Source organism: Aethina tumida, chromosome 6 (assembly GCF_024364675.1).
Source record: "Aethina tumida isolate Nest 87 chromosome 6, icAetTumi1.1, whole genome shotgun sequence".
In the NCBI taxonomy this organism is placed as follows: domain Eukaryota; kingdom Metazoa; phylum Arthropoda; class Insecta; order Coleoptera; family Nitidulidae; genus Aethina; species Aethina tumida.
The window spans coordinates 14,133,945-15,277,252 of record NC_065440.1 but is presented as its reverse complement, the minus strand read 5'-3'; the positions used below and the strand labels follow the sequence as shown (position 1 = coordinate 15,277,252).

Sequence of the window (1,143,308 nt, the reverse complement as noted above, 5' to 3'; positions counted from 1 at the left end):
ATATATTCATCAAGGGACTTTATTAGTATAAATTTTCTAAAAAGCAATCTGCACGTGCGTCTCGTTCCCATCCTATCGCCCTCTCCTTCTCGCGTTTCCGTTTCGCCGGCTCGAACAAACAACACCGCAAAATTATTGTATATCACGGTGAAAAATCGACGGCGAATAAGGGCGAATTAAGTAGCAAATTCAAGTTTCTCGAGTCGACATTAACTGAAATCTGTGCGGAAGTGTTACGAATTGATCGATAATCACCAGTGGCAATTGTCGAAACTTTCGCAAGTTCCATACGTTCCACTAATTTTAACAAACTTACGTATACCCCGTAACTTATTAATTGATGCCTAATTGTGGGGTAAAGTGGCTTTTAACCACTTACACTTTGATGGATGGACTACGGTATTTCATAAATTGAATCGATCATTTTTGATGAATTCGTTTGACGTCGCCCAATTGTGTCGCCCGACTGGTCAAAGCGTGCAATAATTTAATTTAAAATTATAACATATATAATGCTGGTATCGATCAGCAAACTGTTTCCGGTGAGCAATTAAATTAAATTAAATTTTTAGACTTTAGAATAATTAATAACACTAATTTATAGTTTTAAAATGGATTTTGAATTGAAAAACTATAAAAGTAAAGAGGAGGAAAATACCACAACTTGTACATATTCCATAATGGGTCTAGACGACTTTCTATTAGCCAAAACTTTCTTGTTAAAGCTTTATTGATCTACTTATAATTTTATAAGTAAAACTTAAGATTTAAACATTAATTTCAACGTAAATTTAAATATATTATCCTCATTAGTTTTCGTGGTAGCTCTCTGGTGTTTAATTCATTTAAATAAATGTTCATATTATTTTTTACATTATTTTTTTCTTCTCTCGATTCGTCAGTATCAATAATAATAACAACATCTGGTAAAAAATTCTCGTGGAACATATTAAGAATTCGACAATAGCCTTTAAAAACAAAAAATCACTGAAATTCCAAGAAATCATTAAAAACCTAAAAATTACAATAATCTCAAAAAAGTCACTAAAAACGTATAAAAGAAATAAGAAAAATCGTTAAAGGGTCAAGCATGAACAACTCAAAAGTATGAATAGTATCAATAGTAAAAAGTAGTAACAATAGTAAAAATAGTAAAAACAGTAAAAACAGTAAAAACAGTAAAAACAGTAAAAACAGTAAAAATAGTAAAAACAGTAAAAACAGTAAAAATAGTACAAATCGTAAAAATAGTACAAATAGTGAAAAGAGTAAAAATAGTACAATATTAAAAATAGTAAAAACAATAAAAAGAGTAAAAACAATAAAAGCAGTAAAACAGTAAATACAGTAAAAAATATAATAGTAGAAACAATAAAAAGAGTAAAAACAATAAAAACGGTAAAAATAGTAAACAGTAAAAATAATAAAAACAATAAAAACAGTAAAAACAATGAAAACAGTAAAAACAGTAAAAATGTAAAAATAGTAAAAGTAGTACAAATAGTACAAGTAGTAAAAATAGTAAAAATAGTGAAAACAGTAAAAATAGAAAAAATAGTAAAAATAGTAAAATATTAAAAATAGCAAAAACAATAAAAGGAGTAAAAACAATAAAAACAGTAAAAATAATAAAAAATATAATAGTTAAAGTAGTAAAAATAGTACAAATCGTAAAAATAGTACAATATTAAAAATAGTAAAAACAATAAAAAGAGTAAAAACAATAAAAACAGTAAAAACAGTAAAAATAGTAAAAATAGTACAAGTAGTACAAATAGTAAATATAGTGAAAAGAGTAAAAATAGAAAAAATAGTAAAAATAGTAAAATATTAAAAATAGTAGAAACAATAAAAACAGTAAAAATAATAAAAACAGTAAAAATAGTAGAAACAATAAAAAGAGTAAAAACAATAAAAACAGTAAAAATAATAAAAACAGTAAAAATAGTAGAAACAATAAAAAAAGTAAAAACAATAAAAACAATAAAAACAATAAAAACAGTAAAAATAGTAAAAACAGTAACAATAAAAACAGTAAAAACCGTAAAAACAGTAAAAACAGTAAAAACAGTAAAACCAGTAAAAACAGTAAAAACAGTAAAACCAGTAAAAACAATAAAAACAGTAAAAACAGTAAAAACAGTAAAAACAGTAAAAACAGTAAAAACAGAAAAAAACAGAAAAAACAGTAAAAATAATAAAAAATAGAATAGTAAAGATAGTAAATATAATAAAAAATAGAATAGTAAAGATAGTAAATATAATAAAAAATAGAATAGTAAAAATAGTAAAAATAATAAAAAATAGAATAGTAACAATAGCGAAAATCATAAAAGTATTAAAAATAGTGAAAACAATAAAAACAGTAAAAATAGTAAAAAATATTAAAATTAGTAACAATAGTAAAAATAGTAGAAACAATAAAAATACTAAAAATAGTAACAATGGTAAAAATAGTGTCTATAGTAAAAATACTAAAAATAGTAAAAATATTAAAAATGTTAAAAACAATAAGAACAATGAAAAGGTAAAAACAGTAAATAAAACAATAAAAACATTAAAAAGAGTAAAAACGGTATATATAGTAGAGTAAGAACTAACAGTGAAAACAGTATAAACAGTGTAAACTGTATAAACTGTAGTTATGGGAACACCCAGCAATAATCCGACTGTTTAATAGTGATCCACGAAATGGGTAACCCCCAAACAAAAATTAACTGCACCCCATCAACTGAGACGCCATCCAACCCAGCCATAAGAAAACCCATCAGCTCAGTTCGCCGGGACGGCCGTTCATTTTTCCCCGGCGTCGCGTTCCGGTGCAACTTAAATTTTACACTAAAAATACAAAACGTGCCCCCCCCCCCCACGTTCCGTCTCCGTCCCGCGCGCGTCGCCCGCTCTCCAAAAAGGGGCACGTCGGGGACGGGAAATGGGGCGACGGCGACGATAAAAACACGGCAAGTAATTCCGCCGTCCCTCGTACGTCATTATCGCTAACGACTAAAACAAAACAGCCGAGTTTTCTTTGTGATGCCACGGCCATCTTGTTTTTGCATGGCTTACTGATTTAATGAGACGTTTTCTTCGTTGTTCGCTTTTTTGCTCTGCGCCTCGCGCGTCTTCCATGATTAAACTGGAAGTCGCCCGTTACGTAGTTGTTAATTAATTTTAATTTTCGCCCCAGCTATCCGGCGAAAAAAGAAACGCGCACTTTGTGAATTTCCAAGTACGGTTTCTTTCTGGTTTTGGGAGAAGGGGTGGGCCGGATGTTCGAGTGGTTGTCCGGCTGCACCGATTTTTTTTTTTTTTTTCCAAACTGGTCGGACCGGTTTGACCACTGGACGCATGCGAGAGGTCAGCAAGGGTGTCTGGACATGTGGACGGTCGAGGAAGAGGGTCGCGAAAAAACGGACGAGTGACCCCCTTTTTTAAATCTGTCACTCGGCACGGAAGTATGACGAAGGTCACGTACGGATTTTTGTCTGGATTTAAATTATGGCCGTTTAACAATCGGCGATGTATTTACATTTATTCTAAAATAGGGTAAAGTACAAAGCATCACACTGCATTTAAAATATTCAAATAATTTGAATTCGACAATTTAAAAAAATCTGTAATTGTAATTTTATTTAATTAATTAATATCTCTTTGCTGGAGAAAAGCTGAAACATCCTGTGAAATGGTCTTTAATTAATACAGTCTATTAAATATAACATTAATGTAATTGTTTCAAGTAAAAGGTAATATTTAGGTTTTTTTTTCAAACACATTAAAAACCGTCTTATACCTCCAAAAATCTTTGAAAATTAGTCTATTATAAAACCCAGAGTTCATTTTATAATAATTTAATTGACATTTGTGATTATATTCTATTTATATTTTTTCTTCAAATAAATGTAATTTAAATTACTGAGAATTTTTTTAATTACCTACAATCCCTTCGCTGAAAAAGGTAAATCTTTCAGTGAAATGGACTTTCATTAATATACTAAATTAAATCAGAAATTCCAGAAACTCCAACATTAATTTAATTGTTTCAAGTAAAAGATAATGTATACAGTTTTTTTCAAACACATTAAAACTCAATTAAAATGACTTCCAAAAATCTTTGAAAATTAGTCCATTATAAGCCAAAGTCCATTTTGTAAGTATTTAATCGACATTTGTAATTTTATTCTATTTATATTTTTTCTCCAAACAGATGTAATTTAAAGTTCTGTGATTTTCATTTAATTATCTATTACCTCTTCGCTGAACAAGGTAAATATTTCAGTGAAATGGACTTTCATTAATATAGTACATTAAATCAGAAAGTTCATAAAATCCAACATTCATTTAATTGTTTCATGTAAAAGGTAAAGTATCCAGTTTTCTTCATACACATTATCACATTATCAAATCAGAAAGTTCATTAGAGGTGATTCCATAAAATCCAACATTCACTTAATTGTTTCAGGTAAAATGTGAAGTCCAGAAACTCCAACATTAATTTAATTGTTTCAAGTAAAAGGTAAAGTATCCAGTTTTCTTCAAACACATTAAAACCCAATAATAACCACCTCCAAAAATCTTTGAAAATTAGTCCATTATAAGCCAAAGTCCATTTTGTAAGTATTTAATCGACATTTGTAATTTTATTCTATTTATATTTTTTCTTCAAACAGATGTAATTTAAAGTTCTGTGATTTTCATTTAATTGTCTATTACCTCTTCGCTGAACAAGGTAAATCTTTCAGTGAAATGGACTTTCATTAATATAGTACATTAAATCAGAAAGTTCATAAAATCTAACATTCATTTAATTGTTTCATGTAAAAGGTAAAGTATCCAGTTTTCTTCATACACATTATCACCCATTTATAATGACCTCCAAAAATCATTGAAAATTAGTCTATTATAAGCCAAAATCCATTTTGTAAGTATTTAATCGACATTTGTAATTTTATTCTATTTTTATTTTTTCTTCAAACAGATGTAATTTAAAGTACTGTGAATTTTATTTAATTACTTATTACCTTTTCACTGAAGAGGTAAATCTTTCAGTGAAATGGACGTTCATTAATATAGTACATTAAAACAGAAAGTTCATTACAGGTAAGTCCATAAAATCCAACATTAATTTAATTGCTTCAAGTTAAAGATAAAGTATCCAGTTTTCTTCAAACACATTAAAACCCAATAATAACCACCTCCAAAAATCTTTGAAAATTAGTCCATTATAAGCCAGAGTCCATTGTGTAAGTATTTAATTGACATTTTTAATTTTATTCTTTTTATATTCTTTCTTCAAATAAATGCAATTTAAAGTACTGTGAATTTTATTTAATTACCTATTATCTCGTGGCTGAAAAAGGTAAATATTCCACTGAAATGGACTTTCATTAATATAGTACGTTAAATAAGAAAGTTCATTATAGGTAAGTCCATAAACTCCAATATTCATTTAATTGTTAAAATATAATTATAATGACCTCCAAATATCTTTGAAAATTAGTCCATTATAAGCCAGAGTCTATTGTGTAAGTATTTAATTGACATTTTTAATTTTATTCTATTTATATTTTTTCTTCAAATAAATGCAATTTAAAATACTGTGAATTTTATTTAATTACCTATTATCTTTTCATTGAAAAAGGTAAATTTTTCAGTGAAATGGACTTTCATTAATATAGTACATTAAATCAGAAAGTTCATTACAGGTGAGTCCATAAAATCCAACATTCATTTAATTGTTTCAAGTAAAAGGTGAAGCATCCAGTTTTCTTCAAACACATTAAAACCCAATTATAATAACCTCCAAAAATCATTGAAAATTAGTCTATTATAAGCCAAAATCCATTGTGTAAATATTTAATTGACATTTGTAATTTTACTCTATTTATATTTTTTCTTCAAATAAATGTAATTTAAAGTACTGTGAATTTTATTTAATTACCTATTATCTTTTCACTGAAAAAGGTAAATCTTTCAGTGAAATGGACTTTCATAATATAGTACATTAAATTAGAAAATTCATTACAGGTGAGTCCATAAAATCCAACATTCATTTAATTGTTTCAAGTAATAGGTGAAGTATCCAGTTTTCTTCAAACACATTAAATCCAATTATAATGACCTCCAAAAATCTTTGAAAATTAGTCCATTATAAGCCAGAGTCCATTTTGTAAGTATTTAATTGACATTTGTAATTTTATTCTATTTATATTTTTTCTTCAAATAAATGTAATTTAAGGTACTGTGAATTTTATTTAATTGCCTATTATCTCTTTGCTGAAAAAGTGAATCTTTCATTGGAATGTACTTTCATTAATATGATACATTAAATTCTAAAGTCTATTATAGGTAAATCCGACACTGATTTATTGTTTTAAGTAAAAGGTAAGATATACAGTGTCCTTTAAATACAGTAGAAGTCATTTATAATTGAATTTAAAGGGGCTTAAATGTAAGTCAGGGCCTTGAAGAAAAGTTGTCCATTATAAGAGAGTATTCAATACAAAAACAGGTCCATTATACGTGATTTCTACTACACAGAATGTAGGTTAATAATACGTTACAGTAGCCACAAAAACTGTTATTAAGATTTTCGTTTTCAAAACATGTTGAAAACCTATAAATTTCAATAAAGAAACTAGAATACAAAAAAGAGGGTACTTCTAACCCGTTGATCTAATTCAATAAAAAATCAATCACTTTAAAAAAACTCAGGTAAAACTATTGAAAAGACCAAAAGAGAGTGAAATACACCACATCCGTTCGTTGCGTGTTCACATCCCTTGTATTTTTCTATTTATATATTTCTCACAATTTTATAATTAAGTATCTTTATCTTTATAGTTTGTATATAAAATATATTAATACATATTTTCTAATATTAGCTATAGTTCCTGAACCAAGAATCGACTGACACATTTCGCAAACAATCCGCCACACCTGAAAGAAACCCCATCCCCCGAAATACATCCATTCCGCACGTGGAAAAAAAAAACCCACTCATTATGTGCAACACACGCTGAACGGCGTCCCGAGAGCGCCGTTCCCCATTGTGCCGTCCCCGAAACGGGACAGACAATGTCGGCCGCTTCTTCTCCCCGGCTTTTAAATGGCATCGCGTTCGCGGAGTCCGGGGACAAAAGGGCCCCGGGTACACGGTCCGCCGTTAAACAAAACCGCGTCGCGTCGCACACAAAAGGCGGAAGAAGCGACGAAGAGAGCGCCAAACGGCGAAACAAAAGGCGACGGACGATGTGCCAAGGCACCGATAAACAAGACCCATCTAATTTGCATGCGAATCATGCGGTACATGTGTTTGTTCGGTTTATTCATTTTTTTATTTTAGAGACGTTTGCGTGTGCGAGAACACAATGCGCGACTCGCAGCCACTTCTATCGGCCCGTTTTCCGGCTCAGTTTCCGGGAGGGTTGGAAAAATGCGTCGGGGTTTTTTGTCGTTTCGATCAACAGTTGGATTGTGGGGGCGGAAAAAATCTATACCGATTGACATTTACGACAAAATGCCTTTAAACAATGTTCCAAAATTATAAAATTATTCAGCATCCAAATATTTTCAACAGGTATTGACGGAGGTTAACGTCATTCACCGCAGTGCAAACGCATAAATTCACGAACAATAATGATGCACCGGATTGGCGAAAGGGATGCTGCGCAAAAAAAAAGCGGTACCCCAATCTTGGTCGTGCGACGAACAATGGTGCACTTGCTGTTCGCGTGCACGAGATGAAATTGGGGAGTTTTTTTTTTCTCTCGACGCATCTCGTCTACCTGCTGCAGGTGAAAGTGCACGTTCGGTGTGCGAACACGCGAACAAAAAAAATCAATTTTGGACGGACGGATGTGGTTTCGATTTCACTTTCTTCTGGTCTTTTCAATAGCTTCCTATTTCTACCTGGGTCATAAATGATTCAATTAGAAACACAACATAATAATACTTGATTATAGACTTGTGGGAAACAAATAAATAGAGGTAATCTAAATGTCTAAACAAGTATTTTTATAAAAAGTATTTTAATTAGAAAAATACAATTATTTTTAATAAAACTTGTAAATGTATCAATTTATTTTATTCAACAAAATAAAAATACTAATTATAAACTTGTGAGAAATAAATAAATAAAAGGTAATTGTGACAAGTTTTTTAAATACAAAAATTAGAATTTTCTGATAAAAATTTTTTAATTAAAAATATATAAGAATATTTTATAAAACTCGTAAAAAATAAAGAAATAAAGTTTTTTAAATACAACTTTACACTATTTTCGTAAAACATGTATTAATTAGAAAAATACTAGAATTTTTTATAAAACTTGTAAATAATTCAGTTAGAAACATTATATTCCTTTAAAAAAGTGTTTTAATTAGAAAAATATAAGAATTTTTTATAAAACTTGTAAATAGAGGCAATTGTGACATTTTTTTTAAACACAATAATTATAATATTCCTCTGAAAAGTGTATTAATTAGAAAAATACAACAAAATTTTTTAAAACTTGTGAATGATTCAGTAAGAACCATTATAAAAATACTTAATTATAAACTTGTGAGAAATAAATAAATAGAGGTAATTATAACAAGTTTTTTAATCACAATAATTAAAATATTCCTCTAAAAAAGTGTTTTAATTAGAAATATATAAGAAATTTTTATAAAACTTGTAAAGGATTAGTTAGAAACATTATAAAAATACTTAATTATAACTTGTGAGAAATAAAAAAATAGAGGCAATTGTGACAAGTTTCTTAAACACAATAATTACAATATCCCTGTGAAAAGTGTATTAATTTGAAAAATACATCAAATTTTTTTAAAACTTGTGAATGATTCAGTTAGAACCATTACAAAAATACTTAATTATAAACTTGTAAGAAATAAATAAATAGAGGCAATTGTAACATGTTTTTTAACCATAATAATTGAAATACTCCTCTAAAAAAGTGTTTTAGTTAGAAATATATAAGAAATTTTTATAAAACTTGTAAAGGATTTAGTTAGAAACATTATAAAAATGCTTAATTATAACTTGTGAGAAATAAAAAAATAGAGGCAATTGTGACAAGTTTCTTAAACACAATAATTACAATATCCGTGTGAAAAGTGTATTAATTAGAAAAATACATCAAATTTTTTTAAAACTTGTGAATGATTCAGTTAGAACCATTATAAAAATACTTAATTATAAACTTATAAGAAATAAATAAATAGAGGCAATTGTAACATGTTTTTTAACCATAATAATTAAAATACTCTTCTAAAAAAGTGTTTTAGTTAGAAATATATAAGAAATTTTTATAAAACTTGTAAAGGATTTGGTTAGAAACATTATAAAAATGCTTAATTATAACTTGTGAGAAATAAAAAAATAGAGGCAATTGTGACAAGTTTCTTAAACACAATAATTACAATATCCGTGTGAAAAGTGTATTAATTAGAAAAATATATCAAATTTTTTTAAAACTTGTGAGTGATTCAGTTAGAACCATTATAAAAATACTTAATTATAAACTTGTAAGAAATAAATAAATAGAGGCAATTGTAACATGTTTTTTAACCATAATAATTAAAATACTCTTCTAAAAAAGTGTTTTAGTTAGAAATATATAAGAAATTTTTATAAAACTTGTAAAGGATTTAGTTAGAAACATTATAAAAATGCTTAATTATAACTTGTGAGAAATAAATAAATAGAGGCAATTATAACAAGTTTATTAATCACAATAATTAAAATAATCCTTTAAAAAAGTGTTTTAATTAGAAATATATAAGAAATTTTTATAAAACTTGTAAAGGATTCAGTTAGAAACATTATAAAAATACTTAATTATAACTTGTGAGAAATAAAAAAATAGAGGCAATTGTGACAAGTTTTTTAAACACAACAATTACAATATCCCTCTGAAAAGTGTATTAATTAAAAAAATACAACAAAATTGTTTAAAACTTGTGAATGATTCAGTTAGAACCATTATAAAAATACTTAATTATAAACTTGTGAGAAATAAATAAATAGAGGCAATTGTAACAAGTTTATTAATCACAATAATTAAAATAATCCTTTAAAAAAGTGTTTTAATTAGAAATATATAAGAAATTTTTATAAAACTTGTAAAGGATTTAGTTAGAAACATTATAAAAATACTTAATTATAACTTGTGAGAAATAAAAAAAGAGGCAATTGTGACAAGTTTTTTAAACACAACAATTACAATATCCCTCTGAAAAGTGTATTAATTAGAAAAATACAACAAAATTTTTTAAAACTTATGAATGATTCAGTTAGAACCATTATAAAAATACATAATTATAAACTCGTAAGAAATAAATAAATAGAGGCAATTGTAACAAGTTTTTTAACCATAATAATTAAAATACTCCTCTAAAAAAGTGTTTTAATTAGAAATATATAAGAAATTTTTATAAAACTTGTAAAGGATTCAGTTAGAAACATTATAAAAATACTTAATTATAATTTGTGAGAAATAAAAAAATAGAGGCAATTGTGACAAGTTTTTTAAACACAATAATTACAATATCCCTCTGGAAAGTGTATTAATTAGAAAAATACAACAAAATTTTTTAAAACTTGTGAATGATTCAGTTTGAACCAATATAAAAATACTTAATTATAAACTTGTGAGAAATAAATAAATAGAGGCAATTATAACAAGTTTATTAATCACAATAATTAAAATAATCCTTTAAAAAAGTGTTTTAATTAGAAATATATAAGAAATTTTTATAAAACTTGTAAAGGATTTAGTTAGAAACATTATAAAAATACTTAATTATAACTTGTGAGAAATAAAAAAAGAGGCAATTGTGACAAGTTTTTTAAACACAACAATTACAATATCCCTCTGAAAAGTGTATTAATTAGAAAAATACAACAAAATTTTTTAAAACTTATGAATGATTCAGTTAGAACCATTATAAAAATACTTAATTATAAACTTGTGAGAAATAAATAAATAGAGGCAATTGTAACAAGTTTATTAATCACAATAATTAAAATAATCCTTTAAAAAAGTGTTTTAATTAGAAATATATAAGAAATTTTTATAAAACTTGTAAAGGATTTAGTTAGAAACATTATAAAAATACTTAATTATAACTTGTGAGAAATAAAAAAAGAGGCAATTGTGACAAGTTTTTTAAACACAACAATTACAATATCCCTCTGAAAAGTGTATTAATTAGAAAAATACAACAAAATTTTTTAAAACTTATGAATGATTCAGTTAGAACCATTATAAAAATACATAATTATAAACTCGTAAGAAATAAATAAATAGAGGCAATTGTAACAAGTTTTTTAACCATAATAATTAAAATACTCCTCTAAAAAAGTGTTTTAATTAGAAATATATAAGAAATTTTTATAAAACTTGTAAAGGATTCAGTTAGAAACATTATAAAAATACTTAATTATAATTTGTGAGAAATAAAAAAATAGAGGCAATTGTGACAAGTTTTTTAAACACAATAATTACAATATCCCTCTGGAAAGTGTATTAATTAGAAAAATACAACAAAATTTTTTAAAACTTGTGAATGATTCAGTTAGAACCAATATAAAAATACTTAATTATAAACTTGTGAGAAATAAATAAATAGAGGCAATTATAACAAGTTTATTAATCACAATAATTAAAATAATCCTTTAAAAAAGTGTTTTAATTAGAAATATATAAGAAATTTTTATAAAACTTGTAAAGGATTTAGTTAGAAACATTATAAAAATACTTAATTATAACTTGTGAGAAATAAAAAAAGAGGCAATTGTGACAAGTTTTTTAAACACAACAATTACAATATCCCTCTGAAAAGTGTATTAATTAGAAAAATACAACAAAATTTTTTAAAACTTATGAATGATTCAGTTAGAACCATTATAAAAATACATAATTATAAACTCGTAAGAAATAAATAAATAGAGGCAATTGTAACAAGTTTTTTAACCATAATAATTAAAATACTCCCCTAAAAAAGTGTTTTAATTAGAAATATATAAGAAATTTTTATAAAACTTGTAAAGGATTCAGTTAGAAACATTATAAAAATACTTAATTATAATTTGTGAGAAATAAAAAAATAGAGGCAATTGTGACAAGTTTTTTAAACACAATAATTACAATATCCCTCTGGAAAGTGTATTAATTAGAAAAATACAACAAAATTTTTTAAAACTTGTGAATGATTCAGTTAGAACCAATATAAAAATACTTAATTATAAACTTGTGAGAAATAAATAAATAGAGGCAATTATAACAAGTTTATTAATCACAATAATTAAAATAATCCTTTAAAAAAGTGTTTTAATTAGAAATATATAAGAAATTTTTATAAAACTTGTAAAGGATTCAGTTAGAAACATTATAAAAATACTTAATTATAACTTGTGAGAAATAAAAAAATAGAGGCAATTGTGACAAGTTTTTTAAACACAACAATTACAATATCCCCCTGAAAAGTGTTTTAATTAGAAAAATATAAGAAATTTTTATAAAACTTGTAAATGATTCATTTAGAACTATTATAAAAATACTTAATTATAAACTTGTAAGAGATAAATATAAAGAGGCAATTTATGACAAGTTTATTATAATATTTCTATAAAAAGCGTATTAATCAAAAGAATAAAAGATATTTTTATAATTAGAAACATAAAAATACTTAATTAAAAAATTGTAAATGACTAAATTATTACTTTATTTATAAAATACATCAGCTACAATTTTACCTAAAATTAGAAAATAAATAACGTTTTATCAATTAAATAAAATATTGTTCATCTGTTAAACTCATTAAAATCAGCTGAAAAATAAATGTAAACGACTGCAAAAAAAAAAAAAATTAAAACGATTACAGTGTAACATTACGCGTTACAAATTAATTAAAACCATCACATTTTTCCCCAATTATATTTAAAATCGGGCATTACGCGCAAACACGAAAAACGAATCGCGCCCTCCATTTTTCCCCGCGGCTCAAACAAAACATTCGAAACGGATTTAACGGAATATCGAAATTAGTCCGTCACAAAAAAAATATATATATATATATAATCGAGTGCATCACCCCCGAGGCGGTACGCAAAAAACGCATTTAATAAAAACGAAACGCCTGAAAACTGAAACCGTACCAAAAGAATGTCGATTCGACAACATTTTTTGTGCCCGACAAATTGATAAACAATGTTCGATGCACTCCGGAAAATTGTTTTTTCGAGACTCGACTCCGGTATCCGTGTGCCGTCGTGTTTTCCGCTTAAAAATGAAGAAAAAAAAAATCAATAACAACACAGTTTCCGAACGTAATTATAATTAATGGTGGCAGTGACCATATGCGAGTGCCAATTATAAAATAAGAAAAAAGCGCCTCGGGCAACAGATGCTGTTGACCCTTAATAAGAAGGGTCCGCCGCGCTCGGATGTAAATTAAAATCAACAAAAACCGCCCCAAGATCCAATATTTTGTTACGGGTATCCAGTTACGGTCACCCGAGTTATTTGACTATGAATTAAAAGAGACGAGAGGACACACTTTTTATGTGTCTGAAGATTAAGAATTGTGTAACTTGATCATGTTAATGTTCCGCTAACATATTTGTTCAGTTACAATCAGTGTTTTTAGTATTTATTCATTAATCTTTAGAACTTACAGATAAATTAAAAATGAAATTATGCTGTTTAATCAGTGAAAATGTACTGAATTTAGTCTAAAATTCAGTAAGAACTGAAGTAATTTTTAACTGAAGCACTCAGTGTTTTCCCACAGACTTAAATTGAAGGGAGAAATGAAATAATAACCGAATATTTCAAAATAAAATACCTGAATAACTTTAAATAACATAAAACATATGAAGTTTCTCAAAAAATAACCGAATAAAAATTCCTACTTAATCGAAAATCCCCAAGGACAAAAAGAAATCCAAGAAACCATTAGCATAAACACACACAAAAGAAGGGGGAAGTATCAGGTGATCACCTTCAACCCCTTCACCCGAAAAAAAAAAAACCCATAAGGAACCGAATTCCCACAGAAAAATGCAAATTACGCGACAGGTAAGACTAATGCCCGCATTTAATAATCCGACAACTCCGCGATAATTCCCAACCCCTATGTCCGTATCACGGATATCTAGCCCTTGGCTAGTGGCGGAAGAATGGGCCCATGCTCAATAGTTCCTTAGGTCGTTAGGAAAAGGGGTCACAACTGGACAAACCAGTATATATGGTATGGTAATTTATTTTTGGATTTTTTTAAATGGTCAATGTAAATTGTCCCAACGGTCAAACCCGACGTGCGGGGACCCCCCCGAAATATCATTCGGACTCGGACCAGGTGTGTCAGGAATCTTTCCTTCGCTTGTTTCGCACGTATTAATGTACAATCATTTACTTTGTATGAACAACTGATTCTTATTTAATGAACAGCACAGGAATATTTTTAAGGGGGGCACAACCCAGTTAAGAACATGATAATGTCCTCTTGTTCACTCCGATCGACAAAATTATGATTAAAGAGTTCTTTGCTTCTTTAACTTGTCTTAAAATATTGTATAATAATTTACTTACAAAAATATTTTGTCAAACATAATGGCAAAATTTATTGACGAAGATTTATTTTTAGAGAACCAGAACAGTTAAGGAGGATAATAATAAGATAATTAACCATAAATTAATGGAATTTGAAAATAAAACTTTAATTTAATACCAAAAAATAAATTGGGGCGAAAAAGACATCATAAATCTTAATAATTTAAAATTTTCTGTTGTTCATTCTGATAGTCAAAAGTATGACATGCTTGTGTAACTGGTCTTAAAATATATTAATTTACTTTGGACCAGGAACTGTCTTATTTATAAGATTGTACAAAATGTCTTTGTCAAAAAATTAGTGGTAAAATTAGTTCAGAAAGAAAGTCAAGAAAGGTAATTATAAGAAACAAATTTTTCTAAATAGAATTTGAAAGTAAATCTTAAAATAATAATTTAAATAAAAAAAAAATTGAGGGAAAGAAGACAATTTGAAAATTCCTCTTGTTCATTCTGATGGTCAAAATGATGATACACAAAATAATTGTCCATCAACCAAACAAATCTCATCCAACACCCCTAAAACAATCTGTTGCCAAAGAAGACAACAGGAAACAGACGGACCGACCTTTCACCCCATTAAAATAGGAAGACGAGAGGACGCGTCGCGGAACTGGGCCCTTCAGGTCCCACAATTCCCACGTCCCTTCCTGGCAGACCCCCGAGGGGGGTCAAATGTTGTCGGTGACCACCACGAAAAAATCACAGAACAGGTTTGACCAGTTCAAATTTGACCGCTTACCTTTGAACCCTCGCGACGACAACCCTTCACCGTATGCCGGTGGAAAAATCCCTTTCTTCCACCAAGGTACGGGGTTATGGTCAGTAATAGAATTTGTTTCGCGGCAACAAGACATACGAGTGCACCAGTTTAGTTTAGTTTAGTTTGGTAGTGTTAAAAAATGTGCCGAAGAAGTGAGGGTGTCGGTGCTGTGCCCCGGACGAACGTAATAAAACTCCCAGTCAAATCAAATCGATTAAATTTCACGTACATAAATTTAATTGTAAACAAACAAAGCGAAATTAATACAATACAACATAAATTTGCGCACATTAATGTAAACACCATTAATATAATTAGATCGACAATATTATAATTAGTCCGTGACGAATCGATACGTACGTCAAAACATGCATAAAAATTTAAACAAACTACGAATTTATCTGCGGGCTTTATGACGTCGCAGCAGCCGTGTGAGCGGAGGAGGAGGAGGAGGAGGCGGTTTTCGTCGAGACGCGTTGCGGGCGATGATTATTTAATCCCGGCCGCAAACTTCGCCTTCCTTACGCCGAAACCGCCGCGTTGCCTTTCGCCCAATTCCACGTATCCGCAATTGGGTTAAAATCATCTCCATTTTGGAAAACACACTTAACGCCGACGCCGAAAACATGATCTGCGACGCGTCACGTGTGTGTGTGTGTGCGGGGGAATCACCGGTTGCATCTTCCTACGTCTGGCTTATTTGTGGCTCTAACAATGAGGGTGTCAAAGAGACGTCACGTGAACAGAAAAGTGAAGCGATGAATTTGAATATAAATATTTAATTTAATACCGAAAAAATAAGAAGACATTTAAAATGTTTAAAACTTCCTCTTGGTGGTCAAAGGGATGATTAAAAATTCCTGTGCTTTTTTAACTTATCTTAAAATGTAATAATTTACTGCGAACCTTATTTTTACAAAAAGATTTTGTCAAAAAAATATAGCAAAATTTATTGAAGAATTTATGAAACAAAATAGGAAAGACAAAATAATAATAGATTTGAAAATAAATTTTTAATTTAATACCAAAAAATAAATTGAGGCAAAGAAGGCATTATAAATCTAGATACTTTAAAATTTACTCTTGTTAATTCTGATGGTCAAAAGTATGATTAAAAATTCCTTTGCTTGTTTAACTTGTCTTAAAATATTTACAGTAAACCAGGAAGAAACAAAATAGGAAAGACTTTTGGCGATAAATATCTATAAATAGATTTGAAAATAAATCTTTAATTTAATACCAAAAAATAAATTGAGGCAAAGAAGGCATTATAAATCTAGATACTTTAAAATTTACTCTTGTTCATTCTGATGGTCAAATGTATGATTAAAAATTCCTCTGCTTGTTAATTTGTCTTAAAATATTTACAGTGAACCAGGAAGAAACAAAATAGGAAAGACTTTTGGCGATAAATATCTATAAATAGATTTACAAATAAATCTTTAATTTAATACCAAAAAATAAATTGAGGCAAACAAGGCATTATAAATCTAGATACTTTAAAGTTTACTCTTGTTAATTCTAATGGTTAAAAGTATGATTAAAAATTCCTTTGATTGTTTAACTTGTCTTAAAATATTTACAGTGAACCAGGAAGAAACAAAATAGGAAAAACTTTTGAAGATAAATATCTATAAATAGATTTACAAATAAATCTTTAATTTAATACCAAAAAATAAATTGAGGCAAAGAAGGCATTATAAATCTAGATATTATAAAATTTCCTCTTGTTCATTCTGATGATCAAAAGTATGATTAAAAATTCCTTTGATTGTTTAACTTGTCTTAAAATATTTACAGTGAACCAGGAAGAAACAAAATAGGAAAGACTTTTGGCGATAAATATCTAAAAATAGATTTGAAAATAAATCTTTAATTTAATACCAAAAAATAAATTGAGGCAAAGAAGGCATTATAAATCTAGATACTTTAAAATTTACTCTTGTTCATTCTGATGGTCAAATGTATGATTAAAAATTCCTCTGCTTGTTAATTTGTCTTAAAATATTTACAGTGAACCAGGAAGAAACAAAATAGGAAAGACTTTTGGCGATAAATATCTAAAAATAGATTTGAAAATAAATCTTTAATTTAATACCAAAAAATAAATTGAGGCAAAGAAGGCATTATAAATCTAGATACTTTAAAATTTACTCTTGTTCATTCTGATGGTCAAATGTATGATTAAAAATTCCTCTGCTTGTTAATTTGTCTTAAAATATTTACAGTGAACCAGGAAGAAACAAAATAGGAAAGACTTTTGGCGATAAATATCTAAAAATAGATTTGAAAATAAATCTTTAATTTAATACCAAAAAATAAATTGAGGCAAAGAAGGCATTATAAATCTAGATACTTTAAAATTTACTCTTGTTAATTCTGATGGTCAAAAGTATGATTAAAAATTCCTTTGCTTGTTTAACTTGTCTTAAAATATTTACAGTAAACCAGGAAGAAACAAAATAGGAAAGACTTTTGGCGATAAATATCTATAAATAGATTTGAAAATAAATCTTTAATTTAATACCAAAAAATAAATTGAGGCAAAGAAGGCATTATAAATCTAGATACTTTAAAATTTACTCTTGTTCATTCTGATGGTCAAATGTATGATTAAAAATTCCTCTGCTTGTTAATTTGTCTTAAAATATTTACAGTGAACCAGGAAGAAACAAAATAGGAAAGACTTTTGGCGATAAATATCTATAAATAGATTTACAAATAAATCTTTAATTTAATACCAAAAAATAAATTGAGGCAAACAAGGCATTATAAATCTAGATACTTTAAAGTTTACTCTTGTTAATTCTAATGGTTAAAAGTATGATTAAAAATTCCTTTGATTGTTTAACTTGTCTTAAAATATTTACAGTGAACCAGGAAGAAACAAAATAGGAAAAACTTTTGAAGATAAATATCTATAAATAGATTTACAAATAAATCTTTAATTTAATACCAAAAAATAAATTGAGGCAAAGAAGGCATTATAAATCTAGATATTATAAAATTTCCTCTTGTTCATTCTGATGATCAAAAGTATGATTAAAAATTCCTTTGATTGTTTAACTTGTCTTAAAATATTTACAGTGAACCAGGAAGAAACAAAATAGGAAAGACTTTTGGCGATAAATATCTAAAAATAGATTTGAAAATAAATCTTTAATTTAATACCAAAAAATAAATTGAGGCAAAGAAGGCATTATAAATCTAGATACTTTAAAATTTACTCTTGTTCATTCTGATGGTCAAATGTATGATTAAAAATTCCTCTGCTTGTTAATTTGTCTTAAAATATTTACAGTGAACCAGGAAGAAACAAAATAGGAAAGACTTTTGGCGATAAATATCTAAAAATAGATTTGAAAATAAATCTTTAATTTAATACCAAAAAATAAATTGAGGCAAAGAAGGCATTATAAATCTAGATACTTTAAAATTTACTCTTGTTCATTCTGATGGTCAAATGTATGATTAAAAATTCCTCTGCTTGTTAATTTGTCTTAAAATATTTACAGTGAACCAGGAAGAAACAAAATAGGAAAGACTTTTGGCGATAAATATCTAAAAATAGATTTGAAAATAAATCTTTAATTTAATACCAAAAAATAAATTGAGGCAAAGAAGGCATTATAAATCTAGATACTTTAAAATTTACTCTTGTTAATTCTGATGGTCAAAAGTATGATTAAAAATTCCTTTGCTTGTTTAACTTGTCTTAAAATATTTACAGTAAACCAGGAAGAAACAAAATAGGAAAGACTTTTGGCGATAAATATCTATAAATAGATTTGAAAATAAATCTTTAATTTAATACCAAAAAATAAATTGAGGCAAAGAAGGCATTATAAATCTAGATACTTTAAAATTTACTCTTGTTCATTCTGATGGTCAAATGTATGATTAAAAATTCCTCTGCTTGTTAATTTGTCTTAAAATATTTACAGTGAACCAGGAAGAAACAAAATAGGAAAGACTTTTGGCGATAAATATCTATAAATAGATTTACAAATAAATCTTTAATTTAATACCAAAAAATAAATTGAGGCAAACAAGGCATTATAAATCTAGATACTTTAAAGTTTACTCTTGTTAATTCTAATGGTTAAAAGTATGATTAAAAATTCCTTTGATTGTTTAACTTGTCTTAAAATATTTACAGTGAACCAGGAAGAAACAAAATAGGAAAGACTTTTGGCGATAAATATCTAAAAATAGATTTGAAAATAAATCTTTAATTTAATACCAAAAAATAAATTGAGGCAAAGAAGGCATTATAAATCTAGATACTTTAAAATTTACTCTTGTTCATTCTGATGGTCAAATGTATGATTAAAAATTCCTCTGCTTGTTAATTTGTCTTAAAATATTTACAGTGAACCAGGAAGAAACAAAATAGGAAAGACTTTTGGCGATAAATATCTAAAAATAGATTTGAAAATAAATCTTTAATTTAATACCAAAAAATAAATTGAGGCAAAGAAGGCATTATAAATCTAGATACTTTAAAATTTACTCTTGTTCATTCTGATGGTCAAATGTATGATTAAAAATTACTCTGCTTGTTAATTTGTCTTAAAATATTTACAGTGAACCAGGAAGAAACAAAATAGGAAAGACTTTTGGCGATAAATATCTATAAATAGATTTACAAATAAATCTTTAATTTAATACCAAAAAATAAATTGAGGCAAACAAGGCATTATAAATCTAGATACTTTAAAGTTTACTCTTGTTAATTCTAATGGTTAAAAGTATGATTAAAAATTCCTTTGATTGTTTAACTTGTCTTAAAATATTTACAGTGAACCAGGAAGAAACAAAATAGGAAAGACTTTTGGCGATAAATATCTATAAATAAATTTGAAAATAAATTTTTAATTTAATACCAAAAAATAAATTGAGGCAAAGAAGGCATTATAAATCTAGATACTTTAAAATTTACTCTTGTTAATTCTGTTGGACAAAAGTATGATTAAAAATTCCTTTGCTTGTTTAACTTGTCTTAAAATATTTACAGTGAACCAGAACTGTATTATTTTTAAGACTATACAAAAACATTTTGTCAAAAAAATAGATTTTTTCAAAATAATTAATTATTCATAGGATTGATTCTGTTGATACTGTTGATAATATTAATACTCCATTTTTAATCCAAATATGTTTAAAAAAAAAATAAATATAAATAGACATAGAATTATTAATTAGATAAAGGGTCAATTTTTGTTGCCCCCCTTTGCAGTTTTGTGACAACTCCAAGTCGGATTCCTAATTTATTTTCATTAAATTGAAGCGAGAGCGACTGCGAGTGTCTTTTGTAAATTAATGAACTGAACAAGATGAAAACGGCGAGGAACGAAAGGAAAGAAGTCGGGTGAAGCGGGGCGGCCCCGAGTGCCCGGACGGCGGGGGCGGCTCGCCACCCCCCTGTAACGCGGGGCAAAGGGGGGGGGAGGGCGGCGGCACGACCGAAACTTTAAATTGGCGTTTCTTCGTTCGTCTCTCAAAGAAGCCCCGGTTTTATACGATGGTAATTTATAATGAATAAAATTTGAATTCGAGTTAATTGCAAGTCTTGATGGATTTTTGGGGGGTGGGACGGGCGGCCCCGAAACGAGGCTGACGTTGTTGAGGGGGGAGGGAGGGGGTAGCGAGGGGCCGTGGGCCGGGAAACTTTGCAGATTCGGAAAGCGGGTTTTTCACTTGGCCGGATTACGACTTCGGGTGAGCGTAAATAAATCACGGCTGCCAGTCAAAAATTTCTCGCGCGCCGACCTTTAATCCAGTTTTATCGGGGGATGGAGTTTTATAATTTAAATTTGGCCTTAATACACGGAACGGGATCTCGAAATCCACGAAATCTGGATATGTCAAGTCTAGATTTCAAGAGTCCTGTGAATTTTAAAAGTTCAACAAAATAAAATAGATATTTAATTTATTACTATTTTTTATTATATCATATTTTTATATCTCAAAATTATTCAAAAATTGAAATTAATTATAAAAATATATATTCATTACATTGTTAATTATTTTGTTTTAGCAATAAAAATTAACAAAAAAAAATGTAAATTGTTAAAAGTTGCAATTTTCTCTTAACGAATCGTCTTCAAACATAAAATTCAAAAATTTCTGATAATCGTAAGAGAAAAATATCCAAAAATTGAAATGAATTATAAAAAACATTATATTTAAAACATATATATTTATTATATTTTTAATTATTTTATTTTAGCAATAAAAATTGACAGAAAAGCATTTAAATTGTTAAAAGTTTCAATTTTTTCTTAACGAATCGTCTTCGAATATAAAATTCAAACATTTGTGATAATCGTAAGAGAAAAATATCCAAAAATTGAAATGAATTATAAAAAATATTATATTTAAAACATATATATTTATTATATTGTTAATTATTTCATTTTAGCAATAAAAATTGACAGAAAAACATTTAAATTGTTAAAAGTTTTAATTTTCTCTTAACGAATTATCTTCGAACGTAAAATTCAAAAATTTCTGATAATCGTAAGAGAAAAATATCCAAAAATTGAAATGAATTATAAAAAATATTGTATTTAAAATATATATATTTATTATATTGTTAATTATTTTATTTTAGCAATAAAAATTGACAGAAAAACATTTAAATTGTTAAAAGTTTTAATTTTCTCTTAACGAATCGTCTTCGAACATAAAATTCAAACATTTCTGATAATCGTAAAAGAAAAATATCCAAAAATTGAAATGAATTATAAAAAATATTATATTTAAAACATATATATTTATTATACTGTTAATTATTTTATTTTAGCAATAAAAATTGACAGAAAAACATTTAAATTGTTAAAAGTTTTAAATTTCTCTTAACGAATTATCTTCGAACGTAAAATTCAAAAATTTCTGATAATCGTAAGAGAAAAATATCCAAAAATTGAAATGAATTATAAAAAATGTTATATTTAAAACATATATATTTATTATATTGTTAATTATTTTATTTTAGCAATAAAAATTGACAGAAAAACATTTAAATTGTTAAAAGTTTTAATTTTCTCTTAACGAATCGTCTTCGAATGTAAAATTCAAAAATTTCTGATAGTCATAAGACTAACATATTTAAAAATTGAAAAATATACATGTACATTTATTATATTGTTAATTATTTTATTTTAATAATAAAAAATATTAGAAAAGAATTTAAATTATTAAAAGTTTCAATTTTTTCTTAACGAATCGTCTTCGAATATAAAATTCAAACATTTGTGATAATCGTAAAAGAAAAATATCCAAAAATTGAAATTAATTATAAAAAATATTATATTTAAAACATATATATTTATTATATTGTTAATTATTTTATTTTAGCAATAAAAATTGACAGAAAAATATTTAAATTGTTAAAAGTTTTAATTTTCTCTTAACGAATCGTCTTAGAACGTAAAATTCAAAATAATAATGATGATAAATGATAATCGTAAGACAAACATATTTAAAAATTGAAAAATATACATGTACATTTATTATATTGTTAATTATTTTTATTTAATAATAAAGAATATTAGAAAATAATTTAAATTATTAAAAGTTTCAATTTTTTCTTAACGAATCGTCTTCGAATATAAAATTCAAACATTTGTGATAATCGTAAGAGAAAAATATCCAAAAATTGAAATGAATTATAAAAAATATTATATTTAAAACATATATATTTATTATTTTGTTAATTATTTTATTTTAGCATTAAAAATTGACAGAAAAACATTTAAATTATTAAAAGTTTTAATTTTCTCTTAACGAATCGTCTTCGAACGTAAAATTCAAACATTTCTAATAATCGTAAAACAAAAATATTCAAAAATTGATATGAATTTTAAAAAATATTTTATTTAAAAAGGTGTATATTAATTATATATTATTAACAATAGAAATCTAAATAATAATAAATATAAAACTTAAATATTTCTTTATTTCAACAACAGGATGAAAACTAAAAAAAAAATAATTTAAAAATATATTTTACTGTGTGTAATTATAAAATTATAAATCTATTGTTATAAAAATTATATTATATATTATATAATATTCTCTCTAATTGTATGGAATTATTTTACAGTAGAATATCATTAATATCATTTGCACATACAATTTTTAAATTCATAAATCAAATCTATTTATTATTAATATATATATTAAACAGTAATTGCATTTAATTAATTTAATTAAAAATATTATATCCAATTAAAAGTGTCATCGTATTTCATTTCAAGTCAATAATACAATAAAAAAATATGAATTAATTAATTAAAACAAACTAATCAGCCAAAGACACTCAATTTTTCAGCCCTCTCCATTAAAAAACAAAACGCCGTGCTCGAAAAAAAAGTATGTCCGACATTCGGCCATTAGAAAAACACGATGTCCACACAATTGGCGGCTTCCCTCTGTCGTAGCATGAATGAAGGGGGGCTTTACTACGTGTGCACGGGCGGATAAACGGGGGTGTGAGGCAACCCTCGCGCTTCCGTTCGTCTCGCATCGCGGTGCCTTTTGTACTCTACACACACACACACATATACATACAAGTTATCGAGAAGAGAGAAAATGGTGTGTGTGTGTGTGTATGTATTTCACTTAGGTTTTTATCTCCGTTTTATTATTAGAACGTATCGAGTTTCTTTTTTACTCTTTTACCATTTTACCACTAGCACGTTTCCTGGGCCTATTCATACGGACACGCAGACTGTCCCTTCGTTGTCCTGCCTGAATTCAAAACCGGGAAAAACTGACCTAACCTCGAGACTGACGGCAAAAAATGGAGGGCGACTCCTGAAGGGAAAAAGGTCAGTTGTCGGAACTGGCCAAACCTGTTTGTTTGGTTTTTTTTTTCGCGATGGTCATTGGGAAAATTGGACGACCCTTTCGGGAACTGTGGGAACGTGGAAGGTGACAGTTGAACTGACCTGGCTCAGTTTTGTTTCCTTGTTGATTAAAAAGAATAAAGGGATGTGCACCGTCAAAAAAAAACTGGTCATTATATTATAAATAAATACAACACAATCGCGCTTAAGAATGATAAAAACAGAGGCTATAAATGAGGAAACAATAAATTTTATAAAATAAAACCCAATTCAAAATAAATAAATACATAAAATAGTATATTTTTAAATAATATTTAATAAAATAATAGTTTTATCTCCGACTTTCATGTCAAAATTAAACATAAACGTTGAATATTAAAATAAATGTTCATTTCTATATTTTTATTTATTCCTATTGTAAAATACATATATTTCAATTCGCATTGTTTTCAAATAACGAATTGATTGGATTATATCGATGTTAAAGTTTTAATGTAATATATTTAATTTAATATGATTTAATTATAATTTTAATTTAAAAACAATTACGAAGTCAGCTCTCTTCAGTTTAATTTAAAACAGCGAGTGAACATTCTCGTCACAGTTTAATTTCAAAAGATTATTTTAATAAAACAACAATAATTATTTTATATTTTAACAAACAACATTAAATAAAAATGTTAATTAAAATTTACCAAATTAAATTTACTGATTATAAATTTTTAAATGTTTACGAAATAAATAACCAATTAATTTTTACAGGGACAATTTCTTTTTTTATTTAATTATGAAATAAAATTATTTTTAATTATAATATTTTTTAGTCTTAAATTTATATCTGAGTTAAACCTTAAAAATTTAGAATTTCTTGAGTTTTAAATAAATTCAAGATTTAGATTTATTTAGTACATTTCCCTTTGTTTATTTAATTATAAAATAAACTTTATATATTGTATCATATTTCTTCTAAAAATTGCTATTTTTTACTCTTAAGTTTATATTTGAATTATACTTCAAAATTACTTAAAATTTAGAATTTTGAGTTTTAAATAAATTCATGTTTTAAATTTATTTAATAACTTTTCTTTTGTTTATTTAATTATGAAATAAATTTTATATATTGCATAATATTTCTTCTAAAAACTGCAGTTTTATTACTCTTAAGTTTATATTTGAGTTAAACTTTAAAATGGCTTAAAAATTTAGAATTCGTGAATTTTAAATATATTCAAGTTTTAGATTTATTTAATACCTTTTCTTTTGTGTATTTAATTATAAAATAAACTTTATGTATAGTATAAATATTTCTTCTAAAAACTGCAGTGTTTTACTCTTAAGTTATATTTGTTGTTAAACTTTAAAGTTTAGAAATTTTTGAGTTTTAAATAAATTCAAGTTTTAAATTTATTTAATACCTTTTCTTTTGTTTATTTAATTATGAAATAAACTTTATATATAGTATAATATTTCTTCTAAAAATTGCAGGTTTTTACTCTTAAGTTTATATTTGAATTAAACTTTAAAATGGCTTAAAATTTAGAAATTTTGTTTTTATAAAAATCCAAGTTTTAAATTTATTTAATATCTTTTCTTTTGTTTATTTAATTATGAAATAAACTTTATATATATATATATATATATATATATATATATATATATATATATATATATATATATATATATAGTATAATATTTCTTCTAAAAACTGCAGTTTTATTACTCTTAAGTTTATATTTGAGTTAAACTTTAAAATGGCTTAGAAATTTAGAATTTATTGAGTTTTAAATAAATTATTATAAATAAGATTTATTTAGTACCTCTTCTTTTGTTTATTTAATTATAAAATAAACTTAACTTAAAATAATATATTGTATCATATTTCTTTTAAAATCTGCAGTTTTTACCCTTAAATTTATATTTGAGTTAAACTTTAAAATGACTTTAAATGAGTTTTAAATTTATTTATTACTTTTTTTGTTTATTTAATTACGAAATAAACTTTATATATTATATAATATTTCTTCTAAAAATGCAGTTTATATTTCAGTTAATATTTAAAATAGCTTAAAAATTTAGATTTTCTTCAAGTTTAAGATTTATTTAGTACCTTTTCTTTTGTTTATTTAATTATAAAATAAGTTTATATTTGAGTTTTAATTAACTATACAAGTTTCTATAACTACAAATTTCTCTTTATTTTATTTATTCAATTATAGAATACAATTTATATATTATATAATATTTTTCTATGAACTACAGACTTTAATAATTGATTTAGACTCTCAAATATCTTAAAAATATATAATACATTCATTTAAAATAAATCAAGTTCCAACGTCACTCCAAAATTAGACTAAAAAGTTTCCATCCCCTAATAACAAATAAGAAACTTGATTTAATAACGTTTCCGTGAATCCGGCGGTAATGGCAAAAGTAACGCGAACAAGAGGGATGGCGACAGCCGCGTCACGGATAAAAACGAATCGAACGGCGAATTAGAAAGTTATAAAACGCGGAATTTCCCTTCTTCCGTACGACCCTCCAACCCAAGAACGGTATCGCACCGATCCTCCGTCGCCCTCCCCCATCTTTCGCACGATAATGAAGAAAGATCCTAATTAAAACAACGACGAATCTGTCATTGTCTGGCCCCCCGCCCGTTCTTTTGTTCCGCGCCGGCTCTCGCCTCCCCGAAACTTTTCTACGCGGGGGCGAGACCGGGCGGAAGGCCTTTTGCGCAAGGATGGATTCCGAGGTACGAAGAATTGCGTTTCCTTCAACGGTTATTTCTTTGGAATTGGCTCGAAACGAACGAAAATAATGGAACTGAAATCCATTAACTTAAGTAATTTTTGTTATTATAACACTTCTTTCTTTCCTTTATTATAATTCTTAATTCTAAAATAAATTAAAGCATCTTTATGTATTTATTCAAAAAATAAACAAGATTAAATTAAAATTTTTATAATGTTAATTAACAATAATAAAAAGAAAAACTATAATAAATTGTAGAATAATTTACTTTTATAAAGGGAACTAATCAAATCATTTCATCAAAGCGAAACACGTTTTAAAATTAATAATATTGATAAACAATATAAACAACATTAATAGAAAAAATAATATAATATAATATTGTTTTGTTATTAAATTTAAATCACTGAGTTAATCGAACAAATAGAACAGCAATTATTGTAATAAACACATAAACATCAAATGCAACAGATGCAATAAATAAAAATAGTACATTACAGTCTGCTAATTCTATTATAATTGTTAGTTAAAATAAAAAACAAACGCAATATGATCATAATTATATCATTTAATTAAATAATACATATAAAATTATGAGACAAAATTAAATTAAGTAAATATTTCCTTTCGAGTTTTAAACAGGGAACATACCTGATTTAAAATTTATATGCAAATATTTTAAAATGAAATGCCTACATATCTAATTTCACCTGATACTTTGTAAAAAACCGCACAAGCTATTTTCATGTAAATTAAATCGGGTAGTATCAACCCCTTCCTTCTAAATTGTTTCATTGAACTCTTCTTTTGACATTTACATACAAACGTACTCCTAATTTAAAGATATGGCGTGAAACTTTGAAAAGTAAAGGTATAATAAAATATAAGTTATAAAATACAAACACAATAAAATGCTGAATTTATTATAGAAAAACAAAAGCTGTAAAACTTTTTTAATAGACTCAATGAAAACATTATTGAAAAACTTGATTTACTCTTTATATTTTGTTCAGGAAACCATTTTGAATGCACCACATTAAACTTAAAAGATATATAAAACTAAAAATTATATATAAAAATAAAGAAGCAATATAATAAGAATGAAAAACATGGTTATAAAACTTAATTCATTCTCTACAAATCAAATTTTTTTGTTTAAAAAACTATTTTTATGGCTTCTGATTATCTTAATTTAATACATCATAAAAGTGAAAATTAAATATAAGAATAATGAACATTATTAAAATAAAAAACAAGGTTAGAAAATTTATTTTGTTCAGTAAACCATTTTTAATGCTGCTCATTATCTTTAATTTAGAAGATATATCATAAAGTTTTGAAAATTAAATATAAAAATAAAGTTACAACATAATGAAAATTATTCAAATAAAAAACATGATTTTAAAACTTGATTTATTCTTTAAAAAGCAAAATATTTAGTTGAATAATCTTAATTTAAAAGATATATCATAAAACCCTAAAAATTAAATATAAAAATAAGGATACAATATACCAAATATTATTCAAATTAAAAACATGATTATAAAACTTAATTTATTCTCTAAAAAACAAAATATTTTATTTAGTAAACAACTTTTAATGCTTCAGATTACCTTAATTTAAAAAATAATCATAAAACGTTGAATATTAAATATAAAAATAAAGATACAATGTATAATACAAAAAAAATATTAAAATAAAATCCATTATTGTACAACTTGATTTACTCTCTAAAATGCAAAATATCTTGTTTAGTAAACAGCTTTTAATGCTCCTAATTATCTTAATTTAAAAGATAAATCATAAAACCATGAAAATTAAATATAAAAATAAAGATACAATATACTAAAAATTACTCAAATAAAAAACATGATCGTAAAATTTGATTTACTCTCTAAAAAGCAAAATATTTTGTTCAGTAAACCATTTTTAATGCTGCTGATTATCTTAAATTAAAAGATATGTCACAAAATCTTGAAAATTAAATATAAAAATAAAGATACAATGTATAATACAAAAAAAAAATATTAAAATAAAATCCATTATTGTACAAATTGATTTACTCTCTAAAAAGCAAAATATTTTGTTCAGTAAACAACTTTTAATTGATTATCATAATTTAAGAGATATATAGTAAAACTTTGAAAGTTAAATATAAAAATAAAGATATAACATACCAAAAATTATTAAAATAAAAAGCATGATCGTAAAAGATGATTTACTCTTTAAAAAGGAAAATATTTTGTGCAATAAATAAATTTTAATGCTCCTGATTAACTTAATTTACGAGATACATCATAAAACTTTGGAAATTAAACAAAAAAATAAAGATAAAATATACAAAAAATTATTAAAATTAAAAACATGATTGTAAAACTTGATTTACTCTCTAAAAAGCAAAGTATTCTGTTCAGTCATCAATTTTATATAATTATATAACTTGATTATTAAATAGAAAAAAAAATGTTTCCGGTATAAAAGGCTTAAAAGGCGACTACCTGATTTAAAATTTATGCCCAACTAAATTGAAATTAAATGCATACATATCTAATTTCACCTGACACTCTATAAAAAAGCTCATAATAAATAGCAATTTTTTATTTCATGTAATTTATATCGGGTAGTCCCAACCCCATCTAAATTGCAACATTGAACATGTCTTGTGCCATTCTCAAAGTTCCGTGACGTGCGGCAACATAAACGGGACGGAGCCCCCCCTAGCCGCCAATATATTAGCATAATCTTAAAAACGTCAAAACTACCCTTCGCATCGAACCGTCCGCGGCCCCGCCGCCCCGCCGGCCACCCCGCACGAATCGATATTCCTTCCCCTTTTTATGTAAGAACTCTTTCCGACCCCGTTTCCCCGGGACGCGCGCGATACACAAAGCGAAATAACGACTGGAGAAAATAATTAAATACACAAAAGACTCCGGATAAATGCGGGGCCGCCAAGTAAAGGGGGGGGGGGGTGTATGCTCCCAGAAATTTCCATTTCATTAAAAACCGACGGAATGGCACATAAGAAAATTTGAATTTATTAAGCGTGGCAACGAGCGAGCCTTTGTTGATAACCCTCTTCGGCGCTCGATTTCGAACAATGTTCGGAACATTAATTCTCATGTTACAACTTGCAACTCTATGTCGTTTTTATTTGTGCGTGTCGACAATTGCCTGTTTATTATTAATTGTTTATGCAGGAACAAATAAAATATCGTTTACATCAAAAATAATGTAAATTACCATTCTCATCAAAGGTGACATTGTTAATTTCAACTGTCAATCATTGTGGTCATAACATAACATAACAAACTCCTGATTATTTCCAGACATTTGTGATTTCTTTATGAATTAAATGAAGATATAATATAATATAAAAATTAATAAATTAAAAGATAATCTGTGAATAAACTGGATTTATTATCTAAAAATCAAAATATTTTGGTAAGTAAACCAGTTTAAGTACTTTTGAGTATATCAATTTAAAAGAAATATCATAAAAACATGATAATGAAATATAAAAATAAAGATACAATATAAAAAAATTATTAAAGAAATAAAGAAATCTATGAAAAAACTAAATTTATTTCCTAAAAATCCAAATATTCTGCTCAGTAAATTAATTTAAGTACTCTTGATTATTTTAATTTAATAGAAATTATGAAAATAAAGGTACAATACTAAAGAATTATAAAATAAAAAGAAATATGTGAAAAAACTGCATTTATTCTCTAAAATATTTTGATCAGTAAACAAGTTTAGGTACTCTCGAGTATTTTAATTTAAATGAAATGTCATTAAAACATGATAATTAAATATAAAAATAAAGATATAAAATTATAAAAATTATTAAATTAAAGAATATCAGTGAAAAAAACTAAATTTATTACTTTTAGAAGATTTAGTATATAAATTTAAGTACTTTGATTATTTTAAGTTAAAATAATATCACAGTAACATGTTAATTAAGTATTCCTGAATATTTTAATTTATTATAAATATCATAAAAACATGATAATTAAATATAAAAATAAAAATATAATATTAAAAAATTATTAAATTAAAAGAAGTCTTGATTATTTAATATAAAAAAATATAAAAATATGATAATAAAATATAAAAATAGAGATGTAAATAAAAAAATATTAAAACAACAAAGGAATCAATGAAAAACTGGATTTATTCTCTAAAAATCAAAATATTCTGGTCAGTAAACCAGTTTAGGCACTCTTAAGTATTTTAATTTAAAATAAATATCATAAAAACATGATAATTAAATATAAAAATAAAGATATATATTAAAAAAACTGAATTTATTTTCTAAAAATCCAAATATTCTGCTCAGTAAATCGATTTAAGTACTCTTGATTATTTTAATTTAAAAGACGTATTACAAAAACACGATTCATTATAAAAATAAAAATACAATATTGAAGAATTATTAAATTATAAATATTCTGGTCAGTAAATAAGTTTAGGTACTCTCAAGTAGTTAATTTAAAAGAAATATCATAAAAACATGATAATTCATTATAAAAAACTAAATTTATTACTTTTGATTATTTTAAGTTACAAAATTATCACAGAAACGTGATAATTAAGTATAAAAATAAAGATGTGATATTAAAAAGTTAATAAATTGAAAGAAATTAATGAAAAGACTGAATTTATTTTCTAAAAATCAAAATGTTCTACTCAGTAAACCAATTTAAGTATTCCTGAGTATTTTAATTTAATAAAAACATAAAAAAAAACATGATTATTAAATATAAAAATAAAAATATGATATTAAAAAATTATTAAATTAAAAAAAAATCTGTGAAGAAACTGGACCAAAATATTCTGCTCAGTAAACATGTTCCATTATTCTTGATTATTTAATATAAAAATATGATAATAAAATATAAAAATACAGATGTAAAATAAAAAAATATTAAAATATCAAAGAAATCAATGAAAAACTGGATTTATTCTCTAAAAATCAAAATATTCTGGTCAGTAAACCAGTTTAGACACTCTTAAGTATTTTAATTTAAAAGAAATATCATAAAGACATGATAATTAAATATAAAAATAAAGATATGATATTAAAAAATTATTAAATTAAAAGAAATCTGTGAAGAAACTGGACATATTCTCTAATAATCAAAATATTCTGCTCTGTAAACAGGTTCTATTATTCTTGATTATTTAATATAAAAGAAATATAAAAATATGACAATAAAATATAAAAATACAGATATAAAATCTGTGAAATCAATGAAAAAACTGGATTTTTTCTCTAAAAATTAATATATTCTGCTCAGTAAACAGGTTCTATTATTCTTGATAAATATGATGATATGATGATATTAATAAAATAAAAATAAAGATGTCAAATAAAAATATATATGGAAATATTAAAGAAATCTGTACTTATTCTCTAAAAATCAAAATGATCAGCTCAGTAAACCGTTTTTAATATCCTATTATATTGATTTAAAAGAAACACATTACAACATATATTTTTTTTATTCCCCAACGAATAAATCAGCGTCAACAATTCGCGTCCGAGCCAGATACAAATGTCTTCCCCGTAAACCGGCAAAACTACAGCCGCCCGGAAGTCGTTCCGGGCGCATCCAAGGCGCAAAATACAAGTGTGCGAGGAGTCCGGATGTGTGCCGCCCGCATTGTTCGTCGTCGACTTAACGACCACCATCAACTTATCAACCGGGCAAAAGGCTACAAACTACCTTTTCAAACAGTCTTAAATACGACCCCCGTAAGTGAGAATCCGGCAAACCGGATAAGTAGAAAGTCGCATTTAATGGGCTTCGGACAATGGAAGGCGATGTTCGTGCAAGATAAACGGGGCCCGGGGACTGGATTCGAAAGTGTTTTATCGTGTGTTCTTGTCGCCGAGGCGAAGCAAATTTTCCTACCCCAAAAAAACGGGGAAATACTTCTAATTTAAAAACACAAATTGAGTGGGAATTTTACGTTAATTTACCCGCAACGATGATTGTACGTGGGATTGATTACAAATTAAAACGTAACAAAAACGAATCCATCCTGAAACGTGAGAACTTTCAACGACGCAATTCTGTAAGTGACAACCCTTTTCCCCCAGTTTTTTTCCCCTCGCCAATCGATCGTCCAAAGACAGAGGATAATTTTAATTTATCCCGGAGCGGTGATTCACGTGGAGGAGTTTAAAAAGAGAGAACTCCGGCTCCGGCAATTAAAGAGGGTAGGTCTGAGGCGTCGCACACCCGCCACCCCCCTCGAACACGGGGGGGATGATAAAAACGCGAAGTCGACTGCCATTAAAAATCGATATAAACCAAATGGCGTTCTTAAATACGCAACCCCTCTGCCAACCCCTTCGAGAATTCCGCCGAGCGAGGGGGTGGCGTAATTTGAAAAATACCCCCGTCCGGAATCCATTATGCGTTTTTAATCCAGTTCCTTGATTTATGCACTTATTTGCCATGCGAAAAGAAAATAATAAAACACCCCGAGAGAGAGAGCGCCGCTCCTTGCGTTGCGAAGGGGATGACGGCGGAGAGACGGAAAACGAAAACGAAACAAACGAAGCCGAGGAGGGTAAAAAGTTGAAGGCGGTCGTGGAATTAAAACAGAAATTAAAGACAAAGGGAACGCAATTAATGGGGTGAGGGGGGGGGGTGTTGCAAGTAAGATGGCTACCGAAGACCCTTTCCGACGTCGGAAAATTCGCAGTTTTACCTTGCAGGAGGCCGTTTTAATTAAATTTAATCGCAGACGACGTGGACAAATCGATCAACGTTTTGCTGGGGGCCTTCCGGAGGGGGCTGGGGGTGGGCACATCCGGTTTCGCATCGACAAAATCGATACAAAACGTAAGGTGAGACCGCAACATCAATTCGACATCTTCCAGCGAACTTCTGAGTAGATTAATAACAAAAAAAAAATAAATTCGATTCAACCCGATTAAACAAAAGCGTTTGAACCACGGCAGCGAGGAGCGTACAGGGGGTGGCGCGAGGTGGAAGGAATATTCATCAAAAGGCGGGCGAAACAAAATTGCTAATTAAAAGTTATAGGAGAGTAAGAATCCAAGAATGAGAGGGAAAATTAGAAAATTCGCCGTTCGAAATATAAGAGAGAAATTTCCATAAAATCCTCGAAGTAAGCTAAATAAATGGCCTAGCGCCCTGTTGCCAACTGTTACGCATTCGTCTCTCGTTTCGTCGTTTCATCCGGGCCGTTTCCTTCGTCTTTTCAACTTTGTTTTCCGCGGATGAAAAAGCTCGTGGACAACGCACGACGAAGGGGGTGATTAAAAATACTCCGGATAAGTTGGCGGGGGGTTAATTAATCGGGCAACGTGGCGTTTCATCTTCGTTTCTTACAGTTGGAAATGTGGAAAGAAGGAGCGACGTGATTTATAAAGAAAACCTCCCTTATCTTGTTTTGCGCGTTTAATTGCAAAGCAGAAATTTTATATTAATTTGCCCACGTTAATTACAGGGTGGGCGAAATTTTACGCCGTCAAGACGTAGGGGGTGGAAGGGATGTCGCTGAGTTCTGTAATCAGCATTCGTTTCGTCTAATTATCGGGTATAATATATAACAAAGAAAAAAGCTTAGAAGATTTATTTAATTATATATTAAATTAAAGTATAAAATGTAAGTAATCGAATCTATTACTCCCAAAATAGATGACATAATTGAAATTAGTGGAATTTTTAGAAATAAAATAATAAAAAATCAATAAATATTACCAAACATAAAAATATTATTATTAATATTAAAAAAATGGGTAAGCAAGTTAACCAAGTTAACAATTTGCATTAATTAATCCTCATAAATCAAAATAATGAAAAAATAAAAACAATTTAAAAAATAAATTATTATAATTTTAATGAATTATTTTAAAAATATTAAAAAACAAAAATAGAAAAAATTGAAATATTGATCTAATCAAATATTTATAAATATTGGATGTCTAAATTCTCAAAATAAATATTAGGAAAAATTAATAAAAAAATATTGGAAAATATAAATTTTATTAGTGTTAAAAAGTATATAATATATAAAAAATTAATTCAAAATTAACAATTTGATATTAATAAATCTCTCATGAAGCAATTGATTTATAAATAAAAACAAATTTAAAAACAAAAATCAGTTAAAATAATGGCTTTACTTACAACATATATATTTTAAATATTTTTTTAAATTATAATAACAACATAAATAGAAAGAATTTAAATAAATTTATTCCAATGTCAAAAATTCCAAATTTTATAAAAAAAAAATAAGATTTTTGTAGAGGAAGCAACAATTTTCTAATAAAATAAGAATTTAAAGAACGAAATTTAATAAATCCCTAAAATATTATAATAAAATAACCAAAAACAATTATTTAATTAAAAAGAAAAATCAAAATATTAAAATTAGTCTTAACATAAATGAATAAAAGTTTTATTTTCGTAAATTCTTAAGAAATTTATTAAATATAAATAAATAGAAAATATTCAGAAATACGTTAGAAAATATTGAAACAAAAATTTTATATATTTTAAAAGATTAAAAAATTTAAGAGCATGAATTTTAATGAATTTAATATTAAAATATCAATTTAAAATGTCAAAAATACAAATTTAAATAATTAATACTTTCAAATATGGTAAATATAAAAGATATAAAAAATTCGAATGTTTAAAATTCCAAAATTTATAAATAAAAAATAAGATTTTTGTAGAAAAAGAAATTAAAAAATCAAAAACTAATTGAAAGCAAAAATTTTCTAATAAAATAAGAAGTTGAAAAGTCAAATTTGACGAATCTATAAAATATTATAATAATATAATCAAAAACAAATAATTAACTAAAAAGAAAAATTAAAATATTAAAAGTAGTTTTAAGATAAATGAATAATAGTTTTTACTTTCGTAAATTGTCAAGAAATTTATTAAATATTTGTAAAATTTCAAAACAAAGTAAAAAATCATTAGAAAAAAATAGAAAATTTTCACAAAATCGATAGAAAATATTGAAACAAAAATTGTATATATTTTAAAAGATTAAAAAATTTAAGAACAGGAATTTTAATAAATTTAATATTAAAATATCAATTTAAAATATCGAAAATACAAATTTAAAATATTGTATTCTTAAAATGCTCAAATATGGTAAAAATATCAAAGATATAAAAAATAAGAATATCTAAAATTTCGAAATTTATAAATAAAAAATAAGATTTTTGAAGAGAAAAAAATAAGATTTTTGAAGAGAAAAAGTAAAAATAAATAAAAACTAATCGAAAGAAATAATTTTCTAATAAAAAAAGAACCAAATTTAATAAATCCCTAAAATATTATAATAATATAACCAAAAGAAACTTTTAAAATAAACGAATAATAGTTTTTTTTTTTGTAAATTCTCAAGAAATTTATCAAATATTTGTCAAATTTCATAACAAACTAAAAAATTCAAAACAAGAATTTTAACGAATATCATATTAAAATATCAATTTAAAAAGTCAAAAATACCAATTTAAAAATTGAGGATAAGATAAATTTAATAAGATAATTAAAATAATCTATATGACAGAAGAATTAATATAAAACAAGGAAATTAAAAAATACTTTTATTATTAAAGTGAGAATTTTACACTAATTCACCCTTGCTAACGAATATATTCGTTTCTCCCAATAATCCAGTGTAATGATGTTAAAAAATCGTAATTTAGGAGAACTTCTTGTGGCGTCGAACTAATTTAAAATTAAGATTAATTGCCGAACCTGTTTTTCGTCTTTGTGTACTTAAATCATTTCAGCCGGAGCCGAACTTATTTGGTTATTTAACTTTCTTAACTCCCGGGCAACTTTTACGGACATTTCTTATTCAGTGGGGAAAACGAATAAAAGCCGTTCGCCCCGTTCAAACACCACAGTCGCTTCGGAACGGATAAACAACCCACTTTTCGTCTCTCCAACATCAATTATTCAACGTGTTTTATTGATCGCATCACTTTTACAACTAAATCGGCACATTTTTTTCGTAATTAAACAACCGACTTGAGCGTATAAATAAAATCGATGCGGATCCCCGCTTGTCTTGGCGGGACGCACACGGAACGTGAATATTTTAACCGGAATCATGTGAATTAAAACAGTTGTGGCGACGTTTTTCGTTTCCGCCGCCCGTTTATTAATCCGTTTTCTTAACGGGGGCAAATTAATGGGCGCGATGCAACGAAGAATGGCCGGTCGTTAATTTATTTATCGCAGGGCAATCGGATACTTTGGTTCTTTGCGGCACGACGACGGCGACGCTGGAAAGGGATGTTATTCTAAATTGGCTTTTATCGGGGATGAATATTTATGAGGATTCGGTCGTATAAATTCGTGCGGCTATTTATTCGGATCGATTACAATGATTGTATTAAAAAAAAGGGGAATTTTCGTTTGAATATTTGTTTCGATCAATTTTGTATGTAACATTTAAAAAAATGACTGAATAAATTAAAAATATGTGATTATTATTATAAGATTAAATACAAAGTGTCATAATAATTAAATACAAACTAAATGTTAAAAAGTGAAACAAACAAATGTCTAAAAAACAAAAATTCAAGATATTCATCCTCTTTTAAGAAATTTCTAAAATTGTTTAAAGAATTTGTTAAATTTAAAACCAAATTATCCAGAAAATAAAAAAAACATTTTTAAGGAATATCTTAAATTTTAAAACAAATCATTCAAAAAGATAAGTAAAAAATATTAGAAATATGTTTTAATATTTCATTAAATAATAAAATAAATCATTTAGTTTTTAATATTCCGAGTCATTATAATTAGATATAATCTTATTTTTTAGGTGTTCCTACACCTTAATTTATTTATGTCACATTTTATTACTATTTAATTAAATAATTAAATATGTCATTTAGTTTCTAATATTTTTAATCATTATAAATTTGATATAATTTTAGATCTTATATTCCTTAATTTGTTCATATGTCATATTTTATTAATAAAAAAGAAAACTAAGAAAACTTTTGATATAATTTTATTTTCTAGCTCGACTCCTAATTTATTTATTTGTCGTATTTTATGATAAAAAAATTAAAAAAAGAAACAATAAAAAGTGATAAAAAGTCTGGGTTAATTAAATAATAAAATAATTTAAATTTATAATTAAATTAAAAAATATTGGAGTAAATTTAAGACACTCTAAATGGAATTCCTAAAAAAAAAAATAATTAGAAACTTACTTTTCTAAGTTGTTATTGGCTTTCTTTGAACCTGCAAAGAATTGATTTGTAAAAATAATGGAATTTGCTTAAATCATCTGATTTTTATTCTTTATCCATGAAATTTTAGAAATTATTCAAACATTTTTAAGGAATATCTTATATTTTAAAACAAATCATTCAAAAAAATAAGTAAAAAATATTAGAAATATGTTTTTTTAATATTTCATTAAATAATAAAACAAATCACTTAGTTTTTAATATTTCGAGTCATTATAATTTGATATAATTTTATTTTTTAGGGGTTCCTTACACTTTAATTTATTTATATGTCATATTTTATTACTATTTAATTAAATAATTAAATATGTCATTTAGTTTTTAATATTCTTAATCATTATAAATTTGATATAATCTTATTTTTTAGATCTTAAATTACTTAATTTGTTCATATGTCATATTTTATTACTAAAAAAAACTAAGAAAACTTTTGATATAATTTTATTTTCTAGCTCGACTCCTAATTTATTTATTTGTCGTATTTTATGATAAAAAAAATTAAAAAAAGAAACAATAAAAAGTGATAAAAAGTCTGGGTTAATTAAATAATAAAATAATTTAAATTTATAATTAAATTAAAAAATATTGGAGTAAATTTAAGACACTCTAAATGGAATTCCTAAAAAAATAAAAAAATAATTAGAAACTTACTTTTCTAAGTTGTTATTGGCTTTCTTTGAACCTGCAAAGAATTGATTTGTAAAAATAATGGAATTTGCTTAAATCATCTGATTTTTATTCTTTATCCATGAAATTTTAGAAATTATTCAAACATTTTTAAGGAATATCTTATATTTTAAAACAAATCATTCAAAAAAATAAGTAAAAAATATTAGAAATATGTTTTTTTAATATTTCATTAAATAATAAAACAAATCACTTAGTTTTTAATATTTCGTGTCATTATAATTTGATATAATTTTATTTTTTAGGGGTTCCTTACACTTTAATTTATTTATATGTCATATTTTATTACTATTTAATTAAATAATTAAATATGTCATTTAGTTTTTAATATTCTTAATCATTATAAATTTGATATAATCTTATTTTTTAGATCTTAAATTACTTAATTTGTTCATATGTCATATTTTATTACTAAAAAAAACTAAGAAAACTTTTGATATAATTTTATTTTCTAGCTCGACTCCTAATTTATTTATTTGTCGTATTTTATGATAAAAAAAATTAAAAAAAGAAACAATAAAAAGTGATAAAAAGTCTGGGTTAATTAAATAATAAAATAATTTAAATTTATAATTAAATTAAAAAATATTGGAGTAAATTTAAGACACTCTAAATGGAATTCCTAAAAAAAAAAAAAAAATAATTAGAAACTTACTTTTCTAAGTTGTTATTGGCTTTCTTTGAACCTGCAAAGAATTGATTTGTAAAAAAAATGGAATTTGCTTAAATCAACTAATTTTTATTCTTTATCTATGAAATTTTAGAAATTATTCAAACATTTTTAAGGAATATCTTAAATTTTAAAACAAATAATTCAAAAAAATAAGTAAAAAATATGAGAAATATGTTTTTTTTTTTAATATTTCATTAAATAATAAAACAAATCATGTAGTTTTTAATATTTCAAGTCATTATAATTTGATATAATTTTATTTTTTAGGGGTTCCTACACTTTAATTTATTTATATGTCATATTTTATTACTATTTAATTAAATAATTAAATATGTCTTTTAGTTTTTAATATTCTTAATCATTATAAATTTGATATAATCTTATTTTTTAGATTTTACATTCCTTAATTTGTTCAAATGTCACATTTTATTAATAAAAAAGAAAACTAAGAAAACTTTTGATATAATTTTATTTTCTAGCTCGACTCCTAATTTATTTATTTGTCGTATTTTATAATAAAAATAAAATAAAAAAAGAAACCATAAAAAGTGATAAAAAGTCTGGGTTAATTAAATAATAAAATAATTTAAATTTATAATTAAATTAAAAAATATTGGAGTAAATTTAAGACACTCTAAATGGGATTCCTAAAAACAATGATTAGAAACTTACCTTTCTAAGTTGTTATTGGCTTTCTTTGAACCTGCAAAGAATTGATTTGTAAAAAAAATTAAATTTGCTTAATATAATAATATAATATAATAAATTATTGGCAAAAGCACTGATAGATTTAAGGTAGTTTTATTTTAAATATCAATAGGTATTGTTGAACAGCCTCAGAACTTGGCAGTTTTTGTAAGTTTCAGTTATTAATAATTCATTCATAAATTAATTTTCATTATCGAAGATCCCGAACAATAGACATAATACATATAAAGGAAAACGATGGCGTCTGCGTGAGCGTCCCTTCCAACCGGTTTCCACTTTTCTTCGTCCGTATTCTTTGTTAATGGCACGGCGTCTACATTATTCATTTCGCGCCGCGTCCTTTTCCATTAATATTCGTTTTCTATAGTCGAGCACCGTCGCAGTTAAAAACTTCCAGGGGGAGTTTTCTTACCCGAGCCACTCCGCGTACAAAACTCCATTAATGGCCTTCTCCAAGTTGGAGAGCGCGACTGGCAATTTTTTTCTTTTCTAAAACGGGAGGGAAAATGGAAAATGTCGTCGATGTAATTAGGACGGAATTAGAACGGGGGGACGGCGGCGAGGCATGGGGGGGATGAATTTTATTTGTCTTCGGTTACGTTGTCCACGTGGCACTTACATAAAGCCTGTTTTTTGTCAATCTTCTGTTTGTTTCGTTTCAACTTTGGAGCGTTTTCTACGTTTGTTCTTTGTGGCTAACACAACAATCATGACCAAACACTTATACAAAAACATTTATAAACAGAAATTACAATATAGTAATTAAAAAAATGTTATTTTAATGTGTGGTAAATATAAATCTGTTTGTCAAAATTGTAAAATAATAATTGGAACGCAATAAAAATACCTTTTTGGTAATTTATAAATGTTAAATAAAATTAGAAGAATAAGTACTATTGTGCGACGTGGCAACGTTGCTTCAAATCATTTTTACACAGTTGCCAAGTCGTAAAATAAAATAAATTGCCTCTAATTAATACCAACATTATAATATCCTGAAAAATGTAATATATAATCAAACAAAAAACTGTTTTAAGTTACAAAATACACCCTCAACCAGCTTAGCCTTAAAGGGGGAGGATTAAAAAAACACTTCAAATACCATGATTTTTGCCCAATTCCAGATTTTAATCAAGCACACATAAGTACGACAATTTATTACAAAAACTCGAGCCCCAAAAACGAGTACATTATCGGTCCTAAACAACCACCCCCCCTCACGTCACTGCAATTTTATACAATTCGTAATTCTTCGGCGGAGCCGGCAACACAAAACGAATTATAATTAATGGCCGGAGTCAAGATGAAGAGGGTCTAATATTTAATTACGGCTCCGGGGGGTCCTGAAAAATCCGCCGAAACATTTTTAGGAGTTTAATTCATTAAATCCAGACGCAATTTCTGGACCGGGGCGATATTAAAATGAAAACATGACCGGGTCGACGTTTTTCGCATGTAAAAAATTCCTCTTGCCCACTTTCCACGTGACGTCACGAACGGGGACGGGATTGTTCGGGTGGGGAGGGGGTGGGCCGCAAAGAAGTACAAACTAAGTTATTATAAGCGGCATAAAACATCCCCGTTAATATTGGTTCAATTTAGATAAGTGAGCGTTTAATATAAAGTTGAAGCCGGCAATTTAAAATACGCCGCGAGCCCGGAACTTGCACCATTGGCCGTATCTTTTGATAAAACGCAAGCAGAAGTAGGAATTATTTTGGATTTAAGTGCCTCAAACTGGCGGAGGCCCCCCGGGCTCCGATGCCGCGGTCCAATCGTCGACAATCTTAATTCCGCCAAGGTGGATTTTAAGCCGGGACGTTTTACTGTTTTATAACTTACAAAAATTTTCTTTCAATCTCCCTGAAAGTATTTCGAACTGAAACTGGAATGGGTGTTAAACTTTTTTAATTAGATAATGAAACTCATTTATTATTAAATTATATTATAATATTCATATAATAATGTTATTGAAATATGCTAAAGTTCCATTATGGAACAATAACTGATTAATTAATATAGATTGACAGACAATTCGTTACTGTTTAGATATTCACATTTTTAAATTAACTTCAAACAGCTTTTTGTTTGATTTAATTATTCAAACCATAATTCAAATCGATTTTCATATATTATATATTATTGACATAATTTTATGTAACCTCCGAACATTTCAAACTAAATTTTGCTTCAATTCTAAATTTGCTTTATTCGTCATATTAAATATAAATATTTATTTTACATTTATTAAGTAAAAATACCTATGAAATTAAAATAATTAATTAAACTTTTAAACAAATATTACCCAAAAAAGATTGCATTGGAGATGTGAGGGTTTAGTTTGTTTTAATTACAGTTTTATGATTTTATTAAACATACCTTTAATATAATTAGCATAATTTTGGAACTAATTGGAGGCAATTTACATCATTTCTCAATATGGCAACTCAGTAAAAATAATTTTACTTAACCTTCAAATTAAGTGTGAATCAAATTCTAAATTTGTTTTGTTCTGTATTTCGAATATAAACAATTTATAAAAATTAATTAAAAATATGTCAAAAAATTATTTTTATATTAGTATTTGATTTAGTTTTTAATGAATTTTGCTGAATTTCATTTTTATTTTGTTTCAATAATCGATAAATTTTAATAAACATAATCTTAATTGAGTTATTATATTTTTAAAAATAATTAGAGGCAAATTATATTATTTCACAACGTGGCAACTCTGTAAAACGACGTTGCCACGTTGCCATATTTTAAGACAATTTTATGGAATATCGAATGATTTTTTTACTTCTTCTACTTTTAGTATAAAATACTGTTTAAAAAGTGGTTAAAATTTGTCTCTGTCACTACAAAAATATTTAAATATATATAAACAAAACTCAATTTAAAAATGTCGTCTTTGTCACTTTTATTAAGTTTATATTTTAAGACAATTTTATGGAATATAGAATGATTTTTTTACTTTTTCTTTTTTTAGTATAAAATACTGTTTAAAAAAATGGTTAAAATTTGTTGCTGTCACCACAAAAATGTTAAAATATATGTAAACAAAACTCAATTTAAAAATGTCGTCTTTGCCATTTTTATTAAGTTTATATTTTTGGAGAATTTATGGAATATCGAATGATTTTTTTGCTTTTTCTACTCTTAGTATAAAATACTGTTTAAAAAGTGATTAAAATTTGTTGATGTCACCACAAAAATATTAAAATATATGTAAACAAAACTTAATTTAAAAATGTCGTCTTTGCCACTTTTATTAAGTTCATATTTTAAGACAATTTTATGGAATATCGAATGATTTTTTTACTTTTTCTACATTTAGTATAAAATACTGTTTAAAAAGTGGTTAAAATTTGTTGCTGTCACCACAAAAATGTTAAAATATATGTAAACAAAACTCAATTTAAAAATGTCGTCTTTGCCATTTTTATTAAGTTTATATTTTTGGAGAATTTATGGAATATCGAAAGATTTTTTTGCTTTTTCTACTCTTAGTATAAAATACTGTTTAAAAAGTGGTTAAAATTTGTTGCTGTCACCTCAAAAATATAAAAATATATGTAAACAAAACTTAATTTAAAAATGTCGTCTTTGCCACTTTTATTAAGTTCATATTTTAAGACAATTTTATGGAATATCGAATGATTTTTTTACTTTTTCTACATTTAGTATAAAATACTGTTTAAAAAGTGGTTAAAATTTGTTGCTGTCACCACAAAAATGTTAAAATATATGTAAACAAAACTCAATTTAAAAATGTCGTCTTTGCCATTTTTATTAAGTTTATATTTTTGGAGAATTTATGGAATATCGAAAGATTTTTTTGCTTTTTCTACTCTTAGTATAAAATACTGTTTAAAAAGTGGTTAAAATTTGTTGCTGTCACCTCAAAAATATAAAAATATATGTAAACAAAACTTAATTTAAAAATGTTGTCTTTGCCCCTTTTGTTAAGTTTATATTTTAAGAGTATTTATGGAATATCGAATGATTTTTTTACTTCTTCTACTTTTAGTATAAAATACTGTTTAAAAAGTGGTTAAAATTTGTCTCTGTCACTACAAAAATATTTAAATATATATAAACAAAACTCAATTTAAAAATGTCGTCTTTGTCACTTTTATTAAGTTTATATTTTAAGACAATTTTATGGAATATAGAATGATTTTTTTACTTTTTCTTTTTTTAGTATAAAATACTGTTTAAAAAAATGGTTAAAATTTGTTGCTGTCACCACAAAAATGTTAAAATATATGTAAACAAAACTCAATTTAAAAATGTCGTCTTTGCCATTTTTATTAAGTTTATATTTTTGGAGAATTTTATGGAATATCGAATGATTTTTTTGCTTTTTCTACTTTTAATATAAAATACTGTTTAAAAAATGGTTAAAATTTGATGATGTGACCACAAAATTATTAAAATATATGTAAACAAAACTTAATTTAAAAATGTCATCTCTGTCACTTTTAAGTTCATATTTTTCTTCTTTTAAGATATAATAATGTTTAAAAATTAACTATAAACATTTTTACTTAAAATACTCAAACTTATATAAACATATATCAATAGTATTTATACTCCAAATTAAATATGTATCTAATTTTAAATTTGTTTTATTCGGCATTTTGAATATAAACAGTTATTTTACATTTATTATGTAAAAATGCATGTGAAAAAGTTTTAAATAAAAATATCTCTAAAAATGATTTATGAGTAATATTTGATTGGGTTTTTAATAAATTTACTAAATTTCCATTTTTTTTGTTTCAATAATCAATATATTCAAATAAATATAGTTTTAATTGGATTATTATAATTTCAAAAGTAATTAAAGGCAATTTATATTAATTTACAACGTGACAACTGTGTAAAAATACCTTTAAAGCGACGTTGTCACGTTTCACAATAGTACTTTTGAAAAAAAAATTTAAAATACTGTTGGACCTGGTTGAAACCTACAGAGACAATAATCAGTCACAAAACTGCTCTTGCCCAAATGAAGAGTTTTAATGAACGACTATTCGCCTCACCATCGCCCGTTATCAAGCCGGAAAATCCCAGCCACCGTATTGTCTAATTCGGGCCTGCCGAATGGCCCAATAAAGGGCGAAATAAAATATAAAATCCGCGTCGAAACGAAAGAGGAACGAAACGATCCCCCGAAGACGCAAGCATCGGCCATATTCCTTCCCGTCATAACTGTTTGATAAGATAACACTGTTCTTAAGACTTAGAGCGAGTCGTTAAGTTTTAGAGCGCCATTTTAAGATATGCTTTAGCCTGAAACGGTGGCGTTTCGCTGTAAAAATGTTAATAAGGCTCGGGCGCAACGCAGCGCCCCCCCGTACGCCGTTCGCCCACCTCCCCCAAAAGCCGACGGTTATAACTTCTTTAATACGGGTTTTAAAATTTAACGGCCGCGGTTATGTCTTATTTAATTAAACGAGAAAAACCTAAAACACCGACGAGCCCGCCCCTAATGCCTCCTTCAATTATACGGGTTGAAAGAAGATGATCCTGGTTTATTATTTTGCTCATTATTAGAAAGTGTACATTTTACATCATTTTGAGATGTGACAACACTGCATTTTAACGCCAAACAATTGTTTCACTTAGTTGTATTGATCAACCATTTTTAAACGTCGCAAGCATCCCCAAAAACAACTAAAAACTTGAAAACCCACCACTCCAAAGCCGTGCATATTCTTTAAACTTTATTAACAAATAATCCAGTTTAAAATTTCCCTCTTTCCATACTTCCATATCGCTTGTGCAAAAGCAAACTTGGAAATTTCTAATTTTACAAATATTCATTCATTTTAATTAAAATTTAATCAACCCCATTGCGAGCGAGCAATTAAACACACTTAAAATAATAATTGACTTTTAGTTTTTGTTGTAGGCGAACTGCCGGAGCCTTTGGCTTCGCTTCTTTACACTTCCCGGATTTACGGAATTCGGCCTCGGTGAAGACGAAAAATTAAATTTCAAACCTTGATTTTATAATGTTACACTAATTAGCCCGGTCTGTTCGGTCTCAAATCAAATATACCATTTGTGAATATTTTAAAATTAAAAAGAAGTCCGATACTTTTTCACCCAAAGGATTTAAGAATTGGAGAAAAGGGATTGAAGTTTGGAGGTTTGAGATTGAAGGTTGAAGGATGCAGGATGAAGGAAGGAGGATAAAAGTTGAATGACGAAGGTTATAAGTTGGAGAAGGAGATTGGAGATTGGATATTGGAAGATGGATATTGGAAGATGGATGAAGAAAGTAGGATTGAAGGTTAAAAATTGGAGGAAAGACGGTGCAAATTTGTGTATGGAAATTGGATATTGAAAGTTGGAGGAAAAAGATTGGGATTTGGAAATTGGAGGTTGAACGACAAAGGTTGAAGTAAGTGTGAGATTAAAGAATGGATGGTGAAGGTTCAAAGTTGGAGGGAGGAGATTAAAGGTTGGATGATGAAGGTTGGAAGTTGTAGAAAGGAATTAGAGGTTGGAAGATGGAAATTATAGATTAAAGGATAAGTAGTGGAAGAAGGAGATTGGAGTTTCAATTTTAGAGGTTGGATGATGGGGGTTGAAAGTTTGTGGATGGAAATTGGATATTGGAAGGTGGAAAAAGGATATTAGAGATTGAAGATGAAGACTGGAGGATGCTCCAGTATTTATTTATTGTAATTATTTGTAATTTTGATTCGTCCTTTCCCATAATTTTTGAATCTACACCATGAAATTTAAAAGGAAATATGATAAAACCTTATTAAAACAAAGGTACTTTAATTTCTCCAACAATCAGAACAAATATGAGTGAAAATATGCACAACAATCCGGGCCGCGAGGGGATGACAAGCGGGGCACAAGAAAATATGGCAAAGAGTCTGTCTCCGCTACGCCCGCCCCGAGTACCCGAGCTCCAATTTACTTAACGACAAAAACTTAATATTCTTATTATGTAAATAAGTCGACGAGCAGAGGCTTTTTAGTTTCGTCGTTCATTTGCATAAAATGAAGTATTGTAAGACGCCCTCTCCCGGTGGAGTAGCTCCGCGGAATTAAAGTCACCATTCGGAGTTTTTGGACGGTGGCAAAAAACCGGTTTTCATTACGGAACACACAGACATAGACGCGGGGGAGAACGAATTAGACGTGGCGTTTTTGTTTGGACCGAGTAATTTGGGGTGTTTATGACGGGATGTGACGGAAATGATCAAGTTCAGAGATAGACGAGACCTGAAACCTGTACCAATGAACACTTTAAGCAACGTCTGGTTTAAAAAAGTTGATGAATCAACCATTAGAGGAAGACTTGGGATACCAAGAAGGGGGTGAAAACCAATTGTTGCCCCAACATCAAATCCATCGATGATCATCTGGCGATTATGGCCTAATATTACTCACGAAATCCCAGTCGAAACTTCGCCGATTTTAACGACGCCCGCATCGGGCCCGACGAAATTAAAATGTAATTTTGTTTTTGCCCCGGAACGCTCCGGGTACGGCACGCGGCTCCTGACTAGGCGCTATACTTTCGTTCTAAATTGGCGCTAAAATATCGCCCGGCTAAAAGTTCGGCCCCGGCTGGTTTTAACTCGGGCGAACTGTGCGCATTATTTTCCAGATACGCCGAAAGAAAATGCTTAAAACTTTATCCTTAATAAGATTTAGCCGTATTTCGGCGTCCCTTAAGATGAATTTACTGTCGCCGGCGCAAAGTTTTCGCCTCACGTTTCGCTAATTCCTTTTGTGTAGTTGTTGGGGGAAAAAATTCATTCTGCTTAACTCCCATCCGTTCTTAAACTTTATTATCTTTTCACTCTGGTGCCGTGTGCCATTTTTTAGGTTATTCAGAGTAGCATTTATAATTGAGGGAAATATTAAAATTCCTCTTCAATTACCCAGAAACAGATCAGAAGAAAAAAGAATCTAACTAGATCTTTTAATTTCTTTTAATTTTATGTATTTTATTTTTAAATTATTAATACCTGTAGTTTTTTTATTCCAAGAAAATTGGAGGTTGGTGAGTAGAAGATGGAGATTGGAGGTTAATATATGGGGAAAGCAAGATTGAGTAATGAGATTGAGGATGGAGGATGGAGATTGAAGGATAAATAATGGAAGTTAGAGTTTGAAGTATAAAGAAAGGAGGAATGAGGATGGGGGATGGGAATTAAAGGAAAAAAGAAAAATATTAGAAGTTGAAAGTTATAGGAAGGTGATTTAGTGTTTTAAAAAATTTACAAAAAAAAAAATATACGGGTTTCGTGTTAAAAATTAAAACTGTAGTTAATTATTCTTAATAATAATATATAATAATTATTTTCTTATATTTTCCCCATTTATTTACTTTTCTAATTTTTTATTGACAAAATATTATCTATGAACAGTATGGAGAAAGCAAGATTGAGTAATGAGATTGAGGATGGAGGATGGAGATTGAAGGATAAATAATGGAAGTTAGAGTTTGAAGTATAAAGAAAGGAGGAATGAGGATGGGGGATGGAAATTAAAGGAAAAAAGAAAAATATTAGAAGTTGAAAGTTATAGGAAGGTGATTTAGTGTTTTAACAAATTTACAAAAAAAAAAAATATATACAGGTTTCATGTTAAAAATTAAAACTGTAGTTAATTATTCTTAATAATAATATATAATAAATATTTTCTTATATTTTCCCTATTTTTTACTTTTCTAATTTTTATTTATTTATTTAATATTATCTATGAACAATACAAAAATTATTGTAAAGATTAAAGAAAAGTTGAAAATATATTATTTTTTAATAAATTAAAAAAAAAAATTACAGGTTTTGAGTTAAAAATTAAAAGTTTTGTAATAAAAATCATAAAATTGTTTTTATTAGTAATATCATCTAAATTTTTCACATTTTCCATGTAATCAAATATTTTTAACTGGACAAAAAACTAGATTAATTAAAACAATAATAACTGAAACTAACTCTTTGGATTTTTCTACAAATAAAACAAATTTATTAATTGTATATTAAAAGTGAATTTATAAATTATAATTCTTAAAATAAATGTTAGTTAGATTTACATACAAAACTAGGAAGTTAATTTAGGAATAATTAAGAAAAAAGAAGAGGAAATAGAGCCAAAGAGCCAACTAATTCATCTCTGGAATTTAGTATTTTTAAATAATCATAATGGAAGGACGATTGCATTAAGAAATAAATAAACAAACAACAACGTAAAAGTGAATTTATTCTCCCATCCACATCCCTACCCAACAACCCATAAAACACCCCGTTAAAATCCCCGCCAGCATCCCCTTTCGGGGCCGGAATTGACGTAGGTACAAAGAAAACTTAACGAACGCAACGAAACCAAAAATAAAAGAAAAAAACCGCCCCGCACACAATTCGGCCGTGTAACCGCGTGGAAATTCCTATTGGCAAGCGTCGCGGAAAATCGAAGCCGGTCGCATTTTTCCATTCGCCCGATTTTTAATTCCGCACCGACCAATTGGAAGAAAGTGGCCGGACGCGGCCGCACCGAAACTTTGGCGTCGCGCACGGCCCAAAAGAATCCGCCGGGGGGGGTGTCCGTCGCCCCGCGCCCCTGCCCGCGCAGCCCCGTCGAGTGCAAAGTAGGAAAAAGAAGCGCCCGAGCCGGTCGGAGGGTAGGTAGGGGCCGCGGCGGATTCTTATTCGTCGCCGCGGCCCGAATAAAAGTCCGGTTCTTTTATCGTCGGCGCATCCCCCACCAGCCGCGCCGGATTTTTAAACACTCCCTCTTTTATCCGTTTTCCGAGTGGGTTAATTGCGTCGCTGCCGGCACGCGGGGTGGGCGGGGGAGGTGGTGTGCCGTCGAGCCGAGGGGTCGGACGTTTCTTAAAAGCGGATGGAAATGTCTTTACGTTCGGAGCCGTGTCGGTTTATTGATTTATTATTTTCGTTTCGTTTTGCCGTGCTCCGCCGCGGCCGACCGGCCCCGGGGGACGGGGTGGCTCTGGCGTGGGGACGCACACAAAGTAACCGTCTGGTGCGGACGCATAAGGCCGCCCGGTGCCGGCCCTGCGTCAGCGGTTTTTATGTAGCGGCGGCGGCGGCGGCGGCGGCGGGGTAAGATGAAAAGAATGCGCGGACCTGGACGGCTGCGGGGGGCTGCGATCCCGGTTTCTTGGGGCTGGAGGACGCGCTTATCGTATTGATTCGAACGAACACTTGTTTACGATGGGCACACGGGCTCTAAATAAGAACCCGGGTAATTTCTTTTTTTTTATTCGACCTCGTCCCCTTTTTATATTCTCGAGGGGGTTGAGGGGTTTCAATGAAATATGCTCTGTATAATGTTCTTGAGATTCTTATGATTGTGTTGTACAGTAATGTGTAACGCCACAACCAAATTATGTCAGGAAAACAATACCACATGCAGATAGTTGTAAATGGGGTTGTATTAAGCGTGTTAACTACCCTTTATGTAATTAATTCAAGATATTTAAGGCTAATTTGACGTATTTTAATGGCAATTTAATATGTATCATATTTAATTTTTTTAAGAATACTTTTTATTTGTATTATTGATATTTTTAAGTGGTTGTATAAATATTTCTGTTGTTTTTTTTAACATTTTATATTTAATTTAAAACAAATCTAATTTAAAAAAAATAAGTACTTTTGCATATAATTGCAAATATTCGAACTAATATATTATTATGATTATGTAATATATTTAATTATATATATATATATATATATATATATATATATATATATATATATATATATAAATTATAAATTATTTTACTAAATTTTATTTAAAATTGAAGACATCAGAACTAATTCAATATAATTAAGGATGTTAATATTTAAAATTATAAATATTTTCAAAATCAATTCAAAATTTTAATATATATCAAATTATTTACTATAACGAAATTTCTATATTTTCTTTTTCAATTTAATATTTAAATTATTTAAATTTTTTAAAATTAATCTTATTTTTAAAATTTAAGATTAGTTAAAATTGAAAACATTTGAATTAATTTAATATAATTAATGGTATTAATGAAGCTAATTTCTTTGACAATTTTTATATAAAATATTCAAAATTGTTATTTATATAATAAATTCAAAATTTTAAAATAGATCAAATTTTTTATTATAAATAAATTTATATATTTTCTTTTTCAATTTTATGTATAAATTGTTTAGATTTTTCAAAATTAATCTTATTTTTAAAATTTAATTTACTTAAAATAATAAATAATAAAATATAAATAATAAAATATTTGAACTAATTTAATATAATTAATGATCTTAATAAAGATAATTTTTTTGTCAATATTTATATAAAATATTCAAAATTATTAATATTTATAAAATAAATTCAAAAATTTAAAATATATAAAATTTTTTACTATAACGAAATTCTATATTTTCTTTTTCAATTTAATGTTTAAATTTTTTAAAATTAATCTTATTTTTAAAATTTAAGATTACTTAAAATCGAAAACATTTGAACTAATTTATATTTATAATTAATGATATTAATTAAGCTAATTTCTTTGACAATTTTTATATAAAATATTCAAAATTATTATTTATATAATAAATTAAAAATTTTGAAAAAGATCAAATTTTTTATTATAAATAAATTTATATATTTTCTTTTTCATTTTTATGTTTACTTAAAATAATAAATAATAAAATATAAATAATAAAATATTTGAACTAATTTAATATAATTAATGATCTTAATAAAGATAATTTCTTTGTAAATATTTATATAAAATATTCAAAATTATTAATATTTATAAAATAAATTTAAAAATTTAAAATAAAAATAAAATAAAATTTACTATAAAGAAATTTGTATATTTTATTTTTCAATTTAATTTTTAAATTAGTTAGATTTTTCAAATTAATCTTATATTTAAAATTTAAGTTTACTTAAAATTGAAAATATTTGAATTAATTTAATATAATTAAAAATTGCTAATTGAGCTAATTTTTTTTACAGTTTAATATTTATATATTAAGAATTTTTAAGACTAATCTTAATTTTTAAATTTATTAAATTTTGTTTCATTAACAAATCACATTATTAAAATTTATATTTACTTTAAATTGAAAATAATCAAATAAATTTAATGAAACTAATGAATAATTAATTCTAAACAGAAACCAAGAGTATTTTTGAACAAATTGTACGGTCAAGACAATAAAAAATACAAAAAACCAAACAGAGAGACTTTCATTTAGATCCTCGTTTCGTATTTATGACCCAATTCCACCCCGAACAATCCCATCGGACTTTGTTTCCCCGTCTCTGTTCGTCGGTGGCACGCCGGTGCACACGGCCACTTTCAACCCGAACTTTTTTCTTTTTAACGGTCACTTTGCCCGGTTATTGGCCGCCCGCTCATCGGAAAAAAAACCAGACGAATCAAAAGACCCATTCGCCGTTTTGCCAATGGATTTTTACATCCTCCCACCGGAACAGACCGCAAACTGTCGAATCGCGATCCGTCCGGACTTTGTGTTTTTTACATTTCATTGTGGCAGACGTAAATCCCAAATTTCCGGTGGGTCGCGTCCCGTCTCCGCCGACCGAGTCGGATCGAAAGAAGGGACAAAGAAACGTGCACCGGTCCTGGTTGTAACCGTTGCGAAGGACACGACGCCGAGCGTCGACACCGTCGGAAAAATCGATAAAGACGACGGACCATTTGCAATTTAAATGCGGAGCCGGAAAAGAAAATTCATCCCATTATATCCCCGATGTACTTCCATATTTATGTCTTAAACATCAAAGCGAACGTAATAAATTGAACTAATTTTAAGTAACAAACAAATTCTAAAGTATTTGAAAACTATTACCAACTACGCCGCAGCCACGCAACTTAAGACGATCAAAGATCAACCCCACATGAGTGTCGTATCCACATTCTCACGTCGCCTCAGCTAATCTATTTATCAAGCGGTTTTTCTTCCCCGGCATCTTAATAAATCGCACCCGTTTAACAAACCGAAAAAGTAAACAGGTCCCCCCACCGGATACCTCCCCCAAACTGGGGGGGTGTGGGGGTTGTTTGGCGTTTCGGAACCCCGGAGTGAGCGAGGGAAGGAGGCGGTTTTTCGCGGTTCGTAATTTAAATGGCAGAGCCTTAGATGGAACGGATAGCTTGATCTTGATTAATGAAAGTATATTCTTGACTAATTTATCTTAGAATTAAGATTAAGACGTCTCAAAATGTCTAAGTCTTAATTTGTCAGAATTTCTTATGCCCGTCCGGGCAGACCTTGTTGTTTCCCTTGTTTTTATGGGTGGCGGTGGCGGTGGTGTACACCTACAGCTACAATTACAGGGGGGCACACCATAATATTTCCCATGATTGTTCGTATAAATATTTTCTGTCAAGTTACTATTGTTTTTTAATTAAAATCAAAAGTTTCTAATGTAGAAAAATAAATAAATGAAAACAAATTCACAAATTCTAAGTAAATTGGGCATAAATAAATAATAAAATAAATTAATTTATTCATTAAAAAGAAAAATATCGACAAGACGAAGACAAAGAGAATAAGAATAAACATTCAAAAGCAGCTTTAAACAATTATTTCTTTACTTAAGTTAATTTCATATTAAAAATTATCATAAAATAATCACATTTTCAAATTGATATTAATTAAAAGGACACTTAAAATAAATAGAAAACACAAATTTATTTTCTAAAAGGAAAAATGTCCACAAGTGGAGAACAAAGAAAACAAAAATAAACATTCAGAAGCAGCTTCTAACAATTATTTCTTTACATAAGTCTATGGCATATTAAAAATGATCAGAAATTAATTGACTTTTCCGGTTGATATTTAATTAAAAGGTCACAAAAAATAAATAGAAAAAACAAATTTATTCTCCAAAAGGAAAAATGTCCACAAGTTGAGGATGAAGAGAACAAGAATAAACATTCAGAAGCAGCTTCTAACAATTATTTCTTTACATGTGTCTATTCCATATTAAAAATTATCAGAAATTAACTGACTTTTCCGGTTGACATTTAATTAAAAAGACACAAAAAATAAATAGAAAAAACAAATTTATTCTCTAAAAGGAAAAATGTCCACAAGTTAAGGACAAAGAGAACAAGAATAAAATTCAGAAGCAGCTTCGAACAATTATTTCTTTACATGTGTCTATTCCATATTAAAAATTATCAGAAATTAACTAACTTTTCTGGTTGATATTTAATTAAAAGGACACAAAAAATAAATAGAAAAAACAAATTTCTTCTCTAAAAGGAAAAATGTCCACAAGTTGAGGATGAAGAGAACAAGAATAAACATTCAGAAGCAGCTTCTAACAATTATTTCTTTACATGTGTCTATTCCATATTAAAAATTATCAGAAATTAACTAACTTTTCTGGTTGATATTTAATTAAAAGGACACAAAAAATAAATAGAAAAAACAAATTTCTTCTCTAAAAGGAAAAATGTCCACAAGTTGAGGATGAAGAGAACAAGAATAAACATTCAGAAGCAGCTTCGAACAATTATTTCTTTACATGTGTCTATTCCATATTAAAAATTATCAGAAATTAATCAATATGTCTGAATGATTTTTAATTAGAACGACACAAAAAGGAAAAAAGTAAAGGGAATAAAAATCCTAAATATTCTAAAGTTTATTCCAAATTAAAAAATTTTAAGAGAAAATTAATATATCAAATTAATTTTTATTTAGATTGACAACATTATTACTGAAAAGAAAAGTATATTACAACTGTAAAATAAAATTCACTGTTTTTTAAGGATATTTTTTTCTTTAATTGTCATTCCTGGGATTTTACTTTTAATAAGGTTCCCAGAAAACTGACCCAATCTCTTTAAACAATAAACCTTTATCATTACCAACGTAACAATTTATTAATACCAGACATTAAAAGCACCAAAAACTTTTATCCACTTTACAATCAATTTCCGTCTGAACAATACGGATACTTATTAGCCGGACCGTGTAATTACAATCAACCAAACTTCTGTTCGGTACGTTGAAAGCATTATTCGAAGAAACAACCAACATATGGGCATATCACTTTCGATACGAAAATTTTTCGGTCCGTCCAGGTAAAAAAAAAAACGTGATTTTCCGTGGCCGATTAAAACAGTCGCACACTTTAGCCGGTTGCCGCGTCCGCAAAGTATGCGGGAAAGACATTTTAAGTAACACGGGGAGTCCGTATTAAGCGCGGGGATTTTAATTCGTCGACTTTACGGAATTAGGAAGTTGCCAACTAATCCAGCTACACGCCATATAAGAATGGATTAGCATAAACAACGGGAAGATGTACGGCACGGAGGCAGACTACTCGCACACACACACACACCTACCTACACACGTGTATACGTTGCTCAAAATACCTGTACGAAAAGAAAAAATTGTTGGCAGTGGTTTTCGAAAGTTTACTCTTACTTCCTTTGTCTACGATTTTCATTTTAGACAATAAATCAGTTTTTTCCATTGATTTGATTTTTCATTATTTTTTTATATTCATTTAAATAAAACTCAATTCAAATATTGATTTATTATAGAAAAGTCTTAAAATTGAACAATTTGTGTAAAAAATGTCTATTGCTAGTTGCTATTAAATATTTATTCTTACTTTTTTTTCCACCATTTTCATTTTTACAGAATAAATCGTTGTTCTCCATCAGTTTTTTATGTTCATCTAAAAAAAACTAAATTCAAAAATTGATTTATTATAGGAAAGTTTTAAAATGGAACAGGCCAATGTAAAAAAAAACAGTTTTCAGTTGCTATCAAATGTTTATTCTTACTTTCTTTGTCCACCATATGTGGACATTTTATTTTTTAGAAAATAAATCGATCTTCTCCTTCAATTATTTATGTTCATCTAAAAAAAGTCAATTCAATACTTGATTTATTATAGAAAACTTTTAAAATGAAACAGATCTATTTAAAAAAAAAAAAACTGTTGCCATTGCTATAAAATCTTTATTCTTCCTTTATTTGTCCACCATTTGTGAACATTTTTCCTTTTTAGAGAATAAGTCGACGTTCTCCATTAATTTTTTATGTCCATTTAAATAAAAGTCAATTCAAAAATTGATTTATTATAAAAGAAAGTATTAAAAAGGAACAGGCCAGTGTAAAAAAAATATTTTCAGTTGCTATCAAATGTTTATATTCTTGTTTTCTTTGTCCACCATTAGTGGACATTTTCTTTTTTTAGAGAATAAATCGATATTTTCCTTCAATTTTTTATGTTCATCTAAAAAAAGTCAATTAAAAACTTGATTTATTATAGAAAACTTTTAAAATGAAACAGGTCTATTAAAAAAAATACTGTTGCCATTGCTATAAAATATATATTCATTCTTCTTTTGTCCACAATATATGAACATTTTTCCTTTTTAGAGAATAAGTCGACGTTCTCCATTGATTTTTTATGTCCATTTAAATAAATGACAATTCAAAAATTGATTTATTATAAAAAAAAGTTTTAAAAAAAATAGACCAGTGTAAAAAAACTATTTTCTGTTGCTATCAAATGTTTATTCATACTTTCTTTGTCCACCATTTGTGGACATTTTCCTTTTTAGAGATTAAATCTATATTTTTCTTCAATTTTTTATGTTCATCTAAAAAAAGTCAATTCAAAAATTGATTTATTATAGAAAACTTTTAAAATGAAACAGGTCTATAAAAAAAAAACTGTTACCATTGCTATAAAATATATATTCATCCTTCTTTTGTCCACAATATGTGAACATTTTTCCTTTTTAGAGAATAAGTTGACGTTCTCCATTGATTTTTTATGTCCATTAATAAAAGTCAATTCAAAAATTGATTTATTATAAAAAAAAGTTTTAAAAAGAAACAAACCAGTGCAAAAAACTATTTTCTATTGCTATCAAATGTTTATTCTTACTTTCTTTGTCCACCATTTGTGGACATTTTATTTTTTAGAAAATAAATCAATGTTCTCCTTCAATTATTTATGTTCGTCTAAAAACAGTCAATTCAAAACTTGATTTATTATAGAAAAGTTTTAAAATGAAACAGATTTATTAAAAAAAAACTGTTACCATTGCTATAAAATATTTATTCTTCCTTTATTTGACCACAATTTGTGAACATTTTTCCTTTTTAGAGAATAAGTCGACGTTCTCCATTGGTTTTTTATATTCATTTAAATAAATGACAATTCAAAAATTGATTTCTTATAAAAAAGTTTTAAAATGGAACAGACCTGTGTAAAAAATTGTTTTCAGTTGCTATCAAATATTTATTTACTACTTTTTTTGACCACCATTTGTGCACATTTCCCTTTTTAGAGAATAAATCGATGTTCTCCATCAATTATTTATGTTCATCTAAATAAAAGTCAATACAAAAATTGATTTATTATAGAAGTTTTAAAAATATACAAACCCCTTTTGTATATGTAAAAATCAATTGAGAATATCGATTTATTGTCGTAAAATTTTAAAGTGAACCAAGAAAAAATTGTTTGCACTTGCTACCAACTGTTTATTACCCATTCCCATTGTCCAAAGATAATTTCTATGTAACCGAACACGCATTATAAACCACTCCATCAATTTTTTGTCGTGCACTTAAAACAGGGGTCGTCATTGTTGCTCAACTCTCCTTACCATATTCACACAATGGCATCGATAAATTATGCATGCCACAGGTAAGCAGGCAAAAAAAAAAAAAACGTGGGCGCCCTAAAAAATTAATAAGAACGCAAGGGTTGCGGGCCGCAACCATGAAATCTATAAAAAGCCCATTAATAACCGATAACAACACATGTTGTCGAAACGTCACTGTCGTCCGTTGTCGTATGTGATGTCGCGTCACCTAACCTCCAAGCTGCTGAAATTCAGGTCCGGCAACCAGGCCGGCGACTCGTGTCGCCCGGACGGGTTCAAGGTGGTGATGGTGCGGCACGGCCAGTCCGAATGGAACAAGAAGAATCTGTTTTGCGGCTGGGTGGACAGCGAGCTGAGCGAACGTGGTCACCGGGAGGCCGGCGACGCGGGCAAGGCCCTGAAGAAGGAGGGCTACAAGTTCGAGGTGGCGTACACGTCCGCCCTGAAGCGGGCCCATCAGACCCTCCGGGGCATCATGTGCGAGCTGGGTGACGAGGAAACAGTCGTGCACAAGACTTGGAGGCTCAACGAACGGCACTACGGTGGTCTAACTGGTAACTTCTATGTTTATATCATCAAACAGACGTACAGTACAGTTAATGTTGCAGGCTTGGACAAGATTAAAACGGTGGAGAAATACGGGGCGGAGCAGGTGCAAATATGGAGGCGAAGCTTCGACGTTCCACCACCTCCGATGGAGCCCAACCACCCGCATTACCAAGAGATCAAAGACAACCCAATGCACAAGGACATCCCCGAGAAGGACTTCCCGATGTTCGAGTCCCTGAAGATGACAATAGACAGAACCCTGGTCTACTGGTACGACAACATCGTCTGCCAAATACGCAAAGACAAACCAGTACTAATAGTGGCCCACGGCAACAGCCTGAGAGGCCTGGTCAAAACGCTGGACAAAATATCGGACACAGACATAATGGGGCTGAACCTCCCCACCGGAATACCATTCGAATACCTCCTGGACAAGGAAACGCTGGAACCGGTGGCCAAGATGCGTTTCATGGGCGACCCGGAAACGGTCAAGAGGGCCATCGAGGAGGTGGCGCAGCAGACGAAGAAGAAATAAACCCCCGCGTCAGCGAGACGTAATTACTCGGTTCGGGTGCGAGAGAGTTCTGCTTGAGACTTTATAAATTCATCACAAAGAAAATTCATCAGTATATTTCTCCGGCGTGGCAATTTATCAAATAAATAGGGCCTATTGTGTTTGCGCGGCGTTTGTGCCAGCGCTACTTGCCGAGCATTCGAAAATATGGGAGAATATTTATCATGTTTCGTTCATATTTCTCTGCTACTTAAAATTTGTTGCGAGAAGCGCACCGTTTTTACGTTAGCTGCGATTCGTCTACGATGCCCGACAACAACTGTGGCCCGTTTGTCAGGAATTATAAATGTTGTAATAAATAAAATAATAAATTACATGTGCATGTTTTAATTTTCAACGAATTTAATAATAATAATAATAATAGTAAGTTTTAAGCACGAATAAACTAAATTATAAACGAATTATTTAAATTAAATAAATATATTTTTAATATAAATAAATTATCTTGATGTGCAGAAAAACTATTCAAATTAACTCAAATTTTATTATTAATTTTATCATATTTAGACGTATTTGTTTTAACTCTTATTTGTTATAAATGTAATTGTTTTAAGAAATTTTCAATAATTATTCAAAAATTATTAATTAAAATTAATATTATAATTAATTATAATATTTAATTATAATTATTATTAATTAATTATATATTAATAATTTTAGATAAATTCCAACATAATTGCATTATTTAACAATTCTGTCTTCTTAAATCAATTAAACTGAAAGAAAATAAAATTAAATAATAATTATAATATTGTGAAAACATTATGACAAAAATATATAATTATATTATAAGTAAATTATTATATAAAGTAATATAATAAAATAAATTAATAAATTATTTATTAATTAAAAATATATATCTAAATAAAAATAGATAAACAATTTAAAATATTATTTAATTTCTAAAAATATTTTTATAATAATTAGTTTCAAAAAAATGATTAGAAATTAATAATAATAATATTTTAAACTTAATTTTAATAATTTAGAAACTCACTTTAAGTTTTGTACATAATTTGCTAATTAATTTAATTTCATTAAATATAAGAATTCAAAATCATAATTAATATGAATTATCAATTAAATAAAATATATCTAAAATAACTTAAATATCTTTTTTTATAATTTATAAATTTTCTTATTAGATTAAAATTATTTTATACTATAATTATTATATAAAATAATAAATTAAATTAAAAAAATAAATATAAACAAAATAGATAAACAATTTAAAATATTTCCTTTCAATATTTATTTCTTGATTTGAACATTTTATTTGTTTTAAATCATTTAATATAATAAGAAAAATTATAAATTATAAAATATTCTATAAGAATGTATGTTATAATAATTAGTTTAAAAAAAAATATTGGAAATTAATAATATTTATATTTTAAGCTTAATTTTAAAAATTTAGACACTCACTTTATATTTTGTACATAATTTTCTAATTAATTTAATTTCATTAAAGATAAGAATCCAAAATCATTAATTAACATTTGTACTTTATTTTTTTATAATTTATAATTTTTCTTATTAGATTAAATGATTTAAAATAAATAAAATGTTCTAATTAGCTCATTGAAAATAAATATAATTAAAAATTGAAAATGAAAAAATTATAATTATTTTAAACTAAAATTATTATATTAAATAATAAAAGAATCAAATATATAAATTAATAAATTATTTATTGATTAAAAATAGATAGATAATAAACAAAAATAGACAGATAATTTAATATATTTTTTTATTTCTGAAAACATATTTATAATAATTAGATTCAAAAATAATATTGGAAAATTAAAAATATTAAAAGTTTAAATTAAATTTTATTAATTTAGAAACTCACTTTAGTTTTTGTACATGATTTGTTAATTAATTTAATTTCATTTACAATAAGAATTAAAAATCACTAATTAATATGAATTATTACATAAATTAAACATATTTAATATAATTTAATTATCTGTTCTTTATTTATAACTTTGCACATAATTATTGAAAATAAATGTAATAAAAAATTATATGTAAATTATTATAAACTAACAAATTATATTAAATAATATAAGAATAAAAAATATATATTAATAATTATTTATTTTTTTGATTAAAATATATATTTAAACAAAAATAGATAAACAATTTAAAATATTTTTTATTTCTGAAAACATATTTATAATAATTAGTTTCAAAAAAATTATTGAAAAATTAAAAATATGAGGTATTACTAAACAAAATACATCAAAAATAATATTCTTATCAGATTAAATGATTTAAAATAAATAAAATATTCAAATCAAGAAATAAATATTGAAAGGAAATATATTTAAAAATTGAAAATGAATAATTTATATATTATGACTATATTTAATACGGTAAAAAAGAAGAAAAACTTAATTAAAAATTTAATTAAATTAAAAGTAGATTAATTTAAAGGATTATGTAATATACACTTTAATTTCAATTCAACCTTTAACTTAATAGATACTCACCAAAAGCAAATCTCCATTGATTCCCATTCTGTAACAAAATTTATATATTAATAATAGATTGAAACAATAGTTTAATTAATTGATTTAAATTTTTTATAAGTCTAAATAATTAATCCGAACAAGAACCGATAATTCCACAAATTTAATGATCCGGCTGCAGTGTCAGTCATTCATGTTTGATGATTTGTGACGTTACACATCGCGTTTTCCTTGTAGTGTATGCTCGAAACGAATTCCCAAATGTTTTATTCCCGCGCCAACCTCGTGGGGGTTGAAAATGTCGGTGGCGCTGGTGCGCGAGGGGGTGGGGGGGCGAAATGAACAGACGAAGACGAGACCCGTACTTAGAATTATGGCATCATTAATAATTTCTGTATTAAATGTGGCCCTATTTGTTTTCATTTATTTCTATTTTCCGACGAAATTTAAAATATGGCCCACTTCGTCTTTTGTTCGCCCGCCCGTCAGATAAATCTCCGTTTCTGTTGCGCTGCCTCGGGCCTGGTCCTCCTTTGTTGGCGCTGCATCGAAGATAATTTGACAGCTTATTGTGGCTTTATTAGTTGCGTGGAAATTTCTAGAAAACTTCACAACAACTACAACTACTAATGTTTCCATTTTTGTTATGATTGAATTTTTAAAATTATGTTTGAAAGAAAATTACTCTTCTCTAATTTAATACTATTAAAATTTCAAAAAGAAAAATTAATAAAATAGGCACTTCTTTGAATGATTTAGGAATTTTTTGTGTTAGACTTAAGAAAAGTGGACAAATTTTGGCAACTATAAAAGATGTCAATCAAATTGACCTTTCTCATCTTTTAAATGATATTTTTAAAGCTTTTCATTGACAATATATATATATATATATATATATATATATATATATATATATATTTTAAATTACTTCTCTCTCTTTTAATAAACATTAAAATTCCAAAATGAAAAAATAATAAAATAGGAACTTCATTGAATAATTTAGGAATTTTTTGTGTTAGTCTTAAGAAAAGTGGACAAATTTTAGCAACTATAAAAGATCAACAATCAAATTGATTTTTCTCTTCTTTTAAAACATATTTTTAAAGCTTTTCATTCATATTTTTTAAAAAAATTATTCCTATCGAAGTTTAATAATCATAGAAATTCAAAAAAGAAAAAATAATAAAATAGGCACTTCTTTGAATGATTTAGGAATTTTTTGTGTTAGACTTAAGAAAAGTGGACAAATTTTGGCAACTCTTAAAGATGTCAATCAAATTGACCTTTCTCATCTTTTAAAAGCTATTTTTAAAGCTTTTCATAGACAAAAAATATTTTTTTTAAAATTACGTCTCTCTCTTTTAATAACCATTAAAATTCGAAAAAGAAAAAATAATAAAATAGGAACTTCAATGAATAATTTAGGAATTTTTTGTGTCAGACTTAAGAAAAGTGGACAAATTTTAGCAACTATAAAAGATCAACAAACAAATTGATTTTTCTCTTCTTTTAAAACATATTTTTAAAGCTTTTCATTCATATCTTTTTTAAAAATTATTCCTATCGAAATTTAATAATCATAGAAATTCAAAAAAGAAAAAATAATAAAATGGGTACTTTGTAGAATAATATTTTTACGTTAACGTTAAGTAAAATGAACAAATTTGAGCCACACAAAATATAAAACTAAGCTTTAATAATTAAACGTTAAAATTCCACATTTCATAAAGTACACAGCATAAAAATAAACAAACTGGTAAGTTTTTTCGGGCGTTCAGATAATATGTGCACAGGATACACGTACACAATATGCCCAGACCTAAACAAAGTGAAAAATATACGAAAACAAACTGTGGAAAAAGTGCGATATGAATTCTGAGAGTCATTCCACTTTAGTCAACAGTTAATTACTCGGAAAATTATTTACCCTCAACAATTTTTAACACTTCATCCTGTCAACAACTAAAGTAATAAGCCCTAAAGCGTCATTTCACAATTTATAAAGTAAAATCAATGGAAACCACCAAGGAAACACCAAAAACACGACAACGCGGTTTGCGATGGAACGTCGCGCCGGTCTTCGTTCTCGTGAAGCGGAAAAAGGTGCAAAAAGTGCTCCGCCTGAAATTACAACGGCGAGTTTTAATTTACAAAGTTTGCCCATTTTATGGAATCTACTAAGGGAAATGTAATAAGCAAAACTCCCGAACTAAAACAATTTTAACTGCTGGTTTTTATTGTATCGCACCCACGAGTATTTTATTAAATAACCACGGTTATTGGAACTGCAGTTTTGTACTTGGCAATTTTTTCTAAAGCTGCGAGAACTTCATATTCTAAAGTTTTAATTCATACCATTTAGTGCGTAAATTAAAACAATAAAATTCAATAAAAAGTAAATTAAATATATACAATCATTTGGTTTTAATAAGGAAAATATTAAAAAACTTGACAACATTGCACCGGTGAGTGCAATTTAAAGAATTAAGGGTGGCTCAACCTTTTGTTTTGTTGGTGCAATTCATATCATTAAAATATATGATAATTATATATTGATTAAATATTAGTAAATAAACCCAATATGAAATTCTTTGAATATATTTAACCAGAATTAATAAAAAAAATATTTTATTCTATCACAAAGACAATAAACGTATAATTATTAATAAAATATTACAATTTAAAGATAAAAAAGCATATTTAAATATTATTAATTACATATTATATATATTTTTTAATAAATTCATCAATTTCAAACAATTTGTCCATAAAAACATCCCCAAATCTTAAATTTTTCTTAAAACTAACGTCGCCATCTACCTAACACAGGCCAAACCCCAACAAATTTCATAAGAGCGCCATCTGCCACCCAATAGCCAGACCCTCACCCGTTCATCCACTCAGAGGGTTCCCTTCCTCGCTGCATCCACCTGCCCGGGTCGCGTGCCTCACTCCCCTCCCGATTAATTTTTTTCACCACCCTCGAAGGGTGCCCCCCGGTTTTTTATGCAAACGGCACACTTCACGTACAGGGCTGGCCAAAACGATGCGACGAATGGAGTTCTACCATTTCGAGACTGATGAACGAATTAAATGGTTCGCGTTCGCAATTTAGGCGGGTACACATTCCGTACGAAACTAAGTTGTCGTACGCATTTTAACTTGAGTTGACAATGTAATTACAAGCGAAGGTGGATTAATTGATTTTAAACGAAATAAGAAGGTGTTTTGGCGCTTTGATGGTAAATTGCAATTACGGATCGGGGTTTTTACTGTGTCTGGGTATTAATGAAGACGTGTTGGTGATCAAAGTAATTATTTTCTGCAGCAATAATCTTATAAGTTCGTTATTAAGATCACTGGAAAATAACAAAAATGATAACGAATAAAGTATCTCAAAATTAATTTAATTGTTTATTTTTAGATGATTTAAATAAAACGAACAATGAAAAAATAATTTATACTACTTTATTTCTGTAAGGAATATTTTTTACATGTTTCTTAAAGTTTTAAGGACTTCTGTAAATTAAAGTTATGTCAAGTATATTTTTATACATACATTTTACTATTTTTAAAGATTTAAGTAAACTAAAGTTTCCTGAAGTATTCTTCATATATTTATTTAATATAATTTTAAGAATTTCTATAAATTAAAGATATATAAAGTAAATTTAACTTAAATTTTACAATTTTTAAAGATATAAAGTAAATCAAAGTTTCGTAAAGAATACTTTAAACATAAATTTAATATTTTTGAAAGATTTAGGCGAATTAACGGTTATGTAAAATAAATTTTTAAATATCAATTTTACAATTTAGGTCTACTAAAGTTCCCCGAGGAATATTTTTTAAATAAATTTCATATTTTTTAAGGATATCTGTAAACTAAATATATATATAAAGCAAATTTTAAACATAAATTATACAATTTTTTAAAATTTAAAGTAAATTAAACCCATCTAAAGAATATTTTGAACATAAATTTAATATTTTTAAAAGGTTTCATAAGGATTTCTGTAAAGAAATTTTAAACACAAATTATACAATATTTAAAGATATAAAATAAACTAGTTTTCTAAAGAATACTTTAAAATAAATTTAATAATCTTTTAAAGATTTTCATAAGTTCTCTAAAGAATATTTTAAACATAAAATTAATATTTTTAAAATATTTAGGTGGATTAAAATTCCCTTACGAATATTTTTAAAATAAATTTAATATTTTCAGGGACTTCTATAATTTAAAATTATATAAAGTAAATTTTTAAACATTAATTTAGAATTTTTAAAGATTTAGGTAAACTAGAGTTCTTTAAAGAATATTTTATATACAAATTTTATATATTTTTAAAAAATATAGGTAAACTAAAGTTCCCTGAGGAATATTTTTTAAATAAATTTCATATTTTTTAAAGATATCTAAAAATAAATAATATATATATTTTTTAAAATTTAAAGTAAACTAAAGTTATCTAAAGAATATTTTTAAAATAAATTTAATATTTTTAAAGACTTCTATAATTTAACGTTATGTAAAGTAAATTTTTAAACATAAATTTTACAATTTTTAAAGATTTAGTTCTCTAAAGAATATTTTAAACACAAATTTCATATTTTTAAGCATTTCTGTAAAGATATGTAATTAAATTTTAAACAAATTACACAAGTTTTAAAGATTTAAAATAAACTAAAGCTCTCTAATGAATAATTAAACATAAATTTAAGATTTCTATAAACTAAAGTTCTCTAAAGAATATTTTAAACATAAAATTAATATTTAGGCGAATTAAAGTCCCTATAAGAATATTTTTAAAATAAATTTAATATTTTTAGGGACTCCTATAATTTAATGTTGTATAAAGTAAATTTTTAAACATTAATTTTTCAATTTTTAAAAATTTTGGTAAACTAGAGTTCCCTGAGAAATATTTTTTATACAAATTTCATATTTCTGTAAATTAAAGATATATAAAGTAAATGTTAAATATAAATTTTATAATTTTTAAATATAAACTAAAGAATACTGTAGACATAAATTTAATATTTTTTTAAAGATTTAGATAAACTAAAGCTCTCTAAAAAATATTTTAAACATAAATTTAATATTTTTTAAAAATATAGGTAAGCTAAAGTTCCCTAAAGAATATTTTTTATACAAATTTCATATTTTTTTAAGGATTTCTGTAAATTAAAGATATATAAAGTAAATTTTAAACATAAATTTTACAATTTTTAAAGATTTAAAGTAAACAGAAATTTTATAAAGAGTATTTTAAACATAAATTTAATATATTTTTTTAAATTTCGATAAACCAAAGTTCTTTAAAGAATATTTTAAATATAAAATTAATATTTTTAAAAATTTAGGTGAACTAAAGTTTCCTGAAAAATATTTTTAAAATAAATTTAATATTTTCTATAATTTAAAGTTATGTAAAGTGATATTAAATTTACATTTTTTAAAGATTTAGATAAACTAGTGTTATGTAAAGAATATTTTAAACACAAAATTTCTTTAAATAACCAATATATTTTTTTATTTTTATATATTTTTTTAAATTTCTGTAAATTATGGAGGTATGAAGAATACGTATGTTGTCAATTTAACTTTTCTTGAGATTTAGGTAAATTAGGGCTGTGTCAATAATATTTTTAACCTTTTTATTTCAGCTTTAGGGTAAAATTTACAATGGTAATAAGCTTATTTAAGGACAACTGTCTGGCAACATTGTTATCATATCCTGTTCAAAACCAGCTCGTCCATCGAACATTAACATAATTTCGTGTCCTTGTTCCCCGATTTTTGTTCCCATTGCGTAACACTGACCACCAAAAACTGGTCCGTGTTCCCATGACCTCGGTACGAAGATGACCCCGACAGGACGCGGCCGTCTTGAAAAGCGGGACGCGTGTTTTCCACCCCTTTCGATCGAAACGTCGAAACTGGTTTTTTTTTCCTCGCCGGACAACCGTCCATCGGCGGACAGTTGCACGTAGATCGTGTTTTGATTATTCCGATACGAATTTACTTCAATTCATCCCCATTGTGTTTTTCCGTGCCTTTGTGTCCGGTTCAGACGGATACACACATGTAAAATTTTTCAAAGCCGAAACATTTCCTCGACTCCCAAACCGAACGAATTCGAATCGAACCAAACCGAAACGCGAATCGACAAAGTTCAGTCGTGGGGTGGTTTTGTTCGACGCCCGCAGAGAAAACTCCCAAGATGGCGTCGTCGCAATCGGAAAGTTCTTGATTAGTCGTTTCGAATTTTAATTCGGGGACGGCGTCTCCCGCTCAGGCTCCCGCCTCATTTGATCACGAAGATGACAATGAGTTAAGTTACGGAGTGAGTTGTGACAACCAGTCCCCGGAAACTTGCTGGGGGATGCGAACATTCATCATAATTGATGAGAGGAAAAATCAATCAATCCTTCGGGACATGAAACTATGTTGATTTCACTCAAATTATTAAAAAACTTCTTATTTTTATTCAGTATTTATTCTTTTCTTTAATTTATCTATAATTTAAAATACTGATTCATTCATTCAAAAGCGTTTTCTTACATTATTAAAAATACTCTTTACTGTACTATTTTTGAAAATTTTATAATTACCCATTATTTTTTTTATTTTATTTATTATGGTAATAATTCAAACTACTGATTTATAATGAGATAATACTTTCAAAAGTATTTTTTACAATATGAAAGAGACTTCAAAATTCGCCTCTCTAAGAAAACATTAAAAAATGATCATATTAACCTTTTAATCACTGAAAATCGTTCGTTAAAGTTTACTATTTTTTAAATTCTGAGTTACTAAATGATATAAAATAATGTAGATTGTATTTAATTATTTAAATATATTATAAATGTGTTTTTATGATATGTGGAGAGTGCTATTTTTTAGTTTTACGTACTATTTTTAGAAATTTGATTATATATTATTTTCTTCATTTATTTAATATAAAAATAAGTCAAATTACTGATTTATAAAGAAACAAAGTTTTTTTACTATATGTAAGACACTTCAAAAATTCGCCTTTCTAAGAAACATTAAAAATTGATCATTTTAATATTTTAATCATTGAAGATCATTGGTTAAAGTTTACTATTTTTTAAATTCTGAGACACTAAAAATCATATAAAATAATGTAGATTGTATTTAATTTTTAAAAGTTTGTTAATTATAATGAGACAAAAGTATTTTTTTACTATATGAAAGACACTTCAAAAATTCGTATTTCTAAGAAAACATTAAAAATTGTTAATTTTAACTTTTTAATCATTGAGAATCATTGATTAAAGTTTAATATTTTTATAAATCATACAAAATAATGTACATTGCATCTAATTACACAAATATATTTTGAATGTTTTTTATGATATTTGGAGGATGTTCTTCATTTATTTAATATAGTAATAATTCAAATTATTGATTTATAATGAGATTAAAAATTGATAATTTTATTCTTTTAGTCATTAAAGATCATTGGTCAATGTTTATTATTTTTCAATTTTGAGTTAATAAATCTTATAAAATAATGTAGATTATATCTAATTATTCAAATACATTTTGAATGTGTTTTTATGACATTTGGATACTGCTATTTTTTATTTTTACGTAAAATTTTTAGAAATTTGATAATTATATATTCTTCTTCATTTATTTAATATAGTAATAATTCAAACTATTGATTTATAATGAGATAAAACTTTTAAACGTATTTTTTACCTTATGAAAGACACTTCTAAAATTCGTTTTTCTAAGAAAACATTAAAAATTGATAATTCTAATCTTTTAGACATTAAAGATCATTGGTCAAAGTTTATTATATTTCAATTTTGAGTCAATAAATCTTATAAAATAAAATAGATTGTATCTAATTATTCAAATACATATTGAATGTGTTTTTATGACATTTGGATACTGCTATTTTTTATTTTTACGTAAAAGTTTTGGAAATTTGATAATTATATATTCTTCTTCATTTATTTAATATAGTAATAATTAAAACTACTGATTTATAATGAGATAAAACATTTAAAAGTATTATTTACCTTATAAAAGACACTTCTAAAATTCGTTTTTCTAAGAAAACATTAAAAATTGATAATTTTTATCTTTTAGTCATTAAAGATTAATGGACAAAGTTTATTATTTTTCAATTTTGAGTTAATATATCTTATAAAATAATGTAGATTGTATCTAATTATTATAAATGACATTTGGATACTGCTATTTTTTATTTTTACGTACAATTTTTAGAAATTTGATAATTATATATATTCTTCTTCATTTATTCAATATAGTAATAATTCAAACTACTGATTTATAATGAGATAAAATTTTCAAAAGCGTTTTTTACAACATGAAAGACATTTCAAAAATTTGTCTTTCTAAAGAAAAAAAACATTAAAATTTGATAATTCTAAATTATTAATCATTGAAGTTCGTTGGTTAAAGTTTATTATTTTCAAATTTTGAGTTAATAAATAATATAAAATAGTGAAGATTTATGTCTAATTATTCAAACTACAGATTTAAAATGAGATAAAATATGAAACAATTTAAAAAATGACTTCACTGTAAATCGTTGGTTAAAGTTACTATTTTTTTAAATTATAAGGTAATAAATAAATCATATAAAATAATGTAGATTATGACTAATTATTTAAAAATGTTTTGTTTTCCTTTAGTACATGAATAATTCAAAACTATTTATTAACACTTCAAGAACAATTTTTAAAAAGTCTTTCCCATAAGAAAAAATTAAGAAAAACAAAAAAAAACTTTCAGTACATTGTTGGCAAAAGTTAAACGAGAAAATTAACAAAAACCCAGTTAATATTAATAAAAGTAGTCCATCTTCTGCTCCACGTAATGGAACGAACTAAATAAGTAAAAAGAGAGAGAGAGCCACCACAGATCGTGGAATCGGTTATTCGACCTCCGGTCCGCAGAGCGAGGAATCCCTCGGAGAAAACGGGTCCCGACTTATCAAAATCCCTCCGCAACGTCCCTCCTAATCCCCCCGCGGGCCTAAAATAATAACTCCCCCATTTTCTCCGGGCACGGGATAAAAGGAACTGGCGGGCCGAAGGGGGGGCGGCGGCGGCGGCGTCAGCGGTGGTGCTGCCATCGCCAAGGCGCAGTATGCGAGGACCGATTTCTTTGAGTAATTGTCTCCTGCGCAGGTCAAAAATGAATGATTTTCTCATATAAAACGCCGCTATATTTCTCTTATATTTCCTAGGCGTTTCTTAATTTCGCGCCGCGTCGCGGCGGGCAACCGTTAGACGGTTGGTGGGGATAAGGAGAAGAGGAGCGGCGCGTTGCCTTCCAGCAGGATGCCTTGCTTTCTGCACACCGGACCGGGGCATCTTTTGTCGCTCCGTCGATAATCACCGGGGCACTTTTTCGGTTTCTTCCGTCAGCTCGCAGTGACTGACGTCCCCCAACACAACAATGCCCGAGAAGTAACGGGGACGTAGCCCCGCAACGCCGCCAGCAAATTAAGAAACCCACCCACGAAGCCTTAGGAAGCGAAGGCCCGGGCTGCCGGCGCTAATTGTATCCGAGCTAATGACGAAAGTTCCCCGCAAAATATACACACGTTCAAAGTTTGATTCATTCGGCGGCAACTTTGTAATTCGAATTGTAACACAGACACCTACCTCCGCCGCCGCCGCCGCCGCCTGCCGGGTTTTATTTTCTATAAATGTGGAAATTTCTCCGGCTGAGCGTCTCTATGCAATTACACCCTCCGTGCACGGTGTACTTAAAAGCGTTTTCGGAATATGTTAAATTCGCCCAGTTGTTTTACTTTCCCATTAATTACTGGACACGTTGAGGCGGCCAACACCGCAACACTTTTGTCGCCTCGATTGTTTGCCCGGAATTGGATTGGGAGCTGTTACGTTTAGTTAGATGCTGTCCAAAAAATGCCCATTAACAATGGTCGATAATTGAATGCGCAGCGAGGAGGCTTATTAATGGGGGCCTTGTTATTTTCAAGCTGGGCCCAAACAGAACTCGTTCCTTCAAAGCACGTCCATCTGGACACTGGTCAAAGGTCGCGGAGGGTCGCCACAATGACAAAAATCGCAGGGGACGGCGACTCTTACCGTGTGCCACCCTTGCAAGACCGACGAACTGATTTTACCTGCCTCCAAAAACGAAATTCTTCTCTCCCAGCCGAGGAAATTCCATTTACGAATGGGTCGTAACATTTTGTATCGTCGTCGCATCTCCTCGGAACGGAGGGCCCGAGCCTTGCAGTTTCATTTATATTATATAACAGTGCGATATTAGATATGCAAATGAAGCTTTCCAAGGAGAGCGCTCCTGGCGGCAACACACCAAACTAATTGCCAACTTCTTAATGTCGTTTATACTTACTTTGCAAAACAGGGCACGTCGCTCTTTGAGAAATTTACTTCAGTAAATTCTAATACAATTCTGGCTTGCCGTGGATGCTGCACGTCTCCCCCCACGTCGTGCCCGACCTCCTCCCACCCCCCTCGGAAACATCCAAGTCACACTGTGAGACGCAGCCTTTCGTTATCTTGTTGTTGAGGAGCGGGCGCCATTTTATTATTATAATGCAATAATTATACAGGGACTGAATACGAAACAACCGCCAAAAATTTACATATCGTTATCTGGGAAACGGAGAGACGCTGATTGCAAATTGATAGCTCGCTCTCGTCGACGTTGGCGAAACTTAAGACGAACCGTTCCGAGAAAACCAAAAAGGAAAAGCTTAATTCGATACTCCGCGGCGCGAGGTGTGACCCCATCCACAAAACATAAACGTCGGCCAAATTAATAGATCATAACCTGTTATGTTGGGGTTTACAGGTATAAACGCGGTCACCCCCGGACTTGGGAACGTCTTCAGCCCCCCGACGGTTTGATGCCACCTGACGTCCGCCAGGTCGTTTAACTTATACCGTCACGTATTTCGTAATTGCTCGTGGCACATCAAAATTTTATGGACGCGAAATGGATCACGGCCCGGCAACAACCCCGTTTTACATCCACCACAGTTCTGGTCGTAATTCAAGTGGCTTCCCATTCACCCATTCAATACGTCGTTTGTGCATCTTCCGAAACGAAAAATATTCGATTTCAATTCGCAATAATCGGAAGAACCCTTCTTTGCCTTCGACAACCGGTCCGTCAAGCTTCGCGGTCAATTGTCGGAGGGGTCAGATTGACATTGCGATGGTCAGCCAGTAAACCTGTTTGTCTGGAAAAATTCACACGATCCGCACGGGGAAAGGTCAGTGAAGAACCTGAAGGGATGTTTCCTTTTTGATTTCAAGGTAGAATTATTAAACTGTTTACAAAAGAGTCGTTGACAAAAAGGATAGTAACGTAAATCTAGAATTACCATCAATGATGGGGCAGAAATAGATCTTTATAAAATGAAATAAATAGAACCGTATCAACTGTATCAATATTAATAAAAGTATCCATAGTGTCAATAATATCAGTTCTCTCAATAATATCAACAGTATCAACAGTACCAATAGTATCAAAAGTATCAATAGTATCAATAGTATCAATAGTATCAATAGTATCAATAGTATCAATAGTATCAATAGTATCAATAGTATCAATAGTATCAATAGTATCAATAGTATCAATAGTATCAATAGTATCAATAGTATCAATAGTATCAATAGTATCAAAAGTATCAATAGTATCAATAGTATCAATAGTATCAATAGCATCAATAGTATCAATAGTATCTATAGCATTAATAGTATCAATAGTATCAAAAGTATCAACAGTATCAATAGTATCTACAATGTCAATAGTATCAATTGGATCAATAGTCTTGATAGTTTCAATATTTTCAGTAATTAGTAAGGACTTTCTTCTTCTTTTCATTTTTTCATCAATTATACATTAAACTAGTTCAGAAGTACTTTGCTTACAAAAGAGACGTTGACAAAATGAAGAGTTGAAGGCAAATATCTAGAAACACGTACTTTGTCATCTAAACCCCTTCACTTCTTATTCTTCTCAATAACAGTACAGTATCAACAGTACCAATAGTATCAAAAGTATCAAAAGTATCAAAAGTATCAAAAGTATCAAAAGTATCAATAGTATCAATAGTATCAATAGTATCAATAGTATCAATAGTATCAATAGTATCAATAGTATCAATAGTATCAATAGTATCAATAGTATCAATAGTATCAATAGTATCAATAGTATCAATAGTATCAATAGTATCAATAATATCAATAGTATCAATAGTATCAATAGTATCAATAGTATCAATAGTATCAATAGTATCAATAGTATCAATAGTATCAATAGTATCAATAGTATCAATAGTATCAATAGTATCAATAGTATCCATAATATCAATAGTATCAATAGTATCAATAGCAATAATAATATCAATAGTATCAACAGTATCCATAGTATCTACAGTATCAATAGTATCAATGGGATCAATAGCCTTGATAGTTTCAATATTTTCAATAATTAGTAAGGACTTTCTTTTTCTTTTCAGTTTTTCATTAATTTTATATTAAACTAGTTCAGAAGTACTTTGCTTACAAAAGAATCGTTGACAAAATGAAGAGTTGAAATTTCTAGAAACAGGTACTTTGTCATCTAGACTCCTTCACTTCTTATTCTTCTCAATAATATAAGTAGTATCAATAGTATCAATAGTATCAATAGTATCAACAGTATCAATAGTATCAAAAGTATCAATAATATCAATAGTATCAACAGCATCAAAAGTATCAGTAGTATCAATAGTATCAATAGTATCAATAGTATCAATAGTATCAATAGTATCAATAGTATCAATAGTATCAATAGTATCAATAGTATCAATAGAATCAATAGTATCAATAGTATCAATGGTATCAATAGTATCAATAGTATCAATAGTATCAATGGTATCAATAGTATCAATAGTATCAATTGAATCAATAGTCTTGATAGTTTCAATATTTTCAGTAATTAGTAAGGACTTTCTTTTTCTTTACATTTTTTCATTAATTTTATATTAAACTAGTTCAGAAGTACTTTGCTTCGAGTCGTTGACAAAATGAAGAGTTGAAGGCAAATATCCAGAAACAGGTACTTTGTCATCTAGACTTCTTCCCTTTCCAAAAATTAAAACAGTTTAAAAATATTCAAATTTTAAATCCTTGAATTAATTTATTTTGAAATATCTTTTACAAACAAACAAAATAGTATCATTTCCTTTTACACAGACACAATCCACGACAGTCCCACTGTGTTCCCATTGTAAAAAAACCCAAAACACCCAAAAACCCTCCAACCCTAATTCAAACCGGGCATCATGGTGAGTGGAGCAAAGGAATCCGATCGTCCAGTTCACACGGCTTAAAAAAACACTGGTCACCGGCCAAAACCTGTTTCGTCGTTTCGTCGGACGTCGAGGGGGTCAGTTTCGTTAAGGGAAAAACGCAGCCCCAATCCCGGTACGTACACAATGCGATCGTCAAGACGGACCCGGGGCATTTTTTAACAATTGCCACTGGTCAGTGACAACCTGATTTTCGAGTTTCGGCACAAGGTATTTTGTACGGCGGCCGAATTATTTTATGGTCAGTCCGTTTTTACGTATCGCAGTGTTAACATCACATCCGAATCACAAGTATATCGAGACAGTTTCGGTTATTTTAATTTTCATGTTAAGATAATTTCGGTAAGTACTTTAAAGATAAGTTCAGCTTGGAACGGTGGCATTTGAAATTACTTATTAGTCGAACACATTCGATTAGTGCGTCGTGCAGTTTATGTCGTTCGCAGCGTGTTGCGACGTTTATGACGCGTTTCGTAATTAACCAACAAAGTAATGAACGCAATCAAGCGGGAAAACGTGTAAAAACAACGAACGGCAGGCCAGAGATGGCACCACTTTTAATCCGTTATCAGTATGCAACCCAGACGACAAGTTACAAGTAAAATAGGCAATTTCTTGAAACTTCTTCACCTTGCTCCGGACATAAATCACACAGAAAATTTTCCGGCCATATTTCAGCGGCAGATGCCGGTGACAGTGGCGCAAACTGAAAACGGGGGACCGGTCCCCGAGAAATTCGGCTCCAATTCGTCGTAATTTTTCCACGTTGTCAGGTCGCAGGTTACGCCTCCCCGCATTTACGTGGGCGTCCTAAAATTAAAAGTTTAAAAAAGCCTTTCACCCTTTAATAAACGTGCCCGTTAGCGCACCGCTGTTTGGAAGAAAGACGGTGGAAATTAGAGAAAATGATATTCGTCTGACAAACAGGCAGGCGTTCGCTTTAAACTTAAATGGTTTTCCACCTCAATAAATCTCGAAGGAGCACGCTTTTAAGATCCTTATATATTTCCACTGTTCAAAATGAAACTTTCCTTTGACATTATGAACTCCTTTCTCTTCACAGAAAGGTGTTCGCTAATATAAATTATCCACTAAATGTACGTAAAACGAATTGGGAGCAGTGCCGTTCGTAAAGACGGGCTGGAAATCACCAACCTAAGGTTCAAAGATAATTTTACTGCTTACTATTAAAGTAATAGAAATAAATTGAATTAAATTCAATTCAAAAATATAAATAAATATAAATTTAATTTTGTGAGTGTATATGAAATAAAATAAATTAGAACACACACACACAACTACATAAATAGCATTTATTTGTTTATTTAAAAAATTTATATAAAATTTCGTATATTAAAAAAATATTAAAATTTCTAAAAAATATATGTAAACTAATAAAAAATAAACCTTTTACAAACAAATTTTTCTTAATTTTTTAAAATTGCTTTAAAACAAATTAGAATAAAAAGAGTTAAAATAGTTTTTAATATTTAATTTTGAAAAAACTGTATAAAAACTAATAAATTTAGGTTGAAATAGTCCTTTATAAAAATTTTTTAAATTTATAATTATATTATTAATTATTATTATTTTAAATTATTATTATATTTATTTTTTAAAATATCATTCACATTTTTCAAATTTTTAAAATACAAATTTAAAAAAATTGTGATTTAAATTTAATTTTGAAAAACTTTATAAGAATTAAGTAAATTTAAACAAACAACATAGTTGTTCTTCATAAAAAGTTATTAATATTTACTACTTTAAGAAATAATTTATTAAATAATAAAATTTAAATTTTTAATTTTTGTACATTTATAATTAATTTTATTTATTTTTTAAGATTAATATAAAATAAATCAAAATAAAAGAAATTTACTAACACCGTTTTATTATATTTAATAGATTATTTGCACAAATAAATATTATTTAAATTTTATAAATTTTTAAAATGTAAACTAAGAAATTTGTGATTTAAATTTAATTTAAAAAAAGCTCTATAAAACTTAAATAACTTCAGGACGAAATAATTCCTTATAAAAATGTTATTAATATCTACAATTTTAATAAATAATTTATTAAATAATAAATTTTATTTATATTTTTAACTTGTATAAATTTATAAATATATTTTTCTTTATTTCTAAAAAAATTAATATAAAATAAGTTAAAATAAAAAGTTTACTAAAACAGTTTTTGTTGTTCACAAAAAAATATTATTAAATTTTACAAATTTTTAAAATACAAACTTAAAAAATTGTGATTTAAATTTAATTTTGAAAAACATTATAAGAATTAAGTAAATTTAAACAACCAACATAGTTCTTCATAAAAAGTTATTAAATATTTACAACTGTAAGAAATAATTTATTAAATAATAAAATTTAAATTTTTAGTTTTTGTACATTTATAATTAATTTTTTATTTATTTTTTAAAAGATTAATATAAAATAAATTAAAATAAAAGAAATTTACTAACACCGTTTTATTATTATATTTAATAGATTATTTGCACAAATAAATATTATTTAAATTTTATAAATTTTTAAAATATAAACTAAGAAATTTGTGATTTAAATTTAATATAAAAAAAGGTCTATAAAACTTAAATAACTTCAGGACGAAATAATTCCTTATAAAAATGTTATTAATATCTACAATTTTAATAAATAATTTATTAAATAATAAATTTTATTTATATTTTTAACTTGTATAAATTTATAAATATATTTTTCTTTAATTCTAAAAAAGATAATATAAAATAAGTTAAAATAAAAAGTTTATTAAAACAGTTTTTGTTGTTCACAAATAAATATTATTAAATTTTACAAATTTTTAAAATACAAACTTAAAAAATTGTGATTTAAATTTAATTTTGAAAAACATTATAAGAATTAAGTAAATTTAAACAACCAACATAGTTCTTCATAAAAAGTTATTAAATATTTACAATTGTAAGAAATAATTTATTAAATAATAAAATTTAAATTTTTAATTTTTGTACATTTATAATTAATTTTTTATTTATTTTTTAAAAGATAAAAATGTTATTAATATCTGCAATTTTAATAAATAATTTATTAAATTATAAAATTTATTTATATTTTTAACGTCTATAAATATATTTTTCTCTATTTCTAAAAACATTAATATAAATTAGTTAAAATAAAAGAAGTTTATTAAAACAATGTTTAAAGTGTATTTATACAAATAAATATTGTTTAAACTATTTATATTTATATATTTAAATTATTAAAATATAAATTAAAAAATATTATTTAAATTTAATTTTGAAAAACTAAATAAAAATTAAATAAATTAAGGACCAAATAGTTCTTTATTGTTAATAAAATTTAAATTTTTGCCTTTTATAAATTTATAATTATATTTTTTAAAAGATTAACTTAAAATAAATCAAAATAAAAAGTGTTCATTAAAGCAGTTTTTATTGTGTACAATTTAATACAATATTTATACAAATAAATATTATTAAAATTTTTTACAAAATAGTTCTTGAAACAATGTTCTTAATATCTACAATTTTAAGAAATAATTTATTATGTAATAAAATTTATTTAAAAATAAAAATAATATTAAAACAATTTCTAATGTGTACAATTTAATAAAATATTTGTACAAATGACTATCATTTAAATTTTATGAATTTTTAAAATATAAACTAAGAAAATTATGATTTAAATTTAATTCTTAAAAACTACACAAAAATAATAAATTGGAACGAAATAGTTCCTTATAAACAGTTAATTTAATAATAAAATTTAAATGTTTAAAGTTTATAAATTTATAAATATATTTTTCTCTAGTAAATAAATTTTATAAATTAATTTACTTCCTTTAATAACTTTAATCATTACAAATTTAGAAAATTTACATATCTCATTTTGATTAATTAATTAAAACCGTATTGTTCTATTTAGTTTAGTTAATATTCTTTAAAACAAAAAAAAAACTAAGCTAATGATCAATACGAAGAAAACAATTCCCTCGCATCCGTCGAGCGAAGCTCATTACCAGACAAAATGTACGAATTGTCCCGGCCCGAATCGCCCCATTTAAAGACGTGCATTAAGTTCGTAATGATCGAGGGCGGCCCTCCACCCGAAACTCCTGCACTCGAAAACCGCCCGGGATCCGCGGGCGCCCGTCCCGCCATTCCCGGCACACTCGACTGATATTAAATTAAAATTAATGAGTAATAAGATTACGCATAAGAGCGGTTGAAAATGTAATCAATTTATATTAGAATCCTTATAGGAAATCGCTGATACGCTCCCCGGCTGGTGTGTCTTCAGCCCGAAATTCGGTTAAAACGGTATCACACAATCGACTTAAACGACGACGCTAGGGGTGCCGGGCCAAAAATGCGGATTTTTCCGTATCGATCACGCCCGCGCAAACAATTAGACGGTCCTAAAATAGAAATTAAAACACGTACTTTTGCCGAGCATTAAGGGGTCCATTTTGTGTTTTATATTCCGATAAGGTCCCAAACGTGGCGTATCCGGCTAGGGTGGGAGGGGACAGATTAGGAAGGTTTCCGTGAGGGTGTTCTTTTCATTGCGACGGGGCACAAAAACCCCCGCACCATTATTAGGCGAAGATTTTCAGGTCGATGGCACCGTGGAGATGGATAAATTCTCACTCCCGGACTTTGCTTGAATCCGATTTTAAGTTGAGGGGTTTGGGGGCTTTTTTTAATGGGGTGTTTCAATTTAGCCTCCTTGATCGGGGATAATCTTGGCACGATTTATCTGGATTCGATCAAATGCGCCAGTTACTGAAATATTTTAATACAAAAAACCCCCTCACAAACCACCCCCTCGATTCTTAAACAAACAAACGGAATAACATAAGAATATTCCGGGCATTGTTCCGACTACCCTCGAATTCCTTAATCAGCACAACGCAAGGCCCACGATTCCGATCCCGGACGACTTTCCGAACGGCCCCCCCCCCGGGCAGCAAATTATCCCCGGGGAGAGGGCCACTTTTAACTCAAGACGGCATAAATTCTGAATGCGGGGTTGGGGCGCGTCAACTTACGTTTTGTGAGTTTTAATAAGATTCGGTCGGGAGGTGGGTGGTTGAATATATTTCAGAATTTCTGTCATAAGTCGCGAACGAACGGTGGGGTGGGTTCTGTGTGTGAGGGGGTTCGCAGACTTTGGATAAGTTCTTTGTCGGGCCCCGGCTTGATTTATGAACAATTATGTTTGGATATGGCGAACGTGGTTTCAGGTCCGCATTCATTTTCAACAGCCAACCCCCGCACACCTCGACATCCTTCTTTGTCTCCTGTTCGTATCAAACTGTAATTACTTGTTTTTACAAGATCGTATTCGCGCCATTTGTATTTATTAAACTTCCAGTTTCTAGAATACACAATTGTGTAATTTCAACAAATAAATTTCTAAGTAGAGACCCAAGTTTAAATAAATTATTACAGTTTGTTATATTGTTATTAAGCTTAAGCTTTGAAAAGTCTAACAAATATTACAAAGAAGTTTTATCTCAAATCTTATCAATTTTGTCTTTTAAATTTAAACAGATATTTCATATAAAAGCTTTGAAAGTTCTGAGAGATATGTCCAAAGAAGCTTCCTACCTTAGACATTGACGTATTTATTTTCTAAAGCTCATTGATCAATTTTAAAAGGTTTTATGAAGAAATGATCATATTTTTTCTTTTAAATTTGATCAGTTGTGTCATATAAAAGCTTTGGATGTTCATTTGGAAGTTTAACAAAGGTGTCAAAAGAAATTTTTTATTTTAAACATTGACGTTTTCATTTTCTAAAGTTCTTTGGTAATTTTAAAAGGTTTGGAGAAGTAATGATTTCTTTTAAATTTAACTAATTATTTCATATAAAAGCTTTGGATGTTCTGACAGAGATGTCCAAAGAAGTTTTCTATCTTAAACATTAACGTTTTTATTTTCTAAAGTTCATGGAACAATTTTAAAAAAAATTGAGGAAGAAATTATTATATTTTTTCTTTTAAATTTACTGAAATGTTTCAACTAAAAGTTTTGGAAGCTTATTAAAGTAAATATTTGACCAGATATCCTCAAATAGAACATAATAAGAAAAATATATTTATATTTAATGATCACAAAAAGGCAATTTTTTCATGAGATTTCCACAAATATATAACATTAATTACAAACAACAAATATAAAGATATAAACTTCCAATTAGAATTAATTAGTAGCAACGATCATATCAATATTCGGATGAAAAACCATTAAAACCAAAGACAATAAAGTTTTATTCGCTTCTATAAAACCGCACACGACGTCGAAATAATGAAATAAGTCGTAACGACGCTCTCCGAATGCGGCTCGTACGGTTTTATCGTTCGTCGTCGACGGAAGTAAATTTTCTTGAGTATACGAGCCCCATCCCCGGCATATAAATATCAATTAAATCTGCACAAATTAAATGTACAAACATATAACCGACTTGGCGAACGCGAAGTAATAAAACATTTTCCCTTATTTTCCTGTAGTTTAATTTTCCTTCGTGCTCATGCCAATTACGGCCCCATAAAACTCTCCTTAAAACAGCGGCTGTTCGTTGCTTGGGGATCGGAAGCCGTTCCGAACAAAGAGACTTTTGTTCTGATTAAATAAAATGTGTTTTATCGTTTTGTTGCAGACATTTTACAACTGTTTTAACGCAAAATATAAAATCGCTTTAAATGTAATTAAATATTCAGAAATGTTTAGAATTATAATTATTATCTTTAATTTTTTAACACTTAACATATAAATAAACTTTTATTACATTGAAATAGACTAAAATCTTTGCTTGTAAGATTTTTATACTAGTTTAAATAAACTTATTAATTTTTTAAATGAAACTACTGTGTTAAAACCAAAAGACAACTTATTAACAGGCACAAACTTCAATAATTAATAGTTTAAATGTAATTAAAATATACTGAAATCTTGCTTGTAAGAATTTTATACTAGTTTAAATAAACTTATTAACTTTTTTCAATGAAACTACAGTTTTAAAACCGATAAAATCTTATTAATAGGGCCAAACTTCGATTAATAATTATATAAATGTTAGTTTAAATGTAGTTTAAATATCTTGAAATGTTTAAAATATTTGCTTGTAATAATTTTATTCCAGTTTAAATAAACTTATCAACTCGTTTAATTGAAATTACTACTTTAAAGTTAAACGGCAGCTTATTAACAGAGACAAACATTAATAAATAATAGTTTAAATGTAGTTAAAATATACCGAAATGTTTAATGTCCTTGCTTGTAAGAATTTTATACTAGTTCAAATAAACTTATTAATAGTTTTCAATAAAACTACAGCTTTAAAACCAATAAAATGTCATTAAAAAGGAGAAATTTTGATAAATAATTATATAAATATGAGTTTAAATGTAGTTTAAATATTCTGAATTGTTTAAAATCTGTACTTGTAAGAATTTTATACCAGTTTAAATAAACTTATTAATAGTTTTCAATGAAACTACAGCTTTAAAACCAATAAAATGTCATTAAAAAGAAGAAATTATGATAAATAATTATATAAATATGAGTTTAAATGTAGTTTAAATATCCTGAATTGATGCTGAAAATCTGTACTTGTAAGAATTTTATACCAGTTTAAATAAATTTATTAACTCTTTTAAATGAAAAACAAAAGGCAATTTATTAACAAATTTAAATAAAAATAGTTTAAATGTAAGTCCTTGTGTGTAAGAATTTTTTACTAGTTAAAATACATTAACTTTTTAAAAAGAAACTACTCCATTAAAATGGACATAACTTTAAATCTCCTGAAATGTGTAAAATCTCTTCGTGTAAGAATGTTATACTAGTTTAAATAAATTAATTAACATTTAATTACACGAAACTACACTTTTAAAATAAAACTACAGCTTATTTACAATAAAAATAGTTTAATTAATATTAGTTTAAATGTAGTTTAAACATATAGAAATAGTTTAGAATATTTGTGTGCAAATTAAATGAGTTTAGTAACTTTAATAATTTAAATTACACTTTTAAAACTTAAAAGCTGTTTTCGTATTAGTTTCAACGAATAGTTTTTGAATTAAAAAGTGGACACGTCTAATTAACATTGATTGAAATAGTTGAATATATGTTTAAAATCATTTCGTGTAAACGTTTCGAATAGCTGTATCTGTAGACAATTAAATTAATGCAAAACCAAGTATACTTAATAACTCTTTTACGCCAAACTTAGTTAATTAATAATACAAACTAATTATTTCGTATGGTTTATTGTAATTCAAACAACGCAAAATTAATTTGAAAGCTCGACTCAAAAGTTGAAAACGATAACAGCGCGCCACTGGCAATATGCTCCTTAAACTTAAACAGAACTAAAATCTGAAATCTACACTGAGAAATTTAAATTAGTATTACTTTCCGTACATTAAATATACGCCATTTTCCCTTGCCGGAGCCAAGCGAATTTCGACCCCAACATCGGACCGAATACGTGCTGTATCCTTGGAACAAAATCTAAGAGGTAACAAAATAGAGGGTAGAAAGTTTTATTCTCCGGCCTAATATTTACGCCGGGTTCGGAATTGGCGGCTGCGGGGGAACCTCACCCGAATCGTCGGGGCGCATAGGGCGGTTTATCGCGGATGGCCGTGCGAAGAATGAGTAGGGAGCGTTTTAAATTAGGGTGTGGAAGTTAGGAGCAAGGGTTAAACTTCAGGAGGATGAATAAGGAGTGTTTTTGCCGGACGAGGAGGAAAAATTATGCGGGACGTGGCTCGAATTTATTCATGGATCGATGACGAGGCAAAACTGAGTTTTATTCGTTGTTTCTTCGGTTTAAGATGAACTTTATATGAAGTAGATTTATTTGAAGTTGTTGTAAATTTATAATACTTATATAAAGTGAAATAATATGATCATTTCTTTTTCTAATCTTCTAAAATTGGTCAATGAGCTTTAGAAAATATAAACGTCAATGTTTAAAGGTTTCTTTGAACATATCTATGGATCTTCCAAAGCTTTTATATGAAAAATCTGATTAAATTTAAAAGAAAATTTCTAATTCAAACCTTTTAAAATTGGTCAATGAGTTTCAGAAAATGAAAAAGTCAGAAGTTGAAAAAAAAACATGATTATTTCTTCTCCAAGTCTTTTAAAATTGGTGAATGAGCTTTAGAAAATATAAATGTTACTGTCTAAGCTAAAAAACTTCTTTAGACATCTCTGTCAAACCTTCCAAAGCTCTTAGGTGAAACTTCTGACCAAATTTAAAAGAAAAAACATGGTAATTTCTTTTAAACTATTTAAAATTGGTCAGTTTTAGAAAATATAAACGTTTCTAAGTTAAAAAACTTCTTTGAACATCTGTGACAGATAATCCAAAGCTTTTACTTCAAACATCTGATGAAATTTAGAAGAAAAGAATATAATTACTTCCTCTTCAAATCTTTTAAAATTGATGAATGAGCTAAATATGTAATATCCAAGATAAAAAGTTTCTTTGGAAATCTTCCAAAGCTTCTAGGTGAAACACCTGACCAAATTTATAAGAAAAAATATAATTACTTCTTCTTGAAACTCCCTAACATTGCTCAGTAAGCTTCAGAAAACAATTACTTCGATTTCCAAGTTAAAAATTAGGGATATAATGGAACTAAAGACGAATTTAAAGACATCCAAACAAGTCCTCGAAGTAAATTAAGTTGGAAACGAAAGGCCCGGGGAGCCAATGGAATTCATTATTCCCCGTACACGACTTGCACATCCGCAGAATTCGTCTCTCTCAACGTGTGTGTATGTGTGTGTGCCATCAGACTGTGAGAGCCTTAAATTTAATTTCGAACACAAGATACTGGAGTGGCAACGCAAAGTCGACGGGGCTGAGAAGACAGTCGCACACAGTCCCGGACCGGCTGATTTAATTAAACAATTTGTAAAAGCGTGCCTCGAATTTATTGACAATTGAAGACGCCCCGTAAATACTGGAGACAAAAGCGAGAGATGTTTGTGTTGTAGGGTGTCTTGGGGGGCGGCACATTTTCGGGGGGCGCACAATTTACACGTTTGTGAGGCGAAAAATTAGTTTTCCGGGTAATCAAGACAACAAACGTGAATGATTATTTGCCACTGGGCGAAGGAAAATTCGGTAATTTGTAGTTTTCGGAGTTTAAGGCACTTTTCATGTAGATGTCTCGCTGGCTGTAACTTTTCGAACTAATCCGGACAAGAGTTTAAACTCTGAAAGGGAGAATATGCATAACTATGAATATTTCATATATCTCCCCACATTATCGGGATTCGGGGAAAAAGAACACTCGAACTAATGGAACTGATGGAATTTACTGCCATAGAAGAATACTATTTCAAATATGTTGATCACATAATATTAAACTGATAGTTTTTATTCAATATATAAATTTATGTTATTAGAGACAATTATAATTAATAATATTATCAATTTATGTCATATTATTAATTAATTACATTTAAATTCTGTGCGATTGAAATCGATTGAAACTGCAATAAATTATGTGTTCAATTGAATTACATTCAATAGAAAATAATATATAAAAATAAATATAATATTTCATCTAATGATTTAATTAATACAAAAGTAATAAACAGCTCATTTATGTAATTTAATTATATTTATTTTTGTAAAACTAATTAACTAAAATATAAATTGACACTAAAATATTAATTTTTAATTAATCAATCTCTCTGTTAACCTTTAATTAAACAGAAGCTATGTAATATTCATTGTAAAATAAATAATAGATAAAATTTTTCAATTATTTTCCCTCTTTTTTAGGCAATAATATTTTTTAAATTTATTATAATGTTGTCAACATATTTTAACAGAGAAGCATAAATATTTATTTTTCAGATTCATTATTTCAAAATTTAGTAACTTTTAATTATTTTCCCATTTTTTGAAGCAATAATATTGAATGAAACACTTTGTTTAACCATTCTTTCTTTAATTTATAATAATCTTGTCGAAACATTTTAATAATAGATCATAAATATTTATATTTCAGATACATTATTTCAAAATTTTTTATTTAAAATTTATTAGTAATTTGAGTAATAACTTTTCAATTATTTTCCCACTTTTACAAGCAATAATATTGTAAGAAATACTTTGTTTAACCATTCTTTCTTTAATTTATTATACTCTTGTCAAAATATTTTAACACTGGATAATAAATATTTACTTTTCAGCTTCATTATTTCAAAATGTCTGATTTAAGATTTATTAAAAATTTGAATAATAACTTTTCCCACTTTTTCAAACAATAATATTGAAAAAAACACTTTGTTTAACCATTCTTTCTCTAATTTATCATAATCTTGTCAAAATATTTTAATAATAGACCATAAATATTTATATTCCAGCTTCATTATTTGAAAATTTCTTCTTTAAAATTTGTTAGTAATTTGAGTAATAATTTTTTATTTATTTTCCCACTTTTTCAAACAAAAATATTGTAAGAAATACTTTGTTTAACCATTCTTTCTTTCATTTATTATACTCCTCTCAAAATATTTTAACAGGGGGCCATAAATATTTATTTTTCAACTTCATTATTTCAAAATGTCTGATTTAAGATTTACTAATAATTTGAGTAATAACTTGTCCAACTTTTTCAAGCAATAATATTGGAAGAAATACTTTGTTTAACCATTGTTTCTCTAATTTATCATAATTTTATCAAAATATTTTAATAGTAAACCATAAATTTTTATATTTCAGCTTCATTATTTGAAAATTTCTTATTTAAAATTTACTAGTAATTTGAGTAATAATTTTTTATTTATTTTCCTACTTTTTCAAACAAAAATATTGTAAGAAATACTTTGTTTAACCATTCTTTCTTTAATTTATTATACTCCTGTCAAAATATTTTAACAGTGGGCCATAAATATTTATTTTTCAGCTTCATTATTTCAAAACGTCTGATTTAAGATTTACTAATAATTTGAGTAATAACTTGTCCCACTTTTTCAAGCATTAATATTGGAAGAAATACTTTGTTTAACTATTCTTTCTCTAATTTATTACAATTTTGTCAAAATATTTTAATAGTAGACCATAAATATTTATATTTCAGCACCATTATTTCAAAATTTCTTATTTAAAATTTATTGGAATTTGAGTAATAACTTTTTATTTATTTTATCACTTTTTCAAACAATAATATTGTAAGAAATACTTTGTTTAACCATTCTTTCTTTAATTTATTATATTCCTGTCAAAATATTTTAACAGTGGGCCAAAAATATTTGTTTTTCAGCCTCATTAATCAAAACTCATGAGTTAAGATTTATTAATAATTTGAGTTATAATTTTTAAATATTTTCTCACTTTTTTAAGCAATACTATTGAAATTGTTTTATCATTATTTCTTTAATACAGTTAGTTCTAACTTGTCTTTTTCCCCAAATGCCAAATATTCAGCAATAACTAAAGAAAAAACGAAAAAACCAAACCAGGTAACCCGAGATATTAATCGGCCCTTCGGAAAACCGTGCGTATAGCGAGGGGTTAGGTGGGTGGTTTTCGGGTGCGGGCACGGGCGAAAGCCTCCTTTGTGGCTGGCACACACAGACGCTGGCTGGAGCGGGAACGACCCCCCCACACCGAACAGAAGTTATTTCTGGGCAGGGGCGCGCGACGATAACTCAAAGGGAAAGGAACAAAAGCAACGTAAGATGCAATTAAAATCCGGAGATTTCCATTGGCCGGGCCGTCGACGTGCCAAAGCCGCCCCTAAGTGTGCCGGCGACAGGGGCCGGACTCGCTTGGCGGCGGCCCGCCGCGTCGGTCTAACATTTTGCCTAATGTTTCGCATTTATAAAACCGTCTTAAAACTCGCGAACGGAGCACGTACGAAATGCGAACGGGACGGACGCATCGGGGGCGGGCGAGGGTGCGAGCGAGGCGGCGATGTGGATGTGGGGTAGGAGCTACAAGCGAAAATCCGCATAATACAAACACAAGTATAAGTTTGAGCAAAATACATAGTAATTTTATGTATCCCCGACGAAAATGTAGCTTTCGCAAATAAGGCCTGGTAATTTGGTAAGGAAATTAGTGTTTATTCTGGGAAAGTTTGTTTCATTAATGTGGATAACCTGCATTCTAAGGATATCTCGTAAGAAATGTACACACGACGGTCTCAAGGGTGTAGGGCGGGCCCAGGCTTCTTCCTTCTATGCAAATAGTTGTGCGGCACTTGAATAAATTTAAACCGTAAAAATACCATATTTTTATATGTATAATTACCATGTGAATTATACTTGATCTTAATTTACTAAATCTACTGTTAAAGGAAGATGATTAAAGGATGCTTTTTATATCTAATAACTAATTAATGACTAATTCAATCAGTACTCATTAAGTACACATATACTGATACATCTAGAATATTTAAACTTTTATAAATAGCAATAAAAATACAAATACATGTGACAAAAAGGTCTTCTTGCTTTAAAATATTCTGTTTTAATGGTTAATTGAGAATTGTTCACTCAGGTAATAAAATATTCATTAAAACTCCTGAATGAACATTTTAATATTTTTTAAGACATTAAATATACTTTGAAAGATTCTGTAATATGTTTTAGCATATTAATTTTTTGTATAACCATTCATTTATCAAATTCCAAATTTTTATTATAAAAAACTATGTTCAAATTACAATAAAATCTCAAATTATTAATTAATAAAAATTTCGTTTTATTTTAAAACTTCGTTTACACATTTTAAAAGTACTTTTAATGAGTTTAAAATAAAAAGGTATTAACTTGAAATCGTTTCCAGACTTTACTTAAATACTAATTTATTTTTTACACGATCAATTTAATGATTAATAAAATATTTATTAAAACTCCAGTATGGACATTTTAATATTTTACACTAAATATACTTTGAAAGACTCTGAATATGGTTTAGCATATTAATTTTTTATATATTCATTTATTTATCAAATTACAAATTTTTATTAAAAAAAAATGTTCAAATTACATTAAAATCTCAAATTATTAATTAATAAAAAATTAACTTCAGCTTTATTTTAAAATTTCGTTTACACATTTTAAGAGTATTTTTACTAAGTTTGAAATAAAAATATATTAATTTAAATTGTATTCAGACTTCACTTAAATACTATTTTATATTTACACGTACAATTTAATGATTAGTTAAACATTCTTCATTTAAGCAATAAAATATTCATTAAAATCCCTGAATGAACATTTCAATTTTTTTTTAAGACATTACTTTGAAAGATTCTGTATATTTTTTATATAACCATTTATTTATCAAATTCCAAACTATTATTATAAAAAAAACTATGTTCAAAGTACATTAAAATCTCAAATTATTAATTAATAAAAATTTCGTAACTTCAGCTTTATTTTAAAACTTCATTTACACAGTTTAAAAGTACTTTTAATGAGTTGTGAATGATGAAATAAAAAAATATTAATTTCAAATTGTTTCCAGACTTATTTTTTACAGGCACAATTTAATGATTAATTCAACATTCAAGTAATAAAATATTCATTAAAACTCCTGAATGAACATTTTTAATATTATATTTTTTAAGACATAAAGTGTTTCAGCATATTATTTTTTATATAACCATTTATTTATTAAATTCTAAATATTATAATAAATTATGTTGAAATTTCATTTAAATATCAAATTATTAGTAATTTCAGCTTTATTTTAAAACTTCCTTTAAATTTTTGTGAGTATTTTTAATTAGTTTAAAGTTTAATTAAAAATTATTCATTCAAGCAATAAAATATTCATTAAAAATCTTGAATGAACATTTTAATATTTTTTACGACATTAAATGTACTTTGAAAGATTCTGTAAAAGGTTTTAGTACATTGTTTCTCTATATAACTAAGTAATAAATTATTCATTTAAACTTCTGAATGAACATTTTTTAAGAATTTGTAACATGTTTTAGCTTATTATTTTCTTTTACAATCATTTATTTATCAAATTCTAAATGTATTATTGAAAATTATGTTAAAATTTCCTTAATATATTATTCAGTTTTAAACTTAGTTTTCACTTTAATTGTTTCAAAACTCTATTTAAATAATTTATGTTTAATACAAAATATATTTTTAAAGTCTTTAATCATCGTTATTCAGTTTAATTTTGACTGTGTAATATTCTCTATTATGGTAAGAACATTTTCTTGATGAATCAAACACAAAATATTGCCTTTGTATTTCCAATAAGCCAATAAATAATTTTCGAAGCGTTCAACCGACAAAATCTACAAAGCCATCGTGCACTTTACTCGAAACGAAAAAGAACCTCTTTGACGGCGGGATGGTCCCCGGAATTGAATTTTATAACAGCCCATCGACTCACCCCCGTCTTCGAAGCCGGAAGGCACGGTTCGTGCCTATAAATAGCGTCACAGGAAGGTGCGACATATTGTCTAAGAAACCGACTCTCGCATCCCCATCGTTTGGCTGCAAAGAAAGCTCGCCCTTTTATGTCGGTGCCCGCTGCCGCCAAGACGAACGCGGGGGTTAAATAAACGAACCGCGGCGCTTTGACGAAGACGCCCGGCTTTGTTTCAAAGATTAATCTCGTAATGTAGCCATTCGTCTTTTGTTTTAGACGCCGTAATGAAGGGCGAGGGGGTGGGCATAAGCCGGCGAAACGTCGTCGTTGGGGGGGACTTTTATCCGAACCTTTCAAAGCAACCGTTACTTAGTTCCGCGGGCGACACACGAATGCTCTCACCGAACCATTGTGCCCTCCAAGCTCCAATTAGCCACTTAAATTCGACGAAGATTGCCGTCCAAGAAAAATTAAGTCTCAAATCCACAACCAAATCCAACTAAGCACAACAAAACGCATTCGTTTTAATTGATATCTCCCCCTAATTACACCGAAAACGACACGTTCGAAAGTGAACGCCAAAAATCCGGACCCGGAAACGCAGAAAAGAGGGAAAACATCAGGCCCGGGGGGTGGGGGAGGTTGAGTCGGTCGAGTCGTCGGACGCCGCAAATAAATTATTTGCCGCGGTCCGTTCTGGAGCAACGGAATCCCGGCCTCTCTATGTGTGTGTGTGTGCGCCAAAACGAAACGCCTGTTGCGGCAAAAACGCCCGCATAAAATTGGATAAAAGTGAAGCTAAGTGGTAATTTTCTGGCGGTTGCACGCACCGCCTAATGAAAAATTAGCCCCGTTGTTTATGGAGAGAACCCGGAATTGAAAGGGGGCGGTGGGACCGCAGCAAACTAGCTTTTAATTTATTATTCATAAGTGAACGAAAAGAAATGGCCGGCTAGTTTTAACTGGCCCGGGATGGGGGGGGGGGTTCCGGATTGGCCCGGAACAGATGAGACGCAAAAAGACAATTAACGAGTCGATGACAAGTTCTTTTTACTTGAATAATTTTTGAGTCTACAATCAATTTTCTGTAGATTTCTTAAAACATTTAGAAGAAGGGAAAAGAAAAACTAAAAAAACAATATATTGAGCACAGAAATATTTGTTAAAAATACTGTTTTAATTTATTTCAGTAAATTCAAACATTTTTGAAAACTAATTTAAATTTACAGTTTTCAAAATGGATAAACATATACAATTCAATTTTTTTGTGAAATGAAAGAAGATAAATTTACAGAAACCTGTAAATTGATATGATAGAAAGAGGAGAAAATTACAGAAACCTGTATCATTATCTTCATTATTATGACTTCCTAAAAAATATAATATCAAAATTAATTAATTTTAATACTTAAATTACATTTTTAAATTAAAATTTATTACGCGTAGTTCATTATTGAGCTGTGCATCTTTAAAATTTTAATTGGCCCGGATTGCCAAGTCCAGATTGGCACAGAACAACAGAGATGCAAAAGGACCATTAGCGAGTCGATATCAGGTTCATTTTCCTGGCGGCAGTTAGCCCGAAATCGTAGATGCTGGCGCAAAGAGAGTCTTTAAAACTTGAAATTGGCGTTGCGGAGGAGCAGCCCGCGTTCCTGGGAGGGACGGCGGCGGGCGGGCGGTGATTTCGTTCCATGGCTGGCGCTCGTTATTTTCTTATCTTTTAATTTCCGTTCTAATATTACCAAAGTTCTGGCAGAACATCAACTTAAACCGTCGCCGCCCTCCCTCCCCACCTCGCCTATGTGCCGGGCGGGCGCGCTCTCTGCCGGCAAAACTAATTAAAATTTGAGTGGTATCATGAGTTCGTAAAGTTTTACGCGAGTTTTACTTATTCATATCGAGGAATGATGGATGTTGTTGTGGGGGGCGGGCGCGGCCGGCCTTCTTTCCCTCCAACTTCTGCACGCGTCTTTGTTCCACGAAAAACCCTTCGTTACGTTCAACCCTCCGAACTTGAAACTTTCTTAATTATTAACCGGGCCGTGATTTTTGCTGTAACGCCGCAAATCACGAAGATCCAATTTGAAATCAACCACTCAACTGTGGCCATAATTGGAAATGTTTCGGAGTAATTTCAATGGAAAAGAACGACTCCTTTATTCACATTTCAGTTCCATCAAATCAACACCAGATTTGAAACGGACGAGAGTGCCTCCACATGGAATGGGGATGATAATTCGTGTTTCATTACGCAGATCAATCAATCGGACAACCAACCATTAACAAAACGCAAACGACAAACGTCCCAAAACGACCGAAATCCCTCAGCAAAAATCCCCCTAAGGCCGCCCCTAGTCCCGGCTAAAAGAGTGGATGAACTCGCCCCGGTCCCGGCCCGTTTCGCAGTTAACTTCCAACGGACCTTTTTTGCGCGCTGAAAAATGGCCCGGCACTTTTAACTTAAGTGATTTTTAAGTGTTAGCAGATTGTCCGCGTTATTTATGTTGAAAGGCCGCAGTTTGTCCGCCGGAATAAATTCGGGTGCACCTTTGTTTTAACGGGTGGCGCGGCGTTCCGTACCCGTGGGGGAGGACGGCGAGAAATGCACTCTCCGTTTTTATTCGTGGACGTTACAGTCTATTTCGTTTTAACTGTTGTTGCTTCTAGTTAATTAAAATTTCATTGTCAACCGCAGCAATTTTTTTTGTCCGATTTAGAAAATAGCAGAAAGGGTTTGTAAATTAACTAGATTACAATTTAAAAATTCACTTTAAAGAAATAATATAATAGTAATTGTTATTAGAATTGAAATAAACTGAAATATACATCCAAAATTTTTATTTTTGGTTACCATAATCTAAATAATTTTTCAGATAATAAATAATGAGATATGGATTCTAAACTTTATTGAAATTGTTTAATAAAGAATATAAATTTACAGATTTCTGTAAATTTCTTTTGGTTTTCGTTTGTCAACTGCAGCAATTTTCTTGTCCGATTTAGAAAATAACAGAAAGGGTTTTTAAATTAACTGAATTACAATTTAAAAATTCACTTTAAAGAAATTATTATTAGAATTGAAATAGACTAAAATATACATACGAAATTTTTATTTTTGGTTTCCATAATCTAAATAATTTTTCAGATAATAAATAATGAGATATGGATTCTAAACTTTATTGAAATGGTTTAATAAAGAATATAAATTTACAGATTTCTGTAAATTTCTTTTGGTTTTCGTTTGTCAACTGCAGCAATTTTTTTGTCCGATTTAGAAAATAACAGAAAGGGTTTTTAAATTAACTGAATTACAATTTAAAAATTCACTTTAAAGAAATTATTATTAGAATTGAAATAGACTAAAATATACATACGAAATTTTTATTTTTGGTTTCCACAATCTAAATAATTTTTCAGATAATAAATAATGAGATATGGATTCTAAACTTTATTGATATGGTTTAATAAAGAAGATATATTTACAGATTTCTGTAAATTTCTTTTGGTTTTTGTTTGTCAACTGCAACAATTTTTTTTTTTGTCCGATTTAGAAAATAACAGAAAAGGTTTTTAAATAACTGAATTACAATTTAAAAATTCACTTTAAAGAAATTATTATTAGAATTGAAATAGACTAAAATATACATACGAAATTTTTATTTTTGGTTTCCATAATCTAAATAATTTTTCAGATAATAAATAATGAGATATGGATTCTAAACTTTATTGAAATGGTGTTATAAAGAAGATAAATTTACAGATTTCTGTAAATTTCTTTTGGTTTTTGATTTTTAACATCAATTTTATTGTTGAGAATGAGATTCAGATTATAACAGAACTTTTTTTTAACATATCACTTCGAGGTTCAATATGCTGAGATTTAATAAAGAGAATTTGATCCATTTCGATTTTTTTTTTATTTTCTTAATTAATTTCTTATTTAAACGACAATAGAATAGGGCTACTGTTGAATAAAATAAGTTAGTAAATCAGTATTGTCTAATAAATTATTTTTGGCTTCAATATGATGTGATTTAATAAAGAATTTATAGGTTTATGTAATTTTATCCTCTTTCTATCAAATCACAAATAATTTGAATTTTATATGTTAGTTTATTTTCATGAAGCAAAATAGTTAATCAGTATTTTTTAGTTAGATTATAAATATTTAAATATTTTTTTTGATTTTGAGTATTCAAAAAACATTAGAATATAAAATCTAAAGCAATTGATATTAGTAAATTCCGGCTAGGCTTAATAAATATAGATCAACGAAGAAGACAAATTTACAGATTTCTGTAATTTTATCTTCCCTGTGTTCTATTGTTACAAATACTTAGTGGGCATCATTTAATTTGATGATCATTTCTCAATTACTTTTGTTTTTAGCTATAGTTTGTAACATAATGAAGCAATTTTTAATTAACAAAATTAACTTAAGGTTCAAAAATGTCCTTTGTTATAAACTGGCGAGGCGTGGGGCGGTTTTGAAGCGCCGCATCAGCGATAAATATCTGGGAAACATTGTCAAGAAGTGGCGGGTGGCTGCGCCACGCCTCGGCATAAAACAAGACAAATGGGGGATGAAAATATTCGCTTCGTATTTTGCTTACGACATGCATTTCATTGCCGGCGCAGCGGCCCTATCTGGTAGTCGGGGGTACGACCATGCCCGTGGAGGCGTCAGACGTCTGGCCGACTGGATCAAGTGTTGCCAAAGTAAAATTATACTCCTTTAACTTCGTGAAAACTAAGAAAATTATGCCGTGAATTTCGGGGCGGAGAAAGGCGCTGTCTGCCGCGCCGCGGAGCGTGTATTCATCATATATTAAATTGCAAAAGTTTTTCATCCATTGTCATCACATTTCTGGGGAATATATTGCCGAAAAGTTTCGTGCAGCGCAAAGTCAAACTTTGCGCCAAGAAATTTCGCCTCGCCGAAACTCGATGCGGCAGCCGAATCGGAATGAATTCGTTCAAAGGCAAAGAAAAAATTGCGCCCCGTCTCCCTTCTCCATTAATTCGTGAATAATCTGGTTCAATTTTCTTCGAAATGTAAATGGGACAACTCGCCTCCCCCCAGGAGCGCTCCAGCCCCGTGACAACGTCGTCGAAATCCGTGCTGCAGCTTTGGCCGTTATCTCTGGCAAGCTCCCCAAACTAAGGAATTCCTATTCGTGGCCCGCGCCAGGTAAATGGTATATTTTATTCCGGGACCGAGTACCCTTATCGGTGCGCCGCTCCCGCGGGCATTTAAATATCGGCGAGACGTGCGCGGCCCCCCCTAGATAACGTCACGGCCGGAAACGTTTCCACGGAATTGGTCTCCGCGGGGCCGCCGGGTCTTAAGACGTCGCCGTTGCCGAAGATATAGGCAAAGTGCGGCGTAACGTTTTTGGTCGCATTAATCATGACGATATTGGCCGATAATGTTGTGGCGTAGCGGTGCTACGTTTTTGCCGAGTGATAATAGGCGTAAAGATCACGTGGGACGTAATCGGAGACGGCATTAAGGGGTGGGTTTTTCGGAATAAGATCATCAATTACTGTACTGTACTGTATCTCATTATTTTCTGTTTTGTCATCAAGGGTTTACTAGTAATGATTACTGTTGAGTTTTGTGATCAGATTGGTATTATAAGGGATGAAAAAGCTTTATTCATATATAAAATAGAATAAAGTAATAATAAAAACTGAGTTATTCTTATAAATTACAAAATATTTCTAAATATAATCTTAAAAGAATTCTTGAAGATTTTTATATATTATTCTAACAATATTTTTATAAATAAAATATATCTTTATAAATTATTAAACATTTTGAAATCTAGTACACTAAAATATATATATATATATATATATATATATATATATATATATATATATTAAAAAATTATTTTTCATTGATATTTTAATTCTGATTAAACAATAAATATTTGTTTTAAAAATACTTTCGTATAATTTTAACATTTTTATGAGTAATACTCCCCTCAGTAAAATTATTATTTTTTATTTATAAATTATGACAGTTATATAAAGAATTCTTCAAGATTTTTTATTATTTTAAATATGTTTATAAATAAAATAAATCTTCATAAATTATTAAATATTTTAAAATTTAAAATAATAAAAAATTTAATTAAATAATGTACAAAATTATTTTATATTATTCTTCATTGTCATTTTTAATCTGCTTCTTTTTTATAATTTTCAAATTTCTGTGAGTAATTATAATTAGTCAATTTATTTATTTATTTATTTTATTTAAAAATTATTTATTTATACCAATAATTCTTTAAGATCTTTATTTATTATTTCAATTTTATTTTTATCACAGAATAAATATTTAAAAACTATTAAACATTTTGAAATCTAAAACACTAAAAAATGTAATTAAAAATACATATAAAATTATTTTAAAAAATTACTTAATACTTTTGTATAATTTTAACATTTTTGTGAGTAATAAATACCCCCCTCAGTAAAATTATTATTATTTATTTATAAATTATCACAGTTATATAAAGAATTCTTCAAGATTTTTTATTATTTTAAATATATTTATAAATAAAATAAATCTTTATAAATTATTAAATATTTTAATATCTAAAATAATAAAAAATGTATAAAATTATTTTATATTATTCTTCATTGTCATTTTTAATCTGCTTCTTTTTTATAATTTTTAAATTTCTGTGAGTAGTTATAATTAGTCAATTTATTTATTTATTTATTTTATTTATAAATTATTTATTTATACCAATAATTCTTTAAGATCTTCATTTATTATTTCAATTTCATTTTTATCCCAGAATAAATATTTAAAAACTATTAAACATTTTGAAATCTAAAACACTAAAAAATATAATTAAAAATACATATAAAATTATTTTAAAAAATTACTTTTCATTGATATTTTAATTCTGATTAAATAATAAATATTTGTTTTAAAAATACTTTTTTATAATTTTAACATTTTTGTGAGTAATAAATACTCCCCTCAGTAAAATTATTATTATTTATTTATAAATTATCACAGTTATATAAAGAATTCCTCAAGATTTCTTATTATTTTAAATATATTTATAAATAAAATAAATCTTTATAAATTATTAAATATTTTAATATCTAAAATAATAAAAAATATAATTAAATAATGTACAAAATTATTGTATACTATTCTTCATTGTCATTTTTAATCTGCTTCTTTTTTATAATTTTCAAATTTCTGTAAGTAATTATAATTAGTCAATTTATTTATTTATTTATTTATTTTATAAATTATTTATTTATACCAATAATTCTTTAAGATCTTTATTTATTATTTCAATTTTATTTTTATCCCAGAATAAATATTTAAAAACTATTAAACATTTTGAAATCTAAAACACTAAAAAATGTAATTAAAAATACATATAAAATTATTTTAAAAAATTACTTAATACTTTTGTATAATTTTAACATTTTTGTGAGTAATAAATACCCCCCTCAGTAAAATTATTATTATTTATTTATAAATTATCACAGTTATATAAAGAATTCTTCAAGATTTTTTATTATTTTAGATATATTTATAAATAAAATAAATCTTTATAAATTATTTAATATTTTAAAATATAAAATAATAAAAAATGTACAAAATTATTTTATATTATTCTTCATTATCATTTTTAATCTGCTTCTTTTTTATAATTTTTAAATTTCTGTGAGTAGTTATAATTAGTCAATTTATTTATTTATTTATTTATTTATTTTATAAATTATTTATTTACACCAATAATTCTTTAGGATCTTTATTTATTATTTCAATTTTATTTTTATCCCAGAATAAATATTTAAAAACTATTAAATATTTTGAAATATAAAACAGTAACATATATACATATAACAAAAATTTGGAAGTTTCAAAGAAACACAACAAAACTGACAAACATTTAAAATCACTTTTGGTGTTCAAAATTCATAATTAAAAATTTATTTGGAACATTTTTTCAATAAGAAATTAAAATTAATCGATATTAAAACAATTATAAAATTGTACTTTTTGTTTCAGACCTCCAAAATTGAACAAACCCCAACACAAACCCGGACCAACACTGAAAACGGCCTCACTCCATCTACCGTCGGCAAACTACTGAAACACCTGAAACATTCCTCGCCACAATTCACCGTTCATATTTATGAAAAAATAGCTACAAATCATGAATTCGGAACATATATAAGACGGAAAATAGACTTTTCGCACATAGATATGTAACTTAAATAAATTAAATGCGAGGGGGAGGATTATTTTCCAAGGGTTTTGTAATTCAATAAATTGCTCCCGCAGAATGGAAATAGGTAAGGCTCTTTTACATCTTTATTTTTCTTTTTTTCCGTCGCCACATGATGCTGAAGTATCATTTTAATTTTAATTAACTGCAGCTTTTCTTCATTCGGTTTTTGGTTTATTATTTTTATAATTTACAACTTAAGTTACAGTCAATTTTAGTTCACAACTACATCGTAAGCAGGAGGCTTATAACACATTAAATTATCCTCAATCCTCATTAAGTGATACTTCATCATCGTAACTAACTCAAATTAACAAAAACCTATAAGCATACAAAAACTTTAGATCCACCACCAACAAACGAAATTTACAGTTCAACACTTCAAACAAATCCGCACAAAAATTCAAAATGACAATTTTTTCGAATTTGCCGCCGCACAGTATCCTCTTAGGTTTTTTGTACCCCCGTAAAAATTCAAAGATGTTCACTGGCCTTACTAAAAATCATCAAAGTTCAATTTTCCATCGGCAATTCGACTTTCAAGGTTTTCATAAAAAAATCTGTTTCAGGTACACACGCAAAAATGAGGAAAAATCAATAAAATCAAAAGTGTAAGTATTAATTAGAGTTAAACCAAGTTGTGAGTGAGATAAAGAAGCCACGCCTCTAAGTGCGCAGTGGCGTATGCGCAGCCTCATTCACAACTTTTAAATTTTAATCAAATTGAAATAAATAGTCATTCTAATTAACAGACATTAAAATTTTAAAAAATTTAACTTAACAAAGAGTTATTTGTTAATTATTAAAATCAGTATAAATATGTATTTTGATTTTCGTTTCACTTTCCAATAATATTTCAAATATATAAGTATATACAATAAGTTGTGAATGGGACAAACAAGCCACGCCCCTTGTAGGCGCAGTAGCGAGTGCGCAGTCCCATTCACAACTTACCCTAATTAGAAACAAAGCAATAATGAATTCGTGTAACAGATAATCAACGACCCAAAATCAGGACGTCAACGCAGACAGTTTTCGGACACATTTTTCATCGTAACACGCACACAATGGACCGCCTCGTCAGACCCGACACGGACACTTGTTCAGATCCGGCCGATAACCAAGTTGATGGAAACCGTCTCGAGCGGCGCGAAAACCAGGACCAGTTCAACGGCATTCAAATTAGGTGGGTACGCAATAAAAAAAAACAAAAAGAAAAACCGATTTGAATACAATGCCGATTGTTGGGGGCTCTATTAATTCATGTCGTGTCGCTTCTCGTGCGACAAGCATGTTTCCGATTGATTTATTCGGCTGCCCAGAATGGAGCAGTTTATTTTTTGGTTCTGTTACGACGTAATATAGTTTTGTTGCAAATTTTGTATCATAATTCAATCACCTGGTTTATGATGAACGAGGAATAAATACGAAGGTAAAATATTGATAAATTGCAACAGTGTAAAAAATAAATTTTCAAAAACAAATAATACCCAAAAATGAAACCATATTTAATTGTAAATAAAAAGAAAATAATTAAAGAAGTAATTATAAATATGAAATTCAATTTATAATAGAAATATAAATTTAAATGTATAATTTGTATGTATAAAAATGGGGAGATTAAAAAACTAATTTATAAAATTACCGTTAATTCCTGTATCAATCATAAAAAACGATGAAACAAATAAATAAACTATTAAATAATTTAATAATACTTTCCTGTTTGACATTTGGTTAGGAAATGTCTAAAAGGGAAAAAAAATTGTTTAAAACAACCACGTTTTTAAATTTCAGGAATATTTTTCAAAATAAAAATGAGAGTCAAATATATATTTTTTACTTATACACATACAAATTTACTTAAATTGTTTATTAAATGAAAATATAATATATGAATAAAAAAATATTTTGAAAATTAATTATAAACAATCAAAATATATTATATAATATAATAGTAATAGTTTGTTTAAATTAAGTTTTAATTAAATTAAATTATTATTTATATATTAACAGTTTTTGACTATTTGTATAAATAAACTCACATATAAAAATATAATACAATATAAATATTTATAATAATAAACATAATTTTCAATTTTTTATTATTTATTTTAATTATTAACTATGTATGTATTTTAATTTTTGTTTCACTTTAATATTTTAAGGATTATAATTCTAAAATTTTGTTTTTTATATTTAAAAAATATATTTTTTTGATATTTGACATTGCCAATAATATAATTGGTTATTAAAAAAAGAAAATTATTTAAAATCAAAGTTATATACATTATTTATTTTCAAAATGAGATTTAATTTTTATAATTATTAATATTTTTGTCTTAATTTTTGACCATTATAATTCTAAGAAAATTTGATAAAAGTTTTATACTTCTAAATTTTTCTAATTTCTAATGCTATTTTTTATAAAAATATGAATAATAAAGATGAATTGTTACATTTAAATCGAGTTTCAGATTTTTACAGTTTTAACGAATCTAATTTTAAGAAAACTGTCGTCAGATGTTTTATATTTTTATATAAAAGTGTTTTTTCATAATTTTCAATCTTTTTATTTCAATTTATTTAAATTGTTACTATTATTATTATTTTATTTAATTATTTTAAAGTAGACTTAATGTTGTGTATTAAAAAAAAACTGTATGCTTGAGTTTTTGTTTTAAAAAATATACAAAATTTATTATAATTATTAATATAAGAAAATAAATAACATTTGATGTCCAATAAAGCAAATTTCTAATACTAATTTTTATTGAAATATGAATAAAGACGTTAATTGTTACATTTAAATTAATTTTTAGAATTTAACCAGTTCTGACAATTCTAATTCTAAGAAAACTGTTTTCAAAAATTCAAGAAATATATAACATGTTTTTTGACAATTTATTAACTTTTTATAGATAAATTCAAAGTAGGCTTCAGGTTATTAAAATATATATAGAGTTTGATATTCAACAATACAATTTTTTATACTATTTTTTTAAATATGAATAATAAAGATGTGAATTGTTATATTTAAATTGATTTTTATAGTTTAGGCAGTTCTAACGATTTTAATTATAAAAAAACTGTTGTTAGAAGTTATATATTCAAGAAATAATGACATAAAACATGTTTTTTGACAATTTATTAACTTTTCATTAATGATTTAAAAGTACACGGTTGTTTTAAAAGATTTACAAAATTTGTTGTAATTACTAACCAATAGTATTTAATATTCAACAATGCAAATTTCTATTACTATCTTTTATTGAAATATGAATAATAATAATAATTTTTAGATATTAAACAGTTCTAACAATTCTAATTCTAAGGAAAATGTTGTCAAAAGCTTTATATTCAAGAAATAATAATATTTCATAAACAATTTATTAATTTTTTATTAATAATTTAAAAGTAGACTTCAGGTTTCGTTTAAAAGAATATACAATGTTTCCTATTTTTTATTGAAATATGAATAATAAAGATTTGTTACATTCAAATTGATTTTTAGTTTTTATACAGTTTTAATGATTTCAATTCTAAGAAAACTGTCGTCAAAAGTTTAAGAAATATTGATATAAATGTGTTTTTTTAACAATTTACTAACATATTATTAATATTTAAAAAATGTATAAACTTGCAATTCTTAAAATGAAGAAATAAATAGGGGTAGGTAGAGAAAATAACTCTGTTTTATTTTTTTTTATATAAAATATTTTAATAATGTCATTATTATCTGATGTAGCTATTTTAATAGTTGCTCACATTTCTAAATTCATTTGTTCATAATTTAATTAAATTGTCAACGAAGTGATAAAAACACAAGTGAAACTTTTAATTAAAATTTTTTTAACAGTTACATTCCCACCTCTGACTTGATAGCTTCTCATATTCGTAGTTTAATTAAATCTTAATCAAAAAAGATAAAAAACACTTTTAATCAGTTAATTTCAACCAAATTAATCGATATTTCTGGGAACAAACCCACCGAAACTGTTTTGTAACCAAAATTGTAACAAAAAATCTTATCATCACACCGCAATTGGAACATTCAAAGGTGAAACGCACGTCCAATCGTAAGGACGAAACGCACATTCGGACACGATCCCTTAAAAAAAAAAAAAACCGAAAACAAAACGTAGAAACCAATCCACCCCACCGCTCGACGGGCAGAAGCCGGCACGTAAGAATCCCCGACGGGGGGACCCCCGCCTCAGCGCTTTTTCCACAGCCGCCCCTACTTCCTCCGCGACCTAAGAATACCCCGCCACACGCCGCCCCGTGCCGTGCGGACGCGGGGGCGACGGTGTAAGATGCCGGGCGCGCCGCCAGGGGAAGCTGGGGGCGGGGCCGGAGCGGCGACGCCGTAAGAAATCGATGATTGCGAACGGCTTCGGCCCCTTAAGAATGTCGAGATGGGGGCGCTGCCGCTCCCCGCGCCGCCACCGCTTTTTACCGGGGACGGCGTGAGAGTGTGTGTGTGTGTGAGTACGCGTTCCGGACCTGAGAAAAAATTGACTCTTTTTAAATATCGGTTTTTTCGTTTTTTATTCAATTTTTATTTGAACTGGATTTTAAATATGTTCATTCTTGGGTATTATTTATTATTATTATTTTTTACCAATTTTTAATAATAGTAAATTTGAGATAAAACTATGAAATATAAAAGAATTGCGTACCTACAACAATCACAAAATATATACTCCAAAAAACAAACGTTGAAAGTTATTGGAAAGTAATGAAATAAACCAAATTAATTATTTGAATCACTATGAAATTCTATCTGATTCAGAAACTGGAAAAATACTACAAAATCTGTTTTGTGGTTGAAAAATAATAGATTAATCCAAATTAAATATTATTCTTAAGATAAATAAAAAAACATATTAAATCATAAGGAAAAAATAAAATAAATAAAAAATTACTCAAGGAAGAATAAATTGGAAAAATATTAATACATTATGTTTTGTTGTTAAAAAATGATTAAACCAAATTTAACATTTGAATTAATGCGAAATCTTATCTGATTTATAAAATAAATAGAAAAACATCAAAATATTAAGAAAAAGAATGAAAAATTTCCAAACGACATAACAACAGAAAGGAGAAAATTACTTAAGGAAGAAGAAATTAGAAAAATATTAATATATAATCTGTTTTGTTGTTAATAAATAATAGAATAAACCAAATTAAATATATGATAAATAAAAAAACCCACAAAATTATAAAAAACCAGGAGAGAAAAAAAAATACTCAAGGAAGAATAATATTATTATATAATGTGTTTCATTGTTGAAAAATAATAGAATAAGCCAAATTAAATAATTAAATCATTATGAAATCTTATCTGATTCAGTGAACATTCATAATATAAAAAAAACATACAAAATCATAAGAAAAAGAGTGAAATATTCGAAAAAACTAAGAAAAATTAAAAACAGGGATAAAAAAATTATTTAAGGAAGAAAAATTTAGAAAAATATTGAAGTACAATCTGTTTTGTTGTTGAAAAATAAAGGAATAAGCCAAATTAAATATTTCAATCATTACGAAATCTTATCTGATTCAGTGAACATCCATAAAACAAATAAAAAACACATAAAATCCTAAGAAAAAAATTGAAATATTCCAAAAAACATAAAAAAATTAACAACAGGAACGAAAATATTACTCAAGGAATGAGAAATTAGAAAAATATTAAAACATTATCTGTTTTGAAATTAAATATTTGAATCATTACGAAATCTGATCTGATTCAATAAGATCAATCATTAGAAAAATAATGAAATATTCCAAGAAACATAGAAAAATTAACAACAGAAAGGAAAAAATACTGAAGAAAGAATATATTGGAACAATATTAATGTTTTAACAGAATAAGCCAAATTAAATATTTGAATCATTACGAAATCTTATCTAATTTAGTGAATACTCACAAAATAAATAAAAAACATACAAAACATAAGAAAAAGAATGAAATATTCGAATATTAATATATAATTTGTTTTATTGTTGAAAAATAATAGAATAAACCGAATTAAATATTTGAATCATTACGAAATCTTATTTGACAGGGGAAATTCATCAGATAAATAATAAACATACAAAATCATAAGAAATTGAATAAAATATTCAAAAAAAAAATATATAGAAAAATTAATAACAGGAAGTAAAAAATTACTTAAGGAAGAAAAAATTATGAAAATATTAACATATAATCTGTTTTGTTGTTGAAAAATAATAGAGTAAGTCAAATTAAATATTTGAATCATTACGAAACCTTATCTAATTCAATGAACATTTACAAGATAAATAAAAAACATAGAAAATCATAAGAAAAAGAATGAAATATTCCATAAAACATAGAAAAATTAACAACTGGAAAACAATACTCAAGGAAGAAGAAATTAGAAAAATATTAACGCATGATCTGTTTTTGTTGTGGAAAAATAAAAGAATAAGCCAAATTAAATATTTAAATCATTACGAAATCTTATCTGATTCAGTGGATATTCATAATAAAAAACACAAAAGGGAAATATTAAAAAAATAGAGGAGAATTAACAAAAAGAACGAAAAAGTCAGTCATGGAAGAAGAAACTGAAAAAACTTAATATAGTACATTAAACTATGTAAAAATGAATATTGAATCATTAAGAAACTTTACTTGAATTCTAAATGTAGCAAACTATAAGCCATTAAAATTTCGACAAGACCATTTTTCCGATTGTTCCGGGCAACGTCTTCCCACCCCCAAAACCCGGACCGCCCGAATCAATGCGACTGGAAAACTCCGGTCTCCGGGTATAGGTACGTAATTGCCAGCCGCAAACCTTAGAAGTACACGGTTACGTGTTGGAAATCAGGGCAGAAATTAATGGGCAATTCCAGTTATTTAACTGATGAATTATGACTCCGGGGAGTGCGAGAACTTCCTGCGCCGATCCCCTGAATTATTAAATTCGTTGATAAAATTCGCGCCCGAACACCGCCACGACTTTCCAAGGAGGAATGCCAGACGTTCCGCCGCGACGCGGAAGAAATTCAGCCCGATTATTTATGGGATCTTAAAATTGCCGCGGAACAAAGCGGTTGTTCCGTGCATCGGAGCCATTCGTCTTCGCGCCCCGCGGGGGTGAATTGTCGAAGGACATGCGACCCGTTTGCGGAAAATGGCACGTTCTTATTTATCGTCCACGTAATGGCATCCGGAAAATAAACGTTAATTGTCCCACTTGTGGCGAGAAATGCACCAGTTAAAATAATAAACTGAAATCTAACTGCTTATCAATACATTTAATTAAATAAAAATTCTTATGTCCCTTAATAAATTGTTTTTTACATAAATAAGCACATAAATTTTGTTAAATTTTGTTTATAAAAAGCTGTTTTTTTTTTGTATAACTGAAGCAGTTTATTATAACAACTTTTTTCACCGTTAACAGTTTTTTCTTCAAAATTTAAAATTTCTCATTAATACTAAATAGTATATTTCATTAAAATCTTCCTTATTAAACAGTTTTTTAGACAAATCAAAAATTTTATTGTGAACTAAAAAATTAATTAAAAGAATACATTTTCTTGGACAATCTCTTATAAAATAAACTGTTTGTTTTATGATAAGAAGAAAATATTTTGTTTGGTAATAAATAGATAGTTGAATAAAATAGACATTTTAATTTTTAAATGGTTGTTATTTGTAAGCAAACTATTTTTCATGTATTTTCTTTACAAAAACTATTTATTAAAACAATAAATTATTTATTTCAACTTGAACACAAATTTGTCTTTTAAAATAAAAGATAAATTAATAAAAAAATTATAATTTTCTTATTAAAGTTTTTTACACAAACCATTTTTTTTGTTTATAATTAACAGTATGCCAAAAAATAATTAAAGGAATATATTTTCTTGAACAATTTATATACCTTTTACGATAAACTGTTTAATATATGTAGATTTTTTCGTTTTGTAATAAACAGTTAGTTTTGAATGAAATAGGCATTTATATTGTTTAAAATAAATATTATTTGTAATAGACCAGTTTTTTCATATTTCTTTATAAAAACTGTTACTATTACAACAACTTTTTTGTTCATAAACGGTTTCTCCTGAAAAGGACTCTAAACAGACTATTTCATTAAATTTCTTTTAGAATATATAATATATAATAATAAAAAAATATATCTTTCTTTTTAAAAAGTTTTTTACACAAATGATACATTTTTATCGTTTGTTATAAACAGTATACCAAACATTTAATTAAAAACAGTATTTTTTTAGACAATTTATTGTGCTCCTTATTCTTGTAGAAAATTTTTCATTTAGTTTTGAATGAAATAGATATTTTTATTTTTGAAATAAATAGTTGATATAGTAATATATATTTTTTACAAACACTGTTTATTATAACAACTTTTTTATCTATAAACAGTTTCTCCTGAAAAGGTGAAATTTCTCATTAATTCTAAACAGCATATTTGATTAAATATCTTTCAAAATAAATTATTAGTTTCAACTTAAATAGAAATTTGTCTTTTAAAAAATGTATAATTATATAAAAAAGATGTATATTTCTTATTAAACAGTTTTTTTCACAAAGAGTACATTTTCTTGAAAAATTTCTTAAGTACAAAATTTGTCGTTTTATAATTAACAGTTAGTTTTTAAATATTTAAAATAAATAGTTGGAATTTGTAATAGACTGATTTCTCAAATATTTTTTATAAAAACTGTTTATTACCACAACTTTTCTGTTCATAAACAGTTTCTCCTGAAAAGGTCTTATTAACTCTAAACAGATTATTTGATTAAATATCTTTTAGAATATATAATATATAATATAAAAAAATATATCTTTCTTTACAGTTTTTTACACAAATCAAACATTTTTATCGTTTATTATAAGAAGTATACTAAAAATTTAATTAAAACATTACATTTTTTAGACAATTTCTTGTGCTTCTTATTCTTGTAGAAAATTTTTCGTCTATTTTTGAAATAAATAGTTGGTATAGTAAGACTATTTTTCATATATTTTTTACAAACACTGTTTATTACAACAACTTCTTTTATCTATAAACAGTTTCTCCTGAAAAGGTGAAATTTCTCATTAATTCTAAACAGCATATTTGATTAAATATATTTCAAAATAAATTATTTCTTTCAACTTAAATAGAAATTTGTCTTTTAAAAACAATATAATAATAAAAAAGATGTATCTTTCTTATTAAACAATTACATTTCCTTGAACATTTTTTATAATTAACAGTGAGTTTTTAAACATTTTTATTTGTTTGAATTTGTAATAGACTGTTTTTTTAAATATTTTTTTATAAAAACTGTTTATTACAACAATTTTTTTCTCTATAAACAGTTTCTCCTGAAAAAATAAAATTTCTAATTAATTTTAAACAGGATATTTGATTAAATATCTTTTAAAATAAACAGTATTTAAATAAAAAAATATATCTTCCTTATTAAACAGTTTTTTACATAAATCAAATGTTTTTTTCTTTGAGATAAATAGTTTAATACTTTAATTTATTTATACTTTTTATTTTAAACAACCATTTCCTGAAATAATTAAAACGATTGGTTCGAGACAAAAGACGAAACTCGACGTCGTGTTCGAGGCCACCCCAAAAACCGCAGCCGCCCCCCTCGGGGACGCCCCCGCTCCTTTCTTACGTGCGTGCAGAAAACGGGCGCGATGTCCCGCGGCTGCGAACCGTATTAAGTATTCGCTCATCTTTAATTCCATGAATTCTAAATTCGACGGAGCGCACTCGCGGGTGCCCCCCGGGGGGCCCGGTACACACACACACACACACACACACACACACATAGACAGACGGTATACGTTCGTCGCACGGGGGGCCACCGGCGCAACCTAAGAAACTCGCCAATGAAATTTGCCGCTTTATTATTTCGAACGACGGGGAATTTAACGTAGACGGGGGGCCCACGACGACGACGACGACGACGACGACGACTGAAATTCGGTTATTGTTGTGTGCCTAATCGAGTTTATTGCAGTTTCCACGTGGTGTTCCTTGAACGACAAAGACGACGGGGCAGGGGGGGTACGATTATCCTTCCTGACGGTGCCGTTTTATTTTGCCTGTTCCGGATAATGGAATAGTTTAGTTCTTAACTGGCAAATTTCAGTTTTTAGCACTGATAATGTGAGAATGCCTGGAGATGTAATTCTGTATTCAATTTCCTATTCTCTCAATTGAGAACAAGAAAAATTGATGAAATTCGTTTTCTCACTATTTTTTTTTTATAATAAATAGGTTATTGACAAATATTCTTACATATTTTATGCAAAACGTTATATTTTATAAAGTTTTCATATATAAAAATGTTTGGCGGGTATAATGAACAAATTATGTTTTAAAAACTAAACAGTTATAATACTAAACAGTTTATTTTAAAAATTATATTTCCTTTATAATAAACCGTTTATAGAAGTGAATTAATTAATTTATTTTACCTACTAAAAAATATTATCTTTTATACTAAACACTTTATTTCAAAAAACTCTATTTCTCTTATAAGTCTCAGTTTAATTTTTAGTAATAAAAAGTTTTATTTTTTATAATAAATAGACTATTTTATAAAAAATCGTATTTCCTTTGTTTATAATACACATATTATAATAGTAAAATAATAAATTTATTTTAATAAAAAAAATCTTTATTATATTAAACAGTTTATTTTAAGAAATTCTATTTCTTTTATGATAGATATTTTATAGAAATGGAATAATAAATTTATTTTACCAAGTAAAAATAATCATTTTTATACTAAACAGTTTATTTCATGAAACTCTATTTCTTTTATGATAAACAGTTTAATTTTTAGAACTTAATAAACAGACCATTTTATTAAAATTGTGTTTCTTTTGTTTATAATACGCAGATTATAAAAGTGAAATAATAAATTTATTTTACCAAACAAAAAATAATACTTTTTATACTAAAATAAACAGTTTATTTCAAGAAACTCTATTTCTTTCATAATAAACAGTTTAATTTTTGGAAATAAAAAGTTTTATTGTTTATAATAAACCGGCCATTTTTTTAATCGTGTTTCTTTTGTTTATAATAGAGATATTTTAAAAGTGAAATAATAAATTTATTTAATCAAATAATTTATATTGAATAGTTTATTTTAAAATATTATATTCCCTTTGTAATATACATTTTATAGAAGTGAAATAATAAATTTATTTTACTACTAAAAAATAATCCTTTATATAGTAATTTCAATTTATATACTTATTTGAAGAAACTCTATTTCATACATAAGAAACAGTTTAAGTTTAATAAAGAAAAAGTTTTATTGTTTATAATAAACAGGCTATTATTATTATTTCTTTTGCTTATTATACTTAGATTGTAAAAGTGAATTTATTTAATCAAATAAAAAACACTCTTTTATATATTAAACTGTTTATTTTAAGAAAATATTTCCTTTATAATAGACATTTATAGAAATTAAATAATAAATTTATTCTCACAAGTAAAAAATATTCCTTTTTATACTCAACACTTTATTTTAAAAAGCACTATTTCTTTTTCAGTTTATTTTTTAGAAATAATTATTTATTGTTTATAATAAAGAGACAATTTTATAAAAAATATTTTGTTTATAATAACCAGTTTGTAGGTGTAAAATTATAAATTTATTTTATCAAACTTTTAAACTGAACAGTTTATTCTATTTCTATTTCAGTAAACAGTTTACTATTCAAAATTAAATGATTTATACTTTTATCTTTTATGATAAACAGTAAATTTGATTTAAAATTTAAATTTTCGATTTACACTAAATAGTTTGTAAATAGTAACCTATTTTTTTTATATGAATAGAAGGTTTCTATTTTCTTTTAATAGTTGGTAGTCTCAGAAACTGTTGTTTTAGTTATCTATAAAATATAAATAATATAAAGCATAAAAACATTTTTCGGAAATCGACAACATCCAATAAATTCGGCATTAAATGAATCACCCCCAAAACAAAACACGTAACCATCCAATTACACCTAAAACAATACAACACACACATAAAAAACGGAAAAAAAACACCACAAAATCAACCCCTAATAACAAAACAAAGAGAGTGGGCACTCAATTAAGCGGCGATCGACAATTATCGGCTCCGGAGGACCCTCTTTTGTCCGGGACGTTGGAAACGGACACCGCAAAGCGGGACGCTGGAGAGAAAAAAAAAAACAGGATCGCGAACGGGACGGTGAAAAAGAGCTCGAGTCTAATTGCGCGAAACCGAGGAATTTCAATTAAAAAACCTCGGCGACTAATTGAGTGGTCGGAAGTTAGTTTTGAGTCGACACTGAAATCACTCAATTTATAAGAATAAAAAAAAAATAAATTAAATAATTTATTTTGTTCATATTCATAAAATAATTTTAATTATCTTTGCATATAATTAATTTCTTGAAAAGAAAACTATAAAAACTAATGTTTAAAACAACAAAAAAATTAATTCTAATTATTTTATTTAAAAAAATATGAAATCCTAAAATTAATTGATTAATATACGTGTATAATTTTAATTTTTTAACCAGAACTGATCGAAATTTAAAAAAATCAAAACCCTGGTATCAAACTTTTATTCCGCCCTCGCCGAACATTTTTCACTCGTCCAAACGACCGTGAAAAAATCACCTCGCTTTTTTTCCACCCCCTCAAACAAACCGATCAACAAGTTGTTTCCGCACGTCGTTTCGCAGCCCCCGGGGCCAATTTCCGTCGAAGATAAATTGCCTGGCACTTTTTCCACTGGAAAAATCTGTTTCCCGACTAAATTGGAGATCGGGGGCGGCTTTTTAACGTGTTATTTTATTAGCGCGGATTAACCCCTCGCTTTTTTACAAGCCGGATTTTATCCTCGTTAAAAGCCGTCCGTTCGGTTGATCGCTGATTCGGTTTTAAGCTGTTTTTAATTTACACTTCATTTTGTGTTATTTTTTTTTTTTGGTTTAGTAATTGACGGGTTTTTCTTGTTTTTTTTTGCAGGTTTCACGTTTCGTCATCCAAAATCATCATCGTCGAGCCTCTACTTCAACTCAGGGATTAGTTAGTTAATTAGTTAGTTTATTCATTCACAGATTTTTTGCATTTTACACACTTGTACTGTTTCAGATAAATTATAAAATTCAATTTTAGCCTAAAATACAAATTCAGTATTTGCATGTTTTACATATAAATACATTTTTAATATTCATTTCAACTAAATCCAATCTAGAGCTATAAAATATGTATTTGTTATCAGCTTAACAAATAGGCACAATCAACACTGATATAAATTAAAAATAGCAAAATCGTCAAAATCCAACGCAACTTAGTAGAACTCTTTTCCATTTACAGCCAAAAAATATTATTTAAAATTTATGAAACCACAAAACTATATTTTATTTATTAAATCTGGATCATGCTTCTTTAACAATAATTAGCATTGAAATCTTGCTTTAAAAACAGTTAATTTCAAAAAACAAAAATATTTTTTTTAAAAAAATCAAATATAAATATTTTTTTTTTTAATTCATCATTAATTAAAACTTGTGCATCAATAATAATAAATTATTACTTAACGACAACTTTTATTCATTCAAATCAAATAAAATTTAATGTCAAGTAGTCTGTTGTTTTAAAATTGAGCTTAATTAAAAATTAATTTTAAAAATTCAATAATTTTTATGCAGTTCATCAATTGGAAACTAAAAGTATGAAACAATTTTTATTCAAATTCACATAATAATGTAATAAAGAAAGCAGTTGTTTTAAGAGCTTTAATAAAAAATAATTTTAAAAATATTAAATTATATGCAGTCCATCATTTAAAATTTGTGCTTCTCTAATAAAAAATACTTATCAAATTATAATTTATATTCAAATTCACATATTGTGTCAAACAGTCTGTTGTTTTAAAATTAAACTTTACCAAAAATTAATTTTAAAAATTCAAAAATATTATTTTTAAACTGTCCATTAATTAAAACTTGTACTTAGTTAAAAATAAACAATTATAACAATATTTATTCAAGTTTCAAATAGTGTGCCAAGTATTCTGTTGTTTTAAAATCAAGCTTTAATAAAAATTAATACTAAATTAATTAAAACTTGTGCTTCTCTAATAACAATTTGCTTTGAAACAATTTTTATGGAAATTCAAATATTATAACAAATAGTCCATTGTTTTAAAATTAAGCTTTAGTAAAAATTAATTTTAAAAATTCAAAAATATTACTTTTTATGCAATCCATTAATTAACACTTCTCTAATAATAAATAATAAAGAAAATTTCAAATAGTATGTTGTTTAAAATTAAGCTTTATCAAAAATTAATTTTAAAAATTCAAAAATATTACTTTTTATACAGTCTGTTAATCAAAAACTTTTGTTTCACTCCTAATAAATAATTAGAAAGAGTTTTAAGTCAAATCTTGTGTCAAATGGTCTGTTTTTTGAAATTTAAGCTTTATCAAGAATTGACTTTAAAAATTCAATAATATCACTTATCAATCCATTAATAAAACTTGTGCTTCATTAATAAATAATAATTATAAAACATTTCTTATTCATATTCAAATATTGTATCAAGAAGACTGTTGTTTTAAAATTAGGTTTAACCAAAAATTAATATTAAAATTTAAAAATATTCATTTTTGTACAGTCTATTAATTAAAAATTGTGCTTCAATAATAATAATAAACAAAAATTATACAACTTCTATTCAAATTCAAATAATATATCAAGAAATCTGTTGTTTTTAAAATTAAATTTAAAATTCAAAAATATTACTTTTATGTAGCTCAATAAATAGTTATTATACAATTTTTATTTAAATTCAAATATGTCAAGAAATCCGTTATTTTAAAATTAAACCTTACTAAAAATTAATTTTAAAAATTCAAAAATGTTATTTTTATGCAGTCAATTAGTTAAAACTTCACTGCTTCAGTGCTTCACTTAAGCACTTGGTTTAAAATTAAGCCTTAACAAAAATTCATTTTAATAGTTCAAAAATATTACTTTTTATGCAGTCCATTATAATTAAAACTTGTGCTACACCAATAATAAATAATTAAGAAACCATTTTCATTCAAATTCAAATATCGTGTAAAATAGATTGTTACTTTAAAATTGTGCTTTACCAAAAATTAGCTTTAAAAATTCAAAAATGTCACATTTTATGCAGTCCATTAATTTAAACTTGTAGTTCACTAACAATTAAATACTTATTAATTTTCTAATATTCTGCCAGTGGCCTGCCCTTTTAAAATTAAGCTTTAAAAAAATAATACTAATTATGTAGTTCATTAATTAAAAATTGTAATTCAGTAACAACAAATAATTATCTCGTAACTTATTAAATTATAAAATATTATGTCAAGTAGTCTGTTGTTTTAAAATTGAGCTTTACCAAAAATTAATTTTAAAAATTAATTAAGTAATTTATTTTGCAGTTCGTTAATTGAAACTTGTGCTTCACTAATAATAAATAACAATGAAACAATTTTTTATGAATTTTTAAATGTGGTGTCAAATAGTCTGTTGCCTTATTAATTAAGCTTTAATAAAAATTAATTAAACTTGTGCTTTATTAACAATAAATTGATTTTCATATATTAAAGTATATTAAGTTTTAACGAAAATTAATTTTATAAATTAAAAAATATTGCTTTTTATAAAAACCAACAATTTATAACTTGTGCTTCACTAAAAATAGTAATTGAATAATTTAATATGCTTTATACGCTTATTTCAAACCAAAAACACCCTTTTGAACAAACAAATAACAAATTATGGTTTATTTTACCCCCATTGAAATGTCCCACAACAAAACTACACCAAAAAACTCAAAAATCTAAGTTCTGATAACGTCAAATAATCCACAAATTCGCCCTCACAAAACCCTTGGAAACATAATCCTCCCCCTCACCCCCCCAAAAAAAAAAAATCGTTCGTCGATGTAGATGAAGTTATCCAAATTTTCGGCGTTCCTTCGAAATTCGACAGTGCGTCAAAACAAAAAACCCCAAGTAAAATGTAACCCTTAAAATTCGCTTCTAGCGTCGTGCATCGGTGACGGAACGTCGCTGCCGAAACAGGCAGAGAATATCCTCCCCCACAAAAACAAAAATGAATAAACGAACATCGGATTCACACTTTCGCATTCTCCATCCGACGTAAGACCACCCACGCAACGAAAAATTGTGAAGAAATCGAAACCTTCGACCGTTTCGGCGGTGCGTTCCGTGTGCCGATTAATTAATTTAATTATGTATTTTTTTTTTTTCTTTTTCTATTTTTATTTAATGTTTTTTCGTTTAGGTTTAAGAAATTTAATTTTTAGTTGTCGTGACTTACATTGATACCCAAAATAATTCTGATCGCTTTAATTAATTTTTTTATTTAACGTGTTTGTTTGTTTTTACTTTTTATATTAAGTTATGTTTAATTTTAAGTGGTTTTATTGATTAGTCAGTAAGGAATTTAAAATTGTAATACACATACTGCTGCTTCCTAGTTTTTAGTTTATTAATTTTTTAGGCTTATATATTATTTAACTGAAGTTTTAATATTAAATTTTAATGTTTTGTTAAGTTAGTTTTTATTTTTTAAGTTTATATTTTTGTATCTGGAGTTTCCTAATAAATGTTTAATTCACACTTGTCTTTTATTTAGGTACCAGTATTTTTTTTAGTTACAAAGAAAATATTATGTATCTGAAATGTTCCTTTACACTTAATATTATATATTTTATTCTAAACAACAATTTCAATAAAAGGTTTTAATTACTTTATTATCTCTCTGCAGTTGTTAAATTTAATATATTATAATTTTCATACGAACATTTCAAATTAACATTAAATCATAATTGTTTTTGAATAATGCATAATTATTTAGTACGAATAGTACAAAATCAAATCATCAGCTTCAATAAAAAATTACCATGAATTACAATAATATTAAAATATTATTAGGATGTTAATTATATTTGGATAATTAATTATTCTATTAACACGTTTGGCTTAATGTATTAAAAATGGTGAATGCGAATTTTCCTTATAAGTTTTTTAATTAACAAAATTGTTTATAATATGATGATATTTTCACTGATGTTTAGTGTTTATTTTTGTTTATTAATTTAAACTATTTGTATATGGATAAACAATGCTAATTTTATTAATGATTTAAAAGCAAAGAAAATACGTAAAATATAGTAAATAGTTGTTCAGTCATTTTATGAATAATGAATATTCAAACATTTAATTTTTAGATATTCAAATTCAAATTTAATTTACATAAATAATTAAATTCGACACAATTAACTATTAAAACTAAATTAAAATTAATTTTCTTTCTTGCTCTTTAAAATTATCATGGTATTTATATTTATAATAATACAGTGGTGTTGGCATTATTTTATAATATTGTTATATTCTAAAATTGTATATATAAAAATTACGTTTCATAGGGACTATCTAAATGTTTAATTAATAATGAATATTCAAATGTTTAATTTTTAAGTATTCAAATTTATATTTAATTTACATAAATAATTGAACCCAACATAACTAACTATTAAAATAGATTGTTTAAACTATTCTTTCTTGCCATTTAAAATTATCATAAATTCTATATAAATTATTGCATCGCTTTTATATTTATTTACTGGATAAAAACAAAGAAATTAATTTTATTTTAGATACTTTGATGAACAATTTTAAATTAAAGTAATTTAATTTTCTTCTATTTTAAACTAATTTACTTCTTATATCAATTACACAATTGTTATCAATATACAAAATATTTTAAAAAAAGTTAAAATATGGTGAATGCGAAAGTTTGTGTATGCGTATTTAGAAACTTAATTTCCTAATTTTATAACAAAATTATTTTACACATAATTAGGTTACAATTACGAATATACAATATGCATAATAAGTATAAATTGAACGTTTTGTCTATATTTAGAAGTGGAGGTGATACATTGATTTATAAACAAATAACTTAAAAATATATATATAATATATAACAACGATTGATTTACAATTTTCTTTTGATGATAAAAATAAAATAAGTCTCTAAATAAATTATTTGGTTAAGTAAATAATTACCAGATAGTCAATTACAAAATATCTATCAATATTTACTCACTTAACTATTATTAATTTACATCTATTAAAATGGTGGATGCGTCAGTTTATTTATAAATTAAATAAAAGCTATTAAAATAAAGCTTAAGGTTATATTTTTTGACAAATTTATTTCACACAAAGTTTATGAGTTTATATAATTATCAGTTAGTCAAATACAAAATATCTATCAATATTTATTCATTTAATTTTTATAATACACAACAAATTCAAAAAATGGTGGATGTGCAAGTTTATTTATAAATTGATTTAATTATTCTACTTTGAAGTTAATTTTATGATTTTTGACAAATTTATTTCAAATATAATTTGTTTATGAGTAAATAAATTGCAAATATACAATATACATAATTGTAATTATAAATTGATGTTTTTGTCTATAGTTGAAGAAGGAGAGTATAAATTGACATACAAACAAATAAATACAATACCAAAAAATTACTTGGTTAAGTGAATAATTACCAGATAGTCAAATACAAAATATCTATCAATATTCACTTACTTTTAATTAATCACACCAATTAAAATGGTGGATGCACTAGTTTATTTATAATATCATATAATTTAATTAAAATAACTATTGTACTTTGAAACTTAAGTTTCTATTTTTTAACAAATTTAATTCACACAAAGTTTATGATTTATATAATTATCAGATAGTCAAATATAAAATATCTATCAATATTTACTCATTTAATTTTTATAATACACACCAATTTAAAAATGGTGCATGCGCCAGTTTGTTTAAAAAATTAAATTAACTATTCTATTTTGAACTTAATTTTCTATTTTTCGACAAATTTATTTTAAACGTAATTTGTTTATAAGTAAATAATATACAAAATTATAATTATAAAATGATGTTTTTGTCTGTAGTTGAAGATGGAGATGGAAGTGTAAATTGACTTATAAATAAATAAATACCATACTAGAAAATTATTTGGTTAAGTAAATAATTACCAGATAGTCAAATACAAAATATCTATCAATATTTACTCATTTAATTTTTACAATACACACCAATTTAAAAATGGTGAATGCGCCAGTTTATTTATAAATTATATTAACTATTCTACTTTGAACTTAATTTTCTATTTTTTAACAAATTTATTTCAAACATTATTTGTTTATAAATAAATAAATTGCAAATATATAATATACATAATTATAATTATAAATTGAAGTTTTCACAATATTTACCACATTTTTCATTGTTTTTCCAATATAATATATAATATATCACATAAAATCAGATTTCAAATTACGTTTAAAATTAAAAATTAATGAAATGAAACAAGAATATCAAATAAAGTTTTTGTTTATAGTTGAAGATGGAGATGAAAGCATAAATTGATTTATAAATAAATAAATAACAAACTAGAAAATTACTTGGTTAAGTAAATAAGTATCAGATAGTCAAATACAAAATATCTATCAATATTTACTTGTTTAATTTTTATAATACACACTAATTAAAAAAAAGGTGGCTGCGCCAATTTATTTATAAATTGAATTAACTAATCTACTTGGAATTAATTTTCTATTTTTTGATAAATTTATTACAAACATAATTTGCTTATAAGTAAATAAATTGCAAATATACAACATACATATTTATAATTATAAATTGATAAAAGTTTTTGTCTACAATTGAAGAAGATAGAAGCATAGATTGAATTTATAAATAAATAAATATCAGCCACGTTCGGGTTAAAATACGCCTTTCACTGATAAATGTAATATAAATCTCAGAGAATTATTTGGTTAAGTAAATAATTACCAAATAGTAAAAAATAAAATATCTATGAATATTTACTCATTTAATTTTTATAACCCCATAAGTATAAAAATGGTGGATGCGTGACTATCGTACTTTGAAACTCAAGTCTCTAATTTTTTATTTTTTAACAAATTTATTTCACACATAATTAGTTTAAAAGTAAATATATTGAAAATATACACATAATTATAATTATAAATAGTTTTTAATTACAATAAATTTTAATTAAAAATAGTGGATGCGTCAGTTTAATTGTAAATTAAAGTAAAACCTCAGAATATTACTTAGTTAAGTAATATAAAATATAGTCAAATAAATACTAGTTTTAAAAATGGTGGATGCGTCGTCAGTTTATAAATTAAAGTAACTATTATATTTTAAAGCTTAATTTTTGATAAATTTTATTAAAAATCAAACAACAAAATATTGCTGCCACAAATCAACCCAATCGAGCGGCAATCCCTCACCCACCCTCCCATCCTTTTGATCTGCGACCAAATCGACCGGAGTCCTTACGCAAAACTTTCCGCCCCATCGGCCCGTCCGTGCGATAATCAAATAATCAAACCGGTGACGTTTAAACGATGACTGACATTAGCGTAACGCTTATATTTAACCCGAAACGGACGGCGGCGGGGTGTGGGTAAGTCGTTTCGCCACCCCGCGTCTTAATGACTACGTTTCGTTCCTGCGGGCCGCGTCTAGTAGTTTTCTTATACCTCATTTGGTGCCAAGATTACGGCAAATGACGTTAAATACCTTGCGAGATTCACCCGTTGAAAATCTCGCGCCATTAACGACGATTTGTTACATTCACAACGTCGGCTTTCTGTTGCGCCGTTATATTGGATTCGCCCCGCTTTAATTACTGTCTAATGTGCGCGACTACGGCGAGGGTGGCTCGGGTAGGAAATTGTACAAAAATCACCGAAGCTATTGACGAACTAATAGCTAGTTTAATTATGATCCGGAGTTGTCAAGAACATTCGCTCTCGATCGGCGACGAATAATATTTCACGAGGAATTCGAGCGGAAAATTAATTTCCAAAAATTATGTAAGAATAATTATCATGGAAATATATATATTTGAAATAATTATCCTGAATATTATGCTAAACGAATTATAATAAATTAAAACTTTAATGTATTTTACTTAATTTTTCACTTATTTTATAATTATCAACACAAATTTATGCTATATAGCACTAATTAGAGTAATTTTATAATTTTACTTTAGTTTAAAATTAATTAATACAAATAATCTTTTTATTTTTTTATAAATGCCAACAAAAATTATTTTTTATATAATAAAAAATTCTCTTAAAATTATTATATAAATTTAATTTATTATTTTTTTAATATTAAATATACAGTTCAAAATAACTCAAATATTAAATATAAACATTTATTTATTACATTTACTATAATTTTTATCAGTTTTTAATCAAAACAAAAATATGTAAATTTAGGTAAGTACTTTTTAAATATTAAATAAATGTTTAATATAATATTGTTCATATACTTGTTTCAATCCAAATTTATAATATCCTTGCTCAAAAAAAAAAAACTCATTTTCTTGTTGAATTTTTATCAAAAATTTCATTTTAATTAAAAAATTATATAAATTTATTATTAAATGTGAAATAAACATTTCATTAAATTTTTATATTAATCCATATTTAAAGAATTTTTTCAAATACACAGCACAAAAAAACTTTAAATTTCTTAATATATTTTCTATATTTCTCAATCAAATATTTATAACTTTAAACTTTTAAATATTGAATAAAATCATTTAATATTTTTATTAATCCAAATTTAAAGAATACTTTCAAATAAACAGTTCAAAACCACTCAAATATTAAATTTATACATTTTTATTACATTTTTTAGAATTCTTATTCAAATTCTTCGTAGTTATAAAAGAAATATGTAAATATATGTAGATATATATTAGTTATTTATTGAATTCAAATTTAAAGAATACTTTAAAAAAAAAGGTCAAAAAAACGCAAATATTAAATTTAAACATTTTTTATTATATTTTACAGAATTATTATTATATATATATATATATATATATATATATATATATATATATATATATATAGATTTAAATATTTATATCAATCCAAATTTATTGAAAGCTTTCAAATAAATAGCTCAGAAAAACTCTAATATTAAATTTAGATATTAATTTATTTCATTTTTGTATGAGTTTTTCTGAATTTTAATTAAAACTATTATGTAAACTAAGGCAGGTTAAATAAACATTCAATGTTAATTCAAATTAAAAAAATTACTTCAAAATAAAAAATTATCATGTTCCACAATATTTACCACATTTTTCATTCATCATTTTTTTAAACGTTAAATAAACATTCAATGTTAATTCAAATTAAAAAAATTAGTTCAAAATAAAAGAATATCATGTTCCACAATATTTACCACATTTTTCATTGGTTCTCCAATATAATATATAATATATCACATAAAATCAGATTTCAAAAGTTAACTACGTTTAAAATTAAAAATTAATGAAATGTTTTGAATTAAATTGTTAATTTATTTTCCAATAACAGAAAATAGTACAGTGGAGACTTGAGTTCGTAAATTACAAATAAACCAGATTTTATTGTTATGCATTGTTATTGTTTTATTCATATTACAATAAATTATCAATAATTTGAATAATTTAATTATCTAAATAAATATTGCCCTAATGTTATTGGCATATTTAAATGATAACCAACATTTATTACCCCTGCTGGAGTTTTTTTTTTAAATTACAACGGTTGCAGTGGTTGACAATTGCATAATTACATTAATTAATTAGATAGTTATGGAAAATACGCAACAAGAATATAAAATAAAATTTATTTATACAAAATCACTCACCAAGTTTTGTCCCAAGAACCTAAAACAAAGAAAAAAAATAATTTATTCCAGTTCTAATAAAGTAAATTATTAAACAAACATTTTTATAACACATTAAAAAAAATCCCCCAAACGCATATGCCAGCGCCATCTCTCTGGAAGCCCTCGAACCTTCAAAGGGTTGGATCAATAGCAACCCCTAAAATAGACGGCATCTGCATAAATTCTAAACGTGGTTCGGGGCTGAACTAAGTTTGCTGGAAAAATGTACCGGTTCAATTTTTTGAGGGTGCTTTTTTAAATGACGATCCCTGTTTTATCCACACCGAATGTTTATTTTAGTACGGTTTTAAGACGGATTATCATTTGAATGAGTTAATTCAAAACTAAGTATATTTAAATTATTTATATTTGTAAAGGGTTTTTGTTTATATACGTTACTATGTAAAATTTATGGCGTATTAACCTTAATAACAGTATCAACTGCAGCTACAGCATCAACTATTTAAAAAATTACAACAATATCGACAATATCAACCACATTAACAATATCAACTGTATCAACCGTGTCAACTATATCAACTTTATTAACGGTATCAACGGGATCAACAATACCAAAGTATCAACAGTATTAATCGTACTAAATTGTCATAGAAAGTTAAACTGAAATTCAAGCTTAAAGTGAAAATTAGTGGTTGGAGATTGAATATTAGAGACGGGAGATTGGAGTTTGAAGATTGAAAGTTGGAATTTGGTGGTAGGAAATTGGAATTTAGATAGAAAGTTGAAATTTGAAGGTATAAGGTTAGAAATTGAAGGTAGAACATGCTGGTTGTGAGAAAGGCGACTGGAGGTTAGAAATTGTAGACAATATATTTAAAACAACAGTAATATTAATAATTAGAATGACTTCCAAATAATTATAATGATTTTCTGACTTAATTGAATATTTATTTTTTAGTGAATATAGCTTCAAATGCGATAAAAATATTTTATCTAAATCAAACAATTTTTGAAAGGAACTTTCAATAATTAAATAACGCAAGTTAAAACAAACGTCAGCAAAATTCTATCCCTTCCAACCGTTCGATACCTAATCCGTGTAGAAGCCAGCGATAACGAATGTCGCAGCATCCCCGGCACACGAACCGTAAGCGGATGCGAGCAAAAGTAAAACAAACCGGAGAACAGCCGCCCGTCATTTTACCCACACCAAGATATTGGAGGAAGCGTAACAAAGACGCCAGGCGGTGCCCCAATTGGCTGACGATTAATAAACTCCTCGAAGGAACTGGGTGTGCAGCCGTCCGGAATTGACGAACGATCCGGTCCCAAATTTGAACAAAGGGATCGATCGAATTTTTCAGGTGTTTAATGTAGTCGTAGTAGATGTTGTCTTCCTTGTTCTAACGTCTTGTTCTCCGCATAATGTTACAGGGTGGATTGTTTTAGTTAATGGCTTCTTAAACATTACATAATTAAATTTAAAAATTGTATTTTTCAATCCAGTACAAATTAAATTAATTAAATAACACAATAATACATAATATAATAAGAAAAATATTGTTAAACAGTTTAATTTATGTTTAAATTTTTCATAAATATTAGGATTTAATATAATTTAACAAATAACATATTTATCATATTTATTACAATTAAAATATTATTAATAATAAATCTTTTGAAGTGAAGAATTTGAATTTCTTAGATTGAATAGATGTAAATATTCAATATGTTTTATTTTGACCTGTACTATTATTTGAATATGCGAATCTATAGATGAGATTACATATTTAATACACATACATACACATACACCATTTGTCGATTTGAACACTCTTTACTTTGTTCATTCTTAATTTATCTGTTGTTTGGTGCCCTAAAATGTTTCAAAGAAGACTGAAGATTTTGACTCTATACAGGCAATTTGGGAACATGACCACCTGAGTCAGTAACAAGTAATCCAAATGTATAATGTCTCACAAAGGGTAACTGATAAAGTCAATATACGATATGGTGGTGATCGACAACAAGCTACGTCCAAGAGACAGGACCGTTTTGTGATTATTGCTGTTAGATGAAATCTATCATTACCTACAATCATTGAAATAACTGTAAGTTTGTCTTCTTTCAGAAGAAAGTTGCATGAAACTGGTCTTAGAGCCTGAAGACGTTTTCGACACCCTCTGTTAAACAGGTAGTATCACCATTCATAGAACCTAGTGGAGTTAACAGAACACTTAACCCTTAAAACACTTAATTTTACACTCGAAATGACCAGCCTCAAAATTCAATTAGCCTTCCAATGCTCTTAGAAAAGAATGCCATGAAAATTGGAAGCAAAAGGGGAACAACCCAGTACTGTTTGGAGAAATGTTCCTATTAATATTCTGTTTCTTTATTCCACAAGTAAATTTATGCCATAAGAAAACGTTTTGGGATTTTGGAACTGAAGAAGTGATCACCTCAGTTCTAACCTCCTCTTTAGAAATGAACCACTAATTACATTGGATATTACATCCTGTACTGCTGACAGGAACGGTGTCCGTAATAAATATCGTGGCATGTGCCCATGTGTCATCCAATTACAGCAATTTTTAACCCAAAGTTAGAAAGGAAGTGCAAATATCTTTGTCAAATTCAAAACGTCTAACGTCTTCAATTGGTTACGTCGTGCCCCAAGGCCCTGTAAACCGCTTGCATTCTGTGCAACCCCCATCAAAACCGGTGGCAGCCCGGTCCTCCGCATCTAAAACGGTTCCGGTGTTCGGCAATTAAAGTTTCGCCTGGACCATCGCATACTTTCCCGCAGCGCCATCTTCGAAGACGTCATAATATGCAAATGTCTCGAAGATGTATTGTCTGTTGAAGTCCCCGGGAACAATGTGCGGCGTAAATTCATTAGCCGCGCCATTGTCTACGATGTCGGGGTGCGCAAAGGCGGTTAGACGGAGCGTTCGTCGTACGTGCTCCCGCCGCCACGTTGGGCGGTGGGTGGACTGTCACGTCGCGCGTCAAATTTAAGATACGCAGAGCGGGAGCGCGGCACCGTCGTCTGATGGATTATTTCCATCGGCCCTGGCAACGTCTTAAGAACCGAGCCATTATGTATTGTGAGCGGGAGGGTTTAATTGGCGGCGAGTTATTAGAGGCGGAAGTTTGCACGGGCTGGGGCTGAATTAATGTGGCCCCCCTTTAGTCGATCAACCTGATTAATTACGGTTAAGGTAAAAAGGGGATCCGATCCTCGGGTATCTGAAGAATTCGGTTTCGAATGTCTTCGTTATTGAACGTTTCGTGAATCATCAAACATTAAACATCAAAATTCACAAAAATATTCAGTTATTTAATGTCAAATTAAGTCAAATAAACTCATAAGATTATCATTAAAAATATTCAGTTATTTAATGTCAAACTAAGTCAAACTCATAAGATTATGATTAAAAAAATTTAATCAACCATTTTTCTTTCTTAACATTAATTAAAAGGAAAAAAAAATGTCTTTTTAAATAATTTAAATAATATTAAATTATAAAATGACAAAGTATAAAATTTAACAAATTGTCAGTATTAAATTAATTACCTAATAATTTTTATTAATTAAATAATGTCTTATTATTATTTAAATAATGGTTAAATAAATTAAAAAATATTAATTTTAATTTATATTAGCCATAAAAAATACAATATATAAAAGAATTAAATAAATTAGAATTAACAATTAATCAAACAACACACAACAATAATTATAAATGTAATTAATTAATTAAAAATAATTAAAATATTTTATAATCTATATCAAAAATTTCTTTTATTTTAAATTATTATCAGTATTAAATTATACAGAAATTAAATATAATTTTAAATAATAAATTAATAAAATAAAGTAATAAATCGAATATTTAGTTTTCTAAAATTCATAAGCAAAAATTTACTATTATTTTAACTATTCATATTAGTATAAGAAAATCATTTTCATTAAATAGTAATTAAACAATTTATAAATAATTAAAAATATAATTAATCAATTAATAATATTAAACAATAAATTTAATATAATATATAAATAAAAATAAAAAATAAATTAAGAAATAAAAAATAGGAGTTATATTTTAATTATGAGTTTTAAATTAATTACAAATTAACAATAAATTAATAATTAATTAGTAAAATGATACCGAATAATGATACAATAAATAATTAATAATAAAAATGTAAAATAATTTGAATATTGAATATTAAAAATTTTAAATAATAAATTTAATATAAAGAATAAATAAAAAAATATTAGAAATAAATTTATAAACAAAAATTATGAGTTATATTTTAATTTCTAAGATTTATTTTAAAATAATTTAAAATTTATATTGTTTCAACTGATTAGAGTAATTTGAAATAATCAAATTATATTAATAATTAATAATGCAATTAATTAATAATATATATTTTGGAAAGTATTAAACAGTTTTAACTAATTATGAATTCTAAATTAAATTAAAAAATAACAATTATTTAATAATTAATTAAAATAATAATAACGAATAATATATTAAGAAGTAATTAGCACCTAAAAATTTAATTAATCAATTATCTAACATACAATAATAAAAAAATAAAAATTGTAAGGAATAAAAAATATGTTTTATATTTTAATTCCTATCTATTTATTCTTATTAATTTATTTTTATTTTATTTTAATTAATTTATTGCATTAAATTAACAAGAAATTAAAAAAATATATATGATTATTAAACAAATAATAAAAATAAAAATAATTGTGTTATTTTAATTTATTGAGATTATTTATTCATATTAATTCAAAATTTATTGTTTTAGTTAGTTAATTATCAATATCAAATTAAAAGTATTCTTAATAAATTAATAATAAAAAATAACGGAAATTATAATAATAATTATTATTAAATTTTGATATTTTATTTATTATTTCATTATACAAATTTGATAATTTAAAAATATGTGTTACATTTTAATAATTAAATAAATTATAATAATAATAATAATAATAATAATAATAATTAATTAATTAATTAATTATAAGGCAAAAATTACATTATACTTTTATTATTTATTTATACGAAATTGGTAATTTAAATTATATTATTTATCGTTAAAATAAATATTTTATGATTTAAACAATTCTTTGAAGAACAGATGAAAATAATTCAGGTTATATATCATAAATATAATATTTTAAATAAATTTATTATATTTAAATGTTATATATAATTTCTATTTTTTGTATGTTTAAAGTATATTTCAATTTATTATTATAAAACTGTGAAAAAACAACCTCAAAAAACTTTAAAATATATTTGAAAAAATGGTAATATTTAGTTAGAATTTTAATATTATTGTTGTAAGATAAATAAAATACATAAAAAAGTAGTTTAAAAGTTAACAAAATACTTAATTAATTAATTATTAATGTTTATCTACACAGTATGTAATCGAAAAAGACAATGGGACTCAATTAAACCGACTCTTTGGACGTCCAACGGAACGTGGCGATGCACCCGATTAAACAACCGGCCGGAGGGTACGGAAGACACCTTGTGCGCCCCCACAAAGAGATCCAAGATGGCTGCAACCGTCTTGCCCATTCGTCTGTCTCGGCCGATCCGCCAGGATCCATCCTTACGTCAGGAACGAAACTAATTTTACTTAATGTACATCCTTCAACTGTTCCCCATTGGCGTACATTCATAGATCAATCCACCAGAAAAGACAAGAATTCGTTTTGTTTATTTATATTAAAAATTACACATAGTTTTCAAGTAGATAAAAATATGAAGAAACTAAATATCCTTCTTTCTATAATTAGGAACCTAAAGTACTGATTCTTCTCAACGTCATTTCCTTCTTCTTTTATTTACTTCCTCAATCTTGTAAACCTCTTACAAAATGACTTCTTGAAGCTTAAAGCTCTTCAAAGCTTTCATTGTTTATAGTTCCATTCACCATCGTGTCATTGTTTATCTTTCCAATTGGTCTAAGAACAGATAAATTAAATTTAGTTCCGCCAATGGTTCCGTTGGCTTCCGTCCTTTGACAAAGACACATAATTTCAATCAAATTCTTGTTCCGCGTCTTACGTTTTCCCCTCCTTACCGTGAAGACGGAACGGCCGAGATTCAAAATCCCCGGGACACAATTTGTAATTGTCAAAACGGGGGACGTGTATTTACTATTCGAATTCGTCTTGCGAAGCCATTGTTCCCGGGACTGGGGATTAAATGATGCAAAGGATCTCGAGACTCGAGAAAGGAAACTGTCTCGTTGTTATTTGGGATGAGATTATACGTGACGTTCAATTTATCTTGGCGGGTCTTCTTGAATGTAATGGCCGCCTTTTATTCAATCATCGGGGAGATGCGGATAAAGGCAACTGACAATGATCGGATTACCGAGTTGGCGTTTTGCACGAGTTTTAGAAACCTCATCTGTTTCATTTCTGACAGGTTTTAATGATATTAAAAGAGGTTTCTTCACTTTTAAGGTTTTCAAAGATAGCAAACTTAAGTTGTGACATACTTAAGCATATTAAGTCAAAAGTAAAATTAACTTCTTTCTTTCAAAAACTTGAATCTATATCAATGTAAATGGGTAAAAGCACCTTTTTTCTTTATCTATTTCAACACATCTAGTTAAAAATTTTGTCAATTTTGAGATTTTTTTCAAAAGCAACGAACTCAACTTCTGTGAGGTTCTTAAGGATATTAAAACAAAGGTAAAAGCAACTTGTTTCTTTCAGAAACTTTAATCCACATCAAGGTAAATGTTTCCCAAATTTTAAGGACGTTTTCAAAGACACAAAACTTAACTTCTGAGAGGCTATTTAAACTATTAAAAAGAGGGTAAAAGCAACTTTTTTCTTAATCTATTTCAACTTCACATCTAATTAAAAATTTTGTCAATTTTAAGAATGTTTTCAAAATCAACAAACTCAACTTCTGTGAGGTTCTTAAGGATATTAAAACAAAGGTAAAAGCAACTTGTTTCTTTCAGAAACTTTAATCCACATCAAGGTAAATGTTTCCCAAATTTTAAGGACGTTTTCAAAGACAATAAACTTATCTTCTGGGAGGCTATTAAAAGTAGTAAAAAGAGAGTAAACGCAACTTGTTTCTTTGTCGATTTAAGCTTCACATCTAGTTAAAAATTTCGTCAATTTTAAGAAAGTTTTCAAAAGCACGAACTCAACTTTTGTGAGGTACTGAAGGATATTAAAACAAAGGTAAAAGCAACTTGTTTCTTTCAGAAACTTTAATCCACATCAAGGTAAATGTTTCCCAAATTTTAAGGACGTTTACAAGGCTCAAGACTTAACTTCTGGGAGGCTTTTAAAAGTACTAAAAAGAGGGTATAAGCAACTTTTTCCTTTGTCTATTTCAACTTCACATCTAGTTAAAAATTTCGTCAATTTTAAGAATGTTTTCAAAAGCACCAACTCAACTTCTGTGAGGTTCTTAAGGATATTAATCCTAAGATAAAAGCAACTTGTTTCTTTCAGAAATTTTAATCCACATCAACGTAAATGTTTCCCAAATTTTAAGGACGTTTTCAAAGACAACAAACTTATCTTCTGGGAGGCTATTAAAAGTAGTAAACAGAGGGTAAAAGCAACTTGTTTCTTTATCTATTTCAGCTTCACATCTAGTTAAAAGTTTCGTCAATTTTAAGAATGTTTTCAAAAGCACCAACTCAATTTCTTTGAGATTCTGAAGGATATTAAAAAAAAAGGTAAAAGCAACTTGTTTCTTTCAGAAACTTTAATCCACATCAAGGTAAATGTTTCCCAAATTTTAAGGACGTTTTCAAAGGCACAAAACTTAACTTCTGAGAGGCTATTTAAACTATTAAAAAGAGGGTAAAAGCAACTTTTTTCTTTATCTATTTCAACTTCACATCTTGTTAAAAATTTCGTCAATTTTAAGAATGTTTTCAAAAGCAACAAACTCAACTTCTGTGAGGTTCTTAAGGATATTAAAACAAAGGTAAAAGCAACTTGTTTCTTTCAGAAACTTTAATCCACATCAAGGTAAATGTTTCCCAAATTTTAAGGACGTTTTCAAAGACAACAAACTTATCTTCTGAGAGGCTTTTAAAAGTACTAAAAAGAGGGTATAAGCAACTTGTTCCTTTGTCTATTTCAACTTCACATCTAGTTAAAAATTTCGTCAATTTTAAGAATGTTTTCAAAAGCACCAACTCAACTTCTTTGAGATTCTGAAGGATATTAAAAAAAAGGTAAAAGCAACTTGTTTCTTTCAGAAACTTCCTAATCAAGATAGATGTTTCCTAAATTTAAGAAGGTTTTCAAAGGTAACAAACTTAACTTCTGAGAGACTTTTAAACGTTCTAAAAGGGGGTAAAAGCAACTTGTTTCTTTGTCTGTCCTGGCTTCACGTCTACTTAAAAAATTCGTCGATTTTAAGAATGTTTTCAAAAGCAACAAACTCAACGTCTGTGAAATTCTTAAGGATTCCTTTACCTAACTTAAAATCACATCAAGATAAATGATTCATAAATTTTAAGGAGGTTTTCAGAGACAACAAAATGGGAAGGATAGAAAGGGAGCATTGTATTGTTTTCCTGTCCCACATTTGTGAGGGGGTGTCGATTTAATTATTGTAAACAGAATCGTCCAAAGGTATCCAAACGTTCTTATCGTCCGCGGTCCAAAGTTGGCGGCAAGGAGCCGGGAATAATATACAAACAATATTGCTCCGAAGTTGCCGTATACATAGCCAAAGTAAACTCGACGTCTGACTCCGCAGATACACTAATATTAGTCCTTATAAACGACGCCCGTAGAGCAACACACACACACACACTCGCAGAGCGGCTATAATTCAATATAAATGCAAATATCTTATAGTTTGGTCGTGCATTTTCGTTAAGACAACATCCGAGACTTTGTGGGATATTTTGCGACTAGGGCCCGTATGCGGACGACGTTTAGGGGCCGGTTTCGTGCGCCGTCCACCCCTTAAATTTACACAATCTTCTGGCGGCCCGTTTTGTTTTATTATTATTGCGAAATTTCCATCTCAAGACGCCGCACACCAACTTAATCGATACACCCCGCCGTTAAATATTTGACTGTGTTTACGAGCCAATGAAATTGTAAGATGGGCCAGGGCGAAATTATGTTAGATAAGAACGGCGGAACGGTGGTCCGTTGTTTAAGTTTACGTCCGGAATTAATAACGGAACTCCGGTTGTTTTACGAGGAAGCAATTTTGCGCTGGATAGGTGCCCGATTTCCGCTTAATCGGGCTGATCTGCCGCGCTATTTTGATCGTGCACGGACGCGGCAACGTCCATGGTTTTAAGATTATGGGATTAAGAAACCAAAATTTATACACACTGTTAACTCAGTCAGAATAAATTTCAGTTAAGAGTTCCCTTAATATTGGTTTGAGGTTTATTAATTAAAAATGTCCAATGAATTACCTACATTCAAGACAAAAATTTACAAATAAAGTAAATATGTAAGAAATATCTATAGTTTTTTATATTATTTAATACCTTGAATTTATTTTTTAAATGTTCAATAAAAAATTAAAGATTTTAGGAATGGTGTAAATATGTAATTTTATACTATTAAATGATAGATTCAATTAATTTAACCTGAAAATCTTCCTTATAAATATATGAATGAAAATCAAAAATTAAAAAAATATTTTATATGTTAAAAACTATACGAATGATTTAAATATTTTAAAAATATCAGTCAATTTTTATAAAACTAAACTTTTTTACGGTTTGAAACCTCTTTACTAAAAATCTTCAACAAAAAATATAAGAAACAAATAAATTTAAAAGAAGAAATATTTTATAAATTAAAAATTGTATGAATTTTTTGTATTATTATGATGCCTTAGTTTTTATTAAGTTTTGAAATCTATTTACTGAAAATATTCAACAGGGAATATAGAAAAACAAATTAAAAAAAAGAAATATTTTATAAATTAAGAATGTTATAAATTGTTTATGTTTAATGAATATAATTGTAAAACTAAACTTTCTTACGTTTTGAAACCTCTTTACTAAAAATCTTCAATAATAAATATAAGAAACAAATAAATTTAAAAAGAATAAATATATTATAAATTAAAAATTATATGAATTTTTTGTATTATTATGATTCCTTAGTTTTTATTAAGTTTTGAAATCTATTTACTGAAAATATTCAACAGGGAATATAGAAAAACCAATTTAAAAAAAGAAATATTTTATAAATTAAGAATGTTATAAATTATTTATGTTTAATGAATATAACTATAAAACTAAACTTTCTTACGTTTTGAAACCTCTTTACTAAAAATCTTCAACAAAAAATATAAGAAACAAATAAATTTAAAAAGAAGAAATATTTTATAAATTAAAAATTGTATGAATTTTTTTGTATTATTATGATGCCTTAGTTTTTATTAAGTATTGAAATCTATTTACTGAAAATATTCAACAGAGAATATAGAAAAACAAATTTAAAAAAAGAAATATTTTATAAATTAAGAATGTTATAAATTATTTATGTTTAATAAATATAATTGTAAAACTAAACTTTTGAAACCTCTTTACTAAAAATCTTCACTAAGAAATATTAGAAACAAATAAATTTAATAAGAATAAATATTTAATAAATTAAAAATTGTATGAATTTTTTGTATTATTATATATAATGCCTTAGTTTTTATTAAGTTTTGAAATCTATTTACTGAAAATATTCAACAGGTAATATAGAAAAACAAATTTAAAAAAAGAAATATTTTATAAATTAAGAATGTTATAAATTGTTTATGTTTAATGAATATAATTCATTTTTTGTATTATATGATGGATACAATTAAATTGAACTTGAAATTTTTAAGTTTTGAAACCTATTTACTGAAAATCTTTAACAAGAAATATAATAAACAATTAAATTTAAGAATAAATAATCCATCAAATCATTCATTTTTTGAATTATATGATGGATACAATTAACTTAAACGTTCGACATTAAATATACCTTCAAGTTTTGAGACAGAAAATCTTCAATAAGGATTATAAGAAGTAATTAAATATAAAATGTAGAAATATTTTATGAATTAACAATTTAATAAATGATTTAAATATTTAATGAATATCAATCATTTTTAAATTATTTGCCAAATTCAAATTAACTTTTAATTGTTACCGAAAAGGAAAAACTTGATTTTGAAACATATGTAAAGGGATAAATAAAGAAACTAGTTTTCAGTCTATAGACTAGAAAAGAGTAAATTGTAAGGGTGATTTTAAAATGTATGAGAAAGTATTCCGATATTTCCAGTCAAACGTCTTTTAAAGGGTTGAAATATTTAACCTGATTTTAAAAGGTATATTTTTAACCTGTTTTGTATTACTTTAATTTTCCCATAAGTAAAAATACAATACAGCAAAAAATTACTATAAAATGACACAGTATTATAATAAATTTAAAATATTTTCAAAAATCATTTTCAAAAAGCTTTGATAAACAAAAATATTTTATTTATAATTAAAAATCTCTTAATTATCTAAATATCACATGAAGTTTATTTATAAAATGTATATTTTTTACTTATCTATAAATGATTAATAATAATTTATTCATAAATTTCCCTTTAATTCATATTTTTAAGGAAAATATTAATTATTATAATTGAAACAACCACAAATTGTGATTAACGCGAAGTTAATTAAACAATATATAATTAGAAATGTCGTTCAGAAAGCAATCTTAATACATCATCTCCTTCCGCCCTCCGGCGAGCCGTACACCCGGAAAAGGAGCGCGCAAGGACGGAACGCCCGCCCCGCCGTTTTCGCGTCTTAAACCGGCGGGGCGGCCGCCCGGGCCACGGTAAAACATCTGCCGGTGGCGGCGGCGGCGGCGGCGACGGGGGGGACGCCGCGCGCCGCACCTGTTAAATATTCATGGGGGGGCCTCGCCGGAAATATTAGATGGATGTAAGGCGGAAGGAGGACCGCCATTTTCGTAAGTAACGCCCACAGAGTGGGATTTTTGTGCCGCGGTGCCGGCGGCGCGTCTTCCGCGCTGCCTCTGCCTGCTCCTTCCGACGTCGCGACGCCCGCCCGCACCGCCGACCGCGTCCGCGGCGGGAAATCGATGCCGCCGCTGTTTTCGGCGCTGAACGGCGTGCGGGACGAAGGCGGCAGGTTTTTCGGGAGGGAGGCCCCCCCGAGGAAGTTTCCTCGTAAAAACTGTGTGCCGTACCTAATGGATCGATTGGCAGAATGATAAATGACTTTGGATATGTAACTGCTAATTATCCAAAAATATTTACTGATTAAATTGTTTTGTTATCAAATTTATTATTTTATACCATATAATAAATATATTATACATTAATAGAATAATAATAATTGTAAACAAAAGTTCAAGATATAAAAAATATATATAAATATATATAAATTCTATAAAAATTCTAATAACGAAGTGATAAAAAATAATCTTTCAAAATATTAAGAGTAATAGAAATAAAAAACACATTTAGTAAATATTGGAAAATGATCAAAATTTTATAAACAAAATGAGACTATAATAATCAATCAACATAATATAATCCAAAAAAGATTTAAGAAGTAAAATAAATAAGTTTTAAACTATAAAAATTCTAATTTTTATTAATTATATGTTAAATTTATTTTAATTGTAAAATAATAAATAAATAAATATTAATAAAGGTAAAATATCAAAAACTTATCAATATTAAGTTTTTAAACAAACAAATTAATATTAAATTAATTATTTTAATTAAATTTCTTTACAAATTAATTTTATAAAAATTTTATATAATAAACATTTTATATATGTAACAATACTATAAATTTTTCAGTAATTAATTAAAATGTTGAAAAATTTATTTTTTTATTATTTTTAATTTAATAAAATATACACTTTTAACATATAACTGTTTTATTAGTCTTTCTTTTTTCTAATATTCAAAGCTTTGAAATATAATTAGTTGTTTCTTTCAAATAAGTTCAGTATTTTAATTTAATTTTATAATTCTTGATTTTAAACATTTAATTGGAAATTTTAATTTTAAGGTAAGTTACCAAAAATTACAAAAAACAAATTAATATTAAATTAATTATTGTAAGTAAAATTTCTTATACATCAAATTCATTAAAATTTTGTATAATAGAATTTTTTCTGAAATTTAACACGTTGAAAATTTTGTATTATTTTTTACTTAACAAAATATCAAAAAATTTCAACATTCGTTTTTTTTTAATTATTTTTTTCAAATAAATTTAATATTTTAACTTAATTTTATAATTATTTATTTTACTCATTTAATTAGAAAAATCAAATGTTAAATTTATTTTAATTTTACAGTAAATTATCGAAAATTATAAGAATTGTTAATATTAAACAATTAAAGAAACAAATTAATTATTTTAATTAAACATTACATTAAATTTATTACATTTTTTATAAATAAACAATGCATAAATGTTATAATATTGTAAATTTTTCCGTAATTTAATATGTTGAAAAATAATATATACAAAAATTTTAATATATAACCGTTTTTTCTTAATTTTTTTAGTATTTTGAGGTAAAATTTTAATTCAATTTTATAATTCTTTATTTTATTCATTTTAATTAAGACAATTATTAAATTTATTTTGATTTTACAGTAAATTATTGAAAATTATAAAAATTGTCAATATTAAGACAATTAAACAAACTAAATAATATTAAATTAATTATTTTAATTAAAATTTCATGTACATTAAATTTCATTAAAATTTTTTATAAATAGACATTCCATAAATGTTAATATTATAAATTCGTATTAATTTTAATTTAACAAAATATACAAAAATTTGAAATTTATTTTGATTTTACAGTAAATTATTGAAAATTATAAAAATTGTCAATATTAAAACAATTAAACAAACTAAATAATATTAAATTATTATTTTAATTAAAATTTCTTGTATGTTAAATTTCATTACAATTTTTTATAAATAGACATTTCATAAATGTTAATATTGTAAATTCGTATTATTTTTAATTAAACAAAATATACAAAAATTTGAAATTAATTGAAATTTTTTATTAAACATTTAAGAATATGTAAATATAATTTATTTTAATTTATATGTAAATTATAATTAAGCTAGAAATAGAAAAAATTTATAAATATAAAAAAATTGACAAATAAAAATAATAATTTTAATTTTTTCTAAAAGTTTTTCTTAATTACAAAATTTGCGTTAAAATTAATTGTATTTTTTTCAAATAAAATTAATTTTATAATTCTTTGATATTGCAATTTTAATTATTAATTATAATACTGTTTAATATAGAAAATTTTCTGTAATAGTGTATATTATTATTAATAATTAATAATTTATTAAAAAGCTCAACGTTTAATTAAACAAAAAAGTAATATTATTATTTCTTATTCATAATTTTATAATCATTCAAATTTAATTTTTGTTTATTGTAATTTCATTTAATTAATACAATATTAAAAATATTTTCTAATTGGAATTTTGATTATAAAATTTATGAATATGTGTAAAAAGAATTTGATTATTAATATTATTTAATTATTTTATGGTTCATAAAAATGTCTTTTCATTAATAAAATTTTAATTTCATTCATTATTAATTAAAATCTTCATTAAATTATTGGTAAATTTATAATAAATTCTTAAGACATTATATATTTTACAGAATTATGTTCTTAGACCCAAATATCTTTCACCCAATAGATTTTTTCCATAAACAAAATATACCCCAAAACGTTTATTTCCCGGGCCTTAAATCCAAACAATCTCGCTCTTACGACGCTACCACCGAGCCGCCTCCGGAGCCACCCTCCATCCCTTTCGCTCCCGTCTTCCATCCGCAACACGCGCCCGCTCCCACCGAGGTGCCTGCCGCGTTTCTTTGTCTTCCCCAGTCGAGATTCAGCCCCATTTTATATTATATTGATTTAAGATGGCTGAGGAACGCCGCACCGCCGTTATCCGCCAAACCGTCAGACGTTGCGTCTTGCGTCGGCGACGCGGCCCGCTAACGGGGTGGAAAAGGAGCCGACTAGCGGAGGTGGCGGCGGAATCGCGCGGTGCGCCCCCGGATTATTCAAGCGGGCCAAAGTTTTCGAATATATTAAACCAGTAATCTGAAGTCACAGGGAGTTGAATTTCGTGCGCCAAGTTAGATTAATACCTTGAATTTAGAATTTAGTTGGCTGCGTCTCGTTATTTATGCCTGAGAGCGTCTTGAGATGTATAATTTCGACGTAATATGGAATAAGATTACCATCTATATCCGGCGGTGCTCGTTGGGGTGGCTTACGGGGGGGTGGCTGGGCGGTGGGGATTTTGGGGTCGCTTTGAATTTCGCAAAGATTTCACGCCACCGAGCTTTGCCGCCTGTCAAGGTGCTTCTCGAACGCTCTGATGGGATTAATACAAATAAATTCCCGTGTACTACTTGAATTACTTGTCCCCTTTAATATTCATGAATCGCAATGCGAAGACATCTTATGTGCGGGGTTCTTTGGGACATTCGAGAAATGTTTGATGGAGTTGGGTCCCGTGATTTAATTTTATCCGGGCACCGTGTGTGTGTGTGTTTGTTTTTGACAAACCGGATGCAGGAACTAAATTACTTGAAACTTTGGCTTCCGCTAAGTGTTCAAGACTTAACGTCAATAGTAAGATACAATTTGATCGTTAGTAATTTCACTCTGGCTAACGAGTTTTAAATTAATCAACGGTAATTAGAAATGTTTCGCGACGTTTCAATTAATAACTAAATAAATGAAACCATTCACGAAAAATTTTTACCACATTTCAGTTTAAATTGAACAAAGTTTTAAGTAATCTTTCATTTCATATATAATTAAATATATTATAAATATATAAATTAATTAATTCTCTTCAATTAATAAATGAAATAACTGAAACCATTCATGAAAAACTGTCAACTTTTCAGATTACAATAAACGATATTATAATATTTTTTGCTTAAAAATTAATAAATTCATTAATCAATTAAATATATAATTTATTAATCATTTCATTAATTAATTATATTATTGATTTATTATTTTATTTATTTAAGAATTATTCTCAATTAATTAATTAAAAACAGTTATGAAAAATTAATTAAACTTTCTTAAAAAAATATTTTAAACAGTCTTTTACATAAAAATTAATAAGTTTATACATAATTAAAATGTGTATTTTAATAAACGTTAAATAAATTATTTAAATTATTAATTAACTTTTTTATTTATCTATGATAAAAAATTTTCTCTTCAACTATAAATATAATAACTGAAACTATTCATGAAAGACTCTTTCAACTTTTCATAATAAAATAAATAAATAATTTTTACTTAAAATTAATAAACTCCTTAATCAATTAGATACATAATTTATTAATCGTTTCATAAATAATATATTATTGATATATTATTTTATTTATTTAGGACAGTGAAATAATTATACTCCAATTAATTAGTAATAAATTAGACAGTAACTGAAACCGGTCATGAAAAATTGTTTCGACTTTTCAAATTACAAAAAAAAATATTTTAAAAAGTCTTTTACTTACACAACTAAAACCATTCATCAATTCAACGTTTCCTATTACAATAAATGATATTTTAATAATTTTTATATAAAAATTAATAAATCCATTAATCAATTAGTTAAATATATATTTAATTAATAGTTTCATCAATCAATGGATGTTATTGATTTATTATTTTGTTTACATAGGATAGTAAAAAATTACTCCCCAAATAATTAATAATAAATCGAAAATTACTAAAAACAATCATCAAAAATTATTTCAACTTTTCAGGTTCCAATCAACAATATTTTAAATAGACTTTTAGTTCATAAATAAATTAAATGTATATTTTAATAACCGTTTAATAAATTATTTACATTATTTATTAATTTATTTTATTTATCTATGATCAAAAAATTCAATCAAAAATTTTCCCTCCAATTATAAATACAATAACTGATACTTAAAAATTAATAAATACATAAATAAATTAATTAATATATTTTGTGATAAATATAATAAGTAATAAAAGATAAAACTAAATATTTAATTTAGATAATATTACTATATTAGTACTGATATTTTTACTGCATATTTTATTAACATTAAGCATTTTACAACTTAATTTACTAATTAACTAATTGTTTTACAACATTACTTTTAAATTGTTTACGTTCTTTAGTCTAATATAGACTTTATGGTCGTCACCCTTTTAACGTTTTATTTCTTGTTAATAGCACTTTATAACTGTTGATGGTTCTAATTTTAGATGCGCCATAAATATTCATGCATGTTACACATCACATTCATTTCCTTCTACATACATATGTAGATAAATTTATTAACTTCAAGTTAGTTACAGAACTGATTTTATGATCAATAGTAACGTTCGTTAATTTATAGGTAAATTAGTTTTTATATAATTAAAGCATTGGTTACTAAATCAATATTTGATTTTATTACATTTCTGATTAAACAGACATCACGTTAATTACATCAAATCTAGAATTCTCTCATTAACTAATACTAATTACACAACTTCCGTTACTATCAGAAAGTTTTTTATGCTCTTTCTAATTTTGTCGTTTATTTTTGTAAGTTCAAGAAAAACTTACACAAAGACGAACTTCTTTAGAAAATAGAAAATGTTGAATAGTTAAATTCAAACTAAGAAATATTACTTTTTTCTGAACACAATACAAAAAACATAGAACAAACAACAATTTTTATCAGTCATACATAATATTTTATTTGACTCTACAAAATAATAAAAAAATAAAGAAAATCAAAATAAATAAATGTAACATTTGCGTTGCCCTGTATATTTTTACACCCTGCGTGAGTGTGCAATTCTGTAGCGCCATCAATATTTTCAACCTGGTCCGCGCTTCCCTTCCATTCTTTTCCTTTTCACTCTTTCACCGGACCAAAATATATGGGGACGATAAAGAGGGTGTTAATATTTTAAAAGAGGAAAAATGAAAGAACTGGACCAGCGCATGTCAGATAAAAACCCCCGCGACTCGCTGCCTTTTTCCACAACGGGTTTTTAAAACGCCACCATCTTTGATATATGTCGGTTTGATTGGGGGACGACCGGACACGATATTACTTCTTTGTATTTAGTGATCAGTGACATTGGATTACATCGATTTGATGGATTAAAACTATCTGCACATCTTACTGCTTAGGTAAGATTTGACTGTGATACTTTTTTTGGGCAGGGGCTGGTCGTAATGGTCATTCTCCTTGTTATCTCTCAGGATCTATTACAAACTAAATAATCAGGTTCCACAACTAACTATTCCCATGTAAAACCTTAGAAACCTTAAGTCGACCATTGACCACTGGTCATTGAAAACACCCTTGAGGTGTTGGCAGGTGGTTGATTTTATTTGGGGCACACCTGAAGGGCAACTTACTGATTTGTAAAAATGTTTACGTAATCATTTTCGTGTCGCTACCTAGCTGCGGTTTGTCCGGAGGAAAAATCGGACTTGAGAAATGTTTCTTGTCAAACTGGTCATCGATTGTAGATGTCTTGACCCACGGTCAAAATTTTCCTTATCTGGTTTCTATAAGTTGTATTTATTGTTATCCGACTGGTTGTACAACAACGGAAATGACCTGAATCAGTCATCAAATTTTTATTGTGTAATGTCATATATGTAAATGTTTTACTTGTCGATACAAAAAGAACTAAATTAAAAAAATATTATGTTCTACAACTGATAAGAAATTCATATTAATTGTTGATAAAGAACTTTTTAATAACTGAAAAGTGGTAAAAAATATTATATTATTTTATTAAAATAAACAGGATTTATTGTAATTATAAATAATTACTGTATTCATTTAAATATTAATATTTTTTTAATTTTGTATCCATTTTGTTGATAAAGATAACTATTTAATAATTGAATAGAAGTAGTAAATAAATATTACATTATTCCTTTAAAATAAACAGGAATTAATGACGAAAGTAGAAGATAAACGACAAAACTCAAGAAAACTACAGAATAAATTCATGAAAAATAAATAAATTTAGAAAGTATTTATATATTAATATTTTAATAAATTCGTATTGATTTTGTTGATAAAGAACACTTTTTAATAATTAAATAGAAGTAGTAAACAAATATTACGTTATTCCGTTAAAATAAACAAGAATTAATGACATTAGGCAGAAGATAAACGACAAAACATAAAATGAATTCAGAATAAATTCATGAAAAATAAATAAATTTATAAAATATTTAAATTATATCATATAAAACTAATTATAAATTAATCGTAAGTATCGATTTTGTTGATAAAGATAACTATTTAATAATTGAATAGAAATAGTAAATAAATATTACATTATTCCATTAAAATAAACAGGAATTAATGACGAAAGTAGAAGATAAACTACAAAACTTAAGAAAAATTCAGAATAAATTCTTGGAAAGTAAATAATTTTAGAAAATATTTAAATTACATCACTTAAAAACAAATTATAAACAATTACTTTATTTATTTAAATATAAATATATATGAATATAAATTCATATTGGTTTTGTTGATAAAAATAACTTTTTAATAACTGAATTGGAGTAATAAGGAAATATTATATAATTCTATTAAAATAAACAGGAATTAATTAGTATATGTAGTACATGTCAAAATTTAAGAAGATTTCAGAATAAATTCATGAAAAATAAATAAATTAAGCAAATATTTAAATTATATGTCATAAAACATATTATAAACAATTTCTATATTCATTTAAATAATAATAATTTAATAAATTCATATTGATTTTGTAGATAAAGTGAACTTTTTAATAACTCAATAGAAAGTAATAAGGAAATATTATATTATTCTATTAAAATAAACAGGAATTAATGACGAAAGTAGAAGATAAACTATAAAATTTTAGAAGAATTCAGAATAAATTCAAGGAAAATAAATAAATTTAGAAAATATTTAAATTTATCACATAAAAATAAATTATAAACAATTACAATATTTATTTAAATATTAATATTTTAATAAATTCATATTGATTTTGTTGATAAAGATAACTTTTTAATAACTGAATAGGAGTAATAAAGAAATATTATATAATTCTATTAAAATAAACAGGAATTAATTAGTATAAGTAGAAGATAAATGTCAAAATTTAAGAAGATTTCAAAATAAATTCATAAAAAATAAATAAATTAAGCAAATATTTAAATTATATGTCATAAAACATATTATAAACAATTTCTATATTCATTTAAATAATAATAATTTAATAAATTCATATTGATTTTGTAGATAAAGTGAACTTTTTAATAACTCAATAGAAAGTAATAAGGAAATATTATATTATTCTATTGAAATAAACAGGAATTAATGACGAAAGTAGAAGATAAACTACAAAATTTTAGAAGAATTCGGTATAAAAAAACACTTTTTAATAATTAAATAGAAGTAGTAAACAAATATTACGTTATTCCATTAAAATAAACAGGAATTAATGACGTTAGGCAGAAGATAAACGACAAAACATAAAATGAATTTAGAATAAATTCATGAAAAATAAATAAATTTATAAAATATTTAAATTATATCACATAAAAATAAATTATAAACAATTACTATATTTATTTAAATATCAATATTTTAATAAATTCATATTGATTTTATTGATAAAGATAACTTTTTAATAACTGAATAGAAGTAATAAGGAAATAATATATAATTCTATTAAAATAAATTGGAATTAATTACTATAAGTAGAAGATAAATGACAAAATTTAAGATTTCAGAAAAAATTCCTAAAAATAAATAAATTAAGAAAATATTTAAATTATATGTCATAAAACTAATTATAAACAATTACTATATTCATTTAAATAATAATATTTTAATAAATTCATATTGATTTTGTAGATAAACTTTTTAATAACTCAGTAGAAAGTAATATGGAAATATTATATTATTCTATTAAAATAAACAGTAACGAATGGCGATAAGTGGAAGATTCAAAAAAATTCAAGAAGATTTCAGGATAGATTCATGAAAAAAATTCAGAAAATGTTTACATTATATCACATAAAACTAATTATAAACATTTTCTATATTTAATTACATAAACATAAGTATATAATTATATAAATATATAATAAATATACTTTATTTTCAGATAAAAATGATTTGAAATAAATATTAAAAATTAATTAACTATATTTTTCGGATTCCGGAGTGTAATTCTATCTAATTTCATAAATTTCATGTGTTAACATTTAATTAGAAGGTATTAATCGAAACAACCCAACTAAAGACAATCGTAAGGGTATACCACTAATAAAATATTTAGGTAATAATCACCGTTATCTTGGCGATTCGAATGAACGGACGACCCGAAAGCGGACAAGGAAACGGGCGCGTGGCCCCCATCGCGGGACCGTGGGGGGCTTACAAAATGGAACTTTGCCAATTTAAATGATAAAACGATACTATTAACTTGACTGGAAAGCATTACGATAAATTAAACCAAGATTTTAACCTAAGGTAGCCTCCGGACCGGTGCAATTTCTAATAACAATGGTTCATTAACTTGGACTGTTCACCGGTGCGGGGTGGCACGGCTTGGGGGTTGTGTGGATGTAGAAATTTGTCTAAATGCTTTCCATTAATAAGATGTTTTAGTTGTGTCTGGATTTAACAAGATCTTAAGATGAATAGATGCTATAAATTGTCTTTTCCCCAGTCCTTAAAATTTATAAGATGTCTGAAGATTTTATAAATAGGAATACACAATTTATTAATTTAATAATAACATTTTACTTCTTTTTATTTACTCCAATGTTGAATGACTTAATAAAGATTGATTATCAGCATATTGGATCATTTACTTCAACGTGGAGTAACTTGATCTTCCATGAAAGTAACGACGTTAGTTCCTAATTTGAATATTAATACCCAAAGACGTGTGCCCCATTTTTGAAGGGGTACAAACCATCTGTCAATAAGACGAGGGTCCATCGAACTCAACTGACCAGTGGTCAATGATACAAACTAGTTAAATTTCTTTCTGTATAATTCCATGGGAATTTCGTAGTTACCAAACCAGATCGCAAGACAGTGGAACTGGTATTTTTAGTAACGTAAAACTAATTCAGTTTCACCGGGGCTTGTGTGGGGTGGTTAGCTGCCTCGCGCATAATTAGGGAAATCAACGAAACGCTCGCAGTTTCCGTAATCCTCGCGTTGCCGGGGCCTTTTTCTTCCGAACTGTCGGCACTTGACAGATTTAATTAGGAAACTTTCCAATGAAATTAATTCCCAACTTCCTCCCGGCCTCCGCAATTTCATATCCTTCAAGTTATCTATATTATAATTCCCCCCGAGCCACCCCCCCTCGCACAACACCACTCCCCCACGCCTCGCACAACTTCGTCCATTGTTATACACATTTTGAGCCCGGCAGTGGGAAGCCGGCTGAATTATTTCCCCGGCTAAGAATCCCGCTGGATTTCCCCAAGGAAATCGACTTGGCCGAAGACTTTATCGAATAGTTGCCTCTTCGACTGCCCGAGCAATTCGGACTTCGATTAATACGGACGAGTATCTTGTGCAACGGACCAACTTTGTTCGACAAGATATTTAATCATCCGGCTCGCAGCTGCACCTCTCCCCGATGTTCGGTGGATTTTTCGTCCGGCCGCAGAACGTTACAAACATTCCTCTTTGAATTGATTCGAAATTGATATAACGACATTTATTTGCCTTTAAAACATTATGGTTTCCGAGTATTTAATATATTTTTGTTTCTTGATAGTATAATATTATGTGGGGGTGGGAAGGGAGACAGGGAAATTGCTACCACGAAACGTGTGCACACGTTTTGGCACCAGCAACGTATAATTAATCATCATATCGCAGGGGCCCGTGACACGGAGCATCAAGGCGCTTACTTAAGGTTCGCTTAATTTCCTTTGCCTACGAAGGAGGTATTAGGCTGCTCCACAGGGTCGGAATAGAGGAAATTTGGTAAAAATCGTTAATAATATTTTAAATTATCTAACAAAAAGAGAACCTATTTCAATGATGATTAAAATTTCCTTTTAATGTGTTAAAATCAATATCAAAGTAGAAACGAGGATGGATTAAAAGCAAAGAAAACACAAACATCAAAAAGGATATGGATAAATGTGGAATACGATAACGTAGGTTGGCAAGATTAATATTTATGATGAGTGTAGTTGACCAATATGGAAATCAAATGAATAGGAATTTAAAGTTGTGATTGCTGAATGTCTCAATTTCCCTTTAATCCAACATTTATTTTTAGAAACTATTGAAATCATGATATTCCATAATTTCCTTACCAAAACATATGAAGAAATTTAATTAAATTAATTAAATAGTTAAATAAAACATCATTGATAACAAAAATTATATTCTTATTTTTATTTATTTAATTTCTGATAATTTGAGAACGATTTTAAATTTAATTTAAATCAGTTGACAAAAATGTTAATTAAACTAAATATTCTATAGATTAAGGATATACTCCTCAAGGATTTTAAAAAGAGAGAAATGACCCAAATTTGATATTCTGTTATTGTTTTTCCTTAAAAATAAAATCTAAATGAAAGAAAATTTGCTCAGATTAATCACTTCCTAAATTAAAATTTAATTTCTGCCAATTTTAGAAGAAAAATAAATGATTTATTCAGAAATTAGATAATTAGAATGAATGTTTTATAAATTAGAAATCTCTTTTTATGGTTTTAAAAGACTTTTACGAATAAAAATAATCATTTTCGTTTATAAAGTATTTATAAACAGATGATAAAAAAGTTAATTAAACTCAATATTCCATAGATTAAAAATTAAAAAAAAAAACGATTTTAAAAACTGACAAATAACTTTCAAATCTGATTTTCCATTATTGATTTTACTTAAAAACAAAATCCAAATTAATGAAATTTTATCTATATTAAGTACTTTTTAAAATAAAATTTAATTTCTGACAATTTTAAAAGACAAATAAATGATTTTTTCAGAAATTAATCAGAATAAATTGTTATAAATAAGTTGAAAATCTTTTTTTATAATTTTAAGAACTTAAAAAATGCTTTTTACGAATAAAAATGATCATTCTCGTTTATACTGAAATTTCAGATTACAAAAAGGTTAAACTAAATATTTTATAAATTAAATATATGCTCCACAAATGATTTTTAAATCTGATTTTCTATTATTGATTTTACTTAAAAACTGACTCCAAATGAAAGAATATTCACTTAAATTAATCATTTTTTAAATTAAAAGTTAATTTCCAACAATTTTAGAAGAAAAATAAATGTTTTTTTTCAGAAAGTAATTAGAATAAATATCCTATAAATTGAAAATCTACTATGACATATTTATTTAATTTCTGATAATTTGAAAACGACGATAAATGTTTTTTGTTTAAATTAATTAAATCAAATGTTCTATAAATTGAAAAACTCTTTTTGTATGAATTTAAAATCTTAAAAAAAGACTTTTACAAATAAAAATTATCAAGTCGTTTATACTGAAGTGTTTAAATCAGATAACAAAAATGTTAATTAAACTAAATATTCTATAAATTAAGAATATACATCTCAAGAATTTTAAAAAGAGAAAAATGACTTTCAAATTTGATATTCTATTATTGATTTTACTTAAAAATAAAATCCAAATTAAAGAAAATTTACTTAGATTAACCACTTTTTAAAGTAAGATTTAATTTCTAATAATTTTAAAAAGGAAAATAAATGTTTTTTGCAAAAAATAATTAAATTAAATGTTCTATAAGTTGAAAATCTTCTTTTTTATGATTTTAAGCGTTTAATAAAGTCTTTTACTGAAGTATTTAAATCAGATGACAAAAATGGTAATTAAACTAAATATTTTATAAATTTAAAATATGCTCCTCATCGATTTTAAAAACAGAAAAATAATTTTCAAATTTGATGTTCCATTATTGATTTTATTTAAAAGCAAAATCTAAATGAAAGTTAATTAACTTAGATTAATCAATTTTTAAAATAAAATTTAATTTCTGACAAATTTAGAAGAAAAACTAGAAATTATTATTACAAATTAATTAAAATAAATGTTCTATAAGTTGAAAATCTTTTCTAATAATTTTAAGAACTTAAAAAAAGTTTTTTACGAATAAAAATGATCATTGTCGTTTAAACTAAAATTTTTAATTCAGATTACAAAAATGTTAATTATACTAAATATTTTATAAATTAAATATATGCTCCACAATGATTTTTAAATCTGATTTTCTATTATTGATTTTACTTAAAAACTACAAATTTACTTAAAATAATCATTTTTTAAATTAAAATTTAATTTCTGACAATTTTAGAAGAAAAATAAATGATTTTTTCAAAAAGTAATAATAATAATAAATTGAAAATCTCCTATGACACATATTAGCCGTTGTCTCTCGTATTTCAAGCCGTCATACTTTATTTTCTGCCATAAAACATCCATATTGTGCCCCAGGCCCATTCAGCAACATATTTGATTGTTAGCCAAACTTAATATGCACCATTTGTACGACACTTTAGCAAGTTTCGAAGGGAGATGAGTCTTCCGAGTTCGCCCCTGTGCAGCGGGCGAGATGAGGTGTAGCGCCCCCAGAGCGGTGTACGCTTTCAAAATGGCTTCCATGTAAATTACACAAAACTTAAGACAACGAAATACGCGAATATTGAGTTAGCGACGTTACCCGGCGCCGGATGCGATTCCGGGCTTTACGACCGCCATCGTTTAGTGCCACAATGCCGTGACTGGCACACTTCCAAATTGATTTTGTGCGCTATTCCTTCTCTGCACTGCTAATGTTCACACTAAACTTGTTACTCAAGGAGGAACGTTTCAGTTCGAAAAATACAAGTTTAAAACAACCCGCCGGTGCATTTAGGGTCCTAATTAATTTCACATCACCCCATTCTCCAGACCTGGTGGAATAAACAAACGTGGAGATTTGTTATCGACTGCTCCTAAATCCCTGGAATTCATCCTCGACCGAAATAAACGGGCATAACTGTCTTGTTCGAGCCACTAAAAATCCAGTAAAGTTAATTAAGCATCCAAAATGGCCGAATTTATCGCCATTAGTCCCCCTGCTACCTAAAACTATAAAACAAGAGGCATTAGACCGTCTGACATGTTCAGTTTGTTGGGCGCGAGGGAAATTGCATTAATCAAGCCGCACGGGGTGCCTTCAAGGAATTTCTGGATTAATAAAACGCAATAACTGCGTCTTGGATTTTAGGTGGATTAACGTTATTAACGTGAACAGCACCAAATTGTTTCCACCCTTGGCCGTAAAATCTCGTTTGGCAACATTATTTTCCCATGCACAGTTTCTCCAAATCCAGATATGCACAATTATAATATTGTAACACTGACCTAAGGTCACTTCACGACTGGGGGGTAAACAGCCCTCTAGAAATAAAGAAGTTGCAGGTGAAATGCACCCTTTTGTAACCTGTTTAACCTGACTAGACTTTCTCTAAGTGTTCTCGAAGATACCGGGGATCTTTTTAACTTTTTTTTTCTGCATTATTATCATTGTAAGCGTGTCGTCGAGGGTTGAACGGTGCCGCAAGGGTTGAGGTGATGACCATTGGTCAATGGGGCTAGATTTGAAAATTAGAATTTGTCTGGGAATTTAAACTTGAAAAACTTGATACTGTAACTGATTTTAATTGAATATTTCGTTGGGTATGAATTTAATTTCAACGGTACGATAACAAAAAAATAAATAAAACAGATAATATTTAAATATTTTATTTTGGAAAATAATATTATATTTTAATTTTTTTATTTGTAAATAATAAATTACTTTATATTTAAAATTTTTGAATAGCCTAAAATGGTATAAATTTTTTGTGGGTACAAAATAAAAAAATAAATTATACATTTTTCTTCAATGTTTTATTTCTAATAGAATAAATTGAAACATATTTAAAGTAGAACTTAAAATAAAAATATATATATATATATATATATATATAGATTTTATAAACCATTTTTTTAATTTTTTAATTTTATTGGTAGTAAATAAAATTACGTATTTTTTATGTGACCCCTTTTAAATTACATGCAAATCAAATACATTACATAAAAGAAAAACAGGTTAGATATATTTCTAAGGGGCCCGAAATTCACCTGTAAGAAATTCTTCAACGAAAGGGTGTTTCGACCCGTTTACCCGTCAAGAAGTGACCCGAGATCAACAATTCACAATTTTACATATCTGGATTTCGGTTTAAAATCGAACATGGGAAAGTAATGTTGCCAAACTGGATTTCAATGTATGGATGTGCTTAGAGTTACAAGTTTTATGAGTTGAATATGTGATTCAGTCAAAGCGGTGGTTTAATATTTGTCGGACGAGCAATATTTAAACAAGTGTGTTACGTGTGAAGTTCGAAACTTGAAAAATAGATTAATTAGTGAACTCTGAAGTGATGAGTTTAAATTGCGTTCAAATGTTTAACGGGCGTGCGAGTTTGTGTGTAAAGTTTTGTTCTTGTGGAAGAAGTTGTGTTAGTGAATTACAATGGAATAATACATATTTTTTGCATTTATAAAATTGATTTTTAACATCTCTTAAATACAGAAATACATTTTTTATAAATAATTTAACCTTATTGTATTACGGATAATTCTAAAACTATTTATTCTAAAAATTTTCTTTCCAATAGAAATCATTTTAAATTTGTTATATTACATTTTCTTACAATTTTTATAAAAAATAATTAAAAATACATTGATACCAAGCTACTATTAAATTTTTCAAAAATACAAATATTTGTTTAAATATGTTAATAATTTTAATTGTTATCAAATCAAGTCAAAAATATAAAAACATAAAAGAAAGCAAAGCTTTTGTAAATTTATTAGAAATTAATAATTAATTAATTATAAGATAATTAAATACTAAACATTTTTAAATATTAAGTAGGTTTCTTGTAAAAAGAAAGACCTATTTAAATAAAATATTATAAATATATTGATAAATTAGTTTTTAAAAATTGTATATAATAATTTTAATTATCCAAAAATAAATAAACACAATTATTTTTGGCTAAAAAATATTGTTCAAATAATATAAAATAATTAAATCCTTAATAACCGTTTTAATTTTGCCTTTGTTGAAAAATAAATTACAACCATCGAAAACTAATAAATTAGTTTTTATAAATTATATACAATATTTTTATTAATATAAAGTGATTAAAAACAATTATTTTTTCCAGAAATAATTATTTCAAAAATAATTTTTCATAAAATAATTAAATTATTAAAGTTATTTGAATTACAATTTAAATTGTAAAGATTCTTATTTATACTCGTTACTTAAACATTAAAGATTATTTTAATACAGAAATAAATATATACGAAATATAAAATTAATTATTTATAGAATAATTAAATTATTAAAAAAACTACTTAAAATTTGAATATAATATAGATATAGGAATTAATAATCAAAAATTATTTAGATAGAATAGAATTATTATAAGATAATTATTTTTTTTTTAATTTTAATTTACTTCTAAAAATACGAAAACATCTACTTAAAATTTGAATAAAATATTATAAATGTATTTTAATAAATTACTTTTCGGTTAATTGTTTTATATTAAATTAAATTAATTATTATTATGTTATTAAAATACATATTTTGTTATTAAATTATATTACTAATATTTCAATTAATTTTTTTATTATTATTTTATCAAATACTTTAAATCAATACCAAAGGATAAATTTATTTTAAATTAATTAGAAATTAATAAAAAGTAAAATTATTATAAATTAATAAATATAAATAATAAATAAGTTAATCAAAAATCTTTTTAATATTAATTTTCATATAAAAATAAAGACAAATACGAAAACATTTACTTAAAATTTGAATAAAATATTATAAATATATTTTGATAAATTATTTTTCTGTTGTTTTATATAAAATTAAATTAAATATTATTATACTGTATTAAATTTTTATATTATTAAAATAAATAATTTATTAATAAATTATATTACTAATACTTCAGTTAATTTTGTTTTTCTTATTATTTTATCAAATATTTTGAATCACCGGCAAAAGTTATTTATAAAGAACAAATTTTTATTATAAATGAATAAATATAAACAATTATAAATTAATTAAATTATTAAAGACCTTTTTAATTTTAGTTTTATTGTAAAAATAAAGACAAATACAAATATCTACCCAAAACTTAAATACAATATTATAAATATAGTTTAATAAATTAATTTGTTGTTAAGTTTTTTATATTAAAAATGACATAATATAATATTTTTTTTAATAATATACAAATATTAAAATCAAAAATCTTTGAACATATATTTTATCAAATATCTTAAATTATTCGCAAAAATATTTATATATAATAGATTTTTATTATAAATTAATATGAATTAATTAATTATGAAATTAAATTATTAAAGATCAAAGTTTTATTGTAAGAAAAGGCAAATACAGATAACTAAGTAAAATTTACATTGAATATTTCAATAATATTAATATACAAAATTAAAATTAAATATATTTAAAAGTTTGAAAGATGTTATCACAAATTTTAAATAAATTAAATATAAAATAATTATATTAATTATATATTTTTAATACTATTATATTTTCTTGAAAAAAATGAGAACATATAGAAATTAAGTTTACATAAAATATTATTAATATAGTTTAATAAAATAGTTTGGTTATTCTTTATATTCAATAATTTCAATTTAAAGTATTTTATTACTTTTTAAGTTTTATATTAAATTAATAATTAATTATTAGCTTTCTATTATTTTTTATGTTTATATGATATATTTTCATTAATACACAATAATTAAAAATAAACATCTTTGAAATTACAAGGGTTTTTGTCAAATATTTTGAATCAATTTAATTATCATAAATTATTTTAATTGCACTATTTAACATATTTATATCGTATTTTATACGATAAAATAAAATATCAATTAACTTTTTCAATTAAATTTTTCAACCCTAATCTAATCTAATTGAATTATACATATTAATAAAATTATTTTATTAACAAAAAAAAAATAACAATATAATATAAATACATAGAAAGTAAAGTTTAAAATAGATAATTACTGAGTTTTATCAGTAAATTATACTTTAATTATTCTAATTTATTTAATTCTTGTAATTATTTACTAAATAAATAACTAGGGAGTTACTAACATTTTAAACCGATTAAATCGAGAACACTTAAGCATCTTACCCAACGCCGACGTATGAATATTAAACGGATCTTACATTACATTAGTTGCAAACCCGTACAGGGTCTATATTTAAACATATTTCTACATAAACCCCATATCCAGCCGTAGCCCATAACATGAATAATTGAGTATAATACAATACTTAGTATAAACATTAATTAAAGCGTTGTCAAGAAGTTTCGCACGGCTCGAGGAGCGTACACGTAGGGACTTGAAGGGGCGGGGGCGGCCGTAGCCGAAACGCATTAAGAAAGTCTCTAATTAAACCCCGGGAACATATCATTAATTAATCCGGAATCAAAACAGCCATTAATAATTCCCGCCGGTGCGGCACACGGGCGCGTAAGGAGCTCCGGGGGCCCCGACCCAGTCGGCAACGTCGCACGAACGCGACCCCTTTTAAAACTTTTCCCCGGGCCCGGCGGTGGGACGGAGAGGGTTGCCCACCTTGCCACCCCGTCTTATCCCCACCACCGCAGAAAGTAGTGCGGACGGCTGTGGCAGGGCCATTTTTAAAAGCCCACCCGGTCCCGTATCCCGAACGAAACGCGACCCTAACGCCGGACGACTTAGGGGCTGCGACGGCAGGGAAAACTCTCGCACTCTCGCCCTGGATGTAAGACGTGCCATCCTTAATTTTCATTGGTAGACGGCCGTTACCTTGGTAACCGCGAACTAAGGCGTGGTTCGAGCGTGCATCAATAAACTTAAGAGCGGCATTTATCTTGGGGCCGCGGGCCCGGGGCAAAAAGCGGGAGAATTCGAACCGGCAGCGCATCCCCCGTGCCCGTCCTCGCCATCCCCCCAACCTCCAACGAGTCGACGGGCCGTGTGCGGCGGAGTGTATTGTCGATTGAATGGGGGGACGCAAACGGAGAAGAAAGAGCCCGTGTGTCACATGTCATCAAAGGGAGAGATAAGTTGGAAGTATCGCGTACTTGAGGTGTTTCATTCGGCCGAACGGCCTTTTATCTCGCCATTTATTTATAGTTCGATGCCGTTCTTAAGATCCGACCCGTCTACGCTTTTGATCGGTCAACAGAAGAGTTTCCCCGCATCTACCCCCGCACAACGGTTTCGCTGATAACGCCGCCAGACTTGAGCGGACGTATGAATGGGGTCGGTGTATCAAGAATAAGAAAGTCGTTTGTTTGCTTTGCACTTGACAGAAATGGACAGAAAAGCTACCAGTACAATTAAACCGGATAATTAACAATCAAGAAGTGCTTACCCAATTCAAACGTCTTCAGCCTCATCTATAACAACATTAATGTGTCAGCAAATAAAATTATTATATTACGTTATTATTAAAAAATTTACATCGTTTCTTACTGATTTTAAAATGTTTAAAACTCGTAATAATTATAATAAGAGAGCTAAAATTAATTAAATAATTAATTTAATAATTGTATTAATTGTATAAAAGATTGAACATTTTTAAATTGTTGTAATTGTTTTAATTATCAATATTAAAATAAATTTACTTTTATTTTATGTTTTTGCCATAATAAATAATATTAATAAACTTTCAAAAATAAACAGTAATTTTAAGTAACTAATTTTAAAACAATAAAAACATAAATATTCCCATAATTAACTATAAAAATGAAGTAAATTAATAATTAATTTAGTAAATATTATTTAAAATATATTTATATTCAAAAAATAACAAATTTATAAAAAGTATTCTGTTATAATGGACGACCAAAATGATAATTTATATTTTGATAATAATTAAATTATAGCAAAAGTTTGATTTTAGCTTTAATTACTCTATATTCGCCCCATTGATACAATAGTACAGAGAATAATTAAATCATTGATTAAAATTTTAATAAAAACATTTTAAATAATAAAATATATTGAATAAAATTTTTCTATATAAATTTATTATTAACGAAAAACATTTATATGCACTTTTATTGCATTCGAAAATATATTTTATTAAAAAGTTTAAAGAATGAACTTAAATTGTAAAATTAAAAGTGAATTATATAAAAATTATCTATAATTACTTATAAAATGAATTAAATTATATAAAGAAAAAACAGTTCAACAGTTATTCTTTGAATATTGTATATATATATATATATATATATATATATATATATATATATATATATATATATATATATATATATATATTATCATTTAAAAAATATTACTATCAATAAATAAAAGTTAAATATGAGATCAAATAATTTATTTCAATTTTATTAATTGTATGAAATTGCGCACATATAAGCATAAAATAGCAAATATAAACAAGTAATTATTTTTAAATTAAATATTATATAATAATATTGAAACAAAATGAATAATTTAATAGTATTTAGCAATTTAGTTCAACTATAAATACTATTGCTCACTAATCACACAAAACTTAAACAGAAATTATATTTGTCAAACAATTATACAACTATTTAAACGATATTAAATTTTAAAGAAAAATATTTATTCATTAATCAATAATTAACAGTATTTAATTAATTTAGATAATACCACATTTATATGTGAATTTTGTTAAATACAATAAATAATATAATATATTTAAATACATTTTCTATTGACAAACACAAGTTATTTTTATTTGAAATAAATAAACGGTGATAATTTAAGCTGATTTAATCTATGTAAGAATTAATCATACTTTTATTTAAAAATTCTCTTTTATAATAATGATTTAGAATAATTTCAGGCACGAGATATTTTTAGCTGAAATCAAACAAATAAGATAATTAAAGCTAATTTAATATACTTAATGAGTAATCATAGTTTTAATTAAGATTTTTTTAATTTAACTCTTTTTTACATGAATTATTTAGAGTATTTTCATTATCAAGCTATTTTTAGCTGAAGTTAATAAGCTAAGATAATTAAAGCTAATTTAATGTACACAATAAGTGATCACATTTTTAATTAAGATTTATTTTAATTCAAAACTTTATTTTATAATAATTATTTAGACTATCTACAGAAACAAGATATTTTTAGCTGAAAACAAAAAAATAAGATAATTAAAGCTAATTTAATCTACGTAATAAATAATTATAGTTTTAATTAAGATTTATTTTAATTTAAAATTCTCTTTTATAAAAATTATTTAGATCATTTTCATTAACAAGATATTTTTAGCTGAAATCAATAAGCTAAGATAATTAAAGCTAATTTTAATTTACATAATAAGTAATCATATTTTTAATTAAGATTTATTTTAATTTAATCTTCTCTTTTATACAAATTATTTAGAGTATTTTAATTAACGAGATATTTTTAGGTGAAATCAATAAACTAAGATATTTAAAGCTAATTTAATCTACGTAATAAGCCTTATAATATCAAATTAGAATAATTAATATTTATTTTAATTTAAATTTTATAAGAATTTTTAAAATATGTCCCGAAAGAAAATAGTTAAGAAAAATAATATAATATATATAATACGCATTTTATAATAAATTTTTAGAATATTATATAGACAGAAATTAATTTTAACTTTAACTAAGAGAATTAAAGCTAATTTAATCTAATAATAATTGAGATTTATTTTAATATAAAATTCTATTTTATAAACATTTTTTAGAATATTTCCAGAGAGAAAATATTTTTAAATGAAATCAATATACTAAGAAAATCAAAGCTAATTTAATTTCCATAATAATATAAAACTCTACTTTATAAGAATTTTTAGAATATTTCCAGAGACAAAATATTTTTAATTGGAATCAATCAACTCAGATGATTAAAGCTAATTTAATGTACATAATAAGTGATCACATTTTTAATTAAGATTTAATTTTAATATAAAATTCTATTTTATTAGAATTTTGTATAATATTTCCAGAGAGAAAATATTTACAGCTGGAATCAATAAACTAAGATGATTAAAACTAATAATAAATAATTACATATTTTAATTAAGATACATTTTAATATAAAACGATTTTATAAAAATTTTTTAGAATATTTCAGAGACAAAACATTTTTAGCTGAAATCAATAAATTAAGAAAATTAAAACTAGTTTAATCTATATAATAAGTGATCATATTATTAATTAACATTTATTTTAATTTAAAACCTTTTTATATAAAAATTGTTCAGTATATTTTAAGAAACTAGGTATGTTAGTCAAAATAAAGAAACTATGATAGTTAAAATTTAATAATTTTAATTTAAATCACATAATAAGCAATCATATTTTTTAATTAAACATTTATTTTAATTTAACCCACTAATTTATAAATTTATTCAGTATATTTCCTGAAACAAAGTAATTTAAATAATTTTTCGAATTTTAAGTTAATTAAAAATAAATATGTATTGACATAAATAGATTTGTATCGATGTCAAACAAAATTGCCATTTGTACTTCAAACAAAACGCATAACCTCAACGAAAATCCATCGTCAAGCAATTTCGGGCAGTTCGAACGAACACCGAAAGCCTTAGACCACAATCTAGAAAACTATCGCTCAAAATACCCAGCTCCCCCATTCCGAATCCTTGCCGGGATCTAATTCAGTCGATACACAGTCACTTCGTGGAAATCACGACGCCGAAGCTTTGGCAACGGCGCCAGGAATTTTAAGGGTTTATCCTTTCTCTGCGAGGCCGTTTTCGGGGTCCGAGATTGAATTTCTAATATGTTCTGTTTTTGATTAAATTTATGCCGGACGGGGCCCCGGCCAGTTTTCTCCACCTCCCCCGTACCCCAAAACTCACCCTGATCCGAACTATTCGTTTGGCACGGACAACTGTTTCGTTTCGTTCACAATCGCGGACGGAAATTAGAAAAGCGACCCTTGACATTTCTTCTCCTTTCCTCAAACCAACGCCGTTACGGACGACGGTCAATTAGCTCAATTTTTTGAGTTGCAGACTTGATCTCAGTGTCCGGGTGTTCGAAGAATTTGGATAACGGTGCGATCGTCTCCCAGAAAACGGCGTCCGGTCGGTGGAATTTTAGTTTCGTCGGTAAACAGTTTCGAAATTGAGAAAGTTTCGTTAGCAAAATTACAAATTACTTTGCATGAAATATAGCCCACGAATGGTTACGGTTTTTAGTTTATTTTTCGGCCGTCTGTTTCAGATAGTTTAGGCAATTTTACGCAGGATGCTGCTGAATATTTCATAAAATTTAACACTAGTTATATGTATAACTTTCCGATTTTATTCTTTACGAATTGCTAAATATTAAAGTAGGAGTTCCAGTTTGTTAAAACATACAATAATATTTTTAAATATAACTATAAACTCAAATATATTTTATAAAAAAATTATAATATGATTTATAAAATGTTTATTAAAATTATCTGAAAGCTAAAAAACTGAATATAGAAAAATAATCAATAAAATACGAATGAAAAGCTAAGGAGAAAAAACTAGAAAAACTGATCTGAAATATTAAATAAAGAGAATGAATAGAAAATATGTACTCGGAATATTTATAATATGACAATGTAAAACAGATGTGACTGATAAATATTTTTAAAAATACTTCACAAATATGTAATTGATACAAATTTATTTAAAGATTATCTCAAAATTTCAATTATTAAATTTCTTCAATTCAAATACTGAAAAATAATTCATAAAATGTAAAACAATGAATAAATATAAATAATAATAATAAAAAGTATAAAAAATGTGATTGATAAACTTATTTAAAAATAGTCTCAAAATTTCAATTATTAGATTTGTTTAATTCAATATTGAGAAATAATCCATAAAATATAAAACTAAAGATAAATATAAACAATAAATGGAAAATAAATATTAGCAAAAATTATAAATTTAAGGATAATAAAAAATATTAAAAATAATATCAATTATTAGATTTCTTTAATTCAAATTCTGAAAAATAAACCATAAAATATAAACAATAAATGAAAAGAAAATATTAGAAAAAAATATAAATTTAAGGATAATAAAAAATGTGATTGACAAATGTATCTAGAAATAGTCCCAACATTTTAATTATTAGATTTCTTTAATTCAAATACTGAAAAATATTTCATAAATCGTAAAACTATTGACAAATATAAACAATAAATGACAAGAAAAAATTTTAAATTTAAAAGTAATAAAACATTGACAAATTTATCTAAAAATAATTTATAAAATATATAAAATACAAAACTATGGATAAATATAAGAAAAAATAATAAATATATGGATAATGAAAAAAAAATTAAAAATTTATTTAAAAATAATGTCAAATTTCAATTATTAGACTTCTTCAATTAAAACATTGAAAAATAATCAATAAAATATATAAAATTTAAAATTATAAATAACTATAAATTATAAATAAAATAAAGTATAAAAAATGTGATTGATAAATTTATTTAAAAAATAGTCTCAAAATTTCATTTATTTCTTCAATTCAAATACTGAAAAATAAGCAATAAAATATATAAAATATAAAACTATGGACAAATATAAATAATAAATGATAAGAAAATACTAAAAAAAGAAAAATTTAAGGATACTAAAAAATAAAAAAAAGTGATTGATAAATTTATTTAAAAATAAACTCCAAATTTCAGTTGTTAGATTTCTTTAATTCAAATACTGAGAAATAATGACTAAAATATAAAAAATATAAAAGTATGGATAAATATAAATAATAAATCTTAAGAAAATATTAGAAAAAATAGACAAAAAATGCTGATGAAATTATGAAAAGGAAACCTAAAAATATAGAGATGGTAAATAATAATAAACTAGAAAAATTTGATAAAATTCACGGTTAATAAAATTATATAATTATTTTGTACAAATTAATATATTACACAATATATAACTTAAACTTAAGAACAAAAAGCTAAAACAATATTGATTTTGTCTAACTTTATGCAAATAATAAATAATATTAAATGAAAAAATACATATTTATAAAAATAGTTAAATCCAATAGCCAACTTTATACGTTAACGTAACCAAATTATTTTCCCATGATCAAAAACCAAAACCAGCTAGAAAACCTTTTCCAATTCCACCCAACGTGTTATTCCACTTTTCATACAACAAACATAGAATCAAATTAAAATACACCACCATTCAAACTAGACCAGTTTTGTAAATTCTTCAATTATTGAAACCAATTTTGGGGGAACGCCACTCAAAACTGGTCATACTGGAAGAAATAACAACGCATAAACCTGCAACCCTCATTTTAAAGGGGTGCATCCTTTTGTACGGAGCTTTGTCACTGTATTTCTCAAGGTCCGAATCTGGATTGACCGCTGGTCACTGTCGCTTGACCTTTCGCTAGCTGTGAGAAAAACTGCTCTTGTTACTTGGTTTTCTCACCCAATGTGAAGGGTCTAACTGGTTAACTGAAGGGATTTATGTTACTCTAACTACTTCTAGAAGTTTCGAAGAAGATTCTTCTTTATATTTTGAATAATTAACAATTAACAACGGGATAAAACTTTTCTCATTCGCTACGTAGAAGCAAGGAAGTGAATATTAAATAATTTTTTGCTTCAGTTCCTGTTTGTTCCAATGACTCCGTAATTAACTTACCGGACCCTTGTTTACGTAAAACGCGTGGTGTCCATGTTTGTCAGCCGTAATGAAATTACTTAAAAGGGATAACTTGACCTTATTTAAGAAAATTACCTTCACCCCCTCGAACACGCAAGGGTCCGGCCGGAGATATGCGGTCTGGACCTAAGGAACTTAACGACCGCTTCCCGTAACCCGGGAAATTGGGAAAAATTATAAAATTTAAACTAATTACTTGCACCCCATTATTTGCCACACGAGACAGAGAAAAAAAAACCCAAACCTGTTGAAGGCAGTTCATTAAATCGCACCTCATAAAAACTCCCCCCTCGTTAATGCGACCCCTCAAGCAGGTCGATGCGCGCGTGTACCTGAATTTTTTTCCTCCACTATAAAAAACCACCCCAGTTGTCCTGCACCCTCACAGTTTTGTAGGGGAAGGTCGGCAAAGCAGATCATTATAAATTACCGGCAATACAGTTTGGAGCGGCAGTTAACCTACCTACCCTTCAATAGATGGCGCTGCAACGATTAGAAACAATTTAACCTCGATCCAGAAACTTGGGTAAAGTTTCGAAGGAAGTTCGCAATTTGTAAATATCAGCGGAGCTGCGGGATGATTAATTTTAAGAGTTTTAAATTACAGTTTGTTGCCGGAGTTCGTCGTTTTTGTTTTATTTTCGGTTGCATGTCGACAGGTTAAAGTTTGCCAATTTTAAATCCCACCGATTTTTTTTTTGCCTCGCCACTCGCCGTGATAAATGTACGCCAGAATTCCGGCCATTTTAATATTTTTATCGATTCGAACGGTTCACCCTTCTTTTTTACGGGATTGTGTGCTTAAGAGGATGCAGATTGGATGGGGGAAGGAATTTGGGTCCCGCGGGACCGCGTTAAAAGAACTGATTCGAATGCTTTGCAATGAGTCTATTTGGAGTTGCAGTTTTGACGGTAATCATACCAATTTGGACGGAGGGTGAATAAATTCCGAGTCCCGTTTTTAATTTGGTTGCTAATGGAAACAACACCTACTGCCTTGAATGTTCGAATCGATTATTTTTTTTCCCCGTCAACCTTCAAATCTGTGTAATAAGGGACAAACGCAGTTAATAAATGGGAGGATGAGCACGGAGGGTGGACTTCTTTCGGGCTGCTCCTGAACGACAGCCGAATGGGAAATAAAAAGGGGGAAGAGGTATTTTTGTCCGGAGTTTTATCTTAACGGTAGCCGTTTTACGAGATCGTTGCTTAGTGTTTTGCTTTTTATTGAGCCTGGATAACAATGTGCGGGGTGCCCCTGTTTTAAGATAAAATTTCGACTGTTTTGTCTTAAAAGAATAAGTTCAGCTATTAACTTGAATATATACCTATTAATTATGAATATTTCACACGTTAATTATTTTTTTATATAATTATAATAATTAGAAGGCTACTAAGTCTAGATACAAAGTTGAAGAACAATTAATAATTATAAGTATTCTCTTATCTTTTAATCTTTGTTGAATTATATAGATAATTACATAGGTAAAAGAAGATATATATGACTTTTAATATATATATATATATATATATATATATATATATATATGTATATATATGTATATATATATATATATATATATATATATATATATATATATATTAATTTGCAGAGATAATTTCAGAGAAAACTATAAATTTAAGTGTTACCCAATTTATTTCTATATTAACTAACTATATAATTTTTTTTTTTTTTCAAAATTCAACAAATATGATTAAAAATAATTATTTTAATATATTCTTACTTATTTTCATTATTTAAATTCGTATAGATAATTAAATAGGTTAAAGCAAAATATATAAATAATACCCAGTTGACTTTTAATATCTGTATTATCTGTTTTGTTTTCCCAATTTTTCAAATACATAAAAAATAAATATTGGAAATAACAGTTCAAATATTTCATTTATTGCTTTTAAGCTTCTTTAATTTGTACAAATAATTTCAGAGATAAAACAATAAATTTAAGTATTTCCCAATTTATTTCTAATATCTATATTAACTCTATTATTTTTTCTTTTTTCAAAATTCAACAAATATGATTAAAAATAATTATTTTAATATATTCTTACTTATTTTCGTTATTTAAATTCGTATAGATAATTAAATAGGTTAAAACAAAATATATAAATAATACCCAGTTGACTTTTAATATCTGTATTATCTGTTTTGTTTTCCCAATTTTTCAAATACAAAAAACTAAATATTGGAAATAACAGTTCAAATATTTCATTTATTGCTTTTAAGCTTCTTTAATTTGTACAAATAATTTCAGAGATAAAACAATAAATTTAAGTATTTCCCAATTTATTTCTAATATCTATATTAACTCTATTATTTTTTCCTTTTTCAAAATTCAAAAAATGTGATTAAAAATAATTATTTTAAAATATTTTTACTTGTTTTCGTTATTTAAATTCGTATAGATAATTAAATAGGTTAAAACAAAATATATAAATAATACCCAGTTGACTTTTAATATCTGTATTATCTGTTTTGTTTTCCCAATTTTTCAAATACAAAAAAATAAATATTGGAAATAACAGTTCAAATATTTCATTTATTGCATTTAAGCTTCTTTAATTTGTACAAATAATTTCAGGGATAAAACAATAAATTTAAGTATTTCCCAATTTATTTCTAATATCTATATTAACTCTATAATTTTTCCTTTCTCAAAATTCAAAAAATGTGATTAAAAATAATTATTTTAAAATATTTTTACTTGTTTTCGTTATTTAAATTCATATAGATAATTAAATAGGTTAAAATAAAATACATAAATAATACCTAGTTGACTTTTAATATCTGTATTATCTCTTTTGTTTTCCCAATTTTTCAAATACAAAAAAATAAATATTGGAAATAATCTTTCAAATATTTCATTTATTGCTTTTAAGTTTCTTTAATTTGTACAAATAATAAAACAATAAATTTAAATATTACCCAATTTATTTACGATATAAAAAAATTAAGAATAGAAAAATTGCCATTCGTTTACATATTTATTTAGTCACCATTTGATTTGATAGTTGACAAAATACCATAACGAAATCATGTCCCAATATTTAAAATAATTAAACAGCCCCCGCCGCTAATGTAGACAAATTCCATCCCGATCGACTACATCTTCCGGGGCTGACTTCGACTCAGTCGATTAACTGCACCGTAGAAATAATATTAGCGGGGCCCGCCGTCCCCGCGCCCATCCCCCCGACGGCCGCCCCAAAAACTCCGCCACGGCAGCTTTAATTAATGAAAAAGTCGAAGTTTTCAATTTGAAAGAAGTCTATTTAAAATCACCTCCATAGGTCTTCTTAAGTGACGCATTTTTCATTTCGTCTTTTGCGAAAACTTTTAATTAGTAGCGCTCCCGGAACGCGGCCTTGTTTGCGGAGCGACCGAAAAACCTCCCCGATAATTAAAATATCGGAAAAATAACTTTTACGTTGGGCGCCACTTCTTTTTTTGTGGCGGAACAAATAAACGACGCGGCAAGTTAAGACGTCAAACACAATCGGTTTAATTGCGACGTATTTTTCAAAAGGAGATTTACAGACCGAAATCCCCGATCTAGATAAACGCACCCCCGCGTCTCCTGCGCGGCCGGGGGGACGGCGGGGTGGAGGGGGGCGACGTCCGTCCTCCGCCCCGGTTTCTTTCGCTCAGAGGAAAACGAATCGCGGAACAGGGGTGGAAAATAAAAAGGGGAAGAATAATTTTTGTCTTATTTTATCTCTTTTCGCCAAGCGTTCGCCCGGCCGTCTATTAATGCCCGTCCCGCGGCCCCGCGGCCCCGCGGCCCCACCGCGGGAGCGACGCCGACGGTTTTTAATTTTCCTCTGGCCATCGAAGGCTGGTTGAGTAAACTTGAGGGGAGGGTGCCCGTTTGTGTCGCGTTGGCGAAGCGTTTTTACGACGTGCTCGGTGGATGCAGAGAAAAGTTCGCTAATTGCGCAACGGTCGACATTAAGAATAGGTATTAAGGCAATTATAGATGGGCCTATGGTTTGGATATGCAAATTGGGAAAATCTGAAAACACCCTGAAGTCGTCGTTGTTGCTTACTTTAGTCGAACGTATTTTCTTAATTACGAGAATCAATCTCTTCCCTTTGGTTATTTAATTTTTTTATTGATATTCTATATTATTTCTGACAAAAGGTCAATTCCTTTTCGTCATGTTTGGATCTTTATTTCCCCTTTAACAAGAAACTTTCCATTTTTTAAACTACTAGTAATATCTTTAGCTAAAGATTCTCTATCCAAACTTTTAATATTTATCCAATAAACTTCTTATCTTTTTTAGTTATCTTCTAACTTCTATTATTTGTTAATTGTATTCGAATGGAGCTACTTCAAACGCTTTTCCATCATCATTGAATCTCTTCCCTTTGGTTCTTTCCCCTTTAACAAGAAACTTTCCATTTTTAAACTACTAGTAATATCTTTAGCTAAAGATTCTCTATCCAAACTTTTAATATTTATCCAATAAACTTCTTATCTTTTTTAGTTATCTTCTAACTTCTATTATTTGTTAATTGTATTCGAATGGAGTTACTTCAAACGCCTTTCTATCATCATTGAATCTCTTCCCTTTGGTTCTTTATTTATCTTTAATTAAAGATAAGTTTATCCCTAGTTAAGTATTCTAGATTATATCTGAAATAAGATCTTTGTAGATATTTCTTCTAACTGGAGCACCCTAAAGTTATAGTAATTGCTTACTTCAGTCGATTTCCAAATATATTCTCAATTAGGAGGAAAAAAAGTTTAAAATTATAATGATAATTGTCACATAATAAAGAACCTTTTATGGAACAATTGGCTGAACTTTTTGCAAAACGATCCTAAACGTAGATCTATAAATGCGAGCGGGTAAATTTTAATTAGGTGAAATTTACATAAAGAAATTGTGTTTTTGAACAGATAAAAACGTGCCGACATTAAACTTTTACGAGGCACGGGCGAAGAATGAGTGCGCCTGGCGAAAAACAAAAGAAAACTGACACTTGGACAAAAGGTAGTTAAGGCGCTGTTTTGTTTGGCTAGGGGACAAAAGACGACCGACCGTCCCGAGCAAAGAAATAAATGAATTCTGCGAGAGGGTTTTCGGGGGTGCTGCGGGGAGCGGTGGACGGGTGGCAGCCGGGGGGTGGAACGTTAAAAAGATATCACAAAAACAGTATTTACATTCTACGGCTCTTTTGTCTTGCTGAAATACGAGTCCGGGGCGGAATATATTATTGATACCGGATGAGACTAAAACGGAGCGATCTGCGACCATCCATCTCCAAACCTTTTCCTCCTCCATGCTTTCGGCCTGCGAGGCGGGCGCATTTATTTACCTCTTAACACGCCAATTAACACCGGATTTTGTACCTCTCGCTCATGCTACACACGAGCTTAATTCCGCACAATTATTTCCGGAAGGAAAGCAAATCCGCAACTCTTTTGTTTGTTTATTGGGTTTTTTAAACGAGATCTGAAATGGATAATCATAATTTCCACCTTTTGTAGTCTAATACTTATTATTTTCTTAAATATTTCCTATAATCTCTTCTGATTGTGAAGTTCTGATAATTATATCTGTGGTGAAGCTGCTTCACAAGAATTTACATCATCCTTTGACTTTTTTATAGCTCCATCTGGACTTCAAGTTTTACATATATATCTGTCACTTCTATTTCAATTTACTTTTCATTATCAATCAATCTCTTCAATTCCTTTCATTATTGTTTTTGATTGGAGTAACCTTTTATCTTTTATTACTAAAATTCTCAATTAAGACATTCCAGTTATTTTTGGAGGAAAGAAGACTTAAGACTGTTCTCTATGATTTGCATCATTATTTTTAATAGTAATCCTCAGCTAAATTTTGTTAATTATGTTTGGAAACTACTTTATATTAAGTATCTTCTCACTCCATCTTATTAATTTTTTTCTATAAACCAAAACTGGAACTATTATCTTTTTAATACAAATTTAGATTCATTAATTTTTACAGAGCCTTTTCATTCCAGATCGCCGTCCCAGATACGATTCTCCCGCTTTAAAGCAAGACGTCTGGCGTCGAGAAAAGAAGGGAAAGAATCGAGGTTGGTTTTTAAATTGTACATCGAAGCGGGGGCTGTATCGAGGGTGCCGTCGAGGCAAAGAGAGATAAAAACCCCCCCGTCGTGCTTTTCTGCCTTTCTTTTAACTGTTCGGTCGTTTCTTTTTGTTTCTCGCCCGCTCCCATCTCTCGCTCCCAATAAGCATAGCGACGGTTTCGGGGCCAAAACTGAATTAAAATGAAAAATTAAAATGGAATGGCCGTCTTTATTGCAAGAAATTTAAAACGGAATATTTTAAACTGAAATTTACATCGCTGGAAAACTGGAACTGTCCTTGTCTTCTGCGTCGATCCTTCTCATTTTTATTCAGCGATCCGTTTCAGCTGCGAATTCATCTTGCACGGAATTAATGTCTCGAGATTTTTTCTTTTGTTTTTTAGGGAAAATGATACACAATTTTATTTCTTTGAGCTCTTTATTAAAAAGAAAAAGTAATTTTAATTTTCTTCGTTCATAAAATAATCAAATTTCTACATACCACGAGGTAAAAAAACTTTTGGTTCTTAGAAGTGAAAGAATGATTAACCTCAATTTGAGAATTAAACCATTTATTACTTAAAAAATTGAGAATAACAATATAAAGAAATATCTGGAATACATGTTAGATGAGGAAGAAATGCCCATTTAATATTTTGACATGGACAAATGTTGACAAGAAGTTTTTTCTGTTAATAAAAAAAGTTCAACAATGAGTTTTTTATTTCTTTCTTGAATTAAGACTTCTTTTAAATACTGTTCTGTCCAGTTTGCCAGTCTTAACTCATTAATGAAATTCATTGTATGAAGCCTTTTTTTTAATGACTGATCTATGTCCAAACATTTTGTACAAGGATTTTGCTTAATTTCTACATTGGTTCAGCTTTTAGGACGACCTTGACGTTTTTTAGCTTCAAAGCATTAATTGCCACCTTTAAGCCGATGAAATCAAAAACCATTGCCATTTTAAGCTGATTTTTAAACTCAATAGGCAATTTTGAACGAATTATGGCACAATTTTTAAACCCAAAATATGCTTTAAATAAAATGTAGGGAAAAAATAAATAATATACACAGTTGAATAAAAAAAATATTTATTTAAATAACTCATCAATCATTCTCTAGTACCTAAAACCATAAGTACAAAACTCTCACTTTCCTAAGCACGTTCCAATCAACCCCGGCATCCCCTCGCAACGGGCGATCGGAGGGCGATCTTCCGGACCACCCTCAACACAACGCGGGCCCTTCGAGAGGGAAAAAAAATCGCAGACATCTTGAACCCCCCCATCTCCGACAATCGATACGCCGAATTAACGCCGAGTCGGAGAGTGGGAATAAAAAAATTACTACGCCCCCGAAAAACTCGCCGACTCGCCGATATTTATTCCATCACCGCTCGCACCATCCCCACCACCGGCGGCCACCCCTCGATCTGTTCTTTTCGACCCTTTCGCTGTCAGATCCAGGGCGGCCTGAAAAATGAATGAAATTTAAGAAAGGAAATTAAAGAGCGATTTTTCATGGCACGCAGTGATTTGTTTCGTTCCGTCCTACCCATAACCGGGATTCTTTCGACGTCGGGGCTGATAATTATTGCGGCCCCCCCCCCCACTCCGCCTCCTAAGTTTAATTAGTTATTGTTTTTTGGTATTAGGACGAGCGGAGACAGATGGTGGAAGAGAGATTGGCTTTTGGGTTGACTTTTTCCCTGAGCGTCGTTGACAAATTCCCACTTGGCGTTCGAAGGGATGTTTTTCCTTTTCAACCGACTAGATTTTCACGGTTAAAAATGGTCCAAAACTTAAACTTAACAAGCATTAAAAAAAAAATAGATGCAGCCACAATTAACGTGAATAATTGGAAGCTGAAGCCGTGCAGCTCTACTGCTAATTGCATCCATAAAGAATCAGGTAATTGAATTCGCAATGTATTTAACTGTAGCAAAAATAGCCGGAAAAAAAAACGAAAAAAGGAGAGGAAAAAAAAATAACGAGTCGGAGTAAATCGTCCACTTTTAGTAATTTAAGTTTTAATGGAACTCCTTGTAGATTTCTTTGGGGGTGAAAATTCTCTTAAAAACTTTTAATAGAAAGGCAGTTCGTTTCGTTCGCTTTTTCAATGAGTTGAATTTTAATTTTGTATATAATTGGGAACTTTCTTATTTCTTTGGGCAGACGGAGAGACGTTCTACGGACGGGACGGAGATGAAAGGAGACGGGGGTGGCGAGAATCGATGCCTCACGGTTTTTCAACAATTTTCTTTTATTGCTCACTTTCCTCGGACCCGTGCCCGTGTACGCCGGTTTAATTTCTTTCCGACATTCGTTTCACTAACAGGATAATAACGCCGTTTTTAACTAACTAAATCACCATAACGTTTCTAATTAGTAAAAAAAAATTCTTTCCAAAAATGTTATTAACATACATTTTGATTGCATTATGATAAAAATAAAATAATAACCATATTAATAATATTAATAAAATGATATACAAAAAGTTAATTTAATATAGGTTTTTAATTTTCATTAATAATTTTTTGTAATTATTTGCTAAAATATATTTAATAATGTTTAATAAAAATTTTTTTAGTTCTTTTCTTACTTATTTAAAAATATTTTCTAATAAATAACTTCTGTATATTGTGTCTAATTATAAATAATCAAAACAAAAAATAACAATTACCAAAAAATAAAACAGAATATGAAACAAAAAAATTGATATATTTAATAAAGTTTTAAATGATTAATTGTCTATACTGTAAATTATAAATAAATAATAATAAAATTAACAAAAAATAAACCACAATATATATTATTTAAATTTTAATGATAACAATAATAAAAAAAATATTATTATTATCATCAATACATTTATTAAATATATAATAATAATAATATAATAATAATATAATAATATATGAAAATTATATTAAAAATAAATAATACAATATATGTTTTTATTTAATTTAACAAATCTTGTTGTGTACAAAGTTAATATTTTTATTATTATTTTAAATATTTTAAAATAATTAATTAAAAAAATATGTACATAAACAAACATAAAAATCAATAATGAACTTTTATTATAATTAAATAAATTTTATAGAATTTTTGAATATGTAACTATTAACAAAAAAAATATATATATATATATATATATATATATATATATATATATATATATATATATATATATATATTAAAAGTTTATTGTACATATTTCAATTTTTAATACTATAAATAATCTCAAAATTAAATGATGATTAAAAAACAGTAACTTTCATTTTTCAACTTGTCTATACTGTATAATATATAATTAATTAAAAAATAGTAATTTTTATTTTTTAACTTTTAATTAGTTTTAAATTTTATATTTTTTATTTTATACTTTGAAAATTATATATATTAAAAATAAATAATAAAATATATGTTTTTCTTTAATTTAACAAATTTTGTTATGTAAAAAGTAGTAATATTAAAAGTAGTTAACTATTATTATAAATATTTTAAAATGATTATAATTAAAAGAAATAAAAATCAATAATAAACTTTTATTATAATTAAATAAATTTTATAGAATTATATATATTATATACATTAAAATTAATTTTATAATATTTACGCATTTTTTAATGTTTTTTATTTAATTTAACAATTTTTGATAAGTTAAATTAATATTTTAGCAATTATTAAATGTGTTTCGAAATGACTAATTAATAAAAGAATTTTTACATAAAGAGCAATAAAAAATTAAATAAATTTTATAGAATTTTATACATATTTTACTTTATTTAAATAATTCTAGCGATTAACAAAAAATATTTAATTAATAATAATTTTCATAACCTTCAATAATAATTTTTTATTATATGTTATTTATACATAAATTTTTACTATGTTAATATTTGAATTATAATATTAAATATTAATTAAAAACAAGTAAATATGAATAAATCAAATAGTATATAATCATATTTATTTAAATAAATAATATTACGAATTAGAAAAAGTTAATACATTTATAAAAAACTACAAAAAATAAAATGATATTAATATTATATTAGCCAATTAAATTTATTAATTAATTAATTTTAATTAAATTTACTTTCTCCATACATTAATATTTTATTTCATAAATTATTAAATATAGTAATATATATTAATATTTAAAAATAATTAATAATTTTATTAAATACTAATTTTAAGAATTAAATTAAACATTAAATGCTTTTTTTTATTTTTAATATTAAAATTTTGCTAATAATTGTGAGTTTAATAAAAAATATATTTCTTTTAATAATTTAATAAATGATGCAAAGAACAGAAAATAAGGAAAAACTTTATTTTTTAATAAATTGATATTTTATTTTATGACTGTAACATATTCTATATATTCTATTTCAAATGTCCACTTTTATTCAGTTGCAAAAGTCTTAACATTCGTACACAATACGTTCGTCAAACAATAAGGAACGATCTTCCACTTTCTGTCTTCAACAAAGGGTCACTTCAACCCTTCGACCCTGTTTGCAAAAAAAAAAACGCATTGTCCTTAGTCTTAACCTCCGTGGCTCGTTGTTATGCTAATCAGAACTAGACCATAGGTGTCCAGAAAATACCCACGAACATTCCCATTGTCCACTTTCTCCGCGGGACATCTCACACATTCCCCAATTAAATCGCCATGGAAACCGCAATTTAATTACGCACTAATTATCGCATTCGTACCGTACCGGCACCGAAAAAAAAAAATTGGTAAACGCGCCGCGGCAAAAAATTAATGAGATCCTTGTTTTTATCGATCTGCCCGTTCGGCGTTCATGAAAAGGGGCCAGGCGAATATTAAAAAGGCTTTCTTATTTTGCGCGCACCCCGCACGTAAGAAAAAGTTCGAACGAGCGTAATTCCTTTGGCCCCCGGTTTTCGTGCCCGACGAACGGTGTACCACCCACCCCCCCAGTCCGCTCCGGTCCCGGAGTTCGCACTCGATTTATCTGTATACAATTGAAATAAATTGCGGAGGTCCGTCCGTCTCTTTTTCGCTCTCGTTCTCGCGCAGCAACTAATCAATTAATTGATAATTGAATTCCATTATTGGACATTAAATTGTTTTAGTTTGAGTTTCGGGAAAAACGGGCCTGTTCGACAGACGATTGTAATGTTTTAAGTAAGATTGTGAGCGAAGAGTTCGCATCGACGAAAAAGTTTTCTGTCGATTGAACCGAATGATTGTTGTAAATTTTCCCATATTTATCAAGTTTATTTCATTTGCATAATTATTTTTTTATAATGATTTATATGTACATATTAAACTTTTTACAACACTAATTACTAAATAAAATTAAAATATGATTGACGTATTTAATTAGCCATACCTAATTATTACAAATTATTCACTATTAATATAAAAATAATAATTAAATTTATAATTAAGTTAATAAAATTAATAGTACTAATAAAATCGAATTGTTTAAAAATGATATATCAACAGCCAACAAATGGTAAAACGAGTTAATGTCTAAAATGATAATTATTTCATGTTAAACGAAATAAAAAACTAGTCATAATTAATCAGCATCATTTAATTACAATTAGTTAATAACATTCCACAATTAAAATCCGGCCTGCCCGTTCCGCCACCCCGATAAAATTAGTTTAGCATCTTAAAACCGGTCCAGCTCCATCCCCATTAGACAATGGGGTTAAAAAACCATTGTTAATGCCGTTTCCAGCGTAATGAAAAACTCCGGCAACCGGACCATCTGTCCATCGCTGACCTTCGCACAATGGCAAAAGCCGAATTTGCATACTGAACCGACCAGTTTTCTTAACTTACCCTCCGGTTTTTTAAGGGTCGGACCCGCGAGGGGTCGAAAATGACCTCGCCAACCCGTTTTTCAACTGACCATGACAACTCAGGTATGTGTGTGAGTATGCGATTCAGTTTCGATTCGGTGTTGTGCCGGAATGTTTGTTTGTTGTTGTTTTTTGTGGATATGTGATTTGTTTATTCAGTGCAAATGTGTGAATGTGGAAAATGTGTTTTGATGCCGTTGTTTTTAGGGGTAATATTTAATTAGAATTTGATTTAGAATTGTTCTTTAAAAAGATTTTTTATATAAAAAAGAATTAATTTTATAATTACAATGATATTGATAGTAAAAGTCACTCTAAACATTTTAAAGGTAACTCATATAAAGTATTAAGGTCAGTTTAAAATTGGGAGACCGAATAATCAATTTTCTTTAATTATTTATGACAATATAGTTAAAACACTGTGAATATCATAAAAATGTAGTAATTAATTAATTAATTTGTTTTTTAAAACATTTTAAATATAACTCATATAAAATACTCATTATTTAAAGAGACTCATACTAAACTTATAAATCTTTTAAAGAAAAATAAAGATCAGTTTAAAGATGGCGGATTCACAGATTAAATAATTAATATTTTGAAATAATTAAAGCAAAATAATTTAAAAACTTTAAATAGTATACGTGGTTAGATAAAGAAGTAAATGTAAAAAAATCTTTACAAAAATTTTAAATATGGCTCATATAAAATCAAGGTCACTTTCAGATTGGGTGATTAAAAAAATAAAATAATACTTAAAAAATAAAAATTTAAAGTTTGTTGAGCAAAATAATAATTTAGTTAAGGTATTTAAAACTAAATAATTTAATACTAGATAAACTAAAAGTCTCTCCAAACATTTTAAAAATGGCTCATATAAAATCAAGGTCACTTTAAAGTTTGTTGATCAAAAGAATAATTTAGTTAAGGTATTTAAAACTAAATAATTTAATACTATAAACTAATAAAAAACTATTAATAAATTAATGAGACATTTTAAACTAATAAAAGTCTTTATAAACATTTTCAAAAGAGCTCGTAAGAAATTAAGGTCAGTTTAAAGATGGTGAAACTCAAAAATTAAATAATTTGAAATATTTAAAACAAAATAATTTAAATATTTTAAACATTATAAAAAACTAAAACATCTACATGTAAAAATAATGGTTAAAGAGTCTCTGTAAACGTAAAACGACTTTCAAAACATTTTAAATATGGCTCACATAAATCAAATTCACTTTAAAGCTTGTTGAGTAAAAGAACAATTTAGTTAAACTATTTAAAACTAAATTATTTAATTCTGTACGCAAATAAGAAATTATTAATAAATTAATGAGACTCTTTAAACTTTAAAAAGTTTTTACAAACATTTTCAAAATAATAAGGTAATAAGGTCAATATAAAGGTGGTGAACTCAAATATTTGAAATACTTAAAACAAAATAACTTAAATATTTAAATAATTATAAAAGAACTAAAACATATACATGTAAGAAAATAATAGTTAGTTAAAGAGTCTCTGTAAACGTCAAAAGTCTTTCCAACAAAAACATTTTAAATCTAAAATCAAAGTCACTTTAAAGCTGATTGATCAAAAACAATTTAATTAAAGTATTTAAAACAAAATAATTTAATATTAGAAAGAAACTTAAAACAGCTACATATAAAAAATTATTCGTTAATTAATGATACTTAGAGATAACTCATATAAAAAAGTTTTTCCGAATATTTTAAACGTGGCACATATAAAATAAAAAGAATAACTTATTTTGAATATTTAAAAGAAAATATTGAACTCTAAATATTATAAAGAAACGTACAACGTTTGTGAATGAATCGTTAATTAATGAGACTCTTTAATCCTAAGAATGGCTTTATAAACACATTTTAAACATTGTTCTTATAAAATCAAGGCCATCAAAAGTTTAGTAGAAGCACTTAAAACAAAATACATAATTTAAATACTGAAAATATTATAAATTTATTAGTTTTAATTAATGAGACTTTACATGTAAAAAGTCTTTCCATTTTAGAGATACTCCATAAAATCAAGATTAGTTGAGAGACAATTAATCCAAGGATTAAATTATTTTCAATTATTTACAACAATAGAATCTAAATACTGCGAATATTATAAAGAAAATTAATCAAATTAATTACAAAGAACATTCAAGAAATAAAAGTTAATTAATGCTTGATTAAGTGATCAAAATTAAGTCATTTCCACAACTATAAAATTGAACTAAAACTGGATCTACAGTTGAGGCAGAACGAAAACGTGATACATTTATTTCCATCAGCAGTTACGAATCTGCATTTTTTCCATTTCCCTTCATCTCCTTGCGTCGCATCGAACACAGCAAGAGGGAAAACAAACGATAACTGTAAAAGTGAACGAGCGCAACGAACGGCCTGGAAACGCAGAAAAATAAGCCCATTAAATTGTTTTTTTACATTTTTTAATGTGCACACTGGCAGCGCTCCATAAAGCCCAATGGCCAATAATAAAGAAGTAAGATGGCCGCTTCTGAGCTGGCAATCAACTGTTTCCGATGTAAAATTCAGTCCCTCATTTTTAAAACCTCCCACTACCCACCCCCCTTATTCTTTCACCCTACTTTTGCGGAGCGCACGAAAAGAAGGGTCTAAAATAAAATCGGAACGAGACGGCAATAACGGGACGGAGGGAGACGGAACGAATCGCAAAATGTCCAATTGTGAGGCATTGGGAAATTTTAAAGTTTGTACAGAAGATATTTACTTCGATCGATTTCTTTTCAAGATGGGAATATCATTATGGCCGTGCCCCGGGTCGACAACGGGGCTGACGGGGGGGTGATTGGACCCGTATTATTGAATGGATGCAAATTGCCATTAGGAGCTGGATTGTGCGGATCGTTGAATTATCCGTGAATTTATTTTAGTTGAATTGGTCCCCGATGCGTTATTGCAATTGACCACTGCACACAATAATATTAATTTATGATTATGAAATTGTCCGCTGTGTGTATTTAGGCATGGTCTATTTTTCTTTGGTATTCGGTCACAAACAAATTACACATTCAGTACAAATTGTCCATCATTGTAGTTATTGTTTGACGCATTAAATTGTTTATATAAACAACAAGTTGTTAAGTTATTTTATAATATTTCTTCCATTCAAAATAGACAGTTATTATTCTTACTCAACTGTTAATTTCTTACTTTCTAAACTCATGATTATTTAGGCCTACATTGTATTTTTGTAAAACCAGTTTTTTTATATTTTTTATGTTCCAAACGTATTTCTTTTATTTATAATCTATTAATTAAAATCTTCTTGGCCTTATTCATTCTAAATGACTATCTGTACTTTTGCACTTTTCGACTTTTTAATTATTTTCATATTGTACATTCTCTAGATTGATTAGACTTCCAAAAACTTTTTTGATTATGTTCCTGGAGTTTTTAGATAATTTAAAATCTTTAAGCATTTTGTTTATATCAATATTCTTTAAACTTCTTGGCTTTATTAATTCTAAATGATTATCTGTACTTTTACGACTTTTTTTAATTTTTTCGACACCCTACGTTCCCTAGTTTCATTAAACTTCTAAAACTTTTTACGGTGTTTATGTTGTTAGAGTTTTCAAATTCAGATGAATTATTCTTTAAGCATTTAGTTCACATTTAATATTCTTTGAACTTCTTGGCTTTAATCATTTCAAATAATTATCCCTAATCTTGACTTACTAAACTATTATAATTCTAAAACTTTTTTTAAACTTTTTTGGCTCTTCTATATCCTCTAGTTTAAGTAAGCTTCTAACGCCTTTTATGGTGTTCATTATCTTAGAGCTTTTAGATGGTTTAGCATGAACATTTTGTTCATATCCAATATTCTTTAAACTAATTAAACTATTATAATTCTAAAGCTATTTTTAATTTTTTTGACTCTTCTACATCCTTTAGTTTAAGTAAGCTTCTAAGGCCTTTTATAGTGTTTATTATCTTAGAGCTTTCAGATGGTTTCGCGTATTTAAACATTTTATTCATATCCAATATTCTTTAAACTAATTAAACTATTATAATTCTAAAACTATTTTTATTTTTTTTTTTACTCTTCTACATCCTCTAGTTTAAGAAAGCTTCTAAGGCCTTTATAATGTTTATTATCTTAGAACTTTCAGATGGTTTGACGTATTTAAACATTTTGTTCATATACAATATTCTTTATACTAATTAAACTATTATAATTCTAAAACTATTTTTAATTTTTTTGGCTCTTCTACATCCTCTAGTTTAAATAAGCTTCTAAGGCCTTTTATAGTGTTTATTATCTTAAAGCTTTCAGATGGTTTGGCGTATTTAAACATTTTATTCATATCCAATATTCTTTAAAATAATTAAACTATTATAATTCTATAACTATTTTTAATTTTTTTGACTCTTCGACATCCTCTAGTTTAAGTAAGCTTCTAAGGCCTTTTATAGTGTTTATTATCTTAAAGCTTTCAGATGGTTTGGCGTATTTAAACATTTTATTCATATCCAATATTCTTTAAACTAATTAAACTATTATAATTCTATAACTATTTTTAATTTTTTTGACTCTTCTACATCCTCTAGTTTAAGTAAGCTTCTAAGGCCTTTTATGGTGTTTATTATCTTAGAACTTTCAGATGGTTTGGCGTATTTAAACATTTTGTTCATATCCAATATTCTTTAAACTAATTAAACTATTATAATTCTAAAACATTTTTTAATTTTTTTTGACTCTTCGACATTCTCTAGTTTAAGAAAGCTTCTAAGGCCTTTATAGTGTTTATTATCTCAGAACTTTCAGATGGTTTGGCGTATTTAAACATTTTGTTCATATACAATATTCTTGAAACTCATTAAACTATTATAATTCTAAAACTATTTTTAAATTGTTTTGACTCTTCTACATCATCTCGTTTAAGTAAAATTCTAAGGCCTTTTATAGTGTTTATTATCTTAGAACTTTCAGATGGTTTGGCGTATTTAAAAACATTTTGTTCATATACAATATTTAATATTATTTAAACTTATTTATTTTATTCAGTTTAGTCTTTCAAATTCTTGGTTTTATTAATTATAAATGATTATCCAAAATATTTGTACATTTTATTTGATGCTCTTACATCCTCTAGTTTAACAGAACTTCTAAAACTTTTTGTAGAGTTTATGTTTTTAGAGATTATAAATAGTATAAATAGAGCTTTTAAGCGTTTAATTTATACTTTTAATTAATCATAATTTAATTGATGCATACTTTTGTTTCGTTAAATTTTATTTACATCCTCCTTTCCTCAACAATTAAAAATGCAATGGACCCTAAAAAATATATATTTCAGTACAATTCTACGTAAAATTTTACTTTGTGTAACGTGAACCGTTTTTTCTCGTACCCAAAGCCGTGCGTCGTTTTAATTTATCTCCCGACCCGCGTTATCTGGCGTCGCGACGTCGGTGGGGCGCGAGCGAGACAACAGCATCGGCCGTGTCGCAAGTTTCATTTTTAAACGATAAGAGTGTATTCAAGAAGAATAAATTTTGAAAAACGACTTTCTTTGTACATAGACCATTAGCTGCTAATTGCCGTCGTTTTAATTTCGCGAGGGGGACCGTCGCCGAGGGCTTTTGATATTCTTTTGAATGCTGCCGGTAATTTATTGCGAGTTTTTATTGAAGATTGTCCTTGCCTTGCAAATTTTAATGTCTTATTTTCGCTGAGACGTTCGATTTAATTTCGCGGGCGATAAGTTCTTTGTGCGGAGCCAAAACGCCATCATTAAACGTCCCTTTTGAGCGACTCCACTATCTTCGCCTGACATTAAATTACATCTTTTTTGTGCACGAAAGAATCATTACGAATCAACTCTTATCGACAGTTAGGATCAATTAAAAATATATTAAAAAAGTCTAAAAACTAAACTGAAATTAAAGTCAAGAAGTTTAATGAAAATTAGACATAAGTTTACATATTCCCACTTTCCTCAAAGCTGAGGGTGATCTTTTCTTGAGTTCTAAGAACTTCTGGAGGCATCAATCAATGACTCATTAAGGCACCTAAAATATATTTTTGAACATTCAAAACAAAACAATCGCCAGGGACGAAGCTCAAACAGCCACCCACCGCCGTCCCTTTCTAATTTCAGCCCCCCCCAAGCCGTACGGCGACAAAAAAAAATTTGTTTACAGTCTCCGAACTCTGCGACTTTAGTAATTTTAAAATGTAAATAGAAAATAAAACGGCGCAGAAGAATCGGGGATCGCGAGCGGCAACGGCAGTAGTAGAATGCTTTTTCCAGGTTTCCGACTCCGTTATTTCCCTTATAAAGAATAGTCTGAAAGCGAGGCGGGGGCATTTCGAAAAGATTTCACTTTGATGCTCGCCGGCTCTCTGGATATTTATATTTCGTTGCCCGGGCTCAAGATGCCACGGCGTACAGTTCCGCACAAGAATTTCGCGTGCGCCATCGGTCTTTGAATTGTTTTTTAAGCGCCGACACAGTGAATCGGCGAATTGCGGACCCGATCTCGTCCAATTACGCTTGAATTATGTGGAAAATGCACGTCCCGGACGTGTTTTATGCGAACGCAAGTGTGGCCGGATGCGGAAGGAAGAATGGGAACGACGTGGACGGCACGCACGCACACGTTCTCGTTTCTATCGTCGGGGTGCACCGCAAATCGGCTGCTGTAAAAAAACCTCCCCTCTGCAACATCTCTGCGGGATGGACCGCGGAGGGTTGCGTTTTTTGCCGCAGGTCGCACTTTATTTACGTGTTTTTTTTTTTTTTTTTGATGTATAAAAACGGTTTGTTTTTGTTTCAGGTGTACTAAAGATGTGGAACGGTGGATATTATTATTTCAATGTAACCGATATAAAGATTGATAAATAAAAATTAAACTAAGGATAATTTAAGTGTTTCAATTATTTTTAATTTTCTTTTTAAAGTTTTAATATTTTTTATAAATTTTAATTTAAAAATCAATTTAATTCAGAATTAAAAATCTAATTTTATCCATTATTTTTTTAATTTAAATTTATTTCATTATAGGATATACTCAAAGTAATTCTTAAAATATATAATTTTAAAACTAAATTTCTAATTTTATAATTATATAAAATATTGATTGATTAATATTAAGCATTTACTTAAATAATTAATAATGTGAAAATACCAAACAAATTTATTGAAAATTTTAATTTAAAATAGTAAAATAAATATTAACATCAACCTCAAAAGTATTTTAAATTTTAAAATATATTTTTGCGTTATAAAAAATGTATATATTTCCAAAAATATTGTTTAATTATATATTAATATATATTATTTTAATATTTTTTACATTTATTAAAGTGTTTTTAAAATTAAGATGTTTTTTTCATATTTTTTCTTTTATTTTCATAATTTTTATTAAAATTTTGGGGTTATGAATTAAAATTGTTTTCTTATTATAATAATAATTATTATTTTTTAATTCAAATATATTTTAAATTTTAAAAAAATATTTTTGTGTTATAAAAAATGTATATATTTCCAAAAATATTTTTTAATTAGATATTAATATACATTATTTTAATATTTTTTTAAATTAATTAAAGTGTTATTAAAATTAAGATATTTTTTCATATTTTTTCTTTTATTTTTAGAATTTTTATTAAAATTTTGGACTTATGAATTAAAATTGTTTTCTTATTATAATAATAATTATTATTTATTAACATTAAATTACATTAAATAATTAAAAATGTGAATATATCAAAAAAAGTTATGAAAAATTTAAAAAAAAAAATAAAAAATATTAACTTTTAAAAATTAATTTTTACATTATAAAATATATATAAAAGCACGAAGTAAATAAAATTGTTTTCTTATCATAATAGTAATTATTATTTATTAATTCAAATTATATAAATTATTATATTTAACTAAAGAAATAATAATGTGAAAATACCAATTTCTAAAAAATTTTAATTATAAAAAATATTTTTTATACTAATAAAAGTGTTATTAAAATAAAGATTTTTTTTTAATATTTTGTTCTTTATTTATATATTTTTGATTAAAATTTTGGTTTCGTGAATTAAAATTTGCTTTCATAATAATTCTTCTTCTTCTTCTTTAAATTTAATTAAACAAAAAATAATGTGAAAATACCAAACAAATTTATAGAAAATTTTTATTTAAAATTCTTCAAAATTATTTTAAATTTTAAAAATATTTTTTACATTATAAAAAATATATTTAATATTACATAAAACATATTTTTTAAATTAACGTATAACTTTACTATATATTATAAAAAATATTTTTACACGAATTAAAGTGTTATTAAAATTACGATTTTTTTATTTTTTTAATATTTTGTTCTTTTATTTACATAATTTTGATGAAAAATTTGGTTTTGTGGATTAAAATTGTTTTCTTATCATAATAATTATTATTATTTATTAATTCAAATTACATAAAATATTGTTTGATTATTTTTAAATTTAATTAAAAATACCAAACAAATTTATAGAAAACTTTAATTTAAAATAATAAAAAAATATTAAATTCTTCAAAATTATTTTAAATTATAAAAAATATATATGATATTATATAATATTTTTTTAATTAACTATTAATATATATTATAATAAATATTTTTTATATTAATTATTTTTGATTAAAATTTTGGTTTTGTGAATTAAAATTATTATAATAATTAATATTTATTAATTTAAATTATATAAAATATTGACTAATTAATATTAAATTTATTTTAAAATACCAAACAAATTTAAAGAAAAATTTAATTTAATATAATAAAAACTTCTTCAAAATTATTTAATATAATAAAAACTTCTTCAAAATTATTTTCAATTTTAAAAACTATTTTTGCCTTATAAAATTGTACATAATAATATAAAAAACAAGATTTTTTAATTAAATGTTAATATATATAATTTTAATGAATATTTGCATTAATTAAAGTATAATTAATGTAATTCATATTTTTTTTTTTAAATTTTGGTTTTGTGAATTAAAATTGTTTACTTATTATAATAAATAATATTTTAATTAATTTACATTAATTAAATTAAAGTATTATTAAAATTAAGATTCTTAAAATTTTGGTTTTGTGAATTAAAATTATTTACTTTAATGTGAAAATACCAAACATATTTATTTAAATTTTAATTTAAAGTATTAAAAAAAATATTTTTAACTTCTTTATTTTAAATTTTGAAAATTATTTTTACATTATAAAAAATATGTATAATATTATAAAAATATATATAATATAATTATTTTTATTAACTATTAATATACAAATTAAGATATTTTAATAGCAACTTGAATTATTAAAGATTAAGAATATTTAAAGAGTAGTTTTAATAATTTTAGTTAATAAATTTAACTTTATTAACATTTAATTTATTTAAGAGCATATTTCGGATCCCAATATCGTAGTTATTAAATAATTAATAGTCGAATTACGAATCCATGAGGGGGCGACAGATGTAAAAACTGAACCGATAACCCCGCGTGCCACTCGGGTGGCCCAAGTCGGCGTCGCTCGGCGTCGTCGTCCGTCTCCGCCGCCGATAAAAAGAGACGAACCGGGGCAATTGTACGGAGAGATATAAAATCGAGATAAACTGTATTTCTTAGATTATACTTTTAATCATTTTTCGAGGGCGCCGTCTCCGTCCGCCGTCCCCCTCGCCGCTCCCGTTGCCCACGCCGATAAGACGCCGCGGCGTGGGGTGAAATTTAAAAGATTGGATTATGTATTTTAAAACACGGATTGGACGATGGGGGAGCGAGGGAGGCCTCCGCGCGCTCGGCGATTTTTTCCTTTTCGGGCGGCGGGGCGATGCGACGGGCCCCCGGCCGTCGTCCTGGGCGAAAAATTAGATTTCTTTGAAGTGTCGGCGAAATTGAGAAATAATTTGAATTTTAAATTTCGGCCGGAAAATGCCCGAAACGGAATTACGAAAATATGTTTAATTAACACTGGGGCGTGGGTCCTTGCCAGCAGTAAAAATAAATAAAAATTGAAACACTCATTTTAAAAACAATCGATCTATTAAAATTCTTTATTTATTATATAAATTATGTTATATATAAATATAAAATATATAACTACTTACAAATTTATTATAATTATTAAATAAAATACAAATATTTAATACTATTATCGTCCAATTTTACCCTAAAAATCACTAAAAATAGAAATTTACATAAAATTACATTTAATTAATAAAATAAAACCCTTATCAAATATGGCCGAAACTCACCATTGCGACCAGATTTCTTCGAAATAGTTTATCATTAATTTCACAGTTTTAAAAACACACCCGAAGTTTCATACATACATAAGTCGATTCAGAACACACAATTGTCTTATTTAGTCATTAGAATGCCAAAAAACCGGACCGAAAAACCGCAATAATCAATAAAAATCGATTAATTAAATCGATAACGACGCCAAAACGTTTAAAAATTTGGAAAACAATCGAACAACTAGAGTTATGCGCTTGCGCACCAGCCGCGAAATAAATGCACCTGATTCGCACTTGTTGCCCAATTCCGAAACTGTGTTCATACCTAACTTGAATTTTTGTAAAATTATGGCTTAAATTATTCCCAAATTGTGGATGTCATTATTAATTACAACATTATTTATTAAGCGATAATTTTGTTAAATAATTAATTTATTTGTGAGGAAATTATACATAAATAGTTTTTGTTTTGATTGCGGGGTTGTCAATAAAAAATGGCTTAATAAAAAATGACAAACAACGTTAAAACGGTTAAAATTTGAAAAACAATTGAACAACAATCTTTTTCAAATAAATTATAGTAAAGAATTGAGTTAATCGATATTATCACAATAATATTAATAATAATTATTATAATTAATAATATGTTAAATTAATTTATTATATATTTTTAAATATTAAGAAAATACAAATATTTAATTGTAGTATCGTCCAATTTAAAACACTATTCCAAAAATCACTTAAAATCAAAATTTACATAAAATTAAATTTAATTAGTAAAATGAAACCCTTATCAAAAATGGCCGAAACTCACCGTTGCGTCAAGTTTTCTTCGAAATAGTTTATCGATAATTTCACAGTTTAAAAAACACACCCGAAGTTTCATACATACACAAGTCGATTCAGAACACACAATTGTCTTATTTAGTCATTAAAATGCCAAAAGACCGGACCGAAAAACTGCAATAATCAATAAAAATTGGTTAATTAAATCGGAAACGACGCCAAACCGTTTAAAAATTTGAAAAACAATTGAACAACAAGGATTATGCGCTTGCGCACAAGCCGCGAAATAAATGCACCTGATTCGCACTTGTTGCCCAATTCCAAAACTGAGTTCATAACTAAGTTGAATATTTATTTAAATTATTCCCTAAATTGTGGATGTCATAGTTAATTAATTAGGTCATTATTTATTAAATGTTAATATTGTTAATTAATTAATTTATTTATGAACAAATTATACATAAATAGTTTTTGTTTTGATTGTGGGGTGACAATAAAAAATGGCCTAGTAACAAATAAATACTATTAATTTTTTATATCCATACTCAAAACACTCTTTTTGGATCAATTAACTGATTAGTTAATGTTAGAAACATTAATATTATTCATCTGACTTACTAAAATTGGCAGAAAATTAAGATTAAAAACTTACAGTCAGGTGTTGGCGGTAATTCTATGGTAATAATAGTTTTAAACTGTTGCACAATGTTTCAGAACGCACAATTGTCTTATTTAGTCATTAAAACACTAAAAAACCAGACCGAAAACAACAATAACCAATAAAAATTGATCAATTATATATAACGTTAAAAAGTCGTAGGTATTTCGTTGCAAAGACACACGCACAAAGTTTAAAAACGCACAATTTACTTATAAACTCCTTAAAACACTTAAAATCTAATTGGAAAACAATATAAATCAAAAATTAATAAGACAAAACAACAAACGCTAAAATTTGAAAGGAATGGATACGCGCTTGCGCACAAGCCTCACATTTAAAACTATTATTTGACGCCTCACAACGGTCATCTTAAAACTTTATTTAAACTAATTTTAATATCATCTCAGTTAATATTATTTAATGTAGTGTCTATTTAAGTTCATGAGCGTTAGAAAAGTATGAAATAAGTGAGGCGGAGCGGAGTAAGCAGTTCAGTTTCATTATGCGATGACATCTTAAATTTTTAAGGTTATGTTTTTATTATCATTTACTTTCCTTGATTGTCAATGTTTATAAGTGGTTTTAGAAGAGAAGTACTATCAGTTTGATTAATATTTATGCACAATGATTAATTAAAAACATAGTAATTCTCTTTACACTTCTTCACTGAGCAACATTCACTTTTGTTTATTCACAATTGTAATAGACAGAAGAGAATGTAAACATAAGATGTTTGTTTATTAGTTTCGTGCTATATTATACTATTTCTTCATAATTGGGGGGATACTCTTGCTCATAGCAAGCACAAAAACTTATATATGCATGTTTTGAAGCATTTTTTTTCATTTGGATCATTCACTTAGATGCTAACAAATAAGTATTTTATGTTTTATCATTTTATTTTATGCTTCGTGCGAAATAAACGACAGAGATTAATAATAGTTAGTTCAGTTAATACTTGAAAGTAAATGCAAGTAAAATATCCAATAAGAAAAATGGATAAACTATGAAAAATTTAAGCAATCTTAGGTAACATTAATTCAGCAACATTTATATTGTAATTATGGTATTAATAAAGTGTTACTAATGAAAAAATGTAATGGTAATGTAAAATTAATCAATTTTAATAATTATTTAAGCAGAAATAAGTATTTTATTGCTTATATATTATAATATAATCATGGAAAATTGAATATTTGGGAATATTTAAACAAGGTAAGTTATTAATTGTTTATAGAAAAAATTATAATGGTGTGAAAGTAAGTAATGTATACTTCCATTAAGAAAAATGTGTGAAATATGAGGAATTTAAACAATCTCAGTCAACATTAATGTTTTGATTACAGTAGTAATAAAGTATTACAAATGAAGAATGTGGAAAGTATTCCACCAATTACATACATTTTTTAATTGGTAATCTAAAAAAATTATTTAAGCTAAAATAAGTAATTTATTGCTTATATAACATAATATAATGGTGGAAATGAAAAATTTCAGAAGTCATCTTAAGTGAACATTAATTTGGCGACACCGATGTTATGATTGATGGTACTAAAGTGTCACTAATGGCGTAAGAAACCTTAAACTCGTACCAAAATAATGCAACCCCCATCGAATAACGCAATAACAATAACATCCCTCCTTTTTGGAAACAAAGAATCCATCCTAACACCCTCAGCCTGTCGCTTTGAAGTCGCCCCCGAAACTTTTTCATTTTTAATTAAATCTAATTAGACAATTTTGATGGGCCCGCTTCGGAAAAGAAAACTTCCATCCGACTGCACTCGACTGAGCACCGTTCAATATCAAAATTAACGGCGTTCAATTAGCAAAAGGACGAACCAGAAAGTAAGGGGGTCGGCTCGTCAAGAAACAACAATGTCATATAGCGATCATTTCTTATAAAATCCGACCCTTTTTCGCTGCTCCTCGAGACGTCGTCTCTCTCTTGACGCTGCAAACTTTATTTTTAACGTCACGAACGGGGAAAATGATTGATAAAAGGGTCAGAAACTGGGGATGGGGGAGGATTAATCAAAATTCTGCATAACTGGCGTTTCTAGAAAACATCCCTTGCTTATTTCCAGGACTATAATTAAGGCAAAGGAATTAAAAATTCTGACTACTGTTTAGTTTTTTGTTTTTGCTATATAATCACGTCAGATTTAGGAATTATAGTACCAATTTTGTGTGTTAATATACAAAAATAAATACTTAAATACCTTTCCTCACAAATATACACATTTTTAAAATTTTCTAGAGAAAAAATAAATAAATGTAACAGAAAGAAGCGAATTGTTCAAGCCTTGAGGGTGAACGTCGTGGGGGATCGACGAGGCCTTTAGACCGTCTACAAAGCAAAGGGGTGGATGTAAATTAGCCATTTTCATTTATTTTACCCTCGTTCCGATGTTTTTTATCCGACTGTTTTTCTTGTATCACTTGAAAAAGACTAATGCCTCCACCATTTTCTTGGTTTAAATGCAAAACTTGCAGCAATTTGTTCTCGTAAAGTTGGCCATTTACTCGCATTCGGAATGGGGGGTGGATGATGCTTTTAGCGTTTTATATTGTTTGTCCTATCAATTTATATAGCTGCAAGATTGATGGACGTGTTATCTTGGATGACAGACTCTTATTTTCGGTTATTGTGGAGATGCTTAAGATAATGTTTGTGTTGTTAACGAATGGTTTAATTGTATTGGTGGTGTTTTAGAATGTTTTATGTTTATAAATTTTAATAGCATTTAACTGACATTGTCCTTATTTTCATTAATACTAATAATAAATAATTTGGCAATACCGGTGTTTTTATTTTAATTTATTTTAGTACTATTTTAACCTTTTTCAAATACTTTTTTTACTATTTTTTAAGATTTCTCAGTGTTCTCTCAAATCTTTAATACTATTCATATTATTTTTTAAAGTTATATTAATATTATTAAATTTATAAATTCACTAGTTTAGTTTATTTTTTATATAATTTTAATTTTACTATAGTTTTTTTAATAATATTCCCATATTTTATTTCATATTTATTCAGTTAATTGTATAAAAAAATACTTTTTTCACTTATTTTAGAATTTGTAGTTTTTATATATACTTTATTTTAATTCTTCTGTGACAATATATTTAGTATGTATTACTATTACTATATTTATTTATATTATTATTTTTTATTTATATATTTCATATTTTTTTTAATATTTAAAATTCTTATAATTTATGTCATATTTTACTTATTTTAGATTTTGTATTGTTTTGTACTCATTTTTTAAAATTCTCTAATTTTTTATGACCCAAGTTTTATTTATTATATTTTTTAAATTTTTTTAAATATTTTTAAATTTTTTACACTAGATTAATTATTTTTAATAAAATTATATTTTTAATTAGTTTTTTATAGTTTTTTAATATTAAATGTTCTCATATTATATACCATACTTTTTGCGTTAATTATATAAAAAATTACTTTTTGTAGTAATTTTAAATTTTGTATTTTCTTAGATTTAATTTTTTTCAATTCGATAAATTTTTTATGACCCACATTTTATTTATTATTATTATTTTTAAGTTATTTTAAACATTTTTAAATTTACAAATTCACCAGATTTAATTATCTTTAATAAAATTTTATTTTTAATTTATATTTTTTATTGTTTTTTCTTTTTTAATATTAAATATTCTCTCTCATATTTTATATCACACTTTTTGAGTTAATTATATAAAAAGTTACTTTTTGTTCTCATTTTAGATTTTATATTGATTTATTTTTTCTAAATGTACTTATTTTGGACTCTATTGTTTTATTTATTTATTTAAATTTTATTATTTTTGTCTTCATTATACATTTTTAAATCCTTCTATTATTACCAATATTTTTAGTTTAATCTAAGTTTTATCAGTATATTCAATTTTCTTAAAGATTACTTTTTTATCTTTTATCTTCTAAATGATAAACTTTCTCGAGAACAAATCTAATAATTATGCAATAATTTTCTTGAAAACTATTATAGTTCCTAAAGTTTTAAAACGTGAACTTTTTAATGCATCAATCAAATGCCCCGAATAACAGTAATGAAAAGTTTTAATAATAAATAATAATAAATAAGATAATTATAACTAAAAAGTAAGTTCAGGGATTTTTAATTGAACAAATTTTAATCGAAATAAAAGCAGTTATCTGACGCCTGAATATTTTATCGTCTATCACTTGGACTTTATTCCGGGGGAAGTTTTTAAACGCGGACCGAAACTTCCATTTCCGATAATGTCCCTCCCATTTCGTTGTCGGTGTTTTATACAGGCCCTTAACGATTGCTTTTTATTCTCGCGGATAATTATAAGTTGAAAGTTTTCTTTCTTAAATGCTTTTTCTCCGGGAGCTGCGGAACTTTTCCGAAACTTATATAAAAGCTTTATTTCTTTTCCGGACCATAAACCGTTCGCCAATAAAAAGAGGATAGGAAAAGAAATCGCTTAAGTAATTCCACCGGCAAAAGTTTATTTACTTCCTCGAGCATTAAAATTTATTTTTGCGCCGGCCCGGATTAATGAAACAAGAAAACAAATAATGCCTTCGAATTTATAAATAAATTCTTACGGCAACGAGGCACTTTTACGGTGCATTAAGGAAACGTTAATTAATTAAAAATAACACTAATCAAACATTCACGAACGTGCCCCCGTATAAATAAAATAATAAAACAAACTATACCGCAGTAGGTCCATTCCCTACCTGACCCCATCCGTCACCCCTTTCATCTTGACGCGGATGACCCGAGGCGATAAAAAATCATCCTTAACCGGTTCTGGACGACGCGTCAAAGGGGTTGGAAAACTTACACACATAAAAATTGACCCCTAATTTGCATACCGGTCTGACCACTGTGAGAAAATTGTTCCGGATAAGGGCGACGATGGGTATTTCGGTACAAAGGGCTTTTTTTTCTGGGGTTTGGTCAGTAAAAATTGTCTAACGGATTTCCGGCCTTTGTTTCACTACAGATAACATTAGGACAGCTGTAGGAACGGTGCCGGGGATTCTGGAGATGGTTAATGACCATTTGTTGCGGGCAAAAAACTTATTTAATACGTTGTAATTAAGAGTTTTAATTGGGAAGCTTCAGTTATGGTCACACGTTGCCACGATCAAACACATGATTAGTTTCCACTGAAAACAAATATCTTTCAAATATTTTAATAATTTTTTATTAATTTTCCATTTATTTTTTATTAAAAAAATAAGTTCAAATCTTATATTGATAATAAGATTTTAATAATTAATATTTAGGTTTAAATATCTTTATATTTATTTCTTAAACAGTGCTTAGTTTGTAAAAGATAATTAAATAATCATTTTTGAATATTTTAATGTTTAAACTTTAAATTTATAGATTCTAGATATAATTTAAACATTTGTTAATTTTTGTTTTCTTTATTTTTATAAATATCTTTATATTTAAGAACTTAGTTTTTGAAAAATCATTAAATCATAATTGTATATGTATATTTTTGAAGACTTTAATGTTTAAACTTTAAATTTATTGATTCTAAATATAATTGAAACATTTGGTTACTTTTTATTTTCTTTTTTGTTTATAAATATCTTTATAATTATTTCATAAAAATTACTTACTTTTAAAAAAATGATTCAATAATAATTTTATATCGTCACTTTTGAAGAATTTTATATTTAAACTTTAAATTTATAGATTCTAGATATAATATAAACATTTGTTTACTTTTTATTTTCTTTATTTTTATAAATATCTTTACATTTAAGTGTTTTGTTTTTAAAAACTAATTGAATCATAATTTTATATTATAATTTTTGAAGAATTTAATATTTTAACTTTAAATTTATAGATTCTAGATATAATTTAAATATTTGTTTACTTTTTATTTTCTTTATTTTTTTAAATATATTTATATTTATTTCTTAAAAAGTGCTTAGTTTTTAAAAAATGATTCAATAATAATTTTATATTGTTATTTTTGAAGATTTTAATATTTAAATTTTAAATTTATAGATTCTAGATATAATTTAAACATATGTTTACTTTCTATTTTATTTATTTTTATAAATATCTTATATTTAAGTGCTTAGTTTTTGAAAAATGGTTAAATCTTAATTGTATATGGTCATTTTTGAAGATTTTAATGTTTAAATTTTTAATTTATAGATTCTAGATATAACTTTTTTTTATTTTTTTATTTTTATAAATATCTTTATACATTTCTTAAAAGTACTTATTTTATAAAAATCATAATTTTTTTGTCATTTTTTTGATATTTTAACGTTTAAACTTTAAATTTATATATTCTAGATATAACTAAACTTTTGTTTACTTTTTATTTTGTTTATTTTTATTATTATTTGATATTCTATGTTTTTAGCTGTGACGTATTAAAATATTAATTTTTAATTTCTTTTAGATTTTTCAATAATTATAAAAATAATATTTATTAACAAATATAAAAAATATATGTAATAAAATAATATGTAAATAAATAAAAAAGCCAAAGAATATAAAAAATTTGTTGTAATTTTTTGAAATTAATACTCCAATTTTATAATTTACAATTTCCATATTATTTTTTTTGTATTTTAAATTACATATTAATATACGATTTTAATTTAAATCATTTTACATACCTTGTAAAACAATTTTCCTTTTATAAATTTGGAAATTCTTATTATAAAATAATTTTATTATTAATTTTATAATCTTGAAAAATATTAAAATGTTTCTTAGATAAAATCATATAATATTATATTTATTATTGTTTAGTGCAAAACATAATTTGTAATTAAATTGCACCTCTGAACTCCAATAGTTTTTTCCAAAGAGAAATCTGTAAATTGCTTCAAACTGGTTCGTGACTCCGCTTGGAGGGGAAGTACTGTAGTGCAGCTACCCTCCACTGCAAGTACGTGGCGCCACCAACCGGCACATCAAACCTAATACCCAAAAACTCCGAAGGTGTCGCCACTTGCCGGAACAAAAACATCCCCAACAGAACACTTCAAATTAACCGTTTAAGTATTGTCAATTTTTCACACCTGTCACTCCGACGTGCCAATTTTTTTTCCATTTTGTGTTTTCCAAACGAAAAACAATGAGCACCCCATTCAAGAAACGCGTTCCCAAGCCGCAGCCCCCCTCCAGCCCTTACGAGGAAACCAGAAATAAACTCCGCGTCCTCAACGAAGGCAAAGAAGACGAAGAGGCGAAGCGAATCTCGGAAAACAAGTGCGACTTCACCTTGGACGTGGAGTTCTGCAAACTGTACCGCGTCCTCACCAAGGTCAGCGAGAAGAAAGATATTTGCGATTTCGATGCGAACGAAAGCAAGATGGACCTTTCCAAGTTGACCACGTACGAGTATTTGAGCGTCACACTCGTGCCCATTTTGCTGGACGCTTTGGAGCAGATCACCGCCTGGAGGCCGCTGGATCCGATAGACTCGCTGGTCGCCTTCTTGTTGCAGCACAAGGAGAAGTACGAGGGTGGCAAGGGGCAATACTGGAACAGGTTGATCTCCAGGGTGCCGGCTGATTAATGTAAACGAATGATTTTGATGTAATAATAAAATTTTCAGTGGTCTTGAATCATTTTATTACGTAGAGGAAAAGGAATATCTAATAAGGAAGGTCTTCCTCCATTAAACTGATTGTTAGCTCTTCCCTTGCAGGTGAGAAGTAAAAAATAATAGACCGTATTCCTTCAATAATTTTATTAGTATCATAAATTTAAATGACTAGCAACGTTTACTGGAAAATAATCAACTGCTAAAACAATACAACAATAAACATTTAAGATGTATTAAAATAGCTAAAGTAACATAAAAACCAGATCAATTAAAAATTTGAACAATCAACCAACAAATCACTGTTATTAAAAAAATAACGATTGCTACGTGCAGTCCTTTGTGAACGACGCACAACCTAAAATTAGAACGGAACAATCAGCAATACACCAAATAATAATTAATTCACGTTGGTTTACCTGTCTCGTTTCTTTTTGGCCTCGTCCAGGTTGTCCCAGGGCTCCTTCAAAATGTACTCACGGACTCCAGCAGGGTAGGTCAGGAGGTAGTCCTTCCACTTGAACTCAGACATGGAGAAAGGAAAGGCCTTCTTATCCACCTCGTTGAGTTTATCCCACAAGTTTTGGGTGTTATCGTTGTGAAACTTCCACTGCTGGGTTGAAAAGTATCGGTTCTGATTGGAGAAGGAGTCCACCTTTTGGTACTGCTGCCTCAGGCTGGAACTCTAGGGTTGTAATTAAGTTGTTAACTATATCTTGTGAGGTTACCTTAGTTTCTTTTGGGTGATACAAAGTAAATCCAACATGATGGCCGGAAGGTAGTGCAGCAACAGGGTCAAAATCCTGTACACCAACGCGTTGTCCGTCAAGTAGACCATATTGTACCAGACCATGAATTTCGGTGGCACCTGTTGGCCGTTCTCCATGGAGGAGGTCACGAAGTTGCCCCAGGTGCAGGGGTTTTCTGGCGACGACACGTAGTTGTAGATCTGGATGTTGTCCGAACTGAAAACCACGTTATAAATTTGGCTAAGACCCTCATCACTCGTTTAATTACTTTGAAAGAGCAGTTTGGTGGGCGGAAGCAATTAAGGCGTTGATCACGTAGTCGGCCGGCACCACGTCAGCAATTTTATACATGTTGCCGTAGGAGACGCGGATTTGCCCGGACATGACGCCCGCCACTATGAAGGTAGGCCCGAAGTAGTTGTCCATCCAGCTCTTGTAGGGCTCCTTGAAGGTGGCTGTAACTGCACCAAACAACCATGCGATTAAGTTAAAACTTAGTTAATGTTGATTACCAATGGCCGGCCTGTAGATGCAGGTGGGTATCCCATCGGAGTTAGTCTTGATTATCTCCTCAGCCACGGCTTTGGTGAAGGAGTAGGAGTTGGGCCAGTCACCTAGAAGGCTAACCCCAAGTTTACCACACTTGAACCACAATCAATTGGTTGGTGTACCTTAGCTGCATGGTCTCCAGGTCTTCATCGCTCAGCTCCTCCGTCACCTCCAGCAGATAGTTGGGGTCAATGGGGGGTGGATAAAACTCCTCTCCAATCTCGTTTTTGGGACAATGCGAATAGGCAGTGCTGACGTGCACCAGACATTTGAGATGTTTGCACCTCCTGGCGATTTTCAGTATTTCCAACGTGCCCCTAACGTTAATGGCAGTGGCCAACTTGATCTTCTCGTTGAACCTCGTGGTGGCGGCCACATGAAATATCACGTCCACCTTAAAACACGTAATTATTAGGTTTTTTCGCAGGAGGTCAAACTTATTTAATTAATTATTAATATGATGTGTGTGATTATACTATTTTACAACTTGTCGCAGAATTAGAGTCAATTCATGCGGCAAATTGTTTATATAAACACGTGCGGAATTGGTTGAGTAAATACGTGTCTAAATATTGTAATATACTTTGAACTGTTTGAGTAGCTTAAGCACTCACTTACGTTGTCTATAAGTTTCAAGGTGTCCTGGATATCGATTCCCAAGTTTATTTGGGATACGTCGCCTTCCACGCCGACGATGTGGCTCTTGTAGTCTGGTCTGATTTCTTTCATTCTATCGAAAACCTGATCATACATGCATAAAGTAATAAATATTCACTAATATATCCTTAATGATGACTCAATTGAATAATTATTGTGACTCAATAAATTTAATATAATAACAGTCAATATCAATATTTATTTTAAAATCATTTTCTGTCATTATTTTTTTAATATTTTCAATTAACAATTATAAAACATTTAACTAAATTTAACTATTTAACATTCTTTTAAAATTATGAAAAATTCATTTGATTTTATATTAAATAATAATCTAAGAACATAATATAATATTATACAATAGGAAACAATTTAAACGAAGGCCATTATAAAATAACTACTAAACAAATTTGTTTAAGCTGTGATTACTTTGTGACTTTATCTAAAATCTTTTTAGTCCAGTTGAATAAATTTCGTACGTCGTATTTTTATTAATATTTTCATTAAAATTATTCACAATATAATAATTTATTTTTTCATTAATTTATTTGACATAATGAATTACATTAACAATAATTAATAATTCTTAATATAAGTAAATGACAATATATTATTGTTACAGTCAATATTTTATATTTATTTGAATAATTTTCAATTTCAAGACTCAATATTTGTGTAATTTTATGCCCACAATTTACAAATACAAAGTATATTATTACAAATAATACAAAATTAACTGTCAAAACTCTTCAACATTAAATGTTGACAGAATATTAACTATTTATTTATAAGGATCAACTGTTGATAAGGTATCAGTTGTTAATAGAGTATCAACTATTGTTTTTTTACATAAGTTACAATATGTCCCTATATATTTATAATAATTTTATTCATCGAAGAAGTATTAAATATGTGAATATTGATTTTATTTATAAAAAGTAATAAAAAATTAACTTTTTTTATAACAATAATAGTTTTAATTACCTCTAAGAATACAAAAAATAACTTATGTTGTTTGTTTTCATTAAAAATCATTCATTTTGTAAAGTTTTAATTACTTTGTTGATAATTATGCTTTTATATATTAACAATAATATTTGTAATGTGATAAAATAATTCTATGGAAAGAATCATCTGTAATAGATAGACTGTTACTCATTTTTAAGAAATGACATTGTTAATTGTTTTAGACTTTACTAGATATATTTTTTGTATATACATAAGATTATTCCACATTATGATAATTTTGACAATGTTTGAGACATCGTACAAAAATGAATTATTTACTAATATTTTAGTGTAAAAATTAATTTTATAAAAAAAATATTAATAAAACAATACAAAAGCAATAAAACTTTGGCAAATTCAAATTTTGATAATTTAATATCAATAAAAACACAAAATATAGATTATTTCCATTTTTACTTGGATGTGCCTTAACAAAATCATTTAAGTAAGTATAAAAAATTTAAATTTTGATTGAATTTGTAAATATGCTAATAAAAATGTATCAAACACAAAGTAGTTGTGAAACAATCAGCATTTTTAAGTCGTTTATTAAATTAACAATGGATTGTTAACACTTATCAATTTTCCAATTTTAGAACCTTTTTGCTAAGGTAATATGATAGTACTTGTTTGTTTACGTCTACTTACTAATTTTTGGAAAACAAAAAGTATTTTTGCTCTTTACATAAATAATTTAAATAATTTTTTTATAACAATTATTTTATACATTCATTTTTATTTCTTTTTAACTTTTTTATTGTTAATGAAATAATTAATGCGAGTCAAATTAGTTTCATCATGTTGAAAATCTCTATGGTAAAAAAGTTTTTTCAGTGATTGATCAATGAATATTTTCATAAAAATTAATATGAAACTTAAATTTCATTTAATTTTAACATTTTATTGGATAAACAGCAATTTGTAACATATTTTATATATTTTTAAATTATAAAAGTATTTTTTAAAAATATTCTTTATAATTAATTTTTTGTTTAATAACTTTGTGATTATTTCTGCATTTAAAATATTTATTATACATTGTAAAAAAATTATAAAAAATAAAATATTGTTTTACAATTAATTTAAGAAAAAATGTTGAGAACAAAAATTATTTTCATTAAAATTGTAAATATCTTAAAATTTGTGGAATTTTTGTTTTTAATAATATTTAATTATCAAAATTATCAATATATTAATATTTCTGATGATTCGTTAAAAATTTTAAGGAATTTTTGTTTTTTATAATATTTATTAAGAAATATAATTATGAGGAGATAAAATAATTAAATTACAATAATTGTAAAAAATAAAATACCTGTTTAAAAAACGTTTTTTGTACAATTAATTTGAGAAAAAATTGTTATTATTATATTTTCATTAAAATTACCAATATCTTAAAATTTGTGGGAAATCAGCACAAATTTTGTGGAATTTTTGTTTTTAATAATATTTAATAAGAAATATAGTTCTGAGGGAGCACAATAATTGTAAAAAATAAAATATTTGTTAAAAAAAACCGTTTCTTGTACAATTAATTTGTGAAAAAATGCTGAAAATCTGCAGAGAACAAAAAGTTTTTTCATTAAAATTATCAATATGTTAAAATTTGTGGGAATTCAGCACAAATTTTGTGGATTTTTTGTTTTTAATAATATTTAATAAGAAATATAATTTTGAGGGGACAAAATAATTAAATTACAATTATTTTAAAAAATAAAATATGGTTAAAAATGTAGAAAATCTGCAGAAAAATTATTGAGAAAATAATTATACATTTTTATTAAAATTAAATGAATATTTAAAAATTTGTGTTTTTCAGTTATTGAAGCGTGTCAACAAAATAATTGTCATATATTATTAAAATATGCATATCAATATTTATATTAAAACTTATACAAAATATTGTTTCAACACTTTTATTTGTTATAATTTTTTAAAACAAATATTTCTCATTTAATAATAAATTGTAATTTTTTTTAAACACTTTTGTTAATTAATATTCTGTTTAACAGTCAGAAATTACTCTGCAATTAAAATATTTATTATATAGTTATTAATATTTTTAACAATATAAATAATTATCATATTTTTATTTCAATACCAACAAATGTTTTTAAAAAATTTTTAACTTGTAATTAGTTTTTAGGAATTACCTATAAATGGGATAATATTTTTTTATTATTTTTTTAAATTGTATATTAATAATGTTTTAAGTTTTTAATCATAAATTATAAAAACTCAATAATAATATATTTTAATATATTACAGTACATGAAAAAGTAAGTACTTAAAATAATTTATTCATATCGTAAAAATAATTAAATTATCATTTAAATAATATAAACTAAACTTGTAAATGACATAAATGCTTTAGAGTAATTTATTTATAATAAATAGTAACATTCTTCTTGCTTAGTATGGTACTTGTGATTTAAAGTAAGTTAAAGAAAGTCGAGAAACATGTCATCATTAGATGTAATTGCTTTATTTTAACATAAATAAATAATTTTAATTAATTATTAAATAATTGTACTAACGTGTGAAAAAACTTGTAACCTAAATGTTGTTTCAACAACAACAATAAAAATGCAAATTTTATCAGTTTTCCTTACCATGTCGTTGAATATTTCCTCCACTCTGACACTAGAATCAACCCCACGTTTGGGCCTCACCAATATATAAATCTTATCGACGCCCCCGCACGCCCTGAGCAACTTCTCGATCAGCAATTTACCGAGGAAACCGGTGGCGCCGGTTATGAACACGTTCTTCCCCCTGAAAAATTCGACTATGGCCGAATTTTCCGCCGCGATTTTCACATCGTTCGGGGCGAAATAGTTGGCCAGCACGTCTTCGACCGGTTCGTTCATGGCGCGTACTCGAGCGGTACCTTGTGTGGTTCCGTGCCGCAGCTCCACGGACCGTTTTATTTCCATTGACGACCCACGTGGTGGGGCTCGACGTTTTTCTTCGAAATTTCAATTATATAACTATCGATTTTTAACAATATTTATCGATTTTTCTATGGTCTGGCCACGTTCAATCAATATTGGAGTTATTTCGTTTGTTTTGAGTAGTAACACTTGATTGTTTATGAAGGTGTTGAACGTTCACACCTCAGGACTGTCTTAAGTTTTTAATATATTTTATAAATTATTAGTAATCCAATATTTATATACAAAATTGATCATTTTTAATACACAACTATGTTTAATGTTTGAGTGGATTGTGTCACAATATGTATTTCAAAATTTTTAGCATAAAACAAGATTAAAGACATTTTTACAATGTCACACAAATTGTCCATGACACTGTTCTGTTTAAGTAAAAAGAATAAATGTTGAATTACATTATGTACTATTATTTACACATTCTCAACGATTTTTTCATGTAAATATTTTTAGTGCTTTAGATAAAAATTGTCTAGAATATTATATTTTTATCTTAGTTTAATCACTAAATAAGTTTCAAAATAATTCATTAGAATTTTAATTAATAATACAAATAAATCCTGAAATGAGAAAAATCCCCACATTGAACCCCCTTTAAGAGCCTCTAAAATTTTATATGGAAGGACTATGAAACAAATATTTATTTAAAATTTATTGGGAACTTAAAATTAAAAATAAAATTAAATAAGCATTGTTCTAAATTTCATATTCAATATTAAAAGTAAAATATAATCCTAAATAATGTTTTCAAATTTATTTATATATATATATATATATATATATATATATATATATATATATATATATACAATCCCCACAATTTTATATGGAAAGGATTATTTAACAAATATTTATTTAAAATTAAAAATAAAACCCCTTTCAAGAACCAATTACAACCCCCACAATTTTATATGGAAAGGATTATTTAAGGAATATTTATAATTTAACAACAAAATATCAATAACATTCTTTTTTATTTAGGATTATTATTCATTATTAATTATTTTGATTAACAGAAACAAATTAATTTGTTTAATTCATTTACTAAATTAACTAAAAATTATTTTTTCTGACCTTATTTTTTGTATTTAATATGTTAATTAAACTGATTGGTCCTTTGGTACTGATTTAAAGTATTTGTTATCGCAGTGTTATTCACAGCATTTAACATAAAATTTTTATTTAAATTATTTATTGAAGTAACAAATATTAAGTGTCAACTACATCAAATTTATTACCATAATTTATCGATAACTAGAAATAACTTAAAATGTAATAAAACATACATTTTAAATAAATTTATTGTCTATTGACATTAATTACTTAATCTTAATAAATATCTTTATTTATTTTATGACATTAAGTTTCAAGTAAAAAAATATTTCTTTGTTAATAAAGTAATTATTTTTATTATTTAATTAATCTATAAATTTAATAAATTCAAATTTATATTTTATGTCTATATAAAAATTAATTATTACTTATAAATTTTGAATATTTTATATATTTATTAATAAAATAATAAATTGTAATTGTTAATTTATTTTCTATATTTTTTTAAACATTAGAACATTATATATTAAAAAATTCAAATATTTTAGTTTAATTCTCTACAAACAAAAATTAATTTATATAGTTTATTGTACTCTAAAGAATTATCAATTCCTATTTATAAATATTATTAGAAAGCTTAATAAACACAAATTATAATTAAATTTTTCCACTTAAATTGTTTTTGTTTTTCTTTTTAATTTTAACTCTTTCCACTAATTTACTTTTAACAATATTTTTATTATTTATTATTACTGTATAAAATAATAATAAATATATGATATATATGATAATTCTTCCTTATTTTAAGATTAAAGTAGAGTTTTTAATATTTTTAAAAAAATCCTTGGATTTAAATAATTTAAATCAAATTTGCTATTTGGTTACTTATATTTAACTGGTTCTTCTAAATATATTCTTACACTTAATAAAGCAAATAATTGTTTAATATTTAATTTAAGTTTACTTTAGTTTATTTCCAGAATGTGTTTTTGTAATTTATTTATTTAGTGACCACTTGAAAAATATCAAAACATATTTTCAAATGAGAAATTATTTTTTTTTTTAAAAAAAAGGTCATTAAATATTTATATATTTTTTATAAATTTGCATTAAAAAATCAATGAATTTAGAAGGATTATTAAATAAAAATAATATAAATAACTTTATAACATATTTATTAACAATGTGATACAACGGTTATAAAATAAATAATAATATTACAGTAACTAAAAATATATACAATTCATAGTAAAACATAATATTGTTAATATAAAATTGACGTAAAAACACCATATAATATTCTAAGGAATATTCCATAGAGGGTAAACTTCACAACATTATGAAGAATGAAGTACCTACAATATTAAACAAAAATTAATTAATTAATTTGCATAAAAAACATAAATAAATCATTATTTATACCTCCAACATCTTTTCCGGGCTTCTGGAAGATTGTCCCAGCCTTCCTTAAGCAAGAAAATCCGAAGGCCGCATACTGACGCCAAACAGTGCTTCCTCCAGTCCACCATTTTCATGCTGAAAGGAAACGCCTTTTGGTCCTTCTCATTCAGAGACAGCCACAGATCTTGAGTGTTTTTGTTACTGTAATTCCAGTTCTGTCTGGCGAAGTACGCAATCACTTGCATGAACTTCTGGATTTTGTTGTAAATTTTCGTCAGCCTTAGTTTCTTTCCCGAGAGCCTCAGCCCAATGTCTACGAAGAAGGCAGGAACGTAGTGGAGGAAGAAGGACAACAAGTTGAACATGAACAAGGACTTAACCAGAGTTAAGCTGTAGTACCAGACTGATCTCATGGGGAAGATGTGGTACCCTTGTTCCGACGTCCAGTCCATATATTGGCCCCAGGTCAGTTTATTTTCCGGTCCGGACACGTAATTGTAAACCTTTATGTCGTCAGAACTGAAAGGAGTTAATGAGTTAAAGAATAAGTGAATATAAACTGCGGTGCCAACCGTTCAACTGCTGTTTTGTAAGTTGCCGCAATCAAGGCGTTGGTCACGTAGTCCGCTGGTACTAATTCGGCTGTTTTGTCTTTGTGGCAGCAACCCACACGTATCAATCCGCAACCCACACCCACAACCACTCCTGTGGGTCCGAACATGTTGTCCACCCACCCCACGTGTGGTTCCTCGTAGGTTCCAACCACTAAAATCAACAAACGAGGATTAATAATAGGAAAATAGTTGTGGGGACGATATACCCACCAATTGAAGGTCTGTAAAGGCAAGTCGGAATGCCCTGCGACTTCCTCTTGATCAAGTCTTCAGCCACGGCCTTGGTCATGGAATAGGTGTTGGGCCACTTGCCCAACAATCTATAAGTACAATTTAATCATCAATCAATGAAACATAAATATTTAATAATATTACTCTGGAAGCATCTTGTCCAAGACATTGTTTGGAGTCCTTTCAACGAGCTCCATCAACTTCTCCGGGTTCACCGGAGGCTCGTAGAAGACCTCATCGATGTCCTTGCGGTTGCAGTTGGAATAAGCGGTGCTGACGTGCGTTAGGGCCTCCAAGTGTTCGCACTCACGTGCCAGTTCCAGAATTTCGGCCGTTCCTCTGACGTTTATGGCGGTTGCCAGGGAGATGTGCTCGTCGAATTTGGTCGTGGCGGCCACATGGAAGATGACGTTGATCTACAAGACAACCATTACGTTTGAAGGAAGGGAATTTTATGGTTGAGGTACCTTTTTGGCCAAGGAACAACGTTCCTCCTTCTCTATTCCAAGGCCTGGAAGGGATATGTCCCCTCTGACTGGGTAGATGTTTTGCTGGAACTTGGGCCTGATCTCCGACAGTGGTTGGTAGAGCTAAAATTAAAAAAATTGATTAGTGTTGACATAGTTAGCTTCTGGATGAGAATTGACGTACTAAACAATGTTTTATTGTTTACCCACCTACGTCAATATACCCAATACATATAATGTTTCCCTTTTTTTTCGAAGAACTATAAATTATAAGATTTCAAGGTGAACAACCCAAAAAAATTACAACGTAAGCAGATTTGATGACTAATTAAAATAATATTTTTATACATATAGATAGTTAGTTATGTAACTTAAATCAGTAAGTAATTTTGGATATTTGGTTTGTAAATGTGTTATATAAATCTTCTAAAAAAATTTACTAGTTTTAAATAAATATTTATTTAATGTCCTAGTCGTAAAGGTAAATAAATAATATAATTTGTTATTTATTATTGCGCTTCAAAACGGTCAACGTCAGACCTTCATATTTTAACCTCAGCCAATTCCAAAACACTGATTAATGTAAACTCCAAAATTCACCTTAAAAAATTTGAAAAAAATTGTCAAAACTGATGCAACAACAATGAAGATAAATGGTGTGGGTTTTTTTTGTTTCACAAACATTTGCACAATTCGATTCGAGGTCGTTTTAATTCGATAACCCGTTTGTGTGTGGGATTGCCTGTTTCAATAAAAATCCTAGATCAGGGAAATTTTTGCCTTATAACGAGGAAGAACCTTGATATTGATCACCCAAAATCGGTTCGTTTGTATAAATTCTATGTTTAATTAGTCCAGTCGCAAAAACAACGGAGGATATAACCATAACAAAATTATGTTTTAATAAATTACAAGTGTTTACAGTACCAAAAATTAATCAACACTGGATCAGGTTCGATTACACCTATCAAATAAAATATGTGCAATAGGTTAATTGCAATCAATATGGTGAAATTGCAAATGTTAAATATACGAAATTATGCAAATATTTCATTTCTTCTGCTTTGCCATGGCTGAAATAAAATTTAAATAATGAAATATTTTAAATAAGTGGGTTACAAAAACGTATGGAGGGAAATAATAAATCACATATATCGTGATTAAAAAAACCAGTTTCACTTTTTATTACTTATGCACATAAATTTATCATTCACTATAACAACGAAGTTTCGTTACTATCACAGATTAAAATGGTACTTATTTACTCTCCGGTACCACTTAAGTGCTAAGTTTTTAACCGTTATTTTTAATTTTTTATACCAACACAGAGTTTATTACACCACAGATTATTAGAATACTTAATCATTATATGGTACTACCTAAGTACATTCTCTAGTACTACTCTTATAACTTAAGGATATTTAAGGATTTTTTAGTTGTATCATATTATATTAGTACTTATTTATTCTCTGGTACCACCTAAGTACTAGATTTTTAAGAAATTATATTTTTAACCTTAATTTAATTTTAATTTACTACAATAATGTCTTCTTTGAGTAGTACCCAGATTATAGTAGTTCTTATTTATTTTCTGGTACTACATATATTTTTTAATATACTGTTACAAAGAGGTGTTTTCTGGTACTACTTAAGTACATTTAAATAGTTAGAAACTGAGATTACTTATTCTATAATACTATATTTTTTAAATATATTTTTAACATTTACAATTTTTTAAATATTATAACAACGCTTTTTTAGTAATACCAGTGATTCTTATAGCTTTTCTAGTACTTCTCACTTGCGAGTTCTATAAAGAATTATATTTTTAACAATTTTTTTAACCTATTTTAAGAGTTTTTTTGTACTACCACAGATTATTATAGTACTTATTTATTTTCTAATCATCTTTTTTAAAAAATTATATTTTTAACCTTTATAATTTTTAAATCACTATGAAGTAGTCTTTAAATAGTACATAGGTTATAGTAACTCTTATATTTAGCACTATCTAAGTACCTGATTTAAAAAAAAAATATGTTTAACCATTATTTTTTTTTAATTATTGTAATAATCAGAATTTTTAAAGTGGTACTACATATTTTAATATTATTTATTTGTTATCTGGTACTACTTTTATACCAACGGTTAAGAAATACCACATATCATAAGATTATTTATTCTATGAAACTATACTTTTTTAAATGTATTTTAACACACAAAATCTGATAGCAAATAATTCTCTAGTACTACCCACTTATTAAATTTACAAATAATTATATTTTTAATCTTTTTTAGCAATTAGCAATTTTATAATCTACTTTAAGGATTTTTTTAGTAGTACCATATATAATACTACTTATTTATTATCTGGTACTATTTAAGTACTAGATTTTTATAATTAATTTTACCTTAACTATAGTACTACCCACATACTAAATTTATAAATAATTATATTTTTAACCATTTTTATCAATTTTATAATCTACTTAAAAGATTTTTTGTAGTACCATAGATACTTAATTATTATCTGGTACTACTTAAGTTCTTAATTTTTTAAATTAATTTTAACTTTTTGACTTTATTCTCTGGTACTACCTAAGTACTAAATCATTAAATAAATATTTTTAATAGTATCTTAGTTAATAGTACTTATTTATTATCTGGTACTACTTAATTACTAGATTTTTTCAATTAATTTTAATTTAACTCTAGTACTACCCACTTACTAAATTTATAAATAATTATATTTTTAAACATTTTTGGCAATTTTATAATCTAGGATTTTTTAGTAGCACCATAGATAATAGTACTTATTTATTATCCGGTACTACCTAAGTGCTATTTTTTTTTAAATAAACAGCAACCGTTACAATTACGTAACATTCATAAAAAAAAATTGCAGACAAGTCAACAATTTAAAATTTATGAAGAAATGTTTGTCCTGCAATTATCAAGTACCGGAGTGAAATTGTTGTTTGCTTTGCTTGCTTAAACGCGTGAAACATTTGCATTGAACAATTCCACGTGAAAATTCGATTTAACTTGTAAATCGTATGTGCGATTATGTGGAAATCGTGTAAAAACGGAAGAAACGGTGCAACTAATTAATTAATTTATTCCGTGCGTCAACGGACGACGCAACAAAAATTAAAGTGGCAACCTCAATCACAATAAATCTAATCCGTGACCTTAGCAATGAAATCTTCATATTTATTTATATTCCGCGTCTTTTTTACTTAGGTTTTATTGTGTTTTTTTGTAATTAACATAAACCGCTAATTGGCTTTGGTAAAAATTTATGTTATTAGCGTAGTATTTTGTTGTGGAAAATTGCAAAACGTTTTTAATAACACAAAGTTTCGTTATTATGTCTTCGGGCGTTTTGAGCAATACACGTGGGCCAAATTTTGCCAGTCAAGAACCTTCGAATGCAGCTGTTTCCAGATCGATTGGATCGATCGGTATTTGTCCGCGTGTCAAGGCTTGTTATCGCCTGATTTTTCACTAACGTTTAACCAAACCAAATTAGATGCCAAACGGTCACAATATAAACATTAATTCATCTTTTTTTTTCACACACACTCAAAGTTCATTTATGTTTTACATTAATATATAATGGCTTAATTATGCTCAAATTATGACTGACTACATTTTAGTTACTAGAAGAAATTAATAATGTTTAATGATCAATAAAAAATTGTTTATATAAACATGAAGAAAAATTATGTTTTTTTTTTTAAATTAATAAACATGTAATTTTATTTATAAAGATTTAATTCCTTATATATTATATCTTTGTCTTCGACTTTATTTCCCCAACATTTATTGTTAAAAATTAATTCTGACAATTAAAACGTTGTGTTTTAATTTTCTTGTATATATTAAAGAAATATTTTTTTATGGACAATAAAACAGTTTGTCAAAAAATTATGAATATGTTGACCTAGAAATATTTTAAATAAACAGAAACAAAATGTATTATTTTAACATTTCATTGTTTCTAAATGGAAATTTCAATGTTGTCACAACGAAGATTAAAATGTGACAAAATTTTTCCAATTGAAAATTACATAAATTATGTAAGAAATCAAAGAAATTGGACTAAACCAAAACTGGTTTAAAACAAGTTCCAAATTTAGTTTTGTAGAATATAATTTGCTAAATCACATATGTTATTAATTTGTGTTAGACCAATTTTAAATTAGATATTAAGTCAATCGTAAAAAATTAATAAAATATGTATTTCACATATTTATTTAATAATATTTCAATTTTATTAATTATTATTTATTTATAATAATAATTAATATATATATATATATATATATATATATATATATATATATATATATATATATATATATATATATTTGTTAATAAATTAATTGATTTGTTAATTTGAATAATTAAACAGTGTAACATAAGTTGTTTTAGAGCTAGTTGTCTTAAGTTACTAATATTGTTTATTAATATTATATATAGTCTGTTTCTCATTATTTATTAATAATTTTTGAAATTTTAAATAATATTTCTTTACTAATTTTTTAAATTTATTTAGATTTGACCACTTTTAACTTGAAAATTATAAAATAAAATTTTAGTTTATAATGTACTTAAAAGACTTTTATTTATTTTTTTTATTAATAATTATTGAGATATATTAATAATTTTATTAATTTGGTGTTAGTTTAGTGTTATTTAGTGTTGACTAATTTTAACTTAAATTTGAGACTGAATTATAAAATAAAATTTTAGTTTTTAATACAATAAAAAAATCTGTCTCATTTTTTATTAATAATTTTTGAGATTTATTAATATTTTTATTAATTTTGTAGTGTTATTTAGTTTTGATTACTTTTAATTTGAATTTGACACTGAATTATAAAATACAATTTTAGTTTTTAATATAATAAAAAGTCTGTTTCTCATTTTTTATTAATAATTTTTGAGATTTATTAATGTTTTTTACTAATTTTTTAAAGTTATTTAGTTTTGATCACTTTTAACTTGAATTTGCGACTTAATTATAAAATAAAATTTTAGTTTTTGATATAATTAAAAGTCTATTTCCCTTTTTTATTATTAATTATTGAGATTTAATAATAATTTTATTAATTTTGTAGTGTTATTTAGTTTTGATTACTTTTAATTTGAATTTGACACTGAATTATAAAATACAATTTTAGTTTTTAATATAATAAAAAGTCTGTTTCTCATTTTTTATTAATAATTTTTGAGATTTATTAATGTTTTTTACTAATTTTTTAAAGTTATTCAGTTTTGATCACTTTTAACTTGAATTTGCGACTTAATTATAAAATAAAATTTTAGTTTTTGTTATAATTAAAAGTCTATTTTCCTTTTTTTTATTATTAATTATTGAGATTTAATTTTGTAGTGTTATTTAATTTTGAATACTTTTAATTTGAATTTGAGACTGAATTATAAAATAACATTTTATTTTTTAATATTTTTTATTAATAATTTTTGAGATTTATTAATATTTTTATTAATTTTGTAGTGTTATTTAGTTTTGATTACTTTTAATTTGAATTTGATACTGAATTATAAAATAAAATGTCAGTTTTTAATATAATAAAAAGTCTGTTTCTCATTTTTTATTAATAATTTTTGAAACTTATTAATATTTTTTACTAATTTTTTAAAGTTATTTAGTTTTGACTACTTTTAATTTAAATTTGAGACTGAATTATAAAATAAAATTTTCGTTTTTAACACAATAAAAAAATCTGTCTCATTTTTTATTAATAATTTTTGAGATTTATTAATTTTTTTCTAATTTTTTAAAGTTATTTAGTTTTGACTACTTTTAACTTGAATTTGCGACTTAATTATAAAATAAAATTTTAGTTTTTAATATAATTAAAAGTCTATTTTCCTTTTTTTATTATTAATTATTGAGATTTAATAATAATTTTATTAATTTTGTAGTGTTATTTGATTTTGATTACTTTTAATTTGAATTTGAGACTGAATTATAAAATAAAATTTTATTTTTTAATATAATAAACAATCTGTTTCTCATTTTTTATTAATAATTTTTGAGATTTATTAATATTTTTATTAATTTTGTAGTGTTATTTAGTTTCGATTACTTTTAATTTGAATTTGAGACTGAATTATAAAATAAAATTCTATTTTTTAATATAATAAAAAGTCTGTTTCTCATTTTATATTAATAATTTTTGAGATTTATTAATATTTTTTACTAATTTTTTATAGTTATTTAGTTTCGACTACTTTTAATTTAAATTTGAGACTGAATTATAAAATAAAATTTTATTTTTTAATATAATAAAAAGTCTGTTTCTCATTTTTTATTAATTTTTGAGATTTATTAATATTTTTATTAATTTTGTAGTGTTATTTAGTTTTGATTACTTTTAATTTGAATTTGAGACTGAATTATAAAATAAAATTTTATTTTTTAATATAATAAAAAGTCTGTTTCTCATTTTTTATTAATAATTTTTGAGATTTATTTTATAAAGATATTTAGTTTTGACTATTTTTAAATTTGAAATTTAATTATAAACTACAATATTAATTTAAAAAATAATTTTTTTAGATAACTTTTTACAATGTTAATTTAATATAAAATATAATTTTTATTAATAATTAAGAAAAGATTGAATTGCGTATTTCTTATTTTATTTTTTCATAATTTATGTTAATATTTTGGTTATAAAAATTATTCAAATGTATAGCCATTAAAATAACACATTTTTCAGTTTAATAATCAAACATTTCCATATCCCCTTTGTAATTAATTATTTACTGTGTTTTCCCAACACTTAATTGATAAAAAAAACAATTTAACATAAACTAGACAAGTTAGGTTTAATATATGTACTAATTTTAATTTTAAATAAGTAAATTTTATAAATAAAATAAGTTCCTGATTTTAATTATTATCAAAACTGGAAATTTTTAAACTAAAACCAGATGCAACTGGTCAAAAAACAAGATTTTATACAAAAAAAAAAAACTGTTTTCTTTGTCTGACCAGTAAAATTATTTGGTTTTAAAAATTTCCACTTTCAATTTCTAAACAAAAAACGAATCTTACCGGATCTTTGAAGATGTCGTCCAGCCTGGTGGTGAACTCCTGGCCGCGCTTAGGCCTCACGAGCACGTAAACGTAGATCTCCTCGCAGGCCCTGCACAGCTTCTCGATCAGCAGCTTGCCCAGGAAGCCGGTGCCGCCGGTGACCAGCACGTGCTTGCCGTTGAAGAACCTCACTATCTCCGAACCGTCGGCGTCGATTTTCAGCTGCCTCTGGCGGTACATCAGCCGCAGCGGCAGACATTCCTCCTCCAAGTTGGGCACGTGGCTTTTCTGCTTGAACACCTCGAACGAGTCGTACGCGTTCATGGTTTGCGTGCGTTGTGATGTTGGACGCGTTCCTCGGGACTCCTTACTGCTGCACCGTTTCGGGACGGCAGAATTTTTAAGGAGACGAATCTTATTTCGTGTCGTTCGATCGATCTGACGGGCTGGTGGGGGGTTGCGGATGTGGGGACGTTTGAAGTTTAAACTTTAAAGTTAATTTTGTCCATTGCGACACGAATACGAGTTTCTTTTTTTTTTTTGTTTGGTAATTTTTAATTTGAAAAAAATTGATACTGGGAACTATGGAATATAAATGGATTTTTTAAATTATTATAAATAAAATACTTTATTATTTATTTTGTTAAAAAAAAAAATAAAAAAATACTTCAAATGGGCCAAATAATAATTAAAATTGTATTTTAAATTGTTAATTTAAATATCAATTAATTGTATTTATATATTATTTGGTTAATTTATTATTATTAAAATTATTTTTAATATATAAAAATTTATTAATATATTATATAAATTTATTTATATTTCTTATAAAATTCAAAATATTATAAAAAATATTTTGTTAATTTTGATACAAATTTCATACAAATTAATTTATGAATGTACTAAAATAAAAAAATCTTAATGTGGAAAAATATTATTAATTAATTACCTTATTTCCCTTTTCTTATTAATAATGTTTATCAAATTTACAATATTAAATTATTTAACACAATCTAAATAAACTATATTTGGTTAATTTTTATTACAACAAATAATAATAATAATAAAACTAAAAATCATAAAAAATTAAATTATGAATGTTAATTTTAATCGTTATTAATGATTAGACAAATGAGGCAATTTTTAAATTTTATATTCATTAAAATCTAAAATTTTCTTAATGTGAGAAAATAATAATCACTTTGTTTCCCAATTTTATATTTAATATTGTTTATTAAATTATTTATCACAGAATACAAATAAAATGTATTTGTTTAATTTTTGCTACAACAAATTTTTAAAACTTATTCATTTAAATAAAAAAAAACACAAAATTAAACTTGTAATTAATCAAAAATTAAATTATAATGTTTATTTAATTAGTTATTAACGATTAGGCAATTTTTAAATTTTATGTTCTTTAAAATTAAAAATTTTCTTAAGGTGAGAAAATAATAGATAATGACATTATTTATTAATCACTTTGTATCCCAATTTTCTATTTAATGTTGTTTATAAAATTCACATTATTAAATTATTTATCACAGTATACAAATAAACTGTATTTATTTAATTTTTGCTACAACAAATTAATAAAACTTAAATTCATTTAAATAAAAAAACACAAAATTAAACTTGTAATTAACCAAAAATTAAATTATGAATGTTTATTTAATTAGTTATTAACGATTAGGCAATTTTTAAATTTTATATTCTTTAAAATTAAAAATTTTCTTAGTGTGAAAAAATGATAGATAATTAAATTATTTATAAATCACTTTGTTTCCCAATTTTCTAATTAATATTGATTATAAAATGTACATTATTAAACTATTTAATACAATATAAATAAAATTTTTATTACAACAAACTAATAAAGGTAAAATTCATAAAAAATAAAACTTGTAATTAACCAAAAATTAAATTATGAATGTTAATTTTAATCGTTATTAATGATTAGACAAATTAGGCAATTTTTAAATTTTATATTCTTTAAAAACAAAAATTTTCTTAGAGCGAGAAAATTCAACTTGTAATTAACCAAAAAATAAATTATGAATGTTAATTTTAATCGTTATTAATGATTAGATAAATAAGACAATTTTTAAATTTTAAATATTCTTAGAGTGGGAAAATAATAAACAATTAAATTATTTATTAAATACATTGTTTCCCAATTGTCTAATTAATATAGTTTATAAAATTTACATTATTAAATTATTTAACACAATATAAAATAAAATGCATTTGGTTAATTTTTGTTACAGCAAACTGATAAAACTAAAATTCATTTAAAATAAAAAACCACAAAATTCAACTTGTAATTAGCCAAAAATTAAATTATGAATGTTAATTTTAATCGATATTAATGATTAGACAAATAACACAATTTTAAATTTACTTAGTGTGAGAAAATGTTTATTTAAATAATTTAAATAATTATTAACGATTAGACAAATAAGGCAATTTTTAAATTTTATATTATTTAAAATTGAAAATTGTCTTAAACTGAGAAAATAATAGATAATTAAATTATATATTAACCACGTTGTTTTCCAATTTTCTATTTAATATTGTTGATAAAATTTATTTATAATATTGTTTATATGATAAATTTCATACTTATATATCAAATCTATAAATTATTAGTTGAAATAAACTATTTGTCAAACATAAATTATTAAATTGTTTGTCAAAGAATAATAATGGAAATATTTTATCATTTGATCGATAAATTTATAATTAATTTAAAATAAAAAATCCGCGTAATTAAACTTGTAAATGACCTTAAAATAAATGAAGTAAAAAAATTATATTTTTTTTTATTAATTTTACATATTTTAAAATAATGTTTTTCTGCTAAAAAATAATATAAAATTAAAATGTAATTAATGTAAATTTAATTATAATAATATTCGTAAATTTAAATTATTAAATGATTGATCATGGTAGCTAAATAAAAAATTGTGGAACGTTGAATTTTAAATTTGTTTTTAAAATTTGTAAAAACAATTACGTTTTACAACTTGTGTACGTCATAGTTACCACAATATTTTTGCAATTAACTTAGTTCAATTAATTTTTATTCATTTTTTTTTACGAATAATAAATAAATCTACATTTATACTTACGTAGTTAATAAATTTTAGTTTACTAATATAATAGTTTTTTAATTTAAACTGTTTAAACAAAAAAAAGGTTTGGTGATTAATTTATTTTTTCAACATTTTTAAAGACGAAGCAAAGAACACAGTGCCAACGTAAAGGTCAAGTTTTTACCAGTAATAAGGAAGGAAGTGAGAGCAATGTCAACATAAAAATAATTCATTTGATTTTGCAAATCATAATTTCTTTGTGACATTCACTCACATTAAATTAATAAAAACAAAATTGGACATCATTAAAATCAATGTTGCAAATTTTTTATTAACATAATGTTTTGTCTAATTGTAATTGTAATTAATATTCAAATATTCAGAAAAGCTGTGTTAAACATTAGTAGAATATTCTTATTGAATGTAAATTTTAATTCAACAAAGTAATTTTGATTAAAATGTTTTATTTTAATATTCCTTCATTATAATTTGACCCCTGAAGTTAGAAAACCAATGAAACACTTATTTGTATTGCAACAAAGTTGCTGAGAGGTTTTTCTAGAAATACATAAATTAAAGCAACATTAAAACTGTGTAATTACTTTATTATCATCAATAAAAATCAGAGTGTATTTATGTGTTTCATAGTATTGAATTTATATTAAATTTATAATAAATATTGTTAAAAATTATGAAAAAATTTTATAATTTATTATCACACAAGAAATTAATTAGATCATCTTCATGACATTTTTCTAATGCTTCCATTAAAGGTGTTCTTCCACTATGGTTAGCTTCTTCGATCATCTTCCTTACTTCGTTGCCACATTGAGACATTAACTTCGATGCAATTTCCATTTTAACTTCAGATTCGCAATTATTTTGGAGCAAATAATGCATAATATTGTTACCATTATTACCTTTGTTGAGAATATTTGCACCACTTTCAATAAACAGTCCAATTGCTTCATCCACTATGTCGCAATTATTTAACAACTCCATTAGAGGTGTTCTTCCTAATTGGTTCCTATCGTTAATTAATTTTTGAATTTCATCACCAAAACGTGACATTAATGTCTTCGAAATTGTCACTTTATTTTCATACATGATTCTATTTTTACTGATGTAATGCCATATGTTGTTTCCACTATTATCTTTACTGAAAATGTTCGCCCCTTTTTCAATTAGGAAGTCAATAAATACGATACTTTGATCACAAGACATTGCTGCTTCCATTAGAGGAGTTCGTCCTTCTTGATTGGCTTCCTTAATCAAGTTCCTTTCGTCAACAAAATATGATATTAACCTCTCTGTAATTTGCACTTTCCTTTCATCAGTTATGCGTATATTTTTACATAAATAATGACACGTGTTGCTTCCAATTTTGTCTTTAGCAAATATGTCTGCGCCTTTTTTAATTAAAAAATCAGTAAATGTCATATTTTCATCGTAAGACATTAATGCGTTCATCAATGGTGTTATTCCTTCATGATTGGCTTCATTGATCACTTTTTGAAGTTTATCACCAAAACGTGATATCAGTCTTTCCCCAATTTGTACTTTGCTTTCATCAAATATATGTCTATTAATACCTAAATAATGCCATACGTTGTTTCCTTTTGTATCTTTATTGAACACGTTTTGTCCATTTTCTATTAAGAAATTAATAAATATATTTTCATTACAATACGTTAAAGCTTCCATTAACGGTGTCCTTCCTTCCTGATTAACTTCATCAATCAGGTTTTGTCCATCACCAGCAAAACGTTGTATTACAGTCTCACCAATTTGTAATTTATTTTCATCATGCATGACACTATTTTGACTTAAGTAGTGCCATAAACTGTTTCCATTTTTGTCTTTAATATGTATGTTTACACCATTTTTAATTAGGAAATCGATAAATCTGATATTGTTCTTGGACGTCTTCAGTGCTTCCATTAAAGGTGTTTCTCCTTCTTGATTGGCATCGTTAATGATATTTTGGGCATCATTTCCAAAACGTGATAACAACAAAGATGCAATTTGTAGTCTATTATCATTAAAAGCATATGTATGTTTACTCAAATAATGCCAAACGTTGTTGCCATTATTATCTTTATTTAAAATATTTACCCTCTTTTCAATTAAGAATTCAATAAATTTTTTATTTAATTCGCAAGAGATTAATGCTGTCAATAGAGGTGTTCTGCCTTCTTGATTACTTACGTCAATTATATTAATCACTTTATCGCCACAACGTAACATTAATGTCGCAACTTTGCTTTTATTTTCGTCACTTATGTAACTTCCACTTAAATAATGCCACATGTTTGTTCCATTATTATCTGTAATAAGAATATCAGCTCCATTTTCAATTAAGAAAATAGTAAATTGGAAGTTTTTATTGACTGACTCCAAAGATCTCATTAGGGGTGTTTTTCCTTCTTCATTGCGGTCATTAATCTTACTTCGTACTTCATCACCAAATCTTGATATTAATCTTTCAGCAATTTGCACTTTATTTTCATCATTAGTGTATCCATATGCACTCAAATAATGCCATAAGTTGTTACCCCTTTTATCTTTACTTAAAATGTTTGCCCCACTTTTAATTAGGAAGTCAATAAAAGCCATATTTACATCACCACCTTTTAAGGCTTTCATTAGTGGTGTTCGGCCTTTTTGATTGGCTCCATTAACCACGTGATGTATTTCATCTCCAAAATGCACCATTAATGACTTTGCAATCTCTATTTTTTTTTCATCCGGTATGTTCTTGTTTTTACTTAAATAGTGCCACGTGTTGTTACCATTTCCATCTACATCAATACTGGTTTCCCCATTTTCAATTAAAAAATTAATAAAATTGATGTTGTGAATGTAATTGTCTAAAGCCTCCATTAAGACCGTTTTTCCTTCTTGATCAACATAACCAATCATTCTTCGCACTTCATCATCAATTATTTCCCTCGATAGCATCACTTTTCTTCGATCATCTATGAATCTATTTTTGCTTAAATAATGGAAAATGTTGCCCCCATTTGCGTCCAGATTGGAAATACTCGCCCCTTTATAAATTAAGAAATTAACAAGTGAGGCGTTTCCACGTTTAGAAGTCAGAGCCATTTTTAAAGGAGTTACTCCCCTTCCATTCCCTTTGTTGATCCAACAACGAACACCATCACCAAAACTTGATATCAACAACTTCGCATTTTGTACCGTACGCACGTTATACAAACTCAAATAATGCCACACGTTATTGCCATTTTTATCCTTCACGAAGGGTGTCGCCCCATTTTTGATTAAGAAGTCAATGAACGTGGTGCTTCCTTGGAAAGAGGCCAGCGCTTCCATCAGCGGCGTGTTCCCCGCATGATTCTCTTCATCAATTATGCTTGGGGTTTCACCAAAACGTAAATTCTTCGATACTTCTATTTTTTTATTGTCGTTCATGAACATATTTTGACTCAAGTAATGCCAAATGTTGTTCCCCCTCTTATCTCTGACCGATATATTTGCTCCGTTTTCAATTAAGAAATTAACAACCCGGATATTGCCCTGACAATTTAATATTGCTTCCATGATCGGTGTCCTTCCTTCGTGGTCAGCTTCGTTGATCATGTTCCTCAAATCATCCCGCGAGGAAAACCTCGAAGCAATCTCTATTACGTTCCTACTCTCAATATCATTTTTAGACAAGTAATGCCACAGGTTTTGACCATTGCGAGACTTCTCAATCACATTGGCATCATTTTGTAGTAAGACGTCGATGAACTCGGAATCTTCGCACCTCATCAGGGCCATCATTAGAGGAGTCTCGCCCAGACGATTTTTAGAGTTAACATAGTTTGGAGTGTCTGTATTAAGTATGAGCTGTGGCACGTGTTTCAGCAAACGATTATAGCAAAACATAAACACCATCTCGTGCAACAAGGTGTTCTCTCCTGGTTCAAAAACGTCTTTTGCTCCCCTGTTAATTAACTCTTCAATTAGTTGGGCATGGCTTGGGGACTTAATGTTTTTTATCACCGTGGATAATATTGTGGAATTGTTCATACCTGCGGGGTACTTTTTGTTTATTAGAAAGAGTTTTTTGTCCAGTAACAATTTAATCATTTCCTTACTACCATTCATTGCACATATAGTTACTAAGGACTGATTTAAGAACAACTTGGTTTCTGTTAAGTTGCCTTCGAAATTGGGATCAGTAATAATGTTGTCGAAGCTACCAGTCTCTTGAAGACACCTAAATATGTTGGGGTAATCAAATGTGGCACTAGCAAAAATCAATTCCTTTGCTTTATTGAGTGCATCAGGTGATAGGTTGGGTAAAATGGCGTATAACAAGTCCAAAATGTCGAATGAACGTGTCACCAGGGCATAGTCACAAGGATCGTAATCCCATTTATCACCCTTCACTTCTATTTCAACGGTTTGCATTTTGGATATTATCAGTTTTATTATATCTACCTTGAAAAATTCTTTAACAACATTCATTTGTAATTTATTTGGTTCTTTGAAGCTGATTTGATCATGTCTTCGTCCATAACCGGCGGCAATATGTAGGGTGGTCCTCTTAAACTTGTCTGCTTTCTGCAGCACACCCTTCAGTGACACTTCATCCTGAGAGTTATCCAAGATGTTTCTAACTTGTTTCAAATTATTGTTCAAAAGGGCTGACGGTAAATCCAAGTCTTTACAAACATTTAAATCAAAGAAGTGTCTGCATTTGGTCAAGTCGGGATTTTCGTATAACAAGTCGTAAATTTCTTTCCCTAATTTTTTTTTATTGGCCAAATATTGTGCGGCCAAAAATTCGGCATAAGTTCGATGCACAAATAGGGGCATGTTATCGTAGAAGCCGCTTATGATGAAATCTTTCTTGTTGTCACTTACAAACTCGTTGAAGAACTCGTCTAAGTCATCCTCATCGATTTGGACGATATCCTCCAGTAGTTCCGGACTGAATAAAAGTTTACAAGTTGCTCAATGAGACGTATCCTTAACTTGCCGTGGTGGCGTAGATGTTTGTCTAAAAATTTCACGTACAAGAACAGGAGGTTCATATTTTCTTCTTCTTCCGTGTACTGCTCAATGTTATCAAATATATCGACGAAATGCTTTATCTGTAACGGAATACCCATTAGGGAGCCGTCAATTTTACCATTGAGTGAGCTTAGAGCTTCTTTAATTTGCACGTCGTCCGCTTCAGGATACGCCCTCCGCATAAAGTCGAACTGATCCACCGCCCTAAAGGTGTTCAACGAAAACCAAGAACAAGCGAACCTCTCAATCAAAGGCTGCAACTTGTGAGTACGAGTGACCACCACTCGTATTTCAAGCTCCAATAACAGCTCAATAACTTCCAAATCCAATTTCGATTCGTCATACCCATCCAACAACACCACGATCCCATTGCCTCTTCTGTATTTGTCGAAAATGCACCAACGAACAAATTCTAGCGTCTCAGGATCGTCACTCCTCCCCGAAAACTCTCTGCACAAGTACTTCATCATTTCGTCACCGCTCTTTATGTTGCTCAGCTCCTTATCATGCACCCCCAAATTCAAATAAACTGGAATGTTCTTATTTCTTATTATATTTCTTTCTAAGTTTGCCATAAAAGCTGTTTTACCAATCCCCGCATCACCTGATATGACGTTTATCAAGCCGAGGTTGGTCAGAATGTCTTCTTCAAAAACCACGGTTTTTTTCTCGTAACGACTTAATTCGGATATCGATTGATTGTGTGCGTACACCGCATACCCATTTTTTATTTTGTAAAGGCAACAGTACTTTTCTTTGACGTCTGCCATTTTATTTTTGGTCTCCCACATTGAATAAGGTGAATAAAGTAGCTTCACTCCTTTGTAACGTGTCTGATCAGAGAGATATGTCTCAATATCCATGTTGGTGTCATTATCATGGACGACAAAGATGAATGACGTTTCCAAAATATTAAGACTGTATATATTTATAGTTAAAGTTCTCCCCACATAATAATCCAATTGTTCAGTAGTCAGATTAATATTGCACGAATTGTTCATCAATTTAAAGAATATATTTGGACTGATTGTTTTTAGTGATTCACAACTGCCTCCTAACATTTCTTTTAAGTTGAATTCTACATTCTTAATTACAATTTTCCTGTCTGCCAAATACTCATCTTTAAGTGCTTCATCTTCTACACTAGCCAAATTATGAAATATTTTCATAGCCTTTGTTTCTGTAGGTAATGGTTCAGTCCCAACTAATATTAAGGGTCCATTTGAGTCAGTTAGAAAATTCTTCATCACATAATCAACTTGATTTTTATAATTTTGATTATAACGTATAATTAATGGGGACTCCTCTATTTGCCAAGGTAAAAACATTAAATCTTCATAAGTTAAAAAATGTTCCTTCTTCTTTTTTACAACTAGCTGATTAATTTTGTCCATATTGAGAACTTTCTTCAATATGTTCTCGTGTAATTCATCGAAGGGATTTTGGAAATGGTCTCCATTTAAACTAAAATATTTTTGAAGAAAAGTATTCATGACGTGCAACGCCAAATTTTTGAACTGCACGTCGATTTGAACAATTTTAAATTGCTTAAGGATCTTAAACTCCACATGTGAGAACATTGTGGATGGAATGTTGTATTTGATTTCAGTTGTTGGCTTTAATATGCATTCTGTGAGGATGCTCAGGAATTCGTCCCTCTTAAATGAGTCAGTTCGACTAATTACAGCTTTTATAAAATATTTGGATATGTTATCAATTGCATGACTAACAATGGTTTTATCTAAGTCAGCATACAATAAATTGTCATTTTGTTCCATGCTCATTTGGTTTAGGAACACGTAGAAGTTTTTGTAAAAGGGTTCAGTTTTGTTTTTAAACTGATACACCTTCCCATTCCCTGTATTAAACTTTATAAGATTTTGGTCTGTTACTTCAACAAGTTGTTTTTCAATTGAAATAATCGATATATCTGTGTAACCGACCGTTTTGGCGTTTGTAAACAATATTACCTTTATTTCGATGTCTTGATATTTGTTTTTCTTAAGCTCGTCGTAAGCTTTCAAATGTTTTTTAAAATTGAAAGCAAGATTTTGACCATCTAATTTATGTTTAATTTGCCAGCAAGTTAAAGAACGTGTGTTGTTTAAGAAAACTTCGTCAATCACCAAATCATCCAAATTTTCATGATTTTTAGCATTAAACACAATTTGAAAGTTCTTGATGTTTACATCTTTGCTGCACACTATTCCACAGTGAGCCAATCCCAACTTTTCATAATCGAGGCCTAAGTTAATGTGCTAAAAATGATGAACAACATTTAATCTATAAAAAAATTTGACCAAGAAAATCTGAATCTTTATTTATATTAAATTATTAAACAAAAATACTCACATGGTCGCTTTGTGGACCATCTAATAGTTCCAGTGGAGCCACATTTTCCGACTGGCTTGACTGAAACTAAAAGTTCAATTTATTACCTTGTGTAATTTAAAATTTTGTTTATTACTTTTACCTCCATAACTCCAGAAGTACTTTTTCACCTAAACTTCACCAGTTTGTACTGCACAAATAAGTAAGCATCTTATCTTGCTTTTGCATCATTATCGCTATGTAAATATTAATTAATAATATGAATAATTTCTACGCTACTGTGACATAGAAAATGGGACTAGAAAAAGAGGAGAAGCCCCCAGAATCTACACCACTGTAATAATATGGAAAATGTTGAAGAAAGAAATGAAGGAAATCTGAGTAACTTTGTTTTCTACAGTTTCTCCTCAAATTTATAATTCAAAAATTGTTTTTTACTAATGTTTCAGTGACCTTTGGTACAATAGTGTTTAAATTTGGTATATATTATCCTAAAATATGTATTTACCATATAATGTAATAAATTTTTCCCCTCTTTTCTTCTCCCTATTTTCTTAGTCACTGAATATTTTTTAAAACTATTAAACTCTTCTTATTTTTATACAATTTAGAAGAAAAAAAGTACTCTTGGTTAATTTTAATATTAGTTTTAATGTATGAAAAAAATTAAATGTGAATTTATACCGAAGGTATAGTAAAAGGGTCTCGGTCAGCTATCAATCAATATTATCCGTCTGTTTGTGACTTTTGTTACACTATTAATTAACGTTAATTCTAATCAATAAATATTTCGTTAAGTGTTCAGTGACACTAAATTATTTACATCTAATGTAAACTAAACTGTTTAAATTCAATAATTATTCAAATTGAATTATAAAATTAAATTTTAATTTTTAATATAATAAAAAGCCTGTTTCTCATTATTTATTAATAATTTTTGAGATTTATTAATATATTCTACAAATTTTTTAAAGTTATTTAGTTTTGACTACTTTTATTTGAGACTGAATTATAAAATAAATTTTTCTTTTTTAATACAATAAAAAAAAATCTGTCTCATTTTTTATTAATAATTTTTGACATTTATTAATTTTTTTCCTATTTTTTAATGTTATTTAGTTTCGATCACTTTTAACTTGAATTTGCGACTTAATTATAAAATAAAATTTTAGTTTTTAATACAATAAAAAAATCTGTCTCATTTTTTATTAATAATTTTTGACATTTATTAATTTTTTTCCAATTTTTTAATGTTATTTAGTTTTGTTCACTTTTAACTTGAATTTGCGACTTAATTATAAAATAAAATTTTAGTTTTTAATATAATTAAAAGTCTATTTCCCTTTTTTATATTATTAATTATTGGGATTTATTAATATTTTTATTAATTTTGTAGTGTTATTTAGTTTTTAATATAATAAAAAGTCTGTTTCTCATTTTTTATTAATAATTTTTGAGATTTATTAAGTTTTTTCTAATTTTTTAAAGTTATTTAGTTTTGACCACTTTTAACTTGAATTTGCAACTTAATTATAAACTAAAATTTTAGTTTTTAATATAATTAAAAGACTATTTAGTTTTAATTACTTTTAATTTGAATTTGAGACTGAATTATAAAATGTAAAAGCCTGATTCTCATTTTTTATTAATAATTTTTGAGATTTTTTAAAGATTTTTATTTTTGACTACTTTTAATTTAAATTTGAGTCTGAATTATAAAATAAAATTTGTTTTTTTTTATTTATTTTTATTTTTATTTATTGATTTTTTAAAGCTATTCAGCTTTGACTTCTTTCAAGATAAATTTGGGACTGAAAAAAATAAAAAAAAATTCTAAAAAAATATGTTGATTATATTTTCATTTATGATACATTCTGTAAAATCTCCCCCTAAGATATTTGATTCAAAACCTTCACTCTATGATGAAATTTCTTAATTTAATACATCTTTCCCAGATTCCACAATATATATCGTACATATATATCTATTAATAAATTTTGTGTTGATCGTTTAATAAAAAAGAAAATAGCAGACTTACTTTATCGTCGCCATTTAATAAATTCACCCCTGTCATGCTGACCATGAATTTAGCACTAAAAGTCAAATACATTATATTTTGAAGGTTTAACATTAATAAATCTTACCCTTATATTTCAAAAGCTGAATATTTTTATAAAAAGTATACACCACATTCCACATTCAAATTACTGATGTTTATCAGAACTACACTATGTGGAATATATAAATGACTGTTTTAAAACTGTAAAGTACTATATATCAATGAATAATATATTTTTCAGATAACAGGAATCAAAAAATCAGCAAATATATGTAATGATAATATGCCCAATCTGTCAATCAAGTCAATTCAAGGAAAGCTAATTTGATAATAATAATTTATTTAAAATTTTATTTTAGATACGTTGTTAAGGAGCAAATATTATTATATTACTATAATTACTCGTCATCTTACCCCAAACGTATAAGAAGGTGGTTCCGGATAAGTTGTTGGATCATCTTCTACACTACATACCCCAATTCTTAAGCTCGTCGTAAGCTTTCAAATGCTTTTTAAAGTTGAATGCAAAATTCTGAGCATCCAATTTAAGTTTAATTTGCCAACTGGTTAAAAAACGTGTATTATTAAACAACGCATTTAAATGATTAATAATTACTTATCAGCGTTATCTTAGTCATATGACTACATATATATTTATAAACAATATTTTGTTATGTATGTATGTATTTATGTACCATTACATAAAAAAACTTATTATATTCTTTATTTTTTTGTTACATTAGATAGATTATATTTTTGTCGAAGCTTTTGGATATTTTGGAAACAAATATGCATAATAAAATACATCTACAATCAGTCGATAAGGTAAATAAATAAAATTTGTTGAGGATTTTTACATTTAATTAAAAAAATTAGAATACATTTCTAAATGCTCAACCTCATATATAATATGAATTAAATACTTGTCTCTGAACGAACTTTAACAAATTCATTAACCTTCACAATACTTTCCTTAACGAAAGTCTGAGTTATGTTAACCAAATCGTTAATTAATTTGGCCACATCAGCATGCGACAAAATGGAAACGTGATCAGCTTCGAACACGTGCACGTCAACAGTCTGGCCAACCATCTCCGAAAGACCATAATCTTCCGACAGTCCTACGACGCTTTGCACCGTCGGCCTCAGCAAAATAACTTTCGATTTCAACGGCAGCTTTTTGAGGGAGTACGTGTTCACCGCATGGATCCTCTTAAACGAGCTTTCCGTCAGACTTTTTATGTGTTCGCAGGAGTAACGAGACTGAAGACCCACGACCTGTTCCATCACGGATATTCTCTCCTCCATAGACGCACAAGACGCCAATATCGCCTAAAATTATCACTCTTAGTCATTGTTATAATTTAGTTTAATTTACAGACCTTATTCTTCTCCGCTACTTCGGTACTGGTAGCCTGCGACAGGAAATGCACCATAAGTGAAGTCTCCCAGTTGGTGGCCGAGTTGGTGTTGATCATGCCGGACAAAATCCTCAAGTTATTCGGGGAACCGTCGATGCAGATCACCGTCCCTCCATAGCCAGCCTCTTCCAGCAGACTCACAGCCTCCAAAGCCACCGGTACCCCGAACGAATGGGCGACGATCGTGAAATGTTGTTGCTTGGTCAAACAATCCAACACGTACTAGAAACATACCTCGTCACACCTCGTTTATGGCCTAAATCCTTATACTTACCGGTACAGTTTTTTCTGCCATCTCCCTAACTGTATCGCCATGACCATCAGGGCAGTACTGCACGGCCAACACGTGAGCATCCAAGTTCATCGCCAGCGACGCCATCATGTCGGCAACTCCCTCGATGCCAGGATAAAACACCACCTTGGGTGCTGCCTCGTTGTCCCTCACTTTGGAGGTCATCTTCAGCAAAGGTACATTGACGGTTTGTTCGTCGCCGATAATTTTAAACAGCTCAGTGAAGAAGTTGACCTCTATCTTTTCGGCCGTGGGTTCCGGGGCCTCGCTTTGGGACCTCTCGTCCTGGATTTCTTGCAGCCTGCTCAGCGTCATGCTCCTAATGTCCTGGGCCGTGAGGAAGACGTCGAACTCCCTCTCCAGTGTCTGCTTGATCTCCACCGCAGTCATCGAGTCCATTCCCAGCTCGGCTAAGGAGGCGTGGTAGCTCACGGCCTTCATGTCCTTGATTCCTGCAAATCAACAACAGGTTAGCTAAGAATAAATGCAGGGAATTGATTGAGTTACCCAAAATGTAGGCAACTGCGTCGATAATGTTGTCGGCTCCTCCAGCACCAGCCCGCTTCTCCGCCACAACCATGCTGGAAACTATCGGCTCGGGACAACGCAGCAGTTTGTCCATGACTTGGAGGCAACTTGAAATTCTTTGCTGTAGGGTACCACCAATTTCTATTTCGGTGTTCTCCTCCTGCATATCCGCCACCAGTCCTACTTCACCTATGGCACCCCATTGAATGGCCAAAGCTGGCAATCCTTCACTTTTTCTTTTTTCGCAAATTCGTTCCATAACGGAGTTGGAATGGCCATAGTTTGTTTGACCTGCATTTCCTCTGCCACAAGATACGGAAGAAAACACGACGAAATCTTTCAACTTAGGGCAAAGCCTTCTGGAAATTTCATCCAAGTACTTCGTCGCCAAAGCTTTCGGCCTGTATGAATCCCTGAAGGTATCACTGGTTTGGTTCTCAAGAATTGAGTCCTTAAGCACCACCGCTAGGTTAAAAATAGCTTCCACCGGACCAAGTTCGTTAGCTGTCTTCAGCAACTCCTCACAACCTTCTTTTGTGGTGATGTCTGCAGTTGATATCATAACATCAGTACCATATGACTTCCAAATACTAAAAACATCTCCGTTAATTGGTCTATTATAAGTGTTTTATGGCGGAACTTACTTTATTCTGAGATTTTGATATCCAGTCCTCAGCCCACTTCTGGAGTTCAACACAATTTTTCTGGCACCTCTGATGACCAACCAATCAGCCAACTCCAGTCCAAATCCACCCAAACCACCAGCTATGATGTAAGAATTATCCGGGTTACAGAAGTACCTGGGTACAGCCTTGTACAAAGCAACACGAGGCACGACAACCATCTCCTTCTCTTCCTTCCGTAATTGAATCAAAACCTTACCAATATGCTTGCCGGTGGTCATGTACCTAAAGGCCTTTTCAGCTTCGTCGTCTTTAAAAACGGTCTTGGGCAAAGGCCTAACGGCCCCGCATTTAATAAATCCATTTAAACAGTGGCTCAATTGTTTTTTGAGCATTGGACTTCCACCCAACAACCCATCCAACATGACACCGTGGAAGCTTTGCTCCTTTTCCAAATTCAGCAAGTTTATCCTACTGTCGTTGGCCAAGTCGAATTTGCCTATTTCCATGAACCTACCACCGTATGCCAGACATCTAATGGAGGCTTGGAGTTTATCGTCGGAAAGAGAATTGAGCACCACGTCGACTCCGTAGCCTTCAGTTTGTTCCATTATGAGCTGTTCGAAGGACGTGTCTCTGGAGTTACCAATATTTTTGTCTGAAATCCAAATCCAGTCAATTGCTGCCACCTAGTTGGAGGTTGTACCGTACCTGTTAGTTGGGGGAACCTTTTTTTAATAAAATTCCTCTTCTCTTCAGTGCTCACAGTTGTGAACACTTGACAACCTACGTGCAAGGCTAATTGGATGGCGGCCAAACCGACACCTCCAGTACCTGAGTGGATCAGCACTTTGTCTCCCTTTTTGATTGTGGTTCTCTGATACAAAAAGTAAGACGTACTTTAATGGTTTTCAGGAGGTTAGTACTTACAGAAAATAAGGCGTACACTACTGTCAAATAGACAACAGGAATAGTGGCGGCGTCTGCCATACTCCATTCTTCAGGCACTTCAAACAACAAGTATGAGTCTGCTATGCTAACGGAGGAGAAACCACCAAACAACAGAAGACCTCCAACTCGTTTCCCACTAAAACATGAACAATTTTATTGGTTTTATCAGTGGTGGAGGTAAAAACAAACCTTGTCAATCTTCCAGCAAACTCAAAGCCAATAACATTGTCCTGAGCAGGCCGGTACTGGGTGATAACATCCGCTGAAATCTTATTGGTAGCAGTCATGACGTCCCTGAAGTTCAAGGCGGTGTAATAAGTCTAAAAGTTACATCACATCAGTAAACTCCAACAAAAACCGACGTTTACCGTACATGGATCAAAGTACTTTCAGGTGCAATCTCAGACTTGGAATGCAACGGACCCTCAAACCACGTGAGACTGGACAAATCGCCTTTAACCGCCACGTTGAGGTACTTGTGCTCGGTCAGTACTTGGGCGTTGTCTTCCAAAGCTAAATGTCGGTACGTGCCCCAGGTACCGTTTTTGTAGACGTTCACAGCCATGTTCTTCTTTAGCTGGTGGTAGTAGAAGGGGTTGAACTGGTCGAACTCGGGCACTTCCTCGGTGGTGAAGACGCAACGTACGGTACCACTTCCTGGTTCTCTGCGTATGCAATTTACCAAACCTACAAAAGAACAATGTTAGTTTTATGAATTAAGGGTGGTGGTGGTGTTATACCAAGGATTCCACTTTGGGGTTCGTTAAGGGCGTGGACAATAACGTTTCCTCCTTGACCAATGGATTTCTGCAATTTTGACACCCAATTGCACTGTTGATTTTGGTTTTGGACGTCTACAGCTACTGCTCTTTGATAATCGACGGTCTTTCTTAAAAGAAGAACTAGTTCCTTGTTGGTTTTGTGGGCAGTCAATATTTCTAGCTCAAAGTTGTCCAATCTCTTTATGGGTGTGTCTAGATTTTCTCTAGAAATGATGAATCCATTTGGTTTGATACTGTTGAAGACTCGTTGCACCAACTAAAACAATAAATAAAGTACATAGATTAACACTAGGAGAAGGCTGTATGACCTACATCTTTTCTAGAAAGGCCTTTATTGATTACAACAACGGAACACTCGGAGTATTGTTCCAGTTTACCAGATTCCACAGTTACATTTTCCAATTCAAGTGGAGTCTTGGACAAAACTGTGACTTCAGCTTGAATTACAGGTTGGTCTCCCAGCACCTGATGAATTATGGGTCCCAAAGGTTGGTCATCAATGTTTTCTTCGTCTCTAACTTCCACAACTTTCACTTTATACTCCATGTTGTTTTCTAACAAGATCTGCATGTTGACCCTTGCCGAACATTCAAGAGACAGTTCAGCTTCGTTGGGGACAAATATGTACTTTTCCAAAACTGGTTCGCCGAGTGGTTTTCTTCTAATTATGGAAGATGCACCTAAACCTTCTACTTGAACACCGCCACATCTGAAAATTAATGACTTTTTATTGTTGATCATCAAATTAACATAATATTACTTTATAACTCCAGATTCAGGACAAATGAAAGCCTTCAGTTCAGATTCTTCTTCAGTACCATTTTCATTAATGATTTCAAAGTGCTTTTTAGGGTTGATGATGATTCTTCTGATACCGGTAGGCACATACAGTAGCCTAGAATCTAGTTCTAGAATTTTAACTTGCAAAAGATTGTCCAGGAATGCCACCCAGTTATTAGACCACTTCACTTTGGCCTTGTTCAACTTTCCATTGACCTCCAACAAACCTCTGAAGAGACCACTGCAAAAAAATAGTCTAAGGCAAGTTCTTAATTGATTGAACCACAAAATAGTACCTATAGTTGTACCCTCTAAGTCTTAACTCTTTGTAAATGTCCTTGGTCTTCAAGGGCAAGGAGGCGTTGTCTTCAATATCAGACTGATGCACCTTCATCTGTTTCTCCCTGCCAGATTTATATCTAATCCTTCCAGTCACAACAGCCTGGTCACCTTCGATGATCTCGAAGTTTCCGGTGTTCCTCTGCACCATCACGATCATCTCCAAGTTACCTTCCTTGACGCAATTCACTGCTCGATGGAACTTGCAATTTTCGAACACTATTTCGTATTGCCTCAGGTCGAACCCCTCAGTGGAACAGTAGGTGTCCCAGACCAACTTCAGATAACCAGTTGCCGGGAACAAGTTTCTTCCGTCGATCACGTGTCCGTGGGCAAAATTCCAGTTTCCGTTCTTGTCGAAGTTGAGCTCGTACTTTTTGGCGCCCACTTTCAGGAACTGCAGCTCTCTGAACGACACCGTTTCCCACGTGTAGGTGTGGTTCCACTTAATCTTTGGGGAAATGAAGGGGGTACCACGACTGACGGGGAACGATATTTCTGGGTAAAGTTTAGAAATTGTTAATTGGTGTCCATGCTCGAACAGGCTGTAATTAAATTTACTTAGACAGTTATTTACTTGGTTTTACTTTTTTACCTCCCCAAGTTGGACAAGAAACCGATTAGGTAACTGTCGTCGATGCTGTTGATGAAGATGTTGATTCTGTGTTGATTCTCAGGATCAATCAAGGAGTTATTCAAGCAGCCATGCCCAATTTCATAAACGACACTCTCGATGTCTATTTGGGCCAAGAAATCCTTCAAATTAGTCACGTTGGTCAAAGAGTTTATGAAGAAATCTGCAGATGCCAAAGAGTTCCTTCCGAAAATGTGCAGGTCGGACAAAGGTTTTGGATTTTTAAGGATTTTACTCAGGTCCTGGACTAAATTGGGCTCTAAAATGGAACGATTAAACAAAATTCATAAAGCAGAAGAAGTCTTACTTAATAAAGACACATTATCAGCTTGAGAAGCTTGGTCCACTTTCTCCACGTACTTAGCAACGGAACATGCTGCCAAAACAACCTCTTCCAAGGTAAGGCTGTTGTCAAAGTAAGCACATATCAGTTCCCCCAAAGAATATCCAATAATTCCTTCCGGATTTAATTTGATGTTCTTAAGAATTGCGACTATTCCAAGTTTTACGACGATGCTTCCAAAGATGTTTTCAAACACTGAATTCCTTTCAGCTGAGATTATGTCATCGATGTTGATGTTAAGAGGTTGCACAATGTTTTGAACCTTTTGAATCGTCTCTTTGAAATTCGCAACCTTCAAAAATTGCTGAGCAACCGTCTTCCAGTTATCCTCGTAGCCTCCAAAAACTAGATACAAGGGCTTCGGGTTTCCAATGTGCTTTACTGACCTAACGAACTCCTTCTCGTTAGAAATAATGGTAAATCCACGATACGATAAATTCGGAATTTCATTTTTAAAAAGTTCGTGCAGAAGTCCAATGTACTCCACATCCAAAGTAGTTTTGACTTCGTCCAAGAAACTTTCAACACCTTCCTTAGTCCTTGAACCAATGCAAACTAAACGAGGTAAGTCTTCACTTGTCAGTGATTTGTTGGCGTTGGTTTTGGGGTTCCATTTTATCAAAATGTGGCTGTTGGAACCACCGAATCCAAAATTGCTGATTCCTGAAACAACTCAACGTCAGTTTTGTAATAATCTAAGGTTAAATTCATCACCTATTAGCCCTCTATCGTCTTGAAATGGAGTCAGCTCAGTAACCACCTTCATCCTCCCTTCCACGATCCCAGGAATGTCTTCCCTGGGGGCAGTGAAGTTGATGTTCGGAGGAATCAAGCCAGATTCCGTTGCGATGATGCACTAAAAATTGAAGTCAATAGAGCTCGTAATGGTTGTAACGATTAAGTACCTTAATGACGGAGCAGACTCCTGACGACGGTTCCGTGTGGCCGATGTTGGACTTCACCGAACCGATGAGCAAAGGGGTGGTCCTGTTTTCGGTGCACACTTCATCAATACCATTGGCCTCTTCGGGGTCACCCACTTTCGTACCGGTACCGTGAGCTTCAAAGTAACTCAAAGTTGACGGATCAACTTGGCACTCCTTGTAGAACTCCTCTAGGAGGGTTTTCTGACCAATTTTTGAGGGGTAGGTGATGCCCTGCTCTTTGTAACCATCACTGTTGATTTTCGAGTGAATTAAGGTGGCGTACATTCTTTTGGCGTTCTTAGTTTTTTGTAAGAAGAGGGACGTGACCGCCTCAGATCTGGCATACCCGTCGCCGCACTGGTCGAAGACTTTACACTTACCGTCTTTGCTCAACACTCCAAGTCTGGAACAAAATTTAGTGAATAAATGATTGTTGGAGTTTTGGAAGTGGGGTACTACCTGGCGAACTGGAGATTAGTGTAAGGGTGCAAGGACACCATGCTGCCGCAAATTATGGCGTTGTCAATCCGTCCCTCCCGCATGTGTTGATAGGCGGTGTCGATGGCCATTGCTGAGCTGCTGCAGGCCGTATCCATTATCATTGACGGCCCAATCAGCTTCAAGTAGTAGCTGATTCTGTTGGAGATCATGGACCTCATGCAGCTGAAACAGGGTGTTGTAGGCTACGTAAATTGAAGCTGAATTAGGCACTAACCCAGTCACTGCGGAACCACTTTCGACTCGTATTTGGTACCACAGGTTCTCCGATTCGGAATTGCACGTGCCCACGTAAACGCCGGTTCTAGTACCCTCCAACTCTTTGGGGTTGACACCGGCGTCGCAGATGGCTTCGATGGCTCTCTCCAGAGACAACCTCACCAGGACGCACATGTACTTGGCTTGGTTGCCGCTGATGCCTGCAATTTACTCAGTCAGTAAAGCTTCAGGTTTAAGTTAAGGTGGTGTACCAAAGAAGCCCGAGTCGAACTTGTCGATGGCGGTGGTGGCGCCCACACGTTTGGGTATCTCCGGGTTGTGCATGCCCCACCTGATGTCGTCTTGGATCATGTCGATTTTGTTGAAGAGTTTCTCCTTGAACTCCTCCACGTTGGCGGCGTTTGGGAAGCAGCCCGAGATACCTTTATTAAATAAACAGTTACACCATTATTGGGTTTAAGCTTCGGGGCTTAAAACTGACCTGTTATGCACACTTCTTCACCTGGGGGTGGATGGGACAAGAACTTCCCGTATTTGAGGAAGTTCTCCTCCTCATAATTCACGTAACTTTCTTCGCGAGAAGACATTTTAACTCACTTAAGACCTACAAACACGATTAATGAAAAAATGGTGGTTACATTGGTATTTAAACACTGTGCATTAATTAATTTTTGTTACATTGTTGTAAAATTGTTTTAGAACAAAAGCCACGTTAAAAAATTAATCTCCATGTTATGAATATTTGATCTGTGAGTTACACGTGTAAATCCGAAAATCTTTTTGATTATTAATTACGATGATTTTAATTTAAAATGTGCAACAATTAATCTGTTTAACTTTAATTTCATTGACTGTTAATTTTGCTCACATTTTTACCCACCATAAATTACAATAAAAGGCATTGTGCTTAAAAATTAATATTTATGTTTACATGGTATTCCATTAACAAATATCTTGAGTCGTTGAACTTATATTATCTCAAACTAAGTTTTAAATTTTATTAGAAGTAGCTCAAAAATTTTTTTGGTGAATTTCTCTGATCTGTTATTATTTATTTATTTTTTTTTGTGATTTTTAGACATTTTAATGATTTTTTGTGTTTGTTTAACAAAAAAATATTGGTACTTACCTCCAAAATAAAACCAATCACCCTATTAACACCAAAAAATGAACCAAATCACCAAAATATCGAGTCACATAGAAAACCTTCCGGCACCTAAAGTACTAAAATGGTCTTTAAATGGGCGGCTTCTAAACATGCTTGCTTATATAGCCTAAAATGCATTAATTGTATTTAAATTTTTTTCTTACTAGCGAGACTAAGGTCAAAGATTGAAAACACACTATTTCGTATTTGAATATTCAATTGATTTTTTAAAGGAAGTGAGAGTTTTAAAAGTGATACCAGAAACTTAATCCACTGACCCTGGTATAGTAACACATAAAAAAAATGTTCCTTTTTAAATATTCATTTAAAATGCATTTCCTCACTTAAATTTTTGTGATTTGACCACCATAGTTTGCATGAGCCTCATGTTTTTTCGTTGTTTTTGTAATTTGAAAGTGAAATCTCCATCTTTATTGTTTGGAACATTAAAATTTAATTATTTACTTTGAATTATTTACAACTCCTTAATGAAATTTGTTCTGAATGAATTTTAAATAAATATTTTGACTAATAAAACCAAACATTATTATTAATATTAATTTATTTCTCAGCATAAATATTACACAACAAATATCTCATTCTATTTTTATCATAGTTTGTACATAAATCATTTTATAAACTAAATTCTTCTATCTTGTATTTGTACTTTTAGTGCACTTGGTTCAATTATGGCTGGCTTATTGAAGTCCTGTTCTTCATTAACCTCGACCTCCCTTCCATGAATAAGCCTGTTGATTTCTTCAGCCATTTCCTTGTTCTCCAAAATGGTCACGTGGTTGCCATCGAATACTTTCACCTCAACAACTTGCCCAAGAGTCTCGTTCAACTTGTAGTCATCCCTGATGACGTGCATGCTGTTCAGCTTCGGCTTAAAAAGAGTCGTTGGTGTCTTAATACTGTTGTAAGTCGGCTTGTAGGTTAAGAGCCCTTTAATCCTCTTATAAGTGCCAACAGCCACAGCCCGTTGGTGATCAGCAATGTCAGGTTTGGAACCGACGATTTCCTGGCCCTTTTTGATTTTGTCTTCGAAGCTGGTGCACCTAAATATCGCCTCCTAAACATAAAATTCCTCATAAATGTATTCGTGTATTTGTGTGATCGTACCCACCTTATTTTTGGCTATAACTTCGAAGGGTACGTAGGAGGACATCAAGTGTAAGACGTAGCTGGTCTCAAACAATTCGGAGGAGCTGACGTTCAACATTGTTGACACTTCCATCTGTTGTGCGGGTGACCCATCGATACTAATTAATCTACCTCCATACCCTTCTCGTTCCAACGAACTGACCACCTCCAAAGCCATGACGGTTCCAAACGAATGGCCGATAAAGAAGAACGGCTCATTTTTATCCAGTTGCTCCTTGACAACCCTCAATAAGTTCCCAGCCATTAATTCTAAAGAGTCCTCCTGATCTGCGTTACAGTACTGCAGGGCAACGACTTCAGCCTCCAAATTTTGGGACAGGGATTTTAAAATAGACGGAAGCCCATCTATCCCAGGAAATAGTATAACCTTTTTGGCACCATCAGTGTTTTCCAACTTGGATTTCAATTTTACGAATCTTAGGTGGCTTTGCTTTTCTTCTGATATGCACCTGATGAACATGTCCATTCCAATGATGGCTTTATCCTTTTTCAAAAATGTTTCTTCTTGTTCCTCTCGTTCAGACTGCATCTCTTGTAACCTACAATTGAATTTAAACATACAGTTTTGGTTTGGGTTTATTTTATTTACTTGGCAAAAGTCATCCCCCTTATGTCTTGTGCAGTTAAGAAGATGTCGAACTCCCTTTCCAATGTTTGCTTGATTTCAACCGCAGTCATGCTGTCCATCCCCATTTCAGCCAGTGAAGAGTGGAGACTCACAGATTTAAGGTCTCTGAAACCTTTGAGACGAACTTGAGGTGCCTAGTGAGGATATATTATTGGGTACTACCTAAAATGTTGGCCACAGCATCCACGGCATTGTTTGCAAAGCCAGCACCACTTCTTTTTTCGGCAACAACCATGCTGCCCACAACTGGAGAGTTTTGCCTTAGAAATAGATCCAACACCTTTAAACAACTCGAAATTTTCTGTTGCAAGGTTCCTCCAATCTCCATTTCGAATTGTTCCTCTTGTAGCTCAGCAACTAAGCCGACCTTAAACAAACCCACCTTGATTATTTCTAAAATAATGGTTTTGTAACTTACTTCTCCAATGGCTCCCCACTGTATGGCCAAAGCTGGATAACCTTCACTATGACGTTTTTCGCAAATCCTTTCCATAACGGAGTTGGCCATGCCATAGTTGGTCTGTCCAGAGTTTCCTCTTCCGCACGACACCGAAGAGAAGACCACAAAGTCTTTCAAACCTCGGCACAACTCCCTAGAGACTTCATCCAAGTGGATCGTAGCAAGAGCTTTCGGAGCAAATGACTCTCTAAACATGTCTTGGTTTTGGTTCTCCAATAGGGCATCCTTTAAAACGACCGCCAAGTTGAATATGCCCTCCACTGTGCCCAAAGCTGCAGCTTCCTTTAGCAACTGTAGGCAACCTTCCCTTTTAGTTACGTCTGCCGTTGATACGTGTATTAAGGCTCCATACGATTTCCAGATTCTGAAACGTTAGTTTGTAACCTAAAAGTTGATGTAATGTGTCTTTACCTTATTCTGGAAGATTGATATCCAGTTTTGATGCCAGTTCTTGAAGTCAAAATTAGCTTTCTTGCTCCTCTGAGCACCAACCAGTCGGCTAGTTCCAAACCGAAACCTCCCAGCCCACCCAAAATTATGTAACTTTTGTCTTGGTCACAAGTGTACCTTGGTAAACCCTTAAATTTAACAATCCCAGGCAAGGAACATTTATCCTTCTCTTCATTCCTGACTTTGATAAGAACCTTGCCGATGTGTTTTCCTGTAGCCATAAATCTGAAAGCTTTTTCTACTTCATCTTGCCTAAACACCCTTCTGGTTAAAGGTACAACAGCTCCCATTTTAATTCCTTCTTCAATGTATCTTGTTATATTTATTTTAATAATTGGACTTTCCGCAAATAGTTGGTCCAACATGACTCCATGAAAGGACGCCTCTTTTTGGAACAGCTGCAGCTTTAGTAGACTGTCGTTGGCCAAATCGTATTTGCCTATCTCCAAGAATCTGCAACTCGCAAATGTTATGTAAAAGTTACCTTTAAAGTATAACTTACCTTCCTCCCTTGGCCAAACATCTTACAGAGGCTTGAAGCTTCTCTTCAGCGAGTGAGTTTAAAATTATATCAACACCACGACCTTTAGTTTCGTTCATGATCAATTGTTCAAAGGAAACGTCTCTGGAATTACCAATGTGATGATCCTTCAATTGAGGAAACCGTTTCTTGAGGAACTGCCTCTTTTCCACCGTTCCAACAGTGGTGTACACTTGACAGCCAAAATGAAGGGCATATTGAATGGCGGCTTGACCAATGCCTCCACTACCAGAATGGATTAGGATTACGTCCCCTTTTTTCATGTGAGCCCTCTGTAGACAAAAATTAATCATGGAACTAAACAGTACGAAGTACAACTTACAGTGACCAAACCGTAGATTACGGTACCGTACACAACTGGAATTGTAGCAGCGTCCTCCAACGTCCAGTGGTCCGGAACGTCCCACAGCAAGTGCTTGTCAGCTGATATAAGAGTTGCCAAGGCTCCGTGCACCACCATCCCCATTTTACGGTTACCCCTAAACAATTAATTTTATGTTCATTTCATATAATTCAGTTAAATTACTCACCAGTTGTCACGTCCGGAGAACTCAAACCCTTGCACGCACTCCTGCTCCGTTCTGTTCTGCGTTATGACGTCCACGTTGATCCTTCCCGAGGCCGTCATTATGTCCCGGAAGTTGAGGGCCACATAATACACATGCAACAAAAGATTTTCGGGCTTCATTGTAGTCGTAGCTTGCAACGGTCCCTCGATCCACCTCAAGCTTGACAGGTCACCTCTGGTGGTGACGTTCACGTAGCAGTGTTCAGCTTCAACTTCGGAAGCTGAGTCCAGAAGCAGATGGCGGTACGTGCCCCACTTGCCGTTCTTGTACACGTTCACCGCCATGTTCTTTTCCAACTGTTGGAGGTACAAGGGGTGTTTTACGTTGAATTGGGGCAAATCCTGGTCTATCAGGAAGAAGGTCTTGACGTTAAGACCTCCGGGTTCACGGCGCAAACAATTAACCAAACCTTAAAAAGGGGCATTTAATATAACATTGTGTAGTTGTTGCTTCTTACCCAAAATTCCACTTAGGGGGTGACCTTGAGTGTAAGCTATGACATGTTCATCATTATTGATTGCACGTTTCATTGACTCCAGCCAAGAAAATTGAAACCTTTCGTCTGATACATCCACCAATAAGTGTTCTTTAACTAAGCACTTCTTTCTTAGCAACAACAAAATTTCAGTTTCAGTTTTGTGTACAGTAAATATTGTGAAGGTTGGATCAGCAGCTGATGTATCCACATCCGGAAGTTCCCTGGTAAGTATAAAACCATTTTCTTTTAACGCCAGAAGGATTTGGTGATGAATCTACAATGGATTAAAACTATTTTAACAAAAATGAAGATAGTGATAACTCACATGACTTCTTTTTAGTATGTTACTTCCAACAATCAAGTGGCAGTCACTTTCAGAAGACAAGTTTCTATCTTCCACTTGTATATTTTCTAATTCAAAGTCGTTCCTTGTACTAAGAACTGTAACATTAGGCTGAATTAAGGGTTGATCACCTAAGGCTTTAAGAATGTATGGAGACAACAAGTTTGTTTTTCCAATATTAGTATCATCCACCAACTCCACGACCTTCACTTTAATGGCTGAAAACATTTTTATTATAATACAATCATCATCACCAGACGATAGAGTTACTCCAAAAGTTTTCCAAAACAACTTGCATGTTAATCCTAATGGAGTCTTCGGTTTTTAACTCAGCAACATTTGGAACAAAAACGTACTTCTCCAACACAGGTTCTCCTAGAGGTTTTCTCAAAGCTATGGAGGAGGCTAACAAGCCTTTAATTTCAACGGCACCAGCTCTAAAAGCTCCAAGCTGCACCAAAACATCTGACTAACCCAAAAAACTTACCTAACAATGTTCATGTCCTTGTAAACATAAACTGGGACATCAGGAGCTTCGCCTAAAGTTTTACAAACGTCAATATGTTTCCTGGCATCGATCCTTAGCTGTTTTATGCCAGTAGGGACGTAAAGAAGTCTCGTGTCAGTCTGGAGTATGTGCATTTGCAACATATTATCCATAAATGTGATCCAATTGCCAGTCCACTTGATCAAACCTCTTGTTGCTTGGGCGTTGCACCATTCTATTGACCTGAACTGGCCCCTGTAAATAAATAATTTAGAAGAAGGCGACAGTGTCAACAAGTGTCTACTTGTAATTGTAGCCTCGCAGTCTTAGTTCTTTGTAAACATCCTTTTTGGACATTGGAAGATTGTTTTCATTTGTAACTCCAACAGGCAGAGGTAGATCCAAATCTTCAAACTCGTTTATGGAGATCGTTACTCTTCCTTTTACCACAGACTGGTCACCTTCGATCACTTCAAAATTACCGGAGACTCGCTGTATCATTACTGTGAGTTCAGTGGACTGTTCTTTGGAAAGGGCTGTAGCCCTCAGGAACTTGCAGTTGTCGAAGGTCACCTTGGTGTCCGATATTATGACGCCGTTAACGTAGGATAAAGTCTCCCAGACCAGTTGTAAATATCCTGCTGCCGGGAAAAGGTTGCGACCTAAAATGGAGTCGTCAAGTAACCACGTGGAGGCAAAACCGATTTATTACCATCGATAACGTGTCCTCTGATAAAAGACCAACCGTCATCTTTATAAGATATCTTTACATTCTTCTCACCATTTTTGAGCCCCACTTCACTGGTGTACTTACTGACGAACCAGTCCCTCCTCCAGTCCCACTTGATGCTGGGTGAAATCATTGGTGTTCCTCTTGATACTGGATATTTGACTTCTGGATAAAGGTTGTGAATTGTTAAATTGCACCCAAGGATGTATAGTTGTCCCAGAGCATGTAATAGGGTTGTAAATGTAAAAGTTTGCCCTTGAAGAAGACTTACTGATACCCCTTTCAGGTCTAGCCCAGTTTCTAGATCTAGAAGTACGTCTTGCTTGTCCACCTTATCCAAAACCAAAGGACTTAGAATGTTTTCGTAAAGGTTGTTGGCGAAATTTTTTGGTTTACCCTTTGGTTTTATTATGTTGTTCAATTCTTTTAATAAATTGGCCTCTAGAAGGAAAATTAAAGGTCCCAGTAGGTTAGTACTGCTAAATTTTTTTTAGTACTCACTATTTTTTAAAAACAAGGCCCTATTAACAGCCAAAATCTCAAACTCAATACATTTATAAGAACCTTTGGATGTACTCAAAGTATTTATGAAATTATTGACCAGGTTATCTCTTCCTCCAATTACCATTGAATTATTTGACACATGTGCTGTAACATAAACTCCTTCAGGAAGCTTTGAGGTGAAATTAAAGATTAGAGGATAATTTCAACAAATACTTATAATTACTACCTGTTTTATTGGCAAATTAATCATATAGTATGCCATTTTTTCTTTACTTGCTCCATTTTTCCCAATGACATACCCACACAAGACAGTTTCCTCCAAAGTCAAGATGTTGGAGTAGTAGGCAGCCAATAGATGTCCATAAGAAATAGCCATACAATTTGATGATTTTACGTCAACAGATTTGAGAATATCTATAATTGCTATGCCTACACAAATACTACCTAATATCTTATCTTGAGGAGAAGACTTAGCTTCAGTGATTATGTCCATGATGTTAACGTTAAATGACGTCAAAATGTTTTGGACTCTAAAAAATTGAGTGTAACTTAATAGAAACTAATGTTTTAGTACCTTTGTAAGGAAGACTCAAAAGGTGGATATCCAACCAAAACATCAGCTACAATCTTCCATGTTGTGAAAAAGGTACCAAAGCATAAATTTAGGTTGGGTGCTTGTCCCAAGTAACGATCAAAGTTTTCTTCAGATTTCCCATTTTTATACAAAATTGAATAGCCTCTATATAAATGACAACTAATATTCTTACTAAAATTAAAACCAAGTCAACCTTTGATCTAAATAAGTCTTTAATTCTGACCTGAATAACTGATGAAGCAGTCTGATGTATTCGGTGTCACAGTTGTTGGTTCTTACGTCTTCTATAAATGTTTTCATAGCTTTTTCTGTACGACCACTTAACAATACAAGCCTTGGATAATCATCCTTTGGTTGCCCTCCATTTATCTTTTCCTTCTCGTTCCTTTTTAATAGTATATGAGCGTTGCCTCCTCCAAAACCAAAGCTGTTTACACCTAATACATTAAATTGATTTTAAAATTAACTTTAATAGTAATTAAATTATACCTAGAAGACCCTCTTCATCAATTGGAGTTTTATCCACCACAACCTTCAATCTTCCCTCCTCCAAAGCTTTAATTCCCTGTCTAGGTGTCTTGAAATGTAAGTTTGGAGGCATGAAGCCAGCCTCCATTCCAATAATGCACTAAAACAAATTTAATTTGCAAGGTATTAACATTTCTACAATTTTACCTTGGTTATTGAACAAAGCCCCGACGATGGTTCACTGTGTCCAATGTTGGACTTCACTGATCCAATCCATAAAGGAGTCTGACGATTTTTTGTTAAAATTTCATCAATGGCATAAACTTCTTCAGGATCACCCACTTTGGTGCCCGTTCCGTGAGCTTCAACGTAACTTAGTCGGGCTGGATCAATTTTGCATTCGTCATAGAATTCTTGAAACAGTGCCATTTGTGCCTTTCCTGATGGGTATGTTATACCTTGTTCTTTGTAGCCATCACAATTAGTTTTGGCGTGTACCAGGGTGCTGTAGATCCTTCTAGCATCTTTGGCTTTTTCCAAGATGATGGCGCAAATAGCTTCAGACCTGGCATACCCATTACCAGCTGCGTCGAAGCATTTGCAAGCCCCATCGTTGCTCAATACTCCTAGTCTAAAGAAGTAAATGAGTACCAAGGAGTGTTTAAACAAAGTCTTACCTGGCAAATTGTAACGAGACAAATGGATGAAGGCAAATGTTGGCCCCTCCAATTATTGCTTTGTCGCATTTACCCAGACGTATTGCACTGACTGCGTTTTCTAAAGCGTACAAAGAGCTGCTGCAAGCTGTGTCCGTAACATAGGATGGACCATCCAGTTTTAAGAAATAGCTCACCCTGTTAGCTATCATTGACCTAGCCACACTACCAACAAATTACTTCAATCATAGACCCAATACAACAACTTCTCTAGTAAATTACCCGGTGAACGCATTCGAGTTCTCTCCAACCTTTTCGGTGAACCAAGTCTTCTCGGACTCAGAAAAGCAAACCCCAACAAAGACGCCAGTTCTCGTTCCCACCAGCTCGTCGGGGTGGATACCAGCATCGAACACAGCTTCGACAGCCACCTCCAAGAACAGCCGGACCATCGGGTCCATGCTGTGGCCCTGGGCGTGCGAGATGCCAAAGAAGGCCGAGTCGAACTTCTCCAGGTTGTACACCATGCCGGTTCGTTGCGGTATCTCCGGATGGTTCGGCTCCCATCTTCTGCTGTCTTTGGACACCATGTCCACTTTATTGAACAGGTTATTTTTGAAGTGGTGGACGTTGTAAGAATCTGGATAACGACCGGATAGGCCTGATATAACTATGTCTTCTCCAAATACAGAGGACGATTTGTTTGTTCCCGACATGGTTGAAGCTGGAACTGAATGTAATAATTTTTTGCTCCACATCTAAGGTATATTTACCTTAATATACTAAGAACTGACACCAATAAAACTTAACACTTAACTACCCAAAATAAAACAATTAGAACCCAAAGCTTATAACAAGCCCACACCAAGATGTGAATAGAGACCTTGATTGTTGATAGACAGATTACAAAGTCAAAGTTAATTTAAAGAAATGTATTGTTGGCTTTTATTACTTTCGCTTTGTCATTTACATTAAATTGAATATGCATTTAGTCGATTAAAACCTTGTAAAAGAAATTAAATCGGTCTGAAGTCCTAATTTTGAAGCTGGTGCACTGATGGAATCAAAACTAAGTTAATTTAAATATTATTTTTATTTCTAACATTATATTACAACAATAAATACAATATGAGATCTTTAAAACCAACTAAGTTCTAAAAGGAGTATTTTCTGGAAAAAAATTATTTGTCGCCAGATTCGTTTGGTTCCTTTGTTTGTGCTGCTTCCTCCTCCACTTTTCCATGCACAATCTCGTTTATAGCCTTCGCCATGTCTTCGTTGTTCAAGATGGTCAAATGGTTGCCTTCAAAAATCCTCACATCAACTTCTTGGTTCAACATCTGGCTGAGCTTGTAATCATCCTTGATAATGTGCATGCTGTTCAATTTCGGCTTGAAGAGGCTTGTCTTAGATGAAATCTTCTCGTAGGACGGTTTATAATTTAGCAGTCCTTTAATCCTCTTATACAAAGCCACTGAAGAAACTAGTTGGTAATGAGGATCATGTGGGTTTTTGTCACCTCCATACTCTTGAGCCTTCTTGATCTTCGCCTCGAAGCCGTTGCATCTAAAGATTTCCTCCTGCAATGAATGTCAAAAGTAAGACTATTTTAGATTAGTTATTGAAAATGGTTCACCTTTTGCTTCGCGATGACTTCAAAAGGCACATAAAGTGCGAACAAATGCAGTGCCAAACTGGTCTCGAAGTTATTGGCTGATGCAACATCCAACATGGTGGAAATTTCGACTTGCTGAGCTGGAGCACCATCTAAACTTATGAACTTACCTTCGTAACCTTCCTTCTCCAACATTCCGATGACTTCTAAAGCTACGATTGCACCAAACGAGAACCCTATGATTATAAACGGTTCTTCCTTGCTGATGTGCTTCTTGGTGTTCTAAATGAATCAATAGTGAGTACTTAAATTGGTCATGGTGTAACATTTAGTACCTCCAGAAGACTTGAGGCCATATCCACTACAGTATCGGCTTGATCCTCCACGCTGTATTGTAAAGAGACAATTTCGGCCTTCAAGTTTTTGGTTAAAGGAGTCAGAACGCTTCCAATGCCTTCCAGGCCAGGGAAAAACAGTATCTTCTTGCCATTGGCTTCTTCAATGTTGGACTCTAATGTTACGAAGGGTATTTTGCAGGTACCTTCGTCTCCCATTAACCTAACCAACATGTCCATGCCCATCAGTGCCTTTTCTTTGTTGGCGTTACTCTCTTGATTTTCCTGAATCTCTTTCAATCTAAAATAGAAAATTATATATTGAACACAATTAGTAGTTAGTAGTACTTGGCAAAGGTCATTCCTCTGATGTCCTGGGCAGTCAAGAACACGTCATATTCTCGTTCAAGGGTTTGTTTGATTTCCACGGCTGTCATACTATCCATGCCCAGCTCAGCCAGCGGTGAATGTAAACTTATGGACTTCAGGTCTCTTATACCTAAAATATTGGCCACTGCGTCGACGATGTTGTCAGCACTTCCAGCTCCACCACGTTTCTCTGCCACCACCATGCTTCCCACAACTGGAGACGATTGCCTCAAAAACACGTCCAAGACTTTTAGGCAATTGGATATTCGTTGCTGGAGGGTGCCTCCAATCTCCATCTCGAAGCTTTCTTCCTGCATTTCCGCCACCAATCCCACCTAAATGGGAAGATGTTTTATTGGTAATTAAATTAACTGATTAACTTACCTCTCCAATGGCACCCCATTGGATGGCCAAAGCTGGGTACCCTTCATTTTTACGTTTCTCACAAATCCTTTCCATGACAGAATTGGCCATACCGTAATTGGTTTGGCCGGAGTTGCCTCTGCCACAGGAGACCGAGGAAAAAATCACGAAGTCCCTTAAATTGGGACACATCCTCCTAGAAATCTCATCCAGGTTAATGGTAGCCACAGCTTTAGGTCCAAAGGATTCAGTGAACGTTTCTGGGTTCTGGTTCTCGAAGAGGGCATCCTTCAAAACCACGGCGAGGTTGAAGAGTCCTTCAACTGGCCCTAAACTATCAGCTTCTTTGAACAATTGGACGCAGCCCTCTTTGGTTTTTACGTCTGCTGTTGATATTTTGATGGTGGCACCGTAAGATTTCCATGTTCTTAAAAAAGGAAATTGCTGAACTGATTGATTGACTGATTACTTAATTAATTTACCTAATTCGTAGCGATTGGTAGCCAGTTTTTATGCCGGATCTGGACGTCAACACTAGTTTTCTGGCACCTCTGAGCACCAGCCAATCAGCCAGTTCCAAGCCAAATCCTCCAAGTCCTCCGATTATAATGAAGGAGTTGTTTGGGTTGCATGAGTATCTAATTTCCAGAAATAAACCATGACTATTTATAACTGTAATCAATGTGTTTGATTTACCTTGGAATTCCTTTAAACTTCTTTATTCCCGGATAAGTTTGGATCTCCTTTTCCGGTTCTCTAACTTTTATCAACACCTTCCCCATGTGCTTGCCACTGGTCATAAATCGGAAAGCCTTCTCAATTTCGTCGCTCTGGAACACGGTCCTGGACAAAGGTACCACGCTGCCTTCGTTGATGGCGTGCGTCAAGGTTGCTCTAATTGATCTCTTCATGGCTGGACTTTCATTGAACATGTGATCCAACATAACGCCATGGAACGACGCTTCCTTCTCCAGGAACTGCAGCTGAAGCGTGTTATTGGTGGCAAGATCGAACTTTCCGATCTCCAAGAACCTTCCACCCCTGGCCAAGCAACGTACTGACGCCTGAAGCTTCTCTTCAGCGAGAGAATTGAGCACTATGTCCACACCTCTGCCGTTCGTTTGGTTTTTGATCATGGTTTCGAAGGAGGTGTCTCTGGAGTTGCCAATGTGGTGATCTGTGATGATGGAACAGTATTAATCCCGTCTTGGAACCTGTGAGGCACGTACCTTTTAACTGTGGGAACCTTTTCTTCAAGAACTCCCTTTTCTCTTCGGTACCCACAGTGGTGTAAACTTGACAACCGAAATGAAGGGCGAAATGGATGGCAGCTTGGCCAACGCCACCACTTCCTGAGTGAATCAGTATTTTGTCACTGCGTTTCATGTGGCCTCTCTGTTAATATTTCAGTAAATTAATGGCTTAATAACCTTAAATTGCGGTACTTACTGTTACTAAAGCGTAGATTACAGTAGCGTAAACCACAGGTACAGTCGCAGCTTCTTCTAAGGTCCAATGGTCTGGCACCTCCCAAGTCAGGCTTGTGTCTGACATCACCATGGTGGCCAGTGCTCCTTTATTTATCATACCCATCACCCTTTTGCCACTGTTAATTAATAACATGTTAAAAAAAAAAACTTTAAATTTGTTGGTTGGTGGTACCTGTTGTCACGACCGGAGAATTCAAATCCTTGTACACACTCCTGTTCGGTCCTGTCCATGGTTATAACGTCAGCGCTTATTCTTCCAACCGCCGTCATCACGTCCCTGAAGTTCAAGGCGGAGTAGTAAATATGAACCACCGACTGCTCAGCGTTTGCAGAGTGGTCGTTCTTAAGTGGACCTTCAATCCATTTTAAGCTAGACAGATCACCTTTAGTGGTAACATTGACAAAGCAATGTTCAGACTCAACTTCAGCAGCTTCATCCAGAAGTAGATGACGATAGGTGCCCCAACTTCCGTCCTTGAAGACGTTGATTGCCATACTTTTAGACAATTGCTCACTGTACATTGGTTCGTGCATATTAAATTTTGGTAGGCCCTGATCCATGATGAAAAAGGTCTTTATATTGCCTCCTCCAGGTTCCCGTCTCAAACAATTTATCAAACCTAATCAAATTTTAATCAAGTTGAAAGTTGGCAAAATGTGTGCTCACCCAGTATTCCACTTGTAGGGTGATCCTGGGCAAAGGCTATGATGTGTTCGTCGTTCTTCACAGCCGGCTTTAGCTTTTCCAGCCAATTAAACTGCAGATTTGCATCTGATATTTCTATTGAGGTGTACTCTTTCACTTCGATTTTCTTCCTGAAGAGTATCAGTTTTTCGTTCTCCATTTGGTGAACGGTGAAGATGGTGAAGGATGGATCTACAGTGGATAAATCCATGTCTACAGCTTCACGACTTAAGACGAAAGTATTTTCCTTCAGAGCTGTAAAGACTTGGTCGTGGATCTACAATTAAAGAGTTACCTTCAGAATCAACAGGATGGGAAATCTTACGAAGTTTCTTTTAAATATGCAGCTGCCAACAATCAAGTGACAATCGCTTTCAGTCGTCAGCTTCCTATTTTCGACTGTAATATTATTTAGCTTCAATTCTGTGTCATTGGTCAACACGGTTAAGTTGGGTTGAATCAGTGGTAGGTCACCTAAGACTGCTTGGATGATTGGTGACAAAATTTCTACACCTTCAGTCGAAGCTTCGTCCAAAAATTCGACCACCTTAACTTTGATGCCTGAAATAAATGTTTGTAACAAGTGTGTTTCCAACCAAAACTTTTGAACATACTAAAAAGGTTTTCTAAAATGATCTGCATGTTGACTCTTACGGAGTGATGGATGTTCAACGAGCAAATATTTGGTACAAACTCATATTTCTCCAGCACTGGTGTTCCCAAAGGTCTTCTTAAGGCAATTGAAGCTGCGTTCAAGCCTTGTATCTCAATGGCATCCGTCCTGTTTAAGATTATTGTACTAAATGCAATAATGTTGATGAAAATTGTTACCTTATAATATCTATGTCCTTATACAAATATACAGGGACATCCACATGTTGGCCATCGTTCTTCCAAAGTTCCAGATGTTTTTTGGCATTTATTGTCAGCTTTTTTATGCCTGTTGGTACATACAGTAATCGAGTGTCAATTTGTAATATCTTCATTTGAAGCATATTATCCATGAACGTTATCCAATTGCCAGTCCACTTGATTGAACCTCTCGTAGCTTCAGCATTGCAATTCTCAACAGCCCTGAACTCACCCCTAAAGAAATTTATCTCGTTGCATCGAATTGATCCAATATTTATTGGCTTACCTGTAGTTATAACCACGTAGTCTAAGTTCTTTATAAATGTCCTTCTTCGTCATAGGTAGATAATCATCATTGTCAACACCAACTTGTAAGGGCAGATCTATTCTGTCAGCGTCGTTAATGGGCAGAGACTTAACTATGCCTTTAACAACAGTTTGGTCGCCCTCAATGACCTCAAAACTTCCAGAGGCACGTTGCACCATCACCGTCAGCTCAACAACATTGTCCCTCAGCAACGTGGAAGCACGAAGGAACCTGCAATTCTCAAACACTATCTTCATGTCAGAAATGATTACTCCGTTGATGTAAGCCAAAGTTTCCCAAACGAGTTGCAGATAACAAGTTGCAGGCACCAAGTTCCTTCCGTCAATGACATGACCCAAGATGAAGGACCAACCTTCAGCCCTACCGGAGATGAGGATGACCTTTTGGCCGTTTTTCACGCTCACTCGAGTGTCGTACTTGCAGACGAACCAATCCTGGCTCCAGTTCCACCTGATGCTGGGTGAAATCATGGGAGTACCTTTGGAAACTGGATACGGCACCTCTGGGTACAGTTTGTGGACTGTTGGGTTCAAGCCGATGATGTACAATCTTAAAAACACAACACAACAGGTGATTTAATGTTGTTGTAACTTGAAGTACTTGAAGTACCGTCCAATAAGCTCTAACAAATTACTGAAATTGAACTTCTCGTTGTTTCCAATGGGCACAATGCACTTCTCTAGTGCCTGGGATTCGGATCCCCAACATTTTGATATAAATCCGGTGCCCAAATCCAGAAAGGACTCTTCTATGATGATCTGTTCCAGACGGTTTGGAATGAAAATGGGGTTTATCATGTTGTTTATTAAAGTTTCAGCTGAGAATGTTTCTAGTCCGGTCATTAAAGGTGTCGACCACCTTTTTGGGGCTCCAATTATCTGGGTCAGCTCTTCGTGAAGGCTCTCTTAAAAATTACAAGACCTTGGTAATTTATCAATTGATGAGTTGGGTACCTACTGTTTTTCAAAAATGAGTTTTTACTGATAACCAGGATGTTGGAGCTGACTTCTTTGCATTTTACCGAAATAGCCTTCAGGTTGTTGACATAGTTATTCATGGTCTTTTCATTTCCTCCGATGATAGCTGATCTTTCGGAGATGACTGCGATTATGTCAACTTTTTCTGGCAGGTTTTGCTTTATCTACAAGAATATTTTGAGAAAAACTTCACTAAGTCCAAGACTAATCAACCTTTTCCAATGGCAGCTCAATTTGATAGTACACAACCTTCTCAGGAGGATTTGGAGTGTTTTTTCCGATGACATAAGCACTTAAAATAGTTTTTTCTAGAGTGAGAAGTCCATCATAGTAAGCAGCCAAAAGTTGTCCATAAGATACAGTTATATACCCTTTGGGTTTAAGTCCTAAGTCTTTCAAGATGTCGATTATGGCAATACCCACAGAAACACCCCCCAAAATGTTTTCTAGAGGCGTTAACTGAGTACCAGTCATAATTTTCAGTATGTTGACTTTAGAGGACTCCAAGACATGTTGTATTCTAAAATTTGACTCCCTGGTTGAATGAAATTTATTTATGTGTTGTTACCTTTGGAGTGTAGCTTTAAAGTTTGAGTACTCGAGTAAACCACCGGCTAAATTTTGCCAACTATTGTACAAACAACCAAAGGCAACGTGCAGGTTGGGCAACTTTCCAGAGAAGAAGTCAAAATCCTGCTTGATCACTCCATTTTTGCTTACAATCATGTATCCACGATACACGTGGCAAAGTATGTCTTTGCTGGAATCAAAGCTAACGTGAACAACAACAGGATTATAAGAGAAATATGTACCTGAAAAGCTGATGAAGTAGCCTGAAATACTCAGCATCAAAGTTACCAGTAGAAATATGCTTGAAGAAAGTCTTCACAGCTTTCTTCGTCCTACCACTAACGACAACAAGCCTGGGCAAATCATCCTTGGGCAAACCCTTATTCACCTTATGTTTCTTGTTCCACCTTAACAATATGTGACAGTTCCCACCCCCAAACCCAAAACTATTTATCCCCAAGAGCCCTTCACCTTTGAGAGGCGTGCATTCCGTAACCACCTTCAACTTCCCCTGCTCCAAAGCCTTGAGTCCCTCCCTGGGGGACTTGAAGTGAAGATTCGGGGGTACCATTTCGTTTTCCATTGCAATTATGCACTGGAATTGTCGTGGGTTACAACAGTTTACAACTATGTTAAAGTGTCATACTTTCGTCAATGAGCACATGCCCGAGGACGGTTCGCTATGCCCAATGCTGGACTTAACCGAACCAATCAGAAGAGGAACGGTACGGTTCTTGCACATGGCCTTGTCGATGGCGTCTATCTCCTGCGGATCACCCACTTTCGTCCCGGTGCCGTGAGCCTCCAAAAACGTCAGCGACAAAGGATCGACGTTGCACTCCTCGTAAAACTCCTCCAGCAAGGTTTGCTGCATCTCCCCGGAAGGGAAGGTGATACCTGAACCGTTTTAAAATCGTTTCTAAGCTTACTGAAGGTACCGCAAGGTTACCTTCGGGTTTGTAACCGTCGCAGTTGGTCTTGGCATGGACCACGGTGCCGTAAATCCTTCGTGCGTCTTTGGCTCTTTCCAAGACTATGGCGCATATTGCCTCGGATCTGGCGTAGCCGTCGCCGGCGGTGTCGAAGCATTTGCAGGCTCCGTCCTGGCTTAAGACTCCCAATCTAATTTGGAAAGCATAAATGAAGGCATGGAAAGTTTGGAACGATTCCATCGAAAATACAAATGCGCATAGGAATTTCCATAATATTTCATTGACACATGTTTTTTTCGATTTGTATGTTCGGTAAACAGGATATTGATTGTTAAAGTAAAACTTGTTTGGAAATGCTAAATAGTACAGCTACATTATGGTACTTTTTAATGTGCGTTTGCATTTCATACATGCATAAAATGAATACTTAAAATGAATATTAACTATCATAATTTGCTTTTTTGTAAATTGAAAGGCGACCAATTTGAGGTACTGACTTAAGTACTATTTCTAAGCCTTCCTAAGGAAGTTATCAATTAATGGCGACATCTAAAGGATGAAGTGGAGAGACCTCTTTACCTAGCAAATTGCAAGGAAACAAACGGATGAAGACACAGATTGGCACCAGCCACGATGGCCTTGTCGCAGACTCCAGTCCTGAGATCCCTGTAGGCATGTTCCATGGCATACAAAGAGCTACTGCAGGCAGTATCAGTGATGTAAGACGGGCCACTCAGCTTCAAATAGTAGCTAACCCTGTGGGCCACCATGGATCTTTCCAACCTGAAGACAATCAACCTAGTATATTGTCTTAAAGACCTACACCAACACGTACCCAGTAATGGCCGTTCCATTCTGGCCGATTCGGTCGAAGAACCAAACCTTCTCCGACTCAGAGAAGCAAACCCCAACGTAGACACCAGTTTTGGTGCCTTTGAGCTCGTCAGGGTGGATGCCGGCATCGAAGATCGCCTCCACAGCTCTTTCGAGGGTCATACGAAGGAGAGGATCGGAGGTGTCGCTCTGGCTGTTGGAAAGACCTTGGAAACATCAAAAATGTTACTGAAGAAGTAAATAAGGGTGGTTGAAGGAGGTGGTACCGAAGAAGGAGGCGTCGAACTTGTGCAGGTTGTAAACCATGCCGGTACGTTTGGGTATTTCAGGATGGACGTGCTCCCAACGTCTGCTTTCCGAAGACACCATGTCCACTTTGTTGAAGAGGTTGTCTCGGAAATGGTTGACGTTGTGGGAGTCTGGATAATGGCCAGCCAACCCTGAAGATTTTTTATCTTAACTCTTTAAGTTCTGTTCTAGTTTATGGTCATTAAAAATGTTCAATTCAAGACCTTCCTTTTAATTTTTTTATTTATTTTACCTGATATTACGATTTCTTCGCCGGGCAATGGATGTGCCAGTGGAGAAGTTTTACTTTCAGCTTTTGTTTCTGGCATATTTGCGATGATCTAAAAATAATATTGGCACATTTACGCAAACAACAAGGTCAATGTCAGGTTTGTTTTTCAATGGAATTGAACTGAATGTGCATATTATTATCGTTGGACAATTCACAAATGTGATATGTGACATAATGTAGAAGAATTATTGTTCATATTTTTAAATTTCGATTAAATATAATTATTTTTTAATTTATTTTTGTGTTCTTACTCAAAAATCCACTGTAATTAAATTAAATTGATAAGGGGGTATTTGTTTAAAATGGTTATTTATAGAAAATTTTAAAAATAACTTATTAAATTACTATAAATAACAATATTTATTACGTTCTTTGTAAAACTTTATTTTGTCGTCATTTGTCCAATATTTAATTATAAATAAGTTAATTTGTTCACACGTTAATTTTCAAGTAAATAAAATTATCTATTTTTGTATTATTTTAGTTTTCAAAATTTATTCAAGCTGAAATTTTTAATTTATAATAACTGACTAAAATTAATGAATAAAAGATTTAATTAAAATTATTTATATTTAAATATTTTTTATTACATTTTCTAAATAATTTTTAATAATTTGCCCAATCTTTAATTATAAATAATTTAATTTGATATTTATTATTATAAAATCCACTTTATTTAAACTGAAAATATTAAATAAGTAAAATTAATTAATAATTAATTAAATTAAAATTAAAGCCAATGATAAAATTCATATTTAAATAATATTTTATTTAATTTGTCCAATAACCATTTAAAATAATTTATTTTGTTCAAATTTTTAAATAAGTAAATAAAATTATTAAAATTTTATATGTAGTTTATTTTAATTCCCAAAAATTACAATTAAATAAAATTATTATAAATTTATTTTTGTATTATTTTAATTTCCTAAATTCAATTTATTTCAACTAAAATAATTAAGTGAATAAGATTATTTATATAACACTATTTTTTTATTAAATTTGTCCAATATTAAATTACAATTGATTTAATTTGTTCAAAGCTTTAAATTACAATTAAATAAAATTATTATAAATTTATTTTTGTATTATTTTAATTTCCTAAATTCAGTTTATTTCAATTAAAATAATAAAGTGAATAAAATTACTTATATAACACTAATTTTATATTAAATTTGTCCAATATTAAATTATAATTGATTTAATTTGTTCAAAGCTTTAAATTACAAGCAAATAAAATTATTATAAATTTGTTTGTGTATTATTTTATTTTCCAAAATTTAACTTATTTCAATTATAATAATTAAGTGAATACTATTATTTAATACTAATCCTTGGTTAAATTTGTCTAATATTCAATAAATGATTTAAATTGCTCAAAGCTTTAAATTACAAATAAAAATATTATAAAATTATTTTTGTATTATTTCAATTTCCAAAATTTAATTAATTTCATTTTAAATAATTAATTGAAGCCAGTGTATATAATTTTTTATTTAATTTGCCTAATATTCAATTATTAATGATTTAATTTGTTCAGAGCTTTAAATTATAAGTAATTTAAAAGTTTATAAATTTATTTATTGATTATTCAATTTCCACAATCAATTTTTTCAATTAAAATAATCATATACATTAGATTATTTAATAATACTAATTTTTTATTAAATTTGCCCCATATTCAATTATAAACGATATAATTTGTTCAAAGTTTTTAATTACAAGTAAACAAAATTATCCTAAATTAATTTTTGTATTACTTCAATTTACAAATTTCAATTTATTTAAAAAAAAAATCATTTATCCAATGATTAATTAATGATTAATTTTAAAATTGTTATAAAAGATTATTTATATAAAAATTTATTTTTCAAATTTTCTGAATGGTTTCTAATGAAATAATAGAAAATAATACTTACACAAAATCTAACTTACAAACGATAATCTAACACCACCTAAATTATTATACACAATAATCCCTCTATTTCCCTTAAACCTTAAAGTAAATGAATAAAAAACAGTCCAAAACCAAAGAATAACCTAAAAGAAGTATTAATGATTGTTATTTGTCAAATATTAGAAACTACATTAAAGCAAATGCAAATTGTTTACTGGTTTTATTTGCACATAGAAAATTTTATGCAGAATTATTCAACAAATTTTCTAATCATGTTAACAATTTCAATGAAAATTAGTTCCTGATATGCATACAACAATTGTTCTAAAATTGCGGACTCACTTATTTTAGCATTAACTGTTATCAACAAATTTATTTATAGAAATAGTAATTTATTTTTTTAATATATTAATTTAGTAATTCCACTTATCTAAATTTTTAATTAGGAGATTTATGATTTTTTTAAACTTTTTATTTCATATTAAAATTTTATTGTATTTTTTTAAATTATTAAATTTTTTGATTTTTAATATTAAATATTTTGTTTATCTTTTTTTATTGAACCTTGTTTATTTATTAGTTTTTTTGGGAATGGGGAAAATAAAAAACTTATATATTTATAACAAATCTTGTATTTCGACATATTGACATACATAAAAAAATAAAACTATACAATATATTAACAATTTCTTTGAAAAAAATTAACATACAATTTTATATATATATATAATTATATAATATGTATGATTCACTATTATTTTTCCATCATGTTAATTCTTTTCTTACAATACTTTATAATTAAACAATAAATATAATTCTGTAATAAGTAAAAATAAATAGATATTTATCTTACAATATACTAAAAATATTGTATAATATGATTATATATGTGTATATATATAAACAGAATTGTTTAAAACAAACAAAAACAGTCTTTCGCAAATTCAATCAATAAAAACATAAAATCATTCAAGTCCGACGCACGGAACGATCCGAATGGGCGACCATCGCAAAAACGACAACAAAACATCATAATAACGCGGACCCGTCAACCAATTCAACGCAACAACGGGAACTGATGTACAAACAAAATGATAAAAAATTATTTAAAAACAACGCTCCTACGCCAATATGAATCGAAATACGTTAAAAACACATCCGTCCGTTGGCAACATCATCGCCGTCCGGGCCTGCCCGCGCGACATCGAAAAACAAACAAAAACATCAGCCGTCAAGATCATAAAACACCTGGTCGCCCGTCCGCAACGCCGCCGCCGCGCCGCACCCAATCGGGACGTCTCGCCTCAGTAGTAGAACGGATTGGGGAAGAAGCTGTCGCCCGCCCCGATGTTGTTCCTCATGCCGCCCGGGCTCCCTATGCCGCCGCCTCCACCGCCTCCGCCCGCTCCGCCGCCGAACCTGCCGCCGACGCCGCCGTAACGTCCGCCGCCCGCGCTGCGCATGCCCAGCTCGCGGAAGGGCGGGGCCCCGCCGGCGCCTGCGCCCGCTCCACCGGCGCCGCGCATCGGTGCGAAACCTGACGACGAGCCATGATTCGACGGTGGTACAACGTGTTGTGGGTGTTGTTGTTGTTGTTGGTGGTGGTGGTGGTGGTGGTGTGCGTCGCCACCACGAAATTTTCGACTGAGGGCGGCGAACTCGAGCGCCCGCTCGTGTTCGTATGTCAAACACTCGTGTACATAGTCTAGATATGCTAGAACAACACAGAAAGCGGGGGCTGGTTTTATGTTCCCAATTTTGTTGTGGCACCATCCAATTATTTACCCACACGAACCAACAAAATAAATATCGATGTCCGTCGACAAAACACTTATTTTCTAAAGAATGAAGACTAGATTTTTACCAATTATAAAGTTTCAGTACATGTTAATTTAATTAACATCAACAACGTTTTAAAATAAAAACATAAATTACACAATTACATTAATTTATAAACATTTTTTCTCATTTATTATAACACTAAAGTTGTCTTAATAATTTTTCTACTTACAATCAAATTATTTTGAAAAATTGTCAGTATCTGTAAAGAAAAAAACATTCATTGTCAAATAAGTTGGGCGAGAAAAAATGTTTCTGTCCCATACACGTATAACAACATATGAATTAACATTTATTAACAACAATTTTGTATCACCCTGATCTAATAATAATAATAATAATAATAGTAATTACAATAAATTATACCGTGGTGCATTCATGGTGGGCGTATACAGTTGGGCTTTAAGAGTGGGGAGGCCCCGACTACATCCGGAGACACCCGAACCGTATACTTCGGCCATGAAGCTGCGGTATGTGCCTTCATTCTCTTTAAATAACGTTCAAAATCCAAAAAAAAAAAAAAAAAATTAAAAAACCCACAAACTAAAACTTGAATAATCCATGAAAAACAAAAAAAAAACATAAAACAACCAGTACATAAGTTGACATACGAAACATTAATCAATAAATAAATAAACAAAAATTTCGTGGTGTAAAACAAAAAAAATTAATATATAATTGTGGCGGTAACCAAACTGGAGACAAATTAACGTCGTGTTAAAATTTACGATCCCGACAAAGTCTAAGGCATTGAATGCAAATCGACATGTTTAAACGTATGCAAAATGAATACCAAAAATCCAGTTCAAAGAGTCAAAACGATAATTATGCGCATACAGATCACAGGGAAGTGTTTACTTCCTCCAGTTTGATTCCCGACAATATAAAACACAAGTCGAATATGTCAAAAAACAAACAACAACACGCAATCCAACAGTATACATAACCATCGAAAACGCCTTGCATAATCGTAATAATAATAATAGTAGCAGTAATAATGATAATAATAAATAAGATTCTCGGTGTGGTGTGTATGTTGGGGGTTTTTAAAATCAATTCGTCGGCCGTTTCCCGTCACGAGAAGGTCTTTAGCTTACCCCTGTACATGATCGGGTTCCACATGTCCATGTACTGCGCCTTTTGGCGGCCGTGGTCCTCGGCCACCCGCACGCTGAGCGGCAGCATGGCGTTGTCGAGCTGTTTGCCGTCGAGGTGCGAGATCGCCGCCTGCGCCTCCTCGCCTTTAGAGAATCTACGAGAGAGAGAAAATAATTTATGAAATAGACTGTATATTAGTTTTTTATTAAATATTTTGTATGAAAGTTTTTTTTGATAATTAATGTTTGCTGAAATAATATAAATAAAAACGTATTGTATAAAACAATCCCAAAATTCCAATTACACATTAAAATATTTAAAAATTTCAATTCTTTCAATATTATTAAACGAAATACATTAAAAATGTTGAGTTTATTTATCATATTTTAATAGAAACTTCTAAAAAAAGTCTTTGTTTATATAGTGTTTTGAATAAGTTAATTTTTTTTATTTATTTATCTAATTAAAATAAGTTTAAAACTATTTTTAATTTGAATTTTTCTGCTTATGAAAATTATTTTAAATTATTTTCTGAATGTTAAATAAGTTTAAATATTCATTTTTTAATAAATAGGGTTATAAAGTTTTATTTTTCTTAAATAAGCTTAATTTTTAATTTGAATTTTTCTATTTATAAGAATTATTTTAAATTATTTTCTGAATGTTAAATAAGTTAAAATATTCATTTATTTATTCATTTTTTTAATAAAAAAAGTTATAAAGTTTTATTTTTCCTAAACAAGTTTAAAAATATTTTGAATTTGAACTTTTCTACTTATAAAAATTATTTTAAATTTTAATCTGAATGTTAAATAAGTTAAAATATTCATTTATTTATTAATTTTTTTAATAAAAAAGGGTTATGAAGTTTTAGTTTTCCTAAACAAGTTTTAAAATATTTTTAATTTGAATTTTTCTACTAGTTAAAATTATTTTAAATTATATTCTGAATGTTAAATAAGTTAAAATATTAATTCATTTATCCATTTTTTAATAAAAAGGGTTATAAAGTTTTATTTTTCCCAAACAAGTTTAAAAATACTTTTAATTTGAATTTTTTTACTTATAAAAATTATTTTAAATTATATTCTGAATGTTAAATAAGTTAAAATGTTCATTTATTTATTCATTTTTTAATAAAAAGTATTATAAATTGGAAATTACAGTAATTTAAAAACTATTATTTAAATCTAAGAAAGTTTAAAATTTTCATTAAATTATCATTTAATAATTCACAATAAAAACTGCAAATAATAATAATATAATCTATTGATTTTGATATTATTTTATATTTAAAATAATATCAAAATTGAAAAGAAATAAATATTAGAATGTTTTTAAAACTATTCAGTACTATTAAATTCGACTTCATTCATTTATTCTTTTTTAGTAGAAAAGGTTATAAATTCTCAGAACTCATAAATATATCTAAAAATATTCTAATATGCAAAATATTCAAGAATTTATTTTAATCAATGTAAAAAGATAAGAATAATGTTAAAACGATTGTAGTATTGTACATAATTTTTATCAACAGTGATTCATGTTTAACAAGTGCAGATGAGACTTAATAATTCTTGATAAAGTATATATGATTAAATTATAGCATTGTTTTATTAAAAAATAAGAATAAAACGTGACTCAAATGATATAATATTATGATACCTATGAATAAATCTTCATAAAATATAAATGTGAATAGAAAAGTATATAATTTATAAATAAATTCTTTGAATAATACTATTTTTCAGTTTTTAACAACAATGAACAATGTTTCATAACTGTAAATAATAATCAAATTATGAGCAATTGTACCATAGTATTGTTTTTATTCTACAAAAAAGACAAAAACAAACATTTATCAGCCTTCCTGCTTATTTAAAAAATTCAAAACACTATCAAAAAATAATAATCAACTCAGTAAGATAAGAACTAAATTTGCTTAAAATTTTAGAAAGCAGTAATAATAGGTAAGGTTTCCCACCTGACAAATGCAACACCCCTGGGAAGCCCGGTGACTTTATCTTTAAGAACAGTCCTTTGGACAATCTCCCCAAACTCCCTGAACAACTTGTCCACATCCTGTTCGGTGACATCCTTGGGCAGGTTCGTGATGTACAGATTGGAGTCTTTCATGTCAGTGCCTGGGGGCCTTGAGTAGGACACTTTCAGCCTCTTGTTCCTACAAATTGTACCGGTTGCATAGTTTGTTATGTCACAAGCAGGGTCCGGGTTTTACCTGAAAGTCATCCCATTTATCAGCTGTATCGCTTTGGCAGCATCCTCCGCATTGTAGTATTTAACAAATCCGAAACCGTAGCTGTAGCCGGTTTTGAAGTCACGCATTATCTTAATGTTCTCCACCCGTCCGATGGGGGTGAATATCTGGGCCAGGTCCTCCTCCATCGCATACTGCGGTATGTAGTTGACAATCAGCTTGGTCTTGTCGAATGTTGAACCGCTATCGCCCGAGCCGTTGTTCGTGTCCGTTTTACTATTGTTGTCCGTCATTTTATCGTCCTTGTTCTTCCTCTGTGGATTAGCAAACTGCAAGCAAGGGCAAGTTGTTCGTCAGTTCTGTTGTTGTGGCCAAATTTTGGGGGTTTACTTACGTTGAACTGCCCCAACTGTGTGTTGAACATTATCTGTAAACGTCAACGCTAAAACATATATAACCGACGATCAGCCAAATCACTTCTAAAATATTATAAACAATATCTGGCATTCAATGTGGGCAAAGCGTCCGATTGAATTTCCGTCCGTTCCACGACCGACGAGACTGTTTCTGGTTATGTGCGTTACACTTTTTGACGTCGCTCGTCAGTCAAAAAGTTTTGATGTAACTAAATGTTTGTCGTAAACAAAACGCGCACCGGAAACAAATTCGCCCGAACCGAAAACAAAAACAACTCTAGATCGCGAATTTCGGGTGCCGCCACGGCGTGCGCATGCGTCGCCGTTTTTGCCGTACGCCGCGATTTTTTTCGCCCTTTTTCCTGAATCCCACGTTCAGGTCGGTCGGCGTCGCTTCGCTGAAAAAACGGGGCGTTTTTGTCGGACGGCGTGCGTGCCTCCGACACCGTGCACCGGTCGACTGGTCGACGTTTTAACCTCAATCTTGTTGGACCGTTTTTCGATTCGGGTTGTTTCTTCCGGCTGGATTTCTGACGGTTGTAAGAGGGCGGCGGACGTTTCGGCACTGTCGCTGCCGCGGTGGACGGGCGAATATTTTGGCGACGATCGGATTGTAACGCGTAAAACTATTTTAATTGGAAACTTGTGATGTAAAACTTTAATGGTATTTACATTTTTACTTGCACGATGCGCCGGTAGATGGCGACACTAGCGCGCATTATTTGAAATTTTGCGTGTTAATGTTAATTAATTTTAATTTTGTGAATTTTATATTAATATCAAGAAGAAGGACTAAACAAATCAATGTAAAATTGATGAAATTATATTAATCTTAAATTGTGCATCTTTACCGCATTTATTTAGTCTGTGTTTTTATTAACATTTTACTTACATTTATATTTATTATAATTTATACACATTTTAATAAAAAGAGATAAAAATATCTAATTACAGTTAGGAAAGATGAATAATTATTGAAAGCCTCTTAACAAAATTCTATAACACTAATTAATTTCTAATGAAACATTTATTTATTTATTTATTTATTTTCAATTATTAACAAAAAGAGATAAAAATTATCTAATATTCAGATTAAATAATCTAGTGTATGTACATGCTGATAGAAATTATTTTAAATTATATTCTGAATATTTTATAAGTTAATTTTCATTTATTTATTCATTTTTTTAATTAAAAAGTTTATTAAGTTTTAGTTTTCCTAAACAATTAAAAAAAAATTTAATTTTAAATTTCACCTTATAAAAATTATTTTAATTTAAGTTCGAATGTTAAATAAGTTAAAATATTCATTTATTTATTACTTTTTTTAATAAAAAGGGTTATAAAGTTGTATTTTTCTTAAACAAGTTTATTTCAATAATTATTCACGTTTCATAACTGTGATTAACACTGGACACTGTTTACTGTCATTATAATAAAATATTATAAGAAATAAAATTTATTTATACTCAAATAAGCTTTATTTATTAGAATAATTTAAAAGTTATTAATAAAATCTATGAATTTTTAATCTCTTTCATTAAAAATTAATAAAAATGCACAAAATTATCATTAATTTATTCACCTTTTAATAAAATAAGAAAGTACCTAATCTTCTTAAACAATTTTCTTAAAAAATTATTTTAAATTATATTATGTTGTTTAATCAATTAGAGGATTTTATTAACTTTTTTAAATAATTATTTATGTTTCATAATTGAAATTAATACTGGACGCAGTTTGCCGCATTTATATTTGAATTGGATTACAATTTTTTGGTGAGCCACCTATCAACCAAGTGCCCAACCTTCTACAGATTTACCTTATAACAACAATAGTTCAAGAAATAATCCAGTTAGCCGGTGCGCCATCTATCAATCACGTGCTTAATATTTACAGATTACAAAATTGACAACAGTCCGTCCTTCTTTAATATCTCCCTCTTCGTCTGCCTCTGCCATTTCGCCATATTTGTTGGTTGTGTTATATTTTTGGCGTCCCCGTCTGCGAAAATAACAAAAAAACCTTAATTGAAACGCAGATAAAATGGACTCCCTCGCGAATTACGGCAGCGATGACGACTACTCGTCGGACGAAAAGAGCAACAACGTAAGTTCACACAAAATTACGCAGTTTTCGACATCCGTTTACCTCTCTCTGTGTGTATTGATCTATCATAATCTTCGCACACGTTTTGCCATCGATTTTAATTGCACATTCATGAAATAAACGATAGCACAACGTCTGCCAAATTGACCATGCATACTAAAGGTCGAAATTCTCAGCAAAAATTTTTAATATTATTGTTTGCCAATGTTAGTACGAATCACCATCCGCAAAAATTCTTGACAGGATACGAGAGCGACGGAGAAGAACGGCAAAAGGTCCGCGCAGAAGGACGTCGACACCAACTACGACGACGTCGGAATGGATCTGAGTGAGGTAATAAGTTTGTACAAACAACCGATCCTCTCTTGTCAAATTTCTGTTCCTTAAAACTTTAATTTCTGGCTTTCGAACTGTTTTTATTTTTGTTGTTTACGTTTTTATGTGGTCTCCGTGAAGTGCTCTGCGCCTTGTGCAGTCGGAGCATTTCATTCGCATGTTTACGGTTTTAAAATCTTAGCACCCGAATAACTATGCTTGATTAACAAATAGTTATGTCCACGATAAGATTTTAAAATGAACATCATGAAACATGAACTACTTCCGCAAATTTAGTTGTTGAATCACTGTTGTCGATGTTCAATGTTTTTTTGTTTGATTAAACTTTTAACAAACCACCTCTTGTGAGTATCTATGATTAATATACACTTTGTTGATATATTAAAAGACAAAAATTCGTCGAGCTGAAACCTTCGTCCCCCACATTTGAGAATATTGATCGTCAAAAAGCGTTTAGGACAGTTGGTGAGTATTAATTAGGTTTATTTTTGGGCCCGTTTTTTGGTTTATTGTAATAACTGAACGATTTTTATTGCAAAAATATATATTATTAAAGTTACAATTAATAGAAATTTATATGAAGCCATCCAGGTAATTGTATGACTTTATTTATGCGTAAGTCGAATTGGAATACCTTTTTTGGTGGCTTCAAGGGTTTTGTAATTATATTTTTTAAGTAAATATATGCGTCATAGTATGAGAATGTTGTAAATTGTATTTTACTTAATATAATAAGTTGTAACACTAAGTAAAAAATTATAAACGAGTGTTACAACTCTGGAAATTGATTAAAATACAGTTTATTTGTTAAAAATTCAATTTTATATGTTTTTAATTGAAATTTTTAACAAAATAAACATGAAATATTAATTAAAAACTACTTACTACTTTACTTCTAATGTCAATAATACTTCTGAGAGACAAGAATTTTGTAAAATTTACTATTTATTAAGCTATTTTTGAAAAATAAGATATCCAGTCTAGTTGAATTTTTTATTTAAGTAACTAGTCAAGAAAATATGGTGACAAATAATGATTTTAATGATTATTATTGGCATTGTCTAAAGAGTTTTGGTATGAAAATGTGGCACTTCTATTTTAATTTTGTTTTAGACAGTCCAATCGGTTGTATTTTAGAGTATAGAGTAATTTTACGAGTGCTGAAACACTGAAAATTGATTCAAATTCAGTTTATTTGTTAAGAATTCAAATTCACATGTTTCTAATTGAAATTTTTAACAAAATACGCTCAAAATATTTATTAAAAACTTAATAATTTATTGCTAATGGCCATAATGCTTCTGAGAGACAAGAATTTTTTAAAATTTTGTGTCTGATAAGCTAATTAATAAACAATTTTGAATAAATAAGACATCCTGCATAGTTGGATTTCTTACTTAAGTAACAAGTTAATAAAATATAGTGATAAACAATGATTTTAATGATTATTATTGGGATTATTTCAAGAGTTTTGGTATGAAAATGTGGCACTTCTAATTTAATTTTAATTTTAGACAATCCAATCAGTCATATTTTAGAGTATAGAGTAATTTTACGAGTGCAAAAATATTGAAAATTGATTCAACTTCAATTTATTTGTTAAAAATTAAAGTTCACATGTTTTTAATTGAAATTTTTAACACAATAAACTTAAAATATTCATTAAAAACTTAATAATTTACTGCTATTAGCAAGATTTTTATAAACTATTCTTTAATGATTACTTATATCCTGCATAATAATGATTTAAAATCCGTATTGAGGTTTGAAATAAGTTATAAATATAACTAATAATCTTTATTGATAAATTCTGCATTATTTAATATCTTATCTCTCATTGTATTTAGACTACTTCCACAATTTATCAACATTTATTAATCATATTATGAATTCCATCACACAGCAATTGTTCAATTTAATACAGAAACTCTTGAACCACCACCGAAAAAATTAAATCAACGTAATCCCCCTCCCCATATCCCAACCACACAACCGCAAAACCAGCAAAAAAGACTAAATCGGTCAGTCGCAAAGGGGTAAGTCTAAACCTTTCTTCCCCAGGACTCCGACTCCGACAAGGCAAACCGACGCAGTCCGCACACGAGACAGCGTCCAGATCGCAGCTCACGTTCCAGCCCGAAACGCGATGAAGGCAGGAGCGGACGTCGCGGCGGCGACGACGACAGACGGCGGCACCGCGACCGCGAATACGGCAGAGATCGCGACCGAGACCGCGACGATGACAGACGCTACAACAATAGGGACAGGCGCAGGAGCAGGAGCAGGGACCGGAAGAGCAGGTCGTCGCCCAGGAGGTCCAGGTCCAGGTCCAGGGAGAGGAGCCGCGGCTCCTATTCGAAGCGTTACGACCGTGGGCCGAGGACTGACCGCGTTGAGAGAAACGGTTAGACTCAAATTACTTTGGTTGAAAGCTTGTCGTTTACCTAGGATTAATTGTAGAACGTGGAAACGGCAACGAAGCCAAAGATGACGGACCCAAGGACAGGTTCTTCATGCCGGGCATCACGGGTAGGTTCAGGGACCAAATAGAGCGCAGGAAACTGCTGTGGCAGAAGAAGAGCGAGCCGGACCAGGCGCCGGAACCTAAGCCAGGTCCCCAACCGCTCGGCGGGCCCGGTGGTTCGAGGGCCACCAAACTGTGGGAGACCACCACCTTCGCCCAAGACACAGACGGTCAGTACTCAACCCACCTCTATCAAAATTTGTTGTTAAATTATTGTTGGTTACAGGCAAAGTTGCCAGCAAATTCAAACGACTGATGGGCATCCGCAACAGCGGCGAAGGCTCGGGTGCGTCGACCGACGTGCTCAAGAAGCAGGAGGAGATGTTTTCGAGTATGGAGGCTCAGTACGAAGTGGCCAGGACGGCGACGCACACGATGCGGGGCGTCGGTTTGGGTTTCGGCAGTTTCCAGAAGTAACAGACCGAATTCTGATTTAATTTATTTGTTTTCTCCGCGACATTGTTGTGATTATCTTTTTGTACAGATAATTGGCGGATAATTTAATTTAAGACTACATTGTTTGTTTGTGTACATATATGGTTTAAAAAATAAACTTTTTTTTAGTAAATATTAATTCAATTTTATTGTATAAGTTATAATTTTGCATAAAAACGACATTTTTAATGTCATATACTTGTTTAATTTGGGATGGCTCTGAATATGTTTCAACTAAATGAATACATTATCTTAAAATTTAAAATAAACTATAACTTTTAGAGTACAGAGTAATTTTACGAGTGCTGAAGCACTGAAGATTGATTCAAATTCAGTTTACTTTTTAAAAATTCAATTTGTTTGGTGATAAATAATGATTATTACTATTTTAATTGAGACCAATCAGTCGTATTTTAGAGTATAGAGTAATTTTACGAGTGCTCAAACACCAAGAATTGATTCAAATTCTGTTTATTTGTTAAAAATTCAAATTCACATGTTTTTAATTGAAATTTTTAACAAAATATGCTCAAAATATTCATTAAAAACTTAATAATTTATTGCTAATGACAATAATGCTTCTGAGAGACAAGAATTTTTTAAAATTTTGTGTCTGATAAGCTGATTAATAAACAATTTTGAATAAATAAGACATCCTGCATAGTTGAATTTCTTATTTAAGTAATAAGTTAATAAAATATGGTGACAAATAATGATTATAAAGTTAATTACTGGAATTATCTCAACAGTTTTGGTATGAAAATGTGGCACTTCTATTTTAATTTTAATTTTAGACAATCCAATCAATTGTATTTTACAATATAGAGTAATTTTACAAATCCTGAAATACTGAAAACTGATTCAAATTCAGTTTATTTGTTAAAAATTCAATTTCACTTGTTTTAAAATGAAATATTTAACAAAATAAACTGAAAATATTTATTATAAAATTAAAAGAGTGATGATTTTGGTTAGTAAATCATAATATGTTGTTATATTTAATTTAAATAACATAAATCATTAAAAATCCTTCAAAAATTAAAGTTGCTATACTTACGTCCAGCTCAATTCAGAAACGTTATTTAACATTTTATAGAATACTAATGTAGTAGTTTTTATAGTACTATATAAAAAACGATAAATTAATATTATTTTAACAGTTCACATTAAATAATAATTATGGCAAATCAGTGATTCACACAATTTTATATTTATGTGGGAATTCTAGAAACGTTCACGCGTTAAGTTGGCAACGGTCGAACGGAAGTTGGCCACATTGGAATTCTGTCAACTTCCTTTAGATGGTTGATCTTCGTATTAACCACGTGCATCAGAGAGATTTTTAGTGATTTAGTGCTGGTAAACTAAAAAAACAAGGTAAATATCGTACTCGATGTGACACCGAAACAGCGTCGAGTATTTTTGGCGAAATTTTTTCAAAAATTTCCGTTATTTTTGTCGATTGCGGCGTGTGAATGCGGGGAAATACGTTATACGTTTTCGGGGCCAGTTTCTGTTGGAGTCGTGCTAGTTTGGGGTTGTTTTTGTTGTGAATCGTGCACTAATTTAGTGGTTGCAACAACAAACACCACTCCAGACGTCCACTTGCGCAACGTTCCCCAATGTTGTCTGAATTTGTGGTTAGAAATTTCAAGTCCGGTTTCAACAACACGGCCCCAATACCAAGTTCTGGTTGGTTTATCGATAAAAATTCATTTAATTATTTATTTTAGATGCCTTTAGCCGTTGATTTATTGAACCCATCTGCCGAAAAACAAAAGAGATCCCACAAATTGAAGAGGTTGGTCCAACACCCGAACAGCTACTTCATGGACGTCAAGTGTCCAGGCTGCTATGCCATCTCGACGATCTTTTCGCACGCCCAATCGGCGGTACCTTGCAAGGGATGCTCCACTATTTTGTGCACATCAACCGGTGGCAAAGCGAGATTGACAGAAGGCTGCAGCTTCAGGAAGAAGCAACACTAAGTGTTTACTTGTAATGTAAATTTATCATAAAAATCGGTTTTCTAATAAATTTTAATTGGAAGACTCCATTGTGTTTTATTTGTCTTAGTTGTCCCTATTCCAGATTGATTAAATTATTCATTAAAAAAAAATTTTAATGTATAATTTAACACATTAATTGTGGGGAATATTGATTTGATTATATTTATTATTAGCAAGACAAATCTGGAACAAATACTCGATTTTTCATACTTTAAAACCAATTTAAATTTTAACCTGTTGAGACTTGTTGAGATAATTATACTCTATGATAAATCAAAGAAAAAGAATTTGATTAACATGCGTAATAAATTATTCAACTCTACATTGCGCAATATTTTGTGTCGACTGTTTACTGCAAAATAAATATTACACTTTCAATTTTGGTACAATTAAAAGAAAGTAGATTAATTATTGAACGTTACATATTTTAAATAATTTTACATACTATGGTGCAACATTAATAAAGTAACGCACATAACTTTAACTGTGAGTCATTTTGCAGCCCACTTAAAATGGTTATTGATTGTTGTTATCCTCAAAAATTATTACTCAAAAAATCATTGTGTAATTTAGTGAAATAATTACATTATATTTAATAAATATTCTTACATTAATATATATATATATATATATATATATTAATTAATATTTTGTAGAATTTTCTTTCAAAACCTCCTGAACATTTTTCTTTCAATAATTATAAATTTATTATTATTTAATTATGTCATCTGTTGCCAACAATTTATTTTCTAATGTAATTTTTATTAAAACGAAATAAATTAAACCAAGTTTTAACTTTTTTGGGAGAACTTGATACATTTTAAACAGGAAATAAAAAATATACATACATTGTAAATCACTTATATAAGATTTTTCATTTTTATTATGAGGTTTCTATAACATATTCATAAAACAAGGTCTCTGGATTTGTTATTTTAATAAGGGATTACATAAGAATCACTACAAAGCTTCATTACTAAAAAATCTAAGTTAAAAACTGTAGAAAATATTATATATTATATATATATATATATATATATATATATATATATATATTATATCTCATATGTCTCGGAAAATTGTGTATCCAATAATATTGTAGTGTCTATAAATTCATCATTCTTATCTTCAGATTCTCCACTTTCATCTTTACCAATTTTTTTTAATTCTTCATCCAAATTTTGATTCCTATCTAATAAAACACCTTTTCTCCACATACTGGAATCAATCTCGTCTCCCTGTATCCACTATTAACAACGAATTAAGTGCAATATTTAGTTAATAACAAATTTTATATGTACATACTTGTGTGAGGACCAATAAAAACAGGACGGACAAAAATATAAAAGATTTCATTTTTGAGAAAACTAATGTATCCATCATCATTATTACATTTATATAAGGAAAGTAAGGTCATTTTTTCTTTAAAATTACTCCAATTTTAATTTTGTTGTTGTTATACAAAAAAAGTTTTTGTTGTTATTTTGATACGGGATAAAATTGCTCACATTAAAATATAAAAAAGATCATTTTTATTATTAAATAATTAAATTTTATAAATTTATATATGTATCTATTTTGAATTAATTAAGGTAAGTAATGCTTTAATTGATACAAATATAAATTTAATTGTAAATATTTAATATTAATTAATATAATATAATTAATTCTAATAATTTATAATTTAATAAAAACGGATAGTACATATCTAAAATGAAGAAATTCAAAATTTCTTCTAAATAAAGTTCTTCCTGAAGTAAATTCAGACCATCAAATTTAAATTTTAAACATTTTTTCTCATATTTTCGTTACCTAAAATATCCTAAAATAATACTTACAATTCAATGTAATAAACTTTTTAAAATAATGATGGAGTATCGTAGATTCTGAGGGATTCCCCTCCTTTCTTCGCTGTATTTTCTACGCCACTGAATATTTTTTAAAACTATTAAGCACTTCATATTCTTTGCACAATTTAAAATAATAATAAAATAAAGGTTCTCTTGGCTAATTTTGTTTATTTCAACCGTTTTTGAGATATTTCAGTTTTAATATTTGAAATTTATTAATTTACCAATTAAATTTAATTAACAATTTAATGTATACATTATGTCATTAATAAAAGTTTGAATTAATTTCTATAATTTGGAAAAGCCCAGGACCGATAAAAACACAAATTTAGACATTTTTTGATAATATTTATATTTTTTATTTTTGGATCAACAACGGCGAATTTAGCCACAAATCCAACCGAAATACGGCCTTGAAAACTATTTGAAACCGAGATTCGATTGGGCAAAGTTCAAAACAATCTAAACAACAACCAACACACACAATGGCCCTTTTCAATCGCCTTCTCCCAAAATTATGTGAGTAAATCGACGAAATGCAGGTTATAAATAATACACTCACAGCCAACTTGGCAAATTATTCAGTTCATTAATTTTTCCATTAATTAATAATTTTTTATTAACCATTAAGCCAAATGCGTCCACGGGAGAGGAATAGCCTCCCTCAGCGCCCTGCCAGAGACCCACCAGATGCTTCAGAGCACATGCAGGGACTTCGCTGAAGGTGAACTCAAACCGATTGCCAGCAAAATTGACCGGGAGCACTTGTACCCTGGAGACCAGATAAAAAAAATGGGCGAGTTGGGTCTTATGGCCATCAGCGTGCCCGAGGAGCTGGGTGGCACCGGCCTGGATTACCTCGCCTACGCCATAGCCCTCGAGGAGATATCCAGAGGGTTAGTTTTGTTTCTAGTTGGTCACCGGTTTGGTTTAATTCAAAGGTTTCAGGTGTGCGAGCGCCGGCGTCATTATGTCGGTTAATAATTCGTTGTACCTGGGGCCGATATTGGAGTGGGGCTCCAAGGAGCAGAAGGAGCAGTTCATTCGTCCTTTCACTGACGGTTTGAAGGTACATATCACCTAACATTAATTATAATCTACCAAAATAGAGGTTTTAGGTCGGATGTTTTGCTTTGTCGGAGCCTGGTAACGGTTCTGACGCTGGGGCGGCTTCAACCACTGCCACTCTGGAGGGCTCAAGCTATGTGTTGAATGGTACCAAATCCTGGATCACCAATGGGTATGAAAGTGAAGCTTCTGTGGTACTTGCAACAACTGACAAGAAACTCAAGCACAAAGGTATAATTTAATTAAATAACTAGTTAAATAGTCTAATTGGGGTCATTTTAGGCATCTCAGCAATTCTGGTACCAAAACCAGTAGCTGGTCTTGAGCTAGGCAAAAAGGAAGACAAATTGGGCATTAGGGGATCATCCACTTGTTCACTAATTTTCGAAAACTGCAAAGTACCTAAGGAAAACGTATTAGGTGAACTTGGATTTGGATTCAAGGTTTGCATTTTAATAATAGTTTATCATAAATTACATAACTTTCATAATTAATGCTTCAGAACTTTGTACAATCATTGTTTACATAAACAAATAGATTAAGTATTGTTTACATATAAATAGAGCGTGTATCTGACAGATCGCCATGAAGACCCTGGATGCTGGAAGGATCGGAATAGCCAGCCAGGCACTGGGCATAGCCCAGGCGTCGCTTGAGGTGGCGGCTGAATACGCCTCCAAACGTACCGCCTTCGGCAAACCCCTCACCAAGCTGCAGACCATCCAAAACAAGTTGGCTGACATGGCCCTGCAGCTGGAGTCGGCCCGTTTGTTGACCTGGAGGGCCGCCTGGCTTAAGGACAACAAAAAACCGTACACCAAAGAGGCGGCGATGGCCAAACTGGCCGCCAGCGAGGCCGCCACCTTCCTGAGCCACCAGTGCATACAAATTTTGGGTGGAATGGGGTAAATTACAGGAATAAAACCAAAGTAATGGGTACTAATGGTTGGGTTACAGGTACGTGACTGACATGCCGGCAGAAAGGCACTACAGGGACGCCAGGATCACCGAAATCTATGAGGGTACGTCGGAAATTCAAAGACTGGTTATTGCGGGCAATTTGATTAAGGAGATGGGCTTGTAAATTGTGTTATGGGTCTCCAGCATTTATATTATTGTGTGCCTTATTTATGTCTGATGATATTTTTATAGACTACGTTTAAATATTAAATTTTACTCACCAAATGTTGATGAAATATATTTATATAAGATTTTATTTTGTGGTACCTTATTGACTGAAATATTGAATTTTTTTTTATTAAAGATGATCTAATTACACTTATGTATGGACATGTATTAAATAAAAACGGTACCTTTGTTCTTTTTAATAATAAATGAAGTAAAAAATACAAATAAACATTTTTGGAAGGCTGGGTATAACATAACCTCAAACAACAACAAGATTTTAAGTGTTCAGGATTCAAAAAATACTCGTTCTACTGTAAGAAAATTTATTGTTTTAGATTAATTAATGTATAAAACAATTATTATCCCCCAAATTTCAGTCACACAAGTTGATTTTGTTGTGTGAAATAAATTAAATAAATGGTCATATGTATGTTGACGTCAAAGTACATTTAGAAACAATTAATTTGTCTTAATTTAATTAATAATAAGACAATAATCCTTATAGCTATCTATATACAAATAGGGGAGTTCACTCATCAGGAATATAACATCATCTCCAATATTCCAGTGGTTTCCTTAAATGTCATTCGCTGTCGTGCTCAAGCTTCGCCAACAACAAAGCCCTTTGCTTCTCCAACTCGCTTTCACTCATGTCTCCACGTCCCGTGGACTCCTCCCTCATCGGGGTGCTCTGAAAATTAATAATTTGTAGGGACACATCAAGAATATGACAACAGTCAACTCACAGAGGGGCTCTTCTTCTTGTACTTCTTCTTGGACTTCCGTTTCCGGTACTCCTCCTCCTCTTCCTCCGTCTGAATCGAATTGCTCCTCGACTTCCGCCTCGCCTTCTTCAGCCTATCCATCTCCGAGTCGCTACTCTCAGACTTGTACTTCTTGCTCTTCTTTTTCTTCGACTTTTTCGACCGCGAATGGTGATGGCTGCACGACTCCTCCATCTCGTGCTGGAAGTCCTTGTACGCCCGCATCCTGTCCGTGTCAGAACTAAACGCCAAGAACTCCTCCTCGTTCTCGATCTTGGGCCTGATCTCCTCGTACGACATTTCGTAGTCCACATTCATCTCCCTGAGCAACGTCTTGAAGCTGGCCTCCAGCTTCTTCATACGCTTAGACTCCTCCTTGAGCCGCTCCTTCTCCTTCGCCTCCGCCTTCTCCAGGAACGAGTTGAACGTCAACTTAACGTTGCCCGCATCCAGTTCCGCACTGCGTTTGTCCTCGCAAATCACCGTGGCGAACTGATCGAAAGTTGTGCTCACTTTTACCTCGAAACCCTTCTCGCGCAGTATGTCCTTGATTATTTTCTTCTCGTCGTGGAACCTGGACTTCAGATCTTCCACGTAGAACTTGAATAAATCCAGGGGTGTGGAGCCGGACTGGCCCAGCATTGCGGAGAACCTGACGTCCGCCGAGATGATCGGGTACAGCTCCACCCACAGGGACATGGAGGTTAGTTTGCCCTCTTCATGCAAATGGTCCAGGAGTGCCAGGAACTGGTCTCTGTTCTTCCTGCTTTGGCGCTTCAACCTATTAATTAATAATAAAATTAGTTTATTAAATTTAATACGGTATAAGATATAGTACCGTCGTTTCTCCCGCTCCTTCTCCTCTATCTGCTCCTTTTCCAGGTCCCTTATGTGTTCCTCAAACACAATAAGGGCATCCTCCTTGTCCATAGCTAACAGATTGACGTCGTTTTTGAAAGCAGTGTTTTCCAGAAGTAGCACCTGGGCCTCACTCCAAGTCGTGTCGTAGTTGATTTTGGGCATGCTGTCCAAAACTTCGGCCAACTTTTTCATGTTGCGCTTCTTCAACATCTTCCCCTCTTCTTTCTCCCGTTTGGCCAGGGCGAAAATGACGTCTTCGTAGATGTCCCGCCTGTCCGAGTCAGCCACGTTAGCCCAAATCTTCAACATAAAACATTTACTTAGATTACATTAGTTAAGGCATTAAAAGTAATTACCTCCAAGTGGGCGAATATTTCGTCGCACTTGTAATACTTGGTGTTCGAGGTGATCTTGTCAGACTTCATCAAGAACTCCTCCAAGTCCTCCTTGGCCTTTTTGGCCCTGAGCCTGTGCTCCTCCTTCTCGTCTTTCTGCTTTTGCGTTTTATATGAGTTAAAGATCTGCTTTTTTTCGTTCAACTTCTTGAACGACTCGTAACGTGGGTCGTTGGATATCATTTTGACGCACTGCTCCCACGTCGCGTTCGAGGGGACGTTCTTCTCCTTCAGCAGCTCCTTGAACGCCTCCATCGCCTCCTTTTTGTTGGCGAATTGTTTGGGTTCGGGGGCCGCATTTTTCGTCTCCTTGGCATCGCCGTGCGTCGAGGCGTTGGAGTCGTCGTCCGGCTTCGGTGGCGGCGTCGGGAGGGCTATGGCTGCCAAGGTGGCCGCCATAGCCGCCTCCAGGGCGCTTTTCCCTCCAGGACTAGCAGCTAAAGCATAATACATTTAGGTTACGTTAATATAAATTGTTGTTGACTTACTGGCTGGCGAGTTGGTGTTCGAGTCACTGGGTATGGCCGGCGCAGGACTGGTGACGTCCTTGGGTGTGATGGGGAGGGATGCAGGCCTCGCCTCTTCGGCCGCGATCTTCTTTTTGATGTCTTCCAACTCGGGGGGGATTATCCACCGGGATTCCTTGGTGTTAATGTTGTGGTAGTAAATCTTACCGTTGTCCGCCGTGTACTCCTTCCACGGCGACTGCGACAGCATCAACTGCAACACAACACAAACATGTAAACACTCCATAACAACCACACCGAACCAATATTACTTCAGCAGGGGTTTTCAGCTGATCGGGCTTGGTCCAGGAGCTCTGCTTGGTGGCCGCGTTGTAGTAGTAGGTGCGGCCGTCCGGCGCCTTGTGCTCAGTCCAGGCATCCGCGTTCCCGGACGTCGGGGGGAAGGCGCCAAAGCCCGGCGGCGGCACGCTGAACGGCGTCATGACGGGCGGGAATCCGCCCATCGGGTGGCAGGGCGGCATCAGCGGCGGCGTCCCCATGCCCGGCGGGGGCACGAAGGCGGACTGCATGCTCGGATCCTGAAACGGGAACGGTAAACCGGGTCGTGACACCTAACCTCTCAATCGACTCACCATGGTTGCGTTGTTTGCGGCCGTAACTGGTCGTTCGTTCAGTGGTGACTTGATTTCGGTTGCGATCTCAGTTCATTTTTGGGCCTTTATTTGGGGATTTTATACGGAATTTCGTTTGTTAGATGGTTTTGTTGTGTGTCAATGTTGAGCTTTTTCGTTAGTGCGAATTTCCGTTTATGTTTCAACATTTTAATAACAATCGCCTGTAAACCAGGTAAAACAGGTATTCAAATCTTTAATAATAAACTGACTAAGTATTAAATTAAATACGTGAATTAAAAATTCATTTATGCTCGTCCCTAAATTAACATGCATTTTACCTAATGAAATTATAATTTTATGCAACTGACATTACGGTGCGTATTGTAGGTTATTCAATAGTTTTGCACTATTTCATTGATTTTCGCGTAAAAATTCCACAAAAAACACAACCCGCTAATCAAAGACGTTATAAAATCTTTTCAGAACATCATTAAATCCAAAAGTTTGTTTAGGCCAGTAAATCAACGTGAGTATACCACAATTTCGTCACAAAACAATGTTGTTTACCCTTGTTTATATAATTTGTTTTGAATTAATCCCCAGTTAATACCCAATAAAAGTTGTCTTAGGCCGTTTTTAATCATAAAATTTCTTGTTTTGTGCCCCCTATTTGGTAGAATTAACGGGATTTGCTTGTGGGTAAGTGTTGACTGATAACAATGACCTTTATGCATGGACAAAAACACCATTTTATATAATATAAATTTATTGTACAAAATATATCAAAAACACTGCAGTCTGATATAAACATTGAACACATTCAAACCAATATTGGCCACACATACACTCCAATATCGAAACACAATTAGTATACTCTAATAATTTCAAACAGTTCCAACAATCCATTGATAACTAAATACTTCCACACTGGTCCAGACATCCGAATACTTCTTGTGAGGCGTATGTTATGTAAAGGAAGCCATCGATACCTGCATGCTCGGTGTAGACCTCAGACATGGTGAGTGAGAGGCTCGTCATAGTCCTGTTGTTCACCAACAGGTACATCGCTTGGTTTTGGCCCATGTGCATTTTATTTCTACCAAATTACTACTAGTTAATATCAACCTTGAACATGTACACATGGCTTGTTACCTGATGATTGTTTGGAACTGGGACATGGTGATTTCTTGGGGCACCAGAAACTTGGACTTATCTAAGTATGGCAGATGGGTTTCCTTGTAAAATCTTTGAACTATAACCTGAGACAAGAAAAATTAGTTTTGAGGATAAACACGATGTGTAACATAATAAATTTCAACTGGGCCTATCTCAACAGTTTCTTAATTAATTCGTCTCAGTTGCCAAACAAGTGTGATTAAAAATAAATTCATGAGTTATTATAGGTGGTTTTTTTTGGTTTTAGATAAGGAACTCATTAGTCTTGTCCCAAATTATTATCTGTGACAACAATCGTTTGTAAATGCGTGTTTTTATTGTTAGTAATTGTATTTCAAATAGATATTTTCCATTAATAAACATTAATGTGTTGTGTCAACGAATTGATAATGAGACACCATAAAAATGCAGTTTCCAGATAATTCGACAAATCGTTCATGTAAATGGATGCGACCAAACAAAACGAATAATACAGGCTGTATATTTTTGTGTACTCACAGGTATTTTGGTTGGGAATCTGTTCCTAATGGCTAGCACCTCTTCCTTCCTGACTTCTGTAACAATAAAACATCAATTTACCGGGCTATTTTATTAAAAAAAAAAAAATAAATGGGCCTACGCCTTCGGTCGCTGAGGTTCCTCTCCATCACGAACATTTCGGTCGAAAGATAGAAGAGAAAAAAAAACCCCACAGTTGTGCCTCCGACGCACCCACAACCGATACTGACCTAGCGTTTTGTTCTTTCGCATCGTGTGATGGTTGCAATTGATGTCCTTCTTGTGCCTCTTTATCTCCATCGCGTCCGTCCTCTTCATCTGCAACGTGCACTGGTTGTTGTTCTCGCAGCGGCAGGACACGTTCGACGAACCGGACCCCGAATACATTTACACACCACTCGCTCTGTTATTATTTTTTCCTTCTGTTGTCGTCGTTCGGAGGGTCGTGCCACCAACGCCACCCGGCACCACGAATTTTGCGTTGCGGCCGTGCTGCTCTCCACCACTCTAGCCCGATGCTGAGATTTGTTTTGTTTGGACTTACGGACGTCGGGGTTTCTTTATAGATATCGCGGCGCAGGGTCGAACTCTGTCAACTGTAAGCTTATATGTTATATAGTCACGCACAAAATGGGAAAAACACCCGGTTCACAAACGGATGTTATCGTTTATCTTCGGCTAATTAGGGCTCCTGTTTGTTGTGGTGCGGAGGCAATTTGTGATATCGCTTTTGTTGGACGGGTTTTCTTGTATTTATGGATTGCAAAACGTACGGTATCTTTTGCTGATTTTGCGGAGTACGTTTTTGCTCAATTAGGTGTAACAAAACAATTTATTTATAGATCTTAAAGAATTAATGTTGTTATTGGCACCGGATTTAAATAACTTGTTTATGATTTTCTTTCCATATATATGGAATTATGAATTAAAATTATTATTTCTGGAAGCTTAACTTTTGTCAATATTTTCAATATGTATAGAAATTTTGGTTTATTAATTCCTTCACTTAAGGTTTTAAGATTTTATGGCCAAATAAAATGAAGTAAATCATAAATATTAATGTCCAACCTTATAATAAATAGAAAATAAGGAGTAAAACATATTTAAAAAAAAAAACATTTTTTCTAACAACATCGTTAAATTGTTTATTTTATTTAATTCTTAACTATTAAATAATTTATTTTTGATATTTGACCCTTTAAATATTTTTCAGATGCCTGATTTTTATAATTACTTGAAATGTGTATAGAAATTTTGGCTTTTCAATCCATTCACTTCAGATTTCGACTGTTTATGGTCTAATAAAATGAAGAAAATCATTGATATTAATGACCAATCTTATAATAAATAGAAAAAAGGAGTAAAACATATTTTAAATTAGACAATGTGTCTAAAAACATCGTTATATTGTTTATTTTTTTAGCACAACTATTAATTAATTTATTTTTGATTTTTAATCCTTTAAATATTTTCAAGAAGCTTGATTTTTATAATTATTTGAAATATGTATAGAAATTTTGGCTTTTCAATTCATACACTTCAGATTTTGACAGTTTATGGCCAAATAAAATAAAGATATTAATAGCCAATCTTATGATAAATTGAAAATAAGTAGTAAAACATATTTTAAATTAGACAATGTTTCTAAAAACATCGTTAAACTGTTTATTTTTTAACACAACTATTAACTAATTTATTTTTGATATTTGATCCTTTAAATATTTTCCAAAAGCATGATTTTTATAATTATTTGAAATATGCACAGTAATTTTGGCTTTTCAATCCATTTACTTCAGATTTGAATAAATATAAAACAAGAAATAAAACACGTTTTAAATTCGACAATTTTTCTAAAAGCATCGATAAATTGTTTATTTTTTTAATATCACAATTATTAAATAATTTAATTTTGATATTTGAGACTTTTAATCATTTTCATCATTTAAATTATACAGTTCTTTGAATTCTTAATCTTAATCCTTTCACTCCAGATTTTTACAGTTTAGGGTCAAATAAAATGAAGAAAGTCATTAATATAATATTTTAACATTAAACTAATTAAAAAAAAATTATAAATCAATATTTTGCTAACGTCACAAGGTTGAAATAGCTTATCTGTGATATTTGAACTATTACATATTAACACATGTATAATTTTTTTGTATTTCAAATCTGTGTAAAAATTTTGCAGTATTAATTAAATTTTATGGTTTTAAAAGTTTAAATCAAACTTCTGGTTCAATAAAAAGAGGAAAACTATCATTTATTGTTTGTTCACTTTCAACTTTAATTAATTATGGCTAAATAAAATTAAGAAAATCATTAATATTAATGACAAAATTTTATAATATATAGAAAATAAGAAATATTTTAAAATTTGAAGATTACTTAAAAAGAATCATTACATTGTTTATTTTTTTAATATCAAGATAATTAAATATTTTATTACTGCTTATTGTCAAATAAAATGATGAAAATCATTAATTAATGTTAATGACAAAATTAAATAAATGAATAACAAAAAATATGGCACATTTTACAATTTTACAAATATTAAAAAAAAAGAAATTATTTTCTTCATATATGAAATCTACATAAAAATTTTGGATTATTAAAATATTTATCTTTGAATTTAACAGTTTAGTTCATCAAATGAATTTCATAAATAAATAAATAGAAATCAAATAATAAGGCACAATTTCACAAATATTAAAAAAAAGAACTTATTTTTATCATATAAATATTTTGGATTATTAATCTTTGAGTTTATTTAACAGTTTAGTTGATTAAATAAACTGAATAGAATCAATCATATTAATTTGTGAAATTTAAAATTTGATAAACATTTAAAAAGAAATTTATTTTCTTCATATTCGAAATCTGCATATTCTTTTTATTATTAATGAACTAAAGAAATTCAATAATTTTAATTGTTGAATTTTATAAATAAAAAAAACAAAATTAATGAAATAAAAGTAAATGTTCATTTTAACACTTGATAAATTTTGTTGATATATATAATGTTATTGTTTTGGTACTATAAAAATATTTATATAATTTATACCATAATGTGGTCAAATAAAATGTTTCAATTCATTAATACCGATTAATATAAAATCTTCCAATTAGTTAATCATTTGAAAAATTGTTACAAGCGTTTAGTTTAACCATAACATAAAATCGAAAAGCAATAAAGATTTATGGAATATCATTCTTGTTTGGTTGAGTATCAACACTGTTGTTACCAACCAAGTTTTTACAATCTGAGTCTTGATTCCATTATTTACTTCAACAAGACAAATCCATTATCTTTGATAAACACGTACAGTAACGAACGCCAATCATCCGTGTCGATCCACATACAATATTTTGTTGACCCAATTAACAAGCTAAATGAAAAAAAAAAATGCCATATATAAATATTTGCCAATGTTAATGTCGTCAACAAATCAACGAAAAATTTATCAATCTTCCAGATGCGTCACATTTAACGGCACCACCATGTTCTTCCTTTCGATCCTCTACATGTACTCGACATTAATGCAATGGTGGCGCCTGGGGGCGTTAAAGAACAAACTCCGTGGCACCCTCAACGCCCAAAACGCCCTGCTCGTCTGCAAGGACACCGTCATCCACGACCCGAAGCGTCCGCGTTGCTTCGAAAGTCTGCTGTTCAAGAACGGCGACCGCATCGCCTGCACCATCGTGCCGAAGGTATTGTTCTCTTTCAGTTTATTATTGTACCGTTATCGCGGGGTTAACGCGAGGTCAGTCGCATCAATAACCCCCCGCCGATTGTTGTTCAGCGCTGAACGTGTCCCATTCTCGCCACCGCGATAACGTAAATTAATTGTTTTCGCAGCGCAAAGTCAATCTGTCGCATTGGGCGACGTTCCCGAACGACGCGGACGGATTTCCGATACGTTTCGAACGTTACGCGCACACCAACGAGCCGCCGTGCCTGTACGTGCTGGTCCACGCGCTGCTGGACCGCTACCACAGGCACCGGGGCGCCGTGCTGCGGCTGGAGACGTTCGGCGACCTGGTGGCCTGGAGGACCGTCGACAATTTCGAGGCCATCCTCAAGACCGACGTGCACAAGCTGACCACGTTCGTCAATTGCTTCGCCGAGAACGACAACGTCGACATCAATCATGAGCTGCATCTCCTCAAAATTGAAAGTAAAAATACTTCTTTTGGTTTCCTTTAACTTTCCTTTACTTTCTGTCCTTTGTTCCTTGCTTTTCTTCTCTTCCTTCCTTGCTTCTCTTCCTTCCTTGCTTCTCTTCCTTCCTTCCCTTCTTTCTCTTCCTTCCTTCTCTTCCTTTCTTCCTTCCTTCCTTTCCTTTCTTCCTCTTCCTTCCTTTCTTCTCTTCCTTCACTTCCTTTCTTCTCTTTCTTCCTTTCTTCTCTTCCTTCCTTCTCTTCCTTCCTTCCATCATTCTCTTCCTTCATATCCTTTTTTCTTTTTCTTTTTTCCTTTTCTTCCTTCCTTCTCACCCTTCCTACCTTCTCTTCCTTCATCTCCTTCCTTCCTTCTCTCCCTTCATTCCTTCTCTTCCTTCCTCTTCTTCCTTCATTCTCTTCCTTCCTTCTCTTCCTTCCTCTTCTTCCTTCATTCTCTTCTTTCCTTCTCTTCTTTCCTTCTCTCCCTTCCTTCCTTCTCTTCCTTCCTCTTCTTCCTTCATTCTCTCTTCCTTCCTTCTCTTCCTTCCTCTTCTTCCTTCACTTCCTTTCTTCTCTTCCTTCCTTCTTTTCCTTCCCTGTCTTTTTATTTCTTATTCTTGACTAATATTACTTTCCTTTATTTTCTATAAATAAAAAATTTTGCAGCCGTGGACGTGGAAGGCCACGCCGTCAAGATGAAACCGACGAAAAAGTTCACCTTGGACATGCAGAACAAGTACTCCCACTCGCCGGTGCACTGGAGGAAGTTCTCCAGCGACGTGCGGGATTTATACGCGAAATCGAGGCAAGAAACAAAGTCGGTTGGTACCGTGCCCCGTCCCATTTTTATTGGTGTTCGTTTAATGTTGCAGCCCGAAGATCACGATACAAAGCGGCTCCGTTAAGTCGGACGAGGGCGGCAAGAAGACCAAGGAGGCGAAAAAGGAGGACAGGAACACGCTGGACGTGAGCGCCAGACGGCACAAGTCCAAGGACAAACACAAGGAGAAAAAGGAGCTGAACCACAAGGAGGCGAAGGTTAGACACAAGGAGGAGGTAAAAGAGAACGGCATTAAAAAGGAGGACGTGCCGAAAGTGATTGTGGTGACTCCATCACAAGAAAAGACTGAAGAAAGCAAATCCCACGATAAAACCAAAAAAGAAGCCAAAGCTAAAACGGTATTTGAGGACAAGACTGAAGAAAAACCCGACAGGAATAAGAGGGCAACGTCGGAGGACAAGACCAAAGAGAGGCGCAGCAGGAAGAAGCTCAAGGAGGCGTTCCAGAGTGAGTCGCTGTCCAAGAAGGTCGACGAGCCCGGTCCTTCGAACGAAAGCCAGCCGGAGGCGGAAGCGGAAACGGAAATGAACGGGCACGCAGTCATTAAGCCGCCGAACATACTCGTCTATGCGGACAGTCCCATAGCGAAGCAAAACGTCAAAGACGTCCTCCAGGACATGCTTAACAAGGAGAAGTACACGTTGTACGACTTGCCCACAAATCCATCGTCGCAAGGCTGGAACTCATCGACGGTTCTGGTGGTTGTTTGCGGTACCGTACCGGCGAACCTGGTCAACAACTTGTTGCAGTACTTGGTAACTGGTGGTCAGTTGTTGTGCCTCTGCAGCGACCTGTTGTACAGCGTGCTGCACACCTTCACGACCGCTGAAGTACGCGAGCACGAACTGGTACGGTTCTCGTACGACCAGTGGAAGCAGGTCAAAATGATGCACCACATTTTCTGCTACCAGGCGTCTCCGGCCAAAAAGCAGTTCTCCAAAGACTCAGACCACTCGAATCCCGGGTAAGCCATTATCACAGCCACAAATGTTCCAATAATTATTGGAAATGTTCACAGAAGCGGCAACGGTTCAAGCCCGATAGCTCCAAGAACTCCCACGTCCGTGGAGATCCAGCACAACGGCAAAGACTATCTGATACAGGTGCAGGTCTTGGGGGCGGAAGAAACGTGGCAAACTCCTAGCTTGTTGAAGGCGACGGTCAAAGGTACGAAGGGCAGGGCCATATTTTCGCAGGTGCACCTGGAAATAAACCCCAACCAGTACGAGGAGGACGAGAACAAGTTCGCCGCCTTGAAAGAGAGCGACCAGGCACGGCTGGAGATATTCAAAGACATTTTAACCAAACACCTGGACATTGACTGTGGTTCCTACACGGCTCTTCCTTACACACCTGCTTACTTCCTAGGCAGACACGATGTAAGTACTTTGGTACTACATTTGCAGTGACTTACCCTTGCTGAATTTGTAGCTCAAGCTCAACATGTTGTCCCAGTGCCCGGGGATTGAAAACAACCTGTTGACCACGGAAAAACTGACGGTGCACTTCTGTGGCAAAGACGTGGCCCCAGACAATCCGACCAGTAAAAACTTGCCGGTCTTGGTGCACTCGTGTCCGCAGAACTTCTCCACCGTCAATTACTTTGAATCCCTTAACACGGAAACGATAGGAAGACTGGTTATTTACTCTGACGTCATGACGAGTTCACAAGACTTGCTTGAGAAACCTTTGGCCCACGGTTTGGCTATCATTCCCAGGCAACAGACCCACGGCGTTGGTACGTAACATTTTTGCCCCCTAAGGAAAGGACCCCTCAATTATGTTGTTGTAGGTCGTTCAAACAACACTTGGATTAGCCCAATCGGCTCAGCAATGTTCTCACTGCAGCTCCACATGTCCCTGGACAGCCCCTTGGGCAAATCTTTGCCTCTGGTACAACACATGGTGATGGTGGCAGTTGTGGAAGCAATCAAATCATTCAATGGCTGTGAAGTACTTCGCCCTCATTAACAATTAACCACCATCTACGATTTGTTTCCTTTCAGTACCTGAATGTCGGAATCAAGTGGCCCAACGACTTGTACGCAAGCGGCAACATTAAAATCGGCGGTCTGGTCGTCAAGTCCATACTGCAGGGTAAAAGTGCCGTTGTGAACGTGGGTGTGGGCGTTAACTTGAACAATTCGAATCCGACCACGTGCCTAAACGACCTGATCAGATTGGAGAACATGAATTTCAACAGCAACATTCCATACATATCATACGAACGTTATTTTGCGACGGTCTTCAATCATGTTGAGAAGATTTTCAACATTGTACAGGGCGGCGATATGGATTACTTTTATGATTTATACTACCAGTGCTGGTTACATAAGTATACTTCCAGTTCTACGTACAAACTTTCCGTTAATACAATAATTTGGCTTGTTTTAGGGATGCCAAAGTGACGATTCAAACCAGCGAGGGTGAACGTAAGAAGGTTAACATTAAAGGGATTGATGAGTATGGTTTTTTGAGTGTGGAAACCGACGATGGAGTTGTGAGCAGCGTTCAGCCGGACGGCAACACCTTCGACATGATGAAAGGGTTAATAGCTCCGAAGATATTTTGAAACTATTTTTTAGCGACTAAGCATTTTTATTATTTCTTTCGATTGGTGTTAGGCCTTTCTTCGATTCTTGCGGAGATACTGGCTAGTTTTACTGTGATTTACATATACTTGTAGAATTGTTTTGCTGTTGTGAATTTTCTAGCTTTGTTTTTTTACGAGTCATTTTTATAACTTCCATGTTGTCATTGCCTACATTCCAAAAAAAAAGTGTGTGTTCAGTGTTGTTCAAAATGAAAATTTTTCAATAGTCTATCCATTGTTAAATAAATCTATTTCTATTTAGTTTTGTCATTTATTGAAATGAAACAATAAAAAATATGGTGAAATTCCTATAATCCCTTCTTCCCTTCTCTTTCCTTTCCATTCTCCTCTTCCTTTCCTTCTATTCCCTCCTTCCCTTCTCTATTTTCCTTTCTTTCCTTCCATTCCTTCCTTTCCCTTCTTTCCTTCCTCCCTTCCTGTCCTTCCTTACCTTCCTTTCCCATTCTTCCTTTCCTTCCATTCCTTCTTCCCCTTCATATCCATCCTTCTTTTCCTTTCCTTCCCATCCTTCTTCCTTTCCTTTCATTCCTTCACAAAAGCATAAGAGAAGGCCAAAGGTAAACGCTGCAGGAAGAAACACAAACATTTTTTACGTATTTTTAGGATAATTTGGGGATGGTGAACCGAAAATTATATCCATATTATTAACAATAAAAGATTTGATAATGTTTAAACACAATTTATTATTTATGTAAAACAATACATAATTTAATTGTTGAAAGTTCTACAGTGTTCTGATTATAAGACGAATGTCCTGTCCTGTTCCTGATTGTGTTCACTGCGTGAGCCATCCTCAACATCCGGGTACCACAGCATTAATTGTGGACGAGAAGCAGAGAAGCGTTTTTCCCATTTTGGTCCTAAATAATAACAAAATTGTAATTTAATAAAGTGTCTTTTAATTAACAAATTAGTACCTCACCTCGTGCCTAGGAACAACTGCAACAATGCTTTGATTTAGAACGTTGAAGTGGTACTTTAGTTGTTCAGTGTGTCGATGGTCTTTTTGCCTGACACGTATGGCCGCAGGAAAAGACAAATTCAGAGTTTTAAGATTATTTGAGGAGGCTTAATACTATATAAAATGCCATTTCCATCGTTCACCGACACCATCACCTGCGAATGTCGTTTCTTCCACACAACTGATTGTTTTGTGGCCAATTTTATTCTAAATTAGTGCGTGCCCACTTGAACACCCCGCAACTACTGTAAAAGCATGCAGAGCCAAAAGAGGATGATGAATACCATCATCGTCTCGTGGCACTGCATGCTTTTATAGTGGTTGAGGGTGTTGCCATCACCTTCGCAAGTCCCACGTCTCCACTCATCTTCAGTAACTTTACCTTTAGGGGTGGTTTTGTAAAAGACGCATTTGATGTGCGTTTTACTGTTTTATTGGGTTGGACACGCAGAAATTTAATAAAAAAATGACGGCAAAAAACTGATGTGAGGAAAAAGTCGATGTTTACTCACACTGTTGATGGGAATGGTGGATATTGATAGATGGAAATACCATTTGATATTCTATTAAGCCTTCCCAAATAATCACAAGACTGAAAATTTATCCGGTACGGTACGGTTGACACGTTTTCAGCCAGAAAACCAGGAGCACACTGAAGCCTGAAAAGTAAAGTCGTCGACAAAGTGGAGGATTCGCAGGTGGAAGGGATGCGCAGAAATAATTTGACAGAGACTTATTTAGGCATTTATAATTAGTTTTTGTATTTCATTTATTTTTAAGAACAAAACCATTAAATGTGATACGTATTTGTTAAATAATTCAACAAAAATTTAATATTTCAATAAAAAATTATCAGATCTTTAAATTTTTAAAGAGGTAAATTAAAAACTTAATATTTTTACTAACAAAAATCAATATTTTCAAAATTTGTCAAATTCATTAAAAATTTAGTATTTTAATGAAAAAATTATCAGATCTTTAAATTTTTAAAAAGACAAATCAAAAATTTAATTTTTTAGCTGACAAAAATCATCAATATTTTCAAACTTATCATTTATAAGAATTGAACAAAAATTTTTAATTTTCTTGAGAAAAATTTATCAGAAATTTAATAATTTTGAGGAAAAAATGATCAAAAATTGAACCAATAATAATCATTTAATGGGGTAATTATAAATAAAACAAGGTATTATTAAATAAATATAATTTTATTTAATTCCGTTTATTAGTCATTATTAAAGGAAACAATTAAAAATTTAATTACATTATTTTATTCACATTATATTCATCCTACACCTTCTATCACAATATTAGTATGTCACATAATTTATCACAAACAAAACGGACTTAATAAACACATGTATATCAATTTTGAATTTATACATACATACATTACGCATTTGTAAAATATCAAAGAGTATATTGTGTATATAATTAGTAATAACTGCAAGCGGAAGCCAAATCCTAAAATATACGGTAATAATAAAAATTGCAAAACAACTGTATCAAGCTGCTTGAACAGCATCGCGTCCCCTTAGCTCCGGAATCACCTTCACGCTCCCGACACGTCTACGCGTTCCCGCATCTCCGAGCCGCCGTAACTAACAGCACCCAGGCTGGCACTGCTGCGCGACCTGTGAACAGAATCGAGACTGTATCTGCTGGCTTTGCGCAGCCGTTTAACCCTCCATACGCTGCCGTCGTTCAGCAAACGGCTAAGACTGGAATGCGGACTGGTGCTTTGCGTCGACGCCTCCAGATCCGTCGTCGAACCGGTGGGCGTCGAGCAGTAGGCGGGCCGGAGCGGCGGCCTGCTGGCCGGGCGCAGTCTCACCTGTCGCAGCATGTCCATCGAGACGACCGGTTGGGCGCTGCGGCGCTGCGGCGTGGACGTCGGACGATCCTGCAAAGCACTTTGTACAGTTGGGGTTTATTAATTGTTGCGGTTACGTACGGCTGGTTTCTTTAGTTTGACTTTCAGTATTTCGTCCAAGGAGATCATCGGTCTGGAGTCGCTCTTCGATTTGGACATTGCCTCGCGGTGTTTGGTGCCTTTGCTTGAGAGTTTCGTGGACGGCATGGACGCTGCCGTAGGCATTGGAGGCGGGGGCGGCGGTGGAAGTAAAGCCGGCATCGGTGGCGGCGGAGGTGGAGGAGGAAGGACTGCTGGAGCTTCCGTTATTTTTATAGTCGGTACGACTAAGGTTGCTGGTGCTGGTGCTGGTGCTGGTGCTGGATTTGATGTTGTTGTTTCTGATGATGGTCCCTTAAATAAACAAATTAAGGTATATTTGATATTTTTAAAGGGAGATATCAACAAAATCAACATTTTTTATATGGACATTAAAATATTTGATATTCTAATGTATAAAAAATATCAAACTTTGTATTTTTATAATAATACGTAATAAATTATTTAATTTATTTAAATATTAATCAACTAATTTAATTTAAAAGTAAAAATCAAAATTTTAATTTAAGAAAATTATTAATTTCAATTTATAATTATTAACAATAATTTTATATTAAAAATATTTGATCATTTTTATGGTAAATATCAAAATTTGAATTATTAAAAAAATGATAATTTTAACAGGAATAATTATCAAAATCTGATATTTTAATTTGTATTTATGTATAAAAAAAATTTTTTCAAGAAAATAATGATTAAAATTTGAAATTTTATAAGAATATTAAAAAAAAATTTATAGCAAATATCAAAATTTAAATTATTTAAAAATATGATAATTTTAACAGGAATGATTATCCAAAAATGATATTTTAATTAGAATAATGAATAATTTGATATTTTTATAGCAAAATATATTAAAATTTGAATTAAAAAAAATTGTTTTCAGGAAAATAATTATTAAAATTTGATAATTTTATAAAAATATTAAAAAAAATTGACCTTTTTTATGGCAAATATCAAAATTTAATTGTTTAAATTGAAAATTTGAATTATAAAAAAATGTTTTTCAGGCAAATATTTATTAAAATTTAGATGGCAAATAAATCAACATTTAAATTATTTAAAAAAGTGACAATTTTAACAGGAATAATTTTCAAAATCTGATATTTTGATTTGAATATTGAATAATTTGATATTTTTACAGCAAAAAATATCAAAATTTGAAGTAAACATTTTTTTCTGGAAAATAGTTATTAAAATTTGATATTTTTATAGCAAAAAATATCAAAATTTGAATTAAAAAATCAGTTTTTCAGGAAAATAATTATTATATTTTGATTATTTTATAAGAATATTAAAAAATGACTATATTTAAGGCAAATATTATCATAATTTTGTATTATTTAAAAAAATATATAATATTAATAGGAATAATTATTCAAATCTTATATTTTAATATGAATATTGAATATTTTAATATTTTCATGGTAAAAAAATATCAAAAATTTATAATTTTACAAAATTTGAGAATTTTTATAGGAATAATTATTTGAATTTGAAATTTTAATTCGAATATTGAATAATTTGATACTTTTGTATATAAAATATCAAAATTTGTATTAAAAAAATGTTTTTCAAGAAAATAATTATTAAAATTTGATAATTTTATAAAATATGAAAAAAAAAGACAAAAATCATCAAATTTTGAATATTTAAGTATATATTATATAATTGAAATTATCAAAATTTGAATTATTTTTAAGAAATTTTGTTTTGAAGGAAAATAATTAAAAAAAATTTGATATTTTAATTTGAATAATAAAAAATTTGTAATAACATAAAACTTTTAGAACATTAAGAACAAGCCCTGAATGATTCCAAAGATTTTTAACAAACCATTCTCACTTTGAAATTGGCGAATTGCGCCTTGAGACTCTCGACCTCCGACTTCAGCTCGACGATTTGCTTCAAATCGTCCTGCACCTTGCGCAGCGACTCGTGGAAACCGTTCAGCTTATCACCCTCCTTCTGGATCTCCAGCCTGGTCCGCATCACCACGAGCTCGGTGGTGAGCTCCTGTATCCTGCCGTTCAACTGTCCGATCTCCTTCTGGTACTGCTCGCACTTGCACTCCTCCCTCTTGCTGCGCCTCTCCTGGTACGCGTGGCAGATCGACGACAGACTCTGTAGGATCATAAGTAGGATAAGGAATAGCTGCACGGAAAAAAGAAAACCCAAACAAGAGACCGATTAAATAAAAAAAATAGCGGCGTGCCGGACACTCACGTTCTTCAGCGAGATGCCGAGCTGGGCGCACACGTCCACCACCTTCATCGACCACTTGGCCGACAGTTTGCTGTACTTCTTCAGTTTCATCAGCAGATTTTCGCGCACGTTGCCGTCGTCGATCTCGACGGAACGGCGTCTTATGCACACGCTGGAGTACGAGATGTTGCTGACGCGACGTCCGTACCGCGGGGTCGGCTTGTACGTCTTCCTCTGGCTGAGGTGCAGCGATTGGATTTTCATCGAGCGCGACGACTTCGGGCTGGTTTGCATCAGCGACATTTCGTCCAAGCTGTAAAATCATCCGAAATTATCAATATACTCGAAACCTTAAAAGATTAGAAAACACAGGGTATTATCGAAACATTTACAGGGATTAAAAAATGTGCAATTTAAAATTTTAAGGAGAAAAACTATAAAAAATAATAATTAAAATTCCTACAGAGAAAAATTATCAAAATTTGCCATTCTATGTGTAGAATCATCAAATTCAAAAGAAAATATGTTATTTTGATCATTAATAATTTTAAAATTTGTTTTTACATAATTTAGAAAATGTGCATTTGATATTTTTACAGAGAGAAAGTATCAAAATATTATATTTTTATAAGAAAATTGAAAATTTGAGTTTTTTTGATATTCTACAGAGAAAAAATATATTATTTTTATATGAAAATTGAAAATTTCAGATTTTTTATATTCCTACATTCAAAAATTTGTGTTTTATATTTCTATACAGAAAAAGTAATTTTAATATTGAATAATTTGACATTTTTATGTAAAATATATCAAAGTTTGATAATTTTATAAGAATAAATAATTTTAACAGGAATAATTATCAAAATCTAATATTTTAATTTGAATATTTGATATTTATATTAAATTTATAATATATTAAAATATTATTTTAATATATTAAATTTATAATATATTAAAATTTGAATTAAGGAAACTTTTGATATTCCTACACTCAAAAATATGTGTTTGATATTTTACAGAGAAAAAATATTAAAATTTTATATTTTTATAAAAAAATTGAAATTTTTGAATTTTTGATATTTCTACAGATAAAAATTGTCAAAATTTGTCATTTATATGTGCAGATTTATCAAAATTTATTATTTTGATGAGTAATAATGACAAAAATTTATTTTTACAGAGATTTTAAAATATGAGTATATGATATTTTTACAGAGAAAACGTATTAAAATATATTTTTATAAGAAAATTGATATTACAGACAAAAATATGTGTATTTGATATTTTTACAATGAAAAAGTATCAAAATTTTGAAATTATTGATATTCATACAGACAAAAATTATCAAAATTTTCCATTTATATGTGAAGAATTATCAAAATTTATTATTTTGATGAGTAATAATGACAAAAATTTGTTTTATCAGGGATTTTAAAAAATGGGTATTTGATATTTTTATGGAGAAAAAATATAAAAAAATTATATTTTTATATGAATAAAAAAATTGACATTTTTACGCCGAAGATCACCAAAAATTATGTTTTTTATATATTATTTATATTAATCTAAATAAGAAAATTATTAAATTGGTTATTCTGAAAACATATATTACAAATTTGAAAAATTTGTTAAATATTTAAAGTAAAATCCTCAAAAAACAAAAATTAAAAATTACAAAAATATTTAGAACAATAACCATCAAATCATAAATTGTTGACGTCACTACAAAAATGATCAAGAAATTATTTTTTTTAATTAAGAAATAAGAAAATCTGACATCTTCATGGGAAAATCGTAGCCATGAAAATTTAAGGTGATTAAAATCCAACTAGGAAGACACAAAATCTTATAAGAAAACTCATAAAACTCAACAAAAAATTGACATTTTCAATTCCTCCAAATTGTAAGCATTAAAGATAAGTTCCATAAAAAGAATTTGAAGGATATAATCTACCGGGCGTCTACAGAATAGCTGCATTCTGGCATTTTCTCGTCCTGTGCGCAAATCTTGCTGATCGGCGTCGATGCCTTCAAATTAAACATCTGCGGATTAAAGAACGTCACATCATGATTGTCTTTCACTCGAATTTTTTCTTTTAAATAAGGATTTATGTTCACCTACAACAAAACCAACAAAAGTTATTACTTGCCACAACAGGCTTAAAGCTTGGTTACTTCGTTTGACATGTGGAGTTGCCTGTTCTGGATTATAGAGGGGAATTCCTTGTCGTTGACAAGGTAAACTTTGCTGACTCTCGGCGTCTGTATTAGTTCGGCGTCTGCAGTCGTGACCTCCGTGCTTTCACCAGTCGAACCGCAGTGCTCACTAATAAATAACGTTAATAACTCGTTATAATTGTATTAATTAACGGAGTTACCTCGTGTCCCCATGGACGAAATTCGAGTCAAACAATATGTTCAAGTTGGTCACGTTGAAGCTGTTCATCTTGATGGGGGTCAGGTCAAGGGGGGCCCCAACGTCACTCATCTACAAACAGTTGTAATAATTTCTTAAACAAACCAACAGCAAAGTTTTACCTTAGGGGGTGGCGTCGAGGGTGACACGGTGTTGTACGACGACAGTTCGCTCCTGCTGCGCCTCTGGCTGTCATCAAAACAGGCCCTGACAACATTGTCCATCGACTGGTCCTGGCTGGCATTTTGGCTGGGTGCGGCTTTGGCCGGGGTCTTTTTCGGCGTGGCCGTTTTGTTGCGTCTCCTCTTGTTACGTCTGTGTCGCGGCATTTCGAACTGAGATTGTTTACGTGTTAGTTTTTTGATGTTTGCTTGTTTTGGTGTGATTAATTGGTGGGTTGGACGGTACAACATCAATTGTACTCACCAACTTTGGCAGTTTTAACCTCTTTGCCAACTGGTACCAGCACGAAGCTGTCGGACTTACTTCTTGCATTTTTGTTTTGGTTGTAAATGGGTGTTAACGATTAAACATTTAATAAATACTGATAGGAAGGCTTAAGCGCTGGAAACATAGTTAAACGAGCAAATTCGTTCGGGGTTTTCGATTAAATTACACATAATAACAACAATTACAAAATAAACTTACAGTCCAATTGGACTGAGCACACACTAATTGAAAAAAATTGGTGAAAAAACGGGTGTCGTGTGAAAAAAGCAACGTAAAAAACAGCTTCACTCACAGTTAATGGAAGTGGTGGGTATTGAGCGGTGGAAATGGCATTTCATGTCGTATTAAACCTCCTCAAATAATCACAAAACGCAAAATTTGTCCATTTGTGCGGTTGATGCGTTTCAAACTTTCAAAACTGGTGAATTTTGACGGCTCTGGTGTCACTGTTGTTGGCACACCTGTTGCACTCCCCTTAAAGGTTCTGACTAAATTGGGGCGTTTTAACTATTTGAAAGTGAGTAAATTGGTTGAACGTTTCTAGGAAATACTTGTGTTGCCTCAAACTTAGTTAATTAATTCAACGTAATCGATAAAAGACAGCGTTTCCCGTCTGTTGACAAATTTTCAGTTGGCACACTTGTTGTTTGTTGTTGAGTTTTGTTGACAACCCCCAAAGTACCACAAATTCGCCCCAAAACCACCGTTTAGCGAATAAAACTGACTGGAACGTCGTCGATTTTAGGTGACCAGACCGGTATTATGCACGCAACACACGCTTCGACTCGTATACCCGCACCCAGATCGACATAACCTAAAAGGAGCGCCAAAATGGGCATAGACTTCGACATTCTGGAGCACTGCAAGAAAGTGCGGGCGGACCACGGCCCCCCGTACACGTGTCCGGTGGACAAATGCGGTAGGACGTATAAATCGGTGTGCGGTTTGCAATATCACCTAAAAAGCTTCGACCACGACAACCCAACGACACAACCACCGACCACACCAATCACACCAAAAAACAAAAAAGGTACGTGACCAACCACATTTCGGCGCTCGTACGGTGGTGCGTTTGACCTAAAGCGTTTAAAATTGTTTAGGGAGGTCGAGAATAGCGGCCGTTAAGGCGCCGCAGGCCGCCACTTTGCCGGAGCCGCTGACGTTTGAGGAGGCGCAGAAGATGGTGCAGTTTGAGGTCAACAACATACCAGTGAGGTGGAACATTAATGATCCCCTCGAACTGGTGCCCAAGGAGGACTTCTCCGATGAGGAAGTTGTGCCTGAAGTTAAAACTGAGCCTCCACCAGGTAATTTATTTTGTTTAGACTCTGAGTGACACAGAAAATAATACCGCATATATTTTAATTAGGTCCCGTAGCAACTTTACCAACAGCCAGTTATAAGGTTATGGAAAACTATAATATATGTGACGCTCCACCCCGACCAAATGCTTACATTAGGTTCATAGAGAAGAGCACGGAAGAATTGGATGGAGAAGTAAAAACATTATTACATTAAAAACTATTATTTTTTATGGTAAAGCATTTTTTAGACTTTTAAAGTTCAGAGCAGTCAAATAAGAAATGTAACTGCTACAGAGATTTTATAAGCTTCAAAGAAGTGATTTTTAAACATACATGCCAACATCTTTATTATTTTTTCTAGTGCCTTAAAAATTATTATATATTTTTATTTGTCATTACATTGAAAGTTAAGTGCCAGTCAATAAGTAAACCATTATTTTACGTATATTTAAAGCTTTCCTTAGGGAAGGTTTTTGATTTATATAACTTATGTTTTCTATTTATTATATATTTATATTTACCTTAAATTTTATTTATTCTTTGAAATTAAGACCAGTTTTTGTAGAAATCTCTGTTCTGGAATAGAAGAGAATATACTTTTTTCTGTCAAACTCTGGAGAATGTAGTTTATGTTGATGTATTTTTTGAATTTTCAATATTTGACATTTGTCAGAATACCTGCTAATTAATTAAATTAAAAATTAAGGACTATTTTGTAATTTTATATGATTTGTTAATACATTTTTTCCTAATTTTAATACAATGTATTTCCAAAATGGGTCAAAATTTGGGTACAAGTAGTACACGTTCAGGAAGGAAGAAAATCTAAGTAATTTTTGTTTCTAAAGTTTCTCCTTAAGAAAATACAGACCCCCAAATTTAAATTTCAAAAATTGTTTTTCTCATATTTTTGTAACCTTTGATGCAATCGTGCCTTTTCCATAATGATACAGTGGTGTAGATTCTGGGGGGTTCCCCATTTATTTCGCCTCATTTTCTACGCCACTGAATATTTTTTTAAAACTATTAAGGTTTTCATATTCTTTGCACAATTTATAAAAAAAAAAAGATGCCCTTGAATAATTTTGATTAACACAGCCGTTTTCGAGATATTTGAGTTATAATGTTTGAAGATGTTAAATAATGTAAATCTTGATTGTTGTCTTTACCATAAAAAATAACAAACTTACGAGTTTTCTCAGTAAGAAACAATAAAGCAAATCAAAAACTTCAGGTAGAATACGACGTGGACGAGGAGGACACCGCCTGGTTGTCGATAATGAACGCCAACCGAGAGGCGGCCGGCCTCTCCCCCGTGTCCGTCGACAGCCTCGAATTGCTCATGGATCGCCTGGAAAAAGAGTCCTACTTCCAGGTAAACTCAGCCTAACCGTTGATATTTTGTCAAAACTTACATTTGTATTTGTGTAGGCAAGCGTGAACGGACACGCCGGCGCCGTAGTGGACGACGACGCCGTCTGCTGCATCTGCATGGACGGCGAGTGCCAGAACACCAACGTCATCCTGTTCTGCGACATGTGCAACCTGGCCGTGCACCAGGACTGCTACGGCGTCCCGTACATACCGGAGGGCCAGTGGCTGTGCCGACGTTGTCTGCAGTCGCCCAGCCGGGCGGTGGACTGCGTCCTGTGTCCGAATCAGGGCGGCGCCTTCAAGCAGACCGACAGGAGTCAGTGGGCGCACGTGGTGTGCGCCCTGTGGATTCCCGAGGTCCGATTCGCCAATACCGTGTTCCTCGAACCAATCGGTACGCAAAAACTCCTGAATTAAGCCATTAGTTAACGTGTTTTCCCTTGTAGACTCGATAGAGACAATTCCGGCCGCCAGGTGGAGGCTGTCCTGCTATATATGCAAGCAAAAGGGCATGGGGGCTTGCATACAGTGCCACAAGACCAACTGCTACTCGGCCTTCCACGTAACCTGCGCCCAACAGGCGGGTCTGTACATGAAAATGGACACGGTCAAAGACGGCGGAGACTCGCAACCCGTGTTGGTCCAAAAGATTGCCTACTGCGACACGCATGCCCCCGTCGAAAGCGGGGACAGCAAAAAGGAGGACGCCAGGAAGAAAATGATAAACGCCCGCAAAATGTTGGCCAAAAAAAGGACCTCGGCACCAGTAATACTAATTCCCACAATTCCCCCAGAACGCATACAAGAAATCGGATCTCTGGTGACGATAACCAAGAAGTCCCAGTTCATACAACGCCTTATCGCCTATTGGACGTTAAAGCGTCAGTTCCGCAACGGTGTGCCGTTGCTGAGGCGCCTTCAAAGCGCCCACGGCGGCCCCAAGGACTCCAACACCAGCAACGTGGACACCTTAGAACTCATCAGACAATTAAAGTACTGGCAGTGCCTCAGGCAGGACTTGGAGAGGGCGAGGCTGTTGTGCGAACTGGTGCGCAAGCGTGAGAAAATGAAGCTCGAGTACACCAAACTCGTAGAGAAATGTCTGAAGATCCAGCTCAAACCACTCGAGGCCAGTCTGAAGAACGTTCTGGACTTGATTGCGGCCAAAGACACCAACGAGATTTTCAGTGAGCCCGTCGATCTTGAAGAGGTCCCCGACTACACTACGGTGGTGACTGAACCTATGGATCTGAGCACTATGTACAATAAACTGGATCAAGGGTTGTACCCTGACTTGTCGAGTTTGGAGAAGGACTTCAATTTGATGATCGCCAACTGTCTGGCCTACAACAACAAGGACACGGTATTCTACCGGGCCGGCATCAAAATGCGAGACCAGTGTGCTGTCATCTTCAAACAAGCACGTAAAGACCTGGAGGCTGCGGGGTTAATGGGTGAGACCTCAGAATCTAGTCAGGAGCCTCCCAAAGACGACTGTATAGCCTCGGACATCGACAAGAAGTTCGAGTCATTACAAGGCAAAACAGGGCCGGATATCCTTGCTCAACTGGAGGACTTAATGTCCAAGAGCCAGGCTCTAAAGCACGGCCAGGCCAGGATGAAGCGTGTGAAGATGATCAGGAGCGAGATCATGAAGGTGCGGAAGGCCTTGCCACATACCGACAGCTCACAATCCGATCCGGAGGCTGAACACCCCGAAAACAAAGTCAGCTCACCAAGTTCCGGTGTTAACCCATCCGGCGTGAACAGGAGGAACGCCGTTTTGTTCACCAGGAAAGCCCAGGCTGCCTTAAAGAAGCCTGAGCCTGAGGAAAAGGATGAGAAGAACTCGTTGGAGCAGCCGCCCAAACAGTACGTCCAACTTCAGATTCTTAACGAGTTGATGATTTATAAATTAACATTTTCAGGAAGAAAAAGGGTCGAAAGAGCAAAAACGCCGAGTCACAATCGAAAGCTGAGTCCACCAAGTTGGCGGAAGCCGTTCCGGACAGTTTCAAGGTTTACAGAGGGGCAAATCCCACTTCCGGCGACGAGGAGAGCGACAGCGGAAGCAGCTTGTCCACCTGTTACTCCAGGGAGCTGTCCGAAATGGACACCGACGAGGAGGACAGCGACTGTTCCGACCGGACGACGAATTCGATTGAAGCGACCGAAAAGCACGAGCACATCGAGCTGAAACCTCTGCAACTAGTTTGGGCCAAGTGTCGAGGCTATCCTTGGTACCCAGCGTTGATTATCGACCCCGAAATGAAGAAAGGTACCTTTTATAACGACTTAACTGTAACATATTTAAAATTTAAATTTTACAGGATACGTCCATTATGGAGTACCAATTCCTTCACCACCGGCTGAAGTCCTGGCCCTGAGCTCCAAATTTTCGGAGCACGTTTATCTGGTTCTTTTCTTCGACGCAAAGAGAACTTGGCAATGGTTGCCCGCTGAAAAATTGGAGCTCATGGGACTCGACACCGAAAAGGATGAAGCCAAAGTGAACGAGCCCAGGAAACCGACAGACAGGAAGGCGGTTAAAAAGGCATACGAGAATGCCTTGCACTATCAGTCGCAAATCAATGATCCTCCCAACTCTGAGTCTACAAAATAATTTTGTAATTTTGTTGTATTTTAAATAAATGACGTTATATTTTCATATACATTTGTTTTATTTCACCCCAAACCCTAAATTAAATAAAAATTAACAATAATTTCCAATTATATATTCCCTAAGAATATTCTTTGGACAATAATTAGATAATGCAAAGCATAAATAAATTACATAATAGCGTTGTGAACATGTTCATCCAAAATTGGAAGGTTACCTCCAAAGTTGGATGAAAAAATTGGAACAGAAGTTGTAGTAAAATATTGATTACTTGCCAAAGAAGTAACTCCGAAGTAACGCTTCCTAACGCCGGAGGTTTGCAATTTATGGCCCTATCAATCATTCTAGATTTGATACTTTAATGACAAATGTATCTGACATAATGTCTGCAATAACACTTCAATATTTCCAACGATAATCCGAAACAGAGTCAGAAAAGAGATGAAAAAGATACGCAGAAACAAATCAATACTTGTTACATTCATGTTTAATTTAACAAATAAAATAAAAACCAAGGATAATTTGTGATCATTTATTCGCTTATAATTTTAAAACAATTGGAAGTGCCTCTCTCAATCACACAACAAACATTTAAAAATAAATTAACTATATACATTAACCGTGTTTATAAAACACCCGACTAACAGCTATAAAACGACTGTACACCGATCTGTGCAGTTTCGAGCACGAATCGCCTCTTGTACTATCATAACACATATCACATTAGTAAACCAAACAACAATACAAGAACAATCTACAGCCTGCTGCTTTCGGTCGATGGCCGTTTTGTGTTTTGCACCAAAGATGTGATGGTGGGAAGGGCGTGATCGTCCCCACGGAAAACGCTGTTGTCGAAGCCGCTTAGTTCCTTTTGTGGTGGTGGTTGAGCTGGTTTTGGACCGTCCATCAAGAATACTGTTCCTAAGAACATCAGTGAACCTACAAACATACGTAATTAATTGGGTTTCTTTGGGGGAACCGTGGAAGTCTTACTTAATCCATAGGCGCCCACGTAGAAGATGTACAGGCTTTCCCTGTAGCCGATGGCCTTGGATACAGGTTCGACTAAGATGGGAAGGTTGCCTCCAATGTTGTTCATGACGAATAGAAACACTCCGACTGTTGTGGACCTTACTTTTAACGGTACGATTTCTACAAGGATTGCGAACAATATTCCAAACCACATTTCGGCTGTAACATCACAAATTATTAAAATAAAAGTTGTTGTAAGACTCCGTTGGTTACTTACCGAAGAAGTAACTGATGCCCAAGGTGACCATGGCTCCTACTGGGTAACAGTAAACGCTTCCAAAAGCCAAAGGTGTGGCAATTATTTGTGACACTGCCAATATGACGACTCTAGATCTGATACCCATTTTGGCGACGAACTTATCTGACACGATGCCTCCAATGACGACTCCAATACTTCCAATGACGATGGTGACGGCGAACAACCACCAACCCAAATCGTAGTCGGGGAAATAGAGTTGGTAGTACAGGTCGCAGTTGTAGGCGAAGCACATACCCCCGCAATGCCTGATGGAGGCGGCCAGACACAGCATTATAACCCTTGGTTCGAGGATGATGGTCCAGATGGTGACCTTCTTGCTACCGTCTTCTTGGGCGTTCTCCCCAATGCTGGTCCTTTCCGGTTCCCTCAACGTGAACCAGGTCAAAAAGGCCAGGATCACCGCCAAGATACCGGCACCGTAGTACGTAACCCTCCAGCCTAACCCCCACAGATCAAGAGGCGGAATGTATCTGCCCACGGGGAAGGCAATGCCGTAACCCCCGTAGATGCCCCAGTTAAAAATGGACATGACCAAAGCACGTTTCTCCTCGGGGAATATGTCGGAGAGGAGACCCGTGGCGAGGGGGTTGCAGCCACTTTCGCCGGCCGCCATGATCATTCTCAGTATGACCAGTTGCCAGTACTCGGAGACGCCGCCGCTTGCTATGATGGCGAGGGCGAACACCAGGGTGCAAACTCCCAGCATTTTCACCCTGTTGAACTTGTCGGCGGCGAAGCCCAGAATTACCCCTACTATCGTGAACACAGCAATGAAGCTGGGCCCGGCCAGGATTTGATAATCCAGGCCCAGGCCGTTGTAGTTCCACTCGCAGTAAGGGGTGCCGTTTATGTTGTACGAGAGGCAGGTGGCCGAGTCGTTGGCGTCTCGGCACAGGAAGGGTAGCTCGCTCAGGTGGTACTCGGTGCTGTTCAGCTGGCAGGCTATGTCGCCGAAGTGGAGGTCTATGGCTATGGCCTTGCTGGTGACTCCTTTTGAGGGTACAAGTTAATTAGACGTTGCTAAGTGGGTGGACGACGAAGACTTACCTATCAGATAGTGACCCAGCTCTCCCAGGACGTAACCTACTGAGATTACAGCCAGGGCGTGCCATGGATAGAGGAAGGAAAGCTTTTCCCAAATGCCCGTCATCTTCACTTCTTGTTGAACGTCTTTACTACACCTACACAAATACAACAACTCAATGTGGGTGACAACTAAGTGTGTTAGTTAGATGAAATCGTGAAAGCTCCATATTTAAATGCATGAATAAATCATCAGGAAAACGACAGTTTTTCACTCTTGGCCTTGGCAACTGAATCAGTGTGTATTTATACTCTTTACTAATTAAGTTGATCGTTAGAATATTAAATTGTAAAAATCAACATTAATTGCGTTTGCAATGCGTTATTGTTCAAATATGAAACAAACGAGAGGTTGTCCAACACTTAACTGGCTGAACCATTGGTGAAAAACAAAACGCCTTCACTCTCAGATCCAACATAAACAATACCATTGACATTGTATCGTTGAAGATCAAGATTTTATTGAACGCCTTGACTTTGAAAGTCTTGCTAATCGTTTAAGTGAAAGCCTTGCAGAAATCTTATTAATTAATTGATCGAGTTTCAAAGGAGTTTCACCAATGTGACGGTTAAGGTCGACTGTCACATATAAAAATTGATATGGGAAGAACGATTATACAATTATATTATTTACTGTAAATGAAATTAACTATAAATGCGTTCGACGAGGTCGTTCCGATCTTTAGGAAAACGACATGTTTGCAAACCTTAAGGCCTTAATAATTGTTTAATCACATCTTGGGACGTTGTAATTCAGCGTACGCACAGAAACAATTATTCGATTCATGCAGTTAATTAATTGCGGATGTTTTGACAGGGTCTTCACGCCCGAATAAAATGGCGATGAATAATCGTTTCGGAGGCGAAAAAATGAATATGCAGAATGCGATAAATGTAACAATGACCATGAATAATTGTAGCAGGATGAAATTACATCTTCAAGGAAAAAATCAACGTTAAAAAACACAATTATTTAAATTTCTAAAGCAAAAAAAATTATGCTAATTCGACTATGGATTAATTGATTTAATAAATATTTATGTTTCGTTAAATTTTTTGAAATTATTCTGCCACGTGGAGCTACTTAAGAATTTAAATGATTTATATAAAACATATATTTTTATTCAATCCTAATTACACATATTTAACGTCAGACTTCACAAGAATAATAATGGTACTCACTTAATAATAGTCATTTTCAATTTAGTTATACTGAAGCAAGATTTATTGAGGTGCTGATCATAATTAAGACTTGATTTAATTTTTATTAGGTTGTAAAACAGATGAATAAAGAGAAATCTACACAAAAAATTAATAAATCGATCAGAATTTTAAATAAAACTATAAATTTATGTTAAAAAATTAATTTCCTCAATTTATTAAATAAAATTAATTAACTCACTGTCTTCTCTTAATTAACTAGTAAGACTTCCAGTGAATTCAAGACTTAATTAAACATTCAAATAAAATTATACAAGCCAGGATGAGAAGAAGTACAGTTACCAGAAGCGAAGCCATCAACAACAAACCAACTGGGTACTCACAATTAAAGATCCAAAGGTACCAAAACGGGGGAACGACGTCCGAAGGAACCAAATACTAATAAAATATGAACACCAACAAAAAAATTCGAAGTTTCGAAGTCACTAATTTATCGCCATTCAATTAGTCTACTTCCACAGTTACCACCGGACGGAAAGACGGACAACGCGAAGCGACCGAGTCGAGACACCGCAGCGTTAAGGCTCCGGGTTGATGGTACCATCACTTTTAACTATTCCCCTTCTTAATTTCAAGGTGCTTTCTTGGACGGCACGAATCCACCGGCAACGCTATCGAGGAACCGGTGCTCTTCCGTTGATGGAAACGTTTTTGCGGTTTTTTTTTCGATGTCGTTTTGGTTTTGGGTTATCGGGTTTTGGCTGAATTACTGAAATCCCGCAGCGATTCGGTGATGTTATGTAATTAATTTTGGATGTGTTTTAATTGAGGAAAGTTCCTCGAAACAATAGGTTTAATGGTGATTGTTAGTTTGTTGATTTAGGTATTTAACATTTGCAGGAATAATTAAATAGACTGAAAAGTCATGAAATTCTCTACAACAAAATTTACGTGTAGTTTCAGGAATGTAACACATTTGGAGAAATGTTAAAACTATAAATGAATGTTACAGAAAATTGAGGGATTGTAAAGTTAAAACTAAAAACAGAGAAATAAAGTCTTGAGTTGTTTTAACTAATAAAAATACTTAACATTCCTCAGGATGAAACATCTACAATTACTTATGTGCAGTTTTAAAAACTTAGATGTTTCAGGAATGCATAAAATGTACAGGAGTGTTAAAACTATACATTAATGTTACAGAAAATTGAGGGCTTGAAAAGTTAAAACAAAAACAGAGAAATAAAGTCTTGAGTTGTTTTAACTAATAAAAATACTCAATATTCCTCAAAACAAAACATCTACAATTATTTATGTGCAGTTTTAATAACTTAGTTGTTTCAGGAATGTAACACATTTGCAGGAATGTTAAAACTATAAATTAATGTTACAGAAAATTGTGAGAGTGACAGGTTAAGACTGAAAACAGAAAAATAAAGTCTTGAGTTGTTTTAACTAGTAAAAATACTAAATATTCATCAGAACGAAACATCTACAATTATTTATGTGCAGTTTTTAAAACTTAGATGTTTCAGGAATATAACACGTTTGCAGGAATGTTAAAACTATAAATTAATGTTATAGAAAATTGAGGGATTGAAAGGTTAAAAGTTAAAAGAGAGATATAAAGCCTTGAGTTGTTTTAACTACTAAAAATACTCAATATTCATCTGGACGAAACATCTACAATTACTTATGTGCAGTTTTATAAACTTAGTTGTTTCAGGAATGTAACACGTTTGCAGGAATGTTAAAACTATAAATTAATGTTACAAAAAATTGTGAGAGTGAAAGGTTAAGACTGAAAACAGAAAAATAAAGTCTTGAGTTGTTTTAACTAGTAAAAATACTCAATATTCATCAGATCGAAACATCTACAATTATTTATGTGCAGTTTTTAAAACTTAGATATTTCAGGAATGTAACACGTTTGCAGGAATGTTAAAAGTATAAATTAATGTTATAGGAAATTGAGGGATTGAAAGGTTAAAAGTTAAAACAGAGAAATAAAGCCTTGAGTTGTTTTAACTACTAAAAATACTCAATATTCATCAGGATGAAACATCTACAATTACTTATGTACAGTTTTATAAACTTAGTTGTTTCAGGAATGGAACACGTTGGCAGGAATGTTAAAACTATAAATTAATGTTATAGAAAATGGAGGGATTGAAAGGTTAAAACTAAAAACAGGGAAATAAAGTCTTGAGTTGTTTTAACTACAAAAAATACTCAATATTCATCAGAACGAAACTTCTACAATTATTTATGTGCAGTTTCTAAAACTTAGTTGTTTCAGGAATGCATAAAATTTAAAGGAGTGTCAAAACTATAAATGTTACAGAAAATTGAAGAATTGTAAAGTTAAAACTGAAAACTGAGAGATTGGAAAGTTAAAACTAAAAACATACAGATAAAGTCTTGAGTTGTTTTATCCAGTAAAAGTACTCATCATTCATCAAAATGAAATATTTACAGTTTTTTATGTGCACTTTTAAAAACTGTATCCATCAAATTTGCAGGAAAATGAAAGTATAAAACTAAAAATAGAAAAATAAAATCTTGAGGCCTTTTAACTAAGTAAATAATCAACCTTCAACAAAAATAAACAATCAAAACATAATTAAAGTACCAACATTGACACGACCCTTTCTAAAAAATCTCTTTGACAAATCTAAATCTTAACGTAACTCAATTTTGAAACATTTTAGAAACTTTATCTTTTTTGTTGATGGATACATCAAACAAGATTCGTTCATTAGATTGTCGTACCCGAACCCAGACCTTGCGAATTAATAAGGCTGAATGAAAGATTGGGAATTTGCGGTTAGTCGATCTAGATTCTCGTACTTTCCGAACCACTGTGCCACCGTCAACAATCACGTTTCCTGATTTGTCAACTCATTTTAAAATACATCCGTTTTTTTTTTCGGTGGATTCCAGTAATTATAAGTAAACATGTATAATTTGATGTGTAGGTAAAATATGCAAGTAATTGGTGGTCAAGAAACCAGGAACATTGACTTACACATTCTGACTCACACAATTACAGTCTTTTAGATATATATTGCAAATAGTTTTACTGATAACTGTTATTTTATTAAATCGTAATTGTTGTATAAAGAAATGTGGGCAATTTTACATACATTGCTGGTACAGTTTTAATGCGTTTACTTAATTATTTTATTACCTACATAAATAAGTCCAAAGAATATTTATTAAACATTATCTAAATCATTTAGAAAAAAATCTATAAACTATACTTATTAACATTCAAATAGGAAGGAAAACGTTTCTAATCGATACATTTTATACAGATTTATCAATTAACATATAATTTCAAACTGGCGTAAATTGTTTTTTAAGTAGTTGCCAGCATAAATTATTTAATTAACGATTTATGTAAAATTCATACATATTCCAACGCAGTTTTTCCTTTCTAAATCGAACAACCGACCAATTATAACTTATTGTTTACAATATTGCATTGTGATGTGATCAATTATTGTCTGTATTAGTTAAAAAATCGATTATAATTATTAAAATGGCGGCCGTACAAGGATAAAACATTCCTGCGGCCGAGTGGTTTCAGAAACCGCCTGCAGAACTTAATCGACTGCCCAAAAATCCGATCTAGCTTTGCGCCCCGGGCGTCTAGACGTAGGTATTAACATTCAACATGATCGAAACTGGTTTTCGGTTTTGTGAAGTCCCAACATGTGAATTCCCTACGTCATTTCTGTTCGGCGAGATCGAAATTACCTGAAATTAATTCGAACTTTTATGTGTGTGTTTGTTTGTTTGTTGCAGTTCTCTCGGCGTGTTTTTGGGTATTTACGTTCACGTGATGAATCACGGACCGATTCGGATTTTGTAATCATGGCAAAATGTCGTTTAATGTGGGTTTGTTTTGCGTCAGGAGAAATTTTACTGATTTGTAATCTTTACATTGACTGAAATTGTATCAAATGATGATTGTATTTTAAGCGTTCTTACTTACTTAACTTAACACACTTTACCACTATTTTTTTCAAGCAATAATTTTACAAGTAACATTAATTTATCGTCGTAACATTCCTGCATATTAGTTGTGAAACAACTAAGTTTTTTATAAATGTACCGAAATAGTTTTAGTAGTTTTATTTTTATAAAAGTTGAGTATTTTTACTACTTAAAACCACTCAAGGCCTTATTTCACTGTTCAATTATTAACGTTAATTTATAGTTTTGACACTCCTGCAAATTTGTTGCATTACAACTAAGCTTTTAAAACTGTACATAAATAATATTATATGTTTAGTTTTCATGAAGGTTGAATATTTTTTCTAGTTAAAGCAACTTTTCATACTCAATAATTTATTGCTTTAACATTCCTGCAAATTTCTAACAATACTGAAAGAACTAAACTTTTAAAACAACGTCAAGTTTATTTTTAACTTTCCAATCATACAATTTTCTGTAACTTTAATTTATAGTTGTAATTTTCCTGCAAGTGTGTTGTATTCCTGACACAACTAGGTTTTAAAAACTGCACATAAGTTAATTGTAAATGTTTCGTTCTTATGAATGCTGAGTATTTTTACTAGTTAAAACAACTCAAGACTTTATTTCTCTGTTTTTAGTTTAAATTTTATAATCCCTCAATTTTCTGAAACATTAATTTATAGTTTTGACACTCTTTTAAATTTTATGCATTCTTGAAACAACTAAATTTTAAAAACTACACATAAATAAATGATTGTAGGTGTTTAGTTCTGATGAATATTGAGTATTTTTATTAGTTAAAACAACTCATGACTTTATTTCTTTGTTTTTAGTTTTAACCTTTCAATTCATCAATTTTCTGTAACATTAATTTATAATTTTAACATTCCTGCAAATGTGTTACATTCCTGAAACAACTAAGTTCTTAAAATTGTACATAAGTAATTGTAGACGTTTTGTTCTGAGGAATGTTGAATATTTTTATTAGTTAAAACAACTCAAGACTTTATTTTTCTCTGTTTTTAGTTTTAACTTTACAATCCTGCAATTTTCTGTAACATTAATTTATAGTTTTGACACTCCCGTACATTTTATGCATTCCTGAAACATCTAAGTTTTAAAAACTGCACATAAATAATTGTAGATGTTTCGTTCTAATGAATATTGAGTATTTTTAGTAGTTAAAACAACTCAAGACTTTATTTCTCTGTTATTAGTTTTAATCTTTCAATCCCTCAATTTTCTATAACATTAATTTATAATTTTAACATTTCTGCAAATGTGTTACATTCCTGAAACAACTAAGTTTTCAAAACTGCACCTAAATAATTGTAGATGTCTTGTCCTGAGGAATGTTGAGTATTTTTATTAGTTAAAACAACTCAGTACATTATTTCTCTGTTTTTAGTTTTAACTTTACAATCCCTGAATTTTCTGTAACATTAATTTATAGTTTTAACATTCCTGCAAACGTGTTATATACCTAAAACAACTCAAAACTATATTTTTAGTTTTCAGTTTTAACATTTCAATTCGTCATTTACACTTTTGAAACTCCTGCAAGTTTGTTAAATTCCTGCAAGACTTATAAACTGCATTAACAGTGAATTTTTATTAGTTTAAATAACTTTATTTAACCAGCGACAATATTTTGTTGTTTTTAGCTCCTGCAAGTTTGTTGAATTCCTGCCAGACTTATAAACTACATTTACAGCTACAGATGTTAAATTGTGACGGATTTTTATTAATTTAAACAACTCTATTACTCTACATTTGGTTAACAAACCCTCATACAACATTAATTTCCAGTTTTAATATTCCTGCAAATTGGTGACATTCCTGATACTCGTTCTTAAAAATGTACAGAAACAGTTCTAGACGTTTCCACTGCGACAATATTTCCATGTTTTTAGCTCCAATTTTTAACATCTTCCTTTTTCCATAAAATTAATTAATGTTTTTAACATTAGTTGTATTCCTGCAACACATGCACATAAATAGCTATAAATGTTTTGTCTTAATGGATGTTAATGACTTTTACTGGTTTACTGGTACTTCTCATTTATTTTCTTATTTTTTATCTTCTCTTGCAGGAACATATTTTTGCCCCGGGGGCGATTCAAATCTGGTGTCAATCTTGTGACGTGTTATTTAAATTCTATGAAGTTATAAATAAGTAATGTTTTCCGTAATTAACATAAATTTCGAATAACGGGCGTCGCAGATGATCATTTTTAAATAACAACACGTTTTATAACAATATTTATGACCCACTTCTCGACGAATTATGTTTTAATCATTTTATTAAATCCACGTTAGTTTGTTTTACTCGATTAATTGACCCGTCCTACAAAGTTTTTTTCCCCATTTCTGTTTTTCGCGTCGACTTCAAAAGTCCCAAGCGAAAACGACATCAAAGACACCGACGCAAATCGGCACGTCGTCCCCAACGAACCGCCGCCGCGCCGTCCGCCGCCGCCCCCGCCGTCCCCAGCATCCACCCCGTGGACCGGGATCGCCGGATCGCAGGCGTCGAATCGATTCGAGCCCCTCGCTACGTCGCGTGGCCCTGAACCAAATACGTTCAACCCTGAAAAACCGTCCGCGGGTGTTACAGGTGCCGGGGACGTCTGATCGTATATTTTTTCCATCCTCCCCGTTCCGTCGGAGGGTTGTTGTGCGTGAGGTGTGGTTGTGTGTGCACACGCCGTTCCGTCCGGATGGTGAACGAGCGGATCCAGGTAACTAGATGTGTGTGCGTTGTTTTGGGGCTGACGGTTCTTGGTCGTGGGGTCACACGTGTGCCCAAAAATCGATTTTCGGCGAGGTTTTTTTCGATTGTTCGTTGGTAATTGTATATGGTTAAGCGTGTGGCTTTTTGGCTAATTGTTTCGATGACAATTCGGTTGTACGTCGACGTTGCGGAACGACATTGAAGTCGCCGAGGTTTTTGGTGAAATTAAGTGAAGCATCAAATATTTGTTCTGGTTCCGGTTTCTCGATCGATTATTTTTTAAGGACAATATCCTAAAATCCCAACAATAATATTGCGTAATATTTATGTAAGTATTTATTTTTAAAAACACATAAAAACACGATAATTTAAATATTTTTAATGCAAGTGATGGAAATTTAATTATTGTATAATTTTCTTAATTTCTATTAAAGTAAAAATTTTAAAGAAATTCTATATAAAATGAAAAGATTGAGGATAAATTTGATTTTTTCTTAATAATACCATTTTCTAAATTATTCAGCAATTTTTAATTGTAAATAGTTTTTTAATTGATTAATTGATTATAATTATAATAAATTTGTATTTAAAGAATAAACAAACTGTATATTAAATAAATAAAAAATTTAAAAAAATTGAAAATATAAGGACAAATTATAATAAACAATGTTTCAAATGTATACTTAAAATTCTTATAAATTTTTAATTTATATTTAAAGAACAAAGAAGAGTTGATTTAACCAAATGAACTTTAATTTTTATTAAAATTTACATAAAATACTTAATTATTCTATAAAGAAAAAAGGATAAAAAACAATGTTTTTAATATTTAACTTAAAATTCTTGAAAATTTTTAATTTGTATTTAAAAACACAAAGAATTGATTTAGTCAATTTAATTTTTCTTAAAATTTATATAAAATATTTAATTTGTGTGTGTAGAACAAAGGATAATAAATAATGTTTTTACTATTAAACTTAAAATTCTTGAAAACTTTTAATTTGTGTTTGAAGACACAAAGAAGAGTAGATTTAGCCAAATGAACAATAACTTAACAATACTTTAATTTTTCATAAAATTTAAATAAAATGTTTAATTTGTGGATGAAGAACAAAGGATAATAAATAGTGTTTTTAGTATTAGACTTAAAATTCTTGAAAACTTTTAATTTGTGTTTGAAGACACAAAGAAAAGTTGATTTAACCAAATAAACAACAGTTTAGAAGCGCAAAAAACAAGAGAATATTTTAGATACTTTAATTTTTCGTAAAATTTAAATAAGATGTTTAATTTGTGGATGAAGAACAAAGGATAATAAATAATGTTTTTAGTATTAAACTTAAAATTCTTGAAAACTTTTAATTTGTGTTTGAAGACACAAAGAAAAGTTGATTTAACCAAATAAACAACAGCTTAGAAGCTCAAAAAACAAGAGAATATTTTAGATACTTTAATTTCTCGTATAATTTAAATAAGATGATTAATTTGTGGATTAAGAACAAAGGATAATAAATAGTGTTTTTAGTATTAAACTTAAAATTATTGAAAACTTTTAATTTGTGTTTGAAGACACAAAGCAGAGATGATTTAGCCAAATGAACAACAGCTTAGAAGCTCAAAAAACAAGAGAATATTTTAGATACTTTAATTTTTCATAAAATTTAAATAAAATGTTTAATTTGTGGATGAAGAACAAAGGATAATAAATAGTGTTTTTAGTATTAGACTTAAAATTCTTGAAAACTTTTAATTTGTGTTTGAAGACACAAAGAAGAGTTGATTTAGCCAAATGAACAACAGCTTAGAAGCTCAAAAAACAAGAGAATATTTTAGATACTTTAATTTTTCATAAAATTTAAATAAGATGTTTAATTTGTGGATGAAGAACAAAGGATAATAAATAATGTTTTTAGTATTAAACTTAAAATTCTTGAAAACTTTTAATTTGTGTTTGAAGACACAAAGAAAAGTTGATTTAACCAAATAAACAACAGCTTAGAAGCGCAAAAAACAAGAGAATATTTTAGATACTTTAATTTTTCGTAAAATTTAAATAAGATGTTTAATTTGTGGATGAAGAACAAAGGATAATAAATAATGTTTTTAGTATTAAACTTAAAATTCTTGAAAACTTTTAATTTGTGTTTGAAGACACAAATAAGAGTTGATTTAGCCAAATGAACAACAGCTTAGAAGCGCAAAAAACAAGAGAATATTTTAGATACTTTAATTTTTCATAAAATTTAAATAAGATGTTTAATTTGTGGATGAAGAACAAAGGATAATAAACAGTGTTTTTAGTATTAAATTTAAAATTCTTGAAAACTTTTAATTTGTGATTGAAGACACAAAGAAGAGTTGATTTAGCCAAATGAACAACAGCTTAGAAGCTCAAAAAACAAGAGAATATTTTAGATACTTTAATTTTTCGTAAAATTTAAATAAGATGTGGATGAAGAACAAAGGATAATAAATAATGTTTTTTGTATTAAACTTAAAATTCTTGAAAACTTTTAATTTGTGTTTGAAGACACAAATAAGAGTTGATTTAGCCAAATGAACAACAGCTTAGAAGCTCAAAAAACAAGAGAATATTTTAGATACTTTAATTTTTCATAAAATTTAAATAAAATGTTTAATTTGTGGATGAAGAACAAAGGATAATAAATAGTGTTTTTAGTATTAGACTTAAAATTCTTGAAAACTTTTAATTTGTGTTTGAAGACACAAAGAAGAGTTGATTTAGCCAAATGAACAACAGCTTAGAAGCTCAAAAAACAAGAGAATATTTTAGATACTTTAATTTTTCATAAAATTTAAATAAGATGTTTAATTTGTGGATGAAGAACAAAGAATAATATAAAATGTTTTTAGTATTAAACTTAAAATTCTTGAAAACTTTTAATTTGTTTGAAGACACAAAGAAGAGTGATTTAGCCGAATGAACAATAGTTTAGAAGCTCAAAAACAATATATTATTTTAGATGTTTTAATTTTTCGTAAAATTTAAATAAGATGTTTAATTTGTGGATGAAGAACAAAGGATAATAAATAGTGTTTTTAGTATTAAACTTAAAATTCTTGAAAACTTTTAATTTGTGTTTGAAGACACAAAGAAGAGTTGATTTAGCCAAATGAACAACAGCTTAGAAGCTCAAAAAACAAGAGAATATTTTAGATACTTTAATTTTTCGTAAAATTTAAATAAGATGTGGATGAAGAACAAAGGATAATAAATAATGTTTTTTGTATTAAACTTAAAATTCTTGAAAACTTTTAATTTGTGTTTGAAGACACAAATAAGAGTTGATTTAGCCAAATGAACAACAGCTTAGAAGCTCAAAAAACAAGAGAATATTTTAGATACTTTAATTTCTCGTATAATTTAAATAAGATGTTTAATTTGTGGATTAAGAACAAAGGATAAAAAATAGTGTTTTTAGTATTAAACTTAAAATTATTGAAAACTTTTAATTTGTGTTTGAAGACACAAAGCAGAGATGATTTAGCCAAATGAACAACAGCTTAGAAGCTCAAAAAACAAGAGAATATTTTAGATACTTTAATTTTTCATAAAATTTAAATAAAATGTTTAATTTGTGGATGAAGAACAAAGGATAATAAATAGTGTTTTTAGTATTAGACTTAAAATTCTTGAAAACTTTTAATTTGTGTTTGAAGACACAAAGAAGAGTTGATTTAGCCAAATGAACAACAGCTTAGAAGCTCAAAAAACAAGAGAATATTTTAGATACTTTAATTTTTCATAAAATTTAAATAAGATGTTTAATTTGTGGATGAAGAACAAAGAATAATATAAAATGTTTTTAGTATTAAACTTAAAATTCTTGAAAACTTTTAATTTGTTTGAAGACACAAAGAAGAGTGATTTAGCCGAATGAACAATAGTTTAGAAGCTCAAAAACAATATATTATTTTAGATGTTTTAATTTTTCGTAAAATTTAAATAAGATGTTTAATTTGTGGATGAAGAACAAAGGATAATAAATAGTGTTTTTAGTATTAAACTTAAAATTCTTGAAAACTTTTAATTTGTGTTTGAAGACACAAAGAAGAGTTGATTTAGCCAAATGAACAACAGCTTAGAAGCTCAAAAAACAAGAGAATATTTTAGATACTTTAATTTTTCATAAAATTTAAATAAGATGTTTAATTTGTGGATGAAGAACAAAGGATAATAAATAATGTTTTTAGTATTAAACTTAAAATTCTTGAAAACTTTTAATTTGTGTTTGAAGACACAAAGAAGAGTTGATTTAGCCAAATGAACAACAGCTTAGAAGCTCAAAAAACAAGAGAATATTTTAGATACTTTAATTTCTCGTATAATTTAAATAAGATGTTTAATTTGTGGATTAAGAACAAAGGATAATAAATAGTGTTTTTAGTATTAAACTTAAAATTATTGAAAAATTTTAATTTGTGTTTGAAGACACAAAGCAGAGATGATTTAGCCAAATGAACAACAGCTTAGAAGCTCAAAAAACAAGAGAATATTTTAGATACTTTAATTTTTCATAAAATTTAAATAAAATGTTTAATTTGTGGATGAAGAACAAAGGATAATAAATAGTGTTTTTAGTATTAGACTTAAAATTCTTGAAAACTTTTAATTTGTGTTTGAAGACACAAAGAAGAGTTGATTTAGCCAAATGAACAACAGCTTAGAAGCTCAAAAAACAAGAGAATATTTTAGATACTTTAATTTTTCATAAAATTTAAATAAGATGTTTAATTTGTGGATGAAGAACAAAGGATAATAAATAATGTTTTTAGTATTAAACTTAAAATTCTTGAAAACTTTTAATTTGTGTTTGAAGACACAAAGAAAAGTTGATTTAGCCAAATGAACAACAGCTTAGAAGCTCAAAAAACAAGAGAATATTTTAGATACTTTAATTTTTCATAAAATTTAAATAAGATGTTTAATTTGTGGATGAAGAACAAAGAATAATAAATAATGTTTTTAGTATTAAAATTAAAATTCTTGAAAACTTTTAATTTGTGTTTGAAGACACAAAGAAGAGTTGATTTAGCCAAATGAACAACAGCTTAAAAGCTCAAAAAAGAAGAGAATATTTTAGATACTTTAATATTCCGTAAAATTTAAATAAGGTGTTTAATTTGTGGATGAAGAACAAAGGATAATAAATAGTGTTTTTAGTATTAAACTTAAAATTCTTGTAAACTTTTAATTTATGTATGAAGATACAAAGAAAAGTTGATTTAACCAAATGAACAACAGCTTAGAAGCTCAAAAAACAAGATTTAACATAAAATTATTCAAAATTTTTAAATTATATTTGAAGATTTGAAGTATTAATTTAACTAAATGAACAACAGCTTAGAAAAAACTTCAGAGTATGGTATTATAAATGTTCACTCATTTGTCAAGTTTGTTAACAATTTAACATTATTTAAAATTTTTGTAGGCAAATGAGTAATATTATTTTAATACAAATGATTCCAAGAAGCAATAAAATATTTTTGATATTTCAGTTCAATGAAAAATCGTTCCACCAGAAATAAATAAGACATTAATTAATAAAATAAATGGTTTTATAAATATTTGAATGTGTGAATAATAATGAATGAAAACAATTATAAATAATTGTAAAATAAATTAAAATAAACAAAGAAGAACCTGAATAATGTTTATAATAATAAAGTGCAAGGAAGGTAAACAAATGCATTTTAACAATAACAATAAAACAAAAAAAGTGTTAAGTTAAAAGAAACAAATGATTAACACGGAACAACATTAACAATAACGTATTGTGTAAAATAACTCCGTTAACAAAATGTTAAAGATGAAATGAACCATTAGTTAGTCAATAATGCAAAACTTAATTGGAAATCTAACAACTTTGCATAAACAAATATTTCATCAGCCTCCATAATTCACAATGACGAACGATGCACATCCAGCATGACATAAACAAAGGGCAAACACTCAATTAAAATGTAATAAACCCAGTATCGTCGGTTAACACCGTTAATTAACACTCTTTAATTATATTCACATTAGGGAAACTCCGACTGACGTCGGCTAATTGAAAAATCCCTCCCCCGATTTATTTAAATCGTCATTTTCAATTTCCTGCGAACGTCGATCGTCCGATAAACGAACGAAAAATTGAAAATGCACAAACAAATTTAAACATCTCGCTTTCACACACTCACAAATTATCATACAAGTCGTTAACTTGCTCTTGGGGATTTCCCAAACGGGTTTTTCGTTTCTGTTTCTTATTTTTTTTATCGTCGTTGCACGGTCTGAAACGTTTCCTCAGGAATGCCCACCTTTCTATTTCAGCGTGTGCGTTCAATTAACGTTTTCCGTTTTAATTAATTTTCACGCCAACCTTTTCATATTCGAGCGCACACGTCACTGGCTGTTAAAGATATATTCGTTGTTGTTACGAACAACAACAGCCTTGGCACGTGAGAACTGCATTTTTCCTGCCCTTTTCAGTGGATTTGTGAAAGTCGTCCGGTTTAAACTGTCTCAATTGTTCGATATAATGATGAAGATTTCGTCTGAAACAAGACCAACCTGATTGTTAAGGAGACGTTCAATTAAAATCGGCACCACCCTCAAATTAAACATTCCAATTAGTAAGACCTTTAGGGCCCGTTAGGGCCAACGCACAATTAAAAAAGGTAAACCCCAACCTCGAGGAAGGAGCTCAACGTTAATTGGACCGCTGGAAAAGGAGACGAAGCACAAAGACAAATCAATCAATTAATCCGGCTTCCTGCGGACATAACTCCCAGCATCCGAAAGACAAATCCGTTACCAAGGCTGCGACCTACGAGGGGTCGTTGAAAATCGTCTCTGTCGATCAAAGTGTGGATCCACGGTCGGATCATCCGGTGGTCTGATGCTCGTCGCCTTTTTTTGCACACGTGAGTTCAAGGCGAGCCGCATTGATGATGTTGGAGAGAAAAAAAACAACAATGGACCAGCGACTGTGGCCCGAAGCGGACGGTTTTCTTTCGAGGCACGAGAATCTTTTCTTATTTATTGTGTCCACTTCAGTGACATATTAAACAAGATGGCGGAGCATGTAAAGTACAGTGGTCGGTGTCACCATCTGTGAAACGGTAGCGACAATACCACACTATCATTTTTGGTTTAAATTAATGATAAAAATAAACCATCAAACAATCGAACAAAAAACTAATAATAAAATGCAAATTGCAACGTGTAAACAAGTTGTAAAAATATCAACGCCACAAACAAAAAATTTTAAACAATTAATAATAAAAGAGCGAAGAATTTATGACGCATCAATTCCACAACATATCATTAAATCAACTTTAATTAATTTGTAGTTTCATTCATCGGAAAAAATAACACAATTAAAACTGACTTGCAAATATTTCCTCAAGTCGTCATTATTATTTAGTTATTTGTCCCCGCCTAATTTATGTGATTGTTGTTTCACCTTCCTAATTGTTTATCGAAGTCGTGTTTTAGTTAATATTGAAATTGAAAACACAGTTGTGAACCGTGTCGGATTAAAAAACTATCTGAAACTCTTCCGGTTGTAATCAATATTCAAATGGACAAGAAAACGGTTTTTCCTTTCTTAAATTTCAAGGAATCAGGATTTCGAAATTTAATTAATTATTCATTTGCAACCTTAGAAGCTGTCGTAACGATTTTGTGGTCACACTTTAATTTAAATGCGGTGATCGCCAGAAACATTTATTAATAAAGTTATTTACATGTGAATTACTTGGAAAACGGTAATTGATTTGAATTCCTTATTATTGGAAACCTTTTCTGTGTTGTCACAGTTTATGATCACTCAAGTTTTGTGCCGTGGGGTGAATGGGGAGCTGAAGGGGACTCTAAAACTGGGACATATAAAATGGTCTTGTGGGGTGTCGTTTTAGAGGTTGTCGAAGTCGAAGAATCCAATTTTACTGTTACTTTAATTGTAAAAAAAGATATTAACAATTAAATTGTGTTCACACAATGATTTATTATTATTATTTATTATAAATACATAAAAAATTAAAAATATTTAATATTAGACACGAGTTCATTAAGCCAAAAACTTAAAAAACACTGGTCTCAATTTAAAATTACTGATATTTAATACTAGAGAGTAAATAGGGGGGCTAAAGGGGGCTCAATTAGAGTCACAGATAAAATAGTCTTGTGGGGAGTCGTTTTACAGGTTGTCGAAGTCGGGGAATGCAATTTCACTGTTATTTTTATTGTAAAAATGATAATAACAAATAAATTGTCTTCACATAATGATTTATTATTATTATTTATGATAATTACATAAAAAATTACAAATATTCAATATTAGACATGAATTCATTAAGCCAAAAACTTAAAAAACACTAGTCTTAATTTAAAATTACATATATTTAATTCTAGGGGGTAAATGGGGTGCTAAAGGGGGCTCAATTACAGTCACAGATAAAATAGTCTTGTGGGGTGTCGTTTTGGAGGTTCTCGTAGTCGAGGAATGCAATTTCACTGTTATTTTAATTGTAAAAAAGGTATTAACAAATAAATTGTGTAGAGACAATGATTTATTATTATTATTTATGATAATTACTTAAAAAATTACAAATATTTAATTTTAGATATGAGTTCATTAAGCCAAAAATTTATAAAACACTAGTCGCAATTTAAAATTACTGATATTTAATATTAGAGGGTAAATAGGGGGGCTAAAGGGGGCACAATTACAGTAACAGATAAAATAGTCTTGTGGGGTGTCGTTTTGGAGGTTGTCGAAGTCAGGAAATGCAATTTCACTGTTATTTTAATTGTAAAAATGGTATTACAAATAAATTGTGTTCACATAATGATTTATTATTATTAGTTATGATAATTACATAAAAAATTAAAAATATTTAATATTAGACATGAGTTCATTAAGCCAAAAACTTAAGAAACACTAGTTGCAATTTAAAATTACTGATATTTAATTCTAGGGGGTAAATGGGAGGCTGAAGGGGGCTCAATTACTGTCAGAAATAAAATAGTCTTGTGGGGTGTCGTTTTAGGGGTTGTCGAAGTCGAGTAATACAATTTTATTGTTATTTTGATTGTGAAAAAGGTATTAACAAATAAATTATGTTCAAACAATGATTTATTATTATTATTTTTGATAAATACATAAAAAATTACAAATTTTAAATAACAAATATGAATTAATGATAAACAAAAACCCTTAAAACAGTCGTCGCCATTTAAAATTACTGATATTTAATTCTAGGGGGTAAATGGGGGGCTAAAAGGGGCTCAATTACAGTCACAGATAAAATAGTCTTGTGGGGTGTCGTTTTATAGATTGTGGAAGTCAAAAAATACATTTATTGTTATTTTAATTATAAAAAAGGTGTTAACGAATAAATTATATTCAGACAATGATTTATTATTAGTATTTGTGGTAAATACATAAAAAATTAAAAACATTCAATTATAGATATGAATTTATGAAAACCAATAAATTTTAAAACATAGCTAAAATTAAAATTAATTTGTTTAGCAGCGAGGGGTAAATGGGAGAATAAAGGGGTCGTCAATGTCTATTAATAAAAGGGGGTGGTGAAGGGGGCACTTCTGCCACCACAGCTAAAACATTCTTGTGACGTATCGTTTTAAGGGTATTCGAAGGTGAAGAACGCATTTCCGCCGTTCTTTCTCTCCTAAACCATCAATTGAAGGTGGTAAACAACTAAAACGCGTACAGGCATTGATTAATTACGGTTTAGAAGGGTACTTTTATTGCAGCACACGCGTTTTATTTATCGTCGGCCATGCTCTAGTTATTCTACGGTATTGTTCAGCCACTAACTGCGTTCCTGCAGATATCGACAGTGACATGTGTACCGGAACCGTCTGACATTGTCCAATGTTAAGGATTGTTATCTAAGTAAAAATATTGTTACGGGGGTCACGTCAAAAGTTGAAATTCGAGCAGGATTTACTGAATTACTTCTGCCGCTGGTTCTGGGAACCTTGAAACCGTCTAAGGTGTGCGTACCACCCAATCGTTTTCAGATCCTATTGATCGGACCGTAGAAAAAATGGTACACACCTCCGTATAATTTTTTTTTTTTAGTAGCAAGTGACGTAGTGAAGTATTTATGTTAATTGGACACCTTTCGTTGATTGTATGGTTTTTCTTGTCAGGTGTAATGAGTAATTTAAATGCCTTTATTATTCTTGACAGGTTCTGGCTCCTGGAAAATTTATGTTTAATTGTGTAATTGCTTGGAAATTTATTCAGTTAATCGTGGCGGAAAACTTTCGTCTTCGACGAAGAGGTTCAACCAAATTAAAACCAACAACAACAAAAACATCTGGTTTAACACTTCGAGTCAAGTTCAATGGCAAGTCCCCATGATGATGATGATGATGGTGGTACTTCTGCAAGCCAAATAGTTTGCCAATTAGGAGCAGCATTTTAGGCCACGCTTTTTTGTTGCCACAACTGCCCGTCAGGTACCATTGTCCGTTCGTCCGCGATCCAAAGAAACTGTGCGACCATCTGATCAAGATCATTGACATTGACTTTCAAATGGTACGCCCGCAGCAAGGTCAAAACGAGCGGGTGGAATCAGTCGATTTTTTCCTCTTCCAATTATTAAAAAGACCGAAGGTCAACTAACACGGAAAATAATTGTTCGCCGCAACCTTGCGACATATTTTCGGTACCACCGTCCTCCCACAATCGAATTGTAAAGGTGTTGCACTTCCAGCCCCGCCTGACAATGTCTCAACGATCACGAAAACACGACCGATAACCCGCAGCGAAAATGGGCAGCTTACCGAACCTCCACGAGCTCGACAGGAATGCCAGCTTCAAGCCCGGCCCCGCGTTGGGCCACCTGTGCGGCGGCTGCAACGGCGTCCTCACCACGGAGGAGAAGACCAAGATCCTGCACCGGTACTCGGGCCACGCCAGGATCACGAAGGCGATGAGCAACCCGCAGGAGTCCAATCGCATCATACACTGCGACGATGTGATGCTTGAAGTTAGTTTACTCATTCTCCATTGGTATTTCCACTGAAACTTCTCTGTGGGTTCCAGCACATGGCCACGTACTCGCCAATCAGCACCAAGTCCAGGTTCAACTTGCACGGGAACAACGCCAGCAGAAGGAGGGACTCCATGAACTCCTCCATAGGTGACCGTCAACTTATCTCCATACTTCAGCTTCTAGTTTAGTTGTTGTAGGTGCAACCTCGGTGAGGAGACTGTTGGCGGTTGTACGAGGTGGTAACAATCAAGCCAGAGCTAATTGCACGCCCATTTACACCAGGAGAGTCCTGATTTCCAACCTGGTGGTACTTTGTATGTCCCACATGTTGGCCACGGCTGCTTACTTGCCGTTTTTGGCCTTGCAAAGCAGCGTGTCCATTTGGACGGTACCTCTTGTAAACGAAGATGGAATTGATGTTAATCTTGGGTCCTTTATGATGTGCGGCGTCTACTTGATCGCCGCCCTTTTTGCTCTCATTGCTCCTTACGTGGTCAAGAGGATTGGGAGCAATCTAACCATTGTTATTTGTTACGGTACTACTGATGAATGAATTTGCTTCTAGTTGTGACTGTTTCTTTGTGTTTCAGGTGTGTTGGTCGTCTTTTATGTGGCTCACGTCTACCCACACTTGTATTTTGTGTTGCCGGCCAATATTTTGCTGGGCATTTGTTTGGGATTACTTTCAGGTGGTCACATTTCCTTCTTGCTGACCTTAAGTCATAGAATTACAGGTCTCTTCCACGATGAAGACGAGGAAAGCCGACAAGTAAGTCCATTAACCATCACAAATCACTTCTGTAACTTCCCCCCATTACAGGCTAGAAGAACTTGCGTGGTTAGAAGAGTAGCAAGAGCCTTCCAAGGTGCCCAGGACTTTGGACTCATCCTGGGCTCGATCCTGTCTGCCATTTTGATAACCTACACCGTTAATCTGAAGCACGACTCCATGTTCATGGTCCAAGAAGAAAACAGAACCATCTACGACCAATTTCGGAACTGCAACGCAACCTACAACCTGCCACACTGCAATATGACGCAGGAAATCATAATATCCATCCCGGAGTACTACGACATATTCTTAAACAAAATTTTCGACCAGACGTCAGACGGAAGGCTGTGCGGCTCTCAGGCTTGTCCCTTCATCTTCCAGGACCACCAGAACAACACCGCCGAGTACGTCACCGACAACTTCCGGGTGTTGTCCGTTAAGTCGGCCGAAATTTTAGTCGGGGTGTACGCCGGTTGTCTTCTGGCGGCTCTGTTGTTGGGTAACGCAACGTCCCGGGTGCGAGTCGGGCTTGTAAACAGGACGGTTTTTGTTGTTGCAGCTTTGCTAGGTCTGGACAAGATCAGGATGCTGATGTACCAGGACCCGATGGAACGGGGCGAGATCCTGGCCGCCTTCAGGTCGGCGAAGGAGGCGTTCGGCGACAAGAACCTGCAAATGGCCGCCCCCTTGGCCGTGTTCATCGGCATCGAGCAAGCCTTGATGTACGCCGACTTCAGCAAAGTAAGTCGGGAGCATAAATCGAAGCCCGAGTGATGAGTTTTGACGTTTCAGTCGTACGTGGTGTGCCAGCTGGACGTGCCGAGCGTGAACCTGGTGTTCTTGGCCATGGGGGTGCTGCAGTCCATCGCAGCCTGCACCTTGAGCATGCTCCTGAGGTCCATACGGAGGTACTACGTCGTAGGTGAGCGATCAAGATCGGCGTGTCGTGTTAGGACAGGTGGATTATTTAAATGCGACGAGTTTTTAACTGATTCGTGTAAAAAATACGTTTGCTTTTGTTGACACACTTTTTACGCGGCCTTGAATATTAAATGTTTTGTGACATGATAATTGTTCCCGAAGGTTTATGGGTTTTTTTCTTGTTTTAGCGGTGGGTTTCACTTTTCATTCGTGTCTGATATTGGTGCTGCTACTGTGGAAGCCGACCGAGGACGATCCGGCTCTTTTCTACGTCATCTCGGCCTCCTGGGGCGTGTGCAATGCCATCTGGGAGATGCTCAACTTCAGTAAGCTGTTTCTCAGCCATTTTTACCCGGCAATAACGTTATTTATTTATCTTCCAGCCCTTTTAACGGGTCTCTACTCGGACAACTGGGAGTCAGCCTTCGCCAACAGTTACTTCTATAGATTTTTGGGATTTTCAATAGCATTTTCAATGCACTCCCTGATGTGCAACTACTGGAAGTTCTACTTCTTAAGTTTCTTCATGCTGGGGTCGGTTCTGCCCTTCGCCTGGCTGGAGGTGAAGCTGGAGAACATGAGGAAGGAGAGGCACATCATCAGATTATGACCCAAGCTGAACATTTGGTGATCTTTGCGTTCTAACAGGGGTACATATCACATTGTCGCGAAGAAGTATTGACACACGTTGGAAGGTTAAATTTATTATAGTACTAAAAATTTGATGTTGTGTTCAGAGAAGTTGAGATCAAAGCTTTAAACAATGTATCGCCCCGGTCACGAGGGCTTATCCTCTGTTTAGATTAGATTAGATGTGATATATTTTTGATTTTGGACAACACACAAAAACCAAAACAAAACCAGACTGGTGTCGGTCGAAAATCATTTTGATTTTTGATGATATGAAATATATACAATCACTTTTAAGAAACATCTCTAGTCGGACGTAGAAAGTAACTTTTATAAAGTAAGTAAATTACTACTCTATTGTAAATTGTGTTCTCCGTGGATTTAGTAAGTGAATTGTTAAATCTTAGCAGGACGTAGGCTTAAATAGTAAGCTTGCTGCAAATTTCCCCACCAGGAAGACTTGATCAACTGTTTTTTCTGATTAATTAATCTAGAACAAGTAGGGCGTTGCAGCAAGCTTTCAGGATGTAATTTATTGGTAAAATTCTCTGTGATTTTTGTAAATAATTAAACAAAATGGGTTGTTATAACACCCTAGTGTCCTTATATATAACATATAATTGTTTATAATAAACTAATTGATTGTAAAACGTTGTTTCATTAAAAATAAATAAATAAAACACAGTGGTCAACTATCAAAGTAACTATATTCATCTGAATTACATCGTTCTTGTTCATCATATGTTAAAAAAACAAATATTCAATTGTTGGACCCTATATTATATATCTACTGAACTCATTGATTTATAGATTACAGACCCAAATACTGTTGGGGGTTCCTTTCATCTATTTTAATTAGAAAAGTTCCTCGTTAAAGTTATATGAATCGTTGAGGAACCGAAGGTCTACTTCAAACTTTAAAAATAGACTTTTTAGTAAACTTTTTGTTATTATTATAATTCCATGGTAAACTTTATTTCTAATAAGTCGTAATTTTATTAATCATATAAGGTCACGGTTACTTGTGACTGTTGCTTGAGGTTAGGAACGTAATTCTGCAGGTTTATGACGAAAAAAATTGGACCATAAAAAACAGGACAACGTTAAAAAACATGAGGAACAACGTAAACATAAGGTCGAAACAATTTGGAACGAACAACCATTTCAATTGCGAACGGGGCGGTTAAAGACCTCTGACGCCACCAAACCTTAGTTGAGTTGAATTAATGAATTTGGAGGTTCGTAGGTCGGCACCGTAACAACGTAGCAAAACCCAAACGAGGTGAAAAGCACCTACATAACAATAATCGGGGCACCGAACGACGGAGACGTGTCACAGCACGGGAACGCCTCCGTCGCCCCGACGCCCCAAACAAACTCTCATAACACAATAACAATGGATACTATACACTTGTTTGTTGTTAAAAAAATATACACTCTACAAAAGTCCGGTCACCACTACACGGAACTCTCGTTGGGGTGCGCCATGACGACGATGTCCGAGGGATAGACGTACTTCTTCCTGCGCAACAGCCTGGGCGATGGAGTCCGGTCGATGTTGGTGGCGTTGAGGCTGCTCAGCAGGGGCAGCTGTTCGGTGCGCGAGAAACAATCAAGAGTCCGATCGCCGCTCGACTTCGACGTGTCGTCGCTGGTGCGCAGACTTTGCTCGCTGGCCGTGTCGTCCTCCTTCTTCGCCGCCTCCTCGTTCAGGTGACGGTTCTTGGAGCTCAGTATCGACACTATGGGGCCCGTCGGAGTTGGCGGTGGCAGAGGTGGGAGCTTAGGGGGGTCCGACTTGCTTTTTTGGTTGTTGCGTCCCTTGAACAGCTTCCTCCACCTTATCGGCGACGGTGGGATGTCGTCGCAGCTGATCGTCGACACGGTCACCACCTAGAACAACGTTCCCACGTAAACTAGCCCTTGAGCACGTTGGGAAGCTGCTGCACAACTAGGGGGGGTGAAGCTGGGACTGAGGGAGATCGTTACCTGCGGATTGAAGGTGACATTTTTGGTGATATCAGAGGGGGTCCTGCAAACACTCCCGGAATCGATGCTGCTGCCAGTTTTGCTATGTTGATAATAATTCGATCTGTGTTCTTCGTCTAAACTAATGTCTATAGCTAAGTTAGATATTAAATCCGGATCGGCATTCGGACTACTTGGCGACAAGACCTGAAACTCAACCATGAATCATTGTCCTGAACATTTATGGCGACTCACCGGAGGATAGAACGGCGAGGAGGCTTTGAAGACGGATACGGGCGAATTATCACAGGCTTGCTCTTGGAGTAGGTCGAAGTGCGTCTCCAAGAAGTTGGATTCCGAGTTGAAGAACTCCTTGCAACCGGCGCTGGCCAGGACGTTGTCCAGAATGTCTTCGGCTGATTGGAACTCATCACTGTTCGGGCACTCCTCCTCACTGCACCAACAAACATTAACTAAACCCCCCAACGAGTATTTTAGTAAACTGGGCTTACCAACAGTTGGAGTCAGTGGTTTTGCACAGGCTGTCCGTGTTGGAACAGCACCTGTTACTGCTGGAAGCTGATTCGTAGCTCAGGTTGCTGCTGGACGAACTTTCCGTGTTGTTGTTGATGAACAGTCGGGTGAAGGTTTTGGCCTTTTGGAAGTTCCTCACGTTCCTGATGTCGTCGGCGCAGGTGCTCAGGCTGCCGATGATTTTGGGAGTCCTCCTCATCACCTGCAACCAACCATCATCACCCAGTGCGGCAAACGTTATCCCGGTTACCTTAGGAGTGTTGATCTCGACGATGACGCTGGTGGTGACCAAGCTGGCCCTGGAACTGATGCTGGACAGTTCCGACAGGCTTTCCGGACTGGCCAGGGGCGCCAGCCCGAACCAGTCGTCGTGTATCAAGTCCACTTTGCAAGCCGGACTTGTAGTCCGTTTCAAACTCAAACTGAAACTCTTGGTTAAAGGTCTGTGGTGCACTGGCACGATCGAGATCTGGTTGTTGTTCACCGGCGAGTCGCGTTTGCCGTCGAACGTTATTTTAGCACTGATCGGGCTCAACAGTTTGCTTTTGTTGTATTCACTGGTCAGGCACAGACTGCTGGGATGCGATTTGGTCGAATAGTACCCGTTGGTGACCGAGCTCGTGTTGCTGTCCGGACTTTGGAGCGAGGTAAACGACGTTTCGAGGAACAGATTGGGGTTGGAGGTGGTGGCTGTCCAATATTGGCTCGATGGTTCCGACGTCGAAGCCGAACGTTGCGGCTTCTTCGGTCCCGTTGTCGTTACAACCTGGAAAAAGATTATGCTCTTGGAAGTACACGTTTTTGTCTTTGTACGTGCTCTAGGTTTTGAATTTCAATAACTTTACTGTTAACAACAGTTGTGAAACCTGTGCCAAAAGCCGATAACTTAAAAGTAAATTAGCTGCTCGTTTTCCTGCGTTTTATCCAAACTACCGTACATATGCACCATGCTCGTAAATCGCCATGCTCAGCAAGCACCTCCTCCAAACCTCAACTTCTGAAGTTTCCCAAAGCTTGTATCAATGTTTTAGTTTGTACCTTGTGTGTGTTACATGCTTTTTTGCATCTAGTTTATTTATTAGCTTCAGCTTCGTGTACTGTATTCATTGTGTCAAGCTGCCAGGACTAAAGTTCAAGTAAATTAAGTACCTGGTGTACTGAACGTATGCAACTATGATTACAAGAGACCACTAGAATGTGGTCGAACAAGTAAAATCAACAAGTAATTATTAAAATAAAATAGTTTTGTTCATGGATACTGTACCTGGTGTCTGGTGGTGCAGGTTGATGTTCGAGTAGGGGACTGTCGCCCCTAACGGGACTGTCCCCCGTCTCCGTATTCCTCAATCTGTGACGTTCGTCCCTGCGATCGACCTACCGGACACACGGCATTTGTTTTTTGGCTCCACACACTCACAAAACTAGAAGACAGCCCGTAGACGGGGCGGTTTTGGGTGCGCATGCTCAGTGGGGCATGCAATGTTCGGGGTGGGTGGGGCTTAATGTTTCGATTGTACTGTTGGATGTTCCATGCTTGGTGATGGCACAACATTGATAAAACCATGAAACTTGTCGTTGTAACATTCCGAGGGCGGTCACAAAGCGGTGATTATAAATAATAGGGGGACGGGTGAAACGAGGTGTAAAATAAAATAGTCGAAAAATTAAAAAAACAATTTTATTAAAAACATAATCTACAAAATAAAAAACCGAAAGTCATTACACATAAAATTCGAGTACGAACAAAAATCAAATCACAGGAGTACTTGAGTATAAGAAAAACTCTAGAAAAAAACCCAGGTGAGTACCCGTTATCCGCTACACATTCGCAAATAATAATAATAACAACAACTAAACATGTAACTCTACAACTATATTTACCTAGGTTATGGAAGATCATTGATCTGCCACGGAAAGAATGCACACAGACATTGTTTACGTGTAGACCCCATGCAAATGCGTTTTTTTTTTGGAACTGGTAAAACATTGTCTAAGGCTAATTCGCATCCGGTTTGTTGGCTGGAACTAAACGTACCTTGTTCAAGGCGTCGAGCAACGTGTCCGGCATGTGATCCTGGATCATCACTGGCGAGATGAGGACCTCGTCGAAGTCGGTGTTGGCCGCCCAGAGGGCCTGGTAGACCGGATCACTCTTCGACAACGCTTGCCTGAGGAAATACAATCGAAATTAATTACGGTACTGCTGCGCCAAGGTCACAACTACATGCTCATGGGTACTTGGATGAGATGGAGTGTTGTTTGTGGACACAAAAGTATAAAAAAATACAGGGTTTAATTAATTTATAGTACGGTAGTGCTTCAGTCATGCCGGCTTATACTTTTATTATAACATGCTGAGGGATGGGGGTACTAAATTTTTACTGTTAACATATTATTACCTCCACTTTTTTTCATACTTTTGCCTGCAATATTGTAAAAGTGGTGTTAGTGTTTGATGACAAGCTGTATTAATGTTAGTAGCTGATGAACAGTGTAGTACTAGAACTATTTAAGCACTCAGGCCTTGAACATCTATTTGAAATAACTAAAATACTTACTGTCCTGTTGTGGGGTGCTGCCTGACAACATGCACTATCCTTCCAGGAGGATATAAAGGTTGATGAGTCGTTAAGGCTATGGAACTATCTGAAGGATGAATACCTAAAAATAAATCAACGTAAGTAATATGGTAGTTAGAAATGTGATGTCAGTACTTACCAACACACCTGGCGTGCTCTTTACTTCTCATGTATTCGCTAACATCCCTTTCGCCAGTGGACATTTCAACCGCCGACGTCGGCTGTGAACAACCACAGCAAATAATACTACAAGTAATAGTCTTCCACTTGGGATCAACCGATCGTTTGATAGCGTTGATCAAATCAGTCCGCAGCGTCTCCATTTGGTGCAGCCCGATCCTCGGTACCACATCCTTCCCCACCACCACCGAAATCGTAAACTCCTTGGTGTACTCGACCGCAGGCGCCGACAGCAGACCACCGGGCGGCGAGTAACAGTAACACAGAAGTGTGGGGTGTCGTTCCCTCAGAAGTATTCCCAGGATGCTGGCAGTACCGGCACCAAGTGAGTGGCCCACGATCACAATTTCGAAATCGTTGGTACCACGTTCCGGCCTGTAGTTTTGGGCCCGTTCCACCAGTTGTTCTTCGTCCAGCTTCTCCAGGATGTACTGGGCGGCCTGCACCATCCCCTTGTGACCCAGCCAGTCGTCCTTCTGTTGCGTCAAGGGTATGGGTTCGCCTTCGGCGTTTAAGTCCGTCAGGACGTCCTGGAAATGTTGTGTTTAATGAGGTTTGTCATTGTTAACGGGGTGTAAAACTGTTTACCTTCATGGAGAGGGTACCACGGATGCTGATGATGATTTTTCGTTTGTCATAGTCCAAGGCCACGAAGAACGGGGTTTGGCCCACGTCTACGTGATAAGTGGCGTAGATTATTTCAATATCTCCTACAAAATAAAGGTATAAAATTGGCACCAACTTTTGTAGGTGAAGTTTCTAAGTACCCATTTCCGTCAGTAACTTCAAGGCGGCGTAGTTGCACTTGCAACAGTTGTCATCCAAAATTTCGGCGTTGCCCGAACCCGATTGCTTCCTGCAAGGTATGCAACAGCAGTTCAAGCCAGCGCAAAGTCTGCACAGCCCCATCTTGTTGGTCATCAAGTAGATGGGCCAGTTGTACGCCCTCACCGCGAAGTAAGCGTAATGGATCACGTTCTCGAACTCGTTCAGGTCGGAACCGTCGTCGTGCAACGACAGGAACTGGGTCCGGGGCGTGATGGGGGCGCCTGACAGAAATTCGTACGTGTCGTTCTTCCTCTGCTCCACAATCGCCTTCTGTTCGATCTTCTGGAACTTACGCAACAGCACCAGACCCACCACCACGTCGGACGGCACCACGTCCAGGTCGCGGAAGTAGTCGGAGAATATGCGCGCGATGTCCGAGAAGGAGTTCCTGTTGCGGTCGGAGCCGGAGGAACAGCAGAACAGGAACCTGCATCTGTTGTGCCAGCTGTCTTCGTACGCCCTCAGTACTTTGCGTTGGCGCCAGTTTCTCGTGCTGCCCGACCGTTTGTACTGGAACTTCGATTCGGATTCGCGCATGCTGCGCTGGTACTGTTTCATCTTCACCCAGGAACGGCCGGCCGTGTCGTAGGTGCACCACACGGTTACCAACACCGACAGCAGGATGCACCAGTTGAAAACTACCATACCTGTGGATTTGATTTGTTAAAATAGGACTATGTGTTAAGGAATTTTAATTTACCTAATACAGTCTCTTTGGCTTTGTCGATTTCACAGTCTAAATAGTATTTTATTAACCAGGCTACGCCGGCGGAGAGCCAACCTGCTTCTACGAACATCACAGCTGGAAAAATCAACAGTTGGGATTAGTCTAGAATGGTTCAAATACAGAGTTGGGCAATGCTTCTAGGAAAATGCTTGAAAAGTACTCTTGATACTTTAGATTACTTTTAAGCATTATGATATAATGCTTGTCATATAAAACTCTTGACAAATTTTCAACGCTTTCCATATCCATGTACTCAAATATGCCTCCACCAATTTCTATGGACTTGAAGTCAGTACTACACTAGTTTAATTTTGTTTTCACAACTAGCAAAGACTCTGAAGGAAAATATTGTGCTTTCCACAGTTTTTGAAGGGTTTAGAAGTTTTTAGCAAATTACTAAGTACTTCTTGAAAAATATTTTTAAGAATGTAATTTAATGGTCGTCACATAAAGCTCTTGACAAATTTTCAATGGTTTTCAGACACAATGAAGGTACTCAAATGTATCACCACTAATTTCTATGGACTTGAAGTCAGTACTACACTAGTTTAGTTTTGTTTTCACAACTAGCAAAGACTCTGAAGGAAAATATTGTGCTTTTAACACTTTTGGAAGGGCTTAGAAGTTTTTAGCAAATTACTAAGTACTTCTAGAGAAATAGAAGCTTTCTATAAGAAGGACACCATTTGGCACATTTACTTCAATGTGCTCAGTATTTCATGGTTAAAAAAGAGTAGCTGGTTGTTGGGTACCAGATAATGGAGCTTGAACATATGACAATAGAGTAGGTACTTCAAATTATTTTTAAGAATTGTGATGTAATGCTCGTCACATAAAGCTCTTGACAAATTTTCAATGGTTTTCAGGCACAATGAAGGTACTCAAATGTGTCTGCACTAATTTCTATGGACTTGAAGTCAGTACTACACTAGTTTAGTTTTGTTTTCACAACTAGCAAAGATTGAAGGAAAATATTGTGCTTCCCACACTTTTGGAAGGGTTTTGAAGTTTTTAGCAAATTACTAAGTACTTCTAGAGGAATAGAAGGTTTCTATAAGAAGGAGACCATTTGGCACATTTATTTCAATGTGCTGAGTATTTCATGGTTAAAAAAAGAATAGCTGGTTGTTGAGTACCAAATAATGGAGCTTGAACATATGACAATAGAGTAGGTACTTCAAATTATTTTTAAGAATTGTGATGTAATGCTCGTCACATAAAGCTCTTGACAAATTTTCAATGGTTTTCAGGCACAATGAAGGTACTCGTATGTGTCTCCACTAATTTCTATGGACTTGAAGTCAGTACTACACTAGTTTAGTTTTGTTTTCACAACTAGCAAAGACTCTGAAGGAAAATATTGTGCTTTCAACACTTTTGGAAGGGTTTAGAAGTTTTTAGCAAATTACTAAGTACTTCTAGATAAATAGAAGCTTTCTATAAGAAGGAGACCATTTGGCACATTTACTTCAATGTGCTCAGTATTTGATGGTTAAAAAAAAGAGTAGTTGGTTGTTGGGTACCAGATAATGGAGCTTGCACATATGTCAATAAAGTAGGTATTTCAAGTTACTTTTAAGAATTGTGATGTAATGCTCGTCACATAAAGCTCTTGACAAATTTTCAATGGTTTTCAGGCACAATGAAGGTACTCAAATGTATCTCCACCAATTTCTATGGACTTGAAGTCAGTACTACACTAGTTTTGTTTTCACAACTAGCAAAGACTCTGAAGGATAATATTGTGCTTTCCACACTTTTGGAAGGGTTTAGAAGTTTTTAGCACATTACTAAGTACTTCTAGAGAAATAGAAGCTTTATATAAGAAGCAGACCATTTGGCACATTTACTTCAATGTGCTCAGTATTTGATGGTTAAAAAAAAGAGTAACTGGTTGTTGGGTACCAGATAATGGAGCTTGCACATATGTCAATAGAGTAGGTACTTCAAGTTATTTTTAAGAATTGTGATGTAATGCTCGTCACATAAAGCTCATTACAAATTTTCAATGCTTTTCAGGCACAATGAAAGTACTCAAATGTACTTTCACCAATTTCTATGGAGTTGAAGTCAGTACTACACTAGTTTAGTTTTGTTTTTACAACTAGCAAAGACTCTGAAGGAAAATATTGTGCTTTCCACCCTTTTGGAAGGGTTTAGAAAATATTATGCTTTCCACACTTTTGGAAGGGTTTAGTAAATTACTAAGTACTTCTAAATTTCAATGCGCACTACACTAGTTTAGTATTTCTAGAGAACCATAAGCTTTTTACAAGAAATTTACTACTTTTACAAGAACTTTTTACTACTTTACATTTACAACAATAGAATAGATCAAACATCTTTTTAGAGTATATTGCCCAGATCTGGTTTATTGATATAGTACTTAGTCTGAGGTAGAGGATGTACTGCATGCTGGACCTTTGGGCTGTTTCTAAGATGCTGCCCCGCATCGCCACCACACAGATGGCGAACTCGACCGCCAGGGACAAGATCAGGATGACCAAGTAGACGAGGATGAGACACCACAGTAACAGAACACATTGCACACTCCGGTCGAAGTGGATCAGGAACAGGACGCAACCCAATATTATAGTCCTAAAATAAATAAAGTTAGTTTCGCAATGAATACCAAAGCGTCTCGTTTACAAGTTGTTACATTGAGTTAGGAACAAGTTCGAAGACACTTTGCCAAGAAGGTGGGGGCGCGTTAAATCGAGTAATTTCCCGTTCCCGCGGGACATTACCCGAAAACTGCTCTGGAAAATAGGAAAAAAACCTTGACCCCGAGCCCTTTTCAACCCCCATCGTTCACGTCCCGATACACAAACACCCGGGCTCATCCATTTCCATTCCACGTAAGGAACGTGCGACATCGGGCAAACACGAAGCCGGGGAGCAATAAATGCCGACGCGTCCCCGGGCAAAAATCGACATTTTAATAAATACCCCATCAAGATCGGTAAACGCGGTTAATAACGCACCCCCGAAACGCGCCCCGAGGGGGACGTGCGGAGCGTGGACAGTCGCCCCATCCATAAATCAAACGCGCGTGCATCGAAAATAAGAGACGATTTCGAAAAAACCGACTCCGCCGTCGGCAAACGGGGGATGGAAATTGGGGCGGAGCGTGAACTCTGACCTTTTCCCGCCTCGGGCCGTTCGATACGATGCGACTGCAGTTTCCACGCTTCGGATCCGGTTTGGCCCGTTACGCCCGCTCCGACGCCGCAACGGATTAATTCCGCCGTCTTTCTGATCGGCGGGAAAAAAAACAAATCAATCCGGCGGTGTGTCGCGCGCGTGAATCACGCGGCGGCCGATTCTTTCATTCATGTCACGCAGCGCCCGAGAATCCCGAATCGAGTTCCCGGAGCCGCCAGCAAAAGGGATTGTCCCCGATAAAAGGGACCAAGGACCCGTGTATCGATCATGCGAGGCTCCCGAAGGGGGTGTGGGGCGCGGGACCGGGGGTGCTGGTCCTCCGGTTGGGTTTTATGCCACAATGGACTTGATTATGCCGCCAAAAATTGTCGATTATTGCCGCCCGGGAGTTAATTGGCGTTCTTGAATTAACAGTTTTAATGGGAATTCTTGGATGTTGGCTTCGGCCGTTGTTTTAATGTGTTTTCGGTGAAACAGGGAATAGGGCAAGTGGATCTAGTGTCTCATTTGGTATCCTTTGAAGGTTATTTGAGTGTTAAAATCATAAAATCCAGACACAGCTCAGCATTCGTTTCACTTTTTTTGTGATTAAAGGATTCTTTCTTCCACTTCAATGAGTTTCAGAGGACAAATTGCTGGTTTAAAATTGCCAATCGAAAGAACCGGAGTCGAAGCAATGTCTGGAACTGTTGCAGAGCTAGATCTGAAGAGGGTCATGAATGACATGGTCCAGGAAGACGTCCAGTGATAAACGAACGTCAAGACTGCCATCTTTAAACTTTAGAACTTTAGCTCTACGAAATCCCTTTGTGACCACTCATACAATTGTCAACCAATGATTTATGAAAAAAGGAAGACTTATTACAATTTGAAGTGTTTACTATAGAATCTGGACTTTTAGACTTAGTTTTTTCTGTCTCTAGTTTGTGGTACCTCTCATCATCGCCATCAAATATTGGAGTGGTGAAAAATGACAGCTTTAGGATGTGGAATGGAGTGAGGTCGTCTTCAGAGATGAGTCCCGATTTTGTAAAGGAATAAAACACACAGATCTAGCCTCTAATTTTAACAAAATTTGGTACCCTTTGAAGGTTATTTGAGTGTTAAAATAATTAAATCCAGATACAGCTCAGCATTCATTTCACTTTTTTGTGTTTAAAGGATTCTTTCTTCCACTTCAATGAGTTTCAGAGCACAAATTACTGGTATAAAATTGCCAATCGGAAGAACTGGAGTCGAAGCACTGTCTGGAACTGTTTGCAAAGCTAGATATGAAGAGGGTCATGAATGACATGGTCTAGGAAGACGTCCAGAGACAAACGAACGTCAAGACTGTTACATTTAAACTTTAAAATTTTAGTTCTACAAAACCCCTTTGTGACCACTCATACAATTGTCAACCAGCGATTTACAGAAGAAGGAAGACCTATTACTGTTTGAAGTGTTTATTATAGAATCAGGACTTTTAGACTTAGTCCTTACTGTCTCCAAGTTGTGCTTCCTCTCATTATCGGCATCAAAGATTGGAGTGGTGAAGAATGACAGCTTTAGGATGTGGAATGGAGTGAGGTCGTCTTCAATGACGAGTCCCGATTTGGTAAAGGAATAGAACACACAGATCTAGTCTCCAATTTTTACACAATTTGGTACCCTTTGAAGGTTATTTGAGTGTTAAAATAATAAAATCCAGATACAGCTCAGCATTCATTTCACTTTTTTGTGTTTAAAAGATTCTTTCTTCCACTTCAATGAGTTTCAGAGGACAAATTGCTGGTTTAAAACTGTCAATCGAAAAAACCGGAGTCGAAGCAATGTTTGGAACTGATGCAAAGGTAGATCTGAAGAGGGTCATGAATGACATGGTCCAGGAAGACGTCCAGAGATAAACGAAAACAAGACTGCCACCTTTAAACTTTACAACTTTAGATCTACGAAATCCCATTGTGATCATTCATACAAATGTCAACCAGTGATTTACAGAAGAAGGAATACTTATTACTGTTTGAAGTGTTTATTATAGAATCAGGACTTTTAGACTTAGTCCTTACTGTCTCCAGTTTGTGTTTCCTCTCATCATCGCCATCAAAGATTGGAGTGGTGAAGAATAACAGATTTAGGATGTGGAATGGAGTGAGGTCGTCTTCAGTGATGAGTCCCGATTTGGTACACTTTAAAGGTTATTTGAGTGTTAGAATCATAAAATAGAGACACAGCTCAGCATTCACTTCACTTTTATTGTGTTTAAATGATTCTTTCTTCCACTTCAATGAGTTTCAGAGGACAAATTACTGGTTTAAAATTGCCAATCGAAAGAGCCGGAGTCGAAGCAATGTCTGGAACTGTTGCAGAGCTAGATCTGAAGAGGGTCATGAATGACATGGTCCAGGAAGACATCCAGAGACAAACGAACGTCAAGACTGCCACCTTTAAACATTAGAACTTTAGCTCTACGAAATCCCTTTGTGACCACTCATGCAATTGTCAACCAATGATTTATGAAAAAAGGAAGACTTATTACAATTTGAAGTGTTTACTATAGAATCTGGACTTTTAGACTTAGTTTTTTCTGTCTCTAGTTTGTGGTACCTCTCATCATCGCCATCAAATATTGGAGTGGTGAAAAATGACAGCTTTAGGATGTGGAATGGAGTGAGGTCGTCTTCAGAGATGAGTCCCGATTTTGTAAAGGAATAAAACACACAGATCTAGCCTCTAATTTTAACAAAATTTGGTACCCTTTGAAGGTTATTTGAGTGTTAAAATAATTAAATCCAGATACAGCTCAGCATTCATTTCACTTTTTTGTGTTTAAAGGATTCTTTCTTCCACTTCAATGAGTTTCAGAGCACAAATTACTGGTATAAAATTGCCAATCGGAAGAACTGGAGTCGAAGCACTGTCTGGAACTGTTTGCAAAGCTAGATATGAAGAGGGTCATGAATGACATGGTCTAGGAAGACGTCCAGAGACAAACGAACGTCAAGACTGTTACATTTAAACTTTAAAATTTTAGTTCTACAAAACCCCTTTGTGACCACTCATACAATTGTCAACCAGCGATTTACAGAAGAAGGAAGACCTATTACTGTTTGAAGTGTTTATTATAGAATCAGGACTTTTAGACTTAGTCCTTACTGTCTCCAAGTTGTGCTTCCTCTCATTATCGGCATCAAAGATTGGAGTGGTGAAGAATGACAGCTTTAGGATGTGGAATGGAGTGAGGTCGTCTTCAATGACGAGTCCCGATTTGGTAAAGGAATAGAACACACAGATCTAGTCTCCAATTTTTACACAATTTGGTACCCTTTGAAGGTTATTTGAGTGTTAAAATAATAAAATCCAGATACAGCTCAGCATTCATTTCACTTTTTTGTGTTTAAAAGATTCTTTCTTCCACTTCAATGAGTTTCAGAGGACAAATTGCTGGTTTAAAACTGTCAATCGAAAAAACCGGAGTCGAAGCAATGTTTGGAACTGATGCAAAGGTAGATCTGAAGAGGGTCATGAATGACATGGTCCAGGAAGACGTCCAGAGATAAACGAAAACAAGACTGCCACCTTTAAACTTTACAACTTTAGATCTACGAAATCCCATTGTGATCATTCATACAAATGTCAACCAGTGATTTACAGAAGAAGGAATACTTATTACTGTTTGAAGTGTTTATTATAGAATCAGGACTTTTAGACTTAGTCCTTACTGTCTCCAGTTTGTGTTTCCTCTCATCATCGCCATCAAAGATTGGAGTGGTGAAGAATAACAGATTTAGGATGTGGAATGGAGTGAGGTCGTCTTCAGTGATGAGTCCCGATTTGGTACACTTTAAAGGTTATTTGAGTGTTAGAATCATAAAATAGAGACACAGCTCAGCATTCACTTCACTTTTATTGTGTTTAAATGATTCTTTCTTCCACTTCAATGAGTTTCAGAGGACAAATTACTGGTTTAAAATTGCCAATCGAAAGAGCCGGAGTCGAAGCAATGTCTGGAACTGTTGCAGAGCTAGATCTGAAGAGGGTCATGAATGACATGGTCCAGGAAGACATCCAGAGACAAACGAACGTCAAGACTGCCACCTTTAAACATTAGAACTTTAGCTCTACGAAATCCCTTTGTGACCACTCATGCAATTGTCAACCAATGATTTATGAAAAAAGGAAGACTTATTACAATTTGAAGTGTTTACTATAGAATCTGGACTTTTAGACTTAGTTTTTTCTGTCTCTAGTTTGTGGTACCTCTCATCATCGACATCAAAGATTGGAGTGGTGAAGAATGACAGCTTTAGGATGTGGAATGGAGTGAGGTCGTTTTCAGTGATGAGTCCCGATTTGGTAAGGGAATAGAACACACAGATCTAGACTCCAATTATAACAAAATTTGGTACACTTTAAAGGTTATTTGAATGTTAAAATTATAAAATAGAGACACAGCTCAGCATTCACTTCACTTTTATCGTGTTTAAATGATTCTTTCTTCCACTTCAATGAGTTTCAGAGGACAAATTACTGGTTTAAAATTGCCAATCGAAAGAGCCGGAGTCGAAGCAATGTCTGGAACTGTTGCCGAGCTAGATATGAAGAGGGTCATGAATGACATGGTCCAGGAAGACATCCAGAGACAAACGAACGTCAAGACTGCCACCTTTAAACATTAGAACTTTAGCTCTACGAAATTCCTTTGTGACCACTCATGCAATTGTCAACCAATGATTTATGAAAAAAGGAAGACTTATTACAATTTGAAGTGTTTGCTATAGAATCTGGACTTTTAGACTCAGTTCTTACTGTCTCCAGTTAGTGCTTCCTCTCATCATCGTCGTCAAAGATTGGAGTGGTGAAGAATAACAGCTTTAAGATGTGGAATGGAGTGAGGTCGTCTTCAGTGATGAGTCCCGATTTGGTAAGGGAATAGAACACACAGATCTAGTCTCTAATTTTAACACAATTTGGTACCCTTTGAAGGTTATTTGAGTGTTAAAATCATAAAATACAGACACAGCTCTGCATTCATTTCACTTTTATCGTGTTTAAATAATTCTTTTTTCCACTTCAATGAGTTTCAGAGGACAAATTGCTGGTTTAAAATTGTCAATCGAAAGAACCGGAGTCGAAGCACTGTCTGGAACTTCCGGAGAGCTGTATCTGAGGAAGGTCATGAATGACACGTTTCAGGAAGACAAACGAATATCAGAACTTGAACGTGAATAATCTCTTACAACCCTTTATTAAAACGAATCAATGGAGTCCGACCATTGAATCCCCGTTCTATTTTCTGTGTCACCGAACCTAGTTAGTGGCATCAACACCCACATTGTGAAACCAGCATGAAAACACCTCAATCCAGGTACACGTTCGTTAAATCCCACCACCATGGACGCACACCACTCACAAAGACCATTGTCGGGCATCAATGGTCCCGCGATCGATGCGCAGCATCCCATTCATCTTGTCCGCTTTAATTTTGAATGAGCCGCATAAACTGCACCCGAATCAAATTCGGGAATTGCATGAGTCACACTTGGGGAGTTTGATCCCGGTTATTTATGTGGATGCGGGGGACGATGGAATCGTGAATTATTAAGCGGTGCAAAGTGGTCCGTGTGTCTTGAAATGTTGCCCGTTTAGTGCGAATGAATGGGGGGAGGGTTGCAGTTCGAGTGTCGGGGGTTTAAACTCCCCGATCGGGGCCCGGTTATGATTGTAAGTCTGGTAAGCCGCTTTTGACTGATGCGCCTTTCGGCGGCGGAGCCGATTCGGCGATTTATAAGGTCAACGGTGACAAATTGACGTGTTGATATTGCGATTTGGGTTTTTAATTTACGACGACGTGACGGACGGACGTTTCCTTAAACGGTCGACGGGTGTCTAAGGTTCAGGGATCGGACGTGTTGGTATCAATGTTAATGCAAGACCTTTTGTGTAAACGTCCTTTGTTTGAAATTATGCAAAAGAGATTGTAATTATCACGTTTTGCATAAATCACACGGTGCTAACGTTTCGACGGTCGTAAAAAAGAAATGCTACGTCTTATCGTCGTAATATTTGACGAGGTGGGCGAGAATTTAAATGGAGAATTTACGACGGTTTTAGGAGACGTGTTTACTACGGTCGCGACGTGAAAAAGTCCGGATGAAAATTTAAAGGGATACGCGTCGCACGTAACTCTTGAAAACTTACTTAATATCAGGAATCGAGGTTTCCTCCATTATTATCATTTATTTCTCACTTAATTCATATCACATCATAAGTTAATATTTTGTAATGAAAAATTAATTCAGATTATAATCTGTAATAAGATAAGTTAAGAATTTTCTGTTTTATTTAAGCAAAATATTTATTAATCATTAAATTTACATTTTATCACAATTATCTAAATTCATAATATTAATTTTGTTGATTTTTTAGAATAATAATTCTTTATATTTCAATGAATAAAACTGATTACAATTTGCAATTTAAGAACTATTTAGTTAATTTATTTATCGCATATTTTCTTTAAAATGAGTAAAATGTCTTTTATTATTTAATTTTACAATATTTTTTCTTTAATTTTTTAAATTTATATATAATTTTTGTTTTTTTTTTAGAATAATAGTATGTTTTTTATTAAGAACACTGATTATTATTTAAACTATATATAATTTAAGAATTATTTGAATAATTTTACAATATTTTTACCTCAATTGTTTAAATTTATAATAAAATTTTTGTTAATTTTTTAGAATAACAATTTGATTTTTATTATTAAGACTGATTATAATTTAAAATAAAGTTAATTTAAGAATTATTTGGGTAATTTTGTAGCTTACACCTTCTTTAACTATGGAAGATCTCTTTAAAATAAGTAAAATATGTTTTATTATTCAATTTTACAATATTTTTTCCTTAATTATTTAAATTTATAATAAATTTTTTGTTGATTTTATAGAATAACAATTTGTTTTTTGTTATTAAGACTGATTATATTTTAAAATAAAGTTAATTTAAGAATTATTTGGGTAATTTTTTAGCTTACACCTTCTTTAACTATGAAAGATCTCTTTAAAATAAACAAAATATTTTTTGTTATTGAATTTAACAATATTTTTTCTTTAATTATTTAAATTTATAATATAATTTTTGTTGATTTTTTAGAATAACAGTTTGATTTTTGTTATTTAGACTGATTATAATTTAAAATAAAGTTCATTTAAGAATTATTTGGGTAATTTTTTAGCTTACACCTCCTTTAACTATGAAAAATCTCTTTAAAATAAGCAAAATATTTTTTATTATTCAATTTTACAATATTTTTTCCTTAATTATTTAAATTTATAGTAAAATTTTTGTTTATTTTTTAGTATAACAATTTGATTTTTGTTATTAAGACTGCTTATAATTTAAAATAAAGTAAATTTAAGAAATATATGGGTAATTTTTTAGCTTACTCCTTCTTTAACTATGAAAGATCTCTTTAAAATAAGTAAAATATTTTTTAATATTCAATTTTACAATATTTTTTCCTTAATTATTTAAATTTATAATAAATTTTTTGTTGATTTTCTAGAATAACAATTGAATTTTCATTATTAAGACTGATTATAATTTAAAACAAAGTTAATTTAAGAATTATTTGGGTTTTTTTAGCTTACACCTTCTTTAACTATGAAAGATCTTTTTAAAATAAGCAAAATATTTTTTATTAATCAATTTTACAATATTTTTCCCTTAGTTATTTAAATTTATAATAAAATTTTTGTTTATTTTTTAGTATAACAATTTGACTTTTGTTATTAAGACTGCTTATAATTTAAAATAAAGTAAATTTAAGAAATATTTGGGTAATTTTTTAGCTACTCCTTCTTTAACTATGAAAGATCTCTTTAAAATAAGTAAAATATTTTTTAAAATGCAATTTTACAATATTTTTTCCTTAATTATTTAAATTTATAATAAATTTTTTGTTGATTTTCTAGAATAACAATTGAATTTTCATTATTAAGACTGATTATAATTTAAAACAAAGTTAATTTAAGAATTATTTGGCTAATTTTTTAGCTTACACATTATTTATCTACGAAAGGTCTCTTTAAAATAAGCAAAATATTGTTTATTATTTAATTTAACAATATGTTTTCCTTAATTATTTAAATTTATAATAAAATTTTTGTTGATTTTTTAAAATAACAATTTGATTTTTGTTATTAAGACTGATTATAATTAAAAATAAAGTTAATTTAAGAATTATTTGGGTAATTTTTTAGCTTACTCCTTCTTTAACTATGAAAGATCTTTTTAAAATAAGTAAAATATGTTTTATTATTCAATTTTACAATATTTTTTCCTTAATTATAATAATTAATTTGATTATAATTTAAAATAAATTTAATTTAAGAATTATTTGGATAATTTTTTAGTTTACATCTTCTTTAACTACGAAAAACCTCTTTAAAATATACAAAATATTTTTTATTATACAATTTTACAATATTTTTCCCTTAATTATTTAAATTTATAATTAAATTGTTTTTGATTATTTAGACTAACAATTTGATTTTTGTTATTAAGATTGATTATAATTTAAAATAAAGTTAATTTAAGAATTATTTGGGTAATTTTTTAGTTTACACCTTCTTTAACTATGAAATATGTCTTTAAAATAAGCAAAATATTTTTTATTATTCAATTTTACAATATTTTTTCCTTAATTATTTAAATTTATAATTAAATTACTGTTGATTTTTTAGAATAACAGTTTGATTTTTGTTATTAAGACTGATTATAATTTAAAATAAAGTTAATTTAAGAATTATTTGGGTAATTTTTTAGCTATAAAAGATCTCATTAAAACCATTATTTGGAAATATTTTAGCTGTAAAAGATCTCATTAAAGTAAGCAAAATATATTTTATTATCTAACTTTTCAATATTTTTTCTTTGATTATTTACATTTATGTATAATTTTTGTTGATATTGTAGAACAGATTGTTTTTTTATTAATAAGACTGATCATAATGTGAAATGAACTACATAACTGTGAAATATAAATAAAATAAACAACATATAAGTGTAGATAAATATTAATATAATAAGTTTGTGATCATTATTATTAATATCAGACATTTAACAACACTGCTGAACACAAAATAAGTTTCAGCACGTCCAACCTCGCAATTAAAACAAACTAGAGCACAGGTCAACGAATTTCCACGGCCCACGAACTTCCTTAATACATCCACCGTTCTTAAAGGTCTTCGCGTGAAACCCTTCCAACCTAACAACCACACACACATACATATAATCGATCCAAGACTCACCATATAAGATGCACGGTGAACAGGAACGCACCGGGAACGACCAGATCATCGGAACCGACACTCCACCGCCTCCTGAACACCACGATCCCCGGCATTTTCACCCCTTCACCAGTCACATTAGCTGTCCATCACCGGATGTACGCACTGGTCAGTACTTGAACTTGTCGCCCGGCTTCATCGTGTCATGCTGCCGTTGCGGACCTGCAAAACGTACTCGATGAACGATTTTTTGGTACCGGACGCCCCGTCTAAACTTATCGTGGTGGAGATAAGTTCGGTGTGTTAAGCAGGCGCACGACCTTCGGACGCGATAAGCATTAAATGCACTCAAAGGGGTTCTGTGTAAGCAGATAAAGTGAAGTGTGTTACCTAAAAGTAACGGGCCACTCGATAATGGCACAAGATATAGTCGGGGGTGGCTGCGTTTAATTGATTTAAATCCCCCTGATGTACTTAATTTGTTTCAACACGAAGAAGTCAATCGGGAACGGGAGAAAACAAACAAAACTTTATGATTTTTAATTCGGCTATTGACTTGCCCGTCGAAAATAGACGGCGATAAATCGGGGTCTAAATTTAGTTGGCCCCTAAAAGTGAATCCGGTAAACTTGGCAGTGAAATGTGTACCATAAACAATTCGTTAAGTGTCCGTTTCATAATTCAACTTGTTAATTAAAGGCGGCACTTGATCAGTGACGAAAAAAATAATCCAAGATAAAACCTGCACTTAAGACCACAATCCAATTAATTTTGTGCCAGTCGATTATCTTTATGTATTTTATGTCGTTGTGGCACGCGAGTATCGTTTCGTAAATTGTTTATTTGCGACTATTGTTGACGTAATGTTGTATTGGAAAAAATATAAAATTCGTTGTTGGGGTTTTTGGGGTCAAGATTATCCAGATGGATTTGGACGTCAGTTCAGATTACTGTCGGTTATTTTAGTATTTTTGCTCATTGACTTCCGTTCAACTAAATATTTATACGAGTTTGATGGTTCATAAAGCTGTAGTTGTTGTTTAGACAAGTTTATTTTTGTACGCACTTTAAAAAAATGATAATATACATTTAAACATTAAGTCGTAATATGTTGGTTTTAAGATAAAAGTGAGAGTGATAATGAAAATGAGTTGTCAAAATTATCAATAGTAAACTGAACTTGTTAAAACAAATTTTGTTTGTAATATTCGTGGATTTCCCTACTAATATTTGTATAGTACTATATAGTGTGGATTAAAAAAATAAATTACTTTTTATGTTTTAGATTATTTGTTATAAAGAAATTGTTTAATAAAATAAATTCTGAACCATTTAGTGACATTTAGATCTTATTACTTAAAGTTTTTACATTAATTTAGCTCATTTTTATAGAAAACATGTTATTGTAAATTAATGAATTTAGTTTAATTTAATTTAGGTCATTATAAAATTAAGGGAGTCACCTTTTAAAACGGTTGACACAACGTGAACATTCGAATTTATTACAAAAAGTGTGTAATTTGGACCCCTAATAACTTCCAATAATTACTAAAAGTTTTAACAGTTATTTAACTCAATTTAACAAACATAAAAATGAAATTTTGACATTCGTAATAACCTCCAACAGTTACTTAAAAGTTTTTACCTTGATTTATTACATTTTTATAGCTAAAAATATTACTGTAAGTAAATAAATTTAGTTTAATTTAATTTAGGGCAAGTCAGGTCATTATAAAATTAAGAAAGTCACATTTTAAAACGTCTGACACAATGTTTAAAACGTGACCATTCGAATTTATTACATAAAATGTGTAATTTTGACATTCATAGTAACTTCCAACGGTTATTTGAAGTTTTAACAGTGGTTTAACACAATTTAACAAACAAAATTTTATTGTAAGTCAATAAATTTAGCTTAATTTAATTTAGGGAAAGTCAGGTCATTATAAAATTAAGGAAGTCACATTTTAAAACGTCTGACACAATGTTTAAAACGTGACCATTCGAATTTATTACATAAAATGTGTAATTTTGACATTCATAGTAATTTCCAACGGTTATTTGAAGTTTTAACAGTGATTTAACACAATTTAACAAACATAAAAATGTAATTTTGACATTCATAATAACTTCCAACAGTTACTTTAAAGTTTTTAAGTAATTTATCTCATTTTCGTAGCTAAAAATATTACTGTAAGTCAATAAATTTAGCTTAATTTAATTTAGGCCAAGTCAGGTCATTATAAAATTAAGGAAGTCACATTTTAAAATGGCTGACACAATGTTTAAAACGTGACCATTCAAATTCATTCAACAATTGTTTAAAAGTTTTTACATTGATTTATCACATTTTTATAGTTAAAAATATTAATGCAAATCAATGAATTTAGTTTAAGATTAAGTGTGGTCATTATAAAATTTGAAGTCACCTTTTAAAACAATGACTATAATAGTTTTTTAATTATAATTTATAATAATTTAAATAATTTTTATCTCAAACATGGTTCATATTAAAAAACTAAACACAAAAATGTCGTACCAAAAAATGATAATTTTGCATTGATTACACCACACACAAAAATGTCGTTGTGGTATCATATGGTTTATATTAAAAAATGATAATTTACATTGATTACACTAAAGACAAAAATTTACTAAAAAATGATAATTTTGCATTGATTACACCACACACAAAAATGTCGTTGTGGTTTTACAGTGAATTTAGTTTAATTTAATTCAGATTAGGTATGGTCATCATAAAATTTAAAAGGTGGCGTTTTGTAACAGCTGAAACAACGTTTAAAACGTGACCATTAAACTTCATCAGAAAAATACTGTAATTTTGTGATTTATCACATTTTTATAGTTAAAAATTTTATTGTAAATCAATGGATTTAGTTTAATTTAATTCAGATTCAGTGTGGTCATTATAAAATTTAATAAGTCACCTTTTAAAACAGCTGACACAATAATTGATATTCAAAATAACATCTAACAGTTATTTGTCTTTGTAGTGATTTATCACAATTTTATACAGAAAAGTATTACAGTGATCAATCAATTTAGCTTAATTTAATTTAGGTGAAATCAGGTCATTATAAAATTAAAGACGTCACATTTTAAAACACATAAATCAACGGATGCCATTTGATTTAATTAAGATTGAGTGTGGTCATCATAAAATTTAAAGTCATATTTTAAAATAATTGAAACAATATTTAAAAAGTGACCGTTGTTTTTGTTAATATTTTAAATAACATTTTGTTTTTTTAATCAAGCAGGATCTGTATAAAATAAATAAGATATATACTATTTAAGTAATTTTTTATCTTAAACATTTTTTTAATCAAGCAGGATCCGTATAAAATAAACAAAACAGTTTGTACATGATTCACACTAAAAATGATAATTTGTATTGATTACACTTCACACAGAATGTCGTTGTGGTATCTTAAATAATTAGTTAGGATTAAGATAAACGTGACATAAATGACCATGAAGATGGTTCACTGCAAAAATTATCAGCAATAAATATATACTTATTATATAACAATAAAATTATTGCTTTAAAACTGTGAACTTGCAAAATAATTAATGACAATTTAGTTGCAGATTATGTTTAAAGAAAGCACTTCCTTGTTATTATTGTTATTTTAATTTCATTAACCATATAAAACAACAAATAAATGATTTAAAATAAACCCTAGTGTGATCCATTCGGATGTTATTTATTATTAACAAAAATCAATACCAAATTAGGTTATTGTGAATTCAGAAACACATGTAACAAATGGGAAGTGAACGCTTAAACTTTGACATTAATTGTGAAGGCTTTGACATTCAAAACAACTTCCAACAATCACCTTAAGAAATTTGGATGTTTTAACACAATTTTATTGTTAACAAATCAAGATAATTAATTTAATTTAATTAAGTTCCGGTCAAGTGAGGTCATTATAAAATTAAAAAAAGGGTCACGTTTTAAAAACAGCTGAAACAACATTTAAAACGTGACCACTCAGGATTTGGGTGAGGAAAGATGTGTTTTTTTATTTTATTTTATTGTTACATGTGTGCTGTAGAAGCAGAACAAATCGATCTTTGTATTTATAGAACTTCATCGACAAAGTCATTTAATAAAGTGTGTGAACAACAGAAAAACATTTCAAACGTTTGAAGAAAAAATACTGAAAGATCTAATTTAATATTAAGTGTGTTCAATCAATAAGGAATTGGGTTAATTTAAAAATTTATACCCCAATTACAACCGCAAGAAAGAAGTGATGCAAGTGAATGGGGTGATAAGTAACAAACGGGGGTTGAAATGAGACGACAACACAAATTTAAAGATGTTACAGCCCGAAATCCACCTTAAAACTTGTGCAGTGACCGTCTTTCAGTCACGACCCAACTAATCAACGAAAACAACAGCCACAACAGTCGCAGGCTGCTGCGACAACCCCCTTTAAAATAAATTAAATTAAATTAAATTAAATTCAGCACTCACACACAAACACACGCAACGGATACGTACGGAATGTCCCGTGCGACACATGACGCACCAGCAGGGTAACACCGTGACAGAGTTAACTCGTGAAACAACCCCCGCACACTCAGTCTCCACCGGACGTTGATGCGAAAACGGTAATTCGACGTGTGCACTGCGTACGGCTCGGGCACGGACTGGCGTCGGGCTGCCCGCTGGTGACGGGCGTACGTGCCGGACGAGGACGGACGGATGGGCCGGGGCGGCGGTGGGAGCGAGCTGGCGGCGACGCCGCGACGCTCCGGCGGAGGGGTGCGAGCTGCGCACGCGCCCGACGGGGGTGGCTGCAGGCGGAATCGTGGTTGCCGATTTTGGCATTGTTGTTTCGATGGATGTTCGCTAATTTCTTGTTTTTGATGTTGCTATGAATTTGCTAACGGTAATTTTTGGCGTCTAGGTTAAGTTTTATGTGATAAATTCGCGAACGTTTGTACGGTTGAATGTCGGCGTTTGAATTTATTGTGTGGTTGCTTATCATCAAAGTAAATACATAAATAAATATGTGACAACTATGAATGTAAATATACCAATTTATTTGTGCATAACTATAATGCTGAATATAAAAATCGGTGTTTCACTTGGATAATTTAAATTGTGTAATCTGGGTTGCCTATTATTATTACCATGTATAACAAATACAAGAATAAATTTTTGAATGTTATAATTTGTATTAATTGAACACTATTATTAAATAAAAGTTAACAGATTTTTTATATAAAAATATAACAAATGAGTTATTTTCGCAATATGAGAAAATTATTTCACTTCATTGGCTAATTGTCATTATTTTTTACAGTATAGTTAAAATAAATAATTAATTCTAATTAATTAAAACTAAGAGGAACATTAAATAGGTCAATTAAAAAAAGGAAAAGTATATTAAAATATTCCAAAAGCATTCAATGCTGTTGGAAATCAATTTTTTATCATTTTAATTGAAATAATAAATTGTACAATAAAATAATAAATAGTATTATTCAATAAATATTTAATAATTAATATAAATGTTTAATTTTTTAAGGAGGTAAATTTTTATGTTGATAATCTGAACAATAAATCCATTTTAAAATATTAAATAATTTTAAAAACTGTGGATTGGAAATTATTTTAGAAAAATATTCTAAAATATTAAAGTAAAATATTACAGTATGGTTAAAATAAATAACTAATTCTAATTAAAACTAAGAGAAACATTAAACTGGCCAATTAAAAAAAGAAAGAATGTACTCAAATATTCCAAAAGCACTCAATAAATGTTGGAAATCAATTTTTCAACATTTTATTTGAAGTAATAACTTATACAATAAAATAATAAATAATAATACTCAATAAATATTTAATAATCAATATAAATGCTTATTTTTTTAAGGTTGATAATTTTTGTCTTGACAATAAATACATCTTGAAATATTAAATAAATTTAAAAACTGTGGATTGGAAATTATTTTAGAAGTATATTCTAAAATATTAAAGTAAAATATTACAGTGTAGTTAAAATAAATAATTAATTCTAATTAAAACTAAGAGAAACATTAAACTGGTCAATTAAAAAAAGAAAAAATGTACCAAAGTATTCCAAAAGCACTTAATAAATGTTGGAAGTCAATTTTTCAATATTTTATTTGAAATAGTAACTTATACAATAAAATAATAAGTAATATTAGTCAATAAATATTTAATAATTAATATAAATATTTAATTTTTGAGGTGAATAATTTTTATGTTGATAATCTGAACAATAAATCCATCTATATAATATAAAATAATTTTAGAAACTGTTGATTGGGAATTAAACACCTTAATTATTAAATATTATTTTGAAAAAATATTCTAAAACAATAATCTTTTATTTGAAATAATGATTAAAATTAATATTACTTTTTACAGTATAATTAAAATAATTAATTCTAATTGTTACCAAAATAAAAATTTCTTAAAATATTCTAGAAGCATTCAATTTATGTTGAACTTAATATTTCGACATTTTATTTTAAATAACACATTATATTCGAAGTAAAGAGTTATATAATACAATAAAAAATAATATTACAATACACCACATCAATAATTCATACAAAAGTTTGTTTACTGTGGATTATCTTTATCTTGACAATTTGACAAGAATCCTCTTTAATATAACAATTTAAAATTATATAATAGATTAAGAATTATTTACTTAATATATCAAAATTGATTTAACAATAAGAATATTATGTTGTTTTATCTCAGATCTTAGGAATATATTCAATGTTATTTTTTTATAAGTATACTTAGATTTACCGTTAATTCTGAGAACCATGATAAATATTAAATTAATCAACTATTAAATTCCCAAAAGATTCAGTGTCTATTGGAAATTAAAATAATTACTTCACACTCCCCAACAAATCAAAAGGTGTTACAGAATTTAAAATCACAGTAACCCGTGAGGTATTAATAATTGTTATATGTAACGTTTAAAACTGTCCAGAGTCTAAGCCACATCATAAATATTTAATATAATCATTTATAGATGTAGATGACCGTCGATTTAATTCTGATTAGAATATATAAATTATCAATTATAAAAGTAAGAATGCGTTAAAATATTCAGTGATTGTTGGGTGTTAATATAAATATTTAAACATTCTCAGCTTATTTTGTCATAGTTTAATCTAGTTAAATGTTTTCTCAATTTCAAATCATAATAACTTAATCAGTAAGTACATTTTTCAAATACTCCAAGTAATAAATCTAAAATAAAAAACAGTGTTATTTTAATAAATTACATTTATTTCCGGAAATGATGTACAGCATTTGAAAATAAAAGGAATGACAAAACCTAATCAAAAACGGAAAATAATAATTTACAAAAAAATAATAAATCGTATCACAATCGAACGTCTAAAATTAATGTGCCTAAAATTAGTATGACTAAAAACAATAAAATTAAAAAAAAAAAACGAAAATAGAACACAAGTACAGAACAGAGGGGGAAGATTGATTCGTTTACAGGATAAAAAAATATATTCTTACTAATTTACTGTTGTATGTATAAAATTAACAAATCTAATTTCGTGTGGTTCTGAACATTAATAAATAATACAATATTCGTTTTTTTTCTTAGTGTGCGTTAATTATCAATTAATTTAGGCTTTTGGCGTGGTGGCCGGCTCCTCGGGTACCGGTGCCACGGTCGGGATTTCCGGGTACTCCAGCTTGGCACCCTCCTCGCACTTGAAGACGGGGCAGCAGCCGGGGAATGGGGCAGTCTTGTTGGTCTTTTCTGTAATCAAACGTTTAATTAAATTATCAAACATTAGTGTCGGTTATAAGGACGAACCTTCGTCAAGTTTGCACTTGTCGTTGGCCAATGGAAGTGGTCCGCAGTCTTCGACCAGCTCAAGAAGACGTGGTGGCTTGTCCTCGGAGACGACGCAGGTGGAGCGGCCGCAGAACGGGGTCAGTTCCCAGGTCTTGCCCGGTTCGACGGTGGCACAGCGTGTTGAGGCGAAACACATGCCGGGGAAGTCTGTAAAATCATAAATATTAATAATTAATTGACCACGTGTAATATGGGTTGCCTACTGTTGGCCTCAGTTTTAATTAAAATTCAATCAACATGCTTCAAACACTAATTAAGAGAACATTCCATCAAGTAAAAATATACATTTATTGTTTTATTATGCTTCATTTTTACATTGCAATCATTTGCCGGGAGGGAACGGCGTTATTTATGGTTTTAAATTAGAAAACTTGTTACCTCAATAAAGACTGTAATGTAATTTTAATTGTATTCCATTAGAAACAACGTTATTGTTTCAACACCGCAGCAAATTAAAAGGGAAACGTTTATTATAAACAAATAGTGACTCAGTAATAAGAAAAAAATGAATAAATTAAATTAAATAACAGATAAATCTGCGTAACAATGACCATTGAACGCACCCCTGTAACATTTTAACATGCAACCTGCATCTTTTGTCCAACCTAAACAATGAACAACAAATCAGTGAACTGCGATTCCTATTTCAACACCGTTTTACCCTATTTTTTCCCATATAAAAATATGTAATTAATGTCTTGGCTGATCGTAATCAGTTTGTGTGTTTGTAATTTAATGTAATTAGTCGCGTGTTTCTCAATGAAAATTGACGCGACGATTTGTTTTAATTAGACCACCTTGAACAACACGCTCAGGTGGTTTTAAACACTGAGAGAACGGATGTGACTAACTGACTGAAAGGGTCATAAAACTCTTTTTTTTTCCGTGCGAAAAACCGTGAAATCACGCTCAATGTCTTTCGGGGTTGTCACACAATTCACCGTTTCGCAATCAAAGGAACAGGACGGAAAGTCTTAATAAAAAACAGACGTACACGTGAAAAGCGATTGCGGTAAAACGTTTTGTTCTGTACAAGGAACTGAATGTTGTAACTAAAAGTGTTGCGAGGCGAAATTTCATTGCGAAATTTTGTTAAAATTATTATTAACTAATTGGGCCTTTTAAGTGTAATTATTGGGGAATTTTTTCGTTCTATTTTATAATAAATTAAGAAATGAAATTCTAATCTGGGTAATGGTGTGTGTGTAATTGTTTAAACAATATATAATCACATCCTTTTCAACTCGCTGTTTTCCTAAATCGTCAGCAAACTCCTGAATAGAATAATTGCCTTAAAAATTATACGAGTACTATTTAAATGGAATTAGCACATGTATCATCACTCTAAAAATCTTCACACGAATCATTGTTTGCAAATATTTACAATAAAGTGAATGACACTATAAATACGTGTAAGACATTTACATAAGTGATATAAGAATAGATTTACTATAATCAGTATAAACTGTGTATTGTGCCACAGTTGAATCTCCAATAAATGGCAAAAATCAAAGATTTACAGACTGTATCAACACTATATACAAGTGAAATACTCACAAAAGAATGTGTGACACTATAACATACAAGAAAGATCTTTTCACAAGTTGTATTAAAGTAGATTCACTATAATTAATATAAACTGTGTATTGTGTCACTGTTGAATTTGCAATAAATAACAAAATCAATGACTGTATCATCGCTATAAGAGTCTTCACACAAGTGAAATAGTCACAAAAGGGTATGTGACTCTATAAAACACATGAAAGACCTCTTTACAAGTTATATTAAAGTAGATTCACAATAATTAATATAAACTGTGTATTGTGTCCCCAATAATTGACAAAAAACAAAGAGTTACAGACTGTATCATCACTGAAAAAGTCTTCACACAAGTGAAATAGTCACAAAAGAGTGTATGACACTGTAAAACACACAAGTTGTATTAAAATAGATTCACTATAATTAATATAAACTATGTATTGTGTCTCAGTTGAATCTCCAATAATTGCTAAAGATCAATAAGTTACAGACTGTATCATCACTGTAAAAGTCTTCACACAAGTGAAATAGTCACAAAAGAGTGTGTGACACAATAAAATACCTGAAAGACCTTTTCACAAGTTGTATTAAAATAGATTCACTATAATTAATATAAACTATGTAGTGTGTCACACTTGAATCTCCAATAAATGACAAAAATCAAAGAGTTACAGACTGTATCATCACTATAAGTCTTTACACAAGTGAAATAGTCACAAAAGAGTGTGTGACACTATAAAACACATGAAAGACCTTTTCACAAGTTAGATTAAAATAGATTCACTATAATTAATATAAACTATGTATTGTGTCACAGTTTAATTTCCAATAAATGACAAAAATCAAAGAGTTACAGACTGTATCATCACAATAAAAGCCTTTATACAAGTGAAATATTCACAAAAGGGTGTATGAGACAGTAAAACACATGAAAGACCCTTTCACAAGTTGTACAAAAATAGATTCACTCTAATTAATATAAACTATGTATTGTGTCACAGTTGAATTTCAATAAATGACAAAAATCAAAGAGATACAAACTGTATCATCACTATAAAAGTCTTCACACAAATGAAATAGTCACAAAAGAGTGTGTGACACTATAAAACATAAGAAAGACCTTTTTACAAGTTGTATTAAAACAGATTCACTATGATTAATATAAACTGTGTATTGTGTCATAGTTGAATATCCAATAAATGACAATAATCAAAGAGTTACAAAATAAAGTTACAACAGTGAAACACTTACAAAAGAGTGTGTGTAAGACTGTAAATCACATGAAAGACCATTCAATAAGTGATATTAAAATAGATCCGCCATAATTAATAGAAACTGTGTATTGTGTCACAGCTGAATTTCCAATAAATGACCATAATCAATGAGTTACAAAACGCGATATTTTGCGATCGGTGGAAAACACCGTGCATGTTAATTCCGATTATATAATGCGGAGAACCAGTTGTAAATATTGCGGGGGGCGAACGAAACAATTCCCGATTTCGCTTTCGCCACTTTTACCGTACGACCCAGTTAGCCCGCAAAAGGTGGACGGTAGAAAGTGGTCGGAGGAAGATCGGCGTGCATCTTTTTTTCCATGTCGAACATTCTAATAACAATCGTTATTGTTCTTTATACGTTGCAATAATTTGCGAATTGATATCAAGTCAGTTTCGGTGTGTTTGAACTCGACTAAGTTGGACCGGTTCGGACCAACGCCCATTGTTGACATTGTCTTGTGGAAAAAGTGAAATTTTTTTTTTGGATTTCTTCTGTTTGAAGGACGCCCGTTAAGCGAGATGTGTGTTTGTGTTGGGCGATTTGAATTATGGTAATGCGGTTGACAACTGTCGCTTGTTAATGGGACAAAGAAGTGGACAAGATCAATGATAATTAATGCTGTTCATTCATTAATGACTAAGTGAAAAAATTTATTTCCATATTTTTTCTTTTTAAGTGCTGCATTAAAATAAAATAATGAAAGTATGTTTCAATGTTTCAAATTAACAAAACATGTTTAAAATTAAAAATTGTAATTAATTATAATAATAAAAATTATAATTTATTTATATTAAATTTTAAAAATATCAATGTTAGTATTAACAATATTATATTTTATTATATAAAATATTTATGTATAAAAAAATTATTACAATAAATAAAAAATAAAAATTATTATTTTATTTATTTATTATTATATTATTATATTTATTTATTTATTTAGTAATTTTTTTATTAGTAATTTTGAAAAATAAAATAATATGATGTATATTATAAAATATAAAACTTTTCTTAATAAATTTTTAAAAGAATTTTAAATTTTTGAAAAACAAAAGAAATAAGTAATAATTAATTTTAATTTAAATTTAAAATAATTCGTTCTTTCATAAAAAATATATTTTATATTTATTATTAAATTAAAAAAAAATCAAAGTTGGAATTAAGAAAATAATAATTTTTAATAATTTTTTATTTATCAGTCAAAAAAGTTAATTTCTCATAATAAAAATAATAAAATAATTTAAAAATTGTTACAAGAAATATTGAAAATAAAAAGTTAGGTTATAATATAAAATATTATAAAATATAAGTCTATCTTTTTATAAATTTATAAAAAGAATTTTAAAATTCTGAAAAATAAAAGAAATAAGTAAAAATCAATTTTAATTTAAATTTAAAATAATTCCTTCATAAAAAATATATTTATATTTATATTATATTTATAAAAAATTAACGTTGGAATTAAAAAATAATATTTTTTAATATATTTTTTATTTATCTGCAAGAAAAAGTTATTTTCTATTTACAAAATTAATAAAATATAATATAAATTATTATAAGAAATATTGGAAAATAAAAAATTAGGTTATAATATAAAATATTATAAAATATAAATCTCATAATTTTAACAAATTTACAAAAAGAATTTTAAAATTCTGAAAAATAAAAGAAATAAGTAAAATTAATTTTAATTTAAATTTAAAATAATTCCTTCATAAAAATATATTTATATTTATATTAAACTTTTAAAAAATCAACGTTGGAATTAAAACTATAACAATTTTTAATATATTTTTTATTTATCTGTTAAAAAAGTTATTTTCTATTGACAAAATTAATAAAATAGAATAAAATTTATTATAATAAATATTGAAAAATATAAAGTTAGGTTATAATATAAAATATAAATCTCATAATTTTTACAAATTTATAAAAAGAATTTTAAAATTCTGAAAAAAAGGAAATAAGTAAAAATTAATTTTAATTTAAATTTAAAATAATTGTTTCATACAAAATATATTTATATTTATAATAATTTTTTAAAAAATCAACGTTGGAATTAAAAAATAATAATTTTTAATATATTTTTTATTTATCTGTTAAAAAAGTTATATAGAAAATTAATAAAATAGAATAAAAATTATTATAATAAATATTGAAAAATAAAAAATTAGGTTATTATATAAAATATCATAAAATATAAATCTCATAATTTTTACAAATTTACAAAAAGAATTTTAAAATCCGGAAAAAAAAAGAAATAAGTAAAAATTAATTTTAATTTAAATTTAAAGTAATTCCTTCATAAAAAATATATTTATATTTATATTAAGTTTTTAAAAAATCAATCTTATCTTTATCTATTTTTTTTATCTATTAAAAAAAGTTATTTTTTATTTACAAAACTAATAAAAATGGAATAAAAATTATTATAAGAAATATTGAAAAATAAAAGGTTATAATATAAAATATCATAAAATATAAATCTCATAATTAATTTTAATTCCTTTATAAAAAAATATTTTCTATATACAAAATTAAAAAAATAGAACAAAAATTATTATAAATAATATAAAATATTATAAAATATAAATCTCATAATTTTTACAAATTACAAAAAGAATTTAAATTTAAAATAATTCCTTCATAAAAAATATATTTTATATATACAATAATTTTAAAAATTAAAAAAAAAATATTAATTTTTAATAAATTTTTTATTTATTTGTTAAAAAAAACAAAATTAATAAATATAATATAAAAAATATTATAAGAAATAAAGAGTTAGGTTATAAAATATAAAATATGAATCATATTTTTTTATAATTTACAAAAAATTTTAAAATTCTAAGACATAAAGATATATTTTTATATTTATATTAAATTTGTGCTACAAAATATTTTATGAATTATTTATAATAGTAAAAAAATAAATATAAAAAAATAAATAAATAAATTATAAAATAAGAAAAAATTTTGTATATATTGTTAATTTTTAAATTTTTAAAAATTAATTAAAATAAAAAATGTGGTAATAAAAGTTTTTTTAAATTTATTTGTTAGCATAAAAAACATGTTTAAAAAAATAAAAATAATAAAGAAAAATGGAAAAATTACAAAAAAATATTAGAAAATTGATTTATTTCTTGATTTTTTTTGGAGGTTTATAATGTTTTAATGGAATATTTTATCGACTTTTCAAAGCTATTTAATAATAATCTACAAAATCTTCGTTTAAACGAAAACATCTCCCAGAAACCTAATTATCTCCACGCCCATCAACCGTACCAACAAAGAAACCCATCGCTGCCTAGAACCCGGCAGGAAAGTTTCGCCATACCTCTGAGCACGTCGGCGGGTATCAGCCTCTTGAAAGTCTTCGGCCTGTCGCCCTCCTTGTCGTCCTTCTTGTCGTCGGCGGCCCAGGCGACGGCGGCGATCAGCGCAACAACGAACAGTACCTTCATCCTTTCTGCTAATTGCACCCGGGAACCACGGAACGCGCAAACACCTGACTTTTTCGGAGACTGGTGCAGGAATTGCCGGCGCCGCGTTTTATAGCCTCCGGGGTCCCCACCAGCGGGTGGTTCTGCAATCCGATGACGTGGGGGGTCCCCCGGGGGCGGTGCACAAATGCACTCTTACACTTACACACGCAGTACCATTCGTGGGAGCGTTATGACGGTCGGTTTTCAATTTTATTTATGGGTTCCTGTTTTTTTTTACTGTTAGTTTGATATTTTAGATTAATAAATAATATTTAATACAACGAAAATTATGAAGATTCCAAAATGGTAATGTAGTATATGTGTCTGTATATTATATAATAATTAATTATGTTATTAACATTTAAAAATATTAAAATATGCTTATTTTAATTAAAACCAAAAACTGTAGTAAAATTTTGCATAAGAGACTACTCAAAAGAACAATAAATTAAATTTCATGATTAATTAATTATTAAAAGTAGGTTTTCATGTTAATATTCATCTATGCAAATAAATGGAATTTTAGGAATATTTAATTATTAATAAATTGTAAAAAAATATGCTGCAATTGAGATTGTTTTTTAAATTGAAAATTGATTAAAAATATTATAATTAAATATAATAATATTAAATTAAAAAATAAAAAAAATTACAAACAAAAATATTTTAAATGAAATAAAAATACAAAAAAAAGATACATTACCTTTTTATAAATACTACAAATAAATTGAAAAATTTAATATAAAACTATAAAATTATGTAATTGAAAAAATTAAAATTCAGAAATATAAAATTTGTGATAACTATTATAAAATATTAATTTATATTTTAACATTTAAAATTTAAAAATGAAAAAATTCAATAAAAATATAAATATTTTAATTGAAATATAAATACAAAAATTAAAAAATTAAATTTAAATTAAGATTAACATATAAATAAAAAATAGTTTGATATATTATAAAATTATGAATTTATTTTTTAACATTTAAAATTTAACAATGAAAAAATCAAATAAAATCTAAATATTTTAATTGAAATAACAATACAAAAAAGTATTAATACATTTTTTTTAAAAATACTAAAAATAAGTTAAAAAATTTAAGATAAAATTATGAATTTATTTTTTAACATTTAAAATTTAAAAATGAAGAAATATAATATAAAATGTCTAAATATTGTGTAATATTTAAATTAAGATTAAGGATTGAAATAAAAAATATAAATATAGTTTAATTTAGTATAAAATTATAAATTAATTTATTAAAATTTAAAAATGAAAAAAATAAAAATACAAATAAAAATTATAAAAAAACAAAATTTTAATATATTTCTTTTTAAAAGTACCAAAAATAAATAGAAACATTTAATATAAAATTAGAAAAATACAATTTCTCTATTTACTTTCATAAATTATACAAATAATTCTTATTTTTAATAATAGTAAGAAAGGCAATTTTTTTAAAAATATATTTTTTCAATTTAATTCATGTAATTGAAAAATTAAATTTGGAAATATATAATTTAATTTTTTTATTTAAATTTTTGATATTTAAGATAATAATAAAATTTAAAAAAAAAACTAAATATTATATAATATTTGAATTAAATAAAAATAAATTATAATAAAAATATAAATATAAATAATTAAAAATTAAATTCGAAAATATATAATTTATTATTTATTGTTAAAATTTGTGTAATTAAGTTAATAATAAATTTTAAAAAGTCTAAATATTATATAATATTTAAATTAATATTAAAAATATAAATATAAATAAATAATAATAAAATAATAAATAAAAATATAAATATAAGTAATTAAAAATAGTTTAATTTATTAATATAATAATTTATTATAAAATTATTAATTTAATTTTTAACATTTAAAATTTTAAAATGAAAATAATTGATAAAAATTTAAATATTTTAATTGAAATAAAAATACAAATAAAAATTAAAAAAAGAAAAACAATATTAATATATTTCTTTTTAAAAAGTACTAAAAATGAATTGAATTAAAAAAAATATATTAAATTAGAAAAATACAATTAATCTATTTATCTTCACAAATTATACAAATTATTATTATTTATAATAATAGTCAAATAAGCAAAACATTTAAAAAATTGAATTTGGAAATACATAATCCATTTTTTTTTTTGTTAAAATTTGTGATATTTAAGATAAAAATAAATTTTAATAAGACTAAATATTATTTAATATTTAAATTAAGATTAAGAAATTTTAATACATTCCTTTTTAAAAATACTAAAAATTAATTAAAAAATGTAATATAATATTATATATTATTCACAAAATTATTAATAACAGTCAGAAAAACTAAAGGTTTAAAATTATGTTTTTTTAATTTATAATCCTATAATTGGAAAATTAAATTTGGAAATATATAATTTGTTTAATTTTTTGTTAAAATTTATGATATTTATGAAAATAATTTATTTTAAAAAGACTAAATATTATATAATATTTAAATTAAGATAAAAAATTTTATTTATTAAAAATTATATTATTTAAATTAAAAAAAAAAATAATTTAAAAATAAAAAATCAATAACAATCTATATATTTTAACTGAAATAAAAATACAAATAAACATTAAATAAAATAATATTACCACATTCCTTTTTTAATACTAATTTTTTTTTAAATTCTTAAAAATTTACATCTCTAAATAAATATTTACAAATTACCTGGAAATCATTAATTTAATTAATTAAAATGATAATATAAAGTTGATCTATTATTAACAGAAATAATTGCTTCGTTTAAATTTGTATATTTATGTATAAAAATATTCAAGGTTTTGGTTTTGTCATTAAAGTAAAGATTGTAAAATAACAACAGAAAATAATTAATTATTAGTTATTAAACAATATTTGTAAGTATTTTATAGAAATGTATAAAATGTTGTAGTTCATAAAAAAAACAAGTGTACAAATCAATCCAGCTAAATTCTAGAACGTTTAAGTGAATGTAAAAAACAAAAATAAACTTAATTAACATAAATCTAAATAGTCACCTTACTATAAATAATATTTAACATAATTAACATTAATTAAATAACTGATGATTTTGATAAAAACCACTGAAATATACCGGATCTTGCGAATTACTTAATCATATTAGATAAAAATAAAAAAAATAACAATGTGAGATTTCCAGATTAATTTGTAATTACTAAGTCATTCCACGTCAATTTTATAATTATTTAAATGTATTTAAAATATAAAATTTACATACTTTTGTTTTGTCTGAATTATTGAATATTTCAGCTCCTTTTGTTTTTTTTTAGTTCATATTTATTTTACATTAATTTATCAGTAGTTCCCATAATTAAAACAATTTTTTATGAACAATGTGCCATTAAAAATGGCAAAAACTGAATTTATAATTTTGAGGTCGTTTTTTTTTTTCAAATCTAATTTAATAATTAAAAAAGAATCTCGGTTTCCTTAATTAATTCGAGCCAAAGTGGCAATTAGAAACACACACACTGACACAGAACATCTTTCTCCAAAGCGGTCGATTTAAGCGGACAAACAAACGCTCACCGACCGAAAATCGTGTTAATCGTCCGACGATGATGATTTTAAAACCGCTGTCCGCTCTAATAATCGCCCGTCGAATCCGACGAGCGAATAAAACTTACTTACGTTAACCAGATCCCGGCGACTAAAACATGGAAATTAACGAAATTAGAGGAGCGTTTAGTGTAGATCACTGAACGCACAATAACAGGAACACACAAAACGACCTAACGGCACGGCGCAATTTCCTCGGCCAGATGATCGCCTTAAGCGTTTCCGCGATTTCGAAAAACCACCCACTCGTTTAAAAAATATTTTCCTTTTTCTTGTCTGGGTACAATATTGGTTGTTGAGAGGAAAGGATTTGTGTTTAAATCTATAATTTTCATTTGTTTTAGTATAATTAATAATTAAAATCAATGAAATAATGAAGAATTTATTTTATTTCAGTTTTGGTATTAGAATTTTAAACATTTAGATTCATTAAAAATGTTAAAAATGAATATTTTTTATAGAATTAAGAAAATTAACATAAATTTTGAAATTTAATTAATAATTTCTATTTGTTTTAGTACATCTAATAATTAAAATAAATAAAATAATAAAGGCTGACTATTTATTAAAAAGATTACTTTATTTCAGTTTTGGTGTTACAATTGTAAACATTTGAATTCATTAAAAATACTACAAATGAATATTATTTATAAAGTTAAGAAAATTAACCTAAATTTTGAAATTTTATTAATAATTTCCATTTCTTTTAGTACATCTAATAATTAAAATAATTAAAATAATAAAGGCTATCTATTTATTAGAAGGATTTACTTTATTTCAGTTTTGGTATTAGAATTTTAAACATTTGGATTCATTAAAAATATTAAAAATGAATATTTTTTACAAAATTAGCATAAATATTGAAATTAAATAATAATTTCCATTTGTTTTAGTACATCTAATAATTAAAATATATACAATAATACAGGCTGACTATTTATTAGAAGGATTTAGTTTTTGTATTAGAATTTTAAACATTTGGATTCATTAAAAATGTTAATAATGAATATTTTTTATAAAGTTAAGAAAATCAACATAAAATTTGAGATTTAATTAATATTTTCCATTTGTTTTAGTACATCTAATAATTAAAATATATAAAATAATAAAGGCTGACTATTTATTAAAAAGATTTACTTTATTTCAGTTTTGGTATTAGAATTTTAAACATTTGAATTCATTAAAAATGTTAAAAATAAATATTTTTTATAAAGTTAAGAAAATCAACATAAATTTTAAAATTTAATTAATAATTTCTATTTGTTTTAGTACATCTAATAATTAAAATAAATAAAGTAATAAAGGCTAACTATTTATTAGAAGGATTTACTTTATTTCAGTTTTGGGATTAGAATTTTAAACATTTGAATTCATTAGAAATTTAAAAATGAATATTTTTTATAAAGTTAAGAAAATTATCATAAATTTTGAAATTTAATTAATAATTTCCATTTATTTTAGTACATCTAATAATTAAAATAAATAAAATAATAAAGACTGACTATTTATTAAAAAAAAATTACTTTATTTCAGTTTTGGTATCACAATTTTAAACATTTGAATTCATTAAAAATACTACAAATGAATATTTTTTATAAAGTTAAGAAAATTAACATAAATTTTGAAATTTAATTAATAATTTCCATTTGTTTTAGTACGTCTAATAATTAAAATAAATAAAATAATAAAGGCTGAATATTTATTAGAAGGATTTGCTTTATTCCAGATTTGGCATTAGAATTTTAAACATTTGGATTCATTAAAAATACTACAAATGAATATTTTTTACAAAGTTAAGAAAATTAGCATAAATTTTGAAATTTAATTAATAATTTCCATTTGTTTTAGTACATCTAATGATTAAAATAAATAAAATAATAAAGGCTGACATTTATTAGAAGGATTTGCTTTATTTCAGTTTTAGTATTAGAATTTTAAACATTTGAATCCATTAAAAATGTTAAAAATGTATATTTTTTATAAAGTTAAGAAAATTAACATAAATTTTGAGATTTAATTAATATTTTCCATTTTTTTAGTACATTTAATAATTAAAATAAATAAAATAATAAAGGTGGACTATTTATTAGAAGGATTTACTTCATTTCAGTTTTGGTGTTAGAATTTTAAACACTTGAATTCTTTAAAAATGTTAAAAATGAATATTTTTTATAAAGTTAAGAAAATTAACATAAATTTTGAAATTTAATTAATAATTTTCATTTGTTTTATTACATCTAGTAATTAAAATAAATAAAATAATAAAGCCTGTCTATTTATTAGAAGGATTTACTTTATTTCATTTTTGATATTAGAATTTTAAACATTTGAATTCATTAAAAATGTTAAAAAATGAATATTTTTTATTAAGTTGAGAAAATTAACATCAATTTTGAAATTTAATTAATAATTTCCATTTGTTTTAGTACGTGTAATAATTAAAATAAATAAAATAATAAAGCCTGTCTATTTATTAGAAGGATTTACTTTATTTCATTTTTGATATTAGAATTTTAAACATTTGAATTCATTAAAAATGTTAAAAATGAATATTTTTAATAAAGTTGAGAAAATTAACATAGATTTTGAAATTTAATTAATGAGTTCCATTTTTTTTGTATATCTAATTATTAAAATAAATAAAATAATAAGATCTGACGATTTGGTGGAAGGATTTATTTCTTCAATTTTATATAAAATAATATCCTTAAGCATTTCCGCGTTTTTGAAAGTCCACCCACACATTCAAAAACACATTTCCTGCATCATTTTTTTGCCAAGGATTATGTGCCGGACGCGTAAAAATTCAGCGAGTTTCGGGCCGGCAAACTAGTTCCTTTGTTGGCCCCAAAGGTCCTTGTCGCCGGCACGATTGCCGGGGCCCAATGTTGCCGCGGCTAGAAAGCGTGTATCCACGAAGTTGACAAGATGTGACGGAAAACCGACAATTGTCGTCGGCTTGTGTAATTGGACGGCAATTTCGATTTTCGCTGTAGAAATCGATCTTGACCCGCATTTCCATCGTTTTCTGCTCGAGAACACCCCGAAAATGATAAACGACCACGAAAATGTTTCATCATTTTTACCTGGCCAACGATAATGACCCACAAAATCCGATTGCATCTAACGTTTATAATTATCGTTGAACAATGGTGGTTTTAGAGGATTGTTTATTTTTTTTTTGTTCTTTCGTTTCGGAAAGGTGAAAGACGCCGAAAGTGAGATTCGGGTGATGTGACTCACGTTGTTGGAGATATTCGCAATAATTCACCGGCGTGACCCACATAAATTGTCGGGTGTTCTTAACATGAAAGAGTTTCTCTGGATAAACAAAGCGTTTCTTGTTATTAAAATATGAAGCAATTAACACAAGTAACAACAAGAATTACACTAAGAAACTTTTCCAGTTGTTTCAAGTATAGTAAATTGTTAATACAAGAAGTGAAACAAAGTAACAAGTATTTATTATTTTATTTATTTTAATTATTAGACGTACTAAAACGAGTGGAAATTATTAATTAAATTCCAAAATTTATGGTAACTTTCTTAACTAACATATTTAATGAATTCAAATGTTTAAAATTCTAATAAAAAAAACTGAAATAAAGTAAATCTTTCTAATAAATAGTCCGCCTTTATTATTTTATTTATTTTAATTATTAGAAGTACTAAAACAAATGGAAATTATTAATTAACTTTCAAAATTTATGTTAATTTTCTTAACTTTATAAAAAATATTCATTTTTATTTAACATTTTTAATGAATTCATATGTTTAAAATTCTAATATCAAAACTGAAATAAAGTAATTCCTTTTAATAAATAGTCAGCCTTTATTATTTTGTTTATTTTAATTATTATATGTACTAAAACAAATGGAAATTATTAATTAAATTTCAAAATTTATGTTAATTTTCTTAACTTTATAAATAAAATTCATTTTTAAAATTTTTAATGAATTTAAATGTTTGAAATTCTAATACCAAAACTGAAATAAAGTTAATCCTTCTAATAAATAGTCAACTCTTATTATTTTATTTATTTTAATTATTAGATGTATCATAACAAATGGAAATTATTAATTAAATTTCAAAATTTATGTTAATTTTCTTAACATTATAAAATTATTTATTTTTAACAATTTTAATGAATTCAAATGTTTAAAATTCTAATACCAAAACCAACCAACAATAAAGTAAATCCTTTTAATAAATAGTCAGCCTTTATTATTTCATTTATTTTAATTATTAGATGTACTAAAACAAATGGAAATTAATAAAATATTCATTTTTAACATATTTAATGAATTCAAATGTTTAAAATTCTATTACCAAAACTGGAATAAAATAAATTCTTCTAATAAATAGTCAGCCTTTATTATTTTATTTATTTTAATTATTATGTATGTACGAAAATAAATGGAAATTATTAATTAAATTTCAAAATTTATGTTAATTTTCTTAATTTTATAAAAAATATTCATTTTCAACATTTTTAATGAATACAAATATTTAAAATTCTAATACCAAAACTGAATTAAAGTAAATCGTTCTAATAAATAGTCACTCTTTATTATTTTATTTATTTTAATTTTTAAATGTACTAAAACAAATGGAAATTATTAATTAAATTTCAAAATTTTAGTTAATTTTCTTAACTTTATATAAAATATTCATTTTAACATTTTTAATGAATCCAAATGTTCAAAATTCTAATATCAAAACTGAAATAAAGTAAATCCTTCTAATAAATAGTCAGCCATAATTATTTTAATTATTAGATATAATACTAAATTATTAATTAAATTTAATATAAATTAAATGATGTTCTCAGCTATTATTTTATATAACTTTTAACATAAAAAATTCAGTATTCCTTCAGTTTTTATATTAAAATTTCAAAAAAAAAAAATCATTAATAATTGTTATACACATCATTAATAATAATATTTAAATCCAAATTATCAGTTTTATTGTCTTTTAATTTAATACAAATTAAATGACATTTTCAACTAATAATTAACAGTTTTATTGTATTTTAATTTCATATAAATTAAATGATATTCGTAACTATTATTTTATATACTGTTAACTTTTAACTTAAAAAATTCAGTACTCCTTCAGTTTTTGTATTAAAATTTAAAAAAAAATCATTAATAATTGTTATAAACATCATTAATTATATTATTTAAATCCAAATTACTAGTTTTATTGTCTTAAATAATAAAAATTATATTAGAAAGTTGTATTGTTAAGTAAATGAACCTAAATAAAGAATAAATGATCATGTGCTAGAAATTATAATTATTTCATGGAAACGTATAACAAAACAATTCTTCTTAAATTTTTCAAGGAATTCCAACGAAACTTTTGCAAAACAGTGTAGATTATCTTTACCGACAACGTTCCCAAAAACACACGTAAAATTTTAAAATCTGCAAACATATACGAGGGTGAAAAGCTAAACAAGATAAAACCAGAAGAAAAAAAAAAGTCGTCCTTGTGTCAGATTAACATTAGCCGAAAGTGTGCTCGATCAATCGATCTTTGTTGTGGGTTGTGCAAGCCGACAAATATATTTTAATGTCCCGGTTTTCGCCATCTTATATAACCAGAGGTGTTGCGACCAATTTTTTTTTAGATGCCCAAAAAAAAAAAAAAATAAATCATATCCAACACAGTTTCATTGTGCAAATGTGGATTTGAAAGTGACGGACGGAGGAAATCGTTTCGGTTTTGGTTCAGTATGGAAATCGAGAGACAGATGACTCGTTAGTTTAATTGGCCATTTTAAATTTTTGGGATCGTCCCAAGTTCAGGCGTGAAAGCTTAGATCTAAATGTAAATGGCGTTTTCGTTCGTTCGTTGATGCAATTAAACTTGTTGGGTTATTGTTGTTATTATTATCGACTTGTGAAAGTGTGTTAATCTGAAATAATAAAAAAAAATTACACTAAAAACTAGCTGATATGTGGGATAAATAAAATAATAGGTGATGTAATTTGGCCGGATTGTTCCCATTAAAAGTTAATTTCAGAAAACGGGTCGGACGAGTGGCGATTTCCTGCGGACAATTTTCGAATTTAATTACCTAGAGTGTTGGAAAAAACGGACCTTTTACCATTTGCAGTCGTCCGTTGTTCGTTGGGAAACGATAAAAGAGCGGGTAACAGATTCCTGAATGCACTTTCATCTGTTACCATATTAACATATAATAACAGGCTCTTCAATTATTATTTATTTATACCGAACCATTCTATTTCTAGTTGAATATTCATGAGGACCGTATAATAAATAAATAATGCATGCCATTGCATCTGATTATTGTTATCCCATAAAAATGAAACGGTTCTCCCAATTGCACGGATTTATTTGACATTTCGGTGGACAGGTTTCGTATGTAAATCTTTCTACTTCTGGTAAAGGTGTTCTACTTTTTATGGCCATTTTCTACGTGTCCCATGACTCATGGCGATTTCCTACGAGGGTGGCACGAAAATTTCCAGTCCACACCCAATTTCAAGCCCATTAATAATACATTACAGGTCTTAGTTGTTGTTATTGTTTTCGTTACAGTTTCATGGTCGCATTATGCAAGATTTAGTGGTTTTCTGGATTAACCGGAGGATTAGGTTTTTTACCCAGTTTGATTGATTACTTCCTCGGGTGATTCAGCCCGAATAAAATCGGTTTGCAGTGTCCTCATGCAATGGAACAGTAATTAGCACTTTCATTAACCGGTCTCGTACTATTTCGATTCAAGGCTGATCATTTTTGTGCGCGTTCGGCATTCGTAATTCCCACAAAGCTGTCCGGCAGTGCGTGCGCCATCTGTGTGTGGGGGGTGGAACGTTTTGTCCGCTTGCAAACCTACATCTCAGGCGGCTTACAACCTGAATGACTTATTGAGCCCGACAATAGAGGGCCGGTTGACGTTTAAGTGACATTAACTGTAAACATTAAACAGAAAAAATTAAGTTTAATGACACAGAACCTCCTCACAAAATGACCGACTACTACAAATCGTTAGTGACCGACGAGTAAGTCCCCCCAACTTCTACAATCGCTTTTGTAACTCAATTTTTTCCTGTAGGGAGGTTATTTCAGCCCTCATAACGGAGTCCAAGGTCAGAATGGGGCTCCTGGCCCCCGAGTCAACGAGGTTGAAGCCCAACCTGAACTTCTTCCAGCGCACCGTCAACCACCTCGTGTCGTCCAACAAAAGGTAACACCGACCAAATCATAAACACCATGAACAGCCGTTCATTCCAGAATAAACAAAAAGCAGGAGGAGGTGAGACAGGAGAACTCGCACTACCGTCCCAAACGTAAGAACCCGAAGTACGAACCGCCGCCGCGGTCGCAGAAAGAGGGCCCCAAGAGCAAGATGTGGTTCAACAAGATCAACTTCATCAAGTCGTACATCAATTCGAACGACAGGAACGACAAGGAGCCGCCGGGGAGGTCGAGGAAGAGGAGGAACTCGAGCTCGTCCAGCTCCAGCTCCAGCAGCAGCGGCACCTCCAGCGACTGCGACAGTTCCAAGTCGTCCAAACCCAGTATTAAAACCACCAAAGTCTGTGATAGAGATGAAGTAATAAACATATCCAGCGACTCAAATTCCAGCGTGGAATTTGTTGCTGAGGTCAAGAAGTAGATATTATGGAAGCAATGGAGTCTATTTTTGTACAAAATTTCGAAAATGTGATTGGAAAAGACTGCAATACTAACAAAGTACGATTCCATTCATAACTAGTCAGATGATAATTGTATTCATTCATGTATTTTGTTATGTTGTTCATTAAATTGTGTTTGTTCATTACTTGACTGATTCGCTCAAACACTTGTGTTCCATTTATGAACTGTAAAATTGTGCAATTTAGTTTTTATAAATTGATATAATTTAATAAAAGGCTTACAGTTACCGAAAGTTGTTTATTATACAATTACAAAAACGTTGAAAAAATAACACTTTTTATGTTTCACTTGTTTTTTATGCTAGTTTTTCTTGCATTCCCAGTGATCAACTCTAGTTCTCCAGAATTCTATAAGAAAATCCCAGTTAAAGCAAGTCTAAGCAAGTTTTAAATACATTTTTTACCAAATCCAGTGTGTGATTTTTTGACCTGTTCCAGTGTCCAACTGGTATTGTTCATTTGGATGTGCTGGGTGCGTTCTTCTCACGTTTCTTCTGTTCCCTTTTCTTCTGCGACTCCTCAAGTTGTTCCAGAATCGCCCCCATATCCGCGTTAATCATCTTCCTGCTGTCGATCCTCTTCCTCTCGTTCATCTGCTGCTTCAGCTTCTCTTCAAGTTTTCTGAGCACATCAATGGTTCCTAAAAACATGATAAACACGACTCCACATATTATATGTGAACAAAAAGTACCTGGTTTCAAGCTGTAGAAGGAGTTATCCACGCTCCTGTTCCGTATCCACCTGCCTTGCTTCGAGAGGACTGGCCGGCCCTTCGAGGTCGTCTCCACCTTGACCATCTCGTAAGGCTCGATGTTCTCTTGGAGCATGTCGCCGGGTTTGACGTCCTCGGCGATCTTCTCGGCGCAATCCGAGGCGAAGGGTTTGTTGAGAGCCTTCTTGGACAAGCTCTGGCCGGGCGTCAGGTACACCTTGTCGCAGTGGTCTTTCGCCTTCTTCTTGTCCTTGAACTCGTACTCCTCGGTCTTCTCCTCCAAACCTTTGAACGACTTGTTCACGTACATGATTTTACCGTTGTGCGTGACTTTGAGGAAGTTGTCGGGGTTTTGGAGGTCGGCGTCTCTTGTCACGTTTATTATGGTGGCGTTGGCGTAATCGGAGTTGTATTTTTGTTTCATGATGATGTAACGCAGTCTTGGAATCAGATATTTGACTGTGCCAGACGGTTTGGGACCCGGAGGTGGTGTTGGTTTCTTGTTCCCACTCATTTCAGCCCTCAGATGCTTCCTGAAGATGAGGTCGTCGCACAGGGCGTCCTTGTTGACCAACTCGTCTTCGTCGTCGCTGTAATTGAACTGAAAGCAAAATTGGTCACGCTTATGAATCATATAAACCCACCTGTTTGGCGTGTTCTTCCTCGTCGGACACGCAGTACTTCTCCAACAGTTCCTCAGCACTATCAGCTATGGTCCTATTACAGACTGGAACATTCTGGTCCATGGTGAAAGTACCGGATGAGTTGGCGCTGGCCATGACGGTTGTGTCTTCCTCATAGTCTAACTCGTTTGCGCCCAACGAAGCTTTCGGGGTGCCCTTTTTGTCCTTCAAAATCTTCTTGGACTCCTCAATTGCTTCCTTAAGGTTCTCCTTCTCCTTAATGTTTTGATCACTCATAACCTTCAACAAACTACCAACAGGGTGACCGCTCTTTTCCGTGCTGGGGGCGATCTTCACCAAGGGATCGTCCAAGAACTTTTTCATGACCTGCTTGTCTTCGTTGTTTCTAACCGTCCAGTATTCTTCGGCGGCCTTCAACAAGTTGTCTTCGATCTTCTGTATGACTTGAGCCAAAGTAATCACGTCCTCCTCCGACAGTCTCGGCTCTTTTTTCTTATCGTTCTTGGGTTTGTCCTTGTCGCCTTTATCGATGGTCGAACTGTACCTCCTCGAAATTGGTACTTGTGTCGAGTAGCTTCGGTTTTTGTTGCCGAGTAAGTTTATGTTGTCGATGCTCAGGCTGGGCTTCAGTAAGTTGCAGGTGCTGTCTTTGCTTTTGGCAGTCGTCTTATCATTGATCATAATTTTGGCTTTCACCTTTCTTATGCCGTTGATGTAGTTCTGCAGGGCGTCATTGATCACCTGCAGCTGGAGCAACGACTTGGAAGTCTTCCTTTGCTTTATGTCCACCTTAGTGTACTTGTCCAAAGTAGAAAACGGAGTCGTGTTCTCGTAAATCTTCAACTGCACGTTGGGCAAGCTCATGCACTTCTTCATCACGTGGTCGCAGTTGTCATCCTCCGTCTTGATCGTCAGCTGGTTGTCCTCGAAGATCGTGGTGAAGGCGGACACCTCTTTCTCGCTGTTGAACTCCATTTTAGCTTCGATCTTTTTGATTTTGTGGAGGTAGCTTTTGGACCGTTCGTCGGGCACGTTGACCTTCAGCAACGGTATTTCGGTTTTAATGCCGTTCTCCTGCGACTCCAGTATGATGTCGTAGCACGAGTTCTTGATCTCCGGCTTGAGAAACAATTTGTCGATGGAGGCAGTTTTCGAGTCCTTCGGTTTTTCCTTCTCCTTCACTTTCTTTTCGTTTTCTCGTTCTTTGTGGATCAGCTTGATTTCGAGGATTTGTTTACGGTCCATGAGGGATTTGTAGGTGTCCATGAATTGTTGTTTTGTCTTCAGTGCCTTCGAAGCGAGTAGTTCCTCTTCCTTGCGGCTGAACAGTTTCTCTAAAGCACCTTTATTGGACAGTTCTATTTCACTTTCAGAACACCGAATGTTGCAATTTTTGGAACAAGGACAGGAACAAGTGTCTGCGTCGTCGAGTTTCTTGGTATAAAGCTCTTCAATTTCACAATGTTTGTGACCAGCATGTCTGTGTCTACAATCATCATTTTCGTGATCATGGTGACAATGGTATTTTTCTCCAACATGACAATCATGTCCAGAACAACAAGCTTTCTCACGATCACAAGATAATTGTTGGTTAAGCCTAGCCAGTTGAGTTCGTTGCAACTCCAGTTCACTTGGAAAGTGATTGAAGATCTTGAAAAGCCATCAGTTAGAATAAAATTGTAACGAAACCTTTTTTTACCTTCTTTTGCCTCTCACCAAGACTCTTCAGGCGTTGGCGCAAGCCAACTTCTTCCACAAACGCCTGCAACCTGTCCTTCTTCTGCTCCCTCACCAGACGGTTATAGTAATCAGCTTTGGACTCGCGTTTCTTCTGCGGAAGTCACAACAATAATAAATTCCTCCAGAAATCCGGAACTTACCTTTAAAGTATATCGAGGTACCTTCTCTTCCGTAGCTTTGGTGAAACTGTAAGGAAACACCGAAGCAGGTACCAGCGTTTCAACCGTCACCTTTTTCTTGTCAAGGATCGTATCGCATGGATTGACTGTGGAGTCAGTTAGGTTCTTCTTGGAGAACGTTTTGATGGGTCTGGGACTGGAGTGACGAAAACCTATGGTTACCTTGGAGTTTTGCTCCTCCCTCATCAACATCTTCTTCGTCAACAGCTTCAACGTCTCGTTTATAGTCGTGATTTCGTTCTGTATGTTCTTAATGGCGTCAGTTAGTTCGGTGGGAGGTGGGTCTGAAACAATTAACGTTACAAAACAAACGTTGATTGATTGCTTTAAGGCGTCACCAAGTCTTAAGGCTGGATTTTCCTTTTTGGGCGGCAGCCTCATGTTCTTCTTGTCGCTCTTCTTGTCCTCCCGCTTCTCCTTCTCCTTCTTCTTGGGGTCCTCGCGGATCAAAGGGATTTGATTGGCGGGCATGACTTCAATAAGGTCGTTGGCTTTGGTGGACTTGTTTCGTTTGTTGGTGGTCAGACCCATGATTTTTCTGTTGGCGTTTTGGATGCCCAACCTCATTGACTCGATCTGGATGATTGTCACTATAATTTGGACTAATTAAAGGGGTGTGTGCTCACCTCTGCGCTCTTCACTTCTATGTTGGTGGATTCCAGTTTGAATCCCTTTCTTCTGGCGTGTTCATTACGTCGTCTCATTTTGACGAAAGTTTCGAAGTCCGGGTCTGGTTCTAAGTAGCAGAAGGATTTGTTGCGGTTGACTTTGTAGTACTTGTCTTTGGAGTTCTTGAAGTCTTCGATGAGTTTAGGGGTGACCGACTTCTCGAACGTGAACCTGATGCTGGCGGACCTGGATCTCGTCTTCAAACCGGCGGTGTTTTGATGGTTGATTTTTGTTAGGGGGCTTTTTTCGACGTCCACGAGGTAGTCGGAGTAGCCCCCGCTGGAGGGGATGTCGTTGCAGCTCATGTTCTCATTCAGGCTCTCCCTCTTGCTTGCGAGCTTCACCTAAACAATAACCTATAAGGTGGGTTAGATAAAAACTAGGTCTTACTTTGATGAACAAGTCGTTGGTGGACCAGATGGGCTTGGCACATGGATATAAGTCGTACTCGCCGTTGTCCAAGTCGTGCCCGATGTTGATGGCCGGACTGCTGCTCTTCTTGATCTTCCTCCATAGGCCTGCAAGGAAATAGCTGCAGTGAAACGTCAAAATATTGAAATACATACAATTGTAGTTGTTCTTGAGCAGCTTCTTGTGCGAATTCTCCCGAAGCTTCTTGAACAAGTCCTCGGTGCTCAAGTTCCTGGTGGTGCCAGTATTTAGGCTACTCGGCCTGTTGTGGATGACAGTTTCGCTTGGCTTGGTGGTGGAGGCATCGTTTTCTTTCCTGACTGATGTGCTGGACTTGAATTTCTTCTTTAATCTGGAATAGGTGAATGTGAAGCAAATTTTTCGATTGAAATCAATGTACCTGTCAAGTTCGGGGAGGCCGTCGCTACAAATATTTCGTTGACTGTGTTCAAAGGCCAAATTGACCTTGCTTTTGATCACTGGAAGGTTCCCGCCTTTGCTAAGACAGGTACAAACGTTCTTGTACATTTTATAACTGAAATTTTGACTAATATTTCTAATGATTTATGACATGATGATCAATTTGTCAATTTTTCGATCCTGGCTTATTTTTTTAATCTGTCATCGTTAAAATCACAGTATCTGGGTGTTGACACATGTGTGACGGCGATGTTTTGCTTCTGAGAAAAAAAATTACGGTCGAAAATGAACTTGCAACTGCTCAGTTTTGGTAAATTACTCAAAATTAAATCCAATATTGCGGAGAACATGAGGTTCTACAGTGGATCTCACGCGATCGCTTTAAGTAATCAGCTTCGGAACAAGTCTAGGATTCCGAAAAAAAGTATAAGCATACACGAATTGACCAATATGATGAAGTACGTCCGCCTGAACCAGACCAGAAGCAAACCTACTGTAAGTCTAATCCATTCCACTTCAAAAAGTCACACTAAGCCAAGCAAGTTCACGAAAATGATAATCAAACAGCTGCCGTTATTCAAATTACAACAGTTTCAACGTCATAAGGTCAACGTGGCTTTACCAAATTCACTACCGAAAACGCCGAGCCCCATTTTCGAATTGCCTCCCATAAAGAATCAAATTCTGAACAAGAAGTCCCTGTTTAACCTCAAAAAGAACAAGCTGAACGTGTTCAAGCTCGCTGAGAGCGAAAGGAAGAAGGGACAGATGAAGAAGAGCATAGATTCGAAGTTCGGCGGGGTCGCCAGTCCTTTGCATTTACAAGATTTGCTCTCATCTCCAGGCAATAAGAAACGTTACGAGTTCCCGTTCCTTGGCAACCAAACCAAGGAGATGTCGAAGGGACAAAAGAACGCCGAAATGATCAAACGGAAACGGATGCAGATCAAGCAGGCGCAGCAAAAGGTCAGGGCCGATGCTCCGAAGAAAGAAGAGGAGGCGGCCATTAAAAAGACCCCCGAGGAGGTGAAAAGCGCACCCAGCAAAAAAGTTCCGTCGGAATTGAAAACGTCATCGAATGACGCTAAAGTGACGCCGTCACGCGACGTCAAATCGGCCGCCGGTGTGAAGGTGACCGATGCCGCGGTCCCCAAATTGACCAAGCTATTGGAGAAACCCGGCAGCAAGAGAGCGGCGTCGGACAAGAATGCGTACGATCCGGCCTTCGTCAGCAGAGTGGACAAGATCCGCAACAAGGAGGACATGCTGACCATCAGGCAGAAACTGAAGAACCTGGACAGCTTCGACGATTGCAACGCTTCGACCAAAAACTTCGTATTAGCTTTTGTAAAACCGGTCTCTAAAGATGTATTTAAACCAACACCAAAGTATCAAAATAAATAATAAATAAACATTTTATGGGGACTAACTAATGTATTTTTTTATTACGGTACATATTCATAATTTTAGTAATGAAATTTTGAGGGGTGGCGGGAGCCATCGCCGCTTGAGCCTTTTCGGAGTCTTTGTTTTTCGAGTGGAGCCGCTTGTGCGCCACATTGCTGACGTTCTTCTGCATTACGTGCTCCGGGGCTTTGTAGAGCTTGTTCTTGGCCCACGGTAGTACTTCCTTCTGTCGTTCCTTCGCTCTGGACGACTCGTTTTGTTTTTTGATCGAGTAAATCGACGAGGCTGGCTGGTAGTGTAGCATTGGTGACTGTTGTTGTTTGTGCATCTTTTGTTTCGTTGCTCTGCCTTCCTTTTTCTCAGGCTGCTCAGACTTCATCGGTGCGTATCGCATGCTTCTACCGTCCAAGGACATGGCCAGAGAATCCAGGTCGGGGTCTCGCTTCTTGAGCGAGGTCCTCGCCTTCAGTGACTGATAGAGGTCCTCCTTCTTCTTCTTCTTGCGCTTCAGGGCCTTGAATATTTCCTTGTTGATGGCGCCGGACATCTTCTTCGGCTTGCTGTCGTACTTGAAGGTGCCCTCGCACCTAGCCGGCTTCTCCGTCTGGACGGGCTTGTCGGCCTTATCGACCTTGGCGTTCTTGTCGGCCCTCTGGCACTTGTACGAGGACAGTGATATGTTCAGGGATTTGGACTCGTCCTTCCTGGTCATTTGTATCCTTTCGGGCACGTGATAGATGTCGATCTCGTTCCGTTTTCTGAGCATCGCGTCTCTGATTGTCAGCGTTAGTGATTTGGCGTCCTCCTCGTAGTCGTTCTTGGGGAACCTCAACGATCTAATCGACTTGCAATCGTCGTCGTACCGCCTGTTGTAGGCGGGCCTGTTTAAAGGGGGCGACTTACACTCGACCAGACAGTCGCGCAGCGACGCGGCGTCGTCGTCCTTCAGCGAAGCGGTGTCGTACTTCAAGCTTCGTCTGTCGGCGGTTTCGCTGTTCGGGTCTTGCAGCTTGGAGTTGACGTAGCGCTGCTTCTCCTGGTAGTACTTTAAAACTTCATTGTGATATCGGGCCACGAAAATGGTTTTCAGCAATGCTGGTGGTGATGTGTTGTTCGTCTGGAGGAGGCCAAAGACTCTCCGGATGAAAGCGCTCGTGTTCATCGTTGATTTTGTACTGCAATTTGAAACGAATAAATTGTGATTGTCAAATGTTGATATTTGATTTTGACATAGTTACAGATATGTGTCAACACAAATGCTATTACTATTTCTAAATTAATCGTCACTGCGGGGCAGGCATGTTTAGAATTTTGAGTAGAAACATTAACAACACCACATGGTTAGATAAGCTCGATGTATTGAGGAAAAAATGTGAGCTGCCGGTTAACAAAGTAGCAGTCTCTAGCCAATTTTACAGCCAAAACCCAGACATTTTGGGGCCGCAATTTGCGGCTGGCGACATCAATGCCAGGCAGTTCAGGAAACAGGCCGGCAAAAAACAGACCAAGATCAACTTCAAGGCCGCTAAAGTCGTGAGTTCTCACGCCAAAGTGGCCAAGAAGTCTGAGCATCTATTCTGGAAGGCCTTGCTGAAAAAAACCAGCCTGAAGGGCAGGGACACGAAGAAGAAGCCTCACAAGGACATCCCCAAAAATGAGCAGCTGGGCTTCAGAAAGACCAAAAACATCCTGATGATCCGCCCTAGCACAGGTAAAAACACCCAGAAAAAACATTGAGGTTAGGTTTACCAATTTTTGTTAGGTTAACTCAATATTAACTTAAAACTCATTCAAAAACCTATTTCTAACTCTTACCTGAAGGGGTTTATAATAGTTTTAACTGATTCATCTGCTATATCATGGTATTAGAGTAAAAAACCAGAATTTCGACGTTGACAGAGAGCCGAGCTAGTGATGCGTGAAAGTCAATTTGATTTATCAAGTCCTCCACGAAATTTCATGGATTTAATTAAAAATTTCCGTTTTATGTTTTAAAGGTGGTTCCAGGAAGTCGGATGCTCCTCGGTACAAGTTACCAGTACCACCTCCAAATGTGCCTCCCACTATTCCCTCGCCTTCACCAAAAATATCCATTATGAAGGTGAAACAAGCGACACCTGCATCAAATCAAGGCGAGTCGCATAACAACTCACCAAATGGGGACGTGGCCAAACTTCCTAAACAACCTTCAAGAATACCAAGGAGCATCAAGACACCCAGACTAAAGACCAAGTTGGAGTTATCCAAAATACAGCAGCAAGACGAAAAAGCATTCACCAAGGACGACTTCGTTAAAGAAGGAGGCGACGGTCAGAAGGTGGAACCCATCAAAGAAAAACTACTGGAGAAGTCCTTGTTTCGCAGCCTGAAAAATGCTCAGGCCCAGGCCATCAAAGAGACCAAGGAACCCAAACCAACCATCAAAGAGGTCAAGGAAACGAAACAAGCTAAACCGACCAATGAAGTCAAAGAGGTCAAACAACCCAAACAACCCAAACCTGTCAAGGAGGTCAAAGAGACGAAGCAGGCCAAACCTACCAACGAAGTTAAAGAAATCAAACAAGCCAAACCTGCCAAAGAACCCAAAGAAACCAAACCTGTTGAGCAGGAACAACCCGAGGAACATGCGGAGGAGGAAACCCCCAACCTCGTATCACCCAATAAGGCGCAAGTGTCGCCCACCCAGATGAAATTCAAGTTCGTGCCGGACGTGCGCAAGGACATACCCATCTTGGACAACAAGCCGCCAGCCCAGGAACCACCCAAGCCTGAGCCAGTTGCTGAGGTAAGCTTCGATAAGGTGAAGGTGACCCCCAAGGAACCCGTAAGGGAGCCCGTCAAGGACTCGTTGACGATCAAGGACTTCGTGAACCGTCCCAAGATTAACATCAAAGACTTGGAGTCGATGAAGAAGGTGCTCAGACAGTCGGCCAAGGTCAACCCGTTGCTGAACAAGGCGAAGGAGAAGAGGATCGAAGGCACCGCCGTCTTCGTCGGCCCCAAGGCCGTGCCTCAACCTCCTTCCTTGAATTTATTCAACCAGGTTGGATGAATGTTCATAGTGTTTGTTGTTGCTTACATTGTTGCCGTTTCAGATTAAGGCCAAGCAGACCCCCGTTAGGCCCAAACAAGACGAGCAGTCCAAAGAAGCCCCCATTAAGCCCATCGAGAGGAGCAGCGTGCACAAACTTCTGGAGGACATAAAGAGAAGTCGTACAATTAAAATCCGTCCAATGGCCGGCGTCATCGTTGATCCCGGCGTCATGGACAAAATACAAACGCCGAAGCTCGACCAGACCGACAACAGTCAGATCGTGCAAACCAGTCCGGACAACCAGAAGCTGATAGTGCCGCAGCTGGGCAAGGATGTGCCGCCGATGGAGCTGATCAAGACGGCCGTGATGAACCGCAGCAACCAAGACAAGAGCACCGCTGTTTCCTTCAGGGACGCCTCCAAGTATCCGATCAATCCGATCAGCAAGATAATGGCCAGGTCCGAGTTCATGCCGAAGCCGGAGACTCTGACGCCTCAGATGGCGGCACCGCAGCCGGAAACGAAGGTGGAGGCGCAGCCGGAAATAAAGGTGGAAGCGCAGCCGGAAATAAAGATGGAGGCGCAGCCGGAAATGAAGGTGGAAACGCAGACCGAACCAGAGCCGGAAATCAAGGTGGCACCGCAGCCGGTGATCAAGGTGGCAACTAAGCCGAAAGCCAAGGTGGAAACGCCGCCGGAGAAGACGGTGGAGGAGTTGTTCTTGGCACCCACCTTCAAAACTTCCGACATCCCTGTGATTGATCCTTTCGTTAGAACGGTGATAGCACCAACTGTTTGCAACGTTGTGGCTGAGAACGTTAATAAGCCTGTTAAGCCGGAGGTGAAGGCCAAGGAGGCACCCAAGCGGGATTTAAAGTGGGATCCGACCATTGAGGTTGTGGAGAAGGCCACGACAGAAATCCTGGAGGTGTTCAAGCCGGAACCTCCCGCGCCCAGCCAGAACAAGTTGGACAAGCTGGACGACACCATTAAGGAGTTGATGGGCAAGCAGAAATTTTTGCACGACTACTTGCAGACTTTTAAGCCCCAGCGCGGGGGTATCGGTGCCACCATGGAGAAACCTAGTGAGGGTGATGGCAGGAAGGATGAACAACCCGCTGATGAGGAACAAACTGCCGAGATTCAGGAGGAAAAGGTGGACGACACGTTGTGCGTGGAGACACAACCACCTAAAGTGGAAATGGCACCAACTCCGGAAGTTGTGGAAGTTAAGCAGGAGGTGCCGAAGGCACGAGACGCCACGATGACACCGCTACACTACGACAGCCACCCACAGGAGATGTTGGAGGCCAACACGTCCGCCATGATCTCGGAGAGCCGTACCGAACCGGCGGCCAGCCTGGAGGACATCACCAAGGAAACCGGCTACTACAAGAAGGAACTGTGCACCGTTTTCGAGAAGCCCACCTACGGTGAAATCTACGACATGTCGGACGATGATCTGTTCGTTGACACGAAACAAACCATGGACGGTCTGATGGTGACGGACATCAACGAGCACCCGATCGTGTTCAGTTCGAGGCACGACGACGACATGTGAGGTGTTCATTTTGGTATTGAATCGTTTGAAATTTTCAGTTAAGCACTTTTCCAATGGTCTAATTCGTTAAATTAATTGGTGATGTTTGCCCCGTACTTGAGTCATGTAAATCCTGGAAGTATTTGTAATATACAATTATGTGTTGTTGGGCTTTTTTTCCAGTGCCACATTTTTTTACAACAAAAAAATTACTGATGTAGCAGTAAAATTACCATAAACATTAAATAAAAAGTACCTGTTTTAAAAATGACGAGGTGATTTAAATTTTATTCACATTTCAAAATGATTAATCGACAACAACTTAGTGAAAAAAATGGCCGGTGTAACATTTCACAATTTTTATGTTAGTTAGAAGACTCGTGAAAGCACACAATTACTATTTTTAATTAAAAATTCGACCACAAATAACCTGTTGCTGTTTTATATTTTTGCAACACGTGTCGAAAGTGTTTTTTATTTGTTAACACATATAAATATAAAATTAAATAATTTTTATTCAGTGCTTTTATTATGTTATGTTTCTTAACATTGTTCTTTGGCAACAAATATTTTTTATGTCGCAGTTTCCTCACCCAATTCGCCATGATGATGATGATGGAACGTTAAAATAATGTTATTATGAAACATTGGCCAATGCAATCTTTAAATTTGTATCGATTTTTATTAGTTGTGGATATTTTTAATGTGTGTGCTGTGGTAAAAATTGAAGGAACACTTAAATAATGGCATCCAAGGTTGTCAACAACATAAAGACAATTATTTTTGCTTTTACAGCCCATAATTTCCCAATAGTGTCTTAGTTGACAATTATTAATGCATTAACCCGATACAATCGAACAAATTATGACCAAAATAAAAAAAAAAACTGTTTCACGGAAAGTTTAATTAGCCAAAATCGTTTTTAATGTCGTATTAATTGTGAAAAAATCTACGATTCTGATTAAACTTTTCATACACCAACAATAATGAAAATAAAAAGCAGTTTCCTAAAGGAAAATGGCTAAATTATCCGAGTTAACACCAAAGAATCATCAATGACTGGTGCACCAAAGCTAATCTAAAACACTCATCAAATGAAAGGAAGAGTGTGCAGGTCAAAAAACCCTTAAAACAACCAAAAATGAGCCGAAGTAGTGATCCAATTAAGATAATATAAATGCGGTTTCGGCCCCCCTCCGGCCAAAGCGAGGCGAATTTCCTCCGGAGTATATAACAGACGGACGGGTGCATGGTAGGGGTACACACCAAATCGAGCTCGTTTCGAAACAACACACTACAACACTAACTAGAAGCTCGACACGATGAACTGGATCAAATTTCTGGTGTTCGTCGCCGCAATCGTGGCGGTACCGGCGGCCAAACTACGTAAGGCTTTGCTGAAGGTTCCGGAGGTGGAACTGTTGTGTGATTTTGTTTTTGGGTTACAGCCAGCAGCTTCGGACGATGTCACAAAAGCGACGCCCAGTTTGAGGACTGCCTGAGGAAGAACATCGAAGGGGCGATACACGCTTTGGCGAAGGGTGAGGTACTGATCCGATTGAGATTTAATAGTACTGAGTTGTTGTTGTTGTTCTAGGTGCTCCGCAGTTGGGTCTGAACCGTCTGGAACCGTTGGAAATACCGTCGCTCACGATCGGACAAGGTACCGGTCCGGTGCAGGTGGAGCAGAACTTCCACGACGTGCTCATCCACGGATTGACCGGCTCCAAAGTCGAAGCTGCCACGTAATTAGCTGATTTTGTTGCTCGCGTTTTGATTTGCTGATTGTTAACATTTCAGGGCTGACTTGGAGAAGAACTTGATCACTGCGACTAGTTTGACGCCGGAGTTGAGGCTGGAGGCCAAGTATGACATGTCTGGACGTGTTCTTCTGCTTCCGATGGTCGGAAAGGGTCCCTGCAACGTCACACTTTGTAAGTCTATACTTTTGTACAATTATTTGTATTTTTTGTCTTTTCATCAAGTTATTTTGCTCCTAACATCAAAAAAGGTGTTGAACTTCTTCTTGTGATCACACATAAATCTTTGATTTTATCACTTTATCTTCTAACACGTGAAATATGGTATAAAATTCAAGAATTATTATTAAAATTTAATATTAGTAATGAAGTATTGCTTCCTATGATCATATATTATAAATCTTTGATTTTATCACTTATTTAACCTTCCATCTTTGACTTTTCGACTAGTATTAAAGTTATTCACCCTCTAACACATGAAATATGGCACAAAACTCAAGAATTATTATTAACAATTAATGTTAGTGATAAATTGTTGCTTCCTGTGATCACACATTATGAATCTTTGATTTTATCACTTATTTAACCTTTCATCTTCGAATTTTCGAGTTGTTTTAGAGTTATTCACCTTCTAACAAATGAAATATGGAATAAAACTCAAGAATTATTATTAAAAATGAATGTTAGTAATGAACTATTGCTTCCTGTGATCACACATTATAAATTTTTTTTATTTTATCACTTATTTAACCTTCCATCTTTGAATTTTCGAGTTGTGTTAGAGTTATTCACCTTATAACAAATGAAATATGGTATGAAACTCAAGAATTATTATTAAAAATGAATGTTAGTGATGAACTATTGCTTCCTGTGATCACACATTATAAATATTTGATTTTATCACTTATTTAATCTTCCATCTTTGAATTTTCGAGTTGTTTTAGAGTTATTCACCTTCTAACAAATGAAATATGGAATAAAACTCAAAAATTACTATTAAAAATGAATGTTAATGATAAACTATTGCTTTCTGTGAGCATACATTATAAATCTTTGATTTTATCACTTATTTAACCTTCCATCTTTGACTTTTCGACTTGTTTTAAAGTTATTCACCTTCTAACACATAAAAATTGCTACAAAACTCAAAAATTGTTATTAAAAATTATTGTTAGTGATGAATTATTGCCATCTGTGACCACAGATTATAAATCTTTGATTTTATCACTTATTTAACCTTCCATCTTTGACTTTTGTCTTGTTCTAAAGTTATTCACCTTCTAACACATAAAATTTGGTACCCAACTCAAGAATTGATATTAAAAATTATTTTTATTGATGAACTATTGCTTTCTGTGATCACACATTATAAATCTTTGATTTCATCACTTATTTAACCTTCCATCTTTGACTTTTCGTCTTGTTCTAAAGTTATTCACCTTCTAACACAAAAAATTTGGTACAAAACTCAAAAATTGTTATTAAAAATTATTGTTAGTGATGAACTATTGCTTTCTGTGATCACACATTATAAATCTTTGATTTTATCACTTATTTAACCAAATATGAATTTTTTTCCTGTATAATTTTATAAATATTATTGACTTTTTCTTATTTTTTGTCAATATTGATTAGGTCTTTAAATTGCTCTTTATTTCTTGCTAATACAAAATAAATATTAGCAAAGACAAAAAGCAAATATTATTAGTGAAGGTTAATTTTAACTACGATAATTTCTCCATATTTATCTTGCACATTTTTCTACAACTCGTTGTATTTACGAGTGACGATTACGCAAACAAAAAAACACACACACACGATTTTCACACTGGAAATAAAATGGTCCGTCCTTGCTGAGGAATTCTCTGGTTCCAATCTCGTCCATCGTTGCCCAACGCAGTTTGTGAAACGTTTAAAAACTGGCTCTTAATTACAACGTTTCGCCATTAAATTTGTTTTTTTAAATTTTTTCATCCAGTAAACACGAGAATAAACCACCGGATCGCATTGGAGCAGTACGAGAAAAACGGCTCTGCCTATTGGAAAGTCAAGGCGTTCAACGTGATAATGAAGCCCGGAAAAGTCACGTACAAGTTCGATAATTTGTTCGACGGCCAAAAGCAACTCGGCGACGAAATCAACAAGGTAAATTTTTAGGAATATTTGCACACATTCATTCGAATGACTAATTATTAAATGGCGGTACTTTTGCAGGTGCTGAACGACAATTGGAGTGAAGTGTTTACCGATGTGAAGGACGGCTACGAGAAGTCGTTCGGTTTGATCTTCCAGGACCTGGCGGAACGAGTGTTCTCGAGGGTGGCCCTGAAAGATGTCTTTTATTTGGATTAGGATTAGTTTTTTTAAATAATCTATATTAGATTTTTACCATTAGTATTATTTTTGTAATAAATATTTATATTATGATTCAATTGATTATTTCCTGAAGAAGAATTACTAGTTAGTTCTTCAAGAGGAAGAGGAACACTATTTTTGTAATAAATATTTATATAATACTTCAATTGTTTATATATTAAGTCCTTCAGTGTAAATATAACTTAAAAAATATCGTTTCTAAAGCCAATCGAATAAAGAACAAGGAAATCTTCTAGAATTGTACAATTCAAAATGAAGAACATTGTTTTTGTAATAAATATTTATATTACACTTCAACTGAATATTTTTTGTATTAAAACAAATAGTAAGACCTTCAGCAATTACAAAGAAAGAAATTTTAGTGGAATTAAAGAAATATCATCTACAAAATCTTCTAGAATTCTATAAACCAAAAGGAAAAAGAACTTTATTTTTGTAATATGAACTTATATCATCTCTCAAATGATTGTTTCTTTGAGGAGAACAACTAGTAAGTTCTCCAGGAAGAACAAAGGAAGTCTAGTAGGATGAAGAACAAGAGAATCTTCTAAATTTCTACAATTCGAAATGAATAAGAACATTATTTTTGTAATAAATATTTATATTACACTTCAATTGAATATTTTTTGTATTAAAACAAATAGTAAGACCTTCAGCAATTACAAAGAATGACATTTTAGTGGAATTAAAGAAATATCATTTGTAAAACCAATAGAATGAAGAACAAGGAAATCTTCTAAAATTCTATAGACCAAAAGGAAGGAGAACTTTATTTCTGTAATATAAATTTATATCACGTCTCAAATGGTTGTTTCTTGAAGGAGAACGACTAGTAAGTTCTCCAGGAGGAACAAAGGAAGTCCAATAGGATGAAGAACAAGAGAATCTTCTAAATTTCTACAATTCGAAATGAATAAGAATTTTATTTTTGTAATAAATATTTATATAATACTTCAATTGAATATTTTTTAGATTAAAACAATTAGTAAGACCTTCAACAATTACAAAGAAGGAAATTTTAATAGAATTAAAGAAATATCATTTGTAAAACCAATAGAATGAAGAACAAGGAAATCTTCTAAAATTCTATAAACCAAAAGGAAGGAGAACTTTATTTCTGTAATATAAATTTATATCACATCTCAAATGGTTGTTTCTTGAAGGAGAACGACTAGTAAGTTCTCCAGGAGGAACAATGGAAGTCCAATAGGATGAAGTACAAGAAGAAAATTATTTTAGAAACAAATATTTTTAGAGAATAGAATTCTCTTTTCCTAAAGGAAGAACAAATCAACAACAAGTTCATATAACCTTTTATTAATCTACCATAGAAAACTATAACATCTATGATCTACAATATCACATATCTTCACTAATTCGTTGTACCGTTGTTTTGTGCCCAAGCAAGAAAATATGGCAATCTAATTTTGGCAACTGGAAGTATTGTTTAAACTAAGAGCAGGTACAGTTTTATTGCATTGCGATATGTTCTATTAATTTTAAAAGGTTTTAAGGCAGAGGCATTAAAGGTATGTACTTTTCTGAAGGTCTAAAGTTCCATTGGCCACATATTTGGTCGCTCTCTTCTTTTGTGTAGCCATTCCTAAAAATTACAACTTGTGTTATTGTTAAATTAATGGTGGAGTTATAAAGAATATAAAATAAACAAAATTAAAACGTTACAAGTGCTTTATTCGTTAACAAATGTAAAACTAATAATAAATAATGTTATCACAGTACTCCAAACTTTCTAAAAATATAATTGAGAACTTTCGCAGGCTTCTGGTGCCAACTGAAACTCCTCACTTCGCTGGCCACGTATCTGTCGCTTTTCGAGAACTCCCACATGCAATCGTTTCCACTCAAACTTTGACTAGACTCGTTTCTACAAAATTAACGGAAAAAACATGCAAAAACAAATAAAAAACCAACTAATTTAACATAAATTAAGGGTGCGTCTTACTTTTGCCACTGGGAACAGGGGCTCCGTTCCTTGAAGCATATGACTTGTATGACGTTGAAGAATATGGCACCGATCGTGTTGGCGGTTTCCGTGTTGACGTTCTGGAGGCACCTCCGGAACGAGGCGTCGCAGTCGCAGTGGGACCTGAAGGAAACGGAAGTTAGATGATGAAGGTAAGTACTAGAGATGTCGTGGTACCGAGTGAAGGGGGAGTTGTTGCAAATTCCCTGTCTGCATTCGCCGTTCAGGAGGTTCTCGGGACAATTATCGTGCTCCCTGCAGCAGATGTCCTCCTTCACGTGGTACCCGAGGTCCGAATAGTTCCTGGCCTTGGTTCCAGGTCCACACCATTTGGTTCCCGGGTAGATGAAGCCTCCCTGATGGGCGGAGTTGACCTGGTTGCTTTTGCACACGTCCTCCAGCTTCTTGATGGAGTCGTCGGACATCTGGCGCACCCTTCGGGGGTCGGAGCTGAGCAGCATGTTCCTGATCTTGCCTCTGAAATGGCAATATTCATCATTAAAGTTGTCTAGAACATTTCTAGAATTGATAAAATTGATTACCTATCAGTGTGGACGTGACAATACGGTTTCCTCGTGGTCAGTTCGATCATCTTGGACATACCATGATCAGCAATCAGTACGGTACTGCAGGAAACCCCGGCCAGCAGGGCTGCGAACGGTAGCCAACTCAATAACTGTAACAACAAAATTAACAAACATGTAACCAAACAATTGTTAGTTAACTAATTACTTTTAACTGCATAATGCACCAGACAAAACTTCTTGATTGGCATTAATCGATGCGCAGGAATATAATAAATGAAATTGCAGGCTTTAACCTTTAATTTGCTATTAATTTTATAGTCAAGTTTCGCAAATTGATAATTAACAGTTGTTCTGGATATGTTTTTTTTCCTTTTTGATAGACATGTGCATGTTTAAACCTTGACTCGGTCAGTTGCATACATTTAGGACGACGATAAAAATGCACAATGACTATAATTTGTTGTGAACATGGAGATGAAATGGAAAGCTGTAGATTAACTCTTTAAACCAAACACAAATAGCAGTTTATTCAATTTTAATTTCAAAATTTAACGTTTTAACCCTTCGTTCAATAAAAAATGAATTTTGTTGCATTTAGTATTTAATTTTAGTAATTCTTTTAAAAGTTTGAACAATTTTCATTAATTTTGTAAATTTTTTAATTTAGTTGTTTAATCTTATATAATAAATTTTTATATTTAATAATTATTTACAAAATTCAGTTAACTTTTTTTATTTAAAAATTTCATTTTTTATTTAATTTTAAGTTCATTAAATTCTTAACAATGTCAATACGTCATAAAAAATACAATAAAAACTCAAAATTAAATAAAAATTCATCTTGAATACAAATAAATTTAAATAACATCGAATAAATTAAAATAAATTAAAATAAATTCAAATAATAAATTCTTATAAATTCTTATAAATTCTCATAAATTCTTATAAATTCTTATAAATCCTTATAAATTCTTATAAATTCTTATAAATTATTATAAATTATTATAAATTCTTATAAATTCTCATAAATTCTTATAAATTCTTACAAATTCTTATAAATTCTTATAAATTCTAATAAATTCTTATAAATTCTTATAAATCCTTATAAATTCTTATAAATTTTTATAAATTCTTATAAATTCTTATAAATTCAAATAAATTCAAATAAATTGAAATGAATTGAAGTAGATTGAAATAAATTCAAATAAATTCAAATAAATTCAAATAAATTCAAATAAATTCAAATAAATTCAAATAAATTCAAATAAATTCAAATAAATTCACATAAATTCAAATAAATTCAAATAAATTCAAATAAATTCAAATAAATTCAAATAAATTCAAATAAATTCAAATAAATTCAAATAAATTCAAATAAATTTAAATAAATTCAAATAAATTCAAATAAATTCAAATAAATTCAAATAAATTCAAATAAATTCAAATAAATTCAAATAAATTCAAATAAATTCAAATAAATTCAAATAAATTCAAATAAATTCAAATAAATTCAAATAAATTCAAATAAATTCAAATAAATTCAAATAAATTCAAATAAATTCAATTAAATTCAAATAAATTTAAGTACATTGAAATAAATTTAAATAAATTCAATTAAATTCAAATAAATTCGAATAAATTCAAGTAAATTCAAATAAATTCAAATAAATTCAAATAAATTCAAATAAATTCAAATAAATTCAAGTAAATTCAAATAAATTCAAGTAAATTCAAATAAATTCAAATAAATTCAAATAAATTCAAATAAATTTAAGTAAATTCGAATAAATATAAGTAAATTTGAGTAAATTCAAATAAATTCAAGTAAATTCAAATAAATTCGAATAAATTCAAATAAATTTAAGTAAATTGAAATAAATTCAAATAAATTTAAGTAAATTCAAGTATATTCAAGTAAATTCAAGTAAATTTAAGTAAATTCAAGCAAATTCAAGTAAATTCAAATAAATTCAAGTCAATTCAAGTAAATTCAAATAAATTCGTATAAATTCAAATAATTCAAGCAAATTTAAGTAAATTAGAGTAAATTCAAATAAATTCAAATAAATTGAACTTAATTCAATGAAATTTCAGTAAATTCATATAAATTCATGTAAATTCAATAAACTAAAGTAATAAATTAATGTTAAATTTTACTTAAAATTCATAAATTTTAATTAACTATATATTAATATATTCAATTATTCATAACAAATTGTTTTAAATCAAATTAAATTTCCACTACATTCAACAAAATACACGAAATTTTGCCAGAATATAATAATTTTGGCATTGCTAATGTAATTAATCAAATTTCATTGCCAACTAAACAAGTTAATTATCCGTGACATTGATGAGCCGAATTAATTAAGTCTCGTTATCAGAAACGCCAAACATTTAAAATCTAATTCCTTTCCCTGAGGTCGATAGTTATAGTTTTTTTTTTATTAAGATGAGTATTATTACACAATTGTGTCAAGACCATCGACTATTTATTAAATGCCTCAGTATGCAGATGAGGCATTGCACAATGGTTTGTTTATAACGTTTATCCAATTACAAAAAAATCACACCGGTGTTTATTTTCGGAAAAGTTTATTGACATGTGCATCGTCAAACGAGATGCGAATATTAAATGGTCGCTGCAACTGTAAATTTATTTAATTGCCACATTCGAAAAATATAAAAAACTATTCAACACAGCGAATCGAATCGAACGAGATTTCTTTTCGTTATTGTGTATCGATACGTAATTAATAATTAATAAAAGGAATGTTTCCGTGTGTCTCGCAATCAAATCAAAAATCTGTCAAAGCGATTCATTCCACTTTCCATTTTTTTCGTGTTTTATTATTGCATTGTTTAAATAATGAAAATTTGAACTTGACGATTGACCCTAATTATGCTCATTAATGACTGTTATACAACGTTTCCTTTAATTCGTTAACTCACCTGCATTTTTCTCCAAAAAAAAAACAAAATAGTTCAACAACAACTGCAAACACTGCACTGAAACCCCTGAAACCGTCCGTTTAATTTTATAGCACGTCTTCCGGATTTTCCATCGGACAATGGTAAAAACTTGCGGTCGAGATAAAACTAGACAATGATTTTTTTTGCGGTGCAAATTTGCATCCAAGGTTGTGTGCTGTTCCTGAAATCGTTCTATGCACGTTTCAGGAATCCTATTTTCCCTCTGACGTTACCGAAATCCGTGTGAATCATTTGGAGTTTCGGTTCGGACTATATGTAAATTGGGATTTTGTAATTGACTCAAGGATGTATTTTTTAAAGGGGATTAATTTTCGAGGTGGATTGGAGGTGTGAAAGTCGCAGAGTTGATGCACTTGATCTTGAAATTGCTGAGATGAAAGCTATTTTTGGGTACGTTTTAATTAGCTTTGTTTTTTGTTCTTTGAAAATTTTAGAGGTACTTTTTTGTACGGTATTATTCATTTTTTACCTTAATATTTAAATTGTTTAAACTAATATTTAGTAAGTAAAAAATTAAATATACTCATAAATTTAAAATTTTCTTGTTTAACTAAATTTAAAATGAAAATTTTAGAGGTACTTTTTTATACAGTTTTAATATTTTTTTGCATCACTATTTAAATTGTTGAAACTGATAATAAATCATAATGTAAGTAAAATAATAAAGGTGTTCATACATTTGAAATTACCTTTGTTTAAATAAATTTAAAATGAAAATTTTAGAGGTACTTATTTATACAGTTTTCATTTCATTTTCATTTTTACCTCACTATTTAAATTGTTTAAATTAATAATAAGCCATAATTTAAGTAAAACATTCAAGATATTCATAAATTTGAAATTATTTTTATTTAAATAAATTTAAAATGAAAATTTTAGAGGTACTTCTTTATACAGTTTAAAAAACAATTTAATAATTTTGTACCCAACTGTTTAATTAGTGTAAAATAATAAGATGTTTAAAAATTTAAAATCATGTTTGTTTAAATAAATGTAAAGTGAATATTAATGTTCACAGTAAATTATAAATAAGTGTAATAAATTTTTAGTTTGTTTATTTTAGTGATTGATTTGTTTTTTTTTAATACCCTTTGTAATAATTAATGTCATTAAAACGTGTATTAATTTTCAAGTGCTTTTTATTTAATGAAAAAACTCACCACAATTTTTACTACAAAGCAACAAATAATACTATTAAAAACAAATTTTCATACATGATACATAAGTTGCGCACGTTAACTAATAAATTTCCAGTAAAAAAAATTCGTACAAAAATTCAAATTCACCGATAACAACAAAACAGATAACACAACAAATCAACCGAATAATCCGAAAAACGTGCTAATTTCCCGGATCGACGTCAAAAATCAGAAACACGTTGCGGAACAAAAAATTTGTGGCCCCGAACAAAAAAACTCACCGGATTGTCACATCGGGAGGAACACGTGAATCGAATTAGCGCCGAAATTTATCGTTTATTCTTTTATTAATTTGAAAATCGGATTTACCTTTTACCACCACCACCACCGAGTATCAATGCCGTTTATCGATTTCAATTTCCGGGCGCCTGAATTGCCGCAACCAGTATTGTGGCGCATTAATGTTCGATTCCGGGTGGTGGTTTGTGGGGTTGTTAACAGGTGGCGTCCAATAAACTAAATAAAATTCTTTTTAATTTAAATATTTATGAGCAAAGGTGGTTCGATGAATTTCAGGAATTAAATGAATTTCATGTATTTCATCAATATGAATTAAATTCGATAAATAATACGATATATTCCATAAAATCGATAAATACGATATATTAGATAAATAATTCTATAAATAATTCCATCAATTCGATAAATCGAATGAATTAATTTCAATAAATAAATTCAATAAATAATTCAATAAATAATTCAATAAATAATTCAATAAATAATTCAATAAATAACTCAATAAATAAATTCAATAAATTCCATAAAAAAACAATATATTCAAAAAAATTCAATAAATTCAATAAAAATTTTATAAATGCAATAAAAATTCAATAAATTCAATAAAAATTCAATAAATTCAATAAATTCAAGAAAAATTCAATAAATACAATAAATTCAACAAAAATTCAATAAAGTCAATAAAAATTCAATAAATTAAATAAATATTCAACAAACTCAAAAAATTCAATAAATTTAACAAATTAATTAAATTAATTCAATAAAAACAAAAATCAAATTCAATAAAATAATTAATCTAATGAATCCAAGAATGAATTAAATAATTTATGTAAATAAATATTTTAATTATTTTCGCAGTATAAATTCCATAGATTCAAGTAAAAAACAAATTCAATAATTCCAAACATCAGTAAATCTAATTGTTTCTATAAACCCAATGAATTCAAGGAATTTAATAAATCTAGTGAATTCAGTGAATCAGATGTATTCAGATAATCTTAATTATTCAATCAAATAGGATAGATAAAGCTCTAAATGTCAAATTAATCAAATTAGCTTAATTAAATAAATTAATCCAATTAACTAAATGAATCCAATTAATCATGTGAATCAAGTAAACTCATAAGTTCAACAATTTAAAGTAATCTCAATGATTTTATTTTCCAGGCTCCTGAACAGCGACAACCTACATTACACGTAAATTATAAGTACAATTTAGGTTGAAGATTTCCGAGATTATATGGCGCTGAAAGCAGCCTTGCCAATATTACCAAAAATTATTTAAATATGGGACAATTATAAATAAATGTAAAATTTAAAAATTTTAAAAATATGAATATAAACTAATAATTTATACATGAATAATTAAAGAAATTTTTATTAAATTATTAAAGTTTTTAAATATTTTAATTCACTATAAACATTTCAATAATTTATATTATTTATTTTTTTTCTCATTATTTATTTTTTAACTTAATACTTACTAATTGTAAATATATTTTTTAAAATTAATAAATTTTATTATATTTTATTTATTTCTTTCTTTATTCTTCCATTTGCATAATTAGAACAATTATAATAAATATATTAATATTCAGAATGTGTCAACTACTAATTAATAAGTAAACAATTAATTTCCATACATTATTTAAATATTAAGCTTTGAATTAAATTATAAAAAGCCATTCATTGGATTGTGCAGATGTACTGATGGCCAACAACGGCAACGCCGCAATGTGCGGTACCCAAAACAGATGACGTGCATTTGTTTTTGTTCACTTTCAACCATGTCGAAGCCCACTTAGTTCAGAATCTCAACAAAAAAAAACAAGTTCGAAAAACCACAGTTTCGAACACGAAACAATTAGTGCAAAAAGGTAAAAAAAATACCCATCGTTTCGCGTGCACGAAAAATCATCCAAGAAGCAATAATTAACGGCCGTCCATCGATATGCGGTCGACGATCAACATAGCTGTGATAACTGTAATACTGTCCGGCGTCGTGGCCCTGACCATACCGGAAAATGGGGAGATCAACGAGAAATTCCTCGACGAACCCCGCTACATGGACTACCAGGAGGTGACCAACCTCTTCAGGGAGCTGCAGTCCGAACACCCGAACCTGGTGCGGCTCACTTCAGCCGGGAAGAGCGTGAAAAGACGCGACCTGTGGGCCCTGGAGATACACGGCAACGTGAAGAATCGCACCGTGTTGGCCCCCATGTTCAAGTATGTGGCCAACATGCACGGCGACGAAGCCATAGGTAAATTATTCTTGTTAATTAATTAACGGGTTTTTTATGCCCGATAAGACCCGTGTTTATTTGATCAATTGCTGCTTCATAAATATTTGCGCAGACGGAAAACAATTACGTGATTTCCGGGGAATCACACGTACCAATCGTCAAAACTACTTATGTTTTATTTATTTATTTATTTATTTTTCAGGAAGGCAACTTATGATTTATTTGGCCCTGTATCTCATCAAAAATTACGGAAAAGATGAAAGGGTTACTAAATTAGTAAACACCACTGACATTTTTTTAATGCCAAGTATGAACCCAGATGGCTATGAGAATTCGCAGGCAAGTTTTAATTGAATTTTTCCATTTTATTACTTTATTGTTTATGAGTTTTTAACATTCTGGCATATTTAAGATAAAGCATAATTTTTATTTCAAGGTTATCATATTTTGTTAGTATTTTTTTAACAGTAAAAGATAATAAACAAACTTTTTCCATAATCTTAGTAGGGAGTACCCCTCCTACGCCACTAAATAATTTTCTTTTATTCAGTTTTTCATATTCTTTGCACAATTTAGAAAAAATGTACTCTTGATTAATTTTGATATAATATAAAAACCACAATTATTGTGTGGGTGGTACCAAATATATGTATATGGACACAAAATGTTCATTAAAGAGTCCTTTATACTAAAAAGCATATAATATATTCTGAGAAACTTAATACAGCAAAATGACTATATTTATTCTATGGGTGGTACTAGATGGACGTATATGGACACAAAATCTTCATAAAAAAATTTTCTATATAATTTAGTAAAGAAACTATAATCTTGTTCCATTTTCTGACAGTCTTAATGCTTGAAATCCTTTCAGTAAAATTACTGTATATATTATTTGGGTGGTACTGGATTTACGTTTTAAAATGTGCGTGAAGAAGAGTCCTCTATGAAATAAAACATAGAACATATTCTGAGAAACTTAATATTTGAAGTTATTTTTATCAAAATGAGTATATTTATTTTATGGGTGGTACTGGATGAACGTATATGGACACGAAATATTCATAAAAGAGTTCCCTGCACAGAAAAGTACAGTACATACTCTAATAAACCTAATTCTTGGAAACATTTCAACAAGATAACTATAATCATTGTATAGGTAGTACTGAATGATCGACTATGAGCACAAAATGTTCATAAAAGAGTCCTCTATATAATCAGCAAATAAACTATTAAGTTCTTCAATTTTCTGACAGCCTTAATACTTGAAATTCATTTAGCAAGATTACTGTATTTATTATTTGGGTGGTACTGGATTTACATCATAAAATGTGCGTAAAACAGTCCTCTATAAAATAAAACCTAGAACATGTTCAGGAAAACTTAATACTTGAAGTTATTTTCATCTAAATGACTATGTTTATTGTATGGGTGGTACTAGATGAACGTATATGGGCAAGAAATGTTCATAAAAGAGTTCCCTGCACGAAAAAAGCACAGTACATACTCTAATAAACCTAATACTTGAAAACATTTCAACAAGATAACTATAATCATTGTATAGGTAGTACTAAATGATCGACTGTGAGCACAAAATGTTCATAAAAGAGTCCTCTATATAATCAAGCAAAGAAACTATTATGCTCTTCCATTTTCTGATAGTCTTAATGCTTGAAAACCTTTCAGCAAAATTACTGTATACATTATTTGGGTGGTACTAGATTTCTAGAACAATTTCTTATTAGTTTTTTATATTATATACTATATTCTTCACTTATTTTAAAAGATAGAAGTCATAAATATATATTTTTTATTTTATTACAATATTTATTTACTTTTAATATGTATTGCGTAAGTCAAAATAATCTTAATTTATTTTTTATAAGTGACGCAATTCTAATAACATATTTTATACACATTGAACTACGTCGTAATTTATTACACCATAAAAATCAGCAATATAAAATTTCAATTGTTATTTATTTTCAACAAATTTTATTTAAATTCGTTTGACTTATATGAAAATATATTAATGCAAATCAAAACTTCAAATCAAACCAACCATGATAATGTGATAATAATGATTGAAGGTTCTGCTAAAAATAGTTAATGAGATTTCCTCTCAGTAAATATTGACACAATTACACGTAAACATGATTATGGTGCACAGTAAAATTTCCTTTAACAAAACCAATTTGTTTCATTTCAATTCCCTTGAAAATTTACAAGAAATCAATGATTTTTTCAGGAGGGAAATTGCGAGTCCAAACCCCGTTACGTAGGACGTGAGAACGAGAACCACGTCGACCTAAACAGAGACTTCCCCGACCAGTTCGAACCCACCAGAGTCGGTACGTTCACCACTTAAACCTGGCCCATCAGTTTATAAACCTAAAACACCATTTTCAGGCACCATATTGTCGGGACGCCAGCCCGAAACCATCGCCATGATCACCTGGATCATCTCCAAGCCGTTCGTCCTCTCCGGAAACCTCCACGGAGGCGCCGTCGTGGCCAGCTACCCGTTCGACGACTCCAGCGCCCGCAAGGAGTGCTGCACGGAGAGCAAGTCGCCGGACAACGAGCTGTTCAAGAGTCTGGCCCTGACGTATGCAACTCCCCATCCGCTGATGAGAAAAGGCGACGCCTGCAGGCAGGAGACGTTCCCCAACGGAATCACCAACGGAGCCTTTTGGTACGAAGTCAGAGGTAAATAAAAGGGTGGTACCGCAAAATTACGTCACTAACTATTGTTGGTTTTAGGTGGGATGCAAGATTTTAACTACGTGCACTCGAATTGCTTCGAGGTGACCTTCGAGTTGTCTTGCTGCAAGTTTCCCAAGGCTGATACTTTGCCGCAGGAATGGAGGAACAACAAGGAATCTTTGCTTAGGTAGTACCATAAGGAGTTCTTCGATTTTGGCAAACTAGGCTAAAAACATATTGTTTCACCAAATTATTGTTTTTATTGTATGGGTGGTACCAGATTTACGTCACAAAATGTTCATAGAAAAGTCCTCTATGTAATGAAGCATAATACGTGTTCCAAGAACATTTAAAACTTGAAATCGTTTCAGCAAAATGACTATACTTTTATATGGGTGGTACCAGATCAACGTATATGAGCACGAAATAATTGTAAAAAAGTCATCTATATAAAAAAACCAAAGAGCATATTTCTGAAAAACTTATTACTTGAAATCGTTTCAACAAATGGACTATATTTATTTTATAGGTGGTACTAGATGTACGTTTATAAGTACAAAATATTCATAAAAAAGTCTTCTATATAATTAAGTAAAGAAACTATTATTTTGTTACATTTTCTGAGAGCTTATAATCATTGAAATCATTTCAATAAAATGATTATACTATATGGGTGGTACTAGATTTACCAAGTAAAGTTAATCTTTCATGTAAACAAGTTTAATTAGTTGGTAAAATATAATTAATAAATTTCAGCTTCATCGAAGCTTCACACTGGGGCGTAAAAGGTTTAGTCACAGATTTGAACGGTGAAGCTGTGTTGGACGCCGATGTGGTGGTGGAAGGCATCAACCACAACGTCACCACATCCAACAGGGGTGAATATTGGAGACTTCTACTCCCTGGAGAGTATACACTCTTCGCCACAGCTTTTGGGTAACCTTTTTCCTCTTGTAAAATATTTTCAAGGCTTAATTTATGTGTTGTTGCAGCTTCCAACCGTCCGAAAGGGTGACAGTGACGGTAACCAAAGATCAAACTACAATCCAGAACTTCAGGTTGAAACGTACACCTCAGGAACAACAAAAAGGTAACGAAAGAGTTGCTTTCAGTCCGGATGAAAGCAAATGGTACTGGCAGAAATAGTACAAATTTAAGAACAATTTTTGGGTTGTCATGGTGAGGGGGTAGAATTTTAGATTAATGGAAAAAAAGACTTCTTTAATACTCCGTTCTGATACGCTTTATTCATTGCTCTCCTTGTTTATGAAATACATATGTTTATTTGTTTTATCGTTCCCGTCCTACTTTTATACTCTTTTTTTATATATTCTATATTATATTGTGTTACGATTGTAAATAAAAACTATATAAATGAATGTATGTATTTTATTCTAACAAACACCTAATCCTACTAAACTCATTCAGCTTCAGCTTCGCACACTTAACTCAAAACTCACCTCTCACCTCCTAATACAAAGAAATACAGAGCACAAAGTTGTAGGTGACTTCCAAACATTGGAACGAGCACCCGAAGAAACCGACCCATCGGGCTTCTTCATCCCCGACCACACAATATTCAAACACCACCACTACGACGAGATGGTCGATTATCTGAAGGACATGCACGGCATCTACCCCAACATAACTGACTTATATTCCATAGGAAAATCGGTGCTGGGACGTGAGCTGTACGTGTTCGTTCTCGGTACCACTCCTAAAACCCACGTGCCGGGCAAGCCGGAGTTCAAGTACGTGGCCAACATGCACGGCAACGAAATAGTGGGCAGAGAGTTGCTTTTGTACCTGATCAAATACATGTGCGAGCATTACGGCACCGACAAACGGGTCACCGACCTGATGAGTACCACCAGGATTCACTTGTTGCCCAGCATGAATCCTGACGGTTACGAAGCCAGTCGTGAAGGCGACGAGGGCGGTCTGATTGGCAGGAACAACGCCAACAACTACGACTTGAACCGCAACTTTCCGGACCAGTACTTCACCAACTCTGTAACTACTATTTTAGTCGACGTTGTTTGGGATAACTTAAGTACTTGTTTCAGTTCAATGCTATAACGCAACCGGAAGTGCAGGCAGTTATGAACTGGACTTTGAGGGAGAGATTTGTGTTGTCAGCCAACTTGCACAACGGTGCCTTGGTGGCCAACTACCCCTACGATGATAATCCTCAAAATGTCAACGGTGTCGAAAATCTGACGCCGGATGATGCCATTTTTAAGTACCTGGCACATTTATACGCCAACGTAATTTACTTAAAGTCATTTTGTTCATTAGTTAATTATATAATTTTAGGCACACAAATCAATGTACATGGATAAGCCTTGCCCGTTGTTCCCCCACGAGCATTTCGACGGTGGCACCACTAATGGTGCCAAGTGGTACTCGGTAACTGGAGGCATGCAGGACTGGAACTACAACGTAGCAGGTACACCCCCAAAAACAATAAATATTAACTTAAACCAATAATTGTGTGTGTCAAGGTTGTATGGAACTAACGCTGGAACTGGGCTGCGTCAAGTACCCAAGGGCTGACGAACTGAGCGAGTACTGGGCTGACAACCTCGAACCCTTGTTGAAGTACATGGAACAAGTAAGTACAATAACCGTACAACTAAGACAGGCAAATAAATGTGTTGTCTTCAGGTGCACAAAGGTGTAAGCGGCTTCGTACGTAGTACCATCGGCCACCCGATCGCAGACACCAAAGTCATAGTGGAAGGCATCCAACACGTGGTGAAGAGTGGCAAAGGTGGCGACTACTACCGCATTCTGTTGCCCGGCCTTTACAACATCACCTTCACGGCCTTCGGATATGAAAGCTACACCACCACCATTGTAACACTTCAAACAGCTTCACCCGACAGATTAACAGTCCAATTTTACAGATCATACCCGAAAGTGGGTCGTACCAGCTCAACGTGACGCTCATGAAGGACGACCCCACACATTGGGCCAACGCCTACGACTTTGACCTGACGGAGAACCAGTTCGGGCCCAAGTGGCACGACAACAGCGAAATCAACTCACTGCTTGCGGAGCTCGAGACCAAGTACGAGGACACGGCCGTTTTTCGGTCGGGCCAAACTGTCCTCTCCTCCTTTATTCAGTACCTGGAGGTCAGCCACGACATCGAAGGCACCGACGAAGGAAAACTGCACGTCGGGATTATGGGGAACCTGTTCTCTAACCAGCCCATTGGAAGGGAGATCGCCGTGTACTTGGCTAGACATTTGTTGGCCGGACACCAAGAGGGCGACCCCACTGTCGTGGACATACTGAAGAACGCTGTTGTCACCATTATTCCGGTGGTTGACAAAGGGTTCCCCAGCGTGTGGGGCGACTTTGACCGGGAAGTCTCGGGGAACAAGCGTCCTGAGGGCAACAAGTGCAACCCTATAACTTCCAGTAAGTTAAACAACAATTAATATTTTTAAACTGGCAATGGTGTTTCAGGTCAGAGGGACACAGGCAGCCTTCTAATGAGGAAGATTCCGTTTAACAACGAAGGCAAACTGGTGCAAGCCTTTAAAGGTCTTCTTGTAGCTAAAAAATTCGACTGGCTTTTGAATATTGAAGGTGGTGACTCCGGAATAATGTAGGTCTAATTCAGTTAATTAATGATCAATGTCTTAAGGTTTTTTGCTTTAGTTACCCAACAACAAAGCAAGAATACAAACTGTACAAAATCATAGCGGACAAATTTATGGAGAAAATGAATGCCCAACAGTTCTGTAACGAAAGAACCAGAGGAACTAACATTAATATGACCGAATATCTGTACAATGCGTACAGTACTCCTGTGATCACCGCCAAAGTTTCCTGCTGCGATTATCCTGCCATAGAAAACATTCCTTTCGTTTGGAGGGACGTTTTGCCCCCCATTATGGCTGTTCTCAACATGACCAGGACTGGTACTTCCCACTACTAAAGTACTGAGCACTTCTTACAAAGCTTTTGTTGCTTTTAGGTATTCAAGGGAGGGTCACCAACACTAGGAACGAATCCTTGGTGAATGCAACCATTTCGCTTCAAAAGATGGACAATCAAATTTATGAGGTGTCTAAGAATTTGGCCTATTACAAAATAATGGTACCCAATGGTGTGCACGTATTAACAGTCGAATCACCCGGTTACACAACCGTCACCAAAGAGTTGCTGGTTGAAGACAAGTACACAACATTCAATTTCGTCCTGTCCGATCAGCAACAGATTCACTATTCCGGCTTGAAAGTGGACACCAAAGACAAAAGTTTGGTGCAGCCCTTCCAGGGCAAAATCCCGACCGGCGTTAAAGGGCTGGTGCGCGACAACAAAGACCACCCAATTCCGGGGGCACACGTCACAGTGATGCCACAACAAATTGTCGTACAGTCCGACGAGAACGGCAAGTACGGAGTACCGCTGCCGCCCGGCAAGTACTCGTTGCAGGTGCACAAGGACGGGTACTTCGGGGACGTGAAGCTGGTGCCCATTTACCCTCACCCTGAGATGCCGACGGTCGTGCTGTTCACGCTGAAGAGAGACAGCAGCGTGTGGGGGATCCCCCGCATGGCCTTCATTCTTTTAACCGGTTTGGTGTCCGTTATGGCGTTGGGGTTGGGCATGTTCTGTTACATGGCTTGTAAGAAGAAGGAGGAGTACGGTTTGTTGTCGCAGGGTACCAGCTTCTTCGAGGAGTACCGGGACAATGAAAAGGAAACGGACATTTTCACCAGACCTTTTATCAGTAACTAACTTAATTAACTACCCTAATAAATAACATGAACAATTGTTTTCTTTTAGGTAAGGCTGTAACGAGGCCTTATTACGATGACGACGATGAGGAGGAGTTGGCCTATGCGGACGTAGAAGGCCCGGATATATCTTCAGACGATGACGAAATTATCTTGCTTCAGCAAAGATAAAGTTGCCGAAATTTTGCCTTGTAAATACCAAATATTAAGGGCCATACCTATATAGTATAACATTCCCCCACAACTTACATTTTATAAAGTTTTTATACCAACATTCCCAACCCCCTTATCTTGATCTGTATTGTGTATATTATAATTGATTATTTATATGTAGCTATGTAGTTGAGTGAGAGTTTGAGTCATTTTAATTTTATAATTTTATTGTTAAGTATATTTTCCTATTATGTCTGACAAATTTTTATATTAATAAACTTATTATTATTAACCAGTCTTTGATTTAAATCCTTGGCGACAAAAACACTTTGATTTTAAACAGTATTAGTTTATTTAAAACAATAGAATCACAAAATTCGAAGCATTATACAACAGTGAAGTTGGTGTTTGTTGGGTCACAATAAAATTATCAATTCATGGTTTGATAATCCGCAAACTTTGATAAATTCACAGACTTTCACTAACCCTAAATGGAAGCACTTCGGTATACCAACCGTGTTTTAGGTGTTTTGCGGTATATTAATTTATTTAAATTTAATCTGACGAACATTTAACATCCATAATATATATAATTTATAATAATTACATTAACCTTAAGATTTAAAATGATATTATGAGCTTGTTTCTTTTCAACAGACAAATTCAGGAACTGGATTCTTGTGATTCGTCTTTAATCAACGATTCACATTTCCCATTTTCGTGCAGGTTCGTTTCAGTTGTGCCAGCAGTTTCACCGGCACCCATTTTTATCCTCAACAGGTTCGTCAGGGAACCACACGAAGCCTAAAATTAACATCCCTGAGGAATATGTAGGTAATTTAATTTGCAAAAGACCTTAAATCTGTCCAACTTCTTCTGCGTGACCGCCAGGATGTTGTTCAGTCCACCCACCACGTTTCCAACCCCTTCACTTTCCTGCTCGGTCCCCTAAAACTCGAAAAAGTTATAACCGTGCAATAGTAATTGCCTACCTTAGTAATCAGCAACGTGGCGTCATCTCTTGCACGTTTACCGTCAGGTCTTGTTCCTCCAATTCCTGAGTTTCGTCCTCCACCTTTTTATTGCTCATGAATTGCTCGTAGGTTGGTTTGTCGACGCCCAGCAGTTCGGCCCTCATGCACTCGTACTCGTACGTGCCCTCGGCCATTGTTTATGCGTCGGTTTACGTACGATTTTCGGTGATGTTGAACGGAGTTGAGGTTTTACGTGGACCGGGACATGTTGAGGGCATGTGACTCGTGCCGGCGGGACACTGTTGCCGCAGAGTATTGATTACGGCGGCGGCGTCGCGGCTGCGCGCCCTGAAGGGGTCGATTTAATTGTTTAATTTATTGTTCACGAATATTATATGTTGGTGTAAAACATAAATGGACGTAAAGTATTTATGCTCTATTCAAGTCTGTCTATTTAATTGGCCTGATGGGTATCGATGAAGTGACAATCTAATTCAACTCAAATTTTAACTGTGTATAAATAATTGATTTATAATAAAACAGTATATTTAATAAATAGGAGACTCATTAATCTCCTACTTATCGAATCAAATGAACTATTTAAGGGGAGGGATCAAGCTTCACTACACGACCAATCAATATGCCGATCGATAACTGATTGATTGGATCTTTGACGCCAATCAGCGACGACTCACCCCTTGCTTATGATTGGTCGAAGATGAGATTTAGGTAATTTCATGTACCAGTGAATATTTCCAACTGATATTCAATTTTTCAACTCAAATAATCGATTTTATGTTAATAAATTTTACCTGATTATTTAAACATTACATTTATTATTTCTATATTTTTATACTTGAACAATGTGTATGTCAAATCATGACAAATAATCCATATATAACATAAAATATAAATTGATTTAATATATTTAATTTTAAATAAAAAAAACAACAAAGTTAATGGTTATAAATAACTTAAAATTAAGAAAAACGATAAAACATGATTTAAATTAAAAGAGAATGAGTAAATTTAACATAATAAAATATTTGATTTAAATTAAAAAAGAGTTAAAATATTTAATTCAAAAATTAAAAAAAAAGATTTAATTTAAATTGATTTACATTAAAAAAATAATTACTAAATTTAATTTAAAATTGAAGAAAAAAACAATAAAATATTTAATTTAAATTAAAAAAAGTAAAAATTTCATTTCATTTAAAAACATTAAAATTTTTATTTCAATTTAAATTGTTTTAAATTAAAATATAATAATAATATTAATTTTGTTTAATTTAAAATTAAAAAAAACAATATAATATTTAATTTTACTTTACTTAAATTAAACTTGAATTAATATTTTTAAATTAAAAAAAAAATAAAATATTTAATTTAAATTGAAATAAAGAGAAAAAAACAATAAAATATTTAATTAAAATTATAAAAACAATATAATATTTAATTTTAATTTAATTTAAATTAAAAAGGAATTAACATATTTAATTTCAGATAAACTTTAATTTAAACTTAAAAAAAGACAATAAAATATTTAATTTAAATTGATTTAAATTAAAAAACAATAAATGTATTTAATTCAAATTTGAAAAACAATAAAATATTGAATTTAAGTTGATATAAATTAAAAAAATTTAACATTAAAAAAGTAATAAAATATTCAATTTAATTTTTTTTATATAAAAAAATAATAATAATTTTGTTTAATTTAAAAAAAGTAAAAAAAGATTAAATATTTAATTTGAATTGTTTTAAGGTAAAAAATATATATAATTTTAATAAATATATTAATATTAAATAAATAAAATACACAATTCTTGAAGATATATTAAAATATAATAATAACTGATTTACTGTATTGTATTTTTTTATATATTAATTAATTTGAAAGGTTTTTTTGTAAAATCGGAGTCGCCATCTGACGAACAATAGCTTAAACCAAAATTGTGCACATTATTTAAAGGATGTTTCTTGATTATACGTAATCTTCATTAAACATAATAAATAATCCATACTCAATTTGATAGATCTATTAAACTGTTAAATGTAAATTTAATAAACATTAAAATTAAAGTTTAATTAATTTAATGATTTTTTATTAAGTTCATCGGCCATCTATCGGAAAACGTCAACACTACGTTAAAAAATTAAACACAACAATTTGACAACCATTAAACGTCAAAAATTAACCAATGTTAAAAATGTGGATAAGTCAAAATAACCCGAAGAACATATCGTAAAAACACATCGAACGTATGAAGGAGTGCACGGGGAAGCGCCGCCGCACGAAATAAGGGTTGCCCAGTGTTGCCAACGGCCGTGCCGCCAAGAAAAAAACCGCCAGTCCTGCGTCAATCAAAACGGGCGTCACAATCGGCGACGTCACGACCCGTAGCCAAGAGTCCGTGAGCGCGCGCGTGCCCCGCTCACCGTTAAGCCGCCGGCCCGGTCCGTTGCTGTGCGCCTGTGCGACACACACACCGCCACCGCTCCGCCGCGGCCGCCCGCTCACTTGTGAACGAGCCAACCCCCGTCAGTACGTGCCAGTCTCACGCCGTTCCCGTACGCCAGTGTGTGTGTGTCCGACTGAAAAGCCGCATCGTCCGATCGTCGGTGTGCCCCCAATTAGCTCGGTACCAACTGGTCGACGGTGTCCCACACGTTCGTCCGCTCCACAGCTCCGAAACAAACCCGAATGGCGTATCTGCGGCCGTTGATCAGATGCGGCCTGCGTACGAAGTGCAGGGGGGCCGCCGGTCCGCCGGTCTGGCAGCCGTCGGCGGCCATGAAGTCGACGGTGTCGCAGACGGCGGTCGCCGCCCCTGCACAGGACGCCAAGTCGCCGAAGGACGCGCTCGACATCACGTTCGAGGACGCCAGGGCGGCGTTCAAGAGCAAAACGAACTGGGAACTGATACGTGCCTACATCGTCTACACGATGTGCTCGTTCGAGACGATCGTCGACAATAACATGAAGGTAAGGAGGGCTTTTTCGTAACACGCCGAGTTGTGTAACACACACACGGACTCGGGGTATCGATTCGCCGGCCCTACGGTTTTGCGGCAACGTTTTCGCAACGACTTGGACCCGGTTCAACGTCGTGCACACCCGAAAACCGTTTACATAAGGATACCTAATAATACGGACGTTTAACACGCTGTATAGTTATTATAGAACCGGTTGCAACAGCTGATTTGCGTCAAAAGACTTTACCCCGCACGGTTCATTCATGGTTAAAAACGTGCAAATTGGTTATACGACACACCGTGTATAATTTTACCGGTAATTAGTGTGCAGCCAAAATGTTGAAACGTGTCACACTTTCCTAATCGCCAAATATCACGATAAATTTTTAATTTGCATAAAAACTCATAATGGTGTTTTAATATGTATTCAGTTTTGAATGTCACGAACGAATTATAGACAGTTTTAATGTTGTTGCAGTTTTGGTTTTACCTTCAATTAGTTTAGAGATTAGAAATCACACTGTGGAAGTGTCTAATAAAATTAATAGGACTGAATCACTTTCAATAAATTGTTCCAAGTTGACGTAGGTTTTAATATTAAATTGTGGCTTGAATTGAAGAAGAAAAAAAGTAATTTTGTCAATTTTACTTTATACATTATGGAAATGTCTTAATAAAATTAGTAAGACTGAGTCACTTTCAATGAATCTTTTAACTTTATATGCATATGTTTTAATAGTTAATTGTTGTTAATTAGAAAAAAGGAAATATTTTGTTACTTAAAAATTGTCTTGGCTTTTATTCGCCATATTATGGGCTGGTCTAATAAGATTAATAAAACTGAGTCACTTTTGTTCTACTTGATATAAATAGTTTTTAACGTTAAATTGTGATTAATTAAACGTATAAAATAATTATATATTGTCAGTTCAGATATAACTAAAAAATATCTGTAATATTTCAAGAAAGAAATTATATTCGAAATAACTTTATGGATTTGAATATAATTCAATAGTATAATAGTAACAGAATATTTCAATTGTTTTAATTCAGCTCAATTGTTCAATTTCAACTACTTGAAATTCATAAATTAACAGTTTTAAATTATGTTACAATATTTGCAATTTTTTTATTTTTGAATGGTCAACATTAATTGAACACAAAATGTAAAAATCTAAAAAAAAAATATTATTGATAATTCATTTATTTTTTAGAATGTTTATGATTTTTAAGAATTTTTACTTAATTGACGTTATACAAAATATATTTATTTTATACTTTATAAAATTGTTGATATACTTAACTATAAATATAAAAATATTAGTTCTTTTTTATAAATTAACTTATAAAAACTATTATTTTTATAATTACTCCAATTTTAATATCAAAATTTTGTTTCAAAAAAAACAGACAATTGTATCAGTTTATTATCATTAATATTTTTATTCATAAATTTAATTATTAAATATAAATATTTAAAAGAAAAAATAAAATCAAATCATATTTATTTTATTTAAACGTAAGAAAATAATATACTAAAAGTATTCTTGATATTTATTTTATATTTTTTAATTTTCTATATGATTTTTCAAATGTTTCATCTATTAAATTTTTTATTGATTCTTTTAATAGTTAAATTTTAATAACAACTTTCGAATTATTAAACATTTTTTAATTTTTATTTTACATTTTTTAATTTTTCAAAAATTAATTGTTAATATATAATTTATATTATTTAAAATATCTACGATTTTTCAAATATTCATAAATATTTTTTGTTATTTTAATTATTAAATTTTTTAGAAATGACCTTTTAATTGTTAAATATTATTTTTTTTTAATGTTCACTATTTTGAAACAAATTTATATAATTTGATTTTTGATTATAAAAAATTACTTGAAAACTTTGTCAAATTTATTTTAAACAACTTTAAAAACGATGAAATTATATTTAATTTATTTTTAATATTGATTTTTATATAATATGGTAAAATATTTAAATTTTTAATTTTTCGAATTAAAATTCAGTTAAAATTTTCAATTATTGTTATTTCTAAATTTCAAAATTAAAAACAAGAATTTATTAATATGTCCAAACTAAATAAATTACTAAATTTAATAGTTATACGAATTATTATATTATATTTAAATTCATACATTTTATTTGAACAAATATGTTGATTTTAGGTTAAAAATAATGAATATATAATTTAATATTAATTTAGATTTTTATTTATAAAAAAATTATATGAAAATTGCCAAATTTTATTGCAAACAAATTTAAAAGTGATAAAATAAAATTTTATATACATTTAAAGTTAATTTTTCTTATTATATAGCAAATTAAATTCTAAATTTTCCCATTAAAATTCAATTTCAATTATTGTTACTTCCAACTTTCAGGAATAAAAACAAGAATTTATTAATATATTCAAAGTAATTAAGTAATACTAATTATGTTTAATAGTTATGCGAAGTATAAAAAATATTTTATATATTTAAATTGTCCAAAGTAATTAAATAATACTAAAACGTTTAATAATTATACGATACATATGTAGATTTTAAGTTAAAATTTGGTATTAATTTAGATTTTGATTTATAAAAAAATTATTTTAAAATTTTTTGGAAATAAAATTAAAAATGATAAACTAATATTGTACATACTTATAAACTGATTTTTCTTATAAAGTGGCAAATTAATTAAATTTTTAATTATTATTTAATATTGTAGAGAAAAAGCAATATATTATTACATTAATAATAATATAAAATTATTCATAATAATCAACATCATTGTCTAATAAGAATCCAATAACATTTTCATCTTATAAAAATTGCTATAATTGATTTATGGAATGTTCAGATTCCATATTTAATAATATATAATTAGAATTGTAATGAAATTCAAAATTATTAAAACGTGAATAATCATATAAAATAGCAAAAATAATAAAAAATTGAAAACAATTGTCGATAAATTTAAATAATCAGTACATTAAATCGTAAAATTCATTGTTAAAAATTTGTTGACTAAAATCTAAACAATGAGATTAAATTGCGTAACAAATTTTCATAACACCTTATGTATATATTTATTAAACAATCTACATGTGTGTGTTTCAAGGAGTAAACTAAATCGAATTCAATTTACTTAATCGACATCGATTTGTTTTGGGAACAGTCAATCGTGCAATTTTTGGAAAACGTCCAAAGTTTACTGACAATGTTTCATTTTCTTTAACCTTTAAACTTTTTTTAAAAATATTGCCAACTTTTTGTCACAGTTATAAATGACACTTTGTGTTAAAAAATAGACACAATTTTATGGATAATTATTTCAATTTATTTATAAACAGGGAAGAGTTCAAGTAACTCACATTTTTTATGGATTGATTGAAGTGGGACAATTTTGAACAGCCACTCAGTTACTACATAAATTTTAAAACAAACAATTAGTGCATTAGTAGTGTGACAACATGATTAACACCATTAAAAAACCTTGTAATCAAAAACAACAACAAAAAATCAATCTTAATAAACCGAAAACCTTGACGTGAACGTCGGTGAACTTAAATGGACACAAAAGTCGAAAATAAATCAAAAACACGTCACCGCAAGCGAAAAAATAAATTAGTCGGTTGCACAACCCGGCATATCGACGAACGGCATATGTTTTAAAATGCGTTCGGCGATTTTTTGGCACCGGAACAGATATCAATACGTTTTCCCCACGGCTCAGTGGCACAGGTAAACTTCGAATCAGTGAAAAAACAAACAAGCGTAATTTTTCTGCGACGAGTTTCGCAACGTTCCAAGGTGCAAGTAAATATAGACCGATTATTTTTATATTTGAAAAGAAAACATTGTCACATTGTTCTAAAATACACAAACGGTGGATACAAAGTTCCCGCTAATTAGGGGAACGTCGTCACAGTCATGGGACGGAGGCTCGTCCGGTGACTGCTGTTACAGGATTAGATGTTCTTAAGTGTTTAATCATTTTAGACATTTAGACATTATTAGGCATTAAAAGAAAACATTCTATAATCATGAATTAACCATTTTTAGTCATTTAGAAATAAAAATAAATTAAATAATGTTTTTAAGGATTTTTGGATATTTGTACATTCTGATATTTTTATAATTTAGACACGTTTATAAATTGGTTGGACATTTTAAGGTACTTAATTTTAAAAAAAAACATTACATTTTTTTGGACAACATATAAAATTCACACATTTTCTCATATTTAGACATTTAAATATTATTAAACATTAAAAGAAAGAAATCTATAATTTAGACATTATTGGAAATTTATACTTTTTAGACATTTGTATATTTAGACATTATTGAGTATTAAAAGTAAACAATCTATAAAAATAATTTGGACATCTTTGGGAATTTTAAATATTTAAATAATTTAAACAGTTTGGCAATTGAAAAAACAAATTATAATTATTTAAACATTTCTGCTATTTTCAATTTGAATAATTTTAGACATTTAGAAATTTAAAAAAATGTCTATTTTGGATATTTAAATACATAATATAGTCAAATATTTTATGAATTTCAGACATTTTCTGATCATTGAATATTTTTAGACATTTTCTTATATTTAGACATTTGGACATTAGAGCATTTTTGAATAATAAGAATATATAATAATTAAAAGACATTTAACATTTTTGGACGTTTATACATTTTAGACATTTTCTGCAATTTAAATGTATTTAATACTTAGATAATTTTACATATTTGGACATTTTTAGACATTACAAAAAATGATAATTTACACATTTTTGGACGTTTTAGATATTTAGACATATTTGAAATTTTTAAACATTTAGATTAAAATTGTATAATTTAAACATTTTAGATATGTATTTAGACATTTTAAAAAATTATAATTTAGACATTTTTGGACATTTTAGACATCTTCTGATATTTCAATATATTTAGATATTTGAACATTTTTAGAAATTTAGGTAATAAAAGTGATCGTAAATTGGACATTTATACGTTTACATTTTTGGACATTTAACATATTTATACATTTTGATAATGAAAGATTGCATAAGTAATTTGGACATTTTAGATATGTATTTATACATTTTAAAAAATTATAATTTAGACATTTTTTTACATTTTAGATATCTTCTAATATTTCAATATATTTAGACATTTGAACATTTTTAGAAATTTAGTTAATAAAGTTATGATCGTAAATTGGACATTTTGGACATTTATATATTTTAAATATTTAGAGATTTAAAAAAATCATAATTTTTGGACATTTTGGACATTTATACATTTTAAATATTTAGACATATCTGAAATTTTTAAACATTTAGATTAAAATTGTATAAACAATAATTTAAACATTTTAGATATGTATTTAGATATTTAAAAACAATATAATTAATACATTTTCTGATATTTAAATATACTTAGACATTTGAACATTTTTAGAAATTTAGGTAATACAGTTATGATCGTAAATTGGACATTTTGGAAATTTATACATTTTAAATATTTATAAATTAAAAAAATCATAATTTAGGCATTTTTGAACATTTTGGACATTTTACATTTTAGATATTTAGACATTTAAAAAAAATATAATTTAGACATTTTTGGACATTTCAGACATTATCTGATTTCAATATATATTTGAACATTTTTAGACATTTAGATAATAAAAGATTTCATAAGTTATGATTGTAATTTGGGCATTTTGGACATTCAGACATTTTCTAAATTGAGACATTTTAACACTCTACTGAATATTTAGAAAAATATTAGACATTTCTAATACTTAAATCCTTCAGATATTTTTAGTCATGGTCATTTTAGAATATTTAAATAATTAGACATAAAATATGAAAATAATCCATATTATAAAAAATAAATAAATAATTATATTTATAAAAAATAGTGATTTTAAATTTAACTTATTATGTTTTTTTAAGAAACAATTATTTTTGATGACACATATAGAACCGCAGTCTGAAATATTTACACAATAAATGATTATAATTTGTACGAAAACATTTGTCATCACAAATTTCCACAATTTATTACATAAAATTACCACAGAATAGTTGGCAGTGGCAAAAGCAAATTTCCCATAATCTTTAAGTAAATTTTACAAAACATTTCACCAGATCTACAAGTCAAATAAACTTTTCATTCCGATAAAAATGCTTCAAAACCCCGTTTAAATACAAAATTCGCAGACAGTGACATAGATTTTTATCTCGTGCGCACACCAACGATGAATAAGTTTAATGCGCCGGACGATAAAATACGACGCGTCGAGCGGAGGCGGATCGGGTGACGCAGGCGGCCTAAATTAACACGTCACCGGTCGAGCCTCCGTCCAAGCGCATCCCGTAATTAGTAGTAACTTGAAAGTGAATGTCTAGAAATGTCCAAATGTCTAAAATTAGTTCAAATGTCTAAAAATGTCCAATTGTCTCACATTGTCCAAATGTCTGGAAATGTCTAAATGTCTGGAAATGTCAAAATTTCTAAAAATGTCTATATGTTCAAAAATGTCCAAATGTTTAAAAATCTATAAATATCCAAAAATGTCCAAATTTCTAAAAATGTCTATATGTCCAAAAATGTCTAAATTTCTAAAAATGTCCAAATGTCTAAAAATTGTCCAAATGTCTAAAAATGTATAAATATACAGAAATGTCAGAATTTCTTAATATCTAAAGCGCCATCTATTTTGTAGTAGATTAGCCTGCTTTTTTGAAATTTGATTTTGACACATTTTATTGTTTTTCTGTGCACCTGCGCCCGAAATCGGAACGTTCAAAATAACCCAAGCACTCCATTAAAAATTCCTCATGTTACGTACACGCAACGCAGAAAATTACAACGACCACGAACCTTAAAATAATTTTATAATGTAAATGATTGTGTTTGTATAATTTATAACCGCATGCAAATAGCAAAGAATAACCGACCAGAACCGGATTTCGGTGTCTGTCGCCGCCAGATTTGCCCGCAAATAGACATATTTTTTTTTGTGAACCATCGATTTGCTTTATTAATTATGATTTCGGTGGTAAACAGCTGGGAAAATGTTTGTGTGGCGGTGACGTGGATTTTTTTTTTGTTTTTGAAACTGGTGGGATGTTTCGCACTTTAGACGTACTATTTTTGTGTTTGCGAGAAAAATTTAGGTCGAACACTCTTTGCACTAATCGGCACTGGCTTAGAACCAGTTTTAGTGACATTTGCGAAATTGCGTCGTGCAATTTTAGTTTAGTGAAACGTTCAAATTAAGCACAAATTTGAAAGCAGATTAATTTTTTTGCAACAATCGATTTGAAAACTACATTTTTAATATAATAATTATAAAGAAATAGATAAAAACTGAATTTTTTGATATTTAGAAAGTTTTAGACATTCTAGAAATTTTGTTATTTTGGGTATATTTAGACAACATTTTGATGTTTATACATATTTTAATTTTTAGACATTATTTTATGTTTTATAGACATTTAGACATATTTATAATTTGATATTTTTTATATTTTTAGACATTTTAACATTTTTAAAATATTTTGACATTTTTGGACATTTTGATATTTATGTATTTTTAGACATATGAACATATGGATAGCCAAAAATTTTTAAATATTTTGACATTTTTTGAAATTTATTCGGTAATTGGACATTTTAAATGTTTAGATACGTTTATATATTTGAAAATTTTAGACATTTGGTCATTTTTAGATATTTGAACATTTTTAGACTTTCCGTCATGTTTGTATATTTAAAATTTTTTAGACATTTGATAATTTTTAGATATTTAAACAACTTTTGTTATTTAGACATTTGAATGTATGATAATGTCCAAATGTCTAAAATTGTTCAAATGTCTAAAAATGTCCAATTGTCTAAAATTATCCAAATGTCTGAAATGTCCAAATTTCTAAAAATGTCTAAATGTTCAAAAATGTCTGGAAATGTCAAATGACTGAAATGTCCAAACAACTTTTGTTATTTAGACATTTGAACAATTCCTTAAGATATTTTAACATTTTTTGATGCTTTTTAGATATTTAGAAATTTTGAGACATTTAAATATTTATTATTTGCAGGTTTTTGGATTTTTAAACAGTTTTAGACATTTGAACATTTTTAGATGTTTTTGACAATTTTTAGTCATTTAGACATTTTGAGATTTTATTTAGGCAACTTTTTTAAATATTTCTATATATTTTTTGATATTTATTATCTTTTTAGACGTTTGGACATTTGATATTTTTTTATATTTAGACATTTTTAAACAACATCTTTTTAGTTATTCATAAATGTTTGATATATTTTATTATTCACAGACGTTTTTTGATATTTATTACGTATTATACTTTTTTAGATATTCATACATTTTTGACATATTTTTATTATTCTTGGACATTTTGACATTTTTTTGATGTTTATTTCTTTTCTAGATATTGGACATTTGATATTTTTTGATATTTATTTCGTTTCTAGACATTTGGACATTTTTATATATCCATAAATTTTGACATATTTTATTATTCACAGACATTTTGATATTTTTAGATATTTAGACATTATAGACATTTTTACATATTTAAAGATATTTAGACATATTGACATTTTTTGATGTTTATTTCGTTTCTAGACATTTGGACATTTTTATATATCCATAAATTTTGACATATTTTATTATTCACAGACATTTTGATATTTTTAGATATTTAGACATTATAGACATTTTTACATATTTAAAGATATTTAGACATATTGACATTTTTTGATAATTATTTCGTTTTTAGACATATTTACAGACATTTTGATATTTTCAGACATTTGGACATTTTAGACATTTTTAGATATTTAAAAATATTTAAATATATTGACATTTTTTGATATTTATTTCGTTTCTAAACATTTGGACATTTTTAGATATCCATAAATTTTGACATTTTTTAATATTCACAGACATTTTGATATTTTCAGACATTTGGGGATTTCAGACATTTTTAGATATTTAAAAATATTTAGACATATTGACATTTTTTGATATTTATTTCATTTCTAGACATTTGGACATTTTTAGATATCCATAAATTTTGACATTTTTTAATATTCACAGACATTTTGTTATTTTTAGACATTTGGACATTTTAGATATTTAAAAATATTTAGACATATTGACATTTTTTGATATTTATTTCATTTCTAGGCATTTGGACATTTTTACATATCCATAAATTTTGACATTTTTTAATATTCAGACATTTTGATATTTTCAAACATTTGTGGATTTCAAACATTTTTAGATATTTAAAAATATTTAGACATATTGATATTTTTTGATATTTATTTCATTTCTAGACATTTGGACATTTTTACATATCCATAAATTTTGACATTTTTTAATATTCACAGACATTTTGATATTTTTAGACATTTGGACATTTCAGACATTTTTAGATATTTAAAAATATTTAAACCTATGACATTTTTTGATATTTATTTAGTTTTTAGAAATTTTGACATTTGTAGATGTTCATAAATTTGGATATATTATAATGTTCATAGTCTACTTTTTTCAATATTTAGACTATATTATATGTTTAAACAGTTATGCATATTTGATAATTTTAGACACATGAACTATAGAGATGTTCGACCATTTTTCGTAACAGTCTCCTTCCGCAAACCTGTTGCTCACACAAACCTAAAGAGAAAAAAATCAAGGATCGTCCTTGAACATATCCGCAACGTTACTCCTTCCGTCCCTGAGGTTAACGACATCGAGAAATTTCGTGATAAGCCGCGAAAATTTTCAGCAGCGGCCGCACCGCCACTCCACAACCGACCCGAAACGTAAAATAGTTACGTAAAGCCGTCGCCTAAAAATAGTCGGGCCTGAATCACGGGCACCGGTGTGGGATGCAAAACCGAAAAATCCGCTGGTAACGCGATACAACTACACAATCGCGTTAACTGGTCGTAATGCGAAACGGTCGCGGCCTTGGACAACGGTATCGTGTTCAGGCGATTTCGTTCACTAGGTGCCGGTGCCGGTTCCGGCCTCCCGAACTTCGACTTGGTGTCAAGGATTCCAGCGGCTGGCCAGACGACCGGCCGACCGGGGGGGTGGCTATCGATTCTGTTTACTCAACCCCGCACCCCCGGGTCTGGCATAAACTCGTCCCCGGCGTCGGGGAACCCCCCAACGTGGGTTATCTCCTCCTGGTCCTCCCCGACTGAGTTTACCCCGTTTTATTAATGTCGGACTGCGACTGGAGAATGTCGACGGCATTTTTGCGACGGAGGTTCGATCGCGTGACCTCCGTGGCGGTCGCGCATACGCTTCCGTCACGCGGACGAGCCCCCCGATCAATAGACGCGGAACGGAATGAATGGCGGTGGGGCTGCTTCCATAGCTACCGACCCCCCTTTCTGTGCCGGCCGGTGACGTCAAGCCATCTCGTCTCGGTGGTTTTTTCGGGTGGGTTTGGGGAGGCCTGTTCCATTTTTCGTTATTGCTGAGATCGATAAATTTGTTGGGACTTGGGCTGTGAACGACTGACTTTATTGGATTTGGGTTTTAACGAAATTCAAGAATTTTCCATTATGGATACGTTTTTAGACTTGTGGAATATTTATGCTGTTTTATATATTCAAATGGTTCATCAAAAGAATTTTAATAAACTTGCTTATGTGAACCGTATAATTAGTTATGACATTTTAAAAATTCAGTTCGATTGATTTTTGTACATTTAGACATTTGGACACTTTTTTTATACGTTAGCCTTTTAGGCACTTATTAACTGTTAAATAGTTGGACATTTTTAGATATTTGAAACTATTTTAATATTTATACATTAAGAAATTTTTAAACATTATATATTTTTGGACATTTTTAAATATTTACAAATTTTGCTAATTTTTTATTTTTACACATTTTTGACATTTTTAAACATTTGTACATTTTTAAACATTTGTACATTTTTATATATTTTGACAATTTTAGTTTTTTTAACATTTATACATGTGGATATTTAGACATTTTTAATAACTTATATTTGGACACTTTTAAATATTTAATTTCTTTTTTTATTTATAAATTTTTTATATATTAAACAATTTTAGATATTTTAGAAAATTGGAGATTTGTTAACATTTATACATTTTAAATCATTTAGCTATTTTTAATCATTTTAGCTATATTCACATATTTAGATATTTAAATATTTTTTGATATTTAGACATTTTTAGACATTTGGACATTTTTATATTCTTAGAATTTTAGATGTTGTAGTGAATTGTTAACATTTATAAATTTTTAAATATTTGGACATTTGTGGATATTTAGAAATTTTTAGTCATTTAGTTATTTTTAGATATTAGTTTTTGAAATTTAGACATTTTTAGACATTTGAAAATTTTTAAATAATTAAAAGTTTTGATATTTTTTAGTATTTACACATTTTTGACATTTGTACATTTTTAATATTTAGATAATTTTAGATAATTTATGTGAATTCGAGATTTGTTAACATTTATAGATTTTTAGACATTTGGACATTGTGGATATTTAGAAATTTTGTCTTTTTTCAATATATATTTTATGATTTTTAAACATTTAGACATTTCCAATTACTGAAAAATTTTGATATTTTTTTATATTAAACATTTTTGACAATTTTAGACATTTGGTCGTTTTGAAATATTTAAAAATTTTGATATTTTTAATATTTACTCATTTTCGGATATTTTTAATTATTTAAAAATTTTGATATTTTTTAATATTTACACACTTTTAACATTTTTAAATATTTGGACATTTTTAAATATTTAGAAATTTTGATATTTTTTAATATATACACATTTTTGACATTTTTAGACATTTGGACATTTTTAAATAATTAAAAATTTTGGTATTTTTTAATATTTACATATTTTTTACATTTGAACATTTTTAATAATTAAAAATTTTCCTATTTTTTAATATTTAAACATTTTTGATAATTTCAGACATTTGGACATTTTTAAATTTTTAAAAATTTTGATATTTTTAATATTTACACATTTTTAGATATTTGGATATTTTAAAATATTTCAAAGTTTTGATATTTTTTAATATTTATACATTTTTGAGATTTTTAGACATTTGAACATTTTTAATAATTAAAAATTTTGGTATTTTTTAATATTTAAACATTTTTGACAATTTTATACATTTGGACAACTTCAAATTTTTTAAAATTTTGATATTTTTAATATTTACACATTTAGATATTTTTAACTATTTAAAAAATTTGATATTTTTTAATATTTACACATTTTTTGACATTTTTAAATATTTAAAAAATTTTATATTTTTTAATATTTACACATTTTTGACATTATTAGACATTTTGGACAATTTCAGACATTTTGGACAATTTCAGACATTTTGGACAATTTCGGACAATTTCAGACATTTGGACATTTTTAAATACTTAAAAATTTTGATATTTTTAATATTTACACATTCGGATATTTTTAATTATTTAAAAATTTTGATGTTTTTTTAATATTTACACATTTTTGACAATTGGACACTATATAAGTCTTTGATATTAAGACATTTGGACATTTCAAATATTTATAGAACTTTAAATGAATTTTTATTTATGGTGGACATTTGGATTTTTTAAGATATTTAAACAATTTTGGACAGAAAAGTTCTACTTTTTTAGATATTAGTAAAACTATACTCATCAAAATCAAAATATGACTTGATTTACTTCAAAATATTTTAAAAAATGATAAAAAAATTGAGATAAATTCGTAGCCGTAGTGGACAGATAAGTTTAAAATACTGCAGCCGGCCAATAATGATTTAATGACGGTTGGTGGTTGATTGATGCAGACAAGGTCGCAGCGCCGTCATTAAACAATCATCGGGAACATGTTTTCTTTCGTGTTTGTTTATTTTTGGCGTGCACCTTAATTATTTAAAAACTGTTTGTTTGCTCAGCGACCCGGTAACAACGTAACAATCCCAATATTTGACTCATCATCCAGCACCGTGTGCGATTAGATCGGAATTTTTCCTCCATAAACCCCGTAATATCCGGCGATTAATTGATTCCCTAATTTCGTTTGCAGCTGATGAAGCTGGCCAAGGGGGTGCTGGGCGAGCGGCTGTTCATTACCATGATGAAGGCAACGTTCTACGGCCACTTCGTGGCCGGCGAGGACCAGTACAAAATCCGACCGACGCTGGAGAGGTTACGCAGCTTCGGCGTCAAGCCCATCCTCGATTACTCGGTGGAGGAGGACCTGTCGCAGGAGGAGGCCGAGAAACGTGAAGTCGAGTAAGTTGCCCGACTAACTTCACTTCGAACACATTGAGAGGGTGTTGATTTAGGGCTTCGGTGCCGGAGGCCGGCGACAAGGTGGAGGACGGGTCGATCAAACAGTACCATGTGGACAAGACGTTCGCGGACAGACGGTACAAGGTGCAGTCGGCCAGGACGTACTTCTATTTGAACGAGGCCACGTGCGAGAGGAACATGGAGACCTTCATCAAGTGTCTGGAGGCGATCGCAGGTGAGTCGCACGGTACTTCTGTGCCCTTTGGAGGTGTGCAAGAGATGTTGGTCGTAACAACGTTCCTTTAGGGTCTTTGTTCGATCCACACGTGCATGTTTGTGTACGTTTTTTTTATGTTTCGAACCCCCACGCTTGTGTCTCATTGAATTGACCATCAACTACTAAAATTGTTTAATGAATTTACCACACTCAACCCTCATTCTGTGTTCGATAACTAACAAAAATCATCTGCATGTGACTAATTGTGAGGTGGCTTTGTTGGGCAAAAACGGTACTGGCATTTTGGCATTGGCCAGATACAGATGTTCGCCATTTGAGCAGCGCGTGCTTTGTCCAATTTAGACAGCCTTGTGACCGATTTATCGAATAATCCCTTTGATGTTTCAATAATTGCATTATAACCGATTCAATTTGTAATCGACCAGTGCATTTTACTAAGGATTTTAATGGAGCTGAAGCATGTTGTTTAATGTGACATGTATTCTTTTAACTTGGAGGTATTGTTGGTTTTAGATTAGAAATCTACCTATTTTATTGATTAAGTAAAATGCCCTTTTTCCCATTAAAAAGATACGATCTATCTATAAGACTCAATATCAAATGTGACTGTGGAGTGACAGAATTGAGTTAAATATATCTGAAATTATTAACTTTTTGTATAGTGAATGGTTACATTATTGGAAAGGTGTTTTAATTTATTATTTGATTATGTAAAAACATACAGGGTGTTACATTTAAAATAAGAAAGTTATTAACGTTTTCATATCGTCTAATTTGTCCTGATTTTTCTCAAGTAATTTATTGAGAAATTAAAAAAAAAATTGGCAAGAAATCTTTTAAACAATGTTTCAAAATTCTAAAAATTCCAACCTCAAGTCAGCAAACTTAATAACAAAAAAATTATGACTATTTTTGATTCACATTTATATTTGGTATTTTTTAGGGAAAGAAATTAATAATTTGAAATTTTGTTGTCTCTAAATATGAACAAGGAATTGCTATTTTACTCGGAATTATATGTATAATTAAAAAATGTAAAAATATACAGGGTGGACAACTAACAGTAACAATAGTTTCGTAGTAATGATTCTTTGAAGTAAAATGTCTTATTTCCAATAAAATGGACATATCCTGTGTATAAGATCCAATATTAAATGTGAAATATATCCAAAACATTTACAGAAAGTGCTACTTTAACTTGAAAGGCGATTTGCACGACATATTGTCACAACACAGGGCGTTTTACGTTCGTGGTCCATTAGATTTTCTGTGCAATGACAACAGAGTTAAATATCTCTGAAATTATTAACTTTTTGTATATTGAATGGTTACATTAATAAAAAGGTTTTTTGATTTATTATTTGATTATGTAAAAACATACAGGGTGTTATATTTAAAATAAGAAAGTTATTAACGTTTTCATATCGTCTAATTTGTCCTGATTTTTCTCAAGTAATTTATTGAGAAATTAAAAAAAAAATTGGCAAGAAATATTTTAAACAATGTTTCAAAATTCTAAAAATTCCAACCTCAAGTCAGCAAACTTAATAACAAAAAAATTATGGACTATTTTTGATTCACATTTATATTTGGTATTTTTTAGGGAAAGAAATTAATAATTTGAAATTTTATTGTCTCTAAATATGAACAAGGAATTGCTATTTTACTCGGAATTATATGTATAATTAAAAAATGTAAAAATATACAGGGTGGACAACTAACAGTAACAATAGTTTCGTAGTAATGATTCTTTGAAGTAAAATGTCTTATTTACAATAAAATGGACATGTTCTGTATATAAGATCCAATATTAAATGTGAAATATATCCAAAACATTTACAGAAAGTGCTACTTTAACTTGAAAGGCGATTTGCACGACATATCGTCACAACACAGGGCGTTTTACGTTCGTGGTCCATTAGATTTTCTGTGCAATGACAACAGAGTTAAATATCTCTGAAATTATTAACTTTTTGTATATTGAATGGTTACATTAATAGAAAGGTTTTTTGATTTATTATTTGATTATGTAAAAACATACAGGGTGTGTTATATTTAAAATAAGAAAGTTATTAACGTTTTCAGATCGTCTATTCTATCCTGATTTTTCTCAAGTAATTTGTTGAGAAATTTAAAAAAATTGACAAGAATTCATTGAGTCAGCAAACTCAATAACAAAAAAGTTAGCTATAGTTATATTTGAAATGATGCAAGTGACCAGTTTTCTGGTGTAAAAATATGGTTTCAATAAAGATGTTCAATGTACAACATGTTTCAGTTCTATTACTTGTAATTAACATTAAAAGGAAAAAGTTGTTTTGGTGGAAGCTTTCCCCGTCCGATCGTTCGAAATTGTTGTTGGGTGTCCACAAATATGTATCGGTGCATTATTCTTGTAGGCAAGGTTGCTGATTTGGCAGTGATACGCCGACACTCCGCCAAAATCACGTAACCGCATTGTTTCGTGCCGATGAAAATGGTTGCGTCAAAAATAGGAAACACAGAACGGGGGGATGGACTTAATAATGATTATTATTATTATTATTTTATATGCATCTATGACCTAATTTTGATTGATTTGCCTTTTATTAAACTATCCAATATATTTTTATAGATTTCCAGAAAGGGGGTCCAGGTAACGTAGAACCCAAGATTTAATTTTTCCTCATTTCTCGAGCCCCCTTTACAAAACAATCCCCAATCCAATTAATCCCCCCTCCGAGAACGGAAAGAAGATCAGATAAGTATGGGCCCGGCCTGAAACGAAACGTTGGGTAATGTAGCACAAACAAAACAAACAAAAAAAAGTCGAAAAAGTAATTTGTAGTACTCCCAGAACCAATTTTCTAGGACCATCCCACTTTAGTTCTTAATTTATTACGACCCCTTAAAGCTTCCGAGTTGATCATCCGCTTACAAATACCCCACATAGTTACAAAACACACACCGCTTTCATCAGGGCGTCTCCACACTCATTTAGTTTGTTTGTTTCTGACGTTTGGAGACGCATGGCTTTTTGGTAACGTTGTAGACTTGTTGTTGGTACTTGGATGGGGGTAACTTAAACCTGGCCACGGATTGAGGTACACGTATTGTTTTTTTCTGTTCCAGGTGCCACATACGGCACCGGCATCACAGCCATTAAACTAACGGCGTTGGGACGGCCCCAGCTATTGGTAAGCGAACCTATCGATGATTCTGGATGACGGGCATTGGTTTATCTGGCACATTGACGCCTTATCGAAATCGGCACCGATTGGGTGCACTGGTTATCTTTTGGCCCCCGTTTTCGATAAGGTTTTTGGTGTATCAGTGACACTGGTTTGCTGATTATATGATGTGTTTATGCAAATTGCAATACATGGAGTCACTTATTGGTCCGTTAATTATGATTATTATTGGTTTTTAGTTTCTTGATTTATTTATTTGAATAAATTTTTATATTATATTTTGATATTTTGACTGTTTTTTATGCTGTTTATATTTTTCTTTTAACACTTAGTTGTTCTATTTGATCGTTTCTTACACAAAAACTAAAAAAGTTAGAAAAATTAGTTTTCACCATTCGATTTATTATTAATTTTTCTATTACCACTGAAAATTTTATTAATTTTGATAGAAAAATGTATTTATTATAGTAAATAAACTAAAAACTGAATCTTTTTTCTCTTAAAACATGATTATTGCCTTTGTCAGTCCATTACTAGAAAACTAAAGTAGATAGAAAAATGGAGTTTTCACTGTTCAATTTAGTATTATCCCTTCTAATGTTACTGACAATTTCAATAATTTATATATGAAATTGAATATTTTGCAATAGACAAACTAGAAAGATATTTTTCATGCTTTAACACTTAATTGTTGTCTTTGATCGTTCCGTACAGGAAAACTAAAAAAGTTAGAAAAAATACAGTTTTTACATCCGTATTAATTTAGTAGAAAAACTAAAAACTAAATTTTTTTCCTCTTAAAACATGATTGTTGCCTTTGACAGTGCCACACGAGAAAACTAAAGTAGATGGAAAAATGGAGTTTTTACTATTCAATTTAGAATTATCACTTCTAATGTTACTGAAAATTTCAATAATTTATATGTGAAATTGAATTTTTTACAATAGACAAACTAGAAAGAGATTTTCTTTGCTTTAAAACTTAATTCTTGTCTTTGATCGTTCCGTACAAGAATACTAAAAAAGTTAGAAAAATGCAGTTTTTACTGCTCGTTTTATGATTAATGTTTCTATTACCACTGATAATTTTATTAATTTTGGTAAAAGAATGTGTTTATTACAATAGAAAAACTAAAAACTGAGTCTTTTTCCTCTTAAAACATGATTGTTGCCTTTGCCAGTGCCTCACGAGAAAACTAAAGTAGATTGAAAAATGGAGTTTTCACTATTCAATTTAGAATTATTACTTCTAATGTTACTAAAAATTTCAATAATTTATATATGAAATTGCATTTTTTACAATAGACAAACTAGAAAGAAATTTTCTTTGCTTTAAAACCTAATTGTTGTTTTTGATCGTTCCGTACAAGAATACTAAAAAAGTTAGAAAAATGCAGTTTCCACTATTCGATTTATTATTAATGTTTCTATTATCACTGATAATTTTATTAATTTTGGTAATAAAATGTATTTGTTACAGTAGCAAAACTAAAAACTGAATCTTTTTCCTCTTAAAACATGATTGTTGCCTTTGCCAGTGCCTCACGAGAAAACTAAAGTGGATGGATAAATAGAGTTTTCAATATTTAATTTAGAATTATCACTTCTAATGTTACTGAAAATTTCAATATTTTATATATGAAATTGAATTTTTTACAATAGACAAACTAGAAAGAGATTTCTTTGCTTTAAAACTTAATTGTTGTCTTTGATCGAGAAAAGAAAACAAAAAAAGTTAGAAAAATGCAGTTTTTACTATTCTGTTTATTATTAATTTTTCTATTAGCATTGATAATTTTATTAATTTTAGTAAAAAATGTATTTATTACAGTAGAAAAACTAAAAACTAAATCTTTTTCCTCTTAAAACATGATTGTTGCCTTTGGCAGTGCCTAAAGTACTACCATGTACTCCAATTTCCAAAAATTGGACTGTTTAGCCACATTTCGAAAACGAAGGCTCACTTGTAAGCTAGTGCAACCGATTCCAATGGCCCGCCTTCAGGTTACCAGCCGGTTGATGATTTGTGATCCGTTAGGTTGTCAAGTGTGGATGTTTCAGCTTCAATTGTCCGAAGTGATAATGAGGACGCGTCAGTACATGACCGAAATAATGGGCGGCGAGGGCAACGTGCTGAGCCACCACGTCACACCCGAGGACCTCGAGAAGAAGTTCCATTCCATATCCGACAAGGAGTCGCTGAAAAAGTTCCTAAAGCAGATCACCTACGACAAGCAAGGGTGAGTGGGCCGACGTCAGGCGACAAAAACCCCCCACACCATCCGTAAACACGGTTGTTGTGTAACGTTGTGTCTGTTTTCTAGGGACTCCAAGGGGGAGGGCTAGTAAGTATGAGGCCTCATCTCTCGTTCATACATTCAAGTATAAACAGAATCAGGCTTTGTCCCGCCCTCATAGAGTGGTTAATATAATATTATAGCTAGTTTACTCGCCCTCCCCCTTATCTCTCTTAAAACGTCACACGCATCATCAACGTCCGGTGTGTTGTTTTCACACTTTTTTACTTTAATTTGTATTTAATGGTACTTTAGACTGTAGCCCCGGCGTGTTGCACGGAGTTGTGGTGTGTGGATTACTTACTAATCATACACTACATTCAGGGAACACGACAACAGATATGACGAAAACATTTAATAAAAATTCACCTGGTAATTATATGAAGCCATTTTTATATTCATTTAAAAACTCAGACTGTATTACAGAGGAGTTATTAACTACGAAAGGAATTATAAAATGAATCTGAAAGTAGTAAATAATATTTTGTTTACTATGAAGGATAATTTTCTTACATTTTCTATATAAAAGTTTTAATGGAAACGTCAGACGTAAACATCATTTTATTGCTACTAAAATTAGTTTTAAGTCTGCATATATTTTACAAGTTCTGACTATAAAATTTCATTCATTTTAATAAATATGTGTTATTACCAAACTCTGAAATCTTGATTATTGACTGCCAGTGTCTTATGAGAAAACTAAAGTTGTTAGAAAAATGGATTTTTATCTTTTCAGTTTAGTATTATCACTTCTATTATTACTGAAAATTTCAATTATTTATATTTGAAATTAAATTTTTTACAATAGACAAACTAGAAATAGATTTTCTTTGCTTTAAAAGTTAATTGTTGTCTTTGATCGTTCCGTACAAGAAAACTAAAAAAGTTAGAAAAATGCAGTTTCCACTATTCGATTTATTATTAATGTTTCTATTATCATTGATAATTTTATTAATTTTGGTAAAAAAATGTATTTGTTACAATAGAAAAACTAAAAACTGAATCTTTTTCCTCTTAAAACATGATTGTTGCCTTTGCCAGTGCCTCACGAGAAAACTAAAGTAGATGGAAAAATAGAGTTTTCACTATTCAATTTTGTATTATCACTCCTAATGTTACTGAAAATTTCAATAATTTATATTTGAAATTGAATTTTTTACAATAGACAAACTAAAGAGATTTTCTTTGCTTTAAAAGTTAATTGTTGTCTTTGATCGTTCCGAACAAGAAAAATAAAAAAGTTAGAAAAATGCAGTTTCCACTATTCGATTTATTATTAATGTTTCTATTATCACTGATAATTTTATTAATTTTGGTAAAAAAATCTATTTGTTACAGTAGAAAAACTAAAAACTGAATCTTTTTCCTCTTAAAATATGATTGTTGCCTTTGCCAGTGCCTCACGAGAGAACTAAAGTAGATGGAAAAATGGAGCTTTTACTATTCAATTTTGTATTATCACTCCTAATGTTACTGAAAATTTCAATAATTTATATATGAAATTGAATTTTTTACAATAGACAAACTAAAAAGAGATTTTCTTTGCTTTAAAAGTTAATTGTTGTCTTTCATCGTTCCGTACAAGAAAACTAAAAAAGTTAGAAAAATGTGGTTTCCACTATTCGATTTATTATTAATTTTTCTATTACCATTGGTAATTTTATTAATTTTGGTAACAGAATGTATTTGTTACAGTAGAAAAACTAAAAACTGGATCTTTTTCTTCTTAAAACATGATTGTTGCCTTTGCCAGTGCCTCACGAGAAAACTAAAGTAGATGGAAAAATGGAGTTTTCACTATTCAATTTTGTATTATCACTCCTAATGTTACTGAAAATTTCAATAATTTATATATGAAATTGAATTTTTTACAATACACAAACTAGAAGGAAATTTAATTGCTTTAAAATTTAATTGTTCTCTTTGATCGTTGTGTAAAAGAAAACTAAAAAAGTTAGAAAAATGTAGTTTTTACTATTTGATTTATTGTTAATTTTTTTATTACCACTGAGAATTTCATTAATTTTGGTTAATAAATGTATTCTGTACAACAAAAAGTCTATTAACTAAATAATTATAATGGTTTATTTTTTTTGTGCTCTGTTACACACATTTTATTAGTTTTTTTATGAAAATTCCTAGATTTTAAAATAGAATAGACATAAATTATTTAGCCACTAAAAAAATTCAAGGTTACCATTTAACTAAAATACTAAAAAGAATTATAAATATTTAATGGGATTAGATACTGAACCATTGACATTTTCTAAATAATTACAACGTTTGTTATCCACATTACAATTATACCACTAGACTGATATCGCAATTTTAACTATAGCAACAAATTTTCTACACTATTATACAATGCACTTCGAATATTATGAACAACACTATTTAATTAACTGCGTCAAAACCGCAACCGCAAACGAGCTACCCACAAATTATGTTGTGTAATTGGTTACATATTCGTTCCAGCATCCTTCACCTGTTCCCCTGGTCGGGCATCATCGACGAAAATCAGGAGCTGAGCAACACGTTCCGCGTGCCGGACCTCAAGACCGGCCGCATGGCCCGTCTCATCACCCAACTCTCCACGAAAGAGGAGGAGATGTTCAGGAATATGATCCGCAGAGTCAACACCATCGTTAAGGCAAGACAATTAATAAAATTTAGGGAGTGTGTAGTTTTATTTTGATAAAACTTTCAGGCAGCACAAGACATGGACGTCCGCATAATGGTCGACGCCGAACAGACGTACTTCCAGCCGGCGATCACGCGTATCACCCTCGAATTCATGCGCAAGTACAACAAGGAGAAGGCCATCGTGTTCAACACCTACCAGTGTTACCTCAGGAACGCGCTGACGGAGGTCACCACCGATCTCGAACAGGCCAAACGTCAGAACTTCTATTTCGGCGCCAAACTGGTGCGCGGCGCCTACCTCGAGCAAGTGCGTGTGCTACTGCGCGTGCGCATTACAAATTATTGATGTTGTTCGTGTTTTACAGGAGAGGGCGCGCGCCGCCGCCATGGGCTACCCCGATCCGACGAACCCGAACTTCGAGGCCACCTCCGACATGTACCACAAAACGCTGACCGAATGTCTGCGGCGCATCAAGGCGTTCAAGGACAAGGGTGAGGACAAGAAGATCGCCATCATGGTGGCGTCCCACAACGAGAACACCGTACGATTCGCCATCGAGAAGATGCGGGAGTACTCCATCGAACCGAGTGACAAGGTGATCTGTTTCGGCCAACTGTTGGCCATGTGCGACTACATCACATTCCCGCTAGGTCTGTCCCACCATAAACACCACCGTTAAATTATTAACTGTTTTTTTTTAGGTCAATCCGGGTATTCGGCGTACAAATACATACCTTACGGTCCCGTGAACGAAGTAAACTGACTTCAAGGCGGTTGGTGGAAGGGTTTTGATGCATTTTGTATGTTGTAGGTGTTGCCATACTTGTCCAGGAGGGCGCACGAAAATAAGGGCGTGCTGAAGAAGATCAAGAAGGAGAAGAGACTACTGGCGAAGGAAATTGTCAGGCGCCTCGCCACCGGCAAGCTCATCTACACGCCCAAAGGAAACTATACTCCCGTTTAAATTGTGAGTGTCACCACCCGGAATATGTGTTGTTAATTTTACCCATTCGGTTGTGTGGTCGGATGTATAAAACATGTTGTGGGAGTTCGGTGTTGGTACTTAAATACAGTTGACAGTTTTTTTTAATAATGGTGGTTTGAAGAGTAAGTTTTGGCCCTTAACTTTAACATTGAAAGTACAAAATTGCGTTGTTTCAGTTTTTTGAATAAATGCGTCAGAACTCGTTAAAAACTGGATTTGTTTGTTCCCGTCCCTTTTTTAAATCAATTTCAGACTAATTCCTGCTTTTTGTTTCAGGTTATTTAATGAAAATTACCGAAAATGTACTTTTAAATGTTGTCTAAAAAGTTAGGACAAACGACGACAAGAGTAGAATAAGTAGTTTATAATTAAAAAAAAGACAGTCCAACTAAAAATTATGAAAACCTTATATTTATCCATCTGCGTGAAATACTGATTCGTTGTATTTGTTTTAAAAAAAAATAAGTAATGGACTCCCTGTGAATGTGGCCTATTAGATCTTTGAAGTTTCCTTGTAAAAAAAAAATGGTTTTTAACTTTAATGTAAGTTTAATAAACATATTTATTATTACACACTTTTTCATTTTTAGTTTTGTGGACATAAAAAAAAGGCTGATAATGTGGTGACAATACGCGTGTGGCGCCGGCGAAATAAAACCGTCCCCCGTCGACGCTTTTATTCCGCCGCACAGTTATGGGACGCAGAATCACGACGCAAGCACACTCACACACACGCGCAGAGATTCGGATGGAGCGACGCCCGAAACTGCTTTAGTATTAAAGTAATTAAACGTTAGTTAGATGGAAATTGTGTACAGAATATGCGTGGATGTGGTGATGAGAGGGCCGCTTTCGTCCCGGCGTTCGCTTCCCGCCCAAAAGCCGCCCCACCCCGCCGTTTGTACAATGTATTATATGTTTTTTGATCTGTTCAGGGCGGGCGTTGAAGTTTTTAGGACAACGGTGGAATTTTTATGGTCGACGCATAAAAATTTCGACCCTTTGCCGGTTGACTTCTTCGTTTCGTGCCTGCGGCGTCAGTTATTACTATTGACAGGGCGAAAACCGAGTCAATTAATTTGTTGATAGTAACGGCTGATTGTGTTTAATTTATTGTTTTTGTTTCCCTCCTGTATTATTTTTTTTTTTTTTGCTTAAATAGTGTCTGTGATTTTTTTCTAGATTTTTACATGAATCTGCGTTAATTTTTTGGTGTGATTGCAAAATAAAACACTATACGATTCATTTGTTTGAGTTTGAACCTTTGTTTAGATCCAGCAACGTTATTATTATAGTCATGAAAGTGAACATAGCGAATAGATTTTAGTTTACTAAAATATGATTATTTTTTGGCGTTTGGAAAGCTGTTGTGCACCTTTATAATTTTAATGAAACTCTTATGGATTCAAATTGTTCAGACAATAAATTGCAAGTGAATAAATGTTGATAAATGTTTAACTGCGTTTTAATTGCCCTTAATTAATTTTTTAAAGTATAAGGACATAATCTAAAATTGTGCAACTTTGTGCAAACGTTATAATTATAATAATGATTTTAGATCCAGAAAATGTTTCTTACACCCTCTTTTAAATAGGGCTCCCCGCAGAGAACTTTTAAATTTTTTTACAGAATTATGAATATGCATATGTTTATGAAATATGCTATATATTCATTTCAGGGGTGTAGTTAGACTTTCTATAAAAATATTTCTTTCACTTTCGTATCTAAAAAATTATCCAGTGCTAAAAAACGTGGCATTTTGTCTATAAGTACAAATTTTTATGCCTCACAATTGAAAAAAAAAAAACTTAAAATCTGAAAAAAAATATAAAACCTTATAAGGCCACACTGTTTATTCTTCCAATATCTGTACTCTGGGTTGCCATATACCCATTGAACATTTATTAATAGAAGTGACTTTATGCGATGTTGCCACATCGCCCCGTAGTACTTAATTAACCAATAAAATTGTATTTACCATTAATCATTAACAACTCGTAAACAGTAAACTAAATTATTCATCTTAAAACAAACCGAGCTGCGGACAGATAAACTGTAACATTAAACAATGAACGATAAAATTTAAAGACACGTCAACATTGCTTTTGACGTTGTGTCAATTAACTTTTTCTTGTGATCAGTGAAACATCAAAGTTTACGTTTTCCTTTCGTTTTGGTTTTCGTTCAGTTTTGTTTGATTTCGTTTTAATTATTGTTTGTTCGTAAGTATCTTTATTGGTTTATTTTGTTTTCGTTTCGCCTAACTAACACGTAACTATGATAACAACAATGTTTGATAAGTGCAGAAATAGTAAATTATTGAATTCAAATCGGTTGATAAGAGCGGACAGATATGTATCAGGTAATTAATTTCATTGTTAGCACATTTGGCAAAACCTGTAGATTTAGTTTTAACACTTTGTGGTACGAGTAATACAAGAACATATGACAAGGTAACATCCTGTCGACATCACTGATTAACCAAACAATAAACTTGTTTTAAGAGAATGGACAATCCGGGTGCCTCCAACAACAAGCTGCAACAAGCCCAGCAACAGGTAAACCTCATTGAAATAACTCGAGGGAGAGCATTTAAAAAATTCTGTTGCTTAGGTGAACGAAGTTGTGGGCATAATGCGTGTCAACGTTGAAAAAGTGCTGGAACGGGACCAGAAACTCTCCGAGTTGGACAGTCGGGCGGACGCCCTGCAAGAAGGTGGCAAACGATTCGAGCAGCAGGCCCAGAAATTGAAAAGGAAGTATTGGTGGAAGAATATTAAAATGATGATCATTCTTGGTGTTATTGGTGCAGTCATATTAATAATCATCATAGGTTTGTATTGTTTTTATCTTATCTCGCAATTGAGGGACTTTTGGGGGATAATGTATTTTGTCTAATCTTATTTTTAGTGTCGCTGACGAGTGGAGGAAGTGATGATGATCACTCTACAAAGTCGATAACTGATGCACCTAAATAAATTATAACGTTTTAATTAATTATATATTTTATATGCGAGTCTTTTATTAGTTCTGGCAGAAAGCTTATATGTTAACTATTAACAAAAAAGGCACAAATCAGGTGTAAGACTAAAAAACTGTTCTTCCAATTGTGGGTAATTTTCTACCATTATGGCCTTATTGACCAAGTATTTTTTTCTATATTGTATTGTATAATATCCCTTATTGTATTTGAATAAAATATATTTATTTGTTATATTGTGTTATTTATTAATAAAAGGCATTTAATATTAAAATACTTACCAAAGTATTTTAATTAACTGTGAACATATACAGTAGGAAAATCATTTGAACCGTCTGAATCTAGAGAGAGACATCATGATCGACAGAGACAGCAGAAGTCAGCCTCGTAGTGGGAGACTTGCTGTCTATCGTACGTGATCTCTCTCTTTAGCGTTAGATGGATGAAACTTGGTACTATATAATAAATGACTTAAGTGCTAACAATAGTTTTATTGACTAAGTGTTAACTTTAGTTCTATGTATATTACCTCTATTGTATTTGAATATATATACCTACTTGTTACATTGTGTTACTTGTTAAAAAGAAGGAAATTATATGAATAAATAATATCTCAGATAACAATAACATAATTTGCATTTTAAATATGTAAGATATAAAATAAATACACACATGTCTTATAATATTATATGTATCAAAAATTACTTTAATATCAGGCACCAACTTTCCAGTGCTGTCTTCCACTCAATTAAAATAGTCGAGTTGACAAAATATGGAAAGAAAAAATAACTCATATTAATCATTATTTTTATCTTATCTCTCAACTGAGACTGTTTTATCTCCTTTTAGTGTCAGAGCTGTGACGATAATAATAGCGACTGATTCATTATGAATTATATTATTAACAAAAAGGTGTACTTTTGGTAGAAATGTGATATTCTACTTTTAATGTCTTTTTTATTGATTTTTCCATCTATTATTCTATTTAAAGTAGTATTATCATCTCAAAAATATTAAATAAATCAATACCAAAATTATTTAGTTATATTTAATACATATTTCTGTTTCTTTAGATGAAATATTTCTGAATACAGGGAGACAAAATCCATTTTTGGGATGTAGTTAATTTAATGTAACAATTTTAAATAATTTTTATTTAAGAAAAGTGGTAAAACTAAAATTTTAATTAAGTATTAAATAATAAAATGGATTTTATTTAAGATAAATCATTAAACAATACTTAAAGGGCTGTTTTTTGAATAAGTGGATGAATTTTCTTTTTTAAAAATGGGAATAATAAATTATTATTAAATTTAGTAACTGCGGAAATTAATTAAAATTGTGACCCATCATCGCTAAAAATCTTCAGTTCGTCAATAGTTTTCTGTATTATTCATGGTGGATTTGTTCTTGTCCAAATTAAATGCAGGTACTGAAACACCTTCCTAATCCCCAAACCCCACCGTGTACTTCTGCGGCGATAGACGAGGAATTTGCATTTGATTAGCACCGGTTACCGAGAAGTAACACAATAAGTTTAATATCTTGTAAACATCACAATGGTGCCTCAAATATTCCCAATTTTCTAATCACCATTGCCTTAGGTAAATTTTATGGCAGTGGGGGTCTCACATGTTCTTTAACCTTTATTTTAAGCCGTTTTCAGAAGTTTACCTGTACTTGGTCCTTAAAAGACTGGTCACAGAGGGCCAATGTCTCAGTTGTCTCCCTGAGTTGTGTGTGGCTCAGTCTCAACTACTGTGATAAAGGTAATTCAAGTGAACATCTTGATTGAATTTGCGGACTGTTAGATCATCATGGACGAAGGTTTCGTTTTTATATATAAACCTGAAGGATGCGAAGATTACATACTTGAAGAACGTGGACCTGAAGACACGGCCAAAGAAGAGAAGGCCAAAGAAGGCAGTGCCAAACAAAGCTCAGCCAAAGAAAACAGTGATAAACCAGAAGTCAAGACGAAACAAGACACAGCTAAACAAGACACAGCTAAACAAGACGCAGCTAAACAAGACACAGTTAAACAAGACACGGCTAAACAAGACACGGCTAAACAAGACACAGCTAAACGAGACACAGTTAAACAAGACACAGTTAAACAAGACACAGTTAAACAAGACACAGCTAAACAAGACACAGCTAAACAAGACACAGCTAAACAAGACACAGCTAAACAAGACACAGCTAAACAAGACACAGCTAAACAAGACACAGCTAAACAAGACACAGCTAAACAAGATACAGCTAAACAAGACACAGCTAAACAAGACACAGCTAAACAAGACACAGCTAAACAAGACACAGCTAAACAAGACACAGCTAAACAAGACACAGCTAAACAGGACACAGCTAAACAGGACACAGCTAAACAGGACACAGCTAAACAGGACACAGCTAAACAAGACACGGACAAAGAAAATAAGGCCAAATGTGACAAATCCAAAGATGAGCAGCCCAAAAGTAACCAGGCCAAAGAAGGCAAGGTCACAGACAACAAGGCCAAACAAGACAAGCCCAATGAAGACAAGCCTAAGGAAAATAAACCTAAGAAGATGCCTACACAGAAACCTCGCGTCACTGTAAGTACCAAATGTTCGAGGACCTGTTCAGGTAAACACATCGACAAAAACAAAAAATACAAACGACCCAAGATAAAACAGGAGATTATCAGAGAGTTTAAACTGCCCGCAATCGATGGAAACCCCCGTCAATATTACATCGACTTCGACGAGCAATCCGAGTATTGCATGATGCCCTCTTCGGTATTTACGAGACTCGGCCCACCTAGTTCGTTTGCGATAAGGACTTCGAAGGGCGAGTATGTTAATACGTACGGTTCCGTTTATCGTACTATGGTGTTAAAGGGTAGGAAATTTACATGGAAGTTCCATGTAGCTGATACTCAGGATTATGTTGTCGGAAGGGACTTCCTAAACCGCTACAAGTTGCGGGTCGACTACAAAAATAAGAAATTAAAGTACTTTAAACCGGAGTGCTGTCGCAGGAGGACTGAGTCGGAGAGCCCGGCGGAGATAGTGTGTTCTACCACTTATATTCTTTGCTTATTTTATGGTATGCTATTTGCTGTACTTGTTTGTGTTTTCCCAACAATGTTCTCAAAAGATTAGATATAGTAAGACATCAACAACTTGGAAAGTTTTTTATAATTATAGTTTAGGATAAATATTTAATAATTAATTAGTATTATTGTATTGTAACCCCTTAAAATAAATAATGTCATCAAAAAACTGAAGTTTCCTTTAATTAAATCATTAAAAAACTATATAACTTTATATTAAATTTATATTTTTATTGCGAAATACAGATATTTATGTAATTATTTAAGTTTTCCAAATAATTTGAGATACATTTATTTGGTACAGTCTGTTATTTATTGAAGGGGTGTAAAATAAATGAGAAGCACGAGTAAATAATTAAGTATAATGTAAAAATAACTTAAACAACAATCTTCGATAACAATATCGTATAATTTTCATTTAAAATATGTAAGACCCAAAGAAATTACATAATCACTATCCTATAATATAATATGTACAAAAATTAATTTGATATCTTGTCCTGCAGTTCCAATACATTAACTTTCACTCGTACTTTCCGATTTTTCAACGCTGTTTTCCACTGAATGTTTCTCAGTGCTGTCCAACTGTTGCTTCCACATATTCGAATAAACGCCTTCCTGTCCAATTAAATGTTCGTGTCTGTAACAAACGAGTTAGTAACTAGTATAACTATTAACTGTGATTGTAGTACCTTCCACGTTCCACAATCTCACCGTCCCTCAGTACCAAAATCTCATCAGCATGGATAATCGTCGATAATCTATGTGCCACTATTACTGTCGTCCTGTTAGCACACATCTTATTCAAAGATTCCTAAAACAAAATCAATAAATTAATTATGGTTTAAGGAAAAACATTAAGTCAACACTAACTTGTATGTTACGTTCAGTCTGAGTGTCCAGGGCGCTGGTGGCCTCGTCCAGCAGCACGATCTGCGGCGCCTTCAGCAACGTCCTGGCAATAGCAACCCTCTGCTTCTCGCCACCGCTCAGCCTCAGCCCCCTTTCGCCGACCTTCGTGTCGTAACCCTCGGGGAACCTCACGATCCTATCGTGAATATCGGCGGCCCTAGCTGCCTCTATCACCTCCGAATCCTGAGCCGTCAGCCTTCCGTACTTGATGTTGTACATGATGGTGTTGTTGAACAACACCGTGTCCTGCGGCACCACTCCGATGGCGTTCCTCAAGGATTCCTGGGTGATAGTTTTGATGTTCTGCCCGTCTATTATAATGGCCCCGGTTTCCACGTCGTAAAACCGGAACAACAGCCTTACAATGGTGCTCTTGCCGCTTCCTGAAGGGCCCACCAAAGCTACCGTTTTACCGGCGGGCACGGAGAACGTCACGTTCTTGAGCACCAGCTTCTCCGGCACGTAGCCGAAGGACACGTTGTTGAACTCTATAGCCCCGCGCTTCATCACAATATCCCCGGCACCTGGGGCGTCGATGATCTCCTGCGGCTCCTTAAGGAGGTCGAACATGTTCTCCATGTCCACGAAGTTCTTCTGTATCTGCCTGTAGTAGGTGCCGAACCAGTTAAGCGGCACGTACAGCTGCACGATGTAGGTGGCGAACAGTACGTAGTCGCCGGCTTTCAGTTCATTCTTTTCGACCACCAAATAGACGCACAGCAAGCTGCCCACCAACAAGCCGCCGCAGATTATGAAATTCTGTATGGAGTTCAGGATGTTCTGCGTCAGGATAGACTTGTACTCTTCGCCTTGGAAGTGCAGGATGGCGTCCTTGAACGAGTTCACCTCGTACTTCTCCGCTCCGTAGTACTTCACGGTCTCGAAGTTTAGGAGGGAGTCGACGCTTCTGGCTCGGGTCTCGTTGTCGGCCAAGTTCATGCGACGTTGGAACTTCGTCCTCCACTCGGTCACCGTTATGGTGGCAACTGCAAAATGTTTAATTAAAAACTAATTGTAACTGATTGTAATTGGTTTAGGACGTACTGATGTAGAGTAACATGGTGATGAAGACGATAAGTCCGAACCACATGTTGAAGGCGGTGATGAAGAAGATGACGGCTACGATTATATCAATTATTGTGGGTGCGATTGAAAACAGGATGTAGTTTAGGAGTTTGTTGATACTGTCGGTACCACGATCCATTACTCGCAGGACCTCGCCGGTTTTTCGTTGAAGATGCCAACGGAGAGATAAACTGTGTAAATGTCTGAAGAGTTCCACCTGTAAAAAATATTGGAATAAAACAAGTAACAATAACAATTTACAACGTATCAATTATTTTATATATTTTTAAATAAATTTGAGTATTACTAGATAATAAAATAATAGAGTAAATTATTGAAATCATCTATAATATATAATTAAATAATAATTAATATATATTAATAGAAAGGAAAGAAAATTACAGAAAAAATGGTTAGAACAATATTAAAAAAGTCTTATTTATTTATTTTATGTAACAATTTTAAATGAAACTATCTCAAAATTAATTGGAAAACAAATATATCAATATTTCTTCAAAAAATGGTTAGAAAAGTACTATTAAAAAATTATTAGTAAGTATATTGAGTAATACAATAAATAATTAAATTAATCTGTTTAAACAACAATATTAAATGAAATTATTTTTAAGAACTTGAGATAATTAATGAATTTTAAGAAAATTGTAAGAAACCTTCAAAAAGAAGCAAATTGTTGTCATTAAGCTAATTAATAACTTTAAAATAGAAATAAGAATAAAAAATTAATGAGTTCTATTAGATAATTATAAAATCCATCAAATAATTAAATTTATTTATTTTACGAAGCAATTTTGAATTAAAATATCTCAAAATTATTTGGAAAACTCAAATAATTACACAAAAATCTCAATATTTCTCCATAAAATGGTTAGAAAAGAAGTAATAAGAAATATATTAAGTAATACAATAAATAATTAAATTTATTTGTTTTATGTAACAATTTTAAATGAAATTATTTTTAAGGACTTGAGAGAATTAATGAATTTTAAGAAAATTGTAGGAAACCTTCAAAATAAAGTAAATTATTATAATTATAAAATACATCAAATAATTAAATTTATTTATTTTATGAAGCAATTTTAAATGAAATTTTCTTAAAATTATTTGGAAAATTTAAATAACTACATAAATATCTCAATATTTATTTATGTAACAATAAATAAAATTATCTCAAGAATTTAAATAATTATTCAAATATTTGAAGTTGAATTCCAGAAAACCTTCAAAAATAAATAAATAAATAAATTGATATCATTAATCTTACTAATAATTTAAATTTGGTAACAATTTTATAAAAGATATGAAAAAATTAAAATAAATAAACAAACAAACACTTTTTGTAAGATAAAAAACATCTGATTTAAGATAATATTTGTGTCAGAATAAAGACCTCTAAATTGGGATTCAATACAAATATTGACATTTGATAGATCAGTAAATATTTTTAATGAAACAATGAAACATTTATTTACCATTTTAGGGCTTAACATTGTTTCACACAGAGATCTAGACAAATCAAAAAAATTCCTATGGTTAATGATAAAATTTTCTGTTAAAACAACATGTTATTTTTACTGAAAAATTAGGTAATGAATTAATCATATTACAAGGATGTTAGTCACGTTGAACACTAAGAACAAATAACAAGATTAAACCCATTTTACCTCGACTTCTCTCGTGGTGTACTGTTGTATCCTAATCCAAAGAAAGTTCCTCAGATTATTGAGAAATCCCATTCCTCCGGTTCCTCCTCCTTGCAGGAACTTAAAGCCTACATAAATGGCAATCCAGTCCCATCTCCATTCTAACTTTTCACCTTCCACCTTTTCATCAGGTGTCATACTGTCCACTACAAAATAAAACCAGTAATTTAGTAATTTAGTTCTTCATCAGAGGATTTCTGAATTAAATCACCTATGAGTTTGTTGTAAATGGGGACGTACAAGTTGACCACACGCCCCGCACCCAACAGGATAAAACAGAACAGCACCCTGAACTGCAGGCAACAGTCCCTCTTCGGCCACAGGAACGGCGCCAACGTCTTGATCTTCTTGTAAGCGTTCTTCCATGTCGACTGCGTGTCCACGTTGTCCTGGAACACGACAAAAACATCGTCAACCACCAAATGCGCCTGAATGTCACCCCAAATGTCGGTCTCCTTGTCACGTCATTAACCCATTACACGTCATACCTCCTTGAACTTGATCTTGACGTTGATGTTCCTGAACGTGACAATCGATCGCCGATGTCTCATCACCCGAAAGTTCGACCGTTTCCGTTCAGCAAGACATATTGTCGTTGTGACAGTGATTTATGATCAGACAATTTACCTTCTTGAACTTGATTTTCACGTTGATGTTCTTGAAGTGGACGTTGGAGCGTCGCAGCACGTTCTCAACCAGTTCGACCATCTTACCACTCTGCAGTGACGTAAAATTTGTACGTGCCCCATTGTTTTATATTTATACCCGATAAAAATGAAAACAACTTATTTGTCAAGGGATTAAGTACTACCAGAACAGTATTATTCCGCTTAAGTAGAACAAACACGAATTTCGAGTGTAAGATTCCCCAATTTCGGTACATTTCCAAACCCACCTGTGTGTTGACCCTCCGGCCGGGATCGTTGAGGCTGAAGTAGTCGACGTTCTGCATTATGCCCGGCGCTTTCAAACCCAGCAGGAACATCAGCAGGCAACAGCAGTACCGTAGTACGAACAGCGTCATCTCCAGCTGATCTGTAAGGCTAAAACGACTGTGAATTTTGATCCTGATATTGGCACTGTGTCTTACTCCTTGAGCTGGAACCACCATTGCTTTTGACCGAGATTCAGGAACGCTAAGTTCTCCAGCACGAACGTCAGCGTCCAGAATAGGAGCAGGACGATGCCGTGGCCTCGTGTCGGTACCGAGGGCAGGAGGAACTTACGTTCCACCTGCAGGACCCACAGTGAAAATGGGTAGGCGATGATGCGCAGGATCAGGGACAGAACCTGGAAAAATTTTGGTACTAGAAGTGGTTGTTTTTAAAAATAAATACAATGCGATTGTAAAATTTGTTCAAATATTACTGTTAATAATAATGACGTATATAGTTAATTCACAGAATTAAGTAAATACCTTTTTGGAGATGAATTGCGACACTTCAAGGTTTTTATGAAAATTCGTTAATTTATGTGTTACTAATTTCTATATTTTTGTGGTTTTAAATATTAAATTTATTTAATATTTTAAATAATAATTTATTAAAAATAAATTTATTGATTTATGAAAATTGTTCAAGTTTCGACTTATTTTATTATTAATTTAGATATTTTTAAAGATTAAAGCAATTTTCTTAATTTATAAAAAAAATTTTAACGTATTTTTAGACAATTATTTTATTTTTTATTTGATAAATATTTATTATTAACAATTTTTTAGTAATAAATTTATTTATTTATTATTCAAGCTTTGATTTATTTTAATATTAATTTATAATAGATAATATATTTTTTTATTTTATTTATAATAAATGATTTACAAAAATTATCCAAGCTTCAATTTATTTTATTAATGACAGTTTTTTAATAATAAATTTATTGATTTATAAAAATTATCCAAGCATTGATTTATTTAAGTAAATATAATTTTATAAATATGAGCAATTTTTCTTGATTTATTAAAAATTTTGTTATTATTTTATTTGATTACTTTATTTATTTAACATTTTTTAATAATAATTTTTAGTATTAAATTTATTAATTTATAAAAATTATCTAAACTTTTATTTATTTTATTAATAATTTATACATTTTTATATATTACAGCATTTTTTTTTTTCAATTTATAAAAAATGTTCGGATTATTTTTTACTTTTTATTTGGTTATTTTAATTAATAATTTTTAGTATAAATTTAAAAAAATATCCAAGCTTTGATTTTATTTATTATTTTTATTTCATTTTATAGGTTACAGCAATTTTATTGATTTATCAAATATTTTTTTAGTTTTGCTTTATTTTATTACTAATTTATATTTTTTTATAGATTAAAGCATATTTTTTTAATTTATAAATAGGTCAATTATCTTATTTTTTATTCGATTTATGAATATTAATAAACTTTTATGATTTAAAGGTTCTTTTTATTTTAAATAAATTTAATTTTTAATTACTTTTTTACTGTAAAGGTTAAAGCTATCGTGACCATTGTGTGATACTGATATTTTACTGTTCTATTGTTTTCTGTCAAAATCACTTTTTATATTATTTGATAAATTTAAATAATATTGTTTTAAAATTATTCTAGAAATTTTTGTTATTTTAAAAAACGTTTAATGTAGTTAAAAATAATTGGTAGACAAAAAAAAATAATTGTACATTTTTAGACAAAAATTAGGACAATGAATAATACTACATTTCAAGGTTTTAAGAATACTTATCTAACATATGATTTATCCAGTCAATATTTATTTAAAACTAAGACTAATTAAACATTCAGAAAATGTATTTAAAAAATATATATATAAATTTAAGAAAATATTCTATGTTTATTAATTTTTAAATATTATACCAGTTTTATTTCTTTCAGTATTTAAATTAAAAATTTGATATTAAAGTTAAAAATAGTTCAGTAAACAAATGTTTAAAAATAAAACGTATTTGTATTTCTTTAGACATAAATTAGGACAATGAATAACATTCCATTTCAAGAATACAGCTTATCTAACATAAATTTATACAAACAACATGTATTTTAAAGAGAAACATTCAAAACAAAACAGACAATTTAAGTAAGTGTAAATCCAATCATATATTATTTCATTTTATGACTAAACAAGTGATAAATTTGAGCCCACTCAATAAGTAAGTAATGAAGAAATAATTATTATTTATTGTCTGTAAATAATACTTTTGGTATTACATAAACAATTTTATCTTCTAATTTGAAATGAATGTAAACATTTGAGGTAACTTAATGCCACCAAACCAGTGATAATAACTTAATAAATTTTAAACAGTCACTCATCTCACATGTTATTAATTAATATTAATAACAAATCATACTTACCATATATCCATAAATAGTCCTGTCATTGAAAACAGTGGCCTGCAAAATGAACCGGGTAATCTCCAAAATGGGTAGGAACAAAGTGATAAAAATCTGCAACATGTACAACTTGTTACTGGTCAAATGATTGGGGGACACTTCCGTGCCGTATCTCCTGTATATTCCCAGCTGTATCGAGCCAGCTATCAATATGAAACCGGCCACAAGTGAACTGGATATTGTGTCCATGAAACACTGTGAGGTCCCATGGTCCACCCAGAAGTCCCAAATGTGCACGCCGGGCGGGCAGTACGTCGTGTTCTTGATCATCTTCGCCTGCAATTCACCCAAGGGGGTAAACAAATAATGCGCAACAACGACAACAATAAACTCACCGTCTATTGTTAACAAGGTTTTGATTGTTGTTGTTGTTGTTACTAATGGTCACTTCATCACATCGATGATCCGTTTGTTGCAACAATAAGGTTGCGACTATGATTTGAATCACTATTTTATATTATAAATTGTAAAGTCACTTTTGACATTTGCATCGCAAACGAGGTTATGTACGGTGGTGTCTGTTATGTAACGCTTTCTTTGTCTGTTACGGGGGATTGGAAAAGGACGGAGCAAGTTTGCGGTGTTGCCATTTAAGTGTACTGAGTACAGTGTCATAGTTCAATTTTGTAATTTTAAAATCATTTAAATTTACTTTTATTTAATTTCAACTTTCAGTTTTTCTGTAGTTTATGTTTTAAGGGGCGAAATTATTGTGAAGTAAATGTTTGAGCAGAGTGTGTGGTGACATCTATGTTATTTGTACTAAATTAATTGTAACGGGGCTCTATTATAAACTTTTAAATAATTGAAAACACATTTTATTATTTATTTATTTATAAATAAATTAATGACATATATTTTTGTTGTTATTACTATTAATCTTATTCATTTGTATTAATTTTTTATTTATTATTATAGTTTATTGTTTATCATGTTAAATATTTATTTATTTTATTAATATCTTTTCATTTAATATAAAAAAATATAAAAATTAAAAACTGTTTTTGTAATAATTTAGTTGATTTATTAAATATTGAGTTGAAAAACGTATATATAAAGCTTTTAATTATTTGTAGTACTGTATATTTAAAAAATATCATATAATTATTTTTTGTATTTTTATTTACTTAGTAAGAATAAAAATTATTTAAAATTATGTTTCTAAATAATTTAAAATTATAAGATTATAATGAAAAATATGGCAAAAATTAAGACTTATTTTAAATATTTATTTATTTTATTAATTTCATTTAATTTAATAGAAAAAATATAAAAAATTAATCACTTTTTTTGTAATAATTTAGTTTTAGTATAAATTTTATTTTTTTATATTTTTTGCATTTTTGTAGGATTTTAACATATGATTCTTATATGTAAAAAAATAATATAATTATTTTTTGTAAATAAATATATTTAGTAAGAATAACAATTATTTAAAATTATGTTTCTAAATAATTTAAAATCAGATTATAATTAAAAATAAGGGAAAAAATAAAAATCATGTATTTATTTATTATATTAATTTCATTTTTTTTATAGAAAAAGTGTAAAAATTAAAAACTTTTTTTATAATAGCTTTTTAATAATTGCTTTATTAAATTTATAACATGACTTACTTAATTTTATTGACCATTATTAGTATTAATATTATTTATATATTTTCTATTTTTTACGAGTTGTAAATGAATTGTTATTGTTCTTTTAAATCAAGATTTTAAGTTTTTACATAATTTTAATTTTAATACAGTAAAAAACTGAATTTACAAAAAAAATAGTGCTTCGAGGTTTTTTTATAATTTTGTTTCATTCATCCATTTTTTAAAATTCCTTATAAATATTTCAACACCCACAATTAAATCAAGCTACAAATTAAATGTTCATGGAATTTAAATGTCCTTTTCCTTCTCCTTTTTCAATTACTAATCGTATGTGTTAAAAAAGGACAGAAGATTAAATAGTGATTGTGGTGTATTGTCGCAGCGGCGTTGCCTATGTTCCCAGAAAATCCCCACACATTCCCAATAAGATTAATAAATTTAAAAATAATATTAATTTCAAACGTAACTCATCAACAAATTTACATTTTAAATCATGTTTACAATCAGCGTTTGATTGTTACGTTAATAATTAGAGATGGTTAACCAAGAAGTGGTGTGTGTGATACAGTGCGGTACGTAAACGTGGCAATCCGACGCAGCGAAACAATCAAGTTTTCAAAACACCCGACGATCATTATTTAGTCCGTCTGGTGCGTGCGAAGTGTCAAACAGCATCGAACCCGTAGTTTCCAATTTAAATCACCGTGAACACACCACAACCGAACGATACGCATAAGCCGACGTCGCGACGCGATGCCACCGCCGTCGCGGGCCTCCTAATTCCGACCAACCCCGGCCCAAAACCCCGCTGCGGCTGTCTCGGGGTGTGCTCCCGTGTTTGTGTCTGTGCGTGTGCAACCCCCAGTTCAGTTCTCAGCCTTTTAGGTGTGTTAGTCGTCTCGTTTTTTGAAGGATCAAAGTGCTGTCTGTGTGTCTGGGTTCGATCGATTTTCTGTCGTACATAACCTTCCCCATTTGCCATTTCGATGCTCAGGTAAAACGTGCGGGGCACCCTCCGTCGCTGCGACTTTCGACCGGGAACTGATACAGTTAAAATTGCCTCGCTTTCGCACGCTCGAATAATTGAATTGGCGTTTTTACGGGCCGCAATTTGGAACGAAACAATACCCGAACAATTAAAAGCCCACAAAGAAATAGAAACCGAAACTAAACTGGCATAAATGAGTAAACATTAAGGCAATAAAATACCATTATAAAACATATTTTTTACTAGTGGATAAATTGATAATAATTCAGTGAAAATGATGCTTTCCAAACGTTGTTTTTGTATGTTTTAATATTAATCGTTTGTGGCACGTAAATTGGCTTTTGCACCGTCACGAAAATTTTTAATAAATAATAAAAAATGCATGTTCCAGACTATAATATCGTTATAATGATCACTTTCCCTTTTTTTAATGTGTGCATATTTATAACTAACCCGTGTTTGGACGAAGAATGTCCGATAAAGAATGACTAAGCTGCTAATTAAACATTTAATTGAAAAACAATCGAGTTTAATGACTTTTATCACGTTTTTAATGATATTTATTTCGAGATTCATCATTTTTTGACGTTTCCAATTGTTTATTGATTTGTTTGGTTAGGATTTATTGTTTTTAAATATTTTGTGTCTGATATAATTCTTAATATTTTCGTTTTTATACATTCGTAAGAAATTTTATTGTATTTTATTTAAATGGATTTGTACAAATTTTTACTTTATTTTTTAGTATAATGTTTATACCAATTGGAGAATTTTAATTTATAATTAATTCAGTATTAATGTTATTATTTAGTAAAATATTTTGTATATTCCTATATATATATATATTTGAGAACTTTCAAATGGTAATTTGATAATTTATTCATTTAATTGTATTTTCAAGATGTTTTAATTTTAATATATTTTTTTAAATTAAAGAATGTTAAGTTCTTATTCAAATATTTTCACAGTTAAGTTTTATTTTTAATTAAATTAAATTAAATATTAATACTAATTTCCTCAGTAATTCTAAAAATTCCATTAATTTATATACAACATTTTTTGATTATGAAACTTTTTTTCTTTGAAATTGTGAATAATTTTTTTTTTGTTAATACTTTTATATTTTTGTTAATTATAAATTTGTATTATTTTGAGACTTTTTTTAACATTTTCTTCACATATTTTTACAGGAAATTCAATATTTTTTTAATTATTAAATTTACACTATTAGAAAGTATCAGAAAATAATTTCCTCAATAATTTAAAAAAATCTATTTATTTATAACATTTTTTGCTTTTAATTATTTTTTGAAATATTGAATATTTTTTTATTATTACATTTTTATTTTTTATTAATTATAAACTTTTATTATTTTGAGACATTTTTGTAACATTTTCTTCACATATTTCACCATTAGAAAATATCAGTAAATAATTTCTTCAATAATTTTAAAAATTCTATTTAATGTAACACTTTTTGCTTTTATTTTTTTTTTAATTTTGATTAGTTTTATTTGTTATTATATTTTTATTTTTTATTAATTATAAATTTTTATCATTTTGAGACATTTTTTTAACATTTTCGTCACATATTTTTGCAGGAAAATTATATTTTTAATTAAAGGTTTCATCGTTATGCATTTGTGAACATTTTCAATCAATTTTATTTATATAATGTTTCAAATTATTTTAGATTCAAAAATTTATATATTTTCAGGCTCTTTAATATTTTTTTTAACTATAAAATTTTCACCATTAGAAAATAATTTGCTCAATAATTTTAAAAATTCTATTTATTTATAACATTTTTTGCTTTCAATTTTTTATTTTTGAAATTTTGAATAGTTTTTTTTTTGTTACTACATATTTATTTTTTATTAATTATAAATTTTTATTATTTTGAGACATTTTTTTAACATTTTCTTCATATATTTTTACAGGAAATTTATATTTTTAATTAAAGGTTTCATCTTTAAGCATTTGTGAAGATTTTCAGCCAATTTTATTTATATAATGATTCATATTTATTATTCTATTTTAGATTTATAAAATTTTCACTATTAGAAAATATCAGTTCAAAATTTAAAATTCAAAATTCAAATATTTAAAATTTTGAATAGTTTTTTTTGTTATTACATTTATTATTTTTAAATATTATAGATTTTTATTATATTATATTTTTGAGACATTTTTAACATTTTTTTTCACATATTTTTACACTAAATTTTATTTTTATAATGTTTCTAACTTAATATTCTATTTTAAATTCAAAAATTTTAATATTTTTAATATTTTTTTAATTAAAATAATTTTATAATTTTACAAAACATCAAACAATAATAGTTCTAAAAATTAATATTCTTCAAATATATTTAAAAATTTCTGCTAATATATTTTTAATCATACAGTAGTTTTACTTAAAAGAATTAATAGGATTTGTATTGATTTTTAAAACCCCAGAATGCCATTAATCTTTTGAACTAGCCAATAAAATTTATGCCAGTCTAATCTTGTTTCCATTGTGTAATATTCTAAAACACTGGACCAGTTCCCTCATTTTTTTTCTCCTATAATTTTATTTTGAACATAAAAAACGGTTCCACCTGTGGAATGTTTATAAATAAATGTTGGCAAATCATCGGAGTTGGAAATGAGGTCTAGAATATCTTACAAAACTTTAAAATAACTGGCTTTTGTTACGACCAAATTGCGAATGATTTATTATTAATAATAATTATAAAGGTGACTGTGACTGAGTTTTTTTAATTAACACAACAAGTTAAAAAATCTTTCATAACGTTTTTAATTATTTAAGTCGTTACAAAAAGTAATTATTTAATTGAAAATATATATACATATTAATAAATTGTAATTATCAACTACATTCAAATCAAATTGAATTAGTTGGAATTGACGGTTTTAAATTACATAGTTAATTAACAACCGTTAATGTCTAATAATAACTTCATGAATTATTTCTCAATAGTAAACATTTACACACAACTATTATTATTACCATTATTATTATTATTATTATTATTATTATTAGAGGAATTTTCCTGGTTTACCTGAGCACGAATGATGAAAATAATATTTGATCTGAACAACATCTATTATCTTATCAAACGACAAAGATAAATTCGGTTCATCGGTTGCAGCCAAAGGAAGATGTTCAGTTTCATCAAAAAGGCGGGCACGGGCGTCGTCTCCGACAAGGAGGATAAGGAGAAACGGAAAAGGGACAAGAAGGATCGCAAGGAGAAGCAGAAGAGGGACAGAGCTTCGATGTCAACCGAAGATTTGTTAAGACTCGACGAGGTAAATAAAACAATTTTTATTCTTATTATATTATATTTTTAAACAATTATTTTTATTTTTTTTTACACTAATTTGACCAATTTTAAGATTTCTCTAAGATTTATTTAGGTATCCTCATTGCCAGAACGAATTTTAACTTTTGTTTTGTTTTGTTAAGAAGTAATGGCAGTATCGTTTAATTTGTGGCTCCCATTTTACAGTTATACAACAATTGTCAATTGTTGTTTCCAACGTGAAATTGTTGTTCGGTTTCGTGAATGCGAATCGAGCATCTGTTCGATCTTGAAGCGAGATATGCGAGAAGGAATGCGTAAATATCGATCTATGAATGTCCAATATGATGTTGTGATCCTATTTTATCGACATCTGTTCATTTTTTATTATATATAATTTTATTCTATCTTAATCTTCGCTCAATATAAGTTTAATTTGTGTTGAATATTTTTTACTGCTTAATTTTTTGAATAATGTTTTACTATTTAACTTTTGTCTTTAGTTTTTAACACTATAAATTAATAATTTTTAAAAATTTTGTTCATTTGTTGTTTTTTAAATTTATTATTTAATTTTTGTCTTTACATTTTTGACACTATAAAATAATAATATTTAAGAATTTTCTGTTCAATTGTTTATTAAATTTTTTGAATACTTTTTTACCATTTAATTTTTGTCCTTAGACTTTTAGCACTGTAAAATTATAATTTTTAAAAATTTTCTATTCATTTGTTTTTCAAATTTATTGAATACTTTTTTATTATTTAATTTTTGTCTTCACATTTTCGAGACTAAAAAATAATAATTTTTAGCAATTATCAGTTCAATTTTTTTTTTAATTTTTTGAATACTTTTTTACTATTTAATTTTTGTCTTTAGATTTTAAGCACTATAAAATAATAATTTTTAAAAATTTTGTGTTCATTTGTTTTTTAAATTTATTGAATAATTTTTTAACATTTAATTTTTGTCTTTAGATTTTTAGCACTGTAATATAATTATTTGTAAAAATTTTCTGTTCATTTGTTTTTTAAATTTATTGAATACTTTCTTATTATTTAATTTTTGTCTACATTTTCGAGACTATAAAATAATAATTTTGAGCAATTTTCTGTTCAATTTTTTTTTTTAAATTTTTTGAATACTTTTTTATCATTTAATTTTTGTCTTTAGATTTTTAGCACTATAAAATAATTTTTAAAAATTTTCTGTTCATTAGTTTTTTAAATCTATTGAATACTTTTTTATTATTTAATTTTTAATTTTAAATTTTTGACACTATAAAATAATAATATTTAGGAATTTTCTGTTCAATTGTTTTTTAAATTTATTAAATACTTTTTTATTATTTAATTTTTGTCTTTACATTTTTGACACTATAAAATAATAATATTTAGGAATTATCTGTTCAATTGTTGTTTAAATATTTTGAATACTTTTTTACCATTTTATTTTTGTCTTTAGATTTTTAGCACTGTAAAATAATAATTTTTAAAAATTTTCTGTTCATTTATTTTTTAATAACAATAATAATGAATAATAAATTCATTTGTTTTCTAATAACATTTTTGTTATTTAATTTTTGTCTTTACATTTTTGACACTATAAAATAATATTTAGGAATTATCTGTTCAATTGTTTTTTAAATTTTTTTGATTACTTTTTTACCATTTAATTTTTGTCTTTAGAATTTTAGCACGATAAATTAATAATTTTTAAGAATTTCCTGTTAATTTGTTTTTTTTAATTATTTGAATAATTTTTTACTATTTAATTTTTATCTTTATATTAAAATTGCTTTAATTTTAATATTGTATTTAAGTCAAATATTTTCAAGTTTTAAATATTAAAATTTTTTTCTCCTGAAATTTTTTTTAATTTATTAATAATTAATTTTAGAATGTTTCCAAAATCTCAGCAAACTGAATTATGGGAAATTATCAATTAAATAACCGGCCCAATCGAATCGACGGAAACATTAATTTCAAACCAATAATAAAGGTAATTTCGATACCGTTTCACTAATTGAACATGTTATTCAAACAACGTTAATTAATATATACTATGTATACTATATACATATATATTATACCGGGAAATGAACGGTCCCGACCGCTGAATCTAATTATGGTAATTACCGACCGACACCTGATTGTAAAACGCGATTATTCAGTTTAGTCCTTTTATAATATCGATATGGCATATTATTACACTGACCTAGAGAAATTAGCGGAGCACCGCGGCACTCCGGTGCTTTCCAATTCGTAACAATGCGTCTAATTTGCATTTGTGATACGGCCGGAAAATGTCGTCGCTTTGTCTGTCTGAGAGTTTTCACTAAATTTATCTGCTACGTATTTTATTTTGACATTTATATTGGTCATTATTAATATTTTAAATTGTTTAATCATCTTATTATGCATACAAATTCCCCACTTCAGTGACTTCTGGTATTTCCAATAGTGTTTATTTAAATAAATCACCTTTATGTGAGTCACTGTTCAAATAAATTTTGTTGTGTTGTTACTTTAATATCCTGAAAAAATTAAGAAAACAATTAATTATAAATATTTATATTATAAATATTTATTAAATTAATTAAAACTTGGTTAAAAAAATTGAGAACAAAATTATGAAAATTATGGTAACAGAAAAATTTTAAAAAATGTTAAAATATAATCTTTAAAAAAGTTAAAAATTTTGAAAACAGAAGAAAAACCAATAAATAAATATAAATATTATAAAAAATTAATATATGATATTTGAAAAATTGATTAGAATTTATTAAATTAATTAAATGTTGGTTAAAAAAATTGAGAACAATATTATAAAAATTATAGTTACAAAAAAATTTCAAAAAATGTTAAAATTTTTAAAAAATATTAAATTAAAATTAGTAAATATCTAAAATTTAATCTTTAAAGAAGTTAAAAATTTTGAAAACAGAAGAAAAACCAATAAAAAAATATAAATATTATAAAAAATTAATATGTGATATTTTAAAAATTGATTAGAATTTATTAAATTAATTAAATATTGGTTAAAAAAATTGAGAATAAAATTATAAAATTTATTGTAACAGAAAAATTTCAAAAAATGTTAAAATTTTTAAAAAATATTAAATTAAAATTGGTAAATGTCCAAAATTTAATCTTTAAAGAAGTTAAAAATTTTGAAAACAGAAGAAAAACCAATAAAAAAAATGTAAATATTATAAAAAATTAATATATAATTATTGAAAAATTGATTATAATTTATTAAATTAATTAAAAGTTGGTTAAAAAAATTGAGAATAAAATTATAAAATTTATAGTAACAGAAAAATTTCAAAAAATGTTAAAATTTTTAAAAAATATTAAATTAAAATTGGTAAATGTCCAAAATTTAATCTTTAAAGAAGTTAAAAATTTTGAAAACAGAAGAAAAACCAATAAAAAATATAAATATTATAAAAAATTAATAAATGATATTTTAAAAATTGATTAGAATTTATTAAATTAATTAAAAGTTGGTTAAAAAAATTGAGATCAATATTAAAAAAATTATAGTTACAAAAAAATTTCAAAACATGTTAAAATTTTTCAAAAATATTAAATTAAAATTAGTAAATGTCTAAAATTTAATCTTTAAAGAAGTTAAAAATTTTGAAAACAGAAGAAAAACCAATAAAAAAAAAAAATGTAAATATTATAAAAAATTAATATATAATAATTGAAAAATTGATTAGAATTTATTAAATTAATTAAAAGTTGGTTAAAAAATTGAGAATAAAATTATAAAATTTATAGTAACAGAAAAATTTCAAAAAATGTTAAAATTTTTAAAAAATACTAAATTAAAATTGGTAAATGTCCAAAATTTAATCTTTAAAGAAGTTAAAAATTTTGAAAACAGAAGAAAAACCAATAAAAAATATAAATATTATAAAAAATTAATAAATGATATTTTAAAAATTGATTAGAATTTATTAAATTAATTAAAAGTTGGTTAAAAAAATTGAGAACAATATTATAAAAATTATAGTTACAAAAAAATTTCAAAAAATGTTAAAATTTTTAAAAAATATTAAATTAAAATTAGTAAATGTCTAAAATTTAATCTTTAAAGAAGTTAAAAATTTTGAAAACAGAAGAAAAACCAATAAAAAAAATGTAAATATTATAAAAAATTAATATATAATAATTGAAAAATTGATTAGAATTTATTAAATTAATTAAAAGTTGGTTAAAAAATTGAGAATAAAATTATAAAATTTATAGTAACAGAAAAATTTCAAAAAATGTTAAAATTTTTAAAAAATACTAAATTAAAATTGGTAAATGTCCAAAATTTAATCTTTAAAGAAGTTAAAAATTTTGAAAATAGAAGAAAAACCAATAAAAAAAATATAAATATAAAAAATTAATATATAAATTTGAAAAATTGATTAGAATTTTTTAAATTAATTAAAAGTTGGTTAAAAAAATTCAGAACAAAATTATAAAAATTATAGTAACAGAAAAATTTCAAAAAATGTTAAAATTTTTAAAAAATATTCAATTAAAATTGGTAAATGTCCAAAAGTTAATCTTTAAAGAAGTTAAAAATTTTGGAAACAGAAGAAAAAACAATAGAAAAATATAAATATTATAAGAAATGAATATATGATATTTAAAAAATTGATTAGAATTTATTATATTAATTAAAAGTTGGTTAAAGAAATTGAGAATCAAATTATGAAAAACAGAAGAATTTATTAAATTAATTAAAAGTTGGTTGAAGAAATTGAGAACAAAATTATGAAAATTACAGAAATAGAAAAATATTAAAAAATGTTAAAATTTTTAGAAAATATTAAATTAAAATTAGTTCAATGTCTAAAATTTAAACTTTAAGACAGAAGAAAAAACGATAAAAAAATTAATATGATATTTGAAAAATTGATTAGAATTTATAAAATTAATTAAAAGTTGGTTAAATAAATTTAAAACAACATTATGAAAATTATAATATATGAAAAGTTTAAAAAATTTCAAATTTCTAAAAAAAAATATTAAATTAAAATCAGCAAATTTTAATCATGAAGGAAAATCTTGGAAACAGAAGAAAAAACAGTGGAAGAGATAAATATTAAAAATAATAATAATAATAATATACGAAGTTAAGTTAATGAAATCATCAATTATGAAAATAATAACAGTCGAAAAATTTTAAAAATGGGGAAATTATTTAAAATTATTATTTTTCTTCAATTTTTTTTATATCGTATTACTCTGAACTAATTAAAATTAAACCACCTGAATCTTTTTTAAAAATGTCAATTTTTTGTTTCCAGGTACGAAAGTCGCTGAAGATCCGGGGCCGCCGCAAAGAAAAGGAGAAACTTCCGTCCGGAATAACGGCCGACTACACCGCCGACTTCCTCGCCAACTACGAACGCAACGACTCCCCATCCTCCAACCAAACAAACTCCCCGTCGAACGTAGCCCACGTCTTCGACGGTCACACCCAATCGGACAGTTCCGAGACCAGCCTCAACTCCCTAAATCACCGACCGCCTTTGCCTCCCAAGCCCCCCAAGAGGGGCATCCTGAAAACACCCAGGGTGGTCCTGACGGACGAAAACGCCAAAACCGTGGCGGCCAACGGCCACGACAACAACTTAGCCCAAAACACCTTAAGGAACGAGGTGATAGCCTACCAGAACGTCCCCGTGAACGGGATCGTGAACGGCAACGACAAAGACCTGGCCAGCCAGCTGCTGGTGATCACCTCCACGTCACCCAGCGCCGACAGCCTTACTGACACCACCAACTCCTCGTTCGCCACGCCGCCCTTCTCCCTAAGTCCGGTCGGGGAGTCGCAGGGCTTCCACAGGTAATCCGCTAAAAAACCGCCAATAAATGCATCACCAAATCGATTTCTGTCAATTCCAGGTGGTCCAGGACGGCCAACTTCGACGACGTCTCTCTGCCCCTGCCCGAAATAGTGCCCCTGGTGCTCCCCAAACCGCGAGTGCTGACGATCCAGAGACAGAAGCCGCCGCGTTCCGATTTCGGGTTCTCGCTGCGCCGCGCCATGGTGCTGGAACGACGCGCAGTTAGCGGCAACGACAACGTCGGTACGTCCGCGCAGTTCCCGAGCGTCGCGATGCGTGCGGTTATTTTCGCGGAGCCCGGTGCCACGGTGCAGCATCACAACGAAACGGGGTTGTTGCCCGGCGATAAGTTGCTGGAGGTGAACGGGGTGAAGGTGGAGGACAGGACCAGGGAGGATATCATCGATATGATCAAGGCCAGCGGTGAATCCGTCACTTTAAAGGTAACTAACTCAATAAAATTGGTTGTAAACATAAGTAATATTATGTTTCTTTGTTTATGTAGAAAATACGAATATTTTAGTATTAGAAAGAGGTACAAAAAATTGGAAAAAAAGGCCCAATTTACAATTTAATAAGATATTTTTTATGAGAAGGAAAATAATAAAACTCATAGATTGTAAAAATCTAATCTAATCTATGTTAAAATAAAAAAATAAAATAAAATGATGTAAAATCTGAAAAATTCCGAAAATTAAAAAAATGTTATAAATATTTAACAAAAACATAAAATTATTAATAAAAAATTAACGTTACAACAAATTGGAAACTAATAACAAAAATAAGAGAATAACAATTTTTAAAAAAATACGTACAATTGGAAATTTTAGTAAAAGAATAATTCTAAAATATTAAAAAAAATAATCAAATAATTCTAATTGATATTTATAATAAAAAATATTAGTGTAAAAATTAAATTTATAATAAAATATAAATAAAAAGATAAAGAAATTATCATATCAAAATATATCTAGAATTGAATATTTCAGTAACAAAAAAAATTACTGGAAATATAAACAGATATAAAAAAATGGACAATTATTAGTGTAAAAATTAAATTTATGATATACTGCAAATAAAAAGATAAATAAATTAAAAACATGTCAAAATTTATTTAGAGTCAAATATAGTAAGTAAATAATTATTGAAAATATCTAAAAATAAAAAAAATTCTGTAAAAAAGTCATAAAATTGTATTCATAAAATGTATTTAAGATACAGATATTAAAACATGTCAAAATATATTCTAAATTGATAATTTTAGTAAAAGTCATAAAATTGCTGAAAATATCAGATTAAAATTTTTTTGTTATTATCAATTAATATGTTAAATTTTTATTAAAAAAGTCACAAAATTGCTAAAATATTAAAAGAGTAAAAAAAATTCTGGTATTAACAGCTAATATCTTTAAGATAAAGATATTAAAATATGTCAAAATATATTCTAAATTGAAAATTTCAGTAAAAAAGTCATAAAATTGCTGAAAATATCAAAAGTTAAAAAAATTTCTGGGATTAACAGCTAATATCTTTAAGATAAAGATATTAAAATATCTCAAAATATATTCTAAATTGAAAATTTTACTAATAAAATTATAAAATTGCTAAAAATATCGAAAAATTAAAAAAAATTTGGTATTAACAGGTGATATCTTTAAGATAAAGATATTAAAATATGTTAAAATATATTCTAAATTGAAAATTTCAGTAAAAAAGTTATAAAATTGCTGAAAATATCAACAGATTAAAAGAATTTCAGGTATTAACATACAACAAGATAAAGATATTAAAGTCATGTCAAAATATATTCTAAATTGATAATTTTAGTAAAAGTCATAAAATTGTTGAAAATATCAGATTAAAATTTTTTTGTTATTATCAATTAATATGTTTAAGATAAAGATATTAAATATGTCAAAATATATTCTAAATTGAAATTTTTATTAAAAAAGTCACAAAATTGCTGAAAATATTAAAAGAGTAAAAAAATTCTGGTATTAACAGCTAATATCTTTAAGATAAAGATATTAAAATATGTCAAAATATATTCTAAATTGAAAATTTCAGTAAAAAAGTCATAAAATTGCTGAAAATAACAAAAGTTAAAAAAATTTCTGGGATTAACAGCTAATATCTTTAAGATAAAGACATTAAAATATCTCAAAATATATTCTAAATTGAAAATTTTACTAAGAAAATCATAAAATTGCTAAAAATATCGAAAAATTAAAAAAAATTTGGTATTAACAAGTGATATCTTTAAGATAAAGATATTAAAATATGTTAAAATATATTCTAAATTGAAAATTTCAGTAAAAAAGTTATAAAATGGCTGAAAATATCAACAGATTAAAAGAATTTCAGGTATTAACATACAACAAGATAAAGATATTAAAGTCAAAATATATTTTAAATTAAACATTTCTGTAGGAAGTCATAAAATTGCTAAAAATATTAACAGAAAACATCAAAATATATTGTAAATTGAAAATTTCTGTAAAAAAGTCATAAAGTTACTGAAAATATGAATTGATTAAAAACATTTCTGGTATTTACAGCTAATATCTTTGGGATAAAGATATTAAAACATGTAAAAATATATTATAAATTGAAAATTTTAGTAAAAATGTCATAAAATTGCTGAAAATATTAATTGATTAGTATTAACCATCATATGTTTTTAAGATTAAGAAGAATTATTTTAAAACATATCAAAATATATTCTATATTGAAAATTTCTGTAATAAAGTTATAAAATTTTTAAAAATATTAATAGATTAAAAACATTTCTGGTATTAACAGTTAATATTTTTAAGATAAAGATATTAAAACATATCAAAATATATTCTAAATTGAAAATGTCTGTAAGAAAGTCATAAAATTGCTGAAAATATATAAGGATAAAATACATTTCTGGTATTAACAGCTAATATCTTTAAGATAAAGATATTAAAATATGTCAAAATATATTCTAAATTGAAAATTTTACTAAGAAAATCATAAAATTACTGAAAATATCAAAATATTTAAAAAATCTGGTGTAATGTTTTTAAGGTAAAGATGTTAAAATCATGTCAAAATATATTACAAATTGATTTATTATTTAATGAAGTAAATTGCTTTCAAGCAGTTAGTAACTTTAACAGATAGCTACGTTAATATTTACCATAGTGTTCAAATTCAACAGCGCTCCAGTTTTAACAGCTATCACTTCCAACTATGGTGGTATATATAATGAATGAAATATGAATTTTTGAATCAGATTAACAGTTAATAGTTTTATCATTTAAGTTAATATTAAGCAAACTTCTAATTATTACAACAGCTAATATCACAAAAAAAAAGAGTTCTTTTGAAATTGGGTATGCGATAGGGAAGGAATTCCACCGACCCAAAGATAAGACAACATCCTCACGCATGGTTGTTGACCTCGACCCACAGAGAACGGACCAGTGCGATAAATCTCTCGGCCGCTTCGACTCCTTCATCTCAATTTTTAAGACGAAATTCGGCGATTGATGAAACCGGTCGCCGAAACACCTCACCCACATCCGCAATTTACGTAACAACCCAGCCAGTCAGCCAGTGAGTCATTTTCATGCAAAAAACCAGATGTTTGTGTTCGACGGCCCCGAAACGCGAAAATTTCTGAGCCCGTTTCAGGAACGGTTTCCTGCTTGTTGCGTTCACGCCCCAAATATTGTTTCGTTTGTTAATTGAACGATCGTTAATTGCATATTTAAGAGTCGTTAGCGTTTTGTCTAGACGGACGGATGAATTTATGGTCGAAATGTGTTTCAATTGGATTCACACATGGTGAATGTAAAGAGAGCAAAAATTTAAATGAACGGGTTGGATGGTGATTTTAATGATACGATTGTTGTGTGGAGTACGACGAAAAACCACCTATTTTGTGACGTAGTTAAACGTTGTTGCCGGTGTAATTTAATATTATCATTTACAGCAGTAATAGTGTCATAAAAATCGAACTATAGACTAAACAAGAGCTGCCCCTGTTTTAAATAACAATATTAATATTATGTTTCGTGATAATATAAATGGAATTCCAATAAATATAATTAATTAAACAAACGAGCAATAATAACGTAAAAAACCGATAGTCTATCAATAAATTTATTTACTTATGTGGTTCAAACAATTAATTTCATTTTGCTAAATTAAAATATTGATTTCAGTTGTTAAAATTGAAATTTACCTTTCAGAAATTCATATATTAAATATTTTAGCTGTTAAAACTTGAAATTTTAAAATCTGTTTTCTTAAATGCTTAAATTATTAAAAATTTGTATTAGACATATTAGCTGTTAATATAATTACTTTTAAAAATCTATGAGTCTTAATATACTTACATATACATCTTAGCTGTTAAAACCAGGACACTGTTTTAAAATATGATTCTTCTGTTTCATGATATAAAAAATTAAATATTAACATCATTAGCTGCTAAAGTTGTTGACTGTTTGAAGTTGTCTTCTTGGATTTATATTGAAGATATTAGCTGTTAAAATTAGAAATTTCCTTATGATCTTGATATCTTAAACTACTATTAGCTCTTAATGTAAAACTAGGACACTGTTTTAAAATATGACTCTTCTGTTTCATGATATAAAAAATTAAATATTAACATCATTAGCTGCCAAAGTTGCTGACTGTTTGAAGGTGTCTTTTTGGATTGATATTGAAGATGTTAGCTGTTAAAATTAAAAATTTCCTTATGATCTTGATATCTTAAACTATTATTAGCTCTTAATATAATTACATGTAAAAATCTATGAGTCTTTCCTTATAATAATATATCTAAATGTTTTAGCTGTTAAAACTAGGCACTGTTTTAAAATACGACTCTTTTGTTTCATGATAATAAAAATTAAATATTAACATCGTTAGCTGCTAAAGTTGCTGACTGTTTGAAGGTGTCTTCATTGATTAATATTGAAGATGTTAGCTGTTAAAATTAGAAATTTCCTTATGATCTTGCCATCTTAAACTACTATTAGCTCTTAATGTAATTACTTGTAAAAATCTATGAGTCTTTCCTTATAATAATATATTTAAATGTTTTAGCTGTTAAAACTAGGCACTGTTTTAAAATACGACTCTTTTGTTTCATGATAATAAAAATTAAATATTAACATCGTTAGCTGCTAAAGTTGCTGACTGTTTGAAGGTGCCTTCTTGCATTGATATTGAAGGTGTTAGCTGTTAGAATTAGAAATTTCCTTATGATCTTGCCATCTTAAACTACTATTAACTCTTAATGTAATTACTTGTAAAAATCTATGAGTCTTTCCTTATAATAATATATTTAAATGTTTTAGCTGTTAAAACTAGGCACTGTTTTAAAATATGATTCTTCTGTTTCATGATATAAAAATTAAATATTAACAACGTTAGCTGCTAAAGTTGCTGACTGTTTGAAAGTGTCTTCTTGGATTGATATTGAAGATGTTAGCTGTTAAAATTAGAAATTTCCTTGCGATCTTGTTATCTTAAACTACTATTAGCTTTTAATGTAATTACATGTAAAAATCTATGAGTCTTTCCTTATAATAATATATTTAAATATTTTAGCTGTTAAAACTGGGACACAGTTATAAAACATGATTCTTCTGATTAACGATGTAAGTTAAATATTTTAACTATATTATGAGATTTAATAAAGATATTAGCTGTTAAACTTATAAATTTCTCTACAGTATTGATACGTTGGATATTAAAACTATTAAGTTTGGCCATTTATTATTAAAACTCATCAATAAGATACCTATTAAAACTGGGACACTGTTTTAAAATATGTTGTATGCTTTAATACATGTTAAGTGACTTTTACATAGACTCCTCTTTTCCGAGATACTTCAGACACGCTTTTAAAATCCGTTCACAGTTTTTGTTTGGAGTGCGCCTCCTTTGTTCCATTTTTATTTCCGGCCTTTTAGGTGCAGGACCGAATTGAAACGGGGGGAAAGTAACTTGGGGTTAACTCAGGTCACGACTTGTCCGTATTTATTTTCTCTACCTATAATTTCAGTGCCTCAACAATTATGTTGATTAGCTAGTAAATTCGTTTTTAGGGAGCGGAACATAATGAACGGAAAACGATTCGGGGTCCCGCATCCCATTTATTTATCGTCCGTACAAAAGCGAGGGGTGGCGAGCCGCAGCACCGATAAATTTATTGTCGCGTCGCACCGAAACAGATGTCCCCACGCAAACACTCGACGTACGAACGGAATTCGCAACAACTGAAATCGAAACACAGTTATTCAGATATCATCTCGCAGGTGCGACACGGTCTGAATACGGCGGCGGTCTATCAATTCCGAAACGGCGAAAATAATGGAAAGAAGTAAAAATAAAAAAAAAATTAAAACAATGCTAGCTCGCGGCACCGTGTCCGATTTACACGTCGTTAGACTTTTCAATGTTTCGATTTCCAGGTGCAACCGGTGGCGGAACTGAGCGAGCTGAGCAGGAGATCGGCACACGATGGTGCGGAGATCGTGCTGGACGAGTGCTACATCAAGGGTGGCACGTTGAAACGTTCGGGTAGCAGGAGGTTCAACAAATCGTCTGCGGTAAGTTTCAGTCAGTCAGTTTATAAGCTAATTAATAGGATTTAAATTAAGCTTCTTGTAATGGTCACACTAGTGTGAATAATTGCTTAATTGGTTCGTTAACTGTTAATTATGTTAAACGGCTAATTTAGAAATTTTACCAAAATGTTGAGTAATTATTATTATTGACATCGTTAACTAATAGAAATTACTAGATGCCTGAAGATGGGTTAGCTGTCAAAACTGGCAACTTTAAAATATTGGTACCTTATATGTTAAAAGCATAACTGTTAATGATAGTTACATTTAAATGTTCACATTTCGTTTACAATTACACCATAGTTAAATATATTAGCTGTCAAACCTTGGACACTGTTTTAAAAATGACTCTTCTGTTATATGATTAGAATAATACATATTATTACAAGTAACTATTAAAGCTACTAACTGATTGAAGATGTCACCCTATATTAAATATCACAGACATTAGCTGTCAAAACTGACAACTTCTTTAAAATATTGGCACCTTAAGTGTTCAAAAGTATAACTGTTAATGATAGTTAAATTTAAATGTTCACATTTCTTTTACAATTACACCATAGTTAAATATATTAGCTGTCAAAACTTGGATACTGTTTTAAAAATGACTCTTCTGTTTTATGATTAGAATAATACATATTATTACAAGTGACAGATAAAGGTACTAACTGATTGAAGATGTTACTTTATATTAAATATCACAGAAATTAGCTGTCAAAACTGACAACTTCTTTAAAATATTGGCACCTCAAATGTTAAAAGCTTGACTGTTAATGATACTTAAATTTAAATGTTCACATTTCTTTTACAATTACACCATAGTTAAATATATTAGCTGTCAAACCTTGGACACTGTTTTAAAAATGCCTCTTCTGTTTTATGATTTGAATAATACATATTATTACAAGAAATTGTTAAAGCTACTTACTGATTGAAGATGTCACTTTATATTAAATATCACAGACATTAGCTGTCAAAACTGATAACTTCTTTAAAATATTGGCACCTTAAATGTTAAAAGCATGACGGTTAATGATAGTTACATTTAAATGTTCACATTTCGTTTACAATTACACCATAGTTAAATATATTAGCTGTCAAAACTTGGACACTGTTTTAAAAATGACTCTTCTGTTTTATGATTAGAATAATACATATTATTATAAGTAACTGTTAAAGCTACTAACTGATTGAAGATGTCACCTTATATTAAATGTCAGAGATATTAGCTGTCAAAACTGACAACTTCTTTAAAATATTGTCATTGTTTTGTATGTGCTGGACTAATAAAACTGCCAAGTTTGTGATTTTTCTGTTTATTTTGCTCGAAGCATCTGAACGTTGTGTGTTGCTCTCGAGCTAACTTAAAAGTAAGTAAAAAGGAGGGGGTTGCGCATTAGACGTTGCCAATGTTGACAAATGCTCTAACATGCCGCCCGCCTTGAAAATACAATTTTCAATAGACAAATAATATAATTAATACATTGGAGATCAGAATAGGAGTCATAATAGAAAAGTCAATCACAAGGTAGCGCACACACTTTCGAAATTGCTCGTTTTAGCACACCTGTTCTGCCTTTTACACTCACTACACGCACTTCTCCATCTTCACCAGGATGTAACTCAAGAATGCGTCCCATACGCCACTGTAGAGGGGGCAGTTGATCGTCCTTAATGATGACTAGATGTCCTGGTTTGAGGATGTGTTGACCCGCTTGTTTCCATTTCAACCTGGCTTGGAGTTCGGACACGTACTCTTTTTGCCAACGTTGCCAAAAGTGGTGTTTCAGTTGATCCAGTCGCTGGTAATTATTGAGTCGGTTGACAGGCATGTGGGAAAGGACAGGTTCGGGAATTGAAGTTAAACATTTGCCAATTAGAAAATGACCCGGCGTTAGCGGAGATAAATCATCTGGATTTGTTGATAATGGACTTATTGGACGCGAGTTTAAAAACTGCTTCAATCTGTGACATTACCGTATAAAACTCTTCAAACATAAACTTATTATTGCCTAATATTCGCCTCAAGTGATGTTTAAAGCTTTTAACACCAGCTTCCCATATACCTCCAAATTTAGGCGATCGCGCAGATTGGTTGATTGATTTTCGCAGAACTGTTTGATACGAATCTCCTACTTCATCTTTCCCTGAAACGCTTCACGATTCCATCAGTTTTGTTTATGACTAAACAATTAACTGAATGCCTTTGGTTCTCATTACTACAACCTCCTATAACGATCCACCCAAAGGACGTGTTTTGCAGCATAGGATTATGTTTTCCCAGTGAAATACGCTCAGGCCGTAGAACTTTCCAAAATATGTCGGTACCCAATAGGATGTCGATATCATTGCATATATTGAATGTAGGATCTGCCAACGTAATATGATTTGGAATTGTGAAGTTATACCTTTCCATTGTAGTAGAAGGTATGGGTTCTGTGATTTGATTCATAATGAAACATGAAACGCGTTTTTTGAATGAACCGTGAGTAGAAGAAATGTTGACTATCGTTTGATATTGAATCTCCGGTACAGTTTGACCAATACCAGAAATTTTAATATTGGTTTTATGTTTATCTAAGTCTAACATTTTAACAGCCCTTTCAGTCACAAATGAACTTTGGGACCCGTTGTCAAGTAGTGCACGTAGAACTTGGTTGTTGCCTTGTGCATCAGTTACATGAATTAAAACCGTGGATAAGTAGACTTGTTTGTGTTCATTTGCCACCGAATGATTAGAAATGGTAACTGGCACTTCAGTATTAGTGACAGTTTCACTGGTAACATGTGTCTCAATATGTAACAAGGTATTGTGCCTTTTGCCACATTTTCGACAACTACGTGAATGGCATGTTTTTGTGTTGTGTCCCTGTCTTAAGCAGTTTAGACACAGCTTGAGCCTTTTAGTTTCTGCAATACGGTCATTTATTGAAAGCCCCTTAAAATTGGTACAGTTGTAAATTGCATGATCCTTTTTACAATAATAACAACTGACCTTGGCAGACACAGTGGTTATATAAGCGTGTGATTTGAATGGTTTGTTCTTTGGCTTTGTAGACCTTTCGTGATCAAGTTTTTCTAGAAGCTCACAACGCCCTTTTAAAAATTTATACATATCCGCCATGTTTGGAACTTGTGCCTTGTTAACGATCTCCCATTCGCGTCGGGTAATATCGTCCATTTTGGTTGCGATTATATAGATTATAAGCGTATCCCACGTATCTGTAGATTCGCCTAAAGATTTTAAAGCACGCAAGTTTTTTGTCACAGAATCGTAAAGATCTCGCAATTGAATATGAGATTCTTTTGTAACATTTGGATGATCGAAAATGGCTTTAATATGATTGTGAATTATTAGGGATTTGTTTTCAAACCTATCTTCCAACAATTGCCAAGTAATATCATAATTATTTGCGGTAATCTCAATGGAGTCGATTATACGAGCAGCATCCCCTTGAAGACACGAACGCAAATAATAATGTTTTTGAATGTCGGACAATGATTGATTTGCATGTATTAGTGATTTAAATGCATCGCGAAATTCTAGCCAGCCGTCATATTGACCCTTAAAACAAGGTAGACTTATTGAAGGCAATTTTATACCTGTAATTGGATTGCTCGCGACTGTATCTGATGATGACGTATTCGATTGTGTTTGATTATTTATGGGATAATCGTTGATTAATCTAGTAATTTTTGTTGTAACGTCATAGAATGAATCTTCAAACTCCGCCAATTCAGAACTATCCTCATTATCTTCGAGGTAGTCTATTTCTGTGCAAATGGAAGAAAATTCATCTAATATACACGAATGTTTTTCCAAACGAATTCTTAATTGTGCTATTAATTCGTCATTAATGTTTGCGGTGTCTATAGAGTTTACGTAATTTTGCAACCTGGTCAGCTTGCCTTTGATTGTACGACGTTTACATTGTAATTTCTTAATGCTTTCAGTAGACATTGTGATCGTTTTGTTTTTCAAATGTAAAGGATTTTTTAAATTGGCAAATGTTCATGCAGGTAGTAGATGGGAAACAAACTTACCGACTCAAGTGGTTGTAGACACGTGTTACGCAGGCCTTTCGACTTGAAACCAATGGTTGTGGATACGTGCAATGCAGGCTCTTTTGACTTGAAACCCTGGTATGTTTTTGAAATGACCTTGATGTTGCTATGATTGTTGATTAGACTTCCCTTTGCTGGAATTCTCCTGGAATCGATGCCAAATCCAAACTTGACTTGCCTGCACTGGTTATTTCAACTGGAACCGTTGCCAATTGAACACTAATTGCTGTTTTCGGTACGACGGAACTTATCGCCACGTATTCTTCTGTGTGTTGAACAGGTGTTTTCCGTTCGCCCTTGCTTCTTGCTAATCTTGTACACGTAAATCCGGCTCGAAGGACCAATGTTTTGTATGTGCTGGACTAATAAAACTGCCAAGTTTGTGATTTTTCTGTTTATTTTGCTCGAAGCATCTGAACGTTGTGTGTTGCTCTCGAGCTAACTTAAAAGTAAGTAAAAAGGAGGGGGTTGCGCATTAGACGTTGCCAATGTTGACAAATGCTCTAACAGTCATCTTAAATGTTAAAAGCATGACGATTAATGATAGTTACATTTAAATGTTCACATTTCGTTTACAATTACACCATAGTTAAATATATTAGCTGTCAAAACTTGGACACTGTTTTAAAAATGCCTCTTCTGTTTTATGATTAGAATAATACATATTATTACAAGTAACTGTTAAAGCTACTAACTGATTGAAGATGTCACCTTATATTAAATATTAGTGATATTAGCTGTCAAAACTGATAACTTCTTTAAAATATTGTCATCTTAAATGTTAAAAGCATGACTGTTAATGATACTTAAATTTAAATGTTCACATTTCTTTTACAATTACACCATAGTTAAATATATTAGATGTCAAAACTTGGACACTGTTTTAAAAAATGACTCTTATGTTTTATGATTAGAATAATACATATTATTACAAGTAACTGTTAAAGCTACTAACTGATTGAAGATGTCACCTTATATTAAATGTCAGAGATATTAGCTGTCAAAACTGACAACTTCTTTAAAATATTGTCATCTTAAATGTTAAAAGCATGACGATTAATGATAGTTACATTTAAATGTTCACATTTCGTTTACAATTACACCATAGTTAAATATATTAGCTGTCAAAACTTGGACACTGTTTTAAAAATGCCTCTTCTGTTTTATGATTAGAATAATACATATTATTACAAGTGACAGATAAAGGTACTAACTGATTGAAGATGTTACTTTATATTAAATATCACAGAAATTAGCTGTCAAAACTGCCAACTTCTTTAAAATATTGACACCTTAAATGTTAAAAGCATGACTGTTAATGATAATTAAATTTAAATTTTCACATTGCTTTTACAATTACACCATAGTTAAATATATTAGCTGTCAAAACTTGGACACTGTTTTAAAAATGACTCTTCTGTTTTATGATTAGAATAATACATATTGTTACAAGTAACTGTTAAAGCTACTAACTGTTTGAAGATGTCACGTTATATTAAATATCACAGTATTAGCTGTCAAAACTGACAACTTCTTTAAAATATTGGCACCTTAAATGTTAAAAGCATGACTGTTAATGATACTTAAATTTAAATGTTCACATTTCTTTTACAATTACACCATAGTTAAATATATTAGCTGTCAAAACTTGGACACTGTTTTAAAAAATGACTCTTCTGTTTTATGATTAGAATAATACATATTATTACAAGTAACTGTTAAAGCTACTTACTGATTGAAGATGTCACTTCATATTAAATATCACAGACATTAGCTGTCAAAACTGATAACTTCTTTAAAATATTGGCATCTTAAATGTTCAAAAGTATAACTGTTAATGATAGTTACATTTAAATGTTCACATTTCTTTTACAATTACACCATAGTTAAATATATTAGCTGTCAAAACTTGGACACTGTTTTAAAAAGTGCCTCTTCTGTTTTATTATTAGAATAATACATATTATTACAGGTGAAAGATAAAGTACTAACTGTTTGAAGATGTCACCTTATATTAAATATCACAGTATTAGTTGTCAAAACTGCCAACATTTTTAAAATATTGGCATCTTAAATGTTAAAAGCATGACGGTTAATGATAGTTACATTTAAATGTTCACATTTCTTTTACAATTACACCATAGTTAAATATATTAGCTGTCAAAACTTGGACACTGTTTTAAAAAGTGCCTCTTCTGTTTTATTATTAGAATAATACATATTATTACAGGTGAAAGATAAAGTACTAACTGTTTGAAGATGTCACATTATATTAAATATCACAGTATTAGCTGTCAAAACTGCCAACTTTAAAATATTGGCACCTTAAATGTTAAAAGCATGACGGTTAATGATAGTTACATTTAAATGTTCACATTTCGTTTACAATTACACCATAGTTAAATATATTAGCTGTCAAAACTTGGACACTGTTTTAAAAAATGCCTCTTCTGTTTTGTGTATTGAATAATACATATTATTACAAGTGACAGATAAAGGTACTAACTGATTGAAGATGTTACTTTATATTAAATATCACAGAAATTAGCTGTCAAAACTGACAACTTCTTTAAAATATTGTCATCTTAAATGTTAAAAGCATGACGATTAATGATAGTTACATTTAAATGTTCACATTTCATTTACAATTACACCATAGTTAAATATATTAGCTGTCAAAACTTGGACACTGTTTTAAAAAATGCCTCTTCTGTTTTATGATTAGAATAATACATATTATTACAAGTAACTGTTAAAGCTACTAACTGATTGAAGATGTCACCTTATATTAAATATCACAGACATTAGCTGTCGAAACTGACAACTTCTTTAAAATATTGGCACCTTAAATGTTAAAAGCATGACTGATACTTAAATTTAAATGTTCACATTTCTTTTACAATTACACCATAGTTAAATATATTAGCTGTCAAAACTTGAACTCTATTTTAAAAGATGACTCTTCTATTTTATGATATGATAATTTTATATTAGCTGCTAAAACTAGAAGTTACTTTAAATTAATTAAAATTTACTATTAAAAATACGACACTGTTTTCAAATATGACTCTTCCATTTGAATTATAATAATTAATGTATAATAAAATTAATGAGTGTTAAATCAATAAATATCTTGAAAGTCTTACAGCATTCAACGTTTTACACACATTCTTACAGTATTATTGATTGTATTACTAGGACATTGTATCGAAATATGACTCCTCCAGTTTACCGTTAGAATATTTAAAAATTAACATTGCTAACTGTTAACATTACCAATTTGTAGTACACAAACTTATCGCTGTTAAATGTAACAATTATTTACGCTCACATACCTGGTGTGCTTTAGTTAACAATTAATATAATATAACACGCATAAAATAATTTTTTTATGCTCATTAAAAATATTCCTGGCACACTCCGGTGCCGGTGCCGATGCCGGCACCGGTGAGCTGGTGTACATAATGTACGACATGTTTTCGGCACACGAAACACATGCTCGCACCGTGTTCGTGAACAACAAACGGAATCCGCGGGCGCCTTATTGAGACGTCACATATTCTTTCCCTCTTGTCGTTTTCTTTCGCGGTGACGCATCGGAATGTGCACGTCCACATTCCTGGGCGTACGGAAAATTGATTTCGGCGTGTCGATTATTGTTTATGGGGCCGGCTACGTGACTTATTTGTTTTCAATTTAATAACTGATCTAGTTCATTTTTTTCCGGTAACTGGGTTGAAGTTAACTGTTGTTGAATTATTTTGTTCTTGTGCACAATTTTGCTGTTGAGTGTTAAACGCGGGGATTAGTTGAAAACACAAATGTACGTTGAATGTTAACGAGATCTGGCGAGGTGCGTTGGTAAATGAATAAAAAAATAATCAGCGGCGAAGCCTTCCAAGGCTGCAATGTAACTGTAAATCCGGACTGGGGCGCCCCGTTTCGTTTTATCCGATTTGCCGCCACGAATTCCGTGACATGTAATCGAATATTTACTTCGATTTGCATTTCGTTAATTAGTTTTGGCGATTAGTTTGTCTTAATCCCGGTTGGAATTTTAAGTATGGTGTTTTGAATTGGATTAAAATGTTTTTGTTGGACAGTTGGTGGATGCAAATTTGAGAGGACTTAATTAAAATGTGCATGTTGATGAAAATTTGTACAAAATACTGAATCTTATTAAATGTTCTTTAATTTCATGATTTCTTTCCTCTACAATTTAAAGAAATGTGCCATCAGTCTTGATCCCTGAAAGTTAGATAATGTGGTAAAGAAGACGAAAATTTAACTTTTCATATTGGAATACTCATAACTGCTGTACTACCATGGTTATAGAGTCGTTGATTGGTTCAAAATGTTCCCTTATCTTTCCTCTACAAGTTGAAGAAAAATAGTCTAAATTGCCACCAGTCTTGATTCCTGAAACTTAGATAATGTGGTAAAGAAGACGAAAAATTAACTCTTCATATTGGACCACTCATAACTGCCGGACTACCATGATTATAGAGTCGTTGATTGGTTCAAAATGTTCCCTTATCTTTCCTCTACAAGTTCAAGAAAAATAGATTAAAATGCCACCAGTCTTGATGCCTGAAAGTTAGATTATGTGGTAAAGAAGGCGAAAAATTAACTTTTCATATTGGACTACTCATAACTGCCGTACTACCATGGTTATAGAGTCGTTGAGTGGTTCAAAATGTTCCCTTATCATTCCTCTACAAGTTGAAGAAAAATGGACTAAAATGCCACCAGTTTTGATGCCTGAAAGTTAGATAATGTGGTAAAGAAGACGAAAAATTAAATTTTCATATTGGACTACTCATAACTGCCGTACTGCCATGGTTATAGAGTCGTTGATTGGTTCAAAATGTTCCCTTATCTTTCCTCTACAAGTTGAAGAAAAATAGTCTAAATTGCCATCAGTCTTGATGCCTGAAAGTTAGATAATGTGGTAAAAAAGGCGAAAAATTAACTTTTCATATTGGACTACTCATAACTGCCGTACTGCCATGATTATAGAGTCGTTGATTGTTTCAGAATGTTCCTTTATCTTTCCTCTACAAGTTGAAGAAAAATAGACTAAATTGCCATCAGTCTTGATGCCTGAAAGTTAGATAATGTGGTAAAGAAGGCGAAAAATTAACTTTTCATATTGGACTACTCATAACTGCCGTACTGCCATGATTATAGAGTCGTTGATTGTTTCAGAATGTTCCCTTATCTTTTCTCTACAAGTTGAAGAAAAATAGACTAAATTGCCATCAGTCTTGATGTCTGAAAGTTAGATAATGTGGTAAAGAAGACGAAAAATTAACTTTTCATATTGGACTACTCATAACTGCCGTACTGCCATGGTTATAGAGTGGTTGATTGGTTCAAAATGTTCCCTTATCTTTCCTCTACAAGTTGAAGAAAAATAGGCTAAAATGCAACCAGTGTTGATCCCTCAAAGTTAGATAATGTGGTAAAGAAGACGAAAATTTAACTTTTCATATTGGACTACTCATAACTGCTGTACTGCCATGGTTATAGAGTCGTTGATTGGTTCAAAATGTTCCCTTATCTTTCCTCTACAAGTTGAAGAAAAATAGTCTAAATTGCCATCTGTCTTGATGCCTGAAAGTTAGATAATGTGGTAAAGAAGACGAAAAATTAACTTTTCATATTGGACTACTCATAACTGCCGTACTACCATGGTTATAGAGTCGTTGATTGGTTCAAAATGTTCCCTTATCTTTCCTCTACAAGTTGAAGAAAAATAGACTAAAATTACACCAGTCTCGATGCCTGAAAGTTAGATAACGTGGTAAAGAAGACGAAAAATTAAATTTTCATATTGGACTACTCATAACTGCCGTACTACCATGATTATAGAGTCGTTGATTGGTTCAAAATGTTCCCTTATCTTTCCTCTACAAGTTCAAGAAAAATAGATTAAAATGCCACCAGTCTTGATGCCTGAAAGTTAGATTATGTGGTAAAGAAGGCGAAAAATTAACTTTTCATATTGGACTACTCATAACTGTCGTACTACCATGGTTATAGAGTCGTTGATTGGTTCAAAATGTTCCTTTATCTTTCCTCTATAAGTTGAAGTAAAATAGACTAAAATTCCACCAGTCCCGATGCCTGAAAGTTAGATAATGTGGTAAAGAAGGCGAAAAATTAACTTTTCATATTGGACTACTCATAACTGTCGTACTACCATGGTTATAGAGTCGTTGATTGGTTCAAAATGTTCCCTTATCTTTCCTCTACAAGTTGAAGAAAAATTGACTAAAATGCCATCAGTCTTGATGCCTGAAAGTTAGATAATGTGGTAAAGAAGACGAAAATTTAACTTTTCATGTTGGACTACTCATAACTGCCGTACTACCATGGTTATAGAGTCGTTGATTGGTTCAAAATGTTCCCTTATCTTTCATTTACAAGTTGAAGAAAAATAGACTAAAATGCCACCAGTTTTGATGCCTGAAAGTTAAATAATGTGGCAAAGAAGACGAAAAATTTACTTTTCATATTGGACTACTCGTAACTACCTTACTGCCATGGTTATAGAGTCGTTGATTGGTTCAAAATGTTCCCTTATCTTTCCTCTACAAGTTGAAGAAAAATAGACTAAAATGCCACCAGTCTTGATGCTTGAAAGTTAGATAATGTGGTAAAGAAGACGAAAAATTAAATTTTCATATTGGACTACTCCTAACTGCCGTACTGCCATGGTTATAGAGTCGTTGATTGGTTCAGAATGTTCCCTTATCTTTCCTCTACAAGTTGAAGAAAAATAGGCTAAAATGCTACCAGTCTTGATGCCTGAAAGTTAGATAATGTGGTAAAGAAGGTGAAAAATTAACTTTTCATATTGGACTACTCATAACTGCCGTACTGCCATGATTATAGAGTCGTTGATTGTTTCAGAATGTTCCCTTATCTTTCCTCTACAAGTTGAAGAAAAATGGACTAAAATGCCACCAGTTTTGATGCCTGAAAGTTAGATAATGTGGTAAAGAAGACGAAAAATTAACTTTTCATATTGTACTACTCATAACTGCCGTACTACCATGGTTATGGAGTCGTTGATTTGTTCAAAATGTTCCCTTATCTTTCCTCTACAAGTTGAAGAAAAATAGTCTAAATTGCCATCAGTCTTGATGCCTGAAAGTTAGATAATGTGGTAAAGAAGACGAAAAATTAACTTTTCATATTGAACTACTTATAACTGCCGTACTACCATGGTTATAGAGTCGTTGGTTGGTTCAAAATGTTCCCTTATCTTTCCTCTACAAGTTGAAGAAAAATAGTCTAAATTGCCATCAGTCTTGATGCCTGAAAGTTAGATAATGTGGTAAAGAAGGCGAAAAATTAACTTTTCATATTGGACTACTCATAACTGCCGTACTGCCATGAATATAGAGTCGTTGATTGGTTCAAAATGTTCCCTTATCTTTCCTCTACAAGTTGAAGAAAAATAGACTAAAATGCCACCAGTTTTGATGCCTGAAAGTTAGATAATGTGGTAAAGAAGACGAAAAATTAACTTTTCATATTGGACTATTCATAACTGCCGTACTGTCATGGTTATAGAGTCGTTGATTGGTTCAAAATGTTCCTTTATCTTTCCTCTACAAGTTGAAGAAAAATAGATTATGCCTGAAAGTTAAAAAAATGAGGACTAACTTAAAAAAGAAACATTATTATTCGAATTCTACATAGAATTTTACCAGAGAAACTACATTTCAACAAACTCTTTTCCCTTGTAAACAATCGCAATTAATTTGTAAAATTTTGCCAGTCACAACAAAACATTCAAGGCGATAAAAACCCGATAAAAATGCGAAAGTTATCGTGTCCACAAAACCGAACGAAACAAAAAACAAACATCAACAACAATCACGTACTAAATTTAAATTAGAAAAATGGCGTAGAAAGCAACGGAATTAATTTATGCGGGCGTAAAAATTCTCGAAACAATACCGTAATTCTCATCTTTCGTTAATGGGTACGACGATCCACTTTTTCTAACGCACGCACCGAAGAAACGGAAAACTTGTTAATCTCAGTTTAATTATCCGTCAACAAATTCCGAACACAAAAACCGAATGTTAAGTAAGGTCAAACAAAAAAGTGACCTTTCACAAGCTGGTCAGACACAGATAACTTTCTATCTCACGACAGAAAACCCAAAAGTGACAGCTTCTTTAATAATCAGCGATGTTTTGAAGTTAAAAAACATGAATTTTCTTCCTGATCAGTTTTAATAGTTATTGAATTAAAAAAAAACAATAATGGGTGATATAGTTCGATTGGTCCGAGTTCGAAGTCCATTAGGTTTTATCGGTGAAACTACGTGTGTAAAAAAAAAGTACTTCCAATTTACGCGTTTCCGTCCACAACCACATCCTTGGATCTTTCCACCATATAGTTCCGTTTTTATTATCGTCCATTAATTGGATTTTCACGTTGTCTAAATGAAAAAAATATGTACGTGTTTGTTTGTGTCTGGAATTACTAATTTTAGCAATTATTGGAATCTAATTTTAACTTGAACTTTTCATTGATGGGAATTTATTAATTTCAATTAACACAGGCAGTTATTTATTTAATTTTGATCACTAATTACAACAATTTTGGATGTAAAAATCAATTGTTATAAAATAATTAGAATAAGGTTAAGTATTGTTTCTTTGAAATATTAAAGAAAAAGTACTAATAATTAAAATAAAATGATAAGGAAAATGGTGCCAATAAATGTTAATTATCATTTATGGTGTCATTATAAAACAAAAATAATAAATAAAATATTTTACTAATGTTATAATGGTAATTGTAATTTTTTAATTGATTTTTTGACTTCATTTTTGATTTTCTCGACTTGATCAAAACTTTTTTATAAGAGTGAATTATTAATTTTAATTAAAAATTTCAGTTTTTGTATTATTTTATTGAGTTTCATCGCTAATTTTAACAATTTTGGCTGCAAAATTCAATTGTTACAAAATAATTAGAAAAATGAAATACAGTTACTTTAATATTTTAACGATAAAGTAGTAATTATTAAAATAAAATGATAAGGAAAATAGTGCCAATAAATGTTAATTATCATTTATATTGTCATTATAAAAGAAAAATAATAAATAAAATATTTTACTAATTTTATAATGGTAATTGTAATCTTTTAATTGATTTTTTGACTTCATTTTTGGTTTTCCCGTCTTGATCAAAACGTTTTCGTAAGTGTGAATTATTAATTTTAATTAAAAGTGTCAGTTTTTGTATTATTTTATTGAGTTCCATAACTAATTTTAACAATTTTGGCTGCAAAATGAAAAAAGAATAATTATTAAAATAAAATGATAAGGAAAATGGTGCCAATAAATGTTAATTATCATTTATATTGTCATTATAAAAGAAAAATAATAAATAAAATATTTTACTAATGTTATAATGGTAATTGTAATTTTTTAATTGATTTTTTGACTTCCTTTTTGATTTTCCCGACTTGATCAAAATTTTTCACATGTGGGAATCATTAATTTTAATTAAAATTGTTAGTTTTTGTATTATTTTATTGAGATGCATCACTAATTTTAACATTTTGGCTGCAAAATTCAATTGTTACAAAATAATTATAAAAAGGAAATACTGTTCCTTTAAAATTTTAAAGAAAAAAGAGTAATTATTAAAATAAAATGATAAGGAAAATGTTGCCAATAAATAATAATTAGTATACTCATTATAAAAACGAAATAATGAACATGATAATGAAGTTTTTAGTTGACTTTCTTTGACTTTATTTTTGAAGTTTCAGACTTATGAAACTTTTTCATAATTGTAAATAATTAATTTTAATTTATTAGGGGTGTTATTGACTTAAATTTTAGAGTTATGCCCCACATTTATCACGAGTTACTCTCCAATAAACCATTATTTGTTATTGATTTTTTTTTTTCTAATAACGTATAGATAAGACCCGATGACATAATGTTCTGCGGCGCATAGTTTCGGTTTCACCTTCTACGTTCTGCGGATTATTTCATCCCAAGCCAATATTAAAACGGATTACGTGATCGAAAGCAAAGGTTACTGGGTAACAACTGCACTTTTAAAATGCACACTAGACAATCTAAAACGGACACGTTCCATCCTTTTCTCCTATCTACATATTTTTTCTTTTAATTATCGAATAATTTATGGAATTTTTCATCGACCATTCGATGCAGACGGAAAAAAATTGATTGAATAATCCGTGCATAAATTCCACGGTTTCGGTCTTGCATAATCGGTGCGAATAAATTTCGCTGGCGAATTTTACTTTTACTTTGACCGTGTGAGATACATAAATTTGTTCATTAATATTTATGCAGTTTTATCCGCGTTTCCGTATGTATTTCGAGAGCTTTCCCTCATGTGTTTATTTTTTTTTATTTGCTTTAATCTGATTATTTAAACAAATAAGATAAAAGATCAATCGATAAATCAATAAAATGATACTGAATGTATGCAACCCTGTTTACACGTCCAAGAACAAAATGCAAATTTGTTATAGTATGTGTGATCGTAGTTGCCTATACTTAAGTAATAACAACACAAATTAGATAACTTGAATTTTATAATTAACTTTTTAGAAAAAATCTATATTTATAAAATTTCTATTCAAAATTAGTTAAAATTAACTTTGTATATTTTTATATTTTAAATTTTATAGAAGTAAATAAAAATTTATATGTATATTAAAAACTACTTGAAACAACAAAAACTGAAAAAATGTTTATAAATAATCAGATTTTTAATATTTTCTGTTACTTTCTTATCAGAAAATGAATAATTTTAATCATCTGAGAATATTTCTAATAGAAAAAAAATTGTATTTATGAAATTTCGATTAAGAATTAATTAAAATGAACTATGAAATACAAAAATTTGTTGACCTTTTATTTTTTGACTATGCAGAACAATATAAAATGATAAAAATTAGAATAAAATTAGATTAACATTGTATATTTTTATATTTTAAATTTTATAGCAGTAAATAAAAATTTATATGTGTATTAAAAACTACTTGAAGTAACAAAAACAGAAAAAATGTTTATAAATAATCAGATATTTAATATTTTCTATTACTTTCTAATCAAAAAATGAATAATTTTAATCATCTGTCAATATTTCTAATAGAAAAAAAAATTGTATTTATGAAATTTCGATTAAGAATTAATTAAAATGAACTATGAAATACAAAAATTTGTTGACTTTTTATTTTTTGACTATGCAGAACAATATAAAATGATAAAAATTAGAATAAAATTAGATTAACATTGTATATTTTTATATTTTAAATTTTATAGCAGTAAATAAAAATTTATATGTGTATTAAAAACTACTTGAAGTAACAAAAACAGAAAAAATGTTTATAAATAATCAGATCTTTAATATTTTCTGTTACTTTCTTATCAGAAAATGAATAATTTTAGTCATCTGTCAATATTTCTATCAGAAAAAATTTGTATTTATGAAATTTCGGTTAAGAATTAATTAAAATTAACTATGAAATACAAAAATTTGCTGACTTTTTATTCTTTGACTATGCAAAACAATATAAAATAATAAAAAATAGATAACTTTGTATATTTTTATATTTTAAAATTTATAACAGTAAATAAAAATTATATGTATATTAAAAACTACTTGGGACAACAAAAACTGAAAAAATGTTTATAAATAATCAGATTTTTAATATTTTCTGTTTTTTTCTAATCAGAAAATGAATAATTTTAATTGTCCATTACTATTTTTAATAAAAAAAATTGTATTTATAATTTTTTAATAAAAAAAAAATTAAAAAATGACTTTAAAATATAAAAATTTGTTGCCATTAGGATATAAAAAGTGAATTTAAGTATTTTTTGTCAGTTCTAATAAGGTACAATAAAAATCTGTTCTCCGTAACTAACGAGCTAAAAATGAATGTAATTTCTACAAAGGCAAAACAATGAGAAAACGGAACCGAATTGATTTGGTACCGAGTCGATGACACGGGAATCCGTACAAGAAAAACGTCCGCGATAACACATTCAGCAAACGTCCCACACAATTTGCATTTCAGTCCGTTTCCTTTGACTGCTGAAACCATCTAATAAAATAATAACGTCAACAAAACATTTTCAATCAACCATTTACTTATTTATTTACGATTTGTCGGGGAGAAATTTTTTAGTCGTGACATAAGTGGTATTAAATTTGTTCTTGGTACTAACCGGGGTTTGTATACTGAACACGTTCATTTGAATATGGGCGACTGGATTAACGAGAAGTCCTTCAAAATGTACACACACAATAATTTGATAATTGATTACGTATTCAATGGCTTAACTGAAAAATTATTTGGGCCCTAACGTCTCCATTTGAATGTCGGAATTTAATTGTTGGTGTTTTTGGTGATTTCAATGGTGTCACAGGAATAAAACCCCAACAAATTATTTAATATATAATTTATTGACAAATTAGCCCCTTAAAATAAAATTACAACAATTGTTTGTGTAAATAATGATAATTATTAATTAATTTATTGTATTTCATCTATTTTTTTACAATTAAACTATATATAAAATATTTTATTGGGGTTTCATGTCTGTTAAATCATTGAAGTCACCAAAATTGCTAAATTAATATTAATTTAAAACAACTTTATAATATATAGGTATTTTATAACTTGACTTAGCCTTTTTGTTGTACGTACAACAAATACAACAAATAACAACGAATAAAACTGTGCACGCGTGTGACTAAAGTTAATTTGTAATTTGCATTCCATTCCGCAATTTGCCCGTTCATTAAAACGCAACCGATCCATTCATTAAATGCAATATTGAATATTAAAAGCCCGTTTGGCAACCGGCGCCCACCGGGCTCCCACGTCGAATTTTTCGGTTCCGTTTCCGTCCTTGGGGGCCCACTTGCCCCGAGTTATTTTTTTTTTCTTGTTCGATTTACAAGTGGTGGTGTGAGCATTTGTCCACTACCAACGCCTCTTGGATTAAAAGAGTGTCTTTGGGTGTTATTTCTTAGAATTTGTTTTCTAATTGTTAGAAGTCAGTTTTTGGCTTATAAAAGTCCAATTAAATTCAACTTAATTCAATAGAAAAATTAGAAATAATAGTTCTTCTTGTCCTTGATGGTTAAACATTTGATATTACAACAATTTTTCATAGCGTTAAGCAATAAAAAACTTACTTCCAATGATCGGGAAAAATAATTTTTACAAATTGGCTCATAAATTACCATTTAAATTCGACTCATTTCAATAGGAAAATTAGACAGAAGAGTTTTTGTTGTTCTGGATAGTTAAAAATTTATTATTACAACAGTTTTTCATAACATTAACCAAAAATAATCAATAATTTACCTCTAATGATCTAGAAAAATAATTTTTACAAAGTGGCTCATAAATTACTATTTAAATTCGACTTATTTCAACAGGAAAATTAGACAGAATAGTTTTTGTTGTTGTGGATAGTTTAAAATTTAATATTACAACAGTTTTTCATAACATTAGCCAGAAATAATCAATAATTTACCCCTAATAATCTAGAAAAATAATTTTTACAAAGTGACTCATAAATTACTATTTAAATTCGACTTATTTCAACAGGAAAATTAGACAGAAGAGTTTTTGTTGTTGTGAATAGTTAAAAATTTATTATTACAACAGTTTTTCATAACATTAGCCAGAAATAATCAATAATTTACCCCTAATAATCTAGAAAAATAATTTTTACAAAGTGGCTCATAAATTACTATTTAAATTCGACTTATTTCAACAGGAAAATTAGACAGAAGTGTTTATGTTGTCGTGGATAATTAAAAATTTAACATTACAACAGTTTTTCATAACATTAACCAAAAATAATCAATAATTTACCTCTAATGATCTAGAAAAATAGTTTTTATAAAGTGGCTCATAAATTACCATTTAAATTCGATATATTTCAATAGGAAAATTAGACAGAAGAGTTTTTGTTGTTGTGGATAGTTAAAAATTTATTATTACAACAGTTTTTCATAACATTAGCCAGAAATAATCAATAATTTACCCCTAATAATCTAGAAAAATAATTTTTACAACGTGGCTCATAAATTACTATTTAAATTCGACTTATTTCAACAGGAAAATTAGACAAAAGTGTTTATGTTGTCGTGGATAATTAAAAATTTAACATTACAACAGTTTTTCATAACATTAACCAAAAATAATCAATAATTTACCTCTAATGATCTAGAAAAATAGTTTTTATAAAGTGGCTCATAAATTACCATTTAAATTCGACATATTTCAATAGGAAAATTAGACAGAAGAGTTTTTGTTGTTGTGGATAGTTAAAAATTTATTATTACAACAGTTTTTCATAACATTAGCCAGAAATAATCAATAATTTACCCCTAATAATCTAGAAAAATAATTTTTACAACGTGGCTCATAAATTACTATTTAAATTCGACTTATTTCAACAGGAAAATTAGACAAAAGTGTTTATGTTGTCGTGGATAATTAAAAATTTAACATTACAACAGTTTTTCATAACATTAACCAAAAATAATCAATAATTTACCTCTAATGATCTAGAAAAATAGTTTTTATAAAGTGGCTCATAAATTACCATTTAAATTCGACATATTTCAATAGGAAAATTAGACAGAAGAGTTTTTGTTGTTGTGGATAGTTAAAAATTTATTATTACAACAGTTTTTCATAACATTAGCCAGAAATAATCAATAATTTACCCCTAATAATCTAGAAAAATAATTTTTACAAAGTGGCTCATAAATTACTATTTAAATTCGACTTATTTCAACAGGAAAATTAGACAGAAGTGTTTATGTTGTCGTGAATAATTAAAAATTTAACATTACAACAGTTTTTCATAACATTAACCAAAAATAATCAATAATTTACCTCTAATGATCTAGAAAAATAGTTTTTATAAAGTGGCTCATAAATTACCATTTAAATTCGACATATTTCAATAGGAAAATTAGACAGAAGAATTTTTGTTGTTGTGGATAGCTAAAAATTTATTATTACAACAGTTTTTCATAACATTAGCCAGAAATAATCAATAATTTACCCCTAATAATCTAGAAAAATAATTTTTACAAAGTGGCTCATAAATTACTATTTAAATTCGACTTATTTCAACAGGAAAATTAGACAGAAGTGTTTATGTTGTTGTGGATAATTAAAAATTTAACATTACAACAGTTTTTCATAACATTAACCAAAAATAATCAATAATTTACCTCTAATGATCTAGAAAAATAGTTTTTATAAAGTGGCTCATAAATTACCATTTAAATTCGACATATTTCAATAGGAAAATTAGACAGAAGAGTTTTTGTTGTTGTGGATAGTTAAAAATTTATTATTACAACAGTTTTTCATAACATTAGCCAGAAATAATCAATAATTTACCCCTAATAATCTAGAAAAATAATTTTTACAAAGTGACTCATAAATTACTATTTAAATTCGACTTATTTCAACAGGAAAATTAGACAGAAGTGTTTATGTTGTCGTGGATAATTAAAAATTTAACATTACAACAGTTTTTCATAACATTAACCAAAAATAATCAATAATTTACCTCTAATGATCTAGAAAAATAGTTTTTATAAAGTGGCTCATAAATTACCATTTAAATTCGACTTATTTCAATAGGAAAATAAAACAGAAGAGTTTTTGTTGTTGTGGACAGTTAAAAATTTATTATTGCAACAGTTTTTCATAACGTTAGCCAGAAATAATCAATAATTTACCTCTAATAATCTAGAAAAATAATTTTTACAAAGTGGCTCATAAATTACTATTTAAATTCGACTTATTTCAACAGGAAAATTAGACAGAGTAGTTTTTGTTGTTGTGGATAGTTTAAAATTTAATATTACAACAGTTTTTCATAATATTAACCAAAAATAATCAATAATTTACCTCTAATGATCTAGAAAAATAGTTTTTACAAAATGGCTCATAAATTACTAATTAAATTGGACTTACTTCAACAGAAAAATTAGCAAAAAGTGTTTTTGTTGTGTTGGAAGGTTAAAATTTGAATTATCTAAGCATAAAATCCATCATACGAACTAGAAAAATAATTTGTACAAACATGTCCATAAATTACCAATTAAATCCGGCTCATTTCGACAGTAAAATTAGAAAGACACCTTTTACATAACGCTACGTGAATCGAGAACGAGCTGCAAAGGTCAAATAATGCAACTAGTCAATTATTAAATTATCGTTTCGTGATTTCGTTTATCTCATTCCTTAAACTCAAAATCAATATCGATTTTCGGACCAGTTTTTTCGTCTCACCAAAGTGACAATTAAGGATGTATGAAACGCGAACAAGATCAACTGAATCATGTGCCGTTTCCTTATCGAACCGCATTGACATGGGCGTGTGACTGTGTGTAATGACGAATGGTGCAGGATTTGCAGGCGCGAAACGGAATAAAAAACTCAACCTGCCCGCGACACCTTGTCCTAAAACAATCAACGGCGATTTATGCGAAATTGGTTGGGACCTTGACGAGGTCAGAGTGAAAAACTCGACGGAAATAGTTCGCTTTTATAGATGATGACTAAGATTTCCTTGAATTCTAATCGATGATGGATCGATTTTATCGAAAACAATTAATGTTTAAGTTTCACATTGTCAAACTTTTTTTAATTGTATATCTTGACGTTGATGACGATGGTAACTCCAGATTTTCTAGAATTCAACTCTATATTTATCTAATATTATTTAAGAAATAAATTAGTACTTGTTTTAGATTGACAAATATGAAAATATGAAGAAAAATTTTCTAAAAATGTTTGTATAAAATGTTAATGTCGATGGTGACCTCAGATTTTCTAGAATCTAACTCAATATTAATATTATTATCTAAGAAGAAATCTTGTACAAGTTTTAGACTGACAAATAAGAAAATATGAAGAAAAATGTTCTAAAAATGTTTGTATAAAATGATAATATCGATGGTGATCCCAAATTTTCTAGAATCTCACTCAATATTAATAATTTCAACTAAAAAGAAATCTTGTACAAATTTTAGATTGACAAATATGAAAATATGAAGAAAAATGTCATAAAAATGTTTGTATAAAATGTTAATGTCGATGGTGACTTCAGATTTTCTAGAATCCGACTCAATATTATCTAAGAAGAAATCTTGTACAAGTTTTAGATTGACAAATATGAAAATATGAAGCAAAATTCTCTAAAAATGTTTGTATAAAATGTTAATGTCGATGGTGACCTCAGATTTTCTAGAATCTGACTCAATATTAATATTATTATCTAAGAAGAAATCTTGTACAAGTTATAGATTGATAAATAAGAAAATATCAAGAAAAATGTTCTAAAAATGTTTGTATAAAATGTTAATGTCGATGGTGACCTCAAATTTTCTAGAATCTCACTCAATATTAATAATTTCAACTAAAAAGAAATCTTGTACAAGTTTTAGATTGACAAATATGAAGATATGAAAAAAAATGTTATAAAAATGTTTGTATAAAATGTTAATGTCGATGGTGACCTCAGATTTTCTAGAGTCTGACTCAATATTAAGATTATTATCTAAGAAGGAATCTTGTACAAGTTTTAGACTGACAAATAAGAAAATATGAAGAAAAATGTTCTAAAAATGTTTGTATAAAATGTTAATGTCGATGGTGACCTCAAATTTTCTAGAATCTCACTCAATATTAATAATTTCAACTAAAAAGAAATCTTGAACAAGTTTTAGATTGACAAATATGAAAATATGAAGAAAAATGTCATAAAAATGTTTGTATAAAATGTTAATGTCGATGGTGACTTCAGATTTTCTAGAATCCGACTCAATATTATCTAAGAAGAAATCTTGTACAAGTTTTAGATTGACAAATATGAAAATATGAAGCAAAATTCTCTAAAAATGTTTGTATAAAATGTTAATGTCGATGGTGACCTCAGATTTTCTAGAATCTGATTCAATATTAATATTATTATCTAAGAAGAAATCTTGTACAAGTTTTAGATTGACAAATATGAAAATATCAAGAAAAATGTTATAAAAATGTTTGTATAAAATGTTAATGTCGATGGTGACCTCAAATTTTCTAGAATCTCACTCAATATTAATAATTTCAACTAAAAAGAAATCTTGTACAAGTTTTAGATTGACAAATATGAAAATATGAAGAAAAATCTTCTAAAAATATTTGTATAAAATGTTAATGTCGATGGTGACCTCAGATTTTCTAGAATCTGACTCAATATTAAGATTATTATCTAAGAAGAAATCTTGTACAAGTTTTAGACTGACAAATAAGAAAATATGAAGAAAAATGTTCTAAAAATGTTTGTATAAAATGATAATATCGATGGTGACCTCAAATTTTCTAGAATCTCACTCAATATTAATAATTTCAACTAAAAAGAAATCTTGTACAAGTTTTAGATTGACAAATATGAAGATATGAAAAAAAATGTTATAAAAATGTTTGTATAAAATGTTAATGTCGATGGTGACCTCAGAATTTCTAGAATCTGACTTGATATTAATATTATTAACTAAAAAGAAAAATTGTACAAGTTTTAGAATGACAAATAAGAAAATATGAAGAAAAATGTTCTAAAAATGTTTGTATAAAATGTTAATGTCGATTGTGATCTCAGATTTTCTAGAATATGACTCAATATTAATATTATTATATAAGAAGAAATCTAGTACAAGTTTTAGATTGACAAATAAGAAAATATGAAGAAAAATCTTCTAAAAATATTTGTATAAAATGTTAATGTCAATGGTGACTTCAGACTTTCTGGAATTCGACTCAATATTATCTAAGAAGAAATCTTGCACATGTTTTAGATTGACAAATATGAAGAAAAATCTTCTAAAAATGTTTGTGATAATGTCGATGGTGACCTCAATTTTTCTAGAATCTCACTCAATATTTAGTTTTAGATTAATAAATTTGAAAATATAAGGGAAAATATTTATATAAAATGTTGTTGTCGATGTTGTCTTCAGATTGTCTAGAATCTGACTGAACGTTAGCATTATTATCTAAGAGGAAGTTTGAGATTAACAAATTTGGAAATATGTGGAAAAATATTTATACAAAATGTTGTTGTCGATGGTGATTTCAATTTGTTTAAAATCTGACTCATTATTAATATTTTTATCTAACAAGATCTTCAGTTCAGTTTGGAAAAACGAAGTAAAACCTTCTTTCTAATAATGATTTTATAGAAATTATTACTAATCTATCCTTGTATTTCTAATTAACAACAAATTACTCAAACAATAAAGCAAAAAAACAAAGCAAAACCATCCATCAAAGAGCAACAAATGCAACTCAGTAAACACACACTCAACGACAATGTAAAAGCGTTAATTGTTCAAGTGACCAAACCTAGAAACGATTTTGCACCTGGCCGATCGTCGTGGGTTTACACCGACCACGTGAGATCGTTTTGTTTATTCCTCGTCCCCCCAGATCCGAGTCCCATTGATGGTTTAACTCAGTACTAGCCGTTCAGTACACGAAAGACGTCGGTCCAAGTCGCGTACACAATTTTCGAGTTCTTGTCAGTTGTTGTCGTGGTTGTTGTTGTTGTTGGTACAGCGAAGATGAAAGTGAACATTTAACTCGTGTTTAATTAATCATTCATTTAAATTCTGAAGGTGTTGTGTTTTGGTTTTTGGTAATTGGTTGTTGTTGTTGGTCCGGATTATGGCTTACTCAAGTTTATGTAACTCTAGGTGGAGTTTTCGTGTTGTTTGAAATGCAAATTGAAAACAGATTCGGGTGGCGGCTGATTATGAATAAAAGCGTGCGCACCTCGACACACATAGTTTCTGTTTTAATGTCGTCGAGTTTTACAACAATTATTATTCATTATTATCATGTAAAACACACCTCGAAAACCGCATCGACAACTCGCAGCAAAGTTCAATTATACTCTTTAATATTTTATTACTTAAGTAAGCGGCTTAAGTAACTTTATACCTTTGGTAACTATAAAAATAAAAGAAACTTAATACGTCGTGTTATGTAAGACAAGTCGGCGTAAAAATTGAGGACGTCGGGCGACATTGAAAGGAATTCCGCACGTTATTTTTTACTTAAATAAACAATATAGAAGGTGAGGATTTTTTCCTAAAGCGTCAGCAACAATTTAATAAGTACGGCGACAAAGTGAGGGACGTGTGCTTGTGAATTCAACACCGCCAATTTCCTGCCCGTGCAGTACTGTTAGGTACGGTACGTTCCGTGTCCCTGGTGTAGGTACGACGGTTGTGAGACAATACTTTCCCGGGGCACGTGTGCCGAGCCAAGGAGAAATTCCATCGGCTACGCGAAGAAAAATCGGGGTCCAGATGATCGGAAGCTTTCTACAAACAAATCGGTTTTCACATGGTTTTAATTGTTTGCCCCGGAATGGTTTTCAGATACTCGGACGAACGACTGGTGGTGGACCTTTTTGTAATTTTGTTGTTTCGTAATTTTTATTGGCCGGAGGTTGTTAATTAAAGAGTTAAGGAGGTGCAATCAATAATAAATTAGATAATGAACGCCGCAAGGTTTTTGTCCATTAAAAATGTGATAATTAATCAATTATGCGGTTTACGGAGGGAAAATACAATGTTTGTCGCAGTTTCACCGGTTTTCACAAAATGAAAACATTGATTGGCAAACTGTAAAAATTTACGTCCAATTATTGCTGTTATTGTTGTTGCTTATTGAATGTTTATTCCAGCAAATATTTAAGTCGTTGATAACTAAAAATCTACTTCAATATTAGTACAATACAAAATGTTGATGTTGAGGGTGATGTTGGATTTTCTAGAAATTGACTCAATTTTAGTATTTTTGTCTAATAAAAATTCTTGTACAACTTTTAGACTGACAAATTTAGAAATATGAAGAAAAATCTTTTAAAAATCTTTGTATAGATTGCTGACTTCAGATTTTCTAGAATTCGACTCATTATAAGTATTATTGTTTAAGAAGAAGTCTTATGCAAGTTTTAGATTGACAAATATGAAACTATGGAGAAAACTCTTTGAAAAATGTTCGTATAAAATGTTGATGTCGATGGAGACATTAGATTTTCTAGAAATTGACTCAATTTTAGTATTTTTGTCTAATAAAAATTTTTGTACAACTTTTAGACTGACAAATTTCGAAATATGAAGAAAAATCTTCTAAAAATCTTTGTATAGATTGTTGATTTCAGATTTTCTAGAATTCGACTCATTATAAGTATTATTGTTTAAGAAGAAGTTTTGTGCATGTTTTAGATTGACAAATATGAATATATCGAGAAAACTCTTTGAAAAATGTTTGTATAAAATGTTGATGTGGATGGAGACATTATATATTCTAGAAATTTACTCAATTTTAGTATTTTTGTCTAATAAAAATTCTTGTACAACTTTTAGACTGACAAATTTAGAAATAGGAAGAAAAATCTAAAAATCTTTGTACAGACTTCAGATTTTCTAGAATTCGACTCATTATAAGTATTATTGTTTAAGAAGAAGTCTTGTGCAAGTTTTAGATTGACAAATATGAAACTATGGAGAAAACTCTTTGAAAAATGTTTGTATACAATGCTGATGTCGATGGATACGTTATATTTTCTAGAAATTTACTAAATTTTAGTATTTTTGTCCAAAAAAAAATTCTTATACAACTTTTAGACTGACAAATTTAGAAATATGAACAAAAATCTAAAAGTCTTTGTATAGATTGTTGACTTCAGATTTTCTAGAATTCGACTCATTATAAGTATTGTTGTCTAAGAAGAAGTCTTGTGCAAGTTTTAGATTGACAAATATGAAACTATGTAAAAACTCTTTGAAAAATGTTTGTATAAAATGTTGATGTAGATGGAGACATTAGATTTTCTAGAAATTGACTCAATTTTAGTATTTTTGTCTAATAAAAATTCTTATACAACTTTTAGACTGATAAATTTAGAAATATGAAGAAAAATCTAAAAATCTTTGTATAGATTGTTGACCTCAGATTTACTAGTATTTGACTCATTATAAGTATTGTTGTCTAAGAAGAAGTCTTGTGCAAGTTTTACATTGACAAATATGAAACTATGGAGAAAACTCTTTGAAAAATGTTTGTAGAAAATGCTGATGTCGATGGATACGTTATATTTTCTAGAAATTTACTAAATTTTAGTATTTTTGTCCAAAAAAAATTCTTATACAACTTTTAGACTGACAAATTTAGAAATATGAACAAAAATCTTCTAAAAGTCTTTGTATAGATTGTTGACTTCAGATTTTCTAGAATTCGACTCATTATAAGTATTATTGTTTAAGAAGAAGTCTTGTGCAAATTTTAGATTGACAAATATGAAACTATGGAGAAAATTCTTTGAAAAATGTTCGTATAAAATGTTGATGTCGATGGAGACATTAGATTTTCTAGAAATTGACTCAATTTTAGTATTTTTGTCTAATAAAAATTCTTGTACAACTTTTAGACTGATAAATTTAGAAATATGAAGAAAAATCTTCTAAAAATCTTTGTATAGATTGCTGACTTCAGATTTTCTAGAATTCGACTCATTATAAGTATTATTGTCTAAGAAGAAGTCTTGTTCAAGTTTTAGATTGACAAATATGAAAATATGGAGAACAGTCTCTGAAAAATGTTCGTGTAAAATGTTGATGTCGATGGAGACATTAGATTTTCTAGAAATTGACTCAATTTTAGTATTTTTGTCTAATAAAAATTCTTATACAACTTTTAGACTGACAAATTTAGAAATAGGAAGACAAATCTTCTAAAAATCTTTGTACAGATTGCTGACATAAGATTTTCTAGAATTCGACTCATTATAAGTATTATTGTCTAAGAAGAAATCTTGTTCAAGTTTTAGATTGACAAATATGAATGTATGGAGCAAAGCCTTTGAAAAATATTCGTATGAAATGTTGATGTCGATGGTGAAGTTAGATTTTCTAGAAATTTACTCAATTTTAGAATTTTTATATAATAAAAATTATTGTACAATCTTTAGACTGACAAATTTAGAAATACAAAGAAGAATCTTCTATAAATCTTCTAAAATTAAAAATTGATGTTGATAGTGAATTTTCTAGAATTCGACTCAATATTGAGGTATTTTTATTTAAGAAGAAATCAGTATTGGTATAATTATTTAATTAGATAGATGAATTGTACAATTTGTAGCTATACTAAATATTGATGTTTTGTCAGTTTTTACAAAAAAAAAAAAAACATCAATTTGCTAAACACAAAAGTACACATTCAATTATTACATTTTATTGATTGAAACTATAAAAATTTGCGGTAAAATTCCCACAGCATACACGGCATTTAAACGTTTGTTTCGCCCAACGCAATTTAATCCGCCCGAAGCCCCGAAACGTACAAATTGCCCAGTTTAAAACGTTCAATTCACTCACTCTCCTTTCCCGACCATATGGCACGAAACACTCGCCGTGTTAAGTCATAATCCGACCTTGCGCATGTCGCAATCTCTTTACCGCAATAACGCTGTCGCAGGGCGAAACATGTTGCACGTACCCGGCCCGTTCGAAAACTCCCTGCGGGGCGGCGACCTCCTATCGCCCACGCCCCGCACGAAAAAGCTGCACCACATGTGCAAGGGGGCCACGCACGGCGGCGGCAACTTCCCGCCGCCCAAAGAGGAGGAGTGCCACAAGGAGGAGGGGACCTTTCAGCGTAACAATTCGCGTCGCTGGTCCGGACGGAGGAAGACAAAGGAGGAGGCGCAGGATGAACTGCCCCCCGTGCCGTTCCCGAGGAGGAACTCCAAGAGGTTCCCTCCGGTTCCCAAAAAAGAGGAGGTTAAGAGCCCCAAACAACCCGCCAGCTTGAGCAGTGACAATTACTCGCACTCCGACTTCAGTGGGTCTGAATCCCTGGAGTCGGTGGAGCACAAGTCTGGCTCCAAAGCGTCTGACCACTCGGACGACTCGAAGGCCAAAACGAATGATATTTGTAGCCGGTTGTTCAGCAGCACGACCAAAAGCTCCATGGCTAAGACGGCCAAGATGAGGCACCTGGACATATTCGACGTGGACGAAAGTGGCAACTGGATTGGGAATCTTCGCAAACCCAGCGAGGAACAAGACAAAAACAAGCACCAATCCAGAAGGGCTAACTCAGGGGAAAGGACTCCTGAAACAAGGGACAGAAGCAGCTCAGCCAGACGAGATAACCCCAAAGTTGTCGCTGAGGTGCTGAAGAGTCCCCAGGAGGAGTCACCCTTCGTTAGAATGAACAAAAACAGCTCATCCTTTAAGAGGAAAATAGCCTCCATTGTGAAGCCGGTACAATCTAAAGCCGAGTCGGGTTTTTCGAGAGTCGGGCGTGGTAGCTTCAAATTCGGGCGCAAGAGCTTCAAGAAAATGAACCTAAAGACTGTCACCTACGACGAAATCAGTCTTATGAGTCGCAACAAAAAGGCTTTAGGATTCTTCTTCCACGTGGACCCCAAAGAGTGCTTCAAGGAACAACCATCAGTGCCAACTTCAGATTTGGTACTACCACGAGCTTAACCCTCAATTAATGTTTGAACCAGTTACTAATTTTACCTTGTTGTTTCAGGCTAAATCTGAGGAGAGTTTGGTGCAAGAGAAGCAATGGCTGGACGCAGAGAAAATCTGGCTGATGCATCGGGGCGGCTTCGCTGCAGCCCGCAAAGAGTCCGGCCCCAATTGCGATCCGGGGAAGATCAGAATCCGGCTGGAGCAAACCGGGGATCTGCTCAGCGTCGACGAGGACGACATAGAAAAGGTAATTTCCTCTTGGTGCAAGGTTTTCAAGGTTTAATCATCGTATTTTTTAGGCGAATCCACCTCAGTTCGACAGGGCGGAAGATTTGGCTGCGCTGAGACATCTCAACGAGTCCAGCATCTTGCACACTTTGAGGCAACGTTACGCGACCAATTTAATACACACCTACGCTGGCAACAACACGCTTTTAGTCGTTAATCCGATGGAACCACTCGCTATTTACTCCGAAAAAGTTAGTTTATCCTAATTTATGTCTTTGACCTAAGTCTTACTGTTGATGATGTTGTTTCAGGTGGTTGCACTGTTTAAAGGATGTAAGTCAGAAGACATGCCCCCCCACATATATTCCATGGCCCAATCAGCTTACCACAACATGTTGTCCAGCAGGAGGGACCAATCTTTAGCCTTCTTAGGTCAGAATCAGTACTCAAATAAAGCTTGAAGCTTGAAACTAAACCTCTTGTTTGATTGCAGGCCGTTCCGGCTCAGGCAAGACCACCAACTTCCGCCACAGCATCCAGTATCTGATAACCGCCTGCGGCGTCCAAAACAAAATCCTGACCGTTGAAAAAATGCTGGCCGTGTGGACGGTACTCGAAAGCTTCGGCAACTGTCGCACCGTCATGAACTCAAACGCCACCCGCTTCACCCAAATCTTCTCCCTCGACTATGACCAAAGCGGCCAGATCGCGAGTGCCAGCCTCCAAATACTGATGCTGGAGAAGACGAGGATTGCCAAGAAGATAGAAGGGGAAACCACCTTCCACATGTTGCACAGACTTTTGTGCGGCGTGGAGGGGACCTTAAGGAAAGAACTGTTCTTGGATGGAGTCTCCGGGAACGAGAGTAACCCCTTCTTCAGCTACCCGGCGAAGCACGAAGACAAGCAAAGGGCCCAGGCCGAGTTCCAAAAGGTGTGCGCCTCGTTTGGAGTCTTGGGCATCACGGAGAATGAGCAGAAAGCCGTCTTCAGCGTTTTGGCCGCCATTTTCCATCTTGGTTGTGCTGGCGCCACCAAAGGTATAACTCTTATTAATAATTTCCTTCCAAGGGATGACTTATTGTTGTTCATTTTAGCCGGCAACAACTCCACCAGCAAATACCAGTTCACCAACCCCCAGTGCGCCCAAAGAGCCGCCCATCTCCTGGGCACCACAGTGGAGGAGCTATCCAGAGTCATATTCGGCCTAGCTTCAGGCGGTACCAGCACCCCTAACGCCCCTCGAGCCCCATTCAGGACCCCCTCACCGACAGACCGTGGCTTAGACCGCGAGGCTATAGGTTTGGAGGCGGTGGAAGGCTTCGTCGTCGGTCTGTACGCGGAAGTCTTTAACTGCGTGGCCTCGCTGATCAACAGGTCCATTTCGGCCCCCACACACACAGTTACCTCGATCCTTTTGGTCGACACACCCGGTTTTCAGAACCCTGCCACTTGCGGCAGACAGGCGGGCGCCTCGTTCGAAGACCTGTGCCACAATTATCTTCAGGAACGTTTGCAACTGCTGTTCCACCACACCAATTTGGTGGCGCCGAAGGACCGGTACCTCCAGGAGAACATTGATTTCACCTACGATGAGAATGAGAACGAGAACTTGATTAATCCGACGCCCCTGGTTAATTTGCTGGACAAGGCGGCGCAGAGTACGGTGGTGAGGACGTCCCAGACTGACCTTCATGAAGGTGACAGGCGGGGATTACTCTGGCTTTTGGATGAGGAGGGTTTATACCCCGGTTCTTCTGATGAGAGCTTCCTGGAACGTCTATTCACCCATTACCATGAAAGGGACCATCAGTTGCTCCTCAGGAAGGCACCAGGCAACAACCAATTTATATTGCAACACCTGCAGGGCACCAATCCGGTTTTGTACAGTGCCAAGGGTTGGCTGAAGAACTCAAGAGAGAATCCTGTGTCCAGGAGTGCCGTCACTGTCCTACAGGAGAGTTGCAAGTACGTCCTTCAAATTAAATCACATAAAGAGATGTTAAATTGTACCTTTTTGCAGGGAGGACTTAAGTAAACTATTTGTAGCAGTAAGAGGATTAGGGTCCTCCAACTTTGGAGGCTCCTTGATTGGAATCGAAGGGTCTCAATCCTTACGACGAGCCTCATCCATAAGAAGGACTGTTAATGTGGGTACAGCTGCGATAAAGCGAAAGAGCGTTTGTCTTCAGGTACTACTAACTTCTACCCTACAATTGGACTGAGCTTACTGTTTATTTGTTGTTGATTTAAAGGTAAAGTTCTCCGTGGACGGCTTAGTGGAAACTTTACGAAGGACAAAGCTACGTTTCGTTCATTGCATTTTGCCTCAACACAACGCCGGCTCTGGTTTACCTAGTGGCGGCTTAATGGGCGTCAAATCCCCAACTGGGACGCCTGAAGAAGACATCATTAATGTTCCTCTCCTAAGATCACAGGTATTTTATAAATATTTCATTCTGAGACAAAATATTTATTAATTGTTGTTGCAGATACGTGGAGGTCAAATTTTGGACTCTGTACGTTTGTACAAACAAGGTTTTCCGACGTTTTTGCCCCTGGGTGAGTTCAGGAGGAAGTTCTGGCTTTTGGCTGGCGATCACAAGGTTCAGACTAGTCCTGTTTTGGACGAGAGGAAGAGTGTTGAGGACATGTTGTTAGCTCTCGATTTGGAACTGTCCAGCTACAGAATCGGTCTTAGCCAAGTAAGTGATGTTCTTTTTATTATTGGTTGTTGGATGTTAGGTTGGGCATGTGTAGGTTTAATGAAATTATTTATATGTATCACTATTTTATCATAATTCATAAAATAAATTGCATACACATAATAATAAAGATAGAAAATTCATTTTATTATTATTATTTAGAAAATTAAAAGTATATTTGGAATTGTCGAACTACAGAATCGATTTCAGTCGAGCAAATTATGTTTTACTTAAGATTAAATATCGTAAATCAGGTTGAGAATGTGGAGGTTTATTAAAACAAGTTGTTTCTACAAATATTTGATCAAAAACTTCAGAAAAATTAGAATATAATAAACAATAAAGTTCATTTTAAATAATTATTTAGAAAATTAAAACTTCATTTGGAATTGTCGAACTACAGAATCGATTTTAGTCGAGAAAGTGATGTTTTACTTAAGATTTAATATCGTAAATCAGGTTGGGAATGTAGAGGTTTATTAAAACAAGTTGTTTCTACAAATATTTGATAAAAAACTTCAGAAAAAATAGAATATTGTGAACAATAAAGTTCATTTTAAATAATTATTTAGTAGAAAATTAAAACTTCATTTGAAATTGTCGAACTATAGAATCGATTTTAGTCGAGAAAGTGATGTTTTATTTAAGATTTAATATCGTAAATCAGGTTGGGAATGTAGAGGTTTATTAAAACAAGTTGTTTCTACAAATATTTGATCAAAAACTTCAGAAAAAATAGAATATTGTGAACAATAAAGTTCATTTTAAATAATTATTTAGAAAATTAAAACTACATTTGGAATTGTCGAACTATAGAATCGATTTTAGTCGAGAAAGTGATGTTTTACTTAAGATTTAATATCGTAAATCAGCTTGGGAATGTAGAGGTTTATTAAAACAAGTTGTTTCTACAAATATTTGATAAAAAACTTCAGAAAAAATAGAAAATTGTGAACAATAAAGTTCATTTTAAATAATTCTTTAGAAAATTAAAACTTCATTTGGAATTGTCGAACTATAGAATCGATTTTAGTCGAGAAAGTGATGTTTTACTTAAGATTTAATATCGTAAATCAGGTTGGGAATGTAGAGGTTTATTAAAACAAGTTGTAACTACAAATATTTGATCAAAAACTTCAGAAAAAATAGAATATTATGAACAATAAAGTTCATTTTAAATAATTATTTAGAAAATTAAAACTACATTTGGAATTGTCGAACTACAGAATCAATTTTAGTCGAGAAAGTGATGTTTTACTTAAGATTAAATACCGTAAATCAGGTTTGGAATATAGAAGTTTATTAAATCAAGTTATTTCTACGAATATTTGATCAAAAACTTCAGAAAAAATAGAATATTATGAACAATAAAGTTTATTTTAAATAATTATTTAGAAAATTAAAACTTCATTTGGAATTGTCGAACTATAGAATCGATTTTAGTCGAGAAAGTGATGTTTTACTTAAGATTTAATATCGTAAATCAGGTTGAGAATGTGGAGGTTTATTAAAACAAGTTGTAACTACAAATATTTGATCAAAAACTTCAGAAAAAATAGAATATTATGAACAATAAAGTTTATTTTAAATAATTATTTAGAAAATTAAAACTTCATTTGGAATTGTCGAATTATAGAATCGATTTTAGTCGAGAAAGTGATGTTTTACTTAAGATTTAATATCGTAAATCAGGTTGAGAATGTGGAGGTTTATTAAAACAAGTTGTAACTACAAATATTTGATCAAAAACTTCAGAAAAAATAGAATATTATGAACAATAAAGTTCATTTTAAATAATTATTTAGAAAATTAAAACTACATTTGGAATTGACGAACTACAGAATCAATTTTAGTCGAGAAAGTGATGTTTTACTTAAGATTAAATACCGTAAATCAGGTTTGGAATGTAGAAGTTTATTAAATCATGTTATTTCTACGAATATTTGATCAAAAACATCAGAAAAAATAGAATATTATGAACAATAAAGTTTATTTTAAATAATTATTTAGAAAATTAAAACTTCATTTGGAATTGTCGAACTATAGAATCGATTTTAGTCGAGAAAGTGATGTTTTACTTAAGATTTAATATCGTAAATCAGGTTGAGAATGTGGAGGTTTATTAAAACAAGTTGTAACTACAAATATTTGAACAAAAACTTCAGAAAAAATAGAATATTATGAACAATAAAGTTCATTTTAAATAATTATTTAGAAAATTAAAACTACATTTGGAATTGTCGAACTACAGAATCGATTTTAGTCGAGAAAGTGATGTTTTACTTAAGATTAAATACCGTAAATCAGGTTTGGAATGTAGAAGTTTATTAAATCAAGTTATTTCTACAAATATTTGATAAAAAACTTCAGAAAAAATAGAATATTGTGAACAATAAAGTTCATTTTAAATAATTATTTAGAAAATTAAAACTTCATTTGGAATTGTCGAACTATAGAATCGATTTTAGTCGAGAAAGTGATGTTTTACTTAAGATTTAATATCGTAAATCAGGTTGAGAATGTGGAGGTTTATTAAAATAAGTTGTAACTACAAATATTTGATCAAAAACTTCAGAAAAAATAGAATATTATGAACAATAAAGTTCATTTTAAATAATTATTTAGAAAATTAAAACTAAATTTGGAATTGTCGAACTACAGAATCGATTTTAGTCGAGAAAGTGATGTTTTACTTAAGATTAAATACCGTAAATCAGGTTTGGAATGTAGAAGTTTATTAAATCAAGTTATTTCTACAAATATTTGATAAAAAACTTCAGAAAAAATAGAATATTGTGAACAATAAAGTTCATTTTAAATAATTATTTAGAAAATTAAAACTTCATTTGGAATTGTCGAACTACAGAATCGATTTTAGTCGAGAAAGTGATGTTTTACTTAAGATTTAATATCGTAAATCAGGTTGAGAATGTGGAGGTTTATTAAAACAAGTTGTAACTACAAATATTTGATCAAAAACTTCAGAAAAAATAGAATATTATGAACAATAAAGTTCATTTTAAATAATTATTTAGAAAATTAAAACTACATTTGGAATTGTCGAACTACAGAATCGATTTTAGTCGAGAAAGTGATGTTTTACTTAAGATTAAATACCGTAAATCAGGTTTGGAATGTAGAAGTTTATTAAATCAAGTTATTTCTACGAATATTTGATCAAAAACTTCAGAAAAAATAGAATTTTATGAACAATAAAGTTCATTTTAAATAATTATTTAGAAAATTAAAACTACATTTGGAATTGTCGAACTACAGAATCGATTTTAGTCGAGAAAGTGATGTTTTACTTAAGATTAAATACCGTAAATCAGGTTTGGAATGTAGAAGTTTATTAAATCAAGTTATTTCTACGAATATTTGATCAAAAACTTCAGAAAAAATAGAATATTATGAACAATAAAGTTTATTTTAAATAATTATTTAAAAAATTTAAACTACATTTGGAATTGTCGAACTACAGAATCGTTTATAGTCGAGATAATGATGTTTTACTTAAGATTAAATATCGTAAATCAGGTTGGGAATGTAAAGGTTTATTAAAACAAGTTGTTTCTATAAATATTTGATCAAAAACTTCAGAAAAAATAGAATATAATGAACAATAAAGTTCATTTTAAATAATTATTTAGAAAATGAAAACTACATTTGGAATTGTCGAACTACAGAATCGATTTTAGTCGAGAAAGTGATGTTTTACTTAAGATTAATTGTTGTAAATCAGGTTGAGAATGTGGAGGTTTATTAAAACAATTTACGTGTACAAATATTTTAATAAAACAAACAAAACAAATAAATAATAAGTGTAATCTAAACCATTCAATCAAATAAAACAATTAAACTTACTAAACAAACACCTTCTACAAAACAAAGTGAAGCAAATAAAGAACAGAAAGTGTTTGGTGTCCGAAAATGGTACAGGTAAATAAAAGAGCTGTGACAGTAATTATAATGAGGAACCGTTGTGTACTTTATTAAATCTTTTCTACCTGTTGTCGTGTTTCCGTTTTCACTAAAGCAACACGACACACCAAACTGACAATCGGGACGGTTCATCTCGTTCACATGATACAAAAAAAAGTAACATTTATTAAACCTTTACAGTAACTTTTTTTAAATTGTAAAACTGACGCAGCGAATGGATTTCTTGGTCGCTTACACCGAAAGTAAATTAAAAATTCCCCGTGTAAAACGTCTCACGGTCCAATCTGGGATTATTCAAATCGATTTTTTCCGACGCCGCGACCGATAATCGGGGCCCACGGCCGAATCGGACGCCGCATGACCGTGTCACGGGTCGCGATTAATTAAGACGCGGATTAATGCGGGCGTCGTATTAGAAACGCGTCCATTTTATGTAACGCATAGTTCGGCGTGTGGCCGGTGATATAATTCCGATTAGCATATAATGCGTGAAAAGTGTCACGGAAACGGCACTTTCCCAATCATTACGGTCCTGCGTTTTCGGTGCCAATTAAAATTGGACGGCTCGAAAGTTATTTATGCCGGCGTTATTGTTATTGACGTTGTAATTATGACGGTTGGTCGTTAAGGTTTGATGGACGGTCGAATGTGGGGAACATCGGTGTGATGGTTTTTCATCTTGGCTAACGCCTTTCACGATGTATCGATTTTTTTTTTGTTTCTTCGTCGTCTTATCGTTGTTTCCTCGGTGTGGCTTTACGATTCAATTAAAACGATTTCCACTGCTTAGAAAGTGATTGGAAAGATGAAAAATTCACGGGAAATAAAGTTCGTTGGCAAATCTAAGTTATTTAAACAAATATTTTGCCAAAAAACATTTTAAAAAAATTAAAACTACATTTGCAATGATTGGAAAAACCACAGAAAAAACAGAAGATATGTAACAATAAAGTTTATTTTAAATAATTACTTAAAAAATTAAAACCAATTTTGTAATTGTTGAACTACAGAATCAATTTCAGTCGAGAAAGTGGCGTTTTATTTATAATTGAATGCTGTAAATCAGGTTGAGAATGTAGGAGTTTATTTAAACAGGTTGTTTCTACAAATATTTGATCAAAAACCACAGAAAAAGCAGAATATATGTAACAATAAAGTTTATTTTAAATAATTACTTAAAATATTAAAATCAGATCTGTAATTATCGAACTACAGAATCGATTTCACTCGAGAAAGTGACGTTTTATTTATAATTGGAAGCTGTAAATCAGGTTGAAATTGTAGGGGTTAATTTAAACAGGTTGTTTCTACAAAATTTTGATCAAAAACCACAGAAAAAGCAGAATATATATAACAATAAAGTTTATTTTAAATAATTACTTAAAATATTAAAATCAGATCTGTAATTATCGAAGTATAGAATCGATTTCAGTCGAGAAAGTGACGTTTTATTTATAATTGGAAGCTGTAAATCAGGTTGAAATTGTAGGAGTTAATTTAAACAGGTTGTTTCTACAAAATTTTGATCAAAAACCACAGAAAAAGCAGAATATATATAACAATAAAGTTTATTTTAAATAATTACTTAAAATATTAAAATCAGATCTGTAATTATCGAAGTATAGAATCGATTTCACTCGAGAAAGTGACGTTTTATTTATAATTGGAAGCTGTAAATCAGGTTGAAATTGTAGGGGTTAATTTAAACAGGTTGTTTCTACAAAATTTTAATCAAAAACCACAGAAAAAGCAGAATATATATAACAATAAAGTTTATTTTAAATAATTACTTAAAATATTAAAATCAGATCTGTAATTATCGAAGTATAGAATCGATTTCAGTCGAGAAAGTGACGATTTATTTATAATTGATTGCTGTAAATCAGGTTGAGATTGTAGGGGTTTATTTAAACATGTTGTTTCTACAAATATTTGATTAAACCACAGAAAAAGTAGAATATATGTACAATAAAGTTTATTTTAAATAATTACTTAAAATATTAAAATCAGATCTGTAATTATCGAAGTACAGAATCGATTTCAGTCGAGAAACTGACGTTTTATTTATAATTGAATGCTGTAAATTAGGCTAAGATTGTTGGGGTTAATTTAAACAGGTTGTTTCTACAAATATTTGATCAAAAACCACAAAAAAGCAGAATATATTTAACAATAAAGTTTATTTTAAATAATTACTTAAAAAGTTAAAATCATATTTGTAATTGTTGAACTACAGAATCGATTTCGGTCGAGAAAGTGACGATTTATTTATAATTGAATGCTGTAAATCAGGTTGAGAATGTAGGGGTTTATTTAAATAGGTTGTTTCTACAAATATTTAATCAAAAACCACAGAAAAAGCAGAATATATTTAACAATAAAGTTTATTTTAAATAATTACTTAAAAAGTTAAAATCATATTTGTAATTGTTGAACTACAGAATCGATTTCAGTCGAGAAAGTGACGATTTATTTATAATTGATTTGCTGTAAATCAGGTTGAGATTGTAGGGGTTTATTTAAACAGGTTGTTTTTACAAATATTTGATCAAAAACCACAGAAAAAGCAGAATATACGTAACAATAAAGTTTATTTTAAATAATTACTTAAAATATTAAAATCAGATCTGTAATTATCGAAGTACAGAATCGATTTCAGTCGAGAAAGTGACGTTTTATTTATAATTGGAAGCTGTAAATCAGGTTGAAATTGTAGGGGTTAATTTAAACAGGTTGTTTCTACAAAATTTTGATCAAAAACCACAGAAAAAGCAGAATATATGTACAATAAAGTTTATTTTAAATAATTAAAATATTAAAATCAGATCTGTAATTGTCGAACTACAGAATCGATTTCAGTCGAGAAAGTGGCGTTTTATTTATAATTGAATGCTGTAAATCAGGCTAAGATTGTTGGGGTTAATTTAAACAAGTTGTTTCTACAAATATTTGATCAAAAACCACAGAAAAAGCAGAATATACGTAACAATAAAGTTTATTTTAAATAATTACTTAAAAAAATTAAAATCCGATTTGTAATTGTCGAACTACAGAATCGATTTCAGTCGAGAAAGTGACGATTTATTTATAATTGATTGCTGTAAATCAGGTTGAGATTGTAGGGGTTTATTTAAACAGGTTGTTTCTACAAATATTTGATTAAAAACCACAGAAAAAGTAGAATATATGTACAATAAAGTTTATTTTAAATAATTACTTAAAATATTAAAATCAGATCTGTAATTATCGAAGTACAGAATCGATTTCAGTCGAGAAACTGACGTTTTATTTATAATTGAATGCTGTAAATTAGGCTAAGATTGTTGGGGTTAATTTAAACAGGTTGTTTCTACAAATATTTGATCAAAAACCACAGAAAAGCAGAATATATTTAACAATAAAGTTTATTTTAAATAATTACTTAAAAAGTTAAAATCATATTTGTAATTGTTGAACTACAGAATCGATTTCGGTCGAGAAAGTGACGATTTATTTATAATTGATTGCTGTAAATCAGGTTGAGATTGTAGGGGTTTATTTAAACAGGTTGTTTCTACAAATATTTGATCAAAAACCACAGAAAAAGCAGAATATATGTAACAATAAAGTTTATTTTAAATAATTACTTAAAATATTAAAATCAGATCTGTAATTATCGAACTACAGAATCGATTTCACTCGAGAAAGTGACGTTTTATTTATAATTGGAAGCTTTAAATCAGGTTGAAATTGTAGGGGTTAATTTAAACAGGTTGTTTCTACAAAATTTTGATCAAAAACCACAGAAAAAGCAGAATATATGTAACAATAAAGTTTATTTTAAATAATTACTTAAAATATTAAAATCAGATCTGTAATTATCGAACTACAGAATCGATTTCACTCGAGAAAGTGACGTTTTATTTATAATTGTATGCTGTAAATCAGGTTGAGAATGTAGGGGTTTATTTAAATAGGCTGTTTCTACAAATATTTGATCAAAAACCACAAAAAAAGCAGAATATATTTAACAATAAAGTTTATTTTAAATAATTACTTAAAAAGTTAAAATCATATTTGTAATTGTTGAACTACAGAATCGATTTTAGTCGAGAAAGTGACGATTTATTTATAATTGATTGCTGTAAATCAGGTTGAGATTGTAGGGGTTTATTTAAAAAGGTTGTTTCTACAAATATTTGATTAAAAACCACAGAAAAAGCAGAATATATGTACAATAAAGTTTATTTTGAATAATTAAAATATTAAAATCAGATCTGTAATTGTCGAACTACAGAATCGATTTCAGTCGAGAAAGTGACGATTTATTTATAATTGATTGCTGTAAATCAGATTGAGATTGTTGGGGTTAATTTAAACAGGTTGTTTTTACAAATATTTGATCATAAACCACAGAAAAAGCAGAATATACGTAACAATAAAGTTTATTTTAAATAATTACTTAAAAAAATTAAAATCAGATTTGTAATTGTAGAACTACAGAATCGATTTCAGTCGAGAAACTGACGTTTTATTTATAATTGTATGCTGTAAATCAGGTTGAGAATGTAGGGGTTTATTTAAACAGGTTGTTTCTACAAATATTTGATCAAAAACTACAGAAAAAGGAGAATATGTGTAATAATTATAAGGATAACTAAAAATTTAAATATTAAAATATTAGTAACAATAATTTTGACTTAGAAAATAGCAATTTAAATAGTATATTTGTCTATTTCAAAAATGGAGACAATTTTTAAGTTGAATAAGACAATTTTAACGAGTAAAACAAGAATTTTTAAAAGCAAAATGCCAATTTTAAAGAATAAAAACACAAAAACAAGAAACTTAATGTTAGAATAATGATTTAAATATCTGAAACTAAAATTTGATTGTTAAAAAATAAGTTAGTAAAAGTTACATTGTTAATAATAATAATTTAAATGTTGAAAACAACAATTTAAATGGCAAAAACAAAAATTTTCTATATTTAAAATGAAAATTTCCCACGACATTTCACGTCCAAATTTCGTGGTGATTATTTGTCAACTTTTTACGGCAATTCAACAACCGAGATACATCACGTAACTGTACTGAAAGACTTTCTACCCAAGTCAAGTTGGACGTCGATTTTCCCCTAACACATTCGATAAACCGCACAACAATTAACGAATCAATTAAAAACACTGACCCCCATCAATTTGCGGTGAAATCCCATCCATTGTTCTCCAAATTAATAAAATACTCCGTAAAAAAAAAGAAAGTGAATCGATGATTCAGCCGCGGATCGATCGTGTGAACGTTATCGTCGAACGAATCGGACGCGAAACGCAAATGATACCGTTCCCCTCGTATCGTTTTCGCCGTGCATTTATATTTTTCCCAAAGACATTTATCCCGGACCGTGACCGTTCGTGACGACGACCGATTTTTCACCTTTTGCTTTCTACGTTCGTGTTGATGTTAATTCGATTATGACGTGCGTCCATGATTTGGTACCAAGTGGTGGCTTACGCAACGGGTACGTGCTGTACCCATCGATCGATGAATGGTACTTGTTTCTTTTTGCGACGACGTCCGGGAAAGAAAGTGCTCGGACGGATGTTGAACCTACGTTGTCGTTGGGTTTGTGCGAAAAATTCGGACTTTTTGCTCGTGACCCACTTACTCTGGGCACTGCGAACTTTTGACCCGCTTCTTTTCTCGGCAGTTTTAGAGTTTTTTAACGTTCTCCGCGCGGTGGATCATTTTTTTAAATAATTATGTAGTATTTATCATTTAAACTGTCATTTTCAAAGTTAAAATTATTGTGACTAATGTTTTAATTTTTATAATTTTAGTTATCATGCTTAGAATTACCTCTTCCATCTTAAAAGTTGTAGTTTTGAACATTTTCCAATGTTAAATTTGTCTTTTGTGCCTTTAAAAGTATAATTTCAAATTTAAAATATTCGTTTTTTCTTTAAAATTGACATTTTATTCTTAAAAATTCTCGTTTTACTCGTTAAAATTGTCTTTTTCAACATAAAAGTTGTCTCCATCTTTGTAATAGTCAAATTTATCATTTAAATTGTCATTTTCAAGATTAAATTTTGTTGATAATTTACGTTTTTAACTTTAAAATGTAGTTTTAAATTATTATTCCCAATATTAAATTTATTGTTTGTGCCTTTAAAAGTATCATTTTCAAATTTAAAATATTCGTTTTCCTTTAAAATTGGCCTTTTACTCTTAAAACTTCTTGTTTTACTCATTAAAATTAACTTTTTCAACATAAAAATTGTCTCTATCTTTGAAATAGTCAAGTTTATCATTTAAATTGTCATTTTCAAGGTTAAAATTATTGTTGCTAATGTTTTAATTTTTATAATTTAAGTTATCATCCTTAGAATTGTCTCTATCATCTTAAAAGTTGTCATTTTAAACATTAATTTTGTTTTTAAACATTATAATTTACGTTTTTAACTTTGAAATGTAGTTTTGAACATTTAAATTATTATTTCTAATAATAAATTTGTTGTTTGTGCCTTTAGAAGTATCATTTTCAAATTTAAAATATTCGTTTTCCTTTAAAATTGGCCTTTTACTCTTAAAACTTCTTGTTTTACTCATTAAAATTGACTTTTTCAACATAAAAATTGTCTCTATCTTTGAAATAGTCAAGTTTATCATTTAAATTGTCATTTTCAAGGTTAAAATTATTGTTACTAATGTTTTAATTTTTATAATTTAAGTTATCATCCTTAGAATTGTCTCTTTCATCTTAAAAGTTGTCATTTTAAACATTAATTTTGTTTTTAAACATTATAATTTACGTTTTTAACTTTGAAATGTAGTTTTGAACATTTAAATTATTATTTCTAATAATAAATTTGTTGTATGTGCCTTTAGAAGTATCATTTTCAAATTTAAAATATTCGTTTTCCTTTAAGATTGGCCTTTTACTCTTAAAACTTATTGTTTTACTCGTTAAAATTGACTTTTTCAACATAAAAATTGTCTCTATCTTTGAAATAGTCAAGTTTATCATTTAAATTGTCATTTTCAAGGTTAAAATTATTGTTACTAATGTTTTAATTTTTATAATTCAAGTTATCATCCTTAGAATTGTCTCTTTCATCTTAAAAGTTGTCATTTTAATCATTAATTTTGTTTTTAAACATTATAATTTACGTTTTTAACTTTGAAATGTAGTTTTGAACATTTAAATTATTATTTCTAATAATAAATTTGTTGTTTGTGCCTTTAAAAGTATCATTTTCAAATTTAAAATATTCGTTTTCCTTTAAAATTGGCCTTTTACTCTTAAAACTTCTTGTTTTACTCATTAAAATTAACTTTTTCAACATAAAAACTGTCTCTATCTTTGAAATAGTCAAATTTATCATTTAAATTGTCATTTTCAAGATTAAAATTATTGTTACTAATGTTTTAATTTTTATAATTTAAGTTATCATCCTTAGAATTGTCTCTTTCATCTTAAAAGTTGTCATTTTAATCATTAATTTTGTTTTTAAACATTATAATTTACGTTTTTAACTTTGAAATGTAGTTTTGAACATTTAAATTATTATTTCTAATAATAAATTTGTTGTATGTGCCTTTAGAAGTATCATTTTCAAATTTAAAATATTCGTTTTCCTTTAAAATTGGCCTTTTACTCTTAAAACTTCTTGTTTTACTCGTTAAAATTGACTTTTTCAACATAAAAATTGTCTCTATCTTTGAAATAGTCAAATTTATCATTTAAATTGTCATTTTCAAGGTTAAAATTATTGTTACTAATGTTTTAATTTTTATAATTTAAGTTATCATCCTTAGAATTGTCTCTTTCATCTTAAAAGTTGTCATTTTAATCATTAATTTTGTTTTTAAACATTATAATTTACGTTTTTAACTTTGAAATGTAGTTTTGAACATTTAAATTATTATTTCTAATAATAAATTTGTTGTATGTGCCTTTAGAAGTATCATTTTCAAATTTAAAATATTCGTTTTCCTTTAAAATTGGCCTTTTACTCTTAAAACTTCTTGTTTTACTCATTAAAATTAACTTTTTCAACATAAAAATTGTCTCTATCTTTGAAATAGTCAAATTTATCATTTAAATTGTCATTTTCAAGATTAAAATTATTGTTACTAATGTTTTAATTTTTATAATTTAAGTTATCATCCTTAGAATTGTCTCTTTCATCTTAAAAGTTGTCATTTTAATCATTAATTTTGTTTTTAAACATTATAATTTACGTTTTTAACTTTGAAATGTAGTTTTGAACATTTAAATTATTATTTCTAATAATAAATTTGTTGTTTGTGCCTTTAAAAGTATCATTTTCAAATTTAAAATATTTGTTTTTTCTTTAAAATTGGCATTTTACTCTTAAAACTTATTCTTTTACTCGTTAAAATTGACTTTTTCAACATAAAAATTGTCTCTATCTTTGAAATAGTCAAATTTATCATTTAAATTGTCATTTTCAAGGTTAAAATTATTGTTACTAATGTTTTAATTTTTATAATTTAAGTTATCATCCTTAGAATTGTCTCTTTCATCTTAAAAGTTGTCATTTTAATCATTAATTTTGTTTTTAAACATTATAATTTACGTTTTTAACTTTGAAATGTAGTTTTGAACATTTAAATTATTATTTCTAATAATAAATTTGTTGTTTGTGCCTTTAAAAGTATCATTTTCAAATTTAAAATATTTGTTTTTTCTTTAAAATTGGCATTTTACTCTTAAAACTTATTCTTTTACTCGTTAAAATTGACTTTTTCAACATAAAAATTGTCTCTATCTTTGAAATAGTCAAATTTATCATTTAAATTGTCATTTTCAAGGTTAAAATTATTGTTACTAATGTTTTAATTTTTATAATTTAAGTTATCATCCTTAGAATTGCCTCTTTCATCTTAAAAGTTGTCATTTTAATCATTAATTTTGTTTTTAAACATTATAATTTACGTTTTTAACTTTGAAATGTAGTTTTGAACATTTAAATTATTATTTCTAATAATAAATTTGTTGTTTGTGTCTTTAAAAGAATTGTTTTCAAATTTAAAATATTCGTTTTCAACTTGAAAATAGTCAAAATTAAAAAAAAAAAATATTATCGTAACAAAAATAATGAAATTTATCATTTAAATTGTTGTTGTTTTATCTTTAAACTCGATTTCAACCTTAAAATTATCATCATTAACATCAATAAGTTGTCTATTTCAATATTAGTATTGTTTTGTCATTTTCAACACTAAAATTATCATCAACATCAATAAGTTGTTTCGTTCAACAATAATATTGTCATTTTCATATTGTTCTTTATTTTAACTTGTTGTTTTCATCTATAAACTCGTTTTCAATACTAAAATTATTGTCATTAAATGTATTAAGTTGTTTCTTTCAATAATAATATTATTTTGTTATCATTTTTAATACCAAAATTATCATCATCAACATCATTAAATTGTTTCTTTTAAGATTAGTATTGTTTTATTGTCGAATTCATATTGTTGTTTACTTTAAATTGTCGTTCTCACGTTTAAAATCGTTTTCAGCCTTAAAATTATCATTTTCAACATTAAATATTGTTTTACTTTTAAAATTATAGTATTTATTATTAATCTATTGTTATTAATTTTAAGACTAGCGTTTCATCTTAAAATTATGGCGAAGATGTTGTTATTATTATTATTACTACTAATATAATAATCATTGAATACATTGGAGGAAAAAAACGATGACGACTAGAAAGTCTCTCGCACAGTTACGTGATCCATCCCGACCGTCGCAGAAGAATCTCCGCGAATATAATCACCACGTAATTCGGACGTGTCGTGTCGTGGGAAACGATCCACGACGCACCAATTACTTTCCACCCAAAATCTCCCCAAAAAAAAAACATCACTTTCCTCCCCCTATCTATAATCAGCTGTCGATTCTGAGCCCTGAAAAACGCTGAAACGCCACAATCGGAGCGGCGACCAACGGTGCAACGGTGTGTCCTAAGTGGACCGGCTACCTGTCCGTGCAGCGCTCCTTTTACGCCCGATCATCGGTCCCAAACCCGGTTTATCAAGTGTACAAGTGTGTGTGTGCGCCCACTCTCTTCTTCACTTGTTCCTCCCGTTCACTTGTTCCGCGGACGTACCGCCAGTCGCACTCTTGCCCTTGAAACGTTTGCCTCGCGTCGCGTCCAACGGATTATGAACTGTGTCTCGGACTGGGACTGTTTCCACGCCGTGCTGGCCGTCGTTTACGTTGCGCTGGTGATCTACGGCAGGCTGTGAACATGTCGACGGGCACCAAGTACCGCATCGGCACCGCGCCCAAGCTGATGGGCAAGAACTTGCTCAGGAAGATCAACGACACGCACAAGAAGTGGTCCACGGACAAAACTAGTAAGAAGCATGTGTACGAAAACGTGGACTACAACAAGCAAAAGAGCGACAAGCTCAAAACTGTCATTGATAACTTCGACAAGATCTTGGATGAGCACAAGAAGTACGAGAAGAAGGAACCAACTAAGATACCCAAGTTGCAGAAGGCCAAAACATGCATCATTATTGAGTCCAAGTGTATACTGAAGAAGAGCCTGTCCAACCCTCTGGACCACAACAAAAGCAGTCGCCTCCAAACCAAGACCAAGAGCCTGGGCAACATAGTGGATGACTCCACGCCGGTCACCAAGAACTCAATCAGCAAGGTGGAAAACAAGCTTCAAGCCAGGACCAAAAGCTTCGTTGCACCCCCCACTAAGACCCCAAAGATTGAGCCCAGCTCTGGAAAGGTCAAGGAGGTGGTCAGGAGGCTGAACAGTCTAACTGACGGGACGCCGGAAGCTAAGGCCGTTAAAGACATCTCCAAAAGTACCATGGACTTGTCCAAAAAGTGCAGCAAAATACCCGTAAAAACCAACCTGCGTAAGTCCTTCGAAAGTACTCCGTGCGGTCTGAACACTTTAGACCGGAACACGAGCAGTACCACCAAAAAGGGTACCACCAGTTTGAACGGCAGGTTCACCAAGAGCGTCCACAATTTGGCTGCCAAGCCTTTGGTCAAGGACAAGGGGTTGGGCAAAAGCGTCCAAAACTTGAACAAGTTGGACACTAAATGTAGTACCACCAGGTTATCATTACCAGCTAAGAACGTTCAAAAACCCGTGACCAAGGAGAGGAAGAGAGACTTCGTAGCTCCGGCCAAACCTCCAGAAACTAAAAAGAAGTTGGAGCCCAAAAAGGTGGACAAACCTAAGGCCCCAACGAAGGTGGCCAAGAAGCCTGAGGTGGTGGAAAAGAAGGTGTCCAAAGGACTCAAAGACAAGGTGGAGCAATTCTCTTGTCCGCCCGAAGACCCGGAGCCCGAAACGTTCGTGGTACTAAAAAAACCTTCGGAGGAGTTGGTGAAGAACGTGGTGGACAAGTTGGAGCAGGACACCTTCGCCAAGCACAAGCACAGCTTCGAGCCCAAGTTCGTGGGCCAGGACAAAATCCACGTGGACATCGACTACATCCTGGACATGAAGCCCAAGAAGTTCGTGGCCAACATCGTCAACAAGTACTCCACCACGCCCAAGCGCGAGGGCTTCCAGGACATACGCAACAAGTTCGAGAACTTCGACTACGGGCGCAAGTTCGACTACACTTCCGACGAGAATTCGGACGACTCGGGCAACATCTCCAACGAGATCGAGCTGGAGATGGACTGCGACTCGAGTTCCTCGGTCAAAACTGACAGCATCGACGAGGTCGATCGTGCCGCCGGCAAAAGCGAGGTAAAACAAAACGTAACGACGCCACAGTTGGGGAAAGTAAGCGCAGAATTTAATTTTCATAATTTAAAATACGATTAACATTATTTTTATGGACAAAATCGTCGAGATGACCCACTGAAACGGGCACAGATAAAACGCCGAGCGAACACAATGGAATGTTACCGATTTGCATTCGTCCGTTTTAATTGGATTCTCTTAACCATTTTAATCATTGTTCCGTGTTCGTTCCTAATTTGTGGCTTGCTTTCCAAATGGTCGTACCTTTTGATGCACGAACTGGTCTCGGAACCTTCACGCCCAAAACTCGATTATTGAGCGGCCAATTGTTGTTCGACATTCCGTTTATTGTTGCCAGTTCACACTGTGGTGTATGTTTAATACATTTTTTGTCGTTTCATTCCATCTCGGGAAGTTAAGAACCTACTTGAATTGAAACGCAGGAAACGGTACTGAAAAAACACTCATAATTAAATGGTACGAATGGTGAAGCAATCGTAAGGGAATATCACTTGGAAAACTTAATCTAATCTCATTAACTTAACCGATGATTATAATTTACATTTTATAATTGGGCGCGAGTTTCCCATAAAATAACGAAGAGATTTGCATCTGGTAATTGTTAATGGGGGGGTATTGGGAAAATGAACTATAAAGTAACGACCTCATGGTAATTTTTTTTTTCTTCTGTCATTCGACGACGGTAAAAACAAACCGGGTCGTGAAATTATCTGTTTTAGAAACCAATATCAAAGTGCTAATTACAAATTTAAATTATATGCTGGATAAAAGAACGGAGAGCAAAAAAAGTCGGGATCAAAGCGAAAGGACTGCAATTAATTTAAAGCAATAAATACAAGTGCGTTAAAAAATGATATTTATTTGTCAAAATTTGTAGAAGCAACAGTAAAATTATCACTTTCATATTTAAAATTGTTATTTTCATATTTAAATTGTCATTTGACATGATATTTTCATTTTAAGAATTGTCATTTTTATTTTAAAATTATTTATAAAATTGATATTTTCACCATTAATTTTTTTATTTAAAATGTCTTAAAATTTGTCATTTCTAGTTAAATTAATAATGTTTATACTTTTAAAATTAATTAATTAAAAATTGTCTTTTCTCTTTAAAATTGTTGTTTACCTCTTAAAATTCTCGTTTTCAAATTTGTCTTTTCCACTTTAAAATTATTGTTTATACCTTTAAAATTATTGTTTTCATAGTTAAAATATCCCTTTTATTTTAAAAATGTCTTTTCCTCTTTAAAATTGTTGTTTACTCCTTTAAAATTGTCGTTTTCATCTTAAAAATTGTCTTTTTTATTTCTTAAATTGTTATTTCTTATTTAAAATTCCCGGTATAACTTTACAATTATTGTTTTCATTTGTAAAATTGTTATTTTCATAATTAAATTTGCCAATGTCTCTTTCATCTTAAAATTTGTCTTTTTCACTTTAAAATTATTGTTTATACCTTTCAAATTGTTGATTTCATATTTAAAATGTCTCCTTCATTTTAAAAAGTGTCTTTTTTTCTTTAAATTTGTTGTTTACACCCTTAAAATTATCGTTTTCATATTTGAAATAACACTTTCATCTTAAAATTTGTCTTTTTTATCCATTAAATTGTTATTTCATCTTTGAAATTATTGTTTTCATTTGTAAAATTGTTATTTTCTCCATTAAATTTGTTATTTTTGTATTTAAAATGTCTCTTTCTTTTTTAAAATTGTCTTTTTCTTTTTAAACTTGTCGTTTACACCCTTAAAATTGTCGTTTTCATATTCCAAACATTGACACATTTATTTTAAAAATTTTCTTTTTTTATTCCTTAAATGGTTATTTAATATTTAAAATTCTCGGCATAACTTTAAAATTAATGTTTTCATTTGTAAAATTGATATTCTGAACATTAAATTTGTCATTTTCATATTTAAAAAGTCTCTCTCATTTTAAAATATTTCTTTTTCAATTTAAAATTATTGTTTATACCTTTAAAATTGTTGTTTTCCTATTTAAAATGCCTCTTTCGTTTTAAAAATTATCTTTTTCTCTTTAAATTTGTTGTTTACACCCTTAAAATTGTCGTTTTCATATTCAAAATGACACATTTATCTTAAAAATTGTCTTTTTTATTCCTTAAATGAATATGGTTATTTAATATTTAAAATTCTCGGTATAACTTTAAAATTATTGTTTTCATTTGTAAAATTGTTATATTTAACATTAAATTTGTCATTTTCATATTTAAAATGCCTCTTTCATCTTCAAATTTCTCTTTTCTAGTTTAAAATTATTGTGTATACATTTAAAATTGTCGTTTTTATATTTAAAAAATCTGTTTCGTTTTAAAAATTCTCTTTTTCTCTTTAACTTGTTGTTTACACTCTTAAAATTGTCGTTTTCATATTCCATATGACACATTTATTTTAAAAATTGTCTTTTTTATTCCTTAAATGGATATTTCATCTTTAAAATTCTCGGTATAACTTTAAAATTATTGTCTTCATTTGTAAAATTGTTATTTTTAATATTAAATTTGTCATTTTCATATTTAAAATGCTTCTTTCATCTTCAAATTTTTCTTTTCTAGTTTTAAATTATTGTTTATACCTTTAAAATTGTCGTTTTTATATTTAAAAAATCTGTTTCGTTTTAAAAATTGTCTTTTTCTCTTTAACTTGTTGTTTACACTCTTAAAATTGTCGTTTTCATATTCCAAATGACACATTTATTTTAAAAATTGTCTTTTTTATTCCTTAAATGGATATTGCATCTTTAAAATTCTCGGTATAACTTTAAAATTATTGTCTTCATTTGTAAAATTGTTATTTTTAATATTAAATTTGTCATTTTCATATTTAAAATGCTTCTTTCATCTTCAAATTTTTCTTTTCTAGTTTAAAATTATTGTTTATACCTTTAAAATTGTCGTTTTTATATTTAAAAAATCTGTTTCTTTTTTAAAAATTGTCTTTTTCTCTTTAACTTGTTGTTTACACTCTTAAAATTGTCGTTTTCACATTCCAAATGACACATTTATCTAAAAAATTGTCTTTTTTATTCCTTAAATGGTAATTTTATCTTTAAAATTCTCAGTATAACCTTAAGATTATTGTTTTCATTTATAAATTTGTTATTTTCAATATTAAATTTGTCATTTTCATATATCAAATGTCTCTTTCATCTTAAAATTTGTCTGTTCCAGTTTAAAATTATTGTTTATACCTTTGAAATTGTCGTTTTTATATTTAAAAAGTCTGTTTCGTTTTAAAAAATTGTCTTTTTCTCTTTAAACTTGTTGTTTACACCCTTAAAATTGTCTTTTTTTATTCATTAAATGGTTATTTCATCTTTAAAATTATTGTTTTCATTTGTTAAATTGTTATTTTTCACCACTAAATTTGTCTGTTTCATATTTTAAATGTCTCTTTCATTTTAAAATTTGTGTTTTCCAGTTTAAAATTTATGTTTAAATATTTAAAATTGTGGTTTTCACGTTTAAAATTGTCTTTTTCACTTTAAAATGGTTGTTTACACCTTTAAAAATGTAGTTTTTATATTTAAAATGACCCTTTAATATCAGGAAATGGTTAAAATGTAAAAGTGTAAAATTTTAAAAATTGTCCTTTACACGTTTAAATTGTCATTTCATCTTTAGAATTGTCGTTTACACCTTTAAAATTATCTGTTTCATCTTCAAAATTGTTTTCCTATAAAGCATTCCGAACTTAATTAAATTGTTTCTTCTTGTTCCAGATCTTCTTCCGCAACGGAGTGATCTCCCAGCTGGAGTCCCAGCGAGACGAAAAACTGGCCGGCATGGTGGTGAACCTGCAGGCCCGCTGCCGCGGCCACTTGGCCCGGAAACGTCTCGAAAAACGCAAACTGCAAGACCTGGCCGTGCGCTGCATCCAGAGGAACGTGCGCAAGTTCATGCTGGTCAGGGACTGGCCCTGGTGGCGTCTCCTGGTGCGCGTCACCCCGCTGCTCAACGTGCACAGGACCGAGGAGGAGCTGCGCATCAAAACGGTGAGTCGTTTGTTATTATTATGTATTTATTTTTTGTTACGTATCGGTTCGATTCGCGGAATGTAGCCCGCAACACCGATGCCCGACGTTTAAGAAGACCCCCTTGGGCATTGACCTAGTGACGAGAGGCGAGCCGCGTTTCGTTCCACTAATAAATAATGAACCCGTACGCCGGGCAAGAAGAACACAAGGTGTCGACGATTAATTCATTTTTTTTTCTTTCTTCTTGTTTTCGCATCGGATTGGACGGTGGCCAAGATGTATTTCGGTCGTTCGAGTGGTTTTTGTATCAAGGGGCACTCGATTCATTGATTGAAAGAGTGTGGTGTCAATGGTCTTTATGTTACCAAAGATTTTTATTTATAAAATTGTTTTATTTATCAAAATTATCATTTTCATATTTTAAATTGTTATTTTTATTTATTTTATTTTTCAACTTAAAAATTGTCTTTTGTTTTTAAAATTATCGTTTCATATTAAAACTTATTATAATTATCATATTATTAAATTGTCATTTTCACCCTTTCTTTTTAAAATTTTCATTTTCGTTCATCAAAATTGTCATTTTCACTTTAAAAATTATCATTTTTTTATTTATTATATTATAATTTTCTTATTTTAAATGGTCATTTTCAGCCTAAAAATGTCTTCTACTTTTAAAATTATCGTTTCATCTTAAAAATTTATCAATTTACCATTAAATTATCATTTTTATTTATCAAAATTAATTTTTATTTAACAAAATTGTCATTTTCATATTTAAAATTATTGTCCTTATTTATTTAATTATATTTTTCATCTTTTAAATGGTCATTTTCAGTTTAAAAATTGTCCTCCGTTTTTGAAATTATTGTTTCATCATTAAAATTTGACAATATACCTTTAAATTACCATTTTCATTTATCAAAATTGTCATTTTCGTATTTAAAAATATTGTCTTCTGTTTTTAAAATTATCGTTTCATCTTTAAAATCTGTCAATCTATTTTTAAATTATCATTTTTATTTATCAAAATTGTCATTTTCAGTTTAAAAATTGTCTTTTGTTTTTAAAATTATCGTTTCATCTTTAAAACCTGTCAATCTATTTTTAAATTATCATTTTTATTTATCAAACTTGTCATTTTCATATTTTAAATGGTCATTTTGAGTTTAAAAATTGTCTTCTGCTTTTAAAATTATCGTTTCATCTTAAAAATTTGTCAATTTACCATTAAATTATCGTTTTTATTTATCAAAATTAATTTTTATTTAACAAAATTGTCATTTTCATATTTAAAATTATTGTCCTTATTTATTTAATTATATTTTTCATCTTTTAAATGGTCATTTTCATTTTAAAAATTGTCCTCTGTTTTTGAAATTATTGTTTCATCATTAAAATTTGACAATATACCTTTAAATTACCATTTTCATTTATCAAAATTGTCATTTTCGTATTTAAAAATATTGTCTTTTTTATTAAATTATAATTTTTGTATTTTAAATAGTCATTTTCAGCTTAAAAATTGTCTTCTGTTTTTAAAATTATCGTTTCATCTTTAAAATCTGTCAATCTATTTTTAAATTATCATTTTTATTTATCAAAATTGTCATTTTCAGTTTAAAAATTGTCTTTTGTTTTTAAAATTATCGTTTCATCTTTAAAACCTGTCAATCTATTTTTAAATTATCATTTTTATTTATCAAACTTGTCATTTTCATATTTTAAATGGTCATTTTGAGTTTAAAAATTGTCTTCTGCTTTTAAAATTATCGTTTCATCTTAAAAATTTGTCAATTTACCATTAAATTATCGTTTTTATTTATCAAAATTAATTTTTATTTAACAAAATTGTCATTTTCATATTTAAAATTATTGTCCTTATTTATTTAATTATATTTTTTATCTTTTAAATGGTCATTTTCAGTTTAAAAATTGTCCTCTGTTTTTGAAATTATTGTTTCCTCAATAAAATTTGACAATTTACCTTTAAATTACCATTTTCATTTATCAAAATTGTCATTTTCGTATTTAAAAATATTGTCTTTTATTAAATTATAATTTTCGTATTTTAAATGGTCATTTTCAGCTTAAAAATTGTCTTCTGTTTTTAAAATTATCGTTTCATCTTTAAAATCTGTCAATCTGTTTTTAAATTATCATTTGTATTTAACAAAATTGACATTTTCATATTTTAAATGGTCATTTTCAGTTTAAAAGTTGTCTTCTGCTTTTAAAATTATCGTTTTATCTTAAAAATTTGTCAATTTACCATTAAATTATCTTTTTTATTTATCAAAATTAAATTTTATTTAATAAAATTGTCATTTTCATATTTAAAATTATTGTCCTTATTTATTTAATTATATTTTTCATCTTTTATATGGTCATTCTCAGTTTAACAATTGTCCTCTGTTTTTGAAATTATTGTTTCATCATTAAAATTTGACAATATACCTTTAAATTACCATTTTCATTTATCAAAATTGTCATTTTCGTATTTAAAAATATTGTCTTTTTTATTAAATTATAATTTTTGTATTTTAAATAGTCATTTTCAGCTTAAAAATTGTCTTCTGTTTTTAAAATTATCGTTTCATCTTTAAAATCTGTCAATCTATTTTTAAATTATCATTTTTATTTATCAAAATTGTCATTTTCATATTTTAAATGGTCATTTTCAGTTTAAAAGTTGTCTTCTGCTTTTAAAATTATCGTTTCATCTTAAAAATTTACCATTAAATTATCTTTTTTATTTATTAAAATTCATTTTTATTTAACAAAATTGTCATTTTCATATTTAAAATTATTGTCCTTATTTATTTAATTATATTTTTCATATTTTAAATGGTCATTTTCAGTTTAAAAATTGTCCTCTGTTTTTAAAATTATTGTTTCATCATTAAAATTTGACAATATACCTTTAAATTACTATTTTCATTTATCAAAATTGTCATTTTCGTATTTAAAAATATTGTCTCATGTTTAAAAATGTCTCTTCGTTATAAAATTATAATTCTAAATTTAGAGTTTTTTCAGCTTTAAAATTGTCGTTTTATCTTCAAAATTATTGTTCTATCTTTAAAATTATGGGTTTCAATTATAAATATCTTATTTTTAAAGTTTAATCTTCAAAATTATCAGTTTTATTTATGTTATTTTTATTTTCATATTTAAAAGATTGTCTTCATGGTCGTATAAATATAGAAAGATAATCAACCATACTTACATAAAATTATTTATGTTATTGTTGATTTATCTTTAAAATTATTGTTTTAATCTACAGAATTGTCGGTTTCATATTAAAAATGGTCATTTGTTCATGGTTAACACATAAAATTCTGACTATATAGTTCAATTTGTGCACGATCCATCTATTGCATCTATGAAGGAATCGATGGTCTTAATGTTACCAAAGATTTATCACCGTTTCTTAAGATTTTTGCAAACTGAAGGGGGATCATTGGCCCCACGGCACACACGACCAGTTTTGAGTACGGCCATAAAATCGCCGCGACATCATTGAAAAAAAACACGATCCCCTGTTTGCCATATGGCATTGCGCGACATTCGATAAACCGCAATCGCGTACGGGTCGTACGAAACCACCGCGCACGGTACCGACAACTTTTTGTACCCATACGATTTTATTTTTTTTTTATGGTTTATTATTGTCGTTTTTGACCGCGTTCCAAATGCGTGTTTATAATATTTATTCTATTTTCGTGTGTGTTTGTTACGGATGACCATTCAAATTTCTAAAATAGCTGAGAAGAAATCATTTCTGTTTTTTTTTTTATGGCGTTTTTTACGCCAAACAAACAGTATCAGTGTCAAGGATGATTTTGTTGTCGCGTGGTGATCATGAATAAAACATTAAGAAGAGGTGATTAATCGCGCATTCCTCGAATTCGTCCGCGGCTTTGGTTTCGTGCATAATTTACACGGGGAAAACTGTTATATAACGAATTGACTGAAGGAGGAAACACTCCCGGGTAGAAAGGTCCAATAAATAAAGGCGAGACAAGTGATTTTTACTCGGTACAATTGACCCTGCCTGTATACGTACACTTTCACCGAATCATTTGCTGTGCCGTTGAACCTTTTGTGGGCTCGGCCGATTGGTTGCCCGAAAAAGTACCACCCGCAGCTCAATTTTTACGTAACTGATTGATGGGATCATTCTCGAAAATCGGCTTATTAACGATATGTGGAATTTTGTTCTAATGATATTTGACGCATGCGCAGTTAGATAAAGAAAGAGTTTTTTCAATGTTGGCACCTCTGATGGGTCTAAAATACAGTTGTCTTTAAAAATTACAGTATATGTTTGTTAGTACTTAAGAAATCAAAATCTAAATCAAAAACATGGTCTAATTTTAAGTAGTGAAACAAAAATTCACTTACTCAAAAGGTTAAGCCACAAAAATATATTTCTTACTAGTTCAAATATGTAGAATTTTGTTCTAATGAACTTTGACGCATGCGCAGTTAGATATAGAAAGTGTTTTATCAATGTTGGCACCTCTGATGGGTCTAAAATACAATTGTCTTTAAAAATTACAGTATATGTTTGTTGGTACTTAAGGAGTCAAAACCTGAATCAAAAACTTGGTCTAATTTTAAGTAGTGAAACAAAAATTCACTTATTCAAAAGGATAAGCCACAATAATATATTTCTTACTAGTTCAAATATGTAGAATTTTGTCATAATGAACTTTGACGCATGCGCAATTAGATAAAGAAAGTATTTTTTCAATGTTGGCACCTCTGATGAGTCTAAAACACAGTTGTCTTTAAAAATTACCGTATATGTGTATTGGTACTTAAAGGGTCAAAACCTGAATCAAAAACTTGGTCTAATTTTAAGTAGTGAAACAAAAATTCACTTATTCAAAAGGATAAGCCACAATAATATATTTCTTACTAGTTCAAATATGTAGAATTTTGTTCTAATGAACTTTGACGCATGCGCAGTTAGATAAAGAAAGTATTTTTTCAATGTTGGCACCTCTGATGAGTCTAAAACACAGTTGTCTTTAAAAATTACAGTATATGTACTTAAGGAGTCAAAACCTGAATCAAAAACTTAGTCTAATTTTAAGTAGTGAAACAATAATTCACTTATTCAAAAGGTTAAGCCACAAAAATATATTTCTTACTAGTTCAAATATGTAGAATTTTGTTCTAATGAACTTTGACGCATGCGAAGTTAGATAAAGAAAGTATTTTTTCAATGTTGGCACCTCTGATAGGTCTAAAACACAGTTGTTTTTAAAAATTACAGTATATGTTTGTTGGTAATTTAAGAATCAAAACCTAAATCAAAAACTTGGTCTAATTTTATGTAGTGAAATAAAAATTCACTTATTCAAAAGGTTAAGCCACAAAAATATATTTCTTACCAGTTCAAATATGTAGAATTTTGTTCTAATGAACTTTGACGCATGCGCAGTTAGATAAAGAAAGTGTTTTTTCAATGTTGGCACCTCTGATAGGTCTAAAACACAGTTGTCTTTAAAAATTACAGTACATGTTTGTTGGTAATTTAAGAATCAAAACCTAAATCAAAAACACAGTCTAATTTTAAGTAGTGAAACAAAAATTCACTTATTCAAAAGGATAAGCCACAAAAATATATTTCTTACTAGTTCAAATATGTAGAATTTTGTTCTAATGAACTTTGACGCATGCGCAGTTAGATAAAGAAAGTATTTTTTCAATGTTGGCACCTCTGATGAGTCTAAAACACAGTTGTCTTTAAAAATTACAGTATATGTACTTAAGGAGTCAAAACCTGAATCAAAAACTTAGTCTAATTTTAAGTAGTGAAACAATAATTCACTTATTCAAAAGGTTAAGCCACAAAAATATATTTCTTACTAGTTCAAATATGTAGAATTTTGTTCTAATGAACTTTGACGCATGCACAGTTAGATAAAGAAAGTGTTTTTTCAATGTTGGCACCTCTGGTGGGTCTAAAACACAGTTGTCTTTAAAAAATACACTATATGTTTGTTGGTACTTAAACCTGAATTAAAAACTTAAGTTAAGTTAAGCCACCGGTACACAATTTTTAATAATTACAATGGTTTTTATTTTTCATTTTTTAATATTCATAGAGTAAAACTGTGATCAAAACCATCAATATTTGATAGAATAGTCAAAAATAAACAAATTATTTTTGTCCCTAACAGAATTTTAATATGACGTTATCTCTATTATTTGTTTTGAGTATAACCTCGTAAAGTTTATGGCGCATGCGCAGTACAACTGATATTACCCTTATCTTCTGCGCATGCGCATCCGCACCCATCATTCCTTCATCACATCAATTTAAATTACTTTAAATAAATTGTCGTTACCGTTACCTAACGCCGACCATAATTCACGGCATTTAGTTTCGTAACGCACACATAAGACGGTCGAGTGGCAAGTGCCAATTATAGGACGGTTCATTTCGCATCTCGGAATTTCTCCTTTGCTTTCTCTCCATCGCAAGGCACACCGCGCACCTTTTTCGGCGGCGCCGGATCCCGACGAAAGCGCACCCGGGTTGCTTGCGCAACCGGTTAATTACCCGTCCGGATAATTTTTTATTTCTCTCCTTAAGCCACTTTAATTGCACGAGGAAGAGGCACCTTCCGAACGGCCGCATTAACATTCCCGTGGCGTCGCCGGCGAATTTTTTATTCGCCGTTTTATAATTTCATCCGTTCGCTCGCGCCCATAAATTTCGATCCGGTCTCCGCTGCTTTTCAATATTTACATTTTATCCGCGAGAAATAAATCGACTAGAAAGTAAATTTCTCCGTGGCGACGGTGCACACACACACTCTGTTACACACACATACGTTTGGCCGATGTGGATTTACTGTTACGGTTCAAAAGGACACAGCCGGGCGGCCCGTGCGGCCGTCAATTGCGATTCAATTAATAATGCTAATTGTGTTTAGTTGAGCGTGCATAACTGAAAGTTATTTCAATGGTCGTTTTTGGTTTTTCTGTTTGCAGGAGGAGCTGGAAACGCTCAAGGCGAAACTGGACAAGGTGGAGACGGAGAGGACGACACTGAAACACGAGAACGACAAGCTCGAAGCCAAGGTACTAATTGTTTTCCTTTAATGCGTTAGTTTTGTTATGTTGGTGCGTTTTGTTAATGCACAATTGTTTTATAACCTGTTGCAAAACAGTTAATGCACCTGCACTATGAAATAAGAAGAGTAATCATCATAAATTTGCCGATTTTGTAATTACAACTCTCTTTACATTCTTTAAATTGTTGCTATAACCTTTTGAGTCGTCATTTTCAACACTAAAATTATCTTTTTCATATTTATAATGGAAGTTTTCATACTTAAAATACTTTATTTAGCTTTAAAATTGTCGTTTTCATTTTTAAAACTGTCAATTCAATATTAAATCAGTCAATTTTAAGATTAAATTTCACAATTTTTTATTCAAAGTTGGTGTTTTATTCTGAAAATTGTTACTTCAACCTTCTATAATTGTCATTTTCAACTTTAAAACTGTCATATTAGTATTGAAAATATCATTTTCATTATTGAAATATTTATTTTCATGCCAAAATCGACGTTTTTATATTTCAATTCACGATTTAATTTTAAATTTGTCGTTTTCATTTGTAAAATTGTCATTTTCACATTAAATCTGTTAATTTTAAATTGTCGTTTTCATTTGTAAAGTTGTCAATTCAACATTAAATCGGCCAATTTTAAGATTAAATTTGACAATTTTGGATCCAAATCTGATAATTTATTCTTAAAATTGTCGCTGTAATCTTTTAAATTGTCATGTTCAACTTTGAATCTGTCATATTAGCATCGAAATTGTCATTTCTATTATTAAAATAGTGATTTTCATATTAAAATGAACGTTTCCATGTTTAAAATTCTCCATTTAGCTTTAAAATTGTCGTTTTCATTTGTAAAATTGTTAATTCAACATTAAATCGGCCAATTTTAAGATTAAATTTAACAATTTTGGATCCAAATCTGATGATTCATACTTAAAATTGTCGCAGCAATCTTTTAAATTGTCATTTTCAACTTCAAAACTGTCATATTAGCATCGAAATTGTCATTTTTATTATTAAAATAGTTATTTTCATATTAAAATAAACGTTTTCATGTTTAAAATTCTCGATTTATCTTTAAATTTGTCGTTTTCATTTGTAAAATTGTCAATTCAACATTAAATTAGTCAATTTTAAGATTAAATTTGACAATTTTGGATCCAAAGCTGATGATTCATTTTAAAATTGTCGCTGCAATCTTTTAAATTGTCATTTTCAACTTCAAAACTGTCATAGCATCGAAATTGTCATTTTCATTATTAAAATAGTAATTTTCATATTAAAATAAACGTTTTCATGTTTAAAATTCTCGATTTAGCTTTAAAATTGTCGTTTTCATCTGTAAATTTGTCAATTCAACATTAAATCGGCCAATTTTAAGATTAAATTTGACAATTTTGGATCCAAAGCTGATGATTCATTCTTAAAATTGTCCCTGCAATTTTTTAAATTGTCATTTTCAACTTCAAATCTGTCATAGCATCGAAATTATCATTTTCATTATTAAAATAGTCATTTTCATATTAAAATAAACGTTTTCATGTTTAAAATTCTCAATTTAGCTTTAAAATTGTCGTTTTCATTTGCAAATTTGTCAATTCAACATTAAATCGGCCAATTTTAAGATTAAATTTGACAATTTTGGATCCAAATCTGATGATTCATTCTTAAAATTGTCGCTGTAATCTTTTAAATTGTAATGTTCAACTTTGAATCTCTCATATTAGCATCGAAATTGTCATTTCCATTATTAAAATAGTTATTTTCATATTAAAATGAACGTTTCCATGTTTAAAATTCTCGATTTAGTTTTAAAATTGTCGCTTTCATTTGCAAAATTGTCAATTCAACATTAAATCGGCCAAGATTAAATTTAACAATTTTGGATCCAAATCTGACGATTCATACTTAAAATTGTTGCTGCAATCTTTTAAAATATCAGTTTCAACTTCAAAACTGTCATATTAGCATCGAAATTGTCATTTTCATTATTAAAATAATCATTTCCATATTAAAATTAACGTTTTCATGTTTAAAATTCTCGATTTAGCTTTAAAATTGTCGCTTTCATTTGCAAAATTGTCAATTCAACATTAAATCAGTCAATTTTAAGATTAAATTTGACAATTTTGGATCCAACGCTGATGATTCATTCTTGAAATTGTCGCTGCAATTTTTTAAATTGTCACATTTAACTTTAAAACTGTCATATTAGCTTTGAAATTGTCATTTTCATTATTAAAATATTTCTTTTCTTATTAAAATGGACGTTTTCATATTTAAAATTGTCATTTCAACGTTAAATCAGATTAAATTTAATAATTTTGGACTCAACGTTGGTGTTTCATTCTTAAAATTGTCGCTGCCATATTTTTAATTGTCATTTTCATTATTAAAATATTTATTTTCATATTAAAATAGACGCTTTCAAATTTAAAATTTTTGACTTAGCTTGAAAATTGTCGTTTTCATTGTCATTTCAACATTGAATCTGTGGATTTTAAGATTAAATCTGACGATAACTATCGACCCATTTATGAAATAAATCATTTCCAAATACTGAAGCCACAGTTAGTCAATTACTAAGAGACTGAGAGATAAAAAAATTAATCAAATGTACCGTTGGTCAGCGTCCCAAAACGTTGCGTAATTGAAAAGCAGGCGCCGAAAACGCACTCGATTGCCCCCAAACCATTTAACTCGGGACAGGAAGCGCAAATGGAACGCGTCATCCCTTAAATGGCATCTTGACCCCGACAAAAACGGCAACACCTCGTTTTTTTTTCGTTTCGTTTCATCATATTCTCGTTTACGTAAACGTTAGACGTGCATCCACGAATCGGCCGAACTGTTAATGGATTCCTGAACGGAAAAAAGTCGTATGAAAAATTTCAGTAAACGTTCGAACAAACTGTATCGTCAACTGTTCGACCGATGTTCACAGTTAAAAATTGCAAGTGTGCGATACGAATTCACCTTGGAAGGTTTAATAAAGACGCTAATATCTTAATTAATGCGGTTTTGCGCCAATCAAATGTGAAATAATTTCCTGTGTTAATCGAAGACGTGCACAAAAACGTTCCAGCGTAATCAACGTAATTATATTTAACGACAATTGCGGAAATTTAATTTTAAAATTGTCGTTTCTTTGATATTTTCATATTGAATTATTTCTGTGGACATTAAAATGTCATTTTTAGTATAAAAATTGTCTTATTATTATTGAAATTTTATAATTGTATAGTAAAATTATTGTTTTCAACATTAAATTTGTCGTTCTCCTTTTGAAAACGTCATTTCATTTAAAATTGTCGTCATATTTTTTTAGCAATAAAGTAGTTTTAGCAATAAATAGTCGATTTCAATTTTATAATTATTGATTTAACTTTGTCACGTAATTGTTGAAAACCGTCGATTTTGACTTAAAATTGTCATTTTCATTATTAATTATTCTTATTTTCATGTTTGAAATTGTCTATTCCTTATTATTTTCGTATGGAACTGTTTCTATAAAATGTAAAATGTCATTTTCAGTATAAAAATTGTCATGTTATTATTGAAATTTTAGTATTTTAAAGTAAAATTATTGTTTTTAACATTAAATTTGTCGTTCTCCTTTTTAAAACGTCATTTCATACTTAAAATTATCGTCATAATCTATTAAAGGGACAGTTTTAACAATAAATAGTCGTCTTCAGCTTTATAATTATTGATTTAATTTAAGATTGTCATTTTCATGTTGGAAACGGTCGATTTCTTCTTAAAATCGTCATTTTCTTTATTAAAATTGTCCTTTTTATGATTGAAATTGTTTATTCCTCATTATTTTCGTATCGAACTGTTTCTGTAGAATGTAAAATGTCATTTGCAGTATAAAAATTGTCATATTATTATTGAAATTTTAGTATTTTAAAGTAAAATTATTGTTTTTAACATTAAATTTGTCGTTCTCCTTTTTAAAACGTCATTTCATACTTAAAATTATCGTCATAATCTATTAAAGGGACAGTTTTAGCAATAAATAGTCGTCTTCAGCTTTATAATTATTGATTTAATTTAAGATTGTCATTTTCATGTTGGAAACGGTCGATTTTTTCTTAAAATCGTCATTTTCTTTATTAAAATTGTTCTTTTCATGTTTGAAATTATCTATTCTTCATTATTTTCGTATCGAACTGTTTCTATAGAATGTAAAATGCCATTTTCAGTATAAAAATTGTCATGTTATTATTGAAATTTTAGTCTTTATTAATTATTATTTTCAACATTAAATTTGTCGTTCTTCTTTTAAAAACGTCATTTCATACTTAATTTTATCGTCATAATCTATTAAAAAGACAGTTTTAGTCGTCTTCAGCTTTATAATTATTGATTTAATTTAAGATTGTCATTTTCATAATGCAAACGGTCGATTTCTTCTTAAAATCGTCATTTTCTTTATTAAAATTGTCCTTTTCATGTTTCAAATTGTCTATTCCTCATTATTTTCGTATCGAACTGTTTCTATACAATGTAAAATGTCATTTTCAGTATAAAAATTGTCATATTATTATTGAAATTTTAGTATTTTAAAGTAAAATTATTGTTTTTAACATCAAATTTGTCGTTCTCCTTTTTAAAACGTCATTTCATACTTAAAATTGTCGTCATAATCTATTAAAGGGACAGTTTTAGCAATAAATAGTCGTCTTCAGCTTTATAATTATTGATTTAATTTAAGATTGTCATTTTCATGTTGGAAACGGTCGATTTCTTCTTAAAATCGTCATTTTCTTTATTAAAATTGTCCTTTTTATGATTGAAATTGTTTATTCCTCATTATTTTCGTATCGAACTGTTTCTGTAGAATGTAAAATGTCATTTGCAGTATAAAAATTGTCATATTATTATTGAAATTTTAGTATTTTAAAGTAAAATTATTGTTTTTAACATTAAATTTGTCGTTCTCCTTTTTAAAACGTCATTTCATACTTAAAATTATCGTCATAATCTATTAAAGGGACAGTTTTAGCAATAAATAGTCGTCTTCAGCTTTATAATTATTGATTTAATTTAAGATTGTCATTTTCATGTTGGAAACGGTCGATTTCTTCTTAAAATCGTCATTTTCTTTATTAAAATTGTTCTTTTCATGTTTGAAATTGTCTATTCCTCATTATTTTCGTATCGAACTGTTTCTATAGAATGTAAAATGCCATTTTCAATATAAAAATTGTTATATTATTATTGAAATTTTAGAATTTTAAAGTAAAATTATTATTTTTAACATTAAATTTGTCGTTCTCCTTTTGAAAACATCATTTCATACTTAAAATTGTCGTCATAATCTATTAAAGGGACAGTTTTAGCAATGACTAGTCGCCTTCAGTTTTATAATTATTGATTTAATTTAAGATTGTCATTTTCATGATGGAAACGGTCGATTTCTTCTTAAAATCGTCATTTTCTTTATTAAAATTGTCCTTTTCATGTTTGAAAGTGTCTATTCCTCATTATTTTCGTATCGAACTGTTTCTATAGAATGTAAAATGCCATTTTCAATATAAAAATTGTTATATTATTATTGAAATTTTAGAATTTTAAAGTAAAATTATTATTTTTAACATTAAATTTGTCGTTCTCCTTTTGAAAACATCATTTCATACTTAAAATTGTCGTCATAATCTATTAAAGGGACAGTTTTAGCAATAAATAGTCGTCTTCAGTTTTATAATTATTGATTTAATTTAAGATTGTCATTTTCATGATGGAAACGGTCGATTTCTTCTTAAAATCGTCATTTTCTTTATTAAAATTGTCCTTTTCATGTTTGAAAGTGTCTATTCCTCATTATTTTCGTATCGAACTGTTTCTATAGAATGTAAAATGCCATTTTCAATATAAAAATTGTCATATTATTATTGAAATTTTAGAATTTTAAAGTAAAATTATTGTTTTTAACATTAAATTTGTCGTTCTCCTTTTGAAAACGTTATTTTATACTTAAAATTGTCGTCATAATCCATTAAAGGGACAGTTTTAGCAATAAATAGTCGTCTTCAGTTTTATAATTATTGATTTAATTTAAGATGGTCATTTTCATGACGGAAATGGTCGATTTCTTCTTAAAATCGTCATTTTCTTTATTAAAATTGTCCTTTTCATGTTTGAAATTGTCTATTCCTCATTATTTTCGTATCGAACTGTTTCTATAGAATGTTAAAATGCCATTTTCAGTATAAAAATTGTCATATTATTATTGAAATTTTAGTATTTTTTATGTAAAATTATGGTTTTCAACGTTACATTGTCATTTTCATTTTTAAAATTGACGTTTTTATTTTTTAATTTAATGAAAAAAAAATTATTGGAAACATATACAAAAAAAACAGCAATCTTGAAACAACTTTCCCAGTTCACAAAACTGCAAGTGAATAACATAAATTCCCTCGTGAAATAATAAAGACGCTAATGTCTTAATTAATTCCGATTTGCGCCAATCAATTAGTATAATTTAAATGAAATTTCCTGCCTTAATCGACGCGACGCTCGCACAAAAACGATCAGCAGTTAAGTCTGGTTGATTTATTGTTTTTTTCTTTTTCTTTTTTTTTATTTGATAAACGACAACGTTCCAACGTAATCGATCTAATTAAATTTAACGACGATAACGGATCGGCTGCGATTTGGCCGCGGGGCGAAATCAGAAACATGCAAATCCACTCTTCGCCGTTTTAAGTTCATGTGCCGATTATAAATTTTCATTCTGGCAGTGTCTTCGTTGTTGTTGTTGGTCGTGCGGAAATTTGGAAAATTTTGGATCCGTTCCAACTGTTTTGTCTCTAATTATGCATAAAGCCGATGTTCTTTTCGGTCGCGGCCTGGAGATTAAAATCTCGGCCAAATTTTTAACGAGTGTGACATATTCTCGGTGACATAGATAGTAGAATACGTAGAGAGTTGTCGGTGATTAAAAATTCAGGCAAGAGTGTTGAATATATTTTAAATATCTTTAACATCACTCCAATATTTGATGAAGAAAGAAGTTACATTGTGAGATAAGAGGAAGAACTAACCGGGGATAGTATGAATGAAGTCACAAAGATTGGATTCAGTGGTAAAGATCTCGTATAAAAAGAAGCCTTTCTTCTTCTGTAAACCATTGGTTGGTAATTTCACGATCGGACAGAAAGCGACCTTGTATGTAAAACCTTCAAATTTAGCTCCAACAACTCCAGATAGTGCTTCGACTCCGGTTCATCCGTTTGGGTACTTCTACAAAGGAAAGTCTTGTCTCTTTTAAGTCAATAATTTGTCCTCCATCAAACTGACTTAGATGTGTGTGGCACAAAAACTCTTCGACAGACAAAATTTAAACTCATCACTGAAGAAGACCACTTCCAATTTCACATCCCAAAAGCTGTGGTTCTTGCCATCACTGTAATTTTTAAAGAAGGTGTTACAGTGTGAGAGGAAATACAAACTGAGGATGGTAAGAAAAGGGTTTCAAAGACTGGATACCACGACAAACATCTGGCATAGTAAGAAGCCTTACTTCTTCTGTAGATGGCTGGTTGGCAATTTCACGAATAGCTACAAAGTGACCTTGTAGAACAAAAATTCTAAGGCCTAACCTTCTTCAGATCTAGCTCCAACAACTCCAGACAGTGCTTCGACTCCGGTTCATCCGTTTGGGAACTTCTACAAAGGAAAATCCTGTCTCTTTTAAGTCAATAATTTGTCCTCCATCAAACTGACTTAGATGTGTGTGGCACAAAAACTCTTCGACAGACAAAATTTAGACTCATCACTGAAGAAGACCACTTCCAATTCCACATCCCAAAAGCTGTGGATCTTGCCATCACTGCAATTTTTAAAGAAGGTGTTACAGTGTAAGAGGAAATACGAACTGAGGATGGTAAGAAAAGGGTTCCAAAGACTGGATACCACGACAAACATTTGGCATAGTAAGAAGCCTTACTTCTTCTGTAGATGGCTGGTTGGCAATTTCACGAATAGCTACAAAGTGACCTTGTAGAACCAAAATTCTAAGGCCTAACCTTCTTCAGATCTAGCTCCAACAACTCCAGACAGTGCTTCGACTCCGGTTCATCCGTTTGGGAACTTCTACAAAGGAAAATCCTGTCTCTTTTAAGTCAATAATTTGCCCTCCATCAAACTGACTTAGATGTGTGTGGCACAAAAACTCTCACAGACAAAATTTAGACTCATCACTGAAGAAGACCACTTCCAATTCCACATCCCAAAAGCTGTGGATCTTGCCATCACTGCAATTTTTAAAAAAGGTGTTACAGTGTGAGAGGAAATACAAACTGAGGATGGTAAGAAAAGGGTTCCAAAGACTGGATACCACGACAAACATTTGGCATAGTAAGAAGCCTTACTTCTTCTGTAGATGGCTGGTTGGCAATTTCATGAATAGCTACAAAGTGACCTTGTAGAACCAAAATTCTAAGGTCTAACCTTCTTCAGATCTAGCTCCAACAACTCCAAACTGTGCTTCGACTCCGGTTCATCCGATTGGGAACTTCTACAAAGGAAAATCCTGTCTCTTTTAAGTCAATAATTTGCCCTCCATCAAACTGATTTAGATGTGTGTGGCACAAAAACTCTTCGACAGACAAAATTTAGACTCATCACTGAAGAAGACCACTTCCAATTCCACATCCCAAAAGCTGTGGATCTTGCCATCACTGCAATTTTTAAAGAAGGTGTTACAGTGTGAGAGGAAATACAAACTGAGGATGGTAAGAAAAGGGTTCCAAAGACTGGATACCACGACAAACATTTGGCATAGTAAGAAGCCTTACTTCTTCTGTAGATGGCTGGTTGGCAATTTCACGAATAGCTACAAAGAGACCTTGTAGAACCAAAATTCTAAGGTCTAACCTTCTTCAGATCTAGCTCCAACAACTCCAGACAGTGCTTCGACTCCGGTTCATCCGTTTGGGAACTTCTACAAAGGAAAGTCCTGTCTCTTTTAAGCCAATAATTTGCCCTCCATCAAACTGATTTAGATGTGTGTGGCACAAAAACTCTTCGACAGACAAAGTTTAGACTCATCACTGAAGAAGACCACTTCCAATTCCACATCCCAAAAGCTGTGGATCTTGCCATCACTGCAATTTTTAAAGAAGGTGTTACAGTGTGAGAGGAAATACAAACTGAGGATGGTAAGAAAAGGGTTCCAAAGACTGGATACCACGACAAACATTTGGCATAGTAAGAAGCCTTACTTCTTCTGTAGATGGCTGGTTGGCAATTTCACGAATAGCTACAAAGTGACCTTGTAGAACCAAAATTCTAAGGCCTAACCTTCTTCAGATCTAGCTCCAACAACTCCAGACAGTGCTTCGACTCCGGTTCATCCGTTTGGGAACTTCTACAAAGGAAAGTCCTGTTTCTTTTAAGTCAATAATTTGCCCTCCATCAAACTGATTTAGATGTGTGTGGCACAAAAACTCTTCGACAGACAAAATTTAGACTCATCACTGAAGAAGACCACTTCCAATTCCACATCTCAAAAGCTGTGGTTCTTGCCATCACTGCAATTTTTAAAGAAGGTGTTACAGTGTAAGAGGAAATACGAACTGAGGATGGTAAAAAAAGGGTTCCAAATACTGGATACCACGACAAACATTTGGCATAGTAAGAAGCCTTACTTCTTCTGTAGATGGCTGATTGGCAATTTCACGAATAGCTACAAAGTGACCTTGTAGAACCAAAATTCTAAGGTCTAACCTTCTTCAGATCTAGCTCCAACAACTCCAGACAGTGCTTCGACTCCGGTTCATCCGTTTGGGAACTTCTACAAAGGAAAGTCCTGTTTCTTTTAAGTCAATAATTTGCCCTCCATCAAACTGATTTAGATGTGTGTGGCACAAAAACTCTTCGACAGACAAAATTTAGACTCATCACTGAAGAAGACCACTTCCAATTCCACATCTCAAAAGCTGTGGTTCTTGCCATCACTGCAATTTTTAAAGAAGGTGTTACAGTGTAAGAGGAAATACGAACTGAGGATGGTAAGAAAAGGGTTCCAAAGACTGGATACCACGACAAACATTTGGCATAGTAAGAAGCCTTACTTCTTCTGTAGATGGCTGGTTGGCAATTTCACGAATAGCTACAAAGTGACCTTGTAGAACCAAAATTCTAAGGTCTAACCTTCTTCAGATCTAGCTCCAACAACTCCAGACAGTGCTTCGACTCCGGTTCATCCGATTGGGAACTTCTACAAAGGAAAGTCCTGTCTCTTTTAAGCCAATAATTTGACCTCCATCAAACTGACTTAGATGTGTGTAGCACAAAAGCTCTTCGACAGACAACCTCCAAAGAGTGTACACTTAAAATTGTGTTAAAATTGGACCACAAGATCTATGTGTTTTATTTTCTATGCCACTGACTATATTCCATTGGATGCTTGTTGTGTAAACATCGCCTGGATGTCGCAGCTCATTTCTCATCACTTGTTCTCTCACTTCACACTTCAGTAGATTGTCTCATGAATGCACAGATAAACAGTATCGACTCCATTGTTCCCCCTTCGTTTATCGCCAATTACATTGTTGTGAATCATTGTTTTATTCTCGTTAATCTCTATTTTTTTAAAATTGGATCAGTTTCAAGAAACATTATTATCATATAGTATATTATTATTATTAATCCCGCCTTTGGCACGGAACATCTGCAACACTCTAAATATAAAACAAACCGAGATGCAAATTACGTCAGCATCGCATCCATCATTATGGACCGGAAACGAAACCGATAAATATACGAGTTTTATTTTGATTTCCTTTATCGCATCGGCGATCCGGTGCGAGAGTCGGTGGCCAATTCGTATCTGAAACAGACGCCGATGTTTTATAATTAGCACGCGTGAACGTTATTAACACTGCGAAGTTTTCTGTCTATTTCACCGTGTTCTAATTAGTTTAATTCCCATGAATTAATAAATTATTTGCTCAGGCTATTTGTTCATTTATTTCAACACCAAAAAATGTATTTTTTATCTTGTTTTACTCATTAAAATTGTCTTTTTACTCTCAAAAATTCTTGTTTTACTCGTTAAAATTGTCTTTTTCAACATAAAAATTGTCTCTGTCTTTGAAATAGTCAAATTTATCATTTAAATTGTTATTTTCAAGATTGAAATTATTATTATTATTAATGTTTTAATTTTTATAATTTTAGTTATCATCATTTTAATCATTAAAATTTTGCTTTTCAACATTATAATTTATGTTTTTAACTTTAAAATGTAGTTTTGAACATTTAAATTATTATTTCCAATATTAAATTTGTTGTTTGTGCCTTTAAAAGTATAATTTTCAAATTTAAAATGTTCGTTTTTCCTTTAAAATTGGCATTTTACTCTTAAAAATTCTTGTTTTACTCGTTAAAATTGTCTTTTTCAACATAAAAATTGTCTCTATCTTTGAAATAGTCAAATTTATCGTTAAAATTGTCATTTTCAAGGTAAAAATTATTGTTACTAATGTTTTAATTTTTATAATTTTGGTTATCATCCTTAGAATTGTCTCTTTCACCTTAAAAGTTGTCATTTTAATCATTAAAATTTTGTTTTTCTACACTATAATTTACGTTTGTAACTTAAAAATGTAGTTTTGAACATTTAAATTATTATTTCCAATATTAAATTTGTTTTTTGTGCCTTTAAAAGTATAATTTTCAAACTTAAAATGTTCGTTTTTCCTTTAAAATTGGCATTTTACTCTTAAAAATTCTTGTTTTACTTTTTAAAATTGCCTTTTTCAATATAAAAATTGACTCTATCTTTGGAATAGTCAAATTTATCATTTAAATTTTCATTTTCAAGGTTAAAATTATTGTTACTAATGTTTTAAATTTTATAATTTTAGTTATCATCCTTAGAATTGTCACTTTCATCTTAAAAGTTGTCATTTTAATCATTAAAATTTTGTTTTTCAACATTATAGTTTACGTTTTTAACTTCCTTTAAAATTGTCATTTTACACTTCTTGATTTACTCGTTAAAATTGTCTTTTTCAACATAAAAATTGTCTTTTGTTTATTTTCCAATATTATAATTTACGTTTTTATCTTTAAAATTATTATTCCATCTTAAATTAATTGTTAGTACCTTTAAAATATGGTTGTCATTTTAAAATATTCGTTTTTTCTTTAAAAATGCCAATTTATTCTTAAAATTTATTGATTTACTCATTTAAATTGTCTTTTTTGAACATAAAAATGGTCATATTTATTAATTAAAGTGTCGTTTACAACATTAAACTTGTTACTTTTAACCTTGAACCTGTTTAATGTTTTAAAACTAATATTAACATAGAAGTCGCAGTTTCAATTAAAACTTATGTTAAACAAGTGTCAAAACATCTCGAACGCAATACCTTTTTTTATATAAATAAACAGAGATTAAATTCGTACAGTGACCCATAGGTGGAAGGTGGCGTCGCGACGCCTTGCGCGTAGCGCAACCGGCGCACCCGAAATACATATAAATCTCAGTCGCCTCTCAATTTTTCCGGCGTCCGTCACGATGCACCTCGACCGCTAGCAAAATGCCGATATTCTATTCGGGCGCCGCGTCGCGGTACTCCCCGTACCTGGAACGCTATCCGTACGACCGCGACCGTCCCCTGTCCGCGTTGCCGCCGCCGGCGCCGTCGCGCCGCCTCACCAACGTGAAGCGCTCGTCGACCATGGCCGGCCTGGACGTGACCTGCGACAAAAAGCCCACCGTCTTCCAAGCCCGACCGTTGAAGAGTCTAACGGTGCTGAACGGCAGCAGGGAGGACCTGAGGCGCTCGCCCAGTGTGTGCAGCGACTATGGGTATGGGATTAGGAGCAGGAGTGTGTCCTCGGTGCCCATGCGGAGGATTTACCCCCAAACTTCTGCGTATTCGGACGTGGATGATTTGGAGGACAAGGAGGACTCGTCGGTGGTGTTCGACGCCAACTTGACCTTCGTTTTGGGCACCAAGTCGCAGATGAGGCAGAACCTGAACGTGGTGCCTGCACACCTGGACAAGGAGACGGCCAGTAACGCCCTGTCGCATAAAATATCCGCCTTCTTGAACAGGACGGATCATGTGATGGACGAGTGGAAGGCCATGGGGAGGAAAGATGACGACAGCCTCAGCCTCAGGTCGCAGAGGTACTTGGGCAGGTCGAGGAGCGCCACCAACATAATGATCAAGGGCTTTCAGTACTTCAGCAGGGCCAACTCCACAAGCAGGTCTTCAATGGCCAGGGAGTCTTTGTCGAGAGACTTCAACGACGACGCCACCGACTGCGACGAGGTACTCACCCAACAAGGCGTTGTTTATGTAATTGTTGACCTTGCGCAACTAACTGGGTTGGAAACAATTCGGCGTATTTATAGAGCGACAATTATTTCTGAACGTTCTTTCAATACTGCACCGTTTCGTCACAAAAAATAGGTTGAATGCAAAGTTATTTTGGACCGGCGGTATTTTTACTCCCGCACACGATGTGGCTGCGTTAATTTGTGTTGTTGACACTCAAAAACAATCGCTTTCGTTTACAGCTATCGGAAATGACGGCCGATTTGGCGGAGGAACACTCGACGGCCACGCTGGCGGCTGAAAGGCTGGATGCTGAGCAGTCGGAACGCATCAAACTGGAGAAGGAACTGTCGGAAGTCCAGCACAAAAACAAAGAGCTTCAACAGTCATCAGGTAATAATCGAGATTAATGTCATCAATTAGATCAATCAATCAAATTGAAATGTCTTCAGAACGTCTGGAGATGGAACTGCTGTACGCCAGGTCGGACCTGAACGGCATCGTCGAAGAGGAGGAGGAAGGCGAGGGCGAGGAAGTCTACAAGCAACGTTACGAACGGGCCCTAAGAGAACTGGAATTCACCAAGAGGCGTCTCCAGCAGCAGCACGAAGACGACCTGGAACAACTGGTCGGGTTGAAGAAACAACTCGAGAAGAAGGTGACTTGAAAAACCTGTTTAATTAAAAAACTGTGCATTGTTCTCACGGCTGTTATTTTTTTAGTTGGCCGACGCGTATGAGGAAGTCGAGGAACAGCGACAGGTGGTCGGTCAGTGGAAGAGGAAGGTCCAAAAATTGAACGGCGAAATGAATGATCTAAGGTTGTTGCTGGAGGAGCAGAGTGGCAGGAACAATTTGTTGGAGAAAAAACAAAGGAAGTTCGATTCAGAGACTCAGTTACTGCAGGATGAGTTGAAGAAGGAGAGGCAGAGCAAGGACCGACTAGCCAGGGAGAAGGAGGTGCTGATCGCTGAGAAGTACACGTTGGAGAGCAATTTGGCGGTACGTATCAGATAACACAATCTTATCTAACCATTACACAAATACAACATCAGAACAATTTATTGTGTCAACCACCTTAATCTAAAGTACACATTATAAAACACTAAAACTCATTAAAATTAGGTAAGAATATTCATTACCAGTCCATAATTTAAACAGCACGCATAAAATGTCATCTTTAACAACCTCACTAGTAAGTTTACTTAAATTATATAACAACCACTCCATTTGTTACTTAGGACACACGTCTGGAGCTGGAGCTGAACAATGAGAAGCTAGAGGCCCTCCAGCGGGAGTTCGACGAAGTAACCGGAGGCGGCAAAACTGAGGAAGAAGTGACGGTGCTGCGCAAACAGAAAATCGACTGCGAACGCCGCCTCCAAGACCAAGAGGAGGAGCTGGACGAGTTAGCCGGTCAGGTGCAACTTCTGGAAGCCGCCAAACTGAGGCTCGAAATGAACTTGGAGAGCATGCGTAAGGAGGCCAAAAAGGAGGCCCAGCAACGCGACGAGGAGTTGGAGGACATCAGATGCAACAACCAGAAGAAGCTCAAAGGTAACAACCACAACCACCATGTTGATTAAGTACTAATTTTGTTGTTTGTAGCATTGGAGATGCAACTAGAAAATGAACACGAAGAGAGGACGTTCCTGCTAAGGGAGAAGCACGAGCTGGAGCGTCGTCTGGCCTCAGCTTTGGAGAACGAAAGGTCCGACCGACAGGGTGAGGAACAGTTGGTGCAAAAGCTGAAGCGAGACCTGAAGCGCACCAAGGTGCTGCTGAAGGACACCCAGGCTCAACTGGAGCGTCAGAAGGCGGAAACGCCAGGCAAGAACATGATCAGACAGTTAAGAAACCAGGTGGAAGACTTGGAATATTCGAAAACGATAGCGGTGAAAGCCAAACAAAGTTTGGAGGCCGAGCTGCTGGAGACCCAGGGACAGTTGGAGGAGGCCCACAGATTGAAAAACGAGGCCGAAGACCGGGCCAACGGTTTGCTTAGAGAAAAGAGCGACCTGCAGACTCAGGTGGAGGAGAACGAGGAAGAGCTGGCTGAGGTTTTGAAGAAGTACAAGAGTACCGTGCAACAGATGTCGTTGGATCAAATGGCGCTTCAGGAGCAGGTTTCTTTGGTGTCTGAGCTGGAGGTGGAGAGGAACCAGCTTAAGGAACAACTTGCGGAGCTGACTACTAGGTTGGAGTCGGTGGAGAGTATGGGAGACGCGTCCAGTAATCTGCTGTTGAGGAGGGCTGAAATGAAGGTGAAGGAGCTGGAGTCGAAACTCGAGTTGGAGCAGACGACGAGGTCGAGGCTGGAAGTGCAGATTGCGAGGTTGAAGGAGGCGGTGGAGAAGTTGCAAGGGGAGGTCGCCACTTGCAGAGGAAAGGAGCAGCAGTCTCAGGATCAAGTGAGGAAGATGCAACGCACCGTCAGAGAAGTACGTACCTTGTCTTGGTTTGTGTTGTTTGAAGCTTATTTATGTTATTTACTTTTGTTTAGATTAAGGAGGAGTTGAATAAGAGTTTAGTGAAGGAATCAGAGGCTGTTCACAAGAAGAAGGAGTTGGAGAAGAGGTTGGAGGTGGCAGAAAGCGAATGCCAGACGTCGAGGACGGACTTGAAGCTGGCTTTGAAACGAATTGAGGACCTGCAGAATGCGATACAAGGCGAGATGGACGACAGTATTAGCGATAATTCCGACAGGTACTTCATTAACTTTTTACCACTCAATTGCAATCTTAATTAATGTTTTGTTGTCATTCCTTACAGCGAGCAAGACACTTACAGCTCAGATGAGTCTGTGAACACCTTCCTGGCGAACCACAAATCAGGCATCACCAAATCAGAAAAGTCTTCCAACGATCTTAGAAGGTAACTTATGAGTTAAAACACATTTCTTTTGTGTGTACATGTATGTTTTTTTTTACAGATTGTCAAACGCAAGTAGATCGAGTACTTCAAGCGCTTTAGGGAAGGACAACTCGTATACATGAGTGGCGGTGAACATCTGCAGGTCGTTGTCGTTGACGTTCTGCAGATCGCCGCCTTCAGATGAGGGCAATCCCGTTTGAACAGACCGAAAGACTGAGGACACGGAATCAAAACTGATCGAGAATAGTACTTATGATCAAACACGATGCGGACTATACTTTCTTGTTGGTGTTTTTGTTTACTGTTAGGTTTATTATTATTATTATTATTATTATTAAAATTATTGTTTAAATGAATTGATGCGTCCAGTGGGACGGACGACTGTAAATAAAATGATGAATTTGATTGTAATATATAGACGCTGTACGGTTTTTCTAGTAAGTTAATTTTTATAATGTATGCAAATAAACGAAGTCATATGTACCTTATTGTAGAAATTATTATGCTGACCTGTATGTAATATATATGTTGTGGTAATTAATATATTGTTTATTTAATAATTATTGCGTTTTATTTAAAACATCTTAAAAAACTTCTCAAAATTCATTCAAGAATTTAAATTGAAAATAAATAATAAAAATTTGAAACAAAATTTCTTTAAAATGTATCAGGATCACAGAAACAAGAGAAGGTGTTTTCCCGCCAAAATGTATCAGGCGCTACACACCTCCTCGCATTTCTGCTATCCCGATCCAAATTTTAAAATCTCTCAAAGTTCAATCAGAAACTTAAGTTGAAACAAAAATTTTATTAAAATGTATCAGGATCACAGAAACGAGAGGAGGTGTTTTCCCGCCAAAATGTATTAGGAGCAAGAGAAACATCCATAATGCTGTTACTAGCGACATCTATGTGCCAACTATAGCAACTAAGCAAAATACGTTACAGTGATTTGTGTTCGCCTCACGTTAACTCGACCTCCAGCCAACAGATGTCACTAGTATCATTGATTAAAGAAATTTTACGGATATTTTAGCTGTTTTACTAACTAATCCTCAGATGTCGCACGACAAAAATACGATGAATTTAATGTGGCTTTCACGACATAAATTCACGCGTTGCTACGACGAAAGAATGCAGACAATGCAAATGTAAATGAATAACGTTAGAGGTCGAAACTGTAATTAGACGATTTCTATTATTTACTGACACGTCACATTCTTAATTAACTTCAGTCTTGTTTTTACTTTTATATCTCATATGCGTCTTTATTTAATGATATCAATTTGTTTATTTATTTTAGGATATAGTAAATAAATAAAACAATAGAATGATTTATTAATATTTATTATTACAATTATATATAAAATATTGTTGTGTGGCCTAATTAATTAACTAATTAATTAATTAAAAAGCATTACAAGTCGACAATTAACCCAGTAAACCAGCAACAATGCAAACGTTCTCGGAAAACCGACAATTAACGCCACCGTTCCCACACTTGTGCCCGCATTTCTCGGAACCCGACCATCACGGCCTTTGGGACCCATTAATACCATAAAATACCATCTGTCCGTTCTACCTGACCCTCTGTGGCAGTCGCGCGATCATATTGGCTGGACGGTCGGAGCAATCGCAACAATCTCCGCCTAGTAGCTCCGCCCACGATGTTCCGCATTGGTCTACGTTTTGAGGATTCCTTGCGAGGGGGCGTATGTAAATTTTGGGGTAACTGGGGGTGATGGGGTAAATTTGTTTATTGCTAATGGAAGACTATAGAAAGGACGTTGTTGTTGCCGAGTTTGGTTGATGTAGGTTGAATAGTTTGGGAATTGGGGACGATACAATGAGGGTTCTTTGTTCTCGATTTTAGTGCCTACAAAATTTACACTTTTGTGGCTTTCGTAGCTTTAAAGGATATTAATAACTTCCACATAGTGATGAAACATAAATAATATATTAGATAGAAACAAAGTACAATAAACTAATTATAATTTAATAAATTAACAATCAGGATTTAAAATTAAAAGCTTCAATAATTAAATATTAAATTTTCCTTTCAAAACACGTACGGACAATCCACACACAAATTAAGATAACAAAACGCTTAGTTAGTATCGCGGTTAGTTTCTAGAATAACATTTAAAGAGCCTCTCACAAAGTATATAATTGATTGTCCGTCCTTTTCCGACATGCGTCGTGCCTAATCGTTTTTTCTCTGTCGTTTTGTCGTTGTTATCGTATCGTCTGTGCGTCTTTTATTGTATTTGGCCAGATGGTCGAACGGATGTGGAGGCAAAAGTGTCGGTCGGCTTTCATGCATTCAGTAATTGGTATGTTACGAATTACAAATACAGATACTGATCTAGTTTTTTTATTATCCTCTTCGTTTGGGCGTTGATTAATGTAATTATGTGTTTTGTTGAGAGTAATTAAGTTAACAAGGTAATAATTAGTAGGCAAAGTTAAATTGTTAATATTTTTGTATTCAATTTATGAAGTTTAATTGTTTTATTTATCTTTTCTGTTGTCTTCAAACAAAAATAAAACTACAACATTTATTTAAATTTATTATTTTATTAATAGATTAAGAAAATTTCTAGTTATATTATTAATATTTTTGAACAGAAAATGTTCTGAATTATTTTATAAATTAGAATTGATGAAATTGAAGTTCTTCATTTAAACAGAAAGTAAAAACTAAAGATTTATTTAATTAAAATATATATTTCTAACATATTATAACAAATACTGTACTTACCTCTTACCTCTTGTTTTCTTTGCCTTTATTTAAATAATATAAATATAGAAATAAAACACAAAACTGATTTCAAATTTTTTAATCAAAATTTTGAAAATAATATTTTACAATCCTTACAATTTTAACTAGTTACATTTGCGTATATTACATTGTCGAATTGTTCACTATAACAATCAAATATTCAATATATCAACATCAACAAAATAAAAACAGGACTTCTGAACGCGCCAAGCAACAGTTCAAATTAATAAAGATTAATAATAATAATAATAATAAATTAAATTGAACAAACACAATATGCATATGTACAAAAAAAAATTCTTTGAAGAAAAAAACCTATGCGACACCCTGTTTACGCCTCAATCTCGCGTCCACTCAATTCTCCTTAATGTTCCCCAACAACTGGTTGTTGGGTTTGGGACTCAAGCTTTGCAAGTACGTCTCGTACTGGCTCCTGGTCAGCCAGTTTTGCTGCTGCTGCTGTTGCTTGTGCAGCTCGAAGTTGTTCAAGATGATGGCCTGCTGAATGGCCGCCATCTGAGTGGAGGGCGGCAAGCTGTAGCCGTTCTTCGACATGTTGGCCGACAGCTGCGCCAGGTTCTGAATGTGGTACTTTTCCAAAATTTGATTGGAAGTCAGCGACGTGCCGGGCGACGAGCCGGGGCTCTTGGTGGGCTTGGGCGAGGGGGTTTTGGTATTGCTCGGTGACGGCACGCGGAAGCGGTCCAGCGTGCCGGGTATGGGGGCGTACATGTGCTTTATCACGGGCGAGGATTTGGGGGAGTGATGGCGCGGCGAGTTGCGGGGGCTGCCCATGAAAATGGGCGACAAATTCTTGGGTATGGCCGAGGGCTTTGGCACGTCCGCGTTCTCCGACAGCTTGGGCGTCGCCCCGATCTCCTTTCTTTCGTTCTCCACCTTCACGGGCTTGGCTTCTTCCTCGTTCTCGGGCGGCAGCACTATGGATAGCTCGCCGGGGCTCTTCACGGGTGAGGTACCGTACCCGTTGAACTTGCCGGGGGACTTGGGCGAAGCCGCTGATACGTTGGGTTGCTCCACTTTGTGCGGGGGTGTAACTAGCCCCGACTGTGCCAACTTGGGCCTTTTATTGGCCTGCTCCACCGACACCGAGTAGGAAAATCCCAAGGCGGTTGAGTGCAGATTCTCAATCTGCTTGGGTACCACCGGGCTCTTTTCCTTAAGAGGCCTCGCAGGCTTTTGCTTCCTGTTAGTGGGAAGTCTGGGAATCGCCACCTTGGGGACGACTTCCTTCTTGACCTCCTTCGCCGCATCCTTCAGTTCGACCTCCATTTGGTTCCTCTTGCACAACTGGGACACTATTTCGGAGATGTTGCGCTTCTGCGTCGGCCCCGACAACAGTTCGTTGCCGCTGGTGTCCAGACCTTCACCCTTGCCGAACGACTTCTTCTTCAGGCTCTCCTCGAAAATTTTCTGGAAGCTCTGAGGTGACCTGGGGGTTATTTTAACGGTCTCCGTCTTGGAGGACCCCGTCAAGGCTTTGCTGATCTCGGGGATCGGAGCGGGTTGCGTCGGGTACTTGGGAACAGCCTTCACGGGGATCAAGAAGTTGTTCTTGGGGCCGGTGGTCTGCGACACGGTGGTTGAAGTGGGCAGCGTGCGCAGATTCTCCGTCAGACTCTTAGCGATGTTGGATAGATCCTCGTCGATTTTCTGGTCCGAATCTTCGTCGGCTTTCGGCTTATCCTCGTCGGTTTTAGTCTTCTCGTCAGGTATCTTGAGTATTTCGATGAAGTTCTTGACGGGGGGCGCCGGCACGGAGTTGCCCTCGTCCGAGTCCTTCAAGGTGATGGACAGGGAGCTGGGAATGGTGATTTTGCAGTTGCCGAAGAAATTTTGTAAGCTAGGCTTGGATAGCTTCGCCTTCTTGGCCTTGTCGTTTTTCACGGGACTAGAATTTTTGCGTTTGTTGGGCTGTTGGGGCTTCGAGGGTTTTTTGGCCGGCGTCGGCTTGCTAACCTCCTGGGGGATCTTGGGGATTAGGGACAGGTACTTCAAGTACTTTTGCTTCTCTTCGTCCACAGTCTTGGGGTCACCCATTTTTGACATGTAAGTTGTCAGTGATTCCACTGAAGGGATCGTTATTTGTTTGACATTGGTGGGCATTGTTTTGACGGTTTGTTTGATGAACTTGGTGGGTTCACCTTCTTTAGTCACCTTCTGGATCTTAGTGATGACTTCCTTGTTGTTGGTCCTGTTTAATGTGATGTTGGTCACAACACTCGTATTGCTGCGGACCTCAGCTGGTTTATTATCAGTCTTTTTCGTCTCAGTCTCACTATGGTTATTCAAACACACATCGTCTTGAGTAACGTTACACTTAACTTTGTCTTCTGAGACTTCATCTTTAACTTGGTCTTTGGTGTCTTTGGACACATTAACACTATCATCAGGAACTTTGACTTTTTCCACGAGCTTCACATCACAACCTTTAGACCCCTCCTTTACTTCCACCTCTTCAATTCGTTCCTTATTATCACTAACACTATCACATTTTTTCGCGTCTTGACTAGTTGGCACGCTCTCGGTCTTTGTGGCTTCTTCGTTATTATTGTTGATGATCGAGGCACGTTTCCTGGCCCTGTCCGAGTTGCTGCGTGACCTCACTGGAGTCTTAACAATCAGCAACGGCTCAGGTTGTTTGGTGGCATCGAAGTAGTCGAAACGTTCGGTCACCTTGTTGATGTCGGTGATGCGGAAGTAGAACGTCATCGGCTCGTTCTGCAATTCAATAAGGAATTTTAATAAAACAACCCTTCGATGCGATAGCAAATACATGCACCCCAACCAATAACTTACCCTTTTCCATGAATAAATATAGGCGATATCTATGAGGGTGTAATGGTCCGGTAGAGGCACTCGTTTGTACAATATATCAATCTGTAACCAAACAATCAGTTGTAGCTCAATGTTGGAGGTTATGGGGGGGGGGGGGGGCTTACATAAAACTTTGAGGTATCGACGCTGTACTTGTTCCTGACGAACTTCTTGAGCACTTCAATCCTGCACATGCCGGAGCACTGGAGGTACCGCTTCATCTGCGACTCCTCCACGTCCTGTTTGCTCTTCTCCGTCGCAACGGGAAGGCGTATGGCCCCGGGCGTCGAGTCATCTCTGCAACAAACCAAAATAATAACACCAACTGTGCAACGTGCGAGGGACAGAGAGCGCAACGAACAGAGACGGGTCGGGAAAGTCGGTTTAGCGGCGAGATCGAAAGGTCGGTCGTTGAGCGCACCGCGCGAGAGAGAGGCACGGGGGACGGCCACGACGACGGGCTCCCGTATTACGGACTACTTGTTCTTGTCGGCGTTACAACAAAAGCGGCACGGCACCGCGTGCGCTAATACCAGTTTTCTCGCGCAAAAATCATTGCGCGACAAAAGGGCCAAAGTGCACGCACAAAAGGGGGCCTAATACAATAAACGGCGCACATGTCGGGGGCACACGCCCCCCGCTTCCGGGACACCGAAGGCCCCTTCGTGGAACAAGACGCGGGTTTGTTCTCTGAAGAAAACCACACGAACAAACAGTCTTCCTTCCACTTAAAGGGTGAGGATTGACCCGTTGGACTTCAATATATTGATTTATTTTAGACTCTTTTGTTTCAATCATTTTTCCAGCTCATTGTTCTGGCTTTTTTGCCACACACATCGATTGATATCGTTTTGTTCCGTTATTACTCCTTTCTAATCCTTTTGTAGTCCGGCGTTTCCAATCCTCATTGTTCGTACCCGACATTTTATTGCTTTTTCATTCATTCACTCTTAATCTCTACCTAGCATAATTGTGGGAATACAATATGCACCTATTTATGGGTAGTCTGCCACAGAACGTCTCAGGCAACATCACTCCCAAATTGGAGTAAAAATCAGAGATCGCCCCCTCGAAAAATATTACGAACAAAAACGCACGCACGAAACCCATCGATCGACAATGACGACGGCGGCTGGTGACGTAGGGCGTCGCGTGGGAGAGCAGCGCCGCGACGCCAGGTGGTGTGACGTAGCCGCCGTTCGAGCGGGGGTTGCGAGGGGATTATATTACGCTCCCCCTACGCTGGCACAACAGGTTGCCGGCGGTCGAGTGATGCGACACGGTTGTCGTGTCGGCCGTTTTTCGGGGGGAAATCGCGTCTCGGGGGTTCGTTCAATTAAGATTGTTGTGTAATATGTTTCGAAAGTACTTGTACAAAGTACTAGAATATATAAAATACAATAGAGAATAATAAAGTCATATTAGTCAAAATGAAGTACCTCGGAGTGATCAAATTAAGATTGAAATCATTTTGAACAGTCAGTACTTGTACAAAAGTACTAGATTAAACAATCTGAATTGATACGATTTTAAAACAATAGATGATATTATTAGTTTTAAATGACAATTTGAAGTAATAATTTCCCTCGATGATTTTTATATTAATACAATAATTTTGGTCAATCAGAACTTGCTCAATGTACTAGAATAAAACAATCGTCATCGATTCAATTTAACGTGACATCTGTTCATAGGGGCAGTTAGTTAAATTAAGAATACAATAATTTTGATATGACAGTACGTGTTCAAAGTACTATAATCGAACAATCAATATTGATACAATTTAAAACAATAAGTGATATTAATTTTAGATGGCAATTTAAAATAATAACTTTTTTCGTCATTTTGGTGAGCCAGTACTTGCTCAAACTACTAGAATGAAACAATTGGCATTTATACAATTTAGTACAATATGTCACATCAATTTTGAGTAACAATTTAACGTAACATATGTTCACAATGAAGTTAAATTAGGGATATAATAAATTTGAAATGCTAGTACTTGTTCAAAGTACTAGAATAAAATACACAACATTGATACAATTTACAATGAAAAGTAATATTAGCTTTAAATAGTAATTTAAAGTAATTACTTTCTTCAGAAGTGTTTAAATTAAGAATATAATTATTTTGATCAGCCAGTACCCGCTCGTAGTACTAGAATGAAACAATCGGCATTGATACAATTCAGTACAATAAGTCAATCTAGTTTTAAGTGACAATTTAACGTAACATTTGTCCACAGAGGTAGTTAAATTAAGAATACCATTATTTTGGATAGACAGTACCCGTTTTAAGTACTAGAATAAAACAATCATCATTGATACAATTTAGAAAAATAAGTGATATTAGTTTTAAATGGCAATTTAAAGGAATAACATTTTTCGGGGGTGTTTAAATTAAAAATATAATTATTTTGGTAAGCCAGTACTTGTTCAAAGTACTAGAATGAAACAATCGGCATTTATACAATTTAATACAATATGTTACATCAATTTTGAGTAACAATTTAACGTAACATCTGTTCACAATGAAGTTAAGTTAGGGATATAATAAATTTGGAATGCTAGTACTTGTTCAAAGTACTAGAATAAAATACACAACATTGATACAGTTTAGAATAAAAAGTAATATTAGCTTTAAATAGTAATTTAAAGTAATTACTTTCTTCAGAAGTGTTTGAATTAAGAATATAATTATTTTGATCAGCCAGTACTTGCTCGTAGTACTAGAATGAAACAATCGGCATTGATACAATTCAGTACAATATGTCAATCTAGTTTTAAGTGACAATTTAACGTAACATCTGTCCACAGAGGTAGTTAAATTAAGAATACCATTATTTTGGATAGACAGTACCCGTTTTAAGTACTAGAATGAAACAATCGACATTGAATCAATTTAAAACAAAAAGTGATAATATTTTTAAATAGCAATTTAAGGTAATAACTGTTTAAATTAAGAATATAATAAATTTGGTCACCCAGTACTTGCCGTAGTACCAGAATGAAACAATCGACATTGATGCAATTTAGAACAATAAGTCATACTAGTTCTAAATGACCATTTAATGTAACAACTAATCGCTGTAAAATGTTAATGGGCTGCACTCCTTCAAGGGAGCTTTATCAAAAATTTTTCAAACATTTCCAAGTGCATAAAAGATGACGCACCGAATCACAATCATCGTGACTCCTCACTTTCCTTATCTGAAACCAGCCGACATCAATTAAGACGTATCGTCCGAACGACACCGCATCATTGTTCCAAAAAACAAATAATCCTTAATTGGCCAATTCATCATCTTCCGTACCTCCGGACTCCGGACACTTATCCGCCACATCGTCCAATTATGCACGGCCAAAAAGAACAAAGCCCAAAAAGCACGGAACGTACGTCGCAGGTGCGTAATCCGACCGGGCAAGTAATCCGGCGATTTTTCCCCGACGACTCGCTCTTGATCCTGTTACGTGTGTGAATGTGGAACGATTTCTTTCACCGCACGTCGAAACCATACGCGAAGGGGCTGAGGGAGGGGAGGGGGAGATCGGTGTGCCACATTCGGTGCGTCGATGCGTTAGAAAATTAATTGAACCATCAATTATCCTTGGTTGTTTTTTTTTTTCTTTCATTTTGTTGCAGTTTATGAAATCCACGATTGTCCGAGAGGAATATTTTACGGTTAATTAGCTATGCCGCCCCTTATCGCGTACGTCGATCCTCTCCTTTCAGTCGACTATTTATTAGTCGTGGCTCGGGGTCGTGGCGCGTCAGCTGTCATTTTTTTACACTCCTCCGCCTCGGAAACGTATCTCTTCCTCGGCTCGTAAACTCTTGGGAAACAGCTGCTACGCTCGCTTCCTTTTTCGTCGCATTTCGAATCGTGATTATCTGGCAACGTGTTTTTCATTGCCGAGTACCATTTCTATCATCTCAACTATTTTAATAATGCAATTACTTGAATTTTTAACAAGGTACTACATGTTGAGATATTTACTTGACTGGCCAAAATTAGGCAACGTGGCTAAATCATTTTTTTTTCATTTCCAGTACTACTTCCATCAACTCAATAATTTTAACAATTTATTCTAGTACTATGAGCAAGTACTGGATTAATCAAATACCCCGAAAGAAAGTTATTTGTTTAAACTAATATAACATATTGTTCTAAATTATATCAATTCATTCTAGTACTTCTATGAACAGGTACTGTCATTACAAAATGATTGTATTCTTAACTTAATACCCCTATGGATAGATGTCACGTTAAATTATCGCTTAAAACTACTGTGACATATTGTACAAATTGTATCAATCCCGCATGTTCCATTTTAGTACTTTGAGCAAGTACTGGTTGACAAAAATAATTTTACTCTTAATTTAAACATCCTAGAAGAAAGTTATTATTTAAATTGGCATTTAAAATTAATACCACTTATTGTACAAAATTTTAGCAATGTCGATTGTCTCGTTCTAGTATTTTGAACAGGTACTGCCATTCTAAAATGATTGTATTATTAATTTAAACATCTTTGTACGCAGATGTTACGTTAAATTGTCACTTAAAACTAGTATGAAATATTGTACTAAATTATATCAATTACGCCTGTTTCATTCTAGTACTTCGAGCGAGTACTGATTGACTAAAATGATTTTATTCTTAATTTAAACATCCTAGAAGAAAGTTATTAATTTAAATTGCCATTTAAAACTAATATCACTTATTGTACAAAATTTTAGCAATGTCGACTGTTTCATTCTAGTACTTTGAATAGGTACTGTCATTCTAAAATGATTGTATTATTAATTTAACCATCTCTGTAGGCAGAGGTTACGTTAAATTGTCACATAAAACTAGTGTGAAATATTGTACTAAATTGTATCAATGCCGCTTGTTTCATTCTAGTACTTCGAGCAAGTACTGATTGATCAAAATGATTTAATTCTTAATTTAAACATCCTATAAGAATTTTTTTAATTTAAATTACCATTTAAAACTAATATTACTTATTGTACAAAATTTTATCAATGTCTATTGTCTCATTCTGGTACTTTGAACAGGTACTGTCATTCTAAAATAATTGTATTCCTAATTTAATCATCTCTGTAGGCAGATATTACGTTAAATTGTCACTTAAAACTAGTGTGAAATATTGTACTAAATTGCATCAATGCCGCTTGTTTCATTATAGTACTTCTAGCCAGTACTGATTGACTAAAATGATTTTATTGTTAATTTAAACATTCTAGAAGAAAGTTATTAATTTAAATTGCCATTTAAAACTAATATCACTTATTGTACAAAATTTTAGTAATGTCGATTGTCTCATTCTGGTACTATGAACAGGTATTGCCATTTTAAAATAATTGTATTCTTAATTTAACCATCTTTGTAGACAGATGTTAGGTTAAATTGTCACTTAAAACTAGTGTGAAATATCGTACTATATTGCATCAATGCCGCTTGTTTTACTCTAGTACTTTTAGCAAGTACTGGTTGATCAAAATGATTTTATTCTTAATTTAAACATCGTAGAAGAAAGCTATTAATTTAAATTGCCATTTAAAACTAATATCACTTATTGTACAAAATTTTAGCAATGTCGATTGTCTCATTCTGGTACTATGAACAGGTACTGTCATTCTAAAATGTTTGGATTCTTAATTTAACCATCTTTATCGGTAGATGTTACGTTGAATTGTCACTTAAAATTAGTGTGAAATATTGTACTATATTATATCAATGTCGTTTGTTTCACTCTAGTACTTCTAGCAAGTACTGGTTGATCAAAATGATTTTATTCTTATTTTAAACATCGTAGAAGGCTATTAATTTAAATTGCCATTTAAAACTAATATCACTTATTGTACAAAATTTTAGCCAGGTCGATTGTCTCATTTTGGTACTATTAACAGGTACTGCCATTCTAAAATAATTGTATTCTTAATTTAACCATCTTTGTAGGCAGATGTTACGTTAAATTGTCACTTAAAATTAGTGTGAAATATTGTACTATATTATATCAATGTCGATTGTTTCACTTTAGTACTTCTAGCAAGTACTGGTTGACCAACATAATTTTATTCTTAATTTGAACACTCTCGAAGACAGTTATTACTTTAAATTATTATTTAAAACAAATAAAACTTATTGTCCTAAATTATATCAGTGTCGATTATTTCATTCTAGTACTCTGAATAGGTACTGTCATTCCAAAATGTTTGTATTCTTAATTTAACCATTCCTATGAACAGAAGTTACGTCCAATTTTCACTAAAAACTTGAAAACGTGGATGAATGATATTTTTATTTCGTGTTATCAACAATTTTGATAACGCAACATGGTACTACATGTAGTAATATTTAATTGACTGATAAAAACTTGAATGGGCCTTTAGATCCAACAAATTGTCCAAGTATCGTTCCAATTAACCGACCCCTTTCGGCAAACCGCTTTACGCAACCACCGTTAATTAATGGGGTGGCGAAAGGGCAACTTGTTAGATCCCGTAGGCCCATAACACCTTTGTCGGCCAAGTCGGGTAACTCACAAACGAAGAAAAAACTGAATCGTAGTCGCTAGATGGTGTCGGCGAGCCATCTATCACTGGGTAAACGGGACGAGGGCGAATTGGGGTGGAATCGAGCCGTTTTACGGCCGGGGTCGATTGCCACATATTGAGACGTGCGTTGATGGTTCATAAAACAGCCAGAGAATTGCCACTAACTTGTATCCGCGTCGCAGATCATCGCCTCCTTATTGCCCAACTTCTGAGGCACGCACCCGCCGTTTTGAATTTTTACGAGGGATTTAAGTTTCGGCGCTACCCTTACCTTAATCCTTTTAACTACTTCTCCAATCCGGGTGCAAGACAAACGGAAAACGATCCGGAACCCTTTAAACAACGCTAATCCGGCGTACTTTTAATTAGACGAACCACCACCCCTCAAATCCGGTGAACTCGGCAATTAACCGGCGCTCTCTCTCGCGCCCGCGGAACGCATAATTGAAAAGCGGAGGCCGCGCAATCGATAAAAACAATAAAACAAACGTACAATCGACAGCAAAAACTCACCGTATGTACTCGAGCGACAGGCTGATGCAGTCCTGCGGGTTGAAGATGTTGCGTTCGGTGTCCTCGCCGCGTTCCTCCGGCGACACCTTGGCCGCCACCTCCGGATGCGCCTTGTAGAACCGCTTCCGTCGCGTCATCTCGTTGAGGAACAGGCCGGGCACCAGCTTGTACACGATGTCCTGCAGGATCTTGTCCAGCCTGCACACAAAGATCGACCGGTTATCGATTGAAGGGAGGAAAAAATCTATATTGACGGCGGTGGGGCGCATGATCCCGGCGAGAAAGAGCGAGACGGCCGTCACGTGGCTTTCGCGGAGCCGACTATGGGGGTGTTACGTAAGCGAGAGCCGGACGTGCTCCGAGATCTCTCTTTCGTGGAGATGGGCTGACTCGCTCTTTCACTTGGGACGACTGCTCAACATTTTACTTGGGGGGTCTAAGTTCTCTACACTACCTTTAGTGGCTTACGCCACTGTTAAAGAGTTTTGTCTGGGACTCATAACATTTAACATGAGGGGATAACTTCTGTACACATCCTATAGTGGCTTACGCCACCCACCAAGGTTAAAGAGTTGAAGGAGGAAGCATTAGCAAGGCACGTAATTAACCTTAATTTATCACAACCCGACAGCATAGACTCACTTGAGATTGGGCTTGGCCTTGTTGATGATGACCTCGCAAACCGGACAGTGGCTGTTCTCCTCCAGGAACCTGATGATGCAGCCGCGACAGAACGAGTGCAGACACTCGGATATGGTGGTGGCGTCGATTAGATAACCCTTGCACAGATAGCAGGTCAGATAGGCGTTGATCTCGGTGAGACGGACTTTGGCCGGACGTTGCGGCTGGTCTTTGGTGGTGGCGTTGGCGGCATCGCCGCCTTCCGTTGAGGCCTCCATCTGGCCTCGGGCTGGAAACGAGAAAGCATCGTATTATTTTTCGTCTATAAATCCACTAGGGTGGTGATCTCATGTGTCAGCTATCGATCGACGAAATCTCGGAAGGCACCCTTCGGTGATTGACAGTCCGACGAGTGTGAGACGCCACCCTCGCCCCGCCGGTTGGAAATGGCTCTTTTTATGCAGGTGAGATCATCAAGAGAAAAATGATTAGGTGTCGTGTCCCACGGACCGATAGGGCACGTGATCCACGCGTCGTATTTTCGGGTGGCGTGAAATGCGATTAGTCACGGTGCCCGAGAGATAAATCTAAAAACGGAGACCAACACACACACATCGGGTAACCGGTGTATCTCGGCCCGCAAACCACTTGTGGGAACGACCGTTCACGTCGACGAGCGGCGGCCCCGATTTGCATAATAACAGATCGGAGGGGGCCACGTCGTCGTCGGCGGAGCGGCAGTCGCGTTTTTATTATTATTATGATCGTCGAAGGAGCCGCGGATGCATGAATGGAGGTTGTTGCTGTTGTTTTATTTTATTTTTTTCGTGCGATGAAAATACGGGGAAAAACGAGTGCGGCACGACGGCTGTAATCTTCCGACATGCGATGCCCGTTCTTTGTGAGTGTGTGCAGCTTTGTTTTTGTTTAGTATCTTGGATAGAAACTGTGTGGCGTGATTGGCAACTCAAAGAAATAGGGGATGCTTATCTCCACCAATTAGTTATTAATGCTACTAGAATGATCACGCTCATCTGTTGGTCTTATCTTCCACACCAGAGGGTAATTTTAAACCTCACAAAGACACCAGACATCTTATCAGCTCATCATCAACTCTTTATTTTTTTAATATTTGTCTCCTAACCATGTCTAATAACACTAAGATTACTGGATTAATAATTTTAAACCTCATAAAGACCTCTTCATTTTTTTAGTATGAGTCTCTTCCACCCCCCCCCCCCCCCATAGCCCGAGGAGAGTTACAGATATAATTATTGTTAATAAACCCCCGGATAATTTCACGCTATGCCGACCCATTTCCAAACTCAATAGCGTACAACCCCTCACTTAAACACACACACACACACACTGACATAAACAAACGCACGCTCACACACACACACACATCATCATCATCATCGACTAGATGTGCGGTGCGTGGGCGTCTAATCTTCCCTCTCTCTCGCTTAGTCTGCTATTCGCGTCCAGCGGCACGCACTATCGGTGTGTGTGTGCGTGTGGGAGCGACGGCAGCGTATGTCCTTTGGACTCTGGTGTATCTCGCACCGAAAACGGATCCCCCGTTAATTGGCGGCGACCGTCGTCAAACCGGCCGATGATTAATGGTGCTGGCGGTGTGGGCTTTTCGTTTGGGAAGGGTTCTATGCGTCCATCGGATGGTGACTTGAACTGTGGGAGGTTGTCGTGAAGTTTACGGTTGCAGGTTTGTTCGGGTGCGAGGGACGAGGTGTTATGGAACCTCCATGCATGGTGTTTTCTGGACTGAATGTATGAACTTTGGCGATAGCCTAAAGGTTGACGTTAAAGTCACTCGTAAAATAATGATTGAAAATAAAGAGAAACTGAGGTCAAAGATCATTTTCAGACGTCGAGTTGATTACTGGATTAAAAAGCAAACCGAAAGGTTCGTGTGTGAACCAAAGAATGAACCTCAAAGTTTAAGTTTTAATGTGTAGATAATGAATAGAATATTTTAAATAATAATCTGTATATTATAGAGATTGAACAATATTCAAGTCTAAGAATTACTTTGGAGAAAAGATATATAAAACTAATACTTTTCTGTGTTATTGTTACCAAAGGAAGAAGATAACCCAAAGGTGAAATTCAATGTTCTAGATATTCATGTATCTATTATATAAAATGACAAATCTTTATGTATCATAGAAATTACTTGAGAGACAACTAAAACCTTTCAGTGTTATTGTTACCAGAAGAAGAATTATCAAAAACAGAGAACTCTTTGAAGAGAACCAAAAGGTGAAACTCAATATTCTGGATATTCATGTGTTTATTCTATACAATGACAAATTTTTATGTATCATAGAAATTACTTGGAAGACAACTAAATCCTTCCAGTGTTATTGTTACCAGCAGAAGAATTATCAAAAACAGAGAATTCTTTGAAGAAAACCAAAAGGTGAAACTCAATGTTCTGGATATTCATGTGTTTATTCTATACAATGACAAATTTTTATGTATCATAGAAATTACTTGGAAGACAACTAACTCCTTCCAGTGTTATTGTTACCAGCAGAAGAATTATCAAAAACAGAGAACTCTTTGAAGAGAACCATCTAAAGGTGAAACTCAATGTTCTGGATATTCATGTGTCTATTATATAGAATGACAAACTTTTATGTATCATAGAAATTACTTGGAAGGCAACTAAAACCTTCCAGTGTTATTATTATCAGCAGAAGAATTATCAAAAACAGAGAACTCTTTGAAGAGAACCAAAAGGTGAAACTCAATGTTCTGGATATTCATGTGTCTATTATATAGAAAGACAAATTTTTATGTATCATAGAAAGACAAACTTTTATGTATCATAGAAATTACTTGGAAGACAACTAAATCCTTCCAGTGTTATTGTTACCAGCAGAAGAATTATCAAAAACAGAGAACTCTTTGAAGAGAACCAAAAGGTGAAACTCAATGTTCTGGATATTCTTGTGTCTTATATATAGAATAATAAACCTTTATGTATCATATAAATGCTCTGTATATTCATGTGTCTGTTATATAAGATCATGTCCTACAGGAAATACTTATCAAGGATCAATCATTCCTAAAAAGTATCCTTCCAAGTACTTCCTGAAGGTCACTTATTTCTTCCAACATGAAAAGAGACAAGAAATCAGAAAAAAATGCTTACATCAATGTTTGCGTAGATGTTTAATACTTGAATGAAATTTAATCTTATCAATTCATAAAAATCTATTTCGTTCCGGGTGTTATCAGAGCGTGCCACACACACAATCTTATCGGTGACAGAACGGATCCCACACAACTAATGTCACACGACGACAATAGTTTTTCTCAAACAAGCACTCTTATCAAGCCATATTTACAACGATTATTTATGTACCTATTGTTGTCCGATAAACTGGCGACAATACGTCAACTGTTTTAAAAGTTTTAAAGTCAAAAAACCGAAGCAGTTCATACAACACCGAAACCCATTTCCGAAAAGGCAAGAACGCCTCGTAGTGTGCAAACCTATCGGTGTGCTTCGACGTCGCGCCTCCGGTTTTCTTTGCCTTCTCACTTGCGCTTCTGGTTTTTGGGGTGGCGGCGTCTCGCTCGCACCGACTCTCAGAAGCTACGCGAGGACCCTCGAGCCGAGACAGGGCCGTATATAAACCATTATGTTGTCGTGAGGTTTACAGTTATTGGAGGTGAATCTTTTTACAAGTTTAGTTGGCACTCCCTTGTGTGATACAAGGGTAGTAACAACGTCTAACGATAAACGATTGAATGAGCCTCCACTCAACGCTTACACTACTCTTCCCCCACCCTCCAGCTTTTTATATGGCATTTATTAACAATAAAACAACATTTTTCTTAGACCACAACTAAAGTATGTTAAGAAAAATGGTTTCATTCAGATCCATTCATCTCGTTCATACATCCACATCCAATAATGGTGTTCTCGTAAACAGAGTCCGTCCCTGCGGCCAGTGCACAGCTGAGGGGCCTCGTCGTTTTCGGAATACGGTGCGCGTAGAACGCACGCATTTTAAACAACCCCCCAATAGACACGGAATATCCGTCCGCCGGCGACCGAGACTCAAGTCGCGGATCGCTTTCTCTCACTCCCTCCAGCGCTGTCACTTGACAGTCAGTCGGTCGTCGTACTCCGGTCGTCTTTTTTGGGGGGGCCTCCAAAGTGAGAGTCTACGATACTTGTACGAGTTATCGCTATTAGATAAGACCGTAAATAATTGCCTAATTGCCAATTAACAACAAACACTGATAACCGTTGGAGAAGTCGACCGATGTGCTCATAACGTAGGAGAACTGGGATAAACACAATATCCACCATATGCACAATAACGAATATGGCCTCCATCTTCCCCTCCCTTTAGTTTCGTGTGCTAGGAAATTGCGAGGCGAGAGACCTGACAAACGCACGGCTTTCCGAAAAGGGAAAAACAAGGGGGATGGAAAAACGGTCGACGGTCAGAGAAACCTTCTGTTGTGTCTTTTTTTTTTAATCGTTTACACTCTTGTTTTCTAGACGAACGGTACGGTGTTTAGGTTGACAGTAAAATTGAAACGTTTGTTGTTGACGCTTTTGCTGTTACATGTAAAAGTGGATTGAAGTTGAAACTAATGGTTAACTCCTTTGTGGCACTATTACATGTATGGGGTGTGTATACAGGAAACTATTTTAACTGAATAATCGTCAAATGTTTTGTGCCTTAGAAGTTCTATCATCAGAAATTAGTATATTCTTATTGGTGTTATATCCAATCCTATACAGTGTGTATGTGTCAAAAGACGACTGACTACCTAAGACAAATTTTGTGTATCTTTCTGTAAAAGGAACTTTACCACCAGAAGTTGACGTCACTAGAAATTTGAAACATTCTCACTGTAATTTGCTAGAGGGGAAAGTTGCAGTTAAGATTTATAATTGCTGGTAACATGTTTCGATGTCTATTGTCGACGCCTTTACTGTTTTCTGACTATTTTAGTTGAAACTTAGTAATTGTGATTAATTATTAACAGTTAATATTCCTCTTGATAATAAGCCAAGACACTTTACAGTGTGTATGTATCAAAAGAAGACTGACTACCACAGACAAATTTGGTGTAACTGCCTGTAAATTCTGGAGCTTTACCACCAGAAATTGAAGTCACTAGAAATTTGAAACATTCTCACTGTAATTTACTGGAGGGGCAAAATGCAGTTAAGATTTATAATTGCTGGTAACATGGTTCGATGTTTGTTGTCAACGCCTTTACTGTTTCCTGACTATTTCAGTTAAAACTTAGTAACTGTGGTTAATTATTAACAGTCAATATTCCTCTTGGTGATAAGTCAAGACACATTACAGTGTGTATGTATCAAAAGACGACTGACTACCAGAGACAAATTTGGTGTATCTTCCTGTAAATTCTGGAGCTTCACCACCAGAAATTGAAGTCACTAGAAATTTGAAACATTCTCACTGTAATTTATTTAAGGGGCAAGATGCAGTTAAGATTTATAATTGCTGGTAACATGTTTCGATGTATGTTGTCGACAACTTTACTGTTTCCTGACTATTTTAGTTGAAACTTAGTAATTGTGGTTAATTATTAACAGTTAATATTCCTATTGGTGATAAGCCAAGACACCTTACAGTGTGTATGTATCAAAAGACGACAGACTACCAGACACAAATTTGGTGTATCTTCCTGTAAATTCTGGAGCTTCACCACCAGAAATTGAAGTCACTAGAAATTTGAAACATTCTCACTGTAATTTGCTTGAGGAGCAAGATGCAGTTAAGATTTATAATTGCTGGTAACATGTTTCGATGTCTATTGTCGACGCCTTTACTGTTTTCTGACTATTTTAGTTGAAACTTAGTAATTGTGGTTAATTATTAACAGTTAATATTCCTCTTGGTGATAAGCCAAGACACCTTACAGTGTGTATGTATCAAAAGACGACTGACTATCAGAGACAAATTTGGTGTGTCTTCCTGTAAATTCTGCAGCTTTACCACCAGAAATTGAAGTCACTAGAAATTTGAAACATTCTCAGTGTAATTTACTGGAGGGGCAAAATGCAGTTAAGATTTATAATTGCTGGTAACATGGTTCGATGTCTATTGTCGACGCCTTTACTGTTTCCTGACTATTTTAGTTGAAACTTAGTAATTGTGGTTAATTATTAACAGTTAATATTCCTCTTGATGATAAGCCAAGACACCTTACAGTGTGTATGTATCAAAAGACGACTGACTACCAGACACAAATTTGGTGTATCTTCCTGTAAATTCTGGAGCTTCACCACCAGAAATTGAAGTCACTAGAAATTTGAAACATTCTCACTGTAATTTACTGGAGGGGCAAAATGCAGTTAAGATTTATAATTGCTGGTAACATGGTTCGATGTTTGTTGTCAACGCCTTTACTGTTTCCTGACTATTTCAGTTAAAACTTAGTAACTGTGGTTAATTATTAACAGTTAACATTCCTCTTGGTGATAAGCCAAGACACATTACAGTGTGTATGTATCAAAAGACTACTGACTACCAGAGACAAATTTGGTGTATCTTCCTGTAAATTCTGGAGCTTCACCACCAGAAATTGAAGTCACTAGAAATTTGAAACATTCTCACTGTAATTTGCTTGAGGAGCAAGATGCAGTTAAGATTTATAATTGCTGGTAACATGTTTCGATGTCTATTGTCGACGCCTTTACTGTTTTCTGACTATTTTAGTTGAAACTTAGTAATTGTGGTTAATTATTAACAGTTAATATTCCTCTTGGTGATAAGCCAAGACACCTTACAGTGTGTATGTATCAAAAGACGACTGACTACCAGAGACAAATTTGGTGTGTCTTCCTGTAAATTCTGCAGCTTTACCACCAGAAGTTGACGTCACTAGAAATTTGAAACATTATCTCTGTAATTTGCTAGAGGGGAAAGTTGCAGTTAAGATTTATAATTGCTGGTAACATGTTTCGATGTCTATTGTCGACGCCTTTACTGTTTCCTGACTATTTTAGTTGAAACTTAGTAATTGTGGTTAATTATTAACAGTTAATATTCCTCTTGATGATAAGCCAAGACACCTTACAGTGTGTATGTATCAAAAGACGACTGACTACCAGACACAAATTTGGTGTATCTTCCTGTAAATTCTGGAGCTTCACCACCAGAAATTGAAGTCACTAGAAATTTGAAACATTCTCACTGTAATTTACTGGAGGGGCAAAATGCAGTTAAGATTTATAATTGCTGGTAACATGGTTCGATGTTTGTTGTCAACGCCTTTACTGTTTCCTGACTATTTCAGTTAAAACTTAGTAACTGTGGTTAATTATTAACAGTTAATATTCCTCTTGGTGATAAGCCAAGACACATTACAGTGTGTATGTATCAAAAGACGACTGACTACCAGACACAAATTTGGTGTGTCTTCCTGTAAATTCTGCAGCTTTACCATCAGAAATTGAAGTCACTAGAAATTTGAAACATTCTCACTGTAATTTATTTAAGGGGCAAGATGCAGTTAAGATTTATAATTGCTGGTAACATGTTTCGATGTTTGTTGTCGACGCCTTTACTGTTTCCTGACTTTTTGAGTTGAAACTTAGTAATTGTGGTTAATTATTAACAGTTAATATTCCTCTTGGTGATCAGTAAAGACACCTTACAGTGTGTATGTACCAAAAGACGACTGATTATCAGAGACAAATTTGTAAATTCTGAAGATTTAACAACAGAAATTGCAGCCATTCGAAAATTGAAACATTCTCACTGTAATGTACGAGACAGACAACAAGCAGTTAGACTTATGGTATAGTTGCCGACAACATGTTAACAGTTAACACCGTTCTTAACGTTAACTGTTAGCACCTTGACAACAGCACGTAAGCTTAAAAGACGTCCGACTAGCCCAGTCAAAATTCCCCGACACCTTCCAGGAAATTCTTGACCTTTAACACCACAAAGTGCGGGTCCACTCGAAAAGTTTTTACGGTCCGAATTTCCCGTACGGCCAGATTGAACTGTTTACGATCCGTCCTGACGGAGAGCCGAGAGCAGTCTTTTCGGAAAAGGTCGTCACCGGGTTTATTTCTGGCGGCCATGTGTAAACACTACGACGGCTCGAGGCCTTTTCCCTTCTCGTCGCAGGTATAAAAGTCGCATTGCCCCCCCGACACACACAATCCTATACTGCCGGCACGGCAATATTATAACTCTGGCCCGTTTTGTGGCGCGGTTTTATCGACAAGATTCTCGGTGAGTGATTATTGGGCACGCTGGGTTAAAAAATTAATGTAAAGGGTCGAGTCAAAGATAACTTATATAATTTATACAGGAAATAAAATTGCCATGGCGAATTAGTTATTAATTGAGTTGTGAATCCCCGTTGCACTAAAATCGAAGGGAAGGTTCTGTGACGTTTTAATGGCCACCCCTCTTAGAGCCCTTGATATTCGAAACGGTTCATATTATTTCATCAATTAGGTATTGGTCCAAACTATAGATATGCATGTGTATAATTAAAATACAAATGACTAGAATGGTCTAATTTAATAATGCATAACTAATTTAAAACTGTTGTAGTTATTATTTTATTATAAATTGTTAGTACAAGTTAATTATTTTTGTAATTTGAAAGTAAAACCTGTGAAATAGTTGTAGAAAGTAACTGTTAATAGTAACACTGCTCGTTATAATACTTAAACAGTATAGTTAAATGGTTAATGAAATTTCAATTGCACCTGTAGGTAAAACTGAACCAGAGTACGATTTACAACATATATAATTGGATTTAAATTTATTGATAGCCTCGTCAATGATAAAACGATTACCTATAAGCTTTAATGAGTGTAAAACAAATGAAATTTAATATCGGTACTTAGAAATGAAGTGCAATAGACACAAAAAATCTATGGGAAATACAATTTATATTATATTTATTTAATTTTATAATATTCCACACAAATGAAATATTGAGATGTGTGATATTAAAATTTATGTTTTTACGCTGCAATATTGTCCTTATTGTTTTTACATCAATAGTTTTAATGTCAAAGAGAGGAAATTGAAATTAACAGTTATAAAAACTTTAATGTGTCAAAATAAATTAAAAAGCAATTGAAATTGATATGAGTACAGAATGAACATTTTCATTTATTATAAGTTGTCGAAAATTTACAATATTATTCCAATTGTTCAAATATAATTTGTTTTAGTGTCAAATAAATTCGAATTTAACTGTGACAATTATAAAAAAACTTAAAATGTATCAAAATAAATTAAAAATCTATAATAATTTAGATGAATACAGATTTAAATTGTATGTTTTTAAAATGATTACTGATTTAAATTGTATTTTTTTAAGCTATGGTCAAAAATTTAGAATATTACCTCTATTGTTTATTCGTAAATAATGTTAGTGTTAAATATTGATGACAAACTTTTCAGATAAAGTCGAATTTAATAGTGACAAATAGAAAAAACTTTAAAATGTGTCAAAATCAATTAAAATCAATAAAAATTATGATGAATACTGATTTAAATTGTATGTTTTTAAGTTATCGTCAAAAATTTAAAATATTACCTCTAATGTTTATACATAAACAATGTTAATGTCAAATATTGTTGACAAACTTTTCAGATAAAGTTGAATTTAAGAGTGACAAATAGAAAAAAACTTTAAAATGTGTCAAAATAGATTAAAAATCAATAGAAATTGCGATGAATACTGATTTAAATTGTAAGTTTTTAAGTTATGGTCAAAAATATGGAAAATTACCTCTATTGTTTATACATAAATAGTATTAGGGTGAAATATTGTTGTCAAACTTTTCATATAAAGTCGAATTTAAGAGTGACAGATAGAAAAAACTTTAAAATGTGTCGAAATAAATTAAAAATCAATGGAAATTGTGTTGAATACTGATTTAAACAGTATGTTTTTAAGTTAAAGTTAAAAATTTAGAATATTACCTCTATTGTTTATACATAAATAATGTTAGTGTCAAATATTATTGACAAACTTTTCAGAGACAATCGAATTTATCAGTGACAATTAGAAAAAAACTTAAAAATATATCAAAATAAATTAAAAATCAACAGAAATTGTGATGAATATTGATTTAAATTGTATGTTTTTAAGTCGTAGTAAAGAATATAGAATATTATTGACAAACTTTTCAGAGACAATCGAATTTATCAGTGACAATTAGAAAAAAACTTAAAAATATTCAAAATAAATTAAAAATCAACAGAAATTGAGATGAATATTGATTTAAATTGTATGTTTTTAAGTCGTAGCACAGAATATAGAATATTATTGACAAACTTTTCAGAGACAATCGAATTTATCAATGACAATTAGAAAAAAACTTAAAAATATATCAAAATAAATTAAAAATCAACAGAAATTGTGATGAATATTGATTTAAATTGTATGTTTTTAAGTCGTGGTAGAGAATTTAGAATATTACCACTATTGTTTGTACATAAATAATGTTAAAGTCAACTATTGTTGACAAACTTTTCAGATAAAGTCGAATTTAAGTGTGACAATTAGAAAAAATCTTTAAAATGAGTCAAAATAAATAAAAAATCAATAGAAATTGTGACGAACATTTTGAATTGTATGTTTTCATGTTGTTGTCCAAAATTTAGAATATTGTTCTATTGTTTATACAAACAACAAATGTTATTAACAAACTTTTCAGATAAAGACGAATTTAATAGTGACAAATTGAAAAAAAAACTTTAAAATATGTCAAAATAAATTAGAAATCAATAGAAATTAACCTGAGTACAAATTTAAAATGTATGTTCTTAAGTTGTTGTCCAAAATATACAGTATTATCCTTATTGTTCATTCACGAAAAGTGTTGTGTCTAATAATATTAGAAACTTAGAAGTAAAATGAATTTAACAGCTACGACTTTAACATGTGTCAAAATAAATTGAAAAATACATAATTAAAATATGTTTTTAAGTTGTAAAAAGAATATTTACAAAGTTTATATATAAATGGTGTTAATGTTTAATATACTTTATTGAAAGAATCACTGTTTTGTATCTTTCAGACTTAGTATACAAGGAAGTACGTATGGTTCAAAGTAATTTATGTAAATTTATAGGTTTTCATTGTATGTACATAAATTTATTTGAAACTCAGAGAAAGTAGCACAATTTTAATACTGCACAAAAAGTTTCTCACACTCATAATATAATATTACAAGTAGTTAGTTTATTTACCAACAATTTTACATAAAACTTCAACAATCTTTCAGTTTCAGTGGATGTTTTCAGTTGTCATTCGTGTAATTTATAATTATAATTAGCAACAATTAGGTTGGGAAAAAATCTAGTGGCACAGTGACTGTTGTTAGTCCAAACGTCATCCGAAACTTCAGTTGTTCACCATAGCACAAAGGGTAACCCCCTCAAAAGAAAGAAGCAAAAAACCCCAACAAAACAAGGGGAACTACGTACGAACCTGCCTCGAGATGGCGACACGTCCAGCGTGCCCGTTTCAGAAGCACCAGAACCTAAGCAAAAACACAAGCAAAATCCTCTTGCCCAGGCAGAACACACACCGGCACCCGTCGTCGTCCATCGCGTCGACAACAGCAGCAACAACAACAAAAAAACCAAACCAAAACAACATGTGATTTTGACGTGCGTCACAACATCGCACGTCCTCAACATCTGAACAACTGAAGCACGCAAACGACGTGTTTACCTGTGGTGCCCGTGCGGGTAGGGTTGCCAACCTAAACGGCCGTTTTTGTTTTGGCTTTTCGACGACGTTTTTCGAATACGACGGCGAGACGGGCGAATGTGGTCAACGGGTGGTGGTTACTCACCTAGGCTTGGACCGTTGTCGTTGTTGTGCGGCTCAGGCCGGGCACATAATCGCCCCGCGTCGTGCGGTTGTTCAGTTGTTCCGCCGTTCCGGGGTGAGACGGAATGCGCCGAGCACGCGATTCGCGACCCTACGTACTATGTCGAACATAACCTAGACGTCGCGCACATTTCGCCGGTCGGCACGCACGTACGGCACAACACACTGCCAACGGCACACACTAAATCCATTGCGTATCCTCGGTGTTCGCTGCGTACCCGCGGCGGGGCTTCGGACTCGACGGCGGAGGTCGCCGGACACACGGTGCGACGGCGGCGGCGACGACGGCGACGACACGATGTTGACGGCACGACGGTTCGACGAGGACTGAGCGGGCCGCCGGTGTGTCGGAGCGAGAGGGAGCGCGTTACATAGCGGTGGCTTATGTACTGGGCTTCGGAGTTTTCCCCCTTATGTGCCGCACACGGCGTCCCCGTTTATGTACAACCGGGCCGGCTGTGCGGCTTTTGCCACGGCGTTGCCGGCTCCTCGCCGAACCGCCGTTTTGCGTTTTAGTTTTCGGCTGTTATATGTGTTTCGAGCTGCGAAAATGGTTGGGTGTTTTTTTTTTTTGTTTTTCTGGCCTAGGTGTAGATAAACAATGGAACGGTGCCTGGGTGTGCGTTAAGTACTTGCCCGATGATAGTTGAACGTGACGATTCCTGAATGACCCGGACTGTTTGTGGCGTTGTCATAAAGTGGACAGGTGCGGACTGGGTGATTTTCGGCGTTCGGGTTAAAGCGTTGACGGGCAATTGTTTTCGAGGCACACTTGATACGTCTCGTGGAATGCTAAATAAATAACAACTGGAATTTTGTTTTATTTACTCCTCTACCACTAGTTTTTTTTTTAAAATATTAATTCAGTACTTAATAGAGATGTTAGATTGTTTTATATGACATCTACATTGTATTCAAAATTGTTATTTAATACAAAAGGCAGTATTTCAAGAATATTAATTGCACAAAAAAACAATATAAAATACCGAAAAAATGTTACCAATTTGTTATGTATGAGTATAATACTCATTCTTTATCAAAACTTGAGTTTTACACATACAAAAATAATAAAATAAGAAATAATTCATAACTAACTACCTACATAATTATAACTAAAACTTTTGCTACTTTTAATAAATTAGACCTATATAAAATACGTCAGCACTTCATATATATAGTTTATATTAAGTATATAATACTCATTTTTTATGAAAATTATTTTCCAATGTCACAGTTATTGTGATTTTTATTTCAGAAAAAAAATTAATAAAATAACTAAAACTTTTAAATTTTTGTTATAATTTTAGCATCCTATTGTTTTTGTTAAATTTAAATAGTAAAACTACGTTAACTTTTTGTTATTCATTGTTATATTGTGTATATGTATTGTTTTTAAAAAACAATTCATATTTTTATAACTACCTTTATAATAATAACTAAAGCTTTAAATTTTTTGTTTTATTTGTCTTTTTGATTGTTATACATATATTATATCACTTATTTTTCAAAAATTTTGAAATATATATTAAAAAATACTTCCCGCCAAACAATTCCTGTTAATTTATATTTTTATAACTATTAACTTAATAATAATCGATTGAAATATTTGTTTTATTTATTCATTTTCATAAATTTGACTAATGAAAAATACGTCATTACTTTGTTACATGTTATTTCATGTATGTTATATAACACTCATTTTTTATGAAAACTATTTTTAGTTTTAAGAAAAGTATAGAAATTATTTTCCAAATCACAATTTTTTATATGTATTTCATAGATAAACTACACAAAATAAAGAAAATAACGAAAACTTTTAAATTTTTGTTTAATTATTACCTTTCGAGTGTTTTTGATAAATTTAAGTTACAGTTATAAAACTACGTCAATTCTTTGTTATTCACTATTATATTATTTATATAACACTCATTTTTTAAAAATCAATTCATATTTTTATAACTACCTTTATAATAATAATAATTAATGCTTTGAAATTATCGTTTTATTTGTTTTTTAGATTGTTATACATATGTTATATTATTAATAATATACTTATTTTTCAAGAATTTTGAAATATGTATTAAAAAGTACTTCCCACGAAATAATTTTTGATAAATATTTCTTGAATAAACTATACAAAAGTATGAAAGTAAAAAATAATTTATATTTTTATAACTATTAACTTAATAATAATCGACTAAAATGTTGAAATGTTTGATTTATTTATTCATTTTCATAAATTTAACAAATGAAAATTACGTGTATAACTCTCATTTTTATCAAAACCAATATAAGAAAATTATTATGATTGTTATAACATTTTTTAAATTTCTTTGAATTATAGTTTATTGATTTATATTCACTTATTCATTATTGTCTAATTATTCTTTGTTTATAAGAATTTTAACCCACCTTATAAAAAAACAATTTATATTTTTATAATTATTAACATAATAATAATTGATTAAAATGTTGAAATGTTATATTGCCCCTTTGGATACATATAACTAATGAAAAATACATCACCACTTTGTTAGATATTGTGTGTATAACATTCATTTTTATATAAAAATATTTCATATAACAAAATGATGATTTTTATGACAGTTTTCTTCAATTGTAGACAATTTAATATTAATTTGTAATCACTTATATTAATTTATTATTGTCTAATTATTCTTTGTTTATAAGAATTTTAAATTATTTTATAAAAAAATATTTTCCTCCAATCAACTTTTAATAAATATTTCTTGAAAAAGCTGTACAAAAGTCAATAAATAAAAACTAATTTATTTTTTATTATTACCAACACAATAATAATCTATTAAATTATTGAAATATGTGCTATATTATCCCTTTGAATAAATTTAACTAATGAAAAATACGTCAGTACTTTGTTATACACGTTATATTATGTGTATAACTTTCATTTTCGTCAAAATTGTTTGATATAACAAAATAATCATTATTATTATGACAGTGTATTAAATTTCCTTCAATTGTAAGTAATTTAATATTGATTTGTAACCACTTATATTAATCATTATTGTCTAATTATTCTTTGTTTATAAGAATTTTAGGCTATTTCATTAAAAAATATTTCTCTCCGGACAATTTTTGATAAATATTTTTTGAAGAAACTCTGCAAAAGTCAGTAAATAAGAAATAACTTATATTTTTATAATTACCAACATAATAATAATGGATTAAAATGTTGAAATATTTGTTATATTGCCCCTTTGGATAAACTAAGGAAAAATACATCAGTACTTTGTTATGCATGTTATATTATGTGTATAACATTCATTTGTATCAAAACAGTTTCATATAACAAAATAATCATGATTGTTGTGACAATTTATTAAATTTTCTTCAATTGTATGTAATTTAATTTTCATTATTGTCCAATTCTTATTTAACTATTTTATAAAAAATATTTTCCTTCAAATGTTTGATAAATATTTCTTGAAAAAGCTGTACAAAAGTCAATAAATAAAAAATAATTAATATTTTTATAATTACTAACATAATAATAATCGATTAAAATGTTGAAATATGTGTTATATTGTCCCTTTGGATAAATTTAACTAATGAAAAATACGTCGTCGTTATTATCAAAACGTCATATTTATCAAAACTGTTTCATATAACAAAATAATAACAAATTTATGACATTCAATAACAAACATATTTATGACAATACATTAATATACTTAACGAAATATTCAATTAATAAAGACATATTTAAAAGAAATAACTGAAAATATCAAATAATCATTAATCATATAACAAAATAATCAATAATAATTATAATTATTAATATCATTAATAACAAACATATTTATGACAATACATTAATATAGTTAACGAAATATTCAATTAATAACGGCATATTTAAAAGAAATAACTGAAAATAACAAATAAAGAACAAAAGAATGAAAACATTAAAAGATGGCAAAATACATTTTTCACTCTAAAATGTTTAAAAATAAGTCCAATTAACCAAAACATTTATCCGGTAATGAACACCAAAAAAAAAACGCGTAACTTTTAGTTCATTGTAAATAATGAATTTAATTGGTTGAATGTGTAATGACCCGGACAGGACCGGCTTCAGAATATTTAGATAAGATACCAGGACTGACAGCATCGACAAATCAATACAAAAATAAATGAAATAAAATTGCCAACAAAGAAGATTTAATAAGCCATTAGTAACAATAGTAATTTGTTGTCAATTCATAAAAAATAACTAATAAGTTTTAAGGTACATCATTTAAGAAATATAACAAAAAAAAAATATGTATGTTTATAAATTCTATATTTTTGTTTAAATTTAGCTCAAAAAATTTTATTAATTTTATTTATTCGTTTCAATTTCTACAAAAATTAAAAAAAAAAAAAAATTAATATTATTCAAAATTAATGTTTAATATTTTGTAAACTTTGAAGGAATAATAAATTATTATGATATGCAAATTAAGTAATTTATTATAAAACCCAGTAGGAATATTTGATTTTGCTTGTATAAAAACTATAAAATGTCAAAAAGGAATTGTAACTGTTTAAATCATTTATATGAATGATTTATTGATTATAATCACTAATAATTATTCATGTTTTCTCATAATAATTTAATAATCAAAATAAGCTTAATATTGTCCATAACTATATTATTATTTTAAATTATATTGTTTTATTTTCTATACAAATTAAAATTAATATTAACATTAAGACTAATTTTTATTATTTACTAAACAATGAAGGACTAATAAAACATTATTATATGCAAATCAAGTAATTTATTATAAAAACCAGTAGTAACATTTGTTGCTTGTGTAAAACACTTCAGAAAAAGGAATTGTAACTATTTAAATCATTAATTATTATTTCCATGAATGATTTATTGATTTTAATCACTAGTAATTATCCCTGTTTATATGAATATCGATAAACAATTAACAATTACATTAAGCAACTGCGTTTAAATATTCAGACATTGGTTAAATAAATACATTTTAATTAATTAAATAGCCAATAATATAATTAATTTATTCGTTTCTTTGAAAGCTCGTATTTGTAATTGTTTATACAAGTTTAATATAAAAAATTAAAATCTGAAGTAATAAAACGTTAATAAACAAATATGCATAAATTAATTAATTAATTAAAATCTAATTATGAGGAAAAAAATAAATAAAATAAAGTGTAAATACTAAACATATATTTTTAAATAATTTATTCCCATTTTTAAATTATAAAAATTAAATTCAATATAAACAAAAGAAATAAATAATATTATTTTTAATTAATTAAAAACTGAATTAATATACAAAAGAGTCCGTAAAATGAGTAATAATTTTTTTGAGGCAAACTATAATAAAAATTTAAGTGAAGTGTCCCATTAATCAAAAGCAACCCCTTCCGTAACGTCTTCAACGAATGAATTAATTAATTAATAACCCACCCCTCCAAAAACCATACTGAATTTCTCAACTCACACAACAAGATCCGAACCGAAAACGCAAAACCGCATTAAACCGGCATTTGGCGCCCTTATTAAGCGAACACGTGTCCCGCCGTACGAACGGACACCACCCCCTCGTAAAATCGCACCGAATTCTTACAGTGTACCGGCGCACATAAACTCATTGGCCCGACAACGGGCGCATCGTCGGCGAGCTGGTTTCCGACGTGGCCTTGAGAGGCAACGTCGCCCCGACGAGGACGGACGGCACCGTCAACCCCTTCCGCGCGACAAGGACGGCCGCGTTGCGTTGCGAGGGCCGCCGCCGATCGGGTTCTGGGTGTCGTTGGTGGGTCGCCGAGGACGCGGACGTTATTATTTTTTGGGGATATCCGTTACGGTGCGGCGTTCGGGGATGGTTTTTTTATTTGGCATTCGGTTGTTTCTGGCAAAAATTACTTTTCTCTCGTTCGACGCCGCTAGGGTGGGAAGTTTATTGTTATGTACCTGCGTAAAGGGAGGTAATAAACTGTATTGTGATGTTTCCAATTTGGGAGGTACATTTTGAATGTCACAATAAATTGTTGGCAAATTTGGTGTTTGACTAATTTTTAGTTTGTCTTTCCAAAGATAAATCATCAATTTGACGTTGTATTTCTTATAAAATGAATTGTGAATAGCGATAGTTCTTTAGAATCCTCATTAGTGTCATTAACAACCAATTTTAGAAGCTACTAATAATTCTACTATAACTCAACTTAATCTAAAAGAAAGAATGATTACCTCTTGAGAATCGTCATTAGTGTCCTTGATAACAAAATTGAGAAGTCACTAATACTAGAAACTTAAGATAATCTCAAAGAAAGAATGATTACAATTTTTAATCATTACGAATTGTAACCACTCTTTATTTATTATTATATTTTTATAGATAAATCATTAATTTGGCAAAATATTTTGTATAAATTATACTGCACATAATAATAGTTCTTGAGAATCGTCTTTAGTGTCCTTAATAACAAAATTTAGAAGCTTCTAATACTAGTAACTTAACAGAATCTCAAAGAAAGGATGATTACAATATTTAATCATTACGATTTGTAATCACTCTTTATTTGTTATTATTTTTTATAGATAAATCATTAATTTGGCATAATATTTTATATAAATTATACTGTATATAACAATAGTTCATGAGAATCGTCATTAGTGTCCTTAATAACAAAATTTAGAAGCTTCTAATATTATAAACTTAACATAATCTCAAAGAAAAGATGATTACAATTTTTAGTTATTACGATTTGTAACCACTCTTTATTTATTATTATTTTTTTATAGATAAATCATTAATTTGGCATAATATTTTATATAAATTATACTGCACATAATAATAGTTCTTGAAAATCGTCATTAGTGTCCTTAATAACAAAATTTAGAAACTTCTAATACTAGTAACTTAACATAATCTCAAAGAAAGGATGATTACAATTTTTAATCATTACGATTTGTAATTACTCTTTATTTATTATTATTTTTTTTATATATAAATCATTAATTTGGCAAAATATTTTGTACAAGTTATACTGCACATATTAATAGTTCTTGAGAATCGTCATTAGTGTCCTTAATAAGAAAATTTAGAAACTTCTAATACTAGTAACTTAACATAATCTTAAAGAAAGGATGATTACAATTTTTAATCATTACGATTTGTAACCACTCTTTATTTATTATTATTTTTTAATATATAAATCATTAATTTGGCAAAATATTTTGTATAAATTATACTGCACATAACAATAGCTCTTAAGAATCGTCATTGGTGTCCTAATAGAATCTACTAATATTAGTAACTTAACATAATCTAAAAGAAAGGATGATTACAATTTTTAATCATTATGATTTATAATCACTTTTTATTTATTATTTTATAGATAAATCTTTAATTTGACAAAGTCTTGAGATTATCCAAATTTAGAAGCTACTAATCTTAGTAATTTAATATATTCCACTATTTTTAATCATTACGATTTGTATTTACACTTTATTTACTATTATTTTTAAAATATAACTCTTTAATTTGACAATGTATATTTATAAATTATTATATCATAAATAATAACAACTCTTTAAAATTGTCGTTAATTTCTAACGATTATAACAAAATTTGAACAGATCTTAAGTTTACTGACTAATTTTAACCTTGGGTATGAATATTAAATATAGAATAATTACAAGGAGTAATTATTATTTTCCATTTAAGTTTAGGGTTAACGTCATGTTTAATTTAGCTACATTAACAGTCATCCGTATTACTAACAATGTTAATTAACTTCAGGGATAATAAAAAACTTTATACTAAAAAAGATTACACAATTCAAGTTACAAATTTATTAGTTTTCACATATTATGTATATTCTAATCAAATTTAGTAGCTCCTAGCATTAGTAACTTAATTTTTATTTTAAAACTTAAGAAAAAAGAGAACGTGGTTACAATTAATAATAGTTACTTCCTTCATCAGAATGTTTAAAACCAAAATTAAGATTAGTTTAATAATAATATAATTTAGTAAATTTGGCCAGAGTGTTAATAATTATACAGTCAATTAGTCGAAAATAATTGACGACCATAATTAGGCACAATTAATAAAATTACTTCGTAATTAAAATACAGACATGAGAGTTTTTAATTTTGTTGTTGTTCTGAATTTATTATTTCCTTAATTTTTTGTCATATTATCGTTTTTACGTTACTATTAACGACAACATTGGTAACTTAATGAAATCTTGATAGTATTTTTTAAAATGAAAGAATCATTACAATTTTTAAGGGTGACGACTTTTAATCATTTTTTTTATTTAAAATTAAGGCCAGTAAAATTTGAATATAAATAATTTTAATTATATTTATAATTCGTTGAAAAATAACTGAGAATTATTTATATTAAAAGCATCAGTATTAAGGCTTAATTAAGTTAATATTAACAGATACTTAAACGAATTGTCAATAAATTTTAAAATCAAATCTAGTATAATATTTTTAATACTTTATTATTAAAATTTTTGTAATGATAAATAATAATTAGGAGGGATGAAATTGTATATTATTTAGTAATTTTAAGTTGGCACTATTATTTGTCACGTTGCTGAAAATGAATGGGTATTTTACAGGTAATATTTCTTTCCATTACTAAATACCTAAGTCTAAACAAATCCTTCCGTTCCACTTAACCTACAACCCCTACATTTCTCTTTCAAATGAAAACAATCAGTTTATTAAGCAATAAAATCTCTTTGTTGTTATAAATTATTATCTGAGAAACATTTATTTTACAAATGAAGTAGCTGCAACTTTAAAATTCCAAAATAAACATCGTTTGTCAACAAAAACTTTTTACTGAGTATTTTTACCTTTAACATAAAGAATAAATAAATTTTATTCAATTAAGTAACAATTTAGAATAAAAAATGATTATTGAATATAAGTTAAAGGCAAAAAATATATTAACGACATTAATAACATTGAAATGAAGTTAAGAGTGTTTTATTAACAAGTTTAACATTAAATTTTTAAAATCACAGCTTCTACACTATCTACAATATAAAAATTATCAAGTTATCATGGAAGTTGAAACTGAAGCTGAAAATTGAAATTGATTTAACATATAAAATTTTATTTTTTTATAATTTTGGAATGGATTAAGTAGTTTACTGTATTTTCTTATTTGTATTAATTATAAAGTTTAATTAATACTTAAATTAATCAATAACATTAATGTCTAAACAGTATTAATAGTTTCAATAGTATCAAAATTTAATTAAACATCTAAAATATTCAGGTTAAAAATTCGTGTATTTTAGTAAAAAAATAACTATGGGGATAACTAAAGGAATTAGCTAAGTCAATTAATGAATATTGTTAATTTCTGATAAATGTTTTCCATTGAAAAACTGTCTATAATATATTTTCACTGTTAAAAATCATGTATATTAGGATGTTATGTAAAAATAACTATTGTAATAACTAAAAGTAACTAGTTAAATCAGTTAATTAATATTCTGACTTTCAATTAAATGTTTTACAACATTTAGAACATTTTTTTACATATTAAAATCATTAAAATATTCAAGTTATACATTAAATTTTGTACAAAAATAACTATTGTAATAACTAAAAGTAACTAGCTAAATAATTTAATTAATATTCTAACTTTCTGATAAGTGTTTTACTCTTTAAAACTATCTAAAACATTTTTTCACTTATTACAATAATTAAAACGTTATACATTAAATTTTGTATAAAAGTCAATATTCTAATAATTAAAGTAACTAATTAAATCAGTTAAATAATATTCTAACTTTCTGTTAAATTTTTTTTTTCACTTATTAAAATCATTAAAACATTCAAATTAGACATTAAATTTTGCATAAAAATAACTATTTTGATAACTGAAAGTAACAGTTAAATCAGTTAATTGACATTCTAACTTTCTATAAAATGTTTAACAGTTTAAAACTATCGATAACATTTTTTCACTTATTAAAATCATTAAAATATTCAAGTTATACATCAAATTTTACATAAAATAACTATTATATAACTATTAAGTAACTAGCTAAATCAGTTAATTAATATTTTTACTTTCCTTTAATTGTTTTATAGTTTAAAACCATCTATAACATTTTTTCTCTTATTAAAATAAATAAAATATTCAAGTTATACATTAAATTTTTTGTGTAAAAATAGCTATTGTAATAACTAAAAGCAACTAGCTAAATCAGCTAATTAATATTCTAATTTTCTGTTAAAAAATTACAGTTTAAAACATTCTTCCCTTATTAAAATCATCAAATATTCACGTTAATAATTTATGTATATTAATTTTATCATAAAAATATATATTTTATTTGATAACTACAGTAATTAATTAATGCAGTGTTAATAATAACTGAAAATCAAAATTATCTAGGTAAATGTGAAATGCCTAAGCTGTTAAATGTTTAATATGATTGATTTTCCAAAGTGACATGAAATATTAAAGAAGTTAATGGCGATGCAGTCGTATTTAAATAGTTAATTAATAAAGTGTATGTCGATCGTACACAAAATAAATCCTCAGCGTCATTTCGTACTTCCGTGCGATTTTAATCCTCTATTTTCGTTTATATAATTGTCGACTCGTTCTGTAACATCCATTAATTAGTCGGCTTTTTGCCCCGTCGACGAAAGGAAGACAAAGGACGGCGAATTCATTTTTAATTAGCGAAAAGGCAATGCGATTACACGAACTCTCCTGCAGGAAATATTCCTGTTTTTTCTTCCTGATTATTGTTACATTTTTATGTCAGTTTATGGCAATTTTTTAATTAATATTATTAAGCATTTTGAGAATGTTTCAACAGGTCAATAAAAAGTTCGTCCCCAAACACTGCGTCGTGTCATTTTAACGACACCGAATGACGATTACAAATCCAACAAACAGTTCGCGCCGTATGGTGCGCCCGTTGTGACTCTAATTATCGACAGTTAATGTTGATGCAAATGAGATGTCAATGCCGGATACATCTTTATAGATGCTGGCGGCCCGTAAATAAAACGAGCCGCCACAAATAACATGTTATGGGCTTTTTGAAGCGAGAGAGAACGTATCGGGTATTGAAATGGTATCGATGCCTGGGCAAATGCATATATTTTTCCTCTCAAGGTTTCTATTGTGTTTGCGTTACGTGGAAATTGTTAATTGATTTTGAAAGAAGTCTCTTTGACTATTAAGTAAACAAAATGATAACTCTAAAGTAAAAATAATGTGATTAACATTGTTGGATATATTAATTTTAAAGGCAATAATGACAGGAACAACATTAATGCATAGTTGAAGACATTTTTGTTAACAAAGAAGTTCTACAGAATTTTGAAGTTACTTCTTAAACACTAAACATGTCTCTTTTGGACTGTAAAACATTACACAGAAAGTTTGAATAATTTATTTATTGACTTAGTTACTTTTGTTCACAATAGTTATTTTTTACACAAATATTTTTAATAGTTTCAACAAGTCAAAAACATTTTTGGAGAGATTTAAATTGGAAAACATTTAACACAAAATAAGATTTTAATTAATTAACTTAATTAGTTACTTTTTAGTTATTACAATAGTTATCAATTTTTAAAATTTCGTTACTTTTAATATGTGAAAAAATATTATAAATATTCTAAAGTGTAAAACATTTAACAAGAAGTAAGAATATTTTTTGATTGACTTAGCTAGTAACTTTTAGTTATACAATAGTTATTTTATACAAAATTTAATATACAACTTGGATATTCTAGATTTTAATAAGTGAAAACATGTTAAAGGGACTTTAAAACTGTAAAATATTTAGCAGAAAAGTAGAATATTAATTAACTGTCTTAACTAGTTACGTTGAGTTATTACAATGGTTATTTTTTATACAATATATAACTTGAATATTTTAATAATTTTAATAAGTAAAAAAATTGTTATAGATAGTTTTAAACAATAAAACACTTAACAGAGAGATAGAATATTAATTAACTAATTTAGATAGTTACAGTAGTTATATTTATATAAAATTTAATGAATAACTTGAATATTTTAATAATTTTAATAAGTGAAAAAATGTTATAGATCGTTTTAAACTGTAAAACATTTAACTGAAAGTTAGGATATTATTTAACTGATTTAAGTATTTACTTTTAATTATTATAATAGTTACTTTTGTATAAAATTTAATGTATAACTTGAATATTTTAATGAATTTAATAAGTGAAAAAATGTTCTAGATAATTTTAAACTATAAAACATTTAACTAAAAGTTGGAATATTACTTAACTGATTTAGCTAATTACTTTTAGTTCTTACAACAGTTATTTTTATATAAAATTTAATACATGACTTGAATATTTTAATGAGTTTAACAAGTGAAAAAATGTTCTAACTAGTTTTAAACTGTAAAATATTTAATTGAAAGTTAGAATAGTAATTAACGGATTTAACAAGTTACTTTTAGTTGTTACAATAGTTATTTTTATACAAAATTTAATGTTTTACCTGAATATAAAAATGATCTTAGTAAGTGAAAAAATGTTATGATAAATTTAAACTGTAAAACACTTAACTGAAAGTTTACTAATTAACAGATTTAACTAGTTACTTTTAGTTAATACAAATACAAAATTGCAATGCATAACTTGAATACTTTAACGATTTTAATAACTTAACATAAAGTTTGATTATTAATTAATTAACTGATTTTGTTAGTTACTCTTAGTTATTACAATAGTTATTTCTACAAAATTTATATGTATATTTTAATTATTTAAATAAAAAAATGTCTTAGGTAGTTTTAAATTGAAAATATTTAATAGAAAGTGATAGTATAAATTAACTCATTTAATTAGTTACTTTTAGCTATTACAATAGTTATTTTTATACAAATTTATATGTATAACTTGAATATTTAATGATTTTATAAGTGAAAAAATATTATAGACAATATTAAACTGTAAAACACTTAACAGAAGTTAAAATATTAATTAACTGATTTAACTAGTTACTTTTTGTTATTACAATAGTTATTTTTATATAAAATTTAATATATAAATTGAATGATTTAATGATTTTATTAAGTGAAAAAATATTCTAGATTGTATTAAACTGTAATACATTTAATAGAAAGTTGAATATTAATTAACTGATTTAACTAGCTACACTTATTACAATAGTTATTTTTATAAAAAATTTTTATTGTATAACCGAATGTTTTAATGATTTTAATAAGTGAAAAATTGTTATAGATAGTAACACTGAAACTAATACTGAAAATTAGAATATTGATTAACTGATTTAGTTACTTTTAGTTATTACAATAGTTATTTTTATACAAAATTAAATGCAAATTTTGAATAATTTATTGATTTTAATAAGTAAAGATGGTTTTAAACTGTAAAATATTTAACAGAAATTTAAAATATTAATTCATTTATTTAACAAGTTACTTTTAGGTATTACAATAGTATTTATACAAAATTTAATATGTTATGAATAGTTTTAAGCTATAAAATATTTTACTGAAAGTAACTGTAACTAGCTAATTACTGTTAGTTATTGCAATAGTTTATAATTGTAAATTAACTGCAGTAAAAATATTTTAATACATTTTAAGTGTAAACAAGTGCTAAATTAAATTAGTTCCTTCTTTGTACTAACTGTTAATGTTAAAACACCCATTAAACAAATATTATTGTTTAAACCAACGTACCGAAAGTGTTAAAACATTAGGCGCAAGATAACACATAATTGGTAAAGATAACAAGTTATATAATAACGATCGCAGTGCCGCGGTTGATATTCGATCTGTCCCGGATCGGTGTGACGTAACGAAATAATTGTGGATCATTAAACCTGCAAAAAACCTTCAACAAATGGACACGGCAATCCGCCGACTGTAACATGAGCCGCGCTCAATAAATTCAATAAACAAGTTTTACCCTAATAATCGTTCGAACGAGGCTACGCTGTTAACGAGAAAGTCGGCGAATTCCACTCGATGATCGACTGCAAATTGTTTTTCGTTATTTCTATTGTTTGTTTAACGTGCACAACAATTACGTACGGTGAAACTTAGTTGTTTAACAATTGCTAACATAAAGCTGTGACAGAGGGCAATAAATGTTAAAACTGTCACTCACTGATATATTAATTATTATTTGTGTTCGTAATGTAATTGTTTTAAATAATAATTAACTATTATATTATTAATTAATTAAAATTGCTGTTTAATGGTAGGTGTTAACAAGAGAAAATTATCTGTGTTTATTTAAACCTTATTATAATATAAACTGATGTAATAACTTTATTATATTAGTTAATTAAGTTTGTACTATAACAATTGATAAAGCATTCAAGAGTAAACAAAATGTTAACCGTAATATTTAATTAATACTTAATTAAAAATTAAAAAAATATTCATGTTAAAAAATTATTTGTATTGAATTTAGTATAAAAAATTAAATAAACTATTGCAATAACTAAAAATAACTAGCTAAATCAGTTAATTAATATTCTAATTTTCAATTAACATTAAAAATTTTGTATAGAAATAACTATTGTAATATTTAAATGTAGCTAGTTAAATCAGTTAATTAATATTCAACTTTTTGTTAAGTGTTTTACAATTTAATACTATCTAGAACATTTTTTCACTTATTAAAATCATTAAATCATTCAACATATATATTAAATTTTGTCTAAAAATAACTATTGCAATAACAAAAAGTAACTAGTTAAATCATTTAATTAATATTTTAACTTTCTAAACTTTAAAACTATCATTTTTTCACTTATTAAAACATTCAAATTATACATTAATTTTTGTGTCAAAATAACTATTGTAATAACTAAATGTAACTAGCTAAATTAGTCAATTAATATTCTAACTTTCAGTTAAATGTTTTACAGTTTTCTATATTTTTTCACTTATTAAAATCGAATATTTAATGAAGGTTATACATTAAAATTTGTTTCAAAATAACTATTGTAATAACTGTACGTGACTAACTAAGATAGTTAATTAATATATTAACTTTCTGTTAAATACTTTACAGTTAAATACTGTCTAGAACATTTTCCCCTTATTAAAATCATTAAAATAAGTTATACATTAAATTTTGTATAAAAACAACTATTGTAATAACTGAAAGTAACTAAATAAATCAGTTAATTAATATTTTAACTTTCAGTTAAATGTTTTACAGTTTTCTATAATATTTTTTCATTTATTAAAATCATTAAATATTCATGTTATACATTAAAATTTGTATAAAAATAACTATTGTAATAACTGTACGTAACTAACTATACTAGTTAATTAACATTCTAACTTCCAGTTAAATGTTTTACAGTTTTACATATTAAAATCATTAAATATTTATGTCATACATTAAAATTTGTATAAAAATAACTATTGTAATAACTGAAAGTAACTAACTAAATCAGTTAATTAATATTTTAACTTTCAGTTAAATGTTTTACAGTTTTCTATAATATTTTTTCATTTATTAATATTAAAATCATTAAATATTCATGTTATACATTAAAATTTGTATAAAAATAACTATTGTAATAACTGTGCGTAACTTACTAAGCTAGTTAATTAATATTCTAATTTTCAGTTAAATGTTTCACAGATTTAAACTATCTATAATATTTTTACACTTATTAAAATCATTAAATATTCAAGTTAAAAAAAAACTATTGTAATGTCTAATATAACTAGCTAAATCATTTAACTTTTTTTTTAATAGTTTTTCTAGTTTAAAAATATCAATAAATTTTTAATTTTTAATTTAAAATTAATAAAATATTCAAGTTATACATTAAATTTTGTATAAAAATAACTATTGTAATAACTTAAAGTAACTAGCTAAATCAGTTAATTAATATTCTAACTTTCGGTAAAATGTTTTACAATTTAAAACTATATATTACATTTATTCACTTGTTAAAACTATTAAAACATTCAAGTTGTGTACACCAAATAACTACTAAATAACTAATAATGAATAATACTTTCCCCAGTTTATATATCACAGTAAATAACACATTAGCAGTTATTTCCAGCTATTTTGACAGTTCAGTATCAAATTTAACAGTTGGACACTTCGGGAGCTTTTAAGAGCTTTTACGCAGGCGATAAATCATTAAACCAGTTAAGTTATCACAATAAATTCCTTTTTAAATTAGTGTCAAATCGGGCCTACAAATTTAATTTCGCAACATTATTTACGGCACGAGACCGTGAATCTTGTGCACTGGTTGCGTTGAACGCCCCTCCGTACGAACGAACGAACGAGAAAAAAATAAAATGCGGAATATAATCCAATATTTTTATTACGAATTCGTATAATAAAACTGTCTGCGTTGAAAGCCGTCCGTTTACGTTTGCGCCGTCCTTCTCTGGCGCACTGCGTCTCCCTCGCTTTAACTCGCACCATCATATCCGTGTAATGTGCAGTAAAAATGCCATTTAATGCCTGCGCAGGCGGATGTGCATGCAGTCAAAGCGGAATTCGATGATTTATCTGTGGGGGGATATTAGGTTTTATGTGAAGTCGTTATGCGGTTCAGAAGCACCGTTTTGACAAGTTATTAATAAAAAGTAGCAAAAAAAGTTAAGGCTTGTGTTTGATTAAAACAGGGATTTAAAGAGTTTATCTCTAAATATGTTCATTTCATCAGTTTTTGGAGGTTCTGTAACTGTTGCCTTCGAAATTTTGAATAAATAATAACAAAAAAAGTAAAGGGTCATTTTTTAAAAATTAAGAACTAGTTGATTCTATGGAGCCACAAGAATTGACAAAGGTTTTATTTAAAGAGTTTATCACTAAATATGTTCATTTTATCACTAGTTTTTGGAGGTTCTGTAACTGTTACCTTCGAAATTTTGAATAAATAATAACAAAAAAAGTAGAGACATTTTTTTAAGAATAGGAGTTAGTTGATCCTAAGTCACAAGAATTGACGAAGGTATTTAAAGAGTTTATCTCTCTGTTCATTTTATCACGATAGTATTTCGAGGTTCTGTAACTGTTACCTTTGAAATTTTGAATAAATAATAACAAAAAAAAGTAAGGGGTCATTTTTTAAGGATTATAAACTAATTGATCCTAAGGAGCCACAAGAATTGACAAAGGTATTTAAAGAGTTTATCTCTAAATCTGTTCATTTTATAACGATAGTTTTTGGAGGTTCTGTAACTGTTACCTTCGAAATTTTGAATCAATAATAACAAAAAAAGTAAAGGGCCATTTTTTAAAGATTAAAAACTAGTTGACCCTACGGAGCCACAAGAATTGACAAAGGTATTTAAAGAGTTTATTCCTAAATATGTTCATTTTATCACGATACTTTTTGGAGGTTCTGTAACTGTTACCTTCAAAATTTTAATTAAATAATAACAAGAAAAGTAAATAGACTTTTTTTAAATATTAGGAACTAGTTGATCCTAAGGAGCCACAAGAATTGACAAAGGTATTTAAAGAGTTTATTCCTAAATATGTTCATTTTATCACGATAGTTTTTGGAGGTTCTGTAACTGTTACCTTTGAAATTTTGAATAAATAATAACAAAACAAGTAAAAAGTCATTTTTTAAAGATTAAGAACTAGTTGATCCTAAGGAGCCACAAGAACTGACAAAGGTATTTAAAGAGTTTATCTCTAAATCTGTTCATTTTATCACGATAGTTTTTGGAGATTTTGTAACTGTTATAATGAATAAATAATAATAAAAAAATAAAGGGTCATTTTTTGAGAATTAGGAGCTAGTGGTAATTTTGTGAAAATATAAATATTCCAACAGTTATTTAAATAAATCTTTTTCAAATCATGTAAACACATTCCATATATAGCAACACATTAATATTATGCTTTTAGTTCAGCCTCTCATGTGGAAGCGATTAATTCGCACGTTCACGTTGCGAAATTCAACCCCGGGTTAACACACACCGATAACTTGCCAACCCTGAACATATTTAGATAACGTGAATTTGGACGTTAATCTCTCGGGGTTGTTTGTGCTGAAAATTTCCCTAATAATATGGAACATATTATATTTTAGCCGAGGGTTTCCACAATATTGTTATTGCTGAGTTTGCGGTTGGCGCCACTGCAATTGTTTTCGAGTTTGGGATTCACATATGGTCGCCAGTTTGTAATAAATTTTTGTTTTCAGCATTTATTTAATTATTTTTTTTTTTGAAAAATTAAGTAATTATTAATGTGTAAAACATTTTTATTTCGGTATAAGTTGCCTAGTCTAACCTCTAACCACCCCCAACTTTTAATTTCTAACCTTTAATCACCACTTTCCAACCACCAACCTCCAATCTTCACCCTCCAATCTCCAACCTTCAATTTCCATTTCAACTTCTCTCCAGCTTTACTGTCACCTCAACCTTCAGCTTCAGCTTCACCTTCATTTTAACCTACATCTCAACCCTCAGCTTCATCTTATGTTTGAATGTAAGTTGAAATAGTGATTTTGAATGCATAGACATCCGCGCGGTCTTAATCACTGGGCAACACTCGAGCGTCGCGGCCACCCTCGTCAGGAATTCATCTAATTACGCCACCCCGGAGCGAGACGGGCGGGGGGCTACGGTGGGCCCGTAGGTTCGGCCTTTGTGCACCGGAAACGAAGGCCGGAGAGAGTGGAGCGCGAAGCCGCGGAATAAAATCGTACATCCTCCCGTTTCACGTACAAAATAGGGGTTGTGATCGACGTGTATTGTTTTTAATGGGCACGGCGGTTTGTTTGACAATATCGACGACGAATCAATTGATTCGTAATTTCGATGGGACGTTGTTGTTTATGTTTTATTTTCGATGGGGGTTTTACTAAAGTTAAGTGTTTTAATATAACACTTAAGAATTTTGATTAATTAGTGAATACTCTAATAATAAATATGTCCTACACAGTCAAATTAACAATAAAAAATGTTGTTTTGATGACAATTGTTACTAAACGTCGATCTAATAAAAATGTCAATCTATAATCAGTATAAGGATACAAAAATATCCAAATATTTTAAAAATATATGACCAACAAATAATTTAAATAGTAAATAAAGGTTCTTATAGAAGTTGATAAAAATGTTCTATTATAATCAGTCAAATGTGACCATAAAAGTTGTATAAATGTTCCAATAAAAACAGTCCAATATAAGGATAAAAATTGCTCAAGTTTTCTCATAAAAATTATTAAAAAATATGAACTGTAAATAATTTAAATAGTAAATAAAGGTTCCTATAAAAGGTGATCCGATAAAAATTTTCTACTGTAAACAGTCAAATGTGACCATAAAAGTTGTATAAATGTTCCAATAAAAACAGTCCAGTATAAGGATAAAAATTGCCCAAGTTTTCTAATAAAAATTGTTAAAAAAATTGAGCAGCAAATAATTTAAATAGTAAATAAAGGTTCTTATAGAAGTTGATCCGATAAAAAGTTCTACTATAAACAGTCAAATGTGACCATAAAAGTTTTATAAATGTTCCAATAAAAATAGCCCAGTATAAGGATAAAAATTGCCCAAGTTTTCTCATAAAAATTATTAAAAAATGTGAACAGCAAATAATTTAAATAGTAAATAAAGGTTCCTATAAAAGATGATCCGATAAAAATGTCCTACTATAAACAGTCAAATGTGACCATAAAAGATGTATAAATGTTCCAATAAAAACAGTCCAATATAAGGATAAAATTGCCCAAGTTTTCTCATAAAAATTGTTAAAAATATGACCAGCAAATAATTTAAATAGTAAATAAAGGTTCTCATAAAAGTTGATCCGATAAAAATGTTCTACTATAAACAGTCAAATGTGACCATAAAAGTAGTTTAAATGTTCCAATAAAAACAGTCCAGTATAAGGATAAAAATTGCCCAAGTTTTCTAATAAAAATTGTTAAAAAAATTGAGCAGCAAATAATTTAAATAGTAAATAAAGGTTCTTATAAAAGGTGATCCGATAAAAATGTTCTACTGTAAACAATCAAATGTGACCATAAAAGGTTGTATAAATGTTCAAATAAAAACAGTCCAGCATAAGGATAAAAATTGCCCAAGTTTTCTCATAAAAATTGTTAAAAAAAATATGAGCAGCAAATAATTTATATAAGTAAATAAAGGTTCTTATAAAAGTTGATCCGATAAAAATATTCTACTATAAACAGTCAAATGTGACCATAATAAGTTGTATAAATGTTCCAATAAAAACAGTCCAGTATAAGGATAAAAATTACCCAAGTTTTCTCATAAAAATTGTTAAAAAAAATATGAGCAGCAAATAATTTATGTAAGTAAATAAAGGTTCTTATAAAAGTTGATCCGATAAAAATGTTCTACTATAAACAGTCAAATGTGACCATAATAAGTTATATAAATGTTCCAATAAAAACAGTCCAGTATAAGGATAAAAATTACCCAAGTTTTCTGATAAAAATTGTTAAAAAAAATATGAGCAGCAAATAATTTATATAAGTAAATAAAGGTTCTTATAAAAGTTGATCTGATAAAAATGTTCTACTATAAACAGTCAAATGTGACCATAATAAGTTGTATAAATGTTCCAATAAAAACAGTCCAGTATAAGGATAAAAATTACCCAAGTTTTCTCATAAAAATTATTCAAAATTATGGTTAACAAGTAATTTATTTATTAAATAAATGTTCTCATAAAAATCGATTTGATAAAAATGTTCTACTGTGAAATGTGACCTAAAAGTGCTATAAATGTTCCAATTAAAACCGTCCAGTATAAAAATTGTTAAAAATTATGGTTACTATGTAATTTATATATTAAATAAATGTTCTCATAAAAGTCAATCCGATAAAAATGTTCCTATATAAACAGTCCAATTTGACCATAAAAAATGTTCCAAGTATAAAAATTGTTAAAAAAAACTAACAATTAAATATAATTAAATATTCTGTTTGACACTATCTAAATAGTCCAACAAATTTACTAATAAAAACAGTTTAAAGCTTTTTAAATAACTCAATTTTCTGAGTAGTCTCTCAGTGTAAATCTCTTTGAATAACTTAAGAACGGTGAACAATATGAAACGGGCTTTAAGCCTTTACTGTTAATTTATTCTATAGAGTTGCCACCACATGTTGTTTCTGATTCAGTAAGTACGCAGTTTTGATCGCAACTCAGCCAACTTATATCAAAGCAATCGTGTTTCCAAACGGCGTATCTCTATAACGAGAACAAAATCGACGTCATCCTCATCCAATAAACCAATAAAAACCGTACGACCCGTGAATCCCCGACGAGGCAACAAGCCAGCTCAGCTGCAACAACACGTCAAAACATGCTCCACACTAATTGGCAAATTTTCAAGCCAAACAACCCCGAGAGATTAACGCCGAAGTTCGCGTTATCCAAATATGCTGCGAGTCGGAAAGTTCCGGGTGTGTATCGGGCCCCCGGGGCCGTTGTTCGCAACGCGAACGAGTGAATTTAATCGCTTCCACTCCACGACGTCCAAAACTGAGCGGGCCGCCTTAATTATTGTTCGTGACGTCACAAGGATTAGACGGAACCGCAATTTTGTGCACCATCCCTCCGGATTGAAACGTGCACCGAAATGACTACAATTTAACGCTGGCCGGTAGTAAACATGCCATCCCGTATGTTAACAAACCATAAATACATCTAATCTCCACAATAAAGATTGGAGATAGCATCTTCGCAAGAACCGGTTCATTTCCATATTACTTCTTCCCTTCAACTCGCACGGATTGTTATTAAATAAAATCCCGCGGTACGGTTTTTTTTTATTCTTTGCGTGGTCCCAAATTGATGAGTGCGTCGGGCCAGATTGCACCGACACGATCTACCTCAAAGGGGTCGTCGAGATGTGCACAGATGAGGCGATTGGAAGTCGAGCGAATCGGCGAGATGATGGAGCGAGAGAGAGAGGGAGGACGAGACGAGGCACACAAAGAGAGGAGATATACCCACCACGGTTTTATGTACTGCGTTCGACTGTTTCATCTGATATAAATGTATTAAACGGCATCAGGACTATCTCACCACTTGGCTGTTTTCGTTTATTTGGCTTTAGGGGTCTGGTGCGAAGGGGAGGAAACCACATCATCTGTGAAATGAAGGGTTGGGGACTGGATTTTTCTTTAGATATTGGTTTTGTTTGTTTCAATTTACTGACCAAGACTAGTTGGGAAGATGCGTCGATTCACCCATCTGTATACTGAAGGGTTGAAGCTCAAATTTTTCCTTGGGTATTGTTTTTGTTTATTTCAACTAACCGTACAAGACCTCTTAGGAAGCAGCATCTTTCTGTAGCCCTTCTTTGGAAAATGTGACCTTGACTAGAACTTCCTGTCACCATCATCAACATCCACTGAGTGGTTTTAAGAGGAACGAAGACTATATCATAACAAATATAAACCTTCTAAAGGTTATTCTAGCCACTGTTTCCCATGATATAAATGTATTAAACGTCATCAGGACTATCTCACCACTTGGCCGTTTTCATTTTTTTGGCTTTGAGGGAGGAAAGCACATCATCTGTGAACGGAAGGGTTGGGGACTGGATTTTTTTTTGGATATTGGTTTTGTTTGTTTCTATTTATTGACCAAGACTAGTTGGGAAGATGCGTCGATTCACTCATCTGTACACTGAAGGATTGATGCTCAGATTTTTCTTTGGATATTGTTTTTGTTTATTTCAACTAACCGTACAAGACCTCTTAGGAAGCTGCATCTTTCTGTAGCCCTTCTTTGGAAAACGTGACCATGATTTGAACTTCCTATAACCATCATCATCATCATCCACTAAGTGGTTTTAAGAGGAACGAAGACAATATCATAACAAATATAAACCTTCTAAAGGTTATTCTAGCCACTGTTTCCCATGATATAAATGTATTAAAAGACATCAGGATTATCTCACCACTTGGCCGTTTTCATTTTTTTGGCTTTGAGGGAGGAAAGCACATCTCATCTGTGAACTGAAGGGTTGGGGACTGGATTTTTCTTTGGATATTGGTTTTGTTTGTTTCAATTTACTGACCAAAACTAGTTGGGAAGATGCGTCGATTCACCCATCTGTACACTGAAGGGTTGAAGCTCAGATTTTTCCCTGGATATTGTTTTTGTTTATTTCAACTAACCGTACAAGACCTCTTAGGAAGCTTCATCTTTCTGTAGCCCTTCTTTGGAAAACGTGACCATGACTTGAATTTTCTATCACCATCATCATCATCTACTAAGTGGTTTTAAGAGGAACGAAGTCAATATCATAACAAATATAAACCTTCTAAAGGTTATTCTAGCCACTGTTTCACCTGATATAAATGTATTAAACGACATTAGGATTATCTCACCACTTGGCCGTTTTCATTTTTTCGGCTTTGAGGGAGGAAAGCACATCATCTGTGGTCTGAAGGGTTGGGGACTGGATATTTCTTTGGATATTGGTTTTGTTTGTTTCAATTTACTGACCAAGACTAGTTGGGAAGATGCATCGATTCACCCATCTGTACACTGAGGGGTTGAAGCTCAGATTTTTCCTTGGATATTGTTTTTGTTTATTTCAACTAACCGTACAACACCTCTTAGGAAGCTGCATCTTTGTGTAGCTCTTCTTTGGAAAATGTGACCTTAACTCATCATCATCATCATCCAATGAGTTGTCTTAAGAGGAACAAAGACAATATCATAACAAATATAAACCTTCCAAAGGTTATTCTAGCCACTTCTTGCAAAACCATCTCATTAAGACCTTAGAAGAGGAATCAAGACCAACATTTTGGTCCAACTTGGCCAGCTCCAACACCCCTCAGTTGTTCCAGCCGACGCGACCGTAGGTGAAATTGACACGAAGTCAGGAGCCTCTCTCGCTTGATTGCGTCGATTCCTCGTGCCCTAAGGGCACACACGAGGTATCCCGGCGTGCCTCGGCGTAAATAACGCCTCCTTTGTCCTTATCGCTTCACTCGTCCGCTTCGATCTTCACTCGTAGGTGGTTTATTTAATTAGCGCTCTTAATTAGCTGCGCCAATTAATCCGACGTATTAATAAACGGCACTCGCAACAACAACAACGATGCGTGTGCGGAAAAGTGACGGACGACTTAATTCCCGACGATGCTGTCCGATAAAAAATGGCGACCCCCAAAAATCGTCCGGTGCTTTCCCGCCTTTTAATTACCGGCATTTTTCATGTGCTTCCCCCCCGGGGACATAAATATTAATAACGGACGAATCTCCGGCCCCGATATGCAAAAACGCGGGGGTCGTACGTTTGTATTAAGCGGCTCGTGGCCGATGTTATCGCGTCGGCCGATCGAAAATTATTGGTGCAACGCATAAACAACGCGACTTTCTAAAACGTCCGCTACGTGAAGGGGAACCGTGCCAAAATTCGACCTGCGAATTATTGCGACGTGCAGTTTTTTCGTTGCGTTGTGACCTTCTGTGTCCACCGATTTGGCACCTAGGGACCGGTCTTTATTGTGGCACGATTCATTTCGGTGTGACTAAATGGTTGCACGTTTGCTAAACGGTTGCGGATAAAATTAAGTCAATTCAGAAACTTCTGTGGCAATTCTATATATAATTTATACAGCTTAAAATATCAATATGAACCGTCCTAAATAAAATTGTCAAACTCGTAAAGAATATTTTTAGTTCTGTATAGAATTAAGTACACTTAAACTTCTGAATTAAGTTTTTAAATCAATCGTAACATTAAGAATGTTCTTAAGAAACTTTGTAAACAGTTTAAAACTTCACATACAATTTACAGTTGTAAAACTTCCTAAGCAAATTAATACACATAATTTATTCTGCTTAGAACTTTATATACAGAATTATAAAAGATACGAAATTTCTTACACCAGGCTGACAGTTTAAAACTCGACATACAGTTTAATAGACAATTAAGAACAACTTGGTACACTTAAACTATAACTTTAAATCTTTATATAAAATTCTATACAGAATTAGGAAATATATAAAACTTCTTAAGCAGCTTCGTCCATATTTTAAAACTTGACATACAGTTATATAGATAATAAAACGAATTGTAAAACTTCCTAAGCACCATAGTACACATTTTATAAAGTTTAATACTTGATATAAAATTCTGCATGAAATGTAATTTTCTATATAATTTATACAATTTAAAACTTTAAATAAAATTCTCTACAGAATTAAGAAAGACATGAAACTTCTTAAGTAGCTTCGTGTACATTTTAAATCTTGACATACAGTTTTGTAGACAATCAAGAGAATTGGGAAACTTCCTAAGCAACTTGGCACACACATTTTATACAATTTTATTCTTGATATAAAATTCAACATGAAATGTAATTTTATATATAATTTATACAGTTTAAAAGTTTAAATAAAATTCTTTACAGAGTTAGGAAAGACGTGAAACTTCTCAAACAATTTCGTGTACATTTTAAAACTTGACATACAGTTTTGTAGACAATTAAGATATTTGGAAAACTTCCTAAGCAACTTGGCACACACATTTTATACAGTTTAATTCTTGATGTAGAATTTTGCATGAAATCTAATTTTATTTATAATTCACACAATTTAAAACTTTAAATAAAATTCTCTACAGAATTAAGAAAGACATGAAACTTCTTACGTAGCTTCGTGTACATTTTAAATCTTGACATACAGTTTTGTAGACAATCAAGAGAATTGGGAAACTTCCTAAGCAACTTGGCACACACATTTTATACAGTTTAATACTTGATATAAAATTCTGCATGAAATGTAATTTTCTATATAATTTATACAATTTAAAACTTTAAATAAAATTCTCTACAGAATAAAGAAAGACATGAAACTTCTTAAGTAGCTTCGTGTACATTTTAAAACTTGACATACAGTTTTGTAGACAATTAAGAGATTTGGAAAACTTCCTAAGCAACTTGGCACACACATTTTATACAGTTTAATTCTTGATATAAAATTCTGCATGAAATCTAATTTTATTTATAATTCACACAATTTAAAACTTTAAATAAAATTCTCTACAGAATTAAGAAAGACATGAAAATTCTTAAGTGCTTCGTGTACATTTTAAATCTTGACATACAGTTTTGTAGACAATCAAGAGAATTGAGATACTTCCTAAGCAACTTGGCACACACATTTTATACAGTTTAATTCTTGATATAGAATTCTGCAAAAAATCTAATTTTATTTATAATTTATACAATTTAAAACTTTAAATATAATTCACTACAAAATTACGAAAGACATGAAACTTCTTAAGCAGCTTCGTGTACAGTTTAAAACTTGACATACAGTTTTATAGACAATCAAGAGAATTGTGAAACTTGTAACATCATCATTAATCATTTTAAACAGTTCTGTATAATAAATGTAATAAATAAATAATAAAATGTAATTTTATATATAATTTATACAATTTAAGATTTTATATATAATTCTATACAGAATTAGGGAAGATATGAAACTTATTATTCTTCGCATACAGTTCAAAAATTGAAATATAGTTTTATAGACGTGATATAGAATTCTGCATAAAATACAATTTTATAAATAATTTATACTATTAAAATTTTATATATAATTTTATATTGAATTAGGAATGGTATGAAGTAGTTTCGTATACAGTTTAAAACTTGACATACTGTTTCATAGACAATTAAGAGAATTGTGAAACTTATTAAGTAAATTGTTACACCCATTTTATACAGTTTAAAACTTAAAATAGATATGTATAAAATACAGAAATTTAGAACTACATGTATGTATGTAGTTCTTTATTTTTTGTATAGAATTAGAAAAGTTGTGAAGCTTTTAAGTATATTTGTATATAATTTTAAACTAAATATATACAATTTAAAAAACAATTAAGAGAAATACGTTATTTAAAGAGTACAAATTTAAAAATTTTGCATCAAATTCAAGTTTGTACATAATTTATACAATGTTTTATACAGCTTAAAGTTTGATATCCAGTTCTATTTAACATTAAGTGATAAGTTGTATGAAATCTATACTATATATATAAGTATAAAACTTTCTAACAATTTATACAGTTTAAAACTTAATAACAGTTTTGTACATCTTCACCATTTCATAGATCATTTTTCTTTGCGATTTAGAGAGTCACAATTTCCGTGCTTTCTCGCAGAAAAATAATCGAGTTCGAACGTTCGATCAATCGATTCCCCAATAGATGGATGTCACGAAACGTCGTCGCGTCTCAGATTAGCGATCGATCGAGCGAAAACTGGCCCGACAAAATAAAAAGAAAAAAAAAAAAACAACAACAGAACGGTTTCGATCCGTGACTGACTTCTGAATATGCAACCGGTGAAGCGAGTTGCGTCGTGTCGTCCGTTTTTCTTCCACTGTCGTCGCCGCATCGTTTTCCGGTTTCGTAAGCGGGGCTTTAAAAATTGAAAAACGAGACAATGGATGTCTCCAGAAACTGCCGTTTACGTTCTTCGTCGTCTTTCTTCGTCTATTTGAACGAATTTGATGTTGACGGTTTCTCCGGTTCTTCGTTTCCTTCCTGCACAATTTTAAGCCACAGATTGCCGGAGACTGCAGTCCGGTCGAAAAAAGGCAAAAATCCTCAGATTGTCAGCGTTGTCTTTGATCCGTTCTCGGTAAGAAATTTGTGAGAAATGCGACTCGTACGACATAAATGTGAAGAGGGACCACACGTGGTCGACCGCACACGCGACCTAACTTTTCGTTGGCTCCTTGACTCACGACCAGATGGTCGGGATCAAATCGAATTAGTGCGCCGCGTCAACCGATCAATGCGTTCGCGCCGCCACTATTACCAAAGTGGGTGTTGGGCTTAATCGAAATCCTTTATTGGATGGAATATTACCCGTTTTTTTAGTTTTTATGAATTAATTATGATTATTGATTGGGCTTGTTTGGTCGTAAATTATATGGGTTACATTTTAGTTTCAGTCCTACACATAAATTTTAGTAATTAACTTTTATAAATTGGTGTTATGCTTCGGATTACAATTGAAAGTGTTTATTACACACTGTATACTTTTGTATACAGTTTAAAAGATAATGTACTTGACTAGCAAAATTAAGAAGTTTTGTGAAGCTTTAAGTAACTTTTTCTTTAAATAATATAGTTTAAAACAATTGTTATTAATAATTAATACAGTCTAAGGCTTTATATGTAACTATATGTATAAAATTAAGACAAATGTGAAACTTCTTAAGCAATTTTATATACAGTTTAAAACTGTATATCGAAGTTTTGTTGACAATTAAGAGAATTATTAAACTTCCTAAGCAATTTGGTAAATGCAATTTAAACGGTTCAAAAGTTGACATACAATTTTACATAAAATTTTTTGTGAAACTTTATTAAACAATTTCTGAAAAAATTTTACAGTTTAAAACTATATAATAATGAGTTGTGTACAATTTATACAGTTTAATATTGTGAAACTTAAGTAACTTTATATACAGTTTAAAACTCTATGACGAAGTTTGACAATTAAGACAATTCTGAAAGTTACTTGGTAAATATAATTTAAACAGATTCAAAGTTGACGTACAATTTTACATAAAATTAGACATTTCTGATGCTTTATTAAGCAACTTCCTCAACAAATTATACAGTTTAAAACTATATAATAATGAGTTGTTGTGTATAATTTATACAGTTTAAGATTTAATCTAAAATTAGTTGAATTAAATTAAGAAAATTGTGAACCTTAAGAAACTTTGTATACCGTTTAAAACTGTATGTCGATGTTTTATTGACAATTAAGAGAATTATGAAACTTCTTAGACTATTTGATAAATGCAATCTAAACAGTTTAAAAGTTGACATACAATTTTACATAAAATTATACACATGTGAAATGAAGCAACTTCCTCATCAAATAATACAATTTAAAACGATGTATATTGATTTGTTGTATATAATTTATACAGTTTAAAACTTGATCTACAATTATACGTATAATATTAAGAAAATTTTAAAACTTAAGTAACTTTGTATTGTAACAGTTTAAAACTGTATGTTGAAATTTTGTTGACAATTAAGAGAATTATTAAACTTCCTAAGCAATTTGGTAAATGCAATTTAAACGGTTCAAAAGTTGACATACAATTTTACATAAAATTTTTTGTGAAACTTTATTAAACAATTTCTGAACAAATTATACAGTTTAAAACTATATAATAATGAGTTGTGTACAATTTATACAGTTTAATATTGTGAAACTTAAGTAACTTTATATACAGTTTAAAACTCTATGACGAAGTTTGACAATTAAGACAATTCTGAAAGTTACTTGGTAAATATAATTTAAAGAGATTCAAAGTTGACGTACAATTTTACATAAAATTAGACATTTCTGATGCTTTATTAAGCAACTTCCTCAACAAATTATACAGTTGTTGTGTATAATTTATACAGTTTAAGATTTAATCTAGAATTAGTTGAATTAAATTAAGAAAATTGTGAACCTTAAGAAACTTTGTATACAGTTTAAAACTGTATGTCGATGTTTTATTGACAATTAAGAGAATTATGAAACTTCTTAGACTATTTGATAAATGCAATCTAAACAGTTTAAAAGTTGACATACAATTTTACATAAAATTATACACATGTGAAATTAAGCAACTTCCTCATCAAATAATACAATTTAAAACGATGTATATTGATTTGTTGTATATAATTTATACAGTTTAAAACTTGATCTACAATTATACGTATAATATTAAGAAAATTTTAAAACTTAAGTAACTTTGTATTGTAACAGTTTAAAACTGTATGTTGAAATTTTGTTGACAATTAAGAGAATTATTAAACTTCCTAAGCAATTTGGTAAATGCAATTTAAACGGTTCAAAAGTTGACATACAATTTTACATAAAATTTTTTGTGAAACTTTATTAAACAATTTCTGAACAAATTATAGGGTTTAAAACTATATAATAATGAGTTGTGTACAATTTATACAGTTTAATATTGTGAAACTTAAGTAACTTTATATACAGTTTAAAACTCTATGACGAAGTTTGACAATTAAGACAATTCTGAAAGTTACTTGGTAAATATAATTTAAACAGATTCAAAGTTGACGTACAATTTTACATAAAAATAGACATTTCTGATGCTTTATTAAGCAACTTCCTCAACAAATTATACAGTTGTTGTGTATAATTTATACAGTTTAAGATTTAATCTAGAATTAGTTGAATTAAATTAAGAAAATTGTGAACCTTAAGAAACTTTGTATACAGTTTAAAACTGTATGTCGATGTTTTATTGACAATTAAGAGAATTATGAAACTTCTTAGACTATTTGATAAATGCAATCTAAACAGTTTAAAAGTTGACATACAATTTTACATAAAATTATACACATGTGAAATTAAGCAACTTCCTCATCAAATAATACAATTTAAAACGATGTATATTGATTTGTTGTATATAATTTATACAGTTTAAAACTTGATCTACAATTATACGTATAATATTAAGAAAATTTTAAAACTTAAGTAACTTTGTATTGTAACAGTTTAAAACTGTATGTTGAAATTTTGTTGACAATTAAGAGAATTATTAAACTTCCTAAGCAATTTGGTAAATGCAATTTAAACGGTTCAAAAGTTGACATACAATTTTACATAAAATTTTTTGTGAAACTTTATTAAACAATTTCTGAACAAATTATAGGGTTTAAAACTATATAATAATGAGTTGTGTACAATTTATACAGTTTAATATTGTGAAACTTAAGTAACTTTATATACAGTTTAAAACTCTATGACGAAGTTTGACAATTAAGACAATTCTGAAAATTACTTAGTAAATATAATTTAAAGAGATTCAAAGTTGACGTACAATTTTACATAAAATTAGACATTTCTGATGCTTTATTAAGCAACTTCCTCAACAAATTATACAGTTGTTGTGTATAATTTATACAGTTTAAGATTTAATCTAGAATTAGTTGAATTAAATTAAGAAAATTGTGAACCTTAAGAAACTTTGTATACAGTTTAAAACTGTATGTCGATGTTTTATTGATAATTAAGAGAATTATGAAACTTCTTAGACAACTTGATAAATGCAATCTAAACAGTTTAAAAGTTGACATACAATTTTACATAAAATTATACACATGTGAATTGAAGCAACTTCCTCATCAAATAATACAATTTAAAGCGATGTATATTGATTTGTTGTATATAATTTATACAGTTTAAAACTTGATCTACAATTATACGTATAATATTAAGAAAATTTTAAAACTTAAGTAACTTTGTATTGTAACAGTTTCAAACTGTATGTTGAAATTTTGTTGACAATTAAATGAATTAGGAAACTTCCTAGGTAACTTGGTAAATGTAATTTACACAGTTTAAAAGTTGACATACAATTTTACATAAAATTATACATTTTTGAAACTGTATTAAGCAACTTTATTATCAAATTATACAGTTTAAAACGATATATAATGATTTGTTACGTATATTTTATACAGTTTAAGATTTTATCTACAATTATATGTATAAAATTAAGAAAATTGTAAAACTTAAGTAACTTTGTATACAGCTTAAAAGCGTATATCATAGTTTTGTTGACAATAAAAAGAATTATGAGACTTCCTAGTTAACTTGGTAAATGCAATTTAAACAGTTTAAAAGTAGACATACAATTTTACATAAAATTATACTCTTGTGAAACTGTATTAAGCAACTTCCACATCAAATTATACATTAAAATGATATATAATGAGTTGTTGCGTATAATTTATACAATTTAAGGCTTGATAAACAATTATATGTATAAAATTAAAAAAAATTTGGTGACTTTGTAAGTTTATATACAGTTTAAAATTGTATGTCAAAGTTTTGTTGACAATTAAGTGAATTGTGAAACTTCCTAGGCAACTTGGTAAATGCAATTTAAACATTTTAAAAGTCGATATACAATTTTACATAAAACTATTCAGTTATAAAACTTTATTAAGTAACTTTCTCATCAAATTATACAATTTAAAACTATATAATGATTTGTTACGTATAATTTATACAGTTTAAAGTTTGGTCTGTATAAAATTAAGACAATCTTAAGAAACTTTGTATACAGTTTAAAACTGTATGTCGAAGTTTTGTTGACAATTAAGAGAGTTATACTGTGTAAAAATTGACATATAGTTCTATATAAAATTAAATTGTGAAACTTAACAAAGTCTTCCATAAATCACTGTTCAAAATGACTATATAAAGAATTAAAACATTTGTAAAACTCTTTAAATTAAATATTTTAATAAGTACTTTATAATTTAATGACAGTTTTAAATTGTTTAAATAATAAGAGATGAAATTATTTCAATTATAAATCTTCTTAAATAGTTCTGTATTCAGAACATTAAACTCATTAAGCAATTTTCTGTACAATTAAGCAAGCTTAAGAAGTTTTCAGGATAATTTAGACTAGTTTAAGCTTCTACAACAATTCTGAATAAGATTAATACAATTCTGTTGTTAATTAATTACTTTTAAATATTGTATTAAACGAATTGTTTAAATGGTACCAGATAGAGTTGTGTACTCAAAACATCAAACTTCTTAAGCAGTTCTTCTTTAAATTATTCTGTACCCAATTATCTCAATTCAGTTATTTAGAACTTTTTAAACAATTGTATATTATTTCAATTTCAAACTGCTTAAGTGGTACTGCCCAAAATTTCCTAAGTACTTCGTACTCACAAACTTAAAACTTCTTAAGAAATTGTCTGTGTAATTCAGCAAGAAAAGAAGTATTAAAAATAATTTAGAGAATTTTAAAATTTTAATTATTCGAGATAAAATTGGTAAATTGACTTAATTAGTTTAAACCTTCTGAAACACTCGAACAAAACGGAAAAAGTGTCACAATTTAATGTAAATTACTAATTATTTAATTATTTAACGATAATATAAAAGGTTCGTAATAAAGATCAGATATGAACAATTAATCCGGTGTCGCCAATTAACCGAATCTCCCCCTCCGAATGCGGATTATCATTTTAATCGTGGCATTGATTAAAGCGACGTTTTCAGGTACGCCAATCGATAATATAAATCACCTTTCAGCGGCCGCATCCGGAATTCATGTTTTTCAGGAGGGGACGCGGACGGCGGCGACAACGGCGAGGACGATTCCCCGGGGTGATAAGAAAGTGCTCTCGTCGTTCGTTTCTCGCTGCCCCCTCGCCCCACGGCTGTTCTGGCTGACGTCACGGTTTCCGGTGGGTTCTCTCTCTCTATACACTCTCATTGCCAGTTCTACAAATATGTTTGCGTGTCGGGTGCGTTTCGAATGATTTAATGATAGAGGGCGTGCTGTTACTGTTTTGTGTCGATTTTAGTTGGGAGTTTTGGCTTTACACATTTTGGTACAGAGGGTTTTAGTTGAAGGGGCAAATATTGTTTATAATTTGTATAAATTACTATTCATTAATTTATTAAATTATGGGATATATTTATGCTTAAAAATAAAACACAGTTGTATTTAATCAAGGACTTCAGTTAGTTTAAAACAATTATTAAATGTTTTATATTGCCATGTAATATATTATAAAATATTACTAGTGTTTCAGTAAAATCATATACAGGGGTTGCATAATCCCTAAAAAAGTCTACTTAAAATAATTTTTGATAAACAATGTACTCAAATTTTTACAGATATTTCAGTTTTAATTAAATCCCAGCTTCAGGAGGTGGCTATTTATGAAATACAAATTTCAGTTTTACTAGTTTTGAAGTACAGTATAAAGATTTAACAATAAAAAATTATACAATCGTGCCCAAATAAACATTTCATAGAGTTTTCAAAGTTCTGAAACAAAATGGAAACATTTGTACCTGTTTAAGTATTTTTATTTTCAGCCCGAACAGATTTAAAAATTAATTTTTTGTTTTACCCTGTAATATATGATAAACTGTTACCATTATTTCAGTAAAATCAGTTATAGGAGATGTGTAATCTCTAAAAAAATATACTTAAAATAATTCTTGATGAACTATATGCTCAAATTTTTACAGTCATTTCAGCTTTAATTAAATTTGGGCTTCAGGAGGTGGCTATTTATGAAACACAAATTTCAGTTTTACTAGTTTTGAAGTACAGTATAAAGATTTAACAATAAAAAATTATACAATCGTGCACAAATAAACATTTCATAGAGTTTTCAAAGTTCTGAAACAAAATGGAAACATTTGTAACTGTTTAAGTATTTTTATTTTCAGCCGGAACAGATTTAAAAATTAATTTTTTGTTTTACCCTGTAATATATGATAAACTGTTACCATTATTTCAGTAAAATCAGTTATAGGAGATGTGTATTCTCTAAAAAAATATACTTAAAATAATTCTTGATGAACTATATGCTCAAATTTTTACAGTTATTTCAGCTTTAATTAAATTTGGGCTTCAGGAGGTGGCTATTTATGAAACACAAATTTCAGTTTTACTAGTTTTGAAGTACAGTATAAAGATTTAACAATAAAAAATTATACAATCGTGCCCAAATAAACATTTCATAGAGTTTTCAAAGTTCTGAAACCAAATGGAAACATTTGTACCTGTTTAAGTATCCTTATTTTCAGCCGGAACAGATTTAAAAATTAATTTTTTGTTTTACCCTGTAATATATGATAAACTGTTACCATTATTTCAGTAAAATCAGTTATAGGAGATGTGTAATCTCTAAAAAAATATACTTAAAATAATCCTTGATGAACTATATGCTCAAATTTTTACAGTTATTTCAGCTTTAATTAAACTTGGGCTTCAGGAGGTGGCTATTTATGAAACACAAATTTCAGTTTTACTAGTTTTGAAGTACATTATAAAGATTTAACAATAAAAAATTATACAATCGTGGCCAATTAAACATTTCATAAAGTTTTCAAGAATTCTGAAACAAAATGGAAACATTTGTACCTGTTTAAGTATTTTTGTTTTCAGCCGGAACAGATTTAAAAATTAAATTTTTGTTTTACGCTGTAATATATGATAAACTATTACCATTATTTTAATAAAATCAGTTATGGAAGACGCATAATTTCTAAAAAAAGTATACATAAAATAAATCTTGATGAACAATATGCTCAAATTTTTACAGTTGTTTCAGCTTTAATTAAATCTCGGCTTCAGGAGGTGGCTATTTATGAAACTCAAATTTCAGTTTTACTAGTTTTGAATTACTGTATAAAGATTTAATATTAAAAAATTATACAATCGCAGACAAATAAACGTTTCATAGAGTTTTCAAGAGTTCTGAACCAAAATGGAAACATTTGCACTTGTTTAAATATTTTTGTTTTGTTTTCAGTCGGAAGAGGTTTAAAAATGAAATTTTTGTTTTACTCTGTAGTATGTGATAAACTATTACCATTATTTCAGTAAAATCAGTTATGGGAGATACATAATCTCTAAAAAAAGTATACTTAAAATAATTCTTGAAGAATAATATGCTCAAATTTTTACAGTTGTTTCAGTTTTAATTAAATCTCGGCTTCAGGAGGTGGCTATTTATGAAACTCAAATTTCAGTTTTACTAGTTTTAAATTACAGTATAAAGATTTAACAATAAAAAAATATACAATCGTGCACACATAAACATTTCATAGAGTTTTCAAGAGTTCTGAAACAAAATTGAAACATTTGTACCTGTTTAAGTATTTTTATTTTCAGCCGGAACAGATTTAAAAATTAATTTTTTGTTTTACCCTGTAATATATGATAAACTGTTACAATTATTTCAGTAAAATCAGTTATAGGAGATGTGTAATCTCTAAAAAAATATACTTAAAATAATTCTTGATGAACTATATGCTCAAATTTTTACAGTTATTTCAGCTTTAATTAAATTTGGGCTTCAGGAGGTGGCTATTTATGAAACACAAATTTCAGTTTTACAAGTTTTGAAGTACAGTATAAAGATTTAACAATAAAAAATTATACAATCGTACCCAAATAAACATTTCATAGAGTTTTCAAGAATTCTGAAACAAAACGGAAACATTTGTACCTGTTTAAGTATTTTTATTTTCAGCCGGAACAGATTTAAAAATTAATTTTTTGTTTTACCCTGTAATATATGATAAACTGTTACCATTATTTCAGTAAAATCAGTTATAGGAGATGTGTAATCTCTAAAAAAATATACTTAAAATAATTCTTGATGAACTATATGCTCAAATTTTTACAGTTATTTCAGCTTTAATTAAACTTGGGCTTCAGGAGGTGGCTATTTATGAAACACAAATTTCAGTTTTACTAGTTTTGAAGTACAGTATAAAGATTTAACAATAAAAAATTATACAATCGTGGCCAATTAAACATTTCATAAAGTTTTCAAGAGTTCTGAAACAAAATGGAAACATTTGTACCTGTTTAAGTATTTTTGTTTTCAGCCGGAACAGATTTAAAAATTAAATTTTTGTTTTACGCTGTAATATATGATAAACTATTACCATTATTTTAATAAAATCAGTTATGGAAGACGCATAATTTCTAAAAAAAGTATACTTAAAATAAATCTTGATGAACAATATGCTCAAATTTTTACAGTTGTTTCAGCTTTAATTAAATCTCGGCTTCAGGAGGTGGCTATTTATGAAACTCAAATTTCAGTTTTACTAGTTTTGAATTACTGTATAAAGATTTAATATTAAAAAATTATACAATCGTGCACACATAAACATTTCATAGAGTTTTCAAAAGTTCTGAAACAAAATTGAAACATTTGTACCTGTTTAAGTATTTTTATTTTCAGCCGGAACAGATTTAAAAATTAATTTTTTGTTTTACCCTGTAATATATGACAAACAGTTACCATTATTTCAGTAAAATCAGTTATAGGAGATGTGTAATCTCTAAAAAAATATACTTAAAATAATTCTTGATGAACTATATGCTCAAATTTTTACAGTTATTTCAGTTTTAATTAAATTTGGGCTTCAGGAGGTGGCTATTTATGAAACACAAATTTCAGTTTTACTAGTTTTGAAGTACAGTATAAAGATTTAACAATAAAAAATTATACAATCGTGCCCAAATAAACATTTCATAGAGTTTTCAAAGTTCTGAAACAAAATGGAAACATTTGTACCTGTTTAAGTATTTTTATTTTCAGCCGGAACAGATTTAAAAATTAATTTTTTGTTTTACCCTGTAATATATGATAAACTGTTACCATTATTTCAGTAAAATCAGTTATAGGAGATGTGTAATCTCTAAAAAAATATACTTAAAATAATTCTTGATGAACTATATGCTCAAATTTTTACAGTTATTTCAGCTTTAATTAAACTTGGGCTTCAGGAGGTGGCTATTTATGAAACACAAATTTCAGTTTTACTAGTTTTGAAGTACAGTATAAAGATTTAACAATAAAAAATTATACAATCGTGGCCAATTAAACATTTCATAAAGTTTTCAAGAGTTCTGAAACAAAATGGAAACATTTGTACCTGTTTAAGTATTTTTGTTTTCAGCCGGAACAGATTTAAAAATTAAATTTTTGTTTTACGCTGTAATATATGATAAACTATTACCATTATTTTAATAAAATCAGTTATGGAAGACGCATAATTTCTAAAAAAAGTATACTTAAAATAAATCTTGATGAACAATATGCTCAAATTTTTACAGTTGTTTCAGCTTTAATTAAATCTCGGCTTCAGGAGGTGGCTATTTATGAAACTCAAATTTCAGTTTTACTAGTTTTGAATTACTGTATAAAGATTTAATATTAAAAAATTATACAATCGTGCACACATAAACATTTCATAGAGTTTTCAAAAGTTCTGAAACAAAATTGAAACATTTGTACCTGTTTAAGTATTTTTATTTTCAGCCGGAACAGATTTAAAAATTAATTTTTTGTTTTACCCTGTAATATATGACAAACAGTTACCATTATTTCAGTAAAATCAGTTATAGGAGATGTGTAATCTCTAAAAAAATATACTTAAAATAATTCTTGATGAACTATATGCTCAAATTTTTACAGTTATTTCAGTTTTAATTAAATTTGGGCTTCAGGAGGTGGCTATTTATGAAACACAAATTTCAGTTTTACTAGTTTTGAAGTACAGTATAAAGATTTAACAATAAAAAATTATACAATCGTGCCCAAATAAACATTTCATAGAGTTTTCAAAGTTCTGAAACAAAATGGAAACATTTGTACCTGTTTAAGTATTTTTATTTTCAGCCGGAACAGATTTAAAAATTAATTTTTTGTTTTACCCTGTAATATATGATAAACTGTTACCATTATTTCAGTAAAATCAGTTACAGGAGATGCATAATCTCTAAAAAAAGTATGCTTAAAATAGGAGGTGGCAATTTATGAAATACAAATTTCAGTTTTACAAGTTTTGAACTACAGTATAAAGATTTAACAAGAAAAAATTATACAATCGTATACAAATAAACATTTCATAGAGTTTTCAAGAATTCTGAAACAAAATGGAAACATTTGTACCTGTTTAAGTATTTTTATTTTCAGCCGGAACAGATTTAAAAATTAATTTTTTGTTTTACCCTGTAATATATGATAAACTGTTACCATTATTTCAGTAAAATCAGTTATAGGAGATGCATAATCTCTAAAAAAACTATGCTTAAAATAATTCTTAAAGAACAATATGCTCATGTTTTTACAGTTGTTTCAGCTTTAATTAAATCTCGTCTTCAGGAGGTGGCAATTTATGAAATACAAATTTCAGTTTTACAAGTTTTGAAGTACGGTATAAAGATTTAACAATAAAAAATTATACAATCGTACACAAATAAACATTTCATAGAGTTTTTAAGAGTTCTAAAACAAAATGGAAACGTTTGTACCTGTTGAAGTATTTTTGTTTTCAGCCGGAGCAGCTGTAAAAATTAAATTTTTGTTTTACCCTGTAATATATGATAAACTATTACCATTACTGCAGTGAAATCAGTTACAGGAGATGCATAATCTCTAAAAAAGTATACTTGAAATAATTCTTGATGAACAATATACTCAAATTTTTACAGTTGTTTCAGCTTTAATTAAATTTCGGCTTCAGAGGTGGCAATTTATGAAACACAAATTTCAGTTTTACCAGTTTTGAAGTACGGCATAAAGATTTAACAATAAAAAATTATACAATCGTGCACAAATAAACATTTTAGAGAGTTTTCAAGAGGTTCTGAAACAAAATGGAAACATTCCTACCTGTTTAAATATTATTGCTTTTAATTTGAGCACGTTTAAAGATTAAATTTCTGTTTTTTAGATAACTGTGACGATTATATTGATGAAAATAAAATATAAATAAAGTCTAGTTGAATGATCTCTTATCGAGTAACATGCTAAAATTGTTACACTTATTTCAATTATTGATTAATTGGGTTGATTAAAACATTGATCAATTTTGAGAAAGTCTACTTAAAATAATTGATAGGCAATAAAATTTATCTTATAATTATATTATAAATATTATCTTATAAATATTATTTTCGCCTAAACTATTAATAAAATTGTTAAAACACAAAAAACAAGAAAAAATAAAGTTGGATAAGTTGCTGGCAAGTTAAATTCGATAATAAACAATAAAAAAACAATAATAAAAGTGAAAAAGGTAAAGGGACACCGAAAATAAATAATAACAATAATAAAAAAACAAGTTAAATAATTACAAAGTCGGGTGTAGTGCGGCGTTCGGTTTTTAATTAAGCAGTCCCGAAATGGATTTCGGAGCCGTGCCCCTGGGGAGGTTTGGTTGAGTCACCGCCGTTCGAAAGTCCTCTCTTTTATGTTATCTGCCAGGCAATTTCGTACTACGGGCAAATGTGTTGTTAGGGGTGCCGCGTCCTAATGGGTGTCGACTCTCGATTCTCTCGATTCTCTCTTTCGGGCTTAACCCTCCTTCTTCTTCGTTATTGCATTTTATCCGTATGAACATTTTGACGAGCGGTTCCGAATTCCGGGCACAGAGGGTGTTCGATTGTTGTTTTCGGTTCACGTTCAACCCCGGTGCTTGGGACAGGAGTAAAGTGCAGGAGGTGTGAATGTTGTGATGGATTATGAGTGTAATCGCCATTAATTTATTAGATGGGGATAATCCAATTTTCTTTTAATGGAATGTAGATAAATATTTTACATTTTAAATAAATATTCTTTAGTTATAAATTTAAATAAGCTGATTTGTATTTGTTTAATTATTGTTAATCTTAACAATAAACTAAATATTAGAAACCTTATATTATTGCTTCGTATTATTTAGTATTTTTTAATTAAATTATGTTGTAAAAATTCATAAAAATAGGAATAAACAATAAGATTATCTATTTCGAACAACTATTCTAATATTTTACAAATTTAATGTAAAAATAAGTATAAAAAAAAGAATAAAAACGTAAAATTTATCAATACAATTTAGGTCAATTATTTATTTATTTAATTATTGTTAATTTTTACAACAAAATAAGTATTAGAAGAATTAAAAAATAATAAAATATATTATATTTTGTATTGTATTTATTTAATTATTGTTAATTTTTACAATAAAATAAATATTAGAAGAATTAAAAAATATTAAAATATTATATCCTGATATTATTTTGTATTTGTTAATTAAATTGTGTTGTAAAAATATATAAAAATAAGAGTAAACGTTAAATTTTTCTATTTTGAACAATTATTCTAATATCTTACAAATTTAATGAAAAAATATGCATAAAAAAGAATAAAAAAGTAAAATTTATCAATATAATTTAGGTCAATCATTTTTTACTTTTACAATTCTCTGTGACATCAAATAAATAAAGTGTTCGTCTTTTAAATAAATATAAATAAGACCCAAATTTTAAATAAAATTTGTATCTTTGAATTGTATTTATTTAATTATTGTTAATTTTTACAATAAAATAAGTATTAGAAGAATTAAGAAATAATGAAATATATTATATTCTGATATTATTTTGTATTTGTTAATTAAATTGTGTTGTAAAAATATATAAAAATAAGAGTAAACGTTCAATTTTTCTATTTTGAACAATTATTCTAATATCTTACAAATTTAATGAAAAAATATGTATAAAAAAGAATAAAAAATTAAAATTTATCAATATAATTTAGGTCAATCATTTTTTACTTTTACAATTCTCTGTGACATCAAATAAATAAAGTGTTCGTCTTTTAAATAAATATAAATAAGACCCAAATTTTAAATAAAATTTGTATCTTTGAATTGTATTTATATAATTATTGTTAATTTTTACAATAAAATAAGTATTAGAATAATTAAATTGTGTTGTAAAAATGTATAAAAATAAGAGTAAACGTTAAATTTTTCTATTTTGAACAACTACTCTAATATCTTACAAATTTAATCTAAAAATATGTATAAAAAAGAATAAAAAATTAAAATTTATCAATATAATTTAGGTCAATCATTTTTTACTTTTCCAATTCTCTGTGGCATCAAATAAATAAAGTGTTTGTCTTTTAAATAAATATGTATAATACTCAAATTTTAAATAAAGTTTCTATCTTTGTATTGTATTTATTTAATTATTGTTAATTTTTACAATAAACTAAATATTAGAAAAATTAAAAAATAATAAAATAAATATCTTATATTATTTTTAAATTACCAAAAAAGGTGGGTTTTAATTATTTTTTTTTACTCGTCTTCAGACATTTTGAATTAAAATTACAATTATCATTGGCATTATATTTCTTGTTACAGATGTAACGTATTGTTTATTAAACATTAATTAGACACACACACAATAAATAAGACAATTCCTAGTAGTAACATTATTTGAAAAGGTTGCACAAATAAGTAAAAAAAGTTCAAATGAATTTATTAACAAACAAACAATACGACAAAGTTAAATGGTAAAAGATAATAAAGCAAACAAATCTTCAATACAAAGAATCGTTAAATATTTTTTTTCATGGTACGTAATTAAATTTTTAAATTATTTAATATTTTGTTCAAACGAAATACATGAGAAAAATAATCGTTAACATATTTAAAAAATGATATTTTATTGCACATTACAACGTAAGTAACATATTACACTAGGAAGTTAAATTTCTAATAGGTTGTGTTTAAATTTTAACATTAATATTTACTACAGAAATAAACATTAATTTTTTTAAATTAAAATTAAATGAAACCGATAAAATTTCCAGAATACATTAATAAGTATTTGAGGTTTATGTTTAATTTAATGATTTGTAAAACAGTATATTAAGTAATAACTTCTAAGAATGGTAAAATTTTTGCTTTTATGATATTTTTTTTCGAATTAAAATGTCTGAAATCCAATAAAACTTTCAGAACAAATAATTAAATATTTAAGTTTTACGTTAAATTTAAAGATTGTTGACAAATTTTATGCATTAACTTCTAAACACCATCTTATAATAATGAAATGTTTATGTGAGAAACTGACGTGTTTAATTATGTGCTTCAGTGTTTATTTCGTATTAAATTTATATAAAACCATTAAATTTCTACGACTAATAAATAAGCAATTCAGACTTTTTCTAAATTTAATGACTTACAAAACTAATATTAAGTATTAAATTCTCAAAATTGATTTATATATTTTAATTTATAAGGAAAAATGATGCGTTTACTGCTATGTTTTGATGTATATTTTTGTTTGCAATTAAAATTTCACAAAATCTGTAAAATTTCCACGAGAAATAATTAAGTTTTTTAGGTTCATGTTAAATTACGTATTTTCTTTAAATAAATGAAATGTTTATAAGAAAAAGTGATGCGTTTACTTCCATGTTTTGATGTATATAGTTTGTCTAATTAAAATATCACCAAACTTATGAAATTTTTAGGAGGAATAATTAAGATTTTTAGGATTATGTTAAACATAATTGTTTACAAAAATAATCTCAGGTATTAACTTCTAAAAATCGTCTTATAAATTACGTATATCCTTTAAATAAATGGAATATTTATAAGAAAAAATGATGCGTTTACTTTTATGTTTTGATGTATATTTTTTCCAATTAAAATTTCACGAAATCTGTAAAATTTTCAGGAGAAATAATTAATTTTTTAGGCTTATGTTAAATATAATTGTTTACAAATATAACCTCAGGTATTAACTTCTAAAAGTCGCCTTATAAATTACGTGTTTCCTTTAAATAAATAGAATGTTTATATGTTTGTATGTTTTGATGTATATTTTTTCCAATTAAAATTACTCGAAATCTGTTTAATATTCAGGAGAAATAATGAAGTTTTTTAGGTTTATGTTAAATATAATTGGTTACAAAAATAATCTAAGGTATTAACTTTTAAAAATTATCCTATAAATTACGTGTTTCCTTTAAATAAATGGAATGTTTATAAGAAAAAATGATGCGTTTACTTTTATGTTTTGATGTATTTTGTCTCATTAAAATTTCACCAAACTTATGAAATTTTCAGAAGAAATTTTAAAGTTTTTTAGGTTTATGTTAAACATAATGGTTTACAAAAATAATCTCAGGTATTAACTTCTAAAAGTCGGCTTTCCGTGTTTCCTTTAAATAAATGGAATATTTATAAGAAAAAATGATGCGTTTACTCCTATGTTTTGACATATATTTTTTCCAATTAAAATTTCACGAAACCTGTTAAATTTTCAGGAGAAATAATTAAGTTTTTTAGGTGTTTGTTAAATATAATTGTTTACAAAAATAATATCAGTATTAACTTCTAAAAATCGTCTTATAAATTACGTGTTTCCTTAAAAAAATGGAATATTTATAAGAAAGAATGATGCGTTTACTTTTATGTTTTGATGTATATTTTGTCTAATTAAAATTTCACCAAACTTATGAAATTTTCAGGAGAAATAATTAAGTTTTTTAGGTTTATGTTAAATATAATTGGTTACAAAAATAAGCTAAGGTATTAACTTCTAAAAATCGTCTTATAAACTACGTGTTTCCCTTAAATAAATGGAATGTTTAAAAGAAAAAATGATGCGTTTACTTCTATGTTTTGATGTATATTTTTTTTAATTAAAATTTCACGAAACCTGAAAATTTTCAGGACAAATATTTATGTGTTTGATGTTTATGATAAATATATAATACTATTTACAAAATTAAGCAGCTTCTTACAAATTCCGTGTTTTCCTTAAAAATGATAAGTTTATGACAAATATTATGTGTTTAATTTAATTTAGTGTATTATTTTTTATATATAACTCAAATTACACAAAACAAATAAAATATTGGGGTCATATTATTAAGTATTGAATGATTTATGTTAAACATAAACTTCTAAGAATTGTTTAAGATTAAGTTTTAAAAACAATTGATGAAAAAAATGTGTCTTTTCAATGCTTTAATGTTTATTTATTCAAACTAAAATTACAAGTGACTCATAAAATCCAAGAAAAAATAATTAAGAATCGAAAGATTAGGTTAAATTTAACGATTTGCAAAACAAATATTAAGTATCACCTTCCGGGAATCAGCCTTATCTAGTTTATGTGCACTTCTAAAAAATGTTTACTTCCACACGTTTATGTTTACGCATCGCATTGGTGATTTATTTAAGTACTTACTTACTTACTTACTTAAGTGGGTGCAACTCAGTCACATTTATTTAAGTCGTTTTTTAATACTTTCAAGGACAGGCGGTTATCTGGGTTAATAAAGGAAAAAACTGAACAATTATATTGATTATTTATTAAACAACTACGTGATGGAAATAAGTGGAGCAGTTTATGAAATATGCAACACAAAACGTTCGGTGCAACGTCAATGGGGGTCATTGCCGGACGGTTTGGCGGCACAAATCCAAAATTAACCACACACAAACTAATGAATAAGTTAATCAATTAATTAATTAAAGGCGGATAAATCGCATTTAGAAGCGGTATTTTTAAAGCGGGCCAGTGCGAACACCGGCGCGTGTGTGCCAGTGTGTGTGCACGGTTGCGTCACGCCGTGGCGAAAATAGATAAAAATAAATTTACGTCGAGAAATAGTACACAAGGCATTTAACACAAAATGAGACTACATGCAAGGCACATTCGGAGTGATAACGTAGAAATTACAGGCGACCAGATCGACGAGTCGCCGTGCCGGTCCGGCGCCGGATTCCGCCCCGACCGCGTCCCGGAGCCGCCCCGCGGCGCCCCGGCCGGTGTGACCCGGGGGGACGGACGGGTCGCGGGTGCGGACGGAGGAATTGCGGGTCCGGGTGGTGGCGAAACGGCGCGAAACGGCGAGGACATATGCTGCCATAATTACGCGGTCACGTCGAGTACCCGTATGGTCGATTGGAACAACTGACGATCGATAAATATGTGCGCGTGCGCAGTCGGACGACAGGGTCATAGAAGGCCACGCGATACACACAGGCAAGGCTAACACGATTCCGTCGCAATGCCTGGCTATGGAATTGAATATTCGGTTTCGCTATTGCGGCGTAATGGAAATCCGAGTGGCGTCCCGCGACGTTTTTTTTTGTTGTATTTTTATTTATTTTCAATCCTCCTTATAATTGGGTTGATTGGATTTTGGTTATGGCGATGAATGATGGTTGGAGCAATGGACTTTAGGTGTTGGAGGTTGAAAAAACGGCTATAACTTGAAGACGGTTTGAGATAATGGGACGAAACTTGCAGGTCTAATATGTGGTGCCACAAAGTACACGTGACAGTAATTTTGTACAAGTCGGATCACAATTGTGGCAATTAAAGCCATAAAACCTATGAGAAGTTATACTATTCATTCACAACTATACTCCATTATTTAACGCGTAACGAAGATTTTCATGAGAAAATATAATAATTATAACGTTTATAATTACAAAGTAATACAGTACTTTTACCAAAATGGCTCCCATGGACCCATTTTCATTCTAAAACCCCAATTTGCAAGTTTTTGAATGTCAAAACAATATCAATTTAATTTTTACTCGTTGAAGCAAAACGAATGAAAGTCCTATTAGTTAAGTTTTTTATCTTAATGCGATGATTCATTGACCAAAATTTAGATAAATTAATATATTATTTCAAGGTTTTATTAGATTTTTATCATGAGTTTCAAATAAATGTCACGTGAATGTTAAACCTTGGTATGGAGCCCTGATGTTTGGTTAAACTAGAGAATTGAAATATTGATTTTACCTTGAGGAGGATTTGTTGTATTGACTTGAAATTTTAAAGTTTAAACAGATGAAACATTAAAGAGTATCTGTAGAAATTTCTTTTAAGTTGAGCATTAATTGGAGGCATTGAAACCGATGAGATGATATTTTTTAAATAGAAAACTATAAATGCTAAATGTTTATAAAAAAATAATATAAAAAATATAATCGGAAGTAATTTAAACCACCAAATCTAAAGTAAATTCTTCAAAGCGTTTGAAACTAGTGAACAATTTACCGGAATCATTCTAAAATTGCCGCCTATCAAACACCAAAAAGTATCATATCTGCCTTTTATTCAGCTGAGAAGAATTATATATCAAAATGTACGTTAAATAATAAGTTATTTGGCGATTTTATTATATTTTTATCATTATCAGTTTAGAATAAATATAACGAGAATGTTTAATCATGTCATGGATCCCCGATATTTAATTCTTCTAGAGGACAAAACAATTGAGATATCTTGGAAAGTATTTATTATATTGACTCCAAACTTTGAACACGAATTAATAAAACACTAAAGTATCTAGTAAAAGTGTTGTATAAATTGAGCATAAATTACAGTCATTAAAGCTTTAAAACCAATGAGAAATTCATGTCCGACTCATTGACAAACAGAATATTAACCAAAATACTGCAAATTCTAAATATTTATTAGAATATTTAGTTAAAGGTGTTCAAAATATAATCGCAAAGAATATAAACTACCAAATTTGAAGTAAATTCTTCAAATACTTTCGAAACTAATGAAGAGTTTACCGGAATCTTTTAAATTTGCAGCCTATGAAACACCAAAAAATATCAAATGTGGTTTTTATTCCGACGAAAAGAATTATTTATCAAAATGTAGATTAAATAATAAATTATTTGAAGATTTTATTAGATTTTTACCATTATCAGTTTAGAATAAATATGACGAGAATGTTTAATCGTGTCATGGATCCCCGATGTTTAATTCTTATAGAGGACAAAACAATTGGTATATCTTGGAAAGTATTTATTATATTGACTCCAAACTTTGAACACAAATTAATAAAACACTAAAGAGTATCTAGTAAAATTGTTGTATAAATTGAGCATAAATTACAGTCATTAAAGCTTTAAAACCAATGAGAAATTCATGTCCGAATCATTGACAAACAGAATATTAACCAAAATACTGCAAATTCTAAATATTTATTAGAATATTTAGTTAAAGGTGTTCAAAATATAATCGCAAAGAATATAAACTACCAAATTTGAAGTAAATTCTTCAAATACTTTCGAAACTAATGAAGAGTTTAACGGAATCTTTTAAATTTGCAGCCTATGAAACACCAAAAAATATCAAATGTGGTTTTTATTCCGACGAAAAGAATTATTTATCAAAATGTAGATTAAATAATAAATTATTTGACGATTGTATTAGATTTTTATTATTATCAGTTTAGAATAAATATAAAGAGAATGTTTAGTCGTGTCATGGATCTCCGATGTTTAATTCTTCTAGAGGACAAAACAATTGGTATATCTTGGAAAGTATTTATTATATTGACTCCAAACTTTGAACACAAATTAAAAAAACACTAAAGAGTATCTACTAAAACTGTTGTATAAATTGAGCATAAATTACAGTCATTAAAGCTTTAAAACCAATGAGAAATTCATGTCCGAATCATTGACAAACAGAATATTAACCAAAATACTGCAAATTCTAAATGTTTATTAGAATATTTAGTTAACTGTGTACAAAATATAATCGGAGAGAATATAAACTACCAAATTTGAAATAAATTTTACAAAAGCTTTCGAAACTAGTGAAGAGTTTACCGGAATCGTTTTAAATTTGCAGTCTATGAAACACCAGAAAGTATCAAATCTGGTTTTTATTCCGATGAAAAGAATAATTTATCAAAATGTAGATTAAATAATAAATTATTTGACGATTTTATTAGATTTTTACCATTATCAGTTTATAATAAATATAACGAGAATGTTTAATCGTGTCATGGATCCCCGATGTTTAATTCTTATAGAGGACAAAACTATTGGTATACCTTGGAAAGTATTTATTATATTGACTCCAAACTTTGAACACAAATTAATAAAACACTAAAGAGTATCTAGTAAAAGTGTTGTATAAATTGAGCATAAATTATAGTCATTAAAGCTTTAAAACCAATGAGAAATTCATGTCCGACTCATTGACATACAGAATATTAACCAAAATACTGCAAATTCTAAATATTTATTAGAATATTTAGTTAAAGGTGTTCAAAATATAATCGCAAAGAATATAAACTACCAAATTTTAAGTAAATTCTTCAAATGCTTTCGAAACTAGTGAGGAGTTTACCGGAATCTTTCAAATTTACTGCCTATGAAACACTAAAAAATATCAAATGTGGTTTTTATTCCGACGAAAAGAATTATTTATCAAAATGTAGATTAAATAATAAATTATTTGACGATTGTATTAGATTTTTATTATTATCAGTTTAGAATAAATATAAAGAGAATGTTTAGTCGTGTCATGGATCTCCGATGTTTAATTCTTCTAGAGGACAAAACAATTGGTATATCTTGGAAAGTATTTATTATATTGACTCCAAACTTTGAACACAAATTAAAAAAACACTAAAGAGTATCTACTAAAACTGTTGTATAAATTGAGCATAAATTACAGTCATTAAAGCTTTAAAACCAATGAGAAATTCATGTCCGAATCATTGACAAACAGAATATTAACCAAAATACTGCAAATACTAAATGTTTATTAGAATATTTAGTTAACGGTGTTCAGAATATAATCGCAAAGAATATAAACTACCAAATTTGAAGTAAATTCTTCAAATGCTTTCGAAACTAGTGAGGAGTTTACCGGAATCTTTTAAATTTACAGAATATGAAACACCAGAAAGTATCAAATCTGGTTTTTATTCCGATGAAAAGAATAATTTATCAAAATGTAGATTAAATAATAAATTATTTGACGATTTTATTAGATTTTTACCATTATCAGTTTATAATAAATATAAAGAGAATGTTTAGTCGTGTCATGGATCTCCGATGTTTAATTCTTCTAGATGACAAAACAATTGGTATATCTTGGAAAGTATTTATTATATTGACTCCAAACTTTGAACACAAATTAATAAAACACTAAAGAGTATCTAGTAAAAGTGTTGTATAAATTGAGCATAAATTACAGTCATTAAAGCTTTAAAACCAACGAGAAATTCATGTCCGAATCATTGACAAACAGAATATTAACCAAAATACTGCAACTTCTAAATGTTTATTAGAATATTTAGTTAACAGGATACAAAATATAAACGCAAAGAATATAAAATACCAAATTTTAAGTAAATTTTTCAAAAGCTGTCGAAACTAGTATACGGAAATTGTTTAAAACTAGAGAGAGAGTATGACATCCGGTTTTTTATCTTGTTACGTTGATTTACACATCAAAATATAGATAAATAAATGAATTATTTAAAGGTTTTATTAGGTATTTATTTCAAGATTTGACTAAAAATTGTGGAGACGTTCAAATTTTAGTTTAAAATTTGATGCAACTCCATGACGGAAAAATTAATGTATATTGAAGATGGATTCGTGTATCAATAAGAAACTTCAATAATAAACAACGGAAACTTAGAATATTACCTTGTTAAAAAATATATTTCGTCCAAAATTGATTAAATGACGGTATTAATATAAAAAACAGTTAATTAATATCTAAAGTATTTACTTGAAATGATTCTAGAAGCAAAAAATATTCAAAATATTATTATAATATAAAATGTATGCAATTCGAAGTGTCGGAAGTATAATAATGACATATCTTAAAGACTTTTTGATATATCGATACAAAATTTATAAAAATAAAATACAAATAAACGAAATATTAAAGAGTATATCATAAGAATTTAGTACGAGTCGGACAAGAGTTACAGTAATTACATCTACGAAACCAATGAGGGGTTACGTTGCATGACTACAAGTCATTAGGTTGCGCTACGCCATGAATAATCAAAAATTAAGGCTAAAAATACAAATTTACATCTTAAATGTTTATTGCAAAAGTAAAATTACTCAACATTAGTCTCTTCCTAGGTCCTAGAAGACTCTTCCAAACGTTAATTCAATTTATCTTCGTCGGTAATAACTTTTACGCCTCTTTCATCATTTTTACACTAGAACAGTAGTTACAACAATTGGAACTTTGGAAATGATGAATGTGGATGCTCCACCATAATTGTTCCAGTCTTATTTATTGATAAAATGGTTTAAATTTATGTGACAAAGGACTTTATTGATGTGACGGTGGCCAATGTCGTAAAGTTTTACTACAAAACCAACTTGAAGATAAAGTATTGATCCACAACTCCCCAGACACCATTCGACAACCTATTGATTTTCAATTAAGGCGAAACATGACAATTTTACACTAACACACGAACAACGCATTAATTAGAATACAAATGGTTAACAAGCATAAGCACCAACTAGATATTTCCTCTGTAGATGCCTTATTGATTAATTGAACCTCCTGCTCCCCTGTCAACCGACAAGAACCGACGTCAACTCCAAACAAAACAATTAAACGAGAGAACCTCAGCATAAAATTACCATTTTCACTCGTTCTCGGCGTCTCCTTCATTCCACGCCGTCCGTCGATGGGGTCACGACAGCATCAACAATCCGACGTACCCCCGGCGAGCCGCAATATCCATTTCGGCCGTACAAAAAGTGCACGTACGGACCAGACGGGCCGTCCATTTCGTTTCGGGGCCCCTTTCGTCGTCCCTCCCCGCCCCGCCTGAGCCGTCACGTTTTGCCACGTCATCCGGTAACGCGTAGAAGGCGCTTTTGCTGCCGCTGTCTTCTCGTCCGTCGGCGCAGCGTGCGTCTTATTTTAAAAACGCTCACGCATCGGACCATTTTATTGAAATGTCATTGCGGCCCGGCGGAAGACCATTAATTGGATTATTGTTTCGTGCCATTGATGGCGTTTTCAATGAACGACGATGGTGCCTTTCGGCGTTGAAGTTTTCGGGACAAAAGGTGTGGCCTTCGGATGATTTGCCGTTGCTGCTGCCATGGCTTTTGTGCATCAATCATATTTTTAATACGTGTTCTTTGACAAGACAATATCATTGTTTTTGTGCTGCTAAGTGCTCCTTGATTTTGGAGCTACAACTGGTTTAATTTTTGCCCAATTAGGATTAATTCGTACCAGATATTCTTGAATGTTATCTGCCTTTGTCTTCTAAATTTTGCCCCAATAACTACTTAATTTCTTTGACCTTTACTCTGAAATAACTTAAGATAGTAACTAATAATTATGTGAAATTTGAAGCAAATACATCGAAGCTTTCGAAAGTTATGAAGAATTAACCTGGAACGTTGTAAATACTTAACTGCAGCCAACTTCTATCGTTGTAGCATAACCAACGTCAATGTCTCACACTTCCGTTTTCTATCTCAATAATATGATTCACACATCAAAATACAGATAAATTAATGAACCATTTCAAGGTTCCACTAGATTTTTATTTAGAGTTTTGAATAAGTATAACGAGAGCATTAAATATTGGAGATGATACGGCTGGTTCAGCTGGAAGATTGAAATGCGTATATATCTTAAAGGCGGTTTGATGTATTAGAAAGAAGTTTGAAGGACAAACGGATGTAATATTAAAGACTGATTCTGCATAATTTTTTCTCGAGTTAAACAGAAACTACAGTAATTAGAACTGTAGAACTGATGAGAAGTTGAGTCACTTATCTGGAAGACATCATGTTTCATTAAGAGTTGGACAAACACGTTTTTAACCAATTAAACAACAAATTTTTATCCTAATTGTTTATTATGGAAGCAATAATATATAAATTATTATATAAATGTTGATATTATTGGAAATTGTATGATTTAAAGGCGTCTTGCGTCCAAGTAAAAGACTCTTTCAAACGTTGATCTAAGTTATCTCCTATTGTAGCGACTTTATTTCTTTGACCTTTACTCTGAAATAACTTAAGATAGTAACTAATAATTATGTGAAATTTGAAGCAAATACATCGAAGCTTTCGGAAGTTATGAAGAATTAACCTGGAACGTTGTAAATTCTTAACCGCAGCCAATTTCTATCGATGTAGCATGACCAACATCAAAGTCTAATACTTCCATTTTCTATATCAATGATATGATTCACACATCAAATTTCAGATAAATTAATGAACCATTTCAAGGTTCCACTAGATTTTTATTTGGAGTTTTGAATAAGTGTAACTAGAGCGTTAAATATTGGAGATGAGACGGCTGGTTCAGCTCGAAGATTGAAATGCGTATATATCTTAAAGCCGGTTTGATGTATTAGAAAGAAACTTGAAGGACAAACGGATGTAATATTAAAGACTGATTCTGTATAATTTTTTCTCGAGTTAAACAAAAACTACAGTAATTAGAACTGTAGAACTGATGAGAAGTTGAGTCACTTATCTGGAAGACATCATGTTTTATTAAGAGTTGGACAAACACGTTTTTAACCAGTTAAACAACAAATTTTTATCCTAATTGTTTATTATGGAAACAATAATATATAAATTATTATATAAATGTTGAAATTATTGAAAATTGTATGATTTAAAGGCAAACGGTCTTGCGTCCAAGTAAAAGACTCTTTCAAACGTTGATCTAAGTTATCTCCTATTGTAGCGACTTTATTTCTTTGACATTTACTCTGAAATAACTTCAGATAGTAACTAATAATTATGTGAAATTTGAAGCAAATACATCGAAGATTTCGAAAGTTATGAAGAATTAACCTGGAACGTTATAAATCCTTAACTGCAGCCAACTTCTATCGTTGTAGCATAACCAACGTCAAAGTCTCACACTTCCGTTTTCTATCTCAATAATATGATTCATGTATCAAAATACAGATAAATTAATAAACCATTTCAAGGTTCCACTAGATTTTTATTTAGAGTTTTGAATAAATATAACGAGAGCGTTAAATATTGGAGATGAGACGGCTGGTTCAGCTGGAAGATTGAAATGCGGATATATCTTGAAGGCGGTTTGATATATTAGAAAGAAGCTTGAAGGACAAACGGATGTAATATTAAAGACTGATTCTGCACAATTTTTTCTTGAGTTAAACAAAAACTACAGTAATTAGAACTGTAGAACTGATGAGAAGTTGAGTCACTAATCTGGAAGACATCATACTTCATTAAGAGTTGGACAAACACGTGTTTAATCAGTTAAACAACAAATTTTTATCCTAATTGTTTATTATGGAAGCAATAATATATAAATTATTATATAAATGTTGATATTATTGGAAATTGTATGATTTAAAGTCAAACGGTCTTGCGTCCACGTAAAAGATTCTTTCAAATGTTGATCTAAGTTATCTCCTATTGTAGCGACTTTATTTCTTTGACCTTTACTCTGAAATAACTTCAAATAGTAACTAATAATTATGTGAAATTTGAAGCAAATATATCGAAGCTTTCGGAAGTTATGAAGAATTAACCTGGAACGTTGTAAATCCTTAACTGCAGCCTACTTCTATCGTTGTAGCATAACCAACGTCAAAGTCTCACACTTTCGTTTTCTATCTCAATAATATGATTCATACATCAAAATACAGATAAATTAATAAACCATTTCAAGGTTCCACTAGATTTTTATTTAGAGTTTTGAATAAATATAACGAGAGCGTTAAATATTGGTGATGAGACGGCTGGTTTCATTAACAGTGGGACAAACACGTTTTTAACCAGTTAAACAACAAATTTTTATCCTAATTGTTTATTATAGAAGCAATAATATATAAATTATTATATAAATGTTGATATTATTGGAAATTGTATGATTTAAAGGCAAACGGTCTTGCGTCCAAGTAAAAGACTCTTTCAAATGTTGATCTAAGTTATCTCCTATTGTAGCAACTTTATTTCTTTGACCTTTACTCTGAAATAACTTAAGATAGTAACTAATAATTATGTGAAATTTGAAGTAAATACATCGAAGCTTTCGAAAGTTATGAAGAATTAACCTCGAACGTTGTAAATTCTTAACCGCAGCCAACTTCTGTCGATGCAGCATGACCAACCACCAAAGTCTAACACTTCCATTTTCTATATCAATGATTTGATTCACACATCAAATTTCAGATAAATTAATGAACCATTTCAAGGTTCCACTAGATTTTTATTTAGAGTTTTGAATAAGGGTAACGAGAGCGTTAAATATTGGAGATGAGACGGCTGGTTCAGATGGAAGATTGAAATGCGTATATATCTTGAAGGAGGTTTGATGTACTAGACAGAAACTTGAAGGACAACATTTGAAAAAATCTTTTACGTGGACGCCTTTAAGTCATACAATTTTCAAAAATTTCAACATTTTTATAATAACTTATATATTATTACTTCTATAATACCCAATAAGTATATAAATTTGTCACTATACTGTTAAAACTGTAATCATCAAAATGACTAAGATGTTCTTAGTAGTTTGTTTGTCCCCGAAGTAATTTATCAATAAATAAAACTGTGCTAAACACATAATCGATTTTCCATCAATTATGAAAATCGCAGACCTCCAATCCATTAATTCGAAACGACAAAGCAAAATTGGGGTAAACCACTTGAAAGCGACACACCGATTATGACCAAAATTAATGTAGTCATACAATTAATGATCCCCACGATCCCCACGATCGACGCGATCGTCGCACAAAAGGGAAATGCACGTGTAAAACGAACTGAAAAACGAACGAAAGAACTCCATTTTAATTGCCACGCAAATCGAGGGCTTATCGTTTCGAAATTGTCGCGTAATTCATTCGAGCACGTCCCTCTCTCTCCCAATTAGCGGCAGATTATCCCCCCATTCTCTTTTTTCGTACTCTTCCTCGTTTATGCGATACGCTCTCCACCCCTCGTTTTTTATGTGTTCTTTATTATCTTCTTTTTATTTTATATTTATTTGTCTTCTTTTAGTATTGTTTATTGTGTAAAATTTTAAAATATTTTTTTAATTAAATTATGAAGCTTTTTTTTGTTTTATTTCCTCTTAACCAACAAAATGTTTTTGTTTTTATATAATTTTATATAAAAATTAAATTATATTTTAAATTAAATACTTAATACTTAAAAATTTAAGTTAATATTTCTTCATCTTCAAAGGAAAATTGTCCTTTGATATGTTTTAAAGGGCAAAAAATAAATTTATACATAGAAATTACTATAAATTAATTTTCTGTGAGAATTTTATATAAAAAATTGATGCCATTTTTAATTAAATGCTTAATAATTTCAGTAGATTTTCATTCTTTATTTAGTTTACAATTATTGTAATTTAATACGTTGAAATTTGGTTCAATATTCCTTTATCCTGAAAGAAAAATTGTACTTTAATATGTTTTAAAAGGTAAAATAAATTTAATACATAGAAATTACTATAAATTAATTCTCTGTAAGAATTTTATATAGAAAATTGATGCCGTTTTAAATTAAATACTTAACAATTTCAATAGATTTTCTGTCTTTATTTAGTTTATGACAATTATTGTAATTTAATACATTGAAATGTGGTACAATATTTCTTTATCCTGAAATAAAAATTGTACTTTAATATGTTTTAAAAGGTAAAATAAATTTAATACATAGAAATTACTATAAATTAATTCTCTGTAAGAATTTTATATAAAAAATTGATGCCATTTTAAATTAAATACTTAACAATTTCAATAGATTTTCTGTCTTTATTTAGTTTATGACAATTATTGTAATTTAATACATTGAAATATGGTACAATATTTCTTTATCCTCAAATAAAAATTGTACTTTAATATGTTTTAAAAGGTAAAATAAATTTAATACATAGAAATTACTATAAATTAATTCTCTGTAAGAATTTTATATAAAAAATTGATACCATTTTAAATTAAATACTTAACAATTTCAATAGATTTTCAGTCTTTATTTAGTTTACAACAATTATTGTAATTTAATACATTGAAATTTGGGTCAATATTTCTTTATCCTGAAATAAAAATTGTACTTTAATATGTTTTAAAATGTAAAATAAATTTAATACATAGAAATTACTAGAAATTAATTCTCTGTAAGAATTTTATATGAAAAATTGATGCCATTTTAAATTAAATACTTAACAATTTCAATAGATTTTCAGTCTTTATTTAGTTTATGACAATTATTGTAATTTAATACATTGAAATGTGGTACAATATTTCTTTATCTTGAAATAAAATTTGTACTTTAATATGTTTTAAAAGGTAAAATAAATTTAATACATAGAAATTACTAGAAATTAATTCTGTGTAAGAATTTTATATAGAAAATTGATGCCATTTTAAATTAAATACTTAACAATTTCAATAGATTTTCTGTCTTTATTTAGTTTATGACAATTATTGTAATTTAATACATTGAAATTTGGGTCAATATTTCTTTATCCTGAAATAAAAATTGTACTTTAATATGTTTTAAAAGGTAAAATAAATTTAATACATCGAAATTACTATAAATTAATTCTCTGTAAAAATTTTATATAGAAAATTGATGCCATTTGAAATAAAATACTTAACAATTTCAATAGATTTTCAGTCTTTATTTAGTTTACGACAATTATTGTAATTTAATACATTGAAATTTGGGTCAATATTTCTTTATCCTGAAATAAAAATTGTACTTTAATATGTTTTAAAAGGTAAAATAAATTTAATACATAGAAATTACTAGAAATTAATTCTCTGTAAGAATTTTATATGAAAAATTGATGCCATTTTAAATTAAATACTTAACAATTTCAATAGATTTTCAGTCTTTATTTAGTTTATGACAATTATTGTAATTTAATACATTGAAATGTGGTACAATATTTCTTTATCCTGAAAGAAAAATTGTACTTTAATATGTTTTAAAAGGTAAAATAAATTTAATACATAGAAATTACTATAAATTAATTCTCTGTAAGAATTTTATATAAAAAATTGATGCCATTTTAAATTAAATGCTTAATAATTTCAGTAGATTTTCAGTCTTTACTTAGTTTACGACAATTATTGCAATTTAATACATTGAAATTTGGTTCAATATTCCTTTATCCTGATAGAAAAATTGTACTTTAATATGTTTTAAAATGTGAAATAAATTTAAAACATAGAAATTACCAAAAGTTAATTCTATATAAGAATTTTTGAAATGTATTACACTTTCAGTTCTTATTTATGAATTTGAAACGAATTTGTTTCGATTTTATCCATTTCGCATTAAGACAAGTTTAATTTAGGTCTGGGTCAAAACTTTATAAATTGCTTTTTTGCGTCTCCGCAAACTTTCCATATACCAAAACCTCGAAACTTTAAAGACCTTAGTTTATTACTTTTTCCAACTTTGTAACTGTTTCTGCAGCAATTTCGGAACTTGATACAGCATATAATTCTAATAAATTTGAGGATTAATCTTTACAAATTCAATGATCTGTAGATAAAACATTTAACTATGATAATTTGTAACTGGTTTTTGCTTATACATAATTCATAAATTATTTAAATATGCTAAATCAGTTTTAACTATACTTACTGTTTATATAAACATAACGTATTTAAATTTAGCTATTAAAGACAAATTATGAAAATTTACATGAATCTTATTAAATAAGGCACGAACACATGTAATGTAGCCTATAAATAAACAATTTACAACGTGACGCTTTAATGCCACTTTATTGCGGACAAATGAATAGCTCCCCCAAGTTTCACCGCCGCCAATAAATTATCACCCTCTCCGCCTTCGCACGCTTGTCCGTGCACGAATCAATGTACCAAAGCGACGCTGCAAAAATGCGAAAATGTAAAAGTAACGCGGCAATGTTTCTGTTTTTTTTTTCAAAAGTAGATAAAACGTTTGCTGAGAAGTGGAAGAATGTCCGGAACAAGTCCAAGTGCTTCGAGATTACCAGTCCGACGACTATTGGTGTCTCGTTCAATAAAAATTCCACTGCTTTTCTTTGCGCTTCGCGTTCACGACTCAGCATGTTCGTCTATGGGTTTATTTTTTGTTGCTGTTTAATCTCCATAACTATTTCAGAACGATGCGAATGATTTGGACTCTCTGATTTTATAGGATTAGGTGCGAGCTGAAAAAATGTGTTACTGTTAATTAAGAACGGCAACAAAAGATTTTATAATTACGTGAAAACTAATAATGTATTAATATTATTAAACATCTCAATTATCTATTAAGAAATAATTAATTTCTAATAATTACTATGTATTACATTTATTTTACATTTTAAAACATATTTAAGGACAATTTTTCTTTCAGGATAAAGAAATATTGAACCAAATTCCAATGTATTAAATTACGATTATTGTCGTAAACTAAATAAAGAGTGAAAATCTACTGAAATTATTAAGTATTTAATTTTAAATGAGAATTAATTTATAGTAATTTCTATGTATTAAATTTATTTTACCTTTTAAAACATATTAAAGTACAATTTTCCTTTCAGGATAAAGTAATAATATTGAACCAAATTTCAATGTATTAAATTGCAATAAATGTCGTAAACTAAATAAAGACTGAAAATCTACTGAAATTATTAAGTATTTAATTTAAAATGGCATCAATTTTTAATATAAAATTCTTACAGAGAATTAAATTATAATAATTTCTATGTATTAAATTTATTTTACCTTTTAAAACATATTAAAGTACAATTTTTATTTTAGGATAAAGAAATATTGAACCAAATTTCAATGTATTAAATTACAATTATGGTCGTAAACTAAATAAAGACTGAAAATCTACTGAAATTATTAAGTACTTAATTTAAAATGGCATCAATTTTTTATATAAAATTCTTACAGAGAATTAATTTCTAGTAATTTCTATGTATTAAATTTATTTTACCTTTTAAAACATATTAAAGTACAATTTTTCTCTCAGGATAAAAAATATTGAACCAAATTCCAATGTATTTAATTGTAATAATTGTCGTAAACTAAATAAAGACTGAAAATCTACTGAAATTATTAAGTATTTAATTTAAAATGGCATCAATTTTTAATATAAAATTCTTACAGAGAATTAATTTATAATAATTTCTATGTATTAAATTGATTTTACCTTTTAAAACATATTAAAGTACAATTTTTATTTTAGGATAAAGAAATATTGAACCAACTTTCAATGTATTAATTTACAATTATGGTCGTAAACTAAATAAAGACTGAAAATCTACTGAAATTATTAAGTATTTAATTTAAAATGGCATCAATTTTTTATATAAAATTCTTACAGAGAATTAATTTATAGTAATTTCTATGTATTAAATTTATTTTACCTTTTAAAACATATTAAAGTACAATTTTTCTATCAGGATAAAGGAATATTGAACCAAATTTCAATGTATTAAATTGCAATAATTGTCGTAAACTAAGTAAAGACTGAAAATCTACTGAAATTATTAAGCATTTAATTTAAAATGGCATCAATTTTTTATATAAAATTCTTACAGAGAATTAATTTATAGTAATTTCTATGTATTAAATTTATTTTACCTTTTAAAACATATTAAAGTACAATTTTTCTATCAGGATAAAGGAATATTGAACCAAATTTCAATGTATTAAATTGCAATAATTGTCGTAAACTAAGTAAAGACTGAAAATCTACTGAAATTATTAAGCATTTAATTTAAAATGGCATCAATTTTTTATATAAAATTCTTACAGAGAATTAATTTATAGTAATTTCTATGTATTAAATTTATTTTACCTTTTAAAACATATTAAATTACAATTTTTCTGTCAGGATAAAGAAATATTGAACCAAATTTCAATGTATTAAATTACAATAATTGTCGTAAACTAAATAAAGACTGAAAATCTACTGAAATTATTAAGTTTTTAATTTAAAATGGCATCAATTTTTTAGATAAAATTCTTACAGAGAATTAATTTATAGTAATTTCTATGTATTAATTTTATTTTACCTTTTAAAACATATTAAAATACCGTTTTTCTTTCAGGATAAAGAAATATTGAACCAAATTTCAATGTATTAAATTACAATAATTGTCGTAAACTTAATAAAGACTGAAAATCTACTGAAATTAAGTATTTAATTTAAAATTTTTTATATAAAATTCTTACAGAAATAAATGAATCATATTAATTTTACTTTTCAGAACATATTAAGGAATTAATTAATGTTCTGGCTTAATAAATTTAAAAACAAAATTCAGTCTTCTTATTAATTAGAGTAATTGTTAAATAATTATCTTTAGTGAAACTTGTAAAAAATGTTCAACTTTAGGATTCAACGCCATAAAACTTATCTAATCAGTAACGTTTTATTGCTTTTTCAATTAAATTAAGCCAAATACTAACTAATAAACTATGTTGCGCATTAAAGAATAATATTTTACTTATCACTAAATAATTATTAATAAAACAGTAAAATCCGTACGTTCAAATATTCAACACATTCAATTTTAACACATGACATAACCGTAAAACACATAACACAGAGTCATAAATAATTAAAGAAATTGTACATAATATCGACATTTGTCGGTGCTTCGTCACGTCCAACGTTTTAAATTAGATCATTTACTGCCTAGAATGACGCATTTCAAAGACATTTACAATATCACTAATCTACATACGAAATTACCATAACTAAATTAATTACAACACATGAAACATAGATTCACTTTCTCTAACGTGAAATAATCGTTTATATTTAGAACTCAATATGAACTTGCATTTAAAAATAAAATTGTTGAATCACACCACAACAAAAAACTTATATATTCAACAATTTTTTGCCACCAGAAAGGTTTCAGCTTCAGTTTTGCCTTCCTCTTCTCCGTTTATTATGTAAAAAATTGGGTAATGATAAAAATAAATTGTAGTCACAAAGAGAAATATCAGGATTATATGGTGGATTAGGTAGAACATGGGGGTCCACCATAAAGCCATCAAAATGTAGGAAAAAAATAAATAGCTTAAATGTTTAAATATAATATAATTATTTATTAAAATAAATCAAAAACTAAAAACCTTTTTCCAGTCCTACCATAAAATATACAAAACATCAACGAGTATAAACGCAGTAATTTCATAAAAATAATATCCAACAAACAACAAAATTGACATAATAATAAATAATAAATGCAGTAATTTCATAAAAGAAGCACAAGACATGAAAATAAAAACAGCTACAATGCCGATAATAATAATAATGATGGAGATAATTGAGGGTTCGGCATTAAATGGGGCATGCTGTTTGTGGAGAACAAGAAGCGGACGAACGGCCGGAAGTCAATGTGGAGAGACCGGAAACCGATCGACTATACCGCAAACGCAAATGCGACGTCGCTAACTTTTTATTGTTCGTGTTTTGCCGTTCTCAGATTTGTTAACTGTTCATTTTTATTGTACGGATGTTTATTGTTAATATTGATTGAAATAAAAATGTAATGTGTGTAGGTTTTTATGGTATAATATTTTGTAATGAACATTGTTTATTCTTTTTATAATATAAATTGCAACAATTTGTTATTTATTAATGTTGTATATGTTTAATAATGGATATTTTTATCTTATTATCTTATCGAAATTGTTTACTTTCCTGATTTTTATATTGTGGAGTATTTACGTAAATATTTGAAATGTAAGCTTAGTTTCAATAAGATAATATAAAAACAAATTTAAATATTGATTAAATAATTATTGTCAAAATTACTTTGCTTACGAAAATAATCAATATTTATCAATTTTTTAAATAATATTTAAGAACACATTAATTTTTTAAATTTTATAAACAAATATACATAAATTTATAATTAAATAACGTTTTCTTTGATCATTTTTCACAAAATTAATTAAATATACTTAAAAACATGGTATTAACCAGAAGGAAGAAGAATATTATTTAACCATAATATAAAGCAATAAAAAATCCTGCAATACTTGAAATAATTTTTTAATTTTTTGTAAAATATAATTATCAGTTAGTTTACAACAATTAATTTGTAATACTCAAATATATTTTACTATTTTTATTAAGCTGAAAGGTACATTTTAGTTTGGTGTAAGAAGGTAAAAATTTTAGAACACATCAACTATTTTTTGAATCGTTTAAATTTTATAAACGAGTATACATAAATTTATAATTTAATAACGTTTTCTTTGCTTATTTCTCACAAAACAATTAATTTAAATTAATTAAATATGCTTAAAAAACGTGATATTAACCTGAAGGAAGAAGAATATTATTTAATTATAATATAAAGCAATAAAAAATCCTGCAACACATGAAATAATTTTCAAATTTTTTATAAAATATATTTATAAGTTTGTTTACAACAATTAATTTGTATTACTCAAATATATTTTACTATTTTTATTAAGATGAAAGGCACATTTTACTTTGGTGTAAGGAGGTAAAAATTTTAAAACACATCAACTATTTTTTGTATTGTTTAAATTTTATAAACGAGTATACATAAATTTATAATTTAATAACGTTTTCTTTGCTTATTTCTCACAAAACAATTAATTTAAATCAATTAAATATGTTTAAAAACGTGGTATTAACCTGAAGGAAGAAGAATATTATTTAATTATAATATAAACCAATAAAAAATCCTGCAACACATGAAATATTTTTCGAATTTTATATAAAATATATTTGTTAGTTTGTTTACAACAATTAATTTGTATTACTCAAATATATTTTACTATTTTTATTAAGCTGAAAGGCACATTTTACTTTGGTGTAAGAAGGTAAAAATTTTAGAACACATCAACTATTTTTTGAATCGTTTAAATTTTATAAACGAGTATACATAAATTTATAATTTAATAACGTTTTCTTTGCTTATTTCTCACAAAACAATTAATTTAAATCAATTAAATATGTTTAAAAACGTGGTATTAACCTGAAGGAAGAAGAATATTATTTAATTATAATATAAAGCAATATAAAATCCTGCAACACATGAAATAATTTTCGAATTTTATATAAAATATATTTGTTAGTTTGTTTACAACAATTAATTTGTATTACTCAAATATATTTTACTATTTTTATTAAGCTGAAAAGCACATTTTACTTTGGTGTAAGGAGGTAAAAATTTTAGAACACATCAACTATTTTTTGAATTGTTTTAAATTTTATAAACAAGTATACATAAATTTATAATTTAATAACGTTTTCTTTGTTTATTTCTCACAAAACAATTAATTTAAATCAATTAAATATGTTTAAAAACGTGGTATTAACCTGAAGGAAGAAGAATATTATTTAATTATAATATAAAGCAATATAAAATCCTGCAACACATGAAATAATTTTCGAATTTTATATAAAATATATTTATCAGATTGTTTGCAACAATTAATTTGTAATACTCAAATATATTTTACTATTTTTATTAAGCTGAAAGGCACATTTTACTTTGGTGTAAGGAGGTAAAAATTTTAAAACACATCAACTATTTTTTGTATTGTTTAAATTTTATAAACGAGTTTACATAAATTTATAATTTAATAACGTTTTCTTTGCTTATTTCTCACAAAACAATTAATTTAAATCAATTAAATATGTTTAAAAACGTGGTATTAACCTGAAGGAAGAAGAATATTATTTAATTATAATATAAACCAATAAAAAATCCTGCAACACATGAAATATTTTTCGAATTTTATATAAAATATATTTATCAGTTTGTTTGCAACAATTAATTTGTAATACTCAAATATATTTTACTATTTTTATTAAGCTGAAAGGTACATTTTAGTTTGGTGTAAGAAGGTAAAAATTTTAGAACACATCAACTATTTTTTGAATTGTTTAAATTTTATAAACGAGTATACATAAATTTATAATTTAATAACGTTTTCTTTGCTTATTTCTCACAAAACAATTAATTTAAATTAATTAAATATGCTTAAAAAACGTGATATTAACCTGAAGGAAGAAGAATATTATTTAATTATAATATAAAGCAATAAAAAATCCTGCAACACATGAAATAATTTTCAAATTTTTTATAAAATATATTTATCAGTTTGTTTACAACAATTAATTTGTATTACTCAAATATATTTTACTATTTTTAATAAGATGAAAGGCACATTTTACTTTGGTGAAAGGAGGTAAAAATTTTAGAACACATCAAATATTTTTCGAATTGTTTAAATTTTATAAACGAGTATACATAAATTTATAATTTAATAACGTTTTCTTTGCTTATTTCTCACAAAACAATTAATTTAAATTAATTAAATATGCTTAAAAAACGTGATATTAACCTGAAGGAAGAAGAATATTATTTAATTATAATATAAAGCAATAAAAAATCCTGCAACACATGAAATAATTTTCAAATTTTTTATAAAATATATTTATAAGTTTGTTTACAACAATTAATTTGTATTACTCAAATATATTTAACTATTTTTATTAAGATGAAAGGCACATTTTACTTTGGTGTAAGGAGGTAAAAATTTTAAAACACATCAACTATTTTTTGTATTGTTTAAATTTTATAAACGAGTTTACATAAATTTATAATTTAATAACGTTTTCTTTGCTTATTTCTCACAAAACAATTAATTTAAATCAATTAAATATGTTTGAAAACGTGGTATTAACCTGAAGGAAGAAGAATATTATTTAATTATAATATAAACCAATAAAAAATCCTGCAACACATGAAATATTTTTCGAATTTTATATAAAATATATTTATCAGTTTGGTTGCAACAATTAATTTGTAATACTCAAATATATTTTACTATGTTTATTAAGCTGAAAGGTACATTTTACTTTGGTGTAAGAAGGTAAAAATTTTAGAACACATCAACTATTTTTTGAATTGTTTTAAATTTTATAAACAAGTATACATAAATTTATAATTTAATAACGTTTTCTTTGTTTATTTCTCACAAAACAATTAATTTAAATTAATTAAATATGCTTAAAAACGTGGTATTAACCTGAAAGAAGAAGAATATTATTTAATCATAATATAAAGCAATATAAAATCCTGCAACACATGAAATAATTTTCGAATTTTATATAAAATATATTTATCAGTATGTTTGCAACAATTAATTTGTAATACTCAAATATATTTTACTATTTTTATTAAGCTGAAAAGCACATTTTACTTTGGTGTAAGGAGGTAAAAATTTTAGAACACATCAACTATTTTTTGTATTGTTTAAATTTTATAAACGAGTATACATAAATTTATAATTTAATAACGTTTTCTTTGCTTATTTCTCACAAAACAATTAATTTAAATTAATTAAATATGCTTAAAAACGTGGTATTAACCTGAAAGAAGAAGAATATTATTTAATCATAATATAAAGCAATATAAAATCCTGCAACACATGAAATAATTTTCGAATTTTATATAAAATATATTTATCAGTTTGTTTGCAACAATTAATTTGTAATACTCAAATATATTTTACTATGTTTATTAAGCTGAAAGGTACATTTTACTTTGGTGTAAGGAGGTAAAAATTTTGGAACACATCAACTATTTTTTGAATTGTTTTAAATTTTATAAACAAGTATACATAAATTTATAATTTAATAACGTTTTCTTTGCTTATTTCTCACAAAACAATTAATTTAAATTAATTAAATATGTTTAAAAACGTGGTATTAACCTGAAGGAAGAAGAATATTATTTAATTATAATATAAACCAATAAAAAATCCTGCAACACATGAAATAATTTTCGAATTTTATATAAAATATATTTATCAGTTTGTTTGCAACAATTAATTTGTAATACTCAAATATATTTTACTATGTTTATTAAGCTGAAAGGTACATTTTACTTTGGTGTAAGGAGGTAAAAATTTTAGAACACATCAACTATTTTTTGAATTGTTTTAAATTTTATAAACAAGTATACATAAATTTATAATTTAATAACGTTTTCTTTGCTTATTTCTCACAAAACAATTAATTTAAATTAATTAAATATGTTTAAAAACGTGGTATTAACCTGAAGGAAGAAGAATATTATTTAATTATAATATAAAGCAATAAAAAATCCTGCAAAACATGAAATAATTTTTAAATTTTTTATAAAATATATTTATCAGTTTGTTTACAATAATTAATTTGTATTACTCAAATATATTTTACTATTTTTATTAAGCTGAAAGGTACATTTTACTTTGGTGTAAGGATGTAAAAATTTTAGAACACACCAACTATTTTTTGTACTGTTTAAATTTTTATAAACCACTTAATTTAAATTAATTAAATATTCCTAAAAACTGGTAATTTTCTTACAGTAGTTAAATTTATTACTCTAGTTAATAAAAGCATTAAGTCAAATAAAAAGAAACGTTTTTAAAAACAATTCACATCATCCATCGCCGCAGAGCTTAACAGAAAAGAAAAACATTTATAGAAAAGCATCGTCCACACATGAAACCGCACGGCACATAAAACGAGCCGGCTTTAATTAGTTTTTACTATGAGGCGAAAGTAGGCAATTACCTCTCCGCAATTAAATTTAATATACACGTACAAATGGCGTCACCGTTACCTGCGAAATCGACAACACGTCGTCGGTCCGGGCAGAGAAAGAGACGAACGAAGCGGTGCGGGAAGTGGACGCGGAACGAGATCGATGGGAGAGATGGAGAACGTGAAGGGAACGGCACAATGTTGATTTTATCCGTATTCCGTTCTGTCCTGTTTCGCACGGGCCCATAACGAGCCATAAATTGTGTGTATGACGTTGGCAAAAGGGCCGGTAATGTGGCCGATGTCGAGATAAGAGAATATGATGGATTAAAATGGATTGACTCCTTTTGTTGCTGTATATTGTTAAAATATTGTTATTTGTAAAACAAACTTTATTTATTATTAATATAATTATTATTAGTAATAATAATATATTAATAATAATAACAATTATTAATAATAATAATAATAATAATTAAAAATAATTGATGTAATAAATACAAAAATAATTAAGTAAGTACTATCTGTATAAATCATAATCGAAATTTCATTATTAAATATTTTATAATTTTAGCTTTTAATTATAAATGTTATAATCAATAAAAAATCAATTAAATATTCTAAATGTCTAAATTACTAATTAGATAAATTTGAGCTCCTATTAGTATATCACTCGTAACATTAATGAAGATTTGTTCCATTATTGAAGATTTGTTCCATTTTTGAAGATTTGTTATTTTAGCTTTTTTGACTTTCATTTTCTATTAATAATTGTCGTAATCTTTAAAGTTGCATTAATAAAAATTTGTTATTTTAGATTTTAATTTTCAATTTTTAATAATAATTGTTATAATCAATAAAAAATCAATTAAGGACCATAAATGTCTAAGTTAATAACTTGATATTTTCAAATTTGGTTTTCTATCAGTATAAATATCACTCATAATCTTTGAAGTTCAATGATTAAAGATATGTTATTTTAGTCTTTCACTACCATTTTTTTAATAATAATTGTTATAATCAATAAAAACTCAATTAAGGATTCTAAATGTCTAAATTACTAATTAGATATTTTGAAATTTGGACTTTACTCAGTATAAATGTCACTCGTAATCTTTGAAGTTCCCTTATTAAAGATTTATTATTTTAATTTTTAATTACCATTTTTTAATAATAATTGTTATAATCAATAAAAAATTAATAAAGTACTCTAAATGTCTAAATTACTAATTAAATATTTTCAAATTTGGACTTCTGTCAGTATAAATATAACTCGTAATCTTTGAAGTTCCATTAATAGAGATTTGTTATTTAATATTTTAATTTTCATTTTTTAATAATTATTATTATAATCAATAAAAAATCATTTAAGTACACTAAATGTCTAAATTACTAATTAGATATTTTGAAATTTGGACTTCTATCAGTAAAAATATCACTCGTAATCTTTGAAGTTTCCTTATTAAAGATTGGTTATTTTAGCTTTTAATTACCATTTTTTAATATTAATTGTTGTAATCAATAAAAAATCAATAAAGTACTCTAAATGTCTAAATTACTAATTAAATATTTTCAAATTTGGACTTCTCACAGTATAAATATAACTCGTAATTTTTGAAGTTCTCTTATTAAAGATTTATTATTTTAGCTTTTAATTACCATTTTTTAATAATAATTGTTATAGTCAATAAACAATTAATAAAGTACTCTAAATGTCTAAATTACTAATTAAATATTTTCAAATTTAGACTTCTGTCAGTATAAATATAATTCGTAATATTTGAAGTTCCATTAATAGAGATTTGTTATTTAATATTTTAATTTTCATTTTTTTTATAATTATTATTATAATCAATAAAAAATCATTTAAGTACACTAAATGTCTAAATTACTAATTAGATATTTTCAAATTTGGACTTCTATCAGTAAAAATATCACTCGTAATCTTTGAAGTTTCCTTATTAAAGATTGGTTATTTTAGCTTTTAATTACCATTTTTTAATATTAATTGTTGTAATCAATAAAAAATCAATAAAGTACTCTAAATGTCTAAATTACTAATTAAATATTTTCAAATTTGGACTTCTCAAAGTATAAATATAACTCGTAATTTTTGAAGTTCCCTTATTAAAGATTTATTATTTTAGCTTTTAATTTTCATTTTTGATAATAATTATTATAATCAATAAAAAATCAATTAAGTACTCTAAATGTCTAAATTACTAATTAAATATTTTCAAATTTGGACTTCTCACAGTATAAATATAACTCGTAATTTTTGAAGTTTCGTTATTAAAGATTTAATATTTTAGCTGTTAATTTTCATTTTTGATAATAATTATTATAATCAATAAAAAATCAATTAAGTACTCTAAATGTCTAAATTACTAATTAAATATTTTCAAATTTGGACTTCTCACAGTATAAATATAACTCGTAATTTTTGAAGTTTCGTTATTAAAGATTTAATATTTTAGCTTTTAATTTTCATTTTTGATAATAATTATTATAATCAATAAAAAATCAATTAAGTACTCTAAATGTCTAAATTACTAATTAAATATTTTCAAATTTGGACTTCTCACAGTATAAATATAACTCGTAATTTTTGAAGTTTCGTTATTAAAGATTTGTTATTTTATATTATATATATATACTAATTAGATATTTTGAAATTTGGACTTCTGTCAGTATAAATCACTCGTAATCTTTGCCATTATTAGAAACTAATAATTTTAACTTTTAATTATCACTTTTTAATAATTACTGTTATAATCAATTTGAAGTTTCATTCATTATTATTTTTAAACTTTATTTGACAGCCTCAATTTTTTATTCGATAGATTTTTTGTTTAATTTGTTTATTTACTTTACTCAAAAATTTAATAATTTTAATAGTTTGAAAGACCGAAGAGATTAAAAAAATAATTCAACAGCGAGTGAATTTCCAAATTACCCGCGGCGCAAATTTTGGCGGCAAACCTTCCACAGAAGAGACGAAATGTGCCAACGGCAACAGCGCGCCGCCAAACAAATAAAGCCGGGCCGGATTTAGAATGAGCGTTCGGAGCGGCGGGCAGCGCGGAGCAGCGCCCGTTGATCCGGTGGGTCCCGAGAAATGAGAGCTCATACTTGAAATTCTACGATGACTGCGCGTTTACGTGACGCGACCGGCATAATAAATGCATTATTGGTCGGTCCGTTCGGGCTACCAACATTTACACTGTTCCGCGGACGGACCGTGCCCGTGCCCGGCTACCGATGTCTTTCGCTTTCGGTTTTTCTTATCTTATTTTTCGAATCTTCTATTTTATGTGGGATTAAACGGTCGCCTCTTTTGTATCTGTTTCTATCTTACGTTCCTAAGGATTAGGTAGTTTTTTTATTCTCTTATTCTTTTATTCTTAAATTGTTTTCAGTTCTGTTTTTTTTTTTAACTTTAATGCTTGCATTACTTGTAATAATTAAGTCAGTTTAAAAAGGCTTAATTAGTTTGTATCAAGTTGTCAGGCTAAGTTGGGAAACGTTGGGTTGGATTAGGTTGGGTTAAATTGGAATAGGTGTTGTTGTGTGTTTATAAAATATATTTATTTTTCACTGTCAACCTGTTTTTTATTTTCTCCCACCTTTAAATTCTACATGAAACACCATTAAATTAGCTTAATTAGTTTAAATTAGTTTGTTAAATTGGACTAGGTTATGATAAGACATATTATGTTAGGTTAAACTAGGTTAAATTGGGTAAGACTTGGTTAGATTAGTTTATAAAAAGAAAAAAATGTGTTTGAAGAAAAACTATTGAGGGATTTTTTATAAAAATATATATTTAAGAAGAAATACTTTCAGGCTTTTTAGTAAAATGATTCGTTTTATTTATTTTTCAGTTCAACTCATTTTTTATTTTCCCTTACCTTTAAAATCTACATCTTGTGTGGCTCATTAAATACCATTAAATGAGCTTAATTAGTTGTTAAATTGGACTAGGTTATGATAAAATATATTATCTTAAGTTAAACTAGGTTAAATTGGGTAAGACTTGGTTAGATTAGTTTATAAAAAGAAAAAATGTGTTTAGAAGAAAAACTGTTGAGGGATTTTTATAAAAATATATATTTAAAAAGAAATATATAAACTAGGTTAAATTGGGTAAGACTTGATTAGATTAGTTTACAAAAAGAAAAAATGTGTTTAGAAGAAAAACTGTTGAGGAATTTTTATAAAAATATGTATTTAAGAAGAAATACTTTCAGGCTTTTTTAGTAAAATAATTCGTTTTATTTATTTTTCAGTTCAACTCACTTTTTATTTTCCTTTACCTTTAAAATCTACATCTTGTGTGGCTCATTAAATACCATTAAATGAGCTTAATTAGTTGTTAAATTGGACTAGGTTATGATAAAATATATTATGTTAGGTTAAACTAGGTTAAATTGGGTAAGACTTGATTAGATTAGTTTATAAAAAGAAAAAATGTGTTTAGGAGAAAAACTGTTGAGGGATTTTTATAAAAATATATATTTAAAAAGAAATACTTTCAGGCTTTTTTAGTAAAATGATTCGTTTTATTTATTTTTCAGTTCAACTCATTTTTTATTTTCCTTTACCTTTAAAATCTACATCTTGTGTGGCTCATTAAATACAATTAAATTAGCTTGATTAGTTTAAATTAAGTTATTAAATTGAACTAGTTTATGATAAGACATATTATGTTAGGATAAACTAGGTTAAATTGGGTAAGACTGGGTTAGATTAGTTTATAAAAAGAAAAAATGTGTTTAGAAGAAAAACTGTTGAGGAATTTTTATAAAAATATGTATTTAAGAAGAAATACTTTCAGGCTTTTTTAGTAAAATGATCCATTTTATTTATTTTTCTGTTCAACCCATTTTTTATTTTCCCTTATCTTTAAAATCTACATCTTGTGTGGCTCATTAAATACCTTTAAATTAGCTTGACTAGTTTAAATTAAGTTATTAAATTGGACTAGGTTATGGTAAGATATATTATGTTAGGTTAAACTAGGTTAAATTGGGTAAGACTTGGTTAGATTAGTTTTTAAAAAGAAAAAATGTGCTTAGAAGAAAAACTGTTGAGGGATTTTTATAAAAATATATATTTAAAAAGAAATACTTTCAGGCTTTTTTAGTAAAATGATTCGTTTTATTTATTTTTCAGTTCAACTCACTTTTTATTTTCCTTTACCTTTAAAATCTACATCTTGTGTGGCTCATTAAATACCATTAAATGAGCTTAATTAGTTGTTAAATTGGACTAGGTTATGATAAAATATATTATGTTAGGTTAAATTAGGTTAAATTGGGTAAAACTTAGTTAGATTAGTTTATAAAAAGAAAAAAAAAATGTGTTTAGAAGAAAAACTGTTGAAGAATTTTTATAAAAATATATATTTAACAAGAAATACTTTCAGGCTTATTTAGTAAAATGATCCATTTTATTTATTTTTCTGTTCAACCCATTTTTTATTTTCCCTTATCTTTAAAATCTACATCTTGTGTGGCTCATTAAATACCTTTAAATTAGCTTGACTAGTTTAAATTAAGTTATTAAATTGGACTAGGTTATGGTAAGATATATTATGTTAGGTTAAACTAGGTTAAATTGGGTAAGACTTGGTTAGATTAGTTTTTAAAAAGAAAAAATGTGCTTAGAAGAAAAACTGTTGAGGGATTTTTATAAAAATATATATTTAAGAAGAAATACTTTCAGGCTTTTTTAGTAAAATAATTCATTTTATTTATTTTTCAGTTCAACTCATTTTTTATTTTCCCTTACCTTTAAAATCTACATCTTGTGTGGCTCATTAAATACCATTAAATCAGCTTAATTAGTTGTTAAATTGGACTAGGTTATGATAAAATATATTATGTTAGGTTAAACTAGGTTAAATTGGGTAAGACTTGATTAGATTAGTTTATAAAAAGAAAAAATGTGTTTAGAAGAAAAACTGTTGAGGAATTTTTATAAAAATATGTATTTAAGAAGAAATACTTTCAGGCTTTTTTAGTAAAATGATTCATTTTATTTATTTTTCAGTTCAACTCATTTTTTATTTTCCCTTACCTTTAAAATCTACATCTTGTGTGGCTCATTAAATACCATTAAATGAGCTTAATTAGTTGTTAAATTGGACTAGGTTATGATAAGATATATTATGTTAGGTTAAATTAGGTTGAATTGGGTAAAACTTACTTAGATTAGTTTATAAAAAGAAAAAAAAATGTGTTTAGAAGAAAAACTGTTGAAGAATTTTTATAAAAATATATATTTAACAAGAAATACTTTCAGGCTTTTTTAGTAAAAGGATTCGTTATATTTATTTTTCAGTTCAATTCATTTTGTATTTTTCCTTACCTTTAAAATCTACATCGTGAATGCTCATTAAACACCATTAAATTAGCTTAATTAGTTTAAGTTACGATGTTACGGTTAGGTTAGACTATATTAAATTAGATAAGACTTGGTTAGATTAGTTTATAAGAAGAAAAAAATGTGTATAGAAGAAAAACTGTTGAGAGATTTTTATAAAAATAAATATTTATGAAGAAATAGTTCCTGACTTTTTTATTTGATTTTTAGTCTGATGTCGTTTTCTATTTCATTTATATGGTGTATGTTAATTAAGCTACATTAAATTAGTTTAATTACTGTAAATTACATTGAAATTTAAACTAGACTAGGCTAGGCCAGATTAGACGAAACGGGCTTAGGTTGAAAAAAAAAAAATTAAGTAAGAGAGAAAATATTCATGAACAAAATTTAAAAATTTATTTTAAAATTTTTACATTTCCAACTTAAAACACATCTTCAATATTGTCTTTAATATTAAAACCGTTATTAACTAAAAATATATTATCGTTGTCAGGAGTCAACTTCCTCTTGAACATCCGGATACATCGAAAGATTCGACTTGGGACCGGGACCGTTACGAGGGTGGCGAAAATCAGAAAACGACCCCCGATAGATTGCGAGATCGAAATTCGTGTAAGGCTAACGAGACGCTAAGTGGCCGAGTGGAGCGGCGAACGGCCTCTTATTTACTTTTGCGCCGCTGCACTTGGATTCGTTCTATTTATAAAAGGAATTAACGAATGCAAATAACGAGGTGCTCGAGGTGGTTTCACAACGGCCGAAACCTTGACAAACTCTTTTCTGTGTCAACAAATGTTATTTTTTTCTTTCGTATTTTGGTTCCTTTTGTGGGCAGGTACTAATTGAAATGTGTAATTTTATTTGATCAGTCACAAAAAATGCTCAATTTGTTTGGCATGTTGAATGACTATAAAATTTATGTTGTAAATAAGCAAATTAAATAAAAATGTATGTTTTGTTTTTTTAATTTACATTAATATATTAATACAACCTAGTCTCACCTAATCTAATAAAGCTTAACCTAACCTAATAAAACTCAACATACCATAACCTGGTCTAACTTAATCCAACCTAGTCCAACTTAACCAGACAACTTAATATAAACTAATTTGACTTTTTAAAACAACATAAATTGTTTATAAGCTTAAAAGAATAACTAAATAAGACATAACTTTATTATTTATTGAAAGAAAATATTATATTAGTATTAACAATTTTATTATCATTCTCTTGTCACAATACATAATTATTTATTGACTTTCGCTCAATAACTTTCGATAGGGTCTATTGTTTTAGTTCAACAATTTATATCCCATAAGGGAGTCTCGTAAAAAGGAGCAGTAAAATCGTGGCAAAATAAAAAGAAAATCGAAGTAAGAAAAGGACGAAGAAAAACGGCGGAGTATCAAGTTACACGATATCATAAAACATGATTGGAATTCCGTAACTCAATCGTATGACAAAATCCAATCGTAATTTTTATTGAAACATTATATTCAACAATGTTAATGTTGAAACATATTTTGTTCACGTTCTATTTTAAGTTGTGGGATGTTTTCGAAATGGTAAACCGGTAAAGGAATATGACGTCTAAAGATAAACCGGAGTTAATTATCGGTGCGTTTATTTTCGTCCATTTGCCAGACATGATCCATTTGGTTGTTTAAATTTTCTCTCATCCGAAGCTCGTTAGGTTATGGGAGGTTGAAATTTGTGAGGGATGTTCCCGGAAAGTATCTATTAAAAAGTGATATTTTGACTGCCAATGTTGACTAAAACTTGTGGAGTTCCGGAGTTAACTTTCCCTTGAATATTTTGTTTCGTCGGGGTTTCGACCTGGGACCTTTTCGAGGGTGGAAAGTACATAAAGTATCCCCCAAAATTGTTTTACACATTAATTTTAATATATATTTTTCAATATTCTCTCTAATTATTAATACTTAATTTGGTATATTGCTTATTTTATTTAAAAAATATATAAGAAATTTATTATTATTATCTTATTATTATTCCAGAATTAACTTTATGAATAAAATTTGAAAAATTCTTTTATAAATTGTACGTTTTCAATATTTTTATCACATATTTATCTATATTTTCTTTCAGTTTTAATACTTTAATAGTTATTTCTAAAAAATATTATTAAACAAAAAAATATTATTATTATCTTGGTATTATTCCATAGAATTATTTCATGAATAAAATTTAAAAAATTATTATATAAATTGTACATTTTCAATTTTTTTATCATATATTTTTCTCTATTTTTTTTATTTTTAGTACCTTAAATTATATTGATTATTTTAGTACATACTGAAAAATATTATAAAATAAGAAATTTATTATTATTATTGTGTTATTATTAAATATAATTAATTCATGAATAAAATTTAAAAAAATTGTTTTAAAATTGTACATTTCAATTTTTTTATTACATATTTTTCTTTATTTTCTATATTTTTTGTTACTTTAAATTATGTTGATAATTTAAGTCTTAAATAATATTATTAAATAATAAATTTATTATTTTTATCTTGTTATTATTCTATAGAATTATTTCATAAATAAAATTTAAAAAATTGTTTTATAAATTGTATATTTTCAATTTTTTTATTGCATATTTTTCTTTATTTTTTAATACTTTAAAAGTTATGTTGATTATGTTACGTTGTTATTATTCCATAAAATCACTTCATGAAAAAATTTAAAAAATTGTTTTATATATTGTACATTTTCAATACTTTTATCACATATTTTTCTCTATTTTCTTTATTTTATAATTGTTTAACTTATGTTGATTATTTTAGTCTTAAAAAAATTATCAAAAAAGAAATTTATTATTATTATTTTGTTATTATTTCATAAAATTACTTTCATGAATAAAATTTAAAAAATTGTTTTATAAAATGTGTATTTTCAATTTTTTTTATTACATATTTTTCTTTATTATTTAATACTTTAAATTTATTTTAGTTTTAAAAACTATTATTAAATAAGAACTTTGTTATTATTATGTTGTTATTATTCCATAAAATCACTTCATGAAAAAATTTAAAAAATTGTTTTATATATTGTACATTTTCAATATTTTTATCACATATTTTTCTCTATTTTCTTTATTTTTTAATTCTTTAAGTTATGTTGATTATTTTAGTCTTAAAAATTATTATCAAAAAAAGAAATTTATTATTATTATTTTGTTATTATTCCATAAAATTACTTTTATTGATAAAATTTAAAAAATTGTTTTATAAAATGTGTATTTCCAATTTTTTTATTACATATTTTTCTTTATTTTCTTTATTTTTTAATACTTCATAAGTTATGTTGATTATTTTAGTTTTAAAAACTATTATTAAATAAGAAATTTGTTATTATTATGTTGTTATTATTCCATAAAATCAATTCATGAATAAAATTTAAAAAATTGTTTTATATATTGTACATTTTCAATATTTTTATCACATATTTTTCTCTATTTTCTTTATTTTTTAATTCTTTAAGTTATGTTGATTATTTCAGTCTTAAAAAATATTATTAAAAAAGATATTTATTATTATTATTTTGTTATTATTTCATAAAATTACTTTTATGAATAAAATTTAAAAAATTGTTTGATAAAATGTGTATTTGTAATTTTTTTATTACATATTTTGCTTTATTTTCTTTATTTTTTAATACTTTAAAAGTTATGTTAATTATTTTAGTCTTAAAAATATTATTAAATAAGTAATTTATTATTATTTTGTTATTATTCCATGAAATTACTTTTATGAATAAAATTTAAAAAGTTGTTTTACAAATTGTATATTTTCAATTTTTTTATTACTTACTATATTTTTCTTTATTTTTTAAAACTTTAAAAGTTATATTGATTATTTTAGTTTTAAAAACTATTATTAAATAAGAAATTTGTTATTATTATTCTGTTATTATTCCATAAAATCACTTATGAATAAAATTTAAAAAATGTTTTATAAATTGTACCATTTCAATTTTATTATTTTCTTTAATTTTTACTTAATTTATTTAAAAAATATATATTATTAAATAAGAAATTTAGTATATTATCTTATAATTTTTACATATAATTATTTTTTAAATGAAACAATTGTTTTAATGTTTCACATTCACAAATTTTTTATTATATATTTTGTTATTTACCTTATTTGCAATAAGTTTTTGCAACGTTACCATCAATTGTTGGTTGTGTGGTGAGTTATGACGGCCGTTATCCGAAGACATTGTCTTTAAAATTGCGGTGAAAGTTTCCACGCGAAGCATATAATTTAATAAAACCGCTTTTTAATTGCCCAATGCGGTACGGTTCGATTACATTTAACATTTTCTCGGTGTTGCGTAATCGTCGGATTTTATGCAACGGAAACCAGTTTCAGCGTACGACCCGAACGCACCGGCGTTCTCTTGCCTCTTTCCTTTTTCCTCTCTTTTCGTTTTCGTCTACTTTTTCTTCCCTTTTCCCCGTGCGGTTTATTAATTGGAAAATTATATGTTCCGGCCGTCGTCCGTATCAAATCCCGTCCCATTGGATTGATTGTCTCCCAATCGATTACCTGACTACTTCTTATTGTTGCTGTTGCTGTTGTTGTTGTTGTTGTTGTTGTAGTTTATTGTCGTTGGTGTTGTTGCGAAATTGGGTTAAATGCTGCGTCAAAAGTAATTTATGCGGTTTTATTATTTCTTTTCTTTTTTTGGAAAATACAATTGGTAATGAATATTGAACGGCTATAAATTCCATTGTTTCCATTGTTTAACAAATTTATATTAGCGTAAATTATAGAGTAAATTTAATAACGTTCTGTCTGAAGGTGGTCTAAATTAACCAAAGTTAATCGAATATTAAAAAACAATATTCTGAAGAAACTATATTATTATATTATTTAAAAAAATACAATTTATGTGTCATCATCTAAAATTTTTACTCTGAAGGTGATTCACATGTAAGATCATCACTATAGTGGGTGTTTCAAGTTCATGGTCCCTTAGAAGTTTTTGTGAAATGACAAAGTTAAGTATTTCTAAAATTATAAACTTTGAATATAAGAAATGGTTACTCCAATCGAAAGATTTTTTAATTTCTTATTTGATTATACAAAAACATACAATGAAACAATGTTTCAAGAATGCAAAAATTCAACCCCTTAACAGAAACCCTCATAATAGGGCTGTTTGTAATTGACATTTATATTTGGCAAATTTAAGAGAAAGAAATTAATATCTTGGAAACTATTGACTTTAATAAAGAACTTTTAATTACATATAAAATTCTAAACAAAATAATTATAATAAGTTAATTACATATAAAATTCTAAACAAAATAATTATAATAAGACGTAAAAATATACAGACTGGATGACTACAAATACCAATAGTTACAGAGTTATGATATTATAAAGTAAAATGAGCTTTTTGCCATAAAATGGCCATGTCTTGTCCATAATACTCAATATCAAATGTGAAATACATTTAAAAATATTTACAGAAAATATTACTTTAAACTAAAGTTTGTTGGCATTAAACATAATATCTATACAGGGTGTTTCAGGTTCGTGGTCCCTTAGAAGTTTCTGTACAATGGGAAAGTTAAATATTTCTGAAATTATCAACTTTTGGTATAAGAAAAGGTTACACCAATCCAAAGATTTTTTAATTTCTTATTTGATTATGCAAAAACATACAGTGTGTTACGTTTAAAATAAAAAAGTTATTAACGTTTCTAGTTTGCCTAATTGATCCTGGTTTTTCTAAAGTAATTTGTTGAAAAATTTTTAAAAATTGTCATGGAATCTTTTAAACAAAGTTTTAAGATTCCGAAAATTAAACCCCATAAAAGAATCCCTCATAACAAAAAAATTATGAGCTATTTTTAATTGACATTTATATTTGTCATATTTTAGAGAAAGAAATTAATATCTTGGAAACTATTGACTTTAAGGAAGAACTTTGTATAATTATTCTGCTCAGTATTTTATATGTAATTAAAATACGTCAAAATATACAGAGTGGATAACTAGAAACACCAATAGTTACTGAGTTATTATTCTATAAAGTAAAATGAGCTATTTGCCATAAAATGGCCATATTTTCTCCATAATATTCAATATCAAAAGTGAAATACATTTAAAAAGAATTACGGAAGATATTACTTTAAACAAACGATTATTTGCATTAAACATAATCTATATACAGGGTGTTTCAGGTTCGTGGTCCCTTAGAAGTTTCTGTGGAATGGCAAAGTTAAATATTTCTGAAACTATCAACTTTAGGTATAAGAAATGGTTACACCAATCGAAGGAGTTTTTAATTTCTTATTTGATTATGCAAAAACATACAGGGTGTTACATTTAAAATAAACAAGTTGTTAACGTTTCAACTTTGCCTAATTTATTCAGGTTTTTCTAAAGTAATTTGTTGAAAAATTTTTAAAAATTGTCATGGAATCTTTTAAACAAAGTTTTAAGATTCCAAAAATTAAATCCCATAACAGAATCCCTCATAACAAAAAAATTATGAGCTATTTTTAATTGACATTTATATTTGTCATATTTTAGAGAAAGAAATTAATATCTTGGAAACTATTGACTTTAAGGAAGAACTTAGTATAATTATTCTGCTCAGTATTTTATATGTAATTAAAATACGTAAAAATATACAGAGTGGATAACTAGAAACACCAATAGTTACAGAGTTATGATTCTATAAAGTAAAATGGGCTATTTGCCATAAAATTGCCATATTTTCTCTATAATATTCAATATCAAAAGTGAAATACATTTAAAAGATATTACTTTAAACAAACGATTATTTGCATTAAACATAATCTATATACAGTTTCTGTGGAATGGCAAAGTTAAATATTTCTGAAATTATCAACTTTAGGTATAAGAAATGGTTACACCAATCGAAGGAGTTTTTAATTTCTTATTTGATTATGCCAAAATATTCAGGGTATTACATTTAAAATAAAAAAGTTATTAACGTTTCAAGTTCGACTAATTTATTCTGTTTTTTCTGAAGTAAATTGTTTAAAAATTTAAAAAAAATGCCTTGAAATTTTCTGAACATTAAAATAATGACACATTTAAAAAAAAAATCGTTGAAAAATCGTTTATTTTTAATGAAATTATTCACATTTCATAAGAAAAATCAATAGATTATTTATTTATAGATTATTTATTAACTAAAAACAATAACATAAGCAAAGTGTAATAAAATCAGATTATATTAATCGATAAGATTAAACTTAATTAGATATTAAAATGTGTGACGTGTATACATATTTATTAATTTTTCTACTATAAAACAATTAAAAAAATTAAAAAAACATATAAAAAACAATTTAATAAAAAACACCGGTTAGCCTCGTAAAATAATTAAACGCATTAAAAATGAACAAACAAAAAACACGGTGACCCGATAAAATACAACAATCCGCGTCGGCCCGTTTACAGTTTATCGATCCGGCCGCACGAAACGACGTCGACGGATTTCAAGCCGCCCACGCGTGGCGTCGCGACGCGTTCCCGACGTCTATCAACAAAAACAAAGGGCCCGAAGGGAAACGTCGTAGACGCAGCGTACTCGGGGGGTGGCCGTTATTGGCAAAACGTTCCGAAGGGTGGATACGAAAGCCGGGACGTCGGGTATTAAGGGATGCGATAACAACAAATTCGTTACGCGCCACGTCCGGGAATTTGCGAAACGGAACGTGTGTGACTTGGTGTTTTGGGTCAGTACCTTTGTGCGGTACGAAAAAATTTGTCTTGGTTCGAAAAAATTGAAAGAAAATCGATAAGTGGATTGTTTGAATGTCAAAGAACAATCCATTTTTATCGTCAATTGAAATTAAGCCAACGTGGACGAAATGGAAAATCTACGAAAGTAGTATTATACACTCTCAGTAAAATGACTATATTTATTGTATGTGAAAGGCTCTAAAGGCTCAAAATATTCTTAAAAGAGCCCTCTATATAACCAAAGAAAGAAAACATTGAATTTGATTAATATTTGTACGATTCTCAACGCTCAAAAGTCAGAAAACATGAAAAAGAATTGGAAAAAATGAATTTTTTCCATATTTAGTTAGTCATAATTGTCCCACTATCACAGATATAAAGTGGTTCAATAGTTTAAAATGTTTGTCATTCTTTTCGATACAATTAAAAAATATAGAATAAATTACAATGAAAAAGTCTCTTTTTACAGACATTTATGGGCCTCCATGTCGTTTGAGGTTTATAACAAAATACATGATCAAAATTATCATTTAACCAAATCTTTACAGTTACAGTACAAAACATGAAAAATTTATGTAAGTAGGATTACACACTGTTTCAGTAAAACGGCCATATTTATTGTATGTGAAGTACCAGATCTATGTCGAAGGGCTCAAAATATTCTTAAAAGAGCCCTCTATATAACCAAAGAAAGAAAACATTGAATTTGATTAATATTTGTGCGATTCTCAACGCTCAAAAGTCAGAAAACATGAAAAAGAATAGGAAAAAATGAATTTTTTCCACATTTAGTTAGTCATAATTGTCCTACTACCACAGATATAAAATGGTTCAATAGTTTAAAATGTTTGTCATTCTTTTCGATACAATTAAAAAAAAATAGAATAAATTACAATGAAAAAGTTTCTTTTTACAGACTTTTATGGGCCTCCATGTCGTTTGAGGTTTATAACAAAATATATGATCAAAATTATCATTTAACCAAATCTTTACAGTTACAGTACAAAACATGAAAAATTTATGTAAGTAGGATTATATACTGTTTCAGTAAAATGGCCATATTTATTGTATGTAAAGTACAAGATTTATGTCTAAGGGCTCAAAATATTCTTAAAAGAGCCCTCTATATAACCAAACAAAGAAAACATTGAATTTGATTAATATTTGTGCGATTCTCAAAGCTCAAAAGTCAGAAAACATGAAAAAGAATAAGAAATAATGAATTTTTTCCACATTTAGTTAGTCATAATTGTCCCACTATCACAGATACAAAGTGGTTCTATAGTTTAAAATGTTTGTCATTCTTTTCAATACAATTAAAAAAAATAGAATAAAATACAATGGAAAATTCCCTTTTTACAGACTTTTATGGGCCTCCATGTCGTTTGAGGTTTATAACAAAATATATGATCAAAATTATCATTTAACCAAATCTTTACAGTTACAGTACAAAACATGAAAAATTTATGTAAGTAGGATTATATACTGTTTCAGTAAAATGGCCATATTTATTGTATGTAAAGTACAAGATTTATGTCTAAGGGCTCAAAATATTCTTAAAAGAGCCCTCTATACAACCAAACAAAGAAAACGTTGAATTTGATTAATATTTGTGCGATTCTCAAAGCTCAAAAGTCAGAAAACATGAAAAAGAATAAGAAATAATGAATTTTTTCCACATTTAGTTAGTCATAATTGTCCCACTATCACAGATACAAAGTGGTTCTATAGTTTAAAATGTTTGTCATTCTTTTCAATACAATTAAAAAAAATAGAATAAAATATAATGGAAAATTCCCTTTTTACAGACTTTTATGGGCCTCCATGTCGTTTGAGGTTTATAACAAAATATATGATCAAAATTATCATTTAACCAAATCTTTACAGTTACAGTACAAAACATGAAAAATTTATGTAAGTAGGATTATATACTGTTTCAGTAAAATGGCCATATTTATTGTATGTAAAGTACAAGATTTATGTCTAAGGGCTCAAAATATTCTTAAAAGAGCCCTCTATACAACCAAACAAAGAAAACGTTGAATTTGATTAATATTTGTGCGATTCTCAAAGCTCAAAAGTCAGAAAACATGAAAAAGAATAAGAAATAATGAATTTTTTCCACATTTAGTTAGTCATAATTGTCCCACTATCACAGATACAAAGTGGTTCTATAGTTTAAAATGTTTGTCATTCTTTTCAATACAATTAAAAAAAATAGAATAAAATATAATGGAAAATTCCCTTTTTACAGACTTTTATGGGCCTCCATGTCGTTTGAGGTTTATAACAAAATATATGATCAAAATTATCATTTAACCAAATCTTTACAGTTACAGTACAAAACATGAAAAATTTATGTAAGTAGGATTATATACTGTTTCAGTAAAATGGCCATATTTATTGTATGTAAAGTACAAGATCTATGTCTAAGGGTTCAAAATATTCTTAAAAGAGCCCTCTATATAACCAAACAAAGAAAACATTGAATTTGATTAATATTTGTGCGATTCTCAACGCTCAAAAGTCAGAAAACATGAAAAAGAATAGGAAATAATGATTTTTTTCCACATTTAGTTAGTCATAATTGTCCCACTATCACAGATATAAAGTGGTTCTATAGTTTAAAATGTTTGTCATTCTTTTCAATACAATTAAAAAAAAAAATAGAATAAAATACAATGGAAAATTCCCTTTTTACAGACTTTTATGGGCTTCCATGTCGTTTGAGGTTTATAACAAAATATATAATCAAAATTATCATTTAACCAAATCTTTACAGTTAGAGTACAAAACATGAAAAATTTATGTAAGTAGGATTATATACTGTTTCAGTAAAATGGCCATATTTATTGTATGTAAAGTACAAGATTTATGTCTAAGGGCTCAAAATATTCTTAAAAGAGCCCTCTATATAACCAAACAAAGAAAACATTGAATTTGATTAATATTTGTGCGATTCTCAAAGCTCAAAAGTCAGAAAACATGAAAAAGAATAAGAAATAATGAATTTTTTCCACATTTAGTTAGTCATAATTGTCCCACTATCACAGATACAAAGTGGTTCTATAGTTTAAAATGTTTGTCATTCTTTTCAATACAATTAAAAAAAATAGTATAAAATACAATGGAAAATTCCCTTTTTACAGACTTTTATGGGCCTCCATGTCGTTTGAGGTTTATAACAAAATATATGATCAAAATTATCATTTAACCAAATCTTTACAGTTACAGTACAAAACATGAAAAATTTATGTAAGTAGGATTATATACTGTTTCAGTAAAATGATCATATTTATTGTATGTAAAGTACAAGATTTATGTCTAAGGGCTCAAAATATTCTTAAAAGAGCCCTCTATATAACCAAACAAAGAAAACATTGAATTTGATTAATATTTGTGCGATTCTCAAAGCTCAAAAGTAAGAAAACATGAAAAAGAATAGGAAATAATGAATTTTTTCCACATTTAGTTAGTCATAATTGTCCCACTATCACAGATATAAAGTGGTTCTATAGTTTAAAATGTTTGTCATTCTTTTCAATACAATTAAAAAAAAATAGAATAAAATACAATGGAAAATTCCCTTTTTACAGACTTTTATGGGCCTCCATGTCGTTTGAGGTTTATAACAAAATATATGATCAAAATTATCATTTAACCAAATCTTTACAGTTACAGTACAAAACATGAAAAATTTATGTAAGTAGGATTATATAATGTTTCAGTAAAATGGCCATATTTATTGTATGTAAAGTACAAGATTTATGTCTAAGGGCTCAAAATATTCTTAAAAGAGCCCTCTATATAACCAAACAAAGAAAACATTGAATTTGATTAATATTTGTGCGATTCTCAAAGCTCAAAAGTCAGAAAACATGAAAAAGAATAGGAAATAATGATTTTTTTCCACATTTAGTTAGTCATAATTGTCCCACTACCATTGATATAAAGTAGTTTAATAGTTTAGAATATTTGTATACCCTTTCTATACAATTAAAAAAAAAACAGAATAAAATACAATGAAAAATACCTTTTTTACAGACCGATGTGAGCCTCTAAACTTCAATAAAGTGTAACTTCGATAATATTTCAAAAATAATAGACTGAAAACATTTTCCAATTCTACGTAAAATTTTAGTATAAATAAACTCACATCCAACATTTTTCCATATAAACTAGAACAATTAACAGAAAGCAATTACTGTAACTAGTTTTGTAATTTAAAATGTACAAACCACAAATTAAATTGAAACCCACAATCACGTAGTCGGTTTCATATTTAATTTGTCATTCTTAAAAACCATGACAAACATTCATTTAAATTTATGCTGCGCATTTAAAAACAAACCGTACGTCTATAATTAAGATAAAACGGCGAATCGTTATCGCAAAAACACCGTACGTCATTTACGTGTGCAACACACACATTAATCGGAAACGTTTCTGGTAACAAACCGACGTGTTGGTATAACTTTATACTTTAACAAAACTTCCTGACGTTCCCGTCGACTTTGTGCTGCTGATTGCGCTTCCGAGAACCACGCGTTTTATCAGTGCGCATGAAAAGCTTTAATTGTTAGAGTAACGGATAGTGTGTGTAAATATTTTTAATCGGCCGACCAAAAATAGAACGTCTATCGCCAATGTTATCGGGCTTAATCATTTTGCAGTATTAATCTGTGTGGAAGTGGAATTTGATGCAAATTGTTCATATTTTTGTTTATGTGCATCTTGTTAATTATGTATATACTCAGACTTACCAATAAATTATCGGTTCAAAGAAATTTTATTTTAAAATTCCCAATGGATCACTTCAACCGCAATTATCTCAAAAATGATTATTCAGAGAGAAATTTATAAGGAGCACTTTTTTGTAATTAAAAGGATAGGTAAACAATATTTTTATAAAAAATTTAAATATACCAAGAAATAAGAAAGTGACGACAATTTAAAAGTATGAAGTCTTCAACAAAATATAGAATCAAAAACTGATGTCTTTAATGAAAAAAGTTTAATGAAATTTTGTTGTTTAATAAATAAATAATGAGTAAAATTTTGAATGTGAATAACCTGTATTAAAAATGGAAGTCTTTTTGACCTTAGAGTAGTTAACGTTGGTTAACTTAAGATCAAACAGCCGCATGAATAATACATAATTAATAATTAGCAGGAAGATCACGTAGGAATGAAAACGTGGGTTTTTTACGGTCAAAATTGTTTATTTATCAATACACCAGTACTAATAGGTAATTGAGAAGTTGAACAAAACTTGGTATGTTGACGTCTCGGGTATAAATCCCTCCCCCATTGTTAATTTTATTACCGACTTGGCCATCCGAAATCGACCTCACTATAGTAAATATTATACTGCCTAAATCTCCTAAACGTTTAATCCCATTAACCAGATAATACTGTTTCTAATCGATATATAGGTAAAATTTTAATCTAATTATACTCGTTGACTTTGTGACAAAATTGACGGGTCTACAGGCCTACTGTGGACTTCGGAATGATCAGAAAATGTTTTCTTCAATTTGTCGAACTTGTCTATCACTATTTTAAATTATATATATGTAAAAAAATATTTTTGTAAACTTATGAACTTTATAAAATGAATGAATGTACCATAGAAGCTTAAGAAATAACGTTCAAAATGAAAATTATGAACAAACATAATATTAAAAGTTCTAAAATAAATGGCAATTAAACTGTGTTATAGTTTGTATTTCCAAACAACAGGATACTTTTTATAGTACCTATTTCAACGTAGTTTATAAATAACCTTTATTTAAACAAAAATTTATTTATTTGTTCAAAATTTAATACATCTATTGTTTTTACACCAAAAATTTTAATACTTGATTAATTTTAATGTTTTTTGTTTAATTTTATAAATGTAAATTTCTCAATTTATTTTTTTAATTTAATGGGATAATTTTTCTGAGCTTAATTATTCAAATTTTATTATTCTAAATCAATAATTAACAATTTTTGTTTTTAAATTTAATTTGAAAATTACAATTATTTAACCTTATTATTTTTAATTTTTATATTTAAGTTTATAATCTATAATTTATTTATTTATATTTATACATATTTTTTAAATTTAATTGGCAAATTTTAAGCTTAACTTTTTAAATTTAATAGATTAAATTACTTAATATATTATTATTTTATATTTGATTGGATAATTTGAATTTTTTTTATTAATAAATAATTTTTTATATATAATGAATGAACAATTAATAATTAATTAATTTTTTAATCTTAATTTTTAAATTTCTAATTTAAATTTGTAATTTTAATTGCTTAAAATTAATTTATTTAAATGAAATTTTAAATATATATTTTTTTTAATTTTATAATTTTATACATATTTTTAATTTAATTGACAAATTTTAATTTTCAAACCTTAAATTTTTATTTTTTTTTTAAATTTAAGTCATAATTACATTTTTTATAAATTCAATTAGTTTTGTTTTTAATTTTAAAGATTAAATTACTTGACATTATTTTTTTATTTGATTGAATAATTTCTTTATTAATAAATATTTTTTTATATATAATATTTAATACATTTTAATTTTCTAATTTAGATTTTAAAATTTTATAAATTTAGAATTTTTTTAAATTCCATAAATATTAGTTAATTAATTTTAAATTTAAAGATTTAAATTACTTCTTTTTTTAATTGGATAACTTTTAATTTATAAATTTAAATTACTAATTCTATTTTAGTAATTTTTTAATTTTATAGATTTAATTTACTTAATTAATTTATTTTTTCAATTTAATTGGCTAATTTTAAACCCTTTAACCTTTATTTCCAACTTTACATATTTTTTAAATTTACGCTTTTTTTAAAATTTTATATATTTTTAAAATTTACGCTAATTTTATAAATTTTATATATTTAAATTACTAATTTTAAATTTTTATTTTTTTTTAAATTTATTTGTTTTTAAAATTTATAGTTAATTTCGTCAATTTTATAAATTCAAATCACTAATTTAATTTTTTTTTACTTTTAGAGATTAAAACTTAATTTATTTTTTTTATAATTGTATAATCTTACTTTCTTTATTAATATCATTTATTAATTTTTTTTAGTAAATTGTTAAATTTTAATTTTCTAAGCTTAATTTTATAAATTTAAATTAATAAATCTATTTTTTTAAATTCAATTAGTAATATTTTTAACTTTATAGTTTTGAATTACTTAATTTATTTAATTTTTTAATTTAATTGTATAAACCATCATTTTCTTTTTTAACTTTGCATATTTTTGAAATTTATCCTGATTTTCTTAAATTTTATTAATTTAAATTAATAATTTTATTTTTTTAAAATTTATTTTTTTTTTTCAAATTTTATATATTTTTACAATTTATGCTTATTTTCATAAATTTTATAAATTCAAATTATTAGTTTAATTTATTTTTCTTAATTTTAGTGATTTAAATTACTAAATTATTTTTGTATTTAAATCATAAATATTTTTGTTTAATTGGAAAATTTAAATCTCTTTGGCAAATTGGTAAATTTTAATTTTCTAAATTTTATAAATTTAAATTAATAATTACATTTTTTTGATTCGATTAGTATTTTTTTAACTTTAGAATTAAATTATTTAATTTATTTATTTATTATTATTTTTTGAATTTCATTTTTTCAATTATTTATAAAATTAAATTAATAATTTTATATTGTTTAAATGTTAATGGAATAATTTTAATTAAATTATTAGTATAATATAAAATACAATTATTGATTATCATTTGTTGTTATAATAAATAATGTTGTTTATAACTATCCAAATAATTATTAATTTTAAAAATAAGAAAAATATATTTATTAGACCAGATAAAGAATGTTTAACATAAAAAATTATTATTTTTAAACCAAAGTTCACTTTGTTTAATTAAACAGTTTAATTCAAAGTACTCAATTACCAACAGATTTATTTGTTTAGGATGTTTACAAATTGATACATATTTCACTCATTCTACATTGGAATTTCTACAATTGTTTATAAACTATAAAACTTTCCAGAAACATGATCTATTCATTATAAAATTAAAAATTATTTCATCGTTTACGGCTTTTAAATAACCAGGAATTTATTTAACTATGTTCAAAAATATACTATACTTTGATGTTTAGAACAAAAATTATAAAACTTTACTTCAGTATGTTCGGTTAATAGTTTAACTGAAGTTTGAGCAATATGACGGTGAGTTTCACAGCAGAGAAACTCTCCACGAGTATGATCTATTATAATTAAATAAAAGATATTTATTTATATATGTTTAGAAATATAGATATATTTGTTATAATTTCATGTTTAGAATAAAAATTATAAAACTCTACTTCAATATGTTTCGTTATCTCAACTTGAAGTTTGATCGTATTAATTAACAAGTTATTTGGTTGTTTAAAATGTATAAAACTCAGTCCTCTCAATAAATTACAATAAATATCATTTGTATAAATAATGATTAATAATTATTGCCAATAATTATGGTAATACATATGCAGAAAAGTTAAGTTTGAGCATTATGACAGTGATGTTTGGGTTGTGGCCGCGGAGCGTGGTTTTATAGCGCCGTAAAGTTATTATTAGTCCGATTGGGTCAAGTGGCCATTCTGCGTTAGCGACTTGTGACCCGACAATGGTGAGTGGGTGGTCCGTGCGGCACCCCGTGTCTCGGCACTCTCACACTTACAGGTAACAAACGTCAATCAAACCAGTTGTAATTTATTCGATTTTAATTGGCCTGCCACATTTCAACGTTTCCTTACCACATTAATAAATTTTTAATTAATTGCCTAATTAACTATGTTAAGTGTTTCATTAAAAATATGTAAACAAATAAATTGAATATAAGGATAAATTAGGTATTTTTACTAAATAATATTTTAGGGATTATTGTTTATATAATTTAACACTAACTATTATAGTTTCATATTAAATAAATATGTACGAAATACAAAAATATGTAATAATTGTCAATATTTTTATCAAAAGATTGAGCTTTCATAATTTCCTATGAAACAATTTAGGATTTATAGTAAGATATAAACAAAATGTTAATGATAAATATTCTATAAAAAGTTGTTGAATGTAATTTTTAAATGTTTTATTTGATACTGAGAGAAAGAAATTAGAAATTCTCATTAATAGTACGATAAAATTCTAATAATTCGCTTCTATTTCTGTTAAAAGACTGAGCTTTTAAAGCTTTCTATTAAACTATACAGTTACTTATTAAAAGACAATAAAACTAAAATAAATAATGATAATAATGATGATGAAGATGTTGATAAATATTTTACAAAAAGTTGTTGATTGTAATTCCTAATTGTTTTATTTGATATTCAGAGAAAAAAATTAGAAATGCTCATCAATAGTACGATAAAATTCTAATAATTCGCCTCTATTTCCGTTAAGAGACTGAGCTTTTAAAGCTTTCCATTAAACTATACAGTAACTTATTAAAAGACAATGAAACAAAAATGAATAATGATAATAATGATGATGAAGATGTTGATAAATATTTTAGAAAAGGTTGTTGATTGTAATTTCTAATTGTTTTATTTGATACCGAGAGGAAAAAATTAGAAATTCTCATTAATAGTACGAAAAAATTCTAATAATTCATCTCTATCTAGACTGAGCTTTTAAAGTTCCTCATTAAACTATACAGTAACTTATTAAAAGACAATAAAACAAGAAGAAATAATGATAATAATGATGATAAAGATGTTGATAAATATTTTAGAAAAAATTGTTGATTGTAATTTCTAATTGTTTTATTTGATAGTGAGAGAAAAAAATTAGAAATTCACATCAATAATATGATAAATTTCTAATAATTCGCCTCTATTTCTGTTAAAAGATTGAGCTTTTAAAGCTTTCCATTAAACTATACAGTAACTTATTAAAAGACAATGAAACAAAAATAAATAATGATAATAATGATAATGAAGATGTTGATAAATATTTTAGAAAAAGTTGTTGATTGTAATTTCTAATTGTTTTATTTGATATTAAGAGAAAAAATTAGAAAGTTACATCAATAGTACGAAAAAATTATAATAATTCGCCTCTATTACTGTTAATAGACTGAGCTATTAAAGTTTCTCATTAAACTATACAGTAACTTATTAAAAGACAATGAAACAAAAATGAATAATGATAATAATGATGATGAAGATGTTGATGAATATTTTAGAAAAAGTTGTTGATTGTAATTTCTAATTGTTTTATTTGATATTGAGAGAAAAAAATTATAAAATCTCATCAATAGTACGATAAAATTCTAATAATTCGCCTCCATTTCTGTTAAAAGACTGAGCTTTTAAAGCTTCCCATTAAACTATACAGTAACTTATTAAAAGACAATAAAACAAAAATAAATAATGACGAAGAAAATATTGATAAATATTTTAGAAAAATTGTTGATTGTAATTTTTAATAATTAAAATTTTTAATTAACCAGTAAAATATTATAAAATTATGCTATCTAATAAAAAAAAAAAAAAAATTGGCCACATTGAACCGAGACTAATTAACAAAATCAAAGTAATTTTCATAAACTGGAATTGGACCAAATAACAAACGAAAGAATTTCGCCACGCAGTGGTCTATTCCGGCCGCCAAATATTCGCGTGCGACTGCGGGGGCGTAATCGGTGAGATCAGACGCCGCGATTAAACCCATCGGCCGTTTCCTCTCCCGATCTCCCGATCGCCGAAATCACCTTCCATGTCGCAACTAGTCACGTGCACGTACGTGTGTCGAAAAGGCCAAGGGCGCCAACCTACGAATATCGCGTCGTACGGCCACACCCACCGATTTTTTTCCTATTGCTAATTGATTTTGCATTGTTGGTTTAACGTTTCGTGTAGCCGGTTTTGTTGCGCCAAGTTTGGAATGACTATAGTTCGAAATTATCGGTTCAAAAACTTACTTTGCGCTGCCAGGAGTGTTGTCGACCTACCTGTGTTATTGTAAATGTTTAACTAAGCCTTTTTGTAATAAATTATATTTCCTACCTTTAACGTTGTCCTCATTTAGTCATTGATTTGGCAATTGACCCTGTAACAAAAGTTTTATAAATTTAGAATAGAAATCAACTATATAAAATGTAAAATATAGTGAGTACTCAATGGTAAATGCCTCTACTAATTTGTTATTGAAATTTACCACATATTTTATAAACTCATTTTCCCGTCGTCTTTAATTTTAACAGGAGTAATGACGATTAAATTAAGATTTGAATGTATTAAAATAGTATTAATAACATTAGATTTAAGACAACGCATTGATGAAAGATAATTTTCAGTTGAAAAAGATAAATTCATACAAATATTCTCGGTGGAACTTGTTGAAGACGACTGCCGAAATATAAAATAAGAATAAATCCTGCTTTTAAACGACGGTTGGATGAGTTCGACTGAAAGCTCAGTTTAAACATATGAGTAATTTTGTTACATTAAAGTGAAACCCGTTTAAAACAACATATTATTGGAACAAAGGAAAATATTAACCATAAAATACAGGGGAAGACAAAACGCTAATACTTTTTATAGGTTTCAACTTTCTTCTTAAGGAATGTTTAAGGGTGAAAAAATAGCTAATTCAATAAAAATCAACTATATAAATGTAAAATGCAGTGAGTACTCAATGGTAAATGCCTCTACTAATTTGCTATTGAAATTTACCACATATTTTATAAACTCAGTTTCCCGTCGTCTTCAATTTTAACACGATTAATGACGATTAAATTAAAATTTTAATGTATTAAAATAGTATTAATAACATTAGATTTAAGACAATACTTTGATGAAAGATAATTTTCAGTTGAAAAAGATAAATTCATACAAATCTTCTCGGTGGAACTTGTTAAAGACGACTGCCGTAATATAAAACAAGAATAAATCCAGCTTTTAAACGACGGTTGGATGATCTCGGTTGAAAGCTCAGTTTAAACATGAGAGTAATTTTGTTACATTAAAGCGAAACACGTTTAAAACAACATATTACTAGAACTATGGAAAATATTAACTATAAAATACAGTGGAAGACAAAAAGCTAATACTTTTTATAGGTATCAAAATGGTCACTAAGGAATGTTTATGGGTGAAAAAATAACTAATTCAATAGAAATCAACTATATAAATGTAAAATACAGTGAGTACTCAACGGTAAATGCCTCTACTAATTTGCTATTGAAATTTACCACATATTTTATAAACTCAGTTTCCCGTCGTCTTCAATTTTAACACGATTAATGACGATTAAATTAAAATTTTAATGTATTAAAATAGTATTAATAACATTAGATTTAAGACAATACTTTGATGAAAGATAATTTTCAGTTGAAAAAGATAAATTCATACAAATCTTCTCGGTGGAACTTGTTAAAGACGACTGCCGTAATATAAAACAAGAATAAATCCAGCTTTTAAACGACGGTTGGATGATCTCGGCTGAAAGCTCAGTTTAAACATGAGAGTAATTTTGTTACATTAAAGCGAAACACGTTTAAAACAACATATTACTAGAACTATGGAAAATATTAACTATAAAATACAGTGGAAGACAAAAAGCTAATACTTTTTATAGGTATCAAAATGGTTACTAAGGAATGTTTATGGGTGAAAAAATAACTAATTCAATAGAAATCAACTATATAAATGTAAAATACAGTGAGTACTCAACGGTAAATGCCTCTACTAATTTGCTATTGAAATTTACCACATATTTTATAAACTCAGTTTCCCGTCGTCTTCAATTTTAACACGATTAATGACGATTAAATTAAGATTTTAATGTATTAAAATAGTATTAATAACATTAGATTTAAGACAATACTTTGATGAAAGATAATTTTCAGTTGAAAAAGATAAATTCATACAAATCTGCTCGGTGGAACTTGTTAAAGACGACTGCCGTGATATAAAACAAGAATAAATCCAGCTTTTAAACGACGGTTGGATGATCTCGGCTGAAAGCTCAGTTTAAACATGAGAGTAATTTTGTTACATTAAAGCGAAACACGTTTAAAACAACATATTACTAGAACTATGGAAAATATTAACTATAAAATACAGTGGAAGACAAAAAGCTAATACTTTTTATAGGTATCAAAATGGTTACTAAGGAATGTTTATGGGTGAAAAAATAACTAATTCAATAGAAATCAACTATATAAATGTAAAATACAGTGAGTATTCAACGGTAAATGCCTCTACTAATTTGCTATTGAAATTTACCACATATTTTATAAACTTAGTTTCCCGTCGTCTTCAATTTTAACACGATTAATGACGATTAAATTAAAATTTTAATGTATTAAAATAGTATTAATAACATTAGATTTAAGACAATACTTTGATGAAAGATAATTTTCAGTTGAAAAAGATAAATTCATACAAATCTTCTCGGTGGAACTTGTTAAAGACGACTGCCGTAATATAAAACAAGAATAAATCCAGCTTTTAAACGACGGTTGGATGATCTCGGTTGAAAGCTCAGTTTAAACATGAGAGTAATTTTGTTACATTAAAGCGAAACACGTTTAAAACAACATATTACTAGAACTATGGAAAATATTAACTATAAAATACAGTGGAAGACAAAAAGCTAATACTTTTTATAGGTATCAAAATGGTTACTAAGGAATGTTTATGGGTGAAAAAATAACTAATTCAATAGAAATCAACTATATAAATGTAAAATACAGTGAGTACTCAACGGTAAATGCCTCTACTAATTTGCTATTGAAATTTACCACATATTTTATAAACTCAGTTTCCCGTCGTCTTCAATTTTAACACGATTAATGACGATTAAATTAAAATTTTAATGTATTAAAATAGTATTAATAACATTAGATTTAAGACAATACTTTGATGAAAGATAATTTTCAGTTGAAAAAGATAAATTCATACAAATCTTCTCGGTGGAACTTGTTAAAGACGACTGCCGTAATATAAAACAAGAATAAATCCAGCTTTTAAACGACGGTTGGATGATCTCGGTTGAAAGCTCAGTTTAAACATGAGAGTAATTTTGTTACATTAAAGCGAAACACGTTTAAAACAACATATTACTAGAACTATGGAAAATATTAACTATAAAATACAGTGGAAGACAAAAAGCTAATACTTTTTATAGGTATCAAAATGGTTACTAAGGAATGTTTATGGGTGAAAAAATAACTAATTCAATAGAAATCAACTATATAAATGTAAAATACAGTGAGTACTCAACGGTAAATGCCTCTACTAATTTGCTATTGAAATTTACCACATATTTTATAAACTCAGTTCCCCGTCGTCTTCAATTTTAACACGATTAATGACGATTAAATTAAAATTTTAATGTATTAAAATAGTATTAATAACATTAGATTTAAGACAATACTTTGATGAAAGATAATTTTCAGTTGAAAAAGATAAATTCATACAAATCTTCTCGGTGGAACTTGTTAAAGACGACTGCCGTAATATAAAACAAGAATAAATCCAGCTTTTAAACGACGGTTGGATGATCTCGGTTGAAAGCTCAGTTTAAACATGAGAGTAATTTTGTTACATTAAAGCGAAACACGTTTAAAACAACATATTACTAGAACTATGGAAAATATTAACTATAAAATACAGTGGAAGACAAAAAGCTAATACTTTTTATAGGTATCAAAATGGTTACTAAGGAATGTTTATGGGTGAAAAAATAACTAATTCAATAGAAATCAACTATATAAATGTAAAATACAGTGAGTACTCAACGGTAAATGCCTCTACTAATTTGCTATTGAAATTTATCACATATTTTATAAACTCAATTTCCCGTCGTCTTCAATTTTAACACGATTAATGACGATTAAATTAAGATTCTAATGAATTAAAATAGTATTAATAGCATTAGATTTTAGACAACGCTTTGATGAAAGATAATTTTCAGTTGAAAAAGATAAATTAATACAAATATTCTCAGTGGAACTTGTTAAAGACGACTGCCGTAATATAAATCAAAAATAAATCCGGCTTTTAAATGACGGTTGGATGAGCTCTGCTGAAAGCTCAGTTTAAACATGAGAGTAATTTTGTTACATTAAAGTGAAACACGTTTAAAACAACATATTACTGGATTTATAAAAAATATTAACTATAAAATACAGTAGAAGACAAAAGACTAATACATTTTATATGTATCAAGATTCTACCTAAGGAATGTTTATGGGTGAAAAATAGGTAATTCAATAGAAATAAACTATATAAATGTAAAATACAGTGAGTACTCAACGGTAAATGCCTCCACTAATTTGCTATTGAAATTTACCACATATTTCATAAACTCAGTTTCCCGTCGTCTTCAATTTTAACACAATTAATGTGGATTAAATTTAGATTTTAAGCGAAAAAATAGCATAAATAACATTAGTTTTAAGATGACCTGTGAAAATGATAAATTTAAACAATTATCCTCGTTGGAACTTGTTGAAGACGACTGCCGTAATATAAAACAAGTACAAATCCAGCTTTTAAACGACGGTTGGATGAGCTTGACTGGAAGTACCGTTCAAGAAAAGGAGACTAATTTTGTTACATTAAAGCGAAACACGTTTAAAACAACATCTCATTGGAACAATGGAAAAATTAACAATGGAACACAGCGGCGGAAAAAAACCTAGCGTCTTGTTGTAGGTATTAAAACTCTTCATAAGGAATATTTAAGTGTATATAAACATAAATATAAATATAGTGAGTATGTATTGATTGATAAATGCCTCTACTCATTGCCTATTTAAATATGACACTATCGGTGTTTACATAACAAAACAAACAGCAAATAAATAAACAACTTTGGTCTTTCCCTGCAGTTTCGAAGACGTTGCTCAAACTATTGCAACGTTGCTTCATGTTTTGTAAATTAATGGTGTGACGTCATTGTTATTATATAGTGGAGGAAATGATAAACAGGTTTAATCTTGTTATAAGTTTATTTAATTCTTTAATGGTATATACAAACAAACAGTTTAACGACCACCCGTCATACGGCACGGCCATAAACAACAACCGAGTGCAACAATTGGCACGAGATGGTCAAAAATGGGCCCATAAACTTTACGGGCTACCATAAATCGAAAATCAATCCGCGTCCGGAGGCCGTGTGCGCCCCCCTTCCGCCCGCCGCACCGCCGGGCGCATCGGCCTCTCCCTCCGCCGTCGTCCAAAAATAAAAAGCCCACACTCTCGAAAATCGCACACACGCAACAACGGAACGCCACACACACAACAAAATGGAATGGGCGCCCAGCCGAACGCCGAACTCCGTCCGCGTTCGTGTCCCGTCGCCGTGACGTCACCGCTCATGGCGCACGCCGATTGGCGGGGGCGTGGCCAACGGCTGGCGACTTCGACCGACCGACCGTACGTACGCGCTTAGTGTATTTTTGGCCGCACAGACGTCGACACCGTGCCGATTTTCGCGGGTTTTTCACCGGTGAACCACTGAAAATTGCCCGTTTGAGAGCGGTACCGTGTACGGTACGGCACGTTGTTAGCGTCCTGTGAATTTGGTGCGGATCCGTTGTCGGCGAGTCGTGGAAATCGTTCGTTTTGTCGGCGGGTATTTTAACATGAAATCCACTGTGTTATATGTAGGCAAGGCGGCGTTGCCGCACGGCCGGTAGGGTCGACGTTGCCGCTGCGAGTGCGCCCGGTTTTATCAACTGCGACTAGCTAGAGCGTGAGAGAGACGGACGGAGAGCCGGGGCTCTCGCACACCAACAGACACACACGGACACACAAAGAGAGGTAAAAACTGTTCCTTTTGTTGGGGTATCTGGGTTAAAGCGCTCGCCGAATTTCTTTTCCGTATTTTTACGGGAGCCGGCGCTGATGGCCCGCATTGTTTTGCATGGTTGTTGTTGTTATCGCTTTTGCATGGTAGTCTTTTTGTTGGGTCACGTGATTTTTGTGACATGTGCCCGGCACATGTTTTTGACAGGCCCGGTTGATTGTTGCCAGTCACGTGGTTAGGGGTAAGTATTTTTCCAGTTCACTACAAGGACACCGATACGTAACTACAAATTTTAATAATAACGAACTTTATGGTTGGTACCAAGAAACTGACCGCGGAACTTCTGGTTGGAAAGACGATAAGATAAGATTAGTAGTATCATTTACATATTAGAAAATGGGAATTTGAATAAATAGTATTGCAATATAAAATTGTCATTAATGTCTTTGTTAATATGCCCCATTTGTTTTAGATTACAAATGGGTGTAACAAGGCTAATTATGGCTATAAATATATTACAGTACTTTATTCAAATTAGATTTAATGGTTCATTAAATCATAGTCTAGATTAAGTCTAATTTGATCATATGGTATCAAGTCTGAGCAGGTAAAATATATCAACAATTATATGAAGAACAAGTTCATTCCTGAACTCATACTTGAAAAAACCAAACTGGTTCTGATCAATCAAAGGTATTGTCTAGGAAAAATTTGGTTCCCCATATTGGACTTACTATTAAGGGTAACAGGCCTAATAATTTGTCTTAAACAAACTTTTAAGGGGGAAAACCATCGAGAATGGTTGAGAAAAAAAGTAAATTGTTTCTAGTTAATCAAAGGACAGTCTAGAAGAATGTTCATCAACTTAGACTCAGTGTCTCTTTATGTAACATACATTATTACATAATATCTGTGTAATGGTATATCGTGGATGTTTATTATTTGAGAGTTGTTTCAAATCAGTCAAGAGGGAGTTTGCTCCTCAAATTGGACTCAATAACTCATCAGAATATATGATATCATCTCTGTGATCATAATTATTTTTTTCAAAGGTTCAAAAATGGTAAATCGTAAGGATGGCAAAAGATAGAAGAGTTTATCAGTATTATTTGAGAAAATAAATTGTTTCTACTCAGTTCAAGAGAGTTTAGAAAGATTTTTTTCCTCAAATTAGACTCAATAACTCATTAGAATACCAAAGATAACGTCTTTGGTCATATTAAATTTGGTTTGGCCAGTTAAAAAATTTAAAATATTAAGAATTATGTGAACAACAAACTTCAAAGGTTCAACAATGGTAAATCGTAAGTATGGCAACAAAGAGAAGAGTTTATCAGTATTATTTGAGAAAACAAATTGTTTCTACTTAGTCCAGGAGAGTTTAGAAAGAATTTTCTTCCTTAAATTAGACTCAATAACTCATTAGAATACGAAAGATAACGTCTTTGGTAATATCAAATTTGGTTGGCCAGTTAAAAAATTTAAAATATGAAAAATTATATGAACAACAAACTTCAAAGGTTCAACAATGGTAAATCGTAAGGATGGCAAAAAATAGAAGAGTTTAGCAATATTATTTGAGAACACAAATTGTTTCTACTCAGTCTAAGAGAGTTTAGAAAGATTTTCTTCCTCAAATTAGACCCAATAACTCATTACAATACGAAAGATAACGTCTTTGGCCATATTAAATTTGGTTGGGCCAGTTGAAAAATGTAAAATATGAAGAATTATATGAATAACAAACTTCAAAGGTTCAACAATGCTAAATCGTAAGGATGGCAAAAAATAGAAAAGTTTAGCAGTATTATTTGAGAAAACAAATTGTTTCTACACAGTCCAGGAGATTTTAGAAAGAATTTTCTTCCTCAAATTAGACAGCATAACTTATTAATTAGAATATGACTTTGGTCAAATAAGTTCTGATTTACTATGGTTGAATTATATGGAGTGTTTCATATAATTAATATTTGAAATAACAAAATTGTTTCTATTTAAAAACATAGTGCAGAAAGAATTTTGTTTAATTCAAAGCTAAGATGAAGTCAAGAAGATATTTCAAAAAAAAAAAAAAAAATAGGTAACAACAAGAAACAAAGAACCACATTATGCCTATTAAAAAACTATTATTAGTTTATTACCTTTTAAACAAAACGGTATTTTAAAATTTGCTGCATTAGTTAAGTACTTTTACAAATGGTTTTATGCAAAACAACTTTGTAAAGACCATCAAGAGTGAAAAGGGGGAAAACTAAGAAATAAAATAGTGCGGAGTATATTAATATAGGGTAAACAATTCCAGACAAATCGATGTTCAAAGGTCAACATGTGTTGGAATGTAATACTGGTTGGTTAGATATAGTTAAAATAAATACAATTATTGATTCTAAGGACTAATTTCATATTGATTGAAAAAATAATAATAGTATTTTTCTTATGGACTCAATAAAGCATGGAGAAAAATTACAATATATTTTAAATGTCAAGGTTTATAAGAGAAATTATCATACAAGGTTTTCAAGAAATTTTGACAGTGTGATTAAATGATGTCAACTAAACAAATATATCTACAGGTACTTTAGGTGTCTGAAAAAGATATTTTTTAACACCCTTGTATTAGGGGTAGGAAGGAGTCTGGAATATTAATTAGTAACAGTAGGAGACTCGAGTACAAAGTGAGGAGAATATTAAATCAGCACTTAAAAATTAATTTTCCAGCATTGAATATCATAATTAATTATCAAGTGACTAAACAAACACCCCCATTGATACTTTCAATGTCTTTACAAAATACCTGTAAGGGTAAGAGGAAGCCAAGAATACTAATTAGTTAGAGATTCAAGTACAAAATGAGAAGAATATTTAATCAGCACAATTAAAAATTAGTAATCAATCTTCCAGCATTGATTAAATCCAGTAAGATAATCATCACTAAGAATCAAACTGGCTGCATTTGAAGAATTTTTGGCAGTATGATTAAAGTGACTAAACAAACACCTCCATTGGTACTTTGGACGTCTGAGAATAAAACTTTACAAAACACCTGTAAGTTTAAGAGGAAGCCAAGAATACTAATTAGTTAGAGATTCAAGTACAAAGTGAGAAGAATATTTAATCAGCAATTAAAAATTAGTAATCAATCTTCCAGCATTGATTAAATCCAGTAAGATAATCATCACTAATAATTTTTGGCAGTATGATTAAAGTGTCTAAACAAACACCTCCATTGGTACTTTGAACGTCTGAGAATAAAACTTTACAAAACACCTGTAAGGGTAAGAGGAAGCCAAGAATACTAATTAGTTAGAGATTCAAGTACAAAGTGAGAAGAATATTTAATCACCAATTAAAAATTAGTAATCAATCTTCCAGCATTGATTAAATCCAGTAAGATTATCATCATTAATAATCAAACTGTCAGCTTTTGAAAAATTTTGGCAGTACTATTAAAGGGACTAAACAAAAACCTCCATTGGTACTTTTGATGTCTGAGAATAAAATTTTACAAAACACCTGTAAGGTTAAGAGGAAGCCAAGAATACTAATTAGTTAGAGATTCAAGTACAAAATGAGAAGAATATTTAATCAGCAATTAAAAATTAGTAATCAATCTTCCAGCATTGATTAAAGCCAGTAAAATTGTCATCACTTAGAATTAAACTGGCTGCATTTGAAGAATTTTTGGCAGTATGATTAAAGTGACTAAACAAACACCTCCATTGGTACTTTGGATGTCTGAGAATAAAACTTTACAATACACCTGTAAGACTAAAAGGAAGGCAAGAATACTAATTAGTTAGAGATTCATGTACAAAATGAGAAGAATATTTAATCAGCAATTAAAAAGTAGTAATCAATCTTCCAGCATTGATTAAATCCAGTAAGATAATCATCACTAATAATTTTTGGCAGTATGATTAAAGTGTCTAAACAAACACCTCCATTGGTACTTTGGATGTCTGAGAATAAAACTTTACAAAACACATGTAAGGTTAAGAGGAAGCCAAGAATACTAATTAGTTAGAGATTCAAGTACAAAATGAGAAGAATATTTAATCAGCAATTAAAAATTAGTAATCAATCTTCCTGCATTGATTAAAGCCAGTAAAATTGTCATCACTTAGAATTAAACTGGCTGCATTTGAAGAATTTTTGGCAGTATGATTAAAGTGACTAAACAAACACCTCCATTGGTACTTTGGATGTCTGAGAATAAAACTTTACAATACACCTGTAAGACTAAAAGGAAGCCAAGAATACTAATTAGTTAGAGATTCAAGTACAACATGAGAAGAATATTTAATCAGCAATTAAAAAGTAGTAATCAATCTTCCAGCATTGATTAAATCCAGTAAGATAATCATCACTAATAATTTTTGGCAGTATGATTAAAGTGTCTAAACAAACACCTCCATTGGTACTTTGAACGTCTGAGAATAAAACTTTACAAAACACCTGTAAGGGTAAGAGGAAGCCAAGAATACTAATTAGTTAGAGATTCAAGTACAAAGTGAGAAAAATATTTAATCACCAATTAAAAATTAGTAATCAATCTTCCAGCATTGATTAAATCCAGTAAGATTATCATCATTAATAATCAAACTGTCAGCTTTTGAAAAATTTTGGCAGTACTATTAAAGGGACTAAACAAAAACCTCCATTGGTACTTTTGATGTCTGAGAATAAAATTTTACAAAACACCTGTAAGGTTAAGAGGAAGCCAAGAATACTAATTAGTTAGAGATTCAAGTACAAAATGAGAAGAATATTTAATCAGCAATTAAAAATTAGTAATCAATCTTCCAGCATTAATTAAAGCCAGTAAAATTGTCATCACTTAGAATTAAACTGGCTGCATTTGAAGAATTTTTGGCAGTATGATTAAAGTGACTAAACAAACACCTCCATTGGTACTTTGGATGTCTGAGAATAAAACTTTACAATACACCTGTAAGACTAAAAGGAAGCCAAGAATACTAATTAGTTAGAGATTCATGTACAAAATGAGAAGAATATTTAATCAGCAATTAAAAAGTAGTAATCAATCTTCCAACACTGATTAAATCCAGTAAGATAATCATCACTAAGAATCAAACTGGCTGCATTTGAAGAATTTTTGGCAGTATGATTAAAATGACTAAACGAACACCTCTATTGGTACTTTGGATGTCTGAGAATAAAACTTTACAAAACACCTGTAAGATTAAAAGGAAGCCAAGAATACTAATTAGTTAGAGATTCATGTACAAAATGAGTAGAATATTTAATAAGCAATTAAAAATTAGTAATCAATCTTTCAGAATTGATTAAATCCAGTAAGATTAACGTCACTAAGAATCAAACTGGCAGCATTTGAAGAATTTTGGCAGTATGATTAAAATGACTAAACGAACACCTCCATTGGTACTTTGGATGTCTGAGAATAAAACTATAAAGCACATATAAGGGTAACAAACACTTTGATTGGTCCATTGGATGGTTGGGAAGAAAACTTTCAACCTTCTAAGTTGATTAAGTCCTGTAAAATGACCACCATTAATGACCAGATATATTCTTGTAGATTAGCAAGTAGTACTTCCCAATAACGAACATCCAAGAAATAAACCAATCATCAATCAGTCAGTCATATATGTTAGCGTTCGAACAGGAAGGACCATTTTAACCCACTAACAAAATTACTACGTCCAAATCGAATAACAATTTGATTTACGACTTCGGCACCTGTCTTTAATAAACAATTAGCGTCACGCATGTAAATGAGAGGCCGCGACGTGGCCATAAATATTAATCATTACGCTCCGTTAAAAAAAAAAGAGGATGATCGAAACGACACACGACATCCCCTCGATCGGTGCTCCCCCTTCGGGTTTGCGGAATCTCGCCGAGATGCGACAGCTGCACGGATATTTTCATAAACACCGAAACAGTGTTTACGGGTTGCCGTCCTCCGCATTCTGATGGACGCCGAACGTAAACAGTACCGATAAGTGCTCCCGACGTAAATAACCGAAATAACCACTTGTATTGATAAAAGGTTTACCAGCATTATTTTCGCTATTCGGGTGAAAATCACCGATCTCGCCGGAACGATAAGCGAGATAGCGTGTGTCGTGGACAATGCGGCTCATTGTTCAATGGAGCCAGGCGAATTTATTAATTGCGCGCAGTTAATTATGCAGATTGTTGTGTGCATGTGCGACGATGGATGCATATTAGAAACTTGTTTGCGTAGGGCAATGCCACACAACGCTTCAAACGACGTTCTATCGGGCAGGAAGTACTGATAGTGTTTTTACTGGGAATGTGGACAAAATTTACTGAGTCGTTCAACGAAATCGGTTATTAATTTTGAGAATTGCGGAGATAAAAACTAACTTGGCTTCCTTAAGTTTGGCAAATAACCGCAGAAGGTTGAGTTAAGTTGGAAAACTGCACTTAAAGAACTATTATGGGTGTCACGAGAGTGAAATTTATGGTGATGGTTTGTGAAAGGAGACCGTGGAGGATTGCTCAAAGAAATGTGTGAATAAATTATCTTACGTTTACAAAGAAAAACAATAATTAATATTAATAGTAAAGTTCAACAGATGATTGGAAAAAGTAACATGACAGAGATAATGTCAAGAATGTAAACAATTTTAAATTCCTTGAGCCTCTCAAGAAACAATCAACACTTGGTAATATGGCTTAGAGGTGGCAAATATGAGGAAAATTAAAAGAAAATTGATAATAGTGACTAGATATATTCATGACTTCTTAATTTATTAAAATTTAAACTTATAAACGTTACTACAGATGAAAAATAAATAATAATAGTCTAGTTCAAGAACGATTAGACAAAAGTAAGAACCAATGTAATGTCAAGAATATAAATAAATTTAATTTCCTCGAGTCCTTCAAGGACCAACAAAAAGCTGACAATATGACTTAGAGAAGACCTATACGAGGAAAATTGGAACTATATTGATAATAGAGATGAAAGACCCTTCTATATTTATTTATTACTTCCTAAATTGTTAAAAGATAAACTTACAAACGTAACTACAGATGAAAAATAAATAATAATAGTCTAGTTTAAGAGAGATTAGAAAAAAGTAAGAAACAATACAGATGTAATGTCAAGAATATAAATAAATTTAGTTTCCTCGAGCCCTTCAAGGACCAACCAAAAGCTGACAATATGACTTAGAGAAGACCAATACGAGGAAAATTGGAACTATATTGATAATAGAGGTGAAAGACACTTCTAGGTTTATTTATTACTTCCTGAATTGTTAAAATATAAACTTATAAACGTTACTACAGATGAAAAATAAATAATAATAGTCTAGTTTAAGAGAGATTAGAAAAAAGTAGGAACCAATACAGATGTAATGTCAAGAATATAAATAAATTAAGCTTTCTCGAGCCTTTCAAGGACCGATAAAAAGCTGTCAATATGACTTAGAGAAGACCAATACGAAGAAAATTGGAACTATATTGATAATAGAGGTGAAAGACACTTCTAGATTTATTTATTACTTCCTGAATTGTTAAAATATAAATTTATAAACGTTACTACAGATGAAAAATAAATAATAATAGTCTAGTTTAAGAGAGATTAGAAAAAAGTAAGAAACAATACAGATGTAATGTCAAGATTATAAATAAATTTAGTTTCCTCAAGTCCTTCAAGGACCAACAAAAAACTGACAATATGACTTAGAGAAGACCAATACGAGGAAAATTGGAACTATATTGATAATAGAGATGAAAGACACTTCTAGATTTATTTATTACTTCCTAAATTGTTAAAAGAAAAACTTACAAACGTAACTACAGATGAAAAATAAATAATAATAGTCTAGTTCAAGAGAGATTACAAAAAAGTAAGAAACAATACAGATGTAATGTCAAGAATATAAATAAATTTAGTTTCCTCGACACTTTCAAGTACCAACAAAAACCTGACAATATGACTTAGAGAAGACCAATACGAGGAAACTTGGAACTATATTGATAATAGAGAACAAAGACACTTCTATATTTATTTATTACTTCCTAAATTGTTAAAAGATAAATTTACAAAAGTAACTACAGATGAAAAATAAATAATAATAGATTAGTTCAAGAGAGATTAGACAAAAGTAAGAACCAATACAGATGTAATGACAAGAATATAAATAATTTAACTTCCTTGAGCCCTTCAAGGACCAACAAAAAGCTGACAATATGACTTAGAGAAGACCAATACGAGGAAAATTGGAACTATATTGATAGTAGAGATGAAAGACACTTCTAGATTTATTTATTACTTCCTAAATTGTTAAAAGATAAACTTATAAACGTTACTACAGATGAAAAATAAATAATAATAGATTAGTTCAAGAGAGATTAGGAAAAGTAAGAAGTAATACAGTTGTAATGATGAGAATATAAACAATTTTAACATTCTTGGGACTTTCGAGAAGCAATAAAAACTTGTCAATATGACTTAGAAAAGAGTAATAAGGGATATTGGAATTATGTGGATTATAGTGATAAAGATACTTTCTAAATTAGCTAATACTCCTCAATTTACTAACAAATGATCCAGATAAGTCAATAAAGGAAGGCAATAGACTTAATATAAGTAATAAACAGTAGAATGAAAGATTTAGAATATAATCTAAGGAACTAGTCTTTAAAAAAATGAATTTTACGAAAGTAGATTATATGCATTCCTAATTAAGAAAAATTAAAAAAGATACCTCTAAAAGTAAGTCTGTGGAAAAGACAACGTTTATAAAGAAGGGCAGGTAACTAAACTAAATTATGGCCAATTCTTGAAGAAATAAAATGTGACACAGACTCAACATGAAGAGGAATAATGTATAACACTGAATGTAGATATATCTAAAAGGAGCAGCAAATGAAAGAAACGATAAACTGAGGAAGGCTTTAAAAGGACATGGTGTAATAAAGAAATTTATGTACAAGAACCGTTGTCAGCCATATTTAACAGTCACATCAAAGTATTGGAAAAGAGGTGATAAAGAACTGTTCTTCTGATGTTCTGATTGCCTCATTCATCTCCCTTTTGTTGTAAACAAATTACTAATAAATACAAGGAAATTGTTTTGTTAAGACAACACCGTACGAGCGTCATCGTGGACCCATTAAAGTAAATATGTGACAAACAACAGTTCATTTTAAAAATGACATCACCAAAATAACAACAAAAACCCCGATAATGGCATTACAAATTCAAACAGTTGTTCCACCCAGACACAGTGTTATTGTCATCGTCTCAACCCCGATCATTCATCACCCGAGTGGAGGCTGGCACACCATTTTCTCGGTCCTCGGCAACGGAAAACGCATCATCCAGAGAAACCGCACATGTAACAGATAACTCCGGCGAAGCCGCACACGGCGCCAGAAAAAAATAAATCGAGCCATCAAAACCCGACCAATAAATATGCCTTTGCCGGCCGTGGCGCAAGTGACTGCGGTTTTTTACGATAAATCATGTCACGACGTCGTCTCTCTCTCTCTCTCCCAACGACGTTACGCTCGACACTCCGTCATTGCTTTTGTTTTACGGCCGCGGCCGAGGGCGTTCGGCCGCCCTCGGCCCTCGCCGTTCACGTCGACTCTCCGGTGCGTTTTCGGAAGTTGCGGCGTCAAAGACGTTTCGCGAGGTTTCGGCGGGGGCGATGTAAATTTGTAACTCGGCATAAGTATGTCACTGGTTTTTTTCGCCATCCCGATGCGGCACTCGGCCGCTAATTATAGCCGTCCGGCCTAATAATACGACGGAAGGGTCGCGGAGCAACGAAATTCTGAGTGGAATTATTCGGTCGCACCCCGGCGCAGGGACCCCGTAACATATTTTCGGACCGGCACCCCGGTCGTTGGCGACGAGGACGGTCGGCTATCGGTCGCCGGGGGTGCGACGGAGACGGATCATAACGCCGCATTATGGGTAGCTTATTTCTGGCGATGGGTTCGAAAACCTGTTGTTTCGGGGGGTTTTTGTTTAAATGTCCCTTTGTCCCCCGGTTGCTGGGTATGGAAAAATAGTTAACTAAACTAAAGCGATTGAAACAAATACAAACAGTTGTGTTCCTGCAAGGAGTTTACTGAATAATTCACGTCCTGCAATGCACATATCGATCCTGGCGGCGGTCCTATCCCGCTGATTAAAAAGCCGGTCCTGGTGGCGTTAATTTTTAATACCGTGTATTACGACAGCTGGGAAGAGTTGAGGGGTATTGTTGTAATCGAGTTCGGGAGGGATGGGTTATTTTACTAATGGATGGAAATGATTGATTTTGGGTTGTTAATCTTGTAAATGGTGGCACTGGTGAAGTTTATGTATTTATTAGTCGTTGAATGTTTGAAATTGTAAAATGTTTTGTTTTCAACTGTCTGTTGTCTGTTATTTATTGTCGTTTGATGGAACTTATTTGTTACCAGTTTTTACATGAAACAATATTAATAAATTATTAAATTTCTACAATAAATAAATAAATAAACAAATATGAAATTATGCAAAGAATTATTTGTTAAGTTCACATCAACTTCATAGTTTAAGAACTCAAATTAACAAAAATAATTGAAATATTGGAATTGTATAATTTTTAATTCTACATTATATATAAAATTTCATAACCTGTGTTCTAATAAATTCAAAAAAATGTATGTTTACGAACTAAAAATTAAGAAAATATTAAGAATTTTGATAAATAAATGTGAACTCTGTAGTTTAAGAAATTTTAACTCTACATACATTTTAATAACTTATTACAATAAATTTAGAAAATTATAAATCTATGTACCAAAAATAATGAATTCTATTGTCAGAGTTCAATTAAGTTGATATGAACTTTAAGTTTAAGAACTTATAGTTTTCAAAGAGTCAATTTGTACGTGTAAATTAATAAAAATAATTCAGTTAGTTGAAATACATATTCTATGTTCTAATAGATTCATAAAAGTGTAAATTTACGAACTAAAAATTAAGAAAATATTAAGAATTTTAATAAATAAATGTGATCTTTACAATTTAATAACTTTTATCTCCACATCTTAATAACTTATTGCAATAAATTTAGAAAATTATAAATTTATATACCAAAAATAAAGAAAATCAGAGTTCAATTAAGTTGATATGAACTTTATAGTTTAAGAACTTATAGTTTTCAAAGAGTCAATTTGTACGTGTAAATTAATAAAAATAATTCTGTTAGTTGAAATACATATTCTATGTTCTAATAGATTCATAAAAGTGTAAATTTACGAACTAAAAATTAAGAAAATATTAAGAATTTTAATAAATAAATGTGATCTTTACAATTTAATAACTTTTATCTCCACATCTTAATAACTTATTACAATAAATTTAGAAAATTATAAATTTATATACTAAAAATAAAGAAAATCATGAATTCTATTGTCAGAGTTCAATTAAGTTGATATGAACTTTATAGTTTTCAAAGTGTCAATTTGTATGTGTAAATTAATAAAAATAATTCTGTTAGTTGAAATACATATTCTGCGTTCTAATAGATTCAAAAAAGTGTAAATTTACGAACTAAAAATTAAGAAAATATTAAGAATTTTGATAAATATATGTGAACTCAACAATTTAATAACTTTTAACACCACATTTTAATAATTTATAACAGTAAATTTAGAAATTATAAATTTATGTACTAAAAATAATCATGAATTCTATTATCAGAGTTCAATTAAGTTGATATGAACTTTATAGTTTAAGAACTTATAGTTTTCAAAGTGTCAATTTGTATGTGTAAATTAATAAAAATAATTCTGTTAGTTGAAATATATATTCTATGTTCTAATAGATTCAAAAAAGTGTAAATTTATGAACTAAAAATTAAGAAAGTATTAAGAATTTTGATAAATAAATGTGAACTCAACAATTTAATAACTTTTAATACAACATTTTAATAATTTATAATAGTAAATTTAGAAATTATAAATTTATGTACTAAAAATAATCATGAATTGTATTATCAGAGTTCAATTAAGTTGATATGAACTTTATAGTTTAAGAACTTATAGTTTTCAAAGTGTCAATTTGTATGTGTAAATTAATAAAAATAATTCTGTTAGTTGAAATACATATTCTATGTTCTAATAGATTCAAAAAAGTGTAAATTTATGAACTAAAAATTAAGAAAGTATTAAGAATTTTGATAAATATATGTGAACTCAACAATTTAATAACTTTTAACACAACATTTTAATAATTTATAATAGTAAATTTAGAAATTATAAATTTATGTACTAAAAATAATCATGAATTCTATTATCAGAGTTCAATTAAGTTGATATGAACTTCATAGTTTAACAACTTATAGTTTTCAAATTGTCAATTTGTACGTGTAAATTAATAAAAATAATTCAGTTAGTCAGTTAGAACTTAAAATATGTATTTACATATTTTAAGTTCTAATAGATTCAAAAAAGTGTAAATTTACGAACGAAAAATTAAGAAAGTATTAAGAATTTTGATAAATAAATGTGAACTCTACAATTTAAGAACTTTTAACTTTACATATATTTTAATAACTTATTCCAGTAAATTTAGAAAATTATATATTTATCAATTAAAAATAAAGATAATTATGAATTCTATTATTAGAGTTCAATTAAGTAGAAATGAACTTCATAGTTTAAGAACTTATAGTTTTCAAAGTATCAATTTGTACGTGTAAATTAATAAAAATAATTCAGTTAGTTGAAATTCATAATCTGTGTTCTAATAGATTAAAAAAATGTAAGTTTACGAACTAAAAATTAAGAAAGTATTAAGAATTTCGATAAATATATGTGAATTCTATATTTTAAGAACGTTTAACTTTACATTTTAATAACTTATTCCAGTAAATTTAGAAAATTACTAGTTTATAAACCAAAAATAAAGTTAATAATGAATTCTATTGTCAGAGTTTAATTAAATTGATATGAACTTTATAGTTTAAGAACTGAAATTTATGAATTAAAGTTTTATCAAGTTTATGCGAACTATAAAGTATCTATAGATTAAGAAACTTACAGTTTTCGAGGTGCCAGATTATACCTGTAAATTAATAAAAAAAATAGTTAGTTCACATTCTGTGTAAAATTAAAAAAAAGTTGTTAAATAAAATAACTTTTAACATTATATTTTCATAACTTAATTTAGTGAATTTAGAAAATTATGACTATATATTATGAGAACTTTAATTTTCATTTTACCATTTTATATAATAATTAAACTAACTCTAAATTTTTTCCAATATTGAATTTTAAAATTTAACAATTTAACAATAACACAATTTCACTAAGAAAATATGAACTTCTTAATTTTTAAATCTAAGAATAAAAATGAATAATAAATAGAAAGATTTATTTATCATCTTTAAAATTAATGAAGAAGCAATTCTGAAAACTCATTAAGTAATGGAATATAAACATTAAAAAATTACACCCCATAAAAGTTACAACATAAACATAAGCACCATAAACAAACCACCACCGAAGCAACCCTCAATCCATCATAAAAAAAAGCCCGAGTCTAAACATAAACACCACACAACGTGGCACGACACGAAAGTGCACCCCGACCAGTCGCCCTGCAATTGGCCGACGGCACCCCGCGTCCGCCTCCCGGACGGCGCACGGGGCACCGCCCACCTCCTCCCCGTCATGGACTCCTGGTAGAGCGCCGAGCGGCGACACGTGGTCCCCGTACCGCCGACGAAGACGGTGCGAGACGCGGACGCCGATTGGAGGGCGTGGCGGGGTGAGGGGTGCGTCTCTCTCGCTCGCCCGGCCGCGACAAAGGAAGCGCACTCTTCGTACGGCCGGGTACGAGAGGGAGACGAGTTAATTATCTCGGCTCTCTGTTATTGCACTTGGCAGGTGAACGAATGGATCGAGATGAGAGATAGAGGAAGGTCTCGCGGTGCTCTCGGAGCCCGCAGCTCGGAGCACGGAGCGAAGGGAATTGAGAGTTGAGGACGGGTTTTAGAACTTGCGGTTAGTTGCGGCGGGTTTATTAATAGACTTTGGAACAATGCAAGGATGATTGGTGGTTGTGTGTTGGTTTAGATGACTGATGTCTGTTATCTCATCGAGGATGTTTTGAACCACTTTTATTTTATATCGTTATTATATATTTATGAAGCACTTAAAAATCACTCAGTATAATTATTGTAAATCTTTAGCTAAAGCTAGAATATATTCTGTTTATATTTTTTCTTTAAATATAACAATTGACAAAGGATTCTGTGCTATTCATCTCTTTATTGAATGTCAAGAGTAATTTTTCTATGGATGTAACTTACTCCCATTCAAATATAGTCCATATAATTCCGATGTCCATTATAAGTAAGTCTATTTTATCCGACATTCATTAGACGTTCATTTTACACCCTTAAAGAACTGACTATAAGGAGTAAATGTTCAATGTATGAACTCTCTTAAATTGAAGTCCAGGAGTGTGTAAAATTCAGACATAATGTTTTTTCACTCATTGTATAGTTCGTTACAATGTCCATTATATATCGTCCGTTTTATAAGGACTTATCATTTAGATTAAAAATAATATCAATAAGTAAGAGTAAACCTATTGATTAAATTGTAAAATATACATAAAGACGTGATGTTGTTAAATACTGTATTTTATTTATATTTTTTCTTTAAATATAACAATTGACAAAGGACTCTATGCCAATCTTCTCTTTAATGAATGTCAAGAGTAATTCTTCTATGGATGTATCTTACTCCCATTCACATATAGTCCATATAATTACGATGTCCATTGTAAGTAAGTCAATTATATTCGACATCCATTAGACGTCCATTTTACACCCTTGAATAACTGACTATAAGGAGTAAATGTTCAATATATGAACTCCCTTAAATTGAAGTCCAGGCGTGTGTAAAAATTTAGACATAATGGATTTTCACTCATTGTATAGTTCGTTACAATGTCTATTATATATCGCCCGTTTTATAAGGAATTATCATTTAGATTAAAAATAATGTCAATAAGTAAGAGTAAACCAATTGATTAAAATGTAGGGAAATATACATAAAGACGTGATATTGTTAAATATTGTTTTTTATTTATATTTTTCTTTAAATATAACAATTGCCAAAAGATTCTATGCCAATTATCTCTTTATTGAATGTCAAGAGTAAGTCCTCTATGGATGTGACTTACTCTCATTCACATATAGACCATATAATTCCGATGTTCATTATAAGTAAGTCCATTAAATTCGACATCCATTAGACGTCCATTTTACACCCTTGAAGAACTGTCTATAAGGAGTAAATGTTCAATGTATGAACTCCTTTATATTGAAGTCCAGGAGAGTGTAAAATTCAGACATAATGGATTTTCACTCATTGTATGGTTCGTTACAATGTCTATTATATATCGCCCGTTTTATAAGGACTTATCATTTAGATTAAAAATAATGTCAATAAGTAAGAGTAAACCAATTGATTAAAATGTAGGGAAATATGCGTAAAGACGTGATATTGTTAAATAGTTTTTTATTTATATTTTTCTTTAAATATAACAATTGACAAAAGATTCTATGCCAATTATCTCTTTATTGAATGTCAAGAGTAAGTCCTCTATGGATATGACTTACTCTCATTCACATATAGACCATATAATTCCGATGTTCATTATAAGTAAGTCCATTAAATTCGACATCCATTAGACGTCCATTTTACACTCTCGAAGAAATGTCTATAAGGAGTAAATGTTCAATGTATGAACTCCCTTATATTGAAGTCCAGGAGAGTGTAAACTTTCAGACATAATGGATCTTCATTCATTTTATAATGTCCATTATTAATCGTCCGTTTTATGAGGACTAACTAAAGTAATTAGCAAAGGATGCGTTGTGATATCAATCGTCTCTTTCAGATTGACTCAATTCATTACACATCCTTCATAATAAATTTCAAGAGTGTGAAAATTCGGACCTTATGACTGTTTATAAACTATAATCCATCTAACCTGAATATATAGTTTATGACATATTACTAACGACTAACTTATACAGTTGCTAGAAGTCACTCGTATGAAACTTAAGTCGGTGTTTTTAAGTAACCTGACTTACGTCTGGTGATGCAATTGCAATTTCAAGTGATTGTTCAGTTGGTTGCTTAAGTCAGTTGTTGGCTAAGTAGTGAGTTCTTTATTCTCTACTTCAGTATAAAAATATACGGACAAGCTAACACTTGTTAACACAATACATTAGCACGTCCATACTTATTTTTTAGTTACGTATTAGATCAATATTTTAGTTGATGCATCAACATTAGATGTAACTTTCAAACGAACCTTTTAAAAAGTGCATAAAACTGACAAAATGAGAAAATAGGAAAGTCTATCTAACTGTTACAGATCAGGTTTGAATCGATTACAGCAGTTGCTTTCACTCCACTTGTACACACATACTTCGTTTGCATGTACCTCGATTTTATCAGTTTGTATGCAATTACTTACCTTCACCTTTCTCCACATTTCCAACGAACAAACAAAACCAGCCTCCCAACCAAATTTGTTTAACCATAAAAAGATCCCACGGGCCAATAAAAGTTAATTATCAAAACCAATCAAACCCTCATCGGGCCAATCAAACCGGAACGGCTTCGCTTTTAAAAACCGCATCTCGGCCAGGTGAAACATCCGAAACGGCGCGCCGTCTTCTCGCGTGCACACGTGCCCGCGTGTGTGTGTGTGCGAGCCGGTCAAGAGGCCCTGCCCCTCCCCAATCCGTACGCCCACTTCCTCCCGAACCCTAACACACACACACACACTTATTCGCACGTAACCGCAATTGCCAACTAAGGGTTTCGTTTCGTTGCAGCACGATGACGCAAACGGTCAAGATGGAAAAGAGGCTGATGGTCAAGGAGATCAACCCGTTCATCACCTGCACCCTGTGCGACGGGTACTTCTTCGACGCCACCACTTTGGTGGAGTGCCTGCACACATGTAAGTCCGCTTTTAGCTTTTCGTAACTTAAAACTGACGCCCCGAGTAGTTTGCAGGGGGTGCCTGCTGAAGAACTTCGAGAACAGGCTGTGCCCTACCTGCAACATGGACTACAAGAAGAGGACGGTGTGTTTTAAGCCGGACAAACAGATACAGGCGCTGGTTTATAAAATCGTGCCGCATCTGTACGCTAAAGAGAACCAAAGAATGGAAGACTTCTACAGATCGACGACCGTCAGGGCCAGCAGCTCTTGTTCGGACGACAGCGTGATCGAGAGGGAGAGGAATCAGGTGGTCACGAACGAGGAAGGAGACACGGTAAGTTTGTCACACTCATTTTTATTCAGTTTAGCTGGTGTAGTTGATACAAGTTGGTGTTGGGGTCCTTTTCTCGTCTGGTGTTGCTGCAGCGTCTTCTAAAGAGACTTCTGAAGATAATAAATGGTGGTTACTCATCCTTTTACCCTTCATGGCTTCAATCTAATGCTATCGTGTCTACTGGAAACGATTTGCCTGTAGAGTCAGCTGCGATTCACAGAAGCATCCAGTTGCTGATGAAGAATTGGATGGCGGTATTGACGGGGCCCTGCTACTAGCGTTGCTGGTGGTGTTGCAGTCGCCTTTGGGGAAGGTGCTGGCGCGTAGCTTGTTCACCTCGCAGTCCTCCTGCACGTTTCTCGACGGATAAGCAGATCTGGTCGGCGTCATATCTCTTGAAGTTTGTGGTCTGGACGTCGATCCTACGGGCCTGTTCACTCTGGGCTCGCCGATTTGGCTGTTCTTGTCGCAGGTGCAGACGGGGTTGCTCTTCTGTTCCTTCTCGCACTCGTCGTCGTCCTGGTTGCACTTGACTATGACCGCCAGGGGGTTGCCGCAGTTAGCCTTAAGGGTTTTGAAGGCTTGTACCACGTCTTCCAGCTCGTAGTTGTGGGTTATGAGCTTCTTTAAAGGTGCCCTGCCGCTTAGCATCATGTCTATTGCCTCACGGAAGCAATTGTTGGTGTATTTGTAGGCGCCCATGATCTTCAGCTCCTTTAAGGCGATAATGTTGATTTGCACGTCCGTTTGCTCATTCCCCAGGCCAACAATCACGAAGGTGCCGCCAGATTTTGGTATCCTGAGGCCGACTTTGATGCCTTGCGCCGACCCGGTTAGTTCCAGACACACGTCCGGCTCCTCCTTCAACGCACAAAGTATCTTTTGGATTAAAATTTCATCGCAAATCGGTTTGGAAATGTCCAGGATTGCGTCCGCCCCAATGCACTTGGCCCTCTCGAGTCTCGATGTATTTTCATCGACCATTAAGATTTTTTTGACGCCGTAGTTCCGGCACACCATCAGACAGGCCAAAGCCAGCTGACATGCGCCGAAGATGCAGACCACGCTTCCGGACGTGATCGATCCTCTCTTGCAGGCGTAAATAGCCGAGGCCAGCACTTCAGTGAGGGCTCCTTCCTCGGAACTGATGCAATCAGGGATTTGGTAGCAAAAATCCGAGGCGTGGCAGTGATGCTGCCTCATTAGGCCGTCAGCGTTGGGTGTTCCGCAGAATTTAATGAACGGACACAAGTTGTACTTGCCGGTTTTGCAGAAGTCACACTTCCGGCAAGGCACTCCGGGTTCCACGACGACCCTGTCACCGACGTTCAAGTTGGTTACCTCCTTACCCATTTGCATGACCTTACCAACACCTTGGTAGCCCAGAACCATGGGTTTGTCTATTTCGTACACCCCAGTCTTGCCCTTGCCGTCTTTGAAGTAACCAACGTCGGAGTTTCCGATGGCGACGCACTCCATTTTCAGCAGTACCTCGTCGCACTTCATGTCCGGCAAACATTTCGACTCGAGCCTCAAGTCGTTGGGCCTGTACAACACCGCGGAGAGGATCTTCGATGATTTAGACATACTTGTGTAGTTTTTGATGAATGTGACAAGTGACATTTTATTTGATGTTTGACTATGTTACAGCACGTGAAGCAAATCGGGGAGGGCAAGTTCTTGACCAGCGAGGACCCGATCTCCCTGTCGCTCGAGTACTACCAGCATCATCTGGACGTCAGCGACGAAAGTGCCAATAATAATAATAATAATAACAATAAAAGTGTCGAGAATGGTGTGGGTGCGTATAAAAATAACGGACAAAACCTCAACGGTGATGCGGTGAACGGTGACCAAAAGAAGGACGGCGAGAAGAGGTTCCTGAGTTGTCCCGCCGCCGTCTCCATGAAGCACCTACAAAAGTTCGTCAGGATGAAGTACGCCCTCACGGCGGATCACAGGGTGAGTTAAATTAATACAAAACACAATTCTAGAAAATAATTTTTCCTTATTTATTTGCTTACAGGTGGACATAATTTATAAGGGGGAAGTACTACCTGATACGTACAGCCTCATGGATGTGGCCTACATTTTCCTGTGGAAAAGGGTAAGTCCTTCAATATTTCAGTACCACATTAAACGCATCAATTCATGGGTAGTACCTTTCGGTACTACTCTAAAGATTGTGTTGTTAAGCTAATTAGGATAATTTAAAAAGCGTCCGTGTCATTGTTCGCCGGCAACAATGGAGTACTAGACGCAAGTACCACAATTGATACGTCATCGATGTGCGTAGACGGAGGTGCAGACTAGGTTCTCACACACACACAAACACGCGGAGGAAGAGAGAAACGGCCGCCAGTCGAGCGTTATCTCGTTTGACGATCGCCTGGAAAGAGCGTACCGGGTACGACATTCTTGTCCGACGTTAACACGTACGGCACACAGAGTGCTTCATTAATTCCCCGCCAGCAATTAATCACCCCGCGTATTATTCCATTATACCATTATCCGGACGCTTCTGCCTTTATTGGTCTGCTTCTTGTGCAGTACTGCCCCTTGAAACGCGGTACGATGACTCCGTGCTCGACTTAATTACCGAACAACGCGTTTTTCTGGACAGTTTAACGGCCGTTATGATTATTACGCCGCAGACGAAATTAGCATACAATAAAAATATCAATAGACCTCGGATCTGGCGGGTAACGAGACCGTACAAATGATATTTAGCCGTACGATGTAAACACACAGCGCGTCGTACAAGGTTGCCCGCTCGTCGTTCTAAATATAAGCCGGTCGGCCGAATGGGTAAACAAAACGCGTTTTATCAAAATCCCGCGTTTTATCGTGCGCTTCGATTGTTCGACCCACACGGCCACGTAGAACCGTGCACTTTTCTTTTCTGGCTAAAAAAAAAATAATATCTAATTAACGCAATTATCGAGGCCGCAACGGCACATGAATAATGGACGGGGGTCTTTTGTTAAGCGAAGCGTTTCGGGAATGGGAAACGGCGCAGTGTCTCCGTTTACGGTTCAAGAAGTACCAGGTAGAGAGAACACCTTCTGGTCTTTTGTGCATCGGAAAGTATAAAACACACCCCGGGGACGAGACGACGGGAATTTATTGAGCGATAACGGAGGCCCATAGATAACGGTCAATTATTGAAAATTCACCGCAACAGTCCATAATCTATTTGTTGTTGTGGGTCTAGGAAAATCTCCTCGTTCAATGGTTTCTCATTTGGGTTTCAAGGTTTTGAAGTTGAGCCACGATTAAGAGAAATTTGTTTGCAGGTTAATACTAGAGTACCATTTACCCTATATTCAGAAATAAAATGAAAAATAGAATAGAATATATATAAGTGGAAAGTTGATGGTAGTACTGAACAACAAATCAGCCTTGCTCTGAAGATTTTACTTTAATTATCACTTATTGGAAGTGTAAATATTGTTCTCAGTTTCATTTTGAGCTGATAAAAAGTAAGAAGAAACTGAAGCTTAGCTAAAAGGAAGTACTAAGTTAATGAAGACAAATTTATTTTCTTTTACAAAAGCATTATTTATTTTATATTTAAGAAAAAGACTAAAACACTTCCATTCTTAAGAATAATTAGAGGAAAAATTAATGGTAGTACAACGAATCAGAATTGTTCTGAAGATTCAATACTTTGATTATCACTTATTGGAAGTGTAAAGAGTGTTCGCAGTGACATTTGGTACTAGTAAAAGCCTTTCAACTAAGCCAAAATTCTACTTTAACATTAAGAAAGTGAAACTGAGCTAAAATGAAGTACTAAATTAATGAAGACAAATTTCTTTCCTGGCTATTAGTAAAGTATCATTTACTTTATATTTAAGAACAAGATGAAAACAACACACTAAAACACTTCCATTCTTAAGAATAAATAAAGTGAAAGTTAATGGTAGTACCGAACAACGAATCAGAATTGTTCTGAAGATTCAATACTTTGATTATCACTTAGTGGAAGTGTAAGGAATGTTCTCAGTGACATTTGGTGCTGGTAAAAGCCTTTCAATTAAGCCATAATCCTAATTTAAATAACCATAAGAAACTGAAGCTGAGCTAAAATAAGATACTAGGTTACGAAAGACAAATTTTTTTCCAGGATATTAGTAAAGTATCATTTACTTTATATTTAAGAACAGGATGAAAACAACAAACTAAAACATGTCCATTCTTAAGAATAAATAAAGGAAAAGTTAATGGTAGTAGTGAACAACGAATCAGAATTGTTTCGAAAATTCAATACTTTGATTATGACTTATTGGCACAACAGACTAAAACACTTCCATTCTTAAGAATAAATAAAGGGAAAGTTAATGGTAGTACTGAACAACGATTCAGAATTGTTCTGAAGATTCAATACTTTGATTATCACTTATTGGAAGTGTAAAGAATGTTCTCAGTCACATTTGGTGCTGGTAAAAGTCTTTCAACTAAGCCATAATCCTACTTTAAATAACATTAAGAAACTGAAGCTGAGCTAAAATAAAGTACTAAGTTAGAGAAGACAATTTTTTTCCAGGATATTAGTAAAGTATCATTTACTTTATATTTAAGAACAGGATGTAAACAACACACTAAAACATGTCCATTCTTAAGAATAAATAAAGGAAAAGTTAATGATAGTACTGAACAACGAATCAGAATTGTTCTGAAGATTCAATACTTTGATTATTACTTAATGGAAGTGTAAAGAATGTTCCCAATGACATTTGGTGCTGGTAAATGCCTTTCAACTAAGCCATAATCCAACTTTAAATAACATTAAGAAACTGTAGCTGAGCTAAAATGAAGTACTAAATTAATGAAAACAAATTTCTTTCCTGACTATTAGTAAAGTATCATTTACTTTATATTTAAGAACAAGATGAAAACAACAGACTAAAACATGTCCATTTTTAAGAATAAATAAAGGAAAAGTTAATGGTAGTACTGAACAACGAATCAGAATTGTTCTGAAGATTCAATACTTTGATTATCACTTATTGGAAGTGTAAAGAATGTTCCCAATGACATTTGGTGCTGGTAAAAGCCTTTCAACTAAGCCATAATCCTACTTTAAATAACATTAAGAAGCTGAAGCTGAGCTAAAATGAAGTACTAAGTTAGAGAGACAATTTTTTTTTTCAGGGTATTAGTAAAGTATCATTTACTTTATATTTAAGAACAAGATGAAAACAACAGACAAAAAAACTTCAGTTCTTAAAAATAAACAAAGGGAAAGTTAATGGTAGTACTGAACAACGAATCAGAATTGTTCTGAAGAATCAATACGTTGATTATCACTTATTGGAAGTGTAAAGAATGTTCCCAATGACATTTGGGGCTGGTAAAAGCCTTTCAACTAAGCCATAATCCTAGTTTAAATAACAATACGAAACATTTTCTTCTCTCTCCTCATTTACACACATGGAGACAATAACGTGTAAAGGCACCGAATTACCATAACTAAATAAACTAACACGGATTACATACAGAATTACATTAAACAATGTCGTCATTCAACAACTGAAACGTTTACGGTCGTTCCTGCGACCATATAAATGTAAATGAGGTCGTTATGACAATTATCGAGTCTACAAATGGCACGGCGCGACCTTAGTACCCATCGTTCGCGTACCGCTCAGTCCCTAATGCCCGTCGCCACTGCGTCGCACCGTCTCGTACCGATAATTTCCACAACCTAATTCGGTTTAGTACCGAAAATCGCTTTTTTTCCACCATTCGCCTGCATCCGCATCGGAACGCAACAATAGCGAATAGAACAGGTTGTTGAACTGTGCCATTGCGGTACCGGTAATGACGGTACTATTGTCCGTAGCCTCGAAATGTAAAACGCCCCGCGATGTCGTAACACTAGCGCTAACATATATATTTTTTTGTATCGTCGTCGACCCGAGATAACGAGGAATTTGCACATGCACGCGAAACTGTTATCGCCATCCCGACCTTGGCGTTTGGTTTATCTATTGTTTATGGCGGCCTGTTTTAAACTATTCATTTTGTTGCAGGTCAAGCCCATGAGGTTCTTCTACAGAATCTTCACGCCCATGAAGGTGAGGCCCATTAAAATAGTGAACACGACCCTGTCGACTGGCGGTAAGCAACTACAAATAGTACCTGTTAAACCCAACTCCGACGTTAAGTCGCCCGTTGAAAAACCCGCGGAAAAACCACCGACGATACAAGATCTGGTTGAGGAGGACAGACGTCCTAAAAAGGAGGAGCTGATGGCCCATCTTCAGCTGCAAAGCAAGGCCAGAACGGTACCTCCAGTTGAAACGAAGAAGGTCGAAGCTGTTAAAAGTAGTACGGAGTTGAAGGCGGAGAAGGTGATGCAGGACTGCGTCTTCGACTACAACGAGTCGGAGGAGGAGATTAAGAAGTTTGCAGAGAGGCGTGACAGAGAGTGGGCCATGCAAAAGAAAATGGATGAGAGCAGACAAGCCGAGGACAACTACCACCACACCTCCAAGAAGAGGAAAAAGAACAAGCATTCAAAGAACGAAATGGTGCACAAGAAACGGAAACTCCATGCTGAAAAAATCAACACGGACGACGACCTACTGAAAATCAAAGTCAAGCTGACCAATGGGCACAAACACAAGCACCACAAGAGTACGGACAAGAACTCCAACTCGGAACTGAGCCAGAAGGAAAAGTTGCTGCAGATGAGGCAGATCAGGAAGCCCGTGGTGGAGGAGAAGACTGTACCAAGTACCACCATCAAAATTTCTAAGAACGTTGTGGAGAAACCCACACCTGTACCTAATGAGAAAGAGACTGAGGAGAAGAAGGTGGAGAAAGTCAAAGTTCCTACGCCTCCTCCAGCGCCGGAGGCGCCCAAATTACGTACTGAACTGAAGGTGGAGTTGAGCAGGGTGACGGAAGCGAAACCTGTTGTTACGAAGGTGGTGAAGCCGCCAGTTGTGACGAAGCCTGCGGTTAATAACGTGTGGAACCAACAGCAACAGAAGAAGCCTCTGACTCAGACGGAAAGTGAGAAGCAGAAGCAGACATTTCTTAAGAATTTTCAATCTTTCACCGAAAGGTACAATAAGAGTAACCAGGAAAAAGTCGTGCAGGGCCAGAAAGAGGCCGCGAAAGTACCTAAACCTAACCTGATCACCAACAACAAGTCCTTGGACCAGAAGCTTGCTAACCTCCAGCAAAGATGTACTATTGAGCCTAAAATGTCTCAGCCAATTCAGTCGCCCAAACAACAAGAGAAGGTCAATTTTGAAAAGCCTGTGTTGACAACTGGTTATCCTGCAGGTTTTACTGTGAGCAAGATCGAAAGCGGTGTTAAGAGGAAATCTGAGGATGAGAAAGAGATGCAAGACAAACGGCCCAGTTTGGAAATCACTCTGATCCCACCAACACCTCCGACCACTCCGGTAGTGAGCACCTCACCCACAACCCCCAAATCCGCAGACAAACCTCAGGCTAAAAGGCCACCACCTGCAACAATCCCCCTGGACAGGATCAAGAAGTCCGTGGGCCTAAAGTCTGGACTGAGTATCATACCAAAGATGCCGGAAAAGTGCGACAACATCGGCGCCTTAGATCTGACCAAGCACAAAATAGAACAAAGCAAACCGGAAACGCCGAACGGCACCAAACAACCCAGCCCCGGTCCAGCCAGACCGGACGCCAAGAACTCGATGCAACTCTCCAACCTGCAAATGCTGAGCAAAGTGGCGACCGAGCAGAACACCTTCAGCAAACCGGTCGTCACGCCCGGTCAGCCCAAGATCAGACAACAAATGCCCAACCTCCAGACACTGAAGATCCCCAGCATGACCACCAACAGCATGATCAAACCCGCCACCATACAAAGAATGCCCCCGAAACTGAACGAAATCAAGTTCAGGCCGCAGCAGACTCAGATGAGGAACTTCAGGCCGAACCAGAACCAAAACATACGCAACATCCCGAACCCCAGTCTGCTGATCAAGCAGAACCAGAACAGGATGAACTCGTTCAACTCGCAGCAGCAGGCGCAGGACAAGGCGGCGGAGAAGAGCGTCAATCAGAAGGAGACGAACAGTGCAATAAACAGACCCAGTCCGGTCGTCGAGACGACGAAGGTGACGGAGAAAACGGAGATATCCGTGTAAGGGTTGTTATAACGGTTGGTTTGTAAATAAGAGGTTTTTTTTTAGTTGGGTCTTTGAATTTCAGTTCCTCGATGATTTGTTGATTTGTTGTTTGTTTTATTGGATTTCTTTTAAACGAAGTACTTGTACATAAGATGATTCTTTTATTGTTGTGTTATATGTTGTTTCATTTTACCACTCATTTCGATATTCAGAAGGTTGCTGTTTTAGGCAGCCCCTGTGTAAAGTACTAAACTATTATTATAGAATTTATAGACTGTCTTGTAAACTAGGATTTTGATAGTACTTATAGTTATAAAATTTTTAGCACCCTAAGATCGTATAAATATTGTTTATAGTACCAAATCTCTTAAGGTGAATTATTGTAGTGTACCAATTTGTGAATATTAATAAATGTACAATTATTATTTAATACGACTTTTATTTAATTTTCTTTATAATTACATAAACATTTTGTGGTAAGTATAAATAATCCGAGTTAAGATTTTAGGGTAAGTAACAGAGGGGTAAAAATAAATTTAATTAAGAGAAATAATAATTATTAAATATTAAAATTACAAAGTTAAAACTTAACTCTTAACATTTTGACCGTAAATATATTTATTATTTAATAACGCTTTTATTTAATATTCTTTATAATTACATAATTATTTTATTAAGTATAAATAATTTAAATGGTTTTAAGGTAAGTAACATTTTTATAACCAAAATAATTAATAAGGTTTTTATTAAGTCTTTTTTGCATAATTATATAATTATTTTAACAAGTATAAATAATTTACGATAAATGATAATAATAAAATTTAAAGGTTGAGGATAGCCACTCGTGCTAACGAAACATTAGGAAATAATTCCAACAAACGTCAACCGATAAATCCGAACAACTATAGATATGGAATAATAAACTTATTAATCAAAAATATGTCAATATTATTTATATTTCAGTAAGAAATAAAAAATATTTGTTTGAAAAAACACTAAACTAATGTCTCCCAACTTTTGGACGCCAGGATAGATAATTATTATTTACTAAACCTTTTACGTAATATTCTTGATAATTACATAATTATTTTAGCAAAGGTAAATAATATAAATTAATATTTCAAGGTAGGTAACATTTTTGGGAATAAAATAAATAAGATTACGACAAATAATAACAATAATTATTAATAATAAACAAAACTATTTGTTTATTAAGTTAAATGAAACTTATTTTATTACATAAAACTGCATATTTCTATTCTAGAATTACAATATTTATTACAGTAAACCTTAAAAACTAAACTAAATCTCTTAATTTTTGGCCGCAAGTATAGATATTATAAATTAATAAGGCTTTTATTTAATAGTCTTAAGTATAAATAATTTAAATAGATATTTTAGGGGACAAGAAACATTTTCGGGACAGAAATAAATTTAATTACGACAAATAATAATAATAAAAACTATTAATGTTAATTAAAAAAATTATGAATATTACTCATATTTTTGTGAGAAAATTCTTAATAAACTTATTTGTTTATTAAGTTACATAAAATTAAGTTTAATGAATATCCCAAACTTAATTACTACATAAAACTACATATTTCCCTTCTGGAATTAGAAGATTAATTAGTGTAAATCTTGAAAACTAAACTGAAATCTCTTAATTTTTGGCCGCAAGTATAGATAATTTTAATTTAATAAAACTTTTATTTAATATTCTTTATAATTTCATAATTATTTTAGGAAATACAAATTATTTAAATAGATATTTTAAGGCAAAAAACATTTTCGGGACGGAAATCAATTCAATTACGACAGATAATAATAAAAACTATTAATATTAATTAAAAAAATTGTGAATATTACTCATATTTCTGTGAGAAAATTCTTAATAAACTTATTTGTTTATTAAGTTACATAAAATTAAGTTTAATGAATATCCCAAACTTAATTACTACATAAAACTACATATTTCCATTCTGGAATTAGAAGATTAATTAGTGTAAATCTTGAAAACTAAACTAAAATCTCTTAATTTTTTGCCGGAAGCATAGATTTTAATTTAATAAGGCTTTTATTTAATATTCTTTATAATTTCATAATTATTTTAGCAAATACAAATAATTTAAATAGATATTTTAAGACAAGAAACATGTTCTGGACGAAAATAAATTCAATAAACTAACAATAAAAATTATTAATATCAATTAAAAAATATGTGAATATTATATTTCTGTGAAAAAACTCTTAAAAAACTTATTTGTGTATTAAGTTACATGAAATTAAGTTTAATGAATGTTCCCAATTTAATTTCTATATAAAACGATATATTTTTATTACGAAATTAGAAGATTTGTTTGAAGAAACCCTTAAAATTAATCTAATATTCCCTAATTTTTGGCCGCAAGTATAGATAACTATTATTTAGACAAATTTTTATTTAATATTCTCTATAATTACATAATTATTTCAGCAAGTATAATTAGTTTAAATGAATATTTTGAGGTAAGTAGTAACAATTCCCCGACAAAAATAAATTCGAGTATGACAAATAATGTTATTATTATTAATAATAATTAAAAAATATGTGAATATTACTTTTAAGTTGTATAAATTTAAGTTTAAAGAATATACCTAACTTAATTTCTATATAAAACTTCACATTTTTATTACGAAATTAGAATATTTGTTTGATTCATCTAATATCCCGTAATTTTTGACCGAGAGTATAGATAATTATTATTTAAAAAGTTTTTTATTTAATATTTTTTATAATTATATATTTATTTTAGTAAGTATAAATAATTTAAATGAATATTTTGTGGTAACGTTTCCCGGAAAAAAATAAATTCAATTACGACAAATAATGTTCAATATTATTAATTATAATTAAAAAATATATAAATATTGCTTATATTTCTCTGAGAAAATTGTTGAAAAACTTATTTGTTTACTAAATTATATAAAATTAAGTATAAAGAATATACCCAATTTAATTTATATATATATAAAACGATTATTTTATTACGAAATTAGAAGATTTGTTTGAAGAAACCTTTAAATTTAATCTAATAACCCTTAATTTTTGGCCGCAAGTATAGATAATTATTATTTAAAAAGGCTTTTATTTAATATTCTTTATAATTACATAATTATTTCAGTAAGTATAAATAATTTAAATGAATATTTTAAGGTATTTTGGATAAAAATAAATTCATTTACGACAAATAATGTAAAATAATATTAATAATAATTAAAATATATGTAAATATTACTTATTTGAGAAACTTATTTGTTAATTAAGTTATATGAAATTAAGTTTATAGAGTAATACCTAACTTAATTTCTTTATAAAACTACATATTTTTATTACGACATTCCCTAATTTTTGATCGCAAGTATAGATAATTATTATTTAATTAGGCCTTTATTTAATATTTTTATATAAAATTAAGTTTAAAGAATATACTTAATGTTTATATAAAACAACACATTTATATTACGAAATTAGAAAGGTTTGGTTGAAGAAACCCCTAAAATTGATGTAATATTCCCTAATTTTTAGCCGCAAGTATAGATAATTATTTATTAATAAGATTTTTATTTAATATTCTTTACAGATACATATTTAATTTAGCAAATATAAATATTATAAATAGATATTTTAGGGAAAGTAACATAAATAAAGTAAAATAAATTCAGTTACGGCAAATAATTACAAAAATTATTAATATCAATTAAAAAACAAGTGAATATTATTTATATTTCTCTTATAAAAAATTAGTTTTGATTATACTTTTACATTATACATAAACTTTTACATTATAATCTATTTGAAAAACTTGCTTTTATTGTTATTTAATCATTTCCATTTCTATTTTGTTTTCCATTCACAACAAACACGAATTGTAAAATCAATAGCAAACTCTAAAACAAATGTTTTTTCCCAGCCACACTTCATTTTTCCTGCTCTCCTGATTATTCCCGTAGAAAAAACCACCCGCAAAAACAACCCCAAAAATAAAAAAACGAAAGAATACCATCACTAGTGGCAGTAGTAGTAGTAGTAGTAAATCGGCGGCTACAGTCACGGACAACAATCGACAAACAATCCAACATCGTACGAATCCGATGATTCGAGCCCAATCGAATCGCATCAAGAGAAAACGGGTTCCTCGCAACGCGGACGGAAAAGCCCGACTCACACTCGCGCACAAACCGAACCGAAGGGGATACGGAAAGTCGGCTACAAACGACAACAACCGCACTAATCTATACTTTGGAGCGTGTGCAAAGCGATCTTTAAAGTTCTGCCCCGTTGTTTTTGGGTTTTTCTCGCTGAAATGTCCAATGTTTTTTGTTTTACTGTTAATTTTAGGGCTTTTTGCACTTATATTTAGGGTTCACTCTTATTTATTGATTAGTTGGGCTAATTATGGGGTAAATTGTTTATAATTAATTAAGTTAAATGTTTAAACAAATTATTATTTAAGTAAATAAACAATATATTCATCACGTCAGTTGTTAAAATTCTTCAGAAATAAATTATTTGGTGTTAAAAATTAAAGATTAAGGCAACAAAATGATCCTAGGAAGCTCCACAGAAAAATCTCGTTTAAAACAATTTCTAGACCAGCTACGACAACAAATTTTGCACTAATTTACAGTCCTTTTTGTCCTCAACTCGACGCAAAAAACCGCACCTCTCTACATAAACAAATAAAAAAGTTACAACAATCCCAGTCGGTTTGAAAAATTCCCAGCAGCCCAACACCACGGTTACACATCGGGGGCACGCCCCCTTTTGTTGGCGTCCAATCAGGCGGCACCTAACGTAAAGTGGGGAACTCCGCACCAATGCGGAGCCGGCTTACGTCCGACCCCAAGTTTCAGTGTCCACGAACTCACCTCCTCGGTTCTGGACGCCGGTTCGCGTTCGGTTTTGTGACCTTGGTCGTGGGTAAGTGATGTTGCTATGCGGTTTAGGAGTTCAATGTAACGCGTCGGGTTTAATTGAGGTCGGTCGGTGCGATTAGAAATTTCGGTGGTCTTGGCGACAAAAAATCACTTACATAATATGTTAACCATTAATTAGTTGGGATTAAATTTATTGCATTCGAATGAAACGTTTTCTAATTTCGATTCATTTACATATTGATAAAAGTGATAATTAAGAAATAAATAATTAATTAAATAGCAACAAATACTGTAAATTTAATAAATATGAATGAAATACTGAAGAATATTAGTGCTTTAATTCATTAATTATTAATATTATTATTAATAAAAATTAGGATTGTTTCATAATTTCAATTCAGTTTTTATAAAATTATTAATAATGTTAATATATAAAATAATGTTTAAATTATTTTGAAAAAAGACAAAAATAAATAATATTTCTTTCATAATTTAATTTATATTCGAAATTATATTTAACAACGTTATTTTGTTCAAAACATAATAAATAAATTAATCTATAACTTACCAAAATCATCAACAAAATAAACATACCTAAAAGAGAATAAAATATACATTAAAAATTATTACACTTTCTATTAAAATTCAATTTTAATAATTAACCTAATTACCTATAATTTAATATACATAAAACTGAATAAATTTGTAATAATTCTTCTGTTTCCCCAATTAAAAATTTCTAATTAATCATTGATCAATCAAACAACACAAAATCCAATTTTGTGGCATTGTTAACATGAAACAATGGCCAGGAACAAAACCGCGAACAAAATCGTGAACAATGGCCTTTCAAAATTCGATCCCGTCATCATTTTTCCAATCGTACTCTCCGGTTCGTTGGAATTACATAACGACGCACAATAGAAAGTATTGATCACTATCTCCGTTTCGCCGACTGCGATCCGGTAAAAGTGGGACATCTATCAACGAAAATGTCAAGGAACGTGGCGATCCCACGTGAGCGCAACAAACTATCGGTGTTGGTGCCACCTGTGTGTCAATAGCTTAAGTTGGGGTCGCCGTACAGCAATCTACTTCGTAACCGTCTGGTTCCTGTACGTGTTAAAGGTGTGGTCTCAGTATGGACGACTAGATGGCGCAACAAGTGTGTGGCTAAACAAATTCGACCTCACTTCTTATTAATAACAACGCAATCACGCAACAATTACGTTATTAATACACGGCAACAATGGGAATGTATGTTAATTACAAACGTGTTGAGTTGTGGGTTGTTACAAAGTAATGTCCGCTTTTGTGAATCGCCCACATTCCCATGAAAAAAGTGATTTGTGCCGGTTTAATTTGGGACGAAGCGACGGAAAAAACAATCAGCGGTGATGACGGCACAAAAATCGGATAATGGAGGATTATCATTAATTCGATCGGTTCGTCGTCTTGAAACTTTAGCCGTTGACTCTTTCATTGTCCGACGTGAAATTCCGATTTTCGGGAAGCTTTAATCAGTCCCGTTGATTATTGTCTAACGATAAAAAACTGTTTAATATTTTTTCTTGAGTCATTAATGTTTTCGTCTTGATATATTTATCATACTACTTTTAAAAAAATTTAGTCTATAAAATTTCATTCAAATAAGTCTCATCATTCAGTTTTATTTAAGTCAAATTTATAGCAAAAATAAATTGAATTGATGATTTCCAATATTTAATGTTATTTATTATTTCCTGCTGTTACTGTAAACTTTTCCTTATTGTATCAAACATTTTAAGATAACAGAACAAAATGCAAAATATAAATTCATTCAAGTGATTTCCAATAATTAATATTTTTTAGCCCTTTCTTCACTTATTGTATTAAACATATCAAGATAATTAAATTTATAACACCACATGTTAAAAAAGTAATAGAAAATACAATTTGATTCAAATGATTCCCAATATTTAGTATTTTTCAATTCCCTTCTTTTCTTATTGTGTTAAATGTCTGAGGGTTGTTAAATTTATAACATTACATGTTAAATAAAAAATGCAAAATATAAATTCATACAAGTGACTTCCAATAATTAATATTTTTTAGCCCTTTCTTCACTTATTGTATTAAACGTTTCAAGATAATCAAATTTATAACACCACATGTTAAAAAAGTAATAGAAAATACAATCTGATTCAAATAATTCTTAATATTTAGTATTTTTCAATTCCCTTCTTTTCTTATTGTGATAAATGTCTCAGGGTTGATAAATTTATAACACTACATGTTAAAAAATAATGTAAAATATAAATTCATTCAAGTGATTTCCAATAATTAATATTTTTTAGCCCTTTCTTCACTTATTGTATTAAAAATATCAAGATAATTAAATTTATAACACCACATGTTAAAAAAGTAATAGAAAATACAATTAGATTCAAATAATTCTCAATATTTAGTATTTTTCAATTCCCTTCTTTTTATTGTGTTAAATGTCTCAGGGCTGATAAATTTATAACACTATATGTTAAAAAATAATGTAAAATATAAATTCATTCAAGTGATTTCCAATAATTAATATTTTGTAGTGTATTAAAAATATTAAGATAATTAAATTTATAACACCACATGTTAAAAAAGTAATAGAAAATACAATTTGATTTAAATGACTCTCAATATTTAGTATTTTTCAATTCCCTTCTTTTCTTATTGTGTTAAATGTCTCAGACTTGATAAATTTATAACACAACATGTTAAAAAAATAATGCAAAATATAAATTCATTCAAGTGATTTCCAATAATTAATATTTTTTAGCCCCTTCTTCACTTATTGTATTAAAAATATCAAGATAATTAAATTTATAACACCACATGTTAAAAAAGTAATAGAAAATACAATATGATTCAAATAATTCTCAATATTTAGTATTTTTCAATTCCCTTCTTTTTTTATTGTGTAAAATGTCTCAGGGTTGATAAATTTATAACACTACATGTTAAAAAAAATAATGCAAAATTTAAATTCATCCAAGTGATTTGCAATAATTAAAATTTTTTAGCCCTTTCTTCACTTATTGTTTTAAAAATATCAAGATAATTAAATTTATAACACCACATGTTAAAAAAGTAATAGAAAATACAATATGACTCAAATAATTCTCAATATTTAGTATTTTTCAATTCCTTTCTTTTTTTATTGTGTAAAATGTCTGTTGATAAATTTATAACACTACATGTTAAAAAAAATAATGCAAATTTTAAATTCATCCAAGTGATTTGCAATAATTAAAATTTTTTAACTCTTTCTTTACTTATTGTATTAAACATATCAAGATAATCAAATTTATAAAACCACATGTTAAAATAGTAATAGAAAATACAATTTGATTCAAATAATTCTCAATCTTCAGTAATTTTTTAATCTCTTCTTTTCTTATTGAACTAAACGACTCAGGTTGTCAAATTTATCCAAGTGATTTTAAATAATTAATATTTTTAATCCTTTCTTCACTTATTGTTTTAAATTTTTCAAGATCAAGTCAAATTTATAACACCAGATATTAAAATAGTAATAAGAAAATACAGTTTGATTGAATGTTCAGTATATTTCAATTGCATTATTACCTTTCATTTAATGAAAATGTTGATGTTTTATTAAAAATTAAACCTGGCATTACCGCTAATTAATATAATTATTAGAAACGACCCCCAAACAAAAACAATTTATCCATAAACCCGTTCGCAAACAATAGAACTGTCTGACGGCATCATCTCGTCTCATCTCCCGATGGGCCGTGAAATACGCGCTCAGTTTTTGCTCCCCCTCTACGAATGAACAGAAGTCCATCCGTGTGTGTGTGTGTTTTGCGGATCGACTTTTATAGCACGCTCAGACTTACGATCGTACTTATTTGGGACTGTGTAATTGGGCCGATTTATCGGCGCAAGAACCGACCGGCAAACGTTATGGGAAAGAGGGGAATTAATTAAAAATCGTCGTGTACGAAAAAGGTGTGCGGGATGTTCGACACGTAATTGCCGTCCAGTTAAGCCGCACCGCGTCGACGTGGAACGCGAAAACCTAAAACCACCCGCCGGACACGCACCCTCCGGCATTTTTATCAGCCACCATAACTCACCCGCGTTTTTTTTACGCTCTCTCCACCCGGTCCGAGTTCGGAACAGTGTCCGGTAATGTTGTTAAATGGCCGGTAAAGGGCCGGCTCGTTTATCAAACATTCATATTCTAAGTGGTCAGTCGGGAGCCTTGGGGCTTGGCCACTTAGACAAAGGGGTTAGTCGGCGATAGCGCGCCGCTTCTTATCGCCACAAGAAACCCAACCCTTTTGCGGTGCTTAAACTAGTTAGCCGACGCTGACCGACGCCCCAGAAGCTGACGTATTTCAAAATTCCCTACTAATTTGTTAACTTAATCGAGTCGGAACGGGGCGATAACTCACTGCAAATAAATGAGTTGCGGGGGACAGATTAAAATCTATCTTTAACTTAATTTTGTCTGCATGTCTGTGATTTCTGATTCCACAGATGGAACCAGTGTTAATAAACAACATATTTCCCTATTCTTTATGTTTCTCTAGCTTGAATGTTGTGTCTTATGATAATAAACATAATAGAAACGACTGAGTAATCTTGAAGAATGAAGACTAATATTGAGAAGAAATAAATTTTTCTAATTCCTTTAATATTTTCAAGACATGACTGAATTAAAAGCCTTCTTTAATCGTCTTATTGCAACATAAACAACAGATGGAACCACTGTTATTAGACTACTTATAGGCAAACCCAATTACACATATTTCCATCTTTTTTATATTCCTCTAGCATGTCCATATATTTTGCAGAATGTTGAGTCTTATGAAAATAAACATAATAGAAACAACTGAGTAATCTTGAAGAATGAAGACTAATATAGAGAAGAAATAAATTTTTCTAATTCCTTTAATATTTTCAAGACATGACTGAATTAAAAGCCATCTTTAATCGTCTTATTGCAACATAAACAACAGATGGAACCACTGTCACTAGACTACTTATAGGCAAACACCATTACACATATTTCCATCTTTTTTATATTCCTCTAGCATGTCCATATATTTTGCAGAATGTTGAGCCTTATGAAAATAAGCATAATAGAAACAACTGAGTAATCTTGAAGAATGAAGACTAATATAGAGAAGAAATAAATTTTTCTAATTCCTTTAATATTTTCAAGACATGACTGAATTAAAAGCCTTCTTTAATCGTCTTATTGCAATATAAACAACAGATGGAACCACTGTTAATAGACAACTTATAGGCAAACATCATAACACATATTTCCATATTTTTTATATTCCTTTAGCTTGTCCATATATTTTACAAAATGTTGAGTCTTATGACAATAAACATAATAAAAACAACTGAGTAATCTTGAAGAATGTAGACTAATATAGAGAAGAAATAAATTTTTCTAATTCCTTTAATATTTTCAAGACATGACTGAATTAAAAGCCTTCTTTAATCGTCTTATTGCAACATAAACAACAGATGGAACTACTATTAATAGACAACTTATAGGCAAACAACATTACACATATTTCTATCTTTTTTATGTTCCTCTAGCATGTCCAAACAATGTACAGAATATTGAGTTTTATGACAATAAACATAATAGAAATGACTGAGCAATCTTGAAGAATGAAGACATTTTCTTATTTCTTTAATATTTTCAAGTCTTTTTTAATCGCCTTATTATAACATAAACAACAGATGGAGGCACTGTTAATAAACAACTGATTGGCAAACAATATAACACATATTTCCAACTTTAAAAATATACTTCTAGCTTCTCATAATATGTGATAAATATTGAATGTCATAATAATAAACAGAATAAAAAACACTTTTTAACATTGAAGAATGAAGACAGATGGAGGCGAGAAATTTTTCAGCAAACAAAATTTCGCACGTCTTGGCGACCGCATTATTAATTGTCTTCCCGTCCTTTTATTTTTACGCCGCTCCAATCCATCATCCCCCAATAGAAAAAAAAAGAAACTAGCACAACGCAGAACCGAAAGTCGAAAGCCAGGGGGGTTGATGGTCGTATCCTTGGACGGAACGGTGGCGGTTTATTAATTATCCCCCGGGCTTGGGTGGGCCGACAATGTACACATCTTGCGGGACAGGACGACAATGAGCGCCGCAACAATGCTTTATTATAACTATATAACCGTAATTAATGACGGCGGCGAATGGAGCTGACTTAGGGCATTGTTCGCGCAGCCACCTAATGAGTTCAAGTGGTCTTATCGGAATTATTATATTAGGGAACTGTCATCGGAGGTGTTTTGAAATCAGCTGGGAGATAATCACCCGGCAGCTCTGGTTTGTTCCTGGTTTGGACGTCCGAGAATTTTGATTAAACGATGTACTTTGGCTTCGTGATACGTCAATGTTTGTTTCATTGTTGAAGCACCGAAATATGCAACATTGTTATTAATCGGGGTGTTGTGGCTTGCCTATCGGTAGTCGATTAAGGTGGTGCCATCTCTCGTTAGACCGGCAATAAAGCAATGAAGTTTTCTAAATGTGAATCTTATTACAAATTAAGGAACATTGTATAAAATGTTGTGTCCTACGACATTAAATATAACAGAAACCACTCAGTAATCTTGAAGAATGAAGACTAATATAGGGAAGAGAGAAATTTTACTAATTCATTTAATTTTTTCAAGACAGGCCTGAATTAAAAGCCCTCTTTAATCGTCTCGTTGTAACATAAGCAATAGATGGAACCACTGTTAATAGACAACTTATAGGCAAACAACATTACACATATTTCCATCTTTTTTATGTTCTTCTAGCTTGTCCATACATTTTATAGAATGTTGAGTTTTATGACAATAAACATAATAAAAACGACTGAGTAATTTTGAAGAATGAAGACTAATACAGGGAAGAAATAAATTTTTCTAATTTCTTTAATATTTTCAAGATATGACTGAATTCAAAGCCTTCTTTAATCGTCTTATTGTAACATAAACAACAGATGGAACCACTGTTAATAGGCAACTTATAGGCAAACAACATTACACATGTTTACATCTTTTTTATGTTCCTCTAGATTGTCTATATATTATACAGAATGTTGAGTCTTATGACAATAAACATAATAGAATCAACTCAGTATTCTTGAAGAATGAAGAGTAATATAGGGAAGAAATAAATTTTTCTAATTCCATTAATATTGTTAATAGACTACTTATAGGCAAACAACATTATACATATTTCCATCTTTTTTATATTCCTCTAGCTTGTCCATATATTTTGCAGAATGTTGAGTCTTATGAAAATAAACATAATAGAAACAACTGAGTAATCTTGAAGAAAGAAGACTAATATAGGGAAGAAATAAATTTTTCTAATTCCTTTAATATTTTCAAGACATGACTGAATTCAAAGCCTTCTTTAATCGTCTTATTGTAACATAAACAACAGATGGAACCACTGTTAATAGACAACTTATACGGAAACGACATTATACATATTTCTGTCTTTTTTATGTTCCTCTAGCTTGTCCAAACAATGTACAGAATACAGAGGTTTATGACAATAAACATAATAGAAACGACTGAGTAAACATGAAGAATGAAGACTAATACAGGGAAGAAATAAATTATTCTAATTACATTAATATTTTCAAGACAAGACTGAATTAAAAGCCTTCTTTTATCGTCTTATTGCAACATAAACAACAGATGGAACCACTGTTAATAAACAACTTATAGACAAACATCTTTACACATATTTCCATATTTTTATGTTCCCCTAGCTTGTCTATATAGTGTATAGAATGTTGAATTTTATAGCAATAAGCCTCACAGAAACAACTGAACATAATAGAATCAAGAGTAACTTAATAATGAAATAAATTTTTCTAATTCTTTTAATATTTTCAAGACATGGTTGAATTTTAATCTTCTTATTACCACAACCACTACTAATAAACAACTTAGGGATAAAGAATATCCAAGATTATTATTAATCGGTGTGTTGTGGCTTGCCTATCATTAGTCGATTAAGGTGGTGCCACCTCTCGATCGAGCGGCGGATAAACCACCGACAACTTTCCGAAATGTGATTGCCATCGTTGGCCGGAAGAAAAATAAAACTATCATTATCGGCGAGGTCATTATCTTGTCTCCGGAAGACAATGCGTTTAAGGGTGATCGATCAAGTGCCGGTTTTCGTGGGTGGTGGGCGGGGGACCGGCCCAACGTCTGTCAACATCTCTCTTTCAGTTTGGGGCCGAGGGAACGGCATCATTTATAACGGTAGATTAGTGCACTCGCGGCCACCGCCAAAATAAGCGGGTCCCCCCGCCAGATAAAAACCGGAGGATTTTCGCGACAGACAGTTCGCTAACTATGTTTTAATGCCCGCTGTCTATCTGCCGGCTGAATCTACCTACACCATCGATTACGGGGGATTAAACCAGTCAGTGAAGGAGATTGGGCACAACTGATAGGTGGCCCAGTGTCGCCCAATTTCAAATCCGTAACACACACCCCGTTTAAATATAAAACAGTATGTTAATGCGTAAGGAAAGAAGTTAAGAGGCGATTGGCGGGCCCGTTACGGCCGTATCACCTGTTGTCGCAACACCAACCGGACGTTTTTCTATCGGAACGACCCAATCGCGGTTAATTTTCAGCGAGCCAATCTACATGAATTTTTCATGGTGCCGCTGCGGCGGAAAAACGTTCCCCCGGCAACGTGTTTTCGCGTCGAAAAACCGCCAACTCCGTAATTAGTTTTGAAAAGCAAATTAATACGTGCTCAGTTTTTAGGTCCACGCAGCGCTGGATTCAATACGGTTTTTTCATTTCGGACGCTAGTCCACGCGATAAGAAGTCATTAAAATGCTAATGCAAAGATAAAGTCATTAGGTAACAATTAAATTCGAAATTAATACTGCGTCGTTCATCGCATGAAAAACCGTCGAGGCGGTCTCCGGACTTTTTCATCTTCACATAAAATTACGCATCCCGTGCATCGACTGGAAATTTATTCGTGCCGTGCACGTTGGGGCGGTGGGGGGTTGACACACGTGCAATTTTTCCGGCACCCATCGTTCATTAGGCCCGGGCAATTCATCAAGCACTCCGGGCCTTTTCGGGGGGGCGCTACGGTTAAATTAGCGAAGGATCATTAGCCCGGAGTCTGGATGTCATCAGGACGAAAATTGTCTTACTTCCATCGTCTGGGGATGCTGCACAACGAAATTGAACGTGTGATGCAATTAACTTTGTCGTTCTTACTCTCGGGACAAAAACAATTGGTGTGAAATGAACATAATTGCAAAACGTGTTAGCTGTATTGCCTAGGAGTTGTTGATTCGCTGTGGCGCCACCTCGTGGCCAATAGCTTGAGTGCCTAATTGTTTAAATTCAGGCGAATTAGTTACATAAAACTTTGATATCATCTAAAGTTTCAAATCTGTCTTAGATTTATACAGAATTAGTTAAGAAGCTTTAGAACTGTCTTAATTTTATACAGAATAGGTTAAGAAATTTCAGAACTATGTTAATTTAATACAGAATTGATTAAAAAGTCTCAGAACTGTCTTAATTTTATATAGAATTGATTAAGAAGTTTCAGAACTGTCTTAATTTTTTTACAGAATTAGTTAAGAAGTTTCAGAACTGTTTTAGCTTTATATAGAATTGTTGAGAAGTTTCAGGACTGTCTTAATTGTATACAGAATTGGTTCAGAAGTTTCAAATCTGATTCAATTCTATACAGAATTAGTTAAACAATTTTATAACTGTCTTAATTTTTCTACAGAATTGTTTAATAAGTTTCAGAACTGTCTTAATTTTATACAGAATTGGTTAAGAAGTTTCAGGACTGTCTTAATTTTATACAGAATTGGTTAAGAAGTTTCAGAACTGTCTTAATTTTTCTAGAGAATTGTCTAAGAAGTTTCAGGACTGTCTTAATTTTATGCAGAATTGATTAGGAAATTTCAGAACTGTCTTAATTTTACACAAATTGGTTAAGAAGTTTTAAAACTGTTTTAATTTTATAAAGAACTGGTTAAGAAGTTTAAGAACTCTCTCAATGTTAAACAAAATTGGTTAAAATGTAATAAAAATCTGTCTTAGTTTTATATAGAATTGGTTAAGAAGTTTCAGAACTGTCTTAATTTTATGCAGAATTGGTTAAGACGTTTCAGAACTGACTTAGTTTTATACAGAATTGGTTGAGAAGTTTCAGGATTGTCTTAATTTTATGCAGAATTGGTTAAGAAGTTTCAGAACTGTCTTAATTTCTATACAGAATTGTTTAAGAAGTTTCAGAAACTGTCCTAATTTTATACAGAATTCGTTACGAAGTTTCATAACTGTCTTAGCTTTATACTGAATTGATTAAGAAGTTTCAGGACTGTCTTAATTTTATGCAGAACTGGTTAAGAAGTTTCAGAACTGTCTTAGTTTTATACAGAATTGGTTAAAACGTTTCAGGACTGACTTAGTTTTATACAGAATTGGTTGAGAAGTTTCAGGATTGTCTTAATTTTATGTAGAATTGGTTAAGAAATTTTAGAACTGTATAATTTTATACAGAATTGGTTAAGAAGTTTCACAATTGTGTTAATTTTCTATAGAATTGGTTCAGATGTTTCAAATTTGTTTTAATTTTATACAGAATTGATTAAACAATTTTAGAAATGTCTTAATTTTATAAAGAATTGGTTAAAAATTTAAAGAATTGGAAATGTGATAATTTTATACAGAATTGGTTAAGAAGTTTCGGAACTGTCTTAATTTTATACAGAATTGGTTAAGAAGTTTTAGATCTCTCGTAATTTTATACAGAATTGATTAAGACGTTTCAAAACAAAAACGGAGTCTGGATGTCATCAGGACGAAAATTGTCTTACTTCCATCGTCTGGGGATGCTGCACAACGAAATTGAACGTGTGATGCAATTAACTTTGTCGTTCTTACTCTCGGGACAAAAACAATTGGTGTGAAATGAACATAATTGCAAAACGTGTTAGCTGTATTGCCTAGGAGTTGTTGATTCGCTGTGGCGCCACCTCGTGGCCAATAGCTTGAGTGCCTAATTGTTTAAATTCAGGCGAATTAGTTACATAAAACTTTGATATCATCTAAAGTTTCAAATCTGTCTTAGATTTATACAGAATTAGTTAAGAAGCTTTAGAACTGTCTTAATTTTATACAGAATAGGTTAAGAAATTTCAGAACTATGTTAATTTAATACAGAATTGATTAAAAAGTCTCAGAACTGTCTTAATTTTATATAGAATTGATTAAGAAGTTTCAGAACTGTCTTAATTTTTTTACAGAATTAGTTAAGAAGTTTCAGAACTGTTTTAGCTTTATATAGAATTGTTGAGAAGTTTCAGGACTGTCTTAATTGTATACAGAATTGGTTCAGAAGTTTCAAATCTGATTCAATTCTATACAGAATTAGTTAAACAATTTTATAACTGTCTTAATTTTTCTACAGAATTGTTTAATAAGTTTCAGAACTGTCTTAATTTTATACAGAATTGGTTAAGAAGTTTCAGGACTGTCTTAATTTTATACAGAATTGGTTAAGAAGTTTCAGAACTGTCTTAATTTTTCTAGAGAATTGTCTAAGAAGTTTCAGGACTGTCTTAATTTTATGCAGAATTGATTAGGAAATTTCAGAACTGTCTTAATTTTACACAAATTGGTTAAGAAGTTTTAAAACTGTTTTAATTTTATAAAGAACTGGTTAAGAAGTTTGAGAACTCTCTCAATGTTAAACAAAATTGGTTAAAATGTAATAAAAATCTGTCTTAGTTTTATATAGAATTGGTTAAGAAGTTTCAGAACTGTCTTAATTTTATGCAGAATTGGTTAAGACGTTTCAGAACTGACTTAGTTTTATACAGAATTGGTTGAGAAGTTTCAGGATTGTCTTAATTTTATGCAGAATTGGTTAAGAAGTTTCAGAACTGTCTTAATTTCTATACAGAATTGTTTAAGAAGTTTCAGAAACTGTCCTAATTTTATACAGAATTCGTTACGAAGTTTCATAACTGTCTTAGCTTTATACTGAATTGATTAAGAAGTTTCAGGACTGTCTTAATTTTATGCAGAACTGGTTAAGAAGTTTCAGAACTGTCTTAGTTTTATACAGAATTGGTTAAAACGTTTCAGGACTGACTTAGTTTTATACAGAATTGGTTGAGAAGTTTCAGGATTGTCTTAATTTTATGTAGAATTGGTTAAGAAATTTTAGAACTGTATAATTTTATACAGAATTGGTTAAGAAGTTTCACAATTGTGTTAATTTTCTATAGAATTGGTTCAGATGTTTCAAATTTGTTTTAATTTTATACAGAATTGATTAAACAATTTTAGAAATGTCTTAATTTTATAAAGAATTGGTTAAAAATTTAAAGAATTGGAAATGTGATAATTTTATACAGAATTGGTTAAGAAGTTTCGGAACTGTCTTAATTTTATACAGAATTGGTTAAGAAGTTTTAGATCTCTCGTAATTTTATACAGAATTGATTAAGACGTTTCAAAACTGTTTTAATTTTAAAAAGGGTTAAGATGTTTCATAACTATATTAAATTTACACAGAATTGGTTAAAAAGATTTATAACTGTCTTAATTTTATGCAGAATTGGTTAAGAAGTTTTAAAACTGTCTTAAATTTAATCAGAATTGGTTAAGTTTAAAAAAATTTAAATTTTAAGAAGAATTAGTGTAAAATGAACATAACTGTACAATGTGATAATTGTATTGCCTAAAAGCTGTAAATTTGTTATGGCGCCACCTCGTGGCTAATAGCTTGAGTGTGTAATTGTTTAAAGTCAGACGCATTAATTACACAAAACCTCGATATCATCTGGCGTTAATTAATCCACTCAGGAAACGATCTAATGTTTCAAGTCATATTTCAGGGAGATCTTACAACAAAGCGCACTCACCCCGGTTTTTTGGGCGGGGGTGCAAACTTACCATAATTAATGTGCCGACGTTAATATCCGCTGACCCCTGTCCGCCGCCGCAAAGGAGGCCCGTAATTAATCGGAATGCAGATTGTTACTGCAACCCCGCCACTCGAGAAACTAACCCCCTCCCCCATCCACACACCCGCTTGCAGAGCCGAAATTGTCAAATAAACAGCGCAAAAACCCAGTCAAAACAACGAAAAAGCCGAATACGCCCCTGCGACAAAAAGCAGAGCCGTCCCAGTCCGGAGCCGCTCTCATTTTTCAACCTCCGGAAAAAACCCACCCCCGCCAAGCAAAAAATCCGGTTTTTTTTTTCGGCCGGCGATGCGTGGATGTTCCGGCGTTTTTGTCGTGGCCCACTTTCGCCGCTGCTGCGGCACCGAGATGAACGAAAAGGAGATGATGATGAAAAGAAAAAAAAAACGGGGCCGAACGTTCGGGGTCATTAACGGGGTCCGAAATGGATTCTCCGGGTAGCACATATGCGATTATCGGATCCGGGGGAAAGGGTGCAGATTATCTTTGTAGTTCTCTCCGTTTGCCCGAGTCGGTGCTTCGGTTTTTTCCTATTTTGTTTCTTGGGTCTGCAGTTCGTTAACCAAGTTTTACTTCCTATTATGTAAAACACGGCGAATCGCTGATTATAATAATCGGAGGCGAAACCCGAACGGAACGTGCTCGATTGTGACTTTCCTTTTATTTATTTCACGCTTGGTCGCAGCATCCGAAGTGTCATGATTCTGTTTCTGATTAACTTTTGCCGTTTTTGCGCAGCGGCGTTTTTTTCGCCTACAAATATGTGGTCGTCACTCAAATCCAACCGTGTCAAACCGAATTGTTTTCCGTACCGTTAACGGTACCATTTGGTGAAAATAGAAAAAAATAAAACGGAACAAACTAGTCGGGACTTAAATCGGGCTCGTGCAATGGCCACCCGCTCGTCTAACGTTAACCAAATTAAATTGTCGACGGGACAAAAGGTTTTTATCGCCACGGAAGAACGACGAAAGTAATTAATTTAAACACTCGAAAGTAATTACGGGAGGATGAGTCGTGATTTTTGCCATGCCCCTTTATGCTGGGAACGATGCTCAACCCTTGTAATTGAATTTTGTTGGGACGAGTAATAAGTTTTTGTCGGGATTCTTGTAATTTTTGAAATTATGCAACTTAGGCACTTTGGACTCGTAGTTAAATTTATTATTTAATGTATAAATTATTTAGAAACCTTTCTAATTTTATTCAGAACTTATTAGGAGGTTGCAGAACAGGAGTTCTTATCTTTATCTTAACCTTAACTTTAGACAAAATTGATTAAGAAGTCAAAACTGACTTAATTTTTTATAGATTCGTTAAGAAGTCTCAAAATTGATTAATTATATACAGAACTGATTAAGAACTGTCTTAATTTTACACAAAATTGGATAGGAAGTTTTAGAACTGATTTAATTTTATACAGAATTGGTTAAAAAATTTTAGAACTGTCTACATTTTATACAAAATTGGTTAAGAAGTTTCAGAACTGTCTTAATTTTATATAGAATTGGTTAAAAAGTTTCAGAACTGTCTTAATTTTATATAGAATTGGTTAGAAAGTTTAAGAACCGTATTAATTTAATATAGAATTGGTTAAAAGTTTTAGAACAGTCTTTATTTTATTCAGAATTGATTAAGAAGTTTCAGAACTGTCTTAATATTATACAAAATTGGTTTTAAAAGTTACAGAACAATCTTCATTTTATACAGAATTGGTTAAGAAGTTTCAGAACTGTCTTAATATTATACAGAATTGGTTATATAGTTTAATAACTGTCTTAATTTTATACAGAATTGGATAGGAAGTTTTAGAACTGTCTTAATTTTACACAAAATTGGTTTTAAAAGTTTTAGAACTGCCTTAATTTGTTACAGAATTGGTTAGGAAGTTTTAGAACTGTCTTAATTTTATACATAATTGGTTTAAAAAGTTTCAGAACTGCCTTAATTTGTTACAGAATTGGTCAGGAAGATTTAGAACTGTCTTTATTTTATACAGAATTGCTTTTAAAAGTTTCAGAACTGCCTTAATTTGTTACAGAATTGGTCAGGAAGTTTTAGAACTGTCTTTATTTTATACAGAATTGGTTAGGAAGTTTCAGAACAGTCTTAATTTTATACAGAAATGGTTAGGAATTTTAAAATCGTCTTAATTTTATACAGAATTGTTTAAGAAGCTTCAGAACTGTGTTAATTTTGTACAGAATTATTTAAAATGTTTTAAAACTGTCTTAATTTTATATAGAATTGGTTCAGAAGTTTCAGAACTGTCTTAATTTTACACAGAATTGGTTTAAAAAGTTTCAGAACTTTCTTAATTTTATACAAAATTGGATAGGAAGTTTTAGAACTGTCTTAATTTTACACAGAATTGGTTTTAAAAGTTTCAGAACTGCCTTAATTTGTTACAGAATTTGTTAGGAAGTTTTAGAACTGCCTTAATTTTATACAGAATTGGTTTAAAAAGTTTCAGAACTGTCTTCATTTTATACAGAATTAGTTAGGAAGTTTCAGAACAGTCTTAATTTTTTACAGAAATGGTTGGGAAGTTTTAAAACCGTCTTAATTTTAAAAAGAATTGTTTAAGAAGCTTCAGAACTGTCTTAATTTTGTACAGAATTATTTAAAATGTTTTAAAACTGTCTTAATTTTATATAGAATTGGTTAAGAAGTTTCAGAACTGTCTTAATTTTACATAGAATTGGTTTAAAAAGTTTCAGAACTGCCTTAATTTTATATAGAATTGGTTAAAATGTTTTAGAACTGTTTTCATTTTATATAGAATTGGTTAGGAAGTTTTAGAACTGTCTTAATTTTATACAGAATTGGTTAAGAAGTTTCAGAACTGTCTTAATATTATACAGAATTGGTTAAGAAATTTTAAAACTGTCTTAATTTTATACAAAATTGGTTAAGAAGTTTTAAAATTATATTTTATACAAAATTGGCTGAAAAATTTCATAAGTAATTAGTACGTTATTGTTAGTAACATGATTATTATTAAAAGTAATAACACAACAAACATCAAATAGACTTACGTATAACTTAATAAATATTAATAAAAACTTGTGTGTGTTATTTTTTACCTATTCATAATAATCCGGAAGTTTCGATAAACCGGTGTTTATCCGTTCTTGCTTGTGTCGGATTATCGAGATTGTACCGTACCTTAATCCACTGCGGGGGACTAAAAAGGTAGAAACATTCGTTTCGCACGTAATCCCCAATCCGCACGGTTAATTACTCCGGACAAACACGCCGTTTCCCGTCCGAAATCCGCAACGGTATCATCATCATTACCCTGAACTTGACGTAAGTGAGGTAGCTGCAGTCCGTTCGGCTAATGACACGGCGTGTGTGCCTCGCTAATCTGCCCCACGGCTCCCGCCTTGGACCGCACCAAAAAAAAGCACACCTATTAGACCGCGGCTTAATTAACGCAAAAAAAAAAAATGAATTGCGGAACGTGAAACTGGCGCGAGAATTGAATTTTCAGAGGATACTTATGAGTTGTGGGAGGTCGAGGGATTACAGAAATACTTAGAGAACTTTCAGTCGCATTAATTGTGTCCTAGTCTTTTACAAAACTTCTTAATTTTCTAAAGAACTGCTGAGGAAGTTTCAGAACTGCTTTAATTTTATACAGAATAGCTTTGGAAGTTTCAGAACTGTCTTATTTTTATACAGAACAGTTTAGGAAGTTTCATAACTGTCTTATTTTTATGTAGAACTGTTTAGGAAGTTTCAAAACTGTCTTAATTTTCTAAAAAACTGCTTAGAAAGTTTCAGAACTGTCTTATTTTTATACAGAATAGGTTAGGAATTTTCGGAACTGTCTTATTTTTTATGTAGAACTGTTTAGGAAGTTTCAAAACTGTCTTATTTTCTATGTAGAGCTGTTTAGGAAGTTTCAAAACTGTCTTAATTTTCTAAAGAACTGCTTAGGAAGTTTCAGAAGTGTCTTATTTTTATAAAGAATTGGTTGGAAAGTTTCAGAACTGTCTTATTTTTATACAGAATAGCTTAGGAAGTTTCAGAACTGTCATATTTTTATACAGAATAGGTTAGGAAGTTTCAAAACTGTCTTATTTTCTATGTAGAACTGTTTAGGAAGTTTCAAAACCGTCTTAATTTTCTAAAGAATTACTTAGAAAGTTTCAAAACTGTCTTATTTTTTATGTAGAACTGTTTAAGAAGTTTCAAAACTGTCTTAGTTTTCTAAAGAACTGCTTAGGAAGTTTCAGAACTGTCTTATTTTTATAAAGAATTGGTTAGAAAGTTTCAGAACTGTCTTATTTTTATACAGAATAGATTAGGAAGTTTCAGAACTGTCTTATTTTTATACAGAATACGTTAGAAAGTTTCAAAACTGTCTTAATTTTTAAAAAATTACTTAGGAAGTTTCAGAACTGTCTTATTTTTTATGTATAACTATTTCAAAACTGTCCTAATTCTTCAAAACTCCTTAAGAAGTTTAAAAAATGTCTTAGTTTACTAAAAAAACCGCTTAAAATCTTTCAGAATTGTTTTAATTATGCACAGAATTGTTCAGAAAGTTTCAGAACTATCTTATTTTTATGTAGAACTGCTTAGGAATTTACAGAACGGTCTTATTTTTGTACAAAAATCGTTAAGAAGTTTTAGAATTATCTCAATATTATACAGCACCAAAGAAAAAAACTACAGAACGTAAAACGGGCTAGAGAATTGAATGTCCATCGGACACTCTCGAGTTGTAGGGGGTGGCGTGGATTACCACATAACACTTTTATCTGACGCCGGACAAGCGGTCAGAGGGAAGAGGGTTCCCCGATGCAGATTAGAACGTCCGAGGCGTTCTAATCTCTCGGTTTTCGGACAAGACACTTTAATGCCACCGTTCGCTGCGGTAATTTGCCCGTCTGATTGGACATTTTTCATATTGCCTTTTATTAGCGTTACGAATCGTGACAAAAAAACAGTGCGTATTTGCATGTGTGAGGTCTCGCATCGTTATTAGGGGCAGTGGCGTGCCACCTCGACGGTGTGAGACGGATTAAACCTTAACGCCGTTCGAATTTTATCACATTAACGGCGAAATATTTTAGTCGTTATCTTCCCATCTTATTGTGGCATCCGCTGAACAATCCGCCTCCATTCGACCGAGTCGGTTGGTCGTTTTTTTTTTGTTTCTATCCATTATTATTGTTTCATTGCACCGAAACGCACGTAGATCATTATAGCCGGGAAGTGTGTGGATCTCGTAAGCATCCTATGCGGTCTCGGGTGCGGATTGGAAAATAATAATAAAAAAAACTGATATCGGAACCGATGCGGTGGCAGCAGTCGGTTAATTGGAAATGCGTGCGGTTGAGGTGAAAAATAAATAATGTTGGTTTTGATGAGGGGTCATCGTTTCACTTTGTTTGCATCTCTACAAAACTGTCCAAGACTAATATTTACCCTTAACTTTGTCATTTCAAATGAGACACCCTCTATATTAATATATCTTTTGGACCACGAACGTGAAACATCCTGTATAGGGATATATAATATAATAATTCTCCTCAGAACTGTCTTAATTTTATACAGAAGTTTCAAATTTGTCTTAATTTTATACAAAATTGTTTAAGAAGTTTCAGAACTGTCTTTATTTTATTTAGAATTGGTTAAAAAGTTTCAGAACTGTCTTAATTTTATACAGAATTGGTTAGGAAGTTTTAGAACTGTCTTAATTATACAGTGTCAAAAATGATGAACGTATCTACTCGTGTATGGAGACGGAACATCAATGTTGCCTTTGTAAACAAAAGAGAAAGATATACATGCAATTATGTGGGCGGGCCAGACTGACTAGAGGGAATCATTTGGTTTTTCTGTGTTTAGCATGCGGTTCGTCTGATGATATGGTTGTGATATGGTGGTGGTAGTGGTATTGATAGTGATAGTAGTAGTGGTAGTTGTTGTAGTAGTGGTAGTGGTATTGGTAGTGGTATTGGTAGTGGTAGTGATAGTGGTAGTGGTAGTGGTCGTGATAGTGATAGTGGTAGTGGTAGTGGTCGTGGTAGTGGTGGTGGTAGTGGTACTGGTAGTCGTAGTGGTACTGGTAGTGGTAGTGGTAGTGATAGTGTAGTGGCAGTGTGATGGTAGTGCAGTGGTAGTGTAGTGGTAGTACAGTGGTAGTGCAGTGGTAGTGCAGTGGTAGTGCAGTGGTAGTGCAGTGGTAGTGCAGTGGTAGTGTAGTGGTAATGCAGTGGTAATGCAGTGGTAGTGCGGGGGTAGTGCAGTGATAGTGCGGGGGTAGTGCGGTGGTAGTGCGGTGGTAGTGCGGTGGTAGTGCAGTGGTAGTGCGGGGGTAGTGCAGTGGTAGTGCGGGGGTAGTGTAGTGATAGTGCGGGGGTAGTGTAGTGGTAGTGCAGTGGTAGTGCGGGGGTAGTGTAGTGGTAGTGTAGTGGTAATGCAGTGGTAATGCAGTGGTAGTGCGGGGGTAGTGCGGTGGTAGTGCAGTGGTAGTGCAGTGGTAGTGCGGTGGTAGTGCGGTGGTAGTGCGGTGGTAGTGCGGGGGTAGTGCAGTGGTAGTGCGGGGGTAGTGCAGTGGTAGTGCGGGGGTAGTGTAGTGATAGTGCGGGGGTAGTGTAGTGGTAGTGCAGTGGTAGTGCGGGGGTAGTGTAGTGGTAGTGGAGTGGTAGTGCGGGGGTAGTGTAGTGGTAGTGCGGTGGTAGTGCGGTGGTAGTGCAGTGGTAGTGCAGTGGTAGTGCGGTGGTAGTGCGGTGGTAGTGCGGGGGTAGTGCGGTGGTAGTGCAGTGGTAGTGCGGGGGTAGTGTAGTGGTAGTGCGGGGGTAGTGTAGTGGTAGTGCGGGGGTAGTGCGGGGGTAGTGCAGTGGTAGTGCGGGGGTAGTGTAGTGGTAGTGCGGGGGTAGTGTAGTGGTAGTGCGGGGGTGGTGCGGGGGTAGTGCAGTGGTAGTGCGGTGGTAGTGCAGGGGTAGTGCGGGGGTAGTGCAGGGGTAGTGCGGGGGTAGTGCGGGGGTAGTGCAGGGGTAGTGCGGGGATAGTGCGGGGGTAGTGCGGGGGTAGTGCGGGGGTAGTGCGGTGGTAGTGCGGGGGTAGTGCGGGGGTAGTGCGGTGGTAGTGCGGTGGTAGTGCGGGGGTAGTGCAGTGGTAGTGCGGGGGTAGTGCAGTGGTAGTGTAGGGGTAGTGCGGGGGTAGTGCGGGGGTAGTGCGGGGGTAGTGCGGTGGTAGTGCGGGGGTAGTGCGGGGGTAGTGCGGTGGTAGTGCGGTGGTAGTGCGGGGGTAGTGCAGTGGTAGTGCGGGGGTAGTGCAGTGGTAGTGCAGGGGTAGTGCGGGGGTAGTGCAGTGGTAGTGCAGGGGTAGTGCGGTGGTAGTGCGGGGGTAGTGCGGGGGTAGTGCGGGGGTAGTGCGGTGGTAGTGCGGTGGTAGTGCGGGGGTAGTGCGGTGGTAGTGCGGGGGTAGTGCGGTGGTAGTGCGGTGGTAGTGCGGGGGTAGTGTAGTGGTAGTGCAGTGGTAGTGCGGGGGTAGTGCAGTGGTAGTGCAGTGGTAGTGCAGGGGTAGTGCGGGGGTAGTGCAGGGGTAGTGCGGGGGTAGTGCGGGGGTAGTGCGGGGGTAGTGCGGGGGTAGTGCGGGGGTAGTGTAGTGGCAGTGGTATTGGTATTGGTGGTGATTGTGGTAGTGGTAGTGATCGTAATAGTTGTTGTGTTGTGATGGTCTAAATTTTATACAGAATTGGTCAAGAAGAATAGTGTCTTAATTTTGTGCAGAATTGGTACGGAGGTTTCAGAACTGTTTTAATTTTAAACTGAATTGGTTTAGAAGTTTCAGGACTGTCTTAATTTTATACAGAATTGGTTAAAAAGTTTCAGAACTGTCTTTGTTTTAATTTTTTATAGAATTGGTTAAGAACTGTATTATGTTTGGTTTAGGTATGTTTTATAATTGTCTTACTTTTATACAGATTTGGTCAGGAAGTGAAACGTTTTAGTCATACACAGAATTAGTTAGAAAGTTACAAAACTTTTATTAATAATAATTTTATATAAAATTACCCATTGAATAATAAATAATATTATAATTATATATTTAATAAATTTTTTAATTGTACATTGTCTATTTTTTTAATTTCTCTTCAAATTATTTAAGTAAGAGTATAAAAAATTAGGCAAACTTTGTTTTTATGGATGGTCCTCTCTTCTTATTCCATCTCTTGTCACATCAGTTTTTTTAGAAGTAGTTGTTGTTTAATAACTGGTTAATCAGATTCTCAAAAATTCTTTCGAAAATTATACATAAACATCGAGGGAGCCAGAAGAAACGGAGAGATTGGAGGCACAGACGGACGGGTGAATATTCATCGGCCGGTGCATCTCGCATTCCCACCCGACCGCGCAAAAAATCCGTAATTTTTAATTCGGCAACCGAGCCCTAATTACCCGAAACCCCGTCGCAAAAACATCACCGACGCACATAATGCGATCGGTGGAACAAAAGGCCGTTCCGATTTTCGTTCGCGACTAATTCGTTTTCGACTGGTATATATTTGCGATATATCAGCCGAGTGTCAGACGGGCACGTCGACGCTCGCGATCCTAAATTATGCCCAGATGGAGGGATGAGTTATCGACTTCCTCTTGCTGCGACTCAACCCCAGCGACATTCAGGGGGGATTATGCTAATTCCTCATCCGGGACGAACGATCTTTATTGGGTCACACTCGATGCACTTTAAATATCAATAAAATCCCGGCCAACAATGAAAAAATAAAAAACAAACAAAAAGGTTTACCATGAACTCAGAAGCAATATATCGTAAACTAAGTTTACTTATTAGTACAGTAGAATAAAGTATGTTTGTCTTCATCCAAATTTATTTTTTATCTTTTTAGAATGGATTGCACGTTATATAGAAGCTGAACTATTAAAGATTTGGTTAAGTTTCAATATTGTCTTAATTTTATACAGAATTGGTTAAGAAGATTCAGAACTGTCTTAATTTTATACAGAATTGGTTAAGAAGTTTCAAAAGTGACTTAATTTTATACAGAATAGGTTAAGAAGTTTGAGAACTGTTTTAATTTTATACAGAATAGGTTAAGAAGTTTCAGAACTGTCTTAATTTTATACAGAATTGGTTAAGAAGTTTCAAAACTGTCTTAATTTTATACAGAATTAGTTAGGAAGTTTCAGAACTGTCTTAATTTTATACAGAATTGGTTAAGAAGTTTCAAAACAGTCTTAATTTTATACAGAATTGATTAAGAAGTTTCAGAAGAGTCTTAGTTTTATACAGAATTGGTTAAGAAGCTTTAGAACTGTCTTAATTTTATACAGAATAGGTTAAGAAGTTTCAGAACTGTCTTAATTTTATACAGAATTGGTTAAGAAGTTTCAGAAGAGTCTTAGTTTTATACAGAATTGGTTAAGAAGCTTTAGAACTGTCTTAATTTTATACAGAATAGGTTAAGAAGTTTCAGAACTGTCTTAATTTTATACAGAATTGGTTAAGAAGTTTCAAAACTGTCTTAATTTTATACAGAATAGGTTAAGAAGTTTGGAACTGTCTTAATTTTAGACAGACTTGGTTAAGAAGTTTCAGAACTGTCTTAATTTTATACAGAATTGGTTAAGAAGTTTCAAAACTGTCTTAATTTTATACAGAATTGGTTAAGAAGCTTTAGAATTGTCTTAATTTATTACAGAATTGGTTAAGAAGTTTCAGAACTGTCTTAATTTTATATAGAATTGGTTAAGAAGTTTCTGAACTGTCTTAATTTTATACAGAATAGGTTAAGAAGTTTGAGAACTGTCTTATTTTTATATAGAATTGGTTAAGAAGTTTCAGAACTGTCTTAATTTTATACAGAATTGGTTAAGAAGTTTCAGAACTGTCTTAATTTTATACCGAATAGGTTAAGAAGTTTCAGAACTGTCTTAATTTTATACAGAATTGGTTAAGAAGCTTTAGAATTGTCTTAATTTATTACAGAATTGGTTAAGAAGTTTCAGAACTGTCTTAATTTTATACAGAATTGGTTAAGAAGTTTCAGAACTGTCTTAATTTTATACCGAATAGGTTAAGAAGTTTCAGAACTGTCTTAATTTTATACAGAATTGGTTAAGAAGCTTTAGAATTGTCTTAATTTATTACAGAATTGGTTAAGAAGTTTCAGAACTGTCTTAATTTTATTTAGAATTGGTTAAGAAGTTTCAGAACTGTCTTAATTTTATACAGTATAGGTTAAGAAGTTTCAGAACTGTCTTAATTTTATACAGAATAGGTTAAGAAGTTTGAGAACTGTCTTAATTTTATATAGAATTGGTTAAGAAGTTTCAGAACTGTCTTAATTTTATACAGAATAGGTTAAGAAGTTTGAGAACTGTCTTAATTTTATATAGAATTGGTTAAGAAGTTTCAGAACTGTCTTAATTTTATACAGAATTGGTTAAGAAGTTTCAGAACTGTCTTAATTTTATACAGAATAGGTTAAAAAGTTTCAGAATTTTCTTAATTTTATACAGAATTGGTTAAGAAGTTTCAAAATTGTCTTAATTTTAGGTTAAGAAGTTTCAAAACTGACACAATTTTATATAGAATTGTTTCATGAACTTATAGAAGCAATATATCGTTAAACTAAGTTTACTTACTTGTTTGCAGTGGAATAACGTAAGTTTGTCTTCATTCAAATCCATTTTTTGTTTTTCTTTTTGATGGAGTTTGTACATTATTGAGCTATTAAAGACTATGAAAATTAGAGTAACGCATAAAACATCAAATAAATTTTAGGGACAATTAACAAACCTTGAAGAATATCTAAGAAGGGTCAAACTGAAATAACTGAATTTGTATAAAATTTGGAGAGAAGAGTATGGACAAATGAAAAATTAAGTGTTAAGAAAATACACTCTTAGTCTTGACTAGTCGCTTAATGATTGCAACAACTTTGAATACATCATATACTCATGCTTATTTATAGATAAATAATTACTCAACATAGTAGCCATATTATCGTCATATTTGATCTCGCGGACATCAATGTATCAAAGCCTATTCGCCGCCAGAAAATAAAACCACCTACGGTAGCACGGCAATTATACCAGCCGTAAATTTCCGATTTATTGTGCCGTAAATAATATTTAATACAAGTCCCAGTCAATACCTCCCCAGTTTAAATCATCTTCATCAGACTATTAATATTCAGGACACCGAATGGGACAAAAAAAATCGTTTACCTCCATTACCTAATAACCAAAAGAAAAACGTCGTTAATTAAATTATAAATCGAGGATCGAACGTTTCTTTTTTTTTTGTTCTTTGTTGTATCGCGTCACGCCTAAACGCGTCTTTTTGATTAGATTTATAATCAACGGTTCCCCCTTCGCACACGGGGGGGAATGACACGGCGGAAAGCGGCCTGGGGAAATTGATATTATTTTTATGGAGTCGCGCTGAAAATTACACATCGACAGCTGACGGTTTTATTAAAATTTAAACTGTTGCGTTGTTTATTAATTTGTCGCCAACTCTTAAGAAGATTTGAGGACAGGGAATCGTAACTGGTGTCTGCGATATTTTATTATCATCATTTTATTGAACAGAACGTTTGTTGGATAAAGCTGAATTATTATTATTATGAGTCAAAATTAAGATAAAACTTAAAAGTACAATTTAATAAAGAAGAATCCACTGAAAAAATATTAAAGTCTAATTTAACTGAATTTCTATAAAGATTGGGGGGAAATATATGGACAATTAAACATTTATGTAGAATGCCAAGAAATTAAAGAAGGAACACATAAATTAGAACAAAAGGAATTTGAAATTAATAAAAATGAAACAACTGATAGAATGGTGAACTGTAATTTACATAAATTTAGTTTAATTATTAAATAGTCAGATAATTAAGATAAAACTTACATGACATTAAAACAATTATCAAGACAATTAATTTAACAAACCTTGAGGAGTATCTAAGAAGAATTCATTGAAAAAATATTAAACTCAGACTAATTTAACTAAATTTTTATAAAGATTGGGGAGAAAGATATGGACAATTGAAACAAATTGTTGAGACAATTAATTTAACAAACCTTAAGAAGTATCTAAGATGAATTCAATGAAAAAAATTTAAAGTCAGGTTAATTTAACCGAATTTGTATAAAGATTGGGAAGAAGAATATGGACAATTGAACATTTATGAAGAATGTCATGAAATTAAAGAAGAAATGCGTCAAATCAAGAAAATTTGAAACAACTGATAGAATGGTGAACTGTAATTTATATAAATTTAGTTTAACTATTAAATGGACAGGAAATTAAGATAAAACTTACAAGACATTAAAAAAATTGTCAAGACAATTAATTTAACAAACCTTGAAGAGTATCTAAAAAGAATTCATTGAAAAAATATTAAAGTCAGACTGATTTTACTGAATTTCTATAAAGATTGGGGAGAAAGATATGGACAATTGAACATTTAAGAAGAATGCCATGAAATTAAAGAAGAAATGCATCAAATCAAGAAAATTTGAAACAACTGATAGAATGGTGAACTGTAATTTATATAAATTTAGTTTAACTATTAAATAGACAGGAAATTAAGATAAAACTTACAAGACATTTAAAAAATTGTCAAGACAATTAATTTATCAAACTTTGAAGAGTATCTAAGAAGAATTCATTGAAAAAATATTAAAGTCAGACTGATTTTACTGAATTTCTATAAAGATTGGGGAGAAAGATATGGACAATTGAAACAAATTGTTGAGACAATTAATTTAACAAACCTTAAGAAGTATCTAAGATGAATTCAATGAAAAAAATATAAAGTTAGGTTGATTTAACAGAATTTTATAAAGATTGGGAAGAAGAATATGGACAATTGAACATTTATGAGGAATGTCATGAAATTAAAGAAGAAATGCATCAAATCAAGAAAATTTGAAACAACTGATAGAATGGTGAACTGTAATTTATATAAATTTAGTTTAACTATTAAATGGACAGGAAATTAAGATAAAACTTACAAGACATTAAAAAAATTGTCAAGACAATTAATTTAACAAACCTTGAAGAGTATCTAAAAAGAATTCATTGAAAAAATATTAAAGTCAGACTGATTTTACTGAATTTATATAAAGATTGGGGAGAAAGATATGGACAATTGAACATTTAAGAAGAATGCCATGAAATTAAAGAAGAAATGCATCAAATCAAGAAAATTTGAAACAACTGATAGAATGGTGAACTGTAATTTATATAAATTTAGTTTAACTATTAAATGGACAGGAAATTAAGATAAAACTTACAAGACATTAAAAAAATTATCAAGACAATTAATTTAACAAACCTTGAAGAGTATTTAAAAAGAATTCATTGAAAAAATATTAAAGTCAGACTGATTTTATTGAATTTCTATAAAGATTGGGGAGAAAGATATGGACAATTGAAACAAATTGTTGAGACAATTAATTTAACAAACCTTAAGAAGTATCTAAGATGAATTCAATGAAAAAATTATAAAGTTAGGTTGATTTAACAGAATTTTATAAAGATTGGGAAGAAGAATATGGACAATTGAACATTTAAGAAGACTGCCATGAAATTAAAGAAGAAATACATCAAATCAAGAAAATTTGAAACGTAAAAAAATTAAGACAATTAATTTATTATTGAGAAGCAATTTATAGAGATTATTAAGATAATTAAAAAAACTCTTTGTGTGAATAAAACTTAGAGATTTTTAAAACAATTAATTTATCTAGGAGAAAATTAAAGAAGAGATTAGAAACATTGATGAGGACCAAAGAGAAGAGACTAATGTAAACCAGAAAGAAGCAACAGAGAAGACAACTGAATTACGCATCGACCATGGGGGTTTTATTAAAACTGAAACTGTTGCTTTGTTTATTAATTCGCCTCACAACTTTCCGGACACACGGACAAGTAACTGTCACCCAAAAATAATTTACCGGTGGCGGTTTTAATTAATCGTAACTGTTGCCTGCGATATTTTATTGTCGCAATACATCATGATACGAGAATTCCCGTCGCGACGCTTCTTAATAACGTCGTGGATGTGTTTTATGGGGGCTGGTTTTCGCGGTCGCCCTCTTATATGCGGGGAAACGACGGAAATTAGCCGCCGTCGTCGGGCGCATCCACCAAATATCCGTTCCCCATCCAACGGACAATCCGAAATTGAAACTGGGCCCGAATAAATTAAAAACGCGGCCCCGCACGTCGACGGAATTATGCGACGATAAAAAGCTGTTCGGCTGCGGCTAATGACGGTATAATAATGGTAGTCACAATTAATATCGCATAACGTTCAGCGTTAAGAGGGTGTCGTCGGTACAGCGTCATATTGTTTTGCCTGGCTAATGGGCCGGCGATTTGCATCCGATTAACATAGACATTTTCATAAAATTACCCGCAGCTCTTTTCGCCCGGCTCGGGCTAAATAATTCGATGCGACGTTTCGGTCTGTTCGGTTGAATTTGAATTTGAAAGAGGAAAACAATGATGTGGCAGTTAGTTAAGGGGGTTTAAAAATCTATTTGCTGAAGGCGGTTTCACAGTTTAACAGTTGTTTTAGTTGTGTTATACGTCTAGGAAAAATTTCAAATGTAAACTCCATTATAAAAATTACTATATTCTTATTATATAAAATGTGACACATATATTTCTGAACTGAGCTGTACATAAATGTAGCAACTTTAATTTTTGAAGAGCTTTTTAATGATTAAATATGTGTTATTTGATTTAACATTAAGACTTTGTATAATATCCTTTTTGTTTTATAAGTTTGGCCCATTTCCGTGTCAAAGAATCGATCATTTTACACTTATACAACAAGTCTATATTCGTTCATGCTTCTTGAATAGCTGTGCATTTAAATTTGTAAAATTTTTATGTCGAATTTAGTTATGAACGTGATCCCCCATGTTTTCTATAAGGTTAGGGAGAAAGATATGGACAATTGAAAATATAAGAAGAATGCCATGAAAAAAATTGTTAAGACAATTAATTTAACAAACCTTGAAGAGTATCTAAGAAGAATTCATTGAAAAAATATTAAACTCAGACTGATTTAACTGAATTTTTATAAAGATTGGGGAGAAAAATAAGGACAATTGAAGATATACAAAGAATGCCATGAAAAAAATTGTTAAGACAACTAATTTTAGCAAACCTTAAGAAGTATCTAAGATGAATTCAATGAAATAAATTTAAGGTCAGGTTGATTTAACTGAATTTCTATAAAAATTGGGAAGAAAGATATGGACAATTGAACAATTAAGAAGAATGCCATGAAATTAAAGAAGAAATACATCAAATCAAGAAAATTTGAAACAACTGAGACAATGGTGAACTGTAATTTATATAAATTTAGTTTAACTATTAAATAGTCAGATCATTAAGATAAAACTTACAAAACATTAAAAAAATTGTTAAGACAATTAATTTAACAAACCTTGAAGAATTCATTGAAAAAATATTAAACTCAGACTGTTTTAACTGAATTTCTATAAAGATTGGGGAGAAAAATATGAACAATTGAAGATATACGAAGAATGTCATGAAAAAAATTGTTAAGACAATTAATTTGATAAACCTTAAGAAGTGTCTAAGATGAATTCAGTGAAAAAAATTTAAAATCAAGTTGATTTAACTGAATTTCTATAAAAATTGGAAAGAAGGATATGGACAATTAAACATTTATGAAGAATGCCATGAAATTAAAGAAGAAATACATCAAATCAAGAAAATTTGAAACAACTGAGAGACTGGTGAACTGCAATTTATATAAATTTAGTTTCACTATTAAATAGTCAGAAGATAAAACTTACGAAACATTAAAAGAATTGTTAAGACAATTAATTTAACAAACCTTGAAGAGTATAGCTATTTTTAATATATTTTAATAAGTTGCTATTTAATATTTTACTTAATTGATTAAATTAGATACTTGAATGCCACTGAGTGCATGATATAATATAATGTTGATAATGAAAAAGAGATTTTATACTTTAAAACTGTTAAATTTAAGACTTTATGTACACACATTATTATAAATAGTAAAACGTTCATGTCATACAAAGTGATACTTCAATCTAATTCTATTAGACTCATGCACATTGATTTGATTGAAGATTGTTGTCCTGCTCATCTTTTATAAAGTTAAATTGTTTCACAAAGTGCCTAAAACTGGTCCACTAAACAACATAAAGTAAGGTTAAGAACTTACCGTTGTGTTATGTTGTATTGTCGTCCTGCAGATCCCATCGTATTGTTAACTGTTTATACGCGCGCATCTAATTAAACACTCACATTCACTAATTATATGTATTTTATACCGAAAAATTGCGTTATTTTGTAATTTAATGAAACGACGCCTAAGACACGAAGCCGGCTATTTTTGTAAACAATTGAACATCAACGAATCATGCGCATTAGCATAATTTTAAAATATAACTCACAGCACCCTACGATTAGTTCCAAAAGTGCGTTCAAATTAAATAAAATATGACTTAATTTACAATTACGTGTGTTATGATCAACATAATTATTACATTTCTATGTTATACAATATTTTGCACAAATGTACGTTTATTTATTTGGTGCGTTACCTTGCGTCGACAGCACTTGTTTTGATATCGCAGTGGGCTGTCAAAATTAAGGACGCGTGTAAAGTCGGTGAGTATTTTAAGGAATACAAGTCTTGTTACGCCTTTAATAATTAAACACACGCGACCCGCCGATGTAAGGTCTTTTAATGCCCTCACTGGACAATAAAAAACGCGGTGATTAATTAAATTTATGATAAAAAACGGCGATTAAAAATTTCGCCGATTGTGCGCATGCGCCTAGGTATCAAACAATTGGCATTTAGAGAGACGCGGTTTAATAATTTACGTTTACTGTATTTATTGTCCATATTATTTATTATTTATTTTGTTTCTTATAGGATACGGTAAATAGAATAAAAACTGGTTTCGTTGTGATTGTGCGGTGCGTTGAACTGCAGCAAATATTCAATGCAATTTTGTTTTTAAATGTAAGTATTTCACACATATTTTTTTCCTGCCTCAGGCCACCATTTTTGAAATTATAATATGATGTTGATGGTAATAAACAGAAGTAATTCCAACACAAATCCATATATCCTAAGCAGTTTAAATAGCCCAATTGGTTATAAATATAATATATTAACTTGTGTGATATTAGTCAAGTACCTTGGTGGGAAAGAATAAAGTAATTTCCTAACAACGAGGTACCATGAATTATAACCAAATAATTTAACTTTAACAGCTTGCAGCTTATAAGTACACTTAGAGACCCTAAACACAATGTAGTAATTACTTTAACAAGGTGAGGTAAGGTAAATTTACTTGAACAAATAACTAAATTGGTTAATACTTAAACATTGTGATGGTTTTCTTAATTGTGTTTTTAATTATTGTTGTATATCTGTTATATTTATCCTTATCAAACTTAGTTTCTTAAATATTAGTTATTTTGTAGTATAGTTTTGGATTTTCTCAACTTTTTTAATCAATAATCTAAGAAAGACTCATTTAATCTATTTTAGTAAAGTTTATAGACTTCTTAAATTTAAATTCATAAGTTTAGATTATTATTTTTATAATTAGTCTGAGTTTTCCATATTGTAAAAGAATTTTTAATAGATTTTAATATGTAAAAAAGGGAAAACTAAATAATGAAGCCAATATTTTGATACTTATTTAAATATTATAAGTATATAAAGGCTTTTTAAGTTTTTATTTTGGTATACTTATGATTTTTCAAATAATAAATTGACTTTTATTAAACTATTTACATCTACAGTGTAAAGAAGATCAATTTCTAACCTAATTAAGATCAGATATATGAAAATCATTAAAAAATAACTAAAAATTATGTTCAAAATGGTAAATATTTTAGTAACCTTTAATAGCAAAAATTAATTACTGATATAAATTGACAAAATTTTAATAAGTTAAATTTAAATTAATAATGTTTAAATTACTATTTTTAATTAATTAGAGTTTTCCATACTGAAAAAGCATTTTTAATAGATTTTAATATTGATGAAGATCATATATAGTTACTTACTTAAATATTATGAGTATATAAAGCTTTTTTAAGTTTTTACTCCAGAATAATTATGATTTTTTAAATAATAAATTGACTTTTATTGAACTCTTTTAACCTACAATGTAGAGGATTTTGAGTCAGATTTGGAATTAAATTCATTTACATGTTTGTGATTCTTAATAGCAAAAAATAATTATCGATACAAATTAACAAAATTTTAATAATTTAATTTTAAATTAATAAAGTTTAGATTACTATTTTTATAATTAGTTTGAGTTTTTCATATTATAAAAGCATTTTTAAAAGATTTTAAGATTTAAAAAGAGTTAACTCACTAATAAAGCCAATGTATTGTTATATACTTAAATATTATAAGTATATATAGCTTTTTTATGTTTTTATTCTGGTATAAGTATGATAAATTGACTTTTATTGAATTCTCATCAATTTCAAGTCAATTTCTAATCTAATTAAGATAAGATATGTGAAAATCATTAAAAAATTACTAAATATTATGATCAAAATGGTAAATATTCTAAATAATTAATTATTTTGAGTCAGGTTTGTAATTAAATTCATTTATATTTTTGTGATTCTTAATAGCAAACAATAATTATTGATACAAATTAACAACATTTTAATAATTTAATTTTAAATTAATAAAGTTTAGATTACTATTTTTATAATTAGTCTGAGTTTTCCATATTGTAAAAGCATTTTTAACAGATTTTAAGATTTAAAAAGAGATAACTAACTAATAATGCGAATGTATTGTTACATACTTAAATATTATAAATATATATAGCTTTTTTAAGTTTTTACTCCAGAATAATTATGATTTTTTAAATAATAAATTGACTTTTATTGAACTCTTTTAACCTACAATGTAGAGGATTTTGAGTCAGATTTGGAATTAAATTCATTTACATGTTTGTGATTCTTAATAGCAAAAAATAATTATCGATACAAATTAACAAAATTTTAATAATTTAATTTTAAATTAATAAAGTTTAGATTACTATTTTTATAATTAGTTTGAGTTTTTCATATTATAAAAGCATTTTTAAAAGATTTTAAGATTTAAAAAGAGTTAACTCACTAATAAAGCCAATGTATTGTTATATACTTAAATATTATAAGTATATATAGCTTTTTTATGTTTTTATTCTGGTATAAGTATGATAAATTGACTTTTATTGAATTCTCATCAATTTCAAGTCAATTTCTAATCTAATTAAGATAAGATATGTGAAAATCATTAAAAAATTACTAAATATTATGATCAAAATGGTAAATATTCTAAATAATTAATTATTTTGAGTCAGGTTTGTAATTAAATTCATTTATATTTTTGTGATTCTTAATAGCAAACAATAATTATTGATACAAATTAACAACATTTTAATAATTTAATTTTAAATTAATAAAGTTTAGATTACTATTTTTATAATTAGTCTGAGTTTTCCATATTGTAAAAGCATTTTTAACAGATTTTAAGATTTAAAAAGAGATAACTAACTAATAATGCGAATGTATTGTTACATACTTAAATATTATAAATATATATAGCTTTTTTAAGTTTTTACTCCAGAATAATTATGATTTTTTAAATAATAAATTGACTTTTATTGAACTCTTTTAACCTACAATGTAGAGGATTTTGAGTCAGATTTGGAATTAAATTCATTTACATGTTTGTGATTCTTAATAGCAAAAAATAATTATCGATACAAATTAACAAAATTTTAATAATTTAATTTTAAATTAATAAAGTTTAGATTACTATTTTTATAATTAGTTTGAGTTTTTCATATTATAAAAGCATTTTTAAAAGATTTTAAGATTTAAAAAGAGTTAACTCACTAATAAAGCCAATGTATTGTTATATACTTAAATATTATAAGTATATATAGCTTTTTTATGTTTTTATTCTGGTATAAGTATGATAAATTGACTTTTATTGAATTCTCATCAATTTCAAGTCAATTTCTAATCTAATTAAGATAAGATATGTGAAAATCATTAAAAAATTACTAAATATTATGATCAAAATGGTAAATATTCTAAATAATTAATTATTTTGAGTCAGGTTTGTAATTAAATTCATTTATATTTTTGTGATTCTTAATAGCAAACAATAATTATTGATACAAATTAACAACATTTTAATAATTTAATTTTAAATTAATAAAGTTTAGATTACTATTTTTATAATTAGTCTGAGTTTTCCATATTGTAAAAGCATTTTTAACAGATTTTAAGATTTAAAAAGAGATAACTAACTAATAATGCGAATGTATTGTTACATACTTAAATATTATAAATATATATAGCTTTTTTAAGTTTTTATTCTGGTATAAGTATGATTTTTTAAATAATAAATTGACTTTTATTGAACTCTTTAAACCTACAATGTCAAGAGGATCAATTTTTAATCTAATTAAGATAAGATATGTGAAAATCATTAAAAAATTACTAAAAATTGTGTAAATAATTAATTACTTCGAGATTTTAATTTAAATTCATTCACATTTTAGTAATCCTTAATACTAAAAATTAATTATTTATATAAATTAACAAAATTTTAATAATTTAAATTAAAATTAATACTATTTTTATAATTAGTCTGAGTTTTCCATATGGTAAAAGCATTTTCAATGGATTTTAAGTTCCAAAAAGGAAATATTAAGTTTTTATTCTGGTATAATTATTATTTTTTAAATAATAAATTAACTTTTATTGAACTATTTACATCCACAATGTAAAAAAGATCAATTTCTAAACAAATTCATATATAATGTGAAAGTTATTACCAAAATAATCAAAAATTATGACCAAAAGAGTAAATGTATTAATTAATTAAGCTATTTTTAGTCATACTTTAATTTAAATTCCTTCTCATTTTAGTAAACCTTAACAGAAATAAATCGTTAAGATAGAAATTAATAAAATCTAAATAAGTCAAATTTAAATTAATAAATTTTAGATTACCACTTTCATAATTAGTCTGAATTAAGCTATTTTGGGTAAGATTCAATTTAAATTCTTCCCCATTTTAGTAAACTTAATTACTTTCACCGTAAACAACAATATATAATAAATTGATTCTATAATTTAAGATGAAATATTTTCTAAAAATTTGATTAAAACTACTTTAAATTTAAGTTACTTTAACCCCATTGTGCTATTATACATAAAAACGAATGGTTCATTAGATTTTATGGGACCAAACCGTGTTTTTTTCCTTTCGCAACATTTTAAGCCAAAAGTAAAAATGAAATTTACGCGAACGTCAACCAGAATCCTTAAAATCGTAACGACGAAACTCTCGCAACGGGCAATAAATCGCCACGCACATTAGCGGGGCGTTAAATATTTCATTGACCGACCCAAAAAATGGCATATCATCACGCCTTAATCGAACCGCCCCGTACATAGAAAACGAACGACAAAAGACCCGAGCGTAACGTTCCATCGCGATCTCGACTTCACCGACGTGAAAAACGTCGGTGCGCATTTGTTTTTGCAAATTCCTCACGGTCGACGTGAGTATGTTTCAGATTGCACTTATTAACCGAACCGTTTTTACTCGCCAACGTTCCGTCAAAATTGATTTCGCGCTTTTCAGCTATTTTAATTCCGTTTTTGCGCTTAATTTTTGCCTTGCATAAATTTCGACGCGGGCTTGATTGAGTCGCACTCCCGAAGACGTTGAAGACCAAAGGCTAGTGCTGCCGTCGATGGTCGTCGATGCCATTGTGTCAGAGGCGATTTGTGAATCGAGCTGTTTTTGAAATTCCACCGGCCAATCGGGCGCTGGGTGCACGCATTGAAAAATCAACCGCCCGTCTCCAGATACGACGGCCATTCGTGTGCGGCGAAAAAATCGGCATAACTTGGCCACAAAAACGCTCACCAGAACCGGATCAAAAGTATTTACGCGGCCGGGAGCCGCAGCCCCGGCCTGAATCCACTCTGGAGGCCGCGGGGCGGCCTCCACTACGTCCCGATTTGAATACCGGTCATCAAAAACGGTCCGTCAGTGCGTACGACCGTCAATTAGCCCACACTTCAGAGGGAAGAGATTTCAACCAGTGCCAGACCTGGTGTTTTCAGGTGTACGTTTCAGGTCTCCGGTTTCAAAATGGCAGCTTTTACAGACACACACACGCGTGACGTGTCCATTCGTTTTCCCCCCATTCTATTGTTTCGCTTTGATCCGGTCTCGCGATTTTTATTTTCGCATCGGCAATGAGCAAGCAACATGGAGGCGAAGGGGGTTGGATTCATGGCGATTGGGCACGTTTTGTTTTTATTGGCCGGTCTTTCAGGTGGTTGATTGATGGCGAAGGGTTTTTTTTTCTTAGTGGCGTGGTACGCTTTCGTCGTCAAGGTTTTAGATATTTCGGTTCGGGAGACGTGATGAACATATTGTGGTGTTCCATCCTTATTTTGTTTATGTAATTAAGATTGGTTCCATATATTGTGAAGAGTTTACAGACAGGATGTGAAAAACTCTATTTTCATAATACATTGTTTAGTTTAAGATCATAAAACTTAATTGTTGGATGTAGGAAATTAACATGTTTTTATAAGCATGGATGTTAAACATTGTCTCTAGCTCTTCCCAAATTACTAATAATAAATATTGAAAATTAATAATTAAAAAAATGTCTGTCTAAAGGTGTGAACTGAGGTAAACTTTCTAATAAGAAGTGTTGAAAATTGGTAAACTGTTGGGTAATATAACTCTTCCTAGTTGCAGTGAAGTAGTAACCAAAATTTAAGTCAAAAGTTGATAAACGGTTGATCAACATGTACACACTAAGCCAAGTCATCTGATGTTCAACAGTTGCTCAGCAACGTTTGCTCAGTCTGTTTCCTTCTTCACAGACTTTATTTTTACATTGTTCAGTTCAAGTAGATAAATTTTAGTTGCATAACATAAGAAAGTATGGATTAAGGTTACTTTTATAAGAATGGATGTAAAATCTTCTTCACAACCCTTCAGTGAATTTGTGAATATGTCTAAGGTGGAAACTGAGGCAAATTTACTGATAAGAAGTGATGAAAATTGGCAAACTGTTGGGTAATATCGGTCTTCCTAGTTGCAGTGAAGAAGTAATCAAAATCTAAGTCAAAAGTTGATAAACTGTTGATCAACATGTTCACACTAAGCCAAGTTATCTGATGTTCAACAGTTGCTCAGCAACGTTTGCTCAGTCTGCTTCCTTCTTCACAGACTTTATTTATACATTGTTCAGTTCAAGCAGATAAATTTTAGTTGTATAACATAAGAAAGTATGGATTAAGGTTACTTTTATAAGAATGGATGTAAAATCTTCTTCACAACCCTTCAGTGAATTTGTGAATATGTTTAATGTGGAAACTGAGGCAAATTTACTGATAAGAAGTGATGAAAATTATCAAACTGTTGGGTAATATCGGTCTTCCTAGTTGCAGTGAAAAAGTAATCAAAATGTAAGTCAAAAGTTGATAAACTGTTGATCAACATGTACACACTAAGCCAAGTCATCTAATGTTCAACAGTTGCTCAGCAACGTTTGCTCAGTTTACTTCTTCACACACTTTATTTTTACATTGTTTAGTTTGAGAAGATAAATTTTAGTTGAAGAACATAAGAAAGTATGGATTAAGGTTACTTTTATAAGAATGGATGTAAAATCTTCTTCACAACCCTTCAGTGAATTTGTGAATATGTTTAATGTGGAAACTGAGGCAAATTTACTGATAAGAAGTGATGAAAATTAGCAAACAGTTGGGTAATATCTGTCTTCCTAGTTGCAGTGAAGAAGTAATCAAAATCTAAGTCAAAAGTTGATAAACTGTTGATCAACATGTTCACACTAAGCCAAGTTATCTGATGTTCAACAGTTGCTCAGCAACGTTTGCTCAGTCTGCTTCCTTCTTCACAGACTTTATTTATACATTGTTCAGTTCAAGCAGATAAATTTTAGATGTGTAACATAAGAAAGTATGGATTAAGGTTACTTTTATAAGAATGGATGTAAAATCTTCTTCACAACCCTTCAGTGAATTTGTGAATATGTCTAAGGTGGAAACTGAGGCAAATTTACTGATAAGAAGTGATGAAAATTGGCAAACTGTTGGGTAATATCGGTCTTCCTAGTTGCAGTGAAGAAGTAATCAAAATCTAAGTCAAAAATTGATAAACTGTTGATCAACATGTTCACACTAAGCCAAGTCATCTGATGTTCAACAGTTGCTCAGCAACGTTTGCTCAGTCTGCTTCCTTCTTCACAGACTTGATTTTTACATTGTTCAGTTCAAGCAGATAAATTTTATTTGTATAACATAAGAAAGTATGGATTAAGGTTACTTTTATAAGAATGGATGTAAAATCTTCTTCACAACCCTTCAGTGAATTTGTGAATATGTTTAATGTGGAAACTGAGGCAAATTTACTGATAAGAAGTGATGAAAATTAGCAAAGAGTTGGGTAATATCGGTTTTCCTAGTTGCAGTGAAGAAGTAATCAAAATCTAAGTCAAAAGTTGATAAACTGTTGATCAACATGTTCACACTAAGCCAAGTTATCTGATGTTCAACAGTTGCTCAGCAACGTTTGTTCAGTCTGCTTCCTTCGTCACAGACTTTATTTATACATTGTTCAGTTCAAGCAGATAAATTTTAGATGTGTAACATAAGAAAGTATGAATTAAGGTTACTTTTATAAGAATGGATGTAAAATCTTCTTCACAACCCTTCAGTGAATTTGTGAATATGTTTAATGTGGAAACTGAGGCAAATTTACTGATAAGAAGTGATGAAAATTAGCAAACTGTTGGGTAATATCGGTCTTCCTAGTTGCAGTGAAAAAGTAATCAAAATGTAAGTCAAAAGTTGATAAACTGTTGATCAATATGTTCACACTAAGCCAAGTCATCTGATGTTCAACAGTTTCTCAGCGTTTGCTCAGTCTGCCTCCTTCTTCACAGACTTTATTTTTACATTGTTCAGTTCAAGCAGATAAATTTTAGTTGTATAACATAAGAAAGTATGGATTAAGGTTACTTTTATAAGAATGGATGTAAAATCTTCTTCACAACCCTTCAGTGAATTTGTGAATATATTTAAGGTGGAAACTGAAGCAAATTTACTGATAAGAAGTGATGAAAATAGGCAAACTGTTGGATAATAACGATCATTATTATGTTCACCATAATGCTCAAGCATTTTGGCGACAAACATAGCTACTAACAAAGGAAGCAACAACCCACTTATAAAAATATAAACGTCCTCCTGCAAAAGAGCCTGGAGTGGCCCATAAAAGTAAAATTACTCGGAATTGTACCCGTCAGTAATCCGCATCACGTAATGGTTAATATCAAGCAATTTTTGACCATAAATAAGTCAGCCGACGTAATTGTCCGGCCGGTCTATGTGACGGGCCGCTAAAAATTTATGTCTCTATCAGCGTTACGAGGCGAATGAGGCCGCGGGACGCCGGGGGCCTCCAATAAAGTGTTGTTGACTTTACATAAGGTGCCCCCCGGGCGAATGGAGAGCGGGATAATCTCCAGCTTCCGGACCGAGACGGCCACACGAGCTCGACCATCGACGCAGGTCATTCTCACCAGCTCCGTCTCTTTCTAGAGCTCATCAACTGTTTTTTATTATTATTATTGTTATTTTTAATACTTAGTTGTGGTTTATTTTTGTTGGCTAAATTCTTTTGACATTAGACATTAGAAATAATTTATTAAAGCCCGAGCAAGGTATTACGGGGCCATAAAGCTGAGCCCTCTCATCTTATCTGGGAAAGATTAATAACCGCGCTCGAACGTCATTAACATTTGACAATTATTACCGGATTTATTAACTCGATTAATAAACCGCGCTACGTTTCAGATACAAGATAATGCGGCTCGGCAATTTACCACAACAAGGATAATTTCTCGGGCACGATTATTCAACCAGTTCGAAGAAGGCAAAAAAATAACTAATAATAAAACAAACATCGGCATAGATGAGTGAGCCGGCGATTTATTTAATATTTTCCCTGATGGTCATTAGATCCGAATCGATCTGGGTGCAATTAATGCGATGAGTTTCTGGTAGAAAATCTCTTGTCATATCCTGAATCAGTGGCTCTTCCTGCAGGCGTACCTCTTCGTCATTAGCTTAATTAGACGATACAGTTATCGTTTTATCTCCCATCGATGTTTACACAAGTATTTCAATCAACGGGCTGAAGCATCATCCTAATAGAGGCTGTGGTGATCAGAATTTTTCCTCTGAAGGTCTTAAACAATGCGTATTCTAACATACTTCAAATAGAAATCTAAACGTCAGTGTTTGTCATTCAAAAGTCATCATCACCAACATGTCAGATCCAGATAAGCCGTGCGGTGCCTTCAAGAAGGAGAAGAAGGGTTTGGAAGCGTTGCCGTTGCAGGAAACGCCGGTAGAATGTGAGTACGACATCATCCTGGGCTCCATCGTTGTGACCGAAGAAGGACGCTTCTACCACGTGCAAGGACTAAGACCGAAGGACGTGGAGATCATCGACAGGAGCAAGGAAGGAGGCACCGACAAGTGTCCGGATTCTTGTCCACCTAAACCAAATACATGCTAAATTGGAAATTTTAATAAAATGATGAGCACGGTTGAATTTTGATTTTTTTATTGATTTTTGTCTAAAGCCCAGAATTATTTTGTTCCTATAATCCTTTCAAATATATATATTACATAGGTTATATGAATTTTAAAGATTATGTGTATATTACTATCCAAAATTTTGAATTAAATTAAATTTGTAAAAAATAGACTTTCTAAATGGTATAAATTTTCTAACTTTCTAGATTTTATAGATTTTAAGGTCTTCATATTTTATGTTTTTTAAGATTCATAAATTATGTGGATATAGATTTCATAGATTATTTGTATTAAATAAAATTTTGAATTAAAAAGAATTTGTAGAAAACACAGATTTTTTAATTTCTGAAAATTCTATAAACTTTCTGATTTTGTGGACTTCAAAAATCCTGTATATTTTATAAATTATTCAGTTTATATGGGATATGAATTTCACATGGGGTTCATAGAATGTTACAAATTTCATGTATTTTATACATTATTTATGTTTTATTGACCAAAATTTTGAATTAAATAGAATCTATAGAAAACAGATTTTCTAAATGCTGAAAATTCTATAAACTTCACTTCACAAATTCACATATTTTATAAATTATTTATATTTTAATAACAAAAATTTTAAATTCAATAGAATGTGTAGAAAAGACAGATTTTTTAAATATTGTTCTATAAACTTTCTGATTTTATGGACACAGATTTATATATACTTCATAGAACTTTACAAATTTATATATTTCACATTCTGATAAATTCTATAAACTTCTCTATTTTATGGACTTAAATAATACATTGAATTCCTATATATTAAATGAATTTCATAGATTCTGTGAACTCAGATTTATATGGGCTTTATAGGACTTTACAAATGTTTGGATTTTCTAAATGTTGAAAATTCTATACGATCATTTTCCATACGATCAAAATCCATATAATCAAAATCCATACGATCATTTTCCATACGATTAAAATCTATACGATCAAAATCCATACGATCATTTTCCATACGATCAAAATCCATATGATCATTTTCCATACGATTAAAATCCATACGATCAATTTCCATTCAATTAAAATATATAGGATGAAATCCATAAGATTCAATTCATACTGATTAAATTACATAGTTTCACTTTAATAACTTTATGGATTTTTATTTTTTTTTACTAATACTAATTTCCTGAAAAATCATTTCTATACATTAAATGAATATTATAGATTTTATGGACTTCAAATAATTATATGGGTTTACAAATTTTATATATTTTATAGATTATTTACGTTTTGTTAACAAAAATTTTGAATTAAATAGAATTTGTAGAAAACACAGATTTTCTAAATGTTGAAAAATCTATAAATTTTCAAATTTTATGGGCTTTATATAACTATAAATCTTAAAAATTATTTAGTTTTCATAGATTATATGGATTTCATAGATTTTATAGATATGACAGATTTATATAAATTATTAAATTTCTATACATTAAACGAATTTTATAGGTTTTATGGAATTCACAGATTTATATGGGTTTACAAATTTTATATGTTTATAGATTATTTACGTTTTATTAACCAAAATTTTGAATTAAATAAAATATGTAGAAAACACAGATTTTCTATATGTCAGATAATCTATATATTTTATAAATTTTTAAATTTCTGTAGATTAAATGGATTTTATAGATTTTGATGGGTTTACATATATTATATATTTTATAGATTATTTATATTTTAATAACAAAAATTTTGAAATAAATAGAATTTGTAGAAAACACTTTTTTTTCTAAATACTGAAAATTGTATAAACATATATTCAATTTATTTAAGAATTTTAAATCTTTATATGGGTTTCATAGATTTTATGGACTTCACAGATATATATGAATTTCAGAGAACTTTACAAATATATATATTTTATAGATTGTTTATAGTTTATTATCCAAAATTTTGAATTAAATAGAATTTTGTGGGAAACACAGATTTTTTCAATGCTGAAAATCATATAATTTTCCTGATTTTATGGATTTAATTAATAAATATTAATACTATATATTAAATGGATTTTATAGATTTTATGGACTCCTCGTAGTCTTATCTATCAAAAAAAAATGATATATTTGAATGTATGAATAAAACGATGAACACGGTTGGGTGTAGTTTTATTTACAATTAGTACATTTAGACTAATCGACTTAAACTGTTTGGACACGTGCCCCCCCGGTGGCTTCGTTAGCCCTTTTTAATGCCTCAGGAATTTCTTTTCCCGTAATTACGATAAATTCGTTGGCATCGGGCCCCCGCAAATATATCATATACATTTTCAATTAATTCGGGAACAAATAGCCGGGGTCCTTTAACGCGATTACATCCTCCAGATCGAGATATCAAGGAGCGATTAATTTATCCGGCCGGCCGTCGGATTAATCCGGGCCAAAAGGGAAACGGGAACGAGATCGGAAAATCAAATCTAGCAATTAGAATACGGGACGGCGAGTGGTCAGTCGGCATAAATCACACTGTTGTTTTCTTACGTCGTCCAGATAACGTTTACTAATTAAATGTTCTTGTCCTGTTTATTTACGGCCACCCCTTTTGGTGCGCGACCACGTCATAATTCACACACACACAACCGCCGCCGAGGCACCCCCAATCTCTCGTGCATTCGTACATTTACCAGGGACAAATTTACTGTGCGCTTATCTAACGCTCTACTATTATTAAATTTCAAACGTATCTAAGACGCTTCCGAAACACCATTGTTCCAGCCGAGTATTTATCACGCCAAAAAAGCAACAGCCCGAGCTTAGCTAATATTAACACATTAAATATGCTTAAGAACCGTTTATGTGTTTTATATGAATAATTTATGTGTATTTACTGGATATAAATCGGCATGTTTTGAACGGACGATCGACGATTTTTTTCATATTTAACCACTGATTATCTGCATCTCTTATAGATTCATTGCGATCGAAAGCTATCATCTTCACTCTCCATTGACTGCGATAATGGTCGGCTGAAATTCCAGCAGATGGTACGGCCGATAATTGGGTGAGTACCGACCTGAATTGTGCATGAGGATGAGTACTAGATGCACTAAAATTTTATGGTCGTACTTTTGCTTTAGGTGTTTTTTAAATTTTTGACGCATGGGTTTCATGTTTTCTTTCACTTTTACTTTTTTTTAACATAGCAATTCCTTATATCATTCACATTTAATTACATACAATTTAGTATTTTTTTAACATACCTCATTAAATGGTTAAATTAATATTTTTATTTTTTGGTATTGTTTCAGGAGACGGTACCATCGATAATTGGGTGAGTACTTCTAATTTTGCCTGAAGATAAGTACTGACTATACTTTTGCTATATGTTTCTTTTAAATTTATAAAAATACTTATTTTGAAAACAAATCTCCTTATCATATACATTTTATGGATTATTTAATTATTCAATAACTAAAATTTTGATTATTTGGAATTTATACATTACATATATATATATATATATATATATATATATATATATATATATATATATATATATATATATTTTATTTAAATTTTAATAACTAATCTTTTGAATCAGATATATAAAATTTATGAATTCTACAGATTTTATAGACTTCATAGATTTTATGGACTTTGTAGATTTATAATGGCCCCGTATATATTTTATGTATTATTTAAATTTTAATAACTAAACCTTTCAAATAAATAGAATGTTTACATTTTTTTATTAGGCAAAATGTCGAACAACAAAAATTATAGAATATACAGATTGTGTAAAAAAATTTAGATTTTATAGACTTATATGGAGTTTTATATAGACTTAATAGATTTGATTTTGAATTTTTTTAAAGATTTTCTAGAAATTTTATAAAGACATTAAAAATTTCAAAAATTCTAATTTTTTTTTAAGTTCTATAAATTATATGGACTTCACGGACTTAGACTTTGTAGATTTTATACATTAATTATATATTTTCTTACATAAAATATTTTAATAGAATTTAAGGAAATCTCAAACTTTTTAAATAGTAAAAATTACATAAATTTTATATAATTTATAGGCTTCATATTCATTATATAAACACTTTAGCATTTTATATATTTTATAAACACTAAAAATACTATAGTTTATATGGATACATTTTTTGAACATCATAGATTTTATGGAATTTGTAGATTATGTGGACAAATTGTGTATATTTTATGGACTTCTTCTATAGATTAAACTGATTATAATGGCTTCATACATTATATGGACTTAAGGTTATGAACTTCATAAAATTTTATAAAGCTATTACATTTTAACGATGTTTTAAATAATATGGACTTCATAGATTTTATGGAATATATTGGTTTCTTCGAATTTTATAATATATTTTCGGCACTTATATAAATATTAATATTTTTTTTTTACATTTAATAAATTAAATTATATAGATTTCACATATCTTATGGATAGAATTTTAAAAATTTATAGATTTTAAATTGTATTGTATTGTATATTTTTTAAGTTCTTTAACTTCTATAGATTATATAGATTAAATGGATTTTACAGAATTTATATATTATATATTATTATATTTTTCATCGAATTCCTTACGTTTTATACACATTTTTTGATATACATATTCTATAGATTTTATAAATTGAATGGACTTCATAGATTTTATGGAATTTATTGTTTATATAGGTTTCATCTAATTTTATATATTTTCAGCACTTAATAGATAGATATTAATATGTTGTTCACATTCTATAAATTATTTAGACTTCATAAATTTTATGGACAGAATTTTATATAGTATTATATTTTATTCTATTTTTTATCGAATTTAATTTAATGTATTTTACAATTTCTTTATATTCTATAAATTATATTAGTTTTACGAATTTTACTGATTTCATAGTATCTTATAAATTTTGTAGATTTTATGGACAATAGAATTTTACAATTACTACTTTATTAATAAAAATTTTAAATTGAAATAGAATTTATAGAAGACACTGACTTTTTAAATAGTAAATTTTCTGATTTTATGGAATTTATTGTTTATATAGGTTTCATCTAATTTTATATATTTTCAGCACTCGATGGATATTAATATTTTGTTCACATTCTATAAATTATTTGGACTTCATAAATTTTATGGGCAGAATTTTATATAGTATTTTATTTTATTCTATTTTTTATCGAATTTGTTAAATATTTTACAAATTCTTTATATTCTATAAATTGGTTTTACGAATTTTATTGACTTCATAGTATCTTACAAATTTTATAGATTTTATGGACAATAGAATTTTACAATTACTACTTTATTAACAAAAATTTTAAATTGAAATAGAATTTATAGAAGACAATAACTTTTTAAATAGTAAATTTTCTGATTTTATGGATTTATAGATTTCAGAGATACTCTATATTTTTTAGATTATATAATTATTTATATTTTTTAAGGGTTTTGTTGCATTCAATTCTATTAATTGTAAATTTATTCTGTAATTTAACATCTTAAAAGTTGTTAATTTCAGATTTCTCAAATTTAGTCTGAGCCACGCTAATGAACAATTAACAACGTCGTTCGTCGGAGGATAACGACCAGTCGCACAAGAGCACTAATTCCTTATTTATGAACGGCAGGCGGTCCGTGTCGTCGTCCCGGCACGCCGTTAAATAATCCGTAAAACATAACCGACCCCGAAAGGATAATTTTCATGGAGGAGGGGGCACGGGGGGTGATTCGGTGCGTACGACCAGGATGCGATAATTCTTTTTTCGTCCGGCGTGTCGGCACTGTTTTCGGCCGAGCGTCGCGACGCCGCTACGAAAGCGGGGGAGGAAGCCGGGCGGCCGTTTCGCCGATCTAGATCCCATTTACGGAGTGTATAAATTTTTCGACTGCCTAACTCGCAAGGTCCCATTCGACAGGATCAAGATCGCATCCTGTTTTTTTCCAGCACTATCTGTCGCATACATATAAATGACAACGTTTTGTTTTTGCTTTCTTTTACGTTAAGGGAATGAAATTTAGTGTGCGGAGGTGGACGGACGGAATTCTCACCTGTCTGTCGTGTTTTCGAGATGTTATCGATAGGAAACGATCTAAATTAATGTTGGACGTAATAAAAGTCGAATGAATAATGAAGCTGTATCTATTCCTTGATTTGTTTAATCGGTTCCAATTAACCAAACGCGGAGGAAATGATTCGCGTTAATGAGCTGAGCGAAAACAGGTGCAAATCAAAACAACCAAATCAATTAACGAGGCAACATTTATACTTTCAATTAATAATATTTTTATAAATTCCGTAAATCCTATAAATTCCATAATTTCTATAAATTTCATATTTTCCATAAATTCCACAAATTCTATAAATTTCATATTTTCCATAAATTCCATAAATTCCATAAATTCCATAAATTCCATAAATTCCATAAATAAATTCCTTAAATTCCATAAATTCCATAAATACCATAAATTCCATAAATTCCACAAATTCCATAAATTCCATAAATTTCATAAATTCCATAAATTTCATAAATCCCATAAATAAATTCCTTAAATTCCATAAATTCCATAAATTCCATAAATTCCATAAATTCCATAAATTCCATAAATTCCACAAATTCCATAAATTCCATAAATTTCATAAATAAATTCCTTAAATTCCATAAATTCCATAAATACCATAAATTCCATAAATTCCATAAATTCCATAAATTCCACAAATTCCATAAATTCCATAAATTTCATAAATCCCATAAATAAATTCCTTAAATTCCATAAATTCCATAAATTCCATAAATTCCATAAATTCCATAAATTCCATAAATTCCATAAATTCCATAAATTCCATAAATTCCATAAATTCCATAAATTCCATAAATACCATAAATTCCATAAATTCCATAAATTCCATAAATTCCATAAATTCCATAAATTTCATAAATTCCATAAATTCCATAAATTTTATAAATTCCGTAAATTCCATAAATTCTATAAATTCCACAATTTCTAAAATTATGTATTATCCATACATTCCATAATTTGTATAAATTTCATAAATTCTATAATTTCCAAAATTTCTATAAATTTCATATTTTCCTTAAATTCCACAAAATCCGTAAATTCCGTAATTTTTATAAATTTTACAAATTCTACAATTCATTTAAATATCATAAGTACCATAAATTCCATATATTCTATAAATTCTATATTTTCCATACATTCCATAATTCGTATAAAGTTCATAAATTCTATAATTTCCAGAGTTTCTATAAATTCCACAAATTCCATAAATTCCATAAATATTTTAAATTCCATAAATTCTCTATAATCTATAAATTCTCTATTTTTCATTTATTCCATAATTCGTATAAATTATAAAAATTGTATAATTTCCACAATTTCTATAAATTTCAAAATGGAATTATGGTTATATAAATTCTATAAATTCCATATATTCTATAATTTCTCTAAATTCCATAAATTCTATAAAATTATAAAATCTATAAAATTTATAAAATCTATAAAATCTATAAAATCTATAAAATCTATAAAATCTATAAAATCTATAAAATCTATAAAATCTATAAAATCTATAAAATCTATAAAATCTATAAAATCTATAAAATCTATAAAATCTATAAAATCTATAAAATCTATAAAATCTATAAAATCTATAAAATCTATAAAATCTGTAAAATCTATAAAATCTATAAAATCTATAAAATCTATAAAATCTATAAAATCTATAAAATCTATAAAATCTATAAAATCTATAAAATCTATAAAATCTATAAAATCTATAAAATCTATAAAATCTATAAAATCTATAAAATCTATAAAATCTATAAAATCTATAAAATCTATAAAATCTATAAAATCTATAAAATCTATAAAATCTATAAAATCTATAAAATCTATAAAATCTATAAAATCTATAAAATCTATAAAATCTATAAAATCTATAAAATCTATAAAATCTATAAAATCTATAAAATCTATAAAATCTATAAAATCTATAAAATCTATAAAATCTATAAAATCTATAAAATCTATAAAATCTATAAAATCTATAAAATCTATAAAATCTATAAAATCTATAAAATCTATAAAATCTATAAAATCTATAAAATCTATAAAATCTATAAAATCTATAAAATCTATAAAATCTATAAAATCTATAAAATCTATAAAATCTATAAAATCTATAAAATCTATAAAATCTATAAAATCTATAAAATCTATAAAATCTATAAAATCTATAAAATCTATAAAATCTATAAAATCTTTAAAATCTATAAAATCTATAAAATCTATAAAATCTATAAAATCTATAAAATCTATAAAATCTATAAAATCTATAAAATCTATAAAATCGATTAAATTTATGAAATATATAAAATCTATAAAATTTATGAAATATATAAAATCTTTAAATTCCATAAAATCCTATAAAGTCTATAAATCTATAAAATCCATAAATTCTGTAAATTCCATAAATCCTATAAATTCCATACATCCGATAAATTCTATATGTTAAAGAAGTTCCATAATTCCTATAAATTTCATAAATTCTATAATTTTCATAATTTCTATAAATTCAATAAGTACCATAAATTACCACACACTACCACTGCACTACCACTACACTGCCACTACCACTGCCACTACCACTACCACTACCACAAATTACCTTTACCATTACCATTATTATTATTATTATTATTAATACTATTTTGCTAGAAATTAATTATTGTTTTATAATAATGATAATTTTTTAAATTATCATGTAAGGTTTCCAAATATATAAAATCTTTAAATTCCATAAAATCCTATAAAGTCTATAAATCTATAAAATCCATAAATTCTGTAAATTCCATAAATCCTATAAATTCCATACATCCGATAAATTCTATATTTTAAAGAAGTTTCATAATTTCTATAAATTTCATAAATTCTATAATTTTCATAATTTCTATAAATTCTATAAGTACCATAAGTTCTATTATAATTTCCATGTTTTTCATAAATTCCATAAAATCGTTAAAAATCTCTAAAATCTATAAGATCTGTTTAATTTGTCGTTGGTAAGTAAAGTAGCGTTTATCGTCAAGAAAACGACGATGTTAAGTGGTCACTAGCGTGGTGGAGACTAATCTTTAGAAATCTGATAATAACAACGTATAAAATATTTAAATACAGAATAAATTTCTAACTATTTAATAGTGTGTGATGTAAAAATGTTTAAAAAACCGTAATAATGCAGAGAATGCGAGTCGGTCACAACATAACGATGTTAAACTAATTATTTTACATTGTGGTTTGATTGCTGAACACATTTTATGTTAATCAGACATTGTAACGCGGATCGTTAAATGCATAAACGTTTACAGAAGCCGGTAACAACAATTCGAAATATAATAACAGGTAGTAAACTGGTAAAGATACCAATCAAGACGGGGAGAGCCAACGACCAAATAAACACGAAAGAAAAAAAAAAGACGGGCGTAACAACGCGTTGTTTACATATGTACGTTTCGAAATCGACGCGGTCCCGTCATGCGACGGCCGTCCCGGGTCCTTTCGTGAATGAAATCTCCATGCGACCTTGGTCGGAATCACGGTAGCCGTAATTACGTCCCCGGAGTGCATGTTCCGAGAATGAACCTCACCTCGTGCATACGAAACGAGAGCAAAACAAAAAACAAGACGAAAACAAAAAAAAAAAAAATAAAATGAACGGCGAGGAGGCGAAGACCGGCAGCAGAAGCGGCAGCAGCGTCAGCATCATCAGCAGTCCTTAAAATCGATTCAAACGAGAGACACGCTAAAACATCATTACCGCAATTACCCCCTCGCACGTCGCCCCGGACCGGTCCGAGACGATCTCTCATCTTCCCCCGGTTTATCTTGACTTATCTCACGGCGACCTGCATCGGCGGACACAAATTACCGGTGCCTCTTCGTTCGCTCGTTGCTCTCCTTTAAATCGCATCGCAGGCCACTACTGTATTAATATCGCCTCCGGCACGCCGTTGCGGTCGGTATTAAAATGTGATTTGGGGTTTTCCGGTGGTATGTTGATAATAAGACATTCTAATAAGTGATGTTGTTTTGAAATGTACATAATACACATTCATATAATTTATTATAGTAGTAGATCTGTAAAAACTGTAGAATCTATCACAGAAATTCAAGGAATCCACAAAGTATTGAAAATTTATAAAATAATAAACATTATTAAGAATATACACATATAAAAACTATAATAATTAAATCTATAAAACCTAAAAAATCTCTAAATCCATAAAATCCATAACATCAGATTTATAATCAGAAAACCCATAAAAAATTTATTGTATAACCTCTATAAGGTCTCTAAAAAATATTTATAAAATATATAAAATTTCTCTAAATCTCTAAAATCTTTTTCACTCCCTTTAAAAACTATAAAATCTCATATCTAAAATAAATATATATATATAAATATGTATAGAATCTCTATGAATCTCTGTAGAACCTATAAAATCTTTATAAATATTTTATAAAATCTCTAAAAATCTATAAATTCTTTATAAAATCTCTATACAATTTTAATAAAATCTCATCTCTATAAAATTTTAATAAAATCTCAATGACATCTATAAAGACTCGAAATAATATTTATAAAATCCTATAAGAAAATCTATAAACTTTCTATAAAGTCTCCATAAAATCTCTATAGTCACTATAAAGTTTCTATAAAATCTTTATAAAATTTGTATAAAGTTTGTATAAAATCTCAATAAAATATCATTTCTATAAAATTTCTACAAAATCTCTATAAAAACTTAATAAAAACTTTGTAAACCTCTATAAAATTTGTATGAATCTCTATAAAATCTCTATAGAACCTATAAAATATATATAAAATCTATAAAATCTTTATAAACTATTTATAAAATCTATATAAAATTTCTCTATATCTCTATAAAATCTCTATATAGTCACAAAATCTATAAAGATTTTATAAACTCTGTATAATGTCACAAAATCTATAAATATTTCTATAAAATTTTTGTAAAACCTCATCGGTATAAAATATTTATAAAAACTGCCACTGCACTACCACTGCACTACCAATGCACTACCACTGAACTACCACTACACTACCACTCCACTACCACTACATTGCCACTACACTACCACTACACTGCCACTACACTACCACTACCACTACCACTACCACTACCACTACACTACCACCACCACTACCACTACCACTACCACTACTACTACACTGCCACTACACTACTACTACCACTACCTCTACCACTACACTGCCACTACACTACTACTACACTACCACTGCACTACCACTACACTGCCATTACATTACCACTACCATAACCACTACCACTACCACTACACTACCACTACACTACCACACACTACCACTGCACTACCACACACTACCACTGCACTACCACTACACTGCCACTACCACTACCACTACCACAAATTACCTTTACCATTACCATTATTATTATTATTATTATTATTATTATTATTATTATTATTATTAATACTATTTTGCTAGAAATTAATAATTGTTTTATAATAATGATAATTTTTTAAATTATCATGTAAGGTTTCCAATTTTCCAAAAACTTTGGTATAGGTGAGACTGATATGCGGCATATTTGTCTATTTGTGTATAATTCTATTCATAATTTTAACAGTATTTAAAATCCCCACGATCACTACGAATGCCACTACCACTACCAATACCACTACCACTACATTACCACTGCACTACCTCTGCACTACCACTACACTACCACTGCACTACCACTACACTGCCACTACACTATAAATTTAGAGATTTATAAAAATTAAAAAAGGAAAAATTTTAGAGAAACAGAACAAAAAATTTATACATATTTATAAAATCTGTACAAATCTCTATAAATTTTTTGTTCTGTTTCTCTAAAATCTCTTTTGTTTTAAATCTCTATAAATTATCTCTAAATCTATATAAAATATGTGTATTTTCTATTTAATAATTATTTTTTTTTAATTATTAAATCGCAATAAAATTTATACTCTATAGAATCTCTATATAAAAATATATATAAAAAATAATATCTCTATAAAATATATAAATCTCTATAAAATCTCTATAAATCTCCATAAAATCTACATAAAATCTCTCTAGCATTTCTTTACAAAGTTTTTATAGATATTTATAAAATCTTTATAAATTTCTATAAATTTTTTGTACTATTTTTTAAAATTCCTTTTTTTAAATCTTTATAAAATCTCTATTTAAAATCTGTATAAAATCTTTTTAAAATATCTATACAATTTCTATAAATCTCTACTAAATCACTATCAAATTCCTATATATCTTTATAAAATCTCTTTATCTCAGTGATTCACCAAGTGTTTATAACATTTTATGTATGTTATTTATAAACTAAACCGCAGTTTGAAAAAACCCTGACATATAAAATATATTAAGTTTATAAAATCTTGTAAAAAAGTCTGAGTTCTTAAGCTTACTCAGATTTTGTTCACGCGCGTCCAAAAAATGATAACGACAATTGAAACAAATCATTGAATATCAAGTAAAAATAGTCAAAGATCGTGTACACACACGACTTAAATAAATTTGTCGACACAACAAAAACGGCTTTGGCACGAAAGTGGATTTGTTAGATTTGTCAATTGAATAGATTCCGTCGTTTGTGCGGACGTGGAGATGTGGGGACCCGGGCCTGGTCCGCAGTTGATTTACGGCAACAAATCTGGACAAACATGTCTTGAGGGGATGTCCGCACGGCCCTCGTTTATCATCCCCTGACCGTTTTAACGCTCCCATAATATCCAATAAGTGTGTGAAATATGAAAATTTTATATAAGACGACCGAAAAAGGAGCGTGCTGTAAATCTAGTGGGAAAGATTTATGGTCATAAGTCTCAACACGTTTTTATTTTATTTATTGTGGCCGAGTGCGATCGTTAAACAATTTAAATGTCTTTACAAACTGAACAGAAGAATACTTCCAAGTACTTTAGAAAAGATGGTGGGACGTTTAGATTATTACTGAAGTTCTAAGACTTTTTTTGACATAGTTGGGGAGTTAAATATGGATTTTGGATCAGAGACATCTTGGTGAAATTTAATAATTACTTTAATTACAGTTACAAGACTAATTAGGAAGTTGTTCCATAGATATTTCCATTAATGAGCAGTTTTATTAGTTCAATCCTTCAACCAAATTTTAACTTTCAAAATTAGTAACTTCTAGATTACCACTGAAATTTTAAGAGATATTTGGAGACACTTAAGAAATTAAATATGAATTTTGGATCAGAGATAACTTGGTGAAATTTAATAATTACTCTAATTACAGTTACAAGACTAATTAGGAAGTTGTTCCATTGATATTTCTATTAATGAGCAGTTTTATCAGTTCAATCCTTCAACTAAATTTTAACTTTCAAAATTAGTAACTTCTAGATTACCACTGAAATTTTAAGAGATATTTGGAGACACTTAAGAAGTTAAATATGAATTTTGGATCAGAGATAACTTGGTGAAATTTAATAATTTCTCTAATTACAGTTACAAGACTAATTAGGAAGTTGTTCCATTGATATTTCTATTAATGAGCAGTTTTATCAGTTCAATCCTTCAACTAAATTTTAACTTTCAAAATTAGTAACTTCTAAATTACCATTGTAATTTTAAGAGATATTTGGAGACATTTGAGAAGTTACATGTGGATTTACATTATAAAAAACTTGGTGGAATTTAATAATTACTCTAATTACAGTTACAAGACTAATTAAGAAGTTGTTCCATTGATATTTTTATTAATGAGCAGTTTTAATAGTTCAATCCTTCAACTAAATTTTAACTTTCAAAATTAGTAACTTCTAGATTACCACTGAAATTTTAAGAGATATTTGGAGATATTTGAGAAGTTAAATATAGATTTTAGATCAGAGATAACTTGGTGGAATTTAATAATTACTTTAATTACAGTTAAAAGACTAATTAGGAAGTTGTTCCATTGATATTTCTATTAATGAGCAGTTTTATCAGTTCAATCCTTCAACTAAATTTTAACTTCAAAATTAGTAACTTCTAAATTACGACTGAAATTTTAAGAGATATTTGGAGAGATTTGAGAAGTTAAATATGTATTTTAGATCAGAGATAACTTGGTGAAATTTAATAATTACTCTAATTACAGTTACAAGACTAATTAGGAAGTTGTTTCATTGATGTTTCTATTAATGAGCTGTTTAATTAGTTCAATCCTTCAACTAAATTTTAACTTTCAAAATTAGTCACTTCTAGATTACCACTGAAATTGTGCGAGATATTTGGAGACATTTAAGAAGTTAAATATGGATTTTAGATCAGAGATAACTTGGTGGAATTTAATAATTACTCTAATTACAGTTACAAGACTAATTAGAAAGTTGTTTCATTGATATTAATTGATAAACTTGTAATAGTTAATAATGTCAATGGATGAAATTTCTAATTAAGTTTGTAATTATAAGTTAATTATTATACCTTGTCACAGTGTTTCTAGCTAAACAACAGTTGAACAATGTAACTGTCTTGTTTAATCTCCTCTAATAATGTTAACTGTAAATTATAAAACAAATTTTTGAAACAGCTATGTTCAATGAAACTGTCTACGTAACACTGAACACATTTTTATCCTAATCGCATTATCCGAAAAGTAATTAGCGTCCTCCTTCGGGGGAACGAAGCCAATCGTCGAAAATGATTCGGTGTTTCTGCTAATGATTTCCCTCATTTTCCGACAACCATCGCCAACAATCTATCAACACGAGAAGCGAAAATTTTTGGGGAAAAACCGTTCAAGAAACTAATTAAATGATCGGCCGGTGCAAGATCGAATTTAATTAACCAGGTAATCAGGATTCGGAGGCGTTTAATAAAATAAATGCGTCCGTGGGACGGGCCGAGAACTAATTATTTCATTTATAACCCGGAGGATAATGATTGAGCTATTGTGGAGTAAAGAATTGCCGTCGATGGGGCCTTAGGTTAAATTAACAGGCCCCATCGTCTACAACTTGAGTATCTTCCCAATTCACTAATTTACCTCAGTTTTCTTTATGTTTTTTAGGTCCCTTATGTGTGTAAAAAGTAAAATAAACATTCAGGAAGTACTGAAAGATTAAGACGACCAAAGCGACGTCCTTAAAATTGGCCGGGACTGTCCGCAGAGGGTCCGCAGGCCCGGAATTAATGAAGTGGCCGGCGGACCGCAAGGGACCATGGCAAATTTAAACAAATTGACCCGACTCATACATTCAATTATTTAAAATTAGATTTTTTTCGGACACCGGCCACTATGTTTATTTTGCGTCCGGCCCGCTTCATCTGTTCCACAAGAGCCCGTCCCGTTGTTTTGCTTTTGTTCCGTCCGTTTCAATATTATTTTTTACGGTTTCGTTTCGTGCGGTGGCCACTAAAACGCGGCAGCAATCACAGTTAATTAGAAAATAATGATGGTGTTCTTGTTTTAAAAGGATGCACTGGAACGACTGTGAAGTCTCTGTCATTCCACGGTCGAATGGGAACGATTCTCGATACTTGAATATTCATGCAACCACTTTAAAATTACTTATTACGTTCATCGGATTGCGCACGTTAATGTTTTACCAATAACTCTTCGCTCCGTCCTGTTTAGTCATAAAATATGTGTTTATTTTGTTTCGTTTCCTTCCATGTGTTTATCCGAATATCTAGTATTGTTTCCGAAACAGCAAAGTTGCATATAGACACGGAGATTTATGTGCCCGACGCTGTTTAAAATGCAGGAGCTGCGTCGTGCCACCCCCCGATCCGTATTCTTGAGGGGTGTGATGGAGAGTGGTGGAGGAGAGGAGCCGGGGAGGGCGTGCAAGAGGCCAAGAATGCTACTGGCATGACATTAATCTATATGAATTAAGATGAAACGCTCCCGCTCTCCACATCATTATAATAACATTTAAGGATTTCTCTCCCCGGCTTTTCTCCAGCATTGGGGATTATTCTTTGTTCAGTTTACAAACACTTTTAAATTGTTTAACGATTTTATTTGGTTACAATGAGTAAAGTAAAAACGTGTCGGGATTTATGACCATAAATCTTTTTGGTACAAATACAACACGATCTTTTTCGGTGGTCTATCTTAATATTCTTATTTTATTAAAAAAGTAATTGAGTTCCTCAACTAAATTTTTATTTTCAAAATTAGTAATATCTAAATTAACAACTGAAATTTTGAGACATTTTTGGGGACAGTTGAGAACTTAAATTTAAATCTTTTTACACTAATTACAGTTTAAGGTTGTTTTATTGATATTTCTATTAATGATCAATTTTATTATTTCAATCCTTCAACCAAATTTTAACTTTCAAAATTAATAACTTCAAGAATTATCACTGAAATTTTAAAAGATATTTGGAGACATTTGAGAAGTTAAGTATGGATTTTAGATCAGAGATAACTTGATGGAATTTAATAATTACTCTAATTACAGTTGCAAGACTATTTAAGAAGTTGTTCCATTGATATTTCTATTAATGAGCAGTTTTATTAGTTCAATCCTTCATCTAAATTTTAACTTTCAAAATTAGTAACTTCTAGATTACCACTGAAATTTTAAGAGATATTTGGAGACATTTGAGAAGTTTAATATGGATTTTAGATCAGAGAAAACTGGTGGAATTTAATAATTACTCTAATTAAAGTTATAAGACTAATTAAAAAGTTGTTCCATTGATATTTCTATTAATGAGCAGTTTTATTAGTTCAATCCTTCAACTACTTTTTAACTTTCAAAATTAGTAACTTCTGGATTACCACTGAAATTTTAAGAGATATTTGGAGACATTTGAGAAGTTTAATATGTATTTTAGATCAGAGATAACTCGATGGAATTTAATAATTACTCTTATTACAGTTACAAAACTAATTAAGAAGTTGTTCCATTGATATTTCTATTAATGAGCAGTTTTATTAGTTAAATCCTTCAACCACTTTTTAACTTTCAAAATTAGTAACTTCTGGATTACTACTGAAATTTTAAGAGATATTTGGAGACATTTGAGAAGTTAAATATGGATTTTAGATCAGAGGTAACTTGGTGGAATTTAATAATTACTCTAATTTCAGTTACAAGAGTAATTAAGAATTTGTTCCATTGATATTTCTATTAATGAGCAGTTTTATTAGTTCAATCCTTCAACCAAATTTTAACTTTCAAAATTAGTAACTTCTAGATTACCACTGAAATTTTAAGAGATATTTGGAAGTTAAATATGGATTTTAGATCAAAGATAAGATAGAATTTAGTAATTAATCTAATTACAGTTACAAGACTAATTAGGATGTTGCTTCATTTATATTTCCAAAAATGAGCAGTTTTATTAGTTCAATTCTTCAACTAAATTTTATTTTTTAAAATTAGTAACTTATAGATCATCACTGAAATTTTAAATCAAATTTGGAGACATCATATAAAACTTGGTGGAATTTAATAATTACTCTAATTATAATTACAAGACTAATTAGGAAGTTGTTTCACTGATATTTCTATTAATGAGCACGTTTATTAGTTCAATAGTTCAACTAAATTTTAATTTTCAAAATAAGTATTGAAGTTTTAAGAGAATTAAATTATGATACATAGTTGAGAGTTGTTGAGTTATCAGTTTAATCCTTTAATTTGTCAGGACTCTTAACTTTTTAATTACTACTTAAATTTTGAAAATTTTATTATCTATTGATTATGGATGGCTAACAACAACTTAAAGGCAGTTTATTAGCTTGTCCATCAGTGACATAACAATTCCTTGTGAAAATCCCTGAAAAATGTATCAGCAAAGAAAACGTCTTCGCCCCCTAATACGTTTTTTCCTCTGGCATCTAATGCATCGCGGTGTACACAATGCCGGGCGATAAGATAAAATGCGCCGATGATCATTAGTCTTGCAGTATCTGCCCGATTTTTCTGGGCAAAAAGTCGCTGATGGTTTTTCGGGGACGTCACAGTGTCACAATGGATGTCCCGCAGCGGTCAACGGTGTGTTTCGTTCGTATTTTTCAGCGTCAAGTCGAGGCGCCGCGACGTCTGATAAAGGGGGACGCGACGAAAATGTTCGGCCGCTAATTAGCCTTTGTGTCTTTCTTGCACAATATTCAAGGGGTGATTATATCGATTAGCGACAACGTGACCCAGTTACAAACCTTCAGATGAAGGGTAAACCTCTTAAGTAAATAGTTAATGAAGTACCGAAAAGGGATTTACGTTTGTCTTACACTCGTCCCCTTTCAAGAAAAACAAAAACATCTCAGCCCCCGTCTCCGGAACCCTTTTCCACATCACACGACACGCGAAACACATCGGCGCATTTAATTCATCAAATTCATTATCGCCCATTATCCGAACGACTTTTGTGTGCGGCAAGTCGTCCATAAAGAACAACGGACGATGCCGTTTCCTTGTTTGTCATCCGGTTTTGTGCGGGCGAGACGGAGAAATGAATTGGGCAAACTGAAAATGGTAACAAATTGGTCTAATGTTCGGATGAGCCGGGGGGAGAGAAAACGACACGACTGTCGGCTCGAAGGGGGAATGAAGAAATGAATCCCGCTGTCTCTTCTGATGTTATCAATAACGTGTGACGTGTGCACGCTCTCGGTCATAACTCTAATGACAGTTATTTGCATCGAACAACCGAATTACTTTCCAAATTGCCAAATGCCATCAGTTTTTATGGGGTGACTATCTTGATCATCTTTTAAATCTCTTGATTATTAGTAGCGTTTAAAATCCTTTTAAAATACTTAACTGTTGCTGGATAAATTAATTGTTAAAATTATTGAAATTCCCTGTTCTTTTCTAATTTAAAAAATTTTTGAATATTGTCATAAATTTGTCAAAAATTATTCTGTAATACATTTTAATTATTTAGTGAATAATTATTGATAATAATAAAAATCTGTTGCAATATATAATATTACTATTTGAAATGACTGCTTTTAAGTAATTATTAATATTAATACAATATCAGTAATTCTAAATATATTATAAAAATTAGAAATGTTTACTCAAGTTATGATTTAAATAAGTTACAAAATAACTGTACCCTCACCCTTATTTCTCTCAGCCATCTCTAATAATCTCAGAAGTAATCTAAATATTGCTAAATTTGAAAATTAAAATTTAGTTGAAGGATTAAACTAATAAAATTGCTCATTAATAGAAATATCAGTGAAATAACTTCCTAATTAGTCTTGTAACTGTAATTAGAGTAATTATTAAATTCCACCATCTAATCTAAAATACATATTTAACTTCTCAAATGTCTCCAAATATCTCTTAAAATTTCAGTGGTAATCTAGAAGTTACTAATTTTGAAAGTTAAAATTTAATTGAAGGATTGGACTGATAAATCTGCTCATTAATAGAAATATCAATGTGAACAACTTCCTAATTAGTCTTGTAACTGTAATTAGAGTAATTATTAAATTCCACCAAGTTATCTCTGATCTAAAATCCATAGTTAACTACTCAAATGTCTCCAAATATCTCTTAAAATTTCAGTGGTAATCTAGAAGTTACTAATTTTGAAAGTTAAAATTTAGTTGAAGGATTGAACTAATAAAACTGCTCATTAATAGAAATATCAGTGGAACAGCCTCCTAATTAGTATTGTAACTGTAATTAGAATAATTATTAAATTCCACCAAATTATTTCTGATCTGAAATTCATATTTAACTTCTCAAATGTCTCCAAATATCCTTTAAAACTTCAATGGTAATCTAGAAGTTACTAATTTTGAAAGTTAAAATTTAGTTGAAGGATTGAACTAATAAAACTGCTCATTAATAGAAATATCAATGGAACAACCTCCTAATTAGTATTGTAACTGTAATTAGAATAATTATTAAATTCCACCAAGTTATCTCTGATCTAAAATCAATATTTAACTTCTCAAGTGTCTCCAAATAACTCTTAAAATTTCAGTGGTAATCAAGAAGTTACTAATTTTGAAAGTTAAAATGTTGTTGAAGGATTGAACTAATAAAACTGCTCATTAATAGAAATATCAATGGAACAACTTCCTAAATAGTCTTATAACTGTAATTTGAGTAATTATTAAATTCCACCAAGTTATCTCTGATCTAAAATCCATATTAAACTTCTTAAATGTCACCAAATATCTCTTAAAATTTCAGTGGTAATCCAGAAGTTACTAATTTTGAAAGTTAAAATTTAGATGAACGATTGAACTAATAAAACTGCCCATTAATTATTATTATTAATATTATTGGATTAATTGCTAAGCTATACTGCGACAGTTCTAGTTGGTTCTTGCTGCAACTCCGCATTAATTCCTCCAAAACACCAAGACCAGTAACTATCCCACATAAATCAAAGATTCCGGAGACGCGGGCGTTTTTTGTCGGCTGCATCTCCTGCAGGAGATCGCGTGGATATCAGCGGGCGCTATTGCCCTGTGCGTTTTTTTTTTTCTCTCCTCTCGTTCCTTTTATTTTGCGGTCCCCGAAGCGGCCCGGCCATAAATCACGGTCGGGGTGTAAATTTGGAAATGGACTGGGATAGTTTTTGATCGCGGCGTCCAGATGTTGCCCACGGTCACTTGAGGTTCCGCTGCACACGTCGAACGTGGCGATCTCAAAATGTGCCGAGACGGGGCGAGTCGGACGGCGGGGTTGCGCAGGGGGTGTGCGACGTCGGGATTGTTTGAGGGACGCTGCGGACTGGCCGGTGCTCGAAAAACATTCATAATCTACTCGCCAGGAATTCATAACGGCCGGTTTAATATTGGATGTGCCCGGATTACACTCCCGGAATATCAAGCCGGGGCGCACAAACGAGTTTCCGATTCTTTATTTTTTTCTTTTCTTTCGTTTGGCATTTATTGGGAAACTGCAGCGGAGCGACAGCTTGCGTCCGAGAAAATAATATGAAACCGAAACTAACTACATTGATATCCAATGAATTTTTATTTTTTATTACTCTTTTTAGTAATTATTGAAGTCAAAAAATGTTACTTTGTTTTATTGAATATTATGATAACTTCCATTTTCATCATTATAATGAATATTTTCATAATTTTGATTTTCATCATTATGATGAATATTATCATAATTTCTAGTTTTATTATAATTATCATCATTATATTTAATATTATTATAATATAATTTCCATTTTAATCATTATTATTATTATCATCAGTATAAAAAATATGATCATCATTCTATTTTTATTATAATTATCATCATTATATTTAATATTATTATAATTTCCATTTTTATTATTATTATTCTCATCAGTATAGAGAATATTATCATAATTTCTATTTTTATTACAATTATCATTATTATATTGTATATTATGATTATTATCATAATTATAATGACTATTATGATAATTTTCTTTTTTACCATTATTATTGTCATTATTACAACGCATATTATCATAATTTCCATTTTCATCATTATTATTATCATCATTATAATGAATATTATGATAATTTCCATTCTTATCATCATTATTATCATCATTATAATGAATATTATCATAATTTCCATTTTATCATTATTATTATCATCATTGTTATGATCAATATAATGAATATTATCATAATTTTCAATTTTATCATTTTTATTATCATAATTATAATGACTATTATGATAATTTTCTTTTATACCATTATTATTGCCATTATTATAATGCAAATTATCATAATTTCCATTTTCATCATTATTATTATCACCATTATAATGAATATTATGATAAATTCAATTCTTATCATCATTATTATCATCTTTATAATGAATAATATCATAATTTCCATTTTTATCATTATTATTATCATCATTATAAAGAATAATATAATAATTTCCATTTTTATCATCATTGTTATGATCAATATAATGAATATTATCATAATTTTCAATTTTATCGTTTTTATTATCATAATTATAATGACTATTATGATAATTTTCTTTTATACCATTATTATTGCCATTATTATAATGCAAATTATCATAATTTCCATTTTCATCATTATTATTATCACCATTATAATGAATATTATGATAAATTCAATTCTTATCATCATTATTATCATCTTTATAATGAATAATATCATAATTTCCATTTTTATCATCATTGCTATGATCAATATAATGAATATTAGCATAATTTTCAATTTTATCGTTTTTATTATCATAATTGTCATTACAATTATATGATAATATTCTGATAATGTCCTTTTTTACCATTATTGTCATCATTATAATACATATTATCATAATTTCCATTTGCATCATTATTATTATCATTATAATGAATATTATGATAATTTCCATTTTTATCATCATTATTATCGTCATTATAATAAATATTATCATAATTTCCATTTTCATCATTATTATTGTCATCATTATAATTAATATTATAATTTCCATTTTTATCATAATTATAATCATCATTACAATGAATATTATGATTATTTTCTTTTTTGTCTTCATTATTATCATCATTATAATAAATATTATTCATTTTCATCATTATTATTATCCTCTTTATAATGAATATTATCATAATTTTCAATTTTATCATTTTTATTATCATAATTATAATGACAATTATGATAGTTTCTATTTTTTATCATCATTATTAGCATCATTATAATGAGTATTATCATAATTTTCATTTTCATCATTATTATTGTCATCATTATAATAAATATTAGATAATTTCCATTTTTATCATTATTACTATAAACATGATAATGAACATTATCATAATTTTCAATTTTATCATTTTTATCATCATAAATATAATGAATATTATAATAAGTTTCTTTTTTACAATTATTATTGTCATCATTATAATAAATATTATCATACTTTCCATTTTCATTATTATTATTATTATCATCATTATAATGAATATTATTATAATTTTCATTTTCATCATTATTAATTACAACGTTATAAAGAATATTATGATAATTTCCATTTTAATCATCATTATTATCATCATTATAATAATTATTGTCATTATTTCCAATTTTATCATATTTAATATAATAATTATAATGATTATTATGATAATTTTCTTTTTGACTATTATTATTGTCATCATAATAATGAATATTGTGATAATTTCCATTTTTATCATTATTACATGATATTCAATAAATTTTTAATTTTTATTTACGTTATAAAAATATTTTTTAAAATAACTCTTTTTAGTAATTATTAATGTTAATAAAATGTCTCTAACACCTTTCAAATTATAATAATATTAAATATTTGTTAATAAAAACTGTTAAAAATTTTTTTAGTAATACTTAAAATTATAACTATGAAATTTGTTTCAAAATTAAACAATTAAATTATACAATTGTAGGAATATAAACGTGCAATCATTTGGTAATAAAATATTCTAGGAACTATAATAATTTCAGGAATAAAAAACAATATCTTGAACTAGAAGCCATAATAACTTTTGCAGGAACGCAAACATAATTTTAATGCATAGTTAAAAGGAACACAATGTAGTCATCTGCAAAGAAGATCTACAATTGAAATATAAAAAGAATTACGACTGAATAACAATGAAGAATTAGAATAAAGTATCGCAGGAAGTATATTAATCACTGCAGGAACATGGACACGAGCCTAATCAGACTAAAAACCATAAATGATTAAGTAAACAATCAAGATAATTGTAAAGAAGATACAAGAATAAAATATTGTGAGAACTATAATAAAGTTAGCAGGAGCACAAACACTAATTATAAAGTACAAGATCTAGTTATGTGTAAAGAAGAAATATTGCAGGAACTATAATAGTCTTTACGGCAACACAAACAAGATCTTAACTCGACCAACAAAACAGCGGTTATTAAGATCGTCCGGAGCAATGGAACAATGGTTTTATGCATGTCGCAGGAACAATAAGGTCCTGATAGCGGCATCAAACCGATATGATTGAGTGCGGGGAGGGCGACATGGAAAAACAAAACAGTGTGATGTGGGCCAATAAAGCAATAATATCAACACGAAATAAAAGACAGACACGAGTGGTCCGGGAAGTTGCCGATTGAATGGGCCCCGGGCGGGCTCTTACAATCATATAAAGGCCCTTTAACCGCAACTTCTGCTCGTTTTATATTGTGCACAAGTTTCGTCCGTAACTAAGTTTCGAAACTTCGCCCATTATGCGTTTCTAATACACAAGTTCTGTTGTTTTTTCGATTTTTTTTTTTTGTTGTATTCATTCATTCGCAGTGCGGTCGGTATGAATTGATGGTCGACTGATTAATGAATTTTATCGGGAAAGGATCCGGTTTTTATTCCGGCGCAACAGATTGAAATGGCCTTGTTTGCATGGGGGAATTGTCATTGTAATTATGTCGAAGGATATTTAAAAACGGCCCCATAAGGGTAATTATTTTGGGCGGACGAATTTTATACGAGATAAAAAAATTGGTGGCAGTTGCCAAAAGGTTTTTTTCCATATGTCCATAAGGGTTAATAAAGTGGCAAAATGTTGTCGGGGACGAAAACATGCAATTAATTGACTGCAAAAATGTCGGTTAATCGTTTTCAATTGTTTTTTACATGGCGATCGTTTAACACTCAATCTCGAAAAAAATTAATGGACTCGGAAAAAATTAACAGTAACTAAATTAGTGGTGTGTAATAAGTACCAGCATTCCGCTGTTCGCCGCCCTTATAATATTGCACTACAAATTGACGAAAAAAAAAAGAATAACAAGTGAACGATTTTAATTGTGTTGTAAACGTTCACTGTGTTTTAAAACTATATCGTCATTACTATCTACTTCCACTTGTCACAATAAGTTGTGCATATAAAAATAAGTAGGCACATTCATAAAATTGTCTTCTGTTTCTGCTCAACTGAAAATAAACTAATTTTTTCAGGTGATTTGTACACATCTTTTTTTGAAGTTTTATCCCATTATTATCATTATATTGAATATTATTAAAATATCTATTTTTATCATTATTATTATCATCAGTATAATAAATATTATCATAATTTCCATTTTATTTATTATAATTATCATCATTATAATAAATATTATGATAATTTCCATTTTTATCATCATTATTGTCATCATCACAATGAATATTATCATTTCATCATTATTATCATCATCATTATAATGACTATTATGATAATTTCCTTTTTTACCATTATTATTGTCATCATTATAAAGAAATATTATCAGAATTTCCATTCTCATCATTATTATTATCATTATTGTAATGAATTTTTTGATACTTTCCATTTCATTAACAACATTATTAAAATTATCACTTTCATTAATTATAATTCGTTATTATTATCATTATTCATTATATATTAATAATTAATAACTAAATAGTTTTGATAATTAATGAGTTAATTAAATAAAATTGTGCTTGTAATCTTGTAAAGATTATTACAGATTTAATTATTCTTAGCTATTGATTAACTTTTGTTTGTTGCTTATATTCCAACTTCATGTTTGTGTTCTTGCAAAGTTAATATAGCCTTCGGCTTACTTTATTCTTAATTCTTTTGTATAAATCTCTGGATTATTTGAATTCCTGCAATTATTATTTTTCCTAACATTTTTTATCATTATATGCTTCTCTTAATTACTTATTATATTTACTTATATTTGTGTGTTCTACAAAAGTTATTTTATTTCCTGCACTACTTCATTTCCAGTTCTTAATAATAATGATTCAATTATTGACTTAACAACCACTATTTGTAAGTTTATTAAAATAGTGTTTGTAATTTAGTTAAAACTATTATAGTTCCTGCAATATTACATACGTAATTCTTCTTAGAAGTTGATTAGTTTGAATATTTTTTAACTTCTGTTTGTTGCTTATATTTTAACATCATGTTTATCTTCCTGCAATGATTATTATAGCTTGAAGCTTCCTTTATTCTTAATTCTTTTGGACACATCACTCGGATATTTGAATTCCTGCAATTGTTATTTTTCCTAATATATTTTATTATTATATGCTTCTCTTAATTACTTATTATATTTACTTATATTTGTGTGTTCTACAAAAGTTATTTTATTTCCTGCACTACTTCATTTCCAGTTCTTATTAATAATGATTCAATTATTGACTTAACAACCACTATTTGTAAGTTTATTAAAATAGTGTTTGTAATTTAGTTAAAACTATTATAGTTCCTGCAATATTACATACGTAATTCTTCTTAGAAGTTGATTAGTTAGAATATTTTTAACTTCTGTTTGTTGTTTATATTTTAACATCATGTTTATCTTCCTGCAATGATTATTATAGCTTGAAGCTTCCTTTATTGTTAATTCTTTTGGACACATCACTCGGATCTTTGAATTCCTGCAATTGTTATTTTTTCTAATATATTTTATTGTTATATGCTTCTCTTAATTACTTATTATATTTACTTATATTTGTGTGTTCTACAAAAGTTATTTTATTTCCTGCACTACTTCATTTCCAGTTCTTATTAATAATGATTCAATTATTGACTTAACAACCACTATTTGTAAGTTTATTAAAATAGTGTTTGTAATTTAGTTAAAACTATTATGGTTCCTGCAATATTACATACGTAATTCTTCTTAGAAGTTGATTAATTTGAATATTTTTTAACTTCTGTTTGTTGCTTATATTTTAACATCATGTTTATCTTCCTGCAATGATTATTATAGCTTGAAGCTTCCTTTATTCTTAATTCTTTTGGACACATCACTCGGATATTTGAATTCCTGCAATTGTTATTTTTTCTAATATATTTTATTATTATATGCTTCTCTTAATTACTTATTATATTTACTTATATTTGTGTGTTCTACAAAAGTTATTTTATTTCCTGCACTACTTCATTTCCAGTTCTTATTAATAATGATTTAATTATTGACTTAACAACCACTATTTGTAAGTTTATTAAAATAGTGTTTGTAATTTAGTTAAAACTATTATAGTTCCTGCAATATTACATACGTAATTCTTCTTAGAAGTTGATTAGTTTGAATATTTTTTAACTTCTGTTTGTTGCTTATATTTTAACATCATGTTTATCTTCCTGTAATGGTTATTATAGCTTGAAGCTTCCTTTATTCTTAATTCTTTTGGACACATCACTCGGATATTTGAATTCCTGCAATTGTTATTTTTTATAATATATTTTATTATTATATGCTTCTCTTAATTACTTATTATATTTACTTATATTTGTTTGTCCTACAGAAGTTATTTTATTTCCTGCAATACTTCATTTCCAGTTCTTATTAATAATGATCTAATTATTGACTTAACAACTGTTATTTGTAAGTTTAGTAAAATAATGTTTGTAATTTAGTTAAAACTATTATAGTTCCTGCAATATTACATACGTAATTCTTCTTAGAAGTTGATTAGTTAGAATATTTTTAACTTCTGTTTGTTGATTATATTTTAACATCATTTTATGTTCCTGCAATGATCATTGTAGCTTGTAGCTTCCTTTATTCTTAATTCTTTTGGGCAAATCAGTCGGATATTTGAATTTCTGAAATTATTATTTTTCCTAATATATTTTATTATTATATGCTTTCCTTAATTACTCATTATATTTACTTATATTTGTGTGTTCTACAGAAGTTATTTTATTTCCTGCAATACTTTATTTCCAGTGCTTATTAATAATGATTTAATTATTGACTTAACAACTATTATTTGTAAGTTTAGTAAAATAGTATTTGTAATTTAGTTAAAACTATTATAGTTCCTGCAATATTACATACGTAATTCTTCTTAGAAGTTGATTAGTTTGAATATTTTTTAACATCTGTTTGTTGATTATATTTTAACATCATTTTATGTTCCTGCAATGATCATTATAGCTTGTAGCTTCCTTTACTCTTAATTCTTTTGGACAAATCAGTCGGATATTTGAATTTCTGAAATTATTATTTTTCCTAATATATTTTATTATTATATGCTTTCCTTAATTACTCATTATATTTACTTATATTTGTGTGTTCTACAGAAGTTATTTTATTTCCTGCACTACTTCATTTCCAGTTCTTATTAATAATGATTTAATTATTGACTTAACAACTATTATTTGTAAGTTTAGTAAACTAGTGTTTGTAATTTATTTAAAACTATTATTGTTCCTGCAATATTACATACGTAATTCTTCTTGGAAGTTGATTAGATTTAATATTTTTTACTTCCGTTTGTTGCTTAACTTTTAACATCATGTTTGTGTTCCTGCAATCGTTATTATAGCTCGTAGCTTCCTTTATTCTTAATTCTTTTGGACAAATCACTCGAATATTTGAAATCCTGAAATTATTTATTTTTCCTAATTATATTATTATATTTTATTTTATATTTATTATTATATTCTTCCCTTAATTACTTATTACATTTACTTATATTTGTGTGATCTACTGAAGTTATTGCAGTTCCTGCAATACTTTATTTCCATTTCTTATTAATAATAATTTAATTATTGACTTAGTAACTGTTATTTGTTTGTTCAATAAAATTGTGTTTGTAATTTAGTAAAGATTATGTATTTCTTACTTATATTAAATTTATGTTTGTGTTCTTCAAGTCCTGCAGATATTATATATTTTATAGTCGAATAGATTGTTTACTTACTAACATATGTTTGTTAAATTAAAATTCTATTTGTGTTAGTGTAAATATTATTATGCTACTATGAGTATGATTTTAAAAACATTTTTAATTAACATCTTCCGTAAATATTTGAAAGTTAAAACAAAGTCTATTCTTAATCGATTGGTTTCAGCTAATAGGCAACTTTTTAAATTAATTACAATCATTTGTGTTAATAATATTGAACATTTCACAGATTTATATTAAATATTTCATAATCAAACTAAATTGGTTCCTGCAGATTCGATTAAATTCCTGCATCAAACATTACAAAATACCTTTTACATCACCTGAAATCCATTATTAAATCGTTTACCTGGTTTCCGACAACACAATGATTACATATATTTAATTATTGTTCCTGCAATATACAATAATGGAACCTGACATTGTAATCGCAGATTGTTTTGTTATAAATCTAATTAATTTAAAAGGTTTGCCGTAATTAATGTGAAATTTCATTCAAATTACGTTCACTCTATTGAAAAGATCCCGCATATTCGAACTAGATTAATTTACGTTCCTGCTACAACTCATTAATCATTTTATGTAAATAAATAAATTTGTTTTGTTTGATTGTTTTAATGTTGAGCATCACGTGACAAAAATATTCCTGCGACAGTGACACTGACAAAACAAAATCGGGAGAAGTGGACCCGTTTGTATTTTTCGCCGTCGGTCCGTATTAATCAGGATTAAGGTCCTGGAACGGTTGACGAGCGTCAGGTTTTAAGCTAACTGTGCACTAATGGCCGACATTTGTCAACTTTTTATCGCGGCCCTCTTGTTCAAATATGTCCTTGGGATTTGTGTTCCTTTGATTAATCGGGCCCGGGGCCTGAGCGATTGACCAACTTCCTGAAAAATCCAAGTCGTCGGGATTAAGGACGAAATGAAAAATGGTTAATTACGAATGGCCGCCGGGGTGCGCGAATTTTATGTATTTATTCATGTAATTGCACCTGGTTTTGGAGGAAACTTTAATGCGTCCGAAGATAACATCCAGTTGACGTATCGCCGTGGTGGGCGACGTGGACGTTCAACGCCTCGCTGAACGCACGGCCGGCCATTAAAGGATCGACGCTTAATGCCGAAATTACCAACTCGGGCCGCTAATTTTAATCGATCCTATTAATTAACGGGGCGACCGATATAAAGGACGAGATACCGGATAATTAAGAAATAAACCGCCTGAATCGAGAACGGCCGCGTTGAATATGCATGAAAGTGTGTTTTGTAAAATTCATGATCCTAGAAAAGGACGGACAGATGACGGGCATTAACGAGCGGTTGACGTAATGAGTCTTATTAAAAGTGCCAAGGATGCTTAATCGACGGTCGCAGGAACTGATTTGCGGGGACGTCTGTTAATTATGAAAACAAGCCTTGTACGTAACGCCGATGGAATAATTCCCGTACGAACTGACTTGCACCGAGGACGGCGGACTCCCCTACGAAAAATGCACCCCGATCAGCTGTTCGACGAACGGATCGATTCGGAGACGAAAAAATTGACCCACATCCGAATCCACCCCACGCCGAACGATAAATCCTTGTCGCTTTAAGGTTTTTTGGGTGGCCGGGCGGACGGCGGGGGTGTAGTTCTTGTGCGTTCGGAATGCCGCTGAGTCATGCCCTTTGAAATGAATTTTCCGTGTTCGGCCGCTGATTGGGGGCAAGTTTTCTCATTTCGGCAACAATTTTAATTGACTGCCAATAACCGACGGGCGCCGACGCTCAAGGGGTTGATCGTAGGTGTTGAGGCGGTTTTTAATTACGTGTTTTGGCGGGTGGATTCCACGGACCGGTGTTCTGAGCGTATTTTGGTTTTAGGGTACTTTTGCAGGAATATTTTTCAGTAACATGACATTGAAAAATGCATAAAATATTGAAAACAGAGTTTGTAAGATTAAGTATATCAGAAATTATTAAATATATTGCAGTAAATTATTGTGTTACTCTATTGTTAATTGAAAAATTCACAGAGATTTTGATATTAAGTACACCAGGAATTATTAAATAAGTTGCAGGAACTTCCAGTTTTTTATTTTTTTAATTAAGAGGATTTTTAAACAAATATTTAAGGAGAATAATTGCAGTGTTTTATACGTATTTTTGAAAATTAGTTGTTTCATATGGCTTTAGGAGAAATATTTATAAATTTCTCAGTTCACACAAGTCACAGAATATTATTAAATTACTGAATTTCTCTACTGTTAACTGAAAAATTTAAAAAATTTATAAAAATTCAAAACAGAGCTTTTAATATCAAGTATATCAGAAATTATTGAATACTTTGCAGGAACTTTTAGTTTTTAATTAATTCAATTAAGGGGGCTTTTAAACAAATATTTAAGGGGAAGAATTACAGGAATCAGTCTTATACGTATTCTTCAAAAATTAGTCGTTTCAAATAGCTTTAGCAGGAATATCTGTAAATTTTTCAGTTCACACAATTTACAGAATATTATTAAATTACTGAATTACTCTATTGTTAACTGAAAAATCTAAAAAATTTATAAAAATTCAAAACAGAGCTTTTAATATCAAGTATACCAGGAATTATTGAATACTTTGCAGGAACTTTTAGTTTTTAATTAATTCAATTAAGGGGGCTTTTAAACAAATATTTAAGGGGAAGAATTACAGGAACCAGTCTTTTATACGTATTTTTGAAAATTAGTCGTTTCATATAGTTTTAGCAGGACTATTTGTGAATTTTTCAGTTCACACAATTTACAGAATATTATTAAATTACTGAATTACTCTATTGTTAACTGAAAAATCTAAAAAATTTATAAAAATTCAAAACACAGAGCTTTTAATATAAAGTATACCAGGAATTATTGAATACTTTGCAGGAACTTTTAGTTTTTAACTAATTCAATTAAGGGGGTTTTTAAACAAATATTTAAGGGGAAGAATTACAGGAACCAGCCTTTTATACGTATTTTTGAAAATTAGTCGTTTCAAATAGCTTTAGCAGGAACATTTGTGAATTTTTCAGTTCACACAATTTACAGAATATTATTAAATTACTGAATTACTCTATTGTTAACTGAAAAATCTAAAAAATTTATAAAAATTCAAAACACAGAACTTTTAATATCAAGTATACCAGGAATTATTGAATACTTTGCAGGAACTTTTAGTTTTTAATTAATTCAATTAAGGGGGCTTTTAAACAAATATTTAAGGGGAAGAATTATAGGAACCAGTCTTTTATCCGTATTTTTGAAAATTAGTCATTTCGTATAGCTTTAGCAGGAAAATTTGTGAATTTTTCAGTTTACACAATTTACAGAATATTATTAAATTACTGAATTACTCTAATGTTAACTGAAAAATCTAAAAAAATTATAAAAATTCAAAACACAGAGCTTTTAATATCAAGTATACCAGGAATTATTGAATACTTTGCAGGAACTTTTAGTTTTTAACTAATTCAATTAAGGGGGTTTTTAAACAAATATTTAAGGGGAAGAATTACAGGAACCAGCCTTTTATACGTATTTTTCAAAATTAGTCGTTTCATATAGCTTTAACAGGAATATTTGTGAATTTTTCAGTTCACACAATTTACAGAATACTATTAAATTACTGAATTACTCTATTGTTAACTGAAAAATCTAAAAAATTTATAAAAATTCAAAACACAGAGCTTTTAATATCAAGTATGCCAGGAATTATTGAATACTTTGCAGGAACTTTTAGTTTTTAATTAATTCAATTAAGGGGGCTTTTAAACAAATATTTAAGGGGAAGAATTACAGGAACCAGTCTTTTATACGTATTTTTGAAAATTAGTCATTTCATATAGTTTTAGCAGGAATGTATGTGAATTTTTCAGTTCACACAAATTACAGAATACTATTAAATTACTGAATTACTCTATTGTTAACTGAAAAATCTAAAAAATTTATAAAAATTCAAAACACAGAGCTTTTAATATAAAGTATGCCAGGAATTATTGAATACTTTGCAGGAACTTTTAGTTTTTAACTAATTCAATTAAGGGGGCTTTTAAACAAATATTCAAGGGGAAGAATTATAGGGACCAGTCTTTTATACGTATTTTTGAAAATTAGTCGTTTCATATAGTTTTAGCAGGAATGTATGTGAATTTTTCAGTTCACACAAATTACAGAATACTATTAAATTACTGAATTACTCTATTGTTAACTGAAAAATCTAAAAAATTTATAAAAATTCAAAACACAGAGCTTTTAATATCAAGTATACCAGGAAATATTGAATACTTTGCAGGAACTGTTAGTTTTTAATTAATTCAATTAAGAGGTTTTTTAAACAAATATTTAAGGGGAAGAATTATAGGAACCAGTCTTTTATACGTATTTTTGAAAATTAGTCGTTTCATATAGTTTTAGCAGGAATGTATGTGAATTTTTCAGTTCACACAAATTACAGAATTCTATTAAATTACTGAATTACTCTATTGTTAACTGAAAAATCTAAAAAATTTATAAAAATTCAAAACACAGAGCTTTTAATATCAAGTATACCAGGTATTATTGAATACTTTGCAGGAACTTTTATTTTTTAATTATTCAATTAAGGGGGTTTTTAAACAAATATTTAAGTGGAAGAATTATAGGAACCAGTCTTTTATACGTATTTTTAAAAATCAGTCGTTTCATATAGCTTTAGCAGGAATATTTGTGAATTTTTCAGTTCACACAATTTACAGAATACTATTAAATTACTGAATTACTCTATTGTTATCTGAAAAATCTAAAATATTTATAAAAATTCAAAACACAGAGCTTTTAATATAAAGTATGCCAGGAATTATTGAATACTTTGCAGGAACTTTTAGTTTTTAATTAATTCAATTAAGGGGGTTTTTAAACAAATTTTTAAGGGGAGAATTACAAGAACCAGTCTTTTATACGTATTTTTGAAAATTAGTCGTTTCATATAGCTTTAGCAGGAATATTTTGTGAATTTCTCAAATCACACAAGTTACAGAATAATAAAAATTGAATAATATGTCCCCAAAGTTGAAATATCAAGGTAAAAATTCTGGATTCGTCCCTGCGGATGATTGGACCCATCAGTCCCATTAACGGGCCTAAACTGACCGGGGTATTTGAATTAGGCGGTGCAAAGGCGGCCAAAAACAAAAGGCCGAGCGGCGCAACAAAAGCCGATTGTTTTTTGTGTCGGGCCGCCTCCGTTCAAAAATGCACATAATATGTGATGTGGGACGTCGTCGCGGTCGCTGCGAGATTGATTCCCGACGAGGATGACCGGAAATATGTAGACAGCCACCCGATTTCTTTTATTTCATTTTTCTTTGTTGTTATTGTTGTTTTTTTTCCATTATTTTATTTCACGTCGACCCGGAGAATGTGGAACGTTTCAGAAAAGTCGGTGTTTAATTGGAATTATCGGAGTTGCGCGTCTTAAACTAAGGGCAAAAGAAATAACGAAAATACGGTGCAGGGAATTGTTTTTTCGGTCGTTGCGCGTCGACAACCGGAATCCGCAGCGCTGGTCCTTATTTAACCATGCACAAGTGGTAATGCCCTGTAAGTAGTTAAGTAAGATGTCGCCCCACATCTCAATAATTAATAGGGGATTTGCGTTAAATACTAGAACATTAATCGGCTTAGAACGTTCGGACGTAGCCGACTTAATAAAACCGGAGCCCAGGCCGGTATTAATATTCGACGGCCGTAATTAAAAACTTAAATGACTTAAGTGAAAATACGTGTCGCTATGTCCGATACGCGGCTGCGTTCGCACGCAAAACTTTTTGCCATATTTCAGCGATGCGCTGCCAGTTGTGAAATCGGTGCTTTTTTCCCCTAAACGATAATTGAGAGTTAAATGTTTGGCGCGTTAGGGTATGAATGAGTCGGGGATGGGACTTGGCCACGCCTCCGTGACCTGCGCACTAAAGTTTAGATAATTAATATTTTAAAATAAGTAAACATAAGACTGTTACATTTAAATTTTTGAGTTTTTAATTATTATTACAATTTGACATTTATTATTTTACTTAACTTTTTGTTTATTTTTATTTTTTAAATATTTATTTTAATTCTCACTAAAATGAAAAAGGTGTGTTTTAAAATTAGCAATTATAAAACTGACACATTTAAACTTTAGTGTTTGTCTTTAAGATAATTTGGCACTTATTATTTTACTTAACTTGTTGTTCATTTTTATTTTTATATTTATTTTAACTCTCACTAAAATCTAAAAATGTGTGTTTTAAAATGAGCAATTATGAAACTGTTACATTTAAACTTTCGTGTTTGTGTTTATGATAATTTGGCACTTGTTATTTGACTTAACTTGTTGTTGATTTTTATTTTTAAAATATTTATTTTAACTCTCACTAAAACTAAAAATGTGTGTTTTAAAATGAGCAATTATAAAACTGCTACAATTAAACTTTCGTGTTTGTGTTTAAGATAATTTACTTAACTTGCTGTCCATTATTATTTTTAAAATATTTATTTTAACTCTTACTAAAATCTAAAAATGTATTTTAAAATAAGCATTTATAAAACTGCTACATTTAAACTTTCGTGTTTGTGTTTAAGATAATTTGGCACTTGTTATTTTACTTAACTTGCTGTTCATTTTTATTTTTAAAATATTTATTTTAACTCTCACTGAAATATAAAAATGCGTGTTTTAAAATGAGCAATTATAAAACTACTACATTTAAACTTTTGTGTTTATGGTTAAAATAATTTGGCACCTGTATTTTACTTAACTTGTTGTTCATTTTTATTTTTAAAATATTTATTTTAACTCTCATTAAACTCTAAAAATGTGTGTTATAAAATGAGCAATTATAAAACTGCTACATTTAAACTTTCGTGTTTGTGTTTAAGATAATTTGGTACTTGTTATTTTACTTAACTTGCTGTTCATTTTTATTTTTAAAATATTTATTTTAACTCTCACTAAAATCTAAAAATGTGTGTTTTAAAATGAGCAATTATAAAACTACTACATTTAAACTTTTGTGTTTATGCCTAAAATAATTTGGCACCTGTCATTTTACTTAATTTGTTGTTCATTTATATTTTTAAAATATTTATTTTAACTCTCACTGAAATATAAAAATGTGTGTATCAAAAGGAGCAATTATAAAACGACTACATTTAAATTTTTGTGTTTATGTTTAAAATAATTTGGCACCTGTTATTTTACTTAACTTGTTGTTCATTTTTATTTTTAAAATATTTATTTTAACTGTCGCTGAAATGTAAAAATGAGTGTTTTAAAATGAGCAATTATAAAACTACTACATTTAAACTTTTGTGTTTATGCTTAAAATAATTTGGCACCTGTTATTTTACTTAATTTGTTGTTCATTTTTATTTTTAAAATATTTATTTTAACTCTCATTAAACTCTAAAAATGTGTGTTATAAAATGAGCAATTATAAAACTGCTACATTTAAACTTTCGTGTTTGTGTTTAAGATAATTTGGCACTTGTTATTTTACTTAACTTGCTGTTCATTTTTATTTTTAAAATATTTATTTTAACTCTTACTAAAATCTAAAAATGTGTTTTAAAATGAGCAATTATAAAACTGCTACATTTAAACTTTCTTCATTATGTTTAAGATAATTTGGTACCTGTTATTTTACCTAACTTGTTGTTCATTTTTATTTTTAAAATATTTATTTTAACTCTCACTAAAATCTAAAAATGTGTGTTTTAAAATGAGCAATTATAAAACTGCTACATTTAAACTTTTGTGTTTATGTTTAAAATAATTTGGCACCTGTTATTTTACTTAACTTATTGTTCATTTTTATTTTTAAAATATTTATTTTAACTGTCACTAAAATCTAAAAATGTATTTTAAAATAAGCATTTATAAAACTGCTACATTTAAACTTTCGTGTTTGTGTTTAAGATAATTTGGCACTTGTTATTTTACTTAACTTGCTGTTCATTTTTATTTTTAAAATATTTATTTTAACTCTCACTGAAATATAAAAATGCGTGTTTTAAAATGAGCAATTATAAAACTACTACATTTAAACTTTTGTGTTTATGGTTAAAATAATTTGGCACCTGTATTTTACTTAACTTGTTGTTCATTTTTATTTTTAAAATATTTATTTTAACTCTCATTAAACTCTAAAAATGTGTGTTATAAAATGAGCAATTATAAAACTGCTACATTTAAACTTTTGTGTTTTTGTTTAAGATAATTTGTCACCTGTTATTATACTTAACTTGTTGTTCATTTTTATTTTTAAAATATTTATTTTAACTGTCACTAAAATCTAAAAATGTGTTTTAAAATGAGCAATTATAAAACTGCTACATTTAAACTTTCATGTTTGGCACTTGACATTTTATGTGACTGTTGTTTATTTTTATTTTTATTAATTTTCAACAGTTTTTCAGTGATTCAGATATCAACTTTTAGACCCAAATTTGTGTAATTTGATTTATGTTACTTTATTTAAAATATTAATGGGTCAAAAGTTAGAGTATGTGTTGGTGGAGAATGGGCCTAGGCCACGCCCCCGCGCCTAGCTCACGAAACCTAAGTGAAATGAATATTTTATGGTGCGTCGCTTCTCACAGTAAAACGCAAAAACCGGCCGATCGCGACGTTTTAATAGCCGCATGCACGCATTAATTGCCCGTCCCGTCTCTTCGATTGTTTGACGAAAAAAACGAACAATCGTCCGATCCAATAAATTATCCAATAACCGACCATTTTTAATTATTTATCGACGCATCGATCCCGTGGTCCGATTAAAAATTGTAAATCGCGGGGACCGGAGTTATGCGGCTCCGCAGCGGCCGTCCGCCGAATACAAATAACGAAATTAAAGGAACGGGGCGCTATTACAAGCTTTTAACTAAATTCTGAATAGTTTTCGGGGGCATTCCTTTCGTGGCCCGGTCCGACCAGCGATCGCGTCAAAGATCGACAAAAACAACGGAATGACATTAGTAGCAAATTCGGACGCGGGACGAACGAGACAACAACAGGGAGCCGGCCGACCCGAAAACAGTAGCGGATTCCGACTCGAATTAATTTGATATGTGAAACAGCTTCTGCACGACAGGGCCGTATTGTCGGTTTTTACAAACAAAATTCAATGTTGCAGGAATTGTTTTTTTTGGTGGCAGGAACAATGTTGGCAAAAATAAATTATTACAAAATATCAATTGATGTAATTGACTCTTTTAAATGGGTATTCCCTTGACTGAGTTATCGAAAAATTCAAATTATTATACTAATTTATTCGTGTTAAAGTTATCTGAAACAAATTATTTTGCAGGATAAGCAAATAACACTAAATCCTTTAAGTTTCCTCCTTAAATAAAGTTAAAGTATTCCTGATTTACAGTTTGTTGTTCAGTTTTATTTTTTTCAGTTTTCAGGTGAATAATTCAATTAGTTAATAATATTCTGTAACTTCACAGAATATTTTTAAATACGTAGTAAAAATCCCCTTAAGTAAAATAAGAAAAATAAAAAAAAATCATGCAAAAAATTGAATTATTCTTTGTTCAGTTTACTTTAATAATTTTATTTTTTTTTTTAAATTGCATTAAACCTTCAGTTTACAGGTGACTAATTCAGCTATTTAATAATATTTAGTAATTTGTGTGAACTGGGAAATACACAAATATTCCTGCTACAATTATCTGAAATAAATAACTTCCCAGAATATATATAAAAAAATTGTTCTCGAAGATTTCTTGTTTAAATAAGTAGTAAATATTCCCTTAAATAAAATAATAAAAATCTAAAAGTTCCTGCAAAATATTGAATTATTTTTGATACAGTTTATGTTAATAGTTTTATTTTTTTTAATTAAATTAAATCTTCAGTTTACAGGCGAATAATTCAGATATTTAATAATATTTAGTAACTTGTGTGAACTGAGAAATATACAAATATTCCTGCTACAATTATCTGAAACAAATAACTTCCCAGAATATATAAAAAACATTTGTTCTCGTAAATTTCTTGTATAAATATGTAGTAAATATTCTCTTAACTAAAATAAGAAAAATCTAAAAGTTCCTGCAAAATATTGAATTATTTTTGATACAGTTTATGTTAATAGTTTTATTTTTTTTAATTAAATTAAATCTTCAGTTTACAGGCGAATAATTCAGATATTTAATAATATTTAGTAACTTGTGTGAACTGAGAAATATACAAATATTCCTGCTACAATTATCTGAAACAAATAACTTCCCACAATATATAAAAAACATTTGTTCTCGTAGATTTCTTGTTTAAATATGTAGTAAATATTCTCTTAACTAAAATAAGAAACATCTAAAAGTTCCTGCAAAATATTGAATTATTTTTGGTACCGTTTATCTTAATAGCTTTATTTTTTAAATTATATCAAATCTTCAGTTTACACGTGAAAAATTCAGCTATTTAATAATATTTAGTAACTTGTGTGAACAGGGAAATATTCCTATCACAATTATTAAATTAATTAACTAAAACAAGAAAAATCAAAAAGTTCCTGCAAAATATTGAATTATTTTTTGTTCAGTTTATCTTAATAGTTTTATTTTTTACATTAAATCTTCAGTTTACAGGTGAATAATTCAGCCATTTAATAATATTTAGTAACTTGTGTGAGCTGGGAAATATACCAATATTCCTCCTACAAATATTTGAAACAAATAACTTTTCAGTTTATATAAAAAACATTCGTTCTCGTAGATTTCTTGTTTAAATATGTAGTAAATATTCACGTAACTAAAATAAGAAAAATCTAAAAGTTCCTGCAAAATATTGAATTATTTTTGATACAGTTTATGTTAATAGTTTTATTTTTTTAAATTACATTAAATCTTCAGTTTACAGGTGAATAATTCCGCCATTTAATAATATTTAGTAACTTGTGTGAGCTGGGAAATATATAAATATTCCTGCTACAAATATTTGAAACAAATAACTTTTCAGTTTATATAAAAAACATTCGTTCTCGTAGATTTCTTGTTTAAATATGTAGTAAATATTCTCGTAACTAAATAAGAAAAATCTAAAAGTTCCTGCAAAATAATGAATTATTTTTGATACAGTTTATGTTAATAGTTTTATTTTTTTAAATTACATTAAATCTTCAGTTTACAGGTGAATAATTCCGCCATTTAATAATATTTAGTAACTTGTGTGAGCTGGGAAATTTACAAATATTCCTGCTACAATTATCTGAAACAAATAACTTCTCAGAATATATAAAAAAAATTGTTCTCGTAGATTTCTTGTTTAAATAAGCAGTAAATATTCCCTTAACTAAAATAGGAAAAATCTAAAAGTTCCTGCAAAATATTGAATTAATTTTGATACAGTTTATTTTAATAGTTTTATTTTTTTAAATTATATTAAATCTTCAGTATACAGGTGAATAATTCAGCTATTTAATAATATTTAATAACTTGTGTGAACTGGGAAATATATAAATATTCCTGCTATAATTATCTGAAACAAATAACTTCCCAGAATATATAAAAAACATTTGTTCTCGTAAATTTCTTGTATAAATATGTAGTAAATATTCTCTTAACTAAAATAAGAAAATCTAAAAGTTCCTGCAAAATATTGAATTATTTTTGATACAGTATATCTTAATAGTTTTATTTTTTTAAATTATATTAAATCTTCAGTTTACAGGTGAATAATTCAGCCATTTAATAATATTTAGTAACTTGTGTGAGCTGGGAAATATACAAATATTCCTGCTACAAATATTTGAAACAAATAACTTTTCAGTTTATATAAAAAACATTCGTTCTCGTAGATTTCTTGTTTAAATATGTAGTAAATATTCTCTTAACTAAAATAAGAAAAATCTAAAAGTTCCTGCAAAATATTGAATTATTTTTGATACAGTTTATGTTAATAGTTTTATTTTTTTAAATTAAATTAAATCTTCAGTTTACAGGCGAATAATTCAGATATTTAATAATATTTAGTAACTTGTGTGAACTGAGAAATATACAAATATTCCTGCTACAATTATCTGAAACAAATAACTTCCCAGAATATATAAAAAACATTTGTTCTCGTAGATTTCTTGTTTAAATATGTAATAAATATTCCCTTAACTAAAATAAGAAACATCTAAAAGTTCCTGCAAAATATTGAATTATTTTTGGTACAGTTTATCTTAATAGTTTTATTTTTTTTAAATTACATTAAACCTTCAGTTTACAGGTGACTAATTCAGCTATTTAATAATATTTAGTAACTTTTGTGAACTGGGAAATACACAAATATTCCTGCTACAATTGTCTGAAGCAAATAACTTCCCAGAATATATAAAAAACATTTGTTCTCGTAAATTTCTTGTATAAATATGTAGTAAATATTCTCTTAACTAAAATAAGAAAATCTAAAAGTTCCTGCAAAATATTGAATTATTTTTGATACAGTATATCTTAATAGTTTTATTTTTTTAAATTACATTAAATCTTCAGTTTACAGGTGAATAATTCCGCCATTTAATAATATTTAGTAACTTGTGTGAGCTGGGAAATATATAAATATTCCTGCTACAAATATTTGAAACAAATAACTTTTCAGTTTATATAAAAAACATTCGTTCTCGTAGATTTCTTGTTTAAATAAGCAGTAAATATTCCCTTAACTAAAATAGGAAAAATCTAAAAGTTCCTGCAAAATATTGAATTAATTTTGATACAGTTTATGTTAATAGTTTTATTTTTTTAAATTATATTAAATCTTCAGTATACAGGTGAATAATTCAGCTATTTAATAATATTTAATAACTTGTGTGAACTGGGAAATATATAAATATTCCTGCTATAATTATCTGAAACAAATAACTTCCCAGAATATATAAAAAACATTTGTTCTCGTAAATTTCTTGTATAAATATGTAGTAAATATTCTCTTAACTAAAATAAGAAAATCTAAAAGTTCCTGCAAAATATTGAATTATTTTTGATACAGTATATCTTAATAGTTTTATTTTTTTAAATTACATTAAATCTTCAGTTTACAGGTGAATAATTCCGCCATTTAATAATATTTAGTAATTTGTGTGAACTAGGAAATTTACAAATATTCCTGCTACAATTATCTGAAACAAATAACTTCTCAGAATATATAAAAAAAATTGGTCTCGTAGATTTCTTGTTTAAATAAGTAGTAAATATTCTCTTAACTAAAATAAGAAAAATCTAAAAGTTCTTGCAAAATATTGAATTATTTTTGGTACAGTTTATCTTAATAGTTTTATTTTTTTTAAATTACATTAAACCTTCAGTTTACAGGTGACTAATTCAGCTATTTAATAATATTTAGTAACTTTTGTGAACTGGGAAATACACAAATATTCCTGCTACAATTGTCTGAAGCAAATAACTTCCCAGAATATATAAAAAACATTTGTTCTCGTAGATTTCTTGTTTGAATATGAAGTAAATATTCTCTTAACTAAAATAAGACAAATCTAAAAGTTCCTGCAAAATATTGAATTATTTTCGGTACAGTTTATCTTAATAGTTTTATTTATTTTTTAAATTATATAATATCTTCAGTTTACAGGTGAAAAATTCAGTTATTTAATAATATTTAGTAACTTGTGTGGACTGGGAAATATACAAATATTCCTGCTACAATTATCTGAAACAAATAAATTCCCAGAATATATAAAAAACATTTGTTACTGATAACGCATTCTGTGAAATATACATATATATTCTTGCAACAATAATTGTATGTCAATTTATTCTTGTAATATTTTATTATATAATGTTTATCTAATTTTAATGAGTGGATTAATTTTTATACTTTGCCCAAACGTTAAGGACTAGAAACAAATATTAATTCGTGGCTTATGAATATTTCTCAAATTCTCTTTGCTTAGCCCTTGCTGCTAACCTTAACCACCGAAATAATAATAATAATAAAAAAAACTTTGAACATTCACGCAATAATGTACTGATATTAAACCGCGTTGGCTTCGATAAGTTTTTACCCGCTTTTGCCTCATACTCTTAACAAAACCAATTTAGAAACCCATTCAGCTTGAAAATCACCGTGGATATACTATTTCTGAATTAAATCGTTTTACATGACTTTTTTTTAACCAGCCCTCAAGTCATTATGACTTAACATGAAATGGCGTAATTTAAACGCATTTTTCGTTATGATTCATAACGACATAAGATTTTGTGGTCAGCCGAATATTTCACAATTTATACGCTGTATATAAATTGTTTCATATCGGCAATTATTCGAATGCACCCAAGGTTCGATTGGAACACGACCATAAAATATGTGCCCATTAAAAAATCATCATCGCATTGTTCCGGAATCAATTAACCATTATACCGAAATAATTAATAGCAATTGCCACGGTCTATTATGTCTAGATTTCAAACATTATTCCCATTTTTTACGTGCTGGCGACTTTTTAATGGCAGTTTAATGAAAAAACGGAAGTGTCGAATTACAATACACCGTCAGTGTGAAAAATGTCCCTCCGCCTGATGGTTTTAAAATTACATGCCTTCGAATTTCGGAGTGGCGTAATTTGACGCGGCCTTTTGTTCCGTCGATTTTCGGATTCAACAAGTTGAATTACGGTTGATTAGGGACGTGATTTCAATTTGAACTGTTTTGGGCTTTTGAAATCCTCATTTGTCCAACTTTGAATGACAAGAAATGGTATAATTATAGGAGACTATAAAAATAATACTCAAAAAAATTAAATTATTCTGTAAATTCTATAAATAAAAAAAATAATAATATTACATTAATAAATTAATTAAATAAATTTAAAATTAAATAATATAAATTCTACTTAAATTATATTAAATTTAAACTTGGTAAAAATTATGTAAGAAGGTGCACAAAAAATAAATTAAATTAATCTTATTTGTCTTAAGTCTTTATAAAACTAAATTAATAAAAATAAGAAAAAAGTTATAAATAATTACATTAACTATTTTGCTGCTAAATTTTGTAAATAGAAATAATAATAATACTACATTAAAACTTGAATAAACAAAAAATTATAAATTCTCCTCCCTGAAGTTTCTATAAAACCAAATTGATAAAAATAAGAAACAATCTATAAATTATTGCATTAACTATGTTTTAGTGAAAAAATCTGTAAAGAGAAATAATTAAAATACTACATTAAAACATGGACAAACAAAAAATTATAAATTCTCCTAAAATTATGTTAAATTTAAACTTGATAAAAAATTGTGTAAGAAAGTACACAAAAAATAAATTAAATTCACCAAAATGATAAAAATAAGAAACAATATATAAATTATTGTATTAGCTATGTTTTACTGAAAAATTCTGTAAAGAGAAATAATTAAAATACTACATTAAAACATGGACAAACAAAAAATTATAAATTATCCTAAAATTATGTTAAATTTAAACTTGGTAGAAAATTGTGTAAGAAAGTACACAAAAAATAAATTAAATTCACCCTGTCTGAAGTTTCTATAAAACCAAAATGATAAAAATACGAAACAATCTATAAATTATTGTAATAGCTATGTTTTACTGATAAATTCTGTAAAGAGAAATAATTAAAGTTACATTAAAACCTGGACAAATAAAAAATTATAAATTCTCCTAAAATTATGTTAAATTTAAACTTGATAACAAATTGTGTAAGAAAGTACATAAAAAATGAATTAAATTCACCCTGTCTGAAGTTTCTATAAAACCAAAATGATCAAAATAAGAAACAATCTATAAATTATTGTATTAGCTATGTTTTACTGATAAATTCTGTAAAGAGAAATAATTAAAATACTACATTAAAACATGGACAAACAAAAAATTATAAATTCTCCTAAAATTATGTTAAATTTAAACTTGATAAAAAATTGTGTAAGAAAGTACACAAAAAATAAATTAAATTCACCCTGTCTGAAGTTTCTATAAAACCAAAATGATAAAAATAAGAAACAATCTATAAATTATTGTAATAGCTATGTTTTACTGATAAATTCTGTAAATGAGAAATAATTAAAATATTACATTAAAACCTGGACAAACAAATAATTATAAATTCTTCCAAAATTATATTAAATTTAAACTTGATAACAAATTGTGTAAGAAAGTACATAAAAAATGAATTAAATTCACCCTGTCTGAAGTTTCTATAAAACCAAAATGATCAAAATAAGAAACAATCTATAAATTATTGTATTAGCTATGTTTTACTGATAAATTCTGTAAAGAGAAATAATTAAAATACTACATTAAAACATGGACAAACAAAAAATTATAAATTCTGCTAAAATTATGTTAAATTTAAACTTGATAAAAAATCGTGTAAGAAAGTACACAAAAAATAAATTAAATTCACCCTGTCTGAAGTTTCTATAAAACCAAAATGATAAAAATAAGAAATAATCTATAAATTATTGTATTAGCTATGTTTTACTGATAAATTCTGTAAATGAGAAATAATTAAAATATTACATTAAAACCTGGACAAACAAATAATTATAAATTCTTCCAAAATTATATTAAATTTAAACTTGATAACAAATTGTGTAAGAAAGTACATAAAAAATAAATTAAATTCACCCTGTCTGAAGTTTCTATAAAACCAAAATGATAAAAATAAGAAACAATCTATAAATTATTGTATTAGTTATGTTTTACTGATAAATTCTGTAAAGAGAAATAATTAAAATACTACATTAAAACATGGACAAACAAAAAATTATAAATTCTGCTAAAATTATGTTAAATTTAAACTTGATCAAAAATCGTTTAAGAAAGTACACAAAAAATAAATTAAATTCACCCTGTCTGAAGTTTCTATAAAACCAAAATGATAAAAATAAGAAACAATCTATAAATTATTGTATTAGCTATGTTTTACTGATAAATTCTGTAAAGAGAAATAATTAAAGTACTACATTAAAACCTGGACAAACAAAAAATTATAAATTCTCATAAAATTATGTTAAATTTAAACTTGATAACAAATTGTGTAAGAAAGTACATAAAAAATGAATTAAATTCACCCTCTCTGAAGTTTCTATAAAACCAAAATGATAAAAATAAGAAATAATTTATAAATTATTATGTTAACTGTATTTTACAGATAAATCCCATAAATCAAAATAATACATTAGAATCTGGATATACAAAAAATGATAAATTCACCTAATTTTATGTTAAAATGGTAAAAAACAGCGTAAAAAGATATACAAAAAGTAAATTAAATTAACCTCACCTAAATTTCGTATGGAACCAGAATAATAAAAATAAGAAAACAATCGAAAATTATTATTGGTCAAAAAAATTAAACAATCTAATATAAACGTTGTCGTGTTATGAAACATTCCGATCGACATCAATTTATTTATCCAATTTAAAAACGTCACACCCAATGACGCGAATCGATCCGTCAAATATCCTTAAGTGACTTAAGTAAATCACAACGAATCACTTCCTTTTACTCAGTCGCACATTACAAACAATTGCCCCCCTCCCGTCCCCCTGCGGGGTTACCTAAACCTAAAAAACCTCGCAAAAACGGTACGCGACACTGATTGACTTTTTCGAAAGTTTTTTCGAATTTTTTCCGTGCGCGTTTGTGCGTCGGTTTGTTTAAATTATGGTACGTTGGCATCGAAAAAAACCGGGACAAAAACGCGGCCGCCGAGCAATGCACACATGTGTCGGGTCGACGAAAAAACAGAAGAAAAAAAAACCGTCACATACGACACATGTTTCGTCTTATTTTAATTTCTAAAACACTTGTTCGTTGCTCTAGAAATATTGATATAAATAAATGTCTGCTGAACATGAAGCGGCGTTTGGTTTATTAACCGGAATGTTAACCGAGCGTTAAATAATATTTAAAACGTTTGAAATTTGTTGCGGCAGTTTTAAATTGTTGGAAGTGAAAGATGATGAAAGTTGTTCAATTTAGACTTTGCAGCAGATTTTTAAACCTACTAAAATATTAAGTTAAACCACAGAAATAATTTATATGGTTGTAAGCTTAAATATCACTGTAAAATTATTAGAAAGTCACGAAAAATTTGTCTAATTATGTGGCAAATACGAAAATTTAAATGTAGCATTTTAAATTGCACATTTTAAACACAAACACTAAAGTTTAAATGTAGCAGTTTTATAATTATTCATTTTAAAACACACATTTGTAGATTTTAGTGGGAGATAAAATAAATATTTTAAAAATAAAAATGAGCAGCAAGTTAAGTAAAACAAGAAGTGTCAAATTATCTTAAACACAAACACGAAAGTTTAAATGTAGCAGTTCTATAATTGCTCATTTTAAAACTCACATTTTTAGATTTTAGTGAGAGTTTAAATGAATGTTTTAAAAATAAAAATGAGCAGCAAGTTAAGTAAAATAACAAGTGCCAAATTATCTTAAACACAAACACGAAAGTTTAAATGTAGCAGTTTTATAATTGCTCATTTTAAAACACTCATTTTTAGATTTTAGTGAGAGTTAAAATAAATATTATAAAAATAAAAATGAACAGCAAGTTAAGTAAAATAACAAGTGCCAAATTATCTTAAACACAAACACGAAAGTTTAAATGTAGCAGTTTTATAATTGCTCATTTTAAAACACACATTTTTAGATTTTAGTGAGAGTTAAAACAAAAATTTTAAAAATAAAAATGAACAGCAAGTTAAGTAAAATAACAAGTGCCAAATTATCTTAAACACAAACATGAAAGTTTAAATGTAGCAGTTTTATAATTGCTCATTTTAAAACACATTTGTAGATTTTAGTGAGAGTTAAAATAAAAATTTTAAAAATAAAAAAGAACATCAAGTTAAGTAAAATATTAAGTGCCTAATTATATTAAACACAAACAGAAAAGTTTAAATGTAGCAGTTTTATAATTGCTCATTTTAAAACACACATTTTTAGATTTTAGTGAGAGTTAAAACAAAAATTTTAAAAATAAAAATGAACAGCAAGTTAAGTAAAATAACAAGTGCCAAATTATCTTAAACACAAACATGAAAGTTTAAATGTAGCAGTTTTATAATTGCTCATTTTAAAACACATTTGTAGATTTTAGTGAGAGTTAAAATAAAAATTTTAAAAATAAAAAAGAACATCAAGTTAAGTAAAATATTAAGTGCCTAATTATATTAAACACAAACAGAAAAGTTTAAATGTAGCAGTTTTATAATTGCTCATTTTAAAACACACAATTTTAGATTTTAGTAAGAATTAATATAAATATTTATTATTATTATTATTATTAAATCATTTTAATAGAGATATTTTTAATTTTTAGTATGAATTAAAATAAATAAGTTAACAAAAGAATACTTTTATTAATTGTTATTTGTCTTAAAATATCAGTGTTTTAAAAATTAACACTATTAATGCATTATTTAAAAATGAAATGGGTTACATTGTCTTAGTCACAGTTCAATTTTTAAAAGCGGCAGTGTTAGATCAAGATAAATTAACAAAGTGCTGAATTATCGTAAACACAAGAACAAACGTTTAAATGTAACAGTTTTCATTCAAAATGGTTATTCATTTAAGAAAATAAATTATTAGACGTTATTGAGAGCTAAAATCACTACTTTAAAAGCTTTAAAAACGATTAACAAGATAACAAGTAATATAAAACCTAAGTGAGCAGCACCATGGACCATTTCAACTCAAACAAAAAAGCATTAAATTAAAACTGGCTTTCACCCCCACAGCAAAAACGAAAAAAATGAATCAGACAGATAACAAATGCCCATCTCCACACATATTGAAAACGATCCGAGCCTCCTTTCACCCATATTGGATTAAGTCCTCGCGTCAAATGTATATTTTTACGACTGGCATTTGTCAACTTTTATATCGCTAATGGCGTCCATTTGTCCGGCAAAGTGGACGAGGCGCGTATCTACTCTAATTATCGTTCCAGGGGGAGGCAAGATTGCCACTCTCCGTCTATCCGTTTCTTCGGCCACGGTATTGTGAATTGGACGGAGGAAATTGACATGTGTTGTTCACACGTAAAAAACGTCGTTAGGTTAAATAATATGACTAAGTGAAAGACATCTAATTAAGGCTTCAATTTTGGGACGTTGAAAACTAGACTGTTTGGATTCGATTTGGAGGTGTTAAGTAAGAGTTTAACCTTGGCATGTTGCAGATCAATGTTTAGCCTTCAGTTGTGGGTTTTCTGACACAGAAACTGTGCAATTATTACAAATAAATTAGTTCTGAAATATTCTAGAATTATGTTATAGATGCAGTGGCCTTCCATCCAGTTATTGATGACCTCACTGTCATATTTTTTATTTATTCATCAATTATATTAACAGTAAGCTTATCAAAGAACTAAAGTCTAAGAAGTTGGAAGAATATTGTAAGATTCTAACACTAAAGTTCGAGGATAATCTTGGAAGTATCTAAATTAAGAGTAAAGTCCAGCTTAGCCCAAGAGAGTTGTGTAATAATAATCTTTTAGTAAACAAGAGCTGGGACAGTTCCCAAACCCAAGACTGATCTGGAAACAGAGACTAAAATATGTCATATTCTTTATTGATTCATCAATTATATTAACAACAAGTTTATCAAGGAACTAAAGTCTAAGAAGTTGGAAGAATATTGTAAGATTCTAACACTAAAGTTCGAGGATAATCTTGGAAGTATCTAAATTAAGAGTACAGCCCAGCTTAGCCCAAGAGAGTTGTGTAATAACAATCTTCTAGTAAACAAGATCTGGGACAGTTCCCAAACCCAAGACTGATCTGGAAACAGAGTCTAAAATGTGTCATATTCTTTATTAATTCATCAATTATATTAACAGCAAGTTTATCAAGGAACTAAAGTCTAAGAAGTTGGAAGAATATTGTAAGATTCCAACACTAAAGTTCGAGGATAATCTTGGAAGTACCTAAATTAAGAGTACAGCCCAGCTTAGCCCAAGAGAGTTGTGTAATAATAATCTTCTAGTAAACAAGATCTGGGACAGTTCCCAAACACAAGACTGATCTGGACACAGAGTCTAAAATGTGTCATATTCTTTATTGATTCATCAATTATATTAACAGCAAGTTTATCAAGGAACTAAAGTCTAAGAAGTTGGGAGACTATTGTAAGATTCTAACACTAAAGTCCGAGGATAATCTTGAAAGTATCTAAATTAAGAGTACAGCTCAGCTTAGCCCAAGAGAGTTGTGTAATAATAATCTTCTAGTAAACAAGATCTGGGATAGTTCCCAAACCCAAGACTGATCTGGACACAGAGTTTAAAATGTGTCATATTCTTTATTGATTCATCAATTATATTAACAGCAAGTTTATCAAGGAACTAAAGTCTAAGAAGTTGTAAGAATATTGTAAAATTCTAACACTAAAGTTCGAGGATAATCTTGGAAGTATCTAAATTAAGACTACAGTCCAGCTTAGTCCAAGAGAGTTATGCAATAATAATCTTCTAGTAAACAAGATATGGAACAGTTTCCAAACCCAAGACTGATCTGGAAACAGAATCTAAAATGTGTCATATTCTTTATTGATTCATCAATTAAATTAACAGCAAGTTTATCAAGGAACTAAAGTCTAAGAAGTTGGAAGAATATTGTAAGATTCTAACACTAAAGTTCGAGGATAATCTTGGAAGTACCTAAATTAAGAGTACAGCCCAGCTTAGCCCAAGAGAGTTGTGTAATAATAATCTTCTAGTAAACAAGATCTGGGACAGTTCCCAAACCCAAGACTGATCTGGAAACAGAGTCAAAAATGTGTCATATTCTTTATTGATTCATCAATTATATTAACAGCAAGTTTATCAAGGAACTAAAGTCTAAGAAGTTGAAAGAATATTGTAAGATTCTATCACTAAAGTTCGAGGATAATCTTGGAAGTATCTAAATTAAGAGTACAGCCCAGCTTAGCCCAAGAGAGTTGTGTAATAATAATCTTCTAGTAAACGAGATCTGGGACAGTTCCCAAACCCAAAACTGATCTGGAAACAGAGTCTAAAATGTGTCATATTCTTTATTGATTTATCAATTATATTAACAGCAAGTTTATCAAGGAACTAAAGTCTAAGAAGTTGGGGGAATATTGTAAGATTCTAACACTAAAGTTCGAGGATAATCTTGGAAGTATCTAAATTAAGAGTACTGCCCAGCTTAGCCCAAGAGAGTTGTGTAATAATAATCTTCTAGTAAACAAGATCTGGGATAGTTCCCAAACCCGGGACTGATCTGGAAACAAAGTCTGAAATGTGTCATATTCTTTTTTCATTTATCAATCATATTTACAATTAATTTGTCAAGAAATCAAAATCTGAGAAGTACGAGAAATAGTATAAGGTTCTAACATCAAGGCTGTAATTTTGCTTCCAAAGAAACCGTGCACTAATTCGAAACAAATTAGCTTTAAAACATTTTAAGATTGAAGGTGCAGTTGCCTTCGTTCCGGCTATTGATGACCTCTCGTTCCCTTGTTCTCTGTTATATTCGTAAGTGGCAAAGTTCCCATACACTCTGACCGTATTATTATATTGTAATTGAGTGAGACCAGTCTTTAAGTTTGAATTATCCTCGGCCAGATACTGGTCGGGTAACCGGTAGCTCGTAATGTCCCCTTCATGCTCTATTAAACCCTACACCTTATTTGACAGCAATTTGTGCTAACACTAAACGACGAAACGTATGTCGCGTCTTCCTCTACACTTGCACTCATCTCCTTACAACGTTTTTATGTTTTTTTTGTTGCGTTCCCTCGTCTAGATTATACCAACGAACTGGTACAATTCAACCGTTCACCAGTCGTCGTACGAGCCCTCTCCGTGCATTGCACAGACGCTGATGCTGATGGAAACGTATCCGACCGACATGTAATTACACCAGTTGGCGAATGCCGCGCCAAAACCGAAACGACAACGTCCCGAAAACATTCCCTCGCGTACAAAAAAGGGTATGCGCCCGCGGTATTCCGCCAGCCACCTCGGCAATTCGCTAATGAGCCATTGTTTATTCACCAGGCGCGTCCGTCCGGGACGGGACACACGGGACGCGGACCGGCCCCGGAATGGTGCCGCCGCGGCGTTCCCCAACGCTGCAGCACGTGACCCGGAGTACGTAAGGAGCGAAAAAGAACGCCGAATTTGACGGATTTGGTAGCGCAGCTGACGCACGTTGGGAAAAAACGTACGGTGCGGTACACGTGCGTCCTGCTCCGCGGAGAATTTAATTGCCGGCTCGTTTTTAGACTGGGCAAGTGGATGTGGGGAAGTGGCGGCATCGGCGGGTTTCAGAAAGGGTAGGCAATTGTAACGGAAAACTGCACACGGTGAGGAAAAAACTGGGAGAAGAAGCCTGGAAACGTAGTTGCAATTCATTGGCAAACATGGCTAATTGTGCGCCGACCAAAAAACTTATTAACAAGATTTGAAATGTGTCATATATTTTATTTGACTCATCAATTAGGTGTATTAACAGTAAGCTTAGCAGGAAACAACAATTTAAAAAGTTGGAAGCTTCTGACACTAAAGTTAAGATAATCTTAAAAAGATTTAGGGTAATAGTATAGCTCAGCTAAGCCTAAAAGAGTTGTGTAACAATATTATTTTACTAAATAAAATCTGGGACAGATCCCAAATTCAAACAGTCTGAAATGTGTCTTATTCTTTATGGATTCATCAATAATATTAAGCAGTAAGCTTATCAAGAAACTAAAGTCTAAGAATTTGGAAGCATATTGTAAAATTCTAACACTAAAGTTCAAGGATAATATTGGACGTATCTAAATTAAGAGTACAGCCCAGCTTAGCCCAAGAGAGTTGTGTAATAATAATCTTCTAGTAAACAAGATCTGGGACAGTTCCCAAACCCAAGACTGATCTGGAAACAGAGTCTAAAATGTGTCATATTCTTTATTGATTCATCAATTATATTAAAAGTAAGCTTACCAAGGAACTAAATTTTAAGAAGTTGGAAGAATATTTTAAGATTCTAACCCTAAAGTTCAAGGATAATCTTGGAAGTATCTAGATTAAGAGTACAGCCCAGTTTAGCCACAGAGAGTTGTGTAATAATAATCTTCTAGTAAACAAGATCTGGGACAGTTCCCAAACTCAAGACTGATGTGGAAACAGAATCTAAAATGTGTCATATTCTTTATTGATTCATCAATTATATTAGCAGCAAGCTTATAAAGGAACTAAAGTCTAAGAAGTTGAAAGAATATTGTAAGATTCTAACACTAAAGTTCGAAAATAATCTTGGAAGTATCTAAATTAATAGTACAGCCCAGTTTAGCCCAAGAGAGTTGTGTAATAATAATCTTCTAGTAAACAAGATCTGGGACAGTTCCCAAACTCAAGACTGATCTGGAAACAGAGTAAAAAATGTGTCATATTCTTTATTGATTCATCAATTATATTAACAGCAAGTTTATCAAGGAACTAAAGTGTAAGAAGTTGGAAGAATATTGTAAGATTCTAACACTAAAGTTCGAGGATAATCTTGGAAGTATCTAAATTAAGAGTACAGCCCAGCTTAGCCCAAGAGAGTTGTGTAATAATAATCTTCTAGTAAACAAGATCTGGGACAGTTCCCAAACTCAAGACTGATGTGGAAACAGAATCTAAAATGTGTCATATTCTTTATTGATTCATCAATTATATTAGCAGCAAGCTTATAAAGGAACTAAAGTCTAAGAAGTTGAAAGAATATTGTAAGATTCTAACACTAAAGTTCGAAAATAATCTTGGAAGTATCTAAATTAAGAGTACAGCTCAGTTTAGCCCAAGAGAGTTGTGTAATAATAATCTTCTAGGAAACAAGATCTGGGACAGTTCCCAAACTCAAGACTGATCTGGAAACAGAGTAAAAAATGTGTCATATTCTTTATTGATTCATCAATTATATTAACAGCAAGTTTATCAAGGAACTAAAGTGTAAGAATTTGGAAGCATATTGTAAAATTCTAACACTAAAGTTCAAGGATAATATTGGACGTATCTAAATTAAGAGTACAGCCCAGCTTAGCCCAAGAGAGTTGTGTAATAATAATCTTCTAGTAAACAAGATCTGGGACAGTTCCCAAACTCAAGACTGATGTGGAAACAGAGTCTAAAATGTGTCATATTCTTTATTGATTCATCAATTATATTAACAGCAAGTTTATCAAGGAACTAAAGTGTAAGAAGTTGGAAGAATATTGTAAGATTCTAACACTAAAGTTCGAGGATAATCTTGGAAGTATCTAAATTAAGAGTACAGCCCAGTTTAGCCCAAGAGAGTTGTGTAATAATAATCTTCTAATAAACAAGATCTGGGACAGTTTCCAAACCCAAGATTGATCTGGACACAGAGTCTAAAATGTGTCATATTCTTTATTGACTCATCAATTTTATTAACAGCAAGTTTATCAAGGAACAAAAGTCTAAGAAGTTGAAAGAATATTGTAAGATTCTAACACTAAAGTTCGAGGATAATCTTGGAAGTATCTAAATTAAGAGTACAGCCCAGTTTAGCCCAAGAGAGTTGTGTAATAATAATCTTCTAATAAACAAGATCTGAGACAGTTCCCAAACCCAAGACTGATCTGGAAACAGAGTCTAAAATGTGTCATATTCTTTATTGATTCATCAATTATATTAACAGTATATTAACGAAAGAATATTATAAGATTCTAACCCTAAAGATCAAGGATAATCTTGGAAGTGTCTAAATTAAGAGTAGAGCCTAGCTTAGCCTAAAACTGTTATTATCAATTATTAAAAATAAGTTTAACAAGAAATTAGGGTATAAAGAAGAATATTGTAAGATTGAATCACAAAAGTTCAAGGATTATCTTGGAGGCACTTAAGAGTTCAATCTGGCTGAGTCTGAAAGAGTTATGTAATAATAATCATCCAGTAAACAAAATCTGGAACAGTTCCCAAACACAAACCCGATACGAAAACAGATCCATAACCTGTGACAAGTCCTACAAGTGTTCGATCGCTAAAAATAACCGACATCGTGTCTTTCCTCCACCTCCCTCGCCATCAATCCGCTTCGCACATGTCGGATGTTCTGAACGGGAACGATGCGAGATGCGAACGCGGTCGAAAATAAACCGATTTTAATGGTCTGTGGTGAGTGAATGACTAAGGATGGAGTGGATCGTTTCGTGAAATGCACATGCCCCGCCGATATGTATGTGGTTTGATAAACTCGGCCACATGTTAATCGTGTCGGGGCGCCGTGAGAAACTCTTTCGAGGCTATTGATTTATACGCGGGACCTTACCAACCCATCTACTGTCATACTTATTTTAAATCTGGACGTTTCCACTTCTGTTTTCTGGTTTATTTGATGTTTACGGACTGAATCCATCTCTCTCCTCCTCCTCCTCCCTTATCCTTCACAGTATTTTTCTTATGTCTTTCAATGTTTTCAGCTATTATCTTTAGGTTTAATTGTGTAATTTAATAATTCTTTTGCCTACTATTGTCATCAACTGTTTGTCAATTTAAATAAGTATCCTCTTCCACCCTTGTCCTTATTATTGTTCTTCTTATTGAGCTGTAATGTTGCCTCTGTCTTCTAAATTCTTCATCAGTTTATCTATCTAAGTAATTATGCTGTATTTTGTCCATTTTTTCCAATTTCTAATTAGTTTCTTTGACCATGATCTTTCGCAAACAAAATTATTCTTATTTCTGTAATATTTCATCTTTCAACCCTCTGTGCCTTCTAGACATCCCCTTGAACTAATCGTTTCCGAAATGACACTGTATTATGCAATTATTCCCTCTAAATCATCCACCTGTTTTTAAACGGCTCAACCAAAACAAGATAAGAGGGCTCTCAGCTCCTTAATCCTTTCAGCACCTCGTCGGGCCAAAGTGGCCGTAAATTACCGACCGAAACAAACATAAGGGGGATGCACGTAAGATTATTAAGTCGGTCTCGAGTCTAAAGTGGGGTGGCTGCTTTCCGAACCCCCCCGAGATCCGTGTCCGACACTTCATAACTGCGATAGTGCACGTCTGCCGCAGAAAACGGGCCGTGATGAATGATCCTCGCACAGTTCAAGATCGTGGTTTTAAACTTGGCGAAAGAGAAGTTTGCTCGTTTGTTTTGACAGCGGTCCGATTTGGCCGTGTTTCGGGGGTTGGTGTTATTGGATGTCGAGTTGTGTACGCGGTGACTTGGCAGCCTCGATCTCGGCACGGCCGCGGGGCATCGGCGAACCGGCCACTTACCCACGTCGTCCGATTGCGTTTATTTAATTCTTGTTCATCACCGGACTCATCAGCGATGCCCCCGTCTAACATTAATATAACGACCGTGCAAAAACTGAGCTGCACTCAGCTACTGGTATTCGATGCAGCCGTCCAGTCCGGTTTTGGGCCGGCCGAAACCTGTAACCGGATCGACGTTGGGATGGACGGTTGCGTCAGTCGGTCGTGATCAGGTTGCGATGCCGTTGATGGTCGGACGGTGGTTGGAATTGTTTGGGCGATTGTGGTAAATGCCGTCCATTATAGATCGGAGTTATGCCCATAATGATGTTAGATTGGTTCTAACACGGATTTGATGGGCCGTAAGTGCGAATGCTGGAACTTTATAGGTATTGTCTCTAACTGTTATTGATTAGTTTTTATCGGTTTGAAATTGAGGAGTTTAATGGGATTTGTTTTATTGTTAATTGGGTGAACTGAACTGAGTTTCGATTTATGCTTTTGTCTGAAATATTTATGATTCAATCGCCTCTTAAAACTATTATCGTTAAACCGTTAAAGTAACTAAATAATACATAAACAATTAGGTACAATTATTTAGGTTGATGAACTATTGAGGAACTTAAAAGGCTGAAGAAATATACAATTCTAAAATTCAACAAAAAGTAATTAAGAAGACCCAAAGGTGGTCAAAAGAGCTAATTAGAAATAGACAAAAATGAATGAAAGAAAAAATCAATTACAAATAATTAATCTGGCATAATGTTGAAGACATAGAAGAAAGATTAAACAAAACATAGCTACGAACTCCTAAATATCATGATTTAGAAAATAAGTCTGATGCAAATATAAAGAGACAAAAGAAAGACTAACACTGCAGTTCAATAAAAATACTGTGAAAGAAAAGAAACAAACGGGAGAATTAGAATTAGATGTCAAAAGAATAAATGTATAAATGTAATATTGATATCATAAAATCTATAAAATTAAAAAAATCTATAAAATTTATAAAACAATCTATCATATATCTATATATAAATATATATAAATCTGTAAAAAGTTTATAAAATCTCTAAAATCTATAAAATCTGTAAAATATATAAAATATATAAAATCTATAAAATCTATAAAATCTATAAAATCTATAAAATCTATAAAATCTATAAAATCTATAAAATCTATAAAATCTATAAAATCTATAAAATCTATAAAATCTATAAAATCTATAAAATCTATAAAATCTATAAAATCTATAAAATCTATAAAATCTATAAAATCTATAAAATCTATAAAATCTATAAAATCTATAAAATCTATATAATCTATAAAATCTATAAAATCTATAAAATCTATAAAATCTATAAAATCTATAAAATCTATAAAATCTATAAAATCTATAAAATCTATAAAATCTATAAAATCTATAAAATCTATAAAATCTATAAAATCTATAAAATCTATAAAATCTATAAAATCTATAAAATCTATAAAATCTATAAAATCTATAAAATCTATAAAATCTATAAAATCTATAAAATCTATAAAATCTATAAAATCTATAAAATCTATAAAATCTATAAAATCTATAAAATCTATAAAATCTATAAAATCTATAAAATCTATAAAATCTATAAAATCTATAAAATCTTTAAAATCTTTAAAATCTATAAAATCTATAAAAACTATAAAATCTGTAAAATCTATAAAATCTATAAAATCTATATAATCTATATAATCTATATAATCTATATAATCTATATAATCTATATAATCTATATAATCTATATAATCTATATAATCTATATAATCTATATAATCTATAAAATCTATTAAACCTATAAAATCTATAAAACCTGCAAAACCTGTCAAACCTGTAAAACCTATAAAATCTACAAAAACTGTAAAACATATAAAATCTATAAAACCATGAATCTATGAAATCTATAAAATATGTAAAATCTGTAAAATTTATAAAGTTTATAAAACCTATAAAATCTATATAATCATCTATAATCATAAAATCTACAATATCTATGAAATTTGTAAAATGTATAAAATCTGTTAAACCTGTAAAAGCTGGAAAATCTGTAAAATCTGTAAAATCTGTAAAATCTGTAAAATCTGTAAAATCTGTAAAATCTGTAATATCTATAACATCTGTAAAATCTGTAAAATCTGTAAAATCTGTAAAATCTGCAAAATCTTTAAAACTTATCTTTAAAATCTTTAAACTCTTTAAAATCTTTAAAATCTTTAAAATCTTTAAAATCTTTAAAATCTTTAAAATCTTTAAAATCTTTAAAATCTTTAAAATCTTTAAAATCTTTCTTTAAAATCTTTAAAATCATTAAAATCTTTAAAATCTTTAAAATCTTTAAAATCTTTAAAGTCTTTACAGTCTTTAAAATCTTTAAAATCATTAAAATCTTTAAAATCTTTAAAATGTGTAAAATTTCTAAAATCCATAAATTCTATGAAATCTATAAAAATCTATCAAATTTATAAAATCCACAAAATTTATAAAATCTACAAAAATATTTAATGCCATTTTAATTAATGAATTTTTTAAAATTTAATATAATAATTCGTAACCATTTTAAAGTTAATTTATTTGTAATTTATTATTAACAACTCCGTAATTTAAAACATTAGTAAGGTTCATTAAACAAAAATAACGTAGATGTTCTGCACTTTTATTGCCTTTAGTGGATTAAATTTTAGTATTTAAATGAACGCGACTCCCCGTAATCTATTATTTTCACATCATTACAAAATAATTGGCACAAAAAAATGAAAGTTTCGCAATTAAAATAATTTTCGACCAATACATTGAAGTAATTTGCGGCCGACAATGCGCACAGAATGTAATATTGTAGCCAAATCTTAATGATTTTAATGTTTAAGTGTCTAAAATTACTCAAGTAATTGCTATATTAATTGCATGTTTCTTTAATGACCACGATTTTAATATGGTCTTCGTATACGAGCACAAATTAGTATTAAATTTAATTCCGAACGATAAAATGTGTAATAAAACAAGATTGTGGTTTATTATCCCGTCGACGTAAAAAAAAAATAACGGACTTAATAAATGAGATGCATAATGGCTCATTCTTTTATTTAATTATTGGATTTTTTTAATTGCCGTCAAATTTTTTCTTACCGAATCACCATTAATTAACGCAGTTTTATTAATACCGCATGTGCGAAATTTATTAACTTCAAATTCGTGTTTTACATCAATATTCACGGGGCACTATCTCCCCGAATCGATGTCTGATCCGTCTTAACCTGCAATAACTAATGCAAGTGATAAAATCAGGGATGCACCCCCGCGGGAATAATGTTAAATTTATTGATTTAAATGTCCCATTTTCCTTCGTGAATACAAATTGGCTCCTTTATCCGGTGCAGATTGATTTAAACTTTTCCTGCTTGGGTTTTTAGTGTTTTTTAATTCACTCCCCGACCTTAATCTAGGCAACGATGCAGTTAACATAGATTGAAATGGTAATTTGTGACGAGATTTTAAATTAAATTAATCATCATTATATTAATAAATAAACATAAATAAATTATTGTAGGATAAGTTAGATGAAGTTAGATTGGGACAAACATAAGTGATGTTCCTGTAACAGAATTTGATTAGGATCTGGTTAGGTGAAGTTAGGTTAACAGAGGTTGTAATTAATTGTTTTGTATGGTATCATATATTTTTGTCAATAAATTTATTTGTCAGCAACAGAATTTTATCAAATCACTGTTTTAAAAACTGTTAATAAATATATAAGGATAGATTAGATTAGAGGATAAGTTAGGAGAAATTAGGTTAGAATAGGTTGTAATTAATTGTTTTGTCTGGTATCATATATTTTTTTCTATAAATTTATTTGTCAACAACATAATTTTATAACATTACCGTTTTAAAAATTGTTAATAAATATATAAGGATAGATTAGATTAGGATAAGTTAGGAGAAGTTAGGTTAGAATAGGTTGTAATTAATTGTTTTGTCTGATATCATATATTTTTTTCTATAAATTTATTTGTCAACAACATAATTTTATAACATTACCGTTTTAAAAATTGTTAATAAATATATAAGGATAGATTAGATTAGAAGAAGTTAGGTTAGGATAGGTTGTAATTAATTGTTTTGTCTGGTATCATATATTTTTGTCTATAAATTTATTTGTCAGCAACATAATTTTATAAAATCATCGTTTTAAAAACTGTTAATAAATATATAAGGATAGATTAGATTAGGATAAGTTAGGAGAACTTGGGTTAGGATAGGTTGTAATTAATTGTTTTGTCTCGTATCATATATTTTTGTCTATAAATTTATTTGTCAGCAACATAATTTTATAAAATCACCGTTTTAAAAACTGTTAATAAATATATAAGGATAGATTAGATTACGATAAGTGAGGAGAAGTTTATTTAGGATAGGTTGTAATTAATTGTTTTGTGTCGTACCATATATTTTTGTCTATAAATTTATTTGTCAGCGACAGAATTTTATAAAATCACCGTTTTAAAAACTGTTAATAAATATATAAGGATAGATTAGATTAGGATAAGTTAGGAGAACTTAGGTTAGGATAGGTTGTAATTAATTGTTTTGTCTGGTATCATAAATTTTTGTCTGTAAATTTATTTGTCAGCTACAGAATTTTATAAAATCACCGTTTTAAAAACTGTTAATAAATATATAAGGATAAATTAGATTAGGATAAGTTTGGAGAACTTAGGTTAGGATAGGTTGTAATTAATTGTTTTATCTGGTATTATATATTTTTGTTTATAAATTTATTTGTCAGCAACATAATTTTTTAAAATCACCGTTTTAAAAACTGTTAATAAATATATAAGGATAGATTAGATTAGGATAAGTTAGGAGAACTTGGGTAAGGATAGGTTGTAATTAATTGTTTTGTCTCGTATCATATATTTTTGTCTATAAATTTATTTGTCAGCAACATAATTTTATAAAATCACCGTTTTAAAAACTGTTAATAAATATATAAGGATAGATTAGATTACGATAAGTGAGGAGAAGTTTATTTAGGATAGGTTGTAATTAATTGTTTTGTCTCGTACCATATATTTTTGTCTATAAATTTATTTGTCAGCGACAGAATTTTATAAAATCACCGTTTTAAAAACTGTTAATAAATATATAAGGATAGATTAGATTAGGATAAGTTAGGAGAACTTAGGTTAGGATAGGTTGTAATTAATTGTTTTGTCTGGTATCATATATTTTTGTCTGTAAATTTATTTGTCAGCTACAGAATTTTATAAAATCACCGTTTTAAAAACTGTTAATAAATATATAAGGATAAATTAGATTAGGATAAGTTTGGAGAACTTAGGTTAGGATAGGTTGTAATTAATTGTTTTGTGTATCATTTTTTATATATATATATATTTATATATATATATATATATATATATATATATATATATATATATATATATATATATATATATATATATATATAGTTATCTGTTTTATTTGGTATCATATACATTTTTCTATAAAAATAACATATATTTATAAAAATACAGCTTCAAAAACTGTCAATAGACATTCAAAGACAGGTTAAAGTAAGTTAGGTTAATAACTGCAGTTTACTTCTTACCTATACATTATATTTGTTTGAAATAGTATTTATTAATAACCAAAGATAAGTTAGGTGAAATTAGTTTTGACTAGGTTGTAATACATTTTCCTATTTGTCTGATAATAAGTTAGGCTAAGTTAGATTAGGTTATTTCCCATTATTTTCTAACTTTCTAACTAACACATATCATTATTTAAGTAAATATTTTGGGATTTAATAATTTACATGAAGGCGCATTAATTAAACATGTCGATTGTCTTCGACAGTGGATTGAAGTGTCGATGCAAAAGGCGCGAATATTTGCGGGCGGCGCCATTAAAACTTAATGACTAAATCAAGGAACGCTCTCACCAGTTGACTTATTGTTGGCGTAATTTCGCCGACAAAAGATCCAATTTTTTCCGTCTCTCCGGCGCATGTAAATTTATTAAAGGCCGCCACAGTCGCCGGCTCCGAACTAACCAAAAGACCGAAGAAGAAGACCGAAAAAAAAAAAATCATTTTCCGAATAGGCAATTTAAATATCGATGTCCGCACGCGGGGCCCCCGTAACACGTGATGAAAAAATGGGCCCGTGACAAATCGGATGATTTGTCCGGACGTTTTCTGGTAGGAAATTCAATTAATTTCGGTTTCGGACCGTTCCTTTGTGGAGCGCACTCACTCCCGCGATTTTTCGATACGCCGTCTTTAATAAGATATTGATCGTCCGGATCGGGTGGAAAAAAATACCACAACTGTACGGCAACAAGATCAAAACAATCCGTGCTCGATGATTTAATAACTCAATTAAAATCGCACAATGGACCGGCAAAAAAATCCACATTGTTCGCATAATTAATAATAATTTTGTTACGTTTATTATTGGACGCGACAGATTACCATTTTCCATCTAACGGCTGCGTTGTCGACAGTAACGTCTGAGTGTGAATTTTTAGTATCAATGGCATTTTACTATTTATTCGTATAAGTTAGGTGAAGTTAGGTATGGTTAGAATTCCAAAAAATGTTTGTCTAATAACACTTCTTTTTTATCAAATTATGTTCTTCAAACTATTAATTAATAAACAAGATCCTATTAAATTAGGATAAGTTAGATGAAGTCAGATTTGATCAGATTGTAAATAGTTATTTCGTTGGGTAACAGTATTTTCTAGTGCATTTGTCTAACACATTTTTGTAATACTTTAATAATATTTTTTTTATGATTTTACATTGTCAAAAAATATTAATTAATTAACAAGGTACATTCTAATCTAAATTCACCTAACTTATCCTAATCTAATCTATATTTGTTTATTTATTAAGGGTTTTAAAACGGTGATTTTATAACATTCTGTTACTGACAAATATATAGAAAAAAGTATATGATATGTCTTAATCTAACTTATCCTAATTTAACATATTCTTATATATTTATTAATAGTTTTTAAATCGGTGATTTTATGAAATTCTGTTGCAGAAAAATACATAGAAAAAAATATACATCAGACAAAACCTAACTTCTCCTAACATATCCTAATCTAATCTACCCTTGTATATTTATTAACAGTTATTAACGGTGATTTTATAAAATTCTGTTGCTGACAAATAAATTTATAAAAGAAATATGATACCAGACAAAACAATTAATTACAACCTAACCTAACCTAACTTCTCTTAACTTATCCTAATCTAATCTATCCTTGTATATTTATTAACAGTTTTTAAAACGGTGATTTTATAAAATTATGTTGCTGACAAATAAATTTACAGTCAAAAATATATGATACCAGACAAAACAATTAATTACAAACTATCCTAACCTATTTCTCCTAACTTATCCTAATCTAATCTATCCTTATATATTTTTAACAGTTTTTAAAATGGGTATTTTATAAAATTTTGTTGCTGACAAATAAATTTATAGAAAAAAATATATGATATCAGACAAAACAATTAATTACAACCTATCCTAACCTAACTTATCCTAATCTAATCTATCCTTATATATTTATTAACAGTTTTTAAAACGGTGATTTTATAAAATTATGTTGCTGACAAATAAATTTATAGACAAAAATATATGATACCAGACAAAACAATTAATTACAACCTATCCTAACTCAAGTTCTCCTAACTTCTTATCCTAATCTAATCTTTCCTTATATATTTATTAACAATTTTTAAAACGGTGATTTTATAAAATTCTGTTGCTGACAAATAAATTTATGGTCAAAAATATATGATACCAGACAAAACAATTAATTTCAACCTATCCTAACCTAACTTCTCCTAACTTATCCTAATGTAATCGATCCTTGTATATTTATTAACAGTTTTTAAAACGGTGATTTTATAAAATTATATTGCTGACAAATAAATTTATAGTCAAAAATATATGATACCAGACAAAACAATTAATTACAACCTATCCTAACTCAAGTTCTCCTAACTTCTTATCCTAATCTAATCTATCTTTATTAACAGTTTTTAAAACGGTGATTTTATAAAATTCTGTTGCTGACAAATAAATTTATAGTCAAAAATATATGATACCAGACAAAACAATTAATTACAAACTATCCTAATCTATTTCTCCTCCTAACTTCTTATCATAATCCAATCTTTCCTTATATATTTATTAACAGTTTTTAAAACGGTGATTTTATAAAATTGTGTTGCTGACAAATAAATTTATAGTCAAAAATATATGATACCAGACAAAACAATTAATTACAAACTATCCTAATCTATTTCTCCTCCTAACTTCTTATCATAATCCAATCTTTCCTTATATATTTATTAACAATTTTTAAAACGGTGATTTTATAAAATTCTGTTGCTGACAAATAAATTTATAGTCAAAAATATATGATACCAGACAAAACAATTAATTTCAACCTATCCTAACCTAACTTCTCCTAACTTATCCTAATGTAATCGATCCTTGTATATTTATTAACAGTTTTTAAAACGGTGATTTTATAAAATTATATTGCTGACAAATAAATTTATAGTCAAAAATATATGATACCAGACAAAACAATTAATTTCAACCTATCCTAACCTAACTTCTCCTAACTTATCCTAATGTAATCGATCCTTGTATATTTATTAACAGTTTTTAAAACGGTGATTTTATAAAATTCTGTTGCTGACAAATAAATTTATAGTCAAAAATATATGATACCAGACAAAACAATTAAATACAACCTATCCTAACCTAATTTGTCCTAACATATCCTAATCTAATCTATCCTTGTATAATTATTAACAGTTTTTAAAACGGTGATTTTATAAAATTCTGTTGCTAACAAATAAATTTATAAAAAAATATGATTCCACACAAAACAATTAATTTCAACCTATCCTAATCTAACTTCCTAATCTAATCTAATCTATCCTTGTATAATTATTAACAAATTTTATGTTATTATATTATTGATTTAATTATATAAAACTAGGCTTTATCCTAACCTAACCTAATATAACTTAACTTATGTTAATATAATTTAATTTTATTTATTAATTTTAAAGCTTTTAAAACTGAGATACAATATAATAATGTGATTTCGTATAAGTATATATTAAAATGTCAACGATACCATACAAACAATCGTCTAACAACCCTCAAACAAAGTTCGGTCAATTAGTAGGAGTAAAACCCCCAGTTTCCACATACTCAAATCGCTTTATTTCCATAATTAACCCTCTCCCTCCCATTCCGGACGAATTCATCCGCATCCGCACTAATGATGTCAGGTAAGAAACGAACGAACGTACGAAATAATCTCGGACCGCAAAGCCGATCTCATCTCGACGACGTACCGGGGGTGAATGTGTGTTGTGTGCGAGCGTGGGGGTCGTGCGGGTGGCGGGTGGCAAATCGGGGGGCGGAAAAAGGAGGCTGCCAGCGGTGCCAACCGAATGACAAACTAGCTAACTGTGGATCCGACAGCGGGGCAAAAAGCGGCCGGAGGCAAAAACTCCCTGACTGCCGGCAAAAACTGGCTCGCTGTTTTGCGGGGGTTGTTTTCCGTTTGTCCGGCGGAAAATTCGAGAAAATTTCCTTTGTGGAGGTCTCGGTGGTCTGTTTTAGTAACCGGGATAGGAAAAGTACAAAAATTTTAAAATAATATTTGTTATTTTTTCAAATTTCTTTCTATAATATATCTAATTTAGTCAAATATTTTATATTTTTATTATATTCTGAATATTAGAGAAAACCTTCCAAGTTGAACTCTTAGCTTGAGCTTCATTATCAACAGCCAATCTCCAATTTTCAACCATCCAACCCTCAATCCCTAATCTCTGACCTCCAACTTCCAATATTCAAACTTCTCCCTCCAATCTTCTTCCTCACTTTCAGCTTCAGTTTCTGTTTCATAAAGTATGTCTATTCCTGTTTCCTTCACGCTCCAATCTCCAACCTCCCTCCTCTTACCTTGAAGGCCCAATCTCCAACCTTCAATCTTCTAACTTCAACATCCAATCTCTATCCTCTATCTCCACTTTCAGCTTCAGCTTCAGGATGAATATCAATATCATAATTTAATTATCAACTTTCAAGTTCCACTTTCAGCTTCAGCTTCAGTATCAACCGTCAATCTTCAGTCTCCAACCTTCAACATTTCCCTCCTTATTTTAATTTCCAACCTCCATCTTTCATCCTCCATCCAATCTCAATATCCACCCTCTTTCAACTTTCATCCTATAATCTTAACAGCTACTTTCAGTGTCACCTTCAGCTTCTATAACCCCTAGAATCCCAAGAAAAGAAATATTTAAATAAATAAAGAATATTGATTTGAATTTATGTTATGGAGGAAAATTTGCGCGGACCATTTTAGGGGTGCGATCCCGCCAAGGCAAAAACTATGAGCGAACGCCGAAAGAGAGACGGTTGCTTTAGTGTGTTCGAGGCTGAAATTTCAGGCGGTCGATGGTAACTGAAACTGGATGCTGCCTTACGTAATATTCGTTTTGTTCTGTTCTATTTCCACTTTGAAACTACACAAAAGGTGTATTTCATATTTTTCCTAGTTTATCTCTTTGTGGGGGGCGGGGGAGGATGGTGAATGTGTGTAATTTATTATACAGTCTTTATGGGTTTTTTTGTTTTTACTGAATTATGAGCTGAATATTTATGAAAGTGTTAATGAAAATCTATTTTCTCCGGACCCTTCATCAACCATGTCTTAAAAATATTTAAAATATAACAAAGGTCTCAACTTTATTCCTTATATTAAATATAACAGGGAATCTTTGAACGTTTCCGGTTAAAAACCCCATAATTTATGTGACTCTTACGTGATAAATAACAATTCTGAATTAAACTGTACGAACTTAACATAAATAGTAAATTTAAATTAGTACGTTCATTGTTTTATTCAGTTTTTTGCTTTCCATTTCTGTTTAATTAATCAACACATCAATCCCGGTCTGCGAGAAAAAAACCTCCACTCTAAGAAACCACAACAAACAATTATTAAATTAATTAATTAATTTATAGCTCGGCGAATTCCGGAGCTGAAACGTTCATTCAACGAGTTATGAAAATGTGTTATTGTATTAATTAATTTATAAATTATTTAATTCTCGAACCACGGTCGGCACTATCGCCTATGAAATATGTTAATTAGAGTTCCTGTGCGCGAACTTTTTTCGTCATTTTCGGTTTTAGTGTCAGTCGGTAGCAAAGTAGCGGCATGATTTACTGCCCGGCCAATATTTATGCGGCCCTTGGTTAAATGAACAAGTGAAGCGTCCCGGTGGCAATAAAGAGCCGGGGCCCCGGACAATATTAACGACCGCGGCAGTAAAACATTGGAATTAGTCATTAAGGACTTTTTCGTTTTGCCACACCACCGTGCGGCCCCGTTCCTTTTTTCCGCCGCAACGTCGTTTTCGTCGGTCCGCGGCCGCGCCGGTGATGGGACGGTGCCGTTTTACGACACTGGGTCAATATCGTGTCGGGGGGCTTCGCACTTGGGTTTGGGCACGGTTTCGAATGTTTGCACCACCGCATAATTGATCGAGTACTTTTAAACTTAGCTATTTATCATCAACTAATTATCAGTATTAGTAAGCTTCAATCTTCTTCAACCTTCTCCTCTAATTTTCTTCCTTCAATCTTCAAATTCCAAGCTCCAAAGTTGTACTTTCTTCTCTCTTTTCTTCAATCTCCTATTTCCAATGTTCTACCTACAACTTCCAATCTTCAACCTCTAACCTCCTACCTCCATCCCCAATCTCCATCGTTCATTATTTAACCTTGATCCTCAATCCCAACCATAAACCACAACCCTCAATCCCCATTACCATTTTCAGTTTTAATTTCAGTTTCAACTTGTACAACTTGATATGATTAATACTATTGATACTACTGATAATATTGATAGTATTGATACAATTGATACTATTGATACTATTGATACTATTGATACTATTGATACTATTGATACTATTGATACTATTGATACTATTGATACTATTAATACTATTGATACTATTGATAGTATTGATACTATAAAAAATACAGTAAAATATCAACTTTCAGCTTCAGTTTGAACTTCTTGACAATTTAATGCATTTGATACTGTTGATACAGTTGATATTTAATATTAATTTAATCATTAATAAGAAATTTTATTCTAATATTAATTAATATAAAAATTACAGTAAAATATTTGCTCCAAAATTATTGAATTTTATAAGTATCCAGTTTCAGCTTCAGTTTCAGTTTCATGACTATTTGATATGTTGGATAAGGTTGATAATCATTAATAAAAAATTTTATTCTAAAATTTAATTAATGTTAAAAAAATTACAGTAAAATATTCACTCCAAAATTATAAAAACATAGAATTTTATAAATTTAAATCAATTTCCAGTTTCAGCACCATTTTCAGTTGATAATATTATGGGTTAATTTACGTATTAAAAGGGCATTTTATTCTAATATGTAATTAATGTAAAACATACAGTAAAGTATCCACTTTCAGCTTCAGTTTCAGTTTCATGATAAATTTATGTGTTTGATAAGGTTGATACTGTTGATACTGTTCACTCAGTTGATAATTCACATTAATTTAATCATTAATAAGAAATTTTATTCTAAAATTTATTTAATGTTAAAAAAATTACAGTAAAATATTTGCGTCAAAATCATAAGAACATAGAATTTTATAAATTTAAATCAATTTTCAGTTTCAGCATCAGTTTCAGTCGATTATATATTATGGATTAATTTACGAATTAAAAAGCCATGTTATTCTAATATGTAAGTACAAAATACAGTAAAGTATCCACTTTCAGCTTCAGTTTCATGACAAATTGATATGTTCGATAAGGTTGATACTGTTGATACTGTTGACTCAGTTGATAATTCATATTAATTTAATCCTTAATAAGAAATTTTATTCTAAAATTCTAAGTCAAATATTTGCTCCAAAATTATAAAAACATAGAATTTTATAAATTTAAATCAATTTCCAGTTTCAGCATCAGTTTCAGTTGATTACATATTATGGATTAATTTACGTATTAAAAAGCCATTTTATTCTAATATGTAATTAAAGTGCAAAATACAGTAAAGTATCCACTTTCAGCTTCAGTTTCAGTTTCATGACAAATTGGTATGTTTGATAAGATTGATACTGTTGACTCAGTTGATAATTCATATTAATTTAATCATTAATAAGAAATTTTATTCTAAAATTTATTTAATGTTAAAAAAACTACAGATAAATATTTTCTTCAAAATCATAAAAACATAGAATTTTATAAATTTAAATCAATTTCCAGTTTCAGCATCAGTTTCAGTTGATTACATATTATGGATTAATTTACGTATTAAAAAGCCATTTTATTCTAATATGTAATTAAAGTACAAAATACAGTAAAGTATCCACTTTCAGCTTCAGTTTCAGTTTCATGACAAATTGGTATGTTTGATAAGGTTGATACTGTTGACTCAGTTGATAATTCATATTAATTTAATCATTAATAAGAAATTTTATTCTAAAATTTATTTAATGTTAAAAAAACTACAGATAAATATTTTCTTCAAAATCATAAAAACATAGAATTTTATAAATTTAAATCAATTTCCAGTTTCAGTATCAGTTTCTGTCGATTACATATTATGGATTAATATACGTATTAAAAAGCTATTTTATTCTAATATATAATTAAAGTACAAAATACATTAAAGTATCCACTTTCAGCTTCAGTTTCAGTTTCATGACAAATTGGTATGTTTGATAAGGTTGATACTGTTGACTCAGTTGATAATTCATATTAATTTAATCATTAATAAAAATTTTTTCTAAAATTTATTTAATGTTAAAAAAATTACAGTCAAATATTTGCTCCATAATTATAAAAATATAGAATTTTATAAATTTAAATCAATTTACAGTTTCAGCATCAGTTTCAGTCGATTACATATTATTATGGATTAATATACGCATTAAAAAGCCATTTTATTCTAATATGTAATCGAAGTACAAAATACAGTAAAATATCCACTTTCAGCTTCAGTTTCAGTTTCATGAAAAATTGGTATGTTTGATAAGGTTGATACTGTTGACTCAGTTGATAATTCATATTAATTTAATCATTAATAAGAAATTTTATTCAAATATAAAATTAATGTAAAAAATTACAGTAAAATATTTGCTTCAAAATTATAAAAACATAAAATTTTAGGTTTCGGCAGTTTCAGTATCAGCTTCAGTTGATAATTTTATGGATTCATTTAAGTATTAATAAGAAATTATTATAATATATTACAGTTAATGTAAAAAATACAGTAAATTATCATCTTCCAGCTTCAGTTTCAGTTTCATGAAAATTTGACACCCTTAATATTGTTTGATACTGTTGATTCTATTGATACTGTTAATACTTTTGGTACTGTTGATTCAGTAGATAATATTGATACTTTTTAACTGTTGATATAGTTGATATAGTTGATAATTTATGTTAAAAAGAAACTTTACTATTTACTCCATTCAAAAAATTATAAAGCATAGATAGAACATAGAATTTGCTATTCCAAATTTGTACATAGAAATTGCCACTATGTGGGGGGGCTTTGCTCAGACTCACACACGGAACTTTAAAAATGGTTCCCCACAAGATTAATCTTGAATTCACATATAATTTCTTACGATCGATAATTTTAATTACAGTAAACACTCAATGTAAAAATGAACCGTACATTTTCAGGTCTTATATTAATTCCCCCGTAATTGCGTTACATTATGCAAACCGTAAGTTAATGCCCCTATTTTACATTTCCCATCATCATAAATATTAATCCTTCGATGATCTAACAACACATCGATAAAAACCGTAATTTCCCACTGGTGTTTAACCAACTAACGATTCGAACTTGTCAACTGTAAATTAATGATGGAAAAATGAAAATAGTCAATTCATGTTATTACAAGTTTTGATTAATATGTTGATTTTAAAGAAATTTTACTTAGTTTAAGTCGTTGCCAATTAAGGCTTATTAATGGAAAATATTGGTTAGAACCTTCTATTTCTAAAATAACGTTTGCTACTTAGATAAACAGTGATAATATTATTTCAATGTAAATTTTGTATTTTATTGCCAATATATTTTATGGTTTAATTTATAATCAAGTTTAATAATAGTTTTCTATAAATATATATTTTTTCAATCTTATTTTATTTTATGGTAACTGATTGGTGTAATTAGGTTTAGAATTTTATTTCTTTCATTTTTCGTCTTAATTAAAAAAACGGAATTTTTTCCTTAATTAAGTAAAAATTAACGTTCCCAATTAAGAAATATTAGCAGAAAACACTAAGTTTAATGTTTTGAGCATAAATTTTTAATATTAATAATATTTATTGTTTTAAATATATTTCAAGCTTCATGTAAGTCTAGAACAATGTTGTCAATTAGTATTTTATTATGAATTTTGTATTTTCTATCAATGTTTTGATACCTTTTATTATGTGTTTAACAAAATTATTATAATTAAGTATAAATTTAATATTTATTGCTTTAATTAAGCCTAAATTAATGTTCCCAATTAAGAAATATTATCAGAAAATACTAAGTTTAATGTTTTTAATATAAATTTTCTATTTTTAAGGATATTTTATTATTTTTTTACTACATATTTAATAATATTTATAGTTTTAAATATATTTCAAGCTTCATGTAAGTCTAGAACAATGTTGGCAATTAATATTTTATTATGAATTTTGTATTTTCTATCATTGTTTTGATACCTTTTATTATGTGTTTAACAAAATTATTATAATTAAGTGTAAATTTAATATTTATTGCTTTAATTAAGCCTAAATTAACGTTCCCAATTAAGAAATATTATTAGAAAATACTAAGTTTAATGTTTTTAATATAAATTTTCTATTTTTAAGGATATTTTGTTATTTTTTTACTACATATTTAATAATATTTAGAGTTTTAAATATATTTCAAGCTTCATTTAAGTCTAGAACAATGTTGGCAATTAATATTTTATTATGAATTTTGTATTTTTTATCAATGTTTTGATAACTTTTATTATGTGTTTAACAAAATTATTAGAATTAAGTATAAATTTAATATTTATTGCCATAATTAAGTCTAAATTAATGTTCCCAATTAAGAAATATTATCAGAAAACACTAAGTTTAATGTTTTTAATATAAATTTTCTATTTTTATGCATATTTTATTATTTTTTTATTACATATTTAATAATATTTATAGTTTTAAATATATTTCAAGCTTTATTTAAGTCTAGAACAATGTTGGCAATTAATATTTTATCATGAATTTTTTATTTTCTATCAATGTTTTGATACCTTTTATTATGTGATTAATAAAATTATTATAATTAAGTATAAATTTAATATTTATTGCCTTAATTAAGTCTAAATTAACGTTCCCAATTAAGAAATATTAACAGAAAACACTAAGTTTAATGTTTTTTATATAATTTTTCTATTTTTAAGCATATATTATTATTTTTTTATTACATATTTAATAATATTTATAATTTTAAATATATTTCAATCTTCAATTAAGTCTAGAACAATGTTGGCAATAAATATTTTATTATGAATTTTGTATTTTCTATCAATGTTTTGATACTTTTTATTATGTGTTTAACAAAATTATTATAATTAAGTATAAATTTAATATTTATTGCCTTAATTAAGCCTAAATTAACGTTCCTAATTAAGAAAAATTAGCAGAAAACACTAAGTTTAATGTTTTTAATATAAAATTTGTATTTTTAAGCATATTTTATTATTTTTTATTACATATTTAATAATATTTATAGTTTTAAATATATTTCAAGCTTCATTTAAATCTAGAACAATGTTTGCAATTAATATTTTATTACGAATTTTGTATTTTCTATCAATGTTTTGATACCTTTTATTATGTGTTTAACAAAATTATTATAATTAAGTCTAAATTAACATTCCCAATTAAGAAATATTAGCAGAAAACACTAAGTTTAATGTTTTTAATATAAATTTTCTATTTTTAAGCATATTTTATTATTTTTCTATTACATATTTAATAATATTTATAGTTTTAAATATATTTCAAGCTTCATTTAAGTCTAGAACAATGTTGGCAATTAATATTTTATTATGAATTTTGTATATTTTCTCAATGTTTTTATACTTTTTATTATGTGTTTAACTAAATTATTATAATTAAGTATAAATTTAATATTTATTGCCTTAATTAAGCCTGAATTAACTTTTCCAATTAAGAAATATTAGCATAAAACACTAAGTTTAATGTTTTTAATATAAATTTTGTTTTGTTAATCAATTTTATTATTTTTATTTATTACATATTTAATAATATTTATAGTTTTAAATATATTTCAAGCTTAATTTAAGCCTAGAACAATGTTGGCAATTAATATTTTATTATGAATTTTGTATTTTCTTACAATGTTTTGATACTTTTTATTAAGTGTTTAACAAAATTATTATAATTAATTATAAATTTAAAATTTATTGCCTTAATTAAGCTCAAATTAATGTTCCCAATTTAGAAATATTAGCAAAAACCATTAGGAAACATTTTAAATATAAATATTCTATTTTTGAACATATTTTATTATTTTTTAATTCATATTTAATAATATTTATAGTTTTAAGCTTCATTTACGTCTAGAACAATATTGCCATTTAATTAATATTTTATTATGAATTTTGTAGTCTCTATCAACGTTTTGATACTTTTTATTATGTGTTTAACAAAATTATTATAAAACACTAGGTTTAACATTTTTAATATAAATTTAATAAAAATATTTTATTATTTTTTATTACATATTTAAAAATATTTATAGTGTTGAATATATTTTGAGCTTCATTAACGTCCAGAACAATGTTGCCAATTAATATTTTGTTATGAATTTTGTAGTTTCTATCAATGTTTTGATATTTTTTATTATGTGTTTAACAAAATTATTATTTTTTTTTTAAATATAATTTTAATATTTTTTGCCTTAATTAAGCCCAAATTAGCGTTCCCAGTTAAGAAATATAAGCATAAAAACACTAAGTTTAATGTTTTTAATATAAATGTTGTATTTTAAGCATATTTTTATTATTGTTTATTTCATATTTAATAGTATATATAGTTTTGAATATATTTTAAGGTTCATTTAAGTCTAGAACAATGTTACCAATTAATATTTTATCATTAATTTTGTATTCCCCATCAATGATATTAAATATTTTCACAAATTAATGTTACTAATTAATTATTATTGGTAAAAAATAATAACAACACTTTTTTTAATTAGAATTATATATTTTTTAAGTACATATATTCTAAATGTATAATTTTTAATATATTTTATGTTTTATTTGAAACAGCATTGTTTATTATCAATTTAGTATTTTTTCCAAATACTTTCTTTTTCGTTTTAATATAAGTTCTTATAAAAAGACTTTAATTTGTTATATTCTATTAATTATTCGTATATTATGACTGTGTATGAAAAGTGTGACTAAATGAAAAATTTTTCTTTACAGAGTTCCCATCACCGTCCACCATCCGAAAACTAGTCGGAACCAACCGGAAGTCTGTGCGACTGGAAGGACGGCAACAGTGCACGAGACACCGGCCGAGGTTAGTGAATCTTCGATGCCTGTCGATCGGTGGCACGTTATAAATGCTGTCTCATTATTGTTTAATTAAATTACTAACTCTCGGACGAGTTTTTTTAATGCCAGACCTATTGAATTAACTTTATTAATTTCATATCATTCACCGTACAACGTTTTAATGTGCATCGCTTTTATCACGGTGGTCTTCGGGATTGTTTATTGCAGGAAATATTCCCGCAACATAGCCGGGAATTGCGGACCAACATTTCGGGGTTGACGTTCCCGAGTTTTTGCCCCACGTTGCAGCTTAGAATTTCGAAACAAGTCCAATTAGATCGTGTTCGGGACGTTGCCAAACGGCCGATCAGATTAGCATTGCAATTTAAGACGTTTTTCCCGCCGTTGCCACGTCGCCGGCAGGCGAAAGCCGGCAATTCGGCCGCCGAGCCCGGCACCGACCCGATCTCGCCTCCGTCGACGGGCCCGCAGAGCCCGCTCGCATAACTCCCGCGGACCCGGTGCCGCATCTTCGATCCCGTCGCCGGGCCGCGGGCCCACCTCCGGCCAATCGGGGCCGGTCGCGCGGCCGCCGCGGCCCCCCATTGGCCGCCGGCCAGACGTACCTTGCCGCCGCGCGGCCACGCCCCGCGCCGCACCTAATGTTTAATGCAACGCCGCTGGCAACGGAGGAACGGAACGGCGGGGCAAAAAAAAAAGGTGCACGCTAAGGCCCCGCGGATACGCGATACGCGAGTGATAATGGTGTGTGTGTGCACCGTGCGATCGATGCGTAAATCATCCCGGCCGTCTGCACGTGGGGGTGGACGGGGGACGGGGGGGTTTGGTTTGGGGTGGTGTTGTGGTGGGTGGTTTGGGTGGTTTTCTTTTTGACGTTGACGGTCCGGCAATGATGGTCATTAACAACAATTAGTGATTAAGTTGATGGCTACTTTGGGCTAGAAGATTATGGGCTTCTTGACTTGAGTTAATATTCTAAACTAATCGATATTGTTTATAAATATATATAATTTAGTTAAAAAAAAAAGAAAATGAAACATAAAACTTCATAAAAACATGTTTTTATAATAGTTTTATTCTTGGAATTTGTTGAATTTTACTTTTATTTAATACTGAACAAAAATAAAAAAGGAGAAAATTTTTTATAGTTATTTAGTGTTTTACTTTTACTTATATTTACACTACATAATTTACCCAATACTCTATCTACCTTGATCTCCAGTGTTTCTAAATAAAATGGACAATATAAATTTATATTTTATACAGAATCATTCTTGAGAATTTGAGTTTCATTTCCATCTAGAATTGATACCTTACCTAAGGTGTTCCCAAGATCCACATAAACTAGTTTCAAAAAAAACAAAAATAAGTCACATATATTCGTAAAATTATATTTTATATAATAACATCATTACTGGTAATAATTTATAGAATTATTGAGTATTTGAAATTTATTTATATTTAAACTCTATACCTACCTAATACTCTATCATGATCTCTAATTATTCTAATAAAAAGTAACGTTGTAAATTTATATAATTTATTTATAATCATTTTATAAAATCATTGAGAATTTGAGTTTTATGTCCACCTCAAACTGATAATTTACCTTATACTCTAACCTGATCTTTGGTGTTCCTAAGATCCATATAAACTAGTTTCAAAAAGGGAAAATAAACCACAAATATTCGTAAAATTATATTTTATATAATAACATCATTACTGGTAATAATTCAATTTTATACAATTATTGAGTATTTGAATTTTATTTATATTTAAACTCGACACTTACCTGATACTCTATCTTGATCTCTAATATTTCTAATAAGAGGGAACGTTGTAAATTTATATTTTGTAAAAAGACACTCTTATTAATAATAATTTCCTTTTATAAAAGAATTTAGAATTTAAGTTTAATGTCCACATAGAACTAATTATTTACCTAATATACTATCCTGATCCTTGGTGTTCCTAAGATACATATAAACTAGTTTCAAAAAAACAAAATAAACTACAAATATTCGTAAAATTATATTTTATATAATAACATCATTACTGGTAATAATTTAATTTTAAAAAATTATTGAATATTTGAATTTTATTTATATTTAAACTCGATACTTACCTAATACTCTATTTTGATCTCTAATATTTCTAATAAGAAGGAACGTTGTAAATTTATATTTTGTATAAAGACTTTCTTATTAATAATAATTTCCTTTTATAAAATCATTGAGAATCTGAGTTTTTTATCCACATAGAACTGCTCATTTACCTAATACACTATCCTGATCCTTGGTGTTTCTAAGATCCATATAAACTAGTTTCAAAAAGGGAAAATAAACCACAAATATTCGTAAAAGTATATTTTATATAATAACATCATTACTGGTAATAATTTAATTTTAAAAAATTATTGAATATTTGAATTTGATTTATATTTAAACTCGATACTTACCTAATACTCTATTTTGATCTCTAATATTTCTAATAAGAAGGAACGTTGTAAATTTATATTTTGTATAAAGACTTTCTTATTAATAATAATTTCATTTTATAAAATCATTGAGAATTTGAGTTTTGTGACCCCATAGAACTGATCATTTACCTAATATACTATCCTGATCCTTGGTATTCCTGAGGTACATATAAACTAGTTTCAAAAAGGCAAAATAAGCCACAAACATTTGTAAAATTATATTTTATATAATAACATCATTACTGGTAATAATTTAATTTTATAAATTTATTGAATATTTGAATTTTATTTATAATTAAACTCGATACTTATCTAATACTCTATTTTGATCTCTAATATTTCTAATAAGAAAGAACGTTGTAAATTTATATTTTGTATAAAGACATTCTTATTAATAATAATTTCCTTTTATAAACTCATTGAGAATTTGAGTTTTATTTCCAACTAGAACTGATCATTTACCTAATACATTATCCTGATCCTTGGTGTTCCTAAGATACATATAAACTAGTTTCAAAAAGGCAAAATAAGCCACAAACATTTGTAAAATTATATTTTATATAATAACATCATTACTGGTAATAATTTAAATTTATAAATTTATTGAATATTTGAATTTTATTTATAATTAAACTCGATACTTATCTAATACTCTATTTTGATCTCTAATATTTCTAATAAGAAAGAACGTTGTAAATTTATATTTTGTATAAAGACATTCTTATTAATAATAATTTCATTTTATAAAATCATTGAGAATTTGAGTTTTATTTCCAACTAGAACTGATCATTTACCTAATACACTATCCTGATCCTTGGTGTTCCTAAGACACATATAAACTAGTTTCAAAAAGGCAAAATAAGCCACAAACATTCGTAAAATTATATTTTATATAATAACATCATTACTGGTAATAATTTAATTTTATAAATTTATTGAATATTTGAATTTTATTTATAATTAAACTCGATACTTACCTAATACTCTATTTTGATCTCTAATATTTCTAATAAGAAGGAACGTTGTAAATTTATATTTTGTATAAAGACATTCTTATTAATAATAATTTCATTTTGTAAAATCATTGAGAATTTGAGTTTTATTTCCAACTAGAACTGATCATTTACCTAATACACTATCCTGATCCTTGGTGTTCCTGAGATACATATAAACTAGTTTCAAAAAGGCAAAATAAGCCACAAACATTTGTAAAATTATATTTTATATAATAACATCATTACTGGTAATAATTTAATTTTATAAATTTATTGAATATTTGAATTTTATTTATAATTAAACTCGATACTTATCTAATACTCTATTTTGATCTCTAATATTTCTAATAAGAAAGAACGTTGTAAATTTATATTTTGTATAAAGACATTCTTATTAATAATAATTTCATTTTATAAAATCATTGAGAATTTGAGTTTTGTGACCCCATAGAACTGATCATTTACCTAATACACTATCCTGATCCTTGGTATTCCTGAGGTACATATAAACTAGTTTCAAAAAGGCAAAATAAGCCACAAACATTCGTAAAATTATATTTTATATAATAACATCATTACTGGTAATAATTTAATTTTATAAATTTATTGAATATTTGAATTTTATTTATAATTAAACTCGATACTTATCTAATACTCTATTTTAATCTCTAATATTTCTAGTAAGAAAGAACGTTGTAAATTTATATTTTGTATAAAGACATTCTTATTAATAATAATTTCCTTTTATAAAATCATTGAGAATCTGAGTTTTTTATCCACATAGAACTGATCATTTACCTAATACACTATCCTGATCCTTGGTGTTCCTAAGATACATATAAACTAGTTTCAAAAAGGCAAAATAAGCCACAAACATACGTAAAATTATATTTTATATAATAACATCATTACTGGTAATAATTTAATTTTATAAATTTATTGAATATTTGAATTTTATTTATAATTAAACTCGATACTTACCTAATACTCTATTTTGATCTCTAATATTTCTAATAAGAAAGAACGTTGTAAATTTATATTTTGTATAAAGACATTCTTATTAATAATAATTTCATTTTATAAAGTCATTGAGAATTTGAGTTTTATTTCCAACTAGAACTGATCATTTACCTAATACACTATCCTGATCCTTGGTGTTCCTAAGATACATATAAACTAGTTTCAAAAAGGCAAAATAAGCCACAAACATTCGTAAAATTATATTTTATATAATAACATCATTACTGGTAATAATTTAATTTTATAAATTTATTGAATATTTGAATTTTATTTATAATTAAACTCGATACTTATCTAATACTCTATTTTAATCTCTAATATTTCTAGTAAGAAAGAACGTTGTAAATTTATATTTTGTATAAAGACATTCTTATTAATAATAATTTCCTTTTATAAAATCATTGAGAATCTGAGTTTTTTATCCACATAGAACTGATCATTTACCTAATACACTATCCTGATCCTTGGTGTTCCTAAGATACATATAAACTAGTTTCAAAAAGGCAAAATAAGCCACAAACATTCGTAAAATTATATTTTATATAATAACATCATTACTGGTAATAATTTAATTTTATAAATTTATTGAATATTTGAATTTTATTTATAATTAAACTCGATACTTACCTAATACTCTATTTTGATCTCTAATATTTCTAATAAGAAAGAACGTTGTAAATTTATATTTTGTATAAAGACATTCTTATTAATAATAATTTCCTTTTATAAAATCATTGAGAATTTGAGTTTTGTGACCCCATAGAACTGATCATTTACCTAATATACTATCCTGATCCTTGGTATTCCTGAGGTACATATAAACTAGTTTCAAAAAGGCAAAATAAGCCACAAACATTTGTAAAATTATATTTTATATAATAACATCATTACTGGTAATAATTTAAATTTATAAATTTATTGAATATTTGAATTTTATTTATAATTAAACTCGATACTTATCTAATACTCTATTTTGATCTCTAATATTTCTAATAAGAAAGAACGTTGTAAATTTATATTTTGTATAAAGACATTCTTATTAATAATAATTTCATTTTATAAAATCATTGAGAATTTGAGTTTTATTTCCAACTAGAACTGATCATTTACCTAATACACTATCCTGATCCTTGGTGTTCCTAAGATACATATAAACTAGTTTCAAAAAGGCAAAATAAGCCACAAACATTCGTAAAATTATATTTTATATAATAACATCATTACTGGTAATAATTTAATTTTATAAATTTATTGAATATTTGAATTTTATTTATAATTAAACTCGATACTTATCTAATACTCTATTTTAATCTCTAATATTTCTAATAAGAAAGAACGTTGTAAATTTATATTTTGTATAAAGACATTCTTATTAATAATAATTTCCTTTTATAAAATCATTGAGAATCTGAGTTTTTTATCCACATAGAACTGATCATTTACCTAATACACTATCCTGATCCTTGGTGTTCCTAAGATACATATAAACTAGTTTCAAAAAGGCAAAATAAGCCACAAACATTCGTAAAATTATATTTTATATAATAACATCATTACTGGTAATAGTTTAATTTAATAAAGTTATTGAGCTTTAATATTTGAACTCAATACTTTACCTAATATTTTATTATAATTTTTTATATTTATATTAACAAAGTTGAAGACAATTAATTGTACAATTTTAATAATTTTTAATTCGTTACTTATATCAATATTTTTATAAACAATAACAAAGTCATCCTCTGATTACGTCGCCACAAGATATTAATAAAAAAGAAATCATCCTCATCACAATCATAACCTAACATAACTGTCCATGTTCGGTGCCGTCTTGCACGCGTTGCAACCGGCCGAACATTTCCCGTAACGACAAAACAAGCGGGTAAAAACGCTCGCCCCTAACCTACGCCAAATTCGGGCGTCGGTTTGCAAAAAGGTGGGCCGCGACGCCCGAACTAAAATATGTGTCGGTTTTTATGGGGTCCTTTTTCCCCGCCGTTTGCCGGCGACGACGACGACGACGACGACGGCGACGGCGACGTCTCGTGCACAAGAAACCAAAATAGAACGTTTTTGTCGTCGCTGGAAGTTGCCGGTGTCTTGGGGCAGGTCGTTTCGTTCGGGGTGATTTTAACGAACGGCTTACAGGTGTCGGTTAATTGACCGACGATCGGTTCGGTCGATTATCGGCGTCGATATTGGGGCAAATGATGGGGGTGATTTGCATAATGAACCACTGATTAACCTACCTTGTTTGGTTTGTTAATATGATTGTTAAAAAAAGATTTATTACCATAAAAAGGAATACAGATGTATTTGCACATGTTTTATAATTGCGCACAATCAAAGAACAATTGATATAAATCAAGTTTTTGTTAGTGACAAATAAAAAGATTGTAACAAAAACTAAAACTGATATAGTGACGTACCAATAAATAATATCAATGAAACTTTAACTAATGATAGGAAATGTGTAATTTTCAAATTGGAATTAATATTTATTTATTACTTTATTAATTAATGTCAAATCAATTATCTAAAAAAATAATGCGTAGGCAATTATTTCATTCCTAAATTGTACTAACGATTTTTTAATATAAAAAACTATAAATGAAAGTTTTATCCACAAAAAACCTAATTAAAAATTTTTTAGTTCATGGTATTAAATTTTCGTATAATTTTTTAGATTTTGGAACTAATTAGTAACAGTAGTTTTTTAGTTTTTGTAGTTAATACTTAAAACCTTTGTTAATTTTTGAATTTCTGATTGTTTAAGGATTTACCCACTAAAAACTTATTTATATTATTTAAAATTAATTAATTATTAATTAGAAATAATAATGTTTTTTTAATTTTTTAATTGTTGGAGATAATGCTTAATAAAATTCGTCGTATTTTAAATTTTTGAATAGGAAAAACTGTAATTTAACGTTTAATTCCGAAAAATCTTAATTAGAAAAATTTTAAATCAATTAACTTTTAATTAGAAGTAGTAATTGTTGTTAATTTTTTAGTTTATGTAGTTAATACCTAAAAATTTTGTTAGTTTTTGAATTTCTGCATAGGAAAACTATATTTTAAGGATAATTTTTTGTTAATTGTTGGAGTTAATTCTTTCTAAACATCGTCAGATTTTAAATTTTTAAATAGGGAAAACTATAATTTAAGGTATTATTCACAAAAAAACTTAGTTACAAAAATTTTAAATTAATTAACTTTTAATTAGAAATAGTATTTATTGTTAATTTTTTAGTTTTTGTAGTTAATACTTAAAAACTCACTAAAAACATGTTTACAAATATTTTAAATTAATTAATTTTTAATTAGAAATAATGTTTTGTTAATTTTTTAATTGTTAGAGTTAATTCTTACTAAACTTCGTCAGATTTTAAATTTTTGAATAAGAAAATCTATAATTTAAGGTATTATTCACAAAAAATTTTAAGTTAATTAACTTTTAATTAGAAATAGTTGTTTTTTTTTTAATTTTTTAGTTTTTATAGTTAGTACTTAATAACTTTGTTAGTTTTTAAATTTCTGATTGGGAAAACCGAATGTTTAAGGATTCACTCACTAAAAACATGTTTAAAATTATTTTAAATTATTTAATTTTTAATTAGAAATAATATTTTTTTCTTAATTTTTTAATTGTTGGAGTTAATGTTTAATAAAATACATCATATTAAATTTTTGAATAGGAAAAACTGTAATTTAAGGTTTAATTCTGAAAAATCTTAATTAGAAATATGTTAACTTTTAATTATTGTTAACTTTTTGGTTGATGTAGTTAATACTTCAAAACTTTGTTAGTTTTTAAATTTCTGATGGGGAAAACTGAATGTTTAAGGATTTACTCACTAAAAACTTGTTTACAAATATTTTGAATTAATTAAATTTTAATTAGAAATAATAATTTTTTGTTAATGTTTTAATTGTTGGAGTTAATCCTTTCTAGACTTCGTCAGATTTTAAATTTTTGAATAGGAAAACTTTAATTTAAGGTATTATTCAAAAAAAAACTTAGTTAGAAAAATTTTAAGTTAATTAACTTTTAATTAGTAATAGTATTTTTTTGTTAATTTTTAGTTTTTGTAGTTAATACTTAAAAACTTTGTTAGTCTTTAAATTTATGATTGGGAAAACAGGATGTTTAAGGATTTACTCACTAAAACATGTTTAAAAATATTTCAAATTAATTAATTTTTAATTAGAAATAATAATTTTTTCTTAATTTTTTAATTGTTGGAGTTTATGCTTAATATAATTCGTCATATTTTAAATTTTTGAATAGGAAAAAATGTAATTTAAGGGTTAATTCTGAAAATTCCTAATTAGAAAAATTTTAAATCAATCAACTTTTAATTAGAAGTAGTAATTGTTGTCAATTTTTTAGTTTATGTAGTTAATACTTAAAAATTTTGTTAGTTTTTGAATTTCTGAATAGGAAAACTAAATTTTAAGGATTTACTCACTAAAAACTTGTTTACAAATATTTTAAATTAATTAATTTTTAATTAGAAATAATAATTAATTTCTAAATTTTTTAATTGTTGGAGTTTATACTTAATATAATTCGTCATATTTTAAATTTTTGAATAGGAAAAACTGTAATTTAAGGTTTAATTCTGAAAATTCCTAATTAGAAAAATTTTAAATCAATCAACTTTTAATTAGAAGTAGTAATTGTTGTTAATTTGTTAATTTATGTAGTAATACTTAAAAATTTTGTTAGTTTTTGAATTTCTGATTAGGAAAACTATATTTTAAGGATTTACTCACTAAAAACTTGTTTACAAATATTTTAAATTAATTACATTTTAATTAGAAAAAATAATTTTTTGTCAATTTTTAATTGTCGGAGTTATCCTTACTAAACTTTGTCAGATATTAAATTTTTTAATAGGAAAAAATATAATTTAAGGCATAATTCACAAAAAAATTTAGTTAGAAAAATTTAACGTTAATTGACTTTTAATTAGAAATAGAAGTTTTTTGTTAATTTTTTAGTTTTTATAGTTAATACTTAAAAACTTTGTTAGTTTTTAAATTTCTGATTGAGAAAACTGAATGTTTAAGGATTTACTCACTAAAAATATGTTTAAAAATATTTTAAATTAATTAATTTTCAATTAGAAATATTCGTTATTTTTTATTGTTTGAGTTAATGCTTAATAAAATTGGTCATATTTTAAATTTTTGAATAGCAGTTTTTCCTATTAAGGTATTATTTCCAAAAAAACTTTTTTTTAACTTTTAATTAGAAATAGTTAATTTTTTAGCTTTTTGTAGTTATAAAGTAATTATTGAATATTATGGAAAAAATAAATAATTACTAATTTAAAATATTTTATATAAATTATATAATTATAATTTCTTTTAAATTTGTCTTTTATTTTATTTTAAATATTTTGTCAGTCTGTGTATCCTTATTTATATCTTTATTTATAAATTTATCTATTAAAATGTGAACAATTATTTCTAGAAAATAATAATAATAATAAGGGTTGGTAGTAACAAATATTCATTTAATTAGTAAATTTTAGTAAAATCGTGTTAAACGTTGACACATCAATGACAGATGGAACTTAGCAGGATTTAATAATGACAAACGAGCCCGTTTGAAATCTAATAACGTGGCATCGTGAAAAACCCCATTAAATAATTATTTAAAACAGGCAACCAATCTCGGCAATGGGAATGTCGACAGTTAAATCGATTCAGCGGTTTTAATTGAACGCGGTTTTTGCGTCCGGCCGCAAAATAAAAATCGTTCAAGCTCGAAAATTTTCATTAAAACAACAACAAAAATAATATAATCGCTTTTGTTTATGGACGTATTGGATTCGTTGCGTGCGCACAAAAACGGGTGAAATTTTACTTTCGACTCCGCTCCGTAATTATAATGTGTAATGAAAATGTGGACAAAACGTGGAATTGTTGAAATTAGTAATTAATGTTTTGCCGTACGTTTTGCAAAAATGTCGTAAAACATTATAATCGGTTTCGATAAAATGCTGAATGTATGTTAATTTTAGTTACTGTTACCGCTTAGAAATTGTCGTTTTGTAATAAATTCTGTGGTTTTATGATTGACGATTTTAATAATATGGATAATTTATACAAATTATGTAATTTAAAATAAATTACATTCAATTAGTTTTAATGTTTATGAAAAACTTTGGATATTAAGTTATGTAATTATTTAAAATTATAGTTATTAAGAACTAAATTTTTAATAAGGAAGATTTTATGTTAACTTATTAAATAAATTAAGATAAATCATAATTTTTCAGTGCTTTCTTGATGTTCATCTCGATAATTTTAAATGCTTAAAAATTATTGAAAATTTAAAAGCTAACGAAGTTCAAAAAAATTAACTTTTTTAATCATTTAAAAAATATTTTATTTTAGTATTTATTTATTTTAAGCAATTTTTTCATAAAATTCAATAATTACTTAGTACTATAACGAATATTTGTTAATATCTCCTTTATTATTATTATTTCTTATTAGAAATAATTGTTTATATTTTTAATGTTACATTTATAATTAAAAATATAAATTGAGACACACAAATATTTTATATTCATATTTATTTATTTAATCAATTTTATCCATACTGTGACTTAATATTATAAGAAATATTTATTAATTTCTTCTTTATCATTATTATTGCTTACTTATTAGAAATAATTGTTTATATTTTTATAGTTAAATTTGTAAATAAATATATAAATTAAGACAAACTGACTCCCTAAATATTTAAAATAAAATAAAATTACTTAATTTGACAATATCTAATCCATTTAAAATCTCATTTATTTCAAAAATATTAAGAAGAAAATTAATGTTTTGATTGAATTAATTAATTTAAGTATTTATTTATAAGTTTTACATAACATATAAATATGTATTTCTGCAGTATTTATTTAATTCAATTTATTTATTCAAATGTGTTGATATTAATCCTACATAATTTACATTTTAATCTATTAATGATCATAACAGTAAATATAACTTGCTATATAATTGTTAATATAAATGAAATAAAAATTTTTTGGTAGTTACCATATATATATATATATATATTAATATTGAAAAATAAATAAATAAAGGAAATCCTTTGACAACTATTTGTTATTTGTGCAATTAATTAATTATCAACTTAATTTATATTAAGTTTAAACCTATTTAAATTAAAAAATTAATTGGCGCTGTCATATATAAATAAATATATTTCTTGTAATATAATCTAAAAAATATATGTATTTAAATAACCATTTTATCTAATAATTTTTATAATATTATATTTATGTTAGAATATAAAATTGTAATATTAATTATAATTTTATCTGAAGTATATTTGAGGAATATAAAAAAAAAAGTTTTTAAACGATTTTAATTGTAAATTCAAGTTATTTGTGAAATTTTATTAATTAATTGAAAGGACTAAAGACAATAATTTTTTTCAATTTAATTAAAATTAATTTTGTACATATTTGGAATATATAATTAATACTTTTTATTTGATCACATATAAATTAATGATGAATAAACACCATTTCTTTATAGAATTTTAATTAAATACATCAAATACAATCGATAATCAATCGTTCTCATAAAATAAATTTTAATTATATCACATTAACCTTTAATTTGACTTTAAGTAATTTCATAAAAAAAAGTTGGTAAAAACTGTTAATTCGATAATTTCATTATAATGTTTAAAATTTAAATGTATTTTGTACTAATTTGAATAATTGTATTTTGTTTAATATTTTAGTGTCAATTAATTTAATTAATTATTGATGAATTAATACCTTTTTGTTTTCTTAATTAAGTACATACAAATGTACTTTAACAACAATTAAAAAATAAGTGTTAAGATTTTTTTATAGTTATTATTTTGAGTTTATCTCAATATTTAAATAAAACACTAGAGTTTAATCAACGTTTTTTATCATAAGTTAAGTTAAAAATTATAAAATGCAAGTAAATATTATATAAGTAAATTCAAATATTAATTTAATTAAATAAATTAAAACTTTATGACTGAATAAATATGGTATAAATATATTAACTGTTGTTTTATATGTAATTTAGTATTAATTATTTAATTACCTTTTGCTGTTTCAATTTTATTAACATTTATATTTACTTAAAATGATTCAGTCGCAAAATATTATTAGACAATAAAAATAAACAATTTTTATACCTCACAAATAATTGTGAGTTGTTTTTCATGTTTAATTTTATATTTATTTAATTTTAATGTCAAGAAGTCATAAATACTAGAAAATAGTATGTTTACTTAGGGATATAAAAAATTAAGTAAAACTCAAATTATTATATAAATAATTTTATTAGAAATTTGGCAGTAGCACGTTTAATGTGTAAAATTAATTAATAATAACTTTTGCAATCCTTATTCTTAAACTAATTTAATTGTAAATCTTGTGATTTTAGTATTTGTATATTTTGTAATTACTTTTTTATCACTATATTCAATTTGTGTATTTTTTTTAAGTTAGAAATGTGTCAAATATAATTTAAAATTTAATGATTGGCACTACCTATGGTTTCCATATTAATAAAATATATTATTAACATCATTCAATAACAAAATTGTTATTTGTTACCAACTTTCACTGAACTCAAAAAATCCAATTTTAATTTTTAGTTTATTTAATTTAATGTGAACAATTTAATAATTAGAAAGTATTATAAACTGGAAACTGAATATTGGACATTAGTGTATATTAGATTCTTTTAATAACCAATAGTTTTTATTAGTTGCTGATATTAATATAATATATAATTACTATTCATTTTTATTACTAATACTTTTATTTACTTTTACATTGTTAACTTTACAAAAGAATCAACAGTTCATAATTTAATTTTAAATTTAATATAAAGTTTTTTGTTTTTTTCTGTTTTGTTGAGTTAATATTTTATATTTATTATTATTATACATTTTCAACAATTAATCTATTTTGTGTTATTTGTCCAGATACGTAAATAATTTTAAATTTAGTATTTTGTAGGTGAATACATTTTATCGAATATTTTGAACAATTAATTTATTTTTTATTATTTGTCCAGAAATATTAATTCTACATTAATACAAAAAAATTAATTTTAATCGTTCATTTATTAAAATTAATTTAAATAGAATGACTAAAAAAATTATTGCTTATTTATTTCATATATAGGTCAATAATTTTAAATTTAATATTTTTTTGTGTTAATATTTGTTATTAGACATTTTCAACAATTAATTCATTTTGTATTATTTGTCCATGTACGTAAATAATTTTAAATTTAGTGAATATATCTTATTGAATAAATTAAACAATTAATTTATTTTTCATTATTTGTCCAGAAATATTTATTCGACAACTTTATCAGTAATTTGATGATGATTGTTTTTCATATTTAATTAATATTTCACATTAATTGATATACCAAAAATTCAAACATTTGTCAAGATTTATATTTATTTTTGACTATAATTGAATAATAATAATTATAATTTTATAGTTAGTTTGTATATTTAATTAATGTTAATTATTTGATATATTTTGTTGGATTGATTCATTTTCATTGAACACAAAAAAATTAATTTTAAACTTTCATTTATTAAAGTTAATTTAAATTTAATGACGTTTGTCTGAAGAGTTAATATTTTATATTTTTAATATTATTTATTTCATAAATAATTACATAATTTTAAATTTAATATTTTTTGTGTTAATATTTGTTATTAGACATTTTCAACAAATAATTCATTTTGTGTCATTTGTCCATATACGTAAATAATTTTAAATTTAGTATTTTTTATGTGAATATACCTTATTGAATATTTTAAACAATCAATTTAGTTTACATTATTTGTCCAGAAATATTAATTCTACAACAAATTCTCACAATTGTATCACTAATTTGATCATTGAATATTTTAGATTAATTAATATACCAAAAACTAAAACTTGTGTCAAGATTTATAATTATTTTGACTATAATTGAATAATAATAATTATAATTTTATAGTTAGTTTATATATTTTATTAATGTCAATTAATTGAAAAATTTTGTTGGATTGATTCATTTTCATTGAACACAAAAAAATTAATTTTATTGAAGTTAATTTAAATTTAATGACTGAAAAATTATCAAAACATTTGTCTGAAGAGTTAATATTTTATATTTTTATTAGACATTTTCAACAACTAATTCATTTTTTGGCATTTGTCCATATACGTAAATAATTTTAAATTTTTTATGTGAATATATCTTATTGAATACTTTAAACAATCAATTTATTTAACATTATTTGTCCAGAAATATTTATTCGACAACTTTATCAGTAATTTGATGATGATTGTTTTTCGTATTTAATTAATATTTCAGATTAATTGATATACCAAAAACTCAAACATTGGTCAAGATTTATTTTTATAAATTTGACTATAATTGAATTATAATAATTATAATATTATAGTTAGTTTATATATTTAATTAATGTTAATTAATTGAAAATTTTTCCTGGATTGGTATATTTTCATTGAACTAAAAAAAAAAATAATTTTAATCGTTCATTTATTAAGTTAATTTAAGTTTAATAACTAAAAAATAATCAAAACGTCAAACGAATTATTTTATTATTATTTATTTATTTTATAAATAAGTAAATATTTTTAAATTTAATATATTTTTTGTGAACATTTGTTATTTGACATTTTCAACAATTAATTTATTTGCCCATATACGTAAATAATTTTAAATTTAGTATTTTGTATGTAGACATTTTTGTTCAGAACTATTATACTATTCTACAATAAATTCTCACAATTTTATTAATAATTTGATATATTAATGTTTTATTAATATTTTATTTTGTTAATTATTGTTAAAATATAACAAATTCAATATATATACACATCACAAACTAAAATATTTGTTCAAAATTTATATTATCATAATTATAATTTTGTAGTTACTTTATACATTTACATTATTTAAGTCAAAAATTTATTTAGATTAAAACTATTTTCACTGAATACAAAAAATTTAATTTTAATTGTTCACTGACTAAACTTAAATAATAAATAATTTAATTAGAAGTCCACAAGAGTCTAAATAATTAAAAATTTATATTTATTTCCATAAATAGGTAAATAATTTAAAAATAGTATTTTTTATTATTTATCTGGAAATATTTATTATAGGTCAGTACTTCAATATTTCTCATTATTTCTAATAAACTAAAATTTTTAAAATTGAAATAAATACTCATAATCACAAAAGTAATTTTATAATAATAATTATTTAATGTTAGTTCATTGAAAAAATTAATTAGGTAATATAAATAAGCTATTTCCATTGAGCACACCAAAATTCGTCTACAAATATTAATCCTGCAAGACGTGCAAACTCGCACAAATTTAACCATAACAATCATTCCACGAACACTCGTGTTTACATTAAAACCGCCAACAAAAAAAAAAAAGAAAAAAAAACAAACACCGAAAACAAATCAAAAACCTCCCAAACAAGTTTTTCAGCAGCAGCGCGTCCCTTCGGCCGGCCGGCCGGCCGTGGCGCTCCCTCCGCCGCCCGGAAAAAAGGACGAGACCGCCGCGGCACCGCGACGACGCGCGGCCCGCGTCGCACCGCTGCCGCAGGTGGCGCCCCCCCCGGGGGGGGGTGGGGAGGCGTGGCCGCGTCGCGTCCGCGCCCGACCACCGCCGACCGGCGTGCGGCCGTCCCGCCGCGGCCGCCTCAGTCCTCAGTAGCCGCGTCCCGCACAGGACGCACGGTGCACACACGTACACGACGTACACGTAGAGAGCGCCCGTACGTGCACCCCCAAGCAACGACACGTTCCGCGTGTGCCGCACGCGGTCTGCCCCCGACGTCACGCCGCCGGTCGTTGTGCGCGCCCCCCCCGGTCCGGTGATGTAGGTTAGGTTCCGGAATAGGTTGTTTGTTGGTTGTTTTCTGGCCGCGGAACTGGACGGTGGATAAAGGGATATTCGGCGCGTTCAGTTTTTTGGTGCCGGATTGTTCCGGGTGCGGTGACTTGAGTGAGTGTTGAGTCGGGGTTTTTTTTTTTTTTTTTTTTGGTTTGGCGGTGCCCGGTTTTTGCGTGAGGTTTGAAGGTGAGTTGACGGTTTTGTTCTGTGGATTTTGAATAGTTACTTGATTTTTGTCCGGTGCTATAACTGTTGCAACTTGAAAGTAATTTAATTCCTTGACAGTTTTTCAATAAATCATTCCAATATTCAATCCTATTAAGACTATTTAGTATCTTATTATCGAAGGACTGAACACTCAGACATTTAATTAACTTAAAACAAATTACAGAAACCTTCATTATCTTTACCACATAATTTGGGGTTAAAAATCAGAATAAAACCAACAAATTAAGCTGTCTTCTTATTGGTAACTTAATGACTGGAATAAATAAGAATGAAATAACATACAACAAAAGTAGATTTACATAGATTTTTCCTTTACTCCATTCTTTTAAAATCTTAGTTATTTTGAATAGAATGTTAAATTAAACGTAGTTTATTAATGGTGTTTGTTGTCTCTTACTCCGTTGGTAAGTTGTTTACTCGTTTATAGAAAAATTTTAATTTAAAGAAATGTAAACTGTTTTTCTAATATTATTTATATTTAATGTAAAAAACTTGTTTACATTTATAGTTAATGTTTTGTTATATATATTATTTATTAATGATTTTTCCTATTTTAATTGTTTACTTAGGTTTAAAAATAACTATTTTATTAATCAAATTGTATTTTATACATTTAATACACTTATATTCTATATTATATACCATTCAAGAAAACTGTGGAATATCTTTTGTTACTGAAGTTTATTTAAAATTTATTTAAAAATTCAACCCTATATATTTTTTCATAAACACAATATTAATTCATTTATAATAGTGGATATATTTATGATTTTTTGTTTTTTATTTTTGTTACAAAATACAACAATATTCAAATAAATGTGCATACATGTCTAATTAGAAGATTTTTATCTGCATATTTTATTATTATATTATTACAATATATTTATCAATGTGTATCTGACATGAAATTATAATTATAAAGTTTCAGGGGAAACTTCTTTTTGTAATATAAACATATATATAAAACCTTTATAATAATAATTAAAATAGTTGAGTAAAATATTTATTTCTTTAATATTTTACTTTTCATGTTTATAAAATTGATGTTTTAATTTATAAAATAGAGTGAATCTTTTAATAATTTCCTGAAGAAAATTGCCAAGAATGTGTACCTAGATTATTATTATTAAATATTTGCTTAAAATTTACATTAATGAAAACAAACACTTATTAAGTTTCAGGAAGAACAGCTTTTTGTAATATAAAAAAACATATGACACCTTTATAATAATAATTAAAATAGTTGAGCAAAGATTTATTTCTTTAATATTTTACTTTATGTCCTGTTTTATTTTATTTTTCATGTTTTTAAAAATGAAACGTCTTAGTTTATAAAATAGAGTAAATCATTTAATAATTTCCTGAAGAAAATTGCCAAGATTGTGTACATAGATTATTATTATTAAATATTTACTTAAAATTTACATTAATAAATACAAATACTGATTTCAAACTGTCTAATCAAAGTATCTCAATTATATTATTATCATATTATTTTCTCTTACAATAATCTGCTTATATGTAACCTGAAATTAAAAGAATGAAGTTTCAGTTCTATGCAATTATTAATACATGATAAAACCCAATAATTTTAGTAATTGATTATTATAATTTTATTTTGCTTTTTTCACTGGTTTTAAAAATTAAGAAATTAATTTGTAAAATACAGTGAGTCTTTTTATTATTTTCTGAAAGAAATTGACAATAATATGCCTCTAAATTAATAATATTATTGAATATTTACTTGAAATTTACTTTAATAAATACAAATACAAATTTAGAAGATATTTTTAAAGCTGGAAATACAGTTTTCAAATAGATTCCTTAAACTGTCTAGTCAGACTATCTCTATTATATTATTATAATATTATTTCAGTTACAGTGATCTATGTCCAATCTGAAATTCAAAGTATAAAGTTTCAGTTATTGCAATCTAGATAGTATAATCAGACTATCTCTGTTTTAATATTATAATATTATTTTATATTACAATCTATGTCTAACCTGAAATTAAAAATATAAAGTTATACACGTAATAATTTTAGTAGCTAATTATTATATTTTAAATATTAAGAGTATAATTTCTGTAAATCTGTAAGATTTGTCAATATTTTGATTTTATTTTACTTTTTACATTGGTTTTAAAAATTAAAAACTTGTAATTTATACAGTGATTACTTATCTTATTATTATTATTATTATTATTATTAAATATTTACTTGAAATACTTATTGAACCTCGTGTAACTACTAATTTAGAACATATTTTTAAAACTTAAATATAAAGTTTCAGGCCTAAGAAGTTATTGAAATAAAAAATGATAAAACCTAATAATTTTAGTAATTTTAAACATTAAAATTATAATTTCAGGAAAACTGGAAGATTTGTTTCTTTAATATTTTGATTTTTATCGAATTTTATTTTACCTTTTACATCGACTTTAGAGATTAAAAACTTAATTTATAAAATTATTTTCAACAGAAAATTGCCAAGAATGTGTCCCTTGATTTAAATTATTGTTAAATATTTTCTTGAAATTTACATAGATAATATAAATACTTATCGAACCTCATATAACTATTAATTTAGAAGATATTGTTAAAATCTTCATTACAATTTTCAAATAGATGCTTTAAACTGTCTAATAAGACCATCATATTATATTGTAATATTACTTTGTATTTCAATTATATGTCTATGTATAACCTGAAATTGAAAGCATACAGTTTGATTTTTATACAATTATCTAATAAAAAATAATAAAAATTTATAGTTTTAGTAGTTGATTTAGTATAATTATTAATATTAAAAATATAGTTTCAGTAAAACTGTGAAATTTGTACAAACATTTTTATTTATTATTTTATAATAATACATACACAGTTCTATAAAAAATTCACTATTTAGGCTTGATTTAATTATTAATAATAGAAGTATAATTTCAGAAAACTTGATTGAAGAATGTTTTTTTTTGAGAATTTTACTTTTTCTCATATTACATTTTATTTTCTATATTTTTAATATATTTATCTAATTAAGAGATTATTTATTATCTTATACTTTATTTATCTACTTGTTAAAATAATATTTTTATTCATGACTGTAATATTTAAAAAAATATTATTTGTTAATAATAAATCATTTATTTATGAGTTTTTATGTATTCAACGACTGTTAAATATGTAGAAACAATTCTAAAAATAGTGTTTATGTATAAATGTTCATTTTTCTATTTGAAATGTAAAATTGTATTGTATGTGAGTCACTACATAGATATTTTCATATATATCTTTGAAAATAAGCTTTTCCTCAATTTCTCTTAAAATTCATATTTTTTTTGAATAAACACACATTTTATAATTCAAGGAAATTGAAGTTTCTGCTTAATATTTATTAATACTTCAAATATAAATTATTTTATTGAAATTTGAATTTTGTTATTAAGAATTTCACTATTAAAATATTATTTCAGACGTTGCAAAAATAATTAATAATAATATTTCATTAATTTTTATATATTTTTTTAATTACATCTTTAATTATATGTTTTCCTACAGTTTTCAACGTAGTTTGCAATTCTAAGAATGATTAATTGTTTATGAAGTAATAACGAGTATTTCCTCTTCAAATTACTTAATATTCCTACAACAAAATTGTAAAATTATTTGAATTTATATATTTAGTTTCAGATTTACAGAAATATGTATGAACTGTTTTTTTTTAATATAATATCTGTGCACCTGTTTGTCCTTGAATTTTTTTTAATTCAATGAATGTGCATCAAATATTTTTAAAATATGCAAGTAATACATTTAATATGTTATTTAAAAATATTATAAAATTTATCATTGGTAGTTTAGGCAAATATTTTTTAAAAAATAAAGTAAAATTAATATTACACAATTTAATATTATGTGAAAAAATATTTTAAAACTATTTACAGAAGTTATCTCAAAAATATTTCTACTCAATATATAAGAAAATTATTAAAATTTTATTTCGAGGAGATATTTTTGGCACAAATCATTAATATTTATTAAAAAGTAAAGTACAATTCTATTGAATGCACAAAATTACAACATTTTCTTATAATTTTATGTTAAAAATGGCTTAAAATTATTTACAGAAGCCATCTCAAAAATATCTAGTCAATATTTAAGAAACTGATTAAAATTCTGTTCTGAGAAGATGTTTTAGGCAAAAATATTTAATATTTATTAAAAATTAAAGTACAGTTCTATTGAATGCACAAAATTACGACATTTTCTTATAATATTATGTTAAAAATGGCTTAAAATTATTTACAGAAGCCATCTCAAAAATATCTAATCAATATTTAAGAAATTGATTAAAATTCTGTTCTGAGAAGATGTTTTAGGCAAAAATGTTTAATATTTATTAAAAAGTAAAGTACAATTCTATTGAATGCACAAAATTACAACATTTTCTTATAATATTATGTTAAAAATGGCTTAAAATTATTTACAGAAGCCATCTCAAAAATATCTAATCAATATTTAAGAAATTGATTAAAATTCTGTTCTGAGAAGATGTTTTAGGCAAAAATGTTTAATATTTATTAAAAAGTAAAGTACAATTCTATTGAATGCACAAAATTACAACATTTTCTTATAATATTATGTTAAAAATGGCTTAATATTATTTACAGAAGCCATCTCAAAAATAATTCTAGTCAATGTGTAAGAAAATGATTAAAATTCTGTTCTGAGATGATGTTTTAGACAAAAATGTTTAACATTTATTAAAAATTAAAGTACAGTTCTATTGAATGCACAAAATTACGACATTTTCTTATAATATTATATTAAAAATGGCTTAAAATTATTTACAGAAGCCATCTCAAAAATATTTCTAGTTAATATGTAAGAAAATGATTAAAATTCTGTTCTGAAATGATGTTTTAAACAAAAATGTTTAACATTTATTAAAAATTAAAGTGCGGTTCTATTGAATGCACAAAATTACGACATTTTCTTATAATATTATATTAAAAATGGCTTAAAATTATTTACAGAAGCCATCTCAAAAATATTTCTAGTTAATATGTAAGAAAATGATTAAAATTCTGTTCTGAAATGATGTTTTAGACAAAAATGTTTAACATTTATTAAAAATTAAAGTACAGTTCTATTGAATGCACAAAATTACATTTTCTTATAATGTTATGTTAAAAATGGCTTAAAATTATTTACAGAAGCCATCTCAAAAATATTTTTAGTCAATATGTAAGAAAAGGATTAAAATTCTCTTCTGAGATGATGTTTTAGTCAAAAATGTTTAATATTTATTAAAAAGTAAAGTACAATTCTATTGAATGCACAAAATTACAACATTTTCTTATAATATTAGTTAAAAATGGCTTAAAATTATTTACAGAAGCCATCTCAAAAATATTTTTAGTCAATATGTAAGAAAAGGATTAAAATTCTCTTCTGAGATGATGTTTTAGTCAAAAATGTTTAATATTTATTAAAAAGTAAAGTACAATTCTATTGAATGCACAAAATTACAACATTTTCTTATAATATTAGTTAAAAATGGCTTAAAATTATTTACAGAAGCCATCTCAAAAATATTTTTAGTCAATATGTAAGAAAATGATTAAAATTCTCTTCTGAGATGATGTTTTAGGCAAAAATGTTTAATATTTATTAAAAATTAAAGTACAGTTCTATTGAATGCACAAAATTACAACATTTTCTTATAATATTATGTTAAAAATGGCTTAAAATTATTTACAGAAGCCATTTTAAAAATATTTCTGGTCAATATGTAAGAAAATGATTAAAATTCTGTTCTGATGTAATGTTTTAGGCAAAAAAGTTTAATATTTATTAAAAAGTAAAATACCATTCTATTGAATGCACAAAATTACAACGTTTTCTTACAATATTATGTTAAAAATGGCTTACAATTATTTGCAGAAGACATCTCAAAAATATTTCTTGCCAATATGTAAGAAAATGATTAAAATTCTTTTCTGAGATGATGTTTTAGGCGAAAATGTTTAATATTTATTAAAAAGTTGAGTATTACATATTCTTATAATATTATGTTAAAAAATGACTTAAAATTTTTTTACGAAATTCATCTCAATATGTTTAAATGTAAGAAAATGATTAAAATTCTATTTTGAGAAGATGTTTTAGGCAAATTGTATTGTATGATTAAGGTAAAAGTGTTTAACATTTGTTAAAAAATGGAGTAAAATTCTATAGAATGTACAAATTTACAAAATTTTCTTATAATTATTATTTTTTTAACAATTTTGCAGTAGTTATTTCAGAAGTAGTTTAGTCAATATATAGAAATGATTTGAATTCGATTTATTTAATATATTACACAGTTTTGTAAGAAAAAATTAGTAGTTCCTTCAAAAATATATCCGGACAGGCGGCATTTAACTAAATAGTTATTAAAAATTAAAATAAAAATCAGAGACACACATTCAATTTAGGTGACTAATAAACCAAGCGTTTATTTTCTAATTTGTCTTTGACGAGTTTATTAATTGATGTCTCCGTTAATTAAGATGTGCACAACTCGAAAGGAAAAAAAAAACGATAAACCTCTCTTCGATTTGCATAATTATCAATTTCGAAAAATTTTTGCCAAGCCCCATTACTTGTAATTACCGTCGATTGCACATTTCTTGTCAGCATGTGGCAAACGGAACCGACAACAATTCCGCATAGAATGCCGAAATAATCAGTTGTTTTTCGGTTTCGGGATTTTTCAGATACGGCCCCTACGCTAATTACAAACGGCCGGAATGCGAGGCACACACTTAATTACACGAACACAAAGTTGTTAACTGCAATAGTTTAGCGATAATCGCGTTACTCAATGGGCTCAATAATTAATTTAATAGAACGGGGTAAAAAATTGATTCTAATTCGATTCCCAATTATTATTTATGAGCCGCAATCGATTCGGGGTCAGTACACAGTTTGTCACTTTAAATTCAAATGTGACAGAATTGTATGTCTTTAATTGTCCACCTTCCATTATCTTGTTGTTGGCTGTATATTTTTTATGATGTAGCGTTTATTTTCAAAGGCAATTAATTATAATTTACAATAACGTTGAAGTTTGTTCCATGCGAATTGATTAATTATAAAACGTACGAGTCCGGCCGAAAATGTAAAAGGTTTAACAAATATAATTGCCATTTCCCAGGCAATTACCGCAATTAAACAAATATTCCGGAATGGTCAGGCCAGAAAGGCTTAGGCAACACTAGTGCAATTAAATGCTGCGTTTACTATAATTATTTAAAGTTTTCTGCGTGAAAAATAACTCGGACTGTTGTTATTATTATTACTATTATTGTTGATCGTTTACAATAAATAATTCGACTAATCAATTAAGTGGCTGTTCCAATACAACGACCTCAAATGACTGAAAGCAGAGTAATTTAACTTAGGAAGTGGTGAAATTAAAATTTATATCAAAATAATTTCATTAGAAACATTCTGAGCTGAATAATCTGTCAATATTTTATTATATTTTGGAAATTATTAAAGATTTTGATTTATTATTTTGTAGAGATCAATTTTGAAACATTTGAAATATAAATTCTTTAAAGATTAATTCTTTAGAAATATTTTAAACGAAGAAATGCTTAAATTTTAAATAATTAATTAAAAATCTATCAATATTTAATTAAAATTTGGAAATTACTGAAGCTCCTGAATTATTTATTTAATTTAGAAAACTTTGAAGGGTATATTTATTGTGAAATTATATTTTAGAAATATTTTGAGTGTAGATTTGTATAAAATTTTCATTAACTAACTGAAAAATCCAACAATATTTAATTATATTTTGAAAATTATTAAAGATTTTGATTTATTATTTTGTAGAGATCAATTTTGAAACTTTTGAAATATCAATTCTTTAAAAATTAATTCCTTAAGGGTATTTTGAACGAAGAAGTGCTTAAATTTTAAGTAATTAACTAAAAATCTACCAATATTTAATTAATTTTTGGAAATTGCTGAATCTCCTGAATTATTTATTTGAAGATATCAATTTAGAAATCTTTGAAAGGTATATTTATTGTAAAATTATATTTTAGAAATATTTTAAGTGTAGATTTGCTGAAATTTTTTAAAAACTGACTGAAAAATCCAACAATTTTTAATTATCTTTCGGAAATTATTAAAGATTTTGATTTATTATTTTGTAGAGATCAATTTATAAACTTTTGAAATATAAATTCTTTAAAGTTTAATTCTTTAGAAGTAGTTTAAACGAAGAAATGCTTAAATTTTAAGTAACTAACTAAAAATATACCAATATTTAATTAATATTTGGAAATTACTGAAGCTCCTGAATTATTTATTTGAAGATACCACTTTAGAAAACTTTGAAGGGTATATTTATTGTAATATCATAGTTTAGAAATATTTTGACTGTAGATTTGTTGAAATTTTTATTAACTAACTGTAAAATTCAACAAATTTTAATTATATTTTGGAAATTATTAAAGATTTTAATTTATTACTTTTTAGAGATCAATTTTAAAATTTTTGAAATATAAATTCTTTAAAGATTAGTTCCTTAGAAATATTTTAAACGAAGAAATGCTTAAATTTTAAATAATTATATAAAAATTACCAATATTTAATTAAAATTTGGAAATTACTGAAGCTCCTGAATTATTTATTTGAAGATATCAATTTAGAAAACTTTGAAGGGTATATTTATTGTAAAATTATATTTTAGAAATATTTTGAGTGTAGATTTGTGTAATTTTTTAAAAACTGACTGAAAAATCCAACAATTTTTAATTATCTTTTGGAAATTATTAAAGATTTTGATTTATTATTTTGTAGAGATCAATTTATAAACTTTTGAAATATAAATTCTTTAAAGTTTAATTCTTTAGAAGTAGTTTAAACGAAGAAATGTTTAAATTTTAAGTAACTAACTAAAAATATATCAATATTTAATTAATATTTGGAAATTACTGAAGCTCCTGAATTATTTATTTGAAGATATCACTTTAGAAAACTTTGAAGGGTATATTTATTGTAAAATCATATTTTAGAAATATTTTGACTGTAGATTTGTTGAAATTTTTATTAACTAACTGTAAAATTCAACAAATTTTAATTATATTTTGGGAATTATTAAAGATTTTGATTTATTAATTTGAAGAGATCAATTTTAAAATTTTTGAAATATAAATTCTTTAAAGATTAGTTCCTTAGAAATATTTTAAACGAAGAAATGCTTAAATTTTAAATAATTAATTAAAAATTACCAATATTTAATTAAAATTTGGAAATTACTGAAGCTCCTGAATTATTTATTTGAAGATATCAATTTAGAAAACTTTGAAGGGTATATTTATTGTAAAATTATATTTTAGAAATATTTTGAGTGTAGATTTGTGTAATTTTTTAAAAACTGACTGAAAAATCCAACAATTTTTAATTATCTTTTGGAAATTATTAAAGATTTTGATTTATTATTTTGTAGAGATCAATTTATAAACTTTCGAAATATAAATTCTTTAAAGTTTAATTCTTTAGAAGTAGTTTAAACGAAGAAATGTTTAAATTTTAAGTAACTAACTAAAAATCTACCAATATTTAATTAATTTTTGGAAATTGCTGAATCTCCTGAATTATTTATTTGAAGATGTCAATTTAGAAATCTTTGAAAGGTATATTTATTGTAAAATTATATTTTAGAAATATTTTAAGTGTAGATTTGCTGAAATTTTTTAAAAACTGACTGAAAAATCCAACAATTTTTAATTATCTTTCGGAAATTATTAAAGATTTTGATTTATTATTTTGTAGAGATCAATTTATAAACTTTTGAAATATAAATTCTTTAAAGTTTAATTCTTTAGAAGTAGTTTAAACGAAGAAATGCTTAAATTTTAAGTAACTAACTAAAAATATACCAATATTTAATTAATATTTGGAAATTACTGAAGCTCCTGAATTATTTATTTGAAGATACCACTTTAGAAAACTTTGAAGGGTATATTTATTGTAATATCATAGTTTAGAAATATTTTGACTGTAGATTTGTTGAAATTTTTATTAACTAACTGTAAAATTCAACAAATTTTAATTATATTTTGGAAATTATTAAAGATTTTAATTTATTACTTTTTAGAGATCAATTTTAAAATTTTTGAAATATAAATTCTTTAAAGATTAGTTCCTTAGAAATATTTTAAACGAAGAAATGCTTAAATTTTAAATAATTATATAAAAATTACCAATATTTAATTAAAATTTGGAAATTACTGAAGCTCCTGAATTATTTATTTGAAGATATCAATTTAGAAAACTTTGAAGGGTATATTTATTCTAAAATTATATTTTAGAAATATTTTGAGTGTAGATTTGTGTAATTTTTTAAAAACTGACTGAAAAATCCAACAATTTTTAATTATCTTTTGGAAATTATTAAAGATTTTGATTTATTATTTTGTAGAGATCAATTTATAAACTTTTGAAATATAAATTCTTTAAAATTTAATTCTTTAGAAGTAGTTTAAACGAAGAAATGTTTAAATTTTAAGTAACTAACTAAAAATATATCAATATTTAATTAATATTTGGAAATTACTGAAGCTCCTGAATTATTTATTTGAAGATATCACTTTAGAAAACTTTGAAGGGTATATTTATTGTAAAATCATATTTTAGAAATATTTTGACTGTAGATTTGTTGAAATTTTTATTAACTAACTGTAAAATTCAACAAATTTTAATTATATTTTGGGAATTATTAAAGATTTTGATTTATTAATTTGAAGAGATCAATTTTAAAATTTTTGAAATATAAATTCTTTAAAGATTAGTTCCTTAGAAATATTTTAAACGAAGAAATGCTTAAATTTTAAATAATTAATTAAAAATTACCAATATTTAATTAAAATTTGGAAATTACTGAAGCTCCTGAATTATTTATTTGAAGATATCAATTTAGAAAACTTTGAAGGGTATATTTATTGTAATATCATATTTTAGAAATATTTTGACTGTAGATTCGTTGAAATTTTTATTAACTAACTGTAAAATTCAACAAATTTTAATTATATTTTGGAAATTATTAAAGATTTTAATTTATTATTTTGTAGAGATCAATTTTGAAACCTTTGAAATATAAATTCTTTAATCATTAATTCTTCAGAAGCATTTTAAACGAAGAAATGCCTAAATTTTAAGTAAATAATTAAAAATCTACCAATATTTAATTAAAATTTGAAAATTAGTGAAGCTCTTGAATTATTTATTTGAAGATATCGATTTAGAAAACTTTGAAGGATATATTTATTGTAAAATTATATTTTACAAATATTTTGAGTGTAAATTTTTAATAACTAACTCCAAAATCCAACAATTTTTAATTATAATTTGGAAATTATTAAAGATTTTGATTTAATTTGTAGAGATCAATTTTGAAACTTTTTAAATATAAATTCTGTAAAGATTAATTCTTTATATGTATTTTAAACGAAGAAATGCTTAGACTTTAAGTAACTAATAAAATATACATCAATTATTTATTAAAATTTGGAAATTACTGAAGCTCCTGAATTATTTATTTGAAGATATCAATTTAGGAAACATTGTAGAACGTAGAAATGCTTAAATTGTAAGCAACCAATTAAAAACCTGCCAATATTTAATTGAAACGTGGAAATTAATGAAGATCTTGAATTATTTATTCGAAGAAATCAATTAAGGAAACTTGAAAGTATTAAATTATTTAGAATAGTAATGTTTGAATGTATTTTAATCGCAGAACCATTCAAAATGCCTAATTAAAATATAGAAAATTAGACAAAACAATTAATTACCCGTTTAAATAAATAGTTGGCAACGCCGTTTTAGAAACAACAACGGCCCCACATGAACGAAGACAGGAAGCGTCTCCGCATAAATTTCCGACGTCTTCCCCTGCACAACTACAATTCCACGACTGTACATTTAAATCGCGGAACGGTGCGTACGTTGCGAATGACACCATTTTTTTTCGATCACATTTTTCTAAACATGTGGGTGCGCAAAAAAGTCGGCGTAGCGTCAGTTTCACGGCATAAAACGCGTGCGAAGTAATGTTTGTTTGCCATCGGCCGCATTCAAAAAGCCTGTTTACTGGTTTTATATTAATTATTGAAAAACAGTAAACACGATTTTTGCGAATCGACGAGATTAATCTGGATTAATTGGGCAGATGCTCGTTTCGATTTTTAAGGGGAGGGACAGGTGTGTGAGTCGTGTTAATTAGGCGCATTTTAAATACACGTTTATATATTAAACCAATTGATTCGTGTACACACATGTTTTTTTCAGTTCTAATTAGATAATTGAGGTGAGTTGCGTTTTTTTTTCTGTTAATAGGAAAATTGCGTTTTTACTCATTTCGTATTTGTTTGACAAAGTTTTTTCTGTCGTTGCGCATGTTTGTTTATTTTTTTTTTCTATATGTTAACTGACGGGCTAATTACTTGATTGGTAACTTAAAGTTTTTTGTAAAAAATGTTGTTAAAATTGTTACATTGTGCCTAAAATATTCGTTATAAAATTCTTCTTCAAAAATATGTGATCATAAATAAATGAAATAATATTAATATAAGAACATTAAAATTAAATTATATACGAATATTTAATTCAAATTTGAATTAAAAGAATTCAATTAAAAAACTGAATTCTTTAGAAATATATTTAAAAAGAATTAAATAAATAATTTATAAATATCCAAATTTAATTCAGATTTAGAAATTATTGAAGAATTTCAATTATTAATTTGAAGATATCAATTTAGGAACCTTTAAAATATAAAATTATTTGTTAAGAATTGTTTTTGGAGTAAAAATATGTAAATTTTAAATAAATAATTAATAAATATCCAAAATTTATTCAAATTATTGAATATTTTCAAAAATTAGATATCTGTCTAGAAACCTTTAAAATATAAAAATATTCTAAATTATTTGTTAAAAATTATTTTTGACGTACAAATATGTAAATTTTAAATACCTAATTAATAAATATCCAAAATTTATTCATATTTTGAAATTATTGAATATTTTCAGGTATTAATTTGAAGATATCAATCTAAAAATGTTTAAAATATAAGAATATTTTAAAATTATTAGTTAACATTTATTTTTAACGTAGAAATATGTAAATTTTAAATAACTAATTAATAAATATCCAAAATTTATTCATATTTTGAAATTATTGAATATTTTCAGGTATTAATTTGAAGATATCAATCTAGAAACCTGTGAAATATAAAAATATTTTAAAATTATTTGTTAAAAATTATTTTTAATATGGAAATATGTAAATTTTAACTGACTAATTAATAAATATCCACAATTTATTCAGATTTAAAAATTAATAAATATTTTCAAGTATTAATTTGAAAATATCAATGTAGAAACCTTTAAAATATAAAAATATTTTAAAATTATTTGTTAATAATTACTTTTAACGTAGAAGTATGTAAATTTTTAATAACTAATTAATAAATATCCAAAATTTATTTATATTTAGAAATTATTGTATATTTTTAAGTATTAATTTGCAGCTATCAATCTAGAAACCTTTAAAATATAAAAATATTATAAATTATTTGTTAGAAATTATTTTTAACGTAGAAATATGTAAATTTTAAATAACTAATTAATAAATATACAAAATTTATTCAGATTTAGAAATTATTGAATATTTTCATGTATTAATTTGAAGATATCAATCTAAAAATGTTTAAAATATAAGAATATTTTAAAATTATTAGATAACATTTATTTTTAACGTAGAAATATATATATGTAATATGGAAATATGTAAATTTTAAATGACTAATTAATAAATATCCACAATTTATTCAGATTTAAAAATTAATAAATATTTTCAAGTATTAATTTGAAGATATCAATGTAGAAACCTTTAAAATATAAAAATACTTTAAAATTATTTGTTAATAATTATTTTTAACGTAGAAGTATGTAAATTTTTAATAACTAATTAATAAATATCCAAAATTTATTTATATTTAGAAATTATTGTATATTTTTAAGTATTAATTTGCAGCTATCAATCTAGAAACCTTTAAAATATAAAAATATTATAAATTATTTGTTAGAAATTATTTTTAACGTAGAAATATGTAAATTTTAAATAACTAATTAATAAATATACAAAATTTATTCAGATTTAGAAATTATTGAATATTTTCATGTATTAATTTGAAGATATCAATCTAAAAATGTTTAAAATATAAGAATATTTTAAAATTATTAGATAACATTTATTTTTAACGTAGAAATATATATATGTAATATGGAAATATGTAAATTTTAAATGACTAATTAATAAATATCCACAATTTATTCAGATTTAAAAATTAATAAATATTTTCAAGTATTAATTTGAAGATATCAATGTAGAAACCTTTAAAATATAAAAATATTTTAAAATTATTTGTTAATAATTATTTTTAACGTAGAAGTATGTATATTTTTAATAACTAATTAATAAATATCCAAAATTTATTTATATTTAGAAATTATTGTATATTTTCAAGTATTAATTTGCAGATATCAATCTAGAAACCTTTAAAATATAAAAATATTTGTTAGAAACTATTTTTAACGTAGAAATATGTAAATTTTAAATAACTAATTAATAAATATACAAAATTTATTCAGTTTAGAAATTATTGAATATTTTCATGTATTAATTTGAAGATATCAATCTAAAAATGTTTAAAATATAAGAATATTTTAAAATTATTAGTTAACATTTATTTTTAACGTAGAAATATGTAAATTTTAAATAACTAATTAATAAATATACAAAATTTATTCATATTTTGAAATTATTGAATACTTTCAGGTATTAATTTGTAGATATCAATCTAGAAACCTTTAAAATATAAAAATATTATTTGTTAAAAACTATTTTTAAAAAAGAATTATGTAAATTTTAAATAATTAATTAATAATTATCCAAAATTTAATTAGATTTAGAAATTATTAAATATTTTCAAGTAGTAATTTGAACATATCATTCTAGAAAAGTTTAAAATATAAAATTATTTGTTAAGAAATATTTTTAACATAGAAATATGCAAATTTTAAATAAGTAATTAATAAATATTATAAAATTATTCAGATTTAGAATATAAATTTGAAGATATCAATTTAGAAACCAAATTAAATAACATCCAAATTTTATTCTGATTAACAAATTACTAAAATTTTTCAATTAATAATTTGAAGATATTAATTTAGAAACCTTTAAAATATAAAGTAATTTTTAATTACTTCTTCAGAATTATTTTTAACGTAGTAATTTGTAAATTTTAAATTACTAATTTTATTCAAAATTGTTGAATATTTTTAAGTATAATTTTTTTAAAATTTAAGTCTTTCATATTATTTGCACAATTTAGAAGAAAAATTGCACCCTTAATTAATTTTGTATAAATTTTCGATTAATTTTTAATTTTTTCAATGTCGTAGTTTTGGTTATCAATTAATGGATGTTACTGTTTTTAAGGGGATAAACTGGGTAAAATTGTAGTAAAATGAAAGTGTGGTTTACGTATTAAAAAATGAATTAAAACAGCAATAAAAATTGGAAATATAAAATAACGTTGCTAGTAAAAAACTCAAAATATAAATGTATTAAAATAACAGTAACAATAAATTATGATTAAATTAGCAGCACAATAATAGCCAAATCACAAAACAAAACTAGACAATAAAAAGTCATTCATTCATTTTATGCCCATTTACATCAACCGCACCATTACACGGGGGAATAACCGGACGTAAACCTCCCGAAAAAAAGCCACAACAAAAACAAATCGGTAACAAGCCAAATTTCGGTGGCACCGAGCGTTTTATCGACGGGCGAACAGCGTGCGGGGGCGAAACGCCGCTGAATGAACCGGATGAATGGAATGCCGCGATGCCGTGTTCACCGGCGGCCGCGGAGGGGACGGCGGCGGCCAAATTACCTGGTCCGAGGACGAAACACACAATAATCCGAGTAAATCTACATGTCCGACTCCGGGATCGGCGTTTTTGTGAATGGTAAATGAGATTCGTGCGGTGAATGGAGCCGTGCCCCGCGGAGGGGGGTTAATTTGGGACGGTAACGAGTGTGGAAACGTTTTGCGGTTGCACGCGGCCCAATTTTCGGATGCGGATGCTGCTGCCACCGCTGCCGTGCCACCGTCTTCGGGTCCGGGTGAACGGAGGACGTGCGCCGTTTCGATTTGCGTTGTTCGTTTTAAATGCGCCACTTTAAAAACCGTACACATGATTTATTACTTCAGGAAAGTGTAAAAAAAGAACTGTTCAACGATAGTATTGAATGTTTTAACACGATATAAATGTTTATTTCACATTTGAAATTCTAATTAGGTTTATTTCTTAATTACTGTGAGTTCATTATGGAAACTATAAAATTCTAATCTACAACGAAGACTATAACAAATGCAAAAAAATAAATAAAATTTTATTCATAATAATTTATAATTGTATTTCCTAATGGCTGTGTAGATTAAAACATTTTATTTTCTAGTTTTAAAGTTTTTTAAATCAAGTGTAAAAAATTATTGGAATTCTATTAATGGAGACACGATAGTATAGTTAGCACTTGCCACCAACACTTTTTTGTTTTGGATAATAAAAATTTAAATTTCTAATTTCATACAATTAATGCAATGAAATTTAATCTATTCTAACGTAAAACTAAGCTAAACTGTCCATTAAGATGTTTTCTGAATTTTCAATTGTATGAAAATTATAATTGTTTGAGTTTTTGCAATTTTTTTAACAGTGCCAAATGTAATAAAATTATAATACAAACCTAATTTTTGATTATTAAATATCATTTAACAAAATTCATAGACTCAATTATTATTAAATTGTTTAAATTATCAATTAACTATTCAAAATCAACAAATATTATATGTATATGATAAAATAATAAAGGTTTTTAGATATTTAAAATGAAATAAAAGTTTTCTAAATTTGACATCTTTCTCCTCTCGGGTTTCTAAATTGATATCTTCAAATTAATAATTGAAAATCTTCAGTAATTACTGAATTTTAATTAAATTAAGGAATTTATTAAATAGTTACATATAATATAATTATTTTAAAACACTGATTCTAAAATAATTTTATATTTTAAAGGTTTCTAAACTGATAATATCAAATTAGTAATTGAAAATCTACAATGACTTCTAAATCTGGATTAAACTTGGATATTTTTTTAATTAATTATTTAAAATTTACATATTTCTATGTTAAAAATAATTTTAAATAAATGATTTCAGAATAATTTCATATTTTTAATATTTCTAAATTGATATTTTCAAATTAATAATTGAAAATCTTCAATGATTTCTAAATCTGGTTTAAATTTGGGTATTTTTTAATTAATTATATAAAATTTGCAAATATCTACGTTAAAAATAATTTTAAATAAATGATTTCAGATTAATTTTATGTATTAAATATTTCTAGATTGATATTTTCAAATTAATAGTTGAAAATCTTCAATAATTTTTATATCTGAATTAAATTTGGGTATTTTTAATTAGTTATTTAAATTTTATATATTCATACGTTAAAAATAATTTTAAATAATTTCAGAATAATTTCATATTTTTAAGATTTCTAAATTGATATCGTCAAATTAATAATTGAAAATATTCAATAATTTCTAAATCTGGATTAAATTTGGGCATTTTTTAAATTAGTTATTTGAAATTTACACGTTAAAAATGATTTTAAATAAATGATTTCAAAAATATTTTATATATTTTATTCTAGATTGATATCTTCAAATTAATAGTTAAAAATCTTCAATAATTTCTAAGTCTGGATTAAATTTAGGTATTTTTTAATAAGTTATTCAAAATATACATATGTGTATATTCTATCTATGTTAGAAATAATTTTAAATAAATGATTCCAGAATAATTTTATATTTCTAAATTGATATCTTGAAATTAATAATTGAAAAACTACAAATTTATAATTCAAAATCTTCAATAATGCCTAAATTTGTATAAAATATGGTTCTTTATATTTAATTATTTAAAATTTTCATACTTCTATGTTATAAATAATTCTAAAGTGATAATTTTGAAGTAACTTTAAATTTTAAAGATTTCTAAAATGATTTTTTCAAATTAGTAATTCAAATTCTTCAATAATTTCTAAATTTACTTAAATATTGGCAAATTTATTATTGGTGATTACAAGTTTAATTATTTCTACTTTACTGATATTTCTGAAGAAATAATTTTCATAAAATTTTATACTTTTCTAAAGTTGTATCTTCAAATTGTTCTTCAATAAAGCCTAAATTTGAATGAAATATTGGTATTTTTTATTTAATTATTTGATATTTTCATATTTCCATGTTATACATAATTCTAAAGTAATAATTTTAATTTTTTTTATAAGCATTTCTAAATTGATCTCTTTAAATTAATAATTCAAAACCTTTAATAATTTCCTGATTTTATTTACATTAGTACCCATTTTATTTCCTCCTTTTAAAATGACGCCATCTATTAATCAGTAGTCGAAATAACAAAACTCAAAATTCGAAAATATACAAGAACAACATGCAAAGAAGGGCAAAACGTACAACTTTGAACTTGGCAGTAGCCGCGATGCGTGGCAGTGAACGTACGGACCCGCGATCGGCATTAATTGCATCGGTATTAATTTGTAAGCCGAGTCAAGGTGATTGGCAATAATTGGAATCGATTTCCATTTCATGCGTAATAGTTGACATTAGCGGGTGCCACTGCGTCCTTATCCTGATTGGATTCCTCCATCTAATCGCATTAATTTCATGTTTTCCAACTTATATTGATATTGAGATGTTTTCCTTTTGGTTCCAGACTGAAACATGTACCCGTGGTACCGCGATTCGGTGGGCGGCCAGCTGGGCCAACTGTGCGGCCCTATGGCCACCACCATCAAGACTGAGAACGGCTACAACGACTGCATGTTGGCGCTCGACTACGCCACCCAAAGCAAGGTGAGTACTTTTGTTCGGTACGACCAAATTGTGTTCTCGGACCTGTGGAACGGTTGCCGCAGCGACCGTTGACACGTCGTCAAAGAATGTAGAGTGTAAAATCCTGACATTCCTTGGTACCATTCAACCAAACATTCCCCCATGGTACTTCATATTAACTGCCGTGCAAAAAAACCGACGTATAAATATTGCTTAGGGTAATTCGACGTGTGAAGTATTTTATTAACGTGGCCTCGATAAAACTCCGGCGGTTAGCTGGTTCTTAAAGGGGTGGAGGGGGGAGGCGAACCACGTCCAGTCAATGAGGCACCATAAAAATGCGCGCCGTTTTCCCATGTATAGTTTCCGCGAGGTGTAAGAAAAATGCCGGGACATAAAACGGGCGACGCACGGAATTCGCGCATCTCTCCACGGCTCCGGCCCGGTGGCGGGCGGACTGGTTTTTTCCTGTCGGACGGACGGACGGACGGAGAGTGACGACTGGCATGAATATGCAACCGCACCGCCGGGCGACGACTGCTTCGCAGAAATCGTTTTCGTCCTGCGGCCAAACGAAATTCCGCCGGGGAAGACCTTCGACGACGGCTCCGAAGGCACCAGGTGCCTCCTCTGCGGCTTCGCCGTCCGTTTTGCACGTCCCCCCGCACATCGGCAACGTCGGCTCCCTTTGTTTCCGCCAGTGCCAATTGGAGTCGCCTTTCCGTTTTGGATGTGCCGTTCGCCATTTTGGGCCCTCCGGGTCGGGTCTTTTTTGTGCGCTATCCGTCGGGCACAGGTGGACGGTGGAATGCGTCGGACGCCCGCTGAATCCGTAACTACGTCGACGGTTTTGGACGGGCCTGCCTCCTGTCCGCCGGTGGGATTGATAAAACGTGGACGTGGTGGCTCGAAAACTAATGTGTCGACTTAATAATTGTAATTAAACAATTAAGCGCGTTAGGAAGGAAGCACGCGACCCGCCACGCCACCGATTTTCGCATAAATTGCCGCGTTTCTGGTACGTGAAAGTCCGTTGTTCCGTTCGACGCGAATCGCGATTCCATTCAGATTTATGCGATTTTGCAAGTTACTTTGTTGTGCCGATGGTTTTTTTTTCTGTCGTTGGTAATGGTAGGAAGTGGCGGAACGATTTGGTGGTTCCGTGGAACCAGTGAAAAAATTGGACCGTTTGGAGGAAGGATTGCAATGATGAAAGTGGCTCTTTCACTCTTTAATAGGAATTATCTCATTCATTATTGTATCAGACGATTGAAGGAGGCTGTTACTGAAGTGAAGTTACTTTGGATATTGAAATGTTTCATTTATTAATTAATTAGTTGATCAAATATATCTTTAGAAAGCCTTGAAGAAGTATTTTGAAAGGAATTACAACTACTGTCGTTCATCACTTGTTTAGAAGAAGACTTGGAAGGACTCTTTAGCCTTTTGAAAGGAATTAGATCATAAATCTCTATAACAGGAGTTTGAAAGAAGCTGTTGCTGAACTGAAGAAACATTAGATACAGGAAAGTTTAGTAAATTGACTACTCTTCTTGTCTATTGTCGTTCATCATTTATTTACAAGAAGGCTTAGAAGGAACTCTTTAGCCTTTTGAAAAGAATTAGATCATAAATCTCTATAACAGGAGTTTGAAAGAAACTGTTGCTGATCTGAAGAAACATTAGATATAGGAAAGTTTAGTAAATTGACACTCTTCTTTCCAATTGTCGTTCATCAATTGTTTAGAAGAAGGCTGGAAGGCCCTCTTTAGTCTTTTGGAAGGAATTAGATCATAAGTCTCTGTAACAGGAGTTTCAAAGAAGCTGTTGCTGAACTGAAGAAACATTAGATACAGGAAAGTTTAGTAAATTGAGTACTCTTCTTCTCTATTGTCGTTCATCATTTATGTACAAGAAGGCTTAGAAGGAACTCTTTAGCCTTTTGAAAAGAATTAGATCATAAATCTCTATAACAGGAGTTTGTAAGAAACTGTTGCTGATCTGAAGAAACATTAGATATAGGAAAGTTTAGTAAATTAACTACTCTTCTTCCCTATTGTCGTTCATCAGTTGTTTAGAAGAAGGCTTGGAAAAAACTATTCACCCTTTTGGAAGGAATTAAATCATAAATCTCTGTAACAGGAGTTTGAAAAAAGGTGTTGCTGAACTGAAGAAACATTAAATGTAGGAAAGTTTAGTAAATTGACACTCTTCTTTCCAATTGTCGTTCATCAATTGTTTAGAAGAAGGCTGGAAGGACCTCTTTAGTCTTTTGGAAGGAATTAGATCATAAGTCTCTGTAACAGGAGTTTGAAAGAAGCTGTTGTTGAACTGAAGAAACATTAGATACAGGAAAGTTTAGTAAATTGACTACTCTTCTTCTCTATTGTCGTTCATCATTTATGTACAAGAAGGCTTAGAAGGAACTCTTTTGCCTTTTGAAAAGAATTAGATCATAAATCTCTATAACAGGAGTTTGAAAGAAACTGTTGCTGATCTGAAGAAACATTAGATATAGGAAAGTTTAGTAAATTAACTACTCTTCTTCCCTATTGTCGTTCATCAGTTGTTTAGAAGAAGGCTTGGAAGGACCTCTTTAGCGTTTTGAAAGGAATTAGATCATAAATATCTATAACAGGAGTTTGAAAAAAGATGTTGCTGAACTGAAGAAACATTAAATAAAGGAAAGTTTGTAAATTGATTACTCTTATTCCCTATTATCGTTCATCAGTTGTTTAGAAGAAGGCTTGGAAAGAACTATTCACCCTTTTGGAAGGAATTAAATCATAAAACTCTGTAACAGGAGTTTGAAAAAAGCTGTTGCTGAACTGAAGAAACATTAAATGTAGGAAAGTTTAGTAAATTGACACTCTTCTTTCCAATTGTCGTTCATCAATTGTTTAGAAGAAGGCTGGAAGGACCTCTTTAGTCTTCTGGAAGGAATTAGATCATAAGTCTCTGTAACAGGAGTTTCAAAGAAGCTGTTGCTGAACTGAAGAAACATTAGATACAGGAAAGTTTAGTAAATTGAGTACTCTTCTTCTCTATTGTCGTTCATCATTTATGTACAAGAAGGCTTAGAAGGAACTCTTTAGCCTTTTGAAAGGAATTAGATGGTAAATCTCTATAACAGGAGTTTGAAAGTAGCTGTTGATGAACTGAAGAAACATTAGATACAGGAAAGTTTAGTAATTCGTCCCTATTGTCGCTCATCAATTGTTTAGAAGAAGACTTGGAAGAAACTAAAGGAATTAAATTATAAATCACTGTTACAGGAGTTTGAACTAAGCCATTGTTGAACTAAAGAAACACATACAGGAATACAGGAATGTCTTAAAAATTGACTACTCTCCTCCTCTATTGTTGTTTGTAAAATTATTTAGAAGAAGACTTGAATGGAATTTCTTTTTTCCTTCACCATTTAATAGAAATTTAATACAAAAATCTGTATGACAAAAGTTTGAAAGAATGCATCATCACGACAGTATTTGAAAGAATCTGTTACACCGTTCGACCAACGAACCAGAGAGGCATTAGAAACAGGAAAGCCACCTCCTTTGCCGTCGCTCGTCAATTAAAAATCCGGATAAGGATCGCGGATCGATCGCGAATTGTGATTGACCTCTCCGCACCGTGTTTCGTTGTCTTGCCCATCGAAATGCAGATAAGGGATCGGTTTCTGGGAGAGCGGAAGACGCGCCATTCGTGCCTCCGGCTCGTAAATCGTGGGGGCACCGGTGACAAGTGGCCTACGATTTCAGTCACCAGATAACGCCACGGGGAACATGCCTCTATATCGGCGGTCCGCTTTCTGGTCCGCTACCACTGACAAACTGCCCGTGCGTTGGTTGTTTTGCGGGTCCGCGACGTCGGTGTTTTACAAGAGGGAACATGCGATTTTAACTGGGAGCGTTGTGTTATTTTTTTTTTTTTGTTGTGCTTGCTCGGCGTTCGCGATATTGGAGTATTATGGTGCCGGCTTGTTAAACCTGGTAGTCTTGTCCGAGTTGATAAGTTACTGGATGAACAAGGTCCTTCCTACTCTCCTGTGATAAATGTAAATTAACGCTTCTTAACAATTTACTTAAGACTTATTTAATGTTATGTCCACCATATTCTGGTCATGATTTTATATTTTCTTCAATAATTTGGAAGAAACTGATGTTGAATTGAAGAAGCATTAGATAAAGAAAATAAATCAATTATTCAGAAGAAGGTTTGCAGAAACTTTTTAGCCTTTTGGAAGGAATTAGATCATAAATCTCTGTAACAGAAGTTTGAAAGAAGCTGTTGCTGAACTGAAGAAACATTAGAAATAGGAATGTTTCGTAAATTGATTACTCTTCTTCCCTATTGTCGTTCATCAATTGTTTGGAAGAAGGCTTGGAAGGAACTCTTTAGCCTTTTGGAAGGAATTAGATAATAAATCTCTGTAACAAGAGTTTGAAAGAAGCTGTTACTGAACTGAAGAAACATTAGACACAGGAAAGTTTAGTAAATTGACTACTCTTCTTCCCTATTGTCGTTCATCAATTGTTTAGAAGAAGGCTTGGAAGGAACTCTTTAGCCTTTTGAAAGGAATTAGATCATAAATCTCTGTAACAGGAGTTTCAAAGAAGCTGTTGCTGATCTGAAGAAACATTAGAAATAGGAATGTTTTGTAAATTTATTACTCTTCTTCCCTATTATCGTTCATCAATTGTTTAGAAGAAGGCTTGGAAGGAACTCTTTAGCCTTTTGGAAGGAATTAGATCTTAAATCTCTGTAACAGGAGTTTGAAAGAAGCTGTTGCTGCACTGAAGAGACATTAGATATAGGAAAGTTTAGTAAATTGACTACTCTTCTTCCTTATTATCGTTCATCAATTGTTTAGAAGAAAGCTTGGAAGGAACTCTTTAGCCTTTTGGAAGGAATTAGATCATAAATCTCTGTAACAGGAGTTTCAAAGAAGCTGTTGCTGATCTGAAGAAACATTAGAAATAGGAATGTTTTGTAAATTGATAACTCTTCTTCCCTATTGTCGTTCATCAATTGTTTGGAAGAAGGCTTGGAAGGAACTCTTCAGCCTTTTGGAAGGAATTAGATAATAAATCTCTGTAACAAGAGTTTGAAAGAAGCTGTTGCTGAATTGAAGAAACATTAGAAATAGGAATGTTTTGTAAATTGATTACTCTTCTTCCCTATTGTCGTTCATCAATTGTTAGGAAGGAGGCTTGGAAGGAACTCTTTAGGCTTTTGGAAGGAATTAGATCATAGATCTCTGTAACAGGAGTTTGAAAGAAGCTGTTGCTGAACTGAAGAAACATTAGATATAGGAAAGTTTAGTAAATTGACTACTCATCTTCCCTAATGTCGTTCATCAATTGTTTAGAAGAAGGCTTGGAAAAAACTCTTTAGCCTTTTGGAAGGAATTAGATAATAAATCTCTGTAACAAGAGTTTGAAAGAAGCTGTTGCTGAACTGAAGAAACATTAGGTATAGAAAAGATTGTAAATTGACTACTTTTCTTCCTTATTGCCGTTCATCAGTTGTTTAGAAGAAGGCTTGGAAGGAACTCTTTAGCCTTTTGGAAGGAATTAGATCCTAAATCTCTGTAACAGGAGTTTCAAAGTAGCTGTTGCTGATCTGAAGAAACATTAGGAATAGGAATGTTTTGTAAATTGATTACTCTTCTTCTCTATTGTCATTCATCAATTGTTTGGAAGAAGGCTTGGAAGGAATTCTTTAGCCTTTTGGAAGGAATTAGATCATAAGTCTCTGTAACAGGAGTTTGAAAGAAGCTGTTGCTGCACTGAAGAAACATTAGATACAGGAAAGTTTAGTAAATTGACTACTCTTCTTCCCTATTGTCGGTCATCAATTGTTTAGAAGAAGGCTTGGAAGGAACTCTTTAGCCTTTTGGAAGGAATTAGATCATAAGTCTCTGTAACAGGAGTTTGAAAGAAGCTGTTGCTGAACTGAAGAAACATTAGATAAAGGAAAATTTTGTAAATTGACTACACTTCTTCCCTATTGTCGTTCATCAATTGTTTAGAAGAAGGTTTGAAAGGAATTCTTTAGGCTTTTGAAAGGAATTAGATCATAAATCTCTATAATAGGAGTTTGAAAGAAACTGTTGCTGAACTGAAGAAACATTAGATACAGAAAAGTTTAGTAAATTGACTACTCTTCTTCCCTATTGTCGTTCATCAGTTGTTTAGAAGAAGGCTTGGAAGGAACTCTTTAGCCTTTTGAAGGGAATTAGATTATAAATCTCTGTAACAGGAGTTTGAAAGAAGCTATTGCTGAATTGAAGAAACATTAGATACAAGAAATATAAAATAGTCCTCTTCTATGGTTGGATGTATGAATTTGCTTATGGAATAATGTACATCAGTCATAGTCAAAGTAATTAGTGTGTTTCAAGTTAAAGAGTACTGAACATAGACTTTGGTACTTCGTGTTGTAATTAACAGTCTTTTTCCATCCAGCTGTGAGGTACTTTTGAATTTCTCGTCACTCCTCCAGCACCATTAATCGTCGTAATTATACCAGCCGTCCAGACATGTCACCGGCGACAATAGATCAACCAAAACTGCGACCATATAAGGAGTTGTCGTATTTCGCGGAAGATCCCAATCGAAAATACCAACGGCGGACTAATTAAAATCGGACTGCGAAATACGGTCCTGGACGTCAAGTTGTCGAACTCCATGTGTGGCTCCGAATAGACAATGTGGTCGTACCCGCGAGCCGACAAAGGACGCCGAAAACGCCGATCCGAGAATCGACTGCCGAACAAAGAGACGAAACAAAACTCGGAATTCCGACTCCTAGAATATTTGAGCGTCTAGTTTCCCAGCCCTTTGTCCTTGTTGAGCTGGTCTCGTCATCGCCTAGGCGAGGTGGACGGGCCGGTGCGAGTGGATTGGCGTTTTCCCATCGTCCGTGTACACCCAATCTCCGTACGGGGTAATTGACAATCGTCCGTGGCCAATCGGCGAATGCATCCTTGACCCCCGCGGCGCCCAAAAAATCCGCTAATTACTTCGTTAACGCGCCGGCAAATTTGCCTATAAAATTGCGTGCGTTTTACAACGCACGACTAATCGAATATTGGAATTCTCAGACGGGCGGGCGCTTTCCCATCCGTCTCCCGATTTCTGGGGGGATAAGTTATTCCCGTCGCTGTTAATGGCGGAGACGAGGCGGTGGTTGCCGTTGTCCTTCCCTGTTGTTGTTCGTCAGTTGTCTAGAAGAAGGCTTTGGCCACTTCAAATGAATTATTTTATAAATCTCCATCACAGGAGTTTGAACTGAAGAAACATTAGATAAAAGAATATTTTTTTAAATTGATCACTGTTCTTTCTTATTGCCGTTCATCAATTGTTTAGAGGAAGGCTTGGACGGAACTGTTTAGCCTTTTGAAAGGAATTGCTTTATACATCTCTGTAACAGGAGTTTGAAAGAAGCTGTTGCTGAACTGAAGAAACATTAGATACAGGAAAGTTTAGTAAATTGACTACTCTTCTTCCCTATTGTCGTTCATCAATTGTTTAGAAGAAGGCTTGGAAGGAACTCTTTAGCCTTTTGAAAGGAATTGGATCACAAATCTCTGTAACAGGAGTTTGAAAGAAGCTGTTGCTGAACTGAAGAAACATTAGATACAGGAAAGTTTAGTAAATTGACTACACTTCTTCCCTATTGTCGTTCATCAATTGTTTAGAAGAAGGCTTGGAGGAACTCTTTAGCTTTTTGAAAGGAATTAGATCATAAATATCTTTAACAGGAGTTTGAAAGAAGCTGTTTCTAAACTGAAGAAACATTAGATACAGAAAAGTTTAGTAAATTGACTACTCTTCTTCCCTATTGTCGTTCATCAATTGTTTAGAAGAAGGCTTGGGAGGAACTCTTTAGCCTTTTGAAAGGAATTGGATCACAAATCTCTGTAACAGGAGTTTGAAAGAAGTTGTTGCTGAACTGAAGAAACATTAGATACAGGAAAGTTTAGTAAATTGACTACTCTTCTTCCCTATTGTCGTTCATCAATTGTTTAGAAGAAGGCTTGGAATTCTTTAGCCTTTTGAAAGGAATTAGATCATAAATCTCTGTAACAGGAGTTTGAAAGAAGCTGTTGCTGAACTGAAGAAACATTAGATATAGGAAAGTTTAGTAAATTGACTACTCTTCTTCCCTATTGTCGTTCATCAGTTGTTTAGAGGAAGGCTTGGAAGGAACTCTCTATCCGTTTGAAAGGAATTGGATCATAAATCTCTTTAACAGAAGTTTGAAAGAAGTTGTTGCTGAACTGAAGAAACATTAGATACAGGAAAGTTTAGTAAATTGACTACTCTTCTTCCCTATTGTCGTTCATCAATTGTTTAGAAGAAGGCTTGGAAGGAACTCTTTAGCCTTTTGAAAGGAATTAGATCATAAATCTCTGTAACAGGACTTTGAAAGAAGCTGTTGCTGAACTGAAGACACATTAGATACAGGAAAGTTTAGTAAATTGACTACTCTTCTTCCCTATTGTTGTTCATCAGTTGTTTAGAGGAAGGCTTGAAAGGAACTCTTTATCCTTTTGAAAGGACTTGGATCACAAATCTCTGTAACAGGAGTTTGAAAGAAGCTGTTGCTGAACTGAAGAAACATTAGATACAGGAAAGTTTTGTAAATTGACTACTCTTCTTCCCTATTGTCGTTCATTAGTTGTTTAGAGGAAGGCTTGGAAGAAACTCTTTAGCCTTTTGAAAGGAATTAGATCATAAATCTCTATAACAGGAGTTTGAAAGAAGCTGTTGCTGAACTGAAGAAACATTAGACACAGGAAAGTTTAGTAAATTGACTACTGATCTTCCCTATTGTCGTTCATTAATTGTTTAGAAGAAGGCTTGGAAGGAGCTCTTTAGCCTTTTGAAAGGAATTGGATCATAAATCTCTGTAGCAGGAATTTGAAAGAAGCTGTTGCTGAACTGAAGAAACATTAGATACAGGAACGTTTAGTAAATTGACTACTCTTCTTCCCTATTGTCGTTCATCAATTGTTTAGAAGAAGGCTTGGAAGGAACTCTTTAGCCTTTTGAAAGGAATTTGATCATAAATCCCAATAACAGTAATTTAAAAGAACCTGCGGCTGAAATGAAGAAACATTAGACACAGTACCACACTAGATAGAACACTTTAGCCTTTTGAAAGAAAATTCTCAGGACTCGGGAGGTATAAATTACTCCTGTCGCCGGTAAACGGTCTCCAGACGAGGCGGCGGTGGCCGTTGTCCTGCCGTCCGAACCGTTGGACAGTCGGGACGGTTTTTGCGGCGGCCGCCTCGCAGATTACGATCGCCGCGATCCACTATCTGGACTTAATTAATTAATCGCGGGCGTCGATTGTGGCCGGACGTGCGACAACCACCGGATCCTTATCGCCAGCCTCCTTCGTCCTTCGGCCGATTGATTCGTTACACGTTGACACCTCGACGATGTTGAAACTTAAATATATATATAAAAAAAACTCGATTATGCAAATCGATTTCGTTTTTCTAATACTAATAACAATTTATCGATCCGGTCTCGCACAACATTTACAATGTTAATCGTGTTTATGCGTTCGTGCCGGATGATAAATCAATATGTCGATCGACCGTTTCGATTGTAGACGACTGTAAAATTTGGGGAGCGGTTCGACGCGTCGGCCGACAGATGGAGACGATTTGTTTAAACAATTTAATTAGTTTCACACGCGAATTTCTTGTTAACACTTCGTGTAATTGTATGTTTGCTTGTGTTTTTGGGTTATTCAACATTTCAACAGGACTTGTAAACTGATAAACGTTTTCACACCTATTAGTTTTTGTTTAATTGTTATTAAGTACTCATTCATCATTTTTTAACTGTTAATGATGGATTTTACTGAGAGTGTTGTCACAGGTATTCAGTTTTATATTATAAAGTGCCAATAATTTACAACAAAATATCAAACGTTTGTAACAATCACCGATTAGTTTTAACACTGTAATAATTTTTAAAGGGTTAGTACTTAGTTTTAACTGTGAAAATTGTTTCATTTTTAACACCAATAAAATTTTATAAATTGTCACCTATTTAATGGATTTTGGTAACAATCATCGATTAGTTTTAACAATTAACAGTTTTTATTTGACTGTTATTAAGTGTTTAATAATTTTTAAAGGGTTACTACTCAGTTTTAACTGTGAGAATTATTTCATTTTAACAGCTATTAAATTTTATAAATTGTCAGCTATTTACGAATGATTATTAATGGATTTTGGTAACAATCATCCATTAGTTTTAACAATTAGTAGTTTTTATTTGGCTGTTATTAAGTCTTTAATAATTTTTAAGGGGTAACTACTCAGTTTTAACTGTGAGAATTGTTTTACTTTTAACAGCTATTAAATTTTATAAATTGTCAGCTATTTATGAAGAATTATTAAGGGATTTTGGTACCAATCATCGATTAGTTTTAACAGTTAGTAGTTTTTATTTGACTGTTATTAAGTCTTTAATAATTTTTAAGGGGTTACTACTCAGTTTTAACTGTGAGAATTGTTTTACTTTTAACAGCTATTAAATTTTATAAATTGTCAGCTATTTATGAAGAATTATTAAGGGATTTTGGTATCAATCATCGATTAGTTTTAACAGTTAGTAGTTTTTATTTGACTGTTATTAAGTCTTTAATAATTTTTAAGGGGTTACTACTCAGTTTTAACTGTGAGAATTGTTTTACTTTTAACATCTATTAAATTTTATAAATTGTCAGCTATACATGAAGAATTATTAAGGAATTTTGATAACAATCATTGATTAGTTTTAACATTTAGTAGTTTTTATTTGGCTGTTATTAAGTCTTTAATAATTTTTAAAGAGTTACTACTCAGTTTTAACTGTGATAATTGTTTCATTTTTAACAACCATTAAATTTTATAAATTGTCAGCTATTTACGAATAATTATTAAGAGATTTTGGTAACAATCATCGATTAGTTTTAACAATCAGTAGTTTTTATTTGGCTATTATTAAGTCTTTAATAATTTTTAAAGGGTTACTACTCAGTTTTAACTGTGAGAATTATTTCATTTTAACAGCTATTAAATTTTATAAATTGTCAGCTATTTACGAATGATTATTAATGGATTTTGGTAACAATCATCCCTTAGTTTTAACAATTAGTAGTTTTTATTTGGCTGTCATTAAGCCTTTAATAATTTTTAAAGGGTTACTATTCAGTGTTAATTGTGAGAAAAGTTTCATTTTTAACACCTATTAAATTTTATAAATTGTCAGCTATTTACGAAGAATTATTAAGGGATTTTGGTAACAATCATCGATTAGTTTTAACAATTAGTAGTTTTTATTTGGCTGTTATTAAGTCTTTAATAATTTTTAAGGGGTTACTACTCAGTTTTAACTGTGAGAATTGTTTTACTTTTAACAGCTATTTTTTAAGGGGTAACTACTCAGTTTTAACTGTGAGAATTGTTTTACTTTTAACAGCTATTAAATTTTATAAATTGTCAGCTATTTATGAAGAATTATTAAGGGATTTTGGTACCAATCATCGATTAGTTTTAACAGTTAGTAGTTTTTATTTGACTGTTATTAAGTCTTTAATAATTTTTAAGGGGTTACTACTCAGTTTTAACTGTGAGAATTGTTTTACTTTTAGCAGCTATTAAATTTTATAAATTGTCAGCTATAAATGAAGAATTATTAAGGAATTTTGATAACAATCATCGATTAGTTTTAACATTTATTAGTTTTTATTTGGCTGTTATTAAGTCTTTAATAATTTTTAAAGAGTTACTACTTAGTTTTAACTGTGATAATTGTTTCATTTTTAACAGCTATTAAATTTTATAAATTGTCAGCTATTTACGAATAATTATTAAGGGATTTTGGTAACAATCATCGATTAGTTTTAACAATCAGTAGTTTTTATTTGGCTGTTATTAAGTCTTTAATAACTTTTAAAGGGTTACTACTCAGTTTTAACTGTGAGAATTGTTTTACTTTTAAAAGCTATTAAATTTTATAAATTGTCAGCTATTTATGAAGAATTATTAAGGGATTTTGGTACCAATCATCGATTAGTTTTAACAGTTAGTAGTTTTTGTTTGACTGTTATTAAGTCTTTAATAATTTTTAAGGGGTTACTACTCAGTTTTAACTGTGAGAATTGTTTTACTTTTAACAGCTATTAAATTTTATAAATTATCAGCTATATACGAAGAATTATTAAGGAATATTGGTAACAATCATCGATTAGTTTAAACAATTAGTAGTTTTTATTTGGCTGTTATTAAGTCTTTAATAATTTTTAAAGGGTTACTACTCAGTTTTAACTGTGATAATTGTTTCATTTTTAACAGCTATTAAATTTTATAAATTGTCAGCTATTTACGAAGAATTATTAAGGAATTTTGGAAACAATTATCGATTAGTTTTAACAATTAGTAGTTTTTATTCGGCTGTTATTAAGTCTTTAATAATTTTTAAAGGGTTACTACTCAGTTTTAACTGTGAGAATTGTTTCATTTTGAACAGCTATTAAATTTTATAAATTGTCAGTTATTTACAAAGGATTATTAATGGATTTTGGTAATAATCATCCCTTAGTTTTAACAATTAGTGGTTTTTATTTGGCTGTTATTAAGTCTTTAATAATTTTTAAAGGGTTTCTACTCAGTTTTAACTGTGAGAATTGATTTATTTTTAACAGCTAATTACGAAGAATTATTAAAAAATTTTGGTAACAATCATCGATTAATTTTAACAATTAGTAGTTTTTATTTGGCTGTTATTAAATCTTTAATCATTTTTGAAGGATTAGTACTTAGTTTTAACTGTGAGAATTGTTTCGTTCCTAATATAATTATTTACAATGACTTAATTAATAGTTATTGATTAATTTTAAGAGTTAATATATTAATATTTAGCCGTTATTAAGTTCTTAATAATTTTTTAGCACCATGTTTACTTGATTATTAGTTTGTTTTTGAATTATTCAACAGTTCAACGTAAGTTACAAACGTATAAACGTTTGAAACTTAATTTATCATCGATATATAAAAAAGTATGAGCCAATAAAGTGAACGATTAAGCAATTACAAACTGTCAACGTTCGATTTTCCGTTTGTCGTCCACACCGGGATTAATACCCAATTAATATTTATATCGTTTTAATTCCGTTTCATTACCGTCGTTACCGCACCGAAACCCGCATGGAAATAGTGTCCGTCATCTAATTTATTCGATTTGCCGTCCATTAACGCCAATACGTTGTAGTTGTTTTTTTTTTTTTTAATTTTAATTTTGCAACAACATATTAATTTCGTTCGGCCGGTCCGTTCGGGATATTTGCGAAGGTCGACCGCGTCGATTATCTCGACAGTGAAAAGCGCCGTACCCGTTACGTTACGTCCGATCGGAAAGTGTCAAGATCACGAACGTGTTTTGCACTCGTCAATATTCATGCCGTTCGACAGTTTCGCCATTATTATTATTATCGTATACTTTTCATTGCCCAATGAATATTCATTCAACCGTGGGAAACCGACTGATCGATTGCCTCGGCTTTGGGCCGTTCGGTTTTCGTACGGGAGGCGTCCGTTTAACGCGTCGGGGAAACGAGGTAAACACACACACACACACACACACACACACACACTCACTCAAAAACGGACGCATGGAAAAAAAAAACAGATCCAATCTCATCTCGGACCCGAGAATCTATTAGTTCCGCTCACCGAAAATTACCCCGCGTCCATTCAACTATGGAACGTCTCCCGAGATGGTTGTTGGTTTGTTTTTTTTCGTTTCATCTGCCGAGCGCGAGTCAGATATTCGTTGTTTCTTTTTTTTGTATCGTTGTTCGAGAAACAGAATGAATCATGTGGAGCGTAACCGTTGTTCGGATGCGGCGTCACTAGATGCAACTATTACTTGGAAATTGAAAATAAATTGTTTCGTTGGGATTGTTTGTTTTTTGGTTTTGGAGTTTTGACACTAACGGATTTGGATGGGGCTGTTAATTTTAACAGTTATTGATTATTTTTGACAGTTAGTACATAACTGTTATTAAGGCCTTCATAATTTTTTGACAATTTAACTGACTATGAGACTTAACAATGGAGAATTAACTGATTTTGAGACTTAAGAATGGAGAGTTATCCAAATTAACAACTAGTTTTAACACTTAATAATTTTTATTTAACTGGCATTAGGTCTTAATCATTTTTTTAACTATGAAAGTTGTTTAATTTTTAACTGATTTATTAATTAGGATTTATTTATGATAAAATATGAGTTTTAACAGTTAATAGTTTTTAATGAATTTTTTTTTACATTCTTGATAATTTTTTTAAAGTTTAATTGTTGTTTTGAGTATAAAAATTGTTTAATTTTTAACTGATTTTAAGATTTATAAATTGGGAATTAGATGTAATAAAATATCAGTATTATTTCTACAAAATTATTGACTAGTTTTAACAGTTAATAGTTTTTATTGAACCTTCTTTAGATTCTTGATAATTTTTTAACTATTAATGGGTGGTTTTAACTATGAAAATTGTTTAATTTTCAACTGGTTTTAAGATTTATACATTGGGAATTATTTGTAATAAAACATCAGTATTTATTCTTCAAAATTATTGAATAGTTTTAATAGTTTTTATTGAACCTTTTTTTAGATTATTGATATTTTTTTAATTATTAGTGTTTGTTTTTAACTATGAAAATTGTTTAATTTTAACAGGTTTTAATATTTATAAATTGGGATTTATTTATGATAAAATATGAGTATTTATTCTTCTAAATTATTGACCAGTGTTAACAGTTAATAGTTTTTAATGATTTTCTTTAGATTCTTAATAATTTTTTAACTATTAGTGGTTGGTTTTGACTATAAAAATTGTTTAATTTTTAACTGGTTTTAAGATTTATACATTGGGAATTATTTGTAATAAAACATCAGTATTTATTCTTCAAAATTATTGAATAGTTTTAACAGTTAATAGTTTTTATTGAACCTTCTTTAGATTCTTGATAATTTTTTAACTATTAATGGGTGGTTTTAACTATGAAAATTGTTTAATTTTCAACTTGTTTTAAGATTTATACATTGGGAATTATATATTATGAAATATTAGTATTTATTCTTCAAAATTAATGATTAATTTTAACAGTTAATAATTTTTATTGAACCTTAGATTTTTGATATTTTCTTAATTATTAGTGCTTGTTTTTAACTATGAAAATTGTTTAATTTTAACAAGTTTCAAGGTTTATAAGTTGGGATTTATTTATGATAAAACATGAGTATTTATTTTTCTAAATTATTGACCAGTTTTAACAGTTAATAGTTTTTAATAATTTTCTTTAGATTCTTAATAATTTTTTAACTATTAGTGGTTGGTTTTGACTATAAAAATTGTTTAATTTTTAACTGATTTTAAGATTTATACATTGGGAAGTATTTGTAATAAAACATCAGTATTTATTCTTCAAAATTATTGAATAGTTTTAACAGTTAATAGTTTTTATTGAAACTTCTTTAGATTCTTGATAATTTTTTAACTATTAATGGGTGGTTTTAACTATGAAAATTGTTTAATTTTCAACTGGTTTTAAGATTTATACATTGGGAATTATATATTATGAAATATTAGTATTTATTCTTCAAAATTAATGATTAATTTTAACAGTTAATAATTTTTATTGAACCTTAGATTTTTGATATTTTCTTAATTATTAGTGCTTGTTTTTAACTATGAAAATTGTTTAATTTTAACAAGTTTTAAGGTTTATAAGTTGGGATTTATTTATGATAAAACATGAGTATTTATTTTTCTAAATTATTGACCAGTTTTAACAGTTAATAGTTTTTAATGATTTTCTTTAGATTCTTAATAATTTTTTAACTATTAGTGGTTGGTTTTGACTATAAAAATTGTTTAATTTTTAACTGATTTTAAGATTTATACATTGGGAAGTATTTGTAATAAAACATCAGTATTTATTCTTCAAAATTATTGAATAGTTTTAACAGTTAATAGTTTTTATTGAAACTTCTTTAGATTCTTGATAATTTTTTAACTATTAATGGGTGGTTTTAACTATGAAAATTGTTTAATTTTCAACTGGCTTTAAGATTTATATATTGGGAATTATATATTATGAAATATTAGTATTTATTCTTCAAAATTAATGATTAATTTTAACAGTTAATAATTTTTATTGAACCTTAGATTTTTGATATTTTCTTAATTATTAGTGCTTGTTTTTAACTATGAAAATTGTTTAATTTTAACAAGTTTTAAGGTTTATAAGTTGGGATTTATTTATGATAAAACATGAGTATTTATTTTTCTAAATTATTGACCAGTTTTAACAGTTAATAGTTTTTAATGATTTTCTTTAGATTCTTAATAATTTTTTAACTATTAGTAGTTGGTTTTGACTATAAAAATTGTTTAATTTTTAACTGGTTTTAAGATTTATACATTGGGAATTATTTGTAATAAAACATCAGTATTTATTCTTCAAAATTATTGAATAGTTTTAACAGTTAATAGTTTTTATTGAACCTTCTTTAGATTCTTGATAATTTTTTAACTATTAATGGATGGTTTTTACTATGAAAATTGTTTAATTTTCAACTGGTTTTAAGATTTATATATTGGGAATTATATATTATGAAATATTAGTATTTATTCTTCAAAATTAATGATTAATTTTAACAGTAAATAGTTTTTATTGAACCTTTTCTTATATTTTTGATATTTTTTTAATTATTAGTGCTTGATTTTAACTATAAAAATTGTTTAATTTTAACAGGTTTTAAGATTTATAAATTGGGATTTATTTATGATAAAATTTGAGTATTTATTCTTCAAAATTATTAACCAGTTTTAACAGTTAATAGTTTTTAATGAATTTTCTTTAGATTCTTGATAATTTTTTTAACTATTAGTAGTTGGTTTTGACTATAAAAATTGTTTAATTTTTAACTGGTTTTAAGATTTATATATTGGGAATTATTTGTAATAAAACATCAGTATTTATTCCTCAAAATTATTGACTAGTTTTTACTGAACCTTTTTTAGATTCTTGATAATTTTTTAAATATTAATGCGTGATTTTAACTATGAAAATTGTTTAATTTTCAACTGGTTTTAAGATTTATACATTGGGAATTATATATTATGAAATGTTAGTATTTATTCTTCAAAATTAATGATTAATTTTAACAGTAAATAGTTTTTATTGGACCTTTTCTTAGATTATTGATATACTATGAAAATTGTTTAATTTTAACAGATTTTAAGGTTTATAAACTGGGATATATTTTGTTTAGATTTTTGATACTTTTTTAACTGTTAATGTTTGGTTTTAACTATGAAAATTGTTTAATTTTTAACTGATTTTAAGTACTTATAAACTGAGCATTATTTATGACGGAATAATAATAATTGTCCGTCAAAACTATCATTATCAGTTATTCAAATGTTATAAAACTTTTAATAATTGTCAACACACACACACATGTCCCAATTTCGACTGATAAAAACATTAACAATTTTTACAGTAAATATTTATGTTTTCAAAACGTCTGCCCCGGACCATCTATTATTTAACAGCCGCCAATAAATTTTAATTAATCTCTGGCCCATATCACAACAATCGTCCTCACACACCGCACGCAAAACGGCAAAACACTCCCGGACCGTTGCGCAACCCGGAGGTCGCGATGTCAACAGGCAAATCCAGAAATTACCGATCACGTTTCGGCCACGGCGTTCCGGCGCTAGACTACGGGGGGACTCTGACCCCCGTGCACGAGATCTCGCGTGGGCGTCGTGAAGGATTACGCAAAAAAAACAAAAACATCAACAATTACACGCGCACTTTTCGGATTGGGAAACGGTTTTGCGGAGCTTTGCCATCTTATCGCGTCTGTTTCTTTGTCGATCGGTCGGTTTCACGTGATTTTTATTTTGGTTTTTTCGCTGCTGCTGCTGCTGCTGTTGTTTTTGTTGATGTTATTAGCTAATTAATTGATTGTGCGTTGTTTTTTGCGGGCTCGAATGAGTAAATTGATGTCGGAAAATGATGATGACGGCGAAAAAAAAATGATGGCAGATGCTGACGCGTCTTGAAATGTCCGATTCAGCGGGTTTTTCGAAATTTTTTCTTATCGTCGGTGCGTAATTTACCACTTCCCTTGTGGTCAGTCTTGACCGGCGGACGGGGAGAGGGTTATGCAACAAGTACTTCGGCTTTGGTGCAGCTTGAAAGCTTAAAGTACTTTAAGAGGAAGCTGCGATGGGTTGGCTTTAGTTGAAAGACACCACTTGTGGAATTGTTGTTGGAGTCGTTTTGATTTTTTCGTGGGCTTTTTTTGAAATTGTTGTTGTAGAACACGGGAGTGTCTGTTTGTGGCGTTGGGTGTCTTTGATCGGACGAGAGCGGCGGGGCATTAATGGTAATATAATAATGACGCGGTGTAACACTGGTACTAGTTTGTAAGGCAATCATCATTAGCCCCGTAAATTTGGAGTCAGCACATAAAGACAGGAAACGTACACGTTTACCGGTAATGACCAAAGCGACTTGAAAAAATCGGACTCGGTTTAATTAAAACAAATGATATAAAATATTCGAGTGTGTGATTCTTAGTTGACAGAAGAACATTATAAAGAGTGAATTAAAGTTACTGTTCTAACTAGATTAGAAAGAGTTCTAAGCAGTGTAGATTTTTTAAATAATATTATTAATAGTCCTGATTATGTTTTATTAATTAAACATTTAAAATTGCAATAAATGACTTAGAAATTAATATAAAAAGTCCATTTTAGAGTTCTGGGAAACAAATAAAGAGTATTTGACCTTTTTTTTATTTTAGACATTTTCTGTTGTTAAAAATATTTAGTTTAAATTATCAAAATCTTATGTGTTATAATAAATAACATAAAAATTAATTTAAGATAGTTCAGTTTAGAGTTCTAGGAACCACATAAAGAGAATTAGAACTTTTTTAATTTTGACATTTTCTATTGTTAAAAATATTTAGTTTAAATTATCAAAATCTTATGTGTTATAATAAATAACTTAAAAATTAATTTAAGAGAGTCCATTTTAGAGTTCTGAGAACAAATAAAGAGTATTAGAACTTTTTTAATTTTGACATTTTCTGTTAAAAATATTTAGTTTAAATTATCAAAATCTTATGTGTTATAATAAATAACTTAAAAATTAATTTAAGAGAGTCCAGTTTAGAGTTCTGGGAACCAAATAAAGAGAATTAGAACTTTTTTAATTTTGACATTTTCTATTGTTAAAAATATTTAGTTTAAATTATCAAAATCTTATGTGTTATAATAAATAACTTAAAAATTAATTTAAGAGAGTCCATTTTAGAGTTCTGAGAACAAATAAAGAGTATTAGAACTTTTTTAATTTTCACATTTTCTGTTAAAAATATTTAGTTTAAATTATCAAAATCTTATGTGTTATAATAAATAACTTAAAAATTAATTTAAGAGAGTCCAGTTTAGAGTTCTGGGAACCAAATAAAGAGAATTAGAACTTTTTTAATTTTGACATTTTCTATTGTTAAAAATATTTAGTTTAAATTATCAAAATCTTATGTGTTATAATAAATAACTTAAAAATTAATTTAAGAGAGTCTAGTTTAGAGTTCTGGGAACCAAATGAAGAGAATTAGAACTTTTTTAATTTTGACATTTTCTATTGTTAAAAATATTTAGTTTAAATTATCAAAATCTTATGTGTTATAATAAATAACGTAAAAATTAATTTAAGAGAGTTCATTTTAGAGTTCTGAGAACAAATAAAGAGTATTAGAACTTTTTTAATTTTGACATTTTCTGTTGTTAAAAATATTTAGTTTAAATTATCAAAATCTTATGTGTTATAATAAATAATTTAAAATTAATTTAAGAGAGTTCATTTTAGAGTTCTGAGAACAAATAAAGAGTATTAGAACTTTTTTAATTTTGACATTTTCTGTTGTTAAAAATATTTAGTTTAAATTATCAAAATCTTATGTGTTATAATAAATAATTTAAAATTAATTTAAGAGAGTTCATTTTAGAGTTCTGAGAACAAATAAAGAGTATTAGAACTTTTTTAATTTTGACATTTTCTGTTATTAAAAATATTTAGTTTAAATTATCAAAATTTTATGTGTTATAATAAATAACTTAAAAATTAATTTAAGAGAGTCCATTTTAGAGTTCTGGGAACCAAATAAAGAGTATTAGAACTTATTTAATTTTGACGTTTTCTGTTGTTAATATTTAGTTTAAATTATCAAAATCTCAAGTGTTATAATAAATAACTTAAAAATTAATTTAAGAGAGTTCATTTTAGAGTTCTGAGAACAAATAAAGAGTATTAGAACTTTTTTAATTTTGACATTTTCTGTTGTTAAAAATATTTAGTTTAAATTATCAAAATCTTATGTAGTATAATAAATAAGTTAAAAATTAATTTAAGAGAGTCCATTTTAGAGTTCTGGGAACCAAATAAAGAGTATTAGAATTTTTTTAATTTTGACATTTTCTGTTGTTAAAAATATTTAATTTAAACTATCAAAATCTTGAGTGTTATAATAAATAACTTAAAAATTGATTTAAGAGGATCCATTTTAGAGTTCTGAGAACAAATAAAGAGAATTAGAATTTTTTTAATTTTGACATTTTCTGTTAAAAATATTTAATTTAAATTATCAGTATCTCTATTGTTATAATAAATAACTTCAAAATTAATTTAAGAGAGTCCATTTTAGAGTTCCGAGAATAAATAAAGAGTATTAGAACTTTTTTAATTTTGACATTTTCTGTTATTAAAAATATTTAATTTAAATTATCAAAGTCTTATGTGTTGTAATAAATAACATAAAAATTGATTTAGAAGAGTCCATTTTAGAGTTCTGAGAAACAAATAAAGAGTATTAGACATTTTCAGTTGTTAAAAATATATGGTTTAAATTATAAAAGTGTTAAGTGTTACAATAAATAACTTAAAAATTAATATAAGGGAGTCCATTTTAGAGTTCTGGGAAACAACTGAAGTGTTGTAGAACTTTTTTAATTTAGACATGTTCTGTTGTTAAAATTATAAAAATCTCAAATCTTACAATAAATAACTTAAAAATTAATATAAGGGAGTCCATATTAGAGTTTTGGGAAACAAATAGAGTATTAGAACTTTTTTAATTTAGACATTTTCTGCTGCAAAAAATACATGATTTAGAGTTATAGAGTAAAAATATATAAAGAGTACTAGAACTTGTTTTATTATTTTTCCTTTTTAAAAAATAAAATATTGCGCTAGACAATCTAATATTTTGTCTACACTAATGATAACTAAAGAGAGTCCATTTAGAGTTCTAAAAATATATAAAGAGTACTAGAACTTGTTTTATTTATTTATTTATTTATTCATTTTGGAAAGTAATTATTTTTCCTATTTAAAAAATAAAACATTGCCATAAGGACTCCAATATTTTGTCTACACCAATGAGAAGTCTAAATTTCATTCACTTTTGCTTCACCTAACAAACGCATGTGCGGGGACACGTCTCTAATAAATAACGACCGTAAACAACCATTAAAATCATAAATAAATTAATACGGAAAAAACGAATGAGAGAAAAAAAAAACGGAGCGATCGATCGTGTGCGTGCGGCAGCGATAATAACAAATAATTAGCGGGGGGGAAAAAACGAAATGAATCGGAATCGCGCCCGCGAAACGGGAACACGGAAACTTTCATTGATGCCTCCGTTGGATTTCTTTATTGCGTAAGCCCCACGCACCGGGCGAACGCAAGTCGGCGACTCGATTACGCAAACCGAACGTTGTTCAAGTTCGCGTCCGCAGGCAAAACCGGTCGGGCCGTTTTTGCGGGGGAAAAACCGACGACCGTGTAAATATATAGGAGGAAAATGTGTCATCGGTCGATCGATAGGTGCGATCGATGCGACGCATATTTATTATTTACGTTAATATGTTTAATTATTGGAGTTTTTTTTTATCTGGTTCATTTGCTGGTTTGTGTGTGTGTGTGTGTGTGTGTGTGTGTGTGGACAGGAAGCGGGATTCTGATCGATCATTAAGGCTAATAAGTGCCATCATTACGGATCTAATGGAATAAACAAATTACGATTTTCTCAGTCCAAGGAATTGCGTGACACACACGCGGTTTTATGTATACAAAGTTCAACAACTCTTCGAACGTAATTAATCGCACTCACACACACTCATACAACGGAATAAAAGTTGGCCGATATAATAGTGCATTTTGTGGTGGATAAAAATTCGGTCAGAAGCATGACGACGGGCCTTTGTGGCGTAAATTGAACGGGGCCCGTTTTCCGATGTTGTTCGCCTTAATTAATCGCGGCTCACTCACTCGATTAACCAAAATCAAAGGGGCCCGTTTAGACACGGCGTTTTTTTTTTTCTTGGACAATTAATTAGTCGTTTCGTGGTGGCCTTTACGGAATAATTTCAATGTAAAGGTGCTTTCGATACAAACAACGCGGCAGTGCCATTATTCATTTTCAATTAAACACCGTACATACGAGAGAATTATTTAAAACAGACAGTTGCAGAACGGCGTCGATTAACGTGCGAACGACATCAATTTGACATTGTCACGTTGGTAACACCTAAACGGCAACAGTGAGGTAAATACCCTCGCATAAATAAACGAACGGCCAACGTGGAAAATAAAGGAATAAAAAAAATGCAAGTGGTAATTGCCCCTAATAACCTGATATATGCATCGAGAAATAAATAATAAAACGATGGAAAAAAATAAAACACACACATACACACACACACACACGATCCACATAACCTAATTGATATGTAAATCGACGGTCATTTGTTAAAGTTCGATTAGTGGCTTTATTAATGGTGGCGCGTCAGCATTTAAATTTCTTTTTAATGCTAAACAAAGGACATGTGTGTGATGGCTTTTCGGCCGGGTTTTATTTTTAGCACGGGGTTGTCGGATTCTTTTCCCACTAATCTTCACGCACTCGGCAAGGAAACATTTGGAAAAGGGTTCTGAATTGTACAGATATAGTTTTAGACTTCCTGATTGAGGTTTAGATGATTTATTTTCAAAAATAGTATAACAATTAATTAATAGTGGCTCTCCTTAGAGTTTTGGATAATAAATAAAGAATCCTATTGACATTAAAAAGCTTTTCAAAAAATATTCTTAAAATTAATTTAAAGGTTATAGATAAAGAACAAAGAGTCCTCTATTTGGCTTTAAAAAGCATTAAAAAATCACCTTAGAGTTCTGAATAAATAGATCTAATACTTATTTTAATTATATTTCTTGTAACACAAACATTCCTCATCATATTCGAAAAATTGATGTTTAGATTTAACTAATCTTTTGTTTTACATTAAGTAATATAAAAATTAATTTAAGTTCTCTCTATTTATAGTTTAGGGTAATAAATAAAAAGTTCTAAAACTTATTTTAATTACCTTTCTCGTAACACAAATATTTCTCATGATTTATAGAAAATTGAGACTTAGGTTTAACTAATCTTAAGTTTTACATTAAGTAATATAAAAATTAATTTAAATTGTCCCCATTTACAGTTCAGAGTAATAAATAAAGAGTTCTAAAAGTTATTTTAATTACCTTTCTCGTAACACAAATATTTTTCCTGATATATGGGAAATAGAAGCTTAGACTTAACCAATATTAAATTTTACATTAAGTAATATTAAAATTAATTTAAATTATCTCCTTTCAGAGTTTAAGGTAATTAATAAAGAGTTCTAAAACTTATTTTAATTACCTTTCTCGTAACATAAATATTTCTCATGAATTATAGAAAATTGAGACTTAGGTTTAACTAATCTTAAATTTTACATTAAGTATTATAAAAATTAATTTAAATTGTCTCCATTTACAGTTCAGGGTAATAAATAAAGAGTTCTAAAAGTTATTTTAATTACCTTTCTCATAACACAAATATTTTTCCTGATATATGGGAAATTGAAGCTTAGATTTAACTAATATTAAGTTTTACATTAAGTAATATTAAAATTAATTTAAATTATCTCCTTTCAGAGTTTAAGGTAATTAATAAGGAGTTCTAAAACTTGTTTTAAATATCTTTCTCGTAACACAAATATTTCTCATGATTTATAGAAAATTGAGACTTAGGTTTAACTAATCTTAAATTTTACATTAAGTAATATAAAAATTAATTTAAATTGTCTCCATTTACAGTTCAGAGTAATAAATAAAGAGTTCTAAAAGTTATTTTAATTACCTTTCTCGTAACACAAATATTTTTCCTGATATATGGGAAATTGAAGCTTAGATTTAACTAATATTAAGTTTTACATTAAGTAATATTAAAATTAATTTAAATTATCTCCTTTCAGAGTTTAAGGTAATTAATAAAGAGTTCTAAAACTTATTTTAATTACCTTTCTCGTAACACAAATATTTCTCATGATTTATAGAAAATTGAGACTTAGATTTAACTAATCTTAAATTTTACATTAAGTAATATAAAAATTAATTTAAATTGTCTCCATTTACAGTTCAGGGTAATAAATAAAGAGTTCTAAAAGTTATTTTAATTACCTTTCTCGTAACACAAATATTTTTCCTGATATATGGGAAATTGAAACTTAGACTTAACCAATATTAAGTTTTACATTAAGTAATATTAAAATTAATTTAAATTAGCTCCTTTCAGAGTTTAAGATAATTAATAAAGAGTTCTAAAACTTATTTTAATTACCTTTCTCGTAACACAAATATTTCTCATGATTTATAGAAAATTGAGACTTAGGTTTAACTAATCTTAAGTTTTACATTAAGTAATATAAAAATTAATTTAAATTGTCTCCATTTACAGTTCAGGGTAATAAATGAAGAGTTCTAAAAGTTATTTTAATTACCTTTCTCGTAACACAAATATTTTTCCTGATATATGGGAAATTGAAGCTTAGATTTAACTAATATTAAGTTTTACATTAAGTAATATTAAAATTAATTTAAATAAGCTCATTTTAGAGTTTAAGGTAAAAAATAAAGAGATCTAAAACTTATTTTAATTACATTTCTCGTAACACAAATATTTCTCATGATTTATAGAAAATTGAGACTTAGGTTTAACTAATCTTAAGTTTTACGTTAAGTAATATAAAAATTAATTCAAACTGGTTCCTTTTAGGGTTCAGGGTATTAAATAGAAAATTCTAAAACTTATTTTAATTACCCTTCTCGTAACACAAATATGTTTCCTGATATATGCAAAATTGAGGTTTAGATTTAACTATTTAAGTTTTATATTAAGTAATATAAACATTAATTTAAATTGGCTTAAATTTTTGTATAATAAGATTTTTGCGTAAAACAAATAAATTCTTAGAAATTTAAAAATATTTCTATTAGGGCATTGACCGCAGTGTAGAATTGTAAACTGATATGAAGACTTTCAGTGTGACATGAATGAAAGTTGGGCGCCAACATTTGGTATAAACATCCAGCCTCCAAACCGCATTTAGCCTCAGCCCGAGGGGATGCAAAAAGTGGGTTGACCTCTATCTGGTGCGTTGCGACAGATACAAATTTGATTTATAGAAAAACGATTAGGTCTCCGTGAATCTCGGGGACTTTTCGAGTCATCGTTTTTCCTTTTTCCACCATTGCAAACGTAAACATCGTAGTTTAGTGACGATTTAATTACCCCTACCCCGGATAAACCAACCGTGCCTTTGCCCCCGCAAAGTGCAAGTAACAACAAAAGTGTATTCAAAAAATAAAAAAGAAATAAGTTGTTAGAGACGGAGTGTTACAAATAGAGCGTCCATTGTTATTTAAATTACTGAAATTTCACGGCACCGGCGCAACACAAAAGGAACGGCGGCGTCATAAAACGACAATTGTCGATTTCACTCAATTTACCAAGGTATTACAGTAGTTAATTGATTTCGGGTTACGAATCGACTTTGGATAATAAAAACGGTTTTTTCTTGCTTCATTTTTTTTTTTTCTTATTATTGCCGTACCCCATTTTTCCTCTTCGGTCTTTCGACTCTATCGCTGATGACTGTCTGAATTTGTGTGAAGTGTCGCTTTTAATTAAGAAGTTCATGTAAAAGTTGTTCGCCTACTTAACTCGTTTTAATGTGTTCAATTTTTTTTGTGGTGATCTAGAATTACTGAATTAATGGACTATGTTTAATGGTTTAATTGTCTTCAGACTGATTTTGTCTTAAATCATCCATATTTTGATCTTATAATTTAATAAGCTTTAAAAACTAAGTTCATGTAGATATTTTGCCTCCTGAAACTGTTTTACTGCCTTTAATTTGTTTGTTATAATCTATAACTACTGAAGTAAAGGACTGTCTTTAATGGTTAAATTTTCTTCAGTCTATATCTTGTCTTAAATCATCGAAATTTTGACCTAATAATTTAATAAGCTATAAAAACTAAGTTCATGTAGATGTTTTCCTCCTGGACCTGTTTTGTTGTCTTTAATTTGTTTGTTATAATCTATAACTACTGAATTAATTGACTGTCTTTAATGGTTTAATTGTATTCAGTCTGTATTTTGTCTTAAATCATCGAAATTTTGACCTAATAATTTAATAAGCTGTAAAAACTAAGTTCATGTAGATGTTTTCCTCCTGGACCTGTTTTGTTGTCTTTAATTTGTTTGTTATAATCTATAACTACTGAATTAATTGACTGTCTTTAATGGTTTAATTGTATTTAGTCTGTATTTTGTCTTAAATCATCGAAATTTTGACCTAATAATTTAATAAGATTTAAAAACTAAGTTCATGTAGATGTTTTGCTTCCTGAAATTGTTTTGTTGCTTTAATTTGTTTGTTATAATCTATGACTACTGAAGTAAAGGACCGTCTTTAATGGTTAAATTTTCTTCAGTCTGTATTTTGTCTTAAATCATCGAAATTTTGATCTAATAATTTAATAAGCTTTAAAAACGAAGTTCATGTAGATATTTTTCTTCCTGAAACTGTTTTGTTGCCTTTAATTTGTTTGTTATAATCTATAACTAATGAATTAATGGACTGTCTTTAATAGTTAAATTGTCTTCAGTCTGTATTTTGTCTTAAATCATCGAAATTTTGACCTAATAATTTAATAAGCTGTAAAAACTAAGTTCATGTAGATGTTTTACCTCCTGAAACTGTTTTGTTGTCTTTAATTTGTTTGTTATAATCTATAACTACTGAATTAATTGACTGTCTTTAATGGTTTAATTGTATTCAGTCTGTATTTTGTGTTAAATCACCGAAATTTTGACCTAATAATTTAATAAGCTGTAAAAACTAAGTTCATGTAGATGTTTTGCCTCCTGAAACCGTTTTATTGCCTTCAATTTGTTTGTTATAAATACTAAACCTAAACGCCGAAATAAAATATAATCAAAACATAGTGGCCATCATCAACCCCCGAACATATATATGTATTTAAGTACGGGGGTGATTGTTAGGGATTCCCGGGGCTGAAATTCGATTATGCGACATTCCGTTCAGATAGCGCGCCCGGTTCCGTTTCTTAATGCGTTTATCTGGGACGATTATGTATTTTTTGGTCCGGACGTGTACAAATGATCGTCCGTACTACCCCCCTGGTCCATCGGCCGCGCCGTTAACGATCCCCCGCGGCTCGTGGGCGGACGCGGACGTCATCCAAGTGTCGTTTCTGGATGCGGAAGAATTTTCACTTGTTTATTCCACTGTTGGACGAAATAAATATATATTTTTTTGGTGTCTTAATTGATTTAAATTAAAATATTCAAAAATCCATTTGGAAGAAAACTCTTGGGATAAAATAATTAATATAAGAAAGCAGTTGAGGGAAGGGACGTCTTGAACTGTAAAGTGTCTTATATAAGTCGAATATGCCCGTAAAATTGATTGTCTCTGACGTTGGTTTAAGACAAAAATGCTTTTGGAAGAAAACTCTTGGGATAAAATAATTAATTTAAGAAAGCAGTTGAAGGAAGGGACGTCTTGAACTGTAAAGTGTCTTAATCAGTCGAATATGGTTGTAAAATTGATTGTGTCTGACGTTGGTTTAAGTCAAAAATGCTTTTGGAAGAAAAATCTTGGGATAAAATAATTAATTTAAAAAAAGCAATTGAAGGAAGGGACGTCTTGAACTGTAAAGTCTCTTATATCAGTCGAATATGCTTGTAAACTTGATTATCTCTGACGTTGGTTTAAGACAAAAATGCTTTTGGAAGAAAACTCTTGGGATAAAATAATTAATTTAAGAAAGCAGTTGAAGGAAGGGACGTCTTGAACTGTAAAGTGTCTTATATCAGTCGACTATGGTTGTAAAATTGATTGCCTCTGACGTTGGTTTAAGTCAAAATTGCTTTTGGAAGAAAAATCTTGGGATAAAATAATTAATTTAAGAAAGCAGTTGAAGGAAGGGACGTCTTGAATTGTAAAGTGTCTTATATCAGTCGAATATGGTTGTAAAATTGATTGTCTCTGACGTTGGTTTAAGACAAAAATGCTTTTGGAAGAAAACTCTTGGGATAAAATAATTAATTTAAGAAAGCAGTTGAAGAAAGGGACGTCTTGAACTGTAAAGTGTCTTATATCAGTCGAATATGGTTGTAAAATTGATTGTCTCTGACGTTGGTTTAAGTCAAAAATGCTTTTGGAAGAAAAATCTTGGGATAAAATAATTAATTTAAAAAAAGCAATTGAAGGAAGGGACGTCTTGAACTGTAAAGTCTCTTATATCAGTCGAATATGCTTGTAAACTTGATTATCTCTGACGTTGGTTTAAGACAAAAATGCTTTTGGAAGAAAACTCTTGGGATAAAATAATTAATTTAAGAAAGCAGTTGAAGGAAGGGACGTCTTGAACTGTAAAGTGTCTTATATCAGTCGACTATGGTTGTAAAATTGATTGCCTCTGACGTTGGTTTAAGTCAAAATTGCTTTTGGAAGAAAAATCTTGGGATAAAATAATTAATTTAAAAAAGCAGTTGAAGGAAGGGACGTCTTGAATTGTAAAGTGTCTTATATCAGTCGAATATGGTTGTAAAATTGATTGTCTCTGACGTTGGTTTAAGTCAAAAATGCTTTTGGAAGAAAAATCTTGGGATAAAATAATTAATTTAAAAAAAGCATTTGAAGGAAGGGACGTCTTGAACTGTAAAGTCTCTTATATCAGTCGAATATGCTTGTAAACTTGATTATCTCTGACGTTGGTTTAAGACAAAAATGCTTTTGGAAGAAAACTCTTGGGATAAAATAATTAATTTAAGAAAGCAGTTGAAGGAAGGGACGTCTTGAACTGTAAAGTGTCTTATATCAGTCGACTATGGTTGTAAAATTGATTGCCTCTGACGTTGGTTTAAGTCAAAATTGCTTTTGGAAGAAAAATCTTGGGATAAAATAATTAATTTAAGAAAGCAGTTGAAGGAAGGGACGTCTTGAATTGTAAAGTGTCTTATATCAGTCGAATATGGTTGTAAAATTGATTGTCTCTGACGTTGGTTTAAGACAAAAATGCTTTTGGAAGAAAACTCTTGGGATAAAATAATTAATTTAAGAAAGCAGTTGAAGAAAGGGACGTCTTGAACTGTAAAGTGTCTTATATCAGTCGAATATGGTTGTAAAATTGATTGTCTCTGACGTTGGTTTAAGTCAAAAATGCTTTTGGAAGAAAAATCTTGGGATAAAATAATTAATTTAAAAAAAGCAATTGAAGGAAGGGACGTCTTGAACTGTAAAGTCTCTTATATCAGTCGAATATGCTTGTAAACTTGATTATCTCTGACGTTGGTTTAAGACAAAAATGCTTTTGGAAGAAAACTCTTGGGATAAAATAATTAATTTAAGAAAGCAGTTGAAGGAAGGGACGTCTTGAACTGTAAAGTGTCTTATATCAGTCGACTATGGTTGTAAAATTGATTGCCTCTGACGTTGGTTTAAGTCAAAATTGCTTTTGGAAGAAAAATCTTGGGATAAAATAATTAATTTAAAAAAGCAGTTGAAGGAAGGGACGTCTTGAATTGTAAAGTGTCTTATATCAGTCGAATATGGTTGTAAAATTGATTGTCTCTGACGTTGGTTTAAGTCAAAAATGCTTTTGGAAGAAAAATCTTGGGATAAAATAATTAATTTAAAAAAAGCATTTGAAGGAAGGGACGTCTTGAACTGTAAAGTCTCTTATATCAGTCGAATATGCTTGTAAACTTGATTATCTCTGACGTTGGTTTAAGACAAAAATGCTTTTGGAAGAAAAATCTTGGGATAAAATAATTAATTTAAGAAAGCAGTTGAAGGAAGGGACGTCTTGAACTGTAAAGTGTCTTATATCAGTCGACTATGGTTGTAAAATTGATTGCCTCTGACGTTGGTTTAAGTCAAAAATGCTTTTGGAAGAAAACTCTTGGGATAAAATAATTAATTTAAGAAAGCAGTTGAAGGAAGGGACGTCTTGAACTGTAAAGTGTCTTATATCAGTCGACTATGGTTGTAAAATTGATTGCCTCTGACGTTGGTTTAAGTCAAAAATGCTTTTGGAAGAAAAATCTTGGGATAAAATAATTAATTTAAGAAAGCAGTTGAAGGAAGGGACGTCTTGAACTATAAAGTGTCTTATATCAGTCGAATATGGTTATAAAATTGATTGTCTCTGACGTTGGTTTAAGACAAAAATGCTTTTGGAAGAAAAATCTTGGGATAAAATAATTAATTTAAGAAAGCAATTGAAGGAAGGTACGTCTTAATCTGTACAGTGTCGTATATCAATCAAATTCTCTTGTAAAATTTATTGTCTCTGATGTTAATTTAAGAAAAAAATGTTTTTGTAAGAATACTTTTGGGATAGAATAATTAATATAAGTCCTGAGACTTTAAGACAATTTCAGAATGTTCTGAACAATTTGAGAGATAGATCTTTACAGTAATTGTAGACTATAAATAATTGTGTAACTGGATAACTAGTTTTAATACAAGATGAAAAAGTTAATTTATTAATTTAAGACGAACGAGTCAAAGTTAATAGCTAATAAACTGTCCCACATTTATGACGATTTCTTTGAGGTTCAAATCGAGCCATTGAAAAACGGCCGAGAACCCGTCCTTGCGGAAAAACCGCCTAGTTTAAAACGGATGACATGTTCTGGTTGCGGCGCGTTTCCGTCATTGCTATGTTTTTGCTGCGGGTTCTTCATTACTTTAATTGACGTTCTTATGAACGTTGGCCAAAGGAAGAGTTTCATTTATCGGACGAATTTATTTGTATAAATACCATTATAATTGCCGGCCGTCGTGCCAGTGCCGGCCAGTCTTAATAATAATAATTTTCTAGAACATTATCCGTCTAATTGGATGGACGGGGTCGTCGGTTTTTGCCGGTGCGACGCGAACACAAACACTCACCGGCATCTTATTAATTTATGCGTGCGATTCGTTGCGTTCCCGCGATTCGCTGGGTGAGACCGATATTTGCACTTTTATGGTACTGTTATTCGTGTTACGTCAATGGTTATGCATTTAATCGGCGGGAATCCGAGGAAAGCCGTTCAATTCTCTTTTCACCTGTGCCTTGTGATTGATTTGAGACAGCTTATTAATTGTTACTTTTATTTTGTTTGACTGTTTTATTGGATCTACTGGATAATTACTAACTATTTCAAATTTTTTCTCTAGGAACATGCTTGTCTTGAACCAACGTTCAATCAATAATTTTTCTTTCAGTTAAGACAGTTTACAGTTCGAGGCGTCTCTTAATTTCATATATTAGTTATTTTGTCCCAAGATTTTTCTTCCTAAAGGATTTTTTTATTAAACCAACGTCAGAGACAATCAATTTTATAAACATATTCGACTGATATAAGACACTTTACAGTTCAAGACGTCCCTTCCTTCAACTGCTTTCTTAAATTTATTATTTTATCCCAAGAGTTTTCTTCCAAAAGCATTTTTGTCTTAAACCAACGTCAGAAACAATCAATTTTATAAGCATATTCGACTGATATAAGACACTTTACAGTTCAAGACGTTCAACGTTCAACTGCTTTCTTAAATTAATTATTTTATCCCAAGAGTTTTCTACCCAAAGCATTTTTGTCTTAAACCAACGTCAGAGACAATCAATTTTACAAGGCTATTCGACTGATATAAGACACTTTACAGTTCAAGACTTTCCTTCCTTCAACTACTTTCTTAAATTAATTATTTTATCCCAAAAGTTTTCTTCCAAAAGCATTTTTGTCTTAAACCAACGTCAGAGGCAATCAATTTTACAAGCATATTCGACTGATATAAGACACTTTACAGTTTAAGACGACCCTTTCTTCAACTGCTTTCTTAAATTAATTATTTTATTCCAAGAGTTTTCTTTCCTAAGCATTTTTGTCTTAAACCAACGTCAGAGACAATCAATTTTATAAACATAGTCGACTGATATAAGACACTTTACAGTTTAAGACGACCCTTCCTTCAACTGCTTTCTTAAATTAATTATTTTATCCCATGAGTTTTCTTCCAAAAGGTTTTTTGTCTTAAATCAACATTAGAGACAACATGTTTGACTTTTTAGTGATGTTTCATCATATTTTCTCATAGAACATTCAAAGTATTGGCCTGAAATTATTGAATAAGACTCAAGTCTCCTTAATTGTCTTAATTCATGTTCTAACGTCATAAATCATTGATAAAAATAAGAATTACATCCTTCTAGAATCACATTTTAATTGTTCCCGATGTCCAAAAGTAAATACACGCATAGAAAAAATAATGGGGATCGTCCTTCGGCCCTTTGTCTCCCCCGAAAACTCCGACCCGCCGCCTCCGATAGAAACCGTCACCGGATGTGACGGCAGTGATATCTTGACAAATGAACCGGCGCCACCGTCTTTTGTGTCCGCGATGCCCGCATTTTTTTCCTACGACGTCGTCCCGACGGCCCGTTTCCGGTTCCCGTTTCCACCCCACACGCGGCTCACCCGGCTGACAGATCGAACGGTGCCCGGGGTTGGAGTTAATCGTCGTGTCCTTTTGTTTCGGGTTGATGGGTCAATTGGAGCGGAAGGTTTAACATGCTTTCGGTGTGTTTATAGGATAAAACTTAAGAATTTTGGTGTTTTATATAAACTTAAGAAGGATTTGATGTCTTAGTGTCTTAAACCAGTCAAGAAATTGTCAATTCAGTCAATTCTTAAAATATCATTATTTGTCCAAATATTTGTGAGTGATAATCAGAATTATTTATGCCTTGTTTGGAAATAAACTATTAAAATTTTTAAGAGTGTCCTTAAATATTTTGAAATCGTGATAAAAATAAATTATGAAAATATGAATTATTAAACTTATATTTATGAGAATGAGTCACATAAAAACTTGATATATTCTATAACCACAAGTTTATTTTCCTCAATTCATAGTATTAATTTATTATAATTTAATTGTTTTATGTAAATTTAAAGAGTAATTTTTCTTCAAAAGTAATAAATTATTATCTATTGCCTTAAATAAACTTTGGAATACTCACTATAATATTCAATTTATAGAACAATTTAATTTTAATTCTAATGATGTTCAAAGACTTATTTAAACTTATTTATGAACAGAATTTCTTTATTTCAAAAAAAAAAAAAAAAATTAATTCAAATTTTAATGTTTATAAGTTTGACTTGACTTAATGTTCTGAATTTTGTGAACATTTATACACAATTTAAATGTTCTATGTAAATGTACAATGAGACTTTTATTAACATGTTTTTTACAAAATTAAGACTTGAGTCAAATATATTAAATATCTCGTTCTTAATTAACAGAAAAATTGAGTTATAATTTTAATGTTCTATTTAAATTAGGAGGTTGATTTAAGACTTTAGTTGTAGAATTTGATAAATATAAATTTTTATATAAAATTATGAATAAAATTTCTTCATTTCAGAAACATTTTAATTCAAATTTAAGATTTGGCACATAAATTTTAATTGAATGTTCTTAATTTAGGGAACATTTATACATAATTTGAATGTTCTATATAAACGTGTAATGAAACTTTTATTAAAATGTTTTCTACAAATTTAAGACTTGACTTAAATATATTATATATCTCGTTCTTAATTAACAGAACAATTTAGTTATGTTTTATTTAAATTAGGAGGTTGATTTAAGACTTTAGTTGTAGAATTTGATAAATATAAGTTTTTATATAAAATTATTAATAGAATTTCTTCATTTCAGAAACATTTTAATTCAAATTTGAATGTTTATAAATTTAAGAATTGGCACATAAATTTTAATATAATGTTCTTAATTCAGAGAACATTTATACATAATTTGAATGTTCTATATAAATATATAATGAAACTTTTAAAAAAATGTATTCCACAAATTTTAGACTTGACTTAAATATATAAATATCTCGTTCTTAATTCATAGAACAATTTAATTATAATTTTAATGTTCTATTTAAATTATGAGTTTGATTTAAGAATATAGTAATAGAATTTGATAAATATAAGTTTTTATATAAAATTATGAATAGAATTTCTCCATTTCAGAAACATTTTAATTCAAGTTTGAATGTTTATAAATTTAAGATTTGACATAGAAATTTTAATATAATGTTCTTAATTCAGAGAACATAACATAATTTGAATGTTCTATATAAATTTATAATGAAACTTTTATTAAAATGTTTTTTACAAATTTTATACTTGACTTAAAGATATTATATATCTTGTTCTTAATTAACAGAACAATTTAGTTATGTTTTATTTAAATTAGGGGGTTGATTTAAGACCTTAGTTGTAAAATTTGATAAATATAAGTTTTTATATAAAATTATTAATAGAATTTCTTCATTTCAAAAACATTTTAATTCAAATTTGAATGTTTATAAATTTAAGATTTGGCATATAAATTTTAATATAATGTTCTTAATTCAGGGTACATTTACTCATATTTTGAAAGTTCTATATAAATGTATAATGAGACTTTTATTAAAATGTTTTCTACAAATTTAAGACATGACTTAAATGTTCTATTTAAATTTGAAGTGTAAATATAAAATACTGTAAATATTAGGACTTGATTGATTGGCAATTCAAAGAACATTTTTATTCTAATTTAAATGTTCTATAAATTTAAAACTTGGCACAATAATCATTTTAATTCAGCCATTTACAATCACCGCAAATGCCAAATATTTAGGACGAGGGATGTAAAATTGATTAGACGTGATGCAACCAACGCAATTATTGCTAATAAAGGATTTAATGAAGCTTTTGCAAGAAATGTAGGCAAATTGCACATAAAAGGCTCCCCGTTCCGCACGTTAAAAGCAAATTAGAAATTACAGAACACCTTTTAAACACTAGAAAAACCGACATAAACCGCACCTACGCCGCACCATCGGTAATTAAATTCCAGCCGTCGCCGCCGTCGCCGCAAAGCCGCCACCCCCCCGCGTCTTTCGTCACCCGCTGCCCCGGACGGTACACGGAATGCGAAAGAACAAAAGAACAACGAAATTAAAAACGAAAAACGACGATCGCCGCGCTGCTCGCGAATCGGGACGCCACCCACCCGGGGCGCTCGGCAATAGGTGGCGCGCTGGGGGCGGGGCCGTGGCGCCACCCACGCGTCCAATGCGGACGAGGGCCGCGCCCCGGCGGCGCACCGTTCTCGCTCCGCGTCGCCCGCCCCGCCGCACGGCGCAGGTGTCCGCGCGGGGGGCGGGCGGGCGTACGCGGTCTTCGCGACTCGTCGGGATGCCGTACGTGTGCACACGTACGACGCGGAGACGTCCACGTACCCTTGAACCCGCCAGATCCGAGTCCGGTCGATCGCTGAGCTAACGTGTGGACGTGACGTTGATTTTGAAACGTTGGCGTCGTTGGGAACATGGACGCGAGCTGATTAGCACACAATGGACGGTAATACAGTTATTAATTAACTAGACGTCCGCGTTAAAGTTCATTAATAACTGTGCGCCCGAGGCCCGGGACTGCTTTGCATTTGTCTGTCTGTTCATGGGAATGTCGTTGTTTATTGCCGATGACGGGTTAAGTCGACGTGGCTAATTAATTTGCGATGGTCGTGGCCTAAATTGTTGTCGGGCTATTTTGTCTTGTTCTGATTTTTGTGATTGAGTTGTTCTTTTTATGAAATATTTAAATTGTTACGCTGGGTAATGTACTGGAACGTTCAATTATGATTAAATTGTTCTGTGAATGGAGAACATAATTATAATTATGGTAAATTAAATTTATGGAACATTTTAATTGTTGTCTTAAATTACAGCCTTGAATTATTATTAAGTTGTTCTGTGAATTAAGGAGTTGTCTATTAAGTCATGAACTTTATAATTGTTGTCTTAAAAGTTAAGCAGATCATTTAAATTATAATTAAATTGTTTTTTTATGAAATATTTACATGTTCTGGAACATTAAATTAAGTTAAAGAATTCTATCAATAAAAAAAAACAAAACAATATTATTTTAAGTGGTTGTGTGAGTTAAGGATATGATTATTAGGTATAATTTATTCTGAAATTTTTTAATATATGAAAGCTTATAATTATTGTCTTAAATGATATCTCAAAATTACATACAACTTTTAAGTTATAATTAAGTTGTTCTATGAATTTAAAAGTTGGTTTTAGTCTTAATTCATCCTCTAAATTTAAGCAGAACATGTGAATTTTAAGTAAATTGTTCTGTAAATTAAGCACATTATTATTAATTTTTTTCTATCAAGTCTTAAACTTGAACAACTTTTTTATTTTAGTCTTAAATCATCCTCTAAATTTGAGCAGAACATCTGAATTTTAAGTAAATTGTTCTGAGAATGAAGGACATTATTATTAATATTTTTCTATCAAGTCTTAAACTTGTAAAACTTTTTTATTTCAGTCTTAAATCATCCTCTAAATTTAAGCAGAACATCTGAATCTTAAGTAAATTGATCTGTGAATTAAGGACATTATTATTAATATTTTTCTATTAAGTCTTAATCTTGTACAACTTTTTTATTTTAGTTTTAAATGAACCTCTAAATTTAAGCTGAACATCTGAATTATAAGTAAATTGTTCTCTGAATTAAGGACATTATTCTTAATATTTTTCTATCAACTCTTAAACTTGAAAAACTTTTTTAATTTAGTCTTAAATCAACCTCTAAATTTAAGCAGAACATCTGAATTTTAAGTAAATTGTTCAGTGAATTAAGGACATTATTATTAATATTTTTCTATCAAGTCTTAAACTTGAAAAACTTTTTTTATTTTAGTCTTAAATTATCCTCTAAATTTAAACAGAACATCTGAATTTTAAGTAAATTTTTTGTGAATTAAGGACATTATTGTTAATATTTTTCTAACAAGTCGTAAACTTGTAAAACTTTTTTATTTTAGACTGAAATTGTCCTCTAAATTTAAGCAAAACTTCTGAATTTTAAGTAAATGTTCTGTGATTTAAGGACATTATTATTAATATTTTTCTGTCAAGTCTTAAATTTGTAAAACTTTTTTATTTTAGTCTTAAATCATCCTCTAAATTTATGCAGAACATCTGAATCTTAAGTAAATTGTTCTGTGAATTAAGGACATTATTATTAATATTTTTCTATCAAGTCTTAATATTGAAAAACATTTTTATTTTAGTCTTAAATCATCCTCTAAATTTAAGCAGAACTTCTGAATTTTAAGTAAATGTTCTGTGATTTAAGGACATTATTATTAATATTTTTCTGTCAAGTCTTAAATTTGTAAAACTTTTTTATTTTAGTCTTAAATCATCCTCTAAATTTAAGCAGAACATCTGAATCTTAAGTAAATTGTTCTGTGAATTAAGGACATTATTATTAATAATTTTCTATCAAGTCTTAATATTGAAAAACATTTTTATTTTAGCCTTAAATCATCCTCTAAATTTAAGCAGAACTTCTGAATTTTAAGTAAATGTTTTGTGAATTAAGGACATTATTATTAATATTTTTATTTCAAGTCTAAAACTTATAAAACTTTTTTATTTTAGTCTTAAATCATCCCCTAAATTTAAGCGGAACATCTGAATCTTAAGTAAATTGTTCTTTGAATTAACAACATTATTATTTATATTTTTCTATCAAGTTTTAAACTTGTAAAACTTATTTATTTTAGTCTTAAATCATCCTCTAAATTTAAGCAGAACTTCTAAATTTTAAGTAAATGTTCTGTGAATTAAGGACATTATTATTAATATTTTTCTATCAAGTCTTAAAATTGTAAAAGTTTTTTTTTTATTTTAGTCTTAAATCATCCTCTAAATTTAAGCAGAACTTCTAAATTTTAAGTAAATGTTCTGTGAATTAAAGACATTATTATTAATATTTTTCTATCAAGTCTTAAAATTGTAAAAGTTTTTTTTATTTTAGTCTTAAATCATCCTCTAAATTTAAGCAGAACTTCTGAATTTTAAGTAAATGTTCTGTGAATTAACGACATTATTATTAATATTTTTCTATCAAGTCTTAAACTTGTAAAACTTTTTTATTTTAGTCTTAGTACGTAAATTGTTCTGTGAAGAACATTAATATTAATTAGTAAATACTCTTATATTAGTCAAATTTAAAAATTATAGTCCAATATTTAAAATACATTGAATGTTAAGTTTCTGTTAAATTTTCATATAATTCATAAGAATGCATGTTAAAAAAATTGTTTGTACAACAAAAAAATTAAAATTATAATTTTTAACTTAAGCTTATTAATATGATTGTTTTCAAATTTCTCGAGAGCCAATAAACGAAATCACCCCAGATCTCTTTCCATCTATCGGCCCGGCGCCCTATTAAATATGCGCCCCGTCCCGATCGATCGGACGACACCCCAAATTTGCCTCCACTACCCGCCGTCGGAGGGCGCTCCGCCGCCACCGGGATTTTCGGGTGTTCTATACGATTTCGGGGTGGCTCGCCTCGTGCCCAAATGCGTACGGGGGGTTCGCCGGCCTACCGTCGGATGGCGCCGACCGTTTCGGATGCCGCGATTGATCTTTCGGTCCAGATGTCGGCTCCGGTCAATTGGATTAGCGCCTTTTAAATTGTTTGCGGTCGGTTGCTAATTTTTCTTTTTTTTTTTTGTTTTAATCATTATCTAATTCGTTTGGTCTCTCGTACGAATGGGAGAGGAGAGTCTTTGTCGGGACGTGCCGGGTACGTTCACTTTGCCAATTCGGGCGGTAATGTTAGTCGCACACGCGACCAACCCATCCCACGCATTGCCTTTTACAAAAATACCAAGAGCGGTGTGACATTTTCGTAGAACGGCCGACGTTTTTGTTGGCGGTGAAGATCTAGAACGTTTCGAAATGTCGGCGTTTAACTTAACTGTTGTTGGGAAACGGGCTTGTGTTGTCCATAGTTTGATGTAATGTTTCCTGAAATACTCAATTACTGAAGCAAAAAAAAAGCTGTTGAAGAAGACGGCTTGAAGAACAACAGAGTTTTGGCTAGATGCTTTCATTCACTGCCTTCTGTTAAATCACTTTTTGATGTAAAACTGTACAGATATCTTTCTATAAACTTATGTAGAACATCTAAATTATAATTAAATTGTTCCATAAATACTTGCCATACATTAATGATTATCAAGTCTTATATCATGTTCCAAATTTAGTTCAGTGAATTAGGGACATGATTTTCAGTATTTTTCTATCAAATTTTGAATTTGTTAGACTTTAGAATTGCAGTCTTAAATCATGTTCCAAATTTTCGTAGAACAATTAAATCATTATCAGTATTTTTTGTCAAATTTTGAATTTATTAGATTTTAGAATTGTAGTCTTAAATCATGTTCCAAATTTTCGTAGAACAATTAAATCATAACTAAGTCCTTCAATGAATTAAAGACATGATTTGAAAATATTGTATGAATCAAAGACAATATTATCAGTATTTTTTATCAAATTTTGAATTTATTAGACTTTAGAATTGCAGTCTTAAATCATATTTCAAAATTTCGTAGAACAATTAAACTATAACTAAATCACTAAATGAAATAAGGACATGATTTGAAAATATATAAATCAAAGACAATATTATCAGTATTTTTTATCAAATTTTGAATTTATTAGACTTTAGAATTGTAGTCTTAAATCATGTTCCAAATTTTCGTAGAACAATTAACTTATAACTGAGTCCTTCAATGAATTAAGAACATGATTTGAAAATATTATATGAATCAAAGACATTATCATCAGTATTTTTTATCAAATTTTGAATTTATTAGACTTTAGAATTGCAGTTTTAAATCATATTCCAAATTTTCGTAGAACAATTAAATTATAACTAAGTCACTAAATGAATTAAGGACATGATTTGAAAATATTGTATGAATCAGAGACATTATTATCAGTATTTTTTGTAAAATTTTGAATTTTTAAACTTTAGAATTGTAGTCTTAAATCATGTTCCAAATTTTCGTAGAACAATTAAATTATAACTAAGTCCTTTAATGAATTAAGGACATGATTTGAAAATATTGTATGAATTAAAGACATTATTATCAGTATTTTTTGTCAAATTTTGAATTTATTAGATTTTAAAATTGTAGTCTTAAATCATGTTCCAAATTTTCGTAGAACAATTAAATCATAACTAAGTCCTTCAATGAATTAAGGACATGATTTGAAAATATTGTATGAATCAAAGACATTATTATCAGTATTTTTTGCCAAATTTTGAATTTATTAGATTTTAAAATTGTAGTCTTAAATCATGTTCCAAATTTTCGTAGAACAATTAAATTATATCGTCCTTCAATGTATATAGGCACACTTTAGGGACAATATTCCAAAATATTCTTTATCTCTAAGATTCTTCCATTGTCGCAGTTGGCAATAATTTCATTCGTATTTATGTCTCGCATTTTTTGCAAAAAGCTTCACCACCACAATTCCTCCGGAACAATTCCGCTAATGGAGCCGTGCCAATAAAATAAAATGTGAACCGATTTACGTAAGAAGAGAGGCAAATGCTCCTGACAGATTAAAATCTTGATCGACGTCGACCAGAAAACTCTTTATCCTCCCCCAAAAAGGTCACAGTTCACGGCAACAAATTTAGGCCGGTCATCTGTTGACATCGGGCCGGTCGCATTAATACTTTGGCCGTGGCAACAAATTGATTACGATTGGCCCGGGGGGGGGGCCGAAGCCACCCTTCAATTATTCATCCGTCCAGCTGACCCACGCGTGTTTCGCCCCACCCCACCGTCACCCTTTAATAAAAAAAAAAAACAAAAAAAATCGCCCCGACTTTCGGGACTATTCCCTTTAAGGCGAGACGCCGTCTGGCCTCGTCAAGGTAGGCCTTGTCGGACGCCGTCGTCGATGTGGAAACATTTCGACGCTCGCGGCCGCAATTGACGTTCCACTTTGGGTCGTCACTTTGGAAAGTGCGTCTTCGGGGTGTCCGGCGTGTGGGGTCGATGGGGAATTCAAGATGGCGCATCCTGGCCGGCTCCGTTGTTGTCTCCGGTGGGTTTTGAGGTTGCGACGTGAGTTTTTGAGGTTGACGCCGGGGATGGGTTGTGGAATAGACATCGTGCCGTCTTCCACGCACCGCCTCGGGGGTTGGGGAGGGTTGCGTCGCAACCGGTGAATAATTCACGCGCCGGTTATCATGGTGTTTTTTTTTTTTTCGGGGGCGGAGGGGACGCGACGCAGACAGTTTTTTGAATGTAGGTCAAGAAGCGCGATCGAAGTTCGATGCGAGGGGGGCGGTGAAAAAATGCGGGACATCGATTTCCACCCTCTCGGTTCTGTGTGTCGGGGTCGTGGTTGTCGAAATCGGGTTTTTTTGGTGGTCGATGTTGTCTTTGCTGCGCCGAAGATTGGGATTGGAGGGGAAGCGTTTGGTTTCTTTGTTAGAAATGGACGTAGGAGGAACAGATGCGCCTCAAGAACGCAATTATATCATTCGTGTATGAAACGCGAGCGGAATGAATAATTCAGCGTTGCACCTTTTCCCATAACTCGATAATGATAACTCGGAGGCGTTCTGAAGATGGATGGAAAAAAATTGTGTGTGTACTGTTGGCATTATCCCAGATGCTTTGCATTGTTTTGCCCATTAATTAATGGTCGGTTGGAGTCTAGGCGATTTGATGGTTTTCATTATCAGCTGGTTCGTTGGTTGTTGGTTGGACGGTGATTTTTGGCAACGTGGTCCGGTAATTTTCGGTCGTAGACTGCATAACCGGCAACGAAAACGGCCCGACCACTTTTTATCGGTCTTTGACAACATTTCGTCAACGGGCAGAAATATGCCTTTGTCTGTCGCGCCGCCGCGTAGTTTTTGCCGCTCCTTTATAATTCCGCAGTTTATATTTTAGAAATGCGTCTAAACTCGCCTAGATACGGCCGATTAGTTGTTTTGGCTTTTTTTCTTTTGGTTATTTGTTAATGTTGTTTTTTGGTTGGTTCCAATTAAATCTATGGTTTTGGGGGACTGCTAGGATGAAATGTGTGGAGGATTTATCCGAAATGTTGGTTCTGAGAAAACGGTTGGACATCTGTTAATAAAAACTGAGTTTAGAGGAACAGTTCAATAAAAATTTTAATTAAAATGAAACAGAAATTTGGTGGTTATGTTCAAAAATTAATTATAAATAATATAAATTATATTAAAACTATAATTTTAACCACAATTAACTAATTAAGTTTAATGACTATAATTATAATTTACAAATTTAAGGTAAGCCAGTTATAATATTTGTATTGAAAATATTTTTAAACCACAGTTATAAAAGCATTCAAAAGCTTTTTGTTAATGACTGTATTCATTTAACATTTACACCATTAAAATTCACAATTATAAAAGCTTTCAAAAGCTCTTTGTTAATGACTGTATTCATTTAACTTTTATACCATTAAAAACCAATATTAAAATAAATGATTAAAACTGAGTTTATATGAAAATACTAATCCCAGGAAAGCCAGTTATAACTGTTTGTATAAAAAGTATTTTTTAACTACAGTTATAAAAGCTTTCGAAAGCTCTTTGTTAATGACTGTATTTATTTAATATTTATACCTTTAAAAAAATCAAATTTAACTATTATGATTAAAAAATTAATTTGTTTTACCAATCATAACTTTAATCACAATTAACTTATCAAGTTTAGTAACAAAACTATTTAAATAAATGATTAAAAGTGAGTTTATATGAAAATACTAATTTCAGGGAAAGCAGTTATAACTGTTTGTATAAAAAGTATTTTTAACCACAGTTATAAAATCTTTCGAAAGATTTTCGTTAATAACTGTATTTATTTAATATTTACACCTTTAAAAAAATCAAATTTGACTGTTAAAATTATTTAGTTTTATTAACTATAACTTTAATCACAGTTAATTAATCAAGTTTAGTAACTATAACTGTTTAAATAAATGATTAAAAGTAAGTTTATATGAACATACTAATTCCAGGAAAGTCAGTTAAAATTGTTTTTATAAATAGTAATTTTTAACCACAGTTGTAAAAGCTTTCGAAAGCTCTTTATTAATGACTGCATTTATTTAACATTTATACCTTTAAAAAAATCAAATTTGACTATTATGATTAAAAATTTATTTTTTTTATTAACCATAACTTTAGTCACAATTAACTAATCAAATTTAGTAACTATAATTATTTAAATAAATGATTAAACGTGAGTTTATATGAACATACTAATTCCAGGAAAGCCAGTTATAACTGTTTGTATAAAAAATATTTTTTAACCACAGTTACAAAAGCTTTCGAAAGCTTTTCGTTAATAACTGTATTTATTTAATATTTATACATTTAAAAAAATCAAATTTGACTCTTATGTTTAAAAAATTAATTTGTTTTATCAACCATAACTTTAATCATAGTTAACTAAGCAAGTTTAGTAACTATAACTATTTAAATAAATGATTAAAAGTGAGTTTATATGAACATACTAATTTAAGGAAAATCAGTTATAACTGTTTGTGTAAAAAGTATTTTTTAACCACAGCGATAAAAGTTTTCGAAAGCTCTTTTTAATGACTGTATTTATTTAATATTTATACCTTTAAAAATCAAATTTGACTATTATGATTAAAAAATTAATTTGTTTTATCAACTATAACTTTAATCATAGTTAACTAATCAAGTTTAGTAACTATAACTATTTAAATAAATAATTAAAAGTGAGTTTAAATGAAAATGCAAATTCCATGGAGGTCATAACTGTAAAATTTTTTAACCACATTTAAAAAAGCTTTCGAAAGCTCTTCGTTATTTATTTAACACTTATATAGTACATTTAAAAAAGTCAAGTTTCAGTGAGTGAGTTGACTATGAATGAGTTTATATAAATATATTATATATTTCAAAAAAACCATTTATAACTCTTTTTATTAATTGATGGCCACAGTTAAAAAAGCTTTTAAAACCTGACATTTACAACTAACTGTTCATTAAAACCTGTTATTAAAGAACAGCAACAACTTATAAAAACTTTCAAGTTAAATAGCTAATTTGATGTTTCATAGATGATTAGTTATTTATTAACTGTCAACTTAACCACAGTTAACCAATAGAGTTTAGTAACACTGTCGCTTGTTTTCACGGTTAGTAATTTCCAAAGTTCAAAGGAACGTCTTTGTAAACAGTCAGAGAGAGACTCGGATCGTTCGTCTCGTTCATTTTCTCTCTATCTCACACACACACATGTGTCTCTCTGTATGTATGTGTGTTTGTGTGTGCGTATGTAAAAACAGTTGAGCGTAATTACATAAAACGAATTGACAACCGTCGACCTTCAACTTTTATTTTCAGAGCGCACTCGCACCTGTTTTCATTATCATCAACTGGATCAAGTGTGTGTGTGTGTGTGTGTTGGTTTTTTATCTCTCGATTTTATTTTCGAATTTTTCTTTTATTTTATTTGGTTTTCTGGAAAATTCGCGGGCTTTAATTGAAGCAAAAAAAAAGGCAAATTTTTTTCTCGGTGACCAATTAACGAAGGGTTTTTAATTGTTTTTGTGGCCAAGGAAAAAATAACAGACGTCCACTTTACCCCTGTGCTGTTTGGCCAAAATGTGGTTCTAAATGTTAATAATAATGATGAAAATAAAAAAAATGGAGGACATTTGAACCAGTATTTAAAACATTAGCACAAACTGCATTTCATGGTCTACAAGTTTATTTATATAATTATTTCAGTGGCGCAGCAGCGAATGTTTTAGTTGCCCGGTTTTATTAATATTTATTGTCGGCCCCCCCTTTGTAACGTGCGTATTAACTTTTTTGGCAACGCCGGCGCTGATGGTGATGGTGATGATGATGATGATGATGATGATTAACAAATGGGATGTTAGAAACACTTGTTGGTTATTTCGAAGAGAAAACTTTTAATTATGTTATCGAGTGTGTTGCGCTGCCGCTCCGCATACACGGCGTACGAAATTAGGTAATGCGATAAAGTGGCTGTCCTCTAAATGTATTTCCTTGCGCCCGAGGCGCAACACTCTTTGGTCTAACGTATAATTACGCGAAACGGTTCTTGTCGAATGTCCCGAGATGAAATTCTTTGTTTTTGTGGTGGTTTTCTTTTGGTTTTTGCTATTTTTGATACTCAGAAATTAATAAAAGTAAAATGCAAGCAATAATTTTTCAATTTCTTGAAAAGATAGCTTCAAACCAGTTACTTTATTTTAATTGTTTTAAGCTACTTGATTATTAATAGCTAATTTAAGGTTTTTAACTGTTTAGTGCTGTAACACTTGTTAAGGGCTCTTGTTAAAAATGGTTTCAAGGGTTTCAAACAAATTTATATGTAAATATTTGACTACTTGATGTTTTAATATTTTTTAGTTCTCACACAAATATTATCTACTATTAAAGCTCAAATTTAAAACATTTAGTTAAAAATATTCAGTTTCTTAAAATTGGAATTGTTTCAATTAATAACTATTAGTTTTAATTTGAACTAATTTAACCACTACCTACACAAAATACCATATAATTTTAAGAGATAATTGCAGTTTTATTAAAATGTTTCCAATAGTTTCACGAACATTATAAGTAAAAACATATTTGTCTATAATTTTAACAGTTAATCATATGTTGAATTAAGTAGTGTGTCCTTATTTTCTCAGTTATCACACATTCAAATAGTGTTTTAACTCTTAAAGCTTAAATTTACAACATATTTTTGAAAATATTCAGTTATTTAAAATTAGAAGTATTTCAACTAATATCTCAACAGTTTTAATTTGAAGTGATTTAACTACTATGCATGGAATTTTAATAGTTAATTGCAGCTTTATTAAAATGTTTACAATAGTTTCACAAACATTTATAAGTAAAAACTTATTTGTCTATTATTTTAATAGTTATCATAGGTTGAATTAAGTAGTGTGTCCTTATTTTTTCAGTTATCACACATTCAAATAGTGTTTTTTTTTAATAGTTTTAATTTGAACTGATTTAACTACTATGCATGGTATTTTATCAGTTAATTGTAGCTTCATTAAAATGTTTCCAATAGTTTCACAAACATTTATAAGTAAAAACTTATTTGTTTATTATTTTAACAGTTAATCATGGGTTGAATTAAGCAGTGTGTACTTAATTTTTCAGTTAACACACATTCAAGTAGTGTTGTAACTGTTAAAGTTTAAATTTACAACATATTTTTGAAAATATTCAGTTTTTTAAAATTAGGAGCATTTCAACTAATATCTTAACAGTTTTAATTTGAACTGATTTAATTACTATGCATGGTATTTTAACAGTTAGTTTCAGCTTTATTAAAATGTTTCCAATAGTTTCACTTTTAAATTTACAACATATTTTTGAAAATATTCAGTTTTTTTAAATTAGGAGCATTTCAACTAAAATCTTAACAGTTTTAATTTGAACTGATATAACTACTATGCATGGTATTTTATCAGTTAATTGTAGCTTAATTAAAATGTTTCCAATAGTTTCACTAACATTTATAAGTAAAAACTTATTTGTCTATTATTTTAACAGTTAATCATGTGTTGAATTAAGCAGTGTGTACTTAATTTTTCAGTTAACACACATTCAAGTAGTGTTGTAACAGTTAAAGTTTAAATTTACAACATATATTTGAAAATATTCAGTTTTTTAAAATTAAGAGCATTTCAACTAATATCTTAACAGTTTTAATTTGAACTGATTTAATTACTATGCATGGTATTTTAACAGTTAATTGTATCTTTATTAAAATGTTTCCAATAGTTTCACGAATATTTACAAGTAAAAACTTATTTGTCTCTTATTTTAACAGTTAATCATGGGTTGAATTAAGCAGTGTGTACTTAATTTTTCAGTTAACACACATTCAAGTAGTGTTGTAACTGTTAAAGTTTAAATTTACAACATATTTTTGAAAATATTCAGTTTTTTAAAATTAGGAGCATTTCAACTAATATCTTAACACTTTTAGTTTGAACCAATTTAACTACTATGCATGGTATTTTAACAGTTAGTTGCAGCTTTATTAAAATGTTTCCAATAGTTTCACGAACAATTATAAGTAAAAACATATTTGTCTATAATTTTAACAGTTAATCATATGTTGAATTAAGTAGTGTGTCCTTATTTTTTCAGTTATCACACATTCAAGTAGTGTTTTAACTGTTAAAGCTTAAATTTACAACATATTTTTGAAAATATTCAGTTTTTTAAAATTAGGAGCATTTCAACTAATATCTTAACAGTTTTAATTTGAACTCATTTAACTTTTATGCATGGTATTTTAACAGTTAATTGCAGCTTTATTAAAATGTTTCCAATAGTTTCACGAACATTTATAAGTAAAAACTTATTTGTCTATTATTTTAACAGTTAATCATGGTTTGAATTAAGAAGTGTGTATTTATATTTTCAGTTATCATACATTCAAGTAGTATTTTAACTGTTACAACTTAAATTTAAAACATATATTTGAAAATATTCAGTTTATAAATTAAGAGCATTTCAACTAATATCTTAACAGTTTTAATTTGAACTAATTTAACTACCACGCATAGTATTTTAACAGTTAATTGTAGTTACTATAAAAATATTTTCAGTAATAAATATTCTTGATAGTGAAAAAGAAATTTATAGTTCTACTTTTAAGCATAGTTTTAATTAATTTAAACCAATCAATTATAATTATAACAGTTAATTCAATATCTAAGTAGTTTCTTTGTTTGAACTAATGTGACCATTATATTAACCGTAAGTTGAGGATTGAAATCAAATATTTGACTTTGATAATTTCGAATGATTTAGCAATATGTTATTAATAATTGATGGAATTTTTATTATTATCATCTTCTATATTTAACACATAACCCTTAATTGTTATTTAATTGTTGTTGTTTTTGTTTGTTTCAGGTAATTTCGTTACGTGTTTATCACGATATGCGGTGAGTTTTCCAATCCACAAATTCCATCGGGCAACAACAAAATCGGTAACAAAGAACTCGTTCCGAGGCGAAAAAGTGAAGGGCGACGCGGACAATTCCACACGGATAATGGCACAAGATCCGATTGTTAACCACACGAATTATTATTTTGGAGGTCATACATTTTGATAGATTTCATTCTAGCGTACAAGTATGTATATATATATAATTTTTTGCGCCGTCTATCTCGCGGTATCTGGCCGTATTATTATTTTGCATGCATCACCGAGGAATTGATGTAATGCGACATGATTAATGGTTTTCGTATGGTTTTCGGCGTGCCGAGAGCGAGAGAGGAGTGTGTCCGTTATTCCGCCAAAAAAAACCCACGTTCTGTGTGTGCCAGGCGATAATTGGGAGGTATGGGGTCAATTGTCTAATTAAAAGTGTCAATTTGGATTTTTTTCCGCCTCGTAAAACTATGAACTGGCGAAAATTTGGGACGTTTAAACTCTTGAAGAAACTATTTTGATATGATTAGGTAATTTTTCAGCTGACAATGTGAAATAACTTAAATTATTAACTGTTAAAGCACAAATTTCAAGTTTATGTTCAAAACAATTTAAATTCTTAAAATTTGAACAATCTATTATAAATAAATTAACTAATAACTAACAATTTATTATAAGTAACTTAACTAATAACAGTTATTTTAAATTGTCTACGTTTATTTTAACAGTTATAATATATCCAATAGTTTTATACGATTTCATAAGTATAAACTAATTTAATTACTATTTTATCAATTTTTCTAATTTTAAATGTAAACTGGTGAAAATTTGGGACACCGAAACTCCTAAAATTTTAATTTAGTAATAAATGGATAATCCTTAAGCTGCTAACGTCAAATAACTTGAATTATTAACTACTAAAGTACTAATTAAAAGTACTTATTCAAAACTATTTAAATTCTTTACATTTTAACAATTTATTATAAATAACTTAACTAATAATTTAACAGTTATTTTGATTTGTCAACGTTTATTTTACCAGTTAAAATATATCCAATAGTTTCATAAGAATTCATAAGTATAAACTAATTTGATTACTATTTTATCAGTTTTTCTAATTTGGAATGTAAATTGGAGAAAATTTGGGACTCCGAAACTCTTAAAATTTTAATTTAGTAATAATTGAATAATCCTTAAGCTGCTAACGTAAAATAACTTGAATTATTAACTACTAAAGCACAAATTAAAAGTACTTATTCAAAACTATTTAAATTCATTACATTTTAACAATTTAATATAAGTAACTCAACTAACTTAACAGTTATTTTGATTTGTCTACGTTTATTTTAACAGTTAAAATATATCCAATAGTTTCATAAGAATTCATAAGTATAAACTAATTTGATTACTATTTTATCAATTTTTCTAATTTTGAATGTAAACTGGTGAAAATTTGGGACACCAAAACTCTTAAAATTTTAATTTAGTAACAATTGGATAATCCTTAAGCTGCTAAAGTCAAATAACTTGAATTATTAACTACTAAAGTACTAATTAAAAGTACTTATTCAAAACTATTTAAATTATTTACATTTTAACAATTTATTATAAGTAACTTAAATAATAACTTAACAGTTATTTTAATTTGTCTACATTTATTTTAACAGTTAAAATATATCCAATAGTTTCTTAAGAATTCATAAGTATAAACTAATTTAATTACTATTTTATCAATTTTTCTAATTTTGAATATAAATTGATGAAAATTTGACACACCGAAACTCTTAAAATTTTAATTTAGTAATAATTGGATAATCCTTAAGCTGCTAACGTCAAATAACTTGAATTATTAACTAATAAAGTACAAATTAAAAGTACTTACTCAAAACTATTTAAATTCTTTACATTTTAACAATTTATTATATGTAACTTAACTAATAATTTAACAGTTACTTTGATTTGTCTACGTTTATTTTAACAGTTAAAATATATCCAATAGTTTATTAAGAATTCTTAAATATAAACTAATTTAATTATTATTTTATCAATATTTCTAATTTTGAATGTAAAGTGGTGAAAATTTGGGACACCGAAACTGTTAAAATTTTAATTTAGTAATAATTGGATAATCCTTAAGCTGCTAACGTCAAATAATTTGAATTATTAACTAATAATGTACTAATTAAAAGTACTTATTCAAAACTATTTAAATTCTTTACATTTTAACAATTTATTATAAGTAACTTAACTAATAACTTAACAGTTTTTTTATTTTGTCTACGTTTATTTTAACAGTTAAAATATATCCGATAGTTTCTTAAGAACTCATAAGTATAAACTAATTTAATTATTATTTTATCAATTTTTCTAATTTTAAATATAAATTGGTGAAAATTTGGGACACTGAAACTCTTAAAATTTTAATTTAGTAATAACTGGTTAATCCTTAAGCAGCTAATGTAAAATAACTTGAATTTATAACTACTAAAGCACAAATTAAAAGTACTTACTCAAAACTATTTAAATTCTTTACATTTTAACAATTTATTATAAGTAACTTAACTAATAACTTAACAGTTATTTTAAATTGTCAACGTTTATTTTAACAGTTAAAATATATCCAATAGTTTCTTAAGAATACATAAGTATAAACTAATTTAATTACTATTTTATCAATTTTTTTAATTTTGTTTATAAACTGATGAAAATTTGGGACACTGAAACTCTTAAAATAATAATTTAGTAACAATTGGATAATGCTTAAGTTACCAACGTTAAATAATCTGAATTACTAACTACTAAAGTACAAATTGAATAGTTTCAATGGTAACAAACGAAACTTAAAAGTATGACAAACACTAATAAAGAGAGTTTTGTCTAAAAACCTCATAAATCAACCAAACAATCTGATATCACCACAACTCTAATAAGTCACGTTTTGATAGATTAAGAAACAAATCCGTTCCAAATATTTCCGATGGCACGAACAAAGAAAAAGTGTAACGCAAAAGCATTTAACGCTCTTTACCACTATGTTGTTGTTGTGTGTTTTCTTTTTTAGTATTTTTTTTTTCCCTTATTTGAAGTGCACATGCAAAGAAGTAATAAATTCACTCCCGGCTTAATAAGACTAAAAATTAATTTATATTTAAAATGACGCGGTGCATCGCATTAACTCCCTGTTATACATATGTATATGGCAATTATGAGGCCATATATTATGGCACGTCTTATCGACAGGCCAGTATTTAATGTAATTACGGATGTTCTGGCCAGTCCTTTTTTGGGACAGCGGATTACGTTCTGCACTTATCTAAGTGCGAGAGAGCGACGCAGTCGTAATTTACCAATAAATTATCGTAATTAGCAAATAGATAAAAATGAACGTAAACGAACGAAGATTGATCTTCGGACCGCCGCGTTTTTTTTCTTTTCTTTTCTTTTTTTATTTATTTAGTTTTCGATAATTTGGAACACATGCACCATTTATATTTAAATGTATTAATCGGACGGTGTTAATAAAATTTAATAGGAGATTTTAATATGCATCGCTTCATTAAGTGTTTAACGGGTCGTTTAATAAAAAAAAAGGTCAATTGTCAGTAATTACCGATAATGGCGTTTGTATTGAAAATTAATAATTGCGAAATATGTCCTCATGCCGGTAATAGTATTAATAAATTTAACGAGCGACACGAGACAAATTGTTTCGGACGTTTATTCAAATTGTTTCCAATTGGCAGCTCAAGGATTAACTATTTTGTTACCGATGTATTATTACTAAAGTTTAAGCGTCTCAAATTTTCGCCATAAATATTCAAAAATAGAAAAACCATTAAAATGAAAGTTAAAGTAGTTTATATTATACGCAGAACTTATTTTAAAGAGTTAATAAAGTAGGGGATCAAATATAATTAACTGTAAAATTATTAGTTACTTATATTTTTTTTAGAAATTAGCCAGTTTTGATTTAAGTTTCAATTTGTGTTTTGTTACTATTATTTCAAGAGTTCCTGTGTCCCAAATTTTCAAATTAGTTTATAGTTCAATTCTTATATAATATTGAATATATTTAACTGTTAATACTGATAATTTAATAAGTAGTAACATCAAATTAACTTTTAAATTAACAGTTCTTTTTAAGATTTTTTGATGATTTATCAGTATTTTTTACTATTAAGCATCTTTTTTAATAAATAAGTGTATTACTTTGTAATTTTTTTTAATTTTAATTGACTTATACACTATTTACAGGTGTTTTAAAGATTTCCTATAGTTTATTAGTGTTGTCCTGGTGTTAAGTTTCATTTATAGTTATATTCAATTATTTTGGAGTTTCTTGAATTGTGTTAAAGTTACATACAGTTTACACAGTTCTTTTTAAGATTTTTTGATGATTTATCAGTGTTTTTTACTATTAAGCATCTTTTTTAATATATAAATGTATTACTTTGTAATTTTTTTTTTAATTTTAATTAACTTACACAATATTTGCAGGTGTTTTAAAGATTTCCTATAGTTTATTAGTGTTGTCCTGGTGTTAAATTTCATTTATAGTTAAATTCAATTATTTTGAAGTATCTTGAATCGTATTAAAGTTACGTACAGTTCTTTTTAAGATTTTTTGATGGTTTATTAGTGTTTTTTACTATTAAGCATCTTTTTTAATAAATAAATGTATTACTTTGGAATTTTTTTAATTTTAATTGATTTATACACTATTTACAGGTGTTTTAAAGATTTCCTATAGTTTATTAGTGTTGTCCTGGTGTTAAGTTTCATTTATAGTTATATTCAATTATTTTGGAGTTTCTTGAATTGTGTTAAAGTTACATACAGTTTACACAGTTCTTTTTAAGATTTTTTGATGATTTATCAGTATTTTTTACTATTAAGCATCTTTTTTAATAAATAAATGTATTACTTTGGAATTTTTTTAATTTTAATTGACTTATACACTATTTACAGGTGTTTTAAAGATTTTCTATATTTTATTAGTGTTGTCCTGATGTTAAGTTTCATTTACAATTAAATTCAATTATATTGGAGTTTCTTGAATTCTGTTAAAGTTACATACAGTTTACACAGTTCTTTTTAAGATTTTTTGATGATTTATCAGTATTTTTTACAATTAAGCATCTTTTTTAATAAATAAATGTATTACTTTGGAATTTTTTTAATTTTAATTGATTTATACACTATTTACAGGTGTTTTAAAGATTTCCTATAGTTTATTAGTGTTGTCCTGGTGTTAAGTTTCATTTATAGTTATATTCAATTATTTTGGAGTTTCTTGAATTGTGTTAAAGTTACATACAGTTTACACAGTTCTTTTTAAGATTTTTTGATGATTTATCAGTGTTTTTTACTATTAAGCATCTTTTTTAATATATAAATGTATTACTTTGTAATTTTTTTTTTAATTTTAATTAACTTACACAATATTTACAGGTGTTTTAAAGATTTCCTATAGTTTATTAGTGTTGTCCTGGTGTTAAATTTCATTTATAGTTAAATTCAATTATTTTAAAGTATCTTGAATCGTATTAAAGTTACGTACAGTTCTTTTTAAGATTTTTTGATGGTTTATTAGTGTTTTTTACTATTAAGCATCTTTTTTAATAAATAAATGTATTACTTTGGAATTTTTTTAATTTTAATTGATTTATACACTATTTACAGGTGTTTTAAAGATTTCCTATAGTTTATTAGTGTTGTCCTGGTGTTAAGTTTCATTTATAGTTATATTCAATTATTTTGGAGTTTCTTGAATTGTGTTAAAGTTACATACAGTTTACACAGTTCTTTTTAAGATTTTTTGATGATTTATCAGTGTTTTTTACTATTAAGCATCTTTTTTAATATATAAATGTATTACTTTGTAATTTTTTTTTTTAATTTTAATTAACTTACACAATATTTACAGGTGTTTTAAAGATTTCCTATAGTTTATTAGTGTTGTCCTGGTGTTAAATTTCATTTATAGTTAAATTCAATTATTTTGAAGTATCTTGAATCGTATTAAAGTTACGTACAGTTCTTTTTAAGATTTTTTGATGGTTTATTAGTGTTTTTTACTATTAAGCATCTTTTTTAATAAATAAATGTATTACTTTGGAATTTTTTTAATTTTAATTGATTTATACACTATTTACAGGTGTTTTAAAGATTTCCTATAGTTTATTAGTGTTGTCCTGGTGTTAAGTTTCATTTATAGTTATATTCAATTATTTTGGAGTTTCTTGAATTGTGTTAAAGTTACATACAGTTTACACAGTTCTTTTTAAGATTTTTTGATGATTTATCAGTATTTTTTACTATTAAGCATCTTTTTTAATAAATAAATGTATTACTTTGGAATTTTTTTAATTTTAATTGACTTATACACTATTTACAGGTGTTTTAAAGATTTTCTATATTTTATTAGTGTTGTCCTGATGTTAAGTTTCATTTACAATTAAATTCAATTATATTGGAGTTTCTTGAATTGTGTTAAAGTTACATACAGTTTACACAGTTCTTTTTAAGATTTTTTGATGATTTATCAGTATTTTTTACTATTAAGCATCTTTTTTAATAAATAAGTGTATTACTTTGTAATTTTTTTTAATTTTAATTGACTTATACACTATTTACAGGTGTTTTAAAGATTTCCTATAGTTTATTAGTGTTGTCCTGGTGTTAAGTTTCATTTATAGTTATATTCAATTATTTTGGAGTTTCTTGAATTGTGTTAAAGTTACATACAGTTTACACAGTTCTTTTTAAGATTTTTTGATGATTTATCAGTGTTTTTTACTATTAAGCATCTTTTTTAATATATAAATGTATTACTTTGTAATTTTTTTTTTAATTTTAATTAACTTACACAATATTTGCAGGTGTTTTAAAGATTTCCTATAGTTTATTAGTGTTGTCCTGGTGTTAAATTTCATTTATAGTTAAATTCAATTATTTTGAAGTATCTTGAATCGTATTAAAGTTACGTACAGTTCTTTTTAAGATTTTTTGATGGTTTATTAGTGTTTTTTACTATTAAGCATCTTTTTTAATAAATAAATGTATTACTTTGGAATATTTTTAATTTTAATTGATTTATACACTATTTACAGGTGTTTTAAAGATTTCCTATAGTTTATTAGTGTTGTCCTGGTGTTAAGTTTCATTTATAGTTATATTCAATTATTTTGGAGTTTCTTGAATTGTGTTAAAGTTACATACAGTTTACACAGTTCTTTTTAAGATTTTTTGATGATTTATCAGTATTTTTTACTATTAAGCATCTTTTTTAATAAATAAATGTATTACTTTGGAATTTTTTTAATTTTAATTGACTTATACACTATTTACAGGTGTTTTAAAGATTTTCTATATTTTATTAGTGTTGTCCTGATGTTAAGTTTCATTTACAATTAAATTCAATTATATTGGAGTTTCTTGAATTGTGTTAAAGTTACATACAGTTTACACAGTTCTTTTTAAGATTTTTTGATGATTTATCAGTATTTTTTACAATTAAGCATCTTTTTTAATAAATAAATGTATTACTTTGGAATTTTTTTAATTTTAATTGATTTATACACTATTTACAGGTGTTTTAAAGATTTCCTATAGTTTATTAGTGTTGTCCTGGTGTTAAGTTTCATTTATAGTTATATTCAATTATTTTGGAGTTTCTTGAATTGTGTTAAAGTTACATACAGTTTACACAGTTCTTTTTAAGATTTTTTGATGATTTATCAGTGTTTTTTACTATTAAGCATCTTTTTTAATAAATAAATGTATTACTTTGTAATTTTTTTTTTAATTTTAATTAACTTACACAATATTTACAGGTGTTTTAAAGATTTCCTATAGTTTATTAGTGTTGTCCTGGTGTTAAATTTCATTTATAGTTAAATTCAATTATTTTGAAGTATCTTGAATCGTATTAAAGTTACGTACAGTTCTTTTTAAGATTTTTTGATGGTTTATTAGTGTTTTTTACTATTAAGCATCTTTTTTAATAAATAAATGTATTACTTTGGAATTTTTTTAATTTTAATTGATTTATACACTATTTACAGGTGTTTTAAAGATTTCCTATAGTTTATTAGTGTTGTCCTGGTGTTAAGTTTCATTTATAGTTATATTCAATTATTTTGGAGTTTCTTGAATTGTGTTAAAGTTACATACAGTTTACACAGTTCTTTTTAAGATTTTTTGATGATTTATCAGTATTTTTTACTATTAAGCATCTTTTTTAATAAATAAATGTATTACTTTGGAATTTTTTTAATTTTAATTGACTTATACACTATTTACAGGTGTTTTAAAGATTTTCTATATTTTATTAGTGTTGTCCTGATGTTAAGTTTCATTTACAATTAAATTCAATTATATTGGAGTTTCTTGAATTGTGTTAAAGTTACATACAGTTTACACAGTTCTTTTTAAGATTTTTTGATGATTTATCAGTATTTTTTACAATTAAGCATCTTTTTTAATAAATAAATGTATTACTTTGGAATTTTTTTAATTTTAATTGATTTATACACTATTTACAGGTGTTTTAAAGATTTCCTATAGTTTATTAGTGTTGTCCTGGTGTTAAGTTTCATTTATAGTTATATTCAATTATTTTGGAGTTTCTTGAATTGTGTTAAAGTTACATACAGTTTACACAGTTCTTTTTAAGATTTTTTGATGATTTATCAGTATTTTTTACTATTAAGCATCTTTTTTAATAAATAAATGTATTACTTTGGAATTTTTTTAATTTTAATTGACTTATACACTATTTACAGGTGTTTTAAAGATTTTCTATATTTTATTAGTGTTGTCCTGATGTTAAGTTTCATTTACAATTAAATTCAATTATATTGGAGTTTCTTGAATTGTGTTAAAGTTACATACAGTTTACACAGTTCTTTTTAAGATTTTTTGATGATTTATCAGTATTTTTTACAATTAAGCATCTTTTTTAATAAATAAATGTATTACTTTGGAATTTTTTTAATTTTAATTGATTTATACACTATTTACAGGTGTTTTAAAGATTTCCTATAGTTTATTAGTGTTGTCCTGGTGTTAAGTTTCATTTATAGTTATATTCAATTATTTTGGAGTTTCTTGAATTGTGTTAAAGTTACATACAGTTTACACAGTTCTTTTTAAGATTTTTTGATGATTTATCAGTATTTTTTACAATTAAGCATCTTTTTTAATAAATAAATGTATTACTTTGGAATTTTTTTAATTTTAATTGATTTATACACTATTTACAGGTGTTTTAAAGATTTCCTATAGTTTATTAGTGTTGTCCTGGTGTTAAATTTCATTTATAGTTAAATTCAATTATTTTAAAGTATCTTGAATCGTATTAAAGTTACGTACAGTTCTTTTTAAGATTTTTTGATGATTTATCAGTATTTTTTACAATTAAGCATCTTTTTTAATAAATAAATGTATTACTTTGGAATTTTTTTAATTTTAATTGATTTATACACTATTTACAGGTGTTTTAAAGATTTCCTATAGTTTATTAGTGTTGTCCTGGTGTTAAGTTTCATTTATAGTTATATTCAATTATTTTGGAGTTTCTTGAATTGTGTTAAAGTTACATACAGTTTACACAGTTCTTTTTAAGATTTTTTGATGATTTATCAGTGTTTTTTACTATTAAGCATCTTTTTTAATATATAAATGTATTACTTTGTAATTTTTTTTTTAATTTTAATTAACTTACACAATATTTACAGGTGTTTTAAAGATTTCCTATAGTTTATTAGTGTTGTCCTGGTGTTAAATTTCATTTATAGTTAAATTCAATTATTTTGAAGTATCTTGAATCGTATTAAAGTTACGTACAGTTCTTTTTAAGATTTTTTGATGGTTTATTAGTGTTTTTTACTATTAAGCATCTTTTTTAATAAATAAATGTATTACTTTGGAATTTTTTTAATTTTAATTGATTTATACACTATTTACAGGTGTTTTAAAGATTTCCTATAGTTTATTAGTGTTGTCCTGGTGTTAAGTTTCATTTATAGTTATATTCAATTATTTTGGAGTTTCTTGAATTGTGTTAAAGTTACATACAGTTTACACAGTTCTTTTTAAGATTTTTTGATGATTTATCAGTGTTTTTTACTATTAAGCATCTTTTTTAATAAATAAATGTATTACTTTGGAATTTTTTTAATTTTAATTGACTTATACACTATTTACAGGTGTTTTAAAGATTTTCTATATTTTATTAGTGTTGTCCTGATGTTAAGTTTCATTTACAATTAAATTCAATTATATTGGAGTTTCTTGAATTGTGTTAAAGTTACATACAGTTTACACAGTTCTTTTTAAGATTTTTTGATGATTTATCAGTATTTTTTACAATTAAGCATCTTTTTTAATAAATAAATGTATTACTTTGGAATTTTTTTAATTTTAATTGATTTATACACTATTTACAGGTGTTTTAAAGATTTCCTATAGTTTATTAGTGTTGTCCTGGTGTTAAGTTTCATTTATAGTTATATTCAATTATTTTGGAGTTTCTTGAATTGTGTTAAAGTTACATACAGTTTACACAGTTCTTTTTAAGATTTTTTGATGATTTATCAGTATTTTTTACTATTAAGCATCTTTTTTAATAAATAAATGTATTACTTTGGAATTTTTTTAATTTTAATTGACTTATACACTATTTACAGGTGTTTTAAAGATTTTCTATATTTTATTAGTGTTGTCCTGATGTTAAGTTTCATTTACAATTAAATTCAATTATATTGGAGTTTCTTGAATTGTGTTAAAGTTACATACAGTTTACACAGTTCTTTTTAAGATTTTTTGATGATTTATCAGTATTTTTTACAATTAAGCATCTTTTTTAATAAATAAATGTATTACTTTGGAATTTTTTTAATTTTAATTGATTTATACACTATTTACAGGTGTTTTAAAGATTTCCTATAGTTTATTAGTGTTGTCCTGGTGTTAAGTTTCATTTATAGTTATATTCAATTATTTTGGAGTTTCTTGAATTGTGTTAAAGTTACATACAGTTTACACAGTTCTTTTTAAGATTTTTTGATGATTTATCAGTGTTTTTTACTATTAAGCATCTTTTTTAATATATAAATGTATTACTTTGTATTTTTTTTTAATTTTAATTAACTTACACAATATTTACAGGTGTTTTAAAGATTTCCTATAGTTTATTAGTGTTGTCCTGGTGTTAAGTTTCATTTATAGTTAAATTCAATTATTTTGGAGTTTCTTGAATCGTATTAAAGTTACATACAGTTCTTTTTAAGATATTTTGATGGTTTATTAGTGTTTTTTACTATTACGTATCTTTTTTAATAAATAAATGTATTACATTATAATTTTTTTAATTTTAATTGACTTATACACTATTTACAGGTGTTTTAATGATTTTCTATAGTTTATTAGTGTTGTCCTGGTGATAAGTTTCATTTATAGTTAAATTAAATTATTTTGGAGTTTCTTGAATTGTTTAGAAGTTACACACAGATTATACAATTGTTTAATAAGATTTTTTGTTTATTAGTGTTTTTTACTGTTAATTATCTTTTTTAATAAATTTATTACTTTGGAATTTTCTGAATCTTCAGTGACTTATACACTATTTATAAGTGTTTTACACATTTACTATAGTTTATTAGTTTGTTTCAGTTATAATTAAATTAAACTATTTTGGAGTTTTTTTAATTATATTAAAGTTACACAGTTTATACAGTTGTTTTTAAAATTTTTTGATGATTTATTAGTGTTTTTTTACTATTAAGTATCTTTTTAATAAATTAATTTATAGAAGTTTTTGAATTTTAATTGACTTATATACTATTACATTACATACAAAGTGTCATTGATATCTACTATTAATTTACTTTATTATTTAAGTTCAACTTCTGCATACACAAAGTTTAAAATTTTAAATTTTTAGTAGTGATTGTAAATATGTTCAATGAACTATTACAACTTTTTTATTTGAAATTCATACATTATAGAAAGGCCGCAACACCCACGCGTCGCATAAATCCAATTAATCAAAACGCTTTTCAGCCTTCCATCTGTTGAATTTTCAACAATCACCCAATTGTTTGATTTTAATACGGACAAATGTGCCCCGGACCAGATATAAAATTAACCTTTCGCGTCATAATTGTTTTTCGGTTAAACACACACAAAATGCCCCACGGTCCGGGCAATTTTTTTAATGTCGTACCGCGACAATCTGAGCCGCGGCCGGCAGTTTCCCAGGTAATTTCGGACGGCCGAAACGACCGCCCGTCCCGTGTAAATTAGCCCCGGCACGTACTTAACAGAGCTGTGTATGTTGTGTACGGCCGCGGTTTTTACGGTGGCCAAAATAAAAATAAACGAAACGAATGAACAAGAACGACGCGCGCCCCGCGGTACGGCCATAAAACACACCTTGATAAAAATGAAGCACACACATGCACACACACACACACACACACACACACAGGAGGAGAGATAGCGGGAGCACCCCGCGCCGCCTCCCGTGCCCCCAAGCCGGGGGTAAAAAAGCGAGGAAAAAAAATCGGACGGAACGGTTATGAAAAAGCGGCGGCGGGGGATCGATAGACGGGGTCTAGACGTTCCGTAGACGTGCATAAAAGGGGAGGGGGGCGGCGGCGGCGGCGGCGGTTGGCTGGAAAAAATAATAAAACCATCCGGATGGCAATAAAGATGGGAACTATATACTTTATATTTTTCAGCGGCGTTCTAGCCGGGTAAAGAGAGCTGATAAAAATTTTTATGGAAAAACTCCATTTTATTAAAAATATTATTAATTTCGGTTTTATGGACTGCGCCGCGACGCGAGAGGCGCCCGCGTAAAAACCGAAACGTATTATATTCACCCCCCCCCTCCCCTCCCCCCGTCCTCTCCTCCTCCGCCGCCTCTCAACCCCCGTCTCTTCAGCCACCCCGTCCGGCTCTTAAAAATTCCGCGCCATCACGAAAATATATTAATACTAAAAACGGTTTTACGATATTAATATATTTATTATGCATCCATCTTGTTGGCGGCGCCCCGCGCCCCGCGCGCGCCCTCGCCCACCCGTTCCGTCTTCTTCTTGCCGCCGATGTGTGCGAGAAATATTAGTATTTATATTACTCTTACTGCGCGATCGAGGAAATTCGCCGCGCTGCATTAATACTCGTAAAACATTTTTATATTCGAACGACGCCTCTAATGGGTTTTATTTTTAACCCCTTTTTACCGTTCCGTCCTGCCGACCCGCGGCCGCCCCCGACGTCTCGTATCTCTCGGCTCGCACACGCCGGCGTTACGTAAAAAAAGACGGCCGGTCCTATCTGATGAAACTGTGATTTTGGTCTGTAAACGTCTTCGTAGTCAACTCTTTATTAATATTCGAAAAAACTGTAATGGTAAATTTATTTAAAAAAATTATTGGTAAAATACTAATGAACTAACGAATTTTTAGGCATATAATTTAAGTTTCGAAGAATTGCATTTAACAATACAAAATATTTAAATCATTATATAAAATTGATTTACTTGATATATTCTTAACTTTCTGAAGGTAACAACTGTTTTTTGTTAGCGTTGTTTTCAGATTATTGTATATATGGTTGTGGTGTTCAAAAATAGGAAAAAAATTAAGGGATATGTTTATAAAGAAAACATATTTTAAAATATTTTTAAAACCCCATATTTCTCAAAGTTTTAAAAATTACCCAAATATTTAAATGTCTAATTTAAAATAATACATAGAATATAGAAATATAGAATTTTAAAATGAAAACTACTTAAATTATTATATGAAATTAGTTTACTAACAAAATATTAATTAATTAACAATATTTATTTTTGACAGTTTCTCAACATTCAGCAGGTGACACTGTTTTTTGTTAGCATTGTTTTCAGGTTAAGATACAAAGAAAATATAATTTAAAAATTAAAAATATTTAAATTATGCTTTCAGCATTGTTTTCAGATTATTGTGTATATGGTTGGGGGTTCAAAAACGGAAAAAAATATGGGGGGCATATTAAAATGTTTATATAAAAAAATATATTTAAAATCCTCCTTTTCTCAGTGATTTAAAAATTATCCAAATCTTTAGATATATAATTTGAAAAGATACAAAGAAAATATAATTTAAAAATTAAAAATATTTAAATTATTATATTAAATTAATTAATTAATTAATTGGGAAAATATTAATAAATATATATTTTAAACAAAATTTTTGATTATATTTTTTTAACTTTCAGTAGGTGACACTGAAGCATTGCTTTCAGCATTGTTTTCAGATTATTGTGTATATGGTTGGGGGAGTTCAAAAATGGGAGAAAATTGGGGGAGCATATTAATATGTTTATATAAAAAAATATATTTAAAACCCCCTTTTTCTCAGTGTTTTAAATATTATCCAAATCATTAGTTATATAATTTAAAAAGATATAAAGAAAATATAATTTAAAAAATAAAAATATTTAAATTATTACATTAAATTAATTAATTAGGAAAATATTAATGAATATATATTTTAAACATAATTTTTGATTATAATTTTATAACTTTCAGTAGGAGACACTGAAGTATTGCTTTCAGCATTGTTTTTCAGATTATTGTGTATATGGTTGGGGGGTTCAAATACGGAAAAAATTTATGGGGGGCATATTAAAATGTTTATATAAAAAAATATATTTAAAATCCTCCTTTTCTCAGTGATTTAAAAATTATCCAAATCTTTAGATATATAATTTGAAAAGATACAAAGAAAATATAATTTAAAAGTTAAAAATATTTAAATTATTATATTAAATTAATTAATTAATTAATTGGGAAAATATTAATGAATATATATATTAAACATAATTTTTGATTATATTTTTTTAACTTTCGGTAGGTGACACTGAAGCATTGCTTTTAGCATTGTTTTCAGATTATTTGGTATATTGTTGGAGGATTCAAAAATGGAAGACAATTGTGGGGGGCATATTAAAATGTTTATATAAAAAAATATATTTAAAACCCTCTTTTTCTTAGTGATTTAAAAATTATCCAAATCTTTAGACATATAATTTAAAAAGATACAAAGAAAATATAATTTAAACATTAAAAATATTTAAATTATTATATTAAATTAATTAATTAATTAATTGAGAAAATATTAATGAATATATATTTTAAACATAATTTTTGATTATATTTTTTTAACTTTCAGTAGGTGACACTGAAGCATTGCTTTCAGCATTGTTTTCAGATTATTTTGTATATGGTTGGGGGGTTCAAAAATGGGAGTGTTTTAAAGTTGACCAAATCCTTAAACATATAATTTAAAAATATACAAAGAATATACAATTTAAAAAAGAAAGATATTTAAATTATTGTATTGTGTAATTAATTTACAGCAAGTGGGAGACATTGATTTTTTGTTTTCAGATTTTTGTGTATATGGGGGAAAAATGAGAGGGGCATATTAATATGTTTATAGAAGAAATTATATTTAAAACCCCATATTTCTCAGTGTTTTAAAAATTAACCAAATCTTTAAACATATAATTTAAAATTATACAAAGAATATACAATTTATAAATGAAACTATTATATGAATTAATTTACTAGCAAAATATTAATTAAACATAATTTTTGATAATAGTTTCTTAACTTTCAGGAATGGGGGAATATTTAGGGGGACATATTAATATGTTACTGAACTGAACACTGACACTGTTTTTTGTAAGCATTGGTTTCAGATTATTGTTTATAAAGTTGGGGGGTTCAAAAATATGGGAAAATTGAGGGGAGCATATTAATATCTTTACAGAATAAAATATATTTAAACCCCCATTTTACTCAATGTTTTAATTAATTAAATTAATTATCCAAATCTTTAAACATCTAATTTAAAAAGAAACAAAGAATATAGAATTTAAAAATAAAAAAAAACATTTAAATTATTATTATTATTATTAATCTAATTTAAAATTATATTAATTAATATATATATGTTGAACATAATTTTTGGTGACAGTTTCTTAACTTTCAATAAATGAAACTGAAACTGGGAGTTTAAAAATGGGAGAGGATTAGACGGAGCAAATTTTTAATATAAATTTTCGATAGTTTTTAATTAAATTATTCAAATAGAAATAAAATTCCTTAAAGAAAATCGATTTATTCCGTAATACAAATAAAAAATTTAGTGTTTGTATAAATTCAGCACTCTAAAAAAGCCTGAACGTTAAACGTTTGACCCCCTGAAAAAGTAATGATCGAACACATGTTCGCAGCCGGGTCAAACGAAAACAATGAAACCGCACCACCGGATCAATCTTCCGAAAACTCGCACGTGCCCCCGAAACGGTGGCCAAATTGCCGAAAAAGAATCAAATCGAAAATGCGGATTCCGCATCGCGATTGCCACGTACACACACACACACACACACACACACACACACACATACTCCCGGACTCGGGCTTCGCCAGAGAAAAAACAACAACTCGTCGCTTGTTATCGGACAGAAAAAACAATTTTTTCGATACGGCAATCAAAAACGGGGCCGGGGCGGTTTGTTTTCGGAGGGCCGGCGCGGGGGTGCCGAGGCGGGGGCGGTCGCACCCGCTTGCCGATTTTTCGACGGTTTTCGCTGTCGCTCCGCTCTTTCGCGCTGTTATTTTTCCATTTTTTCCCGTGTTGTGAAAGAAAACAACTTGCAATAACACCGAGGCACGGCCGTAGGGGCCACCGGCAACCGTGCCGCGTCCGGATTTTCGACCGTACCGCGCCCGGAGACGGCGGTGTTTTTCGTCGGGGGCACGGCCGTGTTTTTCTTTTATTGGCTCCATAATTTGCTTATTGGTGGGATAATTCGTCGGGCCCGGAATTTATCGGGAGGCACGGACCAGATGGAATTTCCAGCTAGAGAAAATAGAACGGCTGAAAGCGCACTCGCCGTCGAGAATCTTCCGGATACTTGAGACGCTTTCAACGGACTTTAATTAGATAGTCGTTTTTACTCATTATGAACACTTTGCCTACAAACTATCACTGAAAATTATGTAAAAAATGTAGATATACACCACCTGAAAACAAATTTAACAAAGAACAGTGTCACCCACTGAAAAAATAAGATTAAGGGGTTTTAAATATATTTTTTTATATAAACATATTAATATGCTCCTCACAATTTTCTCCCATTTTGAACCCCTCAACCGTATACACAATAATCTGAAAACAATGCTGAAAGCAATGCTTCAGTGTCTCCTACTGAAAGTTATAAAATTATAATCAAAAATTATGTTTAAAATATATATTCATTAATATTTTCCTAATTAATTAATTTAATATAATTCAAATATTTTTAGTTTTTAAATTATATTTTCTTTATATCTTTTTAAATTATATAACTAATGATTTGGATAATATTTAAAACACTGAGAAAAAGGGGGTTTTAAATATATTTTTTTATATAAACATATTAATATGCTCCCCCAATTTTCTCCCATTTTTGAACTCCCCCAACCATATACACAATAATCTGAAAACAATGCTGAAAGCAATGCTTCAGTGTCTCCTACTGAAAGTTATAAAATTATAATCAAAAATTATATTTAAAATATATATTCATTAATATTTTCCTAATTAATTAATTTAATGTAATAATTTAAATATTTTTATTTTTTAAATTATATTTTCTTTATATCTTTTTAAATTATATAACTAATGATTTGGATAATATTTAAAACATTAAAAAAGGGGGGTTTTAAATATATTTTTTTATATAAACATATTAATATGCTCCCCCAATTTTCTCCCATTTTTGAACTCCCCCAACCATATACACAATAATCTGAAAACAATGCTGAAAGCAATGCTTCAGTGTCACCTACTGAAAGTTATAAAATTATAATCAAAAATTATGTTTAAAATATATATTCATTAATATTTTCCTAATTAATTAATTTAATATATTAATATAAATATTTTTAATTTTTAAATTATATTTTCTTTGTGTCTTTTTAAATTATATATCTAAAGATTTAGATAATTTTAAAAACACTGTGAAAAAGGGGGTTTTAAATATAATTTTTACATAAACATATTAATATGCTCCCTCAATTTTCTCCCATTTTTGAATTCCCCTAACCATATACACAATAATCTGAAAACACTGCTGAAAGCAATGCTTCAGTGTCACCTACTGAAAGTTATAAAATTATAATCAAAAATTATGTTCATTAATATTTTCCTAAAAATAAAATAAAAATAAAAAATATATATTCGTTAATTTTATTAAATAAATTTAAATATTCTTAATTTTAGCAAAAATGAGTAAGTCAAAAACATATTTTAGGTAACATTTTCTTAAATTTCTTTTGGAGACTTTTTACTACGACAGTTTTTAATCTATTGTTTAGTTTTCAAACTATTGTGTAGTTGTATGGGGTCTTAATAAAGAGTGAGATTCTATAAGAATTAATAGTTTGTGTAGAAAAAATATATTTAAAAATTTTACAGTATCAATAAATTTTTTATCGTCCCTAATTCGTGATTCATTTACGACCGACCGTTAAATAATTTTCAAACGGGGAGAAAGTTTGCGAATTTGGGCGGATGCGCCGGTGCTTCATCCCCTCAAATCATTTCGGCCAATTTCCCCCGAAAACCCGCTTAATTACCGACCACCGTCAGATCGGACCGACCAATTTACACCCCAATTATTTTGCATCCCATCACCGCGGGCGGCGAACGGAACGCGACTCCGTGAGCGCGTCCCCCCCCCCAAGCGAAACAGAGCGAGATGCGATCCTGCAGGATGCAGCGGACGGCGGGGGCCGCGGGGGCGTCGCAAAAATGCATCGGATGTTATATATTTTTATGTGTTTTCCTTCGAAATAAACTTTTCGCGTGGTTTTTTTTCGGACGGGCCCGGGCGCAACGACGGGGGTGGCGTGCGCCACCCCGCGACGGCGTCGGGGCGGCGGAGGACGCCCCCTCTCGTCCCGCTTGCGCCCGGCGACGCCGGATGCGGGATATGCATTCGGCGTTCAGTAGGTGAGATTTTTTTTGTTTGTTGTGCATTGTTTTCGGGTTGCTGGGTGGATGTTTGGGGTTGCTCCAACATGGGGGTACAAATTAATATATTTTTAGGCAAAAACTTGTGTGTTAATGTTCATAAAATTATCTAAAATTCCCATTTAGTTTAACTAAAAACTATAATGAAGTTAAAGGGGTTGAAACACCGGCGCATCCACCACTTTTTAATATTTTTTTACTGTAAATGTATAAAATTAGACAGTTTCTGTAGATGTCAAGGCCATAATTAATAATTAATTGGAACGTTCCGTCGAAATAAACAGCTTAAGAATATTTGCGCATAAAATATACGACTTCGAAACTGGAATTAGGGGTTGAAAAACCCGGCGCATTCGCCATAAATCCGAAAGCCGGCTCAAACTCGAATAACAAACGTACAAATCATCGAGTTTCGACTGGAACACCCCCATAAATCGGTGCGTTCTCAATCGAGTTCGCATCAATTTTTACCACCCCCTCCGTGTCGTTCTTGTTTTCCGCCAAAATCAACCCGCGCGGGGGGGGGGGGAGTACGTGGGGTTGACAAGGAAACGTTTCGACGGGGATGAACGTCTGGGCGAATCCATCTCCATTGTCTGGCGCTAATCAAATGTGTAACACACGTTATCTTGTGTGAGTGTGTGTTTGTGTTAGCGTGTGCTTCACCCCCCGGCTGCCTTAAAAGGCGGCACAACGTACAATTGGCTGTTGCACACGTTTCATCCCCCGCGGGCCGTTACAAAGCGTTCTGTGTTGTGTGCGTTATTCGTGTCACGGGGAATGCAATAACTTGGCGTCCTGATTGACAACCCGTTTTCCTGGGGGGTTGGGGGGTGCTGTGTGTGTATGTGTGTGGAAACGAGGCGAAGGAAACAATTTACAGGAAACGCACACACACACACACACACGTATGCGAAATGGAAAAACGGCGATGTTACCGAAGGCCAAACGACCACCTTTGACTGACCGTAGTCGTTTCCTGTTCGCGTCGTTTGCGACCGTTCAATTAGCAATTTCACCGCGACGCACCCTAATTAGCTCATTACTTTGATCGCAATTAATTCATTCCACCGTCTTTTCCACACACACACACACAAACGCACACACGTTGTTTTTGTTTTTAAATATTTATCAACGCGTCGTCGCAAAGCTATACGGGTAATAATCCGCTTAGCGGCAATGAGGATGTAATTAATTGCGCCGTTTGTGTGCGATGGTGACGTTACGAGGGGTGAAAAACGATTTGGTCATGTCTAATTGTGGTTAATTAGCAAAAAAGTTACATATAGGTTGTTAATGTTGAGATGGATGCAAGAGGGAGTGGCCAAAGGTGCGCAGAAATCACTGCGCATCTAAGAGGTGTGTCCTCATTATCCTATCTTCACACTTTTATTGAGATTTTTGAGTTTAAAACTAAGAAATTTCATTATAATAAGAAATTAATAAATACACAACATGAATATATAATTTAATGACAGTTTTGAAGCTTTTGATGTTATGAAGTTCTCTAAAAATTTTCTCAGGAGTCATAAAAAATGTCTCCAACAAGGTTAACTTAAAATTACTGAAGTGTACATGTCTCGAATTAAATTTTGTTGAATAGAAAATAAAGTGTATAGAGTTTGTTATTGTTGAGAATTGATGCAATTTGTGTGCGATGGTAACGATACGAGGGGTGAAAAACGATTTGGTCATGTCTAATTGTGATTAATTAGCAAAAAAGTTACATATAGGTTGTTAATGTTGAGATGGGTGTGAGAATGAGTGGCCAAATGTGCGCAGAAATCACTGCGCATCTAAGAGGTGCGTCTTCATTATCCTATCTTCACACTTTTATTGAGATTTTTGAGTTTAAAACTAAGGAATTTCATTATAATAAGAAATTAATAAATACACAACATGAATATATAATTTAATGACAGTTTTGAAGCTTTTGATGTTATGAAGTTCTCTAAAAATTTTCTCAAGAGTCATAAAAAATGTCTCCAACAAGGTTAACTTAAAATTACTGAAGTGTACATGTCTCAAATTAAATTTTGTTGAATAGAAAATAAATTGTTTAGTCTGTTAATGTTGAGAATTGAAGCAGGAGAAAATGTCTAAATGTGCGCAGATTTTACTGCACATCCAATAGATGTGTCTTCATTGTCCTAATTTTAACATTGCCTCTCTCTTAATTTGTTTCATGAATTTAAAACATAGGAATTTCATTGTAATAATAAAATAATAAGTGAGTGAACAATTTAATGACAGATTTAAAGGTTTTGGAGTTATGAAATTCTATAAAAGTTGTCCCAAGTGTCATAAAAAATGTCTCCAAAAAGATTAACTTAAATTTTGTTGGATAAATAAATAAAATAAATTTTATAGAGTTTGTTAAAGTTGAGATTTGATTCAGGAGGGAGTGGCCAAATGTGCGCAGAACCTACTGCGCATTCTTCATTGCTCTAGTTTTAATTTGGCAAGATTTTTCATTTCCTTCATTGAGTTTATAATGAAGCGAACTTGAATTAACGAACACAAAAGTATAAGCATGAAGAGACAATTTAACAGCAAATGTAAAGTTTTAAATCCATTTAAAGTTATGAAGTTTTCTAAAAGTTCCAACAGACTTAAATAACAAGCGTCGCAAATAATCCGTTCAACAGGCTCCATCAAAAATCACCGATGGCAACCATTCGGCCCATTAGCCGTCCAAATCCCCCAAAATATTCAAATCGTGCACTCGAAATAAATAAAAGAAATGATGATAATAAGCCGTGAGAAACTCACTTTGCATACGCACAACATCCGATGTTTACACATCGAGCCATTAATAAGACTCCGGAATGACAACAGATCTGCATAAATATCGCCACTTAGGCCGCAATACTGAATCGGATCTACCTGAGGGGTGGGCACGCACCCCGCTCATTGTAACATCACACCGCAAAATAAGAAATTCGTCTTTTCATACCCATTGTCGCGTTGTTTTGATTGGGCGTGGCGGTTTACTCTGATTACCCCGTATACGCTATACATTATATTTTCGTCGGAGGCGATCGTGCGAAACGTCCCTGAATGGGCCTTTGTTGCGGCGTGAATCTATTTAGACACTCGTTATGTTGAGTAAGTAATGTTGGCGTCGAAACGGTGGAAGTTAACAAAGTTTGCCGCGACGAAGTTTCAGAAGGCGGGGGAGGGATTGGGGTGAGACCTTCTGCGCATTTAACTTTTAATTGCATTCGGTGCTAATTCGCAGCCGACCCACGTGGTCCTGACCACCTCAACAAACGACAACAAATTCCGTCGTGCCGCTCTCTCCCCGAGACGAGACGTGTCAACGAACGTCTCGCCCGACGGATTTGCCTTCCCCAATTAGCGGGACTTCCCCCACTCGACGTTCTCCCGAGTTTTCCCGCTAATCGTCTGCTGGTGCAGCTAGTTAATTTGGCGGGAACCGGCCACGTGGTCGTCCCCGACGGTGGTCGTCGTCGTCGTCGTCGGCCTGACCACCTCAACACCCTTCCGATTGCCGACGACTCCTGGCTAGGGGGGGTGGCGGTGGGGGGATTGGATGACGATGACGACTACGGCGACGGCGACGGCGTCGGGGGGGCCGGGAGGTGTTGTGCGGGCGAGGGGCGCCGCGACGTCGGGGACGGGTTCACGCGGGCACGAAAAAACGTCCCGATCCAACCCGCCCCCGAGCGAAGAAAAATGCAACGGAGCGCACATCTCCCCACCCCCGGCCGCACCGCCCGAACCAATCAATATGGAGTATTACTTGCAGGAGCTCGAAACTGCCTTCCGCGTATATGTACATATATTTTTTTTGCCCCCCAGTTTTTTTCCTACGCCTTGCCTCCGTTCCCGTTCGTGAACGTTGCCGCCGCCACCGCTGCCGCCGCCGCCGCCGCCGCTCTCCGAGGCTACGAGGAAATGCACTTTTTCTTTTTCTTATTCCGTAGGAGCATAACCTACTTCTTTCCTGGTGGAACGCGCGCAGTCCGCGACTTGCACTATATGCCGCAGGACAGCGGTGCATTCCTTCCGAACAACAATTCCTGCTTCTGTTGGTGGTCGGTGCGGAAAAAAATAATCGGTCTCGCGTACACACGTACGTACGTACGTTAAGTTTCGGGAGGCACGCGGCCGCACGGTACGCGACCCACGCCGTTAATTACTCCGGACCGCGGCCGTGACACGCGGCGTGTGCGATCCGCGGCCCTCCGCGGCAAACGGTGGTGCAAATTAACACGCGTCTTCCTCTCCGTCCGCGGCACGGGCACCCTCTCCGTGTGCCGCCGATCGTGCGAGCGCCCCGAGAGCGAAAGAGAGAGAGCGCAAGGGGGGGTCGGAGGAAACGGGCGAGAGAGACCCCTTCCAGGCCCGCGCTGATGTCTCATTAACGCGATGTTTAATTGTTTTTTTGCCGCGATTTGATTGGTGCGCGGCCGGCCAGTGTTTCAAATTTTCCAGCGCGAAAAACCATGTCGTCGCCGCGACGGGCGTCCGGCCGGGTGCCGGCACCGTGGAACACCTAACCCCCGGAAAAAAAACCCTCTGGAACCAAGACTACGTTCGGTTCGTTCCTCAGCGCCCCCAATCACCACTCCCGCAATGGGTTAGCCGACATTCTAAATAACACAGTCTTACCACCAAACAACAAATTATAAATAACAGTTCCTCAAAACATGTTCCTACTCGTATAAATCATATATTTTTTACCAAAATAACAACAACAACAACAACAACAACAAGTGTCTTTACCATCACCACCACCACCACCACCACCACTAAACCAAGAACCATAAGCAACAATGACGGCCATCAGGCCAATACCGGAGGCCCAGATGGACTCGAGTGACTCGAGCGATTCCTGTGCAACGGTCGGCAACAACAACGAGCCGACCGTGAGCCTGCACAAGCCCAGCTTCAAGTACAACGACTTTGTGAACAAGCTGGACAGCTACAACAACAACCAGCTATTGTTGCCGTCGCAGTTCTACAAAACGTTGCTGGCCAAGGCGGTGCTGCAGAGCAACGATGACAAGAGCAACGTGTACAAGAACATGTTCTTTCCCAAAGACCGCGACTTTGACCAGGTAAAACGGAATTGACGGCCGCCGCCGCCGCCGCTTTCGTGCAACTTTGCCTGGCAACAATTGGGAAGCTCATCCGTCGAATGTTTTTTGTTTTTTTTATGAAATGTTTAGGGAAAAATTTGCATGCGTTTATGTGTTGTGATTGTCCAAACACCCCGTCTCATTGATGATCCCCGACGTTTGTTCCAGAAGGCCTTCGGCTGGGACAGCGGCCAGACGGGTGGAAGTCCGTCGGGTCCCCAGACTGGGGGTGTGGGCGGCCAAGGCGCCCAGGGGCTGGTCCACTGGATGAGCGTTATGGCCGAGCACATGGATCCCACCGTGTCGCACTATATGGGCTGGAACCAAGAGGTAAGTTCAGTTTTTGTTTTTCTTTGGGGTTGAAGAGCTTCATCATCAGTTGAAACCAGGACGTAAGCTTTGTTTTTCTGAAACAGTGGAACTTTTTCGTCTAAAGCTCTTGAAAACTCTTAAAATGTATTAATTAAACACTTTATTAACATCTTATATATTTTGTGAGAAAATATTTTCTTCTCAAGCTCAGTAAAAATGATTACTGTTCCAGAAACATCAGAAATCATTTAAATTTTCATTATTAAAAGCATTACAATAAGTTTAGAATGAATACATTTGTAGATTGAGATCTCGTGATATTTCTTAGTAAAGGAGAAAAATAGACTTTCAATAACTTCTTCATCAATTAAAACGTGGTTTTAGGCATTGTTTTTTAGCAACGTTAAAATATTTTCTTCTTAAGCTCAGTAAAAATGATTACTGTTCCAAAAACATCAGAAACCACTTAAATTTTAATTATTAAGAGCATTACAATAAGTTTAGAATGGATACATTTGTAGATCAAGGTCTCGTGATATTTCTTGGTAAAGAAGGAGGAAGATAGACTTTCAATAGCTTCATCATCAATTAAAATGTGGTTTTAAGCAATGTTTTTTAGCAACGTTAAAATATTTTCTTCTCAAGCTCAGTAAAAATGATTACTGTTCCAAAAACATCAGAAACCACTTAAATTTTAATTATTAAGAGCATTACAATAAGTTTAGAATGGATACATTTGTAGATCAAGGTCTCGTGATATTTCTTGGTAAAGAAGGAGGAAGATAGACTTTCAATAGCTTCATCATCAATTAAAATGTGGTTTTAAGCAATGTTTTTTAGCAACGTTAAAATATTTTCTTCTCAAGCTCAGTAAAAATGATTACTGTTCCAAAAACATCAGAAACCACTTAAATTTTAATTATTAAGAGCATTACAATAAGTTTAGAATGGATACATTTGTAGATCAAGGTCTCGTGATATTTCTTGGTAAAGAAGGAGGAAGATAGACTTTCAATAGCTTCATCATCAATTAAAATGTGGTTTTAAGCAATGTTTTTTAGCAACGTTAAAATATTTTCTTCTCAAGCTCAGTAACAATGATTACTGTTCCAAAAACATCAGAAACCACTTAAATTTTAATCATTAAAAGCATTACAGTAAGTTTAGAATGGATACAGTTGTAGATTGAGGTCTCGTGATATTTCTTGATAAAGAAAGAGAGATAGAATTTCAATAGCTTCATCATTAATTAAAACGTGGTTTTAGGCAATGTTTTATAGCAATGTTAAAATATTTTCTTCTCAAGCTCAATAGATATGATTACCGTTTCAAAAACATTAGAAACCATTTAAGTTTTTCATCATTATGAGCTTTACTATAAGTTTAGAATGAATATATTTGCAGATTGAGGTCTTATGATATTTCTTGGTGAAGAGGAATAGCTTCTTCATCAATTAAGACACTTTTTTAATCCTTGTTTTAGAATAGAAATGAATACCATTCCAAAATAATTTAGCTGATGTTAAACAGTAAAAGTCATCTTTACGAATTTAGATTAAGAACTTATGATATCTGTTGGTGAGGAGGGAGGAAAGTAATCTTCCCATGTCTTCATCGTTAATTGTAACAGTGCCCTAAGCATTGCTTTTCAGTAGCGGTAACACCTTTCCTTGCCAAACTCAGAAGAAACGACTACCGTTCCAAAAACAATCTAAACCACTTAACCTCCAACAATCAGCACTGCAGCTAGCCGAGAATAACACGTTATTACATTAACACGATCATCGCCCAAAGTAAAAACTAATCAAATCGGGAGTCGTAGCCGGCCCGATGGATTGATAAAAACCAATTCCGACACCGTTTCTGATTTTGTAATCGTTCCGAAATCTGCCCACTCATCATCTACCTAACCATACGTGCCATTCCGTCGTTTTTTTCCATCGTTCTTCTCCCCCTTTCGCCGGTGCACACAGCTGATAATTGAATGGCCTTTTAATCGGTCTTAACGGTAGCTCATCTCGGGTCAAACGTCTCCTCTTGTTTTTTTTTCTTCGAGTTTTTTTTTCGGTCGACCGTCGTCGGTCCATTATTTCTTCTTTTCGGTTGCCGCGTCGATGGGTTAATTCAATTTCGCGTCAAAATATCGGTTTGACCGTTGTTAATTGTTTGTTTGGCTTTTTTTTTCCGGCGTTAATTGGACGCCGAGATGGAAGTCTTCATTTTCGTAGCTGGATTGGAAAAAACGAAAGTGCCGGCCCGGCCGGAAGATTCTCACAAAACGGCTAATTTATTTCGTGCCGATGAAATTATGCGTTCAGGAGAAAGGAAACGGGGGACGATAATCCGGGCCTCCTCATTGTCCGAAATCATATATCAAATGTCCGGATTTGGGCCGCAGTTTAACCCCAACTTGTTGATCATTATTCAAATTACGCCTAATTTGAATGCGGTGTGAATTTTTTTCGTCCGTCGGCATAATTTTTCCGGGGGATTAGCACTTTTTTTCCACTTGCCCGGAGCCGATCGAAACGTGCAATTTTCCGCATTAATCGATCGATTTGCATCTTCGATCAATCTCGTTGCTAATGACGTGTCAATCCGGGGGCCATGGGAATGTCGTGGGTTTTGCAAATTTTATGCAAAATCCGGGGGATTAGATGCCGAAGCGGCGGCCGCTGACAACGTATTTAACCCCATCGCACGACGGGGTGCGGGGTCGGTAAAAAAAAAGGGAAGGGTTTAACACGGTCATATTTACATAATCTGTCTATTATGTTATTGGATTTTTGGCCTGTGTTTTGGTTGCCGAACATTGTAATCGGGAATCGTCCCAATGGACTTGTTCGAGTGTTAAGTTTTTTGTCTTTAACTTTTTGCCTCTTTTTGGGGGCGACACGATTTCGGTTTGTTCGGATCGTTTTGCCGATGGTCGATGTTAATTTTTCACGCGATTCAAGTGTCAATCAATCGACGTGTAGTTGTAGGAACTTAACTAGCCTTCAATTTGATCTGATACAGATAGAAAGTCGATTGTTGCATCACATAACATGCACACAATTGTGGTGCATTGTGCGGGTTTTGTTGTCGTTAATTGACGCGAAAAATTGCGAATGCGGATCGCGTGTCAAAAACTGTTTTTTGGTACGTGTCCGCTTTTTGCAATCGGTCCAAATTTGAACGCGATATTACCTTTTCGATGTTGTTTATTACGGTTTTCGATTGAGAGATATTAATTCTGTTTAAGCATGTCATGAATATTTAAGTGTTACTGATCGTATGTAAAAACAATAAATTGATAGATAAAGAAACTTTATTAACAATTCAAATTGTTTGAATTTGTAAGTGTTTTTTCAATTAGAATAGAAACTCTTTGATTGGGGAAAGAAATTATTCTAGTTTAAGTAGGCTTAATAACAATTAACGATTATAAATTAACAGATTCATATAAAATAGTTTTATTAAACATTTTAATTAGATATATACTTGTTAAACAAATTTATTCTAGTTAAATTATCAATGCCTAGGTAATAATTATAAATTGACAGATGCTTGAGAAATATTAATTTATAACTTTTGCTAATCTTCTTTTATAATTTTACCCATTTTTTAAATCATTTAATTGTTGAAAACTGTATTTTAATTATAAAATGATTATAAATTGACAGAGACATAAAAAATACATTATTTAAATGTTTGAAAAATATTATAAATTGACAGAAGGACAAAAAATACTTTAGCAACAACTATCAATTCTAATAATATTGTACTTTTAAAATTTTAGTCACTTAAGGATCTTTTATGGTTGAAGAAATTTATTTTAATTAAACTCTTCAATATCCAGACTATTTTGAATAAAAATTATATATTGACAGATGCTTGAAGAATATTTTTCTTTGAACTTTGAAATTATGCATATTTTCGAAATCATATGATTTTTAAAAATATATGTTCTAATAAAACTGATTATAAATTGACAGATATAAAAAAATCTTTATCAACCATTATTAATTCTAATAATATTATACTTTAAAATTTTACATACTTAAGTATCTTTTGTGGTTGAAGAAATTTCTTTTAATTAAACTCTTCAATATCCATACTATTTTGAATAAAAATTATAAATTGACAGATGCTTGAAGAATATTTTTCTACACATATGATTTTTAAAAATATATGTTTTAATAAAATTGATTATAAATTGACAGATATAAAAAAATTCTTTATCAACAATTATTAATTCTAATAATATTGTACTTTTAAAATTTTACATACTTAAGGATCTTTTATGGTTGAAGAAATTTATTTTAATTAAACTCTTCAATATCCACATTATTTTGAATAAAAATTATAAATTGACAGATGCGTGAAGAATTTTTTTCTACAAGTTTTATTATATTCACTTTGAAATTTTACATATTTTCGAAATCATTTGGTTTTTAAAAATATATGTTCTAATTAAATGACTATAAATTGACAGATATAAAAAATACTTTACCAACTATTATCAATTCTTATAATATTGAAATTTTTAAAATTTTACATACTTAAGAAAGTTTTGTGGTTGAATAAATAATATCCGGATTATTTTGAATGAAAATTATAAATTGACAGACACAATATTCTTCTAAAAGTCGAACAATTTTATTATATTTTTCTTAAAATTTTATATATTTTTGAAGAGAATGTTTTGATGGAATGGAATGATGATAAATTGTCAAAAACTACATTTTAAATTTATTTCCTTTAGAAACTTTCCAGATGTCATACAAATTTATAAGAATTATTAATTCTTTAGCCAAATGAGCGTGAGTAATATTTATAAATTGGGAGATGCATAAAAAAATAATGATTTCATTATTCAGTCTAACTATATCTACATTAAAACTTTGCTTATTCAATAAATTGTTGTTGAAAAACTTGCTCAATCTAAACTTAACATAAAAAATTAATTGCAATTATAGGCAAATTCATTAGATTTTTTTTAGTAGATAAAAATAATTGTTTATTAATAATTCCTACATATTTATTTCTAGTTGAGATAATTTTATATATTTAGTAATTTTTTGAATTGTGAAAAAAATCGATCTAATTAAACTAATTAACATTGACTAATTGAAATATTTATATATATTTATAATAATTACAAATTGGCAGTAACAAATTTCAATAACAGTTAGAAATTCTAATTACATATATTTTTATATTTTATTTAAGTGAGAACAATCTCTTATAGCTGACATTTGAGTTAAAGCAATTGATTCAATTAAAAAAATCCTAATTTCGTTTGTCAAGATTCGTCCAAGTTGAGACACAAGCCGATAAATCGACGTTAACACTTTTTCTCAGCGAGAGCAGAAGTGAGTGGCAGATTACGGACCCGATTCCCAGAAACGGTCACATGTGGCACACACAAGTGGACCAGAAAAATATTAATTCATTCGGTTATCGTTTGCTGGTTGGTTTTTTTACAACGAGTCCGAACGCATTTGGAACACGTCGGGTGGTTTCAAGTGCACCCAACAAGTGTTAGGTTGTTAATTAAAAAAATATGTTCTGGTTTTTTTTACGCGGGGTCTTTTTTGCCTGGCCGATTGATGGCCGGCGTTTATTTGGCTGAAAAATTGTTATTAATTTTGTCCCCCACCCAGTTTTGACAGCCACCAACGGGAGTGTTGAGAAAACTTGTCTTGATGATGATCTTTAATTAATTCTTTTTTAAAATTGTTTCTATTTTTTTGTTTGTTCTTTAGTGAATGTACCAAAAGTTGTTAAAACTATTGTTCAATTTTTCCAATTTTCTTCATAATTTTTATTGAATACTAATATATATACCAAAAGTTATTAAAACTAGTAAAATTTATTAGTAAATAATTTAATAACTTTTAAATTTAATAATTTGAACAGTTTGGTTTCTTTGTTTATTCTTCATTTGGATATTGTTCAAATTTTAACAACTTTTTTAGAATATTTTTTCTCTAAATTTACTAAAAAATAATTGGTATATTTATATTAATGATGAATTGTTCAATTTTTTCAATTTTCTTCATAATTTATTTTAAATACTGTATTTATACCAAAAGTTATTAAAACTAGTAAAATTTAATAGTAAATGATTTAGTAACTTTTAAATTTAATAATTTTGACAATTTGGTTTATTTGTTTATTCTTCGTTTGGTTATTGTTCAAATTTTAACAACTTTTTTAGAATATTTTTTCTCTAAATTTACTAAAAATAATTAGTATATTTTTATTAATGATGAATTGTTCATTTTTTTCAATTTTCTTTATAATTTATTTTAAATACTAGTATTTATACCAAAAGTAATTAAAACTAGTAAAATTTAATAGTAAATGATTTAGTAACTTTTAAATTTAATAATTTTATCAGTTTGGTTTATTTGTTTATTCTTCATTTGGATATTGTTCAAATTTTAACAACTTTTTTAGAATATTTTTTCTCTAAATTTACTAAAAAATAATTAGTATATTTATATTAATGATGAATTCTTCAATTTTTTCAATTTTCTTCATAATTTATTTTAAATACTGTATTTATACCAAAAGTAATTAAAACTAGTAAAATTTAATAGTAAATGATTTAGTAATTTTTAAATTTAATAATTTTGACAATTTGGTTTATTTGTTTATTCTTCATTTGGTTATTGTTCAAATTTTAACAACTTTTTTAGAATATTTTTTCTCTAAATTTACTAAAAATAATTAGTATATTTTTATTAATGATGAATTGTTCATTTTTTTCAATTTTCTTCATAATTTATTTTAAATACTAGTATTTATACCAAAAGTAATTAAAACTAGTAAAATTTAATAGTAAATGATTTAGTAACTTTTAAATTTAATAATTTTATCAGTTTGGTTTATTTGTTTATTCTTTGTTTGGTTATTGTTCAAATTTTAACAACTTTTTTCGAATATTTTTTCTCTAAATTTATTAAAAAATAATTAGTATATTTATATTAATGATGAATTGTTCAATTTTTTCAATTTTCTTCATAATTTATTTTAAATACTGTATTTATACCAAAAGTTATTAAAACTAGTAAAATTTAATAGTAAATGATTTAGTAACTTTTAAATTTAATAATTTTGACAATTTGGTTTATTTGTTTATTCTTCGTTTGGTTATTGTTCAAATTTTAACAACTTTTTTAGAATATTTTTTCTCTAAATTTACTAAAAATAATTAGTATATTTTTATTAATGATGAATTGTTCAATTTTTCCACTTTTCTTCATAATTTATTTTAAATACTAGTATTTATACCAAAAGTTATTAAAACTAGTAAAATTTAATAGTAAATGATTTAGTAACTTTTAGATTTAATAATTTTGACAATTTGGTTTATTTGTTTATTCTTCGTTTGGTTATTGTTCAAATTTTAACAACTTTTTTAGAATATTTTTTCTCTAAATTTACTAAAAAATAATTAGTATATTTATATTAATGATGAATTGTTCAATTTTTTCAATTTTCTTCATAATTTATTTTAAATACTGTATTTATACCAAAAGTTATTAAAACTAGTAAAATTTAATAGTAAATGATTTAGTAACTTTTAAATTTAATAATTTTGACAATTTGGTTTATTTGTTTATTCTTCGTTTGGTTATTGTTCAAATTTTAACAACTTTTTTAGAATATTTTTTCTCTAAATTTACTAAAAATAATTAGTATATTTTTATTAATGATGAATTGTTCAATTTTTCCACTTTTCTTCATAATTTATTTTAAATACTAGTATTTATACCAAAAGTTATTAAAACTAGTAAAATTTAATAGTAAATGATTTAGTAACTTTTAAATTTAATAATTTTGACAATTTGGTTTATTTGTTTATTCTTCATTTGGTTATTGTTCAAATTTTAACAACTTTTTTAGAATATTTTTTCTCTAAATTTACTAAAAATAATTAGTATATTTTTATTAATGATGAATTGTTCATTTTTTTCAATTTTCTTCATAATTTATTTTAAATACTAGTATTTATACCAAAAGTAATTAAAACTAGTAAAATTTAATAGTAAATGATTTAGTAACTTTTAAATTTAATAATTTTGACAATTTGGTTTATTTGTTTATTCTTCATTTGGTTATTGTTCAAATTTTAACAACTTTTTTAGAATATTTTTTCTCTAAATTTACTAAAAATAATTAGTATATTTTTATTAATGATGAATTGTTCATTTTTTTCAATTTTCTTCATAATTTATTTTAAATACTAGTATTTATACCAAAAGTAATTAAAACTAGTAAAATTTAATAGTAAATGATTTAGTAACTTTTAAATTTAATAATTTTGACAATTTGGTTTATTTGTTTATTCTTCGTTTGGTTATTGTTCAAATTTTAACAACTTTTTTCGAATATTTTTTCTCTAAATTTATTAAAAAATAATTAGTATATTTATATTAATGATGAATTGTTCAATTTTTTCAATTTTCTTCATAATTTATTTTAAATACTGTATTTATACCAAAAGTTATTAAAACTAGTAAAATTTAATAGTAAATGATTTAGTAACTTTTAAATTTAATAATTTTGACAATTTGGTTTATTTGTTTATTCTTCGTTTGGTTATTGTTCAAATTTTAACAACTTTTTTAGAATATTTTTTCTCTAAATTTACTAAAAATAATTAGTATATTTTTATTAATGATGAATTGTTCAATTTTTCCACTTTTCTTCATAATTTATTTTAAATACTAGTATTTATACCAAAAGTTATTAAAACTAGTAAAATTTAATAGTAAATGATTTAGTAACTTTTAGATTTAATAATTTTGACAATTTGGTTTATTTGTTTATTCTTCGTTTGGTTATTGTTCAAATTTTAACAACTTTTTTAGAATATTTTTTCTCTAAATTTACTAAAAAATAATTAGTATATTTATATTAATGATGAATTGTTCAATTTTTTCAATTTTCTTCATAATTTATTTTAAATACTGTATTTATACCAAAAGTTATTAAAACTAGTAAAATTTAATAGTAAATGATTTAGTAACTTTTAAATTTAATAATTTTGACAATTTGGTTTATTTGTTTATTCTTCGTTTGGTTATTGTTCAAATTTTAACAACTTTTTTAGAATATTTTTTCTCTAAATTTACTAAAAATAATTAGTATATTTTTATTAATGATGAATTGTTCAATTTTTCCACTTTTCTTCATAATTTATTTTAAATACTAGTATTTATACCAAAAGTTATTAAAACTAGTAAAATTTAATAGTAAATGATTTAGTAACTTTTAAATTTAATAATTTTGACAATTTGGTTTATTTGTTTATTCTTCATTTGGTTATTGTTCAAATTTTAACAACTTTTTTAGAATATTTTTTCTCTAAATTTACTAAAAATAATTAGTATATTTTTATTAATGATGAATTGTTCATTTTTTTCAATTTTCTTCATAATTTATTTTAAATACTAGTATTTATACCAAAAGTAATTAAAACTAGTAAAATTTAATAGTAAATGATTTAGTAACTTTTAAATTTAATAATTTTGACAATTTGGTTTATTTGTTTATTCTTCATTTGGTTATTGTTCAAATTTTAACAACTTTTTTAGAATATTTTTTCTCTAAATTTACTAAAAATAATTAGTATATTTTTATTAATGATGAATTGTTCATTTTTTTCAATTTTCTTCATAATTTATTTTAAATACTAGTATTTATACCAAAAGTAATTAAAACTAGTAAAATTTAATAGTAAATGATTTAGTAACTTTTAAATTTAATAATTTTGACAATTTGGTTTATTTGTTTATTCTTCGTTTGGTTATTGTTCAAATTTTAACAACTTTTTTCGAATATTTTTTCTCTAAATTTATTAAAAAATAATTAGTATATTTATATTAATGATGAATTGTTCAATTTTTTCAATTTTCTTCATAATTTATTTTAAATACTGTATTTATACCAAAAGTTATTAAAACTAGTAAAATTTAATAGTAAATGATTTAGTAACTTTTAAATTTAATAATTTTGACAATTTGGTTTATTTGTTTATTCTTCGTTTGGTTATTGTTCAAATTTTAACAACTTTTTTAGAATATTTTTTCTCTAAATTTACTAAAAATAATTAGTATATTTTTATTAATGATGAATTGTTCAATTTTTCCACTTTTCTTCATAATTTATTTTAAATACTAGTATTTATACCAAAAGTTATTAAAACTAGTAAAATTTAATAGTAAATGATTTAGTAACTTTTAAATTTAATAATTTTGACAATTTGGTTTATTTGTTTATTCTTCATTTGGTTATTGTTCAAATTTTAACAACTTTTTTAGAATATTTTTTCTCTAAATTTACTAAAAATAATTAGTATATTTTTATTAATGATGAATTGTTCATTTTTTTCAATTTTCTTCATAATTTATTTTAAATACTAGTATTTATACCAAAAGTAATTAAAACTAGTAAAATTTAATAGTAAATGATTTAGTAACTTTTAAATTTAATAATTTTGACAATTTGGTTTATTTGTTTATTCTTCGTTTGGTTATTGTTCAAATTTTAACAACTTTTTTAGAATATTTTTTTTTCTAAATTTACTAAAAAATAATTAATATAAATTTATTATTGATGAATTTTTCAATTTTTCCCATTTTCTTCATAATTTTTTTTAAATACTAGTATTTATACCAAAAGTTATTGAAACTATTAAAATTTAATGGTAAATGATTTAGTATCTTCTAAATTTATAATTTGAACAGTTTGGTTTATTTGTCTATTCTTCGTTTGGTTATTGTTCAAATTTTAACAAATTATCTCGAATATTTTTTCTCCAAAATTACTAAAAAATAATTAGTATAAATTTATTAGTAATGAATTGTTCAATTTTTCCAATTTTCTTAATAATTTATTTTAAATACTAGTATTTATACCAAAAGTTATTAAAACTAATAAAATTTAATAATTTTAACACTGAGGTGTGTTTACTCTTGTTTTTGATATTATTCAAAGTTTTTCTGAATATTTTTCTCAAAAATTAATTAAAAAATAAATTAAAATTAATAAATACTAGCATACATATTAGAAGTTATTAAAACTAATAAAATTTAATAGTAAATAATTTAATAACTTTTAAATTCAAATATTTTAACAGTGTTGTTTATTTGTTTAATCGAATTTTTCTGAATATTTTTTCTCTAGAATTAATTAAAAATCATTACAAAATTAATAAATACTAGTATATTTAATAGTAAATAATTTAATAATTTTGAATTAAAATTAATTAAAACGTAGTTCGTTTTCTTGTTCATACTTGCTTATTAAATTATTAATAAAGTCGTTCCCCGAGCTAAGAACCGGGAGTGTTGAGTCAACTTGCAGCAGCGATACGATATCCGAAAGCTTTCAACAACAATAAAACACTCCAGAATCCAGATATTCATCTGGCTTTCATTAAAAAAAAAAAAAAGCCGTCCACTCCGTTCCCCGAATACCCCGTGCAACAATCGGGCGGAATTTTATCGAGGGTGAAAACTGCACCGTTCGATTTTTAATTCGCAATCAACCCCCCAGAATAATAACAATCAAACAAAAAAAAAACATCTGGATCTACGAAATTCGAATTAACATCGCTAAATTAAAACGGGCGCCAAAAAAAAAACCCGGAAAAAAACATCCCAACCGACCCCGACAACGATCGGGTTGTTTTTTTTTTTCGTACTATTCCGCCGTATGCAAATGGGGCGAGGCTCACCCCGCGGCGGCAAAAAACCGGATAAAAAATCGTCGAAAAAAAAAATAGTTGTGGAAGAAACGCATCCGAACCGTCCTTATTAATTCATGCGTGCACTTGTGCATTGTTTCCCCGGTTGTTTTTTTTTTATTAACACGAACGGTTAAGTCCCACCGAAAGGGTAGAGGCGCAGAGAAAACTTTGCATACACACACTAACACACTAATGAACGGTGGAGCGTCCTAATCCCTCCATTATGCCGGGGCGCTGCGTTTCTTTTAATGGACCGGTGAAAGAGCGTAAAAAAAAAGGGGTAAGTTGCGTACGGGGCTGTAATTACCCCCGAGGTGCGGTGCGATTCCTTCGCACGGATTTACTCTGGCCGTCCGGGGGCCAAGTGCGTTGTTGAGGGATGCGAGCGAGGCGACGGGGCCGATGCGCCCTAATGCGGCGTTTAACGATTATCGGGGCACGAATGCGTGCGTGCATGTTTTTAACAGTTAATTAGCGGCCGGCCGTTCAGCTGCTTTTCGCCCGTTAATGAAGTCGCACGCGTACCGACGAATCGGTTTTTATTCGGGGGGACGGTCGCGAAATGCGCGGGGAGCATGTGTTTTGGTTTGTTTTATTTTTTTTTTTTTCGTTGTTGTTGTTGATGAATTGTGTGGATTTTACTCATGATCGGGTGCAATTAAACTGTTTCACATCAATATTTAAAATTGGGGATATTCAACGAGGTTAATGTCGATTTGTAAATGATGCTGCATTTTGGCTATTGTTTTTTAATGTTGCACGTTTTATGGGATGATAAATAAATTAACACTTCTCTCATATTTATGCGGACGTTCGCGTTTTGTTTAATTTGATGAGACTATAAAAGGGAAAATTATTTTGTTTTATTTGGATTTATTGTTTCATTTTCGACAACATTTAAGTAAAATTAAAATAAGTTGTTTCGATCATTTTTATATACTAGAAATTATTAAGACTAGTAAACTTTAATAGTGAATAATTAAATACAATTGTATTTCAATTTTTATAGAATGAATTTTTTATTTTATCTTCTTTAGAATAGTGACTCAAACCCCACAAATAACTTAATTAACTTGTTTATTTTTGTAAGTTATTCTATATTTAATATTACCAACGAAAACTTATTAAAACTAACAAAACTCGGGAGTGATTTAATTCACTTTCTAATTTCTAGTATGGTTACTGAATATTATTAAAATTAGCAAAATTTATCTTCTTTAAAATTTACTAAATCCTCATAATAATTTAATTAATTTAAATGATTATTATACTGGATAAGTAGAATTACCAAAAATTATTAAAACTAGTAAAATTTTATAGTGAAAAATAGACTATAAAGTGTATAAAAAAATTAGTTATCTTCTTTATAATTTACTAAATCCCCATAAATAATTTAATTAACTTAAATGATTAATATACTGGATAAGTAAAAGTACCAAAAATTATTAAAACTAGTAAAATTTTATAGTGAAAAAATAGACTATAAATTATAAAAAAAAATTAGTTATCTAGTTTCTAGTTTACTAAATCCCCATTTAATTAACTTTTAACTAGGTAAATACTAGAAAAGTCACCAAAAATTATTAAAACAAGTAAAATTTAGCTAAAATAGCTTTTATTTAGTAGATTTTATTATTATTAAAATTTATATTATTTTTCAATATTTCTTCTTATTAAAACTAGTAAAACTAGTAAAATTTAATAGTGAAAAATTAAATAAAATTATTTAAAAGTGAAAATGTATTTTCTTGAAAATTTTTTAAATATCAATAGATAATTTAATTAATTTAAATGATTATGTTACTAGACAAGTAGAATACTCGTAAAATTTATTATAATAAACTATAAATTATATAAAAAATTGTCTTTTCTTCTTTCGATTAAATCAATCCACATAAATAATTTAATTAATAATTAATAATACGAGTAAAACTAGGAATGATTTAATTCAGTTTCTAATTTAATATTTAGTTTATAATTTTCTAGTCTCGCAAATACTAGTATAGTTACTAAATCTTATTAAAACTAGTAAAATTTAATGGTGAAAAATTAAATAAAATTTTAATATAATATTTATAAAAAAGTGAAAAATTATTATAATAAATTATAAATTATATAAAACACTGACTTTTCTTCCTTCTAATTTACTAAATCCCCATACCTAAATAATTTAATTAACTAGATAAATATTAGAGTAAACCAAAAATTATTAAAACGAGTAAAACTAGTTAATGATTTAAATCAGTTTCTAATTTAATATTTAGTTTATAATTTTCCAGTTTTATTTAAATTTTATCGAAAATACTAGTATAATTACTAGAAATTATTAAAACTAGTAAAATTTAATAATGAAAAATTAAATAATATTTTAATTTAATATTTATAAAATGTGAAAATATATCCTCTTTAGAATTTACTAAATCCCCATAAATAATTTAATTAATTTATACTAGATAAATACTAATAAATTATACCAAAAATATTTAGTTACTAAAAATTATTAAAACTTAAAGAGTAAAATTTAAGAGTAAAAAATTAAATAAAATTTTAATTTAATATTTATAAAAAGTTGAAATTTATCTTCTTACTAAAATTTAGTAAATCTCCATAAATAATTTAATTAATTTAAATTATTGAAACTAGTAAAAATTAATACCGAAAAATTATTATAATCAATTATATAAAAAAATTGTTTTATCTTCGAACTTACTAAATCCCCATAAATAATTAACTTATTAACTTATACTAAATAAATACTAGTAGAGTTACCAAAAATTTATATTCTTTTCATTATTTCTTCTTTAACTGTTATTAAAAAATAATACAAAATGATTAATAAATTTTTTAATTCAATATTTATTAATACTAGTATTGAAAATAGTAAAACTAATAAATGTCGAATAATTTACTTATTTCGTGTTGAATTATTTAAAAAATAATACAAAATTGTTGACATTTTGTGTTTCATTTAAAATTTAATTCACTTTTTAATCTCTTATTTATTAATACTAATATCAAAACTAATAAAATTTTTAATATTTATAAAATGTTTTTACTTTTTGGATCATAAGTTCCAATTTTCTTGTGTACAAGTATAATTGTTAAAAAATGATAATTTTATTAATTTATTTATTATTCATTTTTTTTTATTATAATTTTCCAATTTTCTTGATTTAATAATCTTAATAATTTTTAATTAAATTTTATTTAATTTTTTTAATATCTAGTGAATATTTTAATAAGTTTAAAATTTGAAAAATAAAAAATTTTAAATTTTAAATTACTTATTAATTAATAAGAAAATTATATCTGGTACAAAAAAAAAAAAATAAATCATAAATAATAATTAAAAATTAATTTTATTTTGAAGAAAACTAGATAAATAGATAGTAATATTTCTTTTTAAGTAACTTTTAAATTTTAATTATTAATTAATTAAAAATTCTTAATCAAAAGTTTCTACGTTACTGTAGTCACTGAAATGATTGTGCAGTTCTTCTTTTAATAAATTTTTGTGTGTTCTAGTTTAGTTATTTTATGCAGCCCTCCACCCTCTTAAAGTTTCGACCGCAACAAACTGTCGAAATGTCCACATCCATAAAATTCGCCTCCAATTACGGAACTGTGAGATCATCTCGCCGCATCCTAAAAATAGTCGCTCTGCAGTCGTTCCCGAAAAACGCATGTAACATTTTTACTCCGACGTGTTTTTTTTTTTTTTTTAGCGTTTCGTTTTTTTTTTTTCCAACTCCGTCGAGTATCATTATTTTAGGGTCCCCTAATGATGTCGGATATTTCTCCGGTCTGGTGTGGTGTGGGGGGGGGGGGCGCGGGGCGGCTCATCTCGAGGGCCACATGTGTTCGTTCGGCCGTTCGGTCACGTCGAGCGGCGCGGTGCGGGTGGAACGAACGAAAAGAAAAAAAAATACGTTCGCGACACAAAAAACCGAAACTAAGCCCGCCGAGCCTTAATGAGATGCGCGTTTAGGGGAGACAATTACCTTGTAGGTAAAAGTGAATTTTTCGGGGGCACTAATGACGCTTGCGGTGCGGAAGGATTCCGAAGGATGCGCCGTTCCCAAAGGGTTCGTCGGGATGCGAATGTTCGTATGCAAAAGAAGTCGGATTAAAAAACTGAATGACAAACCACTTTGTCTTGTGTTTTTTGGGTCGCTCGGCGGGGTGTCCACTCGCCGGTTTTTTTTTTTCCTTCTTTTTTCATCGAACGGAACGGAAAGGGGTGAATCTTCGGGTCATCGGTCTTTTTTACTTGTCGACCTTTGTTTTGGGACTTTTTGTCTACGGGGTTTTTGTGACGTTGTCGCATAATCGTCATCGGGGTCTTAATGGATGTCGTAAAACGTTTTTTAATCGATTTGCGATGATGAAGTCTTTTTTTTTGTCAATACATAACAACAGTTTTTTATCTAATTTTGTTTCAAAATTTCTAGAATTAATTATATTAAAAAAAATACACTTATTAATAAAATAATTAAAAGTTATGATATATACTATATATATATATATATATATATATATATATATATATATATATATATTATCCACTTAAAAAGAATTATTAGATATAATAAAATAGAATAAAATTTATAATTTATTTAAAATAATACAAAATATCCAATTTTTATATTTTGTTAATTTTTACATTATAAATTTTGGAATATAATATATAAAATAAATATTAATAAAAGAAAAAGAGAGAAACAAAAAAATTATCAAGTTTTCTAACATTTTCTTTGGTTTACTTCAAACGTATTAAAAATTAAGAACATTTATGTTAATTAATTTTTTATGTTATTTCGAATTTTTTAATATTATTATTCAATTTTTATTTAAATAGGATTATTAGATATATAAAATAGCATAACATTTGTTTAAAATAATACAAAATATCCATTTTTATATTTTGATGATTTTAAAATTATAAAATTTGGACTAATTTTTAAATTACTAATGTTTTAAAATTTTAAAACTAGCAAAATTTAATAATGAATAATTTATTTATATGTAATGTAAAATAAATATTATTTAAAGAAGAAGAAAAAATATCAAGTTTTCTGAGATTTTCTTTGGTTTACTTTAAATGTATTAAAAATTAATAAGATCTACATTAATTTTAATAAATTTCAATATATTTTTCTTTAAATTCATAAAAAATTATTAAATATTTAATAATATTAATTAATTTTTATGTTGTTTCGTATTTTTTAATATTGTTATTCAATTTTCATTTAAAAAAATTATTGGATATAATAAAATAGAATAAAAAATATTTAAAATACTACAAAATTTCAAATTTTTATATTTTGTTAATTTTAAAATTATAAAATTTGGACCAGTTTTTAAATTATTAATATTTTAAGTAGTAAATTTAATAATGAATAATTTATATAAAATAAATATATTAAAAGAAAAAGAAAGAAAAAAAAATGATCAAGTATTCTATGATTTTCTTTAGTTTACTTTAAATGTATTAAAAATTAAAAAAATCTACATAAATTTTAATAAATTTCAATATATTTGTCTTTATTTTTATTTAATTTAATAAAAAAATGTTAAATATTTAGTAAGGTTAATTAATTATTTTTATGTTGTTTCATATTTTTTAATATTATTATTTAACAAATTTTTATAAATTTGAAAATTGTGTTAAATATAAAAATTTTTAATACTTTTTTCCTAAGATTTAATTATAAATCTATGGAATGCTAAATAAATAGTATTAATATATTATATATAAAATAAATATAAAAATAATTTTATAAACTAAAAATAAATTTTACTATTTTCATAATATTCTTCTGAATATTTCTTCTTTTTAATATTTTTTATAAAATTTGAGCCAATTTAGTATTTATACAAAATTCTAATAAAATTAAGCTTTCCTTAATTTATTTTTTTATTTAATACATTCTAACATATTTTCTCTATTAATTAAAAATTTTAATTAGATATCAGGTACAAATGTTAATTTCAGCTTATTAGTTTTTTAATTCTTATTATTTTTGAAATTATAAAATTTGCGATAGTTTTTAATTTAGTTCACCAAATATTAATAAAAAATTATGTAATCATTAAAGTGATTGTGAAGTTTTAATAATTATTAAATACAAGATTAAGTGTTTCTTTTTAATTATTTTTTACAAAATCTTAATTAACGCTGTTTAATTAAAAAACTAATAGAGAAACTTATTAAAGAAATTTAATAGTTAAATTATAAGAGTAGTCTTTTTTAAAATTATGTTTATATGAACAATTTTTTTTCTTATTTTAATTGAGATATTTTTGACTCATATTTACTAAAATATTTTATTTTATTACAAATAAAATTTTTAAAAATTTTTTGTGGTTACCTAATTGTCTTTTATTTTTATATATTATATTTGAATATTCAATAATACTACATTGCTTATGAACATAAATAAAAAACTTAATTTATAAATAACAATGACTTCTATTATATTTACTTTTTTATTGTTTAATTAAGTTGGACAAATCCGTACACGAATTCAAACGAAAAAAAAAAGGTTCAGACAACCCATTGACACAGTACAAGTACCGGAATTTCACCGTCCGGGTCATCCAAAAAAAAATCACCAAAAAAAAGCTCCAACCGTCAAAAGCGCATACCGTTAAACAAAACCTAAAGCAAAAAAAAAAAAACACAAGCACAACAATTTGCATATCCAGTATCATTACGGCGGACTTTTTGTTCTCGGTTTAAACAAAAAAAATCCACCCTTTAATTTTGCCCCAACCCCTTCCCATTATCTTACCTGCGATTCTCACGGACGACGAACAATCGGAACGGCGGACTCATCTATCTTTCATTTGTCTAATAGTTAATAAGCATTTTTGTCACATCGAGCCCCCATTTGCATACACTGGGGTCGGTCCGTACCCCCTTTTTGCGCAACATGCAGATGAGCCATAGTCTTAGGAAGTCTTTAAGGCCTTAGGTTGCATTGTTTAACGGGCCGGTTTTTTGTGCGAGGAACTCTCACGGTCGCATGCAGAAAAAAGGATTCGCTAGCCCCGAAGTAATTTATCATCTTAATCCGTGGTGGATTTTTTTTTTTCATTCGAGCACTCGGTATGCAAATCTTGCAGAATGTTAATCGCCTTTGTCTTCGGGGCTTCGGTACTGGAGGAGTACCATCCCTTTGGTGGTGTTTGTGAAGAAGTTGTCTTTGTTCCTTTTTAGTTTTTGAGGGATGCAAATTTTGAGCAAATTAGTGCCTAGGATTTTGGGGGATTCATATGCAAAACTTGCAGAATATTAATCTACTTTGTCTTCATGGATTTAGTCCTGAAAGAGCCTTTTCCTTTGGTGGTGATTAGAAACTGTTTGAAGTGAAGAACTGAAGAAGTTGATTAAAATGTTTGTTCTTTTATTTTATTGATGAAAAGTAAATTCTGAACAAAGAAGTACTTCGAATATTCTTAACATGTCGAGGATTTATATTTAAAACTTACAGAATATAAATCACCTTTGTCTTCCTGAATTTGCTCCTGAATGAGCCTTTTCCTTTGATGATGATTAGAAACTGTTTGAAGTAAAGAACTGGAGATGTTGATTAAATGGTTTGCTCTTTTATTTTATTGATGAAAAGTAAATTCTGAACAAAGAAGTACTTTAAATATTCTTAACATATTGAGGATTTATCTTCAAAACTTACAGAATATAAATCACCTTTGTCTTCCTGAATTTGCTCCTGAAAGAGCCTTTTCCTTTGATGGTGATTAGAAACTGTTTGAAGTGAAGAACTAAAGATGTTGATTAAAATGTTTGTTCTTTTATTTTATTGATGAGAAGTAAATTCTGAACAAAGAAGTACTTTAAATATTCTTAACATATCGAGGATTTATATTCAAAACTTACAGAATATAAATCACCTTTGTCTTCCTGAATTTGCTCCTGAAAGAGCCCTTTCCTTTGGTGGTGATTAAAAACTGTTTGAAGTGAAGAACTGAAGATGTTGATTAAAATGTTTGTTCTTTTATTTTATTGTTGAAAAGTAAATTCTGAACAAAGAAGTACTTTAAATATTCTTAACATGTCGAGGGTTTATATTCAAAACTTACAGAATATAAATCACCTTTGTCTTCCTGAAAGAGCCTTTTCCTTTGGTGGTGATTAGAAACTGTTTGAAGTGAAGAACTGAAGATGTTGATTAAAATGTTTGTCCTTTTATTTAATTGATGAAAAGTAAATTTTGAACAAAGAAGTACTTTAAATATTCTTAACATATCGAGGATTTATATTCAAAACTTACAGAATATAAATCACCTTTGTCTTCCTGAATTTGCTCCTGAAAGAACCCTTTCCTTTGGTGGTGATGAGAAACTGTTTGAAGTGAAGAACTGAAGATGTTGATTAAAATGTTTGTTCTTTTATTTTATTATTGAAAAGTAAATTCTGAACAAAGAAGTACTTTAAATATTCTTAACATGTCGAAGATTTATATTCAAAACTTACAGAATATAAATCACCTTTGTCTTCCTGAATTTGTTCCTGAAAGAGCCTTTTCCTTTGGTGGCGATTAGAAACTGTTTGAAGTGAACAACTGAAGAAGTTGATTAAAATGTTTGTTCTTTTATTTTATTGATGAAAAGTAAATTCTGAACAAAGAAGTACTTTAAATATTCTTAACATGTCGAGGATTTATATTCAAAACTTACAGAATATAAATCACCTTTGTCTTCCTGAATTTGCTCCTGAAAGAGCCTTTTCCTTTGGTGGTGATTAGAAACTGTTTGAAGTAATGAACTGAAGATGTTGATTAAATGGTTTGCTCTTTTATTTTATTGCTGAAAAGTAAATTCTGAACAAAGAAGTACTTTAAATATTCTTAACATGTCGTGGATTTATATACAAAACTTACAGAATATAAATCACCTTTGTCTTCCTGAATTTGTTCCTGAAAGAGCCTTTTCCTTTGGTGGTGATGAGAAACTGTTTGAAGTGAAAAACTGAAGATGTTGATTAAAATGTTTGTTCTTTTATTTTATTGATAAGAAGTAAATTCTGAACAAAGAAGTACTTTAAATATTCTTAACATATCGAGGATTTATATTCAAAACTTACAGAAATAAATCACCTTTGTCTTCCTGAATTTGTTCCTGAAAGAGCCTTTTCCTTTGGTGGTGATGAGAAACTGTTTGAAGTGAAAAACTGAAGATGTTGATTAAAATGTTTGTTCTTTTATTTTATTGATAAGAAGTAAATTCTGAACAAAGAAGTACTTTAAATATTCTTAACATATCGAGGATTTATATTCAAAACTTACAGAAATAAATCACCTTTGTCTTCCTGAATTTGTTCCTGAAAGAGCCTTTTCCTTTGGTGGTGATGAGAAACTGTTTGAAGTGAAAAACTGAAGATGTTGATTAAAATTTTTGTTCTTTTATTTTATTGATAAGAAGTAAATTCTGAACAAAGAAGTACTTTAAATATTCTTAACATATCGAGGATTTATATTCAAAACTTACAGAAATAAATCACCTTTGTCTTCCTGAATTTGCTCCTGAAAGAGCCCTTTCCTTTGGTGGTGATTAGAAACTGTTTGAAGTGAAGAACTGAAGATGTTGATTAAAATGTTTGTTCTTTTATTTTATTGATGAAAAGTAAATTCTGAACAAAGAAGTACTTTAAATATTCTTAACATATCGAGGATTTATATTCAAAACTTACAGAAATAAATCACCTTTGTCTTCCTGAATTTGCTCCTGAAAGAGCCCTTTCCTTTGGTGGTGATTAGAAACTGTTTGAAGTGAAGAACTGAAGATGTTGATTAAAATGTTTGTTCTTTTATTTTATTGATGAAAAGTAAATTCTGAACAAAGAAGTACTTTAAATATTCTTAACATGTCGTGGATTTATATACAAAACTTACAGAATATAAATCACCTTTGTCTTCCTGAATTTGCTCCTGAAAGAGCCTTTTCCTTTGGTGGTGATGAGAAACTGTTTGAAGTGAAGAACTGAAGATGTTGATTAAAATGTTTGTTCTTTTATTTTATTGATGAAAAGTAAATTCTGAATAAAGAAGTACTATAAATATTCTTAACATGTCGAGGATTTATATTCATAACTTACAGAATATAAATCACATTTGTTTTCCTGGATTTGCTCCAGAAAGAGCTTTTTCCTTTGGTGGTGATTAGAAAGTGTTTGAAGTGAAGAACTGTAGAAGCTTTGTCTTTCAGGATTTGCTCCTGAAAGAACTTTTTCCTTTGGTGATAATTAGAAGCTATTTGAGGCGAAGAACTTTTGAAGTTAATTGAAATGTTTGTTTTTTTATTTTAATTTCGAGGATTCATAGCTTCTGTTAATGAAAAATTCATCAGATACAAACGACTTAATAAAAGTACTAACTGCAACTAACCCAAGGAAAAAATCCTACCCACAGTTTTTCTTAATCCAAATCACTTAAAGAGACAAAAACTGTTGGCACAGATAAAAAAAGTAATTTGCATACCATAACCCAGAGATTCACCTCGGGGGTAACTTTTTAACTACTCTAATCGTCGGCTGCCGTTTTTTTATTACCCATTCCTCCGTGCCAGGCCAAGAACAAACAAGACCGTGAGATAATATTTAAAAAAAATTAAACAATACCTGCATTCAGGTTAAGACTATGACCGAAATTTGCATACGCACTCTTTAACCGTACACACATATACCGGTTACGTACGAAAACAGAGGGATGTTCCGGCACGTAGCCGTGTCCGCCGCGGAAAAGGGGGTACGTCCTGGCCCGGGTATGCAAATCGTTTTTTGAAGAGGGTCGGCGCGTTGTTTTGGATGCCGTTTATTCTGGCACAATTGCGAACTTGTTCTGGAATTGCGTGGCTCTATTGCTGGGATGCGACACGACTGCGGGGAAACTTTCGATGAGATCGGGATAATGGACCAGTTTTCCTGGTGGTGCGACAACGTTATGTGAATTTGAACTTTTCTCGTTCGATTCGGGCGTCGTTTACGTATTCAGGAAACTCTGATTGGTTTAATTTATTGGTACAAATTGATCGTGCAGCAGTAATATTATTATTAGAGCTGCAAGGGGGTGTAAAAAAGTGCGGTGTAATTCGATACAAAACACAATTAATTTCAATAATAAAACCATTATACAATCATAAGTGTATCAATCACCGATCAATGGATCGGATTCCTTAAATCTATTATTAAATCGGTATCGGGAAGAATGGGACGCACGCTCCCTTGAAAATGGAGGGTTACCTTTATCTCGTACCCTTTTTCATCCCTTTCGATTTGCAGATTGATAGATTAGGCATTGTAATTCTATAATAAAAATATAATTTCGTACGATATTATTGTTAACGTACGGAATCAATATTTTTCATTCTTTAGTTTTGATCCTTAGTATTTATAGATTTATTTTTTATTAATTGATTTATATATTTACCCATATTTGATTTTTTATAAATTTTTCTGTTTCTTTTTTTTACTCATTTTTTAATTTGAATTATGTGTTTTGGTTAATTAAGTTTTATGCATTGTTTTATCAAATTTATAAAAAATATAAGTTATTATTTATTTATTTATTATATTTATTTTTTTTTTGAATTTTTTAATTATCATCTTTTATATTATTTTTCTTTTAATTATTATCTATATTTAATTATTTATCATTAATAAAAATTAATAATTTTGTTTTTTCGTTTTTTTTTATCATTTTTTCCATTTTTTAATTTGAATTTTGTGTTTTGATTATATAAATTTTAAGCATTATTTTATCAAATTTATAATAAATTATGTTTTTTATTAAATGTGACATTAAAATATTTAATTATTCAATAAATTTGAAATTACTTAATTTGTATGATTATTTTTTTTAATAAATTTGTATTTTTTAATGATAAATATAAATTTCCAGATTTTTTTTATTTTTATATATTTTACTATATGTCCTGTTAGAAGAATAATTCACATTTCTTTTAAATTTTTACATTATGATTTTTGTATTAATTATTATTAATAAATTTATTAATCATTTATTATTGATTTTATTAATTTTTTTAGATATTTTTAATTTTTTTAAATAATTTTTCTATTTTTTTAATTTGAATGTTGTGTTTAATTAAATTTTAAGCATTATTTTGTAAAATTTATAAAAAATATATAACTTTTCTTCTTTGTTTTCTATTAAATTTAACAATAAAATATTGAATTGTTCAATAAATTTGAAATTATTTAATTTATATGAATAATTTTTTTAATAAATTTGTATATTTTCTAATTATAAATATAAATTTTCAGATTTTTTTTATTTTTTAGTATTGTAATGTAATTGTCTCCAAAATTGGATGATATGTGAAACCTATATTTAAATAAATATATAATAAAAATTTTTAATTTGTTAATTATTCAATAAATATGAGCTTATTGAATTTTTATATATTTTATTTTACTTTTCATAATATTTAATTTTTTTTATTATTGATATTTGTAAGTTTTTTATAATTGTTATTTAAAATGTTTAAATAAATATTTTCAGGTTTTAAATTTATAGTTAATAATTAATTAATTAATTAATTTGGAGAAATTAAAGTCAAAATTAAATGTTTATAATGTTATGCAAATGACGTTGACGATTATTTAAATAAACTTTTTTTACACTTAAAGTAATTAAAATTTACTGTCCTTTGGTGGAATATTAAAAATTTCAATTTTAATATTCATTAAATACAATACAACATAAAGTTTTTAGCGATGATTGTTGTTACTTCTTGTATTTTCTAAGTTTAATTTTTAGTTAATTTTAATATTACTTTGCTAATACTTTGTTTTATTTTAAGCAAACATTAAATTCTATTCTCTTATAATTATTTAATTAACGAACAACTTGTTTTATTATTCGTTGTTTTTAATTTTTTTCATAAATTTCATTAGCTTCTTGTTAACTTTAATTTAAAGTTTATGCCTTTTCATTCCAAATATTAAATAATAAATATAAATAACGGACGTATTTCTTTATTATCCATTCTGTAAAATGTAATTTTTATCAATAACTTTCTTTATTACACACAATAAGTATTTATTTTTTTAGTTTTTAAACATTATTATTAGCCTTCTTATTAGCTTAAATTTTATGTATTTTCTTTGAATATATTGAATAAAAATAATAATTAATTAGCTATAGTTTTTTTAAATTTAATTTTATTATTATAATTATATTTTAATTATCAAGTTGTCTTTGTTAATTATCCTTAAAAATAAATGTAATAATATTAATTTTATTTAAAATTTAAAATATTTTGTTTTATTTTCATTCATTATACAATTTTCTTATCTTAATTGGTTAATTAACGAATGATTCATAATATTATTCACTTTTTTTTATTTTTTATAGATTTTTAATTGATTCTTGGTTGCAGTATTAAATTCTATAAATAAATACGTACATATATCAATATTTAAATATTTAACCCCATTTGAAATTTTACTACTTTTAATTATATAAAATAAAACACAAAAATTGAAAAAAATATATATATATTTCGACATTTCAATCTAAATATTATGTATTTTAATGGAGAAATAATAATTTAATAAATTAGAAATAATATTAATAATTAATTTCATATTTTTTTCTTATATATTTTAAAATTAACAATTAATTTGATTATTAAAATATAACTTTTTATTGCCTTCTTTATCATAGAACCTACTTCAAATATTTTTTTTTATATTTATGAGTTCTGTATATTCTGTCTTATATTTTTTATATTAATTAAATGTTCAATTTTATACTTCTTTAATTCTTAGTTTAAAAATTAAATTTTCTATACAAATACAACAATATTTAAATTATTCAACCTATTTAAAATTTTACTACTCTTAATTAGATAAAAATAAATTACAAAAATTGAAAAGAAAAATGTATTTCATTATTTTTTTCTCATTTTAATCCAATTTTTATATATTTTCGTTGAGAAATATTAAATTAATAAATTTAGAAATTTCTTCAATTAATCAATTTTTTTTTATATTTATAAATGTTGTTTGTTTTTTTTATATTTTTTATGTTAATTAAATATTTATTTTAAAAAATTCTTAAGTTTTTAAATAAATATGTATATTTTAATATAAAAATATTCTTCATTAGAATTTTTCATTTTCATTTTAAATTTTATGTATTTATCGTTATTATTATTATACTATTATTCATTATTTAATATTAATTAATAATATATTATTTTGTAATGTGGTTCAAAATAAGTTTATAATTTTATATGATTTTTTCCTGTATTACAGTTATAAAATCTAAAAATTCTGAATATATTTTTTGGAATCTTTAATTAATTAATTAACTTAACTAATTCTTATTTATTATGTTAGTTACATATTTATACATTAATTTCTTTTCAGAACATTCTTATTAGTCTAATATGTCTTTAATTATATTTTTTATTCATTTAAGGAAATTAGGGATTTAAAAGAAAAATTGAATTTAATTAATTATATATTTTTTATTTCTATCACTACAAACAAAAATACGTGTAAAATACAAGTAGGATGGGTAATATATTAAATTTCAGTTGATAACCCGACCGTGCCACGAATATCTGGCCGGCAAAAAAATAACGCCGGATCATCCGTTCGGATCGACCGGCACCCCAAAAATAATATATAGTTCACCGTGTCCTACCCCAAAAATCGATCGGCCCGCACCGGCGGCCTCGTCGCCGACCGTCGGCGGCGTCGTCGCCTCTCGCCTGCTCCTCGTCTACGTCGTCGTCGTCGTGTCCTCCGCCGCCGTCCTAGCAAAACGACTCGGGGCGTCGGGCAGGTCGCGGTCGTCGTCGTCGCCGTCGTCTCCGTCGGTCCCGGAGCGCCGCGGCGCCGACGCCGGCCGGATCGATGGGCGCGCGGCTGCGCCCCACGCCGTCCGCCGTCCGCCCGACGTCGACGGCGGCGGCAACGTGGACGCGGCGAAAAAAAAACGGGAACGACTGCGAAAAGAAGCGGGGCGCGCGCGATTTTTTTCTCTCCGCCACCGTCGACGGTGGATCGGCGGCGCGTCCTTTTTTCTCGTTTCTTTTCGTTCGTCGGTGTGTTGTTCATTTTTTTTTTCTCTTTTTTCCGTTGGTTTTTTTCTCTGCGCTCGGCGTTTCGTTTCGTGCGGGTCGTTGTTTCGGTTTTTTTTCTGGACTTTTCTCTTTTCTTTTTTCTTGTTTTTTTTTTTTTTTGTGCCAGTCGTTCGTTCGTTCGTCGGTTTCGTTTTATTTTTGCGCCGGGCCCGGCTCCGGCGCTCCGGTATCGACGTGCACGCCGCGGCACACATTCCGCGCCCGCGATAGATGGAAAAATGTCTCCGATCAATTTTATTTGTAGCACGTTCCTGATTTGATTCGGTTATTAATATCAATTTATCGACGGGCCGGCAATAATCCGTTGATTTACGGGTTTATTTTGTCGTAAATTCGTCGGATTTAGTTTTTAAATAATAAAAGGAGCCTTCTAAATATTTTTAGTCGCATTTTAAAAATAAATAAGGGTATAATTTATTATTATAGTAACGGTTTTAATGAGATTACAAAGTTGGTGAAAGCACTAAAATAAAATTAATTGAAATTTATGTAATTTTAAACGATTTAATTATCTTTACACATTTTACAAGTGTTAATAAATAAAAAATGAATAAATTACCAATGTTTAAACAATAAAAAAGTCAGGAAATTTTGTATGACTTAATTTTTTTTATTAATATTTTACTAATTTTAATTTTGTTTTCTTAATTGATTAATTATTTTTTATTAAAATTTTTAATTTATTTTTTTAATAATTATTATTTTTAAATGTATATTTTAAATAAATTAAATAATTTCTATAATTATTCTCTCCTTTAATTGTCCTTTACTTATACACCAATACATTTTTAACTAATATTTATTAAAATAATAATTCATAATTATTATTATAAAACGATAATATAAAACAAAAAAAAGGAGAAATTAAAAACATTAATTTAATTTTTGTAACTAATATGTCTAAATAAATAAATAAAGCCCTTTTATTGTTACATACATCAGTATTTTTTACTTAATATTAATAATAACAAGTCTTTAATAATAATTATTATAAAATATTTCAAATAAATTTAATGTTGTTAATAGTAATTTAATATAATTTAAGAAACAGAAAAAATTAATGGAATTGTTGTAATTAATATGTCTCAATAAATATTTACAAGTTCTATTCTTTTATTATCACATATATCAATATTTCTTGCTTAATATTAATAAAAACAAGTCTTTAGTAATTATTATTAAAAAAATTCAAATAAATTTAATGTTTTTAAATATAATAGCAATTTAAAATAATTTAAGAAATAGAAGAAATTAGGAATATTAATTTAATTGTAATTAATATGTCTAAATAAATATTTACAAGTTCTGCCCTTTTACTGTTACATACATCAATATTTTTTGCTTAATATTAATAAATTAAATTCAATTAAATTTGATTTTGTTAAATATAACAGCAATTTAAAATAATTTAAAAAATAAAAGAAATTAAAAATTTTAATTTAATTTTTGTAATTAATATGTATTAATAAATAAATATATACAGGTTCCTTCTGTCCTTTTACTGTTATATTTTTTTACTTAATATTAATAAATAGAAATCTTTAATAATAATTATTATAAGAATTTTGGGTAATTGTTATTTCTTATAATTAATATTTTCAATTTCTTAATTTATTAGAACTTAATATTTGGTAAATGTCCAAATTTTTTAAATAATTGATTTAATTTTTCTAATTAATTAAAAAATCTTTAGGTAATTTTTCATGGTTTTCTAATTAAAAAAAAGTTTAATATTTCATTAAAATTTGACAATATTGAATTTAGTAAAATATATAATTTTTTAGATTAAATTTTATGATAAGAAATAATTTATATAAAAAACTAATTATTTTATTTAATCTTTGATAACGTCCAATTTTTTAACAACAACAATTCAAATTTCCTAATTAAATAAAAAATTCTGGTAATTATTTTCCAAATTACATGTTGTTAAATATATATAATTTATAATAATTTAAGATAATTTTTGTAATTAATATGTCTAAATAAATATTAACATCAATATTTTTTACTTAATATTAATAGAAACAAGTCTTTAATAATTATTATAAAATATTTCAAATAAATTTAAAGTTGTTAAATAAAATAGTAATTTAAAATAAATTAATAAATAGAAGAAATTGGGAATATTAATTTAATTTTTGTAATTAATATGTTTAATAAAATATTTTGTTCTGCCCTTTAATTGTTACATATATTAATATTTTTAATTAATATTAATATACGCAAGTCTCTAATAATAATTAATAAAAAATGTTTCAAATAAATTTTATGTTGTATATAAAGTGTAAAACCAATTTAAAATAATTTAGGAAATAGAAGAAATTAAGAAAATTAATTTAATGTTTGTAATTAATACGTCTAAATAAATATTTACGAATTCTGTCCTTTAAATGTTACATAGCTCAATATTTTTTAAATTAATATTAATAAAAACAAGTCTTTAATAATTATTATTATTATAAAATATTTTAAATAAATTTAATGTTTTTAAGTATAATAGCAATTTAAAATAATTTATTAAATCGAAAAAATTAAGAATATTAATTTAATTTTTGTAATTAGTGTCTAATTATTATTAAGTTCTGCCCTTTTATTTTTACATACATCAATATTTTTTGCTTAACATTAATAAGAACAAGTCTTTAATAATAGTTATCATAAAATATTTTAAATAAAATAAATGTTATTAATATATATTTCTAATTTTTTAATTCATATTTTAATAATTACATTTATTTTTTCAATCTCATATTTAAGGAATAAACATATGATCAAATTAGTTTTAATTATTACATATTTATTTGATAATATTAAATTAATTTTTATATATTACTAAACCTGCGTAATAAAATATTAACTATCAATGAAAAATGGCAATTTAGTTTAAAATTTAAATATTGAAGGAAAATACATAACAAACAATCAATATTTTAATACTGAATTTGTTACTAATATTAATTATAAATAAACACAGTTTTTTTACACGATGAAATTCAAAATGTAATTTACGATTAACATTAATAAGTTTTATAAAATTATCGACAGTAATGATTAAAAGATCAATAAATTTTTTGTCGACGATTTAATATTACAAACAAAAAACTATTGTCCGCATTTTAATTCCATTAATTCGAAGGCGTACATTGCATTTATTAAAACTAATGGCCAAACTCAGCAGTTACCATTAAAACCCCCCGTACAAATTACATTTTATCAGCAAAAAAAACATCTCATTAGCCATCGGTACAAATGTCCGATTTGTTTGTTGGCATTTCGTCGAAAGCGATCGGACAATAAAACCTTCACCATTAAACAATAAACATCGATACACCTGAATTCGCCACACGGTTTTCATTTTTAATAAACAAAACCGGCCGCAATAAATGAATAATTGATTGATTAGTGGCGAAACAAAAAAATTAAACGAAATAAATAAAACGTTGATGACGGTGCGGCACGTTTAAACCGTGTGCCCACGATTGGGGTTGTTTGCGATTTAAATCCATTTTCGTATTAATTATTTATCGGGCGATGTCGTTTCTTGTGCATAATAGTTTTCGGTGGGTGGGAGGGGTGGTTTTTTTTTTGATTAATGTTTAATGGATATGCCGCTAGTTTATAATTTAATTCTGTTGTTTTTTCCAACTTTTGTTTGATGTTTAGGTTTCGTTTAAGGGAGTTAATTATGTTTGTTTACGTGTTGCCCTCAGGAATCGAAGAAGGTTTGTCTTTAATTAAAGAATTTTGGGTAATTGTTCATGCTTTTATAATTTAAAAAATGGTCTATTTATTTCTTTTCATTAAAATCTGCCATTCTTAAATATTATAAAAAATTTTCCTAATTAATAAATAATTTTGGTAATTTTTTATTATTTTCTAATTAAAAAAAATATATATTAAATTTTATCAATATTAAATACTCTTGAATTTAATAAAATTTATAATCTTCTGGGCTAAATATTATTAATAAATGGTTTTATGAAAAATAAATTATTTTTTATAATTAATATTTTGTATTTATTAATTTATTACAATTTAACTTTAGTAACTGTCCAAATTTTTAAAAATAATTAATTTCATTTTCGTAATTAATTAATCTGAAATTCTTCAATATTATAAATAATTTTCTTAATTAATAAATAATTTTAGTAATTGTTTATTATTTTCTAATAAAAAAAGATATTTATATATTAAATTGAATCAATATTGGATATTCTTGAATTTAATAAAATTTATAAATTTTTGGAATAAATATTATCATAAATGGTTTTATGAAAAAAATAAATTTCTTGTAATTAATATTTTGAATTTATTAAATTGTAACAATTTAAATTTCAGTAACTGTCTAAATTTTTTAAAACAATTAATTTAATTTTTTAATTAATTTAAGAATTTTGTCTAATTTTTTGAGTATTTCTTTTCATTAAATTTGACATTCATAAATATTATAAATAATTTTCTTAATTAATAAATAATTTTAGAAATTGTTTATTTTCTAATTCATCTCTATTGGATGGATATTCTTGAATTTAATAAAATTTATAAACTTTTGGTTTAAATATTATTAATAAAGGTTTTAAGAAAAATAATTAATTTCTTATAATTAAAATTTTGAATTTATTAATTTATTATAATTTAAATTTTAGTAACTGACCAAATTTTTAAAAATAATTAATCTAATTTTATTTTCGTAATGAAATAAATAATTTAAAAAATAGTTTATATAATTATTTTCATTAAAATCTGACATCTTAAATATTATAAAGCATTTTTCTAATTAATAAATAATTTTGGTTATTATTTTTTAATCAAAGATGTTAATTATATATTAAATTTTATCAATAATGGATATTCTTGAATTTAATAAAATTTATAAACTTCTGGACTAAATATTATTAATGAATGGTTTTATGAACAATAAATTATTTCTTGTAATTAATATTTTTAATTTATTAATTTATTACAATTTAACTTTTAGTAACTGTCCAAATTTTTTAAAATAATTTATTTAATTTTCTAATTAATTAAGAAATTTTGGATAATTGTTTTCTAATTTAAAAAATGATTTATTTATTTCTTTTCATTAAAATCTGACATTCTTAAATTTTCTAAAGAATATTCCTAATTAATAAATAATTTTGGTAATTGTTTACTATTTTCTAATAAAAAAAGATATTATATATTAAATTTAATTAATATTGGATTCTTTTGAATTTCATAAAATTTATAAACTTATTAATTTATTATTAATTAATTATTATTTATTTATTTATTTATTAATTTATTACAATTTAAATTTTAGTAACTCTCCCAATTTTTTAAAATAATTTATTATATTTTTTAATTAATTAAAAAATTTTGGGTAATTTTAGTAACTATTATTTTCGAATTAAAATTTATATATTAAATTTCAGCTATATTGGATAAACTTTTGAACTAAATATTATTATAAACGGTTTTATGAGAAATAAATTATTTCTTATAATTAATATTTTGAATTTATTAATTTATTATAATTTAAATTTAGTAACTGTCCAAATTTTTAAAAATAATTAATTAAATAATTTTGTATAACTGTACGAACTATAATATTTTTTGATTGACAAATAATTAAAATTCTTGGAATTAATTGTATTTACAATTTATATATATATATATATATATATATATATATATATATATTAAGTTCTAAAAAAAATTCTTCTAGAACTTTCTATAAATTTCTATGGTTATTCAATTTAGTAATTCAAGGATATAGTTTGTTTTATTAATACAATAATAAACTTTGTAATATTTTGAAATTAGATAATGCTTCTGGAAATTTCTATAATAATAATACATAATTTATAGAAAAAGTTATTCTATTTTGACAGTGATTTATAATTAATATAAACTATCATTAACTTTTATTTAATTAAAATTTTTACATACTTAAAAATCCTTGTAAAATTTAAATTTTTGTTTTCGGTTACGTAAAATTACAAAGCTTTAGTAAAATTATATATACATCCATCAGCACGACATAAAACACGGGCGAACCGCCGAAAACGCACCGTCGAGACGCAGACAGGGCCCCGGTGGCCCTTTGACCCGGTACCCCGCGCCCCCCACCCGTGCCTCCGCCGCCGCCGCCGCCGCCCCGATAAATAAAATTCAAACAAAAACATTTTTTCGAGGACCATCAAAGACGGCCGGGACCGGCGGACGGGGCGGGAGGTGCGGGGTGTGGGGGGTGGCGGCCGTGCTCGGGGGGTGGTTGGGACGGACACGTCGGTGGCGGGCCGACCGGGGGCAATGTTGTCTCGTTGCCGCGGCAACGGCAAGGTCAGGTACGCCGCCCCCGCGTCATTCTTTCGTGCCGCGGCCCCTCTCCTACGTCGCCGCCGCCGCCGCCGCCGCCGTCACATCGCCGACACGAGAAGGCACCCTCCCCCCCGTCCGTCCGTCCGTCCGTTCGTCCGCCCCCCCCCGCGGTATTATTGATAAAAGTTTTTTTTTTCAACCCCGGCCGCCGGCTTTCTCTCTGTGTGTTGCTCTTTGCCGGGGAACGAACGAACGAACGAGCCGAACGAATGTGTGTGTGTGTGTGTGTGTGAGGCAGGGGGTAAAAGGGGGCTATAGGAGGGGACGCCGCGCGGAGGGTGGAAACGAGATAATCAGGCGGTTCGACGAAGTTCGACGGCTGCTATTGACGGACAGTCGAAGAATTTGTTGAAATATTGTTGCGAATTTCTCTTATTGGACCGTTTTTTTTTTTTTAAATTATTCTTTTTACTAAAATTATTTTATAAATAATAATAATAAAACTCATCCATTTCACTGTATTGGCAAATTAAATGTCCATAGAACTACAGAAACATTTTTTTCTTGTTTATTTATAATAGTCTAAAAAGATTTTATTAAATTCTAGAATTTTCTGTGAAAAATTAATCATTTCTTATATTTAAATTTTAATTTTATCAATATATTACATCTTAATTTATATAATCTTTTTAGATAAATGTTGTTTCTATACATTTTTATGAATTTTTGGTGCCCTCAAGACAAGAGAGTTCCCTTAAATAATTATCAAAATTCATAAATTAATTGGGAAAATTAATTTTTTTTTTTTTCATTATAATTTTTTAATTAGGTAAACTAATAAAAAATAATGTCTATTTTTGAATTGGTAAATTAATTGTTATTGTCTCAGGAAACATTTTTTTTTGTATTATTTAACATAGAGATTAAAAATTTTATTAAATTCAATAATTTCAAATTATTAGATTTTCTTTCCTTTCAATTTCAAAAATTAATTAAAATATATCAAAACTTTTGACAATTACCAAATATTAAATCGAGATAAATTTATAATTTAAAGCTTTTAATTATAAGAAATAATTTTCTTTTTATAGAAATTTATAAAAGCATTTTATTATAAAAGATTTTATAGTTTTTATTCATAAAAATTAGACAATTTATTTATATTTTTGAATTGGCGAATTAAATGTCTATGAAAGTCCACAAAAAGTCCTCGAAACATTTTTTTTATATTATTTAATATAAAAAGATTAAAAATTTTATAATAATATAATAATTCAATAATTTCTAATTATAATGAAAAGAAGAATGGAGATTATTTTTTTTTCTTTTAATTATAAAAATTAATTAAAATATTTCAAAATTTTTGACAATTACCAAATATTAAATTGTGATAAATTTATAAATTTAAGCATTTAATTATAAGAAATAATTTACTTTTTATAGAAATTTACAGAAGTATTTTATTATTTTATTCAAAGGATTATAAATTTTATATTACTGAATAATTTTAGAGTTTTTATTGATAAAAATTAGTGAAATTTTTATTTTTTAACTGAATAAACTAATAAAAAACAATCTACATTTTTGAATTGGTAGATTAAATGTCAATAGAAGTCCATAGAACTCTCTGGAAATTAAATGTCCATAGAACTACAGAAACATTTTTTTCTTGTTTATTTATAATAGTCTAAAAAGATTTTATTAAATTCTAGAATTTTCTGTGAAAAATTAATCATTTCTTATATTTAAATTTTAATTTTATCAATTTATTACATCTTAATTTATATAATCTTTTTAGATAAATGTTGTTTCTATACATTTTTATGAATTTTTTGTGCCCTCAAGACAAGACAAGAGAGTTCCCTTAAAGTAATTAATCAAAAATACATTTACGTAATTCTACGAAAAATTGTGGCCCACAGAAAATTTGTGTTTCAGTGTAAAATGTCTCAAAATCACTAAACCAGTGTAATTATTGTCGAACGAGAACAAGTTATTCGATTAATGTGTGTTGTATTTTTTTTTTCTTAGCCTGTTGTGTTAGTAATTATAATTGTTTGGTAAATGTAAATGCGGTTCTTTGTGAAAGACAAGTTTCTGTGTGATTCGCATGTTCGGCAGGTGGTTTTCAACCGAACCAAGGACGACGATAATTAGCCCGAGAGAGTCATGATTTTTTGGCAATTAATGACGGAACAGTTTTAAGCAGAAATCGCCAAATAATTAAGCACGACAATTTTTGTTATTATTTTAATTAGTATATATATATATATAGTATGTTATTCGTTTTGTTTAACCTTTAAAATAATCCGATGCACAACGGGTATTATTAAGTAATTTTACAATTATTTCCATGAAATATCACCCGAAAAATAAATTAACAGTAAAAATATTCGGTTAAATTAAATCGTCGTATCCTTAATGGCGTTTTAAAACGCGGATTGAAAATTATAAGCGTGCCCGTAGCTAAAAATAACCGAACTTTTGAATAATTTACCGCAGAAACTGTATTAAAAAATATGTCGTTTATTATATAAAAAAGTGTATAACCGTTTTAAATAAATTATGGTCGCGTTTTATATGCAAACATTAGACGAAAGTCGAATTTTCGTAAAATTTCGTGTTTATTAAATAAATTAATTATTTTTTGCACGGGACGACGAAATTTCGGATTCGGTGCGGATTGAAATAAATTTGAATTGTTAAGCGGCGCTTAAATTTATCGTTTGGCCACGCGAACTAAATGTCAAGCGCGGTGGGATTTCGGAAATAATTGAATTAATCGTGTTTGGCTCCCCGATTGATTTTTGGAGTTGGACTTTGGTTCGATTTAAGTCTTGGGTGGGTTCAAATTTTAATCTGGGGGAACAGTTGGGTTATTATTATTTTATTTTATTTTTTTTTTAATTTCAATTGATGTAATTTTAAATTTAAACAACGATTTGAGAAATACATAGAAATTATTATTATTAATTGTTTAGTTAGGCAAATTAATTTAATTTAAAAAAATTGGACAATTACCAAATATTAAATTCTGATAATGTTAATTCTAAGAAATGATTTTCATAGGAGATAATATTTAACCATAAAAAATATCGATTTTATTAAATTTAATGAAATCACATAAATATATTTTCTTAATTAGAAAATAATAAATAATTTTCAAAATTCATAAATTAATTGGGAAAATTAATTTTTTTATTCATTATTAATTAGATAAACTAATAAATAATAATGTCTATTTTTGAATTGGTAAATTAATTGTTATTGTCTCAAGAAATATTTTTTTTGTATTATTTAACATAGAGATTAAAAATTTTATTAAATTCAATAATATCAAATTATTAGATTTTCTTTCCTTTCAATTTGAAAAATTAATTAAAATATATCAAAACTTTTGACAATTACCAAATATTAAATCGGGATAAATTTGTAATTTGAAGCTTTTAATTATAAGAAATAATTTTCTTTTTATAGAAATTTATAAAAGAATTTTTTTATAAAAGATTTTATAGTTTTTATTCATAAAAATTAGACAATTTATTTATATTTTTGAATTGGCGAATTAAATGTCTATGAAAGTCCACAAAAAGTCCTCGAAACATTTTTTTATATTATTTAATATAAAAAGATTAAAAATTTTATAATAATATAATAATTCAATAATTTCTAATTATAATGAAAAGAATAATGGAGATTATTTTTTTTTCTTTTAATTATAAAAATTAATTAAAATATTTCAAAATTTTTGACAATTACCAACTATTAAATTGTGATAAATTTATAAATTTAAGCTTTTAATTATAAGAAATAATTTACTTTTTATAGAAATTTACAGAAGTATTTTATTATTTTATTCAAAGGATTATAAATTTTATATTACTGAATAATTTTAGAGTTTTTATTGATAAAAATTAGACAATCTATATTTTTGAATTGGTAGATTAAATGTCAATAGAAGTCCATAGAAGTCTCTGGAAACATTTTTTTTTATACTATTTAGTCTAAAGATATTAAAAATTTTATTAAATTAATTTCAAATTATAATGAAAAGAAGGATGAAGATTATTTTTTTTCCTTTTAATTACAAAAGTTATAAATATTTCAAAATTTTGGATAATTACCACATATTAAATTATTATAAGTTTAACCTTTTAATTAGAAGAAATAATTTACTGTTTATAGAAATTTATAAGTATTTTATTACTTTATTTAGACGCAAAAGATTATAAATTTTATTACTGAATAATTTTAGAGTTTTTATTGATAAAAAATAAAGAAATTTTTATTTTTTAACTGAATAAACTAATAAAAAATAATTTATATTTTTGAATTGATAAATAAAATGTCAATCAGAAATCGCTGAAAACATTTTTTTATATTATTTAGTCTAAAGATATTAAAAATTTTATTAAATTAATTTCAAATTATAATGAAAAGAAGGTTGAAGATTTTTTTTTTCTTCTAATTACAAAAATTAATTAAAACATTTCAAAATTTTAGACAATTACCATCAAATATTAAATTGGCATAAATTGATAAATTTAACATTTTAATTATGAGTAATAATTTATTATTTTATTTAGTTAGTCCTAAAAGATTATAAATTTTATTACTAAATAATTTTTTTATTGATAACAATTAGAGAAGAAGTATGGAGATTATTTTTTTCTTTTAATTAGAATATTTAAAATACTTCAAAATTTTTGACAATTACCAAATATAAAGTTATAATAAATTAATTAATTTAAAGTTTTAATTGAATATTTATAGATATTTATAGAATAACTTTATTATATTATTTAGTAGTTTTAATGTTTTTTAATTAGATAAACTAATAAAATTTATATTAATTGGCAAATTGTAGCAATTTTTTTATTATTTAATATAATGAGATTATGAATTTTATTAAATTCAAGAATTTCGAAATACAATTAAAAGATATATAGTTACACTGTTACACACACATATGTTACACTGTTTCTGTAAATACATATGTGTGTACTCAAAATGTTGTTAATACAGTAAAGGAAACACTAATTTTAACCTGATTTCAAAGAAATGCTTTGTTTAACATTCGATTACTAATAATTGTTGAAATACCGTAGTTATGAAGTTATATAGTGATTTAACATGTTCGTTAACCCTTTCTATTCAGTTAAAAAAAAAACAGACAAAAGTAACATCAAAAATAATGTTTTTAAAAACCAAAATGTGCCTCTATATAATTTAATTTTTAAAACTTTGTCTTTTTGAAGATATTTCAAAAAATCCATCAACATTTTCAAATTATTTAATTTAACCATAGACAATTTAATTTCTAATGAATTTAATTTTCTTTCGTTTATTGCAGCAATGCGGTCAGCATGGAAAAGACGACTACCCCAACTGGACCAGGAACACGATGGGCATCAACAAGCAAGGCTACGAGTCGAAGATGAACGAGCACAACCAAATGCAAAAAGGTGAGTTCAGCATTTTATTATTTAATATCCGTCGTCAAATCGAAACGTGTATATCCAGTTAATTTCCTCCCGACCATCAAAGCGACGCACGCTCTCTTCCTTTTCTTCGTCGTCTCGTCCCGTTTTCTTATTTTGCGCAAAACCTAATTGCAAAATCCATCCATGAGCCGGTCCGACCCGATTACTCCCATCAATTCGGACCGCGACCAATTATGAAATTTAATCGGATCAATGTATGCGACGGGACGGTCGCAAAAATGAACCGCTACCTCGCGGACTCGGTTACGTAACCGACGAAAATTTGCATTCGTCCAAAAGCAAACCAGTTCCCCGCGGGCGTCGTAGCGATCATAGAGAATCGACGCGGTAATTAGTAATTTTCTTAATTAATCGACCGCCGAAATACCGGCACACATTACACATTTTTAAACGTGACGTAACGCCAACCTGTTTCTTTCGCCCCGAGTCCCGCGAATCGTATTGTAAATCATTTTTCTTGCCTTGCCTTGCTGATGTGATGTTTTACTGCCCCCTTCGACGTCAGTGGCGGCCTTCGTCGGTTGTTTTGTTCGCAGCGATGTTTCCTTAAATCTTCGTTTTATTTTTTACTTTTTTGGTGGATTCGTGTAGTTTAATGTGGCGGAACGTTCGGATTTCTTCCGCGGGCCTTTCTCTTCTAATCCCTCCACCGATATCCCCCCAATCGGTTGGTCGCTTGTTTTCCTGATGTCTTCTTTCTAATTAATCTCCTTGCGGATTGTGATGTTGGACCGTTATTGCATTCTTCACATAAATTAACTGATAAATCGTTTTTTTTTTCCTACTCTCATTGATCGTTTCTTGTGCATTTTAATATGTTTAGATGTTTCCTCGGACGTTTTTGTACGTTCCCCGCAATTTCTTGGTAATTTCTTGTCTTGTCTTTTGCTTCGTTCCGCTTTGACCAGTTAATTATTCAGGTTGTGACGTTTTGATTTTTTTAATTGGTTTTTAAGTATCGGAAGTCTAATTTAATTTTGTTAGTCTAGAATTTTTTGACGTTGATAAAACTGGATGTTTCCTACGATTCTCATTATGAATATTTTCAGTATTTATTTGAAATATAGGATTTGTAGTCATTAGAAGCTCCTGAACTTCTTCTTGTCCTGTAACTACTTTCTTTTTAACTAATCTTCAGTTATTAGTATCTAATTATATTTTATTTATTGAATAAATTTAGAACTGACTTCTAAAATATTGATTTTATTAGTATTGTCGTCTTCTTAAAACATTTGCTTCTAAAATTTTATATTTAATAATATAACATTAAAATTATTTAAATTTTAATTCCTTTCAATTAATATAACTTTTGAGACATTGAGAGTCCAATTTATTTTTATTCTTCTAGAATATCTCGAAGAGTAACTTCTAAAAATTCTAGTTTATCAGTTTTTATGTTTTAAATTTTATATTTTTTATTTATGTTAATTATTTACTTAAAATATAACTTATACTTAAATAGTGTCTTCTAAATTTCATTTTGCTTGTTAACAATTGAATTATTCATATTTTGTGACGTTTTAATTATTATATTCTATAGTTTCAAGAAACTAATTATATTTTATTTTTTAGAATATTTTGAAAATTGACTTCTAAAATATTGATTTTATTAATATTGTTGTCTTCTTAAAGCATTTACTTCTAAAATTTTGTATTTAATTATGTAACATTAAGATTATTTAATATTAATTCCTTTTAATTAATATAACTTTTGAGACATTGGGAGTCTAATTTATTTTTATTCTTCTATAATAACTCGAAGAGTAACTTCTAAAAATTCTAGTTTATCAGTTTTTATGTTGTTCCAAAATTGTTTATTTTTTATATTTTAATTATTTACTTAAAATATAACTTATACTTAAATTAGTGTCTTCTAAATTTCTTTTTGCATATTAACAATTAAATTATTCATATTTTATGTAATTTTAATTATAATAACTTAAAAACATTGTATATATTTTGAAAACTGACTTCTAAAATGTTGATCTTATTAGTATTGTTGTCTTCTTAAGACATTTACTTCTAAAATTTTGTGTTTAAATATTTAAGAATAATATTATTTAAACATTAATTCCTTTTTTTAATAAAACTTTTGAGATATTAAGAGTCCAATTTATGTTTATTCTTCTAGAATAATTCGAAGAGTAATCTTCTAAAAATTATATTTTAATTATTTATTTAACTTCTAAAATACTAATTTTATTATTTTTGTCTTCTTAAGACTTCTAAAATTTTGATTATTTAATATTATTTTTTTATTTAATTATTGTAAATTCATTATCAACTCAATTCAAGAATCTTCCATCTCTAACAATGAAGAATCTTTGTCATCTTTGTTATTAGTGGTTTGTATACTTTGTTTTAAAGAACCACAACACAAAAAGTAATATCTCGTTATTAAAATACCATTGGAGGTTATTTTATTGTAAAACGAAGGCGGAAAAAACGTATCATCGGATTCAGTTCAAGAATCTAACAACGAAGGAACCTTTTCATCTTTGTTGCTGTTAGTCTTGAGGACTGTACTTTCAGGAAGGACAGTCCAAAATATAATGTCGTACCATCAAATTGCCAATAAAGGCGATTTCACCGTACGCCAAAGACGAGCAAAACTCATCATCGGCCAAACCGTCCGCCGACCAAGTACAGTTTCCTGACCGTTCCGCGTCTATTTATAAAACCAAACGACCAAGAGCACAAAGAACTGGGTTGATCATAGACCAGAGCCGTGTCCAAACAGGTATCGAATTCGCGCGGCCCGAAAACTAGTCGCGCGGGCCCGAAAACAGGAAACGTCCGCCGCCGCCGCCGCCGTCGTCGTCGTCGTCGCCGTGGCGGTGGCAGTCCCCCGGGGGCCGCCGCGCAAAAATTGCAAGTTGCGAGTCGCGAGTGGCCGCGGGGTGTTCCGCAAGGTCAACATCTCTTCGAGTTTCGTGGCCGGGCAACGTTTTATTAAAATGTTAATTCTAACGCTTCGATCGAGATCTATCCACTCTCTTTCCTCGTGTGTTTTGGACGGTGCAGGACCGGACCCGGGCGACATTCACTTTTCCGCGAGATGCAAAGCCGCAAACCGTCAAGGTTGCCTGATTTGTATAAAATCGCAATTAGCCGGGCCCAGCCCACTTTCTGCATACGATGATCTAATTGACGTCTATTTCGATCTTTCCGTCCGTCGTTTTTTTTTTTTTTTTGTTTCGCGTACTTATTTATCGGCTGCGATCGCAAAAAAAAAACGCTCAATTTAGATCGGACCGGTTAATTAGGGGACGACGTTAATTAGTGGGAAAAATCACAATTTTTATTTCTCACTTGCGACGATGCATAAATCTTTGCATGAATTAAGATAAAAACTAATGAACGATTATGGGAATTGATTTTTATTTGCAGACATATCTATTTATTATAAATTATTGATTTGATTGGACATGAAAAAACATTGCAAAAAAAGTCAGGTGATACCAATTTAATTGCTAATAAAATGGTTCTAATTAGAAAAAGAACATAAAAACAATGAGTTGAGAATATAGAAAATTTAATTAAAGTAAAAAAAGTTACAGCTTTTTAAAATACAGTCTTAAAACCTACTAAAATGTACTAATAACCAAGATGAGAAGGTTTATTCATTCTTAAATACTAAAAATCCTTGAATCGATATTGATCATGGGCTTTTCCTGACTTCTTTGTACAATTAATGCATCTCCATTGGCATCTTAATGATGAAATATTATATTTTAGAGTGTATTTCTTTAAAATGCGGTCTTAAAATGTCATAAAATCTACTAATAACTAAGATGAGGATAACCCTCCTCATTCGTTCGTTCTTAAATGCTAAAAATCCTTGAATTGAAGACAATGATGAGCTTTTCCTGACTTCAATGTACAATGAAATCACCTTCATTGGCATCTTAGTAATGAGATATTATATTTTAAACAGTTCTTCTTTAAAATATAGTCTTAAAACGTTTTAAAAACTACTGATAACCAAGATGAGGAGGTTCATTCGTTCTTAACTGCTAAAAATCCTTGAATTCAAGACTATATTGGATTTTCCTGTCTTCAGTGTACAATGAAATCACCTCCATTGGCATCTTAATGATGAAATATTATAATTTAGATTGTTTTTCTTTAAAATACAGTCTTAAAACGTACTAAAAAATACTAGTAACCAAGATGAGAAGGTTCATTCGTTCTTAAATGCTAAAAATCCTTGAATTGAAGCTGATGATGGGTTTTCCCTGTCTTCGTTGTACAATGAAATCAGCTCCATTGGCATTTTAATGATGAGATATTATATTTTAGACTGTTCTTCATTAAAATACAGTCTTAAAACGTACTAAAAACTACTTATAACCAAGATGAGAAGGTTCATTCATTCTTAAATGCTAAAAATCCTTAAATTGAAGCTGATAATGGGCTTTCCCTGTCTTCGTTGTACAATGAAATCAGCTCCATTGGCATTTTAATGATGAGATATTATATTTTAGACTGTTCTTCATTAAAATACAGTCTTAAAACGTACTAAAAACTACTTATAACCAAGATGAGAAGGTTCATTCATTCTTAAATGCTAAAAATCCTTAAATTGAAGCTGATAATGGGCTTTCCCTGTCTTCGTGGTACAATGAAATCAGCTCCATTGGCATTTTAATGATGAGATATTATATTTTAGACTGTTCTTCAGTAAAGTACAGTCTTAAAACGTACTAAAAACAACTTATAACCAAGATGAGAAGGTTCATTCATTCTTAAATGCTAAAAATCCTTAAATTGAAGCTGATAATGGGCTTTCCCTGTCTTCGTGGTACAATGAAATCAGCTCCATTGGCATTTTAATGATGAGATATTATATTTTAGACTGTTCTTCAGTAAAGTACAGTCTTAAAACGTACTAAAAACTACTTATAACCAAGATGAGAAGGTTCATTCATTCTTAAATGCTAAAAATCCTTAAATTGAAGCTGATAATGGGCTTTCCCTGTCTTCGTTGTACAATGAAATCAGCTCCATTGGCATTTTAATGATGAGATATTATATTTTAGACTGTTCTTCATTAAAATACAGTCTTAAAACGTACTAAAAACTACTTATAACCAAGATGAGAAGGTTCATTCATTCTTAAATGCTAAAAATCCTTAAATTGAAGCTGATAATGGGCTTTCCCTGTCTTCGTGGTACAATGAAATCAGCTCCATTGGCATTTTAATGATGAGATATTATATTTTAGACTGTTCTTCAGTAAAGTACAGTCTTAAAACGTACTAAAAACAACTTATAACCAAGATGAGAAGGTTCATTCATTCTTAAATGCTAAAAATCCTTAAATTGAAGCTGATAATGGGCTTTCCCTGTCTTCGTGGTACAATGAAATCAGCTCCATTGGCATTTTAATGATGAGATATTATATTTTAGACTGTTCTTCAGTAAAGTACAGTCTTAAAACGTACTAAAAACAACTTATAACCAAGATGAGAAGGTTCATTCATTCTTAAATGCTAAAAATCCTTGAATTGAAGCTGATGATGGGCTTTCCCTGTCTTCGTTGTACAATGAAATTGGCATTGGCATTTTAATGATGAAATATTATATTTTCGACTGTTTTTCATTAAAATACAGTCTTAAAACGTACTAAAACCAACTAATAACCAAGATGAGAAGGTTCATTCATTCTTAAATGCTAAAAATCCTTGAATTGAAGCTGAATGGGCTTTCCCAGTCTTCGTTGTACAATGAAATCAGCTCCATTGGCATTTTAATGATGAGATTTTATATTTTAGACTGTTCTTCATTAAAATACTGTCTTAAAACATACTAAAACCAACTAATAACCAAGATGAGAAGGTTCATTCATTCTTAAATGCTAAAAATCCTTGAATTGAAGCTGATAATGGGCTTTCCCTGTCTTCGTTGTACAATGGAATCAGCTCCATTGGCATTTTAATGATGAATATATTATATTTTAGACTGTTCTTCATTAAAATACAGTCTTAAAACGTACTACAAACAACTAATAACCAAGAAGAGAAGATTCATTCATTATCAATTACAAAAAATCCTTGAATTGAAGCTGATAATGGGCTTTCCCTGTCTTCGTTGTACAATGAAATCAGCTCCATTGGCAATTTAATGATGAGATCTTATATTTTAGACTGTTTTTCATTAAAATACATTCTTAAAACGTACTAAAAACTACTTATAACCAAGATGAGAAGGTTCATTCATTCTTAAATGCTAAAAATCCTTAAATTGAAGCTGATAATGGGCTTTCCCTGTCTTCATGGTACAATGAAATCAGCTCCATTGGCATTTTAATGATGAGATATTATATTTTAGACTGTTCTTCATTAAAATACAGTCTTAAAACGTACTAAAAATTACTTATAACCAAGATAAGAAGATTCATTCATTCTTAAATGCTAAAAATCCTTGAATTGAAGCTGATAATGGGCTTTCCCTGTCTTCGTTGTACAATGAAATCAGCTCCATTGGCATTTTAATGATGAGATTTTATATTTTAGACTGTTCTTCATTAAAATACTGTCTTAAAACATACTAAAACCAACTAATAACCAAGATGAGAAGGTTCATTCATTCTTAAATGCTAAAAATCCTTGAATTGAAGCTGATAATGGGCTTTCCCTGTCTTCATGGTACAATGAAATCAGCTCCATTGGCATTTTAATGATGAGATATTATATTTTAGACTGTTCTTCATTAAAATACAGTCTTAAAACGTACTAAAAATTACTTATAACCAAGATAAGAAGATTCATTCATTCTTAAATGCTAAAAATCCTTGAATTGAAGCTGATAATGGGCTTTCCCTGTCTTCGTTGTACAATGAAATCAGCTCCATTGGCATTTTAATGATGAGATTTTATATTTTAGACTGTTCTTCATTAAAATACTGTCTTAAAACATACTAAAACCAACTAATAACCAAGATGAGAAGGTTCATTCATTCTTAAATGCTAAAAATCCTTGAATTGAAGCTGATAATGGGCTTTCCCTGTCTTCGTTGTACAATGGAATCAGCTCCATTGGCATTTTAATGATGAAGATATTATATTTTAGACTGTTCTTCATTAAAATAGAGTCTTAAAACGTACTACAAACAACTAATAACCAAGAAGAGAAGATTCATTCATTATCAATTACAAAAAATCCTTGAATTGAAGCTGATAATGGGCTTTCCCTGTCTTCGTTGTACAATGAAATCAGCTCCATTGGCAATTTAATGATGAGATCTTATATTTTAGACTGTTTTTCATTAAAATACATTCTTAAAACGTACTAAAAATAACTAATAACCAAGATGAGAAGTTTCATTCATTCTTAAATGCTAAAAATCCTTGAATTGAAGATGATGATAGGCTTTCCCTGTTTTCGTTGTACAATGAAATCAGCTCCATTGGCATTTTAATGATGAAGATATTATATTTTAGACTGTTCTTCATTAAAATACAGTCTTAAAACGTACTACAAACAACTAATAACCAAGAAGAGAAGATTCATTCATTCTTAAATGCTAAAAATCCTTCAATTGAAGCTGATAATGGACTTTCCCTGTCTTCGTTGTACAATGAAATCAGCTCCATTGGCATTTTAATGATGAGATTTTATATTTTAGACTGTTCTTCATTAAAATACAGTCTTAAAACATACTAAAACCAACTAATAACCAAGATGAGGAGGTTCATTCGTTCTTAAATGCTAAAAATCCTTGAATTGAAGATGATGATGGGCTTTCCCTGTCTTCGTTGTATAATGAAATCATCTTCATTGGTATTTTTATGGTAATTTAGACTATTCTCCTTAAAAATATAATCTTAAAACAAGATAAAAACTAATTGGAGGCGAAAGATTTTTGAATTTAAAGAGGTTTTCCCCGTCGTTTCAGTTTACGCTGGCATGGAGGACCACATGGCGGGCACGCCGGGCATCTACACGTCGGGCCGGTCGACGTCGAGCAGCTCGTCGCCGGGGGTGGCGGGCTCCAGCCCCGCGCTCCTCGTCGTGCCGCAGCCCATCAACGCGACCAAAATGGGCGGCATGCAGAACGGCGGCCCCCAACCCAGGAAGTACCAGTGCAAAATGTGTCCGCAGGTAAGTCCCCCCATCGGGTACCCTTGAACGATCATTGTATTCACACCTACGCCTAAGCAATACGTGTATGTAACAATGACAGGGCCAAATCGAATGGTAGTTTTGTTTGGCGCTAATTTCGGTCGGGCTCCTTTGGTATTTGAATAAAAGGTCATTTGCAGACGTTGATCTCGAATTTGCGGAAAAGTGGCGGCGAATATTAAAGTGTAGATAATTGTTAATAAAAGTTGAGGACGATTAAAATTTTTAGTACTAATCTATCAAGTTGCTATCGAGTGTTTTAATGACATAAATGACAAACAAAAATTTAACACCACCGTAATTTGTTATAAAGAAGATAAAGCGTTTAATCATAATCGTTTAACGAGCTTTTAAAATGTTATTTGATATTGCCTAAATACTTTTAATATATTCTTCCGATCCACGAATATCTAAAATAGGTGCACGCGGTGCCCGATAATTTTTTTAAGAAGGAAACGTTGACGACGACGATGATGGTCGTTCCGCCGGGGCAAACCGGACAAAATTGCCCCGGATCGCCGGGCCCCACGTGAAAAAACGCATGAATGGATCCACGGCCTAATAAAACGCCGACACAAAAAAACGCAAGGCGATGAAGGAGAGAGGGAGCGACGACGAAACGACGAAAAAATGAAAAAAAAAAAAAAAAAAGATAAAGAATTCGCCGCACGGTAGTAGTGGACGTGTGCCGTTTTTTTCTTTTTTGTTTTTTTCGTTTCTGTTTGGTCCTCCGTCTTCTCCTTCCCGTTCTGGTCCATCCCGACCGGCATCTCCGTCTCACACACACACACACGCACACAGTAACGGTGGCACTAGGCCGTGTTTTGATTTTTTTTTTGTGGCGTTTTTTGCCCGCCCGGTAAGCCACTCTCTCTCATTGACTCTTGATGTTTTATGTTGTTTTTTTTTTTCGCTGTTCTTTCGGTGTGTTGTGTGTTGTCGAGAGGGGAAGTATTAAATGGACCGGTCAAGATTCGTCTTGGCTAATGATAAATAATAAACGGCAGTCAAGGCTGTTTTACGGTGAATCAGAATGTGTCAACGAACTCGATCGGAAACGTCCCCTAAATTATGCAGATTCAAGGTGGGCACAATTTTTAAAATTGTCTATCTTGGGTTTTTATCTCGTGAGTTGATTTTTATCGACTTGCCTATGACTTAATGTTGTCGGGTTACGTTTTGATAAAGCGTTTAACGTTAATTTTGCCCATTTAAGGCGACTTTATTTTGTTACGTGTGTTTGTAAATAACGTGTAAAGGTTAATCTTCAATTAATAACAATCCATAACTGATTTTTTAATAAAGCTGCGGAATTTAATTAATATCAAGGATGTTTAGGCAAATTGCATTTATTCTTATTTAGAAATAGAATTTCTAAATCAATTGGTTTCGTTAAGATGTTCAAATTTACATAATTGTACCCATTTAAGGCAATTTTATTTGCCTTTACCTGCTTAAAATAACATGTATTTAATATATTAATCCCAATTTCTAACCATTTTTTTAATAATATTAAAAAATATATATTTTTTCCATTTAAGGCAATTTTATTTGCCTTTTTCATTTTTAAATAACACGTAATTAATACATAAAAATTATTTTTTATCTACATTATTATTAAATTAAAGATGAAACATTAAATTTTACATAACTTTGTCTATTTAAGTCAACTTTATTTTCATTTTTGGGCTTAAAATGACACGTAATTAATACCTTATGCTTATTATTTAATTAACTATAATTCATTACTATTTTTTTTAATAAAATAAACATAAAATTTTATTTTATTTTTTTTTTTCTTTTTAAGGCAACTTTATTTTTTTATCAGCTTGAAATAACATATAATTGATACATAAACTATGTATTTAAATTAATTTCTAATATATAACTACTTTTCAAAAAAAGCGAAGTTAAGACGACAAATTTTACATAATTTTGTGTATTTAAGGCAATTTTATTTTCCTTTTTCGGCTTAAAATGACACGTAATTAATACCTGAAACTTATTTTTTAATTAACCACAATTCGTTACTAATTTTTTTAATAAAATAAACATAAAACGTACAATTTTTAATATTTTTTCCATTTAAGGCAACTTTATTTTCCTTTATTCGCTTGATATAACATATAATTGATACATAATCTATGTGTTTCAATTAATTTCTAATTTATAACTACTTTTTTAAAAAAGTGAATCTAAGACAACAAATTTTAAATAGTTTCGTCTATTTAAGGCAATTTTATTTTCCTTTTTTGGCTTAAAAAGACACGTAATTAATACCTGAAACTTATTTTTTAATTAACCACAATTCGTTACTAATTTTTTTAATAAAATAAACATAAAACGTAAAATTTTTAATATTTTTTCTATTTAAGGCAACTTTATTTTCCTTTATTCGCTTGAAATAACATATAATTGATACATAAACTATGCATTTCAATTAATTTTTAATTTATAACTACTTTTTTAAAAAAGTGAAGTTAAGACGACAAATTTTAAATAGTTTTGTCTATTTAAGGCAATTTTATTTTCCTTTTTCGGCTTAAAATGACACGCAATTAATACCAGAAGCTTATTTTTTAATTAACCATAATTTGTTACTAATTTTTTTAATAAAATAAATCTAAAACGTAAAATTTTTAATATTTTTTCTATTTAAGGCAACTTTATTTTCCTTTATTAGCTTGAAATTAGATATAATTGATACATAGACTATGTATTTCAATTAATTTCTAATTTATAACTATTTTTTAAAAAAAATGAAGTTAAGACGTCAAATTTTACATAATTTTGTATATTCAAGGCAATTTTATTTTCCTTTCTCGGTTTAAAATGATACGTAATTAATATCAAAGGTTTATTTTTTAATTAACCATAATTTATAACTATTTTTTAATAAAATAAACCTAAAAAGTAATATTTAAAAAAAAAAATCTAATTAAGGCAACTTTATTTTCCTTTATCAGTTTGAAATAACGTATAATTAAGACATAAACTAAGGAAGTGAAGTTAAGACGATACATTTTATATAATATTGTCTATTTACGACAATTTTATTTTCCTTTTTCGACTTAAAATGACAAGTAATTAATAATATAATAAATAATTATTCTATTTAAGGCAACTTTATTTTTTTTTCATCAGTTTAAAATAAAATGTAATTAACACATAAAGGTTAATTTTTAAATCATCACAATTCATAACTACCTTTTTTATAAAGCAATATTTAATTAATATCAAGGCTATTTTTTCCATCAAGAACTGATAGGAGCATTTTTTAATATCGAACCAGTTTTTCAACGCAACATTATATTTTACATAATTTTGCTAATTTGAGGCAAGTTTATTTTCCTATATCAATTGGAAATAACATGTATTTTATACATAAAGGTTATTCCTCAGTTAATCACAAACCATAACTACTTTTATAATTTAATTAATATCAAGGCTACATTATACAAGAAGAAATTTAAATAAAAGTAATTTTATAATGTCTTAAATAGTTGTGTTTATTTACATTTAAACAATTTTAAGGGCTACTCCACAAATAATAAAGACAATTAATTTTTTCCCACATAAAAAAGCAACGTTTGATTAATAACCAAGGCTGTTTTACACGAGAGTGAACACCTAAAAACAATGTAACATTCGAAATAACCGAATCACATTTAAATTGCACCGTTTCACACTACTTATCAATCCGACATACTGGAAAAAAATGGACTTTTTATTGGTTTTTGTCGTTTCGTAACGACACGCAATTTGTTTACTCGAACATGGAAAATCTAATATAGTGTTGCCTTCGTTTTTGCACCGCAAAACCGAAACCAGTGTGCCAATCCGGCGTTTTACGAAATCCAATCAGAACGAATCGTTTCAGTCTGAATCTTCCGCGTCGCTTACGAAAAGCCCCCCATCGCCGTCTTAAGTTTGGTAACGTCGTACGAAAAATCGGCCCCAGCCTTTCGGTCTCAGGTAAAAGACAAAAACGTCCATTAAAAATAAATCTAAAAATAAGATACACACACACACACACACACATACAGTGTGAGAGAGAGGAGACGCGCGGTGAAACGTGTACATAATGAGTTTGGAAATTATCGAGCGCCCGGTGAATAAGAGGAAGTGGATTTTTGTTGTGGAGGTCACAAAAGAACGCCTCGGATCCTGGCCGGCCTCGGGCGCAATTTCTGAGATTAATGATCGTGTTCAGTTTCTTCAATCTGTGCTTGATTTTGAAAGAATTGTTACTATTTAAGATGGGCTGTGTGTGTGTTATTTGAAATGGGTTGTAAAAATTGCAGGAAATTAGCTAAATTCAATATATTTATGTCTGTTAAGGCTGTTTTATTACTTTGTTGAAGTGCACTGTTCAAATTTGCAAATGTAACAGGTTGTTTGTTAAAAATAAAAATAGCCTTGACCATCAAACACGAGTAATAAAACAACCTTAGCTTGTACGAAAGCGTTGTAAAGTAAGAGGTGTTTTTTTATAAGTAATAAACTGCATTTAATTTTATTTATTTAATGTTTTGAAAGTCTGGTTAGATTCTATTCGTACAGTAAAACTCCAACTGTGCTTATATATAAGATGTTATGTTAGTTAAAAGTTAAAATAACTACACAAAATTGTCCAAATTTGTAATAATTAATTATTAAGGCTATTTTATTAGCCTTTCAAAGTGCCTTTTTATAATTTTCCATCAGTATAAAATGGTTTGTTGAAGATAAAAGCAACCTTGATCATGTAACACAAGCAATAAAATAACCTTAGCTCACACGAAAGTATTGTAAAGTAGAAAATATTATTTTATAAGTAATAATACTGCCTTTAATATTATTTATATAATATTTTTAAAGTATAGTAAGATTACATTTGTCCTTTGGCTATTTTTGACACATATAATCAAATTATAAAAGTCAAACTATTCTTACTTAACCTAAATATGTTAAATTAATATATTATGGAATAAAGGGTTAAAAAACCACATGAAATTGATCAAATTTAAGATAATTAATTTTTAAGGCTATTTTATTAACCTTTCAAACTGCCCTTTTATAATTTGCCATCAGTATAAAATGGTTTGGTGAAGATAAAAGTAACCTTGATCATGTAACACAAGCAACAAATTAACCTTAGCTCACACGAAAGTATTGTAAAGTAAAAGATATTATTTTATAAGTAATAAGAATGCCTTTAATTATTAATTACTTAATATTTTCAAAGTCTGGTAAGACTGCATTTGTCCTTTGGCTATTTTTTAACACATACCATTAAATTATAAAGTTTAAACTGTGTTTACTTTACCTAAATATGTTCAAAATAAGATATTATGTGAGTAAAGGGTTAAAAAAAACTACATGAAATTGATCAAATTTAAGATAATTAATTTTTAAGGCTATTTTATTAACCTTTGAAAGTGCCCTTTTATAATTTGCCATCAGTATAAAATGGTTTGGTGAAGATAAAAGCAACCTTGATCATGTAACACAAGCAATAAAATAACCTTAGCTCACACGAAAGTATTGTAAAGTAAAAGATATTATTTTATAAGTAATAAAACTGCCTTTAATTATTAATTACTTAATATTTTCAAAGTCTGGTAAGACTATATTTGTCTTTTGTCTATTTTTTGACACATACCATCAAATTATAAAATTTAAACTGTGCTTGCTTTACTTAAATATGTTAAATTTAAGATATTATGTGAGAAAGTGTTAAAAAATAATTCATGAAATTGATCAAATTTAAGATAATTAATTTTTAAGGCTATTTTATTAACCTTTCAAAGTGCCCTTTTATAATTTACCATCAGTATGAAATGGTTTGTTGAAGGTAACAACAACCTTGATCATGTAACACAAGTAATAAAATAACCTTAGCTCACACGAAAGTATTGTAAAGTAAAAGATATTATTTTATAAGTAATGAAACTGCCTTTAATTATTAATTACTTAATATTTTCAAAGTCTGGTAAGACTGCATTTGTCCTTTGGCTATTTTTTAACACATACCATCAAATTATAAAATTTAAACTGTGCTTGCTTTACCTAAATATGTTAAATTTAAGAGATTATGTGAGAAATAGTTAAAAAAACTACATGAAATTGATTAAATTTAAGATAATTAATTTTTAAGGCTATTTTATTAACCTTTCAAAGTACTTTTTTATAATTTGTCATTAGTATAAAATGGTTTGTTGAAGATAAAAGAAACCTTGATCATGTAATACAAGCAATAAAATAGCCTTAGCTCATACGAAAGTATTGTAAAGTAGAAGATATTATTTTATAAGTAATAAAACTGCTTTTAATTATTAATTACTTAATATTTTCAAAGTCTAGTGAGATTACATTTGTCCTTTGGCTATTTTTGACACATACCATCAACTTATAAAATTTAAACTGTGAGTTAAAAAAACTATATGAAATGGACCAAATTTAAGATAATTAATTTTAAAGCTATTTTATTAACGTTTCAAAATGCCCTTTTATAATTTGCCATCAGTATAAAATGGTTTGTTGAAGATAAAAGTAACCTTGATCAGAAGCAATAAAATAACCTTAGCTCACACACATTATATTTAAGATGTTCTTAAATATAAATCTGAATTTATAATAATTGATTATTAAGGCTGTTTTATTAACCTTTCAAAGTACCCCTTTATAATTTGACATCAGTATAGAATGTTTTGATAAAGATAAAAACAACCTTAATCATCTAACACAAGTAATAAAACAACCTTAGCTTGTACAAAAATTTAATAATATTTTTTTAAAGTAATACATGAACCTTTTTTTAACTTTTTCAATGTTTTCCCAGATGATTTTTAATCTAGTGACGCAGATTTTAATTTGAATAGATGCTAAGCCCTAGATGCACAATGAGAACAACCTTGACAGCGTATTATTTAGCCCTTTGACCCAATTTCCTCCCGCCCGCACAATAAAAATTGCGAAACTCAAATCAAAATTGTTACCTCATCCAAATAAAAGCCCAAACAAAGAAACCAGACCGGGATTCCATCGAAATCGAATCTTGAGAACGCACCACCCCCACACACGCACACATGTTGTGCACCCATCGGATCTGATGCGATCCGAACATGAGTTCATCTGTCCGGGTCCCGCGGCCACCCCGCCTCACACCCCCGCCTCTCTATCGGGACCATGGGAAAATATCCGAAAACGGGGCCGTGATTCTCGGGACACCCTCAAGATCCGCACCTGTTGCCGTTCACCTTGAGACGCGGGTGTTGTGTGAGTTTTACTCGATGCACTCTATCGCTCTGGGGGTGATTTGAGATGTTTTAATTGGGTTTCGGGGGCTGGTTCGATGACCCCGTGTCCCGAAGCTACGAGTCGATTTCCTGGCCCAGGTTTGGATGCTGGGGGCATTCATCAATGTCTTTGGTGTGGTCATTCATGTCAGCAACAAGAGGGTTTTGACCAAACGTCGGAAAAAATGATGTCTTTGTTCAAGATTTTAACAAAAACTTCTCGAAAACTAAATGATGGTGTAATAAAACAGCCTTTGGTGATTCAAGGGCTGTTTTATTGCGTCACAAAACGTTTTTACGGCCGGTTTGTTCAATAATAATAAAAAGGCATTTATTAATTACTGTCTCAGGAAGAATATAACGTAAATAACAATGGTATAAATCCACCACCCCGACCCAGTTTGCCGATATGCTTCGATGAAGGGTTGCCGATCGCATTCTTGGCTACCACGTGTCGCACGCACGCGATTTCCAATCGCCGACACACAATGGCATTATATAGATCAAGACCGCACAAATAAACCGCGTGCGAACGCCACCCCTTTTTCTGCACCTACCCTACGCAACATTTTCGAATTGTGCATCGATCGGTGCTTCGATAATGGCTCGGTGAAAAATATGTTGACAGAATTATTAGGATCGGATTACTGTTGTGGCTCGGGGTTGATTTATCGATCGTGGAGAGTTTTGTCGAGGAAACCGGTCATCTTTTATAATAATCGGTGTGGAATGTCTGAATGGGACGATCGGGAGATGGGCCCCCACGATTAAAGTGTGCAACAGGGATCGGTTTCTTAGGCCCAAAATGCGGATTAATGATGACGTCTTGTCGAAAATATCATATTTATTTTTTAAGGATAAATACTTAAGGTTTATTTTATGAAATCACAATTCAAGGCTGTTTTATCAGGTTTCATGGTAACTCATTGCTTAATTTAAATATGTCAGTTATTTTTTAATTAATACAATTAATAAAGGCCCATTTTATTTTAGTTTTTAAATCTCTGTATTTGTTAATTCAAGGTATAAAATACTTAATAAAATGGCCTTTACCACAGTATTAACACAAAATATACTGATAAATTCAACTAAACAGTGACTTTAATGCCTTAAATAGTAATAATAAAAACATTGTGTACCTATCTCAAAAATCAAGAAAACTTTTTATAATATTAGGTATGACTTAAGGTTATTTTATAAATACAAAATTCGAGTAAAATTTTATTAAAATATGTTTTGCATTGTTAAAAAATAAATAGTAAATAAAAAAATAACACCAGGAAATAAGAGGCTCTTTTTATTACTAATATAAAATATTAATAAAAGGGCCTTAACTGTAATTTAAGATGTTTTGTGAGTAAAGGGTTAAAAAACTACATGAAATTTTCTAAATTTAAAATAATTATTTTTTATTTTTATTAACTTTTCAAAGTGTTAATTTAATTATAACAGTTAATTTTTATTTGATACAATTAATAAAGGCCACTTTTATTTTAGTTTTTTAACCTCTCTTTCTTAATTCAAGATATAAAATACTTAATAAAAATGGCCTTTATCAGATTATTAACTCAAAAAATTCTGATATATTCAACAAAGTTGTGAGTTAGTCTTTAATACCTTAAATAGAAACAATAAAAACATTGTGTACCTCTCTCAAGAATCGAGTAAACTTTTTATAATGTTAAGTTATACTTAAGGTTGTTTTATAAATATATAATTTGAGTAAAATAAAAATTAATAAATAAATAAGAAATAAATTTAAAAAATAATATAAAATATTAATAAAATAGCCTTAACAGTGACAATCATTAAAACCAACAAAAACCTTTAAATACTTAATTATATGCGACCAACAAAAATGCATTTTAAGCCGAAATAATGTAAATAAAACAACCTTGAATGGATCTTTTACGTTCGTCAAGTATCAGGAAGCGATCGGCTTTCTTCCGGTAGTAAATTAAAACGCCACAACATAATGGTTCTATTAGCGCCCCGCAAAAAAAATATGGGCAGAGCCTCCCCTTGAGCTCTATGGAAAAAAAAATACGGACATAAACATCGTAAATCGTCGCCGATATCGTAGAATGGGACTATAATGGCCGCAATTCCTCAGGTCATCAATGCACACACTCGTACTTTTTCTTTCATCCGTGATCTACGATGGATTTTTTTGTTGGCTACCTGGCATCGTGTTTTTTTTTTCTTCTTCATCGGCTTTTTAATAATGACGCGGACGGTGGAAAAAGGTCCGATTTCGGTTTGTCTACCTGGTGTGTGTGTGTGTGTGTGTGTGTTGCGTTGATGGGGCCACCGAATTTCGGAATTTAATGGGATCCGGTCCGAAGGGACGGGGATGATTTTCTGATTCGATTTATCGGGTTTTGATCGATTGTTTTGTGGGTTTTAATGTTTGCCATGTTGTATAAATTGGTTGAGTCTAACAACGAAAAGTTTATGTAAACCCGGATCGGGTTGTAAACGGAATAGTAATTATGAAAGTACAAGTTGAGTACTCTAAAACCTTTTAAAAATAAAAATGTAAATCAAACGTCAAGACTTGTAAGTGTACGATAAAAAATTAAGGCCTTAATAATTAATTCAAAGAGGATCGTAACAAAGGTATTATTTAATTTCAGTTAAATGGAAATATCAAGTTTATAAGTATGCTAAAAAATATATAAATTCTTAAAAAAATTGATGAATTTACAATAAAATAAAAAATATTTATTTAAGGCTGTTTTATCAAAGGTACAAGATTTTTTAAATAAACTATTTAGTTGTAAAGACAAGTTTTATTTTTTTAGTATTTAATAAATAACATATTTTCATTATAAAATATCAAATAAAAATGGCCTTTACTTGTATATTTATAAAACCAATATAATTAAGTAAATGTTCAATATTTTATCAATGAATATCAATTTTAAAACATTTTTTTAGTCAAACCAGTTAAATCGTTGCTTAATTGAATATATCTGTATTCCTTGAATTGATAAAGTTGACAGGGATACTTTTAATTTATATTTTAAACCTTTAATAAACAAATAAAAATAGCCTTTACTATATAATATATAATTATAAAACAAATAAAATTCATTAAATATTCATTAGTATATTATTAATAAAATAGTTTTTTAAGATGTAATTAATTTACAATAAAATAAAAAATACAACTATTTTATTTAAGGCTATTTTATCTATCTTTACTATTGAATTCGAATTTATGTGTATTTTTTGAAATTATAAATTTGTAAAGACTACTTTTTATATTTTTATTTTTATATTTTAAATATTTAATAAATAAATAACATATTTATATTATAAAATATCAAATAAAAATAGCCTTAACTTATATATATTTTTTATTATTATTTTATTTATATATAAAACCAATATAATAAATTAAATATACCATTAATAATTAATATATAATAATTATAATTCTTGAAATGTAAATTTACAAACATGTACATAAATTTACAACAATTTAAGGTTATTTTATCAATGAATAAGAAAAATTTTAAAAAAATGTTTAGTCAAATCAGTTAAGTCATTACTTGGTTGAATATATCAGTATTTTTTGAATTGATAAAGTTGTAGGGGTCACTTTTGTTGTATATTTTAAACCTTTAATAACATATTTACATTATATAAAATCAAATAAAAATAGCCTTTACTCATATTATTATAAAACAAATAAAATTCATTAAATGTTCATCTGTAAATCATTTATAAAATAAATTTGTAATTAATTTACAATAAAATAAAAAATACAAATATTTTATTTAAGGCTATTTTATCAAGATTTTTTTAGATAAACTATTTAGTTCGAATTTATAAGTATTTTTTGAAATTATAAAGTTATAAAGACCACTTTTATTTTTATATTTTAAATATTTAATAAATAAATAACATATTTACATTACAAAATATCAAATAAAAATAGCCTTAACTTGTATATTTATAAAAGCAATATAATTAATTAAATATTCCATTGTGTACCATTAATAATTTATTTATAATATTTATAATTCTTACAATAAAATATATAAGCATATAATTTAAGGCTATTTAATTTTTTTTAGTCAAACCAGTTAAGTCATTGCTTACTTTTATTTTACCCTTTAATAAACAAATATCATATTTACATTATATGGAATCAAATAAAAATAGCCTTAACTCATATATTTATAAAACCAATAAAATCTATTAAATATTCAGTCGTATATCATTAATAAAATAGCTTTTTAAGATGTAAGTAATACCAATAAAATAACCTTGAATGAACCATTTATATCAAGTTTTTTTGTGATCAGCTGTGACTTAATATTATTTTAACACAATTCGATTTAAATGTTTTTCATTGTTTAGAATTAAATGATAAAAATAAAATAAAATAAAATTTTTCACATTCCAAAAGTAAATTATTTAAATTTTAAAATTAAAGATACGATTTAATTTAAGTAAATGGAAATGTCAAGTTTTTAAGTATGTAAGAATAAAAAATAAATTATTTAATTAAGATTAATTTTGAAATATCAAAATTTGACAGTTTCAAAAATGTAAGAGCTTTTAATGTGTTAAAATTTTAAATTGTTTAAATTTGAAATTCCAGATTCAAAAAACAAATTATGAAACTCAAAGGGTAAGTTTAAAAATAAATAAATTATTTCCTTAAGTAAATAGATATTTCAAAATTAGTTATATAAATTTAAATGAGTTTATTTATTTGGACACCTGTTTCGAGATTTATCCGGACAGGTAAAACCGCCCCGGATAGAGTTATCACCAATTATTGGCGATTACGCACCCCCCCTATATATTTTTGACTATCCCCTAAATCAATTATCGAATATAAACGACTGTTTTCCCATACAAAAATCCACCACTTACAATAGGTACCATCCCGATAAATCGGCGTGTCGAAGTGCGACCCCCATCGATTTATGCGAAAACCCTTTTATATTATTTTTTTCACAGCATTGTTACGGGGTGCCGATTCCACGCGCATCCCAACAATAGATCGAACGTGGTGGTGGTGGTGGGATTTACCTATATTTTGTCAATAGGTACTTGAAACGTGTTAAAAAATAAACAGGTGACTCAACCCGAAAAAAGGGGGTCGTCAAATACAAGACGTTGACTGTCGCTTACTTGCAGCAATTACAATTATTAATTATCACCAAAAATCGTCAATTAACGCCGACAATGGGTCTTTGACGCGTACAAAAGGTTCTTCATTACACTTACGATTTTTTACGGTGCATTAGAGACAGCTGATCGGTCTTACGAAACCGGACTTAATTAATAAAAATAGTTTTTTTTTTTTCTCGGTTCGTCCCGGTTATACAAATTAGGCCTTAATCAACTCCCGATCCGGCACGCCAACAATGAGATTTTTAATTGGTCCCCACTTTTATTACGTGCCCAGTATATAAAAAAAAATTGATATTGTTTAATCTGGTTGTGCGCCACCTGTCATTTTTTTTCTTTCGTTCGTCGGGGTGGCTTTGGTTCGCGGACGGGACCGCGGCCGCGGGAACCGGTCCACCCTCGTCTGTCTCTACGGAGGATGGATTCGTTGAACTCTCGACTATTAAAAATAGGTGCCGGGCGAAACCGAGACGAAACGTCGATTTCCGGGGGTCCATGAGAACTCGGGCTATTTATTTTAATGTGTCTTTTTTTTAGGGGGTAAAGGCGGAATCAAAATTCGGTGCTTCCGCCGAAAATAAACCGAGACGTTTCCTGTTCTCTCTCGACGAACGACGACGGGGGTGATGCGAATTGTGCGCGGGGGATTTTTTTTTTACGTACCGTGTGAAATGGGATATTTTCGGCGGTGATGGACGTGAAATTGTTACTTTTCGGGTGCTTAAGGGGATGCATCTGTTTCTGGAGTTTTGGCAGGTTTTTGTTTGGGGAGTTAAATGGCTAATTTTGTGGGTTTTGATGTTTGTGTTTTTGGATGAGTAACTAATAAATATAAATTTTTACAATTTTTGTAAGGTTTTTTACACTTATTTGTCGTGTTTAATTAGTGTTTTAATTAAAATGGTCCTGCAAATTATAAAATGTAAAAAACTTGATCTTTACTTGAGCTTATTTTCTTTATTTGGAATGTTACTTTGTTTACACTTTTACACAAAACCTGAATATAAACATTAAATAACACTTTGGCATATAAATACAAATATTTAAATAGAAGTTATATAATTACAAAAAAACTTTTGTTGTAAACGTAATATTGGGAATATTATTAAATTGTCCTCAAACTTCATCTAAATTTCAGTAATTTACCAATATGATTAGAAAAATTCTGAATTGACAACTTAGAAGATGTAAGAAGTTCAGAATAATTCAATGCATTGTATAATTTACAAATGTGATAACATACTTTACTATTATTGACAATTATTTAAGTTAAGTCTTGACTAAAATATTCTTACAATTTAGAAAATATAAAACTTTTTGATTTTGACAACCTGAACCCATTTTATATTGATTTTATTAACTTAATACTTGGAAAATTATTAAAATTTCCTGAAATTTCAGGAATAATTCAATGCATTTTATCACAAAAGTGATCAGAAAAATTCTAAATTGACAACTTATTTTACTATTCTTGACAATTATTTAAGTCAAGTCTTGACTAAAATATTCTTACAATTTAGAAAATATAAAACTTTTTGATTTTGACAACCTGAGCCTATTTTATATTGATTTTATTAACTTAATACTTGGAAAATTATTAAAATTTCCTGAAATTTCAGGATTAGTTCAATGAATTGTATAATTTACAAATGTGACCAGAAAAATTCTAAATTGACAACTTACTTTACTATTCTTGACAATTATTTAAGTCAAGTCTTGACTAAAATATTCTTACAATTTAGAAAATATAAAACTATTTGATTTTGACAACCTGAACCTATTTTATATTGATTTTATTAACTTAATACTTGAAAAATTATTAAAATTTCCTGAAATTTCAGGAATAATTCAATGTCTTGTATAATTTACAAATGTGATCAGAAAAATTCTAAATTGACAACTTACTTTACTATTCTTGACAATTATTTAAGTCAAGTATTGACTAAAATATTCTTACAATTTAGAAAATATAAAACTTTTTGATTTTGACAACCTGAGCCTATTTTATATTGATTTTATTAACTTAATACTTGAAAAATTATTAAAATTTTCTGAAATTTCAGGAATAATTCAATGTCTTGTATAATTTACAAATGTGATCAGAAAAATTTTAAATTGACAACTTACTTTACTATTCTTGACAATTATTTAAGTCAAGTATTGACTAAAATATTCTTACAATTTAGAAAATATAAAACTTTTTTATTTTGACAACTTGAACCTATTTTATATTGATTTTATTAACTTAATACTTGGAAAATTATTAAAATTTCCTGAAATTTCAGGAACAATTCAATGCATTTTATAATTTACAAATGTGATCAGAAAAATTCTAAATTGACAACCTACTTTACTACTCTTGACAATTATTTAAGTCAAGTCTTGACTAAAATATTCTTACAATTTAGAAAATATAAAACTATTTGATTTTGACAACCTGAACCTATTTTATATTGATTTTATTAACTTAATACTTGAAAAATTATTAAAATTTCCTGAAATTTCAGGAATAATTCAATGTCTTGTATAATTTACAAATGTGATCAGAAAAATTCTAAATTGACAACTTACTTTACTATTCTTGACAATTATTTAAGTCAAGTATTGACTAAAATATTCTTACAATTTAGAAAATATAAAACATTTTTATTTTGACAACTTGAACCTATTTTATATTGATTTTATTAACTTAATACTTGGAAAATTATTAAAATTTCCTGAAATTTCAGGAACAATTCAATGCATTTTATAATTTACAAATGTGATCAGAAAAATTCTAAATTGACAACCTACTTTACTACTCTTGACAATTATTTAAGTCAAGTCTTGACTAAAATATTCTTACAATTTAGAAAATATAAAACTATTTGATTTTGACAACCTGAACCTATTTTATATTGATTTTATTAACTTAATACTTGAAAAATTATTAAAATTTCCTGAAATTTCAGGAATAATTCAATGTCTTGTATGATTTACAAATGTGATCAGAAAAATTCTAAATTGACAACTGACTTTACTATTCTTGACAATTATTTAAGACAAGTCTTGACTAAAATATTCTTACAATTTAGAAAATATAAAACTTTTTAATTTTGACAACTTGAACCTATTTTATATTGATTTTATTAACTTAATACTTGGAAAATTATTAAAATTTCCTGAAATTTCAGGAACAATTCAATGCATTTTATAATTTACAAATGTGATCAGAAAAATTCTAAATTGACAACCTACTTTACTACTCTTGACAATTATTTAAGTCAAGTCTTGACTAAAATATTCTTACAATTTAGAAAATATAAAACTATTTGATTTTGACAACCTGAACCTATTTTATATTGATTTTATTAACTTAATACTTGAAAAATTATTAAAATTTCCTGAAATTTCAGGAATAATTCAATGTCTTGTATGATTTACAAATGTGATCAGAAAAATTCTAAATTGACAACTGACTTTACTATTCTTGACAATTATTTAAGACAAGTCTTGACTAAAATATTCTTACAATTTAGAAAATATAAAACTTTTTAATTTTGACAACTTGAACCTATTTTATATTGATTTTATTAACTTAATACTTGGAAAATTATTAAAATTTCCTGAAATTTCAGGAACAATTCAATGCATTTTATAATTTACAAATGTGATCAGAAAAATTCTAAATTGACAACTTACTTTACTATTCTTGACAATTATTTAAGTCAAGTCTTGACTAAAATATTCTTACAATTTAGAAAATATAAAAAGTTGTAGTTTTGACAACTTGAACTAAATACTGCTGAGATTTAAAATGTTAACTTTAACTGATTTATATACAATCTAAGACAAAAATATTCCCACGCCTTAAAAAAGATAAAAAATCCATATTTTAAATTCTGAATTTAAATGTTTTAAATATAGACGTCGAACTAAACTTTGACATATAAATAAAAATATTTATATAATAAAAATTATTTAAACCTGATTAAAAAAAAATTAGCTTACAAATTGCAAATTTTTCCCGAAACATCATGAATAATTAAATGCATTTTTGGTGCGCCATAATTTGTTCGTCGCCGTCCGCCAAATAAATTAATCGTGCCATTAAATTTATATAACCGACTAGTTTAATTATCATCTTAGCACATAAATCGATTATGTAAACAAATAATTCAATAACGTTTTGTATTATTAACCGGGAACATAATTGAAACCTAAAACCTGTATCGAAACAAAACTGACCTTCACATTTTCGGTTATTCCACCATTGTAACATAAACCGACGCCCGTTCGTAAAACCGCAGCCGAATCGAATGGAAACGTAATAATCGGACTGAGTAATTTTTCGGATTCCCGTTTCACCAACAAAAGTAAAATTTTTATTGGTAAACTCTCGATTTTCTTCTTACGAAAACGAAAGAAAAAAAAAAATGTGTGTGTGTGTGCATCGCAGAGTTCGACGGTTTTATGGGACCGGTATTCAAATGAGTAGGCCTAATTTTTTTCTCCCATCCGAAACCATTAAACATGACTGAGGTCAGTTCTTACGCATATGTAAATCTACGAATAAATTACGCAGGAATATTATAAAATGATGGGGGCAATTAAGGCAAGTGCTAATTATGACTTTTTTTTTTTCGATAGGTTTTTGTGCGTGAGTGTTATAAAAAATAAAATGATTGAAATTGTTCTGAAACGATTTTCTAGATTGTGATAAACCTGTCAATTATTCTGTAAGAAAATTGAAGGATAAAGTAATTTAGACTTACTTTGAAATTAAATCAAAATGTTAAAAATTCTAAAACTAGACAGTCATGAGTGATTTGATTTATGTCTCTATTTACTCAGTAATTTACTAAGAAATTAATTTTAATATTCTTTAAAATTACCCAAATTATAAGTGGTATTATAAAAACTAAGGTGATGTAAATTTTTTTAAGGATTACGAATAATTTCTGTGCTTAACATCTCTGATTAATTTATGTGAGAACATTATAAAATGTTTTGCATATTTGTTTGTTTACTTTAGTCATTTTAAAAAGTAAAAAAATGTACAAATTATATGAGTATTGTATAAAACGATGAAATATTAAAAAAAAATTGATAATTGTCATTTTTGAAAGTACAAAAGGGTAAAACTTGATAAAACTTTTCTCTGAATAATTTATATGAGTTCAGTGCAAACTGATAAAATAATAAAAAATAAAAATTTATTTATTATTATTGTCAATTTTAAAAGTACATAAAAAATAGAAGTTGTAAAAAATCGTTGATTTCATAGATTGACTTAAATTTTTCTCTGAATATTTTATATGAGTACATTATAAAATGATGAAATAAAATGAATAAAAATATATTCATTATTTGTGTCATTTTTAAAAAGAGACAAAAGGTAAAAATTTGTTAAAATTCGTTGTTTTTATACATTGATTTAAATTTTTCTCTGAATATTTTATATGAGTATAGTGTAAAATGACGAAACAAAATGGATAAATAAATAATTATTCAACATTTTTGTCATTTTGAAATATATAAAAAAGGTAAAAGTAACAATTTGATTGAATTTAAGGCTTAATAAAGCTTTTTTATGAATAATTTATATGAATTCAGTATAAAATGATAAAATAATAAGATTAAAAATATATTTATCATTTTTGTCGATTTTAAAAGTAGAAATAAGGTAAAAATTTAAAATATAAATAAAAATAAATATTTATTCAACATTTTTGTCATTTTGAAAAGTACGAAAAACGTAAAAGTTGTAAAAATTTGATTGAATTTAAAGTTTAATAAAGCTTTTCTCCCAATAATTTGTATAAATTTCAGTACAAAGTGATAAAAGAATAAGAACAAAAATATATTTATTATTTTTGTCGTTTTTAAATTAGAAAAAAGGTATAGATTTATAGATAAAATAGATTTATTTAAATTTTTCTCTGGAAAGTCTATATTATATTTTTGTACATAACCTTTTCTCTGAATAATTTATGAGTACATTATAAAATTATAAAATAACAAATACAAATGTCCATATCAAATTTTTGTGGTTTTTAAAAGTATAGAAAAGGTAAATATAAAAAATGATTGATTTTAAAACTTGACGTAAGCTTTTCTCTGAATAATTTATATGAATACATTATAAAATTATAAAATAACAAAGACAGAAGTATATATTAAATGTTGATAATTTTTAAAAGTATGTAAAAGGTAAATATTTTAAAAAATAATTGGTTTCAAAGCTTTTCTCTACACAAAAAGGAAAAAATTGTTTAAAATTATTAATTTTTGTGCTTTTCTCTGAATAATTTGTATGAGTACATTTTAAAATTATAAAATAACAAATACGTCTAAATCAAATTTTTGTAGTTTTTAAAAGTATATAAAAGATAAATATTATAAAAAATGATTGGTTTCAAACCTTTTCTCTGAATAATTTATTCATAATACAGTAAAAATGATGAAATGTCATCTTATTGTAGTTTTGAAAAGTACACAAAAGGAAAAAATGTTAAATATGTTGACAATGATCATTTCATAATGATTATTTGATATTTTTGTCACTTTTAAAATTAAATAAAAGAAAAATTGATGAAAAAAATAAAAGTAAATTTAATATTTTTGCCTTGTTTTGGAGCCACAAAAAGTAAAAGTTATAAAATATTGTTTGATTTTAAGGCTTGTACCACAGTTTTCTCTGAACAATTTACATGACAACTGCATAAATTATAAAACAGTAACTTTTCAGTATTTTTAACAATTTTAAGTTGTACCTACTAAACAAAAAAACAACAACATATTAAGTAAAAATAAAATAATTTTGTGGATTTAACGATTTCTTACGGCTGTAGGAAACCAAAAAAAAAGAACATAATTTAAAGTAGTTCTAACATCCAAAACCATTCCAAAGGCAACAAACAGTTGTTTGTGAACGTCGGTGTGTTAATAAATAATAACATAATTACGGAATATGTAGTTGCATGTCAAAATATTATTAGTGATATTCGTACGGGCACACATCTCGTTAGGGATTCTGTAATTGCCGTCCGGGGATAGGTAAAAAAATTCTATATATATATATATATATACATATACAATAATAATAAAACGGACGGAGGACGGAGCGGCGAGAAGATTTCGTCATCCCGTCCGTCTCTCGGAACGGCGCTGGCACGCTAGAATCGTATTAAAATTGTACGTTAATTTTTTTCTTTGTTCACAAATAGGAAAACGGGTTTTTACATGCCCCGGCCGGCCTGCACGGACGGACGGACGGACGTACTGACGGAAAAATGTCATCGAATTTGTTCTCGATTAGACGCCGAAATTGGACTTGGCCGAGGAAACGACCGCGACCGGGAGCGAAAAAAATAAATACGAATTAATAGGACCCGTAGCGTTATTATTAATCGACGTCGCCGGGGCCCATTAGGTGCTCGACGGCGATGGCGATTCCTCTGCTTAATGACGATCTGTCTATTGGTGTGTCTCTCGCTTTTTTTTTTTCCCCAGTCTCTTTGCCGTTGTTACTAGCTCGGACGGTTTTTCGATGGTAAAAGCGACTTTTTTAATGTCGTCCGGTCGTTGGCAACCCGATTGCCGTACACGACGAACGGCGGATCGATGCAAATTAAGACGACGTAACGAATGCACGGATTTACGGTGACGAGGACGCAGATGTGGAGCGTCAAAATTGCTGGGATGCTGACGAAAAAACGTGTACGAATTGATTATTTATTGAAAACGTTGCTTTCGTGATTTATTATGTGAAATCTGACGAATAAATTAATATGGATTTACAGTTTTTTTATATAAAAAAACTGTTGTTTATATCTATCGTTTTACATATTTACAAAAATGAGAGATTTTTTAATAAAAAATGTATAATTTATTTTATTGTATTAAATTTAAATTATAAAATTTAATAGTTTGACATTTTAATTATTTTATCAATAAAAAATGGAATACAAAATTTTATCATAATTATTTGGAAAATTCATAAATATAAAAAATAAAATAGATTTTAATAGATTTAATTTAAAATACATAGTAAGTGATTTAATTACTATTTATCAAATTCCATAACGACAAAAATGACAATTTTTTACTTTTTTGTACTTTTAAAAACGACAAAAATGTTGAATATTTAATAAAAGTTAAAAATATTTTTTTTTCTATAAATATTCCATTTTTGAAGATAATTTTAAAGCTTCATCGAGAGTCATAAATTAAAATTTTTATTAAAATTATAATTACAATTTGTTTATTTTAAAAATTCTTAAAAATGGTGTTTTATTAATACTCAAATTTATTCCACTAAAAATAAAAAAAAATAATTAAAATTTTAATGTTTTTCTTAAAATTTTCTTAATTAGAATTTATTTAATTAAAAAATAAAGAAAAATTGCCTAAAACATTCCATCTAATAAAAGTTTTTTTTTTTTTAATAAAAATTATTTATTTTTTTCTATAAATTTTTGAATATTAATTAATACTTACTTTTTTTTAAATATTTGAACATTTCTAAGTATGTCCAATATTAAAATTTTTCATAGAATCTTCAGAATTACAATTTCATATTGAAATTCTTAAAAATTAATATTTATCTTAAAATTTACAAATATTAATTTGTTTTTGAAAAAAATACAATGTTATTTTTTAATAAAAATATTCACATTTTGAAGCTTAATTTTTATAATTACTATACAACTGTTTTATTTTTCGTAAAAAATTTTTAAATTAAAATTTTAAAATTAAAATTTTTCTTAAAATTAAAATTACAATTTATTTATTTAAAAATTTCCTATAAATAGTCTTAATTTTTTTGTGTTCTAAAAACAATCAAATTTATTTATATTATTTTATCATTTTATACTTTTTACTTTATATTAATCAGAGAAAAGTTTTATCAAGCTTTAAAATTAATAAATATTTTATAATTTTTAACTTTTTTGTACTTTTAAAATGTTGAATATTTAAGTTAAAATTAATTTTTTTCTATAAATATTCTATTTTTGAACATAATCATCATCAAGAAAAATATTTAAATTAAAATTTTTATTAAAATTATAATTACAATTTATGTTTATTTCAAAAATTCTTAAAAGTAGTGTTTTTTTTAAATATTCAAATTTTAATTATTTACTTTATTCCACTTAAAATAAAAAAAAATAATTAACATTTTTCTTAAAATTTTTATAATTAGATTATTTTTAATTAAAAAGAAAAATTGACTAAAACATTTAAAGTTCCATCTAATGAAAGTTTTTTTAAATAAAAATTATCTCTTTTTCTATAAATATATTCAATATTTAAAGATAATTTTGAAGCTAAATTTTTATAATTAATGTTTACTTATTTTTTTCACATTATTTTTTTTTTTCAAAAAGTTTTTGTACATTTCTAAGTATGTCCAAAATTAAAATTTTTCATAGAATCTTCAGAATTAAAATTTCATTTTAAAATTCTTAAAAATTAATTTTTATCTAAAAATATACAAATATTAATTTGTTTTTGAAAAGAATACAATAAACATTTAATGTTATTTTTTAGTAAAAATATTCACATTTTGAAGATCATTTTGAAGCTTAATTTTTATAATTACTATTTAACTATTTTATTACAATTTTATTTTCCTTAAAAAAAATTTTAAAAATTTTAATTCAAAATTAATATTTTTCTTAAAATTATAATTACAATTTATTTATTTAAAAAGTTCCTAATTTTTTTTTTGTTTTCTAAAAATATTCAAATTCTTTTTCGATTTTGAAACTATTTATTTTATTGCAATTAAAAAAACATTTTTCATAAAATCTTCATATTTATAATTTATTTAATTGATTCTTTATAAATTAATAGTAAATTCATTAAATTTTAAAGTATATTAAATGAAAGAAACATTTTTTAATAAAAAAGTATTGAAATAAATCATCATTTATTATTTGTCTTCTAAATTAATTAAATTTTATTTTAAACATTAATTTTAACTTTATTTAATAAAATAAAAAATCGTGAATCATCACAAATAAAGTAATTAATTATTTTAATGTTTAAAAATATTAATAAATATATTAACTTTTTATCAAATTCCAAGCAAATACTTTTTATTATATATTTTTAAAGTATTAAGAATTATTTTTTTTTTTTACAGCCAACATAGTAATTCAAAAAAAATTTTGTGCACGAATAAATAATATACATAATTATCTATTGTAGTTTTTTTAATCAATCCGCCTTCTGTATTATAGAAATTTCATAAATAAATCATAGGTTGATCAGGGACGTAATCTCACAACCCTCGAAACAAAAGTAAAAGTCTATCGAACATCTTGCCCTACATATGCAGCACATGCCCCCCACAAAAAACAACATTAAATACAATTTTTTTATCACCCATTTATTACTAAAGAGTTTTTTCTATTTAACCGATCAAACAGCCGATCAATGCGCCGTCTCGTCAGAAAAAATCGAATAATCGTATGCACCTTTTCGAGAGACGAGCGAGAAAAAACAAAACGCCACCTGACCCCCAAAAAAATATCGACGGCGCGGCCACTCTTACTTTTCAATTCACACAGCCCAACACATGTCCCACCAGCCGAAAAACCACCCCCTAAATCACCGTCCGTGTTTACGCAAGATTTTTTTATCCGTGGCACACATGTAAGGGCAGAGTCGGCCAGACGAGTCGTCGGTGCATGTGACACTCGGGGGATGGTCGGTGGCGCAAAATCGGTCTGGTCCGCCGTCTTCGTGGACCGTGTGAACCGCACCAGAGCCAGTCTAGGGATGCCTAGAGAGAGCGTCTCGGGTCAGATGTTGTGCGTATGGCGCAACGTCGGGCCCCGCGGGGCTGGACGGGGGTTGGAAACGCGAGGGGCTACCCCGATCGTCTGGATGCCGATGTAAATCACTGTGCGAGGAAAGTGAAATTGTTTTATTTACATGAATACAGGTGGCTGTTGGCCCAGTTTTTTTTTTACTCTCTATATGTATATATTATGTCGGGGTTGATTAGATTTGTTTTTTTTTTTTATTCGGTTGAGGTTTTTTATCGGGGTTTCCGCCCGCAGCATCTCGTTCAACCCCTTACAGATTGTTCAGGTGGTGTTACACTTTCGATGATTGTATTTGCATAATAAAATAAAATTTAGGTGAAACGATTGATCTATTTGATTGGTAAATTTTTATTTTTTGGTTTAAATAAGCTTTTACTTAATTTAATAATGAATATATGTTGTAAAAGTTTATGGAATAAAATTAACATAGTGATATACTAATTCCATTCTTCAATAGAATTAATATCAGTAAGAAATCTTGATTTAAACTTTATTGACATAAAATTAAACAACTACTTAAAAATTTTAGTTCATTCTTTAAACTATATTATTAACTATATTCTTAGAATGAATTTATAAAAGTAAACAAATAAATATGTATAACTTTATAATTTTTTTTTTTAAACAATAATATTTCAATTCTAAATTGGACACATTACAAGTTAAATTGATTAAACATTTTATATTTACGATGCATTTGTCTATTTTGTTCAATTTTAAAATAAAAATAAATAAATACTTAATAAACAAATTTATGTCAAATAGAAACTTGCTGTAAACTTAAAAAATGTTTAATTTATTCATGATTATTTATGTGAATATAATTTAAATTAACAATAATAATTATTAATAGAAATTATTTTGGCAAAAAATTGTCACGTGTTTTAGAATTGATCTAGTTGAAATAATTCAAAAAATTTTGTTTGTGGATCTTTAATTAACAATAATTAATGTTTAAATTTATTTTTATTACTATATTTATTTTATTAAAAAACTATTGGAGAATTTTTGGAATTATTATTTTAAAATATTGAAAATAATTATAAAATTTTTATTATATCAATAAAAAATGCAATTTACTAAAAACATTTATTTTATTATTATAATTAGCTAATTACCATTAGATTTTATTGTTAGGTCAAAATTATTATCTCAAATAAAAAAATTATTTAGTAATTTATCGGGGATTTTTTAAATCTGTATTTTTCTACGTTGATTTTAAGAAAAAAAAAGTTTGAAATAACAAAGACAAAAATCTACTTCATATTTATGTAGTTTCTAAAAGTACATAAATGGTATAAATTTTAAAAATCTAAAAATCAATCAGTGTGTACTTTTAAAAGTGACAAAATATCAAATAAACTTTTTTTACTATTTTATACAATATTCATATAAATTATTTAAAGGCTTAACATTTTTCTCTGAATAATTTATATAAGTTTATAAAAATTATGCTTTAAAATTATCTTCAAAAAATGAATATTTACAGAAAAAATTAATTCTAACTTAAGAAAACATTCATTAAGTGAAACGTTAAATGTTTTAGGCAATTGTTCTTTATTTTTTAAATAAATAAATTATAGTTGTGAAGATTTTAAGGAAAATGTAAATTTTTTGTAAATTACTAAAAACCTTTTTAGGAACATTAAACTGTTTTAATTCATTTTTTTATTTTAAGTGGAATAATTAAAATTTGAATATTTAAAAAAAAAAAAATTAACACTATTTTTAAGAATTTTAAAAAAGTAATTGGTGTAATTCTGAAGATTTTATGAAAAATTTTAATTTTGACATCCTTATAAATGTTCAAAAACTTGTTTAAAGAAACTATAGTGAAATGAAATAAATAAATATTAATTATAAAAATTAAGCTTTAAAAATATCTCCAAAAATTGTATATTTATAGAAAAAAAATAATTTAATTATGAAAATTTTAAGAAAAAAGTATAATTTTACTGAAAACCTTTCTATGAACATTAAAATGTTTTAATTTATTCTTTTTTATTTTAAGTGGAATAAAGTAAATGAATAAAATTTTAATATTAAAAAAAATGACACTATTTTTAAGAATTTTTGAAATAAATAAATTGTAATTATAATTTTATATAATTAATTAATATAATATTATATAATTAAATTTTACCTTATCTTCAATATTTGAATATTTTCTTATAAATTATTTTTTAATAATTTTGACATCCTTATAAATTTTTAAAAAATTTTTGAAAGAAAATGAAGTGAAAAAATAATAAGTAAATATTAATTAAAAAAATTAGCTTCAAAAATTGTATATTCATGGAAACAATTTAATTTTAACTCAAAAAATCTTTCATTAGATAAAAAATTAAATTAAAAAAAAAATAAAATAAAAAAAAATTTTTAGTTTGGTTTAGTTTCTTGATTTTTTAAAGGGATAATTTTTTATATAATAAAAAAAAAAAAAGATTGCAATTAATTTTGATCTTTTTTAATTAAAAACATAAGTAAAACTCTTTTTTTCATTTTTTATATTATGAAAGAAATAATTTTAGCCTTAAATATTTCTTTATTATTAATAAATATTATTAATAGACAAATAATTTGCATTTAAATTGGTGGGTATTTTTCTATTGAATAACGACCACAAATATATGTATTTATATGTAAAATAGATTAGATTTAATATGAATAATTAATATGTAAACATAAGTGTTAAAAAAATAACATATTACAAATTCCATAAATTGAATACAAATGTGAAAATCTGAACGTATCGATTAAGAAAATCATTAAGACAGTGGCGAACCCACATGAATATTTTATCGATCCCCGACCTTAGCGGGTGACAATAACAGATTCAGCCGGTGATCGCATTGATTGCATAAAAAAAAAAACGAAAGAATTTCTGAGATTCCTCCCGATCGAAGGAACGAACGAACGGTAGCCGTGCGGAATTTGCATACGCACGCAAAACGTTTTCTGTGTTGGCATAGGTCGTCCCCCCAAGACACACACACACACAATACAATTAACGTTTCGCACCCGACGATCTCGCACAATCTCGAACGTGTGTGTGTGTGTCTGTCTGTCGCCTTGAAATTTCGTCCGATTATGTAATCGTGTTTTATTGTTGTATTTTTTCGATTTGGTTTTTCGGTCCCTCTCGCCGGACCGGTTGACATTTTGGCCAAAAAATGCAACGGTCACGTCGTACCCGTGGCGTCCCGAGGTGTATTTTGTTCTCTTCTCTTCTCGGAAGTTGAGAGATTGCGTAACCGGGGGTGGTGCGGGACGGTTTTATGGGCGGCGAAGGGTTGTGCAATTGACTCGGTCGTAAAAATTCGGAAGTCGGTCCGATGTATAATTTCGCCTTAAACAGGCGAAAGGGTTGGTTTATTGCCGTTTATTTTTATTGGTTATGATCGGAGGATTATCGGACGGGTGATTGTTGTTTTATTGACGCACCCGGTATATTGATGGTGTTTGCTTTGTCGGCGATTCGGGTTACAGTTAAGTTTGCGCAATTTAGACGAAGACGGTACGGTTTTAATGGTCTTGCACAACAACCGATTTTGGGGGATGAGGAAAAAAATCGGGTTGTTATCTGTAAACAGTGTTCGAAGTTGGAATTAAGAGAATTTATTGATTTTAGGGCACGTTTTCCGACATGATGTTAAAGTAAAATGTAAACAAATTTGGAATTACACAGAGTTTAGGGGGGTATATTTCAGATGATTTATTACGTAATTATTCTCAAATAGAATTTTTTTGCTCAAATCAGTGTGTTAGATGGCTATTTATTTATTTATTTGTCTTTTGAACATTTTCTAAATATTTAGAAAATAATAAAAAATTATATATTTGCTAATTAGTTTGTTAAATGATTTTTTAGATTCCTTAAACCATTTTTATTTCCATTTTTAATGTTTCCAATTTTCTTATTTTATTAAAAATAATTAAAAACATATTTTTTACAACCAATTTAATTTGTTCTTAATTTTTATTTAATTCGTTAAACTATTTTAATTTCAATTTTCAATTTTCAATGTTCACTCAATTATCCTAAATTAAATTGTTAAATCAAATAAAATTAGAAGAAATTTAAAACAAAAATTAATTTTATATTAAAAATATTAAAAAAATCATATATTTTTTTAATTAATTTATAATTTATTTAATTATAATAATAATTTATTTAATTTTTATGTTCAAACTATTTTTAGTTACTTTTTAATTTGTTTTTCAATTTTTTAATATATTTTTTTAATAAATTTTGTTAAATCTGTTAAAATAATTTAATTTCAATTTTTAATATTTTTAATGTTCACTCAAACATCCTAAATTAAATTGTTTTAAATCTAATAAAATATTCAAGAAATTAAAAAAAAGTAATTTTATGTTAAAAATATTAAAAAAAATCATATATTTTTTAATTAATTTGTTAAATAATTTTATATTTAATTTTTTATTAAATTCTTAAAACCATTTTTAGTTCCATATTTATTTTTTCAATTTTCATAATATTTTTTTGAAATAAATCTTGTTAAATCTATTAAAATAATAAGAGAATTTTTACAAAAATAATTGAATATTAGAAATAATTAAAAATATATTTTTTTACAATTAATTTATTAATTATTTTGTAATTAATTCCTTAAACTATTTAAATTTCAATTTTTAATATTTTCAATGTTCATTCAATTATCCTAAATTAAATTGTGTTAAATCTAATAAAATATTCAATAAATTTAAAAAACAAAGTACTTTTATGTTAAAAGTATTAGAAAATGATATATTTTTTAATTAATTTGTTAAATAATTTTATATTTAATTTTCATTAGATTCCTTAAACTATTTTTAGTTCCATTTTTATTATCTTTTTTTTTTTCAATTTTTATAATATTTTTTTTTTAAATAAATCTTGTTAAATCTGTTAAAATAATAAAAGAATTTTTACAAAAGTAATTGAATATTAAAAATAATTAAAAACATATTTTTTATAGTTTTCAATTTTTATAATATTTTTTTTTTAAATAAATCTTGTTAAATCTGTTAAAATAATAAAAGAATTTTTACAAAAATAATTGAATATTAAAAATAATTAAAAACATATTTTTTTAGTTAATTTATTATTTATTTTATATTTAATTTTTATTTAATGCGTTAAACTGTTTTAATTTCAATTTTTAATATTTTCATGTTCACTCAATTTTCCTAAATTAAATTCTGTTAAATTTAATAAAATATTCAAGAAAGGAAAAAAACTAATTTTATGTTAAAAATATTAAAAAAATCATATATTTTTTAATTAATTTGTTAAATAATTTGATATTAAATTTTCATTAAATTTTTTAAACAATTTTTAGTTCAATTTTTATTTTTTTGAATTTTCATAATATTTTTTTGAAATCAATTTTGTTAAATCTGTTAAAATAATAAAAGAATTTTTACAAAAGTAATTGAATATTAAAAATAATTAAAAACATATTTTTTTACAATTAATTTATTAATTATTTTGTATTTATTTTTTATTTAATTCGTTAAAACTATTTTAATTTCAATTTTTAATATTTTCAATGTTCACTCAATTATTCTAAATTAAATTGTGTTAAAATCTAATAAAATATTCAAGAAATTTAAAATAAAGTAATTTTACATTTAATTTTCATTAGATTATAACTATTTTTAGTTCCATTTTTATTTTTTCAATTTTCATAATATTTTTACAAAAATAATTGAATATTAAAAATAATTTATTATTTATTTTGTATTTAAATCCTCTTTTCATTTCATTTTTTAATATTTTCAATGTTCATACAATTATCATAAAAATAATTTTGTAAAATTAAATAAAATTGAAAATAAATTTTTTTGCCAATCAATTTCTTATTTAAGATTTTATATTTCATGTTTATTAAATTCGTTAAACTAATTTTATTTGATTTTTAATGATTTTCTATACAATTAACTATAATTTATAAAATTATATTTTTATTTCTCTCTATTAATGAACAAATTGTATAATTTTAAATTTATATTTCTTTCTTTTTTTGAAGTATTGTCAGAAACAAATATGCCATTTATAATTTTAAAAATATTAACAACTTGTTTTGTTAATTCCTAATATTTTTTTTACTCGTCATTTTCAAATGCTTCGATACATTTAAAGAACTCGGGGGGTTTTATTTCATTTATAGTTAAATTTAATCCGATAATTTCCAGCACAAACATTTTTTACCGACCTGACACCCAACACAAGCAGCACATGCCCGTCCACAATTTAAATTTCCCCCATTCACGCATAATAATCAAAAAAATAATAAAAAAAAGAAACACCCGAACAAAACCCCGGTAATAAGGCGACAATGGGCAGAAATCACCGAAAAAAAGCCGGCCACGAGCCGTCCGGGCACGACAACAAAACAAACAACAAAAAAAATACGTTAAAAAAAAACGTTCGATCGAACGACACGCAGCCACCCAGGATTAAAAATCGCCCCTCGGGACCGGCATTGACCTCTGGTCAAACCGATGGGGGAGAGCGAAAATGGGACGCTGGCGTTTCCCATTCAAAAGACGACAGTCCCGAAACGGACCAAGGATTCACGTGTGCAAAAGGTAGAAAAGGTATTTGTGTTTGTTCCGAGGAGGGGTCGTGTTTTTCGGGGTCGATGTGTGTGTGTGTGTGTGTGTTTGAGGACCCCCCCGATTTGCATACGGACGCACATCGTGAGAACCGAGTGCGGTACGGTTGCGAAAATGTGCAAATCCGATGTAATCAGTCAAAACTGGATGGTACGTTTTTCGGGGCGATCGATTAAAATAAAAATTCCATTAGTAGAACCGATTTAGTTTTATTTTTTTTTTTTTTTTGGACGGGGTAATTTGTCATTGTGCAGTTAGCAAATGATGTTATAATTTGGGTCTGGAGACTGATGACGTGTGAAAGAGTTTTTACGGTTGGAAAAAAAAATCGCTGTAATTGTCGGGTGGTTTTTTTCTTTCTGTGGGGGGTGGACATTCGAAACTGGAATTGTGAACGTACGGTGACCTGGAACATTAACCGATATCGACGAGTTCCGATCGGAGACAATTTGCCGGCCAATACAAACAATTTTTTTAGTACTTTTCGTTTTTTTTTGTATTCGACAGACAGAAAATTATAAATAAAACATTGATTTTGTTGTAATAAATTGCTAGTATTATAACTCCATCAGAATTGAAATATGAGTTCGAACATTTGCTGGTGATTTTATTATGAATTAATAATTTAAGATTGACATAATATTTATAATACAATAAACTTTATTTATTAAAATTTAGTAAATATTATATATTTTTGAAATTTTTACCTTAATTTACAAATAAAAAATGCTATTTAGATATTTATACAATAAATACACTTTATTTATTAAAATTTAGTAAATATTATATATATTTGAAATTTTTACCTTAATTTACAAATAAAAAATGCTATTTAGATATTTTAAAAAAATATATCTCAAATAATCAAATTGGTAAAATTCTGATTGTACTTAAAAATAGAAATTAAATATATTTATTTAATTAATTAATGAATAATGTCTCAGTATTTAAAATTTCATGAAAAAAAGAAAATAAAATTAAATCACACAGAAAAAATAAGAATTATTAAAAAACTAAATAAATATTTACGTACAAAAACTGATAATATAAAATTTATAAATAATTAAAAATATTATTTAAACATTATACAATTAAACATTGTGAAGGTTAATAATATTTATAAAAAAAACTCAAATCTATATTTTAAATTGTAAAATTTATTAATTAATCAAATATGTATTTAATAATTACAGAAATAGGAAATTTTTTTAACTAAATAAATTAAAAAATCTAATTTTTTTTTAAAAATAACACAGAAATGAGAAATATAAAAGATAAAAAACTAATATTTATGTAAAAAACTGAAAATTTTAATTTGAAATTATAAAATAAAAAAAGACATAAATGAGATAAATTTTAAACCAAACAAATTAAAAAAATAAAATTTAAAGCACACATACAAAAATAAAGAATTGTAAAAGTTAATAATATTTACAGAAGATATTGAAAATCCATATTTAAAATTATAAAACTTATTAATAAATGAAGAATGTATTTAAAAATTACAGAAATTTTTAACTAAATGAATTAAGGAATTTAAATTTAAAATGTACAAAAAAAAAAATAAGAAATATAAAAATTAAAATTATTATTTAGACACAACTTAAATAAGATAAATTTTAAAGTATACAAATTAACAAAACAAAATTTAAAACACACATACAAAAATAAAGAATTGTAAAAGTTTATAATATTTACAAAAAATATTGAAATCTACATTTAAAATTCTAAAATTTATTAATAAATGAAGAATGTGTTTAAAAATTACAGAAGTAGGATAAATTTTGAGCTAAATAACTTAAAAATTTAAATTTAAAATATAGAAAAAAAGGGATTTGAATTTTAAAAAACTAATAAAATATTTATGTAAAAAACTGAAAATTGAAATTTGAAATTATAAAAATTAATAAACAATTAAAATATTATTTAGGCATTACACATAAATAGGATAAATTTTAAACTAAACAAATTAATAATATTTACAAAAGATATTGAAAATTTTCATTTAAAATTATAAAATTTATAAACAATCAAAATTATTATTTAGACATAGACAAATTTTCAAAGCTAATAATATTCATAAAAAAATATTGAAAATGTACGTTTAAAGTGGTAAATTTTATTAATAAATAAATAATAAATGTATTTAGGAATTACTGAAACTAAATAAATTAAAAACAAGAAATATGAATGTTAAAATAAATATTTATTTATTATTTTATTTTTATTTAATAAATATTTATGTAAAACACTGAACATTTAAATTTGAAATTAATAAACAATTAAAAATATTATTTAGACATAACAAATTAAGAATAGTGAATATTTATAAAAAAAAATATTGAAAATCTACATTTGAAATTATATAGTTTATTAACAAAAATGTACTTAAGAATGAGAAAAATAAGAATTATGAAGGTTAAAATCAATATGCCTTTTTTATTTTTACTAGTTTATTATTGACAAGTTTTCTTCCAACATGTTGAACCAACAGGGAGGTTTTTTTTAAAAAACCACATGTTATAAGTATAAATTTTTCTAGACAGGATAATAAGGATAACAACCCCGGAATTCATTCATTTATTCACTATTGTGTCACACGGAAACGTCAGGACTAACACGCAATTAATTATTATTAAAATATTCGATTCAATCTGAGTATAATGAAAATAATATTTAATATTAAAATACATAATTTATTGACGATTAAGTGTTTATATTGTTATTATATCGTTAACTAATTAATTTACCAAAAAAAACAACAACAAATATTGTACAGTTATTAATTATACAATTAACGTTCCTCTGTTAATAATAATATTTGAAACGTATAAAACATCATCACACGTAACAAAACAAAAACGACTATCACGAAAACCTGTTAATTAAACAACAAAACAATTAAAACAAACGAAACAACAAATCCGCAAAATCCAACAACCCATACAAACAAAACACAACAAGTGCGGGGCATGTAAACACAATAAATTAGCCGTGCACACTTCTTGAAAACTCTTCCTAGACAACGGAAAGCAAACACGGATTCCGTCTGGTCCGTATTGCGAGAACACTTGTTGAACGGGCACACGGACGGAGGCCCCCGGTTTCGGATTCCGGGTGGCACATACGCGTACACACGCAAAAAATGGGGTGTTATGGCAAAAAATTTCTATGTCGTCCTTGTTAAGGACACGTGACAACTTTTTTTTCGGGGCATTTGCGGCTTTGCTGACCTTTAAATATATTGTTTTGTTTAGGTGAATTTTAATGGCGATGTTTTATTTTTGTGCACAGGCAGCGGCAACAATTTGTTGCCTTTTTTTTTTTTGTTTACTTTCTAAGATTTGCAAAACGGGTTCTGTGTGTTTGATTCTGTTAAGTAGTTAAGTCGTTTCTCTTGTGTATGTAAAACAAAAAATAAAATTAAAAAATGTTCCACATTTAATAATATTCTAATTTATTTACTAATTAATTAATATTAGAAATGATCCAATTAATTTTTAAATGTTTTATTTTTATACCTACTTAAAATTTATTTTGTTGTAAAATTTCTATTTTAAATTACATATTTTAATTTAATTAATTTGGAATTTGTCTTATTTGTGTATTGTTCAAATAAATTTTTTAATTGTTTATATTTTTTTATTTCAAAAGTAAATTTTTAGATCTTTTTACAAATATTTTATCAGCTTTTAAGCTTTCATAGTAACTTATTAGTTCTATGAGTATTTTAAAACATTTTTTTAATTTATTTAATTTAAAATTTATAATATTTGTGTATTATTTAAATATATTTTTAATTTTTTTTATTTTTTACTTCAAATATAAATTTTTAGTATTTTTTACAAATATTTTATCAGCTTTTAAGCTTTCACAGTAACTTATTAGTTCTATGAGTATTTTAAAGCAAATATTTTAATTTATTTAACTTAAAATTTATAATATTTGTGTATTGTTTAAATATATATTTAATTTTTTATATTTTTTTACCTCAATTGTAAATTTTTAGTATTTTATACAAATATTTTATTAGCTTTTAAGCTTTCACAGTAACTTATTAGATCTATGAGTATTTTAAATCAGATTTTTTAATTTATTTAATTTAAAATATATAATATTTGTGTATTGTTTAAATATATATTTAATTTTTTATATTTTTTTACTACAAATGTAAATTTTTAATATTTTTTACAAATATTTTATCAGCTTTTAAGCTTTCACAGTAACTTATTAGTTCTATGAGTATTTTAAAGCAGATATTTTAATTTATTTAACTTAAAATTTATAATATTTGTGTATTGTTTAAATATATTCTTAATTTTTTGTATTTTTTTACTTCAAATGTAAATTTTTAGAATTGTTTACAAATATTTTATCAGCTTTTAAGCTTTCACAGTAACTTATTAGATCTATGAGTATTTTAAATCAGATTTTTTAATTTATTTAATTTAAAATTTATAATATTTGTGTATTGTTTAAATATATATTTAATTTTTTATATTTTTTTACTACAAATGTAAATTTTTAATATTTTTTACAAATATTTCATCAGCTTTTAAGCTTTCACAGTAACTTATTAGTTCTTTGAGTATTTTAAAGCAGATATTTTAATTTATTTAACTTAAAATTTATAATATTTGTGTATTGTTTAAATATATTCTTAATTTTATATATTTTTTTACTTCAAATGTAAATTTTTAGAATTTTTTACAAATATTTTATCAGCTTTTAAGGTTTCAAGTAACTTATTAGATCTATGAGTATTTTAAATCAGATTTTTTAATTTATTTAATTTAAAATTTATAATATTTGTGTATTGTTTAAATATATATTTAATTTTTTATATTTTTTTATTACAAATGTAAATTTTTAATATTTTTTACAAACATTTTATCAGCTTTTAAGCTTTCACAGTAACTTATTAGTTCTATGAGTATTTTAAAGCAGATATTTTAATTTATTTAACGTAAAATTTATAATATTTGTGTATTGTTTAAATATATTTTTAATTTTTTATATTTTTTACTTCAAATGTAAATTTTTAGCATTTTTTACAAAGAATTTATCAGTTTTTAAGCTTTCACAATTCTTATTAGTTCTATGAGTATTTTGAATCAGATATTTTAATTTATTTAATTAAAAATTTATAACATTTGTGTATTGTTTAAATATATATTTAATTATTTATATTTTTTATTTCAAATATAGAATTTTGGTATTATTAATTAATTATTATTATTAATTGTATATTAATTTATAAAATTTTATAAATATTTTATTTTTTAGCTTTCTTAATTAATATTTTTAATTTAAATTCTTAGTTTATTTATGTAAAGATTAAATTTTTTTTTTAAATTTTTTTATAAAATATTGTTTTATATAAATATTTCATTAATTTGTTTGCTTTTAAAAAATATAAATTTCTTTAAGAAGTAAAAAAAAAACTTTATAAATATTTTTAAAATTTTGGAATAAAGTACATAAAAAGAGCGTAGCCAGAAGAGAAGCAACAAAGTAAAACGCGTATGGAAATGGAATGTGGGGGATTGATCGATGGAGCCCAACCTACGAGAACTTATTTATATTTAAGGCGACGGTTGCCGCCGCCGCCGCCGCCGCCGCCCAATCGATACATCGGGGATCGGGTGCGATCCGGACCGGCCCCAAAACACGAATTTCGGGGCCAGACAGACACTCGCACACACACACACACACACACACACATAAAGCAGCAGTGTACAGACGTACAGAGGCGGGGGCGAGACACCGGGTGTAGAGAAATGGTGAGAGGCAAAAGTGGATAGACACCGGCGGGCCCCGAAATCGATTTCGACCCGGTGTTGTGCACAAGGTCGACGCCGGCGACGCGGTCTCAAGGATGCCGGCGTCGGCGGCAGCGGCGGCGTTAATTGGGGCCCCCGCGAGCGCCCAATTTCGGTCGCGGAGCGGCGGGCGACTTTGTCCTGCGAATTGGATTTTTATGCTGCCGTGCAGACCGAGAAAAGTCGGTTTCTGTAAATTTACGCGGATTTGGGAAAGTTTAGGTTTTAATTGGATTTTTTAAATTGCGTGTTATTAAAATTGTATTTTTTTATTTTTACTTTAGTGTTTAATTTCTGTAATTACTTTATTGAACAATTTTTACGGGAATCATACACACATGTTTATTGAATTTTGTAAATAATTAAGTTTAACCAACAATTAGATGTTTTTAATATCTAATTTCATAAATTAAAATTTTGAAATATTTTATTATTAAATTAAATTTTCTATATTTTTGTTTATTAATTAACATTTTCTTACTGAATTTTGAGAATATTTAAATATAAGTGACAATTAGATATTTTTATCATCTATTGTTATAAAATAAAATTAAATTGAAATTTATTATTTTGAGATATTTTTAAGTTTCTAATTTTTTTCTTCTTTTTTTGACAATTAACTTTTTCTTACTGAATTTTGAGCATATTTAAATATAAGTGACAATTAGATATTTTTATAAAATAAAATTAAATTGAAATTTATTATTTTGAGATATCTCTAATTTTCTAATTTTTATCTTTTTTATGTAACAATTAACTTTTTCTTACTGAATTTTAAGAATATTTGAATATATATGACAATTAGATATTTTTATTGTCTATTTTTATAAAATAGGATTAAATTTAAATTTATTATTTTGAGATATTTATAATTTTCTAATTTTTTTCTTTTTTATATATTAATTAACTTTTTCTTACTGAATTTTGGGCATATTTAAATATACGTGACAATTAAATCTTTTTATTGTCTATTTTTATAAAATAACATTAAATTGAAATTCATTATTTTGAGATATTTTTAATTTTCTATTTTTTTTTTCTTTTTTATATATTAATTAACTTTTTCTTACTGAATTTTGGGCATAATTAAATATACGTGACAATTAAATATTTTTATTGTCTATTTTTATAAAATAAAATTAAATTGAGATTTATTATTTTGAGATATTTATAATTTTCTAATTTTTTTCTTTTTTGTATATTAATTAACTTTTTCTTACTGATTATTGGGAATATTTAAATATACGTGATAATTAAATCTTTTTATTGTCTATTTTTATTAAATTAAATTAAATTGAAATTTATTATTTTGAGATATCTTTTAATTTTCTAATTTTTTTTTCTTTTTTATACATTAATTAACTTTTTTTTACTAAATTTTGTGAATATTTAAATATAAGTGATAATTAGATAATTTTATTGTTTTTTTTATAAAATAAAATTAGATTGAAATTTATTATTTTGAAATATTTTTAATTTTCTAATATTTTTCTTTTTTATTTATAATTAACTTTTTTTACTGAATTTTGGAAGTATTTAAATAGGTTAGGTATTTTTATTATCCATTTTATATATTTTTATTCTTATTGAATCTTGAATGAAAATATATTTACGAAATTATTATTATTATTTTGATAAGTAATATAAGATAATATTTATTATGGTATATTTGAAATATAAAAATATATAAATAAATATTTTAAGTTACATAATGCTTTATCTCACAACCCAATTAGAAAAGCACACATGAAATAAAATTATAACCACATTGAAGTACTAAAATCTATTTATGTCAATTCTATTCTTTATTCAGTTTAGAATGTATGTATTAAAAGTAGGTACAACACTAATAATCTACAATGGTTTACATTGAGAAAGGCAGGTCAATTTAAGGGGGTACAACACCCCTTTCAACCCTTTTTTATTTGTACGTTAGATCTTTGGAATAAATTAACAGCTCAATTAATATGCGCATATTATCTGGAAAAAAATCCACAACTTATTTAATATTTAAAAAATAAATAAATAAATAAATTGTTTAGTTAGTTGTGCGTTCGGAAGATCTAATCATCTAACAATAATTTCATGACTGAACCGATAACTTTTGAACGTTGACAGCAGTCAGCTGATTTATTACTAATATTCGCAGTTCAGATACGATAGACAATTTGAATGTTTGTAATCAATTGTGGTGAGGCGATTAGAACGTCCCAAAATAAATATTAGGTAATATTTTTTTCTACTACGTCGAAATTATGCCGAAACAATCGACACTAAAATATGTTTCTGTTGAGAAAGCGCAACAGGGTTGCAATAAACCCCTCCCCACTCCTCTAACGATCTAAAGTCCCAAACACTCCGACAGCAAAAAACTAAACTGTTCTACAAGAGATAAAAAAAGGTAAACAGTTGCAAAAAACCGAACGGGCGCGTGTCCATCCAAAAAAATAAAAATTGACCAAAAAAAATTGTTGGAAAAAAATTTACAAGAGGGTGCACGTATTTAATTCATTCATTTTTTCTTTATTAGTCTTTATTTTCTATTTAATTTTTTTAATTTACAAAACAAGTTTTGGATAATTTTTTTATTAAATTAATTTTAAAATTTTTAATACAACTTTTGAATTCTAATAATAGTTTGGCATATTTTGTATTAATAAATTATATAAATTTTGTATTTATTTTTAAAATTACTTGAAATCACATATTTTATTGAAAGTTCCTAATTTCTTATTTTTCAATTAATTCTAAGTTGTTTTAAATTAATTATGTTTGAATGTTTTATTTTTTACTCACTATTTTTAATAAATTTTTGAATTCTAATAATAATTATTTTAATTTTTAAGTCTTCTTGATTAAATTTTTTAATTTTAATATTTCATTTAAATAAACATTCAGTATTTTTCTTATTGTTATTTTTGTGATTAATTGTTAATATCTATTTTTATAAAATAACATTAAATTGGTATATTTTAAATTTTTTAAATTATTTAAATTTTGTATTCAATTTTAAAATTACTTGAAATCACATATTTTATAGAAAATTCTTAATTTCTTATTTTTAATTAATTCTCAGTTGTTTTAAATTAAGATTGTTGAATTTTTTATTTTTTACTGTATTTTGTATTAATTTTCAAAGTTACTTGAATTCACATTTTATTGAAATTTTCTAATTTCTTAATTACTAATTAATTCTCAGTTGTTCCAAATTTTTTGAATTTATTATTTTGTACTCAATATTTTAAAAACCTAATAATAATTGTCCTAATTTTTTATGAAATCTAATAATATAATAAATATAATAATTTAATTTTTTTATTTGTTTTTAATTTGATCATACATTATTAGGCAGTTTTTTACAGCGCCGTTTAAGGTATTCACGAAATTATGCCGAAACAATTGGCCACGAAGGAACGCCAAAAAAAAAAAAAATAAAATAAAACTAACGCCGAGTCCATTGAGAAGGCGCAACAGGGTTGCGGAGTCCTCCCGGGGGGCTCTCCCCACCCCCTCCGCATTCCCAGCGCTGCCCCTCCAAAACCTGACGCCGAAATCCAGAATCCCAAACACCGGTAGCCACTAAAAACAAAAAAACTAAACGGCCTCAGACCTACAACAAGTCGAGAAAAAAAGGTAAACAATCGCAAAAAGCCGGACCTACGCGTGTCCCACCCAAAAAAAAAAAAAAAAATCGCGGCCGAAAAAAAATTGAAAAAAAGTAAAGCGGAGAGAGCGGCGGTGTGTAGCTCCTCGAGACACTTGTCCCACCGACTGTGGCAGAGGCCCGCTTGTCTTGTGTGTTACGTAACGACGAAGAGTGGTCCCCCCCCACCCTGTGTGTGTGTAAAGTGGTGGAGAGAGGTTCTCTCTCCTCGTCGCCCGTCCGACGTCGTCGTCGTCGTCGTCGTTGTAGTCGTCGTCGACGTGTGCCCCCACCACCGCACACTGCCTACCCCTATTCGACGAGGCGCCCGACGAGGACGGCGAATCGGGCGTCGCACGCGCGCCAGACAGAGAGCGACATAGAAAACACAATCGGGTCCCGCCAGTCTCGGCTCTACGGTTTTTACATCCGAGCACGCCGAGAGCGAGCCGGTCTTTTGCTTTTAGTTTAGTTTTTGCCGTCGCCGCGTGTGCCGGCACGTCCACGTTTTTGTTTCCGTTTTTTCTCACAACACGGGCCGCTCGTGACGACGACGACGACGACGACGATTACACCGAGATCTTTGTTGTTGTTGTGTTTGTGGTTGGTTGTTGTTGTTGTGCGGAGGACCAACGTCTTCGCCGCCCAAAAAATTTAAATAAAAAAAGACGGACTGGACTCAGGGTGTTTATTATTATTATTATTTTTATTTTTTTGGTAACTAAGTTGGTGCGGGCCACACTTAAACACACACACACATGGACACGTAGTTCTTCGCGTTCGACCCCTTAGTTTTTTTTTTTCGGTTTTTATTATTATTTTGACGGTGGAAAAGCCGCTAAGCTGGAGGGCCGACTGGACTACAGACCCGGAGGTTTGGATTTTCACCAATCTCCGTCCGCCATGCTGCTGGAGAACCAGCCCAACTACTCGCACCTCCAGCGCTCCATCTCCATCGACACGCTGCGGTCGTTGGGCGATCGCCTGGGCGACCGCAACGTCGATCTGCGCCTCAATTTACACCAGAACGAGCGGCTGGCCCCGCAAAACCTGAACAACGGCCTGGAGCTCAACCTGAGCCTGAACGGCGCCGACCGGCTGCTCCAGGACCGCATCCAACAGGAGCGCAACCTGGAGCGTCTGATCAACGAGCGCAACATGATCAGCGAACAGAACCGCATGAACCTGGACCACTCGCTCAGTCTGGAACGGTTGAACCTGGAGCGGAGCCTCACCCAGAACCTGGACACGAGGAACATGTTGCACAACGATCGCGTGCCGAACCTGAACGTGTCGCCGAACGGCGACCGCGATCGCACGCTGATCGACCGCAACCTGAACAGCGAGCGCAGCCTGAACCTGAACAATCTGGAGAACCGGCTGTACAACGAGCGGCTGCCGCCGCCCCTGCCCAATGCGGACAGGCACCCAAACACGATACTCAACAATCCGGACATAAACGACCTCAAGTACAGGGAGTACAAGAACCACCTGGAGAACCTGAGGAGCAGCGACAGTTCGCGCGTCGAGGAGGAACGGGGCGAGACGCCGACGACGCCCCCGACGCCGCTGAGCGTCGGGGAGAACTTCAACGAGGAGAAGGTAACGCACCCCACGATTGATTGATTGATTGATTTGGCTGGCGGTGGTCGGCCGAGTGTTAAATTGAAATCTCGACCTTTTGTTTGATTTTATTTTATTTTGTTTTTTTGATTTTTTCTCTGTCTGTTGTTGTTGTTGTGCGGTGTGTTGCGGTTTGCGGGTGGAATTGTGTCAGGTCGTACGTGCATGACGGCCTTCTCGACGGTGACCCAGGAGATTGTGTGCAGCCCCAGAAATTTTCTGTTCGCCCGAACCACCTGTTGGTCGGGCTGAGGCAAAAATTTTAAAGTAGATCTAGATTAACCACCTGTTTGCTGCGCAAAAAAATCGGCGGCAACAACGACAGAAAAAAATTGAGTAAAACGATGATTTTTTGGTGTGGAGTGTCTTCGACAATGCGGCAATTAACGGACGGATTATCCGAGTTTAATGGTTTGTCTGCGGTGTCGGATCGATGGTTTGGAGTTTTTGGCCAATCGATTCTGGTTTTGGAATGTTACGTACCGTGTTTGGCTGCTTGAAAAACTTTTAATGCAACGCTTTTAAATGATTACGTAATGGGTTTATAATTAAATTTTTCCATCGTTAGTTGCTGAATAATTTTTCTGATTGACAATGCTGTGATTATAAAAAAATTACTATAAAACTATATACAGTTTTAGATTTTTTTTAAGTAATTCTAATTGGAATTAGAAAACTAATTAGTCATTTACTTAATTTATAAAGTATTCTTGACAATTTATAAAACTTTTAGACTTGAATTAAATCTTCAATTAAATTGAATAATAGTTATCTTAAAATATAACTAATTAATTACTTATTTATCAAATTATTTATATTTATTTTTTAATACACTTTGACACATAATTTATAAAACTTTGTGTACTTGACATAATTTATTCAATGTTCAATTAAACCATATAACAATAATAATAATAATTAATATATAATTGACATTGTTCTGCTGAAATGTTTGTTTCTGAAATTTAAAAATGTTATATTATAAATTAATAGAATTCAATATAGTTACATAATTGTAATTGATTAATATTAATTAGTTTAATAATTGCCAACATTAATCAACAATTGAATTTTGGAAGCTCCAATTTTAATAAAACACAACTGACAATATTAAACTATTTTATTACAGTAATTTAATTACTAATTATTTAATTATCATATTCATATGGCCCAAATTATAATTTTAAACTAAAAAATTTAAATAAATTAAACTGATTATTGTAGTTTTGCTACAGACCAATCAAAATACAGAAGTTTCTTGTAAAATATTTATTTATTACTAAACTGTTACACAATTATTTAAACTATTTTTTACTTTTTATTATTAAACAAAGAAATAGCTTATTATTATTATTATTATGTATTAAACAAAATTATATAATATTTTTTATTTTTATAAACTTCACAACAAATTATTTAATTTATTATTGATTATAAATTTACTGTGTCAAAAATGTTAGTTAGTTGTTTATTGATTGATTAAGTTTAAACTATTTAACTAATTTATAAACTAAGCATGAATAATTAATGATGTTATACATGTTATTAAAAAATAAAAAACTGCTTATTATACTTTAAACTAGAAAATTCAAGATCATAAAATATTTATAAACTAAAATTTGCTTGAATTGATTGAAGTGCTTATAATTTATTAAGCTAAAATAGAACATTATTTAATTATATTTATTATATTTTTTAATGTCAGTATGAATTTAAAAAATGAGCTATAATTGACTCTATAATTACAATTTAAAAACTTATTAAATTAATATTGAATAGGTGTTTATAAATTATTAAGCTAAAAATTATATTTAATTATTTTGTGTGGTTATCTAACTAGGAAATTATAATTTAATAATTATAAGAACAGTTTATTAAACTAAACTTTAATGTTGTTTGTCGATTCTATAATTATAAATTTATTAAGCTAATTTAAATTAAATAATGAATAGGTGTTTATAATTTATTAAGCTAAAAAGTATATTTAAAATATTATTGTATTTAACTATGAAAGTTTATTAAACTATACTGTATTTTATGATCTAAGCAATAAATAATTAATAATTTTTACTAAATATTCAATTAATTTTTTTAATTAAAATGTTACTAGTTTAATTTATTAAGCTAATCTAAATTAAACTATTGCTTCCAAACTAATTATTAATAGAATTTATAAGTTATTAAACTAAATATAATTATTTTTTAATATTAACTAAATTTTATTAAGCTAAACGAAACTAAACTATAATTTTATTGAACTAAACATTGAATAGTTAATAGTTATAAAAAATATTTAACTAAAATTTATATTTAAAATGTTTTTTATTTCTATTTGATTTTTTTATATATTTAAACATGAAATTGCAAATGATTAAACTAACTTACTTTGTAGATTTTACAGAATTACTGACCTAAAAATTTAGTAAACTAAATTACAGTTTATATTGTAAATATTGAATTATTAATAATCTTTATAAACTAAAGTTTTCAATTTTAAGTGTTAATGTTTAATTATATTCAATATACATTATTTTTTTAATATTTAAATAGGAAATTATAAGCTACTAAACTAAAACTATAAGCTATAATTTAAAAATTGAACAATTTTTAGTTTTTACAAATTATTCAGCTAAAATTTGTATTTTTTATGTTTATATATGAAAATATAAACTATTAAATTAATATCATTATTTCATAGATTCTATAATTACTGAATAAAAAAATATTAAGCTACACTAAACTAAATATTGATTAATAAATAATGTTCAAAAACTAAAATTTATATTTAAATATTATTGTTTAGTTATATTCAATAAATATTATTATTTTTAATATTTAAATATAAAATTATAAGCTACTAACTCAAAACTAAGCTGTAATTAGTAAAAATATATACAGAATTAATTATAAACCCAATTTAGTTTAGTTTAGCTTAATAAATTTCAGTTTAGTAATTATTATATATATATGTATGTTAGTTTAATTAATTACTTAAGATAAAATTCAAAATTTATTAAGCTAAACAAAACTAAAATATGATTTATAAACTAATATTTCAGTGTATTACATAAGTATAAATATGATAACTTTTATTAAGCTAAACTAAACTAAATTAGGTTTATAATTAATACTGTTTATATGATATTAGGTTAAAATTCAAAATTTATTAAGCTAAACAAAACTAAAAAATAATTTATAAACTAATATTTCAATGTATTACATAAGTATAAATATGATGAATTTTATTATTAAGCTAAACTAAACTAAATTGGGTTTATAATTAATACTGTTATTAAGCAAAAATTTAAATTTATTAAGCTAAACAAAACTAAACTACAATTTATAAGCTAATATTTGAATGTATTACATAAGTATAAATGTGATAAACATAAATGTGAACTATTAAACAGACATACACATGTATTATTTTATGGTGAACGTAATTATAAAGCTAAAAAATTTATTAAACTGAACAGGATTGTCGGCATAATAAAACGCAGTTACGCCTAGTGCAGGAAAAGTTCCGACCGCGTTGTTTTCGTTAATTGCACACTTAAGTATCGCCGTCCTTCGCGCCGTCCCTGATCCGCGTCCAATCGACTGTGGAACCCATAAAATCCGCCGGATTCTCGCTCGGAAACGCTCCCGTACGGCCGTTCGAGTGCGACGACGAAAACTACCATAATAAAAAAAAACCGAAAAAACGGTCCGCATCCGCGGAAATTAAGCCAATTAAAACCGATTTATTTTATTTAGTCGGTTTCCCCGCGTCGACGTCGCCGTCACGTCACGTCGCACCGGTCCCCCGAGCCCCACGGCCCGCTTCTAGGAAACCGCCGTCCGAGACAAAGAAGTCCGCCGGTCTCGGATCTGGTTTGACGCGGGCGACCTTCTGAATTTCAATACCAGGGTCACTACCATGTATAATAATTATTAGTTGGCGATTAGGAGCCGCGGCCGATACACATTCACACCTACCTACCGGACCGGACCGGACCGGCTGTCCCCGGGGATCGTTACGTAACCGTGCCGGGCCGGCCGCCTGCACATCCCGATCCGGTGCCGGGCGACGGAAGGGTTTTGTCGCATGCACGGCTACGTACCGTGTGCACACGGTGCCCGGCCCCGGGACCGTTATCGGCCCCCTAAATCGCCACGAATGCATGTGCAATCGAATAAAAGGATCAAGGCTGTTCTTGTAGCTCGCGTTTTTTTTTTTTTTCGACGTGTTTGCGGCTGTTGTCACGATATGTTTTCATCAATTGTTAATGTAGCGGTCGATTCGTTTTTTCGAATTTTTTTTTTTAATTGGGTGTCGGTGGAAATCGTTGGATGTTGTCGGTGTAGCTTGTAAATTGTTAATTTTTTTGACCTTAGCCGTGCGTGGTTTATTAAGCTGTGTGTGCACAATGTTAAATTATAGAAAGCTACTACCTTAAATATTTCAGTTCTGTAAGAAAATTGTCAAAAAGTTAAGATATTTTAAAACTATTCGTTTATTAGCTTTGTTGAAACTGCTGCTTTAAAGTATCAAACTATTCAATTCTGTAAGAAAATTGTCAAAAAGTTAAACTGACAAACTTTTGTGCACTGAATTAACATATTTTAAAACTATTCGTTTATTAGTTTTGTTTAAACTGTTGCTTTAAAGTATCAAACTATTTAATTCTGTAAGAAAATTGTCAAAAAGTTAAACTGACAAACTTTTGTGCACTGAATTCACATATTTTAAACCTATTCGTTTATTAGCTTTGTTGAAACTGTTGCTTTAAGGTATCAAACTATTCAATTCTGTAAGAAAATTGTCATAAAGTTAAACTGACAAACTTTTGTGCACTGAATTAACATATTTTAAAACTATTCGTTTATTAGTTTTGTTTAAACTGTTGCTTTAAAGTATCAAACTATTCAATTCTGTAAGAAAATTGTCAAAAAGTTAAAGTGACATACTTTTGTGCACTGAATTAACATATTCTAAAACTATTCTTTTATTAGCTTTGTTGAAACTGGTGCTTAAAATATCAAACTATTTAATTCTGTAAGAAAATTGTCAAAAAGTTAAACTGACAAACTTTTGTGCCCTTTACTACCATATTTTAAAACTATTCGTTTATTAGCTTTGTTGAAACTGTTGCTTTAAAGTATCAAACTATTCAATTCTGTAAGAAAATTGTCAAAAAGTTAAACTGACAAACTTTTGTGCCCTTTACTACCATATTTTAAAACTATTCGTTTATTAGCTTTGTTGAAACTGTTGCTTTAAAGTATCAAACTATTCAATTCTGTAAGAAAATTGTCAAAAAGTTAAACTGATAAACTTTTGTGCACTGAATTTTATATTTTAAAACTATTCTTTTATTAGCTTTGTTGAAACTGTTGCTTTAAAGTATCAAACTATTCAATTCTGTAAGAAAATTGTCAAAAAGTTTATCTAACAAATTTTGTGCACTGAATTAACGTATTTTAAAACTATACTTTTATTAGCTTTATTGAAACTGTTGCTTTAAAGTATCAAATTATTCAATTCTGTAAGAAAATTGTCAAAAAGTTAAATTGACAAACTTTTGTGCCCAGAATTAACGTATTTTAAAACTATACTCTTATTAGCTTTGCTGAAACTGTTGCTTTAAAGTATCAAACTATTGAATTCTGTAAGAAAATTGTCAAAAAGTTTATCTAACAAACTTTTGTGCACTGAATTAACATATTTTAAAACTATTCATTTATTAGCTTTGTTGAAACTGATGCTTTAAAGTATCAAACTATTTAATTCTGTAAGAAAATTGTCAAAAAATTAAACTGACAAACTTATGTGCACTGAATTAACATATTTTAAAACCATTCTTTTATTAGCTTTGTTGAAACTATTGCTTTAGAGTATTAAATTATTCAATTCTGTAAGAAAATTGTTAAAAAGTTAAACTGACAAACTTTTGTGCACTGAATTAACGTATTTTAAAACTATTCTTTTATTAGCTTTATTGAAACTGTTGCTTTAAAGTATCAAACTATTCAATTCTGTAAGAAAATTGTCAAAAAGTTAGACTGACAAACTTTTGTGCACTTAACATATTTTAAAACATTTCGTTATATTAGCTTTGTTGAAACTATTGCTTTAAATTATCAAACTATTCAATTCTGTAAGAAAATGAACATACTATAATTCACTAAATTAATTAATTAAATTATTCAACTAATTATTTTTGTCATACTAAAACAGTTATATTTAATTATTACCCAATTATTAAATTGTCATACTATAAATTCTGTAACTAAGCTACTAAAACGTTAAATTATAAAACTAACCATTAAATTTTCAAATTACACATTCCTAATTTTGTAACATGCATAAATTATCTTTTATTTTTTAATTATAGTATATTGAAATAGTATCACACTGAGTCAATCAAATTATGAAACTAACATTCATAAAACTTACGTACAAAAAAAAAAAGAACTAAGAACAATCAAGTCAGACTAATAAGTTTTTTTGTCGACTAAACGCCACGACCTTTTTTCCTATTGTTTATACAAGAAAAAACAATGGAAACAAACAAACCGGCAGCGTAACATGGAAGAAGAAAAAAACCAAAATACAAATTTGCCACCGGACGACAAAGTTGGACGGTTACGTAAGCCCCACTCGGCGAGAGCGGCACGTCGTATAGGTGTGTTGTTGCCGTGAGCGTGTGTGTGTGTGCCCCGCGAACCCGGCTGTGCCCGAAATCAAGGAAGAGAACCCAGAATCTAGCCGAATGTGTGTCCGACCGCCTAGGTCAGTTGAAATACCTCTTTTTTTTTTTCGCCACTCTTGCCGCTGCCGCCTTCGCCTCTCTCGCGAAGCGACCGGGCCGGGGGGATCGAAGGGGGGCGAGGCCCCCCAAGGCCAACGGGGTCCCCGCAGCGACTGCGGAAGGAGAGCCCCGCAACGCGAACACACACATACACGGTGCAACCGAATGCAGAATTTTGGGCGCGGGGGGGTCGCGGGGGGTTTTACGATCTGCGAGCGTCTCTCTCTCGATTTTTTTTTCGGCGGTCTAACGGTTCTGCTTTTTTCGGCGAAAAGTACCCACACTGAGAACCGAACTTTCGTCTATCGGTGTTCATGTTTTATTGGGTTTATTACTTACTGTTTTTTAATTTTAAAATTTTATGTTCAATTTTGTAGTTTAGTCTCTCAGTAACTTTAAACAACTTTTGAACTATTTTATTAAATAGTTTGATTTCTTATAGCTTAGTCTCTTAATATTACTTATTAATTTGATAATTTATTGTTTTAAATTAATAGTGTGGTCCAATAGTTTAACTCTTTAGTAGCTGAAAATTCACTATTTTATTAAATAGTTTGTTTCCATAGTTTAGTCCCTTAATAGGTTACTTAAACTACTTTTTAATTTGATAATTTATTGTTTTAAATTTATAGTTTGATCAAATAGTTTAACTCTTTAATAACTTACTTGAATTACATTTTAATTTTAAAATTTACTATTTTAATTTAATTATTTAGTCTCTCAGTAACTTGCTTAAACCACTTTTTAATTTGAAAATTTACTATTTTATTAATTAGTTTGTTTTCATAGTTTAGTCCCTTAATAGGTTACTTAAAGTACTTTTTGATTTGATAATTTATTGTTTTAAATTAATAGTTTGGTCTAATAGTTTAACTCTTTAATAGCTTACTTGAATTACATTTTAATTTTAAAATTTATTATTTTAATTTAATTGTTTAGTCTCTCAGTAACTTGCTTAAACTATTTTTTTAATTTGAAAATTTACTATTTTATTAATTAGTTTGTTTTCATAGTTTAGTCCCATCATAGGTTACTTAAATTAGTTTTTAATTTGATAATTCATTGTTTTAAATTTATAGTTTGATCAAATAGTTTAACTCTTTAATAACTTACTTGAATTACATTTTAATTTTAAAATTTACTATTTTAATTTAGTTGTTTAGTCTCTCAGTAACTTGCTTAAACCAATTTTTAATTTGAAAATTTACTATTTTATTAAATAGTTTGTTTTCATAGTTTAGTCCCTTAATAGGTTACTTAAACTACTTTTTAATTTGACAATTTATTGTTTTAAATTAATAGTTTGGTCTAATAGTTTAACTCTTTAATAGCTTACTTGAATTACATTTTAATTTTAAAATTTACTACTTTAATTTAATTGTTTAGTCTTTTAGTAACTTGCTTAAACCACTTTTTAATTTGAAAATTTACTATTTTATTAAATAGTTTCTTTTCATAGTTTAGTCTCTTAATAGATTACTTAAACTACCTTTTAATTTGATTATTTATTGTTTTAAATTAATAGTTTGGTCTAATAGTTTAACTCTTTAATAGCTTACTTAAATTACATTTTAATTTTAAAATTAACTATTTTAATTTAATTGTTTAGTCTCTCAGTAAACTTGCTTAAACCAATTTTTAATTTGAAAATTTACTCTTTTATTAAATAGTTTGTTTTCATAGTTTAATTCTTTAATAGATTACTTAGACTACTTTTTAATTTGACAATTTATTGTTTTAAATTAATATTTTGGTCTAATAGTTTAACTCTTTAATAGATTACTTGAATTACATTTTAATTTTAAAATTAACTATTTCAATTTAATTGTTTAGTCTCTCAGTAACTTGCTTAAACCAATTTTTAATTTGAAAATTTACTATTTTATTAAATAGTTTGTTTTCATAGTTTAGTCCCTTAATAGGTTACTTAAACTACTTTTTAATTTGAAAATTTATTGTTTTAAATTAATAGTTTGGTCTAATAGTTTAACTCTTTAATAGCTTACTTGAATTACATTTTAATTTTAAAATTTACTATTTTAATTTAATTGTTTAGTCTCCCAGTAATTTGCTTAAACCACTTTTTAATTTGAAAATATACTATTTTATTAAATAGTTTGTTTTCATAGTTTAATATCTTAATAGATTACTTAAACTACTTTTTAATTTGATATTTTATTGCTTTAAATTAATAGTTTGGTCTAATAGTTTAAATCTTTAATAGCTTGCTTGAATTACATTTTAATTTTAAAATTTACTATTTTAATTTAATTGTTTAGTCTCTCAGTAACTTACTTAAACCAATTTTTAATTTGAAAATTTACTATTTTATTAAATAGTTTGTTTTCATAGTTTAGTCCCTTAATAAATTACTTAAACTACTTTTTAATTTGATAATTTATTGTTTTAAATTAATAGTTTGGTATAATAGTTTAACTCTTTAATAGCTTACTTGAAATACATTTTAATTTTAAAATTTACTATTTTAATTTAATTGTTTAGTCTCTCAGTAACTTCCTTAAACCACTTTTTAATTTGAAAATTTACTATTTCATTAAACATTGTAATAATTCAATATCTTAATAAATTAACTTTCAGTAGTTAATAGTTTAACCCTTTAATAGCTAACTAAACTACTACTTAACTAATTTACTATTTTAATACTAATTTAATAGTTTAGTCCTTTAGTAGTTTACTTAAAGTGTTTTATAATTTGTTAATTTGATATTTTATAAGTTTAGTCATCTGGTGGTTTAGTTAAATTACTTTTAAATTGGACAATTTAGAATTATAATTTGATATATCTTGCAGAACATATTCTGTATAGTTTCGATAATAATTATTGTAATCAACTTGTTGCTGTCATATAATTATTTAATACCGCGTCAACCGTTCAATGAAATTCCAATAATAAATCATTAAAATAAGACAAGACGATAAAACGCTTCGTAAATGATAAATTGAATTCATCGCAGACTTTAACCCATAATTAAGCGAAACACTTCCATTAAACATTCACATTCAGGAACCTGCCAAACTGTAAAACCGACCAAATCATAAACTCATTACAAGGTCTTCAAGTACTCAACACCCAAAACTTAATTCTGACATTCTAAAACACACACACACACACTCACACACAGAGTTACATAGACGTAGGAAATTCCGCAGTAATTTTTCGAACCCCGCCAAAGTTCGAGCGAGAACGAGATGGCAGATAATGAGAAGGTTCCATGCCCGATTCCGGGCTGATTGACGTGCGGATCTATCACGAGATCTGCCCATGGGCGATCCGTGGCCTAGAAAACGTTTCGGCGAAGAGCCACGCTAACAAGAGACGTGGTGGCCTCCTGAAGGGCCCGATCTGCCTCCCATCCATAAGCTGCACTTCTGCAACGGCGTTACGTCAGCGACACTGAAACCGTTCCAAGGTTTCGACGGGCCGACACAATGACAAAAAACTAATTTCGTATTTCGGAAATTAGCATACCCAAATTCACATTCTTAATTATAATTGATGGCAATTAAATTGTGAAAAAACACAACACATTGTCAAGGTCTGTGCGCGGTGTTTATTTTTGTTTTTTTTTCGCCCATTATTTTGTCGCACGATGCCCAAACTTAACACTGTTTGGCTTTAGATAAGCGATGCGATGTTTGTTGTTATTTTTATCTCGTGTGTTGCGTGGTCTTCGATAATGCGTTGCGAAAGTTGTGCGTGTGTATCATCTACCGGTCTCCTGACTATATTTTTTTTTTTTTTCTCTCCCCGAAGATCCGGAACGGTTTTCGTATTATCGCACCGCAAGTGTAATTACGTCACGTTAATTAATTATTAAAGGAGAATGATTCGATTCATTTTTATCGGATTTATTGCCTCAGCCGTCTGCCTTCCTCTTGCACAATCGCTAGTTATTTAAGCGTGTGCAATGTTTATAAATATAATGAAAAGTTGAATAAGAGGCGATGTAGTGCTAAATTATGCGAATCATCCTTTATTGTGAAGTTTTCAAGCTACAACAAGTGGTTGGATGCGTTGAATACTAATCAAACTATCACTTGTTGAGATAATTTACTTTAAATATTTTTGTTAGACGCAAGTGTTGGAGGTTTATTATCAAAAAGTCACAAAAATGTTGGAAACTGGCTTAAAAGCTTCTTGGATAGAACTTAGAAACTAGCTTAAAAGTTTTCTTTAAGTTAAATTGAATGTATATTATCAAAAAGTCACAAAAATGTTAAAAATTAACTTCAAAGCTTCTTAGTTTCTATATGATATAGCTTGGAAATTAATTTAAAAGCTTTCTTAATTAGCTAATTTCAAAATGACAGAAGTGTTTAAGCCTTTTTTACTCGTTTCTTTAAGTTAAATTGAAGGTTCATTATCAAAAAGTCACAAAAATATTAAAAATTAACTTCAAAGTTTTTTAGTTAGCCAGTTTCCAAATGATAGAACTTAGAAAATAACTTAAAAGCTTGTTAGTTGGCCAGTTTTCAAATAACTGAAGTGTTGTGGCTTTTTATATTGGTTTCTTTAAGATAAATTGAAGGTTTATTATCAAAAAGTCACAAAAATATTAAAAATTAACTTCAAAGCTTCTTAGTTAGCCAGTTTCCAAATGACAGAACTTAGAAACTAACTTAAAAGCTTCTTAGTTGGTCAGTTTTCAAATAACTGAAGTGTTGTGGCTTTTTATATTCGTTTCTTTAAGTTAAATTGAAGTTTCATTATCAAAATGTCACAAAAATATTAAAAATTAACTTCAAAGCTTCTTAGTTAGTCAGTTTCCAAACGACAGAACTTAGAAACTAACTTAAAAGCTTCTTAGTTGGCCAATTTTCAAATAACTGAAGTGTTGTGGCTTTTTATATTCGTTTCTTTAAGTTAAATTGAAGTTTCATTATCAAAAAGTCACAAAAATATTAAAAATTAACTTCAAAGCTTCTTAGTTAGCCAGTTTCCAAATGACAGAACTTAGAAACTAACTTAAAAGCTTCGTAGTTGGTCAGTTTTCAAATAACTGAAGTGTTGTGGCTTTTTATATTCGTTTCTTTAAGTTAAATTGAAGTTTCATTATCAAAAAGTCACAAAAATATTAAAAATTAACTTCAAAGCTTCTTAGTTAGTCAGTTTCCAAACGACAGAACTTAGAAACTAACTTAAAAGCTTCTTAGTTGGTCAGTTTTCAAAAAAACTGAAGTGTTGTGGTTTTTTATATTCATATCTTTGAGTTAAATTGAAGGTTCACTATCAAAAAGTCACAAGAATATTAAAACTTAACTTCAAAGCTTCTTAGTTGGTAAGTTTCTTACTGACAGGAGTGTTGAACGCTTTAAAACTTCCTTATTTAAGTTAACTTATAGTTATGTTATCAAATAATTAAGAAAAAAGTATGTTAGAAAGTAACTTAATTAATTAGTTAGCTTCCAAATGACGAAACTTGAAAGCTTCTGAAATAGCTTTTTACGCTTGTTAATCCTCAACTTTAAATTAACGATTATCTACACGACAAAAACATGTTAAACGAAAACAAAGAGAGAAAACTAAAGCAACTATTTTTTTATTTTCCAGGTGTTCGGTTCGAAGGCGGAGCTGCAGCTTCACACGCAGGCGCACATGCGGGAAGCGAAACCGTACAAGTGTTCCCAATGTTGCAAGGCGTTCGCCAACTCGTCGTACCTAAGCCAACACACCCGCATCCACTTGGGCATCAAACCCTACAGATGCGAGATCTGCCAGAGGAAGTTCACGCAGCTGAGCCATCTGCAGCAGCACATCCGCACGCACACCGGCGACAAACCCTACAAGTAAGTTACGAAGCTTAAAACAACTTCTTAAGTTATCGAGTTAAGAGGCTGAGAGGGAGTCATAGAAAGCCGACTGCAAAGAACCCAATCGATAGGTTGGCTGATTTGAATACCGGTCTCGGGCGATTACTTTGCAACAAACATTAAAATGTATCTCTGACATTTCGCGGAATAGCAATAATATGACTAACTCATGAGAAAACGAAGGAGAATGAAAGTGTTTTTTATTCCTTTGTTACAGTTATTAACATTGACCTTCGGCGGAAAAAATTGCGCTCAAGCCTCGTGCATATGTAATGTTTATTAAATGGTGGGTTTTTTTCTACCACACCATCGTTTAATTTGCCCCGTAAACAAATTTATCGGGGCGAGGGTTTTCGGAACAATTAAAACCGTCGACAAATCAAAAAGCAACCTGTTGCTGTGCCAGTCCGGTCAATTTAGTTTGATTTCAACGATTAAAAACGTATTCGTGTGTGTGTGTGTGGAAAATATTGTTTTTGATGCCTCCATTACATTAATTGTTGTTTTGTTCCAGATGCAGACATCCTGGATGTCAGAAGGCGTTCTCGCAGCTGAGCAACCTGCAGTCACATTCCCGCTGCCACCAAACGGACAAGCCATACAAGTGCAACAGTTGTTACAAATGTTTTGCGGACGAGCCCTCCCTCCTGGAGCACATACCCAAGCACAAGGAGTCGAAACACCTGAAGACGCACATCTGCCAATACTGCGGCAAGAGTTATACGCAGGAAACGTATCTCAGCAAGCACATGCAGAAACATGCCGAAAGGACGGACAAGCGGCCGCCCATCGGACCCGGTCTAGGTAGGTGTTTTCCCGGCTGATGACCTGCCATCTATGAGCCGGTAGCCCAAGACTGATGTACTAATGTATTTTGTTTTGTTTGTAGGTTTTATTCCTGGCTTGAACCACCGGGGCCTGGACCACCCCTACTGGCCGAAGGTGAGCCCCGACTCGGCGGAGAACATGCACGACTACCCCAACGACATCCCGCGCAACATCCTCGAGAACAACGACGACCTGGTGATAATCAGACAGCAGCTCAGCCAGAACAACCCGCCCGGCAACGGCGGCACGCCGAACAACAACCTGGCCGGCAACTCGCCCTACGACACGTCGATCTCCAAGAGCAACACGAACTCGGCGTTCACGCCGATCAACTCGATGAGCGGCCACCTGAACCTCAACCACCATCACCAGCTGGCGCCGAACAGGCCGTACATCTACGACGCGATCAGCTTCCAGAAGAGCCAGAACTCGCTGGACATACCGAAGAGCCAGCCGTCGAACGGCTTTCCCAATCAGCTGATCAGCCTGCACCAGATCAGGAATTACGCGCACCAGCCCAACACGAGCCTGATGGAGCACTCGATATTGGGACTGAAGGACAAGTAATTGTAAATTTAATTTAATTAGCGGGGGGGACGGCGTGCCCCTTTAATTATTAATTAATTTGGGACTTGTCCGTCCTGCATGATCTCGGTTCTCGGCAGGAGGCGCCGCCGTCTCCCCCACGTATCCCCCCCACCCACGGTTGCAATATGACATTTGAACACTTACAACAAAAAAACACACAAGCCCTAAGATGAATGAATATATGTGAATATAAAAAGACATTGTATAAATTTGGATTATAAACTAATTTATATATATAAGAATTGTACAGAATATAGTTTAATTTTTGGCCGCCGATTCGGTTTTCTGGAGGCCGGGCCCGGACTATTATTTTTTTTTATATATTGTGGATTTGTTGATTTTATGATTATTTTTTTTATTTATTCGGACCCGGCCCGGCCTCCGGAACGGAGGCGGCTCCGGACATAGCTCAATCTATTTTTTCCGTTTTATAATTTATTTTTTACTTGCGGAGTACTTAATTATATATATTTTTTTGGGGAGCCCGAAATACCTAAACTAAAATTTAAAACGCAAAACTAGTATTACAATTTAAGAATTGAATTTAAAAAAAAAAATGGACGGACACGTCGTAAAAGTTTATTAAAAAATAGTATTAGAGGAATTTATTATTATTTTTGTTTTTTGCTCAAAAAATAAATAATACTTTTAAGTATACGTTTATGAATTGTATACGGGAAAAGGCGGAAATTGTGACGGGGAAAAGGAGCGTTGGATTTTCGTCGTCACGACGTACGCGTGATTTTCATTTGTACATAATTTTTCTTTTACGTTACATTAACGTAACGTATCAAGCTTTAATTTCTAACCGGTTAAATCATGTTTGTATTTGAAGAATACGTTAAGTTTTGTACAATATTACTTTGATTATTAAGCGATTGAAGGATAGCTTTTGTGATTTGAAAAAAAAAAGTTGTATTTATGGAAGAAATTATTGGTTTTTGTTACAAATTATTATTAATAAAAATTACTATCATTTATATCGATTTTTTGGGTTTTATTTTTCGCTTTATGTTCGTGATTTACGAGGTAAGTTACACACAAAGTACATATCCGATTTTTTTCGGACTTGGCGTCCCTAAAACGAAATTAGATGTGTACCGGAAAGTACGTTTCATTTAAAAAATTCGACACTGTGATAATTTTAATACTAAAAGTTATGTAATAATAGTCAATTTGTATATATTATATACTATTAAAAATTGTCTAGAGTTTTGTTTAATAAAAGTCCAAAAATTTCTGAAAAGTGGCACGCCCACACCTTGTATATTCTGTATGTTGTGGAAAATTGTAAAACACTTGGAACAAAAAACTAATTGGTTTTTCGAATATTTTTTAACAAACACAACGAAAACAATTCCATTTTTTCTATCGTTGATTTCCACCGTTCTCTAGCTATATTTCAGCACGGTTTAGATATATAAAAGGAAAATAAAAAATTGGTGTCTTTGAAAAATTAATGTTATCTAATATAGTACATGTAAAAATAAATTATTTAAATCTTATTTAACTGAAGTTTTATTTTGAACCAGTTTCACTTTCAGGAAAATATAAATTATTAATTATTAATTTTAAGTAAAAAATGGTAAGTATTTTTGACGTATTGAGTTGTTTTCGGAATAAAATATCGAAAATCATCCTGAAACTTATTTGGTAAGTGAATTAATCATAAAAAACACAAAACGCATTTTAAAAATTAAGTATGCAACTAAAATTGCATCAAATTTGGCGGGAAAATTTAAATTTCAAAAAATTGGCGGGAAAACTCCTGATACATTATTGGCGGGAAATACCTCCTCGCGTTCCTGTGCCCCTGATACAAAATCGCAAAATTCGCTAAAATTTGTGTGAGAAAGTTAAAATTTTAGATTATGTAATAGGATCGCAGAAATGCGAAGAGGTGTGCTGCTCCTAATACAAAATGGCGGGAAAATTCAAATTTCAAAAATTTGGCGGGAAAACTCCTGATACATTTTTGGCGGGAAATACGTCTTCGCGTTTCTGTGATCCTGATACAAAATCGCAAAATTCGCTAAAAATTGTGTGACGAAGTTAAAATTTTAGATTATCTAATAGGATCGCAGAAATGCGAGGAGGTGTGCTGCTCCTAATACAAAAATGGCGGGAAAATTCAAATTTCAAATATTTGGCGGGAAAACTCCTGATACATTTTTGGCGGGAAATACCTCTTCGCGTTTCTGTGATCCTGGTACAAAATCATAAAATTTGTTGAATTTTAGTAGTGAATGAGGAGAAATTTACTAAGCGTACGTGCACAATAGTGGCGACATCTACCTCAAATATGTTACACTATCACAGAATAAAGTGTTCTCATTACCGGTTTCTGTTATCTACATTGACTGAGTTTAGACTTTTACGTACAGATGGCGTCTAATAAAAATTTTTGAAATAATTATAAGTATGAAATAAAGTAGAATTTTACATTTCCTTATTTAGAGTTCTTGAATTAATTATCCCGAATAATTAAATTATTTTTTTTACCACTATTGGACTTCAGGTTTTGTAACGGTTCTTAGCGACATCTATCAAGTATATGTTAAACTACTAGAGAATGCGTTACCTTCATTACAGGTTTCTGTTACTAATATCAGCTAAGTTTACCCTATAATGTATAGATGGCACAGACATAAAACAGTATACATGTTCCACATTTTTTATTTATTTATTTAATTTATTATTACAAAATTGTTTTACTTTACTAATTCTATATTAATATTAAAACTTGTTTTCTTTCTTTCTTTTAATAAGATGATACAGTTAATATAGGACATCATAAATAAAAACAAACATATTTATTTATAAAAAAAATATTTTTTACAATGTAACTTATAAAAGAGGATAATTCAGCATGACATCCTGCCTGGCCAATTCCAACAACATAGGATCGTCGAAGAACTTGTTGATTGAAACATCCTGACTCAATCCCTTTCTCCTTCTGGTCTTGATCATGAACTCCCTTGCCAGATGCGTCGCTGGTTGTGGCTCCAACGGCCTTATTATAATGGACTTATCCAGAGGATCTCCAGGAACAATCTAAACAAGGAAACAACCATTTAGATTGGCACTAATTAACATTATTTATTAGTAAATACCTGCCAATGATGGAACACAGAAAGGCAAAACGCTTGTCCTTGAGTGTGTGTCCTCAAATCAGTCTCAAAACCGAAACTGTCGATTGCTGGAATGAAGGCTTTAATCGTGTACAAAGGAGATCCGGGAACTGGGGCGTCTTGTGTGACGTGTCCTCTGCAAAACAAACAAATACATATAGTAACAATTTAAACGGCAAATAAATAATACGAACCTTCTTTTGGCTAACACGGTATAGACGGCCGAAACACAATCGGCTGGTGCCTGCACTTCGACGAACAAATAAGGCTCCATTAGTCTGGGGGTGGCCATCAGAAAGGCGGAATAAACCACCCTTCTGGCCGTGGGGATAATTTGTCCGCCGCCTCGGTGCAGTGGCTCCCCGGCTATCACCGCATCCAGTATTTTAAACTTGGTATTCCTTATGGGCTCCTCGCACAAAGGTCCCTCTCTGGTGCCCCACTGGAAGCCCTGCACTATGGAGTCCCTGACTGAACTCAACAAACCTTTATCTACTTCAGAGGGTAAAGTGTCGTCGACTAGAATGTTAGGTCCTGTGGTGTCCGGACCGAAGGCCCATATACTTCTGGCGGCCAACAAGTCCCAATCGTATTTGGTCTGGAAGAACTCCCCGAGTTTCTTCTTGTTCCAGCCTATTTGCACGTTCTCGTTTTCAATGTCTTCGGCCAACCCTTTCTCCAACGGTTCGGCGATCATTGTGAGCTTGTTCTTTTTGTTGGGCGTCTCGGCGAAGCACTTCAAACTCGAAGTCTCCACCACCGTCTCGCAGAAGGCCACAACCGGATCAGCAACTGGAAATCAATGTTTAACATCTAATTTATTTATGTTGTATTAATGGTTACCTTTGATATCAATTTCCGAGTACATCTTCCTTAGGTCGTGCATCACACAATCCAGATACAGCTCCCCAGTCCCTAAGACAACGTGTTCACCGCTTTCCTCCACCTTGGTCGTCAGCAGTGGGTAAGACTTGTTGACCTTCCTCAAGCCGTCCAACATTTTGGGCAACTCCGACGGGTTAACCGGCTCAACTGCTATCTTAATAATACTTTGGGTGTTGAACTTTAAGGGCCTGAAGATGTACAGGTCGTCGTAGATTGTTAAGTCGGCAATGGTGGCCGTCTTCACAATGCTTTGGTCTATGCCTTCTATTAAAACCCAGTTACCAGCTGGTACCCTATTCACCTCCACCTTGTAGCGGGATTCGTAAATCCACAGCCTTCCAATTGTGAGTATTCTGCTGTCCTCCTCGTCTTGCAACGTGTAGTTCTCCCCAAGGATCTTGACGTCGGTGCCTGCGTGTAAAGTGCCGCTCATGACTCGCCCCAGCACTTGGAAGAAGGTGCAATCCTCTGTGGGGTACATTTTGGAGCTGTGCACCATCAACATCCCATCCTGGTCACACTTAACCATGTCCTCATAAACTTTAGTATTACTGGGCCCAGTATAGATGTGATTGATCTTAGTCTTGGCGTTGTCCAGGGGACTTTTGATGTGCTCCACGCACATATTAACGAACCCAGAGAAGTCACCCAAGAATCGATTGCAGACGAGTCGCAGGAGGGGCCTGATGTTCAGCTTCATCTCACTTTTACTCAGTTTTATGCCCAGCTCATCTAGCACGTCAGCCAGGCTTGAATCCACGTCTCCAACCACTTGGGCAAATATTTTGTACAGTGGTTCCAGTATGAACTCGACGAAGCTACGCTGGGCCGAGTTGTGGGGGGCCTTTTTGGAGAATTTACGCCTAAAAATCAACGTTAATTAAACACAACTTAACGTAAAACACGAGGGAATAGTTACGTCTTGCTGTTGAAGTAAATGTCGCCCCATAAACGCTTAGAAAATTCCTCAATGTTGACCTCCCCAAAGTACAAGTTGTAGATGTTGGCGAAGGACTTAAGGGTGAAACAGATGCCGTATTGTGAGCTGGCGAAGCACACGTTCCCCATGACTGGTGAGACGATTTGGGGGTTGGCATCATCTGAGTACAACCTAAAATTAACCAACTATTAATTTAAAACTTAGTAATTTAGTTAGAAACATACGTCATTAGCCCATTAATTTCCTCAACAATGTGCCTTAGTTTGTAGTAGGCGTCCTGGGGTGGCAGCTTCAGCTCCAGAATTAGTCTGTCGATTTTGTTAATACAAATGGTGACTTGCATCTGTTCTTGCACCGCATGCTTTAGTAGCCTTTCGGTATTAAGCATGACGCCTTCGGCTGCATCCACAAACAGCACCACCCCATCACAAAGTCGCATTGCGGCCGTCACTTCATCGGAAAAGTTGACGTGCCCCGGCGTGTCGAAGATGTTCATCAAGTAGGACTTGTTCTTGATGTCAGGGAGTAAAAGTGTGACGGGCAACGACTTAATGGAGCAACCCCGCTCTTGCTCCGTGAAAAGTGTGTCCGTGTACCTCAGGTTTTTCTCCTCGTAATCTTGATACCCAGGGTGAGTTTGCCTGATGAGGCAGTCCACGAAGGTGGTTTTGCCATGGTGCAAGTGGCCAACTAGGGCCACATTTCTTATCAACGTTGTATTGTCCATCATGTCTGCCAAAAACCTAAAATACACACACGAGTTAATATTTAATATTAATCAAAGGGTGAACACTCACTCCATGTTATAAATGGTGTCGGGCAGATCTTGCTCTTTGATTTGGAATTTCTTCTTTTTAACCGGTTCAACTAGGGGAACATCGAGGGCTTGTGCGTCCTCCTCCTGCACTATAGTCTCCACGTCCGGCCCGTAAACTTGCAGCGCTGACGGATAATACTGTTTGTCTTCATGCAGTACAATAGCCATGGGTTGTGGGTCTTCATCCATTTGCTCCTCCTAGAAAACAACAAGTTAGGCATTTGTAGCCTTCATTTAGGCATCCACTTACATCGTAGTCTTGATGTTCATCCTCGTCCGGCGCCTCCGGCTCCTCCTCGACGTCATCGTCGCTGTCCAACTCCGGACCTATGTAATTGCCGAATTCGTCGTACAAATCGGCGTCCATGATTAAGAGTTTACTGAAAAGTACCGGCAAATATTATTTCTGTACTATTGCCTTTAACTTATATCACTTTGTTGTTTCCGAAGTAACACACTGTTGTGCACTCACTTTTATTTATTGTTTCACTGGTAAAACCCGTTGATTCTTGTAAAAACACCAAACAAACACTACGACACACTAACGTTGTGCATTTTTAGGTTAGCTTGCAGATAGTTTGTACGTTATGTAAATAAATTGGTAAACCTGCACTAGAAATCTTAATAAACAAAACCTACACACTATATACAAATTTAGGAAATTCACCCACAGAGGGCGCTATTTCGTTTAGTGACACCTTCTAGCAACAGCATAAAACAATAAAGACAGCATACAGATTTCTTATTAAATAGTTATGAACTATATATAGGGTGTTTCTAAAACATAAAATATTTAAAATTTAATTACAAAAGTTATTTTTTTCTATTATTATAGTAACTATTTCATTTAATTTGAACTATTAAAATATTTACTACAGTTGTTTTAAGTAGTAGTATTTAATATTTATTAATATATTTGGAAAATTAAACATATTGTATTGTTACAGAGTATTAAAAAAAACAAATTAAATAAAAATATAGATTTACTTTGTTAAAACAACATAAAATTGAGGCAAAAACATGTTGGAAAATTAAATTTAATGAGAAAACTACAATTTTTTATTATTCTACGGAATTAAAGATTAACTGAACTTGTTGAATTTCACCAAAGGTCAAATAATAAGTTTAAGGGAATTAAAAAACAAGCCCTTAAATTAAATACGTATATTTTCTAGTGAATACCTCCTACATTATTTTTTTATTTCCATACAGGAATTGCCCTAAATCTAAACATATATTTTTATATATACACTTAAAATTTTCAGGATGCTCATCTCCCAAAAAACAACATAGTCACATATATCTTAAACACTTATTTAAATTTTACAGTAGCAACATGTTCATATAAAATATAAATTACACAACAGAAGTAGTTAAAAAATATATTTAATATGTGTTTATAATTTTTGTTTAGTTAAATTTTTCAGTTAACGCCTCAACACCGAATCCGCGTCGCCAACGGACAACCTGCAGCCTTCGTAAAAGTGCAAACTGTCAATTGCCAAGAGTCGCCGAGACAAATTACTTAATAAATGATTTTTCCATTTGAACGGGGGATGCCGCCCGCCCTTCGGCCACCGCGCATACAAGTCGACAAGTTGGAGTGAAGAGATATGTGGGCGCCCCGATGGGCACGGCCGGTGACCGGAGCGCGGGACCAAAAACGACAAAAAGCACACCGAATCTCAACAAAACAAAGCACGAAACCAAAACGAATTTCTTGTTGTTGTAACGATACGTTTTTTCATATAGGCACTACAGTAGTTTTTTAAGGTTTCAAACACTAAACACTAAAGCCGCGACGTCCGGGCGCGTCCGCTTCCGTATTCCCCCAATAACCTTCCCGTCAGTTGCCTTTTAATTGTTGAGTTTTGGCGGACGCGCCTGAAACGTCATGGGTGTATTATATAAATTCTGAAATATTTTACAACAGTGATATATAGTTTTTAAAATGACACCAAACATGGGTGGGGTTTATGCGGGGCGCCCGCCCAAGTGAAACGACCTAACTCTAACCTAACGCATCGATCATCCAATTACCTAAATTCCGAAGGCGGGCTGCCCCGCTGGTTGCCGGGGAAGCCGGGGCTTCCCCGGCTAACAAAACCCACGCCCACTACGTGAAATAAAAAAATACATCTGTCTTGAAAATAATTCCAATCTGATACAACGGTTGTCCGTGGCACCAACAAAACCTGCACACACAAAAACGTCTCCTCCAATGTTCAACCAGCAAAGTTTCAGGACTGAAACAACGTGCGGTCTTGTCTGTGCAACGGCGCAACATTTAGATATGAAAAATACATTTATTAATATAGTTTTTGTGTCTAATTCTATTATATAAGCACACATATAGAATTTCAGCAGATAATCTCACATCTCGTCGTATTTTTTTTTTTAGAATTGTCGCACCCGAAACCGTGATTTACCCCCAAATCTACAACGGGCACTGAAAGTCCCCCTGGCCACCTTCGGTGGCTGAAGGCGACTTTCGGGGCACGTCGTGCGCTCCGTCACAAATTAAAAGTAGTCGTCCAATAAAATTTTCCAAAAACCGGAGTTCACCCTCCCTCCCACCATCAATCAGAAAACAACGCCCTCCAGTGTGTGTATGTGAAGATGCCTTAGTCACTAAAAAATATAAAAAAATTGCACCCCATTTTTGGAAAATTTTCTTATTTTTTGACCCTTACACGCTAAATTTTATATTATACAGTACACATTTAATCATAACAATATAATTATTTAACATTATATTATCACAAAAAATACTTCTTAGTCTCCACCGAAGAGATTTTATAAGTCGGCCCCGGCCCCCAACCGCCACAAACCCTTAAATCAATTAATTTAAGGGTTGGTGGCTCGATGGGTGGTCAGGGCACGGTATGCAGTTCGTTATATCAAAAAATGAATTGAATAATCCACGAGAGAAACAAATTCTTGCTTTGGCAAAAAAGATTTACCCCAAAGTGTGCAAATTGGTACTTTTTTGTTGTTAATTAATACTGTTTTTGGCCATGTTTTGGTGTGCCGTGCAATTTTCCACTAAAAAACCGAAATAAAACCGATGATAAATCTGCGCAAACCTTGTTAATTACTGTTGCCGAAAATCAATTATTTAAAAGGTTGCTGATGGATTTGCACACTTTTATCGAAAAATTATTGTCGTTTTCCATTGTGTGTGGTTGTTGGATTGAAGCCGACCGAAGTAAATGAATCGCAAAAACTGAAAACTTAACGGATGAACGGAAGGTAAGTTCAAATGATGGTATAGCGGGTTGAAGTGAAGATTTGTGCTTTCGAATTGTGTTTGTAACATGCCATTCTGATTACCAAAAAGGATTTTTACGTTTGTTTTACTTTTTTTAAATTCAAATATTTGTTGGTTTGTTATACTTGGTTTTGTGCAGAGATCGTCTATTCAGGTTTGAGTCGGTGCCACTGGACGATGGTCTGGCGTGGTTTCGTGATCATGTCCTGCCAATGTTTCGTCTCGCTGGCGCCTGATCCGTTTTTACCTAAAAATTACAATTCGTTAAACATTGTTAAATAAATTAGTTAACAGATGTCGCATCATTAACAGGGGAATCACCTACAACTTTTTCTAAAGTTCCAGAGCAGTTTTTAAAGGCCAGTACGAAACCAAAATTAATTTTATCATAATTTAAATGAATTTAATTATACGTTACAAATTGTTGGACGAATTCGTCGACAGATGTCTTATTATTATCAGGGGAATCACCTACAACTTTTTCTAAAGTTCCAGAGCACTTTTTAAAGGCCAAGATGAAACAAAAATTAATTTTATCATAATTTAAATGAATTTAGTTATACGTTACAAATTGTTGGAGGAATTCGTAGACAGATGCCTTATTATTAAGAGGGGAATCACCTACAACTTTTTCTAAAATCCAGAACAGTTTTTAAAGGCAACTACGAAACCAAAATTAATTTTAACATAATTTAAATGAATTTAATTATATGTTACAAATTGTTGGACGAATTCGTCGACAGATGTCTTATTATTAACAGGGGTGTCACCCACAACTTTTTCTAAAGTTTCAGAGCAGTTTTTAAAGGCCAGTACGAAACCAAAATTAATTTTATCATAATTTAAATGAATTTAATTGTACGTTACAAATTGTTGGACGAATTCGTCGTCAGATGTCTTATTATTAACAGGGGAATCCCTGCAACTTTTTCTAAAGTCCCAGAGCAGTTTTTAAAGGCCAGTAAGAAGCCAAAATTAATTTTATCATAATTTAAATGAATTTAATTATACGTTACAAATTGTTGGACGAATTCGTCGACAGTTGTCTTATTATTAACAGGGGAATCACCTACAACTCTTTCTAAAGTTCGAGAGCAGTTTTTAAAGGCCAGTACGAAACCAAAATTAATTTTATCATAATTTAAATGAATTTAATTATATGTTACACATTGCTGGACGAATTCTTGGACAGATGTCTTATTATTAACAGGGGAATCACCTACAACTTTTTCTAAAGTTCCAGAGCAGTTTTTAAAGGCCAGTACGAAACCAAAATTAATTTTATCATAATTTAAATGAATTTAATTGTACGTTACAAATTGTTGGATGAATTCGTCGTCAGATGTCTTATTATTAACAGGGGAATCACCTACAACTTTTTCTAAAGTCCCAGAGCAGTTTTTAAAGGCCAGTACGAAGCCAAAATTAATTTTATCATAATTTAAATGAATTTAATTATACGTTACAAATTGTTGGACGAATTCTTCGACAGATGTCTTATTATTAACAGGGGAATCACCTACAACTTTTTCTAAAGTTCCAGAGCAGTTTTTAAAGGCCAGTACGAAACCAAAATTAATTTTCTCATAATTTAAATGAATTTAATTATACGTTACAAATTGTTGGACGAATTCGTCGACAGATGTCTTATTATTAACATGGGAATCACCTACAACTTTTTCTAAAGTTCCAGAGCAGTTTTTAAAGGTCAGTACGAATCCAAAATTAATTTTGACATAATTTAAATGAATTTAATTATACGTTACAAATTGTTGGACGAATTTGTCGACAGATGTCTTATTATTAACAGGGGAATCACCTACAACTCTTTCTAAAGTTCCAGAGCAGTTTTTAAAGGCCAGTACGAAACCAAAATTAATTTTATCATAATTTAAATGAATTTAATTATACGTTACAAATTGTTGGACGAATTCGTCGACAGATGTCTTATTATTAACAGGGGAATCACCTACAACTTTTTCTAAAGTTCCAGAGCAGTTTTTAAAAGCCAGTACGATGCCATAATTAATTTTATCATAATTTAAATGAATTTAATTATATGTTACAAATTGTTGGACGAATTCTTGGACAGATGTCTTATTATTAACAGGGGAATCACCTACACCTACTTTTTGTAGTTCCAGGACAATTTTTGTCATATCAAAATGATATTTAAATTATAAATAAAATTAAATGAAGTTTTACAACCACCTTAATTACAAACAGAACTATTAAGAAAGTATTACTTTATCTAAATTGCGTATAAATTCGATTGTAACAATTATAAAACAAAGAAAATGCACATTTAAAATTAAAGAAGTACCTCCAGATTAATTAACTGCGGACAAAAGTTGCTGACAACTCATTCCAATTATCAGATAAGCAAAGATCCACCAAAAAAAAAAAAAGAATATGAATCTGAATTGAAATAAATGGCATTCGCCTTTTAGTAACTTTTTAATGGTTCGTTCGAAATGGATGGTTGCGTTTTTGTTGCAACTCCCTTTTAATAGCCAAGTCGAAAAAGAAAAACTAAAAACGTTCACAATATCCCGGATCTAATGGCCCGGAGGGGTGGAAATATGAAAGCTAAAAGCGTTTCACTTTGAATTTATAAATCCAACATGGTATTGCAGGGATTGATTCGAGTTAGCGTTACATAACGTACACCCAAGCAATTATAAATTAATTATCGTCATAAAGGATCGTTCCAATCGGAGTGTTCCTGCTGATACTGCTGAAAAGTCTATGACATGCCTTAACATTAATAGGGGAATCACCGACAACTTTAATAAAGCACAGATTCGCCGACAGATGTCTCATTGTTAACAGGGGAAGCACCCACGCCTTCTTCCAAAGTTCCAGAGCAGCAAAATATTCCGGACTCGACTGATTAACAAATTAATTACCGGCCAAAAGGATCCTTCCTATCAGCTCGTTTCTGCCGATGTTGTCGAAGTCCATGACCATCACGTCCAACGAGCACTCCCTGATCTTCTCCCAGGGCACGTTGAACGAGAAGGTGTCGTTGAACACCGGATTCAGCGTGCACTTGAACACCGCCGTCTTGCGCTTCTCGATCCGCTTGTCGCCGAACTGCAGCCACACCTTCACGTACGGATCTAAGACCAAAACGATAATTACAAGAACAAATGAAGAGTTGAGGGAATCTCACCTGATTTCCCGTTGATGTCCTTCGCCTTCAAGTTCCGGGCTTTGAGCAATGTTAGGGTCAGGATGCTGTTGCTCGGGTGGTAGCACAGCGACGTCAGCAGTTCGCCGCACTTGTCTTTGGCCGGCGGCTTCAGCGCCTTCCAGAACGACGGCTTCTCGCTCAGGTCCACCTATTAAAAATGTCACGTCTTTTAGTCTACACATAACATATTTTATCGGACTGGAATTGGCAACGTTAAGCTAATTAGAATGGAACTAATGGATGTCACAAATTGTCTAGATTAAAATTGGATTTTTGTGCCAAGAGTCGGCAGAAAATTATGTATCTTGGCAACGCTACGACGGCGAAATTTAATTGGATTTGATTATCCTTCGGTTTGGAAAGTTTTACGAACTTTTATTAAATTGTTGATGTTTATTAAATGTACACTTTGTCTTGTAATATTTTCATAAAAGCTTACGATAACGTTGGGAGTTAGGAACTGTCCAAAAAGTTAGTTTATTATTGGAAAAAGTGGTCGAAAACTTTTTATATCATTTGTCAAAATACAAATTAAATAAACAAGCACTAATTATTGTTTTTAATCACACCTTTAATAAGTTCATTAACAAGGGAAATACAGACAATTTTTTCTGTGGTTCCAGAGGAGTTTTTAAATGCCAGTAAGAAACCAAAAATAATTTTATCATCATTAAAATTATTTTAATTAAACGTTACAAATTCTTGGACAAAATCGTCGACGGATTATTAGTGGTATGGTGTTATAATTTCACTATTTGCCTTAAATTAATATACGTTGGTGCATCCACCATTTTTTAAAATATATTATTACTATATAAATTATAGTAATGTTAGTGCTTCAGATGCTTACAGATAGAGTTAAAATATTCAGTATTTCAGTACCTAAAAACCTCCAAATAGTCATTTCCTTTTACTTGGTAAATGGAGTTATAAATTCACTATTTTCCTTAAATTAATATATGTTGGCGCATCCACCATTTTTTTAAAAATATATTATTTATTACATTATAAACAACTTTTTTAAATTTCATTTGATTATAATTCCTAAATTATAGTAATGTTAGTGCTTCAGGTGCCCATATCCAGTATTTCAGTACCTAAAAACCTCCAAATAGTCATTTCCTTTTACTTGGTAAATGATGTTATAATTTCACTATTTGCTTAAGTTAATATACATTGGTGCATCCACCATTTTTTAACATTACAATAACATAAATGAATTTGTTGACAGATGTCTTATTATTAACAGGAGAATCACCTACAACTTTTTCTAAAGTTCCAGAACAGTTTTTAAAGGCGAGTACGAAACCAAAATTAATTTTATCATAATTTAAATGAATTTAAATATATGTTATAAATTGTTGGACGAATTCGTCGACAGATGTCTTATTATTAACAGGGGAATCACCTACAACTTTTTCCAGAAGTACCAGAACAGTTTTTAAAGGCCAGTACGAAACCAAAATTAATTTTATCATAATTTAAATGAATTTAATTATATGTTACAAATTGTTGGACGAATTCGTCGACAAATGTCTTATTATTAACAGGGGAATCACCTACAACTTTTTCCAGAAGAAGTTCCAGAACAGTTTTTAAAGGCCAATACGAAACCAAAATTAATTTTATCATAATTTAAATGAATTTAATTATATGTTACAAATTGTTGGACGAATTCGTCGACAAATGTCTTATTATTAACAGGGGAATCACCTACAACTTTTTCCAGAAGAAGTTTCAGAACAGTTTTTAAAGGCCAGTACGAAACCAAAATTAATTTTACCATAATTTAAATGAATTTAAATATATGTTATAAATTGTTGGACGAATTCGTCGACAGATGTCTTATTATTAACAGGGGAATCACCTACAACTTTTTCCAGAAGTACCAGAACAGTTTTTAAAGGCCAGTACGAAACCAAAATTAATTTTATCATAATTTAAATGAATTTAATTATATGTTACAAATTGTTGGACGAATTCGTCGACAAATGTCTTATTATTAACAGGGGAATCACCTACAACTTTTTCCAGAAGAAGTTCCAGAACAGTTTTTAAAGGCCAATACGAAACCAAAATTAATTTTATCATAATTTAAATGAATTTAATTATATGTTACAAATTGTTGGACGAATTCGTCGACAAATGTCTTATTATTAACAGGGGAATCACCTACAACTTTTTCCAGAAGAAGTTTCAGAACAGTTTTTAAAGGCCAGTACGAAACCAAAATTAATTTTACCATAATTTAAATGAATTTAAATATATGTTATAAATTGTTGGACGAATTCGTCGACAGATGTCTTATTATTAACAGGGGAATCACCTACAACTTTTTCCAGAAGTACCAGAACAGTTTTTAAAGGCCAGTACGAAACTAAAATTAATTTTATCATAATTTAAATGAATTTAAATATATGTTACAAATTGTTGGACGAATTCGTCGACAAATGTCTTATTATTAACAGGGGAATCACCTACAACTTTTTCAAAAGTTCCAGACCAGTTTTTAAAGGCCAGTACGAAACCAAAATTAATTTTATCATAATTTAAATGAATTTAATTATACGTTACAAATTGTTGGACGAATTCGTCGACAGATGTTTTAATATTAACAGGGAAATCACCTACAACTTTTTCTAAAGTTCCAGAGCAGCTTTTAAAGGTCAGTATGAAACCAAAATTAACTTTATCATAATTTAAATGAATTTAATTATATGTTACAAATTGTTGGACGAATTCGTCGATAGATGTCTTATTATTAACAAGGGAATCACCTACAACTTTTTCTAAAGTTCCAGAGCAGCTTTTAAAGGTCAGTATGAAACCAAAATTAACTTTATCATAATTTAAATGAATTTAATTATACGTTACAAATTGTTGGATGAATTTGTCGACAGATGTCTTATTATTAACATGGGAATCACCTACAATTTTTTCCAGAAGAAGTTCCAGAACAGTTTTTAAAGGCCAGTACGAAACCAAAATTAATTTTATCATAATTTAAATGAATTTAATTATATGTTACAAATTGTTGGACGAAGTCGTCGACATATGTCTTTATTATTAACAAGGGAATCACCTATAACTTTTTCTAAAGTTCCGGAGCAGGTTTTAAAGGCCAGTACGAACCCAAAACTAATTTTATCATAATTTCGTAATAGTTTCCAAAGACCATTATTTAACAAAATATAATTAATTTAAAACATTTTTAACATATTATTGGGTAAAATCACTTAACATTAGCCGGGGAATCACCGACCACTTTTACTGGAAGCTATACAGACTGCACAAAAAGTTAATTTAGGACAGCAAAAATACCCGTAAACATTCCATGCCGTTTGTCAAAGTACAAATTGCCACAAATCAAACACTAATTACAGCTTTTAATCACGCCGCCAATAAAAACATAAACCCGACAGCAAAATCTGAATATAACTTAAAAGTAACCGGGCTGGAAAACTAATTCCGTAAAGTACATACGAACGTTAATTACGAAACGTAAAAAAAAACACAAAAAGCGCCATTGCGAACACATAACCCACGACATAATTAAACACCGAATCGCTTTTAACGCATCCCTTAACCCGTGAGCATTAGATCAGCTCGTGCGAAACGCAATTATTATTACACCGGCTTAATTAATTACACTGTCTGTTCGATTAGTAAACTTTCTCGAAACTCCAAACGCAATTACTCAACACTTTTTTTATAGTTTTGACGTTGCACTTCAGTCTTAAAACTCCAGCCCGACTGCGAGAGGACAAAAAGGATTTTTAATCTGCGAAATTAAACGTCCGGAACGTCTGAAAAGTGATTGAGCGTCGCCATTTCCACGTCCGGGACGAATTAAAAGCCCGTTTCGATTTCCCCTTATTGCTCGAGTGAAATTTTTAATAACTTTACCTGGCACAGCGGCAGGAAGACCTCGCCGATGGAGTCGTCGCGTGAAAACCGGTCGTAGTCGAAGACGTGCAGGTGCAGCACCCTCGACTGCAGCTTCTGGATCGGGAAGCCCTCGAAGTAGAACGTCTCGTTCCAGCGTGGGTTCAGCGTTCGCCGTTTGATCTTCGTCTCCAGTCGGTGCTTCTTGTCGGGGAGCAGCGTCACCCTCACGTACGGATCGCTAGTGCCCGACAAATCTTTCGCCGGCAATTCTTTACCCTAAACAAAAACAACAACATTAATTCTGCTCATTAGAAGATAGTGCGTAGTCTCAACGAAACAGCCGAGTTACTCTACTCGTTGCTAGGTGGCGCCCCGCAAAAAACACCCTCAATATACCCCAGAACATAGAAACTAATATAAGGATTCCAGGTACTCAACCGAAGCTCCATTTGCATGTTAATCCCTGCGAAACTTTAAATAGTAAAAGTTTCCCGGAGCCGAATGTGGTAAACAGCCCGGGGATATTTCCTTTAGAGTATGTAAATACGGGACGCGGAACGTTTGAGTGCCCACTTTTTTCCTTCCCGGTTACGTGGGTATGTGGAGGTTTCCTCTTGTTTAAAGGAGGCAATTCGGGCTTTGGATTTAAGTGTTGGAGTTTATGTTGGATGGAACCAAATAAATTCGTTTTAGTGTTGGATTAGATGCATACAAGGAGTTTTTCAATCATACTTTGTTAAAACTTCATGGCTTGAATTTGTTATTGTAATGCTAATGCTGTAAAGTTTCCCAGTTTAATTTAATTATTCGCCACATATTGGATTACTTATTATTATTGTTGGTTGGATATGATCGTCGACAGATGTCTTAACATCAAGAGAGGTATCATAGACAACTTTATATTAAGTTTCAGAGTAGTTTTCAAAGACCATTACGTAAGTAATTGAGTTGAATCATAATTTAAATGAATTTAATTTTATGTTACAAATTGTTAGATAAATTCGTCGACAGATGTCTTTTTATTAACAAGGAAATCACTTACAACTTTTTCTAAAATTCCAGAGTAGTTTTTAAAGGCCAGTACGAAGTCAAAGTTAATTTTATCATAATTTAAATGAATTTAATTATACGTTACAAATTGTTAGACGAATTCGTCGACAGATGTCTTATTATTAATAGGGGAATCACCTACAACTCTTTCTAAAGTTTTTAAAGGCCAGAACGAAACCAAAATTAATTTTATCATAATTTAAATGATTTTAACTATACGTTACAAATTGTTGGACGAATTCGTCGACAGATGTCTTATTATTAACAGGGGAATCACCTACAAATTTTTCTAAAGTTCCAGAGCAGTTTTTAAAGGCCAGTACGAAACCAAAATTAATTTTATCACAATTTAAATGAATTTAATTATACGTTACAAATTGTTGGACGAATTCGTCGTCAGATGTCTTATTATTATCAGGGGAATCACATGCAACTTTTTCTAAAGTTCCAGAGCAGTTTTTAAAGGCCAGTACGAAGCCAAATTTAATTTTATTATAATTTAAATGAATTTAATTATACGTTACAAATTGTTAGACGAATTCGTCGACAGATGTTTTATTATTAACAGGGGAATCACCGACAACTTTCTCTAAAGTTCCAGAGCAGTTTTTAAAGGCCAGTACGAAACCAAAATTAATTTTATCATAATTTAAATAAATTTAATTATACGTTACAAATTGTTGGACGAATTCGTCGACATATGTCTTATTATTAACAGGGGAATCACCTACAACTCTTTCTAAAGTTTTTAAAGGCCAGAACGAAACCAAAATTAATTTTATCATAATTTAAATGATTTTAACTATACGTTACAAATTGTTGGACGAATTCGTCGACAGATGTCTTATTATTAACAGGGGAATCACCTACAAATTTTTCTAAAGTTCCAGAGCAGTTTTTAAAGGCCAGTACGAAACCAAAATTAATTTTATCACAATTTAAATGAATTTAATTATACGTTACAAATTGTTGGACGAATTCGTCGTCAGATGTCTTATTATTATCAGGGGAATCACATGCAACTTTTTCTAAAGTTCCAGAGCAGTTTTTAAAGGCCAGTACGAAGCCAAATTTAATTTTATTATAATTTAAATGAATTTAATTATACGTTACAAATTGTTAGACGAATTCGTCGACAGATGTTTTATTATTAACAGGGGAATCACCGACAACTTTCTCTAAAGTTCCAGAGCAGTTTTTAAAGGCCAGTACGAAACCAAAATTAATTTTATCATAATTTAAATAAATTTAATTATACGTTACAAATTGTTGGACGAATTCGTCGACATATGTCTTATTATTAACAGGGGAATCACCTACAACTTTTTCTAAAGTTCCAGAGCAATTTTTAAAGGCCAGTACGAAGCCAAATTTAATTTTATCATAATTTAAATGAATTTAATTATACGTTACAAATTGTTGGACGAATTCATCGACATATGTCTTATTATTAACAGGGGAATCACCTACAACTTTTTCTAAAGTTCCAGAGCAGTTTTTAAAGGCCAGTACGAAACCAAAATTAATTTTATCATAATTTAAATGAATTTAATTATACGTTACAAATTGTTGGACGAATTCGTCGACAGATGTCTTATTATTAACAGGGGAATCACCTACAACTTTTTCTAAAGTTCCAGAGCAGTTTTTAAAGGCCAGTACGAAACCAAAATTAATTTTATCATAATTTAAATGAATTTAATTATACGTTACAAATTGTTGGACGAATTCGTCGACAGATATCTTATTATTAACAGGGGAATCACCTACAACTTTTTCTAAGGTTCCAGAGCAATTTTTAAAGGCCAGTACGAAGCCAAATTTAATTTTATAATAATTTAAATGAATTTAATTATACGTTACAAATTGTTGGACGAATTCATCGACAGATGTCTTATTATTAACAGGGGAATCACCTACAACTTTTTCTAAAGTTCCACAGCAGTTTTTAAAGGCCAGAACGAAACTAAAGTTAATTTTATCATAATTTAAATGAATTTAATTATACGTTACAAATTGTTGGACGAATTCGTCGATAGATGTCTTATTATTAACAGGGGAATCACCTACAACTTTTTCTAAAGTTCCACAGCAGTTTTTAAAGGCCAGAACGAAACTAAAGTTAATTTTATCATAATTTAAATGAATTTAATTATACGTTACAAATTGTTGGACGAATTCGTCGATAGATGTCTTATTATTAACAGGGGAATCACCTACAACTTTTTCTAAAGTTCCACAGCAGTTTTTAAAGGCCAGAACGAAACTAAAGTTAATTTTATCATAATTTAAATGAATTTAATTATACGTTACAAATTGTTGGACGAATTCGTCGACAGATGTCTTATTATTAACAGAGGAATCACCTTCACCTTTTTCTAATGTTCTAGTGCAGTTCTTAAACTCCAGTTTTCTCACTATTATTAGAGAAATCAACGACAACTGTTCCAAACTTCTAAAAGCAGTTTTCAAAGTACATTAAACGAAATATAAATAAATTTATTGACTTGTTACAAATTGTTAGATAATATTGCCGACAGATGTCTCAGTGTTACTAAGAGAATCACCAACAACTCCTTGTAAAGTTCCAGAGCTGTTCACAAAGACTATTACGTAACAGAACGAATTTAATCATAACACAAATAAAAAAGGTAGAGCCTGGAAACAACGGGGCACAACGGAGTGTGCACTAATCCAAATCGATCCGTCAGCAATTTACCATAAACGTAATGTGCTGAATATAATAATAAAAAAAAATAACTAAAACACAACACACACATTCCTATCGTATCTTTATCGTTCTAAAAATAACCGTGCGACGGCGCCGTTTAATAATTAATAAATACGGACCAAGAAGGGGGGGAGTGCGTGCATACGAGGGGCCGTTCCGTGTCCCGCATAAAATTACCCCGGAGCCCCGGAATTGATTTTCCCGCCCCGGATCTCTCCTTCGAGATTGTCGGGACGGGGAATGCGTGACGGCGTCGTTCACTTCTTCAACGCAGCCCTTCGCCAACACCAAGACCTATTCCAGGGGGTTTGCTCACCTGTAAAATTCTCAAGATGAGTGTGGTATTTTGGAAGTCGTACTCCAACGAGAAATGGATCTGTCCAACGTTCTCGGATGGCTCAGAATTGTCGATGTACATGTCCACCAGCGAGATCGATCTGTTCTGCAGGAAGGCCATCTGGAACAACGGGGGCGGAACGCAAAAAAAAATTTTATTTTTGTGTTCGTACACGTCCGCCTCGTCTGTTTTGTGCTTTCGCTTAAGTCGCATGTTCGTACCTGCATCTGGTGATGCGACTGGGTTTTTTTTTTCTCGGTTTAAATTGAATTCATTTTGAACTTTATCGATGCGGTGTGTGCGACGGGGGAAAAATGCATTTTTCCCCCGACGCGGCGATCCCCCGTTCGGGCGTTTTGATTGATCGTTTCGGGGGAGTTAAACGCATGATTTATTTTATATGTTCGGACGTTCATTGTGATTGTATGTTAACGAGAACAAGCGAAATGCTTACGTTGGATCGAACGGATTTGGATAATGGACGATTTATGTTTGGAGTTGTGATGAATGTTGATGAGAAATTTATTGGGGGCAAGTTGATACAGATATAACAGTTTTGGGTCAAGGTTAAATCAACAGGATTCATTTTGAAACGATAATTCGTTCAATTTAATTTATATGGAAAAAGAAATGTAAATATAAAATATTACTCTGCGATGAAATTTTAATGTAAAATGTGTATTTAATCAAAATGAATTCAATAAACTTCGATTCTTCGTTATTAAAATGGAAACAGATTTATTTTAAAATAAAATTTTACTTGAAACTTACAAAATATTATCAGAGAAATATTTAAGATGTATTCTATTAAAATATTAATCTGTATATTAAATGACAAAAACTTCACATACTTAAATTAAGATCATTTATACTAAAACATTAGTTTACTTCTTATTAACTTCGTGGCACAAAGAGAAGTATGAAATATTAATTTATGACATAATTTTAATAAAAAAAAGGTCTTATAAATGTCTTTAATAAAATTTTAGCCTGTATATTAAATGACGAAGACGTGACAAAGTTAAATCAAGGATTTACCTATTTCTATCTTGTTGAATAAAGAAAAGAATAAAATATTAGTTTGCTATGTAATTTCAGTAAAAAAAACTATTTTCAAAATTAATTTGTTAAAATTTTAACGTAACTTAAATGACGGGGACATAATTAAATTAAGAAGATTTACATTAAAACATTAATTTACTTATTATTAACTTTGTAGGACAAAGAAAAGTATGACATATAAATTTGTGATCCAATTTTAATAAAAAATAAGTGTTTTAAATGTATCTGATAAAATTTTAGCCTGTATATTAAATGGCGAATACGAAACAGAGTTAAATCAAGACATTAATACAAAAATTTATTTAATTTTGATCTGGTTGGATGAAGAAATGAATAAACTATTAGTTGTTAGTTGAAGAAATGAAATTTCAATAAAAAATACTTTTTCAAAATTAATTTGAATTAATTTTAACCTGTATATTAAATGACGAGGACTTCACATAGTTAAATTAATAAGATTTATATTAAAACATTAATTTACTTATTATTAACTTTGTAGGATAAAGAAAAGTATGGAATATTAATTTGTGAACCAATTTTAATAAAAATTAAGTGTTTTAAATGTATCTGATAATGTTTTAGGCTGTATATTAAATGAGGAGGACGAAACAGATTTAAATCAAGACATTAATACAAACATTTACTTAATTTTGATCTGTTTGAAAGAAGAAATAAATAAAATATTAGTCTGTGATGAAATTTCAATAATAAATATATTTTCAAAATTAATTTGAATTAATTTTAACCTGTATATTAAATGACGAGGACTTCACATAGTTAAATTAATAAGATTTATATTAAAATATTAATTTACTTATTATTAACTTTGTAGGACAAAGAAAAGTATGAAATACTAATTTGTGATCCAATTTTAAAGAAAAATAAGTATTTTAAATGTATCTGATAAAATTTTTGCCTGTATATTAAATGGCAAAGACGAAACAGAGTTAAATGAAGACATTAATACAAAAATTTACTTAATTTTGATCTGGTTGAACGAAGAAATGAATAAACTATTAGTTTGTGATGAAATTTCAATAAAAAATACCTTTTCAAAATTAATTTGAATTAATTTTATCCTGTATTTAAATGACGAAGTCCTCACATAGTTAAATTAATAAGATTTAAATTAAAACATTAATTTACTTATTATTAATTTTGTAGGACAAAAGAAAAGTATGAAATATTAATTTGTGATCCAATTTTAATAAAAAATAAGTGTTTTAAATGTATCTGATGAAATGTTAGCCTGTATATTAAATGGCGAAGACGAATCAGAGTTAAATCAAGACATTAATACAAAAATTTACTTAATTTTGATATGGTTGAACGAAGAGATGAATAAACTATTAGTTTGTGATGAAATTTCAATAAAAAATACCTTTTCAAAATTAATTTGAATTAATTTTATCCTATATTTAAATGACGAAGTCCTCACATAGTTAAATTAATAAGATTTAAATTAAAACATTAATTTACTTATTATTAACTTTGTAGGACAAAAGAAAAGTATGAAATATTAATTTGTGATCCAATTTTAATAAAAAATAAGTGTTTTAAATGTATCTGATAAAATGTTAGCCTGTATATTAAATGGCGAAGACGAATCAGAGTTAAATCAAGACATTAATACAAAAATTTACTTAATTTTGACCTGGTTGAACGAAGAAATGAATAAACTATTAGTTTGTGATGAAATTTCAATAAAAAATACCTTTTCAAAATTAATTTGAATTAATTTTATCCTGTATTTAAATGACGGGGTCCTCACATAGTTAAATTAATAAGATTTAAATTAAAACATTAATTTACTTATTATTAACTTTGTAGGACAAAGAAAAGTATGAAATATTAATTTGTGATCCAATTTTAATAAAAAATAAGTGTTTTAAATGTATCTAATAAAATGTTAGCCTGTATATTAAATGGCGAAGACGAATCAGAGTTAAATCAAGACATTAATACAAAAATTTACTTAATTTTGATCTGGTTGAAAGAAGAAATGAATAAACTATTAGTTTGTGATGAAATTTCAATAAAAAATACCTTTTCAAAATTAATTTGAATTAATTTTATCCTGTATTTAAATGACGAAGTCCTCACATAGTTAAATAAATAAGATTTAAATTAAAACATTAATTTACTTAATATTAACTTTGTATGACAAAAGAAAAGTATGAAATATTAATTTGTGATCCAATTTTAATAAAAAATAAGTGTTTTAAATGTATCTGATAAAATGTTAGCCTGTATATTAAATGGCGAAGACGAATCAGAGTTAAATCAAGACATTAATACAAAAATTTACTTAATTTTGATATGGTTGAACGAAGAGATGAATAAACTATTAGTTTGTGATGAAATTTCAATAAAAAATACCTTTTCAAAATTAATTTGAATTAATTTTATCCTATATTTAAATGACGAAGTCCTCACATAGTTAAATTAATAAGATTTAAATTAAAACATTAATTTACTTATTATTAACTTTGTAGGACAAAAGAAAAGTATGAAATATTAATTTGTGATCCAATTTTAATAAAAAATAAGTGTTTTAAATGTATCTGATAAAATGTTAGCCTGTATATTAAATGGCGAAGACGAAACAGAGTTAAATCAAGACATTAATACTAAATAAAATAACCTATTAGTTTGTGATGAAATTTCAATAAAAAATTTAAAACAAAAGAAAAGTATGAAATATTAATTTGTGATCCAATTTTAATAAAAAATAAGTATTTTAAATATATCTGATAAAATTTTAATCTGTATATTAAATGGCGAAGACGAAACAGACTTAAATCAAGACATTAATACTAAATAAAATAAACTATTAGTTTGTGATGAAATTTCAATAAAAAATACCTTTTCAAAATCAATTTGAATTAATTTTATCCTGTATTTAAATGATGAAGTCCTCACATACTTAAATTAATAAAATTTAAATTAAAACATTAATTTACTTATTATTAACTTTGTAGGACAAAAGAAAAGTATGAAATATTAATTTGTGATCCAATTTTAATAAAAAGTAAGTATTTTAAATGTATCTGATAAAATTTTAATCTGTATATTAAATGGCGAAGACGAAACAGACTTAAATCAAAACATTAATACAAAAATTTACTTAATTTTGATCTGGTTGAACGAAGAAATGAATAAACTATTAATTTGTGATGAAATTTCAATAAAAAATACCTTTTCAAAATTAATTTGAATTAATTTTATCCTGTATTTAAATGACGAGGTCCTCAAATAGTTAAATTAAAGGAAAGTATGAATAATTTTAAACCTGTATATTATGAGACGAATAAATTAATAAAATAATTTGCATTCAAAATGAATTCAACTTCTAATATTTTCTTTAATTAGGATAATTTTAAACAAATGTTAATTGATTTGGTTAAACAAATAACATAAATAACACATATACAACACCGATACATAAATTTACATAGACCAAAGTACCACACCGAACATCAACATGCTCTTGCAAGTTCCAAGTTTATACAAGGTTCTAAACCAACGAAGAGAAGACAAGTACCTACTAGCACAGAGACAGTTCATTTCCGGGTCTTTCATCAAAAAAATTTTTTTTTGTATTAACACACTATGCACAAGGAAACACAGATGCACAGATACACAGAGCGACATAGACAAAGTAGACAATCAGCCGTATTTATAGAGTTGACGCGTATCGCTTCGCAAACAAAACGGGGACGGCAGGACGTGACGGCTTTACGGATTTCGTTCTGTTTTGTTTGTTGGGTGGGTGTGTGTATGGATGTGGGGGCTCAGTTTTATCGCTTGTCTACGTTGACGGACGGGATGTAACATGTTTGTGTTTCGTACAATGGAAACTGAGCCCACACCGTGATGCGGAGACGGTGGCGTGGGAAGCCGCCCTTAAATAACGCGATTGCATTGTTCAAACTTGACTCGAGTTGCTCACATTGTCGGCTCCGGCTGTTTGTTGGGCCTGTGAGTCAATATTTAGCTGAAACTCCATCGAATTGGTTGTCTGAGGACGGTTTTTAGGGGGTTAACGTCAATTATTAAGGTGGCTTCACACGCTGGCGTCACAATAATGCGGCGACAGGTCGGAGTAAGAGTGGGAAATAGAGAAAAACAGATCATGCTTACATCCTGGCTTACCGATGGATGATCGCCCTTGACTTTGGTGAGGGCCTGGTTGGCGGGGGCGGTGGGTGTACGCGCCTCCGCCGGCATCGCGCCCGCACTGCTGCCGGCCGGCGATTTCGCCTGCGGACTGCCGGTAGTTCTGGAACAGATGCGCCAAAATTACCTCAAGCACATCTAAACCCCGACTACGCACAATTCCCAACTTACGTTACCCACTTTTCGGGCCGAAATTCAATTCGGGCACATCGAACGACGTAAATTAAATAATGTCGTATTAAATTGTTGCGTTGAATTGTGTAAACTGGCGTGTAATTTATTTTATGGTGTTTTTACGACGGTTATTGCAATTTTAACGTCGCAATCCGTCTGTGTCTGCCCAAATTAAATTTTTGCCCGTCTTTACCTTTTATTGGATATAAAACACGTTTTACGGAGGCAAAGTTATATTATTAAAATTAAAACAAATAATAATTCACGTGTACAATAAAACAAAACAAATGAAATCCATCAATTTTAGGGTGGATAATACTTACTCCAATTGTGCTCTGAGGATTTCCAAGGTGGAGTCGTTCGAATTCGGACAGACATGGAACAAAAAGGATGAGAGATTAGCTCAATTAACAGCAACGACGTACGCTTTAAGTTCTAGTTCGTTTCAAGTTATGAATTTCATTTGGAACGTGGAGCTTTATTACAATTGCAAATGTGTAATTTTACTAATGCGTCCCGATTAAACTGACGGCATGGAAACGTATTTTCACTTTGGTGAGTCGCAGTTTTGTTCCTTCGTAACGGATTGTTAATGTATTATTCATTTTCTAACAATCTTTAAACAACTGAAAAAAATCTTGAATGGTCTTCTCTTCATTCAACATATTTTTTATAATTTTAAATAATCTTTGAAGGTTGAAAATTTGATAAATTTAATAAGAATTTTCAATTACAAAACATTTGAAAGAGTCAAATAAATCAACTTTGAAATTAATTATATATTTACACAAATTTTATATGTGAGTAAACTTGTTTGAAGATTATACCTTCTTATTATTATAAATTTCTTTATAACTTCAAAAATTTTTTATAAATTTAATGAACAAAATAAACCAACTTTTGAAGTAATTAAATTTTTCTACTATTTAATAAGAATTTTCATTTCGAAACATTTGAAAGGGTCAAAATAAATCAACCTTAAAATTAATTGAATATCTTATTTACACAAATCTTATTTGTAAGTAAACTAATGAACAACTGTAAGAAATTGAAAGAAATCTACAATAAAAAGCATTATTTTGTTATTTTTTCACTTTTTACAATCTCAATATATTTTTTTATACTTTTAAGTAATGTTTGAAGATTAAACCTTCTTATTATTATAAATTTCTTTTTAAAACTTCAAAAATTTGGTAAATTTAATGAACAAAATAAACCAACTTTCGAAGTAATTAAATTTGTCTACTATTTAATAAGAATTTTCATTTCTAAACATTTGAAAGGGTCAAATAAATCAACTTTAAAATTAATTGAATATCTTATTTACACAAATCTTATTTGTAAGTAAACTTGTGAACAACTGTAAGAAATTAAAAGAAATCTACAATAAAAAAGCATTATTGTGTTATTTTTTCACTTTTCACAACTTCAATATATTTTTTTATACCTTTTAGTAATGTTTGAAGATTAAACCTTCTTATTATAATGAATTTCTTTTTAATAACTTTAAAAATTTGATAAATTTAATGAACAAAATCAATCAACTTTCGAAGTAATTAAATTGTTCTACTACTTAATAAGAATTTTCATTTCTTAACATTTGAAAGGATCAAATAAATCAACTTTTAAATTAATTGAATGTCTTACTTACATAAATCTTATCTGTAAGTAAACTTGTGAACAACTATAAGAAATTTAAAGAAATCTACAATAAAAAAGTATTATTGTGTTAACTTTTTGCAACCCCAACATATTTGTTTATACTTTTTAGTAATGTTTGAAGATTATACCTTCTTATTATTATGAATTTCTTTTTAATAACTTAAATCAACTTTGAAACTAATTAAAATTTTATATACACAATGTTATTTATAGATAAATTTATGATTTAGTATTATTGTCTTTTTTTCATTTTTTATAAAGTATTTTTTATACCTTTTAATAATATTTGAAGGTTCCCCTCTCTTACTATTATGAATTTCATCTTTATAACTTGAGGAATACGATAAATTAAACATTTTTTTAAATTCTAATAAAGCCAATCAACTTTCAAAGCAACTGAACTTTCGATAGGGTAATATGAATTTTCACCTCAGAACATTTGAGAGAGTAAAATAAACAAACTTTATGGCTAATTGAATTTCTCACAAACACAAACTTTTTCTTTAAGCAAAGTTATAAATAACTTTTAAAAATTGAAAGTAGAATTTTTATAATTTATTTCGTTTATTTAATGTTGAACAGTCTTTGATACTTCATTTGATACTTATATTAGTATAATTTTTGTCTGAATAACTTTAACGAGTTTTCAAAGCAAGTAATTCAATAAAAGTTCCACTACAAAATATTAAAAAGTATCAACTTTAAAACTAATTGAATTTATTACACACACAAATCCCGTCCGTAAATAAACTCGCGAACAACTTTAAAAAAATTGAAAGAAATCCCGACTAAAGCAGCATTTTTATTATCTCCAACTCCCGAAGTGAATTTCCCCGTTTCCATCAACTTTCCTATATATGCAGGGACACATCCATAAATCCGGGCGCAGTTTTAAAAAAGCGGACTGATATTAATTCGAGTCCATAAAACTGAAATACATTCCCGAAACTTTCAAGCACTCCCACCAGCAGTCCGAAAAACACCCCGAGGACCAGCGCCGCCAAAAATATTAACAATCGAAACGGGAGAAAAACTAACGACGCGAGGACCAAAGTAAAACTGATTAACCGGGTCGGAAATTAACGATCCGTGAATCAAGAAACAAATAAACTCCCCAGGTAACCGTTGCCACCCCTCGTTAATCAAAACGAAAATTGCCGAATTTCCTTTAAAAGACCCACTTTAAATTCGCAGTCGGGGGCGTGATAAATGGCCGGTCGCTTGTTGTGTGTGAAATTTAATTACGGTCGGTCGGTCGTGCACGTGACGACCGGTATATTAATGTGACGGACAAGGTGACGAAAGCCGGAGCACTTTAACCGGACGTCCCGGACGAAAAACGAGGCCATCACTCAAAAAAACTAAACAAAATAAAACTGTTTACCTGGCGGAGTAGTACTCGAAGAACGCCACCAGAATTTCCAGCGACCGTGAGAATGCCTGCCACATTGTCAATCATGTTCGTGGCACATTCACACGTTATTTCATTTACCCGTTTTAGAATTGAACTATTCGCTTTTATTGTACGAAAAATTATTGACATCGGTTGCTTCTCTAAATTGTTTGATTGTTTTGTTCACAGCCAACAAAGTTCTATGGACAAAAAACGTTGTTTTTGTGTAACTGACGTGGGTGAGACGGGTCGGTTTTTCGGGTCAATACGAACCTGGTCACGGATTAAAGCGATAATTAAAATTAAAATAATCCAAAACCGCAACAAACGTGCGCGTTCATAATTAATATTGTGAATTATTCGTTCGAGTGCTTTAACTCGTTTTGTGTAAACATGAAACGGCACAAAGCACTCAACACGCATTGCAAAACGTTATTGGCAGTTATATTTTCATATTTGTGAAGCATTACGTTGTGTTTATGTTTGGACGAGTTGTTTTGTTTTAAAATAGGCGCTGATGAAACTGGAGTGTCCACCATAAATTGATTTCAAGGATTAATTTAATTATTTGTACAAGAATTGAATTATTTTTTTAAGTTGATGCATTTAAAAATTACTTTGTTAATACAAAAGGTTATTTAAAAAACCATAATTGTCTTTAATTTAAAGTAAAACATAGAAGAGATCTTGTCCATTGAATGTGATTTTGGAAATGGCGCATCCACCATAAATTAAAGTATATTCAACCTTAAAATTAGACTTCTACGTTATAGACTTTTTTGTATTTTTTTAATAATTACCTTGGTAATATGAAAGACTATTGAATATTCTAGTTTTGCCTCTTATTTCATTCGTTTGTTTCGTTTAAATATAGATGAAGGGGGAACTTTGGCATCCACCACAAATCAAATTTAATCCGAGCATTAAATTATTTATTTATGATAATCTGTGGACCAAAATACTGGATTTTCATGTAAAATGTTTAAAAATTACTTTAGCTACATGAAAGATCATTTAAAGTTACAGACTTGTCCTACATTTAAAGTAATGGTCAAGAATAGAGTTGACTGTCCAATGTGGTTGTGAGACTGGAGCCTCCACCACGATAAAACTTCACCCAAGCAGTAAATATTGCTTACTGAAATGTTGTGTGTTATGTAAGCTGACCGAAATGTCCTTTTATGCGATGTGAATAATGACGAAGCAGTCAGCATTTAATACAAAACAAACAGTCCATTAACTTCTCAGTTTCTAATCGTAGCAGTTTCTACCTTATCAAATTAATTTATATAATTATTACAAAGGTTTATGTTGTATTTATGGCTTTTTCATCTAGTTTCTTGGTAAAATGAATGATGGTAAAAACAGGCGCATCCACCAAAAGTTAAATTTTATCTAACATTGAAATTAAATATATTTCTATGTTAATTGAGTGATTAAAATATAAAGACATTTTTGTATTTTTTAATAATTACCTTAGTAATATGAAAGACTATTGAATGTTCCAGTTTTGCCTCTTATTTCATTCGTTTGTTTCGTTTAAATATAGATGAATGAGGAACTTTGGCATCCACCACAAATCAAATTTAATCCGAGCATTAAATTATTTTTTTATGATAATCTGTGGACCAAAATACTGGATTTTCATGTAAAATGTTTAAAAATTACTTTAGCTACATGAAAGATCATTTAAAGTTACAGACTTGTCCTACATTTAAAGTAATGGTCAAGAATAGAGTTGACTGTCCAATGTGGTTGTGAGACTGGAGCCTCCACCACGATAAAACTTCACCCAAGCAGTAAATATTGCTTACTGAAATGTTGTGTGTTATGTAAGGTGACCGAAATGTCCTTTTATGCGATGTGAATAATGACGAAGCAGTCAGCACTTAATACAAAACAAGCAGTCCATTAACTTCTCAGTTTCTAATCGTAGCAGTTTCTACCTTATCAAATTAATTTATATAATTATTACAAAGGTTTATGTTGTATTTATGGCTTTTTCATCTAGTTTCTTGGTAAAATGAATGATGGTAAAAACAGGCGCATCCACCAAAAGTTAAATTTTATCTAACATTGAAATTAAATTTATTTCTATGTTAATTGAGTGATTAAAATATAAAGACATTTTTGTATTTTTTAATAATTACCTTAGTAATATGAAAGACTATTGAATGTTCCAGTTTTGCCTCTTATTTCATTCGTTTGTTTCGTTTAAATATAGATGAAGGAGGAACTTTGGCATCCACCACAAATCAAATTTTATCCGAGCATTAAATTATTTTTTTATGATAATCTGTGGACCAAAATACTGGATTTTCATGTAAAATGTTTAAAAATTACTTTAGCTACATGAAAGATCATTTAAAGTTACAGACTTGTCCTACATTTAAAGTAATGGTCAAGAATAGAGTTGACTGTCCAATGTGGTTGTGAGACTGGAGCCTCCACCACGATAAAACTTCACCCAAGCAGTAAATATTGCTTACTGAAATGTTGTGTGTTATGTAAGCTGACCGAAATGTCCTTTTATGCGATGTGAATAATGACGAAGCAGTCAGCACTTAATACAAAACAAGCAGTCCAATAACTTCTCAGTTTCTAATCGTAGCAGTTTCTACCTTATCAAATTAATTTATATAATTATTACAAAGGTTTATGTTGTATTTATGGCTTTTTCATCTAGTTTCTTGGTAAAATGAATGATGGTAAAAACAGGCGCATCCACCAAAAGTTAAATTTTATCTAACATTGAAATTAAATTTATTTCTATGTTAATTGAGTGATTAAAATATAAAGACATTTTTGTATTTTTTAATAATTACCTTAGTAATATGAAAGACTATTGAATGTTCCAGTTTTGCCTCTTATTTCATTCGTTTGTTTCGTTTAAATATAGATGAAGGAGGAACTTTGGCATCCACCACAAATCAAATTTTATCCGAGCATTAAATTATTTTTTTATGATAATCTGTGGACCAAAATACTGGATTTTCATGTAAAATGTTTAAAAATTACTTTAGCTACATGAAAGATTATTTAAAGTTACAGACTTGTCCTACATTTAAAGTAATGGTCAAGAATAGAGTTGACTGTCCAATGTGGTTGTGAGACTGGAGCCTCCACCACAATAAAACTTCACCCAAGCAGTAAATATTGCTTACTGAAATGTTGTGTGTTATGTAAGCTGACCGAAACGTCCTTTTATACGACGTGAATAATGATCAACCAGTCAGCACTTGACAGCAAACAAACAGTCCATTAACTTCTCAGTTTCCAACCGTAGAAGTTTCCACCTTATAAAATTGATTTATATAATTATTATTGCAAAGCTTTATGTTGAATTTTCGTTTCCTCAGAAAGTTTTTATGTAAGTGACATTGTATATATAAATTATTAAAAGCTTTTAATATAATTTATCGACATTATTTGTTTATTCATGTCAAAGTCCCCCAAAAACTCGACACTTGTATAGAAACACCCACACAACTCTGAATCTTTAATCAGCGATTTGAAGGACGAGTATTCCCCTTTTCCAAAGCCTTTAATTACGATAAGCTTCTTTCAAAAGCTCATTTCAAGATCCATCAAAGGGAGAAATTGAAACCACACCGTGAACTTTAAAAATCGCGTTAATGATAATAAAAAATGCAAATTAAAAAACAAAAAAAAACAAGTGCACATAAATAAATAACGCACGTTTTGAAAACCGGATGAAAACTGGTCGGATTTCAATTACTCGAAAACTATATTTTAAATTGTAAATGAGACGCGTCCATATTTGCATCGCTGATTGTAAACACGATAAACAATTGAATTACAGATCCATCACGGGCCGCAACACAATGTGGTCGTCTGAACCCCCTCCTGAATAATACATGGGCCGACGTTTACGGTAAACACATGTTTAATTGCAGTCATCCCTTGCAACGAGAACAACAACCCCGCGGAGCAGCGAATGCGCCGACCACCCCAATTACTAACTAACGACCAACAACAACAAAAAAAAAAAAAACAGAAAAAACGGGGCGACAGACAACAACACAACACACATGCACCTGTGCCCTCGTAACGACACACGAAACGCGGAGCGGCTGCGGAGATCCGGGGACCGGAGGCGAAACGGGGGGGCCGGCGAAAGGAACGGGCGCTGGAGATGCCCGGATTATGTGATCGATCGGAATTGCAGGGCCCAAGGGCCGCTTCATTTCGTTCTTCTCTCTTGTGTGCGTCGCCTATTGCCGACTGCGAACGGGACACGTTGCTTTTTTTTTTTTTTAATCCTGCGATTTAACCGGTTCGCCCGGTCATGATTTTCCGTCTTGATGGAACCGAAATGTGTTGCTTCGAGAGTAATTCCATTAGACATTTTCATTTTTATATCATTAAGACAATATTAAACTCTTTTTTTTTTTTCATAAAGTTCTTTAAATAATAATTTAAGCAAATGTGAAATAGCTAAATTTTTAATTTTTAAGGTAAATAGATACGTGTAACAGGATTCCATTTTAATGATATAAAAAACCTTCCTCTTTAAATAAAATAGTTTGAAGTACAATATAAATAAATATGAAATAGCTAAATTGATGAACATTTAAAATAAACTGTGAGTTTTTCTATTAAATGTGTGTGTACCGCTCATAACATTCGACATTAAAGTTGTCTTTTATAAAATACTTTGAATAACAATTTAAACACATGTGAAATAGCTATTTTTTTATTTTTAAAGGTATATCAGGTTAATTTTTAATAAGATTTCATGTTATATATTTAAAATTGTTTTAAAACGTTGACTTTTTTCTTTTATAAAGTGCTTTAAATAACAATTTAGGCAAATGTGAAATAGCTAAATTTTTAATTGTTAAGGTAAATAGAAACATTTACAGGATTCCATTTTAATAAAATTATATAAAAGTTTTCTCTTTTCATAAAATAGTTTGAAGAACAATATAAATAAATATGAAATAGTTAAATTGATGATTTTTTAAAATAAAGTGAGCATTTTTTTATTAAATGTGTGAGTACTGCACATAATATTCGACAATAAAAATATTTAAAAATGTTGTAAAATATTTCTATTTTTATAAAATACTTCTAATAATAATTTAAACAAATGTGAAATAGCTATATTTTTTTAATTTTAAAGGTATATCATAATTTTTAATGAGATTTCATGTTATATTATATTTAAAATAGTTTTAAAACGTGTATTTTTTTGTAAGACAACCTTACTTTTTTTCTTTTATAAAGTGCTTTAAATTACAGTTTAAGTAAATGTGAAATAGTTAAGTTTTTACTTTTTAAGGTAAATAGAAACATTTAACAAGATTTCATTATAATGTTATTATAAAAAACTTCTCTCTCTTTTAATAAAAGAGTTTGAAGAACAATATAAATAAATATGAAATGGTTAATTTGATGTTCATTTAAAATAACCTGTTAATTTTTTTATTAAATATGTGAGTACTGTTCATAATATTCGAAAATCAAGTTATTTATAAATGTTGTATAATATTTCTTTTTTATAAAATACGTTGAATAACATTTTAAACAAATATGAAATAGCTAATTTTTTAATTTTTATAACATTTCATATTATATTATATTTAAAATTGTTTTAAAACATTTTTTTTTTGTAAGACATTATTAAACTTTTTGTCTTTTATAACAATTTAAGCAAATGTGAAATAGCTAAATTTTTAATTTCTAAGGTAAATAGAAACATTTAACAGGATTCCATTTTAATGATTTACAAACATCATTTCTCTTTTAATAAAATAGTTTAAAGGACAATATAAATAAATATGAAATAGTTAAATTGATGATCATTTAAATTAAACTGTGAATTTTCCTAATAAGTGTGTCTGTGTGTACTGCTTATAATATTCGACAATAAAGTTATTTAAAAATGTTATAAAATATTTCTTGTTTATAAAATACTATGATTAACAATTTAAATAAATTTGAAATAGCTATTTTTTTAATTTTAAAGGTTTATAATAATTTTGAATATGATTTCATATTATATTATATTTGAAATTGTTTTAAAATGTTTCTATTTTTGTAAATTAATTAAAATAATAATTTAAAACCAATATGAAATAGTTAAATTTACGATTATTTCAGACAAACTGTAACTTTAGCCATTAGATGTGTGAGTTTTGTACACAAATCTACCTTTAGGCTGACAAAATTGTTGTAAAATACATCAACATTTATATTAGTCTGCGACATTTGCCCATTAACACTATCTCAGCACACATACGTTTGTCTCCCCATCTCATGATTAAATTTACCAACATTCCCAGCGAACCGAAGCTCGACACAATAAATTAAAATCGCACCGTTCGATACAGTTATAAAGGCCGTAATCCGTGCTTTACGGTTGAAATCCAGCCGTTAATCCGGTTTGTGAACGCCCGTTTTGTACTTTCATTAAACAATACGACATCGAAAACGACGGACGTATGAAACACGTACACACACACACGAAAGCCATTTTTTTCCCACCAACCCCTGCATTAATTATAATCGCTCGCACGATTTGTAAAGATCGCGTCTCGGCGGTTTCAGTTTTTTTATTTTCGGTCCGTTTTTCGTGCGTCTCCTTTTCGTCGCGTTCATGATAATTATGTGGCTTTCGAGCGGGGAAAAAAGTCCTTGGAGCCGCTGATTAAAGATTCAGGACCGAGTGAACATTTGCACGGCTGTTGGCTTTCTCGCTGGACGAATATGGAAATATTTCGTACTTGTTGAAAGTTTAGTATTTATATTAAAAACGCAGACAAAGTGGCCACTTTTATTTTCCTTTTTTTCTTCATTCACCTTTTACAGTTTTATATATTTTTTAAATCGAATTTTACGTACAGGGCACTCACATGTATTGAGAAAAGTCACAATTTATATTATTTTAGTTATTTCACATTTGTCTAAATGAATTTTCAAACTATTTCACAAAAGAAAATAATGGTTTATAAAAGTCTCAATTAATAATTTCATTAGTTATTAATTAACTGATTATTTAATGGTAAAAGCCACAATTTATAAATTAGGAATATAGCTATTTCACATTTTTTAAATTGTTTATTACTTATAACTTTAAATTAAATATTATATGTACAGTACACAAAAATGTATGGGAAAAGTCACACTTTACCATAAAAGTGATAAATTTAGCTATTTCACATTCTCCTAAATGGTTATTCAAACTATTTCACAAAAGAAAAAATGATTTACAACAATCTCAAATAATAATTTTATTAGTTATTAATTAACTGATTATTTAATGTAAAGGCCACAATTTATAAATTAGAATTATAGCTATTTCACATTTTATAAATTGTTTATTACTTATAACTTTAAATCAAATATTTTATATAAAGTACACAAAAGTTTATGGAAAAAGTCACACTTTACCTTAAAAATGATAAATTTAGCTATTTCACATTCGTCTAAATGATTATCCAAACTACTTCACAAAAGAAAAAATGCTTCACAACAGTCTCAAATAGTAATTTAATTAGTCATTAGTTAACTGATTATTTATTGGCAAAAGCCACAACTTACAAGTTAGAAATTTAGCTACTTCACATCTTTTAAATTGTTTATTACTTATATCTTTAAATCAAAAATTATATATACAGTACACAAAAGTTTATGGGAAAAGTCACATTTTACCTTAAAAATGAGAAATTTAGCTATTTCACATTCGTATAAATGGTTATTCATACTATTTCACAAAAGAAAAATTTATTTATAACAGTGTCAATTAATAATTTTATTTGTTATTAATTAACTGATTATTTAATGGTAAAAGCCACAATTTATAAATTAGAATTATAGCTATTTCACATTTTTTAAATTGTTTATTACTTATAACTTTAAATCAAATATTATATATAAAGTACACAAAAGTTTATGGAAAAAGTCACACTTTACCTTAAAAATGATAAATTTAGCTATTTCACATTCGTCTAATTGATTATCCAAACTATTTCACAAAAGAAAAGATGCTTTACAACACTCTCAAATAATAATTTCATTAGTTATTAATTAACTGATTATTTGTTGGCAAAAGTCACAATTTACAAGTTAGAAATTTAGCTATTTCACATCTTTTAAATTGTTTATTACATATAACTTTTAATCAAAATTTATATATACAGTACACAAAAGTTTATGGGAAAAGTCACATTTTACCTTAAAAATGAGAAATTTAGCTATTTCACATTCGTATAGATGGTTATTCAAACTCTTTCACAAAACAAAAATTTATTTTATAACAGTGTCAAATAATAATTTCATTTGTTATTGATTAACTGATTATTTAATGACAATAGCTACAATTTGCAAGTTAGAAATTTAGCTATTTCACATTGATTTAAATGATTGTTCAAGATGAAATAATTCATACATACATCAGTCTCAAATAAGCAGAGAGACAAACGTATGTGCTCCGAGATAGTGTTAATATGCAAAGGCCGCGTTGCTAACGTAGTTTAATATCCGACATTTATAATAAACACATGTTTGATTACGGCTAATGTTCGGAGTTAATCCGCATATAATTTCAGCGCTGCAACATGTACCGATGTACTTACCGATGCCCCCGTCCTTGAATCCATAATCGAGGCATTCAAAGGCCACGCAATTATCGCTGTCGCATCCCGCTCTGAGCTCCGTCTAATGAAAAGATGAACGAAAACCGTGACCCGAATGGATCTTTAGAAAGCGGCGGTTGTAAATTATGGCGGATGCGACGAACAAATGTCTTAATGGCGCCGTTCGAACAAAAGGTTTCGGCTTTTAATCATAATGCGACATAGGGCCCGTGACTTTGTGTTGTTTGACTGTAAACTACTGTTAATTAACTGGGGGCATCTTACAATTTTAGGATCTTATTTTTGACGTATACAAACGACTTAAAAAATGTGAAATAGCTAAATTTATAACTTGTAAGTTGTGATTTTTGCCATTTAATAATCAGTTATTTAGTAATCTATAAAATTATTTATTTAAACTGTTGTAAAATATTTATTCTTTTGCAAAATAGTCTGTATAACTATTTAAACAAATGTGAAATAGTTAAATTTATCATTTTCTAAGGTAAATTGTTATTTTTGTCATTGAATGTGCGTATACTGTATATAATATCCGATTTAGCGTCATAATTAATAAACGATTTTAAAAGATGTGAAATAGCTAAATTTATAACTTGAAACTTGTGACTTTTGCTATTAGTAATCAGTTATTTAGTAATTAATAAAATTATTTATTTTAACTGTTGTAAAATATTTATTCTTTTATAAAATAGTCTGTATAACTATTTAGACAAATGTGATATAGCCTAATTTATCATTTTCTAAGGTAAATTGTTATTTTTGTCATTGAATTTATTTTATATTTACACACATTTATACGAATGTGAAATAGCTAAATTTCTCATTTTTAAAAATGAAAAATGTGACTTTTCCCTTAAACTTTTGTGTACTGTATATATAATTTTTCATTTAAATTTATAAGTAATAAACAATTTAAAAGATGTGAAATAGCTAAATTTATAACTAGGAAATTGTAACTTTTGCCATTTAATAATCAGTTATTTAGTAATTAATAAAATTATTTATTTAAACTGTTGTAAAATATTTATTCTTTTGCAAAATAGTCTGTATAACTATTTAAACAAATGTGAAATAGTTAAATTTATCATTTTCTAAGGTAAATTGTTATTTTTATCATTGAATGTGCGTATACTGTATATAATATCCGATTTAGCGTCATAATTAATAAACGATTTTAAAAGATGTGAAATAGCTAAATTTATAACTTGAAACTTGTGACTTTTGCTATTTAATAATCAGTTATTCAGTAATTAATAAAATTATTTATTTTAACTGTTGTAAAATATTTATTCTTTTATAAAATAGTCTGTATAACTATTTAGACAAATGTGATATAGCCTAATTTATCATTTTCTAAGGTAAATTGTTATTTTTGTCATTGAATGTGTGTATACTGTATACAATATCCGATTTAACGTTATAATTAATAAACGATTTTAAAAGATGTGAAATAGCTAAATTTATAACTTGTAAGTTGTGACTTTTGCCATTTAATAACCAGTTATTTAGTAATTAATAAAATTACATATTAAAACTGTTGTAAAATAGTCTGTATAACTATTTAGACAAATGTGAAATAGTTAAATTTATTATTCTCTAAGGTAAATTGTTATTTTTGTCAATGAATCTGTGTATACTGTATGTAATATCCGATTTAACGTCATAATTAATAAACGATTTTAAAAGATGTGAAATAGCTAAATTTATAACTTGAAACTCGTGACTTTTGCTATTTAATAATCAGTTATTCAGTAATTAATAAAATTATTTATTTTAACTGTTGTAAAATATTTATTCTTTTATAAAATAGTCTGTATAACTATTTAGACAAATGTGATATAGCCTAATTTATCATTTTCTAAGGTAAATTGTTATTTTTGTCATTGAATGTGTGTATACTGTATACAATATCCGATTTAACGTTATAATTAATAAACGATTTTAAAAGATGTGAAATAGCTAAATTTATAACTTAGAAGTTGTGACTTTTGCCATTTAATAACCAGTTATTTAGTAATTAATAAAATTACATATTAAAACTGTTGTAAAATAGTCTGTATAACTATTTAGACAAATGTGAAATAGTTAAATTTATTATTCTCTAAGGTAAATTGTTGTTTTTGTCAATGAATCTGTGTATACTGTATGTAATATCCGATTTAACGTCATAATTAATAAACGATTTTAAAAGATGTGAAATAGCTAAATTTATAACTTGGAAGTTGTGACTTTTAGCCATTTATTAATCAATTATTTAGTAATTAATAAAATTATTTATTTAAACTGTTGTAAAATATTTATTCTTTTGTAAAATAATCTGTATAACTATTTAGACAAACGTGATGTAGCTAAATTTATCATTTTCTAAGGTAAATTGTTATTTTTGTCATTGAATGTGTGTCTACTGTATATAATATCCTATTTAACTTTATAATTAATAAACGATTTTAAATGATGTGAAATAGCTAAATTTAGAGACAAATGTGAAATAGCTAATTTTAATATTTTTTAAGGTAAATTGTGAATTTTGCTATTCAATGTGTTTGTCCATAAATTTAGTTATTCACTTTTATTTAAACAGGTATTCAAGTAAATTTGAAATTTATTTTGTAACAATATTTAAGATGTATTTAAAACAATTATAAGATGTTTATGAGACGTTTATTAGTTAGTCACATTTGTTTAAATAATGATACGGAAACAGTTGATATATTGTTGGCACCAAAATGGCTGTAGCCTTGTGTTATTTATGTATCCATTATTGACTGTCATCAACGCAAAAAGGTAAAAAAATCCAACCGAAACATTCAATTTCCTTAACAACACGTTGTCAAACATCAAACACACGAGTGAAATGAAACGAAAACGTGCCGGAGACCCGTCCAATCTGTTGCACCGTTTCGATCCTATCGCCGGTAATCGAATCCACTCCCCAAAACCACAAAAGCAACTTCTGCCCCGACCCACTTCGTCAAAAATACCCGTCGAAGCAACGGCGTCGAGTTTGTTTGTTACCTACCGATGCACCGTTTGAAATATGGCCCGGTAAATTCTAGTTTACGTACCCATCCGACTATTCAAATTGAAATACGACCCACAGTCGATGCCACAACAGCACCATTTTTCTTCCGCCGGTGCGACAAACACAAAACGGGGGCGACGATCGGGTGGCAATTCTCCAACCTAAATTGCAGGGCCGACGTCTCGGACGCTCATTATCCCGCGAAATTAACCGGACATTCAATTCCAACGGGTTTCCGAAGGGACGGGGTCGAACTTCGTAAATTGCGACTGGCCGGGTCGGTGCGGGGGATCCGGTCCTGCCGCCACTCGATCAGGTTTTATTATATGCGTTGTGGGGGCGACGAAATGAATTACAATTTTCCCCCGCGTAACACGTATTAGTATCGATCGTGCCACGCCGTCTCATTACTTAATTCCGTTTTGTGTGCTGCATTTAATACCTTCCTTCTACTTTGTACAATTGGTATCTACGCCATTTTTTGCCATGATGTATTGCGGCCCGTGACTCAGTTAGTTTCAAAGTGAAATTTATGACCGAATGCAATTTAAAAGATTTGTTTGCAAAGTCAGTAATTATAATATTTTAATGAATGGTAAATACGTCGGTGTATGTATACTAAAAGATGTGCTTAACTATGTAATTTCTGAAACTTACGAGGATCATACAAATATTTAACAAAAATGGTAAATGGTGTTTGCCTAAAATGTAAGTTGGTACACTTGAATACATTATAATTTAAGACAAACAGAGAAATCCTAACACCATTTACTAAGTAAATATGATTATCCAAGTGGTTTTAGGTATTAGTAGTATACTGGATTTCTTAAGTGTTACACTGTGCACCTGGAGTAACGACGTTTTTGTAATTTAGAAGTATAATTAAATTTGATTCGAAATATTTATTTATAATTATAATTTGATAAATGATTCATGTGCCGATGTATATTAATTAAAGATAAACATAAACATAATTATCTGCCTTTACTGAGCACCTAAATCAATCACAATTTTATAAGTTAATAATTACAACCAAACGAAATTTAAAAGAGATTATAATGTAATAATTTATTTTAAAAAAATGGTGGATGCACAAACGTATATTAATTTAAGGTAAATAGTTATGGAACCATTCACCAAGTAACATGAAGTGACTCTCAGGAGGTTTTTAGGTACTGAAATACTAGATGTTTTAACTCTATCTGTGGGCACCTGAAGCACTAACATTTCTATTATTTATGAATTATAACCAAACGAAATTTAAAAGAGTTTTTTATAATGTAATAAATAATGTATTTCAAAAAATGGTGGATGCACAAACGTATATTAATTTAAGGTTTTTAGGTACTGAAATACTGGATGTTTTGACTCTATCTGTGGCCACCTGAAGCATTAACATTTCTATAATTTATGAATGATAACCAAACGAAATTTAAAAGAGTTATTTATAATGTAATGAATAATGTATTTCAAAAATGGTGGATGCACCAACGTATATTAATTTAAGGCAAATAGTGAAATTATGGCACCATTCACCAAGTAACAGGAAGTGACTCTCAGGAGGTTTTTAGGTACTGAAATACTGGATGTTTTGACTCTATCTGTGGCCACCTGAAGCACTAACATTTCTATAATTTATGAATTATAACCAAACGAAATTTAAAAAAGTTATTTATAATGTAATAAATAATATATTTTAAAAAAATGGTGAATGCACCAACGTATATTAATTTAAGGTAAATAGTGAAATAATAACACCATGTACCAAGTAAAAGGGAGTGACTCTTTGGAGGTTTTCAGGTACTGACATACTGGATGTTTTAACTCTATCTGTGGGCACCTGAAGCACTAACATTTCTATAATTTATGAATTATAACCAAACGAAATTTAAAAGAGTTATTTATAATGTAATAAATAGTATATTTTAAAAAATGGTGAATGCACCAACTTATATTAATTTAAGGTAAATAGTGAAATAATAACACCATGTACCAAGTAAAAGGGAGTGACTCTCTGGAGGTTTTTAGGTACTGACATACTGGATGTTTTAACTCTATCTGTGGGCACATGAAGTACTAACATTTCTATAATTTATGAATTATAACCAAACGAAATTTAAAAGAGTTATTTATAATGTAATAAATAATGTATTTAAAAAAATGGTGGATGCACCAACGTATATTAATTTAGGGCAAATAGTGAAATTATGGCACCATTCACCAAGTAACAGGAAGTGACTCTCTGGAGGTTTTTAGGTACTGAAATACTGGATGTTTTAACTCTATCTGTGGCCACCTGAAGCACTAGCATTTCTATTATTTATGAATTATAACCAAACGAAATTTAAAAGAGTTATTTATAATGTAATAAATAATGTATTTTAAAAAATGGTGGATGCACCAACGTATATTAATTTAGGGCAAATAGTGAAATTATGGCACCATTCACCAAGTAACAGGAAGTGACTCTCAGGAGGTTTTTAGGTACTGAAATACTGGATGTTTTAACTCTATCTGTGGGCACCTGAAGCACTAACATTTCTATTATTTATGAATTATAACCAAACGAAATTTAAAAGAGTTTTTTATAATGTAATAAATAATGTATTTCAAAAAATGGTGGATGCACAAACGTATATTAATTTAAGGTTTTTAGGTACTGAAATACTGGATGTTTTGATTCTATCTGTGGCCACCTGAAGCATTAACATTTCTATAATTTATGAATGATAACCAAACGAAATTTAAAAGAGTTATTTATAATGTAATAAATAATATATTTTAAAAAATGGTGAATGCACAAACGTATATTAATTTAAGGTAAATAGTGAAATTATGGCACCATTCAACAAGTAACATGAAGTGACTCTCAGGAGGTTTTTAGGTACTGAAATACTAGATGTTTTAACTCTATCTGTGGGCACCTGAAGCACTAACATTTCTATAATTTAGGAATTATAAGCAAACGAATCTAAAAGAGTAACAAAGTAACAGGAAGTAACTCTCAGGAGGTTTTTAGGTACTGAAATACTGGATGTTTTAACACTATCTGTGGTCACCTGAAGAACTATCATTTCTATTATTTATGAATTATAACCAAACGAAATTTAAAAGAGTTATAAATAATAAATTATAAGTTATTTATAAATAATAATTTATAATAAATAATATATTTTAAAAAATGGTGAATGCACAAACGTATATTAATTTAAGGCAAAAAGTGAAATTATGGCACCATTCACCAAGTAACATGAAGTGACTCTCAGGAGGTTTTTAGGTACTGAAATACTAGATGTTTTAACTCTATCTGGGGACACCTGAAGCACTAACATTTCTATAATTTAGGAATTATAAGCAAACGAATCTAAAAGAGTTATTTATAATGTAATAAATAATGTATTTTAAAAAATGGTGGATGCATCAACGTATATTAATTTAAGGCAAAAAGTGAAATTATGGCACCATTCACCAAGTAACAGGAAGTGACTCTCAGGAGGTTTTTAGGTACTGAAATACTGGATGTTTTAACTCTATCTGTGGCCACCTGAAGCACTAACATTTCTATTATTTATGAATTATAACCAAACGAAATTTAAAACAGTTATTTATAATGTAATAAATAATGTATTTTAAAAAAATAGTGAATGCACAAACGTATATTAATTTAAGGTAAATAGTGAAATTATGGCACCATTCACCAAGTAACATGAAGTGACTCTCAGGAGGTTTTTAGGTACTGAAATACTAGATGTTTTGACTCTATCTGTGGCCACCTGAAGCACTAACATTTCTATAATTTAGGAATTATAAGCAAACGAATCTAAAAGAGTTATTTATAATGTAATAAATAGTATATTTTAAAAAATGGTGAATGCACCAACTTATATTAATTTAAGGTAAATAGTGAAATAATAACACCATGTACCAAGTAAAAGGGAGTGACTCTCTGGAGGTTTTTAGGTACTGACATACTGGATGTTTTAACTCTATCTGTGGGCACATGAAGTACTAACATTTCTATAATTTATGAATTATAACCAAACGAAATTTAAAAGAGTTATTTATAATGTAATAAATATTGTATTTAAAAAAATGGTGGATGCACAAACGTATATTAATTTAGGGCAAATAGTGAAATTATGGCACCATTCACCAAGTAACAGGAAGTGACTCTCTGGAGGTTTTTAGGTACTGAAATACTGGATGTTTTAACCCTATCTGTGGCCACCTGAAGCACTAGCATTTCTATTATTTATGAATTATAACCAAACGAAATTTAAAAGAGTTATTTATAATGTAATAAATAATGTATTTTAAAAAATGGTGGATGCACCAACGTATATTAATTTAGGGCAAATAGTGAAATTATGGCACCATTCACCAAGTAACAGGAAGTGACTCTCAGGAGGTTTTTAGGTACTGAAATACTGGATGTTTTAACTCTATCTGTGGGCACCTGAAGCACTAACATTTCTATTATTTATGAATTATAACCAAACGAAATTTAAAAGAGTTATTTATAATGTAATAAATAATATATTTTAAAAAATGGTGAATGCACCAACTTATATTAATTTAAGGTAAATAGTGAAATAATAACACCATGTACCAAGTAAAAGGGAGTGACTCTCTGGAGGTTTTTAGGTACTGACATACTGGATGTTTTAACTCTATCTGTGGGCACCTGAAGTACTAACATTTCTATAATTTATGAATTATAACCAAACGAAATTTAAAAGAGTTATTTATAATGTATTTAAAAAAATGGTGGATGCACCAACGTATATTAATTTAGGGCAAATAGTGAAATTATGGCACCATTCACCAAGTAACAGGAAGTGACTCTCAGGAGGTTTTTAGGTACTGAAATACTGGATGTTTTGACTCTATCTGTGGCCACCTGAAGCACTAACATTTCTATAATTTATGAATTATAACCAAACGAAATCTAAAAGAGTTATTTATAATGTAATAAATAATGTATTTCAAAAAATAGTGGATGCACCAACGTATATTAATTTAGGGCAAATAGTGAAATTATGGCACCATTCACCACGTAACAGGAAGTGACTCTCTGGAGGTTTTTAGGTACTGAAATACTGGATGTTTTAATCTTATCTGTGGCCACCTGAAGCACTAACATTTCTATAATTTATGAATTATCATCATTATTATAACATCACTGACCAAGAAAAATATCTGACTTAGTATCTAAAACTCTATTTTAATAAATGGTGAATGAGCCAATTTGACGACGGCTCCATTAAATACGATAAACCCTGTAAATTAAAAATTATCGTAGCGCATTCTAAAAGCGTCGACAGAAAAAAAAAACAGTCGCCTTGAAGCGCCTCGCAATTAAAACCGGCGCGTCGAAAAGTGCAACATGCAACCGGAGCCGGAAAAACGCTTTCCCAGACCCCCTCGCTCGGAAAACCCGTTAATTAAATTCGTGACGAATGCACGCGACGACGCACCGAAAAACATTTTTTCGCCTGCGGCACCTAAAGGAACGCCGTAAATAATTACGTCGATTGTGCCAAGGATTTGTTTCGTCGCACGGGAATATTGACGAACTCAGTTTATATTCAGGATATTGTGGGATGTGTGTGTGTGTGAGGAATTCATGACGTGGGGAATTAAGCGTGTCCGGCCGGACCGGCCGGATTATAAACTATGTAATGGACTAGACGTGGTCATTATTTTGGTAAATTGGCGCGTTTACGACCTGTAGTGAACCGACATGGCTATTTTGCTCTTTATTCAGTTTTATTTGTTCATCTCGTTGCCGTGCCGAGCTAAGAGGATAATAAGACGAGAAGGAAAGTGAAGTACGTCTGGTAACAATGTCTTGTGGAATTTTCTCCGTCTTTCCTTTTTATAACACTTTTGTTTTCCAGTTAATTAAAAGTGTGGGAACGTATAAATGGATGCGGCTTTCAGAGTAAACGACACGTTTTAATAAAAAGGTTACCGACATGTTTTCACACTGGATTTACTGACATTTATTATTAATTAAAACGAAAGACTGTATAACATTTTGAAGGGGAAGAAAAACCATCCTATGTTTTTGGTAAATACAGGGAAAATATAAAGGTAAATATCCGAAGATTTATTTACCTCATATTTAGCCATCCCAAATTTTTGGTAAATACTGGGAAAGTAATCTGGTAAATACCCAAAAATTTATTCACCTGGTATAACGTCATTCCTGAGTAGAATTTCATATTCCACATTAATATTATAATATTATTAGAATCCTATTATTTATTTGATTATTAAGTTGAATAATTCTGTGATTTATGTAAAGTTAATGTAGTTAAAATCATTCCCAAATTTTTGGTAAATGCTGAGAAAGTATTCTGGTAAATACCCATTTATTTACCTGGTATTCGCCAACCCTGAGTATAATTCCATATTCCACATTCATATAATAATAATAAATTCTATTGTTTATTTCATAATTAAGTAGAATAATTCACTGATTTATCTAAAGTTAATATAGATAAAATCATCCCAAATTTTTGGTAAATACTGAGAAAGTATTCTGGTAAATACCCACAAATTTATTTACCTGGTATATCGCCATCCCTGAGTAGAATTCTATATTCCATATCCATATTATAATATTATTAAAATTCTATTATTTATTTGATTATTAAGTAGAATAATTCTCTGATTTATATAAAGTTAATGTAGATAAAATCATCCCAAATTTTTCATAAATAGTGGGAAAGTATTTTGGTACATACCCAATAACATTTATTTACCTGGTATATCGCCATCCCTGAGTAGAATTCCATATTCTACATTCATATTATAATATTATTAAAATTCTATTATTTATTTGATTATTAAGTAGAATAATTCACTGATTCATGTAAAGTTAATTTATATAAAATTATCCCAAATTTTTGTTAAATACTGAGAAAGTATTCTGATAAATACCCAAAGATTTATTTAACTGGTATATCTCCATCCCTGAGTAGAATTCTATATTCCACATCCATATTATAATATTATTAAAATTCTATTATTTATTTGATTAAGTAGAATAATTCTCTGATTTATGTAATGTTAATGTAGATAAAATCATCCCAAAATTTTGTTAAATACTGAGAAAGTATTCTGATAAATACCCAAAGATTTATTTATCTGGTATATCGCCATCTCTGAGTAGAATTCCACATTCCACATCCATATTATAATATTATTAAAATTCTATCATTTATTTGATTATTAAGTAGAATAATTCACTGATTCATGTAAAGTTAATGCAGCTAAAATCATCCCAAATTTTTGTTAAATACTGAGAAAGTATTCTGATAAATACCCAAAGATTTATTTACCTGGTATATCTCCATCCCTGAGTAGAATTCTATATTCCACATCCCTATTATAATATTATTAAAATTCTATTATTTATTTGATTAAGTAGAATAATTCTCTGATTTATGTAAAGTTAATGTAGATAAAATCATCCCAAATTTTTGTTAAATACTGAGAAAGTATTCTGATAAATACCCAAAGATTTATTTATCTGGTATATCGCCATCTCTGAGTAGAATTCCACATTCCACATCCATATTATAATATTATTAAAATTCTATCATTTATTTGATTATTAAGTAGAATAATTCACTGATTCATGTAAAGTTAATTCAGCTAAAATCATCCCAAATTTTGTTAAATACTGAGAAAGTATTCTGATAAATACCCAAAGATTTATTTACCTGGTATATCGCCATCCCTGAGTAGAATTCTATATTCCATATCCATATTATAATATTATTAAAATTCTATTATTTATTTGATTATTAAGTAGAATAATTCTCTGATTTATATAAAGTTGATGCAGATAAAATCATTCCAAATTTTTGATAAATATTGGGAAATTATTCTGGTAAATACCCAAAGATTTATTTACCTGGTACATCGCCATCCCTGAGTACAAATTCAAATTTCAAATTCCACATCCACATTATAATATTATTAAAATTCTATTATTTATTTGATTTTTAAGTAGAATAATTCTCTGATTTATGTAAAGTTAATGTAGATAAAATCATTCCAAATTTTTGGTAAATACTGGGAAAGTATTGTGGTATATAAGCAAAGATTTATTTATCTGATAAACAAAATTTATATATCCCAATACAGAATAAGAGATTTATTCCAAACTTAAAAAATTCCTGTTTATATTTCCCAGAAAAAATTTGGAAGTAAAACTGCGCATTCGCCATTTTACTTCCAAATATACATAAATTATTTAAATTTAATAAATGAGAATTTCAACACATTTATCTATGAGCTTAATAAATTTATAACACAGCCCAATTACACTTTTAACCGTGTTCACAATTTAGCCATTTATATTTTTGATTGTGCTCAAAATTTCCATAATTAACACCCTTTAAAACAGGATATATGACACCATTATAAATTCGTGTCGTTTAATCCATTTATACACCCATAAATGGAACACTTTGAAAGTTTGATAACTGCGTAACGGTATATAAATGTAAAACTGGTATATTGGAAAATTCATTCGCATTATCCCACATTGTGCCACAATTATTTGTTGGAAAAGTTTCGTAATTAGGTTAAGTGGAGCTTAATATTATTATTTTTATAATATCGACCCGACATAAATTTAAAATCGATGGACATCATTATCCCGGGCCAATCCGAATCGTATGCCTCATTGAGTAGTTTTTAATGTTGCGCCGTAAAAGCTTTGATTAATACGTCCCTCCAGGTTATATTTTTATCAGCGTGGGTAGAGACAAATAAATGATACCTAGTATTTATTTATTAGTATTAAAAAGGGATGTTTTGGATGTTATCCTGAGGCTGTTTATCTGGGATTCCCCTGTGTTGTTCAGGCTCCCGATAAAAATATAATTTATACACAGTCACAGGTATTTTTTGTGGGAGAAAATATTGGGGTAAGCACCCCAGAAGTCAGTTTACTTTCCGGCTACATTCCCACCGCCAATTTTTCTACTGTTTAATTTCCGTCCGTAGCCAATCAGCTCGTCTATTTTTATTAAAAATAAAGGAATCCCGAGACAAAAAAAGCGTTCGGAAACAAAGTCCCGTTATCCCGGCGTGTTTGTTTAGGATCGACGTTACCGGGACCGAAAATCCAATACGCAGCCGGCGTCCGTAATCTTCCGTCGAGTTTGCACATCCGCAAAACGTTGCGAACGAACGCCGCTTTTGTTTCGCCGACGATATTTGTACAAGTCGATATTATTGGGTTTGAGTCAGCGTGTGTCCGGGGGGGGGGCGGCTTCTGTTTAATCAGTACCGCCGCCCCGACGGCACGCGGGAGACGAAAGTACACGGGGCACCCCCTGAATCGAATCAAATTACGATTTATCGTCGTGTTAGATCTGTTGCTTCCAGACAATTTTGTAGGAAATGTTGCAAATTTTAAACTTGGAGCTTCCAAAGCTTTGCATTACTGAAACAACCCCAAAAGTTACGTGCGTAGGCTTTAATGAACAATGTGGAATTTTTTTTCACGACCTGTTGAATTAATTAAAACATTTTACACAGCACAATCGAACAGAGACGAAGTTGCACAATTTAAAACTTTGTGTGCTTATATCCAAATTGAATTTTACGGTGAGTTATTTTAACGGCATTCTGGAGCGTTGCATCGTGAAAAGATGCCATTAACGTTTTTAATAAAATAGACATTTATTATGGAAACCGGCTTTTGTTGTGTAAAAGTTTTGTAGCACTCTGAATTGTGTTCCACAAACATTTCACTTTTAATTAACTAGAAAACAAAAGTGTTATGAAAAATAAGCTGCACGGGGAAAATATCAGGAAACATTATTGCGGTGGTTTACAGTTGCAGGCATGCTTCACTTTTCCTTCTGCTTTGTTAATCTTTTAATCAATGTAATTACGAGATAAAAGTACAATTTTAATTTACAAGGTTAACAAGTGGACTGAAATAAATATCTTAAATGGAATAAGTATGCCACCGCAATTATTAATGTTAATTAATTTTTAAAAATAGAAAAATCAATAAAAATATTACTACAATTATAATGTAATTATTATGATTATTATTATGTTAATTAAAAGCATATATTATAAACATTTTTACAGTAATATTAATTATTGAATATAATTAAATACATATTTAATTCAGAGGTTTGATCATTATATAGATTCATAAAAACTCTTAAAGTATCTATTTTTCTTATTAATTCTTAAACCTCAATATTTTTATAGTAATAATTATTATATTAAATATAAAAAATTTATACATATATATTTAATTTAGAGATTTGGCCATTATAAAAGCTCTTTAACTATATATATTTTTCTCACTAGTTCTTAAACTTCAACATTTTCATAGAGATAATTATATTAATTTATTATTTAGATACAGAAAATCTCTTTATATATCTATTTTGCTCATTAATTCTTAATCTTCCACAATTTTATATAGATAATTATTATATTAATTATAAAAAATGTATAAATGTATATTTAATTCAGAGATTAGACCATTATTTAGATTTTCCTCATCACTTAGTGAACTTCAACATTTTTAAAGAGATAATTATTATATTTAATTCAGAGATTTGGTCATTATTTAGATACATAAAATATCTTTAAGTATATATTTTTCTCTTTAATTTTTAAATTTCCACAATTTTATAGAGATAATTATTATATTAATTATGAAAAATATATAAATGCACATTTAATTCAGAGACTTGACCATTATTTAGATACAGAAAATTTCTTTAAGTATCTATTTTGCTCACTAATTCTTAATCTTTCACAATTTGATAGAGATAATTATTATATTAAATTTAAAGAATATATAAATACATATTTAATTTAGAGATTTGACCATTATTTAGATACAGAAAATCTTTTTAAGTATCTATTTTACTAATTAATTCTTAATCTTCCACAATGTTATAGAGATAATTATTATATTAATTATAAAAAATATATAAATGCATATTTAATTCAGAAATTAGACCATTATTTAGATTTTTCTCATCACTTCGTGATGTGACAATTATTATATTTAATTCAGAGATTTGGTCATTATTTAGATACAAAAAATATCTTTAAGTATATATTTTTCCCTTTAATTCTTAATATTCCACAATTTTATAGAGATAATTATTATATTAATTATGAAAAACATATTAATGCACATTTAATTCAGAGATTTGACCATTATTTAGATATAGAAAATTTCTAAGTAACTTTTTTTTGCTTATTAGTTCTTAATATTTCACAATTTTATAGAGATAATTATTAGATTTATTATAAAAAATAAATAAATACATATTTAATTTAGAGATTTGGCTATTATTTAGATAGATAAAATCTTTTAAGTATATATTATTCACATTAATTCTTAAACTTCAACATTTTTATAGAGATAATTATTATATTAATTATAAAAAATATGTAAATGCATATTTAATTCAGAGATTTGGTCATTATTTAAATTCAGGAAATCTCTTTAGTATCTATTTTGCTCATTAGTTATTTTGTGGAGATAATTATTATATTAATTATAAAAAAATGTATAAGCTATATTTAATTCAGAAACTTAAACTTTATTTAGATACAGAGGAGATTTTTTAAGTATCTATTTTGCTGATTAATTCTTAATCTTTCACAATTTTATAGAGGTAATTATTATATTTATTATAAAAAATATATATATGCATACTTAATTTAGTGATGTGGTCATTATTTAGATACAGAAAATATCTTTAGGTATTTATTTTGTTCATAAACCCTTAATCTACAAAAATTTTAATAGAGATAATCATTATATTAATTAGAAAAACTTAAGAGATTAGGCAATTATTTGAAATAATTTCAGAAATAAATGAAATATATTTCTATTATATCAATTTAAAAATTGGTGGATGCGCCACTTATAAAACGTCATAATAAAACAGTGCTAATTACTCGACAAAATTGAATTAATACAGTGAACTGTGGTAAGTATTTTAAAAGCCCCGATGTCGGTCGCTGATAAAGGCCGAGGCTTTAGAGCTTCCGACAATTAAAAACTGGAGGGCGTAGAAAAATGCAACATGCAACCGAGCCTGAATAACGGTTCTTAAGACCCGCTTTCCCGGAAAATTGCTAATTAAATTCGTGATAAATCCACACGACAACGCACCGAAAATTATTTTACTCTTCGGGGTGTAAAAATGTGTTTTCCTTTCTTTCGTTGGTTTGCCTGTAATTGAGTTTCGTAATTGATCACGTTAATTTTGGGGGATTTGTTTTGTGGCACGGTGTATTGAGGAATATTGTAACCAAAATGTTGTATGGGGGAGTTCATGACGTGGGGAATTAGGCGTAGCCAACCGACCGAGATTATAAACCGTGTAATGACTAGATGGGATCATTATTTGGGTAAATTGGCGAGTTTAGGACCACGCACCTATACATACATTGTGACCAGTACAAGATGGGGCTCACCTGTAACATTTTTGTCTATTAAAAGTTTCATTATAGTACTTTAAAAGTGCCACCGAAGAATTATTATTTTACTTTGCAACTGGCGCATCCACCAATTAATAAAAACTGAATTAATATAGCCAAAAATTAACATAAAACAATTCGTAAAAGTAAAATATTAAATGAAGTATAAAGCAACCATTTTTGCGATAAAATAAAATTTCAATAAAATAAAATCCTTCAATTCCAGGAACGTGCAGAATATTTCAATTACCAACTTAATCATTGCAACACATAAAATTTCACAGTTATTGCATTAATAGAGTTTTCATAATTGTTTGAAGCCCAATCAATTAAAACCTTTCAAAATCATTTCCAGCCTTCCGCACGTGCGTTATTGCATTGGAAATACATTAAAGCCCCTCTCAATTAATTTAATAGCACCACTCCCGTCGATTTTCGTCGTCACATCTGTTCACCCGATAAAATTTTTTTGTTCGAAGCCTCGACAGCAGTAAATAAGGAAACGTTCACGAGGAGGGTGGGTGGATGGTGTTGAAGTGTGAGATCTGGGCATTGATGATAAATTTATCTCTCCAAAGAAACGCACGGACAAAACGTGCCCCTATCTCCCGTATCGTGCGAGTAACCGGTGTAAAACATCCCCCCAGGTCTTATCTCGACCGTCGATCACCAAACAAGAACGACAATGAACCGATCCCTTTTACACGGTACATCGACCACGGCTGCAAAACTGAAAACTACCGCTTTGAGTTATTGGAACACGTGATGCATGAAAAGTTATGTGGCCAACGGGGATTGATTATTTTGGAACAATGGGCCTTTCGAATGTGTGGCAAAAATGGTAAACTTTTCCATTACTGCAGCTACCTACTGAAATGTGTTAATGTTAAGTGGGAGGGTGAGGGTGGCGATGAAATCGCCGGGCTATTAAAAACTTGCCTTTTAAGTCTGTTAATTTCGTCAGTGCCCCTTCGTAACTTTCGTAAATTAGCAAATGGCCGGCCTTGCAAGTTGTTATAAAAATGTTTCATTAAAAATGGTGAATGTACAAGATGGAAAATTGGAAAATGCATTTGGAAACTTCATTATACAACATTTAAGAATAATTCTAATATACTAAAGTTTCATAGACAGTCATGTAAAAGTTTATTAAGAATTAATGATGTCTTTGAAAGGTCATGGAATGACTTGAGAAAGAAATTTCACTGAAAACAGGCCTTAATGTTGGTTCAACAAGTTAGAACCTGGAGACCAGTCTGAAGGTGATTTGGGAAGGCATAAAGATACATCAACAAAGTTCTGGTATGATATATTGTTCTATTCGTTTAAAATATGTCTCACTGATCATAACTTAAATATTGTGATCAGTCTGACTGAATTTTAGGACTATTCTGGCCACCTTATATCCAGTCTGACACTTTTGGGATGGAACAGTTCTGGGAAGAGTCTTTGAAGGTGACTTAATTATGATTTAGGAAGGAGCTTTGAAGGCACAGAGACCCATCAACAAAGTTGTTGCATCATATATTGTTCCAAACGTTTAAAATATGTGAATTTATCATTCAGCAGGATAATGAAGGACACAAGGTGGCCAGAATAGTCAAAAAATAGTCAGACACCTCACAATTATCAAGTTATGGATTGGCCAGTGGGCAATTCTGATTTAAATATAATTGTACACATTTGGGACACCCTTGAGAAACCCTTGGAAGGTCGTCACCCACTAAATAACCTGTAACATTCCAAGGTATGCATAACAGCATTCCCCACTTTCTTTCTGTTTTTGTTAAGTGCACCTTGCAAACCGTAAAACAAGGGCTGAAACAACGCAACATGCAACCCGGTCGGCACGACCCTTTATCCGTAAAAACGACCGATTAAATCCCCGACAAATTCGCACGACAACAAAGAAACGCACCGCCAACTCCCGCTGCGACGGCGAAATTTATTCCACCCCGTACATACGAGCAAAATATCATAAATTATTGTGTTAATTGAACGAGGGAATATTAAGGAAGGTGAAATTCATGACGTCGGGAATTAACCGGACTCCGACCGGGTCCGGATTATAAACAACGTTATGGAACTGGAGGCCGGTCATTATTTCACGGCAATTGGAACGTTTATGACCACTCGTGTGCCGCACGAGTTTCTGGTTCTTTGTTCGAACGTCGCGGGAATGAAGAATTTAATTTGTAAACACGCTCAACTCTTCGGCGAAAGTGAGTTATTCGAAAAACGCCTCCTTATGGTTAATTAAAACCGACGAATCCATTTCAGGCGGGCACAAAATGCCGCGGGAACTTTCCATTAAGAGATGAATACGTATTGCATGATAAATAACAGTTTTTAATAAAAATGTTAATGACATCTTTTCAGGCTGCGAGAGCTGAAGAATTTTCATGTCGTACTGTAAAATTTCAATTCCAAACTTAACTATGCATTTTGATGCAACGGCAAAAGGAAATTCAAATTTAATTACCTGTTAATTAAATAGCTCGCCAGTAACTTTTATTCGATTTTAGTTACAAAGTGAATGTAAAGTAATGTAATTGGAATGGATTTCGATGAATTCAATAAATAATTAGCTTTCAGCTTTCAGCTCCGATTGGATTTTTTTTATTTCCATTTGTGCCATTGTATAAAAATAATTGAATACAAAATAAAGGAATAAAATGAAAATGTTTGTGTATTAATATTAAACACAAATAATAATAAATAAAGTCAAGTAAATAAAAAAAAAAAAAACAAATGAGGGCTTAGCATATAAACTGTTAATTTAACAGTTCCTCTTCTTTTATTGTTTGTTGATATTGTTTCTACTCTTATTACACTTTTTGACGACGACTCTTATTTGCCTTCCTTGTCTGTTATCTTGTTTTTACGTTATTTGTACTGCAATTTATTTACGGTTCTCGATTTCCATGTTTACGTTTATTTCGGCGTTTATTGAATTTGTTTCCGACATTATTATGTGTTTCGTAAGTCCCATTTTGGGGTCCCAGTTTGAAATTGGAAGATTTTATTCGAATCAATTTTTTATGCACGTACAATGCGGTCCATTTAAGATGGAAACAACTCCGTTTTTCTTTGAGCTTATTCTAATATAATTTTCCCAATTTTTTACTACAAAATCTTATACCGGATTTCGGTAGGATAACACAGACAATAAAATTTGCGACTTTATAGAGATTTTTGTCGTCTTTATTTAAAGTCATTACTTATTGAAATTGAGATATAAATAAAAAAGTATATATATGAAAATCTCTCTGTACCTTTATTATGTATAATTTGAATTTAGTGAGTAATAGCCCAAAACATAGACATTTAAGGACTTAATATATGTCATAAAAAATGTTTCCTGCATTAATTTGCAGCATTTTAATTTACCATTTTTTGTAGTAAGACCATGGACAAATTGATTCGAATATTTTTTAGAAAACAAACTAATGTTTCATTGATTTTATTATTCTTTAAAATAGGTACGCTTAAAATTTCACAAAAAATATTGTATAATTTTAATCAATTTTTTCCATATTTTTACTATATAAAACCTACAGCAAATTTCAGCAGGATAACAACAAAAAACAAAATTTGTAATAATTATAGAGATTTTTGTAGTCTTTATTTAGAGTCATTACTCATTGAAATCAAGTTATAAATAAAAGAGTTATGAAGACATTTCCATCATAATATACAGTGTGGTCTTCTTAAGATGAAAATCTCTTCGTACCTTTTTTATTTGTATTTTGAATTTAATGAATAATAATAGAAAAAACATGGACATTTAATGTCCATGCGTCAACTTGCAGCATTTTAATTTACCATTTTTTGTAGTAAGAAAATGGACAAATTGATTCAAATATTTTTTAGGAAACAAACTAATATTTTATTGATTTTATCATTCTTTAAAATAGGTATGCTCAAAGTTTCACAAAAAATATTGTATATTAATTAATCATTGGAGAACGTATTTTTTTAAACTTAGTCTAATAAATTTATTCCATATTTTTACTATATAAAATCCTGCAGCAAATTTCGGCAGGATAATAACAGAAAACAAAATTTCTCATAATTATAGATATTTGTCTTTCTTTAGAGTCATCATTCATTGAAATAGAGTTATGAAGATATTTCCTTAATAATATACAGTGTGGCCCTCTTAACATGAAAATTTCTCCGTACCTTTTTTATTTGTAACTTGAATTTAATGAGTAATAGTTCAAAGCATAGACATTTAAGGACTTAATGGATGTCATAAAAATTGTTTCATGCATCAACTTGTAGCATTTTAATTTACCATTTTTTGTAGTAAGAAAATGGACAAATTGATTCAAATATTTTTTAAGAAACAAACTAATATTTTATTGATATAATCATTCTTTAAAATAGGTACGCTCAAAATTTTACAAAACATATTGTATATTAATTAATTCATTGGAGGACTTATTTTTTTAAACTTAGTTTAATAATTTTTTTCCATTTTTTTACAATATAAAATTCTGCAGCAAAGTTCGGCAGGATAATAACAGAAAATAAAATTTATAATATTTATAGTTATTTTTGGCGTCTTTCTTTAGAGTCATCACACATTGAAATCGAGTTATAAATAAAAGAGTTATGAAGATATTTCCTTCACAATATACAGTGTGGTCCTCTTAAGATGAAAATGTCTCCGTACCTTTATATTTGTAATTTGAATTTAATGAGTAATAGTCCAAAGCATAGACATTTAAGGACTTAATGCATGTCATAAAAATTGTTTCATGCATCAACTTGCAGCATTTTTTTAGTAAGATTTTTGACAAATTTATTAAGATATTTTTTAGGAAATAAACTAATATTTTGTTAATTTTTTTTTTGATCCTTCAAATAGGTACACTCAACATTTCATAAAAAATAAATATAATTATAAATTGATAAGTTACAGACATGTTCCCATTTTAATTGAGCCACACTGTATATACGACTTTGATTTAAACAATTGAAGTAAGAGACAAACGATTAAACAATATGCCTAAAAATAAATCAACCCTTCCCGTTCCGTATTGACCCAAAACACCACCGACTCCGCGTCTACCTCTCAACATCTCAATCTGTGGGGTCGAAAAATTCAGTAAAAATAAAACCAATCATTACAAAAACCATCAACAAATATCCGTGTCGCACAGCTCCTCACCACCTAAACACACACACACACGACTGCGGCCACGATTACGACGACGACGACGACGACGACGACGACAACAAACGGCGGTACGCACGGCACAGCTGGCAGAGCACCCCTGAACACCTGGCGTGGCGGCGGTGCGCGCTCCCGGTCTCCGCTCGCGCTACTGTCATTCGCGTGCGTGGCCGCCTGGCCGCCACTTGTGGATATCAAGGGGGAAGAGGCCCCGGACGAGCGGGGCGGCGGCGGCGGCGGCGGGGACGCTCCGAGCGGCGCGCTACGCCGGACTCGGAGGGCGTCAAGGACGCCACAAGGATGGATAGCGATCGCCCGTTCGCGGACACGCCAGCCAAAGTGCTCATTTTGTTGGTGGCGTTGTTTTATTTTTTTTTTTTACTTTTTGCTTTGTTAATTTAAGTTGTAAAACGGACGAATTTTAACGGTTGCCATGGAGGAACTCGCGGGGACGCATAAAAACCTGTTGTTTGTGGTTTTGGCACTTACCTGAAACAAAAGATATTTTATCGTTAGTTATTGTCATTCAAGTAACATTAATAACATGTAAAAGGGACGTTTTTCTCTTTTATAAAATAGTTTGCAACACGATTTAAACAAATATGAGATAGTTAAATTTATAATTTATAGAGATACACTGAGTTCTCCCATTAAATAAATGTTTGTATATAATATTCAATTAAATTTGATTTAAAATATCTCTCCTTTTCTAAAATAGTCTAAATAATAATTTAGACAAGTGTGAAATAGTTAAATTTATGATTTTTATGGAAAACTGCGACTTTTGCCACTATATAAACTAATTAATATTAATGTTATTATTTAAAACTGTTTTAAAACATGTTCCTCTTTTATAAAATAGTTTGCAACACGATTTAAACAAATATGAAATAGTTAAATTTATAATTTGTAGAGGAAAACTGAGTTCTTCCATTAAATAAATGTTTATTGTATATAATATTCAATTAAATTTGATTTAAAATATCTCTCCTTTTTTAAAATAGTCCGAATAACCATTTAGACAAGTGTGAAATAGTTAAATTTATGATTTTTATGGAAAATTGTGACTTTTGCCACTATATATAATAATTAATATTAACGTCATTATTTAAAACTGTTTTAAAACATGTTCCTCTTTTATAAAATAGTTTGCAACACGATTTAAACAAATATGAAATAGTTAAATTTATAATTTGTAGAGGTAAACTGAGCTCTCTCATTAAATAAATGTATATTGTAAATAATATTCGATTAAATTTGATTTAAAATATCTCTCCTTTTCTAAAATAGTCTGAATAAGAATTTAGACAAGTGTGAAATAGTTAAATTTATGATTTTTATGGCAAATTGTGACTTTTGCCACTATATATAATAATTAATATTAATGTCATTAATTAAATCTGTTTTAAGACATGTTCCTCTTTTATAAAATAGTTTGCAACACGATTTAAACAAATATGAAATAGTTAAATTTATAATTTGTAGAGGAAAACTGAGTTATTCCATTAAATAAATGTTTATTGTATATAATATTCAATTAAATTTGATTTAAAATATCTCTCCTTTTCTAAAATAGTCTGAATAACAATTTAGACAAGTGTGAAATAGTTAAATTTATGATTTTTATGGAAAATTGTGACTTTTGCCACTATATATAATAATTAATATTAATGTCATTATTTAAAACTGTTTTAAAACATGTTCCTCCTTTATAAAATAGTTTGCAACACGATTTAAACAAATATGAAATAGTTAAATTTATAATTTGTAGAGGTAAACTGAGCTCTCTCATTAAATAAATGTATATTGTAAATAATATTCGATTAAATTTGATTTAAAATATCTCTCCTTTTCTAAAATAGTCTGAATAAGAATTTAGACAAGTGTGAAATAGTTAAATTTATGATTTTTATGGCATATTGTGACTTTTGCCACTATATATAATAATTAATATTAATGTCATTAATTAAATCTGTTTTAAGACATGTTCCTCTTTTATAAAATAGTTTGCAACACGATTTAAACAAATATGAAATAGTTAAATTTATAATTTGTAGAGGAAAACTGAGTTCTTCCATTAAATAAATGTTTATTGTATATAATATTCAATTAAATTTGATTTAAAATATCTCTCCTTTTCTAAAATAGTCTGAATAACAATTTAGATAAGTGTGAAATAGTTAAATTTATGATTTTTATGGAAAATTGTGACTTTTGCCACTATATATAATAATTAATATTAACGTCATTATTTAAAACTGTTTTAAAACATGTTCCTCTTTTATAAAATAGTTTGCAACACTATTTAAACAAATATGAAATAGTTAAATTTATAATTTGTAGAGGTAAACTGAGCTCTCTCATTAAATAAATGTATATTGTAAATAATATTCGATTAAATTTGATTTAAAATATCTCTCCTTTTCTAAAATAGTCTGAATAACAATTTGGACAAGAGTGAAATAGTTAAATTTATGATTTTTATGGAAAATTGTGACTTTTGCCACTATATATAATAATTAATATTAATGTCATTATTTAAACCTGTTTTAAAACATGTTCCTCCTTTATAAAATAGTTTGCAACACGATTTAAACAAATATGAAATAGTTAAATTTATAATTTGTAGAGGAAAACTGAGTTCTTCCATTAAATAAATGTTTATTGTATATAATATTCAATTAAATTTGATTTAAAATATCTCTCCTTTTTTAAAATAGTCCGAATAACCATTTAGACAAGTGTGAACTAGTTAAATTTATGATTTTTATGGAAAATTGTGACTTTTGCCACTATATATAATAATTAATATTAACGTCATTATTTAAAACTGTTTTAAAACATGTTCCTCTTTTATAAAATAGTTTGCAACACGATTTAAACAAATATGAAATAGTTAAATTTATAATTTGTAGAGGTAAACTGAGCTCTCTCATTAAATAAATGTATATTGTAAATAATATTCGATTAAATTTGATTTAAAATATCTCTCCTTTTCTAAAATAGTCTGAATAACAATTTGGACAAGAGTGAAATAGTTAAATTTATGATTTTTATGGAAAATTGTGACTTTTGCCACTATATATAATAATTAATATTAATGTCATTATTTAAACCTGTTTTAAGACATGTTCCTCTTTTATAAAATAGTTTGCAACACGATTTAAACAAATATGAAATAGTTAATTTTATAATTTGTAGAGGAAAACTGAGTTCTCCCATTAAATAAATGTTTATTGAATATAATTATTCAATTAAAGTTGATTTAAAATATCTCTCCTTTTTTAAAATAGTCTGAATAGCAATTTAGACAAGTGTGAAATAGTTAAATTTATGATTTTTATAGAAAATTGTGACTTTTGCCACTATATATAATAATTAATATTAATGTCATTATTTAAACCTGTTTTAAGACATGTTCCTCTTTTATAAAATAGTTTGCAACACGATTTAAACAAATATGAAATAGTTAATTTTATAATTTGTAGAGGAAAACTGAGTTCTCCCATTAAATAAATGTTTATTGAATATAATTATTCAATTAAAGTTGATTTAAAATATCTCTCCTTTTTTAAAATAGTCTGAATAGCAATTTAGACAAGTGTGAAATAGTTAAATTTATGATTTTTATAGAAAATTGTGACTTTTGCCACAATATATAATAATTAATATTAATGTCATTATTTAAAACCGTTTTAAAACATTTTCTTCTTTTGTAAAAAAGTTTGCAACATGATTTAAACAAATATGAAATAGTTAAATTTATAATTTGTAGAGGTACACTGAGTTCTCCCATTAAATAAATGTTTATTGTATATAATATTCAATTAATTCAAATTCAAATTTATTAATTATAAGATAAATTGTGACCTTTCGCGTTATGTATATTACTGTATATATTTTAAAATTCATGTAAAATATTTTACATGTTTAAATTTAAGAATTTAATAAATTTAATCTACAGTTTATTTTATTTCAAACTGCGCATCCACAATTTTTAAATATTTCTGGAGAAAGTGAATCCACAACATTTCAAACATGATTATAAACACAAATTCATTCGTCATTGTAAAAATTAATAATCAATATCAGTATATTAATATTAAATTATAGGACACATAATAATATTATATGTTGAAAATTTAATAATTAATATTAATTCGTAACTGACACGATCATCCTAAATATGATAAATTCTATACCATTTAAATCATCGACCGCACAAAACAACGCTGTCATTTTCGCCCGCAAAATATCTTTTGTACGTAAATAATTTTCCCCGAGGCCCGAATCCACCCTAATGGCATATTCATTACTCGCACACGCCTAATTACAGCCACACATCAAAACCACCCCCCAAACTAATCCCTTTTTTGTAGGCCCGAAAAACTGGCATCGATTTTTTTTTTACGCTCGCCGGCGACAATAAAATCGGTTATTAAACCATCAATTGCCGTTTGATGTTGACATTAAACAACCCCGAAAACGCAATCACAATATTGATGGCTGTGTCTGAATACTTTAGTTTTTCATTTATTAACGAAATTAAAAAATCCTAATCCTCGGTACGGTAAATGAAACTTTTATTTGTTTTATTGAGTTGTGATCCGGACTACCAATTTATTGAAATTGTTTTTGTAAAATATAAATAAACTGTAACTTTTCCTGTTCTATTAAAACTATTATAAAATATTACCCATTTAATAAAATAGTTTTGATAATATTAATGAAATAGCTAAATTTATGATTTCTCGATACTCGAATAAAATTGTTCTAAAATATCTATCTTTTTATAGAATAGTTTTGATAGCTAAGTTTTTTATTTGTAGAGGAAATTGTGATTTTTCCCATTAAATATAGCAATTAACTTTACAGTTATTAATTATTTTAAAATATTTTCCCTTTGGTAAAACAGTTTGAATAATAATTCAGACAAATGTGAAGTAGTTAAATTTAATTGTTTTTAAGATAAGGTGTACATTTTCCTTCCTTAAATGTGTGTGTACTGTATATAAAACTCGAATTAAATTGTTCTAAATTATTGTCCTTTTTATAAAAGAGTGTTAATTGTATTTTAAACACATATGAAATAGCTAAAATATGTTTTTTTTAAATAAATTGTAATGTTTCCCATTAAAATAGTCTTTACTATTTTTAATATTCAATATCGAATATTTTTCTGAAAAGTGCTCAGCTATTTAATCAAATGTGAAATAGCTAAATTTATTATTTGTAAAGTAAATTGTGATTTTCTCCATTAAATACAGTAATTAAAGTTACAGTAATTGATTCAAAATTGTTGTAAAATATTTTCCCTTTTGTAAAATAGTTGGAATAATAATTCGGACAAATGTGAAATAGTTAAATTTAATTGTTTTAAACAAATGTGAAATAGCTAAAATATAATTTTTTTAAGGTAAATTGTAATGTTTCCCATTAAAATAGTCTTTACTATTTTTAATATTCAATATCGAATATTTTTTTGAAAAGTGCTCAGCTATTTAATCAAATGTGAAATAGCTAAATTTATTATTTGAAAAGTAAATTGTGATTTTCCCCATTAAATACAGTAATTAAAGTTACAGTAATTGATTCAAAATTGTTGTAAAATATTTTCCCCTTTGTAAAATAGTTGGAATAATAATTCGGACAAATGTGAAATAGTTAAATTTAATTGTTTTTAAGATAAGCTGTATATTTTCCTATTAAATGAGTGTGCACTGTATATAATACTCGAATAAAATTATTCTAAAATATTTTCCTTTTAATAAAATAGTTTTGATGGTATTTTAAAGAAATATGAAATAGCTAAAATATAATTTTTTTAAGGTAAATTGTAATGTCTTCCATGAAAATAGTCTTTACTATTTTTAATATTCAATATCGAATATTTTTTAAAAAGTACTCATCTATTTAATCAAATATGGAATAGCTAAATTTATTGTTTGTAAAGAAAATTGTGATTTTCCCAATTAAATACAGTAATTAAAGTTAAATTTAATTGTTTCTAAGATAAGATATATATATATATATATATATATAGTACTGCGTATGATACTCCAATAAAATTGTTCTAAAATATTTTCTTTTTTATAAAATAGGTATTTTAAACAAATGTGAAATAGTTAAAATATGATTTTTTTAAGGAAAATTGTAATTTTTTCCATTAAAATAGTTTTTACAATGTGTAATATTTTCCCATTAAATATAATAATTAACATTAAAGCTATTATTTCAAAGCTGTCGTAAAATCGTAAAATAGTTTGAATAACAATTCAAACAAATGTGAAATAGTTAAATTCAATTTTTTATAAAGTAATCTGTAACTTTTCCCATTAAATGAGTGTCCAATGATTAAAACAAATGTGAAATAATTAAATTTATGATACGTAATTAACTTTAAACGTTAACGAATTTTTGTAATTAAAAAACGTCCCAGTACGTTCCAGATTCGAGTGTCATTGTGCCTAGTTTCGGTTTTGCGGGCGGCTTTTGTCTAGGTTTCAGCCGACATAATGCTCAATTTACTAAAGTTTCACGTTTAATAGACTATTATAATGAGTCGTCCCGTCGCTTCGCTAATAACCTGTATTTGTCTCCGCTTTTGAAGTTTCGCCACGAATCGATTCGTGTAACGGAGAATCCGTACACATTTTTCATTTTTCCTTCACTCCCCCGTTGCTTTATTTAAATCGAAGAAAACCACGTTGCGGCCGTGCTAATTTGCGATGTAGCTTTGTTCTTCGAAATTCGAATTTCCATTATTCAAAACCCGGATCATTTCCAATCCGATTGCCCCGTATTTGGAAACGGAATTATCATCCGAAATCCGAGCTCGGCAGACGGAAAAACCGAAACGACATGAACAAAAAGTAAACGAATATGCAACGAGCTGGGAGTCCGTGTCATTTAAGAACCAGGCGGACGTCCGTGTTTATGATTAAACCAACCCCGTCTCCCCAACACCCAATCTCCACTCACAAATTCATTCGTTTATGTGTTTCGCATGACAATTCCGCATCGCATTTTCGCCAAAACCTTTCGTCACCTCTTAATTTAAACAGTCACTCCGTCTTTGTACTCGAATCCGGACCATTTGGGACATTTACAGAAACAACTAGACGCCGTTTTTAAGGTACGAAAGCCGACCGTCCGTTTAATTAAGGTACGAACTAATTAAGAGTGACAAGTTCAAGTCGAAAATATTTTCACTAACAACATAATTAGGACAATAATAAGCCGCTCTGAAATATTCGAGACAATCAAATTAGGATGGCTCGAGATGGAATTAAATTTGTTACGTAAGGAAATGGCGAGTTCGCTTTTAATGAATTATGCAAATTTTGGGGGAGTTTTTATTTTTATACCATATTTTATGTAAATATTATTACTTTAACCCGTACTTTAACAGTTATGCCTTAAAATATTCAAATATCTATTGAATTAAGTCAAGTCTGACATCTTACATCAACAATATTAAAATTATTAGTCGTCAACAGTTGTAAACTTTGAGTTGAATAGTTTAGGAAATAACAATAATAGGTTAAATTTATTTGATAAACGATAATAGTCATAGTTATTTTGATAATAAACGACCAAATTATTAGTTATAGACTGTTGTAATTCTATGTTATACATAATAAACTTAAATTCACCCATAACTTTTTTACATGTACATCCAGTTCAACATAAACATAACACTCAAAGTAAAAACATTGATATGATCACTTTTGTTTAATGATTTTGTTCATAAAAAGTTTTAACTTGAATAGTTTAAAAAATACATTAATTCTTAGTGAGAAACAGTTGTTAAATAAATTTCAACTTTTAAATTAAATTCGGTAAACTTTCAATTAACCAATAATTCTTTTATAGACAATTTAAAAGTTCCAGAAAAATAAAACTCAAAGAATAAATATTGCTGAATATTTTTGTATAATAATTTGTATAATTATTCTTTATTTATGACTTTGTCCAAGAATTATTCATTAAATAATACTAAATGACTTAAGAATTTATTATTTCACACTAATCATATTAAAGTTATATGTATAAATAATTTAAAAATTGAATAATGTAAGAAATAAGAGTAACAGAATAAGCGAACTTGATAAATAAAAATAACTATATGTCTTTTGACAATTAATACTTTAATTTTTAGTTAGAAACAGTTGTTAGATTAATTTCAACTCCTCAATTAGGCTCAGAAACTTTTAATTAAGCAATCATTATTTTATAGCCAATTTAAAAGCTCCAGAAATAGAAAACACAAGAAAAAAAATATTGATGAATATTTTAGAATAATAATTTATATAATTATTCTTTATTTATGGCTTGTTTCAACAATTATTCATTTAATAATTTGAATATTTATTAAATGACATATGATTTTTTTATTTTACACTAATCATAATTAAAGTTATATGTATAAACAATTTAAATGATGAATAATATAAAAAATAACAGTAAAAGAATAAGCTTACTTGATAAATAAAAATAACTATATTTATTTTGACAATTAACACCTTAATTCTTAGTTAGAAACAGTTGACAGGTTAATTTCAACTTCTAAATTAAGCTCAGTAAACTTTCAATTAACCAATAATTCATTTATAGACAATTTAATAGCTCCAAAAATAAAAAACACAAGAAATTAATATTGGTGAATATTTTTGTATAATAATTTGTATAATTATTCTTACTTATGGCTTGTTTCAATAATTATTCATTTAATAAGTCGAATATTTATTAAATGACTATGATTTTTTTTATTTTACACTAATCATAATTAAAGTTATATGTATAAATAATTTAAAAGATGAATAATTTAAAAAATAACAGTAACAGAATAAACTTACTTGATAAATAAAAATAACTATATTTATTTTGACAATTAACACCTTAATTCTTAGTTAGAATCAGTTGTCAGGTTAATTTCAACTTCTAAATTAAGCTTAGTAAACTTTTAATTAACAAATAATTCTTTTATAGCCAATTTAAAAGCTCCAGGAATAGAAAACACAAGAAATAAATGTTGGTGAATATTTTTGTATAATAAATTATATAATTATTCTTATTTATGGCTTGTTCCAACAATTATTCATTTAATAATTCGAATATTTATTAAATGGCATATGATTTTTTTATTTTACACTAATCATAATTAAAGTTATATGTATAAACAATTTAATAGTTGAATAATTTAAAAAATAATAGTTACAGAATAAGATTACTTGATAAATAAAAGTAACTATATTTATTTTGTCAATTAACACCTTAATTCTTAGTTAGAAACAGTTGTCAGGTTAATTTCAACTTCTAAATAAAGCTCAATAAACTTTCAATTAACCAATAATTCTTTTATAGACAATTGAATAGCTCCAAAATAGAAAACACAAGAAATTAATATTGGTGAATATTTTTGTATAATAATTTGTATAATTATTCTTATTTATGGCTTGTTTCAACAATTATTCATTTAATAATTCGAATATTTATTAAATGACTATGATTTTTTTTTATTTTACACTAATCATAATTAAAGTTATATGTATAAATATTTTAAAAGATGAATAATTTAAAAAATAACGGTAACAGAATAAACTTACTTGATAAATAAAAATAACTATATTTATTTTGACAATTAACACCTTAATTCTTAGTTAGAAACAGTTGTCAGGTTAATTTCAACTTTTAAATTAAACTCAGTAAACTTTTAATTAACAAATCATTCTTTTATAGCCATTTTAGAAGCTCCAGAAGTAGAAAGCTCAAGGAATAAGTATTGACGAATATATTTTTTTATAATAATTGCTGTAATTATTCTTTATTTATGACTTGTTCCGACAATTATTGATTAAATAATTGGACTGTCTATTAAATAACTATGAATTATTTATTTTATATAAATAAACGTGTTCATAAACAGGTGAACTTCAACTTCTAAATTAGGCTCAGTGAACTTTCAATTAACCATTAATTCCTTTATACTCAATTTAAAAGCTCCAGAAGCAGAAAACTCAAGGAATAAATATGACTTATTTCAACAATTATTCATTAATCAATTCGAATATTTTATTTTATTCCCACAATATTAAAAGTTAAGTTAAAATTAGAAGTGAAAACCCCAATTATTATGAAGTTTTCGTGGTAGACAACAATAACTATATTTATTTCGACATTTAACACCAACATTATTAGTCAGAAACATAATGTACATGTTAATTTCTAAAATAGGCAAAACCCATTAATAATTCCTTTACGGCCCGTTCAATAGGTCCCGAAACGTGAACGTCACGACATAAATAAATAACAACAAAACTTTATTTCCCCAAGCGGATTCCTGCAACATTAATGTGCCCAAATTAAAATTGTACCCCCGCCCCGGCAACAAACGCAAACCACTCAGTCGTCGACCGTTTGTAACAAACGGACGAAGTAAAAATAAAATAAAAACCGTCGGAACGGCAATTAATAATTCAAGCGCCGAAAACCGTCGACGGTATAAATAAATTCCGGGGTGCGGCATCGATTATGGTAAGAGCCCGTGCGTCCGTCATGAAACATTCATCGGAGCGGCGAAAAGTGTTGCAGGAACGTCCGACGGACGTCGCCGTCCAATCACTCCTGCTGATCGACGTGCCGCGGGACAAACGACTGTCTCTGCTTCGCAGAGCGGCGTTGCCGACTGTTTTCCCCGGTTTACATCCCTTAATTACTGGACCGGACTTTAATTTTAATTAGTGAAAATGAAAATGTTTGCATCGTACATTAAAACATTATATTATTATTTATAATCGTGCGGTGTGTTATATATAATATATATATATATATATATATATATATATATATATATATATATATATATATATATATATATATATATATATATATATAAATTACGAAGCGAGGAGAATTTATTTAATGATACGTTGTAATTTATGGTTAGTGGCTGTTTGGGATTTAATTTATGACGGTGATTGAATATTCCGTTTTATGCACTCTAATTGAGTATCATGATACTTTATAATATTAACCTTTCATTGAATCCATTTGATCAATACTTTTTTTATTAAAATATGAACAGTTATTTACCATTAGTTGTGATAAATGTAGTTGAATAAAATTTTATTGTTTTTGAAGAGTTAGATACTCCATCATCATGATTGACGTTCTACATTCAATTAGTCTAAGACCTTAATGGATTTTCAGTTAATGTTTCGAAACTATTCAACTTTACAGATGTTGGTAACTAATAATTTTAATGTCGTTAATGTAAAATGACTAATTTAAAGCCATTTAATGGTTATATGAATTTCTATTTCTATTTCTTCACTAATTATTTTTATCTTAATTATTCAAATAAGCACAGTTATTACCATTTATTATGAACACATAATAGTTACTGTTATTGTTATTTTTAATCATAAATTTTATAGTGGTGTAAATATTTGAATGGAAAATTAATTTATGCCAGATCCTGAAATAATTAGTTAATTTGATAAGTAAATTTAAAATATGAATATATTTTTTTATATAAATTAATATAATTATTATAAAGATGACTTACAAATTTAAATTATATACAAACTATAATTAAACCTATACAAAATTTGTTTTTTGGTCATTAACAATTATCTAATGACCGAATTACTTAATGACCCAATTACCGAATGACCAAATTAGTTTATGACCGAATTATGGCGCAACCGCCATTTTTAAAAACTCCTATATTATAAATTAATTTAAAGTAGAAATACATTTTCAATAGTTAAAATAAGTTATCATACTTATTTAAACCTTTTTCAGATGTATCTGTGATTTTATAATTTTTTTGTCATGGTAAATGGTAAATAAAAGTAAAATTAATAATTTAAAACTGATTTATAATTTAGTAACAGTAATATGTAAAGAATATTATATATAAATTAAGAATATTTATAAAAAATATGGCACAAATTACTCTTCAAAATGTATACCTTACTCTTTATGTTTATGAAGTTATTGAACTGGTTATGAAATCATTAATGGAGAAAGTTTATGGTGGCTAATTTAGAAATTACTTACTCTACAACTTTGATCTTAGACTTAGGGCCAAGAAGCTGAAACTCTACAACTGTTTCCAATTAATAATTGTGTAGTTTATTATTAAAATTACTATAAAAAATAATTTTGAAAGGTTTCTAAGGAAACTTTAGTATTTAAATAATAATAAAACAATGGAATATTTAATAGGCGCATTCGCCATTTTTAACAATTCCTATATTTTAAATTAATTTAAAGTAGAAATACATTTTCAATAGTTAAAATAAGTTGTCATAGTTAATTAAACCTTTTTCAGATCTATCTGTAAAATTATAATTTTTTTGTCATGGTAAATGGCAAATAAAAGTAAAATTAATAAATTAAAACTTTGATTTATTATATTTATAAAAAATATGACACAAATTACTCTTCTAAATGTATACCTTACTCTTTATCTTTATGAAGTTATTGAACTGGTTATGAAATCATTAATGGAGAAAGTTTATGGTGGCTAATTTAGAAATTACTTACTCTACAACTTTGATCTTAGCCTTAGGGCCAAGAAGCTGAAACTCTACAACTGTTTCCAATTAATAATTGTGTAGTTTATTATTAAAATTACTATAAAAATTAATTTTGAAAGGCTTCTAATGAAACTTTAGTATTTAAATAATAATAAAACAATGGAATTTTTAACAATTTCTATATTATAAATGAATTTAAAGTAGAAATACATTTTCAATAGTTAAAATAAGTTATCATAGTTATTTAAATCAGTTTAAAAAAATTAATAATTTAAATCTTTGACTTATATTTTAGTAACAGCAGTTACATCTTATTTATGATGATTTCTAAGAAGGTTTCTTTATAACGTTGTTGTTGTTGATAATTAGTACTGTCTTTTCTCTAACTAAGAATATTTTCCTCCTGCCGATTCCTGCAAAAGCAGGCAACCCCGCAACGAACCAGGCATCCCGGACCTCCTGGTCGATGTAACCATGGCAACCTAGTACAACTCTCCCGCTGTAACTTTTCTCTCAGCCTGTTCCCCGTTTCTTTTATCTCGTCGTCGCTGACGACTTTGTTTGGCTTCTTCTTCCCAACTATTCACGTTCCTCACGCCGCACGGGCCCATACCCCGGCTCTTTCGCCTCTTTAATTGTCGTTATTTATGTCCAACCAAACAACCATAAAAGTCACGACCCTAAAAGGGTTTAGCGTTGCGTGCGTGCCACGCAACAATTTACATCAACAAAAACACAAAAAGACGCACTTTATCGAACGCCTTTTTCGGTTTTTAATCGCCGCACGCGGCGGCGGCGCAACCCTAAACTGTCGGCGTTGCAGCTTGCCACGACCCGTCCATAGATGGAGCGCGTTGCATCATCTCCGGATTAATCCGGGTCAGAAACCTTATCGCAGTTTGTTTGTTTGTTTCGTTTTTTCCCCGTCCTCGCGCACACAAACAACGAATCGATGTTTATTTTGCTCATTAAGTTCTCTGCGATTAAAGCCTCCAACTTGTTTTATTTGTCTCGATTGATTCGTTTCCGTTTAATGGTTATCGGAATTGAACGTTCTCCCAAGAAATGTTTTTCTTGACACACTTTACTATTTGATCCAGTTGTTTTTGTTTCCACTTAATAACAATTTAATTCCAGCCCTTAATATAGGTAAAAGGAAAGTTCACCATCAATAATAATAAGTTTACAAGGTGGCGTAGCACGCGTCGGTGAATTCCCAGGGCGAATCGATGGCACAATTTGGGACATGTTAATGTAAATAACTCGAAAGCACTTTGCCACAAACTAATACATCATTGTCACGTCGTTCAGACCGGCACAAACCTGATAGGATGGCGTACACGCGATGCGACCCCCTAAAAACGTTTTATCGATCCACGGATTATTTTCACCTGTTGCGAACGCGAAACCCTATTTTAATCCGCGGAATTGTGCGGATGATGATCGATTTTGCACACTTGACAATGCGGAGATTAGATAAAAGCCCCAAACAGAAAACAAAGCGTTTTGTTTTCAATTACTTCGTCCAAGTTACTCCTAAATGGGGTATGAAGTTGTTAAGCCACAAAACGAATAAACTAATTGTGCTTCATTCAACTAAAGTGATGAGAGACTTTTCAGGAGGGTTCAAGAGTGGCACGTTTATTTTTATGTTTGATCTCTCGACTGAACACCAACAGGTGACCTTTCACCTTAAAGAACTCGAGGAAATATTATTAAAAGGGCTCTTCAATGCAACAGGTAACACAATACGGTTGTGGAGAAGTAAAATCAATACACCATTAAATTGAACACGCACGGGAACATCGCTTTGACTAATTATTCCGTTACTGCATTTTTAATGGTTCAACTACCGCACAGTAGATGGTGCCACCATTAATGTTTAATCTGTGCGCATAATCCAAAATTTAATCAACTAAAGTGCAGACGATATAGACTCTGTTATAGATAAAAAATAAATACATCCACAAAAAAATCGTGAATTCCCTGGGATGTTGTTTATGGTGGCAGGATGAGGTGCCGGATTTACAGGGGTTGTAAAGTGGATTTGTTTAATTTATTTTGTATATTTTATCCCCAGTTTTTTAAATTGAAACCTTTTATGTGGACGTGTCTTTTATGTAAAACTGATGGAAACCGTTTAAACATTTAATGGATTAAATAATTTAAATTTTTTAAAATCAACAACGAAATACACCCCCAGGGGACGGTAAGTGATAATAAAAGAAAATCATAATTATATGAAGGGTAGTATCATAATATAATCAAATTAAACAAGCACGAGAACATTACTTCGATTAATTATTTTATGTTACTGTATTTTTAATGATTCAGCTACCGGATGATAGATGCTGCCACCGTTAATGTTTAATCTGTGCGCATAATCCAATATTAAAACGCAAAAATTGCAGACTATATCCATTCCGTGACAAATAAAAAATAAGTGCCTCCACAAAAAAATCGTAAAATCTCTTGATATGTTGTTTATGATTGCAGGATGAGGGGCGGCATTTACAAGGGTTGTAAAGTGGATTTGCTTAATTTATTTTACATATTTTATCCCCAGTTTTCCAAATTGAAACATTTTTTACAGACTTGTCTTTTATATAAAATGAATGGGAAACCATTAGAATGAATTAAATAATTTAAATTTTTGTGTATTTTAAAGTCAACAATGAAATTAATAAAAATGCAGACATTATGTGACAATAAAAGAACAAATCATTTGTTTCCACGATTAAATGCCATTAATTGCATCTTCAACTAAATACATATTTCGCCTTCTGGCTCAAGTGATGAGGAGTTTCGACAATCTTTCTTCACGAGAATTTCTTAAAAAATCGTTAAATTCACAAAAAGAATGTTAAAGAGTGTTACGTTCATCATTGTTTTTTGTTTGGCTTAATGATCTCTCAACTGAACACCAACAGGTGACCTTTTAACTCAAAGAACTCGAGAAAACAATAGTAAAAGGACTCTTCAACGCAACAGGTAACACAATACAGTTGAGAAGCAGTAAAATCAATACTGGTAGTATCACAACTTCATTAAATTAAACGGACACGAGAACATCGCTTCGATTAATTATTTTATGTTACTGCGTTTGTAATGGTGCAGCTACTGGATGATAGATGGTGCCACCGTTAATGTTTAGTCTGTGCGCAGACTCCACACCTCAAGGAAAAAAATTGTAGACAACATCATTTACGTTGTAAATAAAAAATAAACATGTAAAATCCTCGGAGAGGGGATTGAGGGAGTTAGTAAAGTGGATTTGCTTAATTTATTTAAGATTTATTAAAATTTAATTCAGCTTTGCAGAAGCGGCTTATTCATGTAAAGTTAACGAGGATTAAACATTTTAAGTTATTGCATAAAATCAACAATGAAATTTAATAGGAATAACAAACGCAGGAAACAGTATTTAATAATAATGGGACGAACACATTTGTTCCAGCTCTGTGTACTCAGCATTAAATCAACAACATAAAATATTCATTTCGACAAAAAAACCATCGGGCATAAAATGTTTAACAAACACCGTGCCCGAACAGAAAACTAATTTCCGCTTCGAGGTAATTTTCCAAATGCCATAATTAAAATTAACATCCATATATATCTAGACAAACATCATCGATTCCAATATTGTTGCCACGCCGTAGTCAACCATAACGTGCATATAAAATTGCAGCATTGATTTAATTAGATGGTTTATTTATGGACATGAAAGTTTTATCAGTTGTAACCGAATTAATATCCGTTACATATTTCATAGCATCGATCGTTTAACCCCCGGCGGAATTTAATATTTAGCAAACTATGAGCCAAAAATATAAGGTGTAACTTATTTAACTTGACAGGCGAACGTTATTTAATTTATCGTCCAATAATGAACTATTGATTGGACTTTCGCTGGAACAATTTCGCAATGTCAGGATGAAAAAGCTTTTAAAACGGACCCGGGGATCGATTTCCTCGGCGGATTTTAAGGGAAACTGTGAAATTGGAACGGGGTTTTCGTTTGCAGACGCGATTTGGATGGCTGAATTAAAATGTTAAAGCCGTGTGATGAACGACATGAACGACTGGTGGAAATAACACACTTTGCACAATTGTAAAAAGGGTTTAGATAAAGTCCCTTGTAAATTGTGTTTTAATACTTTTATGTATTACACCAAAGTGGAAATTTAAATAACCCTTTTTGAAAACAATAACTAAAATTATTAAAATAATATAAAAACATTTGTTACATAAAATTTTTAAAAACGAATTAAATGTTTAATAATAAAATTTCTGTTCATTTATACAATTGAATATTTAAAACAGTTTTATTTTTAACTTTTATTTCTATAAAACTCAATTTTATTTTATTAATATAAATATAAAAAATAATATTTATTATTAAAAAAATAAAATTTTATTGTAATTTAATCATCATATTAATGTTAATATGAAAACCACAATGATAAACAATATCATTGTTTTTAGATTTTTTTGTGAATGCATTTATTTTTTTACTACAACTGAGTCAATTTAGTCAGTAATTTTTTTCCTTGAACATTGGATTCTGCGCACATATTAAACATTTACAGTGGCACCATCTATCTTTCGGTAGCAAGAACATTAAAAATGCAGTAACCTAAAATAATTAATCGAAGTGAGGTACTCGTGCAAGTTTAATTTAATGAGGTTGTGATACAACCAGTATTGATTTTACTGCTTCTCAACTGTATTGTGTTACCTGTTGCGTTGAAGAGTCCTTTTACTATTGTTTTCTCGAGTTCTTTGAGTTAAAAGGTCACCTGTTGGTGTTCAGTTGAGAGATCATTAATCCAAACAAAAAAACAATAATGAACGTAACATTCTTTAACCTTTTGTGTAAAATTTACGACTCTTTAAAAAATTCTCGTGAAGAAAGAAACTTCTCATCACTTGAGGCAAAAGGCAAAATATGTGTTTAATTCAAGAAAATAATGAAGTGCAATTAATGGCTAGCCTTTAAAATACACAAAAATTTAAATTATTTAAATTATTCTAACGTTTTCCCATTAATTTTATATAAAAGACAAGTCTGCAAAAAAGGTTTCAATTTGGAAAACTAGGGATAAAATATGAAAAATAAATTAAGCAAATCCACTTTACAACCCTTGTAAATCCCGCACTTCATCCAGTCCTCATAAACAACATATCAGGAGAGTTTACGATTTTTTTGTGAAGGCACTTATTTTTTATTTATAACCGAATCGATATAGTCTGCAATTTTTTCGTTTGAATATCGGATTATGCGCACAGATTAAACATGTACAGTGGCACCATCTAGCATCCAGTAGCAGGATCATTAAAAATGAAGTAATTACGTTTTTATATTATTTTATTTGTACCTTTTAAAATTTGTAATATACAAACATAACACAAAAATTTGTTCTTATAATTACATTATAATAATAAAAGGTAGAATTTATAAAAATATGAAATATGTTTTGCTTCATTTATGTTAATTTTGAACAATTAACTTTTGTCTTAAATTACCATTTCCAACGCTGGTTCCCATTAAAATTTTAACATTAATTAAAAATACAAATACGTAAAACATTAAAACATTTTTTAAAACAAAAGAAACTATGTCATATTTTATATTATATTCTGTAACAAAGAAAATTTTAATCCCACTTTGGGAAATTATTATATGAAAGTCCTCGTATTTCGTTCCTTTGACCTCAAGCAAAACTTTTTCCCAACTAAATTTAATTTAATTTCCCCAACCACTCTCCCCCCTTTGTAGCTTTTTAACTCGTACGCAAAGCAATTAGTGGAAGTACAAAACTGTACTATAAATAACCAGTTATATTAGTACATCAAATAAAATAAACTGCAGCCAATTATCAACAATCCAATATAGATAGATTGGACGCAATTAAATCAATCGACAAAACAAACATTTAATCACGAAAAAGCGTCGTTCGAAAAGTCGCGTGGGGGGCACGTAACATAAACGTTTCATCGCTCCTCAATATGTACTGATTGATTTGTCGGGAATTCCGCTTCCTCCGTAACCGAATTAAATAGTTTCGCAGTGAGGCACGACGAAATTAGCCGGGGCCGCCCACGTTTATGAATAAATTCAGTCGACGACACAAATCCCTGATACATAATTCATCCCGTTACGAATCGGCGCTGATGGAAAATTGCCCAAATTATGTTTATCAATCCGGTAAAAAACATCTTGTAATTTCGCCCTCGTGTTTGCATCCGTCGAGTGGCATCGATTTTTTTGGTGCCCGACGCACGAGAATATCTTTTCAGCCGATTCAATTTTCTTTCCTTGTAAGTGGCGTGTAATAAACGAGATGGGATCTTCTGATTATATGTAATTTTAAAGGCTTATAAATGTACGAGCAAGAAAGAAACGTTATCAGTAGTCACTGAAATTGAAATAAGAGAAATTATTTATAATTAATGTAAAATTTTGACGAGTTAAGAATGGTGGATGAAGTATTGAATATGGAGGACAAAGAAAGAAGAAGGAAACAGGACGAAGGAAGAAGCAAGGAGGAAGAAGGAACAAGGAAGGAGGAACAATGAAGGATGATAGATGAAGGAATAAAGAAGAAGGAAGAAGGAAGGAGGATCATGGATGAAGGATGAAAGATAATGGAAAAAGGAAGAATGATGAAGAATGAATGATGAAGGAAGAAGGATTAAGGATGGAAAATGGGAGAAGAAGAGTGGAAGATGGAGGATATAGCGAGTTGGTGGTAACTGGATGTTGGAAGATGAAGAATTCATGAGACTTATGTTTGAAGAATGAAAATTGGAAGAAGTGTGAAGGAAGAAGGGTGAAGAATGATGGATGAATGGTCGAAGAAAGAAGAAAGGAATGAGAAGGAAGAAGGAAGAAAGAAGAAGAAATAAGGATGAAGGATGATAGATGAAGTATAAAAGATGAAAGGTGAAGGATGAAGGATGAATGATGGCGGATGAAGGATGAATGATGAAGAATGAAGGATGTATGATTAAGGATGAGGGAGGTTGAAAGATTGAAAGTTGAAGAATTCAGGAGACTTGAGTTTGAAGATTGAAAATTGGAAGAAGGGCGAAAGAAGGATGATGAATGAAGGACGAGAGACGAAGGAAGAATGGAGAAAAAAGGAAGAAAGATGAAAGATAAAGGATGAAGGCTGAAGGAAGAAGGAAGAAGGATTAAGAATAGAAAAGGGAGGATGGAGGATGGACGTTATAGCGAGAGGGTGTGGATTGGATGTTGGACGGAAGGATTCAAGATACTAGAGTTTGAAGAATGAAAGTTGAAAAAAAAGTGAATAATGAAAGATAAATTATGAAAGATGAGAAATGATGGATAAAGGATGATGGTTGAAGGAAGAAGGAAGAATTAAGAAAGAATAAGGAAGGAGGAACAATGAAGAGTAAAGAATGATGGATGAGGGAAGAAGGGAGAAAGAAGAACTAAGAAGGGAGAAAGAAGAAGGATTCAGGAGACTAGATGAATGAAAATTGGAAGAAAGAGGTTAAAGATAAAGGTTGGAGTATTATTTCAGTTCCTGAAAGTATGATGACTATTCAAATATAAAACATTATAAAATAATATAATTAATATAAATAAATATATTATTTATAAAAAGGAAGCATTTCAAACTCACAAAATTAATTAGACCATAGAAAAATCCCCTTTGAACTTAGGTGAGTGGCGAAACTTAATTAGTGCCCGAAACCATCCAACGGTTAGCAAGTTGCCAAGTTACTCGACGGCGGAACTCGGCAATCGCGGCCATCAAAGCGGATGCATTTTTGTTTATCATTTTGCCCCCGGGCCGGTGCGAGGGGGGGCGGCGTGACGCGAACGGGGCCCCACAGTCGTCCTGACCAGGATCCGGGCCACGGGGTCACCGAACCCACCCCGATGCCGAACACATAAACAAAACAGATGCGTCTCTACGAACATCGATTCGATCTGCCCCCGCGGCGTGGTGCATTCGAATTGGATCCTTCGTGCCTTTCGTGTCTTTTATTTTGTTTCGCGTTGTTTTGTGGAAGATGTCCCGGTTCTGTGGAACGTTTTTCGACGATCGATCGTTGGGACGGGGGGGGTGGACGTGTCGAAACTGATTTACGGGACGACTGAGACGATTAGGGTTGCGGGCAAAAGTCAAAGGATAGGATAATTGGCCGGTACGTGTGGCGGACAAAAAGCCGACTCTCTCCGTTTGGCTACGTGTTCAAAAAGTCGTACGTGATTATTGGTCGTGTCAAATTGTTGACGATTATTGGGCTGATGGGAATGAAACGTTCCACAACTTTAAGAGACGACGCCAATTTGTTCAAGGTCCTTACAAATGCGGGAATCCTTTTATAGAATCAGTTAACTGGTCTTAAAGAACTTCAAAATAAAAATTAATTGATCAAATATTACATTTATCTTAACCATTATAACAACATGTATCTTAGTTATAAAAAAACACAGATAACAGAATTGTGACTTTCTGAAAAAAAGTAATAAATAGTTTTGCCTGACAAGTATAAATTAAAAATTTAGTTAAATAGGACAAAAAATTCAGTCAAGTAAATTATTATTCCTACACAAATTTTACTATTTAACTATTTTTAACTACAGATGTTTAGTTAAATACGATAAAAAATTAAATCTTGTCAATCTCATGTCTGTTTTTTCTATTATTTCAAAAATAAATTGTGATTATAATTAAATTTATATACACTTAAATTTTATTTTTTAACTATTATGACCAAATGTATCTTAGTTATAAAAAACAGGCAACAAAATTGTGCATACCTGAAAAAAATAATAAATAGTTTTATCTGTCAAGGATAAATTTAAATTATTATTCATACACAAATTTTACTATTTAACTATTTTTAACCACAGATATTTAGTTAAATACGAAAAAAAATTAAATCTTGTCAATCTCATGTCTGTTTTTTCTATTATTCCAAAAATAAATTGTGATTATAATTAAATTTATATACACACTTAAATTTTATTTTTTAACTATTATGACCAAATGTATCTTAGTTATAAAAAACAGGCAACAAAATTGTGCATACCTGAAAAAAATAATAAATAGTTTTATCTGTCAAGGATAAATTTAAATTATTATTCATACACAAATTTTACTATTTAACTATTTTTAACCACAGATATTTAGTTAAATACGAAAAAAAATTAAATCTTGTCAATCTCATGTCTGTTTTTTCTATTATTCCAAAAATAAATTGTGATTATAATTAAATTTATATACACACTTAAATTTTATTTTTTAACTATTATGACCAAATGTATCTTAGTTATAAAAAACAGATAACAGAATTGTGCCTATCTGAAAAAAATAATAAATAGTTTTATTTGTCAAGGATAAATTGAAATTAATATTCATACACAAATTTTACTATTTAACTATTTTTAACCACAGATATTTAGTTAAATACGATAAAAAATTAAATCTTGTCAATCTCATGTCTGTTTTTTCTATTATTTCAAAAATAAATTGTGATTATAATTAAATTTATATACACTTAAATTTTATTTTTTAACTATTATGGCCAAATGTATCTTAGTTATAAAAAACAGGCAACAAAATTGTGCATACCTGAAAAAAATAATAAATAGTTTTATCTGTCAAGGATAAATTTAAATTATTATTCATACACAAATTTTACTATTTAACTATTTTTAACCACAGATATTTAGTTAAATACGAAAAAAAATTAAATCTTGTCAATCTCATGTCTGTTTTTTCTATTATTCCAAAAATAAATTGTGATTATAATTAAATTTATATACACACTTAAATTTTATTTTTTAACTATTATGACCAAATGTATCTTAGTTATAAAAAACAGATAACAGAATTGTGCCTATCTGAAAAAAATAATAAATAGTTTTATTTGTCAAGGATAAATTGAAATTAATATTCATACACAAATTTTACTATTTAACTATTTTTAACCACAGATATTTAGTTAAATACGACAAAAAATTAAATCTTGTCAATTTCATGTCCGTTTTTTCTATTATTTCAAAAATAAATTGTGATTATAATTAAATTTATATACACACTTAAATTTTATTTTTTAACTATTATGACCAAATGTATCTTAGTTATAAAAAACAGATAACAGAATTGTGCCTATCTGAAAAAAATAATAAATAGTTTTATTTGTCAAGGATAAATTGAAATTAATATTCATACACAAATTTTACTATTTAACTACTTTTAACTATAGATATTTAGTTGAATAGGACAAAAATTCAATCCTGTCAATATAAATAATTTATAATTACAAATATGGCGAATTTTATGAACATTTAAATACTAAATTAAATTTAAATTTAATAATATATAAGTTTTCCATAATATTTCGTCAAAAGAAACGAGAGAAAGAAGAAAAAAGCTGAGAAGCAAATAATAATAATAAAGGCAAAGCGAAAAGCGAAATTAAGGAAGCCGTAGTTTCGATTCGTGCGACATTAATTGAAATTTTAATTACCTAAGTTCCGGCACCAAATCCGAATTGTTCTAAGCTCCTAATTAACTTCCGCGATTCCGATGAACGAGTTTAATTGATTTTTAATTAAACGCACTACCGCCCCGAAAACGGGCGTCCGGGGTAGTTTTTATTTGTCGACGCCGTGCGCATCGATCGGACAATTAAAAAGTTTCGCTAATTAAATGCGAAATTTGCATCGCATGTTAATTGATTTGTTCGTGTTCGAGTTTATTTTTGTTTTGAATCGGGAGCTGATATCACTTCAATTGAATATTCGTTGGAATTTTTTATTTTTGTTTCATTTTCTTTGTGTTTTTGTTTCATTCATATTTAATTTTTCTACTTAACTGTTGAAACTAATTAAAATATCGGTACGAACAAAAATATAATATAGAATTGTATTTATTTAAAAAAAATAGTGGTATTTTATTTGTCAGTTATAATAAACATAAAAAAGTATTCATAATTTTACACATAAACAACTTTTACTATTTAACTATTGCCTTAGGTAGTTAGTTAAAGAAAATAATAATATAACTCATTCCAATTTTAGATTAATATTTTACTGTCACTTTAAGTGTAAAATGCAATTGTCTACTCATACTCAATTCTTATTATTTAACTATTATAACTAATTGTAATGTAGTTATAAACAAAATTAGAAAATATAATTGAGGTTATCCAAAAAAATAGTAATACTTTATTTGTCAGTTATGTAAATGTAAAATTTTATTCATAATCTTATATATAAACAAATTTTACTACTTAACTATTCTCTTAGAAGGTATTTAGTTAAAGAAAATATAAATTTAAGTCATTTCAATTTTAGATTTCACTTTTTGCTATCACCTTAAATGTAAAATGCAATTGTCTGTTTTTACGCATAGTTAATTTTTATTATTTAACAATTATAACTAACTGTAACGTAGTTATATACAAAAATAGAAAAAGAATTGTGCTTATTCGAAAGTAGTATAGTATTTTATTTATCAGTTGTAATAAATGTAAAATTTTATTCATAATCTTATATATAAACAAATTTTACTACTTAACTATTCTCTTAGAAGGTTTTTAGTTAAAGAAAATAAAAGTTTAAGTCGTTCCAATTTTAGATTTCATTTTTTGCTGTCGCGTTAAGTATAAAAAGCAATTGTCTGTTTTTACCCATAGTTAATGTTTATTATTTAACTATTATAACTAACTGTAACGTAGTTATAAACAAAAATAGAAATAGAATTGAGCTTATTCGAAAAAAGTAGTAGTATTTTATTTGTCAGTTGTAATAAATGTATAAATAAATGTATCTTATATATAAAAAAATTTTACCACTAAACTATTCTCTTAAAAGGTATTTAGTTAAAGAAAATAAAAATTTAAGTGGTTCCAATTTTAGATTTCACTTTTTGCTGTCGTCTTAAGTGTAAAATGCAATTGTCTGTTATTACCTTTAGTTAATTCTTATTATTTAAGTATTATAATTAACTGCAACGTAGTTATAAACTAAAATAGAAAATAGATTTGAGTTAATTCGAAAAAAGTAGTATTTTATTTGTCAGTTGTAACAAATTTTATCCATAATCTTTTATATAAACAAATTTCACTATTTAACTATTCTCTTAGAAGGTATTTAGTTAAAGAAAATAAAAATTTAAATTGTTCAAATTTTTAGATTTAAATTTTTGCTGCAGTCTTAAGTGTAAAATTCAATTATCTGCTTTACCTATAGTTAATTCTTATTATTTAACTATTATAACTAACTGTAACATAGTTATAAACAAAAATAGAAAAGGGAATTAAGCTTTTTCAGAAAAAGTAGTAGATTTCATTTGTTAGATAAAAAAAATGTAAAATTTTATCCATAATCTTATATACAAACAAATTTTACTATTTAACTATTCTCTTAAAAGGTATTTAGTTAAAGAAAATAATAATTTAAGTCGTTCAAATTTAAATTTTACTTTTTACTGTCACCTGTGAAAAACAAAACAATTACATATTTATTATTATATAACTTTACTTAATTACTTTACTATATAACCAATTGTAACGTAGTTATAAAAAATAGAATTGTACTTTAGTTAATAACAGACAGAAACAGACAAATCCTGCCTTTTTTAGCTATATTTAACAACGACAAGTAAAAGGAAAATATAATTTCTACTACCAAAGTATTTGTAACAATTGTAACTTGACATTTTTCATCAGAAAAACTTGAAAACACACAAAAAAACGTCGCCGTTTCTATTTCTTCGTCACAATCAAATCGACAGAAAAAAGCCTAGACATTTGGAAAATTTATAATACGAATTTCGTGCGTAGTTTACATTCAAATCTCGGCCATAAAAAAAAGTTTCTCGAGTTCGTATTCAATATCTTGGTTATATTTCAGCACCGCACAATCCGCATTTTGCGGATGAATCGATACCGTTTCATTGGCAAACAACTTTGTGTTTTTATTTACGATTCTGTCCCGCCGAAAGCTTTCCGAAAATGGGCTTTCACCTAATTAAATTGTTTATTAACGAGTTCTGGAGGCAAAAATAAAATTATCGACTGCGGGGTTCGTTGACTTAGTTGCACACCCCCTCGAAAAACTGGAACGTAAACAGCCGAACGTCAAAAGAACAATTAGACATCCCCCAGACTCCTGCGCACCGGATGCACCCGCCCACACGCACCGCGGCGATTCGCAGGTGTTTTTCCGGTCAGGGTAGGGCGGGCAAACGAGGGGGCGGCGGCGCCGTCACTGTGTCAGTCAGCCACTGGGTCAAAGGTTGTCGAACCCAGGTGTGCATGTGTGTGTGGGTACAAACCACCGTCTAATTACCTTGCTACAGGTCGGGGAGATCGACCGACGGGGGCGGCAGATTGCGAGCGGGTTTTATTTCCGAAAAAAAAACCCTTAACTCGACGGGGGAAAATCGATGGGCGATGCAATATTAAAATTTGCGTATGAACAGCGTTGTGTTGTGTCGTCCTTCGTCATGAATTATTGAACGTTCCGCCGTTTCCCGTTTCGCCATTAAATATTCAAAATGCAGAAAGGGAGCGGTCAATTAGAATGTGGCAAAAATTTGAGGGGTCTATTAGCTTAATGAACGACGTTAGGTATCTCAATTAGTTCCGGTTCCTTTCTATTTACATTCGGAACTGCCGTTGATCAACAAGTGGTTCAGATCAAAGTCAATGTTGTAACAATTAATTAATTTGCATTAAAATATTAATTAGATGCTAAATTTAACAAAAGTAAAATAAATAAAATGGCTTATTTTGGATGCAACTCGACGTTTCTTAATTATTTCTCCAAACAAAACAAGGGGGAACTGTAAAAAGGGCTGCAAAATGCTAAAAGCTTTTCAAGGACTTGCTTTTTATCGAAAACTTGTAGATTTATAAAGGGGTCTTTTCCGTCACTTTGTGTTTTTTTATTTGGATTTTTTAAGTGTGCACTTTATATTTAAATGTAAATGTTCGATACCTATGACTTATTGACTTATTCAGATTGTATTATATTTACTAAATAATAAATTCAAAGAGTTACTTGAAATTCAGGGAAATCCTGTATTCAAAATTGCTTTTTTCTTTTAACACCTTGTTACTTAAACATTTTTATTTAGTAAAGAATATTACAAAATTGTCTGAATTATAAAATTTAGAAATTGGTAAAATTTCACTGAAAATTTAATTATTTATATAATTTTTACGAACTTATGGGTAAATTTATTAATTATTTACATTATTTTCAACTTGCAACTGTATAAATAAGTTTTTATTGTGTAATAACATCAAATTAATATATTATATAAAATTTAATAAATCTCAGTCTCTAAATTAATTTTTAATTTTCGTTCTGTTAAATAATCATTTATTATTTAATAAGAGGAATATTAGAAATTTTTTTCAACTATAAAATTCTTCAATGGCTGAAATTTCACTGAAAATTATTTTTTTTATATTCGTTTAAGAAGTTATTGCTGAAATTATTAATCATAGTTAATAAATATTTTCATTATTTTCAACTTATAACTTTATAAATAAATATTTATTCAGTAATAACATCAAAATATTGTTTAAAATTTAATAAATCTCAGTCTCCAAATCACTTTTTCATTTACACATTTTGTTGAATAATCATTTATTAATTAGTAAGGAGTATTACAAATTTCTCTCAGCTACAAATTTCTGAAATGGCTGAAACTTCACTGAAAATATAATATTTTATATACTTTTACGAAGTTATTGTTAAAAAAAATTTAATAAATCTGCCTTTAAATCACTCTTTCATTTTCATATTTTGTTGAATAATTATTTACTATTTAGTAAAATGAATCGTACAAATTTCTTTCATCTATAAAATTCTAAAATGGTTGAAACTTGACTGAAAATGATTTTTTTATATATACGTTTAAGAAATTATGGGTGAAATTATTAATCACAATTCATATTTTCATTATGCTCAACTTGTAACTCTATAAATAAATATTTATTCAGTAATAACATCAAAATATTGTTTAAAATTTAATAAATCTCAGTCTCTAAATCACTTTTTCATTTACATATTTTGTTGAATAATCATTTATTAATTAGTAGGGAGTACTACAAATTTCCTTCAGGTACAAAATTCTGAAATAGCTGAAACTTCACTGAAAATATAATTTTTTTATATATTTTTTACGAAGTTATTCTTAAAAAAATTAATAAATCTGCCTGTGTTGGTAAATAATTATTTACTATTTAGTAAAAAGAATATTACAAATTTCTCTCATCTATAAAATTCTGAAAAGGCTGAAACATCACTGAAAATTATTTTTTTATATATACGTTTAAGAAGTTATTGCTGAAATTATTAATCACGTTCATATTTTCATTATTTTCAACTTGTAACACTATAAATAAATATTTATTTAGTAAAATCAAAATATTGTTTAAAATTTAGTAAATCTCAGTCTCCATATCACTTCTTCATTTACATATTTTGTTGAATAATCATTTATTAATTAGTAAGGAATACTATAAATTTCCCTCAGCTACAAAATTATAAAATGGCTGAAACTTTACTGAAAATATAATTTTTTATATATTATTTACGAAGTTATTGTTAAAAAAATTAATAAATATGCCTTTAAATCACTCTTTCATTTTCATATTTTGTTAAATAATTATTTACTATTTAGTAAAAAGAATATTACAAATTTCTCTCACCTATAAAATTCTGAAATGGCTGAAACTTCACTGAAAATTATTTTTTTTTATATATTACGTTTAAGAAATTATTGCTGAAATAATTGATTACAGTTCATATTTTCATTATTTTCAACTTGTAACTCTATAAATAAATATTTATTCGGTAAAAACATCAAAATATTGTTTAAATTTTAATAAATCTCAGTCTCTAAATCACTTTTTCATTTACACATTTTGTTGAATAATCATTTATTAATTAGTAACAAGTACTACAAATTTTCCTCACCTACAAAATTCTGAAATGGCTGAAACTTTATTGAAAATATAATTTTTTATACATTTTTTACAATGTTATTGTCATTTTTACATTTTGTTAAATAATTAAATAGTATAGGTTTTAGAATAACTTAAACATTAAATATTATTTATAGTTTATTAATAGGTAAACATTTTATTTTTGATGCAACATACTTTTTACATCATTCAAAACTTAAAAAAAAATAAGAAACGATCCTTACATAACAATAACCACTTGTTGATCTAATTGATGAATATATGTATAAGTGACTGTACTTTTACAAAGTAATTTTTTTTAATTAATTCATTTATTCATATTTTATCTAAAAATAATCTAATATGTACAATGTTGCATGTAGGGTATGCCTAGCTGCAACATTGAAGCCGATAACGTTACATAACACGCTTCGACTTCCAACGATAACGTCAACTTTAAAATAAGTTAACGTCAGCAACATTTATCCAAAAAGTTTTCAACTCTCGAAAACCTACCTCAATATTTCCCCGCAGTTTTGCACAACACCAGTCATAAAATAATACATGGTGCGTCATCAAACACGTCGAGCGCGTCGCGAAGAAAACAACCCCCTCGGTGATCAGGAACGTCGGCCCCACGTGGCCCCTTACTCACCGCGACAGCCCACCATCGCGGGCCCTGTCCCGCAAAACGACTGACAACCGTACCGGTACCGTTAAACGTTAAGCCGGGAGCGTAGCGTACGTACGCGGACCGCAGGAGGAGAGCGGAGACGCGAGCTGCAGGACACCCGTTCTGTGTCTGCGTGCCACGCCACGCTCCATCGCCGGCTGCGGCAGCGGCGCGAGGGACGCGGGACGTCGGGTATGCAGGACGCGCGAGGACATCGCAGGAATCCTGCGGCACCGACGCCGCCGTCGGCTCGAGCCAGTCAAGGGCAGGTTCGTGTTTACTTTTGTCTTTTTCGGGGACGATGCCATCCATCCAAACGCGGCCGAGGATGCAATCGATGCGGAATTCCTGACAGACAATTGCGCTTGGGTTTTATTAAAAACCGCCATCAGGTGTGGGTGGTGCAGGATGTTTTTTTTTTTTTTTGTTTTTGGTTGGGGAGCATTCCTGAGGGGGTTACGTAACTGTGCTGTATTTACTGAAGGAATATTGTGCTTCATTGGTCACAGAACTCAATCCGTGTACGTAAAATGAGACAAAATAAAAAAGTAAAGAGGAACTTGACAAATGCAGGAATATTTTTTTCCTAACCTTCATTCATAACTTCTTTCCATAAATTAGCATAAAGTATAAATTTTCTCAATAAGTTAACATGAATTTATTTTATTCACTAACTAGGCATCTTGTTTTTTATCCAGAAAACAGTGTAAAATATAAATATAATCTAGAAAATCAAATTTTTGAACAGAAAAATGTTAATTTATTTTATTTACTAACTTGACATCTTATTTTCTATCCAGAAAATAATATAAAATATAAATATAATCTAGAAAATTAAATTTTTGGTCAACAAAATGTTTATTTATTTTATTTACTAGCTTGACATATTTTTTTCTATACAGAAAATAGTATAAAATATAAATATAATCTAGGAAATCAAATTTTTGAACAAGAAAATGTTAATTTATTTTATTTACTAACTTGACATCTTGTTTTTTATCCTGAATATAGTATAAAATGTAAATATAATGTAGAAAATCAAATTTTTGGTCAACAAAATGTTTATTTATTTTATTTACTAACTTGACATCTTATTTTCTATCCAAAAAATAGTATAAAATATAAATAAAATCTAGAAAATCAAATATTTGAAGAAGAAAATGTTAATTTATTTTATTTACTAACTGGATATCTTGTTTTCTATTTAATTAATTTATTTTATATACTAACCTGACATCTTGTTTTTTATCCAGAAAATAGTATAAAATATAAATATAATTTAGAAAATCAAATTTTTGAACAAGAAAATGTTAATGTATTTTATATACTAACTTGACATCTTGTTTTTTATCCAGAAAATTGTATAAAATATAAATATAATCTAGAAAATAAAATTTTTGAACAAGAAAATATTAATTTATTTTATTTACTAACCTGATATCTTGTTTTCTATCCAGAAAACAGTATAAAATATAAATATAATTATAAAATAAAATTTTTGAACAAGAAAATGTTAATTTATTTTATTTACTAACTGGATATCTTGTTTTCTATCCAGAAAATAATATAAAATATAAATATAATGTAGAAAATCAAATTTTTGAACAAGAAAATGTTAATTTATTTTATATACTAACTAGACATCTTGTTTTTTATCCAGAAAATTGTATAAAATATAAATATAATCTAGAAAATAAAATTTTTGAACAAGAAAATATTAATTTATTTTATTTACTAACCTGATATCTTGTTTTCTATCCAGAAAACAGTATAAAATATAAATATAATTATAAAATAAAATTTTTGAACAAGAAAATGTTAATTTATTTTATTTACTAACTGGATATCTTGTTTTCTATCCAGAAAATAATGTAAAATATAAATATAATGTAGAAAATCAAATTTTTGGTCAACAAAATGTTTATTTATTTTATTTACTAACTTGACATCTTATTTTTTATCCAAAAAATAGTATAAAATATAAATAAAATCTAGAAAATCAAATATTTGAACAAGAAAATGTTAATTTATTTTATTTACTAACTGGATATCTTCTTCTTCTGGATCTATATATCTATTCAGAAAATAGTATAAAATATAAATATAATCTAGAAAATCAAATTTCTTAACAAGAAAATGTTAATTTATTTTATATACTAACCTGACATCTTGTTTTTTATCCAGAAAATAGTATAAAATATAAATATAATTTAGAAAATCAAATTTTTGAACAAGAAAATGTTGATTTATTTTATATACTAACTTGACATCTTGTTTTCTATCCAGAAAATTGTATAAAATATAAATATAATTTAAAAAATCAAATTTTTTTATCAAGAAAATGTTAATGTATTTTATTTGCTAACTTGACATCTTGTTTTCTATCCAGAAAATAGTATAAAATATAAATATATTCTAGAAAATCAAATTTTTGAACAAGAAAATGTTAATTTATTTTATTTACTGACTTAACATCTTGTTTTCTATTCAGAAAATAGTATCATATATAAATAAAATCTAGAAAATCAAATATTTGAACAAGAAAATGTTAATTTATTTTATTTACTAACTGGATATCTTGTTCTCTATTCAGAAAATAGTATAAAATATAAATATAATCTAAAAAAACAATTTTTTGAACAAGAAAATATTAATTTATTTTATTAACTAACTAGAAATTTTGTTTTCTCTCTTAAAAATAGCAAAATTAAAAATTTACCCACAATAAATGTATTTTTTACCCACACAAAACTTTTTCCTGCAAGACATCCAACAGAATTGGCAACACATCCTCGAACTTGGTCACCATGCAGTTGGCCCTGGGCCCATCTAATTAAGCCAACAGATTGCACACCGACTGAAAAGATAGTTTTCCCGCATTTTCCCACCCAGACACACGTATGCGTAATGAATTACAATTTTTTCGCCGGTCGGCTTCTGGGCTACGTGATTGGCGTCGGGAATTCCTGGCGGCCAATCAATGTACGCTCGTTATTCTCCGAGGACGGTGTTTTTAAGGATTACGAACACGTTTTTTATTACCGACGAGTTTTACTGGCGGAAAATGAAAGTATGGCGGTTTACGGAGGGAATTAATGTCGGTTCCGTTTTCTGTGATTCTATCTGCGATCCATAATGAAGTCGTAACGAATTGCATCGTACGTAAACTTGATTGGCACATAATTAACAGGCCAAGTTTACAGGATGTATTTTAAAAACGCAATTAAAAACTTCGTCCATTTAAAGTTCCGTATCTGTTGGAACAGTTGCACAACTTCGGGTCATAACTTATTTTTCCTGCGGCAAGAAATTCACTTCGTTCCGTTTTTGTTACTGGATCGACTTTTTAGTAAACAACTATTGTTTATATGAAGTTTCCAATGAGCTTGTCTTATTTTCTTTAAAACTCAATCAATATTAACAAAATAAATAAGAGTGTTTCTGCATTTGTTAGGTTTGTTTGTATATTTTTATGTGCATGGGTCAAAAATTCTGTAATCAATGGAGCATAATATACCTTAAGTAAATATTGTATAGTTACGTAAGTCCTGCAGGAATCTGTTACCTTAACCACAGAAAACAAATGGTGGTTTTTAACAAAGTGTAAGTATAATTTTCTAGCAGGAATATTAACAAAATAAACAAGAATGTTCCTATATTTGTCAATTTTTTTTGCTTATTTTGTTTTGTATTGTTTTATGTGCATGTATCAAATTCTGTAATCAATGGAGCATAATATACCTTAAGTAAATAGTGTATAGTTATGTAAATCCTGCAGGAATCTGTTACCTTAACCGCAGAAAACAAACGGTGGTTTTTAATAAAGAATAAGTATAATTTCCTAGCAGGAATATTAGCAAAATAAATAAGAATGTTCCTACATTTGTCAGTTTTTTTTTACTTATTTTGTTTTGTATTGTTTTATGTGCATGGATCAAATTCTGTAATCAATGGAGCATAAAATACCTTAAGTAAATATTGTATAGTTACGTAAGCCCTGCAGGAATCTGTTACCTTAACCACAGAAAACAAATGGTGGTTTTTAATAAAGCGTAAGTATAATTGCCAAGCAGGAATATTAACAGAATAAACAAGAATGTTCCTACATTTGTCAATTTTTTTTACTTATTTTGTTTTGTATTGTTTTATGTGCATGGATCAAATTCTGTAATCAATGGAGCATAATATACCTTAAGTAAATATTGTATAGTTACGTAATTCATGCAGGAATCTGTTACCTTAACCACAGAAAACAAATGGTGGTTTTTAATAAAGCGCAAGTATAATTGCCTAGCAGGAATATTAACAAAATAAACAAGAATGTTCCTACATTTGTCAATTTTTTTTACTTATTTTGTTTTGTATTGTTTTATGTGCATGGATCAAGTTCTGTAATCAATGAAGTACAAGTATTCTTCAGTAAATATGGTTTAGTTACGTAGGTCCTGCAGAAATCTGGTATCTTAACTACAACTAATATAAACATTTTAAATATAAATTACAATTTTTAATAAAAAAACAAATTAAAAATTTTAATTTATAAAATGATTAACACTTCTAAGGGTGTTAAAACTTAATTGCCAACAAAACTACCGTCCCCATTTTATCAAAAATAAAAACAGTAACAGTTTAATGGACAATTTGGACTTATTTAATGAATTCATCCGTTTGAATGGCCTAGCAGGCCGGCGTCACACGTTGCAGGTCCTTTTCCGGACGGAATTTACGAGTCCGATCTGTTTCGACGTGCAATTAATGCCGTCGAATTAATTAAGTATGCGGGGCGCACGTTTCGAGTGGACGTCGTCCGAATTTGGCGTATTGCGGCTAAAAAATCGGATTAGAATCACCCTTTTGCTATTTGTGTGTGTGTGTGTGTGTTTGATGTTGTTGTGTTCAATGACAAATTGCGGTGATTTATGTAAATTTGCATTCGTTCCCGCACCGAGAAAATCACGTTTCATTTCCTCCGGGCCGTTGCGGTGATTGTCGTCAGGGCGGTAATTTATTCAAATTAAGAGAAGAAGGTTAAATTAAATTCAAAACCGTGAACCATCGGGACAAATCGTGCGACTTTTATTCCCGTCGCCGTTCGCGAAAATTGTAAAAGTTAATAACGGCCAACCTTGTCCCAAAGAGACAATTTAATTTAGATACAACCAAAATAACGAGAGTGTTGTTGACGGGTAGAAATGCTTACATTAAATTTCTTATTAAAATTTACAATGCGTATGACATAAAACTTGTGTTAAAAGCATCAATAATTATGAGTGGCTGCAAATTTGTTACGACGACATAAATGTGGCGCCAAACGGGTCCACCCTAATTCTTCTGAATATTTTTATGATATTTCTATTATTGCATAAGAAAATACAAATTTGTTCACTAACATCTTCTACAAAAATAATGCAAAATATAAATTTGTTCTTGAATAAGATGTTTCGAAAAAGAAAATATAAATTTATTTTATCCACTGACTGGAAATCATATATACTTTTAAAAAAATAGTATAAAGTGTGAATTTACTCAATAAAGTCAAAGTGTTAATTATAAAATTTAAATTTATTAAAGAAAATCAATGATTTGAACATGAAAATTCAAATTATTTTGTCCATTATCTGACAATTACGTTATCTTTTAGGAAAATAGTAAAAAGGATAAATTTACTCAATAAAATTTTTAATTATAAAGTAAAAATTTACTTTTTCCACTGAATAGACATCATGACGTCTTTTCCAAAATAGTATAAAATATTAAAAAAAAATCAATGATTTGAACAATAAAATTCAAATTTATGTTATCCACTAACTGGAAATTATATTGTGTTTTAGAAAAATAGTAAAAAGTATTAATTTACTCAATACAATCAAAGTTTTTAATTATAAAATATAAATTTACTTTGTCCACTAAATAGGCATCATGAAGTCTTTCCCAAAAATAGTATAAAATAAAAATTTATTAAAAGAAATCAATGATTGGAACAAGAAAATTCAAATTTACGTTTTCCACTAACTGGGAATTTTAATGTCTTTTAGAAAAATAGTAAAACGTATGAATTTACTCAATAAAATCAAAATTTTTAATTATAAATAATATAAATTAACTAAGCATCATAACGTGTTTGCCAAAAATAATATAAAATATAAATTTACGGGAGAAAATCAATATTTTAAACAAGAAAATTTAAATTTATTTTGTCCTAATTGGAAATTACTATTTTTCTGAAATTGAAAATTATATTCAATTTCAGAAAAATAGTAAAATTTATTCAAAAAAATCAAAAGTTTTTAGATGTAAAATATGTGTTTACTTTGTCCACTAACAGTGCATCATATCGTCTTTTCCAAACATAGTAAAAATACAAATTTATTCAAGAAAATTAATGTTTAGAACAAGAAAGTATCAAATATCTTCTGAGCTTAATTCTGGATGACCCTTTTATATTAATAATGCACTTTTTTTAAGGTTTTAAGTAATTTTGTTTTATATCAATATTTTAAACAAGAAAATTTAAATTTATTTTGTCCTAATTGGAAATTACTATTTTTCTGAAATTGGAAATTATATTCAATTTCAGAAAAATATTAAAATTTATTCAAAAAAATCAAAAGTTTTTAGATGTAAAATATGTGTTTACTTTGTCCACTAACAGTGCATCATATCGTCTTTTCCAAACATAGTAAAAATACAAATTTATTCAAGAAAATTAATGTTTAGAACAAGAAAGTATCAAATATCTTCTGAGCTTAATTCTGGATGACCCTTTTATATTAATAATGCACTTTTTTTAAGGTTTTAAGTAATTTTGTTTTATATCAATATTTTAAACAAGAAAATTTAAATTTATTTTGTCCTAATTGCAAATTACTATTTTTCTGAAATTGGAAATTATATTCAATTTCAGAAAAATATTAAAATTTATTCAAAAAAATCAAAAGTTTTTAGATGTAAAATATGTGTTTACTTTGTCCACTAACAGTGCATCATATCGTCTTTTCCAAACATAGTAAAAATACAAATTTATTCAAGAAAATTAATGTTTAGAACAAGAAAGTATCAAATATCTTCTGAGCTTAATTCTGGATGACCCTTTTATATTAATAATGCACTTTTTTTAAGGTTTTAAGTAATTTTGTTTTATATCAATATTTTAAACAAGAAAATTTAAATTTATTTTGTCCTAATTGGAAATTACTATTTTTCTGAAATTGGAAATTATATTCAATTTCAGAAAAATAGTAAAATTTATTCAAAAAAATCAAAAGTTTTTAGATGTAAAATATGTGTTTACTTTGTCCACTAACAGTGCATCATATCGTCTTTTCCAAACATAGTAAAAATACAAATTTATTCAAGAAAATTAATGTTTAGAACAAGAAAGTATCAAATATCTTCTGAGCTTAATTCTGGGTAACCCTTTTATATTAATAATGCACTTTTTTTAAGGTTTTAAGTAATTTTGTTTTATAGGTTTTTGTAATAATAACTGTTTATTAAAGTGGGTAATTATTATAAAAAGTTTCGAAAAGTTTGTACAATGATATTGTATACAGTTTAATTATTGTAGCATTCATACTTTTCTCTCTCTGCAACATATTGATCCCTCTTTATCTCGATTCAACTATTGATTTCACACGATTCTCCCGATGCTCCCTTAATATCCAACACAAAATAGCACAAAAACAGACACATAAAACCGACGCCATCCGACATATAAACTCCCGAAGTAAACTATGAACGAAACCATCCCCCCGATTCCGCCGTTATCAGCCCCATTTGACCCCCCCGATCCCGTTAACATTTCGCATTGTTCCCGTAATCAGTTATTCCGTGCATACGCCGTCAGGACCTCCAGGTCCTTTATATCAGAACGCACAGTGTCGCCGAAATCCCACGTCGATTTAACCGGCATTCAATGCGTTTTGTTTTGTCCCGTCATAATTGGGAAATGAAAACGGCCAGTTCTGGAACAAAGGCGGCCTTAATTAATGCGCAATTGCTAAAAACCCATCGCGAAAATTTCGCAACGCAAACTGGACACTGAACGCGCCAAATCTGCTCTTTTAACTTTTCCGCTTTAACGGCGTCACGTAAAAACTTAACGGCCATTAATCGGATATTGGTTGTAGGTAGTTGTCGGGCTCGAAACACACGTAAAATGGCCGTTAACCGTTCAAACTGCACGCTCCACTCGCCAATTCCATCTCGCACTCATTACGGGGAGTTTTTCCGCCTTATTGTGTACGTGATTTGCATCTGGAATGGCCGCGTTAACGAACGATGATATTTTAATAACGATCGTCGAGCTTAATAAGAAATTTTAATATTCAAATTCTTGTTCCCTTTATTACGGCTACGACAATTGCTTCTTTTGTGTCCGACGGCTCAATTGAACATTTCCGAGACGGGTCTGGGTTGAAATTGTAAAAGTTATTTCGTAAAAATCGAAATAATCGGGAGAATTAGGTTAGACCTGTTTGGCGCCATTTATAGATATTGGTGCTTTTGTTACAAGTTTTGTGCATGTCGAATTGTGAAATATAATAAGAGGAAATTACACTTCTTGTTAAAATGGAGTTATAATGCGCAGTTAATAAACAAAATTAATTTTGATTTCCAAAAATTTTAAAAGTTGATATGATTTCCAGTTATTGGACAAAATAAATTTATATTTTCTAATTAAAAACTTCGATTTTAAATAATACATTCACACTTCATAATATTTTTTAGAAAGCGATGTGATTCTCAGTTTGTGGACAAAATAATATAACAGTCCTTGAAAATAGTATAATAGTATAATTGATTTTTATCCAATTTAAGTATATCCATCTACATACAGAAAGTGTTGTTGTATGTAGATGTATGTTTTAAGCATATTATCCCCCTTGAAAATACAAACATTGACAGTTTATTAAATTTTCATCCAGTTTAAGCAAATCCATCTAAAATTTGTCATAGTTAAAACTGTAAAACAAAGTAATATAGACAATGTTATTTACAATAAGTGGTCATTAGTATATTTTAAGTAAATTCTACTTATATTATGGTCCTTGAAAATGTAAAATTTACCATCGAGTTTAAGCATATCAATCCAAAATTTGCCACAGCCAAAAGTGTAAAACAAAGTAATACAGACAGTGGACGTCTTTTACCTTACAAGAAGTGGTCATTAATATGTTTTAAGCATATTATAAATATATTGTCGTCCTTGAAAATACAAATTCTCACAGTTTATTAAATTTATCAGCCAGTTTAAGCATATCCATCCAAAATTTGCCACAGCCAAAAGTGTAAAACAAAGTAATACAGACAGTGGACGTCTTTTGCCTTACAAGAAGTGGTCATTAATATGTTCTAAGCATATTATAATTATATTGTCGTCCTTGAAAATACAAATATTGGCAGTTTATAAAATTTACCATCGAGTTTAAGCATATCCATCCAAAATTTGCCACAGCCAAAAGTGTAAAACAAAGTAATACAGACAGTGGACACCTTTTAATTTACAAGAAGTGGTCATTAATATGTTTTAAGCATATTATAATTATATTGTCGTCCTTGAAAATACAAATATTGGCAGTTTTAAAATTTACCATCGAGTTTAAGCATATCTATCCAAAATTTGCCACAGCCAAAAGTGTAAAACAAGGTAATACAGACAGTGGACGTCTTTTACCTTACAAGAAGTGGTCATTAATATGTTTTAAGCATATTATAATTATATTGTCGTCCTTGAAAATACAAATATTGGCAGTTTATAAAATTTACCATCGAGTTTAAGCATATCCATCCAAAATTTGCCACAGCCAAAAGTGTAAAACAAAGTAATACAGACAGTGGACAACTTTTAATTTACAAGAAGTGGTCATTAATATGTTTTAAGCATATTATAATTATATTGTCGTCCTTGAAAATACAAATATTGGCAGTTTTAAAATTTACCATCGAGTTTAAGCATATCTATCCAAAATTTGCCACAGCCAAAAGTGTAAAACAAGGTAATACAGACAGTGGACGTCTTTTACCTTACAAGAAGTGGTCATTAATATGTTTTAAGCATATTATAATTATATTGTCGTCCTTGAAAATACAAATATTGGCAGTTTATAAAATTTACCATCGAGTTTAAGCATATCCATCCAAAATTTGCCACAGCCAAAAGTGTAAAACAAAGTAATACAGACAGTGGACGTCTTTTACCTTACAAGAAGTGGTCATTAATATGTTTTAAGCATATTATAATTAAATTGTCGTCCTTGAAAATACAAATATTGGCAGTTTATAAAATTTACCATCGAGTTTAAGCATATCCATCCAAAATTTGCCACAGCCAAAAGTGTAAAACAAAGTAATACAGACAGTGGACGTCTTTTATCTTACAAGAAGTGGTCATTAATATGTTTTAAGCATATTATAATTATATTGTCGTCCTTGAAAATACAAATATTGGCAGTTTTAAAATTTACCATCGAGTTTAAGCATATCTATCCAAAATTTGCCACAGCCAAAAGTGTAAAACAAAGTAATACAGACAGTGGACGCTTTTTACCTTACAAGATGTGATTATTAATATGTTTTAAGCATATTATAAATATAGTGTCGTCCTTGAAAATACAAATATTGGCAGTTTATAAAATTTACCATCGAGTTTAAGCATATCCATCCAAAATTTGCCACAGCCAAAAGTGTAAAACAAAGTAATACAGACAGTGGACGTCTTTTACCTTACAAGAAGTGGTCATTAATATGTTTTAAGCATATTATAATTATATTGTCGTCCTTGAAAATACAAATATTGGTAGTTTATAAAATTTACCATCGAGTTTAAGCATATCCATCCAAAATTTGCCACAGCCAAAAGTGTAAAACAAAGTAATACAGACAGTGGACGTCTTTTATCTTACAAGAAGTGGTCATTAATATGTTTTAAGCATATTATAATTATATTGTCGTCCTTGAAAATACAAATATTGGCAGTTTTAAAATTTACCATCGAGTTTAAGCATATCTATCCAAAATTTGCCACAGCCAAAAGTGTAAAACAAAGTAATACAGACAGTGGACGCTTTTTACCTTACAAGATGTGATTATTAATATGTTTTAAGCATATTATAAATATAGTGTCGTCCTTGAAAATACAAATATTGGCAGTTTATAAAATTTACCATCGAGTTTAAGCATATCCATCCAAAATTTGCCACAGCCAAAAGTGTAAAACAAAGTAATACAGTGGACGTCTTTTACCTTACAAGAAGTGGTCATTAATATGTTTTAAGCATATTATAATTATATTGTCGTCCTTGAAAATACAAATATTGGCAGTTTATAAAATTTACCATCGAGTTTAAGCATATCCATCCAAAATTTGCCACAGCCAAAAGTGTAAAACAAAGTAATACAGTGGACGTCTTTTACCTTACAAGAAGTGGTCATTAATATGTTTTAAGCATATTATAATTATATTGTCGTTCTTGAAAATACAAATATTGGCAGTTTATAAAATTTACCATCGAGTTTAAGCATATCCATCCAAAATTTGCCACAGCCAAAAGTGTAAAACAAAGTAATACAGACAGTGGACGTCTTTTATCTTACAAGAAGTGGTCATTAATATGTTTTAAGCATATTATAATTATATTGTCGTCCTTGAAAATACAAATATTGGCAGTTTTAAAATTTACCATCGAGTTTAAGCATATCTATCCAAAATTTGCCACAGCCAAAAGTGTAAAACAAAGTAATACAGACAGTGGACGCTTTTTACCTTACAAGATGTGATTATTAGTATGTTTTAAGCATATTATAAATATAGTGTCGTCCTTGAAAATACAAATATTGGCAGTTTATAAAATTTACCATCGAGTTTAAGCATATCCATCCAAAATTTGCCACAGCCAAAAGTGTAAAACAAAGTAATACAGACAGTGGACGTCTTTTGCCTTACAAGAAGTGGTCATTAATATGTTCTAAGCATATTATAATTATATTGTCGTCCTTGAAAATACAAATATTGGCAGTTTATAAAATTTACCATCGAGTTTAAGCATATCCATCCAAAATTTGCCACAGCCAAAAGTGTAAAACAAAGTAATACAGACAGTGGACACCTTTTAATTTACAAGAAGTGGTCATTAATATGTTTTAAGCATATTATAATTATATTGTCGTCCTTGAAAATACAAATATTGGCAGTTTTAAAATTTACCATCGAGTTTAAGCATATCTATCCAAAATTTGCCACAGCCAAAAGTGTAAAACAAGGTAATACAGACAGTGGACGTCTTTTACCTTACAAGAAGTGGTCATTAATATGTTTTAAGCATATTATAATTATATTGTCGTCCTTGAAAATACAAATATTGGCAGTTTATAAAATTTACCATCGAGTTTAAGCATATCCATCCAAAATTTGCCACAGCCAAAAGTGTAAAACAAAGTAATACAGACAGTGGACAACTTTTAATTTACAAGAAGTGGTCATTAATATGTTTTAAGCATATTATAATTATATTGTCGTCCTTGAAAATACAAATATTGGCAGTTTTAAAATTTACCATCGAGTTTAAGCATATCTATCCAAAATTTGCCACAGCCAAAAGTGTAAAACAAGGTAATACAGACAGTGGACGTCTTTTACCTTACAAGAAGTGGTCATTAATATGTTTTAAGCATATTATAATTATATTGTCGTCCTTGAAAATACAAATATTGGCAGTTTATAAAATTTACCATCGAGTTTAAGCATATCCATCCAAAATTTGCCACAGCCAAAAGTGTAAAACAAAGTAATACAGACAGTGGACGTCTTTTACCTTACAAGAAGTGGTCATTAATATGTTTTAAGCATATTATAATTAAATTGTCGTCCTTGAAAATACAAATATTGGCAGTTTATAAAATTTACCATCGAGTTTAAGCATATCCATCCAAAATTTGCCACAGCCAAAAGTGTAAAACAAAGTAATACAGACAGTGGACGTCTTTTATCTTACAAGAAGTGGTCATTAATATGTTTTAAGCATATTATAATTATATTGTCGTCCTTGAAAATACAAATATTGGCAGTTTTAAAATTTACCATCGAGTTTAAGCATATCTATCCAAAATTTGCCACAGCCAAAAGTGTAAAACAAAGTAATACAGACAGTGGACGCTTTTTACCTTACAAGATGTGATTATTAATATGTTTTAAGCATATTATAAATATAGTGTCGTCCTTGAAAATACAAATATTGGCAGTTTATAAAATTTACCATCGAGTTTAAGCATATCCATCCAAAATTTGCCACAGCCAAAAGTGTAAAACAAAGTAATACAGACAGTGGACGTCTTTTACCTTACAAGAAGTGGTCATTAATATGTTTTAAGCATATTATAATTATATTGTCGTCCTTGAAAATACAAATATTGGTAGTTTATAAAATTTACCATCGAGTTTAAGCATATCCATCCAAAATTTGCCACAGCCAAAAGTGTAAAACAAAGTAATACAGACAGTGGACGTCTTTTATCTTACAAGAAGTGGTCATTAATATGTTTTAAGCATATTATAATTATATTGTCGTCCTTGAAAATACAAATATTGGCAGTTTTAAAATTTACCATCGAGTTTAAGCATATCTATCCAAAATTTGCCACAGCCAAAAGTGTAAAACAAAGTAATACAGACAGTGGACGCTTTTTACCTTACAAGATGTGATTATTAATATGTTTTAAGCATATTATAAATATAGTGTCGTCCTTGAAAATACAAATATTGGCAGTTTATAAAATTTACCATCGAGTTTAAGCATATCCATCCAAAATTTGCCACAGCCAAAAGTGTAAAACAAAGTAATACAGTGGACGTCTTTTACCTTACAAGAAGTGGTCATTAATATGTTTTAAGCATATTATAATTATATTGTCGTCCTTGAAAATACAAATATTGGCAGTTTATAAAATTTACCATCGAGTTTAAGCATATCCATCCAAAATTTGCCACAGCCAAAAGTGTAAAACAAAGTAATACAGTGGACGTCTTTTACCTTACAAGAAGTGGTCATTAATATGTTTTAAGCATATTATAATTATATTGTCGTTCTTGAAAATACAAATATTGGCAGTTTATAAAATTTACCATCGAGTTTAAGCATATCCATCCAAAATTTGCCACAGCCAAAAGTGTAAAACAAAGTAATACAGACAGTGGACGTCTTTTATCTTACAAGAAGTGGTCATTAATATGTTTTAAGCATATTATAATTATATTGTCGTCCTTGAAAATACAAATATTGGCAGTTTTAAAATTTACCATCGAGTTTAAGCATATCTATCCAAAATTTGCCACAGCCAAAAGTGTAAAACAAAGTAATACAGACAGTGGACGCTTTTTACCTTACAAGATGTGATTATTAGTATGTTTTAAGCATATTATAAATATAGTGTCGTCCTTGAAAATACAAATATTGGCAGTTTATAAAATTTACCATCGAGTTTAAGCATATCCATCCAAAATTTGCCACAGCCAAAAGTGTAAAACAAAGTAATACAGACAGTGGACGTCTTTTGCCTTACAAGAAGTGGTCATTAATATGTTCTAAGCATATTATAATTATATTGTCGTCCTTGAAAATACAAATATTGGCAGTTTATAAAATTTACCATCGAGTTTAAGCATATCCATCCAAAATTTGCCACAGCCAAAAGTGTAAAACAAAGTAATACAGACAGTGGACACCTTTTAATTTACAAGAAGTGGTCATTAATATGTTTTAAGCATATTATAATTATATTGTCGTCCTTGAAAATACAAATATTGGCAGTTTTAAAATTTACCATCGAGTTTAAGCATATCTATCCAAAATTTGCCACAGCCAAAAGTGTAAAACAAGGTAATACAGACAGTGGACGTCTTTTACCTTACAAGAAGTGGTCATTAATATGTTTTAAGCATATTATAATTATATTGTCGTCCTTGAAAATACAAATATTGGCAGTTTATAAAATTTACCATCGAGTTTAAGCATATCCATCCAAAATTTGCCACAGCCAAAAGTGTAAAACAAAGTAATACAGACAGTGGACACCTTTTAATTTACAAGAAGTGGTCATTAATATGTTTTAAGCATATTATAATTATATTGTCGTCCTTGAAAATACAAATATTGGCAGTTTTAAAATTTACCATCGAGTTTAAGCATATCTATCCAAAATTTGCCACAGCCAAAAGTGTAAAACAAAGTAATACAGACAGTGGACGCTTTTTACCTTACAAGATGTGATTATTAGTATGTTTTAAGCATATTATAAATATAGTGTCGTCCTTGAAAATACAAATATTGGCAGTTTATAAAATTTACCATCGAGTTTAAGCATATCCATCCAAAATTTGCCACAGCCAAAAGTGTAAAACAAAGTAATACAGACAGTGGACGTCTTTTACCTTACAAGAAGTGGTCATTAATATGTTTTAAGCATATTATAATTATATTGTCGTCCTTGAAAATACAAATATTGGCAGTTTATAAAATTTACCATCGCGTTTAAGCATATCCATCCAAAATTTGCCACAGCCAAAAGTGTAAAACAAAGTAATACAGACAGTGGACGTCTTTTATCTTACAAGAAGTGGTCATTAATATGTTTTAAGCATATTATAATTATATTGTCGTCCTTGAAAATACAAATATTGGCAGTTTATAAAATTTACCATCGCGTTTAAGCATATCCATCCAAAATTTGCCACAGCCAAAAGTGTAAAACAAAGTAATACAGACAGTGGACGTCTTTTACCTTACAAGAAGTGGTCATTAATATGTTTTAAGCATATTATAATTATATTGTCGTCCTTGAAAATACAAATATTGGCAGTTTATAAAATTTACCATCGCGTTTAAGCATATCCATCCAAAATTTGCCACAGCCAAAAGTGTAAAACAAAGTAATACAGACAGTGCACGCTTTTTACCTTACAAGATGTGATTATTAATATGTTTTAAGCATATTATAAATATAGTGTCGTCCTTGAAAATACAAATATTGGCAGTTTATAAAATTTACCATCGAGTTTAAGCATATCCATCCAAAATTTGCCACAGCCAAAAGTGTAAAACAAAGTAATACAGTGGACGTCTTTTACCTTACAAGAAGTGGTCATTAATATGTTTTAAGCATATTATAATTATATTGTCGTCCTTGAAAATACAAATATTGGCAGTTTATAAAATTTACCATCGAGTTTAAGCATATCCATCCAAAATTTGCCACAGCTAAAAGTGTAAAACAAAGTAATGCAGACAGTGGACGTCTTTTGCCTTACAAGAAGTGGTCATTAATATGTTCTAAGCATATTATAATTATATTGTCGTCCTTGAAAATACAAATATTGGCAGCTTATTAAATTTACCATCGAGTTTAAGCATATCCATCCAAAATTTGCCACAGCCAAAAGTGTAAAACAAAGTAATACAGACAGTGGACGTATTTTACCTTACAAGAAGTGGTCATTAATATGTTTTAAGCATATTATAATTATATTGTCGTCCTTGAAAATACAAATATTGGCAGTTTATAAAATTTACCATCGAGTTTAAGCATATCCATCCAAAATTTGCCACAGCCAAAAGTGTAAAACAAAGTAATACAGACAGTGGACACCTTTTAATTTACAAGAAGTGGTCATTAGCATGATTTAAGCATATTATAAGTATATTATCGTCCTTGAAAATGCAAATATTGACAGTTTATTAAATTTATCATCCAGTTTCAGCATATCCATCTTAAATTTGCTACAGCCAAAAGTGTAAAACAAGGTAATACAGACAGTGGACGTCTTTTATCTTACAAGAAGTGGTCATTAATATGTTTTAAGCATATTATAATTATATTGTCGTTCTTGAAAATACAAATATTGGCAGTTTATAAAATTTACCATCGAGTTTAAGCATATCCATCCAAAATTTGCCACAGCCAAAAGTGTAAAACAAAGTAATACAGACAGTGGACGTCTTTTATCTTACAAGAAGTGGTCATTAATATGTTTTAAGCATATTATAATTATATTGTCGTCCTTGAAAATACAAATATTGGCAGTTTTAAAATTTACCATCGAGTTTAAGCATATCTATCCAAAATTTGCCACAGCCAAAAGTGTAAAACAAAGTAATACAGACAGTGGACGCTTTTTACCTTACAAGATGTGATTATTAATATGTTTTAAGCATATTAAAAATATAGTGTCGTCCTTGAAAATACAAATATTGGCAGTTTATAAAATTTACCATCGAGTTTAAGCATATCCATCCAAAATTTGCCACAGCCAAAAGTGTAAAACAAAGTAATACAGTGGACGTCTTTTACCTTACAAGAAGTGGTCATTAATATGTTTTAAGCATATTATAATTATATTGTCGTCCTTGAAAATACAAATATTGGCAGTTTATAAAATTTACCATCGAGTTTAAGCATATCCATCCAAAATTTGCCACAGCTAAAAGTGTAAAACAAAGTAATGCAGACAGTGGACGTCTTTTGCCTTACAAGAAGTGGTCATTAATATGTTCTAAGCATATTATAATTATATTGTCGTCCTTGAAAATACAAATATTGGCAGCTTATTAAATTTACCATCGAGTTTAAGCATATCCATCCAAAATTTGCCACAGCCAAAAGTGTAAAACAAAGTAATACAGACAGTGGACGTATTTTACCTTACAAGAAGTGGTCATTAATATGTTTTAAGCATATTATAATTATATTGTCGTCCTTGAAAATACAAATATTGGCAGTTTATAAAATTTACCATCGAGTTTAAGCATATCCATCCAAAATTTGCCACAGCCAAAAGTGTAAAACAAAGTAATACAGACAGTGCACACCTTTTAATTTACAAGAAGTGGTCATTAGCATGATTTAAGCATATTATAAGTATATTATCGTCCTTGAAAATGCAAATATTGACAGTTTATTAAATTTATCATCCAGTTTCAGCATATCCATCTTAAATTTGCTACAGCCAAAAGTGTAAAACAAGGTAATACAGACAGTGGACGTCTTTTATCTTACAAGAAGTGGTCATTAATATGTTTTAAGCATATTATAATTATATTGTCGTCCTTGAAAATACAAATATTGGCAGTTTATAAAATTTACCATCGAGTTTAAGCATATCTATCCAAAATTTGCCGCAGCCAAAAGTGTAAAACAAGGTAATACAGACAGTGGACGTCTTTTACCTTACAAGATGTGATTATTAATATGTTTTAAGCATATTATAAATATAGTGTCGTCCTTGAAAATACAAATATTGGCAGTTTATAAAATTTACCATCGAGTTTAAGCATGTCCATCCAAAATTTGCCACAGCCAAAAGTGTAAAACAAAGTAATACAGACAGTGGACGCCTTTTACCTTACAAGATGTGATTATTAATATGTTTTAAGCATATTATAATTATATTGTCGTCCTTGAAAATACAAATATTGGCAGTTTATAAAATTTACCATCGAGTTTAAGCATATCCATCCAAAATTTGCCACAGCCAAAAGTGTAAAACAAAGTAATACAGACAGTGCACACCTTTTAATTTACAAGAAGTGGTCATTAGCATGATTTAAGCATATTATAAGTATATTATCGTCCTTGAAAATGCAAATATTGACAGTTTATTAAATTTATCATCCAGTTTCAGCATATCCATCTTAAATTTGCTACAGCCAAAAGTGTAAAACAAGGTAATACAGACAGTGGACGTCTTTTATCTTACAAGAAGTGGTCATTAATATGTTTTAAGCATATTATAATTATATTGTCGTCCTTGAAAATACAAATATTGGCAGTTTATAAAATTTACCATCGAGTTTAAGCATATCTATCCAAAATTTGCCGCAGCCAAAAGTGTAAAACAAGGTAATACAGACAGTGGACGTCTTTTACCTTACAAGATGTGATTATTAATATGTTTTAAGCATATTATAAATATAGTGTCGTCCTTGAAAATACAAATATTGGCAGTTTATAAAATTTACCATCGAGTTTAAGCATATCCATCCAAAATTTGCCACAGCCAAAAGTGTAAAACAAAGTAATACAGACAGTGGACGCCTTTTACCTTACAAGATGTGATTATTAATATGTTTTAAGCATATTATAATTATATTGTCGTCCTTGAAAATACAAATATTGGCAGTTTATAAAATTTACCATCGAGTTTAAGCATATCCATCCAAAATTTGCCACAGCCAAAAGTGTAAAACAAGGTAATACAGACAGTGGACGTCTTTTACCTTACAAGAAGTGGTCATTAATATGTTTTAAGCATATTATAATTATATTGTCGTCCTTGAAAATACAAATATTGGCAGTTTATAAAATTTACCATCGAGTTTAAGCATATCCATCCAAAATTTGCCACAGCCAAAAGTGTAAAACAAAGTAATACAGACAGTGGACGTCTTTTACCTTACAAGAAGTGGTCATTAATATGTTTTAAGCATATTATAATTATATTGTCGTCCTTGAAAATACAAATATTGGCAGTTTATAAAATTTACCATCGAGTTTAAACATATCCATCCAAAATTTGCCACAGCCAAAAGTGTAAAACAAAGTAATACAGACAGTGGACGTCTTTTACCTTACAAGAAGTGGTCATTAATATGTTTTAAGCATATTATAATTATATTGTCGTCCTTGAAAATACAAATATTGGCAGTTTATAAAATTTACCATGAGTTTAAGCATATCCATCCAAAATTTGCCACAGCCAAAAGTGTAAAACAAAGTAATACAGACAGTGGACGTCTTTTGCCTTACAAGAAGTGGTCATTAATATGTTTTAAGCATATTATAATTATATTGTCGTCCTTGAAAATACAAATATTGGCATTTTATAAAATTTACCATCGAGTTTAAGCATATCCATCCAAAATTTGCCACAGCCAAAAGTGTAAAACAAAGTAATACAGAAAGTGGGCGTCTTTTATCTTACAAGAAATGGTCATTAATATGTTTTAAGCATATTATTATTATATTGTCGTCCTTGAAAATACAAATATTGGCATTTTATAAAATTTACCATCGAGTTTAAGCATATCCATCCAAAATTTGCCACAGCCAAAAGTGTAAAACAAAGTAATACAGAAAGTGGGCGTCTTTTATCTTACAAGAAATGGTCATTAATATGTTTTAAGCATATTATAATTATATTGTCGTCCTTGAAAATACAAATATTGGCATTTTATAAAATTTACCATCGAGTTTAAGCATATCCATCCAAAATTTGCCACAGCCAAAAGTGTAAAACAAAGTAATACAGAAAGTGGGCGTCTTTTATCTTACAAGAAATGGTCATTAATATGTTTTAAGCATATTATAATTATATTGTCGTCCTTGAAAATACAAATATTGGCAGTTTATTAAATTTACCATCCAGTTTAAGCATATCGATCCAAAATTTGCCCCAGCCAAAAGTGTAAATACAGACTGTGAATGCCTTTTAATTTAAAAGAAGTGATATTAGTATGTTTTAAGCATATTATAAATATATTATAGTCTTTGAAAATATAAACATTGACAGTTTATTTAATTAACATTATTATTATAATGCATTTACATCATCCCTTAACAATTTATAGTCGTAAAATATACAACAAAAATGTATACAGCAAAAACACCCCAATTTAAACAAAACCACAGACGCAAAGGACGCATCAGTACGTTTTAACTAGTCGTTTTTGTTTCCACCATATTAAATTCTTTTCACGTGGACCGAGACGCTTAATCGTAGATCACTTTCCCGTTGTCTGTTCCCGCATGTTGCCACCCCTTAATCGTGATTTATTGTGCGAGTTTCTCCTCTCTTATTCCGTGTGTTAACTCGTGAAAGCGCCCATTTTGTACCTGGCTATCTTTAAATATGTACCTTTTCGCTACGACGATTTATCTCACCTCCCAATCCGTGATCTTATGTGGGTGGTGTCACAACTTTGATACAATAACGTGAAACTGCTGAAGTTCCCCGACTGGGAGTTCATCAACATCACGCATAATCCAGCTCTAATTAAAACCGAGGCACAAAAAATAGTTTTTTCTTCGCCGACAACACACGCTCGGGGTAAATAATTCACGAGACTTTTTTGTACGTGTATTCATCAACCCCACGTCGAAGGTAAATACTCGGTTTATTTTTAGTCTCCGCGGAGATCGGGCCACAAAAGCGGCGCAAATATTAATTAAAACTTAAAAACGTCCCTCTCCCTCTTTGAAGGAATTGAAAAACTTGTAATTATCCATGTTGGTGCTTGTCTCTTGAGCCGAACACACGTTCCTCCATTATTTCGGAACAACGCAACTTGTTCCGGGCCACGAGTCCGGTCGCATTAGGCCTAATTATACGAGAAATTCAAAGTCCCCCTAATCCGGAACGGAGGATTTGCCGGAACTTTTATCCATTTATCACCGGCGGAATGGCGAGTATTAAAAAATTTGGCGAGGGATGGTTAGATAAGAGTGGGACAATTTGATTAAAGACCTCGCGTCGATCGATTCGCCACGTTCCGCGTCTGGAAGACAAGGGCTTTGTGTCTTTGCGGGGATATCCCTCTCTCCGGCTCTCGCAAACCCCCCACCGCACCCCCGGCTTTAAAGCATTTTTGTGTTATGTTGCGTTATTATACGGGTTGTGGCATTTTTATTTGAGGGGATTGGGAAACCACTTCGCACTTTAGTCTGTTTTATTTAAAGTGATCCGTCAATGCTGAACATTTTTAATAATCTATGTGGTAATTGCAGTTCCAACTTCTTGAACTTTGAAGTGTTGTTGGTCGACGGTCGAGTTATATGAGTGCTTTGACGGCTTTGAAAGTTTGTGCAGTGTTTCAAAGAGCGACTGCGATATATCTAGTTGTGCTTTGATTTTTAGTTGAACTCTCTGTGTTTAACTTTATGAACAGTGAATTGTTAACTGGCACATCCGCCATAATTTTAAATGTTTTACTACTCTACTGTGCACATTAAATTGTCAAACTAAATGGAAACTTTACAATCAAAATGTACATCTGACTCATTTAAAGATAATTTAGCATAATAATTAAAGTAAATGAAATGTAATACTACTATATTACAAAAGGATTTAAAAGGGTTTGGACAAAGGAAGACTTAATAAATTATAATGATTATAATAAAATTGATAAAATATATTCAAAATTAATTAAAACTGTATTAAGGTCAGTAAAATGGCCTCAAGGACTTTCATACATCTTCAGGATAAGTAAAATAGCTTTGAGGAGAATAAAATGGGATTAAGATTAATCAAATACCAAATGTATGATCAGTAAAACGACTTCAAAGTCATTAAAATATATTCAAGATCGATTAAAATAGCATAAAGATCATTAAAATATCTCCATGATCAGTAAAATGTTCTTTCAAATATCTTCAAGATCAGTAGAAACGTCAAAGAAATGGTGTCCATGTTATTAAAATATCTGCAAGATCATTAAAATATATTCAAGATCAATTAAAAAGGTATCAAGATCATTAAAATATTTTCAGGATTAGTAAAATTGAGTCAATTTTATTGAAGCACTTTTAAGAACAGTAAAATACCTTTAAGATTAATAACTCTGTATAAAGATCATTAAAATAACAACAACATCAGTAACACAACCTTCAAAGTTACTAAAATGGCATCAAGATCATTAAAATATCCTCATGATCAGTAAAATGGCGTCAGGTCAAATATCTTCAAGATAAGTAGGAACGTTTTGAGATCAACGAAATGATGTTTATATTATTAAAATATCTGCAAGATCATTAAAATATATTCAAGATCAATTTAAAAGGTATCAAGATCATTAAAATATTTTCAGGATTAGTAAAATTGAGTCAGTTTCATAGAAGTACTTTCAAGATCAGTATGATTAATAACTCTGAATAAATATCATTATAATAACAACAAAATCAGTAATACAACCTTCAAAGTTACTAAAAGGTGATCAAGATCTTTAAAATATCCTCATGATCAGTAAAATGACGTCAGGTTTTTCAAATGTCTTCAAGATAAGTAGGAACGTTTTGAGATCAACGAAATGGTGTTTATATTATTAAAATATCTGCAAGATCATTAAAATATATTCAGGATCAATTAAAAAGGTATCAAGATCATTAAAATATCTCCATGATCAGTAAAATGGCTTTAGGCACTTCACATATCTTCAAGATAAGTAGAAACGTTTTTAGGTCAATGAAATGGTGTCCATATTACAGAAATATCTGCAAGATCATTAATATATATTCAAGATCATTGAAATATTTTCCGAATTAGTAAAATTAAGTCAGTTTCATTGAAGTACATTCAAAATCAGTAAAATAGCTCTAAAATTCATAAAATTGTGTCAAGATCAAAGATTAAAGTTTATTCAAAATCGCTTAAATTGGAATCAAGATCATTAAAATACTATTATCACTAAAATATCTTCAAGATCAGATAAATGACATAGAAGTCATGAAACAACTTCAAAATCAAAAAAATTGTTTAAAGATTTAAGGCTCTTCGACTCAAACTGACGTATCCACCATAATTAAACCAATAAATCAATTTTGTACAAAACCCTAAAAACACCCATAGATCTAATCACTAAAACAAGTTTATCAGCCAACACAAAACCGGCTGCTTATCTCATCCACCGCCCCTAAAACGAAGTTAAACTTCGCCATCGCAACTAATTTATTCAGCCGAATTCGTCCGCACCGTTTTGACTCTAGACGGTGAAATTAGCAAAACTGTGGCGAAACAAACTTCAGGCGATTGCTATCATCGACCTGCAACGTGCAATTGTAGTCACCGTATCTCCGCCTTGTATTGTTCTAAATTTAGCACCGTTTCGTGTGTTGTGCCTTCAGTCCGCACAATCCCGGATTGTCCGGGCGACGATTTCACAAATTGTTCTGTTTGCATTGTCGCACGTTCGCACTGGACAATCGGACGCGTCCGCTAAGCGTTTGATTACAATTATCGGTTTACATCATTAGCATCACTGGACCCGATGACGGTGTTAATGTCTGCGGTTAATTACCATTAAACATCAGTGGCGCAGATTAATTAAGCCCCGTTTTTTTGCGACGACAAAAGCAGAACGATTTTTCTTTGGCATGTAGTTAATAAAGTTTGGTTCCGCTGACACTGGTGATGACGTTCCCGTTCATCGGACGATCGCAAGCCTTACGATTGGATGGGTTAATGAAGTCGATCAGTCAACTTGATGGATTGATTTCTTTTGTGTGTTGACGTCTAAAAATTTTAGCAGTTAAATATACAAATAATCTAATAATGGTCATTATCCTGCGGCCATATTTTGTAGCCCTGCGACGTTTACAACGCCGGGACAGACAATCCCATAAAGTTTTATAGTTATGTGCAATAGTAGTGAGGCATTTCGCTGATGATCGGACGTATTTTGTGGCAGTTTAATCGCGGGAATCCGTCATTAATATACGAATGGATGTTGGCAAAAACTGGCGACTGTAATCCTTGATAATTAAGGATAGGATTTGTGCAAAAAGCCACCACAAATGAATTGGAAGCTTTTGTCAATTCATTATGGATTTGATGGGCTTTATTCTTTGTGGATTATCAATGGAATAAAGTGTGAACTAGCTCAGTAAGAAATAAAATGCTTTTCAGGATTTATATAAAGGAGTATATGAAGCATGATTCTAACGACGACGTTTTATTGATTAAAGCTAATCTTGAGGTTATTTTTATTATCTATTGATTTCAGAGACATCCTACTGATCCTGAAGATGTTTTAATAACAACCATTTTATTATTTTAAAAATTCTTTTACTGATCATTTCAATGATCACCTTTTTATTGATCTTAAAACTATCGTGTTTCAAGTTTCAAGTTTATATTAAAATATCTAATCAACTCTTAAATAGCTTCTTTCAAATCAGTTTAGAGACTCAAAATTTTAAAATAAAACCATAAAAATATGGAGTTGTTTCTAATTTAAAATATGTATGCTTAAATTTTATTTTTTCGATTACCAATTTTAATTTTGATTTTTAATTTTGCCAATAACCGGAACGAAATTAATTACACAACTTTTTTAATTATAGGAAAATTGTGGAATTCGTTATTAAAAATTTGTTGCTGGCCATACACAAATATAATATATTACATAAATATGACCCAGTTATATAACCTTGAAAATTAAATATTTGCATAGCGGATTTATTAATTAATTTATATTCCATTGATCACTTTTGACACGTTAATAAATAAAAAATACTAACACACTCAATGAACAGGCCGTGATATTGACAATAAAACATCCTAATGAAATACAAACATCGTAAAAACTTCAGATCGGAAAATATATAGAAAATCGATGGTTAATAATTTCTGGCGCAGTCAGTTGATTAAACACCGAACCAACAAGATAAATTTAATGGCCTCTAATATTAGAACGGGTTACAAATTAAGAAACTGCAAGAGATTGTTGTCTTAACTCAACTTTAAACAAGAAAAGGGATGAAGACAAAGGAAAAGTGTTTTAATAACCCACAAGAGACCACTTAATAAATAATTTTAATTATATTTGCTCCAACTGTATCGTAAATTTAATTAAAACAATATGTTGATGATTTATTTGAGGATGAATATTTTTTAATAGAAAAACTTTTATTATAAATTCCACTATACTTACATTTTTATTTAAATTAACATTACTTACTTAAAAATTAAGTACTTTACTATTTCTTAAATTTAAATATGATGATTTACTTCATGATAAACATTTTTAAATAGAGAAGCACCATACTTATGTATAAATTTAGTTTTCTTACAATTTTAATAATATCGATATCCACTGTATCCCAAATTTTATAAAAAATATTATGATGATTTATTTGATGATGAACATTTTTTAATAGAAAAACGTCAGACTTGTGTATCAACCCAGCTTTTTAATAATTTTAATTATAAATTCCATTTTTCTTCATTTTTTATTTAAATTAACATTATTATTGTTGATTCCTTTTAAAAAACCATTTTTGACAAATGTTGAAAGTACTTTTACTATTTCCTAATTGAATTTAATTGAAAAATATGATGATTTACTTAACGCTAAATATCTTTTAAACAGAGAAACACCATACTTATGTATAAATTTAATTTTCTTACAATTTTAATAACATTGTTTTGTAAAAAATATTTTGATAACTTATTTGATGATGAACATTTTTTAATAGAAATACATCAGACTTATGGTATCAACCCAGTTTTCTAATAATTTTAATTATTTAATTCCATTTTTCTTCATTTTCTATTTAAATTAACATTATTATTGTTGATTTCTTTTTAAAAAACCATTTTTGACAAATGTTAAAGTACTTTTACTATTTCCTAAATTTAAATGAAAAATATGATGATTTACTTGATGATAAACATTTTTAAATAGAGAAGCACCATACTTATGTATAAATTTAGTTTTCTTACAATTTTAATAATATCGACATCCACTGTATACCAAATTTTATAAAAATATATTATATGATATATAATTATAATATAATATTATGATGATTTATTTAATGATGAACATTTTTTAATAGAAAAACGTCACACTTGTATATTAATCCAGTTTTCTAATAACTTTAATTATAAATTCCATTTCTTTTTTCCTTTTTTATTTAAATTAACATTATTATTATTATTATTGATTTATTTTATAAAAATCAATTTTGGCGAATGTTGAAAGAACTTTTACTATTTCCTTAATTTAAATAAAAAATATGATGATTTACTTGATGATAAACATTTTTAAATAGAGAAGCACCATACTTATGTATAAATTTAGTTTTCTTACAATTTTAATAATATCCATATCCACTGTATCCCAAATTTTATAAAAAAATATTATGATTTATTTGCTGATGAACATTTTTTAATAGAAAAATGTCAGACTTCTATATCCACCCAGATTTCTAATAATTTTAATTATAAATTCCATTTTTCTTCCTTTTTTATTTAAATTAACATTATTATTGTTGATTTCTTTTACAAAAACAATTTTTGTCAAATGTTGAAAGTACTGTTACTATTTCTTAAATTTAAAGAAATATATATGATGATTTACTTGATGATAAACATTTTTAAATAGGAAAACACACCCATTAAATAAGTAAATATTATGTAAATCAGGCTGTACAAAAAATATTTATTCATAAACTTATTCTCAATCCATTTATTTTTCTTAAATAAATAATATTGTTGTCTTAAAGAAATCATTATGTCGAATATCCAAACCATTATTATTTTTTCCTAAAATAAGGTTAAAATGCATACATCAAATTGTAGCTTCGCATCCACCATAATTTTAAAAGTTTCCTGTTAATAAATGTTTGGTATTTAATAAAATACGAGGACGTTAAAACACACATTCCTGAAACTTTCTGTATTTAACGCCTCACAATTAAATTCCTCTCTAGTCGTTTGATGAAAAATCTTTTATTATATTTTGTCCTATATCTATAATTCCTCTTTAATTTTTAATTAAGCATTGAATATTTAGCTTCGTGGTAAACATTCTTAAAGCAAGAGACATGAAACTTATACATTAAACCAGTTTTCTAATAATTCTTAAATACAATTCTAATTAAACTTCGTTGTTTGATTTAAATTATTATTAACTTCTTTTGCAAGTATGTCTCTTTGATAGATATTTTGTAATTAAAATTTAAAAATCCTCAAATTAATTTCAATACAAAGTTTCTGTAAGTAAATGTTTAGTGTTTGTGACTGTAAAATATTTAATAAAACGCGAGGACGATAAAGTTATTAATATAACACACATCCCCCTGATGCAGGGCAATAAAACTCGATAATGGAATACAAACATCGTAAAAACATCCTAGCTGAGAATATACGGATAATCGATGGTTATAATTTCTCGCACGCCGTGTTCATTAAACGCGATACCAGCAAGATAAACTTAACAGCTTCACTGTTAAAGCCCTTATTTATTAAGGATAGCGAAGAGTTGGAGTGTGCTGATAAAGTTCCCTTCGTGCCATCAAAAAAGAGACAGGAGAAAAAAAGCCTCGTGTCGCGTCGTGTCGATAATAAAAAGCCGGTGCTAACAAGTAACCGAAACTGATTACACCGCCGATCCGGATTCGGGTCACGGTTTTTTTCGTCCGAAAGAAATTACACGTCCCGATCGTCCCCAATAAATCTCCCTCGCCGGCTTCGGCACAACTTTCGACGTCTCAATCCGACGGCCCCATCATCCTTGGATTGATTCCGAAGTGCACGAACACGGATTTCCTATTAGCATGATTAAGCAAAACGTAACGGAACAGGTCCCGACATCGGAATCAATAGCTGCCGCGGTGGGTAAACATGGCTGCATCATCACTGCCGTTTTGTTTCCGCAACAAGTCGAGGATCGATGGCTATTCAAAACATTTCTGGCACCCGCCATGATTTATTTCGGCTATCTGATATCTAATGATTCGTGGGGAGGGGTTAGTTGGCAACGGGTGCCCCATTAAAAGCATATTTGCAGAGCAACAGTCGCATTCCTCAATCCGTGACTTGTTGCTCCGACCGCATAATGGTCCTGGGAACATGCGAAACTATCGAGCACCCTTCAAAGGGGAGGCAAAAAATCAAAGCGTGTAGAACAAAGGGGTGGTATGAATGCATGTCTGCAGTTGAAGGTATCGATTTGCTGTCCGATACGTTCGTGTTTAATAAATGCTAATAGGAGAACGTTGCTGTGCTCTTTCATTTCCTGGACCAAAAAGTAAAAACTGAGAATCGAGTTTAAATTGTGGTGTTTCGTTCGCATTGTAGAGATTTATTGGTGATTGGAGGCGAGTTATCTCTTTTATCTTTTAAAAACCGTGATCTGATTCTAATATGTGCCTTAGTGGGTTGTTAACATACATTTCCTTTGTTCTCATCCTTTACCTCGTTTAACGTGGAGCTTTGCCAACAATATCACTTGAAGTTTTTAATTTGTAACCTTCGTAACCTATATCCTATAGAGTTGGTAAACATGATTAAAATTATCAGAATTTATCAAATTTCACTATTTAAAAACATTTATCATCAAATAAATCATCCTCAAATTTTTCAACATTCGTCAAAAATTGTTTTTCTAAAAGACATGAACAATAATAATGTTAATTTAAATAAAAAAGGAAGTAAAGTGGAATTTAAAATTAAAATTATTAGAAAACTCGGTTGATTCACAAATTTCACGTTTTCCTATTAATATTCATCATCAAATAAATCATCATATTTTTTAATTAAATTTGAGATACTATTCACACTATTTGTTTTAAAATTCGTCTATTTTTAATTGTTTATATTCGAGATATATTTATTTTCTTAGGAATATTAATAATTTAAATTAAAATGAAAATAAAAAATGGGTGGATGGAGGGTAAATTAAGTTTTTGTACAAATATTTTATGTACAAATTATTCAGTTTGTTTTTTTTTATATATTTTATATTATTTTTTATAAAATTTGTCTATTTTTAATGTCAATAATCATACAAAAATAAAGGCATCAGATTTTATGTGACCTTTTTGTTAATGTTTCCCATACATGTCAAATAATAGTAGTTCAACTTTAAATAAAATGTCTTTGAAAAAGATATTAACAATATTAATAATTTAAATTAAAAAGAAAATAAAAAATGGGTAGATGGAGGGTAAATTAAGTTTTTGTACAAATATTTTATATACAAATTATACAGTTTGTTTTTTTATATATTTTATACTATTTTTTATAAAATTTGTCTGTTTTTAATTGTTTGTATTCGAGATATATTTATTTTCTCAGGAATATTGTCCCCAATAATCATATAAAAATAAAGGCGTCAGATTTTATGTGACCTTTTTGTTAATGTTTCCCATACAAGTCAAATAATAGTAGTTCAACTTCAAATAAAATGTCTTTGCAAAAGATATTAACAATATTAATAATTTAAATTAAAATAAAAATAAAAAATGGGTGGATGGAGGTTAAATTAAGTTTTTGTACAAATATTTTATATACAAATTATACAGTTTGTTTTTTTTTTTATATATTTTATACTATTTTTTATAAAATTTGTCGGTTTTTAATTGTTTGTATTCGAGATATATTTATTTTCTCAGGAATATTGTGCCCAATAATCATACAAAAATAAAGGCATCAGATTTTATGTGACCTTTTTGTTAATGTTTCCCATACAAGTCAAATAATAGTAGTTCAACTTCAAATAAAATGTCTTTGCAAAAGATATTAACAATATTAATAATTTAAATTAAAATAAAAATAAAAAATGGGTGGATGGAGGTTAAATTAAGTTTTTGTACAAATATTTTATATACAAATTATACAGTTTGTTTTTTTTTTATATATTTTATACTATTTTTTATAAAATTTGTCGGTTTTTAATTGTTTGTATTCGAGATATATTTATTTTCTCAGGAATATTGTGCCCAATAATCATACAAAAATAAAGGCATCAGATTTTATGTGACCTTTTTGTTAATGTTTCCCATACAAGTCAAATAATAGTAGTTCAACTTCAAATAAAATGTCTTTGCAAAAGATATTAACAATATTAATAATTTAAATTAAAATAAAAATAAAAAATGGGTGGATGGAGGTTAAATTAAGTTTTTGTACAAATATTTTATATACAAATTATACAGTTTGTTTTTTTTTTATATATTTTATACTATTTTTTATAAAATTTGTCGGTTTTTAATTGTTTGTATTCGAGATATATTTATTTTCTCAGGAATATTGTGCCCAATAATCATACAAAAATAAAGGCATCAGATTTTATGTGACCTTTTTGTTAATGTTTCCCATACAAGTCAAATAATAGTAGTTCAACTTCAAATAAAATGTCTTTGCAAAAGATATTAACAATATTAATAATTTAAATTAAAATAAAAATAAAAAATGGGTGGATGGAGGTTAAATTAAGTTTTTGTACAAATATTTTATATACAAATTATACAGTTTGTTTTTTTTTTATATATTTTATACTATTTTTTATAAAATTTGTCGGTTTTTAATTGTTTGTATTCGAGATATATTTATTTTCTCAGGAATATTGTGCCCAATAATCATACAAAAATAAAGGCATCAGATTTTATGTGACCTTTTTGTTAATGTTTCCCATACAAGTCAAATAATAGTAGTTCAACTTCAAATAAAATGTCTTTGCAAAAGATATTAACAATATTAATAATTTAAATTAAAATAAAAATAAAAAATGGGTGGGTGGAGGTTAAATTAAGTTTTTGTACAAATATTTTATATACAAATTATACAGTTTGTTTTTTTATATATTTTATACTATTTTTTATAAAATTTGTCTATTTTTAATTGTTTATATTCGATATATATTTATTTTCTCAGGAATATTGGCTCTAATAATCATACAAAAATAAAGGCATTAGATTTTATGTGACCTTTTTGTTAATGTTACCCATACAAGTCAAATAATAGTAGTTCAACTTCAAATAAAATGTCTTTGCAAAAGATATTAACAATATTAATAATTTAAATTAAAATAAAAATAAAAAACGGGTGGGTGGAGGTTAAATTAAGTTTTTGTACAAATATTTTATATACAAATTGTACAGTTTGTTTTTTTATATATTTTATACTATTTTTTATAAAATTTGTCTATTTTTAATTGTTTGTATTCGAGATATATTTATTTTCTCAGGAATATTGGCTCTAATAATCATACAAAAATAAAGGCATCAGATTTTATGTGACCTTTTTGTTAATGTTTCCCATACAAGTCAAATAATAGTAGTTCCACTTCAAATAAAATATCTTTGCAAAAGATATAACAATATTAATAAATTAAATTAAAATGAAAATTAAAAATGGGTGGATGGAGGGTAAATTAAGTTTATGTATAAATATTTTATGTTCAAATTACAAAGTTTATTTATTATATATTTCACACTATTTGTTATAAAATTTGTCTATTTTTAATTGTTTATATTCGAGATATTTTTATTTTCTCAGAAATATTGTCTCCAATAATCATACAAAAATAAAGGCATCAGATTTTATATGACCTTTTTGTTAATGTTTCCCATAGACGTCAAATAATAGTGCTTCATCTTCAAATAAAATGTCTTTGCAAAAGATAATAACAATATTAATAATTTAAATTAAAATTAAAATAAAAAATGATTGGAGGATAAATTAAGTTTATGTATAAATATTTTATGTACAAGTTACATATTTATATATTTTATACCATTTTTTATAAAATTTATTTACTTTTAATTGTTTATTTTCGAGATATTTAATTTTCCAGGAATATTGGCTCTAATAATCATACAAAAATAAAGGCATCAGGTTTTATGTGACCTTTTTGTTAATGTTTCCCAGACAAGTTAAATAATAACAGTTCAACTTCAAATAAAATGCCTATGGAAAATTTAATAATTTAGGCTAAAAGGAGATTAATAAAATTATGGAGGAGCGTAAATTTTATTACAAATAAATTTTTACTAAAAATCTTGAAAGCCTTGGATACCATTAATAAAAATTTGGTTATTTATTAGGATTAATTTATGAATATCATGGTTAATTAACCACTTTCCTTCAGCACAGAATATTTTCAAAACCCATGAACATATTTAATTAAAAAATATTACAGACCTGAGGCACGGCGGTTAATTGCAAATCTTCATTAAATATATAACAGAAAAAGAGAAACCCGAAAGATTATTCCCACCATTTAATAAAGATTTGTCGCTTTTATGCCGCACAAAATCCACCCCAAAAAAAAACGAAAACATAAAGCAAATTAATTACACCTATTCGACAGTTAATCCACCCCGGACGCCTTTCCCCGCCACATAATTTAATCAGATTATTTATTTTTTTATTTTTCAATTTCAAGCACCCCCCCATCGTTACCGGTTTATATCCAATCTGTCTCGCGTTACGGAACGGCCGTATTTTAAGGTCCAATTTCCTCGGTAAGTGCCATCGAAATATATATGCGCAACACTTTATCGAATCCAGACGATATATCATGCACCACTTCAATTCCGCATGATTTTCCGCTGCGGGGCCGTTATGCTCTTTCCGCCGGACGATTTTTAACGTGGTGCGTATCAAAAACCAGATTTATAACCGAACGTTACAACGTCCCGCGTTATTGGATCCGGTGCCCGGATTAATTTTCAACGATGGCTTTCCATTATTTTAGAGTTTAAGCCCGCCGGATTAGCCGGAATAATTCATTCGGCGGGCCCGAGAAAACGTCACGGGGTTGTACGATAATTCACTGGAAGATACATGCCCGGCCCGGTTTTATCATAACCCGCCACGCCAAGTTCCCAATAAAAATCGTCTCCGTATCGCACATCGCACGATGCAGACAAAGTAATAACGAATTCGGCCCAGGTACAGGTCGATTTTGAAGTGGGTCACAGCAATTTACGTCCTAATTAGCGTTGAATAATTCAAAACCGTCGCCGAAACACCTCTTCCACGTCGCGTCTTCCGTCCCGGCTAATACGGACGACTTAATTAACGCATTTTTTTTACTGGCAGGACAATGTGGATTCGCATTGGGGTTTCGGCCATTAAAGTGTCGTGGTTTTGAGGGCGTGAAATTTACGGTCAACGAAACGCGAGGGTTCATTGTTGAAACGTCGCAAAAAACGTTTGAATTTGCTCTTTGTTGATGAATCAATTTGCTTGCTTGTATTTTGCTCAATTTAATTAAGATGGCTATTTTAAAATGTGGTACGGTTTAAATTTGGGTGAAGGCACCACTCTACAATCATTTATTTGGAATATTGTTTCAATTATTAATAGAAAACAGCCAAGAAATATTAATAATAAGTTAGTACGACATTTTCTGAAATGTTTAGCCTCTGAATTTGTGTCTGACATGATAAAAATATAACAATATTTTAAGAACGTGGTGTAAACTTAAATTTAGTTAAATGAGCAAGTTTAATATCATTTATTTAATTTACTGTTCATAATTTTTAGTAAATAATACAAAATAAATATTATAAATAAGATAAAACGACATTTTCTGAAATATTTAACCTTCATGTCTGTGTGTAACATGATTAAAGTAAGATAAATGTTTAAAAATGCAGTAAATTTAAAATTTTGGCGGATGCGCCACTCTACAATCATTTATTTAGAATATTGTTTCAATTATTAATAGAAAACAGCCAAGAAATATTAATAATAAGTTAGTACAACATTTTCTGAAATGTTTAGCATCTAAATTTGTGTTTGACATAATAAAAACATAACAATATTTTAACAACATGGTGTAAATTTAAATTTAGCTAAATGAGGAAGTTTAATATCATTTATTTAATTTACTGTATATAATTTTTAGTAAATAGTACAAAATAAACATTATAAATAAGATAAAATGACATTTTTTTAAATATTTAACCTTCATGTTTGTGTGTAACTTGATTAAAGTAAGATAAATGTTTAAAACTGTGGTAAAATTTAAATTTAGGTGGATGCGCCACTTTACAATCATTTATTTAGAATATTGTTTCAATTATTAATAGAAAACAGCCAAGAAAGATTAATAATAAGTTAGTACGACATTTTCTGAAATGTATTACATCTAAATTTGTGTCTGACATAATAAAAATATAACAATATTTTAAGAACATGGTGTAAATTTAAATTTAGGCAAATGAACAAGTTTAATATCATTTATTTAATTTACTGTTTATAATTTTTAGTAAATAATACAAAGTGAACATTATAAATAAGATAAAACTACATTTTCTGAAATATTTAACCTTCATGTTTATGTGTAACCTGATTAAAGTAAGATAAATGTTTAAAAATGTAGTAAAATTTAAATTTAATTGGGTGCGCCAATCTACAATCATTTATTTAGAATACTGTTTCATTTATTAACAGAAAACAGCCAAGAAATATTAATAATAAGTTAGTACAACATTTTCTGAAATGTTTAGCATCTAAATTTGTGTTTGACATAATAAAAACATAACAATATTTTAAGAACATGGTGTAAATTTAAATTTAGCTAAATGAGGAAGTTTAATATCATTTATTTAATTTACTGTATATAATTTTTAGTAAATAATACAAAATAAACATTATAAATAAGATAAAATGACATTTTTTTAAATATTTAACCTTCATGTTTGTGTGTAACTTGATTAAAGTAAGAGAAATGTTTAAAAATGTAGTAAAATTTAAATTTAATTGGGTGCGCCAATTTACAACCATTTATTTAGAATACTGTTTCATTTATTAACAGAAAACAGCCAAGAAATATTAACAATAATTTAGTACGACGTTTTATGAAATGTTTAGCCTTTAAATTTGTGTCTGACATCATAAAAATATAACAATATTTTAAGAACATGGTGTAAATTTAAATTTAGGTAAATGAGGAAGTTTAATATCATTTATTTAATTTACTGTATATAATTTTTAGTAAATAATACAAAATAAACATTATAAATAAGATAAACTGACATTTTTTTTTAAATATTTAACCTTCATGTTTGTGTGTAACTTGATTAAAGTAAGATAAATGTTTAAAACTGTGGTAAAATTTAAATTTAGGTGGATGCGCCACTTTACAATCATTTATTTAGAATATTGTTTAAATTATTAATAGAAAACAGCCAAGAAAGATTAATAATCAGTTAGTACGACATTTTCTGAATGTATTATCTCTAAATTTGTGTCTGACAATAAAAATATTACAATATTTTAAGAACATGATGTAAATTTAAATTTAGGTAAATGAGCAAGTTTAATATCATTTATTTAATTTACTGTTTATAATTTTTAGTGAATAATACAAAATGAACATTATAAATAAGATAAAACTACATTTCCTGAAATATTTAACCTTCATGTTTGTGTGTAACCTGATTAAAGTAAGATAAATGTTTAAAAATGTAGTAAAATTTAAATTTAATTGGGTGCGCCAATCTACAATCATTTATCTAGAATACTGTTTCATTTATTAACAGAAAACAGCCAAGAAATATTAATAATAAGTTAGTACGACGTTTTATGAAATGTTTAGCCTTTAAATTTGTGTCTGACATAATAAAAATATAACAATATTTTAAGAACATGGTGTAAATTTAAATTTAGGTAAATGAGGAAGTTTAATATCATTTATTTAACTTACTGTTTATAATTTTTAGTGAATAATACAAAATGAACATTATAAATAAGATAAAACTACATTTCCTAAAATATTTAACCTTCATGTTTGTGTGTAACCTGATTAAAGTAAGATAAATGTTTAAAAAATGTAGTAAAATTTAAATTTAATTGGGTGCGCCAATCTACAATCATTTATTTAGAATACTGTTTCATTTATTAACAGAAAACAGCCAAGAAATATTAATAATAAGTTAGTACGACGTTTTATGAAATGTTTAGCATCTAAATTTGTCTTTGACATAATAAAAACATAACAATATTTTAAGAACATGGTGTAAATTTAAATTTAGCTAAATGAGGAAGTTTAATATCATTTATTTAATTTACTGTATATAATTTTTAGTAAATAGTACAAAATAAACATTATAAATAAGATAAAATGACATTTTTTTAAATAGTTAACCTTCATGTTTGTGTGTAACTTGATTAAAGTAAGATAAATGTTTAAAACTGTGGTAAAATTTAAATTTAGGTGGATGCGCCACTTTACAATCATTTATTTAGAATATTGTTTCAATTATTAATAGAAAACAGCCAAGAAAGATTAATAATAAGTTAGTACGACATTTTCTGAAATGTATTACATCTAAATTTGTGTCTGACATAATAAAAATATAACAATATTTTAAGAACATGGTGTAAATTTAAATTTAGGCAAATGAGCAAGTTTAATATCATTTATTTAATTTACTGTTTATAATTTTTAGTAAATAATACAAAGTGAACATTATAAATAAGATAAAATTACATTTTCTGAAATATTTAACCTTCATGTTTGTAACCTGATTAAAGTAAGATAAATGTTTAAAAATGTAGTAAAATTTAAATTTAATTGGATGTGCCAATTTTCAATCATTTATTTAGAATACTGTTTCAGTTATTAACAGAAAACAGCTAAGAAATATTAATAATAAGTTAGTACGACGTTTTATGAAATGTTTAGACTTTAAATATGTGTCTGACATAATAAAAATATAACAATATTTTAAGAACATGGTGTAAAATTTAAATTTAGTTAGATGAGCAAGTTTAAAATCATTTATTTAATTTACTGTTTATAATTATTACTAAATAATATTAAATAAATATTATAAATAAGAGAACACAACATTTTTTGAAATATTAAACCTACATGTCTGTGTGTAACATAATTAAAGATAAATGTTTAAAAATGTAGTAAAATTTAAATTTAGGTGAATGTACAACTTTGCAATCATTTAGTTAGAATATTGTTTGAATAATTAAAAAAAGTTTGAAACCACTTATTTGATATACTGTTTTAATTATTTGTAGAAAATACGAAATATATAATTTAAATAACTCTGTACTACATTTTCTAAAACATTTATATGAATGCGCAAGTTTACGATTTAATATACCGTTTCAATTTGTTATAGAATATACGAAATAAATATTGTAAATAAGTTTGCCCCACATTTTCTAATATATTTAACCTTTACATTTCTGTGTAACATGATAAAACTCAACTGATTGGAAATACAAAACCAACATGCACATGCCACAGTTAAATGTTAAGGGGCCAGACAATTCCTGCTACTTCAAAGTTCGAATTTAAACGCCACCTGCATAACAAATACCAAACTACCCCGTTCCTGCAAAGCCACCAACTTTCAAACACCAGCGCCACCTGCCGGTCAATAGCCTAACCCAACATTAAAAATCAATGGGCGACATCCGCGGGCAACATGGCAAACTACAAACAGCGCCATCTGCGCACTGCAGCTGCCCAAAATCGATGGCAGATGTCGCCGTCACTCATAACCGTATTCCCGCTGAACATTGTTATGCAGGACCGAAATCAATTAGGGCCGGACTGGGCATCAGATGCATGTGTGCATAATAAATGCAAATCGAGGCGTGCGAATAAATAATTATTATGTGGGGCGTTCATAATTTTAGTGCAGTACTCACGTGCCGTGTTCGCAGCCGTATGGTCACACTTACCTGTAACAAACAAAATCGACATCAGTAAATCAGAGTGAAGCTGTCGTAATAAACGAAAAACAAGCGCAGAAAATGATAATTCATAAATCAATATGACTTCTGTGTTGTACTCCTGTTCTAGATATCCCCTTCGGGGTTGGGGCTGGGGGAGCCGAGGAGGAATTTATCTGTGGAACTCGCGGCCGCATATTTTATTGCCTCCGTTGACGTTTACACGGCGACGAAATTTATTTCTTATTTAGTCGATTTCGGGCTTTAATGGGCATTAAAGGGGGAGACAATTAAGTGGGCCGGACAAAGACGGGCGGCACGGTTAATTTAAGCCGAAAAATCAAACAATAAAACCGCCCCCCGGGGGGGGGGGGAGCAAGACATTTCGCAGCTTCCACCGATCCAATTTCGATCCGAATCGAATTAAACCGGTGCAGTGAAAACCTACACGACTCGCACGAAGTTGCGAATATTAGATTTGTCGTGTGCCTGTTTGTGTTGCGCAATTGGATTACGTTCGAGTGGCATCAGTTTGCACTGACGAATTACAGTAATGGATGTGACAAATTGTTCTCGCCACCCCCGCACCCGTCCGGGAGTCAAATTAATAAACTAAAACTCAAAGTGCTTTGACAAAATTACACATTACAATGCGTTGTTGATAAGGTAGGAGTTTAATTGCATTAAATTCGCCGCCTCGGCAAGTCGCAATCGTACAATTATTTCGGCGGGGTGCCGGAACAAGAGCACCCCTACATTATTCATGACAGGTTAATGACCACTAGAAAGCGGCGCTAAAATCCACAACTGCACTACAACAAGCCGCCGGTCTCGGTCTCGTTCAGTGCGGCGATTTTCATGAATTTTATAGCAGCAGACCACCCCGAAACCTACCCCCGGAAGCTCTGTTTGCTCAGCGTTTTTAGCCCGAGTGTGTGTTGCCCCCAGGGTTGGTCGTGTCGTGTGCGGGTTTTTTTTTATTTAAATAAATTGGTACGAGGGGGCGAATAAAACGTTTACCGGGCCTGGTCGGGGGGTGGAAAATGTGTGCGATCGACAGAAAAAAAGTGGTAATCTTTGAAAAATCTATGAAACGGTCCACAAATTGCCCGTAAAAAAGACAAATGGGTCTGAGTTTTTTTTTCCTGTGTTAGTGGATGTATTTAATTCAGGTTTTATGGAGTGTGATCATTTATTTAAGTAGTCTCATCAAATTTCAAAGTCCGGAAAGTTTGGAATTTGGCACACGTTTTATATTTACAACCAGTCCAACATTGTAATGTTTTTATCACATAGCTTATTTTATAACTGCAATAGTGTGTAACTAAGCTTATTTATGAAAATTGATTATACATTTTACTATAATCATAATCAAGAGTTTTACAACTTTGTACCTGTTAAACTTTCTGTCTTTGAAACTATGTAACTTCATAATTTTATAACTTTGTAAGTTTGTTCCCTTATGTAATTATCACCTTACTAAGTGTGCTCATTTGTAACTTTAATAAATGAAAGAAAACTTTTTAGTTTTTAGTTTTTATATGTTTCCCATTTTTTTTAAATTGGTACTTTTTACATATTTCGTCACTATTTTAAGAACATGGTGTAAATTAAAATATAGGTAGATGAGCAATAATTTATAATTAAAAATAGTAAATTAAATACTGCTTTTAATTATTAGTAAATAATATGAAATAAATATTATAAATAAAATAAAACATTTTCTGAAATATTTTACCTTCATGTCTGTGTGTTACATGATTAAACTAAGATAAATGTGTAAAAATGTGCTAAAATGTAAATTTAGATGAATGTTCCACTCTACAATCATTTATTTAGAATATTATTTCAATTATTAACAGAAAACAGTCAAGAAGTATTAATAATAAGTTAGTACGACATTTTTTGAAATGTTTATCCTCTAAATTTGTCTCTGACATGATAAAAATATAACAATATTTTAAAAACATGGTGTAAATTTAAATTTTAGGTAGATAAATAAGTTTAAAATCATTTACTTAATTTACAGTTTTTAATTATTAGTAAATAATACGAAATAAATATTATAAATAAGATAACATGACATTTTCTGAAATAATTAACTTTTATGTCTGTGTGTAACACGATTAAAGTAAGATAAATATTTAAAAATGTGGTAAAATTTAAATTTAGGTGAATGCGCCACTTTTCAATCATTTATTCAGAATATTGTTACTATTATTAATAGAAAACAGTCAAGAAGTATTAATAATAAGTTAGAACGATATTTTCTGAAAAGTTTAGCCCCTAAATTTGTGTCTGACATGATAAAAATATAACAATAGTTTAAGAACATGGGGTAAATTTAAATTTAGGTAGTTGAACAAGTTTAAAATCATTTATTTAATTTATAGTTTTTAATTATTAATAAATAGTACGAAATAAATATTTTAAATAAGACAACATGACATTTTCTGAAATATTTAACATTCTTGTCTGTATGTAACATGATTCAAGTAAGATAAATATGTAAAAATGTGCTAAAATGTAAATTTAGTTGAATGTTCAACTTTACAATCATTTATTTAGAATATTGTTTTAATAATTAACAGAAAACAGTCAAGAAGTATTAATAATAAGTTAATACGACATTTTCTGAAATGTTTATCCTCTAAATTTGTGTCTGACATGATAAAAATATAACAATATTTTAAAAACATTGTGTAAATTTAAATTTAGGTAGATACATAAGTTTAAAATCATTTACTTACTTTACAGTCTTTAATTATTAGTAAATAATACGAAATAAATATTATAAATAAGATAACATGACATTTTCTGAAATATTTAACATTCATGTCTATGTGTAACATGATTAAAGTAAGATAAATGTGTAAAAATGTGCTACAATTTAAATTTAGATGAATGCGCCACTTTACAATCACTTATTTAGAATATTGTTTCAATTATTAACAGAAAACAGTCAAGAAGTATTAATAATAAGTTAGTACATTTTCTGAAATGCTTAGCCTCTAAAATACAGGAAGATGAACAAGTTTAAAATCATTTATTTAATTTACTGTTTTTAATTATTAGTAAATAATACGAAATAAATATTATAAATAAGATAACATGACATTTTCTGAAATAATTAACCTTCACGTCTGTGTGTAAAGTAAGATAAATGTTTAAAAATGTGGTAAAATTTAAACTTAGGTGAATGCGCCACTCTTCAATCATTTATTTAGAATATTGTTACTATTATTAATAGAAAACAGCTCTAAAATATTAATAATAGGTAAGTACGACATTTCCTGAAATATTTAGCCTCTAAATTTATGTCTGGCACCATAAAAATATAACTGTACTTTTATTTTTATATATTTCATCACAATATTTTAATACTTTGCTTTGTTGCCTTATAATAAAAAAATAATAAATTATCTTATGACCAAATTGCTTAATCACCAAATGATTAAATGACGAAAAACAGTTAAAAATATATTTATTTTTTTATAATTTAGTCACTCAGAAATTTTAAAGCTTTGTTGCTTAATAATCATATAAACACAATTTAATTTCTATTTTTGTCTCACGTGATATTTTTATCCGAATTTCAAAAGCAAATTAAAAATATTCAAAATCTTCTTTGTTCCCCAACACAAGAGGGAAAATTCATTTTGCTGCCAGGAGTACTAGATGGGCCCAAAAATTAATTAACACCATTCACCGATTAATGAGTACATAATTAATGTTGTCTCATCTTCTTTTAGCATCGCCGCATTTTATGTTAAGAGGATTGCGACTTAATCTTATTAGCGGTATATTTCCGGTGCAGTAAATAAATAATTCGAAATTTTACGGCCCATTTTCATGGCTCCGATCGCTGTTTGTGAAATTGAAATGTAAATTCAGCGTAATACGTTTTAAGATCGTCGAAACGGTTCAACTTAATTAAATCCAATACACCTATTTTACAGAAAAATTTATCTAGTTTCCAAAACCTCGTCAATTTCGGAGGATTTACGAGTTGTGACACCGCTCAATCAAAATTCCCAAATCGAATGAACTGCTCCCACTTTATACGTCGCTCCATAAACATTTTTTTGCCCACATAATTCGCATCGAATCAAGACGAATTCGTACGTAAAGAAAGACGTTGATGTGGTGTTTGTGACGACGTTTTTATCCCCCTTTTTTTCTGATAGAAATAAAGCAATAAGTCCGGAGAATTCGTATTCAAAATAAAAAAACCTTGCTCAGTTTTTATGACAACATTAGGAGGTGTCAAGGATAATGATAAATTACCAGTCGGGAACGTGGCACAAGGACTCCGGGATTTGCGCCGATATCGCCTGGAATACGTGTTGAAAAACGGTCGGCACTCGAACTGCAGTTTAAACAACGCAAAACGTGGAATTTCACTGAAATTTTCATAGCACGGAAATCACAAAGGGAGATTAATTAATTTTCGAAAAGTTTAGAGTTCACTCATTTACCATTCGATGATGTTTAATCCGAAATTAAACCGGCACACAAACTCCCTAATTCGAGCGTCCTCGAGACATCAACAGGATATTGCTTTTGGATGATGGCCAGAAACGATTGCACTCGAAACCGTACATTAGACCTGTTGAAAGGCAACGGAGGGTACATCGTATCGGCATAATGAGAGGGGCCCCTTTGTAACATCGGATCTGGCAGACGACGTTGGATGAGTAATAAGCTCTTCACATTGCCGCACGCAATTATTAATGACGTTTCGTCGTTGAGTTATTGACGCACTTTCCTGCCCCCATTGTCCACGGTACAAAGGGATCGATGCGGAGTTGCGAATTTGTCGAGACAACTGGGAGAATGTTTTCGCGGTTTTTAATGTTCTTGGTTGGGGGATGCAAAATAATGTTTGAAAGAACTAAGAAAGAAGTGAGTCTGTAACAAAATTCCATACTCAAAAAGTTACACAAGAGAATGGGTCTGTGTTGAGAGTTTATGGAAACTAAAATAACTTGTACAAGTGTATAAAAAATGAAAGTTAAATATGTACGAAGTTATAGAAGTTTTATACAAGTAAATTACATTTAATGAATTAGAAAAAATAAAATTACCACGTTAGAAAATTAAATATATTCACGGTTGTAGACTGTAGGTTTGAAAGTTCTGTAGTTTTAAACGTACACATTTATAAAATATCAAAATTATGAAATTACTTAACGAAGAAATTATACAAAACTACAAAGTTATTAAAAGATAAAGATGTTCAAAGTTGTAATTTTTTTAAAGTAATTATACTTAAAGCATTTGACTTCCAAGCTTTTAAAGTTCTATAATTATAAACTTACACAGTTATAAACAGAATTATGAAATTACTTAGTAACGATATTATACCAAAAATAAAAATACAAAGTAATCAAGTTAGAAAGTTAAATATGTTCAAAGTTGTAAGTAATTTCCATTTATAAGTAATTTATATTTAATTAAGGCCTTTGACTTTTAAGCTTTTAAAGTTCAATAATTATAAACTTACACAGTTATATAGTAACAGAGTAAGTAACAGAATTATGAGATTACTTAGTGACAAAATTACGCAAAAAATAAAGATCCAAACTATCCAAGTTGGAAAGTTAAAGATGTCCAATATTTTTTTTTCAAGCTTTGAAAGATTTACAATTACAAACTTCCACGGTTATAAAGTAACAGAATTAATAGATTACTTAATGATAAAAATAAAAGTACAAAGTCACCATGTTAGGAAGTTAAAGAAATTCAAAGTTGTAATTTTGTATAAGTAATTTACATTGAATTAAATCATTTAGCTTTCAAGCTTTTAATGTTCTGTAATTATAAACTTACACAGTTATAAAGTAACATAATTATGAAATTACTTAGTGACAAAATTATACAAGAAATATAAATACAAAGTAACTAAGTTAGAAAATGAAAGATATCCAAAGTTTTTTTCAAGCTTTGAAAGTTTTACAATTACAAACTTCCACAGTTATAAAGTAATAGAATTAACAGATTACTTAGTGATAAAAATAAAAGTACAAAGCCTCCAAGTTAGAAAGTTAAAGAAGTTCAAAGTTGCAATTTTTTATACGTAATTTACATTTAATTAAAGCCTTTGTCTTTCAAGCTTTTAAAGTTCTGTAATTATAAACTTACACAGTTATAAAGTAACAGAATTATGAAATTACTTAGTGACAAAATTATACAAAAAATAAAAATACAAAGTAACTAAGTTAGAAAATGAAAGTTATCCAAACTTTTTTTCAAGCTTTGAAAGTTTTACAATTACAAAGTTCCGCATTTATAAAGTAACAAAATTAGTAGATTATTTAGTGATACAAATAAAAGTACAAAGCCACCAAGTTAGGAAGTTAAAGAAGTTTAAAGTTGTAACTTTTTATAAGTAATTTGCATTTAATTAAAGCCTTTGCCTTTCAAGTTTTTAAAGTTATGTAATTATAAACTTACACAGTTATAAAGTAACAGAATTATGAGATTACTTAATGACGAAATTATACAAAAAATAAAATTACATAGTAACAAATTAGAAAGTTAAAGATATCAAAGTTATATTTTAAGCTTTGATAGTTTTACAATTACAAACTTCCACAGTTATAAAGTAACAGAATTAGTAGATTATTTAGTGATAAAAATAAAAGTACAATGCTACAAAGTTAGAAAGTTAAAGATGTACAAATTTGTAATTTTTTATAAGTAATTTACTTTAAATTAAACCCTTTGACTTTCAAGCTTTAAAAGTTCTACAATTATAAACCTTACACAGTTATAAAATAAGAAAATTATGATATTAATTAATTAATGACAAAATTATACAAAATGACACCAAAATGGTGGATGGTCTGTGTAATTTTAACGTCAAAATTAATGTTGGTATTCGGGTCGCGCATGTTCAGACGAAAGCGCAAGATTAAACTATGTGATTAATACCAGTTTCAACAAATCCCCCTTTTATAATTACTTATCGCCAGAGATTAAAACTGAATGCTAAATTTTTAATTAACTGTACGCGTTAAACTAATCAATATTGATAATAACAATCCCCCCAGAAGCAATTTATTCAAAAGCACGCCTTTTCTTAATGAGTTTTTTGTTTGTTTATGATATTAAAAAAAAAACTACAACTTAAATCCAATTAAGCCGTAAGTTTAATTGGAAATTAATTTGATGAACGACAGGAAATCGTTACGTGGGTTTAACTTATTACGCCTGTCTAATCAAATTGCTTAATTAACACGGAGTGAATAATAATACGTATCTGTGTTATTTGCCTCGGATCCCGGATTAGTTGCACCACAAATCCGGATTTGTTTGCCTTTTAACGACTATAATCGGCGGTGCATTATTATGAAAGATGGCAACAAGTTAAAGGGGATTAATTCTGAATAATTTGTACCAAAGTTTGTCTTAATTATACAAGCAGGGGGGGCGAACGAAATCGTTCCATTTTATAGCTTTTTTACAGCCATAAAAAGAGGATTTTACAATCCAGGTTGGTAATTGAAAATCGTTATGCGCAGGATTAAGTTGTTACCTTTTTTTAAACGAAAAACAGTAACGAGTTTTCAATAGAAATCGAAACATGTTTTCACTCGTAATTGACGAATCGGACTCGCAACGTGGGCCTAACTAAAATCAACCCCGTAACCTTGTTAAGCCGATCGTTTTGTGCAGGAATTCGATTTGCAGCGGCCACCCTCAATGAAGGCCCATTACATCAGTACACCGAACCAAATTAGATCAACCGTCCTATTGAAGGGGGTCGATCCTCCAAAAACACTTGTCGAACACACCCCTCCGCCGAGTGGAGAACTTATTAATCACATCCCCCCCCCCCCAACACGAGCCAATAATTGAAGAGTTGATCCGTTATCATTAGGTCCGAAAACGTTTACGAAAAGATCTGGGTCACAGTCACGGGGACCTATTAATTGTGCCCCGATAAATCCCTTCCAACCACCGAAATAAATTTGTTTGGGTGCGGGAAATGAGCCGAGAAAACGGACGCGATTGTCTCGAGGATTTCCTTGATGTTTTATAAGTTAACTGAACGCTCTCTTTCGCTTGAGTCGCAGTTCGTTAGGAGTTTGAAGTTCGAGGAGTTAAAATGATGTTTTCAATTGTTAATTTCGAGCGGCGTCCAATGGTTTTCTAGCCAAAGGTTGAACTTTACCTTTGACCTTATTTAAACAATGGTGCCCTGAAGGCAGAGTAAATTGTATTAGTAGTTTGGTTACTGGATTCAGGTCAATTTGAGCATTATTTACAAGCACCGGATTTATCCACATTAAAAATTCGTCTCCACAAGACTTCACTATATAATGTTTATAAAATTGTCCCCTTTTAATTGAAGAGTATGTTGTTCTAGTAGTTAAATGTAATTTTTTAATTGTGACCAACCTGAATCATATCTTACAGCACCGGAATTATCTGGAATTATACGTTTCCAATATAAATCAGTATCATATTAAAACAATTTTTTATAGAATTATCATTGTTTTTGTTTATATTTATGAAATTACATTAGCAGTTAAGATTACCTTTTAAATTGTGGCCAATCTGAGTCTGAACTTTTAGGGGATTTATCAATAATTCAGTATTATATTAAAACAAATTTTTATAGAATCATCATTGTTTTAGTTTATGTTTATGAAACTGTCCTTCCTTGAATGAAGAATATGTTATATTAGCAGTTAAGATTACTTTTTGGGTTATGACCAATCTGAGCCTCGTCTTTTAGCACTGGATTTACCTGAATAAAAGATATGTTACCACAATAATTCAGTGTTATATTAAAACAATTTTTATAGACTTATCATTGTTTTAGTTTATGTTTATGAAATTACCCTTCCTTGAATGAAGAGTGTGTTGTATTAGCACTTAAGATTACTTTTTGGGTTATGACCAATATGAGCCTTATCTTTTAGCATTGGATTTACCTGAATAAAACATACGTTACCACAATAATTCAGTGTTATATTAAAACAATTTTTATAGGAATATCATTGTTTTAGTTCATGTTTATGAAATTGTCCTTCCTTGAATGAAGAGTATGTTTTATTAGCAGTTAAGATTACTTTTTGGGTTATGACCAATCTGAGCCTCATCTTTTAGCACTGAATTTACCTGAATAAAAGATATGTTATCACAATAATTCAGTGTTATATTAAAACAATTTTTATAGGATTATCATTGTTTTAGTTTATGTTTATGAAATTGCCCTTCCTTGAGTGAAGAGTATGTTTTATTAGCAGTTAAGATTACTTTTTGAGTTACGACCAATATGAGCCTCATCTTTTAGCACTGGATTTACCTGAATAAAAGATATGTTACCACAATAATTCAGTGTTATATTAAAACAATTTTTATAGACTTATCATTGTTTTAGTTTATGTTTATGAAATTACCCTTCCTTGAATGAAGAGTGTGTTGTATTAGCACTTAAGATTACTTTTTGGGTTATGACCAATATGAGCCTTATCTTTTAGCATTGGATTTACCTGAATAAAACATACGTTACCACAATAATTCAGTGTTATATTAAAACAATTTTTATAGGAATATCATTGTTTTAGTTCATGTTTATGAAATTGTCCTTCCTTGAATGAAGAGTATGTTGTATTAGCAGTTAAGATTACTTTTTGGGTTATGACCAATATGAGCCTTATCTTTTAGCATTGGATTTACCTGAATAAAACATACGTTACCACAATAATTCAGTGTTATATTAAAACAATTTTTATAGGAATATCATTGTTTTAGTTCATGTTTATGAAATTGTCCTTCCTTGAATGAAGAGTATGTTGTATTAGCAGTTAAGATTATTTTTTGGGTTATGACCAATCTGAGCCTAATCTTTTAGCATTGGATTTACCTGAATAAAAGATACGTTACCACAATAAAACAATTTTTATATGATTGTCATTGTTTTAGTTTATATTTATGAAATTGTCCTTCTTAGAATAAAGAATACGTTGTATTAGCAGTTAAAATTACTTTCTAAGTTGTGACCTTCATTTTTTAGCACCGGATTTATCTGGATAAAAAATACGTTTTCACAATAATAATATAATAGAATAAAGAGTATCTTGCTCCCCTTATAAATTCTATTCTTCTTGACCTTTAAACCAGTATTTATTCCACTGCTTCCAGAGATCCAAAGTATTTAAAATTATCCAGCCTGATGTAAAACACCTTGAAGATTCATAAATTTTTATCGAATTCCCTTTACTTAGCTCTCACTGCAATACAACGTTAACTCAATTTAAATAACGAGTGTGTTGCATTTTAAATTCGTCGCAGTTTTTCGCTTAAACTTAAACGAGTTAATCCCACATTTGCATATAACGATTTTCAATTAGAGTCTGGGCGAACACTGTCTTTTTACGATTCTCAAACGCCAATAAAACTGGATGTTTCTTCCAAGTTTTCGAATTAAAATAGACCCTCGACTAAACTGTCTTTCGGTTTTATTGCCACCAGTTTATCTTTGGCTATTTTTAGATTTTTGGCTTTATGTCTATTTTTGAAACAAAATCCGAAGTGTGGTAAATTAAGGTTGATTTAGCGATACTACATTGTGGGTACGATAAGGGGAAGTCATCACGTGAAACGACATGGGATAATGGATATTCGGTGGTTTAATAACCCGGAACTGTTCGCATTAATCCCCGATTTAAGTTTTCGACTTCAATTATCAGGTTTCGGTTAACATTCCACTGTATTACGGCATATAATTTGGAATTCTGTTGCCGGGGCATTTTCTTTGGGCCATAATCCTCCGGTCAAAGTCTACCATCTCAAAGGGGCTTAAGCGAACTAAGATCAAATAAATTCCTGTCGTTCACACAAGGGATGTGACTCCTCGGGTGGAATTTAAAACGAATATTAAGGAAAGAGAAACAAAAAACTTTCCTGGCTAGTCTAGAAAGTTTGTTACTTAATTATCTAGTTAAAACAGCAGTTTATTTACGTTAAAACTCGAAGATCAAAAGTACGCTGTTGCTGCAGAAAAGGAAACAACAAAATCCTCATTTCTAATCTAATAACCGAAACTTCTGGCACGGGGTGTAAAGCCCTGAAATTTAATTACGGAACGAGAGTGGCGATAATTTCGCGTCCCGGTTTCAGTGTCAATAATGTTTAATTTCTGGCGGGGCGTTTAGCCTAAGCTAATTCCATTAACACTCGGACAGGGTCGCACCTCCCCGCCGTTTTAACTGCGTCCGATAAATTTCACCGACACGGTATCGTTCCCATTGGCATGATTTACTGGATTTCCAATTTCGTGTAATTGTCCCCCCGACCGTTTTTGCACACGACAAGTTTGCAATTGGTATTGAATTGTTGTGCGCCCTAATTGCAATTTTGACGTTGACAAAAGGTTTATGTTTAGGCACACACTATTATTCAACGTATATTTGTATTTTTAAATTGACTTTTTAAGTATGAATATTTGAATTGTTCTTGTTTAAAGTTTATTGGTGCGCAGAAGTTTGTACGCAAGAAAGGCTCCTCCCATCGTTCATTATTCCGTCCGACTTACACGATTTAACAAAAATTTGTTACTGTACATGAACCGTATAAAAATATAAAAATATTGTAAAGTGACGATCACATTTGTACTTTCAAACATATCCTTTCAGTATCTGGAGTTTATGAATATTTGAATTGTTCTTGTCTAAAGTTTGGGGCTGCGCAGAAGCTTGTACGCAAGAGAGGCTCCTCTCTTCGTTCATTATTCCGTCCGACTTGCATGATCTATCAAAAATTTGTTATATAAACCGTATAAAAATATAAAAATATTGTAAAGTGACGATCACACTTGTACTTTCAAACAAATCCTTTCAATATCTGAAGTTTATAAATATTTGAATTGTTCTGCGCAGAAGCTTGTGCGCAAGAAAGGCTCCTCCCAACGTCGTTCCGATCGTCAAAAATATGCTTCTGCGCATAAACAGCACAACAGATAAATCGAAAGTGGGAAACCTGATAATATTAGTTATTCCATTAATTTTGGGCGACCTCCAATTTGACGTTGTTAAACAAACATCTGTTTGTGATCGGGATGTTGGCAAATTGCCGAACTCGTGTAGCCTGTCCCGATCCTAACAAGTGGCCCGATGCTGGTAATTTGCCACGTCAGTCCTGCCAAAATGATAAATCCAATCAGGGACCGAAACGACCGATAATTCACGTTAACCAGAAGAAAAACACAATTCAATCCGTGACGAATAATGTCAATCGTCTCGCCGTGTTTGCGAAATCCGAGCGGGCGTATGAAAAAGGGGGACAGTTAATGGACGTTGATCGTCTCACCCCCCGCGGGGATGATCCCGTGTCGTCGAACCCAGACAAATCTCCGCTTTTAATCAATAGATCCGCACAAAAACCGGACGCCGGGCAATTTATGCTGCGTTCGGGGGATTCGTCGGACGGCAGACCGGTTTAATAAGTTCGGGGAACCCGTCGCGGTATTCCGCAAGGGGGTGAATTCCCTGTTTATTGGAATTTTTCTTCGGCTCCGTTCGGCCGCACGTCCACAATGATTTACGGGCCACCAACTAATTGAACGGGGGCATTTGTTGTGCGGCTCCTCGGGTACATTAGCACATTGAAATTTCCGATTGCGTATTAAAATTGCTCCGTTTCCATCGCGGCATCCGAAATGCGGGTCAAGTGACGATTGGGGATTCAAGGATTGGAGCGTCCCCCGTCCCCGACTTCGGCCGTATCGATCCGGCATCGGAAACGGGCCGTGAAATACAACAAATCAAAATTATCGGCGACATATTCGCATACAACCGCAAAACATTATGAAGTGCCGTTCCGGGCGTCGGGCATCGGGCAGTTTCGAAAGTCCATCAACCGATTTATGCGATCCGATAATGGACCGTGCTTTATTGTGCCCCCTCAAATAAAACATTCGCGTTTATACGGATTTATGGTCGACCTTTTTGCATTCCGAAATTATCGGGGTGTGATAATTTTTATGGTTGGGAAAGTCGAAAATAAGTACAGTTGCCGGTTCGGTTTTACGTTTTGTTTATCTAAGCAGTTTCCGTCCGACGGGAATAAACTGCCGCAAATATTGAGTTTCCTTTTAACTAATGACTGTACGTGGTTTTTCTGTTGAGATAATCTTTTATGTGTGTTATGTTTGTACTCCTTGCAACTACGTATTTGTCTGTTGAGGAATTTTAAGTTTAACTGTTATTAGTACGGACGGAAAACTGGAGAATATGCACAAATAATTACACAGTTTTTATCTCAATTTCGGGACAGATGAATGAAAGTTACATTTGTATTAAGTAACTGTTCGTTGATGTTAAAATTTTAAATAAAATTTAAACAAACTGAAAACTGAAGGAAGAGTGGGATCAGGCTTAAGAGTAAACAGAGATTTAATAAATAATTGTTTGCTAATGTTAAAATTTGAAATATTATTATTAGAATCAATTAAAAACAGAAAAGGGAGTGGGATATAATTGCACAGGACACAAGTTTTGTCTCCCACGTTAGTCAAGCTTATATATATTATTAAAATTTCAAATAATATTAGAACCGACTAAAATCTGAAGGGGGAGTGGTATATAATTGCACAGAACCCAAATTTTGTCTCCCACGTTGATCAGACTTAAGAATCAACTTGGAATTTTAATAAATAATTGTTTGTTATTGTTAAAATTTCAAATAATATTAGAACCGACTGAAAATTGAAGGGAGAGTGGGATATAATTGTATAGAACCCAAGTTTTGTCTCCCACGTATTTCAAGCTTAAAATAAACTTAAAATTTTAATAAATAATTGTTCGTGAATGCTAAAATTTCAAATAATATTAGAACCGACTGAAATCTGAAGGGAGGGTGGGATATAATTGCATAGAATCCAAGTTTTGTCTCCCATGTTGGTTAGACTTCAGAATAAACTTGGAATTTTAATAAATAATTATTCATTAATGTTAAAATTGCAATTAGTAATAGAACCGACTGAAAACTGAAGGGAGGGTGGGATATAATTGCACAGAATCCAAATTTTGTCTCCCACGTTGGTCAGGCTTAAGAATAAAAATTAAAATTTTAATAAATAATTGTTCGTTAAAGTTAAAATTTCAAATAATATTAGAACCGACTGAAAACTGAAAGAAGAGTGGTATATAATTGCGCAGAACCCAAATTTCGTCTCCCACGTTGATCAGGCTTAAAATAAACTTAAAATTTTAATAAATAATTTTTCGTGAATGCTAAAATTTCAAATAATATTAGAACCGACTGAAAACTGAAGGGAGAGTGGGACATAATTGCATAGAACCCAAATTTAGTCTCTCATGTTGATCAGGCTTAAGAATACACTTAGAATTTTAATAAA

The 1,143,308-nt window shown here is 29.4% G+C and overlaps 39 protein-coding genes and 6 long non-coding RNA genes across 90 annotated transcripts; 18 read left to right on the top strand and 27 right to left on the bottom strand.

The window, feature by feature from the left end:
* The first annotated feature begins 58,023 nt into the window (after positions 1-58,023).
* Positions 58,024-59,445, top strand: LOC109597616 (phosphoglycerate mutase 1). The gene is made up of 2 exons (XM_020013359.2): positions 58,024-58,560; positions 58,615-59,445. The coding sequence occupies exons 1-2, from the start codon at positions 58,164-58,166 to the stop codon at positions 59,088-59,090; spliced, it is 873 nt and encodes a 290-aa protein (XP_019868918.1). The 5' UTR covers positions 58,024-58,163; the 3' UTR covers positions 59,091-59,445.
* Positions 59,446-75,246: 15,801 nt separating this feature from the next.
* LOC109597618 (uncharacterized) lies at positions 75,247-112,156 on the top strand. The gene is made up of 5 exons (XR_002191436.2): positions 75,247-75,321; positions 98,440-98,726; positions 99,229-99,270; positions 99,653-99,845; positions 111,706-112,156. It is a non-coding gene; the product is annotated as an uncharacterized LOC109597618 (long non-coding RNA).
* A 27,484-nt stretch (positions 112,157-139,640) lies between these two features.
* Positions 139,641-178,355, top strand: LOC109597619 (uncharacterized). The gene is made up of 3 exons (XR_002191437.2): positions 139,641-139,803; positions 165,508-165,582; positions 178,274-178,355. It is a non-coding gene; the product is annotated as an uncharacterized LOC109597619 (long non-coding RNA).
* Positions 178,356-190,267: 11,912 nt separating this feature from the next.
* Positions 190,268-196,601, bottom strand: LOC109597614 (fatty acyl-CoA reductase wat). Its single transcript, XM_020013356.2, has 8 exons — positions 196,334-196,601; positions 192,675-192,797; positions 192,179-192,450; positions 192,020-192,129; positions 191,776-191,968; positions 191,487-191,723; positions 191,178-191,435; positions 190,268-191,116 (listed from the first exon to the last, which is right to left on the bottom strand). The coding sequence occupies exons 1-8, from the start codon at positions 196,589-196,591 to the stop codon at positions 191,026-191,028; spliced, it is 1,542 nt and encodes a 513-aa protein (XP_019868915.2). The 5' UTR covers positions 196,592-196,601; the 3' UTR covers positions 190,268-191,025.
* Positions 196,602-198,887: 2,286 nt separating this feature from the next.
* On the bottom strand, positions 198,888-207,925 carry LOC109597617 (fatty acyl-CoA reductase wat). Its single transcript, XM_020013360.2, has 7 exons — positions 207,532-207,925; positions 200,439-200,561; positions 200,116-200,387; positions 199,951-200,060; positions 199,699-199,891; positions 199,148-199,645; positions 198,888-199,080 (listed from the first exon to the last, which is right to left on the bottom strand). Exons 1-7 carry the CDS (start codon positions 207,835-207,837, stop codon positions 198,990-198,992), a joined length of 1,593 nt encoding a protein of 530 aa, XP_019868919.2. The 5' UTR covers positions 207,838-207,925; the 3' UTR covers positions 198,888-198,989.
* A 3,267-nt stretch (positions 207,926-211,192) lies between these two features.
* LOC126265940 (uncharacterized) lies at positions 211,193-215,965 on the bottom strand. Its single transcript, XM_049968873.1, has one exon. The coding sequence runs from the start codon at positions 215,436-215,438 to the stop codon at positions 211,311-211,313; it is 4,128 nt and encodes a 1,375-aa protein (XP_049824830.1). The 5' UTR covers positions 215,439-215,965; the 3' UTR covers positions 211,193-211,310.
* A 3,837-nt stretch (positions 215,966-219,802) lies between these two features.
* Positions 219,803-220,596, bottom strand: LOC126265855 (uncharacterized). The gene is made up of 3 exons (XR_007548310.1): positions 220,441-220,596; positions 220,112-220,227; positions 219,803-220,060 (listed from the first exon to the last, which is right to left on the bottom strand). It is a non-coding gene; the product is annotated as an uncharacterized LOC126265855 (long non-coding RNA).
* Positions 220,597-220,883: 287 nt separating this feature from the next.
* Positions 220,884-229,669, bottom strand: LOC109597613 (fatty acid synthase-like). Its single transcript, XM_049968899.1, has 22 exons — positions 229,492-229,669; positions 228,844-228,966; positions 228,614-228,784; positions 228,361-228,562; positions 228,105-228,308; positions 227,625-228,048; positions 227,434-227,575; positions 226,684-227,382; positions 226,338-226,635; positions 225,700-226,287; positions 225,384-225,644; positions 224,936-225,332; positions 224,582-224,879; positions 224,215-224,528; positions 224,031-224,161; positions 223,821-223,977; positions 223,602-223,767; positions 222,912-223,548; positions 222,247-222,857; positions 221,722-222,191; positions 221,409-221,669; positions 220,884-221,358 (listed from the first exon to the last, which is right to left on the bottom strand). Exons 2-22 carry the CDS (start codon positions 228,947-228,949, stop codon positions 220,942-220,944), a joined length of 6,954 nt encoding a protein of 2,317 aa, XP_049824856.1. The 5' UTR covers positions 228,950-228,966; positions 229,492-229,669; the 3' UTR covers positions 220,884-220,941.
* Positions 229,670-230,082: 413 nt separating this feature from the next.
* LOC109597612 (fatty acid synthase-like) lies at positions 230,083-238,301 on the bottom strand. The gene is made up of 22 exons (XM_020013354.2): positions 237,868-238,301; positions 237,607-237,810; positions 237,137-237,560; positions 236,951-237,089; positions 236,685-236,898; positions 236,441-236,632; positions 236,140-236,396; positions 235,345-235,803; positions 234,937-235,294; positions 234,633-234,887; positions 234,416-234,582; positions 234,128-234,363; positions 233,782-234,076; positions 233,286-233,733; positions 233,078-233,234; positions 232,717-233,027; positions 232,176-232,667; positions 231,723-232,128; positions 231,467-231,671; positions 231,266-231,416; positions 230,639-231,215; positions 230,083-230,584 (listed from the first exon to the last, which is right to left on the bottom strand). Exons 1-22 carry the CDS (start codon positions 238,299-238,301, stop codon positions 230,150-230,152), a joined length of 6,816 nt encoding a protein of 2,271 aa, XP_019868913.2. The 3' UTR covers positions 230,083-230,149.
* Positions 238,302-238,659: 358 nt separating this feature from the next.
* On the bottom strand, positions 238,660-249,559 carry LOC109606028 (fatty acid synthase). Its single transcript, XM_049968522.1, has 27 exons — positions 249,435-249,559; positions 247,477-247,564; positions 247,202-247,375; positions 246,937-247,141; positions 246,681-246,884; positions 246,119-246,291; positions 245,816-246,066; positions 245,412-245,764; positions 245,168-245,359; positions 244,813-245,119; positions 244,580-244,763; positions 244,232-244,526; positions 243,581-244,171; positions 243,274-243,528; positions 243,057-243,223; positions 242,768-243,003; positions 242,425-242,719; positions 241,930-242,377; positions 241,717-241,873; positions 241,497-241,662; positions 240,964-241,444; positions 240,750-240,905; positions 240,289-240,694; positions 239,884-240,239; positions 239,536-239,836; positions 239,222-239,482; positions 238,660-239,165 (listed from the first exon to the last, which is right to left on the bottom strand). The coding sequence occupies exons 2-27, from the start codon at positions 247,550-247,552 to the stop codon at positions 238,767-238,769; spliced, it is 7,089 nt and encodes a 2,362-aa protein (XP_049824479.1). The 5' UTR covers positions 247,553-247,564; positions 249,435-249,559; the 3' UTR covers positions 238,660-238,766.
* Positions 249,560-250,179: 620 nt separating this feature from the next.
* Positions 250,180-255,653, bottom strand: LOC109606029 (sex-lethal homolog). Of its 2 annotated transcripts, none has more exons than XM_020022605.2 (5): positions 254,962-255,653; positions 254,589-254,896; positions 254,334-254,531; positions 252,349-252,503; positions 250,180-251,126 (listed from the first exon to the last, which is right to left on the bottom strand). In XM_020022605.2, exons 1-5 carry the CDS (start codon positions 254,989-254,991, stop codon positions 250,717-250,719), a joined length of 1,101 nt encoding a protein of 366 aa, XP_019878164.2. In that variant the 5' UTR covers positions 254,992-255,653; the 3' UTR covers positions 250,180-250,716. The 2 variants fall into 2 exon arrangements, with proteins under 2 accessions (XP_019878164.2, XP_019878166.2); XM_020022607.2 differs by having other exon boundaries at positions 250,180-250,949; positions 254,962-255,652.
* A 1,280-nt stretch (positions 255,654-256,933) lies between these two features.
* Positions 256,934-260,522, top strand: LOC109606023 (uncharacterized protein ZC262.2). 2 transcript variants are annotated; one of them, XM_020022597.2, is made up of 5 exons: positions 256,934-257,092; positions 257,336-257,425; positions 259,490-259,832; positions 259,889-260,122; positions 260,179-260,522. In XM_020022597.2, exons 1-5 carry the CDS (start codon positions 257,030-257,032, stop codon positions 260,367-260,369), a joined length of 921 nt encoding a protein of 306 aa, XP_019878156.1. In that variant the 5' UTR covers positions 256,934-257,029; the 3' UTR covers positions 260,370-260,522. The 2 variants fall into 2 exon arrangements, with proteins under 2 accessions (XP_019878156.1, XP_019878158.1); XM_020022599.2 differs by having other exon boundaries at positions 256,953-257,092; positions 257,304-257,425.
* A 1,115-nt stretch (positions 260,523-261,637) lies between these two features.
* On the top strand, positions 261,638-262,441 carry LOC109606024 (40S ribosomal protein S27). The gene is made up of 2 exons (XM_020022600.2): positions 261,638-261,764; positions 262,121-262,441. Exon 2 carries the CDS (start codon positions 262,121-262,123, stop codon positions 262,373-262,375), a length of 255 nt encoding a protein of 84 aa, XP_019878159.1. The 5' UTR covers positions 261,638-261,764; the 3' UTR covers positions 262,376-262,441.
* Positions 262,442-264,626: 2,185 nt separating this feature from the next.
* Positions 264,627-266,530, top strand: LOC109606027 (short-chain specific acyl-CoA dehydrogenase, mitochondrial). Its single transcript, XM_020022603.2, has 7 exons — positions 264,627-264,765; positions 264,878-265,142; positions 265,195-265,315; positions 265,365-265,545; positions 265,597-265,757; positions 265,894-266,219; positions 266,272-266,530. The coding sequence occupies exons 1-7, from the start codon at positions 264,732-264,734 to the stop codon at positions 266,396-266,398; spliced, it is 1,215 nt and encodes a 404-aa protein (XP_019878162.2). The 5' UTR covers positions 264,627-264,731; the 3' UTR covers positions 266,399-266,530.
* Positions 266,531-266,748: 218 nt separating this feature from the next.
* LOC109606026 (pre-mRNA-processing factor 40 homolog A) lies at positions 266,749-269,718 on the bottom strand. Its single transcript, XM_020022602.2, has 7 exons — positions 269,562-269,718; positions 269,241-269,507; positions 268,951-269,182; positions 268,424-268,899; positions 268,045-268,367; positions 267,189-267,987; positions 266,749-267,133 (listed from the first exon to the last, which is right to left on the bottom strand). Exons 1-7 carry the CDS (start codon positions 269,562-269,564, stop codon positions 267,026-267,028), a joined length of 2,208 nt encoding a protein of 735 aa, XP_019878161.2. The 5' UTR covers positions 269,565-269,718; the 3' UTR covers positions 266,749-267,025.
* Positions 269,719-269,915: 197 nt separating this feature from the next.
* LOC109606168 (biotin--protein ligase) lies at positions 269,916-279,079 on the top strand. 3 transcript variants are annotated; one of them, XM_049969149.1, is made up of 11 exons: positions 269,961-270,069; positions 270,221-270,242; positions 274,694-274,931; positions 275,080-275,398; positions 276,051-276,201; positions 276,257-277,189; positions 277,244-277,604; positions 277,657-277,963; positions 278,018-278,178; positions 278,232-278,560; positions 278,620-279,079. In XM_049969149.1, the coding sequence occupies exons 3-11, from the start codon at positions 274,719-274,721 to the stop codon at positions 278,795-278,797; spliced, it is 2,952 nt and encodes a 983-aa protein (XP_049825106.1). In that variant the 5' UTR covers positions 269,961-270,069; positions 270,221-270,242; positions 274,694-274,718; the 3' UTR covers positions 278,798-279,079. The 3 variants fall into 3 exon arrangements, with proteins under 3 accessions (XP_049825107.1, XP_049825105.1, XP_049825106.1); XM_049969150.1 differs by lacking the exon at positions 270,221-270,242 and having other exon boundaries at positions 269,916-270,069; positions 276,051-276,189; XM_049969148.1 differs by lacking the exon at positions 270,221-270,242 and having other exon boundaries at positions 269,916-270,069.
* On the bottom strand, positions 270,302-271,833 carry LOC109606025 (microtubule-associated proteins 1A/1B light chain 3C-like). 2 transcript variants are annotated; one of them, XM_020022601.2, is made up of 4 exons: positions 271,448-271,833; positions 271,218-271,273; positions 270,696-270,802; positions 270,302-270,639 (listed from the first exon to the last, which is right to left on the bottom strand). In XM_020022601.2, the coding sequence occupies exons 1-4, from the start codon at positions 271,602-271,604 to the stop codon at positions 270,456-270,458; spliced, it is 504 nt and encodes a 167-aa protein (XP_019878160.2). In that variant the 5' UTR covers positions 271,605-271,833; the 3' UTR covers positions 270,302-270,455. The 2 variants fall into 2 exon arrangements, with proteins under 2 accessions (XP_019878160.2, XP_049825109.1); XM_049969152.1 differs by having other exon boundaries at positions 271,339-271,461.
* A 418-nt stretch (positions 279,080-279,497) lies between the features above and the next one.
* On the bottom strand, positions 279,498-280,471 carry LOC126265825 (uncharacterized). Its single transcript, XR_007548284.1, has 2 exons — positions 279,762-280,471; positions 279,498-279,699 (listed from the first exon to the last, which is right to left on the bottom strand). It is a non-coding gene; the product is annotated as an uncharacterized LOC126265825 (long non-coding RNA).
* Positions 280,472-281,055: 584 nt separating this feature from the next.
* On the bottom strand, positions 281,056-288,800 carry LOC109608059 (uncharacterized). 7 transcript variants are annotated; one of them, XM_049968449.1, is made up of 10 exons: positions 286,820-287,114; positions 286,516-286,728; positions 286,356-286,465; positions 286,153-286,303; positions 285,932-286,095; positions 283,999-284,290; positions 283,609-283,926; positions 281,755-282,066; positions 281,494-281,703; positions 281,056-281,434 (listed from the first exon to the last, which is right to left on the bottom strand). In XM_049968449.1, the coding sequence occupies exons 1-10, from the start codon at positions 286,886-286,888 to the stop codon at positions 281,402-281,404; spliced, it is 1,872 nt and encodes a 623-aa protein (XP_049824406.1). In that variant the 5' UTR covers positions 286,889-287,114; the 3' UTR covers positions 281,056-281,401. The 7 variants fall into 7 exon arrangements, with proteins under 7 accessions (XP_049824406.1, XP_049824407.1, XP_049824404.1 ...); XM_049968450.1 differs by having other exon boundaries at positions 281,635-281,703; XM_049968447.1 differs by lacking the exon at positions 286,820-287,114 and adding an exon at positions 288,669-288,800 and having other exon boundaries at positions 281,056-281,703.
* On the top strand, positions 287,484-292,191 carry LOC109606171 (peregrin). The gene is made up of 8 exons (XM_020022737.2): positions 287,484-287,873; positions 287,944-288,150; positions 288,213-288,340; positions 289,382-289,522; positions 289,579-289,915; positions 289,968-291,393; positions 291,450-291,799; positions 291,852-292,191. Exons 1-8 carry the CDS (start codon positions 287,675-287,677, stop codon positions 292,142-292,144), a joined length of 3,081 nt encoding a protein of 1,026 aa, XP_019878296.2. The 5' UTR covers positions 287,484-287,674; the 3' UTR covers positions 292,145-292,191.
* A 468-nt stretch (positions 292,192-292,659) lies between these two features.
* On the bottom strand, positions 292,660-296,266 carry LOC109606169 (D-xylose transporter). Its single transcript, XM_020022734.2, has 5 exons — positions 296,060-296,266; positions 294,480-294,613; positions 293,391-294,422; positions 293,135-293,332; positions 292,660-293,080 (listed from the first exon to the last, which is right to left on the bottom strand). The coding sequence occupies exons 2-5, from the start codon at positions 294,580-294,582 to the stop codon at positions 292,896-292,898; spliced, it is 1,518 nt and encodes a 505-aa protein (XP_019878293.2). The 5' UTR covers positions 294,583-294,613; positions 296,060-296,266; the 3' UTR covers positions 292,660-292,895.
* Positions 296,267-302,294: 6,028 nt separating this feature from the next.
* LOC109602644 (protein unc-93 homolog A) lies at positions 302,295-316,410 on the top strand. Of its 3 annotated transcripts, none has more exons than XM_049968912.1 (10): positions 302,295-302,401; positions 313,156-313,431; positions 313,488-313,584; positions 313,635-313,973; positions 314,028-314,206; positions 314,258-314,708; positions 314,769-314,950; positions 315,002-315,131; positions 315,319-315,456; positions 315,514-316,410. In XM_049968912.1, exons 2-10 carry the CDS (start codon positions 313,213-313,215, stop codon positions 315,738-315,740), a joined length of 1,962 nt encoding a protein of 653 aa, XP_049824869.1. In that variant the 5' UTR covers positions 302,295-302,401; positions 313,156-313,212; the 3' UTR covers positions 315,741-316,410. The 3 variants fall into 3 exon arrangements, with proteins under 3 accessions (XP_049824869.1, XP_019874625.2, XP_049824870.1); XM_020019066.2 differs by lacking the exon at positions 302,295-302,401 and adding an exon at positions 302,555-302,722; XM_049968913.1 differs by lacking the exon at positions 302,295-302,401 and having other exon boundaries at positions 312,008-313,431.
* A 38-nt stretch (positions 316,411-316,448) lies between these two features.
* Positions 316,449-339,731, bottom strand: LOC109602642 (diacylglycerol lipase-alpha). 5 transcript variants are annotated; one of them, XM_049968594.1, is made up of 14 exons: positions 339,527-339,731; positions 335,041-335,241; positions 324,963-325,174; positions 322,550-322,651; positions 321,789-322,496; positions 321,610-321,731; positions 320,981-321,551; positions 320,821-320,923; positions 320,298-320,430; positions 318,513-319,028; positions 318,241-318,464; positions 317,984-318,182; positions 317,750-317,935; positions 316,449-317,653 (listed from the first exon to the last, which is right to left on the bottom strand). In XM_049968594.1, the coding sequence occupies exons 2-14, from the start codon at positions 335,133-335,135 to the stop codon at positions 317,219-317,221; spliced, it is 3,606 nt and encodes a 1,201-aa protein (XP_049824551.1). In that variant the 5' UTR covers positions 335,136-335,241; positions 339,527-339,731; the 3' UTR covers positions 316,449-317,218. The 5 variants fall into 5 exon arrangements, with proteins under 5 accessions (XP_049824551.1, XP_049824550.1, XP_049824552.1 ...); XM_049968593.1 differs by having other exon boundaries at positions 339,554-339,730; XM_049968595.1 differs by lacking the exons at positions 316,449-317,653; positions 317,750-317,935 and having other exon boundaries at positions 318,141-318,201; positions 339,554-339,726.
* Positions 339,732-342,316: 2,585 nt separating this feature from the next.
* LOC109602646 (uncharacterized) lies at positions 342,317-349,273 on the bottom strand. The gene is made up of 3 exons (XM_020019068.2): positions 349,090-349,273; positions 342,888-343,076; positions 342,317-342,830 (listed from the first exon to the last, which is right to left on the bottom strand). Exons 1-3 carry the CDS (start codon positions 349,214-349,216, stop codon positions 342,694-342,696), a joined length of 453 nt encoding a protein of 150 aa, XP_019874627.1. The 5' UTR covers positions 349,217-349,273; the 3' UTR covers positions 342,317-342,693.
* A 9,975-nt stretch (positions 349,274-359,248) lies between these two features.
* LOC109602650 (uncharacterized) lies at positions 359,249-360,769 on the top strand. Its single transcript, XM_020019075.2, has 3 exons — positions 359,249-359,879; positions 359,933-360,064; positions 360,112-360,769. The coding sequence occupies exons 1-3, from the start codon at positions 359,845-359,847 to the stop codon at positions 360,494-360,496; spliced, it is 552 nt and encodes a 183-aa protein (XP_019874634.1). The 5' UTR covers positions 359,249-359,844; the 3' UTR covers positions 360,497-360,769.
* Positions 360,760-365,509, bottom strand: LOC109602648 (synaptonemal complex protein 1). Of its 3 annotated transcripts, none has more exons than XM_020019071.2 (11): positions 365,292-365,507; positions 365,047-365,243; positions 364,871-364,998; positions 364,438-364,824; positions 364,150-364,387; positions 363,773-364,095; positions 363,592-363,723; positions 361,893-363,542; positions 361,228-361,849; positions 360,941-361,176; positions 360,760-360,884 (listed from the first exon to the last, which is right to left on the bottom strand). In XM_020019071.2, exons 1-10 carry the CDS (start codon positions 365,417-365,419, stop codon positions 360,992-360,994), a joined length of 3,990 nt encoding a protein of 1,329 aa, XP_019874630.2. In that variant the 5' UTR covers positions 365,420-365,507; the 3' UTR covers positions 360,760-360,884; positions 360,941-360,991. The 3 variants fall into 3 exon arrangements, with proteins under 3 accessions (XP_019874630.2, XP_049825030.1, XP_019874631.2); XM_049969073.1 differs by having other exon boundaries at positions 363,794-364,095; XM_020019072.2 differs by lacking the exon at positions 360,760-360,884 and having other exon boundaries at positions 360,991-361,157; positions 365,292-365,509.
* Positions 365,510-366,725: 1,216 nt separating this feature from the next.
* Positions 366,726-368,687, bottom strand: LOC126265965 (uncharacterized). Its single transcript, XM_049969075.1, has 2 exons — positions 368,534-368,687; positions 366,726-367,893 (listed from the first exon to the last, which is right to left on the bottom strand). The coding sequence occupies exon 2, from the start codon at positions 367,878-367,880 to the stop codon at positions 366,741-366,743; it is 1,140 nt and encodes a 379-aa protein (XP_049825032.1). The 5' UTR covers positions 367,881-367,893; positions 368,534-368,687; the 3' UTR covers positions 366,726-366,740.
* Positions 367,965-371,313, top strand: LOC109602649 (titin). Its single transcript, XM_020019074.2, has 3 exons — positions 367,965-368,429; positions 368,716-369,761; positions 369,814-371,313. Exons 1-3 carry the CDS (start codon positions 368,018-368,020, stop codon positions 371,311-371,313), a joined length of 2,958 nt encoding a protein of 985 aa, XP_019874633.2. The 5' UTR covers positions 367,965-368,017.
* A 1,139-nt stretch (positions 371,314-372,452) lies between these two features.
* On the top strand, positions 372,453-375,568 carry LOC109602641 (protein takeout). The gene is made up of 6 exons (XM_049968626.1): positions 372,453-372,678; positions 372,741-372,833; positions 372,890-373,037; positions 373,093-373,226; positions 375,031-375,197; positions 375,267-375,568. Exons 1-6 carry the CDS (start codon positions 372,615-372,617, stop codon positions 375,402-375,404), a joined length of 744 nt encoding a protein of 247 aa, XP_049824583.1. The 5' UTR covers positions 372,453-372,614; the 3' UTR covers positions 375,405-375,568.
* A 1,159-nt stretch (positions 375,569-376,727) lies between these two features.
* Positions 376,728-382,533, bottom strand: LOC109602645 (acidic phospholipase A2 PA4). Of its 10 annotated transcripts, none has more exons than XM_020019067.2 (6): positions 382,094-382,327; positions 380,892-381,093; positions 377,955-378,088; positions 377,590-377,889; positions 377,392-377,535; positions 376,728-377,031 (listed from the first exon to the last, which is right to left on the bottom strand). In XM_020019067.2, the coding sequence occupies exons 2-6, from the start codon at positions 380,895-380,897 to the stop codon at positions 376,938-376,940; spliced, it is 678 nt and encodes a 225-aa protein (XP_019874626.1). In that variant the 5' UTR covers positions 380,898-381,093; positions 382,094-382,327; the 3' UTR covers positions 376,728-376,937. The 10 variants fall into 10 exon arrangements, with proteins under 10 accessions (XP_019874626.1, XP_049824444.1, XP_049824442.1 ...); XM_049968487.1 differs by lacking the exons at positions 376,728-377,031; positions 382,094-382,327 and adding exons at positions 377,100-377,313; positions 382,442-382,457 and having other exon boundaries at positions 380,892-380,957; XM_049968485.1 differs by lacking the exons at positions 376,728-377,031; positions 382,094-382,327 and adding exons at positions 377,100-377,313; positions 382,354-382,442 and having other exon boundaries at positions 380,892-380,957.
* A 1,589-nt stretch (positions 382,534-384,122) lies between these two features.
* On the top strand, positions 384,123-392,523 carry LOC109602651 (carboxypeptidase D). The gene is made up of 17 exons (XM_020019076.2): positions 384,123-384,633; positions 384,818-384,954; positions 386,864-386,966; positions 387,025-387,324; positions 387,379-387,508; positions 388,078-388,257; positions 388,314-388,411; positions 388,826-389,334; positions 389,388-389,588; positions 389,638-389,770; positions 389,826-389,935; positions 389,989-390,180; positions 390,231-390,750; positions 390,799-390,940; positions 390,994-391,256; positions 391,313-392,071; positions 392,128-392,523. The coding sequence occupies exons 1-17, from the start codon at positions 384,321-384,323 to the stop codon at positions 392,247-392,249; spliced, it is 4,212 nt and encodes a 1,403-aa protein (XP_019874635.2). The 5' UTR covers positions 384,123-384,320; the 3' UTR covers positions 392,250-392,523.
* A 36-nt stretch (positions 392,524-392,559) lies between these two features.
* Positions 392,560-393,529, bottom strand: LOC109602652 (uncharacterized). The gene is made up of 3 exons (XM_020019077.2): positions 393,265-393,529; positions 393,087-393,179; positions 392,560-393,035 (listed from the first exon to the last, which is right to left on the bottom strand). Exons 1-3 carry the CDS (start codon positions 393,397-393,399, stop codon positions 392,895-392,897), a joined length of 369 nt encoding a protein of 122 aa, XP_019874636.1. The 5' UTR covers positions 393,400-393,529; the 3' UTR covers positions 392,560-392,894.
* A 2,080-nt stretch (positions 393,530-395,609) lies between these two features.
* Positions 395,610-420,346, top strand: LOC109602653 (proline dehydrogenase 1, mitochondrial). Of its 3 annotated transcripts, XR_007548392.1 has the most exons (13): positions 395,610-396,194; positions 409,346-409,554; positions 409,608-409,789; positions 412,407-412,427; positions 412,904-412,968; positions 415,024-415,202; positions 417,735-417,909; positions 417,967-418,209; positions 418,268-418,553; positions 418,605-418,657; positions 418,715-418,870; positions 419,165-419,431; positions 419,479-420,346. XR_007548392.1 is itself a non-coding variant. In XM_020019078.2 (12 exons), the coding sequence occupies exons 1-11, from the start codon at positions 395,913-395,915 to the stop codon at positions 418,865-418,867; spliced, it is 1,848 nt and encodes a 615-aa protein (XP_019874637.1). In that variant the 5' UTR covers positions 395,610-395,912; the 3' UTR covers positions 418,868-418,870; positions 419,165-419,459. The 3 variants fall into 3 exon arrangements, 2 of the variants coding, with proteins under 2 accessions (XP_019874637.1, XP_049824718.1); XM_020019078.2 differs by lacking the exon at positions 419,479-420,346 and having other exon boundaries at positions 419,165-419,459; XM_049968761.1 differs by lacking the exons at positions 412,407-412,427; positions 419,479-420,346 and having other exon boundaries at positions 395,628-396,194; positions 419,165-419,459.
* A 604-nt stretch (positions 420,347-420,950) lies between these two features.
* Positions 420,951-422,102, top strand: LOC109602647 (synaptobrevin). 2 transcript variants are annotated; one of them, XM_020019070.1, is made up of 4 exons: positions 420,951-421,110; positions 421,393-421,446; positions 421,502-421,721; positions 421,799-422,102. In XM_020019070.1, the coding sequence occupies exons 2-4, from the start codon at positions 421,396-421,398 to the stop codon at positions 421,864-421,866; spliced, it is 339 nt and encodes a 112-aa protein (XP_019874629.1). In that variant the 5' UTR covers positions 420,951-421,110; positions 421,393-421,395; the 3' UTR covers positions 421,867-422,102. The 2 variants fall into 2 exon arrangements, with proteins under 2 accessions (XP_019874629.1, XP_019874628.1); XM_020019069.2 differs by lacking the exon at positions 420,951-421,110 and adding an exon at positions 421,121-421,250.
* A 3,211-nt stretch (positions 422,103-425,313) lies between these two features.
* LOC109602643 (ATP-binding cassette sub-family B member 6) lies at positions 425,314-432,783 on the bottom strand. Its single transcript, XM_020019065.2, has 10 exons — positions 432,386-432,783; positions 432,012-432,326; positions 429,754-429,953; positions 429,559-429,706; positions 428,875-429,052; positions 428,625-428,809; positions 426,922-427,159; positions 425,839-426,863; positions 425,658-425,779; positions 425,314-425,605 (listed from the first exon to the last, which is right to left on the bottom strand). Exons 2-10 carry the CDS (start codon positions 432,318-432,320, stop codon positions 425,482-425,484), a joined length of 2,529 nt encoding a protein of 842 aa, XP_019874624.2. The 5' UTR covers positions 432,321-432,326; positions 432,386-432,783; the 3' UTR covers positions 425,314-425,481.
* Positions 432,784-434,308: 1,525 nt separating this feature from the next.
* Positions 434,309-525,582, top strand: LOC109602640 (unconventional myosin-XVIIIa). 5 transcript variants are annotated; one of them, XM_049969012.1, is made up of 23 exons: positions 434,309-434,533; positions 437,795-437,954; positions 443,263-443,804; positions 443,864-444,248; positions 450,264-450,401; positions 479,158-479,346; positions 479,399-479,578; positions 479,639-479,759; positions 479,821-480,366; positions 480,424-481,294; positions 481,350-481,518; positions 481,582-481,764; positions 481,819-482,031; positions 501,486-501,758; positions 508,755-508,844; positions 522,392-522,542; positions 522,602-522,807; positions 522,872-523,150; positions 523,390-523,705; positions 523,757-524,589; positions 524,652-524,854; positions 524,921-525,022; positions 525,081-525,582. In XM_049969012.1, exons 2-23 carry the CDS (start codon positions 437,805-437,807, stop codon positions 525,142-525,144), a joined length of 6,204 nt encoding a protein of 2,067 aa, XP_049824969.1. In that variant the 5' UTR covers positions 434,309-434,533; positions 437,795-437,804; the 3' UTR covers positions 525,145-525,582. The 5 variants fall into 5 exon arrangements, with proteins under 5 accessions (XP_049824969.1, XP_049824970.1, XP_049824971.1 ...); XM_049969013.1 differs by lacking the exons at positions 434,309-434,533; positions 437,795-437,954; positions 443,263-443,804; positions 443,864-444,248; positions 450,264-450,401 and adding exons at positions 474,083-474,235; positions 478,090-479,090; XM_049969014.1 differs by lacking the exons at positions 434,309-434,533; positions 437,795-437,954; positions 443,263-443,804; positions 443,864-444,248; positions 450,264-450,401 and adding exons at positions 474,084-474,215; positions 478,090-479,090.
* Positions 460,525-461,330, bottom strand: LOC109604155 (uncharacterized). The gene is made up of 3 exons (XR_007548443.1): positions 461,024-461,330; positions 460,690-460,955; positions 460,525-460,613 (listed from the first exon to the last, which is right to left on the bottom strand). It is a non-coding gene; the product is annotated as an uncharacterized LOC109604155 (long non-coding RNA).
* LOC126265959 (uncharacterized) lies at positions 516,608-517,634 on the bottom strand. Its single transcript, XR_007548444.1, has 3 exons — positions 517,271-517,634; positions 516,797-516,846; positions 516,608-516,679 (listed from the first exon to the last, which is right to left on the bottom strand). It is a non-coding gene; the product is annotated as an uncharacterized LOC126265959 (long non-coding RNA).
* Positions 525,583-527,847: 2,265 nt separating the features above from the next.
* LOC109604153 (polycomb group protein Psc) lies at positions 527,848-707,782 on the bottom strand. 4 transcript variants are annotated; one of them, XM_049969316.1, is made up of 9 exons: positions 707,662-707,782; positions 678,939-678,964; positions 661,053-661,076; positions 642,247-642,289; positions 538,359-538,626; positions 537,717-537,914; positions 530,765-530,936; positions 530,622-530,702; positions 527,848-530,543 (listed from the first exon to the last, which is right to left on the bottom strand). In XM_049969316.1, exons 5-9 carry the CDS (start codon positions 538,613-538,615, stop codon positions 528,159-528,161), a joined length of 3,093 nt encoding a protein of 1,030 aa, XP_049825273.1. In that variant the 5' UTR covers positions 538,616-538,626; positions 642,247-642,289; positions 661,053-661,076; positions 678,939-678,964; positions 707,662-707,782; the 3' UTR covers positions 527,848-528,158. The 4 variants fall into 4 exon arrangements, with proteins under 4 accessions (XP_049825273.1, XP_049825272.1, XP_049825270.1 ...); XM_049969315.1 differs by lacking the exon at positions 678,939-678,964; XM_049969313.1 differs by lacking the exons at positions 642,247-642,289; positions 661,053-661,076; positions 678,939-678,964; positions 707,662-707,782 and adding an exon at positions 550,210-551,022.
* On the top strand, positions 647,658-673,880 carry LOC109605306 (polycomb group protein Psc-like). Its single transcript, XM_020021874.2, has 6 exons — positions 647,658-648,018; positions 664,876-665,003; positions 665,053-665,321; positions 666,972-667,283; positions 667,348-667,428; positions 671,360-673,880. The coding sequence occupies exons 2-6, from the start codon at positions 664,880-664,882 to the stop codon at positions 673,466-673,468; spliced, it is 2,895 nt and encodes a 964-aa protein (XP_019877433.2). The 5' UTR covers positions 647,658-648,018; positions 664,876-664,879; the 3' UTR covers positions 673,469-673,880.
* LOC126266063 (sorbitol dehydrogenase-like) lies at positions 665,327-666,935 on the bottom strand. Its single transcript, XM_049969317.1, has one exon. It carries the CDS (start codon positions 666,906-666,908, stop codon positions 665,499-665,501), a length of 1,410 nt encoding a protein of 469 aa, XP_049825274.1. The 5' UTR covers positions 666,909-666,935; the 3' UTR covers positions 665,327-665,498.
* Positions 697,267-702,103, bottom strand: LOC126266000 (uncharacterized). Its single transcript, XM_049969124.1, has 2 exons — positions 702,059-702,103; positions 697,267-699,126 (listed from the first exon to the last, which is right to left on the bottom strand). Exons 1-2 carry the CDS (start codon positions 702,101-702,103, stop codon positions 697,267-697,269), a joined length of 1,905 nt encoding a protein of 634 aa, XP_049825081.1.
* A 599-nt stretch (positions 707,783-708,381) lies between the features above and the next one.
* LOC109594994 (zinc finger protein rotund) lies at positions 708,382-1,004,479 on the top strand. Of its 5 annotated transcripts, XM_049968500.1 has the most exons (12): positions 708,382-708,471; positions 721,108-721,199; positions 721,447-721,469; positions 792,823-792,919; positions 828,565-828,704; positions 901,521-901,682; positions 940,208-940,319; positions 948,259-948,464; positions 960,381-960,410; positions 1,001,818-1,002,053; positions 1,002,592-1,002,881; positions 1,002,967-1,004,479. In XM_049968500.1, the coding sequence occupies exons 5-12, from the start codon at positions 828,573-828,575 to the stop codon at positions 1,003,470-1,003,472; spliced, it is 1,674 nt and encodes a 557-aa protein (XP_049824457.1). In that variant the 5' UTR covers positions 708,382-708,471; positions 721,108-721,199; positions 721,447-721,469; positions 792,823-792,919; positions 828,565-828,572; the 3' UTR covers positions 1,003,473-1,004,479. The 5 variants fall into 5 exon arrangements, with proteins under 5 accessions (XP_049824457.1, XP_049824459.1, XP_049824456.1 ...); XM_049968501.1 differs by lacking the exons at positions 708,382-708,471; positions 721,108-721,199; positions 721,447-721,469; positions 792,823-792,919 and adding exons at positions 821,729-821,882; positions 821,970-821,988; XM_049968502.1 differs by lacking the exons at positions 708,382-708,471; positions 721,108-721,199; positions 721,447-721,469; positions 792,823-792,919 and adding an exon at positions 809,228-809,574 and having other exon boundaries at positions 901,524-901,682.
* A 1,812-nt stretch (positions 1,004,480-1,006,291) lies between these two features.
* On the bottom strand, positions 1,006,292-1,009,819 carry LOC109594995 (116 kDa U5 small nuclear ribonucleoprotein component). Its single transcript, XM_049968498.1, has 9 exons — positions 1,009,739-1,009,819; positions 1,009,517-1,009,646; positions 1,009,247-1,009,464; positions 1,008,674-1,009,192; positions 1,008,429-1,008,620; positions 1,007,468-1,008,372; positions 1,006,819-1,007,416; positions 1,006,607-1,006,760; positions 1,006,292-1,006,547 (listed from the first exon to the last, which is right to left on the bottom strand). Exons 2-9 carry the CDS (start codon positions 1,009,631-1,009,633, stop codon positions 1,006,341-1,006,343), a joined length of 2,910 nt encoding a protein of 969 aa, XP_049824455.1. The 5' UTR covers positions 1,009,634-1,009,646; positions 1,009,739-1,009,819; the 3' UTR covers positions 1,006,292-1,006,340.
* Positions 1,009,820-1,010,415: 596 nt separating this feature from the next.
* Positions 1,010,416-1,133,428, bottom strand: LOC109594996 (synaptotagmin-7). 4 transcript variants are annotated; one of them, XM_020010267.2, is made up of 10 exons: positions 1,133,222-1,133,428; positions 1,061,431-1,062,024; positions 1,032,201-1,032,409; positions 1,029,478-1,029,489; positions 1,028,945-1,029,083; positions 1,023,719-1,023,859; positions 1,019,640-1,019,897; positions 1,015,713-1,015,881; positions 1,015,447-1,015,659; positions 1,010,416-1,012,784 (listed from the first exon to the last, which is right to left on the bottom strand). In XM_020010267.2, the coding sequence occupies exons 3-10, from the start codon at positions 1,032,263-1,032,265 to the stop codon at positions 1,012,684-1,012,686; spliced, it is 1,098 nt and encodes a 365-aa protein (XP_019865826.1). In that variant the 5' UTR covers positions 1,032,266-1,032,409; positions 1,061,431-1,062,024; positions 1,133,222-1,133,428; the 3' UTR covers positions 1,010,416-1,012,683. The 4 variants fall into 4 exon arrangements, with proteins under 4 accessions (XP_019865826.1, XP_049824464.1, XP_019865828.1 ...); XM_049968507.1 differs by lacking the exon at positions 1,133,222-1,133,428 and adding an exon at positions 1,090,578-1,090,625; XM_020010269.2 differs by lacking the exons at positions 1,032,201-1,032,409; positions 1,061,431-1,062,024; positions 1,133,222-1,133,428 and adding an exon at positions 1,090,578-1,090,932 and having other exon boundaries at positions 1,028,945-1,029,089.
* Positions 1,133,429-1,143,308: the final 9,880 nt, after the last annotated feature.

Coding starts and splice junctions, on each gene's coding strand:
- LOC109597616 (XM_020013359.2), top strand. CDS start 58,164: ATGTTGTCGAAACGTCACTGTCGTCCGTTGTCGTATGTGATGTCGCGT. Junction 58,561..58,614: donor GCACTACGGTGGTCTAACTG/GTAACTTCTATG, acceptor TTAATGTTGCAG/GCTTGGACAAGATTAAAACG.
- LOC109597614 (XM_020013356.2), bottom strand. CDS start 196,591: ATGAACGAACCGGTCGAAGACGTGCTGGCCAACTATTTCGCCCCGAAC. Junction 192,798..196,333: donor AGGAAATATTCAACGACATG/GTAAGGAAAACT, acceptor ATGTATGATCAG/GTTTTCGATAGAATGAAAGA. Junction 191,969..192,019: donor CATCTACAGGCCGGCCATTG/GTAATCAACATT, acceptor TGTTTGGTGCAG/TTACAGCCACCTTCAAGGAG.
- LOC109597617 (XM_020013360.2), bottom strand. CDS start 207,837: ATGAACGCGTACGACTCGTTCGAGGTGTTCAAGCAGAAAAGCCACGTG. Junction 199,892..199,950: donor CCTTTACAGACCTTCAATTG/GTGGGTATATCG, acceptor TGTTGATTTTAG/TGGTTGGAACCTACGAGGAA. Junction 199,081..199,147: donor GCCCGGAAAAGATGTTGGAG/GTATAAATAATG, acceptor TTAATATTGTAG/GTACTTCATTCTTCATAATG.
- LOC126265940 (XM_049968873.1), bottom strand. CDS start 215,438: ATGCCCCTATTTGTGCATCGAACTTATGCCGAATTTTTGGCCGCACAA.
- LOC109597613 (XM_049968899.1), bottom strand. CDS start 228,949: ATGTCTTCTCGCGAAGAAAGTTACGTGAATTATGAGGAGGAGAACTTC. Junction 224,880..224,935: donor AAGGCCTTTCTAGAAAAGAT/GTAGGTCATACA, acceptor TTATTGTTTTAG/TTGGTGCAACGAGTCTTCAA. Junction 221,359..221,408: donor AAGTAGCGGAGAAGAATAAG/GTCTGTAAATTA, acceptor TGATAATTTTAG/GCGATATTGGCGTCTTGTGC.
- LOC109597612 (XM_020013354.2), bottom strand. CDS start 238,301: ATGTCGGGAACAAACAAATCGTCCTCTGTATTTGGAGAAGACATAGTT. Junction 236,397..236,440: donor TTTGAGTCTTCCTTACAAAG/GTACTAAAACAT, acceptor TCAATTTTTTAG/AGTCCAAAACATTTTGACGT. Junction 233,734..233,781: donor CCCCCTAAGTGGAATTTTGG/GTAAGAAGCAAC, acceptor CCCCTTTTTAAG/GTTTGGTTAATTGTTTGCGC.
- LOC109606028 (XM_049968522.1), bottom strand. CDS start 247,552: ATGCCAGAAACAAAAGCTGAAAGTAAAACTTCTCCACTGGCACATCCA. Junction 242,378..242,424: donor CCCTACAAGTGGAATACTGG/GTGAGCACACAT, acceptor AAATTTGATTAG/GTTTGATAAATTGTTTGAGA. Junction 241,663..241,716: donor TAATCTACGCTTTAGTAACA/GTAAGTACCGCA, acceptor AAATATTAACAG/AGAGGCCACATGAAACGCAG.
- LOC109606029 (XM_020022605.2), bottom strand. CDS start 254,991: ATGTTCAACACACAGTTGGGGCAGTTCAAC. Junction 254,532..254,588: donor ATAAATGGGATGACTTTCAG/GTAAAACCCGGA, acceptor TACAATTTGTAG/GAACAAGAGGCTGAAAGTGT. Junction 251,127..252,348: donor GAACCCGATCATGTACAGGG/GTAAGCTAAAGA, acceptor GTGTTGTTCTAG/CATATCTAGACTATGTACAC.
- LOC109606023 (XM_020022597.2), top strand. CDS start 257,030: ATGGACTCCCTCGCGAATTACGGCAGCGATGACGACTACTCGTCGGAC. Junction 257,093..257,335: donor CGGACGAAAAGAGCAACAAC/GTAAGTTCACAC, acceptor AATTCTTGACAG/GATACGAGAGCGACGGAGAA. Junction 257,426..259,489: donor TCGGAATGGATCTGAGTGAG/GTAATAAGTTTG, acceptor TTTCTTCCCCAG/GACTCCGACTCCGACAAGGC.
- LOC109606024 (XM_020022600.2), top strand. CDS start 262,121: ATGCCTTTAGCCGTTGATTTATTGAACCCATCTGCCGAAAAACAAAAG.
- LOC109606027 (XM_020022603.2), top strand. CDS start 264,732: ATGGCCCTTTTCAATCGCCTTCTCCCAAAATTAT. Junction 265,316..265,364: donor CTTTCACTGACGGTTTGAAG/GTACATATCACC, acceptor TAGAGGTTTTAG/GTCGGATGTTTTGCTTTGTC. Junction 266,220..266,271: donor CAAATTTTGGGTGGAATGGG/GTAAATTACAGG, acceptor GTTGGGTTACAG/GTACGTGACTGACATGCCGG.
- LOC109606026 (XM_020022602.2), bottom strand. Junction 269,183..269,240: donor AGCTGAAAACCCCTGCTGAA/GTAATATTGGTT, acceptor GTTGTGTTGCAG/TTGATGCTGTCGCAGTCGCC. Junction 268,900..268,950: donor GAACACCAACTCGCCAGCCA/GTAAGTCAACAA, acceptor ATTATGCTTTAG/CTGCTAGTCCTGGAGGGAAA.
- LOC109606025 (XM_020022601.2), bottom strand. CDS start 271,604: ATGTATTCGGGGTCCGGTTCGTCGAACGTGTCCTGCCGCTGCGAGAAC. Junction 270,803..271,217: donor GATTCCCAACCAAAATACCT/GTGAGTACACAA, acceptor TTCTTGTCTCAG/GTTATAGTTCAAAGATTTTA. Junction 270,640..270,695: donor CAGTTCCAAACAATCATCAG/GTAACAAGCCAT, acceptor GTAATTTGGTAG/AAATAAAATGCACATGGGCC.
- LOC109606168 (XM_049969148.1), top strand. CDS start 274,719: ATGTTCTTCCTTTCGATCCTCTACATGTACTCGACATTAATGCAATGG. Junction 277,605..277,656: donor ACTTCCTAGGCAGACACGAT/GTAAGTACTTTG, acceptor CTGAATTTGTAG/CTCAAGCTCAACATGTTGTC. Junction 278,179..278,231: donor AATCATTCAATGGCTGTGAA/GTACTTCGCCCT, acceptor GTTTCCTTTCAG/TACCTGAATGTCGGAATCAA.
- LOC109608059 (XM_049968444.1), bottom strand. CDS start 286,888: ATGCAAGAAGTAAGTCCGACAGCTTCGTGCTGGTACCAGTTGGCAAAG. Junction 286,729..286,819: donor GGTTAAAACTGCCAAAGTTG/GTGAGTACAATT, acceptor AAACAATCTCAG/TTCGAAATGCCGCGACACAG. Junction 286,466..286,515: donor CCTCGACGCCACCCCCTAAG/GTAAAACTTTGC, acceptor AACTGTTTGTAG/ATGAGTGACGTTGGGGCCCC.
- LOC109606171 (XM_020022737.2), top strand. CDS start 287,675: ATGGGCATAGACTTCGACATTCTGGAGCACTGCAAGAAAGTGCGGGCG. Junction 289,916..289,967: donor CGTGTTCCTCGAACCAATCG/GTACGCAAAAAC, acceptor TTTCCCTTGTAG/ACTCGATAGAGACAATTCCG. Junction 291,394..291,449: donor TTGGAGCAGCCGCCCAAACA/GTACGTCCAACT, acceptor TAACATTTTCAG/GAAGAAAAAGGGTCGAAAGA.
- LOC109606169 (XM_020022734.2), bottom strand. CDS start 294,582: ATGACGGGCATTTGGGAAAAGCTTTCCTTCCTCTATCCATGGCACGCC. Junction 294,423..294,479: donor GCTGGGTCACTATCTGATAG/GTAAGTCTTCGT, acceptor TACCCTCAAAAG/GAGTCACCAGCAAGGCCATA. Junction 293,081..293,134: donor CGTGGGCGCCTATGGATTAA/GTAAGACTTCCA, acceptor GTATGTTTGTAG/GTTCACTGATGTTCTTAGGA.
- LOC109602644 (XM_049968912.1), top strand. CDS start 313,213: ATGGGCAGCTTACCGAACCTCCACGAGCTCGACAGGAATGCCAGCTTC. Junction 314,207..314,257: donor AAGACGAGGAAAGCCGACAA/GTAAGTCCATTA, acceptor CCCCCATTACAG/GCTAGAAGAACTTGCGTGGT. Junction 314,709..314,768: donor TCTGGCGGCTCTGTTGTTGG/GTAACGCAACGT, acceptor TTGTTGTTGCAG/CTTTGCTAGGTCTGGACAAG.
- LOC109602642 (XM_049968594.1), bottom strand. CDS start 335,135: ATGCCGGGGATCGTGGTGTTCAGGAGGCGGTGGAGTGTCGGTTCCGAT. Junction 320,924..320,980: donor AGAGCACGCCAGGTGTGTTG/GTAAGTACTGAC, acceptor ATTTATTTTTAG/GTATTCATCCTTCAGATAGT. Junction 317,936..317,983: donor CCTCGCCGTTCTATCCTCCG/GTGAGTCGCCAT, acceptor GTTGAGTTTCAG/GTCTTGTCGCCAAGTAGTCC.
- LOC109602646 (XM_020019068.2), bottom strand. CDS start 349,216: ATGAAGGTACTGTTCGTTGTTGCGCTGATCGCCGCCGTCGCCTGGGCC. Junction 343,077..349,089: donor ACCCGCCGACGTGCTCAGAG/GTATGGCGAAAC, acceptor ATGATTTTACAG/ACTTCCCCGGCATGTGTTTC. Junction 342,831..342,887: donor CAAGTGCAAACTTGACGAAG/GTTCGTCCTTAT, acceptor GTTTGATTACAG/AAAAGACCAACAAGACTGCC.
- LOC109602650 (XM_020019075.2), top strand. CDS start 359,845: ATGACCGACTACTACAAATCGTTAGTGACCGACGA. Junction 359,880..359,932: donor AAATCGTTAGTGACCGACGA/GTAAGTCCCCCC, acceptor TTTTTCCTGTAG/GGAGGTTATTTCAGCCCTCA. Junction 360,065..360,111: donor CTCGTGTCGTCCAACAAAAG/GTAACACCGACC, acceptor CGTTCATTCCAG/AATAAACAAAAAGCAGGAGG.
- LOC109602648 (XM_020019071.2), bottom strand. CDS start 365,419: ATGTACAAGAACGTTTGTACCTGTCTTAGCAAAGGCGGGAACCTTCCA. Junction 364,096..364,149: donor AAATCCAGCCTTAAGACTTG/GTGACGCCTTAA, acceptor TAATTGTTTCAG/ACCCACCTCCCACCGAACTA. Junction 363,724..363,772: donor TACCTCGATATACTTTAAAG/GTAAGTTCCGGA, acceptor TGACTTCCGCAG/AAGAAACGCGAGTCCAAAGC.
- LOC126265965 (XM_049969075.1), bottom strand. CDS start 367,880: ATGAACACGAGCGCTTTCATCCGGAGAGTCTTTGGCCTCCTCCAGACG.
- LOC109602649 (XM_020019074.2), top strand. CDS start 368,018: ATGTTTAGAATTTTGAGTAGAAACATTAACAACACCACATGGTTAGAT. Junction 368,430..368,715: donor GATGATCCGCCCTAGCACAG/GTAAAAACACCC, acceptor TATGTTTTAAAG/GTGGTTCCAGGAAGTCGGAT. Junction 369,762..369,813: donor CCTTGAATTTATTCAACCAG/GTTGGATGAATG, acceptor TTGCCGTTTCAG/ATTAAGGCCAAGCAGACCCC.
- LOC109602641 (XM_049968626.1), top strand. CDS start 372,615: ATGAACTGGATCAAATTTCTGGTGTTCGTCGCCGCAATCGTGGCGGTA. Junction 373,038..373,092: donor TCCAAAGTCGAAGCTGCCAC/GTAATTAGCTGA, acceptor TTAACATTTCAG/GGCTGACTTGGAGAAGAACT. Junction 373,227..375,030: donor TCCCTGCAACGTCACACTTT/GTAAGTCTATAC, acceptor TTTTTCATCCAG/TAAACACGAGAATAAACCAC.
- LOC109602645 (XM_049968487.1), bottom strand. Junction 377,536..377,589: donor AACAACTCCCCCTTCACTCG/GTACCACGACAT, acceptor CGTTTCCTTCAG/GTCCCACTGCGACTGCGACG. Junction 377,314..377,391: donor CCCTGTTCCCAGTGGCAAAA/GTAAGACGCACC, acceptor TTAATTTTGTAG/AAACGAGTCTAGTCAAAGTT.
- LOC109602651 (XM_020019076.2), top strand. CDS start 384,321: ATGCGGTCGACGATCAACATAGCTGTGATAACTGTAATACTGTCCGGC. Junction 384,634..384,817: donor GCACGGCGACGAAGCCATAG/GTAAATTATTCT, acceptor TTTATTTTTCAG/GAAGGCAACTTATGATTTAT. Junction 387,509..388,077: donor AACAAGGAATCTTTGCTTAG/GTAGTACCATAA, acceptor AATAAATTTCAG/CTTCATCGAAGCTTCACACT.
- LOC109602652 (XM_020019077.2), bottom strand. CDS start 393,399: ATGGCCGAGGGCACGTACGAGTACGAGTGCATGAGGGCCGAACTGCTG. Junction 393,180..393,264: donor TGGAGGAACAAGACCTGACG/GTAAACGTGCAA, acceptor TTCGAGTTTTAG/GGGACCGAGCAGGAAAGTGA. Junction 393,036..393,086: donor AGAAGTTGGACAGATTTAAG/GTCTTTTGCAAA, acceptor TGTTAATTTTAG/GCTTCGTGTGGTTCCCTGAC.
- LOC109602653 (XM_020019078.2), top strand. CDS start 395,913: ATGGCGTATCTGCGGCCGTTGATCAGATGCGGCCTGCGTACGAAGTGC. Junction 412,428..412,903: donor TTTCCAGAAAGGGGGTCCAG/GTAACGTAGAAC, acceptor TTTCTGTTCCAG/GTGCCACATACGGCACCGGC. Junction 418,554..418,604: donor CTACATCACATTCCCGCTAG/GTCTGTCCCACC, acceptor GTTTTTTTTTAG/GTCAATCCGGGTATTCGGCG.
- LOC109602647 (XM_020019069.2), top strand. Junction 421,447..421,501: donor TGCAACAAGCCCAGCAACAG/GTAAACCTCATT, acceptor TCTGTTGCTTAG/GTGAACGAAGTTGTGGGCAT. Junction 421,722..421,798: donor CATATTAATAATCATCATAG/GTTTGTATTGTT, acceptor TCTTATTTTTAG/TGTCGCTGACGAGTGGAGGA.
- LOC109602643 (XM_020019065.2), bottom strand. CDS start 432,320: ATGATCAAGAACACGACGTACTGCCCGCCCGGCGTGCACATTTGGGAC. Junction 429,954..432,011: donor GGACTATTTATGGATATATG/GTAAGTATGATT, acceptor AAATTTTTCCAG/GTTCTGTCCCTGATCCTGCG. Junction 429,707..429,753: donor TGGTGGTTCCAGCTCAAGGA/GTAAGACACAGT, acceptor CAGTCGTTTTAG/CCTTACAGATCAGCTGGAGA.
- LOC109602640 (XM_049969012.1), top strand. CDS start 437,805: ATGTTCAGTTTCATCAAAAAGGCGGGCACGGGCGTCGTCTCCGACAAG. Junction 522,543..522,601: donor AGAGCTTCAACAGTCATCAG/GTAATAATCGAG, acceptor AAATGTCTTCAG/AACGTCTGGAGATGGAACTG. Junction 524,855..524,920: donor ATTAGCGATAATTCCGACAG/GTACTTCATTAA, acceptor CATTCCTTACAG/CGAGCAAGACACTTACAGCT.
- LOC109604153 (XM_049969316.1), bottom strand. CDS start 538,615: ATGGAGGCCTCAACGGAAGGCGGCGATGCCGCCAACGCCACCACCAAA. Junction 537,915..538,358: donor AAGGCCAAGCCCAATCTCAA/GTGAGTCTATGC, acceptor CTTTGTGTGCAG/GCTGGACAAGATCCTGCAGG. Junction 530,703..530,764: donor TCGATACCTCAAAGTTTTAT/GTAAGCCCCCCC, acceptor GTTTGGTTACAG/ATTGATATATTGTACAAACG.
- LOC109605306 (XM_020021874.2), top strand. CDS start 664,880: ATGACGCAAACGGTCAAGATGGAAAAGAGGCTGATGGTCAAGGAGATC. Junction 665,004..665,052: donor GGTGGAGTGCCTGCACACAT/GTAAGTCCGCTT, acceptor CGCCCCGAGTAG/TTTGCAGGGGGTGCCTGCTG. Junction 665,322..666,971: donor CGAACGAGGAAGGAGACACG/GTAAGTTTGTCA, acceptor ACTATGTTACAG/CACGTGAAGCAAATCGGGGA.
- LOC126266063 (XM_049969317.1), bottom strand. CDS start 666,908: ATGTCTAAATCATCGAAGATCCTCTCCGCGGTGTTGTACAGGCCCAAC.
- LOC126266000 (XM_049969124.1), bottom strand. CDS start 702,103: ATGGATTTGAATGAAGACAAACTTACGTTATTCCACTGCAAACAA. Junction 699,127..702,058: donor CGTTATTCCACTGCAAACAA/GTAAGTAAACTT, acceptor TATAAAATTTAG/ACCATCACAACACAACAACT.
- LOC109594994 (XM_049968500.1), top strand. CDS start 828,573: ATGTACCCGTGGTACCGCGATTCGGTGGGCGGCCAGCTGGGCCAACTG. Junction 940,320..948,258: donor GCACAACCAAATGCAAAAAG/GTGAGTTCAGCA, acceptor CCGTCGTTTCAG/TTTACGCTGGCATGGAGGAC. Junction 948,465..960,380: donor AGTGCAAAATGTGTCCGCAG/GTAAGTCCCCCC, acceptor TTGAAATTCCAG/ATTCAAAAAACAAATTATGA.
- LOC109594995 (XM_049968498.1), bottom strand. CDS start 1,009,633: ATGGACGCCGATTTGTACGACGAATTCGGCAATTACATAGGTCCGGAG. Junction 1,009,193..1,009,246: donor GACACCATTTATAACATGGA/GTGAGTGTTCAC, acceptor TGTGTATTTTAG/GTTTTTGGCAGACATGATGG. Junction 1,006,548..1,006,606: donor CTGTGTTCCATCATTGGCAG/GTATTTACTAAT, acceptor TTCCTTGTTTAG/ATTGTTCCTGGAGATCCTCT.
- LOC109594996 (XM_020010267.2), bottom strand. CDS start 1,032,265: ATGTGGCAGGCATTCTCACGGTCGCTGGAAATTCTGGTGGCGTTCTTC. Junction 1,019,898..1,023,718: donor TCATCTTGAGAATTTTACAG/GTGAGCAAACCC, acceptor GTTTTTGTTTAG/GGTAAAGAATTGCCGGCGAA. Junction 1,012,785..1,015,446: donor AGGAAGGATCCTTTTGGCCG/GTAATTAATTTG, acceptor TGTAATTTTTAG/GTAAAAACGGATCAGGCGCC.